The sequence below is a fragment of the Macaca mulatta genome, chromosome 4 (genome assembly GCF_049350105.2).
Source record: "Macaca mulatta isolate MMU2019108-1 chromosome 4, T2T-MMU8v2.0, whole genome shotgun sequence".
NCBI lineage: Eukaryota > Metazoa > Chordata > Mammalia > Primates > Cercopithecidae > Macaca > Macaca mulatta.
In genome coordinates this window covers 113,226,378-114,379,810 of record NC_133409.1, presented here as the reverse complement: position 1 = coordinate 114,379,810, position 1,153,433 = coordinate 113,226,378, and the positions used below count along the sequence as shown (strand labels likewise).

The window sequence follows — 1,153,433 nt, the reverse complement described above, 5'->3', positions numbered from 1 at the left end:
ACGATCTTGATTCCTCTTGTGCCTACCATCAACATTCAAGCCTAGAGTACTGTTGTTTCTCCCTCCAAATTATGTCGTGAACCTGGCCGCTTCATTTCAAATGCAGGCTTCCTAGTCCACACCACTGTATTTTCTCACATGGGCTTTTGTAATAGTTTCATGGCCTCCTCGCTGCTTCCACTTTTGTTTATTTATATCCCCTGCCCTCCCAGCACTGAGAGTATGCAATAATGATGCTATTATTAGAAAAGTGATATAAAGACAATAATTATTCAGGGAATACAGAAAAGTAAGAATAACAATGTCAAAGTTCTCCTGAAACCCCACCACTTGGAAATGTGAGCTAAATATTGTTGTAAAAATCTGTTTATACGTTTCTTAGATAGGTGGATAGATGGCAGACATTGTTTTATAAAAAGAGATACTATTTAATATTATTATATTTTACTAATAGCCACTCCTTTAAAATGTGTGCATATATATATGTGTGTGTGTATACATGCATGTATAGTTATGACATTTGCAATTTTGTCAAAATAAGGAAAATTTTATAAAGAACAAACAGCATTAAAGGGCTTGCTATAAAAAGCAACAATCGGGTACCACATCCCATCCCTTCCTAAGTATGTCATCTTAAACCCTTGATAACTTTTATTTTACATTTTTAAAATTCTAAGTTGATTAGTCATGATGGTTTGGATTATCTACTTTAAACATTGTCTACCAACTTCCTGCCATGGTAAATGAGGTTTTAGCTCACTTACACTTCCCTTGACTCCCGTCTCTTCCTCTTCCCACAGCAAGTTTTACTACCTTTAATTCCTCTTTTGGTTACTTTCATACCTCCAAGACTATACGTTTTCCCCTGATTTCTTGTTCTGTTAGTTAGACACAGCCTATCTTGACCCCATACCTTGTAAGGTGAAGAAGGCCCTCAATCCCTCCCCGCTTTCTCTTCCTTACCTTTGCAAGATTTGTTTTCACTTTTGTATTGGCAAGCCTGAAAAAAATTACCTTCTATCATATAACCACAGTTAGATTGTCTATGTTTTGACTTTGTTTAGACATTAGAAGTTGACAAATCAGCAGGCATTGCTTACATTATCACAACTATGTGAATGTGGTTCATTGCTGAGTCAAGCAGTGATGACATAACATATAGTTTTTGTGTACAGTGCTCCTTTCCCTCAAATTTCTACTTGCCTTTTTTTTTCTTTAGCCCATCTTTAGGTTTATTGTAACTGTTTTAAGGATACTATCAAGTTTATGAAATACCACTCTGCCCTGGCATGCACCTTTTTTTAAATGTACACTTATTTTTGGACCCTACTTTACGACTGATTTTGCTGCACAGCAGTCAGCTTGGATCTTCCCTTTCTTCTTGTCCCAGGTTAGACTTGCTGTTTCCTACATCCCATGCCTTTTCCATTTTTAATTAATTTTTTCAGTGTTTCTTTCTGACCCATAAGTAACCTCATAATAAAGGATGCAGGGGAGATACATTCTCCGAGTCTTTAGATATTGGACAATACTTTTATTCTATCATCATACTTGATGAATGATTTGGCTGGGTAAAGATATTTAAGTTCAAAGTCAATTTTCACCAGACTTTTGAAGTTGATGCTCCTTGCATGCCTTCAGTGTTGCTGTCTTTTCTCTCTGAAACTTTTAGAATATTCTCTTTAACCTTGCTATTTGCAAATCTCTCAATATTATGTTTAGGAATTTTTTAAAAATTTCACTTACTGTGCTGGACAGTTCCTGGAGCCTCAAGAAAGCTAATGCGTGCTATCATCTTTGCACAGCCATGTGCCACGCAATAGTCAGTCAACAGTGGACAGCATATATGACAGTGGTGCTTTAAGATTAGAATGAAGCTGAAAAATTCCTATGGCCTAGTGACATCATGGCCATCATAATGTAGTGCAACACATTATTCACATGTTTGTGATGATGCAGGTATAAACAGATCCCAACACTGAAAGATTTTCATTAATGGAGAAGTTGCTCATGACGCATTATCTACTTACAGGCAAATCTATGATGAAAAAGGAAACAAACCAAACAAACAACTATGGACATATTTCTGAAAAGAGTGACACCTGCTCAAGAAGAACCTCAGGTAAGTTTTCAGGAGATGTTCCAGAAGAAGACACTGTTATCACAGGAAATAACATCTCCATGTGTTTTTGTTTTGGTTTGAGACAAGGTTTTGCTCTGTCACCCAGGTGTGCAGAGGCAGGATGAGGTCTCACTGTAGCCTTGACTTCCCAGGCTCAAGCGATCCTCCCACTTCAGCCCCTTAAGTAGCTGGGACTACAGGTGGATGCCACCATGCCCAGCTAATTCTTTTGATGTTTTTAATAATTTTTAGCAGAGATGAGGTCTCACTATGTTGCCTGGGCTGGTCTCCAGCCCCTGATATCAAGTGATCCTTCCCCCTCAGCTTCCCAAAGTGCTGAGATTACAGCCATGCGTATATACCACTGCACCTGGTATAGCTCCATGCATTTTGTTGCCCCTGAAGACCTTCCAGTGGGACAAAATGTGAAGATAGAAGTCAGTGAAACTGATGATCTTGACCCTGTGTAGGCCTAGGCCTAATGGATATGTGCATGCCTTCGTTTTTAACAAAAACACTTAAAAAAATTAAAAAGCTTATAGCATGAAGATATAAAGAAAGAAAATATTTTTGTACTACTATACTATATTATACTAACTATACTATTTGTTCTACTTTGTGCTAGTATTTTTGTACAATGGCATTTGTGTTTTAAGCTGGATGCTATTTCAAAAGACTCAACAGGCTGGGCATGGTGGCTCACGTCTGTAACCCCAACACTTTGGGAGGCCGAGTTGGGCAGATCACGAGGTCAGGAGATCGAGACCATCCTGGATAACAAGGTGAAACTCCGACTCTACAAAAAAAAAAAAATTAGCCGGGCGTGGTGGCAGGAGCCTGTAGTCCCAGCTACTCAGGGGGCTGAGGCAGGAAAATAGCGTGAACCTGGGAGGTGGAGCTTGCAGTGAGCTGAGATGGCGCCATTGCACTCCAGCTTGGGCAATAGAGCCAGACTCCTCTCAAAAAAAAAAAAAAAAAAAAAAAAAAAAAAAAAAGGACTCAACAATTTAAAAGTTTATAAATTAAAAATTGTATTAGCTTGTAAAGTAAAAAAGTTACGGTAAACTAAGTTTAATTTATTACTGAAGAAAACAATTAAAATAAATTTACTGGAGCCTAATTCTACAGTGTTTATAAAGTCTATGACAGTGTGCAGTAATATCCTAGGACTTCTCATTGACTCACCACTCACTCATTGGCTCACCTGGAGCAACTTTCAGTCCTGCAAGCTCCATTCATACTAAGTGTCCTATACAGGAGTACCATTACAAAAAAACAACAAAACTTTTATACTGTATTTTTACTGTCCCTTTTCTATGTTTAGATAGGTTTAGATATGCAAATATTTGCCATTATGTTACAATTGCCTATAGTATTTGGTACATTAACATGCTGCACAGGTTTGTAGCTTAGAAGCTAGGCTGTATGATATTGCCTAGGTGTGTATTAGGTTATACCATCAGGTTTGTATGTAAGTACACTGTTTTATTCCCACAGTAATGAGATCAATCTAAGGATGCATTTCTCAGAATGTATCCCTGTCAATAAGCAATGCATGACTATATTCTCTCACATTTAAGAATATCTATTTGTGGTATTTATACTTGAGTGGAATCTTAGTGGAATACAATACTTTTGGATCACATTTCTTTTCCTTAGAATTTGATAGACATTGCTTTATCATCCTGTAACCTAGAATGTTACTCCAGAGAGGACTGAATCCAGTCTGCTTTACTCCCAAATATAAGAGACATACTATTTGTTTCTGGCTGGCTAAAGAATTTTTTCTTATTCTTCAATTCAGTAACAACAGAATATGACTTAAGAAAAATAGTGTTGAATATGTTTGTCTTGGAATATGATATGTACTTTTGAGTTGCAGAATGTCTTATTCTTGCATTTCAGGATTATTTTTCTAAATTTTCTATTGGAATACTTTTTCTGACTCATTTACTGGTTTTTCAATTCAGAGATACCTATTATCTTTATATAATGGTATATTTGTCTCTACTCCTTAGCTATTATCTTCTCTCTATTTCTACTAATCTGTTAATCTTTTTCTGTTGATTTTACTTTGCTTATCTCAAGCCTTTTCTTTGTAGAGCAATTTATTTTTAAGGAATTTATTTTTCAGCCATGTCCATTCAATTTCTTTCTGCATGTAATTTGTTTATAAGTTCTGTAATGGTGTTATTTTAGTTTCGATTTGTTTCCTTATATTTTCAATTTCCATTTTTACATCATTCTGTATTGTTATCATCTTACATTTGAGCTTGTATTTTATTCATTTCATGTACTTAATAAGATTTTCTATAGCATGAATATTTCTCTGTGTTCTTTAGGCCTTTGTTGCTATAGAGTTTCTTTCATTCTTAGTTTTTGTTCTGCTTACCTAGTTCTCATGTCATTCTTTTTTCATCTTGTTCATATTTTCAGTGAGCTCTGCATCTAAATTGTTTTTTGTTCTGATATAGATTGAGTGAATTCCCCTTAGGTCCCCTCCCATATTAACTGAATGTGAGGGTATTTCTCTACAAGATGTAGCTTGAGAGCTTGTAATTGATTTCTACTCACTTCTAAGTAGCCTGAGGATTTAGGTGTGTATGTTTTGAAAGATAGGCAGGAGTTAGGGAGAGAGCTAAGCTGGGGTTAGGTACAACCAAGTATTTCAAATACTGTATATTCTTCTAGCTTTTTCTATTTGACCTGCTTTTTCTTTTTTATTTTTGACCTTTTTTTTTCTTACTGAAGTGTTTAACATATCCTACTATAGTTCCAGATTTGTCAGTTTTTGTAATCCTGTCAGTTTTCTCTGTCTAGTGCAATGTTATGTTTAAGTGCATACAAGTTAAAGACTATTTTTTTGGCTTGGGGATTGTTTTCTATTATTTTATAATGCATATGATATGGTTTGACTGTGTCCTCATCCAAATCTCACCTTGAATTGTAGTTCCCATAATCCCCACATATCGTGAGAGGGACCTGGTGGGAGGTAATTGAATCATGGGGCAGTTTCCCCCATGCTGCTGTTCTCATGATAGTGAGTGAGTTCTCAAGAGAGCTGATGGTTTTATAAGGGGCTTTTCCTTGTTTGCTGGGCACTTCCTTCTGCTGCCGCCATGTGAAGAAGGATGTTTTTGCTTCCCCTTCCACCATAATTGTAAGTTTCCTGAGACTCCCTCAGCCATGCAAAACTATAAGTCACTTAGATTTCTTTTCTTTATAAATTACTCAATCTTGGGTATGTCTTTATTAGTAGCACAAGAATGGACTAACACATCATCTTACTATAAAAATCTCTTAGTTTTTCAAAACTTTATGTTCAAAATTTTCTTTTGGTTTGGTGTTAGGTGTGCCTTTTATAACCAGGATGCAGCAGAATTTATGTTATTATTATCCTATCTCTGCCTTTTAATAGGTGAATTTTATCCACATTGATGCTGATATATTACACTTTTGGGCTTATTTGTACCATTTCCTTTTGTGCTATCTACTTACCTTCCATTTTCTTTGCTTTTTTTTGCTGTGCTCTGTTGGATTGACAAAGGATTCTGCATTTTTTTTCTTCCCTTTTTTCAACTCCTCTACTTTCTCCTTCTCTTCCTCCAAATCATTCTCTTCTTCCTCCTTTTGATTCCTCTGGTGGTTTGAAAATTATCAAGACTTCCATTTCTATATTGGTAACCCTAAGATTATGCCTTATTTTTCTATTTCATGTATAGCAAATATATACAGATGAGCATACTTATATGCAAAAATGTTGATTTTAATAAATTTTCACAAAGTAAATACATCTGTGTGACTATAACCCATATTAAGAGGGAGAACATTGCTAATACTATGAATTGCCCTCAGTCTCTCCCTTCTCTTCTCAAGGTTAACCACATCTGTCTTCTTTACCATAGATTAGCTTTGCCTGTTTTGAACTTTTTATAAATGGGATAATATGATATGAACTTTGCATCTGGCCACTATTGCTCATTCTTATGTTATTAGACTTGTCTATGTTATTGATTATATTGATGATTAATTTACTTTTATTATTATGAAGTATCTCATTGAATGAATACACAATTTATTTATTCATTCTATTCTTGCTGGACATTTGGATTGTTTCTAGTGTTTGGGGATTACAAATAATGCCGTTTTAAACATTCCGTAATTTCATTTCATTCTTTGTACCTGCCTTTCACTGACATTTCATTTACAACTCTGTTGGGTATATACCTAGGAGTGAAATACTGGCATTACTGGGTTGTAAGCTATGCATATGTTTAGCTTTAGTAGTTATTGCCAAATAGTTTTCTGAAGCGGTTGTACCAATTTATATTCCCATGTGTAGTGCATAAAAGCTCCAATTGCTGCATATCCTTAATATATGGTTCTACCTCTTTCTCTAGATTTTACCTATTCTGATGAATGTGTAGTTGCATGCATACAACTTTTAATTTATTGATTACTAATGATTTTGAGCACTTTATATGCCTATCACCCATTTATGTATTCTCTTTCATGTATTACCTGTTCAATATCCAAGTTTATTCCAATTTTTTAATGGATTGTCTGTCTTTTGTATTGCTTCACAGAAATATTTAATATGTTTTGGATAATAATCTTTTGTCGGTAAAAATATTGAAAGTATCTTCTCCAGTTGGTAGTCTTCTCTTCCACTATTTGTGTTAGTCCGTTCTCATGCTGCTATGAAGAAATACATGAGACTGGGCAATTTATAAAGAAAAGAGGTTTAATTGACTCACAGTTCTGCATGGCTGGGGAGGATTCAGGAAACTTACAATCGTGGCAGAAGGCACCTCTTCACAGGGTGGCAGGAGAGAGAATGAGTGCGAGCAGGGGAAATGCCAGACACTTATAAAAACATCAGATCTCATGAGAACTCTCACTATCACAAGAACAGCATGGAGGAAACCACCCCCATGATCCAATGACTTCCCACCGTGTCCCTCCCATGATACATGGGGATTATGGGAACTACAATTCAAGATGAGATTTGGGTGGGGACATAGCCAAACCATATGACTATTTTACTGGAGCTTTTGATGAACAGATGTTCTTAATTTTAATTATGTCCCATTAATCAATATTTTTCTTTAAAAAAATTTGCCCCTCTTAAGGTCATGAAGATATTCTCTCTTATCTTCTTGATGTTTAATTGTTACTTTTCAGGTAGGCATATACTCCCAACCCTGAATTGATTTTTGTGTGTCATGTGAGGTAGGATATCAAAATGTGTTTTTTCCCCATATAGATAACCAATTGACCCAAAATAATTATTAAAAATGCCATTCTTTTTTCATTTGCATTATGCTTTATCATGAAACAAATGGTCACAAATGTTTCTGTTCTTTTCCATATTTCTATTTGTCTATTTTTATGCTAATGCAAAACTGTCTTAAATATCATCACTTTGCAATACATCTTGATAACCCTTAGAGGGATTTTGTCCTTCTTCAAAATTGTCTTCTCTGGTCTTGGTCTTTTACATTTCCATATATAGATATATTAAATTTGTTAATTTCCAATAAAAATATTTTTAAGCTTTTAACATACAAAGCTGTGAATTATAAATTAATTATAACTATAATTTAGAAAATATCTGAAATTATATAGTATTTTTATCCTACTCAGAAACCCAAGAACCTAAATAAGAATAAATTATAGATTGAGAATCTATTTTCCAGCACCTTGTTTGTGTTGCTAAGTTATTTGAATATAATATTCTAAATTTCCAGTTCCCTCTCATTACATTGAATTTATTTCTCTATTGTTTCATGGCATCTATTGTTGCTAATGAGAAACCCACTTGATTTATTGTTTAATTACTGTTCTTGTTGGTAACCTGTTTTTCTCCTTGTAGCTGATAAAAACATCTCCTAATTCTTGATGTATTCCAGTTTTACTTTGGTAAGTCTGGGTATGAATATATTTTTGTAAATCTTTCTTGGTTTTTACAGTTCATTTTCAATTTGAGGACATATTTTTATTCAATTTTGGAAAACTCACAGCTCTTTTCTCTCCAAATATTACTTTCTTGTGATTCTCTCTACTTTTTCCTTCCTTAAAGAAAAACAGGCAGTCCTACTTGTCTTCAGACTATCCTATATAGTTTTAGGTGACCATATAACTTATTGCCTAATAAATTATATTTATATAATTATATTTATGTAACCAGAGCCCCACCTAGCCTCTGTTTTCAAACCTGGCTCCGGTCTGCTAATTTCCATGGAGCACCTTCACTTCTCCTTCCCTGATTCTCAGGGAAGATGCATTTGGAAGTTAAAAGAAGTGCCACTAATAATTATATCAGGACAACAGATGTAAATTAGAACTCTCCCACGCATATTACAGTGTATGATCTCTCTGCTTAGCATTCTTTCATATTTTATTCTCTACGCTGTCTTCTGGGTAAATCCCTCAGTAATATTTTTCAATTTATTATTTTTCTTTTGTTGCCTCTGTTCCAAAGTTTACCCTAATCTTTGAAATTTTTATTGCAGTGAATAGATTTTTAACTTCCAACATGTCTAATCATTCTGCTTTTTAATTTACTTGGCTTGTTTCATATCTGTCTGCTTTTCACATGTTTTGTTTTTTTAAAAAAATTGCATAGTTTTTTCCATTTTTCCCCTTAAGCATTCAAAGCATATTTATTCTTAAGTTTTGGCTACATCAGTTCAATAAAATTTCACCTGCAATGAAATTATGTTCCAATTGTTGATTTTGGGCAGGATTACTTTCACAGCATTAGAATTCTCCAGCTTCGAAATTCTGTTTTGCAGCATCATGTTGAATGAAATTGCCCCCCTTCTTTCTCTTTCTTCACATTTCTCTGTCTGGCGGTTTTGCATTTCCTTCTCCCAAATTCCTGAACCCTACCTCCAAACCTAGTGCTGTATGACATTGCAGAACACCTGCCCTTGGTCTCAGCAGGCATATGACATCAGGTCCCAGGCCAGGTGCGTTTAGCACCCTTCCTCAAGTGCAATGTGTGTTAGTTCTCTTGTTTTTGAAGTTCTCTGCAAAGTCATAGCCCCAGGGAATGGTTGGCTGCAGATTTTTAACCTCCTTTTACCAGAAGGAGCCTCATCTAGCCTCTGTTTTCAAATCTGGCTCCAGTATGCTAATTTCCATGGAACACCTTCAATTCTCCTTCCCTGGTTCTCAGCTGTCACTGCCTACTTCAGGACAAGAGCCCAGCATGGCTGTGGCCTCAGCTATGCTCAGTTCTGCATTTCTTTTCTATTTCTGGTGCACAGGAATGCTTAATAGGATTTGAACTCAGACATGTGTTTCGGGTGTTTCCTTTTATATTTTTACATGCTTTTTGCTGTGTTGTGTTGTGTTAATGCATTAAAGCATGAACTAACTGCTCTAATTTGACCAGAGTGCATAAAATGAAGAGCTAAATTGTATTTATCATAAACTAAAACAGGTGATTGTAAAATATCCCAATTTACTAAATTTGGAAGCCTTTTAGAGACAGATTTTCCTTGTACATGTCTCTAAATTACTTTCATAAATGTGCAATAGTGGTAGCACTAATGGAAAAAACAGAACCTTTTGTTCACAGGATCATTTAAAATTTGTTTGTGTGCTACTTGGGAGACTGAGGCAGGAAAATTGCTTGAACCCAGGAGGCAGAGATTGCGGTGAACTGAGATCGTGCCACTGCTCTCCAGCCTGGGTGACAGAGTGAGACTCCATCTCAAAAGAAAAAAAAAAAAAAAAGAATAAAAAAAATAAAATAATAAAAATAAAATAAAAATGTTTGTGTGAATCTGTAATTATTTCTATTTTCTCAATTACATTATTTGGAAATCTATGAGCTGAAACACTTTTTGGTGCAATAGGACATTATGACTTGGTTATTTTGAAATTAGACATATTTTACCCAGCTAAAAGAGACAAACTATTAAATTTTCCAACTAAAAATAATTACGTAATCTGAAAGGAAAATAATTGAAGAGATAAGAGAGAAAGGAAGAAAACGAAAGGAAGGAAGGAAAGAAAGACAGGAAGGAAGGAAGGAAGAGAAAGAAAAAAAAGAAAGAAGCAAAAAAGAAGGAAAGACAGGTATATTCATTCCAGTGCTTTGAACAGTGCATGACCCTTAGGAAATATTTGTAGAGAAAAATGAATGGATAAATACCTGAGCCTCACTCCATTTCTGGTTAGCACCCTTGTTGTAGAGGGAATGGGGTAGGGAGCATACTATGGATGTATCCGGGGTGAGGAAAGCATCAGGACTCACAGGGTAATGGATCAGGCAAGTGTGAAAGTGAAGGATAGAGTTAGCATAATTGTGAGGGTGTTTGTTATTTTATAACCTGATTGTAAAAACAGTGAGTTTTAAATTTTGACATTTTATGTGGTTGTAAGTTTTCTGAGCTCAGCCATGAATAAATGTCAGCCTTCCCTTTTGGAACCTATTACTGAGCTATACTGATCACTCAGAGATGGGAAGAGACAGGCCAGTAGTGTGAGGTTATACATGAACATCCTGCACACTGTGAAGCCGACATATGTGGAGTAAAGAAATGCACAAGTCACTCTCCTTATGCAGTCCTGGATTGTGGAGCCTAAAGAGAAGGTTTATTCAAGCCTATATTGGAATAGGTGGTTCAGTGTTCCCAGAACACATAGCTTTAGCAATTCGTATTCCATCCACATTTCTAGAGAAATGGAATTTTTAGGGAAAGGAAATAAGGTTGAGCATTAAAGAATCAGTCAAACAGAATGACTCTGGTTGCAAACAATACTGTGCAAAGAAGCTAGGCCAAGAGCAAACCCATGAGCATTAAAGAATTTGTTTGAGAAAGACAGGGAGGGGAATTCCATCACAGCTCCTAATATCTGTTGGCTTTATTGCCTTCATATTAGCATTAAAATGGGTCATATTTGCTTCTTTAATTTCTAGCCACTGAAAAAAATTTGCCAGGGAAATAGAGTATTCTTCTTTGTGATTTATGTTTCTCAATAGGAAGAAAGCAAATTTACATTTGTTTAACCCCTCCTGCATGAGATTTTCCCGACATTGTCTCATTTGATCCTCATATTAATATTTTGAGATACATTTTATCTCTTTTTAAATGTAAAGAAACTATAGAGCTGAGGTAAACAATTTGGCCAGGCTGTCAGCTTTGAGTGAGAGAGCTGAGACTGAAATTCAGGGAGGCTGTATAGCATAATGGGTAAGAGGGTAGACTGTTGACCCCAGGTCCCAGTTTATTCAGTTAATTCTGTGTGACTTTTGTCAAGTTGCTTAACCTATTTCAGTTAAGCAGTGCCTCAGTTAACTCAGTTTTAAATTGGGAATAATAATCATACCTTCTCTAAAGATTATTGTAAGTAAAACATTTACCAAGTTGTTTGACACATGGGCATTTTCATTCGTTATTAATGGGAATATAAAATTGTGTCTCCTCTTTAGAATGGAATTTGGTAATTGTTACAAAACCTAAAATATGCATCTCCTTTGACTTAGCAATTCAAATTTAGAAATTTTTCCTCAGGGGCATTAAGATGGTGGATATGAGGCAAGACTAGCTTGCAGCTCCCACTCAGATGAACAGAGCAGTATGGAGACTCACATCGTGAACTTCTGCTCCAAGAACTACCTCAGGAACATACCAGGAAAGTCAAGAGAATCCACAGACCCTTTGAAGGAACTGGATCACCCCTGCAGGCTCCCTGAGATGCCAAAAAACTGTGAGTCTGCTTGCTTTCTCAATGGGGAGGCTCATGGTCTAGGGCAAGTTCTCAGCCCTGGTCACCAGCTGCCTGGAAATAGACTCCGTGCTATTGCTGGGGGGCACAGTGGGAGTGAGACCAGCCATTAGGACTGTGGGTTGTGTGGGAGTGGGGTGAGGCTTTCGACTGCCGGCTTTTCCCCACTTCCCTGGTGACCTGTATGACTCAGCAGAGGCAGCCATAATACCCCCGGAAATATGACTCCACTGGACAGGGAACCACACCCCATCCCTCACCACAGCCACAGCAAACCCCACCCAAGGAGAGGCTGAGCCCAGACACGCGTATCCCTGCCCCCACCTGGTGATTTTTCTCTACTTGCTCTGGTAGCCAAAGACAAAGGCTATAATTTCTTGGGAGCCTTGTGCCTCTGCCCACTGCCTGAGAAACCTGAATACTTAACCAGGTGTCTGTAGGGCAAGTTTGCATCCTCTTTGTAGGACTTCAGCTGATGCACTCTTGAAAGCTCCACCTCCTGGCTGGAGGCCAACAAACGCAAAACCAGGGCACTAAACAAAAACACAACCAAAAACTCATAGGGCCCACTTCACTCCCCTGCTGCCTCCACCAGAGCAGGTGCTGGTATCCATGGCCACAAGACCTGAAGATGGATCATATCACAGGACTCTGTGCAGACACTCACCACTACCAGCCCAGAACCCGGTAGCTCCACTGGGTGGCTAGACCCAGAAGAGCAAAAGCAATCACTACAGTTCAATTCTCAGGAAGCCCCATTCCTAGAGGAAGGGGGAGAACACCACATCAAGAGAGTACCCAAGAAAAATAGACCATATATGATAGACTACAAAAATGTCCCAGTAAATTTAAGAAAATCAAAATTATATCAAGTGCTTTCTCAGACTACAGTGGAATAAAACTGGAAATCAACTCCAGAAGAACGCCTCACAACCATGCAGATATTTAATGGAAATTAAATAACCTGCTCCTGAATGATTGTTGGGTTAACAAGGAAATCAAGATGCAAATTTAAAAATTCCTTGAACTGAACAATAATAGTGACACAATCTATGAAAACCTCTGAGATAACAGCAAAAGCCGTGCTAAGAGGAAAGTTCATAGCGTTAAATGCCTATATCTAAACGTCGGAAGGAGCACAAATAGAGGTGCTCTTTTTGTGACCTCAATCTAAGGTCATACCTCACAAAACTAGAGAAACAAGAACAATCCAAACCCAAACCCAGCAGAAGTAAAGAAATAAAGAAGACCAGAAGAGAACTAAATGAAATTGAAACCAAAAATAATATAATAGATCAATGAAACAAAGCTGTTTCTTTGAAAGGATAAGTAAAATTGATAGACCATTAGCAAGATTTACCAAGAAAAGGAGAGAGAAGATCCAAATAAGCTCAATTAGAAATGAAACAGGAGATACTAAAACTGATGCCACAGAAATAAAAGAATTATTAAAGGATACTGTTAACATCTTTATGTGCATAAACTAAGAACTTAGAAGAGATGGATAAATTTCTAGAACTATACAACCCTCCTAGATTAAACCAGGAAGATATCTAATCTCTGAAGAGACCAGTAACAATTAGTGAGATTGAAATGGTAACAAAAAATTGCCACAAAAAGTCCAAAACTAGACAGATTCACAGCTGAATTATATCAGCTACTCAAAGAAGAATTGATACCAATCCTATTGAAACTATCCCAAAAGATAGAGAATGAGGGAATTGTCCCTAAATCATTCTGTGAAGCCAGTATTCCCCCAATACCAAAACCAAGAAATGACATAACAAAAAAAGAAAACTACAGACCAATATCCCTGATTAACATAGGTGCAAAAATCCTCAGCAAAATTCTAGCTAACCAAATCCAACAGCATATCAAAAAGATAATCCACCATGATCAGTTGGGTTTCATACCAAGGATGCAGGGATGATTTAACATACATAAGCGATAAATGTGATACACCATATGAGCAGAATTAAAAACAAAAATCACATGATTATCTCAATAGATGCAGAAAAGGCATTTGATGAAATACAGCATTCCTTTATGATAAAGTCCTCAGCAAAATCAGCATAGAAGAGACATATCTTAACGTAATAAAAGCCAGCTATGACAAGCCCACAGCCGTCATTATACTGATCAGGGAAAAGTTAAAAACATTGCCCCTGAGAACTGGAACAAGACAAGGAGGCCCACTTTCGTCACTTCTATTTGCCATAGTATGGTAAGTCCTAGCTAGAGCAATCAGAGAAGAGAAAGAAATGAAAGGCATCCAAATCAGTAAAGAGAAGTCAGTAAAGAGAAAGTCAAACTATTGCTGTTTGCTGATGATAGAGTTATATGTCTAGAAAACCCTAAAGATTCATCCAAAAAGCTCCTAGAGCTGGTTAATGAATTCAGTAAAGTTTCAGGATGCAAAATTAATGTACACAAGGTAGTGGTCATATACCAGTACTATACACCAACAACGACCAAACTGAGAATCAAATCAAGATTTCACAATAGCTGGAAAAAAAAAAACACTTAAGAATATACTTAACCAAGGACATGAAGACCTCTGCAAAAAAAACTACAAAATACTGCCGAAAGAAATCATGGATGACACAAACAAATGGAAACACATCCCATGCTCATAGATGGGTAGAATCAGTATTGTGAAAATGACCATACTACCAAAAGCAATCTACAAATTCAAGTCAATTCCCATCAAATTACCACCATCATTCTTCACAGAACTAGAAAAAAAAAAAAACCTAAAATTTATATGGAACCAAAAAAGTGCCCTCATAGCCAAAGCAAAACTAAGCAGTAACAACAACAACAACAACAACAACAACAAAAATCTGGAGGCACCACATTATCCAACTTCAGACTATACTATCAGGTCATGGTAAACAAAACAGCATGGTATTGGTATAAAAATAGACAAATGGAACAGAATACAGAATCCAGAAGTAAAGCCAAATACTTAAACAGCGAACTGATTTTTGGCAAAGCAAACAGAAACACACAGTGGGAAGGGATGCTCTGTTCAACAAATGGTCCTGGGATAATTGGCAAGCCGCATGTAGAAGAATGAAACTGGATCCTCATTTGTCACCCTATACAAAAATCAATTCAAGATGGATCAAAGACTTAAATCTAAGACCTGAAACCATAAACATTCCAGAAGATAACACTGAAAAAACCTTTTCAGACATCGGCTTAGGGAAAGACTTCATGACCAAGAACCCAAAAGCAAATGTAACAAAAACAAACATAAAGAGATGGCCTTCATTAAACTAAAAAGCTTCTGCACAGCAAAAGAAACAATCAGCAGAGTAAACAGACAACCCACAGAGTAGGAGAAAATCTTGGCAATCTATACATCTGACGAAAGACTAATATCCATAATCTACAAAGAACTCAAACAAATGAGCAAGAAAAAAACAAACAACCCCATCAAAAAGTGGGCTAAGGACATGAATAGACAATTCTCAAAAGAAGATATACAAATGGCCAACAAGTATATGAAAAATTGCTCAGCATTACTAATTACCTGTGAAATTCAAATCAAAACCACAATGCGATACCACCTTACTCTTGCAAGAATGGCTATAATCAAAAACTCAAAAAAAAAAAAAAATAGATGTTGGCCGGGATGTGGTGAAAAGGGAACACTTTCACACTATTGGTGGGAATGTAAACTAGTACAACCACTATGGAAAACAGTGTGGCTATTCCTTAAAGAACTAAAAGCAGAAGTACCTTTTGATGCAGCAATCCCATTCCTGGGTATATACCCAGAGGAAAGGAAGTCATTATACAAGAAAGATACTTGCACACACATGTTTATAGCAGCACAATTTACAACTACAAAAATATGGAACCAGCCCAAATGCCCATCAATCAAGTGGATAAAGAAAATGTGGTCTATATATATATATACCATAGAATACTACTCAGCCATTACAAGGAACAAAATAATGGTATTCACAGCAACCTGGCTGGAATTGGAAACTATTATTCTAAGGGAAGTAACTCAAGAATGGAAAACCAAATGTTGTATGTTCTTGCTGATATGTGGCAGTTAATCTATGATGATGCAAAGGCATAAGAATGATACATTGGACTTTGGGGACTCAGGGCAAAGGATGGGGGCATGGTGAGGGATAAAAGACTACATATTGGGTACAGTGTACACTACTTGGGTGATGGGTGCACCAAAATCTCAGAAATCTCCAATAAAGAACTTATTTATGTAACCAAACACCACCTGTCCCCCCAAAACCTATTGAAATTAAAAAATAATAATAAAAAAGGAATTATTCCTCCAGATATGCTCATGCATGGGCATAAAAATACTTACATAGAATGTTCATTTTAGCACTGCTAATAACAGCAAATAGTGGGAACACAAACAGAAGCATCAACGGGAAGATCTTAATCAAACTAAGATCTATAAAATGTGGTGTATGACCTCCAAGATACTTTGCTAAATGAGAGGAAAGGTGACATGGGATATATATGTACTATTCTGCTATTAGGATTTAAATTGTGTTGGGCGGGCTGTGGGAGGGTGCATATGTGTAATACAAGTATCACTGCTTGTGTGTACATTAAGTATGTCTTGAATTATACACAAGGAACTGTTTACCATTGGCAGCTTTCAGAGAAGGAGGTTAGAGATTTTGAGACTGAAGTCAGAAGGAGAATTATTTTTCATTGTATATTTGTTTTCACTTAATTTTTCTGCAAACAGAATTTTTCATACAAAAGAAACTAATTTTTAAACATAGTACAATATTGGATTATTAAACTAAAGAGTCTCGTTAGCTGCTCATATGCCGAACGATTGAGGTATCCCTCAATCTTGCCTGGTAGACAGGACCCTTTTAGTGTAGTCTAGGGGCTTGTGAGAATGGAGCTGCCCAGGGCATGGTGGCTTGCAGTCACTTTGGAGATCCAGAGGACCCTATGAGTATGGAAGGAAGACTTGGACTCACTATACTTGTTGTTAACACGATTCGAATTTGAAACACCTGAAATCCATGTCTGTATTTCTTTCATATTTTATGACTGTCTTCTCTAAACCCCACTATTTATTCAGTACCATCTCTAGTTTGTATTTGAGCTAAAATGTTGCTTAGACTTGTTAATTTTAAAACCAGCTTTTTGGTGTCTAAAATTCATGACATTTTCTTAATTCTTGTACAGAATACCTGCACTCCAGGTAATTTGCCTAAAGTACATAGTCTTACAGACACTGTTTAAATGGTGCATGTTGAAAGCCTGGCAGAGAGGTAGTTGGGAAAGATTATCTTGTGTCATGGGTCTATTCAATACTCCAGATACTCCTAATGTCATCTCAAAGAGGGTTCCCTGACACCAAATCTACACAAGGAAACCACCCTCCAGCCCCTTTAACTCTTGATAGCAGTGTTAATATTCTTCATAGCTCTTATCATAATTTGTGGTAATTTTATTTCTATATCTTTTTTACTTTACGTTCTGACTCCTTTACCAGAATGTAAGCTCCATGAGGACAGGGATCACGGATATTTTGTTCATAAACATGTCTCAGTACCCAGCATAAGTGCTTGTTAAATATTGAAATGGGAGTAGTGTTCCTTTATCCCCCTTGCTGGGCGTGTGACAGGGGTGTGGCTCGTTTCTTTGGTGCTCCCCTGCTCAAACCACTGGGGGAAGCATGCAGACGGGCAGGTCATGGGGAGCGTTTCTGGGCTTCGACCCCATGGCAGCATCTAGGGTTGAGTGTTTCCAATTCGCAAAGCCCCAGTGGGCGTGTGTTGCAGTGCGCTCTTTCTATTTTGCCATCTACAGTTGGCTTGTGTTAATCAGCGCAACTAGATCCTCTGCCTTATTGCAAGGACAGAGGGCCTTCTGTATCCCTGGTTCTTGCCCTAGAGTACCGGAAAAATCGGATCACATGTGGGCTTGGAGGATTGGTGCAAAGTTTTATTGAGTGGTGGAGGTTGCTGTCAGCGAGGTGGAATGAGGAGCCAGCAGGAGGAAGGGTTGGGAAGGTGGTCTTCCCCTGGAGTCGGGCCACCCAGCGGCCGGACTCTGCTCCAATCACTCCGACTGAATTCCGCGTTGTCCCGCCATCGGTGGTCTGCCGATGACTGCTGGTGAGTGTGTGTGTGCTTTTCTGCTCTTCTTAAAGTCCAGCCATTTGTGTCTGTGCCTGCTACGGTTTCTCGGGTATTTATGGGCACAGGATTGGGGGTGTGGCAGGCCAAAAGGCAACTTTATGGGCAACGAAACAGAAATGCTTGTCTTCACGTAGGTCCATGGGCACAGGACGGAGGAAGCCCTCACCAGGGACCCCGCCTTTCTCCACTTAGCACTTCCCTACCCTCCTCCTGTATCAATATGAGCCAATGTCCTTGGATCAAGTCAGACTACACATTTAGACAATGACTTTTTTTGTCATTGCTTTTGTAGTTACGTTTTTTCAATTGTTAGCCATGAGTCTTTATCTTAGGTTGCTTTCAAAATTAGCCATGCAAATTTAATTTATCTATTTGCTGTGAAACAAATATTGAGGTCATTATTGGTTAAATCTTACTCCTTCTATTGTCACCCAGGAGCTGTTTCTCACCAGGAGAATTTATTCTGACAAATATTTTGTGGGTACCCTAGTTTCAGGTAATGATATTTAATGAATGTTTTATGATGTATAAGGTTTCCCTCTTCATCAGGGCTGGTCAGAAGCTCTAGGACACCTGCTCACACACAGCCACTCTGCTGATGTTTGTGGTTGGCGTATGCTGCCCCTTCCTCTTTTGGTTCTGTTTTCTTAATCTTATAATAAAGATCTCTTTTTTTCAATAATTCACCTCAAATACTTTTTAAGATATGATACAAATACATTACATTATGAAAATAAAGCATATTTTTTTCCTCTTTGTGTTAATTTTCCATTCCATTGGGTCTCTACAGCTAAGGTTTGAGTCCATGACATTTTTGGGTTTTGGCTCATTATGATCACCATCTGGTCTCTCTCTGCCCTTAATCTTTTCCCTATTTTCTCTTGTTCCCTCCCACCAAAATGCTGTCACCAAACACATCTTTCTTTCCCACCGAACTACTGTCGCTGCCACCTCCTGTATCATGCACTGTCCCAGAAGATATTACGCTAAGCCATAAGCAGTTTCTTCTTCAGCCTGTGCCTCTTTTGCTGTTTCTTCTTTGTCCTGTTTATAGCATCTTCCTGGCTTCATCTTCTCTTTCTTACTTTACAACACCTCTAATGCTCCTGTAACACAAACTACCACCAATATAAAATCTCATGTCATCTGTTTCCCCTTTAATAATCCTTGAAATGAATTCACTTATAAAAATCCTTTTAAGCCTCAGCAATTATATTCATCTATCACTACCCAGAGCTCCTGCATATCTAAATATTATAATTACAGTGCATTATTTTATTAATTGTATTAGTGAAAAGTTCTGTAGAACTGTAAATCATTAGACATAGTCCCTTAACCACTTCTTCCTCAACCAAAAATATGATTAAATAATTTTATATATATATGTACTTTCTCCAAATTCCTTTCAGAATGACATAATGTAATAAATTTAACAGGAGACAAAATCAGGATGGCAAGGGGCAGTTGGAAAACTGGAAAAATAACATCAGTTTGGCAACTGATTACCTACTTTGTTGTTGAATAGAAAATGATAAGTGAAGAATCCAGTCTGAGAAGAACTAATGTTCCCTCAAATGTGCAGGTATCAAAATGAATTCTAATTGGGAATAGCTTCCAAATTTATTACTCAGTACAGAACATAGCACGTATTAAATTGAACTGAAGAATAAAACTAAAGGAGATATCATAGGAAAATAAAGTGGCGTATTGTAAAATTAAAAGACCTTGTTTTTCATATAAATTGTTTAGCTGAAGCTGTATGACTAAGAGTGTGAAAGAAAACTGAAAAGTCTGTGTACCTTAGAAATGTCTGTATTCACTGACATGTTTCAACCTGGTAATAAATCAGCTAGGGAACCTTTTACATAAAGAGATGTCACTATAAATTAGGTTTTACATTTTTATCTTAAGTAGTATCATCATAAAATATTCAATCAAGACACTAAAACTGTCAAAGTAGGTGGGTAATTTGAGACCTGGTGTTAAAAAAAAATATAATTCTTTCACGTTGGGACTTTTTTTTCTTGTATATAAATTTTGATATGCGAAAATACCAGAACTGTCATGGTAACAATCAATAGATAATTTGCTCATAAAATTATAATTATCACAAATGTTAGCAATCATGAATGCTAAGTAAGTACTTTGATTAGAAACTAACAAGAGCAGACTAAATTTAAAGAAAACAGCACACCAAAATGTTTGGCCCTATTTTATTCTGCCACGAAAGGAAAATAATTCTTATGCAGCTGTTTTTTTTTTTTTTTTTTTCAGTTTTTCTTAGGTTATCTATTTTTCCACCTATTTCCTAATTGTAAAACAAATTTTAACAATTACAATGATGATAATATATTAGACTTCACATATAAGATTGAATATGATCTTTTCCATACCCATATTAGGCAAGGAGACCAGGAAACACATAAAGAAACTGAAGCCTACACAGGTCACTGGGTGTCACTTCTGTCATGGCTTCTCACACTTCAGCAGACAGCAAGAGCTCATCTTCTTGGCTATTTCCAAAGAATACCATCTTGCTTACTTCTTCCTTGCAGAAGGAGCATGTTCTCATTTTCACTGGCTCTTTGACTCACAGGTGGCACCAGTTAACTGTTGCCCGCCTCAGGATGTTTTTCCCTAGTGACTGGTTTGGCTATGCATTTCTGACTTTGACCTCTGACTTTACTGTTTGCTGTCTGCCTCCATCCAACCATTAAGGTCCTGAGAGCTACTTCCTGCCACCTCCCCCAACCCCTCAAGCCCATTTGAGCAAGGCTAGCTCTGTCTAGCCTTCCACCAAGAGAGGGAGAGCCCAGCCCAGGAGCAATAAAGCCCCCATAATAATTCAAATGAAAGCACTTTTGGAAAACGTCATTCCAATGTTTTTGAATATGACAACCATCACAAATTCTTGACTATTATCAGTCATTACTAGGCTGGCGACTTCGATCAAAAAAACACAATTATTATGTAGGCAGATCTGTGAATTTCTCTTACTTTTTAAAGCTGAAGTAATAAATTCCCCAGGTATAGACTTCAAACAACATCTGTTGACTTAATTAGAGGGGAAATGCTTCAAGGATGAATTCTTTTCCTACTCTGTTGCCTTTTCAACAGATGATACATCTGAAACAATAGGCTGGAAGCAAGTGTGTGATGGTCTGAGTCTTAGCTTGCATTTGGCAAAACTCTGACTATCGAGTGAAGCCATTAGAGATGTTGTCAGTGAGACTGATGATGTTATGCATTTTGAAATTGTCCTTGACAAATTATATAAGATGTACAATTCTTCTCCAGAGACATATCATGAATTGTAGCAAAATGTAACACATAATACATCCTTTCTCAGGGGTGAGGATTTTATTAGCTCAATAAGGCACACCCAGATTGAGTTGAAACAGGTCTCTGAAATAATTCTACTATAATGTGTCATTGTAAGAGTTTAGGAGTGAGAAGAGCTGCTTGAATGAGCTGAGAGGGGGATATTTAAACAACATCATAAACCTCTCTTATCGTTCGATTCCTCCTTCCATATTGGATGGGGACCTGGTATGATGGAGGAGGTGGGTTTTGCAGAGACAGACCCCAAAGATGTGAGAAGACCATGGATAATAAACCTGAATCCAGTGTGCCAGCCAGTCAAATGTGTTACCCTGAGCTTCTTAAACTAAATGCATTTGCCCTGTGCATAGGAAGAAACATCTGCATAGATGGATTGGGGCAAGTTCATCACCTCCAATAATTGATAATTTAAAATATTATCTTATATTAAAACAGGGGTATTATGAGATACAATTTAAAATTCACAAGATTTTTAAAAAGAAGAATAAGAATGTAAAGAAATCTATGTTTGCATTGGTTAGCCACCCTCCAGTTATGGGTACACATCTACCTGTCCCTGACTTAAAGATACTCATATGGACATGCGTATTTTGGATCAGAAAGTGGGTATCTAAGGATGGAGTCAGGATGGACACGCAGAAGTACCATTTCAGGGAGCTTGAAGCAACTCCAGAGACCAAGGCTGAAATCCACACAAAGCTGAAGAGATACACTAGGTCCCTTCATCATTCCCTCCCTGCTTCTCTTCTTTTCATAGAACTAAAGCACAGAATCATTGAGTTTCAAGATTCAGAGAGATTTTTTTTTAGAACCATCAAGTCTAATCTTATTATATAAAAGTTTCACGAGAGTCTTAAGAAGTGGTTTTCAAGTGTCTTTTGGCATACTTTCAATGACAGGAAACACACCATTTCCTAAGACAGCTCTTTCTACCTTTCAAGAATGTGAATTGTTAAGGAAATGTGAGCTTGGTATGAGCACTGGTTTCTGAAGTCAAATTGTAAGAAGGAAAATTGGCCTTAGAAATCCACTTATCCTGACTTCTTATTCAGTGCTCTTTTCATGAACCTGTGGTAGATATTCTTGCTTCTAAAGTAGTCTAAAGAAAACTGGGTTGGCAGAATTCTGGAAGGGAAGTCCTAATTCAAGCCAGGGGAAAAAATAGCAAATGACATCACAGGAAGTTATGAAATCTAATTCAGTGGAGAAATGTGCAGAGCTATTGACCACCTCCTAAGACTGGGACAGGAAATTCTTACTTCACTTGTGGGTTGCAGGGCTTGTTTACTGAAGAATATTTCCTCCTTTGCTATTTCCCTTTGGACCAGCTTGCAGATGACCCAAAGATACTGCATTGCCTTGGCCTGGGGGAAATAAAAATCTATTGTCCTATTAAATAAAATTAAAGGTTGTACAAAAAATATCATAATGATTCTAGAATTATTCTCAATTCTAGAGAGTCAACTACATGTCACTTTCAAAATAATCCTAGGGCATTATTTCAAAGTGATAAAAACATTTCACTTTTAATTAAGCAATTGATTCTTCTCCCTTGTCAAGTGAAGAACTTATGTAAAGATTTTATTGGTACTCTATACATTCTTTTCACAATCTCTACCACTTTAGTATATCATCACCACTCCCATTTAACGCCCTATTAACTGAAATCTTGGAAAGGATATAGTGTGTATGAAAGCCAAACTTATTTGGGGATCCATAGCTTGACATTCGGTTCCTGCTCATCAGCCCCTAAAGTGAAGTTTTATAGTGGATGTGCTTCATTTCAACAGAGTGCATGAAGTTCTCAGTCAAAACCCTTCTTATCAGAGAGACCTAGAAGGAAAATAATCCTACTCATGCAACAGCAGAGGAAAGAAACCCTAGTGTTCTACACCTTCTTTTTAAAACCTGGCTGGACGACCAAGGATAAAGAGAAATGTGAGAAATGTCAGCAGCATTCAAAAGAATAAGCAAGGTAAAATACAGAAAAACTGACCTGAGAAACCAGAAATAATTATCTGAGCCACAAACTGTTCAAAGTTTACATATAAAAAGTTCAATCATTACAACACCCTTATGAGGTAGGTACTGTGTTACTTCATTTTACAGATGAAGAAACTAAGGCACAGCCTCTCCTGCCCCCATGCTAGCATCCCCAGGCTTAGCCTCATGGTGCAGGAAACCATCTGTAGGGTCTGTAGTTTCCCCATCTCCTCCCAGCCAAATCCCCGGTCATCTTGGCTTGAGTGGTTCCAAAGACTCCACCAGGAAACATGGCTGCCCTCCTGACTGTCTTGGCACAGACTGTTGGTTGTTTTCATCCTTTAGGTAGAATTTAACCTTTTCAGCTTCAAACTGGAACCAGAGAGCTATTCAAACTAAGAAAGCAAAGTTCATATGTACAGCAGTAAAAATTAAAAATCAAGTTATTAACATAGATCATCTCTACAACAACAACAACAAAACTTCACAATCTGGCAGTGTGCTGAAAGAATTGGAAAAATTGATTACCAGCAGGAAAATGGAACAAAAACCCAATAACAGCTGGTCAAAATATGTAACAATGTAAAGTGACTTTAGCATCAGTTGAAAGGTGTGATGCCCCCACCTGATTTTGTTGTAAAGCTCAGAGAAATGAACATCAGCAATTAAAAATACAGTAAATATTTTTAAGAAAGAGCAGAGGTTGATTACATGAAAAGCTTAATAAAGACAAGAAAACAGCCAATAATTTGTTGAATCCTGTATCAAGGAAAATTGACATATGGGCTTTGGGTCACTAGAAACATGGAGAACTTTAAGAGGAATGTTAAGCAAAGTTCCTGCAGACAGAATACAGCAAGGTAGTCTTCTAGGAGAAATGGTAGATTTTGCAAAATTCCTTCAGTAAACAGAAGGATGTCAAGGGTGCTGGATGATTGTGATCGCCAGAACTTTGTAAACATGAGAAGCAAACATAAAAAGAAGAGAAGATATATAGGGGAAGTTTTGCAACACCATCCTGGAAGAGTGCAGGATAAAGTGCAACAACATGAAAAATACATTAAAAATGTCTGACTCTAGAAGAAAGGGAAACATTCTATTCAAAATTGGAAAACTAAAAGACAGCAAACAGGGAGAACACTTTCAAGTTAAAGGGAAAGATGAAGGATAAGCCAGTCCTTCTTGATAATAAACAAGAACATAATTACAAGCAAAAAGAGGAGCAAAAAAACCAAATTGGTGATTGAAGCTTAGAAAAAACAGAAAAGTATTTAAGTGTCAATCAAATATGCTTATATTTAAAGGAAGCTAAAAGAGGAAGAAGAGAAAGAGAAAAAGTAGTAGAAAAACCATCAATGTCAATGTAAACTAAAATTACTACCTGAAAGTAATACCCAGCAGAAGTAAAAACAGGAAGAATTTTTGAGGCTTGAAAAGGAGATAAACGAAAAGGCAAAAAAAAAAAAAAAAAAAAAAAAAAAAGGAAATCTGCAGCTGATGAAATTTCCAGGTTTCAAGAAAGAGATTGACATAAACTTGAATTGAAATTATAGATGGACAGGCAAAGGAAGGTGAAAAGACAGAATAACAAAAAGACTGTCACAATTAAAAGATCAAAAACAGTCAATATGAGATCTCTGTAGGCTTTCTAAGTTTACCAAAGGTTGGAAAGAATTAGACCGAAAATATTAGACCAACAAGTTCTGGGCCTATTCTACACGCCCCACACAAGGAGGGCTATTGCTACCTGGAGACGAGTAAAGAGAAAGATATGAGATAATGAAATTGGTATTTACGTGATGAGAATGTTAACATATTCAATTATTCTGGCAGATATAGTGACTAATTGTGTTCTTTAAACATCACTAACTTAGTCAGATTGATTATTAATTGTGCTGTAATGTGAATTGACAGTTCCATGCTGGCATCATCATCAGTATTTCCTGTTTACACTGAAGAGGTATTTAATGTATGTGTTGGTTTCTTACTAATATAAAAGTTATTTAAATAAGTTTATGTACATACATTAGTTCATTTAAATGCACAGAACATTTGAAAGTATTTTGTTTCTGTCATGGCATAGAAAAACAAATTGTGACAATCATAGAGTGACAATTTTTAAACCAAAAATTTTACAACTTTTAGAAAGTAGAGGTAAGCTAGCTTGAGAAATAAAAATGTAAAGGTTTTTTTTTTTTTTTTTTTTTTTTTTTTTAGTTACAAATCAGTATCTTTTCTAAGTTTAACAAATTGGAAGTTTTAAATTTTTGTGTAGTAGTTACCTTATATATCTGTTTGAAACAAACAAACAAAAAACAGAATAAAAACAAAAAAGAAAAGAAACTGTAGGGGAGAAAAATAAGTTTTCCTTCTACCCATCTTAGGTTTATTGGTTGGGCCCCTGTAACAAAAGACAGATTAACAAGAGAAGAGCATATACACTTATTTGATATAAGTTTTATGTAACACAGGAACCTTCATTAGGAAATGAAGACCTGAAGAAAGGGTTCAAATGTGAAATGGGAGTGTTTTTTACAGTAGGTTTGAAGAAGTGTGGACAGTTGCGCAGAAATACAATAAGGCAGAGTATGAGGTAAGTGTCGTAAACTGGGGGAAACTTGGCAAGGCCTGTTTGTTCAGATACCACTGTGTTCATCTTTGAAGATAGGATGTTCCTTTCCCCCGGGTATAGGGACGGTACCTCTCACATGAGAGTTTTAGGACCTGCTTCAGGAGAAGGTCAGAAAATTCCTTCCAGGTCAGAGAGACCTTTCTGCTGCTCCTGCCATTTTCCTAATCATTACGCCAAGATGTCATCTTTCGGAGTATTGTGTCCTGAACTCCATCAAAACTAAGGCACAGACAAGTTCCCTAAGGTCATAAAGCCATAGCAGAGCTGAGAATCAAATCCAGCCTGTCTGGCTTTAGAGTCCATCCTTTTAATCACTATGCAGGCTGCCTCCTAATAGAAGAAAGCTTTTAAAATCTAACTAATGTTCTCATGGATATTTCAGAAAGTATCATGACCTTAAATCAAGAATAGGATGCTAAAGAAAGGAATAAACAGAGATCAAGAAAGAGCTCTTGGAGCTTAAAAATGGGAATGAGCAAAATAAAACAATTGAAGTTCCAGAGGACAATTTTCCAGATCTGCCAAAATAGTAGTTGCATGAGATTCAGTTTATGAACCACCCCAGATCCGCAGTGACTGAATCTAGCAGTGACAGCTGCTGTTCCCATGGTGATGAAGTCAGGTCACTGCTTCTGCTGCTGCTGCTGAAAGGGGCCTGCTGTGGCAGCTGCCTTTTGTCCCTCATGTCACCTAAGGACACGACCTGACAGCATCTTTCCTCCTGCCCCGGCAGGATCTTTTGCTTTCTACCCTGGGGACTCATTGTTGCTGAGGACTCTCTTGACACCAATAACTATGCAACCTGCAAGTGTGTAGGAATTATTCCATGGTGCAATCTTTGCCCAGAAGGAGATGGGACTGGGCAAATCACACTTTCTTCTTTTTAGAAGGACTGTGTGGAGAAGCATATCTTTAAACTTCCTTTCTGAAGCTGCCCTGTCCACCCAGCAGTCGTCAGCTTTTCATAAAGCTGTGGCCTCGGTATTTTTCTCGCTCTTTCAGTGACTCACTCTGATTTTCTCTCATTCCTGCTTTTTGGTCATTAAACTTCTGAATAATAATTTTTTATCTCAGGTGCTGCTTGCTAGGACACCTAGCCTAAGACAACAGTCTTCAGATGAGAAGGATCCACCAGGTACCTGGAAAATGAATGAAAAGATCATTCCATAGACAAAGCAGCATGAAGTTTCAAAGCACCAATAAAGAAAAGATGATAAGCGTTTCAACACTGAAAAATAATATATTAATGACAAAGGAATAAGAATCAGTCTGGAATCAGCAACCGTGAAGGCTAGAAGACAGGGGAGCAGGACCTTCAACGTTTATAATCAGCTAAACTCACAGCCAAAGGTGAAAGCAAAACAAAACAGAACAAATTCAGACATGCGGAGCATCAGATCATTTGTCCCATACATATCCTTTTCTAAGAAATTACCTGAGTGTACTCCAGGAAAACAAGGGCATATCCAATAGGGATTTCTTTTTTTTTTTTTTTTTTTTTTTTTGAGACGGAGTCTCGCTCTGTCGCCCAGCCCAGGCTGGAGTGCAGTGGCGCGATCTCGGCTCACTGCAAGCTCCGCCTCCCGGGTTCACGCCATTCTCCTGCCTCAGCCTCCCGAGTAGCTGGGACTACAGGCGCCCACAACCGCGCCCGGCTAATTTTTTGTATTTTTAGTAGAGACGGGGTTTCACCGTGGTCTCGATCTCCTGACCTTGTGATCCGCCCGCCTCGGCCTCCCAAAGTGCTGGGATTACAGGCGTGAGCCACCCCGCCCGGCCTCCAATAGGGATTTCAACCTAAAAGGGAACTTCCTGGATAACAGATATGCAGAAGACTAAAGACAAAGCCTATCAGATTGGCCAAGAAAATAGAGGGCTGTGGAGAAAGGGAACTTCATGGAATACTATGACATAGAGTCTGAAAATATGAAGATTATCAGGGCAAATGATGCAAGAACTAGAGAAAAGCGACTAGAGATTTCAGGAAAAAATATGTAAGAAAGTCATTATTTAAAAATGATGAAATGATAATGGTGCATAACTTTAAATAATTGGGGAGTATAAAAGAAGGTAATCCATTTGATCTTGATGCTTGGAATTGTCCAACAGTGGCCTAGGAGTCATGAAATAAGATAAGGAAGTGTAGTTCCAGTCCATTATTTGGCTCAACAATAAACGGTGCTTACAACATAATAGCAATATAAACACTGCTTATATTTAATAGTAAAAGTGATGCTCTTTGTTGGTTTCTGTCTTTTACCATGAATTTCTACATTAAGCAAAAGAGATTTGGTTATAGTAGAAGGGTAAAAGTAACTGCAACGCCCAAGTTACAGTGTCAGGTTCGAATCAGCCTAGTTGTGCTGACTCTGATTGGGGTGGGGGTTGGGGGGTTCTTCACAATGACTCAATAGCCAATTAAATGCTTTTGGATTATGGCAAGACTTTCACACACCAACAATCATGCAAATATGTTCAACACACACAGGCAGTCATAAGAGAGACAGGAATGAACCATGATGAGCAGCTGACTGATGAACCAGGCAGGTCCAGATTTCCCTGGATATGCAACCAACAGGGATAGGGGTGGGGTTAGGGGTGGGCTGGTTTGCTGCTTTTCTGGCCGAGCTTCCAGAGGTCACTGCAAATGGAAAGAAGCCCTCAGAGTTCTCGTGGGCAGAGCTTCTACAGATGTCTTAGCCGTAGTCAGTTTCTTTGCTGTTTTTATGACCCTCTGCCGGAGTGTGATGGTCATTACCTCAGCCACCTCTTGGCTTCACTTTTTTGTAGGGTCTCTGGGTGCCTGGCCACAGCAGGTACTATCTTATCACCTCAGTCCACCATACCCATGCTTATCACTTTGAGGGGTCAGCAATTTCACAAGTGAGCTGAGTTACTTGTCATAAGTGACTCCATTTTGGACATTTCGGATCACAAAATATTATGTATCACAAGTGTAGCTGACATAAGATAGGAGATGGAAGGGCAAGGAAGACAAGACTGTTCACTGCTTTCTGCCAGTCAAGACACAGGATGAGGAGTTAAATACTTTCGAAAGTTGATGGGAAAAAACCCAGAGATTTGGTTTTTATTATTTAAAGTTACAAGGATAACTGACAGAAAAATGATATAAATTATAAATACCAAAAGGGAAAGAGGGAAAGAAGGGAATGAGTGGTGTTTCGTGAGCTACACTCTCACATTTCAAAGTCAGCGGACATTGTCTAATGTGAAACATCTTGAAATGGAAGCATAAGCATACTACCTAGAGCTCTGGAGGTAACAGAATGAAGGACAGCAATGGCCAAAAGAGGGCACTTCCGGTATGTGGGGCTGTGTATGAGTAAGGAAGAGGGCACAGAATTTTTCTCATAAACTTTCTGAATATTTTGATTTGTTACATGACCATGTTTCATTTTTATAGACAAAATTATTTAACAAGCTATCAGCATATATTGATAGATGGCAAGTTAAGCCACAAGGATGGACTGAAATCCTTTGAGATACAGTGCAGTGAAGAGGGATACCTAGGATAGCCTCCCAAGGCATTTCAAAATGGAAAGAAAGATGAGGCAGTAAAATCACGGAAAAGGTACAAAAAGGAAGGTTGGAGTAAAACGGGAAAGTGTGACAAGGAAACCAGAAGAGGATGTCCTTAGCATCTCCAAGGCTGCAGGAGGGAGGGAGAGGTTGAAGACCAGAGGAGGTGAGCGGGCTGGCTCCAGACACCATCAGAGGTGTTCCCCGCAGAGGACACAGCCGCATCTGCAGCAGGCAGAAGGAGTGGCAGTGCTGTAGTTACAGTTAGATGTGCGGCCACCAGGAATTTAGAAGTTCCTGCCTGAAAGCTCTTTCTTTCTATTAAGGAAGAAGCCTGTGTCTGCAGAAAGAGAACAAATAAGTGGACTAGGACTTTGTTGTGTAATATTTTTGCAGCATTCAGCAGGGCAGAGGCAAGGCAGGCAGAGAGCTGGATTCATGCAAGATTGGGTTTTTGCGAAGGTGCATGCAAAAGTTGAATAGGTATTTCTAGGAGTACAAGAAGGGGAAGGCAGAGATGGGCCACTCAGCAAAAGGCTAATTCGTCAAAGGCTACTTCTGTATATAGTGAAAATAATTTCCGTTACGTAATAAACAAACTTTTTTAAAAAAATGCAAAGCAGCCAAGAGGATTGTGTGGTAGAGTTCAAACAAGTACCACACAGATAATGTTTATATTCGAGATTTATGAACCTAAGGCAGGCTAGAGGAGAATTCCGAATGCCCCCTGCTAAATCTGAGGCAATTGAGAGTTCCAGGATGTAGGGATGATTTCCTCCCCAAACTCAGTCACAGTGGACAGTAGAGAAGCATCCTAGAGAAATCAGCCCAGACATCAAACACTTGGTGAAAGCACCTCATGTTTAGATGCCACTGAGGACTGAGAAACATGTGATTACAAACTGCCATGACATGATTCCATGGTGATGGGAAGGGACATGAGCATGTGGATTATTCTGGAATAAAAAGCTTGAGATCCCTGGAGTCAGCCAGTTGGACAATGTGCTTCCCTAGCCTCAGCTCTGCTCGGTGGCTCAGGTTTCTCCTAGAGGCACAGTGGAACCTTGATGCTGGCGCTGGCTCAGGAAGAGAGCCCTGCCAGGTGATGGCCAAATGTGGTCCAAAGTCACTACCATTTTGCAATGACTCCAAGAGCTGTTTCTGACTCAGGTCCCTTAAGAAGGTCTGGCAGTCAGTAGTCTGTGGCGTGAAAAGAAAGAGCTACCCATACTGGGTATATTAGGGGATACAGGGCACTTCCAAAGGAGATTGTGATGTGTAGTGACCATACACCACACTACTGCCAAACACCCCATAAAATAGACTTGACCGAAATCTATTTACTGTTAGAGACTAGGTCTGTCCTCTTCTCTTTGTCTGCTGTTGTTGCCTGCAAGCTCAGGAACAGCATTTAATGATACGCTGACACATGCTTTTTGTGCTAGAAGCTGAGAGAGAGAAAGTGGGGACTCTGAGCGACTTGGGCTGACAGAATCCCAGTGGATAGCGTGTGACAGCTTCAGCTTTGCTTCTCAGCTACTAGGATAATTGCTTCATTATGTACTCTGCCCTTGCTCTTTTGCAAGCCCAACAACAAACGGTTCCTTTGTTTGTTTTTTTGTTGATTTGAACATTTGTCTAGTATTCGTATGTGCCACGCACTGTGCTAGATACCAGAGAGGAGAATTTTAATAAAGACAAGGGCCTTAGTCATGAAGGCTCAGGGTCTACTCACTTTGTTTCTAAACTGGTGAAGCACTTTATCTGCATCTCCCTTGAGATTTTTATCTTCCTTCACGTTGACCTATAGTTATTTATTTACATATCATCTTTTGTCTTAGGCTTTTGGCCAGAATTTGCAAAATGGCTGTGGTGAATGCATTTGATATGTAGATGTGTTTTTTGTTCTCCCTCAGAACTTAAAAAAACTAGAATTAGTTACCGCTTATGAAATTTAGAAGTCTATAGATAAAAATGATTCTGGCTTCTCTTAAAATATTAGAAGATCTGCAACACTGGATACAGATTCGCACATTTGGAGCTAAGTAGAGGTTGGCCCTTTCTAACCAAGCATGAACTTTCTGGTATACCCCAGTTCCCACCTAATGGCTTTGCCCATCTATGATGCCTTTTTTTTTTTTTTTTTTTTTTTTTTGCCTCTGGAAATATTGAGACTGGTTAATTGAATATGATTGTAGATTAAGTGTGAATTAATAAGGAATTAGACTACTCCAAGTGGTGACTGGGAATAAATGAGAAGGAAGGGACACACAGAGAGAGTATAAAGCAAGAATTTTCAAGATTTAGTGACAAATCTCAGGCATGGCTCGACTGGAACAGTAGTTATGACCCTAAGTGGTCAGGGGAGTGATGGTGTTGATAGCAAGCATGATTGGCAGAGAGTCAGATGTCCTTTACCAGATGGTGCATACATCCCCAGCTGCCTTGAGAGTTAACTGATAATGGCTCACAGTTGCCCCCTTTATGGTACCTTCTGGGGAGATAGCCATCCACAATCAATAATTAGTGGACGTAGATATAAGAGGCAATTCTTCTTGCGTCAAGGTGGGATCAATTCAGTGGCACGATTTATGCTCCAGAGCTGCCCAAGGGATCAGGCTGAAGCTGGACTCCAGCTGGAACTACAGCCTAATTTAGCTCCTTCCCCTGCCCTATCCTGCTTATGCTTCCTCCTTTCACCTGAGAGCCCTCTCTCAATAAATCATGCACACCAGGGTCTCAATAAATTAAGCACTTCTTGGGAATGCAGACTTAGTGTTTATAACAGAATGAGGTGGTTTAAAACTTGGGAAATAGCTAATGTTAGGAAGAGGAGATCTGGGAACTTCTTCCTGTAGGATTCCTTTTATATACATGATTTTATCTCTAGCTTGACAGCACAGGGCCTGGCATACACAAAATGTGCAGCACATTTTATTTCATTTGTCAAGCAAATTTGATTTGGAGTCCATTGAGTTTGAGGAAACAGGACATCCAGTATGAGATATGGAACATGGGCACAGGAAAGTGGTTGTGGCTGGAAATTTAGATCTTTTAGAGAGAAGGAAGCAATTGAAGAAAGAGGTAGTAATTAGTGTCAAGTGCAAATATAATCTTGATTCTTTTCAGTGTAAAAGCAGCCAACATTTGTCTTTACCTCAGTTAGGTACGTAATTCCAATTACTCTGTATCAATAAGTTACAATCCTTTAGTAATGTTTAGGCAAAATTCCAATTAATGAGTTTTGCTCACTGCTAGTAAGTAGGTCTAGTGGAAAAGAAGATTAGCATTAGATTGGGAAAGTATTTATGGATTTTGTTTGTCTTCTGTCTTTCTATTGCCAAAAGATTGAGTGAGCCACTTGAGAATCTCTTAAAACAAAGAAATGTGCAGAATATATAAAACAATCAAATATTTATTGTATTTAAAAGATTTAAGTCTATCTCTTTTCACTGAATTAATTATATTTTCTAAAAAGATATAAATTGAAAAAAAAATAGTCACAAGCATTCAGGTGTCCCAAAGATAACATTATTTATGTTTTCAAATACAAGGCTTCCATTATTCCCAGAAAAGTGGTTTTGACTATTTTAAACCTTGGTTGTCTAATTTCATCCCATAAACGGTAATTATAGCTCTTTATAACATGCTAAATAATTCCTCCTCCTACTGGATGTTTATACCTTTCAAATATTTATGGGCTATCATCATTCCTTAGTCATCTCTTCACAGAATTGCACATATTTTATTCCTATAATGTTTTTTCATACATCAATTTCCTCAATACTGAACTGCTTTTCTTATTTTTCCATTCAATTTGTCTCCATCTTTTGATATAGTGCTAATCAAAGCAAATGAGATATTTCAGGCACAATTTATCCTAAGGTTGGTTGAGAGCATTAAAATTTTCTGATCGGGATTAAAATTCCTCATTTATATGTAGCTCAGAATAGTGCTGACTTTATTGGTATTTCTGTCATTTAGCTTCGAAAATTCATAACTAATTTCCCATGTAATGGTATTCAAAAATATCTATGCCATTACTGTTTCTTCACTGATCAAGGATTATGTAGGAATTAAATGAGTTCAGAATATATTTCTGTAATTTGTTTCTTATATGCAATATTGAATCACATTTCCAGCTTCTTTATACCTATAAACAAAATTCTTATATTTCCTAGTATCCATTCAAATCAGTAATATCTGGAAACTTAAAAAATATTTTCACTCTAGATTGTTCAAAGAGATATTAAATTCTTTCTTGCAACTTCATTTTTAGTGTTTCAACATAATTATTTTTTTCCACTTTTCAGTTGTCTGGGCTATGTTATTATTATGACAATTTGTTAGGGCAATTCCTTTTGCTTATTATGTCTTGAGCACCCCACTGACATCATTCATATATATATCTATATATATTCATATATATATTCATATTCATATATAAATACCCTAAGTGTAACAGTTGTATAAAAATAATATAAACGTTCAATGTTTCCTTCTTCAACCTTATTCCTCAACAACTGTATCCTGTATTTATATATTGCAAGTTTTAAAATATCTTCACATCTCTTCTTAATTTAAAAGCCTACTGGGGTCCCTAATGCCATCAAGAATAGTAACAGGTCTGGGCTCTGAAGGTCCCACTGAATCTGATTCCACTATATCTTTCTGGTCTCCACGATTTTCACTCCACCCCATGAACTCTCTACCCAACTACATGCACCAACTGGGAAGCCTTTTGAAGAATCCCACAGAATTAATTGTTCCCTCCTCCCAGTTCTTATTGCCTTAATTTGCACCTCTATGATAGCTCTTGTTTCCCTGAAAGATTTTCTGCTCTTTGTACATATTGCTTGTCTCACACACATCATTATGTGGACTTGTATTTCCTCTGCCCAGTGCCTCCCAAGAGTAATATTTAATAAACAACTGTTGAATAGTGGCAACTCCAGATTTTACTTAGAATTTGGGGTGATGGTCCAGTTGGAAACTGGAAGACTTGTCCTGAAGCTGCATGGGCAGAACAAATGCACTGCCCTTACTCAGGGTGCTTATTTGAGGGTAGTTTTGGGTGGCTGGAGAGAGGTCATCAGTGGAACTGCCCTTTGGTGTTGGAAACCATCAAGTGAGGAAAGAAGTGGAAGAACAGGTATAGAACAGTGAAATAATGCACAAAAAAATGAATGATGGAAATTAGAATCTTTGGCTCTTATTTTCTTCATGGTATTGTTCCCATTATTTTTTATTTCATTTTGCTCTGGGTCTTTCTCTTGCTCTTGACTCCTATTGACATCAGACAGAGGAGAGGGCATTTTTCTACTCTCATGCAATCTGTTTGAGAGACAGTGTCACCTTTTCCTATCTTGGCGCCATAATCAACCAATGTCCAGTCAGAAAAAAACAAAGGCCACTCTAGGTATTTCGAACAGAAGGGATTTCATACAAGGCACTGGTTTCAAAAGTGTTGGAAGGCCTGAAGGAGCAAAAGACCAAAGGTGTGCAACACAGAGCCAGTGACTACAGAAAGTCGCTACCAGCCCTGGCTTGGCTGGAGGAACCCAGGGGCAGGGAAGATCCCGCGGCAGGAATGGGGGTTGCTGGGCGGCTCCCAGCAGACATGGCTGGAGGCCTGAAACCACGTTGCTACCAGCCTGACTGTCACTGTGCTGCAGCTGCCAAAAACCATAGAGGGCGCAGCCTGCTGGCTTTACTGCTGCTTTGCTGCTGCTGGAACTGTGGACAGGTCCTGGAACAACAGAAGGCTACTATTGCTGTCAGAAGCAGTTAGAATTACAAATAAATAAACAAAATAAATATTTTCTTTTCTTTCATTTTTCCAATCTCCTGCCAGTGCTTCTTTTTAGAATAACCCATCCAAAAATTACTCGGCTGAGAAATTTGGGAAATTTAATTTTCTGTAATGAAAGGGAAGAAAGGAAACTGAAAGAAAAACTGGCAAATAAGCATCACACACACTTATCCCACAAAATATGTGGCATAATTCCAGTACTCTATTTTCTTCTCCAATAACAAAATAATCATAAAAGGTTAAGTTTTCATATCAGTATACCTTAACATTTACAACCTGGTAAAAACAGTTTTAACATATTCAAACTTTCCAGGTGTTTCTTTAGATAAGCACTACCTACAATGCATTCTATATAATACATCCTGACGAAATGGTTAAAGGTCAAATGAACTTGGGAAACTCTGTACTTTATACCTGTCTCTTGGAATTTCACACTTCTTATTAGCACAGTAAAGGCTCTGAGAAATCCATTAGTCTCAAATCATATTTGACATTGTTTGACTTTGTAATCTATATACTTTAGTGAACAAAACGGTCGTAGTCCCTGATACCTGGAATTTCTGGGGGAGAGGCAGAGAATAAAGTAAGCAGAGAAATGTGTGTATGTGTGTTATGCGTATAATTTACATATGTGTTATGGATGAAACAAATAGGGTGCAGTGATGGAAAATACACTATCACAAAGGGGAATGAACTCATCAGACAGCATGGTGAGGACAGACTCTTGGAGAAAGTGACAGGCTGAGATCTTAAGAATCAGATGAAATCAGTCACACACAGTATTCTAACATTGGGTTACTCAGTAGAAAACTGTTCCTGGACCCTAATGAGATCCGTATGGAAACTGAGAAGAAGCATTTGTAACATTTATAGCAATTTGATAAGACTAACTTTATGTCCGTTAAATCTAAAAGTAAAACATTTAAAAATTTTTTTCTAATAGTTGATTTTTTACATATAATTCTCTGATAGACTGGGAGGAAAAAGATTTGATCCTTCCCCACAGAGAGTTTGAGAAACTCTGTTCTGGTAGAGGTAAAATGCAGTTGCAAAAGCCCTAAAGAAGGAAAGAGACTGCTGAGTTTAGGAACTGACTGTAGGCTCATGACTGGGAGCACAGTTGTGTGCAGATTTTTGAGGACAAAAATATAAAGTGACTGGATTTTATTCTGTACAATGGGGAGTCACTGAAGAATTTTCAAAAATTTAAACTGACACATGATATAATATAGATGTTAAAAACAATCATTCTAACTACTTGATGAAGAATGAGTTGAAATAAACTATGTAAAACAATTGATCAGTTCAGAAGCCTTCAGAAGTTTGGTGGGAGATGATGCTGGCTTAGACTATTACAGTGATGGGTTAACTGGGGGAGAATTGGAAGAGAGCTGGCACACACCTCCCTTGTGGGTTGGAGGCAAATGAGGAGAGGGAAGTGGCAAGGGGATCAGGAAGATGCCCAAGTTTCCCAGAGGAGAAGTTAAGGCTGGATATATATCGTCAAGGATGATCAGCATTTAGTTTTCATAGCCATGGGGACTAGATAATATAGAAGATACAGTAAAAGGGAAAATGTTGAGGGCCCAGGACTGAACCCTGAAGAGTATCTTTGGCCTTCTATGGCCCTAAGTAGGAGTCTAGCTTGAAGATAACTGATTACCTAAAGGACATGTTGTAATTCCTACATGTTCAGATTTGTGCCTAGATATCTCTAATATAAAATCCCATTCAGTACATTTACTGAGTGTCTATACAATTTAAGAGACCATGGAAGGTATTGTAAAAGATAAAATCCAAACAAGCAAACTTTAAGAGCTTGATATCTGGAAATACATACACAAATCTAAGATATGTACAAAAGTGCAAGTCAAATCTGACAGATGCTATAAGAGAATTATAAAGCAAAATGGGAAACTACAGAAGTCAAATTGGAAGACTTTATGGAGAAGGTTAGCATTGAGTTGGTCTTGAAAGAGGTGCGTGAATCTTAATAAAAAAGAGATCACATGTATATATACATATGTGAGTGTGTGTATAAATAAATAATATATATATTTGCCCCATGCAGCACACATGCATATTTATGTCTATATCTACATTAGTCTGTGTATATATATTTATGAGTTCAGAGTTCCAATCCAATTCTAGTTCAGCAACACAGTCTTATTCTTTTTCTAATGTACAACTGGCTCTCACACTTTAAAATAAAATTGCTTTTTCATTCAATGTTAGTATACACAAGTAGTTTCAGAATTGCTAACTCATACGCCTGTGAGAAACGCATTTATTAACTAGCATATAGCAACTAGATATAATAGTTTTTTCTTTAGTTTTAATAGAATCCAATCAAAATACTGACTTCTAAAAGTTACTTAGGTTAGTTCTGTTCTCTGCCTGTGTCAGTATGGTAATGTCACTCATAGGTTAGACTAGTAACATTTGATAGTTTGTATTCCATTTTGGGATATCTCCACATCTTAGTATATTTTCATTTAGTTTATATAGAGTAAAATCCACTCATTGAGTTGTATAATTCCTCACGTTTTGACAAATGCTTAGGACCATGTATCCACTTCCACAGTCATGACACAAAGCAGTTCTCTCACCCCAAAAGTTCCCCAGTGCTGCTCCTTTGTAGACGACCACTACCCACACCTGCAATCTTCGGCAACCACTCATCCGTATTCTGTCGCAATTTTCGTCCTTTCCAGGAAGGTATATACACGGAATAATATGGGTCTGTCTACTTTCATTTGGCAAAATATATTTGAGATTAATCGATATGATTGCAAGCAACAATAGTTCATTTCTTTTTACTGCAGACTAGCATTCCATTGTGTGGCCGTATCATGTTTGTTTATCTGTTCACTGGTTGAAATACATCTGGGCCACACGGTTTGGGGTGATTATGAACAAGGCTATGATAAACACTCATGTACAGGCTTTTGTGTGAACATAAGTTTTCAATTCTCTTGGATGAATACGTAGGAGACTTTGAATTTTTTTCCCTCTTTGTGTTTCAGTTTGCGTGATTGCTATAAACTGATGCTCAAGTTCATTGATTCTTTGTTACATCTTCTGATGTGCCCATTGAAGGCATTCTTCACTTCTGTTGCTGTGATTTTCACTTTGTACATTGCACTTTGATTGATCCTTATAGTTTCCATTTCTCCTGAAATCACCCGTCTGATCTGGCATGTTGTTCTTCTTTTCCACTGGAGCTATATCATATTACTCATAGTTATTTTCAATTTCCTGTCAGATAGTTCCAACATCTCTGTCATATCTTGGGTCTGGTTCTGTTGACTGCTTTATTTTTGACAATGTGTTGTTGTTTTCTTTATCACCTTTTTGTATGACTTGTAATTTTTTGTTGAAAGCCAGACACCTTGTTAAGGATGGCAGAGATGAGGAAAATAGATTTCATGCCTGAAAATGCATACACCTGTCTGTCCTTCTGCTAGGATTCTAGAGTGTGAGTCTGAATTAGGAGTTGGGCTGAGTTTAATTCTCTTCCTCCACTGCAGTGGTTACCCTTAGGGCACCACAAGCATCAAATTCCTTTGGTGACACTTTGTGGTTCAGTTGGGAGCTGGTTTGCCTGTAGTTTTTTTCAATTCTGCTCCGCCTTCAGCTTTAGATCTTCCCTTTGCACGGTACCTCAGAAACAGTCTGTGCCCACACTCTTGGGCCTCTTCCAGTAACATCCCACTGTGACTTGCTACTCTACTTGTGAGCCTGGTGATGGGGAGGAGGAGCTCTCTGTCCTATTAAGCCCTATCTTAGGCAGCACTGTGTATGGAGGTGTGGTCTTCTCAGTACTCCTCTCTCTCCCTTAGCTGTCGTTTAGGGCCCTGTAGATATTCTAGTGCCTCACCCAGGATGGGGTGACCAAGTCCTCCTAGCTTGTCAGGGACTCTTCCAGTTTTAGCTCTGAAAGTCCCATGTCAGTCCTGGACAAACTGAAACTAGGAGTAGAGAGTGTTTTCCGTTCCTCAACTGCAATGGGTTTTCCCAAGCATTTTGAGGTTGGCAGCGCTGACTACCCTCCTCTTAGGTGAAGGCTTTTGTTCCACAGAAGAGATGAAGGAGAAGGTCCTGGTCGGGGGTTCTTGCTCCTTTTAGCAGAGGCTGCTATTCTGCTTTCTCAGTGTGCCTGGTGGGGCTCCTGGAGAAGAGCTTGCAAGAGGGTGTAAACTTTCCTGTACCTGAAACTCCCAAGGGTTCTACATTCTCCTACCAGCCCACATGCAGCCTCTACCAATTCATTAACTATTCTGGCTGGGTTCTTTCTACCAGTGTCTGACTGTGTCTGCCCCAGATACCACTGCATACCATTTCATACTAGGAAAATGGCAAAAAATAACCTGAAACAACAACAACAAAACCAACTGACAATATCAAGTGCTAACAATGATGAAGAGCAAGTGCAACTGTCATATATTGCCAGTGGAAATCCAAAATGGTACAGACATTCTGGAGCAGTTTGGCAGGTTTTTAATTTCATTTTTGATATTTATTTATTTATTTGTTTGTTTGTTTATTTAGTTTAAAGACAGGGTCTCACTGTAGTGCCCAGGCTGGAGTGCAGTGATGCAATCAGCTCACTGCAGCCTCAAACTCCTGAGATCCTCCTGACTCAGCCTCCTGAGTAGCTGGAATTACAGGAGTGAGCTGCTGTGCCCGGCAGATTCTCATAAAGTTAAACATACACTTGCTGTATTATCCAGCAATCCCATTTAGCCTAGAGAAATAAAAATATATGTTCACAGATGAAAACCTAGATACAAATGATTATAGCATTTTCATTCACAGTCACTAAGATTTGGAAACTATCCCAATGTCAATAGGTGAATAAATAAGCAAGATTTAGTCCATACAGTATTCTACTGCTCAGGAATAAAAAGGAACTAATGATTGATATACAAATAACATAAATGGATTTTGAAGGCAGTATACTGACTGAAAGAAGAAAGTCATAAAATGTTATATACTGCAAGACTCCATGTAAATGACACTCTGGAAAAAGTAAAGCTATGAGGGGAACAGATCAGCGGCTTACAGGAGTTAGGAGTGGGAGCAGTGATGATTAAAAAGAAATAGTATTAGGGTAATTTTGGTGATGCCGGAACTGTTCTGTATCCTGATTGTATCAGTGGTTCCATGAATCTATACATGTGCTAAAACACATAGAATTGTATACCAATACATTATTTTTATGGTATTTCAACTAAAAAATTTTTTGAACAGGGTTTAAAATGACAAAAACTTGACTTGAGTGGCAAAAAACTTTCATATTATGACGTAGAGCTAATGTTAATGAATGTATTTAATAAAAATTATAGCAGTTGAAAGTGTTATAGTTCCCTTTTTAACAGAGGTTTTCTTTGAAAATATATTGATATTAAGGTAAGGGATGCAAAACTCAATATAATTCAATAAACATTTTTTGAGTATCTACAGAAGTGTAACAAATGATCTTTGTAACATTTATGAGTTAAAGATAGTTATGAGACAGAAGTAACCATTACATAGTACTAGGTAATAAAAGAGATACTAATTACCATAGTGGTTAAAATAGCTATTAATTAATAGAGCAAGTATAAGTATAATGACCATCAAATAGTTAGTATAAAATTTTCTGTTAATCACTCAATGAACACATAGATTGTAAAGAGAATCTGTACCTACCTGAGGATATGCCATTATATAGAAACGCCAGGTGGCAGGGCTAGCAGAGGAATTTCTGTGGACCTGCTTATCCAAGTTTTCCTAACATAGAGACATCTACAGAGTTGAAAATAACAAGACATCAACTTACAAGATACGCTTGTGCCCCAAACTTTTAAAATATTGGGACTTTCCATAAGAATCCAACATGTACAAAAAAAAAAAAAAAGACTCCAACATGTACTTTGCATCTCTAATATACTTTACTCTCTGTAAACACCCAATATATATTTATTAAATTAATAGACTGCAATAAGAATAAATCTAAGTAAATGTCCTTTAAAAATCCAATTTGTAAAGGAAAGAGAGGGCCAAATGTGCAGAGAGACAGAATGTCAATATGGTGGCTGACATTCTAAATGCAAAAGAAACTTCCACAACATTTCTAGATTGCATGTAAAAGAGAAATGGAAATGATACTTCTTCAGGATAGTTCACTGAAAACCTGCCCGCTCTTATCTGAACATGTGACGAATACAAGCCAATTATGAGTATACTCATCAACCTATGGCAGCTATGAGTTGAAAATATAGTGGGGTGTGTGTGTATGTGCATGTGTATGTATTGTGTGTGTGCAGTTGAGTTTTTTATTAGTTACACATGTTAAAAATCAAATGTTTGACTCAGAGATGTACAGAGATTGAAAGAACCTCACTTCATTATTGTGTGTGATAATCCACTGCCAGACAGACTGCAAGTTTATCACTTTCCTTAAACTCATCAGAAAACTGAGGTTGCAGGACAACCCACTAGCCCAAAATCTAAGGAATGAAAAGTGTCTGCAGGGAGAGATAAGACAGCTTGCTGAACTAGGGCAGACACAGTCAGACACTGGTAGAAAGAACCCAGCCAGAATAGTTAATGAATTGGTAGAGGCTGCATGTGGGCTGGTAGGAGAATGTAGAACCCTTGGGAGTTTCAGGTACAGGAGAGTTTACACCCTTTTCCAAGCTCTTCTCCAGGAGCCCCACCAGGAGCACACTGAGAAAGCAGAATAGCAGCCTCTGCTGAAAGGAGCAAGAACCCCTGACCAGGACCTTCTCCTTCATCTCTTCTGTGGAACAAAAGCCTTCACCTAAGAGGAGGGTAGTCAGCGCTGCCACCCTTAGGACTCTGGGGAAAACCCATTGCAGCTGAGGAACAGAAAACACTCTCTACCCCTAGTTTCAGTTTGTCCAGGACTGACATGGGACTTTCAGAGCTAAAACTGGAAGAGTCCCTGACAAGCTAGGAGGACTTGGTCACCTAATCCTGGGTGAGGCACTAGAATATCTACAGGGCCCTAAACTACAGCTGAGAGAGAGAGAGGAGTACTGAGAAGACCACACCTCTTGTTAAGATGGGAGCTTGGCTTTGGGGTCTGTCTTTACCTCTCATTCAAGTTTATGAAGGCCTGTTCTCAGTAGGCTGGTCTTCTCATGGACATCTTGTATTAGGCAAATAGTTCTTACATGTGAAAACAACACGTCATCCATACAATTTTTGAAAAGTCATAAATTTATTTTTTATCAAAATTTAAAACTTTTGCTCTGAAAATAATACTATTGAGAGAATGAAAAGACACATTATAGGTTGGGAGAAAATATTAGCAAATCATGTATCCCCCCAAAAAAAGACTTGTATATAGAATACATCAAGAACTCTCAACATTGAACAATAAGGAAACAATGCAATTTTCAAAACGAACAAAAGATGTGAAGCAACATATTTACCGGGGGAAATATACAGATGGACAAATAGATAACGATATGAAAAGATGTTCCATTATTATTAGCCATTTACGGAAACGCAAATTGTAATTAGAATACTCATTGTTTGTTCATTCATCTATTTATTAGAAAGAATTTAAGAAGTATCTAATATATACCACTTCTTATAAAAGGTTTTAAGAAAGAAAAATATCAATGCCATTGCAATTTGCTAATTTTTATTAGAGATAGTAGTTGAGGTAACAATGGGGTGTCTTTAAGAACTGGGAAATATGGTTTTCCTCTGAGAACTAAAATTTGATTCAGCATTAAATGAATTCAGGTTAAAAAGAGAAGTTACCATGGCAAGAGTAGCTGCAAGGCTTCCAAGGCAGCCTGTGCCCTGATCACGATATTCACATACAAGAAGAAGACTGAAAATCAGACTGCCAATCATCAAAAATCAAAACACTTAGAGTGGGTTTATAAATAGTCATGACACTCAAACCCCCAGAACTCCTTCCCTCTCCCAGACACTCTGGAACTCCCCACAATCCAGCAGTTGACAGAACGGGGAGCCTCCAGCAGTGCCGCCTCCTGCTGGCATTCTGCTTGACTGGAGACCATGACGTATGGGTTGTTATACAGTTAGAATATCCTCCCTGAGTCATCCACTCAAGAAGTTTAATCATTTATGTATCCTCAGAAAAGGCAGCATCTAAGAGGCACAGTGCGCCCAATAGAACATTTTCTGGATTAGAGGGTACACTGCTATGCCCCCCATCATACACAAAAGGAGGCTGCAGAGTTTGGGACCTTAAGATCTTTCAACATTTAAATCCCATAGCATCCCCTGTTCTGATTTCAGGCTCACCAAGCTGGGTGGGCAGACACTGGCATGCCCTAGGCTTACCAGTTACAGTTGCCATTGTGAATTAAGATTGGTATTCTGGTTTTATAGGCTAGTCTCTTGAGAGCTCAGCCCAAGAATAGGTTAGTATGAGTGAGCATCCTCAAGTCTGAAGGCAGCCTCTCTACCCTGCTCAATTCCTTGTGGGGAATGCCACCCAGTTAGAGGTGGGATGAGCCAGCCAGTCTCTCCAGTGACCCCTCTCTGCTTATACAGCTTATCCTTGGAACGTCTGCTATCATTAGTAGTTACTGAATGTTAGTCTTCTGCATTAATACATCATGTCATTGTCTTTAAGCAGAGATGAAGCTTGTAACAGTTGTTTCTATCTTCTCTAAGCCTCATTTTAACATCAAGAAGCAATCCCTTACCTGCAGGGCTGGGACTAGGGTGAAGTGAGTAAGATGGTTAGGGTGCAAAATTTAAGGAGGCATTCACTCTCAGGGTCCTACCAGTGCCCTGATCCTATTTTAGGTGAGTGTTGTGTCACCTGTATCTCCAGCTTCAGTAAAGAAGGGAAATAAGTCACTGGTGATGAAATCAGCTGACCTTATGGAAGGTGAGCAGAAGAACCAACTTCTTGACCTTTCTCTTTTCTCCTTTTTGTCACTAACATTCTTGAAAAAATAATATGTTCTACACCAGCAGCCTCTTCCTCCTTTTCCTATTTGAATTTTTTATCTATTTTCACCATTTTACAGAAATTGCTTTCACTAAGGTCACAATATGCAAAATTTGATGGCCTCATTTTAGCTTTTTTCTAAATGGTATCTCCTCAGCTTTTGACATTGACCTTGGGAAAAGGTTTGTGTCTCATTCACCCTATTTTTATCAGCTTGTATCACAGATCACAGCGATTGGCTCCTAGAAAGCACTAAATACATTGTTATTGAAAACATAAATAACTTCTTTTATTGACAAAGGAAAGAAAACCATTCCCCTTTTGTTGTGTTCTTACAGCATTTTGTTCATGGGATCTTGTACTGTCATTCATATTTACTCATCTGTGTTCCCAAGGATTGAGAGCAACAACTGTGTGTTGTAGTTCTTTGTATCCCAGCCTAACAAAGGGCCTGACATATAACAGGTGTTCGATAAAAGTTTGTGGAATAAATAAAATTGGTGACTAATGACACAATGATGATATTCTAGTTACTCCAATGATTTGTAATAAATCATTTCAAAATATAGTGGCTGATATGCTCAGGCTGTGTTCCCACCCAAATCTCATCTTGAATTGTAGCTCCCACAATTCCTAAGTGTTTTGTGAGGGATCTGGTGGGAGATAATTGAATCAGGGAGTGGTTTCCCCATACTGTTCTCATGGTAGTGAATAAGTCTCATGAGATCTTATGGTTTTATAAGGCGTTTCCCCTTTCACTTAGATCTCATTCTCTCTTGGTCGGCTGCCATGTAAGATGTGCCTTTTGCCCTCCACCATGATTGTGAAGCCTCACCAGCCACATAGAACTTTGAGTCCACTAAACCTCTTTTTCTTTATAAATTACCCAGTCTCGGGTATGTCTTTATCAGCAGCATGAAAACAGACTAATATAGTGGGTTAAAACAATAATCATTTATTTTCTCTCACTTTATCTGTTGGTCAGGAATCTAGGAAGAGCTAGGCTGGGTAGCTCACATTGCTTAAGAGATGGAAGGGAAGGCCCATAGATGTGGTTGCAGTCAGATGTCAGTTAGAGCTGCAGGAATCTGAAGACTGACTGGGGCTGGAGGATCCCCTTCCAAAGTGACTTACTCTCACTGTCAGCAAGTTAGTGCTGTCTGTTGGCAGGGGAGCCCTGTCCCTCTCCTTGTGGGCCTCTCCATAGGCCTGCTTGAGTGTCCTCATGATATGGCAACTGGCTTCCCCCAGAGTAAGTAATCCCAAGGTGGAAGCTGTGATGTCTTTTATGAGCTAGCCTTAGAAGTCACATGCCATTACATCTACCACATTTTACTGGTCACACAGGACCCGCAGAGGACTGAATATCAGGAAGTGAAGATCATTAGGGCTGACTTGGAAACTGCGTACAACAGATGATTGGCCATGAAAGAAAAGTTTTGAATTAAGGCAAATCTATTCTTCAGGCACACTTTTAAAGGTAATTGTAAGCTATGAAGCCTGGAAGAAACAATTGTTGCTTGATAGGCTGCCCCCTGTCTTTGAAGAGATGGGCATCTGGATTAATTGTATTTCTCCCTGGCACCTACAGCCATACCTCAGTTCTCTCCTGATGAAGTTGTTGACAGTCTATAAGGAATGTCTTTACCCATCCCCAAAACAGCGCACCCATCTCATAGAAGGCCAGACCAGAGTCTGGGGTTGGTATAGGCTTAAGCAGCCTGGACTTTTCTTTGGGCAGGAACAAGATTTGGTTCATCTGGTGCACTGAGGCTGCAATTAGGTTTTAGGATAAAGTGCCAAATGCATCTACCTGCATCCCTTTGGCATGTTCCAAGGGCCAGTGACAGCAGGACTTCTGGTTTTGATGTATGCTCAAAATCATCTGCACTCAGAGGAGCCTGGAGGAAACCCATGCCTGCCAACTGCCCCTGGGGTCCTTTTATAAGATAAAGAGAAGGCAGAAACTCCAAGGAAGGCTGGAGGAAACCCATTAAGAATCACACATTCCTTGGCCACCGATTTAATGACAAGTACCCTTCTGAGCCACGGGAGAGTCCAGTGTGTTTACTCATCCATTTTTTATTCTGTTACTTGTAATGCTTCAGAACAGATAAATGTCAAGGATCGAGAATAAAAAGTAAATAAAATAACAATGCATACTCAATGTAATAATTGGGAAAAAATGATTGTGGAATACATATCTATTTTTATTCAGGAAAAGCAATAATTTTGGAGGGTAGGGGCAAAATTCTTTTCTTTTTTTGAAGTCAAATATTTCTATATCTCATAGTATTGACACTATTTTTTAAATCAAAATATGGTCTAAATGCTGCTGAATTATCCAAGTAACTCTAAACATTATATTTGAACATGTCATTATTTTTAAAATTTAAATATGGCTCTATTTTCGTCTACAGGCTGAATTTATGCAAATGATGACTTACCAAATTCTTATCTTAATTTCAACTTAGCTCCACTGATACGTTATTATGCACTAATTCAACACTCATAAATTCTATGGACCTTTTACCTTTGCTAACTTTAGTGCGATTGGTAAACAAAAGTCCTTAAGCTTTGAAAATACTCAGTATCAGTTATGAATCTAGAGTTGGCCTTTGAATCGTAAACTATTTCTTAGGAATAAATTAGTTCTGTAAAAATGTTAAACATTCTCTTTTAGCAAACCATATTACATGAATTCTAGAAAGTACAATTTTTTACATTTAAATATATCTGAAATAACATGCACCTGAGAATAAATGATTCTTAGGTTCCATGAAATGCAGTACATTATTGCTTTGGTGTATTAGCCAATGCTCCAGTGGCCTGGAAAAGGCTACAAATGTGCCTGACATATGCAACCAGGTCAGTCATCTACTTCCTATCTGTTACTTTACCAAGAAATAATAAAACCAACAAAAAGAACTACCAGAAAAAAATGGAAACAGCGTTGCTTTTGATGAAAGAGGCTAAAGATTGGTTTTTGAAAAACGAACCAATACCCAAAAACCTGAAATCAAACACCCCGGCTTGCTTTGTCCCTTACACACCTCACACACCTGCTCTCTGGCCACTCTGGCCGTAGGGGCTAATCTTGTTCTTGCCTGGGGCCTTTGTCCATGCCAATATCTTTGCCAGGAATGCTCTTCTCTCTGCTCTTTGTCAGGCTAATTTCTCTCCTGTCCTTCATTTCTTCCCCTATATGTCACTTCCCCAGAGAAATTCCCTGACTCCCAGAGTAAAGTCAAAACCCCATGATCTCGCTTTGCCTGCATTGTACTTACAACTTGTAATTATTAGTATTTTTGAATTTGTTAATTGCTGTTTTCCTTAATATATTCTAAACACCCTAGGTCAGGAGCTCTCCCTAGGGCAAGCTGGCTTCCCATGATGGATGTTGATGAAAGAAATTAAGTGAGAATAACAAAAATGAATGAACGGACAAATAAACAATCCCAGCAGTACACACATAACATATCCTGCTACTTTTTGGTAAATTTGATGTATAAGATTTGGAAGACCACACGGGTTCCGAAGAGTCTTGGCAGCAGTTTAGGTGCCAGTGAGGGAATTCAATTCATTTGTTACCAATATTTGATAGTAAAATATTTGACACTTTATATCTATAATAAAAAATGCAGGCCGGGCACAGCGGCTCATGCCTGTAATCCCAGCACTTTGGGAGGCCGAAGTGTGCGGATCACCTGAGGTCAGGGGTTCGAGACCAGTCTGGCCAACATGGCGAAACCCTGTCTCTGCTAAAATTAGCCAGGCATGGTGGTGCATGCCTGTAGTCTCAAATATGTGGGAGGCTGAGGCAGGAGAATCACTTGAACCCAGGAGGCGGAGGTTGCAGTGAGCTGAGATTGAGCCATTGTACTCCAGCCTGGGCGACAGAGCGAGACTCCGTCTCAAAAGAAAAAAAAAAAAAACAAGAAAACTGCAGAAATCTCTTTGCTACTACAAGTTCAATTTAGTTGAAATTAGACATATGTGTGTTTATTTCTGTATCTCATTTAAAACAACTTTGAAAGCTTTGGTTTTGGTATACAGGAATTGCTTTAATTGCTGGTCATTTCTTTGAGAAGACTAAGAAGAAAGAATTTTAAGGAAGAGGTAATGGAGAGCAGAGATATTTTTGCAACAAGCCTTATAAAGATAAAAGAAACATGCAGAAAAACATTGAATTGCGCAATTGCATTGTCCAAAAAGAAAGAAAGATTTGGTAAGAGGGGCGATGGCGATGTTAGTGGTTGACGAGGATACAGGAGAAGATATCTCAGAATCATACAAAAAGTATAGAACATTTGCAGGGAGGAAGGAGGAAAAAAATATTTTGTTTTCATAAATTATAACCTATTATAAATTCCTGCCTTAAGGAAGGAAGATCCTGGGAAATCTCCAGCAAGTCTTGTCTGGTCAGGAACTCTATGTGAGGTTGTACACGCTATGTCCTGTATGAAAATGTTCAGTTAAGGTGGTGGGAGGGAACTCCAGTCTAGGTCCTGCTCACTAAGCCCTGGAGGAAGGGTGTCTTATTCTCAAGAACACAAAGTTCCCATGGGTGCCAGCAGAGGTCCTTGGCTATGGTCAATGGAAAACAATATTACAGCATGTTATTACTAATTTCAAATGTTTCTTTACAGAGCCATCTTTATTATTTTTAAATTTAAAAATAACACTATTTTTTTTCCTCCGTAGATTTCAGGTTCTTGGGAGGTATTGAGGAGTTAACTCCTGAGGTTGGGGAAAATGACCCTTGATCTGCCCTTTCCTTTTATTTGAGAGACTCTCAAATTATGTAATAATAAACTTTTGTTAATGTCCTTAAAACAGGATTGACTATAAAAGACAATTCAAGATATGCCAGATACATTTGGGTTTCATCCAAAAAAGTTTAGTTCCTGCACCAGTTCCTTTGTCCTTTGTAAGATGGCCTCACCCTTAAAGGATTTCATAACAAAGTTGAAAACCGAGTTATACTGAAGCATGGCTATAGTATCTGCTTGATTTAGAGCAGATTCTATTTACAGGGAGTCAGAAACTATATTATAGACCATCATGATAATAGTTTCTCCTTGTTCCATACATGTTTATATTACTGTTGAATTATATGTTTTTTAAAGACATATTGGATGAATCATCATTACAGCTAACATATATTGATAAATTAATAGATGCCTGGCACTGAGCTAAGTGATAATTTTTATATGAAGCAAAGGTACGCTTCTTTACTGTTGATGCAGGAATGTTAAATACTCTGAAAGGTAGGGATAATTTTAAAAAGTTGAGGTATTCGAGAAGCATAATTCCTGTGCATAGAACCTTGGGATGACAGACCTTCAGAATTAATTTTTTAAAATAATACATAGATTGGGCACAATGTGGTCATGCTTATTGCTCTAGACTTAAAATTGATTAAATATTATATAAGGTTGGTGTTATGCTTCATGTAAAATTATGTTCTTTAGAAAATATATTGCACAATCTGGCATATCATCTGTGGTCCTATAAAAACTGATACATTTTTCAAAAGGTGGTGTAAAAGGGAAGGATTTAATTGCAGCTGTTACTTAAATGTTTATATGCACAAACACAGATAGGGTTACACAGATACTTCTCACCATTCCATCACCTACTGATGTATAATAAACTACTACAAAATTTAGTGACCTAAAGCAACAGCTATTTTATTGCATTTCATTCCTCTGTGGGTCAGAAATCTGAGCAGGGCTTTGCTGGGTAGTCCCTTTATTCCAAGTAGGGTCGACGGAGGTCACTGAAAGGGATTCAGATGGTGGATGGGTTGGTCTGGAGGATTCAATTAAAACAAAACAAAACAGTGGAATCCAACAGGGAATACTGGAAGGTAGGGCTCAGCTGGTACCATGACCAAAGGATGACCAGAGGCCACACACAAGTGGCCTTTCTAGTATGGCAGTCTCAAGTTAGCTGAACTTTTTATATGGCAGCATGGGGCTAGCAGAGAGAATATTCCAAGAGACCCCAGTGGAAAATGCACGGTTCCTTATGGTTCAACTTAGAAAATCCTAGACTATCACTTCTTCCATATTCTATAGTTAAGCAAGCCACTGAGGCCAACTCCTTCAAGAGTAAGGAACAAGAGTACTTCTCAATGGGAAGAGAGCAAAGAACATGTGGCCAACTTTAATCTACATACACCTAGACCAACCGATGGAGCGCCTGGGACTCAACAACTATTCTTAGACTTTCTACATCAACAATCTTGGAACACTTAAGGCTGGATGGACAAGATTTACTTCTGCAATGTGTTCTGGTCTTCTACCAATGGAAAATCAAATTCCCAGCTTTGAGCAGTTGGATTCCTGTGGTATGTGGCTGCCCCACATCTTCTTCTGCTAAGCCATTATAACCAAAAAGTCTTTTTTTTTGGCGGGGCGTTGGGGGGATGGAGTCTCATTCTGTCACCCAGGCTGGAGTGCAGTGGCCGGATCTCAGCTCACTGCAACCTCCACCTCCCAGGTTGAAGCGATTCTCCGGCGTCAGCCTCCCAAGTAGCTGGGATTACAGGCGCCCGCCACAAAGCCAGGCTAATTTTTGTATTTTTTTGTGGAGATGGGGTTTCATCAGATGTTGGCCAGGCTGGTCTTGAACTTCTGACCTCAGGTGATCTGCCTGCCTCGGCCTCCCAAAGTGCTGGGATTACAGGCGTGAGCCACTGCACCCGGCCCCAAAAGTCTTTTTGTGCATCCCGTGTCTATTTCTTATTAGCTTCAGAGCTTTTCCTAGTCATAGGATCACACAAGGTCAGAGCTGGAAGGGATTCCAGAGATCTGGTCTCATTTTACAGACGAGGAAGTTTAGGTTCATGTGACCTACTTAAAGTCAGAAACTGATTAGTGACAGAGCCACAGCCTCGATGTCTTGTTGCAATGCATGAAGAGCTTAGGTAATCCTGATTTATCCATGGAATAGGCAGACAGTTTACCTGATACTTCCCTTAGAAACAGTCCATCTAACATGATTTGGCTTCCTACTTCTTCATGAAACATTTAAAAAGAAACTATTCATTCCAAGTTCAACAGTTTAATCTTCAAATATCTAGCTCGTTTTTCTCGGTCCATATTTAACAAATGTTTACTGAGCACCCACCAAGCTGACAGCACTATAAATACAGACACACTTTGAGACGCGGGCTGCCTGCAAAGAGGCTTCCCTTCTAGTTAGAAAGTCAGAATACACATTTTACAACAGTCACTTTCCTCTGGGTCACGTTATTTGATAATGCTACCTTATCTTGAAGTACTTCTACAGGCTGGGTGCGGTGGCTCACGCCTGTAATCCCAGCTACTCGGGAAGCTGAGGCAGGAAAATCGCTTGAAACCAGGAGGCGGAGGTTGCAGTGAGCCGAAATCGCGCCTCTGCACTCCAGCCTGGGCAACAGAGGGAGACTCTGTCTCAAAAAGGAAGAAAGAAGAAGAAAAAAGTACTTCTATAACACAGTTCTCCCTCCTTGTTTCATTTGCAGAAGAGACCAAAGGGCCAAGGCTTCTTCCCTTAGAAACAGCCATATGTTCTACGATTCCGAGATTTTTGCCTATCCAGGGCACCAGTTTGGAGTGGGTGTAAGGTTACCCACAAATCAATGTGATCGTCCAGTTGTTACTGTTCCTTTTGTTTCACGAGATGTTCGCTCATTAGATGAGGTGACTGATAGCTCTGACTTTTTTAAGACCACACGCACTCTAGGTGGCTGCCCTAAGTACAGTCGCGGCAGCTGGGATTTCCTGTTTATATGGTGCCCAGCACCATCAGCTTTTGTCTTCTGCTGCAGCTAAAGTGTCTTCCTCCTGGACCAGGGAGAGGGGGAGGGGGTGCGGACAGGACCCGCCTGCTGACGGTGACACCTCCTCGACATCATGTCCACGCCAGTCCTCAGCTCCCGGAGCTGCGCGGGATCCCTCTTCCCGCTCAGCTGGGAGATGCCCCGGGAGGGCGTCCCCCGGCTCCGGGCTGCGAGGGTAGCAGCCGACCCCGATCCACTCCGGGGATAGCCGGGGGCCGCGTGAAGGCAGGTGTTCCGGGGAGAAACGAGGAAGTAAGGCGCGGTCAGGGGCCGGCGGCGCTCGGCTGGGGGCCGCAGTTGGCTCCCCCGGGAACTCTGGGCAGGCGGCCTCTCCCGCTTGTGGGGAGGAGAAGGAGCCGGATGGGCGGGTTCAGGCGCGCGCGGCGGCGGTCCCGGGGCCGCCAGCTCCTCCCCGCGAGGGTGCCTGTCCGCCGCTCGCCGCGCTGAGGCAGTGCGGGGCGGGCGCGCCTAGGCTGCCGCCCAGCGCCCTCACCGCGGCCATGCCCGGGCCGTAGAGCGCCTGCCGCAGCCCGCGCCCCGCAGCCCCGCAGCCTCGCGCCCGCCGCCGCCTCTTCAATGGGCAACCTGCTCGGCGGGGTCAGCTTCCGCGAGCCCACCACCGTGGAGGACTGCGACTCCACCTGGCAGACCGACTCGGAGCCCGAGCCCGAGGAGCCAGGGCCGGGCGGCGGCAGCGAGGGCCCGGGGCAGGAGCCCGAGCAGCCCGCGCAGCCCCCGGAGCGAGCCGGCGGGCGGTCCCACTCCAGCCCCGCGCCGGACGAGGACGCCGAGGCGGCGGGCGCCGAGCAGGTACGCGGCCCAGCGGTGGCTTCGGGTCGGGCCAGGGCGCCCCGGCGCCCCAGAGGGGCAAGTGCCAAACCGCCCTCGCGCGGGGAGGGCAGGGGCGCCAGGTGGCTGCTCGCCCCTGCGACCCGATCCCTCTGCGCCGCGGCTGACCTGTCTCCCAGTGGAGCCCGGGGGCCTGCAGGAGCCCAAAGCGCCGAACCCTCCCACTGCCGGCCTGGGGCCTGGCCGAGGGCACGGTTCAAGGCAGAACCCAACTTGAATGGGTGTTTTCTTTGCCTCTGCAGCGCAGCTGGGTTATGCGAAGGTGGGGTGGGAGGAACCTGTCTAAAAATAGAGGTTTGTGACAACCCCTCTAGTCCGTGTTATTGGCAACGACAACAACAACAAAATTACTCAGAATAAGGTGGGGCTACAAGTGCAGGCAGCCAGCGCTCTCCCCTACAGTGGGGTCTAAACCGTCGTAAGTGTAGGCCCCCATCTGAAGTTCATACGTCACTGTTCTGCCCAACTCAGGCCTTTCAACCTAGGATTCAGGGTATTCTTCACGAATCTCATTTCACCAGAAGACTTGTTGATCCAACTGTGTTTGAACCGTTTGACTAATACAGCTTGGAGGAGAGGTTAGGCAAGAGATACGTAACCCCCTTAACCTCTGATGCACTGAAAATAATCAGGAACTTTAAAAAGGAGGAAATATGTAGTCGGCTCCCTGAAAAAGTGTGCATCCTAGAGGTGGTTCAGGTTTGAGCTCCGCATTAGGCCCTTCTCTTTATCAGCTAGGGGCGATGGAGATTGGGAAAACGGAGCCCAAAGTCCAATGTGACCACAAGGTTTTGGGGGAATCATAACCTAAATATTACAGCTAACACTGCCTCAACCATCTTGATGATCAACTCTATTTAGGTGAGGAGGAAATCATAAAGTCTTAGTGCAGGCTCTGAGCTAAACGTGTTATTTAAGTGACCTACAATTTTGGGGTGGGGGTTTGCTGTGTGGTCTCCATTTTAGAGAATACTGAGGCTTAGAGAGAAAGGAAAACTTGCCCAAGATCATTGAAGGAGAGGATGATGCAAACCCAAGTCTGTCTATCACTGATACCAGCGCCTTGGACCTGTGGAATTCTGAATTTCCATCTGCCCCTGTGTCTGGTTTGCTGCTGTTGTTTTGCATTGCTAATTCAATCTTATTAAATTATTAGATGCTGCATTCTCATGTTTTTCCCTTCCGTTTGTCTCCCAATTAAGTAACCTCCTACAGAAATTTGGAATATCAAAAAATACCAGCTAAGATTCAAGCCAACTTACCAGGTCCATCTATATAAAACATTTTAATAATGTTCAGTCAGTCACAACCCCAGTAACTAGTAGACTACACCAGCCCTCCCTATTCCCTTTTAATGATTAATTTTTCTTGTTAGTATCACCATCTGACTTCCCCCAAAAATCTGCTTTTCAATTTTGCCTTTTGACTGACAACCCTGTTTGTTGTCTGTTTCTCAGAGCCAATCCACTTGCAGGTAATACTGGGGCTACTTTTAAAGCGTATCCCAGACTGACTCCTTCACACCACTTCCATTGCATCGTCCTAGTCCCTCTGAATATTGGACAAATGATGGTGACATTAACCACGACAGGGAAGTCTAGGGAGAATGCAGCTGTGGAGGTTAAATCAAAGATTCTCTTGAGTTTCATATCCTATTAGACATCCAAGTAGAGTTGTTGGGTAGTTAATTATTTGTTGGGTAGTTAAATTACATCTATGAATGGAGACTTAGTCCAGGACTAGAGTCCTCAGCATCTGAGATCAATGATATTTAAAGGCATAGGAAGATAAGGGGTTATCAAGGAGTGATGACGAATGAGGACCCTAGGCACCCCTCCATTTAGAGGGTGTGAAGAGGAGGAGGAGCCAAAAAAGAAGGCTGACAAGGGGTGCCCAATGAGATAGAAAGTAAACTAAGAAAGTGTAGTATCCTGTAAGCCAAATACTGACAGTTTCAGGAAGGAGGGATGCTTTAATTGGCCCAGTACTGTTGGGAAGTCACCTGAGGTGAACATTAAGAAATGGTTTGGCAAGATGGAGATTTATTGGTGAAGTTCACAAGAACTATTTTTTTGGAGTGGTGAGGACAAAAGCCTGATTGAGGTGGGTCAGGGGAAAATGGGGAAAGAAGAGAAGGAGACAGAAAGTATGGGCAATTCTTTGGTGGTGATCTACTATAAAAAAGGAGTAGATATATGGATCTGTAATTGATGGTAGGCTTGGGTCAAGGATGTTTTGTATATTTATTATTTTAATATTAAAGATATTGCAGCATGTTTGTTTGAGATCCAGAAGAGAAGGAAATTTTAATGATCCAGGAAAGAGGAACAATATTGAACAACAGAATCCTTGTCTGAGCAGGTGAAAGGGGTCTGGGTAGAGTCCAAAGGGAATAGGGGTTGGAAGAGCAGGAGCAGATGCTGGCAGGACACAGTCATTCTTATGATAATCCTGAGAAATAGGTAGGGCATGAGTCATTATCTTTATTTCAGAGATGATAAAACTAAGATTCAGCTAAATGATTTGCTTAAGGCCTCACAAATACCAAGTAGCAGCGTTAAGATTCCTAGTCTTCTGACTCCAAGTCTTGGGCTACTGATACTACACCAAGGTTTCCATATATCCTTCATTTTTTAGTGTGACTGAGATTGATTCAGACCTGGACTTGAACCCAGAGCCTGGGATTCTTGTTCTTGCACTGTCACTGGACTCTGGATGGTGTGCAACTTGTCTAAGCTCCTGATACCTTGTTTCAAAGATGGAAATACTAATTAACTGTCAGTCAGGTGTGTTTTAAGAATCAAATGAAATAATGCCTTTTGACTGTCAACCCTGTTTGTTGTCTATTCCACTATATATGTAAGTGCTTTGTAAATGGAGAGTGCTTTCTATACAAATGTAGGATGATGATTCATATGGTTGTAGCTCAGGCTAAATAGATTCAGAAACTTGCTAGGCAGAGCTATTTTGAAACTTGTGGCAAGGACCAGAATTGAAGCTTTTTCTTGATTATGTAACATGACAGAGTAACTAATGTTAAGCATCCGAAGATTTGGTGTTGAAGTAACTCGGTACTTGTAGTAATAGTGAGAATCACGCTTCTTCAAAAATGTGTGAAAATTACTTAGAGGATGCCAATCTGTCAACACAGATGGAGGACAGGGGTTGAGGAGAAAAGAATTTGGGGCAAAGCTTTTAATGACTCTTAAAGGTCTAAAGTTTTTCTTTTTCATCATTGTCATCAGCACTTTCTCCTACATTATAATAGTACATATAGGGAATGCAAATCGATTATATTAACCCACATCTTATACTTTAAAAATCAGTTCATGGTGATAGGAATTTTGCTTAGAGTTTAAATAGTATGAGTAAACTTCTACATATAAGTTATTTCAATCGGACATCATTCCATTTAAGAGCATTTTATTGCTTTGTGTGCATATATTTTAAATATTTATATCACATTGTATTATTCAGTGAATAGATGATTATTCATGCCTTTGTGTACCTGTCATGGTGTTATAAAGGATGGAGTTTAGAAAGATAGTTTGTTTTAAAATCTTTTCTTTTCATAAATATTACTTGACTTCTAAATACAGCTAAATGTTGCAAATTTAATGAAAATTTTCTTTGCAGAATTGATTTAGTATCTTAACATATTCTTAGTATTATGTAAAATATTCTGAAGTAAGTTTTATCATAGAATCACTTGCATAATCATCTAGTAAATAAATGTATTGAATTCCTTTTTGAGTTCTATTTCTGATGGATATTGATCCATAACATTGGCCTCTTTCGGTTTTTGGTTAATAATAAAGTGTTTTTTTCAGTAATATATCTTAGGACAAATATTATTGGTTCAAATAAGAAAAACAGGACGCTAAGAAATATTGCTAGTAAGCGTTATTAAAGGAACATTTATAATATTTTCATTAATCTGAACAGATTGACAATTTTCAGGGTTTCTTTATGGCTCTTCCTTATAAGTTTGTTCTGGAAATTTCTTTGTGAAATTATCTTGCGTCAACATGTAAACAGAGTTTCACTTTTTATTTCAGGGTGGTGATTCCACTGAAGCAACTGCCAAACCAAAGAGAAGTTTTTATGCTGCGAGGGATTTGTACAAGTACCGACACCAGTACCCAGTAAGAGTATAGAATGTTATGTTCTCAAATGTAAACTATTTTCCTTCTGTTTTTAAATTTTTATGGTGCCACTGAGAAAACATGCATGAAGGGTCCTTGTACCTTTACTGTATTTCTATGTGCTGGAGATTGATTTATTTTTTCCTTTAGCAGAACTTCAAAGATATCCGATATCAAAATGACTTGAGCAATCTTCGTTTTTATAAGAATAAAATTCCATTCAAGCCAGATGGTGAGTAACGTACTACTTGATAAATTGCACTTTAAACAATCACATACTCTTGGTTATTCTTTGTTTATTTTGTGGTTTGTTTCATTGATTGGATTTACTTTGCTATGCAGTCTAATGTGTCCCCCACATCCTAGACCATAGGTTTGTGAGCATGCACTTGGTAAATTCTGGAGGAAGAGCTATGGATTAATGGTATCTTCCTTTTTTACATCACTATTATCTGAAAGATAGTAGGGACAATTTTTGTGAGAGGAAGAGAGAGGAGATGTATAGAACCACAGAATTTTAGGTTATTAAGGAACAGTAGAGAAGATCAAATACAGCTTTCTGATGTCAAAGATTAGGTCACTAGGACTTAAAGCTTAGGTCACTCAATTGCAGGTTCTAGAGTCCACTGTTCTTTCCATTGTACCATAGCTGAAAATTATTTAGCATGTGATTGAAAAGTGCTGTTTGTATTTAGAATTATCTTTCCTGTCAGTTTTCAGATTCAGGTATCAGGAATCTACAGCAATTCCTGTTTGGAGTTCCAATATTCTGGGAAGGGAACTGCAGATACAGTAGATCTCCATCCAACCCTGCCAAATACACTTGTGTCCTTCCCAACTCTGCAATTGCTCTCCTAGGATATTTTCCAAACCCATAGTGAGAAGATGCAGCTGCTATGGTAATATGACCACAACATTGCATATTTCATTGAGGCATCATGCTGTGGTTCATGGTGGTCATCCTAATTTTATCTAGGTCACCCTAGCAAAGCTGGCTTCTCTCCCAAGAGCCCTTTTCTGTGTGAGGTGGTCAGACTGCCCTGGCTTCTGCTATTTGCTCTCAGTGGAAACTGAGCCAGTTCCACAGCACTGTGAGTCATGGAATGAAGGTGATAGATTGCAAGGCTTTCAAGTGGCAGGACCTTGCATTCTTTGGTGAACTAACTCGAGGCAAGAGGTCTAAAGCCTGGATGGAGTTTGGGAGGAGGGAGTCCCAGTATTGTATACCGACAGACTTGCCAGTGTGAGTTAATATTTGAGAACATTGTTGACATGGCCAGATCTACTTGTCTTTAGCTTTCTGGTATCCCAAAAGTCTGCTGTGATGTAGAAGGAAACCTCTGGATAAAATTGCACAGTTATATTTACTAATGATAGAAATGTGCTGCTTTATTTACTAATGGAAAAATATTGGCTAAATTATTCATTTTGTTAGGACTTGGGGTAGAAAAATCTTTTGAAGAAATGCAATGATAGATTGTTAATTTGAGTCTGATTTGAATTTCATACAATTTTCCTAAAGGAATGCCTTCACGTATTAAAAATATTGAACATAAAGCTATGATAGTACTTAACTCTATTTTTTTCTACTAAGGAATTTATTTTGTAAATATTAATTTAAAAAGTAATTTCAAGCAATATATTGAATTTTTGTTCATCTTTATTACAAAGTTTATTTTGAAATCTTATGATTGGTGGGGGTCAGAAGTTTTAGCTAAAGTCACATAAAATGTTATCCTAGTTTATTATATAAATTATATTAACTCACTTTCCTCCCTAGTATACACACCCATGCACATATGCACACACACACACTACTTGCCAGTAAGCATAATCTTGCAATAGTATGTTTCACTTATCAGGCAGGAGGAGTGGTAATTGGAAAGGAAAACAAATGGAAAATTACAGAGGTAAATGGTTTCAACATGCCAATAAAGCCAACAATATGATTCAAAGCAACTTTTTACCAAGCCTTCCGAGAATGGGCCTCTACTGTAAACTGGTGATCTCTGGAGGAAACAAGAATGAGATGAGTTATGTTTGGAGAAATATTATATTGCTGTGGGTTTTTTTTTCCTACAAGACTGACTGAATGGCTAGTCAATTGTAAGGACCTTGACAGACATAGGAACCGGGAGGATTTTGTTTTTGTGAGTTCTTGTAGGGGAAAAATGGTTGGGGTAAAAAGGGCTTACTTGTTGGAACCAGAAAGATCTATGTTGCACTCCAAGATTTACTTTTTTTACTAGTGTGTAACTTTGAACAACTCGTCCAGTTTCTTCATTATTAAAATGAGGATCATAACACTGGGAGCGTTCTGTAAAGACTAAGCTAGATAATGTGCACTCTATGTAATATGGGCACAGCATTGGGTAAGCACTTACAACTTTTTCCTACATTTTTCTTTTCTCCCTTTCCTTCCCCTTTGTTTTCTCCTTCTCATTTCTTTTCTTCCCTTTCTACTCCCCTTTCTTTCTTTTTCCCTAGGATGCATTTCATTTTGAACCAATCTAGTATTTAAAGAACTATATAACTCCTAGGGCAGGGATTGGCAAACTTTTTCTGTACAGGGGTAAAGAGTTAATATTTTAGGCTTTGGGGGACAGTGGGTCTGTATTGCAACTACACAGCTCTGCTATTGTAGTACAAAAACCACCATAGACAGTACATAAATGAATGTGCATGGCTATATTCCATTAAAAGTTTACTTACAAAACAGCTGGCAGGCCACAGTTTGCCCAGCTCTGCTTTAGAGTACATTGCCCAACAAAACCTTCTGCAATTTGAGGTGCTATTTTTTTTTAAATTAGATTTATCACATAACTGAATATATGGGCATAGGGTATTCATCTTTTTAAAAGCATTATTCTTGTGTGCCATTATTAAATTTAAACAAGTTTTAATATAAAACTCAAGTGATTCGAGTCTTAAAATGCCTTCACAATGTTTTAAATGTCTGATTCATTTTTAAATATTCACTATTTAGGTGTTTACATTGAAGAAGTTCTAAATAAATGGAAAGGAGATTATGAAAAACTGGAGCACAACCACACTTACATTCAATGGTCAGTTACATACTATCTATCTTGAACCATGTCCTATTTAATCATGTATGTTTCCCAGACAATGTTCATAGAAAAATTTTATTTTTTTAAAAAATAGGCTTTTCCCCCTGAGAGAACAAGGCTTGAACTTCTATGCTAAAGAACTAACTACGTATGAAATTGAGGTAATGCAAACTCATTTCATTTTATACAGGGTGGCCAAATAATATTGCTATTTGACTGTCCTTGTAGCTCCTGAATCATTTCAGTTGACTTTTTTCACTTTTTATATTAGGAATTCAAAAAAACAAAAGAAGCGATTAGAAGATTCCTCCTGGCTTATAAAATGATGCTAGAATTTTTTGGAATAAAACTGACTGATAAAACTGGAAATGTTGCTCGGGCTGTTAACTGGCAGGAAAGATTTCAGCACCTGAATGAGTAAGTAAAGCCCCTGTGATAAATCAGGGGCCAGCATAGTTATTTTCCCTTGGTCAGAGTTCTCTGTGAAACACAGAAACAACAGCAGATGAGATGGGACCAGGAATTTGGATTCAAAAGCTAGTCTGAAATGCATTACATTCCTGTATCACATTCTAAAACAGAACAAAACAACAACAAAAAGGAACAAAATTCTAGGTAGAAACACAGTTATTCAGCTTCAGATCTGTTTCTCCCTGAAACCTTCCTATTGCCCACAGCCAAATGTTGCCTTTCCCCTCCTCCGTATGCCACATTTCTCGGAGTTTATTGTTACTGCTCGTGTACAATTCTGTGTATCCCTTCTTGTAGGCTGTAAGCTTCTTGGGGCATAATCTGTTTCTAAGCATGATGCCTTCTTAAATTCATGAATTAAGCCTATGATGGATAAAAATCATTTTATAAGAATGAGATGGGTCCATACTTTTTACTAAAACAGAGAGAAAATTACACTTGTCTTCACTATTAAGGTAAAAAACAAAACCTCATTTTTGGGTAATAAGTCCCAAAACTTATGAAGAACATTTTAACATAGTTTATTTGGAATTGTTTTGCTGTATTCATTTGGTTGGATGTTTATAACTTTTGTTAATACTCATAACCAAAGTGTATTTTTCTTAATATTTCTTCATATGCAAACTTTTTTCTTTTTTAATTATAGTTAAATTTTAATAAATTATAGTTACATTTAAACTAATCATAGTTGAATTATTTATGAATGCTGGCCTATACAGCCACCAGCTTTAAAGTACTTCTAAGCATATTATAATTAGCTAAACTGAGCAAGTACTAAGAGCAAAAAAGTTAAAACTAACCTAAGCAATTTTCCTTTGGCCACAGCAGTCTGAGTTTTGTGCACCAGTTAACTATTTTTTTTTGTGTTTTTATAGAACTTTCATCTTGCTTTGGTAAGATGGGTATAAATATTAATGTTAAGCCTTCTTTTTACTTTATTACTTATAATCAATGATATTAAAATGGTAGTTTGTACTAAAACACTAAAGATATGGACATAAAGCTTTATGTTCCTGACTAGAAGACCCATTAACTTATAACTGAAGTTAAATTTGACTTATATAGGGCACTTAAAGCATAAGTATATATACCTGTACCTAAGCAATGCAGGTGGCTAGCTCTGGACAAAGTTTCTAAATACTTATGTTACACTGTGAAAGAACTACATGCAAGCAGCCTATTGACATGAAAGACAGCAAAAGTAAAAGTAAATCTTTTGAAAGGATTTGATAGTACCTCATTTTTCATGTACATAATGACTACCATTTTAGAGACTCACCTCAAACTTGTTATTTTTGGTTGGAATAGCAATCTTGCTTAGTCAATTTTTATTGAATGAATAAATGATGAATAAAATATGGTCTTCAGCTTAAATCCTCCTTGGAGTTTTGTTGTCATATCCTCTGATTTATACGTGGAAACAGAGTCTCTTTTTAAGGCTTTAATTAAACAATTTCCAGGGTTGAGACAGGGGAAGGGAGCCTGAGCTAAGTCACTTCTCACTCCTGTGCCCCATCCTTTCTTTCTGCCACCTATTGTCAGCATAGAGCTTTTCAAGCTGTGAATTAACTGAGAATCTGCCAGAAAACATGCTGTTTCTTCTCTAGTTTAGTTGCAAAACATCTTTACTGACTAGATTTGAACAAATGATAGAGGATTCTATGAAAACGTCTATTCTATTTTCTTCTTCAATTGGGTCCTTTTCTGACTTATTGTTAAATGTCATAACTTATTTGTATTTTAATGTGTATAGCATCTTGAGTAGAGTAGGCAGGGAACTCAATATATTTATAGTAGCTAAGCAGAGGAAAATATTGAATCAAGGTGAAATGAAATAACATTGAGTGAACAACTGACCTTAAAAGAGGCAAAATATTTTCAAACATGAGAGTACAAATATATGGACCAACCACTAGACTGTGTTTTCAATTTTGTTTGTAATCAACTTGGATTACTGAGTCATATTTAGACTCTGGGGTGCCTTTTAACTTTTATTTTCTGTTTCCTAGTTCTCACCTTGTATGTCTTCTCTCTTTACCTCCCTAGTCTTTCTGCAATTTCAACACTATTTGCTACCCTTAACCTCTGTCTGGAACCTCAGCTTCTTTCTTTTGCCTATTGTGTAATCCTAAGATGGTTTATACACTATAAGGATTTTAGCCAGTCTCTTCTATACCATTTAGTCTTTCACTATGACATTTATTACAAGTCATACTGAAACACCCAACTGCTATATTTTGTAGTTTTGTTCTAGGATCCTCATCATTTTTTAACCCAAGTTTTTGTCCTTTTATACTTTTATATAAATATTTTTAATTGGAGAATATATAGATATAGTAAATGTGTACAGAAATTTTAACTTCAGCATTTATCTAGGATTGGCTATATAAAATTGAGCTGGTTGCAAATATAGTAAATTTTCTTTAGTCATAGAGTTCCTCTTTTTTAAAAAACAAATTCTTCCAACTTTCTATACATCTTTTTCTCACAGACATATGAAGCAGAATTGCCCAAGGTTTTGTCACTAAGTATTTAGAGTATGCAAACTCCACAGGAATGTAACAACTAAGTTGCTCCTGCTGTTAGTGACACATTGTCTTAACTGTACCCAAATTTGTATTGTCTCAAGTGTGTTACTTCCTATTTAAAAATACAGATGTATAAAACTGAGACATCTGTGCTGCATTTTACCCTCTGGGCTTCAGAGTTGAATGTTAAGACAATAATTTTTTAGTAAACATCCAGAAAGATGAAGATGATCAACTGTTGGGCTGAGCTTTTCCAGTGTTTGGTTAGTCTGAAACATTAAGGTTTTTGTTTCGTGCAAAGAAATGTTCTCATTGAAACATAAGGCCATGGAACCATACCCTGCCATCCCTTAATTCATCAACATCTTTATCCCTGCTTCCCAAGTAATTTGCTAATTATTTCAAAATAAAATCTTTAAGCATTTTTGGAAGCTAGGACAGGTATATATAATGTTTGCAGAAAGTTCCGTGTATGAGGTATAAAACAGGCTTTAGGAAGTTAGAAATAAGTGATGGCTATGGTTATGTGGCAATATTGGGTAAATAAATACCTGGGCTGTTGACAACACCTATGATTAATACATGTGGTTGATGATTCTTTTAGAATTTGACAAGGCATGTGTAATAAAGCAAAGATTGAGCTGAGTGAGTTTGGGGAGTTACATTATGAATTGTGACAAAATAGATTTGGCAAACATTCATCCAGTAATGGCATTAGTTTTGTGATAGAGAGGAAAGATGTTAGTGTAATCTGGGGGAAAATGTACCCTTGGAATCAAGGCCATTAGAAATAAGATTTAAAATCATCAGATAGGGAAAGAGGAGGAGAGACTGACCAGAGATTGAAGAAAATTAGGTTAAGTTGGGATAGGTACAAATATTGTGGTCCTTAATCTCATATCTTTAAATTATAATACTAATAGTTTTAAATAGTATCTAGTACTTACTGAGTTCTATGTACCGAGCATGTGTATCATCTCATTTGATTCTTACAACAGTCCAGTAAGTAGTGGGCACTTTTCCCCATTTTACAGATAAGGATATTGAGACATAGAGAAACATAGTTGCACTTAGCTGGTAAGTTACAGAGCCAGGGTGTGAACTCAGGTCTGACTCCAAAGCCCATGCTCTTAACTGTTAAACTGTGCTCTGCTAAATAAGTCAGTTTTGTATCCTTTGTCAGAACTGTTCTAGCAAAGCAGAGTGGTTTTTGCCACCATCCTTACGAGTTGGCTTATGTGGTGGATTTTGCTGATCAGCTGGCACTATAAATTGCACCAGTCAGCTGTTAGCTAATGTGTTTATGTTTAGCAACGGTTACCTGTGATGAGTACAGTACATTGATGTTGGTGCAAATAAATGCTCTGTTAGAAAATTCATCTTCAGTGTATTTTCAGTAATAAACAATTCAACAGTGGTAATACATTTAAATCTAAATATTTTTCTAATGTGAAGAACTCAACAGACAAGGGAAGTTTATTTTATAAATTTGACTTTCACATAGATTGACATTACATTGTGGCCTAAGGATTTAATACCCTCTGGATTATTCTTAATGGTATCAAATATAGCGTTAAAAAGTCATTACACGGCATATTTCCACGGCTTACATTTCCATAAAAAATATTTTCCCAATAGTTTTCATTCTCCTGCCTTCCTGCACCTGATTTCCCCCACTCATTTTGTTCAATCCTGTCTTCCAGGTCCCAGCACAACTATTTAAGAATCACTCGTATTCTTAAAAGCCTTGGTGAGCTTGGATATGAAAGTTTTAAATCTCCGCTTGTAAAATTTATTCTTCATGAAGCTCTTGTGGAGAATACTATTCCCAATATTAAGCAGAGTGCTCTAGAGTATTTTGTTTATACAATTAGAGACAGAAGAGAAAGGAGAAAGCTCCTGCGGTTCGCCCAGAAACACTACACGCCTTCAGAGAACTTTATCTGGGGACCGCCTCGAAAAGAACAGTCGGAGGGAAGCAAAGCCCAGAAAATGTCTTCCCCTCTCGCCTCCAGTCATAACAGTCAAACTTCTATGCACAAAAAAGCCAAGGACTCCAAAAATTCCTCCTCAGCTGTTCATTTAAATAGCAAAACAGCTGAAGAAAAAAAAGTGGCACCAAAAGAGCCTGTGGAAGAGACAGACAGGCCCAGCCCAGAGCCCAGCAATGAAGCTGCCAAGCCAAGAAATACAGAGAAGGACAGTAATGCTGAGAATGTGAATTCTCAATCCGAGAAAACAGGTACTAATCCCACAGAAAAAAAGGAGAGTGTATCTCCCGAAAATAATGAAGACGGTGAAAATCATAACCAAGACAGTGAAAATCCTGGAAATACAAATTGCCATGATGTTGTACTAGCACAGTGAATTATCAGAAAACCCATAGGCCAGTTTAGGTTAGAGAGGAAAAAACTACTGTATCATTTATCCTAAAGAACAGAGACGAGGTCAATTTCAAATTTTAGCCATCTGTTTGTGATTTCTGTCATAAGCATTTTGTTGTTTGTTTTTTTATTTTGGATGACAATGAAGTGAATAACTAATAAGGAGATTTAAGATAAGACCCCATAAATGAATGTATTCTGCAATGCTTTTAGGATGTGAATTTTCAAATTTTGTGTATAATAATTACTTTGAAAATATTTGCAGAGTATCTAGAAATTACCATGTAGTATTTGGTATGCAAAATACATTCTTTTGAGACATTATAGTCTACATGAAGGAAATAAAGAGGATAATTTCATTGGATTGCTATACCTTTACCTGATTTATGGATTTATTTTACTTTATTTTATTTTATTTTATTTTATTTTGAGACGGAGTCTCGCTCTGTTGCCCAGGCTGGAGTGCAGTGGCATGATCTTGGCTCACTGCAACCTCTGCTTCCCGGGTTCAAACGATTCTCTTGCCTCAGCCTCCTAAGTAGCTGGGATTACAGGTATGTGGTACCACGCCCGGCTAATTTTTGTATTTTTAAGTAGAGATGGGGTTTCACCATGTTGGTCAGGCTGGTCTCGAACTCCTGACCTTGTGATCTGCCCGCCTCAGCCTCCCAAAGTGCTGGGATTACAGGCATGAGCCACCACGCCCGGCTGATTTTTTTTTTTTTTAACTGTAAGTGTTTGATCTTTTCCAATGTATTCAGAAACTAATTTGGATTCTTTGATTCCAGTACCTCAACCTCAACGTGTTTATTTGTAGATTCTGGTAAGTGAAATGGATGTCCTTGTGGAACTGTGACCTCCCCAGCTTATCTGTCAGTCCTGCTGTCCTCACCTCCTTGCCTCTTTCCATGCCCTTAAGCCACCATCTTTCTCAGCTAGCATGTGTGTTTCTAGTGTAGTTGGCCCTCCATATTCAGGGGTCCAGCGTCTGTGGATTCAACCAACCGCAGATTGAAAATGTTTGTTGGAAAAAATGGATGGTTACATCTCTACTAAATATGTGCAGTCCTTTTATTTGTCATTATTCCCTAAACAATACAGTATAACAACTATTGACATAGCATTTATATTGTATGTATTAGGTATTGTAAGTAATCTAGAGATGATTTAAAGTATTTTACATAAGGGACATGAGCATTTCTAGATTTTGGTAACTGCAGAGGGTCCTGGAACCAACCCCCTACAGATATCAAGGGACCACTGTGTACATTAGGATGATCTATATTGAAATCTACATGGAACAGAGTGGGACTTCTAATTGTATGACTTCAGGATTTTGCTTTGTTTAAATTAATAACACTGTTTTCAGTATTAAGTGCTTAAAAACACATGTTGATTGAAAAGTTCAAGATAAGAACTTTGCTCTCTGTGGCTGTTCCATATAAATTTGATGGTTGATTCTGAATGTAAATGACTGAATAATTAAAAAATAAGAAATTATTCATTTTTAAAAGGCATGCCTCTTGCACTGTGAACAGGACAGTAGTCCCTTAAACCATGAATATGTCAGTGTTCTGTGGATTATGAAATTAGTAATGTTGTTTAGCCCAAATGTGTCTTTTTAAAAAAGTATAGTTTTGTGCATCTCTAAGTTATCAAACTTCAAAATTGAGAACAAATTTAAAAGTTCATATATGCAACTCTAGTAAGCACTTATTATGTTACATAGCACTGGTTAAGAACAGTTTTGTTTTCTATATTATTACTAATTATTATTATAAATCAAAAGACACTGTGATAAGAACTTCAAAGCATACATACAAATATGGTTAAAGCAATGAATAGATGAAACATTTATACTTTATTTCATTTAGGAATGAATTAACTTTTTTGTTAGGCTTTTAAGAAAAGTTCTATTCATTTTATTCCCCCAGGGAATTTGTAATATGTCCTACTTCATATCACATGTCATCTTCTGTTGCCTCTATTGATCTACATTTTCTGCAATGGATATCTTGAAAATAATCACACTTACAGTATGCCTCTAGAAATATGATTTTACTGCTTTGAAGTTTACATGAAACATGCCAGTTGCTTACCTCTAATTTTTTATATGAATCTCAGTAGCACCTTTGTTGTACGTTCTATTCCAATAAGTATAGTATGGAACACTTTCTCATTTTTAGTTCCCATAATATGCCAGTTTTTGTTTTCCTAGTGTTCTGTGAGTATTAGGATTTGGCAGTCAGCTTTTGCATTTCAATTTCTATTTTACATGCAAGAAAAACATGGACACTCTTATGTGGTGCTTGTAGCTATGTTTCCATAGAGCTCAGTAAATAGTTCTACAGGGTTTAGAGGATGAGAAGCGATTGTCAAATTAGGCTGAATTGTAGAAACACAATTTAATTCAAAATAACTTACCAATTTTATATATATGATAAAGTGTTCAGACCACTTTCTAAATGCATAATATTAAAATACTGTGACCAGATATTATGATATTAATAAAGTTACCAGATACTAAAATCAATGAATATAATCTGAATTACTTAGAAATTATAGTATATTAGAGCCCTTATGAGTAAAAACATTTCATTTAGCAATTTAATTTTTAGAATACTATTCCTACTTAGGGATTTTGATTAGATTGTACCATTAAATTTGAGAATATTTAGTCTCAAGGGGAAAACTTCCTGGCATCCATCTTAAATAGTGGCCTTTTCCCACTATGGTGTTTTTAAATGCATATTCACATAGAATAGTATGTTTCTTACATTTAATCCCTAAATAACTTAGATAATCATTCAGTGGAGAACAAGTAAAAGGATATCATTCCTTTTGGAGAAAAACATTGAGTGTCTAGAATTTTTTCTATTAATGCTTTGTATATTAGTTTTTTAAATAAGATCTATAGATATGTATTTATGTGTGTCTTATATATGAAACAGTTCTCTGGGTTTGACTCCTATGTTTTGTATTTTTAAAAACTACGACATGCTTGCAGAAATTCATTGAGAAGTTGTTACAAAAAATGCAGTGAAGCATGACCAAATAGCTAAAAATATTACTAGATCTTTACAAATCTATAGTCTTTATTGTTGTTGTACTGTGGAGTACAAGGATACTAAATATTGGCTATTGATAAAATACTAACTTGCATTTCATGGCAAATAGATGTTATATCGCTTGATTAGTCTAGAAAATTTCTAATATTTTGTGCTTTCATATATCAAAGGAGATTATGTGAAACTATTTTGAAATACTGTAAAGTGACATATAGTTATAAGATATATTTCTGTACAGTAGAGAAAGAGTTTATAACATGAGTTTATAATTGTACCATTATACATTTTCATGCTCGATCTCATGAGAAATTCAAAAGATTAATGATAGAGTTGAAAATATGTTTACTTTCTCTAAATCAAGTCTGGTTGTCAACTCAAAAATTATGTTGTATAGTTTTATTTTGAATTTAGGTTTTGGGACTACTTTTTTTCCAGCGTCAATGAGAAAATAAAATCTATAACTCAGGAGTTACTAGAGAAGTTCTAAGTATTTTTTTGCTAAGTATTAAAAATATAAACATATGAAAATGCCATAATGCCTGTCATAGTCATTGTTTCATATTTTGTCATATAAAATTACCTATCCTGCTTCTAGCTTTTATACTTTAATCTGAGTGAAAGTATGATGTGGTGGAAAGGAAAAACAGTACAGTGTTACATCTGAGTTAGTCTTTGAAAAATCAGAGTAGTAAATGAACCTCAACATTGAGTGGTCAAAAATTGGTTTAACCAAGTCAGGGGAGAATATTTGGGTAATTGTTTGAATATTACATTTTCAAGTTTATAATAGAGTTATGGCTGAGTATTCATCCATACTGAGTAATCAAGCATTTTTAAAACTATAATTGAGGCTCTTCTAAAGCTTTGTTTTCTAATCTAAGATATAAAGGATATTCTTGATCTTGCTTGATTGTAACTACATCTACACGTCTTTAATGTCTGTTTGGGGTGAGTGGCGATCCTCTGTTGTAGGAATGTTTTTGAAGATTTCTATTTTGTTTTCCACTTAGGAAATTCCCCTCTCTCATTTGGGGTATATGTGTTGAGTATAAGGTAGACTGTATTTAGACACGCTAGAATCATTAAATGTAGGTGAAGTTGTAGAGAAAAATGGCCTGGGTCAATGTAGGATCTAGAAAATTAGGAGTGTACATTTGCTGGCTTCTCTTTTAGTTTTGTACTGTTTATTACGGGAAAAGATTTGTGTGGGTAATCTCTTGGGTGACAGTGAGTACTAGTTATCCAACCCACCCAGCAGATTGTGTTCAGGGACAGAATGTGTTTTTAGATATCCCTTACTATTGAAATTAATAGTAATATAGCTATAAATACAACTGTCTGGAGGTATCCAGATGTGCCTTAACAAATGTAAATGGTATTCATTCAGAAGTTTACATTTTTACTCCATTATAAAATCTCATCATTGGGAACTTTCTAAACCATGAATATCAGTTCTTTTAATGAAATTTAGTTGGTGCTTTATCATTTTGGAGAAGTTGCTGTTTGGGATGATAGCATCGGTTCATAAAGAAGTGTCCTCATCATGATATTCAACAATGTGTTATATTTGACAAAAAGTGTTTAGAGTAAGAAAGACTAACTATACTGTCTGTTACATTTATTTATGCTTTTGGTAGTTTAGCTACTTAGCCCAATTTTCATTTTAAACATTCCTTAGTTACTAAAGTAATATTTATGTTTTGCTTCTTCTTAGATGTAGACAGATGCAGAAATAGAATTATATTAGAGAAATTATTAAAAGTTTAATTCCAGTAGGCAGTTGGAGAAATCTGAAACTAATTTGAAAAACTTTTATGCTGTAGTCTCATTAGAATCATGTAAAAAGCACTGTTTTTGCATTTTTCCTAGATTACAGAGAGTGTTCTTTGTCATTTTTCTTATTCTGTTTTGAAGTTTATTGTTTCAGTTATTTGAGGGAAATAACCTCTTAATATGTTTATTTTCCTGAATTACAGTTTTCATGTAGAGAATACAATGAAATGTTTTGTGTTATGACCCAAACTGGCTGGAAGTAGAGTTCAGAGAGGGAGAAGGGACAAGAATCAGTGTGGGTGTCTCAGGAAAGTGATGCCAGTGCTGGGCTCCACCCTTCTCCACTGGCAGGATGGGTCCTCAGATTCTGCCCTGGATAATGAGGGTGTTGGGCACTGTGAGCTCTGACTTCTGGGGAGGATGGGCCATCATGGACTCCATACACAATTTTGGTGGATATCAGTTCTCATAAAATACCTGCTATCATTTATTTTGTAGTTATTTAGAAAATTGTGAGCAGTTGGGCACTAGTAAATTGTAGTTATATCTTAACGATCTTGGGAAACATTGAAATATGAGTTTTTTCCGTCACCCTTATTTATTTAATTTAAAAAATGAGGGAAGTTGTTCATTCATAGGTGTATATTAATATAAAATCTTATAAAATGATTCAGAGAAAAGGCAGTAATGGTCACTTACTGTGCTAAAATACCTTTTTTTCTAAAAATATTTAAGCTTTAGGGTTTGTCATAGTTTTACTTTTTAAATTATAGTTTGTGTAACAATTTACATTAACTAGAGAAATTAGATAGATAATAAGTTTTGGTACTAAGAAACATTTACGTTCTGCACTCATTAGTCAAATGAACATTTTTTTCCAGTGCTAACAGATTTTGTTTCATGTGAAGAAAAATAAAACACAAATGAAATAAAAGTCTAGAAACAGCAACAGGAAACTCACTACAGAAATAAAGACATAACCCTTGATAAGTTTGTGTAAGTGCCAGAATTATTGGAAGCAGGTGACGAATGATTAAGAAAAGCTTTATTGTGGGGACATGCTTTAAGAATCAGCTCTGTATTTGTGCCAAGGAGATCAGGTATTGGTGTGCAAACAGATCCCATTAATACTCTGATTTGAACCATGAATTCCACCTACTCTGCTTTGAAGCCCTCCAGTAGACTGATAGATGTAATTAAATGATCAGCTCCAAGTTTAATTCCTTTGCCTGTGTGTAGCAACAGTTGGTAATTTTACAAGTTAAATTGATGGACTGGCTGCAGATAAGAGAAAGACTAGTGGTAGGTGGTTTGTGAGTGAAGTAACTCCCACACTGTCAAGAGTTGACAGCGTATTGTGTGGCATTATAATTGTGAGAAACAAATGAGAGCAAAATGTTAGGTCCTTTGACAAGCATTTCCCTCCTGTTTTTAAAAAGGGCTTTAAGTTGTTTCCTAAGTAAGGTAATCTTTCTTTTTTAGTATTATCTAAGAAGAAGGACGGCAGATTATGTCATTTTGGAAACTATCATGTCTCTTGTGTTTTAAATATTTCAGGAAAATGGCTACGATTGTTACATAGACGTGTGTTTTACTTATAAGCTCTGATTCTCCAGTGGCCACTGGGCCTTCTCTGTGCTCTGTATTCAACTGCAGTATGAATTACAGAATGCCGTGCATGTTTGTTAGTACCAATACCATGTGTATGTGGTAGAAGTTGTAACCAGTTTCTGGATCTGTATGGTACTATAAAATACTTATTTTATAATTCTGTAACCGTATGGCAGTGTTATGCCAAAAATGTATAAAGAGCAATAGTTTCTGTTGCTTACTGCTGTATTTTAAAATATTGTTTCTAAAATAATAGAGTTAGAGTTCCTTTTGAGTAATTATTTTTAATAACTATTGCCAAATATACATCCTGTAAAACTAATAAAAGCCACTACATCTTAGTTAACATTTTAGCATTGTGCTAGAGTACATTATGGTGATTTTGCACGATTAAAATATTTTTAAAGAACTAGAAAAAGTGACTTGCTGTTTTCCTGTCATTAAACATGTATTTTTTATGATTAACATATAAGACTAACATTATTTTCTTTTATTCTAAAAAATAAATATTGTGAAGGGTGAATCATATGTATATATGAAGTTATTTTTATTGTCAGATTCTACAGAATAGATCACATATATAAATACTTGGATATTGATTGTTATCTCTTTGTGTAATGCAGTTTTAAAAATATTTTTCTTACAGATGAAGGAATATGAATAGCTAATGAAGGTGAAAGATGTTTTTCACTTAGGTGGGCTAATATTTAAGTAGTCAAGTTTTGATTAAGAAAAATTGAAATTGCAAGATGAAAGTGAAGAGGTTACTCTAAGACTCACAGGACAATGTAGACAAAAATGAGGAGAAGCATAACATTTGAGCTTGGCTGCATTCTATATAAGCAGGGAGAGAGGATGAAAGAACTAAGAATAAGTTGTAGTAAGAGAGTGAAGTTAGATTGTGCATAACTGAGAAACTGATAGCAAATAATAGCCTCAGTGGTGAATGAGCATGATTTTAACTTCAGCCTTTTGTATGAATGGTTTAGTAGAGAGAGAAGTGCACACATGCAGTCATTTTCATAAGGGAAGAATGAATACATTCTGGTAACAGAAAATACGATTTTCTTTTCCCCACAGATTGAATGTCTGAAGGTATTGAAAAAGTGAAAGAAAACGAAGATTCTCAGGATAGTAATAAATGCAGGACTGAGCCTGCACTTCTGCAAGAATGTAAATTTTAATACGGGAGAGATTCTGGGAAAAGATTCATAACATTTTCCTTATTTTAATCCTAAAGTGGATGCAAAACAGACAAGCTGGTATTTCCGGCATGAGGGGAAATCCCAGCCTGGATAAAAATGATGACAGGCAGTTTGGCTTGTTGTGGGTGATTTTAGGCTTTGGCAACTTGACTGAATGAGTTGTCAGACTAATATGGGGAACAAGTAAAGATTACCCTGCCCTTGGAATTATCTCCATGAATATGTAGGATTAATTGGAAGAGCATTTTAAAATAGGACACTAAAGAGACAGATTTGAGAGTAAGCATGGATTCAACTATTCAGGAAAACTGGGTTTATTAATTTTGCTACAGTAATTAACATTCTTCTGTTTTTACAACTATTGCGTATTCACTACCAAAGAATATACAAATATTTTCTCCTCAAATGGTATATATTTTTGTTATTATTGAAATATCTAGTTTTGTCTGCTCTCAGCTTTGGAAAAGAAAGAGGTTACAAGAAGAATGAATAAACAAAGGATAAATGGTAGACAAGGTGAACCAAATGAGATCTGACAACTCACCTTAGAACACTGAAGTTGTCTGACATCTTTAAATGAATGATTTAACTGTTGTGAGGAAGAGAAGTTCAAGAAAAAGCCCTGAAGGGGAAAAAAGTAAGGGCAGAGAGACATTTTGTTGAATGGGGAGAGAGCAGGCTTTGAAGCCAGATGGACTTTGGTACAAGTGGCAACATCATCAATTATAATTGACTGTGTGGTCTTGGGGAAGGAGTGTAAATTCTCAGGGTGTCTGGTCTCTTGTTGGTAAGAATACCTGCTTTGTGAATTTCTTGGAAGGACTGGAGAGAGTGTAGGTGAAATGCCAGGAACATATTCCAGACACTCGTTAATAGTAGCTGCTGGGGCTCTAGAAAAACAAAACAAACAAACAACAACAACAAGATGCTTAGTTATGACAGGTCTTGTGTAGCATTTATTTTAATGAAAATCAGTCTAATCAAATGGATGTTAACCAGGATTATAGGTCGAAACAAATACTGTAAGTTTTAATTTTAATATAGTTTTACTAAAAAAGCTAGCAGGTATGGAATTAATGATTTTATATTAGACACACTGATATTGACAGGACAGAAAATTTCCCTCACTGTGAATGTAATGAATGTACAACAGCCCTTTGTTGCTCCCTTAATAATTTTTTGAAATGGTTTCTTCTCATCCAAGGAAAGAGCTGGAGTGTGAGACAGATGTGAAGCCTTTCAATCAGATGACCTTAGTTTATTTTTAGTACACTATCAGTTTGATTCTTATTGAAAGCTGGAAACTTTAATTTCCAATCCTCCAAATAGATATGTAATTCATATCTTATTGGGAGGCCACTTAAAGTTAACACTATTTAAAAATGTGTATGCAATTAATTCTATGAACATGGTGGCCTAATTGCCATTATTTTCTTACAACTGGAGTTAGAAGAATGAAGAATTTTGTGCTAAAGAAACATTCGTCTTTCAAAATTCAAAATTATAGATATTTTCGTACTGTGACATTAAAATGAGGCCACTGGAAGTCTTGGGTCATTGTCTTGTTCAGCTGTTTATCCCCTCAAAGCACCACCCCTGTACTATACAGAAGAAATGAAATTCTCATTGTTTTCAATAGAAATTGAACATTTTTATTTTCTTTGAAAAACAAAAATCTAGGCCGGGTATGGTGGCTCACGCCTGTAATCCCAGCACTTTGGTAGGCTGAGGTGGGTGGATCACCTGAGGTCAGGAGTTTGAGACAAGCCTGGTCAACATGGGGAAACTCCGTCTCTACTAAAAATACAAAAGTTAGCTGGGCATGGTGGCGTGCGCCTGTAATCCCAGCCACTCGGGAGGCGGAGGCAGGAAAATCGCTTGAGCCTGGGAGGCAGAGGTCGCAGTGAGCCAAGATCATGCCATTGTACTCAAGCCTGGGTGACAGAGAGAGACTCCGTCAAAAAAAAAAAAAAAAAAAAAATATATATATATATGGCATTCAACTAATTTCTCCTCATTTTATCTGTTTCGATGTCCAGAAATGAGAAGGGAAATTATAGACTTGTATAGTTGGCAGTGAGTGTGGATCCTAATTTTGCAGATAATGAAGGTGAGGGATGGACAGGTGTCATAACTCTGCTCCTCTAAAAGCTGTAGATGCAAGAGTTTGAGGGAACCCAAGCTATGTGACTCTTTTCAGTGGCTTTGCTATGTGTGGTTCTTTTTAACTCAGTGAACACCTCTTAATAGAATGCATTCAAGAGCATCAGCCCACTCAGTGGGCTGACCTGTGCTGCGGTACTAACCTAAGACCAGAGTCCTCTTCATGAAAGAGGCTTACTCACCACTTAACGTGTTTGCTACCTGGCCAGTGCTTATGTTTGGTAGGTTCTGAAGTAGGTCCAAATGCTTCCATTTGGGAAACAAACCTTACTGGGTCTCTGAAAACTGGTCTTTGGATATAATCATGTCTGACAGCATGCCTTACTGTACATAGTAGCTCTTCCAGATCTCATCTCTGGGATAATGTGGAGCCTGCTGTACTGCTGTAACCCTGACATTTCTAATCTCATTGAATGACATAGCCTGTTCCCCAAACTGAGAGCCAGGGAGCTATTCCTGGCTCTTCATTCATCAATACATGTAATTTGATACAAATTCTGTCAATGCTATTCCTTGAATTTGTCTCCAATCCTCACTTCATCATCACCTCCAGTGCCTTCACAGATGTTTATCTATTGCAAGAAACTCCAAATTCTTCCCTCTGCCACCAGAAAGCATGCAGCCTTCACAAAATGCCATGGTGTTTCTTTGTATCTTAGGTGCCTAACAGGGTCCCTAATAAACACTCAATAAACAGTCACTGAATTAAAAAAAATGTTCAGCAGTAATATCTTAAAACAAGTAATATCTTGAAATAAATATACAGCTGCTTATAAATATACGAGCAGATATATAAGTCTACAGGCAGCTACTTATGACCCCTTTTTGAGATAAGATTTCTTCAAGACAAATAGCCTCCAAAGTGAATTATTTGTGTGGTAGTACAGAGATTTATATGGAAAGGTTTCATAAGTATTTAATGTTTTGTTTTACAAAGTCAGATCATAGTTCCTTCCTGGTTTCTCGAGTCACTTAGCAACAAGGATCATTAATTAGTTTTAAACTGATTTAAAAGCAGGTTCAAATTCGAGGTTAAAAGAAAGGAAGGGAAGTACATGGTCCCACTTTTCCTGCTTGGCTTGCAATTTTAAATAATGAAGTAATTTTACAATTATATTTAGTGGATCAATGAAGTACCTGTTTCACTGCCTGACTGAGAGTTAGATGCATGGAAATAAACAAGTGTGAGCACGAAACGAAGTCTCTCTGTAAGAAAACCATCTGGAGCATCTGGCAGAGTAAAGACAATTCCCTTGGCAGCTCACAGCAAAGCTGATTCTTCCCCCCTCCGTTTTTACAATTTAGACAGAAATTCTGATTGACAGCAAAGGCTACTCTTCAAGGTATGGCTTTTCCCTTAATGTTTAATTTTCAGATTGTATTGTAACTTTGATTTCAGCTTTCCTTTTTTCTGCATGTTGACAACCAAATTGAAACTAAAAGCTCACTTATTTGAAGGTTTTCTTAAATAGAAACCCTAGGGATGTTCTAGTCGATGCAAGTAAATGATCACTCAAATTCCGTTAACCTTCCTGAGCTTGAGTGTTTTGCAGGCTGGAAAACACTTGCACCTAAAAGACTTTGTGAAAGGGGTGGTTCCTCATTTTGTTTATCCTCTTTTAGCTTATGGTGATGAATTCAAATTATAAAAACTGTAATGAGGTCACAAGATCATTCACACCAAACAGATAGGTCAAGAAATGCAGCGTCTGTTCTTAGTAGTTTATCTGATCCTCAGAGCCTCACCCTGCGGACGGTTAGGGACATCTTCCCTTTGCCTGTGGGAACTACTATCACTTCATGTTTATATTTCTCCTTTTAGTTTAAACATCCAGACTATTAGAAATTCAAATCAGGGCCAATATAACAGCCTCTTTGGAATGACTCTATTTTTTTTTGGTAAATTACTAGTCATCCAAATTTTATACCCACCTCTCTTTTTCCTGCCCAAGATGGCTTCTTGGGGGCATTGAGGAGGTTTCATCTGTGGCAGAAGAGACCAGGTGAAAAGATGTATGTGGTGTTCTCTAGATGCTCTCAAATTGCAACTGTGGAGTGGCTGGGTTAGGCTGCTTTTCTGAACTGGTAACTGCCAAGGTTCAAGTGGTCTCATCTGGCTGTTTGAGTTTAAACCTAGTGGTGCCCATGGTGGAGCCAACAGCCCAATAGCCTTCAGTCTTGAAGTTGTTACTAACAGCAGCCACATCATTTAGACTCCAAGCTTCTGGAAAGTCATGGGCAATGTGGGAGGCATTGTATGACGAAGAGAGATTTGGCCCTGTAATTTGAATTTTCTCTTTGAGATTTGGCCATGTGACTTTGGGAAAGGCAAGTGACACTCTATGATCTTCAGTTTCTTTGTCAAGTGGAAATAATAATACCTGGCAGAGGCCTGAAGATTATAAAATTGGAATGTTTATTCCTGACACAGACTGGATAATATATGACTGTTATTAATATTTCTTGAATATTTGTGGTTTGAGTGTTCTTTTAAAGCCCAAAATCAAAAAGAGAAGAGTAAGGAGGGAAAAAAGAAAGGAAGGAAAGAAAAGACACAGAGCCATATCTCTATTTAATATTTTAGATTGCTCTTTGACTTTTGTTTAGAGTTTTTTCCTGATTAAATAACACTGAATCTTTATCTAATTTGATTCATATGAGAAAAGACTGAGACCACAAATGGAAGAAACATTATATAAGTTAATGTTATTATTATATTTATAATATAATCATTCTAGGAATCTTGGGTAATCTACTTTTAAAATTAAGAACCATCTGTAAAATACCCATCATGGGATTTGGTGAGATAAACGATATCATATTTAATGGTTCAGAACGTTAGTTTCCTCTTTATCATCAATATTTCTGTGTGGAAAGAAAAACATCAGTTAGGTAGTTAGATTTCCCAAAAGTGTTTTCAAGAGAATTTTGTACATCTAGGAAAAATTTTGCTGATAAAACATTTTTTCTCTACTCTTAGTTTTTAGGCCTCCTACAAGCACTCTGTAATTGCACAAATGCAACTGCTGATTCAAACTAAAGCATGAGAATTATGCTAAACAAAATCCAGCCCTAGAAAAACATTTTCGTAGTGCCCATTAATGTGATAAATCTGATAATTTTTAAGTGGTAACTATATGTAGATTTGTAGAGTGGGTAATCCATAAAAGAGCTGGACCTAATTATCTTGGTAAGTAGCTTCATAGTTGACACCAGGGAGACTTGTTCATTTATAGTCTTCTCTGTATGTGTATGTATTGACATGTTTGCAAACTGGGGTTCAGTAAGGCTACATCTAGACAGATTTTTTTCTAGTATGTCAGGAAATTATCTTCTAATTGGTTATATATATGTATATATGTGTGTGTGTATCTATATCTCCAATTGGATATATATCTATATCTCCAATTGGATATATATCATTCCAATTGAGAAGTACCCCTCCTCCATTACAACCCTTCCTCTACTACCACCAATTTGAAGAAATTGTTATTCTGGTAATTAAACTAATAAAACTGACAAATAATGAAAGAGATTACTTTCCTCAATAGTTAACTCCTAAGACAGGCTGTCTGAAATACTTCGGGAAATATATAACAACATATGTATAAGATGCGTACATTGAAAACTATAAAAGATTGTTAAGAGAAAATTTAAAAGTCGAATAAAAGGAAAAATATCATATTCTTGAACTAGAAAATTCATATTGTTAAGAAATCAATTTTCCCCAAATTGATCTTTAGATTCAATGCAAGTCCTCCCAGAGGACTTCTCTGTAGGAACCCACAAGCTGATTCTAATAGATATGTGGAAATAAAAAGGACCTACAATTGTCAAAATAGTCCTTTAAAAGACAAATAAATTTGGAGGATTTCCATTTTCTGATTTCAAGCTTTACTTCAAAGCTACATAATCAAGACAGTTTGGTCTTGGTATAAAGATAGATCAGTGGAATAGAGTAAACAAAGAGTTCAGAAATATGTTCAATATATAGATGTGTGTATAGACTTACATTCAACATACTAACATATGTAAAGAACTCTCACAACTCAAAAACAAGACAAATGACAAGTTTAAAAAGGGAGTGAAGGATTGGAACATACCCTTCACAGAAATACATGTGCAGTGGCCAAGAAAGACATGAACATATCATTAATCATCAGGGAAGTGCAAATTTCCCTGATGAGATATTACTACAAACCTGCTAGAATGGCTAAAATTTAAAAGACTAACAAAAATAAGTGTTGGAAAGGATGTGGAGCAACTGGAACTCTCATACACTGCTCCTGGGAATGTAAAATACTATAAATACTTTGAAAAACAGTTGTCAATTTCTTACAAAGGAAAACATAGACTTCCATATGACTCAGGTTTAGATCATATGGAAGTATATGAAAATCTATGTCCAAGAGGAATGAACCCTATGTCCACAACAAGACAGGTACACTAATGTTCACAGCAGCTTTATTCATAATAGCTCCCAACTGAAAACACCCCTAATATACATTTACAGATGAATGGATAAGCAATTTGTAGAATATTCATGAAACATACCAGTAAAAAAGAATAAACTACTTTTATATGTAATAGCATTGGTGAAGCTCAAAAACCTTCTAAGAAAAAAAGCCAGACACAAAAGAATACCCGTTGTATGACAGCATTTACATGAAGTTTATAGAACAAACAAAACTGATCTATAGTGACGGATATCAGGTCAGCAGTTGCCTGAGAAGGGGCTGGAGTTTGATTGCAGAGTTATCAGAGAATGTGGTGGGGCCTGGGGAAAGAAGGAAAAGGCCGACAGCAGCATTCTATAGGTTAACTATGGGGATGATTATATGGGTGTATATGTCATCAAAGCTCATTGAACTATATACTTAAAATAGGTACATTTTATTGCATGCAAAATATAGTTCTATGACATGAAAAAAAGAAAAAAAAAAAACCAGACTGTCTTCCTAGTTAAAAGTTTTAAAAGTAGCACCTAGAAGGCCCATCTAACTTGGCATAAATGTGAAAAGCCTAGAGAGGATAGTAATTTCTTCCCTATGACTCTATCTTCTTTTTTTTTTTTTTTTTTTTTGAGACGGAGTCTCGCTCTGTCACCCAGGCTGGAGTGCAGTGGCGCAATCTCGGCTCACTGCAAGCTCCGCCTCCCGGGTTCACGCCATTCTCCGGCCTCAGCCTCCCGAGTAGTTGGGACTACAGGCGCCCGCCACTGCGCCCGGCTAATTTTTTTTTTTTTTTCTATTTTTAGTAGAGACGGGGTTTCACCATGGTCTCGATCTCCTGACCTTGTGATCCGCCCGCCTCGGCCTTCCAAAGTGCTGGGATTACAGGCGTGAGCCACCGCGCCCGGCCGACTCTATCTTCTTAATAAGAGGAACCTGCTCCTACATCCTTCCCAGAGTTTCATTTTCACAGCCTTTCATAGCTTACAAAATAGTTTAAAATCCTCATAAACATTAAATTAAGAAGGAAATGCATTTCTAGTCTGTTATTTTTCTGTCACATCAATTTCAAGTATTTATCTGTCATCTTAAGTATTGTATTTTCTGCTTCATCATTTTTTTGATTGTGGCATCTCTAAAATAAGCAACTGGATAATGCTCAACACAGGGAAAATAGTTCCTTGAATTTCTTCCTTACTGATAATCTCTTCCACATCTGTCTTGTTATCATGGCTTTCTAATGAGATTCTAAGTAGTCTCCCTATCCCCAATTCATTCACCATGTGAATATCACCATGTAAATAATCCTATTAAAGCTATTCCTTAATCAAATCATCCCTCTTCTCAGAAACCTTCAGTCACTTGGCTTACTAAAAAACAAAATTCATTAGTTTTCCAGGACTGGTTCCATTCTATCTTTCCTGATTTTCCACTGTTCCCCTGTGAATTGATAGATATTCTAGCTGAAATTGGCCACCAGTCATTCCTCTCCTACCTCCACCTTTTCCTTCCTCTTTGCATTCCAGGTCTCATCCACCTTCCATAACAGTTTGCCCGCCTCTCCTCAACCATCACTCACAACAGGTGTGATTCCAGCCACCCATCAAAGTATTTTCTCTTTCTCTTGCAGTTACTCCTGCATTAGATTATAAACTGTTAAAGGGCCGGGCTTAGTTTCTGTCATCTTTATTTCTCCCACAGAGAGGCCTCGACACAATTTGAGTGAATTCATGGAATGAATCATGCAAGTCCATGTGGTTGAGAAGCAGAAGAGTGAGGACCAGAATCTCTAACTCTTCATTCCTCATTCTATTACTTTTTACACCATGGCTGTTGCAAAAATCTCCCATAGGACGTTGAATTGCCTTTGGAGAAGGATGGGGAGAACATGCTGCTCCAGACATTTAAAACTGAATCAAAGAAGGCAGTGAAACTTGCTGCAGGGAATCGTCCTAGCAGAAAGATCAGCTTAGATGCCTTTTTACTTCTAATCTCTTATGGTGGTAGAGCAAATGCACTATAAAGTCTCCTATGGAAATTGTTACTACTCATTGGATCCTTTTACGTACACTTTCTTTTTTCTTTTTAAATGGAGCCTGACTGGAGACTTACAGTTTATTTTGTGTGTGGTCAATTCTTTGTAAATGGGTTCAAACTTTGTGTGTTTGAAGAATATTTTTACAAAATAGAATTTTGGACAGCACATTTTTGAAGGCATTAGCTTCCAAATACATTTAACGTGGCACACTCACCAGGCCACCCTTTGACACCACCACGTCGTTTGAGAAGAGCGGATACCATTTTAAATCAGCTTCCTTATGACACTGCATGTTCCAAGAAAACACAATCTGTCTTTGGGTTGGCTTGGCACTTTCGATAGCTCTTATACTTGCCTCCTTCTTGTGCCAAATCATACCTCAATGTTCTCCCAAGACAATACTAGAAAGTATATTGATTTGGTTGCAGCAAAAGTACATTTCTGGTGTGGACAAAAATATAGCCACTTGCCTATGACATGACACTCAGGTGGATATATGCTACTTTTAATGATGTCAGTTGAAGCAGATGGACAAAACACAAAACGTGGTGGAGGCTACTGACTGCCCTCCCTTTGTTCCATTGTAAAGATATAGCTGGACACATGGTTGTTCAGCCAGAGACTCATTTCCCAGCCTTCTTACAACTACGTGAAGACTTGTGACTATACCTTTGTGGTAGAGTGTGAGGGATGTGATATGTGCTGCGTCTGAGCTTGGGCCTAGTAATGCTGGCTGGGTGCTCTTTCCACAAGCTGGAACTTAAATCTGCCTCCAACCGTGCTCAGCATGGTCATATTTTAGAACATGGGTGGGCAAACTTTTTCTTCATGTAAAGGGCCAAATAGTAAATATTTTCAGCTTTGTAACCATTCAGTCTCTACCATATGGTGTGTAAGCAGCCAAAGATGATATGTAAACAAATGGGCATGGCTTTATTCTGATAAAATGTTATGTGCAAACCCAGGTGGCAGGCTGGATTTGGTCCATGGCCTGTAGTGTTCTAATCCCTGCCTTGTGGTGAAGAAACTGTGGAAAGAAACTGGGTGCCTACATGGCTGCAAGGAACAGAGCTGCCCCAGACCAGACCGCTCTCCTCCAGACAGTTTATGAGAGAGAGGGGAGCCTTCTTTTCTTTATGCCACAGTACTTTGGGGCCTCTTCATGTGGCAGTTGGGCTTTTCCCCTACTCAGTACACATGAGCAGGCACTGTTGGCCGTTTTTAGATTCAGCTTCACATTTGAGAGCAGGAAGCTTTAGTCTGGAGCTCCAGCCATTTGAGATTGACTCTTCACTGAGTCTTATGTTTCCCCAGAAGGCTCTAAGTTATTCCATTCATTTCATTTAAGGAAGGTAGATTAGTTTTGTCAGTAGTCATCTGTCCATTTGGATTATTGTCTTACCCTTATTGAAACTGATGGAGGTATTCCAAGGGTCTATTTGACAACCCGAGCTGCCTAACGGGCATAGTATGCAGATATAATATATGAAGGTGGTAACATTTCTCTTTGGGGATTTTTTGTTCCTCCTTCATCCAAAGTCCTTTTATTCATCCTCAGATATCTCTACTTACGGCTTAGTCTTAGAGTATTGGTTTTTCTCAGCTATAAATTATAGCTCATAAAACTTAATATGTCATATTTGTTTTGTTTTGCTTTTTCTAATCATAAATTATATGACCTTTACAGAAAATTTAGAAAATATAGAAAAACTGAAAAGTTATACATGGTACAACTCACAACCACAATCAGAGGTAACAATTTTGGTGTATTTTCTATACAGTTTTGGCGTGTACTGGGACACAGTTAAAAAACCCCTTCAAAATTCAAAGGGATAAGATTCCATAATTAAAGCTAATGAAATTGGTGAAAATGATTATTCAGTTATTTCTGCCTGAAGGTTAGGGAGGGTTTGATGTAAGAGGGTAATATTCCAGTTTGATCTTAGAGTATAAAAAGCACTTTGAAGCAGAGAGAATAAGGAAAAATCATCCCATGGTAAAAGAAAAACACGGAGGCATTAAAGTGTACATTTATATGGAGAATTTAATAGTTGACTATGGTCTTGAGGAATTTATTAAAACTTGGTGCTCCAGTTTTCTTGTTTAAGCATTGGGAATGGTCATATTTGTCTTTTACCATTCTAGAAAATGGACTATGTGAAGATAAGCCATGTTCAAATATGAACTCTTGAGAGAAAAGGAACCTAAAGATCTATGGCATAATTGAATATCAGATTTTTTTCATTCTTACTATTATGATTTTATTCACTCTAATAAGATAAAATAATTCTTCTTCCAGTCCTTTTTGTGAAAAGTTTACAAGAAAAAAAGGTGTCACATGTTTTAAGTAAATATTTGTTTTATTATCTGGACTTTTTTTTCACAAGGAAAAGCTATTCGAAAATCATCTTTATTTTAGGTTAAATGAGAATGATATTCATTTAATTTTTATTAAGTATTTTTGGATGTCTCTGACTATTTGTTCCTCTCAATGAGTTATAAAATTAATTTTCAATTTCAATCATTAATTTGGCTGTCACAAAAGTAAGCTATATAATGTTCAAGTACTAGTCTTTTAAGTGTCATTAAAACTAATCACTACTGTGTATTAAAAAAGCAAACACTTCAGTTGTAGATGCTTGCAAATAGTTCAGAGTAACTGTAAATAGAGCAGTAACATTTCAGATATTTCTGCTTTTCAGGTAAAAAAAAAAAAAAAAGAAAATAATCTGAAAAGCAGTGCCACGAGGAGACAATGTTGAAAAGTAATCTGTTTTAGTACCCAAGTGAATACTTGGAAATGTCAGGCCCTTGCCCATTATAATCTTGAATTCCTCATGTTTTATATGATGAGCACTATAACCTCTTGTTAGGAACAATGTCAATAAAATTGTACAGGATTACATTCGAAGTTAAGAATGCATTCTAATGTTTACATGGACTAAATAAAAAACTATGTATGTAGACCTAAACAGAAGTCATTTTGTTGTCATTTGCATGTTAAATTTCATAGTTTCACTAAACAAAAATGGTTTATTTTTTAAAAGGAACTGTAATTCAGGTATGATAGGTGTAGCAAATCAACTCAAGTATATAAGAAACATCCCAGTTCTTATTGCCTTTAAATCAAATTAAACAGACCCTTACTCCGCCTCACCAGGCTGCCAGGAAACCAAATTTCAATTACTTTCAGGATCCCTGATCTTCCAGAATTGTATCAATATCCAGGAAGTCGAATGGTATGGGATCAAGACCAAGGTCTCTAGTTGCTAGATCATTGTGACCCCAGCTGACAAATGACAGTTAAACTTCAACATCTGTGGTTCCTTACAGTATCGTGGCTCTCTGCTCCATAGTAAGGGGGGTATTGGGCTTTTGCTAAAGCTGAGGTTGTCAACACTTGGGGTCTCTCCTCCCTAGGTGCACTACAGAGGCTTCCCTCTGATGTCTGGCTATATTTCTGTAGAGACACAGAGGTACATTTTGTGCACTGTCCACAGGGCTAGATTGAGGGTATGAGGGGGCCTAGAGGCAGCCAGGCCCTGTGCCTTGGCATGGGCTGATCCATTTTCCTCTGGACAAAGGTACTATCTGCTGCTCATCAAATTGTATGCCTGTTGGGCTACATCTGCCTAGAGGGGGGACCTTTTCAGTTGGCACAGAGTCTTCTTATGTAGACTTACCTAGACTAGATGTGGCCAGCACCACCTTCTAGCACTGCCACAGAGCGCAGCCCAAGTTCCTGCTACTTGCAGAGTCCTCAGATCTCGTGCTTCCTTCCACAGCATGAGAAAGAAATTCCTTCTCTCAGCATTTCTGCTTCTTAAATACACTGTTCTCCCGTCCTCTTCCAGGACTCCCAGCAAAATCCCATTTGAGGATTTAGTATTTCACAAAAGAGTGAAAAAGTCCTTTGGGTTTGGGCTGTTTTGTTCTCTGCCTGGTCAAGATACCCATGGAAAGGGATTACCAGGGGAGACAGGTGAAGCTAAGAGTGCAGCATACACTGGTATTTCAAAAACCTCTGCTGCACAAGTACTAACGGGAGGAAGAATTCAGTTAAAATGTTTACAATCTGCCTTTCTTTCTCTCTCTAGGGAGAAAGGGCTATTTTTTGGCCAGACCATCCTCTTAGACTTGAGGAATGCTGTCCAGGATGAGGAATGACGGGGAGAGAGCCTGGGAGTCAACAGTTGGACATAAAGGATCAAAGAAAGGAATGGGGATAAAAGGAGGAGAGGAGTCCAAGCATGGAAAAGAGGAGAACAAGAGAAGGGAGTCCTGAGGAGGAAGGCGGCACCTGACACGACAGTGGGAAAAGCATCCTTAGGAAACCCTGCTGTGTATTGTGTGCTATAGCTCTCCCACCACCTCTTCCTCAAGAGACTTTGAGTGAAGCTCTATGTGACTTTCCCAGGCTTTTTTTTTTTTTTTTTTTTTTTTTTTTTTTTTTGCATGGGTAAGATTTGTATATTTCAGGTTGTGAAACTGTGCTGAGATTGTGCTCCAGGTGGCTCAGTGTAGTCTGCGTGCATCGTCCTTCTGCATCACCACCAGAGAGTGTGATAGAATTTGCAGACTTTGTGCCACAGAGAAAAAATAGGTTTAAGAACTTTGACTTAGGAGTAAGTCAAAGATGCCCTGATACATACTAGTTAGAATGGCAAACAATTTTTTAATAATGAAAAATATCAAGTTTTGTTTAGAACGTGGAAGAACAGTGGATGGAATGCTCATTCACTGATAGTGGGCTGTAAATTGTTACAGGTATAACTTTGGAAAATGATTTGTCAGTAGCTACTAAAGCGGAACATATGTATACCCTATGTCCTGGCAATGAGCTCCGGGTGGATGCTCAACTGCAGTGTGTACATATGTGCACCAAAAGACGTAAACTATTCATAACATCTTCAAACTGCCCATCAATAGCAGAAGTCATAAATATGGTGTATTCAAAGATGGAATTCTACATAGTCATGATCATGAGCCATCTACAACTATACATGGCAATGAGGCCAATTTTCACAAACAGAATGTTAAGTGAAAGAAGTCAGATGCAAAAGAGTTTCTGCTCTGTGATTCTATATACATACGGAGTACAAATACAGGGAAAACACGCCAGCGAGGTCAGAGGTCGGGATGATGGTTACCTTTGGGGAGGGGTTGGTGACAGGAAGGGAGTACAAAGTGTATTTCTGCAATGTTGATAATCTTTTGTTTTCTTATCTGGATAACGGTTACATGGTTGTGTTCAGTTTGTGAAAATATAGCAAATTGTTTAGTTATTATGTGTGCACTTCTTGGTATGTATATCACATTTCAATAAAAAGTAAAGCCTAAAAAATGAGTTAAAATTTTTGCCACACTTTACATACTAACTTTTTTGAGGGTCATAATTCTCTCATAAAAATACTGAGCAAGACTATAATTGAATACTGAATCACTGCATACTTATCAAATCCTGATACAAAAAAAAAAGTATCATTAGTTGAGGAACTTGGGAAATGAAGTTAGTTTTCCTTAAAGATACTAACATCAGAGATTAACATTTGTGTTCTCCTACAGCAGTGCAAATATTAAAAGCAAAGATTCAATGAGATCGTGTTATAAATGACAAGTATATCCTGGCATACAGGGGCACATAAGTGGAGCTATCTTTAATTCTAAAAGCTATAACTATGTGGTCCAAGGAGGGAGGCACACATTTATCAAGGCAATATGTCTGGCAGAGTCTGATTGCTGTTTCCCACCTGGGCCAGAGGGCTTGGACTGGATGCTGTTCTTCTGTGTCTTGGGGCCACAGGGGTGGTTTGTTGAAATGACTTTGCTTTTAAGGAAAGCAGATGAGCAGCTAACGTTGGCTAACATTTATTGAATGTTTGCTTTGTGCCAAACACTGTACTAAGCAGAGCTGATCTGAGGGAGAGGAGAAGCCGGTTCAAATTACTAGAATCTAGTGGTCTGGAAGAAGGCCTTGGACATGTCGATATTGCATATCAATGCAAATCCTCAAGAGTTTTTTTTAGTTGGATGACCCTGCTGAAGGGGATTTTGAATTACTTTTCTTTGGTTTCCAATCTTTGAAGTAGGAAGTATTGTATTTTAAAGAGGATAAAACAAATTCACAAAAGGTCAAGTGATTTGCTCAATGTCACACAGCTAATAAGAGACCTAGCCAGGATGTGAACCCAGCTAGACTGACTCCAGAGGCTAAGACACTATTAGCAATTAAACTGTGCTGAGTAATGGTTGTTTATTTTTATGTCACCAAAGTCCAAACAGGACAGAGTAACATGAGGATGGACAAGCCACAGTGCAAATGCAGAAGGACCTAAATGTTGGAAATTAATCCAGACAGCAAATGACGCCTAGATCAAGGAGTCTTGGCAATCTCTGGGAAATATTTTTCCCAGAAGGTTTCAAACATAATTCAAGTTTATTTAAAAGTCTAAATCAGTTTCTTACAAACCAAAAAGGGTTCTATCCTAATCAACTTGATACGTATTAATATTAAATGATCATTTTCAGTTATTCTATCTTACTCCAAGTTTTAAATCAGTATTCTGAGATAATATACTTCAGTTGCCATAGAATTGCATTGTGTCTTTGTTTTAGTAATATAAAAGTATTCTTTCCTCCATCAACCAACATTTAAAATACATTTCTTTCATATTAGTGGAATTTTATGTGCCTGCTAAGTACCATGTGGAAATAATCAAGTCCCATTATGAACCCAAAGCCAATTCAGAACCAATTTCAAAGCAGTTTACCCACTTAGTATAAGCAGCTGTGCACTTTTACATTTACAGTTTAACATTTAAAATTCCTTTGTTTTAATTTTGAATCTACTTTTTTGATATAAGTTAATTACTTCGGCAGGATCTAGACCATGCTGGGGTTTGTATCATAGGGACTCACTGCTCACTGCGCCAGGTGGCCAGCTGTGTATGACATCAGAAGATGTCTGGGAGGAAGACTTAGTGTCTCCTGGAAGTTAACCAGTTTGCTTTCTTTGCTTCTAGGACTTTCACGGACTTTTTCAGATTACCCAGGCTTGGATTTGGGGATTATGTCAGTTACTTGGAGAATGAATGCAGGTTCTCCACTAACTTTATTCTCTTTCAGGGCCTTGGCCAGGAGTGTCTGGTTCCTTGGCCATGTTTTCTGAGATTGGCCCTTATGGCCACCTCCAACTCATTTTCTTCCCCAGTTCCTGACCCTGAGATCAGGTTAAGGGAATGCAGATCCCTGGCAAAGGAGACACTGATGAAGGCAAATCAGAAACCCTCTCTAAGGCATTAAGGGCCTTAGTGATGACTCTGAAAAGGTCTACAATCACCTGAGAAGTTGGGTATTTCTCAAAGAACAGATAGTAAAGATTTAAATGCAGGGTACCTCAGAGCAGATAAACTCCAACTCCCTCTTGAGAAAAGAACTCAATCACTTTATCTTGTTTTTGGAGCAACTAACTTGCCCACCTCACAGCAGGGAAAGGCTTGCTGGCCCTGGGCTCTGGCCTCTGGCCAGTCTTGCTAACTCACATGCCCTCTCTTCATGTTAAAATTGAAGAGCACTGTCATGGCTTCACAAAGCTCTTTACGGGCATTGTCAGCGTGAACTTGCTTTCATTTTCCATAGTCACCAGCTCGTGAGCCAGCTCCTCGACAGCAGCTCCTGACAATGTTGTCTGCGACTTCACACCTCTGGACACCTGCCCTAAGGACTGTCTATTCCAGCCAGCTGTCCCTCCATGTTATCTGTACATATTCTGTCTCCACTCCAGGAACCCTTCACGTTATCCTGGTATTTTGGAAACTAGGTTTTATTGTGAAATCCAAGATGCTACTAAAGGACAACAGAGAAAGAATTTTCCAAGTACCTGGAATTAGGACAGATGACTTAAAAAAAAAAAAACAACATTTTGGCCAGGTGCGGTGGCTCACGCCTGTAATCCCAGCACTTTGGGAGGCCAAGGTGGGCGGATTGCCTGAGGTCAGGAGTTCGAGACCAGTCAGGCCAACATGGTGAAACCTCTCTATTAAAAATACAAAAAAATTAGCCGGGTGTGGCGGCATGTGCCTGCAATTCCAGCTACTCAGGAGGCTGAGGCAGGAGAATTGCTTGAATCCGGGAGGTGGAGGTTGCAGTGAGCCGAGATCGTGCCACTGCACTCCAGCTTGGGCAACAGAGCGGGACTCCAGATCAAAAACAAAAACCCATCATTTCCTGGTCAAAGAAAAAGTAGCTTATATTTTCTTCCATCATAAAAGCAATTCATGATCCCAGCACTGGGAAGTGCCAGGGAAATGAGACTATACTAAGCACTGCACATATTCACCTATTCAGCCTTGAGAGTAGTGTGGTAAACAGGATAGAAAATGTCTCTGCTCTAGTGGATCTTAATTCAAATTAGGTAAATAGGCATTAAATAACTAAATCAATAAGATAATTATAGATAGCAAGAAGTCATTTGAAGAAATATTACAACATTAAGGAATAGAGTGATGGGGCAGGGTCTGCTAAGGGACAGGTGGCTAGGTCTGCCTATGAAGGCAGGATTTAAAAACAAACCTGAATGCTGAGAAGGAGAAAGTCATGCAAAGACCTGAGAGAAGAGTATTCTAAGCAGGAGGAAGGGGAGATATGAAGATCCTGAAGGAGGAATGGACGGCATCTGTTTGAAGAACAGAAGGAAGGCCAGCATATGTGCTTGAGGGCAGTGCTATGAGCTGGGGATGAGGACTAGAGGAGGAGAGAGGAGAGGCAGGCAAGAGCAAGGTCACGAGAGCCTGTGGGCAATGGTAATTCTCTCCACTCAGTCTCAGTGCAGTGTAAAGCCTCTGGAGGTCTTAAGCAGGGAGTAACATGATGCAATTCATGCTATAAAAGATCACTTGGTTGCGGTGTGGAAAACGGATTATATAAGGAGAAGAGTGGAACAATTAGAAGTTATTTCTGTACCTTGGGCAGGAGATGATGGTAGCTTTGATGTCAGCATCGAAGGCAGAAGAGAGGAGAATGGATGCAGGATGCGTTTTGGAGGGAGAGCTGATAGAAATTTGTGATGGATTAGATGTGGGTGATAAGAGAAAGCTATGGAAAGAATGAAATCAAGGATGAGCAAGTAGGTGACTAATGGTAATATTTACTGAGATGAGGAAGACTCCATTTCTCCCAGCAGCCCTTTAAGTTGGGTTCTGTTACCGCACCCATCCCATCCTATTTCTGTATCTATTTTATTCTGTATCTATATATCTAACCTATATCTATATTGTTCCTATATACATACTATAATGCAGAAAGGAAAACTAAACCTTAGAACTATAGGGTAACTTGGCCAAGGACACAAAATTAGAATGCAGTGAGCAGGGATTAGAGCCTGTTCTGCCTGAGTCCAGGATCTGTGTCATAATCACCATTTTGAGATTATCTTTTGCTTATTAGCCAGCAACTACCATTGTGAACCTTTTTATTTTCTTTCAGCCATAAGACATATTTTATATTTTTAAACATCTGTGACATATAGCATATAACTGCACTAGCTTTCTCCTCAGCTATGATAATATAACGGTATTGTTCAACACTTCATAATATTATCTTCCATGCAAACTATCATCCTGCAAATGTTTCTTTTCAAGAGAATAAGACTATGAGCATCAATGTATGGGGAAGAAACTGGTAAATGGCTTAAGAATATTTCCATAAGGGAGAAAAAGAAAAAAACTTAGTTTCTTTGATTCAGTATTTCTCTAAAGTTTTCATCTGAGAATTTATATATGAAACATCTATGCTTTTAACATAAAGCATCTTGTTGCATATCATTATATTTGTTAGTAACTATTTTTAAAAGCATCTAGTTTTAGTCTTTAAAGTTATCTTCAAGCCTTCAATACCTTCTAAAAAGTATTTTCTGGTCATAGTGTTGAGTAGCTGAGTAGCTCACCTGTTTGTCAGTATTGAGCTTAGCGTGACAGTGCACACTCTGCCTCACTGCTTTATCCTGACTCCTGTGGTTTCAAGTAACAGATGCCCAATTCAGCCAGTTCAAGTGATGATAATAACACTATTAATATTATATTGGACTGGGTTACCTGGAAAGTAGAGATTGAATTGAACAGAGATTTTAAAATCTGAGTTTTATATGACAGGTGCAAAACTAGGGGAGCCAGAATGAGGAAGAAGGGAAACTACGCAAAGACGGATGGGAAATCACTGGGATGGGAAACATTACCACCTTGGCTCCTGCTTCCTGGGAGCTGTGTCCAGAATAGCCAGTCATTCAGCCGGTCTACCAGGAACTTCTCCAGACAAGTCATAGGGAGAAATTGTACCTTGCAGCAGTCCAGGGATGCAGGAAGGAGGGGAATATACCTGCCTGATTCCCTCTCATCCCTTTTCCATTGATCAGCGTTTGCTCCAACAGGGGTTCAACTCCATGTCACTTCTAGCTTGCATCACAAGGCAGCTTCGGTGGCTGCTCAGGGTGTTTTGCCCAGCTACCTTGGTTGGCCAAGGGTGAGGGCCCTGCATTCCCAGAAATGTGGGCTGTCTAGGAGGTGTGAAGTAGAGATAATTTGAAGAGATGCATGAGATTTGTTTCTGATATATCAGAATGGCATTGGGCTGAGTGCAGTGTGCTTGGATTATCTTACTGAAACCTCATTAAAACCCTATGAGGTATGAGGTACCTATTAGTAGCCTCAATATACAGATAGGAAAATTTAAATAAGTGGCAGAGTGAGATTTTCACGTAGGCAGTTGGACCCTAGAGCTCACAACTTAATCACTATATGTTCCTTTTGGAAAGCCCTGGAAGAGTACAAAGGAGATTATTAAATGAATGAAAATCCAGGGAAATATACAGTGGGCTCTTCTGAGAAAAAGGGTTGGGAATTGAACTGCCACCGGGAGCCAGGCCACCTAGAGGTTGCAGGGTCTTATGCTTCAGGCATATCTGCTTCTTCGTATGATTCTTGACCTTACCCTACGCATCAGCCTCCTCTGAACCTCCCTACTTTTGACTACTGCACAATGACAACCTTCCCGCACTTTCTGTGCCTTCTGTGACCCTGATTCTACTCATCATATCCTCTCAGACTCTACCCTTGTGCTATGCTGTGTCTGTGTCCTGGTTTTCCACTTCCACATTTCTCAGGGAAGCATTGGCCCAATAGGGCAGTTAGGGTGTTTTGGTTGCAAACAATAGAAAATAAGTCTATTATATTCTATTACAAGTGAATTCATTAGAAACTCAGATTACCAGAACTTGTTTGGAATTTAGGGACCTAAAAATTTCCACTAAGTCTTAGGAGCAAGATCTGATGGATGCCCATGTATGTTACCAGCCCTGGAATATTCTTTTTCCTTTCTGCCTTGGCATAACATGGCCTGAAGTTCAAGCCCTGGAAAAGTGGGTCTGATTGGCCAAGTACAAGTGATGCACCAGCCCTTAGCTATGACAGGGAATAACAGATAAATTAGTTGAAATTAGTGAATCCAGTGATGCCTGGATTCACTTTCCCAACAGGATTGAACATAATAGGGGAGCTAATTACCTAGAAGGCTAATAGGATGCTAGAAGGAAGTGGGTGATAAATGTTGTGTAGACAAAATATGGAAACTGTGTTCCATGCCTCTTCATCTTTTAGCTTACCACAGCACATAACTCATCATTTGCTGATGAGACTATAAGTGGGCTGTTCTATAAAGTTGTGGCCAGCCTTAATGCATTTCAAAGTAAAATAGAAATGACCTTCCAATTATCTGCTACTATGAATTATTTATGACACCACTTCCTTCTGTTTGCATATCCTACATCTGATCATGGAAAATGATTATCAGACAAAACTTTGGCATCTTATTTCTTTATTTACAAATACTTCTTCAGCATTGGTCTTTTATTTACTACTGTGGCAGGTGTTATGGGAGATAGAGGAACACTGGATAAGATGTGATCATTGTTTTCTAGGTGCTTGGAACTGAATATAGGAAACAATAGAAAATAGTATGGATAAAAGAATATAAAACAGTACATAATTAAAGACAAAAATTTCATCTATGTGTATGGTGGAGGTTGAGTATAACTTATGTTAATGTATGAGGAGCTAGGCGAAATGTGTAATTTAAATCTTGAAAAGATATAGTTGATCTGGGAAAGATAAATTTGTGGTGCAGTAGCTAGTTGATATATGTCCAGACTATGTTCGTCTAAATTACAATTTTTGCTATTAACTTGTTCCAAAAAGTAGGACAGAGGTTTATTTAGAGTCTATGTCTCTTCTTCAGTGTGCTGCGTATAAATATTTTGTCCCAGGGTAATTCTCCTTAGCCATCGTCCTATGTAGCCTTGCAGGAAGGTGTTACAGTTCTGCTATTTCTAAATGTCACAGGCCCGGCCCACCTGTCTACTGCCATCTTTCTAATGCGAACGTCATGAAACGCCTCTGGGAGCATAAATAACTTTATTACTAAGCTGTAAAGTAGAGCAAGTTATTAATATTGTATGAATTGCATTCCATTCACTTTTTACCTCTAATGGGAAGAGATCTCACTATATTCTGCAAACGATATCCTTAAAACTGCTGAGTAGCATGTATTGAATGAACTGAATTAGGAAGTCCCATTGCTGCTGGAAATTTGGATTGCAAGCTTGTTTTAATAAGTTCAGGTTTACTTCTGAGTTCGTCATTTTCTTTAGGAATTCGATTCATTAAGCAGCCTAACTCTAACAGTAACTACAAGAAATTAGATTTTATTGTGAAGTATAAACAGGCCTGCAATTGATGATATAAGACTCTGAGCATCATCAAGAGGCTTGTGGACTGCTTTGCTGTGGGAGGTAATTGACACTGAAAGCTTTTGGAAACTGAAGTTTACAGCATTGGGCCCAAATCAACGATATTTTGTTTTATTTGAGGTATTTGAATAGGGCTTTAGGTGGCATGTTCTAATACCATGTGATGAAGCCCAAGTTTGGGCAAAGTATTAACCTCCTCTACAACAAGCAGAAGTTACACAATTCTCACCAGATCTTTGAGGAACAGAGAAAGAAAGTATTCTAGAGATATCACAAACTGAGCTTCATTTGATGTGGGTTTATTTCTCTTGGGCCACTAATAATCACATGTTAAATTTTCTCATCCATATTTAAAGACTGAGAGTCCATCCTACCCTTTATTATAAGATGATTAAAAACAAGACTCTTTAAAAAACTCAAGATACTGGGTTCTAGCCCTGGATTTTCTACCAGCTCACATGATTCTTAGCCTTTATGTGTCCAGTGACAAGAAACATGACTCGTAATCTCTGTTTGCACAATCTTCTCTCAGGAACTTCCCAGGGAATGTGCAATTTCTGGCTCACAAGCAGGGAATAGGCTGATTCATTCTTCTGCTCAAGAATGCAAATGAGCATGTTACAGGAATAATTAAAATGTGACCTAATTTCTGAAAAAAAGTAATAATTTTCAAATGTTACTCTTTTATTAGTAGTAACAAACTGTTTGTGACATATTTTCAAGCCATGGTGACCTACCGAGTATCTGAACACCTGGCTGGGATCTGCCACATTTGCAGTCTGGCTGACCATGAATACACCAGTTAATTCCTCTGTGCTTCACATTCCTTATCTGTAGGCATCTTCCAGTTCTGAATTTCTACAAGTGCTGTCACCCAGCAATAACCAACCCACATGGGGCTACTCTCTGTGTATTTATATCATGAGAACATAAGAAATTGCTTTGCTTGTTAAGTCTTACAGTTCCTTTAACACCAAAATCTGAATTTGACAATGGCACAGGAATATGATTTGGAATATGTAATTATTTTCACTGGCATTCAACTAAAGGTTTATGGCTACTCCCTTGAAAATATTCACATGTTCTTCAAGGTCCATGTTGGATCTGTGAACTATTAACACATAATGAATGCAATAATATTATGATATAAACATTAGTGTGATGTAAATACAAAATTTATATTTGCAATCCATTACAGCCCTTGGAGCACTAGCCTGTAAGTTCCAGGAGAACCTGGACTGTCTAATTTGTTCACTGTTCCATTCTCAGAGCCTGGCACAGAAGAGATGTCCAGTAATATTACATCCAGTAATATTGTTGAGTCAATTAAAAGATTCCTTAGTAATTCCTTAATATATAAGGTAGAGGTTTTAAAATTATTATTACCCAGACTTTTTTGTTTACACATGAAACACACCCAGCTTTAAAGAACTTAAGTACAAAGGAAAAGATGCTGTTTGTGTGGTCAACTCTAGAACAAAAGGTGTGTGCCTGGTCTTGGGAGCAACTCTAAGGGGCCCAAATCAGCAGGCTTTCTGTCTCCATCTCTCATATCTCATTTACCCCAGAGTCCTCCACAAGGTAACTCATAACCACAGGTAGCACGTCAGTCACATTTCAGTTTCCCCATCAGAGAGGAGTTTCCTCCTTTCCTTTAGTTTCTATTGTTTTTACTCACTCTTAGCAGCAAAGGTTAGGAATCAGGGCAAAGTTCAGTAGAAGGCCTTTATCAAGGATTTGCTAGTTCATGTTTAAACATGGATTAAAGAAGGTTAAAAAGAATATTTCTTAAACATTTTTATTATACCTTTAATTAATTTGCCAATCTTGTGATGTAAAGCCAGGACCTTTTTTTAAAATTATTAGTCTGACACTGTTGTTTGGAGCTCTAGCTTGTTCTTCTTGATAAAAACTGACCCATCCATGCATCACACTTTTCAACTGTGACTTCTTTAAAATGGAGCAAAGATTTAATGATACTTGCCATATATCTGAGTGAAGAATCCATCTGGATGTTTAAAAATTTCCCTTCAATTATGTATAATGGTATTTCCCATAATTAATTTGTCAGGATATTTTTGTTTGTTTTGTGATTTCCTTTATCAAGTTTTCCCAAAGCTTTCAGAATACATTTCACAGAAATAAAACTTTCATTTTTGCTGTGCTCATTCTATGTTTGTTTAATATTTAATGAGATTGTTTATGATAACTAGTAAAACTGTTATAAAGATGTGAGAACAAATGCAATAGACTTTTGATTACTATGCAACTCAAAAGGGGCAACTGAAGTATGCAGACATTCTGAGAGATGCTGCCTAGCCACAGTGCTCAGTGGGTCCTGGATACCTGCTGGTCTTTTTAGCAGGTGAATGAAAAGGTTCTGTTGTTCTGGTGATTCACATTTAACAAAGGTAACACTGAGTCTTCACAGTGTATGGGAGGGACAGATAGGCACACATATAGACACACAATGCATAATGGGATGGTTTGCAATAAAGATATGTACTATGAGAGCAAAGTAATTCCGCCCAAGAGTAGGATGTAAGTTGGAGCTGCTTCTTTAAGAACAGCAAAGAACAGAAAGAAGACAGCAAATACCAAAACAGGGATGTGTAAAAGAATATTACAGAGCTTGTCAGACAGCCAAATCATGAAAGAACTCTCATTCACAATTGCTACAAAAAGAATAAAATACCTAGGAATACAGCTAACAAGGAAAGTGAAGGACCTCTTCAAGCAGAACTGCAAACCACTGCTCAAGGAAATCACAGATGACACAAACAAATGGAAAAGCATTCCATGCTCATGAACAGGAAGTATCAATATAGTGAAAATGGCCATACTGCCCAAAGTAATGTGTAGATTCAATGCTGTTCCCATTAAACTACCATTGACATTCTTGACAGAATTAGAAAAAACTATTTTTAAATTCACATGGAACCATAAAAGAGCCAAATATCCAGGACAATCCTAAGCAAAAAGAACAAAGCGGAAGGGATCACACTACCCAACTTCAAACTATACTACCAGGCTACAGTAACCAAAACAGCATGGTACTGGTACAAAAACAGACATATAGACCAATGGAACAGAATAGAGAACTCAGAAACGAGACCAGATGCCTACAACCATATGATCTTCGACAAAGCTGACAAAAACAAGCAATGGGGAAATGATTCCCTTTTTAATAAATGGTGCGGGACAGATAACTGGCTAGTCATATGTAGAAAATTCAAACTGGACCCCTTCCTTCCATTTTAGACAAAAATTAACTCAAGATGGATTAAAGACTTAAATGTAAAACCCAAAACTATAAAAACCTAGAAGAAAATCTAGGCAATACCATTCAGGACATAGGCACAGGCAAAGATTTCATGATAAAAATGCCAAAAGCAATTGCAACAAAAGGAAAAATTGACAAAGGGGATCTAATTAAACTAAAGAGCTTCCACACAGCAAAAGAAACTATCAGAGTGAACAGACAACCTACAGAATGTGAGAAAATTTTTGCTATCTATCCATCTGAAAAAGGTCTAATATCTAGAGTCTACAAGGAACTTAAACAAATTTACAAGGGAAAAAAACCATTAAAAACTTAACAAAGGACATGAACATACACTTCTCAAAAGAAAACATTCACGTGGCCAAAAAACAGAAGAAAAAAAGCTCAACATCACTGATCGTTAGAGAAATATAAATCAAAACCACAATGAGATATCATCTCGTGCCAGTCAGAATGGCGCTTATTAAAACGTCAAGAAACAACAGATGCTGGTGAAGTTGCAGAGAAAAAGGAATGCTTTGACACTGCTGGTGGGAATTTAAATTAGTTCAACCATTGTGAAAATAGTGTGGTGATTCCTCAAAGATCTAGAGGCAGAAATATCATTTGACCCAGCAATCTCATTACTGGGTATATACCCAAGGAAATATAAATCATTCTATATTCTATAAATCATGCACGTGTATGTTCACTGCAGCACTATTCACAATACCAAAGACATGGAGTCAATCCAAATGTCCATCACTGATAGACTGGATAAAGAAAATGTGGTACATATACATCATAAATTACTAGGCAGCCATAAAAAGGAACGAGGTCATGTCCTTTGCAGGGGCATGGATGGAGCTGGAAGCTGTTATCCTTAGCAAACTAACATAGGAACAGAAAGCCAGACACTGCATGTTCTCGCTTATAAATAGGCGCTAAACAATAAGAACAATGAACACATGGTGGGGAACAACACGCATTGGTGCCTGTGTGGTGGGATGGGGGCCAGGAGAGCATTAAGAAGAATAGCTAAGGGATGCTGGGCTTAATACCTAGGTTGATCTGTGCAGCAAACCACCATGGAACACATTTACCTATGTAACAAGCCTGCACATCCTGCACGTGCACCCTGGAACTTAAAAGTTGTAGAAAACAAATATTACAGAGCTTGTGACGACTTTCAGTTGGGGGTCCTAGATTACTAAAAACTGAGGAAATGTCAAAACAAATACATAAAAATTGTGTTATATTTTGAGTTGCTATATTTACAAATACAAACCACTAGCACACACACATAAAAATGCTGTTTACAAGAAATCATAGGATTTATCTAAAGAAGGTATCCAGGCATTATGGGCCACCAATGTTGCATGTTTAAGACAGTGTGATGAATAGCTGAACGATGACATACCCTGTCAGTGTATTTATGTGACTATCTATATAATATCATTTGGAGATAATGCCAAAAGCATAACTTCGAAGTGGCAATAAATGCTAAACCATAGCAAAATGGTTGTTTGCCACACACACCTCCCTGCTCATGTTCACCTGGAGCAGGTGACTGCAAACTGAATGTGGTAGGCAATGGATAATATGTAGAGTAGATTTTAAAGAACTACCAGAACTAAGCAATAATGGGAGGTGAGACAAATCATGAAGAACCTTGCAGCTATGCTCAGAAATTTGGAATAAAGGCAAAAGAGATCTCAAGTGTTCCCTTCTCTGAAAAAAAGATAGTGACAATGACAAGCCAATACTTGCATTTTCCCATTCTTTATGTCACTTTCTTATAAGACTGTGATCTCCTAAAAATATTGAGTAGACTCAGAACTAAATACCAAATCATCGTGTACCCATCGAACAAGATGACAAAAACATTGAAAAATAGCCTTAGTTGAGTAAGTTGGGATGTGGAATGATCTGGCTTAAAGATGGAATTTTGGCTTATGTTGAATATGAAAAATGTTCAAGAAAATGTTCAGCACAGGAGGCTTGCACAAATTCTGATGTAGATAAAGCATCTTAGGATCCCACAGGTTCTGCTGTTCTTCTACAAGCTTCCACCATCATCACTTACTCTGACATAATCTACAAGGGATTTGGCTGGCGATGTCTCTCCCTCCTCTGGTGCCATATCTTTACCCCAGCAGGTATGGTTTCCGGTGATAGATGTCATAAACATGCACAGACAGCGTGAACATGAAAAGGTTGTGGTGTCTCAAAGAAAAAAATGGCAGGGAGAGTGATGCTAGCTGTCAACGAATGTGATGATCAAGCCTACTTTCTTATTTTTGTTAATAACTTCAGGATTTTTAAAGAAAAAAGGAGTACACATTTGGAAACATTATGAGGAAGAATAACCTTTAATTGAAGGAAGTGTATCTGACAGTAAGTTATGGATGAATTTTTAAGAGGAAGGAATACTACTATAATGAGTTCCATAAACTGGAAAAAATCATGAGGTAGTTGACAGGTTTTCAAGCTTTAAAACTTTCCTTTTAGCCTTGAGTCATAGAGTTTGATTCTTTCAGGCTTGACCAGGCACTGACAGGGCTAACATGTCGACTCTCAACACAACTGACTGAATAGATTAAGAAAGATTTTAAGCTATATCTGACATTTCTAGAAATCATGCAAATATAAAACTGTTTGAAATTTTGATTTTTCACTTATCTCGACTGATTTTATTTTTCACATGGAATTAAAAGATCTTATTTAAATGATAAAATGATGGAATTTTACAATTCCATTGTTGATCAATAATATAATAGAATTTTAAAATGCCAATTTGAAATAGTAGATAGGGTAGAGGTAGTGAAATGAGAAGGTTAAACTCAAGTCTTCGCAATAATGATTAGACTCAGACATCTGCAAGGGCCCTGAAATGGTGGGCTTTGTTTAAGAAATGCAGTTGTGAACTGCAGTTTAGGCGACCTGTCACCATTAGGACTTGCCTGTTTTGACCTTAGAATTTCTAGCACTGCTAGAAATTCAGTTCTCAAAGGAAGAATCCATCTATTTGGTTTATTAGACTCATGAATGAATCCAAATCAGCATAACTGGCAATTGTATATCGTGGTATAGAAGTTTCTCCTTCAGTTGGAAGCAGTGGATCACACCTGTAATCCTAGCAATCTGGGAGACTGAGGAGGGTGGATTATTTTAGGCCAGGAGTTCGAGACCAGCCTGGGCAACATGGTGAAACCCTGTCTCTACCAAAAAAACCAAAAAAGTTTCTTCTTCATTTCTGCCTTTTGTAAGTTATTGTTTTGATTGAGATAATTAAACTATAATTGTATTAGGTGTTGCTACTGCCATTTACCCACACTGGTTTTACATACATTAATACATTTTTAGGTGAAGGTGGTAGCTCACCAAGGGCAGTATTTTTTATTATGACTCACAATAAGAAATGTATTGTATGTCAATTTAATATATATAAATATAAATTTATAATATCAACACATAATAAAAATTCTCTATTAAATAAGAATTTTATATAGAAAATATTTATATAAATATCTATATAATATTTACGTGGAAATTACATAATTATATATATGAAATGAAAGTCTCACAAAACAAGCCTTATTCTTACCACTAGTGATGCCCACTGACAGGACCCCATAGGGTATGCAGCACTCCCAAATCAATGTCTCAGCACTATTCTAGCAGCCCAATCTCATACAATTCCACAAAAGAAATCCTGTGCCAGCCAGCAAGAGTAATTCCCTCACCAGGCCACCTCCTGGAACTAGGGTCCAGCCACAGGGCCCCAGGATGAGCCCACAGGCATGAGATTCAACTCTTTGGGGGCACCTGGTTGATCCTAGGTGAGGGTGAAGCGTTGTAGAGTGGAGCATTCCAAAAAGGAGGAATAGGAAATGGGACCTTGGGAATCTCTGACTAGCACTGCTGGCCCCAGCTAGTCCTACGCACTGTGAGGAAGCCACTGCAATGAGTGGTGGGAAGAGATGCTGAGAATATCGCCCTCTGATCTATTTTATTCTATGCTATTATATTTCACAATTTTAAATGTCTTGTGACCCTCTAGATTGACAATTTCCAATCACTGTATGCCTTTCTGTCTTTCCATTCAGCGTCCTGGGAGAGAGAATTTGATCAACTGAGTTTGAGTAAAGTGTCTGTGTCTACACTAATCAGCAGTGGACAAGAGGAAAGGAGAGTGGGATCCTGAGGTCTAGATATGGCCATTTTCAAACCCAAACCTCCTGCATGAAAGGGATGAATTTCAGCAGTGGGTATCCTGCAAGCCAAGCAGCCACCCTAGACGGCATTTACTAGACAGACAAATAGCCTGAGGATTTTGGGCCCCAGCCCTAAACTTCTCAAGGGCTCTAGTTCAAGGGATGTTGACAAGTAAGAAATATTATATGATTTTATGGGAGGAGAGTCCAAGAAATAAAAGGATGAGTGATTTACTCAGAGTCACGTGGGGAAGAGACAAGGCTAGATCCATGTCTCTTATTCCCAGTCCATGACGCCTTGTTACTCATTCAATGCAATGAACTCAGAAGTCTATTGGCATTAAAACTGCTTCAAAAAAACCCCACATAATCCTAGTTTGTATGATGCTCTTCAGAAAGCTGTGTCACTGTTACGTATCTTATGTAGTATTATAAGGGCTTGTTTGATCATTTGCTCTGGTACTCATATAGGTCCAGCAGTCTGTAATTTCCTGTGACACTTCTTTTTCCTTTCTTATTAGATTGGAAAAGCATTTTCCTTCTTTCATCTTCAGAGGTTTTTTAATGTCTTTTATAATTCCTCAAAATGATTGAATGTGGCTCTGCAGTGACAGCAGTAAAGCAATTTGCGATTCTCCAAAAAGATGCAGTGCAAGTAAAAATTATTACTCTGTGTTAACAAAGTAACATATGACACCTAATATATTTTACCCTGATCCTCATGTCCATAACTGACTTTTCCAGAATTATGACTATGAAAGTATATCTTTAAAATGTGAAACAGACATTGGTTAAACTGGAAAGAAAGATTTGCATACTTGTTTTTTCTTTTAAAGAGTCAGTGGGGTCATAGCCACAGGCATTTGCAGAAGCATTAACTGCTACTGTGTGAGGACATTTGTGGCCCCAAGTTAAGCTTTCTATTTTTCTTTCTGGGTCTCTTTCAGAGCCCTGGTAAAAAGATTTTTTAGTAAATAGCCAAAAACCCAAGAAAAGGGCCCTCACTTGATCTGAATTTATGATGACCACATTACACTTGCTGACTACCCCATGATATCTCTGCAATGAACAGTAATGCTTTAAAAGTATCGGTGTGTGTGTATGTGTGTGTGTTTCAGAACAAATGTTTTAATTCAGGATTTAGGTGACGGCTCCTTTTAGAAAAAGAAGGTGCCAGTAGAAACTGAAATCCAAGGAACTCAGCTAGTGGTCAGGAAGGAACTTAGCTGGAGGTGGTGACTGTTTCATCAGAAGTTAGTATCTGGTTGTCATTGTTATAGAGAAATCTCTGGTTTCTGCTTCAAAAGTCTGAACGCAGTTTTATTTTAACTCTCCTCTGACATCTATTCCTAGCACCTTATTCTCCACAGAAAGGGTTTCAAATGATTCAATATTTTCTAAACCTTAACTGGATTTAATTCTCCCCTTGGTGACTGAAATGACAGCAACCTAAGCACTATGCAACTGTTAACCTTCCCCCACCCAACAAAATCTCTTCCCTCAGTTTTTGAAGAAAGAACTTGAGCTGCTTCCTAAAATTACCACTCACGACTAGGAACTGAGACATTGAGAGTGCTGAGCAAGAGTTTTCTACCAAGGTAAGGACCAAACAAATTCAAAAAACATTCCAGGATGAAAGAAAATGAGTTCTCCATTTGTCCTTAAATCACTCTCTGCCCATGGAGTTACTCTCCCTTCCAAGGAACCTGCTGTCCCTTTGAAGGCCTCACTTATTTTAACCTAACGGTGGACTATAGGGCTGTTCTGTTATTCTGTTAGTTCTCTCTGTAGCTTTCTTTTTCACATTGAAATTGAGCATAGAACAAGATAAACCTGCATAGGGAGGAATTCAGAGTGCTCAGCTAAAGTTGGTAGTAGCAGAGCACAGATGTCTGTGGGTGTCCAGACAAATTATTGGTCCCAACTCACCAAAAATATTCCACTAGATCCAGGAGTAAAGTTATTACTTTCTGAGAAGAGTTTCCTGTAGGGAACAAGCCACGAGGGGCTGGTTTTTCACTGACAAGTATCAGATGGTCCCCCAGGGTCACACAGGAATGTTTCCCTTAGGAAGCTATTATTTTCAGGATCAGCTATCAACAAACCATTCTCTGTATTTGGTCTAATTAAACTATGCACATTTTGGGGGTAGGTATAAAACAGAGATGCTGACATGCCAGCATTTATACTGCTGACACAAATGTTCTGAGTATAGTTGATGTAAGCGGTGCTGACATAAACCTTCTCCTTGAGAACAGCTGCTAGAGGTGCTTTGTTTTTCCACTATCTTCCAGTGGATTAACTTTAAGCACTGTCTGGGCTAAGAGTTGAAGCATTTTCTACTGAGATTTAATTCCCTAATATGAAAAATTAACCTACTGATTTCTCAATTACTTACTTCTTTCATGTTAATAACTATTTAAATTAAAGCATGTTTTCTCTTAAAGTTCAGTATTAGATGAAGAATGCAGTACTGATTGTTTTTGTACTAGAGGCATAGTTTGCAGAGCTCCTAAGATGACTAAAGTTCACTTAGTTTGGAGTGAAAAATGGAGGCATGACTATTATTGCATAAAATAAGTTATGTAACACAGATTTCATGTTAATGTGACTTGTGAACTACCCAGTTAACTGACAATTAGCTGCCACTGCTGATAATTTTGTAGATTAATGAGATAAAAGTTATAAATAATATTCTTCAAGGAGAATTGCACACATACTCAACACACACATATTTAAAGGGTTTGGGACATTCTAAAGTCACCTCTGAACCAGATCAATAACCTCCTTCATTGATTCCATTATGTGATCAAAGGTGGCATTTGCCACCTACATTTGGTGGTAGATTATCCCCAGTAAGTCTTTTAGAAGATGACATCTTCACCCACAGTGTCTTTCTTTAGTACTGATAATCAAGGATTTTGTGAATTAGCAGGATTTACTGGCTGTTGAGTGCATATCAGTTCAAGTCCTCCAAGAAGCTGATGCCAAGACAGGATTCGATACACAAGAAATTTATGGGGAGGAAACTCCTGTAAAGGATAATGGAGGAGGGAGCAGTAAGTGGCAGGTGAGCCTTCAGACCTGGAAGCATTAGAAGTCCCACATCAGTCAAGATGGCCTGATGGCCTGCCTCTGGCAACCCCACCTGCTCCATCTCTACCTGGAGAAGTCTGGAGGAAACATGGCCTGGGCATGAGTGCCATGGTGGACTTGAAGGAGCAGCATTTGGAGCTATCAGTCAACTGTGCTCCCCATGCAGGGTCTCTTGAAAAGAGGTCCAACGAGTGGTTTCCATGGCTACCAGAGGAGAAAAGAGGGTCCTTGTAGGTACAAAAGTGCAAGTTCCTCTCTTCTTTTCTAACCCCACTTACATTTTGACAGCTGCTCCTCTTTGGCCATTATGGCTTGGCCAGCCAAAATGTCACATAGGGATGGGTAATATGATATCTTCTGCCTAAGTTTTTTTTTTTTCTTTCTCAATACAATACTTACAGGCATTTTAATTGTTCAATAAGGGGATGGGGTAAACAACCACAGAGATTGAATAAATCAGCTTTATAATACAACCTTTACCTTTTGCCCTGGGTCAATGAACATCATCATCATCATCAAAACAATAAGATATTAATATTTAAGTGGGGAGCCCACGATACTCATCAAGATGCCACAGAAGCCATGCTGATATTGAGCGCCTCTTTCAGCTTATGGTCTCAGTAGGATTAAGTCCTAAGATGGATGTCCAGTTTTCATTGCATTCCTGTTCCAACCAAGACCAAGAGGGCCATGGGACACTTCTCTCATGTCCACTCCATGGGGCGAGAATGAACAAAAGATAATGGAGGATTCTTTTCATTAAACAGTGGAGCAGGAGATCTCCCCTGGGTTGTGTTCTCTGGGGGAGTGAGATGCAGTACAAGTGCACTGGGTGGGAGAACAAAGAGGTCTGAGAGAGTAAAGGGGCAGGGACAGGACGGGACATTACAGAGAGCTACCCTGTGGTAGTAAAGTGAAATGCTCCCAGGACTTATGAAGTTTTAGATAATTTGTTCACTCATGCAACAAATAATTATGGGGCAGTTGGTATGTACCAGATAGAGTTCCAGGTGCTTGGGATGTATCATTGAACAAAACAAACATTCTTGCCTTCCTGTAGCTTATATTCTAGCAGGGAGATGCTACCATGTAAACAAGTAATAAACAAAATACATAAGTAAATTATGTCTAAATAAATACATTACATATAAACTACAGCTTTTCTTAAAATTGGTTTTCAGCAGGAATTCCCGCATCTGCGATTACTAGAAGCAGAAGTCTCTTTCCTCAGGTTTCTTAGCTCTTTAAAACTTCTTTCACCTGGGATTCCTGTTTCTTCCCCTGGGAAAGAAACACTTCCTTTGCAGAAATCTATCTAGTATAGTTTCTAAAATGTCACTGACAGAGTGAGATGTATTATGTAATTAATATCTTTGATCTCTGCAAATCCTGCTTTTTAACTGGATTTTAACAAACTTCCTAAAACCGGTTCAGAAAATGTATTTAAAATATAATTGGCTAAAACCAAATTAATACACACAGGTCTTCAATTTGAAATTCAGTAGAATAAACCTACCTGGAGCTGGGCATGGCACTGGATAAAGAGAGCCACGAGCCTCACTGATTATGATCTAAAATCCAGACCTTCTCGGTAATAAATAGGGGATGAGACAATAAAAAGTACTCAACTGCAAGGAAGGCAGACATTTCTATTCTTCCTTTGCTACATTAAACAATACAGCCTGCAATCTACAGTGACAGGAGGAGAAAGCCAAGTAAGAAATAATGACTTCAAGTGTGTAGGGCTCACAATTAAACCCTGACCCCAGCCCTACAGCAGTTGAACATATGCAATTCCAACTGGATTTAATGGTAGTACCGCCTCCCGCACCCCACCCCTCTCTCTCAAGAACTCCTTAAGGTCTTCTGGGTTTATCTTATTAGGATAAAACCCCCAAAATTAGTTGATTCATAATGAGATTTAAATGATGTACTTTAAAAGAGAGGATAAATGAATCATTGAGCTATTTCTCCACCCCAACCCCAGGTTTATACAGAGATTCTATTTTTAATGTCTTAAATTAAAAAAGCAAAAATTATCTTAGTAGCTGTTGGCAGTTAAAACTTTAATGAAATTTGATTGAGCCAACATTCAATTAGAAGACAATGTAGGTCACAACTAGAAATGATTTATAGGATGTATAGCAAGATCCCTCAGCTTTGTTATGACTAATATTTTTAAGAGCAGGCTGCACTCACTCTCCTCACCCCCTCTTCCCACTGGCTCCATCTCCATCCTGCTGTCACTGTTCTAGTGAAGCTGCCCTCTCTGAGGTTACAGTGGCAATGGCTCCATCAGTCCTTCTCTGGCTCAGACTCAACATTCTTCACTTTTAGTCTCCTTTCTTGGTTCCCATGGCACTGTCTTTTCTTGGATCGCTTCATCTGCTCTCTCAACAGATTCCTTTCACTTCTTTCTCTTCTTTTCCTCATTTCTTAGAGACAAAACCCCAAATACAGTTATTGGTTCTCTCCCCTTCAATATTATCTACTTCACAGTTTCTACGATCATGCTGTAAGCCCTGAACTCAAAGTTTCAGTTCTAAATATACAACTATCTTCTAAAATCTACAAATTGATGTCCCCCTTCATGTCAAGTTCAAAAGTCTGAAATAGAAATTAACTTCCTTTCCCTTTCCCTCCTCTTCCTATGTTTACAATATCTTCTATGTTCTCTCAGTCTTACTGGCCAGAAAACGTGGTCAGAATCATCTTCAAGTTTTTCTTACCTTTCAGTCCCTACATTTAATTACACATCCAATCTACTATTCTATTTTAATAATTTTGAATTTCTAGTCCCAGTCCCACCTTGTATATCTAGGCTTATATGAGACTGTCTGGATTATTACAACAGCCTTTTGACTGAATTTCCTCTCTCTCCTTTTCTTTAAGAAATATTGTTCTATTTTATATTATGTGCCAACGTTGTGCTAGGAGCTTGGAGTATGAAAGGAATTAGACCACCTTTCTCTGAGGAGCTCACAGTGTAGTGGGAAAGATGGATGTGAATAATATTCACCTCTGTATACTATGATGAGCACTATACATACCAACACAGTCCTAGGTGGCAGAGAGTGTGGTGGTTAAGTCTCCCTATAGGAGGTAGACAGGGAGTCAACAAGGGCTTAAGTAGAGAAGGTGACTTTGGGGCTGGGTTTAGGGATGGATAGGATTTCACCTGAGGGGGACAGTAGTGGGGAAAGACATTCTGGTTCAAGAGGATGTTACATCCCATAGACATTAAGGAGCATGGTGTGTTTAGTAGTCTGGTGACCACTGAACACAGACCATAAGGTAGGCAGTGGGTGGACCTGAGGCTAGAAGGTGTATTGAGCCAGATAGTGACGTGCTTCCAATGAGGGACGTGGGTTTTGTTCTATAGATAGTTTACAACCATCAGTTTCACTTCCCGCATCTAACTAAATACCAAGTTCCAACTGGACTCAACATACTAATGCTCAAATCTAATCTATTTTCTCCAATTCCATTGACCTTGCCTTATTTCTGGCTCTATTTTTGGAGGCTCCTAGTTAAATTTCCCTTTATAAAAACGAGGACATCTCTATCTCATCCTAGCCATTAAATTAATGATATTTTCCCTTTCTTATAGAAAACAAATGGATTTGGTAATGTAAGGCAGTATCAGGGTCTGTCTACAAATTTCCTAGAAGACAATCTATACATAAAGTTATATATGTTGCATTTAATTTTCACTAAAATCCTGTGATAAACCTCCCTATCCAGAAATTTTGCTTGCTCATTTTAATCTGGCTACTAGAGAATGGAAAGGTATTTCCACATGGGTCCAGCCTTAAATGACAATATGAGTGGTCAATCATTTCTGCCACCCTTGCTGCCCCAAGGGAGGTAATAAAAGTAGTTAGAACACCTGTCACTGAACTTGGATGTGCATGGTGAGCAAAGCCCTCCACATCTTCCTATTCAGGAGGAGTTGCCACATCTCAGTGGCTCCCAGGCTGCTTAAGCTTTTGATGTACCCTACGTAGACAAAAGGGTACAAAAGCAAGGTGGCTAACATCTAACTGTTGCCTTGAGTAGAAAATAAAAGGAATTACAGAACAAACGTTTGGCTAATTTCAAAGTATCCCTTAGTGCTTGAAAACTTTGTCTTATTATTTTTTATACAGAATCAAAGTAGGCCTATCTTAGAAAAGGGAACATCCTTAATGTTGGAGAGGTTTTAAAATAGGCTCTCACTATATCCAACCCAGATTATTGTGCTGATAGACTGATGTTTTCCCCACTTCCTGCCTTTCTTCTCCAGTTATTTTACATTCTACTTTCTGATTTTGCTGTTCAAAATGCATATTGGCCACCTTTATATTTAAACACTCCAGTTTACTTCCTCTTGTTTCATAAAGCCCAAAATTGCTGGACATGGCCTACCTCCCTCTCCATCCTGATTGCCTATCTTTACCCAACAACAGCACATGAAATTTCTAGGAATAACCCCCCCAAAAATGTGGGAACTGTATGATTTGTGCCTCTATGAAATACTCATTTTTCTCTCTCTTTTTCTTTGTTCATAAAGACAGGGTCTCACCCTCTTGCCCAGGCTGGTCTCGAACGCCTCTTTATACAGTGTTTGTGGAGCTCATGGATTGATTTCTGAAGGTCCTCGAAGTTCCTGAAACTTACTCATTTTGAGTAAGGATACACTATAGCATTGTTTAGGGGTATAAGCTCCATATATTTTATAAGATTTTCCAGTAGGTCTTTAAACTCTAAAAGGTTAAGAAACACCATAAATCTGTTGAGAGAGCTAGGACACAGATGACCAAATTTGATAGAACAATAAAGAAAGTAAGACTGGATGACAGTGTTGTAGAGTCTCATCGTCAAGTATGGAATCTCATTTATAAAATGTAAAAACTGAGGCCCAGGGAATTTTAATGATTTGCCTGAGTTCATTTACAAACTAAACTACACAATTTAGATTTAACTGTGCAATGTCTTTTCCATCGTTTGCTTTTTCATGTATTTATTGTTTTACTCAAAATTATTATAGAGTGGAAGATACTTGAAAGCAGCAACTATGCCTTGAAATGATGATTATGATGGTGATGGCAATGATGATAAAGATGATTTTAGAGGAAATTATGAATAAGAAACATGTCTAAGACTAAAAAAATACAATTACGTAGTGCTAATTCTTAAATATTTAGAGTACTCAATTTACCTCTTAAAAATCCTGGATAATGAGAATTTATTGATTTAAGTCAACTGCATCCAATAAGTCAGGCAATTTTCAAATAATTGTGTGATTTTTAAAAATGAAATACTCTGAAATGTTGAATACACTAATTTGCAGATCTGAGAACATGTTTTTCATATGGTATCCAAGTGATTCATGAATTGCTTAAGGAAAGAAGTTGAAATTTACCTGAAATATCTTTTGTTAGGCTATGGGAAGCAGAGGAACTTGCTTTACATTTTTGTTTAATCTTCACTAGTAGCTCAAATCTCATTGTCGATTTTACAGATTCATAAAAGGCTATAGAAATGCTATTATTTTGTCAGAGAACTAAGGTGCCCTCTACTGTTTCTTCTTTGTCATTACAGCCAACTTTCTGTTAAGATACTTGATTTAATAGAAAAGTTGTCCTTACAGAAATAACCAGCAATAAATTCATTTCTGATAAAGATTCTAATTATAAAAAGGAAAATTATCATTAACTAAGCATTTTGAAGCATGTGCATGTTTTATAAATTGACCAGTAAATAAAATCCTACATATTTGCCTTAATCATATTTTTGTCACTTTTATCTTAAAAATTCAAATTCCACTTTATAAAAAACATTTCTACTTTTTGGCATTTGTTTCAATTCATTTTATACAGCCTAAATTTTTACAGCCTAAACTACGTTTTACAGCCATTTTATACAGCCTAAACTATGTTGACTAGTATCTTTTTTTAAAAGATGACCAAAATAGATATATTTTTGATTTAAATATTCAGAAGCATAAGAAAATTAAGAAGGGCCAATCACTATGAAGCATAAGAAAATTAAGAAGGGCCAATCACTATTTTCTGAATATAACTAATGAAATTTATTACCGAGAAAAAAATTCTCTTAAGATGTCATGTTATTAACTTAAAAACAGAATCATCTTACAAATTTACATATTTGCTTGTTGTAAACTTCAATTTTGACTAATAATTATGCATGTCACTTCCCTTCACTAAAGTAATCCAAGTTAGCTCTGAGTCATTTCAACCACTATTACTAACAGCATCATTAAAAAAAAAAAAAATGTCATTTCCTAGTCTTAAAATTTCAGTTATCTACATGTGTAGAGGCCTAGAATCTGTAGAGAACACTCTTTTACAAGTTCATAAATCCAATTATTTCGTAAATCTTTCACCCTTTCTCACTCTCTTTTTCATAGGACCTTTTCATCATTGCCAAGGTTTTAAAAATTTCCTAGTTGTTGGTAGCTATTCAGTTCTTGTACAAAGACACAAATCTTGGCTGCTGGCCTTTTGGCATCTGCTAATTTTTTCATAGACCTCAATTGAACTTTCAGCCTGTTCATGGAACTTCAGAGGCTGACAATAGAAACAGCTCCTATTTGTCTTTTCACCCTTCACTTTTAATCCTTTCCATAAGTCACTTGAAAGTACAGTACTAGGTAGTTCAAGGATAGAGAGGAAGAAGATGAAAATCTATTTTCCCTCCATAATGCTTTCAGTTTCCCATTTTCTTTTCATCCAAAGAAAAGCAAATTAAGCAAATAAACATTAACATTGGTAATAATCTATTCATGTAACTAAGATTGATGTTGGGTGAGCCTCAATCTTATAATGCAGTCATTTGAGCCTTTTCTGTTATGCCAGAATTAACTGTAGAAGGAGCCATAAAAGTTCATATAAAAAAGGGAAAACTGGCTTAGCACTGTGAAGCAGAAGCAAGAGGTGCATGCTAGAAAGTTGGGAGCTCACGTAAATAAACTATAGAACTCAGAATTTGCCATAACGTGCAGATCCTTCTTGGGGCTATAAATTAGGCAGTTAATGCCTTATCTGAACCTGGGAAGAATAATTTTCAGTTGCTTTTCCTCGCCCTCACTAACTCTTCCACAAGGGAAGAAGCGTAGCCTGTCTGCTTGGTGACTGCTTCTCTAAGCTGAGCCCATCTGGATCAGAGCTCAGACCCACCTCCAGGAGGATGTAAAGGCCATCGGCCTTGGATGGCAGCAATTCTGGGCAGCAATCCTCCTTCAGGTAAGTTTCCCCAGGGATTGGGACACAATATTGTGGCTGATAATTTAAACTATAATCTTCACTCAAATACTACTGGTAGTAAAAATGTTATGTTCATATCTGGAAGATGTTAGAGGGCCAATTTATTATAGTGCCATTTGTTTCTGATGTATTTTTCCCCATGTTCTGAGGACAGCTGCATTGTCAGCTATTGAACTTGTAGGGCCAATAAGCTTCAGCAAATTCACACTGTAAATCCTCTTGACCAATGGGTTTTTATCCATGCTATACTGAGTATATTCTGCAATGTAAGCTGTTTAATTTGCTGTTGCCTCTGTTTCTGACATTTATTTTGTGTTCTGGAAAACCTTTCAGATCTATAATGTCTGACAAAAACATAGGGGAGTAGAAATGTGGAACCAATTACAAATAAGGGAAGCTTACTATGATGGTATTAAGATCCAAGTTTTACATTGCCTTTAAAAAAAGTGTTCACAGGAACACAGGATAAAAATAAATGACAATTTGGGATTGGCGGAAGTTCTTTAATATCCTGAGGATCACTATAAACTTCATGGAAGACCAGGAAGACTGGCTGACAATCATATCAACAGTAGGTGGAAGAAAACTATGGCCGGCTTCCTAGGATTTGAAGGAAGAGGAACACAAATGTTGGATGCCACAGGTAGCCCATTTCCTCAGAAGTGAACAACCCTGTCTGAGCCCTGGAATCAGACATTTCTCCTAGAAGCCTCAGTTCCTTTTAGTGAGGACCATGGTCTGGGTGTTAGGTTTGCTCATGGCTACTCTGGTCTTTGCTTCTTGGCTTTCTCAGTAAGGATAGCGAGGCAATCTATGTACATATGCATAAACAAACACATATACACATACGCATACACATGCACACCAATAAACAGGCATGTGTAAATATACACGTGCATGTATCTGTGCACATAAATATATGCATATTGGAGAAACTATGAGTTCATATCAAAACTGCAGTTCCAATCCACTCCCTAAGCATACATTCTTGCCTTCCCGCATTCCATATTTATATGTCCTTCCTTCCATAGTGAGAACTTCCAACCACATCAACACATTTATTCATTTGTACAACCCTTTGGTATACCTGAAGTAGGTGTGGAATTGCTTTGCCCATGTCATTATAGTAACAAATCTACCAAGAAGATTTTGAGATTTGCTTGCAGTTCTTCCTCCCCTCCTACCCCAAGAATGAGGGGATACAGTTAGATAACTGTATTTACAAGTTACTTTAGTTGTTCTTTCCTCCTTCCTTTACTTTCCTTTAGTATGGCTGTGGCATTCATTTGAAATATAAATAGGTTAATATATTTTATTTTGCTTTCAGTTTTAGAACTTCCTTCTGGCTGGGCGCGGTGGCTTACACCTGTAATCCCAGCACTTTGGCAGGCCGAGGCAGGTGGATCACAAGGTCAGGAGATCAAGACCATCCTGGCTAACATGGTGAAACCCCGTCTCTACTAAAAATACAAAAAATTAGCCAGGCGTGGTGGCGGGCACCTGTAGTCCCAGCTACTCAGGAGGCTGAGGCAGGAGAATTGCTTGAACCTGGGAGACAGAGGTTGCAGTGAGCCGAGATCATGCCACTGCACTCCAGCCTGGGCAACACAGCGAGACTCTGTCTCAAAAAAACAAAACAAAAACAAAAAAGGAACTTCCTTCTTATTGATATTGATTTTATTTTTGGAATATGTAGAATATTAACATGCTTTCAAAAGTCAAACTGTACAAAAAAGGTATAATAAGAGATGTGTCACTTCTTTCTGTATTCCTTCTATCCAATTTCCCCAAACTCCTAAAGGCAACTAACTTGTTTTCTGGTTTGTGCTTCCAGTGTTCCTTTCTGTAAAAACAGGCATTTATATGAATTTTTAAAAGTCCCTTCTTTTATACACAAAGTTAGCATACTATATATACATTGTTGCATTTTGTTTTTTTCCCTTAAGTCTCCCAGAAATCATTCCCTAACAGTAAATAGTGTTCCTCCTTATTCTGTCTTATAGCTGTATAGTACTTCATTTTCTGTACGTACCATAGTTTATTCAACCAATTTTCTATGCTCGACAAAGATAAACAGTACTCTATGAATAACTTAATACATGTGTTTTCATAGTTTCATATTATTAAAGATATACATTTAAAATAAATTCATAGAGGGATTTCTGTGTTGAGATTTGGGCATACATAGTTGCTTACAGATGGTTAAATTCCCTTCCAGAGGAGCTGCACCTATGCATCAGCAATATGGCATTAGCTGTTCCTCCACTGTCTTGTCAACAGAATGTGTTATCAAGCTCTTGAATTTTTGCCAACTTTTTGGGTGAAAAATAGAATTTCAATGTAGTTTTAGTTTGCATTTTTATGTGATTAAAATTACACATATTTTCATGTGGTCAAGGGCTATATCTTTTTGTTTCTTTCCATAGGATTTCTACAGATCTTTTTCTATAGGATTTCTATAGGTCTTTTATTCTTTTTTTTTTTTTTTTTTTGAGAAAGTTCTCAAATAAAGGAGTTAACCCTTTATCTATGTTGTGACTATTTTCTCCCAGTTTGTCAGCTGTCTTTGACTTAGTAGTATTTTTCAGGCCATGTAAAATTTTTATTATTTAGTCAAATCTAGTCTTTTATTGTCTATGGGACTGTAGTCATACTTAGAAAGCTTTTCCTTAAACACTGGATTCAGAGGAATTCACTCATGGGGTATTTTTTTCTTTTTGGTACTTGTATAGTTTTACTTTTTATATTTAGATCTCTGATCCATTTGGAGTTTATTCTTGGGTGTGATGAAAGAAATGGATCTACTTTTATCTTTTTCCAGACAGCTATCCACTAGTCCCCACACTGTATAGTAAACAGAGCATTTTTGTCCCAGTGATTTGAGATACCACTTTTGTCATAAATTTTTATATGTAGCCGGGTCTACTTCTGGAGGTTTTATTTTATTCCCTTTATCTGACAGTTTATTCTTGTGCCAGTACTTACCATTTAATGAAAGAGCTTTGTAACACATTTTTATGCCTGGGAGTAGTTCTGCCTTCCTCCCACTACCTCCTCCCAGGGGTCTTCTTATTTAGTAGTTTCCTTGCTATTTTGTGTTTATTTTTTATATTTGTATATTTAATAAAACTTAATTAATATGAGGATGGCTTTCATTATATCATCATTAATAAATCATACTAAGCCTAAATTTTGAGAACCGCATTTATAAACAGAGGGGGTTGATAGCCATTTTATTCCTGACTGTGAAAAATAATTTATTTAATCTCCATACAAGCTGCGTACAGAAGCAAATTATTTCAGTTTAGTGCAGCCTTGAAAAAACATTGATTTTATTGTTATTCCTAATATTTCCCTATTCTTAATCTTCATCTTTCACCAACACCACCATTCCCTCACCCAGCACCAAGGAAGGAAGAAACATGCTACTATCATGTTCTGATAGTTACTGCTTCATAGACATGGAATCTGCAGTTGAAAACAAGGTTTCATCTTATCACTCTTTGTAACAATAGAACCCTCAAATGTATCTATTTATGGACCTAAAAATAACTTAACATAATTGTAGTCTACTGCTTCTGCCTTGGGATTGTTTCTACACTAAAGTGCCCCTACAGAAGGCCAGAGAAGACTGACCCAACCCTGATTCCATCATGGTAATCATGCTTTTGAAATTAGGGCAAGCAGGAAAACTAAGGCCAATCTGACCTGCGTCGATTCAAAAAATCTTATCTGTTAACTCCCAGTGGCCCAGGAAGGTTCATAAGGTTTTAAAATTCCAAATCCTATAGAAGTTATGTTTATCATAATAAATAGTACATATTCATTTGTTTCTGGTGTAAAATTAGCATATTAAAATTTATCTTCCCTATAAGGTTTCATCAAAAATCGACCCTTTTTTCCATTAATTCTGGAAAAAGGTTTTGTAATTTCAGGGATAACCAGCTGGAATAGTTGATCATTAGAATTGCATACTTCACTGACACAGTCCAAAGCTTTAAAAAATGCAGCTCAAAAGATGTATTGTAACAACTTAGATTCTCAATCTGATATGGCTCTGAAACCAATGGACTGTTTCATGAAGGCTTAACTTCAATCAGAAAAGATAGCTCTACATGTTAGAGAACTTTTATTTTAGAAACTTTTGTGATTACTCTTAGTGTAGAAACTTTTTTAAAAAATGTACTTTAAGTTCTGGGCTACATGTGCAGAACATGCAGGTTTGTTACATAGTTATGTACGTGCAATGGTGGTTTGCTGCACCCATCAACCCGTCACCTACATTAGGTATTTCTCCTAATGCTATCCCTCTTCTAGCCTCCCAGACCCCAACAGGTCCCAGTGTGTGATGTTCCCCTCTTTGTGTCAATGTGTTCTCGTTGTTCAACTCCCACTTATAAGTGAGAACATGCAGTGTTTTGTTTTCTGTTCCTGTGTTAGTTTGCTGAGAATGATTGTTTCCAGCTTCATCCATGGCCCTGCAAAGGACATGAACTCATCCTTTTTGTGGCTGCATAGTATTCCATGTGCCACATTTTCTTTACCCAGTCTATCATTGATGGGAATTTGGGTTGGTTCCAGGTCTTTGCTATTGTGAATAGTCCTGCAATAAACATATGTGTGCATGTGTCTTTATAGTACAATGATTTATAATCCTTTGGGTATATATACCCAGTAATGGGATTGCTGGGTCAAATGGTATTTTTGGTTCCAGATCCTTGAGGAATTTCCACACTCTCTTCCACAATGGTTGAACTAATTTACACTCTCACCAACAGTGTAAAAGCATTCCTATTTCTCCACATCCTCTCCAGCATCTGTTGTTTCCTCACTCTTTAATGATCACCATTCTAAGTGGCGTGAGATGGTATCTCATTGTGGTTTTGATTTGCATTTCTCTAATGACCAGTGTTGATGAGCATTTTTTCACGTTTGTTGGCCACATAAATGTCTTCTTTTGAGAAGTGTCTGTTCATATCCTTTACCCACTTTTTGATCAGGTTTTTTCTTTTTCTTCTAAATTTGTTTAAGTTCCTTGTAGATCTGGATACTAGCCCTTTGTCAGATGGATAGACTGCAAAAATTTTCTCCCATTCTGTAGGTTGCCTGTTCATTCTGCTGATAGTTTCTTTTACTGTGCAGAAGCTATTTAGTTTAATTAGATCCCATTTGTCAATTTTGGCTTTTGTTGCCATTGCTTTTGGTGTTTTAGTCATGAAGTCTTTGCCCATGCCTATGTATTGAATGGTATTGCCTAGGTTTTCTTCTAGGGTTTTTATCGTTTTGGGTGTTACATTTAAGTCTTCAATCCATCTTGAGTTAATTTTTGTATAAGGTAAAAGGAAAGGATCCAGTTTCAGTTTTCTGGTTAGCCAGTTTTCCCAACACCATTTATTAAATAGGGAATCCTTTCCCTGTTGCTTGCTTGTATCAGGTTTGTCAAAGATTAGATGGTTGTAGATATATGGTGATATTTCTGAGGCCTCTGTTCTGTTCCATTGGTCTATATATCTGTTTTGGTACTAGTACTATGCTGTTTGGTTACTGTAGCCTTGTAGTATAGTTTGAAGTCAGGTAGCGTGATGCCTCCAGCTTTGTTCTTTTTCCTTAGGATTGTCTTGGTTATACAGAGTCTTTTTTGGTTCCATATGAAATGTAAAGTAGTTTTTTCTAATTCTGTGAAGAAAGTCAATGGTAGCTTGATGGGGATGGCATTCAATCTATAAATTACTTTGGGCAGTATGGCCATTTTCATGATACTGATTCTTCCTATCCATGTGCATGGAATGTTTCTCCATTTGTTTCTGTCCTCTCTTATTGCCTTGAGCAGTGGTTTGTAGTTCTCCTTGAAGAGGTCCTTCACATCCCTTGTAAGTTGGATTGCTAGGTATTTTATTCTCTTTGTAGCAATTGTGAATGGGAGTTCACTCATGATTTCGCTGTTTGTCTATTATTGGTGTATAGGAATGCTAGTGATTTTTGCACATTGATTTTGTATCTTGAGACTTTGCTGAAGTTGCTTATCAGGTTAAGGAGATTTTGGGCTGAGATGGCGGGGATTTCTAAATATACAATCATGTCATCTGCAAACAGAGACAATTTGACTTCCTGTCTTCCTATTTGAATACGCTTTATTTCTTTCTCTTGCCTGACTGCCATGGACAGAACTTCCAATACTATGTTGAATAGGAGTGGTGAGAGAGGGCATCCTTGTCTTGTGCCAGTTTTCAAAGGGAGTGCTTCCAGCTTTTGCCCACTCAGTATGATATTGGCTGTGGGTTTGTCATAAATAGCTCTTATTATTCTGAGATACCTTCCATCAATATCTAGTTTTTTAGAGTTGTTAGCATGAAGGGGTTTTGAATTTTATCGAAGGCCTTTTCTGCATCTATTGAGATAATCATGTGGTTTTTGTCATTGGTTCTGTTTATGTGGTGAATTATGTTTATTGACTTGCGTATGGTGAATGCATCCCTTGCATCCCAGGAATGGAGATGACTTGATTGTGGTGGATAGCCTTTTTAATGTGTTGCTGGATTCACTTTGCCAGTATTTTATTGAGGATTTCCACATCAATGTTCATCAGGGATACTGGCCTAAAATTTTCTTTTTTTGTTTTCTCTGCCAAGTTTTGGTATGAGGAAGATGCTGGCCTCATAAAATGAGTTAGGGAGATGTCCCTCTTTTTCTATTGTTTGGAATTGTTTCAGAAGGAATGGTACCAGCTCCTCTTTGTACCCCTGGTAAAATTCGGCTGTGAATCCGTCTTGTCCTGGGCTCTTTTTGGTTGGTAGGCTATTAATTACAGTGTCAATTTCAGAACTTGTTATTGGTCTATTCAGGATTTGACTTCTTCCTGGTTTAGTCTTGGGAGGATGTATGGGTCCAGGGATTTATCCATTTCTTCTAGATTCTCTAGTTTATTTGCATAGAGGTGTTTATAGTATTCTCTGATGGTAGTTTGTATTTCTGTGGGATCAGTGGTGATCATTTATCATTTTTTATCATTTATCATTTTTTATTGTGTCTATTTGATTCTTCTCTCTTTTCTTCTTTAATAGTCTGGCTAGCGGTCTATCTATTTTGTTAATCTTTTCAAAAACCAGCTCCTGGATTCATTAATGTTTTGAAGGTCATTTCGTGTCTCTATCTCCTTCAGTTCTGCTCTTATCTTAGTTATTTCCTGTCTTCTGCTAGATTTTGAATTTGTTTGCTCTTGCTTCTCTAGTTCTTTTAATTGTGATGTTAGGGTGTTGATTTTACATCTTTTCTGCTTTCTCCTGTGGGCATTTAGTGCTATAAATTTCCCTCTACACACTGCTTTAAATGTGTCCTAGAGACTGGTACATCATGTCTTTGTTCTCACTGGTTTCAAAGAACTTACTTTTTTCTGCCTTAATTTCGTTATGTACCCAGTAGTCATTCTTTGTTCAGTTTCCATGTAGTTGTGCGGTTTTGACTGAGTTTCTTAATCGGAGTTCTAATTTGATTGCACTGTGGTCTGAGAGGCTGTTTATTATGATTTCTGTTCTTTTCCATTTGCTGAGGAGTGTTTTACTTCCAATTATGTGGTTGATTTTAGAATAAGTTCAATGTGGTGCTGAGAAGAATGTATATTCTGTTGATTCGGGGTGGAGAGTTCTGTAGATGTCTATTAGGTCCGCTTGGTCCAGAGCTGAGTTCGAGTCCTGAATATCTTTGTTAATTTTCTGTCTTGCTGATCTAATATTGACAGTGGGGGTGTTAAAGTTTCCCACTATTATTGTGTGGGAGTCTAAGTCTCTTTGTAGGTTTCGAAGAACTTGCTTTATGAATCTGGGTGCTTCTGTATTGGGTGCATATATATTTAGAAGAGTTAGCTCTTCTTGTTGCATTGATCCCTTTACCATTATGTAATGCCCTTCTTTGTCCTTTTTGATCTTTGTTGGTTTAAAGTCTGTTTTTAACAGAGACTAGGATTGCAACCCCTGCTTTTTTTTTTTTTTTTTTCATTCCATTTGCTTGGTAGATATTCCTCCATCCCTTTATTTTGAGCCTAAGTGTGTCTTTGCACGTGAGTTGGGTTTCCTGAATACAGCACACCTATGGGTCCTGACTCTATCCAATTTGCCAGTCTGTGTCTTTTAATTGGGGCATTTAGCCCTTTTACATTTAAGGTTAATACTGTCATGTGTGGATCTGATCCTGTCATTATGAAGCTAGCTGGTTATTTTGCCCATTAGTTGATGCAGTTTCCTCACAGTGTCGATGGTCTTTACAATTTGGTATGTTTTTACAGTGGCTGGTACCATTGTTCCTTCCCATATTTAGTGCTTCCTTCATGAGCTCTTGTAAGGCAGGCCTGGTGGTAACAAAATCTCTCAGCACTTGCTTGTCTGTAAAGGATTTTATTTCTTCTTTCCTATGAAGCTTAGTTTGGCTGGACATGAAATTCTGGGTTGAAAATTCTTTTAAGAATGTTGAATATTGGCCCCCACTCTCTTCTAGCCTGTAGGGTTTCTGCAGAGAGATCAGCTGTTGGTTTCATGGGCTTCCCTTTGGGGGTAACCTGACCTTTCTCTCTGGCTGCCCTTAACATTTTTTCCTTCATTTCAACCTTGGTGAATCTGACAATTATGTCTTGGGGTTGCTCTTCTCAAGTATCTTTGTGGTGTTTTCTGTATTTCCTAAATTTGAATGTTGGCCTGCCTTGCTAGGTTGGGGAAGTTCTCCTGGATAATATCTTGAAGAGTGTTTTCCAACTTGGTTCCATTCTCCCTGTCACTTTCAGGTACACCAATCAAATGTAGGTTTGGTCTTTTCACAACGTCCCATATTTCTTGGATGCTTTGTTCGTTCCTTTTCATTCTTTTTTCTGTAAACTTGTCTTCACGCTTTATTTCATTAAGTGCATATTCAATCTCTAATACTTTTCTGGCACTTGATTAATTCGGCTATTGATACTTGTGTGTGTTTCACGAAGTTCTCATGCTGTGTTTTTCAGCTTCATCGGGTCATTTATGTTCGTCTCTAAACTGGTTATTCTAGTTAGCAATTCCTCTAACCTTTTTTCAAGGTTATTAGCTTCCTTGCATTGGGTTAGAACATGCTCCTGTAGCTCAGAGGAGTTTGTTATTACCCACCTTCTGAAGCCTACTTCTGTCAATTCATCAAACTCATTCTCTGTCTAGATTTTTCCCTTGCTGGCAAGGAGCTGTGATCCTTTGGAGGAGAAGAGGCATTCTGGTTTTTGGAATTTTCAGCCTTTTTGCACTGGTTTTTCCTCATCTTCTTGGATTTATATACCTTTGGTCTTTGATGTTGGTGACCTTCAGACGGGGTTTTTGTGTGGACGTCCTTTTTGTTGATGTTGATGTTCTTCCTTTCTGTTTGTTAGTTTTCCTTCAAACAGTCAGGCTCCTCTGCTGCAGGTCTGCTGGAGTTTGCTGGAAGCCAACTCCAGACCCTGTTTGCCTGGATGTTATCAGCAGAGGCTGCAGAACAGCAAAGATTGCTGCCTGGTCCTTCCTCTGGAAGTTTTGTCCCCAAAGGGCACCCGCCAGATGCCAGCCAGAGCTCTCTTGTACGAGGTATCTGTTGTCCCCTGCTGGGAGGCATCTCCCAGTCAGGAGGCACAGGGGTCAGGGACCCACTTGAGGAGGCAGTCTGTCCTACTATGTTGGGAGATCTGCTGCTCTCTTCAGAGCCAGCAGGCAGAAACGTTTAAGTCTGCTGAAGCTGCACCCACAGCTGCCCCTTCCCCCAGGTGCTCTGTCCCAGAGAGATGTGAGTTTTATCTATAAGCCCTTGACTGGGGCTGCTGCCTTTCTTTCAGAGATGTCCTACCCAGAGACGAGGAATCTAGAGAGGCAGTCTGGCTACAGCAGCTTTGTTGAGCTACAGGGGGCTCCGTCCAGTTTGAACTTCCTGGAGGCTTTGTTTACACTGTGAGGGGAAAACTGCCTACTCAAGCTTCAGTAATGGTGGACACCCCTCCCCCGACCAAGCTTGAGCACCCCAGGTCGACTTCAGACTACTGAACTTCAAGCCAGTGGATCTTAGCTTGCAAGAATTTCAAGCCAGTGGATCTTAGCTTGCTGGGATCCGTAGGGGTGGGATCCGCTGAGCTAGACCACTTGGCTCCCTGGCTTCAGCCCCCTTTCCAGGGGAGTAAACGGTTCTGTCTTGCTGGTGTTCCAGGCACCACTGGGGTATGAAAACAAAAACAAAACAACAAAAAAAACTGCAGCTAGCTCAGTGTCTGCCCAAATGGCCACCCAGTTTTGTGCTTGAAACCCAGGGCCCTGCAGGGGTGTAGGCACCTGAGGGAATCTCTTGGTCTGCAGGTTGCGAAGACCGTGGGAAAAGTGTAGTATCTGAGCTGGAATGCACCATTTCTCATGGCACAGTCCTTCACAGCTTCCCTTGGCTACGAAAGGGAGTTCCCCAACCCCTTGCACTCCCTGGGTGAGGCAAAGCCCCACCTTGCTTCAGCTTGCCCTCCGTGGGCTGCACCCACTGTCTAACCAGTCAGGTTGAGATGAGCCAGGTACCTCAGTTGGAAATGCAGAAATCCCCCGCCTTCTGCATTGATATCACTGGGAACTGCCGATGAGAGCTGTTCCTATTCGGTCATCTTGCCCAGGTCTGGTGTTGAAACTGTTAAGCATTTTATTAGTTATCTGAATGTCTTTTGTGAATTAGCATTTATTTTCCCATTTTTCTACTAAAGTCTAACTTAATGATGTATGCCTCAGATATTAAGACAATAAATCCTCTCTGTGTCTTAAGTTTGCAGATCTTTCCCCAAATTATGTGTTTTTATATTTTGTTTGGCATTTTTAGACAGGTAAGGTTTTAATTATCTTTATATTAGTCCATTTTCTTGTGGATGTTAAAATGTTGCTCTAATGCTTGGAAGGTTCTCCTCCATCTTCAGATGATATAAACATACACCTATTTGGCCTTTTGAAAATATTTAACTCTTTAATCTAGCTACAATTTACTTTGTAATATAATATAAAGATCTAACATTTTCCCCCAGTAGTTAACCAACTGTCCTAGTACTATTTATGAAATAATTTATTCTTTACCTATTGGTTTATAACTATCTACATCATATACATGATTTTATTTGTAGGTTCTCTTTTCCATTTCACTAATGTGTCTGTCTATACCCGAGTCAACACTGTATCATTTTAATTATTATAACTTTGAAGAACTTTTCAGTATCTGGGTATGGCTTGTCTCCTTCAATATAATTTTGTCAAAACCTTCTTGACTGTTTTCACCTATTGTTTTCTCACCTATTTTTTAAAAACTAAATTAACTTCGGTGGGATATGGTTTGGATGTGTCCCCACCCAAATCTCATCTTGAATTGTAGCTCCCGTAATTCCCATGTGTTCTGGGAAGGATCCATTAGGAGATAATTTAATTATGGTGGCAGTTTCCCCCATACTGTTCTTGTGGTAGTGGGTAAGTCTCATGAGAGCTGATGGCTTTATCAGGGGTTTCCCCTTTCACTTGGCTCTTATTCCCTCTTGCCTGCCATCATGTAAGATGTGTCTTTCACCTTCCACCATGATTATGAGGCCTCCCCAGCCACATGGAACTGTGAGTTCATTAAACCTTTTTTCCTTTCCAGTCTCATGTATGTCTTTAATTAGCAGCATGAGAACAGACCAATACACAGTGTAATCAATTTTTGTCCAGAACGTTTCACATGCATTCGTTTCATGTTTGTACCATGAGTTTCTGGTCTCAGCACAGTTGGTAGTTTTCTTCATGTTGGTCTTCATGTAATACTTGCATGTTCCTGTAGGTCAGAGGTTCAGTTGGCTTGGTTGGTTTTCTGCTCTGGTTTCACAAGGTTGAAATCAAGGTGTCATCAGGGTTGCAGCGTTTTCTGTCTCTTAACAATCCTTAATTCTTAGGTCCTGTATAGTTTCATTTGTTCTCCTTGTGGATCTTATGCTTATTTGAGGGATGTGAGGAGGAGAATTGGAATCAGGCTACTGTTAATTGTTTTTTTTGTTTGTTTTTTGTTTTTTTTTTTTGAGACGGGTTCTCACTCTGCCACCCAGGCTGGAACGCAGTGGCGCAATCTCAGCTCACTCCAACCTCTGCCACCTAGGTTCAAATAAGTCTCCTGCCTCAGCTTCCCGAGTAGCTGGGATTACAGGTACCTGCTACCACATCCAACTAATGTTTGTAGTTTTAGTAGAGGTGGGGTTTCATCATCTTGGCCAGGCTGTTCTTAAACTCCTGACCTTGTGATCCACCCACTTTGGCGTCCCAAAGTGCTGGGATTACAGGCGTGGGCCACCATGCCCGGCCCTGTTACTGTTCTTTAACTTTATTTAATTTTTTTAACAGCTTTATAAGTTATTATCACCTTTCAGTCCATTAATGAGAGGAACTGGGGCCTGTAGAAGCTAAGTGCTACTCAAGAATGAGGTAAGTGGGACACCTGCGATTTGCTGATACACATTTAACAAAATTTCAGGGTTGAAGAAACTGTAACATTTCCATTGCTCAGTGGCTACTGAAATTCCTGCTTCAATATTTCCAGTAATAAGGGACTCACTGCCTCCAAATGACCCTGCTTCATTTCTGGATTCTCCAAATATGGCTAAAAATTATGTTGTGTTGAGTTTTGCTCCTATGTATCTTCAAGGGTTGGAGCAAACAACGTTTAAATATAAGCCTCTGTCCTTGCTCTAGTCCTTTATTACTGAAGACAGCAATGCACCATGGTTTTCAATAATACATTTTTAATTTAATTTTTTTAAGAGATGAGGTTTTGCCATGTTTTCCAGGCTGAAATGCAGTGGTCATTCACAGGCATGATCGTAGCACGCTGCAGCCTCAAAATCCTGGCCTCAAGTTTCCTCAGTATCTGTGATTGGCTGAATCATACATTTTCAAGTACCCTTCATCAAATGGCCACATTGTTTTAGACATGCCCTGCTTTACTTATACCTCTGTTGTGCAGTAATGAACACAGTGCTACTTGGAAAATGCCAACTTAAAATAAAGTAGGCAATTTGTTGTCCTACTTTGGTAATTATATCCTCTGTAGCGTGTTCTGGGGTGTGGTGTGTGTGTCTATGATCGCATACAGGTTGTGTTAGTTTTTTGGAACATCACGTCACTCCATGGGCCACATAGGTAGTGGTTAGGAAAATTCACAAGTCTTTTTCCACATGTGATGGTAAGTCACATGTCCCCAATGAAGTCCTTGTGCAATTAGCTGTCTGACTCCAGTAGCTGGACTTCCATATTTATACCAATTCAATTTCATTGTATCCAACCCTGCCCATCCTTTCAGGCTGCTGAGATTTCATATGGACCTTGATTCATCTACTGAACACTGTTTGCTTCTTTTAAAAAATAAATCATAACTCCAACAATGTTTTTATTTTAATAAAAATTAAAATGTGGTGTAGGACAGGATTGAAAGCAGAGTCCTGTTGCTTGCCACCCAAATCCTCCCTCTAAATTGATGATTCTTAAAGCAGTACTTTAAAAGCTATGTGACAAGCTACTGGTGGAATATAACCCATTTTCTTTTAGCCATTTAACATTTATTAATGCACACCTACCTGAAAATGTAGCCAAACATTTGAGGATCTTATAAAACTTAGGATTTTTATTTCAGATAAATGGGTCAAACAATCTTCTTTTTCAATACACTGTCTTCATTCTTTCCCTGCCTTTCTACCCCCTACCTTAGTCCATTTCTCAAATAATAAAACCCACATAGGTACCTTTTAATAGGTTCCATTGTTTCATTTGAGTATCACCAGTGTACATAACGTCACATGCTTTCTATTAGCTCTTTCTCAGCATGTATTGGCATTTTAATTTTACCTTAATGTTTTTTCTCTTCTCCTTAGGCAGGATAACAATCCATGTGCCAGTTGGCTGCCTGTATGTTCCCAAAAATAGACTGTGACCTAATCGCAAGTATATTCACTGAACATGGGGGACTTATCACCTACAGTGGGGGCATAAAACGATTATTTGTAATTAAGATAGCAATGAGAATATTTCATAGGAATTTATCTCCTGTAAAATTATTCTACAGTAATATACATCCACATAAGCTCAATACAGTCAAAGACCACATTGTTCTAAATGGAAGGTCAATTTTTCTTAATGAAAGCTTGTCATATTTAGATTTATATCAAATCCCTGCTCCCAAAACAAATAGAACAACAAAAAAAAGCTTGAAGGCTTACTGTAATTAAGTAGATATTAGACTAAATACAGGACCTGTTGGAAGAGCTACACTTTACACAGGAGTGTAAGTTTCATCTAAGCTTTATTTGCTAGTTGTTATTACCAACAGAAAATGATGATGCTGTTCAGGTCACCAAGAAGGGCTTCATCCCTCTAAAATTCAAAAAAGTTTAATATGTCTTTAGATTTTAGAAAAAAATGATATAGCAAAACTAATCTGTATACTAATCTGTATATTAATTGCAGTGGTGGTTACAAGAATCTATACACGTAATAACATGGTGTAGAACTACACACATACATACACACACACACACACACACACACATTGTACCAATGTCAGTTTCCTGGTCTTGCTACTGTGCTGTAGTGACCACTAGGGGAAACTGGGTGAAAGGTACATAAGATCTCTCCAAACAATTTTTGCAACTTCTTATAAATCTATAATTTCCAAATGAAAATAAAAACGTCCCAATCCTACATAATCTATTCACTGTATAGTTCATCCCATAAAAGTTAGCTTAGTATCATTTAACCAGTATTTGCCAAGGTTAAACATAACTTTATTGCCTTTAGTCATTTCTAGAATGAGGCAGGACTATAAACAAATAAACTAGTTTACAAGAGTTATTGAATGCTTAGGAATTTTGTGATTAAACAAAGTAACCTTACAAAGTTAAAGGAACCAAACAGTCCATTTTCAGCAAGTAAAAGAAAGAGAGAACCCCCAACTCTAAAAAATTAGGCCTGCTAATTAAGGGGTTAAAGTCTTCTTTTTGTTTTTTCCATATTACATGAACATGTATTGCCCCATAGGTCATTCCATAATCAAATAATAGAAAAGGTAAGGTTCTCAGAATCTTCTATTCATTTAGTTTCAGGAAGATACTCCTCAGGAAAGACTCAGAGTTGTATGTGGCTCTCTGTTATTCACTGTAATGACAGTCAATGCTATCCAGCTAAACTGTTAAGCATACTCAGCTGGTAGATTGGGAAATCCCCACAATTCTAAATTTAAACATATGAACCTGGATAATTTGGTGGTGTGTACAGAAAGTGATTTTATATATATATATATATGTATATGAAACTGACCCAATAGTCCCCTAGATAGTTTTTTTGGATAAACATGGAAATTGACCCATCTGGTTTTAAAATTTGAAACTTACATTTGTTTTATCAGGAAACCACATTGAGGTCTCTCAAAAGAAAAAAAAAATTAAAGAACTGAAACTCACCAGATCACCACATCCAGACAATGAGATGCCAGACCCTTCATTCATGATTGCTTCCTTACACCTCCTCTCTAGCTCCTGTTTACTTACACATTGTTACATAGCAGGGAAGACCCTGCTATATAAACCCCTAGCTTTAGTTGGTCAGGGAGATGGATTTGGGACTGAGCTCTCATCTCCTTGGCTGCAGCACCAGATTAAAGACCTCTTCCTTGGCAGTACTCATCGTTTCAGTCACTGGGTTTCTGTGCAGCGAGCAGCAGGACCTAGACTCAACCCCTGGTGTGTCGGTAACATATATATATATATGAATATATATGTATATATATGAGAATATGTATGTGTATATATATGAATATATATATGTATATATGTGGATGATGGAATTACTTTACAGAGTGTCTGAGTGAGTTACAACCTAAAAAAGGGTGAACTCTTGTAGCAGCTTACACCATGAAAACTATAAGCACAGTGAGAAATTTGAGTTAACATTTAGGACATATTAGCATTCTTTAGCTAACATTATTGCTGACAGTTGGTTGCTAGAACTTGAATCTCGGAATTAAGCAAGCCAGGAAAATTTCTCCTAATCCTGCAGATCATCGTATTAAGCTGCAGACCAAACTTGTAGGCCAGAGAATGACAGAGATTTTTCTTCTACATTTTCTTAATCTTAGACTAACAATAGACATCAGACTGAATTTTTTAGGCACTTTCATTACTATCATAAAATTAAAAGGCAAGCAAAAGAATGAAATGTGGGTTCCTACAGGTCATGTGATACCAAAAGAGAGGAAATACATGAAAAAACCACGGATTGTTAAGTCAGAGAGCCCTGGATTCCAGATAAATACCTGACACCAATAAGCATTAAGGGTGTGGGAAAGTTATTTAGGCAAATTAAGTTAGACAAGATTATGTTGTGGTTACAAGTACTCTCCTTTCTCCAACCCTGTTTTGAATCTCAGAAGTTTATCAATTAACCAGTGTGTCCGACACCAGTCAGCAGAGGGGCACTATCCAATCTAGTCACTCAAGGATCAAGGTGACAAAGGCTCTGTCTTGAAAAACCTTTCACCAACACAGAAGGAAGGGCACACAAGCTCTTAATACTTCCCTGGCTCTTCTATTCACATGTCATTGATGAAAATAAGTCACACAGTCACACCTAACCTCAGAAGATGTAGAGAAGTGCAATTGATAGAGGCAGGAGACAGCCAAATCTCCGATCTGCCCCACAAGTCTTTACATCAGATGCTTTGTGCAGATAAGGGAGCCAGCACAGGGGACTTGTCTGGGCATGCCCCACAACCACTGGGGGAAGCAGGTCGAGCCACCAGGAACTCATGCCTTATGAGGGGAAAGAGCCTGGCCTCTTCAACTCATGTGTGGTGGCCTGCCATTCAATTTTTATGAGGTGGAATCCTGCATGCAGGACCCCTCTCTTTGTTGAGAGCTTTCTTTTCACTTAATAAATTCCTTCCTCCTCAGTCTTCGATGCGTCCATGTGCCTAATTTTTCCTGGTTGTGAGACAAGAACCGGATTTAGTTAAACTAAGGAGCAAAAAATCCTGCATCACAATCTTCTCATGTGCCAGAGGAGAACGGGAAGATTCATAAACAACTCCGGTTACTACCACATTTTCTTAAATCTTTCAACTTCAGTTTCCTCCCCTGGAAAATTAAGACAATGATACCTAACTTAGAGGATACTTGTATTTATCACTTCACAGTCATTATCAGACCTCCGGTGCCACACTGCCTAGGTTGAAATCCCAGTTTTAAGGCTTGTTAGCATAACCTTCGGCAGTTTTCTTAATCTCTCTCATCTCAGATTCCTCATCTGAAAAATAATGTTCGTGCATATTGAACTGTGAAGATTAAGTCAGTTAATATAAGCAAAATGTTTAGAATAGTGCCCTGTACATAGTAAGGACACTAAGTATTTGCTCATGGTGTCTGGCATGGCTTTGAAATGTACAGAATCCTCAGTGATTATTGGTTATCATGATTATTATTACTATAATAGAAGCCTGGCTTGCTGCTGCCCAGCATTGACTTACTAAATACCTGTGAAAGTCAGTAAAAAAAAAAAAAATCAGATTCCACCAAATGAGTTGGAATATATTACGTAGAATTCAAAGGTTCATTGAAGTATAAATTTAGCAATAAGCACAATAGGGGTATTCCCCACAAAACTAGAAGCTTCTTGAGGTGCGAGCATCTAGTTGCTTGCCACTGACGTCCAGTTCTAAGACTGAGCTGAGTATTCGTGGAGTGGGATGGGTTGAAATGGCCCAGCATAACTGCAGTGATTGCACTGTAATTAACAACGTCTAATCGGAGCTATAGGAAGGCAAGCAGAGACTGGTTTCTTCAGCACACTCATACAACTGGGCTAGCTCCAACACTAAAACTATTTTAAAATTCAAAGGTGGTTTTTATTATTTATTTTTATTTATTTATTTATTTATTTATTTATTTATTTATTTATGTATTTGAGACGGAGTCTTGCTCTGTCACCCAGGCTGGAGTGCAGTGGCGCGATCTCAGCTCACTGCAAGCTCCACCTCCCGGGTTCACGCCATTCTCCTGCCTCAGCCTCCCAAGTAGCTGGGACTAAAGGCGCCCGCCACCATGCCCGCCTAAGTATTTTTTGTATTTTTTTCAGTAGAGATGGGTTTCACCGTGTTAGCCAGGATGGTCTCAATCTCCTGACCTCACGATCTGCCCATCTCAGCCTCCCAGAGTACTGGGATTTTACAGGCATGAGCCACCACACCCGGCCAAAGGTGGTTTTTAAAAATGTGGAATTTTATTTGTCTTTGTAGGAGCACCTAATCCTAGTGTTGAAAGCTTTTTAGTACAGCTAGAAATTCATGGCTTTCAAGTGACTGAATTATATGGTGAAGTCCTGGATGTTATCAGATTCTCAAATAATGAGCATTACCAAACTACAGAAATAACTGATCTACTCCATAAAAGCTGGAGGTTAAAATAAAAAGTATTTTTCTCCCTGAGCCAAAAGGAAGTATTTTAAAGCCATACTTGGCTTTTTGATGACAAAGCTTTTGATGAACTCAAAATTACAGCATGTTTCTAAAATTACTTTAAAGTCATAGGGCATTTTAAAAGTCAGTTTTAAGGTAATTTTTAATTCTTTAATTATGGTTATTTTAAAGATCATCCAGACCATGATATTTATCTCAGACATGCAAACTCCCAGGTAGTACACTACAGAGATGTGTTAAACTGAAGACTTAAATGTATGTACAGTTCAAATATTCCTAGAAGTAAATGATCTTTAAGAATGTTCATCTTGGTGAGGGCACTGTTATTTTGTTCAAAACTATTTCTTGTTGAATGAGACTGTTCCAAGCCTCATAGGAGTGCCATTCTGCAGTTACTGTGACAACCAAAACTGCCTGCACACTGCACACATTTCAAAACACTCCTGTGGGACTGTACTGTCTCCAGAAGAGACACTTTAAGGGGACTTTGTTAGCATATGTGCCTTGCTGAAGGAATCACGGTTTCTGAGTTTGGGTTGAATATTTTAAAGTTTTTTAGTTCAGGCTGGTTGAAACTGTTTTTTGTTTTTTTTTTTTTTTTGGCAGGCTCTCGCTGTCACCCAAGTGGGAATGCAGTAGCATGATCATAGCTCATTGTAGCCTCAATCTCCCAGGCTCAAGAGATTCTCCTGCCTCATTTCTCATTTTTTTGTAGAGACAAGGTCTCACTATGTTGCCCAGGCTGGTCCTGAACTCCTGGGTTCAAGAAATCCTCCCACCTTGGCCTCCCAAAGTGCTGGGATTATGGATTTGAGTCACTGGTGCCTGGCCAGAGTTTTTTATCCCCCCCCCCCATAATAAAAGGAAATTTCAAAAGACAATTTTAGCACCACAAAATTCTTTTGTCCAAAGAAAAAACAAAAACTAATCACAATAGCCATTCCAGAAATTAAAAATAAGAACAGTAAGTGCATAATCTATTCATATTCTTGATTCTGAGGAAATCTTACATTCAACAAATATGATGGTAGAGGGCTTATATTTTTCTAGCCCAATCCTGGGTTACCTGGCTATGGCAAAGACTAAATAATCAGAGTCAGAAGCTGGCAGTGTCTCCTTCAGTCCTCCTGTGGCTACTGAGAGCCTATATAACCCTGGGTAAGCCAGTTAACCAAGTTTTGACCTCTTTCCTACAACGTGGGTAAGTGAGGCAATGCAGCAACATGGCAACAGCTGAATGCCGTTCAACATCAGCCTTTTTTCTCCTCATCTTTCAGTGATTTTGTTACCTGCTGGAAAATGAGGTGAACTGGTAGCTTCTGAAGGAAGTGATGTTCTAGAAGACAGTATACACTGCAGTATTTTGGAGAAAAGAGAATGTTTGCTGAAACGTCCCTTTGCTTATGGATAGCATAATCTTTTATGCCAGTTTCAGAGAACATTCCTCAAGATATGTGCTGTTGCTACGTTTTTAGAGAAAGATGATCTGGGAGAAAGATTCTCTTAGTGACTGCTTGAATAAGAGTTTTTACCTGCCTTATTAAAGACCAGGTAATACAGCTTTTTTTTTTTTTTAATTTTAGAAACTTTTTATTAAAGTATAACATACCATCAGAAAAGTGCACCAGTCACCGTAGATATGTATCACCATAGATAGTTCTAGTTTTGCCTGTTTTTGAAATTAATGTAAATAGAAACATAACGTTCTCTTTAGTGTCTGATTTTGTTCAACTTTATGTTTGTGAGATGCACTTATAATTTTATCAGAAGTTGCAAATCATTCATTCTCAGTGCTAGATAGTATTCCGTTGTATGAATATTTCACAATTTATGAATCCTACTGTTGGCATTTGGATAATTCCTGATTCAGGGCTATTACAAATAGTGCTCCTATGAACATTCTTATTCACTTCTTTTGAAGAACACTGTACGAATTTCTGTGAGGTAGGTAACAGCAAGTGGGTCACAGGATATGGATCTGTTCAGCATAAGTAGATCATGACCACTAAGAAGTTTTCTAAAGTGGCTGTACCAACTTACGCTTTCATCTGCAGTGTTACTTCACCTCCTTGCCAATACCAGATATTTTTTGTTTTGTCTTTTTAATTTTACCCATTCTGGTAGGTGTGTCTTGCCACTGAGCTGTGATTTCATTTGCACTTATTTGATGACTAATAAGGTTGAGCAACTTTTTATGTTAATTGATCATCTACATATCCTCTTTTGTGAATTATCTGTTCAAGTCTTTGCCCATTTTTCTACTGGGTTGCCTGTGTTTTCTAATTCATTTATAGGACTTCTTTATATATACTGGATATAAGTTGTTTGTTATATGTGTTGCTAATATCTCCTCTGCTATATTTTGCCTTTTCATTTTCTTAATGTTGTCTTTTGATGAACAGAAGTTCTTGGTATTATTATAATCCAAATTATCAATTTTTTCCCTTTCTGGTTGGTGTTGTGTTGGGAGTTTTTAAAGGGAATTTTGCCCACCCCAAGGTCATAAGGATATTCTATATATTATTTCCTAGAAGGCTTGTTTTACCTTTCATATTAGGATCCACAGACCATACTGTCTCCAGTGTACTTCAGTATCATCTTTATCATAATAGTGTCTCTATTCTATTTATCATTTATCTGTTGTGTATCTGTCTGCCATTGTGCCAATATCACACTCTCATCATTACTATGGCTTTATAACAGATCTTGATATGTGGAAGCGTAATTTCTCCATCTTTTTTTCAAGATTACCTTGTCTAGTTTTTGCTGTTTGAAATCTAAATTTTAGAATCAGTTTATTAATTTCCAAACATACACCTGCTTACATTTTGATCGGGACTGTATTGAATCTACAGATCGACTTGGGGAGAATTAGCCACTTAACAATATTGAGTCCTGTTCTCTATGAACATGGTTTGTCTCTCCATTTATTCAGGTCTTCTGTAATTTATCTCAATAATATTTAGTTTCCAGCGTGGAGGTCTTATGCATCTTCTGTTAGATTTCCCCTTGGGGTATTTGATAGTTTTTAATGCTATTGTAATAAGTATCTTTTAAATACTTTCATTTTTATTTGTTGCTAATATATATACAACTGATTTTTATATATAACCATATAGTTTTCCAATGATAAAGTTAACCAAAATAACACCTAAAAACCAACTTTGTAATTAATAACCTGCTTTCTGCTATTTTTAAATGATGAGAGCAGGCTGGGAGCAGTGGCTCATGGCTATAATCCCAGCACTTTGGGAGGCCAAGGTGGGTGGATCACCTGAGGTCAGGAGTTTGAGACCAGCCTGGCCAACATGGTGAAACCCCGTCTCTACCAAAAATACAAAACTTAGCCAGGCATGGTGGCAGGTGCCTGTTGTCCCAGCTATTTGGGAGGCTGAGGCAGGAGAATCGCTTGAAGCTGGGAGGGGGAGGTTGCAGTGAGCTGAGATCATGCCATTGCACTCCAGCCTAGGCGATAAAAGCAGAATTATATTTACATTTATAGAAATCTAAGCCAGAGTAGTTTATAGAAATATATCACCACTAGGTATTATAAAGAATTACTAATTTAAATGGAGAGAGACCAGGAGACTATAAATTCATAAACGAATAAAGTACATATGATACCTTTATTTCTACTGAGTTTTTAATGACACAATTAGGCTTACAAAGCTTGTCAATGAAAGCTTATGTCTTTTTTTTCAAATATAAATGGATGTTTACATTTAAAAGTAATCTGTTCTTTTAAAGTCTTTACAGTGTTTGCTTAGCAAAAAACATACAAACATAAGATAAAGATAAATCATCCTTACCAGTATTTAGAGAGTTACAAACTTGAATAGTTAGGTTCAAATTAATAAAGTTTACTTGTATCAGAAACAATGATAATTTGAATATATATAACATATGCAACATAAACACACAAACATGTAATGTTTTATATTATATAACTCCTTAGCAGTATCATCTCAGCAAATATGAAGAATTTCAAAAAATTCATGGAAAATACATATTATGGAAAAACTATACATGGATTTCAATTTTTTTATATCAAAATAAACTTGTACTAATTTGTAACATGTCTGAACAGGATCTATTTTGAGGCACGAAAAGGATAAGAAATCAGCTTGAAAAGAGCCCTTATCTAGCAATTCTGCTAGAACTGAAGCAAGAACATCAAATTTATGGGGAAACTTGGGTGGGAGAATTGGGAAATCATTGCTGCTTTACAGAATGTTTTTGGGGGCAATGCCCCAAAGAAATTGGCAGCTTACAAATGAATAATTTATTTTAAGAAAAGATGAGATGATGTTGAAGATGAAGCCCACTACAGAAGACAAACTACATCAATTTGCAAGGAAAAAAATAATCTTGTTTGTGCCCTAATTGATAAGTACTGATAATTAACAGCACAAACCATAGCCAACACCACAGACATTCCAACTGGTTCAGCTTACACAATTCTGACTGCAAAATTAAAGTTGAGCAAACTTTCCACTCTATAGGTGCCAAAATCATTGTGCTCAGATGAGCTGCAGACAAGAGCAGAGCTTTCAATGGAAATTTTACACAAGTGAGATCAAGGTCTTAAAGCTTTTCTTTGAAGGATTGTGATAGGAGATGAAACATGGCTTTACTGGTATGATCCTGAAGACAAAGAACAATCAAAGTAATGGCTACCAAGAAGGGGAAGTGGTCCAGTCAAAGCAAAAGCAAAGCAGTAAAGATCTAAGGTCATGGTGACAGTTTTTTGGGATGCTTAAGTCTTTTGGCTTGTTAACTTTCTGAAAGGCCAAAGAATGGTAACATCTACTTATTATGAGAGTGTTTGGGGAAAGCTAGCCAAAGCTTTAGCAGAAAAATGTCCAGGAAAGCTATACCAGAGTCCCTCTCCACCATGACAATGCTTCTGCTCATTCTTCTCATCAAACAAGGGCAATTTTGCAAGAGTTTCAATGGAATGCCACTAGGCATCCACCTTACTGTCCTGATTTGGCTCACTTGGACTTTTGTTTCCTAATCTTAAAAAAATCTGTTAGAGCACCCATTTTTCTTCAGTTAATAATGTAAAAAAGATGGCACTGATGTGGTGAAATTCCCAAGACCCTGTTCTTTAGGGATGAAACAATTATCTGGTATCATTTCTTACAAAAATGTCTTGACCTTGATGGAGCTTATGTTGAGAAATAAAGTTTATATTTTTTATCTGTATCTTTTAATTCGATTTTCCATGAATATTTTGAAGTCCCCTCATATATATATACATATATATATGAAACAATGACCTCTAAAGCATGCTTATTAATTAATCCTACTTACCCATGTCACAAAACGGGCTAGTTAACAAATTGAACATATCTAGAAGAATAATACTCAACAAAAACCAAAATTATATAGCTTTATATCAAAGTTTTTCATAGTCAATGAAATAAATATTCTAGAACATTTAAATAATTTGGTTTTGGAGAATAAGGCAATAAAAAGATTGAATAAAATTAGATATTTTACATAGATACATAAACATGTTTACATTCTGACACATTATATATTTACTTGTAAGTTCCATGAGAGAAAGGACTTTGTTTCTGTTCTCTGCTATATCCCCTGTGCCTAGAAGCTCACATAGTAGATGCTCAATAAATAATTCTTGAATGATGAAATGAATTTCAGCACGTATTTCAGTAAGCTTTGAAACATCTATATTCATGACTAAAAGTTAACATAAATTTAGATCTGGAAAATTTGAATGTCTCACCTTTTAATTTAGGCAGAATAATAAAATGCTATGGCAAAGCATACGCATCATTGTCTTCGGCTTAGAGTTGCTTTTCCCCTTACCCATGTCATCTGCCTCTCCTAGCAGAAAGCAAAATTTCAAACATTTACAACAATTATTTCTTTGAGAAGACTGTAGAGCATTGTTTCAAAGAGGGTTTTCTTAAGCCTGCAGGCAAATCTAAAAAGGTTAATGACTCAATCAAGCTGGAGTTGCTCAGCAAGCACTTCAACAGTGTCTACCACTGCTTCAAGGCCAGCTTGTTCAAATACTTCCCTGAAATCACATGCTAAACTCATTGTATTTAAACTTTTTTTCTATAAACTCATATGAAACAATTGCTCCTATTGTATTAGGCTCTACATTCAGTGAAGAGGTAAAATTAAAAGCTCCTCTAATACTTCTAAAGTAGTAGAGTGTTTTTTAGTTTAAATGACTGGTATATGCTGATATGCCAAGACTATAGTAATTTTGTTCAATTTGTTTAATTTTTAAGGTAAGCGTTAATTATTTAAGTTCTTAAGGGCTTGTTATATAAAAATATGCCTTATTTAAATATTCTCTTTAACAAGAAGGCTTATTTCATATTAATTTTCAATAAAACAGCTATGGATTCAAATTTTAGGCAACTTACATTCTAGATTAGATGTTTAATAGACCTTTGATTTAAATGATTTACAAGAAAGAGTTTTTCTGGTTAAGGCCGAACTTATGAGTTAAGTTCTGTAGATTTTTCTTAAAATTATCTTCTTGCATCCCATCCCCCACCTCTACATTTTCCTTCCTTTCCCGTCCCCCAACAATTCTATCTTTTCCTGAAATGTGTAACTGTATTCTAGCTTTAAAGAGCAGACCTTACTAATATTGTTTACCATTACCATTCCTAAAGCATGGGGCTTCAAGGTGCCTTTGATCCCTAATAAAATAGCAAGTCCAAGGACACCAGAATTTTTGCTTCAAGAAAAGCAGACTTAAGTGTGGAATGTTCTCAAGTTAAAGGAGGAATGTTTAGCTTAACATATAGGTAATGTTGTGTTGCTTTTACAGATCAGGCTGCAGCAACTCACAAAATGTAGCCTCATACAAGTTACAAGAACTTTTATCACTCAGGTATTTGGTAATCTTTTTTTTTTCTTTTTAAACTAAGTGGAACAGTTCAAAGATAACTGATACTATAGATTTTCTTACATTTCTTTGGATGACTTAGTCAATTCACCTTTTTCCTTTTACAGTTGACCTCAGAAACAAACACAGGATAGGTTCAATTCTAAGACATGCAGAAATATTCAAAATCCATTTCTCTTTAGTTGACTTCCAAGGCAGAGAGAGTAAACAGCCTTCTCCCAGCTTTCTTACTTTCCACAGCTGAGAGTGTAGGATGTTTACAGTATCTGTCGCTCAGTGCGCTCTAGGGCGGGGTTGGCAGTCAGCAGCACAAGCCTCAGGAAACCCAGTACCATTTGAAGATACCATAATATGTCACAGGAAAAGATCAGAAAAGTATACTTGGGACTAAATTATGGCTCTTTTAGGAGTAGGGTTGGAAGGGTGGGTGGGGAGGCTATATGACACTTAGTGCTGCCTGCTCACTTCTTGTTTTCTTCCTGTTTGGCACATGCTAAGATATTCCTAAGGTCTCTAGCTTTGGGCTTGCACACTCACAGATTTGGTGAATTTTGGATTTTCAATATTCTATGCTTTCCCAAAAGGGTCTCAAAATATTCACCAACCTCCTTCCTTAAACAGTACATATTCCCTTTCTGACTGTGGGGAGACAATGAAATGCAGCTTCTCACTCTCTGGGCGATACAACTTTGTTTCAGCTCACTCCTGCACAGAACTGAGAATAATGGCTAACCTGTGCCTGGCTAAACAGAAGATCATTCAACAGTTTAATTACTGAAAGTTAGTTATTTTAATGATGGGTTACATAGTGACAAATTCAATCAAATAAGCAAAAAGTAAATGTTAGAATACAACTTACATGCATAAAAATGGTGTATTGCAAATTGCTGATATAATGCTAAAGTTATTTTAAAAATTCATATTTGGACAGAAGTGAACCTGCAATTAGAGGCAAATACACATGAATGGAGTCAGTTGCTTCCTAAAGTTATTTTCTAAGAATGACTTATTCAAACAGTTCTTGGACTTCATTTGCTAAACTGGTCTAAGGTACACAAAATACTTGAGTGAAGAAGAAAGTCGTCATTACTATATATCACAGAGCAACCCTACATAGTAAGAGACCACACTATAAACCCAAGTGGCATATAATTCCAAACTGTTACAGAACATTATTCATTTCATTCATTCATTCATTCATTCAACAAACATTTGTGAGTGCCTGCCACATATCAGCAATGTTTTAAATTCTAGGTGATAAGAAATGAAGGGTATCATCCCTACCTTTGAGAAAGACACAGCTTAATTTGCAAGATACACACATACACCAATAATTACAAGTGTTATGATGGATCAAAAGACACTTCTGAGTTGGCTGATAGCCAGGCTGAGTGTTGAAGACCAAATAAGATTAGCTAGGTGAAGATGGTGCTAATGGGGATTTGGAAGGGATGGGCAGTGAAGAAGATAGTCTAGCTTAAAGTGTACCAGAAAGAACAGTCATACGATAGAGAAAGACAAAGTAATGTATGCTGAAGCCTTTAAGAATTCAGCAGAGGTGGAGTCAAAGATGCATGTGGGTGAAGGGTAAGGGGAGAGGCGCAAGGTAAAGATGGGAGTCCTTATGTGCCAGGCTAAAGGGTTTGGGCATTATCTCCAAACGATGGGTACGAGTGAAAGATAGTAAGCAGGTAAGTGGGATGACCGTGTCTATACTTTAGAGAATTTACTCTAGCTTTAAGGTGGCATGTAAGGAAAACAGGAAAAGAATCACTGTAGGGAGAGTGAATCACATGTAAGGGAGAGCATGGGAGCCTTAATTAGGGAAGAGGCAGTAGGAACACAGAGAAAATGAATATGAGAAATTATAAAGACAAGAACAGCAGAATTCAGTGAGTAAGTAGTTGAGGGGAGAGGGACTGTAGAGATGGAGAAGTAATGGGTAATTCACAAGCCTGGCTTGGGCTTGATAAGGCCTTTCATGCACGAGGGAAAGAATAGGAAGAGAAGTGGAGAAAGAAAGAACCCTGAGAATGATAACTTGAATGGGCTGGGCTACAAAGTTTATGACCCCATGGTCAGTGAATACTGAATTCTGTCACAACTGAAAGGGTGAAAACACTTTGAAGAACTAAATCACACAAACCTCTTCTTTATTCTGTTTCTGCACTTCTGCTTACCCCTCTACCTGGCAAGTGCTCATACAGTCTTCAAATCCCAAATCAACTATTCTCTCTTCTGAATCCTCTCTGGTCATCACCATCCTTAACACCCACACCCCTCCCCCAACCTGAGGAAGAATTGTTCATTTTGTCCTTTTACCACCATTATACTGTGCCTAGGTCACATAACTGCATAGGCCTAGATCACAGAACTGATACTTTATTACAATTATTTGTTTATCTATCTCTCTACTAGGGAAGAAACACCACGTTTCACCTAACTTAACTTCATTTCATCAGAAGAAATTCACAACATGCATCCAGGGTTTGTTTGGTACTAAAGGAGGTTCTCAGTGAAGGTTTGATGAATGAATGAATGAATGAATGAATGAATGAATGATGCCATCTACCACCTGACAATGTGTTAACAATGTTAAGATGATTATTCAGGTTTTAAAAATCTCTAAATAAAAAATATTTACCAGTTTCTAAAACTTTGTTTTTATTCCCCCAAAATTCAAGGTTAGGCTGTTTTACTTTTCTAAGGAACTCATAGCTAAGAAGAGAAGGCAATCTCTTCTTAAATGATGTCATTAACTCCTGGAAAGTTAACCTTTTATGAAGGTAGCCTGATTTTAAAATTTTATTTTCATGATGGATTAGAAAGTGAAGAAAAACCAGGATACACAGTAAATGCAGAGAAGAAATCTATGTAAACACTTTAAAAATATACAAGAACGAAAGAAAATGGTCATAAAATGTGGGTATCAATACTGAATAATCATGTAAGCGCTTAAAATGTTCTACATGGAAAGAACCACACCTTATTAAACAGTCACTAAAATAATTTCAGCTACATAAAATGATTTTAACTTCTTAAAGTCAAGTCTGAAAAGTTCCTTTTGTAACATGAAATCTACTCTTGCTTCAGTAAGGCTTCTGCTGTAATAGGCATTTTAGTCACATAAAACCAATCTCCAATAAACTAGCATTTGATCATTTCCAGTTCTGAATGAAAATATATTTATTTCAAATGTAGGTTTTATTTGATCAAATTTGTCACATTCTGTATCAAAAAAATCTTACTTATCCATTAATTAAAAAAATATTCTGCAGTAGTACACATCACTTTTCAGGATACACAGTGGCTTTTTCCAACTCCCAAGGTTCATTTTTTAAATTAAAATGTAGTAACTTTACAGTATGTAAAGTTTTTAATTTAAAAACTTACATTTTTAAAATTAAAATGTAGCAGCTTTACAGCCATGAATGATTCACTGGAGAAAAATCACTGCTCCCAGATTTGAAGCTTAATGTATTTTGTATACAAGGATTTACTGCAGCTCATGCCCTGCCCAGTAATGGGCTTTACTAAATCTTTTTTTTTTTTTTGAGATGGAGTCTCGCTCTGTCACCCAGGCTGGAGTGCAGTGGCGTGATCTCGGCTCACTGCAAGCTCTGCCTCCCGGGTTCATGCCATTCTCCTGCCTCAGTCTCCCGAGTAGCTGGGACTACAGACAGACGCCCGCCACCACGCCCGACTAACTTTTTGTATTTTTAGTAGAAATGGGATTTCACCATGTTAGCCAGGATGGTCTCGATCTTCTGACGTTGTGATCCACCTGCCTTGGCCTCCCAAAGTGCTAGGATTACAGGCGTGAGCTACCATGCCCTGCCAAGATTTTATTAATTCTTAAAGTCAGGCTCCAGGTCTCCTACGATGGTGGATTTTAGAGATGGAAGGAAAATTCCCTAGTGAGGATGCTTCTTTGCATCTTATTATATGGGCATATCTCCACAAGTGACTTTGCCACGTGCTCCCTTCCCTTGCCTAGTCTAACATTTGCCATTTCATCTTCCAGCTTGCCCAGTATATGGGATGAACATTTAATGGAAAATTATCATTCCCTAGTTGAAAGCAAGATCCAAACCTCCCATATGTGACAAACACACCCTTAAGGAATACATGGAAATTTCCAAGGAAAAACTATGAGAAAATAATAATGAAAATTTAACAGTACACACCCTATTTTAAGTCTCCTTCACTTACAGTAACTAAAGGTTCTTATACTAGTTTGTTTTTATTTACCCTGGACCCTAAAGGAAAACTACAGCATAGGGTAACTCACTACAGTTAACATATGTGGAAAATCAACAGTAATGTGACTTTACAGTAGATAAAAGAACAGAGTATGTTCATAAAATGTATGGAGATTTAGCCAACACAAAAATTCCATGGTTTTATGAAAATACCCTTTGCTCTGAGAAAGTCCACTTCCTCGTTAATTAACCTTCTCATGTGCATCTCAAGGGAAAAGCTCTCTCCACTCTGACCTCAAAGTGTGGTACTTTTAATCTGTGCTTGATGAGATTCTGTCTCAAGTTATCAATGTAGCTTAAATTAACCTATTTAAATTTAAAATTTAGTAAATTCCATAGCAGAGGGAATAGCTGGAATTCCATGTCCTCTTTCTATAGAATGGTGTGGGCAGAAACAAAAAAAGTTAGGAGATCAGTCAGTCTGATATAACCTATTTAATCATGGTTTCCTTAAAAATTCTTTGGGTTCTTGATTCCTGTATTTTTTTTTTCTTTTTCACACTTACTATTTCATTACATTGGTATGGCCAGAAGAAAAAAAGACAACCTTCTCCTGATGAATTCATATATATATATGAAATTCATATATATATATTCAAATATATATATGAATTTATTTTTAAACTGCCTATCAATATTAGTTTCATTTTAAGTGTGCAAATTTCAAAAAAAAATTATGGGAACTTTTTTAACAATATGAGTTTACAGTTGGATTTCCAATGAAAGTGATTTAAATAAAAAAACAAGATTTTCTTACAGATAATTTTTGGAGTCCTTTCCCCAATATATCTATGAGCAAGGTTACAAACTACAGAACGGGTTACAATAAATAATTGTGGGTTTTTGTTTAAAAGTTAGCTAATTTTAGTTTACAGCGATGGTGATGGGATTTTTGACACTGTGACAAAAGAGAAGATATTCTAGCCAGTGTCACTGAATTGAATAGTCATTTAAAAACTTAATCTGCATATGCTAATAACTGCTTTTTAATGTAATCTGGAAAATGGTAGTCCTGCCAATATTTTAATTAAATCTAGAATATTTACTAGAGGCATATTGGAATATCTTTGGAAATAACTGTTACTGCTATAGAATATCAAATAATTATAATAATACTTAGTGGTATGAGTTCAGATTTTGATGAGGCCTTATTCTTCCAGTGACGAGGTTTTACCAGTATAAAAGCTACTTTGACCAAATACTATCCATTATGTATCAAAAACACAGGTAAGTGGCCACCCATCTCTGTATTTAACACAGTATATGTGTATGTGTGTGTGTGACAGGGAGGGGTATTTGGAAAGCTACCCACCAAAATGATAGTGTGAGTTATCATTGTAGAAAAGAGGAGGGGTTAGGACTAGAACTTGGGTATCAAAGAAGATTTCAACCTTATTAGCAATATTAATATTTTAAAAAGAGAATGTACTCATGCAACATGTATACAAATTTGAAAATTACATCTCATCATTTAAATTTAAATTCTCTCTTGATCCAAATTAAAGATAGGGTTCACCTGAAATTCTAGCTTCCCTAGTTAATCAAGTTGATTAACTTTGTGACCCTGAGTACTCTTAGAACCCTCTCTGAGCCTCAGCTTTTATAAAATGATAAAACATTATGGTATCTTACAGGGTATAAAGGTACATTCTCAGTAAGTATACACCATCAGACGTACTTTACACCACCAGTTCCCAACCTTTTTGGCAGCAGGGACCAGTTTCATGGAAAACGATTTTTTCATGGATGTGGGGGCGTGGTGAGGGTATGGTTTCAGGATGAAACTGTTCCACCTCAGATCATCAAGCATTAGTTACATTCTCTTAAGGAGCGGGCAACCTAGATCCCTCACATGTGTAGTTCACAATAGGGTTGGCACTCCTATGGGAATGTAATGCCGCCACTGATCTGACAGGAGGCGGAGCTCAGGCTGTGATGCTCACTTCCCACCACTCACCTCCTGCTATGCAGTCCAGTTCTTAACAGGCCCTGGACCAGTCCAGTTCCATGGCCCGGGGGCTTGGGACCCCTGCTTTATCCCAGACTGTTGGTATGAATCTTTCCAATTTTACCACGTAACAATGTCTTTCTTCTTCCAGCCTAACTTCATTTTTTTTTTTTTTTTTGTATTTAGTATACAGATCTTTTTCTCAAGCCAAAGGTGGAAATGTAAGGGACGCTGTCTGCTTTCTCCATCAGGGCTTCTGGCCCAAGTCGTCTGTTATAGAAAGTGATGTGCAACCAGGATGGGAAAGGCCTCTTATCATCCTAGTTGATAAAATGATTCCTTACAAAAAATGTTCTAGAAAAAAACAGTAACAAATTTAAAAAGAATTTTTTAAAACCTCAAACCACACCACCAGGTGTCACTATAACCCAAAGCACTGCTGGTAATTTTTCCATTCAATTGTAAAGAAATGCGAAAACTACACATCGTAAGTAAATGAGTACTGTCTTACAAGGCTTTCCATGTCAGTAACTTATGTTGCCATACAGTTACTAAACTGAATATTCTAAACAGATGAGAAAAGGCACAGGCCTTATTTTTAAAAAACCTGTAAATAGTGATTAATGAATGCTACATGATTTATAATACAGTAAGTAGATATTTATGGGTCAAGGATTTCATATTGGTGGGAAAACCTGAAGGTCCATATGATTATGGTGATCTGTCATTTGACTGAAACAGACTTGTCATTTGACTGGAACAAGTGAGTGAGTCCAGCTGACTGCCTGACACTTTTCTTGTTCTACACTCTATACTGGGTTCACTTCTTAAAGATATAAAAAATAACAATTGAAAATTCTAACTAATAAAATTATAAAAACAAATTATAAAATTCATTTTAGAGATTTAATAACTACCCAGATATTTTAACATCCTTTTCACACTTTTCTTAGTTTCTTGAAGACAAACCTGTAGCAATACATTTTGTGTTTTAAAAAATATAGATGTAATGTATATGGCAATAATAGCACCAAAGGATAGAGAGGAGGTAAGCAGAACTTTAGTGTTGCAAGATTTATATATGTAAAACCAAAGTTAATTCATAAACAGTTTTCATTGTGATAAATTAAATAAGCATATTATAGTCCCTATAGTAATCATGATAAGAAGAATGCAAAGAAACGTAGCTTTAAAAAGACAACAGAATTAAAATGGTAAAATAACGTTTAACACAAAAGAAATCAGGAAAGGAAGGACTGAGGAATAAGCAATACATGAGAAAAATAGAAAACAAACAGTAAAGTGGCAGAACTAAATTCAACTAGATCACTAATTACAGTAAATGTAAGTGGACTAAACACTCTAATGAAAAGGCCTGTTGGGGTCAAGCTGTATATAAAAGCCAGGCACAACTATATGCTATCCATAAGAGGTATGCCACTCAACCTCAATGGCTTAAGCTTTAATCTATCTGGCTATTTTCCATTATGATAGTTTGCTTCCCATTAAAAGTGGAGTCTCCTACAATCATCCATTGTTGACTTGTGAAATAGCAACTGCCTCTATCTTGGTCATTGTGTTGCCTTATAGGTTTATAAGGTCATAATGGGCAATAATCATGTTTACCACATTATACTACCAACTGCACACTCCTCCATGTGGGTAAGGATTATATGTACTTGGTGATGATGACAACATGCTTTTATCACTTAGATTTGCTTCAGAAAACACAGCTGGTACAACATGTTTACAGCTGTAATTCCATCAATTACTGTTAAAACTGAGTATTATAAATTCTCCAAATAGTTAGAAAAAGAAAATGTACTAATTAAAATGTAAAAATAGTTCTTCCATTGAATTACCTGAATAAACCACATGCTAAAACAGTTCTGGATTAATGATTAATCAGGCTTTCATAATATTAATAGCTAACATTTTTCAGTGATTTCCACGTTCCAAGCACTGCGCTAAGTGCTAATTATCATAACGCCGCAAATAACTCCACACAGAAGAGGAAGCTGACACTTAAACTTGCTCAAACTCACCCAAGAGTTAGATCTATACTCAGATTTACTTTTTTAAGCATCTATGTAAACATGCACAACACAGAGAAAGTATAAATGAAAGGAAGTACATTTTGGTTCTAAAAGCTTGATATTAATATTGATTGATATTTTAAAAGTACACAAGGCTCAGATGTATCTGAATATTCTACAGCCTCTTACAACTTCATGGGGAACTATATAGGATTTCAAGTTAATTCTCTGGGGGTCATGTAATGTCTTTATCAATCCTTGCCTATCAACATTTCAATATGCAAAAACGAAATCAAGAATCTCTGCTTCATTTCAGAGATATATCTCTGAAGAAGAAATTCAAATAAAATATAGAGGTAACTACTTTTTTGTAATTAAAAATTCAAGCCGATGAATTTTTTTGAGTTAGCGTTTTGCAACTACTACATTAGCAACATTTAATATATAATATAGACAATGTAGGCATGGCTGCAGTACAAAGAATTTTATTAGCTTCACTGCTTTTGACTTGGTGACATTGCTTAAGGTAATTTATCATAAGGAAATAAAGTGACAGCAACCAAAATACTATATGGGAGTATTAGTCATCAAAATGAAAACAATTTTAACAGTAATTTGATACAATGTGGTATGTGGATATAATACAGTAATTTAAGTGATTAATATGATATCTATGTGTAGTATACATTTTTTAAAAAAGCACATACTACTACTTTCAGCATACCCACATGATTACATTTGCACAAAAATGGACAGGTATTGGAAGGTAACAGGCAAAAACTAAAATATTTGGCTTTGAATAGTAAGATTGTGAATCATTTTTGTGGACGAATTTTTGTTATGGTTTTCCCAACGTTTCAACAATTTTTAAGACAAAGGAGAGGACAGCATCTAGTCTCACAATGATGAGACTTAGATAATGGATGTAACGCTCTTTTTAGGTAGATCAAACCAAAGATGTTGGCTTGCCACACAATAACTGACTTTGCTTTTAAAATAGGAGCAAGAATGTAAAAGTTTCTCAGGTAGCTGATTATATTCAGGGAAACCTGAATAAGAGACTCCTTATATTCTAATACAACTTCTGACAATGATTTCTTTTCAGCAGCACTGAGGGTGGCTCCCTTGTGCAGCTTTTTTTTTTTTTTTTTTTTTGGCTATTGTATACTAACATGACAGAATGTTTTGATGAAAAACAGGACCCAGTAGAATTAAGCAAAGAAGAAAAATGTGCTGAATTTTTTACAAATTAGTATTAAAATATTTTAGTTTGTTTCGATACTTAATCTTTAAGTCTTTCTAATTGTGATTATCCACACAGATCAGATTTATCACAGATCTTTATTCCATTATATTAAATTTTGCTTGTTGAATAAAATAAACTTATGATGAAAAGTCTTATAAAAGAACATGTCTTTTGTTACCTTTGCAAAATCAAGACTCTGAATTCAGTCTAATCTGCCTCCTCCCAAACAAAAAATCTTTGAGAAAAAGCTGAAATCCTTTTACCTGAAAATTTATGTAAAATTGTACATTTACTTTCCAACCAGTCTGAAGGCTGAGGAGTTTGCAAGGAGAGCAAGAAAAAGTTAAAATGTCTAAACAAAAGCCTGACTGGCTCCAAATCTAGTTGCTTAATCACCAGGGCCCAAGTGGGCAGTAAGAGACATCTGTGGGGTTGAAAGCAGCAGAACTTACAAACTTCAAACATGTGTTTCCCAATCATCTCTTCTGTCTCCCCAGAGGGATAAAAAATTAAGCAACATTAGTTAAATCTTTAGCAGTGAGTAGTCACCTCAGAATTAGGTCAAAAAAATGAAAAGTAAAATCAAATTAGCCATTTCTTATCTTACTCATTGAATATTTGGAGTTTGAGGAGAGAAACTGGAGTGCCTGATTGATATGCAACTTTCAGTTAACTACAGGCTTCATTTATACTTGATATTCTGGCCTTATTCATTCTGATAAGTTGACATATTCCAATAGGGTTGCTTGTGATAAAGTTTAACACATTGGCCTTTATGCTTATTATGCTTTCTCTACAAAGACATATCAATAAATATTTATATTAATGTATCTTTTTTTTTGAGATAGTTTATAGGGTCATATGAATGGAGTCAGGAGATCTATGTTTGAATCTTGGCTCCACTTAACTACTTGTGTGACCTTGAGCAGGCTATGAATTTTAGTATACTCAACTTTAAAACAGATGGTGGTGATAATAGCAACTCTGTCATTAAGATAAACCTCAAGTTTCTTAACTGACAAAATTTAATAGGTTCTTCTTTGTGTAAAAGAATTTAAAGGCTTACTATGTACCAGCACTGTTCTCGGCTATAGAGACTCAGCAGTGAGTCCGTGATATCCTGGCATTCATGGAGTCAAATACAATTAATTAAGATATTATATAATTTCACAGGTGGTGACAACTGCTGCAAGGGGAAGTGCAGTAAGCTAAATGATCAGTCTGAAGGAGAGCTATTTTAGATGGAGGTGGTGGTCAGGTAAGGCCTTTCTTAGTAAAGTGGTATCTGTCCAGGAAACTAAATGAAGCAAGTGGGGGTGAGGGGGTGAGTCATATGTGTATATCTGGCAGCACACATCTGCCTAATTTTATTTAGGCAAGTTTCCACATATAAATGTGACATACATTTGTACAGGAAGCTACTATATAGAGAAACAGGAGTTTGAAAGAAGCCTGGGGATTAAAGAGACCAGCAGGAAATCATATAAAGAAAAAGAGGAAGAATATATCAGTGGAGAAAAGGAAACTTTTTTCTCACATGAAGCTTCTGTGTTTGAGCACAAACACTGTGGTCTACAGGATCCCTAGAGAGTGGAAGGGAAGCTGAGTACCTAGAAGTAGGCTCCTGCAGGGAGCAAGCTCCAAGGGGTGATTAAATATTCCTCTCTCCCAGTCTTTCCTAGTGGGGCTACTCAACTTTAGATACAGGGATAAGCACTGGAAAATAGGAAAAGGAACCCAGTTAGGGTTAAATAGGGGTCTTGGGCTGATGATCTTGTTTCTTCACCCTCAGCCTTTTTGAGATATGTGCATAGGATATGATTAACTTAGAAAATCAGTATAAGAGTCAGCCTAGGTATAATACGTACCCAAATAAAGGACTTTCTAAAAATGATTAATTTCTCCCTCTGTATAAACACTGGGAGATAGGTATTGCATAAGCAGTTCTTTGAAAATTCTCTAAAAGAATATTAAATGGGCCGGGCGCGGTGGCTCAAGCCTGTAATCCCAGCACTTTGGGAGGCCGAGACGGGCGGATCACGAAGTCAGGCGATCGAGACCATCCTGGCTAACACGTTGAAACCCCGTCTCTACTAAAAAAAATACAAAAAAAAACTAGCCAGGCGAGGTGGTGGGCACCTGTAGTCCCAGCTACTCGGGAGGCTGAGGCAGGAGAATGGCGTAAACCCAGGAGGCGGAGCTTGCAGTGAGCTGAGATCCGGCCACTGCACTCCAGCCTGGGCGATAGAGCGAGACTCCGTCTCAAAAAAAAAAAAAAAATGTTAAATGTAGGCAATGTAGGAAAAAAAAAACGGATTCATTGTTCTCCTGGGCTTCCTCTTCCCTCTGTGGCAAAAGAGTCCAAATTCTGATATTGCAGTTGTAAATTCAAAGACATTTACTTCAGATGACAGTGCCATTTTTATAGCATGTTAACCAGTTATGTGAAAGAAGCTCTTGCTAGTATGTGCTTGAATTACTGGCCTGAAAAGTCTATTAGTACTAAATGTTTTAGGAAACAAGATACTCCAAACTTCAGTTTCTTAGGGGTTATCTGTTACATAGTTCAACTAGTTTCCCAATCCATCTAGACCTCAACATTGAATTTGATTTTAAAATCTCAGGAACTTGAAAAGCTTCCACTTCTGCACATGCTATTTCCCAGCTCTAGTCTGTGTACCACTTACTCACAATAAGCTGCTTTACAATCTCACCCAACCCTTCAGTCTCTCTGAGAGCCAGGCAGTAACGGCCATTTCTGGGGCTACATCTAACTAGTTCACAGCTGTATCCTAAACTCTCAGTATAGGGTCTGGTTCAGAGTAACAACTTAATACATATTTATTAAGTGAATAAACAAATGTCTGAAACCCTCTGTCTTGGATCAGCAATTATCGGTTATCTTTTCCGAGAAGTTAGGAGAGAAGGTGGGCAGATGTTTATTTAACATGAGTGTTAATTTTTATTTCCTCCCCTTTTTATCTGATTACTAGATGGGCAGAAAGAGAAAATGTATTAGGCAAAGTCTATATGACTAAGTCTCTCAAGATGTCCACGTGGGGAAATTTAGTCTGAATCCGAATACAGCCAGGGAGATTTCACAATCTCCCTGGAACTGATGGGCCGGGCATGGTGGCTCACGCCTGTAATCCCAGCACTTTGGAAGGCCGAGGCCGGTGGATCACGAGGTCAGGAGTTTGAGATCAGCCTGGCCAGTATGGTGAAACCCCATCTCCACTAAAAAAAAAATACAAAAAATTAGCCGAGCATGGTGGCGTGCATCTGTAATCCTAGCTACTCAGGAGGCTGAGACAGGAGAATTGCTTGAACCCGGAAGGTGGAGGTTGCAGTGAGCCAAGATTGTGCCATTGCACTCCAGATTGGGTGACAGAGGAAGACTCTGCCTCGAGAAAAAATAAAAAATAAAAAAGGAACTGAAGGAATTGATGATCTATAGATTATAAAGCTGGAGGAGAGTGTTGAGAATCAGTCTTTACAGCTGTGAACTTCCTTGGACATTTTCTATACAATATTTTAATTTATATTACTATCTTAAACTAGAGGAAAATAAGGTTTTCCAAATTTGACATTAAAGAAGGCAGTGCATATTTTGGAAGAGTGAATCAAGAACCCCCCAAAAATCTATGACAGATTAGCACAATGGGCTAAAACTAATTTATAGGCAGCATTTCTAAGAAATTTCCTATGGGGGGAAAAGTGACAGTGGCAGCTCTTGTGAAGTCTTAGGGATAAATGTAAATACCTACTTCAATTCCGGTAACAGGCGAAAAAAGCACCAACTGGGGCAAAACAGCAATTCATGTGAGAAAGGAAGGAGTTGTGACACTAAGGCCAACCTGAGTAACACAGATGTCTGCCAAAACCAAAAAAAAACAAAACAAAAAAAACGCACAAAAAAAGCTAATGTGGTTTTAGCCAACATTAAGAGAACTGTGCTATCTTTAGAAATCAACCAAGTATTTATGGAACTTCTACTGGCATTGTTCTAAGCAGCAACAGAAAAGTGGGGAATAGAGGAGAATCAGGCATAATCCTTGCTTTTAAGGTACTATTTAGTCATAGGAAGATTAGCAATTACAGAACAATGTAATAAAAGACACGATTTGACAGTCTCAACTATCAAGGCAATGAGCCTTCAGAATTCCCAAAGCCCAAGTCCCCCAACCTCGACCAAAAACAAAAAAAAAACAAAAACCAGAGGGTTCATTATACTCAACAGGTGTAGCCCATTAACTGATGTTTGGCACCATGGCCTTAAGTCATCAATAATCTGCTGTAAATAAGGTCCATTACTCTCTTTAGAGAAATCAAGTAATAGAAATACATTTTAGAAACTGTCTTTTTGGTTTGGTTAGTTGTTTTAGTTTTAAATGAAATATAATTCATGTATCTGAAAAATTTAATTGTGGGGATTAGCTCATTCCCGAATGGGGTCAAATAAATCAGGCATTACTGTACATAATTAAGCATTGAAGTGTACAGGTCCATCTGTAAAGCCTAAGAAAAGAAGGAAATGAGCCTAAGAGGTCAGAGAGATGAGATATCCCCTAACTACAGAGCCAAGCCAGATTTGTGGGCTTTGATTACTCTGAGGTCATGGCACAACCAAAGACTTTGGAATGCTGATGGGAGGATGTAGTGGAGACAGCGGAGGAGGGAAGGGCTGCTGCTGCTTCTAGATAAGGCAGGTGTATAATTTGTATACTTTACCAAAATACCAGCATCATGTTATTCTTTACAGGTATGGTACACTAGATACCCAACGATGGCACATTTCCTTTTCAGGTGGGGTCTCCAGTGCACGATATATTTCCTGTTTGCACCTATGTTTGAACTTTTAACACTAGAAAAAAAAAATCATGCCACCAAGTGGATGCATGCCACCCCAAATTTGTGGCCTTTAATCTCAATTGGCCTTCAGTGAAGCACAGAGTCTCTTCCACAGCCAGCATGTTTTTGTTTCTGTTAAACGCTTGCAGCAGCCTTTCCAAACCTCCATCTCTTCCCTATTTTCATCCCCTTCAGGTGTGACCTACCTCACTTCCTACTTCATGAAGTACATTCTGTCCTCTACATTACTGCTTCCCAGATGAAATCTATTCTAACGTCCACTCATCCTTTCTTCTTCACAGGAAAGACACCTCTCCTTCTGTTCTAGGCTAATTCCTTGGTCTTCACAGCTGTTGATACTGTGGTCTTTCTCCCTTCACATTTCCAGCCTCATTTTCCTCTTCCTCCTCCTCTAGAGGCTCCTTTCAGCCACCCTCCTTGATGCCTCTTTGCAGCATCTTCCTCTGCCCACCTTTAGATGTCCCATTCCCCCACGTTCGCAGGTTCTTTCCGCGGTCGTCTTCTCGCGCTGACTTGGGCAGCATATTCCACCAGCTCTTCCTGAGGGCTCCGCTCTCCACACTTCCATCCTCTGCACATGCTCTGTAGCTTTCTGGGTTGTCTGCTCCATTGATACCTTGGCCCAGGATCTGCTGTGTTTCAGTATGTTCAAATCTTTCTTTTTGAACTGATTTTCACACTAAGCTCAAAAGACCTTCTCCGTCCACCCCTTCTAAAACTCTCAACAGCACCTCTACCACAGGTTCTCTCATGCAATCACTGCCTCCATTTTTGTCTTCTTGTAACTTGTCAACTCCTTGAAATAAGAGACTGCATTGCTATTTGCCATATATTTATGTGGGTAAGGGCTCAAAAAATATCAAGTGAATGAATGAATTTTATATACATAAAATATGGTGTCAGTAATGATATGACTCAGAAGATATCCAAACATCGTCTGCATGACCAATTGGTGGGGCTACCATTTGATAAGGATGTGGACCAAGTAATTTAATGCTCCTACCAAGGGAAAGAATTTATGATGTTATGATGATCCTATACCAAGTAAATCTCCTTAAAGTTACTGTTTTAAAGACTAGAAATTAATAAAGTCTAAATAAAGTATATAATAAAAGTACATTGGTGGTATTATTTTTTCCTTCTTATGTTTCCCAGCAGACACTCAAACACTTCAAACACAGAGAGGTAACTTTTGCTCTGTGTTATGATGGCCTGGGTCACTGGCTAATGAAGACCTAAACCTTTCTTTTATTCTAGACCTATAAACCTAGTAGTTCTTGGAGAAAGGGATCTACCTTTGTTTCTCAGATGTCCTCTAACTTTCTGCAGTAACTGCTAACCAACTATTTGACACTATCTGGGTGTGCTAGACTTAGGGAAATTTGTGTCGTCAGCAACTCCACTGGAGACATCATGTGACTGGAAGCAAGGGATGATGATAAGAACATCTTTTCCCCTACTATGTACAATTTTTATTTTCAAGATAAAGCTACTTATATTTAAAGCTTTCTAAAATACCAGGTCTTACAGTGCATGTGTGAAAGAAAATAACTTCATAGTTTCTGGCATGGCTGGAGACATTAAAAGAGCAATGGTTGTTGAGTAAAATCACAGTTTTCAAACTTCCTGAGACTGTTATTTCCTCACTAATTCCCCTTAAGCAAAACATTTAACATTGGTATGAAGTTAAGAGACCACATTTTTTTCTTCTGAGGACTACCTTTCATGGAAATGATAAAATGAAAGCAAATTATTCCAGAAGGTCCAATAAAACAGCCAAATCTTCCCAACAAATTCATAGACACCATTACCCTTAAACACCCTCCACTTATCGGAGGGAGAAAAAGAAAACTTCCTTAGACCCATTCAAATATAAAAAGTCTTTGCTACATTAAATTTTATAAAATTCCATTGTTAAATACTTCCTCTCAAATTCCTGCCAAATGGGAGGATTACTGCTCAAACAGACAAGGAATATATGACCTCCTCCCACTGCCCTGATGAACATCAGGGTTGTACTTTGGCACACACACAGATCTATTTTCTACAAAGGATGCAGCTTTTCAGACATGTGAAGGATCTGGAATGAGAACACCAGCACTCATCAACCCACTTCCTCTATTGGAAGGGAGTCTCCCAAATAAGTCCTCTGAAGGAAATACTGAAATGAAGTCACCCATGTTTTGTAAAGTAACAGCAGCTTGATGATGTGATTGTCTCAGAAGTGACACAAGGTATAGCAGTTAGAACAAAAGTTCACTGGGACTTTTAATAAAGCAATTTTTGATAAATATTTACACAGATGCACACACAGTTATTTGTTCTGCTTCAACGGGACTAATCCAAGTGCTAGTTTTAAAATATAAACAGTGGGAAACTGCTGTAGTAATGACTAGCAAAATACTGCAATTATTTGCAAGAGTTGAAAACTGTTCCTTTAATAAAAAGTAGGAAGCTGTGTGGGAGAAAAAGGAGTGAAATTCTCTAGCAAGTGAGGCCAGTTGGAATTTAATAATTCACTTTGGCAATCATATTTGTTTAGTCAGCAGGCCAATGTTCCTACTGTGCTACACAATGCCAGGGACAGTCTTCATCTTAAATGCCCACTGTTAAGAGAGCAAATGTTTCTAGCCAAGCTACATAAATACTATTACTGCAGCAGTCCTTGAATACATATCATTTATTACATATCTCTGAGAAGATCTGTGCAGCACAGAAAAGACTCTTGTTAGTTCAGAGATTAATTTGCCTGAGATGGCACCAGGGTATTTGAAAATGTGTTATTAAGCAATATTTCAGAAGTGGCCTATGTGTCAGCAGATAGTTATGCTCTAGTTATAGAATATAAGATAGTCTCCAAACGATATTTTTAACATCTCCTTAGTAATATAAACAGAGACCAAGATATGGAAATCTCTCATGGTTTTCTCTTTTTATTGCAGTGTTTTAGTCTTCAAGGAGATTTTCCTCATCACTGTTCATTGAAATTAACTTCCTTTCAAAAGTCAGATATAAAAGTGAAGAGATTATAAGAGCAGGTATATATTGCTATAGTTTTAAAAGCAGACAGATGTAATGAATAATTAGAATAACATAAAGTAACATCTACTGTGCAAACAGCTCAAATTTATAAATAACAAACTAGCCATCTATGGAAGGTTCCTATAGAAATCAGGGATGTAAAGAAATAGAAAATATATAAAACTGAATTTATATCTGTACACATCTCCTCATACAAATATGTTTCCTGTGCTTAGTCTCTGGTTCCCTTATATTTAGACTCTTAAATATAATTTAATTGGTTAAATTAACACTTCACCAGGATTTGCCTTTTAGTAGTTATGTATGGTAACCCATAAGCCACAGACCTTTTTTAACTGGTACATATTCAAATAATGCCTAGTAAATATTTTGTTTTCCTTTCATAAATATACAGCAGAAATGTTTGTGGAAAAATATAAACCTTTTTTCAATGGAGGAGGAGAGAGAATTAGGTGTTTGGAGAGAGGGAAATTCTGTGCATAAAAAAGCACAGAGTTTCATAACTCCAAGGCAATGAGACTTGTGCAGTTAGTCCCAAACAGGATTACTTCCTTTCCATCAAAAAGTGCCTTGATATAACTCCACCCACCACCAGTGACAGGGACAGAACCCACACAGCATAGTCCAGGAGAGGTGAGCCTCCTGCACATCAGAGACCCAGAGTGGGGCCTGGTGGTACCAGAATGAAGAGTGATTTCTTGGTGGTGCATGGGGAGCTGACATTTTTTAGAATGCACTAGAGGAAAACAATTAACTCAGAGAAATAGTTTTAAAAGACTCAATGTTCAAGTCTGAATTTAGAGCAGTAATAGATTGAGATTTAAAAATCTTCAAACTTATACTACAAGAGCTGACCAGGAAGCTCCAAGAATGACAGGTGTGGAATGAAGAAACATCACAAAGCAAAAGAAGTGCCAAGTCTCATTTAACACCCTCAGCCTCAACTGTCTATGAATTTGGTTAAGTTCTCTACTTGGAAGACAAAAAGTCATGCTGTATATAACTTGATAAATAATAATTTCGTTTTAAAAAAACCTTTTTAGAAAATTGTGAATAGTTTCCCTCTAGCATTCCTCATAGTCCTTGCTGAAGAGGGCAGCTGTGATACAGAAAAATAACATCCCTTTATGGCTACCTTTGCCAAAATAGCTTCTCACTCTACAGGCCCAGTCTGACCCAAACCTCAGAATCTCCTGGACTAAGAACAACTCAGACCATTGTGATTCCGAAGTATCTCAGTACTAGAGAAGACACCAGGATGGCCAGGAGACAATGGCAGCATTAGAAGGCCCTAGTTGAACAGAATATATAATTTCATTTAACAGCTGCTGAAGCTCATTACGCTGGCATGAATGATTCTTTACAACCACAAAAAGAAAGAAAAACAGACAGCAGCCTATTTACAGATGCAGTGAGAGCTGCCCCTTGCTTTCCAGCTTTCAAGGGAAGCAGAACATGTCTGCATAATAACTTTAACCTATAATTCAACGCTATTTAAAAGTGTAGCTTGCAATAAGCTTACAGATATTTTTATACAACGTTTTCAAAACCTCCACAATCTCTCAGCAGTTCCTGACTGTATTGCTTCCAGGCTTGCTGTTACCTGCTGTGGGGCCAATCAGGCAGCAATCTAGCCAGCCCAGGAAATCTCTATGGCACATACCCTCCCTGCACTCAAACGTTTCTCTCCAAACATACTTTGTCCATCTTCATGTTTTCAACCTGAGGAAAGTAGAGCTCAAATGCCTTCCACAACTTTTCCAGCTTAGTGTTCTTTCTTTTGTGATCTTCAGCACCTTATTCTTTACTTTAGATTCTCTGCCACTTACTGAGTAACCTCGAGCAAATAATTTGGCTTTTCTATGCCTCAGTTTCCTCACATGTAAAGTTACGAAGACACCTACCTCACAGAGCTATTGTCAGGATTAAATTATGACTAACACAAGTAAAGCACCTAGAACAGTTCCTGGCACATAGCATACACTCAAAAAATGCCATTCAGAGTTTCATTATTATTAGCACTACTTAGGACGTCATACGCCATTACTACTGATTTCACACATACATCTACTCCACCTCAAGAAAAATTGCCTGAAGGCAAGTATTGGCATCCAGAGGGAGTAAGGTGCACATCAGTACCCTTCCTCGCCCTCCTCCCTCTTCCTACTCCTTCTCCACTCTGCACCCGCATCCCAAACACACACACTGAGGAGTACTGCTATGATGGGTCAGGTTTACAGACATTTTCTTGGCCAGTGGGTAAGTTAAAGGTTCAAGGACACACAGACGTGGTCGTTATGCCATTTGCAGACTTCCATGGGGACATTCTTCCTCCCAAAAGCAAGCAGGAAGGTGTGTTCTGGAAAGGTCCCAACTTTTGCTTCTCTTCCATCTTCTCAGATAATCTTTCTTCTTCAACATATGTCATAAAAAGAACTGCCCAATATAGGGCTCTAGGTTACGGGAGTGTGAAATGAGTAATTCCAGTGTAGCTCATCAGCATTCTACAGTGGGGTTGAAGCAGATGTCCTACTTAGTAATGAGATGTTATTCTGTTTTCTTTTCCTCTCCTTAGCATCTATTTCCTGTGGAACTTTTTCAGAGAGGGGTAGCTGATTTCAGGTAATGTTGGGGCTTTGGTCCACATACCATCATATTTGCACTCTTATGTGTAACCATAGGGATCAAGGTTTCTTCAACGTTGCACCTTTCAGCACCTAACACCATTCTTTATACAAACAGGTATTCAATATTTATTAAGTAAGCGGTTGTTCACCTTTTTATTTTTATTTATTTATTTATTTATTTATTTTGAGAAAGGGTCTCACTCTGTTGTCCAGGCTGGAGACCTTTTTATTTTTTAAATATTACTAACATTCTGGTAGGGTCAGTCACAATGATAGCAGTCCTACTATTTAACTAAACTAAATTCAACATTTAAAGACCATTTCATAATAACAAATACTAGTCTAATGCCTACTAGTAAATTTCAAACTTGTCATTATGACCTACAAGGCTTTACAATTCCTGGCCTTTTCTTACCTCTGACTCTGTTTTGCTGATTTTGTACCAGAATACTTCATAATTTTTACTTGATCTGATACCTCTGGTCATTTGCACCTGCTGTTCCCTCCCTGGAATGTTTTTTCCCCAAAATTGCACATGGTTGGCTCCTCCTGATGACTTCTGTCTCAGGACAAGGAAGGAGACCATAGCATGAAGACAAGGGAATGAAGGAACTGTTCCCCTGAGGAAATGACAGTTGGATTGAGACCTAAAGTATTAATATGCATGTGTGTTTATGTGTATGCATGGGTATATGTGTTTGGAGGTAGAAGTGAATAAAATAAGAGCATTCAATCTATGCAGAGGGAAAAGATGAGGCAAAGATTTTGAGACATGAAGGAATAGAACAAGGTTGTCTGAACAACTGAAAGTCAGTGGTCAGTGTAGGGGGACAGCAGTAGGTAGGGCATACATCAGATCACAAAGACCTCTTTAGAGTAAGCTCCACAAGAGGGGCAATATAGTACTTACACACATTAGCCCTAAAGTAATATCTTAAACTATGATACAGATTAATCATTCTTCAAAAGAAAAAAAGAAAACTCAGCCAGGCGCAATGGCTCACACCTGTAATCCCAGCACTTTGGGAGGCCAAGGTGGGCGGATCACGAGGTCAGGAGTTCGAGACCAGTCTGGCCAACATAGTGAAACCTCATCTCTACTAAAAATACAAAAATTACCCAGGTATGGTGGCACACACCTGTACTCCCAGCTACACAGGAGGCTGAGGCAGGAGAATTGCTTAAACCCGGGAGGCAGAGCTTGCAGTGAGCCGAGATCACGCCACTGCACTCCAGCCTAGGCAACAGAGTGAGACTTTGTCTCAAAATAAATAAACAAATAAAATAAAATAAAGAAAAAAAATCGTCCTGCCTTCATTGGTATTCTCTTATTCTTTTCTAATCTAGAAAATCAACAGTGCTAGAAAAGTGTTAGTCACCCTAGGACTTTAAAATTTCCTTCAGCCAAAGTGAGCTACCATATCCTGAGATTCAGGGGATGGGACTGCTCTTACAATTCCTTGAGAGCTTGTTTTCTAACTCTAAACTTAACCTTAACTTCTCCAGCACTAGTCTTACTGTTGTCTCAGGTGGTAAACTGAATGAAAGTAGTTTTAATTCACTATTAGCATATCACACATATTCAATAACAATTACATGTGTACCAACAACCTAAATAGATTCTATTCTATACAAAAAGAACAGAGAAATTACCTTTCAGTAAATTGCATTTTCATAAATTGAATTTTATCTTTTAAATAGTCTTAAAATTTTAGAATTTCCAATAACTCATGATGATTTATTTTTTATTACACAGAGATTTTAGGTCAAATTATAAGAAATCAATAAAATCAAACCAGAAACTGAAGTTAAAGTGCAGAAAAGTTAATTATTTCAATGAACATTATTGTTTTTATGAATTAACAGTATGCGGATTTCCTAATTTCTTACTCAGTATCTGACCATCTCAATTTATTTTAAGCCAAACATAGATTCACTGGGGTATAAGAGTAGAATGAGAATTGCAGAAAGACAACTATATACCTGATATGGCCAAGAAAGCCACTGAAAGCACATCAAAAAGAACAAATGTTTGAAAATTAAATTTTCTAGATAGGCATTCCATCATTTAAAGATTTGTATTCTAAAGATAATTTTAATCTAACATGATTAAAGAGTAATAAATTTGGCAAAATCACTTCTTTGATATGCACTTAGAAAGATCTATTATGCACAAAACATGAACACTCGAAGTTGAATGTTTGGATTTGCAACTTTTACCAATTCTCTGACTCATTTCTGCAGGGTTACACTCAGTGCAAATAAATCTTCATTCAAATAGGCCAACAATGTTTTTATTGCATTAACATCACACATCCTGAAAATAAATATATTTTTACTGACTGTGGGAATTATGACTACAAATGCTACTGTTTTATGGCATTAAGATATTTATTTGTATATTTAACTACATGCATTTCTTCAGCGTTTACATAACTTTTCCTTCACTGAAAGACTATTGGTATAAGCATTTCATCTTTTCAAATGTTTACTAAAAAATACCAAATTCCAAAATTCAGAAATGGTAGTCCAGCCCTACAAGGAAACACACGAAGAATAACAAGCTGATGATATGTTATCATACTGTAGAATATTTTATATTTTCCAACACACTTGCTAATATGTTATTTCACATCCTGAAATATGTTATCATTTTTGAAATAAGAGCTGTGGAAAGATTCTAATATTACTAAGAGTTGTAAAGGCACTCGATGGAGCTCCTTCATTAATTTCTCTAACCATTCAGGGCACTGAAGTCTGTAGGGACAGTAAGTTCACATTTAGTGTTTGTGCTAAATGAATCCCCAACCTACTTTGTTTTAATTTGCATCAAAAAGCCTCTACCCTGAAAGTACTGCATTATTAAGGTTATATAATAATGAGGTATACAAATTAGGAAAGGCAGATTTAGCATCACTTGCTTGGCAACATTAACTTGCCCATCACATTCATATTGAGATTTTAGAAGTGTACATTAGTGAGACACTTCTCTGTGCATTACAATAGAAGTCTATTAAATAATATTTAATTCATTGACTATTATTTCTAATAATAAACACATTCAGAGGCTACTTTTTTTGCGTTTTATTTACTGGCTTTTTGCCATTAGGAGGTGTAAAAATGAGGAGGAAAAATAATAATCATAAAAACCCTCAATCTCAAATGATTTATCAGCTTCGTTCTGTATTTGGCAGTGCACAAAAACAACTACAGCACACACTAGCAAATTTATCTTCCATATCTACAGAATACTTTTTATGATACAGAACCACATGAAGAAAGTCTTCTCTATTATTTTAGTGAGATTGTTAACATAGTACACTAAGCACCACCTTTAAAATTTCAGTAAGGTGCTTCCAAAATTAAGATAAACAATTAACTTTCTGTTACTCTTCTGATACAGAAAAAAAACTAGCAACTTTGAATTAAGCTACCAAAAATCGATACCGGTCAGGAAAGATTGTTTTCCCCTTGAATGGCAATATTTAGCTAAAATGTTAGTAAAAGAAAACAGAGCAATTCTGACAGAAATTTGAATAGAAAGGGGTTTCTCAGGTCTAGGTAACTAATTCCCATGCAGGACGGCCTTCAAATGCATTTCCCTTGTCTCCACAGTCCTCCCGTCTGGTTTTAGTTATTTTGTAGTAGAGGAAAGGCTTCATACATGTGTAATATTTATAGACAGCATCATTGTAAAATGGAGTGCAAGTTCAAATCAGAGTTTTAAGGTCAGGAAAAATAAGTATCATTTAAATGAATCACCACTGACACTTTTAGAAGCTCTTAACTTCCTTTAGAAATCTCCCTTTCAAGCATGTGCCAATTTTTATTTTGGCAAATCATGAATAAAAACTAAATGTATAATACTTTTGATGATTACTCAGTGTGGTGCTATTTTTTAAACATTACTAACTTTATAGCAACACTCACATAACAATTAACTAACACATTTTGACAGCGTTTTATTTTCAGTAACTGACCTCCTACAGTCCATTTTAAGAATTTTATGTTTTAGTTTATAGATATTTTATTATGCTGATACGTCAGATTTTAAAAATTATAAGAAAAAAACATGAAAGCAATTAGTAAGGGTTTCTAATTTATGTTAAATATTAGTTTATCTTATCTAAGTGTATGCATGGTAACTTTGTGCACGTAGTGGTAGAAACATAATACTGAAAACTTTAGAAGTTATGTTTTTTTGTAAAATAAAACATTGCATCCAGATCTTATTTCAATTATAAATAACACACTGTTGAAAATTGAAAAGTGGAAAATGTAGAGAGCAGTAAGGTTATTTTATATACATATGTGTGTGTATATATCTGTGTGCATGCATACATATATACAGAGAGAGAGCGAGATGGTAGTCTCACTCTGTCGCCCATGCTGGAGTTCAGTGGCACCATCTTGGCTCACTGCAATCTCTGACTCCCAGATTCAAGTGATTCTCAGTCACCCGAGTAGCTGGGATTACAGGTGCGCGCCACCACACCCAGCTAATTTTTGTATTTTTAGTGGAGACAGGGTTTCACCACGTTGTCCAGGTTGGTCTCAAACTCCTGACCTCAAGTGATCCACCCGTCTCAGCCTCCCAAACTGCTGGGATTACAGGCATGAGCCACCGTGCCTGGACTACCGACGTTATTTAAAAATAGTATTTCACATTATTACTGTGGAAATGTGGGGCACAAGACATAAGAAATACTAGGTATTAAGTTCAAAACTACCCAGAATGGCTTATGGAGGTTTGTATTTGTTGATTTTAAAATATTTAAAAGTGTTGTAATTTTTACAAATTAAAAAGTTCCCATAACTAATTATTTACATGAACAAAATGACCAGATAAGAGTGAAAAAATGGAAAATTTAGAGGGCAGTAAGGTAAGGAAGAGGATATAAAATAACACAGGAAGAGAACCTAAAGAAAGTGAAGGTCAAAGATTTAGGAAAAGTTTAACCGTTTCTTCAAACCTATAGTCATTTACCTAGGAAATATGGCTGGGTGCCCCCAGAAAAACAGCCAAGTTATTTGCTCTAGGTGTTTCCAGTTTACCCTCAGTTCCAGACCCAGGGCCTGGCAGAGGCCTCCCCAAGCCCCATGCATTTCAGTGGCAGTTGATGAACCTCTCATGGCCCAGCATGACTAATTGAGTTTTTTCACTTGATAGCTTTATGTATGAGGGAAACTTAAAGACATTTCTAACACATACTTCTCTCCATCCCAGGTATTAGTATAAATGCCTACTATTTTAAATAGTGGTATGATCATACTGTTTTAGTATCACTTCTTTATCATCATCACCAATGGGTACTAAACAGGGAAAAGAAACTCTTTTACATTAATGGAAACACTATACATTTATAAAATACTGTGTTTTAGAGGACAAAAGATATCACCTTCATATTTTTTTAAAGTGTCTAGTTTCTATTTAAGTGTATACTTAATATTTCTATACTTATGTGTATACTTAATATTAAACAAATCCATCATAAGAAAAATATGTGTTTACAAAAAAGGCAAATTAGAAATTATATCCATCACAGAAATCTTCCACAGGATTCTGAATTTTAAAATTGTCTTCATATATTTAGGACAGAATTTGACGCATTTATTATTTTTAAGAGATATGAGTTATTGCATAAAACTAAGTTAAAAGTTCAACCAAATGGAAACAGTATCCATAAATTCCTAAAATACTATTCTAATCATCTAAAAGAAGAATAGGTTTTTCAAATAACAGAGTTAGTTGAATCAGCATTTGTTTATTTTATAGACACTTTATTAAGCTGAGAGCTGCTACTTTATTACTTAAAGACTAAGCCTATAAGGAAATAAAAGGGGTTTAATCCAAGTAATGTGAAAGTAACTAACCCTTCACCTTACTTTTTTCCCCCAAATAATTTTGGTTTCATTAATGGATTCTTTTTGTGAATGGGTCTAAAAAACACCTATTTTGAAACTGCAGAAAGGGCGGGACAAATCACTTCATAGATTTGCTTGTGAAATATTGCCCTACTATACTTTTAAAAATAATAAAAATACTATAACACATTTCCTTACTTCTCTCACAAATACTTTCTTTTTGACATTGCAAATTCTATGCATACACAGAGCACCTCTTCAATGCCCTGCTGAAGCCCTCTAAAAATGTACAGAGACGGTTTTTAAGTGATTTAATTTATACCATTTTAATTCAAGCTTTGTAAAAATGTATCAAAGAGATAGCAAGGTATTCAGTTTTAGTAAACAAGATAATTGCTCCTAAAGTAGCCCCTTGAAGTCCGAGGCAGTAGGCAGCTGCAAACATCCGACTGAAAGCCCATCTATGGCTTCACAGCTTCCAGTCGAGGATGTTTACAGTCGCTCACTGTCAACAGCCATATACCTTCTTTAGCTTTCTGTTCGGTTAACCTGAAGAAGTAATCCCAGCAAGTGTTTCTAAGATGTGCAGGCAACGATTCTGTAAATTACTGAAGCCTCATTCAAACAGCAATATTCTAGAAAATGTCTCAAATTCAAAACAAACAAGAAGGCTCATGGATGTCTATTACTCATCACCGAGTTTCTAGTTCCTATAAAATTTTGTGATATACTAAGACAACATATGTAAACGGTTTCATTCATTATTGTTAGCCACAAGAAGTAAATAGGCAAGTGGCCAGGTTACTTAACATGACTTCAACATGCATTATGTAATTAAAATCCTTTAAGCAAAAGTGACCAAACACAGAAACTAAATTATCTTAACAGCATAAAGCATACATTTAACATTAAATACTGCAGTTAAGTGAGCTTAGACTACCAGTGAAAATATAAAAGGTCTACTTTAAAAGTTATAAACTCTGACAAAAAAAAAGAAAGACTTACGTGCTGCTTTTATGGATCGCTTTTGCTCTAAAGTCTGCTCCCAGAGAGGACTTGTACAGTCAGCTGATTTTTGAAAGAGTAAGCAACAATCAGGAGAAAAACAGAAAAGAATAACGAGGTATAACACAGGCATATATCAGTATGTGGATCAAAGTTTCCCACTGGAAAAACACAGAACCTATCACTCACAACAGTGACGCACATTAACTTCAAATTTGAATGTTTTGAATTCCACTCCCATTCTCTTATGAAAATAAATGAGGAAAACTGAAGGTTAAGCTCCATCAGTCACTACTTTCCTAAAGTAATTCAAAACCATTCTGAGTCTAGTGAAAGATTAAGTTGATACAGAAAAGTGGGTGTGCCTTTCCCTGAGATTTGTTTTTAGATGAAGTTACCGTAAGATTCTTAAATTGCATTAAGTCTTACTAGTTTGTGATACCAAACCCGAAACAAAAATAAAATCCACACAAAAAGCATCATGCTTACTGAAACTAACAAATATGAAGAACTCCATAAATTACTTTTTCAAAGCAAAGGGTAACTCTATCCCATTAAGGTTAAAAAAGTTAATCTTTGAGTCAGCAGGTGAAAACAAGCTGAATTATGTTGTGGCCTTTTTCTTTATTAACTAAGGACTTTGAACTATTAAAACTTCCTAGGGAACCCGTTTTCTCAATGGGTCAAGTCACATAGGGGAACAAAGCAAACTTTATCAGTGCTGTGCAATTCTACATTCCAGAAATTCTTACTACTTGGCATTCATATACCACTGCTGACTAGAGCTTGGGTCAATCCACCAAACTCAGCTATGGCTACCAACCTTGTGAACTTCTCACCAAGATACCCACTTCTTTTAAGTTAGCCACGACTAGACAGGCAGAGTACTCTTTAATTAAAATAGATAAATACCAAGGCTTATACCCTGGGGGGACATTGTGTATCAGTGACTTTTTAAAAAAAAAATATTTTTACTACCATAAATTTTTCTCAAAGTGACAGGTCCCCTACTTGCCTTGGAATCTTACTGGTTTTAAGTAACTGTAAATTAACATGTAAAACAGTGACAAGTAAATACTAAGCAAACAGCCTCAAATAACAAATAATTGCTTAAATAATTCTATTGCCACCCTCTCACTTGGAGAATTGCTGATCCAAGTGGGACCAATACTACTCAGTAACCAAAAAAATAAGCATGTAGTTTAAGTAACACTGAGTCTCAGTTAAACTGGCAAAATTATCTGACATCCGATTGGAATAAATCTGCTTTAGCTTTCACATAGATTTCACCTAGCTCATATCTTGCTAAAAGAGGAGCCCACATACATACAGGCAATAAAGTGCTTTTCTATTTATGAACTCTTATAACTAAGATCTCATGGTCTTTACACTTTGTTTAGTGAACTTTTGATGTTTATTCATGAAGTTCTGAGCAAAAGACTGTGTTTTCAAAGTTATGTTAAGGAATTCATCGGATCAGCAATTCTCCAAGTGAGAGGGTGGCAACAGAATGACCAGGACAGCTTCTTCTAACCCCGCATACCTGGATTGCCTCTGCCACATCCACATTGCAATTCTTATTCAGTTGATGGGGAGGCTGCTGGGTATGTGAATTTTGCAAAAGCTATCAAACAATTTTGCTACACCTCCAGGGCAGAGAACCATTGATCTAGAAGGACTGAGCTAAATAAGTTTAAGACTAAAAAATCTTGCCATGACCTGAGAAATATGACCAGTAAATCCATTTAAAAATTGTGAATTAAAAACAAACATGGCAGAATAAGATCCAACTGTGTTCAATACATCAGATCCTGACTTGTCTTATATAACGCTAGAAATGCTTACAAAAAACAATGTAACTACTTTAAAACCATAAGGATACTCTTTAGCCCTGTTAGACAAGGTCTCTAAAGTCTTCCCACCCTAAATTGCAAATCTGGATGTCTGCACCCTGGACAGGCTTTATTATCTTCCTCACATCAGTTTTAAGTGCTTGCAGGATTAATTCTTTCTGGTGGAGAGTTTAGGAGTAGCCTGAGATAAAGTGTAAAAATTTTTTTTAGCTACCCTCAACCATTCAACCCTCTTCCACCCTTCTCCTGTCCACATAACCTTCTCATCCTCTATTCTTGGAGTGTTTGTAGTGAAACTCTAAGAATGAATATGTCCCATCTCAGCACTGGACCCAGTGCCCACGTTCTACATCCTCCAATCCTCCATCTCTTTGGGGGCTTAGTGTCCAGGGTAGCTGCATTAATAGTTTTGGCATTCATCCTCTGTCATGTTGCTTTGGAAAAACACACTTAAAGACAATAAATCTAGGTGGTCTTTTATATCTTTTCTAGAAAGCATACATAGAATTGATCTGAAATTGAAGTGACCTAAATGTACAAAATTCTGCCCTTTAAAATTAATCTTTACCTTCTCTGATTCAATCTTTCACACATAATCCACACTCTTTTAGTCTAATTCAAGGGCTTCTAATTCATTATATTTCCGGCTACCGATGATAATGATGAGCCTTCCCTTGAATTTCTTTGTAATTAATACAAATACAGACCTACTTACTCCTTGCCTCATGAAAGTGGACGAATGCTGTAAGAATTTACTGGGAGTGATTGACCATGGATTGTGCAAATGTGAAAGATTAAATAATTCAAATTCTAGGAAAAAAGTATTATCTTGGATAGTATAGAGCTTACAGCTATAAGGAATAAAATCTCTTCTACTCTAGAAGTGAATATCGCTTAAATATCATTCTCTGATAAAATGGTAATGAAAAATAAATTGAGAATTCAGCAAAAGTGTATGTACTCAAGTTTAAAGCCTTAATTTTAATACAACCTCAACTAGGTACTTGTTGTATGATAAATAATGCCTATACATGATCTCATTTCATTCCTGCCACAGCAAGATAAGGCATCTATAATCATTACCATCACAGATAAGGACAACAGGCTTGGAGAATTGAAATCACATCCGTTACTCACTTTTCTATTTTGATTTTTTTTATTGTAAGCTTTTCTGAATCATGTGTGGAGTACTGGAAGGTGTGGGTTTCAATAAATATGAAGTAGTCAATCACAGTTCAATGAAAATTGTATTTTCTTTTAAAATTAGGCATAAAAAGTTAACAAATGAAAAAATGTTTGAGAGTAGAAACAAATATCCAGATCCTTTGGTGATAAAGCAGTTCATTCAGTCACTCATTCATTCATCATATATATTCACTTGCCAAACTCTCCTCTAAGGTAATACTGATTTACTATCTATGCTGGGGTTCCCCAGATAGGAGATCTCAAAGCTTGTCAGATAGCTTTCTTAGTTGTGGTCACCCTACTTTCTTCCTCCTGCACTGGAACCCCCATCTGGCTGGAGCCCCTCCTTCCTACTTTGGCTGGCATTCTTGCAAGGGAGGGGGATTCCAGACAGTCAGGGTATCCCAGCCCCCAGGCTAATAAGGGACTTTCCACCCCACTCCCATCCTGCTCCCTCCCTTCCTTCAGGCACTGTCAGCAGTTCCCTGGCACCTCCCTTAGACCACCTGCTGGCTCATTTCACTCCTCCCCAGGGGCTCCTGCTCCAGGAGACTCCTCTCAGGAAGAGCAACCCTAACCAAGAAATGCCCTTCTATTGAAATAGGTCTTATTTCTAAAGGGATGTTAGGTAGATTTAAGATGAATTTCATTGTAATAACTACATGGCTGAATTCATACTCCAAATAGCTGTTTTATTTTTTAAAAAAGATCAAAGCTGTAAGATTAAATTATCTGCACAATAAAAACTGAACAAGATTCAGTGTAAAGAGAAATTATTATAGAGGAACATAATTTATAATAGAAACTGCATTTTAAAATATACATATTTTATAAATATCACCATTAAACACTCATTTCTAATTTAGGTCAACTGTTCGTAGTTGATATTTCCATCAATATTTTAAGCAACTTAAGTGATTTTGGTGACCTTAAGGAAACACTAGAAAGTAATCTTGCTACTCATTCATTATTTTAAATTTTAAAAAGCATTTCTAAAGCCAAGGTTAGTTTCGAGTCTTTTATTAATCATTTTGTGTAAAACAACAATAATCACCACAAAAAAGCTAGATTTTTGACATACTTAGAAACTAACCCATGCTGAAATTATATAATCATTAGAACAAGTTTACAAAGCTATGCAATGATAAAAAAAATTAGCAGTTATCCCATCGAGTTAAACTCCAAGAAAGAAACTGACATAATCATGTTAAAAATTCATGATTTTCACCTCTACTTTTCTGTATTTTACCAATTTTTAATGTGAATACTTTAATACAAATTGTTTTAGAAACAACTGACCCATTTTAGACATAAGAAGTAATATATTTTATATCTCAAGAGTAATGTAGACGGTACCAAGATATTTCTTATTAACAGTTCTCTATCTAGGTAATCTTTGGAAGGAGAGAACACTGCATATACCTCTTCCCTGAAGGCTAGGATTCTGTCTCAATCACTGCTGTACCTACTGCAGTACCCCATAATGTGCCTTTTATACAGTGGATGTTCAGTATATACTGGCTAATTTTAAGATGTTGATAAGATCTTTAAAACACACCTTATAATTATCCAGCATACTTCTTTTGAACAATTTAAAATCTCACAGCTCTTTAAAAACTGCTTTTTTTCCCCTTTAAAAAGTGATGAAATAGAGACAACAGTTAATAATTGGTACAGATTAGAGCCCTAACAAGAAGATGTGGTTCCCCCTCCGCCCAATCCTGTGGTCTATAAGAACTGTCCAGAGACCAGCCAACGCTTTTGCCAAGGTGGGAAAACTCGTAGCATTAGACTGTTTTGATAGTGACTGGCACAGACAGGTCTCTTAGGCTCATAGCCTGTTCTCTCCCTGAATGGAAACCGGGATACCGACACCTTACAGACCTCTTTTGAGAAGTGACTAAGGTGCCACAAGAGGTGACAAGAAAGTACCACACACATATTAGTGATTTTTCCTTATTATGACTCTGATTATGAACATGTTAGGGCAAATTAAATAGAACAGTGTTTACTAATGGATATAAACTACTAAAATGTTATTTGGGCTTTTAAACGAACTACGTGATCTCATTTGACCCCACTGGACATCTATTTTCTCAACTGTAATAAGAGGGTTAACAGATTCTCTCCATAATCCTTTCAGTTATAAAATTCTATTATTTAAATTCCTTCATTGCTTGAATTTATGAGGTAGAGTGCAAACTGGAGAGAGGGAAGGATGGCAGAATTTTGTTTTTAAGTTAAACATACATAAATCATGAAAACAGACTTCCCTTAACTAGTGTGAGTTTTCCTAATACAAAGAACCACCAATTACCCTGAATTCATTCAACATTACTTCCCACACCCACACATTTTTTAAAATAGCAAGACTACAAAATAGTTTGAGTATATTTACAGACACAGTAGTCAGTAACTGGCTTATGAAGCTTTCTATAGAAGAACTTGTCTTCAATATTGTGTGTTTGGATACAAATTGGGTTTGGCATGGGAACTGGGTTGCAAGCAGCAAAATAAAAGAGATTCATATACCTTTACCCATGGCAAACAGTGACACAGCATACCGAAAACAGGGATATGAAATTCTTTACAGCAGGGTACAGTGGCTCACGCCTATAATCCCAGCACTTTAGGAGGCTGAAGAAAGATTGCTTGAGCCCAGAAGTGAGAACCCATCTTTACAAAAATAAAATAAAAATATTAGCCTGTCACGATGGCACATGCCTGTAGCCCCAGATACTCTGGAGGTTGAGGCGGGAGGATCACTTGAACCTGGAAGGTTGAGGCTGCAATGAGCCCTGTTCATGCCACTGAACTCCAGCTTGAGCGACAGAGATACTCTGGCGCAAAAAAAGAAAAAAACAAAAATCTTAAGAGTCCAAGCTTTAAATCAGGTTATCAGATCTTTATGTCACTGCACAGGAGAATAGGCAGCTGATATGGTTTGGCTATGTCCCTACCCAAATCTCACCTTGACTTGGTGGAGATAATTGAATTACTGGGGTGGTTTCCCCCATACTGCTCTTGTGGTAGTGAGTAAGTCTCATGAGAGCTGGTGGTTTTATAAACAGGAGTTCCTCTGCACAAACTTCTTGCCTGCCACCATGTAAGACATCCCTTGCTTTTTCGCCATTTTTGTGAGGCCTCCCCAGCCATGTGGAATTGTGAGTCAATTAAACCTCTTTTTTTAATAAATTGCCCAGTTGCAGGTATGTCTTTATTAGCAGTATGAGAACAGACTAATATAGCAACTTAACTTGAAACAGCTCTCTGCACCTCGAAATCAAAGACACTTTCAGTAGAGTTTTACTGCAAGTTAACGTTTGATTTAAACTGTTGTGGGGCTACCCAAACCTCAGGTGCTCACATAAAGATCTTCTAGATTTTCAACAAAATAACTGCAAACTTCTAAAATAAAAATCAAACAAAGAATAGTTATTAAAAGACTCATGTTATGATTGCATTCTACTGTATTCACCTAATTAATATGTACTCACAGCAGGTTTGTGCTAAATTTGAATCACTAGGGATAACTGATGATGAAAATACAGTGTGACTGGCCCTAATTTTATTCGTAGAGTTAAGCATCAAGAGTGGAGGTTTTTTAAAAAAGCTTAGGTCAACCAAACAGGGCAGCCACAGAAGCAACAGCAATGAGCCATCAACTCCTGTTTTGCTCCTCTTATCTCTAGGGAGGAAAGAGAGTCTGAGAAAGCATGGGATAGCTTCCATTAGCTTCTAGGCCCAGGTTCTCTTTCTGCCTAACTCTAGAAAACCTTGCTGTGGTGGCAATCTAGGATAAACAAATGGGGAGAACAGTGCAAAAAATAAAAATTTCCATGATTATAGGAAAGGATGGACAAGTGGGAGAAACTGATAAATGAAAAAAAATAAGAAAAAAAGCTCCTTTTCCTGCTTTCTATCCCCCAATTTACTGGTGATTCCCAAGCATTTATCAAGAAAAACATCTTTAGTTTACTTTATTTCAGATAAGGATCTAACCAAACCTGCTAAGATCATACTTTTCTATTTGACAAATGAACTGTTTTAAAAAAAATTTCTTCAAATCTAGATTTTTACCATTAAGATTAGCTCAATAATTTTGTTTTGTTTTGAGACGGAATCTCACTCTGGACCAGTGTGGAGTGCAGCGGCGCGATCTCGGCTCACTGCAACCTCTGCCTCCCAGGTTCAAGCAATTCTCGTGCCTCAGCCTCCCGAGTAGCGGGACTACAGCCGCGCCACCACACCTAGCTATTTAAACTTAGTGTTTTTCATAAAAACCAACGAATAATCTACCTTTTCTATAAAGAAAAGTCATTATAGATGATTTGAGAAGCACCCAAAAAATCCTAAATTCCCAAAAGAATTCTTATTCTGACATTAATTTTACATTCTATGGAACAAAAAAATGCCACACTTCCATTTTACCTAAATTATCTGTTAAGAAAAGAGAACTTATATACAAAAGTACTTTATATTAACTTAAAAAATGTAATTGATGAAACCAACGACCCTAATTTAGAGTCTCTGAAACATTAATTTTTAAAAATCACCACATCGGTTAGGATTCTAAGGTACGCAAGTCTTAGTTTTATTCTTATTTTTTTCTTTCTTTCTAATGCTAGTCTTAAAATTGCCTCTGGTATTTTCTAAATGTGCTCAGAAGTCCTAGGGCTCTGGTAGTTTTTTAACTAATAAAATAAACATAGCAATAGAGTACCTGCAGTTCTGCTAACAATATTGTTTATATTACAAGTCCAATCCACAAAGGCTACAGAGAAAAATATCCAGTATAAACAAACATTACTTAGATACCAGTGGCATCTTAAAGCAGCACACCCAAGTCTCAAAATGCAAAAGGGAGAAATTTTCCACTCCCACGATGCCAGGCACAACTCCCTGGTAAAGCACTTGTCAGGTAAAAGACAGTGACATTGCCTCTGTTACTGTGAAGTTGGAGAGGAGGTGTGGGTGTGAAGCACATCAGTAATTCTCTCTTCATTTTTTCACCCTTTTTTTCCCCTCAATATATCTCTTCTTTTCCACAATGTCTCTCCTTTCTCCATATTTCCTGCTTTTAGTTGCTCTCCCATCTTCTTCCATCCCCCAATTCCAACAAAAAAAGACAGCTTTGTCCTTTAATTCTGTTAACATCAATCTCTAAATTTTATACAACACACATTCATAAACACTACTGGATCATATTTTCAAAAGAATATACAAAGGGCAAAGAGGGGGATGAAATGGGCTGGGGTTAAAGCTAAGAAAAAAATTACCCACTGGTATTTGCAATGCCTAACCTTCTAGCTGAGAGAGAAGTTAAACCCTCCAAAAAAGCAGGAGTCAGCCAAGAAATGCTAGGAGGAGGTAAGACATAGGTTGATGTAGCCCTATGAGAATCACATGAGCCAGTACAGCCACCTCACCAGGCTGGAACAGTCAGCTGAAACCTGAGGAGTGCCTCCTCTTTCTAAGTTTGCCCTTTACTTCTAGAGCCCAAAGGCTTAAAATTGAGGAAGGAGGACATGTTGCTCTTTGAGACTGATCCCAGTTGAGTCCCTGATCCTTTCCAAGTAGACGCATCTTCCCAAACTCTTGCACATACTTCTGTTGCTTCTTAGCACTACTAAGTTTTCCACTCTGCTTACACTTATCATGCTCCCCTTACTTAAGGCCTTACCATTAAATAAAACTTTGTATCTTAGTTTTCTCAATTGTAAAATGAAGATAATTACAATTACAGAGTTAAGAGGATTAAATATTCCAGTATTTATAAAGTGTTTGGGACATGAAAGTATTTGTTTAAATAAAATAAAAATAAAGGAAACCATCTCTGAATGCACATACCCAAATTCAAATGACAATAAGTTTTTTACAATGGTAAAACAGACTTCAAACAGAAAAGAACACTGAGCGTACTGAAGTTGTCACTGTATCATCAATCCTATAGAGTTACTAAGGACTGAGAAAGATTCCCTAAGAAACCAGGCTTTATCTTAAACTTCCATATTTAGTCAATTTTGGTCCTGAAACACTAATTATTAAGGAAGAAACACATCTATTTATTTTCTGAAACCACATTTTATAAAGTGGAAATATGAGTCTACCCTCAGCATGGAACATCCTGTATCTGACTATTCAGCATTGCACGTCATTTGCATTCTTTAGGTATTATTTAGATAATATTATTCAAGACATTTCACTGTATATTCTAAAAAAAGAGTTTCAAGTGAAATGTTTAAGAGGAACAAACTTACTTTCATTTTGAGTCAGGGCTACAATAAAATGAAAAGGACAGCTATGATGAAAACAGAAAAAAAAAGGGGGGGACAATATTGAAAAAGAGATAAGAAAATGTCAGCTTCATGACAATGGGGCCATCTACTATGTTTATAATGTGTAAATAAGTAAATGATATAATGGCATCAAAACTTACTATAAACAGAGATCAGAGTGATCTTGAATATGGGCCTACCTATCTGCGAAGTATAAAATTACCTCATGAAAGTAAAAACTCTGCTTTAAACTTTTATTTTCCTATTTTAAAACTGCTTTTAAGGTAAAAATATTCTAAAAACATGTCTGGAGTCTCAAGATAAATTACCAGATATTAACAATTACGTGTGTGTGTGTGTTTTTTTCTATTAGAATTTAGCAAAAAGTTTATTTTTTCCTGGTCATTGAAATATAAATTGAAAAAATTTTAAATTGAAATACCAACTTACAAACCTATAAGACAGCTAACCATATTAAAAATTACTTCTGAAAGACTGATTTCACGAATTTAAGAGCTAGAAAAATTTATACATGTAAACATCTGTTCTCTAAGTTATAGTAATATAATGTTAAGATTTTTAAAATATATGAGATTTTAAAAAATACTGTGTTTACAACAAAATTCTACTCACAGCAATTCAAGGAATATAATTAGAGGTTTTATGAAAATAGATAAATCCTTATTTAATAGAAAGTATTAGCACTGATATTTTTAATCTACACAAATGGAATTTAAAATTTCCAAAAGTTTCTGCTAAAGATATCCAGTTTTGAAGTGTTAAGCTTGTCTAAATTTCAGCATTGTAACTTGAGTTCTAACTTCTGCAGGAAGAAAAGTGCACTTCATTTAAGCAAGAAATTTCCATTACTTCTAGATTAAGAAGCCACACCTCATACAACTACTGACAGGAAAACATTTTAATTCAAACCTCTACCACTACCCAGCCTGAAGCAAAGTTAAAAAAAAAAAAAAAAGAAAGACACGAAAATACAAGCACAACTCACATTTTCAAAGAAAGGAAACTCTTGCTAAATAAGTAGCAATTATGCTGAAGAATTTATATGCTAAAGCACGAATGAATATAAAAACACCAGAGCAGTCAACCATAGCTTTAGCACTTTGAGTATGATTAACAGAATGAACTTTCAAAGGTCAATTAAAAGTCAACATACTTTAAAGAGATATTCTTAAGTCTGGTCAATGTATAACAGCACCTCTTAATTCAGGGGTATCCTTCTTAGTTTAAGCATAACGTGCATGGGATAAGTGTACATATATATGCAGAATTACAACATGTCTCCAACCAGATTACTACAGAAAACTCATATATCACTTATCCTGGAGTTTTGACTCTGTTAGTATTTTCTAAGTTATGAAATGATTAAAAGAAAACATAAATATATTACTATATAGTACCATCCAATGAAGATGAAATGTTCAGGACTAAGGTTTATCAAGAAGTTGATGCTATTTACTCAACAATTATGAAATCATTCCCAAGGATAATGCTATATTGTCCACAATACATATTATCCAGATACCTAAGTCACCCCCCATTAACCTTCCCTGAATTCTTGTGGTTGAAGAGTTTGGAAAAAAGGAGTATGGCATTTAAAAACTGCCAAGTTCAGCATCAGAAATTTCTGGGATAGTACAGAACAAGTCCTGAAGGCACTGAGTGCCCATTACTGACCATTTCCATCCAAAAACTCAGTAAGATCTTCAATCCCATCCCACGTGAACTAGGTCAAGTTGTCCAAGAACCTCAGAATGAGCATAGACCACCAAGATTATCTGACCCAATCCTCTCCACTTAACAGATCAGCAAATAAAGATCCAGAGAGGTAAAGTAACCTGGTTTGGCTTACACGGCTCCTTAGCAGATGTCTTAAAACTCAGTCCAGTGCTTTCTTCTCTTCATAAAGTCCACCATATACTTTTTTTTTTTTTTCCCACTAGGACTTTAAGACCAGGACATAATTGCCCAAATAACTGTGGCTACCGTCAGAATTCAGAGAAAGCTGGGATTTTTAAGAAGCTAATGATCTGGGAAGGCTCCAAGGAGAAGCTGGAAATTGAAGAATGAGTAGAATCTGGGTGGTTTGAGAGGAGGTATCACTAATGAGGGAAGCAATATGGCTCATGCACACATGTTGAGCCTGCCACGTTCCTGAACTACAGAGACAATGTTTAGAGGAAAATGGGGTTTTAAGGCCACCTTATAAGCCAGGCATAAAAGGTTCAATTTGATGAGGGAACAAACAGAAAGTTATTAGGGGACTTTAATTTTAGAAACCTGATGTGATGAACGCAGAGACTAGTCTAGCAAAAGGTGTGCAAGAATGGAAGTGGGAAGAGAGAAAGACTTGAGGTGCTTCACAGGGGTCTGTTTAATACTATTAATACCTTATTGGGCTTTTGTGAGGAACAAGTGAGCTGATAGAAGAGAAAGTATTTGACAAGAACAAATGCCCTAGAAAGCAAAATTATATTAAAAGTCTGGGGGTAGGGGCCTCTCTTACCATATCTCCATGTTTTGGTGACACACACTTCTCTATAAAAGCAAATTTGGAGATGAACTGTGGATCTTTTCCTATAAGATCATAGAAATCTCTTCCCTTCAATATTTCCAAAAGCTAGATCCCAAGGGGGAGAGACAGCTGCCATCCGTAAGCCCCTGCAAGGCTATAGATCAGTAAGGCTAAAATCCAAAACTAGGATTCTGTCTTTGAGGCAGACCACATAATCAGTGTTTCTGAAAGTGAGTCAAGAAAGTATATAATTAAGGGCTAAATAAGGTAGTACAAGGAAAAGAGTAGAAGAGACAGTACCTGAGCCAAGGAGGTACATGATGAAAGTTATTAGCTGGCACTGCAACATTGCAGTCCACATCCTTCTCCCATCCCTTTTCCCTCTGTTCAACAACTACTACTTCCATTTTGTCCAGAGGTACTTATCTCCTCCTGCGTTGCGTTGTCATCCTCTTTTTTTCCTTCTTCTACAGCAACTCTCCAGGCTTAAAAAGGAAATTTGAAAAAGTTATTACAATAAATTAAAAGCTACATATATTAAATATATAGTGTGATTTATTAGCTGATGTTTTAATTTATAGTCTTACATAATTTACAGAACAACTCGTATGAGACATTTTTCAAGTAAGGAAACTGAAACTTAAGAGAGTCAAGGATGTAGGTTGAAGCCACCCAAGCAGTAAATGGCAAAACTAGGATTGCAATCAGGACTGGCTGACTCCTCAACCTATGCTTTGAACCTCTCTTCTAAACAATCACTGCCTCCCTTTTTTTAACTGATAAGCTTGAAAATTCTCATTTATGTGTTGGGCATTTATAGATAGAGCCACTATATGAGTTTGTAGATTAAAGTTTTGACAACCAAGAACAGAGGTGCCTGGCCTTAGCCACACTTGCTTGCCAAATTATCTGCTTTAGGACTAAAATTTTTGAAATGTGTGGCTTGAAGGATGTTGAAGGGACAGCCCTCCATTCAGCATTCTTGTCTGTTCTCTCTCAGGTCATCTGTCCCTTAGGGTCTATTCCCAATCATTTGCTTGAAACCGAATCTCCCTAGTTGAAGAGAAGGCTGGGACTGCCACTCCTACAAATCACCAACAGGTTAGGGAGGATGGTAGGAGTATCCCACTAGTAGGAGGGGTCTGTGAACTGTGGTCTCTTGAGCCCTGTGTCCCCAAAGCAGCCTTAACTCTGCTTGTAAGTGGTACATTCTATGTTGATTTACCTGCAGAGGTGGTTTCATGAGGGGTTCCCTGGTCACAGGGCCCAACTAAGAGATGATGCCAACATGTCTGGTGCTGTAGGGGAAATGATCAGAGCAGGGAGCATCTGGGGAGCTTTTTAATGTTCCTAGAAGAAAGCAACAAGAGCATTACAACTGTGGCAAGAAAACTCTTAACACTAATTCTTAAAATTTAGTCTAATTAACTCTCACTTTTGAAGGAGCTCATTAACCCATTTATGCCAGAGGCTGCAAATTTTTTTGTGAAAAATCAGACCTTGGCAATGACCTTGAGCAGTAGGATAGAAATAACTTCCACAAGCTTAGCATTCCAATAATGGAACGCTAGGCATAAATGGGTTTTACGAAAAGAAATTCTAGGTTCTGTTTACAGACATTCTGATTATGTAAATGTGGGATGTGCCGAGGAGTGTGAAGTTTTGTAAGGACTACGGGTGATTCTGACACAGGTGATCTGAGGACTACACTATGAGATACACTGCTGTGATCTCTTATAAGATAGCCAAGCCAGCAAATCTGCACAGAGGAGAACCCATATTCTACAATATGGGTTGTTCAAATATCAATGCTAAGTTCTAGGTTGAGTAGTTACTTTGAAATAAGGCCACTAGGCTTTCAAGAAGTTGCCAGGTTTACAAATGTTGAAGTGTGGCGGAGGAGGGGGCGGGAGGCGGCTGTGTTAGTATTTTCATGATGTCACCAAATAACCAAATAGACCCTCGGAGGAATAACGGCATCTCTCACTGCAGTCTACATTCCACATCAGACCTCTTCTACACAAAGTGATGGTCTAGAGTGAAAACCTTCTAGGCAAGATGCTACTTCCAGTGCTTAATATACATTTGGTGAAACACTGATGATAATTTTCCTCACTGTGGATTTAGTTGATTCCAAAAGGTATACTGTCCTTCATGTAACTAAATTGGTTTATTTCAAGCTATTTTAAAAATGAATTTAAAAACATCAGACAGCATTCAAGTGAGATATTATGGTTACGATTAGGCCATTTAATTAGACATCCAATCACAATGCAAACAGCCACTGATTATTTAAGAAATACACCTTTACAAAGGTTCGTGTTCTTCAAACAAAACTAGGCCATAAAATGTATTACATTAAATCAATACTGCTGTCTTTCTCCTAGAAACCCTATCACTTGTCTTTGTCTTTTTTCAAATGTGTATACCTGTTTTAAAGTACAAACGCTTAGGCTAGATACTGGAACTAAGCTCTGTTTTGCTGCCAGTTCTTTCTTTGACACCTTCTTTCTCTCCACTAAAGCACAATCATCATTCTCTTTAAGGATGGACAAGATGGACTTTTAATTATTCTTATCTGAGTGTTTTATTCAGCAAGTATTTGTTGAGTATCTGTATTTATGCACTTACTTTTGTAAAGAACTTTTGTTGCTATAAGCTCCATGAAGAGAAAATGCCCAGTGAAGTACCTGACATCTGGAATTCACTCTCATAAAATGGTGAGAAAACTGAAAGACTTTGTCAGTTACAGAACAAAATAATTTCTCCTGTATACACTACTGACAAAGTACACATGCAATATTTAAGAGAATTTTCGTTATGAAAAATGTCTGATTTTACTGTTTAGAGAGAAACTGTAGGTTATTATGATAACCAGAAGTTCACACACCATTGTCTTGCAATACAACTTGTGACAGTATTTCGATACCATTGCCAGACTAAACCTTTAACATTAATTATTTATCAAAATTATACATGCCACTAACACATCTCAACAAAGAAGATTATGTAAGTGAGCTGCCTTGGCGTCAGTAATACTGAACACAGTAGCTATTTTCAATCCTTCATTAAAATTAGATCAAGATGTACTTGTATTATGTGTTGCTGTTCCTGTAAGGAAGACTTACATTAGTTTAAGATTTACTTTGGGTATAAATGACATTTTTTCTTTTTTGACATTTTTCTTCTTTGTCCCCTCCTCCACTGCCCGCCCCCCCCCAAAAAAAAAAGTTTTCAGTAGAATACAGAAAACAAAAACACAAACACCTGCCCTGTTCACTCTCTCTTATGTATAATAAATGCTTTGTTCTCCCCTCAACTGGATCCGGCAGGGATCGCCAGGGGCACCTGCCACTTCACCCTCAGGCTTGGCTCTCTGTCCTCACCCTGGCCCCTAGAATTCCAAATGGTGCAACAAAATACGACAATCCTAAGGTTCGTAAAATAAGCAATGGGTAATTTATTTTTCAGTGAAGGAAAGCCTTTAAATATTAGTGTTTTAAAACATCAGACTTAAAAGTTACTTCTGACTAGGCTGAAAGGTGAATCCAGGCGCATATAAACATATCCTGGCCTACCGCTTCATAACTCGCGCACCGTGTTGAGGCCCCAGGAAAATCTCAAAACGGAGATGTAGTCTAAAAACTGGACGACACCACAGACCACGTTGCTGTAGCCCCACATATTACCCACGAGAAAATCTAAGTGGTTAAGTCACTTGTCCAAGGTCAAGCTGGGCCAGTCGCAGGCAGAGCTAGTCCGCGACCTTCTAACCCTTCCTTCTCCCACCCAGGCGCGCACAGGCCTTTGGTCGCGCCGGCCCCCGAAGGGTTCCCACGGATACGGTTCCCAAGTCAGTGGCATGTCAGTGCCCTTCAAGCTACCGCACTTTTATTTGTTCTCCCCGCCAGCTCCAGAAAGTATTAAAGACTCTCTCCGCGCCTTCTTCCCCAGCCCAGGTGCCCTAAACCACTTGAGCCCACCGCGCCCAAAGCCGACTCACCCGCAGCCCCAGGTGCGGGAGCCCTCGGACCGACTCCGGCCCTCCCCGCAGTCCTCGCCGGCCGCGCTGCGGCCCCGGCTGACGACGAGTCGAGAAAGTCACCCTCGGTGACCGCGGACGCGTGGGGCGGGCCGCGTCGCGCCGCCCCGCGGAGGCGCCGCAAACTTTTCCCGGCTTGCAAGTTGCCGGGCTACGCGGCCGCGGCAGACTTCCTTCGCCGGCTGCCGGAACGAGGGGGGCGCCCCTATCCCGGGAGGGGGCTGGGCGAGCAGGGTGACGGTCAAGTTGGGGTCTGGGGAGCGCAGGCGCCCCGCACTCTGGGGCCCGGCCGCATTGTCTGCGCGGCCTCGGACCAAGCCCGGGCGGCGGTGGCACCAGCGGGCGCGAGGAGGAGTTGCCGTCCCGAATTTGCCGCCCCCTTTCGCCGCCGCCGCCCACCGCGTTCTTTGTGTGTCTCTCGCCGCCCTCCGGCCGCTTCGCCGCTCGCCTGACAGCTGATGGGCTCACCGCGCCGGGTCCCGCGTCCTCTCGGCCGCAGCCGGCGGAGCCCGGCCCGGCCAGAGGAGGAGGGGAAAAGAGGAGCGTTGACAGATGCTGTCTCGCAGCGGCCACCGCCAGGGGTAAAGCCTGGACTGCCTCGGCAAGAAGCGGCCGGTCGGTAACCGGCCCCAGCCTCGTATTCGCCTCAAAGACCCCAATTGCCTAGGAGACCTTCCCTCCGCAGCCGCCCGCGCAGCTCCGCTCTCGCGCCCCGCGCCCGGCTCCGCGGACTAGCGCGCCCGGTCAAGAATCCTGGAGAATCCGCTCCGCCCCCTGGCTCCAGCGTCCTCCAATGATGTCGGCGTACACAGGGCTGTTCCATCCAATCAGATGTCGGAAAGCCCAGACAGTCCGCGGGAGTGTAGCCAATAGAAGGCGACTCCGGCAACACACCCGCCCTGATCCACTAGGAACAAACCGCTCCGAGCTCGGTGGTGGGACCGATCCTGGCGCCCAGATCAAGCCAAGTCCGGCCAAAGCTGTGTCGCAAAGTGAGAATCTGAAGACAGGTCCGGTACTTAAATGGCTATGATTCTAAAAAGTTGAAGATGGGAACGGTGGAAGCACAAAATCTTTACCCTCGGCTTAAAACACCTTTTCTGGCGAAAGTTTGTATGTGAAAGAAAGCTGAACACTTTGTAGCACTGTTTAAGTGAAGGCCTTTCCTTTTAGAACACTGCTTTACAATGCCTTATCAGCCGGGCTCAGGTTGGTGCATTGAGTCCCGAGCGTTTGTGTTCCTAATAAGTTTGCCAGAATGTCGGATATCTGAAACAGGTTAGTTTCTATCCTGCCCCAAAACACAGACTGTCACTGGCACCACCATGTTGTGGTTTTTTGTTTTTGTTTTTGTTTTTTCCTTGAATGAAAATATAAGAGTTCTGTATGTAAATCATCTTTATTGTGAACTTTATTTCTATAATAAAGTCACACAAGCTATCTTCAGTGGAGGTTGGATGAAATACCGGAAAAGAACAATGTAGAGACAGATGATAGATATGTGGGATATCTCTATCCATCTGCCACCCATGTATCAATCAAGAAAGGACTTGAGTAAAGCACTGGCTATAAACGACTGTACCTTTTGATCACAGGACCTTACAAATAATAGACACACTAGTTGTTTGTTTATTTGATTTGAATAGGATGACTCATTTGTTATTGTTCATAGGAAGTTTATAAACTTCATTGAGTTGTTTACTGAAAGTGGATTACACCATGACGAAAACAGTATTTGGCAACACGTATTTGCGTATTTCAAAATAAAATTACACTTATTTGTACTTCAAATAGTTATGTCAGTTTATTTCTTCGGGTAATAAACTGTGCATTTAAAAAATTTTGTACACATGTGGCATGCTCCTTCTTTATAAATTATTTTGATGACAAAATACATTTTTTAAAGGATGTTCTGGACAATGAATGGAAAGAAGAGATCTGAAACAAGAAAAATATGGCTATATTACCTCCTTGCTTTCGTGATTGAAACTCACCACACCTTACCACATTAAATTCGGGGGATAACATGACCCCTGAAATGAAGTTTTATCAACAGGTCCAGGTTCTGGATTGACCTTGAGCCAATCTCTTAATGACTAACTCTGTTATAAGAGAACAATATGCCTGGCTCTACCTGCCTCCTTGGGGTGCTGTGAGATCCAACCAAGATAGTGTTTGTCAAGCACTTTGCTTTTTGTAAAATACTGTGCCAAGTGCAGAACTGTCTTAAATGTGTTATTATTCTCTGTTTATTATCAGAACATTAATATTTCCTCGACTGCACATTTTTTCAATCTGAAATATATTTTTGAGCCCATCAGTTTTCTTTCAAAACAGATTTGAATGAAACTCCTGCCTGCTCATTCTAGATCAAAGCAGTACTTTCAGGGTTTCTTTCTTTCTCTTTTTTAATGGAGAGGATGTTAGAAGAGAATACTGAGGAAAGAATTCTAGATGGAAAAGGTTCGAGAAATTTTATTCACTCTTAGTGTATTCCTCTCAGTATATTCCTCAAAAACAAGATGGATCATAATGTCCAATTTAATACTCTGTTCATAATGTTTAAAAACTTAAGCAAGTTTCAATGTATACGCCTAAAATAAGTTAACATATCCTATGTCTGCTAATACAGTCTTAGATGGAAGTTGTAAATGGCTGGGTCAAAGTTATACCCATAAATCAAGTACTGAATTTAAAATTTTGGAGGCATTTATTAAAGATTCACTTATCATTTTTGTACTTAATTGTCAAAGAGGAAAATAAATGTGTATTTTTAGATTTTGTGTGTCATAATATAATTTGTTTACTTTTTCCCAAAATATGCAGTCTAGTACAGAAGTTTAATTATTACTCCAACAAATGTACATGTGGTAACACTAGAATGTAAAATTTGCTGAATTTAGTTGAACCAGCAGTTGTTAATTTTCAGTTAATTAACTGTACATATTTCATTTTCTGAGTGAAAATTGTGGAAGAATTTATCAATATGAATTCAATATGCATGATTTATTAAGTATATTTAAGTCAAAACCAGTGAGTGGTGATTTCCTGATAATCGACAAGTCCAAACCCATTTATTACATAGAAATGAATATTTCAGTGATTGTCTGGGTAATATTTGTGATTTCACTGTGGTGATGTTTCATTCACTAAGTGATATTTTCAATTTTTCATCAGCGATTTTCTTATCAGTTGTCCAAAATGGAACACAAGAGCGGAAGCTATTTTAGAGAGCTATCAGTTTTAGCACATTTGAAAATGTTTATTTAGAGAAACTGACTTTGGGGTTAGTTTTAGCATTTATAAAGATTGTTTTTAAAAAATACATAGACAGACATTTGTAAAGATAATTTTTAGAAAATACATAGACATCTTTCATAAGTTGCCTCACATGATCTGTGGTAATATGACTAATCACAATATTATTTTCTCTGTATCTTTGCATTTAATTTGCTATCATCTTAAGATTGCTTCATCAGTGAATATAACAAATAACTGGATTTATATCTTCTCGATTTTGATAGTTGAAATGCTTCTGAATTTCTTGTCTTGGACAAATCAGAGTTCCACGTGACTTCTCAACAAATAACCGAGTCTAATTCATTAATCTGAAAATGATTTTATTAGGAATAATGAAATATTATCTATATCGAGAGAATAGAAAAATGATTAGTTCTATTTTTCTTCCTATTTCTTACATGGATGAGAGAAAAATGCCTTTGTGAATCACATCAGATCCCTTTAACGCTCCTTTTACAAAACTTGTATTTTGTTGATTTCTTGAACTCAACCATGTAGTTTCCTTATTGTGTGATGTATCTACAGCAGGAAACTTTTATGTGCATATGGAGTAACAGAGAGAAAATTTCAGAAAACGTTGGTGAGGGGCACACTAGACTCCCTTCTCCATTTTATCTTGGGTCACAGTCCCTCAGGAAAATTTCTTTCAGAGTTAAGTGTTAGGAAAAATTTTATTTTTTCCGAAATGAGATCTTTGCAGCTTCTCCTTCTTATTTCGACTACCAGGAAGCTTGGAACTAAATTTACAGCTTAATTTAGCAAGGTATGGCCTGCTTCGCTGTAATTTTTTTTTCGTTTTGTAAATTTTAAATTTTTGTAAGTACATAGTAAGTGTATGTATTTGTGAGGTACATGAGATATTTTGATGCAGGCATATATGTATAATAATCACATCAGAGTAAATGGAGTATCTATCACCTCAAGCATCTATCCTTCCTTTTGTGTTACAATCCAACTATACTCTTTAAGTTCTTTTAAAATGTACAGTAAATTTTTGTTAACTGTAGTCACCCTATTGTGCTATCAAATACTAGATCCACTCTAATTTTTTAATAAACACAACCTTTACCTTGCCATGGTTTATTACTCTTCATCTATACCTTATTAGCTTATATATTTGTACGTATGCATTTTATTTAAGCTCTGTAAAACACTTTCTGAAATGAGATGAAATATATATGAATAACGTATTCTGAGCCTCACATAAACTCGACTATGAAGAGTTAAACATAACCAGAATGTGTGGTGAGAACAATATGAAGGATATTGCTGATATTTCCTTCACAGAGAAATAGGATTCTAATTCACCAGCTATAATCTCTCTAAACCTTTTCCAGAGAGGCAAGAAGAAAAATAGATGTACTTGACTGGGAAATTTTATTACATTTATTTATTTTTTTCTTTTTCTTTTTTTTTTTTGTGACAGGATCTTGTTGTGTTACCCAGGCTAGAGAGCAGTGGAATGATCATAGCTCACTGCAACCTCACACTCCTGGGCTCAAGCGATTCTCCTGCCTCAACCTCCCTAGTAGCTGGGACTACAGATGCACTCCACCATGTCCTGCTAATTTTAATTTAATTTGTAGAGATGGGAGCCTTGCTATGTTGTCCAGGCTGGTCTCGAACTTCTGGCCTCAAATAATCCTCCCGCCTTGGTCTCCCAACGTGCTGGGACTACAGGTGTGGGCCACCGTACTTGGCCGAACATTTACTTTTCAAAGTTAAGGTTATTTTTAAAAGTCATCTCCTGAGTGACATATTGTCTTAGCACTGTTGCAGAACTTCATCTTATCCAACATTTTTTGTTTCATAAGATACATTTGAATTAACTAGAAGTTGTAGGTTAAAAATATCCCTTTAAAATAGAATGGTTTACACAAAGTAGATGGTAACATCCCTCTTCCAAGCCAGAAGGTCAGCATGTAGGAGATCCTCAGTGGAGTTAGGAGGGTTTCAGTCATAAGGGATAGAAAACTCAACCTGACTTAAATATAAAAGCAAATGTATATTAGTGCATATAATTAAAACTATACCACCTTGATCAAGTAAAAGTAAAGGTACAGCTAGCTGACAAAGGTAGGAGAGGAAAGAAGGGGGCCAAAGAAGAAAGCTGGGTAGGGGCATCATGCCACATAGAGGGGTGCCGAAAAACTGTATTGGACAAAACGTAGTTTTATCCAACTTTATTAGATAACATTTTTTGGACAAAAAACAGAAATTTAAGTAGCTACTTCTACATTACAACCAACAAAACTGAAAATGATAATATAAGTATCAAGATTGCAGAGGTGTTGAAAGAAGGACTAATGTAAGACCTCATTTTACATAGGTCATTTTATATAGCTGAGGGTCAGGTAGATAAATAAATAATAAATAACAAATATAGAAATATACTAGTTATTTCATTATTTAAAGTTCATGTTTTGTTCAAGCAAATAGTTTATGGTTTAGTTTTCTACAGGCAGACACCAAAAGCAGAAATGGTTAAAAGGATTTTCCTTTGGAGGAGGGGTTGTTGTAATTACATGTGAGGAGGGTTGTGGTCTTATTTGATTTTTTTTAACCAACTGTGAAGATGGTTTTGGTGAAAATTGTCAATATTACAGAAAAATGTCTTAGCAGGAATGTATTTAAAAATAAATTAGGGTATCCATATATAGGGAAACCACAGTTGTATTTAGTGTAGAATAAAATGGAATTTAGGACTTAAGTAAGAATGTATATGATGGTTTTCAAAAAGCAAATATAATGGATATATAGTGAAATTATTTTATGCTCTTCACAAGCAATTCATAATACAGTAGATTATCTTATTTTTGTGCTCGAGAACAACTGTGCCGCCGCTGGATCCCAGAGATTATAGGGCAGATTGGGTGTGGGAGAGTGCTTGTTAAATGCCTGTTTGTTTTTTGATGAAGTGATTGTATCATTTGAAACTGTTTGACTCAGCACACAGGAAAACTCAATAGAAAACGTGTGCAATTGTGAGCTTCATCGTTTGAGAAATGAATGAAAATTATGGAGAAGATTCCATGAAAAGTTACAAAAGTAATTAGAAATCTGGAACACAGCCGATTTGGAAGAATGAACATTTTTGAGCTTTTGGGGCTCCAAATTTTCAGATATAATTCATTGTTAATTTTCTGTGCAAGTGAAAGAGAATAGTGAGTCCACTGCGAAATGCTCCACGGAGGTCTATTAGAATGTTTCATCTTGGATAAGAGGGAAATCAACCCACGGGACTGGCATACTATATTGTGAGAATTCATAGGCAAGGAAAAATATCATCACAAGAAGCCGTGGAGGAAGAAAAGGTGTGTGGGTGTCAGGGTGGGTGTGAAGGGGTGTGTGTGTGTGTGTGTGTGTGTGTGTGTGTAAGAGACCAGGCTGAATAAATGTTTCAATCACTGACAGTTGATAATAAACAAAATGAATCTAAAAGGCAAGTCTAGAATAATTAAAGAAGCATGATAGAACTGAAAATCTACTGTCAGAATGTAATGCTTAATCATAATTTGGAGATGATATTGTGGAAACTACCTGAACTCAAACCAAAGCATCCTCATGTAGATGGCGTCTTTCCAAGGTTGTCTGAAAATAAATACAGCAATAATAAACATTTATTTTTCATTCATGTTTTTTCACTTAGAAAGCACCTTCACATATGTAACATCACTAGATCCTCATAACTTTTCCTCAAGATGATGAGGAGGCATCTCAGTATAGTATTTCAGTTCAAAGATATATTTGAATTCTGCTCCCTCAGTGGGACTCAACCAAGCCATTAATTCCCCTGGGCCTTTAAATAAGGATGATAACAATTATAGGTGTTGACTCTATCTCTCGTTGCATGTTCTGAGATGGAAGCAACTAATTTGTGTGAACATGCTTTGCAGACCCTTATGTGGGTCACCAATGTTCTTATTAGCATGGGTTCTATTCCCATTTTATAGATAATGAAAAGGAGATGCAGAGATCAAGAGATAATTAACCCAGTTAGATATGGTGAGTCCATGGCCCCAGATCCCAAGGTCTAATTACTCCCAATGCTCATTCCACTACTTTGATCCAAACTTTAAAGTGTGATCAGTAAATACAAAATTAGAATTGTCTGGTGGTTTCTTCAATTTTTTTTTTGGATTGAAGAGTTAGACTAGTTGATTACCAGGGTCATTTCAGCTGTAAATCCTACAATAGTCAAGAATTTGCTTTCCCAACATGCTGTGGGGTCTCTATTTCCCTCCAGGGGATGAAGATAACCAAACGATACAGTTAAAGAGTGCTGTTTAGAAAACAGAGAGAAATTTTCCTGGCTCCTGAGAGAAGAGATGAGGTAGAGAACCAAGAAGATGATGTGAGGCTGGGAACTATAAAGAATGAAATAATTCATAAAGATTCCCTGAATGTGAGGATAGAAGAGACATAGAGGATTTCCAAGGCACAAGTGCAAATTTTCAATAAAATCTTCTAAACACATAAATGGTCTTGTCTGTGGTTTTTGTAGTGGGCAGGTATGGGTGGTTATTTGTCTGTTAGGTTTTGTTTCAATGGAATCAAGTAGAGTAAATGAAAATAAAAGGTGAATATGAAAATGTAAGCCCCTCCCTTACTTCCCCTGGAAAAAAGAAAAAAAAAAAAAAAAAAAAAACTCCTTCTCAGAAAAATTATCAGGTCTTTGGATCTGTATCTAGACAACATATAGCATAGAATAAAAACAAAGAGCAAAAAACTTAATTATATATTTAAGCCTGTGAGAGAAACAGAAAGACAAATTTCAATATGTTGAGATTGCTGCTGAAAAGTAGAACGACGTATAAAGAAGCCAACATCATGTACTTACTGCTGTAAAAGCTAGTTGTTCGATAAAGTTAAGTATATCTATCATTGCAAATTTTGCCCTTAATATATCATCCAACAAACATTATGTTTGATTTATGTAGGGCAGTGTAATAAATTGTGATCTGTTAAGGATATATCCTATATATTGATATAAGTAGAATAAAATATTGAAAGATCAAGACCTAAGTATTAACCTACGCACTTTTCTGTATTTTTTAATTGTTTCCAATAAATTTGTTATAATAAAATCCTTTTAAAAGCCCTTTAAAAGGTATATAATTAATAAACCCTCACTCCTCCATTGCTACCTTAGTTATTATATAGTATATAAATAAAAAAAGAAGTGAATGGCTTGTATTAATTATATTATTTATTTTATATTGAAAATCTCTCTAGTTGTACTTTTGAATGAAAAGTTTGAATATTCACTGTGACAAAATAATTCATTTTCATGACCAAGTGAAAACAAGGAATTAATGTAAAGAGACAAAATGAAATTTTAGTGTAACACCTCTAACATCTAAATTATAGGTTTTTGGTCAACTGTTTATTTTTCTTTGAAGGATATATAAAATCTTAGTTATTAGCTCATTCTAGGCAGAATATTGAAGGACTAGTAAATAATATAAAAACAAGTAGTCGCAAATTTTGAAAGACAGGAATTTTCACTTTCCTTTTTCTTGTTTTTGTTTTTGTTTTTCTTTTCTTTCTTTCTTTCTTTTTTTTTTTTTTTTTTTTGAGATGGAGGCTTGCTCAGCCTCCCAGGCTGGAGTGCGATGGCGCGATCTTGGCTCACTGCAACCACCATCTCCTGGGTTCAAGCGATTCTCCCATCTCAGACTCTCGAGTAGCTGGGATTACAGGCACCTGCCATCATGCCCAGGTAATTTTTGTATTTTTCGTAGAGATGGGGTTTCACCATCTTGGCCAGGCTGGTCTTGAACTGCTGACCTCAGGTGATCCACCCACCTCGGCCTCCCGAAGTGCTGAGATTACAGGCATGAGCCACTGCACCCAGCCGAATTTTCACTTTTGAGGACTTTAGAGTAAGTAAAGAAGATAAATGATATACATATGGCACTTGTTGAGTGGTGTAATTTAGAACAAAGTTCTCAACCAGGAAGATTTTGCCCCCAGGGAACATTCGGTAATGTCTGGAGGACATTTATGGTTGTGACCTTCCCCTGAGGGAAAGAGGGTGCTACTGGCATCTGGTGGGTAGAGGCCAGAGATGCTACTGTACATCCTACAATGCGCAGGACAGACCTCCAATGCAAAGAATTATCCACTCTAAAATATCAATAGGACACAGGTGGAGAAACCTTGCTTTAGGTGCTTATTTTTTTATAGAGAAATGACTTAGTACCAGCAACTTCAAAACTTAAAAAAAAAAAGAAAAAGAAAGAAAAAGAAAAGAACCCTTATTTATATGCTTTCTTTTAAGCAATGGAAAATGGAAATTTTATTTCCCTCTCCTCAAAGTAGAACTATTTCGAGTATATGCTTTGTAAATAAGATAATATTTAAAAATTAAAAGTGGTTCACAGTGTTTGAGAAAACAAAATTGGAACAGTGAGACTTGGAAAATAGATGTGCTTCTTCAAGTTAGCTAAGACTGGCTTTTTTTTTAGAAAAAAATCCTCCAAAGAATATTTTAGCTAGTTATTTGAAACTGTTGGGAATGTGAATCCAATGATCTGTCAAGAACATATATTAATAGTGACTGCTATTCTCCCAAGAAATAAATGAAAACACAAAATGCACTTATTACAATGTTTTATGTGCCCTTCAGAATCTTGAGTTATCAGAAAGGCAGTTCTGGAAAATAATGCAAATACACAGGGCGATGTCCTTCTCCTCACCATCCCAGTGTAAAACTTGTGGTCTCTTAGGAAGATCCTGGGGTAGGAAAACAACAGAAAGGTGGGCAGCGATTTGTACTGTGTTAACCACATAACCCTGAAGCATTTTTTCAGGGCATTTTAGAATAGCTTGGTGTTGGTTAGTGCATGAACTTCAGTGAAGGTCATTGCGTCTTTTTTTTTCTTCCCTAGAAAGGGCATTAACATGATTGCTTGTAAATAAGAATGAAGACTATTAACTAATGTACACCCATTTGTCTCATATTACTCCTTTATTACTCTTTCCCTTAAAAAACAGAGTAAGTTTTCATGAAGGATGAAAAGGCATTACATGACTGTTTCGTTTTAGTTTTTAATTAAACGTGCTTAAAGAGCCACAGAATTGTCTTTGGCAGGTTAGATGAAGACATGCTGGGGACCAAGTTATTTTTTGCTGTCAGAGGCTTTCTTTGCAGTATATGGTAGAGTTGATTCTATGAGGTTAATCAGAAAGGCATAAATCTCCTTCTGTAAATACTTACATGTTTTAGTTGGTACAGGGATCAGGAGGGAAAGAGGATTACAGGTTACTTTGTAAATGTTCTATACTGCTTTATATTTGCATAGTTATTTTGTTAATAATCTCCTTCTAGTCATAAAAGTGATGTCTGTTCACTACTTAACATTTGGAAAATTCAGGAAAATATTTTTAAAAATCTGCAGACACCACCACTCACAACACAGGTCAACTTCCTTCTAATCCTTCCATAAAACAGGGCTCACTACATGCTTGATTCTACCTTCTGGCTCTACCATATTCTGATCATTTACACATTCCATCAAACTTCTTCCAAATCAAGGTTGTTTTTTGTTTGTTTGTTTGTTTGTTTTTTGAGACGGAGTCTTGCTCTGTCACCCAGGCTGGGCTGCAGTGATGTGATCTCAGCTCACTGCAACCTGCGCCTTCCAGGTTCAAGTGATTCTCCTGCCTCAGCCTCAGCCTCCTGAGTAGCTGAGATTACAGGTGCCCACCACCACACTCGGATTTTTTTTTTTTTTTAAATAATGGCTGCAGTATGTGTTTTAAACGGCTGCACCAAACTCAGTTCGGTAAGTTTTTTTCTCTCCTCTATAACACCTAGAGACATATAATGTTCACAAGTCAATGAGTTCTGATGCACACATTGATAATAAAGGCTATGGTTTATGCAAATTTTCCTCCTTGCGGATTTGCCATTGTTCTGTCCCTTTCCTTCATAAGCTCAAAATGCATTATAATATGATGCATTTAAGAGTAACATTACAGAAATAACCTTGACTCTATCCTAATTTATTAAATAATGTTCAAAGTTTGGTACCTTTACTCTCAGTAGTAACAAGTTTCTTGTGACACACCTCACAATTGACTTTGGTATTATGTGACATCTCAGATGACTAACACTAAATTCAACTAAATGCAGTTGTCATGCAGCAATAAATGTCCCTGCCGCCAAATATTCTCTAATTACTTATTTCTGTTAATTGTCTAAAAGTGGAGCTACTGTATTGAAGGACATTAATTCTTGATATAGATTGCTAAACTTGCTTTCTAGAAAAGTTGTTCTGATTTCTAATCTCACATTCAGCAATACTGGGTGTTGGAATTAAGTTTCGCTAATTTGGTAAGTAAAAAACACAGTCTTTAAAACAAGAGTGTTTGAAATTGAGTAATTTAATCTTCCTCCTCATGTTTAGTTTTCTTTTCTTCCTTACCTTTCCCTCTTTCCTCCCTTCCTGTGTTTCTCCCTCCTTCTCTCCCTCCATCCCTCCCTTCCTCTCTTTTTCCTTCTATGAAATATCTATTCATATTCTTTGCTAACCTTTCTATTTAGGTTTTAAGATTTACATGAGCTCTTTATATATTAGCTATATTAAACTTTTTGTCATAAATCTGTGTCAATTATTTTCCTCAGTGGTGTGCTTTTAAAACAATATTTATTTTTTCCTCGCGATAGAAATTTCATTTCAGTTTTTCATAGTCTGTCTTGTTGTAGGGAAAATTCAAGTTATATTTTCCATAGTAAAATGAATACTATTTCAGGGGACATTTATTTTAACACCTTTATAATTAGAAAGCACTTTCCCATCCTGAGACCTGATAAATATCCACATTTTTTTCCAGGAGTGTGTGTATGTGTGTGTGTGTGCTTTCAGGGTTTGTGTGTGTGTGTGTGCTTGCTTCATACATGGTCTTACTCTGCAGCCCAGGCTGGAATGCAGTGGCATGATCACGGCTCACTGCAGCCTTGATCCTCCCACCTCAGCCTCTGGAGTAGCTAGGGCTACAGGCACATGCCACCAAACCTGGCTAATGTTTTGTATTTTTTGTAGAGACAGGTTCTCACTATGTAACCCAGGATGGTCTGGAACTCTGGGCTCAAGCCATCCTCCCACCTTGGCCTCTCAACATGCTGGGATTATAGAGGTGAGACACCGCACCCATCCTCAGTTTTTAACATTAAAGCATTTCATCATTCTACAGTTTGTTTTGCTTTTATAGCATAAAGGGAGGAATTATTTATTTCAATTTGTTAAATAATTATCTCACACAATCAATGATTGTCTTTTATGGCTTTACTCATTTGTGATGCCAACTTTCTCATGTAGAACCTTTTTATTGTCATCCTTTTTTTAAAAATTAGGAAAAAGTTTTAAAAAACTTTTTTTAGTGACTTGTTCTCACTCTGTCACCCAAGCTGAAGTGCAGCAGCGCAATCACAGTTCACTGCAGGCTCCACCTCCCCAGGCTCAAGGGATCCTCCTGTGTCAGCCCTCTGAGTAGCTGGGACTATGGGCGTGTGCCACCCTGCCTGCATTGTTTTGTTTTTTAATCTACTAGAATTGGCTTGTGGTCTATCCATTCTCTACCATTGTTATAGCTATTTTCACAACCCACTGGGACAAACTTCCCCTATTTAGCTTTCAGTCTTCTTTTCTCTCTCTCTCTCTCATTTATTCCTCCGATAAACTTTAGAATTGCTTTGAAAATATACTCTCTATCACAGCCACACTCTAAGAATTTATATTGGGATTTTCATGGATTACATTAAACTTATTTTCTTTCCATTCAGCCACAGATATGTTCTTTTTGTGAAAGTCTTTTTATTCCTTTTACAAGCTCTTACCGTTTTCATTGTATTGGTCCTATACAATTCCTTCAAAGATTATTCTTGTAATTGTGTATCATGATATTGTGCTTATTGTTGTGAGTGGAATATCTTCATCATATTTTGATTGGCTATTATTATTAGCAATAGGATTGATTTTTGTATTTTTTTCCACCTTGCATCACTCAACTGAACTATGCTATTAAGTCCAAAATTTTTTTCAATGATTTCCTCATATCTATTTCCCTAGGTTTTGTTTTTGTTTTTGTTTTAACTAGAAAATTATTTACTATCCAATTACCATGTTTGAGGGATACTCAGTATAGCTATAGACCCTGTCCAGCAGGGAGATTTGACTGAGAAAATCCTATTCCATTCTACTAAGAATTGTCCATAGATGTTATTATGAAGGGAAAAGGTTTATACTTAGGCCTATTGCCTCAATAAGTATACTGGACCACACATGTATTTCCGTTTTTTGTTTGTTTTGGCTACCACTTCTAGAATGATGGAAATGACGGTAGTAATAGTAGATATTCTTGACTTGTTTATAATGCTTTTAGAGTAGTATTGTTAAACCATACGACGTTAGCTGTATGTTAATGATAAATAAATATTCTTTATAATGTACATGAAATATCATTTTATTCTGAGCTTATTCAGCAAGTTTTAAAATCCAAGAGAGTTTATTAAATTTTATCAAATTTTTTGCAGATCAATTGAGATGTTTATGTATTTACTTTGCGACCTATTGGTGCGATATATTCATTGGGTTTATATGCGTGAATTCTTTAGAGCAATCCTTAAATATTTAGGCTAAATTATTATTTTAATATACCTGAGATAAATATGTAAATCTTTTATTCATACTTTTACATCTGTACTAATTATTTTTAGGTTTTACTGTGAGGGTGATCCTAGCTTTGTGAAGTGAGTTGGAATGTTTCCTATTGTTTTTCTATGTACAAGAAGAGTATACCTCGTAGTGATGGATTTGTTTCTTGAAAACTGAAAAGCACTTATTGATTTTTTAAAAAACTCTGCTCTGCAGCTGTCTTGAATTTAGTCATTGAAAACTTTTTCAGTTTCAGTTCTGCAGCATATAGTTGTCTATTTAGGTTTGGTAGACAACTTTCTACTCCATTATATTTGAATCTTTATTACTAAGATTTTCAAATTTGTTAAACTGATGAATTTGTACTAATACTTTTAAAATAGCATTTAAAAATAATCTTTAAATCAGTTATTAAATCCTTTTAAGACTGTAAGTCCTTTTTTATTTCTAATTTTGTTTGTTTACTTTTTTCTCTTGATTAAATTTACTAGGACTTTTGTATTGCAGTTTGTCCTTGTCCTTTTGTTGTTGCTGTTGTTTCTGGGACAAGACTCACTCTGTCGCCCAGGCTAGAGCGCTAATATTTTGTATTTTTAGTAGAGACAAGGTTTCACTATGTTGGTCTCAAACTCCCGGCCTCAAGTGATCTGCCCACCTCAGCCTCCCAGTGTCAGGATTACAGTGTGAACCACAGCACCTGGCCTGTTCTTGTTCTTTAGGAATTTAGTACTGTAGTTTATTCGTCAACTTTACCATTTTTCTATTTTTCTCATGCATTGATTTATATATTTATTTTTAATATTTTCTTCCTCTCATTTAGATTCTTTCATTGTTCTGTCTTAGCTTCTTGAATTGCAGTTAAATTGTTTTTTTTTTTTTAATTCTCTTTTAGTTAGAACAAAAACCATTTTAGGCCACAAACAGTATTTTCCTTTGAACACATTCCATAAAGTTTGATAAATAATGGTCCTATTTTCATTACTGTAAAACAAGTTTGTAATTCACCTTGGATTTTTCTCTCCCATATAGCTATATAGGAAGGCATTTGGTAACTTCCAACGTGTTGGGATTTTTGATTGTTTAAACTTTAAAAAATATATAGTTTGATTGCATTATGGTCAGAGAATGCAGCTCCCTATAATTTCTGATTTGGAAACTTTTGAACATTTTCTTTGTGGCAGTATTTGTTAAATTTTTATAAAAAGTTATTATATTCATGTTGAAAATAAGATACATGTATTTTTTAGTTCTTAGAATAGACATCAGTATATCTGTAAATTCATCTTTACAAACTGTACATTTTAACCAAATATCTGTTTATCCAGAGCTAAGAGAGATGTGTCAAAGTCACCCATAAGAAGTTACTTTCCTTTCACATTTCTAACATTTTTAACATTCTTGATTTATGTATGTTGATATTATGCTAATCAGCTTATAAAGTTGAATAACTATTATATTTTCCATGTGAAGTATATTTGTATTAATATGTAATGACCCTCTTGGTTACCATTAATAGCTTTTTGCCTTTGTGTCTTTTCTGAAATTAGTATTTCCTGTTTTCTTTTGTGAATGTATGATGTATATTTGCCCATTCTTTTATTTTTAACTTGTGCATATCATTTTTGTCTTAGAATGGCTTTTTAACTATCATGTAGTTCAATGTTTTTAAACTGGATTCGAAGTATTTTTAATTATTCACAATTATTTTTATAACTAATATATTTACTCATATTTCTTTTCTCTGAGCTTGTGATTTTTCTCATGTTTTCTTAGTTATATTGCATATGGCTTATAAGCTTTTATACTTTCTAGTATTTTAGAATATAATCATTGGGTTTTTAGTTGTATTAAAGATTACCTTTGGGTTTTTCAAAATTGTGCTTTACTTTTTATTTTCTAATGATTGGGACTATAAAAGAAAAGAGATTTTGTCTCTTTTCAGACAAAATGAGGAAGTTAGCTATTTCCTTCTCTGCTTTGTCTTTCCTCACTTCTCTGTTTCTCTTAATCTATAATTTTAGACCCAGATAATTGCCATTGAATTAATTTTTACTTTCTATGTTTCGCTTCTGTTTCATAACCATATTAGCAATAGTTATTGAGATTTACCTTTCTGTTTACTGGTTTTGATGACTTCCTCTGCTTGAAGTCTTCATTAGGATTCATCGCTTGGTTCACAGAAGTACAACTTTACCATTATCAAAACCATACTTGGCTAGTTTGTTTTCCAAGCTCTTGCAAACCCAGGAATATAATTTCTCTTTCCTTCATACCTGAGGGTCAAATTCTCTGGGAACACAATTCTTCAAACTTTTACCCTCACAATGTTTTCCCTAAGACATGTTGCTGTGTTGTTTTCTATAATTTTGTTTGTGGAGAATAAAGTCTTATAAATAGCATGTGTTTCACTTTTATCAGAAATTATTATTGTTTTCTTTTCTGGATGCCTAAAATACGTTTTTTAAATAATTAACTTCAAGAGAAGGAGGAGGATCATGACAGATGGGAGGCAGGACTAGATTGCAGCTCCCACTCGGCCAGAGAGAGCAGCATGTGGAGTCTCTCATCGTGAACTCTTGTTCCAGAACGACTGTAGGAATAAATCAGGAAAACCGAAGAGGACCCACAGACCCTCAGAAGGAAGTAGATTACTCCTGAACCCAGGAGACACCCCAAATACTGTGCGGGTGTCCATGGCTGAGAGACTCACAAAAGGTTCACATCACAGGACTCCGTGCAGGCAACCCCCAGTACCAGCCCAGAGCCAGGTAAACTTGCTGGGTGGCTACATTCAGAAGAGAGATAATAATCACTACAGCTTATCTCTCAGGAAGCCACATCCATAGGAAAAGGGGGAGAGTACTAGATCAAGGGAACACCCTGTGGGACAAAAAAATCTGAGTAACAGCCTTGAGCCCTAGACCTTCCTTCTGACAGAGGCTACCCAAATGAGAAGGCACCGGAAACCAACTCTGATAGTATAACAAAACAAGTAATCCCTGATTTACCTGTAAAAGAATTCGGGAAGTCAGTTATTAAGCTAATCAAGGAGACACCAGAGAACGGTGAAGCCCAATTTAAGGAAAGTTTAAAAATGATACAGGAAATGAGGAGAGACATTTTCAATGAGATAGATAGCATAAATAAAAAACAATCAAAACTTTGGGAAACAATGGATGCACTTAGAGAAATGCAAAATGCTCTGGAAAGTCTCTGCAGTAGAATCAAACGAGCAGAAGAAAGAACTTCAGAGCTCGAAGACAAGGTTTTCAAAATAACCCGATCCAACAAAGACAAACAAAAAAGAATAACAAAATATGAACATAGCCTCCAAGAAGTCTGGAATTATGTTAAATGACCAAAGCCAAGAATAATCAGCATTCCTGAGGAAGAAGAGAATTTAAAAGTTTGGAAAACATTTTTGGGGGAATAATTGAGGAAAACTTCCCTGGCCTTGCTAGAGACCTAGACATCCAAATACAAGAAGCTCAAACAACACCTGGGAAATTCATCTCGAAAAGATTATCACCTAGGCACGTTGTCATCAGATTATCTAAAGTTAAGGTGAAGGAAATAATCTTAAGAGCTGTGAGGCAAAAGCACCAAGTAACCTATAAAGGAAAGTCTATCAGATTAACTGCAGATTTCTCAGCAGAAACCTTACAAGCTAGAAGGGATTGGGACCCTATATTTAGCCTCCTTAAACAAAACAATTATTAGCCAAGAATTTCGTATCCAGTGAAACTAAGCTTCATAAACGAAGGAAAGATACAGTCTTTTTCAGACAAATAAATGCTGAGAGAATTCGCCACTACCAAGCCAGGACTATAAGAACTGCTAAAAGTAGTTCTAAATCTTGAAACAAATCCCAGAAACACATCAAAACAGAACCTCTTTAAAGCTTAACTCTCACAGAACCTATGAAAAAAATACAATTAAAAATAAAAACAAAAAACCAAGGTATACAGGCAACAAATAGCACAATGACTGGAATGGTACCTGACATCTCAATACTAAAATTGAATGTAAATGGCCAAAAGGCTCCACTTAAAAAATAGGGAATTGCACAATGGATAATAATTCACCAACCATCTCTCTGCTGTCTTCAAGAAATGCACCTAACACATAAGGACTCATATAAACTTAAGGTAAAGGCGTGGAAAAAGACATTCCATGCAAATGGACACACACAAAAAAGAATAGGAGTAGCTATTGTTATATCAGATGAAACAAACTTTAAAGCAACAGCAGTTAAAAAGGCGAAGAAGGACATTATATAATGATAAAGGGCCTTGTCCAACAGGAAAATATCACAATCCTAAATATATTTGCACCTAATACTGGAGCTCCCAAACTTATAAAACAATTACTAATAGACCTAAGAAATGAGATAAACAGCAACACAATACTGGGGGACTTCAATACTTCACTAACAGCATTAGACAGGTCACCAAGACAGAAAATCAACAAAGAAATAATGGATTTATATTATGCCCTGGAACAAATGGACTTAGCAGATATTTACAGAACATTCTATTCGACAACCATGGAATATACATTCTATTCATCAGCACATGGAACTTTCTCCAATATAGATCATATTATAGGCCACAAATAAGCCTCAAAAATTGTAAGAAAGTTGAAATTATATCAAGTACTTTCTCAGACCACAGTGGAATAAAACTGGAAATCAACTCAAAAGAAACCTTCAAAACTATGCAAATACATGGAAATTAAATAACCTGCTTCTGAATGATCATTGGATCAACAATGAAATCAAGTTGAAAATTAAAAAATTCTTCAAACTGAATGACAATAGTGACACAACCTATCCAACCCTCTGGGATACAGCAAAGATGGTGCTAAGTGGAAAGTTCATAGCCCTAAATGCCTACATAGAAAAATCTGAAGGAGCACAAACAGACAATCTAAGGTCACACCTCAAGGAACTAGAGAAACAAGAACAAACCAAACCCAAATCCAGCAGAAGAAAGGAAATAACCAAGATCAGAGCAGAACTAAATGAAATTGAAATGAAAAAATATATATAAAAGTTAAGTGAAATAAAAAGCTGATTCTTTGAAAAGATAAATAAAATTGATAAACCGTTAGCAAGTTTAACCAAGAAAAGAAGACAGAAAATCCAAATAAGCTCAACTAGAAACAAAACAGGAGACACTGCAATCGACACTGCAGAAATACAAAAGATTGTTCAAGGTTACTATAAACAGCTTTATGTGCCTAAACTAGAAAACTAAGAGGGGATAGATAAATTCCTGGAATGATATAACCCTCTTAGCTTAAATCAGGAAGAATTAGATATCCTGAACAGACCAATAACAAACACTGAGTTTGAAATGGTAATAAAAAAATTACCCATAAAAAAAAGTCAGAACCAGACAGATTCACAGAAGAATTCTACCAGACATTCAAAGAAGAATTGGTACCAATCCTATTGACACTATTCCACAAGATAGAGAAAGAGGGAATCCTCCCTAATTCAATCCACGAAGCCAGTATCACCCTACTGCAAAAACCAGGAAAGGACATAACCACAAAGGAAAACTACGACCAATATCCCTGATGAACCTAGGTGCAAAAATCCTTAACAAAATACTAGCTAACTGAATCCAACAACATATCAAAAAGATAATCCACCGTGATCAAGTGGGTTTCACACCAGGGATGCAGGGATGGTTTAATATACACAAGTCAATAAATGTGATAAACCACATAAACAGAATTAAAAACAAAAATCATATGATCATCTCAATAGACTCATAAAAAACATTTGACAAATTCAGCATCCCTTTATGATTAAAACTCTCAGCTAAATCAGCATACAAGGGACATACCTCAACGTAATAAAAGCCATCTATGACAAAACCAGAGCCAACATTACACTGAATGGGGAAAAGTTGAAAGCATTCCCTCTGAGAACTGAAATGAGAGGAGGATGCCCACCCTCATCAATTCTCTTCAACATAGTACTGGAAGTTCTAGCCAAAGCAATTAGACAAGAGAAAGAAATAAAGGGCATCCAAATTGGTAAAGAGGAAGTCAGACTGTCACTGTTTGCTGACGATATGATTGTTTACCTTGAAAACACTAAAGACTCCTTCAGAAAGCTCCTAGAAATGATAAAAGAATTCAGCAAAGTTTCCAGATACAAAAATAATGTACACAAATGAATAGCTCTCCTATACACCAACAGTGACCAAATTGAGAATCAAATCAAGAACTCAACCCCTTTTACAATAGCTGCAAAAAAATATATAATACTTCGGACTATACCTAACCAAGGAGGTGAAAGGCCTCTACAAGGAAAACTACAAAACACTTCTGAAAGAAATCATAAATGACACAAACAAATGGAAATGCATCCCACGCTCATGGATGGATAGAACCAATATTGTGAAAATGACCATACTGCTGTGTCCGGAGTTGATTCCTTCCAGTGGGTTCATGGTCTCACTGACTTCAAGAATGAAGCTGTGGACCTTTGTGGTGAGTGTTACAGCTCTTAAAGGTGGCACAGACCCAAAGAGTGAGCAGCAGCAAGATTTATTGTAGAGAGCGAAAGAACAAAGCTTCCACAGTGTGGAAGGGGACCCCAGCGGGTTGCTGCTGCTGGCTGGGGTGGCCAGCTTTTACTCCCTTATTTGTCCCCACCCTTGTCCTGCTGATTGGTCCATTTTACAGAGTGTTGATTCGTCCATTTTACAAACCTCCAGCTAACTACAGAGCACTGACTGGTGCATTTTACAAACCTCTAACTAGCTACAGAGTGCTTATTGGTGCATTTTACAATCCTAGCTATAGAGTGCTGATTGGTGCATCTTACAATCCTCTAGTAAGACAGAAAAGTTCTCCAAGTCCCCACTCAACCCAGGAAGTCCAGCTGGCTTCACCTCTAACTGCCAAAAGCAATCTACACATTTCATGGAATTCCCATCAAAATATCACCATCATTCTTCATGGAACTAGAAAAAACAATTTAAAAATTCATATGGAATCAAAAAAGAGCCCGCATAGCCAAAGAAAGACTAAGCAAAAAGAACAAATCTGGAGGCATCACATTACCTGATTTCAAACTACACTATAAGGCCATAGTCACCAAAACAGCATGGTACTGGTATAAAAATAGGCACATAGACCAATGGAACAGAATAGAGAATCCAGAAATAAACTCAAATACTTACAGTCAGCTGATCTTTGACAAAGCAAACAAAAGCATAAAGTGGGAAAAGGACACCTTTTCAACAAATGGTGCTGGGGTAATTGGTAAGCCACATGTAGGAGAATGAAACTGGATCTTCATCTCTCACCTTATATAAAAATCAATTAAATTGGTTTAAGGACTTAAATCTAGGACCTGAAACTCTAAAATTTCTAGAAGATGACCTCGGAAAAGCCCTTCTAGACATTGGCTTAGGCAAGGATTTCATGACCAACAATCCAAAAGCAAATGCAACAAAAACAAAGATAAATAGCTGGGACTGAATTAAACGAAAGAGCATTTGCACAGCAAAAGGAACCGTCAGCAGAGTGAACAAACAACTCACAGAGTGGGAGAAAATCTTCACAATCTATACTTCTGATAAAGGACTGATATCCAGAATCTACAACAAACTCTAACAAATCACCAAGTAAAAAGCAATGTCATCAAAAAGTGGGCTAAGGACATGAATAGACAATTCTCAAAAGAAGATATTCAAATGGCCAACAAACATATGAAAAAATGCTCAACATCATTAATGATCAGGGAAATGCAAATCAAAACCACAATGCAATAGTACCTTACTCCTGCAAGAATGGCCATAATCAAAAAATCAAAAAATAATAGATGTTGGAGTGGATGTGGTGAACAGGGAGCACTTCTACACTGCTGATGGGAATGTAAACTAGTACAACCACCATGTAAAACAGTGAGGAAATTCCTTAAAGAACTAAAAGTAGAAGTACTCCATTTAATCCAGCAATCCCATTACTGTGTATCTACCCAGAAGAAAATAAGTCATTATACAAAGAAGATACTTGCACATTCATGTTTATAGCAGCACAATTCACAATTGCAAAACTATGGAACCAATCTAAATGCCCACCAATCCATGAGTGAATAAACTGTGAGATATAGATATATATATGATGGAATACTAACTCATCCACAAAAAGGAATGAATTAATGGCATTCACAGCAACCTGATTGAGATTGGAGATATTTTAGACGGAGTCTCACTCTGTCACCCAGGCTGGAGTGAAGTGGTGCAATCTCGGCTCACCGCAACCTCCACCTCCCTGGTTCAAGCAATTCTCCTGCCTCAGCCTCCTAAGTACCTGGGATTACAGCATATGCTACTGTGCCCGCCTAATTTTTTTTGTATTTTTAGCAGAGATGGGGTTTCACCATGTTGGCTAGACTGGTCTCGAACTCCTGACCTCAGGCAATCCACTCGCCTCAGCCTCCCAAAGTGCTGGGATTATAGGTGTGGGCCACCGTGCCCGGCCTGGAGAGTGTTATTCTAAGTGAAGTAACTCAGGAATGGAAAACCAAACATCATATGTTCTCACTCATAAGTGGGAGCTAAGCTATAAGGATGCAAAGGTATAAGAATGACACAGTGGAATTTGGGGACTCAGGGGGAAAGGGTGGGAAAGGAGTGAGGGATGAAAGACTACACATTGGGTAGACTGTATACTGCTAGGGTGATGGGCACACCAAAATTTCATAAGTCACCACTCAAAAACTTACTCATGTAATGAAACACCACCTATTCCCCCAATAACCTATGGAAATAAAAAGTTTTTTAAAATTAACTTCATTTTTTAACAGAACATAACTCAATGTAGTTGTATTTTATTTCTTTCCCATTGATTTCTGCCCTTAATATAATGAACACTTTTTTTTTTTTTTTTTTTTTTGAGGCGGAGTCTCGCTCTGTCGCCCAGGCTGGAGTGCAGTGGCGCGATCTCGGCTCACTGCAAGCTCCGCCTCCCGGGTTCCCACCATTCTCCTGCCTCAGCCTCCCGAGTAGCTGGGACTACAGGCGCCGCCACCTCGCCCGGCTAATTTTTTTGTATTTTTAGTGGAGACGGGGTTTCATTGTGTTAGCCAGGATGGTCTCGATCTCCTGACCTCGTGATCCGCCCGTCTCAGCCTCCCAAAGTGCTGGGATTACAGGCTTGAGCCACCGCGCCCGGCCTAATGAACACTTTTTTATCTTACTTCTCAAGTCCTTTAATGGGATTATTTATGTACAGTTTCTTTTTCCATCTGGGACATTTTTCATGATCACATCTATTCAAATTGCTTGTTCAAATTCAAATTTCTTTTTCTTGAGATTATCTGTAACTCTTAGGTTGAGTTTTGGTTCTTCATCTTCCGGGACTACCATCTTCTTTCTGAGGATTTCCATCTTTTTCATTTTACTCTGCTTTCTGGGGAAACTACTCAGGCATGTCCTTAAAATTCCTGATTTGATTTTCCACAGTGCAAATTCTGGGACACATTGCTTTTGTTATGAATTTAATTCACCTACTGAATATTTTAACTATTCAAAAATGTGCTCATTTATCTACTACTTTATTGATGAACACTGGGGTTGTTATGAGACTTTTTGCTATTACAAATTGCTATACTGTAAACACACATGTATAACTCCTGATGCACTTAAACAAGAGTATCTCTAGGGATTCTTGTCTGAGTGGAATTTCTGAGTTTTACAAGTACATTTTTAATGTACTCGTATGTCTTTTTTTAAATCACTCACGTCTCTTTTACTCTTATCTCACTTTCATTTCTTTTATTCTCTTCACAAATTTCTCCCCTATTTCATAGAGAAAATACTTTCTTGCATGCTATAAAAGGTGAGGAACATCATCTAAGGTAGTTAATACAACTTTAACAGCTGTGTTTTTAATATAAGAGTTGAGAATTGTGTTCCTTTTCCCTTTTCTTTCAGGTGTACCATTTTCAGTTCCTTGTGGGTTTTGATTCTTCTGTTTCTATTCACATTTATATAACCATATTTTTAATGCAAATGTTATATGTCAGTACATCTCAGCACCACGATTTTTTCACTGGGAGTACTGATAGGCTAATATGGCAGCTCTTAGCCCAGTTAATACCGTATGTTCTAGTTGACAATTCTACTGCTTATGAAGAAGTTTTCTTCGTAATCCTCAAATCCTGACATTCTGTCCAGCTGGAAAGTTGTAGTACATGAAAAACTAAAACGCCCAGCGTTTTCCTCTTTCTGCCCAATTGTTTGATATTCCTGGAGGTTTCTCTCAAACCCTGGCACAGGTTTGGCTGACAGTCTTAGTTTCCTTTCATTGTGTTTTCATCGGTTTTCTTTAACTTTAAACAAATTTAGGTGAGAAGTTGGGAAAAGCTTCAAAGGCACTGCTATTTGGGTTTTTCTTTAAAACCAGACACTTCATGTATCTCAAAAGGATCCTTTCAAGCCAGAGAGATTTGCTTGTTGCCCTGATACGGTGAATTCTGGAGGGCACTTTGGAATCTTGTATCCATATTACTCAATTATACAATCAATCATGAAAATGAATAATTCAAAGATTTGATCATCACTCACATACTAGTGTGTTTTTTGTTTTGTTTTGTTTTTTTCCAGCTTGGTGCTTCCTGCTGACCTACTTCCTTATGAAATAACACAACAATCATCTGGTCATGCAGATCTTATTGAAACTAACAAAGAGTGCCATCTGTCGTTGTGTATGATATGTTCTTCAGTATCAATCTTAGATTGCTTTGTGGTACTCAAAGCATTTCACAGTTTTATTTTAGTCTTTTTTAATATCTTAGGGTCACTGTAAAGAAAACTTAAACCATTTCGATCTTAAAGATGATCAATATGAGACAAAAAGCAACGGCATTGTGTTATAATCAAACAGAAAGCCGTTCCAAAAATCAACCCTGTAATCCAACTCATATGATTTCTAGGCTGATGCTTTTCCCCCTTTCTTAGCATCTGAGCACCATTCCCTTTTATAACCAGTATTTACAACCATTTGTGAAGTGCATCTCTGACCAGTGCAGCTCCCTCTGAGATGTCTGCTCTCTCTGCAAAGCTTACCTTTGCAAGTATTCCTTGAGGAATAGTCAGGGGAAAGAGTTACATGTTCAGCCAAGGGTGACACTCTCATATTTATTGTTTTAAGAATAATCAATATTCTTGGTTATGTGTTTATTTGAAAAGTGAGCAGGTATTTTAATGATCTTTTAGATATCTTTTTTATGATTAGAGAAGTATTACTTGTTTTATGCAGAGTAGGCTAGCTTGTCCAGAAAAATAGAAAGAGAGCTTAATGGAAACCTGTCGTCTTCTAGAAAAAATATGCAAAAATATTTGACTTTCTATTACATTTCTAAAAGTTTTAGTTTTTTTTCTTTTTTTCTTTTTCTTTTTTTTTTGTAATTTATACTTGGGAGAAATACATGTATCTTTTGTAGTTTGTGGCACATAGATAGTTAGACTTTATTCAAAAGAGTATCTATTCCTTCCTATTGAGAAATAGAGATCTAGACAAATATGGGGATAACTTTAGCAAACTTATCCTTGTTAGATGAATCAGTTCTCAGTTCATATGAGATAAATTAGCAGACACTTTCTCAAAAGAATGAATACAATAATACTAAGAGAAACAACAAACAACTCACTTTTTTTTTTTTTTTTTTTGAGACGGAGTCTTTCTCTGTTGCCCAGGCTGGAGTGCAGTAGCGTGATCTGGGCTGACTGCAACCTCCGCCTCCTGGGTTCGTGCAATTCTCCTGCCTCAGCCTCCTGAGTAGCTGGGATTACAGGCGTGCGCCACCACACCCAGCTAATTTTTGTATTTTCAGTAAAGACGGGGTTTCACCATGTTGGCCAGGATGGTCTCGATCTCTTTACCTCATGATCTGCCTGCCTTAGCCTCTTAAAGTGCTGGGATTACAGGCATGAGTCACCACGCCTGGCCACAATTCACATTTTTTGTGCGCTTACTACATGTCAAGTTCTTTTCTACATAAACTGTAACTTATTTAATCCTCAGTACCCTAAATGAGGTAGTGAACATTATCTTCATTTTACAGATGAGAAAACTGATGCTAAGAAACCTTCCCAAGATCTCATAGCAAGTGTCTTGTGAAGCCAGAAATCACACACAGGCAGTCTAACATCAGGGCCAAAACAATACCCATCATGGCATCCTCCCTGCATACAGTGAGCCAAGAGATTTTTCAATCCTGTTTTGTAAGCAAGTTGTTAACTTTAGCCAACTTATCCTGGGTAGATGAAACAGTGCTCAGTTCGTATGAGAGAAATTAACAGACACTTTCTCAAAAGAAAAAATACATTAAAAAGGAATAGTGCTAAAGAGGACATGCTTATGAAGATTAACCCCAAAAATGTGTCTCTTTGACACATCTTTCCACATTCTTCCATTTGTTTGACTCCACTGGGATTTGCCCAGTCCCCAGTGTAACTTTTGCTTCTCTGGCTTACTCAGCAGCCTTCAAAGTGGGAAACATTATGAAAAGAAGCACAAGTGTCAGAGCAGCCAGCTGGCAGAGGGAAATTCCAGTCATATCGTGCGTCCCCTTGTGAGCTTTTTATTTCAGTTGTTCTTTGGAACACACAAGTCAAAATCTGAGCTGGCTATCTGCTTCTTGGGGGATGACAACTACACAATATTTGAAATGTCTAAACACAGCTAACCAGATCTGGTCTTTATCTGATCAAGCTCTAGTGAATGAAAAAATTATATGCCAATGTGTGGGTCATAGGTTGTTGAGAAATAGTTACAAGAGAATAGGAAAGAACCATCTCTTTATTCTGTGGTTTTGGGTTGCCAGTAGGTTAAAGGCTGAGAAACAAGCCCTAAACATAGCTCTATTGTATCATAACCATACTCAGAACTGCTCTGTGGCTCTGCAGGGCCTAGAGCATAAAACCAAGGCATGTCACTTGGCATTTGAGTGTTCCGTGGTCTGCTGATAGGCTCTATCTAGTATCATGTCTTGCACATGCGGGACTGGTATTCAGAGGCTACTCTCTGCTACAGCTCTGCTGTTGGCTGCATATACATGCAGTCTTAGTGCTTATGCTTTGATAGATGTTAAAACTTTTTAATCTCACTCCTTCTTCACATACGCTTCATATATCATACTTTTTAAGTGAAATCTTACTCATTTCTTCACTTAGACATTATGCTTTTTAAGATCATTTGTTCTTGTTCATTCCATTTTACATCTATCACAATGTTTAGTGCTTTCTGGGCCACAGTAAGTACTAAACAAATTTGTGATATGAATAAAAGCATCATAGATTCTTCTTCTTCTTCTTCTTCTTCTTCTTCTTCTTCTTTCTTCTTCTTCTTCTTCTTCTTCTTCTTCTTCTTCTTCTTCTTCTTCTTCTTCTTCTTCTTCTTCTTCTTCTTCTTCTTCTTCTCCTTCTCCTTCTCCTTCTCCTTCTCCTTCTCCTTCTCCTTCTTCTTCTTCCTCTTCTTCTTCTTCTTTTTGTTGAGACGGAATCTTGCTATGTTGTCCAGGCTAGTCGACTCCTAGGCTCAAGCTTTCCCCTCAGCTTCCCGTGTAGCTGAGACTACAGGTGCACACCACCACACTGGGTCTGCTTCTTATCTTTCCCTAAGAAGGGAAAACAACTGTGGGTATCTGTTGTGGAAGAAGGGGCAGGGGAGGGCAAGGAGGGGAATGTTAGCTGGAGAAGGAAGCATGTATATGTCCCCCATCCTACTGGCACAGAAATTTTCCAAAGCTGTGGAAGTGCAAGGGAAACCGTGAAATGGTTCTGTTTCTTAGCAGGTAGGGAGAAGAGAGATCCTCCTTCGAACCTCAGATAGCTTTTGTGGAAGGGGAAAAATTAGGCCAGTATACAGGATCCAAGGAAAGAAAAATATGGGGATCTCACCATTGAGAAACATGCAGGAGTTTCACAGTCCAGGAGGATAACGTTGGCACTAGAGCTCTAACCCCCATGACAAGCAAACACCTTGTCTGCCCAAGGGTCATGAAATGAAGATAACTGATGTTTATTAAATATTTACTAGTACCATCTGAAAATAATTTTAAAAGTCAGTCTCAGACTGTAATGCCAGGCTGCTTGGATTCAAATTCTGGTTCTGCTACTCACTGGCTGTGCTATCAATCTCATGAGATAGTCAAGAGAATTATAAAATAAATACAAATTTATAGAATGCGGAGAATACAGGCTAGTATGTAGCAAATAACATATAGGCATGTATTAAATTGAAAATGTGAAGACATTATTTCCCAAGAAACCCTGTTTTATGTAGTAGTTTTGTGTAGTTCATCATAATTTTATAGCAGCTTCAAAACTGATGGTAATAAAAGCTGACCATCTGTATACCCTATGACTCAGCAACTCCTCTTTTAGGTATATACCCAACAGAAATGTGTATGCACAAACACCAAATGCAGGTACTGGAATATTCATAGCAGTACTCACATAATAACCCCAAACTGGAAACTACTCAAATGCTCCTAACAATAAAATGAGAGAATAAATTGCTATATATTCACACCGCAGCATACCTTACAGCAATGAAAACAAAAGATCTACCTCTACTTGTGACAATAGGGATGAATCTCACAAATATGTGGAGTGTAAAATAAAAAGCTAGACACACAAGATAATATATACTGTATGATTCCATTTATATAAAGTACAAAAATAGGCAAACCTAATCTCTGCTGTTAGGAACCAGGATAATTATCCTTGTGTACAGGGAGGCTATTGGGGTGCTGGTAACCTTTTGCTTTTTGATCTCAGTGTTGGTTACACAGGAGCACTCATTTTGTGAAAATTAATTGAGCTATGATATGCTTATGTGTACTTTGGGTAGGAATGTTACACTTCAATTAAAAGTTTTACAAAGTGATGTGGCAGTGAAAGCAAAATAGAACCTATTATAATCAAGAATTAGTAAATAATCATAGATTAATGTATCAGTGAGGAAGGTGATCAGAAAGATAATCAATAAATCTTTGGGGTGTGAAGATGGAGACCTGTTAGAGCTGAGAACCAACCAAAGAAGGATTTGCACTGAATAGCTTAGCAATGAACATTCTTCCAGAGACGCTATTTGAGAGGTGCTCCCACATTGAGCTGCCTCACAAGAGCAAGACATCAACTGAGAAGACATCTCCAGGGACCATAAAGTTCTCCCTGATCAACAGAGAAGACATTCCCTTGAGACCTGGTAGATGTGGCAGAACATCAGTTTGAATAGATCATCAAAACTGTCCAACAGGCCGGGCACAGTGGCTCACGCCTGTAATCCCAGCACTTTGGGAGGCCAAGGCGGGTGGATCACCTGAGTTCAGGAGTTTGAGACCAGCCTGGCCAACATGATGAAACCCTGTCTCTATTAAAAATACAAAAATCAACCAGGCATGGTGGCGGGTGCCTGTAGTCCTGGCTACTTAGGAGGCTGAGGCAGGAAAATTGCTTGAACCCAGGAAGCGGAGGTTGCAGTGAGCTGAGATCACACCACTGCACTCCAGCCTGGGCAACAAGAGCAAAACTTGGTCTCAAAAAAATAAAAATAATAAAAAATAAATAAAACTGTCCAACAAAAAAAGTATATTAGGCCGTTCTTACATTGATATAAAGAAATACCTGAGACTGGGTAATTTATAAGAAAAGAGGTTTAATTGGCTCACAGCTCTGCTGGCTGTACAGGAAGCACGACACAGGCATCTGTTTTTGGGGAGGCCTCAGGAAACTTACAGTTATAGTGGAAGACAAAGCAGGAGCTTACACAACAAGTGGTGAAAGCAGGAGGTTGAGTGGGGAGGTGCCACACACTTTTAAATGACCAGATCACATGTGAACTCAGAGTGAGAGCTCAGTTATCACCAAGGGGATGGCCTGAGCATTCATGGTGGGTCAGCCCCCAAGATCCAAACATCTCCACAGGGTTCACTTCCAACATTGGGGATTACATTTCAACATGAGATTTGGGTGGGGACAAATATCCAAACTATATCAGAAAGCATCAAAGCAATACAGACAATCTACTCACAAGGAGAATTGTGTTGTACCACTGGATTCTGTATCAGAACACAAAAATGGGAACTCCCTAGAAGTACTTTATGGACTTATGACCAAAAATGCTCCTGCTCCATAAAAGATGGTGAATGTGATCCTATTCACCAACTTAGACTGTGAACTGTACGTGCATATATATGTGTGTTGTGTGCATAGCATATGAATGAACATACATAAATAGATACAGCATTGCCCTGAAACATCTTCCTAAGAGATGTTGTTACAAAAGACAGTATTTGAGGTAGGCTTTATGTAGTATCAGTATAGGTCTATTCTATAGTCAGGGACATGATAGGTAAACAAACTTGAGTAAGTTGGTCTGGGAGCTTAAAGCACCTCCATATATTTCCATCATTCAAACATATACGCATTTATCAAACTGAAATATGAACATATTATTCTCCACCATGGTATCACCAAAACTAAGGAACTATAAATTCTAAGTTAGAAATGATGAAATACCCACAAGTATTTTGGAACTGCTTTTACTACCAATAAAGACATTGGCAAGATGCTAGTTTAGCCACTTGGAGAGAGTTGGTGTCATGTTATTACTATTTTAGTATTCCAAATGTTCATCAGAATGTTTTAGCCCCATTGTTTTAATCTTTATAGCTTTAAAGAATAAAAGGAATTTATGTCATGAAAAAGCCTACCAACTAAGACTTCAATACTTCAATCCTGTCTGTATAGTGGCAACCACTGGTTAATAGGGAATTGATAGAAGCAAGGCTTTTGGCTGCTAAATTATATTAAAACTTATAGGTGAGTTTTCTTTCATTCTTTTGTGGCCACCTAAAATGTATATCACTTTTACTACTTTCAAATATTTTAATTTTATTTAAGTTCAGGCGGTTTGATGGTGGCATTGGAGAAGGTATTATACTAATACAACTTTCTTCCACTTAATTCCATTATCCCTTTTTAACCTCTTCACACTCATCTCCCAGTGCCCATAGTTAAATCTCTTCTTTCTGCAACTGCCTTCTCTGACTGTTCTTGCTGCCTTAAGGACCTTTTAGCATAACAATCCCTATGTCCTGTCAATAACCTTTCTATCTTCTCACACTAATACACCTAAGGAGTTATTATTTATTGTCACAAAAGCAACTAAAGTTTCATGTGAAAGCATTATTTGTCTTAAAATAAGTAAGTTAATACAGTTTCTTTCTTTTCTAAAAATGCCATTGCTATTAATACAAATAACACAGATGCTCAGAAAGTATTAAGTAGGTTGTGAGTTATGTCTGTAATTGTACAACTTTACTAATATGTCAGGAAAGTTTTGTCCCCGTGAAGAGTGCCTTTAAGAATTCCAAAGTGTTATGTGATTAGATAAAGGGGTGAAAAGGACAGTTTGCTGGTTTTGTATAGAAGAAGCACACCATTCCTCATGGAGGAATTGGTAATTCAGAGGAGAATTCAGTGGAGGAAGGCAGATGGTTGATGCAAGCCTATGGAGATGGAAAAGCCCTGGTTTTTAAGCTAGTTGTCCAGTGATCAAATATAGTTAGTAATTTAAAATCTGATTGGCTCTTTTTTTTTTTTTTTTTTTTGAAACAGGGTCTTGCTCTGTCACCCAGGCTGGAGTGCAGTGGTGTGATCTCCACTCACTGCAACTTCTGCCTCCTTGGCTCAAGTCATTCTCATGCCTCAGACACCTGAGTAGCTAGGACTGCAGGCATCTGCCACCACATCCAGCTATTTTTTTTTTTTTTTTTTTTTTTGTAGAGACAGGGTTTCACTATGTTGCCCAGGCTGGTCTTGAACTCCGGAGCTCAGGTGATCTGCCCTTGGCCTCCCCAAAGTGCTGGGATTATAGGCAGGAGCCAATGTGCCAGGCCAAAATCTGGCTGGCTCTCGATAATTATTTCTTGATTGAATGGATGGAAAAATAATTGAATAAATAAAAGAAGTGGGTTTATCTTAAACAAAGGCTTTGATCTGTTGATGAAGAGCTTATTTTCTAATCTATTATATGTGGATCTTAGATTAAATCTTCAGAAAGTTAAGCTCAGAACCTATTATTTGCTATATTCTTGATTTCCTTGTTTGTTTTGTTTTTGTTTGAGACAGAGTTTCACTCTTGTCACCCAGGCTGAAGTGCAATGGCACGATCTTGGCTCACTGCAACCTCCACCTCCCAGGTTCAAGTTCTACCTCAGCATCCCTAGTAACTGGGATTACAGGAGCCTACCACCACACCCAGATAATTTTTGTATTTTTAGTAGAGACAGGGTTTCACCATGTTGGCCAGGCTGGTCTTGAACTCCTGACCTCAGTTGATCCACCCACGTCTGCCTCCCAAAGTTCTGGGATTACAGGCGTGAACCACTGCGCCCAGCCTATATTTTCAATCAAGAATATGCTCAATATTTCAAGAGACTCAGAAGATCTTTGTGAAGTGCATATGTATTTTGTTGATATATACAAATATGTCTAAGTAAAAATTCATATGAACAATATCTAAACCGATTTTATTGCTTCAATAAAGTATAATTACAATGAGCATAAACTTTAAGTATAATATGAACAAAATAGTTAATCATTTTTTAAGGAATTTTGTTAAAAGAGGTTAGATATCCAATTGTAGACACATTTCAGTTCTTTCAGATACTAGCGTTTCCAAAAAGACTTAAATTACCTGTAAGAATATTGAAAAATTGACAGCTTATTATTAGCTTACCCTACCCAGTAGAGAAGATGATTATTTATCATGTACCACATACTTGACACATTTAAGCAATCCTTATGTCTTATAATTACTCTCTGAAAAGTATTATAATTTCTATTTTACAGATAAGAAATCAAATTCAGGAAGTAACTAAGTAACTTGTCAAGGATACAATATCTAAGTGGAAGAAACAGGATTCGACCTAGGTCCACCTGCTTCCCAAACCTATTTAATTTCTATTGCACAATGCTATCTCTACAGTCAGATGAATGTCAGATGAGTGAAGACACACACATATGCACATACACACACACACTAATAGCAAATTTCCTTACTTCTATCCTAATCCAAAACTTGTATTAGCAGCAAAAGCATACAGGTGCTATAATTATGTAGGCAAGAAAATAAAACCTAAACAAAGCATATTCTGAAGAGGAGAGAACATGATTTATTCTTGTAATCACTTAACTGAATGCAGTCATTCCACTATGACTCAGATTCTAATTGAAGCCTGGTAGAAGTTTAGAAACTGTGTTGATGGGATTTTTTCCACTTACCTTTTCCTTTGTCAATGTGATAGGGTGCTAGGAATCATTGCACTCTGAAGGATTCCCTTGTTATCATGACCCAGTTTCTCTGACACCGTGTTTATTCTTATGATGACTGTGGTGGTAGGGGGGACTTGACAAGATCCTTTTTGCACTTTTATTGTCAATGGAATTTAATAGAACAACTTCTTTCAGGCTCTTCAAACATGAACTCTCCATTTCAAACTGCTTCCAAGTATGCCACTACTAAATAGAAATTTCTAGGGAAAGAAATAAACCATATGTTGCTTTTCCCTTCAGCTTATTTTAACCATATGGTACTAAAAATGGGAATGTAACAGTGCTATTAATTTAAACTCTCCGTGTTTCCAGCACTACTGTTCCCCAGTTAAAGAAATCTTTACTATTGGCCTGGAAAAACTGTCTTTGCCAAATAATTAAGAAGCAATGTGAGGAAAGAACATGTAACTGACAAGTGCACTCAAGCAGGCCTGAGTCTAAGAACACCACTCCAAAACCAGAGTTCACAGAACACGTACTGAACTGTTGCAAGAGTTCTGTGTTTGCACTTAATTCTGGCTTGGAACCGAGCTCGCAGGTTGTCACTGATATCCTACTCACTGTTTTTAACAAAAGGGCTGAGTCTGGAGCATTATCCTTCATTTGAATTATACATACTGAATACTTCAGAAGCTACAGAAGTTATTTGAGGTAACTATAAAAATGAATTTATTTATAGTTTTATAAAAAACCATAAACATGTTTTCAACACTGGAAGAATGACAACATATCTTCAACATAAATTCAGTGGGATACTAAGTTTTTTAAAAAAAACGTATAAAATAAAAGTTTGTTCAGCTTAGAAATTAGAAAAAACTTAGGAAACTAGTCACACTGAGATGCAATGTCCACTCTTCAAATACAACTGTTGATTTGAATTTTAAAAATATAAAAAATAATATAATTTCATGTAAACTGAAATGTATAACTCAGAGCCTTTGCAAATTTCATATTCGTGTCTGCTCTCTGCTTTTCATTTTGTTCAGGGCATATTGGGACACTGAGATGCTTTGGCTCTATGTCCCCATCCAAATCTCATGTGGAATTGTAATTCCCATGTGTTGAATGTGGAGCCTGGTGGGAAGGGATTGGATCATGGGGGTGGTTTCTAATGGTTTAGCACCAAGCCCCTAGTGCTGTCAAATCATAGAGTTCTCATGAAAGATCTGGTTATTTAAACGTGTGTAGCACTTCCCCCTTCTCTCTCTCTCTCTCTCCTGCCCACTTGTGAGACGGTGCTTGCTTCCCCTTTGCTTTCTGCCATGATTACAAATTTCCTAAGGTCTCCAGTCACACTTCCTGTTAAACCTGAGGAACTGTGAGTCAATTAAACTTCTTTTCTTCATAGATGACCTAGTCTCAGGTAGTTCTTTATAGCAGTCTGAGAACGGACTAATACAGACACAAATAAGGTTTTCACTTTTAATTTTAATGACATGTTTGTCAATCTTTTTCTTTAAGAGTTTTGGCTTATTAAGCCCCATTTAAGAATTTCTCCCCTACTTTAAACTCATAAACACGTTAAAATTTTTTTTTCTTCTAAAAGTTTTATTTTTCATTTGTAGGTATTTAATAAGCCCGAAATTTATTTTCCTGTATAGTAGGGATTTATACCTGATTCCCCCTCACTGCCACGAGAAAAAACAATTGTTGCTGCATCATTTATTGGACAATTTATAATTCCCAACTAATTTGTAATGACAATTCTGTTACACATTATTTGAGATATATCTGAGTCTATTTCTGATCTCTGTATTCTGTACTCTTTGTCAATTTGTCTGTCCTTGGCTTAATACATTACTTTTTTAATCATTATAAATATAGAAATTGCTATCTTATAGGACAAATCCCCATTTAATGTTCATCTTCAGAGTTGTCTTGGCTATTCCTGGTCCTTTAGTTTTCCAAATGAATTTTATGATAGCAATGTCAAATTTCTGAAAAATGTGTGAGAGTTTTACTATAGTCATATTGCATTTATAGATAAATTTTTGGGAAATTCTTTTTTTACTTCATATTATTGAGTCTCTCCATCCATATTTTGTTAGAACCCTAGCATCTATAGCATCTGTCTTACTGGTTATTGCTAGTGTATTGAGTTGCTATTTATTTTGTATGCTGATTACATAGCAGAAAACTTGCCTGATTTCTCAATATTTAAAATGTTTCTTATATTTCTATGGCTTTTCCATGCAATCATATCATCTGCAAATAAAGATAGTCATATCTTTCATTCTAATACTTGCATCTTTTATTTCTTTTGCTTATCTTATTGCAATGGATAGGACTTTCAAAAAAATGTTGAATAAAATGGTGATAGTTGTCTCTTTTATCTTGTTTCTGATTTAAAATAATGTCCCTAAGTTTTACAATTAAGGACAATGTTTGTTTTAGGTTTTTAATATATTTTTTTAAGTTAGAATAAGGAAATTGCCTTCTCTTTTGAGTTTATTAAATTTTTTTATTATAAATGTAATTTTAAAAAATTTGTATATGTTTCCAGCATCAACCTAGTTGCTTCTATAGTTTCTCTCCTTTACTTGTTACTCTTGGAACCTAGGGGTGCCAAGATGGTTCAGCATCATAAAATCTCATGATATATTCATGATATATTTATTTTCAATAGATAGCCTAGTTACATTTGCTTTCATTTTATTTGATGTTTTGGAATCTATATGTATAAGTGAAACACTTATGTACAATTTATAAGTGAAATCCTTTCTTGTATATTTCTTGCCAGGTATTGATTATTGTTTTGTTGCTATTGTTCTTGTGGTTTTCTACAACAGTTTATATAAAACAATAATAATTTTTTCCTTGAAGTCAAGATTACTACTAATGGAATTTGGGCCTCAGCCCTTTTGTGGGAACATAATAATAATCTATTAACAATATAATTCCATTAAGGTTTGTTGCTTTATTGTGGTTCTCCTTTTCATCTTGGGTTTCCCTTAGTGTTTTATATTTTCCTAAATAGTATTCATTCCATCAAAGTTGCACAACTTATTTGCCCAAAATTTTTCCTAGCATATCATATGACTGTTTAAAATCTTTCTAATATCTGCAATTAGTACTCTTTTAATTTCTAAGATAGTTTATCATATCACCTCTCTCTGTTTCTTAAATAGTATTCCCGAGGTTCTAGCTAGTTTTCCTGATTCATTCTGTTGTTTCTTAGCTTTTGTATTAGTCCGTTTTCACACTGCTATAGATACTACCTGCTATAAAGACTAGGTAATTTATAAACAAAAGAAGTTTAATTGACTCACGGTTCTGCATGGCTTGGAAGGCCTCAGAAAACTTACAGTCAAGGTGGAAGACAACGCATCTTCTTCACACAACAGCAGGAGAGAAAGTGAGCCGGGGGAAACTGCAACTTTTAAACCATCAGACCTCACGAGAACTCACTTACTATTATAAGCCCAGCATGGGGGAAACCACCCCCGTAATCCAATCATCTCCCACCAGATCCCTCCCTCAATTACAATTCTAGATGAAATTTAAGTGGGAACACAGAGCAAAACCATATCAGTTATATATATATGTACATATATGTATATATAAAAAAATGCATTGTATATAATATATACATATATAACTGATATGGTTTTGCTCTGTGTATACATGTATATATGTATATATGTATATGTATACATATATAGTATGTATATATGACACATATATAGTATGTATATATTACATATATTATGTATTTTATATATACACACACATATATATATTTTTAAATTTTTATTTATTTATTTATTTTTTCTGAGATGGAGTCTCACTGTGTCACCCAGGCTGGAGTGCAGTGATATGATCTTGGCTCACTGCAACCTCTGCCTCCCAGATTCAAGCAATTCTCCTGCCTCAGCCTCCTGAGTAGCTGGGATTACAGGCATGTGCCACCACGCCCAGCTAATTTTTGTATTTTTAGTAGAGACAAGGTTTACCATGTTGGCCAGGCAGGTCTTGAATTCCTGACCTCGTGATCCAACTGCCTAAGCCTCCGAAAGTGCTGGGATTACAGGCATGAGCCACCATGCCCAGCCAAGTTTGATATATACATTTTTTGTTTTCATTTTTATTATTTTTTTTTACTTTCTTTATGTTTACTTTGCTGTTCTTTTTTAGTTTTTTGAATTGAACACACTGGATATTTTGAAATTCTTTTTCATATTGTTTTGTTTTAATGCACGCACTTAAGTCTATGAATGTACATTGGCTTTATCACACACTTTTTTTAATAGTACATAAAAATTTCATTCTAAAAATTTTGTAATTTCCATTGCTATTTCCTCTTTGATTCAAGGATTATTTAGGAGTTTTAGTTTCTAGTATATATTTTACTATATTTTTATTCATAATTTATAATTGTTATCAAAGAACATGTTGTGTATAATATAATTTCTTTACAGTTTATTGAAACCTACTTTGTGAACAATATTGTTCCTGTATACTGAAATTTTCTTTTTCTATTTTCTGGGTTATATATATATATAACATACTTATATCATCAATGTTGTTTATAGTGCATATTTTATATATTTGCTGTTTTGATTTTTTAGATATTTACTAATTTGTTATCTACTTAATCCCTCAGTTTCTAGTAAAAGTATGTTAAACTCCTATACCATGATTGTGACTTGCAGAATTTCTCCTTGTTATTTTTCATGGTCTAATTGTCTTTGATAATTCTTTCTATCGGTTAGGGTGTGATCAGAAAATCAGGAAGACTTTGAGTAATGTTGAGGAAGGGATTTATTATAGGGATTGGATCGAAAGCAACTGCGGACTCTGGCTAAACTGTTTGTGCTGCTTCTTGTCTGGAGCTGCATCTGAAGGCAGCAGGGCCAACAGGAAGGAAAGTAGACATGAAATGGGGAGAGCAAGAATAAACCAGAAGCTGTGAGAAGACAATGAAAACTCAGAGGACACACTGGAAACTGTCTCACTGCCTTCAGGCCTCGCATTTGATGATATTAATCACCTGTAGGGGAAGCTGAAGCCCTTTGCCACAGAGCTGCACATGTTGGTGCAGAAGTCACAGAAGCTGTGGGAAGAGATCCAGCAAGAGTCAGAAGAGCTCTGGGACCAGCTGCCGCCCCAGGTGCTGCAACAGCTGAGCTGCAGAGCACAAATATGGTTATTACTTAACTCCTGCCTTCCAAATTTCATGCAAATTTCTATTGAGGCCAGCCCTAATCTGGAAGCATACAGAGACGGGAATTCTGGAAAGTCTAGTTTCAGACTAGAATGACAGTCCAAAGTCTAGTTTCAGACTAGAATGACAGTCCAAAGCCAACACAGGTTCCCTCACTATTTAGTTTCTTTCTTTATTTTTTTAAGTGCTTTTAGCCTTTAACTATTTTGTTTGATATTAATATTCTTACACTACTTTCTTTTGTTTAGGTTTTGCTTCATAGAAGTTTCTCATCCCTTTATTTAACTTTGTATTTGTAGTAGACATGAAAATCCATGGCTCCTATCTCCTACTTAGGGAGCATAATCAACCAGGTGTCTCAGCTGCTGTTCTTCTGGGTCTGCCACTGTGTTCATGTTAAGGCCACATTTCCCACAGGCTACTCAAGCAGCAACTGAGCATGATGGGAGAACTAATGCAAGTCCATTTCTGGAACACATGGGACTCCACAACCAGGTGACTTTGTCCTAAGGGCTCCCAATTAGAGTGTGAAAAAATGCCTTGGAACTGCATCATGGTTTAAGACTCTTCCTATTCAATCCCACCTTTTCTCTCCCTTTCACAGGGGTCAGACCTGCATGACAGGCTGAAAGGTTCCTTCCCCTCTTCCCCCTTTTACTTTATAAACATTTCTCCAATAAATTTCTTACACATCTAATTTTGTCTAGGTGTCTGCTTCTTGGAGAACCTGAACTAATGTACTGTGTATGTGTCACTTGTGAAACATGTTTTAAGAGGTTTATGTTTAATTTTATTTTAATCTGACAAATTTTTCTTTTAATGGATGAATTTAATCTACTTATCTACTTGGGTTTATGATATGTTTAGTTTTACTACTATATTGTTTCCTCTTTGCCAGCCTACTTCTTTACCTTTAGATTTCCCCTTTCATGTTTTCAATTTGACTGCTTAAATCGTAACAGGAAAAGCATGGGATACTAAAATAACAAAGCTTAAACTATCAGTGGCTTCAATTCAAGGTTATTTCTCACCCATTTTGCATGATCGTTGTACACTGGCTTATTTAGTCTCTCAGTAACCCAAACTGATGAAGGCTCCATCTCAACACTCACTTCCCTAAGAAAGGCAAATAAAAGAGAATATGCCAAACACCCACTGGCTCTTCAAGCTTCTGTCTAGAAGTGACACAGGGCACTTCCACCTCCATTGACTACAAGTAGTTACTTGGCCACTAAATTTAAGTATTATAGTTACCTGAATACCTAAATTCAAATGGGCAAGGAAATGCAATGCTCTATGTGCCCAGGTAGAAAAGGATGTTTGTGTATGGTCCTATTGACTACCTTTACTCCCCTCTGTTGGGTTGAAAACAGTACAATATATTCTTATGCTTTTAATGGTTGTTCTTTAATATACGTTAAACCTATCTATTTAACTACATAGTTGGCCTCCATATCTGTGAGTTCTGCATCTGTGGATTCAACCAAGCATGAATTGAAAATATTTGAAAAAAAAATACATCTGTACTGAACATTTGCAGAGGTTTTCTTGTCGTTATTCTCCAAAACAATAGAGTACAAGTATTTACATAGCACTTATATTGTATGAAATATTACAAGTTATCTAGAGACGATTTAAAGTATACAGAAGGATGTTCATAGGTTATATGTAAATACTACACTGTTTTACATCAGAGACTTGAACATCAATGGGTTTTGGTATCCACAGGAAATCCTGGCACTAATCCCTCACAAATACTGCAGGATTATTGTATTTCACTTTTTTAAACAAAGTCTAAACGTATGTAATATTTTAATCTTGTACCCAAATTCAAGAAAACATTAATGGGTTTTAACTATCTCTCTCTCTTTTTTTTCTTTGCTTAAAATAAATAATTTATCAGTTTTCTTCTTGATTGTGTTTTTATATTCATGGGCACATTTTAAATTTGAAGATTATAATCTTTTTTCATATCTCCAGTTCCTATGACATTTCTGCCTAATTTTGTTTCATAATTTAATGACTCTTTACATTAGGGGCCTGCAAACTGTGGCCCATGGTCTATATCTGGGTCACTGCTAGTTTCTATAAGTAAAGGTTTATTGAAACACACACATGGCCTATTCATTTATGTACAGAGTGTCCCCAACTTACTATGGTTCAATTTATAGTTTTTTGACTTTCCAATAGTGCTTCCAGCTATGTATATATTAATGGTTAAGTACCCATATAACTCTTCTGTTTTTATCTTTCAGTACAGTATTCAATAAACCACATGAGATATTTAACACTTTATTATAAAATAGGCTTTGTGTTAGATAATTTCCAACTGTAGGCTAATGTTTAAGTTTTCTGAGTATGTTTATGATAGAGTAAGCTAAGTTATCATGTTTGGTGGGCTAGGTATATTAAATCCATTTTGACTTAAGCTATTTTCAGTCTATGATGGATTTATCAAGACATAACCACATCATAGATTGAGGAGCACCTTTATGTCTATGGCTGCTTTCTTGCTATAATAGCACAGCTGAGTAGTAAAAAAAAGACTGCGTGGCCAGCAAAGACAAAAAGTACCTCCTAGCACTTTCCAAAAAACTTTGCACACCCCTGCTTTAAATGAGTTACGGATTTTCATTTTAAAGTTCTGAACACTTTAAACATACTTTAAAACAACTCTTTTTCAGACTGTTGTACAACATTAATTTCATCTGGAGGGCCATCTTCCCTAGAATTGAAGTTCCTTGTGGGTTTTAGAACTTTGAAATATGGGCTCATTTTGAGAAGTGTTTTGTTTGTTAAGTATTATTCTTCCCTTTTTCTCTCTTCCAGTGTCTTTCCTCTCTCCTGTCTAGCTGTTTCATAGTTATCACTACTAGGTCTCAGCACTGCAGTACAGAAACTAGTCTTACAATGGCAGTTTCGTCTGATGAGGCTTTCCTTCTTGATGACTATAGGATTCTTGCTAATCCAATCATCAAACCAGGAGAGTTGTTTGTGTAGTCAGGAGATCCTTTCCTCCTTCAGCATCCCTACATTCGCAGCTTCCTGTAACGCTTAGCCACTGTTAATTATCAGTAGTATGTTCTGAGTCACTTTTGATCAGAGAGGAGGGCAGACTCACCATAGCCACTGACTTCAATTGATACCTGGTTCAAATCTCTGCTTTGAACCAGAACAGCAAGCGCCTGCTCAGTGTTGCCTGCTTCTAAACTAGGACTCTACCAGATCTGTAACTTATTCCGGTTCATCTATTTTTATTTCTGCTGTTTCTGAGTCACAGAATTGTTTATCATATTTTTTAATCTTGGACTTAGTGTTTGGTTTTCTTTAAAAAAAATTTCAACATGTTATTGGCACACATTTGGAGCAGAGGGATGCATCAAAGCATGAACTGATGGCACTACCTTGACTGAAAATCTCCGTTACATAGTTTATGTGATGATATAATGGTATCTGTTTATGGTATCTATTTACTGGGTAATTAAAATCATAAGCATTAAGTTTAAATGAAGTTACTTGAGTGACTGATGACAAAGTAAATTCAGAGTTACTTTTCACAGGGGATACACCATGTTTTGAAAACTGCAAGATTTAAGTAGAAGTATTAAATCAAATCTTTAATTCAGCAGAATAGGACTATCTTTATAGAAAGTAATAAAATTTATTTCAAAAGAAAATCTTAGTTCTGCATTTGAGAAGACAAAAGAGAAACAAAATCAGTTAGCAGAGTTGTAAGTTTTGTCAAGGCAAAGAGGCAAAAACAATTACATGGACAGAGAGTAAGGTATGATCTAAGCTACTAGCAATATTCATGAATTGTTTTACATTTCATTCAAAGTCTTTCATTTTAGAGCTCTAGTGGTTAATGTTCAGCTGTTAGTTTATTATTAATGGTTTAAAAGGACAAAAGGAGTAACAACTCATTTTTTTGAGACTGAATTTTATTTCCTTATACAATCTTCTTTGTTTCTGTTTTTGATTTCTGGATTAACCTAGAAAGTCATAGTTGAATCACTGGTAGAAGGCGGCTGAGTCCCTCCATCAATGCCTCACTAGAAACATCCATATTAGACTGTTAGATAAGTGAGAAATAAACTGATGTTTTGCCATTAAGATCTGGTGGTTTATTGTTACTGTAACTAGTGTTGCCTTAATTAATGCAATGCTAGATGATCCATTTCTGTCCTGGACCTGTTCTCCTAGATTTTTAAAAAATGTTTTCAGCTTAAAAACATGGTTTTCTATAGCTCTAATTTTTGTATGTCAGAGGAAATCAGAAAAAAAAATCTATTTATAGAAGTTATTTCCACATAATCAACCAATAAGTTTTTTAAACTGAAAATAAGCTTTATTTTGGTCATGAAAGGTTAATCTTAATTTGTTTTCCATTAAAGCAAAATAAAGATGCATTTTTAGATGGCTCTTTGGTCATCTGTTTCTATTCAATGGTTGCTTATTACTTAATCTTAGTTTCAAAACTGAAATGGTATTTGAATAAAGTCTATCCAAATTTGAAAGTTGTCATTGGGATGAATATGCTGTGTAGTCAACCAAGAACAGGCTTTGCCTAGTGAAGCTTGAGAAAGATTATTTTAGAACTAATAAAACAAAGGAGTTTTGACAAATCTGAACAATGTGTACCACACTCTCTTGAAACTGCTTATCTGTTTCTTCAAACAGATATTCATTGAGCAATTTCCATGTATAAACTACCATGCTGAGCCCTGTAGGCAAAGAAAAGGAAATATGATTCACTGTCTCACAGCCTCTGCTCACAGCCTCCAGGATCTTAAATTGTGGAGACAAGAGATATTCAAATATGTTACATGAGATAGTGTATGATAAATGTCAAGAGTGTTAGCGCAATAAGTAATGCAGAAAAATAATCCAGAGAAGGGATACAGAAACTCCAGCTGAGGTAATTAGAGGTTTAGCTTGAAAAAGGGAATGATATGGTGTATTTGTGACAGGTTGAACAACATACCCAAACTCTATGAAACTGGGTGAGATGGTTTGTGGCAAGGGTGTCTTTAGATCCCTTGATTCCAATCATGAGGTTGAGGCATTCTTATCAAATTTTGCAGAGACATGATTCTGTCATTGGATGACAAATCTATTATCCATAAAAAGTATATGTGTAGGTTTCCTACTACATATTGAGGCTGAAATACAATTAATTTACACACCATAATGAAGATAATAATAAATCTAGATTTAGAATCAGAAAACTTACGGTCGGGTCTTTACTTCATAGGATAAGCTGAGACAGTCACTTAATGTCTGTGAACCTCAGTTTTTTTATGTATACTGGGGATATATATTTCTACCCTTTTTATGTGAATAGTAGTTATGAAGAGCAAACGAGAAATGTGTAGGAAAGTGTTTTTTAGACTGTCAAAGGCTATGAAAATGTAAAGGGGGTAAAGGATGTGTGGTGGATTAAAGAGAAACACAAATTTCTGTGACACTTGTCTCATTAAAAGGTAGAGTCTTTACCTTGTCCCTTGACTTGAGAAAGAGGGGCTGGTGACTGTTTGGAGTGATGGAACACAGTGGAAGTGATGCTGTGGCAGCTTCTTGGGTCATGCTGTAAGAGATTAGCAGGTTCTATGTACTGTATTATAGGAAATTTTGCTCTTAAAACTGAGCAACCATGCTGTCTGGAAGCCCAAGAAGCCCACGTGAGAAAAACTGAAGAGTCCCAAACCAACCATCTCAGCTAAGTCCCAGCCAACAGCTATCACCAACTTGCCACTTATGTGACTGAACAGTGAATTATTTAGCACTACTCAAGCTACTTCAGCTGACATTCTGTGGAAAACAAATTCACTTCCCCTGTCATGCCCTGTGTAAATTGCAGATTTGTCAGTAAAACAAATGACTGTTGCTGTTTTAAACCATTAAGCTTTGGGGTAGTTTGACAGTCAGGAATGAATTACTGGAACATGATGTTTAGTAAATGAATTACTATATAATTTCAGAGTGTACTATAACTCATCATACACATTTTATTTACTTCGACTATAATTTTTATGATATAGTTTGAGGTGTCTTCACAAGTAATATGCTTCAGAGGGAGGAAAAGAGGCTTCAGCTAGTTCAGGCTTCCTATGAGCACCTCCCTCATTTAACTCTTACAATGGATCCAATAATTCTTAAATTTTTTTATGGAGGAGCAGGATGAGACATGAAGCTTGTGGTAAGGTCTAATAGAAAATAAAATCACAACAGAGAGGCTGGAGAAAAGTAATGACTGCTTCATCAGTATACTATTCTTCTTTTGAAAATAGCTCATGGTTTGCTAGAGACACTTCGTAGAAATTGAACATCTCAATATGGAACACCAGACAACCATATGGCCTGAGATGTGTAATGTATTTTTTTACTAGATATTGTCGGATATACCCAAAAAACTTCTTTCAACATTTCCTTAAGTGAATGTCTTCTAAAGTCAAATTCTCTCAAGATGTATCTGTCTTAAAATATCTCTATTTCACCTTAATTTTGGAAGAATGTTGTTATGGGGTACAGAATTCGAAATTGATAGTGTAATTCTTTCTTTCAGCATTTTAAAGATGTCATGCCATTGTCGGTTAACTTCCATTGTTTCTGTTGAGAAGTCTGCCATATTCTTGTTTTTCTTTTTCTTCTAAATGTAGTGCGTATGTGTGTGTGTTGTGTTATGTGCATATGTATGTGTGTGATGGCTGCTTTTGAGAGTTTCTTTTTATCTTAGGTTTCTTGAAGCTTGACTTTGTAATTATACGGTTTGAGGTTCACTACCTATTTGGTTTTGGATCTGTGGGTTGATAACTTCCATCAGTTTTGGATGTTTCTTGGCCAATGTCTCTTCAAATTATTTCTTTGGCTCCATTTTATTTCTGTTCTACTTTTAGTAATACAACACACATTCTTTGACCATTTGATACAGTGCCACAGACGGGGGGTTGGTTGCTTTTCTCAGTTCCTAATTTTTTTTTCTTTTTTCATTTTAGTTTAGGTAATTCCAATTCACTTAATCCTTTCTTTTGCGTTTCCTAGGCTGCTGTAAAACAAATCAAACAAATTCTTCATTTATGCTACTGGGTTTCCAAATCCTAGAATTTTTCTTTGTTTTTATGTTTCCAGTACTCTACTAAAATGAAATCTGGCATCTGTTCCCACATGTGAACCATGTTTTCCATTAGTTTTTCCTAAAAAAAATTTAACATTTTATATAAGATGTTTTATTTACTAATTCTAATATTGTGGTCACATTTGGGTCTACTTCTATTAATTATTTATTGAATTGATTATGGGTCATATCACTCTGCTTTATACCACACAATTTTTTATGCCAGAAATTGTGTGTAAAAGTATCATATACATTATTTATTCAAGAAAAAGAAATGTCTGTTCTTGTGACTGGCTGCAAGTGATGAAGCTAAAGCAATCTGATATATAATTGAGCCAGGTCTGAGGTTTGTTGTAGCTTTTGTTAGATCTGTTAACTCACCATATGTTTCAAATGTTTTACAGGCAGCATTGGAACTAGTTTATCTGGGCACTGTACAATTATGGAAATGTCTTTATGTTTTACATCCCTGTGACTATATTACCCAGATTTGGGGGTTCCTGTGGTGGTCTTTTGTCTCTTTACCTCTGCTTCTGACTTCCTAAAACTCACAAAATCTATTCATACTTTGCTGCTTTGCCCTTAGGTTTTGGCATGCTACTATCTTGCACTCAAGTAAGGCTCTGAATGACTTGTGGCTGATATTTCTCAGTTCAACTATTGTGCCTCCAGCTTTTGGTTTCTGCGTAATTGATCCACTTTAGAGGAAATATCTTTCAACCTTCTTTTCCTGTTCCCAGGCATTAGAGAAGCACTGTTGTGCAGTCATTAAGGGCCTGAGGTGTAGTAAGCTCTCTCTGCCCTCCTGCTATACTCCTATTCTTCTGCAAGCTACCGCATGTGTTCAGTGAAGGCATTGTGAAATTAAGATTGGCAACTGGGTGTGGAAGTGCACTCTCACAGACCTCCTTGGAATCTCATACATCAGGCTAGCCACACATAGTTATTAAACTTTTATTAAAATTTTGGCTAGTTTCTCCTTACCTCTGTCTATAGCAGGTTTGCTCTTTCTCCTTACATGCCCACAGATTTTGGGTTTTTCTCTCATAGAAAGGGCTTTTCTCTTTCTGGAATTTAATTTATTTGGATTGTGTTTTTGTCTTTAGCAATCTAATGCAAAAAAACAAAAAGAAAATCATAACTTTATAACTTCTCTGGCTTGTTTCCTTTGTTAGGGTGAGAGCAGTGGTCTCTCGACTTTATACATCCTAACCAGAAGCTCTCATATCTTTATAATACATTTCTTTTTTCCTTTAATTTTTCAGGGTTATTTTTGATGTTTGTAAACTATTAAACTATGCCAAGTATTGATATTATTCATCATATATGAATAAACAAAGATGTGGAACTTAATCACAATCACATAAATTGAATTATAAAAATTTTTAATTTCAGGAAACATTCAAATAGTTATTTTAGACAATTACCATAACTAAACAATATGAGTATGACTGATGCCTCTTCCAGATCTTAAATCTTTTGATTTAAGTAAAATCCATTACTTTTGATTTGTTCTGAAGCAATTTTTTTTTTTTTTGAGATGGAGTCTTGCTCTGTTGCCCAGGCTAGAGTGCAGTGGCACGATCTCGGCTCACTGCAAGCTCTGCCTTCTGGGTTCACACCATGCTCCTGCCTCAGCCTCCTGAGTAGCTGGGACTACAGGTGCCCGCCACCACGCCTGGCTAATTTTTTGTATTTTTAATAGAAACAGGGTTTCTCCACATTAGCCAGGATGGTCTCGATCCCCTGACCTCGTGATCCACCCGCCTTGGCCTCCCAAAGTGTTGGATTACAGGTGTGAGCCACCACGCCCAGCCCTGAAGCAAATTTTTAAAAAATTACAACTGAAACACCCTTCTTCATAAATACATGCAAATAATCTTTTTATGTAGCTTCATACTTAGTAACCTTTAATTTATTATATATTAGTATGTATTATATATAATATTTTACTTGCACACAAATATTTATGCGTTCAGTCTTTTTTCTGTCTCTCTTCTAGAACTTCTACCATTTCCTAAAACACTATGACTATAGCAAGACCAAAATAAGGCATTATATTTAAGATAGAGAGTGCATGCAAGAGAGAGCAGGCACAATAGATTTAGTAATTTTATTTTCTTTTGTAAAATTGCTACTATTTCTTCCAAAGATCAATGAATATTCCACAGAAGAGGTGCCATTACTTTATCATGTATTGCTCTTTATAGATACTTAATCATCTATTGTGTCGATGGTTCTTGTTTATGAGGTTTGTCGCTCTCACATTAAAGGAAAACATGTAAATGTTATCAAAATATTTTTAATCTATAGAGTAATTTCACTGATTGAAAGTGGTAAGTTGTGGCTGTAACAGAAAGATCAACTATGAACAAATAATATTTGTTCTGGTGCCTTTCTTTATGCAAGAAATACCAATTATTCTGGATTAAGAGTCATAAAATAGTATTACACAGTGGGTAGAAGAGTCACATACATATACACACATGTTCATGAACAAGAAACATATGTTCTGTCGGATAGTACAAGTAAGGCTGGGCATCTTAGTTGTAATAATGTGACTCCAAATTTTTCTAATGCAAAAGCGGAAAGGATTGGTTAGTGCTGGTCATGCTGAGATCAATAGATCTATCTTATTTTTTCATATATAAAATCTTATTCAATCATAGGTAAAATGGCAATACAAAATAACACAAGAGCTCTAATAAAGTCTATGTCATTCATTGCTTTTTGATATGAACTGCTTTATATTCTGATTATGTTGCTGCTATAAAATGAACAAAGAGTAACATGGAATTTGATAAAGACAAGAAAACTTTTATTAAACTTTTACAACAGTGAGATAAATTATTCATGCAATTGCATGAATAATGGTATCCATGCTGATTAAATCAGCTAAGAGGAAGCAAAGTATTCACGTGCATGGCATGAGTTCCATTTTCAAACAGTTCTGAAATGAAAATGCAATATAAAACAACACAGTAGTTGGTCCCCCAAAAATGGAAAGAAAAAAATGTGGAGTACAGTATTAATTCAAAAGGGGAGGGAAAAGTTTAAAGCACTTGCACTTCTGAAATCCACTAGCCAGAAGGAATGTTCAAAGACAGAAAAAATAATCCACAACTTCAAAGGAATTTAATGAAAGAGAAATAGCAAAGATGACGAGGGTGCAAGACGGACAGACCTAGGGCTTAGAGGAGGGAGAGAATGACTATTTATCCAATGAACCATTCATAGCCTATTCTATCTGAGGCTTGAATAAAATAGGATTCTCTCCAAATTAAGCTGTTGGGCACATGCCAGCATTTTGGGATGATCTGAGAAAGGAGTTGCTGCTGGTAACAAATGAGGTGTCTTCTACATCTCCCCTGCCACATGTTTTGAAATTTGTGACTATCACTTGTCCTTTCATCAAAATGTTCGCAAAAGGAAAGTGTCAGAGTTCATACTTCTCTTTCCACATCACTGAGCACATGAAATGGAGGAGAAAACCCTTGCCACCCACAGAATTCCAAAGAGCTGAGTGCATGCTGCAGAACACACTGGAAAAGTAGGAAGAGAGAAAAAATAGCTCATAAATGAGCCCAGTAGAGAAGGGGGGAGGAAAAAGAGGCACGGGGGGAAAGATACTGACCAAAATGGTAAAATTCCTTACCAATGATGATGCACAAATCCACCCTCAGAAGGCAGGGTGCTTTTCACTAGTGAGTGGTCCATCTGATTTGAGTGATTGACATATACATGTAGGGAGGACTGGAGACCCTTCGTGTCTGTGGGACTCCCTGTGAACCTTCAGCCTTACTGGCTGCTGGTGGCCCTGTCCATTCTGAATGGCTAGTTCGGCTGTCCTGATTGGTCAGTGCCTGGCCCTGTCCATTCCGATTGGCTGGTTCGGCTGTCCTGATTGGTCAGTGCCTGTGCCCATGCTACCTGTTCCTTAGAATAACTATCACCTCTGTTCTTAGTCCAAGCCGCTGAGAGAGCCCTGAAGCATTCTCTCACCACTGAGCATACCTCTCCAGTTCCTCCCTGTGTTCCTCCTTCTGTGCTGCCATGTCGTGCTCCCTCCTCATTTGCCTTCTCCTCTGACTAGATGTTCATCTTTCTGGAGGGATCTGCCAGTCTCTGGAGTCTCTTAGTCCTCAGGAGTAAAGACAGAAAGGTAACCCAAGAACATGCCCTTGAACTTTGTTGCTCCTTAGGAGAGACATAGTGTAATGTATACTTATTTTAGTCTTACCTTAACTTTCTTTTGAATAAAGCCATCTGTTGTCACCCAAGTGCTTCTCGTTTCTCTGGTTTCCAAGGCTCCCCTTTCTTTTGATAGTAACAGCCAGCTGAGTTCCCAACCTGCCTGACTGTAGGAGTTCTAGGGCTGTTCCCCAACATTTCTGGGCATCCCTAGTGAGTGTCTAAATGCTGCATAAAGCTTCTCTGGCTTCCACTTGTCACTTGCTACCAGGGACCACCACTCTAAGACCACACCCACCAATTATCTCATTACTCTTTTCTAAGCTGCAGCCACTATCCCTTTATTTCCCAAACACAAAGATACCATGTTTGACAAAGTAAATGAAGACTTGCAAGATATGATAGGAGATTTATAATACAGAAGGGAACACCACTTTTAAAAGTTTGTACAAATTTAAGGGGTGCAAGTGCTATTTTGTTATCTTAATATATTGTGTAGTGGTGTACTCGGGACTTTTAGCGTATCCACCACCAGAATAGTGTGCATTGTATCCATTAAGTAATTTCTCATCGCCCACCCCCCTTTCACCCTCCCCACCCTTCCTAGTCTCCCATGCCTATCATTCCACTCTCTATGTCCATGTGTACACAGTATTTAGCTCCAACTTAGAAGTTAGAACATGCAGTATTTGGCTTTCTGTTTCTGAGTTGGGAAAAAGTTTAACGTATCACTGTCAGAGTCTATATTATTTTTCAAAGGACTCCTTTGGTGTCTCCTTCTTGTCACTGACAGCTGCTGGAGTGTGGTGCCCAACCATGGTCCATAGTTTCTTTCTTAGGTCCTGTCCTCCTAGAACATAGAGCCCCAAACCCCTATATCCTGGCCTATAAGAGGAAACATTATTGGATATTATAATTGTCCTAGAAGTGTTGTTCTATCCTCCAAGAAGGCAACCATTGCTTGAAAAACAAAACAAAACCAGAACACAGAATGTATAAATTCCATTCAAAAGTATGGCATTTGAATGTTTCACCAGTCAGAACTTTCTTAAGGACTAAGTAAATTCATTACGTGTGCATGACTTAAAAAGGCGCTACAGAATGGTTTCTCTCACACAAAGCAAGACTCCGTAGTAAAGACAAATTTTAGCTCAACCTATAGAGCCTCAGAGAGTTGGGAAATCTTTAGATTCTGTTTCAAGGACACCACCTCTTATATGTAATGGGTTTTTAAGTGATGCTACTGCTGAAGAGAAGATGAAAATACCTTAATTAAATAAAAAAAACTTGTAACATAATGCTGAAACAGAATTATTTAGAGGCTAGTGATCCCATTTCTTTTTTTTTCTTTTTTTTTTTTTTTTTTGAGACAGAGTCTCACCCTGTCTCCCAGGCTGGAGTGCAGTGGCGTGATCTCAGTTCACTGCAACCTCTGCCTCCAAGGTCCAAGTGATTATCCTGCCCCAGCCTCCTGAATAGCTGCGATTATAGGCGCGTACCACCACGCCTGGCTAAATATTGTATTTTTAGTAGTGACGGGGTTTTGCCATGTAGGTCAGGCTGGTCTTGAACTCCTGACCTCAAGCGATCTGCCCGACTCAGCCTCCCAAAGTGCTGGGATTACAGGCAAGAACCACCGTGCCCAGCCCATTTCTTCTTATACACCAAACTCTACTGCCACTAGTGGTGACTCTGTAATGCAATGGTGCTGCCTCTAAGAAAAAAGAATGACCTTTCTCAAATTATGGAGCTGAGCTAGACTTTCTTCCTCTCATGTTATCATGCTGGATCTAGTGAGTGTGATAAAATTAAATAATTAACAATATTTCTTCAATCCTACATGTGCCAGGCATTGTGCTGGGAGTTCAGGATAAAAAGATAATAAAAGTGTGGTCACTATCTTTAAATTGCTTCCAGTCCAATAGGAGAAACAGACTTATAGGTACATAATATCAGTAGGGAAATTACATATAGGGTACAATGAATGCATTGTCAGTTCTGGGAGGGAGGAAGAGAGGAACAGAGGAAGAAAGATCTTTATCGAGTAGTTCATGTTTGAGTCCTGTTAATAAGTGGTGCTTTCCAGGTAGACAATGTTAGGGGTGTTGGGGGTGCATTTTCAGATGTGTCTGCAGTGAAGTGGGTGACAAAGCATGCATGTGAACCCTTGCCTAATTTTATTGGACAACCTTCAACTTTTTCCTCTTACTGGGACTCTCCCATTGTAACTTAATGCTTCTAACATAATATAACATGATAGGATTTGGAGATGATACCTTGTTAAAACCAAATAGAATCAGCTTTAGGGTTCAGAATGACACATTCCTGCGGCAGGTGAAGGGATTCCTCCAATTTTTCCGTCCTATATCCAACTCTTTATTGTGTTATACATGCTACTTTCTCTAAATGCTAATGATAAAAAATCAAATCTATGACCAAGGTGGGAGAAAATGAAGATTGGCTAATTATGTCAGTGATAGATCTATATTTACTCAAGAAAGCCATGACTATACTAAATTATGAGTCCTGTCTGTCAAACAGCACAATATAGAGTCAAGTTGCTGATTTCAGAATTTATAACAGGTACTGTTTTTCCATGTGAACTTATTCATAGAAGGGAAACATTTTAAGATGCTATCCCAGTATAAATTTATAAATGCGCCACAGCTTGAAACGTATTTCCACTATGTAAATAAAATTTATGAAGGATGTGATAATTATTATGCATTGCATGTCTGTATCAGAACATGTCATGTACCCCATAAATGTATATACCTACTATGTACTTACACAAATTAAAATTAAAAATTAAAAAATTATGAAGAATAAAAGCTAGGTGAAATGTGTCTAATACATTAAATTTCAAATGTCCCTTGTCCTATGGTAGAGGTCTGTAGAAAATTCTAGAATTTGTATGGGCTATCTCCTTCACTGTATGTCAGTGTGCTAGTTTCTATTATACCTGTGATATTTTAATGAGAGATCCATGTCTCATCAGTAAAGAAATGGGTTTTGTCTCACACCTCGACTATGTATAAACTAAATTTTCTTAGTGTCCATATCTCTGTAGTAAGTATAGTTTTAGGTAGAAATAAACCTGCATCTAATTGTGATTAAGGTAAAAAGTTGTGGAAAGCAGTGAAGAAAGGGGTTGCTCCCTTTACAATTAGCCAGTCACAATATATTGAGCACCCTTTATATGCTCAGTACTTTGCTAGGCATTTTGAGAGTTGAAAGAGAAAAGTTGGTCAAATAACAGGCCATTATTTTATCCACATCCCTTTTCTGGGTTCCCATATCTTTCAGTAAAAATCAAATCTAGGGGGCCCTGCACAATTTTCGCTCTAACCCCTGTATCTCAGTGTGACCCCATTTCTTTCTGCTTTTCCCCTAGTTTAGGGCATTTTGGCTATACTGAATCCCTTGCTTTCATTGAACATGAGAACATTCTTCTGCTGTGGAATGCTGTGATGCTAGTCTCTCCATCTCCAAGCTGTTTCCCCTGATATCTTCATGGCTTACCTCTTTGGGTCCTACCTCAAATGTCATCTTAGTAAAGGCTCCCCCACACGGTATTTAAAATTTCAACATAGCACCCCACCCCCATTATTCTGCACTTCTTTCTTCATCCCCTGCTTCAAATTTCTTCATTGCACTTGTCACTATCTATCACACTAAGTATTTTTTTCTCTTTCATTTATTGACTCTCCCTAGAATGTAGGACAAAGATCTTTTAACATTTGTTCCCACTGCTGCATGCCCAGAGCCTATAACAGTACCTGGCACATCGTAGGAGCTCAACAAATCATCAATTCAATGAATAAGTTTAGTTGCTGCTCTCAGGAAGTGTGGTGCAAGGCCTAAAATTGAGTCTCAATATTATGTGCTGCCTTGACCTCTGGTAAAATTGGTGGGATCTCAAATGGTCTAAGCGGTTTTCCTCCCCACTCTTGTTCCTGTAGATATTGTCCCCCTAGTCAAACAACCCTCCTTATCAAATAGTCTAGATGCATTTCCTGCTTATTTCTGACTAGTGGGTTCCAGTTGTGGAATTGTTCAAACAAATCACACATAGACTCTCATGGGAGCTGGGGGGCACCTCATCCTCTTGATACTACAAAGCCTGCCTCCCACAGTCCTTGTCATTCACTTTGCTCTTGAGAGCAGGCTCCATGTGACCCTGTGTGGCATGGTGTCCCTCTCCTGTGGCCGGTGAGTATATGTGATTAACACACTGCTGTTGATCTCACTTGTCCAGTGTGAAGTATTACATGTTTGGCCATTCCCATAACACTGTAGAGAAATCCTTTCCTCACCAATGGAGTGAATAGGAGGCAATTTTAAAATGAGAAATTGCAACATAGTGTGTGAGGCAAGATATGTGCAGGAATCAAGAATAGAATTAGGAGTGTCCAAGCAAGTGGTAAATTATGTGATGCTAACTGAAAGTACCACGGAAATACAAAAACGTTTGTATACATAAATAATTTTAGTTTAGTAAACAAAATATTTAATGAAAAAACCTTGAAGACTTTGAAATAGGAATAAAAAAGATTTAGCAAGTGTTCTATTTAGTGAATTCTTCTGGGTTATCTCTACCTTCCACTGTCTTTGGACTACTTTACAACTCAGAAAGTTGTAGAAAACTGGTAAAAATGCATATGACTCTTGTCCATAGAAATAAAAATTAATTATATCTGCTAAAATGCAATCGTCTATTGCACTATGAACAGACCTCCTTTGCATCTGTTTGTTATTTCACTTCAAAGTTCCTTACTGCATATATATTTGTATGAATATGTATATATATGTATATATACATACATATATATATATATATATCTCCTTGGGCTTCTTCTTTGAACCAGTTGTAACATTTTCCTTATTGATGAGTGAAATAAAGTTCGTGACACATGTTCATTTTATATTTTTATAAAAGTAATTATTGTATCCTTTAAACAATCATCCTTTAACAATGCCATTTCTACTAAAACATGAAAAATAGTGTTTTTTATCCTTATTCTTGTCATTAGCCAGAAAACACTTAACATTTTGAACAATATGGTAAATTATAATGAAATTAAACATGGGACATTATGATTGTGTCTACCTGAAAGCCAACATCTGGATGAAACATGAAAATTTCAGGCAGCCAAAATTCAGATGGCTGGATCTCAGTAGATGAAACATCTGGATTTTGTGAATTGATTAATTTCCATCCGGCTTTTCTATTTTGGTTTCATTTAGACATAGCTTTTGTCCTGACCCCAAACTTTTTCCTGGCACTATGCAAATAGCATTCTCTGTTGTGTAGAAAGAATTTATATTTATTTTGTTTTCTACCTTTCTTCATGCCTCCACATGGCATACAAGATAATAGCCTCTATTTTTACTTAATTATTACTTAAAAACTATTGTTTGAAGCCATCAATAAGGACAAAGGAAAATAAAGACTAGTTTGTATTCAGTGTACCTTAGAAGTAATTTTATTCTGGTCTTTGGCCATGCAATTATAGGGAGACCATTTCATTTATTTTTATATAATTGTGTGGGTTCCCCTTACAGGAGAACTATTTCTGCTACATATTCCTCTATACATATACAAACAAAACATGTATTTTGTATTTAGTGTTACATTCCTGCAAAGAGAAAAATAAGGAAAAAGCCTGCAAAACGTTGAGGACTCATGACACACTTTAAAAAAATACCTGGATACATCACATGAACTCAAGACCATGACTATGGAGGAAGGTGATGACCCAAAAGTATACCTGGACCTGAAAGTACAATGGAGCATTCCTTTTAGTTCCTTGAATATTGATTCTACGTAGTCAAAGCAAAACTGTAAAATCGATGACTTTCATTTTTATTTTCTATTACAGATTTAGCACTTGGCAACTCTTACAACAACAACAACAACAACAAGGAAAAACAACAACAAGAACCAAAGAGTGCAAAAAGAACTAATGTAGTGAGTTGTCCCAGTTTATATTCAGTTCCAGTTTATATTCAGTTTTGTCAGTTTGACCTTCACAGGTCTGTAATTACGGTAATCACAGAGTACTGAACGTGCTAACAATCAAAGCATCCCAATTTGAACAGTTCAACAATAGCCTTTTTAATAAGGGTAAAACCGTGCCAGAAAAACTGCAAGGCTGCTTCAGCCTTTTCTGAAGATGCTGGATAATGGGGAACAGGTATCAAACAACTCACCTCTTAAAAATATGCTGCACAGAGAGATTGGCTCCAGCTGTTACTGATAGAACCTCTACACGGCTACAAAGAGGATTGCCTTCATCCCTTTGTGGCTCTGATTCTTCCTAATGTTGCCCAATGATGTGGACAAAGTATTATTTCCTTTTAAGACCTTCACTTTGAACACCCAACAGTGCCTATGACATTTTTAAAGGTCAAAAAAAAAAAAAAAATTAGCCAAATAGGTAAAAATGAGTTCGGCCAACATGCATTGCTGGTATTAGGAACTTTTTCTCCCTGAGCTAGAGGGAGAACCTCCTGATTTACAAGCTTCTTAACCTCATGCTTGCTCTCTCTCTCTTTTTAAACATTTCTTCTCCTAGTTGCCACAGATTTACTCTGAATTATCTATTATATCTTTCTCAATACTCTCTGGACAAAGATAGACATTTAGAAGACTCTGGCTAAGATTAGGAGAATAATCTTTGGTTATGAAACAGTGCTTGTGGTTCATGTTATTGTTGTTTTATATTTGTTAACTGGTTCTTATATGAGTTATAATGTATATACCTGTACTTGTAACAATTTTAGAATGTCCGGGTTCAAAAGAAATTAGAAACCATCTAGCCTATTCCTTTAATTATTTTTTCCTTTTTGCTCATGGATATGTTTAAACAAATTAAATCAGTGTATAAAAACAGGTAAAATCAAAGCTTCTCTGAGCCCACATGTCCAGATTGTCATCTGGTAAGAGTCTCTTTTATCAATGGTCCCTATCCCGTGACAGGCATAACAGAACTCCAAAGCTCCATGGAACCTAGCTCTAAAGCCTATGATTTAACCCAAGCTTTCAATGGCTGGAGAGACAAAGTGACTTAGTGAAGTTCACTCCTAACTTCTGGATTCACATTTCTCTGACCTGCTAAGTCAACCTGAAATGAGCACCAAAAATGTTTTAGCAAGCACTTACTTGTCACTCTGTAACATTTTTCCACTGGCTTACCCTAGCTGTTCTTCTCCTAAAGACAATCAAGTACTTTCTTAGTGACTTTGGCTACAGTGGCAGCAGGACTAGTCAAATCAACACTGTGGGGTAGTGTCTGCTTTCCAGAACCAGCTTTGGTTAGAAAAGGGAGGGGATGATCATAGGATTTATGGCACTAAAAATGAGAAGCACTTTTCACTGAGGGTAAGCAATGCACACACACTGTGGGATGCATGTCTAGGTTCAGAAATAACCTCCTGAAAGCCTGACCTCTCTCACTGCCAGAGTGTAGTGTGTGGGGGCCAAATGAGAACATTGCAAACTTTGTATCTCCACTGTCTTTGTCTGAAGGTGTGGAAAATTACCCTGCTTTCCTGGGCCACTCAGACTGTCTTTGTTAAACAATCTCACAAGCCCTATAGAAAGTGTTTAGATAGTGAATTCACTGGAGATCCTTACACTTTTATTAAGACTCACCTCTTATTTACTATCAAGGAAGATAATGATTGAGGCCACTTGAATATGAAGGCTCTATGTTGGACTACTTCTGAGTCCAGAAGAGCCATTAAACTAGGAGCAAGTTAGGGTAAACTGACTGTCACAACAAAGTCAATGTCACAACAAAGAGACAGATAGGGGAAAGGAGAACTAATGTTTATCGAGCAGCTACTATGCAATATTCACTCTTCCAATATATTTCCCCTACTAGTTCTGCAATTCCCCAGTACTCGTGGCCCTGAATTAAGGCATTAAAAATCACAATTAAATGCAAATCAAAGCACCTTCTTGGGTCCAGCCCAGCTTAGTTAAATGGCACCAATCTCCACTCAGTTGCTGAAGCCAAAGTCTTAGAGTTATCCTTGATTCCCTCCATCCATTCATGTAATTTATAATTAAGATGCATCAAATCCACCTTAAAACATCCCAGATCTGCCTTCTTGTCTCCATCATCATGACCTCTCACCTGGGTTGCTATGGTGCCTTTCTACTTAGTCCATTTGCTTTACACACTTTATGAATACTTATAATAACCCAGTATGACAGCCACAATTACAGCCCTGTGAAACACAAATATTAGGGGCACAGTGGATCAGGATCACAGACCTACAGCTACCTGGGTGCTAGGTCTGTCTGGCAACACTCACTGCAGAATCACTTAACAGATTTTTGAAAGAAGTTAAGTAATGTTAGTCATTTTGAAATTCACAATTCACAGACTATAAAGAGAAATAGAGTTCATAAGACTGTCTTGTCTGTGTTCCTCGAAACGCTACAATTTAATCAAAGGCAAAAAAAGATACCACTTGAAGGTCCCAGCTTGCTAATATATTGTTAAATAAATTACCACCTTTGAGGACTAAGCCAAATGTGCAATTTGTAAGCCAAATGTAGCACTTTTTTTTTTTTTCCAGGATGAGTGGATCAAAATACATCCGTAATCAGAACGAAAGAAAACTTCAGTGTTTCTAAAATACAACTGAATGAATTCCCCGAAATTAGGCTATATTATTTATTTTGAGGAAATAACAAACTTTAGCTATCGAACAAACTTTTTCTATATGCATCTAGTAGCTAATGTTTCCAAAGGAAGGAAATAGTTATGAATATTGTATGGAATGTTTTACTCTGACACTCTGGTATTCTGAAATCCTTATACTAATCACTACTTGGTACTGCTCTATTTATGTCTGTTGTCTTAAAGTGGTTGAAAAGTGGCCTGTAAGAATGAGGAAAACTGATGTACAAAGTGAGGAAGGAAATTTTAAATACAAAGCAATTTCACTAATAAAATGCTCAAGCAGTCTAGAGTAATTTGGGTACTTGGTGAATCATTGCTTAGCAATTCATGAACACTGTGGGTGCTTGGAATTCAATTCCATTGTCCTCTATCTGAATTGCTTTGAAAAAGGTCACATGAGAAGGAAAGGAAGTTTTGACTTTCACATGCCTGTTATTGCTAAGGAAACCACTTCCTCAGTATTCACATATTCAGCATGTCTCTAGTTTTGGCTTCCATACAAATTACATCTTGGTATCGCATTAAGAAACAAACAAGGGTGGAGAATATTTTAAAAACTCAACTCAACTATATTATGTTCACAGAACAAAAAGAGGAGCCCTTTTCAGACGCCCTTTCTTTTCTGAAGTTCTCTAGGTATGCCTGGATGGAGCCTCTAAGACCTAACAGGATGTCTGAGATTCCAGGGAAGTGGCCTGTGATCTGTCAGTAAACAAATAAGAAGCTAATACAGCTTTGTTGTGTTTTCTGATTGGCATGGCTCTGAACTATCTCCTACTTGTAGTCACAGACAAAGAAACAGGAGATGAATTACCATGTTCTAGGACTTTGTGTTCCTTTCCAATTCAAACTGCAATAAGAAATAAAAATGGTTAGGCTTCCAGTGTGTAGATTATATAACGTGTCTCGTCTCTTTTGTGGTTTTGTCTTGTTTTGTTTTTTGTCCTTTAAAGAGAAAAATGAATAAAATAAAGGGATATTTTAGAATGACTGGGTCCATCAATGGGCCTTATTGCAAGTACAGCTGAGCTCTGAAGTGGCTCTTTTGGTTCAAGAATATCTTTACTATTTGACGGTTTCATTGCTTTTATTTATATTTCTATTTTTGACCCAAACAGAAAGATCTTGTATAAGCTACCTCTTTATCCATTGTAGAAATGCAACTATTTTCAATTCTTCCTGCTGCTGAGAATAATAATGAGGACCCAGAAGATCACAATTCTGAGATATCTGAGATCTATCTGCCTGAATAGCCTGTTTCTCTCTCCCCGCATTAGGATTTATAGTTCATCTTCTGCCTTTTTGTTTTCAAACTTGTTCATGAATCATAGGTTCAGAACAAAACTGCACTGTTATTAAGAGCAATCTGCAAACAACTACTCTATAGTGAACTTATAACAGAAGAGTGCTCATTTGATATTACATGGTGGCAACTATGAAAGAGGCAACTCTTAGTTATAATAAAGCTGGAAGGCATAGGATTAGCTGAGTATTTGGGAAATTTTATATTAACAGAGTTAATATCAAGTGGACATCTAAAACATTTAAAATGCATTGCCTTAGAAGCCATGAATTAAATTTTTATTTTTAGTATATAAGAAAGGAATATATTTATAGATTCATAGAGGAAATACAGAAAGAAAGTTATTATTTATGATCCTCTATGCACACACCCCAGAAATTGCACCAAAGCACTCTATTTCTGGGTTAAGTCTGTGAAAAATTTGTAACCATGATTGTACATCTTAATTTCAATAAGAACGGGATGATGATAATCATGATGACGATAATGATGATGATATTTCTGTAATAATAATAATAGCTAATGTATATTGAGAATTTACTAACAACTAGACATTGGGGTAAGCATTTTACATATATCATCTCATTTAATCCTCACAACAACCTTGTGAGATTAGTACTATTATCCCTGATCTTCATATGAAGAACTGACGCTCAGAGAGGTTAAATAAATGCTTAAGTTCACTCATCTAGTAAGCAACAGGGCTAAGATTTGAAAACTGGTCGTCTCTCCCCCAAGTCTGACTTCTTAATCATTAGGTGTCTGTGAAGAGAAGGCCTTTCCCATAGACTAATTTGAGATGCCAAAAGGCTAAAGGAAGGAAAGGATCCCACCCCTTCCTGCCCCAGCAAATGCATGTGTATTGCGTGTATGTGATTCTTTTGAACTTAAAGAGGCAGATACCACAGTCCTTTGAATAGGGAAGGGGTTATCCCCAGCATCATTCATCCAAGAAAGGGGAGGCCTTGTGTAAGAGAAAGAGGGAGAATTTGAACACCAGGCTAGATGAAAGGAGAGGTCTTGGACTGAGTGTTTGGATAGTGGATGTGCTAAGATAACAGTGACTCCTAACACCCCACTATCTCCACTTCCTGAAGAAGGATAAGGAATTTAAAAGAGATCTGTAGTGGACAGAAAGTTGAGGGAAAGTTATGTCTTGGTAAACTAAAAAGTTGAGTTTCATGGTATGTCTTACATCTGTTTCATATTTAAATGTTTATGCTGTGCCAAAGACATGCTCAAAGATACCAAAGGAAGAGTCATATTTGGATCAAGTATTAAAGGAAAATCAGGATTTCCCCTTCCTTCTTGCTCTTTGGGTCAAAGAGAAGATTTTGCCAAGTGGAGGGGTGAATCTAGCAGGAAAAGGTCATATCACCTCATGCCATTGAGGAGGTCCAGCTTTCACTGCCAAATTCAGAAAATCGGTTTTTCTTTCTTTTTTTTTTCTTTAAAGGAAGCATTCTCCCCCCAGCATTTCAAAAGTATTTCCCCTACTATTTCTGCAATCTCCTAAATATTCATGTTCCTGCTAAAGACATTAAAGGCCACAATTAAATGCAAATGCTATCAAAACACCTTAGCTGACATTTAGTCCAGCTTAGTTAAATGGCACCAATCTCCACCCAGTAGCTGAAGCCAAAATCTTAAGAGTTATTCTTGATTCCCTCATCTTTTCATGCAATGTATCATTAAGATGTGTCAAACCCACCCTAAAACATCCCAAACCTGTCCTCTTCTCTCCATCATCCCAACCTCTTACCTGGGCTGCGGCAGTGCATTTCTCCTGGGTCCATTTCCTCCCATACTTGCCCCCTCTTAATTCATTCTCCACACTTCAGTTAGGGTGAGTTTTTTACAACTTAATGAAATCACATCCCTCTGGTGCTCAAAATCCTCTAGTGTTTTCCCATTTAGAATAAATCCCAAACTCCTTACCCTAACTTATAAAGCCTTCTATGATCTGGACCTGCCTATTCTTCAAAAGGCTTCTATTACTTGCCCACCATACTCTATTGTGGACTATGGACTGTTCTTCAAATGTGCCAAGCTTATTCCTGTGGTAGGGCACTCTGCACGAGTTGTTTTCCCCCCCTAGATTTTCTTTCTCCCTGTCTTCACATGGCTGATCCTTTGTTGTTCAGATTTTACTTTTACTGTTAGCTCTTCAGAGAAGACTCCTTCAGCCTCCAACTAATGTGGCTGAGTCACTCACATCACCGTCTGTTCCTCCTGCTAGAAGGGGCTTTATGAGAGTGGGGGCTACATCTGTCTTGTTCACTATAGTATACTTGATGCTGAGAAATGTGCTGCCACGTTGGAAGATTTCTCTGAGTACCGGTGAAAAGAGAAACACACACTTATTATTAGCCATTATGATTCAGATCAATTCACATTATACCCAAGGAGGAATAGAACAGGGAAGATTTTTATTGAGCATGAGGAGGATGGAGATGGTAATCAAATTGCACTTGTTTCACAATTAACATAGCTAGCCCTAAAGAATGACAATAAAGATATTGATATTCAGGATTCTAAAGTGATTGTTTCCACCCCAGCAGTGACTACTACATAGCCTAAACTACAGGCACTAATTAATTCACTGTCTACTTGTACCACTCAGGATTGGCTGGGATAGCATGGTGGCAACATGTAACCCCCAAACCTCTCAGTGACGTAAACAGTTGAAGTTTGTTTCTTGCTAATATGTATATTCGTTACCTCCACATATTGTGGGCCCTCAGTGACCCAATCAGATGGAGGAGCTACCATCCTGAACTTGTGTGTGGCTGTGCCAAAAGGAAAGAGAAAGAGAGTGTGCAGTGAATTACACCCATCTCACCTCTGCTTACATTTTATTTGCCAGATCAAGTCATGTTACCAGGAAAATTTGGCTGGGTGGGGAAATGCAGAACAGCACTAATGACTACCACCGGACATCTTTCTGGCTAACAAACATGAAGTTTTCTTTTCTTCCTTCATGATATGTACATTTACTGCCTCCCAGAGGCAGAACACGCTAAAGTGCCATTCAGTCACAGCACCAGGCAGGTCCAGTGTGGTTCCTTATGACCCAGAGATCTATGAACTATAAGACAATTACCTGTCCCCTATACATCTGATATGCAATGGCAAAAGCAAGAGCACGATAACTTCATAAATACTCCCATTCAGAAAGGGAAGGAAAGGGAGATACACAGGCATCACTGATCCATAGAAACCAAAAGAACATGCCAGGCAGAAGGGATGCTCCCCAGGTGATGGGAAATATTGCTTGATTAGGCTCCAAATCTTCAACTCAAGAGAGATGAGCAGCTTTCCTACATTTGACCTACAGAAGACTGGGTGCCCCAGGACCATTTTAAGTCTCACACAGTCACTTTGTCAGTCCAGGCTTGCTTCTCTTTCGCCAGTATGTCTTTTAAAAATATTGAATAAGTTTCTGTGTTGGTTATTCTCTGTTGCCCCATTAACTATCTTCCCTTCTCTGCCTTATTCTGTGTCCTAGGAGCTGACCTCTATGGACTGCATTATCCAGAATTCCTTATACTCTGGCTTTGTGTTGGTTGGGCAAGTGGGAGACAGAGGTAGGAAACTGGAGGGCAAGATTTGAGATGGAGAGAGATTGCAGTATTTATCCCTATTTTGACACTCCCTTCCTCAACCTTGTCACAATCCTGGCAGTGGCTGCCTTACTCAGCTGGTCTTAGCTCCTGTCTAAAGGTTTTTCTTCCCTGGCTCCAGACCTCACCAGGATCCTTCCGCACAGTGCTGTCCCTTTGTCCTTGAGGCCTAGGGGTGGCAAAGTTTTCCTGTGTTTTCTAATTCCTGAGTACCTCATCATTCCTAATTGGTACCTTACCTCTGATATGCTTCTGTAGACTGCCTCTTTATTACATTTCCTTCAGTTATGTAATTTGTGTATGCCATCTTCTTCCTGCCAAACTGACAAACTCAGCTTCATGTCTATTTGATTCAAACAACTAGATGTATCAATGGCTACCCAAAGGTCTTTTCTTGACATATTTCTTAGATCTACCATATTTGTATTCCTTGCTCCTAAGCCTCTCTCTTCCTCTTGACTTAAGTTTGAAATCTTTGATGTCTGTGAAACCTGGTCCAGCTGAAAGAATTTACTGGTTTTTGTGGAAACATCTTATTTCATTCAGTAATGTGACAGCCATTTCTTTTTTTATTTTCACTTTTTGAGACAGGGTCTTGCTCTGTCACCAGGGTGGAATGCAGTAGCGGTGTCTCTACTCATGCAACCTCTGCCTGCAGGGTTCAAGAGATTCTCCTGCTTCAGCCTCCTGAGTAGCTGGGATTACAGGTGTGTGCCACCAGGCCTGGCTAATTTTTGTGTTTTTAGTAGAGATGGAGTTTCACCATGTTGGCCAGGCTGGTTTCGAACTTCTAGCCTCAAGTGAGCCACCCGCCTCAGTCTCCCAAAATGCTGGGATTAAGGTATGAGTCACTGCACCCGGCAGCCATTTCCTTTTATTAGTTGGTTAGGGCTACTATCACAACATTTTAGCCTGAGTGGTGTAAACCACAGAAATTTATATTCTTACAGTTCTGGAAGCTGAAAGTCTAAGGTCAAGGTGTTGGCAGGTTTGCTTTCTCCTGTGGCCTCTCTCCTGGGCTTCCAGATGCTTGCCTTCTTGCTGTATCCTTACATGGTCTTTTCTCTGTGTATGTATTTCTAATGTATCACGGTTCTCCAGAGAAATGGAACCCATAGGAAATCTATCTATCTGTCTATCTGTCTATCTATCTATCTATCTATCTATCTATCTATCTACTATCTATCTATCTATCTATCTATCTATCTATCTATCTATCTATCATACAGAACTGGCTCACATGATTGTGGAGACTGAGAAGTCCACAATCTGCCATCTACAAGCTGAAGACCGAGGAAAGTGGGTGATACAATTCAATCTGAGTCCAAAGGCCTGAGAATCTGTGGAGCCCATGATGCAAATCCCAGTCCTGGGGCAGAAGATAGATGAGATGTCTCAGCTCAAGCAGAGAGTCAGGAAAAATGGGGTGAATTCCTCCTTCCTCTGCCTTTTGTTCTATTCAGGCCCACAACACATAGAATGATATCCAGCCACAATGGAGGGCAATCAACTTTGCTGAGTTCCCTGATTCCAGTGCTAATCTCACTGAGAAACACTCTCCCAGACACACTCAGAAACAAGGTTTAATATGGTCACCCAGTGGGCCACTCAATACATAGAACAACTCTTGCACCCAGTATTTCTCTCTCCTTGTAATAGCTAGGTTGGATTAGGGCCCCAACCAAACAGCTTCTTTTAACTTAATCACCCTTTTAAAGGCCATATTTCCAAATAGGTTACATTCTGAGATGCTAAAGGTTGGAACTTCAACATGTGAATCTTGAAGGGTATACAATTCATCCCATAACATCCTTGATATGATCCTTGTCTCAAGGCAGAATTCCAGGTGACCTTTGTCTCAAAGGCTCTAGTTCTATCTTTTTAACTGTTGATGAGATAAAATTGCCTTCTCCAAACCTGCAGGTTCCCAAATTCCTGGACACTTCCTTTTTTTTTTTTTTTTTTTTGAGGCTGAGTCTCACACTGTCGCCCAGGTTGTAGCACAGTGACACGACCTTGGCTCACTCCAACCTCTACCTCCTGGGTTCAAGCAATTCTACTGCCTCAGCCTCCCGAGTAGCTGGGACTACAGGTGCCCAGTTAATATTTGTATTTTAGTAGAGATGGGCGGGAGGGATTTCAAACTCACTCAAGTGGTCTGCCGGCCTCAGCCTCCCAAAGTGCTAGGATTACAGGCATGAGCCACTGTGCCCAGCCCCTATTTTTTTTTACTGATGTTTGCAACCTCCCTGATTATTTCTGAAGTCATCTCTTTTTGTGGTGCCCTGTCAAATACAGTCATGCATCATTTAATGACAGGGATATGTTCTGAGAAATGCTTTGTTTGATGATTTTGTTGTTGTGTGAACATTACAGGATGTACTTACACAAACCTAGATGGTAGAGCCTACTCCACACCTAGGCTATGTGGTATTGGCTATCGCTCCTAGGCTGCAAACCTGGACAGCATGTTACTGTACTGAATGCTGTAAGCAATTATAATGCAGTGGTAGGTGTTTATATATTTAAACATATCTAAATATAGAAAAGGCACAGTAAAAATACATTATAATTGTATAGGACCACTGTTATATATGTGGTCTATTGTTGGCTGAAATATCATTATGCAGAGCATGACTGTACAGCCAATTATAATCAATACATATCGCTAGCACTGTTTTCCTACCTTACTCTCTAGAGCGACATTTTCTATCTTCCATGTTATCACAGGCAACAGTTTTACCAACTGTTTTGCTACGGCATTACAACGATCACTATCATTCTCGTCTCCAGTGGCAGTTTGCTTGCTATCTACTGCATGGTTGTTAGCCTCTACCATATATTTTAGGCTTATTTGCTATGGTAGCACTCATGTCTAGGTGCTTATTTCTGTATCATTCAAGATAGATGTTTTGCTGCCATAAAAATACACATTCCTTTCTTGCTTTGTTGCTTGTCTGTCAGGTCTAAAATGGGTCTCTGGTAGTCACTCAGGGACCCAGACTGATGGAGAACCACATTCCTGAACATGCCCCTGGGCCATGCCAGAGGGATAAGAGAGCCACTGCATCTTAAAACCTCTCTTCAGATATGGCACATGTCATTTTTAAAAAATAGTTCTTTGACCAAAGTGAGTCACTTGGGTGCTTTTCTTTTAAAAGGAGCAGGAAACTACAGGCTTATTATATGCTTGAGAAGAAAACCCCAAATTTTTGGTTAACAGCACTAATGATTACTGCACAGTATCAATGCTCATTACTTGGTATTTAGTTCTGGAAATTTAGAAAAAGTAAACATTTAAGATTATCTGCGGCATAAATCATAGGTCCATGACAGTATTTTTGTTTTATAGACTCTGGGCCACTATTTCTCCCCTCAAACACACAAAAACAACATCCAGTTGCCTAAGACCACAGAATTAAATGTTCAGCTCTATGGGTGTCAGCTGCCTATTGTGTGTCATTTAGTAATTTCCATACCTTTTAACTTTTATGACTAAAGAAGTCCAAAAAGAGGTGTAAAAAGAGTTAAGTGAAACTCTTATGCTTTATTGTTCTTGTGATACATATGATAAGTGTCTTATTCCTTTCCAAATGCATTTTAAAGTGAAGTCATATTTCAATTTGTCATTTCCATAAAGCAAGAAAGACAGCATTTATTGTCATGCACAGCCAAGCAGACTGGCAGATGCCACTAACAAAAGGTAAAAAATTCTTCTATGGCTCATTATTTCTATAAAGACTCTATTTTTTGGTTATTATTTCTGAAAAAGAACATAAACCCAATTATACATGACAAAAATATACAGTGGCCATCAAACGCAATTACAGTGTATCTTTAGGGAGCTAGTGAATAAGTGAAGTTAATCACAATACCTCATATTCTGAAAAGGCCTCATCACCCAGGGTACCAATTAAAGTAGTTTCCAGTCTAAAATAGATGTGTCTGTAACAGGAATCACTAACAATGGGTTAAAAATAGAACCAGGTACAAAACCTACAGTGCAAGAGTATGCATAAAATTAGATTGTTTTGATTAGGTACATCCTTTTCTCAGAACCTTCTCTAGGAATAAATTATTTTGCTAAAAGTCTTTCCCCTATTATTCCATCCCTGTCTCTGACTCCAAGTGATTTTTCTAAAATACAAATCTGATCTTGTCATTTCTCTACTTAAAATTAGTCTGTACAGAACTAAGTTGCCATCAGGAAAGAGTCCTGACTCCTTAACTCCTCAAGGCTTAACACCTTAACCTCTGTAGACCAACCTATTAATGTCTGCTCTGGACTGAATGTTTATATCCCCCAACACATTTATATCTTAACTCCCAAGATGATGCTAGTAGGAGGTTAGGCTTTTGGGAGGTGATAAGGTCATGAGGGCAGGGCCTCATCAATGGGATTAGTGCCCTTATAAAAGAGGCCCCAGAGAGCTTGTTTGCTCCTCTACCATTTGAGGACACAGTGAGAAGGTGCCATCTATGAAAGTAGGTGCAGAAAGTGGGCCTTCACCAGATACCAACTCTGTCAGCTTCTTGGTCTTTAGACACCAACTCTGACAGTGTCTTGGTCTTAGGCTTCCCAGCTTCCAGAACTGTGAGAAATATATTTCTGTTCCTTTGTTTTGGTACTTTGTAACACAGCAGTCTCAACAGACTAACACAATGTTCCTCTTCATACACTGGTGTCCCAGCCATTGAGCTAATTGCTATGTAGCCTTAAGCTGCCTCCTTACACATTAAGTTAGGTCTAAAGCTTTCTCTGAAGATCATGAACTATAACCTAAAAGGAGTTGTATACAGACTGTCGTCTATGCCTGTGCCAATCACCATTTCCTCAAAGGTGGCCAACTGTTCAAATTGTGTTCAGATAAGACAAACGTCAAGCTGTAACCAATCCAGCTGTCTCTGTATCTTACTTTCCCTTTCTGTATGTCAGTTTTCTTTTTCTGTCCATAACTCTTCTTCTACCATGTGGCTATGCTGGAGTCTCTGAGCCTACTCTGGCTTGACAGGCTGCCTGACTTGTGAATAGTTCTTTGCTCAATTAAACTCTTTTAAATTTAATTTGGCTACAGTTTTTCTTTTAACAGCTGCATCTTAACATTTGCTATTCTCTCGAAGCTCTGCTTATGTGTTCCCTCTGCTCAAAAGTCCCCTTTGTTTTTAATTCCTCTAGGCCCTATCATCACCTCTAAGCCTTTATTATTCATTATTGAGGTGGGTAATTTACATATTTCTTCAGTTTTCTAGGTTTGGGGCAACTTGGGTACAGCAATTTTGTCTTATAAAATAAATGCATGTGTGTTTATAGCCCATCCCATTTTTACAAAGGCTTTAAGGAGAACAGTCTTACCTATGTCTCTTGTTTTTTTATATCCTAAGAGAAATACTCTTTTTTTTTTCTCATGTAACTTAGGCTATGGTGTTAAATCAGATTACAATAAAACAAATTTCTCACAGGGAGAATTTGGTTATTTTATTTTTTATAGTTTATAAAGGTTTTCAAAGGTATTCTACTAAGGTGGCATGTTGTTGAAGTCAAGTTCCTGGAGAAAGAAATGTTTGTATCTCAGCATGTGGGTTGGCAGTATCTTATTTTCCAAATGAATATTGGTATTAACCATCCCATGAAAATACTCTTTCTAAAAACACAACTTGTAGAGTTACATTATTTTCTGTCAAAATGTGTCTTAAGTATTATATGGAATGCCCATGAGGCCCCTTGGTTGGGGCCATTGTATGATTCTGTCTCATATGCACAACGTGGGGAGATGAAGTTGGGGAGGTGTAACATGAAACTATACGTATTTTAAGTTGGGCCTAAAGGTTTATCTGTACATCATGAACTATAACCTAAATGAAGTTGTGTGCAGATTGTAGTCGACAATATCCCCATGTTCTCTGTATATATAGATATCTGTATATCTGGATATCGTCAGTGTATTTACTTTAAGTTAGTTCACAGTTCTTAGTGGGGCATGAATTTGATTGTCAGTGCCATTCCAAATCCCTTTCCTGATTCCCTCCCCCTGCTGCCTACATCCTCCCCTGATTTACAGGTTCCTGACTGCTTTTCTGATGTCTTTTTATAGTTTTCAATCAATTTAATGAAATAAATTTATCTGACAAAAATTTTGAAAATCAGCCTTGCCTGACCTTCCCTTGCCTTGTTCTTCTGCTTTGGCAACATGGTCATTCTCTGAGTGCTTTTTTTTTCTTTCACATAGTTGCCCTGAGCTCTGGCTTTTTTTTTTTTCTTTCACATATTTGCCCTGAGCTCTGATCAGGGCAAGCTCTGACTGCCCTCGCCTTCCTGACTGCTGACTCACAGGTTTACTCCATCCGTGGAGTGTAGACCTCTCTGGATTTAAGTGGCCCCCTGCCTTACTGGTACTTCTGGTTTCAGTATGATTTTGGTCCTCCCACCACCAGACACTCCTAATCCCTTCCACATTTTTTTTTTCAGAGATCCTTGTCCTGATACACTGATTTATTGTGCAGTCCTGGGTAATTTATTTAACCTTTCTGTTTCTTAGTTTTCCTGGTTTACAAAGATGAGCCTTGATAAGGCCCAAACTGCCTTCACACACCTTGTGAGGATCAAGTAAGATAAAGTTTGTGAAAACACTTTGTTGAGTGCAAAATGCTAAACTAATGTAAGATATTATTTTTATTGCAACACTGTTTTCATTGAAACATCATTCCTAGATACCATTGTCTTTATACAGAGCTATATGGTTTTAAAAATATTGATTTCTAGTTGGATTGACAGGATATATTTAAGAAGGAAAATAATGGTAGCTATTGTTATTGATCATATACCATTTGCTAGGTACCGTGCTGGGTGTTTTTGGTCTTATCTATTTTAATCTTTACGTCTATTCTGCAAGGTAGGTTTTACAGAGACTCAGAGACATAAAGTATCTTATCCAAGAATACATAGTTTGTAAGTCACAGAACAAAGGAGTATGTTCACTTCTGTTTTACTGCAGAGCTGTGATGTTCAACACATGCCTTCCTCGAGATGCTGATATATTCCAAATAGTTTTTGCATTTTTTTCTGGTAATATCCTGAATATGTTTCCACCCTATGTACTCCACGCTCATGACAATCATGGTGTATTGGGCAGCCTTCTAGGATGGTAACCAACAATCCCCACCTCCTGGTATAAGATTCTGTAGTCTCCTCCCCTTGAGTGTGGGCTAGACTTAGTAACTTGCTTTTAATGAATGGAATACAACAAAGGTGATGGGATATCCCTTCTGAAATTAGTTTACAAGAGACTGTGACTTCTGTCTTGATGGCATTCTCTTGCTCTCTCTTGCTTCCTCAGTTTAAGGAAACTAACTGAAGTATTCTGAATTACCCTATGGAAAAGCTCATATGGCAGAGAACTGGTGGCAGCCTCTGACAACAGCTGCCAAGGACCTGAATCCTGCCAGCAACTGGTGAATGATCTTGGAATCAGATCTTATCCCAGCTGAATCTTGAGATGACTGTAGATACAGCTGACACCTCGATTTTATCCTGTAAGAGACCATGAGCTAGATAGAGGACCCAGCTAAGCCATGCCTGGATTCCTGAACCACAAAACTGTGAGACAGTAAATGTCGTTTTATTCAGCTACTACATTTCAGGGTCATTTGATACACAGCAATAGATATCCAACACACATTGGTATGTACAAGAAGCATTATTTATGAGACTCTGCTGTGCAAATTACTGATGAATGAAGGAATGATCTCTGACATGTCCAATTTTCTCACCTAATAAGCAATATCTAATAAAAGGTGAAATTGGTACTCATGTCACTCTGAGTCTGTGACATTACTTACTATGCCATGCTGCTGTGCAAGGGCCTTCAGTGGAGGATGAGGGTGGCAAGGTTGCTGTTTTTATGCTCAGTGTACAAGTGAAAACAAGTATGAATGTTATATCTGAAGACAGACTGGTAGCAAACACTTTATAGGCTGTGTGTCTTAGGGGGCTTCTCAAATAATAACAGTTAAGTTAGCTGTTGCTCCGCTTGGATATATAGGTACTATGACCAAAAACAGAGGTTATTATTTTTTTTTTTTCTGAAGAGAGTCAGATAGTACATCTTTTAGCCATTGTAAGCTACATATGACTTGTGTTGCTTACTCTTCTTTCTATTTTTAAAATAAGCCTTTAAAAATTTTAGAAGATTTCTTAGCTCAGAGGTCTTATAAAAACAGTCTATAGGTCATATTTGGCACAGGCTGTAGTTTGCCACCCCTGACTAAAGTTAAGGTAACCCTCAAAGACCATGGATTAATTTAAACATAGTTCTTTATAGGATTCCAAGAGGGAATTAAGCCCCATTGTCTTAAGGCATCTATTGCATGTAATAAATTAACTTATCTCCTGTGGATCTTGAATGGTATTCACTATATGAATACTTGAAAGGATTGAGTAAATAATCACTCAGAACATTTTTGTGCTTTGTTCAGATGACAAGCTCCGGTTAGGAAAAGCTAGTGGCACACATACTCATACGATTATTTATTCAACAATCATTAAATAAGCAGTAACTATATGCTAAGTGTTACATTATATACTGTGAAATTATCTCAAAAACATCACCATCACAGAGAGTGAGCTGCAAGAAATTATGAAAATAACTTAATTTCTGAAGTCATGCTCTAGCAGAAACAATGTGATGATCCTAATAACTATTTCTCTTTCACTTATGTAATATCCTTGCTACAGGACAAGAGCATTTTTTTTTTCTCCACGAGGCTGTGATCTGTGCAGACCAGTTGATAGTTGTCTGAGAATAATAAGACCCCCTAGCAATATATGTCTTTAGTAGACCCAGATTAGACCTAATCTTTACCCTGTCATGAACTATGTGACCTCCAGCAATTACTTAACCTCTCCAAGATACTATCTCACCATCAAATGAAGAAAGTAATACTACTTATTTCAGTGGATTGTTGTATGAATTTAAATGAGACAAAACATGTAAAGCACTTTGGCGTAATGCTTCACAAGTAGAAAAAGCTCTGCAGAAGTACAGGCATACCTTGTTTTCTTGTGCTTTCCTTTCTTGGGCTTCACAGATACTGTGTTTTTTACAAATTGAAGATTTGTGGTAACTTTTCATTGTTCAAGTCTGTTGGTGCTATTTTTCCAACAGCATGTACTCACTGCATGTCTTTCTGTCACATATTGGTAACTAGTGAAATATTTTAATAATATTGAAAATTTTGAAATTACTTATATGAAATAATTTTGAATAAATTAATAATAATCTTCAAATACTTTTGATTAAATTATTATTTGAATAAAAATTATTTTATAATATTATGGTGATCTGTGATCAGTGATCTTTGATATTACTATTGTAATAGTTCTGGGGCATCACAAACTGCCATAATTGATTAACATAATTGATCAATGTCGTGTGTGTTCTCACTGCTCCACTAACTGGCCATTTCCCCATCTCTCTCCCTCTCCTCAGGCCTCCCTGAGACACAACAATACTGATATTGGCCTATTAATAACCGTACAATGGTTTCTAAGTGTTTAAGGGAAAGGAAGAGTTGAACTTCTCTTATTTAAATAAAAGCTAGAAATGATTAAGCTCAGCGCGGAAGGCATGTTGAAAGCTAAGACAGGTCAAAAGCTAGGTCCCTTGCACCAGCTAGTCAGGTTGTGAACATAAAGAAAAAGTTTTTGAAGGAAATTAAACATGTTACTCTAGTGAACACATGAATGCCAAGAAAGAAAAACAGTCTTAATGCTGGTATGGAGAAAGTTTGAGTGGTCTGGATAGAAGATTGAAACAGCCCCAGCATTCTGTTAAACAAAAGCTTAATCCAGATCAAGGCCCCAACTCTTCAGTTCTGTGAAGGCTGAGAGAGATAAGAAAGCTGCAGAAGAAAAGTTTGAAGCTAACAGAGGTTGGCTCATGAGATCTAAGGAAAGAAACCATCTTTATAACATAGAAGGGTAGTGTGAAGCAAAAAGTGCTGACATAGAAACTATAGCAAGTTATTCAGAAGATCTAGCTAAGATAATTTATGAACGTGGCTACACTAAACAACAGATTTTCAAAGAAGATAAAACAGCCCTCTATTGGAAGATGCCATCTAGGACTCCTATAGGTAGAGAAAATAAGTCAATGCCTGGTTTCAAATCTCCACAGAATAGGCTGACTCTCTTGTTAGGGGCTAATGCAACTTGGTGACTTTAAGTTGATGCCAATGCTCATTTGCCATTCCAAAAAACTGAGGGCCCTTAATAATTATGCTAAATCTATTCTGCCTGTGCTTTACAAGTGGAACAACAAAGCCTAGATGAAGGAAGTCTGTTTACAGCATAGTTTACTGAATATCTTCATCTCACTGTTGAGACACGTTGCTCAGAAAAAAAGATTCCTTTCAAAACATTACTGCTCATTGACCATGCACCTGGTCACCTAAGACCTCTGATGGAGGTGTATAAGGAGATGAATGTTATTTTCATGCCTGCTAACACAGCATCCTTTCTGCAGCCCATGGGTCAAGTAGTAATTTTGACTTTCAAGTCTTATTGTTTAAGAAAGGCATTTCATAAGACTATAGCTGCCATAGATAGTGATTTTGCAATGGATCTGGGCAAATTGAAAACCTTTTGAAAAGGATTTTCCATTCTAGATGTCAATAAGACCATTCGTAATATATGGGAGGAGGTCAAAATATCAACATTAACAGGAGTTTGGAAGAAGTTGATTTCAACCTCCATGGATGCTTTTGAGGGTTCAAGACTTCAGTGTGGGAAGGAACTGTAGACGTGGTGGAAATAGCAAGAGGACTGATATTATAAGTGCAGCTTGAAGATTGGACTGAATTCCTTCAATCTCATGTTAAAACTTGAATGGATAAGGAGTTGCTTCTTATGGCTGAGCAAAGAAAGTGGTTTCTTGAGATAGAATCTACTCTTGGTGAAGAGGCTGTGAACACTGTCGAAATAACAACAAGGAATTTAGAATATTACATAAACTTAGTTGATAAAGCAGTGGCAGGGTTTAAGAGGATTGACTCCAATTTTGAAAGAAGTTCTCCTGTGGGTAAAATGTTGTCAAACAGCATCAAACACTACAGAGAAATCTTTTGTGAAAGGGAAATTCAATGTGACAAACTTCATTGTTGTCTTATTTTTAAAAAGTGCTGTAGCCACCCCAACTTTTAGCAACCACCACCCTGATCAGCAGTGGTCGTCGAGGCATGACCCTCCACCAGCAAAAGATTAGGACTCATTCAAAGCTCAGATGATCATTAGAATTTTTTAGCAATAAAGTATTCTAAAATTAACATATGTACATTTTTTAGACATAATGCTATTGCACACTTAATAGATTGCAGTATAGTATGAACATGACTTTTAAATGCATTGGGAAACCAAAAAAAAAAATAGTATGGCTCCTTTTATTGTGATGTCTATTGTATTGCAGTGGGCTAGAACTGAACCCACAATAACTTCAAGTTATGCCTTGTAACTATTATTATTTTCAGGCTCACTTCCATGATGTCAGGGGCATCAGATACATGCTCTTATTTTTTCTAAAGTCAGATCCAATACTATAGCCAATAATTCTGTATGAGATGTATTAATAGAAAGGAAAAATCTATAGTTTTCTCCAATTGCATTGGTCTTCTCAGAGAACTGGGCACAGCTGTAGGGGGTAAAAAATACCTAACAGACAATCTCATATCTTGAAAATATTTTGTTTTAGAAGGATAGTTTGATTTTTTTCCTCAATATGATAAACTGGCTGCAAAGAATGGGGAAGGAAGGTGGGGGAGGCATCAAATTTCTGATTTTAATTTTTTTTGTTTATTTTTAGAGCTTCTCTGTTCCAGAAAAAAGTGTTTGCTTTTTTGGATTCTGAAGTAAGAATAACAGAACCAAGCCTTAGTGAATTCTTACACTGTGCCAGGCTCTGAACGCTTCATGCTCAAACAGTCCTCTGAAATAGGAAAGCTTTTATACTTCACAGTTTTATAAATATGAAACTTGATGCATAGATTGCCTATGTAACTTATCCAAGGTCACCCGGCCTGTGTTATCAGTAGCCCAACTATGAATCCAAGTAGGGTTACTTCAGAGCCCAGCTCTTAATTTCAATACTCTAGCACTGTTATATAATAGAAAGATTTTCTGAGTTACAGATGCAATTTTAAATGTTCTTGTAGTCACACTTCAAAAAGGAAAAAAGAAACAGGTGTAATTAATTTTAATAATATATTTTATAGAACAAACTATGTCTAAAATACGACCATTTCAGTATGTAATCAATATAAACATTTCAAAGAGATATTTTGTATTTTTTCATACTTCATTTTTAAATCCAATGTGTACTAAATGTTTCTGCAGATCTCAATTTGACTTGCCACATTTAAATGCTTCATAGCCACACAGGACTGGTGGCTGCCCCACAGAAAGGACAGCTTCACCACCTGTGCAGCTAGTCACTTGACATTCTATTTATATCTTCTATGTTTACATAATCTTTATTCTTTTTGTTTTGGTATCTTCAAGAATGTGGAGACCGGATCACTAAAACTGAAAGTAACTTTGGGGGCCGAGGGGAAGGAAGAAAACCCGTAGCAATATTGTTATTGTCTCGGGGTTTCTAATAATGCCTGCGGAAACTGATGTTCTTAAGTGCCTTTTCTCAGAGTTCTGAAATCTTTTGAGTTCCACTGCATGCCCATTTAAGAACATGAGCCTCATTTACCATATTTCCCCCTTGGCCAAGCAGAAATCTAAAAATAAACTCTTAGTTCTTAGGTTTGACCTAACTCTTTATATAAATATCCGTTTGCAGTTGTTATTTCAGAAAAAAAAAAAAAAATTCAATCCCTTAACTCTTTTGGTTGTAAAAACTTTAGGAAACTGATTTCTCTCCTGAACACTTCCTTCCTCTAAACCACATAGAGTTTGGGATGTGGGGGAAGGAAGCAACAGTCACATTTTATTTTGTTTTTTGTTTTTCCCACAAGAGAACAAAAGAGACAACCCTGACTTCACAAAATTTTTCTGCCATTTCCCTCTTCACCACCAAATTTTACATGACGATTAGTGTGTGAAAAATTGGTCCCTTGATATAAAGCTGAACTGTAAACTTCGTAGAGCTTTAGTCTAAAAAAGAACATCTTATCATCAAGTTTGGAAGTGCCCTGTGGAAAATGGCCATGTCACATTTTCCCCTATCCGTATCTCCGCCAGAGTTTCCCCGACACTGGCTGCACAGCAGACAGCAATAGAGAGTGCTTGTTGAAGTACATTTATTTTAATTAATTGAGGAAAATTCAAAACAAATTTTGGATTCACTATTTTAAAAGAAAAGTGGTTTGTTATTTCCAAGTATATTGATGGAAACAGGAGAAGTATTTGGATGAGAAAGGGGTGATTTGTGAGAAAGAAATGACCTAAAGATGCATTGGAAATTAGTGGAACTTACAAGGTTCTAGGGTGTTCCTCCTTGAACATATCTTTAAATGAAATTTTAATATAAACAAAATGTAAAAATTAAAAATAAAACAAAATATTTAAAAATACTTGTACAATTTTGATCAAGAGAGATGTTAAGGTAGCTGGGAAACTTAGCAAGAAAACATGGTTATATTTAACTGGATTAGAATGTAGGAATATATATATGTGTACATATATACATATATAGTCATGCATTGCTTAACAATGGGGATAAATTTTGAGAAATACATCATCAAGTGATTCCACCACTGTGCGAACATCATAGAGTACTTACACAAACTTAGATGGTATAGCCTACTACATGCCTATATGCATAGCCTATTGCTCCTAGGGTATAAATCTTTACAGCTTGTGTCTTTACTGAATACTGTATGCAGTTGTAACACAGTGGTAAGTTTTTTATATATAAACATATCTGAATATAGAAAAGGTAGTGCAAAAATACAGTATTGTAATCTTACAGGACCAAGAATCTTATGGGACCACCATCGTATAAGAGGCCCATCATTAACTGAAATGTCATTATGCAGTGCATGACTGTGTGTGTGTGTGTGTGTATTTGTGTGTTTTTAAAGACATATCTTATACAAAACAATGGATTGGGAAAAATATATGCAATCAGAATGCCTTCGAAAGACATATAAGTGATATCCCTAATATGCAAATGACTACTAAAAGAAGTTGTAAATAAAGAAAAGAAAATGGGCCACAAACATTTTATTTTTCACTAGTGAATCAAGGAAATGCAAAATATAAAAAAATTAGACGGACTATTTCACACATCAGATAAGCAAAAATTTAAAGAAGAAAAGGTAACACTGTCCAACATTAGTGAAGTAGGCCCTCTACCTAGCTTCTAGGAGTGTGAATTGCTCAAACATTTTACGAAATTAAACTGGCAATGGCTATTACAATTTCAAATATCATACACTTTTACTTAGCAATCCCAATTTAGGAATTACCAGTACATAAACACATGTCTATTAAAGGGCTTATTACTTGTAAAGTAAAAGCTCTATAATAAACAGGTGATTTTTCAGGTCGCAAAAACCTGAAAACAAGTTGAATGTTCATTACAAGTTGAATAAATTATGGTATGGTCACAATATGGGACATTATGGATCTATTAAAAATAATGATGGCCGGGCACGGTGGCTCACGCCTGTAATCTCAGCACTTTGGGAAACCAAGGCGGGTGGAGCACAAGGTCAGGAGTTCGAGATCAGCTTGGCCAACATGGTGAAATCCCATCTCTACTAAAAATACAAAAATTAGCTGTGAGTGGTGGCGCCTGCCTGTAATCCCAGCTATTCAGGAGGCTGAGGCAGGAGAATTGCTTGAACCCGGGAGTGGCCAAGATCGCACCACTGCACTCCAGCCTGGGCAACAGAGCAAGACTCTGTCTCAAAAAAAATAAGTAAATAAATAAAAAATAAATAAATAAAAATAAAAATAATGAGATTTTTATGCATTATACAGGATGGTTAGTTTTGAGTGGCAGGACTCTGAGATTCTCCTGGCTTTCCCCAAATCTTTTTCTTCTTTCTGGGAAAGAAAAGAGTGGGGCTTCCTCTTCCTGTCTCAAAAGCTATGCCTACCAAGCCTCACCCTTCCCATCCATACACAGAAATTTTTCTGTCAGTATCCAGTGGCCATGATTGGGACATTAAGTCTCTGTTTCAGGCCCAGTGTGGCAACTCACACTTGTAATCCCAGCAGGTGGAATGTGGAAAGCTGAAGCAGGAGGATCACTTGAGCCCAGGAGTTGGAGGCTGCAGTCAGCTATGATCACACCACTGTACTCCAGCCTGGGCAACAGAGCCAGACCCTGTCTCTAAAACCAAACAACCAACAAGCCTGAGCTTCAGCAGCATTGGTGGTGGGAAATCAGGTCTTCCTATGGCACCTTCCCAGTGGGTGGTTTGCTGTGTGGTTTGAGGGAGAAATCAACAGGGCACCCAGGAAGGTCTGTCCCATCCTGGTTTGAAAGGGCCCACTGTGCCCTCATCTAAAAGGAAGATCTAAGTACACACTTGGCTTGGGTTCTCCCCACTCCAATTATCTTCTGGGTTCAGTTAGGCTGAGTGCCTGGCATTGATTAGGTACCCCAAATCTATTGCTTTTTCCTTTCAAATCATGCTTTTTAAAACTATTACAAAACTATCTTTTAAAAAAATAACTGTTAATGTTAATTGAATATAAAATCCTAATGAGTTTAATTTGGTTATATAGTTATTTTAAGGTAGTGGAAATACAAAATGACACCATAATTTAAAAAACTGATGGAAGAGTCAATAAGTCATCTGGCCTTATTTGGTTAGAATACTCAAACAGAGAATTTGTACCTGAAAACATAAAGTATAATTTTAAAAAAGTCAAAAAAGGATTTTAAGTAAATATAGGTGACTTTGTAGAGAGTTCCATGGAATGATAGCTACCAACAACATTAACATTAGTTATTTTTGCTCAAAACATTTTATCAAAGTATCTTTCATAACGGTGTGTAGGTTGCATAAAATCATAACTACTATTAAGGTCATATCTTCTTATATATATATCTTAGAATTTAAAGTGATATTAATAAGCTGGATAATTTCCTTTAGGTAATAAACTTAACTTCAAAGAACATTTGGTGGCTTCAAATAAGAGTCTGCCTTTTAGGACATTGATTTGTCACTGTTCCAAAGTATGTGATGTTGACTTTGAAGGCAATTCCAAAAGAGGAGTTTCCAAAAATATTTGGACAATGATAACATCAATCAAATTAACCCACAGTCTCTCAAGAGGACTACTCAAACTGAAACAACATTCATTTAAATGCAAAACTCTGGAATGTTTGTTAAAAATTAGTAGCAATATATAATCAGACTCGAGAGAGAGCAATAGAAAATAATTGAAAGTGGCTGGGCATTGTGGCTCACACCTGTAATCCCAGCATTTTGGGAGGCTGAGGTGGGAGGACCACTCGAGTCTAGGAGTTCTAGGCTGCGGGGAGCTATGATGGCACCCTGCACTCCTGCCAGGGTGAGAGAATGACACCCTGTCTCTAAAACAAACAAACAACAAACGAAAGAAAGAAAGAAGGCAGTTGAAAGAATTCAAGAGTGGGGAAGCTTCCACTTTCTTGTGGTGCAGTATCAAAAATTTTAATGGTTTCTGCTGTTAAAATCTCCATTTTCCTGGCCTTGTTCTAAAATACTAGGGACTATGTTCCTGTTTTCACTTATTTCTTGCTTACATTTTCAGGCCAGCATCTAAATTCCTTTATTCATTCATTTTTACGTCATTTCAAATACAGTGTTTTAGGCAAAAATCCTCTCTAATTTTATTCCATAAGTTGCTCTTTCCTTGAGAGTCCATAATTATAGTTTCAAGGCAGATAATGTTTTTCAATAAAGATTAAAATGAGTATTTTTTTTCAGGTTTCCACGCTGGGCTGCTGTGTCCTACAACTCCAAGGGTAGGCTTGCCTTGCTCTTTTCGGATGACCTTTCACACACCACTCACTCCCAGAACACACAAATGGTACTCCCCGGGCCTGGGGATGCAGTGGCTTTGTCATACCTAATGTTATTTGTTGTGCTGTATGTTTAAATCTTTAAAGTCTGAGATTGAAAGGGAGCTTACATAGCCATAGTTATAGTTTTTATATGGTTCTAAATATTTTGTCTACGATACTTCAAAAGTGATGTTTATGCTTAATGAGATTATTTTAAATAAATTATATTTTATTTTTACAAAAGAGTATGTTATTTATAAACTGTTAAACTAGAAGAAGATGCCACTTATTTTCAGAAAGATATATCGAGGAGGGCAAACGTGGAGCACAGATGTCAATCATGGAGTCAGGCAACTTCCTCGTTGATTGCTTCATGAAAACACATGGTGTTTAGAGGATGTCTGTCCAAGTAAAGCCATTTGATTAACTACTCCTATCCCAGAAACAGTGTTCAGAAATCTCTATTCTGATTTTCAATAGTCCCCAGCTTCTCTTGCAGTTCAATTGGCCTAGATGAACGCTCCACCAATGACCACGAGCAGAGGAACAAAGTGAGCTTCAGGCCAAGGCTGCTAATGGTCTCAGTGGGTTCCCTCCATGTCTCTTCCCTGCTGTAGCAGCCCAGGAGACTCTATGTTCCAGACTGTGTCACTCCAAAGGCTTCCTGACAGCATCAGACTGTGATGTGAGCTGATCTAGAATAAAACCTTTGTTGGGTTACTCTACTGAGATTTGAGGGTCAATTTGAGACCATTAAGGCCCAGCCCATCCTAAGATAACAAAACATATGGTATTTGTAGATAGGGTATTTGATCAAATTATTACAAAACAATTTGATCCGGGAAAACATGATCCATGTCACCCTTTAATTCTCTGCCTTTAGAGATTGTTGCGTAGTGTATTTCACTTCAGGGATTTATTAAATAATCTGTGGAATGAGTACATAACTACAAAATATACTATACATTCTGCCGCTTTCAAAGAATCATGGTAGAATAAAATATCTGGCATTTTAAATTATATGGAAGATAATTCACTTTACCAGATTATCTAAGATAATCTTAGATTCTAAGTCACACCTGATTCCACATCTTAACCATCTAACATTCAGATACATCTTACACACAATAGCATCTTAGATTTGATGAAATATTATGTTTTTTAGCACTTAGACGCATATTTAGATCCTCTATAATCTTCAGTTTATTATTATGTAACTAGATTATCATTAACTTGTAATAATACTTGTTAATAGAGTGTCAGGCCATGGTTTTTTTTAAGTTGCAATAGCCACCGTAAAGCTGTTTCTTATACCTGTTCTGAATGCTCCATCTTGACTAACTCTCCATTTTTTGCAGTTCCGATCCTATCACGTGTTTCTTCCATTTTTACCCTTGCTTTTCACATGAGACTTTACCCTCTGCATTGCTTTTCCAGCTACAACTTTTGTATCTTAACCACATTCTTCTTAAAATGGGGTCCCATAGAAGATTCAGTTTCCTCTTCTTCTTGCTCACCTTGGGCCTTGGACCCAGGGGCCATGCTCCTTTGGCTCGGTGAGGCCACTTATTGCTGAGTCTTCTGCTGAGTTTATTCAAGCTCCATGGTTCTTCAACATAAAAACCTCAGTGCAGTTGGGGAGAAGGTAGTAACAGCAAAAGATTGCAAAAAACATCATTGCCTTCTTTGCCAAAGTTAGGTTTAATAATCAAACTTCATAACACGCTGGAAATTCCAGGGCTGGAAATTCCAGGAATACTTGAATTATCAAGCAATTCTCACAATTATTGACCTCTTCAGAAGACCCAGAATCCCCAGGTAAATATAGTCTGAAAAATCTTGTTCATAAGTTTATAATTTAACAAATAGGTACCTTTAAACTTACCACACATAGTTTTGCTTGTTTGTTTGTTTGTTTTGAGATGGAGTCTGGCTCTGTCACCCAGACTGGAGTGCAGTGGCACAATCTCGGCTCACTGCAAGCTCTGCCTCCCAGGTTCATGCCATTCTCCTGCCTCAGCCTCCCCAGTAGCTGGGACTACAGGCTCCCACCACCACGCCCAGCTAATTTTTTGTATTTTTAGTAGAGATGGGGTTTCACCGTGTTAGCCAGGATGTCTCGATCTCCTGACCTCGTGATCCACCCGTCTCAGCCTCCCAAAGTGCTGGGATTACAGGCGTGAGCCACCGCGCCCAGTCCACCACACATAGTTTTATAGACTCAGCCTTGAAGCCACTAGCTGATACTCTGAGATCCTGTAGGAAATTATTACTTCATAAAGGTACTTTTCCCCTAGAGAACCAGGATTAATATTTCAATAATTTTTTTGAAAATACCGTAGTGGTAATTTTTTTTCTTAGCGAAAATAAACTGAAATGGGACCCCAAACATCCTAAATGTTTATTAACAAAAGAATAAATTACATATGTTATTTTCAAACTTTGTGATGGAATGAAACTATTAAAATAAAAACTAGAAAGCCAATGCTGATACATGAAAGGTTACCATGAAATAATGTAAAAGAAAGCAGAGTAGAGAGTTTTCTCTACTTTAAGGTTAAAATCACAGCCATAGTTCCAGAGTAAGGACTTTAGCTGTGGGGGCTGCTTTGAATTCAGCTTAATCAAAATATTCTCTATTTTTTTAGATGGACTAACCGGGGAATCAGTGCTGTTGGGGATTCTATTTCCATGACAACTTAAATAGCTCTTCCAGAGAGGCAATAGTTGAATATATTGGAGTTTGTGACTGGTCCCGTGACTGAGACTCAAAAGAAATACGGGCTAGAGAGGATGGAGAGGGCACAAGGGCTGCACATGTTGCTATTGGGGAGTTCACCAAATAAGCCAGAGAGAGCACCATGATTCATAAGCTTGGTGCAGAGACACTGATAGAGATTTGGGTGAGGGGTGAAGACAGGAGGCAAGGGTAGAAGCCATTTTGATTGCAATATTTAGCCAATACCACTTGGATTTTCTTCAAACTCAACCTCTTTCCATAGCTTTTTTCCCCATTCCCAAGCACTTGTGCCAAGTTTAAAGTGAAGCTGAAAATGGAAAAGAAGTCACATAAATGAACTGAACAATGTGTGTGTGTGTGTGTGTGTGTGTGTGTGAGATACAAAGAAGGGAAGAACTTTCTTGAATTCTAAAAAGAAGTTTTTATAATGTTAAGAGCAGAACCATTTTTCTATTCAGAGCAGTAAAGGCTGGCATAGAAGTGAGACCAGACTCATTTCTGTTACAGAGACTCAAGCTGTGGTCAGAACAGATGCAACTGGACAGAAGAGAGGAATGGCATGGCCACTTGGAAACATATGGTTACTGAATTAAATGGGAGAATACCTATTTGGCCACTGCATTTTTAATATGTATATTTACTACATGTGGTGTAGGGAAACCACGAGTTATATAACTACCATAAAACTACGTAAAGATACACATAGCAGAAGATGCCGACTAGGACTGTTTTCAAAGTCCTGGATCCTGTGAGAGTACTTTGAAGTTGTAGACTGTTTACATTAGTTGTTAAAAACTTGGGCTTTAGAACAAGACTACCTGGGTTTGAGTCCTGGTTGCACCACTTCCTGATGTAACCTTCAGCAGATTCCACAAACTTCTTTGTGCTTCAGTTTCTTCATCTTCAAAATGTGGTTGTGTGAGAATTAAATAAGCTAATACATATAACATGATAAGAATGGTTTCTGGCATGCAAAGTTTAGCTGTGAGGTGGTAACAATGATTGTGATGATGACAATGAGTAGGGCTCAAAGCTGATGAAATAAAGGCCAATTCATAACCTGTATTTCAAAGAAAATATCTAACAATTGGCTCTAGGCATCTCTATAACTCATTTAGAAGTCTGGCCTTGTAAGCTCCAGTGACTACCTCAAAACTCTTTATCTTCTCTCACACATGTATTACACACACACACACACACACACACACACACACACACACACACATATATATTTCTTTTTTCTTTTTTTGAGACCGAGTCTTGCTCTGTTGCCCAGGCTGAAATGCAGTGGCAGGATCTTGGCTCACTGCAACCTCTGCCTCACAGATTCAAGCGATTCTTCTGCCTCAGCCTCCCAAATAGTTGTGATTATTACAGGTGCCCACCACCATGCCCGGCTAATTTTTGTATTTTTAGTAGAGACAGGGTTTCATCATGTTGGCCAGGCTGGTCTCGAACTCCTGACCTCATGATCTGCCGGCCTTAGCCTCCCAAAATGCTGGGATTACAGACGAGAGCCACCGTGCCTGGCCTACGTATATTATTTGGGGTACTTCTGGGTACTGTTAACAGAATGTAGAATAGGCTTAACACAATAGTGGTTTATTGTTTGCTCACATAAAATCCACGTGTGTGTTATTGGTCAGCAATGACTTTTCTCTATGGACTCAATTAGGAATCAAAGCTTCTTGCATTCTGTATCTTGACCATCCCCCAGGGCATTAAAGTCCTCTTCATCCAACTGCGGAAGAGACCAGAGAGAAGTTACTAGCATCTTAAAGGTTTGGGCCTGGGGCAGATACATCACCTTCATTTGTGTTTTGTTGGTAAGACCAAGTTGCATGGTCCTGCCTACATGCCAGTGGGGCTGGGAAACACAGTCTCTGAATGGATCATGGTCTCTTAGAGACATATGTACATCACGAATGGGGAGCATGCATTTTCATAGGCAGCTGACTCTCCCTTCAACAAAAGCAAAGAGGGAGAGAGATTTGAAGAGAAATTGTGATTGCGAGAAGGGGACAACAGGCATCTCATTCTTGACTGAGTGTTTATTGAGCTGCAGAACTGGAAGAGCCACCCGACACATCCCCTGAGACAGAAGGTGAGGGAGATCTCAGGAGATCTTGGTGTTTGTTCCCTGGAGTTAGGGGTCCAAATGTGAATGTGAAGACTGGTGCTTATTTCTCACCTGGTTATTTCATAGGACAGAAGCCTCACTGGAGTAGCTGAATCAGTGGAGTAACCAGGGTTGTAGGATACATGGGAGGAATATGAAAGGAACATGGTCACCTGATGGACTAAACTCCTGGTCCATCACTGGTCCCACACAAGGACCTCAGGAGCTGCCATGGCTCAAGATCCTGTCTCAAAGAAACAACAACAACAACAACAACAACAACAACAAAAGAAGGTGCATAACACTTAGAGAGAGAGGCAGCAGAAGATATGGATGATATGGAGCTGTTCAGATGATGCCCCCACTTATGGAGGGGTTTGGAGGCATAGGTCCCTGTTGTAGCCAAAAGGAAATGTGGTCGATCCTCTCTAAGGGGTTATTAAGTGAAGGAGAGACCACAGCAAAGCTGAAGAGTGCCCCTAAAAAATTATGCATAGCAACAGTTATGCAGAGAGTCTCACATTGGTGGAGACTTCGAGGAATAGATTCTAGGGTCACCTTCCCCCAGCACTGGGCAGCCAGCTTTGTATGACCCCTGCCATTTCTTCTATTTCTTCTTCCCAAGTGACAACTCGCTGGAAGAGGGATGGGATGAGTAAAAGAGCAGACCATGCCTCTTAAGAACTGCAGACCCTCCGCCCCCACACCCTCTGGTTGAAGATTAAGCCTTAGCTGTGGGGAAGAAGAAATACAACAGTAGAATTTGAAATGTGAAGAGTTGAATGAGGCTGTTCTAATATCTAAAAGGGACCAGAAAGTTACATCTTCCAGAGATACCATTAGGGGATTACAAAAATCTTCAGATTATAGTTAAGTACAGTGATGGGAACAAAACAAAAATCAGACCCCCTAACAACATACCAAGTATGTGCTTATTAAGACAAAACTGCTGGGTAAACAGGTCTCCTAAACGCATAGGTATAAAAGCCGGCATGCAGACTAGAAGACACCATTTTCTCTCTGCTGTCTGAACTGATCGACTCATATGGAGTCCATTGACTCTTATCTGCCAGCATGGGTTTACCATTGAGAGGAAGGGACTGTGTGCCCGTTAAGCTTTGTAACATATCAGAGACCAAGTGGGATTATTGTGGGGCATTTGTAACTGAGGACATCAAAGTGCAGACGGAGGGAGGAAGAAACTGTTTTTCTTTTTCCATATGGCATTGAGATCCTTGGTGCTGGTAGGATTGACAGAGACTTGTTCTTTGGAGCAGCAGAGACCAGGGAAAGAATCTTGGGAATTTAAATATTTAAGAGGGATATTTTAGGAACCAGGAACTCCTTCATGAGCAAGTGAGGCCTTAAAGCTAATGAAATTCAGTTTAATGATTTAAGTGTTTTCATTTATATCTATAAACTGGTGAGGCGTTAGGACATATGGAGTTCAAGGATGAATAATTAAGAGGAATATTTATTCATCATTCATTTTTATCAAAATATTGAATACCTACTGTGTGTCACACACAATGTTAGATGCTGGGCATACAATCAAGGGTAAAAATTTCATGTTCAACTGGACTAAATTTGTGAAAACAAATATAGAGAGCTTTAAAAGGGTACCTGATCTGGTCTGAGGGTGGAAGAGGATGGCTCAAGGAAGTGACACAAATGTTCAGTGTGTTAGGGTAATGGGAAACAGTGTTTTTATGTTTAGAAATTCCTTTAATGTTTTAATGCTCTTTCATAATAAATAATAATCATATAATAAAAGAAACAAAAATCTTGGCATAGTGAATGAAATGAAAACTGCTTTAAAAGAACCTCACATTTCTCCTTATAGTCTAAGTAGATTAAAAATTATTAACTCTCTGATGAAAGGTCTTTGTCACCTAATTTCTACTTTTACTTCTTAATCCAAAGCATCTTCCATTTGTTCATTTCCCCTTTCTTTTATCCATTTCATGTTGGGTCCTGCTGTATCCTGTCCATTTCCCCCTTGAAACAAATCACCTTAAATATTTCTTCTTGGCCTATTCTGTAATTTCAAAATCCTAAGTAGTTTCAGAGGAAGAATATTAAACAAAGTTGTGGATCTGTCACCTTTCCTTGTTATATACTGAAAATTAAGAAAAAGATGGCTGCTGTGGCTTTTAAGGAATAAATCAAGTTAGCTGAGGAACTCAATAGGCAAGAGTGCTTTGAAAGCAAATGATGAGTCTCTCATGATTCTCAAGTAAAGCCTGAGAAAGTAGATTTAAATGCCCAGGTGTACCATAGAAGAAGCTGAAAAAACACTGACTCAGGCATTCAAACTGAATTAGAGCATCCTCAATTCTCACCTATTTTTTAAACACATGTGCACACACACACAAACACACACAAACACGTTACACGGAACATTTCCTACTAGCCTGTAGACTGAATATAGGCTAAAAAGGTAGAACTATGAATAAATTTAGACCTTAATATTAACTGAAACATTAGGTGGTGAATGATATAAAATTTTCCTCCTGAAAACTAGAGTTTTCTGTTCATTTCAATATAATAGCAATGAGCAGTCCACCTCAATGCTATATATGTGATTCTCGTAGCTTCATTATATAGATATCAATCTAATTGCAGGAATATTAAAAATATTAAAGACAAATAATAATATTCTCATGGACTCACTTAGGTGTTTGAATTGAGGCAGCCCTCAAAATTTTTCATAATCCCATCTAAATTCTGTCTGACTCAGGTCAGAGTTTCTGACAGTAGCTGTCATGGTGGCTCACACCTGTAATCCCAGCACTTTGGGAGGCCTCAAGATCACTTGAGGCCTAGAGTTTGAGACCAGCCTGGGCAGCATGGATAAACTCTGTCTCTACTAAAAATACAAAAATTAGACAAGTGTGGTTGTGGATGACTGTAATCCCAGCTACTCGGGAGACTGAGGCATGAGAATTGCTTGAACCCGGGACGTGAAGGTTGCAGTGATCTGATATCATGCCACTGCACTCCAGTCTAGGTGACAGAATGAGACTGTCTCGAAAATAACAATAAAAATAAAGAAATGGGACTTTTGAATACAATTTCAAAGCATAGCAAAAAGTATGGAGTAAAGAAGAAAAAAACACAGATAAGGAAGAAACACTAGGAAGCTCATCTCCATATTGACTGGATAAAATAAATAACAATAATTGTAGATACTGCATTTGCTGATTATAAAACAACTATTTTGCTTTCTACCCAAAATAGCTTTTTCTTCTGAGTTGTATATTAAGCATGAGGTCTCTGCTTAGGAAACCTATTTGAAAATATGATAAGATGTATTTAAGTAGGGAGAGAACCAACCAAAACATGAAAACTCTTTTATAAAAGTCAATAAAATACTTGTGAATTTGCAAAAAAATGGACTTTCATGAGTGCTTAATGCAGTGTTCAAAATATAGAAAAAATAATTTACCTCTCTTTTCATTTAATATGGTATAAAGAGCATTTTCCTAAGTCTCAACCTTAACTATATACCTTCTTAACACGTGTATTTCTTCAAACCCAGTATATAGCTGCAAGTGTGGGCTAGGTTTGGGGGATATAAAAATGTGGAGAAACGTTTCTCTTAATTGGTTTGTTGGACACTGTTGGATACTGTAAGATACTGTTACACAGTATAAGATAAATGTTGACAGATGGAAACCCAAAATATTGGGAAAGTTGAAGTTTGTTCTTTGTGAGACAGAAGTATTCCGCTAACTGACCCTCAGAGACTTATCCACTCTATTTATAATGTTGGAGCCTAGTGAGCCTCCCCAGCTTGTGGGGTGGGGGGCGTTGGCTTGCCAGATAGGATTTAAGAATGAAGGAGCAGAGGGTCTCTTTCTTCCAAAAATGATGGCGGGTGAAACTGAGCTCAGCATGCCAAATTTGCCCTTAAATTCCCAGTACGATAGATTATTCTGCTCCCCAGGAGAAAGGGAGTAAAGGAACAGAAAAAGGGCAGAAGTGTTTAGGGAAAATCCCTCCTCATAGAAACCATAACAGCTGAGAAAACGTGTTTCTCTCTAGCGGAAATGACTCCTTAATCCCTTTGGGTTTTTTCATTCAACACTCTTGGTGGCTTCAGTACATGGTTCAAGGTAGCTTTGAGGGATTAAGCATCAAAAATTTAAGAAGTGTAATGCAGTGTAATTGGTAGCACTGTTTTGTATTGCTTTGAATCCTAATGTTTTCTTTTGGGTCCTATGCCCAGAGCTGTGTTAATATGCTTGAATGTTTTAAGCTTATTATAACTAGCCACCACTGGTAAGAATGCTGACAAATAAGCCGCTAAGATCCACATACTTGACTTCAAATGGTCTAGTTCCACAAACAAATCAATGACACTTTGTCTCGCTTTACAGATGTTTGTTCAAATGTATGAGTTACATCATTGTTCAGAATTTTACACCCCAGAGTTTATTCTAAACACAGATGAAAGATATGTTTCTGAGTTCTTAGAAGTATGGGAAATGTGTTATTCATATAAGATACAAACAATAACATTTCTGTAGACATTTACTTTTCTGGTACTATATATAATGTATACCATATATATATATAAAATACAAGCTGCTAAGTGTATTGTCCACTATGAGGACCAAGTGGGTTCTGATTGCCAAAGTTGAAGCTATTTCGGTAAGAAAAACAATTAGTGAGAGATCTCAAAGTTAAACTGTCTCTACGCCAAATAAAAATTGCTTTTTGCAAAACCTACAAATCTTAGTTTTCAAATGATATTGAAAAAACAAACATGCCTGAAGTGCAAATGTGATAGGTGTTAATGCCTCAATTCTTACTGACTTCTGATAAACAAGTTTTAAAACAAAAGCAGAGAGAATTTTAAATGACATCTTATGATGAAGGAGTCTTACCAAGAGTCTTTTGCATTTAGTGATTTGGTGGCCTTTGAAGATTTCTTACAATTTAGGGAGGGGAATTGTTCTTGGCTGAGGTCCATGAGTACATGCGAGGACTGAGAGAGGCTGACCAGAATTCTAAAATAAGTCTGTGTTTATAGTACTCACAAATCACAGCTGACTTGTGGTTGGAGCTGTTACCCTTCATTTCTAGAAAGGTGCAAGGGTGCCCTCTGGGGCCCTGGGGAAAAAGTTTTCCCTCACACTTTCTTGAATTATCTGGGCCATTAAATCAGAAACCTCAGAGGCCATTGGCAAGGTTTTAACCAGCTGAAGTGGAACCTGTGAAGTGATAGCAACAGCATGATCAACTGAAGTCAGGATTGCCAGTAATTGCCAATTCCACCTCCAATTTTCCACTAGGCCCTTCTAATAATGTGTGGCATTGCCATGCTGCCCTGCCCATCCCTCAATCAGAATGCCAAACAGCTGCTTTAATGACAGGTTGACTTGTGTTGTGACTCTTTTGGCAATAATAATAATGTTCTTTGCAAAACCACACAATATTGTTTCCTAAAGTGCCCTCAACTTACATCATTTGTTGCATTAGCCATAGAGACTATAGAATCTGAATAACATTACAGATGATCTAATTTAACCTATTTGTTCTGTTAAAAAGCAAATGGAGGGTGAGGACTAACGTGACACAACTTTATTACCGTGAGATTTGAATCCGGAATTTGTTATTCTGAATCCAAATTGAGTGAAGTTTCCATTACACAATGTTTATAACAAATGTGGGAATGAGACAGGATAGATATTATTCCCATTTTATAGATGAAGCTACTGAAGATCATGACGGTTAAGTGACTTATACATGGGCACATGACCAAATCAGGACAAAGCTAAGAAGGAACTCAGTTCCTTTGACTCTCAGTTAGTATTTTTTTACAAACACAGATATGCATGAACACAAACTCAGAAACTGAGACACAAATCTTCCATTAACCAGCTAGTCAACTATTCATCATTTACTGAGCATCAGATACTTTCCTGGTCAGTAGGGATATTTTTAAACAGGACAGAGTCATGATTTCCAGGGTGTGTAAGCCAGCATCCAAAGTGCCCCCCAAATGATGTTTGCCTCTCTCTCTCTTTCTCTCTCTCTGTCTCTCTCTGTCTCTCTCTCTCTCTATATATACACACACACAGTATGTATATATATACACACACACACACACACTATATATATATATATATATATATATATATTCATGCCCTAGTCTAGTCCTTTCTCACACTGAATAGGGATGACCTGTATAAACTATAGGACAGTGCTGGAACAACCATGTGTTACCTCCAAGTCTAGGCAATAAAGCACATTGTGGTTTCTGCCTTGCTTTCTCTGGGATCACTTGCTCTTGGGGAATCCAACTGCCATATAGTGAGGACACTCCAGCAGCCCTATGGAGAAATCCATGTGGCAAGGAATTGAGACCTCTGTCTGGTCAGCAGCATAAACCTGCCTACCATACACATGGTGGCTGACACACTCAGCCATCTTAAGATCAGATTTTTTTAGCCCCAGTCAAGTCTTCAGATGACTGCAGCCCTGGCTGACATCTAACTGCAACTTTATATGAAACTCTGAGGTAGAACAACCCAACTAAGCCACTCCCAAATTCTTAACTCACAAAAAAGTATGTGAGATAATAAATGATTGTTGTTGTTTCAAGCTGTGAAGTTTTACATAATCATGCAGTGATTGATAACTAATATTGAGGAGGTGATAAACATAATAAATAAAACAATTTCAGATATCAATAAGTGTTATGAAGAAGATAAAGGAGAACAATATGATAGAGGAATGGGGGAAGAGCTGCTTTGCTAAGGGTGAGAACCTCTTTGAGGAAGTAACACTTGAGTTGAGACAAGACTGAGCATAAAGAAGCAATCATGGCTGGGTGCGGTATCTGATGCCTGTAATCCTAGCACTTTGGGAGACTGAGGCGGGAGAATTGCTTGAGGTCAGGAGTTCAAGAACTCAAGAACAACTTGGCCAACATACCGAGATACTGTCTCTTAAAAAAAAAAAATCAATTATGAAAAGAGCTGAAGGAAAAGAATCCCAGAAAGAAGCAGGAGTAGGGGACAAAGACCCTGAGTCAGGAAGATTGGCATGTTTGAAGCACAGAATGCCACCCAATTTGGCTGGCGGATGGTGAATTGGGGAGAAAGTTGAGCAAGGCAAAATCAAAGATATAGGCAGGGGCTAATCACAAAAAGCCCTGAAGGTAATGGGAAGCCATTGGAGGATTTGTGGCTAGAGGAGGCACATGATCTGATTTCAACTTTGGAAAGATCTTTCTGGCTGTGTGTAGGCACTGGATAGTCGGAGGGTGGGAACGCATACAGAAAGAGAAATTAGAGGCTGTTGCAGCTGTTCTGAAGAGCGATAGTTGCCAACTGAACTAGGGTGGCCGCAGTGAAGTGGTAAGAACTGGTTGGACTTGGGATATATTTTGAAGACAGGGCTGACAGGACTTGCTAATGGAATGGGTGTGGGGTATGTGGGAAAGGGAAATTAAGGACAACTCAGCTGTGAGCCATGTGGTTGAAACCACTGTTAACTTCAGGTCTTTCATGTGAAAAAAAAAAGGTAATAACTGGACCTATCTTTGTGATATGACATACTTTATGGGACATTTCTTTAAAAAGCATTCAGCATTCAGTAGCTTCAAGAGATTATTACTGCTCATGACCTCACTCAAGTTTATTGGAGTTGTTTTGCTTGGGAAAGGCAGCAAATACTGGCAGATACCTGGCTGTGTGAAATGAACTCTTCTCTCTTAAATTTTTGTGTCTTATGGAGACTTTTATTTAAGATTTTCTGAGCCCCAGTTATAGTTACTTCTTCATGAAGATAACACTAAAAAGCAGCTTATTTCTCAATTGCTACATTCCTTCTGCATAGAAAATATGGTCCTGATAAATACAAAAATTAAAAGGCAGTTTTCACTGTAATACAATCAAGCCTTGTGAAGAACCTTAGGTATTCAGTACCTATTTTTAACGCCAGCATGTATTGTTAACAATAACACCTCACGATTTGAAAATGATAAAGCACACAACTATGGGTACTATTTATGTTTGGAAAACTAATAGCAAGTTCTCTTATACTTTATCCTACAAGGGAAAGACCAGCATGAGTCACTGTGGCCATATTATGTTACAGCCCCCTAAATCAGCTGTTCTCTCACTCATTCACACACACAGATCCTAGCTACTTAATATACAGTTAAGTACATTCTCTAAAACAAAATTAAAATTCATTCAAATGCTGAACAGATGTGAATAAAAAGAAGAGGGTAGTTTAGAAATATTTCTGTTGCTATCAGCAATTATTTTGTTCCATGAATGGCATTGGCTATTGGTGTGGAATGTGAATAAAGCTGGTTTGGTTACTGTGGGAGTTGGAACAATAGCAAGTTTCCCATTTTCAGTCCATGAGATTGTTTATTGAAAGTTCCTTATGCTTTTCAAGCTATATTTTAAATAAAGCATCAAATTAACATAAAAAATATTTCATATAGATAAGAAAATGATTCTGTTCTACACATTCACATAGATATGGTCATATACAAAATGCTACAAAAGCTGATTTTTAGAATATATTTTTTGAAATATTCTTAAACCTAAAAATAACTATAGCAATAAAAATTATTGCTATCTTTATTAATACAAAAGTATCCCCTTGAACCACATTCAAACAAATTAAATATTTAGAAATTGGTTTGTACTTGTAAGGTACTATTTTATTTAAGCACTATCATTAGTTTACTGGAAGATTAGACAACATAAATGTACTCTAGCAAATCAATTATATACACCAGTGATTTTTGAAATTCAGGGTAATATGAAGAAATCTGATGGGTGGAAATGAACTTTCTAAGTACAAAATTTTTATTAATAGGGGCATCATTTTATAAGGAGTCCATCCAAATGAAATGTCAACCAACTCATGGTAAAGACCAACATTATGATCAAAGGAGACAAAGGAAGCGAATACTACGCTTGAACTTAAAACATGATTCTAGGCCGGGCGCAGTGGCACACGCCTGTAATCCCAGCACTTTGGGAGGCCGAGGTTGGCGTATCACGAGGTCAGGAGATTGAGACCATCCAGGCTAACACGGTGAAACCTGGTCTCTCTACTAAAAAATACAAAAAATTAGCTGGGCGTGGTGGTGGGCGCCTGTAGTCCCAGCTACTCGGGAGGCTGAAGCAGGAGAATTGGCGTGAACCCGGGAGGCAGAGCTTGCAGTGAGCCGAGATAGCACCACTGCACTCCAGCCTGGGCGACAAAGCGAGACTCCATCTCAAGAAAGAAAAAAAAAAAAAAAAAGGATTCTAATAGAAAAACTGGAATCAGAAAAGCTGACATCTCATATTAACCATGAATGACACTGGGCTATGTATATATCTAACTTACATGGAAATAAAACATTGTGTAATATATATAAAACATTGTGTAACATTATAATGTATGTAACATTACTTACATACACAGGTTGAAAGTAAGTAATCAGGCCGGGCACAGGTGGCTCACGCCTGTAATCCCAGCACTTTGGGAGGCCGAGGCGGGCGGATTACCTCAGTTCAAGAGTTCGAGACCAGCCTGACCAATATGGTGAAACCCTGTCTCTACTAAAAATACAAAAATTAGCCAGGCGTGGTGGCGTGTGCCTGTAGTCCCAGTTGCTCAGGAGGCTGAGACAGAAGAATTGCTTGAACCCGGGAGGCAGAGGTTCCAGTGAACCAAGATTGTGCCACTGCACTCCAGCCTGGGCAACAGAGAGAGACGCCGTCTTAAAAAAAAAAGAAGTCAAACAAGAAAGGTATGTGGGACACATACAGCAGACAAAAGATTAGTAACCAAAGTACACAGAGAGCTCTTACACTTCTACAATCAACGAGAAAAGGATTTAAAATCCAATGGAAAATGAGCAAAGGTTAAAGGGCAATTCTTGAAAGAGAACACCTGAATGACCAGCAATCATTCGAAAGAATATTCAGACTAAATTGTAATTAGAGAAATGCAAATTAAGACAACAGTCACTTTTCAAACTATCAGAAAGACCAAAATTAAAAGTTTAACAATTTCAGCTGTTGGTAAGAATATAAATTGGGATAATCACATTGGAGAATAGTTTACCAATACCTAGGACAACTGAAGACGTGTATACCTTAAAACCTTAAAATTCTCCTCCTAGGTCTATGTAATGTAGGGAAATTTTGGCACATGAACATAGATAGGCAGAAAGAATATGTATTATTTGTATTATTATTTATAAATGCAGAAAAGAGTAAATAATTTATGTATCCATCAGCAGAAAAATACACATAGCTTGATATAGTTAGCAAATAAAATATTGTATGGCAATTTAAATAAACTAGATTTACATTTATCAGCATGGGTTTATCATGAAAACATGTCAAGTGAAAAAAGCAAGTTACAAAATTATATATATCATATGCTTTCTCTTATCACAACTTTAAACACATTTAGTTGAGAAAGTCGAGTAAAAGGTTAAGAAATTATGCTACTGTATTATAGCATACTGTGCTATACTATACTATACATACATATGTAGTAAGATTATTTTTTAAAAGAGAGCAAAATATCCACCAACATTAAAATATTGTTTATCTTTTCAAGAATGGTGAGGGCAATAGGTGGCTGTGTGTGCATGTGGGCACTCATGCTGTGTAAAAAGAAGGGAGTGAGGAGGTACAAAAAGGCTTTAACTGAATATGTAATGTTTTATTATTTTAAACAAAAACAAGTTAAGCAAATACGGCAAAGTAATATGTTAAGACTGTACAACACCAAGAGTGAACACTAAGGTAAGTTTGGGATCTAGGTGATAATGATGCATCGTTCTAAGTTCATGTATGTTTAAATATGTACCACTTTGGAGCTGAATGTTGATAGTAAGGGAGGCACGTGCAGGGGCAGAAGGCATATGTGAACTCTCCGTACTTTCTGTTCAATTTTGCTGTGAACCTAAAACTGCTCTAAAAGTAGTTTACTAATTGAAAATAATGTAGGTGATGTTTACACTTTAAAAATTATTATTAGGACATAAAAAATATTTGAAAAATTTAATAATAATATTATTGGTTTTAGGTCACTTCAAAATTTTATTTCAGGTGCATGGATTACTGCTATGTTAAATATAAACATAAGTAAACTTGAAAATTTACTTCTCAAAAAACTAAGATTGATATTTCTTGAGGGGAGATCATTTTAGATGATATACATATATTTATCATATATATGTAAATATATATGTGTATATGTATGTGTATGTATATACAGTCATATGTCACTTAGTGACGGGGCAGTTCTGAGAAATGCATCATTGGAAGATTTTGTCTTTGTGCGAACATCACAGAATGGTACTTACACAAACTTAGATGGTATAGCCTACTACACACCTAGGCTCTATAGAATAGCCTACGGCTCCTAAACTCCAAGCCTGGATAACATGTTACTGTACTGAATATTGTAGGCAATTGTAACACAATGGTAAGTATTCATGCATCTAAACATATTTAAAAATAGAAAAGATACAGTAAAACTACAAAGTAAAGATAAATAATGGTACATCTATTTAGGGCACTTAATAGGAATGAAGCCCTCAGGACTGGAAATTGCTCTGGGTGAGTTGGTGAGTGAGTGGAGAGTGAATGTGAAGGCCTAGGATGTTACTGCAGATGATATAAACACTATACACTTAGACTACACTACATTTATAAAAACATTTTCCTTCTTCAATAATGAATGAACTTTAGCTTACTGTAACATTTTTACTTTATCAACTTAAATTTTTTTAACTATTAAACGATATTGAAAATATTTAGCTTAAAACACAAACACATTGTACTTCTATACAAAAATGTTTCTTTATATCCATTTTCTACAAGTTTTTGGTTTTCAAATTTTATTATTAGTTTTTAAAAACTACGTAAACTTTTTTGTTAAAAACTAAGGCACAAACACACATTAGTGTAATCCTACACAGAGTCAGGATTATGAATATTACTCCCTTTCACCTCCACATCTTGTCCTACTGGAAGGTGTTCAGGGATAATAGCACACATGGAGCTGTCATCTTCTATGATAACAATGTCTTCTTCTGGGATCCTCCCTGAAGGATCTGCCTGAGGTTGCTTTACAGAGTTAACCTTTTTAAAAAAATAAATAGAAGGAGTATTCTCTAAAATAATGATTAAAAGCATAACATAGTAAATACATAAACTATTCACATAATCTTTATTATCAAGTATTATGTACTGCACATAATTGTATGTGCTATAATTTTATATAACTGGTGGTGCAGTAGGTTTGTTTACTCCTTTATCACCAAAGAGATATGGGTAATGGGTTATGCTATGATGTTATGACACACCTAGGTAGGAATTTTTCAGCTTCATTAGAATCTCATGGGACTGCTGTTGTAGATGTGGCCCCTTGATGACCAAACATTGTCATAAGGTACGTGACTATACATACAAACACACACACACACATAAATACATATCCATACAAACATATTTTGCATTTTAGGAACATACTTTTCATTTCTGCAACATAAAATATTAATGTTTCAGCTTTTTAGGTCAAATATGAGTGATGTATATATCAAGTATTTGCTTTATCATCTTTGTAAGGAAAAACACGTGATTTCCACAACGCTTTTAGTTGACTTTCTCACTCTACAGCTCTCATAGGATTCTACAGTTTATTCCCAAACTTCAGTCACTGTTTCTTGTTGCCAGCTAAATAGGAACCTCAAGATAATGACAAAATTACATATAATTGCTAGAAACGAATAAATATCTTTATTATTCATAACAGAAAAGTTACTTAGCTCTTGAACAGAAAGGTTTCAGGATATTCCAGCTCAATTGTTCTATAGCTGCAGTTTTTAAAAATTCTGGCCGGGTGCAATGGCTCATGCCTGTAATCACGGCACTTTGGGAGGCCAAGGCACGTGGATCACGAGGTCAGGTGTTCGAGACCAGCCTGGCCAACATGGTGAAAACCCATCTCTACTAAAAATACAAAAATTAGCTGGGCATAGTGGCGGGTGCCTGTAATCCCAGCTACTTGGGAGGCTGAGCCAGGAGAATCCTTTGAACTCGAGAGGTGGAGGTTGCAGTGAGCCGAGATTGTGCCATTGCACTCCAGCCTAGGCGACAGAGTGAGACTCCATCCCCCTTCCCCCCCAAAAAAATCCTAGTGCCTAGGGACATCTCATACCCATTACATCAATCTCAGAGTAGGATCTGGCATCAGTATGCCACCAAAAATCATTTGATAATATGTAATTCAGAACCGTAACTTTTCTTCTTCTCTTGAAGAAAGATATGTCATATGAGATTTTACAATTAGATTCCTATAGCAGCTATGATAATGCCTAAAATTGGTATGATCTTCACAGCTTTGAACCTTAAAAACTCTATAAATCTTTGAATTCATAATGGGTCAGGAGCATGACCCATTATCTTGTTAGATTCATCTTATGAATCTGCTTTACTTATGTATGCTTTTTGTTGCTAATGGCAACAGTATCTAGTATTTCAAGTTTTGGCCAAAAATAATATCACAAAAATAGGTTATTTTGAAAAAGTCACAAATACTTACCTAGAGGGGCTTTTAAGAATGATTAGTTCTTTGGTAAAACTGAAAATCTGCAGTTAAGAAACCTCATTTATTTAAATATCTGGATGATATTTATAACATTTTTTATAAACACAGTGATTAAAATTTTCATTGAATTTTTCATCATGTCCTGGAAGTTGGGTTTATGTTTACCATTGATTTATGTTTTTGTTTCATGTATAAAACAATAAAACCAGAAATGAGTGATGATTAAGATACTCCAAAAGGCAAACTATCCCTAGTGCATAATGTATTTCATAGAAGCTTAGTTACTACTGTTGAACATTGTAATTCAGTTTCAAGAACTGCTGAGAGACAGAATCTTATTCTGGATTTCTGACATTTGGTTATAAAGTTGTATGTCCCTCAATATGTACACAGGTGTCATGATACGCACTGAAGTATCAAATCTCATTTATGGTATAATGATGTACTTTACATACGCCTCTCTTATCATTCGAGAAACTGATCTTGTAACTAAATCACCACCAACTTAAAGGTCTTGAAAGGTGAGTCAGACATATGCTGTGGTGGAATATGCAATTACTGATGGAGCATAATTTCAGTGATAATAGAAAGCTATTGTTTCTTCATTCATGTATTCATTTGTTTACTAAACTTAAATTGATTGAGTACCTATTTCATACACTATTTTGTATTGCAAATTATTTATTTTGCAACATTATTGCCCCTTAGGAAAAAGGGATTGAATCTTTTTCATTTCAACGAAATGGAAATTTGACATTGACTAGCAGAAAATCTTTGTAATACTTATTTGCCTGTTGGCATAAATTTGCTTCACAGATTAACTAGTTACTACAGAAGAAAACAAAGTTCAAGGATCTGTGAGGGGAAATTGAAGGGTTCCTCTACAACTCTATTTCACATATTTAAAGATTTTTCTCTTTTGTGAAAACCCTTCTCCTCTTTTAATATATCCCATAGTCATGTTATAATTTTTTTGCTTCTATTTGCTGTCAGCCTTGTAAAAGAAGTGTTCTACTATGCTGTTTTAATATCCTCATTAACAATTCACTTTCAAAAATTAATTATTGATTTTGTAAAGATGACAAATGGCTATTATAGAAGGAAATATAAGCAATATTGAAAACTTAGAAAAATAATCTTAGCCCTAATTTTCCACCTCCTGAAAATCACAATCATAAACATTTAAGGAATGATACTTAGGAAATCTCTCTATGCATAAATCAATAGGGAGATAAATTTTAAAATATTAGAAAAATAGGATTATATTATTTATGCTATTTTCAAATTCAAGATATTCAATATTTATTTTTCTTAACTCAATAAGTGAAACATTTCATATACAATAAAATCCATTCATGTAGTTGCACAGCTCAATGAGTTTTGACAGTTATATACACTCATGAAACTATCATCACAATAAAGATACAGCAAACTTGCATCAGTCCCAAAAGATTCCTCACTCCCCATTCCATGTCTTTCTGCTCCCTGTCCTAGGCAACAACCGATGTGACTTTTTGTCACTATAGGTTCATTTACATTTTTAAAAACTGGAATTATAGAGACTGTACTGTTCTTTGTCTTTCATGGAGAAGTTTTCTGAATATAATGTTGCATAAATGTCATTTAGATCCATGTGGTAATATTTTCTAGTTCTCCTATGTTTCCAGTGAATTTTTAGTCTCAATTTTCTATCATTTGTTTAGACAAGCGTGTAACATTCTCCTCTTAAAATTGTGGAAATATTTGTTCCACTAATTCTATTAAATTTTGCTTCATGTGTTTTGAGGCTCTGTCATTTGGCACATATCCATGTATTATTTTTATGTCCTACTGATGAACTGGATCTTTTTTATTACAAAATGTTTCTCTTTATGTTTAGCAGTACTCTTTGTCACAAAGTCTATTTTTGAATTTTTTTCTGGTATCATTTCTCTTTAGCCTGACGAATTCCCTTCAATACAGGTCTGGAGGCAATAAGTTCCATTAGAGTGTTTATTTGTTTTACTATCTGAAAATATCTTTATTTTACCTTCATTCTTGCTGGATTTAGAATTTTGGATCAACAGTTTATTTTCTTTCAGTACATTAAGAACATTGTTTTATTGGTTTCTGGTCTTTATGGTTTTTGCTGAGAGGCAAGTGACCATTTGAATCATTATTTTCCCATATGTGAAGTAACATTTTTCTATAGCCATTTTTAAGATATATTTGTTATCTTTGGTTTCCAAAAGTTGGACCATCATGTTCTTAGCCATGGTTTTCTTCTAACTGATCCTGTTTGGAGTTTACTGAGCTTCTTGAATATGTAAATTTATGGTTTTTACCATTTTTTAATGCTTTCAGGCATTATATCTATAAATATTTTGTGTTTTGCATTTGAGAACGTCCATCCTCATTCTCTATCTCCTTTTTGGGACTCCAGCTACCCATATAAAGACCTTCAGAAATTGTGCTGCAGATTCTTGAAGCTCTGTTCTTGCTTAGTATAATTTCTCTCTCTTCTTCCTCTTCTTCCTCCTTTTCCTCCTCTTGCTTCCTGTTTTCCTCATTGAATAATTTTTATTGATTCATCTTTAAGTTCACTTACTCTTTCTTCTGTAATTTCCATCCTGCTATTAAGATTTCCAAGTAAATTCTTCTCACTTATGAACATATTTTTCTTCACTGAACAGAATTATAATACCTGTTGTGTAGTCCTTACCTGATAATTCCAACATCTGGGTCATCTCAGAGTTGGCATTTGTTGATTGTCTTTTTTCTTATCAATGGGTCATATTTTCTGTACTTTTTGTTGAATAATTTTGGATTGTACCCTGGACGTTATAAATATTATGTTATATAGACTCTAGAATCCATCATATATTGCTTTAAAGAGTGTTGAAGTTTTTGTTTTAATCGATAGTTGACTAGGTTGGACTCAAATTGTATACTTTCATGACTGCAGTTGTTGACAGCTCAAATATAAGTTAATTCTTAGCTGCAAGTTACTTTCGGCTTGTTCCATAAGTGTTTAGTCCAGAGATTATCCAGAGACTTGAGCTAAATTTAAGCGTAGAAGTTCGGTTTTTGCTTCTCTGGCTCTCCCCTTTCTCAGGTTTCCTTTTCACTCTGCATCAGGCTTGGTTGTCTTGGGGCCTTTTCTCTGGGCATAAGAAAGATGAGGGATGTTTCTATAAGAGTTTTAGCCATTTTTTCTAATCATTCAAGTTTGATTGTCTAGTCATTGTTGACGCTGTCTCTTTTAAAATCTATTATCACTTGTTTCACAAGTACAAATTGTTGTTTCTTTTCTCTGTCAGCTGACTCCCAATGATAGTGATCCACTTTACTCTGTGAATTGTAATTTGTGTCATAGATTGTATGAGAAACCTTAGAGAGTAATTAGTGTTTGCTTCTGCAGGGGACTAATGGATTTTCACTGGTTCCAGATCATTTTTAAGTTAATTTCTCAGAAAGGGGTTTCTGTACCACATGGGTTGCTTTAATACTAACTACACATATGTGTGGCACAGGCCTGATTTTCTTATTTCTCACAGTTAAATAAGTTTTTACCCATGGACCTGGTATTTTGACAAGCTTTCCAATTGCTTTCCAGAGTCCGGTAGGTGCTGGTTTTCTCATATCTGTTTTGCCTATAGGGTGACCCTTCTTGATTCTAGGATTTCAGCTCCAGCTCTCAGTGAGCTTCCTAGGGCAAGTGTTACTGTCCATCCTAATTCTTGTGTCAAGCCTTCAGATTTAACTCCCTGTTACCACTCTGACTTTTAGTTCAGCTCAGCTATGGATTTACTTTTGTGGTTGTAGTATATTTCTCAGTGGTAAAAATGGAAGAGGAGTATTTCACTTGGCATCTTACTCTACTATATTGACTAGAAGCCACTTTTCTATTCTTCTCTCACTTGTAGTCAATTAATGAAGCCTGACTTTTATTCCTCTGATAACCTTTCCTATATTTTATGTTTCCTTTTATTTTCACTCTGGTTCTCTAGCCCCAGTCCAGGCTCTTGTCATATCGCACTGGATTAGTGCATTCATTTTCTAATTCCTTTTCCTACTGCCATTGTATCTCTACTGAAATTTATTTCAGATACTGCTATCATAACACTTGTCATAAAAATTCACTGATCATGTCACTTCTCTCTACACAAGTCTTTAATGGCCCTTCAGTGCCAAGTCCAAACTCTGTTTCCAGAATAACATGACTGAAACCTCTCTTTCTAACCATATCTTTCATTACTCTCAGCACAAACTCTGGGTTTCAGGTGAAATTTCTCTGTTCATTTAGTCCCTTTAGTCTGTTTGGTCATGCAATTTCCTCACTACTACTTTACTTCTGTTCTTATTATATCCCAAATGTGGAAAAATGTAAAGTTCCTTCCCCCAATTAGCATACTTTTCCAAATAATATTGACAAAGTTGAAGTCTCTCTCCTTCTAAGGGTTCTTTTCTGAGAGTCTCCCATGGGTCCATGTATATTTTACTAGTTGCTTCACAAGTCTTTTTCAATGTTTTTCTCTCTCTCTCTCTCTGGAAGCTCCTTGATAGTTGGAAGGGAGGTAAGAAACTTTACCTTCTGAGGAAAATTTGACTTGTAACATTTATTTTTCATAGTTACAAAATGTCTTGCATGTAAGTATTTTTTGATCTAGAAAGTGAGAAGGTAAACTTTGATATGAGAAAAAAGGGTATAAAAAGGAACAAGAAGTACAGTAATAATTGTCACTGAAATCTGGAAGAAACTTTAGACAATGTCTTAAGAATACAAGCGGCTGAAAAATCCCAGGCACTTGATTTTCACCTACTTGATTAGCCATTGTGCTTGGGGCAAGCCTCCGACGCTGCATGAAGGCATAGTCACTTCAAAAACAAACAAACAAACAAACAAAAAAAAAAAAAAGAAAAGAAAAAAAACCCCACAACGACACAAGCACCAAACACGCAGCTCAATTCTAATGGAACTTATTTTTTAGGAAAAGCATAAAATTATAAGTTGTTTTCAATAGTCATTGCTTTTGCTATTCTCATTTTTAACTTTTTTTTAAACAAAAGAGAAGCAAACAAACAAGATAACCTACTAGAAAGTGCCTCATACAGATAAATTTTATCCATCCATATCTAATCCTTGATAAAAACAATGACCTTTTTGCTTTGTGGCAGAATGTGTAAAAAATAGCTCAGGTTTTGGCTGATCACAGCTCAGTATCAGCACATAAAATAGTGTGGCAAAAGAAAAAATAATGAGACAGCATTGAACAATTCATACTTAGATCTGGGGACATGATCTTACTAAACACTTTACTCCATGTAGAAATTTTTAGAAGCATAATAACTTTTACATAGAAACGTAGAAACAGAAGCACACAGTTGAATTTGTTTCTTGAAATACAACATCCAGGTAGGTGGGGATACCTGCCCCAGGGCAGTGATTTGATAAATGTGTTGGGAATTTTCTCATGTTAGAGATGGCAAAAGGTATTTAAAGAGAATTAATTTTCTCTTTTGCAGAAAGGGAATAAGGTGAAAATGTGTTGCTCTAAGGTGCAACAAAAGGACCACTGTGAGTTGTTCTAAAGAGGCAGCTTTCAGCTAGCTATGACAAGACTATAGACATCATGATGCTCACTAAATAGTTGCTCCCATATATTTCCGAGTCCTCCTGAATTTACACAGTGTGTGTGTGTCTTGTTCTGGATAATGAAATGTGAGCAGAAGAGATGAATGTGACCTCTAGCTTAAACAGTAAATGCCATAAATGATTTTCCAGTCACTCTCTCCATCAAGAAAGTGTTGCATAATGACACCAGCTGCAAAATCCTGTAGTTTTGTCAGCTGGAATGTAAGAGTAGCTGTTTGAGCAGACTCCGCCCAAACTGCTACCATCACATCCCTTACACCTCACGAAACACTAATAGCAACACAGGTGTGGTTCTTTTAAGCCACTGGAATTTACTACCTGCAGATTAATAGAAGACAGTGAATCTCAACTATCTTTTATTAAGAAGATTTTAAAGACTTTTTCCCTAATTGCTGCTCACCCTTACTTCACAATGAAGTTTTTATAATAATAATAATTAATAATAATAATAATCAGCTTGTTACCCAGGCTGGAGTGCAGTGGCATGATCATAGCTCACTGTAACCTCAAACTCCTGGGCTCAAGCAATCTTCCTGCCTCAGCCGCTGGAGTAGCTAGAACTACAGGCATGCACCACCATCCCTGGCTAATTTTTGTTTTTCTTTTTTTTTTAGAGATGGAGTTTTGATTCGTTGTCCAGGCTCGTCTTGAACTCCTGGCTTGAATAGATCCTCCCATTTATGGCCTTCTAAAGTGTTGGGATTACAGATGTGAACCAGTGTTCCTGGCTTGCAGTTGTTTTAATAGCACAGATATACTGCATGTGTATATGTTTATGCATATATATTTACACAAAAAGTAAAATTATTTTGGATTAACCCTAAGAACCAATTCTCCCCCTGTTGAGGGCAATATCGTCCCAAGAATGCAAGATAACCTATAACAACTACACTGGTTCAGTAGTGGAGTGCACTGTCCTTGAGAAGAGCTTCCCATAACAGGGATTGTTCATCCAGAAGGACATCTGCCAAAGATACTAAGTGCATGCTTCCCATTGCAGCTTCTTGAATTCTTTAAAATTCTTATAGTATTTGACTTCTTCCTCGTTCCTGGCATATTGTCCTCTGGATTCTGCCATGATAAACCATATAGCTTTTGATGTTTCTATCTTTTATGTTTTCTCTTTCTTTCTGTGCATCTCAATTGTGAGTCTTTTATGAGGCTCAGTCCTTCACAGCTGTTTTTCTCTCTGTATTTGCATAACTAATTCAGTCTCAAGGTTCACATTCAGCTCTATGTATATAAATTCCCTGACCTCTCATTTGAACTTCAAGTTCATATCTCCAATTATTTAAGATGTCTCTACTTAGGTGTCCAGTTATCATTGCACAAGTCCCCCTGTTTCCAGAAACCCAGCTCTTTCTTCCTACTTATTGCAATTCGCTGAAGCCACAATCCATGTGGACTGGCCTGAGCTTGGGGTCACAGCACTGGAACACACTCCAGCGGCAAAAGTATTTTCAAAGTGATTAAAATTATCTTTTATGGTTGTTAAACATCATGACATAATATGTGTCCACAAAAATGCTTCTTAAAATCCTATTTTCCTTTCCTATCTACTTTGCCTGCATACCATGCAGTTATTCCCAAGTATTTCTTTTCCATAAAATTTCTTCAGTAGTTCTAGGTCATTTCTCTTTCTCTCCTCTCTTAACTCTGCATCATGAAAGTCTAAATTGCTGTTTGGCACAAAGTGGGGGCACATGTGTATGCCAAGTTTGCCATTAACATTACCTATTTTTATCACCAATTGTTGATAGACACCAGCCATCGAAAAGTCTTTTCAAGCTATACTTGATCAAACCCCTAATCAACACCTGTTGGAGTGTCGGCCCAGTATGCAAGCACTCCCTTATCTGCCTCCCTCCATCATAGTGAGGGGCTCTTCATAGTCACTTTCTACAACATCATCATATGGGCCTGGTTACAGATAATTAGACCCAGACTCAAAGTGGACCAATCAGAATTGGTCAATCAAAATTCTAGGGAATTTTCAAAATAGGACTGAGGGATAATTTATCTTGCAAGCTGGATATGCAATTGGTAAGCTCAAGAACTGGCAGAAGTCAAGAGGAAACACTCATGATTTTCAGAGTGAGGCTACCCCTCTTCTGGCCTCCATACGTCTATTAGAAAGGGTGAAATGACAGCCCTCCCACATGAGGGGCGAGTCTGCCCCTTGAAGGCTTTGTGCCCCATTTGCAGAACTTAGCGGTAAACCCAGATACTCAGTGCAAACCGATCCCTGTATAGAGTCCATTATTCCATTAGCAAGGGTCCAGGGGAAGACCTAATTATCTGGGCTCTCCTTCAAAATCCTTCTCTTTCTCTCCTAATACTCGTAGCTTCAATGGGACCAACAGGAAAACTCTTACCATTCCTGTTTATGTCAACTACCACTGGAAGCTTCCATGGTGCTATACTTTCCTTTTCTAACTCCACCTTCAACCTCCCTTCAATACCTAAAATCCTTTCACTGTGCCCTCTGGAACTTTTGCTTGTTATCAGCATAAATCTTTGTCTCCAAGTTCTTTGCTGATAACTTTCCCTTGATGTTGTTCTAGTTGATATCTGGTTCTGCCCTGAGGTCATATTTTCTTTTAAACCTTGGTCTTGGGAGGGGGAACAGATATCTTTCTTGCTCCTTATTGCTGCTTCTAGACCCTTGACTGTTTCTCTGTCCTAAAAATCTCTGGGACTGAATTTCCTATCAGATTCTAGTATCTATTCTTTGCAGCAGTCATTGACCAGCCTCTGCGTCAGTCTCCTTCTTTCTTAAAGACTCCCAGATTACTGCTGGTCTCCAGAACACATTCCTGTCACATTCCTCAATGATTTCAAAACCCTAACTTTCTGGCCTTTCAGGAAACTGACCTCTTCTCCACACATAAACTTTCTTTGAAATTCTCAGTTTCCTCTTTTCAGTAAAATAGATATAATAATGACTTCTTCTTAGAATTATAAGAAGTATTAAGAGATGTTGAAAAAACTAGCTACATAAAGGCTACCTGAAGTTGAATCTGAATGACTTACCATTTTTAGCTTGGAAACTGTGCCTTAGATAAAATTTCATGCAGAGGGCTAAAGTATATGAAAGTGGAGCTGCTTTTGTTGAAATGAGGGAGGGTGATGAGAATGGAGAGTTCTGTGGAGCATGGCCAGCTACGTATGGAGGCCCTAGAACAGAATTTCTAGAGCTTGGCCCAGAACAGCTTGAAAATCACTGAACTGCAAGCTGTTTAATTCTTGATCTTTTCTGTGTATGACCTATATATCAATTAGAGTCATTTACCTAAAAATATACTTTATTGCTTCATAAACACTTTTTCACAAGAGAAAGATTAAGGATTGAACTACTAATCTTGGCTATTATGGGTAGTTAATAAATGAAAGCTGGTCTTATAAACTTCTTGGTATTTTTGAAAATCTTTTATATATGGAAAATAATATAATTAAATTTTTCTTCTTTAAACTTTGAAACAATCAAATTTTGGGGATTGAAGCTTGAAAACGTTTATCCCTCTTGTTAAATTACTATACTTCCTTATGTTGGCTGATCATTATATAGTGTATTATAGTTTATTTTTTGTCTTGCCTGGAAAAATTTATATAAGCTGTCCTTAACTTATCTTTTTTTTCAGGTGCAATTATCTTAACATCTTTTTAACTGGCTAATGTTGCTTTCTCCTGAGGATTTTGGTGACGTATATTTTATTACGAAAACTTCAAATGTTTTAGCAATAGAAAATATGTAGATTAAAATTAACATGATCTAAATAATAATGTGTAACTAACTGTAGAACAACCATACCTCAATTTTGTTAGTAATTCGTATTTTTAACTATTTACAATACATTTAAACTTTCAGCAGTTGAAAATACTGCAAACATTTTCCTTCTACAACTTTTTTTGGGAGAAAACACTCATTTACTCAATAGTATGTCCTTAGGAATTCCAGAAATATTAATGTCCTTAGTGAAAGTGGCTATACCTAGTCAGTCATTAAAGCCATCTTTTGATCACAGAAAAAAAAGGAAACATTCTATTCTGTTCAGCTCTGAGTGATAAGAAGTTACTTTATTTTAGAATACTTGTAAAACAGGTTTTAGTTTTGTAATGTTTAATGTTCATGTCAAGAAAAAGAGTGTCAGTTTTTTGGACAAAGTGCCAATAAACAACACGAAAAATATGTTATTTCATTATTGCATCATTAAAAAACTGTAGTTCTTATAACTGACAACTCACTGTGAACATATTGAACATTGTAACACAGATTAGTAGTATCCTACAATAGTTTTATAAGAATCTATCTTTTGATAGATTTATTTAAAATCATACACTTAAAAGTTGACATTATGTAACAAATAACATTAATCCAAGATTGCCATGTAAACAGTACTGTAAGCACATTTTCCTTTTGAAAAGCACTCATAGAGATAAAAGAATTATAGAGTTTTAAAATAGACTGGCATTGAACTTTGAATTTTAAGAACAAAAGAACAAATAAAAGTTATGATAAATAGAAATAGGCATAAAGAAGATAATTTCAACACCTAAAAGCAGATTAGATCATAAAAACTAACATTAGTTAATGGATTATAACTAAGCAATATTTTGGGAATAAGGGAAAGCAGGGGAGAAAAGTTGACCTTTTGTGTTTGTTTGAGTAAATGTATATTTGGCATATTTCCAAAAAGATTTTGGATGGAAGAGAATAGCTACAAAGAAGCCTATGTTTAAATATCACAGTTGTGACATAAACTGACAAACACCAGGCCCTTCAGCCTGTCACTCTCCTTGCTGAAGAAAACAAAGCAGGGACCTGAGTGAAGAGTGGCATGTCCGTCGGAATGCACAATTTTCTGGCTTTTGTCATTATGTCACACATTGTATTTCTTTTAAAATATGCTTTTTTATTTTACACAAACCTTTCATAGATCTGGGGCATGTGACAAGCAGCCTAGAAAATAAAAAAATAAAAACAAAGGCAGTGGTGAAATTTAAAAATATATCCCTTAATCAATCATGTTAGGTGACACAAGACATGTCAGTGTGGGCAGCATGCTAAATGCTGCTGTTAGGGAGACAAGGAGAGGAGCAGAAGACTTTAATGACTACATTTTTACATTTTTGAGCCGTCTGAAATCAACGCTGTATTTTTGTAGTTTATTTCTATCTCAATATGTCTACCAACATCAGTTGGTGAAAGTAATGAGAAACAATAGGTTACAGATTGAAAAAAAAAATGCAGCATAAAACACTATGTTTGGCCATTTCGCCCAGTGTTTATTCCTAATATTTTAGGAATGATTGCCTGACCCAGAGTAGTGTAGCTTTGTCACTGAACACCAAAGGGTGGATGCGTCCATCCGCTGTGGTAATGACATCGATCATCCCTGAAACACCTCTTAGATTTGGCAAGTGGAATGCCCATTCTCTAGCGTGGAGTACTGTATACAAAATAAGCACATGACACATACCTGACCAAAACTGACTCTTGGACTTTCACCTAGGAAACAATGAATTACTTAGATCTATGATCTAATGGCCTCAGTTATTCAAATCACCATAATTGCAGCTGTTAGGACTCTATTCACAACTGACAGAATAAAACTCAAACTGACTTTGGGCATTTATTGTCTTATGTTTCTGAAAACTTTAGATATCTGCAGCCAGAGGCCAGATTCAAGTCACCAAATGATGTCATCTAGAATCCCTTTTTAAATCTTTTGGTTCTGTTTTCCTGTGTTTCCCTCTTTATCACACTGGTTCCTCCCATGCACTGGCAAAAATAGTGACTAGCAGATCCAGGCTCACTTCCTAGCAACTCGGCAACCCCAGCCAAAAGAGACCTTCTCTTTCCAAAAATTCCAACAAAATATACCAGATCACATTCATTAGACAGATTTGTTTTATTTGTCCATCTTGAACTAATTATCATGGTCAGAGGATGAAAGAGCTGATTAGCTGGGCCTGTGTCACATTCCCACCATCTCAATATCTTGGAGGGGCTGGAGGGCCTGGGGAGGGATGAATGTTTGGACTAGGTCAAACCCACACAAACAACAGGTTGAGAGTAGGAGAGCCTGGTTTGCCAATGGAAAATGACTACCATAATAATCTAACCTTATTATCCCTAGTGTGACTCATACTTTTTATTTTCAAGAGGTCTTTGGACATCTTTCCTTAACAGAACCATATTTGATTAGTTAAATAAGAACTCTCAAAATGTTCCAGAGCTTCATTGTACAAATAACTGATTTACAAATTTCTATATTTCACACATGTACAAATCAGTACTGTTTGCATGAATCCCATCAATTAAGGATTAGTTTCTACTCTTCATATATTTTACATCCTTGTGAAGAAAACTTAGCAAGCCACACAGCTGTGTGTAACCAGACCAAGTGTTCTATTGAATGAATGCAATCTAGTTATTGTTCCTTTCACATACGTAATAGATTCCTTTACTCATCTTGGCTGAATGAAAAATGAGGCTGTGTTAGGCTGGATCCAATGAGGAGAGAGCAACCATGCAGTAAGTTGCATAGGGAAAGTTTCATATAAAGAATTATTAACTAGAACGGGGATTAGAATACAAGGGGTTGGGCAATAAGAGCTGGAAAGAATTGGAAAGAATATATGCATAACAGTGTGAAGAGAGACTGCTCTCGGGCTGAGAGAGCTCAGGTTGGAGCGCGCCCTCAGGCTGAGAAAGCTCAGGTTGGAGCACGGGCTAGGTGCAGACTTGGTTGGGAAGGATCACTTCCCGGGCTCACTGGCTCACAGCGGAGTTGCTGTGGTGTCCTGTGGGCAGAACTTGTTGGCAATCCACCCTCGAGAGAGCCGGGAAAGCTGTTCATGGGGAGCTAGTTCACAGGAGGAGCTCCATAACAAACCATGTTAAGGGACAGTGGGCGAGGAAGCTGAGTGTGCTGACTACCATGCCCTGCAGGAACTGCACCCAGGAGACGCCGCACATGTCACAGGAGTTGGAAGAGCTCTGCTACAAATTCACAGCGTGGGAGGGGAGGGTTGCTGGAAAGAGCTACCGGCTGCTGAGTGCTGCTGACTACTGCAGACTGCAGAAACTGGACACTAGTGATGCTGTGAGTACCACAGGTACCCAGTGCTGGAACCTGCCGAGTGAGTACCCTGGAACCAGGAAGCAAAATTCTTTTTCTGGTGCAAAGTCTCTCTAGCACCTTCTACTCACAAAGCTTCAGGGCCAGCTGATATATATGTATTTAAAGGGCCGAGATCCATTTTTTATATAGCCGAAAAACCAGGTGAATTTGGACCTGAGAGGCAATAAATAAATAATCAACACAGAGGTATTGAAAAGCCATATTTTGACATTGGTGCTGTAAACTGTGCATATCCTTTATTTTCCTGATTTTCTTAAGTTTCTCTTCTAATGAAGATAGTGCGAATAAACATGTAATTCCATTCCTCAAGCAGTGAGTGCATCGATGATTCTAAACATCACTTGGCCAGCTGTGGAGGACGAATTAGTGAGAGGCCGACTGAGTAGATTTCAGAAGCAAGCATCAAGTTCCAGACAATTTTAATTTTATATAGTAGTTTCCTTAACAACCCATGGGAAGTTATTTATTCTTTAAATTTAGAGAAACTGATTCTCAGAAGGTTTTAATAACCTTTACCATATATTCAACTCAGCTTATGGTAGGGTTAATTGTTAGTATATATTAAATTTGGGGACATTAAAAACAATGGTTCTTAAACTTCCAAAAATGCTATTTTCATTTTCAAGTATAATATACAAGCGTATTTTAAGTGCACAACTTGATGAATTTTCAAAAACTGAACTCACTTGTGTGACTAGTACACAGTTTCATAAAAGATTAAGGTGCTAGAAGCTCTTTTGAGAATCCAAAGAAAGTTGAAGCCTCTTGTTCTAGAATAGGCACTAACACAAAAAGATTAGCTTGAAATTTCAAAGTTTTCACAGAACCCCAGGAAAGAATGCCTGCATTTATTTAATAATAAAAACAAAGTAGATTTTCCCTACGAGAATACAACAGCCTAATTCATTTGGTTTTAGTTTCTTAGCTCAAAGAACAGGAGCAAATGATAATACAGAACTAACCCCATTGATTCTTGAAATCACTAAATAATTTATGTTGAGTTTTACATTTTAATTGGTAATACATATTAAATAATAAATTGGTACTAATTATATTGCCTTGATTAAAAATTAATGGATTTTGTTGCCATTTTTCATAAAAAATATATTAATATATTTTTAGATGAATACAAATTTTTCTCAGAAGATAGTTGAGAAATTATCTTCATTTTTCTAAACTGGATTTTTGGCTCTTTTTCAATTTCAACTTACAATTTATTAATCATACACACTTTGGAAGAAATTAATCACAGGTAGAAACTGTAACAGTTTATAGATTAAATATATAAGAATTTTGGATTATATTCTAAATTCTTCAATATTTGGACTCAATCGGACATTTTCAATTCAAGAAAGCATAGTGTATTCATCATAAACACATTATTGACTGGGAATTATCACTTTGGCCACCAGATGGAGCCAGTATTGTTTCAGAAATGCAATGAATCCTGTTATTTTTCACATTTTCCCACTCTAACTCAACCTAAAAGTTTTAAATTTGCTTCTAAATTTGGTCAGGAATTCCAGAACTACTGCTATTAATAAAATATATTATCATTATTAAAAGCTATGTTCATTATTTTCTATAAACAAACACCTACATTTCCTATGTGTAAAATGAAGGAACTGTTTTCGGTACCTATTAGGTCTCTTCCTAATTTAGAATTCTCTAATACATGCTGAGAATATTTTCTTGTACCATTTAAACTCCATTATGCTATCTTGATGGCATTCTTTGATATTTTATTATTCACAATCATGGAAGTCATTACCGATATTATAAATGAGAACTTAAAACATACATTAGGTAATAAGATGGGGAGAAACAGAGGTGGAATAGAAAAGATTCTTAATGGTATTTATTATGAAAGTCCACTGAATGTCTAAACAAAGTTCAAAATGTAGAGCCACCTGGTCCAAGAGAATGTAAATTTGTATGTCTATGGCCCCAGTCTGAGGCCTCTGCAAGTTCTGAATAACCCAACGTCAATTCTCATCAGAAAGATCTAGGGAGGTAACACTGAAATGTTAGTTATTTGCAAAGGTTGGAACGTTTAAACATTATCCTATGTTCAAATTGGATTTTTAAAAATTTGATACTTATGAGAACTTACAATATATTGAAGAAAACCCATGTTCATATATGCATAAATGCATGTATGTATCTCTCCCTCTCTAATGTTGGTTTCTCCTGTTCCTTTGTTTTCTTTTCCCATGTTTGGTGCATAATAAATACCTGTCTTCCAAGAAGTTGATTCATATATGTATATTCTTAATGTTTCAACCTCACTGTTTTTGTCACATACTCTAATGAAATCATTGCTCATGTTCAAGTTTGAACATGAAGTTGCTGGTGAAAGGGAAAATTTGAGCTAAGAGAAGAAATATCCTCACAGTAACAGAAAAGAGCTAATACAAAATGAGGCCATGGCAGCATTTTAGGAAGATTGTGTACACGTTGGTGGCCAGGTGGTGACAGAGCTCAGTAACCTTTCAAAGCCAGTAACTCAGGGGAGTGGAATTCACACAATTAGTCTAAGCATGTAGTGTGAGAAAGGATTTGACAATATGTGAAAGGCAAGAACAGGATGCTGTAATTGATTTCACCGGTAAGAGGCCAGAAAGGAAGTTGTAGGTGAACAATAAGAGAAGTTGAGCTTTTGATGTTATATAAACTTAATGGGCATAGTTCAGAAATGGCATGTGGTCTCTAGGTTACTGTCAATTACAATATAAAAAAAGGAATGGTTGCTCTTGCTAGGACTGTACCTAAAGAGAATTGTGCTATGATTAGGTTAATGAAATATAAAAATCTGTTTTGGAGACTCATTCTGTAAATGTGAAATTAGGGGGTGTGAGAAAAGATGAAAAGGAACAAGGAAGTAGAGCTAATGGCTAAGAATATAGACTCAGAGGTGATATTGCGAGTTCTAATTCCTGTGCTGCCACTTTTAAGCTGGGTGAATTCAGCTTTCTACATCTATGTTTTCTTATCTGGAAAAATGGAATAAAAGTGATATTATTGCAAGCAGTTGTTAAGATTAATTGAGATTATATGTAACAATAGTCCTAAATTTGTGATATATTCTTGATAATGTAATGATAATGGTAGTGAATAGTATTAATATCTCCAGACTAATTCTTTTCCAGGAGATAGTTGGATGGCACTGAGCAGCAAAGAACACCTCAGAGCAGGCAGTTTATCCTACTTACTTACTGGAGGAAATAGCAAATGGCTAAGATTTGCCAAAGGACTAAGTGCCTCTTATTATGGCAGGAAAAAGTATTTCATTCAGGTAATGAAGTCCCCTGGGGAAATACTATGAGGAGAAGAGCTGCTACCATCCAGGATATACATTTTCTAAGTAGCTTGCCTGTGGGTCTACTTTCCTGTTTAGTAGCGGGGATCCTTCAGAAATGTTGCTCAAGGACTGGGAAGATTGGACAAGTGTCCCACCTACTGCATCTTTCTAAATCTTTATAGCTTGGGAAAGTGTCTAATTCTTAACAGAGCATTTCACTGATAAGGAAATTTTACTTACATAGGAAAAAGAAAGATACAAATATAATTATCTACCAGAAATATAGTTCTGCTAATAGTAGAATTTCTGAAAATTCTTTATTTGTCATGGGGACCTTTGATTGCTCAGAAAGTAGAAGGAGCAACGAAAAGGTTAGAAACTTCAGAGTAATGTGCTATGAATAGCAAACAAGAAGACGGCAGAGAATGGGTCAGGAAGGAGTTCTGGCACTTGTGGGACCCCAATTATTCCAGTCATGAAGGAGAAAATGTGAGCCTGATTCATATAGAAGCCCCATAACTACAGTGGGATACAAGCTAATGGAAAATGACTTATTAGGGGTTTATAAATATGGGGTATGTCCATTGGTTTGGAGTCTTAGTCTTTAAAAAACCTAAGAAGCAACAATTTATCATGTCATTGGACAAACCAAAGTAAACTTATGAACTTTAAAAGGAATATCCTCTCCAGGTCTATATGAAAAGTGACCAAGAGGAGCAGTGGTGTATTTGCCCACCACTGACATGGGAATCCACATAGCTCTGTGCACAGATTTGGTCTCTTACATTGTCTTCACAGAGAAATGCCAGCATTCCTAGGGAAGTAGCTGATTCCGTATCTTAGGCAATGGAAAATTCAAAATAAGCAAAGAGCATCTTACTATTGCTGGAAAGCAAGAAATCTTTTCAAGGATGTTGGAGGTAGTGCTAAAAAAGCAAAAGGGCAGCTTAATGAAGCTCCTTTTGACCAAGTTGTGGCAATCCGATTTGAATTAATGGAAATAAGTATTTTTTAATTCTTGAAAATTTAAGAAATGTCAATATAAGGGGCACAATACCTCGAAAAGAAAATTTGTTTTAATGTTTATTTTTATTTTAAGTTCTAGGGTACATGTGCAGGATGTGCAGGCTTGTGACATAGGTAAATATGTGCCATGGTGGTTTGCTGCACCTATGAACCCATCACCTAGGTACTAAGCCCAGCATGGATTAGCTGTTTTTCCTAATGCTCTTCTACCCCCCATGCCACCTGCTAACAGGTCCCAGTGTGTGTTGCTCCCCCCCCTGTGTCCATGTGATCTCATTGTTCAGCTCCCACTTATAAGTGAGAAGAAAGAAAAATGTAACGGTGTTTGTTGTATTGTCTTTAATAAGTAGAGAATATTTATATATGAATATCTTGATTTATTATTAAATTATATTTATAAACTATAGATATGTTTTTATTTTATTCTATGTAATTAGGAATTGAGTGAATCAAATAGATGTGGGAAATGTAGTACCTGGACCAAGAACTTTGGTACTAGTGAGTACATTGAACAACCAGATACAACGGGGTCCCACATTCAGAAGGGTTGGTTCACGTAATAACCAAGTAGAAAGAAATCAACACTAGGGGTACTAAGATTGCGAATTAACTAACAAGAGATATAGGAATAAACAACTGAGCAAGGCCTAGGACTTATTTTCTATGAGATGAAACCTCAATGGTGACTCTAATAATATGCTATAACAAAACATATGTGAGTTTCTGATAATGTTAGCAGTTCAGGTCCATACAAAATGATGAGATGAGTTGTAAAACACCAGCCATGCAAGATTGAAAAGGAAATACAGAAGAGAATGTGAGATGCTAGGTTGCAAAAAACCTAGGTGAAAAAAATGAAGTTAAAAAGCCTTAGTGAGCTAAAATATAAGATTTAACTATAAAAAGCAAAACAAACAATTCAGAGAGATGACTAGTAGCTCACATGTGACTCATTTTGGCAGAAGTAGGCAGATTCTTTGCCCAGCCAAAAAACAACTGATTGGTTACCCAAATCCTAGAACCTCAACAAATCTGAGATGTTAATTGGAGAAGGAGGAAGCAGGTTCAGTTTCAAAAACATGCTATAATACAAGATGGTATAAAAACAAAAATGAGAAAAATATAAAATAATGAAGAAATACCCAGAAAAAATAAACTCAGAGTCTAACTTTTTACAAAATAGGTGTAAGTGTAGCAATACATTTTATACTCACTGGATTTGTACACATTTTGTCTCTTGTTTTTAGAGTTTAAAAATATTCAAAAGAATTATTATAATAGAATTATTATTTAAATCATGGAAGAGATTTTAATTAAGTAAAGCTTTAATCAATGTTTAACTGCTTAAGGAAATTTAATTTTCATAGTTTTGGAAATGAAGTATATATTTAATAAATTGGACATTAAATAAAATAAAAGTGATGGTAAGTGTTCCTTTCAAATAACAAAAAGCCCTTCCAGATATTAACTAACCTAGTCATTAAGTTAAATTAATAAAATCTTTAATTTAAACCAATAATTCAATTCCAACACTGCAGAAATAGGCCTACCAGAAACCACGTAGTGGGCACTGTCATTAGTAACTGGGCTGGTGTTCACAGTGGGGTGGGAGAGTGGATCAGATTGGGGGTGGAACAAGGAGTGGGACCACAGGTAAAGAAGCTTCATCCAGTGGTATACTTTCTGCTATTATTGGTAGGAATTGGTGAGAAGTGGTTTGGGAGGGTGGCTTCCTTTTCATTAAAAAATTATTTCAAGAATGATTTAGGGAGGATTTCTTCTTTCTCTATCTTTTGGAATAGTTTCAGTGGGATTTCTAAAAATAAAGATATACAAACAACCAACAAACATGAAAAAAATGCTCAAAGTCACTAATCATCAGGGAAATTCAAATTAAAACCACAATGAGATATTAGGTTGTTGCAAAAGTAATTGTGGTTTTTGCCATCACTTTTAATGCAAAACTGCAATTACTTTTGCACCAATCTAATACCACCTTACTTCTGCAAGAATGGCCACAATTACAAAGTCAAAAAACAATAGATGTTGGCACGGATGTGGTGAAAAGTGAACACTTTTACACTGCTAATGGGAATGTAAATTAGTACAACCACTATGAAAAACAGTATGGAGATTCCTTAAACAACTAAAAGTAGACCAGCCTGACCAACATGGAGAAATCCTGTTTTGACCAAAAATACCAAATTAGCCAGGTGTGGTGGCACATGCCTGTAATCCCAGCTATTCGGAAGGCTGAGGCAGGTGAATCGCTTGAACCTGGGAGGCGGAGGTTGCAGTGAGCTGAGATGGCGCCATTGCACACCAGCCTGGGCAACAAGAGTGAAACTCCATGAAAAAAAAAAAAAAAGGCAATAACTAAAAGTAGAGCTACCATTTGATCCAACTATCCCATTATCCCATACTGGGTATCTATTAAAAAGAAAGGAAGTCATTACATTAATATAAAAAGATACATGCACATACATATTTACAACAGTACAATTCACAGTTGCAAAGATATGGAAGCAACTTAAGTGCCAATCGACCAATGAATGGATAAAGAAAATATGGTATATATACACTATGAAATGCCACTCAGCCATAAAAAGGAAGAAAATAATGGTTTTTTGCAACAACTTGGATGCAGTCGGAGGCCATTATTCTAACTGAAGTAACTCAGGAATGGAAAATCAAATATCATATGTTCTCACTTAAAAGTAGGAGCTAAGCTTGAGGACGCCAAAGTATAAGAATGATATGATGGACTTTGGGGACTCAGTGGGGAAGGTTGAAAGGGGGTGAGGGATAAAATACTACATATCAGATACAGTGTACACTGCTTGAGTGACAAGAGTGCACTAAAATCTCAGAAATCACTAAAAGACCCATCTATGTAACCAAAACATATCTGTTCCCCAAAAACTATTGAAATAAAAAAGTCATTTCAAGCTCTTCCTGAAGATGGGTAATAATAAGGTGGGGCTTGTTCCCTCTTCATGTGTTGGTTCTCATTTGTCTGAATGTGAAATATGGTTCTTATGGGGCTAGAATATGTGTAGGTTGGACAGGAGTGAGAGGGGAAGAGGCAAATGCCAGGTCCAGTCACTCCCAGATATGATAGAAGGACAGATCTGAGTGACAGGATTTTAAGGCATATTCTTGAAGTTGCCCTGTATTCTGCATGAGCAGCTTTTCTATTCAGATTCCAAATTTAATGCTTGATCTGTCATCCCGACAAACAGCATCATTACTCACTTTTCTGCCTCGGATTGGAAAGATTTTCAGCAGTTTGAATTAAGTAACAAGAAGATTCTTATCATTTGCTGCTCAAAACTAGTCTCAGGAATGTCAATAGTTATTTTTCAATATAAGAGGGCTGTGTGGTCAAAAAATTTTGGAAACTACTAGATGAAACATGATTAAAACCATTTTCTTTATTGTAAGACTTTCTTTGGACAAGGACTCATTTTTAAGGTAGCCACTTGTAAGCCCAGGGTTCTTTAGAACATATTGTGGAAATTGCAGCTACTTCCAGTTTCCTTCCCATTCCCAGTGCTCTGAAGTCTGGTTAGGACAAAAGAGTGGATCAGTAAAAATCAGTAACAAACAAGCAAAAAAGAGCTAAAGGTAAATATGATCTATTATTTGCATGATAGTGAATAACAGACAAAACAAAACAAAACACAACAACGTCCTCTCCTCTCCACTAGACAAGCAAACAAATGGAAACAACAAAAACATGGCCTAAGGTAGTAGAGACACCTGGCTTCACAGGGTCTTCGTTGCTTATGAAACATATGCAGGCACTGGGGTCTAGACCCTGCCTGCCCAGCTAAACTAATAGTGCCTTGAAGGATTGTGTGGAGGGCTAAATGAAGTTATATAATGTAAAATGTCAACTATAGTGCCTGTTACATGGTAGACGTTCAAGAGATGATAGCTGCTCTTGTAATTTTAATATAATCACATTACATTAAAATGTTCTTTTTTGATATAATAAATGCCTTTGAAAAAAATAAAATTTCTTCACACTTTTATGCTATGAGTACAACCAGTGTCTCTAAATCTAGTTGACTGAAATTAAAGTAATACTGTTGATAAATTTCCCAAAATGTCTAGGTAAGTCTCAGTTTTCGATGTGTACTGTAATTTGATTACAGAAAAACTCCTAGGAGAGCCAGGATACGTTTAAGAGAGACTGTCCACTAAAAGGGTTCACATTTCCGAGAAAACTCTGCAGCACAGGCATAGGCTCCACCGGCTCAGACTCTTCCAACTACTAGGGATGGATTGATCTCTCAGGGTTGTACTGAGAGTATGGGAGCTCCGAAATACTCAAGTACAAACTTGACTAACGAGGCATTTACAATAAAAACAATAACTGCTGAGTGGACTAGGTTCGCAGATTCTTGTGTTTTCTCGCTGGCACAGCCTTTCTCTGAAGTGAGCATGAGAGAAGGCTAAATCATATTCTGAAGTTGGCTTGATGAGTGAGTCACAGAAGGGAAGTGGCTTATAATGACAGCTTGTTTGGTGTCTACCATGTGCCAGAAGCTCTGCAAACAGTATCTCATTTAATAGCTTCACAAACATTCTGTGTGTTTGGTACCATTTGAGCCCCACTTTACCATAGAGAAAACTGAGAGATAAAATAAACTACCAACGAAGACATGGCTAGTGCCTTGGCGTTGTTCTTGACAGCTGTCTCTCTTACCCTCCACATCCAATCTTTCAAGAAATCATATTTTTCTCTCCTTTCGAAATATTTCCAGAGAGACTTCCTACCATTTTCATGACTACACCCCAGACCCTACCACTGTCATCTCACACTTGAATTACTGCAGGCATCCTTACAATGGCCTACAGTAACCTCTTCTTTTGATTGTATCTCTTACTACTTTTCCATGTCTTCACTCAACTCCTGTCATCCTGGCCTTCTTGAAATTCCTCAAAAGTGCAAGCAATGTTCCCATCTTTGAGGCAGTTGCTGTAGCCATTCCCCCCTACATGGCATGTTATCCTTCAGCCACTTGCAGACGCCCTTGCCACCTTCAGATCATTTCTCAAATACCACTTTTCAACAAAAACTCCTTGATCATTCAAATTAATTATATCTTGTTTTCATTTTTGTAGTACTTATTTGGTTTCTAAAATACTATATGATTTACCTGTCATGCTTAATGCTTATTGTCATCTGTTCCATAGAGTAGAGGGCTCTCTGTTTTGCTCACTGACACATCATAAGTGTCTAGAAAAGATATTTGGCACATTGTAGGTGCTAAGGAAATATTTGTATGGTGGATGAAAGACTTACCTGATTGTGAAGCCCATGATCCTCTGCTGTATGGCCATCATCTCAATGAAAGAGAACCAACCAGCCAGATACTCTGTTCAAAGACCCTCTTACCCAGAGACTTCTTAGATGAATAATACCAAAGTTTTCATTTCTAATTTTGCTTCCATAGCAGATCAGTACCTTTCTGACAAAATTTTCACTTATATAAAGAAAAGTCTTTTAATATATAACACTCAATCCTGGCATACCTGAGGCTAGTATCTTTAAGGTAATTTTGTGTATCTATGTTTCCTGCTGAGGACCATCTCAGGTCCTAATTTTTGAGCAGAGGCATCTTGCACAACACACTGAAACTGCCAAATAAATTGCTGCTATCTTGGTACCCACAAGCCATTGAATGTACCAAATTTACAATGTTGTATTCGAAGTAAAGTTTACCAATACCTAGGAAGAGCATTAAAATTTTTTTTTGATCAAACCTTTTGTCCAGGTTTTTTGTTTGTTACATGTAGTTATAATGCACATTGGGGACAGCTTTTTCCCCCCGCCCAGGGTCAGCTCTTTTCTTTGCTTATTTTGAACAGATGAGAAAATTAAGGTATTATTAAGAAAAGTAAAACTAAGAGGGCAGAGGGAAAGAAAATGATATTTGCATTCCCAGCTCTGACTGTGGCAAAACAAAACAACGATAACAAATTAGCCTCTTTTCATGGACTTCCCAATTAATTACATAAGCCAAATAAATCCTTCCCCCACGAAACTCCCCCACCATCCCACTGTTTAACAAAACTGGTTTGATTTTGGATTTCTTTCTTTTGCAACTGAAAAGTCCTGACTAAAAAAACAAGGTTCCACAGTAGAATCACCTCAATGTCCTGCATCTCATTCAGTTACATATAGAATTTGTGTATAAAATAATGACCTGATGCTCTGAAAGTATAATGAAAAATCAGTATCAATCAATTATGTTTTAGTTTCTTCCTTTGCCCCTTCTCTTCTTCCCTCTTCTCTCTTTCCTTCCCATTTTTCCTACTCTGTTAGCCTCTGTCTTTATTCCAAAAGGTTTTAACTAGCTGCATCCACTACATAATAGGGAAGAAAAGTGGGTATTATGGGTAGACATTTGTGTCAATGGTTATAACAACACATTTTCTGATTATTCTTCAGCTATCAAGAAATTAAATAAAGCAGCATTCCCGTTCCCCAAATGCTCTGTTACCTGGCTAACAAATTTTCCTAGCAAGTAAAGAATCATTCCATTCCATCATTCCATGAGGTTTGTTTGCATTTTGCCACTTACTAGTTGTGTTACCTGTTTAAATTCTTTAATCTTCTGAAACTTGGTTTTCTTACCTGTAAATGAGAATTTTGAAATCTGCCTGGAATGCTCCCAAAGTGTAATAATGTAATAAGATAGTAGATACTGGTCTGGAGTAGATGCTCAATAAATGGCAGTTATTTTTGTATTATCACTATGACATTACTTTCGCCCACTATTTTTAGAATCAGGAAGGAGAATGACATAAAGGTATTCTTACTCAGTCTTTAAGAATAGCTAAGGAAAATAGGACATTGCTAAGTAAGTAAGAAAACTCGTGTTCCTATTTCATGCTTACGCTTGCAACAATGTAAAAAAGCTAAAAATTAAGGTTTTTTATGGTAACCTCCCAATTTTCTATCCCTGTACCAATGATTTCCTGTGTTTCTCTTATTTTAAAGATTTGATCTGAAAGATAAAACCAGTGAGGTGTATCAGCAGAAGTGACAAAGTCCTAAGGGAAAGAATGTTCTTTACTCCCATGCAGATTCAGCATCCCTTTTCTAGAACAGAGCAAACCAAGCTTTACTGGGTTAGCTCCACATTGCAGATACTGTCCCTTAAGCTAGATTTTTACCAACCACAATAATGGCATCTATTTCTGTTGCATCCTTTCCATTCAACAAATATACATATTTTCAATGGCCTAAAACTCCAAGTATGCAAATCATGCAGCCAGGAAGGGTGAAAGAATGCTGAAAGAAGATTGGGAAGCAAACAGGGCATGACTTTGTTTTATCGGTTTTTCTTGAGCAAACTCTTTTGGATGTTTTTTTTTTTCTTCTTCCAGTGACTGATTAAATGTTCATGTCTATAGCAATGAGGACCCTTAAAATTAACTGAATATCTTAAAGTACAGAGTTTTTCATAACCATGCAATATGTCTTGAATTAATCTTTTATTTTTCTCATAATAGGTATCACTGCAAAAATAATGTCTTACATTTGCACAGTGCTCAGAGATTTACAAAATGCCTTCATGCACTTTATCTCATTTTATCCTTCTAGTAAAATAATAATGGAGGTAGAGTTTGCCTGCATCTCTCTCTCTGCTTTAAAGTTGTAAAATTTGAGGTTTAATATGTGTAAATATTTGGCCAAAGGTCACAAAGTGTGTAAGTGACATATTTGGTATCGATTTCTGGGCCTAAGTGCAGCACCATTTTTTGCCATAGTATATTTCAAGGGTTTTTTTTTTTTTTTTTTTTGCTCGTTTAGCTATTTTCTCTGTTTTAACACACTAAACTTGAATATCTTCTTTGTACTAGTAAAATCTTATTTTTCAGATGAATTCAGAACTCCTTTGTTTTCATTTGAATGAAGAAGTCCACTTACTTTCCTACTCAATCAAGCTCCTATAAGATACTGATTTGCCTCATCATTTTAGTAAGCTGAAAGTGGTTACTTTGGAAGTATCAATAGCTGGCTTACAGCACACTGACTCCACTTCCTTACCTACTAAAATCCTCATTTAGTTCTACATAGTTGGGGCATAAGACTATGCAGCAAATTCTGCACATTCTTGGGGCATGTGTTTGAGAGTAGCTGTGAATAAATGGGGAAATCTCATGAAAGTTTTCCTGTCCTAAATTATTGAAGATTGATAAAGTGAGTGAGAGAGAGAGAGAGAGAGAGAGAGAGAGTTCTATGTATGCATTACCTCTTTATCCATGTTTTCTTTTTTTCTGCCTTAGTTGGGTAGTGATAAAAACTGGATGATGATATAGTATGCTGAAACAAAATGTCTGGAAAGATTTGTCTGGACTAAGGATGCTGAATTGAAAATAAGAGAAGTGCTAATATTTCTTATAACCCAGGTTTTGTGCAATACTCCCCTCTATGCACCTTGTTCCCTTCCTTATTCCCCCACTCTTTATTTTTCAATAACGGACTTTCCTTTTTATTTGATATCCAGATGGTTTTTCTCTCTCTCCCTCTCTTTCTCACTCTAGCAACAGCATATCATTAGTTGTTACTCAAGAGTAAATTCAGCCTTCTATTCTCTCAGACCTAATGGTCCGAGGAGCCTACAAACTCATCTGGAACAAGTGCTGGATATTCCTTTACATCTCAGCTCAGCTGAGTGTTCTTGCTCTGGCTCTGTTACTGTTAACAGGATTCATGTGGAAGTCACAAGTATCAAAAAACAAATGAAAATGCAAGAGCGCATGAGACTCAGTGAGATGATTAAACTTCTGTTTAATTGAAATTTCAGAAATGGGGAAGAGAGAGGATGAGGCAGAAGGAATATCTATGGCCATAACTATGTTAAATTCTCCAAAGTAAAGATTCAGGAAGCGCTACCAGATATAAGCAAATTTGTGTTGTATTAAAATGGCCAAAAATCAAAGACAACGCTAAGGAAAATAAGGCATTAAGGAACCACTGGTAAGAAACAGAACTGACCTCTATCACAGAAAATTCCCCATTCCCAGAGTTGTGGACTTTGACAACAAGTGCCTGGCAGGATTGCATAATAGTTATAAATCGGTGACCGCTATGATGCCTCTATTGCTCTCCCTTCGGAATGTGAGAGTCTGAAGTTACCATCTCCCCATCTCACCAATGTATTTTGGATGTGTGGCATGAAAATAACTACTTAGCTCACAGATCCATGGCTTCTCTCAAAATGCAGCCCTTGAGAAATTCCACCTAAGAAGCCTCATTTGCATCAGGACCTCATGCAGATGACTGACTATAGCCTGGACTTTGAGCCTGATGTAGTGATTGGATGAGATTCTGGGGGTCTTCAGAGGTGGGGAGTAAATCTTGTGTGTGGAAGAGATGTGAATCCATGGGGCCAACAGAAGGACTAGGATAGATTTTTACAATAATGCCCCCAGTGAATCAAGCCTCTCAGTATCCAGGTGGCATAAAAAGTAGGTATCTTAGTTAGCTAGGGCTACCATAACAATATATTATAATGTAGATGACTTAAACAACATATGTTTATTTTCTTACAGTTCTGGAGGCTGGAAATCTGAGACCAGGATGATGTAGCATGGTTCTGGTGAAGACTTGCTTCCTGGCTTGCAGATAGCTACTTACTCTCTCTGTCCCACATGGTAGAGAGATAAAAAGAGAGAGTAATCTGTCTGGCATCTCTTCTTGTAAGAATACTGATCCCATCATGAGAGCACTGCTCTCATGGCCTCAACTGACCCCAACTATCTCCCAAAGGCTCTATTGCCAAATACCATCCATTAGGGATTAGGACTTCAACATATGACTTTGAGGGAAACAGCACTCAGTCCACAGCAGTGAGGGAAAAACAAAAAACAAGGAATCAATGCAACAAATAGAAAATAGTTATAAAGACAATAGATATTAATCCTTTTATATCAATAATCACTTTAAATGTGAGTGGTCTAAATATATCAACTAAAAGACAAAGATTGTCAGAGTGGATTACAAAAAAAAAAAAAAAAAAAAAAAAAAAAAAAAAACCAAGTAAATGTTGTCTGCAAGGAATGAATCTATGTTAAACATAAAACTCAGATAAGTTAAAAGTAAAGGAATGGAGGAATAAATATGATCCTGACACTCATCAAATGAAAGCTGGAAGAACCACATTAATATCACACATAGTGGATTTCAGAACAAGAAAGGTTATTAGGGATATAGAGGAGCATTACATAATTATACAGGAGTCCATTTTCTAAGAAGATATAGCAACACTAAATTTTCACGAACCTGAGAACAGACTGACAAAATACATGAGGCAAAACTTATAAAACTGAAATGAGAAAGAAAATATTCCACCATGATAGTTGGTAACAGATCTCTAGAAGTACATATAAACTAACAAAGTGATTTTCAGCTGGGAGAGGAACTGTGAATCTGGGGATAAATACAGGAGAGTGACTTACTTTTTACTTTATGTCATTTTTTACCTTTTCACTTCTGTATCCTTTATATCTACTATGTATTAAAAATGAATACAAGAAAAAAGAAGGAAAAAGTCTTTGGAATGAGATTTGAATTGAAATAACAATTCTGCCACATAATTAATGCCTCAGTTTTCTTATCTGTGAAATATGAACAAGAGTATCACTCTTCCAAAATTGCTGTGATAATTGAGGTAGATATGTATGTCAAATGTGGACGACAGTGCTAGACCCTTGATAAGCTCTTGCTAACTACTACTTTTATCTTAGGTATGATTCACATAAAATTTAACTGTGGTTGTTCAGCAGCAAAGGTCTCTGTTAATTATTTTTTAGTGCCCTAGGTTCTCCAAATTGTATTGTGTATGTTAATTCTGTAACTTCCTGCCACTTAAGTTAGATGATTCATATGCACAGAGCTCAGGAATTTATTCTCATGTCACCAGTTGATATCACTGCATTAGACACCAGAGCATGTATAATTTGTGTCATCTTAATTGTGCCATTTTAATTGACACATAATTATTACACATATTTATGGGGCACCATGTGATGTTTCAATACATGTATACATTGTGTAAATGATCAAATTAGGGTAATTAGCATATCCATCATCTCAAACACTTGCCCTTCTTTTGTGGTGAGAACATTGAAAATCCTCTCTTCTAGCTATTTCAATATACTCAATATATTATTATTAACTATAGTAATCCTACTGTGCAATACAACATCAGAACTTGTTCCTCTTGTCTACTTGTAATTTTGCACCCATTGGTCATTCTGCCTCAGTCCTCTCCTCTCCAGTCTCTGGTAACCACTGTTTTACCCTCTACTTGTATGAGATCAACTTTTTAGGTTCCATAGATGAGTGAGATCATACAGTATTTGTCTTTCTGTGTCTGTCTCATTTCACTTAATGCAAAGTCCTCCAGGTTCATCAGTATTGACATCACAAATGTCAATATTTCATTCTTTCTGATGATTGAATAGTATTCCATATATACTTCATTTTCTTTATCCGCTCATCTCTTGTTGGACATTTAGGTCGATTCTATGTCTTGGCTATTGGGAATAGTGCCATAGCAAACATGAAAGTGCAGATTTATTTTCAACCTACTGATTTTATGTCCTTTGATTAAATATCTGGCAGTGAGATTGCTGGATAATGTGGTAGTTCCATTTTTTGTTTTTTGAGGAACCATCATACTGTTTTCCATAATGGTTATACTAATTCAACTTCTCACCAACAGTATGCAAGGGTCCCCTGTTTTCCACTTCCTTGCTAACACTTGTTTTCTTTTGTATTCTTGATAATATTCTAACTGGAGTGAGGTGATATATCACTGTGGCCTTGATTTACATTTCCTTATAATTAGTTATGTTGAATATATTTTCATATACCTGTTGACCATTTATTTGTATGTCTTTTTTTGAGAAATGTCTAGTAAGCTCTTTTGCCTATTTTAAAATCACATTACTTGTTTTTGGTTATTCAGCTGTTTGGGTTATTTATATAGTCTGGAGATTAATCCCTTTTCAGAATTGTGGTTTGCAAATGTCTTCTCTGAAGAGGTTGTCTCTTCACTCTGTAAATTGTTTACTTTGCAGAGCAGAAACGTTTTATTTTGTCTATTTTTGTTTCTGTTAACCATGTTTTTGAGGTCTCATCCAAAAATCTCTTGCCTGGTCCAGTGTTACACAGTGATTCCTCTATGGTTTTGTTTGTTTGTTTGTTTGTTTCATAGTTTCACGACTGACTTTTATGTCTTCTCAAGTTACATTAAGCTCATTTAGAGCTGATTGTTGTATGTGGTCAGAGATGGGAGTCTAGACTTGTTCTTCTGCAAATGAATATCCAGTTTTCCTATCACTATTTATTTATTTGGAGATGAGTCTTGCTTTGTGCCCCCAGGCTGAAGTGCAGTGGCGCAATCTCAGCTCACTGCAACCTCCACCTCCTGGGTTCAAGTGATTCTCCTGCCTCAGCCTCCCTAGTAGCAGGGATTACAGGTGCACACCACCATGCCTGATTGATTTTTATAGTTTTAGTAGAGACGGGGTTTTACCATGTTAGCTAGGGTGGCCTTGACCTCCTGACCTCAAGTGATCTGCCCACCTCAGACTCCCACAGTGCCGGGATTATAGGCGTGAGTCACTGTGCTTGGCCCCATAACACTATTTATTAAAGAAGCTGTCCTTTCCCTAATGTGTGTTCTTGGAAACTTTGTCAAGAATCTTTTTGCTATAGATGCAGAAATTTATTTCTGAGCTCTCTATTCTGTCTCATTGGTTTATGTTTCTGGTTTTTCTTTTTTCTTTTTTCTTTTTGACAATACTATGCATCTTTGGTTACCACAGCTTTGTAGTATATTTTGAAGTCAGGTAGTATGATGCCTCCAGCTTTGTTATTTTACTCAAGATGCCTTTGGCTATTTGGGGTCTTTTGTGATTCCACATGAATTTTAGAATAGTTTTTCTTTTTCTGTGAAGAATGTCATTGATATTTTGATAGAGATTGCATGGAACCTGTAGATTGCTTTGAGTAATATGACATTTTAAAAACACTAATTTTTCCAATCCATGAACATGGGATATTTTTCTATTTATGTGTCCTCCTCAATTTCTTTCATCAGTGTTTTCTAGTTTTCATTGTAAAGATCTTTTACCTTCTTGATTAAATATATTCCTAGGTTTTTTTTTGTACTTATTGTAAATGAGATTGTTTCTTGATTTCATTTTCAGATACTTTGCTATTGGTGTATAGAAATGCTACTGATTTTTATAGGTTGATTTTGTATGCTGCAATTTTACTGAATTCATGTATTAGTTCTAACAGTTTTTGGTGGAGTTGTTAGACTTTTCTATATATAAAATCATGTAATCTGCAAACAGAGACAATTTGACTTCTTCTTTTCCCATGTATTTCTTTCTCCTGCCTAGTCGTTCTGGCTAGGACTTCCAGTACTATGTTGAGTAGAAGTGGTGAAAGTAGTTGTCCTTGTTTTATTTCAGATCTCAAAGGAAAAGTTTTCAGCTTTTTCTCATTCAGTATGATGCTATCTGTGAGTTTGTCATATATGGCATTTATTGCATTGGGATATATACTTTCTATACCTCATTAGTTGAGAGTTTTTTTCTTTTAATCATGAATGGATGTTGAATTTTGTCAGTTTTTTTCTGCATCTATGGAAATGATCATAGGGTTTGTGTCCTTCTTTCTGTTAATGCGATGCATCACATTATTGATTTGCATATGTTGAACAAGTCCTGCATCCCTTGGATGAATCCCACTTGATCATAGTGAATGATCTTTTTGATATTCTATTGAATTCAGTTTGCTAGTATTTTGTTGCGGATTTTTGCATGTATGTTCATCAGGAAACTCTATAGTTCTATTTTTTTTATTGTATCCTTGTCTGGTTTTGGCATGAAAGTAATACTGACCTCACAGAATAAGTTTGGAAGTATTCTTTTCAATTTTCTAGCAGAGTTTGAGAATAATTTGTATTAGGTTTTCTTTAAATATTTGGTAGAATTCAGTAGTGAAGTTGTCAGGTCCCAGGCTTTTCTTCAATGAGAGACTTTTTATTACTGCTTCTAATTCCTCACTCAATATTGATCTGTTTAGATTTATTTCTCTTCATAATCCAGTCTAGGTAAGTTGTATGTGTCTAGGAATTTATATATTTCTTCTGGTTATTCAGTTTGTTAATGTATACTTATTCAAGCCTGATTTTATTTATTTGTGTCTTTCCTCTTTTTTTTTTTTTGGCTTAGTTAATGAATTGTTTTTGTTTTTTGTTTTTTGTTATTTTAGATAGAGTCTTGCTCTGTCACCCAGGCTGGAGTGCAATGGCATGATCTCTGCTTACTGCAACCTCTGCCAGTTGGGTTCAAGTGATGCTTGTGCCTCAGACTCCTGAGTAGCTGGGACTATAGGCTTGCGCCACCATGCCCCACTAATTTTTGTATTTTTAGTAAAGACGGGGTTTTACCATGTTGATCAGGCTGGTCTTGAACTCCTGACCTCAATTGATCCACCTGCCTCAGCCTCCCAAAGTGCTGGGATTATAGGTGTGAGCCACTGCGACTGGTCAAGAATTGTTCATTTTGTTTATCTTTTCTAAAAAACTGAGTCTTTGTTAATCTTTTGTATTGTTTTTCTAGTGTCCATTTCATTTATTTCTGGTCTGGTCTTTATTATTTTCTTTCTTCTCTTATTTTTTGTTTTAGCTTGTTCTTATTTTTATCCAGTTTCTTGAGTTACAACATTAAGTCGTTTATTAGAGATTGTTTTTCAACGAAGCTGTTTATTGGTATAGTTCCCTTTTATAATAGTTTCTGGTATATCCCATAGGTTTTAGTATGTTATTTTTTCCATTTTCTTTTTTTTCAAGAAAATATTAAATTCTCCTTCTAATTTCTTCTTTGACGCATTGGTTATTTAGGAGCTTGTTTTTAAATTTCCATGTATTTGCAAAGTTTGTGAAGTTCCTCCTGTTATTGTTTCTAGTTTTATATCATTGTGGTCAGAAAATATACTTGATATGATCTCTATTTCCTTAAATTTGTTAGACTTCTTTTGCGGCCTAACATGTTTATCCTGGAGAGTATTCCATTTGCAGTTGAGAAGAATGTGTATTCCACAGCTATTTCACGGAATGTTCTGTAAATGTCTGTTAGGTCCATTTGGTCTGAAGAGCAGTCAAAATCCAATGTTTCTATGTTGATTTTCTGCTTGGATGATCTGTCCATTATTGAAAATGGGGTGTTGACATCCCCTCTTTTTTTTCCCACTTCCTCCCAAACACATATTGCAAGTATCACAGAAAATTGTAACAACACAAGCAACTGGTTTTCAACACATAGTGAGCTCAAGCATGAAGGGTGAGTACTGAAGATCTACAGAGGTCAGACTGGGAGCCCTGCCACAGGAAGTTTGAACCTCTCAAAACAGCTCTTTCCTCCCACAGTCCAGGCTCATCACTTCTTCCTAATCTAAGGTGACTTATCCACACACAGAAATATAGGCTGCTCCATATATGTCAATAATTGCTCTGCTGTGTTTCACGAGGGATCTTCACAAGCCAAACCCTGGCTCAAATTCTGTACCGGAAGTTCCTGTTGCTGTCAAAGAACTCTTGCCCCTTCTGCACTACTTTGCCGCTGAAGCGACCTAGATCCCCTGTCTTCAACTTCTCCAGCTTCTGATCACTTGGCAGCCTACCATCATCAGTTCTTCTGGTGCTCTCAGAATCACTGGTGTACTTCTGCAGCTCTCTCTGACAACCTAGGGCTGCAGCAAGAGGCACAGAGCTCTGCTTCTCCAGATTCTGGCTTCCTTTATTCTTTCCCTTCCATCTCCTTGGTACATTTGTCCTGTGAGTGTTTGACTCTATCACTTTCAAAGCTGTGGTGTGATTCGGGTCTTTGGATGAGGCTTCATGCCCTGGCATAAGCAAACAGCCTGATACAGAGTGCCCTGCAGGGAATGGCTTTGAGGTATTTCCAGGGCCCTGAAGCTGCTGGAGCAAGTGGGCAACCCCAGTTTTCTTAAGGACTTTTTGATCCTGCTTCAGTTTCAGCTCCAATGTGGGTACCAACTTGCTTTTTAAAACTCTTGAGATCACATCAGTGCTGACATCAAAGCCTTCAGCCAACCTGGGAACTGACCAGGACTCTGCAAATTCCTTATGTAAATACTGGATCTACACCATGGGTTCCCATGTCAGGCTTCTGGTGTTTCCATTTGCCTCCAAATTTTCCGGAATCAGATTGCTTTTTTTCTGTCACTGCAGGGTGCTAGGGTAGAGAACCAGTGGCAGAAGCCATGTGTGGAAGGAGGATGGATGTTTGAAGAGCCTCAGGCTAAATCATGGAGCACCCAGCCCTCTTCTCTTTGATAGCAAGGGCAATCGGGCCATGTCTGCCAGCTTAGAGCTGCTCTGCAAACCCAGAAATCTGACACCTAGAGCAATAACTGCCCATAAGCATGCCTCTCTCTAAACTGGTGATGAAATATGTCACTGGTGAAGGGACTAGTGGTCCCAGGGGAGCTGGACACCTGACACTGTGCTCTGGACATTGGATAAGAAGAAACAAGGGCCCCTATGCATGTAGCAGCAGGACGCCTGGAACCAAGGGGGTGTGGCCTGGGGTGCCAGGGCACAAGGCCCTGCTTCAAGCTGAGGGCCCAGGGAGGAGCCGGTACCTCTCCACCTCTTGTAGCTCCCATTCCTCTGGCTCCTAGTCAGAATCGGGGTCCAGCTGCCAGCTGATAGGGCCTGGGCCTCCACCCCCTAGATCATGAACCCACAGTGAGCAATGGCAACACAGACATGCCAGTCTAGCTAGAGACTCAGAGTAACCGCCATGTCAATGCATATCAGCCTTCAGCATTCTACAACATGGCAGCAACCTGACATCTCCTCTTATTATTGTATTGTAGTCTCTTTACATCTACTAATATTTGCTTTATATATTTGGGTGCACCGATGCTGGGTGCATATATATTTACGATATATCCTCTTGCTGAACTGATTCCTTTATCATTATATAATGATAAATGTTTTGTTTCTATAGTTTTGGATTTAAAGTTAATTTTATTTGATGTAAGTGTAACTTATATTCATCCCTTTAAGTTAATTTTATTTGATGTAAGTGTAGCTTATATTCATCCCTTCGCTTTCAGTCTATGTGTGTTCATACAGGTGAAGTGAGTTCTTATAAGCAGCATATAGTTGAGGCTTGATTTTTTAAAGAATTATTTAACCACTATATATCTTTTAATTAAATAATTTAATTCATTTATATTCAAGGTTATTATTGATTGGTAAGACTTACTCTTGCCATTTTGTTAAGTGTTTTCTGGTTGTTTTCTTTCTTTCTTTCTTTCTTTCTTTCTTTCTTTCTTTCTTTCTTTCTTTCTTTCTTTCTTTCTTTCTTTCTTTCTTTCTTTCTTTCTCTCTCTCTCTCCCCTTCCCTCCTTCCTTCCTTCCTTCCTTCCTTCCTTCCTTCCTTCCTTCCTTCCTTCCTTCCTTCCTTCCTTCCTTCCTTCCCTCCCTCCCTCCCTCCCTCCCTCCCTCCCTCCCTCCCTCCTCCTTCCTTCCTTCCTTCCTTCCTTCCTTCCTTCCTTCCTTCCTTCCTTCCTTCCTTCCTTCCTTCCTTCCTTCCTTTCTTTCTTTCTTTCTTTCTTTCTTTCTTTCTTTCTTTCTTTCTTTCTTTCTTTCTTTCTTTCTTTCTCTCTTTCTTTCTCTTTCTGGTTTCCTGGTTTTCTATAGTGCTAAGCTTTGATTTTTTTTTCTTTTTCTCACATTTATGGACTTGAGTATGTTAAACATCCTTGCATCCCTGGTATAAAACCCACTTGATCATGGTGTATTATCTTTTTGATATGCTGTTGGATGCAGTTAGCTAGTATTTAGTATTTTGCTGAGGATTTTGCATCCATGTTCATCAGGGATATTTGTCTGTAGTCTTCCTTTTTCGTTGTCCTTTTATGATTTTTGTATTAGGGTGGTACTGGCTTCATAGAATGATTTAGGGAGGGGTCTCTATTTCACTATCTTTTGGAATAGTTTCAGTAAGATTGGTACCAATACTTTGAATGTCTGGTAGAATTCACTTGTGAACCCATCTGGTCCTGGACTTTTTGTTGTTGTTGGCAATTTTTTTTTTATTACTGGTTTCATCTCACCATTTGTTATTGGTCTGGTCAGAGTTTCTATTTCTTTCTGATTTAATTAGAAGGGTTGTATATATTTCCAGGATTTATCCATTTCCTCTACATTTTCTAGTTTGTGCATGTAAAGGTATTCATAGTAGCCTTGAAAAATTTTTTATATTTCTGTGGTATCAGTTGTAATATATCTCGTTTTGTTTCTCACTGAGCTTATTTGGACCTTCTCTCTTCTTTTCTTGTTTAGTCTTGCTAGTGGTCTATCAATTTTGTTTATCTTTTCAGAGAATCAGCTTTTTCTTTCATTTTTTAAATATATTTTTTATTTCAATTTCACTTAGTTCTGCTGTGATATTTGTTATATCTTTTCTCCTGCTGGGCTTCAGTTTGGCTTGTTCTTATTTCTCTAGTTCCTTGAGGTGTGACCTTAGATTGTCTATTTGTGCTTTCAGACTTTGATGTAGGCAGTTAATGCTGCCAACTTTCCTCTTAGCATCACTTTTGCTGTATCCCAGAAGTTTTGATAAGTTTTGTCACTCACTATCACTGTTCAGCTCAAAGAGTTCTTAAATTTCTGTCTTGATTTTATTGTTGACTCAAAGATCATTCAAGAGCAGATTATTTACTTTCCAAATATTTGTATAGTTTTGAGGGTTCCTTTTAGAGTTAATTTCCACTTTTATTCCACTGTGGTGTGAGAGGACATGATATAATTTTGATTTTCTTTTTTTTTTTTTTCGAGACAGAGTTTCTCTCTGTCATCTAGGCTGGAGTGCAATGGTGTGATCTTGGCTCACTGCAACCTCTGCCTCCCTGATTCAAGCGATTCTCCTGTCTCAGCCTCCCTGAGTATCTGTGAATACAGGCATGCATGCGACACCACTCCAGACTTTTTTTTTTTTTTTTTTTTTTGTATTTTTAGTAGAGACGAGGTTTTGTCATGTTGGCCAGGCTGGTCTCGAACTCCTGACCTCAGGGGATCCTCCCTCTTTGGCCTCCCAAAGTGCTGGGATTACAGGTGTAAGCCATCATGCCTGGCCAATTTTGATTTTCTTAAATTTATTGAGACTTGTTTTGTGACCTATCACATGGCGTATCTTGAAGGATGTTTCATATGCTGAGGACAAGAATGTATATTCTGCAGTTGTAGACTAGAATGTTATGTAAATATCTGTTAAGTCCATTTGTTCTAGGGTAGTTTAAATTCATTGTTTCTTTGTTTACTTTCTGTCTTGATGACCTGTCTAGTGCTGTCAATGGAGTATTGAAGTTCCCCACTATTATTATGTTGCTGTCTATCTCATTTCTTAGGTCTAGTAGTAATTGTTTTATGAATTTGGGAGCTCCTATATATATAGGATTGTGATATTTGCTGTTTGGCTAATCCTTTATCATTATATAATGTCTCTCTGGTTTTTTGTTTTGTTTTGTTTTTGTTTTTGTTTTTGTTTTTTACTGTTTTTGCTTCAGGTTTGTTTTGTCTGATATCAGAATAGCTACTCCTGCTTGCTTTAGGTTTTCATTTGGTGGGGTATCTTTTTCTACCCCTTTACCTTAAGTTTATGTGAGCTCATGTGTTAGATAGTTTCTTAGAAACAGAAGATACTTGCTGGGTGGATTTTTATCCATTCTGCCATTTGTATCTTTTAAGTGGAGTATTAGGCCATGTACACTGTTCAACATTAGTATTGAGATGTACGGTACTGTTATATTCATCATGTTAGTTGTTTGTCTTCGTATCTTGTGTTTTGTGTGTGTGTTATTGTTCTATAGGCCTAGTAAAATTTATGCTTTAAGGAGATAATATGGTTTGGTTCTGTGTACCCACGCAAATCTCACCTTGAATTGTATTAATCCTCATGCTTCAAGGGCGGGACCAGGTGGAGATAATTGAATCATTGGCACAGTTTCCCCCATGCTGTTCTCATGATAGTAAGTGAGTTTTTATGAGATGTGATAGTTTTATAAGGGGCTTCCCCATTGACTAGGCAGTCATTCTCTCTCCTGCCACCCCGTGAAAAGGTGCCTTCCGTCATGATTGTCAGTTTCCTGAAACCTCCCAAGTCATGCCTGTGGGTCAATTAAACCTCTTTTCCTTATAAATTACCCAGTCTTGGGTATTTCTTCATAGCAGCTTGAGAATGGATTAATGAAGTAAATTGATACTGCAGAGAGTAGGATGCTGCTATAAGAATACCCAAAAATGTGGAAGTGACTTTGGAACTGGGAAACACGCAGAGGTTGAAACAGTTTGGAAGGCTCAAAAGAAGACAGGAAGATGTGGGAAAGCTTGGAACTTTCTAGACACTTAGAGAGCTCAGAAGACAGAAAGATGTAGGAAAGTTTGGAACTTCCTAGAGACTTGTTAAATGGCTTTGACCAAAATGCTGATAGTGATGTGGACAATGAAGTCCGGACTGAGATAGTCTCAGATGGAGATGAGAAACTTGTTGGGAATGGAATAATGGTAATTCTTGCTACTCTTTAGCAAAGAGACTGATGGCATTTTGCCCATGCCCTAGAGTTCTTTGGAACTTTGACCTGGAGAGAGATGATTTAGGGTATCTGGTAGAAGAAATTTCTAAGCAGCAAAGCATTCAAGAAGAAGCAGAGCATAAAAGTTTGGAAAATTTGCATCTTGATGATGCAATAGATGAGAAAATCTCTTTTTCTTGGGAGAAATTCAAGTTTGCTTCAGAAATTTGTAGAAGTAATAAGGAGCCAAATGTTAATCACCAAGACAATGGGGAAAATGCCTCCAGGCATATCAGGGACTTTCGTGGCAGCTCCTCCCATCACAGGCCAGGAGGCCTAGGAGATAAAAATGGTTTTGTGGGATGGTCCCAGGGTCCCCCTGCTGTGTGCAGCCTAGGGACTTTGTGCCCTGTGTCCTAGGTGCTCCAGCCATGGCTAAAAGGGGCCAAGATACAGTTCTGGCCATGGCTTCAGAGACAGCAAGCCCCAAACCTTGGAAGCTTCCATGTGGTGTTGAGCCTGTGGACACACAGAATTTAAGAATTGAGGTTTGGGAATCTCCACCTAGATTTCAGAGGATGTATGGAAATTCCAGCATGTCCAGACAGAAGGTTGCTGCAGGGAAGGAGCCCGTATGGAGAACCTCTGCTAGGGCAATGCAGAGGAAATGTGGGGTTGAAACCCCCACACTGAGGCACTGCCTAGTGGAGCTGTGAGAAGAGGGCCACCATCCTCCAGACCCCAGAATGGTAGACCACCAACAGCTTGCACTGTGTGCAGGAAAAGCCAGCCCATGAAAGCAGCTGGGAGAGGGGCTGTTCCCTGCAAAGCCACAGGGGAGGAGCTTCCCAAGGCCATGGGAGCCAACCTCGTGCGTCAGCATTACCTGGATGTGAGACATGGAGACAAAGGAGATCATTTTGGAACTTTAAGGTTTAAAGACTGCCCTACTGGATTTCAGACTTGTATGGGCCTGTAGCCCCTTTGTTTTGGCCAACTTTTCCCTTTTAGAATGGGTGTATTCACCGAATGTCTGTACTCCCATTGTATCAAAGAAGTAACTAACTTGCTTTTGATTTTAAGGGACTTGCCTTGTCTCAGATGAGACTTTGGAATGTGGACTTTTGAGTTAAATGGAATGAGTTAAAACTTTGGGGCGATTTGGGGAAAAACATGATTAGTTTTGAAGACTTGCCTTGTCTCAGGTAAGACTTTGGATTCTAGACTTTTGAGTTAATGAGTTAAGACTTTGGGGAACTATTGAAAGGGAATGATTGTGTTTTGACATGTGAGGACATGAGATTTGGGAGGGGACAGGGGTGCAATAATATGGTTCGGCTCTGTGTCCTCACCCAAATTTCACCTTGAATTGTAATAATCCCCATGTGTCAAGGGTGGGACCAGGTGGAGGTAATTGAATCATGGACAGTTTTCCCCATGTTGTTGTGATAGTGAGTGAATTCTCACGAGATCTGATGGTTTCATAAGGGGCTTCCCTCTTTTCTTGGCTCTCATTCTCCTGCTCGCCTGTGAAGAGGTGCCTTCCACTATGATTGTAAGTTTCCTGATGCCTCCCCAGCTACGCAGAAGTGTGAGCCAATTAAATCTGTTTTCTTTAGAAATTATCCAGTCTTGGGTATTTCTTCAGAGAAGCATGAGAATGGATTAATACAGGAGGTTCTATTTTGGTGTATTTCAAGGTTTTGTTCCAAGGTTTAGAACTCCTTTTAGCATTTCTTCTAATTCTGGGTTAGTAGTGGTGAATTCTCTCAGCCTTTGTCTGAAAAAGACTTTATCTCTTCTTCATTTATGAAGCTTTGTTCATTTATTAAAATCTTTTTTCTTTGTCTTTGTCTGATTGGGTTAATTCTAAAACTTGTCTTCAAGCTCTGAAGTTTATTCTTCTGCTTGTTCTAGTTTAGTCTTGAAATTTTCCAGTGCAATTTGTATTTCTCTAAGTTTGTCTTTCATTTCCAGAAGTTGTGATTGTTTTTTCTTATAAGATCTATTTCTCTGGAGAATTTTTCATCCATATCTTGTATTTTTTTTTTTTTTTTTACATTTCTTTAAGTTGTTTTTCACCCCTCTCTGGTATCTCCTTGAGTAGCTTAATAAACAACCTTCTGAATTATTTATCTGGCTATTCAGAGATTTTCTCTTAGTTTTGATCCATTGCTGGGGAGCTGGCATGATTTTTTGTGGGTGTTACAGAGCCCTGTTTTTTCATCTTACCAGAATTGCTTTTCTGGTTCCTTCTTATTTGGGTGAACTATTTTATTAGGAAGTCTGGAACTCAAGGCCTGCAGCTCAGATTCTCTTGTCCCACAGGTTGATTCCTTGATGTGGTGCTCTCCCCCTTTCTCTGGGGATGGGGCTTCCTAAGAGCCAGACTGCAATGGTTGCTATTGCTCTTCTGGGTCTAGCCACCAGTGGGGCTACCAGGCTCTGGGCTGGTGCTGGGGAATGTCTGCAAAGAGTACTGTGATGTGATCTGTCTTCAGGTCTCTCAGCCATGGATACCAGCACCTGCTCTAGTGAAGGTGACGTAGACTCTGTGAGAGTGCTTGGTTGTAGATACGTTTAGTGTTCTGGCTTTCTCAAATGCTAGTTATGCTAGCAGCCAATTTGTTGTGTGGACACACTGAAAACCTCTGGTTGGCTGGGCACAGTGGGTCACACCTATAATCCCAGCACTTTGGGAGGCCGAGGTGGGTGGATCACCTGAGGTCAGGAGTTTGAGAACCCTGGACAACATGGCAAAACCTCGTCTCTACTAAAAATACAAAAAATAGCAGGGAGTGGTGGCATGTGCCTCTAGTCCCAGCTACTGGTGAGGCTGAGGCAGAAGAATCACTTGAATCCAGTAGGTGGAAGTTGCAGTGAGTGGAGATCGTGCCACTGCACTTCAGCCTGGGCAACAGATCAAGATCAAGTCTCAGAAGGAAAGGAAAACAAAACAAAACAAAACAACAACAACAAAAACCCTCTGGTTATCCAGGATGTTGCAGGCAGTGGAATTAGCTGTTGTCTTCTTCTTCCTGGGATCAGGGTTATTCTGTCAGGAGTTGCTATAATAGCCTGAGTTGGTTAGTCTCCAGTCAGGATTTGGCACTTTCAAGAGAGCACCAGCTGCGGCCAGGAATTCTTTGTTATTGTAATGTTTCTGTAAGTAGATCCAAGATAAGGGGGCACACCAAGCCATGCAGGACCACATGCAGAAGTACCAGGTTGGTCAGGAAACTGAGGGCACATGATGATTTTTATGTGGCCACATCACCCAAATTTATTTGTCCATTTCTAGGCTTCTGAGGATCCTGGCATCTTAGCTATGGATCTCCCAACACCTGCCAGTCACAGCACCACAGAAGTTAGCTGTCTAGGAGCAGAGAACACAGAGCAGTAATGACAAGATATAACTATTTCTTTTTTCTTTCAGCACTTTGATTCTATTGTCCTATTGTCTCCTGGCCTACAAGGTTCTGCTAAGAAATGTGCTCAGAGTCTAATGGGGAGTCCCTTATATTTGACTTGACTCTTTTCTCTTGCTAATGTTAGAATTCTGTCTTTGACTTTGACTTTTGAAGTTTGACCATAATGTCTGTTGGGGATGACCTGTTTACATTGAATTTGACCATTAAGCTTCCTAGGTCTGATGTCTATATCTTTCAGAAGATTTGGGAAGTTTTAAGCTATTTTTTTGTTAAATAAGCTTCCTGTGCCTTTCCCTGTCCCCTCTTTCTGAACATTGCATTGTGAATATTTACTTAATGGTGTCTCATAAGTTCTGTAGGCATTCTTTACTCTTTTTAATTTTTGTTTTCTCTGACTGGGTTGTCTCAAAATATCTGTCTTTAAATTCAAAAATTCCTTTTTTTTTTTTCTTTTGCTTGATCCAGTCTGCTGTTGTAGGTGGTAGTTGTATTGAGTTGTATTGTTCATTTCATGTAGTGAATTCTTCAGCTCCAAGAATTCTGTTTAGTTCCTTATAATAATATTTGTCTCTTTTTTGACTTTCTCATTCACATTATGAATTGTTTTCTCATTTCATTTCCCGTATTCTCTTATGTCTCATTGAGTTTCCTTAAAATTATTATTTTAAACTCCCTTTCAGGCATCTCCTAAATTTTCTTTTGCTTTTTGAGGTCAGTTATCAGAGAATTATTGTGCTTCTTTGAGGGTGTTATGTTTTCTTACTTTTTTTGTTTCTTGTGTCCCTATCTTGATATCTGTACATCTGGTGGGACAATTGCTTCTTGCATTTTTATGGGGTAGCTTTCTTAGAGGAAGTTTTTTTTTTCCTTGTAGATGTGTCCTAGGATGTCAGTTGAGTAGTGTGCATTGGCTTTGGTTCTAGGTAGGTGCAAAGGGTGCTTCATGGGGTTTCTTCAGCTGTAACTAATGTCAGTGATGCCTGTGAGTTTCTCAGTGGCCTCAGCTGTAGAAGTTTGTGGTGGTAGTGGTATGGCTTTGCTGGGGCCAGGACAATGGGCTTCTTCTCAAACAAAGGGGGTTCATTGTCTTTGCCTCAGCATCCCTGTTGTGCAGAACCACCTGTACACTGGAGAATAGGACACTACATGGGCTTGGGTGCTGGGCTTACAGCTGTTATACTGCCTCGCTTCCAATTATTGATATTGTGGCACTGTAGTCAGGTGTGTGAGCATGGTGGAATGGCAGCGCAGCCTCAGAAATGGAGGAGTGCAGTGGCTACTGTTCCCTGAGCAGAATGTGACTTCAGTGACTTCAGATTCAATTCAGTGTGCCATAGCAGCTTGCATCATGGTGTGGTTGATGGGTCCTAGGGGGTTGGGGTGGGTTCCTCCTCTGGAATAATGCAGCCGTGTGAACTCCAGGCAGTTCCCTAAACTGGGCTCAGGGCGTTGTATTACTGCGGAATTGTCCAGTAGTAGAGACTTCAGGTATCTACAGTAGCAATGGAGTAGCAAACGGAGGGGGCCCCCTGTTTACCTTTTCCCTGCAGGGAGAAGTCTTTCTTAGTTTGGAGCTGATCTCAACTAGGGACATGGGATGGAAGAGGTGTGGCATTTTCTTCCCTTTTCTATGCTGCCAATCCGAGTTTCTGTTCTCCATATCATTTTCTCTACTCTCCTCCACCCCCATCCATACTCCAGTACTCCCCTTTAGACTCTAGCTGAAATGTAGTTGCTTATTTATTGTTTTGGTCCTTTTTATGAGGTGAGACATATTAGGCACCTTTAATCAGCCATCTTGCTGACATTACTCATCATCTTCATTTTTTATTGGGTTTAGTGCCCAGTTCACTAAGACCTTATCACCTCTGCCATCTGTTGGGAACAGCTCTTAGTAATGAATACCAGCAGATCCTTACATGGGTTTTTGTTTTGTTTTGTTTTGTTTTGTTTTTGTTTTTGTTTTTGTTTTTTGCTTGCTCAAGCATCACAGGGCAAAGTGTAGAGCAAAACTGAGCAGAAGCTAAGAGTGTATGTAGGTAGGAAATAAGAGGTAAAATAATTGGTCAGGTTTTCCAGTTGGCTCAATTTTTTTTCGAGATCAATTCCACAATTATTTGCTTAATAGTTTAGGTAATGAAGGACAATATTTATTTAGGCATAACATTGTAGTAAATTGAATCAATACATAATCACTCTTAAGTCACTTCCATTTACAATGTATAAGAAAGGTAGTGTAAGTTGGGCCGGGTGAGGTGTCTCACATCTGTAATCCCAGCACTTTGGGAGGCCAAGGCAGGTGGATCACGAGGTCCGGAGATGGAGACCATCCTGGCTAAAATGGTGAAACCCCGTCTCTACTAAAAATACAAAAAATTAGCCAGGCGTGGTGGTGGGCCCCTGTAGTCCCAGCTACTTGGGAGGCTGAGGCAGGAGAGTGGCGTGAACCCGGTAGGTGGAGCTAGCAGTGAGCCGAGATTGCACCACTGCACTCCAGCCTGGGTGACAGAGTGAGACTCTGTCAAAAAAAAAAAAAAAAAAAAAAAAAAAAAGTAGTGTAAGTTAAAACAGGTGTAATAATCATAGCCATTATTCAAAAGCACAATGCAGAATTTAACCATGAAAAGAAATTACATCACTTTGAGTAAACTTTTGAAGCTTTTTGACATTTTGAAGCTAAGAATTTATAAAAGGTTAAAGGATCAAAAATTAATTCGAAATAAAGGTTGGTTCATGCATTTTAAGGCAGATCAGCCTTATATAAATGTACTGTGACCAGACAATATTGCTAGTGCTGTGGTATGAAATGTTTAAAAAGGAAAAATCTTTATGCTTTGTTGATTCAGAACTATTTATAATGTGCTATCTTTTCCTGTTATCCCCTACTACTTGTGTCTTTGTATTGTCCTTGAATTCTCAAAAGTGACACCTTATTGAGGTTTATCTTTGTATTTGGCAATTTTCTTCTTACTCCTACATGTCTAAAGTAACCATATTTCTAATTTTAAAAAATCATGTGGAAGTTATGCTTTCAATCGAGATGCAGTAACAGGAACTGGATTTACAGTCTGGTCAAAACAAAAAAAAAAACTTGCACATATGAAACAATGGTTTTCAATATATTGGACATCAGGCAATACATCACAGTGATTCCTGGGAGACAGGAAATGAACAAGGTATACAACGTTAGAGACTTGAGAGTGTTTCCAGGTTGTGGTGTAGGGAGGGGAACCCAGTGATCTCCTTGGGTTAAGGAGACAGAGCTAACAGTCCAAGAGAATATAGTTACTACAATTTGCTGGGCGGAGTACTAGATAGGAGAGATCTGTACAGAGAAATAACTCTGAAGATCTGAATAAGGTATTCTTTGGTATCTTTGGATATTAGCATTGCCGAAGGAAATATTGTGAACTTAAAGAGTCCTGATCAGTGTATTCAAGTGAGCAAACTACTCAAGGTCCAGAAAAGAACTCCTTGAAAGGTTTAGAGGGAATAGCATCCAACAATTAAACAGGGTTAAGAATAGTGCCAGTTTCTACCTGCTGGAATAAAAAAATCTTTACTTAATAGGGCATTGAGTAAAGTACACAGGGCCTTTCTTCAGTTGTAGGAAATAGCTATAGACTCAGCACTGCTCCAGTCCTGCATAACAAATATTAAAAGCAAGATCTGACTTACTCAAACTGTTGCAGGTAACGTAGCTGCATCCTAGAACAAAAGCTAAGAATATTTATAGCAGTTGAAAAAAATCAGTACTCAACAAGGTAACACAATATCTGGCATCCAATAAAAATTACTATGCATGCAAGAAGCAGAAAATCAAGATCCATAATGAAAAGAATAAGCAATTGAAACTGACCAAGAATTGACATAGAAAATAGAATAGCAGAAGAGGACATTAAACAATTATTATGGTTGTATATAATATGTTCCAAAAGTTAAGTGGAATACATGTAAGATATAAAAAAATGCCCAAATCAAAGTTCTAGAGATGAAAACTAAAATGTGTGAGTTGAAAAGTATGGTGGTTATGACAAATTAGCATTGCAGAAGAAAATATAGTGAACTTGAAGTTAAAGCAATACAAATAATTCAAAGTAAAACACACAGAGGAAAAAGAATCAAATAACAAAGTACAAGACATTGATAAGTTGTAGAGAAATATTAAGCCATATATGTATGCAATTAGAATCCCTGAAGAGAGAGAAAATAAAAAAAATTTGAAGAAATAATAGTCAAGATTTTTCCAAATTGATAAAAGCCATAAGCCCACATATTCAAGAAATGCAATAAATCCCAAGCACAAAAATTTTGAAGAAAATTGCATGAAAACCAGATTGCTAAAACTACTGGGAAGAGAAAATTTTAAGATCAGCCAGAACAAAAAAGACACATAAGAGAAACAAAGAATGACAGAATTATATTTTCATCAACAATGCAAGCAACATTTTTATGTTATATAAGAAAAAATGTTAACTCAAAATTCCATAGTAAAAATATCTTTGAAAACTTAAATGAAATAAAAATTTCATAGAATATTTTTAAAAACTGAAAAAATTCATCATTAGCAGGTCTGCAATATAGGAAGCATCAAAAAAAGTCCTTTAGTGAGAGGGAGAAATATATCAGATGGAAATATAGATTTACAAAAAGAAACAACAAGGACTGAAAATTATAACTGCATGAATAAGTGTATGAGATTTTTTCCTATTGTAAAAAATCTGTTCAAAAAATAATTGTCTGTTAAAACAAAAACAATAACAAAGTAGTGTAGGGTTTATAGCATTTGAAAATGTAAAACATATTGCAATGACAACACAAAAACAAGGATGAGAGTTAGAGTAATGTACCACTGTAACATTCTTATACTATAACAAAGTGGTATAATATAACTTGAAAATACACTGTGATAAGTTAAAGATGTATACTCTAAATCCTATAGCTGCTACTAAAATAAAAAATAAAGAGCTAGATCTAATAAGCCAATTGGAGATGTAATTGAATCACTTAAAATATTAAATTAATTCAGAAAGGGAAGGAAAATAAAACAACAGATGGAATAAATATGAAACAAATATCAAAATTATAGGTTTAAATCTGACCATATCAATAATAATATTTAACATAGATTATCTAAATACTTCAATTAAATCAGCAGTTATCGGACTGGATAACAAACCAAGACCCAGCTCTATGCTGCCTTCAAAAAAAAAAACCCTTTAAAAATAAAGATACAAATAGGTAAAAAATACATAAATGAAAGCATAGAAAACATATACCATATGAACATTAATTAAGAAAAACTGGAATGGATATATTAGTATCAGAAAAACTCTTGCTCTGAAATCTGTGTATAAATATATTCATGGATAAAGAAAGTTATTTCATAATGATAAAGGATCAATTCTTTAGGAAGACTTAGAAATATAAAATGTTTTTATGCATCTAATAACTTCAAAATATATGAAGCAAAACACATAGATGGAATCTATTTTTTAAAAATACTGGGACTAATAAATGCTATTGGCAAGGTTACAGGATACAGTATCACTTAAAAAAATCAATTGTGTATACTAGCAATAAAAAATCTGATATTACAATTTAAAATATCATTTAAAATAGCATCAAAATATTTAATAACTGGAAATAAATCTGACAAAAGATGCCCTAGAACTATATACTGAAAATGGCAAAACGTAGCTGAGAGAAATTCAAGAAGCCCTAAATAAATAGAGAAACATAATACGTCTATGAGTTCAGAGGCTCAATATTGTTAAGATGTTAAATCTCCCAAATTGGTTTATAGAATCAATTCAATAAAAATGCTAGAGGGGTTTTTGCTTTTGTTTTGCAGAAGTTCAGAAACTGGCGTTAAAATTCATGTGAAAATGCAGAGGGTTGAGAATAGACCAAACAACCTTGAAAAAGAAGGAAGTTATAGAATTAAAATTACCTGACTTCAAGAATGCTTATAAAGCTACAGTAATTAAGACAGTGTGGTACTGGCATAAAGAGAGGGAAATAGAATAATGGAAAAGAATAGAGAACTCAAAAACAGATTCACACATGTATGAACAAAGGCTATTCAACAAAGGTGAAGAGAAAATTCAGTTGAGAAAGATTATTTTTTGCACTGAATGATACTGAAAAAGACCATATCCATATGCCCAAAAATAACTTATATTTATATCTCATAACATATATAAAAGTTTACTCAAAATGGATTATAAAACTAAATGTAAAACTCAAACCAAACAACTTATAGAAGTAAGCGTATGAGGAAATATTTGTTACTTTGGGTTAGGCAGAGATTGCTAAGATAATACAGCAAAACTATAATTAATTTGGCTTCATCTAAATTTAAAACCGCTTTTTCAAAGATACTGTTAAGAGAATGAAATAAAAAAGCCACAGATTTTGAGAAAGTATTTTCAAATCTAATAAAAATCTTGTATCCAGCTTACACAAAGAACTCCCAAACTCAATGTTAAGAAAATGCTATACGCTGAATGTTTGTGCACCTACTCCCAACTCATGTCTTGAAATCTTAACCCCTATTTTGATGGTTTATCAATAGGTGATAAGTGCTCTCATAAAAGACACTTAGGAGGGCTCCCTCACCCCTTCTGCCATGTGAGGGTACAGGGAGAATATGATCGTGCATGAACTAGGCAGCAGGCCCTCACCAGCCACTAAATCTGCTGGTGCCTTGATCTTGGACTTCCCAGCCTCCAGAACTATAATAAATAAACTTTTATTGTTTATATGCCACCCAGTCTATAGTATTTTGTTATGACATTCCAAATGTGTTAAGACAGAAAACAACCTAATGTAAAAATTGGAAAAAATGCTTGAAGAGACATTTCAGTAATCAAGATACAAGGATGGAAAATAAGCACAAAAACAAAGATGTTGACCATCAGTGGTCATGAGAGAAATGCAAATAAAAATGACACGATACCATTATAAACCTTTAAGAATGGTTAAAATAAAAAAGACAAACTAAACTTACCAAGTGTTGGCATGTATGTGAAAGAACTAGAACGCATGCATTGCTGGTGGGAATGTAAAAAGTTGCAAACATTTTGGAAAACAATTTGGTACTTTCTTTAAAAGTTAAATAGATACAATACTTCTCTCTTATCTTCAGTTTTGTTTCCCACAGTTTCAGTTGTCTGCAGTTAACTGTGGCCCAAAAATATTAAATGGAAAACTTTAGAAATAAACAATTCATAAGTTTTAAATCACGAATTGCACACCATTCTGAGTAGCATGATGAAATCTTGTACCACTCTGCTCTGTTCTACCTAAGACATGAATTACCCCTTTGTCCAGTATTTGTGTGCTGTATACACTACCTGCCCATCAGTCACTTAGTAGCCATCTTAGTTATCAGATCTACTGTCTTAGTATTATTTTATTATATTATTAATTATTATGGTTAATCTCTTACTGTGCCTAATTTATAAATTAAACTTTATCATAAACATGTATAGAACAAAACATAGTACTGTATATATAGGGTCTGATATTATACATTGTTTCAGGCATCCACTGGGGGTCTTGAAACACATCCTCCATGAATAAGGGAATCTATTATAATATATTCCCTAGTATACAATCCAGCCATTCTATTCCTAGGTGTTTACCCCAAAGAAATGTAAACATATATTCAAACAAAGAGTTTTGTACAAATAAATGTTCATAGCAGCTTTATTTGTAATGTTTCCAAACTGGGAACAACAGAAATGTCCATCCAGATGTGATTAAATAAATATGCTCATGTCTGATTGTCCAGGGGGATACTACTCATTAATAATAATGAATAACCTATAGATACATAGTATAACTTTCAGCTGTGCCCAACCCTTTGAATGTGAGAACTTTTTTGCTTATCTGTGGTGGCAGATATCATGAAAATTATACACGGACCTTTTTTTTTTTTTTTTTTAAACTTATCAGCTATAGTCAGTGTTAGTGTATTTTATGGGTGGCCCAAGACAATTCTTCCAGTGTGGTCTAGGGAAGACAAAAGTTTGGACACCCATGAATGAATTGTGTGAGTGAAAATAATTGTGCTGAGTGAAAGAAGTCAGACAAATGGAGTATAAATCTTGTGGTTCTATTTATTAATAGATAACATTCTAGACAATGTGAATTAATCTACAGTAACCAAATTCAGATCATTGTTGCCTGATAATGGGAGACAGGTGGGTGGTATGAGGCAGAATGGGAAGGAGGGCATGAGGAATCTTTTGGGGGTGATAGATATGATCTTTATTTTGATTGTGGTATGATTTCATAATACACCCATATATTTATAATTGCACACTTTATTTATGTCAATTTTACCTTAAGAAAGCCATTTAAAAAAAATACAGGAGAAAGCCAGGAAACAAATTGAGACATACAACCTTAAAATATTTTTCCTGATGGTTGAATTTATAAGGTGAAATACCTTAGAACATATATTTAATAATTCATTCAACAATCATTTAAAAAACTATCTGAAACTATATAATTCAAGGATAACCAAAATGTATAGTCACGATGTGCATAACCCCATCTAACATCTACAGACGTCAATAGTTATCTGGCATTTCAAACTTTCTGAATGCAAATAATCTTTTTCAGGAGATACAATTTATTATTAGGAAACATTAGTAGGGTATTACAGAAAGTGTCTGCCATGGAGTCTTGGCTCAGATTCCTGCTGTCCCTGTGAACTTTATAGCAAGTTATTTTACTTCCCAATGTGCAAAGTGGTGCTCCAGCAAGATCTTCTGGTGTCCCTTTTACTATCTTGGTGGGCCTTTACCCTGTCTTCTGTGAGCCTGCCAGTTCATTTTCACACCCAGCCCCCATCCTTACACCTCCGTGGTCCTTAGCTGATGACTGACAGTTGTGGGAGTTAGAAAGTCTTGCCTGCCATTGCAGAGGTCTCTTGCCACATGAGGTTTCATGAAGCAGGACTTCGACTGAAATCCTACACATGTCTGGCTTCTTTCTGTCCTTTTCCTTGATTCCCTCACCCTCTTTCCTATTTTGTTGGGAGTGCTTCCTTCAAAAATCACTCGCACAAGAATCTTCATTTCAGAATCTGATTTTGGGGAGCCAGATTCAAGATACTCCCCCTAAGTAAATGGGGATGGCAAAACGTACCTTGCAAATTTGTTGCTAGAACCATGATGTAAGTAAGGTCTAAAGCTACTGACACACAGGGCCTTCATTAAATAGCAAACACCCTCCACTTGTTTCCTAGTGCAAGTTAGCAGCCTAAATACAACATAATAGTAAAGAGAAATATTGACAAGTAGAAAAAAATCATGAGCATTCTGATCAGAGCCTACTTGGGCTCATATCTCAGCCATGTCATTTACTAGCTATATTGCTTTATAAGTTACTTCATTACTTTGTACCTATCTTTTTCTGTAAAATGGGGATAACAGCGCCCAAGGTTGATAGAAGTATGTTCTGTGTTTTAACTGAGAGTTAGGTCTGTCATGAGTTAAGCAATATTCCCTATTCCCTATGTATCTATTTAAATATCCTGCTGTATCTTTGAAATGAGAAAACTTTTAGGAAATACAAATATGAAATGCAAAAATAAAATAAAATAAAATAAAATAAATAAAACAATAAACCAAACAAACAAAACCAAAAATTATTGAACATTGCTCACAACCAAGATTCAGACACAAAGAATTTTTAGCTGGCTTGGGCAAAGTGTGACAAGCAAGACAATTTTGGTGATGTGATTTTGGAAGCCCTGAGAATTCACAAAGGAGAGAAGAAGTGTAACACAATGAATCCACTTTATTCAGCAATGGGAAGTGCTGTAAAGGGACTAGTCATTCTGGACAGAGCTCAGGAAATGATTAGAAAAAGTTCTGACTCAAGAGTTTCTCTCACACTTTGTAATACTTTAGATTCCAACTAACTATGCTGTTCCATCCCCCAGAGCATTCCTCAATGGAGCCGTGGTGCTTTCATCTCACTCCCTTCATGCTACCAAATGACAGGAGCCATCTCAGGAGCAGAGGTGAACTGGGAGGGTTCTTTTCTTTTTAACTGTGGTAAGAATACTTAGCATAAGACCTGCCCTCTTAACAAATGTTTAAGTGTGCAATACATTGTAATTTGTCAGAGATACATGTTGTACTGGGAATCTTTAGAGCTTATTCATCTTGTTTAATGGAAACTTTAACCCTATTGATTAGTAACTTCCCATTTCATCCTCCCTTCAGCCCCTGGTAACCAACATTCCACGCTTTGATTCTATGAGTCTGATTACTCTAGATACCATATATAAATGGAATCTTATGGTATTTATCTTTCTGTGACTGGATTATTTCACTTAGCATAGTGTCCTCAAGTCTCATCCATGCTGTCCATTTTGTGGAATTTTTTTTCTTTTTTCTTTTTTTTTTTGAGACGGAGTTTCACTTTTGTTGCCCAGGCTGGAGTGCAAAGTCACAATCTCGGCTCACCACAACCTCCCCCTCCTGGGTTCAAGCTATTCTCCTGCCTCAGCCTCCCAAGTAGCTGGGATTACAGGCATGCACCATCACGCCTGGTTAATTTTGTATTTTCAGTAGAGATGGGGTTTCTCCATGTTGGTCAGGCTGTTCTCGAACTCCCGACCTCAGGTGATCCACCCACCTTGTCCTCTCAACGTGCTGGGATTACAGGTGTGAGCCACTGCACCCAGCCTTTTTTTTTTTTTAAGGTTGAATAGTATCCCATTATGTGTATATGCCACATTTTCTTTATTCATTCATATTTCAATAAACACTTAGGTTGTTTCCACATCTTTCTTATTATAAATAGTGCTGCAGTGAATATGGGAGTGCAGGTATCTCACTGGGATCCTGATTTCAGTTCTTTCAGATATATACCCAGTCGTGGGATTGCTGGATTGGATGGTAGTTTTATTTTTAATTTTTTGAGGAACCTCCATACTGTTTTCCATAGTGACTGTACCATTTTACATTCCTCCCAACAGAGTGCAAGGTTTCCAATTTCTCCAGATTCTTACCAATACTTTTGTTTTTTGTTTTTATGATAATAGCTATCCTGATAGAGGTGAGAGGATATATCATTGTCGTTTTGATTTGCATTTCCCTGATGAATAGTAACATTGAGCATCTTTTTATATATCTGTCATCCATTTATATATCTCTGGAGAAATATCTATTCAAGATTTTAGCCCAATTTTAAATCAAGTTATTAGTTATTTTTGCTATCGAGTTATAGGAGTTCCTTATATGTATTTTGGAGATTAATGCCTATCAGATATATAGTCTGCAAATATTTTCTCCTACTCTATAGGTTGCTTTTTTTGGTGGGGGAGACAGAGTCTTGTTGTGTCATTCAGGCTGGGGTGTAGCAGTGGTGCACTCTTGGTTCACTGTAACCTCTGCTTCCCAGGTCCAAGCAATTCTCATGCCTCAGCCTTCCAAGAAGCTGTGTTTACAGGCGTGTGCCACCACACCTGGCTAATTTTTGTATTTTTCGTAGAGATGGGGTTTTGCTATGTTGCCCAGGCTAGTCTCCAAATCCTGGCCTCAAGCGATCCACCTGCCTTTGCCTTCCAAAGTGCTGAGATTACAGACATGGGCCACTGCGCCCTGCCTAGGTTGCATTTTCATTCTGGGAAGATTCTGCTCTTCGTGGAGGCAGAGGTCGGGGAGGCAGAGGCATCCAGGTCAGTGCAGAGGGCAGGCAACACTGGTGAAAGATGAGGGGAAGAAGCCAATGACAGGTGATCACTCAGTGGGTTCATGAACACATATTGTACATATTATATATCCAGTAAAACATGAATGGAGGTTTTCAAGAGATTAAGAATTCTGCACTGAGCAGGTAGGACACAGAGCAAACAAGATTGGATATTAACATTAATACAGACAGCCTCATTGTTATCCATGGGCATTTGAGGCCTAGGTACATTCATGCTACACAAGAATCAAGTGAGAAAATAACTATAAAAGGCTTAGTACTAGCCTAACTGTATTAGGCACTTATTTTCTTTATTGCTTGCTTATACGTATATAAGAGCAAGCTCTCTCTTTCTCTCTCTCTCTCTGTGTGTGTGTGTATATATATACATATATACACATATATACATACATATATACACATATATACATATATACACACATATATATACACACACACTCATAATATTCTAATTGACATTTTTGGGAGAAATAAAATGACATGAAAGGTATTAAAAAGGCTAGAAAATAACAGGAAAAAGTGTACTCACTTCTAAATTAGATGAACACATTTTATCACATAAGCTTCATGAATAAAAAGCCTTGTAATAAGGTTTAATATTTGAACCTAAATTTCTTCAATAATTCATAATAGAAAAGCCTTGAAAAATATGGCATAATGCCCAAGCAGATTTATTACTTTAAAATGTAAATAAGAATATTCACTTTTTTAACCTCTCCTCCCAAATTAGCCATTTAGAAACAGTGCAGCGGTCTAGAACACAACAATTTGCAGCCTGTATTTCACAGAGCCTTAGGGTTTCCCAAAAAAGGCATGAAAGGTGTGAAGTTGTTAAAAGGAAGCATTGGTGAAAGGTGAATGATCCCTTTACACTTTTTCTGTTTTAAGTACTGTGACTCAAGGCAAGATTTCATCTGAAAAAATAATTCTGCTATTGAAGAATAAAGATAACAAAAAGAAGAGGAATAAAAGCCATCATTATAACAGAAAGATCATTGACTAGAAATCAAGACATGTGGGATATAATCTAGCCATGTGATTTTAGGCAAAAAACTTATACTTTGAATTTTGACCTGCAAAGATTAAGAGCAACATAGCTTCTTTAACACTATTAAAGGACGCTGGAATGGATTAAGAAGTGATGCTAGTTTCAGCTTAAAAAAATTATTTGAATTTCAATTTCTTAGATATATTCAAATGACTATAATTAAAATATCTATACCAAGTATTTGCTTTTAAAATTATGTTAATATTTAATACTTTGCCTATCAATAAAAGTTACTATTTATTGAAGTATTATTTCATTTAATTGAATTCTTCCCAGAACCCTATGAGTTGCTATTATCTCCATTTTATTAATAAAGGACAATGAAACTCTGAGATATTCAAAGACTTGCCAAAATTAATTGTTTTCCAGACCTTTATGAGCCATGGGTCTTTCCTTTCTACCCCACAGGCAGCCTTCTTTTAGGATCATTTTGGACCAGTAGTGGAATTTATTTGTGGAATCAATGCCTGAGTGTCAAGGATACTTTGGGTTTCTGTAATTTAATGAATCAGTGTCTATTGGAATCAGTCTTAGCAAGAACATATACATGATGACCATACCCTCAAGATTTTCTTGAACAGACTCCATTCCAAGTGTTTTCCACCTGCTTTATTAAAGTATAATTGAGAAATAAAAATTGTATGTATTTACAATGTACAATATAATGGTTTGAGATCTGTATACATTTTGAAATTATCAAATCAACCTTATTAGCATGACCTTTATCTCACATACCTATTTTTTTGTGATGAGAACTATTAAGATCTAATTTCTTAGTAATTTTCAAGTATACAATACATTATTATGAATTATAGTGACTATACTATACAATAGATCTTCAGAATGTATTCATCTTAACTGAGACTTTGTACCCTTTAACCAGCATCTCCCCTCTTTCCACGCCCACAGCCCTTGGCCACCACCATTCTACTCTCTGCTTCTATAAGTTTGACATTTTTAGATTCCATATACAAGTGAGATAATGAATTGCAACTATTTCTCCCCATTTGTTCACTAAAGGCAGAATTTCATTAGATATAACTTGCTTGGCTAGGTAAGTGGGAGAGCAGAGCTGAGATTCAGACCTCCATTAGGTTCAAATAGTTGTGCTATTAATATTTGGCTTCCCAACACTTTCTTATCCAGTGAGTTTTAACACACCTCACTATCAACACTTTAATTCCAAAATAGTAATCCAGTTACAAAAATCAAACTAAAAGGATCTTAAGACATTGAGCTTCTTCCTCTCCTTTTCAGCACTTGACTTGTTTAAATGCTGCATCATTAATCCTAACAGAGATCTTATGTCTGAGCAACTTCTAAACTATTCAGTAACTATATTAACTCATTCTCTAAATTGTGGTGTCTGGATTAATGAGGCATATTTCTATGTACATAGAGTTATGTAAAAATGCTGTGCATCAATAAAATACATTTATACAATTTATTAGGCTTTCTTATTCTTGGGTTGTTACTGGATAAATTACATTAAATGATGACTACTCTCACTAGTTGAGTTGACAATGGGAAGATGAACATCTTTGAAACATAGCTCAAATTTATAACATTCAGTCAATCACACTGTTTATTGTTACTTTAATTTCGCTTCTGAGATGGTAAGTTATTTTTCCTGATTGTTAATCCAATATTATAGCTGGGTCTGAACTCTCACAGACCCCCTAAGCCTAAATATTTAATATATTAGGCTGGTTAAAATGCAAAATGGCTGAACTACAGACTTCCAGCCTAAGGCTGCAGTTTAGATTTTCTTCTTCCTTTTTCCCCCTTGTATATTAAACATCACAGCAGGGTCCTGTTAACAGTTGGTGTTTATTGGTTATGGGGTTTCTGTTTTACAGTGAGAGAAAAACTCTGCACACCACTAGGTACACAGCAAAAAGACTGCTATAATGAAACATTTTACAATTGGGTTGTATTTTATAATATCCAAAACTGACATAGGAAGAATTAGAGTTCAGACAGTTACCCTCAAAATTCAGAATTGGATCAGTTACTAGTGCTGCTAACATTCCCTTACCTTATTCATTTCCAAAATGATTATAAATATATATTATTATGGCAGCTGTCCTCCAAAGAACCTAAGGCACTTTGCACAGAATAATTCTCTCCCTGCCTCTGGGAAAAGGGGAGGAAGCTTACCAGAAACTGCTCTCACTCTAGTTCTATTCCATAGTCTCAGTGACCTAAGTTCTATAATGGAAGATCTGGATTTCCAACCCCATAGGCCAATGGTTATGCATTAAATCAAACATATTACAGTACTATATAATTACATGAACCTGATAGACTGAAAAGTAAGATATGTTTATTAATATTATTAAATGTTTCAGGAAAAGTAGTTTTGCATGAGTGTTTAAAAGCTTGGGTTCTCTTTTCAGACTATCTGAATTTGAATTCAGGGACCAGAACAAATAGCTTTGGTAGATTAATTACAGTGAATATAGATGAGCTCATGTCTCTCTCTCTCTCACCCCTTGTTTTCCCTTCGTTGTTCCCACTTCTCCCTGTTTCTTTATAAGGAACACTATGAAGAAACACTCTACCGTGCATCACAGTGGAGTTGGTGCAGCATTCCAGTGAACTTAAGGCCACTCAACTTCTAATTGCAGCTCTTTATCCCAATCCATTGCATAATTCTGCTTCCGTACAATAAGGGGGTTGGGCTAGGCCACTAAATGTTTGTTTTCTTTCAGACTATGTGGGAATAAATTTAACATGGTTTTTCTTTGTTAATTCTGAACCTGTGCTACCCATTCAGCTACCTACTTAAACAGGCTCTGGAAATATTGCTCACCTGCGTTCCCACAGAATTCTCACATTTTTGTCTGGGAATGAATAGCAAAGAAAACGCATTATTTTTATAAATTGTGGGTGAATCAGGCTCTTCCAGTTGTAGAAAATTTTGTAATTTAAATCAAATTAAATTTAATATGCATTAGTTTTTAAATTTAAGGAGTATGCTCCTTCTGGTGCTTAAAAAAATTGTAACTTAATTAAATGCATTCACATTCCCGTCCCAAGTCTGAACAAAATTTCTAATTCTGGAACTATCTTTATATGTGTATGTATATATTATTAATATCAACAGTGATATTCTTACTTATGGGTTTTTTTTTTCCAGCTTGTGATTAAGTTTTACCGAAATCTCTAGCTGTCATACTTATTTCCATTGTTTAGCTGTATCTCTTTCAGCTTTCTTTCCCCTATCTTTTATAAATAAAACATGATCCTTAAGAATGAAATATTATTAATGCTGTGTTATTAGACTGAAGGCAGCACAATATTTCATAGGCATGTCTTATAATGAATGAAATACAGCCACACAGAGATGTCCACAAAACAAGCACATAACATAGAAACATGTATTCATACTGAGGATAGAATGCTGAACAGGAATTCTATTAGCTATATTTTGTGATTTTGTTTTTCCTTTTGCCACTAACCTGGTATAAATGATTTAATGTTGTGTCTCGATCTTCCATTTGTAGAGGAAAACCAATAGCAAACCTGTTTAAACTGCAAGATGAGAGTTGGTGGTAACAACTTTGGCATTGGTAAATCATATTCTTAGTAAACCTGAAAACAGTCTGAATCTTGAAGCAGTTAAACTTGGGGATAATCATTTACTTTATCCAAAAGATATATCATTCATTTGTGGAACTCCACACTATGAGTGTCAGTGGACACATATATGAAGAAATATATTGTGGACAAGTATAGGGGACAAAAGTATAGAAATACACTATACATCAAAGCAGAAGATGATGTATGCTTCAACACTAGCCTCAAGTTCTACAGAAATTAAAAGGTAGAAGGCTCAAGGGACAATTTTACTATTTCGCTAGCAATGTAATCAGAATAACCTGAATTGGCAAATTAAAGGGGTAAATTACCAAATATCAAATACTGCAAAAAATTAGGTGATATTGTACTTTCCTAAAGATCCTTCTTGAGATTATATGGGTTACATGTTGAATGGCTATGTACTTTATCTTTCAAAACAGGGACAGTTTTGAGAGTGAAAGAAGATATACTAATTACTCTGGATAACAGGTATAAACTAGGACTATCTTGGGCTATCTAGAATGTAGTGTTAACTTTGAAACTCAACAGAGTTAGAGACATTAATATACTTGTAAGCTAACAAATTAGCCTGCCACTGTATGTCTGTATATGTGCATAATGTATGTGTATATATACATATTTATGTGTGTGTGCATGCATTTACACACTAACAGAAATATGAGACCTCTAGTTGGATCAGAAAATAGATCTCTTATCTCTCTTAATAGAGCATCTTTTGTCAGTTTCCACACCCCAATTCCCCATGTGGCAATTTTGCGACAGCCAGATATACCTGCACAGGTGGCACAAGAGAGAACACCACACTGTGAAACTCAGAACTTACATAGGGCAGCTGGCATGCCTGCACATCCTCTTTGCTGGGGAGAGAAAGAAAGAGTTAGAGAGATAGATAGAGATTCCTTTTCTCTGGAATGTGAACCAATCCTCTCTGGGGACAGAAGGGGAAGGTTTCTACTTCATCACCTTCACCACTCTGGAATGTAAATGAGTGACTCCCAGGAGCTAAATTTCTATGGGTCTCTGGAGGTATCTATCTTTAAGACTGCTATTCAGTTATCTGTTTTTGTTTGTTTGTTTGTTTGTTTTGCTTTTTTGTTTTGCTTGTTGCCCAGGCTGGAGTGCAATAGTGCAATCTTGGCTCACTGCAGCCTCCATCTCCCGGGTTCCAGCGATTCTCCTGCCTCAGCCTCCTGGGTATCTGGGGTTACAGGCATGTGCCACCACGCCTGGCTAATTTTTGTATTTTTGGTAGAGATGGAGTTTTGCCATGTTGGCCAGGCTGGTCTTGAACCCCTGACCTCAAGAAATCGGGCCGCCTTGGCCTCCAAAAGTGCTGGGATTACAGGCGTGAGCCACCGTGCCCAGTCTCAATTATCTGTTAACCCAGGTGACTGTGCTCTTTGCTCAGAAACATTATATTATTTATAAAACATTGTCTGCCAACTAGTCTCTCATCCTAGTTGAATATCACTGGGTGCATGATTATCTTTTCAAAACCAAAGACAATTACAGTTAATTTCAGAATTTTCAGTGAAACCTAATGCTTCCCTAGGTTTCTCAGATAGCCTGTTTGGGGCTAATTTATGTATTTATATCTGAATTGCATATCCAGAGTGAATCCAGTTGAATTCCCCACAGATTTCTGGGATGAGAAACATAGGCATTAGGTCATTTTTGGTAGTAAACTATAGAAATCTGATTTGAGCTAGCTTATGCCCCCCAAATGGAATTTGTTATAAGGCCATTGGGTGTCAGAAAACTTAAGGGAAAGACGAGCTGAAAGGAAGGATTCTGCTTCCCTGCATCTTTTTCCTGTGTTTCTTCCTCATTCTTCTGTCTCATTGCAGATCAGCTCCCTTTGTGTCTCTGTCTATACGGCTTAATATGAAAAATAAAGAACACTTTTGTTTCAAAAAGTCATAGCATAGCTTTTAATGCATATTTTACATATCTCTGTCTTAGGCTTTGTGGCAAGAAACAAAGATTCAATCAAATTACTTTGGGCTATTTGTGCGATAACAAGGGAGACCCTGTGGAGCTTAAAATAGCAAGATTCATGGGTTTCCAGATAGGCAGAATCTGACACTGAGTCAGAAACTGGACTGGGTTAACTTTTAACCCCTAGGAAGTTAGATTTTGTTCATCTTTTGTGTTTAACATAACTCAGAAACACACTCTGTACTTTGGTGCCGCCCAACAATAGCCACATTACCACGAGACCGTCTTTCTGACCATTCCCACCCGAGCACCCTGGCCTCCCTTTGTATGTTTCCAGTTTCTGGGAAGAACTACTCAAGTCTCCTTTTAGTGGCATCTTTAGGATTTCTGTATGGCTGAGGCTCAAGGCAGGCATGAGGTTTGAAAAGGGCATTAAAATTATGTTTTCATTATTAATAAAATTGTCTACTTTAAGGAACTGAGGTGGAGAGTGATAAAGATTATGGAGCAGGAGTGAGTCTCTTTCTCAAGCCAATGTCAGGTCTAAAAATGTACATGTTTCTGAAAGAGAAAATCTGATTGGAATAGAAAGTGTCTGTCATCTCTGTTTGGGCAGAGCTTTTGCACTGCCTTCAAGTCTTGTGATCTCTCCCTGACCTAATCAGGCGTGTCCAGACAGGCATGGTCACATGGCATAGCTCAGGATTATTTCCACAGAAGGAGCTGCCTGGACCGTATTACCCAAGGTTCCCGTATCATCGCCACTGGTGTTCCTTTGATTAAAGCAGAGGGAAGCTTATTTGTAAGAGCACCAAATCATAGACTTGAACCCCAGCTCTGTGGTTTGAAGGGCAGGTGACTTTAGACAAGTTATTTCCTGTCTATGAGGCTCCGTTTTCTTGTGTTTGAGATGGAGATACTGACCCCAATTGAGAAAAGTAGCGAAGACGAAATGAGACAGTGGATATAAAAGAATTGTGTGGTTGGTAAAGCCTTTTGAAAGTAAATGGTTAACATTTGCAATGCTGTAAAACTTTCAGAAGACTTGGCTAATATTAATAATTAAATAGCCAACACTTCCTGAATGCGTCTGCTCCAAAAACTTTGTGCATATTATTTTAATTAGTCATCATAATTACTCTATGGGGTACATACTATTATTGTTTCTATTTTCAGATGACAAACCTAATGTACACAGTGGTTAAGTAACTTGCCTAAGGTCACACGGCCAGTAAGTAAAGTTAGGATTTCAACCAGATAGTCTGGCTCCAAAACCAGTACTCTGTTCTACCTAGGTTCTCTAAGACTCTAATGAAGTTTCATGGTAACAAACAGTATAAAAATATAAATTAATCCATAAGGTAGGAAAATCAACTTCTGTACTGTCCTAAGGAGCTAGAGATAACCTTAAGAAACTAAGATTCTTGTATGAGAAGGGAGTCTAATTTATACACAACGAATCAGGCCAAAGTTGTGCCACTTACTGGTTTAAAAAGATTACTTTCATTTTTTTTTTTAGTTTTGTATTCCATTTACATTGGGAGGCTTTCCTTATTCTGTCAGAAATACTCATAGTCGTTAGTGAACCCTGTTGGGTGTGTTTCTGGATTAAAGAAGTGCTAGGCCAACAAATTAAATCTTTTGATGTTTTATAAAGAAATAGCTCTGTAATTGTCAACTCTTTCTGTTAAGAAACTCAGTTGCCTTGAACCATAAGTGATCATAGGCCCGTACAAACATTGATTTTTTTGAATTCCACAGTTTCTAATTTCCCTAGTTAATATCTTGATGTACACATATAGATTTTCTGAAAATAACACAGAAAAATTCTACTGCTCAAAGCTGGTTCCATAATAATTATGCAAAATTTTATAATTGAAAGGTTAGATGAACGTTATTTTTTCTTTTTATTTTCATTTATTTTTGTTTTAAAAAACTAACATACATTTCATATTAATGCATAGTTATTTTTAAGTTAAGGGGTCTAAATACTTTGCATGATCCTCACTATCCATGAACATACAGTACAAAAGTAGTAAGAAAACACTAGTGAATAGTAATTCACTAGTATTGTTATTGTTTTAATAACTAACAATCATCACAGGTTTACTATGTTTTAGGCACTGTTTTAAATGTTTTTGTATGTAATTATTTTAATCCGCACATCTTTAAATCATTGGGGTGACAGAGATTACTAGTTTTCCCCCCAATTTCTGTTCTCCCCTCTTGCTATAGTGATAAAGTTTTATCAAGGCATGTGGCATCCCTTGAAATTAGATGTGGCCACTGACTAGGTTCTGGTCAATGGGACTGTGAGTAGGAGTGATGTGGGAACTTCTGGATCATATTCCTAAAGGAGATGAGGATATGTTCCCTTTTTTCTTATCCTCTTCTGCTAGCTAGAATGCAGATATCCTGGTGGCAGCTGGAGTAGCCATCATGGTCCATGAGACAGAAGCCACCTTTTGAGAGGGCAGAATAAAAAGACACAAGGAGTCAAGCTCCACAGAATCATGGTGCCACCTTAGCAGCTCTGGACCCCTATACTGAAGAGAAGCAAACTTCTATTTCATTTAAGTGGCTATTATCTTTGTTCTTATTATTATACAGTCAAACCACTACCATAACTACTGAAGTCGATACCATCATCATTCTCATTTTAAAGATGGATAAAGTGAGACACACAGAACTTAAGTGATAGAGTGGCAGAGCCAAGGTTTGAACCAGAGAATCTAGCCTCAGAGTCTTCCCTCTTAACCACAGCCCTCTACTTTTTTACTTTTTCTGATAAGATACCATGCATATTTGTGTTTTATTAATTTTGACATGTGATTTTCTGCCATTTGTGACTTACGGATGGGAGGATCAGAAGTTTTTTTTGTTTGTTTGTTTTTTGTTTTTGTTTTTGTTTTTGTTTTTTTTTGCCTTTGTGCCTTTTGTATCATGAAGAGGTCATGTTGAAATCAATCTGGATGTGTCTAGATTCATGTAGGGAAGGATGGTGGGGCCGACAATGGAACCAGAAACAGGGAGGCACAAGTGATGATGTGCAGAAGATAGGGATGGGGAGGTAATGAAATGGAGATGGGAATGTGATTAAAGAGAGCCAATTTCTGCACAGCTGATATGGAAAGCAAATAACAAGTGTGTGGAAAGAGGAAGGAGATAAAGTCAGTATTTTCATATCACTGACAGATCTGGTCCCATGTCAGGTGCAATCAAGGTTGCTTGCATCTTGCAGTTGGTCCTACTAGCTGCAGGTACCCTGGGACAACAATGATCCTGCAGCCTAAAGGAACACATAATGTTCTCGAAACTTGAGTTTCAGTGTGACCTTCTCCACAGGAATCTTTTCAGCTTTAGGTCTTCTGGGGAGGCCTCAGAGCAGCACTTCCTGAAGCTTCATTTAAAGATACTGTTTCGTTTCCCTGTCTGTCCTGGCTTCTCCTTCTGTCAGATTTGTGGCAGCAAAGGCAAGATAACCCTTGGTATTAGAAAGGTATGATGCCTAAAATTAGAAGACTCTGAAATCATTTCAAATTGACCCCTCACTTTTCATATAGGTTGACCTAAATTTCATTTCAGAACAGAGATTCTTCCTCTCACCACATGAGTGCTGAGCATGTTTCTTCACTTTTCTCTATTTCATTTTCCTTAGGTGTGAACAAAAGACTTGAACTAAGTGAATGCTGAGGGCATTTACAGGAATAGCCTTCCATGGTTTGCCCTTCTCCATAGCTTAGTATTTCCAAACCACTGAAAAAGAAGTCATAAACTATGCATTTTCTTCAATACTTCCTTTCTCTTCACTGCCTCAGTTACTTAGATAATGGGACGTTTTGTGTGTTCATGCCTTTGTCTAAGAAATCATGAAAGAGGAAGTGTCTCATTAGAAAAGGTGACTTCTATTTACTTACATTGCGACCAAGGCAAAAAGACAATTCCATCTTCAGGAAAGTGGATTTGTTCCAGGGAGAACAATGAGAAGATGTATCTGGACTCCACATTTCTAACATCTGGTATTGCTCTCTCATTGAAAGGAGAATTTCCTAACTTCTAACTTCATAAACATTGCTCTAGGAGAGGAGTAGTAATGACCCTCACTGACAAAGAATGCAATACAATTCAGAATATGCTTGACACAAATCATCATCAAGTTGATAGTGCTTTACACTTGGCAAAGTGCTCTCACAGTACAAGGCCCCCTGCCCAATGTGGGCAAAACACAATGAATAAAATATGATCCCCGCTCAGAAGGGGCCTATAATCCAGGGTAGAAAATAGACACGTGCATAAATAATTCTAACTCAAGACAGACCCCATTTCTGCTTTATTAGAGGTACAAAGAAAATACCAGCAGAACAGCAGAGGGAGAGGTTACTCCCCATAGGGTTGCAAATGAAGGTTTCTTGAAAAAAGTGAGAATGTGTCAAGGCTGTTGCTAATAGCAAACATAACTGGTTACTTTACCTATTTAATTTCTTTTAATTTTTACAATAACCCAAATGAGGATGTAGAAGATGAAGAAAAAATTGGAAAATGTAGGAAATTTGTTGTCTTATGGATACAGATAGAAGGGGTTGATGCTGCTATTCACCCCAGAGAAAACCAGAGTTGCCTGTGTGAGAAGCGTCTAGATTTAGAGCACTTCTTATAATTGGAGAGTGTGTCCGATGACTTTTGACTTGTAGGCACATAAAGGGAATTTTATACATGCTTCAACGTATATTTTAAGTCTGACTATACCTAACATGCTTATCAACAGTAGTCATTTTAGTATAATGAGAATATGTGATTTTTCCTTTTATTTATTTTCCAAATACGATTTAAGGGTATGCCTTTAATAGAGACAGAAAATAAATAAAAAGAAATTAAAAATTAAAAAGGCATAGTGACAGAGTAAAAGGGAGAGTGAGACATGAAAATGTTTTTCATATATAGGTTTCTTACGTTTCATTTTTTTGTGACTGAATATATTGCGTGCTTATCTTGATCCTTGAGAGTGCATATTGTTATTAGCAGACACTGTCAGCTGGTGGAAAGGGCACAGATCCGGAGACTTAGAAAGCTTAGATTTTAATCCCAGCTGTCTTGCAAAAAGGAAAAAGAAAAGAAACAAAAAAATCTTTTGGTAATATGCAGTTATGTGCGTGCCACCATCTTTCTTCTTCACTATAGGTCTGTGCTTTTTTTTTTTTCTTTCTTTCTTTAAAAAAAAACCAAAAGGCCGGGCACGGTGGCTCAAGCCTGTAATCCCAGCACTTTGGGAGGCCAAGACGGGCGGATCACGAGGTCAGGAGATCGAGACCAGCCTGGCTAACACGGTGAAACCCCGTCTCTACTAAAAATACAAAAAAACTAGCCGGGCGAGGTGGCGGGTGCCTGTAGTCCCAGCTATTTGGGAGGCTGAGGCAGGAGAATGGCGTAAACCTGGGAGGCAGAGCTTGTAGTGAGCTGAGATCTGGCCACTGCGCTCCAGCCTGGGTGACAGAGCGAGACTCCGTCTCAAAAAAAAAAAAAAAACAAACAAACAAACAAAAAAAAACCACCAAAAAACAGAGTCTCGCTTTGTCGCCAGGCTGGAGTGCAGTGGCAAGTGATGTCGGATCACTGCAACCTCTGCCTCCTGGGTTCAAGCCCTTCTCCTGCCTCAGCCTCCCGATTAGCTGGGATAGCTGGGACTACAGGCGCGCGCCACCACTCCTAGCTAATTTTTGTATTTTTAGTAGAGATAGAGTTTCACCATGTTGGTCAGGATGCTCTGGATCTCTTGACCTCGTGATCCGCCCGCCTCGGCCTCCCAAAGTGCTTGGATTACAGGCGTGAGCCACCGTGCCGGTCCAGTTCTGTGATCTTAATAAGCCATTTAACCTCAGCCTCAGATAGTCATCTGTTGAGCGGTCATTTCCCTCATCAAGTGCTTGTACGACAGTGACAAACATATAATCTGATATTTATGTAAAGTAGCCATTTAAAAAAAAATTTTTATGGCTCCTCCCGCGAATCTCAGCCTCTGGCACCAGGGCCACTCCGTCCGTGCTCCGCCTCGCCACGACTTCCTACTGCTACAGCCAGTCGTCCGCAAAGTCGTCCTTCGGGGGCCTGGGCGGCGGCTCCGTGAGTTTGGGGCCAGGGGTCGCCTTTTGCGCGCCCAGCATGCACTGGGGCCGGCGGCCGCGGCGCTTCCGTGTCCTCCGCCGCTTCGTGTCTGTTCTCGTCCTCCTTGGGGGGCTACAGCGGCGTCCTGGCCGCGTCCGACCGGCTGCTGGAGGGCAACGAGAAGCTCACTATGCAGAACCTCAACGACCGCCTGGCCTCCTACCTGGACAAGGTGCGCGCCCTGGAGGCTGCCAACTGCGAGCTGGAGGTGAAGATCCGCGACTGGTACCAGAAGCAGGGTCCCGGGCCCTCCCGTGACTACAGCCACTACTACAAGACCATCCAGGACCTGCAGGACAAGCTTCTTGGTGCCACCATTGAGAACTCCAGGATTGTCCTGGAGATCGACAACGCCCATCTGGCTGCAGATAACTTCCGAACCAAGACTGACACGGAGCAGGCTCTGCGCATGACCGTGGAGGCCGACATCAACGGCCTGCACAGGGTGCTGGACGAGCTGACCCTGGCCAGTACCGACCTGGAGATGCAGATTGAAGGCCTGAAGGAAGAGCTGGCCTACCTGAAGAAGAACCATGAAGAGGAAATCAGTGGGCTGAGGGGCCAAGTGGGAGGCCAGGTCAGTGTGGAGGTGGATTCTGCTCGGGGCACCGATCTCGCCAGGATCTTGAGTGGCATGCGAAGCCAATACAAGGTCATGGCGGAGCAGAACTGGAAGGATGCTGAAGCCTGGTTCACCAGCCGGACTGAAGAATTGAACCGAGAGGTCGCTGGCCACACGGATCAGCTCCAGATGAGCCTGTCCAAGTTGACTGACCTGCAGCGCACCCTCCAGGGTCTTGAGCTGCAGTCACAGCTGAGCATGAAAGCCACCTTGGAAGGCACACTGGCAGAAACGGAGGCGCGCGTTGGAGCCCAGCTGGCGCAGATCCAGTCGCTGATCAACGGTATTGAAGCCCAGCTGGGCGATGTGCGAGCTGATAGTGAGCGGCAGAATCAGGAGTACCAGCAGTTCACGGACAACAAGTCGCGGCTGCAGCAGGAGATCGCCACCTACCGCAGCCTGCTCGAGGGCCGGGAAGATCACTACAATAATCTTTCTGCCTCCAAGGTCCTCTGAGGCAGCAGGCTAAGGGGCTTCTGCTGTCCTTCGGAGGGTGCCTCCTGGGTGGGAGGATGGGAACGAAGGTACCCTTATCCCCTGCTCTTCCCCTGATCTGCCAATAAATTTTATGGTCCAAGGGAAATATATATATGTATATGTGCATGTGTGTGGTTATGTGTGTGTGTGTGTGTGTATAAAATAAAAACAATACATGCTTGTTGTAAAAATGTAGAAAACACGGCGAACTAATCAGAAATCCATAAATATCTCCCGTGACTTTGCCACCCAGTGAGATCCACGTTGCTTGCACTTTATTGAATCTGCTTCCCATTTGTACTTCTGTTTCTCCATTTCTCCAGGCTAAGAAAGGTGAAAGCAGGGAATCCATCTGCCTTTATCCAACTCAATGATCCTGGTCAGGTGAGGAGGCACTTAACCTCGTGTTGAGTGGATAAGATATAAGCATGGTTTCCTTATTCTCTCTCTCTCTGTTTGTTGTTGTTGTTGTTGTTGTTTTGTTTGTTTGTTTGTTTTTGAGACGGAGTATTGCTCCAGGCAGTGCAGTGGCAGGATCTCTGCTCACTGCAACCTCCGCCTCCTGGGTTCAAGCCATTCTCCCGCCTCAGTCTCCCGAGTAGCTGGGATTACAGGCACATCACCAAGCCTGGCTAGTTTTTGTATTTTTAGTAGAGAGGGGGTTTCACCATGCTGGCTAGGATGGTCTTGAACCCCTGACCTCAGGTGATCTGACCACCTCAGCCTCCCCAAGTGCTGGGATTACAGGTGTGAACCATTGCACCTAGCTATTTCCTTATTATCTTTTTCAAAACTCTTCTTTGTGACTCAGGCTGAATTTATTTCATGCCTTAAATACAGGCCTTCTCAAAACTTGGTACCTCTTGATTTTTTTCAGGGCCTGGCTCCTGTTTACCATTTACTCTCCTAGTTATCTTGTGAGGCTTCTAGGACAGACTTCCCTTGCTCTGGTGCATACTTGTAGAATGATAGAGTGGTGGATGTAGACAGGCCCAGGGAATCTTTTGCTCTCTTCTTTAATTTCCGAGAGGAAAATCCAAGGCATCCAGAGGGAATTAGATCAAAGTTATAGAGAAGGTTCTCTGTGGAGCCTGGACTCACCTTGAAACTCCTGTAGCCCCCAACCCAGAATAGAACATCTAGAACCTGATGATGGAGTCTATCTTGTGATATTCCTGTCCTTGTATAGAGAAGTCAACTAGAGTTTAATTTATATCTCTCCTCCAACTTATGAAGCATTTCTTTGCTGATACAAGGTCTGATTTAGATTTTTTAGGCTTTCCTCCCCACTAACACTACAAAAAAGAGTCCTTAGGGGTCATCCTCATAGCTGTCACATCGGCTTCTGTTGACCTTAAATTTTCCTCTCAGAATACCCTGGGGCACATCATTTGGATTCTTTCAGTCTTATTTTTCTGTTTACAGTATTACATGTTCTGTCATCTGTACACATTTTTGTGAGCATAGTCTTTAACACAGGAATAACCAGGAGAGATCTGAAGAAGCCCAGTCAGCAGCCATGGTATGTAGTAATTCATGTTAGCACCTGAAATTATTGTGTTCATTTTAATAGAATTGATATAGTTTAGGCATAAATCTGTGTTGTTTTGGTGCTCAGCTCTACAAAAAACGTCCCCCTTACAATTATAAGAAATTTTCATGTTATCAGAAATAATCCTCTGAAGTATATTTTCAGTGTGGAAAGGCAGGGAGAGTCCATCTTCCATTCATCCTGAGTCTTCTGTCAATTGCTTCCTATGAAGACGCCAGTCGCTCAGTGATCTTGATTACAGGCTTGATTCTCAAGGCCCGGGAGTGGCTGAGCGCATTAAAACACACGCTTTGGGTGCTAAACAAACCACATAGTAATTCTGGGAGAGTTTTAGAAACATTTCAGCTTTGCAAAGGGCTTCAATCACATAATCTCCCATTTTTGTTTCTTTGTTATACATTTTTTTGTTTCTAATTTAATTTACAAATTAGAACTGTATAGATTTATGGTACAACACATAATGTTTTGAAATATGCATATATTGTGAAATGGCTAAATCAAGCTAATTAGCATATGCATTACCCCACATACTTATTAATTTGTGTTGAGAATACTTAAAATTCACTCTCAGCAATTTTCAAGTACACAATACTTTATTATTAACTATAGTCCCCATGTTGTACAACGGCAGCCTCTTCAATAAATGATGTTGGAAAACTGAATAGTACTAGGCCCTTATCTCACACTATATACAAAAGTCAACTCGAAAATAAAGACTTAAATGTAAGATCCGAAACTGTAAAGCTACTAGAAAAAAAATTATGTTTTTAAGAATTTTTGTGCAATTTGTGTGTTATTTTTCAATATGGTACAGTTCCATATAATACGTGCAGATTGTTAGTACTGTATTCAAGTGTCAGGAAATTTTAATAAAGTAAGGGGATATATATTAAGGGCCACATATCTTCAAACACGTTATGCCCTTCACATTACTTCCTCTCAATCCCAGCAATGACCGAAATTAATTTTCATATGTAATGGGCTGTTTAAAAATAAAAGCTTTACACAAAAAAGAAAACAAATGGGAAGAATATGGCGATGTCTCTTTTAGCAGCAGGTACCAGTTTCCACACCTTGACCATGCAACGTCAACTGAAGCAGCCGCCAACTCGCTAGCCAGGCGCGCTGGTGGGTCTCCGGCTCCCCACTGCACCCCGCGCGCAGCGGGGGCGTTCTAGGAACCGAGGCCAGCCGGGCGCTCCTTCCCTCCCAGTTCACCCAGGACCCTGCGCTCGCGGAGCGGGTCTCCGCGCTGTCACCGCCCCACTGTAGCTTTCCAGCTGAGCTTTTTAGCCTCCGGTCCCCAAGCAGCGAAGTGAGCTTGGGGAAGGGAGCAAGTGGCGGTGGCGGCGGCGGTAGCCTAAGAGGCAGAAGGGAAGAAAGGTGCAAGGCCTGCGAGAGTTCCCCATGGAAGGAATTCCATTTTGTGCCTGCAGACCGTGGGAAGCTGGGGTCTCCCAGGGTGGAACTGAGGCACGCTCTCCTCCCCAAAGCGCAGAGGACAGGCAGCACCAGTTGCAGGAGGCACTGCGGGCCCATTTCCAGCTCTCCACCAGAGTTCAGTTCGGCGGAATTCTTTTTTTTTTTTTTTTTTTTTTTTTTTTTTTTTTTTTTTTTTTTTAGGCGTTCGAGTTCTTTATTAAACATATGTCTGTCTACAAAGTACAAACATTTGTATTTCTATGTGCTAAGTAGGGAGGGACAGATGCATGGAGTTGTGAGAGAGCCAGACAGTTCCAGAAAATAGGAATCATGCATAAAACCATAGGTTCTGAGAAGACCTGGGGTAACTTCCACAGCCAGGTCTAAGTGGGACCATCTGCGTGTGGCCAGATGCTGGCTATCGGCCAAAGAGGGCTGCCTCCCTCCACCACCCCTTAGGAGAGGAAGCTTCTGCCTCATACCTGCCAATGATAAAGTGGTATTAATAAGGTGTGGAGTGTAAAGGGAAAACTGCGAGTTTCAAGGCCTGGGCTTGATGGACAGGGAGGAAGCGGGGGAAGAGTATGGAGAGGCAAAGGGTCTCCAAGGTGAAAGAGAGAGAGAGGGGTCTGTTTATCTGCAGTGTGTGGAAGCCAGCCTCCGCGAAGGGTCACTGCATCGCACCCAGCTCATTGGGGCTCCCTGAACGGAATCTTAAGCGAGAATCTGGGAAAGGACTTCCCACAACTAGTGAAGATGTGGCCTGTGGTGGTGGATGGATGGCTGGGCCAATGCTCTGGGCTGGATTTGGTTTGTGGCCTTGTTTGGTTTGAGGTTAGGAGCCAGGATTCAAGACAGAGGCCAACAAACACCTAATCCCTGGATCTGTTCATCCACTCCTGGGTATGAACAGGAAGGTGAAGTTTTCCCACACACCTCTCATAATCAACTAGACATGGGGCAAGAGGACTAGTGGTGGGAGCTGAGGACTGGGAGATGGGGAGGAAGGCTGGACTTGGGGCAGCCTCAAGATGGAGCAGGCAGCCTAGACCCTTGGCTAATGCCAGTCTCTGCTAAGTTCAACCCTGGGGGAATTTGTCCCTAATTCCACTTCCAAGAACCCACCATTGGCCCCTCTGGTTGATGATTATGATTCACTAATTTTCTGTTTAAAACCTGCAGCATGTTCCCAACATTGGCACTTCTAAATAATTTTTCACCCCTGGATCGTTATGGAACCTCCATGACTGACCTACCTCTCAGCCCCTTATTTATAGCGTCCTCAAATACGAAGTGTTTTTAAATCCTCAAAAACATGGCTGGCTCTTTGAACACGTTTGGGGCATCCGCTTTCTGGTATTGGTGTGTTAGACTTCTGTCAAAAATACAATTACAATGCAGTGTAAAAATACTGGTTTTTAGCCTTTTTTCCCCCAAGTAATATACAGCATGAATCACACTAGGAGCAGAGTCTGGAATTTTAACCTTGTTAATTAACATAATTTCCTCATCACGTCTGTGAGTCACGGTCATGTGAAAACCGCTGAGAGTTAGAAATAAGGTACAATGCAACACACCTTTTCTAAACAGAGACCCCAACGTCCTCCTCCCCACCTACTACAATTTCTCTGGGGATTAATGGGTAAGAGTTTAAAACCTTGTAACTATTAGCGATGGGAGCATACTCGTGAAAAAAGTTGCTAATTTGATTTGGTTCGGTGCTTTATCAATTCAGCTAATTTGAAAAATAATATTAAAGATAATGCTGAAATATAACTAATGCCTTTTGCTGCCAGGGAGCAAAATCCAAGTGGGGTGTGGTTAGAGATGAAAATATAGACAATAGAAGATTGTGGGCCAGGGTAAGATATTGAAAGAAAGGACCTGGAGTTCCCAGCTCCCCTCCCTCTCCCTGAAGAGAAGTTCAGCTGAAGGTGTCCCGTTGTCTGCCCATCTTAGTAGGTGACATTTGGGGAGGCCCCCTTCCAGGGGCTGTGAGATTCCATGGCACCTCCTGCCAGGGTTAGCTTCCACCTAACAGTCTTTTCACTGTTCAATGCCCCTTGTTACTTCTCTTGCTAACCATAGGGCTTGGCCCATCTTCTCAGGCTTCCTGGAGCAGAAAAGGCAAGAATGTTCCAGCTTCTCCTGTCCTGTCTCCAAACAACTGTCTCAATCTTTTAATACTTTGAAGATTTCCAATCCCATCATATAAATATAGAAATTGGAACAATTATACATCCAACTGCATCCTTGGGTTTGAATTCTGGCCCTGTCACTTACAGCTGTGAAAGTCTGGACAAGTTATAAAATCATTTCAAGCCTATTTTCTACATTTGTAAAATGGCAATAGTAATAGTGCCTGTTTCCCAAGGTTGTGGTGAGAACTAAGTGAGATATTACATGTAAAGCCCTGCTACATGATGAGCTATCAATAAATATTATTTCTTTTATTTTGTTCTTGGCTTCACTTCCTAAAAGCTGTGTTATTTTGGGGACAGTTCCTTCATCAAATGGAAGAGGGGCAGGTAATAGTAAAATCTATTGTTGATGTTGTTGTGAATATTACATTAATGGGTGAAAAGCATTTAGAACAAGACTGGGCTTATACTAAACGCTAAAGAATGTTAACTAACTTTATTCCATTCATTGATGTTTAGATCTAGACCCTTAATTAATGGTGGACACAGAAGGAACAGAGTCAGTTCTCTTTTCTGTTCTCTAGGTGTTCAGTGATGAAGAAAGGAGCACACAGACTTCCTTCAAGAACTCCCAGACTGCTGTTCTCCTCAGTGTCCACTATCGACTTCCAACCTGCTTTCCAGGCTCCACCGCTAGGTCTTGCTCTGACCTGAGAGAGGGACTAAATGGAGGTAGAGCTAGTGTTTGTTTTGGCCCTTACTTGAGGAATGGAAGACATGCAGGGGATACCTCTTCTGAAGACACAGAATCATCCTAAATGTATGGGATATGGAGTGATCTTGGGCTTTTGGTGTTCTTCAGGGACACTTGTGCTTCCCCCTTCAGGCTGACTGGTCATGGACATCTATTTTCTAGTCTTGATTACTTCAGTTTGAGGCTCTAGCACTTGCTCAATCACATAAGCCCTTGGGAGGATGTATGCCGTTAAGTTGTCTTCAGTCAACATTTCTCAATTCCTGCAGCCAGGATTGACTGAGCATCTGGTATGGAAGGTTGGATATTAGAGGCCAGATATATGGTGAAGAGAGCAGATGTGGTAAGCCCCCTTTACAGACATCAAAGGCATCCTTATAGCCCTTCATTGGCATTTGCTTTGCAGATTATGTAGTGGTGCAGGTACAGTGAACCTAAAGGTGCTAGGTTTTCATGAAGGAGAGAAGGCAGGCCAACCAGATGAGAGGAGTGAAAGAATGGTAACAAAAAGGTCCTTCTTGACATTTTTTTCTAACTGAGTTTTCACAGCTGGCTGCTTAAACACCAGGTGGGCCATGAGAGACAGGTTTCTCTTCTGCCACTTATCTGAAGTTTCCCAATTGCACCAAAGCATACATCATATACACTTTGAGAGGCAAAGCTCAGCATTTTAGTCCAATGGCCTGAGGAAACGGATACCCCGTCACCTGGAAAATGCTGCTTCTTGCTCTTAGGGCTTAATGTCGCTCTCTATAACTGTTTTGAAAATAGCATCACAATTGCGCACTTGGCATCAGGAATGGGGTGGTGATGGGGTTGATGAGAAAGAATGTGTTTCTACTATAAGTTAAAATATTTTAAAAATATTTGGATGTCAGATCTCCTTGGCTGCCAAATTCTTAGTTCAACTTTCTCTTTATTTTCACTAAAACTGAAGGCTTTTCTAAAGACAGAAGGCAGAGTACTTCCTGACATCTAGTACTAGATTTTTGCCTTACTAGCTAATGCTTTAGGGTTAAAACAGAATATATTTTGGCCATGTGGTTATCTGAGAAAAACTTTTGGTCATGTTTAGTTTGTGGAAAGAAAATTTTTTATCCTTTTTTAAGGATGATGAAGGATGGAAATGAGAACCAACTCCCTAGAAAAATCTGCAAGACGGCCTGTGAGATACGGATACTTGCCTCTTAAATGTAGGCAGACTGCTGAGTGTTTTAGATCCAGTGATTACACAATCTGTTACAACATAAATAGATATCAATTTTATGCTAAAAATGGATTTTGCTAGTGGGTCATGTGTAACAGTTCTCTCCAAATGAAAAAAAAGAATCTGATTGTAGTTAACTATGAGAATTTTAGCAGACTAGAACTATAAAAAAGATTAAAGAATCTGTTTTCCATACAGTATATCTTTCTAAACCAAAACCAAAACCAAACAGCTATATGTGGATTAATTTTCTGAATAATCCTGGGAAAAGCCTCAGTTATGCTGGTGATTATATCTGTATACAAATGGTTGAGAACTAAGACACTTTTTTTTCTTAAAACTATGCTTTTACTTTCATGGAAAATAACCCAGTGCACACTGAATTGGGTTGTTTGGTAGGCAAGATTTTAATCAGCACTATTGTAGGAGAGAGTCAAATTCCTGGCAGGGCCTAGAAAAGAGGGTCTGGGGTTCATGGATATGTCCATAAATATACTTATCAGATTTAATGTATAACACACAATATATATGGGAATTGCACAGTCTATTTGGAAACAGCAGCATTGCTAATATCCAAAGAAATGAGAGAAAGGCTTTGGCCTAAGTTCCTGGAACATTTGTGTGATTGCTGTTTTGAGTTCCAGGAATAATTTTGCAAAAAGTAAAGGGCTTTCAGAAAGACCACCTATCCCTACCCTACAGTGTTTAGTTAAATAATTTATAATTTTCAGCCACATTTAATTAATTTTCCACCTCATTACTCTTAAAAATGCTATCTCATATTGAATAATGACTTAGTGTTTGTTTATTTGCTGGGTAGACAAATTAAGTCAGAATAAAGTCAGAATAAAGGCTTTAAATTTGCAAATGCAGAAAACTGTTATTTAAACAATCAAAAAAGAAAATAAGAGACTGAATTTATTATATAGCATTTAACTATGCTATTTAAGAATGCTCACACAAATTTAAAACAGAATTTCTTAACCTGGGTCTGTGAACTATAGATCAATTGTTAGGGCACACGAGGTCTGTGAATTACTGATACATTATCCACAGAATTTCAAATGTGTGTTCCTATGTGCTCTTTATTGGATATGACTTTCTCACTTATATGAGATTGCAAAAGGTGTTCAAGAATTTTTTTTTTTTTTTTTTTTTTGAGACGGAGTCTCACTGTGTCTCCCAGGCTGGAGTGCCGTGGCGCGATCTCGGCTCACTGCAAGCTCCGCCCCCCGGGTTTACGCCATTCTCCTGCCTCAGCCTCCCGAGTAGCTGGGACTACAGGCGCCCGCCACCTCGCCCGGCTAGTTTTTTTTTTGTTTTTTTTTTTTTTTGGTATTTTTTAGTAGACACGGGGTTTCACCGGGTTAGCCAGGATGGTCTCAATCTCCTGACCTCGTGATCCGCCCGTCTCGGCCTCCCAAAGTGCTGGGATTACAGGCTTGAGCCACCGCGCCCGGCCCAGTGTTCAAGAATTTTAAGAAACCCATTTAAAAACCACCAATTTAAAGGAGCCATGCATGCCAAATTTTAAGTAAAAAAATTAATGAATATGTAGATAATTTGTAAACATTGTCATAGAATTAATCTTCTTTAAATGATAATTGAAGGATATCTGAGAGTATCTCTTCAAATAAATATTTTTCTTAAGTGATTATTACAAGCAAAGAATGCATTATGCTTTCTTGGCATAAGGTACTTGTTCCAATGTTTAAGGCATGGACTTTGTCACACTGAGTAGTGACATTCATTTGTAAAATTGATAGCATGAAAAAATAGAACAAACTTGCTAATCTCAGGGAACTGAATATTTGGATTATTGAAGAATTATACAATGTAATAAACATGGATAACTTTTTTAGCAACTTAATACATATCTCTCACTTTTGATAAGTACTTCAGAGTTTCCCAATCACTTTCATATCCACTATCTTGTTTGAGCTTCACAACTACCTCATCATGCATAGATTGTGGCAATTATAATCCTCTTGTTTTTAGATAAGCAAAGAGAGGTTGTTGCATGAGTTCACCACAGCTAAAATGAGCCAGATTTCAGTGTAGGTCTCCTGACTTCTAAAATTGTGGATTTTTTAAAATGGCAACTTATTCTTTCTCTATGTGTAACAATGGAAGCTATTATTCTTTAATAACTTAGAGGGCACTCTCAGGATCACATGTTGATTGTTACTATGACTGTTGTTTTCACTATATAGTTCAAAATGAAACTTCTCATGATTTAAGCCTTCTGATAATTTGGAGTCTAAGTATGGTGATAAACACTATCTCAGGATTGTTTTCTAATAAAAGTAATTTTTAACAAAGCTCACTTTGAAAGTGGCAAGTTTCAGACTCATTCATAGCCATATCAGTAAAATCATTACTTTTATCATATAGTTCATGCCTTAACCACTCTAACACATATCCACATTTTGTTTATATGCCACATATAACAAGACAAGATACTCATCTCTGCAAAAAGCAGCATAAAATAAATACATTTATGGAATAGGGACATTAGAAAAATTTTCAGGTGATTTACATATGCATGTTTTGTATTATAAAAATCTAAGTTTCGTTCAAAATTACTGACTGAGTGCTTAAATTATCAGGCACTGTGATGGGCTCTAGGCATACAATGGTGAATATGATCAACCCTGATATAAGTTCTCAAGGAACTTGTATTTAATGGAGAATTGGGACTCTAAGATCCAGATTGTGTCCACTGATTTTTTTTATATACAATATTTGTATAGTGAACATGTGTGAATTCGTGGAAGCCAGGATATCGGGATATTGGTAGAGACCTCTTTCTACCAGTTAGTTTCATGTTGTGGAGGGAATCTACAGAGTTCATGTTTGGTCTTTCTAGATGCCTGTCCTTTGTAAAGAAGAAAACTTTTCCTATTTAGGATAACACGTTCTCTGGTATGAAGGATCTTTCAGCAGGGATTTGACAAGCTCTTGGAGAGTTGTGGAGGAAAATTCAAACATAAGTGAGTAGTTATTATAAGGAAAATTACAATTTTCTTCCAATTAGAGATCTCATGACTTTTGACAAACCATTTGAACTTAATGCGGCCTTAGGTTTCTTCAACTTATGAAATGAATTAAATATATTTTGTCTATATACATTATAGGATTGTGATAGCTCTCTGACTAATTTAACAAATATATATTAATGAATAATTGCTGAAGATTAGCAATTTGCCTTGCCTGTTTTTTGCTTATAGTTTTGTTTTCTAGAAAAAAATCAATAATTTATATCCCTCCCCAAACAAAAAAAAGAGCCCAGATTTTTAATTTCTTGATAAAATCTCATTACTTTGGAAAAAAATATTAAATATAGACTCATTAAATTTACCTTTGTTGTTGGTTTATTGACAATAAATGGAGGGAAAATAACAGTCTTATTAAGTTATAACTTACATGCAATCAAATTCATGCTTTGTAAGTGACAAATGATTTTTAGTACATTTATAGAATTGTGCACTCATCTAGTTTTAGAACCTCCTACCATCCCCAAAATATCCTTCAAACACATTTGTAACCACTCCTTGTTCCTCAGCCCCAGGAAACCACTGATTTGCTTACCGCTTTTATAGACTTGCTGTTACTGGAAATTTCAGATAAGTGAAATTATGCAATCTGTAGTCTTTATAGTATGACTCCCTCTACTTAGCATAATATTTTTGAGAATCATCCATGTTATCACATTTATCAGTGTTTCTTTCATTTTAATTCCTGAACAGTATTGTGTGGTATGAATATATACATTTTGTTGATACATTCACTACTTTATGGGCATTGAATTGTTTTCAGTTTTTAACTACTATGAATAATGATGTTGTGAAGATTCACATACAACTGTGTGGATGTAAGTTTTCATTTCTCTTGGGTAGGTAGGCACTTTGGAGTAGAATTACTGAAATTTACAGTAAGTTCATGTTTAATATTTTTAAAAATTGCCATATTATTTTTTCAAGTAACTGTATCATTTTACATTTCCACCAGCAATGCATGAAGTTGCCAGTTTTTTCACATCTTTGCCAACACTCAGCATTGTCAGTCTTTTTGATTATAACCATTCTAGTCAATACATAGTGGTATCTTATGTGGTTTTAATTTTTATTTTTCTAATGACTAATGATTTTGAACATCTTTTTACATGCTAATTATCCATTTGCATATATTATTTGGCAAAATGTTGATTCAAATTTTTTGCTTTTATTTTAATTTGGTTGCTTATCTTATTATTATTGAGTTGTAGACCTTCTTTATGTATTCTGAATACAAGCTTTTTATTAGATACATAATTTGAAAATATTTTCTCCTGATCTGTGACTTGTCTTTTAATTTTCTTAACAGAGCTTTTGGAAGAGGATACTTTAATTATGATGAAGTCCAATTTATTAATTTTGGTTTTAGAGATTTGGCTTTTGGAGTTCAGTGTAGTCACTCTTTGCCTAATCCCAGGTATCAAAGATTTTGCATGTTTTCTCTTTGAAGTTTTATATTTATAGGTTTTACATTTACGTCTATGATTCATTTTGAATTAATATTTGAAAATAATGTGAGGTATTTGGAAAATTGGTCAGGAAAGCACTTTAGGAAAATAGTGCTTTAACTTGGAAAATAGTGCCTTTTGCAAGTAAATGTGTAAGAAACAAACTTCCTAAATGAGCTCTTATCTTTTCTGTTATAAAATGAGGACGTTCTTAATTCAAAAGAAGATTGGAAGGGATTTCTGATTTGCAGCATTGGAGTAGTAAGGACCAGATTTACCCTCTAACCTGAAACAACAACAACAAAAGGCAAAAATATACAAAACAATGTTTTTTAAGATACTGGACTTCAGGCAACAAAATGTAGTGACCATCGAGAGAAAGTAAAATGAGGTGAACCTTATGATTTCCGCAGTTTACTGCCTTGACAGAAATTCCAGATCTTGGGCAGGGAGGGAGAAACCAAGTGGAGCCCAGCAGATTTTCTCAACTAGAAGAGCAAAGCACTTAGAATTCTTAGAAGACACAGAAATGTCTTAGAAGAAAACAGAAAGATACATAGGGAGAGAACTCGAGGTATTTGCAAACGGTCCCCTACAGTTTTCGACTGAGTATTGTTTAGTGCATGAATGTGAGAAAACTATGCCAGGCCAGAAAAAGAACTGTCCAAAAGGTTTAGCTGTAACAGTTCATGTAGCTCATATCAGACCCTAAATTGTGTTTGTTCACACTAGACAGACTAGACAGTCTCATAATCCACATAGCATTAGAGAATAATTAGCTCTAAACTAAATATGCCCTGGTCCCACCTAAGAAATATAAAAATCAAGGCCCAAGGGGATCAAACTGTTTCCAAGTAACTTAACTGCACCACAGGAGAAAAAAAAACCTTAAGTACTAGTTATAGGAATACAAAAATATCCAGCAACAAACAAGGTAAAATTCATAATTCTTGAGACTAATAATTACTGATCATGCCAAGAAGGAATAAAATAGGACCTATGATGAGAAAAAAATGAATCTCTCAAATTGACCCAGAACTGATGTTAAAATTTTCATATAAGAACATTAAAATAGCTATTATAACTTTATTTAATATGTTTATAAGTTAAGCAAAAACATAGGTAATATAAAGAAAAACACCCAAATCAAATGTCTAGAGAAGAAAACTACAAAATGGGAGATAAAAAATATACAGTGGGATGGCATTATGGCAGATTACACATTGTAGAAGAAAAGATTGATGATCTTAAAGGTATAGCAATATTAACTAACCAAAATAACACACAGAAAAAATAATAATTTTTAAAAAATCATCTGAGCATCAGCGAGTTGTGGGACAACTTCAAACAAAATCCCTGTATGTGAGGAAAACAGAGAGATCAAAAGTATTTGAAGAAAAATGGCCAAAATTTTTCCAAATTTGTTGAAAACCATAAACTGACATGGTTTTCCAAGAAGTTCAATCAACTTGAAACACAAGAAACAAAGACTACATCAAGGCACATCACAATCAAGTTGCTCAAAGCCAGAGATAAAGAGAAGAATCTTAAAAGCAACCAGAGAATAAAGACACACACACACACACACACACACACACACACACACACACACACACATACACACATACACAATATAGAGTGACAAATGTAAGTTTGACATCAATATGTCATCAGAAGCAATGGAAGCAAGAAGACAGTAACACAACATTTTTAAAATACTGGAAGACAGAAAACAAAACAACAACAACAATAAAACTCTGGAATTCTATACCCAGTATTCAAAATGGAGACAAAATAAAGTCCTCTTCAGACCTACGAAAGCTAAAATAATTCATCACCTGCAGACCCTCACTACCAGAAATGTTACATAAACTCCTTCAGGAATAAGGAAGATGGTACCAGGTAGAAATATGAGTGGGTGATCTAAACAGAAGAGGAGCACCAGACGTGGTAACTGTATTTCTGTACATGAACTGTTACCACCAATCCTTTTGGATAGTTATTTTCCTGGTCAAGTGTAGTTTCCCTGCATTCATACAATGAACAGTAGGAGACAGCTGAATACTGGAGGGGACTCTTTGCAAATATCCAGGGTTTTTTCTCTGTGTATCTTTCTGCTCTCCAGTACTCTCTTCCAATAATTCTAACTGCCTTCTTCTCCCCAATTTAGAGAGTCAGCTGAACTCCACTTGGTTTCTCCCTCTCTGCTCTGTGATCTGGAATTTCTGTAAATACAATAGGGCAGTTATAAGCCTCACCCCATTCATTTCCTGTCTCTCAGTGGTCACTGTATTTTGTTGCCGGAAGTCTAGTATCTTCAAAACCATTGTTTTATACATTTTGCCTTTTTTTGTTGCTGTTGCTCCAGGTTAGAGGGTAAATCTGGTCCCTACTACTCCAACGTTGCAAATCAGAAGTCCCTCCCAATCTTCTTTGGTAACAGGAATTTTCTCATTTTCCAATAGACAAGATAAGGGCTTATTCGAGCATACAATTTGTTCCTTACACATGCTAGAGATAGAGTTTTCCAAGTTAGTCTCCTGAGTTTTCCTGATCAATTTACTAAACTGGCAAACTATTTTTTCTTTGACCCCTATTGATCCTTTTAAGAACACAATAATGTAATTGATAACATTACTTTTATTATACAGTTTTCAATTAGTCTTGCTAACTTTCTTTTTATTGCTTTTCTCCTTTATGACTGGATTGCAGTCCCAGCAGAGGAAACCCACTCCTTTTGTCAAATATGCCTCTGAAAAAAAGCTTTTCGGGGCTAACTAGTCTATAGATGGTTTCTTCCAGCTGCAATTTAAAGTGTTGATCTGAAAGGAGAGCCTAATTTATTTGATTTCTGATTTTTATAATATAAGTCTCCTTAAGCACAGTAAAGAGTTAAGGTCAGCTGCAGCTAATCATCGCAGGATTTGAATTTCAAAAAAAAAAAAAGGAAATGGAAGGTTTTTATTGAAAGCCCTTAGATCTTTTGCTTCCTTTCCAAGACTTACAAGAACATTTTTTTTTTTTTCATTCTCAGGGCAGAATGAAATCATTATTCAGTCTTGTCCTAAAGGAGTAAGACTTAGCTAATACCCATTTAAAAATATTTCCTTTTCTTAGCATGTGTAGTCCTCAATGGATTTGGTGAGGACTACTGAGCTCTTGTTTTTATTTTTGTTTTTTATTTTTCCTTTTGTAAAATAGGTCAGGCTCCTTAGAGGCAAGTAATTCAATAAAATAGTTGTCTAACGTGTGAAGTTTAAAAGACATCTGTTTAAGAGGACTAGACAAGGGGAAAAGGGAGGAAATGACCTATATATATATCAAGGCTTCTGCATACAAATATGCCCACTCATTTTGTGGATGGAGACTTACTGGCAAATCCATTAGAGCTGCAGGGGCAGCCAAGGCTGTGAGCCAGGTTGCCTGGATTCAAGTCCTGATTCTTGCCCTTATTAGCTGAGCAATCTTGGCCAAGTTACATATTAAATAATTTCTGTGTATTTCCATTTCCCCAGTAGTAGGTGGGGGTAGTAAAATCACCTCTTTCACAGATTTGATATGAGGATAATTCAAGTTAATATTTATAAAGCACTTAGAATAATTCTTTGTGCACAAAACATACTGTATAAGTGTCATATAAAATATGCATTTTAAAATATATTTACTGAGAAATATAACCATTTGTTGACCCAAGAATCACCCCATATTTGGAACTGTCATTTATGCAAATGTTATGAAAGTCAAGCTCTAGTAAGAAATTTAATTCAAATATCTGTAAAAGTATTTACATAGAAAAGACTATTGTTTCCCACATATAGGAGCTTATAACAAAATGTTTTTAAACTGAAAGTGTATTGAGGGCTCTCCAGGTATTAAGCACCATGCAAGGCACTGAGAATTTAAAGACAAATAAGGCCCAACTTTCATTTAAAGAACACTGCAGTTAAGCAGACAAATAATTGGATCACTTAAAAATAATACACAGGTGCAGTACCAACAATGTTTCCAAAGAGTACCAGGTAAAAGCACCTAATTGCAGGAGTATGGGGGTGGGGAGATTGGGGAAATAGGCCAAAGAAAGCTAACTGGAGTTGTTGAGTGTAAATCAGGCCATGAGGCAGGAAAGGGTATTCCTGGCAGAGGGAGAGAATCGTCATTGTGATCCAAAGAACAAAGTCAGTCATATGTTCAGCATTGCTGGAGCTCCTGATGGGTCACTAGGTTTTGGGACTAGACTCTAGCTCTGAACTTTAAGATACAATTTTATTATTTCTCCCACATGTGAGCTCAGTCTTGGTGTTGAACCATAATAACTAGAGTCATAAGAAGCTGATTTTCAGCCATATATCACATTATGACTGTACATGAAATTCAAAATCTTGTACAATAGCCAACTGACCATATGTTCACAGAACCTCCAATTTTTAGCCTGTTTGTTGAACTCATTTAGGAAATCAAATTAGACATCAGAATGTTGATCACTCAGCATCAAAATGGAACAAAGGTCATAGACATTCTTGGGACACATTTCCAACAAGCCAGGTTAGTGGATGCTCTTCACTTTTTCAATTTGCAAATATCTCAACCTCAATGACACCTATTGCTCCTTGAGGGTTAGAAGAAGCATCCTCTTCTGGAGATAACTGAATAAAATCTGATAACTTACTGCTTTATGACTCTCTAGTTTTAGAATTTGTGCAGGATTATGGATTTAAGATACCATATTTCAGGCTGTTATATTACAGTATGATTGACTTGGCAACAGCTTTCTCTAACACCAAATCAATAATTATGTATGTTGTTTTAAAGAAATGCTATGTATTCTTGATTGGATATGGTAGGTTCTTTTCTAGCCCCCACCCAAAAATACAAAATCTTTCCCATTGTAATTTAATTCTGCCATGTTGATATTCATCAACTGTTGATTTTTGTTAGATTTCAAAATTCAGAAAATTTTTCTTTATCTTATCCCTCAATTCAGAGGCTTTTTAAAATTTTAATTTACTTTTGTAGCTGACTGCTTACTGACTAATGCATTTTTACTTCTAGGGCCGGGCAATGAAAGAACTGCTTAAATACGCATCTCTGGTATGCAGAGAGTATTAGAATTAAAGCTGAGAAATGAAAACCAAAACACTGTGAGAGAGAAAGTTATTATATCTCATTTTCAAACTTCAGACATAGAAGAGAAAACACCAAATGTACTATATTTTCATTTCTTGCATCTTTCTTCTTTGTATGTCATGCAGGCCAAATTCATACCTTGCCCTCTTCGACATCTTTAAGTCCATTTCTTACCATATAAACTCATTAAAAATTGTTCATGTTTTTTGAAATTTTGTCTTGCATTTAATAAATCAATAAATAATGATTTCCTGAGTTGAACATTGCAATATCTACCAAAGGGGAAAGAATCATCTGTGAAAAACATAGCCATAGTTCTTTGTCATTATGGATCTCGGATTATTATTGGGGAGACAAAATACATTACATGAAAAGATATCAAATATGTTTTTTATTAAAAATCAGTATGTAAAAATTGCTTTACTAGAGAATATAATCACTTGCATTTCAAAAAAAACACAGAGTTATAACGGGGGTTTAGAGTAGTTCGGAAGCTTTAATAATTCAGGAGGGACTTGTGGTGATTCTTAAAGCATGGATAGATTAACCAAGAAGTGGCACAGATTTAGAAAAAGATGAGCATGAGAACAAACAGAGATAGGAATGAGTGTGTGTTTGTGTGTGTGTGTGTCTGTGTTGATGAGCAGGCTGTAATAAATATCCCTATTGGGAGAAAGAATGTTCCTGTTCTGAAAGACAGGTAAATATATTTGAATATGTAAAAATAGCTATCATTTATAAAATGCTGACAATGCTAAGTGTCCTACATAAATTCTCTCTCTTCTTCCTTAACCAAAAATCTGTGAAGTAGATAGCACCATTTTCATCTCCATTTTACTGATGAGGAAGCTGGGGCTTCGTACCTAAGGTCACACAGCCAAAGAATAGTGAAGCCAAGATTGGCACTTAGAAAGCTTGACTGCTGAGTCTAAGATACTTTTAAAGGAGAATCAGGCCACATATTTAATGACCTTAATTACAAGAAACATGAATTCCGACATGATATTTTAAAGTAACAGAAGACCATTACAGTTCTGAGTGACACAATGAAACTGACATCTAAAGACGAGTTACCTATCAGAGGTCCATACAGTGATTTGGGATGAGCTCATGAAATCAATAGGGAGAGAGGAGTAAGAGTGAGGACAAGTCAATGATAAAAATTATCACCACTTCCTTATGTCTGTGCCTTGTTTGACTGTACTACTGACAGATGTTGGGGTATAAAAAGTTGTAGTAGTAAAAAGTTGGGCAGCATAGGCTGCATTCCTCCCAGCACTACTCATTCCCCCATTGAGCTCTTTCTGAGGTAGCTGAAGGAGCTAGACTGGGACCCATGTGGGAGCTACTTTAAGGTTTGAGTAATTTGGCCAGCTGTGGGGAGATTATTTTGTGAGCCAGGAAATAAAATGAAGAATACTCTAGATACCTGGAGTGGGTGTAATTCATTGCTTAAGTATGCATGATACTCACCTCAAGGCTCATTAGACCTGGCTGTAATTCAGGATATGCCATCATTTTTATTGACGGACACCATGGCCATGAATGTGTTTCCGGTCTGCTAAGCATGGCAGTATGATATGATTTCTGACTTTCTCTTTTCTTCTTCTACTTACTCCTTGGCTTTTAAGTAAATTCTACTATACAATAGTCATTTTGACTGATTCATGCTTTTAATGTTTTCAAAAATTCCAATGTGCTTTGACACTGGTAGCTCTGTAAAACAATGATATAAGTAGAGAATTGAGTCCAAGCAGCAACAAATTTTTTCTTTTGAATTCAGCAGACAGAAATATTTTAACTTCCTAGCCTATGCAATACAGAACAATGTTCTTGTTAAAAAAAGGAAAAAAAATAACTGAAGTATATAGGCACTATAATCCCTGAAATTTTCTGTAACAAAAACAACAAAATAAGAATGCTTTCATATTGTAGATAGCCATATTTTAAAACTCAATGAGCAGTATTATTGCCAAGAGTAATTAAGTTATTCAGATTTTGACCATATGGCATATAGCTACAATATCTGTTTTAATGTCCTTTTTTACTAATTCTATCACCTATGCTGCATTGTACTTTGGAGGCTGTTTCTATTGATTATTTTTTCCTTCTTTATGGGTTGTATTTCCCCACTTCTTTGTATATCTGTAATTTTTGACTGGATGACAGATGTGAATTTCATGTTGTTCAGTGCTGATATTTTTGTTTTCTTTTAAATATTCTTAAGCTTTCTTCTGGGTTGCAGTTAAGTCACTTGGAAACAGTTTGATCTCTAAAGTTGCTCCTTTTAAGCTTTGTTAGGTGAGACCAGAGTATTAAATTTAGGACAAAATATTCCTCACTACTGGGGCAATACTCTTCCAAATACTCTACCGAATGCCTATTTTATTATGATTTTTCTCCATATTTTGGCTCGTGGGGATATGAACTACTTCCCACCTTGTGTGAGCTCTGGAGGTTCTCCTGCTTGCTCCTTGCTACTAGTTCTCTCCCTGCTCAGGCGGCTTCCTCACACACAGGTGCTCATCAGTACCCAGCTGAAGCCCTCTACCAATCTCTGGATCTCTCTTTCTCTTTCTCTCTCACCCTCTCTGTGCAACTCTCTTGGTCATTCTCCTCTCTCTGTGCAACTCTTTCCTATCCAGTATTTTGCTCTGCAAATTCCATCCACCTTTGCCTCTGAATTCTCAACTCCGTCTCCTCAGCACAGGAAGACCTTCAGACTCCCAGCACGGTGGCCAGGAAACACTCTGCAAGCAGTAAGTGGGGACATCCTGGGGCTCACTTAGTTTGTTTCCCATTTCTCAGAGATCTTTCTCACACTCTTTGTTTTTTGATGTCTAAAATATATTTAGACTCGTTTCTTAGTTGTCTAATGATAGTGAGTATATCTGGTCCTGGTTACCTGTCTTGATTGGAAGTGAAAGTACAGTTATTCAAATTTTTAAATATGTCAAAAAATAAAGTAAAAATTTGAAAACTTTTGGTGCTTACAGTAAATTGTGAGACTTGTGCTCAAAATTGAATCTGGACTCAGAATATGTCCTTCAAGCCCTGTGAGCGGAGGATCTCTTCCAGATTCTCGTTATGTCTCTTCGCAGCGAAAATTGATGTTAAAATTATATTGTCCTACATATCAAATTTTTATGAGCAGAAATGAGCCAAAAAAAAAAATTTCCAGAACAGCAATTGTGGAAGTCTGTTAACCACATTTGGGATAGAAACAGTGGTGATATGTATATTGATATCTATATGAAAACCTACATACTTTGTTTGGAGTGGTGTTATAACTGATTGCTGACAATAAAATGTTTGAGTGCAATGGGTGTTATGATTAATTGGTTAAATTAGTATTAGTTTGATACCTCTTGTTTTATTCCTTGCATTGAAAATCTTTCTAATATTGATTAATTTATATTCCTGGTAACTAGAGAAAATTTGATGTAATTAAGTTTTTGTGAACTTAATTAAGTTTATACTTTTCATATACCTATGATTCAAGTAGTGTATCTAGGTCAAAGTGTTAAACATAAGTAATCACTTTGTAGCACTGTAGATGTGGCTAATGTGGTTTCACTGGGGCTCAATTGTCAGTATATTGATCAGATAAAAGATATTCAGCATCTAGAAAAGTAGACACAGATATATTCCCACATCAGGGCTGGCATATAGTCCAGAGGAGGTTCCAGGAGAGCAAGCAGGAAAGGTCTCGGCTAGTGGGGAGGTGACAACTAAGAATCTAGCAAGAGGTAATAGAAGGCTTACAGGTGGGAAGGAAGGTCTGACAGTAAATAGAACACTCCAGATCCAGGAAGACTGAAACTTTTTTGAGACCTCGATGAGGGTAACCTGGAAAACACATGGAAATTAGAATGTTAGTACCTGAAGAAGATGGAGTAGGGAGGGACAGGAAAGGCACTATTCTCCAAGGAACTGGGAGAATGAGAAGAGGGGACCTAGATAAACACAAGAGTAGAAGTACCCAGTGGTATTATAAAGTGACTTGATTAAAGTCGTATTTGCTACAGGGATGAGGATGTGGTTTTCCCGCCACCTTGCCTGTGGCTATGGATCTGATCTGTTAAAGTGGGGTCACACTTAAACATGTAAATGACTGTAGACACCCATGTGAGAGACCTTAAAAAGAATGAGCCAGCCAGTTTGTTATAATGATGGAGAATGTGCTGTATGTACCATTCCTAACCCTTTAAATCAACTCCATATAACTCCACAAACATGTGCTGAGAGGGTGTTAAAAGCAGTCAGGGCTTATCACAGGGGGAATCAATCCACACCTCCTCTCTTTCACCTGCTTGCAATATTCCCTCATAGCAGCTCTCTTTGTGTTTCAGGACTTCAAATCCTCCAACTATACACTCTCAATTTTTCTTTTGACACTTGGCGCCTTGCCCTTAAGATTTTTGTTTGGACTGGTCTTTCTGAGCATGTTGGGCCTCCCTCCAGGACATTGCTTTGGAAATTCACTCTCTGATCCTTCGCATGCTGTAGACCTTGTACGCCATCAAAGACCCTGTGGCACTGATTGGTGTGTGTCCTTTAACCCCTTGATTAATGGACAGTCTCGACCCTGAGTTATATCCTAGAAATGACTTATTTGAATAAATACCTGAGGTAAGTTTGTTCTCTTTGGTTTGGTTCAACACCCTTATATTAAACATCTATTGTGAGTCAGGGCAGTTACCTAGTCCTGGAACTGCAAAGATCAGCCTCCACAGCTGAGGAGGTTGCAGTTTAGGGTGAAAAACACACAGGTAGCAGATAGTTACATTAGAGTGTGATGAGTGCTTTGAAGAAATCCACAGATGTATTTGTTAAGAAGAGGGGGCCATTTAAACATAGGAGAGAGACATTTAACCCAGTATGGAGATAAAGGGAAGGTTAGAAAATAGGAATGGTTTTCCCATTTGCCTCTTTTTGTTAACAAAAAGAGCATGGGAAAATTCTAATCAAATAGTTTTACCAGATGATCATAAGAAGTCTAATAATGGATTCAAAATATAGAACCATCTACAAAACGTGGACAGTTTTCATCATAGTGCTCTTGGAGTGTGGTTAGAGCCTAGTTTTAGGAATTACCAATCATTTGGGGTGCTGAACATAATTTCCGGCTCTATCATTCCCGGCTGCATTCATGTCTCCAAGCCTTGGTGTGTCCTGTGCAAGTATAGATAATAGTTACTTTGCAAGTGTGTCAGTTATTAATTTATTGCCTCTCATTTCCACATGCTCTCTTCAGTATATGTTCTATGATAACAGGAGTTTGTTTTAAAGCATTTTGAGCACAATGCTAGGTTTTCTTAATAGAGGATGCTGGAAGGACAATGGGAAGGAAGAGGTTTCCTGCAATTTCTGGTGTGGGCTGGGGAGATGAGCAGTGTGGGTGTGAGGACATCTGGGAGAGACTGTCCCAGTCATAGACTCAGGATGCAGTTTCTCTGTGATCTTGCAGCCTTGGCCTGACAATGCCCATTCTGCAGCTCACTTTACATGGAACCTGGAGCATTGTGCAGCTTGTATGCAGCTGCCAGGGCCCAGAGAATCACAAAACAGCCGTCATTCCTTCTGCATTCTCTGCCACATTCCCTGCACTCTGAAGGCCTAGCTGGTGCCCAGATTCCCACTGCACATTCATGCCACCAGTTCCTGCTCACCTGCTCACTACTTACACTCTGGAAGGTGGCCTGTCATTTGCCCAGCAACTAGACCAATTCTAGCCTGGCCGGATTATCAAATGTCTGCACTCTCTAGTGGTTGAACCACCCCTTCTCCAACAAATCTTACCCTCTTCCAAATTTCCTTTATTGGTTACTGTCAGTCCTGGAGTACTATATAAAATTTCTTCTTATCCGCGGTGACTCACGCCTGTAATCCCAGCACTTTGGGAGGCCGAGGCGGGTGGATCACGAGGTCAGGAGATTGAGACCACGGTGAAACGCCATCTCTACTAAGACTACAAAAAATTAGCAGGGCGTGGTGGCGGGCGCCTGTAGTCCCAGCTACTCGGGAGGCTGAGGCAGGAGAATGGCGTGAACCTGGGATGCGGAGCTTGCAGTGAACCAAGATTGCGCCACTGCACTCCAGCCTGGGTGACAGAGCCAGACTCTGTCTAAAAAAAAAAAAAAAAAAAAAAAAAAAAAAAAAAAAAAATTATTCTTATCTTATAGTTTCTACTTTATTAGAGTTTAATTATTCTTTATATTCAACTTTCCCTGTTTAACCATTATATGGTTTCTATCTCCTGACTGGACCTGGACTGCAGCAGGATTTATCATGAGGAGTACATGAAGCAACATTTGGCATAAAAAATGATAACAATTATAGCTAATCTTGTTATGTCTTCCTTCTCTCCAACAAAATCCTAAAATTTGCTTGTAAAAATATGTGTGTGTGTGTTTAAGGACTTGTGCGTGGGTGTGACTAAGTTCATTCAATGCTAGTTGTGCTTCTCCTTCAGTGTGCCACACTGTCACTTACCAGAAATGCAGATTTTAGGGCTGGAAGGAAGCTTTCAGATCATCTAGTTCGACTCCACAAAAAGAAATTGATTAATAGGAAAGCTAAGATTCTTACTCAACGTCACAGTGAATTCTGGGTATACCTGTAAAAGAAGCCATCTGTCTTGACAACCAGTCCAGGGTTTTCTCTATAGCTAGAATTTATTCTCTATATGAGTTTTAAAGACAGAATAATCTCGATGGCTGTATTAGTTTCCTAGGGCTGCCATAACAAATCACTACAAACCGGGTGCTTTAAAAAAATGGAAATTTATTATCTCACAGTTTGGGAGGCCAGAAGTTCAACACCTGGAAGGGCTGAACTCCCTCGGGGGCTCTTTGCCTCTCCCAGCTTCTGGTGGCTGCCCCTATTCCTGGGCTTATGGCTGTATCTCTGCCTCCATCTTCACATTACCTTCTCCTTTATATACCTGTCTTCTCTGCTTTGTATCATTTATAAGGATGCTTGTCATTGGATTCACGTTTCATCTGAATAACCCAAAGTGATCTCCTTATCTCAGGTTCCTTAACTTAATTACATCTGCAAAGACCCTTTTTCCAAATAAGGCAGCATGCACAAGTTCTGCGGACTAAGATGCACATATACCTTTATTGGGGCCACCATTCAGCCCTGTATAATGTTTTGTGTGTTTTTTTATTTTTTCTTTCTTTTTCTCTCTCTTTTTTTTTTTTTTTGAGATGGAGTCTCACTCTGTCGCCCAAGCTGAAGTACTGTGGTGTGATCTCAGTTCACTGCAACTTCTGCCTCCTGGGTTCAAGGGATTCTCCTGCCTCAGCCTCCTGAGTAGCTGGGATTACAGGTGCGTGCCACCACACCTGGCTAATTTTTTTTGTATTTTTAGTAGAGACGGGGTTTCACCATGTTGGTCAGGCTGATCTTGAACTCCTGACCTCGTGATCCACCCACCTCGGCCTCCCAAAGTGCTGGGATTACAGGCGTGAGCCACCGCGTCCAGCCTGTTTTGTGTTTTTAAAATAGATTTAGATCCCTAAAGTCCAGGATAAAGTGCTCCATTAACTCAGTTAATAAAATACAGAAATGTTTTTCCAATAGTTATTTATTCCATGGGCATATTATTTACCAAAGTGATTTGCTTAGGTTTTGTAATAGTAGTCATGCTATGTGAACTTAGTGTGGGAAACACTTCGTCATTTTACTATTATGTATCATAAGTAGGTGTTTCACATAGCTGACAGGCTGATCCTAATGCAAACTTATGTATGACACACCCTTGTGTAATATCTTCCCCACACCATCAGGCAGGGGCTTTTACTAATATCTGAGGTTAAGCTTTAGAGAACATATCTAAATCTCTAAGAACTTGCATAAAGCATTAGAAAATCCAAGGAGAATTTTGGGCCAGTGATCACATGGACCAGTCTGTTGGCTACATTTTATAGAGGTTTAACTGCAAAAGTTTCCTTCAGGGGTTCAAATATAACCCATTATTTCTCGCTGTGTTAAGCTGACATGCTGTAGAAGAGTTCCTCTTATAGCCTATAACTTTGCCCCTTTTTCTTTCTCTCACATTACTTTATGTTTAATCCCATTTAGGTGGAAGTGGTTTTTTTAAAATATTCATTAAATTAAATGAAGTTAATCTTGAGCATAATAATAGACTCTGCTTGAGCAGAAGGAATAGGTGCTGTGGTTGTGGAAGAGGGAAGAAGACATGTTCTTACATAGGAATACGTAAAAATATGTATTAGATTCAGGATAATTGCTAGTAATTAATTCTAGAATGTAGACAGCTGAGGATGCAGGCTCACTCACCCTCCTATTACCCAACTGGATAAGTCTTCATAAAATTATGCTTTGTGATAGATCATTTAGTTCCATTTCTTACTGGTACTGGTGGTAAAAAAAAAAAAAAAAAAAAAAAAAAGAGAGAGATATGATTTCTAAAAAATGTATTGGTGACTATCTTTTCTCCCACATATGTTTGTCTTTATTATTTTGGGATATGCTAGGAGTGATGACTTTTTCTAAACCAAGTTTAGGATCTTAAGATACAAATTAAGTTGGATTGGCTGAAAGCTAAATTCAGATGATTATATTTGCTAAACTTAATGTCAAAACACAAGTTGTGCCTTCTTTTCTTGAAGCAGCTAAAAACAAAAATAAAAGCTAAACTCTGCCTTCTAAAAAATGGAATTCCCTACAGAGAAGATTCCTTACATTTTTTCTTTCTGATGGTTAGTTGACATTGAGTATCACTGATTCTTCTTACACATGTTTTCTATCAAGAAAAACTCAGAATTTCCTTTGTAAAGGACAAAGCCATGAGTATTCTTGACACACAAATGCTTTAGAATCTGCTTACTTTCTCTTTAAAGTGCTCTCTATTTCAAAGTTCTTACAGTTCTTATGACTTCAGGTGGAAAATCTCAATCAGGATATTCTCTCTAACATCTGCAAATATTCTTTTCTGCGGGAAGACAATAGCAGTTGCATGGTCAGAGATTGGGGGTGAACCTCGCAGCGTGTGGGAGAGTAGCCACTTGTGTTTAGGAACCTGGAAAGCTTTGTCCCGTCACTTTTCACAGTGCAACTGATGAATGGATTAGCGGAATGATAAATTGATGAAATGACAATGGAAGAAAAGAAAGAAATGGGTTTGAAAATAGAGATTCTCTGGTTTGACTGAAAAATACTGTTTATGCTTTCTAATACTCTACTGTCTGCTCTTTGCCTTCTCCTTTCCCTTGGCCACTCTCCTTCTCCTCTTCCATCCTGGTCGCAGTCTTTCACAGCTCCTCTTCCACTGCATGCTGGGAAAGTCTAGACATTCGTTCAGTCAGCCAATATTTGTTGGGTTTAATCATGTATTCTGCACTATGTTAGATGGTGGCTATAGAGTAATAAATAAACAAGATGCTGGCTCACATGGAGCTTTTAGTCTAGCAGGGAAGTTAGATCCTGAACTAGCAGTTCTGTGTGGCACAAAGTGGAAGAGTTCTTCACCAGAGTTCCAGAGAGCTGTTCCCTGTTAGGGAAGAGCTTCAGCAAGGTAGACCAGATTCTATACGCAGGGCTAAGAATAGGACAGAGGTTCCCAAGCCCGGTGGCCAAGTGGAGGGCAGACTGGAAGATGGGCAATAAAGGCTCTGGAAGAAAGTGAAGGGACTTTTTGTAGCCACCTAGACTGAGAAGTTTTAAGAAGACAGAGAAATATCAAACTGTTTTTTTTTGGAAAGCTTTCTGCATGAAGCGCTATGTAAAAATCCTGGGCTTTTAAGGTAATACAAATAAAGATTAAAAAATATATATATTCTGGCTGGGCGCGGTGGCTCATGCCTGTAATCCCAGCACTTTGGGAAGCAGAGGTGGGTGAATCACAAGGTCAGGAATCCAAGACCAGCCTGGCCAATATGGTGAAATCCCGTCTCTACTAAAAATACAAAAATTAGCTGGGCATGGTGGCACACGCCTATAACTCCCATCCTTGGGAAGCTGAGGGAAGAGAATTGCTTGAACCCAGAAGGCAGAGGTTATAGTGAGCCAAGATTGTGCCACTGTACTCCAGCCTGGGTGACACAGCGAGACTCTATCTGGAAAAAAAAAAAAAAATCATTTTATATCTGGGTTTCCAGAATGGGATTTGCATTTGTTTGTTTCTAGGTAACAACCAGCACTACTGTGCTGAGAGGAGGAAAGGGGGTCGGGCTGGCCTATAGACTGAGTCATCTCATCAGCATTCTTGATCACTGAGTCTCACTCTGGCTCCCTCTCTCCCTATCCCTCTCCCTCTCCCTCTCCCTCTCCTTCTCCTTCTCTCACTCTTATTCTCTTTCTCCTTCCCCTACCTAGTGTTCTTATATTTAATTGTCAGCTGAGTTTCATCCTAAAGAAACCTCTTTTCCAATAATTCCTGCAAAAGTTCTACTAAAACTTTCGATTAACCCAGCTGTGCCACATGTCCATCCCAGAAACGATCACACAGGCAGGGTATGTAAAACTTGGAAGGGCCTCCCTAGAGTTAGGAGTTGCAATTTATTGAATTATGAAACATCTAAATAATTACTTAATAAGTATGCACAAAATGTTTGAAAAATATTTAGGAAAGATGAATGTTAACATAAATGATTAACGATATTTATAGCAGTACACACAATTATATAGGCTGTGTGTCATTCCAATCTTCTATTTATAAAAGTCATTGCTACTCAAAACAGTAAAAGAAAAATAAAAGGAAATAAAATCTTAATCTCTAGGGTAGATGAAATTAAGAGTGTTTTCTTTACATTTTGTTAAATTTTTACATATAAAAATGATGCAGATTATTTTAATAACAAGGAAAAAGAAATAATAAATGTTGCAGTGACTGTTCAGATTTATAATAGCAACACTGAGGAAAATCTTATTTTGCCCTAATATAGCATATCCCATGCTAATAAACCACAGGGTTGTTTTTTTTTTTTTATTTTTTTCTGTTAATAGCTAATTGCAATTCTTCCATTTTTTTTTTTTTATTTCTTGTAAAACCCTTCTACTATTTATTGATTTAGTGGCCTTGTTCATAGCATTTCTTTGATAATACATAAAGTATCATTTTTTTCTTCTCTTCTTACCTACATATCTTGACCTCTGTTGCCTTTACTTTAAGCCTTTCACTTTCAGACCTGTTACTCACTTTAGAACCTGTTTCTTTCTTCTTTTTAATTTTTTTTTTCTATTTGGGGAAAAGAACTCTGCCCTCACATAGTAACTTAGAAATCTAAGAATGCAGAATATAAACCTCAGTTATTTACTGTGTAGCTTTTTATGTTCTCAAGTAATTCCTTTAAGGTTTATGACTGGAAGATCCTCTGGAGAGATCATAGTTCAACCCATTTATTCTTTCTTTGTATCTTGCATTCAAAAGTGAATAAACTAAGGTTTAGAGGGGTTAAGCAATGGTTGAAAGTCAGAGAGTTATTTAACTGCTGAGCTGTCTAGGACTCCAGACAGCTAACCCAGTATTCTTTCTTTATATGCTGCTCCTGACTTCTTTCCTCTGCAATTTCCTAACCCATAAAATGGCATTAAGTTTTGGCTCCCTAATAGAAAGCAGGTTATCGTGCCATGGACGTCTCTCTGCAGATAAGAGTGTTGTCATTCAATATTGTCATTCAATGTACATACAAAAGGCAAAATCTGAAGAGACATATGTAATATCATAACCAAATACTAGAATATAGGTTATATTTAATGCTGTCAACAAATTTATTACTTCAAATTATTTTAATGCCAAGTACATTGTGTAAGTGTTCCTACTCTGATTGTTTAAGTTTGAATATGACAGAAACTGAACTCATGAGCTTCCTTTACAGTCCCCAAAGCTGTACCATCTCGCCTGTTGAATGAGATGAAACCCAGGTGATTTTACTTTCTCCTCTTTCTCTCTGATGCTTTTTATTCAATCCACTATACGGATCTATATTAGTTTTAACTTCAAAGTGTCTCTTGCAACCATTCACTTTGTTGCCTCCATCACCCCTGCCATTTTCTCACCCATCCCAGACCTGTCATCTCTTGTAGAGGCTCCTGCAGAACCCCCTGACGTCCACCTTTCGCTCATGGTGGTCTTTGAGAAATGCAAATCTGCTCACTAGATTCTCCTGCTGACAAGTTCAATGTCTTTCTTTTCTCTAATGATAAAGGGAAATCGTCAGCATGACCCTCAAGCCTGCTCTGTTGTCTTTAGAATCTAACTCTGCTTTTCCTCTTGCTGGCTTTCAGCCCCTGGTACTTAACTGTGCTCTCCCCTCCTTCCCACCCCAAGGTTTGTGCATATGTTGTTTTCTCTACCCCGGCTACAATTCTCTCACTCTTTTCCTCTAAAGAACTCCTACTCAGTCTTCAGATATTTGCTCAATCTCTTCTTCCTCCCTCCGGGAAGACTTCTTAGTCCATCCTGCAATGGGGAAAAAAAATCACTGTTAGATGCTGTTATGGCTCCTTCGTCTTTTCCTTTCCTTTTCTTTTCCACTAATGTGATTTTCCATTTATTTGTGAGCTAATTTGATTAATGTCTTGTTTCCATTAGACCACAGTTTCTAGTTTTTACTCATAGCATTTAGAGAACACTCAATAACCAGTGATTGAATCAGTGAATGTGTATTTAATATTCTGCAAGTGTTACATTTATATCAGAGAGCCAGCCTATACATTCTCCTGCTGCATCTTGTTTAGGAAGGGCACTGGCTTCCATAAAAGTAGGAATTTATCTTTTAGCTTTCAAGGAAATGATGGAGAAAATCATGCAACTATTTTGGCTGTTGACCCCCAAGATATGTACTGTCCAAGCTTAACGTGGATGCTCCATGACACTTAGCAATCCTTGGCACATACTTGTTCAGCACACTCTTCCATTCATTCCAACTGTTCTTCCAAATCCAAGCTGTTCTCTTTAAGTTGCCTACTCTGCCTCCACAGTCTTCATCATTCTTAACTGGAGAGATCTCACCTGAGACTAGGGAATCTATCAAGACTGAAATCCCTTCCTATGTACACATCTGCAACTGTGCCTGTCTTTATTCCCTTCCCTCCCATCCAAGACAAATCCATGCTTGCATGTTCTAAATCCCACATTTTCTTACTCCCTTTAGGAACTCACTAGACCAATTCACCAGTCTTTCTTGTGTATTTCCAACTTCCTTTCTACTGGCTCTAACCCTCCAACATTTGTACTTATAATAAAAAATGTTACAAACAAAACATAATCTATAAATATATCATAAATAAAACCAGAAACCTCTCTTTGTAAAATGTAAGAAAATTAGATGCACCTTATCCTAAAAAACTGAATGTTTGAATTTGACTAACAGTATCTATACCAGTGATGGATAATACTTTCTCTTTCATTGATTTCTGGTGACACTGTCATCTTTGCTATTCCTTGGACACCAGAGTACACTCTCAGTAGAGGGCCATTCTCCCTTTCCCTGTAACACCTTCTTCCAGATAACTCTGTGGCCTCTATCTTTATTCTGGTGTCTTTTCCAATGTCACTTCATCAATGAGGCTTTCTGTGGCCAACATATATAAACCAGCTCCTCCCCAAACCCCTATCCTCCATTTCTACTCCAGGTTCCTGATCTTCCTCATAATGCTTTATTTTTTGGCCACAATATAGTTTTGTCCTAAGCTCTTCTCCTCTAAGAAGACTTTCCTAAAAAAACAGATTCACCCCTATTTGTTAATTGATTAATATCTTCTTATCCTTTAAAACTAGTTTATGTCAATCCTAGAATTTGGAAACACCCCTTTCTGCCCACACTCCGCCATCTGTCGACTAAACATTGTTTTTAGTAGCTCCTTGTGGTGGCGCCTCCTATCCCCATGCTGCATCTTCCCTCCTGACTGGACATAGCAGCTTGGCTGGCTTCCTTATTTAACACTGCTCTTTTTTCTTTTATTTATTTATTTATTTATTTATTTATTTATTTATTTATTATTATTATACTTTAAGTTCTAGGGTACATGTGCATAACGTGCAGGTTTGTTACATATGTATACTTGTGCCATGTTGGTGTGCTGCACCCATCAACTTGTCAGCACCCATCAACTCGTCATTTACATCAGGTATAACTCCCAATGCAATCTCTCCCCCCTCCCCCCTCCCCATGATAGGCCCGGTATGTGATGTTCCCCTTCCCGAGTCCAAGTGATCTCATTGTTCAATTCCCACCTATGAGTGAGAACATGCGGTGTTTGGTTTTCTGTTCTTGTTAACACTGCTCTTACATGCGCCCCAACCACTCCATTGGTTTCCACAGTTCCATGCTGGTACCCGTTGCTGTAGAAAGGCCCAGGAACTGTGTCTGCTAGTTTTTCCACTGCACATCAGTGCTTACCCTAAGGTGGGTGTAAGACGCTGCTCAGTGCTAGTTGATTCATCTCCCTAGGTTACTTTTCTTGCAGTGACCCTCCAAACTTTTGCAATCCCCTTGAAGATTCACTTCTGCTCTGTCTCTGAAATGGCTAATTTTACTTTTACCTCGACACTGGATAAAGACTACCAATTCCCTGATTTATACCTTCTACACAAAAGATAACATGCACATGCACACAAATTAAAAACAAAAAACTCCTCTGTGTTTGTTCTTCTCTTTATTGACTCTTACCTCGGTGGAAGTAGTTTCCTGCCTTGTGATTTGATACAATATCCTTTGATCATCTCCTGTTCGTTTTATTCCATTCTCACTCACTCTCTTATTACAGTGATTCCCTTTTGCAACCTCTGAAAGGGAATTGTAAAAAATAAATAACCCCCAAACCCTAAACCAAAACCAGAACAAAATTCCAATAATTCTCTCCATTATGGACAGAGGGATTTTTCCATACACAATCTGACCATGTGTCTACCTCCTTTCCTGCCCCTCACCTCAGCACATTTTAAGGCTTAGGATACATTTAAAATTCCCTCACATAATCTGTATAGTTACTCTCCCCTCAACTGTTTTAGGCTGTTCACACATTGCTATAACTAAATACCTGAGACTGGGTAATTTATAAAGAAAAGAGGTTTAATTGGATCACAGTTCTGCAAGCTCTACAGGAAGCATGGTGCTGGCATCATTTTGGCTCCTGGGGAGATATCAGGAAACTTATAATCATGGCAAAAGACAAAGGGGGAGCAGGCATGACACATGGTGAAGCGAGAGCAAGAAAGAGAGGGGGGAGGTGCCACACTTTTAAACAACCAGCTGTCATGAGAACTCACTCACTATTGTGAGAACAGTACCATGTGAGATGGTGCTAAACCATTCCTGAGAAATCCAGCTCCATGGTCCAATCACCTCCCACCAGGCCCCACCTCCAACACTGGGGATTACAATTCAACATGAGATTAGGGCAGGGACACACATCCAAGCTATATCACCAGCTCTCTTCCTTTGACTGGTCTACACACTTTTATCTGTGATAGTCTAACTTCCCAAAAGAATAAGCTACATATTCAAATTCACTTCCCAGTTCCTTCTTAATGCTTCTTTTCAGCATTCCATTGAGACTGCTCTTGAAAAGGTCACTCGTGATCCAAATAACAAGTCACAGCAAAACTAGTAGCCTGCTCTCTATCCTCATTATCCACTCAAATGTTTGAAGACGCTGTCCAACATTTCTTCTTAAATGCCTTCTTTTCTATTGACTTTCAAAGAATAAATTATCTTTTCATTACTTTCCTTCTGTCTCTGAGTTCACTTTTCTTAACGTGTTCTTTCTGGGTCATCTTTCCTTCTCCACCTCCTACAAATAGACATTCTTCCAAAGTTATCTTTTCCATGTATTTCCCTCTCTATACACCTGACTGGATGATGACTTTATTGCCTTCCTTGTGTTCCCAGATACCTTTCCTTTTGAAAGATTGCACTTACTCAAATCAAATCTGCCTGGTGCTAGTTCTACATATAGATAGTTCTAGAAATGCATAATGTATCCTCCTGATGTAGTTTGGCTCTGCGTCCCCACCCAAATCTCATCTTGTAGCTTCCATAATTCCCATGTGTTCTGGGGAAGACCTGGTGGGAGATAACTGGATCATGGGGGCAGGTCTTTCCCATGCTGTTCTCATGATAGGGAACAAATATCAGAAGATCTGATGGTTTTAAAAATGGGAGTTTCCCTGCACAAACTCTCTCTCTTTGCCTGCTGCCATCCATGTAAGATGTGATTTACTCCTCCTTGCCTTCCGTCATGATTGTGAGAACTCCCCAACCATGTGGAACTGTAAGTCTATTAAAACTCTTTTTCAAATTACCCGGTCTTGGGTATGTTTTTATCAGCAGCGTGAAAATGGACTAATATACCCCCTTAATTCATTCCAGGACTCTTTATAGAAGGAACTGAGCTTTAATAACATTTATAGCTTCTTATATGCCCATCAATATGTGTGCATATTCTACATGCTTAGTATTGTTTGAATTAAATTAATGGAGTTTGGGCAAGCCAAGGTCATACACTAGATAGCATCATCCTATTCCATGACCATCGCTTAAGTCGGGGGCTTCATAGTTTTGCATTTTCTGCATCAAAGGCAGTAATAATTAACACATATGGACTAATAAATAAAATTTAATCATAGATCTTGGCAAAATAAATCAAAATTATGTACAGTCTGTAGTCAGCAGTCAAGTTTCATTAGGAATTGAGTTAAAAAAATGCTTATTATTTTTCTAATACACAAAGTAGAATCCAACTATTGTTTGATTAATCAACCAGTCAAGGAAATCACAGGGGGTTTTTTTTTCTTTGTTTTGTTTTTCTTTAGTATTATGTGAGCCTTTTGACTGTCTTTTAGTTCTGCCCATCAATCAAGGAGCTGGGAGACATAAAATAATACTATTTTTGTTAGCTACAATAACTATGTGCCAGGTATGAGCGGAACAGCTCCATCTAATCCTTACAATGTAGCATGTAAAATGTTATAGTCTCCATTTTACAAATGAATAAGATGAGGCTTATGAAGGTAAAATAACTTGCTCAAGGTAAAACAGCTAAGAGGCAAAGCTAGAAAAAAATGAGGTGGTATGTGACTACAATGCCCATGGTGTTAAAGAGTATGATTTCTAAGTAAGGATAAGAAACCGAGGGCTAGTCTTTCCCTGCAGAGGGGTTCTGTTTGGGTATTGGAGTGTTTATATATATTTCCATTTAATTTGAATGTTTTAGGTGGGATGTGCCCCAGGCCTAGAATTCCTTCATGAAGATCACCTGGCAGATTTGTACATCTGCCTAACACCTGTAGTCATGTGAACTCCTCCTCCATGATGAGGCATTATCTCTGCCTTTACTGAGTTTGTATTAGAACTGAGGGGACAAGGATAGAAATTAAGAAAATGTATCAATATAACAGTTCTAGTAGATGTTATGAAATATTTTAAGGTTCCCCATAGGTGAAGGAAATGCATATGGAGCTGAAGCTCACATTTATCCAGCCATGTACTAGAAACAGTGCTATTTTATAATCATCATTTACACTTCCCAATAATTTTCTGAGGTGTGGCTTTCTAAATCACCTTTTATCAATGAGGTGCCTGGATTCTGGAGAGTTTAGGTCATTCCCCCAAGACCACACAGCTGGTAATAGAGGCAAGATTAAAACACAAACTACCAGACTCCAAATCCAAGATGATAAACATTCTTTCATGCTGCTTCTGATTTGATCCATTGTGGTAAAAAAAAAAAAAAAAATGGCTATATAGAGGCACTTCTGGTGGGATTTTGAAAAGTAACATTTTTTTCAAAGCATACTATATCTACAGAAAGGTACACCTATTAGAATGCATACTGCATTGACTTTTTACAAACTTACTATACTCAGACAGTCCTCACTGACCAGTCTGACCAGATGAAGAAATGGAACATTACCCTCAATTATTCCCACTCTCAAGCTGATGCTCCCCGTTGTTCCCACTCTCAAGGCTAAACACTGTCCTGATATTTAATAGCAGAACCAGTTTTACCTATTTCTCTGATAAACAGACTCACACAGTAAGTCCTCTTTTGGCTTTTGTTTTTCCCATGCATTGTTTGTGAAGTTTATCTAGGTTGTTGCACGTATTTGTAGATCAGTTCTTTTAACATGGTGAAGTTGATTTGGATTTTATTATCATGTTTTACTTTTGTATTACATAAAGATACCACTGATTGTTTTCTCTCTCGATGCAGAATAAAATTGATGTTTAACCAGAGATTCCTAAAATACTATTATTTAAGCAGATGCAAAAAGTATTAAAAGGTGAGAACAGCTTATGCCAGGATATTATCCGTATGTTTTTGTAAATTTATAGTAGTTTTGATTGAGATTGTCACAGTCTATTTTGGAAGATTATATATTATCACTTAGTTTTCATAACCTCCTATACATATTTATTTTGTTTAATGGGAATTTTTATTCACTTTTTTGAAAGAGTCTTCATATTTGAAATGAGTCATATACAGGAAGATGGAAAATACCATAAGCAAAATTAATCATAAATATTTACATAGTAAAGTAAATCTCACATCTATGTTTTTAAATAGATTCCATAAAAATTGGGATGATAAACATAAGCGTGAATAATATGTTTTCACTTACATTCTTTGAATTGTATAATCATTTAAATTATTTTGCCTTTAATCAGTTTATTTTTAATTCAAAAGTTTCTTCAAACCGTCCTTCAACTACTCATATATAAACCTGGAGGAAACTAAAGATTTATATTTAATCATCAGTAAAATTTTCCTTTCATTAAGATACTTTCTCCTTTGGGCTTTTCATCCTATCTCTATAGCCCTCTACTCCTCCACCCAGAGGTATATGTTAAACAAAAATAACAAAAACAACAAAAACAGATGGATCTTCCAGTTATAGACTTATTTTATCAGCAAGACTGAGCAAAGGCACAGAAAATGCATGGCATACAGTAATTATTATTTTATAGTAACGTCTTCACTGATCACCTTGTTTTAATCTCTGGTGCATGTACACAATCCTACTTTGAATCATTCTCCTGGTTCTGATCCAAATTGTGGTTTGGTTGCTGGTTTCCAGAAAGGCCCTAGGCCAGGCTTGCTTCTACTCTGCCTCTAGTCTTGCTTTAATTCTTCTGGGCTAGATCTCCTGCCATCTCCACAGACTTCTCTGCCAGATCCTGGTGCTTTCAACACGATGTTGAACCTCCTGGCTATGTCAGTCCTCTTCCAGTCCATGGCCTGAAAGCCGCTGATTGGTTATCAGCCTGGGAGTTCAGTTTCCTTCAGAGATGGCTTGAGATTATTCTGCTTGCCTGTTGCATTAGAGCAGTGGTCATCAACTCTGGCTAACCATTATAATTAAGTAGGGTGCTTTAGGAAAGTTCTGAGACCCAGATCTCAACCCCAGAGATTCTGAATTGTTATGGGGTGTGACCCAGATAATGAGATTTTTTAAATGTATGCAGCCAAGTTTGAGAAACATTTGTGTTCCTCTTTTCTCTGAGGTGTAGGGTACTTTAAATATGAGACAGATTTCTGTTTTGACAAGACTTTGGGGGAGTATTTAGTTGTTTTCTTTTTGCTGGTACCTTCCTTCTGCTGTCTAATTTTTTGGCCCAACTCTGATTAAGAATACACTTGTATTCTCATCTGAGTTCTTAATCCTCTTACCTATTTCGACTTTCCTTCAGCTGTCTGATTTCTATTTTAGAATCCCACTTCATTTTACATGTGGCCCTTCCAGGAGCACCCACTCCCTGCTCTCCCTGTAGACCAAGCCCTGATCCTCTCCCTGTGGTTCCTCTGTGAACCCTTGGACCCAGTGGCCTTCCTGGATCTCCCCTATACCTTGTATTGTTAAGCTCTGTTTTGTTCGTTTCACCTCTTGTTGTTTGCCTCTGACACTAAACTTGCTTTACGTTGTGGCATAACTTTGAGGTGGAAGGCTGGGGAGTGTGTACGGTGCAGTGTAGGATGGTGAGTGCAGAACTTCTCACTAGGGTTTCTCCAGGTCTATCAGTGATCATGTTATCATCTGTTTTTTTCTGACATAGCCCCTAACATGGATGAATTTCTTTGTTTTGTTTTGTTTTGAGACAGAGTCTTACCTGTCACCCAGACTGGAGTGCAGTGGCATGATCTCAGCTCACTGAAACCTTTGCCTCCCGGGTTCAAGCAATTCTGTGCCTCAGCCTCCCAAGTATCTGGGATTACAGGCACCTGCCACCACGCCTGGCTAATTTTTTTTGTATTTTTAGTAGAGACGGGGTTTCACCATCTTGGTCAGGCTGGTCTTGAACTCCAGACCTCATGATCCACCTGCCTTAGCCTCCCAGCGTGCTGGGATTATAGGCGTGAGCCACTGCGCCTGGCCTGAAGTTCTTAACAACATGAATTTATTAACTTATTCATGAACATACACTGAGTATCTTGTGGTCTGTTTTTAGTTTTATAAAGTAATCAAAGGCAGACATATAGAGTCTGTTAGTTATTATTGTATTTTCATCTAGCAGTAAAGATGTCCATAGTGGATAAACATCATTTTATAGAGTCAATTTGCTGATGACTACCAATTTAAAGATATAACAGAAGTAGTCATCAATATCTTTGATACTGTCAGAACATATTCTAAAATCTAGATTACTTGAGCAGGGTAATGGGTACTGGTACTACAAAATGAAAGTGACCCTTTTAAAATTAGTCTTTTGATGCATGCAACAAATATTAATTGAGCATTTATTATATGACAGATATTGCTTCTGTCAATATCTTAAAAATATACAGAATGTGATATACAGACATCTAAAAATAATAGTAACAGAATATGTGCCACACATACACACATGTATGAGAGAGGAGGATAATAGATAATGTGGTAGAAGCACAAAGCCCCCAAGAAAGTAACTCTACTTGAGAAGAGGGGCAGTAGGAAAAGTCTTAAAGACGAGGCACCATTTAAACTGTGTCTTGTAAAATTCTAGCAGGTGCGAAGAAGAAGAAGAGCATAGTCATTCCAGACACAAGACACCAAGTGTAAGGGAATAAGGCAGTGTGAAGGCTGCTAGGAGTATGAGTGGCTCAAGAGAAGTATGTACCCAGTACATAGCTCTAAGCAGATATCCTTAGATGGATATCAAATGAATACCCTTAGGAAAGATTCCTGAAGGAATTCACTAGGTGGCACTCTTTCTTCTTTCGCAGTCTTCATACTAAGTGACAGAATATTTGGAATTATTGATGAATTTTTGAGTTTCCTCCAGGTGTGTGGTGTAAATAGATACAACCTGAGACAGTATAGCCTTTCTGTCTCTGTAGATGCTTCATGGAATGCCAAGAACGACGATTCTCAAGTGACATGAAAAACACTGACGGAATAATTGATTGAGATGCTTGCATGTGTGATAATCTGGAATTCTTTTTGCCTTGGTAGGTTTTTGTCTGTATTTGCAATTCTTCCATTTCAGTCCTTCATTTAAAGTTTTCCACTCCTGGAGAATGTTTGTAAAAATTTTTTTTTGATATATCATCTACCGACTCTATTAGAATCGAAACATTTCACTTTTCATTTTGCAAACAAGAATATTAAAACCTAATAAATCTAATCTAAGTTTCAACAATCTCAGTCATAAATAGAAGATTTCACAGAAAAGGATTTTAGTAATATATAGCTAATAATTTTTAATTGCAATGAACTCAATGTCTTCTGGAAATAGTTGAAATATACAAAATTCATAAATAAAATTCATACTGGGTCACATGTTAATTTTGAAATATACAGCTTCACAGATCAATTAATTATATATTATTTTTACCATTGATTTTGGCATCTTTGCAGAGAGACTGGCAGGTATTTGAATAACATGTGCAGTGAAGTGACAATTAAATCTAAAATTCTCTGGAATAATTACACTTCCAATTATCCTTAATAGTGCTGCAGATCACATTTTGTTGTTGTTGCTTCTTAATGAAACAAAAAATATTGTCCTGATGTGCCCTTTTCAGGTTCATCTTCTTAAAATTTTTTTAACCTTTTAGAAAAACTATGAAAAGTAGTTGCAATAGAAATTCACATTATAGCAAGATAATTTTTCAATGGAATTCTTATAAGAAAGTGGCAACAATGTTTTCTAAGGTTCCCAGTTAAACTTGCCAACATTCTCATTGAGGATTAAATAATAAAGATAGGAGAGGATAAATAAAGAAAATAAATTTTAAAAATCAAACCTTAAAGAGAAAGTCTTTGTGTAGTATTTCTATGTAATAGATACATGGTTATGGAGAGTTTATTACATGTAGTAGAATATAATAAGCATTATGGAAGGAGAAGAAACAAAAGAAAATATACAAAGTTTGTTGTTTTTCCATTTTCTTATTGTTTGCACCTAAAGCAAATCTTATAGAATTATTGCAAACTTGTCTGGAAATTTCCTTGGGGTGAAATACTGATAACTATTTTGAAAGGTAGCTTTCTTTCACATGTAGGATTACATGGCTGACTCCTTCACTTCTGATTGCACTTCTCCCTGTATCTCCCTTATGATCCATGGTCTATGTATGACAAGCTATGCCCTTGACATATTCTGTTCTTGAGTCCCAGAATGCCATCCCTGATTTCCCAGTGAGAAATCATTCCCTGATTTTCCTGTTCTTCAAGGCTCAGGTTGAACATCACTTTCTTTTAAAATATCCTAGAACTCTCCTCTCTGTTCTCCCAGTCTGCTTCCATCCTGCCAAAGATGGTTGCTTGTTGTGCAGGTGGATGCTAATGCTTTTTAACTTTTGGGCTTCTCTTCTTCTTCTTAGGTCCCCATTAAATGATTTCCTAGTTCCTTGCAGTTGAGGGGTACCATTTTGATTGTAGCCAATTGAATATGGATGAAAGGGATAAATGCTGCTCTAATATTTCATAAAAGGCTCTCACATGCAAGATTTCACTCTCTTGCCATTCTGACTCTGGAAACTATTTATTGAAGATGATTGCACCACAAAATGGGAAGAACCTGTGTGTCCCTGTGTTACTGCTTGGATTTATTCCACTATGAAGAGAGAAGGAAAGTTCAGTGTATTAAGCCACACAATATTCTGGGGTTGATCCATTACACAAACTAGTATGACTGAGGCTCTTTGTCCTCACTCCATTCCTTGTTACCAGGTCTCGCCTCCTCTCAAACTATTTTCACTAAGATCTTCAATGATCTATTTATTGCTAAATCCAATGATCATTCTCAGTTGTTGGACTTTTCATTTTTGGACTACTCCTAAAGCAACATCTAACTCTTACTCCTGAGTTTCACACAGTGCATTAAGTACTTGACATGGTTTGGCTTTGTGTCTCCACCCAAATCTCATCTTGAATTATAATCCCATAATTCCCACACGTTGTGGGAAGAACCTGGTGGGAGGTAATTGAATCATGGGGGCAATTCTCGCCATGCTGTTCTCATGATAGTGAGTGAGTTATCATGAGATCTGATGGTTTTATAAAGGGCTTTTCCCTCTTTGCTCAACTGTCCTTCCTGCTGCCATGTGAAGAAGAAAGTGTTTGTTTCCCCTTCCACCATGATTGTAAGTTTTCTAAGGCCTCCCCAGTCATACTGAACTTTGAGTCAATTAAACCTCTTTCCTCTATAAATTATCCACTCTCAGGTATGTCTTCATTAGCAGCATGATAAAGGACTAATACAGTAAACTGGAATCACAGAGAGTGGGGTGCTGCTACAAGGATACCCAAAATTGTGAAGGTGACTTTGGAACTGGGTAACAGGCAGAGTTTGGAGCAGTTTAGAGGGTTCAGAAGACGACATAAAAATGTGGGCATGTTTGGAACTTCCCAGAGGCTTGTTGAATGCTTTTGACCAAAATGCTGATAGTGATATGGACAATGAAGTCCAGGCTGAGGTGGTCTCAGACAGAGATGAGGGACTTCTTGGGAACTGGAGCAAAGGTGATTCTTGCTATACTCTTGCAAACAGACTAGTGGCAGTTTGCCCCTATCCTAGAGATCTGTAGAACTTTGAACTTGAGAGATATGATTTAGGGTACCTGGCAGAAGAAATTCCTAAACAGCAAAGCATTCAAGAAGAAACAGAGCATAAAATTTTGGAAAATTTGTAGCCTGATGATGCAATAGAAAATAAAAACCCATCTTTGGGGAGAAATTCAAGCTGGCTGCAGAAATTTGCATAAGTAATGAGGAGATGAATGTTAATCACCAAGACAATGGGGAAAATGTCTCCAGGGTATGTCAGAGACCTTCCCAGCAGCCCCTCCCATCACAGGCCTGGAGGCCTATGAGGGAAAAATGGTTTCCTGGGCCAGGGCCAGGCCCAGGGCCCCTCTGCTCTTTGCAGCCTCAGGTCATGGCGGCCTGCGTCCCAGCTGTTTCAGCTCCAGCTGTGGCTGAAAAGGGTCAAGGTACAACCCAGGCCATTGCTTCAGAGGGTGCAAGCCCCAAACCTTGGTAGCTTACATGTGGTGTTAAGCCTATGGGTGCCTAGATTTCAGAGGATGTGTGGAAACTCCTGAATGTCCAGGCATAAGTTTGCTGCAGGGGTGGAGCCCTCATGGAGAACCTCTGCTATGGCAGTGCAGAAGCTAAATGTGGGGTCAAATCCCCCTACAGAGCAGCCCCCCGTGGTACTGCCTAGTGTAGCTGTGAGAAGAGGGCCACCATCCTACAGACCCCAGATTGGTATGTCCACTGACAGCTTGCACTGTGCACCTGGAAATGCCACAGTCACTCAATGTCAGCCTGTGAAAGCAGTTGGGAGGGGTGCTGTACCCTGAAAAGCAACAGGAGCAGAGCTGCCCAAGGACATGGGAGCCCACTTCTTGCATCAGAGTGATATGTGGATGTGAGACATGGAGTCAAAGGAAATCATTTTGAAGCTTTAAGGTTTAATGACCACCCTATTGGATTGTGACTTGCATGGCACCTGTAGCCTCTTTGTTTTGGCCAATTTCTCCCACTTGAAATGGATGTATTTACACAATGCCTGTACCCCCATTGCATCTAAGAAGTAACTAGCTTGATTTGGTTTTACAGGCTCACAGGTGGAAGGGACTTGCCCTTGTCTCAGATGAAATTTTGGACTTGAATTTTGGGTTAATACTGAAATGAATTAAGATTTGGGGGAACTGTTGGGAAGGCATGGCTGTGTTTTGAAATGTGAGGACATGAGATGTGGAAGGGACCAGGGACAGAATGATATAGTTTGGCTTTGTGTCCCCACCCAAATTTCATCTTGAATTGTAATCCCGTAATTCCCAAGTGTTGTAGTATGGACCTGGTGGTACGTAATTGAATCATAGGCTGGTTCCCCCATACTGCTTTCGTGATAGTGAGTGAATTATTATGAGATCCGATGGTTTTACAAGGACCTTTTTCCTCTTTGCTTGGCACTTCTTCCTGCTGCCATGTGAAGAAAGACATATTTGCTTCCCTTTCTGCCATGATTATATGTTTCCTGAGGCCTCCTCAGCCCTGCATACTGTGAGTCAATTAAACCTCTTTCCTTTATAAATTACCCAGTCTTGGGTATGTCTTTATTAGCAGTGTGAGAACAGGCTAACATAGTACTTATTTGAAATCTTTTCCTAAATGTTTCTAAAATAGCTTGAATTGAATTCACCATCTTCCTTTCCAAATTTTCTTCTCCCCCTGTGTCCTTATCTCATCACTGTTTCCCTCTAATCAATCCAGAAACTCCACCTTCTCCCTATATTGTCTATCCAATGAATTTCAAGTACTATTAATTCCATCTTCTAAGCATCTCTATATACATCAGTTTTCTCCCATTTGATGACCATCACCCTAATCTACAATACCAGCTTATCTATTTAGACCAGTGATGTCACCTAAGCATTGGTCCCCCAGAGTTTAAAGTAGTCTGTAGTCTGCCCTGAATCAGGATGATGAAATTCCAAAAATTCAAATCTGTCTATTTAAAACTCGTCAGTAATTTCCCCTTACCTTTATGGTAAAGCCCTTGTTTTTCCCAGCCCTTCCATGTCCTGTGATTGCATACTTTTCCAGTATATTCCTCTTTCCACTCTCAGCATATGTTTCTAAGATAATAAACTTTTCTCAGCTCTGTTCAATTCTATCTGGCCTCTAGGCCTCCAGTCATGCCAATTCTTTCGCCTCAGGTTTGGTAAAATCCTAGTCATTCTTCAGGTAAAAGTTTAAATACACTTTCTTCAAGGATGCCTGCTGGATCTCCTAGACTACATCTCTTTCCAGAATGTTTCTTGTATTACATATATATCTTCAGTACTTACACTTTTCACCAATCTATCATAGGATCTTTTTGCAGTGACTAGCACAAAGGAGAAAAATTAAGGTTAACTAATTGAATTATTTTACTTATGAGATGGTAACATAAATGGTATTTTCATGTGTCTTTCTTCCACTGTATTTTTGAAATCTCTGAAGTCAGAGGCCAGAATTTTCATTGTTAGCATAGTATCTGGCACAGAGATTATATTTAAAAGCATTGAATGAATGAATGAATGATTGAATTAGAAAAAGGAATCCTTGTGTTTGTCCCCTGTACTTAAGAGGTACGCTGTGGCAGTTAAGTGTGATCAGGGTTATGACTGTGGAGGTATAGAGTGCCAAGAGGCTATAATCTCTCTGCCAGGGGCAGGCTCAGGAGGGAATGCACATGCTCTTTAGAGCTCTACTCATCATGTATATGAAACTGGAATGTGAACTACAAATGTATGAGTATTTGTGGGCAGGTTTTTTTCTCTGACCCCTTAATAGAAGATATTGATGGAGCAAATGAGGAGTGAGGGAAAAGCCTTCACTGGTTGGGTAAAAGCTTTTAGTGCAGAGTTGAAAATGAGGTGTGAAGAATGAAGCTTCAGACCATATATGAGAGAAAAGACAAGTGAAGTGAAAGAAGAATGGGCGTGTACAAGGGAATTTTAAGAGCTTGTGGTTTACAAGTCTATGTTCATTGAGGAACATAAATAATGATTTTAATGAATATTTAAGTGCTTCAGATATTTGGCTGTTTGAATTCATATAACTCCATACTGAGTGGGGGATCATATAAAACCAAGCAGTTTAGAAAAAAACAATAAAAGCACCTTATTTATTTATTTATTTTTTTGAGATGGAGTCTCACTCTGTCACCAGGCTAGAGTGCAGTAGTGTGATCTTGGCTCACTGCAACCTCCTCCTCCCAGGTTCAAGTGATTCTCCTGCCTCAGCCTCCCAAGTAGCTGGGACGACAGACGTTCGCCACCATGCCCAGCTTATTTTTGTATTTTTAGTAGAGATGGGGTTTCACCATGTTGGCCAGGGTGGTCTTGATCTCTTGACCTTATTGTGATCCACCCACTTTGGCCTCCCAAAGTGCTGGAATTACAGGCATGAGCCATTGTGCCCGGTCAAAAAGCACATCTTAATTGAAATTTTTATTTTTTTAATTGAAAAATAACAATTGTACATATTATGGAGTGCAGTGTGATGTTTTCACGTGTCTACAATATATAATGATCAAATTAGGGTAATGAGCATAGTTATCATGTCAAACATTTGTCATTTCTTTGTGGTGAGAACATTCAAAATCTTCTCTCCAAGCTATTTTGAAATATACAATATATTACTTTTAATTATGGCCACCCTATGTGCAATGGAACACTAGAATTTATTTCTTTTATCTAACTATAACTTTGTACCCATTAACCAACCTCTCCCCATTCCCCCTCCTCCCTATCCTTGCCAGCCTCTGGAAACCACCATTCTAATCTCTACTTCTACTAGATCCACTTTTTTAGATTCTACATATGAATAAGATCATGTAGTATTTGTTTTTGCTGTGTTTGACTTATCCTACCTAACATAATGTCCCCCAGGCTCATCCATGTTGCTCTGAACTACAGAATTTCATTCGTTTTAAATGGCTGAATAGTATTCCATTATGCAAATATATTAGTATCCATTCATCTGTTGATGGACACTTAGGTTGATTACAAATCTTGGCTATTGTGAATAGTGCTGCATTAAACATGATGGTTTAGATGTCTCCTCAACATACTGATTTCATTTCCTTTGAATGTATGCTAAGTAGGATTGCCGGATGATATGGTATTTAATTTTTTGAGGAACCTCCATACTGTTTTCCATAATGGCTGTACTAGTTTACATTCCTACCCACAGTGTCTGAGTTCCTTTTTCTCCACATCCTCACCAGCATTTGTTCTTTTTTGTCTTTTTTTTTCCCACACTGTGAATGTATTTAGTTTATTTGGCCTTTTATTTCCAGAACAAAGAGACTAGAGACAAAAATGTGTAAGTGAAGAAGGTATTCGGTATTCAGCTCAACTCTTAGGTTTTCTTTTTCCTTTGAAAAATCATGTAGAGGAGAAAAGAATAACCTGAGGAACAGGACAGAAAATTATGCAAAAACAAAGAGATTCTCCCCCCACACACTATTTAATAAAGATTGGATCAAAATAACCAACCAAGCACACACACACCTACTCCCTACCAACCACCAAAAATCTTACAAAATGATAAAGAAGATACTTTTAAAAAGTCAAAAATATCCTAGGAAAATAAGAAAAATTGCCATCAACAAACCAGAAATGTTAAGAAAAGAAGGAATGTAGAAAAATTGCATCACAGAAAAATAAAATGAAAAGAAAATTCAACTTAAATTGTATGGAGGAGGCATCTAAGGCAAAGATGGGAGCAGTTGGGGAGAGGGTGTACAAACTCACAGTTAAGAGATAAAGAAGTGGGGAGAAGAAACAAGAACTGGTCAGGGAAAGTAATGGACGAAAGAGATTTGGAGTAGCTAGGCTAGTCAGCTCCTTCCTCCTCCCTACCTGGTTCTAAATTGGTGCACAGGAAGCTACAGACTGCCAGGAAGAACAGGCATCTCCCACTTTTTGAAGATTAGCTATTAATACACTCTTGCTTTGATTTTGGAGTTTTTAAAATTAACACATATTTCTACATATTTATGGGATACAGAATGATATTTTCATACTTTATGTAATGTGTAATGTATAAGGTGTAAATGTTCACCTCAAACATTTATTATTTCTTTGTGTAAGGAACATTCAAAATCCTCTCTTTTTGCTATTTGAAAGTATATAATAAATTATCCTTAGCTATAGTCACCCTATAGTACTATAGAGCACTAGAACTTATTCCCCTTCTCTAGCTGCAATTTTTTATTATTAACCAAACTCTCCCTACCCTCCCCACATTCCAGCCTCTAATAAGCACAATTGTACTCCACTTTTATGAGCTCAACTTTTTTAGCCCCCACATATGAGTGAGAAAATGTGGTATTTATCTTTCTGTGCCTGACTTATTTCATTTACCATAATGTCCTCCAGGCTTATCCATGTTGCCATGAGTGACAGAATTTTATTCTTTTTTATGGCCAAATAGTATTCCATTGGGTATATACATACTACATTTTCTTTACCCATTCATCTGTTGATGGACACTTAGGTTGCTTCCAAGTCTTTGCTATTGTGAATAGTGATGCAATAAACATGGGTTGTATATATTTCTTTCTTCATAGCTTGAGGTCTTGGACTTAAGTCTTTAATGCACTTTGATTTGATTTTTGTATATGATGAGAGATAGGGGTGTAGTCTCATTCTTCACATGGATATTCAGTTTTCCAAGTACAAAGGTGTCTGTCCCTTCCACAGTGTATGCTTTTGGCACTTTTATCAAAGAATGAGTTTACTGTAGATGTATGGGTTTATTTCTGGGTTCTCTATTCTTTTGCATTGGTATATGTGTCTTTTTTTTTTTTTTTTTTTTTTTTACCCCAGTCCCATGCTGTTTTAGTTACTATAGCCCTGTAGTATAACTGAAAGTCAGGTATTATGCTTCCACCAGTTCTGTTCTTTTTGCTAGGGATGGCTTTGGCTATTCTTAGTCTTCTTTGGTTCCATATAAATATTAGAATTATTTTTCTATTTCTGTGGAGAATGTCATTGGTATTTTGACAGAAATTGCATTGAATATGTAGATTGCTTTCAGTAGTATAGATATTTTAACAATATTGATTCTTTAAATCCATGAACATGGAATAGCTTTTTTGATTTCATTTTCAGATAGTTTGGTGTTGGCATATAGAAATGCTACTGATTTTTGTATGTTTATTTTGTATCCTGCAACTTTACTAAATTTATCAGATCTAATAGTTTTTTTGGTAGAGTCTTTAGGTTTTCCCAAATATAAGATCATTTGTAGCACTGGAGTAAGTTTGTGTATTCTGCAGCCATTGGGCAAGATGTTCTGTAAATATCTCTTATGTACATTTGATGTATAGTGCTGATTAAATCTGGTATTTCTTTGTTGATTTTTTGTCTGGATGGCCTGTCAATTTCTGAAAATGGGGTGTTGAAGTCTCCAGCTATTATCTTCAAACAAGGATAATTTGACTTCTTCCTTTTCAATTCAGATGCCTTTTATGTCTTTCTCTTGTATGACTGCAAAAGCTTTCCATGAGTTCCCATTTAGTATGATCCTAGCTGTGGGTCTGTCATATATGGCTTTTATTGTGTTGTATGTTCCTTCTATGCCCAGTTTTTTGAGGCTTTTTTTTTTGTCATGAAGGATGTTGAATTTTATCAAATGCTTTTTCAGCATCAATTGAAATGATTATATGGTTCTTGTCTTTCATTCTATTGATATGATGTATCACATTGTTTGATTTGTATATGTGGAACCAGGGATGTATGTGCATCCCTGTGATAAACCTCACTTGGTAATGATCTTTTAAATGTGTTGTTAAATTTAGTTTGCTGGTGTTTTGTTGAGGTTTTTGCACCAATATTTATCAGAAATATTGGCCTGTAATTTTCTTTTTTTGATGTGTCTTAGTCTGGTTTTGGTATCAGGGTGATACTGGCCTCATAGAATGGGTTTGGAAGCATTCCTTCTGCCTCTATTTTTTAGAACAGTTTGAGTAGAATTGGTATTAATTCTTCTTTAAATGTTTGGTAAAATTCAGCAGTGAAGCCATCACGTCCCAGACTTTTCTCTGCTGGGAGACTTTTTATTATGGCTTTGATCTCATTAATTGTTAATGGCCTATTCAGGTTTTAGGTTTCTTCATGGTTCAATCTTGGTAGGTTGTATGTGTCTAGGAATTTATCCGTTTCTTCTTGGTTTTCTAATTTATTGGCAGATTGTTGCTCCTAGTAGCCACTAATGATCCTTTGAATTTCTGTAGTATCCACTGTAAAGTCTCCATTTTCATCTCTGAATTTATTTATTTGGGTATTCTCTCTCTTTTTCTGAATCTTGCTAAAGTTTTGTGGTTTTGCTTATCTTTTAAAAAATCAACTTTTCATTTTGTTGATCTTTTATATCTTTTGTTTCAATTCATTTATTTCTGCTCTGATATCTATTATTTCTTTTCCTCTAATTTTGGGTTTGGCTTGCTCTTGCTTTTCTGATTCTTTAAGATGTATTGCTAGATTGTTTATTTTATGTTTTTCTAGTGTTTTGATGTAGGCACGTACAGCTGTAAACTTTTCTCTTAATATTGCTTTCACTGTATCCCACAGGTGTTGGTATATTTTATTTCCATTATCATTTGTTTCAAGGAATTTTTCAGTTTCCTTCTCAATGTCTTCATTGGTCTACTGGTCATTTGGGAGCATATTGTTTCATTTTCATGTATTGGTATAGTTTCCAAAGTTCCTCTTGTTATTAATTATTGGCGTATTCCATTGTGATCAGAAAAAAATACTTGATATGATTTCAATTTTTTGAATTTTTTAAGACTTTTTTGTGGCCTAACATATGGTCTATCCTTGAGAATGATCCATGTACTGAGAAGAATGTGTATTCTGCAGCCATTGGATAAAATGTTCTGTAAATATCTCTTATGTACATTTGATGTATAGTGCTGATTAAGTCTGGTATTTCTTTGTTGATTTTTTTGTCTGGATGACCTGTCAATTTGTGAAAATGGAGTGTTGAAGTCTGCAGCTATTATTATATTGGGGTCAATCTCTTTCAAGCTGTAACAATATTTGCTTTATATATCTGGATGCTCCATTGTTGGGTGCATATATATTTATAATTGTTACACCCCCTTGCCAAATTGACCTTTTTATTGTTATATAATGATCTTCTTTTCCTCTTTTTATAATTTTTGTCTTAAAATCTATTTTTTTCTGATTAAAGTATAGCTATGCTTGCTCTTTTTTGATTTCCATTGGCATGTAATATATTTTTCCATCCCTTTAGTTTCAGTCTGTGTGTGTTATAGGTGAAGTGTGTATCTTATAGGCAACAGATCAATGGGAGCTTGTTTTTTAATCCATTCAGCCATTCTATGTCATTTACCTGGAGAGGTTAGTCTATTTACATTCAATGTTATTATTGATAAGTAAGGTCTTACTACTGCCATTTTGTTATTTGTTTCCTGGTTGTTTTGTAGTCTTCTTTTCATTCCATCTTTCCTTCCTGTCTCTCTTTTTGTGAAGGCGATTTTCTCTGGTAGTGTGTTTCAATTTCCTGCTTTTTAGTTTTTTTGTGTGTGTGTTTTATGTTTTTTGAGTTGAGGTTACCATATGGCTTGCAAATAACATCTTATAACCCATTATTTTAAACGGATAACAACTTAATGGTGATTTCAAAAAGAAACTAACAAACAAGCAAAGGGTAACTAATTAAAATTCTACCCTTTAACTTCAGCACCCCTGCTTTTTTACTTTTTGTTGTTTCTATTTATATTTTATTATACTTTCTATGGCTTGAAAATTTGTAGTTATTAATTTTGATAGATTCTTCTTTAATCTTTCTACTCAAGATATTAGTAATTTACACACCACAATTACAGTGTTATAATATTCTGTGTTTGTCTGCTTACTTCTAATAACCAATGAGTTTTGTACTTTCAGATGCTTTCTTATTGCTAATTAGCATCCTTTTCTTTCAGATTGAAGGAATCCCTTTAGCATTTCTTATCAGACAGATGCGGTGTTAATGGAGTTCCTCAGGTTTTGTTTGTCCAAGAAAGTTTTTATTTCTCCTTCATGTTTGCAGAATACTTTCACTAGATATACTATCCCAGGATAAAAGTGTGTGTGTGTGTGTGTGTGTGTATGTGTATGTGTGTGTGTTTTCCTTTAGCACTTCAAATATGTTATGCCACTCTCCCCTGTCCTGTTAGGTTTCCACTGAAATTTACTACCAGACATGTTGGAACTCCTATGTATATTATTTGTTTCTTTTCCCTTACTGCTTTTAGGATTCTTTCTTTATCTTTGATCTTTGGGAGTGTGATTATTAAATGTCTTCAGGCAGTCTTCCTTTGGTTAAATCTGCTTGGTATTCTATAACTTTCTTGTGCTTGAACATTGATATGTATCTCTAGGTTTCAGAAGTTCTCTGTCACTATCCCTTTGAATAAACTTTCTACCCCTATCTAGCTCTCTACCTCCCCTTTAAGGTCAATAACTCTTAGATTTGCCGTTTTGAGGCTACTTTCTGAGTCTCATAGGCATACTTTATTCTTTTTTTCTTTTGTCTCCTCTTACTGTATTTTCACATAGCCTGTATTCAAGCTCACTAATTCTTCTGTTTGATCAGTTCTGCTGTTCAGAGACTCCAATACATTCTGTAATATGTTAATTGAATTTTTCAGCTCCAGAATTCCTGCTTGATTCTTTTAAATTATTTTAATCTCTTTGTTAAATTTATTTGATAGGATTCTGAATTCCTTCTCTGTGTTGTCTTGAATTTCATTGAGCTTCCTTAACACAACTGTTTTGAATTCTCTGTATGAAAGATCACATATCTCTTTCACTTTGTGATTGGTTGCTGGTGCCTTATTTAGTTGGTTTGGTGAGATCATGTTTTTTCTGTATGGTCTTGATACTTGTGGATGTTGGTTGGTATCTGGGCTTCAATGGGTTGGTTATTTATTATCATCTTTGTGGTCTGGGCTTCTGTATGCTCATCCTTCTTGGGAAGGCTTTCCAGGTATTTGAAGGGACTTGGGTGCTGTGATCTACATCTTTTGTCACTGCAGCTATATCTGCCTTAGGGGGCACCTCAAATCCATAATGCTGTGGCTCTTGCAGACTCATAGAGCTACCACCTTGGTGGTCTTGAGTAGAATCAAGAGCTTTCCCTGGATTACTAGGCAGAGACTCTTGTTCTCAGTCCTGACTTTTCCCCCCCAAAAATGAAGTTCTGCTCTCCATGCTAAGCTGCCTGCAGCCTGGTAGGGGAGTAGTGACACACGACCCCTATTGCCGCCACCACTGGGGCTGCACTGGGTCAGACCTGAAGCCTCCATATCACTGGGTGTCACGCAAGGCCTGCCAGGATCACTTCCTGGTTACCACCAGTGTTACTTCGAGGCTCTAGGACTCTACAATCAGCAAGTGATGAATCCAGCGAGGCTTGTGGCCCTCCCTTCAGGGCAGCAAGCTCCCCCTTTTTCTAAGGAAGGTCCAAAAATGTTGTCCTGGAGCCATGGCCTGGACTCAGTACCTTAGGAATCTACTTGGTGCTCTATTCTACTACAGCTGAGCTGGCACCCAAACCACATGACAAAGTCCTTCTTACTCTTCCCTCTCCTTTCTATAAGCAGAAGGAGCCTCTTTCTGTGGCCACCACTGCCCCAGGGACATAGCAAGTACTACCTGGCTACTGCCAGTGTTCACTCAAGGACAAAGGGCCATTCAGCCATGTGGTGAATGCTGCTAGGCATGAGTTTCTTACTTCAGGGCAGTGGACTACCCTCTGGCCCAGAGTCAATCAGGAGTCAAGGCCTGGAATTGATTACCCCAGGAGCCTGCTTGGTACTCTTCCTCACTGTGGCCGAACTGATAACCAAGCTGCAAGGCTGCACGGCTAAGTTCCCCTTACTCTTCTCTCTCCTTTTCTCAAGCCAAATGAGTCTCTTCTCGTGGCCACCACACCTGTGAATGTGCTGGGTCACACGAAAAGTCAGCACAGCACAGGGTCTCATTCAAGGCCTGCAGTGAGTACTGTCTGCGTAACACTGATGTTTATTCAAAGCCTAAGGGCTTTTTAGTCAGCAGGTTATGAATCCTGCCAGGACTCTGTCCTTCCCTTTAAGACAGTGGGTACCCTTCTAGTCTAGGGTGTGTCTAGAAATGTCCAGGAGCTAGGGCTTAGAATGGGGGCCTCAGGAATCTGCCAGGTGCCCTGTTCTATGATGGCTGAGTTGGTATCCAAGTTGCAAGACAAAATCCTCTTTACTATTCCCCTCTACTCCTCAAGCAGAAGGAAGGAGTCTCACCTGGACCTGTGGGCTGTGCTGCCTGAGGTTGGGAGAGGGGCAACAGAAGCACTCACTTGGTTATGCTTGCCAATGGCTCACTAGCTTGCATGCATCCCAAATTCACTGGCTTTGAGCCCAGCACAGCACCAGGACATGTCTAGGAATTGCAGCTGTTTTCTATACCACCTTTCAAGTTTATTTAGGATCTCAGAGCACTTTAGCCCATAGTGTCAGGGCTTTCAGGAACTCACATTCCAACCACTGGACAGATGATTTGCCTCTGGCTAGGGCTGGTCTAAATGGTCACCAGCCCTGTGGCCTCTTCAGTCACTGGGGATTTCTGCCCTGTGTTGCTTTCCACTCTGACAGGCAGCACTGAGTTCCAATGCAAAGTCCCATAATCACTGTGCTCTCCCTAGCTCAAGTGCACAGATTCTCTCTCTGCACCACACAGCTGCTGCTGCTCTTGAGGGTTGGGGGAAGAGTGGTAGTGGCAATTCAAGTCTGTCTTTTCTTCCCTTTTCAGTGCTTCTTTTATTGATGTAATGTTAAAACCAGGTACTGTGGTCATTCACCTAATTTTTGGTTCTTATAAAAGTGCTTTCTTTTGTAGATGGTTGTTCAATTGGTATTCCTGCATGGAGAGGGGCAGCATTTGCTGGAGGCTTCTATTCAGGCATCTTGTTCTGCTTCCAAGTATTTTTTTATTGTTTTGATAATAGTCATCTTGATTGGGTTGAAATGAATCTCTTTGTGCTTTCAATTTGCATTTCCCTGATGATTAATAACAGTGAACTTTTTTTTCATATATTTGTTGACCATTTGTATGTCATCTTTTGAGAAATGTCTATTCAGATCCTTTGCCCACTTTTAATTGGTTTATTTGTGGGGTTTTCCTCTTTTGCTGTTGAGTTGTTGGATTTCCTCGTGTATTCTTAAAAGTAATCCCTGTCAGATACATAGTTTACACATATTTTCTCCCATTCTGTAGCTTGTCTCTTCATTCTGTTGATTATTTCCTTTTCTGTGCAAAAGCTTTCTAATTTGATGTAATCTCATTTGCTTATTTTTGCTTTTGCTTCTTGTGCTTTTGAAGTCTAGTCTAATCTTAAAAATCCTTGCTCAGACCAATATCATAAAGCATTTCTTCTGTGTTTTCTTCTAGTAGTTTCACAGTGTTAGATCTTACATTTAAATCTTATTCCATATTGAGCTTATTTTTGTAAGTGATGAGAAATAGAGGCCTAGTTTCATTCTCCTGCATATGAATATTCAGTTTTTCACAAATTCTTAACAAAATATTAACAAACTGAATCCAACAGTACCTCAAAAATATTTTTCACCATGATCAAGTGAGATTATTCCAGATATTGAAGGATGATTCAACATATGCAAATCAATAAGCATGATACATCATATTAACAGAATAAAGGACAAAAGCCATATGATTATCTCAACAGATGCAGATAAAGCATTTGATATAATTCAACATTCCTTTATGATAAAAACTCTCCACAAATTAAAAATAGAAGGAACATGCCTTAACACAGTAAAGGTCATACATGACAAACCCACAGCTAACATATTGAATGGGAAAAGTTGAAAGTTTTTCCTCTAAAATTTGAAATAAGATAAGAATGCTCATTCTCATCACTCTTACACAATATAGTTCTGGAAATCTTACACAGAGCAATTAGGCAAGAGTATGAAGTATAGGGCATCTAAATTGGAAAGGAAGAAGTCAAATTGTCCTCTTTTTTTTTTTTTTTTGCAGTTACATGACCTTAAATATAGAAAATCTGACAGACTCCACAAAAAACTCTTAGAAATAATAAGAAAGATCAGTAAAGTTGTGGGATACAAAATCCACATCCCCCAAATAAGTAACTTTTTAAAATGCCAATAGCAAACTATTTGAAAAGGAAATCAAGAAAACAACCCCACTGATAATAGCTATAAAAAAATACAATACCTAAGAATAAATTTAATCAAGGGGTGGAAGATCTCTACACTAAAAACTATAAAATACTGATTAAAGAAATTAAAAAGGACACAAAGGAATGAAAAGATATCTTACATTCATGGATTGGAAAAATTAATATTTTTTTAAATATCCATTTTACCCAAAGTAATCTATAGCTTCAATGTAATCCCTATGATAACAGCAATGATTTTCTTCACAGATATAGAAAAACAGTCCTAAAATTTATATGGTACCACAAAAGACTCAGGATAGCTAAAGCAATCTTGAACAAAAAGAACAAAGCTGGAGGAATCACACTACCTGACTTCAAAATATGCTGCAAAGGAATAGTAACCAAAACACGGTACTGGCATAAAAACAGACAAAGAGACCAAAGGGACAGCATAGTGAACTTAGAAATAAATCTATGCATTTGTAGTCAACTGATTTCTGACAAAGGCCCCAATGGCACACATTGGGGGAAAGGACAGTATCGTCAAAAAAAAAAAAAAAAAAAAAAAACTTCTTATTGATCTTATTGATGTTCTCACATAGCTGTCTCATTTGAAATCTAATGAGTAGTATGGATTAGTATTATTATACCATTTTATGCACATAAATTAGACATTGAGGAGTTGGGTGGCCTAATCAGATTCACAGATAGTACATGAAAAAAGGGAAGTCAGCCAGGTCTTCCCACGTTAATCCCACACACCACATGTTCTCTAGTACCCTCTATGCTACCACTGAAAAAAAGAAGACAGAATATTTTATTATTTTATGATTAAGCTTTTAAAAATGAAAATGGTCAGAATCAAAAGATTATTACTTAAGAAAAGAGTATTTCAAAAGGTACATAGAACTTTATGAAACAAATCTTGCCTTTAAATACTTGGAATACCAAACTCAAGGCCTATTTGCTAACAGAGGAAACTATTTCTATTTAAGCATGTTTCTTTCTCTGGCTACCACATTAACTAAGCTTATGTATTTATACATTATTTCATCCATTCAACAAACATTTATGAGCACTAGTTGATATCAACCAGAAGAATAAAAGATAAATAAGATGGAGTACCTGTTCTCAAGAAGTTCAGTAATAGCAGGCAAGGAGATGTATTAATAGACAATGAAACACAATAACATCAAATGCATTGATACAAAATAGACACAGTGCTATAGGAGCACCAAGATGAGTCACATAATTCATTCTGGCACTGGGACCATGAAAGGTTTTCTTAGAGACTGACCTGAGCTCAGTTATAGGTTGAGGAAGTAAGACAGTAAGACCAATGTAAGTGTAGAGTGTAGACAGAGAGGCAAGACACATGTGTTTGTGAGTATGTGTATGTGTATTTCAACTATAATCAAGTGCATATCTTGCAGAAGCATAATTACAAAATAAGGGGTGCAGAAAACATGACCAAAGTATGAAAGGTCTTGTACGTCATCCTGCCAAGGAGTTCCAACTTTATGGTAGAGATTCACAATGGAGGAATCATTAAAGAATATGTCATGAATATATTTGCATTCAGATAGGTGTCCCTTGCTATTGGGTGAAAAAATGGACTTAAATAACTGGACTGGAAGTATTTTAATTATCTTTAGGACAGGTTATTCTATGAAGCAAATACTAATCTAATTCATATATTCATGTGAACGAAACAATGGCAAAACAAATGAACAACAACAGACCTTATAAGAGTAGAACATAAGTCAATTTTCTCATATTTTGTAGTTTTGTTTACATAAACAGTGTCTGAGGATTTTGAGACTTTAGATTCTGTGAATTTCAAGTTCATTGGGTAAGAGTAAATAAGTGATTAAATGATGAAAAACAGGTATTCAACAATAACATCATTAAAAAGAGACATTAACTGCTCAATAGGCAAAAGGTAATTTTTAGTAAGAAGCTGTTTCTGAAAATAATCTGTAGGAAGAATTTAAAAGAAGGATACTGGGAGCCTGTGATATGAGATGGTGAGTGATTAAGGTTGACAGATGAGGGCCTACCAAGTTGGTGTAACACCTGGACATTTAGATCACATGATTGAAGGTTTTTATCTAAATGGATTTCTGCTAGTGAAAGAGCTCTAGTATCTTCAGACAATAGAGAATTAAGAATCCAACCAATGCTTCAAAATGACAGGACTAGAAGGAGTTAATATAATGAACAAGGTTTTATTTCTCTTACATTTTTTCACATGTAAAATGATGAATACAGATATACCTTGGATTTAAAATCCCACAAGGAAATTGTATACAATATTTGGGATGACAAATTGTTTTCTATTGATCAGTGTTTCTAGGACCAGAGAAGTAGGCAAGAAAAAAGATCAATCTCAAGTTTTAAAAGCTCAGTTTGAGTTTCTGCAGATGGTATTAAGTGTCTTTCTGAATGATAGTAGTTGCTCTAATATGAAAAATGATACTGTTGAAAATACTCAAAAGAAGAAAAAATGGTGAATATTTTATCCAAATTTTGCCCCAAAGATAATTGTAGCTCTGTATTGCTTGACATGCTGTTACAAGCAAAAATAAAATCTTAGGACATAAGAGAGTTTTGAGGGAGTTCCCCTTGGCTCTTTCTATGGATCAAGTGAGGAGTCTCAAGGAGTAACTTGCATTTAAAGTTACTGCTAAAAGGAAAAAGCAGGTAGAAGATTCCTTTTAAGGAAAAAATACCATATTCATCCAAAATTGATCTTTAAAAAATTCTATATTTAGCCATCCTGACCACTTTAATTATTCTTAAACTTTGTTGGACATGAGAATCACTTGAAGAACTTGTTGAATAAATATCTCTGAGCTCCACCCAAAAACTACTGAGTTGGATATGAGGGAATGTCTCAGAGACAATATCTGCTTTGTGAAATATAAAAAGAGCATTTTTTTTACATTGGTGAGTTATGGCATAGTGCAATAAAGTAAGTTTTAAAAACTGATGGCTACTGTCCCTTGCCTTTGGTCCAGTAACACATATATACTTTTTCAATTTTGCTGAAAAGGGAATTTAAAGGGAAGATTAGTACTAGTTAGTGTAGTCAAAGATTATTAATCATGGCAGTTCAAGTCAGTTAAATTTTAGGATTCAGTTGTCCAAAGAGAAAATAATAGTTATGATAACATTTGAATTTTTGCAATGGTTGTTATCTGAGACTTGCTCTTTGTAGAAATATAGGTCTGAAGTGGGAGAAGTGGTCTTAAGTCTGTAGCTTTGGATAGGAACCACAAGTAAGAAGAGGAGAAACTTAAACAATAAATGCAATTTGAAATCATTGACACAGACATTTGAGAGCTAGGAGAGGGAAATGTCAAAGATTACTAAGGCTTTTGGTTATCACTACCCTCTGGAGAAGGGAGCCTACCTGTATCTCCCGAATACAGCAAACTTCACGGCTCTAGAAATTATCACAGTTGCCTAATACAGTCAAATTTCTGTATTTGATGGAAATTTATTTGTCTCAGGGATTGTTACAAAGTTGCTTTAGTTCTTTGTATTTTGTATTCTACAATTGTTACATACAAATTGACTCGAGTACTAGTTTCCTTTTTAAAAATTTTTTTTTTTATTTCTACTTAGCACTGAAAGGAAGTTGAGTTAAAGATTGTTGATGATGTACTCATTCTTTGTTAGGATTAACTGTCTTTGGGTATTTGAGCACCTCCCTCAAGTAATGATTAAATAGAATTTAAAAATAAAATCTTTAAAAATTCACAAAATTAGGTGTTCTGGACTGCCTTTACTTGCTTTTAGGAGGTGCACACATTGGAACATGGAAATGAATTTTATACAAATATCTGTTCTTTCTCTGTGTGTGTTCTTTGGCCAATATTATATTTGTATGATATTTATAAGACAGAGGAAATTGATTAACTATCAAAAAAAGATTAAAAAAGGAAATGACACACTTTCTAGAACACTCTGTGATGGCCTGTGAGTTGTAGAACATCAAGCTTGTTTTCACAATGAAAACTTTCATTTCCTATATTAAAAAATAGACCATAGTACAATGACTCCAGAGAAAAGCTTAAAAAAAGAAGTGCCTTCCTAAGTGACTTTTAGTGATCTTGTAAGAAAATGTATTATAAAATAAGAATTAAAACTTTTCATAATCACACATGCATTTTTTATTTTCATATTTTTTTACCAATAAATTACTCCAATCTGCAGCAGTTTAACAGTAATATTTTTGTGTTTCTTCATGTAGGCTACACAGAGGATAAATAAATAAATAGGTTGATTATAGAAGTAGGTAACACCAACCTACACAAAAGTGTGGTATGTCTCACAGTGTGGTATGTCTCATAGTCTCAGTGAGTGATTCTGCTTTCTTCATTTCTTAAGTAAGGAACCTATTTCACCTTTGTGCATTCTGAAATACACTGGTTTGCCCAACTGCCACCCCTTTGTTTGTCACCCACTTGACTGGCCTAACTGTATGATCAATGAAGGCTATGCACGTGTCTCTTTGTATATATTCTGAGGAGTACAACATTTGCAGTAGTTCAAGACTTCTGAAAACACAAACACCAGGATAACAGCATTAACAGCATGGCAAGATATTACGGAAGATGTGGAGAGTCAGAGAAAGGGAATAAGCATCTAGAATGAAAAAGTAGGTGAGTTCAGAAGATTTTATCAAAGGGACAACAAATGAAGGGGTAAAAACACACATGGAATGACAAATCCTGAAAAAGGTGAAAGCTTGGAGTCTTCCCTGTCTTTTATCCCCATGAGTCCCAGACAATCTATGATATATAGCGCAAACCTGTGCTCAGCAGCATCCTCACTTTTGGTACTTGGTATTCTTTATTGTGTCCAGAAATTGTTTGCAGGCACATCTCTTTTCTGGAGGAAGTATGAATACTTCAACTTGACTATTAGCTTCAGACTTTTAGCAAATGCCATCATTTTTTGCCTTACACATTTCCCAACCAGCTTTCATTTTGGAGGGAAATAGAAGGTTAGGTTCTACAAATTGAGGTAACATACCTTCTGAGCTTTTGAGGTTTTGAGGGAAATACAGTACTGCATCAACTTAACTTTGAGGTGGGGGGGGCAGTCAAATATTGATTAAATTGCTAATGTATTTGTTTATAGAATAAATATGTAAGTTTATACTAAATACAATTATACTGATATGGGATAAAATGTACATATAGATTTTAAGATGAAATAGAAAACTTTAAATAAAGTTTAAACAGAGTTTAAAAGATAAAAATTAAAGAAATAGTTGAAAGCAGAATCAGAATAACACTCGATAAAGCACAACAAAGTAGAAGAAAATAAGAAAACAGTAGAGGATAAACGAATATAAAAATATATTAAAAGCAAATGAATGACATTAGTCCTTAGCAGAATTAAACTGTTTTTCTATCATCTTATTTTTCTTTGTTTCACTGGTATATTAATTCTATTAAAGGTATAGTTCTGTACTTTCATTTTTTTCTCTGTATACAGCTTTTGTTGTCAGATCACATTTTACCAATTTTATTCAATATCTAATTGTAAGATTTTAGTTTTATCTCTTTTTTCTCTTTTATCAGTTAATTTTGTATGTTCACATTATCTTATTTGTTTAATTTTATTTTCTAAATTTTGCCATACATAGAGATACAAATGATTTTTTGTCCAGCCATGTTGCTAAATCCACTTATTAATTATAATGGTTTGTAGATTCTTTTGACTCTTTCTAGATATACAAAATTAGGAATAATAAAGACCTTTTTCCGAATTTTTAAGATTTAAATATTTTTGTTCTAACTTTATTACACTGATTATGATCTCAAGTATAATGTTGAATAAAAATGGAAATAGCAGGAATATTCTATATGATGTAAATTCTTTGACATTTCTGGAAACTTGTTCTATGGTTCACACAATCAGTTTTGGTAAATATACCAAACGTGCTTGGGAAAAATGCCAATATCAAGGGTAGTATTCTAAATATGTCAATTAAGACAAGTTTATCAAAATTAGGGATGTTCAAGTCGTCTGTATCTTTATTACTTTTGTATTTGCCTCTTCTATCAGTTACCAAGAGTGATGTGTTAAATCTTCCAACTGTAATTTTGGATTTCCCTATTTTTTCTTTTTTTATTTCTGATTTTTAAATTCATGTTGTAAAATTTTTATTCTATTTTTAATTGATGAATAGTTGTATATATTTATGGGATAAATTATATATATGCATAAATATGTATATATTCATGCATCATATGCAATGTGATGTTTTGATATATTCACATTGTAGAATGATTACATAAGCTAATTAAAATATTTATTACCTCACTTATGTTTTCTGGTGTGGTGAGAACATTTATAATTTACTCTTTTAGCAGTTTTGAAACATATAATACATTATTATCAACTATAATTATCATTCTGTACAAAAGATCACTAAAATTTATTCATCCTGTCTAACTGAAACTTTGTAACCTTTGACCAACATCTTTCTTCTCTCCATCTAACTTTCTCCCCAGCACCTGGTACCACTATTCTATTCTCTACTTCTTTTTTTTTTTTTTTTTTTCCTGAGACGGAGTCTTGCTCTGTTGCCCAGGCTGGAGTGCAGTGGCCGATCTCAGCTCACTGCAAGCCCTCCCTGGTTCACGCCATTCTCCTGCCTCAGCCTCCCAAGTAGCTGGGACTACAGGCACCTGCCACCATGCCCGGCTAATTTTTTTGTATTTTTATTAGAGCCTGGGATTCGCCATGTTAGCCAGGATGGTCTCAATCTCATGACCTCGTGATCCACCCACCTTGGCCTCCCAAAGTGCTGGGAGTACAGGCATAAGCCACTGCGCCTGGCCTCTGTTCTCTACTTCTATGAATTCAGCTTGTTTCGCTTCCAAGTATAAGTAAGATCATATAGTATTTGTCTTTCTGTGCCTGGTTCATTTCACTTAACATAATATTTTCTAGTTTCATCCATGTTATCATAAATGGCAGTATTTCCTTCTTTTCTAAGGCTAACTAATAATCCGTTATGTATATATGCCACATTTTTTCTTAATTCATTTATCTGTTGATGGACACTTAGGTTGTATCTCTATTTTGGCTATTGTGAATAATGCTGCAATGAACATGGGTATGCAGATATCTGTTTAATATACTGATTTCAATTCCTTTAGATGCTGTCTTACTCTTTTTAGTGCTGCTATAACAGAATACCACAGACTGAGTAATTTATAATGAATATAAATTATTTCTTACAGTTCTGGAGGCTGGAAAGTCTAAAACCAAAGTGCCGCATCTGATGAGGGCCTTCTTGCTGCATTATCCCATGGTGGAAGAGCAAAAAGGAGAGAGGGAGTGGGAAAGGGAGATGGGGAGAGAGGGTGTGAGAAAGGGACAGGGGGAGAGAGGGAGCGAGAAAGGGAGAGAGGGCGGGAGGGAGCAGGAAAGGGAGAGAGGGAAAGAGGGAGTGAGAAAGGGAGAGAGGGAGAGAGCAAGGAGGAAAGGGAGGGGGGAGAGAGGGAGCGAAAAAGGGAGGGGGGAGAGAGGGAGCGAAAAAGGGAGAGGGGGAGAGGGGGAGCAAAAAAGGGAGGGGGGAGGGGAGAGAGAGAGAAAGAGAGAGAGAGAAAGAGAAAGAGGACTGAACTTATTATTCTTACTCCCTAGGTGACAAACCCATTCCTGGAAAAAAAAAAAAAAAAAAAAAAGCAGCATTAGGCTATTCATCAAGGTTCTGTCTTCCAACATCATCACATTGAGGATCAAGTTTTCAACAGAAAAGTTTTGGGGGGAACACATTCAAATCATATCATCTGCCTCTGGTCCCCCAAATTCATGTCTTTCTCATGTGTAAACTATATTCATTCTATTCCAATAGCCCCCAAACTCATTGTAGCATGAACTCGAAAGTCCAAAGTCTCCTTTAAAATAACATATAAATGAGACTCAAAACATGATTCATTCTGAGATAAGTTCTCCTCCATCTGTGATACTGAAATCAAAATGTATCCACTTCTAAAATACAATGGTGGGACAGGCTAGACATTCCCATTTCAAAAGGGATAAATAAGTGAAAAGAAAGGGGAAACTGGTTCCACGTAAGTCCTAAAGCCAACAAGAGAAACAACATTAAATCTTAAGATTCCAGAATAATCTTTAACTCTTTGTGTTACCTCTGGGCACACTGGAGCAAGGGTTTGGCCCCCAAAGACTTGGATAGCCCTGCCCTCCATGGCTTTGCTGGGCTCAGCCCACGAAACAGCTGTTAATGGTTGGAGACTCATGCCTGCAGCTCTCCAAGACTGGAATTTCAAGCTGGTAGCTTTACAGCTTTGTGGTTTCAGGGGTAGTCCCATCCCCACCGCTTTACTAAGCCTAGTGGGGACTCTGAAGTGGTTTCAACCTTACAGCTCTGCTGGGCATTGCCCTAGTGGGAACTCTGTGGTGGCACCACTCCTGTAGCAGGATTTGCCTAAGCCCCCAGGCTGCCTGATGCATCCTTTAAAATCCAGGTGGCTGCCATGGTCCAACAGCCCACACACTCTGAGGGCCTGTAGAATTAGCACTATGTGGATGCTGCCAAGGTTTATTGCTTGCACTCACCAGAATAGCAGTCCAAGCTGCACTTAGGCCCACTTAAGCCATGGCTGGGGTGGCTGAGGGGGTGCTGTGCCAGAATGTAGGGAGCAGAGATGAGACATGAGGTGGCACAGGGCAACAAATGCTGAGGCCTCCAGGGTGCCTCTCTGAAAACCTTGCCCCAAGTCCTTGCTCTGGGCCTGTGATCAGAAGTGCAGCCCCAAAGATCTCTGAAATGCTTCCTGGCTTATTCTCCCATTGTCTTGATGAATAACACCAGCCTCTCTTTTCTATACCATTTTTTTTTCTTAGTCTATTTTGTGTTGCTATAGGGAATGTAAAATAAATAGAAATTTATTTCTCATAGTTCTGGAGGCTGGGAAGTCCAAGATCAAGGTGCCATTATCTTGAGAGACACACACACAGAGAAATAGCAAACCTGCACCCAACAGGGGGCTAATATCCAGAATTTACAAAGGATTCAAACAACTGAAAAAAATCCATTAAAAAATCCATTAAAAATAGAAAAAGGAGGCCAGGCATGGTGGCTCATGCCTGTAATCCCAGAACTTTGGGAGGCAGAGGCGGGCAGATCACGAGGTCAGGAGATTGAGACCATCCTGGCTAACACGGTGAAACCCCATGTCTACTAAAAATACAAAAAAATTAGCCGAGCGTGGTGGCAGGCATCTGTAGTCCCAGCTACTATAGAGGCTGAGGCAGGAGAATGGCGTGAACCTGGGAGGAGGAGTTTGCAGTAAGCGGAGATCACACCACTGCACTCCAGTCTGGGCGACAGAGTGAGACTCTGTCTCAAACAAACAAACAAACCAACCAAAAAATAGGGAAAGGACATGAATAAACATTTTTCAAAAGGAGACATATAAATGACCAATGAGCATATGAAGAATGCTGAACATCACTAATAATCAGAGAAATACAAATTAAAACCACAAGAAGATACTATTTTACATCAGTCAGATTTTCTATTACTAAAAAGTAAAAAAATAACAGATGCTGGAGACGATGTGGAGAAAAGAAAGGCTAATACACTGTAGATAGGAATGTAAATTAGTACAACCTCTATGGAAAACAGTATGGAGATTTCTCAAAGAAGTAAACATAGAACTACCATTTCATCCAGCAATCCCACTATTGGGTATCTCTCCCTAAGGGAAATAAATCATTATATCACAAGGACACCTGCACTTACATGTTTATAATGGCGCTATTCACCATAGCAAAGATATGGAATCAACCTAAGTGTCCATCAGTGGATGACTAGAGAAGAAAAACGTGATATATATATGCAATGGGATACAATGAAACCATAAAAAATGAAATCATTTCTTTTGCAGCAGTATGGATGGAACTGGAGTCATTATCTTAAGTGAAACAACTCAGACACAGAAAGACAAACACTGCATATTCTCACTTGTAAGTGGGAGCTAAACAATGTGTACACATGGATGCAAGAGTGTGGAATGATAGACAATGGATACTTTGAAGGTTGCAAGGTGTGGGAGGAGGGTGTATGATGAGAAACTACTTAATGGGTACAATGTACATTATTCAAGTGAGGGATACCCTAAGAGCTTTGAGTTAACCACTAACTACACAATCTATCCATGTAACAAAACGACACTTGTAGCTCATAAAATTATACAAGTTAAAAAAATGTTTTTAATGATATAGAATTTCAAAGTTATTTTCTTCAGTCTCTTTAATAATATAATTTTCTTTTCTTCTGTTTTATATAATTTCCCCTGAGAAGTTGGTTTTTAGCAGTATCATTGTTCATTTGAAGGTAATATGCCATTTTCCTTTGACTGCTTTAAATGCTATTATTTTGTTTTGTTTTTGACTTTCAGAAGTTCAATTATGACGCACCTCTGTGTGATTTTCTTTCAGTTTAAATTTATTCTTCTACAGATTTGTAGATTTCTGAATTTGTAGCATAATGTCTTTCATCATTTTGGAAAATGTTTGGTCATTTTCTCTTTATATATTACTGCTGTCATAATTCTCTATCGCCTGTACTTCTGGGACTACAATTGCACATATACTAGAACTTTTCACTATGTGTCACTTTTTTCTCAAGTTGGTTTTTAAAATTTTTAAATATTTTTTACTTTGGTCTAATCTCGACATTTTCTATTGACTGGTCTTGCAGTTTGGTATCCTTTTTTTCTGCTGCAATAACTCTGTAATTTTGTTTCTAAAAATTAGTTGTTGCCCTTTGCATTTGTTTTCATTTTAATAAATTTTTATAGATTTGATTTGACTTTTTAGTAGAGTCCAATATTGTGGTGAAATTTTCCATCTTTTCATTTATTTTCCTGAGAATCGAATTAGTTATTTTAAAGTCCTCTCTGACGACTTCAGTATCTTAATCACCTAATATTGATGAAAAATAGATCACCACGTATTTTTACTGACCTTTTTTCTCCTGGGTTTGCTAATCCTGTCTTATTTCTTGACATTCCTGTGTGTTATAGAAGATTGAATAATAAAAAATATTAGAGATATTTGGAGGCATTGGCTGCTGTTTTACTCTTCCAGAGAGAATTTATTTCACTTTCTCACAGGCAGTTAAAATACAGGAAGCTGGACTGGAATTAATTCAGTTTTGTGAGATCCACTCTATTTCCAACTTATTTTCACTCCTATGATACTGTTCTTTCTGACGTTTGCCTGGAAATCTTAGATGTTGATCAGGGACCCTTCTCCTCAGAGAGCTCTGGACTCCATTTTTTTTTTTCTGTCTGTATGATTTTTCCAAGATCTCTGCTCATCTTTCCAGACAACTAGACATTGCTTTGTGCTTGGCATCTCCTCCTCAAGCTTCTGTGCTGCTTAACAGATAGCACATTCCTGCAACGGAAACGTAAGGCAAGGTATTGGGCTCCCCTAACTGTTTTGTTTCTATCTGGATTAATTTTTCTTCAAGTCCAACCTGCATGGATATCCCTGATTTCATTTCAAGAGGGTTCATAGTTGCTCTTTGAGGTATTTTTTAAAAATTATAGATGCTTTAAAATCTGGTCACATCATTCCAATATCTGTGCTTTGTAGATGTTGTGTCTGTTGATTGGTTTCTCTCATTAAACTTGACATTGTTCTGGTTCTTGGCATGACAAGTTACTTTTTATTGTATTTAGATCATGTTACTCATTAATACCAGGCTGGGGTGGCAGTCAGGCCCCTCTCACACACAAAGTCTCCACAGACACCTACCATCCAAGAGGGAGCACTATGTAGTTGCTACTGGGTTGTGGTGGTAACGTCTGCTGACATAGTCCTGGTATCAGCTGCTGCAAATGACAGGGTGGGGGAGGGCACATTTTTTCCTCTGGAGTGTTTCTGGTGTCACCCAAAAAGTTATGCCCTGCATAGGCACCCCCTTCCAGGTCCTTTGGCTACAGAAAATAGGCTTATTTTGTTTTGTTTTGTTGGTTGGTTTTTGTTTGTTTTGTTTTGCTTTTTGGGGGTGTGCACTTACCCTTCTTTCTAGCTTGTGAAATTTTCCAGTGTCCAGGCTAGGATATTTAGGAGGCAGAAAACATCCTGCCAGGTTATTCCTTGAGTATAACGTCTCTAAGAAAGATGTCTTCTTTTCTTCACATTGCAGAATCTGCTTATGTTTGTTTTACACATTTTGTCCTGGGTGTTTAGGTGTTAATAGGTGAGAGGTATAAAGTGAAATGTGTCTACTACCTTTATATAGGATAACCTGGAAATCTTCATTATAATTTTTTAACATTTATATTCCATTTAAACATTATTTTACAAACTTTTAGCTCTCCAGCATCATGTAGAATGAAATTTTTATAGTGATCTTGCTCCTGGGTGGAAAGGAACAGCCAGGACAGAGCATTGTACAAATCGCTTAGATTCCGGCCCCTCAGCTCATATGCAGAGGATAGAATCCTGGAGACCAGCATTCTTTTTTTTTTTTTTTTTTTCCTGTTGTAAAATGAGGCTGATTGTCCTTATTTTTCTCAATATAAAATCTTTTTTTTTTTTTTACTAAATTTTTAAAATTCCTATAATTCTAATAAAAGTTTTAAAATTGTTCCAGATTCCCAAATCCAGGCATAAAAATATATTTTATCTTGGTATATTTCATTACATTATTTTAAAATTATTTAAATTTTTAAAATTTTAATTTCTAATATCTCAAAACTTCTTCATTAGCAATGAAACATGCATATGTCTTTTATTAAAATTAAACAATAACAGCGTTATTTCCAGACTTTGTTTTCTTCTTTGGCTACCATCTAGCTCCTACTTCACTTGCTAGCCAAATTGTCAAAATATTTAAGTCTCCACTTCATCTTGTGTCACTTCACAAGCTGTTGCTGTCTGGATGCTCTTCAGACCCCTGAATCTTAACTCTGCAGGGTCACTGATTACCTCCCTTCTCCTAAATGTGGTGGACACTTTCTAACCTGTACCTTGCTTGACCTCTGCATTTGATTACTGTTTGACATTTCCTATTCCTTTCAGTTTTTTACTTTAAGTAAAAGAAACAACTTTATTTTTTCCAAGATGACTTTTTATTATTATTATTTTTTATCAGAAATACAAATTCCAGAGAAGGGTGCAACTAGGTTTCTGCTTATAATTTCATTAGATAAAAACTTTATATTTGACATGATACTATTTTGGTACACTTAAAAATATTCTCCTAACTTATGGTAATTGCCCTTTGGCCATCCTCCTTCAGATGATGTGAGCCCATGTCTTCAGAGAATAAAAGAATTTAAAAAATCCTTCCTCTGTTTTCTGGGTTTCAAATATCTGTTGAAACACATGTTAAAATAATAGTTTTGAGGAAAAAAGGTTTTAGGTTATGAAAACCTTTTTGAGTTATGTCCTCAGTGTCTTTTATCTCACAAAAATGATGCTCTCATCTGTACAGGTGTGCAATTCAGAAACCTGGAAATCATTGAAGCTCCTCACTCACTCTCATCCTCACATTCCATTAATTATAGAGTGCTACCAGTTGTATTTCCTAAATATCACTAGATTATTCTAGTTTTCTTTCATCTTTGCTACCATCACCCTAAACTATTAGAATCTACTGTATAGATTTCATTCTGTTGTAGATATTATTCTTGTAAATCTCCATCCAAAGCTTATATATCTGGCTCACCTCAAAACTATTTCCATATTTGCAGCTAGAATGATGCTTTCAGAGTGCAAATGTTATTGTATTTTAAAGCTTTCAAAACTCTTCAGAAATTTTTTATTGCTTTAAGAATGGAATTTTTAAAATCCCAATCAAAGCCCTGCATGTTATGCCCCGATTTTAACTCTTCAGCCTCATTATTCATTCTCTATTACCTTACTCTCAGAAGTGAGAACTGGTTTCTCACTTCTTCCTGATATGGTTGGACCTATTCACACACACTGAATTGACTTCCTGCACTTTCCTCAAAGTGCATTCTTAGATCATTTATCTTTTCTGATTTTTATTACATATTCTGATTTTTGTTATATTTTTAAAATTTCCAAATCATTTTGTTATCTTGATACTTTCTAGAACTGATTTTCTTCTTTTTAAAAAAATCAGTCTCCTTAGAGACTGTGAAAAATTACCAGTGTCAACTACATTGCAAGTCATCATGACAGAGTTTTGGGGGAAAGTTTTCAGTGAGCAATGATTGCATCTCAGACCTCAGTGGCTATGATACTACCACTGTGCAAAGCTAGAACTGATTTTCTATAATTTTCAAATAGAAAATTGTATTATTCTTAAGTAACATTTCCTACTTTACAATATTTATTCTATCTGGTTTCTTCCTTCTTATTTAATTATATTGTTTAATACTTTTAGAACAATATTCAGTAATAATAGAAAGAGCATGCATCTCTCCTGATTTTCTAATGTGTATCCAACCATCATTCTCTCTCTCTCTCTCTCTCTCACACACACACACACGGAGACACATACACACACACACACACACACACACACACACAGAGAGAGAGAGAGAGAGAAGAGGTAACATGGCAAAGCTGAGACTGCCATCTGTAGAAAGACTTACTTGCAAGGTTACCCCTTGGGTGGCATTTGGATCATGGTAGGATTCCTACAATTTCCTGTTAAGAATAGCTTACTATGTCTAAACTGTGCAAACAATATGGTTTATGCTGAACATCTTTCCTTCTGAAGTTTTAGAAAATGCTAGGCAGATAGTGTCTGCGTGACCAGCTCCCAGTAAAATACTGGGGCACTGAGCTTCTAATGAACATCCCTAGTAGACATTTCACTTGTGTTGTTATAACTCATTGCTAGAGGAATTAAGCTCATTCTGTCTGACTCCACTGGGAGAGGATGCTGGATTTCACCCCGTGCCCTTTTTTCCTTTGCTAGTTTCATTTTCTATCCTTTCACCATAATAAATCATAGCTGTGAGTATATACAACTATATGCCAAGTCCTGTGAATTCTCCTAGTAAACTATCAAAACTAGAGTGGTCTTGGAGACTCCCAAAACACACAACACCTGCATATATACACATATATAAACACACATGCATATATACATATGTATTATTATGTTAAAGGAGCACTTGCCATTAAAATATTCATTAGATTCTACCAGTGACTTTTTCTCATCTGTTGATATGATATTTTTTCTCCTTTGACTTATTAATATATATTTTATGAATTGATTTCTTATCACCAAGTCATTCTTGTTTCCCGACGCTCTCTCTTGTTGACTTCTGTGACAGTGCTGCACACTGGATTATTTCCCTCCCTCTTTGAAGGCTATTTCCATACCCTTCCTGCATAAGTTTCTCTTCCTTTCTTTTTGTGTCCTTCAGGTATGTTTGTGCCTTGCCATAGGCTCTTTTTTTTCTCATTTTTTAATTATAAAGATTATAATTAAAAATTTTAATTTATTTCTCAGACTCTCTTATGCATATTCATTATTTGAAATATGGCCCATACGCATATGACATATCAAACTCAGTCTCCAGGAGTTCTGACCCCTTTCTGCACTTCAGATGCATAGATCGAATTTCCTCCTGGGCATCACCCCTAGATGTCTCATTCTCACTATAAACTCAATGTATTTAAAATTGAACTCATTATCTTTCCCTCACTTACTTCTTTGTTTTCAATCTCAGTTAATTACACTAAGCTATAAAACTGGGCTTTATCCTTGACTCCTTTCCCTCACTCAACCCACACAAATGATCATTCTCCAAGTTCAGTTGATTCTATACATCTTTCAAGTTCATGTAGTTTGTTCCCCCTCTACTTGTACTAGCTCTAGTATGGGTCCCTTCAACTTTGCTGCTATTACTAATAAAGTCTCCCACTGGACTCTCTGACTCCAGGCTGCCCATCAGCCAATACATTACCTACACTGAATTTACAGGTTTTTGTAACGCAAATTTGATCAACTCTCTCCCCTGCACAAACTTACCATAATTCTCCATTGCCACTCAGAAGACGAATAGTTTTTACTCTGGCTTACAAAATTTTTCATACCCCCTAACAAATTAAGTTATAACCCCTTAAAAACACACAACTTCAAATAGCCACACTAAACTACTTGCTGGAGAAAAATTAACTGGACATGCTTTTCTGATGTTTCTCCAAGTTTGAGTTGGGATCTCTTTCAGGATGCTCTCCTATCATGTACACATGTGTATTGTAGCACCACAAACATGGATTTAAATTGCCTTTATTCTCTAAGCTAGAAGAGGTGAGAGAGCAAGGAACGTGTGTGCCAATGTTGCCACCTTATGGCAAGTGTTCAGTGCATACGTGTTGAGTGAGTGAATGGTGATACCATAAATGTAGTTTTGATTCCTGCTTTATTTAACGTCACCATCAATGTGCCTAGTTCCCACAGGCCTTTCAGAGGGAAACTACTCTTTACTTAACCCAAGCTGAAAGGCAATGACAAACAGCCATATCTGGAAACATGTGGGCATGTGTGTTAGCTTTCCTATTGGCAAAAACGGAATTAATGGGATGGCTTTGGGAGAAAAAGAGACGCTGAGTGGACACATTAGCAGCATCTCTCCCAACTCCTCATGGCTTTTTAAATCCTTGTTAGTTTCACTTCATGTGTATCCTTATGAAAAAATTCCCCCTTACTTGAGATAACTTGAGTGGCTCTTTTCCTTCTAATGAGAAAAAGAGAAAATTAAAACAATAAGTATTTTTCTCATGTCATTTAAAGTTCTATAAAACCCCTTTAAGAACTGAATATATTCAATATGAATTAATGAGTATGTAACACTTTATGGATGTTTATTCAATTTTGTGGGGTGTTTTGTTTTGTTTTGTTTTGAGAAGGAGTCTCGCTCTGTCGCCCAGGCTGGAGTGCAGTGGCGCGATCTCGGCTCACTGCAAGCTCCACCTTCCGGGTTCACGCCATTCTCCTGCCTCAGCCTCCCGAGTAGCTGGGACTACAGGCGTGCACCACCATGCCCAGCTAATTTTTATTAGAGACGGGGTTTCACCATGGTCTCGATCTCCTGACCTCGTCGTGATCTGCCCACCTTGGCCTCCCAAAGTGCTGGGATTACAGGCGTGAGCCACCGCGCCCAGCCTATTTCTTTTTTATTATAAATATCTGTCATATACATTTTTGTATTTTAAAATCTTTGTGTGCATTTAAAACTATTTCTTTAGTGTATAGTCTTAAAAATGGCGTTCTGGATGAAATATGACATTTTTGAAAAGGCTATTGGTAAATATGGTCAAATTATCTAAATTGCTTTCCGGAAATTTTCTACTAACTAATCTTCCACTAAAATGGGTTTACTTTTCAAATTTTTATTGCAATTAAAAGAGGTAAATCCTTTGCTAATGGATAGTCATGGGCTGCAAAGTCAAGCTGGCTACTCAAAGTCAGTGACAGTTTTTTTTCCCCCTCTCAACCCACTTTCTGCTGCTCTCCCATCTCACATACACAATGTGAGATGAAGGTCAGGTGAGACAAGGGTATTAGACATGACTTACGAAAGCTATAGGCACAGGATAGCTAGCTGACTTCTGGTATGGTAATAACAATATTGGTGTTACTATTTCTATTCCTACTTGCTTTTGGCACAATTGACTGTTCTCCAAATGCTAAAGCTGTTTTCCACTGCCAACATGTTCTTCTAATGATCACTGCAAAAATGCCAGCTGCAGCTATGGAGGGAAGTATTTTTCTGATTTTCCTGACTTTAGAAACAGAAAGAAGAAACAGTACCAAATGAATGTGAATTGGAAGCCAGTTAGGTAGAAGTCTTTCCTTCTCTGGTTCCATACCTTCTACCCAAAGCTGTCACGCTGCACTGCTAGGGATAAAATTCCCCATTTGCCCTCTACCCAGGTTTTTCTACTTAGACTGAGGATTGCATCCTCATTACATTCAGAAATGGGTGGGTCTGATCATTACATTCCTATGAAAATGGGAATAAAGGGCCAACTCTCCTTCTCCTGCACTACGCTGCTCACTAACATCTTTTGAAATTTCTGAAAGGTTTGGAAGGGGAATTGATGCTTCAGACAGTCTTCATTTAGTTTCCTCTGATCTCTGAAAGTGGTACCGATCAGGACCACACTGAGAAAACACAAATGCTGCTCGGAATTAATAGCCAGAATCAAACTCAACCAGTGACAAGGAAACTACCTCTCTGAGAAGAGTTCTGGGAATGGGAGTGGGCAGGTTAATTGCACTCCACAATCCCCAAGGCCACCTGGCCATAGCATTCATATTTATTTCAGCCGTGGCCCTGTCAGGTTGATTACATAGTTAAAACCAGGATTGTTTTGCATAGGTTTTCTGGAGCAGCTCAGCTGCTTAGCTACTCACAAGTGCTAATGACCTGGAATCAGAGTGACAGGAGAGTGTCAGGCCCCATTCCTCTACTGTGATCTCCTGCCAATGTCTGTTTTTCTTCAAAAGAGCAACTCGAAAATAGGAAGTTTGTCTCAATGTTTGTTTGTTTTGCTTTTTTTTTTTGAGACGGAGTCTTGCTCAGTTGCCCAGGCTGAAGTGCAGTGGCACAATCTCGCCTCACTGCAAGCTCCACCTCGCGGGTTCATGCCATTCTCCTGCCTCAGCCTCCCAAGTAGCTGGGGACGAGGCCTGGACGAGGCTCCTGCCACGAGGCCTGGGTAATTTTTTTTTTTTTTTGTATTTTTAGTAGAGACAGGATTTCACCATGGTAGTCAGGATGTCTCGATTTCCTGACCTCATGATCCACCTGCCTCAGCCTCCCAAAGTGCTGGGATTATAGGCATGAGCCGCTGCACCCAGCCTTAATGTTGTCTTTCATGTACATTTTGTCTTTAATAAAAATGTGTATAATGCTCAAGGGCTTATTCTGTGCTAGAAGCCCTGTGTACATGATCTTCAATTCTTACAACCCTGCTAGATATTTTGGTTTCCATTTTCAAGGTGAGAAAACCAAGGTTCCAAGAGTTTAAGGAATTTCCCAAGGTCACAAAGCTAAAGCTAAAGCTGCTAAAGCCAAGATTTGATTCCAGTCTGCCTGATGACATGAGTTGGGCTTGTCCTCCCTGAAAACACTTCCCACAGTCATCATTCGCAGATTCCATGAGGGCAGTGGGTATATTTTATCCAGTATTAGTGACTAGTATGATAGAAGGAAGCACAGAGAGCAGTGGTTCAGGCTAAGAACGGCAGCTAAATACATTAGTGTTGGGAAAGAAATATGGTATTTACAATTACCTAGAGATTGTAACATAAAGGACATTCATTATACTTAAAGCTGACTATTAAAACTTGAGCTAGACACATAGCACTGATTGGTGCATTTACAATCCTTTAGCTAGACATAAAAGTTCTCCAAGTCCCCACCAGGTTAGCTGGATACAGAGTGCTGATTGGTGCATCCACAAACCCCAGAGCTAGATACAGAGTGCCCACTGGTGCATGTATAATCCTCTAGCTAGACATAAAAGTTCTCCAAGTCCCCAACCGACTCAGGAGCCCAGCTGGTTTTGCCTACTGGATCCCGTGCAGGGGCCATGGACGGAGCTGCTTGCCAGTCCTACCGCATGCCTGCACTACTCAGCCCTTGGGCAGTCAGTGGGACCCGGCGCCGTGGAGCAGGGGACAGCAACTGTCAGGGAAGCTCAGGCTGTGGGGGAGCCCACGTTGGGGGGGATGGGGGGGATGGGGTGGGAGGGGGGATGGGGGCAGGGGGAGCGAGGCAGCTGGGGGAAGGGGCAGGCGCCGGCTCGGGCATGGCGGGCTGCAGGTCCCAAGTGCTGCCCTGCGGGGAGGTGGCTGAGGCCCAAATTATAGCACGACCCAGGTGGGCGGGCAGTGCTGGGGGACCCGCGCATCCTCTGCACCCTCTGCAGCTGCTGGCCCAGGTGCTAAGCCCCTCACTGCCCTGGGCCGGTGGCACTGGGGCTGGCCTGCTTGGAGTGCAGGGCCCGCTGAGCCCGCACCCACCTGGAACTCACCCGAGCCAGCCAGCGCTGCACACAGCCCTGGTTCCTACCTGCGCCTCTCCCTCCACACCTCCTTGCAAGCAGAGGGAGTCGGCTCTGGCCTCGGCCAGCTCAGAGAGGGGCTCCCACAGTGCAATGGTGGGCTGAAGGGTTCCTCAAGCGTGGCCAGAGTGGATGCGGAGGCTGAGGAGGTGCCGAGAGCCAGCGAGGGCTGCTAGTACGTTGTCACCTCTCAATAGGTTACAAGCTACAGTTTTTGAAACAAAAATTTGTTCCAAATAATGTAAACCATATATTGTATGCCAAATTGATGACATGCAGCAGTTGATAACATAAAGACCTGAGTCAGTCTGTACACTGATATTTGCTTTGACACCAAGTGCAATGAGTGGATGATAAGATCCTCTGGAGGAGTTAAATAATGGATGTCAAATATCTGCTTAAAATATATCTTCATATAAGGCAAACATTTGAAAACAATATGAGTTGATTTGGCTTCAGATATATTATTTCTTTATATTTTTGGTCTATGTGAGTGAGAAGAGGAGTAAAGAATAAGATTAGTTTAATAAAAGGTTTGGTTGAGCTTGAAATTAACATGTAAATAATTCAAATGCCTTATTCATGGGCAATACTTGTGTATTCTGTTTAGCTTAAGTAATTTAAAATGTGTAGCTGCACTGTGTTATTTTATACATAAATGTCAATTACAAGTGATTGAACCACGGGATGGGACTTAGAAAGTCTAGGTTTTCAGTTCACACCCTATCACAGGCAATGTGGTCTGCAAATGGATTTTAGTGTAGACCCCCAGAGAAAGGATAATGGTAGAGCATATGAGTTTCTTCCACATTGATGGAGATTCTATTCATTCACATCATCCGCAATGTACTTTCCTTAGAAGGGTGCTTTAAAGATCCCTCTTTCAGAATAAAACAGCGTAATTCCTTATTGCAGAAAGGAGTGAAGAGTATCATATATGAGTTTTCTTTTCAAAATAATTTTCAATTGTTAACACATTAAATGTATGTATGGATTATTTGTACAAGCATTTCACATTTGAGAGTGAAAAACTAAAAAGAGTAGAGTTGGTCAGTGTGGTCAAAAAGTAAGCAACCTTTACTAGGTTTGAATAACTTGTTTCTAGATGGCTTGCCCTGCATTTCTCAACCCTTTAAAATGATTGTCCCACTGGACTAAAATGATTTTATAGAGCTTAACTTTTTCTGCTTGCACTATGAGCTTCATATTATTTGTTTCCAAAATGTAACAACATATTACTAGTCCAGCACTATGAGCTTCATATTATTTGTTTCTCACCCTTAGCAATGTATTACTGGTCCTGTTCTGCAAATTGCATAGTACCCTCACCCTACTACCTTGAAAATCACACGTCAACTTTTACATGCACAGAAGCTAACCCACCACTTAACCAACCACTAGACTTCAAAAGATAAGATTTAGATGAGAAAGTATTTCATGGCATCAGTTTCCTATCCAAAGTTATTATGCAGTTCTAAGGAAGATTCAGATGATAAAGTATTTCATGGCATCAGTTTCCTGTACAAAGTTATTATGCAGTTCTAAGGATATTTCCTTTCTGGTCCAAAAGATTTATTAAGGGAGGGGTATTCAATCCTGTAGGAGGTTAACCCTATCCTGTAGGAGGGGTTCCATGAAGTGACGACACCTCGAAAAGGAATTAATGATGTATGAAGTTCACTTCCTTAAAGACCAGAGTGCGAACGTAGGAAGATTAGGAAAACACCCAGTTATACAATTATATTGTCAGCTCTTCCCTTAAACTTCAAGAACTGATGCGTTGTTTCTATAAATGCTTACTTCAAATCTTGTGACCATACCTTCACTTTTAAATATCATAAAAATATCTATTGCTATATTTTTAAAAATAAAATACAAAAAATCTTTATGCCCTGTAAGTTGAATTTAGGTACATGATGAAACTTCATTAAGCCCACCCTAGCTAACAATCCTGACTAAACATTTGAAATTTAAAAGATGAATATTTTAGCCATTTTCCCTCTTGAGAACTTTCAATATGGTAATCTGTTTACTATTTCATTAGGTGAGCAATATAATCAGAGACCCATAGTAGCTGTAGAAATTACTAAGTTTAATGATTCAGGAATCCCCCTGAAGTAAAAATAACAACTAAACTGAATAATCTACATTGATTAGTTTTGCTTGTATCATAACATCTCTTGGGATCATAATATAAAACTTACCACTCCAGTATTTTCCGTTAATTCATTTCTTGTATATTCCAGTACCCAAAAGCAATTCTACAATGCAGTTTACCATTTTATTCTTTTTTTTAAAATAAAATTGTTTTTGGCTTTGTTCCTCGGGGACTTTTAGATCTTATAATGAGAAATCATTATGTAAATCTCATAGCAAAATCTAAAGTTGTTTAAAATATGTGGGCTATCTCTCTGATTCTTGAATTATATGATGAAGCACTGTACACATCGTGTGGACTTCTGTCAGTAAATCCCACAATAGCCACTTCATTAGAAATAAAGCTGTTATGCATTGTGAAGAACGTGAACATGTTAGGCAAAAATTCTGACCTCATGGAGCTTACAATCTTTGATTTTTAGAAGACAACATATAAAACAATAATTTTTGAATAATATGTGGCAGATTGGTGTGATTAAAATACAAAACATAATTTGTGTACTCAAAAGAATACTGTCATCCAAAGGGTTACTTGGGCAAACTAAGTCCGTTGGAACTGCCACAGCATAACAAATTTGGAATGCTGTCACGTGGATTTGCTTTCAGAGTGAGTTACAAAACCACGATGACCTGTCTCTTATTGACATACTTTTTTTAAAATCTGAAGATACTATTGCCCATTTTCATTGACTTGACCTTTACTGATTTTTCAACTGATTCAAAAAATCACATTTATAATATCCTCATCCTGAGGATTAAATTAACTTTTATGGTCTTAAAACTTGAACCTTACATTTGTTTTGTCTGAGTTCCTTCCTCAGGAAATGACCTTTAGGCCTCTCAAAAAAGTATCAAAAAACTGAAACTCACTAGTTTGCCACATACAGACCATGAGATGCTCAACCCCTTATTCATCATGATTGCTTCCTTGCCCTTCCCTAGTTCCTGTTCTCTTACACATTGTTGCATTTCTTCCCTGCTATATAAACTCCTAGTTTTAGTTGGTCAGGGAGATGGATTTGGGAGTGAGCTCCCATCTCCTTGGCTGCATCACCAGATTAAAGCCTTCTTCCTTGGCAATACCTATTGTCTCAGTCACTGGCTTTCTGTGCAGCGAGCAGCAGCACCTAGACTGAACCCCTGGTGTTTCAGCAACACAATAAGGATGTGTGGGAATTATCTTTTAAAATGTATGATATCAAATTTGTATTTCTAATATTTACATAAAATGTATGTATATATATATAACACATATTTGTATGATAGAGTACAATCTTATGGGATTTTAGATGAATGAGATTTGGATAGCAGACAGAAGGGAGAAGGCATTCTTGATAGAGAAAAAAAATTAAAGGAATAGTGGAAGGAATTAAATAATGTTTCTAACCACAGGAAGCAGACCAGTGAACATTTCAAAAGTTGACTGAAAAGTGATTTTGACATATTTCATAAAGAGGATTAAAAAGAAGGGGGGAAAAAAAGATCAAAGATTTCTAGCTTTAGTTATTAGTGCCCATTATAGAATGAAAGGTGTTGACCCTAAAGTAAAGATGGTGATTTTGTGTTTAAAAACATGAAATAACCAATAAACTTTATAATTTAAAGAGATGAACTTTATTATATGTGAATTATATCTCAATATAGGTTTCATTAAAATAATAACAATGAGCTTAGTCATGTAATGCTTTTAAAAACCTTAAAATTAAAATATTTACCTGAAATTATATATTAATATGAAGGCTAGCTCTACCTGAATATACCTAATATGAACTCCCTGGAGTATAGTCCCTTTTCCACATCTAATCTCTACACATTAGAGAAAAGGCATGGGCTATTGAAAACCTTAAATTATACAAAGAACCATTAAATAATACAAAAATCCGTTTATATTTATGAAACAGTTGCTACTGATTTTAATTTCTAATATTTTATAGTAAAGTGAAAGCATTATGAAATTGAAATACTTCTTGTTTATATAAGATCTTCAAAGTTTCAAATTAACAGTAAACTAGTTATAAAAATCCTGAACAATATAAATATTTTATCTGTTTTTAAAACCAGTAGGAATCTGGTAGGTCAATATGAACTTTTATTCTTTCAAATTTTTATTTAAGAACTTTAAATGTCCCTCTTTGTCAAGGACAGAGTATTGTAAGTTTACCAATTACGAACAATGAACAGATATTATAGAAAGTAGTATATTGTTCCAAAATTAGTAGGTAAATAATTCTTGCCTCATGAAAAAGTCTTGTTCTGAAGTGATTCTATTTCTCATGATCATAATCACATTGATAGTTTATAATAACCAAAACAAACCTATTGTGTTGTCCTCGACATGTTTATTGCAGAAGACCTATATGTTTTTATTTTTTGCTCTTGTTAATTTGTTTCATTATCTATGATATAAAAATAAGGAGGGGCTATGAGACTGCAATAATTGGGTTTAGTCTATAGTTTGCTTTGTTGCCAGACTTTATATTCGGGATGTCAGTGTGTCCAGAATTGGTGGGTTCTTGGTCTTGCTGACTTGAAGAATGAAGCCGCGGACGCTTGCGATGAGTGTTTCCGTTCTTAAAGATGGTGTGTCTGGAGTTTCTTCCTTCAGATGTTCAGATGTGTCCGCAGTTTCTTCTGGTGGGTTCATGGTCTTGCTGACTTCAGGAGTGAAGCGTAGACCTTCACGGTGAGTGTCACAGCTCTTAAAGGCGGTGCATCTGGAGTTGTTCATTCTTCCTGGTGGGTTTGTGTCTTGCTGGCTTTAGGAGTGAAGCTGCAGACCTTCGTGGTGAGTGTTATAGTTCATAAAAGCAGTGTGGACCCAAAGACTGAGCAGCAGCAAGATTTGCTTAAAGAGCAAACGAACAAAGATTCCACAGCGTGGAAGGGGACCCGAGCGGGTTACCAGCTGCTGGCTCAGGCAGCTTGCTTTTATTCCCTTATCTGAACCTACCCACATCCTGCTGATTGGTTCATTTTACAGGGAGCTGATTGGTCCATTTTCCAGAGAGATTATTGGTCCATTTTACAGAGAGATGATTGGTCCGCTTTTACAGGGTGCTGATTGGTGTGTTTACAATCCCTGAGCTAGACACAGAGTGCTGATTGGTGTATTCACAATCCTCTAACTAGACGTAAAACTTCTCCAAGTCCCCATCCGACTCAGGAGCTCAGCTGGCTTCGCCTAGTGGATCCCATGCCAGGGCCGTGGGCGGAGCTGCCCATCAGTCCTGTGCCAAGCGCCTGGACTCCTCAGCCGTTGGGTGGTCAATGGGACCAGGTGCCACGGAGCAGGGGCGGCACCCATCAGGGAGACTCAGGCTGCATGGGAGCTCACCGCAGGGGTGCTCGGCCATGGTGGGCTGCACATCCTGAACCCTGAGTGGCTGAGGCCTGGTGACAATTTGAGCGTGGTGCAGGCGAGCTGGCAGTGCTGGGGAAACTGGCGCAAACTCCGCAGCTGCTGACCTGGGTGCTAAATCCCTCATGGCCCGGGGCCGGCAGCACCAGCTGGCCACTCGGAGTGCAGGGCCTGCCGAGCCTGCACCCACCTGGAACTTGCGCTGACCCTTGAGCACTGCGCGCAGCCCCGGTTCCCGCCTGCGCCTCTCCCTCCACACTATTTTAATGTCTTAGGGCGAGGATAAGCCAGTATAGGCTGTATTTGTTCCTTGCTGAGGACCCTGGTCCCTCAGGCTAAGTTTAGGCCTAGATATTTGACCTGCAGTAGGCAAAGCTGGGCCGTCGACCTAGACACGTTATACCCTTGATTAGCTAGACAGTTCCAGAGATCTAGAGTAGCCTGCTGGCACAAGGCTTCCAAACTGGTAGCCAAAAGTAAATCATCCACATACTGAAGGACCAGAGTGCCTGGACTTGAGAAGTGGCCTAGATCTTGGGTCAGTGCCTGATCAAACAGATGAAGGCTATCTGTAAACCCTTGGGGCAAGACCGTTCATGTAAGGTGGGATGTGTGGTCTGTGGGATCCTCAAAGGCAAAGAGAAACTGGGAGTCAGAGTGCAGGGGAATACAGAAGAAGGCATCCTCGAGGTCCAGAACCATGAACCATTCTGCTTCCTCTGGCATTTGAGAGAGCAGGGTATAGGGGTTGGGTACAACTGGATATAGAGGAATTACTGCCTCATTGATGAGTCTAAGATCTTGCACTAGTCTCCACTGACCATTTGGTTTTTGTACTCCTAGAATTGGGGTGTTGCAAGAACTGCTGCATTTCCTTACTAAGCCTTGAGCTTTTAAATGTTTAACGTTATCCCGTAATCCTTTATGAGCTTCAGGCCTTAAGGGATATTGCCTTTGGTAAGGAAAAGTAGTGGAGTTTTTTAGCCTGATTTGAACTGGGCGGGCATTTTTTGCCCTTCCAAATTGTCCTTCCAATGCCCAGACTTCAGGGTTGATTCCCTCCTCAAGTAGGGGACAACAAATGGGTAACTTGTCCCCCATATTCATGTAGATAATAGCTCCAGCTTTGGCTAATATGCCCCTCCCTAATAAGGGTATGGGACTTTCAGGCATAACAAGAGAGGCATGTGAAAAGAGCAAAGTCTCCCAATTACAATTGAGGAGGTGGGAGAAATACCTGGTTACAGGCTGTCCCAGGATTCCTCGGATGGTAACGGACCTTGAGGACAGTCATCCAGGATAGGAGATTAATACTGAGAAAGCCGCACTAGTGTCCAGGAGGAAGTCAATTTCCTGGCCCTCAATGGTTAAATGTACCCAGGACTCAGTGAGGGTGAAGACATGAGCTGGCACTTTCCCCAGGCACCCTTAGTCCTGTTGTTGGATCATCTGGTTGGGGGCTTCTGACCCAGAGAATCTTCGTCCTTGACATAGTGGACATGGATGAGAGGGCAGCTTGTTTCTCATTGGATAATCTTTTTTAAAGTGTCCTAGTGAGCCACACTGATAACAAAGCCTACTGGGTGATTGGCCTGCTCCATTTTCTGTCCTTTCTGAACCACCAAGGTTTATTTGTCTGAGGGCCATGACTAAGGCTGTGACCTTTCTCTGATCTCACTTTTCCTTTTGGTCCTGTTCCTCTTGGTCCCTACTATAGAACACCAAGGTTGCCAAGTTTAATAATACCTCCAAATTTTGTTCAGGGCCCAGTGCTTGCTTTTGAAGCTTTCTCCTGATATCTGTGGCTGATTGGGTATTGAACTTGTCTTTTAGAATCAATAGACCCTCGAGTGATTCGGGTGACAGGGGAGTATATTTTCTTAAAGCCTCCTGTAGCCTCTGAAGGAAGGCAGAAGGATTTTCTTCCTTTCACTGAGTTATGGTGGACATCATTGAATTCATGGGCTTTTTCCTAATTCTCCTTAGTCCTTCTAGAAAACAGGTTAACAGATGTTTATGACTCCAGTCCCCATTATCTGAGTCAAGGTCCCAGTGTGGATCCATACTGGGGATGGCTTGCTGACCGGTAGGGAATTTGTCCCTTTCTTTGGCTGTCATTCTATCATTTACTTGACTAAGATACCAGGTATCTCCAGACTCTTGGGCTATAGCTAAAGCCGCATTCTTTTCATTAAAGGCCAGGGTTTGATCTAACAATAGCATGCCATCTCTCCAAGCAAGATCGAAGGTTTGCCCTAGACCCTGTAGGACATCTATGTACCTATCAGGATCATCTGAAAACTTCCCCAGGTCTGCCTTGATCTGCTTTAAATCAGAGAGGGAGAAGGGGACGTGTACCCGGGTTGGGCCAAATTCCCCTCCCCCTACAGCTTGAAGGGGACATAACTGATAGCCTGTGGGGTTTTGGGGGTCCTTCTTTGCTTATTTCTTTCTGGGCAGAGGAGATTAGAGGAGGCTTATCATTAATAGGAAGGGGAGCTATAGGGAGGCTAGGATATGGGGGTAAGCTGAGAGGTCCTCAGGTGGGATGTAAATGGCAAACTTTGCATAGTTGTGTATTCTCTTTCAATGAAAAGAAAGCTTGGACATAAGGTATTTCACTCCATTTGCCTTCCCTCTTACAGTAAAGGTCAAGTTGCAGGATAGTATTATAATTTCTACTTCCCTCAGGTGGCCATTTTTCTCCATCAGAGAGAAAATACTGGAGCCAGGCTATAGTGCCTCTTTTTTAGGGTTTTTGGGTCAAATTGGTCCCAATGGCTTAGGATGCATTTCAAGAGTGAGCCTGTTGGTGCCTGAGTGTTCCCCATCTGAAAGACAAAACCTCCCGCAGTTTTGGTTTGTTTTGTTTCTCCCCCTGCCCAGGAACCCGCAACAGTCCCTGGACCCTGCTGATTGAAATAGTTGTGCTCACCAACGCAGCAGCAGAAACAACCCCTGCCCAAGACCCCGCAACGGTCCCTGGACCCTGCTGATCAGAATAGTTGCGCTCACTGATGCAGCAGCAGAAACCCTAGTTTTCCTCCCAGACCACAAGGAGGACCGAGGAAGGTCAGATTTAGTGGCCTTTACCAACACATTCTCAAAAACCTGCACTTTTGCCTGTCCTTCTAGACCACAAGGAGGACTGAGAAAAATCGGATTTAGTGGCCCTTACCAACACATTCTCGAAAACCTGTTAGAGTCCTAAGCATTCTCCTGTTTGTATTGGGACCTTACCTGTGTCCTATAAAGATGTTATGCCCCCAAAATGAAGTGGAGGGCCACACCCTGAGGGAGGGAAGGGATCTCCAGAGTTGGAAGAGTGATGCTTTTTTTCCTCACTTATATGAATAGGAAGGATACAATTTCTGAGGCTCCCCATATCCTAGCTTCAGGAATAGCTTTTGTTAGGTCTGCTTATCTGAGGAGGGATCCTAAAATTCCAAATAGTACCCCCTACAATGGGGCTTTGGGCAAAAGTTATGTCTTTCTGATTGGTGAGCTCGGGTGCCTAAAGAAGGTAACAGAGTCCTGTAGTTTATACTAGAAATCATTCTTATAGGAGAAAGTAGAAAAGCACCAGCGACAGGGCGTGGTTTTTAGAAGCGGGGCTGGCCTCAGAGAAGAGAGGCGAGAGGAAGTTTGTCTGACAGGCATTAGGATCTAGGAGGCAAGGGTCAGGATAGACAGGATAGATGGGCGAGTCTCGCTTGGGCGACATGCCTTTGAGAGTTCCGCTCATGACTGCAGGGTCAACCAACTTGTTGTTGGGACCCTGGAACTCAATGGCTTTCCCCTCTGTTGACCCTCGACTCAGACCAGAAGTACAGGAAAAGTGGAAGCTGGTTCCAGGCAAACCAACACTCCCAACTCCAAAGAGTCGGGGGTTGTTAGAGACCCCTTTCCGAGAAAGCCTGACACCCACGTCTTTAGTCCAGCGGCCACACTAGTTGCTTTTAACTGGCCAACAGGTGCCAGTATTTAACCCCCAAATTCTAGGGAAAAATAGGACAGAATAGCTAGCAAAATGGGTCCAGTGATACTCACCACTTGGCGATAGGTGAAAGTCTTACCACATGACAATAGGCGAAAGTCTCACTGCCTGGTGATAGGTGAAAGTCCCTTCATGGTTGCCAAAATGTATCTGAAATTGGTGGGTTCTTGGTCTCACTGACTTCAAGAATGAAGCTGTAGACCCTGGTGGTATTACAGTTCTTAAAGATGGTGTATCCAGAGTTTGTTCCTTCAGATGTTCAGATGTGTCTAATTTTTTCCTTCTGGTGGGCTCATGGTCTTGCTGACTTCAGGAGTGAAGCTGCAGACCTTCACGGTGAGTATTACAGCTCTTAAAGGTGGCTCGTCCAGAGTTGTTCATTCTTCCCGGTGGGTTCGTGGTCTTGCTGGCTTCAGGAGTGAAGCTGCAGACCTTCATGGTGAGTGTTATAGTCATAAAGGTGGTGTGGACCCAAAGAGTGAGCAGCAGCAAGATTTATTGTAAAGAGCAAAAGAACAAAACTTCCACAGTGTGGCTAGGGCAGCCTGCTTTTATTCCCTTATCTGACCCCACTCACATCCTGCTGACTGGTCCATTTTACAGAGAGCTGATTGGTCCATTTTACAGAGAGCTGATTGGTCCGTTTTGACAGGGTGCTGATTGGTGCATTTACAATCCCTGAGCTAGACACAGAATGCTGATTGGTGTATTCACAATCTACCAGCTAGAGGTAAAAGTGTTCCAAGTCCCCACTAGATGAAGTAGATACACAGTGCTGATTGGTGCATATACAATCCTGTGATTAGATATAAAAGTTTTCCAAGTCCCCATCCGACTCAGGAGCCCAGCTGGCTTCACCTACTGGATCCCATGCCAGGGCCATAGGCGGAGCTGCCCATCAGTCCTGTGCCACGCGCCTGCACTCCTCAGCCCTTGGGTGGTCGATGGGAGTGGGTGCCGTGGAGCAGGGGATGGCACCCGTCCGGGAGGCTTGGGCTGCGCAGGAGCCCACCACTGGGGGGCTCGGGTATGGCAGGCTGCAGGCCCCAAGCCCTGCATCATGGGGAAGCGGCTGAGGCCTGGCGAGAATTCGAGCATGGTTCAGGCGGGCTGGCAGTGCTGGGGGACCTGGTGCAACCTCTGCAGCTGCTGGCCTGGGTGCTAAGCCCCTCACTGTCTGGGGCTGGCGTTGCCAGCCAGCAGCTCTGAGTGTGGGGCCCGCCGAGCCTGCGCCCACCCAGAACTTGCGCTGGCCCATGAGTGCAGCCTGAAGCCCTGGTTCTCGCCTACGCCTCTCCCTCCACACCTCCCTGCAAGCAAAGGGCAGCTCTGGCCACCACCAACTCAGAGAGGTGCTCCCACAGTGCAGTGGTGGGCTGAAGGGCTCCTCAAGTGCCACCAGAGTGGACACCAAGGCCGAGGAGGCACCGAGAGCAAGCCCTGCTAGCACATTGTCACCTCTCATTAGGGGAGACAATTTTTTGTTGCCTAGTCTTTACTGCCGCCATCTTTATTGGCCTAGTCAGTAACTAGTCTGGTATTTTGTGTATTCATCTTAGTGTTGAAGTCCTCCTTGGACATGAAGACCTGCTCTAAATTGAAGACAATTTGATAGGGAATTCTCATACTTTATTTAACTCTTACGAAGTTGTTCTGAGAGGGTGGATATTTTTGAGACATGGTTTTTTTTTCCATCACTTCCAATGGTAGATTCTACCTTCCAATGGGCTAGTCTACTTGTTAAGATACGACTTCTGATACAATATGGATGAACCTCATAAACATATCCTATATTGTATTAACTAGGGTTCTCCAGAAAAACAACAAAAAGTAGAATACATATGAACAGATAGTTTTGAGAGGATTTATTAGGTGAGGTGGCTCACATGATATTGGAGGCAGAGAAGTCCCATAACGTGCCATTTGCAAGCTGAAGAACCAAAGAAGATGGTAGGGTGGTTGAGTCCACTTTTCAAGTCATGAGAACCAGAGGAGCCGATGGTGTAATTCTCAGTTTGAGACCAAAAGCCTGAAAAAGTGCTGGTGGGGAATGGTAGTGGCTAGTGCAAGTCCCAGGGTCAGAAGTCCAGAGAACCTGAAGTTCTGATGTCCATGTGATATAGTTTGGATGTGTCGCCACGCAAATCTCATCTTGAATTGTAACTCCCATAATTCCCACATGTCATGGGAGGAACCCAGTGGGAAGTAATTGAATCATGAAGACTGGTCTTTCCTGTGCTGTTCTAATGGTAGTGCATAAGTCTCACAAGATCTGATGGTTTTAAAAATGGGAGTTTCCCTGCATAAGCTCTCTCTCTTTGCCTGTCTCCATCCACATAAGATGTGACTTGCTCCTCCTTGCCTTCTGCTATGATTGTGAGCCCTCCCCAGCCATGTGGAACTGTAAGTCCATTATACCTCTTTCTTTTGTAAATTGCCCAGTCTTGGGTATGTCTTTATCAGCAGGGTGAAACTGGACTAATACACTATGGTCAGGAGAAGATGCATGACTCAACCCTCAGCCTATTCAGTGAGGGTGAATCATTTTACTCAATCCATTTATTTATTCTTCTGGAAACACTCTCACAGATGTACACAGAAATGATGTTTGCCAGCCATCTGGGTATCCCTTAATTTACTCAAGATGACACCTAAACCTAACCATCACATAAGTGAAAGAATCTTGTCACACAGACCACATGGTATATGATTTTGACACTTAATAGTCACATCTATAGAAACAGAAAGTAGACTGGTGCTTGCTTAGGGCTGTGACAATGGGGACATAGGAAAGGGTGATGGCTAAATGATAAGGGATTTATTGGTGAGGTGACAAAAATGATTTAAAATTGTGATGATAGTTGCATATATCTGTGAATATACTAAAAAACAAAATTGCATATTTTAAATGGGTGAATTGTATGGTATGTGAGTTATATCTCAATAAAGACGTTTACAATTAAGCCAAATGAGAACAAGGAGACATGAAAAAAAAAAAAAAAGATTGATCTCTGTAGAAACCAAGTCTGAATTTGCCACATTACTGCATGGGATTCCTAGTTATCCCCGGAACCACTGTTTTCCCTTCTCTATACCCCTACACACAAACACACACCCCTTGAGCTAGCTGCCTGCATTGGATTCTCTGTTTTGCCTTATTTTGCTTGATTCCAGTTTCCTTCCTTTCATTCAGGTTCACTGCTCCTAGGTTGTGTCCCTCCAGTGGTTGTGTCCTGTGCATATTTCTTTGCAATGTCTGCACTCTTCCCACTGCCCCTGTGAATTATCTAAGATGTGGCACAATGTCTAGTCAAGTTTAAGGCTGTAGTAACTATTTTACTTCATGATAGAAGTAATATTTTAGTTGGGCCTTGATGGGCTTACTCTGCCCATAGATATGGAGAAGGGTCTATACTCCAGGCAGCAAAAGTCACAATAAGGAAAGGCATGCTGTATTTTTTTTTCAAACCAAGAACCTTGTTAAAGCAAAGTATAGATGAGATGGATACTAGAAGAGGAGGCACAGCCACAAGTATGAGAGGTCTGACATCTTATGCTGAGAAGAGTCGGGAGGTGGTTAACCTTAGACAGTGGAGAATTCCTGAGTATCTGATAACTGAGTCAAATACAGGAGAAATGTTTGCCTGTGTATTATCACAGTGCCTCTTCATGGCATCAAATTCTATTCTGTATTTGCACCATATGGTCACACAAAACTAATCTTTCCTTGAAATGATCATTTTATGTTTTAAAACCATCATTAATTTAATTTTTATTCAACTCTAATGGTTATCATGAGTCACATTCATTATCATCATTATTATATAAGTTTTTGTGTTAAGTGTATTAACTAGGCTTTTAAATTTATAGCTAAATATTTTATCCCAGAACCTTGGATTTCATACTAGTTATTTTGTAGCCACGACTGAGCAACCTAAAAGCTTCAAAAGTTTTGGCACACAGGTTGCATAAATTAGAGATAAATAGCTTCTTTAAAAAATAAAAAATAATGACAAACTATAAAATAAAATTCCTAAGCAAAACTAATACAAAACTCTTAGGGATCATACTGATCAGATTGTCAGATTGATTAATTTGCATATCATAGCCACATCAACAAGGTGTCTTTTAGTTATGGGCTCCCTGTCACATTTTATCTGACACCATTTTATTAAGATTCTGACAGGATCCAAAGAATCAGTTTTGTTCACTGTCACTCTATTTTCTTTCAACCTATTTAGGTAATTATTAGTTTGGCTATGCTAATTATCATTGTTCTATTTACAAGCAGTCTCTAGAACATTCTCAAGTGGAAATGATCGCTATCTTCCCCTTAAGTCCCAGATGTTTCTGTTGTCACACATTACTCCTTTCACATCCTGCTTTGTTATCTAGTTATTGTGCACCTTATCTCTTCCACTACTGACATGCTGCTTGAGGTCCAGAACCACATTGTTTTTCCATTCTCCAATGTGCCTGTCAGAGCACCAAGAAAGAGCAGGCACTGAAGTGTCTTTAAACATGAATAACAAAACAGTATCACTATATTTTCCTCATGATCCCCTTTTAAGCTTCCATCAGCCAAGCATTGAGCATCCTTTAGAAATTTTTACTGTCCTCCATACTTTAATGTAAATTATCAAATGCTATTTTGGAAAAAAACACTATCTTAACAGGATGAGGAGTAGACACATACATATCCTCTGTATAAACATACTACATATATATTTTTATATAGTATGCATTTATATATAATATACATTTGAATTTATATATCCTTAAGAATATATATGTATTCAAATATTATTAGGGAGTACTACAGATATGTTTTATACAATTTAGTTACTAATTCTCAAAAGTGAACTAAAAGAAAATTTTCAAAACTGGAAATTCATATATTTCAAGCAAACAATTTTGGTTTGTCTGTTGTGACAAGAAGAATGTGCCTGTTTGTGCTGCTTTAAATTTATATTGATAACAGATGAGTTCCTTTAAGTTAAGGTCATGGATCAAATGTATTAATGTGCTCTTTCCCTAATCAAAATTATGTGTACATTTTGGTTGACAATTTGTGAACTATTTATTTTGACTTATTCAATGATTGGTTAATTCAACTGCTTTAAGCTTTTAAAACTCTCAGTTTCTATATAAAACTATGGCTCATGATCTTGGGATATATCCATGTGATGTAATTCTTTTTGGTGCCTCATTGTCAAGTGACAGAAAGAAGAATTTGATGGCAGGCTTTGGAATTCTTTTCCTGTAAGTTGATATGCAACACATTCCAAAATAGAATATCTGATATGTCCATAATTGGTAATGAATTTAGGTTACAAAATATTATTGCTACATTTATATGTTAGCCAACAGAAGGAAGCAAATTCTATATCTCTCCAATCTTCATCAAGATTCAGTAGGTAATTTGGTTGGCCCTAAGGGTTTCTTGGCTGCTGAACAACCTTGGCTAATGGGAAAAGATTCCTTTGAAATACTGTGGATTTTTTTCATAAATTAAATTAGTCGAAGACAATGAAGAATTGAGGATAGAGGATAAATCAGTGAAGAGATGAACCATTGAAAAGGAAGGAGAATCTTGCAGCATAACAACTTTGGGAAATAAGAAACTATAAACTTATGTATTTGAGGATTTGAGGGCTGAAATGAAAATTGAAAGGAAAGGATAGATCTCTATGAATGATTAATCAAAAAACATAAAACTCAGCCAGAAGTAGTAAAGTTCACAGTCATTATTGAAAGTAAGAATGTATAATTTTTTGAGTTAAAATCTATGGCAAAATATCATAGAACTTGGAAAATAGTGTATCATTTTGGTGCTGCTAAGATAAGAGGAGAACATTGAACTAGAGAAAAAAATTTTCAGAATTTAATTTTGATGAATATGTTTCTGTCATTGTAACTTTGCCGATTATTGTAGTTTGATATTTTTATGCAAAAAACAGGGAAATCAGAGAAATTAGAATGTTAATCCCAATAAAATGTTTAAAAAATAATTTCTAAAATGGCTTCCCAATTTGAATGAAAGTAAAATTCATAGTATTAACCATGAATGTAAACCCCACCGTGATCTGGCTTTGCTTATTTACCAAGCTTTCTGCCCTGATCTCCTACACCCATCCCTTACTTCAGCTGCACTGGCTGTCTCTGCTATTCCTAGGACATGTCAAGCACATTCCCACCTCAGGGCCTGGCTATGCTTTCCCATTGAAACACTTTTCTCTGTAATTTTGGCATGGCCAGCTCTTTTATTGCCTTCGGATCTCTGCTCCAATGCCACTTTATTGATGCGTCTTTCCTGACATCACTGTATAAAATAACACTCTCCTTTTCCATTTCTACCCCCTTTACCTTGATTCATTTCTTTCATGGCATTCAATGCCCCTGACACATTATTTGCTCATGTATATATTTATCTCCCACATGTAATGTAAGCTCCCTGAGGGCATGAACTTTGATTCATCACTGTGTCTCCAGTACATGAAACTGTGCTTGACATATAGTAGATCCTCAAGAAGTATTTGTCAAATAAATGAATGATCAGTAGTAATATATGCGACCTATTGTTTTAGAACTCCCTTAAATAACATTTTTAAAGGAAGAAATGCTCCTGGTTAGTTGTGAGAACTTGTCGAAGGCAGGAGTAGAGCCATATTTGTCTGCTGATCTCTAGCATCCCACACTTCTGGAAAAGAAACAGAATGAACCAGCACAGGTAGACAGTTTAAAACGAATGATCAGTGAATAGTTGGAAGAAGCAGTGACACAGATAACCTGAAAGAGCGAGCAGTCCTAGAATCTTTAAAGTTGTACAAAGATAATCATATGCGTGCACACACAAAATTGGTGCAAATCTTCCTCTCCTAAAAAAGAATTCTTCATAGAGAGAGAGAGCACCTTCTTTCTCTGCTCATTGTTGTACATCCAGTCTGAACATTTTAATAGGGACTTACAGAGTGGGTAGTGAGATGCAATACTTCTTAATTTACTAGGAATTATCTGTGGAGTAAAATATGCATGTTCATTGACTTACAGCCATGACTTAAGTCTAATTTTTTTATAACTTTTAATCTCAGGTGATTTTCACAGAGTGTTTTACAGACACTAATCACTATGAGATAACCAAAACAAAATGAATTCTTTCTTCAAATAATGTTAGAAAAGGCTGGGTTAAGCAAAGTTAAACAGGTTTCCATGACAAGAATTTCAAGAGCCTTAAAATATACCTTGTGAATCAGAAAGAAACAGGCATCTAGATTGGCTCTATGCAGCTGTTTCTGACTGAATACCATGTGTTATCTTTCAGTCTGTTTTTCCAGTGTTTATAACATTTGTAATTTAAAAAGTAGAATGTTCTCATTCTATAATCAGCACACAAAGTAGTTGAGCCAGCTCCAGGCAACTTCATCCTTTATTTCGTTTGTTGTTATTTATCTGTCTTAGGTAGAACTGGTTTAAAACTTTTAAAAATTTGTTGGAGATTAGTACTGTAATGTAAACTTTTTTTGACTCAAGAAAATATTGTGCATCCTTATTGGTTCTAAGGAAACAAAACTCTGGGAGGAGAGTTTTAAAGTTCAGGGGACTTTGGATTGATTCTTTCAGGGCTGTCAACCAAGTGTTAGTGGTCTTCCTGCTTTCTCCCCAGTTGCGTGACAATAGACAATGTGGAGAAGAGATCTGTGCCAGGGAATGCTCCTGTTGTACATACTATGTGGGCAACCTTCACCAGACTGACTTGCCTGGTCTCCAACCTCACCCTTTATACACTCTTTCCCATTAAGAAGGTATGTGGTGTATCTTTGGAGACTCACAAAGGGGTAATAATCTATTGAAATGCCACAGTTTGGGGGATTGCATTTCTTTTCTTCCAGACTAGCATGAGGTAAAGATCTAGGCAATTGTATCTGCTCAGGAGACCCATATGTTTCCTCGAGAGACCCATTCCAACATTGTTATAGAAAGTACCAATTCCTAGTGATAAATGGTAGATATGTTATTCTTCCCAATTTAAAAAAAATAAACTATTTTTTGAACAGGTTTAGAGTTACAGAAAAATTCCAATAGTTCAGATAGTTACCACATACCCCACATCCAGTTTCCCTATTACTAACTTCTTATCAGTATGGTACATTTATTCCAATTAATGAACCAATATTGATATATTATTTTTAATGCCCATACTGGATTCAGATTTCCTTACTTTTTACCCAAGGTTCTTTTTCTGTTCCAGGATCCTATTCAGGATATCACATCACCTTAAGTCATCATGTCTCCTTAGGCTCCTCTTGGCTGTGACAATTTCTCAGGTGATCCTTGTTCTTGCTTTACTTGAGAGCTCTGAGGAGTACCAGTTATATAAATTGTAAGATGCCCTCCTATTGGGATGAGCTGAGGTTTTTCTCATGACTAGACTGGGGCAATGTGTTTTGGACAGAAAAACTATAAAAATACCATTCTAATCACATAATATTCAAAGTACTTACCATCACTGTTGATGCTGATCTTGATCACCTGGCTGAAGTAATGTTTGTCTAGTTTTTCCACTAAAATGTTACTCTTCCCCCCCCCCCTTTTTATAAGGTATCATAGGCAGCCTCATTGATTGTGCTTCACTTCATTGCAGTCTATAGATGTTGCATTTATTATAAAGTAATGGCTTGTGCAAACCCTGCACCAAGCACCAAGCAAGTCTATCACCTCCACTTTTCTAACACTATGTGCTCACTTCATGTCTCTGGGTTACATTTTGGTCCTTCTCACAATATTTCACATTTTCATTATTGTTTTATCTGTTATGGTGACCTGTGATCAGTGATTGTTAATTCACCCATCTTTGATATTGTTATCGTAATTGTTTTAGGGTACCATGAGCCATGCACATATAAGATGATGAATGTAATTGCTAAATGTTGGGAGTGCTCTGACTGCTTCAGTGACTGGCCATTTCCCCATCTCTCTCTCTCTCTTCAGGCCTCCCTATTCCCCAAGACACAATAATATTGAAATTCATCATATTAGCAAAATTCCAGGGCCTCTGAGTGAAAGGAAGAGTCACACGTCTTTCACTTTATTAAAAGCTAGAAATGATTAAGCTTAGTGAGAAGGTCATGTAGAAAGCCAAAACAGGCTGAAAGCTAGACCTCATGAGCCAAAAGTTAGCCAAGTGGTGAATGCAAAGAAAATGTTTTTTGAAGGAAATTAAAAGTGCTACTCTAGTAAACACACAAATGATAAGAAAGCAAAACAGCCTTATTGCTGATATGGAGAAAGTTCAGGTGGTCTGGATAGAAGATCAAATCAGCCACAGTACTCCCCTAAGCCAAAGCCTAAACCAGTGCAAGACATTTCAAGTCTGTGAAGGCTGAGAAAGGTAAGGAAGCTGCAGAAGAAAAGTATGAAGCTAGCAGAGGTTGGTTCATGAGGTTTAAGGAAATAAGCAGTCTCCATAAAAATGTAAGATGAAAGAGCAAGTGCTGACGGAGAAACTGCAATAAGTTATCTAGAATATCTAGCTTAGATAATTGGTAAAGGTGGCTACAGTAAACAGCATATTTTTGATCTAAACAAAACAGCCTTCTATTGGATAAAGATATCATCTAGTACTTTCACAGCTAGGAGGAGAAGCCAATGCCTGGTTTCAAATCTTCACAAGACAGTCTGGCTCTCTTGTTTGGAGCCAATGCAGCTGGTGACTTTTAAGTTGAAGTCAGTGCTCCTTTATCGTTATGAAAATCCTAGGGCCGTTAAGAATTACAGTACTTTACCTGTGCTCTATAAAGGGAAAAAAGGAAGCTTGGGTGATAGCATATCTGTTTATGCCATGGTTTCCTAAATATTTTAAACCAAACTAATCGTTTGGAAGAATTTGATGACTGGGGGAGAGGGGCTCAAAACTTCAATGGAGGAAGTCACTACAGATGTGGGAGAAACAGCAAGGGAATTAGAATTAGAAGTTGGGACTGAAGATGTGACGGAATTGCTGCAATCCCACCATCAAACTTGAATAGATAAAGAGTTGCTTCTTATGGAGGAGCAAAGAAAGTAATTTCTTGAGATGGAATCTACCCATATGAAGATTCTGTGAACATTGTTGAAATGACAACAAAGCATTTACAGTATTACAGAAACTTAGCTGGTAAAGCAGTGGCAGGATTTGAGATTTGACTAAAATGTTGACAGTTCTTCCAGGAGTAAAATGCTATCAAACAGCATTGTATGCTATAGAGAAAGGAAGAGTCATTTGCTGTGTTAAACTTTATTGTTGTTTTATTTCAAGAAATTGCCATAGCCACTCAACCCTCATCATCTACTGCCATGATCAGTCAGCAGTGATCAACTTCAAGGCAAGATCCTCAAACAGCAAAAACATTGTGACTCACTGAAGAGTTAGATGATCATTAGCAATTTTGGGGAATAAAGTATTTTTAAATTAAGGTATATACAATTTTTAGACATAATGTTGTTGCACATTTAAGAGACCGTAGTATAATATAAACATAACTTTTATATGCAGTGCAAACCAAAAAATTCCTCTAAGTCTCTCTATTGTGACATTCTTCCATTGCAGTGATCTGGAACTGAACCTGCAATATCTCCATGGTAGGCCTCTGTTTCAAGGGAAGTCACTGTACAACCCACATTTAAGGAGTGGCACCACCTCCTTGAGGACTGAGTATATTCCGTTCAATTTTACCATCAGGCCTTATATATGTTTGTTTTTATGCAACATTTTACGAGGGTTATGCTAAGTTATTGATGATATTTATGCACGTACAAGACAACTGGCAAACTATTGTGACCTGGGTAAAGGTACAGAACTGGGTAAAGAAAGAAAATGTGCTTTTCATTTACTGGACACTTTGTGTGCAGTAAGACCCTGACCACAAACACAATGCTGTGGGTATCAAAGATCTGTTCTCAAGAAGGTTGTAGTTAAATACAATAAACTAATACAGTTTTTTAGGTAGAAAATCTGTATGAAGGTATAGACAAGATAGACAAGAACTTTACAACACAAATAATTTTTTTTTTTTTTCTGCCTGGAGTCAAATTCCCACAGGTTATTTCAATGTCCCTCAGTCTACTAGGAATTTAGTGTAAATAGACGTGCCAAGGTGGGTCTTCCAATGAGCCAGATGTGACCCCGTTGATGTCCTAGAGAAGAGGCATGGTATGTAACCCTTAGCCTTTGCTGGTGGGTTCCCAAAGGACCTGAGGGCAGCATGATCCCCTGAGGCCCCTGTGACATAAGCCATAAAATGACTGGACCAGTGAAAAATCATTCTTCCATTTTACCCAAATGACTTTTTCACAAGCTGCCTAAGTTTATTTATATCTTCCATTTGGCCTAAAATAGTAATTTGGCTTCATTTCTTTAATCCTTAGCTAGGGCTTTAGAGCCTCAATTACATATCCTTGACAAGAAGTTCCTAAAGAGTATTTCAGATCACCAGGTCACAGGATGTCAATATATAGTATACAAAAAAAATTTATTTCTACAAGCAAATAATCTTGAAGTTTCATTAGGCTTAGTGAACTTAAGGTTTATTTTCACTCTTTTCTTTTTCTTAATTAGACCTAAAATAAACATAGCTAGAAACAAAAGTATACTAATTGAATTCCAAATTATTCCTTTTTTTCTTTTCCCACACTGAAAGAAGCTTAGTTCTGTATGGTGTCCAGGTTGGCCCATAATGGCTGCTGAGTAAATTTTGATTGTTATAAACTGACTACAGTGATCCAGTCCCACCAGCCCAGAGTTGTTTAAGGTAGATTCTGCCACATTTCTGACTGAGACATAGAGGGAGTATGCTGAGAAGGCTTTGGGAAAGCCTTAAGTTAGATGAATAAGGAAGAGATTTTGGATATCATTCTTTATGGATTGGTTCCTGGTCTGCTGTGGCTATTTGTGAGCACAAAGGGCACCTGCTTGGGGGCAGTGACATGCTGAAGATGGCAGAATAGAAAGATGAAAAGAACTTTGCTGCTTATAATGTCACTGAATGACCGAACTGACAAATCCTGGAGCCATTTGTGAGATGACACATTTTCCTTCTTGTTGTTTTAGCCAATTGGGTCAATAGCCAGTTATTTTCCATTTGTAGCAAAAGCATCCTACAAGATTCTAGGGTTGTCTTCATATAAACCACACACATGAAGGATTTAGAGCTATTTAAGATAGTTCAAAGGTAATGTTGTCTCTACTTAGTTTTGCAATGTGTGCAGACTTTAGAACCTCATCTCTGCTAAGAGGAAATGCCACAGAATAGGTTTATTGAAGAGAATTCTTCTTGGTAGTATCTATCTTGTTGTCTTAGACATATTTTGGGTTAATATCCTAACATATGTTTCCTTTGGGAATTTTTCTCCCGATTATAGTGGTGGGTCTCATTGTATCTCAATAGCCTTAACCTCTAGTTATAGCTTTCTTTGAGACAGAAGGGAAAAAAGTGTTTTTCCTACTATCAAATTCACCACTTAACACTTTTGACACCGGATGTGTGGGCATTTTTCACCACACACCAAGCAGTTCTGCAGTGGATACTGACTGGATGTTCTACAGTTTAACTTAATTCTGATGCTACTCACCTGAAGTTAGATTAAGATCGTACAAGTGAAGGTTTCATTCCCACAAGACTGCGCCCACTTCACATGCCAATTACAAGTCGTTGTAAGTTGTCCCTCATACTTTTGACTGACCAGCTATAAACCGGAGTAACCATTACTCCCTTCTTAACTTCAATTAATTTGCTAGGACAACTCATAGAACTCAGGGAAACATTTACTTATGTTTATCTGTTTAATATAAAGAATATTACACAGGATACAGAATAACAGATAAAGAGCTGCATAGGACTAGTTACGTGGGAAGGGGCGTGGAAGCCCTCTTTGTGTTCATGAAGGTCAGGAACCTTCATGCGTTTAGCTATAGGAAACCTCTCTGTCTTTTTGCATTTTTATGGAGGCTTCATTATATAAGCATGATTGATTATATCACTGACCATTGATGATCAACTCAACCTTTAGTACCTCTCCCCTCCCTGGAGGTCTGAGAGTAGGCCTGAGAGTTCCAGCCTTTAATCACATAGTTCATTCTTCTGACAACCAGCTCCTCCCATCCTACCTGGGAGCCCACCAAGTGTTACCTCATTAGAATAAAAGACACTCATATAATTGAGGAAATTCCAAGGGATTTAGGAGCTCTATGCCAGATACTCCTATTACTCAGAAAATGTCGAGGTGTTAGGAGCTCTGTGTTAGGAACTAGGTCAGATACCAAATATTAGAACAAAAGATTCTTCTAACACCCCTATCTGCAACAAAGGGCAAAGACCAAATATGTATTCCTTATTATATCACAATATCACAAGTTTGGACTGAGATGCATGCCTGGCCCAAGCTGGGCCACTTAGGCCCAAATACTTCCAAGTACTCTCTTCAGGGTATTTGGATTTGGGTCTCCGAGGCATGGGTCAGTTTTTATTAGCTCTTGAACTGAGAAGTGATGCAAATTAAGGTCTGGGTCAATCATACTTGGCCTTGTGCATGTCAAAGTAGAGAAAGCAATTTTTTTAGAAAAAGAGGAAACTAAAGGGAGAAAAGCAGAAATAAGAGACCATGACATTTCAGAAAGACAAAGAGTGATTTTGGCTTTTTTATTATCCAGTTTCTGGATCGATTTGCTTCTGAAGGCTAGCCTTGGGTTCCATGAGATAAATTTATGCTTGCTAATGTTTCACTCTTTTTGTCGAAAAATCAGAGGCTTATGTTACCTGCAACCTTTTAATACTTGACCAAAATACTTGTGAACGGAAAGAGACATAACAGGATTTAATTTTTCCTGTTTTGGTAATGCCTCAGCAATTCACATTCATTTATGGCACTAATTTCAAACTACCTGGTCTTAGAGCTACATAGTGACCTTTGTAAACTATTTGGATAGTGTGTGAGTTTAAGAGCAAAGATTTGCCTTATTCATGTTTTTACTCATTAAATCTGGAGGTATGATTCTTTGCCTATAATAAGAATTTAAAACATTTGTTGAAAGGTGATAGCCTAAAGAAAGAGAAAATATTTTCAGCCATCCAAATTTAGTATTTATTTCAGGTATTTTATGAATAGCTCAAGTGCTGAATAAAGACACATCTTAATAGAAATTATTTGCTTATCCAAGGTTATGTAATACAATTAAATCCTTTTACAGGATTAATCAACACTGTTACCCAAAGAATGTTTCAAAATCATAACGGAAGCCATTGTAAGGTTTTGGCATATTGTTGGAGATTAAATAGTTCTTTTTAAAGCAAACATGTTCCTTTTTAATTAACTTGAAAACAATAAATTCCAAATGAGATTTTATTGACAATGATCTTAGAACATTTTACTAAGAGGAGGCATTGCTGTAGGGGTAGTGTTGCTCTAATTACCCTTCTTTTAAGCCATGCATGAATTATTCTCTTTGAATACTGAGAGTCAAAGTTACCCTGCAAATACTGTGAGCAAGATGGGCCTAGAGGTCCCCTCACCTTGATTAAATATTAGATAATCTTCTTCCCAACTCTAGGCCTCTGATCTCCGTTTGCTTAGAGTGTTTACTGTAGAGAACTTGTCATTGCAAATTCTTACTCTGCCCCTCTGAAAGGTTTATAAATGTCCCAGCCTCTTGCCAGTTTTGCAAGTCAGGAATGTCTTTCTTAAGAACCTGCAAGCTATTCCTTTAAAGTGTAATTAAGGAAGATAGTGCAAGTGGCTATGGCTGGGATATCAGATATCTCCCAGTATTGATGTGAGGATAGAAGCCTAACTTCCTTGGGAATTTTATCTTAAGAGAAAGTTTACATCTCTTTTAGGTAAGGCCAGTTAGCAAACACAGATATCCTACAATGCCTTTCCTCTCCCCACACCTCTTAAAAACTCTCCAGTGCTGCCTTTTTTGGCAGAGTTGAATACAGACTGGTTTCTGGTAGTTTTCCTTGTCTGTTTAACTTAGTCCAGTGAAATTTTTGCTTTGACAGTTTGGAGAAAAGAAAACGGTAATTTCCCTCAGCAGTATTTATAAAATGCTTTTGGGAAATTATCATTATTGAACATTTTCAATTTTGAGATATTTAATTGTCCTGTGCAATTTATTTGTGAGGTAGTAATAGATTCCCCTTAAATAAGGATATGCTAATAGGCTTTACATCACTTGCTGTCAGAGAACACCCTTCCCAGATTTTACTTCTGCCCAGTTTGGTGGGGGGAATGGCTCAGATTCCCTGGTAGTGCTGGGGTGTCTGGAGTTTGTGGAGTCATTTGCTTCCAAGACTCAGGGTGCACTCAAAGAGATCACTTTGTTAATAAGCAAGGATTGTCCTATTGAAATCTACCTTTGCATACTGTCTGATTTTTACTGATTGTAATGCTTACCTTCTAAATGCTGCAGGCTTTAATAACTTTAGATAATAGACTTTCCCATCTGTGTCAAGTATTTTCCCTTGCTTTGACAAGAGCATCTTTTCAGGTGAGCACAGAGTTTTTAGGGAACCCGCTGTAAGCAAATGACTGAACTGCTTGAAGGACTCTCACCTTCCAACTTTCTTTGCCTACTCAAGTACCTGGCTCTTATGGATGGCCCTCTTGTCCTGGGATTTCCCATCAGAAAGACTGTCTGAGGGCTGGATTGGAGAACTGCTCACAGATGAGAGGTAGTAGAAGGAGGAAGAGGATTTGCAAAGGAGTGTCAAGGAAAGAAGGGTTGGAGGATAAATGAGAAGTTACCACATGACATGGAAGAAAACTAGGGGAGCTAGAAGGGATCTTTGACCACAGAATACTTGAGGAAACAAGAAATTTTCAAAAGAAAATTTTACAGTAAGGAAAAACACAAAAGATAATAAGACAGACACACATTCTCACCACTCAAGATTATTATCTATGAACATTGGATCACATTTGTTTGCACCTATCACCGTATTCAAGAACACAATTGAATCGATTGCGTTAACTAAATGATAACATTTCACCTCTATTCCTGTAATACTACCTATTCTAAAGTGTATTAAAAAAGAATTAAAGAATCATATAAATTTGGACTGTAATAATAGGAGTATTAGGATTAGAAAAAAGTTTCTATGTACTTTTTTTACTTCTACTACCTCTCATAGGTATTCATCACTTTTTGAATCTTTGGAATTTTTCAAAGGTTTATTCTAAATTTTAAGAAGTATTTTTAATTTAGAATATCCAAATACCTAGATTGAAATATTTTCTATTTGTCTTGAAGTTTATTTTGAGTAATTGCTACTTAATGAGAGGTTTTAAACATAATGAGATCATAGTATTTTTACTTACTCAAAAGGTGGCCTGTCTGCTGGATCTGGTGCAAGAGAAACTTATGATGGAAGATGCATGGCAAAACCTGTGGAAGATGAGGGTAAAGCCATTGAGTGTGGAAGGTTAGAGAGAATGATAGGAATCCTGGCTATAGTGTGGCAGAAGAAGGATTTGGAAAAGAATACCTATGGAATGTAATATTAACTAAGCTGATTTCTGTGGGGTGTGCATTTAAACCATCCCCCTTAAAATCTTCAGGAGAATCTACTGAAAAAATATATAGGAAAAAAATCTATATTTCTTGCTGCTGCCTTTGACGAGAAAGGATTTTTTTATGGTGAATAAAGATAAATGAAAGCTGTCTACAACAGAAGTTACACCTGAGCCAGCTGCATGAGAATTACCTCTAAAAGACTTTGTGCAGAACTCCTTCACCATGTACGAATGGAAGAGCAAATCAATTGTACATATTTAATGAGTACCTACACTGCATGAAATTTTTAATTGAATTTTGTATCTGATAAGAATTAACGTATGCTGTTGACACTATTTATCTTACACATTGAACAAGATGGTTTGTTCCATCGTTTGTATACACTCTGGCTAGACATAAATATATAAGCATGACTTTCTTATTCCTTGATTATGGAATTACCCATTTGCTCAATTAACATTTATTAAGCATATACTATGCTAGATGTAATAATGCCAAAGATGGTTTCCTCAAGTTGCTCATGTTTGAGGAGCTGAGACAGACATCTAAACAGGTGATTATGGTACAACACAACCTGTGAAATCATAGATGAATTTTTTAAAGTGTTATATAAGCATGGGAAAAAGAGAGTAGTATTTGGATGGATGTAGAGCAGGTTAAGAAAAATACTAAATATTATATCTGCATATTCTATTACATTCCAAACCAGAACTTCCCTGCAACTTTAATAAAGGCTTTCCAATTAATATTTAGGGACAAGAACTGTTCTTAAAACACAGATATCATTTGTTAGAATGTGACTGATTTTTGTTTTCTGGTCAGTTAACAAACATTGGCATTCACATACTAGTTATAGAGATTGGCATCCAAATTTTGGAATGGAGAGGAGATCAAAGCAATCTGCTCCAAAATGAAGCCAACAAGATATTTCTGCCAAGAGATGATGGCAGTGCTCTAAATGGAATCTTCTTGTGATGGTAGAACTATTTCTCATTTTCCTTTCCTTTATAGCATATCTTGTTTACATTTGGTTAATAAATGCAAATGTAATTACCACCACAGAGCGGGCTGCTTTAAACAAGTCTATTTCCAGAGAATTTCATTTAGGCTCTGTTGACCCACATTTATCTGTGGAATGCCATCACTGTGTTATCCACATTTCATGCATCTAGATGTCACCTAGTAACAGGACTACTGAAAACATACTTGGTTTTCATGGGAGATGTTTGTTCATTTAGGCAGGTATTATAATTTCTGTGTTAGCAGTTGAATTCTGTAAATTAATCAAGGCATTGTGTACAAGTTCAAAAACCTGAAAACCAATAACTGATTATCTCTGCTCTACAAGTTGAGGCAAAATAAATATTTTTAGATAAGGAGAATATGCAGGTATGTAAAGATTTAAAATTAAATAGTAACAATAAAAGTTTTAATTAAAAAAATTAAGGAAAAATTATAGCATAAGGAGCTTAGAGGATACAAAGCACAGGAGAATACATTGGAATCTTGGATACAAGATAATAGGAGAGAGAAGGAAATGTCCTCTCAGTAGAATACCATCTCCAGATGTGGTTGGTTGGTTGTTGCTGCTGTTGATGGTAGTGGTAATGTTTTCTTTCTGTCAATATTTTGATTCCTACTTTAGATAATTTAAAGTTTAACTTCCTGATTAGGATCATTTGTCATCCTGATTTAGTTATACTCTAATATCCCTGAACAAGTATAATTTCCTCAGTACCAGTGGGACCCACACTTTAGTAGGCTCTAGAAATATTTATGGGTGCTTAACTGAAAATGCAGATTTCCAAGTTTCTTCTTTAAAATTCTGCATCAACATACCAAGAGCGGAGCCTCTGAAGCTGCATGCCTATGACTATCCCTAGGAGATTTTATCCTTATTTACTGTTAATATATTTGGTATACATTTATATATGGCATCTGTATTACTTCTTTTTTTGTTTGTTTTTTGTTTTGTTTGTTTGTTTGTTTGGATGGAGTTTTGCTCTTGTTGCCCAGGCTGGAGTGCAATGACATGATCTCAGCTCACTACAACTTCCGCCTCTGGCTTCAAGCAATTCTCCTGCTTCAGCCTCTTGATTAGCTGGGATTATAGGCACCCACCATCATGCCTGGCTAATTTTTTGTATTTTTAGTAGAGATGGGGTTTCACCATGTTGGTCAGGCTGGTCTCGAACTCCTGACCTCAGGTGATCCACCCACCGAGGCCTCCCAAAAAGTGCTGAGATTACAGGCGTGAGTCACTGCACCTGACCTGCTTCTTTTTGTAGATTACTATGTGTCCTTTGCCAAGTTTTTACTTTCTTTTTACTAATTTATAAAAAATATTACAAAACATATATCATCTTGATATATATCTATATCTTGATAATTGATCTATGGCATATTCCATTACTTAGAGAGAACTAGAGCGTTTGGTTTCAGTGGGATTATGTCTTTGAAATATTAGCAAAATTTTAATTAAATTTCCCCTGGAATTTTCTGTTCCCCTTTGTTCCTCTATTGTCACTTCAAGGTGAGAGGTTATTCTGGATTCATGGCTTTAGAGTGCTAAAGAATGCGTTGGCAAAAAGCAGCAGAGGAGGAGCTATTTCTGGCTTTTAAATTTCCAGGTTCAGGCCCTGCCAGTAATAGAAAGGACTAAGGGTAGCAAACAATAAATTTGAGACAAAAATATAATGCAGTCTTTCTGCTTTCAAATTTTAGGGGGAAAAAACTAAGGGGAGAGAAGGAACTCTTAGTTTCCTTCTCACTTGGAAGGGAAACTAAGGGTTCTTGGGGACCAGGAGGCAGCCTGTGTGGAATGGGCCTTGTTCCTTCCCTCTCCAGGAGTGAGTGCAGGAAAAGAACCCCTTACAGGCCTGAGAGAAGAGAGAACTTTTGTCCCCTCTTCTTGGTTGATTTGTTAGTTGATCCCTGGGGATGAGGCAAGTACCAAGAAACAATTTTGGTAATGTCCCTAGGAACACAAGACCCCAGCTAACCTTATAAAGTTTCTAGTTCTCCAATATGGTAGGAGGATGGAATGAGTTCTTTATTCTCGAGAGCTGAGAAAAAGTAGCAGAGGTTGACACTGGATCTGTGAAGAACTTGTAGATAGGAATAAAAGATGACCTGATAGCTAATTATGTAAAACAACGTTTGAGGATCTCAACCTCTTGCGCTCCCTTCATCCCGTATCTTATTAATGTGCAAACTTGATCCTCTGGTTGGATGCAGAGCCAACTTCAGGAAGAACGCAAAGGGAGGATCAAAATATAAATTAAATCAATTTCTGACAACTAGACAAAGGTATAGTCTGTGTACACCCATTCTGTGTGCAGTGCTTAGCCTGGTAAGATGTCATCTTAAAATTGTAATGGAAGGCCAGGCACAGTGGCTCACGCCTGTAATCCCAGCACTTTGGGAGGCCAAGGCGGGTGGATCCCTTGAGGCCAGAAGTTCCAGACCAGACTGGCCAACATGGCAAAATGGCATCTCTACAAAAAATACAAAATAAAATAAAAATTAGCCAGGCATGGTGGCACATGCCTGTAATCCCAGCTACTCAGGAGGCTGAGGCACAAGAATTACTTGAACCTGGGAGGCAGAGGTTGCAGTGAGCCGAGATCATGCCACTGTACTCTAGCCTGGACAACAGAGAGAGACACTGCCTCAGAAGAAAAAAAAAAAGAAAGAACTGCAATGGAAGCCAGGTGCAGACACAGACAGGACACATGTTAAGAAGCACTCCAGAACCTGGAACACTCGATTCCCTTCTAGATCATCCCTGTCTTCAAACAGCTTTGTGTCAGTTGCATTATGAAAGTCCCATCTTTATCTTGGTTACCACTGTGGGAGAGGGCAGAGTGAGGTTTTCAAAACAGGTTATTATCACATTTGTGGCAAAACTTTGTCTGCTCTGTTAGTCCCAGGTCTGACCTTGTGAAATCAGTTGGGTATTTACAGAGTGAGCTGCTGAATCTCCTACATCACCTTTTTTTATCTTGTTCTCTTTCTTGATTCTCTTTTATTGGGTCTATAATTCTCTGGTGCAGGTTAGTTGCCTGTGTATCAGGAGGCTAACTTCTGTCTCCTAATCTAAGGCTGTATTTTCTGATTTAAGATCCGAGATTGTCAAACATTTTCTTCAAAGGCCCAGATAACAAATATTTTAGGTTTTACAGGTTATACGGTCTCTTTTGCCACTCTTCATCTCTGCTATTGCAGCACAAAAGCAGCCATGGACAGGATGTAAACGATAGGTAGGCATGGTTGTGTCCCAATAAAACTCTATTTACAAAGCAAGCAGTTGGCCAGATTTTGCCAGTGAGCTTAGTTTGCCAACTCCTATCTTAGATAGTAACTGCCTCCGCTTTTTGTCTAAGAAGCTGCTTGTTGGAAATCAGGACTTGAACTATGGTAGGAGGAATATTCAAATGTAATCTGTTCACCTTTCCAAACCAGATACTGGAATGAGCTTGCACAGCACCGCACTGACTAGACTATTTGTGTTATGTAAGGTTGACTAACACAAACTTTGAGAAGTGGGTTGAGCTCTGATCCTAACTATAGGAGTTAGACAGTCCACATTAATGGGGATGAGAGCCTGGTGTGCTATCTCACATCTGTAGTCACAGCTGCTTGGGAGGCTAAGGTGGGAGGATTGTTTGAGACCAAGAGTTTGGGACTGCAGTGAGCTATGAGTGTGCTACTGCACTCTAGCCCAGGTGACAGAGTGAGACCCCATCTCCCCAGTCAGCCTAAGGCACGGACAGCATCTTCTCTCTTGAGGGATGAGATGGGCAGTGGGCTTGGGTTATACCTCACTTCTGATACATGGAGAGTCCTGTTGGGAAGGGTTGAGGGCACTTCACTGTGTGTGATCTTCTTGGGTTCTGGTAGGTCCTTAAGGTGGGGTTTGGGATCCTTTCTGGGCTGTCCTTCCCTTATCCCTGAGTTCTCAGAGAGACATAATAAATGTCACAGTTGTTCTTGGTTGTGCTGGGGGAACAGAGGAGAAAGTGCCTCCTCCATAGGCCAGGGGGGCACTTCAGTCATGGTCACTAGTTGTTTGATGGACAACCATCTGTAGCCAAGCGAGCAAGTGGCTGTGGGAGCCAGGGGAGATGGAAAGCAGCTGAAAGGCTCTCCTGGAGCATGTGTGGGCTGGTGACCCTGGAAACTTCCAGAACAGCTGCTAGAAACTTGGAGCAGAGCAAACTTTTGACAAACACACCAGTGGAGACTTGATTTAGAATTGGAATATAAAAAGAAATATAAGCTCATTTCATATTCAGCAGCTGATGAGAGCACTGAAATAGGTTAAAACTGCTTTCTAAAGCCCACAGGTATACTTATCAATATACATATATTGTATTATGAGTTTGGTTTGTTCTGTACACCTATGGTCCGTTTTATATGGGGATTTTTTCCAAACATTTAGGATGATTCAAACTTTTCACTGTTATAACCTTTATAGCTATCATTGTGAATACAGTGTAGTCTGTTTTTAAAATGAATTCCCTGAGATAGATTCCTAGAAAGAGATCTGCTGAGTTAAATTACATGAACCTTTTTAAGATTCCTGGTATGCAATACCATCTTGTTTCTGACAGAGTATGAAAGTGCCTGTCTCATTTAGCCTTCACCGACACTGGATATTTGGAGAGGTTATTGCTAACTCAATAGATATTTTAATTTTATTTATTTGAATACTAATTAAATTGAATACTTTATGTGTTTTTAACCATGTGTATGTTATTTACTTTTTGAATTGGCAAGCATTATTAGCCTTGTTCTCCAGGTGAGGAAGCTAAGGCTGAGAAAGCTTAAATGACTTGCCTGGGGTCAAACACAGAAAGTTGTAGCCCTGGGATGCCAGCCTAAATTCCGGTTCTTATTCAGGATGCCAGCCTAAATTCTGCTTCTTATTCAGTGCTCATTTCATTGTTCAATAATATCTTCAAAGAAGAAGAAATAGGGCTTTCTCAATTTTCTGTTTCTGATACTCACAAAGCATTCTTTTTTATTATTATTAATTCCTGGAAATTGCAACTGACACCAAAAATCTCAAGATAAATTTATTATAAGTGCGTACAAAGCCTCATTCAAAGATGAAGGTCAACAGAGACAAAGTAGATACAATTTCAATCTGTTTTAATGAATCAAGACTGATGGAATGAATTCCCTTTTGTGGAAGAAAAAAACTGTTACTGTGGTTTCCTTTCTAAAGAAGATTTTATTCAGTCTTTGATTAGACTAAAGAGAACATAATATTTCAAGGACAAAATTCACCTTTCTCCAGATGTAGAATCATTTTTTCATTTGGAATCCATACTTATTTTGTATTAAAAATTAAATTTGTGGGAAAGTAGAATTGGGGTTATGTCAAAAAACATAGAAGAAAAGACTAAGAAAGTCCTTCAGCAAAAGCCGAAAGAAGTCTTCACTCAAATTGTTCCTTTCTGTTGAGTCCTTTCCCTTCTCAACTATAAAGAGCTGTTTGAAGTTCTTGTCCTGAGACTCTTGTTTCTCCTTCTGCCTCATCCTCTGATGTCCCTCCGGTCTGTAGCTCTTGCTTCCAACTTTTAATTTCGCTTGTTTTTTTAAATTAAAATTATTTTCTGTGTGTACATTTAAGGTATACAATATGCTGTTTGTGGATACATATAACTAGTAAAAATAGTTACCATAGTGAAGCAAATTAACATATCCATGATCTCACATAGTAATCCATTTTTTCACATTTTCTCCGCTGGGGAATCCTTCTCAAAAGATTTCTGGACTGGGGCAGCTGCTAGGGGTGCTTTCCCATCCTGCTCAGTTGGGATCCCAGACAAACATTCGCTGCTAGCAGATGCTGCTGCTGAAAATTCCTACTGCCCTGAGCCTCTGAATTTCCTGGGCACCTTTCCCTCTTCTAGTGTGGTGCATATTTCCTTTCCATCATCATCTTCTTCTGCTGCCAATCTTTTCATGAGACCCCTCCTTTCAGTTCAGGTATGAAGGCTCAGGGGTGCATGAGTGGAACTTCTCTGTAGAAATGACTTGGGTGTACAGGACTTTTGATTCTGGCAAGGGGAAAAAGTAGCATCCAGGAGGAAGGTCAAGGACTTTTTCCAGGTCCGTGTCTAGTTTGAGCCTGTGTGAAACAGCCAAAGATCTTGGAGACTCATATGAGGGCTAAGCCTTTTTCAAAAGTTTAAAACCAGATGGAAATTTGGGGTCAGGCTTAAGTTAGTGAAAAGCAATGACTTGAGAACCTGAGAGCTCTGGCCATAACAGGAAGCTGTTGAAGATCCAGAGACTTGGAAAGATAACTTTCAAGTATCTTTTAAAGGTGTAAAACATTTGCTATAAGCAGCTATGTTACTTTGTTGGCCCACTGGTGTTAGGTACACTTTGAAGTGGGTTTAAGGGTATGGCATGGGTACATATGTTAAGACCAATTCACATTTTGTGGGACAAAGTATTTTCTATTTACTATTGAAGATTATTCTTAAGTACCAAAGCAACAGAAGTTCTTCAAAAGCCATTGTGAATAAAAATTAATTTAAACAAATTATTAACTGGTACCTGTGGTCAATATTTTCATTATTTAATGCTTTCTTGATTTTCAAGAAACTCAAAAGTTCTTGTTTGAATTGCCTGAGTCTTTTATGCTTTAAAATATTAAACTCCAAATTCTGGTATGTTTCAATTTGGATGTTTTGTTTGTCTCTTAACTGTTTTTCTTGTCTCACATAAGAAATTGGTAAATTTACCAGTGCACATAGGTAAATTTACCATGCACATAGGTAAATTTTATTTTAAAGCCAAAATTTTAGATGATCTATCTAAAAAGATCAAATTGTTTCCTAAAAATATTTCTCTTTAATAGCAGAATTTTAATAGTGCATAAATCAAAGTGTATCAAAATAAAGATTACTTTAGAATATGAAATAACTGGAGAATTAAGACTTCAGAGTTAAATTTAAGTATTGTTCTTCTGAACCTCATTTTAGTTATTTAGAAACAAATAACTAGCCGGGCGCGGTGGCTCACGCCTGTAATCCCAGCACTTTGGGAGGCCGAGGCGGGCAGATCACAAGGTCAGGAGATCGAGACCACGGTGAAACCCCGTCTCTACTAAAAATACAAAAAATTAGCTGGGTGCGGTTGTGGGCGCCTGTAGTCCCAACTACTCGGGAGGCTGAGGCAGGAGAATGGCGTGAACCCGGGAGGCGGAGCTTGCAGTGAGCCGAGATCGTGCCACTGCACTCCAGCCTGGGCGACAGAGCGAGACTCCGTCTCAAAAAAAAAAAAAAAAAAAAAAAGAAACAAATAACTAATGAGATATTCTGGCTACTATTATTCTTGTGTCAGTTCCAGCAGGAAAAGTACCAATGCCAAAAACTTTTTTAAAGTTTTCTTTTAAGTTCCAGCAGGAAAAGTACCAATGCCAAAAACTTTTTTAAAGTTTTCTTTTAATTTAAACATCATATTGAAAAAATGTTTTAAACGGCATATTGATTTGTGACATCCTAAGATTAAAATGTTTAACCTAATATTAATATATTTAACTAAAATAATAAATATGTAAATTTTAAACATTTGTGGAGATAAATCTAGAACTTTCAATTGCATGTATTACAAACATCGTGAATGTTCTAAAGGAGAACATATTGGGAGTATAGGTTTGTCATTGTAGTTAATAAAACTATGTGATTTTGCTTTAATTGAAATGTTATTAACAAAGTTCTCCTGAAATGGTGAGTTTTCTTAATGTGGCAACATCCAATATCAATTTAAGAACTTCCAATGACTTGCCATTTATTGGTTCCTTGCTTAGTTCTTTAACTTAAACAACAAATATTTATTTCATAATTAAGGAAAAAAGTCCTGAACGTTTCAATGGCTAATGAGAAAACAGAAAATAATTTCATGTCTGTTTAACAGAAAAAAATAATGAGATATCCTTGCTGCAAGGGACTTTAGAAATAACAGAGTGGTGGAGCTGTGAGGGGCATCACAGCTTGAGACTTACGAGTATAAACTTTTGGATAGAACAGACCAAGGCCCATATCCTAATCTGCCACTCATCAGCTCTGTCACCTTAGGTGAAATTCAGTTTCACCATCTGTAAAACAGAGATACTAACAGTCTCCTTCTCGAGGGATTTTTGCAAATGTCAAATGTGATAATAAATGTAATTGTGCTTGGCCTAAAGTAAGTACTCAATTCACTATAGGTGTTATTATTATCATGAATGAGACTTTATTTTATTAGATGAGGAAGTTGAGGTCCAGGAAGATAAATAACAAACTTAAGGTATTTCAGCTTATCTTTTTCATTCTATGTTAGATTTACAGAATCTAACTTGGTTAGCTAATTGAAATAAGAATTACAATCTGAACACTGGGGTCTCCAAACATTCCCTAATATATCTCTCTCTGTCTCTCCACAAATATAAATATAAGGCTATTAAACACCTGAGGAGGGCAAACTCAAATCACACTTCCACAAAGAAAAGTGGAGGTATACAAATATATCCTCATATATTGAGAAAAAATGCATTATGTACATTTGCTATGTCATTATAGAACAATTACTCCCTGATGATGGAGAGAATGTTTTGTACATATTTTTATGAGTGTTCTATTCTAGAGACATCTGTAAGATAGCCAAATCTAGCAATTGTCCAAGGGTTGGGACACTTGTATTCTAGCTTTTGTACCCTTTCTAAGCTCTGTGATATAAACAAGAAAATTAACCTTCCTTAGTCCTCATGTGCTCATCTATATGGGGAAAATGATTGTGTTTACCTCCCAGTGCTATTATAAAGTTCAACGCTTTTAAGGGTATAAATATGGATTTCAAACTCTAAACACTATACAATTGAGAAGGATTAGTGAACAAGCTTTAAACCCCAGTGGGTAGCAGGTAATTATGAAGGTTTATATAAAAACATGTTTCAGTTAACAAGATGAAAGAAAAGCATAGATTTTTGAGCTAAGGGGAAAATATATCAATAGATTTGAACATTTTATTTTAGCCTGGTCTGCCTTGATAGTGTTGTAATTTAAGACTGATTTTTTTCCCTATAATTCTATGCTGTTTTATTTGCAGTATGGCCTTCCAAATAATTTTATGTTTTGATTTCAACCCAATGTACAATTTATAGCTAAAAACCAACCCATTTGAAATAAATTTACTTACAAGCAGTTGTTCATAACTCTTATGTATAAGCTGATAATTTTAGGAAAATTAAAACTTTTATTTTTATTCAGAGGGTACATGTGCAGATTTGTTACATTAATATATTGCATGATGCTGAGGCCTGGGGTAAAAATGATCCTGTTACCCAGGTTGTGAGCATAGCACCCACTAGTAAGTTTTTCAGTTCTTGCCACCTTCTCGTCCTCACCCTCTAGTAGTCCCCAGTGTCTCTGGTTGTCATCTTTGTGTCCATGTGTACCCAGTGTTTAGCTCCCACTTATAAGCAAGAATAGGCAATATTTGGTTTTCTGCAAAGGACATGGTTTAGTTCTTGTGTGTGTGTGTGTGTGTGTGGCTGTACCCCATGATATCTGTATTCCACAATTTCTTTATCAGATCCACCATTGACAGGCATCTAGGTTGATTCCATGCCTTTGCTATTGTGAATAGTGCTGCAATAATAAGTGCATGTGTCTTTCTGGAGGAAATATTTATTTTCTTTTGGATATATATCCAGTAATGGGATTGCTAGGTCAAGTGATAGTGCTAAGTTCTTTGAGAAATCTCCAAACTGCTTGCCACAATGGCTGAACTAAAATACATTCCCACAAGCAGTGTTCCCTTTTCACATAGCCTTGCAAAAGTCTGTTGTTTTGGGGCTTTTTCTTTTGTATTTAATGTTACTGAAGGCTTTATTAAAGCCTTAAAAACACAAAAGTTCTTGAACATACATTTATTATCTGGAGGAATAAATGCACTCCAAATGCTTATCATCAGAACTCTGGAAAAAGACGTATAAGTTCTGGACTTTTTGGTAATAGCTGTTCTGATGAGTGTGAGATGCTATCTCATTGTGGTTTTGATTTGCATTTTTTTGAGGATTAGTGATGCTGAGCATTTTTTTAAATATGTGTGCATGTTTTCTTTTGAGAAGTATCCATTCATGTTTTTTGCTCACTTTTTAATGGGGTTATATTTTATTGTTGAATTGTTTTAAGTTCCTTATGGATTCTGGATATCAGACCTTTTTGGAGGCATAGTTTGTGAATATTTTCTCCCATTTTATAGGTTGCCTGTTTACTCTGTTGGTAGTTTCTTTTGCTGTGCTTAAGCTCTTTAGTTTAATTAGATCCCACTTGTCAATTTTTGTTTTTGTTTAATTGCTTTTCCTCAAAAAGCATTTAGGATTTAGTCATAAATTCCTTGCCAAAGCTGATGTCCAAGTTGGCCTTTCATAGGTTTCCTTCTAGGATTCTTATACTTTGAGGTCTTACATCTACATCTTTAATCCATCTTGAGATAAATTCTGCATATAGTGAAAGGTAGGAATCCAGCTTCATTCTTCTGCATATGGCTACCCGCTATCCCAGCACTATTTATTGAATAGACAGTCCTTCCTCCATTGTTTATTTTTGTCAACCTTGTTGAAGATGTGATGACTGTAGGTATGTGGCTTTATTTCTTAGGTTCTCTATTCTTTTCCACTGGTCTATGTGTCTTTGTATCAGTACTATGCTATTTTGGTGACTACAGCCTTTTATAATACCTTTTGTAACAGCATAGTTTGAAGTCAGGTAATGTGAGGTTTCCACCTTTTTTGTTTGTTTGTTTGTTGTATACACAGATAATTTTGAAGACAAAGAGGAGAAAAGATAAATCAAAGTTGCGAGTTTGAGAAGTATGGAAGAAGAGAATAAGTAGTGCAGATCAGAAAAAGGAGAGTGGAAAAGATTTAAGAGGACAAATGCTGTCCTTAATCTTTTCAGTGATGTTGAATTTGACTTTGCCATTAGTCATTGTGATGAAATCAGTTAGATATTGGGACCCAAAATGTTGTGATTATTTACTATGTAGATGGCAATTTAACTGTTATGAGATGAAATCACCTTAGAACAAAGTAAGGAAAATAACAAAGGCCAGAGACTGAGAAAGGAAACATCATTATTATATTATTTCTAAGCAGTAATGAAAGATGTGAAAAGACAACCAGCAGAGGATATAATCGCTAAATCCAGGGCAATAGCAAGAATGCGGAAGCTTAAAGGAATGAAGGAAGGAGAATAAGGCTGGGCGCGGTGGCTCACACCTGTAATCCCAGCACTTTGGGAGGCCAAAGTGGGTGGATCACGAGGTCAGGAGATCAAGACCATCCTGGCTAGTATGGTGAAACTCTGTCTCTACTAAATATACAAAAAATTAGCCGGGTGTGGTGTCAGGTACCTGTAGTCCCAGCTACTCAGGAGGCTGAGGCAGTAGAATGGCGTGAACCTAGGAGGTGGAGCTTGCAGTGAGCCGAGATCGCGCCGCTGCACTCCACCCTGGGCGACAGAGCAAGACTCCGTTTCAAATTAAAAAAAAAAAAAAAAAAGAGGAATGAAGCAGAGGAAGATACACAATATATGGAGAATATGTTCCATAAATAGAAATGTAGACATTTTGTAGAGCTGTTTGAATTCATCCAGTTATGATCAAGAAGGGTCTCATTGGAAAGACAGAAAGTAGATATTGAGGGAATTGGAGTGGGGAAGATACCAAATACATTCTCAGCCATGTTTTAAAATCCTTTTCCATTTGATTACCTTAGGTAATTTTTATTATTATGTATAAGATATTACTAATAGCCAGAAAACAAAAAGTTTGTCTGCAATTATTTTTCCATCATTTTCTAAAGACACTTCTTAGTGAATATATTTAGACATAATGTGTGTTTATGTGTATTTTTTTAATCATCAAAATTTGTATAAGAGCTACAATCTTTATGAGAATGTGCCAAAACAAGTTCATTGGAATATTTTACGTATAACAAGAACAAATTACACAATAGTGTCAAATCTAACAGAAATAAGAGTGCCTTATGTTTTCAAGGTGTTAATTGGTGTATTCAGAAAAATCACACCATTTTATCTTGGGATGATTTCCAATTAGATTATTAAAATATTGGGCCATAGGAAAATGGCCTCCTGATAGGAGAGATGATCTAACTCAAAGCACTGTGATTTCACTATGATTTTTTAAAACAAGTAAAACATGTCACCAATTCAGTTTAAGAAAACATTAGTATATGAAACATAATGTTGGTAAAAATACAACACACCAAGCTAATGCAATTGAAAAGGTAAGTTTTATACTTTAAGATATATATATACACACACACACACACACAAATACATGAAATGTTTATCTCATTACCTGCTTGAAAGAAAGAAACCTATTTAAAAATGTTAATTTACAATAGTGAAAACAGTCTCAAAAATTGTATAAGGTTTATAAAGAATTTTTAAAAAGTAGTTACTCAGCAAATAGCCATTCTTTGATTAACTCACTCTCAATACTCTCAATACATATGAAATAAACACCTACTAGTAGCCAGGCACCACTCTGCATCCTGAATACAGCAGTGAATAACACAGACACAAGGTCCTGATCTTGTGTTGCAAGCATTTTGGTGGGAACACACAAACAATAAGCAAACAAATATGTATGTCAGTTAGTTATAAGGGCTGTGGAGAAAAGTTAAGCAGAATAAAGAGGGATGGGGTGAGAAGCAATGTTTAGACAGGTGGTGAGGGAAGACCACTCTAATGGAAGGTATTTGAAGAGCAACATGTAGGAGGAGAAGAGAAATAGCCATGTGGTCATCTAGGAGAAGAACATTTTGGCTAGAAGAACAAGAGCATGCTTGGAATATTCAGAATTGTGAAGGTGGAGACAGAGAAGATAGGAGACTATGTAGAAGGCTTTAGAGGTTACTGTAGGACTTACTTGGAAGATCAAAAGCTATTGAAGAGTTTTGAACAGAGATGTGAAATGACTTGATTTATATTTTTAAAAGATTGTTTTGGCTCTTGTGTGGAGAACAGATTGTAGGAGGAAAGGCAGAATTAGGAAGATGAGTTACAGTGATGAACAAATGCTAGACAAGAGTGGTTTGGAGCACAATGGTAGGATAAATGTGATAAGAAGTGGTCAAAATCAAGATAGGTTTTGAGCATAGAGCCTACAGGGTTTGTCAGTTGACTGGCTAAGGAGCAAAATCCAGGAAAATAGCAAGAATGTGGATGCTGTTGGATTAAAGGAATGAAAGAAGAGGAATGAAGCAGAGTAAGAGGGAGAGAGAGAAAGATGCACAATATATGGAGGATATGTTCCATAAATAGAAACATAGGCATTTTGTAGAGCTATTTGAATTCATCCAGTTATGATCAAGGAGAAGGTTCAGAATGAAATCAAATTATTTCACTCCTCTGTTCAAAACTCTACAATAGCTTCTGATCTTTTTCCGAGTACATACTACAGCAAAGAGGAAGAGAAGAATGAGTCAAGGATGATTTCAAAGTTCAGGGCCTGAGCAACTGAGTGAAGTGTAGAATCAAATCTAGGGAACACCGCATGTCAGGGTCAAGTTTTGATGGTGGGTTTGGGAATGATCAGGAGAATAGGTTTGGGTGTGCTAAGTTGGAGATGCCCATTTGATACATAGGACTCCAGAGTTCACGTGAAAACTATTGAGTGGAAATTCAATTTTACACATGTTTGGCATTACAGATGATATTTAAAGCAATTGGACTGGATGCACCATCTAGAGCATGTGTGTGGCTGAAGAAGAGAAGAAGCTCAAAGGTCTGATTCTTACAGGATCCTAAAGAGGCTCTCCAGCTAGTCCTTTCCTAGGAGGACTAGCAGAAAACACCAGTGTGTTAGGAGTTGAAGAAATTGTTTGAAGGTGTGCCTGATGACCTGTGTCAGATATTGAGTGACCACTGCATTTAGCAGCATGGATGTGAATGATTATCTTGACAAGAGGAGATTAGGTGGAACAATGGTGATGAGTCTTACCTGAGAGTATTCAAGAGAGAACAGCATTAATGGAAGTACAGACAGAGGAGTCACCACTTTCCAGAGTTTTGCTGTATAAGGAGGCAGAGAAAGGAAAATAGTTTTTTAGAGGAGGATTAGGAAAAGTTGAGTTTAAGTATCATTTCAAAACATTTTTTATAACTCGGATAATACATATGATTGGGAGTGATAATATAAGAAACGTAGTTATGTTATTTTCAGGTATTCCAGGTGCTTCATTTGCATTTCTGAAAATAAATTTATGTTTTTATGCACACATTATGCTTAAAATTCACTGGAAAAGTTGCCCAAAGCACTGACAATGCTTCTGTCTTTTTTCATCCAAATCTCTTATGATCTTTATATCTAAATATTACATATACTTTAACTTGCTACAGGTAATTTCATTTGTCTTTGAAAATATAACCCAGAACATTTTTAAATCATGAAGATCATGTTAGACATTGTTAGCTGCCTGCCAGCAGCCATATCTCCTTCTTATTTTTTAATAGAATTCCAATTTTGTATAGAATGGCAACCTGTTTAGCTCCCAGTAATGAAAATTCCATTCCCCTTTGCCAGATATCATATGTGTGTATTAATAGCTGTAGTAGCCATCTTGTTATCATGAGGGGAAAAGCCAATAAGCTGAGGATGGCAGAGGAGAAGGATAGTAAGAGACTTGGTTTTGTGTGATACTGTTGCAGTTCTGTACCAAATCAGTAAACCCTCACCACTAGTCTTACATATATAAGATAATTAAATGTCTTCATTGATTAAGTCCTACTCCTAGGGAAGTAAGAGCTGTCACTTGTAGCTGAGAACATACGTAACTGATACAATTTTGAATTTAATTGGTGGCTAAAAATCAAAGGTGGAAGTAGCTTAGATTTCTTACTGAAAAACATCCTTTATTTCCATTGTGATGCTTTCATCTAAAGGAATCCATACATGCTTTATTATTAATAATAATAATATCAACAGTAATGGTAGCTACAGCTTATATAGTACCTACTTATATGTTCCAAGCACTGTGCTAGGTACCTTAGTTATATCATTTCATTTAACCCAATAAGGTAAATAATATGTTTTCCATTTTACAGATGAGAAGAGAGAGGCACAGAGAAATTAACCACTAACCTTCCCAAGGTTATACAACTAGTTATTAGCAAAGTTGAGATTAGAACCTGTGATGTCTGCCCCTGAAGTGTGTACTCACATGGCCAAGATTCCCAAGTGTTATGAAGAGAATCTCTGCTTGCCACTGTCTTCAACTTTTTCACCTTACTTTCCCATTGTGTTCCTATGGTCAACAAATTCTAATTGCCAGTTACCCTATCTAAATTTTTTCTTTTTCTTATTAATGTATCTTAATCATCTTATTTTTATTGTAGGGTGGAACAAATTCTTTATTTTCCAGGAAGAGGGGGCTTGAATGCAAGTATCCTCTCTTCTTGATACTTTGGGCTAGTCCATAATCTTGCAACACATTCTTGGACCTTCTTTCCACTTAGCAATTTTGTGTGATTATCAGTGCTGATTACTCTTCCATTTTCTTGGTAAAAGTAGTATGTTTCCTATTATTATATCAATTTTCTCTGTCAAGCAGCACTGCTAACATACACTGTAAGGAATACATAGAATATATATGGGCAGCCAAAAAATAGAATGTCTGCATGTATCCATAGCAACTAATATACATGATATACAACCACTAAATAGGATATCTCAATGGACATGTGTATATTCTATAAATTATGTGTTTTAAGGTATAATATAAATTAGCTACTTATATACATTATACATACTGGGTATATTGTCAGTTAATTTTTGCAGATCCCTATGACATATTTTTAGCCCTCATTATATAGAGGCTCAGAGAGGTTAAGTAACTTGGCCAAGATCACACTGTTACTAAATAGCTATATCATCTCACCATAAACTTTTATGACATCTGGTACATCTTCCTAATGGTTATCCTCAATTGTAATGTGTACTTATTTTTATGATTGTTTGATTATTGTTTTACTCATCTATAAGGCAGAGTTTATGTCTTTTTTGCTTAGCATTTTATTACCGTAACCAAAAATAATGACTGATGCATAGTAGCTGCTCATGAGATATTGAAAAAAATTAAATTGTAAAATTATATTATTGTATTAAAGTAAAATATTTTTATACTATTTTTAAAGTAAAATATAACATAAATAAAAGTTGCAGAGCCTATATTCAGACAAAATCTGACTCCAAATCCAGTCTTCTCTAGCTAGCTTACTGCTCTTCCTTTCAAAGTATCTTCATTTTATTTTATTTATTAATTTAATTAATTAATTAATTTATTAATTTATTTATTTTTTGAGATGGAGTTTCGCTCCTGTTGCCCAGGCTGGAGTGCAATGGCTCAGTCTTGGCTCACTGCAACCTCCGCCTCCCTGGTTCAAGCAATTCTCCTGCCTCAGCCTCCTGAGTAGCTGGGATTACAGGCATGCGCCACCATGCCCAGCTAATTTTTTGCTGCTGTTGTATTTTTAGTAGAGGTGGGGTTTCTCCATGTTGGTCATGAACTCCCAACCTCAGGTGAGCCTCCTATCTCGGCCTCCCAAAGTGCTGGGATTATAAGCGTGAGCCACCAGGCCCAGTCCTTCCTTTCAAAGTGTCTAAGAAATCATCTTAGTTACTACGACAGGGGTGTCATCTAAGTTCGAGGCGTCAAGTCAAGCATATATGCTGCCACTCTCTCCTTTTGTTCCCATGACATACATTGCCGAACAGTCATCGCCCCCTTTCCCACTGAGCCTAGATTTGTATTCATAATTCTTCTCCACTCAGGGCTTTAGACAATCACTACCTCTCAATTGTTGTTGACTAAGATGTAAATCTAGAGGATAACTGAAATAAAAGTTTGTCCAATTAAATTTATAGTAACTATTTCTTCCACAAACTATTCCAATACTGTGAGGGGTGGGGGCACAGTCAGAACATTAATATTAGGGACAATTAATTGTATTATGTCATCACATTTATTAACAAATTCTGAAAGTGAAAAACATTTATGTATCTATTTACCTATCTATACATCTGTGGAGGGTGAGAGAAAGAAAACACATGTTACCCTTCTGACAGAATCCCCTGGAAATCCCTTTTCTCAACACATAGGCCTGAAATGATAGGGGCCAGAATAATAGGTGCTCCTTTATCTCAAGTGAGTTATGTTTTTTCACAAAGGTGTCTGTACAGGGAAACTGTTGTCTCGATTGGTCTTTGCCTCACGTAACGATTTGTCCTTTCAGGAAGACTGCCCATCGATTTTGTCATACTCCCATAGTAGTCAAAACCAGCCTCAAAATGGTTGCCATGCTCACAGTTCTCTTCTGAGGAAACTTGCACATTTCCTGATGAGGGAAGTATCCCTAGGTAATCCCTTAATAAGCTACCTGACTGGTGCTGCATGACCTCAGCCTTGATCACAAGTGATGGAATTGAATGTGGATATTGATGTAAAGAAAGTACAGTAATAGGCTAGGAAAATGGCTTTGAGGTCAAGTAACCCGGGGATTATCTCAGAAACTTTAAATGAGAGATACTGAGAAAGTTGAGGGTATTCGCAGTAGAAGCAGATGCTGAAAAGACACAGAGAGACACAACAGTAGGCAGAAGTCATGAGGCAATGGGCTTAGCTAGAATTTATTTTTTAAATTTGTACGTCTGTACAAAAAAAAGTCAAGGCATATACATCTAATTGGTCTAATGTCCTGAGAAGTAATATTCTCTGTTAATGTGCTAAGACATGTTTTACATAAACCGGGACTTTTTTTTTTTTTTAACAGTATCTTTAACCACAAATTACTTTCAATAATGTTCCTCCAGCAATTTCTAAAATATAAAATTAAAATTTATATTTTTTTACAATTTCCGGATTTGACTGTCTTTACCTTTCTGACAGTTAGTTCCTATTTGATTTGCATTCCTGAGAAAACAGTTCATCTCTTTATAAATTCTCAGAACTTTATGTGTGCAATTCCCAGGGTGTTCTGCAGGTTATAATGCCAAATGTTTAAATTGGTCAATAATGACAAAGGATGTTGAGTACTTCAGGAAATGGAATTCTAACTTAAGAGACACAGTACCTCACAGAGGAAGAGAGAAGGAGATGGTCATTGATTAGGTGTTGGATGAGTGTATGGTAATGATTTGGGTAAATGGGATTCGCTAATTTTCTGTCTGAGTAAATACACTAATAAGAAGACTCACTTAGGTGGCTGTTAATCAGCATTTCTGTTAGCAATACGACTGAGAAATATTGATTTGGCTGTGATTGTAGGCGTCCAATAAATGTTGTGTGGTCCCAGGACTGGTCTGTTGCCACAGGGTATATTTGGCATAAATCAGGGTAATCAGGAAGCAATAGAGACACGTTAGACAATTCAACATGATCTGATGTCTTTTGCAATCAGCAATATCATCATTACTTATATTTTCTTTACTAATTAATGTGTGAAGATATTTTGAATTTAATATTTTTATTTGAGGCTACTGACAATTTTATAGTATTTATCAATTAATTTAATTGATTTAATTTAATTCTCTTTTTCTAATATATATCTCAATTTTATTTGATTTTCTTGCTCATTTTTGTTTTGTTCTATATGCAGTAGTAGTTGTGACTTTTGTTAATATTTTATAGATAATTTTCATTATCTTTGGTTAAATATTTTTTTCTTGATTAGAATGCAACAGATTTTTATTGAAGAAAAGTTAGAACATGCAGAGAAGTAGGAAATGAAAATAAAAATTCTTGAAATTATAAAGATGGCCAGTCTTTGTCCTGGAACATAATAAATTATTACTACAATAGTTAGAAGAAAATAAGATGAATTTGGGTGTTAGAGGGCTAATATTTATTCCACTTTCATATTTAATAGAGACAAGTTACAAGGATAATCATATGTTTTTAAACTATAAGATACAAAAAACAATTGTACCAACATCTTCTATTCTGAATATTAATTCGCTATTTTTACTGGTAAAAATATGAGCAACAAGATTAACTTCAAGTTTTGAAGAAGGAAAATTAATAAAAATAAGAGCAGAATTAGAACATTTATATGTAATAGTAAAGATCAATTACAAGGAGTAATTACAAGGAGTAATAATTTTTCCTTAATATCTATTCTATTTTTTTTCTTATTAATACGGCATCCAATATTTAGATAGGCATAGGGTGGCCTAGAATAATAAATGCAAGTGCAGCTAGGTGTAGTTATGGGAATACACTTTGGTAATAAATGCAATTGCAACTAGGTATTTTATGGGAATAGATTCCAGCCAATGATGAGTAAGTGAACATGTTCTGTAGAAGCTTTGGAGAATCTTCCTTCAAAGAGAGCTACTGAATGTTCTCTGCTCTGTTCTTACTTCGCTTTTCCTGTCGTTTGGACCATGAGAACAAAGGTAAAATGATGTACTGGAATAAACCCAATACTTAAGGTCTCCATGAATAAAGGCACTAATCTGACTTAAAGATCCCTCTGGGATCTTTTTTTCTGGGAGACAGATAAAATTCTACATTTATTAAGCAACTGTTAATTGGAATTTCCTTGTAACTGTCATCTAAGCTAATTCTGTCTCATAAAATTAACAAAGCTAAAGAATGGCTCTTTGAAAAGTAATATATTTACAAGTCTCTAGGTACATTTACCCCTCTCTTCCAAAAAAAGGAAAACAAAACATGAGAGAAAGAAACAAGGTTCAAATCTGCAACATGAGGGAATACACACTGGTACCTAAGTTCTACTGGCATTAGGAAGATAAAAAGAAGATATAGAAAAAGTTGTATCTGTAAGCTTGACAATATCAATGAAATTCTAAGAATTTTATTACTTATCAAATTGACTTAAGAAAAGATAGAAAACTTGAATAGTCTTATAATCATTAAGGAAATTTAATCATATTTTAAAGCTTTCCCATAAATAAAACACTGAAACTATTTTATACATAAGTTCTACAAAATATTTAAGGCATAGAATATTAGTCAATTTTTGCCAGGTTATACTACATACAAGAAATCTTAAAGTAGCAGTGTCTTATGCAGCATGTCATATTTCTTGCTCACATTATAATATTATTTTGCCGCAGCTTTGCTGTAGCTCTTCTCTAGCTGTGCTTTAGAATCGTGTCTTCTACATGTGTCTTCTAATTCTGGGACTCAAACTGAGGAAACTTTCTCTATCCTGGATATGCCTTTCTCACTACAGGGGACACAGGAGGAAGAAAGACTGCATATGCATCCAGTTGTATTATGGCTCCTGCTTGGATGTGGCACATATTACATCCACTCACATTTCATTAGACTGAGCAAGTCACGTGACCAAGTCCACAGCAGTGGGATCAGAAAGCATACTGTTTTCAGAAAGTATAGAGCTAGGGAAGAGAGATATTTCTGAAAATAGAACAATGGACTATAATATAGTAAAACCTAATATTTAGATGAACTCAGCATACAAACAAAAGTAAAAACCCTCCAACTTGCTTTGAGAAGATATTACAAAATTGAACCTGAAAACAAGCGGGAGCAGTACAAGAGAGAAATATGACAGCCAATCTTACTCATTAATACAGATACAAAAATTCCAAACAAGACCACAAACCTATATAGCAATATTTGAAAAGATAATATTTGATGACAAAGTTGCTTTATGCCAAGAGTGCAAGTTTTGATTAACGCTAAAAAGTAAAATAATGAAGCTTACCATACTAACTGATGAAAGAAAAAAATACTACCATCATGATAGATGCAGGGAAATCATTCAATACAGTTCTCTTTTTTAAAAACATTTATTTTTTAACTTTTACATTTAAGGGCACATGTGCAGGTTTGTTACATAGGTAAACCTGTGTCATGAGGGTTTGTTGCACAGATTATTTCATCACCCAAGCGTTAAGTGTAGTACCCATTAGTTATTTTTCCTGATTCTCTCCCTCTTCCCATCCTCCACCCTCCTATACATAGGTCCTAGCATGTGTTGTTCCACTCTATGTGTCCATGTGTTCTCATCATTTAGCTCCCACTTATAAGTGAGAATATGCGGTATTTGGTTTTCTGTTCCTGTGTTAGTTTGATAATGGCCTCCAGCCCCATCCATGTTCCTGCAAAGGACATGATCTTGTTCTTGTGAATAAAATTCAAAATTGAATATTTCAATTAAAAATATAAGCAAATGAAGAATAAATGAGAACTTCTAAATTTTTAATTAAGAAATGTTTCCTTATGAAACAAGTTTAAACTTACCAAAAACTTGCAAAAGAATTTCTGTATACACTTTCTCAGCTTATCCAAATGTTAAGATCTTCCATAACCAAAGTGCAACTATCAAAACTCAGAAATTAACATCAATACAATACTTACTGAGTAATCTAAAGTCCTTATTCAAATGTCATCAATTATCCCACTGATTTACTTTCTCTGAACCAGAATCTAATCCGGAACCAGACACTGATTTATTTTTCATATCTCCTTTGTCATTTTTAGTTTCTCACTTTTTTCTTTGCTTTTATAATCTTGATACTTTTGAAGAATAATGGCCAGTTACAGGCACACCTTGTTTTATTGCATATTGCTTTACTGTGCTTCACAGATAACTGTGTGTTTTACAAATTGAAGTTTTGTGGCAACCCTACATTGAGAAAGTCTGTTGGTATAATGTTTATAATAGCATATGCTCACTTCATGTTTCTGTGTCACATTTTGGTAATTTTTGCAAGATTTTATATTTTTTCATTTCATATGCTACAGTGATCTGTGATCAATGATCTTTGATATCATTGTTAATTATTTAGAGGTTCTGTGAACAATGCCCATATAAAACTGCAAACTTACTAAATATTGTATGTGTTCTGGCTACTCCACTGACTAGTTTTCTCTGTCTCTCTCCCTTTTCTTGGAATTTCTATCCCCTGAGACACAATAGTATGGAAATTAGGCCAGTTATCAACCCTACAATGTTCTCTAAGTGTTCAAGTGAAAGGAAGAGGTTCAGGTTCTCTCACTTTAAATCAAAAGCTAAAAGTAATTAAACTTAGTGAGGAGGGCATGTACAAAGTTGAAATGGGCTGAAAGCTAGACCTCTTGCACCAGGTAGCCAAGTTGTGGATGTAGAGGAAAAGTTCATGAAAAAACTTCAAAGTGCTACTTCAGGTAACATGAATGATAAAAAAGCAAGTAGCCTTATTGCTGATATGGAGAAAGTTTAAGTGGTTTGGATAGAAGGCCAAACCAGCCATAACATTCCCTTAAGCCAAAGCCTAACCCAGAGAAAGACCTTAAATCTCTTCAATTCTGTGAAGGCTGAGAAAGATGAGGAAGCTGCAGAAGAAAATTTTGAAGTTTGGTGCAGGAGGTTTAAAGAAAGAAGCTCTCTACAGAACATAAAAGTGCAAGGTGAAACAGCGTGTGCTGGTAGAGAAGCTGCAGCAAGTTACCTGAAGATCTAGCTAAGACAATTGATAAAGGTGGCTACACTAAAGAACAGATTTTTAATTTAGATAAAATTGCCTTTTATTGGAAGGAACAGCCATCTAGGACTTTCATAGCTAGAAAGAAGAAGTCAATGCCTAGCTTCAAATGACAGGTTAACTTTCTTGGTAAGGGCTAACACAGCTGGTGACTTTAAGTTGAAACCAATTCTCATTTAGCATTCTGAGAATCCTAGGGCTTCTTTAAGAATTACTCTAAATCTACTCTGCCTGTATTCTATAAATGAAACAACTTGACCCAGCATATGTTTATAGCATAGTTACCGAATATTTTAAGCCCACTGTTGAGACCTGCTACTAGGGAAAAAAGATTCCTTTCAAAATATTAATGTTCATTGACAATGCACCTCATCATCCAAAAGCTGTGATGGAGATGTAGAAGGAATGCACCTGGTCATCCAAAAGCTGTGATGAAGATGTAGAAGGAAATTAATGTTGCTTTAATGCAACGTCCATTCTGTAGCCCATGGACCAAAGAGTAATTTTGACTGTCAAGTCTTATTATTTAAGAAATATTTTTATAAGGCTATAGCTGCCATAGATAATGATTCCTCTGATGGATCTGGGCAAAGTAAATTGAAAACCTCTAAAAACGTCTCACCTTTCTAGACACCAGTAAGAACGTTCATGGTTCATGGGAGGAGGTCAAGTATCAACCTTAACAGGAACTTGGAAAAAGCTGCTTCCAACTTTCATGGATGACTTTGAGGACTTCATGACTTTGGTGGAGGAAGTCACTGCAGATGTAAATGATTGTTACCAGAGACTTAGAAGGGTAACAGGGAGGTGGGGATAAATTGGAGATAGTTAATGGGTAGAAAAATGCAATTAGATAGAATAAATAAGATCTAGTATTTGGTAGCACAATAGGGTGACTATAGTTAATAATAATGTCATATATTTTAAAATAATTAAGTGTAGAATCAAAATATTTCTAACACAAAGAAATGATAAATGCTTGAAGTGATGAATACTTCAATTATCTTGATTTCTTCATAACACATTGTATACTTGTATCAAAACATCACATATAGCCCATAAATATATACAACTATTATGTACTGATAATAATTAAACATAATAAAAAAGAAATAATAGATTTAAAACTACAGCCTGAAGATGTGACTGAACTGCTGCAATCTCGCTACTCAATGTAACAGATGAGGAGTTGCTTCTTATGGATGAGCAAAGAAAGCGGTTTCTTGAGATAAAATCAATTCCCAGTGAAGATTCTGTGAGCATTGTTGAAATGACAACAAAGGTTTAAAATATTACATAAATGTAGTTGATAAAGCAGTGGCAAGGTTTGAGAGGATTAACTCCAATTTTGAAAGAAGTTCTACTCTGAGTGAAATTGTATCAAACAGTATGGGATGCTGCACAGAAATCTTTTGTAAAAGGAGAATCAGTCTATGCAGCAAACTTCATTGTTGTTTTATTTTAAGAAATTGCCACAATCACTCAGCCTTCACCAGCTATCACCCTGATAAGTCAGCAGCCAGCAACATGGAGGCAGGACCCTCTGCCAGCAAAAAGATTATGACTCACTGCAGGCTCAGATGATTGTTATTGTTTTTTATTTTTATTTTTTAGCAATGAAGAAAGTTTTAATTAAAACATGTATGTTGTTCTTGTAGACATAATGCTATTGTTCACTTAATAGATTACAGTATAGTGTAAACATAATTTTTGTATGCACTAGGAAGACAAAATATTCTTGTGACTCCCTTTATCGTTATATTTACTTTATTGCAATGATCTGGAACCCAACCCACAATATCCTGAGGTGTGTCTATATTTTGTAGCATGTTCCTTAATTTGGGTTTGTGTTATAACTCCCAGTTGTTAAATTCGGGTTTCACATTTTTAGCAAGAACATCACAGAGGCAAGGTACCATCTCTGTACATCCTACTAGGAAACTTACAACATTGATATGTCTCATTAATTGGAATGCTATCTTTATTCAACTCGTTAAGGTAGGGTTTGCTGGGGTTTTTTTTCATTGTAAAGATACTATTTTCCTCTTTCTAAATAGATAGGTATCTTGTGGAAATACTATTTGATTGTGTAAATATTCTGTTTCCCACCACACTTTTGCCCGCAAATTTCAATATCCATTGATGATGCTTGACTGCAAAAATATATTACCCTGGGATTTGCTAAAATGGTCATCTTTGATTTTCAAGATTATTTCTTCGTCTAATAATTGAAATTCAACTGTGAGGAAGAGCTTCTATTCTTCCCCTTTTATTTATTCATTCATGTGTTTATATTCAATACAGACTTGTGAATATTTGTATACTCTCTGGGTTATAATTCGTTACTCCCATTATATCTTTTATTCTTCAAATTATCCTAGTTTTGATAATTGGGTGCCACTTCAAGTTCACTCCTATGACCTTTTAAAATGTCCCCATCATTTTTTGGAGCACTTTCTTCTTTTAAAGGCTGAAAAGATGTTCCAGGCTCATTTTATACTTTATGCGTCCAGCCTGATAATCGGCCATTTCTTCAAGGAACTCTAGCTCTTTGTATTGGAGAATGAGATTAGAAATGAAGATCTGGATGCAAGATGTACTCAGTGTTATTGATATTACTGTTTTTAGGCCTCCATCAGCAAAACTGAGCTAGAAAGTGTAACTATGTGTGTGTGTGTGTGTGTGTATATATATATATATATATATATATATATATATATATATAAATATTTACACACACATCTGCTTATAAATGTATATTTAAATGTATGTAAAAATCATGAGTTCATGCTGATTATACCAATCCCATCTCTGAATGTATTCCAGCCTCTGGCCTGTCTCCTGAGGATCTGGGTGAGAATCAAATCCTAGTTTCCTGTCATTTCAGGTGGCTGCCCAGCATTGCTAGAGCTCCTTGGCTGTAACCACATCACTCCAGTCTCTTTTTCTGCCTTCCCATCACCTTGTTCTCTGTGTGTCTGAGTGAAACTCCAGACTGCCTCTTTCTTAGAAGACCCTTGTGATTACATTTAAGGCCTAATTAGATAATCCAGAATAATATTCCCACCTTAACATTCTAAATAATATTTATAAACCCTTTTCCCAACTAAGGTAATAATCACAGGTTCTGGGGATTAGGGCATGAACAAATCTGTGGGAGCCATTATTAGCCTGCCACAGTAACCAGTCTCACTAATTTCTGCTTTATCTTTTCTGTTTTGTTTTTAGTTTTTCCACACATGAAAAGATACATAAATTTTCTTATTCCTCTTTTAATACGTAGCATACGATAGATATGCTATTGTAGCATATAAGGTATCATACAACAGATAATCTTTTGCATTTTACTTTTTTCATTCAACGATATATCTGAGAAATAAGTTTGTATCTAGTCACAGAGATATTTCATTTTTTACAACTTCATAGAACGCCACTTTATGGATCTACTATGGTTTTTTAATCCATTCTCCTATATAAGGATATTTAGGTTGTTACTAATAATTTACAATTTCAAATAGTGCTGCATATGTATTTTGGTATTGCTGGAGATGTATCTTCAGGGTGAATTCCTACAAGTAGAATAGCTGGGTCAAAAAATAAGGGTATATGTAATATTGCTGGTATTTCCAAATTCCCCTTGAGAAGCATCACACAGGTTTGCATTCTTACCACCAATATATCAGTTCCTGTTTCCCTAGTAGCTTCCCCACAGCTTATGTTGTCATACTTTTTAATAGTCACAAGCCTGATAAGAAATGTTTTAATTTTCATCTCTTTAGTCATGGGTGAGGTTGAACGTCTTTCCATGTATTTAAGGACCCTTTAATATATTTTTATTTTTAATTGTCTTTTCATGCATAAGGGAACTTCTGTGGCCAGGTAAATTGTGCCTCTAAGTAAATCTGGAGGCACATCAAATTAATAAATAATTGCTTAAAGTATTTCATTTTAGATTAGAAACAATAAAAGAATGATATTATCATTTTTATTCAACATTGAGTTAATTGTCCTGGCTAGCAAAGTAAAGCACAAAAAAAATAAAAGTAAAAGGATTAGGAAGGAAGAAAACAAAACCACTATTATTCATAGGTAACACAGTTGTCTGTATAGACAAACAGAAAACATTCACGGGTAATATATTAGAACTATTGAGATGACTTAACAATGTTTCTAGTTATAGAATCTAAGACAATTGCATTTATAAATACAAAAACATGTGATTTATAAAAACACAATGAAAACTGAATGTTAAATGCCTCGAAATAATTCAACTTAAACTTTCAAGACATTTATTGAGAAAATTATAAATTTCATATTTTATTGAAAGTTATTGAGGAAGATCTGAGGAATGGAGACATGTTTATGGATAAAAGACACATTGTATAAAATATAACTATTCTTCTTAGGTTGAGAAGTACTAGATTCTGTTCAAAATCCCAAGCCATTGCAGTGCAACTTGTCTAGCTGAGCCTCACATTTACATGGAAGAGCAAAGACATTCCTATAGAAGTAAGAACCAGATGGAGCACTGGTCCTATGAGAAACCACGACTTCACAGAAGAGGAAACCCAACTGGTTAATAAGCATAGGAAAAGATACCCAATTGCACCCATATTCAGGAAAGTGTATATCAAAAATTTCAAGATATCATACCACATTTATCGAGTTAGCACAAATGATTAAGATGAACAAGCATAAATAGAAAGCAAGTGGACACTTTATACCTTGCTGGTGACAATGTAAAATTTAAAAACATAGTCTAAAGCATTCATTGTATCAAAAGAAGGTAAAAATGGGCATGTATTTTCATTGGAGAAATTCTATTTTGAGACACATACCTAAAATAAATTATTTGATATATATACTCAGAGATAAGCACAGTAACGCTCCTAATAGCAACATTTTTAAGAATAAAACACTGGTTAGCAACCCAAATTTTCTTCTGCCAAGGAATAAATAAACTATTGTATCATCAAACAATAACAAATTTATATAGTGGTGAAGAAAAATGACCTTCAGCTGCAAGTGTGAGTGTGGATAAATCTCATGAACAATACTGAGCAAAAATCAAGCTGCAGAAGAATATATATTCTATAGAGTTCATAAATAGATAAAGCTAAACAATGTATTGTTTAGGGATACATTGCTAGGGATATGTGGTAAAACCATTTTAAAAAAGTAAGGATATGATAAACACAAACTTCTTGATAGAGACGACATTCAGATGTTGTGGGAGAGAGTAGGCTGATATCAGGAAAGGTCACACAAGATTTTAAGGTTCTAGAGTGTTTTATTGCTTAAAATGGACATACTCATCACACCTTACATATGTGTCACACATACTTTTGTGAATATATAAAACCTGGAAAAAATAAGGATTGACTATATAAAACCTGGAAAAATACAGATATTAATTGGAAGCATCAACATGACTCATTATCCTTTGAGAAAATGGTTATTTATATGTTTTGTTATGAGAGAGCTGATAGCTCCTCTGTTCCTGCTCCACTTATCATTGGCACATACACTTATTCACCGCTGGCTGATTATGTTGGCCTAGAATATCATTCTCCACTAGAAAAAAAAAAATCCAGATTCAGAATCCAATTTTATGTCTTGGGACAAGCAAAACCCAGATGAGCTGTGACATCTTAACAGAAAGCAAGAAGCTTTCAGAGAGACAGAGGAAGACCCTTCAGCAGTGTCAGAAAAGGCAAAAAAGGAAGTGAATATTGCTGGTTTCCTAATACTGATAATTTGAATGTCTAAAGGAAAACAATACCATTATTTTGAACCAATCGAGTTTGGAAAAGGTCATGAGTCCATAATAATGCTTGAAAAGAGTAAAATGCTATAAGCTGCTGGAGAAGATCATGTATGTCAATAGGAGTCAATTTAGTAGAAGCCCAGTTTCTCACAGATGAAAACATGGATTATGTCGAATGGTTTAATGGAAAGTAGACTACTTTTATTTGTTTAATTAGAATAATGCTACCTTCTCATTGACTAGTTCAAGTAGTTATTGAAGTATTAGTAAGGAGCATTTGCTCTTCTCTGGCTGAGGTATAAGATGTGTCTTACAATGACAAAGAAAGATGAGCCTGCTGAGTTAATACTGTGAGATATTGATCTGAGACCAGAGGCTGGATTGCAAGTGCAGGCTTCAGGCATGGCAGAAGAGAAATACACCTGAGTGCTGAACTTTCAGGAATAAGCTGCAATGTACTTCACCTGGTGAACAGGCAGGTATGGAGCCAGTATGCAGAACAGTTGAGGGGCTCTCAGGGGCTTCATGGAATGCTCAGTCCCATCAGGTGGAATTCTTGCCCTTTTGTATAGCTGTGGAGGTAGCATTGTTGTGTCCCTGTTCTGCAGATATATCTATTATATACTTTACTTGCATTAAAGTGTATGCATTCTTGGCTTGGGTCTGCCTTTTCATCAATCACTGACATGATTGTGTCAGCTCTGCATGTTTCAAAAACACTAGTTCTAAGGCACTTTGAAAGTGTTATTGAAAATAAAAAGTATTGTGAGATCAAATAAAAGTGGAAAATTCTGTGCCAGTCAGCATTAAACAGGAGTCGCTGAGACTTCCTAGAGCCTTTAATAGTTATTGTGAATCTCCATAAAAGGAGTTGCATGTAGTCAAAATTTTCTACCCTGATTTTACCATTAATTCCATATATCAAGCAGACTTTCTTCTGATTCATGTTCAGAGAAATGTATTATGAAAACTATAAGACTGTTCATTAGATGGATCATTCCTGCCTCTTCTCTGTAAATACCATATTTCCCTGCCTGAAGACACATGACATCCTGTGCAGTTGCGTAAACCAAGTGGAAAATTTGTATTTCTGGAAACTTCTCCCTGCATTACACTGGATTCCTAATCATCTCCTTCCTGGGCCACAAGAAAACAATTTTCCATTCCATTAAAGATTAGAATGTTTGATTTGTTAACAAAATTACTGGTACAATTGATTGGGCATATATGAATGGATAGAAACCATTAATAATAAATAACTTATTAGAGACATTGGAGCAGACCCTCATTATCTTCAGAGAAGACACTTTCCTAATAGAGAATGGAATCCTTAGACTTAGAAATGATAAGCTAAAGTACAAAGCACCAATACATTCATTTATTTTGGAGGGCATGATTTTGGGCTATTAGGCTAGGCATTGAGTCTTACCTAGAGATACAAAGATATCCCCAAGGAGCTCACTCACAGACCAGTAGGGCCTGAGGAACCAGCACAATCATCAGGACAGGGAGGTGCATGCATGACAGGTATGTCAAGGAAGCTACTAGCACACATGAAGGAAGGCACACAGACTTGGGGGGAACTAATTGGCATTCTTACCGACTTAGAGATCTTCTATGACTGACCCCCTGTCATGTTGTCATTAGGCCTAATAGCTCATAAATATGTCCAAAAGGGAACTCTGGGTCCCTATTTTCCAACCACCTTCTAACCCTATTCCTTTTCTATTCTTTCTTTTCTAATGAAGTAAATGCCACTGCCCTCCACCCATAAATTTGAGCCAAAATCCAATGAAACATCCTTGAAGGTTCTCTTTCTAGGATAAATTTTACTTCACCTTACCAATATAATGCAAATCTTACTGTTCTGTGATGAATATGTATCTTTAATATGTCATCCACTCCTGACAGATTAAACACAGGTCATCCTATGTTTAACCTCTGTAATCTTTCCTCAGGAATGCGGAAATAACCTCCTAGTCTCTCTGACTCCACTCTTGTCAACCCATCTCTTCCTTCTACATTCAAATCTATTCCCTCTATCATTTGGTAAAATTGCATATGAAGGCATGTTATCCTTAAATATTATAGTTTGATGTTTTGTCATTACTTTTAGAGTAAAATCCTCAGTGTTTACTCAAGGCCCCAACACCTTGAATAATCTGGCCCCCACCCCATTCTTCAGCATCATTTCCTACCACTTTCACCATTACCTACAAGACTCCTGTTTCTCCAACACATGATCCTCTGTCCTGTCTCGGTTTGTTTACATTTGCTGTTCACTTTCCTGGCTCAGATCTATCTTTTGGGTGGCAGCTGAAATGTCACATCCTAAGCTGCATTCTCCCTGACCATCCCATATCTCCTCTCCACCTTACCCAACTACTCATGGTCACATTACCCTCTTTCTCTCCTTCACTACACTTGTCACAATCTGAAATAACATTATTTGTGTGTTCCTGATTTTTCATTTGTATTGTTTTGTTTTTGTCTATTTCCCCTTGATTAGAATGCAAGCTCCACTAAGTAAGGCAATTTATCAATGTGGCTGTCTTCTGCATCCCCAGCACCTTGCGCAAATAGATGCTCAATGAATTCTTGGTGATTGAATGTGGAAGAATTGAGAGACCTGAGTGCATCAGGTCTTTGGGAAGGCTGGTCAATATAGTAAAGTAGGAGCAACAAAAATATCTACAATGGTTGTTATTTATGGAATGTACTTTTATGCCAGGTATAATTCTAGCCACTTTATATACATTATCTCACTTAACCTTTATAACAACCCTGTGAATTAGATATTATTATTGATAATGTAGTTGAGGCTCAGAGAGGTTAAGAAATTTGTCTGAAATATAACTTGTAAGCAGAAGAGAAGGGATTTAAACGTAAGTCTGACTTTAACATTTGTACTCCCGATCACTCTTGCAGCCAAGTTCCACACAGCGACTTGTGGGAGAGATTTGAGGAATCCATCAGTGATGTGATGGCCATTCTATTGGAATTCCTGCCATCCAGGTTCCTCCTGGAGAGGCTCTATTTGTATAATTAAGGCACAATTAAAAGCTTGTTAAACTATTACCTAAATTAGTTCGTTTGTCTGATTTATCACTTTCTCCTGTCATCTGATGTAGAATATTGCCCCAAGTGAAATGAACATGGTAAGATTGAGTTTGATAAGTAAGATTGCTGGTAGAGGGAAATTTAGAAGCTTAATCAAGTAGAAGAAGGAGACACTGGGAAACTTAACAGGGAAATAGATAAATGTTACCTTTTATTCATTTTTGTTAAATTATTATTCTACTTGATTAAGCTTCTGTATTCTCCCAAATATAGACTTGAGTTTTCATATCAAAATAATATCATTACAGATTTTGTAGCAAGAAGGAACTCACATGAAATCATGCTGTCCACTTTTCTACCTTCAGCCAGCTAAGGTATTATCACCTATAGTTTGTCTGGCAAAGCCCAGAAAAGTTAAATATTTGCCCACATTTGGCCTGAAGTAAGAGGTATGCCTATAGAGAGGTCTCTGAGTTCTAGGCTTCTTCTAGAGATCAAGTTCTTTATAAAATATAGATGGCAGAATGTCCTCTTCTTACCCCTTGGATGTCCAAGTCCTTATCCCTAGAACACGTGAATATGTTACCCTACATGACAAAAAGAACTGTGCAGATGTGATTAAAGTTAAAGACTTTGAAATGGGAATATTCTGAAGTACGCAGATGGACTCATTTTAACCCATGAATTTTTAAAAGCAGGGGACCTCTTCCCTCTATAGTCAGAGGGAGCCATGACCACATAGGAAGAGTTGGAGAGATACAAACTTGTTGGCTCTGAAGATGGAGAGAGGGAACCATGGTCTGAGGAATATGAGTAGCTTCAAGAAGCTAGAAAAGGCAAAAACTTCTCCACTAGAGCCTCCAAAAATGAATGAGGCCTACTAATACCTAGAATTTAGCCCTAGAATTTAGACTTTTAACCTATAGAACCATATGATTTTTTTTTTTTTTTTTTTTTTTTTTTTTGAGACAGAGTCTTGCTCTGTAGCCAGGCTGGAGTGCAGTGGCATGATCTCAGCTCAGTGCAACCTCTGCCTCCTAGGTTCAAGTGATTCTCATCTCACCCTCCCGAGTTGCTGGGATTATAGGCATGCACCACTACACCCAGCTATTTTTTAATTTTTTATTTTTAGTAGGGACAGGCTTTCACCACGTTGGCCAGGATGGCCTCTATCTCCTGACCTCATGATCTGCCTGCCTCAGCCTCTCAAAGTGCTGGGATTACAGGTGTGAGCCACCATGCCCGGCCATAAATGTGTGTTTTTAAGATACAAAGATTGTGGTAATTGTTATGGGAGCAATAGAAAACTAATATATGCAAAATTAGAATTACAAACTATTATTGACATTTTACATAGAAGGACTCAAAACACAGCACATTTTAGTAACTCACGTTGAAGGCCTGTATGACTTTATTACCCTCAGGATGCTCTCGAGTAAAAACATTCATTCAGTGAACATGGGTTACCTTCCTGCTTGTTGAAGGGACATATTCGGCTAGAGTTCAAAGCCTAAATAACACAAATTCCTCTTTCACAAAAGAACACATATTTCTTCCTTTGTCAGATGATGAGAGACAAAATTTCATAGGGAAGCTATGGCTCTGACTCTAGCCAGCAGACTTTGCTTATTGTTTGTTTTGTTTTGCTTGTAATATGGTTAGTTAACATCTCATCCTTATCATGAATTTGAGTCAGTTAATGAGAATTTAGAATTCTTATACTATTAAAAGATCAAGTCCGAGTTTAAGTTCACTCTGTGTTTTTATGAACCTACCTGCTTTTGGTTAATTTCCTGTTTATTTTTAAGACTATGTAGGAGTTATTATTGCTTCACCTCATTCATTGTAGAAAGTACAATCTCCTGATTTTTAATTCATCTTCTTTACCTTCTACCTTCTTCCCCCAGAAGAAAAGAGAAAACAGCTACATTGAGAATTAGAACTGTTATCAGGCTTAAAACATTTAATTAAACAATACATTTTATTATTTCTAATCACGTTGAATTAATCTTCTTAGTTCTGCCTTTGTCAGGAAAGGCTGGGCTATGTTATAGTAATAAATAAATTATCAGTGGCTAAATACAACAAAAGTTATTTATCATTCAAAGTCTATACTATTTCTAAATCAGGTTCCTGTATGTAGTAAGTTAAAAAATCCAGATTTTGTTTTCCAAACTGTGGCTTAACATCTCATTTCAAGACCTCCATGTCTGTCTAGGCAAGAGAAAAGAGAGTGAGATTATTCTAGTGCACCAGCTTTTAAATGCATTGGTCTTGAAGTGGCATGGGTCATGTCTGCCTCATTTATTAAGAGCAACCCTAACTTCACGGTAGCTGGGATATTAAGAGGAGTATATGGGATTCAATAAGAAATATATACCTGCCATAGTCTTTCAAGTCCTAACATTCAATTTCACAAAAATGTCCCTAGTACATGCAAAATTACTACTGGGGATTTAAGAACAAGAAATGTTGTAAGTTGCATTTTGTCATAAGGCACCAATTTGTCTGTCTTTGTCATAAAAACCCAAGCACAAGGAAGGAAAGTGGAAAAAAACTAATAAATACAAACATTAGATCTGAGGCCCCTCAGTTATAAAGGAAAGCAGAGCATATGCAATATGTATTAATAGAAAGAGCATTGGTGAGGAGTTGGTTTCTGTTTCTAGCTCTGCACATAATGGTGCTTGGTAAATACTTGAATGAATTAATAAACTGCCATTGTAATCAGGATAAAGCCTCTTGATTCCTGTATTTTTATCTATAAAATGAGAATTCTGGTTGGCCAATTTAAACTTTTCCCATGCCTAAAACTCTATTAATTGCAGAATTAGAACAACCCAACTTCAAAGTGAATAATCCTCATGATTTATTTAAAGCAATCGTTTTCAAAGTCTGTGGACCCCTGCGGATTTCTGAGACCTTTTCAGGATTCAATGAAATTAAAATCACACATGAGTAAAAGATCCATTCCGAGGGAAAGGTAGACTGCTCAATTTTAATGTAATAGAGTGTGAAAGGTGATCGTGATGATTTTAGAGTCCACATTGCAAGTAATCTTTAAGAAATTACTACCTATTAAGTTTTGATGTAGTATTAATGGAGGATATCCATGATTATTTGAAAAGGCTCTTAAAATTCTTTTCCTTTTTTTGACTACGTATCTCTGTGAAGTCAGATTTTCTTCATGTACTTTAACCAAAAAACATACCACATTAGATTTAATTTAGGATTAGTTATGAGAATCCAGCTGTCTTCTATTAAGCCAGGCATGAAAGAGATTAGCAAAAATGTAAAACAACACCACTCTTCTCACTTGCTTTTTTTGAAAATTTAGTTAATTTTCATAAAAATAAGAAATTTATGTTAATATGTAAGGGGTTTATTGTTTTTAAATGAATTAAGAAATCTGTATGCAAAACCACTCACTTTTAATGTCTACTACGGTACATATTCATATTTAATAATCTAATCTCTAAAATGGTACATATATCAAGAAATAGAATGTATTTAAACAAAAACTCTTTGGGTTCTTTAACAGTGTTAAAAGTATGAGAGGGTCCTGAAGAGAAAAAATTTGAGAATGACTTGTTTAGAGGGTAAGTATAGCATTTGACATTGAAAACAACATGTCCTCAAATGTGATTTTTTTTCCATTGTAATTAGAGGGTTTTCATGTGTTTGTTTTTGAGACAGAGCATTGCTCTGTCACCCAGGCTGAAGTGCAAAAGTGCAATCATGGCTCACGGCAGCCTCTGAACCCACTCAGTGGACTCTCACTCAGCCACCTCTGGGCTCAAGCGATTTTCTCACTTCAGCCTCTTGCGACTATAGGCATGCACCACTATGCCTAGCCTACAGGTGTGTTTTTAAAGGCACATATTGAAAGAAATAATAATACTGTATTCTAACTGAGGAATGTGAAATAATTTACAGAATGCTTTTATATACTTTTCTCCTCTGATATGCAGTCTCTCTTTCTTTACTAAAAAAGCTAAAACCTGGGAATGGGGGAGGTTTCAGTTTTATCAGCTATAACGAACTACCCAGACTCCCTTGAAGATAAGTCAGCAAGTACCAGCCAATAAAACAGAATTGATGTAATTGGAAGTTACTGAGTGGGACTTCAGAAGTTTTTAAAAGACAGGGATTTTACTTGTTTTCTTTTTTTACTCTTGTTCCTTTTGCTATTTGCCCTTCTCCTTTTGCAAGGGACTATGATGTATTTTCCGGAACTTAGCATCCATATTGCCAGGGTGAGAACAAGGTTCATAAGGTAAGGATGAAGGAATAAAAAACTAGGAGCAGCCTTAGCCCCTGATAATATCAAACCACCACACAAATCTGTACCTGCCTACTCAGTGTATTTTTTTCTTAAAGAAAGAAACAAGTTCTTGTAGTGCTTAAATCATTGGTATTTGTGATTTCCCAACTGAGTTCTTAACTGATGCACAGGTATTATCTCACTCAGTTTCAGTAATTCCTGAGGAGATCAATAAGAAGGTTGTTATTTTCATTTTTATAAATGAGACTCAAGGTCAGAGAGTTTAAGTGAAGTGCCTTTAATGTGTCCTAGGGCTGCCATATTAAAGTCTTGCAAACTGGTTGGTTTAAACAACAGAATAACTTATCGTCTTACAGTTCTGGAGTCTAGAACTCTGAAATTAAGGTCTATGCAGGGCTGGTTCTCTCTGTGAGCTGTGAGACAGAATCTGTTCTATGCCTCTTCCCCAGCTTCTGGCAGTTTGCTAGCAATCTTTGGCATTCTTTGGCTTGTAGATGCTTCAACCCAATCTCAGCTGTAATATTCATGTATTCTTCCTGTGTGCATGTCTCTGTGTCCAAATTTTCATTTTTTCTTTTTTTTTAAAGAACATTGCTTATACTGGAGGAAGGCCCAAACTAATGACGTTATTTTAACTTGATTACCTCTGTAACGACCCAGCCTCCAAATAAGATCATGTTCTGAGTTACTGGAGTTTAGGACATATTTGGGAGGGGGTCACAATTCAAGTTATAATAGTACCCAAAGTCACACAGCTATTAATTGGCAGGATACTATACTCTAATCTTCTAACGTTAAGTCCAGTGCGTTTTCTCCTAAAATGATGTTTTTTAAAGTCTGAATCACCTTTGCCAGAACTACTTGAACATGCACCTGTGATTATGTTGTTAAAATTCAGATTCCTAAGCTCTGCTTCAGGCCGACTGAGTCAAATACTTTGAGAGCGAGAACCTTGAATTTTATTTGTTAATATGTAGTAACATTGATTTGGGGGGTATAAAGTTCTAAGAGACTTAATACATGCACAGATTCATGGAACCACCACCATAATCAGGATGCAAAACTGTTTCCTCATTCCCCGAAAGGTTCCTATGTTATCCCTTTGTGATTACATCCCTATAACTAACCCCTACAACCACTGCTCTGTTCTCCATTACTGTGGTTTTTGTCAAGAATACAAGTAAATAGAAACATATAACATCTTACATTTCGGAACTGGCTCCATCTCCTCGTGATGCCTTTGAGATTTATCCAAGCTGTTGCATGTATCCATGGTGCCTCTCCCTTGGAGCACTCCACTGTGGCGATGGAGCAGGGGTGGTTGATCCATTTATCTATTACAGCACAATTATGAATAAAGCTGCTATATACACTTCTGTACAGGTTTTTTGAGAATATACATTTTCATTTCTCCAGGGTAAATACCCTTGAGTGGGTTTGCTGGGTCATACAAAAAGTTTATGTCTAACTTTATGAGAAGCTGCCAAATTGTTTTCCAAAGTGGCTATACCATTTTTCTTTTAATCCGATTTTTTAAACTAGCATTTTAGGTGATTCCTAGGAATAGGGCAGTTTAAAAATTCCTCACAAATGCCTCTAGTGGCTCATTCAGAGAGGAAATCTATTAGTTAATAATGATTGTGGTAAAATAGGATTTGTTTTTTCCTAAAAGAGTATTAGCTTTCTGTATCAAGAAAATTATAATCTATGTACAGAATTCTGTACTTTTCACTAATTTTCACTAATCTCCATTTCACTAATTTTCACTAATCTCCAAAGACAATAATACAAATATTCACAGACAACATGCCTTCACATTTAATAATAACTTGTTCTTTATTACGAAAATACTTATTAGAGCAGTTTCAAAATGAACTATCTTAAATACACAGAGAGTGGAGGTTATGTATAAATATTGTGCTGAATAACCCAGAATTTTCTCTAGAAGTATATATTATTTAGAAAAACTGTCTCAGGTATATTTTCAATTTTTAGGATTTCCTTAATAAGTGGAATAAAAACTGATTTGAGACCTACATCAATAAAGAGGTAAACTCTTACTAATTCTTGGCTTTTAAAATCTCCTACAGATTAAAATTTGTCTCTTTATTCTGTGGGATTCTATCAATCACTACTGCATGCACACAATAGAATTTGCCAGGTATAAACATAATAAATATCTTTGGACCTTGTATATAGTAGTAGAGTAACATTGATCTAAATCTGTATCACATACAAAATGCAACTGGGCCAACAAAAATCATTAAGGGCTAGCTAAGATTGTTAAAAGAAAATAACCTAGACTCCTGGTACACTCTTTGGGTAACACTGATTTCTACCTCTGTTATTGGAATCAATTTGGTATCATACATACTCTGTAGAATAATTAGTTAATTTTTTGAAGGCATGAAGTTGACTGACATTTTCATATATTTTATTGTAACTGAGAAACATAATATGCAAAAAGACTTCTGGTAGAAATATATTCTGCAGTGTTCCATATGGGAGACTCTAACATGGAAGAAAAATTGATAATAATAAGAGACTGTTCTCCTTTCAGGTGTGTATTTTGCAGCTCTCATTAGTCCTTGCATTAGCCAAATTACTTTGATCTATACTTCTTATCTGTATATTTGGAAACAACTAACATTATTGAAAATTGCCCAAACCATCTCTCTTGTTGGGTTTTTGGAGGAATAATTAATGAATATAAAGTGCTTTGCAAATTTAATATACTATTTAAGTACTAAAAATGTCTTTTGTTGCTCAATGAAAAGATCTAACCATTACAGAAGATTAAATTTTGTTTTCATTTATCAGATTATATTTTTGCAAAAGCATCATATAATTAAATGTTCATGGTGTCTTTTTTCATAAAGATTTCAATTTTTGTACACTTTTGTCATGAATGCTTGAAGAACAACCCTTCAGTAGCTACTAGATTTCATCAGAAGAGTGTCTAAATGTGTTTGATGACAAGCATTAATACTATGGAAAAGAATACACCCTCTTTGACATTATAAAAACATCAGAACTACTTTATAATTTATTTGCTTATATGCTAAGTTACCGCTACCTTAACATTTTTGGTGAATAAATAGCATATCAACATATGGCCTATGGCCTAGTTTATGAGTAGTTTTTTCTTTTTTTTTTTTTTTTGAGACAGAGTCTCACTCTGTCCTCCAGTCTGGAGTGCAGTGGCACAATCTTGGATCACTGCAACATCCACCTCCTGGGTTCAAGGGATTTTCCTCCCTTGGCCTCCTGAGTATCTGGGACTACAGGCACATGACATCACACCTGGTTAATTTTTTTAGTTTAGTAGGGACGAGGTTTCACTGTGTTGACCAGGCTAGTCTTGAACTCCTGACCTCAGGTGATCCGCCCAGCTCAGCCTCCCAAAATGAGGGTGTTATTAGTGTATCAGTGCTGGACATATTGATTACTGGTTTGTCACTAAGTCATACTTAGTATCTCTGAGCCTCAATTTCCTATATATGATGTGAAGATTGATATTTTACTTCATAGAGTTACTGACAAGGCTGTTATTGCAGAATTCAGTTTACTTGATCTTGGAAAACTTTCTGCTTGGAAGCTATTTAAGAAAGGCTAAAATTGGTTATTCAAAAATTTACCCATTTGATATTTTCTACAATTTTCAGAGAGAACATATTTAAAATATGTTGTGCTTGTTATGAAGTGTCATTAAATGAAAGTTCCTCAGGCAATCTCTAAATACTAGTGAAGTTTATATTTGCTGCTTAAAGGGCAAACCCACAAACCTAGGAGCGTAGAACTGGACATATAAATGGTGCTCAATAACTGTATTAATAAATGAAAAAAGGGATTCAAAATAATTGAGTTCAGCTATCAAGCCATGTATAATGATACATCTTCACATTTGTAAGTGATATGAAATAAAATCCTGTAATAAGCAAATTGAAACCCCTCTATCCACACTGAAATTATTACTAAAATGAAAGAGACTAGAATTATAAAATATGTCCTACTTATTATTGTTCCAATCATACACAGTTTGCCTGTCAATAGATGGTCTTAAATGGATGCCAGTAGGAAGATAAGAGCACCTAAATCTCAGAATTAGCCAACAGAGTAAGGCAATGACCATTGCTATATTCTTATTCCTGAACATAAATTCTTTGTTTCAGTAGATCAATGTACCTGTGTTCAAATGATCAACAGAGAGAAAAAGCAACATGTCTATAGTAAGTCAAAAAGATCAAACAAAAACAATCTCTGAAGAAAATGTTCTCTATAAAATGTCAAAGCTTGACAGGGCAAGGGTGCTAAGAATTGAATACACTATCCTAGGAAAGTATTTCTTATTGTTTAGCAATTTCTGAGTTTCACTGAATCTAAGATGCCGTTTATTGAAAGGCACACTATTATTTTACATGTGACTAAGGAGCAAAAAGTCACTACCAATTATAATTATAGGATGTTATTAGTTATACAAATTTCAGACATCAAAAATGTGTATCATACAATGAACAAAATACAGTATGCAAAGCACTAATTGGAGATAAAGAAATACTGACCAGGAAAAAAGAAAACAACGGTCAAAACCAGAACAATTTGAGCAACAAAATAATGTATTATGTTAGTGCAAAAGTTATTGCAATTTTGCCATTACTTTCAATGGTGAAAGCAATAACTTTTGCACCAACCTAATAATACTGTATCATAGCCCAAAGTATAAAATATATCCATAAGTCCATACTTATACAAATGATTGAATAAATAAATGGGGGAGAATAGAGAAATCTGCCTTGCAGGAAAATTCCGAGTAATGTATGTGGATACTCTGCCGTCAAGGAGGTATAACTCTCTACTGTTTTTGGTTTGTTTGTTTGTTTGTTTTAGACCAAGTCTCACTTTGTTACCCAGGCTGCTTGAGTGCAGTGGCATGATCTCAGCTCACTGCAGCCTCTGCCTCCTGGGTTCAAACGATTCTCCTGCCTTGGCCTCTCAAGTAGCTGGAATTACAGGTGTGCTGCACCACGCCTGGCTAATTTTTGTATTTGTAGTAGAGACAGAGTTTCACTGTGTTGGCCAGGCTGGTCTTGAACTCCTGGCCACAAGTGATCCACTCGCTTCAGCCTCTCTCTACTTCTTAAGTGTGGAGTGTACATAGGGACTTGCTTCTAAGAAGTACTGCATAGAAAGGAGTAAAAAACTTTGTGGTAGAGAAACTTGACAAACACTACCTCAGCCAGGTAATTGAAGCCAGCATCAACAGTGATATGTCATGTTGATAGTACATACCCTTAATATGATGTGATGAAAATGACACTTTACCACTGTGGTCTTCCTTCTGCAAAGCCATAACTTCAGTTTCATTAAGAAAACAGCAGCAAATCCCAATAGAAGGGCATCTTACAATATACCTGACCTGTACTCCTCAAAACTCTCAAGGCCATCAAAGACAAGGAAAGCCTGAGAAACTAACAGTCAAGAAGAGCCTAAGGATACAGAATCACTAAATGTAATATGGTATGCTGTATGGGATTGTGGAGGAGAAAAATCACATTAGGTACATAGTGAGGAAATCTGAATAAAGTATGAATTTTAGTCAATAATGTATCATTGTTAATTATTAATTGTAATAAATGTACCACGCTAATGTAAGCTGTTAATAATAGGCAAAATGGGGTTTGGGGGAGATGGGAACTCTCCACTATCTTTGCAGTTTTTCTGCAAATCTAAAACTGTTCTAAAATAAAAAGGGTGCTTTAAACTATGCATTGCAGAATCAAGAAAACACAGTGTATAAAGCACTCATTGGGGATAACAAATACTGCCCTCCCATCTTCCATCAGAAGAAAAACACTGGGAATGTGATATTGATTTGTGTATTAGCACCTAACGGATCCCTAATGAACTTGCCAAGGATAATTAATAAATATGCTAGTTCATGTTGTGAGCTTAAGTGAAAAATGTAGTTTTTATATTCCTTGAGCAAATTCGTTTTTCAAAGCATCATGCTAGGCACTTAGTTATTTAATGATCACATCAAACCCATGGGGATTATGCCTTTAAAAAAATAAAAAAATAAAAAAACTAAGATCTAAGCTGTTAAGAAATATGTTTGCTACGGCTGCCATAAAAAAGTACCACAGACTGAGTGGGTTATTTTCTCACAGTTCTAAAGTTCAGAAGTTTGAGATCAAGGTGTTGGCAGGGTTTATTTCTTCTGGGGCCTTCCTCGGGTTTTCAGTTGGCTGTCCTAATTTCCTCTTCTTGAAAGGACATCAGTCATATTAGATTAGAGCCCACATGAATAATTTCATTTTAACTTAATTACCTTTTTAAAGACTGTATCTCCACAGTCACATTCTGAAGTACTAAGAGTTAGGATGTCAAATTATGCATTTTGTTGGGGGACACAATTTAGCCCATAACAATGTCCAAATTGATCTCTTTGACTACTACCCTCACCCCACTGATGGAGGTATGATTCTAATCGAGATCTTTAGTACTCCAAAGCTGGTGCTCATTTCTTTATAGTATCATAGTGGTCACCAGCCATGGTTTATTTATATCTCCTAGAATAGTTCAGCCACAGGAGAAGCTAAATTCATCCAGCTTTGTTTTATCTTTTTTTTTTTTTTTTGTCTTTCACATGATAATCCATAGTAAACATTTTACTTAGAAGTGGAAACTAGTGCTATAGTGACATAGTAGATTCCAAGACAGATCTATATTTGGATACTGTTCTGCTACTCTATACTAGTGAGCATTAAATGAGATACAGATAAACACTTGGCTTGAAACAAAAGATGATCAGCATTTCCCTTATTTAGAGAAAATAGTATTATAGCAAATCTACCTCTCTAGTCAGTACAGTAAATACATGAGGAGTACAGTGAAATGTTCTTTAAGAATTTGGAAGTGAAAGAAATATGATTGCCTTTTGAGAGTTAAACTTTAAAATCATCACATAATGGATAAAAACAGTCTCTTCTAGCAGCAGGAGTTGACGTAATACGACTGGAGCTATTAATACAGCTAACGGAAGGATGTGTCACTCCAAGGTAGGGGGTTGGACAGCCCATGGGAGCTTAGGAAAAGGAGTCACAGAGACAAATATTAGCAGAACCCATCTGGGTACTTTTGGGAAACCGGAAATTTCAGCCGGTAGATTTTTTTAAAATATTAAGTTCCCATTGCCAAGTTTCCAACTGTGGGATTAATACTTTAGCCTGTTTTACTCTTAAACCATAAAACATTCACACATTCCAATGAGCTTCTTGTGCTTGAAAACCAATTTTACCTGATCTCAGTATGATGTAGATGTGCTTACAGAGATTGTGTGGGTCTATCATGCTAACCTGGGCATTTAGCAACCTGTTGGGGTTTTTTTAACTGTAAGTAAATAGACCTTTATGTACTTGGTTAATGTGGCTGAGCAATGGATCCATTATTTGTGTACTTAGAAAGTCTGGTTTCTGTCTCTAAATGACTATGAACCCAAGTCTTCCATATTTTGAGTTTAACCTATAAGGGCTAAGATTTAGGGTTGTTAGATTTAGCAAATAAGAATATAGAATACCCAGTTAAGTTTGAGTTTCAGATAAACAATGGATTTTTTTCAATATGTTTCAGACAAAACTTGGGATATACTTACATAAAAAGTATTGAATGTTCATTTGAAATTCAAATCTAACTGGCCATTCTGTACTTTACCTGAGAACTCTAGCGAGACCTCTTTTAATACAGCTCCTAGTATTAATATACTTAAAGCCCTTAGCACAGACTCACACATAAACTCTATAAATGGTAACACATTTCATGTCTTATGTAAACAAAGTTACAGTATATGAAAAGTAATCATCTTTGTTGATACCTATTAACTAAATAGAAGGCCCATAAACCTGTGTCCTTTTACTCTTCACAATGAAGACCTCAAAGGTTGGTTATTGACCCTTCTGTTCAAGTAAGATCATGTTGCTTGTATTTTGCCCATAAAGTTTCCAAATAATAAAATATTTATGAAATGGCCAAATAACTTTTGCTTCCCCTCTTAACCTGAGTGATTGTAAAATAGTCTAAACTCTTCCCTTCAACATTCCTTCCTGCTGGCTGGGATGGACTTATGGTGCACCTTAACACAAGAGTCCCAAGATTTAAAAAGTGCTTCTTTTCAACCGAGCCATACTACTTCTAATCACTTTCTATTAGCACAGGGAATGTGGCATGAACGTGTAACTGACATGAACTGCTCTAAAACTTGTATAGGCAATTTTCCTTCAAGGTAAATGAGTGCCAGTGTAGGAGAGGATAAACATCTTTCCTTCACCTCTCCTAGGTTCATAGCTGAGGCCCCTATAACAAAAGACAGATTGGCAAGAGAATAGCGTACAGATTTATTTAATTTGTATATAAGATACAAATTTGTATGTGATACAGGAGACTTCATAAGGAAATAAAGACTCAAAGCAACAATTAAACATGACTGCATTTTACTGAAGGTTTGAAGAGTGGGCCACCGTGGAGAAATATGATAGGATAAAGGGGATATAATCTAATGGAAACTAGGGGAAATTTAGAAAAGCCTGTTTGTTCAGATTCCTCTGTGTCCCTTCATCTTCAAGTATAAGGATGTTCCTTTCCTCTGGATATAGGGAGAGCATTTCTCACAAGAGGATCTTATGATTTGTTTTAGGGGAAGGTCAGAAAAACCTTCCTAGGTGTTATGACCTGTTTTACAAGAAGAGGGTAGAGGAAGGTGAGAATGAACATCCTACCTTGTGGTTTTCTCAAATTCCTCAGCACTGTTTTTTTTCCTAACTATAGTTGATCATTAAGGTCAGAATCAGCAGGCTATTTGCTTTATCCCACTCATGAGCTCCAGGCTCTTGGAGTCCCAGAATTTCTTTGCAGATTCTATTCATAGTACTCTTCTGTCTGGACTTAAAACTAAAGACATATCTGTTCATTCCTATTCCTGAACACCCTTAAGAAAGTAGGTCGGTTTGCTGTGTTTTAATTGTAAAGCATCTTGTGAGTCTCTGTAAAAGAAGCCGAGTAAGTGCTTGTTGTTGTCAGGGTAATTATTTCCTAAGGAATGCACACACTCTGACTTTGCCAACGAAATCACTCCACAAGACACATAATTTAAACCACCATTTTATCTTATTTGTTAAATTAAGTAACAGGAGGAAAGCTAGCCTTTAAAGCATGCTAGAAAAGAAAGGCCAGAGCTTCTACATATAATTCCCATCAATGAAAATTTGCTTTATGATACATTATTTTTCCTTTCAAATTATTGTTGTTATGTTAAAATAGATGTCCACATGAATGTTGAGTGCTGGGTAATAATATAGAGCACACATTCTTTTTTAAACTTTTATTTTAGGTTTGGGGGTACACATGAAGGTTTGTTACAGAGGTAAATGTGTGTCATGGGGGTTTGTTGTACATATTATTTCATCACCCAGGTATTAAGCTCAGTATCCGATAGATATCTTTTCTGCTCCTCTTCTCATGTTTTGTGCATTTACTTTTTGATAATGTCATTGTCTTTTCATAAAAGAGAAAAAAGGTATTAAAAACTCATCCATTAGCCAGGTCATCAGTGACTGACACACCATTTAAGTTGGTATTGGGTTTTGTGGGGATTTAATTCTGGAATGTATAACTGGAGGGCTGAGCCACCTGAGCCAGGCAGCCAAAACCACCGACTGAGGACTACCCCATCTTAAGCTCCAGGTCACAATAGATTCTTGTATCACTGATGACAGAGGCCAACTTGTACTCTGAAGTAGAGTGTGTAGGGGGTAGGAGAGAGATGTCTACAACACAGCAGCCCGAGCTGAGCTCGGAGCACTTACGGAGTAGAACACCCTGGAGCCAGCAGTATATTAAATACCATCCTGGAGAGGCTTTTGTCACCAACAGTTCCGAAGGCTTTATCTATCTGACTTTTTAAGCCAAAGCAACTTTAGCCAAGTTGATCAGGCATCCACTTTGAATGCTGAGGGCATTTATCATCTCTGGCTGGTATTCCTCACCATTATGATTCTCTCACTGAGAGAAGGAAGAACTGGAACATTTCTTAGGGATTTGGGCTCAGCCTTCTGGTGTTCGTCACAGAGGCTCCAGGCCCCTAAAGGCGTAGTCATCTTCAGATACGTGCAGATGGTCAACCTGTACTATTTTAGTATGGAAATTAGAGTTAATAAAAATCAAGTGTTACACCTAAATTTATGTTTTAATAACAAACATAAAAAATATTTCAACATCAGGGTAGATCAGTAGTTTTCAACCAAGGAAAATTTTGTCTTTTCAATTACTTGGTTTTTGAATTACAGGGGATATTCAGCAATGTCTGGAGACATTTTTTATTGCCACTACTCAGGGTGCTACTGGCATCTAGTCAGTATAGGCCAAGAATGCTCCTAAATATCCTACAATGCACAGGACAGACCCCCACAACAAAGAATTATCTGGCCTGAAATGCTGATGGTGTTCCAGTAGAGAGAACCTAGATTAGGTTATGTTGCATTCAAATTATTTTGATCTAGTTGGGGATACATATAAATTGAGAAAGTTTCAAGATAGTGAAATTATGACCTAAATTAGAATATGGGGACATATGCTGCAGGACTTGATAGAAGAGTCCAATTAGAATTGTATAGAATGGGTAGAGAAGCATTCAGGGAGGAGGTAAGATTTCAACTGGGCTTTAACAATTGTATTACATAAGCAGCAAGGAACCAAGAAGAAACAGCATATCACCCCCAAAGAGAAGTGCTCAAAAGTGCAGCATAATGATACTATTTCTCCAGTTCCATGCGAATACACAGAGTATTAGGGAGCCTCCAGGAATTTTCCTGTGACTGAGTGCCTTTCTCCTCTTTTCTGTCCCCTCCATATCCCAGGAAGTACCCCTAATGGAGAGATAAGGCAGAGAGCAGGTACTGGGTGTGGATTGTAGAATAACTTGCCAATAGCATGATGGTGCCAAGAGTGCTGCCAGTAAGGTGACCATGCCCACAGCCATGCAGGCTTTTTGATCTGCAAGAAGACTTAACTGCCAGCACATTTGTGCTTTAGTCAGAATGGGCTACTATAAGAGAATATCATAAACTGTGTGACTTGTAAACAATGAAAATTTTTTTTGCACAGTTCTGGAGGCTGGAAAGTTCAAGGCAATGGCAGATTTGGTGTCTGGTGAGGGCCTGCTTCCAGGTTCATAAATAGCATCTTCCTGTGTCTTCACATGGTAGTGGAGGTAAGGGAGCTCTCTGGGTACTTGTTTTTTTTTTTTTTTATTAGGGGTGCTAATCCCATTCATGAAGTCTCCACCCTCATGATCTAATCATCTCTTAAAGGTCCCACATCCAAACACTATTACATTGGGAATTAGGTGTCAATATGTGAATTTGGGTAGGACATAAATATTCCAGTCTATAGCAATTTGGTAGTTTACCAATTAATGTGCATCTCAATTTTTGTAGGCCTTTTACATTTCCTGTATTTGAGGATATGGGGCTCTGCCTCACTCACATGGGTTTATTAACAGCCTCTGTCATGTACTTCTTTGTCCTGTGTAGTAGCAAAAGTCGTAGGAGTCTCAACAATTCAGATATTTCAATTGGTCTGAAGAAAGAAGACTTTCTTTATCCTTCATAATTAATACATGTAGACACAGCAAAGTGGGGACAAGGTCAGGAAAAGGCGACTCTGAAACTGGAGATAATAATGAATGAAGTTATCCTTTTGCAGAATGGAATTCATCCTTCTAGATAGTGTAGGTGGTAATATATTTCAAGTCTCTATTTAATAGATCAGAATATATTTTCAGGTATAGAAGGGCTTCACTTCAACAAATACACAAAAACTGTTTTCTACAAGATACTGTATTGGGCTACATGACTAGTATTAAGTATGTGATAAGTAGTACTAGTAGTAACTGGTAGTAAGTGGATCTTAGGTAATAAAAATCAGAGGATCTGATTGGCAATTTGCTACCAGGAGGTTAGTGATCTATATGAAGTGTACAGAAAAGAAAGCCAAAGGACAAGTATTTGGTAGTTCATATTCACTAGTGTTCAGAAACAGAATACTTTAATTCTGGAAACTCATTACCTATTCTTGAGTTAATTAGAAACACTCCTCCTAAGTAAGATGGATCGTTTCGAGCACTTTGTGACCATCTTTCCCCAATTTGTTTTGATGCTATTTTATTTAGTGACCCTCTGACCTTGAATTTGTTTCTTTCAACAACCTTGCCTAGTAGAGAGAAATGCCCTGAATAGTAATGGGCTTCAGCTCTCAAGAACTTCTACCAAGACTTTCCACTTACAAAATACTTGAAGTTTTGCATAAGCTTATTGTACATGCTTGCAAATCCAGTGAGGCCGAGTGAACAGTGATTTTTATCAATGCAGTCTATGGAAAAGGAAAGTAAGAAAGGCAAATTGGTTTCTTAAAGTTAGTCAGTTAATCTGTGCCAGAGTTGAAACCAAAGAGCGAGCCTACCAACTCTTTCCGTGATACTAATATCCTAAGAGAATTGATAACACAAAGATCAAGAGGTGAAAGAATGAGCCCTAGAGACAAAACACGTGATGACTGCCCTCTGATACTTCTCCCAACCGATACTCCTTCCAGTTTGGCTGCCTGTCTCCTTGTGGTTTCTAGCACTTTGGTTTCTATTCAGGAGCCTGTTGGGTGATTCACATTTCTCTCCTGCACCATGGAGTCATTGGGGATGGCATCAGAGATGAGGGGAAGAGAAACTGTGGCATCTCTAGAGACATGCTTAGAAGACGGGAGATTCTTCCATGTGGCCTGTAAGAGGAAGTGACAGTCACAGAGTTGAATGCCAGGGTGGCCTGGGGAGACAGATATTTTGAATCTTAGGCTTATTATGTCTTTCTGGATTTTTAGGTTTGGACAAATCGCTGCATCTGTTTACCTTGGTATTGTTGTTTGTAATTCTAGAATGAGAATACAAAAGTGATAAAAGGAATACTAGATGCTTTACTTTTAAAATTCCTGAGCTAACAAGTAAATGTGCTGGAAGGAATTGGATTTCTCAGATCATTTTGAGATTTGGCCAATCATTCATTTCATATACTCACCACATTTAATTAATCAGATATAGTAATCATTGTAAGCCTTAGAAAAAAATTTTCTGCCTTCTTTGTTTCTTAATAGTTAATTGATCCAATTCCTTTGGTAGGGTGACATACATGAGACTCTTTCTGGGACTTAGCTTTCTTTCCAAATTTTAAATATCACATGTTATTGCCATATATGCTATATTAAGAAATTCTGAAAAATAAAATCTTTAAAGAAAATTCTATAATAGACAGAAGGATTGTGGATAAACTCATCACATTTAAGACAATACTTAATTATCAAAATTCAGTAACATGTTTTAGGGGAATTTTACATTAACTTTTGTGTGATAAATAAAAAGTAGAGTAGGAGTTTGAGAAGTGGAATTACTGTTTTTATTATTACTTTTGAGGCGGAGTGTCACTCTTGTGGCCCAGGCTGGAGTGCAATAGCACAATCCCAGCTTACTGCAACCCCCGTCTCCCGGGTTCAAGCAATTCTCCTGTGCCTCAGCCTCCCTAGTAGCTGGGACTACAGGCACACGCCACCATATCCGGCTAATTTTTGTATTTTTAGTAGAGACAGGGTTTCGCCATGTTGGCCAGGCAGGTCTCAAACCCCTAAGCTCAGGTGATTCACCCTCCTCGCCTCCCAAAGTGCTGGGATTACAGGCCTGAGCCACTGCTCCCAGCCAATAAATACCTGCTCCTTACTCTTATTGGTTGTAAAAACTTATTAAATAAACTTATTAATAAAGTGCCACAAAGTCTTAGGCAAAGAGATAAAAAACCTCAGGAAAGTGAATCTCTGCCAGTAACAAGTTAATTATTCTTTTTGACTTTAAACTGCCAGCTATTAGATTCCAAATTTACGTAATAGCTTTAGGGAAAACCACATTTGTTTCTACTTATGTATCTTCAGATGCAAAGGTTTGTCACCTGGTTTCAGCTTGAAGCGATTCCTTTGAAAGCTTTGAGCTTTTCTCCTCAGAGCAGCAGCAATGTGGAATGTCGAAACTCTTAATTTTTTCGTGAAGTGCCACGTGCCTCTGGAGCTGCCTAGGTTCCATGACTATGTACTTTGTGTTCTGCCAATTTTGATTCATTTTTGTTCCTTATGAAATCTCTGTACCAGAAGATTTAGGAATAAAAAGACTTGCAACAATAACTTGTTACTGCACAAGAAGCAGAAACTGCTGCTGCCTGTTTTTTTCTTCCCTAATTCAGTAAAGAAAAATGTTCTGAAATTGTATACCATAGAGCCTCCCAAGAACTTTTGCGTGTATCAAGACCCAAATTCAAAAGCCACAAACTGGAAAATTAAAACTTTAAAATACCCTTGACTAGTGTTTGTCGTCTAAATTTAACTGCAGTACACGGACAGGTTTTTAATTAGGAAAGTGTGAAAACAAATGGCATCCTAACCAAATTTCTTACTTTGGAATATTCTTGTGACGCTGAGGATGAAAGTTTGCAAGACCGTGCCTTAGTTTTGTAAAACCTTTTCTAAGAGAAAAGAATTGGGGAGTGATACATACAATATTGAAATGAATAGAAATGTGTGTTTTTAATACCACATGGTAGGCTCATCAATTGCTTGCTGGAAAGCAGATTCTTCTTGTTGTGAATCTGATTCCCGAGACTCTCTTGATTCATTTAATGGTTTATGCTAGGTAAATATTTCTCAAAATTCTCCCTTTCTTTGAGTGTTGTCAGCAGCAGACAAGCAACAATATAGTATTGTGTCCGGAATTGGTGGGTTCTTGGTCTCACTGACTTCAAGAATGAAGCTGCGAACCCTCACAGTGAGTGTTACAGTTCTTAAAGATGATGTGTCTGGAGTTTGTTCCTTCAGATGTTCAGATGTGTCTGGAGCATCTTCCTTCTGGTGGGTTCCTGGTCTCGCTGTTACGAGTGAAGCTACAGACCTTCCTGGTGAGTGTTGCAGCTCTTAAAGGTGGTGTGAACCCAAAGCGTAAGCAGTTACAAGATTTATTGCAAAGAGCAAAAGAACAACCCTTCCCCGGGTGCAACGCCATCCGAGCACGTTGCCGCTACTAGCGCCCACAGCCTGCTTTTATTCCCTTATCTGGCCCCACCCACATCCTGCTGATTGATCCACTTTACAGAGAGCTGATTGGACCGTTTTGACAGGGCGCTGATTAGTGCATTTACAATCCTGTAGCTAGACCTAAAAGTTCTCCAAGTTCCCACTAGGTTAGCTAGATACAGAGTACTGATTGTTGTATTTACAAACCCTGAGCTAGACACATAGTGCTGATTAGTGTATTTACAATCCTTTAGCTAGACACAGAGTGCTGGACAGAAAAGTTCTCCAATTCCCCACTAGGTTAGCTAGACACAGAGTTAGCAAGATACAAAGTACCAATTGGTGTATTTATAAACCTTGAGCTAGACACAGATTACTGATTGGTGTATTTACAAACCCTGAGCTAGACACAGAGTGCTGATTGGTGTGTTTACAATCCTTTAGCTAGACATAACACTTCTCCAAGTCCCCACTAGGTTAGCTAGATACTAACTAATCAGAGTATTGATTGGTGTATTTACAAACCCTGAGCTAGACACAGGTGCTGATTGGTGTATCCACAATCCCCCAGCCAGACATAAAAGCTCTCCAAGTCCCCACTAGACTCAGGAGCCCAGTCCGCTTCACCCAGTGGATCCCTCACCTGGGCTACAGACGCACCTGCACCGCCCAGCCCCTGGGAGGTCTATGGGACTGAGCCCCTGAAGCAGGGAGTGGCACTCATCCGAGAGGCTTGGGCAGTGCAGGAACCCACTGCCGGGAAGAGGGTCGCGGGGCTTTAGGCATGGTGGGCTGCAGGTCCCGAGCCCTGCCCCATGGGTAGGCAGCTGAGGCCCTGTGAGAACTCAAGCGCAGTGCCCCGAGGGCCAGCACTGTTGGGGTACCCGGCCCACCCACTGCAGCTGCTGACCCAGGTGCTAAGCCCTTCACCGCCCTGGACCGGCAGTGCCAGCCAGCCGCTCCCAGTGCAGACCTGCGCCCACGGCCCATGCCCGCGCCCGCGGGAACTCGCACTGGCCTGGATCAGCGCGGGCGCGCGCCCTGGTTCCCGCTGGCGCCTCTCCCTCCACACCTCCCTACAAGCAGGGGGAGCTGGCTCTGGCCTCGGCCAGCCCAGAGAGGGGCTCCCACAGTGCAGTGGCGGGCTGAAGGGTTCCTCAAGCGCTGCCAGAGTGGACGCCTAGGCTGAGGAGGCACCGTGAGCGAGGGCTGCTAGCGTGTTGTCACCTCTCAGTATTATAGTCTAAAAATTTCAGACAGGTAGATGTGATCATATTCAGGAACTATGTACTTTTGGAAAATAATTTATTTGGATGTTTTAGAATAAGGGATGTTTCATTCATATGATACAATAAAGAGGAAAGATAAGAAAATATTGTTCATATTTTGGTGGATAGAACGTCAAAATCTTGGAAACGTTAAGAGATACTCCTAGTAATCTGCTATTCAATTCTGAGAAATGTCTTTCTTGGCACAGTCACACTTGGGAGCACTCAAATGAATTCAACAGAATTGAATTTAAAGCACTTTAGTAAGTGTAGTGGAGGACACAAAAGTTAAGACAGTGTACTTACTGTATTCTCTCATAGTGTGCTTTGAATGACACTGACTTTAGAATTCTACAAAAGCACTTATATTTATTATTTTTGGGCTGCTTTTTCCTTCCTAATAGACTGTGAGTGCTTTGCACAGGAAAGCAGGATCTTGTGTCACAACAGGTAGTACAGTGGCAGAATCATAGTAGACACTCGAGAGTGTTTGTAGAGTAAATGCTAAATTTTATTTTGTAATAGGAAAAGAAATGTTATCTTACGTTAATACATTTAAGTGTAGTTTCTTCTATTGACCAACGTTGCTAATCCTGCTAGATTAAAATAATAATAAAGAAAAAGAATTCCAGCTCTCCCCTCATTAAATCAAGATATACTTTGTTTACTAGGGAGTAATATCTAAAAGCAATTATTAATATTTCTCTTTTACTGTGCTTTCATGACTATGAATGTCACCCTAATTGCCCAGAGCCATCTTTTGGAAGAAAAACTTAGGGTAGGGAAATTAAGACTGTTACAAGATAAACGTAAAGAGAAAAATACAGGTAGGATGCAGCTTTGGATGCTCAAAGTTAGAAACATATCCTTTCAAGTTATGTTATTTTTCTGGAAAAGGATATTCCAGATTCCTTTAGCTCTCATGTAGCATACCAAGGGTTTAAATTGGCTTTATAGTCAGATAGAAGGATTTGATATAGGGAAAGTAAAAGGAAACCCAGGCTCTTTCCAATGCCTATGGATTATGGAACAAGTAACAGGCACAAGGAGAAAGAGCTATCAGAGCTAATCGGATGTATATGTCCAGATTTTACTTTCTTTGTGCTTAGCTCACTAAGGGCTGATAAGTAAGGGTCTCATGCTAGCACACAGGGCCATGGGTGCTCCTAATTTTTAACTCTGGGAACAGATACTTTAGCTTCCCCTAAACAACTAGGGCGTGGCAACATCAACTGAAAGGCTCAGGGAGAAATTAAAGGCCTGAGGCATTTTTGTTCTCCCATACTACCCAGAGTTGCCTGGGGCATGGATGCTAAACTGAGGTGTAGTGGGTCAGCTATCAGGTCCTTTGTGGCAACAGAGGCTGAGGGTAAATGACCAGACCAAGGCACTGAATGGAGAAAGTGTGCAGATTTAGAGGTCTTTAGGGCATAGGAGATGAAAAGGGACCCAATCAGCCAGGGAGCTTCACCTAGTTCTAACCAAGCCAATATCATACTGCACATTTCACCAGTCATGAATTCCACCAGCCATGAATGAGGGCAAGCAGAAAGCAGATGAATAATCCCCAGAGACTCCATGGCTGAACTTGACAATTTGTAAGTGAGAACTTCTAAAGGCTATGTAATCATATATGGATGAAAACTTTACCTTTTCTCTGCACATCCAAATTTTAATTAAATTCTGCCAACCTAATTATGAGATAGTAGTTGTTTGCCAAAGTCTGGGAATCGAATGGTCTGGTTTTAACCTGTCAATGATCAGGCAGTGTTGGCACAGGGTGAGGTCTCTCTTAATAGCCATTTGGAGCAATGCACTTGCAATTCTTTAATCAAAAACTGTTACTGATAGGAGAGCCTCACCCTGCTAAAGTCCTCTGAAATTTGTCATTCCAGATCAACTATAAACAAACTTGAGGACATTTATATTGATGGTTATATTGATGGATATAATGACTGCTTTCAATTCATTATTGATATCCATAATAATAATGACTTTTAATCAAAGATGTAAATTCCTAATTAGAAATTCTTTTTCCATTATTTCCTGTGCAGCAACAGAAATAACAGCTTACTGTATATTACATTTAATTTACAAATATAATGTTTTACAATCTCTCAATCACTCTGAGGATAGAAATTATTATCCCAATGTTTGCAACAAACTGACTTTCCAAGATTTCAGGTAAATTGCCAAATATTACAACTAATAAGAGTAAGGAGCAGGTACATATTGGCCAGGAGTGGTGGCTCACACATGTAATCCCAGCACTTTGGGAGGCCAAGGTGGGCGGATCACTTGAGGTCAGGAGTTCAAGACCAGCCTGGCCAACATGATGAAACCTTGTCTCTACTAAAAATACAAAAATTATCCAGGTGTGGTGGCGGGTGCCTGTAATCCCAGCTACTAGGGAAGCTGAGGCAGGAGAATCACTTGAACCTGGGAGGCAGAGGTTGCAGTGAGCCAAGATCGCACCACTGCACTCCAGCCTGGGTGACAAGAGCAAGACTCCGTCTCAAGAAAAAAAAAAAAGAAAAGAAAAGAAAAAAGTAAGGAGCAGGTATTGATTAAATAAATCCTAATCATAAGTCAAGAACTTTCCATAAGTGATTTGAATTAATCTTCAGGACAACCCTATCAAGTGAATATTCATGTCTATTATATAGAGAAGAAAAATTAAGTAATTTGCTTAAGAATGCATAGCAAGATTAGAACCCAGGTCTGATTTGATTTAAAAGCTGCTGTTCTTTCCACTTTCTATTTTGCCTTATAATTGTGTCTGTGTGAAGATCAATTTTACCACTGTTAATGTATAATGTATTAGAAAGCCTCATATATTATTGGAAGGATGAAACAGCAAATTAAAACAACAAATTGCAACACAGTCTAAACTTACTGAGTTCTTATTATTCTATGTTTAATTCTCCTATCTTGTAGGAATGAAATGAGCTAATATATTAAAAGTGAAAAAATAGGCCTAACACATAGTACATGTTTAAATCATTTCACTTCTCCCTTCCTCTATAAACTTAGAATATAGAGAGATAAATGGACAGACCGGTGTGCACACATAAACACATACTCCTCTATATATCTCTTTATCATATATACCTTTATATAGCATATAATACATATATAATTTTAAAGCCATGAAACTATAGTATTATAAAACTATAAAGGCTAAAAATAAAATATTTGAACTACTTGCATTTTGATTTTTTAATGCAAAATACTTTGTATATAAGTGAAAAATAATTTAAAATGAAATTCTTACAAAGAATACTTAATGACCACTTAAATAAAAAGAAATATCACAATTTGATCAAGCCTAAAACCATTCAATTAAATTATTAAAATTACAAAGCTTTATTTTAGTGTTAGTGACTATATATTATTATTGTTGATGTCAAATAAATGGTATTGGCTATAGTCAGGAGAAAGAGCTTAATGTTATTTGAAAATCAAAATGTTTGTTCTCACTCATAAGTGGGAGTTGAATAATGAGAACACATGGACATAGGGAGGGGAACATCACCCACTGGGGCCTGTCAGGGGGTCAGGGCCAAGGGAAGGGAGAGCATTAGGACAAATACCTAACACTTGCGGGGCTTAAAACCGAGATAATGGGTTGATGGGTGCAGCAAACCACCATGGCACATGTATAACTAGGTAACAAACCTGCATGTTCTGCACATGTATCCCATAATTTAAAGAAAGATTTAAAAAAAATCAAAATGTTTTAAAACATATCAAATTATGAGTTTGAAAAAACCTATAATTGGAGAAAATATACTCTGATAAATGCACAAAGCAAAAATACTCTGAAATGCTGGACAGTGGGATGTCTGGATGGCCCTCTTGCTCCCTGGGACTTCAGCCAGTCCATATGGTCATCTAATAGGAAGCCTGAAGACTGTGGGTGATCTTGCAGACCATATGTGCTGCAATACCTAGGAACAACTGGGGCTTGGCTAATGACGTGGCGAAAACCTAAATTTAGATTTAACTTGTTTTTATTGAGCAGAACCCAAACCTTCTGGTATTTTTGCACATTGCTTGCTTTGTTTATCAATAACTTTGAAATGAGACTGTAAAAATATAGCCCTTTCCACTATAGATATGTTTCAAGTGACCTATTTTGGAATGAAATGCCTTTCATTCTACAGAAATATTTTAAAAGCCAAAAGAAATAATGTTGTTGCAATTCTCATTGTGCTGAGAACTATTAAGACCAGAGCCCACCAGTGGTTTGGCATTAGAATTGCATCTGTAAATGATCCAGGGTACCTGTCTAAACCAAGATTGTCCTCTAATCTTAGAGCTGACATTAAAGAAAAGAAAACAAAAACCATGAATGTGTAGTTGCTAGGATTCTAGAAGTCCCTGAGGAGTGCTTAAACTCAGGAATGGACAAGAAGAAGGTCAAAATAGATAGAAATAAAGATCTGATGAGATGATCATGAAAATCATGAGATATAGCATTCTCCCTAAATCTTCACTCTGTTGTCTATCCTTAGATGAGCATCCTGTTTTGTGAGAGTCAATTTCATTTGAATACTTCACCTTCTTTATGTCATTTTAGCACCACTTACAAACACAGCAAAATTTATCACCAGGAAATAGAGTAAAGGAGACAGGGATAAGTAAGATAGAATTTAGGGGGTGTGATATTCTGAGCTGTGTTCTCTGTTTAAACTCACCAATTAATTTTTTGCTTAATCTCCAATTTTATATTGATTAATACACATCAATGAAGTACCAATAATATTAAGAAGCTTATTTTCAACTCAAGATTAATGCAAAATACATTATAAAATGGAGGAAAATTCCTTTACACAAAAGATAAGCGGGAAAATACTTTAAGATGACGGATGCACTTATTTTGAAGAAATTTAACACCTCCAACAAGAGAGATGGGTGTTTTCCATCAACAGAACTACTTTTCTAGCTCTTTGTGAACAATTTGCACTGGATTAAGAGGCATTAATTCTGATCCTCCTTCTTAGGTTTCACATGTCAAAGACTACATCTGATGTTTAGAAGCAAATTGAAATTCCAATTAAGCTTATGTAAATGTCAATATCTATTTAATTTTTTTTTTACAGGTTAGAAATCAAAAATCAAAAGGGTGTGGGGCTCTCTTTTAGTTAGTATTGTGTTGCTTTAAATTTCTGTTTGTTCCAGATTATGATTTTAAAACTGGTAAATATGCCAAGGAGATGCCACATTTAATTCAGCAATGTGTTGTCAGATTGTTAGGAAGCAATTTTTATTTTCTTGAACAGAAGTGAGATCACTCGAGTAATATTAACTTTAATGTTCAAAATTGGCTTGGGTTACCCTCAACATCATACTTGATGCAAGATTACAAAATGGGAGAACTAATGCTTAGGTGTTTAAAGGGTTCTGAACATGATAAGCACTAAATTCTCTGTTAATTTATCAGCAGGCTATTTGATTATTACCAAGTAACAATTTTTTTTCTATATTTGGGAAACTAATATAGAGAATGATATTGAGACCACAAATTGCTTCTCCATGTAGCAATGGTGTCATAAAGATGAGAAATATACTTCTGTTACTGGTTTTAAACGTTGAAGACTGAATTTCACACTAGACAGAAACTCCTATATACTTTAGATGAGCAACTATAGTTAAGAGGACAAAATAGAGACAATAAAAAAGAACATTCAAAATAGAGACAATAAAAAAGAACAATGAGCAAGTAGAACCATGAAATCATGGTCATTGAGCTACTATAAAAATGAAATTAATACTCCAGATGATAGGAATTTCTATAACAAAAGTCCTGTCCTGTGGGTATTCTCCCTGAAAATGTTGTGGAAGAGTCCCAATAGAAATAGATTTACTGATCCATTAGCAAATATTTATTGTATTTATCGACCAGAGACCATTCAAGAGACAAAAACCACATCAGTTATGTAAACAGAGAGAATTTAATATAAATAATTATTAATTAGGTATCCAGTTATTAAATAGATACCTAGTTAATGTCACAATTATTGTAATGAGCATCAAGGACAAAGTGGCACTCAAGAGAGCCTGACTTACAGAAAGCTATGATGATGTTTAATAAAACAGGATAATCCCAGAGGCAAGATAGATGGGAACCAAATGAGGGTTTTCTTTAATCTACACAACCCAAAGAAATCAAGGGTGGATGTTTAAGGGGCTGAGGCAGTACCCAAAAAACTACCACAGCTCCCTTGATCGATTTAGATACTTGGGCTAGTTTTCAGACCCAGAAGCCACAACTGAAGGAGAAGCTGAGTTTCTAGGATTAAGAACTCTGCAACACCATGGCAATTGCATGTAGAGTAATTATCTCTGCTTTCCTCTCCCACCGCTTTCTCAGGTTATCATACACTGATTAAAAGACAATGTTAACAATTTTGAGAGCTATTCAACACTATATTTGAGTTGACACTTATTCCTGGAAACCCACCAAAATTTTGTCATCCCATTCCTTCTCTTAGAGTAGAAGGTGCATGGGCAACAGGTAATGAATGGAGTCTTGGCTCAGGTCCATACAGCTCACGGTGGGCTGTCTATATCCACCCACCTACTCAGGGATCATTTTCCTGGTTTGTCAATGTATTTTACAGTGGACATATTTTGTAGTTACAGAAACTCACACTGGTTCTTTGACCTGTGGAGTAAGAACTATCACAGGAGCCAGGTAGAAACTTTTTTTTTGAGACAGAGTTCCACTCTTATCACTCAGGCTGGAGTGCAATGGCACAAACTCAGCTCACTGCAACCCCTCCGCTTCCTGGGTTCAGACAATTCTCCTGTCTCAGCCTCCCGAGTAGCTGGGATTACAGGTGCCCACCACCAGGCCAAGCTAATTTTTGTATTTTTAGTAGAGACAGGAGTTCACCATGTTGGCCAGGCTAGTCTCAAACTCCTGACTTCAGGTAATCTTCCTGCCTCAGCCTCCCAAAGTACTGCCCCATCCCCACTCCCCAAATCAAGATAGTAAATCAAAAACAGCATTGCATCCTGAGGAGACATCAGGAATTAGTGCCTCCCATAAGGACCTTAATATACAAGGAAGGGATTTGCCATCATATCTTCACTAATTCACCAGCTGTCCCCTGTGTAAATGACATAAATACTAGAGGGTAGCAGTGGAATACTACAAACTTAGCCAAACAAATAGTATCATTTATACCTGCTGTGCTAGATATGATAGCTTTGCTAGAACAGATTAATAGAGCTTTGGGTTTAAATATGGCTATTCAGTGACTGCAATAATTCTCAACTGATGATGATTTTTTTTTCTTTTACTGTCATGACTGATATGGTGCTGTGGGCATCCAGTAGGTAGAAGCCAGAGATGCTGCTAAACATCATATAACGCACAGGACAAACACCCATGACAAATAATGTCCAGTCCAAATATCAATTGTGCTAATATTAAGAAACCCTGATCTAGTGAATGGAATGCATTTTCCATCTCTGCTAAGAGGAAAGACCAGAAACAGTTTACATTTACATGAGATGGACAGGAATAAACACCTAGATTCTTGGCTGTAGGGCTCTGTTATGTCTTCCATGCTATGTCGTTTTATAATCCAAAGGTATCTGGACCATCTGGACATTCCATTGAATGTCACGCTAGTCTAATATTAATGACTTCATATTAATGAGAACAGAAAACTATGTGCTCCAGAAGGTTGAAGATAAAGTCTTCAAAGTGTCATAGATCTGTGAAAAGTCAGTGAAATTTGTGGTCTTTAGTAATGTAGGACATGCTAAGATATGCTTCTACAAATTCAGGAACATACTACATCTCTCACTTCTCACAGCTAAGAAGGTAGCATAATGCCCTAGAGGCTTCCTTGTATTCTCAAATTCTGGAGGGGGCATATTACTCACACAGGAGTGGTGCTTAGACCCATTTACTGAGTGACATAGAGGTCTAGCTTTGAGGAGGGCCCAGAGGAGAAAAGGGATCTAGGAGTTAATGGTTGTAGTCCAGATGTTCCTGTCACATAGACCTTTGTGACCTAGCAGATCTCATGCCATTAAAGGTAACCATGGTGGGAAAAGATGCCACAGTGGAGTTCATGGCAAGCCCAGATATTAGAATCACAAGATAGAACCCAAGAGTTTTGGAGCAAAACCATGTCATGTGCAGCAGAAAATGTAAAACTATTCAAAAATGCTCCCAGCCTGCTATTGCATCCTGATAGAAACAGCATCCCTGGCCATGGAATAAGTAACCATGGTCCTTAACTGTTCATTATGAGCTAGATTCTACAGGGTTGCATGGGCCTTGTAGCAATCTTTTATGGCACAGAAGTATTGTATCTACTATTGAGCACAAACAAAGCAAGAGGCACCAAGTGTGAAGATCTTTGCATTATTTATTAACAAATACCAGAGACACGTTATCTCCAAAAGTGTGTAATGAGTCAGCTAGTTGTCATACAATCTCTGTTACAGCTACCCCAGTGTTGGCCCCATAGGAGCATAAAGAGAGTATTGTGGTGCAGGGATAAAGGCTATCCAATTGTACTACTCTATTATGGTATAAATGATAGTGTGTCTTCCAAAATTCATGTTGAAACTTAATTCCCAATGCAAAAGTATTAAGAGATATGGCTTTTGGGAGGTGCTTAAATCACCTCCATCCTGAATGGAACCTATTATCATGAATAGGATTAGCATCCTTATAAAAGGGCCCAATGTTACAGGGAGTATTTTCTTGCCCTTCTGCTGTCTGCCATGTGAGGACACAGCAACAAGGTACCATCTTGCAAGCAGTGAGCAGCCCTAACCAGGCACTGAATTTGCTGATATTTTCACTTTGGACTTCTCAGCTTCCAGAACTGTAAGAAATAAATTTTGGTGTTTTATAAATTATCCACTCTAACGTATTTTGTTATAGCAGAAAAAATAGAGTAAGACAAACTCTCAGGCACTTAAGCTGACAACAGTTGCTGCTGCTGTCAAGTGTTCAGTTTGCCAAGCAACACTGACCATCCCAAGCTCCTGATAATGGCACCATCCTTTGAGAACACCAGCCAGCCACTTAGTAGAAAGTTGATGTTATTGAATCTCTTCTACTCTCCTATAGACAGCAATTCATCTTGACTAAAATTAATGAATATATCAGCAATCTGTTTGGTTTCCTGCCTTTAGGACTCAAACACCACTACTATTCAAGCTTACAGAGTGTTCAATTCAAAAATATAGGAAACTGTCTAACACTGCATAAAACCACAGGACCCATAGGACCACTACAGGACCATGGGATCCACTGTTTCTCTCACATACTGCACCATGTAGAAGCTGCTGGCCTGATAGAGTGATGGCCTCTAGAGGTGCTGGTTGGTGATTGGTAAAGAAGCCAACAACAGAAACTCCAAAACCTGTATGGTTAACTAATTTGGGGAAACTCACCATTCTTTCTCTTTTATTTATAGAATATAGAGCTTCCCAGATTTGGCTGCACATTAAAGTCACATAGAAAAGCTTAAAAAATCTGAATGTTCGTGCTATACATCATACCAATTAAGTCAGAACTTCTGGGGGTCAGACCAAGGCATCAGATTTTTTTTTAATTTAAAAAAAAACCCCAGGTGATTTTAATGTGTAGCAAACACTGATTACTGCTGCATTAGAGATTCTTGAGGCGCATTTGTGATTAAAGAGCCTGAGGCGTAGTGCAGTAAAATATCTGTTTTCTTTGTTTAACTTACAGTTTGCAAAATAAAGTTGTTCATTCTTTGTGTATCATTTATAATATCTCAAGTAATCCTCGTATCGCATTGATATATTCTGAGAATACTTCTTCAGATAATTTAAACATAGCCTGCACCTTCCAAGTATGTAAATCTGAAGGGTGAAACATCGCATCTCATTGTTTTATTCCATTTGCATTTCCCTGTTTATTAGTGAGGTGAACATCTGTTCAGATGCTTCTTTAAAGGTCAGAAAGCTTTCAGTGTTGCTGCTTGTGGTTATGGATAATTCAAACGAGGGATTAGGGGAAGAAGGTTCAGAACATAGAGGAGATGGAAGCCAGTGATCTGGGCAAATCAGTCATTTGGACTCAAAGCCCTGGGTTTTTCACTGATATCAGTGTGGCAGCATGCTTCTCCCATGCAAATTTAGAAAGGCAGTGACGTTAAAGAGCTTGGTCTCGCATTCATCTGTGTAGCCGGAAATATTAGCACAGTGCATGTCAAGTTCTCCAAAAACATTGGTGAATGAACTTGTGAATTCAGTCTACTGCCATGGCATTCCGGAACCTCAGTAGGGGTTCATAGACACTGCATTAGTTTGTCAGGGCTGCCATAACACAGTACCATTGCCTGGGTGGCTTAAACAACAGAAATTCATTTTCTCACCATTTTGGAGGCTAGAAGTTCAAGATCAAGGTGTTGCTAGATTGTTTTTTTCTGAGACTTTTCCTCTCAGCTTCTAGATGGCCATCTTCTTCCTGTGTCTTCCCATGTCCTTTTCTCTGGGTGTATCTGTATTCTCATTTCCTCTACTTACAAGAATAACAGTCATGTTGAAGGGGCCCACCCCAGTGACCTCCTTTTAGTTTAATTACCTCTTTCAATACTCTTTAAAGATCCCAAATACAGTCACATGCTGAGATCCTGGGGGTTAGGGCTTCCACATTCTACTTAGGAATTTTGTATGAAACACAATTCAGCCTGTGACAGACACTCTGCAGGCAACCATATTTCCAAGTGGTCTAAAGAAGTGGCTTTGGAGTTGTATACAAATAACCTGGAGTCATGTATCTAGCCTGAACTTTTGTGGATCTAGAAAACGTTTTTCTTCCTCCCTATCAGTTGTGTGTGTGTGTTGGATGTGTGTGTCCCAGAGAAAGAGAAACTGTTAGAAAGGAGTGCTCTAAATAAGTTAGATTATTGGAATATTCTAACAGGACCCTGGTCTGCACAGGCATTAATAAGGGTGAGAGACTGGTGATATTTCTCCTCTCCTGTCCACTTCCCTTGGAGAATTACATCTTTGCCTGACAGTTTGGAACCTCTGAAAAGGTTCTGAGAGATGCCTGGCAAATGTAGCATTGATGATTGTCTAGCCTCAAGACTGACTACAGATATAGTTCGTTCTTAATATTGCTTCCTTTATGCCATTGTAAAGAGATAGAATTTAAGGCAAGAAGGGCTTTAAAATACTGTGATAAATTTCTTACAAAGTAGAGATTATCTTTAAGACTTCACTTATATCTAGAGCTATTCTTTGCTCACTGAAGAATTTCAGCAGTGTTGTCTCCCATCTTAGGGTTTCTAATCATTCCCATTTCCCTTGTATTACTGGGTTATTTTTACCTCAGTTTAAATGATGTAATTAAAAACAAAATACAAGAGGAGTCTGATAGAATAATATGTGGAACCACTCTTTTTCTTATTGAGTTTTCTGTCCATTGGGAAGACATATTGAATTGCTAATGTTTTCTTCTAGGACCTGTCGATATTTTCAGGTATTTTGTATCTTTCTTTGCAATTCTCAGTCACTTGAAGAAAATACCTACATTTTCATTTTCATTAAAGAGGAACAGAAGAGGCAGCAAATCAATCCAGACCCCTCAACCCCATCATGTGGGGCTAAATTTCATACTACAGTAAAGAGATAAGAATTGCAATACTTCATTAAATTTGATATAGCATGATTACTGAATTTATTTACTAGAAGCTTAAAACTGTCATACTTATGAAAATTTAGTTGCCTATATATTTCATGAATTTTTATATGACAAAAGAAACAAAAATATCTATAAGCCAAAGACTACATAAAACATTATACTTAGGGAAATTGATTGGAGAAGAAATCTATGTGTGATCTTGCTTTTCTCGCTAAACTGATGCATATAAGTGCATGTCTCTATAACATGTCTCTATAGTAAGGACAATTTCACTTCTTCTGTAGTAATATTTTTCTAATAATGAATATAGGTACTATGAAGACATACAATATCCCAGTTATATCATTTATCTATTTATATACTTATCTGTTTACACTAGTTTAGTGAATTCTACTCTACCTCAGCTACCTTAGCTATTTTAATGTGTGATTAGAAGCTACAGTGCATATTTCTGAGGGATTGGGGTGAACTCTTTAGAAAAGTTTTACTTCTGGATCAACTTCTTAAGGTAAGTGTGCTTGATGAAATAATTCAAGCTATAAAATGGGTATAATAATTGCATATTGAAATTGTGGTATCAAGTAATTTTATTAATATATTAATAAAATATATAGGTACAACACACTAAGGGCTAGGCAATTGATGTAACCAAGGTTGTAGTTTGTAACCAAGATTGTTTCAAGGACTCTTGCATGATAGCTGGAACAAGAAAGTAGAACATAACTGGTACAATGAGGAGCTTTGACTTATTGAGGTATGAAAAAGAAACAGTTAGATCATCCCAGTAGCTGTACTATCTGTGTGCTGCAGAATTCCTGTTTTACTCTGGAGGATGGCTCTCCTAACAACACGCCCAATCAGTCCTATGATTTTCAGTCACTTTAGATTTTGTTAATACTGAAGACGCAGTTATGTTTATTCAGACTAGTAGTTAGTCATAATCTTTGTGCTGGCTCATTGTTGATGGCCCTACAGTAGCACGTTTGACACCCGGGGAAGATAGTTTTATTTGCTTGTTTGCTTTATCATCTCTTTCTCTCATACAGCAAACTATGCTCAGTAATAATCATAAAATAAAATAAACAATATTAATGGCCAGAAAATAAGTAAGATTTTCTATTTAACTTCATATATATAATCATGCCAGTAAAATTTTTAACTACAAAAAACTATAAAAGTACAAAAAGGAAAAAACTAATGGTTTGATACTGTTCAATTACACTAATAAATCTTTTGAAAAAGGAGAAAAATCTTGTACCTAAATATTGGGTTGTCACAGCAAAGAATAATAAAATTACAGTTTCTGTTTCAAGACAGTTTTATAAATTTGTCAATGATTTTGTGACAGTTGTCTCTTTTTTGTGCACATACGTGCTCAATAGATACTATATGTAAATTCAATCCATCTTATACTTCATTAGTTAACACTTATTAATTTTAATTTTTAAAAAGTTTCATTTTCATTAAACAACAGATATTCCAATTATTAGGAAAAGTTTTAAACATAAGGATACATTTGACAGAGATTTGTAAAAATTTTATTCATAATAAATTCTTGAAATTCCAACGTGTGCTTCTCCCCAGGATTAATTGTATTAGCTTTCAAATGTCTGTGCAATGGAAAAAAAAAATTAAACACAGTTAAAATCTTCCAAACAGTCACACAGCATGGCAGAATTGAATTAACTCAAGTTGTATCTCTTTGTCTCTATGATCCTTGTGCTTTTAATTATTTTAACTCAGAAATTCATTGTCCTTCATGGGTTGGACTTACAAGCACCCAAAGTGAGCTTGAATTATGCTGAATTATTTGTATCCTTTTGCAAACTTACTCTGTAAAGTCTTGTGTGTTGGAACACTTACTGTATAACTGAAAGTTTCCCCAAATTAACTCTGATATACATGTTATTTGTATTTAAGGATAAATAATAAAATGTTCTAATTTGAATATTACTCATATGTTATTCAAACTCAACTGTAATTGAAACAAATGTAAAATTAGAGCAAAAAAAAACCCACTTGTTTTGTTGTATTTTGTTTTCAGGAAAGAGCATTGATCACTGATACTATTGAAGATGCTGAATATCTGTCTTGCCTGCACCCAGGGCAGTCCTCTTCCATGTGCTCTACTCTTAGCCCTACTGTTAGCAAACAATATTTTACAGGTCTTTCATATTTCTGATTGCTTATAAGTGGCGGCACTAACTGCCTTTGTCCTAGACTGTCTTTCCACAAATGTTTGTATTGAGAACAGTCTTGAAAGATAGAGATGGTGTCTTCCTCCAGATTAAACAGCACATGTGCTTACTATCCAGTGTATTAAATATAGTCTCTTCCTCCACAGCAAAGGACAATCATAATATCAATTGAAAAAAAAATTGAAGTTCCCTAACTTTGGAGTTCTCTTCTGTAACACAACCCCCTGCATGGACAAGCATCACCCAGTCTTCTTCACATAACCCTGTGGAAATCAGGGCTCAGGAAACTAACATAGATGGTGATATTTTGGCTACTGCTATTGCTAAGAGTAATAAAGTTCTTTATTTCTGACCTGGGAGTCTCATGTCTTCTTCCAGCATCCATGAAACTGTACCAGGCTAACATGCTACCTTGCAAATAGGGTAAAATCTCACTTCCCATATAACATGATTCTATTATACATATTTTGAAGATAAATTAACCTGTTAAAAGTACAAAGGAATGTAGATGACCTTTAAAAATGAATAAGAGACTTTCGTGATTTCTTAGATAGATTATATATAAAATGCTTTGGTCTTTAAATGTTACCTGCATGATGATTGGGTCATCTGTGTGTTGACACAGTGACAAGAAGCATGTCAGGACAAAAACCAGAGACATTCAAGAGTCATGCAAGAAACAAAGAATGAGCAAGTGTTAGATGTGTTCCACAAGAAGGTAGTGGCTTACTGGAAGGGATGCAGCTATGGTTTCATGTGAGTGGTTAAACAGGAAATGCCATAAGGAAGCTGAGTGAGAGGCAAAGGACAAAAGTCAAAAACGAATGATGGCAAAAGAAGGTAAAGTAGCTGAAGGCTGACAGAGGAGGTAGTGCTAGTGCAACCTGATGGCCTTTGTCGGGTCCCCAGTCTTTTAACTCTGTTAAAAATATACATGGGCAATTCCATATCTTAACTTGCCGTCTCAGATCTGAAATCTGTAGGCATAATATACATCTAACTTGCTTTCTATTTCCTTTCTTTATGTATTTTTTTTTTCATTTTGGAATACTCCCTTTCAAAATTGAACATTTAAAGAGGGAAATCAATTAAAATCAGTTCATTGCAGTTTCCTACCTTTGGAGATCGTTGTGGAAGGGTTTCGATTGTTTGCTTTCCTTTATTTTAATTTACTGTTCATGATCTCCATTACAACTCATTTAGAGACTCTTTTTCCCTGGCTACTGATCCCTTTAGAACTGATGGCTATTTCACAAGTACTAATATCATCATTATTATGCACTGTCATGTTCTTAGAGAGATAGAGTAGGAAATAGAAAATATCTACATCTTTTCCCTGTAGGAAACTCTAAATGGACCGTGACAGGGGCTAAAGAGACCATATTAATGTCACAGACTGTAGGGAATATATTATCTGCAGACTTTTATAGTCGTATAGATAGCATATTACATTAAAGATTAAAAATTGTACTTTAGAATTCTACTATAACTATTAAAGATGTAAAAATTTACATGAGACAGTTGAAAATGATTCCTTATTCCCTGGTTTTTAGAGTTAACTTAAAGCTGTAAGGGAAAGCTCTAGATTGAGAGACTAAGACAATCTGGGCATGCAATTCCATGTTTGTTGAGCACCTACTAGGTTCCAGGTTGGGAGTCAGTGCTATGGATCAGATCAGAGACCTATTAAGCAGCAGGACCTGCTCTTTAAAAACTATAATATTAATTTAAGAAACTAGGCATGAGTGTGAATTTCTTAAAGAATATTTCCAACATTTTAGAAAGGAAAAAAAAACTTTAAATATTAATTCTAAATAAAAAATGTGAGTAATACTATCTCCTTTTAAAATGTTGATATATTTTTGTTCATTATTGGCGACAGAAATGTTGGTTTTAACCAGGAAAGCCTCTTGAATAAAACAATTTATTTATTTTGTGCAATAAGCAACATTTTAGAGACAACTTACAGAAATGACCAATGTTTCTCAGTACACGCTCTGTAAAAAAGCTCCAGATGAGGAATCGCATTAAAGAGGTAACTCACTGTCTTGAGACTGCATCTAATCACATCCTATCAGGCACGGTTTCAGATATGAAACTAGAGCATGTGAGTGGGAGTGAAATGAAACTTCCCTCCTTTGTGAGCAAGCGTCAGCACAAGTGAGCGATGCCAAATGCTTCTCAAGAGGTTCAGACCGGGTCCATGCCATGAGAGGCTCTGTAACCTCCTCCTTTTATCTCCGCCCCACCCCCACACCCAACCTTTTTTCCAACCACCTTACACTATTTTCAGATATTTGCTTGCATTTTCTCCACCACCCACAGTTTATCAAGTTTATCAAAAAGGGGAAGAACGGCACTTTCTTATTATGGGAAAGGGAAAAATGATTGGATACAATGAAAATCTAAAAATTAATTCAATTTTTAAAATCATCAGATAAAAAATTATTGAAAAAAATTATGGAGGCTAAAAACAAAACACATTTTAAAGAGTATATCTGAAGAATATTTACCACCCCTAACTTCTCTCTTTATTAGAAGTACTCAACTTTTACCAGTTGATATTTATGATGGATAGATTTGTAATTATCAAATGTGGAGCTATTTGTGCCATTTCCAAAGGAGTTAACATTGCTGTAGATACCTTAATCATGTTCATTTGCTGGTTATGTGCTAAACAGGGACAGAGGCTATGTTTTACTTCTAGTGACCATCAAAGAAGGAATGCAACAGAGTCTCCCGTAGACACTCAAAAGTGCTTGCTGAATGAACTAGTTTGCATGTAAAGAAATGGGAAGGGAAGTTTATGAAGAATTCTCCAAAAAGGTTTCTAAATGCATCTTTTTTGTTTTTAGGCGATCTTATACATGTTACATAATAATAATGTACTTATATATTTTCTTTAACTGGAAATCTTTTCAGGACAGCAACTACACTTTTTTTCACTTTTGGTAATCCCCCAAGCCAGCACAGTGATAGAAGCATCACAGAGGGTCAACAAGTGTTTAATGTTTTATCTAATTACTTGTGGCTATTAATTTTTGCTGTGAGCAACAGGAGACCCTCCTCTCATGCAAAGTTAAAGAAAAAACACAAAGTCTTTACCAAGTGACATTTAAAAAGAAAAAAACCCTAAAAACTTGAATAAATGAAAGACATTATGTTTCTGATTTAAAAAGCTTGAATATCTTTTTTTTTTTTTTTTTTTTTTTGAGACGGAGTCTCACGCTGTTGCCCAGGCTGGAGTGCAGTGGCGCGATCTCGGCTCACTGCAAGCTCCGCCTCCCGGGTTCACGCCATTCTCCTGCCTCAGCCTCCTGAGTAGCTGGGACTACAGGCGCCCGCCACCGCGCCCGGCTAATTTTTTGTATTTTTAGTAGAGACGGGGTTTCACTGTGGTCTCGATCTCCTGACCTTGTGATCCGCCCGCCTCGGCCTCCCAAAGTGCTGGGATTACAGGCTTGAGCCACCGCGCCCGGCCCAAAGCTTGAATATCTTAATATTCAAACCAATTTTAATGTTGAATGCAGTTCAATAAGAATGTAAATGAGGAAATAGATGGATAGATAGATACATGACAGAGATATTAATATGTTTTGGAAACTTATAAGGTGATTTCAAGTTTATTCTGACAAATTGGGGAAAAATTGTCACAAGTGGGAAATGTATTAACAGATATAAAAATAAAAAACCTCATTAATTAAAAACATGTTGTTCTGAGAGAAGATGTACAAGCTCAAAAAGATCAGACTAGATAGCTCAGAAATAGACAAGGCATATGTAGAAAATTAGTGTGTGATAAACACGGTATCATAAAATATTTGGGAGAAGAATTGTTTAGGAAACTATGCTAAATATGTGTATAGTTAAATGATCGCTTATCAGTGATACTGCTTTATCAAAATGGATTATAAAGATATTAAAAGTTAATTAGAAGACATAAATCTATTAGGAAAAAGAAAGACAATATGAAAGGTTCTTTTACTGATCTTGAGATGGAAAATTAAATTCTACATATAAAAGGAATGCAAGAACACTCAAAGGAAATAATTTATATTTTCATTACAAGAAGTAAAGAATTCTGTGTTATTATTCCAATTCAGAGAAAAAGCAGGGTAAATCAGAAAACATATATGTAACATATACAGCAATTTTGTTGTCATTTATATATAAAGATTTCATGGAGAAAACTCACTAAATCTACCCATTAAGGTGAACAAAGGACATCATCGCAGAGAGTGCCAGCTGGCCAACAAAATTTCCCTCTTTTTCTTCAGTAGTGACAGAAATGTAGTCTGGCACATGGCTAGACTCACTCCCAGCCTACCTCATGGCCACATATCTAAGTCATCTCCAGTAGAATAGAAACAGAAATGATGTTCCACTTCAAGGCCAGGGCTTTTCAGAGGGTCCACATACTGTACCTTCCCCTCTCTCCTTCTTTCCTATTCTTCCTGTGTGGTATGACCCAATCTCAATAATAAATCTTTAGGGGGTGGTAGAGCCTGGGTCTCTCAAACAGCTTGTGTCCACCTGCCAACTTAACACCTACTGGACAGGGTGATAAAGAAACCTTCTTTATTTCAGACTTTACTTGATATTAGCTCACCTTAATACACAATGCTTAAAAAAATGCAAATGACTGAAATACATTTATTTTCATTAAAAAACAAGAAAAATTAAAACGCACACATACTTTTTGTCTACCAAATAATTATTGCCAACATGGAAACAACAAATGCAAAAAAGTTTATTTTTAGTAAAGGTTCAGGGAAACTATAATTCTCATATAATTACTGAGAATGCATGCTGGTCCCAATTCTTCCAAAATAATTTATATATATACACACATATATGCAGATATATATGTGTGTGTATATGCATGTGTATAAGCGTCTTGAACAAATCACATATTTTAACTTAACAATTTGTCTTTGATAAATTTATTCTAAGTAAACAGTAGTAATAAAGATATATGTGCAAAGATGTTCACTGCAGTGTTCCTTATAATGAAACATTTGGAAGAAAGTTAATACAAATAATAAGATGAATAACAGCAATTTAGCATATTCATATCATGGATTATTTAGACCCATTCAAATTGTGTTTAGGAAGTTTTTAAAATTACATTTAAATACTCATATCGTAATGGTTAGTATAAAAAAGCAGCACATAAATGAAATACAGAATATGTTATCTAATATATGGAGGGAACACGAGAACTGTATATATTTATAAATATAGACAATTTAATTACACACACTCTTATATATTTGAAAGGATATATGACAAACTATTATGTTTAAAACAAGTGATTTCTTTTTTATTTATACTTTAATTTCTAGGGTACATGTGCACAACAAGTGATTTCTATAATCTTCCCTTTACCTTTCCATAATTATTTCTTGAATTCTCCACAGTAAGTATGTATTAGTTTATAGCTAGAAAAGAAACAATTTTGAAAAGAGAAAACGGGCTGTCAAAAAACTAAGGTAGATTTGTGAAATTATATTTGTCAATATAGCAACCATTATAGCAATTGATTTAAAACTGCTGCTTTTTAGGGGACTGTGTTAGCTTTATTTAGTTTTGTTCTCTGTTTATAAAACATTTTATAGTTTTAGAGTTTCCAAGATATAGCATTTTCTACGGAGTATTATGAAGCTGACACTTCAGATATCAAATACTTAAAAAAACTTTTTATTAACATATACATACAGAAAAAAATGCACATATTTAAAATGTATAGTTTTATGAATTTTCACAATTGAGAGGACCCATATAACCCATACCTAGCAACACCATCAGCACCCAGAATACTTACGTTCCCTTGTAATCACTTACACCCAAGGTAACTGTCTAGACTAATTTTGTAAATGTATTGAAAGGAATGAAATCACATAGTATGTTTTATATTGTGTTTTGTTTCCATCACTCAACCTTACGGGTGTGCAATTTATCCATTTTGTAGCACATATATATTTTTTGTTTTGTTTTGTTTTTTGAGACGGAGTCTCGCTCTGTCGCCAGGCTGGAGTGCAGTGGTGCAATCTCAGGTCACTGCAACCTCCACCACCCGGGTTCAAGCAATCCTCCTGCCCAGCCTCCCGAGTAGGTGGGACTACGGGCACGTGTCACCCCGCCCAGCTAATTTTTTTTGTATTTTTAGTAGAGACAGGGTTTCACCATGTTGGCCAGGATGGTCTCCATCTCTTGACCTCGTGATCCTCCCACCTCAGCCTCCCGAAGTGCTGGGATTACAAGTGTGAGCTACTGCGCCTGGCTAGCATATATTTTTAGATTATCCATTCTCGTTGCTGGGTGGGATTCCATTGTGGAAGTACATTCCAATTTATTTGTATATTCTACTGTTGATAGGCATGTGAATAGTTCTGATTTTCAGCTGTTGTGAATAGAGCCTATAACATTACTATACATGTTTTCTAGTGAACATATGTATGCAATTTAGTTAAACGTGTATCTAAATATTATTGCTAGATAATAGGGCATGTATATGATCAGCTTTAGTAGATATTGCCAAACATTTTTCCAAAGTTGTTTAATCATTTATATTCTCATCAGCAGTGCATGAGTTTTAATTGCTCTACATGCTCACTAACACTTAGAAGTATCTATTTTTTTTTCTTTTTATTTTTTTAGTCCTTTTGGTGGTGGTGATTGACATCTTAACAATATTAAGTCTTCCATTCAATTAATGTGGAATATTTCTCAATTTTATTTGTATCTTCTTTAAATTTTTCTCAATAATATATATTAGTTTAAAGTGAATACATATTAGTTTACAGAAGTACACTAAATTTTTCTTTAGATGTATTACTAATCATTGGATGTTATTTGACACCACTGTAGGTGGCATGTATTATTTTTTAAATTTTCTTTTCTATTTGTTTAAAGTGCTCTCTGGTGCTCTATCCTAAGAACTCTAGCTGCCTTGCTTTCCCCAGACTTTCATCTCTGTCTTCCCAACCCAGGGAGTTCTCCCTACGTATCCTGCTTCTGCCTTCTTGTGTTATGGCCTAGACACTCTCTCAAAACACTACGCTGGGATAAGTTTATGTCTTGCCTCATTCAGTTCCTGTTCCTCACAGATCATAGCCCTTCATTTCCTGATGTCCAGTTTCTTGAAAACCATTTTTTTCCATATGTTTTATCGTGTGTGTTGTGGGGGGTGGGGTGTGATTGTTTCAGGCAGGAGTACAAATCTTGTTCTTTTTCCTCCATCCTGGCCAAAAAAAAAAAAAACCCAGAATAAAGTCCAAAGCATTTATTTTATTATCATTTTAAAACAATATGGATATATTTTAGTACTTTTATATGCATGTCAAGTTTTACATACTTACAATTTTTAATGAAATTCTTAGGATCTATGGAGTCCCTATTTTGAAAAGTTAACACAGTTTGAACATAGGTTAGCATATTATAAGATTTTTTTCAATGCTCTTTTTTGAAACATTAGCAGAGGAAGCAATAGGGGAGCCATACAGAGACTGTGAAATAATAACTGGGGTTTCTGTCACTGGTAAATAGAGGTAGTAAATGGACCACTATTTGTTGCTTCAGTGATGATTAGGTTATACGGGAAGCCTGTAGAAGCAGAAAGATGACAGAGTTGTAGAGTTAGAAATGTAAGACCTAAAAGAGCCCTGGTCAATTTAAAAATATACAACAGAACGAGACCATTCTTTCCAAGTTTAGTGGAAAAAGCCTCACTAATTTAATGACTGTTTGGACATTTCAATGGCACTAATTCCCACTTAGGTTTTTGTACTCTTTTAGGATCCTTCCCTAAATTATGTATCTTTCAAAACACATCTACTTTGCTATCTTCTTGGGCTTACATCAGTCACAAAAGACTCTAGCTTCAATCTGTTATTCAGGGAAGTTAATTTGGAAGTCACAATGATAAACTCTCCAGTCCACCCTATCCCCACTACTTAATGTTACTCGATATTATGTCAGTTTCATTCTCTTAGTCTCTTGAAGCATCTGAATTTGTGGCTCCTCTTACTTGTACCCAGCTGTATGTAAAGGGCTTTCACATGTGATGTTTAAGACAATAATACTAAGAGGCAGGAAATTGAAGTTTAAAAATTATACATTATACAGTCAAATGAAGATTTGAACATCAATCTCTCCTTATTTTAGCATCTAATTCCTTTTCACACAGTCATTTCATTCTCCCCTGTCCTGATGGTGATGGTGAGGACAGGGCACAAAAGGAGAGTCAAACATCCGAACCCACCTATATGAGGTGACAACTGCCTTTCACCTGAAGTTGAACACCTGCAATCTGGAAGAGGAGAGAGACAAAGCAATTCTAACTGGCCTTGCAGACTCAAACCTAAAAGTGAAAGCAAGGTCATCATAACAAATTTAGGTATCAACCCTAAGTTAAAACTCTGAAGAAAGGAGTATGTTTTATTCAGGCAATCCTGAGTTCTAGTCAGTCATAACTCTTGCACTTACCAGTGGTTCAACCTTGGGCAGGTAAGTACAGTTACTGAGCCCCAGTCTCCTACTCTGTAAGATGCAAGTAATAATACTCATACCAGTGGTGTGCTGGTAAATAATTAACGATTGACTCTTTCTGGAAAGTGTTTCCATATTTATACCTATTTAACTTTATTATAAATTTTTGATATAGATACTTTACAAATAATAAGATATGCAATATTATTTTTTTGCAAAGTGCACCTAACCATAGTAATTTCCATGTGATTTGCCATTTCGTTATAAATCCACTATCATTTTTATAATCCAACAACAGCATCACAATATCAGACTATGAATAAATGCTTGATTACTATCCAATTCAGCAAAGAAACTCTTCATGTCATTGACAAGTGAATGTAGTTCTGATGTGAATATTGGTTGATAGTTTTATTTATGTTAATGAGTAAGACAAAAATGAAACAGTGAAGACATGCTAGAATTTCACTCATTCATCAATGATGTCAATGAATTCTTTGTTGAATCTAATAATAGTTATCAAATACTGAAAGAATGTTTTCTAAATTTTTTGTCCTATTCATGGTATAATAGCTACTGACACATAGAAGCAAGAAATGGTCAGCTGTTTCCTGTTTTAAAGAAATTAGGCTAAGGTATATCAAGCTCTTTTTAGTATGGTTGATTTCTATGATATAAAGACTCTTGCCATGGCCACTTTGAAGCTCCCTATGCGATGTCACTAAACATGGATTTAGGAAGAGAAGTGCAGTAGCACACCATTGCATGTTTCCACTACATGTATACAAAAAGTATAAGGAGACTCAAGAGCATAATTTATATAAAATGTCCTAAAATAATTAGGAAGTATTGGTTTTAAAAATTTATTACCTGTGTTCTTAATGCAATTTATTTTTAATGTGAGTTTATATAATTTAATTTTTAATAAGGATAATGTTTATTAAGTGGCTCAAAAAGTTCTGAAAATATAACAATCAACTCTCACTAGCTGGTGTAAGCTGGCTCCATCACACCCATCACACTCTTACTTCACTACAGGACAGTTGAGATGCTCAGAAATTGCATAGCTAAAGTTCCTGATATATAGAAGCTGCTAAATATGTAGCTATAAGCTATACAATCCCCCCCACTCCCTACTAAGGAAGATAGGCTCACCAGAAATATTTTTACTTTGTTGTTTTAAAAAAGGTATCATATTGTGGAAAGATCTCTAGGGTCAGGATTCAGTATTTACTATTACTAAGGTTTGCTATTCTAAGCCTGCTTCTCCAGTAAGTAAGGATAATGATTATGTATGCATCATAAGGTTGTTGTACATTTTAAATAAAATAATGTCCACAGAGTCCCTACAACAGCACCTCATAAGTATAAAGTGCTAAGTTTAAAAAGTTATGGGGCAGCAAGTTTATATCTAATCTTGAAAGAGTTTCCGTTATTTGACAAAGGTCTTATTGATCCTTTCTGGCTCTATCTGTACTCACTCTGTTGTCACTCATCTTCTCAGCCCTGAAAACATCTTCCAGACCCCTCCCTGCAACATTTGAATGTGCTCATCACACATTGTGAGCTTTTTTGTTAAAGTGGAAGAAACAACAATATGAAAAAGTCAGTATCCACTCTTGGGTCATTACGCCCCCCAAACTGTATGAATAGTATATTACCCCCATTATAATGCTGTAAAGCATAGTTTTGTTATTTAAAGTGATTTAAAGTTTGATTTGGCTTACAGAATTTTTGAGAATTACATGATACTCCTTGAGATAATTGAAAACACTCCAGGTGTCACAAAATAGGAAAGGGAATTACTAACAGGAGCATAGGCAAAGTGCTAATAAGCAGGGAAGAGAAAGTGGGCTGAGTGCTTAGCGTCAGCTGTCTGATGGAGCAAGCCTGGCAATGAACCTAAGCCCCTAAAGAAGTTTGTACTGAAGAAAACAGATTGCAAAGGGAACCTGCAGTGACTCTCTTCCCCACCTAAGTCTGGGGTGGATTGGGAAAGGAGGACACTGTAGAAAGAGGAAGGGAAGAGAAAGGAATGCAGTGTTCTTTTCCCTCCCCAAAGGCCATTTTGCATGGGATCTGGAGCTTTCAGAATAACTAAGGAGGTGAGCATAGAGCTAGAAGACTGTAGAGTTGTATATTTTCCAAATCTGATTCTAAGAGCTCTGGAAGTTCTTCATTCAAATAAAAAAAATAAGAGGTTTTGTTGGTGGAGCAGAGATCAAGAAACGAAGCAGGAAGATCTTGCATGTCTGCAAGCATTATGAATAAAGTCAAAGATGTATAATGGTCTTAAGGGATCAAATAAGGCTTGTCAGTCTCCTACATCATTCAGTGATAGACTAGTTTAGTTTATGGGTGGGATTATACTGTAGCCAGTTTTGCTGATGGGCTGAGCTCAGCAGTGCACACTTTATTTTTCTCTTTCATTGCTTTGAAATAGGTTCCCTAAGATCTGTCAGCACTTGGCTAATGTCATAATTTTAGATCACTTTTAGGTGTAAGAAACAGATTCATTATCAGTAAAATCTCGGTGACTTTAAATATATTCTAAGATTATTCCATTTTTAGAGCCCAGGTTTGATCCATAGAATGGATTAACAGCAGAAAAGATAAGGATGGGTTGTAATTTTGACTTTCGTCTTTCTCCTCTTTCTCTCCCATGTACTATGCTATTCCTATGGCTTCTTCAAGTTTGAGAGATGAGAGGCAGGAAAGAAGAAGGAAAAGAGTAATGCATTTTTATTTAGCCAATGTGGCTTGTGATTCCTTTTTGGGGACTGGCATGTCATGGTAGGTAGACAAATACCCGGTCTTCCATAGAGCATCTCTCTAGAGATCCCCTTCTGAGAATCTGCACACCGCACTCTTCCCCAATATGGGTGTTATTCTCTCTGGCTGATTTCCTGATCTCTTGTTTCCTGTAACACATCTTTACCTTTTCTCCTGGAGTCTCCTCCCCTCCACAAACTGCTTTCCAGGTGGAGTCATTCCAAATGACTTGAGTCAAGCTAAGTGCTGTGGCATCCACTTGACTCCCCAGGTGAAAAGCAGCTGCAAGTCTTGATATGCACATGTAGTCTTAATATTCCTAGGTGCATATCTCAAGTTCTCTCAATATCCCTTGTGCTCTATTCTGAATAGTTGAGGAGAATATCAAAATTTCTACAGCTCAGTAGCCGTTTAGCTAGGGCAGTGACAATAGGGGATGTCTCCCTGGGTGCAGCTAATAAGGAGAAGCATTTGGTGTAAAAATTTTAAAACAGTAATAAAACTCACCAAAAGTCAGTTTTTAAAATTATTACTAGGCACTTGACAATTCTAAACAGTATCAGTGATAAAATATTCCTTGTGAAAAAATATTTTGTTAGTCTAAGTTCTTGTTGAGTATTAATAATACATAATAGGCTTCAAATTAGCATATTGTTATTACTTATCCTTCAGCAAAGGATTCCAAAAGGTCATTAATTTGGAGAATTCTTATTTATACAGTTGCCCCCTAACAGACAAAGTCTTGGCTTCAGGGATTCATATTTGAGAGTAACTTCCTAATACTATGTAATGGTTGACGCTCACTTCAAGTGTGGTTTGTGTCTCCAACCCCTGTGGTACTACATATCACTGCATTTAAATGGTAGATTACAAGTAAATAATGACTGCACAGTGATCATAGTGGCAAAGGAACAGAACACATGTTACTTCATTCCTGTCATTCATTGTGACCTCTTGGAGTTTGTATTTGTGTTTAAAATTTAAAACAGTGAAGCAGGTGCAAACTGCAAAGGGCAATATTTTTGTTTGGTAAATATAAATATTGGTTTACTCATAAAACACTTTATTAACTTTAAGGCCAGGCACAGTGGCTCACACCTGTAATCCCAGCACATTGGGAGGCCACGGTGGGCGGATCACTTGAGGTCAGGAGCTTGAGACCAACCTGGCCAACATGCTGAAACCCCATCTCTACTAAAAATACAAAAATCAGCCGGGTGTGGTGGTGCATACCTGCAGTCCCAGCTACTCAGGAGGCTGAGGCATGAGAATCGTTTCAACCCAGGAGGCAGAGGTTGCAGTGAGCTGAGATTGCACCACTGCACTGCAGCCTGAGCAACAGAGAGAGACTGTCTCAAAAACAAAACAAAACAAGACAAAAAACACTTTATTAACTTTGAGTAATATTTTTAAAATAGAAACATTCTTTTAAAAAATTGCTTGTGCTCTTATTTTTTATTTAATTGTGCTAAATTGTAATGTTATTCATTACTGTGACAAATCAATATATATAGATAGAATTTTACAATGTGTATATTAATGTAATTAACATGTTCATTTGTTGTATATTTCTTTGTAGTATATTTCTTTTTTGTACTAGAATGTTAATTTTGGCCATGCGCAGTGGCTCATGCCTATAATCCCAGCACTTTGGGAAGTCCAGGCGGGCAGACCAGCTGAGGTCAGGAGTTTGAGACCAGCCTGGCCAACATGGCGAAACCCCATCTCTACTAAAAATGAAAAAATTTTGCCAAGTGTAATGGTGTGCACCTGTCGTCCCAGCTATTCAGGAGGCTGAGGCAGGATAATTGCTTGAACCTGGGAGGTGGAAGTTGCAGTGAGCTGAGATGGCACCACTACACTCCAGCCTGAACAACAGAGCAAGACTCCATCTCAAAATATAATAATAAATAAAAATTTTATTGTTACTTTACTTTTTACTGACATATTTATGTATATGAAGCTCAATAAAGATTTTTCACAGTCTGCACTTATTTTCTGGCTAATATTATTATTTGTTTCATTTTAGGGCTATTACTGATGAGATGTTTAAAAACCACCCTTAAATTCCTTTATAAAATTCCTCTACTCCTTCAGTAAATATATTTGTATGTGCTTGTGCAGGCTGGAGTATTAATTCTAATGGAGATCAAAGGAATATGATGGCAAGAAGGGGGTCCTTTCTGGCCCATTCCTTTCTGAGCTTGTATTCATAGAGGGAAAGGTGGCGTAGTGGATTAGCAAGGGCTCTGTGGGTTTACATAAGGGTTGATAGGTCATGCTAGAGCGTAGCTGCAGAGGAGCCAGCACAGCAGGAAGACCTACCTGGTACAAAGATGTGCCAAAAAGTTTCTAGGCTGAAGACTGAGACCAAACTTCTGATTTCCTTGTCAGTTAGGAAAGCCTGCACATTTGAAAAGGGAGCAAGCAATCTCAAGGGAGCTTCTGGGTTACAATTCTATTCTACAAGTGTTTGCAATTTATGGTGTGCCAGAAAAGGACAGGACTGGGTTCAATGTAATAGATACTCCCTGGTGTACTATATACCCCACAAAGCAGGCCATTCATTCTCGATGCTTTGTGTGCTCAAGAGTCAGCACAGAGGTGACATTCAATTCTGACATATTTCTTACTACAGCCCCTAAAGCCCTCTGCCCAGTTCCAATTAGCCCCTTACTGAATGCATGATGCATGATGTATTTCAACATCTTCACACTTTGTTGTTAAATGATTTTCATTCTCTAAGTTTGAACTAAAATGCCATTTTCTTGATTAAATACACCATAAAACCCTAAATTAACTATGTTTTCATTTGTCTACTCATGATATTCTGATTTCACTTCTTTTATCATTTTTAATTTAATTTTCAATTGTACTTGATTTGTTTTCACAGCTGTTACCCTTGATAGACTTTAAATGCTTTGAAGTTAGATTTCATGTTCTGTGTACTTTCAAACTTATATCTACCTTTCTCTTCAGGGTTTAAGGAAACTAACACATTTAGTTAAATGCTAAAATAATGACTATGTTGATCAGAGTGGTTGCTGCATAGTAATCAAAAACAAGTTCCTAAAAATCTAACCAATTTCCAGTTTTTATTGAATACCTGTTATACTCTATATCATATTAGTAACACAGTAAATATTTCAACTAATGAAGAAAATGTGAAAAGCTTTGCCTGAATGCTTTGAGGATTCAAAATATAATTGTCAGATGAATTGGAACAATTAGGGAAAGAGAGTGTCTTAGTTCATTTTGGGCTGCTATAACAGGATACCTGAGACTAGGTAACTTACAAAGAACATAAAAATTTTTTCTCATAGTTCTGGAGGCTCAGAAGTCTAAAATCAAGGCGCAGGCATCTGGTAAGGACTTTCTTGTTGTATCATATCATGGCAAATGTATCACATGGGAGAAAGGGAACACCTACTTCCAAGAATATGAACCCACGGCAGCAGTAAGGGCATGAATCCATTCAAACGTATGGTCCGCCCTTGACTCAAGCACATTCCATTTGGCCCTACCACCCAACAACATTGCACTGGGGATCAAGTTTACAACAAATAAATTGTTAGGGACACACATCATAGCAGAGAAGTACCTTTCTTTGCTATGAGATTTCCGTTATCAATCTCACTGGGATTGATTTAATAAGTCTAGATACAAGCCAAGGTCAAGACTCCTGAAATGAAATTGTACAAAGGATGCAGCTAGGAGTTAGCATAAGGTTACCTGCCCAGGTTTAGGGACATCAAGAGAGGGAGATCTGAGAGTGAAGAAACAAAAACCATAAATTAGCACAAGCCTGAGATCAGAGTGAGGTGGTAGGTAGAGGTAATTTGGTTCAGCCCTTACTGAAACAAAATGGGCCAGAGAGTCAGATCATCATCAGGAAAGAAACTTTTAGGGGCTTTAAGTTTAGTAGAATCTATCAATGTCTTCTTTTTACTTTTTACTCCCTTTTATTTCTCTTTTGTAGGCTGTATTCCATGTGCCTAGACTAGCTTCCATTAAGGATCCTGATTAATTTGTGATTTTAATACAAAATAAGTATGTAAATAGATAAATAAATCCTCAACTAATTATATGGAAGCCACTTACAAGTTGGTGTATAGTTTTGATACAGAAAAAAAAAAAATCTGCTTCAGTGTCTTATTCCTCATCTGAATGTTCTCTTTATATTCAAAGTCTCAAATAATACAGATGTGACCCCACTTTCTTAAGAGCAATCAGCATGCAAGGATTCATATTTTTATGATAGAATACCCTTATTTCATTTATCAAAGATGTGTTTAAAATATTGATGTTGAAAATAACTTTTTTTGTTCTACTAAAGGTAGATTTTTGTCCATTTTTTATTTGTTTGTTTTTATACAATTCTGATTTACAGAGCTTGACCTGCGGAAAGGGACAAAAAATTTAACGTACCAGGTCGGAAATACAAGCAATTAAACATTCTAAAACGCCAACTGAAATTTTACTTCCTGAGTGAAGCCTTCCCAAGTTTCCTAGTCAGAATCCCTCATGTGAAAAATCAGGAAGGAAACCGAATCACTAAAATCATTTATAGAAGCATATTCCTTAATATAACAGAAAATCAATTATATAGAACTTCAGAAACTAAAATATTGCATAAAATTGTATGTTGGTGTGCCTCCTGCCAAGTCATGGAATACTAACCCTGTGTTATTCAGTATGACACATAGAAAACCCACAAATGCCAGTACTTTTGATCCCCCAATTTAAATCTTACATTTATATCCACCATTGCAGAAGCAAGACTAAAGAGTGCACTTCGTTGTATTAGTTTTCTGTAGGTGTGCTATTCACCTACTCTTATTAGAAAAAAAGAATTAATTATGGTTTAGTGAGAAAACATTGGTTTGAAAAAAAGATCTGGATTTGAAAATGGACTTCTCCATTTTGGGGTGGGTGAATTTGAGGAAGTCTCTCTGCCATTTTGAGATTTAGTTTACTTGACTATAAAAAAAGTAATGAACCTACTTCACATGCCTGTTGTGAAAATTTATTGGGATCATATCTGCAAATCATATTTTATACAATAGATAATCATATTTGTAATTTAGGGTTTCAATAAGTTGCATATGTCATTACCACTATGTAGAAGGTCAGTACACCTTGCTTATTTGGTTTTCACTTTTAACAGCATACTGATACATTGTCTGCTCTTTTGTTTATCTGTTACTTTCAAAAGAAAAAGATGGGAGACACTAAAGGATGATATGGGATAATGTAAACTGGAGAGAGGTGTGTGTTGTAGCATAGCTTTGTGGAAAGAGCCATATGTGTAGATCCTGAAGGTACCTTGGAAAATCAAGGAGAGGTTCCATAGATCCAGGAATAAGTATGGCCGGCGGATATATTATTTGTTCACTGGGTAGCAGGGACTGGTTGAAGAATGGCCAGCACATAGGTACATTGTTGATGCTGGTGTTGCTTTAATTTGAATTAAGTCTCCTCGAGCATTTCTCCTAATTTTCATATATGCCCCTTATAGTACACAATGTGGAATTTGCTGTACCTTAACCCTTACAGCACGTGAATTTAGTCTCCTCCATCCCTTGGTTTACAGTTAGGTATCTAAGAAAGGTTACTGACTGACTGATCCAGGGCAACGGAGTTCTTCATGGACAGAACCAACCAATTGAGTGGGAGGGTGCTAGCTCCATCTTCCCCATTTCAATATCTCAGAATTTTATTTCCTTTTTTGTAAAATGTGGGATTTGGCTAACACCAGATGTTCTCTTCCCTAGTTCTAAGACTCTGAATTCAAGTCTTAGGAAGCTGAATCAAATGCTGTTTTCTATACAATCACAATTTCTCCATTCTCTCCTTTGAGGGAATAGGACTTATATACTTAAGAGCCAATATAAATCTGACTTCAAAAAAAGTCCCTATGTATGTATTTCATAGATTCAATTTTGCATAACAGAACTAATATACTGCCAACCTATGAACTGCTAAAATTGTTGATGTGTAAAAGGAAAGCAAAAGGCCAAATAATTTGATTTTTTCTGATGCAACAAAGAATAAAAGTAATTTTGCCTCTACTATTATGACTATTGCTGACAATTTGTTATATCAGAAAAAAATGGGTCAGGTTTAAATACTCTCTGCTTATAAAAATATCTGAAACTATAACACAGTCTTTGTATGTCTTTTCTTTGAAAGGGTGGATATTTTAAATGACCTGGCTGGCTTTGTGGATCAAGTCTTTGTTTCCATGACACTGCAACTAGCAGAGGGCAAAAAGCTGGTTGATTCACTGGCTTTTTCTAAGAGGCAGAGCTGACTGCAGCAAGTTTTCCTAACACCTACAGGGAATAAGAGCTTGTTGTATTAACTTGAGAAAGGATAATAGGAATTATAATTTCTTTTAGTTAATTTTTACCCAATTCTCAACTTCAGTTCAAGAGGCGATTAAAGAAATTCCCCGAGACTAGGTTATACATTACGCATTATACTCTATACTGATTTGTGGTCTTCATTTTATGATCCTCATCATCAAATCCCATATCACACATAATAAAGAAGATTTTGTCTCAATGCCACTCAGTAGGATGATCAAATCACTTATTTTTATTGCATTTTCATCTATGTACAATGACAAGATCTATTTTGTTTTTATCTCATGCTGAAGAATAGAATTTCTGGAGTCCGTCATGTGTTCTTTTATGTTGGGGCACTTGCCATAATCTATTTGCAAGATTATAAATTTATTTAAATAGCATAAAGCCAGCAACCTGACACAACTAAAAATGTACTTAATTTTGTTATTTTTTTAAATTCATCTCTCTCATTTTGATTTCCACCCCTAAGAAGGTCATAGGGCCACTTAGTTAGGGGGTAGAAGGAGGTGAGGAATGACTTATTGCTGCCTATAAATTGAATGAGTGAGGGAGAGAGTGACGAGAGAAGGAGATCTGAAGTTACATAGACCTTGAAGAGGCCACTTGGGGCTGCTTGTGCTGCCAAATCATCAGTATTTATGACATCTTCTTTGAGGCTGTAAAATGCTGGCCCTGGGTATTATATGGCAGTTATATTACAAGGGTCACCTATCCTGCTTCTGAATTTTTGCTCAAAATATTCCCTATGTCTAGACTTGTCTCTCCCTGCTCCTCGTTCAGTGTGACTCTTGTACCTAAACTTGAATCTAAACTCTAAACTTGATTCTTCAAGAAATCTTGTCTGAGTTGATACAAAAAAAGGCATACCATCCTACCCCTCTAAGCATTCTTTTCAACTTTCTAAGATAATTATTTCTATGAAGTTTACATTTTAAAAGTATTCTAAATACCTACTATAAGACAAGCACCATAGTAGTTAATTTTGTAACCACCTTTGTGTGCATTGTCAGAATTTGCAAATATAGAATCTCAGATGTGACGAGAACTGAGTAGGACCTTCTGACCCAAGACAACCTCCCATCAATCAGGGCAGGAAATCCAATATGCCTTGGCCTTCTCTCTGGTTCTAAATTAAACACTCAACCCATGAGTGAAGTGACAACAAAATTTGTCATTAACACCTAGATGTGATGGGTTTACTCTTCAATATTAAGGGTCTAGAGAACTCTTATAAGGAAGAGAATGTGCTGTAACTGTAGGTCTAGGTGACCATCTGAATCAAGCCCACAGCTTCCACATGCATCTTGAGCCATGCAAATCAGCTTTCCAGTGACCTTCTAGGAATTACTAGGAGCTGTCTCTGGTACAGTCTTCTCTCTAAGACCTTCTCTTCAGACAGCCAACTTTAAAAAAGAGAGACGTGTATTGCACGTTCAAAAGTATTCTCTTTTTCATAGAAAATCAAAGAGCTCAAAATAGTTCATTCTCATCTCTAAAGGAACACTGTTACAACGTGAGTTTTCCTGAAGCAGAACCTCCTGACTGTGCCCTTGCTCTCATGACCTGTTTTGCTGTTACTTCTTGTAATGATAAAAAGGTCTTTCTGGTATTCCTCTATCTCCACTAAGGTTGCTTATAAAGCAAAATCATTTGTAGCAAACCCCATCTCTCCATTTACACACTTTTAGAAGTAGGACATGGGTTTCAGTGAGGTGCCAATGAATCCCAGTTTCTGGAAGCCCTCACCCCGACCTTATTGCTCAGGTTGCTTGTAAGACTCCATTATGCACAGCTGAAAAACACTACACACAGCTCTGTTCTTATTTACTTAGGCAAAAATCTCCAGGACTTGTTTGGAATAAGTCTTTGTGGAGGGTTTAACTTAGTGGGCTCTTTGCCTTATCAATTGTAATACATTAAAAATCTGTATCAAATATCACTGCGTACCCATGAAGGAAACTCTCAGTATCCCTGAGGGCCCTGTAGTAAATGTTTGAAATGAAAAAAGAAGTCATTAACTACAGTTAAAAGAGGTGGCTTATCTAACAATAGAAATCTGACCTAGAGAAATTGGCTCTTCCTTCCTTCCCTTTCTTTCCCCTTCCTCTCTCAGACACACAACTCCCACTCAAAGGGCTGATCTCACCTAGTGTGATCTTTTTCCAGCAGGTGACAATGAAGTGTGATGGCTGTGAGATCTAACCTATTCAATGAAGACGTTTTAATTCAATTTCCCATTTCTTTGAGCTGGCAGCCTTCCTGTATCCCTGATTTGTTCTGGGAGGTATCCTAATTCCCTTTTTCCTCTTAGAATCTGGACTGCCCTTGCCACGTATGCCTCTGACCTTGGTAAGGTGTTCAACATGTCACAGGGCTGAGCAAAGACTCCATCCAAAACAAAACATTAAGATTGTCAAAGCAAATAAAAAATCCCAGCAGAAATTCCCGCTTACAAATGGTTTGAGTAATTCAGTTGTGTATGGAAGTGCTGCTGCAACAAATAATTCATTATTATTTCTACTATTACTTCTGAGTACATTTCCCCCTTTATTTTCTTAAAATAACTTCCAAAATATTTTTAAATAATTCAAAAATTGTTTGCCAAACTAATACTTGAACACAACTTAAAAAGTCAGTGTGTTCTAAATGGCAGGCTTACTGCACCCTTGCCCTATCCCCTAGTTTTGATCCTTAGAAACAATCACATTTAACTCTTTTACCTGTTTCTCTGGCACCTGCTTTCGTATTTCTAGCTAGTATTCTTATTCTGCTTTTATTTGTTAGTGAGTTTTGGCCATTACCTTTTTATTTGAAGACAGACAATTTAACTCGAAATCCAGCCTCTTTCCTGTACTGCTTCTTTCCCATAAAGGGTAAATCAAATATTCTGTGTTTAAATTACTACAATTATGTAAATGCTGTTCTTACTCTGCCAAATATTGAACAATAATTTCTTTTCTTGTACAAATTTTTGATAATCCTGAAGTTAATAATTAGCTTGTTTTGTCATTTGATGAGTTTTATTTGTAAAGATTACTAATTCTTTCCACAACTTTCTTACAACTTCTTAGTGCGATTTGCCATATAGTCTTATGTTTCATTTTTACATTTTTTCTAGACACTTTCCTCCTGGAGCTCTGAGTCCTCCAGTTCAGTGCAGATTGCTGGCTCTCGAGGCCTGCTTGCAGATGCCATCTTGGAACTTCCTTATACCAGCATCCAGAGGCTTCCCTTTGCCTCTTTTCTGTGTGGAATCTCCTGATAGCAGGACCCCCCAGTGCCTTCCCCTTTCTTGGTTAACTTCGTTGTTTTGTAGCTCATACCCTTGTTTTACCTTCTAAGAAAGGATGCCTAGGAAGTAAAATTTTGAGATCTTTTAAATCTGCATATTTTTAATTCTACTTCCTCGTTATTTAACCAATAGTATAAAAATCTAGTGTGAAAATTATTTCACTCAGAATTTTGCAATTTTGTTTCTCAAAGTGATGTTGAAAAACTGATGTCATTCTAATTTGTATTCCATTTTTATGTAATCTATGTTGTTCCACCTTGGAAAATTTTAAAGATTGTCTCTTAATCCTAGGTATTGTGAAATTCATAATGCTGCGTCTTAGTGTGTCGTCTTCTTTTTTCACGTATTCTGCTTAACTTCAGTAGACAATTTTAATTCATTGATGTATGGCTTTCAGTTTTAGTAAAGTTTTTGTATTATTACTATTATTTTTGAACATATCTGTTTCTGTTACTTGGGAGTTTTATTTGGACACGGAAACCTTTAGAATTATTCTGACAATTTCTTATATTTTCTCTTCTACTCTTCATCCCTTTGCCCTTTTGTTCTACTTTCTGGGAGTTGTCTCAGTTAGATTTCTGGGGTAGATATTACTGGTGCTCATCATCATATATGGCTCTCCTCTCTTTCCTGAACATGTGAAATTATTATGATTCCTTGTGTCCTTATACTTCAAAGAAGCTATGTGCCTTGGTTTAGTGAATGAAATACAGGGACTTTGGGTAAAACCATTTAAGAGCTGCTATGTGATTGTCCATGTTCTCTTTCCCTTCCATGGTGAACCCAGAAACATCAGATTTAAATAGAAGCTTCACAAGTTTGGAGCAGCCTAGTGAAGAAGCTAAGACTCCATAGGGAGAATAATGATGTTGGAGAATCACCCAGGTCAACAACAATGGTACAAACAAGAAATAAATTTTCATTGTGTTAAATTCCTGAGTTTTTTTAATGTTGTTGCCACAGCAAAATTTTGTAGATCCTAAATGATTACATTTTCTTGTGATTTTATTGGTCTTTTTTTGTAGCAATGCTTTCTTGTTTCATGGATGTGATAGTGTTTCATAACCTAAATGTGATAAGAATATCATGTTACCTTCCATTGCTTCTGTATAATCTGCGTACATTGTGATTTCCTAGTCTGCATTTCTTGGCTTCTGGCTTTCCTCAACTTTCGGGGGATTGTTAGCTTTCAGTTCCTTTTAGAGTGAGGCACTAAGAAGCTGATTGGAAGAACTATTTGCATGGCATGGCTTGTTGGTTGTTGGACTTCACTGTACCATAGTCAGCATAGACAAATGGAAGCCTGAGAAGTGCTCCTCTCTTCTGCCACTATTTTGCACTTCATGATACAAGCCTAGTTGCAAGTGTTAGGGGAGATAAGTAGATGAAGGGAAGTAGGAGAAGATTTCACCTCCCAGTATGACTATTTTAAGTTAACTTCTCTATTTGTTAATCCATACCCACTTATGTGCTCTTCTACTGTCCCTGAGTCCCCTTCTCTGGTTCCAATTTTCCAGACAAAAAAAATAATAAATCTCCATGCTCATGTAGGGCTGGGGCAGAAATTGTACTGTTTAGGAGCAGTGCTGAGGACCTGAAGACCTAGTTGTTCCTTGAGCAGGACTATAACCAATTCTTTTTTTCTGGCTTCATGGTCATCCTTGCCTTTCACAGTAATTGCACCTATGGAAATTCTGAGACAAGCTGGGGTTCTGTGAGCAATTCTGCTTTCTTCTTATTATATCACTTCTGTCTGCATTTAAGTTCAAGTTTCTCTACTCTTCCATGTCACTCATCTCTCCTCTGCCTGCTGTTTATATTCTAACAATGGGTTGAAGCCTCTCATCTGCTGATGCTCTCATTTTCTGTTCCTTTCAGTTTTATACTTAATTTATCCCTCTACTGCCATTTTGGAAGATATTTATTTTTGAACAGACATAAAGAGATATATGAAATCTGCCTGGCTTATCTAGAATTGTCTTTTTAAAAAACTCATATTGTGAATTAAGATGGTCAACATTCAGAAACTGATTCATTCTATGAAATGCAATATGTGCCTTTGTGCCCTAAGATGTACCAAGTCCTATATGAGGGGCTGTAAAGAATAAGTTGGAAACAAGGAAAAGTGAGAATGAGGTGTGCAAAGACACAAGATAAGCGTCAGTAATTGAAAGAAGGTCAGCTAGTTGGAGCACAGCATGGAGAAAGATAACGTTGGAGAGAATTGTAGGAGTAGTCCTGAATAGCCATGTTAAGAATTTGAAATTTTAATCGAAGGGCAACAAAGAGCCACCATTGCCTTTTTGGAAGACAAAAAGTGACAAGATCAAATTTGCATTATGGAAAAATAATTCTGGCTGGAGTATGGAAAGACTAGAGGCAAGAAGACCAATTAAAAAGTTATCAGAAATGGTAATAAAATGATGGATGTTAACAAAGAAATGGGTATGGAGAATATGATGTGATATTTAGGGATACTGAGTTTGTCAATGATAATCCAATATGACCAGTAGACAGTGGGAATCTGAAGCTCAGAAGGTCAGTATGACTTTTAAATGTACATTTGGGAACATAAGTTGTAGTAGAGTACGTGGGGGTTAATGAATAGCCAGAGTATGTGTAAAAATGAGAAGAACAGCTGGCTTAAGAATCAACATTTGAGAAATGGATAGGAAAATTATTATCAAAAGAGTCTGAGGAGTGATTAGGTGGAAAAAACTAAAACCAACGAAGTATTCGGCTATAGAGACCAAGGAAAAATTGCCTCTGGAGAGAATGATCCATAGTATCCACAGCTGAAGAGATACCAATCAATTTGAAAACTGAACAGGATGCGACTGAAGGATATTTAGGAGGTATAAGTGACAGGAATTCTAGATTGGTTGATTACAGTGTGAGGAAAAAAATCTCCCAAGTTTCAGGGTTGGGTCCCCAGATGAACAGTGGTACTATTTCCCGAGATTAAAACTCCAGGAGAATGGTGAAGTTTCAGGCTTGGACAAGCAAAGTTTTGAGAGTTTGAAGTACCTCTCAAACATCCAAGTCAAAATGTTCTGTGTGGGTGTGTTTTTTGTTGTTGTTGTTTGTTGTTTGTTTTGTTTTCTTTTGAGACAGAGTCTTGTTCTGTTGCCCAGGCTGAAGTGCAGTGGCGTAATCTCTGCGCACTGCAAGCTTCACCTCCCGGGTTCAAGTGATTCTCCTGCCTCAGCCTCCTGAGTAGCTGGGATTACAGACACATGCCACCACGTCTGACTAATTTTTGTATTTTTAGTAGAGATGGGGTTTCACCATGTTGGCCAGGCTGGTCTTGAACTCCTGACCTCAGGTGATCACCTGCCTCAGCCTCCCAAAGTGCTGGGATTACAGGCGTGAGCCACCATGCCTGGCCCAAGACAAAATATACTTAATGAAATTTTATACGTGGGTCTCAGGCTTGGGATAGGAATATGGTTTTCCTGATGTCAGGGAAGATAAGGACTAAGAAGACGATGGTTTATTCAATAATAAGGGCATTGTTTACCTTGGTGAAGCAGATGCAATGGCTTGGTGCAAGAGAGAAGTCATATTACAGTGACTCTGGGAGAAAACGAGAGCAGATGAAGCAGACTCAGCCAGTGTGTGGGTCCACCGCCAACTGCATAAAACTTTTCCCTAAAACTTAGTTCAATAGTCATATCCACTCTCTATCTCACTCCCTTTCCCCTTCTGCTTCTCCAAGCTTTCCATAACTTTCTGGTGTCATCCCTATATTCATAAAAAATACTATACTTACCCTGCCAATCCTTAAGGCTAAATTAATACAATCTCTGGCTTTTCTGCTCTATACCCAAGCTGTTAAATAATTTAATTAAATGCACATAACTGTATGGTTTGTTTCAAAAAAAAAAAAAAGATGTATGGTCACAAACCCTATTGTGGCATGGAAATATTAAATAACTATTTGCTTTCTCATAATTCTTCAGAATTATTTCAAACCTCCAAAATTGTTATTGAAACTGAATGCTAACAACTTGCTTCCACTGGAAAAGTTCTGAACCCAGTGAGCAAGAGGAGGTCCTTCACATTTGTACCTGCAAGAATATGCATCTCAAACCTAAATATGCTTTCCTTCTTCTTGTAAAGGATGGTTTAGCACAATTATCACCTACTTCCCACCATGGAGGAGACCACAGGCAATCTATAAAGTGCCCTTATAGATAGGCCTAGAAGACATAGTTCCACTTGTCCAAACAATCCATCTCAAGCCTGGATCCATCTTTTTAAAATGCAAATGTAACTATGTTGCTGCCCACCTTGACTTGCTTCAAAGCTTCCTATTGCCTTCAGATTGAATCCAAATTACTTGGCATCCCTAATGTACTGTATGCAAATGCATAGAATTGTGAACAAGCATGGTTCTTTAGGAGAACTGAAGTAGTATAGAGGTTGATAAAATATGGCTTGGTATGAGACTGAAGAGGTAGGTAAGGAATGGAACATGAAAGACATTGTATCACAATAATAAGTTTTTCTGTTAGTGCCCAGAAAGAATGAAAAGAACGAAACCACAGCTGATACGTCAAGGTGCAAAGGTTGGTCTCCATTGTGACCAGATAGAGGCGATATGGAAAGACAATTTAATGTTTTATGTGATGATCTTTTGGTCTTAGGGTGAGTTCCTCCTTATTTCATTATCACTTGGAAGAATGTGGCCATTGCTAAACTAGGCTTGTGGGTAGAGTGTCAAGGCTGTGTTCACAGCCTCAAGTAACAGTATTCATTTTCAATTCATATAATTATTTCCCTCCTATTGGAGTTCCTGGTCAGGTCTACCATGCTTGCCTCTTTCTGCCCGTACCTTGTATACAACCAATTGTAAATCTGAAATCTGAGTTAACCTTATATATTGGCAATGAGAAAGTACATGTCTAGTCATTACTAATATGCTCCACCTGTCCCCAGACAACTATTGGTTTGCTTTGTGTCAGGTTAGTTTTTATTCCCCAGAGTTTTATATAAAGGAAATTATGTAATATGTACTTTTTGACCTGGCTTCTTGCTCTGAACATAATTATAATGAGATTTATTCATTTTATTGCATGTATCAGTAGTTAATTGTTTTCCATTGATGAATAGTAGTAGTTCATTGTATGGAAACCAAAATTTTATTTGTCCATTCACCTGTTGATGGATAATTAAGTTGTTTACAATTACTGACTATTACAAATAAATCTGCTATAAACATCGGAGTACAACTCCAAGTTCTTAAATAAACATATTCTTCTATTTCTTTTGAATAAATACCTAGAATTGGAATGGCCTGATAAACATGTATGGGTATTTTTAATTTTTAAGAAACTGCCAAACTATTTTCTGAAGCAGTTTGCCATTTTTATAATTCCACCTGTGGTGTAGCCAGGTGCTCCACATGGTCATCAATCCTTAGTATAGTCCATTATTTTTTTAAAATGTTAGACATTCTAATAAGTATTGTACATTTAGTTTGTATTTTCCTAATCATTATGATGGTGAATATTTTTTTCATGTGCTTGTTTACTATATGTATATCTTCTTTGGGATAGTGTTCAAGTTTTTTGCCCATTTATATGGGTTTCTTATTAGTGAGTTTTGAGAGTTCGTTATAGATTTTGGATAAAAGTTCAGTATTATACATATTCTTTGCAACTATTTTCTCTCAACCTGTGGCTTGTCTTTTCATATTCTTTTAAAAATGTTTTCAAAGGGCAATATTTTAAAATTTTGATGAAGTTTAGCTTATCAATATTTTCTTTAATAGATCAAAAGTTTAGTGTTTTATCCAAGATAATTTTGCCAAACTTAAAGTCATAGTGATTTAGTTTATGTTTTCTCATAGAAATGTTAAAAGTTTTAGAATTTACTTTTGTTCTATGGCCAAGTTGAGTAGTTTTGGTATTTGGAATGAGTATGGACTAAGTTAAGATTTTTTGACATAGGGATATCTGGTTGTTTCAGTTCCATTCATTGAAAAGCCTATCATTTATCTACTGAGTCAACTTTGCTTCTTTGGAAAAAATCAAATATATATATGTCTGTCTCTGAGCTATCTATTTTATTCCATTAATATATTTGTCTAAGTTTAATACCACCCTATCTTTGTTACTATAGCTTTATAATAGCTTTAGAAATCAAATAATGTTTTTCTTTCTACTTCATTTTTTCAAAATTGTTTTGGCTATTCTATGTTTTTGTAGATCCATATGAATTTTAGATCTCCATCTCATTTTCTAAAAACAAACACAACCCTGAGATTTTTGTTGAGATCACGGTTAGTCTATAGATCCTTTTGGTAAAAACTGTCTTCTTCACAATATTGAGCCTTCCAAACTAGGAGAACGCATATCTTTCCATTTAGTTAGATCCTCTTTAATTTCTCTCTGCAATGTTACACAGATTTCACTGTACAAGTCTATTCCATGTTTTATCATATACAAATGTATTCCTGTTTTTGATGCTGTTGCAAACTATTTTGTTTTTCAATCTCAATTTCTTAGTGTTTGTTGCTAGTATATAGAACTATGATTGCTTTTTTGTATTTATCTTGTATCCTGAAACATTATAAAACTCATTAGTTCTGATAGCTTATTTGTAGATTCTATTGATTTTTCTGCATGAACAAACATATTAACTGTACACAAAGACAGTTTTACTTCTTCCTTTATCAGGCTGTACAGCATTATCTTCTTTCTTGCTTTATTCCACTCTCTAGAACCGCTAGTGCAATGTTAAATAGAGTCAAAAATAGACATTCTTCTTTTGATTCTGAACTTAGGGGTAAAGCATCTGGTCTTCCATGAATAAATATGATGTTAACCATAATTTTCTCAACAATAATCTTTGTCAGGTTAAGAAAGTTTTCTTTCATTCAAAGTTCTCTGAGAGTTTTCATCTGGAGTGGATGTTTGGCTTTGTCAAATGTTTTTCTTTATTAATACGATCAACTGTTTACTTTTTAAACATGTTTTAATATGATGAATTATACTGATTTATTTTGAATGTTAAACCAAGCCTGCATTGGTTTTGAATTGATATCATTTTGTTAAAAAATTGCACATCTCGGTTCGTGAGGTGTATTGGTTTGTAGTTTTATTTTCTTGTAATGTCTTTGTGTATTTTCATCATCAGGGAAATGCTGGCCTCAGAGAATGAGAGATACCTTCTTTACATTTTTCTGCATAAACTGGGGTAGAATTCATATGACTTCATTTTTAAATGCTTGGTAGAATTTTCTAATGAAATCATCTGAGCCTAGAGTTTTCTTTGTGAAAAGTTTTAAATTATAAATTCAATTTATGTTGCCCATTTCTTTTTGAATGGGCTTTGGTAATTTGTGTTATTTGCTGCATAAACCTTTAGGATTGTTATGCCCTTTTGATACATCGATGCCTTTATCATTATGAAATTATATTTCGTATCCCTGGCAATATCTTTTGCTCAGAAACCTGCTTTGTTTGATACTAATATAGTCACTGAAGCTTTATTTTTGTATTATTAGCATGGTATGTATCTTTCAATCTTGTATTTTTGACTTATATTTGTCTTTGTATTTAAAATACATTTATTCTATGTAATATATTGTTGGGTCTTGTGGGTTTTTTTTAATCAATACAACAATTTTTATCTTTTACTTAGGGTGTTTAGGCCATTTATATTTAAAGTGATTATTGATTTGATTAGTTGTTCATCTATTATCCTGCTATTTGTTTTCTACTTTTCCCCTTGGTTATTTATTTTTCTTCTTTTTCTGTCTTCCTTTGTATTAAAAAAATTGTTTTATTGTATTTATTTTATTGGCATATTAGTTAATAACTAGTTTTGTCATTTTAGTTGTTGTCTTAGGGCTTATAATATACATCTTTAACTTATCACAGCCTAGCTTCGAACAACATTTTAGCACTTAATATGTAGTATAAGGACAATATTTTCATGTCTTCCCTCCCATATATAGCCTTTATGATATTTTTATCATATATTTCAAGTATACACATGTTATAAACACCAAAATACGTTGCTGTTATTTTTGCTAAAGTGTCAGATATTTTAACAGAGGTTTAAATAATAAGAAAAATATCATTATCTACTCACATAGTTATAATTTCTAGTGGTGCTTGTTCTTTGTATAGACCCAGATTTTCATGTAGCATCATTTTCCTTCTGCCTGAAGTACTTCCTGTAACAATTCTTTTAGTGATAGTTTTCTGGTGATGAATTCTTTCAGTTTTTATATATCTTCGCCTTAGATTTTAAATATATTTCTGATGTCTAATGAATTTTATACTGAGTTTTCTTTCAGTGTATTTTGTATTGTTTCACTATCTTACCAGCTTGAATTTTTTACAACTAGAAATCTGCCGTTGTCCTTATCTTTATTTCTTTTTACACAATGTGTGTTTTTTATCTTACTACCTTTAAGATTGTTCTCTTTATCAACGATTTTGGACAATTTGATTAGATGTGTATTGGTATAATCTTTATCTTTCTTGTTCTTAGGATTTGTTCAGCTTCTTGTATTTGTGTATCTGTAATTTCGTAAACTTTGGAAACATTTTGGTCATTATTTTTTCAAATATTTTTTCTGTTCTTTCTCTTTTCTATCTTTTGGAGACACCACTTACACATATGTGAATACATTTGATATTGTCCTAGTTCAATGGTGCTCCTTTTATTTTGATTCTTTTTTCTCTTTCAAAGTTTTTTTTTTTTGAATAGTTTCTATTGTTATATCTTTAAGTTTACTAATTATTTATTCTTCAATGGCTGGCATTAATCTGACATTGATTCAATTCTGTGTATTTTTCATCTCAGACATTTCAATTTTCATCACTAGGAGCTTGATTTGTATTTTTACATTATTCATGTCTCTAGTTAACATCTCAAATATATGGAAGATATTTTAATGTTTTTTAATGATCTTGTATGCTAATTCTAATATCAATATCATTTCTGAGTCAGTTTCGGTTAGTTGAGATTCCCCATTATGGGTTATATTTTCCTGTTTCTGTGTATGCCCTTTGATCAGGTATCAGATATTGTGAATTCTGCCTTGCTGAGTGCTGGAAATTTTTGTATACATATAAATACTCCTAAGTAAGTTGTGTTCTGAGATACAGCTAAGTTATTGCAAACAGCTGGATTCTTTCATGTTGTGTTTATAATATTTTTAGATGTGATCATTTCAGTGGTTAGTCTAGGGCTAATTGTTCTTCATTACTATTCAAGACCAGTCTGAGTACTTTACTCAATGGCCTGAGAATTATGAGGTTTTTTTTTCAGTCTGCTGGGGAGTATGGGTACTGTTCTAAGCCCTGCATGACCACCAGGTACTGTTCCAATTCTTTTTCAAACATTACATAGTGTTCTTACACACAAGTGTTAGTACACTCAGCTAGGTATTTGAAAGGACCCTCTGCAGATCTTCAGAGTTGTCCCCATGTGCAGTTCTCTCCTTTCCATTACTTGTACACACTCTAGTTGTGTCTCTCTGGATGTTCACTTCCCTCTCATCAACTCTGAGATTCTGCTAGGGTCCACTTGGGTTAAATCTTCCCTTCACTGCATCCTATATATTCACTCAAGGAAATGACCTGAGGGAGTTGTAGGGATCCCCTCACTTGCATGTCATTTCTCAGAGATTATTGGTTTTTGTTACCTGACGGGTGGTGTCCTGAAAACTGTTCTGCAGATATCTTGTCTGGTCTTGTGACAATTTCAGATGGCACAGTAAATCCAGTCCTTTTTAGTCTACTTTGACTGGAAGTGAAAATCCTGACTCATTTATTTTTAAAGTTTGCTTTTAAATGATAGGAAGATTCGTCTCTAGTATGTCGTTTTAGCTTACAGTATATTTTTATGGTAGATAATAGTAGTTTCAATTTATGCCTTGTAAATCATTGATGTAATTTTTCTGTCTGGTTACTTTCCTTATCCTTGTATTTAGAGATTCCCATCAGATAGCTTTTCATTCACAGAAAAGTGTTTGTTTAGATCATAATTTTTGCATTGAAATCTCCTTAAAAGTCCCTATATTAACTAATTCTTTTACACATATTCTCAATTTTATAGCATCCTATTATTAATTTTTACCTTTCTTAAGACCTACATAACTACAATTAAAAAGATGCTGAGCAGTGGCCATTATTTCCACATGTGATGTAAGCTTTTTCGTTAAATGTTTTAATAAGTTGTAACAAAGTCAATTTTCTCAGGAATACACTCATTTCAGAGCAGGTGCACAGATTTTTAAAATGTAACTTAGTATTTATATACTCCAATCCAAGGCACATTTTGCCCTATATTATATATTTATGAAAGTCATAATTTTAAAAAGTGTTTTTCTTTGCTGGGGTAAGTATGACTCAGGAAAGATCTTCCCTGAAGCAATCTATTAATATACTTTTTGGCAAGAGTCAAGATCATATTTATAAGGGGGCATGTGATAGGTCAGTTCAATTTTTATCATATGTATATCTTCTCTTTTCATTGAAGTTTAATGTTGAGAAGCCTTAGTAATACTTTTTAACCTTTATTCTACTTTTTTTTTTTTTTTTTGCCACAGACTCATTGTTTAAGACCCAAACTCTTACTTGAACACTCAGAATGAAAAACATGAAAGCAGGTTGTGCACTGTTGGATTACTGACATCATGGAAGCACTGAAGCAGGAGGTATTTATCTCTTTTGTACTATTTCATTGGTGTCTTTTGATGTTACCAAAGTGTAGGCAGAGCACCCCATATTTTCTTAGAAAGCCAGTAGTCAACATCTGATCCCAGTCCAGAGTTGGTGTGGACAAGCAGTTAGACTTATAAAGATTAAAAAGTTGTTTCCTGTCTCTTCCAAATTGTGTGATAGAATATGGAAGCTCTGGCCCAGCATGGTTGCTTATGTCTGTAATTCTAGCACTTTGGGAGGCCAAAGCAGGAGGATTACTTGAGCTCAGGAATTCGAGACCAGCCTGGGCAACAAGGTGAAACCCCATCTCTACCAAAACTACAAAAAATTAACTGGGCATGATGGTATGCACCTGTGGTGCCAGCTAACTGGGAGGCTGACGTGGCAGGATGGTTTGAGCCTGGGAGGTGGAAGTTGCAGTGAGCAAACATTGTGCCACTGCACTCCAGCCAGGGCAACAGAGTCAGACCCTGCCTCAAAAATAATGATAATAAGTGAAATTTAAAATATGAAAGTTCTGATGGATGGGAGTAGCTTAAACAACCATATTTATGGCTTTTACATTGCTATCTGTGTTCATTCAATCAACTATTTGTGAGCATTGTGAGTTGAATATTATAAAGAATATTATGGGAAGGGGGGCAGGCAAGTGGCTCACACCTGTAATTCTAACACTTTGGGAGGCTGAGGCAAATCGATTTCTTGAGCTAGGAGTTTGAGACCAGCCTAGGCAGCATGGTAAAACCCCATTTCTACAAAAAAATACAAAAATTAGCCAGAAAGGGTAGCACGTGCCTGTGGTTCCAGCAACTCAGGAGGCTGAAGTAGGAGGATCACTTGAGCCCAGGAGCTCAAGGCTGCAGTGAGCCAAGATCATGTCACTGTGTTCTAGCCTTGGTGACAAAGTAAGATGCTGTCTTAAAGCAAACAAACAAAATAATATTATGGGGGACTAAGAGAAATCGAATTTATGGCTCTTGGCTATAACTTTGCATTCACCTTAAGCTCTGATGTCCTCATTCTTTATGAAATGAGAGTGTGAAACTGCATGTCAGCATTCAGTATGACAGGAGCATTGGAGCAGATTTGAAAAGGTGAGTTTCAATGTTTATAACAGCTTAGGGCATAAAACTGCCCAAATAGGTAGATCATCTAGTGATGCTTATATGGTATAATCTGTGAGCCAAAGATACCATAACCCCTCTGGGATAAAACGTGTTTTCTCCCTGCTGATCATACAGAGATTTTAAATCACTATTACATAAAATTAATTCCAACTTTTCTAAATTGGGTCCACTGTCAATTAAAAACTGGACTACTATTTTCAGGGCAAAACTTTATTTATTTATTCATTTGTTTATTTATAATTCAAGTAAATATACATATGTAATTTATCTTCTTTATGATTTTTAAGTGTACAATTTAGTGGTAAAAAGTATATTTATTTTTTTCCCTCTTTATCCCTCTCTCCTTCCTACCCTTTCTGACCTCGGCTAACCACCATCCTAATGTCTGTCTTCAAGAAATTCACTTTTTAACCTCCCACATATGAGTGAGAACATGTGCTATTTGTTTCTCTGGGTTTGAGTTATTTTACTTATTATAATGGCCTTCAGTTCCACGTATTTTGCAGAAAATGATAGGATTTCATTCTTCTTATGACTAATATTCCCTTGTGTATATGTATCACATTTTCTTCATCCATTCACATGTTGATGGGCACTTACATTGATTTCATATTTTGATTGTAAATATTGCTACAATAAACATGGGAGTTCAGACAATATTTTGAGCCTGGGATTTCCTTTCCTTTGGACATATACCCAGTAGTATAATTGCTGGATTATATGGTAATTCTAGTTTTAGCTTTCTTGAGAAACTTCTAGACCATTATCCATAGTGGCTGTACTAATTTACATTCCTACCAACAGTATACTAGGGTTTTCCCTTCTCCATATCCTCACAGCATCTATTATTGCCTGTCTTTTAGATACAAGTCATTTTAACTGAGGTAAAATGATATCTCATTCTGACACTGATTTGCATTTCTCTGATGGTTAGAGCTGTTGAGCAGTTTTTCACATACCTGTTGGCCATTCATATGTCTTCTTTTGAGAAGTATTTTTTCAGATCTTTTGCCTATTTTTATTGGATTATTTGTTTTTCTTAATTTCAACTTTTATGTTAGATTCGTAGAGTACATGTGCAGTTTAGTTACATGGGTATTTTGTGTGACACTGAGGTTTGGGGTAAGAATGATCCCAACATCCAGGTAGTGAGCACTATGTACAATAGGTAGTTTTTCAGCCCTTACCCCTCTTCCCTATCCTCTCTAGTAGTACCCATTATCTATTGTTGATTTTCTGTGTCCATCTGTTCTCACACTCTTATAAAGAAATGCCTTAGATTGGGTAATTTACAAAGAAAAGAGGTTTAATTGGCTCATGTTTCTGCAGGTCCTGTAGGCTTCTGCTTCTGGGGAGGCCTCAGGAAACTTAGACTCATGGCAGAAGGTGAAGGGGAAGCAGGCATGTCTTACAAGGCAAGATAAGGAGGACAAGAGAGAAGGTGGAGGTGCTATATACTTTTAAACAACCAGATCTCATGAGAATTTGCTCATTATCACAAGAACAGCATGGGGAAAATCTACCCCCATGATTCAATTACCTCCTATCAGGCACCTCCTCCAACACTGGGGATTATAATCTGACATGTGATTTGAGTGGGGACAGAAATCCAAACCATGTTTTTCCACCCTGACTCCTCCAAAACCTCATGTTCTTCTCACATTGCAAATACAATCATCCTTTCTTAACAGTCCCCCAAGTTCTTAACTCAAAAGTCCATAGTCCAAAGTCTCATCTGAGACAAGACAAGTCTGTTCTGCTTATGAGCCTGTTAAATAAAAAACAAGTTAGTTACTTCCAAGGTATAATAGAGATACAGGCATTGGGTAAATACTCCAATTCCAAAAGGCAAAAATCAGCCAAAAGAAAGGGGCTACAGGCCTCAGGCAAGTCCAAAACCTAGGAGGACAGCCATTAAATCTTAAAACTCCAAAACAATCTCCTTTGACTACATGCCTTACATCCAGGGCACACTGTGCAAGGGGTGGGCTTCCAAGACCTTGGGCAGCTCTGCCCCTGAGACTTTGCAGGAAAAGTTCCCATGGCTATTTTCCTAGGCTTCTGTTGAGTGCCTGTGGCTTTTCTAGGTGGATGGTACAAACTATGAGGAGGCTGCACACTGCAGCATATCCCTGGGCCTGGCCTACGAAATTATTCTTCCCTCCTAGACCTCCAGGCCTGTGATTGGAGGGGCTGCTGCTGAGGTCTCTGAAGTATCTTCAGGGCCTTTTTCCCATTGTCTTAGCTATTGCTCTTTGCCTTCCTTTTAGTTATGCCAATTTCTGCATCCTGCTTCAATTCTTTCCCTGAAAATGGGGTTTTCTTTTCTAACAGATGGCCAAGCTATGAATTTTACGAACTTTTACACTCTGCTTTCCTTTTAAATGTAAGTTCCAGTTTCAGGTCATTTCTTTGTTTCCACATGTGTGCATAGGTTTTTAGAAGCAACCAGGCCACATCTTGAACACTATACTGCTTAGAAATTTCTTCCACCGGATACCCTAAATTATCACTCTCAAGTTCAAAGTTCCACAGATCCCTAGAGCAGGGGCACAATGCCACTGGGTTGTTTGCTAGTGCATAACAAAAATGACCTTAGCTCCAGTTCTCAATAATTTGCTCATCTCCATCTGAAACCTCATCAGCCTGGCCATCTCTGTACAGATCACTATCAGCATTTTGATCATTCAAGAAGACACTAGGAAGTTCCAAACTTTTCTTCATTTTCCTGTCTTCTTCTGAGCCCTCCAAACTGTTCCAGCCTCTGAACATTACCCAGTTCCAAAGCTATTTCCACATTTTCAAGTATCTATAGCAATGCCCCGCTCCTAGTACCAATTTTCTGTATTAGTTTGTTCTTGCACTGCTATAAATAACTACCTGAGACTGGGTAATTTATAAAAAAAGAAAGGTTTAGTTGGCTCAAGTTTCCATAGGCTGTACAAGAAACATGGTTTGGAAGGCCTCGGGAAACTTTTAATCGTGGCAAGCCTCACAAATTGCTATTTCCAAAATGGCAGCATAGAAGCAAACTGGCTTTGCTCCCTGACATCCCCTCAGCACAGAAAACCAAAAACAAACATAACACTGAGTGTCTCACTCTGTCACCCAGGCTAGAGTGCAGTGGCACAATCTCGGCTCACTGCAACCTCTGCCTCCCAGGTTCAAACAATTCTCCTGCCTCAGCCTCCCGAGTAGCTGGGATTACAGGCACATGCCACCATGCCTAGCAGATTTTTTGTATTTTTAGTAGAGATGGGGTTTCACTGTTAGCCAGGAAGGTCTCAATCTCCTAACCTCATGATCTGCCTGCCTCAACTTCCCAAAGTGCTGGGATTACAGGTGTGAGTCACCACACCCAGCCAACACTGAGAATTTTACCAGTAATGTACTATAGCTCAAATATAAGGATGAAATAGTTCCCACAGCCACAGAGAAGTGAAAAAATTTCAAGCGGATGATAAGAAAATCAGACTTCTACGTCCACAGTGCCCCATCTCCCATTCTGCTTGGTACCAAACACTTGAAAAGTCTCCCCCAACTCAGTTTCTAAACTGGAAAAAGTGAGATTGAGGCTGTTAGCCATCTTCCCCCATCTTGGGTGCCTTTTCAGGAGACTCATCTTTGCTTTAAGCCAAGAGTTATGGAAGCAATATAAGTATGTGAAGAGAGAAGTATCCTTGAGGACAGCTGGAGATAAAGGATAGAACTACTGAGAGGTGAAGCCCGCTGGGTGTCTGGGTTGGGTGGGGACTTGGAGAAATTTTCTGTCGAGTTAAAGGATTGTAAACACACCAATCAGTGCTCTGTGTCTAGCTAAAGGTTTATAAATGCACCAGTCAGCACTCTGTAAAAATGGACCAATCAGCACTCTGTAAAATGGACCAATCAGTGCTCTGTAAAATGGACCAATCAGCACTCTGTGAAATGGACCAATCAGCACTCTGTAAAATGAACCAATCAGTTCTCTGTAAAATGGAACAATCAGCAGGATGTGGGCAGGGCAAATAAGAGAATGAAAACTGGCCACCCAAGCCAGCAGCCGCAACCTGCTTGGGTCCCCTTCCATGCTGTGAAAGCTTCGCTCTTTCACTCTTCACAATAAATCTTGCTGCTGCTCACTCTGTAGGTCCACCTTTATGAGCTGTAACACTCACTGTGAAGGTCTGTAACTTCACTCCTGAAGCCAGCGAGACCACGAACCCACCGGGAGGAATGAACAACTCCAGACACACCATCTTAAAGAACTATAACACTGCAAAGGTCTGCAGCTTCACTCCTGAAGCCAGCAAGACCACGAACCCACAGGGAGGAATGAACAACTCCAGACATGCCACTTTTAAGAGCTGTAACACTCACAGTGAAGGTCTGAGGCTTCAGTGCTGAAGTCAGTGAGACCACGCACCCACCAGAAGGAAGAAACTCTGTACACATCTGAACGTCTGAAGGAACAAACTCAGGACACCCATCTTTAAGAACTGTAACACTCACCGCAAGGGTCCACGACGTCATTCTTGAAGTCAGCAAGACCAAGAACCCACCAATTCCAGACACATTTTGGTGACCACAAAAGGACAATCACCAAGCAGTGAGTACCATTGGACCCCTTTCACTTGCTAGAATTTGGGGGCAAAATACCAGGCACCTCTCAACCAGTTAAAAGTGACTAGCACAGCCACTGGACTAAAGACACGGGTGTCAGGCTTTCTGGGAAAGGCCTCTCTAACAACCCCCGACTCTTCGGAGTTGGGAATGTTGGTTTGCCTGGAACCAGCTTCCACTTTTCCTGTACTTCTGGGCTGATTCGAGGGTCTAAAGAGAGGAAAGCCATTCAGCTCCAGAGTCCCAACAACAAGTTGGTTGACCCTGCGGCCATGATCGGAACTCTCAAAGTCATGTCGCCCATGACTCTATCCTATCTATCCTGACCCTTGCCTCCTGGGTCCTCATGCTTGTCAGACAAACTTCCTCTCGCCTCTTTTCTCTGAGGCTAGTCCCACTTCTAAAAACCACTCCCTGTCTCTGGTGCTTTTCTAGTTTCTCTTATAAGAATGTTTTCTAGTATAAACTTCAGGACTCTGTTACCTTCATTAAGCACCCAGGATCAGCAATCAGAAAGACATAGTTTTTGCCCAAAGCCCCATCTTAGGGTGACTATCTGGAATTTTAGGATCCCTCCTCAGACAAGCAGGCCTAACAGAAGCTATTCCTGAAGCTAGGATATGGGGAGCCTCAGAAATTGTTATCTTTCCTATTCATATAGGTGAGGACAAAAGGCGTCACTTTTCCAACTCTGGAGATCCCTACCCTCCCTCAGGGTATGGCCCTCCACTTCATTTTGGGGCATAACATCTTTATAGGACATGAGTAAAGTCCCAATACTAACAGAAGAGCACTTAGGACTGTAACAGGTTTTCGAGAATGTGTTGGTAAGGACCCCTAAATCTGATTTTTCTCAGTCCTCTTTGTGGTCTAGGAGGACAGGCAAGGGTGCAGGTTTTCGAGAATGCATCGGTAAGCGCCACTAAATCCGACCTTCCTCGGTCTTCCTTGTGGTCTAGGAGGAAAACTAGTGTTTCTGCTGCTGCATTGGTGAGCACAACTATTCTGATCAGCAGGTCCAGGGACCGTTGCAGGTTCTTGGGCAGGGGGAGAAACAAACAAACCAAAACTGCAGGAGGTTTTGTCCTTCAGATGGGAAACACTCAGGCATCAACAGGCTCACCCTTGAAATGCATCCTAAGCCATTGGGACCAATTTGACCCTCAAACCCTGAAAAAGAGGCGGCTCACTTTTTTCTGCACTATGGCTTGGCCCCAATATTCTTTCTCTGATGGGGAAAAATGGCCACCTGAGGGAAGTAGAAATTACAATACTATCCTGCAGCTTGACCTTTTCTGTAAGACGGAAGGCAAATGGAGTGAAATACCTTATGTCCAAGCTTTCTTTTCATTGAAGGAGAATACATAACTATGCAAAGCTTACAATTTATATCCCACAGGAGGACCTCTCAGCTTACCTCCATATCCTAGCCTCCCTATAGTTCCCCTTCCTATTAACGATAAGCCTCCTCTAATCTCCCCCACCCAGAAGGAAATAAGCAAAGAAATCTCCAAAGGACCCCAAAACCCTGCAGGCTATCAGTTATGTCCCCTTCAAGCTGTAGGGGGAGGGGAATTTGGCCCTACCCAGGTACCTGTCCCCTTCTCCCTCTTTGATTTAAAGCAGATCAAGGCAGACGTGGGGAAGTTTTCAGATGATCCTGATAGGTATATAGATGTCCTACAGGGTCTAGAGCAAACCTTCTATCTCACTTGGAGAGATGTCATGCTATTGTTAGATCAAACAGTGGCCTTTAACGAAAAGAATGCGGCTTTAGCTGCAGCTGGAGAGTTTGGAGATACCTGGTATCTTAGTCAAGTAAATGATAGAATGACAGCGAAAGAAAGGGACAAATTCCCTACCGGTCAGCAAGTCATTCCCAGTGTGGATCCCCACTGGGATCTAGACTCAGATCATGGGGACTGGAGTCGTAAACATCTGCTGACCTGTCTTCTAGAAGGACTAAGGAGAATTAGGAAAAAGCCCATGAATTATTCAATGACGTCTACTATAACTCAGGGAAAGGAAGAAAATCCTTCTGCCTTCCTCCTGTGGTTATGGGAGGCCTTAAGAAAATATACTCCCCTGTCACCCTACTCACTAGAGGGTCAATTGATCCTAAAAGATAAGTTTATTACTCAATCAGCCACAGATATCAGGAGAAAGCTCCAAAAGTTAGCCCTGGGACCTGAACAAAATCTAGAGGCATTATTAAGGCTGGCAACCTTGGTGTTCTATAATAGGGACCAAGAGGAACACGCCCAAAAGGAAAAGCGAGATCAGAGAAAGGCCGCAGCCTTAGTTATGGCCCTCAGACAAACAAACCTTGGTGGTTAAAAGAGGACAGAAAATGGAGCAGGCCAGTCACCTGGTAGGGCTTGTTATCAGAGTGGTTTACTAGGACACTTTAAAAAAATTGTCCAAGGAGAAGCAAGCTGCCCCCTCATCCATGTCTGCTATGCTGAGGCAATAGGTAGTGCACTGCCCCAGAGGACAAAGGTTCACTGCCCTAGAGGACACTGCCCCAGAGGATAGTTTCTCTGGGTCAGAAGCCCCCAACCAGATGATCCAACAGCAGGACTGAGAGTGCCTGGGGCAAGCGCCAGCTCATGTCATCACCTCACTGAGTCCTGGGTACATTCAACCATTGAAAGCCAGGAAATTGACTTCCTCCTGGACACTAGTGTGGCCTTCTCAGTGTTAATCTCCTGTCCCAGACTACTGTCCTCAAGGTCTGTTAACATCCGAGGAATCCTGGGACAGCCTGTAAATAGGTATTTCTCCCACCTCCTCAGTTGTAATTGGGAGACTTTGCTCTTTTCACACGTGTTTCTTGTTATGCCTGAAAGTCCCACACCCTTATTAGGGAGGGACATATTAGCCAAACCTGGAGCTATTATCTACATGAATATGGGGATCGATTGATGTTACCCATTTGTTTTCCCCTACTTGAGAAGGGAATCAACCCTGAAGTCTGGGCATTGGACGGAACAAACTCAAGCTCCAGCCTTAAGCCTTCCAACAGGAGAAAACTTCTCTTTATATGTCACAGGGAGAGCAGGAATAACTCTTGGAATCCTAACTCAGACTCGTGGGACAACCCCACATCAGTAGCATACCTAAGTAAGGAAATTGATGTAGTAGCAAAAGGCTGGCCTCACTGTTTAAGGGTAGTTGCAAAGGTGGCTATCTTAGTGTCAGAGGCTATCAAAATAATACAAGGAAAGGATCTCACAGTCTGGACTACTCAAGATGTAAATGGCATACTAGGTGCCAAAGGAAGTTTATGGCTAATAGACAACTGCCTAATTAGATACCAGGCACTACTCCTTGAGGGACTGGTGCTTCTAATATGCACATGCATGGCCCTCAGCCCTGCCACTTTTCTCCCAGAGGATGGGGAACCAATCAAGCATGACTGCCAACAAATTATAGTCTAGACTTATGCCAGCTGAGATGATCTCTTAGAAGTCCCCTTAGCTAATCCTGACCCTAACCTATATACCAATGGAAGTTCATTTGTGGAGAATGGGATATGAAGGGCAGGTTATGCCATAGTTAGTGATGTAACTGTACTTGAAAGTAAGCCTCTTCCCCCAGGGACCAGCACCCAATTAGGAGAACTAGTGGCACTTACCCAAGCCTTAGAACTGGTAAAGGGAAAAAGAATAAATGTGTATACAAATAGTAAGTATGCTTATCTAATCCTACGTGCCTATGCTGCAATATGGAAAGAAAGGGAGTTCTAGGAACTCCCTAGGAACAGCAGGTTAGACCTCTGGGGGAACCCCCATTAAATACCACAGGGATATCACGGAGTTATTGCACACATGCAAAAACCCAAGGAAGTGGCAGTCTTACATTGCTGAAGCCATCAAAAAGGGGAAGGAGAGGGGAGAACGGCAGCATAAGTGACTGGCAGAGGCAGGGAAAGACCAGCAGAGAGAAAGAGAGAGACAAAGTCCGAAACAGAAGGAGAGAGAGAAAGAGACAGAAATTCAGAGACAGAGAGAAAGAGAGAGGAAAAGACAGAGAGACAGAGAAAGAGAAAGGAAGTCAAAGAGAAGGAGACAGAGTGGAAGAGACAGAGAGACAGAAAGTCAGAGAGACAGAGAGAGGAAGAGACAAAAGAAGTCAAAGAGAAAGAGAGATAGAAGTAGTAAAGAAAAAACAGTGTACCCTATTCCTTTAAAAGCGAGGGTAAATTTAAAACCTATAATTGATAATTGAAGGTCTGCTCTGTAACCCTATAACACTCCAATACCACCATGTTTGTCGCTGTAAACAAAGGTATAGCCCGAAAGCACTGAGACCACTGACAACCTGTAGCCTTCCCATCAAAAATCCTTAACCCAGCAGGTTTCCTAACAGGGGATGTAAATCTTAATTAATTACCATACAAAGTTCCAACCAGATCTAGGAGGAACTCCCTTCAGGACAGGATGATAAATGGTTCCTCCCAGGTGATCAAGGAAGAAAGACACAATGGGTATTCAGTAAATGATAAGGAAACTCTTGTAGAAGCAGAGTTAGGAGAATTGCCTAATAATTGGTCTGCTCAAATGTGCAAGCTGTTTGCACTCAGTCAAACCTTAAAGTACTTACAGAATCAGGAAGGAGCCATCTATACCAATTTTAAGTTAACATAGACTGAACGAGGTCTTATTAATAGCAAAGAATAACTGAAATCACAAACTTACAAGGTTTTCAACAAAAGTAAAGTTTGCTAAAAGTTAACAGTGTAAACATTTATTATCCTAACTTCTAATCTTGTGGAAATCAGACCCTATCAGTATCTCTCAAAGCTCAAGTCCATCAGCACAGAGCCATACAACTAATACCCCTACTTATAGGGTTAGAAATGGCTACTGCTACAGGAACCAGAAAAGCCAGTTTATCTACTTCATTATCCTACTACCACACACTCTCAAAGGATTTCTCTGACAGTTTGCAAGAAATAACGAAATCTATCCTTGTTGGGAGCAAGCCCCCCAAAATCTGGCCATAAACTGGCCCCAAGACTGGCCATAAACAAAATCTCTGCAGCACTGTAACATGTTCATAATGGTTCTAACACCCATGCTGGAAGGTTGTGGGTTTACAGGAATGAGGGCAAGGAACACCTGGCCCGCCCAGGGCAGAAAACTGCTTAAAGGCATTCTTAAGCCACAAACAACAGCATGAGTGATCTGTGCCTTAAGGGCATGTTCCTGCTGCAGCTAACTAGCCCAACCTATTCCTTTAATTCAGCCCATCCCTTTGTTTCCCATAAGGGATACTTTTAGTTCATTTAATATCTATAGAAACAATGCAAATGACTGGTTTGCTGTTAATAAATGTGTGGGTAAATCTCTATACAGGGCTCTCAACTCTGAAGGCTGTGAGACCCCTGATTTCCCACTTCACACCTCTATATTTCTGTGTGTCTTTAATTCCTCTAGCACCGCTGGGTTAGGCTCTCCCCGACTGAGCTGGTCTTGGCAATCCTTACTCTACAATCCCAAATAAATTCTTTGGGAGCAGTGACTCTCCAAAACCTCCTAGGCCTAGACCTCCTCACTACTGAGAAAGGAGGACTCTGCACCTTCTTAGGGGAAGAGTGTTGTTTTTACACTAACCAGTCATGGATAGTATGAGATGCTGCCTGGCATTTGCAGGAAGAGGCTTCTGAAATCAGACGATTTTCAAACTCTTATACCAACCTCTGGAGTTGGGCAACATGGCTTCTCCCCTTTCTAGGTCCCGTGGCAGCCATCTTGCTATTACTCACCTTCGGGCATATTTTTAACCTCCTTGTCAAGTTTGTTTCCTCTAGAATTGAGGCCATCAATCTACAGAGGCTCTTACAAATGGAATCCCAAATGAGCTCAACTAACAACTTCTACTGAGGACCCCTGGACCAACCCACTGGCCCTTTCACTGGCCTAAAGAGTTCCCCTCTGGAGGACACTACAACTGCAGGGCCCCTTCTTTGCCCTTATCCAGCAGGAAGTAGCTAGAGTGGTCATCGGCCAATTCCCAACAGCAGTTTGGGTATCCTGTTTAGAGGGGGGATTGAGAGGTGAAGCCAACTGGGCTTCTGGGTCCGGTGGAGACTTGGAGAACTTTTCTGTCTAGCTAAAGGATTGTAAACACAACAATCAATGCTCTGTGTCTAACTAAAGGTTTGTAAATGCACCAATCAGCACTCTGTAAAATGGACCAATCAGCAGGACGTGGGTGGGGCCAAATAAGGGAATAAAAGCTGGCCACCCCAGCCAGCAGCAGCAACCCGCTGGGGTCCCCTTCCACTCTGTGGAAGCTTTGTTCTTTTGCTCTTAGCAATAAGTCTTGCTGCTGCTCACTCTTTGGGTCCACACTACCTTCATGAGCTGTACCACTCACTGCAAAGGTCTGCAGCTTCACTCCTGAAGCCAGTGAGACCACGGACCCACTGGGAGGAACAAACAACTCCAGACACACCACCTTTAAGAGCTGTAACACTCATTGCAAAGGTCCAGATTCACTCCTGAAGCCAGCAAAACCACGAACCCATTGGGAGGAATGAACAACTCCAGACGTACCAACTTTAAGAGCTATAGCACTCACAGCGAAGGTCTATGGCTTCACTCCTGAAGTCAGAGAGACCACAAACCCACCAGAAGGAAGAAACTCTGGACACATCTGAACATCTGAAGGAACAAGCTCTGGACACACCACCTTTAAGAACTGTAACACTCACCGTGAGGGCCAGTGACTTCATTCTTGAAGTCAGTGAGACCAATAACTCACCAATTCTGGACACACTACCATCCCCAGCCCTGGAAACTCTGCTCTGCTACTCAGCTAAGGGAGATGCTAAATTAGAGTGACTCTTCAGCATCATCATGGGGTAGGAGATTCCATGGTTCAATATGCATAAATTCCCAGATTCATAAATCCCTAGTTCCCTGGGCATAAACCTTGACACATTCCTGGGATAAATCCTTTGGAACTTCCCCATTTCAGGACAGGCTGCACTCCAATCATTTACTTGAACTAAAGCAAACTTGGGCTTAAGGTGCCAACTAGAGCTGGAAGGAGGCAGCAATCTAGTGGTAAAGATTAAGCTAATATATTCAATAAAAACCAACAGGCCATTCATAGAAAACTGGAGTAAATAACTAATCCTTCAATGAAAGACATAAATATATACTCCCCAAAAGGACAAATCTAATATCCATTGACTGACCCTAATGAGATGGCAATGTGTGAGCTCTCACCAAGAATTGAGTGCAAATCCTGAACAAAATTTCGTAAACGATAAGATGTTCTTGGTGAGTTTCAGAATCCTAATTTTGAACTTTTTTCCCCTTAAACTACTTTCTCCAATATAGTGATTTCTATGTTTTCATGTTGACCTGTGTCAGCATTTTAAAAAATTCCAAGACGGTTGCTTGGGAGACACGTGTGCTAACCTTGTTTCTTCCACTAAGTAGCAGTTTCCTCATCTGCAAAATGTGGAATTTTACAGGCATAATCTCTAAAATTATTGAAAGTTACCAAATTCTGAAATATTTAAGCTTTCCATCAAGGGGAAAAGGACTTAATATTTCCACGTAAAATACTGGTAACATTTGTCACAAATAAAAAAAAAATGCATCTATAAGAGAGATACACTTAAAATGAATGTGCCAAATGTTGACAACCTTGGAATTAGAGCTTCATTATTTCTGCTAACACTATCATTCTGGGCCACTCAAATAAGCACACTTTCCCTTTCCGTTTGGATATGCTTTTTATTCACTTATGTACTTCACAAATACTAACCTAATAAATATTTACTGAGTGTCTTTTATGTAGTTCTAGGTGCTGTTGCAAATACTTCTAATTTCAGATTTTTTTTCTACATGCTAATATAAAATGTAGAAAATTGTAGGATCTGAAGCAAGTACTCTATAAAAAGTATGACACTGAAATGTATGTAAGAGGATGATCTGTCCACCAGCTGCCTCTCTCCCTATTCTTACCCCCACCTGTGGCAGCGGTCCTCTCACGGGGGCACCAGTTGCGAGGGGTCTGTCCCTTGCAGACCCCGACCCGAGGACAGACGAATGAAGTAACTGACGCACAGATATTCTGCTTTGCCAGTCCAGCTGAGGGTGTCCGTGCCACTTAAAGACTCCCTGCTGAGTGCTGCAAACAGTTGTGGCTTTGAGTGCTGCAAACAGAGCAGCTAGTGAGACTCACATTTATTCAGTAAGATTAATTAACAAAGGCTTTGGTCAACAGTGTTAGAGGGTAATTGACATTGTGGACTTCCCAAGTAAAAAGCACTTAAGCACCCGCCGTTCCTCAAAGGTTAGTCTGAAGTTCATATGAGTAAACAAGCTAGCTAGGTAAACTACTCTGCCTTCCTTTATTACTACTTTAATTTGTTTAGCTAAAGGTAAAGGGACCAGGCTGCCTTCAGCCAGATCTATTACTGAAGTTATGCAAACTTCTCGGCCTTCCAAGGAGATTTGTGTCTATCTCTGTAAATATCTCTAATATTTTTTCCACCAGCCTGATTGAACGCCAACACCCATCCACATCCTGACCAGTCCTTTAAACTTTCTTCCCAAATATTTTGGATGAAAGGGAAGAGATAATTTTGATGTATGAGGCAGAAATTATAGAAGGCATTATTTGTGTAAAATACTAAGGTGGGCACTCTATTTATCCAAAGGATGGAGGAAAATATAGCCAGATGAGATGGAGGAGTCTAAGAGTAAAAGTACATATATACACACACACACACACACACACGTATGTGTACATATATGTATATGTATACATATATATATATATATTTGCCAGCAATGTACAATAGCTTGTCTTTATGCATCACAGAAATAGATTTTTTTTGGTAAAGGTGCAGCCTGAATGTGTGTGTGTGTGTGTGTGTGTGTGTGCGTGCATGCACAGACAATTGTGTTTTCCCCCCTACAGAGAAAATATGTTTTAAATGGCTAAAGGTTTTTGTGTTTTTTACCTGCAGACATTCAAATATCCCATTTATTTTATCATACTTATGATAAGTCTGCACTTCAAGGGAAGTCCCGATATGCAAAACTATAATTTAAAAAGACATTTGCATTAGAAATAAATGCCTTAAAGTAGTGCACGCTTCTATGAGCTCAAGACTGAATCCTTCATGTCTAAACTATAGCATCCATTTTTTAAGGTTTCTCCAAGTCTCAGACTGTCATTTGTCATCATCATTTCATTGTTTACATGTTTATTTTGGGAATGCAACATTTAGAAAACTGGAATCTACTTCAAGAAATGTGAAGTGAGAATTTCATCACAAAGTAAATACTGAAATCAAGCAGCATTTATTTTCACACATCTTTTATTGAAATTTATATTTTTGGATATCACCTTTTAGCAAGCTTGCAATGAACAGGATATAAGACACACACCAACTGTCAACTGAAATTCATATGTTAAATTGTGTTAAAAGTTTGAAAATTGGAATTGATTATAAGGCAGTCTTTTTTCCTTTTGACTTCAGAAAGCTGAAAACCTAATTGTTGAGAAACTGAACAATCTTTTAAATTCAAACTGCAAGCTAAATATCCTAAAACATCAGTACTGAAAGGCTTCAGAAAACATTCTGAAGCAATGATTTATTTAACAGATCCATATTGAAAACCTGAGATGTGTAAAACATGATGATAGTCATCGAACAGGAAAAGAAACAATTACAGAAAAGTATAAGGCATGGGATTAACCCAAAAATGTTTACAATAGAAAAAAAAAAGAATTACCTCTGCAACTCTAGTAATTGACTTGTTGATAAAATATATGTCAGACACTTATAACATTTTTCTGTCTTTGGACAAACTAGAAATCATTTGCCTCATGGCTACTACTATTATAATACTAAGCAAAACTGATCTAAAGAGAAGCTCTTAAAATTCAATAAGAAAAGTTCACCATAAAAGGGAATCTCCATCTTAGAAAGAAATCACTATTCTTGTTATTCATTCAACACTAGCTCAGACAGATCACAAAATAATAAGGTTCACTCAGTATCCTGAGGAAATCAAGATGGCTCCTCCATACCACCAGCATGACATACCTGGCATTTTATGTTTTCTAGAGGTAAATTAGTATGTTGCAAGCTGCCCTTGGGATGACCATCAACATCATCACCTTCAGTTCCACTGACCATCTATGTCCACAGTTTAGTTCTTTAAGGAATCTCCACACTGTTTTCCATAGTGGTTGTACTAGTTTACATTCTCACCAGCACTGTGGAAGTGTTTCCTGATCACTGCATCCATGCCAACATCTACTGTTTTTTTATTTTTTGATTATGGCAGTTCTTGCAGGACTAAGGTGGTATTGCATTGTGGTTTTGATTTGCATTTCCCTGATCATTAGTGATGTTGAGCATTTTTTCGTTTGTTGGCCATTTGTATATCATCGTCTAAGAAATGTCTATTCGTGTCCTTAGCCCACTTTTTGATGGAATTGTTTGTATTTTTTCTTGCTGATTTGTTTGAGTTCATTGTAGCTTCTGGATATTAGTCCTTTGTGAGATGTATAGATTGTGAAGATTTTCTCCAACTCTGTGGATTGTCTGTTTACTCTGCTGACTGTTCCTTTTGCCCTGCAAAAGCTCTTTAGTTTCATTAAGTCCCAACAATTTATCATTGTTTTCATTGCATTTGCTTGTGGGTTCTTGGTCGTGAAATCCTTGCCTAAGCCAAGGTCTAGAAGGGATCTTCCAATGTTATCTTCTAGAATTTTAAGTTTCAGCTCTTAGATTTAAGACCTTAATCCATCCTGTGTTGATTTTTGCATAAGGTAAGAGATGAGGATCCAGTTTTATTCTTCCACATGTAGCTAGTCAGTTATCCCAGCACCATTTGTTGAAAGGGTGTCCTTTCCCCATTTTATGTTTTTGTTTGCTTTGTTGAAGATCAGTTGGCTGTAAGTATTTGGTTTATTTCTGGGTTCTCTACTCTGTTTCATTTGTCTATGTGCCTAATTTTATACCAGTACCATGCTGTTTTGGAGACTATGGCCTTATAGTATAGTTTGAAATCAGGTGATGCCTCCAGATTTGTTCTTTTTGCTTAGTCTTGCTGTGGCTATGAGGGCTCTTTTTTAGTTCCTATGAATTTTAGAGTTGTTTTTTCTAATTCTGTGATGAATGATTGTGGTACTTTGATGGGGATTATATTAAATTTGTAGATTGCTTTTACAGTATGGTCATTTTCACAATATTGATTCTACCCATCCATGAGCATGGCATGTGTTTGCACTTGTTTGTGTCATCTGTGATTTCTTTCAACAGTGTTTTGTAGTTTTCCTCATAGAGGTCTTTCACTTCCTTGGTTAGGTGTATTCCTAAGTGTGTGTGTGTGTGTGTGTGTGTGTGTGTGTGTGTATACATGCTATTGTGAAACAGGTTGAGTTCTTGATTTGATTCTCTACTTGATTGCTGTTGGTGTATAGAAGAGCTACTCATTCATGTACATTAATCTTATATCCAGAAACTTTACTGAATTCTTTGATCAGTTCTAGGAGCTTTCTAGAGGAGTTTTTAGGGTTTTTGATGTAAATGATCATATCATCAGCAAACAGTGACAGTCTGATTTCCTCTTACAGATTTTGAGGCCCTTTGTTTCTTTATCTTGTCTGATTGCTCTGCCTAGGACTTCCAGTACTACATTGAAGAGGAATGGTGAGAATGGGCATCCTTGTCTTGTTACAGTTCTCAGAGGGAATGCTTTCAACTTTTCTCCTTTCATTATGTTTGCTGTGGGTTTGTCATAGATGGATTTTATTACAATGAAGTATGTCACTTGTATGCCAAGTTTGCTGAGAATTTTAATCATAAAGCAATGCTGGATTTTGTCAAATGCTTTTTCTGAATCTATTGAGATGATCATGAGATTTTTTAAAAATTTCTGTTTATGTGGTGTATCACAAAACATTTATTGACTTGCATATGTTAAACCATCCCTGCATCCCTGATGTGAAGCCCACTTGATCATCATGGATTATCTTTTTGATATGTTGCTGAATTCAGTTAGTTAGTATTTTGTTAAGGATTTTAGCACCTATGTTCATCAGGGGTATCGGTCTGTAGTTTTCTTTTTTGGTTATTTCCTTTCATGGTTTTGGTACTAGGGTGATGCTGGCTTCACAGAATGAATTAGGGAGGCTTCCCTCTTTCTCTATCATGTGGAATAGTGTCAATAGGATTGGTGCCAATTATTCTTTGAATATTTGGTAGAATTCTGCTGTGAATCCATCTAGTCCTGGACTTTTTTTTTGCTGGTAATTTTCAAATTATCATTTCAATCTCACTGCTTGTTATTAGTCTGTTCAGGGTATCTAATTTTCCCTGATTTAAGCTAAGGGAGTTGAATTTGTTTTTCAGGAGTTTATCCATATCTTCTAGGTTTTCCAGTTTATGTGCATAAAGGTGTTTATAGTAGCCTTGAATGACCTTTTGTATTTCAGTGGTGTCAGTTGTAATATCTCCCATTTCATTTCTTACTGAGACTATTTAGATTTTCTCTCTTCTTGTCTTGGTTAATCTTGCTAATGATCTATTCATTTTATTTATCTTTTCAAAAACCAGCTTTTTGTTTCATTTATTTTTGTATTTTTTTGTTTCATTTTCATTTAGTTCTGCTCTGATCTTGGTTATTTACTTTATTCTCTGGGTTTGGGTTTGGTTTCTCTAGTTCCTTGAGGTGTGAACTTAGAGTGTCAGTTTTCCATTTTTATGATGTAGCAATTTAGGGCTATGAACTTTACTCTTAGCACTGCCTTTGCTGTATTTCAGAGATTTTGATCAGTTTTGTCATGATTATCATTCAGTTCAAAGAATTTTTTTAATTTCCAACTTGATTTCATTTTTGACCTAATGATTATTCAGGAGCAGGTTATTTAATTTCCATGTATTTGCCTGGTTTTGAAGGTTCCTTTTGGAGTTGATTTCCAGTTTTATTGCACTGTGGTCTGAGAGAGTGCTTGATATAATTTCAATTTTCTTAAAATTCTTGAGAATTTTACAGCCTATCATATGGTCTATCTTGGAGAAAGTTCCATATGCTATTGAATACAATGTGTATTCGGCGGTTATTGGATAGAATGTTCTGTATATATCCATTAAGTCCATTTGTTCCAAGATGCAATTTAAATCCATTGTATCTTTGTTGACTTTCTGTCTTGAGGGCCTCTCTAGTGCTGTCACTGGAGTATTGAAGGCCCCCACTATTATGGCATTGCTGTCTATTTCATTTCTTAGGTCTATTAGTAATTGTTTCATAAATTTGGGAGCACCAGTGTTAGGTGTATATATGTTTAGGATTGTGATATTTTCCTGATGGACAAGGCCTTTTACCATTATATAATGTTCCTCTTTGTCATTTTTCACTTCAGAGAATTTTGCATATCTATAAATGTGTCCAATGTTTCCTGAAGTTTTGATTGTTGTTTCTTTATGCTATCTATTTCCTTGAATATTTCTCCCTTCACTTCTTGTATCGTTTTTTGGATTTCCTTGCATTGGGCTTCGCGTTTCTCTGGTGCCTCCCTGATTAGCTTAATAATGAACCTCTTGAATTATTTTCCAGGTAAATCAGGGATTTATTCTTGGTTTGGATCCATTGCTGGTGAGCTAGTGTGATTTTTTGGGGGTGTTAAAGAGCCTTGTTTTATCATATTACCAGGGTTGGTTTTCTGGTTCCTTCTCATTTGGGTGGGCTCTGTCAGAGGGAAGGTCTAGGGCTGAAGGCTGTTGTTCAGATTCTTTAATCCCATGCAGTGTTTCCTTGATGTAGTACTCTCCCCTTTTTCCTATGGATGTGGCTTCCTGAGAGCCAAACTGTAAAGATTGTTATCTCTCTTCTAGATCTAGCCACCCAGCAAGTCTACCAAGATCTGGGCTGGTACTGGGGGTTGTCTGCATAGAGTTCCATGATGTGAACCGTCTGTGGTTCTCACAGCTGTGGATACCATCACCTGTTCTGGTGGAGGTGGTAGGAGGGTGAAATAGACTCTGTGAGGGTTCTTAGTTTTGGTGGTTTAATGCTCTATTTTTGTGCTGGTTGGCCTCCTGCCAGGAGGTGGGGCTTTCCAAAGAGCATTAGCTGTGGTAGTATGGAGAGAATGGTGGGTGGTGCCCTAGAACTCCCAATAGTATATGTCCTTTGTCTTTAGCTACCAGGATGGGCAGAGAAGGACCACCAGGTGGGGGCAGGGCTGTGCATGTGTGAGCTGAGACTCTCCTTGGGTGGGTCTTGCTGCAGCTGCTGTGGGGGATGGGGATGAGGTTCCCAGGTCAATGGAGTTCTGTACCTAGGAGGATTATAGCTGCCTCTGCTTAGTCATGCAGGTTGTCAGGGAAGTGGGGGAAAGCTGGCAGTCATAGGTCTCACGTAGCTCCCACACAATCTGAAGGGCTGGTCTCACTCCCACCATGCCCCCTACTAACAGAACCAAGTCTGATTCCAGGCAGTTGGAAAGTAGGGCTGAGAACTTGCCCCAGGCTACCAAGCTCCCAGCTGCAAAAAAAAAAAAGGGGGGGCTTTAGTTCTTCCCCTGCCTGTCGAGTCTGCATACCAGATTCACACCCTCCCCCATGTTCTGGCCAGGAGGCTTCTCAACTGGTTCGAATTGTTACAAAGTTTAGCTGGAGACATCCTTCTACCTGTGGCATTTTCCCTACACCTCTGGCCACCCACCCGAATGATCCATGTGATGCCAGGCAGGAATGGCCTCCTCAGAGACCCAGCGAGCTCCCAGGCCCTTTCCCTCTCCTTCCTCTAGCCCTATATTTCACTTGGCTCTCTAAATTGACTCAGTTCCAGGTAAGGTCAGAGTCTTCTCCTGCAAGCTAGACCTTCAGTTTCCTCAGTGGGGGTCTGTGTTTGGGACTGGAAGATATCCCTTTGCCACTTCCACAGTTTGGGGACTCACATTATTTGGGGTGTCTCCTGAGTCCTGGGGGAGCAGTCCTCTTCCTTTAGAGGGTCTGTGGGTCCTCTCAGGATTCCTGACTTATTCCTGCAGTTGTTCTGGAGGAAAAATTCACAATGCAAGTCTCTGCACACTGCTCTGTCCATCTGAGTTGAAACTTTAATCTAGTCCTGCCTCCCATCTGCCATGATGATCCACAATCTCTATTTTAAAAGAGAATTTATTTTAACTAAGAACAGTCAAATAAAAAGAAAAAAATCACTAAAACCTAAAAGCTTATTCACAATTTATAAAATTGATTTTAGCTTATTCATTTAACAAACATATTTTATAGATAAGACACTTTATCATACAGATGTAATCATAATCTTAAGTAATGAACTTCACTGATAGTGTTTCTTCATTGGGCATACATAGCTGAGGGATGTGTGCAAAATCTTCTGTACACTGAAAAATTCTCTTATCTGAGTGCTTGGACAAAGCCATCGAGATCATTAGGAAGGAGACCTTGCTCATTTTCTCTCTTATACTTTATAGTTTTATCTCTGCTTTGGATCCTCAATCTCAGTATACAAACGTTTGTCTCCCCATATTCCTTTCATAAGCTTAAGGATCCTCGAGGTACCACTATTTTTTTTCCTTTCATTCTCTAAAAAGCCACTAAAAAGGTAACTAAGCAAGAAAAACAATAAGATAACATCTGCCTTTTCCATGGCCGTCTACTTCACCCCAACCTTCTCTAAATCATTGATATGGTTTGGCTGTGTCCCCAGCCAAATCTCATTTTGAATTGTAGCTCCCATAATTCCCATATGTCATGAGAGGGACCTGGTGACAGGTAATTGAATCATGGGGTTGGGTCTTTCCCATGCTGTTCTCATGACAGTGAATAAATCTCATGAGTTCTCATCATTTCATAAAAGGTAGCTCCCCTGCCCACACTCTCTTGCCTGCTGCCATGTAAGGCATGCCTTTGCTCCTCCTTCACCTTTCACCATGATTGTGAGGTCTCTCCAGCCATGTGTGCATTAAACCTCTTTTTCTTTATAAATTACCCAGTCTTGGGTATGTCTTTATTAGCAGCATGAGAATGGACTAACACACTCATGATTAGGCAGCACATAGCATAGTAGTTTGGAATGTGGGCTCTGAAGCCACACAACATAGGTTCTACTCTTGATCTTACACCTCCTGACTTTGTGACATCAGTTAAGTTTTCTTAATTTTTATTTGCTAAAATAACTTCATTTGTAAAATGAACGTTATGATCATACCTACATCTTAGGATTGCTGAGAAAATTAAATGAGATACTTTTAACTACTTAGAAATGATAATACACAGTACTTAGTGTGTTCTGGAAATTGTCATTGTTATACTTCTTCTAAACCCATAATCTAAATCTTTTACTGGCACAGATCATGAATGTCTCAAGTGACTATATTTCAAGAATTCCAGGGACAGTCCCAGTATACACCTGTTGTCTCAGCATAATGATTGGTAGCATTCTGTTTTAATCTCAAAACTCTCTCAGTTTGGAAATAAATTACATACTCATCCTAACACTGACTTGCAATTGAAAAAGCCAGTAGGCCCATTTTTGTACCTTTCCAGCATTACTTTAAACTATAGTGCATACCTTTATTTCTAAAATTCTTATTCTCAGGCTTCTGTAATTGGAAGAATCATGCCCATATCCACTGTACCTGCCCATGAGGGTTGCAAGCACTAGCAGGTGGCAAGCTCTCACACAGCTTCTCACTGTGGTCCAGGACTTCCAAGGGAATGCTGGCTCATGAATTTGACCAGATCCACAAAGATTATACCACTTTCGCAATAGTCCTGTGATTATTATGTTCATATGTATTTATATTGAATATCACCTATACAACATTTAGAAAATAACTATGTCCCACTCTTATATTTTTCTAAACCCTTTCAGTAGCTGGATTTCCATTTCTTCTCCATGTTTTTAATTTATGGCTTTAAAAATTAAGGATTCTTGCTTTAAGTTCAACCCACGACCTCTTTAATGAGTTAAAAACATCAGGATACAAAATAGCAGATTTCATTACTGAAAAAAAAATAACCCATCTAATTCAGAAAGTCTGTTTCTCTCAAAAAAAAAAAAAAAAAAGTTCTCTGTGCCAAAACATGTGAAACCCTTGTCGAATCTCAATCCTGTGCATTCACTTTATGCCCCCAGAATGTGTTTGGAATAATGGAGCATCAGGTTAACTATAGCTGAACCAATGACCAGAAAATATCTTCCACCAGCATCACACTTTTTAAATCTTGACCTTATTTAAGAGAAGGGATGAGAGATGCCCAAGTAACAACTGAAATTAAGCCACTCCCCTTCATTTGAGAACAGATAATCTAACGCCATTGATTCTTCTTCATCCCAACCAAGCCATTCTTTTAATCAATTAAAAGCAGAGACTAATGCACCAAGGTGAAACTCTTACCTGTGTGTAGCAACAATATTGCAACATTCCCTGATTATTGTCAGGCCTTAAGACTCAGATTCTGCTCCGATTCCTCAGTTGATCATCTTTCCAATTAATACAAAATCTTTATGGGCTTGGATCAATTTTAAACTTGCAGTTCATTTAGCAGAGGCCCACATATTTTTCAATATACTTTTCAGTTTCATTCTAAAAACTATCTGGTCCTATCCATACTTCCTTGCCTGGATCTTAGCTATACAGAAAGAGAGCTCAGAACCATTGTTGCTGTAGATCCGACTCTTAAATATTACCTATTAACCAGATTCATTGCTTCCCACCTAACTGGATGTTCTAATAATAATGACTTGCAGAATTTGTTAGGTAGCAGTAGAGTATTCTTATTGGTTAGTTCTCCAGTTCCTCCCTTTGCCCCAGGCCTGGAGTATGCCTCTATTATAATATTCTCCCATGCTTTTGGGCATCCAGAGTGCTCAAGTCTGAATATATCCAAGCAAAAATAGTATTCTTTTGCTGCCACTTATTAGCTGTGAGATCTTGATACATTTACATATTACTCCTGTGACTCAGTTTTCCAATTTGTACAGAAGAGGATAATAATACTTTATCTGCCTATTCAACAGATTTTCTAGGGATGAAACAAGACTGTGATGTTATTCATTAAATGCTTTTTAATTATAAACTAATATACAAGTTACAGTATATTATCATGATGCTAGTGATTCACAGATGGATATGTATATAACTTCATATAATGCACTTTATTAGAAATAGAATCTTTGGTGTGTTAACTTTAATGTTAAATTTTAGTGTTTCTTTATGTCTCCGGCAAAACAAGGACTAGCTAATGCATTATTTACAATGGGGAAAACCACAGAGAAAAATATCATGTGACTATTATTTCTTTTTTTTGTGTGTACCTTGTCGCATTTTATATAAGCCTGATTCACTTGTCATTTTCAACATATAGGTGACTGTGGTGACAGGATAGTCAGCTTTGTAAAAAATGCATTCAAACCTATTGCTCTGGACAAAGGCCATCAACATACATTTAAATCATAAAAAGTGGATAGGATGCTGGACAGTCTAGTCCAAAGACTTGTCACCTTAGGTGAGCATAATACTGGAAGGGCCCTAAAGCTGCAAGATGTTATCTTTTGAGACATACTTTTTTGGATAATTAATTTTCTTATTATTTACCATTCTATTGCTGTCTTGCTTTTACTCACTGACCTTTGTCACTTTTACTAATAACATTGTTTTTCTATCTAATTTATTTTGCTTATACCTTTCAATGGTAGATATTTTTAAAATATGTGTAAATTTATTTGTAATAGCATAGCACCATAATTTTATACAAAGTAACTAGGTAGGATTATTTGACAAAAACATATATTTGAAAAAAAATTCTGAATACTACTGAAGTAATATAAAATGACAGTGGTAGATGAATTTCCAATGCTAAGTGTACAGTACTGATTATATTCCTGAAAAGCATGAATTTGTATTGCTAAACCTTCTATGCCAAGACTTTTCAGATATACTAACAATAGAACCTGTATTTATTGAGCTCACTGATTTTAAGTAAAACAAGTATTGAATACTGACAGATTAAATATACAGTTACAAAGAATCATTCATTTGCTGAACCCTTATTTTAAAAAGGAAAATTTTAGGAAAAAACAGTGAAACTTAGAACATGTTGTAAGAGAGAAAAGAAAGGAAGCTTGCATTTATCAAGAGGCATTGTAATAGTCTGTTTTCACACTGCTGATAAAGACACACCTGAGACTGGGCAATTTACAAAAGAAAGAGAGAGGTTTATTAGACTTACAGTTCCACATGGTTGGGGAGGTCTCAAAATCATGGCAGACGGTGAAAGGCACATCTCACATGGTGGCAGATGAGAGAAGAGAGCTTGTGCAGGGAAAGTCTCCTTTTTAAAAATCATCAGATCTCATATGACTCATTCACTATCATGAGAACAGCATGGGAAAGACCCACCCCCATAATTCAGCCACCTCCCACGACATGTGGGAATTGTGGGAGTTACAGTTCAAGATGAGATTTGAGTGGGGACATGGCCAAACCATATCAGGCATATTCATAAATGGGGAAATAAAAGAGATTAAATTTAAGATTTGGTTGTTATGGCCTATGGGGCACAGGATCAGGAGACAAAACTCACAGGTAGAACGATGTGGAAAATATCATTGGAAACATCTTCATGAAAGTCTGGAACTCCAAAGAGCTCCTGTGTAAGAGCAAAGTAAAAATAACACCTATTATAAACTAAAAGAAGAAAAATTACCTGTCTCAAATCTTGGCATTGAATTGAGTGAAAAACTCTCCTTTGGTTTATAACCATGAACTGTTCTTTATTTAAGTTTGAGGAAACTCAAATTTCTTTCACAGGTTAAAAATAAAGTCAAGTGGGAAGCCATGTTCAAGTTGACAAAGTGGTTGCAGCCACTCAGCACACTGATCAGCCTGGCACCCCACCCCCAAGGAAGCCACAGTTGAGTCAGCAAAGCAGCTGTGTCCCCTCAGTGCCTGAACTGATGTGGCACAATCTACCTTGCACCACAAATACCACAAAGCCCTGCAGCCACTGTTGACACAGATTACAGCTGAAGAAGCTGCACAAATAGTACACTACTACACCCACCCAGAACCAGAGCCTACCTACCCTACTCAAATGATATCCTAAGATGCATCTACAGATGATAGTGTTTCCTTACAAAACATACTTTATGAAATTGGAAGAGGTGTTTTTTACCCTGTCTGCATGGTTATCAATGCTAGGGCACAAGAAACATGAAAAAGCAAGAAAACTTGTCTCCACAAAGGAACATAATGTTTTTTCAGTAACTGACCCCAAAGAAATGGAAATTTATAAATCATCTGAAAATGAATCCAAAATAATGATCTTAAGAAACTACAACAAGATACAGGAAAATGCAGATAGATAATTCAAGGAAATTAGAAAAACAATTCATGGTCTAAATGAGAAATTCAACACATAAATAAATGTAATGAAAAAGAACCAAGCAGAAACTTTGGAACTGAAGAATTCAATGAATGAAATAAAAAATGCAACTAAGAACTTCAACATCAGACTAGATCAAGCAGAAGAAAGACTCTCTGAATTTGAATACAGGTCTTTTAAAATAACCCAGGGGAATAAAAAAGAAAAAGAATGAAAAAGAGCAAAGTAAGTCCACTGGACTTATGGGACACAATTAAGTGAATAAATTTTGGCATCATGGGAGTCAGAGAGGAAAAAGAAATGAAGAATGGCACAGAAGTCTTATTTAACAAAATAATTACTGAAAATGTCCCCAAGTCTTGGGAGAGATATGGGCATCCAGATCTGCTGAAGCTCAAAAGTACTCAAATAGATACACCCCAAAAGTGTTCTCTCCTAGGAACATTATATCAAACTATCAAAACTCAAAGACAAGGAAAGAATTCTAAAAGCAGCAATAGAAAAGCATCAAATCTCATACAGGGGAATTGCATTAGACTATTAGTGAGTTTCACAGCAGAAAATTTTCAGGCTAGCAGAGAATGAGATGATATATTTATAGTGCTGAAAGAAAAAGACATCTTCTAGAAAAGAATACTATACACAGAAATGCTATCTTTCAGTTACGAAAGATATATAAAGTCTTTCTTAAACAAGCAAAAGCTGAGGGAATTTATAACCACTAGACTGACATTACGAAATTCTTAAAAGAATGCTTCTACTGGAAGAGAAGGAACAATAATTATAAACACAAAAACATATAAAAGCATAAAACTCACTAGTCAAGGTAAATTCATAATCAAGTTCATGACACTCCTTTATTGTGATGGTGATGTATAAATATTTCAAATATCTGGTATACAGGTAAGAAAACAAATGGCCAAACATAACTATAATAGCTACAATAAGTTATAAAGGAATACACAGGCTGGGCATGGTGGCTCACATCTGTAATCCCAGCACTTTAAGAGGCCAAGGTGGATGGATCACAAGGTCAGGAGATTGAGACCATCCTGGCCAACACGGTGAAACCCTGACTCTACTAAAAAAATACAAAAACTTAGCTGGGCATGGTGGCACACATCTGTATTACCAGCTACTTGGAAGGCTGAGACAGGAGAATCACTTGAACCCAGGAGGCGGAGGTTGCAGTGAGCCGAGATCACACCACTGCACTCCAGCCTGGGCCACAGAGTGAGACTCCATCTCAAATAAATAAATAAATAAATAAAAAATAAATAAATAAACAAACAAACAATATAAAAAATGTAAATTTTTGCAAGAAAAATATAAATTGTGTGTGTCTAGGGGGTAAAAGTCTAGAGCATTTGTATGTTACCTAAATTAAATTGCTACCCCATAAGATAATCTATTTTAATGATGAGATGTGCAATATAAGTCTCAGAAAACACAAAGTAAAAAATGACATTACACACACAAACAAGAAAGAGAAAGGAATCAAAACAGCACCATAGAAAAATTACCAAATCACAAATGTATCCATGAAGAGGGGGAAAAAAGCAACACAGGATCTACAAAACAACCAGAAAATAATTAACAAATTATAAGATTATGTTTTTACCTATCAAAAATAACTTTGAATGTAAGTAAATTAAATTTTCCAACCAAAAGACACAGTGACTAAATGAATTTTAAAAATGAGATATAACTACATGCTGCCTACAAGAGTCATTTTTAGCTTTAAGGACACTCATAGGCTGAAAATAAAGGGATTAAAGAAAATATTTCATGCAAGCCGTTACAAAAATAAAGCAGGAGTGGTTATACTTACATGAGATAAAAAGGATTCCAAGTCAAAAACTATTATAAGAGTCAAAGATAGTCATTATTTAATGATAATGATTCAATTTATCAAGGAAACATAACAAACATAGATATATATGCTCCCAACATTGGGACATCTAAATATATAAAGCAAATATTAATGGACATAAAGGAAGAAACAGATAGCAATACAATAATAATATGAGACTTAAATACCCCTCTTTCAACAATGGACAGATCAATCAGACAACATTAACAAGGAAATGCTGGGCTTGAACTGTACTTTAGACCAAATGGGTCTGACAGGCACCCATAGAACTTTTTATCCAACAACAACAGACCGTACACCCTTTTCTAGTATACATGGAACAGTCTCCAGAATAGAACATATGTTAGGCCACAAAACAAGTTTTAACAAATTCAAGAAGATTCAAATTGTATCTATATTGTTTTTGACAACTGTATGTAACTAGAAATCAATAACCAAAATTCTTGGAAACTTTCCAAATGCATGGGAATTAAGCAACATGTTCCAATGAGCCAAAAAAAAAAAAAAAAAAAATACCAAAAGGAAATTTTAAAATATCTTGAGATACAAATGCGTACATTAAAAAAGAAGATACATTTCAAATAAATAGCCTTGAATTATACTTCAAGAAGCAAGAGAAATAATAAAATATCAAGCCTAAAGTTAGCAGAGAGGAAGAAATTATAATAAAGAATAGAACAGAAATAAATCAAATTGAGAGCAGAAAAATGGTATAAAAATTAGTAAAACCAATAGTTGGTTCTTAGAAAAAATAAACAAAATTGCCAAACTTATAGCTACACTAAGAAATAAAAAGAAAGAAGGCTCAAGTAAACAAAATCAGAAAAAGAAGTAGAGACCTTACAACAGATGCCTTGGAAATAAGAATTATAAGGTACTATTATGAATAGTTATGTCCCAACAAATTGAATAACCTAGTGAAAAAGGATAAATCTGTAAAAAAATATGACCTATGAAGATTGAATCTGGAAGAAATAGAAAGCTTGAGAAGACCAATAACAAATAAAGAGATTGAATAAGTAATTTAAAACCTTCCAATAAAGAAAAACCCAGGACCAGATGGCTTCATGGCTGAACTCTACCAAACATTCAAAGAATAATTATGACTAACACTTCTTCAATTCTTCCAAAAGAAATGGAGCAGAGGAAATGCTTCCAAAGACACGTCATGAGGCCAGCATCATCTTGATACCTAATCAAGGCAAATACACTCCACAAGCCAATATCTCTTCTAAGAAAAATCCCAGAAGCCAATATGTCTTCTAAATATCAATACAAAAATACTCAATAAATGTTAACAAACCAAATTCAACAACACATCAAAAAGATTATACATCCTAAACAAGTAAGATTCATCTTGGGCATGCAAGGCTGGTTTAATATAAACAGATCAAACAATATGATACATCAAATTAACAAAATAAAAGATACAAACCACGTGATCATTTAAAGCATTCAACAAAGTTCAACATTCTTTCATGATAAAAGCTTTTAACACTTAGAGAAGGAAAGTTCCTCAACACAATAAAAGCTGTTTATGAAAACCCCACAGCTAATTTCATAATCAACAGAGAAAAACTGAAAGCTTTTCCACTAAGATTCAGAACAAGGCAAGGATGTCCACTCCTTTCACTTCTATTGAATATAGTAATGGAAGTACTAGCAAGAGCAATCAGAAAAGAAAAATGAAATAGAAGGCATTTAAATTAGAAATGAAGAAGTGCAATTTTCACTATTTACCAATGATATAGTTTTATATGTAGACAACCCCCAAAACTTCACACACACACACACATACTGTTAGAACTAGAAAATGAATTAAAGTTGAAGAACACAGAAATCTACACACAAAAATTAGTAGCAATTCCAAACAAATAACAACCTAGCTGGAAAAAAATCAGGAAACAATCCCACTTACAATAGCATTTTTTAAAAGTACCTAGGATAAATTTAATCAAGGAGGTGAAATATTTATACACTGAAAACAGTAAAATATTAATGAAAGAATTTGAAGCAGATACAAATAAATGAAAAGGTATCCCATGTTCATGGATGGAAAAAAATATGCTTAAAATGCCAAAACAATATATAGATTTAATGCAATCTCTATAAGAACTCCAATGGTATTCTTCACAGAAATAGAAAAAACAATCCTAAAATTTGTATGGAACCACAAAAATACCTTGAATAGCTAAAACAATCTTAAGAAAGTAAAACAAAGTTGGAGGCATTTCATTTTATAATTTAAAATTATATTACAAAGCTATGGCAATCAATACAGTATGGTGCTGGCATAAAACAGACACATAGACTAATGAAACAGAAGACAGTTCCCAGAAATAAATCCAAACATATATGGCCAAATAATTTTTGACAAGGGCACCAGGAGGAAACAATGGGAAATGGATAACCTATTCAATAAATTGTTCTGGGAAAACTGGTTTTCCACCTACAAAAACGTGTAAGTGAAAACTTATCTTACACCATACAAAAAAATCAATTCAAAATAGGTAAAAAACCTAAAACCACAAAACTCTAAGAAGATAACATAGAATATAATCTCTACTTTGGTCTTGGCAATAATTTTTTTGAGTCTGACAACTAAAGCTCTCTCTTCAAAAACAAAAATAAATAAATTGACTACATAAATCAAAAAGTCTCTGTACAGAAAAGGAAACAATCAACAATCTAAAATGGCAATGTTTGGACTGGGAAAAAATGCAAGCCTCATATCTAATAAGGGTTTAATATATAAAATGTATTAAAGAATACTTAAAACTCAATAGCAGAAAAACCAATAACCCAATTAAAAAAGAGCAAAGGATCTAAACAGACATTAATCCAAAGAAGACATAAAGATGGCCAATAGGTATATGAAAAGTGCTGAACATCACTAATCATAAGGTAAATGTAAATTAAAACCACTATAAGGTATTACCTCTTACCCATAAGTACAGCTATTATCAAAAAGACAAGAGATAACAGATTTTGGTGTGGGTGTGAAGAAAAAGGAACCCTTGTTCACTGTTGTTAAAAATGTAGATTGGTACAGCCATTATGGGACAGATTATGGAGGTTCCTAAAGAAATTAAAAATAGAACTAGCATATGACCCAGCAATCCCACTTCTGTGTATATCCAAAGAAGATGACATCACTACTTCATAAAGATATCTGCACATTTATGTTCATTGCAGCATTATTCTTAATGGCCAAGATGTGGAAACAACCTAAATGCACATTGACAGATGAATGGATAAACAAAATGTGCTATATACACACAGTGGAATATTATTTAACCTTTAAAAAGAGGGAAATTCTGCATTTACCACAACATAGATGGATCTAGAGGACATTATGCTAAATGAAATAAGCCAGACAGAGAAAGAAGGAAAATCTTGCATAATCTCACTTATATATGAAATATATATTTTTTTAAAGTCAAACTCACAGAGGTAGAGAATGAAACAGTGGTTACCACAGGTTTGAGGAGGGGAGGAAATGTGGAGAGGTAGGTCAAAAGATACAAAAAAGCAAAAATTTGGGATGCACCAGTCTAGAGATCTAATATACAACATGAGGACTAAAGTTAATAAAATTCTGTTGCATTCAATATATTTGTTAAATAAGCATATTCTAGCTGTTCTTGTCACAAAAAGTAACTATGTGAGATGACAGGTATGTTAGCATACTTTACTATAGTAACTATTTTACTGTCTATATGTATCTTATAATGTCATGTTGTAAACCTCAAATATACACAATAAAAATTATTTGGAAAAACTGAAGCCAATAATTTAGTTTAAAACCATTATTGTTTTATAGCAGATTTAAGCAATTGGCAGAAGTGAGTGCTGAGTCTCTCTGGAGCAAGTCATTTACAAGAAGACTGTAAAGTATTCTCTCAGATAAAGACCTAAAAAGGATGAGCTCGCAATAAAAATAAAAAGAAAATATGAGGAAGTGCAAACAGGAAAACTGACAGCAGTGCAAAACCTGCACATTTTTAATATTTTGAAGTTGCTAGACCAAAATATTGGTAGTATGTATGATATGTTCAAGTAAATAAAAGGAACAACTGAAAATATTTGCAAGAACAGACTATTAAAGTGTCTGAACACATTTCAATAAAGACTTGAATGAAACCTCTAGCTGTGGAAAGTATGAACATTGAGATAAAAATTCAATAGATATGTTTTACTGGGCTAAAGAGGGAATTAACAAACTTAAATAGAAACCATAAGCTTTGTCTAAATGTTGTCCAAAGAGAAAATGTGATCGGAAATATGGAAAAGTGTTAAAGGTATAATGGATACATGAAGATCTAATTTATATCTTACCTAAACCAGAAATGAAGAGAGGTTACATGGAACAATGAGCAAATACTATGGTAATATGTGATTAATCTAACTAAACATTGATTATATAAACCACAATTAAAATAATGCATTGCATGATAAAAAAATAGAACAAAATATTTTACAATATTCAATAGATTAGAAAATGGTCATTGTATTTTAAGTATAGGGAAGCTAAGTGGATTTCTTGGATAATAGTAACTACGTTACCAAATATTAGAATTTAAGAAATACACATCTTAAAAACTTCTTGAATTACTATGTAAAAAAGTAAAATAAATTGTACAATAGTAGTAGCAAAGAAATAGAATGAGAAAAAGTAATATATTTTAAAATGACCAACTATTAAAAGACAGAATGCAGACATGATAGGTCTCATAAAAATTACAAAATAACAAGGTATAAATGCTTTGTTTAAAAAAAACTGAGTAAATTAAAAATGAATTCAGCTATATATTATTTGCAATACTCATGTCTGTATATATGTATACAGAAAGGTTGAAAATAAAAAAGATAAAAAGAAAATACTAAAAGAAATACAATTTATCTATATTAAGATCAGAAAAAAAGCTTTAAAGCAAAAATAATAATTTCCACTGCTAAAGAGGATTACTTATAATAATAAAAACTTCAATTTTCTAGGAAGATATAACAAATTTCTCTGCACCTAATAACATATCAAAATGTTTAAGTCAAACCACGAAAACCAAGAAGAACAGTCAAATCCACAAATCACAATGGAGATTTTGATGTGACTTTCTCAGAAATTGATAGATGAAGTAAATAAAAATTAAGCATGGATTTAAATATCAGAATAACATAAAGTTTTTGCAAATAAAGTGATAGAATAAGAGTATCTTAGATTCTATACACTGTATAACACATATCTCATTTGAACATACATAGACTATTTAGAAAAACTTTCTACTTAGTGAGTTCCACAGCAAGTCACAAAAAGTTTCAGAGAATTGACCTGTTACAGACCATGTCCTCTGATCATAACTAATAATTATGATTGTAGTAAATAATATAACTTTTTAAACTTCATCTGTATCATATTAAGAAACATGCTTTTAAATAACTCATAAATCAAAATGAAATATTAATTAAAATTTAAAAAATTAGATTCAATGATAATAAAACTATACAATAGTCAAATTTGTGGTATCTAGCTAAATAGTATTTAAAGAGGCGTTTATAGTGTGTACATTAGAAATAAAGAAGTTGTGTAAATGAATTTACTAAATATCTAACATTGAAAGTTAGTAAAGAACAATATAATATGCCCAAAAAAAGGAGAAGGAAGAAGATACAGATCAGAGTGAGAATACAGATCAGAGTGAGAAGCTAATGTAATAGGAAATAAACATAATATTAGAATCTGTAAAGCAAAAAGTGAAAAAAGTTACCTGAAAATATTAAGTATTGAAGTGATTAGAGTACTCATGTACTGCAAGTGCAAGTGTAACTTTTTTCACTTTTTACATTAGAGTACTCATGTACTGCAAGTGCAAGTGTAACTTGGTACAACCACTTTGGAATACAATTAGGCATATATACTATAGTTGAAGATGAACATACTGTACAACCCAAGAGTTCTAGTACTAGTTTATTTTTTTTTATATATAATACAGAAACTATGGAGACTGTGCACCTGGAAATAGATGCAGAAATCTTCATAGATGCACTCTCTGGAATAAAAATATATTATTTTTTTAAAAGGTATGCACAACACAAATGACATTAAAAGTAAAATGGCCAAATTATGGTATATTCCTACAATGAAGTCCTAAAAAGTAATAAAAATTAAATTATAGCTACATGCAGTAATACTGACATATCTTAGGAAAATAATATTGATATAAAAGAGAAACTCAGAAAATAATAAGTGCTATATTTTTTAAAATTTAAAAAAACATGCAGGAATAAATAATATACTATTATAGATAAATAGGCATATGGCAAAAGTATAAAGCAAAGCAAATAAATACAAATACAACTTCAGGATAGTCTTTTTTTTTCAGAGAAAATGAGAAAAAATAAAATTTTTTTCTGTTGGAATCAGAAAGGGCCATGCTTGCATCAAAGAAAATTTCTCTTCTGATATTGGGTTGTGAGTGTAGGAATGTCCATAGCTTTAGTACATTTATATCTTACAGATAATTTATAAACATTAGTTTGTTTCTACTTAACACTTAATAAAAATATTTTTTAAAATGAGCCCTACAGTTGGAAGATGAGACCTAAGGAGAAAATATCCCCTCACTAGGGTAACTTGGACTGGGTATGTGGGCAAGTTGTGGGCAGGCTAGACAAGCTGAACTACAAAACCTGTTCACAAATAAGAAATTCGTAAAATTTTTTAAATGTGCTTTTTGAAATAGAAATGTCCTCTGTAAGAATCAAGCTCATAAAATCTTTACACGCCTATGAGCATTGCTTCAACCAGCCATTCCTTTCATCTACTCAGTTCTCTCCATGTCTGCACTACCATTAGTCCAAGTTGCCATTCTTTCTTCTTTGGACCACTACAGTCATCTCTGAATGAGCTGCCCCCCATTTGCCCAAGCTTCCTACGATCCATTTGTACTGCATAGTCAGATAATTTCTTCCTTCCAACAACAACAACAAAACATCCTATTACCCTCAACTCTTCCGTAAACTCCTACTCAAATTGTGCTTTCAACGATTTGTCATTGCTTTCATCACAAACACAAATGCCTTAGCTGCATCTGCAAGGCTTGGCACGGTCTGGCCCAAGCTTCTGCCTCTTTCTTTTGCATGTAAAGGAAGACATACAAGCAGCCACAAACATGAAAAAGTGTTCAACATCACTAATCATCAGAGAAATGCAAATTGAAACCACAATGAGATACCTTCTCATACCAGTCAGAATAACTATTATTAAAGAGTCAAAAAACAACATACGCTGGAGAAGCTGCAGAGAAAAGGGAATGTTTATACTCTGCTGGTGGGAATGTAAATTATTTCAGCTGCTGTGGAAAGCAGTTAGAATATTTGTCAAAAAACTTAAAACAGAATTACCATTCAACCCAGCAATGCTTGCTGGGTGTATACTCAAATTAAAATAAATTATTCTAGCAAAGACACATGTGCTATGCTCATTGCAGCACCATTCACAATAGCAAAGACATGGAAACAACATCGATGCCCTTCAACAATGGATTGACTAAAGAAACTGTGGTACATATACATCATGGAATACTATGCAGCCAAAAGAAAGAATGAATTCATGTCCTTTGCAGCAACATGGATGAATCTGGAGGTCATTATCCCAAGTGAACTAATGCAGGAACAGAAATCAGAATATCACACATTCTAACTTATAAGTGGGAGCTAAATATTGAGTACAGCAGGACAACAATGGACACTGAGGCCTACTGAAGGGAGAAAGCTGGAAGGAGAGTGAAGGTTGGAAAAAGACAAAAAAAGAGGTGAGAATAGGAAGAATTAATTTAGACTAGAGGGTTAAAAAGGAAAAACTACTATAAATCTTATATCATCAGGGGACATGATGTGAAGTGGTATGGCAAAGAAAAAGAGAATAACTCTTAACAGTGGAAAACAAAAATAGAGTTAAATCTTGTGTTGTGATGAACTTGGAGAATCAAGTATTAATAGAAGAGGACCAGTAAAGAAATTAACAGGAATCTAAGGTCTGTCATATTCTGTGCCATCCTGACATCTCTGTTTTCTGAAATAAACCCTCCTCTACATCCAGGTTATTGAGTGTGCACCAGTTGGGATTTGCTGGTTTCTCTCTTTTGCCTTTGTTCCTGCTGCAACTTTCTCCCAGAATGCTGTGCTATTCTCTCCTCCATTCATATCATGTATTTTATTCAAGACAGAGCTAAAGTTTCACCTCTCATAAGAAGCCCTCACTAATCATTTCCTACTCTAAAGTACTGTATACGTTCTAGTACTTAAGATTCCATTTAGCACTTAATTACTTGAGGTGATGTACCCAATTACCTAGGAGTCAGGCATCTTCAATTTCAACCATCCAGAGTAAAACAAGGAATTGGAAGCAATTTTTTCAAAAAAAAAAAAAAGACAGATGAATTGTAGAAAAAAATTAGCACTCTTTTAATCCATGCACGCATGAGTCAGTGTCACTTAAGACTCTAAATGTACCGAGGAGCCTTCTGGTTTCCCCAGAACACACAGGAACACACATATGGTTCACGAACTCTACCCTACTCTACTCTCTCAATTCCTGTTATGAGGACAATCAAAATTCTGTTTTGTTTTCACTTCCTGACAACCTAACTTCCTAGCCCACTGTATTGATCTGTTTTCATACTGCTATAAAGAACTGCCTGAGACTGGATAATTTATAAAGAAAAGAGATTTAATTGACTCACAGTTCCATGCGGCGGGGGAGGCCTCAGGAAACTTACAATCATGGTGGAAGCAAAACCAGGAATGTCTTACATGGCAGCAGGGTAAGAGAGAAAAGAGCAATGGGGGGAACTGCCAAACACTTTTTAAAACCATCAGATCTCCTGAGAACTAATTCATTATCACGAGAATAGCCTAGGGGGAAACTGCCCCCATGATCCAATTGCCTCCCACCAGGTTCCTCCGGAAACATGTGGGGATTATAGGGATTACAATTAGAGCTGAGATCTCGCTGGGGGCATAGAGCCAAACCATCAACCACTAAAAATCAACTTTGAATCAACTCCTATGAAAAGGCTGTAATGTCAGGAAGGAAGTACTAATAAGATCCACAATACCAATGTTATTTTGGAGGGGAGACTTAGATGAGAGGCTGTGTTAACTATATTTAGGACAATTTTTATTTGGGTAATTTTGAATGGAATTGCACTCATATTCTAGGCATTATTTGAATCTGCGTAGAAAATAAGTGGATTTGGAAGAACATTGAATCTTAAAGGAAATGGAGAATCTATGCAATATTATAGAATTAACATCAGCAGAACTTCATGACAGTAATATTCAAACTGTACAGCTTACACCCTGCTGTTAAAGTTTTATTTTTCTAACTTAGTTGCCCAAACCTTCAAAGTTCAACAGGACTAGGGACTTATTTAGTGAGTTTTGGAAAAATTGTCCCACGCCCTAGTAGAACAGGAAACATCTGATAAATCAAAAGGCAAGCCCCATCTGCTGATTACGTCTGAGCTTTTTGTTGAGTAGTTGCCTCAAGGCTGTATTTCTCAATCTGTTTATTATTATTAATTATTATTATTACTGCCCCTTTAAGGAGCTTTTAAAAATCAGTGTGACAAGACAGATTATCTGGGCCAGATTATCTATGCAGTTACCATTACCACAGAGCAGTCCCAGTAATGGTCACTCCAGCCTATTAATTCAGCATGTGGTTCATCATATGTATATATTTATCCTTTACCACATAAATAACTAAAAGGTGATAAAATATTTTATCTCGATTTTTCCAAATAAAAAAGATCAACTATAAAAAAATATTTTTTCCGATCACTCACCCATCAAATTTTAATATCACAGGTGTAGTCTGTATCTGCTTATATAATCTATATTATATATATATATATCTGTGTTTTATTTGCAAAAAGAATAGTTATTTTAGTTCAGTGTAAGACTAAGTACAAGTTTTAAACTAAAAGCTAAATTAAAAATCGCAAAGCTAATACATTTAATTTTTTAACTGTATTTGTTGACTGAACTTATTTAGTTACATAAATTACAGGGTTTCAAGATAGACATTTAAGATATCAATTTATATAAAAAATTTTTTTTGTCTCTCTCTTTCTCTGTGGCTGCAGGCAAGTTTACTAGCTGAGTTGCAAAGCCCTGAACCAAGTCACTGACTGGTGTCCACCTGGGAAATTGCCAGCAGTAGCAAGGCAGGCTGCTGACTGGGGAGGAAAGCATTGGGCACCAGGAGGAAATAGGGGTAGAGAGGAAACTTGTTCTCTGCAGCTCCCAGTGGTACCCCTGTCTGTTGTGCTGTAGGTCTAGATTTGGCCTGTAGGTCACAATTTGCAAGTCAGTAACCTAAATTATTAACTTGTAAGCAGTAAATAGATTAGGATGCTAAAGTGTTATGTGAAATTGTTCCATTGCCCAAAATGTTACATCAGTGAGTAACATTATTATGCTGTACTATATTTCTTTTTGTTTCCAATTAGCAGGGACATTTTTATTGTATCTGTTGATGAAAGTGTTTCTTTAGAAACAAAGTCCTCTAAACCAACAGAGACCAAGAATACAAAAATAGGAGGCAACCTTAGCAGGTATGTTATTACTGGGAGTGATGATACATCTACTCATGATTCCCAGATGTATTTATTTTGACTGTACCCTGTTCTATGGCAGAACACACCAATTCTGCAAGGGGTAATTTTGCAGATGGCAGTATAACTGAGCCTACCATGGATCATTTTATCATTCCGCTGAGCCAGTAATTTCTGAGAAATAGAGTAAGTTGTAGGATTACTGCAATTCAGAAACATTGTCACAGTTGTTATGTTTCTTTTGTGGTGAAGTGAGTCACTTAAGTGGAAACAATGTTATGCAGACTATGAAAACAGTCACTATGGCAATTTGAAAGTCCATAGATGATGGTGCTAGCAAAAGAGTGTGACAGCCATGGAAGACAAATCTATATCTGGAACACGTGTCTTTTGCTCTGAGGATATGTCTCTACCTCTACTATGAGGAAGATGAAGCAGATCTGATATAATTTATGGGTTAAAGTAGGGGGACCAAGGAACAAGTGGTCCCTCCAGGGCATGATGATTATTGACAACTAAACATTGGCTCCTGATGTTGGTAGGTTGGGCATTTAGCAGTGGTGGTAGTTGTCTCACACTTGGTGAGGTAGATGCCCTGCTGTTAAGTCCCTGCATAAGCCTCTATCACCGCCCTCATGGTCACTTTGTACATGGGTCCATTTGACAAGTAGCAGGTGGCTGAGTAAAGAGAATGACTGACATTCACAAGCTGGTTCATTTAATCCACCTAATTATTAATAGCCTCGCAAAATTATACATGTTAATATTTATGTACCAAACATCATGGTGGTTTAATAAACAAAATAAATTCTTCCAGAAAATCACGAAGAACTAAAAATTTGTGCACAAAATTATAGTGTTAGATTTTAGTATATTTTTTCAGAACTTAAACATCAGTAGATAAAATAAATTAAAACTGTATTTGAAGATTGAGTAAATGAGCTCAGTTATTAATATAAATATACATATAAGTATATATGTGTTTGTACCTATACTCAAGACATTTTCTATTATGTCAGAAAACACCAAACTAATCATATATTAGACTGAATCACATAAAATAGCCATTTTTACTGATCAAAGTAGTAAAATATTGGTAATTTCATATGGTTTGATCTAATAATTAGAAAAGAAATTAAAGAAATGTAATAAAGGCTATAGACAGTAATCTATGAGACAAGCAAACAATAAAACCTCTCCTGCAAAAAAAACAACTAATAATCAAAACTAAAATTACAAGTTCATTAAAAAATTTAAGAAAGGAGGGGACAACATAAAAATCCATGGCATCTACATGAACTAAACTCAGAAGAAATTGTATTCTTAAAATGTACAACAGCAAGTTTAAAAATCAATGTATGAAATGTTAAGATTAAGAAACTAGAAAAGTAGTAAATAACTTTAAAAAATGAAAGGAATTATTCAAGATAAAATTTTAAATTTGATCTTAAAATCTTAAGATTAAAGAAAATAGGGTAGTAGGGAAAGACAGAAGCAAGCACCATATATATATGCTTCTATATGTATACATATGCTTATATATGTGTGTGTATGTGTGTATGTATATATATAGAGAGAGAGAAGCAAACACTGTGTGTGTGTGTGTGTATATATATTTACATATAGAAATAAAATTGATTCTGGCATTGTGACCTTGAAATCTGTAACCTTGGTGAAGTTACTTAGTTATGATATCTTTTTACAGGTTCTTTAGTATCTTATATATATATTTCTTCCTTTCCCCTCCCCATCTGTATTCCCTTCCTTCATTTTTCCTGTTACACTAACTAGGACCTCTGGTGAAATGTTGAATTTAAAAAGTGAAAGTACTTAATAACCTATCCCCTGTAGGCTGCAGGTTGTAGGTTTCCTATTCTATTTCTTTAATCACATTTAGCTAATTATCTTCATTACTAATTTGCTAATAGTTTTAATCATGAATTAATATTGAACTTTGCCAAATGCTTTCTCTGAACTGTTGAGATTTGTTTTGTTTTGTTCTTTTTAGTCTGTTAATGTGGTGAATTATTTTGATTAATTTTAGATGTTAAACCTATCTTGTGTTTCTGGGATAAATACAACTTAGCAATTATATATTATTTTTAAAATATATTATTGGAATCACATTGTTAATATTTTGTTAAAGATGCTTACATCTACGTTCATGAGAATGACACTTTGTCACAGTTTTGTGTGTAAGGCATCTCTCTTGTTTTTGTATCAGAGTAATGTAGGCATCAAAAAACGTGTTGGGATACATTCCATCTCTTCTACTTTCTGGAAGAGTTTGTGTGGGGCTGGTATTATTTCCTCTGCATGTGTTTGTAGAGTTCTCTGGTAAAGCCATCTGGACCTGGATTTTCCTTGGAGAAATGTGTTAACCATGAATTCCATTTCCTTAATAAACACAGAACTTTCAGGTAATCTATTTCTTTCTGTGTGAGCTTTGCTAATATATGTACTGTAAAGAATTAGTTTGTTTCACTTAATTTATTGAATTTATTGGCATACAGTTGCATAATATTCTCTTACCATCTTTCTATTGTCTACTGGATGTGCTCTGATGTTCTTTTTGATTTATATGATATTGTTTGTTAATTGGTGCTTTCTTTGTTTCTTGATAATTCTAGCTGGAGGCTTATCATTTTGTTGATATTAAAAACCACTTGTTGTTACACTGATTTTGTCCATTATTTTCTATTTTCTGTTTCATTGATTTCTGCTCTTGTCATCACCATTTCCTTCCTTATGTTTACTTCCAGTTTAGTATCCTCAGTTTTTCTCTAATTTAAGATAGAAGATCAGAGTATTTATCTGAGACGTAGTTCCCTTTCTAATATATGCATTTAATGCTATAAATTTCTCTATTAGCATTTAGCTACACTACATAAATTTTGATATGTTGTATGTTCATGTTCATTCATTACAGAATGTTTTTATTCTCTGACTAACTTGTATTTTGGGTCCATTTTCTATTTATAAGTATGTATTTGTGTATTTTCTAGACATCTTTCTAGTTTAATTCCAGTGTGCTCAGAGAATATGTGTTGCCTAATTTTATTTCTTAGTTATTGAGATTTCTTTGATGGCCCAGAAAATAGTCTATCTCAGTGACTATTATTATGAACACTTCTGTTCCACTGTTGTTGGATAGAAAGTCTTCTAAATGGGCCAGGCACGCTGGCTTATGCATGTAATCTCAGCACTTTGGGAGGCCGAGGCGGGTGGATCACGAGGTCAGGAGATCGAGACCATCCTGGCTAACACGGTGAAACCCCGTCTCTACTAAAAATACAAAAAAAAGTAGCCGGGCATGGTGGTGGGTGCCTATAGTCCCAGCTACTCGGGAGGCTGAGGCAGGAGAATGGCGTGAACCCGGGAGTTGGAGCTTGCAATGAGCCAAGATCACGCCACTGCACTCCAGACTGGGTGACAGAACGAGACTCCATCACAAAAAAAAAAAAAAAAGTTTTATAAATGTAAATTCATTCATGTTGATTAATAGTGTTATTCAGATTTTCTATATTATTGTTTTTTTACTTAAATCAATTACCAAATGAGTTATGTTGAAATCCCCAGGTATAATTGTAGATGTGTCCATATCTCCTTTCATTTCTAGAAGTTTTTATTTTATCTATTTTGAAGTACTGTTACTAAATGTGTGCACATTTAGAATTTTTTTCGTTCTTGGCTTGACCCTCTTTTCATCATGTAACATCCTGTTTACCCTGCTTCTACTCTTTGTTCTAAAGTCTTCTTCATCTGATATTAATAAAGCCCCTCCAGATTTCTTCTGATCAGGCTTGGATGGTACATCTTTTTTGAATTCTTTTACTTTTGCACTATGTATATGTTTATATTAGGGTAGGTTTATTGTAGACCATTAGTAAGTGGGACTTACATATTTATCAAGTCTGGCAATCTCTGCCTTTTAATAGACGTGATGAGATCATTTACATTTAATGTAAATTTTATAGAATTGGATTTAAACCTATTGTTAGTCTATCATTTTTGAATTTGATCTAATTATTCTTTGTCCTTTTCTCTTTTTCTGCCTCCTTTTTGGATTATATTTGATTCCCTTTTATTTCATTTATAGACTAGTTATACTTCTTTGTTTTGTCTTTTTAATGGTTGCTTCAGAATTACAATATACTTTTATTTTCTTTTACATATTATTGTCTATATGCAAATAATACTGTGTCAGTTTACATATAACATGAAGACCTTTTAATTACATTAAGTTTCATCTTTCAAAGGGATTAAAAATATCCAAAATGCATTATAAAATTTATTATCAATTTTATAATTTTCAGGTTTTTTATTCCTTTGCATAGATTCAAATTATATATTTCAAAATTCAAATATAATAATTTTCTTCATGTTTGAAACATTTCTCTTAAAAACAGTCCTTGTCTGTTGGCAATAAATTCTATTTTTGCTTTTCTAAATAATTCTTTATTTCATTTAAGTTTTTGAAATTTATTTTTGTTGGACCTAGAATTTTAGGTTAACAAATTTTATTTTCTTCTGTCAGTAATTTACAATGTTGCACCATTGTGTGTTGGGCCTTATATAAGTTTCTGAATACAAGTCTTCTGTCATTCTCTGTTCTACTATACAAAATATATATCTTTTCTGGATGCCTTCAATATTTTATTTTTATCTTTGGATTTCAGCAGTTTGGCGATGATATGTCTGCATGAGTTTCTATTTATATTTACTTCGTTTAGAATTTTCTGAGCTTTTTCAATTTGTGGTTTGTTGTATTTTATTAATTTTGCAAAATTCTCATATATTATTCATTAGATATTTCTTCCATCACTTTTTCTCATTCTCTCTGCTTTTGGGACTCCATTTAAAAGTATGCTAGTTTGATATTGACCCATAGCTCCAACATGCTTTGTTCTTTTTATCCCATTCTATTTTTTAATTTTTTTCTGTTTGAGAAAATGTTATTGACTTATAATCAAGCTCACTGATTGTTTTCTGTATTGTAATCAGGTTGTAAATGAGCCCCTCAAAAAACTCCTCTTCTCTGTTATCATGGTTTTCCTTTCTAGAGGTTTCATTTGATTCTTAAAACTCCCTGTCTGTTCATTTATGTATTTTACCTTTTCCACTAGATTCTTTAGCCTATTCATCATAATTACTTTGAAGTTCATTTTAGGTAGTTCCAATGTCTGGCCTATCTCTGGGTCTGATTCTGTTGACTGTCTTATGTATTGAAAAATGGACCCTTCCTTCTTATTTTTATATCAATCTTATGATATTTGATTGAGTGACAGATGTTATGTGTAACAAAACAGTCAAAAGGAGGAAATTGTATATATGTCCCAAATGGGTATGCCTCTTTAACTTTTAGGCCTTTAATGTGGGGGTTGAGTAGATCCGGTCAGTAGTTTTAAACCAGGGTTGAGTTTTCTTGTTGCCATAATTACATTCAGTGTTTTATAGGCTTCAAATTCCCCCAATGGTGAATTGCTGATATCTTATGCCTTGACTGAGATCAAGACTACCAGAGAATGGTTTTCAGTGTTGCTCCTCCATCTTCTGTGCCACTGAAGCAGGTCTCTCCCAAGCTATCTCCATCCCTCTGCAGTAGATTGCTATTGCTTGTTATTCAGGATAATACTTTGTGTGTGAGCAGAGTAGAGTTCTTGATTCTTCTGCTCCAGTGTCAGTGTCCAGCATTTGGCAGAAATTGTGCATCTAAATTTCATGGGCAGGGCAGTGTCAGTGTGTCAGATTGCCCTTTTTTTCTCTCTTTGACTGGGACTATCTCTGTCTTCTCTCCCCCAGGCTGGTGTGATCACAACTCACTGCAGCCTTGACTTCCCAGGCTCAAGAGATCTTCCCATCTCAACCTTATGAGTAGTTGGGGCTACAGACATGTGCCACCAAGGGCAGCTAATTTTTTTTTCTTTGCTTTTCTTTTTTTTTCTTTTTTGTAGTGATGGGGTCTTGCCATGTTGCCCAGGCTGGTCTTGAACTCCTGGGCTCAAGTGATCTGCCAAAGTGCTGGGACTACAGGTGTGAGCCACAGTGCTGGCCCCCCTTTCTTAATGCAGGGTTTAGGTGCATTTGGTTTACTGCTTTCACATTTTCCCATGGCAACCAAATTCTGCCTTATATCATTTGGAGTCTTTAGTGTGAACAAACATTTGAGAAGCTGATCTGATATGGTATATTTACAATATCTAGTGTGAATGTATAGAGTGACATATTTATACTACCTATAGTAAATGGAAAAAAAAGAAAGAAAATGTGAGATCCCATCTCAAACAGTATAGATTTAAAACCTCTCATCTTGGTCTTAATACTATAAATTCTTGAGACTATGCTGATTAAGGTTAGTCTAAATGTTTGAAGTTTTCATGTTTCTATATTGGACACTTGCTTGAACCACAATCTGCCTGGAGACAGATCAGGAACTTCAGATGCTCATGGTAGCTCAGAAGCACAGAGACTGATGTTTAGGGAGGTAATGCATGTCAACATTTTGAGCTTAAAACTTACCAGTTTTTGCATTGTGAGATTCTAAGAGATTACCACAGAGTCTCTAGAGATGAAGCAGAGATTCTTCTACCCTATGTTCCCCATGATGAAGTCCAGTTTTTAATAAAATTAGATTCCAATTCTACTAAAATGAGTTTTTCTCTATGGATTCTATATCATACTTGATGTGGCATGTGGAAGGAAAAATGTTAAACTTTAAAAACTTTAAAGATTCTAACCTTATAAATTTTGAGATTACTCTGATAAATGGAGGAGGCAGTTTTCCAGAGACTGGAAAAGGAAAAGGCAGGCTGATGAGAGACCCAGACAAAACATTGAGAATTACAGGTACATTTGGAAGAAATTGGGGCTGTATCAGCTGATTTTTATTGAAAGCAAAAACATACCTAGCTGCTTTAAATGAGTTCAAGTTTCCAGGCACTAATGAATTTCATTTCAAAGTACAGAAAATACTTGCAGATATGATTATATAATCAATGCTAGTCATTATATGGAGTTGTGGATCAAGAAAGAAGATTAAGAATATGAGAGATGAATGAGCTTTTAATTTTCAAAGTTCAAGAAAGCAGTAGATTCTGACTGGAAATAACATGGGTTTAAGATAAATTCTCAGTGAAATTTTACAATTGTTTATTAGGCATATGGCTAGTGACAACTGATAAAAGGAGTTCACTAAAACATTATGAATTTTCTAAGAGCATGTCTTGTCAGCCAATTTAATTTTATTTCCTTTTAAACATTATGAAAACACAGTGTATTTTGAGGCATTAGACAAAGTCTCTCATGAATATATTGTAGACATGTGGAAATACATTGTGAAGTTGATTTATGATCTTGATTACAGGGTTCAGGTAACTCTGTCTTCAGCTCTGCCCTGTTTAATATTTCATCAACAACTTAATTGAAGATAAACGTGTCATGCTTAGCACATCTGGAGGCAGCAGAATTAGGAGAGTGGTTAACATGTTAAGTGACAAAATCAGAAATCTAGAAGAACACGATAGCTAGAAATAACAAACTGAGATGGTATCTAAACAGAGTAACGTAAAATCCTTCATTAAAATTTTAAAAAGTAAATCATATAGCCATAGACAAATTAACTTTGAGCCTAAAATCTATTTATTCACTTCTTTTTGTTTAGCATAAGCTTATACTGACAAGTAGGCTGGGAGCATTGCTTTTTTTTCTTTTCATTTTGCTTATTCCTCTAATAAGTCTGCCTATATTAAGGCATTGCTCTTTGGAAGGGAACAATTCTTGTGACAATGCACATTGGTGCTGGCTTGGCAGGAATCAGCGAGCCTGGTTTAGGTCAATTCAGTGACCCAGACTGTGGTTGGAAAAGGATTTTGGTAAAGGATTTACAAAATAAGGACATGTTTCCAAGTCCTGAGGTTCAATATTTTGAGTAAGGGTAAGCATAATCAGGGCCTCAGACCAAATCCAGCCCACCTATTTTTATATGACTGATAAGCCAAGAATGGTTTTTATGCGTTTAAATGACTAAAAAAGAAGATCAAAAGAATAATATTTTATGACACTTGAAAATATTTGAAATTAAAATTTAAATGACTATAAATAAAGTCTTATTGGAATACAACCACCATATTTTGCCATTAATACATTAGGTCTTCTACTTCATTCTTAATGACCTTAGTGCATCCTTTTCTGGTGCCGAAAATATATGATGAATCTCTTAGAGTACCTTTATGCTTTTTGAAAATATTTTTGGAAACTCTTTTATAAACAGTGTCACTTGCAACAAAATTCACATGTTCATCAAAGTAACCAGGTACAGAGAGAAACTTCCTGAGCCCTATTTCTTACAAACTTTAAAGCTTTATCGGGTATAATTAATTTCCACATTTACACTTGGTTAACTCCTTCACTTTCTTCTTAAGAGGTCCTTCTTTGCCAACCTATTAAAATTGCAATCTACCCAAATATCCATTCTTGAATTCTACAGCACTTATTACATTCTAATGTACTCTATTTTTTGTTATTTATTACACTTATTGTTTATTATCTTCCCCCTTCCACTTTGGTGAGACATTTGTCTGTTTTATTTATCAGGTATCGTAAAACCTGAAACAATGCTTGTGACACAGCAGTATTGAATAAATATCTGCTGAGTGAATAAAGAGAGCAAAATATTTTATTGCTAGAAATCCTCCGTTTTCCTGAAGTAAAATGTAATCTTGACATCATGATTATGAAGTCTATTTCAACCTTAAAACCAGGCAGAAAATTTCTGATTATTCCTGTCACATGCTACGTACTTCCTTAGAAAAGATTATTGTATGCATTCCCAGGTTTTAATTTAGCGGAGTCGCCACCAAAGCAATTATGCAGCTTTGTAATTAAGTAGGGCATGTATATGCTGGCTTTTGTGGCGAGCATAAATCACAGTCTACCAACTTAGCTGTGCAAGTCTCTTTTCATTTTTTATAACTCAAATTAATATCTCACCCCAAGCTACTATTTTACTGGTCTAGTAGAAAACTGAACATCTGTCCTTTTAGAGACAGAACCAAGACATTGGTAGAGAGTGAGCTGAGGGATATTAGTTCTCCATCATAGATCTAGCAGATGCTATAGAGACCAACATCACCCATACCCACCTTTCCTTTTCAGGTTCAGTGGTTGTGCACTGGGACCTATGGCTCTATTGCAAGAATGTCTGTGACCGAAAGTACTGCTTAGGAAGGAAGATAGAGCTTCTCTTTTATCTTCAGAGCCATAGTCCTCTGTCTTGGTTCTACCTATCAAGCTGTGAAAAACTCTTTTTAATCTTTGGTCTTTGGGTTTTCTAGACATTCTGTCTATGTCTTGAAATTTTAAATCATCTTTAAATGTTCTAAGTTCTCCTAAGAGCCTAGGCTTTCAGAAAACAAAAACCAGAGAGACTTCCATGTTATTTTGATTTTGATTCTGTCATACAGTTTCTCATGGGCATGAATAGCTAGTGGCTTCTTTAAAGAAAAGGGGGAAAATGGGGGAAAATAAAAACAATACTATCTCAAAATATACAAAACTTATTTTTAAAACTACCTTTACTCAGATGAAAATCAATGCCTCAGAGAGGTTATTAAATTCTCCTCTTCCTGGCTTTGCTAAGTGATTTTTGTGTCAAATAGGTGACCTCTCAGATAAATTGGGTAGGCATTAAAAGATAATTTTGAACATTTCGCTATTTTTCAATCAAATAATTTTTAAAATACCTTCTTGCATTTTTAAAATGCTTCTTGCATGGTATTGATCATAGAGCCTTATTGATATATACAATCAGAGCCATGTTAAGAAGAAACAAAGCTTTATATGATTTAAGAGTAGCTTTAGTCTTAGGTGTTTTATGAAGAGGGGAAGGCAATTTAAAGTGAAAACTGCTTCAGGCTTTAGGAAGAAATTTTTCTGTGCTGGAAATGACTACTTTGCCTAATTATTATTGAAAACATATTTTAAGCATATATATATGTATGCTTTTAAGCATATATATGTATGCTTAAAATACATATATATGCTTAAAATACACACACACATATGTACATATATATATGTATATATGTATGTATTTCTCAGAAAACTTTCCTTTGAGCCATTTCTTGCTAAGGATTCACTTCCTTCAAATAAAGTTACATAACCTTTTCAAGAAAGGGAAAAAAACAACTTCCCCCCTCCTCTAATGCTCATCTCTAGCAATTCCTTTTGTAAAACATTTTTATTGTGGTAAAAATATATATATTACATAAAATTTGTGATTTTAACCATTTTAAGTACACAATTCAGTGATTCTAAGTACATTCACAATTCTGTACAGCCATCATCATTATCTAGTTCCAAAACTTTTTCATCACCCCAAACAGGAACACTGTGACTATTAAAAAACAACTCCTGCCAGCCCCTGGAAACTTCTTATTTGTTTTCTGTCTCTGTGAATTTGCCTATTTCAGATATTTCATGTAAATTGAATCATACAATATTTTGTCCTATTGGGACTGACCTATTTCTCTTAGCATAATGTTTCCAAAGTTCATCTGTGTTGGAGCATGTATCAGAATGTCAATCCTTTTCATAGCTGAATAATATTCCACCATACATATATAACACATTTTATTTATTTACTCATGTGCTAATGGACCCTTGAGTTATTTACATCTTTTGGCTAATTTGAATAGTGCTGCAATGAACACTGACATACCAATATCTGTTTGAGTGCCTGCTTTCAATTATTTGAGGTATATACCTAGAAGTAGAATTGTCTGATCATATATAATTCTATTTAACTTTTTGGTGAATTGCCAAACTGTTTTCCACAGTGGCTGTACTATTTTACATTTTCACCAGTAGTGTATGAAAGTACAAATTTCTTCACGTTCCTGCCAACACTTGTTATTTTCTTTTTTATTATTTTATTACAGCCATCCTAGTAGGTGTAAAGTGAGATCTCATTGTGGTTTTGATTTGCGTTTCCCCAGTGACTAATGATGTTAAGTATCTTTCCATGTGCTTATTGGCTTTGCATATCTTCGTTGGAAAATTGTCTATTCAAGTATATTGCCCAATTTTCAATTTTAAAGAAAAGACTTTATTATTTAGAGCAGTTTTAGGTTCACAGCAAAACTGAAGGATGGTACAGGGATTTCACACATACCCCTTCCCCCACATATACATAGCATCTCCCAATATCAAAATTCTGTACCACAATGGAGCATTTCTTATAATTCATGAATCTATGTTGACACAAAATTACCACCCAAATTCCATAGTTTACATTAGGATTCTCTCTTGATATCATACATTCTGTGGACTTTAACAAATGTATAATGACATATACTCACCAATGTAGATTCATGTAGAATAACTTAAGCACTAAAAATAGATCTGTCCCTCCACCCAACGACCACTGATACTTTTACTCTCTCCATTGATTTGCCTTTTCCAAAATGTCATATAGTTGAAATCATGCAATATGTAGCCTTTTTAGATTGGCTTCTTTGACTTAGTAAGATGCATTTAAGTTTCCTACATGTTGTTTCATTGATAAATCACTTCTTTTTTAATGCTGAATATTCCATTGTCTTAATGTCACAAAGTTTATTTATTCATTCACCTGCTAAGGAACATCTTGGTTGCTTCCAAGATTTGGCAATTATAAATAAACCTCCTATAAACATTCATGTGATAGTTTTTATGCAGATATAAGTTTTCAGTTAATCTGGATAAATACCAAGCAAGGCAATTTATGGATCATATGGAAAGAGTGTGTTTAGTTTCTTTAAAACTAAATTGCCAAACTGTCTTCCAACATGGCTGTACTATTTTGCATTCCTACTAGCAATGAAATAGAGACCCTGGGGCTCCACATTCTTGCCAGTATTTGGTGGTGTTATTGTTTTGGATTTTGGCCATTCTGATAGATGTGTAGTGGTATCTCATAGTTTGCAATTCCCTACTAACATACGTTGCTAAGTATCTTTTCTTATGATTATTTGCCATCAACATAATTTCTTTGATGAAGTGCTTGTTCAGGTCTTTTGCCCCCTTTTAAGATGTGTTGTTTGTTTTCTTATTGTTGAGTTTTAAGAATTGTTTGTATATTTCGGATACAGTTTCATATGCGGTTTGCAAATGTTTTCTTCCAGTCTGCAGCTTGTATTCTCATCCTCTTGACGGTGGCTTTCACAGCACAGAAGTTTGTTAATTTTAATAAAGTCCAGCTAATCAATTATTTATTTAATGGTTTGTGCCTTTGGTGTCATTGCCACACCCAAGGTCATTGAGGTTTTCTCCTATGTTATCTTCAAGGAGTTTTACAGTTTTGCATTTTACATTTAGGTCTGTGATCCATGTTGAGTTAATTTTTGGGAAAGGTGTAAGGTGCATGTGGATATTCAGTTGTTCTAGGTTCATATTTTGAAAAGACTTTGTTTGCTCCATTATATTGCCTTTGCTCCTTTGCTGAACATCAGACATTTATGTAGGTCTATTTCTTGGCTTTCCATTCTGTTCTATTGATGTATTTGTTCTTCCCCCAGTACCGCACTATTGTGATTACTGCAGCTTTATAGTAAGTATTGAAGTCATATAGTGTTAGTCCTTCAATTTCTCCTTCAAATGGTGGCTGCTCTAGGTCTTTTGCCTCTCCATATACTTTCGAAACAGTTTATCAATACACACAGAATAGCTTGCTGGAATTTTGACTGGGATTTCATTGTACCTATAGATCAAGTCGAGAATAACTGACATTTTGATGATACTGAGTCTTCTTATCTATAAACATGGACTATCTATTTATTTATTTACTTCTTTGATCTGTTTTAATAGAGTTTTGTAGTTTTCCTCATATAGATATTTTGCATATTAGATTTATACCTAAGTATTTCACTTTGTAGGACACTAATGTAAATAGTATTTTGTTTTCAATTTCAAATTCCACATGTTCATTGCTGCTATATAGGAAAGTGAGTAACTTTTATATATTCACTTTGTATCTAGCAATCTCACTATAATTTCTCATAAGTTTCAAGCATTGTTTGTGTGTGTGTGTCAGTTCTTTTTAAATTTGTACACAATCATGTTTTCTGTGAACAAAGATCATTTTATTTCTTCCTTTCCAATCAGTATGTCTTTTATTTCCCTTCTTGTTTTATTGCATTAATTCAGATTTTCAGTGTGATGTTGAAAGGAGGTTATGAGAGAAGACATTCTTTATCTTGTTCCTGGTCTTAGAGGGAAAGCCTCTAGTTTCTCAGCATTACGTATAACATTAGCTGTAGGTTTTTTGCAGTGTTCTTTATGAATTTTAGGAAATTCCCTTCTATTCCCGGCTTGCTGGGAGTTTTTTTTTTTTTTTTAAGTTGTGAATTGATGTTAGATTTTGTCAAATGCTTTTTCTACATCCATTGATATGATAATGTGATTTTCTTCTTTAGCTTGCTGATGTGATGAATTACATTTTTGAATTTAGAACCAGCTTTGCATACCTAGGATAGATGCACTTGGTCATGGTGTTTAGTTCTTTTTATACATTATTAGATTTGATTTACTATGACTTTGTTGAAGATTTTGACAGTGGTATTTATGAGAGATATTAGTCTGTAGTGTGTTTTGTTGTTTGTTTGTTTGGTTGGTTTTGTTTTTGTCCTTTAATGTCTTTGGCTGATTTTGCTCTGATTTAAATACCTTAGTCTGATCAGCCTCGCAGAATGAATTAGAAAGAATTTCCTCTGCATTTTGAAGAGAAAAGATTACAGAGAATTTATATAATATTTTCCTTAACAGTTGGATAGAATTTGACAGTAAGGTTATTGGGGCTTGCTTCTTTCTGCTTTGGAGGGTTATTAACTATAGATTCAATTTTAAAAATAGACATGGAGCTATTTAAATTGTCTATTTCTTCTTGTGTGAGTTTTGGCCAATCATATTTTTCAAGGAATTGGTACATTTCATCTAGGTTGTCAAATTTGTGGGCATAGAGTTGTTCATAATATTTATTATCCATTTAATGTTCATAAGATCTGTAGTGATATCCTCTTTCACTTCTGATATTAATAATTTGTACGTTCTTTCTTTTTTTCTTAGTTATCCTGGTTAGAGGTGTATACATTTTATTGATCTTTCCAGAAAACTAGTTTTTGATTTTGTTGATCTTCTTTATTGATTTCCTATTTTCAATTTCATTCATTTCTGCTGTAGCCTTTATTATTTATTTTCTTCTGCTTAATTTGGATTTTATTTTCTCCTCTTTTTCTGGTTTCCTAAGGTAGAACTTAAATGGTTAATTTTAGATATTTAATCTGTTCTAATAGATGTGTTGGATGCTATAAATTTCCCTCTAAGCACTGCTTTCACTGCAACCCACACATTTTGATAAGTTTGATTTTCATTTTCATTTAATTCAAAATACTTTTAAATTTTTCTTGATATTTCTTCTTTGTCCCAAGTGTTATTTGAAAGTGTGCTATTCGATCTCCAACCATTTGAGAATTTCTCAGATATCTTTCTATTGTTGACTTATAGTTTAATTCCATTGTTCTTTGAGAGCAGACATTGTATTATCTCTATTCTTTTTAATTTGTTAAGGTGCGTTTATGCATCAGAATGTACTCTCTCTTGGTAAATACTCTGAGTGAGTTTTAGAAGAATGTGTAATCGGCTGTTGTTGAATAATCAGTATATTGGTCTTGCTATTTAGTTCAACTATGTCATTATAGATTTTTTGCCTGCTGGATTTGTCCATTTCTAATAGAAGGGTGTTGAAGTCTTCAGCAATAATTGTGGATTCATCTACCTCTCCTTGAAATCCTATTAGTTTTTGCCTCCAATATTTTAATGCTCTGTTGTTAGGTGCATACACATTAAGAATTTTTATGTCTTCTCAAAGAATTGATCCCTTTATCACTATGTAATGCCCTTCTTTATCTCTGATAAATGCTCTTGCTCTGAGCCTTTGCCTCTAGACTATAAACTTCACACATGCTTCCCAGTTTTTCCCTCCTTAAGGTGGGCTGGGATGAATAGAATTGGCTGGAGTTGGGTATTTCCATTCTCCTACATAAGAGGCTGGAGAGGGCTCTAGTTGGATATTTTTCTTGCCCCAGGTTGGTTAGGCGCTGAGAAAAACCTGATAGTTTATGCTTTGGTAAATAGTTTCTCTTGAGTGCAGGCCTTAAAAATAACAAAATGCTCTTATGTATTTCAAAATGGTTAATTTCCCATCCCTCTCCCAGTAGTATGAGGGAATTTTTCTTCAATCTTTCCTTTGAGAACCTGGTTGATCTCCTAGAGGTAAAAGTTACAAATATGTGTGGCGCCCCCTTATAACTGTGTCTCCCTGGAGTTTTTAACTCTCTGACTTGTCCACATTTACCTCAAAGTAATTCGTTAATTGCAGTTTAGGTTTTCCTACTACTGTGGTAGTGGGCCCCTCAGAGTTTCTACTTGTGCTCAGGTAACATGGTGATTCTTTGTATTCACCTGTCAATTCATCCAATTTTGGGGCAGCGGTTTGCCCTGTGACTTCACTTCTCTGACAGATCTATGAAGAGTTGTTGATATTTCATTTTGTTTAGCTTTACTTTTTGTTGAGATGAAAGGAAGACTTCCAAGCTTCTTTCAGGCTGAACCAGAAACCAAACTCTCCTTTTTTTATCTTTACATTGGGTTTTCTATAAGATTTTCTGTTTCATCTAGGGTCAGTTTAGGTAAACTATTTGTTTCTAGGAATAAAAATTCCTTTTTAAAAGGATTTGTGTTTTTGTGTAAGGCAGAGAGTTGAAGTTTACATCACTTTATTTCAGCTCATAAACTTTCACCCTGTACCTTAAAATCATCCTATAGCTCTTATTAAAACTGAAATGTTTAACTTTCTCATTAGTTGTCTGTAATTATTCATCTCAACCTTTAAAATAAATTCAATAAGCCTCTTACACAATTATCTATATCCTGTGACTAATTTTGCCTCATCAGTAGTGTTACAAAGGGCTGTGATGTGTGGTTAGCTGTTAAAGAACCAAATTTCTACCATCCTACCCCATCTGTCTCCTCTCTCCTCACTGTTTAATGGAAGCGAATCAAGGTTTCTCTTGCAATAAGTCTATTCTAACTGTGTAGGTGCTTATAACTGACTTACCCCTCAACTATCTGACAATGGTCACACTAATACATTTTTAAAGAGTATTCCACTTCTTAAAGGTGATAAGCTTTCAATATGTTAAAACAATGATCCTTTATAAATATCACTCTATGTATACAGCAATGTTTTACCAATATTAGCAGTGATACAGTAATAGGAAAATAAGCAGAATGTGGATGTCAGATCAATAAGCCCAGCTCAGAATTTCAAGAGGTGCTTTATAATACTTGGTCATGTTCCTGTATGATGATCTCGTGATGTAAGGTTTTTTTTCCAACCAGAATGACTATATTGTGTATATCACTATATACAACAGATAAATGGCTAACATACAAAAGAGAGGAAACATAGCTGTCCTGTAAAAAATGGTTTTAGTTTCTCTTTATCTCTTTTTCTCTTTTTAAATAATGACAATGGTCACTGTTTCACAGATACAATTTGTGAGGAAAAAATTATAATTGAGATTAAAAGTTCAGTAAATAGAAACATGAGAATTATGTTAGCACATTACATTCTATGATAACACATTTTATGGTAAATAATTAGGCATCAGGGCAATTGTGAGCAGGTGTCTTAAAACAACTAACCTCTCAACTAGCCTTTGGGCATGTGTTTAGACATTTGACTGTTGGTACTGGTTCTTTTGAGAATATTGTCTCTGGAAGGCTTCCCCAAGGAGTTTCTTTCCACCTTCATCTTTTCCTAAGCTGGTGATGGCTATAGTCCCAGCGGGCTTCTGTTTTGCTTCCAGGGCTCTATGACTATCACTGCCTCTAGTAGGAGACTCCCCAAGGAGCTTGCAGCTACCTGCATCACCAGGTTCTCCAGAACTGAAGCTGTGCCATCTTCATTAAAGAATAAGCTCCTGCCTTGCCTCGAAATTTGGTTACTCATGCTGTGACTATAAAATATCACAAAATAAATCAAGATAAATCATGCTAATAAACATGAAATTTTTAAAAAATCTGTAACTATTACTGAACTGCTATCTAAGTTATTCCCACATCAAATACAAAAGCTACTGCAGTTAATTCTAAGGCATAATAATTTCTACTTTATTCTGAAAAGGAGTATATCCATGCTATCATTTCTACTTTATTCCGAAAAGGAGCATATCCATGCTGTCATCATAGGCTAAGGACCATTTCCCCAAAAATTAGAGGAATGTTATGCTACTGGTAATTATGCTGCTTTCACAAAACATTTCTCTGAAGATCCAAGAAGTAGCATTCCATCTGGAAAACTAGCAATATCAAATTCAGTATTTTTGCTAATTATTATGGTATAGGGCTTCCATATATAATTTTAGGGATTCCAAAAAGCATTTTGCTAATGATAAATTAACTATGAACATTTTGGTTCAATATATGTTACAGAATCATGCCATCTTTATCTTTCACTCTTATAATTAGAGAAAAATACATTATTTAAAATATAGTTCTTAATTTAAGTAAGCAACATAAAAGTAAATATTTATGCAACAATAGATTACAGCATGACTACCTATTTTACAGAAAAGAAACAAAACCTTAGTTTATATATGGGGCTGGTAAACTATCATCTGCAGACCACCTGTTTTTGCAAATAAAACTTTATTGGAACACAGTTCCAATTAAGTGCTAATAATATCAAAGATACAAGCAATCAAGAGGAAGTGATGAAGCAGAGAGAGGTCCACGACCTCCAGTGCAGCCTCCACACCCAGTACTTCATTCCTGAAACACCCGTCCTAGCCCTTTTTCCTGATCTGCTCATTTACATTTTTCCTGTGGCTACTTTTCTGATACAAAGGCAGAGTTGAGTAATTACAACAAAGATCATATGGCAAGCAAAGCCTAATATATTTGCTACATGGAACTTACCAAAAAAGTTTGCCAATACCTGGCTTAGATTTTCAAACAGAGTGATAGGCATGATATCAATGATAGGCATCTCTGATGAATTTGGGGGTTGTCTTAATAAAACTTTAGCTTACGCATGACTTTTTGTGAGTGTATCTGCTATTTGTAGGAGATTCACCCATACTTACAATGACTTTGCAAAGCCCCATAATTTCCTTTTAATGCAGAAAGTCATTGGTTAATGTTCTATTAAAGGATGAGAGGTGACGCATAATTCTATCCTTTTTATATTAGGGACAAAATTGGTTGTCTATTAGCAGCAACCTATGTTTATATTAAGTAGCCAACCATGTTCGTATTTTGTACCAATGGATGGGGTATGGTGGGGCGTGGGAACAAAGACTAAATTGACCTTTGGTTTTTCATACTTGTTCGTCAATATCTGCAACTTTTTTGCTGCTTATCTACAGAAAAAAAATACACTACACTCACATAGTGCAATCCTCTATCTTTTCTGCAGTTGTACCCAGGTTGCTTAGTACTGTTGGAGAAAATGTGCACATCGTTGCAAATTGGAGACACCAGATACCCATGATCTAACCTCAGTCAAGTTTTCCTAAAATTCTTATTTATATGGTCATCTCCATTTCCCATTCCCATATATTTATTATATAACTTCATCATGATTCTTTCCTCATGAATTACTCTCAAAAGATTATCTTTACCTCTTCTTTTATCAAATGACAACTTCCTCTATGTCCATCTCTTTCCCTCCAACATGCATTAATCTCTACATTCAGACTAATGATCTGCTTTTCTTTCATTTCAAGATGACACAGAGGATCACACTTTAAAATCAAACTCATGTGAATCAGGGCTTTTATCCCTAGAAAGCTTGCCAATAATTTCAAAGATACAAGCAATCAAGAGGAAATGATGAAGCAGAGAGAGGTCCAAGACCTCCAAGTGCAGCCTCCACACCCAGTATTTCATTCCTGAAACACCCGTCCTAGTCCTTGTTCCTGATCCCACCCCAACTTTTCTTACTAACCACTCTTCGCCAGTGTAGATGATGCCTCTTCATTTGTTGTGACTCAATTTAGGTGCTGCTGCTTTCAGTAATCCTTCTCTGAATCCCTGTCTGGGCAGAGATGCTCAACCCATATGATTCCAGACACCCATGCTTGACCGCATCATGGTGCTCTCCTCTCTATATTGTATTTGTTTTTCTATCTCCTCCCTGGATGGTAAGCAACTTGTAAGTAGAATTTTTTTTTCTGTATCTCTAACTATTAGCCTGGTGCCTGCACCAAATTAGGTGTTTAATAAATGCTTGTTAAAGAATAAAAAATATTAAGGATCTCTGCCCTCTGGTACGTTATAGGTTAGAATGAGAAAAGCCACAGGGAGAGAAGCGATATAAATGCAGTGTAGCAAGGGCTTTAATAGATGAAAAAACAATAAGAAGATCGGGGAAACCACTAACTCTGTCCCAGGTAGTCAAGGAGAATTTCATAAAGGCAGAGAAAAAATAAAGCTGCATTTTGAAGAGAGAATAGATTTTTTTCCAGGCAGAGACAAGAAGGAACGATGTGTGGGGTAGAGAGAACACTACATCTGAAGTCATGATTATCATTCTGCAAAACTCAAATATAACGATGAAAATTAGGTACCTCATGTGATAAATTATTCAAGTGTTATGCTTTTGTTTCGTTATAGAAGGCATCTGGTATTTCAGTATTTACAAAGGAAGTGAATTTAGCCCAACATGTATTACTGGATGATGGAAGTATTTTTAAAATTAGTGCATAACTTGAATACATACTTTTTGGTGGCTCATTATGCAATGATTATTACAGATGTACTGTGAATTATTGATTTAGAAAGCAATTGAGTTTTAAAACTGCTAAAACTAAACTAATAAGCATTTCTTTTGTATGATTCATGCATCTGAGTACACAAGCCAATTATATATATTTGTTAGTTAAACAATTATTGTTATTAATTGAATGTTCAAATAACAAGTGGAAGTTCTCCATCATTTGCCCTAACATTCAAGATGAACTTTAAGGTAATATTGAAATCTTAAGGTACTATTTTCATTGTGAAAATGGATAGGAAAGATACTTTTGTAAAATAAACCAATGACACATAAGCTGGTTTTAATGGCTAGTGCAATGTACAGCATCTGATAAACATATCAAAATCTTTAAAAATTACATGTAGTGAATTGTAATTTGCAACAAGAACTTCATTTCTCACTGGTTGTTGGTATTCTCATTGTGATTTAATCTCATTACTGACCAAGTTTGGAGAATGAATGGGCTGGGAGAAGGTATAGGAGATACACAGAGATTATGAAAGTTTCCTGTGCTTTGAGTATTTACCCAGACAATTGTTTGTGGGTCCCTAGGTCTCCAGAGGAAAAAAGGATGCAGTCCACAAGGACATTTACATACTAGGGAAACCAGGCCCTGCCCACAGAGGATTATATATTCTACATCCCTGGAGAAACTAAAGAGAAATGATATACAATGGAAATAGTGCAGAAGGGACAGAGAAGGAAGCTCTAGAAGAGTGATTCTTAACCTGTGCTGATTGTGTCCTTCTCCTACCCCAAGGAGGGGATATTTGACAGTGTATGAAGACGTTTTAATTGTCACAAGCAGAGGTTGCTACTGGCATTTGGTGGGTAGTGGCCAGGGATGCTTCTAAACATCTTATAATGCATAGGATCATCTTCACAACAAATAATTACCCAGCCCAAAATGTCAAAGTAGTGCCAAGGTTAAGATACTGCACCATTACTGGCTGCAGTTGTTTTTATGTGAAGAAACAAAAGAAATATGGATAAGAAATTAATTGGCATTCACTTTTAGGTTATAAATGCAAAATACAGTTTTATATGGTATGCAAAATGAAACATTTATTTGGCATATACAAAACAATATAAAGAAAAAATAAAAAATATCATCCCACCATCCAGAGGAAACCATTATTAAATTTTTAAATTAATTTCTAGAAGTTATTGTGCATTAGGTTAGAAGGACACTATTAATCAGATGGTAAATCTGCTGCATTGGAAAAGGGCATGCTATCAAGGTAAATCGGTAGAAATAACAAGAGAAAAATTGGTAAAATTAAAGAAGAAATGTACAGGTTAATGAGAACTTGTGAAGAGACAAACAAGGAGAGAGAAGCTCAGGAATCTATTTTGAATGAATTGAGTAGAGTTAAGTGTTTGCAGTGACACACACGCCCCATTTCCTATGATTCTAGCAATGGGACTAGTATCTTCTAATGTTGAATTGGAAAATAAAAACAAAACACTTGCAAATGAAATAAATAGTAGAAGCAGACACCTTGATTGGTAAGAACAAGTATGTGTACTACAGTCAGAATATGATACCTTGGGGGAACATTTTGCACTATGTATAAATTGGTTTAACTAGACCTGCATAAAAGAGAACTTTTGTATATGACATGCATTTGTTTCTTCCAGTGGTTTGTCTCAACCAGTGCCAATCACCCTAGCAATGAAAAATGCATACATCTTCATCTGTTCTCTACCTACTGACATTGTTGCACAGAAAACTTTGTATTAGGCAATGGCAGAACATTTTTTTCTTGATGGCGTATGTCAACGGGTTTAGAATTAGAACAATTGTTAGTCAGTCTAACAGATCCCTCCTGTTGCCCAAATCAATGAGAGGAACAACAGGAATAGTACAAGAGGTTAACAACATGCACTGTGTAAACACACGCGTGTTATAATTATGTTATGTAAAAACTTGGGGTCATAAAGCATAGAGATTTAGTAGTCTATTTTTTCATTTGGCATATGACATGAGCATCTTCTCATTTTATTGGACTTCTAGACATAATTTTAACTTCTACATATAGAGAATTCATCACATGGCTCTACCATAATTTACTAATCCTATTGTTGAACATGTAAGCTGCTTATAACTCTTCTCTGTTTTAAAATACCTCACGTCAAGCATCATTATACAATAGTTTTTAAAATGAAATATATTTAGAAATAAATGTTGGGTGTATAATCAATTCATTAGACTTTTTGCTATTAATAGCTTTATTGAAGTATAATTTACATATCATACAATTTACTCATTTTATACATATAATTCAATGATTCTTAATGTGTTTACAGAACTGTGCAACCACCACTACAATCTAATTTTAGAATATTTTCGTCACTCCAAAAAAAGTCTTGTGCCCATTTACAATCACTCCCTTCTGTCTCTGTAGATTTGCCTTTTTTGAACTTTTCATATAAATGGAATTATGGAGTATATGTTCTTTAGTGTCTGACTTCTTTCACCAAGCATAATGCATCTGAGATTTATCAATGTTGTGACATGCATCAGTACTTCATTCCACACTGGGCTTTTAAAGCTATCAATCACCTATCATGAGCATGCATGATTTAGGTAATTTGATTTAGAAACTTCTTTTTTTTCTTCCAACTTTTAGGTACAACGGGGACGTGTGCAGTTTTGTTATATGGGTAAATTGCGTGTTGCAGGAGTTTGGTACGCAGATAATTTTGTCACCCAGGTGATTGGCATAATACCCATTAGGTAGCTTTTCAATCTTCACCCTCTTCCCACCTACAAATTCAATAGGCCCTGGTGTCTATTGCTCCCTTCATTGTGTCCATGTGTTCTCAATGTTTAGCTCCCATGTATAAATTCTGATGTGTCTCACTATCTGGTGAGCAGGGTTGATGGCAGATCTTGGCTGAGTATCCACATGCCTTTTACACACCAGGATGTGAAGTTAATGACCTTTATTTTAATATTTGTATGCAGGTTAGGGCCTAAAAATTTCCCTGTTCTTCTCAGTTGGAAAACACATGATTTCTTCTTGCATTCCTTTTTTTCTAGACGAGTATTTCAGTCATAAGATTATCCTGTTAACTCTAATAATGATTGATCAAAAGACAAAAATATGTATGTCTGACTTGAACTTTTCACCTAACTAATGATACTTTGCTGGTGATTAGCCATGGACTTGATTTATCATGGTAAGAGAGACACAAATATATTTTTAAAACAGTAAGTCATGTTTCAAAAATCCAATAATCCAGAGTACTTAAACTTAGTAGAGGATAGTTTACTAAAACCTCATAAACAAGAGTAGGGAAACAATAGAATGGCCCAGGATATATTCTAAAATATCTGAGGGGAAGGGATGTTTTTTGGAAATATTATTAAATGTCAAATTGTTCTAAAAATAAAAGCTAAGAATATAGATAACTAAGGTAGAGTGTGGTAAGCAGCATGATGACCCCCAAATGTGTGCACATCCTGATCCAAAATGAACTTGGCAGATGTGATTAAGGATCTCAAGATGGAGAGATTATCCTGGGCTGTCTAGGTAAACTCATATAATCACAAATGTCCTTACAAGGGAAAGAACAAGATATGAGAGTAAGAAAAGGAGATGTGACAATGGAGGCAGACATCAGAATTATTCAGAACCATGGGCCAAAGAGTGCAGGAGGACACTTGGACTCCTGTAGCTGGAAAAGGCAAGGAATAGATTATTCCCTGGAATCTCGAGAAGAAACACAGGCTTGATTACTCCCTAATTCTGGCCAAGTTCCACCGCTTTGGATTTCTGACCTTCAGAATTATAAAAGCATATATTTATTTCATTTTAAGCCACTAAATTTTCAGTAATTTGTTATAACAGCAATAGGAAACTAACATATAGAGGCCTATGATAAGGAGAGAGGGAGAGGACTCTGACCAGCATTCAGGGGGAAATGCAAGGGAGAGGAATGCCAGGAAATCCTGAGCAAACCCAGCTTCTGGAAGACATGCTGGGAGCAGGCCTCCAGCAGCAGTATCCAGGCTGGGGCCTGGCTTGTCCTCAAAAAGCTCTGAAATTCGAGCATCACACATCTTTCTGCTCTCCCTTCCCGCAACACACAAATGACTCCAAAATGACTAATTCCAGTTTACCTTCAAGATGGGGCTTAACTAAAATATAACTTAAGTGCCCCTTTGTCTTATGTTTTTACTTTGCCTTTGTATGTGAGATTGAAATTGATATTATTAGGCAGATCTAGTTTTGAACAATGCTTTTCCTACTTTCTAGCCATGCCGTGGTAAGCAAGTGACATAACATATTTACAATTTAATTTCCTCATCTAAAATTGAGGAAATATTCGTATCTACCTCATGGAGTTGCTAAGGAGATCAAATGAAGCAAAATGTTGGTGTTTAGACAGACATTGAAAACAGTAGCCATTATTTTTATCACCACCACCCCCATTATTATCGTTTAAAATCACTTAGTACCTGACACATAGTAAATGCTGTATGTGTTGCCAATATAAATAAAAACAAATTAGGGGTCAGGTAGGGCCTGGAAATTGATGACCCTGAAAAACTCTGTGGATGTCACAGAATTGCTGATGGTTGGCTCCACTTATTTGCAAATTTGCTGTGAAAATAAAACTACATGCAGAGGTATTTCATCCTGCTCAGCAGGGCAGCCTCTTACTTTCCCAGCTTTAAATAAAGTGGGATTACTTCAAATATACTTCTAGAGCTTACTTAATGGAATTAACAATAATTTGCTATTTTTTGCCCTGTCTGTATGATCATATAGTTGTAATTACAGGAAAAGTTTAAGAAAAACCCTTGATTTGTTCCATAAACAAAAATTATATCTGTGAATAGCCTTATTTTCTCACTAAAATATCCCTGCATTTTCCCATGTTACTTATGTTTTATTTTCTACTACATGTAGTCTTATAACAGATGATGTGTTAAGACTTTATTTAACTCATTTGCCACAGTGGGATGTATCTTCAGTGTCAAGTGTGCAATTAAAAAGATTTTTTTCACAATGACTGTGTACAAAAAAGATGGACAGTGTCAGTACGTTTTCCAGAGTAAATGTATTGCTCTAATCACTTGACTTGATGAAAAGAGCCAGTGTCTGCTTCCTCAGGAAAGTTCATAATGCATCCCTCATGTTTGATTATCTGTGTGGCTCCCTCTCATTCCTTTCAAATATTATCTTCTCAGTAGACCTTATTTTCCAACAACCACTTTATTTAACTATCGACTGTCCCTTTTTCAGCATTCATTCTCTTTACTCTTCATTGTATCTTTCTCAGAAACACAATCTCTGCCACAATATATATTTTATTTATTTATTTACTTTCTGCCTTATCTGTCTCTCTATATATTTCATGAGGGCATGATTTTTGCATATTTTGTTTACTTCTGTGTCACCAGCTCTTATAACAGTGCTAGGCAAATTGCAGGGATTCAGCAAATATTTATCGAGTTAATTAATTAGCTGTGCTTTGTGTCTTGCTTCTCCAGTTCTCTAGTCCCAACAGGTTGAAGTAAAACTGCAAAATAGTCAAAATCTCATTTAAGGCATTTACTGCAATTTGTAGGAGGGTATAAGAGATAGCTTGGTGGCTGTTGTCAGGACATACCCCTTGTCCTCACAGAAATGGTGACAGATTGCTAGGCTTCAATCAGGGAATTAAGGGATGACGATTATTTCTGGGCTCGGAAGCTCAGGTGTAAGAGAATTTGAAATGAATTAGATCTGTATAAACCATCATGTATCCCCTTAGACCATTAGGCCTTATAGATCATTAATTAGACCGTTATCCCCATAGACCATTCTGTCTGATCTATGTGGCAGGCAGAGGAGGAGCCCAGGTGATAAAGCAGCCAGGCATGGAGACCAGTGCCTTCCTCATGGGCGCAGGGAGGATTCAGCTACCCAATGAGGAGTTGCTTTCTTTCTTACCACCACTGCATGAAAATGGACTAGTGACAACTTACTTAATTTTGAAGTGGCTTGAGCAATGGTGGCTGCTATAGTACAGAGAGTGATAGACCTGACCTGTCAGAATGCAAAGCACATTTAGGCGCTTATACAACCTGAATGAGAACATGTCTAATGACTCACGGTGCTCTGGCTCCAATTCCAAGTGGCAATGCCCCTATTTTAGGAAGATTTCCCTTGCTGGAGTAGAGCCCTCTTCTGGTTCTTATCCGATTACCCTGGATTGAGAATTAACAAGGCATTATTTCCTAATTTGTTAGGGCTTAAACTCTTAGAGTGACCTTTTACTCTGTTTCAATTAGGATTGTAGAAGAAATCCATCCACACTGGTTTAACTAAATATTTTCTTTTCCTGTCATGTAAAATGGAGTTCAGAGATAACTATACAATGTTATCAAGATTCTGTCTCTTTCTACATCCCCTGCGTGTGGCATTCATCCCTTTGTTTACTAGATGATTGCTACAACTCTAGACATCATGTCTATATCCTTTTCCCATGTTAAAGGAGGTGGGTGGGGGGAAAAGACAAAAGGGAGATGCTAGCCGAGACTGTCTTCTTTTAATCAGGGAAATAACCATTTTCCATTAGATTTCTGCTTACATCTCATTGGATAAACTGGACCACATGGCACTCCTACAGGCAAGGGAATGTGAGAAGTATTTTTGACTGAAATCACTGTGACACTCAGCAGAATCAGAATGTTCAGTTAGCATAGAAAAAGAAAGGAAGTCAATATTAGTTAAGCATTTAATATTAGTTAAGCAACATTCATTAATAATAGCTAATCAGAGTGTGCCATAAACTATTACGGCTTTCTTGCCTCCACACCCGCTTGCTTTTTCTTCCTCTCAGCCACCTTCCTCCACGGTTTCCATTCCACTGTGCTATCCTTATTGACATCCGTGCCATCTCCTGCATATACAGAACATGAGGCACTCACCACATAGTGATCCCTGCTCTTTAACACTGCCACCCCAGATTCCTCTTCCCAGAGGAACACTCTTGCATCCTTCCCTCACTCAGAAGCTTTCATTTATAAAACTTAGGTCTGGTTGGGCACGGTGGCTCATGCCTGTAATCCCAACACTTTGGGAGGCCAAGGCGGGCGGATCACAAGGTCAGAAGATCGAGACCTTCCTGGCTAACACGGTGAAACCCCGTCTCTACTAAAAATACAAAAAATTAGCGGGGCGTGGTGGCGGGTGCCTGTAATCCCAGCTACTCAGGAAGCTGAGGCAGGAGAATGGCGTGAACCCGGGAGTCAGAGCTTGCAGTGAGCCGAGATTGCGCCACTGCACTCCAGTCTGGGCAATAGAGCAAGACTCTATCTCAAAAAAAAAAAAAAGTAGCCCTTAGTCTTCTATTCAAGACATAACCTCAACTACTCTAGATGATGCAAGCTCATCCTCCAAGCCAGTCAGCAATGCAATGCTTATTTTTCTCAAATACTCACAGGGAGCCAGGCACGGTGGCTCATGCCTGTAATTCCAACACTTTGGGAGGCCGAGGTGGGAGGATCACCTGAGGTTGGGAGTTCGAGATCAGCCTGACCAACATGGAGAAACCCTGTCTCTACTAAAAAATACAAAAAAATTAACTGGGCTTGGTGGTGCATGCCTGTAATCCCAGCTACTCGGGAGGCTGAGGCAGGAGAATCGCTGGAACCCGGGAGGCAGAGGTTGCAGTGAGCCGAGATTGCACCATTGCACATCAGCCTGGGCAACAAAAGCGAAACTCTGTCTCAAAAACAAACAAACAAACAAAAACAACTCATTGGGTTTTCCACACTTACAGAGTGTGGAATTACGCTTCCTTTTTTTTTTTTTTTTTTTTTTTTGAGACAGAGTGTCACTCTGTCGCCTAGGCTGGAGTGCAGTGGCGCTATCTCGGCTCACTGCAAGCTCCGTCTCCCGGGTTCACACCATTCTCCTGCCTCAGCCTCCCAAGTAGCTGAGACTACAGGTGGCTGCCACCACGACCAGCTAATTTTTTTTTTTTTTGTATTTTTTAATAGAGATAGGGTTTCACCATGTTGGCCAGAATGGTCTCGATCTCTTGACCTTGTGATCCACCCACCTCAGCCTCCCAAAGTGCTGGGATTACAGGCGTGAGCCACCGCACCTGCCTATGCTCTCTTCTTGAGGGTGAAGTACCCACATAAATTATTTGGAATTCTTCTGCATAGGATGTTTGTTTTACTGCCCCATTTATTTATTTATTCAATCATTTATTTTATCAGTATGAAATCATGGCTATTTTATTTTATACTTTGGGTTTTAATTCTGTAATGCACTGAATGTTTTTGTCTTCCCAGAATTCTTTTGTTGAAGTCCTAACCCCAATGTGGTGGTGTTTGGAGGTGGGGCCTTTGGGAGTAATTTGGTTTGAATGAGGTTATGAGGTGGGGTTCCAGGATGGGATTAGCGTCCTTATAAGAAGAGGAAGAGACAGCAGAGCTCCCTCTCTCTCCACCAGGTGAGGACACAGTGAGAAGCCAGGACAAGCTGGTAAGAGGTCTCTTCCCACAGGGATTATTCAAGCCTCCTTTCCTTGTTTATCTATAAGATTTTGCTCTGGCAGGGAGAAACATGGTTCCCATGTACTGTCATCTCATGACACAATTGTTCAATTCCATTATCAGAACTGTTAACCTGCACTCCCACAGGTAGTAACTTTATCAACTAAGAATGTTTCTTCTTGCATTTTGAAAGTTATTTACACCGGTACCTTTTACACTACTGTCTTCACTGAAGTTGTTTCATACATGGGTAATATGCTTAGATTTTCTTATCACAATCTGCATTCTTTCCTGTGACCTTCTGTCAACCTTCTAAATATATTTTTAATTAGCATGCATTAAGATTCACTCTGTATTGTGCAGCTCTGTGGGTTATGGCAAATATATTACGCTATGTCTTCACCATTACAAAACAATTCAGAATAGTTTCACTACATTAAAATTGTTCCTATGTTTCATCTATTCAATCCTCCTTCCTGCTGGCAATCACTGGTCTTGTACTCTCTCTGTAGCTTTGCCATGTCATAATTATAATCATATAATATGTAGCCTTTGTGGAGCAGCATTTTTTCCTTAGCAATATGTGTTTAAGGTTCATTCGTGTGTTTGTGGCTTGATAGCTCACTCCATTTTATTGCTGACTAGTATTTCATTCTTGAATGTACTGATGTTTGATTATCCATTCACCTATTAAAGGATATTTTGATGGTTTCTAGTTTTTGGTGATTATGTGTAAAGCTGTATATTTGCATGCAGATTTTTATGTGGTTACGTTTTCAACTGAATTGGTTAAATACCTAGAAGAGCAATTGCTGGATTGTATGTTTAGCTTTGTAGGAAACTGTCAAAACTGTCTTCTAAAGTGGTTGCACCATTTCGTATTTCCACTAGCAATGAAGTAGAATTACTGTTTCTCAGCATTCTTGACTGCATTTTCAGTTGGTTTGTTTGTTTTATCTCATTTTAGCCTTCCTAATAGCTGTGAGGTGTATCTCACAGTTTTAATACACAATTCCCTAATAGTAAGTTATGTTTGTCATACTTTTTTTTGTCATCAGTAGATCTTTTTTAGTGAGATGTCTGTTCAAATCAAATATTTTGCCCATTTTCATTTGGGTTGATTTTGTTCTTATTATTTGAGTTTTAAGAGTTTTTTTGCATGCTTTGGATACAAGTCCAATATGATTAGATATGTATTTTGCAAATACGTGGATATCAATCCAATAAAATTAGATATATGTATTTGTAAATATTTTCTTCCAGACTGTGGCTTGTATTTTCATTCTCTGAGCAGTGTTTTTTCACAAAGAAGAAGTTTTTTATTTAAACATGCGTAATTTCATTCTTTATTTTATCATCATGCTTTTGATGTTATCCAAAAACTCATCGTCAAGCCCAGTCACTAAGATTTTTCTAATGTATTATTCTATAAGTTGCATAGTTTTTCACTGTACATGTAGATCTATGATTTACCTTTAGTTAATATCTGTAAAAAGTGTAAAATTGATGTCTAGATTCATCATTTTTGCATATGAATGCCCAATTGTTCAGCACTAGCTGTTTAAAGAACTACTTTTGTCTCCATTGAATTGTCTTTGCGCCTTTGTCAAAGATTGGTTGACTGTAATTGTGTGGATCTGTTTCTGGGCTCTGTATTCTGTTCCTTTGAACTATGTTTCTATGATTTTGCTAGTAACACACTGTCTTGATTACTGGAGCTTTGTTGTAAGTCTTGAAGTCTGACTGTGGGGTCCTACAACTGTGTTCTTCTTGGCTTTTATTATTATTATTAAGTATACTTTAAGTTCTAAGGTACATGCAGGTTCAGAGTGAACAGGAAACCTACAGAATGGGAGAAAATGTTTGCAATCTATCCATCTGACAAAGGGCTAATATCCAGGATCTACAAAACACTTAAACAAATTTACAAGAAAAAAACAACCCCATCAAATAGTGGTCAAAGGATATGAACAGACAATTCTTAAAAGAAGACATTTATGCAGCCAACAGACGTATGAAAAAATATTCATCATCATTGGTCATTAGAGAAATGCAAATCGAAACCACAATGAGATACCATTTCACTCCAGTTAGAATGGTGATCATTAAAAAGTTAGGAAACAACAGATGCTAGAGAGGATGTGGAGAAATAGGAGCACTTTTACACTGTTGGTGGGAGTGTAAATTAGTTCTACCATTGTGGAAGACAGTGTGGCGATTTCTCAAGGATCCAGAACTAGAAATACCGTTTGACCCAGCAATCCCATTACTGGGTATATACCCAAAGAATGATAAATCATGCTACTCTAAAGACACACGCACATGTATGTTTATTGCGGCACTATTCACAATAGCAAAGACTTGGTACCAACCCAAATGTCCATCAATAATAGACTGGATACAGAAAATGTGGCACATATACACCATGGAATACTATGCAGCCATAAAAAAGGATGAGTTCATGTCCTTTTCAGGGACACGGATGAAGCTGGAAACCAACATTCTTGGCTTTTTTTTTTTTTTTTTTTTTACCTATTTTTGGCTTTTGCCTTTCCATATAAACTTTAGAATCAGTTTGTAGGTATTTACGGAATATCTTATGAGATATTGATTAAAACTGAGTTAAACCTACAGATAAATTTGGGAAGAATCAGCATATTAACAGTCCTGAGCCTTCCTACCAATGAATATGAACTATGTCTCTGTTTATTAATATTTGGGTCTTATTTGCTTTATTTTATTGGTGTTTTGTAGTTTTCTTTATACAGATCCTATACATATTTTTTTACATTTATACCTAAGCACTTCTCTTTTTGGGGGTGCTATTTTAATTTTTTAAATCTCAGATTTCAATCTTTTTTGCTAATGTATATGAAAGCAATTCAATTCTGCAAACTTACTATAATCTCTAGTTAATTCTAGGAGGTTTTTTGTCTTCTTCTTTGAAGTTCTCTACTTAGATAATCATTTGTAAACAAGGAAAGTTTCATTTCTTACTCTCAAATATATTTACATTTTATAGCCTATTTCACTGGCTAGGACTTCCAGTATGATCTGGAATAGAAATAGTAAGAGGGGATATCCTTGCCTTGTTCCTGATCATAGGGAGAAGGGAAATGCCCTGCTTCCCGCAATTAAGTATCATGTTAGCTGTAGATTTTTTAAAGATGTTTTTTAATCAAGTTGAGGAAGTTTTCCTATGTTCCTAGTTTCCTGAGAGTTTTTAATCATGACAATTTTAAAAGCCTGACTTAATACTTTTTTCATGAATCATTCTTTGATATTATCAAACATGTAAAATATTTTTTCTGCATCTATTGATATGTTTATGTTGTTTTTTCTTCTTTACTCTGTTGATATGGCAGATTCTATCATCTGATTTTTGAATATCGATTCGGCTTACATACCACTTGGTATAATTATTTTGTACATTATTGAATTTGATTTACTACGATTTTCCTGAGGATATTTGCATCTGTGTACAAAAGAGACAGTAGTGTGTAGTTTCTTTTGTTTGTTTCTTTCTTTTTTTTAAATGTCTTTATCTGGTTTTGGTATTAGGGTAATGAAAGCTTAGTTAAGTAAGTTTAGAACTATTACCTTGGCTTCTATTTTCTAGAATACATTGTGAAGAATTGATATCATATGTTCTTTAAGTGAAGTAGAATTCGACAGTGGAACTGTTTAGGTCTAGTGCTTTCTTTTTTAGACTATTAATTATATATTAAATTTATTTAATAGATATGGGCCCATTTATATGATCTACTTTTCCTTATGTAAGTTTTGGCAGTTTATGACTTTCAAATAATTGGTCCATTTCCTTTAAATCATCAAATGTGTGAGCATAGGGTTGTTTATGTTTATTCATTATCCTTTTAATGATCATGGGCTCAGTAGTGATGACTGCTTTTTCATTTCTTATGTTAGCAATTTCTCTCTCACCAATTTTTGAATAGCCTGGATAGCAGTTTATCCATTTTATTGATCTTTTCAAAAACACCAGTTTTTGAGCTCATTGATTTTCTCTAGTGTTTTCCATATCATTGATTTTTGCTTTAATTTTTATTTATTTTGTTCTGCTTGCTTTAAGCTTAAATTATGCTTCCTTCTCTGGTGTAATAAAATGGAAACTTAGATTATTAATTTTAGCTCTTTATTTTTTCCTAATATATGCACTTAATGATAAAAATTTTCCTCTAAACACTTCTTTGCTGTATCGCTCAATTTCTAATATGCTGTTTTTTTTCATTTGGTTTAAAATATTTCTTAATTTATCTTGAGAGTTCTTAGACTCATGTTATTTAGAAATGTTATTAAATATCCAAATATCTGAGTATTTTCCAGCTGTCTGTTATTGATTTCTTACTTACTTCTATCGTCTTCTGAAAACATTTTTCATATTATTTCTATTCACTTAAAATTTTTAAGGTATGTTTTATGCCCCAGAATATGATTCATCTTAATCTGTCTTCTACATGAGCTTGAGGAGAATTTGTATTCTGCTGTTGCTGGAAGAAGTAGTCTATAAATGCCAATTTGATCAAGTTGATTGATAAGTACTCTTAAGGTCAACTATATCTTTACTGGCATTCCAACTCCTTGATCTATCAATTACTGAAGGAAGGGCATTGAAGCCTCTAACTATAGTAGTGCATTGGTCTATTTCTCCTTGAAATTATATCTGGTTTTTTTCTCATGTATTTTGATATTCTGATGTTAGGTTCATACAGGCTAAAAAATATTATGTCTTCTTGGACACTTGATCTCTTTATCATTATGTTACGCTAATTTTTCCCTGCTAATTTTTCTTGTTCTGAAGTATACTTTGAAATTGATATAGCTACTCCCACTGTCTTTTGATTAGTAATAGCATGGTGTATCTTTCTCAGTAAAGAATATCAGTGGTAGTTTTTTAATTGGTAGATAAAATTGCATGTATTTATTGTGTACAACATGAGATTTTGAAGTGTATTTATATTGTGGAATAGTTAAATCTAGCTAATTAACAAATGCATTACCTTAAACAGTTATCTTTTTTTTGTATGTGAGAACATGTAATATCTACTCTTTTTGCATTTTTCAAGAATACAATATATCATCATTCCCTAAAGTCACCATGCTTTATCATAGAACTCTAGAACTTATTCCTCATACCCAAATGTAATTATATATTCTTTGAACAACATCTTCCCATCTTTCCCTCCTCTCTAACTATCCCAGCCTCTAATATCCCCACCCCAATCTAATCTCGAATGAGATCTCGAATTGTAATCCTCACGTGTGGAGGGAGGTAAATGGTGGGAGCTGACTGGATCATGGGAGTGGTTTCCCAATGCTGTTCTTGTGATAGAGAGGGAGTTCTTATGAGATGTGATGGTTTAAAAGTGGCAGTTTCCTTTCTCTCTCTCTCTCTCTCTCTCTCTCTCTCTCAATCTCCTGCCACCATATAAGAAGTACCTTGTGTCCCCTTCACCTTCCACCATGATTGCAAATTTCCTGAGGCCTCTCCAGCCATGTGGAACTGTGAGTCAATTAAACTTAATTTCTTTATAAATTACTCAGTATCAGGTAGTATCTTTATAGCCATGTGAAAATGGACGAATGTACCACCATCCTACTCTCTACTTTTATGAGATGAACTTTTTTAGGCTCCATTATTTGTGCCTGGCCTATTTCACTTAACATAATATCCTCCGGGTTTTTCCATGTTATCACAAATGACAAGATTTTGTTCTTTTTTATGGCTGAATTATATTCCATTGTGCAAATATACCACGTAATTTTTATCCATCTGTTCATTCAATGATGGACACTTGAGTTTATCTCCTGTCTTTTGTGAATAGCATTGGAATAATCATGAGAGTGCGTATATCTTTTTGACATACTGATTTCATATCCTATGGATATTTACTCAGTAATGGGATTGCTGGATCATGTGGAGTATTATTTTTAATATTTTGAGAAAACTCCATACTTTTTTCTATAATGGTAATAATCATATGCATTCCTGTTAGCAGTATGCAAGGGTTCCCATTTCTCCATATCCTTACCAACACTCATTATTTTTGTATTTTTGATAATAGCCATTATAACAGAAGTGAGGTGATACTTCATTGTGATTTTGATTTGCATTTCCCAGATTATTACTGATAAACAGTTTTTCATATACCTGCTGGCCATTTGTATATCTTATTTAAAAAATGTTCATTCAGGTTTTTACTCATTTTTACATTGGATTATTTATTTTCTTGCTATTGAGTTGAGTTCCCTAGACAGCAATACATAGCTAAAATATGATGATATGTCACAAAACTTTTGTAAAGGTTTGTAAAGTGATTTTGTCATGTGACTATCATAGAGTATACTTACACAAATGTAGATGATATAGCCTATAGCTCTTAGGTTACAAACCTGTATGGCATGTTATTGTACAGAATACTATGGGCAATTGTAGTACAATGGCAAGTATTTGTGTATCTAAACATAAAAAGTATAGTAATAATATGGTATTATAATCTTATGGGACAATGGTTTGTTGCTGACAGAAACATTGTTATGTAGTACATGACTGATATTTTGTATATTAATTCCTCACCAGATGTATAGTTTGCAAATATTTTCTCCTATTCTATAAGTTGTCTCCTCACTCTGTTGATTGTTTCCTTTATTGTGCAGAAGCTTTTTAGTTTGATGTAGTCCCATTTGTCTATTTTTACTTTTGTTGTCTGTGCTTGTGAGGTCATATCTAAAAAACCACCGTCCAGACCAATGTCATAGAACTTCTCACCTACAATTTCTTCCAGTAGTTTCATAGTTTTGGGTTTTACATTGAAGATTTTAATCCACTTGAGTCAATTTTTATATGTGGGATACCCAGTTTTCTCAAAACCATTTATTGAAGAGATTTTCCTTTGATCATTATGTATTTTTAGCATCTTTGTCAAAAATCAGTTGGTTGTTAATGCCTGGATTTATTTCTGGGCCTCTTTATTCTGTTCCATTGGGTGATATGTCTGTTTTAATGCTAGTACAATGATATTTTGTTTAATATAGTTTTGTAGTATATTTTGAAATCAGGAAGTGTGATGCTTCCAGCGGTGCGTTTTTTGCACAACATTATTTTGGCTATTCATGGTCTGTTGTGGATCCATATAAATGTTTGGATTTTTTTTTTTTTTTCCTGTTTCTGTGAAGAATGTCATTGGTATTTTGATAGGAATTGCACTGAATCTTTATGTTGTTTTGGATAATATGAGCATTTTTACAATATTTATTCTTTCAATCCGTAAAGACAGGATAACTTTTCATTTGTGTTTACTTCAATTTTTTGATTAATGTTTTATAGTTTTCAGGGCAGAGTTTTTTTCCCTTTTTTTCAGTTTTAAGTTGTTGCCCAAGAGCTCACAGTATACATTCACCATTAATCCAAGCACCTGTTTAAATAACATTCTACCACTTCATTTGCATTGCATACCTCTTAATAGAGTGTTCCCAATTTCTTTTTCCCATGCCTTATAACATTTTTATCATTTATTTCACTTATCTATAAGATATAATAACACAAACCATTACTATTATTGTTTCCTTAAACTGTTATCATTTAGGTCAACTAAAAATAATAAAAATAAAAGATTTTATTTTACCTTTGTTTATTCCTTCTCTTATCTTTTTCTTTTTTTTTAATGCAGATCCAAGTTTCTGACTTAGATGGATTTCCTTCCTCTTGAAGAATTTTTTTTTAACATATCTTACAGAACATGCCTATGGAAATGAATTCCCTCAATGTTTCTCTGAGAGAGTCTTAATTTCTCCTTCACTTTTGAAGGATAGTCTTGCTAGATATAGAATCCTATGTTGGTAGCATTTTTTCTTTTAACACTTTAAGAATTTCATTACACTCTCTTCTTGCTTGCATGTTTTCTGAGGAGAATTTCACGGTAATTCTCATCCTTGTTTGCTTTTGGTTTTCTATAGTCTGAATATGATAAACCAAATAATAGTTTTTTGTCATTATTTACTCTTCTTAGTGTTCTCTGAGCCTCCTGGATCTGTGGTTTGATGTTTGTCATTCATTTTTGTAAAGTTTTCAGCCATTTTTCCTTAAATATGTCTTCTGCCGGGCTCTTTCTTCTCTTTCTAATATTTATATACATATTACAACTTTTGAAATTGTTCCACAGTGAGGCCGGGCGCGGTGGCTCAAGCCTGTAATCCCAGCACTTTGGGAGGCCGAGACGGGCGGATCACGAGGTCAGGAGATCAAGACCATCCTGGCTAACACGGTGAAACCCCATCTCTACTAAAATACAAAAAAAAAAAATTAGCTGGGCGAGGTGGCGGGCGCCTGTACTCCCAGCTACTCGGGAGGCTGAGGCAGGAGAATGGCGTGAACCCGGGAGGCGGGGCTTGCAGTGAGCTGAGATCCGGCCACTGCACTCCAGCCTGGGCAACAGAGCCAGACTCTGTCCCAAAAAAAAAAAAAAAAAAAAAAAAAAAAAAAAAGAAATTGTTCCACAGTGCATATTCTGATTATCGTTACTGTTACAGTGTCTTTGATATCTATCATTTTTTATATTTTCTTAGAGTTTTCATCTCTGTGCTTATGCTACCCACTTGTTCTTGCATGTTGTCTACCTTTTCCATTAGACCCCTTAACATATAAATCATAGGTATTTTCAATTTCCTATTGATAATTCCGAAGTCTGTGTTTATATCTGGGTCTGGTTCTACTGCTGGCTTTGTCTTTTCTGAATATGCTCTTTTTTGCCTTTTGGCACACTTTGTAACTTCTTATTTTAAAAATGGCTTCTTATTCTCTCCAGTAGGAATTGAAGAGAAAGGCCTGTAGTGTGAGGTTTTGGTTGATCTGGCTAGGAGTTGGCTGTGTTTACTGTTTGCTGTGGCTGTAGTAGCCAGAAGCTTTAAATTCCTCTAGGATTTTCATTTTATTTTCCTGTGGGCTTCCCTGAACACCTCCTTAAATAGTATTTGTGCTTTGCAGTTATAATCCAGTCTTATTTTGTTGGAACTCTGTTGCTTTGGTGATAAATTACGGAGGAAGGGGAGTACCTTATAATATTTTGATTAAATCTCAGTTTTTCATTAGGCCTTTCTCCCTAGAATGTGACATTCACAGTGTTTCCTAACTTTTCTTCTCCCCGTAGAAGAGAGATTGCAAGACTAAAGGTTTCTAAAGTTGAATAAATACCCTTCTCTTTAGGTGTAATAAGGCTATGGTAAAGTCTTCTCCCTAGAGAGTAACTCTTTGCAATGAAGAAAACTCTGGGTTTATTGCAAAAAATTAATTTCCCTCTCCCCCTTATTAGAGCCACAGGAGTGTTTTTGTTTTGTTTTGTTCTGTTTGTTTTTGTTCTTTTGGCTCTGAGAACCTGGTGGGATTCCTCAAATTAAAATAGATGAAATGTGGGGCTCCTCCTAAGACAGCAGCCCCCAGAAGTTCCCCATTCTCACACTAGAACACAATCAGCCCCCAGCAATTAGTCAAAATTACCATTAAAGTTTTCCTACCAGTTACTGGCCCCAGTGGTTCTGCTCCCAATAGGCTGATCTCAGCTGTAATTTTCTGTGTTCACTTGTATCTTGAGATTTCAGGGTAGTAGTTTGCTCTGCAACCTCAGTTCTCTAATGGATCTAAGAAAAGTCCTTAATTTTCTGTTTGTTCTCTTTGGTTCTTATTGTGAGGATGGTTCTTATTGTGAGTGACAGCTTCCAAGCTCTTTTCATATCAAACTGAATCTAGAAACCCCCATATAGTTTTTCATCTTTCCATTGATTGCCACCATACATTATCTGTCCAGTGACATCATAGGCTCCCAATACATATTGATCAAATCTAGCCAGGCACTATTGATTACTGTAGCATGTAAAGTGTAAGCAGCACCATGATGTAATACCTCAGTTTCTCCTCCTGAACAAGTGCGGTCAAGACAGGGCATTGTTTTTATTTTCATTGGATGAGGTCAACTTGGCCTTTGTCAAAATTATCACAATTATTAACATTTGGTATTCAACATATGATTCTGCTTGATTGAGTTCTATGTGAGAGTGATCAAGGAGAAAAGGGAAAAATGATCTCTACTTGGTATTAAAATATGAATTTCCTTATAGTACCTAGAAAATATTTGGATCACAACAGGGAAGATTTATTTCCTTGTCTGGGAAAAACAAGACTATTCTATTATTACAAATATAAGAAAGAAAAAAGGAACTGTAAGGCAGTTCCTTTCTGGGAAACATTGATAGTTGAGTAAATTATACTATAATTTTCACTTGCTGAGTCCAAAAACATTACCAGAAAATGATATTTAGGCTTTTGTAGTCCAGGCACATAGTTAGAGAATTTTTCTTGATACAAGTAAATATTCCACAAAATATATTTTTATAAGTTAAGTATGATACAGGTTGAGGAGATACATTTATCCTAAAAATATCAATGATAGATTCTAATATTCCAGTAGTTAAGTCTTAGAAAATAGTGGTATTACTTGTAATTAAAGTTAATAAGTAGAAAAATATTCAAATTTGAGGCATAGAGTGAGAATTAAAGGAAGAGGGAGGAAGGGAAGAAAAGGAGAGAGAGGGTGATCACATGTGGAAGTAAAAAGAAGAGAAGCTCTAATAGTTTGGGTGGGTTTTGGAAAATTGTGGATCATAGAGTAAAGATTCAAAAATATAAGCTTTCAAAAATAGGAACTTTAGTCTGGAACATACGAGTATGCTAAGGTCACCTGGACACAGGATTCACTTGAAGGCTGGAGGCCAATACCAGATTATTTCTCATGACTCAGGGAGTAAGTAGAAGTCAAAGGCTTAGAAGGGGCTCTAAGCTAAGCCAGACAAATGGGACCACTGAGGCAAGTACAGGAGGCCAGGGCTGGGTGTGGTGGCTCATGCCTGTAATCCCAGCACTTTGGGAGGCCAAAGCAGAAGGATCACTTGAGGCCAGGAATTCAAGACCAACCTGAGCAATATAGTGAGACCTTATATCTATAAAAACGTAAAGAATTAGCCCCTAACACATGCCTATAGTTCCAGCTACTCAGAAGGCTGAGGCAGGAGGATGGCTTGAGCCCAGGAGTTCAAGGCTGCAGTGAGACACACCCATGCCACTGCACTCCAGACTGAGCAATGCAGCAAGACCCCATCCCAAGAGGGGGCAGGGGGAAGTACAGGAAGCCCTGGAACAGAAGAAGCCATAACTAAACTCAACTTTGCCTCTGAAATATTGTTTTCCTTCCTTTTCCTGAGTGTGGCCAGCCAGCTTGGGAAGGCTAGCCAACTTCATCTGCCATTGCAAAAACTCAAGAGATAGGTGCCAAGCCTCATATACAATAAAAGGGAAATGAATGACTGTGAAAATAATGTAAGGGTCATAGTAAAATCTGATGAGTCTCAATCATAGGAATTGTGAATCAAAGAGAAGTATAGTAATATCTGACTTCAGAAATTGTCAGTTCAGCCAAAGAGAGCAGCAACTATGAATGAAAAACTGATACATTATCTGAATATAGTCCATTATTTGATAAATGTATGAGCCCGTGTTGCTACTTGCTGTCTCAATCTACTTCACTAAACATATGACACGATTTATAAATCTATATGTTGGTCCACACACTTCTGCTGCTCAAACTACTAGTTGTGAGGGATACAGCAATCTGTTCAATGCAATCGGAATATGGCAGCCCTGCCTTTAACTCTTCTGTGACTTCCCTCCCCCTTCTTATTAGGGCCAGAATTCATTGTTACCTACAAGCTTTTACATGACCTGGCATTAACTACCCTGTAGTCTGATCACACACTCATGATTCTTTATGGAAGTGATATTCCATAGAACTCTCTGCAATGACGGTAATGTTCAATAGCTTTAATGTCCAATACAGTAACCAATTGTCACATGTGACTATTTTAGTTAAAATTAAAAATTTAGTTTCTCAGTTGCAATAACCAGATTTCAAGCACTCAGTAACCATATGTACTAGTGGCTATTGTACAATGCAGAATGCATTGGCTATTGCATCAATGCGGAATGGTCTATTTGACAGTGATCCTTTAGATAGATTAACCTTGCTTCAGTTATTCAAATACCCCAAAATTCTTCTCACATGAAAGCCTTTCCAGATGTCCTCTGTCTCCCTACCTCTTTGCCTAGCTATTTCCTATTCATTTGGGAAGAGGTTTTAGAGCCCAAAGGTTATATTCCTGTGGATTACCTCCCCTTCATGGTACTTTTAATAATTTTAATTAATTATTGATTGATTCTTTCTCACTGCATTATAATCTTTATTATGACAGAGACTATGTCTGTACACCCATTTCTAGTACATCTGACAATTAATGGTCATTGAGGGTTTATTTAGTAAAAGAATAAATAAATGGATAGAAAATAGATGACCATATAGGATTGAGGATATTTTTCTTAAGAAAATGTTTAAATAAGAGAGTTGGGAAAAAATTAGTTTTGGTAAGAAGCTTAATATTAGTTTATTATTAGACATTTTATCTTTGAGATGATGGTGGGCCTGCCTATTTAGCCGTTGGAAATGTTGAACTGAATGCTGGGAGAGAAAACTGGTCTGGAAATGTAAAAGTCACTTGCCTAAATACAAGAGTTGAAGACCTGGGAGTGAGTGAAATCTATGCAATAGTATAGTTAGAGACCAGGTGACAAAATGTGTTCCACCCACCAGATGGGGAGAGAGAAGAGAGAAATCATTAAATAAACCAAAGAAGGGTCAGTCAGTGAGACTAAAGTGCTCCCAAACCATCTAACATCATGGAAACCAAGGAAGGAGAGTGTTGCCAACAGGGTCATGTGATAGGCCCAGTCCAATCAGAAAAATTTGTCATTTAATATCCTGCTAGAGAAATAAAAGGTTAACCAGGGTTGGACGTAGGTGCAGTCAACATTGTAGAAGAAAAAAATAGTGCTACGGTTTGAATGTAGTTTCCTCTCCAAAATTCATGTTGAAACCTAATCACCAAGGTGATGGTATTGGAAGGTGGTTGAGTCATGAGGGAACCTCCCTCATGAATAGATTAAGGCCTTATAAAAAAGGCTTGCAGGAATGGGTTCACTATTTTCCATTCTTCTGCTATGTGAGAACAGAGGTCACCCCATCTTTGTCTTCCACCTTCTCCCATGTGAGGATGCAGCAAGAAGGCCCTTACCAGGCACCTTGACCTTCGACTATGAGCCTCCAGAACTGTGAGAAATAAATTTATAATGTTTATAAATTACCCAGTCTGTGGTATTTTGTTACAGCAGCTCAAACAGACTAAGACAGGTAGCAAAGTAGCCTATGAATGAAGGCTTAATCTAAGCGGGAGATCCTGGAGCCCAGGTTGGTTAGCTGTCATTCTATTCACACAAGCAGGAGTAGATGGGCTTCCTGGGATGGAGGATTTAGTGATCATAGACAGTGATTTGAATAAATGTGCATAAGGCACTGAGAAGTGCAATGTATGTTTTACAGGTCAAGTTCTCCAAGAAACAGACTGTAAGACTCTGATATTTGTGCATAGGAAGTATTTATTATAAAGTGTTCTTGGGATCAACACCTGGGAGGAAACAAGGGAAGTAGGACTGACCAAAACAAAAGACTAGACTGTGATGAAGGGAATTATAACAGTGTCTTCAGCCAATCCTATAAGGAACTCTGAAACTGAGAGGGCCCTTCAGAAATGTCACTATCCTTTCTTTCTTTAAACTATATAGATGGGGCAAATCCTTATTTTTTAGATTTGTACAGATGAGCAATTAGCCATTTCCACAACTGCCACCCCTTCAACCTTCTTGCTTATTATAACTGTATCCGTCTGACCTCTATAATTTTGGCATCCTGTCATCCTCACTTCTGTCAGGGAGCCTAGTCCTGTAACAGCATCTCTTAATATCACTTCTGGCATAGAGAGGGCAGCCACTATTGAGGTTTTAAAGGTGCTGGTGCCTGTTCCACAAGCTTATTCCTCATTGCTTTGGTAAATGGATTGTACTCCAGGCTTTTGTTCAGAAGATATTTGGCTGTTAGTTTTTTTGGCCTTCTATCGTAAATCCACTCTAGCATGCTCCTTTCTCTGATGTTTTTGATCCCGTGTCCCACTGTCTGTCCCGGAAGTTCTGGCATTTCTAATTCACTTATTGTGGTCTGACACTTTTCTCCATGTTTCCAAGAGCAATCCCAGGAATGTGTCAGCACTGTCTCCCAGAATCCTTGTGAGGATGTGCATCCTGTATCATGAGGAAGTGCTTCTATATCCACATTGATAAACATTCCACTATCCAACTTTATTTCCAGTCTCTCTTGATCTAGTATATTCAGGGTCCAGGACCGTAAGTACTTCTCAACTCCTGCTGATACGTGTTGGCAAGGTCCTATCATTCCTTCAGAGTCTAGTCCCTGTTCTCTGTGAACAGGCTCAGCACTACTCTGGCTGGGTTATATTATGACAACCATAGTTACTATTGGTCAGGTGGTCAGAAAGAAAGGTGAGGTAATATCTTATGAGAATACTGAATCTGTCTTCAGATGAGGACCCCTAGCCTTTAACACAAAGGAATGAGCTACTTTGGCTCAGAGAGTTCAAGGTAATCTGGGTATTTAATCTTTCTGAATGCATAGACTGACATATTCTTTTCCCATGTCTCAAGGTTCCAAGCCTTCTCAATTCAGCTCTGATCTTGGTGGAGCAGGGTTGCTGAAGTTGAGCATTAAACCAACTAAAATGTTTTATTACTATTAGAATTAAGACCTGGGTCTGAATCTCATCTTTTTTTCTGTTTTCCAGCTGCAGGAGATGAGGCTCTTTTTTACATGCTGCTATCTTCATCTGTTTTGTGCTGCTGTAACAGAATAACTGAGACTGGATAATTTATAAAGAACAGAAACATATTTTCTCATAGTTCTGGAGGGTTGGAAGTCCAAGATCAAGGTGCTTATAGGTTTGGTTGTCTGGTGAGGGCTGGTTTCTGCTTTTAAGATGGTGCGTCCTACAGAGGAGAGGAATGTTGTGTCTTTAGAGGGCAAAAGGTGGAAGGGGAAGGACAAGCTAACTGAATGTTAGGTGTAGCTTCTTTTCTATGAACTTTGATCCCATTAACAAGGACAAAATCCTCATGACTAATCACCTCGTAAAGACCCACCTCTTAATACTATCACACTGACAACACCTGAATTTTGGAAAGAACACATTCAAACTGTATCAGCCACCAAGGAGGTTCCTTTGACTTTTACACCTAGACCATTATTGGTGATCAATCACCCTAAGGCACTCAATGTCTTTTTCCAATGCATCAGTGAAACCTAACAGCAACCATCCAATTCCATAGTCTTCATAGTTATACTTCTCCCGTGTCTCTCAAATGCCTGGATTATTGCACTCATAAGTGAAGTCCTGTTTGTTGGTGTTCCATCCTAGCTCACTACCAATACAAATTCTAGCAATTGCATTATTGCTAAATGGGAGGGGCTATACATATTCTACCTACAATTAGTGACAGGTTCTTCATGGTCAGCTGGCCAGCAGGTGATTCAGCTCCACAATTACATTTTTGAGTCTACTTTATTGGACCATTTATGGTAGAAACTGTTGAAGTTCAGGTTCCTAGGGAAACATTATGAAACTCTATGATTAGCATGCAGGAGGTTTACTGTGGTATACTTTAGAGAACACCTGTGAGGGAGAAAGAAAGTAGGAATTGGGCAGGAAGAAAATTTAGCTGCCACACACCTGCAACTGTAAACTCCACCAATTGCATGGGGACCTCTAAGGTTAAGATGCCCTCCTCCTTATACCAAATGAAAAGCCTGATTATTTGTAATTTTGCAATATTAGCCAGTCATTGAACAAGAATGCTTCTTCTCAGAAGGGTATATAAGGCAAGAATGCTTTCTTAGTCTCAGGACACAGCTGTGTTTTGTGATCAGCCAAACTAGTGGCCTCAGTGGTCATATGTACTTCAGTTCTGAAGGGGGATCTCAGTGAAATATGACAACATCCACTACAGTATAGATTCCACTGGAAAAATCAGAAGGTACTGCACGTAAGATTTCTGAAGTACAGTCGACTGAAAAATATAAGGTTAAGTCTGTGGATTGAGGAAAACATGCAGAAAGTTAAGTCTTGGAGGAAATGGTGATAATATGTTGCCATGGATATCAGAATTCCCAAAGACTTTATGAGACTAGTGATTTCATGACTATGATTTTGTAATTCTATTATGCTCATCTATATCTTGCAGTAGGATCATTATTTTTATACTATACTCACTGCATATATTGTACTATAACAGAGAAGGGATAAAATATATAACTTAAACATTATACAGATGAAATGTATTTTGATGTAGAATGAAATGATGTGTTATTTTCAACGTCATCTGCATAGAATGTGCCTACCTATCACCAGACATAGGCCAATTTGTGAATCGGTACCTGTGGCCAAGGTAATACTATCCAGTATGGTGAGAAAAAGAAAGTTCACAGCATGGCTTAGGCAACTAAGTCCCAATCCTGAAACTGGGGTCAACCCCCAAAGCCACACATTTATAGGGATAAAACAGATGTAGATGCAAGCACTATTTGATGTAAATAAGAAATAGGATAAATGGCAACATTTTAAGCTTTTATTTTGAAATATTTATAGACCCACAGAAGACTGCAAAAACAGTAGAGTCCAATGTATTATCACTAAGCTTCCCTCAGTGGTGACATTTTATATAACTGTAGTAGAATATTAAAACCTGGAGGGAATTAACTTTGGTACAATTCTGTTAACCAGACCCATTCCATTTTATTTATTTATTTATTTATTTATTTATTTATTTATTTAGAGATAGAGTCTCCCTCTGTCTTCCAGGCTGGAGTACAGTGGTGTGATCTTGGCTCATTGCAACCTCCGCCTCCCAGGTTCAAGTGATTCTCCTACCTCAGCCTCCTGAGTAGCTGGGATTACAGGTGCCTGCCACCACACCCAACTATTTTTTGTATTTTAGTAGAGATAGGGTTTCGCCATGTTGTCCCAGCTGGTCTTGAACTCCTGACCTCAGGTGATCTGCCTGCCTTGGCCTCCCATAGTGCTGGGATTACAGGTGTGAGCCATGATGCTCAGCCCCAGTTGCAGTATTTTTTAAACATAGATTCTTATATGTATGAGGGTGAGGTGAAAGGGTGTAGCTCTAGCAATTATATCTCATGTATAGATTCAGGTAATCACTACTTGCTGTTTTATCAGCATAAAGAAACCACCTAATGCTCATGCTTTACATCTATATTCACATCCATTATATTACCTCATCTCTATCCCCTAGCAAACACTAATCTATTCTCCACCTCTATAATTGTATCAATTAGAGAATGTTATATAAGTGAAAATATATAGCATGTGACTTTTTGCTCTCATCTTTTTTCACTCCACAGAATTCTCTTAAGATCCATCTGAGCTGTTGCATGTATTAATAGTTCATTATTTTTTTATTGCTTAGTAACATTCCATAGGTATGCCAGTTCCAGGATTTCTTTAACCATTTACCCACAGAAGGACATTTGGTTTGTTTCCATTTATTTGCTATTACTAATACATCTGCTACAACACATATGTATATAGCTTTTTGTGTGAACATATGTTTTCATCTCTCTGGGAATAGTGCTCACTAATGTGACTGCTGGGGTCATATAGTAAGTTCAAGTTTAATTCTATAAGAAACAACCAAATAATTCTCTAAAGTGGCTATAACATTTTACATTTCCACCAGCAATATATGAGAGACTTATTTTCTCTTCATCCTTGCCAGTATTTGCTATTATCGCTATTTAAATTTTAGTTCTAATAGGTTTGTAGTGTTATCTCATTGTGGATTTAATTTGCATTTTTCTAATGACTAATGATGTCAATAAATAATCAGGTTTTTTCTTCTTTTTCTTTTTTTCTTTTCTCAAGCCTGTGGTCAACCAGGAGATAAATGATCAGCTTTGATTCAAATAAATTGGCTAGGTTAATATTTCTGATTTTCCTGAACATACCTTTTCATTATATGATACTCTTATATCATAAAATAATTCTTAAACTCTGTTAAATACTGACTGCCATATATTGTTTACTACCTTTTTGTACTTTAGAATGTTGGAGATTTCTAGATCCTTAAAGATTACTGGTGAAATCTGTAATTTTACATAGTAGGAAACTGAGGCCTAGGAATATTAAGTAATTTATTCAAGATCACGCCATCAGAGCTAGAATCAGAATCCAGACAACCAGTCTCTTGGTTCAGCACTGTTTTTTGATACCACTGTGTCTTGTGAAACTGTATGTGTGTACCCACAGATGTATGTGTGGTTGATGAATGGTTTTAGGTTTAATACTTTTTTAGCACCCTAGCCTTCCAGTACCATTAATTGGAAGAATAAAAAAACCCCACATATCGTTATTTAAACTTATACAACATTGCAAGTTCTATCTAGCTGGACCCCTGGGGACATATAAAGTTAAGGGAGTGGGGATAGGGTGACCAGGGATAAATAAGGGTAGATGCAAAATTCAGTCAGTAGAAAAGTGAGCAGAGCTTTGAACTGCTCAATTTTGAAGATGGAGAGAAATACAGAGAAGTAAATCTAGAGAAAAGAGAATACATTTAGAAATGGATACTCCCATGAGGTAATAAACCGGGAAAAATTTAATTGCTTGATAGCTTTTCCTTGAACTAAAATAAGGTCAATTTAACTGCTCGATAGCTTTTCCTTGAACTAAAACAAGGTCACATATAGCATTTAATTTAAATTTCTTCCCTTATATTTTATAATTTGCTTTGGTTCCTACTATATTTTTGATAAAGTCTGATATATTCACTGCAATGGTCCAGATGTTTGTGTGCCCCCAAAATGTATATGTTGAAACTCAATCCCCAGTGTGATCATGTGAAGAGGCGAAGTCTTCAGGAAGTATGTCATGAAGACAGAGCCCTCATGAATGGGCTTGGTGCCCTTATAAAAGAGGCATGAGGCAGCTTGTTTGCTCCTTCTGTCATGTGGGAATGCAACAAGACGAGACCTTCAATGAACCAGAAGATGATTCTCACTGGACAACAATTCTCCTGTCACCTTGATCTTGGACTTCTCAGTCTTCAGAACTGTCAGAAATGAATTTCTGTTGTTTATAAGCTACCCAGTCTATAATATTTTGTTATTGCAACCCAAATGGACTAAGACACTCATCTTGATAAAGTCTGAGATACACTCCTAACTCTCTGTGGAGATGGTAGATGGAAATAAGAGTCAAGACCAGGTGAAAATGGCCTTATCTTTCTTACCCCATTCACTATAATGGTTCTGAAGCACCATCAACCAGGATGCTGAGGGTCTGTAACCTCCAAGTTCCAGCTGACCTTGAGGAAATTGTGCAACTGGCCATGGCAGAGAGAAGATAAAGATGGCCAGAGAAGTAGCAGGAAGCAGGCAGTCCAACTGAGAGAATACATGAGACAGCACACTCTGCTTGCTTCCCTCTTCAAAAATACTAGAAGAAGATAACCACACGAATGGGGAGAAATAGGATTTTATATCACTAAAGAAGGAATTATGTAATATTGGCTGACTATGAAGGTAAGTAAAACTCAAATCAGACTCAAACAGAAAAAATAAGACAACAGTGGATTGTAGGTATCCAATTTATCAAAGAGCTGTAGAAAGTAATGGTACTTGTAGTCAATAAAGGGAGATTTGAATTGGGGACTTTTGGAAATGGTACAGTTTATACCAGAGTCTAGGGAATGGCCATGAAAATGGATGCTGAATGAAGTAGATTTGAGAAAACTGAGATATGCAGAGATCAAGGTATTAGACTGATCATCTATGGGGATGTTGAATATATTTCCCATGAGAGCAGAAGAGCAGATCTTGGGGTGAAAAGGAAGACTGTGAACTAAAGTCTTTGGTAAATGAGATCAGGGCATGGTAGAACAATTCTGGAAAGGAGAAAGGGTTGTACGCAACAGAGTAGAACACATTGTACAAATTGGAAGGAGAATAATAATCTGAAAGCTGCACTTGAGGGACCAAGGAAAATACTTGGTCTAGCTCCTGATGCTGTGAAACAGAAGATGAAGGACAATGATCTACACCAGTCATGCTAATATAATAGAACCCCAAAGGATATTAATAATGCATACCCATTGTTAGAAGAAAAAATATAACGCATCTAAAACATTTAACACAGGCCAGGAACATTTAATAGGCTCAGTACATGTTATTACTTTTATGCAAAAGCTGAGAATATTTAAAGGAAATATAACTGTTTCCATTTCACAGCTAAGAAAATTCAAACTCAGGGAGATTAAGTGACTTGCTCAAGTCTGTAGGCCTGATTAGTGCATGAATAAGGAGCCAAATCCCTGTAGTCTTCTATCAGATTTTCTCTTTGCCTGCAGGGGCTGTGCCACTATGGATAGAAAGGAGTTTTGTCTAGGACTTCTTTGTGTGGGGTTGGATTGCCCATCTCAAAGTAGAGAGTGGAAAAGAGGAAAATAGTCAAAAAATCTTCCCAGGAAATAGTCTCAGGGTTTCAAATTAGAGCATTCTAGGAAGGAGTGTTTATTTAAATCTGATTTTTAAGTATCTCTATTTAAATCAAATATTATTTTAATTAAAAGATAATAAAGATTAAATCTAGTAATTGTGTTTTCCAACTTACTAAAAATCTAGGGCTTATAAAATAATCTAGCCTTAGAAATTATTACCCAAATCCATTTTCCACTTAGGAAAATGAATGTTTTTAGCTTTTTAGATGGTAAAGGTAACATTTCTTTTAAAGTAAATTTAATATGTCATACTCTCAAGCAGAGATCCATCATAATTAGAGAAGAATCTTACTCAAAAGCTGGACTAGGGAGAATGAGCTCAAGACTTTCGCACTTCAGCTGGGCTCAGTGGCTCACCCTATAATCCCATTACTTTAAGAGGCCAAGGTGGAAGGATCCCCTGAGGCCAGGAGTTTGAGATGAGCCTCTACAACATAGCAAGACCCCATCTCAATACATACATACATACATATATACATGCATAAAAAGTCTTTGACACTTCAGTCCATCCAGCATTAGCTTGCAGAAGACACTCTCAGAAAAATAAAGCTAATAAATTGTTAACGTATCTAAAATGAAGACGCTTTATATCAGATAAAATCAAAATAACTCATAAGAAATTACTGAATGCAAAAAAGGAAATTGGAAGAGAATAGAATGTGGAGAAATTACTCTAAAACATTGCCAATTAAACATGTTAAGTCTGACTAATATGGAAGGTGATCAGCCTCAGAAGAATGCAAAGAGGCTGTGAATTCTGATTTTGAATGAGGAGACAAGTATTGAAGAAAAATACCTCAAACTGAAAATAGCTAAGAATGTTAATCCTTGGAGGAAGTATATCCATGGCTGGTATGACCAACCAGAAAAGAACAGAATTATGTCCCGTCTTCTAGGTCCAAGGACAAAAACATTCCCACACATTGAATTCCTCAAGAAATAAATGACAATAGTGGAACCTTACCAAAAATCAGATTAAAATAGGTATTTGGCTGAATTTGAGCCAAAATATGATATGATATCTAGTTTCAGCCAAATATGTTCAGTGAAATCTCTTGAGAGCCAAATGTTCTTTGAAGCCAAAAGACTATATTTTTGCAAATTACTATAACTGTATATAAATAGAGTGGCAATATAATCTATCATACAAACTAGGACACTTTTAAGTGAAAGGAGGTGCTGCTGATAATTGATGCCAGTACAACAGGGGCAAACTCAGATGGTCCTGGACAAATCAAGACATATGATTACCTTATATGTGAAGCATTTTATTGTGTAATATATTATGGTGGTGCTCACAAAAGAGTGCTGAAAAAACATAGGTAGACGTGATGATAACTTAAGTCAAAACTCTAGGATTTGAGTTTATTGGTTAGTCAAGACTCCATCTCATTAGGTATTGAAGATATTCCAAAATAATTTATTTCAAAACTTTCTAGAAATTAAAAACAATTATAGCTTGTGTATACAAAATCTTGAAACCACAAATCTGTTACTGGCTTATTTTTTGGAGTAGAAATTAATTGGTACCTTGTTTTTAGTTCTTATGTGAATGAGCATGTGTGCACAAATTTCTACTGATTATACATTAATGGAATCTTCACCTTTCCCATTATCAAGAGAGCTACAAAGACCCTTTTAGCCTTCAGGCCAATCTTTGATAGAATTTTCAAAAGGAAAAGAAACATTGCTTTTTTAAATTTTAGGGAAAAAATTGGCCAGAGAAATCAATTAACAAATTAAATTTAAACATATTTCTCCTTTTGAAAGTTTTGCTGCTGATGATTATAGTAATGATGATGATGACAAAATGATGATGAAAGGCTCTTGATGTCCCTACCTTACCACCTGTTCCTTCTCTCAACACACACCCAAATTCCCCATCTCACTATACGGAACCACCACCCACTGACTTACCGCTCAGACCAAACAAGGAATCATAATTGATCTTCTCTTCATACACTCCATGCCTCATCACTCAACAGATCTCCAGGCTCTATTTGCAAAGCACATCTTGCATGTGTCCACCTTTCTCCATTCATATCACACTACACCAGCCCAAGCCACTTTAACTTCTCCTAACCAGAATTCCTGTTTCTTCACTCCTTTGCTGCCACAGTTTTCCCACCACCCACACAAGGAAAAATCTTTTCAAAAATGCAAAGCATATCGTTTAACTTCTTACTTAAGCTCTTCACTGGCTTCCCAATGTACAAGAATAAAATTTCAGTCCTTGACCTGGCTGACCAGGCCCTCTGTGAGCTCATCTCCTGCCATTTTCTCCTCCCTTCGCAATGGTCCTGCCTCACTGGCCTACTTTCTGTTCCTCCAGAACACTGCTGTTTCCTGACTCAGGGCTTTGTCTTTAGCTTTCCTCCGCTTGCAACACTCTGTGTTGAGCTCTTCTTAGGCTAGTTCCTTTTTATCCTTCAAATCTCTGCTCTACAGGACCCCTTCTTAAGATTCCCATGGCTACCTATTTTACCTATTTTCCCAACGGTTAGGCTTTATTATATCTGGCAAGTTTTTTCTAGAGTAATTATTATGCACTAATTGTTCTTGTGTGTATATTTATTTATGCCTATTTTCTCCAAGTATATTGTCAGCATCTAGAGCAAGGGTCAACAAACTTTTTTCTATAAAGAGGCCGATCGTAAATATTTTAGGCTTTGTGAGACATATGGCTTCTGTTGCATCTGCTCAATTCTATCCCTATAGCATGAAAGCAGCTATCGACAATACATAAAATAATTGGTGTGTCTGTGCTCCAATAAAACATTATTTACAAAACAAAATAAAAATAAAACCACAGTCATTGGGCTGAATTTGGCTCATGGGCCATAGTTTGTCAATCCTCTCTAGGGGCCTTATATGCTTTTTTTCCTACCGTATCCTCAGCACCTCACACAAAGCAGGTGTTTGGGAAATACTGAAAGAATGAATGAATGAAGTTCCTTCTATTTTCCAGGCACTATATACATATTCATAACCTTTCATCCCTAGTAAACCCCTGGAAGCTAATCATTTTTATTTCCATGTTATAGAAGAGTAAAATAAGGCTCAGAAAAGTTTATGAATTCATCAAAACCTCCATAGTTATCGCATTAGTTTCTTAGGGCTGCCATTGCGAAGTACCCCACACTGTGTGGCTTAAAACAACAGAAATGTATCTTCTCACAGTTGTTGAGGATAGGAGTCGAAAATCAAAATGTCAGCAGGATCATGCTCTCTCCAGAGTCTCTAGGGGAGAATGATTCCTTGCCCCTTCTAGCTTCTGGTGGCTCTCGCCATTCCTAGGCTTGTGACGACATAACTCCATTCTCTGCCTGTGTCTCCACATGGCCTTCTTTCCTCAGTGTCTGTGTGTCTTCATATGTGGCCTTCCCTGGGTGTCTGTGTGTTCTTTTCATTTATAAGACGCCAGTCATTGGGTTCAGCACCCATCCTAATCCAATATGACTGCATTTTAACTATTTTCAATCGGTAGGGTCACGTTCTGTGTTTCTGGATGAACATGATTTTGTAGGCGGAATAGTATTCACTCTGCTATGGCTATAAAATGGTAGTGTGAGGATTTGAACCTAACACCATTTCAATAATTTTTCATTCTGAAGTTATAACCTCAGCTATTAAGTTAAATTAACAGTTAACACTGGTGTCAAACTTTAGAGTTCTTTTGAGAAAAGATGATATGCGAGCATCAGTGGAAAGGAAAGCTAAATACCTACCTTTTAGGAGTTTTGTGTATGTCATAGTTTCTGACTAATATCCTAAATATAATGTTACTGTTGAATTTAAGGGCATTTGATACATATTTTATTACTAGAAATTTAAGATGTGTTTCTACAGATATCATTGGTTGAACAAGGAGAATCACATCCAAAGTTTCCGTTTCTTTGATTAACATCTTTGCATACCAGGCCTGTAACTCAGGGTTTTTCCCAAAGCTTGTCTAAAGCATGTTTCCTCCATCAGGGAAGAACATAATTCTATGGTCTAATCCATTTGGGAAAGCCAACCCAAACCAGGTAAGACAGATTTCTTTATTGCAGTAAATACTTGCTTGTTAGCATTGTTTTTATTTATTAGGGTGTCCTGTGAATTTCTAAGAGAGAGGTATTATGAAGCTTTTTCCACACTGATTGAGCATTTTCAGAAACTAATCTGTGCTACACACTTCGGCACACTTACTTTGGGTAAGTGCAGATAAGTTCTCTTTTTCTGGAGGTAAATCTGTGAAGACACTTCTCTTGGGTTTTAGAAATTGGTTCTGAACCCCTCTGAAATGGATGAGATTCCTAATAGAAGAGGAAACACTGTTGGGTTGCACCAAGGCTCTACTAATTTACTCATTTACTCATTCATTTATGCACTCACTTATTTCTCAAAGACACATGGAGCCCAGGGAAATAACTATAAAAATGATTGAGAAATAGATTTCTCTTCATTAAGTTATCCAGATAATAGACATCAATCATTATTTCTCACAGTAATTTTAATGAATGGAAACCACCTATTATGGACTGAATTGTATCCCTCTCAAATTCATATGTCCGAGTCCTATCCTCAATTACCTTAGCATGTGACTGTATTTGGAGATAGTGTTCACATTAAAGACATAATTAAGGTTAAATAAAGAAGGGTCCCTAATCCAATAAATCTAGTGCCCTTATAAGTAGAGGGAGAGACACCGGGGATGCATGTGCACAGATAAAAGGCCATGTGAGGACACAGCAAGAAGGTGACCACAACAAGCCTAAGTAAGAGAGAGGCCTTGGGACAAATCAAACCCGTTGACACCTAGACCTGGGATTTCTAGCCTCCAGAACTGGGAGAGAATAATAATTTCTGTTATTTAAGCCACCCCGTCTGTGGTATTTTGTAATGACAATTGGAGCAAATTAAGGCACTGCTATTAATTGTTCATTAGGTCCTTGCCTTCAAGAGCTTTCCTCAGCTAGTTCTAATGTCTACTGAAACTTTATAATTCCTTTATTTGTATTTTAGAAGAATTTTATTAGAACCAACTAGATTGTAAACCTCTTGAGAACAAGGCATTTGTCCATTGTATCACGGCATTTCCTCACTGACCCACAGAAAGGCATCTGTGATGCTATCATCTATATTTCTACTTCCTCTGTATATTAATAATTGAGGGATGACCTAATACATCTCTTGGAAAGAGCAAGAAATAAGAAAAAGAGAACTACAAAGTGTTAAGCCCATAGTTAAGATGCTTCACATGTCTTCTTATTTAATACTTTTCTTCTACTGTGAGATAAATACCTTTATCCCCATTTTGCAGATGAAGAAACAGAGTTCAGAGAGGTTAAGTGATTTGCCCAAGATCATAAAATCATAAAATGTCATCAATTGCTTAATTATAGGAAAGAGGAAATCTGGCTATACAGCAGAACTTATGAAAAACAACTAAAACTTTTAGTGGACTACATGTTTATTTCAGTGACATCCTTATAAGTGATACAGCCATCAAAAAGTTAGAGCAATGTTAAGTTATGCAAATAAAAATAATGACTATACTGCGTTATTGGGCATTCACTAAGTGTCAGGCACTGTTCTTGGTTACACATATTCTTGATACATATTCTGGAAGGCTAGTGAAAAAAAAACTTAAGTGTGTTCAAAGGCAGATGATCAGTCTTTAAAATGAGGCTATACTGGTTGGATAAACTGTGAAGATTTACTATGGAGAAGATTGAAAAGAACATGATAGCTGTGTCAAATATTTGAAAGGTTTTCAGTAAGAAGAGGGAGTTAGATGTAGCAATGGAATTCAGAGGAAGTGAACCTACCACTACTGAAAGTATTAAAATAGATGTGTCCACATAGAAGCAACTCCTGCATTTTATGGGAAATCAACTAAAGTCTTAAGTTCCTTACACTTGAAGATTTTAAGATTAATAAGTATCATCATCCTAGTCATCTTCTTCTCCATTAACAAAGTTAGGCTTGGAGGAAAAAACATGAGTGCTGACTTCCTTCTGGAGCTATTCTGAACAGCGAAATAAACTATCATCAAGGTGAACAGACAACCTAAAGAATAAGAGAAAATTTTTGCAATCCATCCTCCTGACAAAGGTCAGATATATCCAGAATCTACAAGGAACTTAAATAAATTTACAAGAAAAACAACAAACAACCCCATTAAAAAGTGGGCAAAGGACATGAATAGACACTTCTCAAAAGAAGACATTTATTCAGGCAACAAACATATGAAACAAAGCTCAATATCACTTATCACTAAATAAATGCAAATCAAAATCCCACTGAGATACCATTCATGCCAGTCAGAATGGCTGTCATTAAAAGTCAAGAAACAAATGCTGGTGAGGCTGTGAAGAAATAGAAACACTTTTACACTGTTGGTGGGAATGCAAATTAGTTCAGCCATTGTGGAAGACAGTATGGCGAGTCCTCAAAGACCTAGAACCAGAAATACCATTTGACCCAGCAATCCCATCACTGGATATATGCCCAAAGGAATATAAATCATTATACTGTAAAGATACATGCACATGTATGCTCATTGCAGCACTATTCACAATAGCAAATACATGGAATCAACCCAAATGCCTGTCAACGATAGACTGGATAAAGAAAATGTAGTACCTATACACCATGGAACACTATTCAGCCATAAAAAAGAATGAGATCATGTCCTTTGCAGGGACATGGATGGAGCTGGAAGCCATTGTTCTCAGCAAACTAACACAGGAACAGAAAATCAAACACCAAGTTCCCACTTATAAATGAGAGCTGAACAATGAGTCCACACGGACACAGGGAGAGGAACAACACACACTGGGGCCTGTGGTGGAGCGCAGGGAGAGCATCAGGACAAATAGCTAATGCACGTGAGGCTTAATACCTAGGTGATGGGTTGATAGGTGCAGCAAACCACCGTGACACATGTTTACCTAGGTAACAAACCTCCACATCCAGCACATGTACTCCAGAACTTTAAATTAAATTAAATTAAAAAAATAGCCTAGGAGAGAAACATATCAATTATCTCATCATCTTTGCTCAGAAGTCTTGACTAGGAAATTGTTGTTCAATTTGAACCCTTTTCTATATTGATTCTTTTATAATTATATCAAGAAAATTCAGTCTCCAGGTTTCAAAGCTGATAGCATTACCTATTTTGAAAGGATTGCCTATTTATTTTTGCCTTTATCAGCAAGAGAAGCTCATCCTTAATGCCTATCATTGGGCTAGGCATTAGCAGAAGCTTCTTAAATACAATAGGATATGGTTGAGTGTTTTTCTTATCTGGGATCAGTGTTTCTTGAGAAGTAGCTACAGAGATACTCTGAACTACATGTGAGTGAGTATGATGATAGTGAGCATCATTAGAGGAATTAAAGTAGATAACCCATGTGCAAGCACCAGAGAGCAGTTATGTGATGTGATGGGGCTACCTAGAGCCAAAAATGACAAATGAAAGAGTTACCGTGTTGTGGGGCATCTTGATACACTGCAGAACAGTCCTAGTGAGGACGAGTCAAGAAAGACACTGCATTGATGAGTACAATGTACCCAGAAAATCTAGGCTGTTGGAGGATGTGTGTGTCTGTGTGTGTGTGTATCAAAAGCATCCAAAAAAATCACATTGTTGTGGCTGTGAACACTTAACTAGTAAATAAGAAAGACACGGTGGCAGGGAGGAAAAAGAAAATGTATCCACAGGGTGTTCCATTCTGCCGTTCAGAACATTGTGGTTGCTCAAATAATATTAATGCTCTATGATGAAGATGGTAGCGAGGATGATGATGATTAATGCAACCCATGCAAAATAGGATGACACAGGCGAGGGACCAGAAGAGGGAGGATGACTCATGGGTGAGGGGTACCTGGGGATAGAGCGAGGTGCTGTGCACGTTGGCGGGTGTGAGGGGAGCGGCCGGGGCACGCGTGGCTCGGACTCGGGGAGTGGGCGGGTGGGTGCCCGTGGGCGGAGCGGCTCCGGGACTGAGTGGCTGGCAGCTATGTCTGCGAGAGCAACGGCATCACCCTGGATGGAAGCCTCCGAGACTCCGCCTAACTGACACCCAAACTCTCCCTCTCCCTCCCGCAACCCCAAACTGGAGGCAGCAGAGCCTGGGAGCAGCCTCCGCGGCGGCAGCGGCCGCCACAGCCCCAGCCCCAGCCCCAGCCCCGCCCCCGCCCCGCGCCCCGCCTGAGACGCCCGGATCGGCGGAGCCTGGCGCGAGCCCTCACCCCCTCGCCGCGCCCGCCGCGCCTCCGCCTGCCCGCCCCCGCCGGCCGAGGCTGGGCTGCGGGAGGCGGCCGGGCGGCCCCGAGCCTCGCTAGGGCGACCAAAACAAAGGCAGCATCCGGGGCTGGGTGGATGCAAACAACCATGAAAGACTGGGTTCTCGCTCTCCCCGGCTCTGCTGCTGCCGCCGCCGCCGCCACCGCCGCTGCTCCTCCTCCTCCTGCCGCCGCCGCGAGGGCTCCGCTGTGAGGGGAAAGCAGGGGCGCAGCTGCTGGGCGTGCATCCGAAAGGTGAGAGCCAGAGAGCGAGCGGAGGGGGCGGGCAGGCCACGAAAATGTCCTCGGCCGTGGGGCCCCGCGGTCCTCGCCCACCCACGGTGCCTCCCCCCATGCAAGAGCTGCCCGACCTGAGCCACCTGACCGAGGAGGAGAGGAACATTATCATGGCAGTGATGGACCGGCAGAAGGAAGAGGAGGAAAAAGAAGAAGCCATGCTCAAGTAAGCCAGCCCCAGCCGCGCCATCCGTGCCTCCGTGCCTCCATCCGTCCATTCACCACTCACTCCCCTAGTCCTCGCGGCTGAGTGTGGGGAAGGGGCGGCCAGGGTGCTGGGTGCGGACGGAGGCGCCCGCCAGGGGCGCGGGGCTTGAGCAGGGAAGAGGTCAGGGGACTAGAGGAGGGAGGGGATATGCCACAGATCCAGGAACCCAAAGACAGGGGGAGGATGGCTTGAGACTGGGGTGCAGAGGAGGGATGGGTGGACGGGGGCCACGCTCGTGGTGGGAGGTGCAGAAGCTGAGAGGTGCTGATCCCACCCAAGTGGAAGGTCCCTGGGCTGGGAGCAGGTTAGGGGGCAGGAGATGAGTAGAAACAAGGGGAGGCAGGATGAAGAGGTGCTGAGGACAGCTCCTCGTCTTTTCTTGGAGTTGTTTAGCTGGTCGGGGTTACCCCAGTGAAGGTTGCCTATATTTATATAATAAAAATGCTTATTTTTATTGTTAATTTGAGTAATCATTCATCTCACAGATCAAGGTTGGGTCTTTTTCTGGGCAGTTGCCATCTTTGGTAACCTGCCTCTCCAGCTTCTCTTTAACCTTTTATTCAGAGTCTTCTACACAGCATACCTGTGTGAAGACAGATTCTCTTCCCCACATGTAATGCCATTGGCAATACAAAGTTTTTAATCATGGGAGAAGCTGCTAGGGGGACTCTGGCCTGAATAACATAGAGGTTCCTCTTTACTGCTTTCCAAGAGACCTCTGGGGCCTGTTCAGTTCCTGGAGGAAACAGTCCAATAAGGGATTGGAAATTTGCACTCCTCACTTCTTTAGAGCACATCAACCCTTCAAGGGATCTCTGTCTGATGCCCCATTTTCCTGGGGATAGAGAGAAGATGGGGCTCCTTGCTGGTGGTGCAGGAGTGTGTGACACTGTCTGTGCTGCTACTTGCCTCAGACAAAACTGCTTACAAGGGACTGGCAGAGAGACGGGGCTTTCCTTGCTTAGCATCACCCATAGAGTGGAGCAGGAGGCTTCAACCCTGCCTTCTCTTGGGAAGTCTTCATGTATTCAGGAAAGTTTTCACTCTGAAGCAGGGGAATTTAGGGGCCCTGACTGTGAGTGACTCCTTGGTGTCCCCTGCTTAGGCTGGAAGGTGTATCTGGGGTCAGGGAATTGGCATGAAGAGCCAAAGGGAACCTGTTGCATCTGGAGTTAGCTGATAGCGAAAGAGGGGTGGGGAGGGAGCAGGTGTGAAACCCAGACACAGAGCACACTCAGCATGACCTCTCCCCCACCCCCTAGAAGTGCCTCCTGGAGAGAAGACGCTGCCTGCGAGGAAGATTTCTTCCGCTTCCCCTCAGTGCAGCAGTGCCTCATAGGAGAGGAATGGAGGGAGGTTGCATTCACAGACTGATGGCTCCCCAACCAGGGCAACTGACACTCAGATATGGGAGGGGGATATTGAGGGAGAGATGTGGCTGTTAGGTCACAGCCAAATAGTAGAAATCCAGTCATTCCTGTCCTTTCATTGTAGATTCAGAAAAGGGCCATTAACTCCGAAGGCCAGAGCTGGCCTGGTTCTATAAAGAGCAGCAGGTTTCTGAATTCCCTGCTCCTTCTCATCCAGAAAAACCAAATACTTTAAGCCTGCCGGCTTGAGGGAGGCAGTACCCTCGTTAATCTGCTGCCAGTCCCTAGTGGAAGAATGACGTCCCTGGTGCTGCAGGCTTCCCCTCTTCTGAGACTGGAAGTAATGGATGGTGTCTAATGGTGCTGCTGTCTGTCTGTCTGGTTGTCAGTCCATCTGTCCTCACTGGTTGCAGCCTCTGCCACCTGTCCTGAACACCTTTTATGCTTGTCAGGATTTACAGGTTTGCTGCTGTTCCTTTTGCTGTTTGCTGCAGACAGCAGGTGGATGGAGGCCTCCAGTAGCTAGTGGAAAATATGGGCTGCTGCTTGCCAGAGTCCGGATAGGAAGGGGAAGGCACAGTGCAAGTAGTGGCCATCACACCTCTTCACTGGCTGTCTCAAGCGTGGTGGAGAGTGAGGGATTTTAAGTGGGAGTGGGTGAGTTTTAGGACAGAATTCCAAATCTGCTAACTGCCAAAGGACAGCAATTATAGATTGTATGGGCTTATGTGGGCAAATACAAATTAGGAGCACTGTCCAACTGCTCGTGTCTAACACATCTTTTCCACTGCTTTTCCTGTGACTGCTTTCTACTGGCTTGCATATATTGTTCCTTTATTGCATGGATTCACAAAATATCACAGTATGTGATGCTGTTATACAACAGCTCTCTGTAATCCTGGACCTCTGTATTAACTTTATCAGTCAGCCTCCTCTGCTAATGTCTTGGCCTTTTGTTCAGTGACAGATTGGTGAGTGTTTTGGAATCCCAGTTTGCTGCCATGTAAGCATGTCATATTGTCTGCAATTAGTGGAAAAGTGCTGTACTTTTTTTTATAGGGGACACTTTATGTCTTAAAAACTGGGGATAATGGGAACTATACAGATGACACATATATATGAGGACATAATGACACATAGTCATAGATGGTTGCCTTTTTAAAACTTTGTGTTAAAATAGATTGGAAAACAGGATTCTTTTAACAGAGCTTTAAAATATTGTTACATCAGAGAAAAGTTTTTGTGGTAATTATTGGTGATCATAATCACATATCTGAGAAATTACTTTCACAAAAGGCACTACAAAGCTTAAGTTCTGGCAATACAGCAATTAGACTTAAAATTCACTTGTGTTATCAGTGCAGAACTATCTCCTTAATGTACCTACTATGCATGCTGTCTCTCTTCACAGTGTATACAAATAGGCACCGAGAGAAAATAGAAAATGATGGATGAATCTGTGAAACCAACATTAGAAAATATCAATTAAAATGTATTTGTAAGTTTCATTGGCCTTGATTGTAAATTACTAGTTGAATTTGGTTTTGAGAATGTCTTTAAATATGTATAAATGGAAAAAAAATCAAGCTACTTTCAAGTCAAGATTTTAGAAAAATTTTATTTGAAATTGAAAGTACTTTATCATAAAAAGATTTCATTTTGTTGGTAAAGTACACTAATTTTAAGTTCCATGGCCATATAACTGGAAATAGTTGGCTCCCACAAATTATGTTTAATGATTGACTTAATTATCTGCAAATTAAATTAGAGGTCTTTTCTTAATAGTGTTTTGGATGTGAGTGTGTGCATGCATGTGTACACACACGTGTATTCTGAAGGCTTTCTGAAACCTAACTTTCTCAATGAATACTCCTTCAATTAACTGTTACTAGACATCATGAGCCAATATATTGCATAGGCTGAAAACTGCATTATCTGGGACCTAAATCAGAGAAGAGCTCATTAGATCTAGAATCTTACTCCTTTTTGTAAAAAAAAAAAAAGCAAAAAAAAAGCACAAAAAAAAGTTTCATAGAGAAAGCAGCTACTGAATAGTAAGAGAAGAGAAAAAATGTAGAGAGTTAAGGCGATGATTTGAGGATGAGAATTGAGTACCATATTGGAATATAATGTAAATAGCTAACATTTATTGAACATTAACCTCACACTAGCTCTTATTCTAAGTTATTTAATCTAATGCCAAATAGTTAAACTGTGCTCAAGTTTATTATAAGTATAAATATTTGGATTCTCACAATAGCCTGTGCAGAAGGTAAACTAAATGATATAATTCTCACATCCTCACACTACACTCAGAGAAGTTCAGTAATATCCTAAACTGACTCACATAAACATGGTCCAATCAGGATTCAAAATCAGACCTTTTGGTCTAAATCCAAGTATTTGCCTGTACACTACACTGTCTTCCTACCAAGAAGAAGCGTCTATTTCATTTATCTTTTCTTTAAATGAATTTATAGTCTTTTCTCAGTTGCAGAGAAGTGGCTTGGCAAAAGATTAGGCTGATTCAGATCAACTGCTTCAGATCATAACAGAGCCTGGGGCTTCACCTATACTCTTTCATAGAGTGCTAGAAGATAATGAAAAGTGTCGCAATATAGTGGAAAGACCATTAACTTTGTATGCAAGTGTTTTTAGGTTCTAGTTCTAGTTCTGCCACTTACTGTGCAAACGTGGACAAGTAAATTAAATTGAGATTGTATGAAGTTTCATTCTTTCCTACAAATCCTTAAATCCATGGTATGAATTGATTTATAAAGAGTATTGACTTTGGGCTTCTCCTTCTCTTCTTAACAGGTAACCTAGCATTTGCTTTCTAATCATCCATAATTACTACTTTTTTCCTGCAAAGGAGACAGAAAGTAGAATGAGAAGAATTCCTATAACTTCAGCTTTCCTCCTCCTTTTACTTACTTTACACAAATACAATATTGTGGCCTGAAATATATCCATAAGGCTCATTATGAGAGATCCCAGTTACCAACTGGGAGAAGAAGAAAAGTGGAAGGAAAATCTGGGAAACCTTGAGGGGGATGAGGATAGAATTCGCATGTATGCAGGTATCATATTTTCATTATGGTTTGCAAAGATTTTAATACCTTACACCCCAAAATATGAAAAAGGCATTATTTAAGTAAATAGATTACTAAATTAGAAGGAGAATATGGAAACCAATGTGGGCTGGACGTGCTACTGCTCACTTGACTAATAGGAGCATAATGTCTTTGGAATGTTATTTGCTCAACTTTTTAAAAGAGGAGAACAATTTGTGTAAGCTTGTGCAGTGAGCTTCCTGGAAAGATATCAAATACGAATTCCTAAAATCATATTATTATGCTCCCATACCTGTAATAAGCAGATGGATGAGGTTGCAGTACCGTGGATTATAAAGTCCATTGTATTGCATTTCATTTGTCCTCATGGACTGTTTTCTACTTTTATACATTGGGTCATGTGACATGAGTTGGGTATTTTAGAGCTAGTCCTGAGAGTCGAAGTAAATTTGCCCGAGGCACATGGCAGCTAGCATAATGAATCCAGAACCCATGTACACTGACGTCCAACCTTTAATGTTCTTTTAAGTCTTTAAAAAAGTGCATTGAGTGGTGGGTATTATGTTTCCTTCATCTATTGGGAAGAAGACTAACATTTATTGTGTGCCTTCTACATGTTATGCATTTGGCTGGATGCTTTATGAATTTTACTCACCAAGGCTCACCTGTTGATGAGAAGTCTAGCCTGTGAGTATTTATTAGTTTTCCAGTATTAGTGAAATTTCCCAGAACTAGCTCGGTACCTTCCTGACCCTTTGGTCATGACATTTGATTCTGGAGTCCAGAGAACAAAACTTAAAGGAGTAAAAGAGGAGCTTCATGTGACTAGTAACATGTTCCGCCCTTTTCTGAGGGTGGGCTCTCCAGAACTGTCTGGCCTCCCCTGTTCTGGCCCGTGGTGACTCTCTGACCTCATTTGTACCTGGAGTTTTCCTTATCTGCTTGCTGTTTTGCCCACGGGGTTCCCTAATACCATAGCATTGTCCCACCATTCCACCTAACCATGAGTTATCTTTGTTTGCCACTATTGTTCTGAATTTTACTTATTAAATAGACTATTTCTAACAAAGTGTTATATGATATTTAATTCAACAAGATCCTCATTTCAGGTATTAAAATTGGGTCAAGCATTAGGCTGTTGGGGTAGAATAAAGGCGAATCCTCTGCTTGCAGCCCAATGTTGGCTGAGTTCCTATCATTTAATAATTGCCATAGTCAGAAAAAGAGGTGAGTGTTGGATAGTTGGATAGAACACTGGACTAGATTCTGGTTTTTATAGGTGAGTTTTTATAGGTGTGAACATTGTCAAGATAATCCATCTAAGCATCAGATTTTATATGTAAAGTGGAATTTATAATGGCAGTCCTTCTAATTTGTGAAGCTTTAAAATGATAGTGGAGGCATCGTATCCTCCAAATTGCTGTTTCCAAGAAAGGAGCCATTATTATGCTTAGTCATTAAAACTGTAGAAGAATACCAAGATTATATCTTCCAGTAGTCTTTGAAGGTACTAGGGGGCTTGGGAAGATGAGCTCTTGGAGAACAGCCCATCTATCCTTTCATTCTAGCAATGCAGTGTTGCCAGGGTTGCAGTTCCCAGCGTGAGAATTTGACAAGGTGTTAAAAGGTAAAATGAGTTCAGGGCTTGGTCTGAGACTGTATTTACCTTCTTTCTTTTCTTTTTTTTTTCCCTCTCATTAAATAGTTTGTACATGTTTTTAGCACAAAAAGGAATGTGGGCAAAATTGTAAAGTTTGAAAGATGTAAAAGGCAATCGTAATTAAAAAACGAGAAGAGAAGAGAAGAGAAATTAGCTTGGGGTAATTTCCTCATCTTTTACAGAAAAAAATTTGGAGAAATACAATGATAATTTTAGTGTCACTGGGTTTAATAAATCATTCATTTTCAGAATTAGCTGAATAAGGGGTCGTATATTTGTCAGGTAGTTTTCTTTCATGTAAACATACCAGTTTACCATTGAGTGATGTAATAAATTGCATGTGTTTAAGAACTTTTTAAGATTCTTTATTGGACCACTTAGGTTTTCTGTATTTATATTCTGACATGCTTACATCGAGTTCATATACACTTATTTTGACTAGGTTACTTTTGTGTGGACAGCAAGAGGGAGATATTCAGCAGAATTGATTTTAGATGTTTCTGCTTCTGTTGCAATATTGTGAAAACTTCCTGTTCATACGAATGCTTACTTAAAGGCAAAATAGAGCTGTTTAAAAGGAAGGTGACTGCACATTTTGATTTTCCTTTGTCTCTTTATACCAATTTCCTGCTATAATTATGTGTGGTAACCTCTTCTCTCAATTTTGAGTTTCAGCCCGGATGATAAATTATATTGTCTTCCTCTTTTTAAATCTTGCTTTCTCTGCCCCAAATTCTTCATTTATGACTTCAGAAAATCAAGTAATTAACAGTCTTAAAATATATCTCATCCATAAGTAATGCAAGCGAGTGGTAGATATAAAATCTTGGTCATTGTTTGGTAAATGGGGAACACTGTTTCTGAGAGTGAGATATTATCAGCCAGGCGCGGTGGCTCAAGCCTGTAATCCCAACACTTTGGGAGGCCGAAGCAGGTGGATCACTTGAGCTCAGGAGTTTGAGACCAGCCCAGCCAACATGGTAAAACTGTGTCTCTACTAAAAATACAAAAAAGTAGCCAGGTATGGTGGAGTGCACCTGTAATCCCAGGTACTCAGTGCACCTGTAATCCCAGGTACTCAGGAGGCTGAGGCAGAATCACTTGAAACCAGGAGGCAGAGGCTGCAGTGAGCTGAGATCCTGCCACTGCAGTCTAGCCTGGGCAACAGAGTGAGACTCTGTCTAAAGAAAAGCAAAAAAAAAAAAAAAGGGAAATAAGGTATTATCTTTTATGGAATGTCAACAGAATGACACTTTTTATGGCAAAGCTGAATTTAAAATTTCAAAACATTTTTCAAATAATAGTGGTTATGAATTGCAGCTTCATACAGGACTCTCTTTATGAGAATCCTCCTTTGAGCCTTGCAAAGAGCAGCCTGCAGTTTAGCGAAGACATCTTTAATGTGTGAGAATTTATTTAAATAGATTTTGGGATGTAATATTTTGATATTCCTCTGAGTTTAGATGGCAAAATAAGGTAATGTTACAGAAAGTAATTTCATGTTATTTGTAATATTTTGATAATTCCTCTGATGTTTAGATAGTAAAATAAGGTAATGCTATAGAAAGTAATTGCATGCGATTTGTTAGTAATCAATGCGCTTAATTATAATATTAGCTATTTTGAAGAAGCATAATGAATGAAAGATATTTTATGTAATACAGAAAATAATACCATGCTAATTATTGATACATTATTTAGTATTTGTTTGTATTACCCATCATTATGCCAGGTAATTTAATTATGGTCTGGAAGATGCTAGTATATTTACGTAGAAAAGGTATGTGAATTGAAAACCAATTAAGATATCTGTACTGTCATATAAATGTCTTACACTACTTAGCTTCTTTTAATGGACTCTCATGCATAATATACACACTGACAAGTAGAAACTAATGTAGTAATATTGATGGAGTTTTCTTGCTGTATTTGCTAGACTTTGCATCATCTATTTGATTAGTTCACAACTTACATACCTACATATGGCTTTCTATACTTAAAGCAGTATTGCTTAATATTTGAAGACTATTCTTAATCTCAAGAATATATTTTAAAGTTGTAAGTTATCGGTGCACAAGCATTGTGTGCCACATTATTGTTTTTGTTGTTTAAACATAGCTTTTCACAAATGTAGCAAGAAACTCTTTGAGGCCGGGTGCAGTGGCTCATGCCTGTAATCCCAGCACTTTGGGGGGCTGAGGAGGGCAGATTACCTGAGGTCAGAAGTTTCATACCAGACTGGCCACATGGCGAAACCCTGTCTCTACTAAAACTAAAAAAATTAGCCAGCGTGGTGATGCATGCCTGTAATTCCAGCTACTTGGGAGGCTGAGGCAGGAGAATCTCTTGAACCCAGGAGGCGGAGACTGCAGTAAGCTGAGATTGCACTGCTGCACTCCAGCCTGGGTGACAGAGCGAGACTCCCTCTCAAAAAAAAAAAAAAGGAAAAGAAACTCTTTGATAGGATGTCTAGCTGTTTTGTTTCCAATTTATGTGGTTTTGATTCTGGAAAAAGCAGGCAGATTGTATATGAAGTACCTAGGGTATGTAAAAATCAATGTATTGGGTTTCTTTAACTATATGGTAGTATATATCCACATTTAGAGGTTCTATCGAGGTCAGAAAGATTACTTAGTGTGTTGGTAGAAAGAGACGAAAACAAAAGTAAAGTAACCAAATGGCTTTTCCTTTTATATTTCACACAGCTTAGCAGATTTATCTTCCTTGGCTATCTCTGTATTGCAATATATTGGAGCTTAAGTCTTCTTTCCTAACCCCTTTTTTTCTGGGAAAAAATGAAGACATTTTACATCCTAGTATCTGAAATAAAGGGATATTGAAATGAACAGTCTCATTTATTTTAGATATTAAAATTTTGGTAAGATCCAAAATCCTAAAGAGATTCTACTTTTATATTATTCATGATCATGACAATTTTCATAAAATGTAATTTTGAAAAATAAAATACAGTAAAATCTTCTTATACTGAGAATAGATATTTCAATTTACAACTGTCTGTGTACCCTAGGTCAAATCTAGCCACTTAATATATAGCAACCTGGAGTAAAAACTTGATGCTATTCTGAAAAAGATATTATGGTCTAAGTATCATGCCAGACACAAGCATTAGAAAAGGATTTTATGGTATTTAGAGCTCCAAAAGCCTAAGCTCTAGCAGTCACTATTGGGTGCAACTATGACTGATAATCAGTCAAGGGGCTATATAGTCCCTGACTTCCATAAATGCAGCATAGTTAAAGGCTGTAGGAGGTCCACATGCAATATACCAGGCCACAAGAAGATAAACATGATACCAGGCCACAAGAAGCAGATACTTTTGCTGGTAAGATTGTGCAAATTTTTAAAAATATGACATACGCACTTTGGGAAAAGACTAAATACTCAAGAACACAAAATAGTGCAAATTGAGTGGTGGTTATGATAAGAGGTGAAGAAACTTTTGAAGCTCCCTCTTGCCCTTGCTTCTGTAATTCCATATCCTTTTGATTTGCCTTCAATGTTTCTAAATGCTTCTATTTTATCTTCTCTCGAATCTCAAATGTTGGCATTCTCATGGGGTCCTATTCTCCATATTCTCCCATTTTATATGCAGTTCCTTGTGAATCTCCAACAATGGCTCCAACCATATATATGTCAATGATCCCCAGATCTATATTACTGCGTTAGAATTTTCTACTAAATTCTGGATTCATGTCCTTAACCACCTGTTAAATTTCTCTACCTGAGTGTCCTGTAGGCACTTCAACTTTATTGTGTCCTGTTATAAATTTCTTGACTTTCTGCCTGAAAGCAGTGTCTCTGTATTTCTTGTCTGTGCAAGTAGCATCACCACTGCAACTCCTCATTTCAACCATCATCAAATCCTACAGATTTAATCTTTTGGAATATTTTAAATGTCTATCTTATTTTCCAATCCCATTGTCATTACCTTAATGTAGGCTCTCTTCAGTACTTATCTGGATGCCTGAAGGAACCTCCTGATTCATTTTTCTACCACTAATCAGAATTCCTCCAATCTGATCAGATCTCCACATTGCTGCCAGATAAATATTTCTAAAATTCGTCTGATCATGTCTCTTCCATAAAACCTGCTTGCTTTCAGAGTAAAGTTTAAACTTCGTAATCTGGATCCTACTTGCTATTTCTGTTCTCTGGTCTGTGAATACATTCCTGCCATAGTCTTGCTGAACTAGTTCTGAAGGGTAATTGCTACTTCACAACATGGTGACCCAACTCATACTTTTCTCTCCATCAGAAATATCGTTTTAAATCTGACTAAGTTTTACTTAGCCTTTTTAATTAGCTCAAGTGACACCTTATTTGTTATATCTTCCCAGACTTTCCAAATAGATTTTGGTATTTGTCTTAACCTCTTTTGATTGTTTTATTTGATTTTTGTCATAATCTCTTTCTCTTAACGGTTTCCTCTCAGTACAGCATAAATTCTGGAAAGGAGGATCATTCTTATTTGAATCCCTCATATAAGCGTATTGCCTGGCATAGAATAGGTGACCATTTTTTTAAACTGTGTATATGGATGAATGAATGAATAGATTCAGGGGATGTGGACTAGAGGAGTCACCCAGGGCTGCTAAGGGTATAAGTAGGAGGATAGAGTGGGATGGTTATTCTAACCACGGGAATTCAGTCAGCAAATTTTGAAAACAAGCAGTGAGTTGAGTGCTTTTGGTTATTGAGAGAACCAGGTTGACTAGAGCTTATGAGGAAAATATATTGGACACTAGACATTATCAGATAAAATTAATATATAATTTTTGATGGCCTGTTGTATCTTGATTTATCATTCTTAGGTTTTTGAAAGATGGCATTCCTAAAGTATTTGAATATAAGGAGGATGTAAATAATATATTTTAAAAAGTAATCCTCTGGACGGACATGCTTAATGGAAACATTTTCTTGAAACAAAACATCACTAACTTCCATGACAATGTATCACATAGTACTGTTAGTTTTCTGATTTGATATTTAGAACTAGATCAGTAGTGTTTCCAGAAAGCATTCTACTGATTATATTTTTAATGAAAGGATACCTCAGTTAGGTCATCTTCCAGACTTAAAATCCTTGAAGGCAGGTATCTTACATTAATCATCTTTTCATTTTCATTGTCTAATTCTGTAACCCATACGTAATGGGCCTCCAGCAAGTGCTGTTGAACTAAGTTGTATAGCCTGTGTGCCCAGGACACAACAGCACTGACTTTTGCATTTCAGAATTAGGCTGAGTTGAGGTGTGAGGGGGAACTCAGTGTCTATGTCATCCAACACTGGTAAATTCTCAGCTCACCTGCAAATACCTGCACCTAGAGCAGCATCACTAATACATATCAGATGTCTCAGAACCTTTCTGAACATAGTGGTCGAGGCCATCAACTAATAAGAGTTGGCAGGAAAGATGGCAATAAACATTTAAGCCACTGAGGATTTATTTCTACTCTAAGAAGAGAAAACTGAGGCCAGAGACTCAGGATTTCGTTTTTAATTAGTGAGAGAGCTAGGGATAGGACTCCAGGTCTTCTGTGTCCTAGTACAGTGGTTTTTTTCCACCGTCACCCTTTTGACACTTGGTTTCCTTTTAACTACCAACACATTCGAACATTTAATTTTTTTTTCATTTCTGGTTTTATTTGCTTGCTCTTTAAGATACTATTTGTTATAGAAAACTCCATGAGAACTTATAATTACTTTGTTCATTTTGAATTTGGTTTTATTAAGTAAATAATATATAAGTAAATTATTGCCGGGTTATATAAGTACATTAGTGCCAGGGACTAAGAAATATTTAAAGATTCCCTTTGGAATCGTATTTGTTGAAATTTTATTTAAGCTATATCAACATTTCTTAATTGTGATAATTTTATTTTTAATTTAAATTTTTCCCTGAAAAGTACATTTTTACTAGCAGTAATTTATTTATGATTCCAAATAACTTTTCCTATTATGCTTTTGAATTATGTACATATTAAAATATATATATTTATATATATATATTAAAATATATATATTTTTATATATATATAAAAATATATATTTTTTTAATTTTAAAAGCCAGTTGATTTTTGCTCACAATGAAGAGCTTTCTTTGGTTCCTCTTCACTTGGAGGTTTGACTTCAATTAGACTGTGGGTCAATAACTCAAGGAAAGTTAGTGGGATGAGGCATGAATGACTACTCATATATATATCTAAGAACTTGTATTTGTATACACACACACACACACACACACACACACACACACACATATATATATACTCTCATCTCACCTGTGCCTCCATACATATAATCTCTCACACCCATGTTCCTGAAGTCTTGAAACATTCTTCCTATAAAGTCTTAAGGAAGTTAATTCTATCTAATTTACCAGAATTTGTATATTTGTATGATCTAGACATGCCTTGCAGTACCTTCTGCACCCACAGCCCTTTCTATGGATTTTATGCCAGTGACTATTCTGGAAGAAGCAGCCCTACATCCATATGATCCCAACATGGCTATAGCTAACTGGACTAATGGTGGACAGTTGACCCAAGACCAGGTGATTTATTGACTGGTCAAATACTAATGAGAGTGTCTTTCAAATTTTTAAATAGAAAATAATCAGAGGGCCAAAGAAAATAAATGATCCACATTCGTTTGTTCTTGAAGCAAAAATGGATTGAGCACTACTCATGATATACTAGGTGTGGTACTAGAATTAATAGCCTTTTGTAGAAGGAAGTAAATTTTCTTGAATAATCATCCTTGTAAAATTAAAATATATGATAAAGGCAGCACAGAACATTGTGTAATATTTTGATAAAACAATGCCTATCAGGAATGTTGACTAAGATCAGGTTATCCAGGTGTACTTCCCATGGAAATGACAAGTGAGGGCTGAGCTAAGATCTGAGAATGAATAGGAGTTAAGCAGGCAAATAGGGGTGAAGTACCCTCTAAAAGGAAAGAATGAGAGCCACTGATGGAAGGGGGAGTGGTGAGCCTGAAGGACTGGAAGGAAGCCAGTCTTGTGGAAGAGGAAAAAGTCTGCAAAAGGCAGGAGGTGTGTGGTTTGAGAAGAATTTGGAGAGGTAGGCAGAAACTAGACATGGTAGGGTCCACTAGGTCATGTTATAGAGTTTTTTCTTTAAGAGCCAAAGGGTTTTGAAGAGAGATATGATATAATCTTATTAGAATTTTTAAAAGATCATTCTGGCTGAAGTATCAAGAATAGATTAGATGAAGTCCTGGGGCATGTATGTGTAGAGACCAGCTGGGAGGCTATTGTAGAAGTCCAGGTGGCAGATATTAGAAGCAAAATCTTCGGTGGTGATGGCAAAATGTTAATATTTGAGAGAGATTTGGGAAGCAAAAGCCACAACTGTTGTTATTGTTGTTTTAATTGATTGAATATGGGTTGATGTCAGACTTGTGCCACCAAGTTTTGGGAGTATCTGGAGTGATAGAAGAGAGATCCCAAATTCAGTCCTGGTTATTTGGCTTTGTGGTAACTTAGAGAAATCCAAGAGAGATATTAAGTAGGTTAAAGGTCAGGAACTCAGAAGAGAGTGTGGGCTAGAAATATAAATTTATGAGTCATGTGTACACAGATCGCCATGAAGCTATGAGTGAGGCTGAGTGATTAAATTCAGACAAGAAGAAAGTCTAAGGATAAGCTTTAATGAAGTTTCGCTTTTAAAAATTGATAGAGGACAATAGCCCTGCAAAAGCATTAAAGAAGAAATGGCCAGAGATATAGGATAAAAACCAGGAGAGCCTTGTTTCGTCAAATCAAAAGGAAGAGAGTATTTTAAGGAGGCTAAGGCACACTCACTATGATAGCTAAAATTAAATGAACAAACAAAGAATACTGGAATCACCTAATGTTGATGAAGATAATGAACAACTAAAAGTCTTATATATTGTTTGTGGGCATGATAGAGCCACTTTAGAAAACTCTGGCAGTTTCTTAAAGAGTTTAGCGTGCATCTACACTATGACATAGGAATTCCATTCCTAGATATTCATGTAAGAAAAATGAGAACATACACTCACAAAAAGACTTATATGAGAATGTTCATAACAACCTTATTGTTAATGACCCTAAAATGGAAATAGCTCAGATGTCCATCAGCAGAATGAATTTAAAAGCTGTGAAATACTCACACAGTGAAAAATTTACTATTCCACAATAAACAGGAATAAAACATTGATACATAAACAACATGGATGAATCTCAAAAACATTATGGTAGATAGGAAAAGCCAGACACAAGTCAGGTAGCCTGCATGATTGATGCCATTCATATGAAGCTCCAGAATAGGGAAAACTAATCTATGGTGGTGGATATCAGATTGGTAGGCTCCTCTATGGTGGCAAGGGTGAAGGACTGGCTGGAAAGGGGCAGGAGGTGACTTTCTGGAGGGATGTAAATATCTTAAATATTGATAGAGGTGTATATTATACATATGTATGCATTTGTCAAAACTGGCCAAACTGTTTACTTACTATGTGTGCATTTCACTGTATTTAAATTTTACGTGAATCATTTTTTTCAAAAAGGGAATTCTGCAGAGACATCAAATAGGATGAGAACTAAGAAAGAGCTATTGTATTCAGAAACAAGGAGATCACTGGTAACTTCAGGAAAAACTTTTTCTGTAAATTTATGGGCCCACAGCTAGATTGGAATGGGTAGGATGGGAGAAAGATGAATAAAAACATATAGTTATGACATGTAAACCTTTCAAGGAGCTTGGCTAAGAAGGGGAAAGAAGCATGAGAAGATAGCTAGAGGAGAATGAGGAGTTCACTTTGGGTTTCTTTAAGGTAGAATTTAAATGGATAAAGTTAAGAATGTTTAGAAATCAAAGAAGGAGAGAATGCAGTGGAGGAGGTGGTTTGAATAAAAGGGAGAGTGTATTTTATGACTGGAAAGAAAAGATGAGGGACCTTCTGGCTGTTTCTATTTTTTTCTGTAAGTAGGAGTTGGTTCATCTCTTGAGAGTGAGGGGAGTTTGAGATTTGAGGATAAAGAAAAATGTCTGAAATAGGTGAGTTGGGGAGCAAGAATGTGGGTTTATCAGCAAGACAATTGGTTACTGATTTACAGATAAAGCCATGCTGGGTCATGTACAAGATGAGTCAACAGAAAGGGAGAGACTGACAAAAACACGCAGATAAGAGAGGCTTTTTGGGCCATGGGACACCAAGAGAAGAGTCTTTGATATGACCTCTGAAGCTGAATCATTGTGAAGCCTGGGTCAACAATTCCCTATGTATGTGATCTTTCTTTTTTTTCTTCAACTGTTATTTTAAGTTCTGGAGTACATGTGCAGGATATGCAGATTTGTTATAGGTAATTGGTGGTTTGCTGCACTCAGATCAACCAACCTCCTAGATGCTAAACTCAGCATATTTTAGCTATTCTTCCTGATGCTCTCCCTCCCCTGCCCCCCGAGAGTCCCCAGTGTGTTGTTTCTCTTCATGTGTCCATGTTTTCTCATTGTTCAGCTCCCACTTATAAGTGAAAGCATGTGGTATTCGGTTTTCTGTTCCTGTGTTAGTTTGCTGAGGATAATGACTTCCGCTCCATCCATTTCCCTGCAAAGGACAGGATTTCATTCCTTTTTATGACTGCATAGTATTCTGTGGCGTATATGTTTCACATTTCCTTTATCCAGTCTATCACTGGTGGCCACTTGGGTTGATTCCATGTCTTTGCTATTGTGAATAGTGCTGCAATGAACATACATGTGCGTGTATTGCATGTACCTTTGTAATATAATAATTTATATTCCTTTGGGCATATACCCAGTAATGGGATTGCTGGGTCAAGTGCTATTTCTGAGTCTAGATCTTTGAGGAATTGCCACACTGTCTTCCACAATGGTTGAACTAATTTACATTCCCACCAGCAGTGTAGAAGCATTCCTTTTTCTCTGCAACACCACCAGCATCTGTTTTTTCTTAACTTTTCAATAATCGCCATCCTGACCGATGTGAGGTGGTATCTCACTGTGGTTTTGATTTGTTTCTCTAATGATTGGCGATGTTGAGCTTTTTCTTCATATGTTGGTTGACCACATGAATATCTTCTTTGAAAGTGTCTGTTCATGTCCTTTGCCCCCTTTTTAATGGGGTTCTGTAAAACTCAAAACTATAAAAACCCTAAAAGAAAATACAGGCAATACCATTCAGGACATGGGCACAGGCAAAGATTTCATGACCAAAACATCAAAAGCAATTGCAACGATAGCAAAAATTGACAAGTGGGATCTAATTAAACTAAAGAACTTCTGCATAGCAAAAGAAACTATGATCAGAGTGAACAGACAGCCTACAGAATGGGAGGATATTTTTGCAATCTATCAATCTGACAAAGGTCTAATATCCAGAGTCTACAAGGAATGTAAACAAATTTACAGGAAAAAACCAATCCCTATGTAATCTTAAACTGACTTCGTTTGAGTAGTTTCTATTTCTCCCAAACAAAAGATCCCTGATAAGAATTTTGCAGTGTGTTTTTTTTCTACACAGAATTAGACTAAGTCTGCATTCATATTAAGTCTGCACTAGAAATAGACTAAGTTTTGAGTTTCCATGTTGAGACAAAAAGGATATTTCCATTTCAATAATTAATACATCTGTTTTTATACATGTATCTGTACATGCATGTACATATACACAAATGCATATGTAGTCTCCATAAATTGGCATCCTGCCAACAAGGTAAATTATCCTTCCTCTTTTTCACCTGCATTTTCATCTAGTCAGTTTATGTTTTTGTCCTTTCACCTAGGATGACCTTGTTTATTTTAACTTGAAAGGTTTGGAGGATACAGAATAAAGAATGGTATTATTTCCTTCAGATCTTTTACCATGAGGGACAGTCTGATACCCACAGTGTGATAGGGAGAGCTCTGACCACACTAGTTTGACTTGTTTCCCATTTCATGGTTGCAGAGGAATTTGGATTTGTTTTAGGCCAGGCCCCTCAGAAGCAGACTCTGAGATGGAGATTATTGTGCAAGAAGCTTATTAGGGAGTACTTTCAGGATCAACACCTGTGTGGGAAGGGAAGTCAAGAGGTTGGAAAGTAGGAGAAAGTGGACTATAATACAAATACAATAAGGCCTCAATGAGTCCCTTGGGAGTTCTGAAACTAGCTGGAATATCTTGCTTTGACCAGTCACTGGATTCAGGCTGCCTGGGGAAGAGGATCTAGCCTTAGGAGAGGTGGCTGGCTTCAGCAGAGGGCGATTTCAAAGGGAAGTCTGACAACTAAGAGCATCCTGACATCTGGAGGAGTAAGACCCCAGCCCGGCAACGGACATCTGGGCAGCTTAGTGCAGCATCCACTCACTGATTTTAGCTGAAAATTCAAATAACAAGTTTGGGAAAGCTAATATTTCTTAACTACCTAAACATTAAAGGAATTCACAGGTGAAATATCAAGTCAACCAGTAGGACGATGAGAAACCTAAGACTTATTGGCAAAATGGAATATATAAGTCAACCGGTAAGACTGTCCAGATTGTGGGCCTCTTTTGGGGATTTACAACATCATCCAAATCTTAAATTGCAAGTCTATCTATAGAACACTTGCAAATGCCTGTGAGGCAATGAATAAGAGTTGTGGAGGGTAGTGACTTCACTGAGGACATTTAATTTGAAAGGTTTGCTCTCATGAAATCTTTAGCTCTATAAGATTTCATTTCACTATTTTTTTGTAAATAAGACAATGTAGCAGGAATCTTATACAGTATTGAAGATATGCAATAATGGGATTTTACTTCAGTGACCTAAGTTATAGGGCAACTATGGCATATGGTCTTTGGAAAATTCTCTCCTCCCATTGAAGCCATTGTTCCAAAAACAGTCCTTACCTCTTCCTTTGGTGTGGGTGCCTTCTGTTAGCACTAAACTCTGACGACTCTTTTTTTATATGGGAAAATACAGCGGCATATTTTAGAAGATCTACTCAGTAATTTAGTCCAAATATCTCTGCTAAATTAGAAGTGTGTTTTTGTTAGAAAAATTAACACAAACAGCTTTCACATCTTAGTAACCTAGCATGATAAAACTTCCTCACAAGCATAGGTCAGTGTGGATCAGGTGGTCCTCTTCTATCTTGAAGCAGTGATCCCTGAAACACATGGTCACAGCTGGGGAAGAGAGGGATAGAGCAGGTAGAATTAACATACGTTATTATTGCCATTGGCCAGGACCAGGCAACTGCAGGAGATGACAGGAAATATAGGAGAGCACATGGGATATTTGGTGAGCACTAATTTCAGAAATTTAAGTTAGAATAATTTAGTAAATTAATATTTTATTAATTAAGCTACCTATTTCCAAAAATGGAACTAGTTTACTTTCCTTGATTTAAAAAACAATAAAATTAACTTGTTAAAGACAGAAACAAACTGGGATGTGTGGGATTTGAGTGAGAAGAGCGTTAGCCTCCAGATTAGTGGTTTCCACACTGTGTCTGGTGCAGTTATCCCAGAGTGTTGGGGAATAATGTTGACTGGACAAGAAGGCAGCAGGGCAGGCTCCAGTTGTCTTGGCTCTACACACTACTGCTTGATTGCCAGCTCTTTGTATTTATCTGTTTTGTATTTTGTGATTTGGGGGAAAATTAGTTCTGCTGCAAAAGGAAATATCTGGTAACTACTCATCTACTCTATCGCCCTCCTCTTAAAGCTATGAGGTTTTACACAACCGTCTAACCAATACTTTGGGGCTGTAGGGACAAAGTCCCTGTCCTCCTTATGCCTGTACTCCAGTGTGTCCCAGAAAGGTCCAGCGATTTCGCAACATCAGAATAAGATCTAGAACCCATTTTTCTAACTTTCAGTCCTGCCTCAAATGACAGTGAGATTGTCAACTGAGAATATTCTGAAAATTTTGGCATGGAAATGGCTATCTAGGGAGTGTCTAAAAGAGTGGCTTCTATCTTGGAGAAGGGACACAAACCTCCTAACAGTTATTTTAAGTCTAATATGTGGACCTTGTTTGGGCTTCCCTTCTTTCTCACTTATAACATTTAGTGGTGAACAAATTCTCCTCTCAGAGTACAGTATGTTTGTTTTATAGCAAAGTGTCATCATCAGCAAATAACATTGCACCAACAGCAAAAGTGCTCACATGTGCACTCCTTGTTATTCTTACTCTGACTCTGTGCAGTTGATGTGACAGTTATTGATACTATCCCTACTTTACAGAAAATGAAACAGAGAAAAAATAATTTAAATGAAGGTTACACAGCACAAGTAGTAAATGTTCCACAGAACTGGGAAACAAAGTTAACTATTATTACAACTTGATACTAAAATGCAGGTAATAAATGAGAATTTAAACTCTTACCACTAGTAGTAGTAATAATTATTATGGGATGCATGGAGGGGAGTGCCTGAGTGTGTGGATTTCTAAATCAGTGAGGCCTGGGTTTGAATCCTCAGCGCCGCCACTTACTATATGGTCCTGATAGGTCATTTAAACCCCTCCCAGTTGTCTTATTTGTGAAACGGGGATGGGTGGGAGGAGCAAATAAGATAACAGTGGTAATATATTAAGAATACACTTAGCACAGCTTCTCATACATAGGCAGCATTAACAACTTTTGGCTATAATAATGATTATTTTGTAACAGTGTGAATTCAAATAGTATTACACACTCAGTATTCACATCTCTTTGAGTATAAGGACAGGTGCATCTACACTGTGTGAGCACTGTTCCAGCTCAAAAGTACAGTACTTGCTGTGTTGATGCTATATAAAGGAATTTTGAATCACAATTGGAGCTTTGGTTCTTACATTGTGCTAAGCCAGAAGACTATTATTCATTGTAGTGATTTTAGCACAGTGCAGTTACCTGAGCTTTGGGAACACACATAAGTTGGGGGCTTTCTTTTGAACTAGGGTAGTAAACCTTCTTTTAGCAGCACTTTGGAATAGATTTACCCTGCATTATGCTCACAGATTTAATTCTTCACATTTGTTGTTTTACTAAGGAAACATTTTGGCTTACCCCTTCAGTTTATAATCTCATATGAATGCATGGGGATTTACATACATTATTCATATGGTCTGTCTTCAGTGGAAAAAAATACCCTATCTTGAGTTTTTAGCATGGAGAAATACCCCAACTAGGGAAATTCACTGTATAAGAATACCTTACTTAAATAATTAACAGATTTTTCACCCTTAATCAATGGCATTCCTGAGAAATATTTAAAATAAATGCTGTAAAAATATCTAAAATGCTCTTTAAAAATGTTGCTTGAATGTAGGTCTAATGTGGACTTAGAGCACAGAACAGTTGACATAATGCTGATATTTTCACACCAAATTAGAAGTGATAGTTTAAAAATTTTCTAATATTTTAAAAATACAGACATCACAGCTCTACACCTTTGCTGAGATCAAAGGTATAATAAAAATACTCAAAAAATAATCCAATATGTAATAAAAATTTCTAACTATCAATAGCAAGTTCTAGCTCACAGCGTGTAAACATACTTCCATAATACCACTTACATGTCAAATTATCTACATTTAACTCATGAGAAAATCAAGTGCATGAAACAAAGACCTGTGTTCTGTTGGTGAAACTCTAGTAAGTTGGATATATTTTCCATAGCATTTAATGAAAATTTTCTAAAAGATGACATCCTTCCAGAATTTTATTTATACTTAAGCTGGCAATGACTTAAAAAGGATTTGTGTAACTCTGAGAATTAGTCCTTAATTATTTTTCCTTCAAATTTGAAAGCAAGAGGCTTTTGCCTTTAATGTAGCAGGCATTGCTAAACCTTTCACACCACATGGCATGAAAAGTGGGCAATGTGTTTCTATTTACCTTTTTGGACTCTTGGTTCAAGACCAAGCCTGGTCCTGGACCCCTGCCTCTACCCTGACCCCGAAGAGGCAACTCCTTGGCTTTTAGTTTCTGTTTTTATTTCTTTAGGGAAGAATTGATGGATAACTCGGGAGAAATTTAGTCACTTTATATATTTTTTTCCCCTTCTTTGCTCTCTCCTCCTTCTCATTACAGGAGACAGAAATATGAGAGCCCCAGTGGAGAATTTTCCCGGAAGACAGAAATGAGGCATCTGCTGGTCTATAATGCCAATCATTTCCAGAGAGGAGTGATTTTTCTTGTCTGGCCCTTAGGGCTGTCTCCTGCTGGGTGAACCTAGCCCTTTGTGCCATCTGCCCCAGGGATACTGGGAGGGAGACCTGGACAGGAGTGGTAGAGATAGGAGGTGGACACTACTTAATTTGAGCCTCCTCTACATAACTGCTACTTCTTAGAGAGTCTTCCTGTCAGGGTGCAGTCACCTTCTCTAACTTTAAATGGGTGGCTGCATATAAGTATCTAATTTACTCATAGGCTCTGAGGTGTTAACAGGCAAAACAGTAACTCTGAGTGAGGCAGAAAGCACATTTAGAAAGGAAGAGGATGCTGCGTTGGCAGCACAGTCATTGGTAAAGTTTGAGCACGCCCTGTTATTTTCCCTTCAGCATGATGTTACAATATGTTTTGTTCAAGCCTAAATGAACCTTTTCATCTGGTAATTAACATTTTTACAGTGTTTCTCCTACCACCATATATTTTTGTTTAGAAAATTAAGACCCAAGCCAAAGTCAATGAGTAATATGTTTGTTTTGCAAAGAGTATATATTTAAACCTGTAAGAGATGATTAGAGAAAATTAACAATAATTTAATCTCAACTTTCTTGATTTCCTCATATATCAATATTTAGATTATACTATATTTCTTTTTCTTTTTATTTTATTTTATCCTATTTTATTTTATTTTTTTGAGGCAGAGTCTCATTTTGTCGCTCAGACTGGAGTGCAGTGGCACAATCTTGACTCACTGGAAACTCTGCCTCCCGGGTTGAAGGGATTCTCTCGCCTCAGCCTCTGGAGCAGCTGGGACTACAGGCGTCCACCACCATGCCCGGTTAATTTTCTTTTTTTTTTTGTATTTTTAGTAGAGATGGGGTTTCACCAGGTTGGCCAGGCTGGTCTCAAACTCTTGACCTCAAGTAATCTATCTGCCTCGGCCTTCCAAAGTGCTGGGAAGGGTCCAGCCCTTCCAAAGTGGCCAGCCTGCTGTTTATTTCATACTTAAAGTTTTAAATATGTTGATGAAACAGTCTTTTTCTAACATTAAGTGATAGATACCACTGAGTGTATTTAGTGGCGTACCTTTCATGACATGCATTTTGACATATATGAAGAGTTGACTCTGTGAATTCTGTGGGGCAAATTGACATCCTAATCACAAGTTAGCTGAGGAATTCCTGGATTCTAATCTTGATTCCACTGTCTCTTATCTAACCCTCTAGGGTCTCTGAGTTTTCAAGAATGTTTCATTCATCTTAATTAATTACTTAATTAAATAATGTTTTCACTCTGGCTTGCATTAGAAAATACAGAGGTGCACTAAAATTAACAATAATTATGTGATTCTGTAACTTACTGCCAAGCCTATTAAACTCTCAGGAAGCTCTATTTTTTATGTATATGTCAGAGCTAGTTTTTAATTTATCTGAAGTGGTTTGTAATTATTGGTAATGCTAATAATAAAATTTATACTATACTGTTTGGATCAGAAAAAAAATTAAAGTAGACTCTGCCTTTTATTGAATACAGTTTGGATTCTAAAATGTGCTTGCTGGCACAACAATCTGCATATTGTTGGTGTGATCCTGTCTGCCCTCCTCTCATAGAACACAAAAAAGCAGCCCAGATGAGGAGTCAACTTACCTCTTTCTAAACACTAATTATTTGCTGTAAGTTAAATGGTCGGAGGATGTCAGCATGACTGTCTAGGTCTTTGTTTAAAGATCTAAAAGGCAGCAGGGAAAAGTTAACTTAGGTATGGCAAATAACTTTTCAGTAGTAAGGACCTCTGGAAGGCTATGAAAATCAGAAAAAGAGAGAGAGGTACTTATCTGAACACATTCTTCTCCTGGTCAGGAGAAATTTAAAAATGACTACCCATTTAACATAATGTCTGTTAGATAAGCAGACAACCTCAGGTTTAAGTATAAATACAAAAACTCTGCATTTAAAAAATATATTATTTTTAGGAGTAAAGATCACAAAGTAAAACAAAGGTTTCAGTGTATTTGACCCTGGAAGCTTTGAAACACAGCAAAATATTGTGCATTCTTGGACTGGACATATTTTGGTCAATATGCTGACTATGGAATCCCTGGGCTGAAAAAGGATCTGGCTCAGGCAGTGGTAGCCAGTTGGTATACAATGTCCAGTCCATGTGTACACACTGGGCCGTATTATGAATACTGTCCAAATTTTATGACTTGAACATATTCCTTCCTGTTCACTCTCTAGGTCTTATCAAAGCACCTACTCCCTTCACTCTGTTCTGTATCCCTAGTTATCCAGGATTTATTTTAGAGACACTTCATATATGTTTTGTGGTAATGTGTAGCACACATAATGTTGTTCGTGGAGAACCTTGCATACATACTGTGTGCCTCTGGTAGAGTGCACACACAGAGAACAAAGCTGCGTGGGGTAATTTCTAAGTGAGTTTGGATATTCCAAGGAAAGCATGTAAAAGGTGCCCTCTGATAATTTGAGCATTTACCCTGAGCCAAAGTTTAATTAATTTTTCACTATCTTTTGGTCTAGTAAACAGTGGAGAAGAACTTGGGGAGAGTTGGCAGCTCTGGAGGATGAGATGATCAATCTGGCTGCAACAGGAAGATTAGATTGGAGAAAGATAAAGGGATATTGGGGTGATTAAAGCTGTGCCAGGGTGAAGGTTATAGAGAAATCGCATCTAATGTAGGCATTAGGTTCTAAAGGTAGAACAGTATAGAAGGAGCCACTTGAGTATTGTTGAAAACCTCTTTGGAAGAAGCCATATTGAAGACAAACATCACAGTTATGTCCCACACAGGCAGTTTGCCCTTCGACATTTGAATGATGCAGTTCTGTTGAGCTCCAGATTCCATTGTTGGCTTATGTTTTAAGGGCCATGTTGCATTAAAAAATGTGTCCATGTGTCATTGAACTCATTGAATACCACAGTCTTACTCAACTTGGAGAGGTCATCTGTGGATGAGAGCCACACAAGAACTGAGTTTGCCCCTTGAGTAGAAGATCTTTAGGCTCATTTAGGGTAAATACTTATGGAGATAATTAGAATGGTGAATGGACTTCTGCCCACTATTTAAAACAATTTTCTTATCTGTCTCTCCATCTCATGCATATGGTTAAATTCTCATAAGTTAGATGTTTGTATGATGCAGATGGATTGTCCTTGTGGTCACTTGGCAATAGTAAAGGAAAGAAGCTTCCCTTAGATCCCCATACTCTGGCCCTTGCTGGATTTAGCACTGGAAATATAAACATTCATTTAAATAAAATATTTCTCTTTTCTCCATGGATCACCTCTATGGAAATAGGCTACTGTTGTTCTCACAAAATCTCATTCACCAAAGCTTTGAACATGCAAAAGTTCTGAGATCTTTGCTTCTTTAACACATATCTGTCTAAAGGTGAACTACTGAAGGGTGCTTATTTGTTAAAAATCTGTTGGTGCTTTCAAAGTGTAAGACATTGGCCCTGATGAGTCAGTATATAGCAAGAAACACGTATTTCAGGTCTTGAAGGGATTTCCACTTTTGGCCTTGCTATTTTTTACGTTTGATATTTCTTAAATTTGACCTCCCTTTACTTTGGTTTAAGACCCCTGGGAGTGAACTCCTATCAATGGTACTTTTGCTGAAAGAAGGAAATGCTCTCCCCTCACCAATGTCAAAACTTTTGTATTCAATTTCAAAAACATGTTCTGAAATTTTTACTGCTCTTCTATGGATATAAAATTTTTATTAAACCTTCAGGTTCATATCTTGAAACTAGTCAGTTGAGTCAAGAGAAGAATTTGGAATTAGGTGTAGAAGAAAACTGAAGATGAAGAAGTTAGCTTAAAATGTGGGACTTAACCCTGTCTCTTCTGTGGTCTACAAACCTACATCAGAAGGAAATACACGTTTCAAAGAGGCAAAGACAATTCTCTTGTTTTAGATAACACATTTTTCAGTTAGTCATAATTTGTTTTGTTATTGAAACATTTGAAAACAAATCTCTGATACCCAAATTAATTATTTCTCACCATTCCTCCCTTCCCCGGGCTATTTATTTCTTGCTTTGTTGTGTCTCCAATAAAGCAAGCATAAAATACTGATGTAAAATGTTACAGTAGAATTTATATAATCTACCTTGTTATTGTTGTTGTTTATTATAACTGCTATTAAATTATAATAGCTTATTTATAAAGCCTGAGTGCCTTTAATGACTTTTTTTGTATGATTACATATTTATTTAAAATGTAATAGAGTTGTTATTAAGGATAGTTCCATAATCTTCTCAAAGCAGTGACTTGTTGCAATGACCAGGAACATCTTAAATGGTAAAGAAGGTGTTCAAGAGGTCCCAATGAAACATTTGGCAAATATTAGACCTTAGAAATGAACACAAGCTTAAACATTTAATTTAATTGAACAAATATTTATTGAGTAAGTATTATGTGTCAGGTACTGAATCATATTGCCCAATAGAAAAATCTATTAGCAAAATAAATAGAATTTAAAGGAGAAAAGTATTTTCTGTCTACTGTGAACCCAGTGGCATGGGAAAGAAGGATTTGATTTTTCAGTATTATTTTGCAAACAAAAGACAAATACCTTTATTTCAAAATTCTAAGTAAAAACAAATGTGAAAAATGAGCTTCATGCAAGCTTCTTAAATTTCACACACCATCCTTTGTTCTGAAAACAATTGAATGTAATCAGGTATGGTTTGAACTTTTTAAGGGAAATGGACTCAGACTCTCTTTTTCTTTATTCAACCGAAAGCACCTTTGATCAAATTACTAAATCTATTACATATGCACTAATGCCTTAATATAGCCCAAAGTTTCTATAGTGTCTGTTTTTATTAAAAGATGTATACTTATTTGAAATATGTGAAATATTTTATTAAAAATTAGTAATATAATTGTATATTATAAAATACTTAAATGTGGGTCTTATTAAAAAATGTTCCAGGGAGATAATTAGGCTTGGCACCTCCACCCGTAGATAAATAGATGAATTGACATGATGCAAAAAGGAGGGGCTTGAAGGGACAGTTACTTGGTAGAACACCAAATGTATTTTGACAGACACTAAATGCTTTCTGTAGACAATAATGTTGTTTTGGGAAAATCAGTTTGTCTTTTTATAAGTTTTGCAATCTACTTGAATGTGCTTGAAGAATGTATTTTATATTTCTCCTGCCCCCGCCCCATCTCTTTGTCTATACTGGGAATTCCATAATGTAACACCCTTAAATAGAAAACAGTTACAGCTAATCCTATTTAAAATGGTTGCTAAGGGACTATTCATAGGAGCTTAGAAATGACTCAAGATCTCCCTTTAAGGAGTAAAGGAGGAAAAGTAAAGAAAAGAACACTTCTAGGAAGAATTTTAACATATGGCTCTGTGTCATGTGGTTTCTGGCATGTAGGATGTAGGAATCATTTCCCAATCTGTGAGTTCCAGGCCTTCCATTGAGCCCTGAACCTAATGCCAGCACACTTCTCTCTCCTCAACTCCGGAGGACACCCCTGGGCAAATGGGGTTACACAGCTGGGGTTAGGGTAAGAGGGACACTTCCTTTCTCTACAACTCAGGTATGGTAGAAAGTGACCTTATGATAGCTAAAAAGTATCTATAGCACTACTAACCAGCTCCTTCAGAAGAAGAGCCAAAGTAGTCACTGGGGTGTGGTGGGGAATAAGGATAGCTGACCAGCTGTACTCCACTCTTTACTGCCCATTTTAGGAAAGGCAGAGTCCTATTCCATTGTGCTCTGAATGTATGACTTCTCCTTTTCCTGTTTCAGGATGAATGTGCAATATATAGTTTTCTCTTCATCTATGAGAGTGACTTGTATATTACTTTTTGAATAGGAAAATATGATCCCGGGGTTTGCCATATACCAGGCAGATTATGCTTCTACTATAAACAATGTTTTCTCTCTCTCTTTTTTTTTTTTTTTTGGCCAGTTGCAAATATTCATAAGCTTATAAGATAAAACTTAGAATGCCAAACCAGATATTCCTTCTGACAAACAGGAAGTTAGAGATTTCTTTTTCCACAAAAAAATTTAAGAGTGGATACAAGGACTTCTTTAAAATATGGCCAAAGATTTTAGAGCAAATAACACAGTCAGAAATTTCTAATTCTAACTAAAAAAAAGGGTTAGGGTGAATTAGTTCTCAAAACTAAAAGTAGAATTAGGGTGTGATTAAATATCTAATTTTAATGATAAGTGCCTCAAATTATTCTTAGATGTTTACATTAAGAGTAATTTAGATATGTTAGAATTTATATTTAGAGTAATTCAGATATGTTTATATACCTATGTTAGCCAATACTTACTGATTAAAGAACACAGATTTCTTGTTCTATAAAACCACTGAATTGGGAAATCATTGTAGTCTGCATCTCACTTTGCCAAAAAGCTTTGAGATCTATCTGAGACACCATAATTTTATTTGTTTTTCTTTCTAAAGTTGACTCTTTAGGGACAAATGGCCTCTGATTACAAGCTTCTCAAATCCAAACAAATCAAATGTTAAGAAACAAAACATGCTACAAATTTAGGGCCTCTTCTGCTGGTTTTAGGTTGCATGAGGGTCAGAGTCATCCTAAGTTAACAAGCTTTGTGTTTCCTGCATCACTATCAGAGTACCTTAAGTACAGTGGGCACTCAGCAAATATTTGAATGAGTTTAAGTATATAAGCAAATGTACTACTTTGATTTAATCCTATTTGAGGAGCTTGTTTTTTTATAATGATGACATCGATTTCCACATGGCGAAAGTATCCCTAAATTTTGCATACAGACCCAAGGCCTTCTATTCTTGTTTGTGGGTTATTATTCAGTGTTTTCCTGTCTGTCTAAATCCTGTCCACCTATATATTGACAACTTTTCTATTTACAGTTATGCTGACTGATGATATGTATCTATATGTTTTCTTTCTTTTCCAGATATTACTCTTTATCCTTCCCCAATTCTGTCACTTATACTTTCCACTTTTATCTCCACTTTCCAACTATGGTCAGGCTGATCCAGAAGAAATCAGTCTAGTGACATATGAGATAATCTGCCTTTCTTTAAATAATAGTTCTGAATGTAAAAGGCCAGCATCATGGAATGTGTTTGCTCTGTGTAGGTGGTCCAAGCTATTTTCCGATTGTTCCCATGCCTTTTTTCCACACACCTGTGAGTCTTTTTCACTCGAGAACACCTAGTATCCCTTGCTCCACAAACTCTGGTTCTTCTCCCTCATGTATAGCAACAGTATGGCTACTAAGAATGTCAGGGAGATAGCGGAGCTTAGGCAAGTCACTTAGCTTCTCTGTGACTCAGTTTCCTCTTCTCACAGGATTGTTTGGAGAATTGCATGAGGTAATATTTATAAAGCAATTAAAATAGTGACAGACACATAGTGAGCACTTGTATTAGCCTGTTCTCACACTGCCAATAAAGACATACCCAAGGCTGGGTAATTTATAAAGGAAAGAGGTTTAATGGACTCACAATTCCATATGGCTGGGAAGGCCTCACAATCGTGGCAGAAGGTAAAGGAGGGGCAAAGTCACATCTTATATGGCAGCAGTCGGGTGTGTGCAGGGGACCTCCCCTTTGTAAAACCATCAGATTTCATGAGACTTATTCATTGTTGTGAGATCAGCCAGAGAAAGACCCTCCCCCATGATTCAATTACCTCCCACCGGGCCCCTCCCACAACACATGGGAATTGTGGGAGCTACAATTCAGGATGAGATTTGGGTGGGGACACAGCCAAACCATATCAGCACTCTCAGATTCTTTGGTAAGTAAAATGGGCATGTAGGAAAATTAGTGGTGAGAAAAATGGCAATATTTAGAAAGCAGAATAGGAATTTCTCACTTCCAATGTGAAGAGTTTAAGAGTTTTGTGGATTAGTGCTTGGAAAAGCTGGAATGAACTCCCTGGATAGGTTTTCAACTCAATAGTCAAGTTGTTTCTAGCAAAAGCTAACTAGAGTAACTGGAATTCAAAAAGATCATTTCATTGATTAGAGTGTTTGTCGGCTGTTTCCAAGGTTACAGAGCATTTTCTCACAGACTCTGTAGCTGAAGCCATTGTCCTACTAAGCAGTAATAAAATTTTACTTTTCTCTATCTCTTCTAAAAATGTACTGCCTGCTCTCCTTCCAGTGGTTAATGAGTCACCTGAACCAACTGGTATTTGTATTCTAAGAATTCACCCTATCTTTGAGTAATTCTAAGCTGATTTTTAAATTACCCTTATAAAATTATTATTGCTCTGGATTTCTGAGTATATAATTAATTTTCTAATCTGGAGATCATTCCTTTCTAGAATTATAGTGAACCAGGAATACTTTTTGAAAGACACCTTGAGAATTCAAAAGGGATATTGCTCAGTTAGCAAATTTTATCTTAAAGACTTGATTCATAGGTAGACTTGCAGGCTCACACTAAGCCCGTTTATTCTAACTTGTCTAGGTTGTTATGTAATTAAGTAAGTTAGTTAATTAGTTAGTTATTGCCAGTTAGTATGGGAAGTGGGACAACCAGAGGCTTTATTTCTTCATTTACTATTTATTAACTGAGTGCCTGTGCTTCAGAGGATGTTACAGTAATGACAGTCAATGATCCTACCCTCACAGAGCTTACATTCTAGGAACTAAATGTAGTATTGTGCAATTGGAGGTGTTTATATTCCAGTGTTTGAGGAAAGACTTACATTGTCATTCTGCTGCCTACTGTGTGACCATGACAGATTTTTAACCTCTCTGTGCTTGTTTATATGTAAAGTGGCAATAATAAAATTACTTACTTCATAGGGCTGTTTTAAGATTAAATGAGTTAAATACACATAAAGGGCTTAAAACAGTGCCTGTGACATAAGGACTATATAAACACTGGCTATTACCATTAATTAGTAAGTGTATAAAGTGGGGCAGAATAAGGGGATAGAGAAAAATAGGAGCTGCTGTTTCAGGTAAGATTGTCAGGAAATCTTTCCCTGAGAACGGGATAATTTGAGCCAAAACCTGAATGAAACAGATAAATGAACAGTGCTAACATCTGGTGGAGAAGAATTCCAGGCATAGGGAGCAAGTAGTGAAAATGGCATGAGGTAGCGGAGTGCTTACATGTTGAGAGTAGTGTGTAAGTCTGTGTGATGGAAGTTCAGTGAGCCAGGAGAAAGGATTAAGCTAAGAGACTGAAGAAGAGGGAAGAAGGTCACCTAGGGCATGGTGGAACAAAATTTTCAGCAAGGGATTATAAATTCTAAATAATGAAAAGCAAGCAGAGGCTGAATCAGGGGAGTGACAGGATTCTGTTTGAAGAATATACTGTGAGGAGACCAGCGTGGACCTTAGGAGACCATTCACTAGTCTATTGCAGATATTCAGGTGAGAGATGGTTATAGCTTGAACCAACCACAGCAGTAATGAGGATGGGTTGGTGAGTAGTGATTGAGTACAAAACATATTTCAAAAGTGAAGTGAAAAGATTTTCTTACAGATTTGATTGAGTGTTAGTAGAATAAAGGAGTCTAAAATGTTTCCACTTTGGGGCCTGGGTATCTGGATGACTGAGATACCATTTGCTGTGATGGTGTTCACTTGGAGAGGAGGTCCAATTGACGGGTGGTATTTTGGGACGTGAAAACTTTGAGATGATGATTAGGTATGCAGTTGGAGATACTAAGTAGGTAGTCAAATATTCAAGTTGGGGAGTTTAGGGAAGTATTTGGGGCTGAGGATATAAATTTGGAGTGGTCAGATTGTAGATGTTTTAGGAAGCCACAGAACTTGAATTAGATCACCAAGACTAAAGGAGATGAAGAAGACAGGAGAGGTGAAGATTGAGCTGTGGAAGTGCTAATTATTAGATGGAGAGAAGAGATGCAGAGCCAGTAGAGGAGATAGAGAGAGGTGATCAACGAGATAGAAGATGACCAGGAAAGTGTAGAGTTCTGGTAGCCAAATGGAGAATCATTTTTAAGAAGGGTAGAATGAAATAATCCTGCCAGATGCTTCTGAGGAAGGGAGTAAAGATGAAGGATGACAGTTGCCTGCTGAATTAGACACTGTGGAGGTCACTTGCACCCTTGTCAAGAGAAAGATCCTTGGAATGGTGAAGACAGAAACATAATTGGAGTGGATTCAAGAAAGAATGTGAAATCGCAAAGATGGGCAATTCTTTTAAAGAGTTTTGATATAGAGGGGACAGAAGTATGGGGATAATTTGATGGGGTCATGAGGTTAAGTTTTTCTTTTAAAGGAGAAATATCACAGTGTATGTGCTGTTGAGAACAGGCCAATTAAGAGTTTAAAAGAAAAATCTTGATGGTGTATAGGAGAAAGGGGATAATTATGGGATCAAAGTCCTTGCATGAGCCACTGGGGATGAGCTTCAACAGAAAAGAGGAAGAATAGACTAGAGAGCCAGGACGGTTCATGCATTGAAACTGGTAAGAGGTAAATTAAATGGATACAGACCAGGAAGGTAGTAAATGTTAGAGTGAATGGCGTTTGCTTGGCATTAGCATCCTTCTGTCTGACTAAGGCCAGAGAGAAGGCTGGGTAAGAGAGAAGGCCCTAGTCAGATAGAAGGATGCTAATGCCAAGCAAATGCCTTTCACTCTTAGGCAGCAAAGATTAAAGCAAGACTTAAAGGTGTACCTTAACTTTTTTAACAAAAGAACAACATAGTTAGATGTGGGTTTCAGGAAGATAAATTATGCATCCCAGTGTCCATTATTGGAGGAGGAAGAGTTTGGGGAAAAGAGTCAAGTTAGGAGGTATTAAAATAGCACAGGCAAAGGGCACTTTATATTTGTTTTATAACTTATAAGTGCCCACTATGGTTGATGATGCTACTAGTGATAGTGTCAGTGGGGAGAGATAGGTGGGAAAAATTAACGAAACTAATACAGATTCAGTCAATAAATGTGGACAACTGATTGGATGTGGTATTGAGGAAAAGATAAATGGGGGTCAGGAAAATGGCAAAATTTTGACCGCGGCTAACCTGGGATAGCATGGTATCATAAATGTAAACAGAGAACACAGGAAGGAAGAAAAAACAATTATGGGTGGGAAGATTATCAGTTCAGTTTTGGCATATTCAGTTTGAAATGCCAGCTAGCATCTAGGTAAAGTTGTCTAGTAGGTAATTTAAAATTTAAGACTGGCCCTTGGGAGTCATCAGGATACTGCTGACAGTAAAAGTCATGAGACTGGAGAAGAAAGCCATGGAAAGGGTGAGTGGAAGAGAGAATTAAATAGTGTCAGTGATGCAACTTCCTAGCCTATTTACATTATGGAAGGAGAATGACGAAGAGTAGCTGGAGATTGAGGTAGATGCTGGGTGGTGAGAGCCAGCTAAAGAGTAAGCCCAGAAGACTGTAATGTTACTGAATCTAAGAGAAAAATAAAAATGTTTTAAAGAATGAAAGCGCTGTTCAATGGTATCAGAAAATCCAAAGAGGTTAAGAGCAAGAACTCAAAATAGGTTGTTGGATTTTGATCCTTCATAATTGATGGATGATAGCCAAACAACATAAGTAACAACAAGCACCACAACTCTGACTTCAACTCCAAGCTTCAACTCTATGACCAACACAACAACAATATTTTGCCACCAGGGGAAGAAACAGACAATAAAAACACCATAAACATGAGAATGTACTCAAATTTACTGCTGTCTGGGGCCAGTTAGTATAAGATTCAAAGAATGCAACTCATTTCAACAAACCCTAAAGGAATCAGTAAATTATGGTTTAGTGTAATTGATGCTTATAATGTTGAAACATGAGTCTTTAAGAGAAGATTAATTCACATTAGAAATTCTTGGTTTAAAAATCAGTTGCACTAAAATGCAATGTAGTATCCTGAATTGGATTCTGGAACTGTGAAAGGACATTAGTAGAAAAACTGGTGAAATCCAAATAAAGTCTGTAGTTTAGTTAATAGTCATATACCACAGTCAATTTCATAGTACAATATGTCTGGTAATATATAACATTAAGGGACACAGAGTAAAGGGTTGTCTAAACTGTCTTTACTATCTTTATAACTTTTTCATAAACCTAAAATTATTACAAAATAAAATGTTTAATTTTTTTAAATGACCAAAAATAAAATCCATTGACACATGTAATGTAGACAGATTTTCTACCCAAATAATTAAATGAATAAACTCTTGGTGCTTATGTAGGTAAAATTTAATTAATGGGTATTCTGTTTTTGAGAATTAACTCATTCCATCAATGTTTTGATACAAATGAGGTATTATGTTCTGAGACTAAGTAGCAATATGAATAAATCTTCCTATAAGTCATCTGCTTTCTCCAGTTGACTTTTAGATCTATAGCTTAACTAGCCGGCATTAAACGAGCCTATTTACACAATGAAATGAACTGCAGTTCTGCTTTTGTATTTGGTCTTTCCTCACAAAAAATAGTCAATCATATTCCTTCTTAAGAACAAGAGAGAGAAAGGTACCACTGTTTATTAAACAAACCAACAAATAAGTTGTTGTAATATTTTTTAAAAGCACTTATTACTTATTTGCCCTTCCTGAGACATACATCAGATAATTTTAGTGGGTAATTATTTGCACATGTCATTCATATTAACAATAAGCAAAGCCATTCTTCTAGAAGTCCTGGATCGGAGGACATCTGTGCAGCTGAGGCAGACATGCCTCTCCCTGGTCTCAATGAAGTCAGTGAGGTTGTTAACTAAAGCTCTGGTCGTCAATACAAGCCATTATTTAGCTACTTTCTTGTCAAAGGGAAGCTAAAGTTCCAAACTCCTATTTTCCAATGCAAGTATTAAACTTTACAGACAATTGTTCTGAGCATAGTGATTCACAAATACAGACTTGATTTGGCCTCTTGCACAATGATATTTACTGAATTGCATTTTGGCCTTACAGGAAGTTTGCCTACTGAATTAGCAAGCATTAAAACAAATTTGCTTATGAAAAAGGGATGACAATTTTTTGAAGGCTTTTTTCATAAGTAGTGAATCATTCAAAAACTTTGTATATATATCATACTTCCTCTAGTGGGAACCACAAGTGTAAAAAATAAAGTCATTTAATACAGATAGCAACCATAAAGAAACCTATTTTTGTCTTTATTACGCAAATGCAGTTGAGGAAACTTGCCACCACATCTTGAGGTATTTCCTTTATGAGAATTTCTGATGACATTTCTCTCTGGTTTCTTTACCAGCACTTATCCCAAGCAGTTGTTCTGGTTGTCATTTTGTGGATATTGTAAATTTTTGTTTTGGTTGCCAAGAAAACCAGAACTAAATTCGCATCTTACCTTTAACCACTATATAGGATCCAGTGGCATACATATGTATCCTCACCCAAGTTCGGTCTATTTCCTACTCTTATTTCCACGTAGTTCCACTTCTCACATATACATAATGCTGTTTACACATTTCTTAGTTCTTCCTCAAGTCATTTTTCACTGTGCTAATATATATATATAAAATATATATAATACTTATCATTTTAAGCATTTGTAAAGTGTACAATTCAATGGCATTAATACACTCGCAATGTTATGTGATCATCAGTATCTATACTTAACTATATCTTGATCCTCAAGAAAAACCCAGTACCCAATAAACAATAACTTGCTCTTCCCCCCTCTTCTCATCTCCTGGTAACTCTATTATACTTTCTGTCTCTATGAATTTGCCTATTTTAGGTAACTCATATAAATGCACTCATGCAATATTTGTCTTTCTGTGTGTGGCATGTTTTTGAGGCAGGTCGATCAATTGAGCCCTGAAGGTTTAGGCTGCGGTGAGACATGACCATATCACTGCACTCCAGCCTGGACGATAGAGCGAGATCCTGTCTCAAAAACAAAACAAAACAAAACAAAACAAAAACCAGAATAATGTTTTCAAGGTCCATCTATTTTCTAGCATACATCAAAGTTTCATTGCTTTTCATGGCTGAATAATATTCTCCCAAAATCCTTTTTGAATGAAGTAAGGTATATATAAAAAAGGAGGAGGAAGACGAGAAAGAGAAGAAAAAGGAAGAGGAGAAGGAAAGCTGGTATAGTTTATTCCTATGAGAGGAGTATTAGGTTCTGTGTTAGCAGAAATGGAGTAGGATGTTAGTAGATGTTAGTGGAAATGGATATTGCTGCCTGCTAATTATGAGCTTGGAAAAGTCGTCTTATTTTCTCAGCAGTAATTTCTTGTGTTCAGTAGGAGCAGTGACCAGACTCCATGGAGGAATAAATTAAATAAAATAAAATATGGGAATATGCCTAAGATGTACATGTTCCATAAAAACAATAGCTTGAAAAAATATTGGTGTTTAATTGGCTGGCACCCAAGATCTGCCCATGGGCTAACTTGTGAGATAAGTTAAATTGAGATTTAGGACTTTTCTCCTGTCCACTGTCGGGGCCTCTCTCTCCTCCCTCAACTTCCATCCTACTCTTCCAGATCTCAAGGCACTCATGTTTCATTTGTAATGTTCTACAGTTTTCACAGATAGGGTTCTATATTTAAAACAGTTTCTAAACAGTTCCCAACTTCTTTAGAGTTCAACTCCTAATTAACCTTAATAGGCTAGTATGTGATAAATTCATAAGGGGCATTAATATTTAATAACAAGCAAAAAATCATGCAATGCTCTTTGATTGATTGAAAGGTGTTAGAGTTCTAGTTTAGAATTTCTGATCCTACAACTGTCTTATGTGGTGAGGATTTTCCTCAGGATACAGTGTGGTTAGATGGGGGCACTGTCTTTCTCAGTCTCCTTAAGCCATATTAAATGGAAAGGGGCATGCTTCACTGTCATCTCCACCCTGTGGTAAGGACACCCCTGTCGATAATGGTTACAGGACAAGTTCCACACCTCAACATGCTGCCTAATACTATACCTCTTTTTGTGACTTTTTTTTTTTTTGAAATGGAGTTTTGCTCTTGTTGTCCAGGCTGCAGTGCAATGGCGTGATCTCAGCTCACTGTAACCATAGCCTCCCAGGTTCAAGCGATTCTCCTGCCTCAGCCTCCCGAGTAGCTGGGATTACAGGCATGTGCCACCATGCCCGGCTAATTTTGTATTTTTAGTAGAGACAGGGTTTCTCCATGTTGATCAGAGTGGTCTCAAACTGCTGACCTTAGGCCATCCACCCACCTCAACCTCCCAGAGTGCTGGGATTACAGGCGTGAGCCACTGCGCCTGGCCTTTGTGACTCCTTAAAATGGCATTCGAGGAATCACACTACCTAGATATATTTTGTTGCTTTTTCTGCTTAGAAAAGAGGGACTGATTCTACTCTTGTTTTGGTAATTAGCTAATCATGTGTATACATTTTCCCTGAAAGATCGTACTAAACTATCTTTCCTTGCCATTGTATTCTTTTTTGCCTCACTTTCTGCTAAATTGTTTGTTTGATTGTGGTTTTGTCTTATTAGACACTTGCATGTTTCATACTTGAAGTAGTTTTATTTTACTATTGGATAAATTCTACCATCTAAATATCTGGTAATTGGGACCTAGGTTAGAGCTTATAATATGATGAAGAATACAAAACACATATAAACAGGAATTATGGGGGTAAGGCTGATGGGAAAAATAATTGCTAAAGGGAAGGTAATTAGGTATAAATGCAATTGAGAACAATGATTTAATAGACAATTGGTGTTCTACTAAGTTGGAATATCAATTTGATGTGGTATATAAAATTTGACTAGTTAGATGAAATTTTTAACCACAATGTTGGTTGATATTACAAATTATAATGTCATAGAGTAGAATTTGTGGGAAATGCAAAGGTGCAAAATGGTCCAGCTGTTTAAGTTAATGACTGGATTACTGCATATTCTAATTTGAATAAATAAAGAAAAATTTAGACATTAAAATAAAATTAGGACTTTGTTAAAACTTTCAAAACTAAGGATTGGCTTTAGTCTGAGTGATTATGTCTTTGGATAACCATTTTGTTGTCTTACCAACCACATTATTTTACAGGCATTATCCCTGTGAATTTTTTTACAAGAAATGTTTTTACTGAAATATACATAAAGAAAAGTTAACATATCATAAATAGACAACTTGATACATTTTCATAAAGTGAATACATCCTTGTAACCACCGAGCATATCAAAAAACAGAACATTTCTGTTCGCTCCCCATTTCAACTGTTACTTTCAAAAGTCAATACACTCTTTTTTGTTGTTGTTGAGACTGAGTCTTGCTCTATCACCAGGCTGGAGTTCAGGGGTTTCACCATGTCGGCCAGGATGGTCTTGATCTCTTGACCTCGTGATCCACCTACATCGGCCTCCCAAAGTGCTGGGATTACAGGTGTAGGCCACTGCGCCTGGCCCTTCTTGTGCTTTTTAAAATATCAACCAAAGATTATATTATATGTTTAATCTGTTAGAGAATTGGTAAAGTGCTCAATTAATTCAGTAAATGTAGATATGAATTTTGAATTGCTAAAATAAAAAATATTTTTCTCCTCTAGAAAACTTTCCCATGTTTAACTATACAAAAGTCTTCCATCTCAGGTCACATGAATAATGACACAGATTTGAAGACCCAATATTTCCAAGTATGAAATAATATCACACACATTAAAATACTGCAATAAAGTCATCTATATAAAGCTGATGTAATTTTTAAGTGTTCACATAGATCTCTGCTCAGCATTGTACAAACAAACCCAAACCTGTCTCTCATTTCTTCAATATAATCAGAGACCAAATATTGCTATTACTTGCTTCGGGGATATAGTTGATACCCATCAATTAAGTTAATGGGTAAACCTATTATAGAATTCAAGATATAACAGTAGCCCAAACATTTCTAAGTGTTTAACGTCTAAGTTAACACCAGCCTTGTAACTTTTGTATTAGTCATGATGTAAATTTTAACTACATAGGTATGTTTCATGGTCATTTTACAAAATCAGGATATAATATTTGTTAACTACCACCTAGACCAGCAGAGATAATAGGCATTGTGCTGGGTGTAGAATAGAAGGATGAATAGGTGTTATTACATTGATTTCAAATATTAGAAAACAGAGTGAAGCTTATACACCCAACAAATGGCAAACCAAGCTATATCCTGAGTCTGTTTGGATCCAAAGTCAGTGTTCTTTTCACTTTGCCATATTGCCATTCCAAAGTACTGCCATTCCAAAGTGAACTTTATCTGAACTGATTAGAGATACAGAAAGAAGGCAGAAAATATTTTAAAAGAAATGAATGGCAATTAATAATTTATCCACATGTGTATTCACTCTAAGATAGGAAAATGGGGAGAATACAAGAATCTTTCTCAATACCTGTGTCCCACTCTACTCTCTTCAGCAACCTTCTGTTTTAAATTAACAGAACATGGCTACTTAAATATAAACTTAACAGAGTTACTCTGAAGGATGAAGACATTCGGAGTATTTAGACCTGACTGATTCACAATTTTCTTGCTTGTTACTGCACAATGTTGTGCAATGGTTTGTAAAATTATTACAGTTAACTGCGTAACATAATAAACTCAAATAGTGTTGAATATGTATAAGTGTATCCTGTGATGAATAAAAAAAGTCACAGTGAGTTAGAATTGAAAGGCTAGTCTTGGGTGAGTAAAGGCAGATGTTATTAATTGACTGATTAGACAAAATTCATTGAAATTCTCAAGGGCATACAGTATGAAATACAAGACTGTGAATTTGACTGTGTGGAAATATCTTAGGATTCTTTTTGATTACATAGTAGGGAAATATGTTATTGAATGGTACTGAAAGTTATTGTTTAATTTATAGGGAAATCTATACTCCTTAATATTCTGGCTACATACCAAGTAATGGTTAGCTCTTCTTTTTTGAACTTTATCATTACTTTGAAAAAGGAGGACTGTATTAGCATTACTATCCTAAAACCGCATATGTTAAAATAAAAAAATTAAAGATCAATTTATAATATTTGAAAAATAAAATTAAATTGCCAAGTGGGCAGAAAGCTTTTATAAATTGCCACTTGCCAATTTTATTTTTGAAACTACACAATCTTTTACAGAATTCTACAGTTATTTTATGGTTGAAATCATGGAAGAGTCTTTATATTTTTAATAAGCTAGAAAGTTAGTGTGCTCTGCAGAAATTGCAGAAATCAGAATCTTACATTTTTCAAATAATAGAATGCATGCTCATTTTTTTAAAGAGCTGAGCAATATGGTAGTGTATTAATGAAAAGACAAACTCTTTGCCCTGCCCCAATCACATTCTGCAGAAAAGTATGTGATGATTCCAGACATTCATTCTTTGCATATATAAACAAATTTATCAGTATTTATACGTACATCTTTACATACATATAGGTACAACAGATAATTTCATTAAACTCTTTTGAAATCTGATTTTTAAAAGATTTAACAATATTCCCCGATCATCCTTTTATTCAGAATATGTGGAATGACATTATTATTTTAAATGTTACCGTATTCCTGTAACAATGTTTATTTAACCAATTATTTATTGATAGTTTTTCCTTGTCATTATTTGAAATAATGCTCAAAGTCCATCTTTCTACATATATCCTCTAAACTGATTAAATTTGAATTTATTTTTGCCAACTTTTATCTGATTATCCTATGGAAGGTATATTAAAATCAATATTAATTACTGAGTTATAGAAAATTTTAGTTTGTACATGTTCTTTTCTATAAGAATAACATTTATATCTATATATTCTTTACTAATCTATCATTTTGACTAAAAATTAGCTAATACTTTTTTTCTTCATCAAGTCCTTGAATTTCTAGAGAGCGCTGCATACAGCTGTGTTTCTCAATCTTGACTGCACATTGTATTTTAAAAATCTTGATTCCCAGGCTGCAGCAATTGAATTTGAATCTCCAGGGGTGGAACCTGGGCTTAGTACAGTTGTCCAGATGATTTTAACATGCAGCCAGTGTTGAAAATCATTGACTCAGAGTAGCTTATTTTGAATGAGATGTTTCCTGGAGAAAAATAGAGAGGAAGCAAGAACAATTTTAATAAATCTCAAAAGAAAAATTTTACCAAGTTAATGTGTCCTCAAGAATTTACTGTATGTGGAAAACATGCTCACATAGTGCTCTTTTTTGGTAAGAGACTGAAAGGCTTCATTTTCAGGCGGAATTTGGTTAGTGAAAGTAAAGAGACAAATGGCAGCATCTTGCTGTTGGTCCTATTGCGTGCCATAATAGCTTGTGGGCACCTCTCCTTAGCACTTGTCTGGGTTGCACTGTCTATTTTCTGTGTTTTTTTTTTTTTTTTTTTTTTTTTTTTTTTTTTGCATCATTATTTAATTCCTGTTTTTCTTCCCTGGTAGAGGGTACTCTTCATGAGAGCAGAGCTTCAGTCTGTTTCAATTCATGCTGTGTTCCTAGGGTCAGGTATAGAGCCGACACAGTTGGTGATTGGTCAGTATTGGCTCCATGAGTTAATGACTAACACTTTGGTAATTCAAAGGAAGGTAGAAGGTAATTAGAGAATAGAGGTGACAGCATGGGAGCAGATAGCCTTTATTTTGCATTGCTTAAAACTCTTTTATGCCACATTTAGAACAAAGTACATTTTATTTGGAGAAGTCAAATGGGGAAAAGTGTGAGAAAATGATAATAAAGAAAATTATTGGAGAGAAAAAAGACTATTTAACAAGTTAGTGAGCACATTTTTTAGTAAGGGAGAAAACCAGTATATACTATTCTGAAAAGCCTGTCTTGTATTTAAGCAGGGAATTATTCAAAGAGGACTTGGTTCCCATAAAGTCCATTTTAATCAGAGAAGATTTGGAATGGAATGAAGATAGAATATAAAAGATCTGGGTCAGTTCAGCACTAGAGGGAGGTTTTGAAAACCCTAAATTATAAAAAAAATTGTCTAAAAGTTCAGCTGAGACCGCAAAAGATACGAAAGTTATCATGTTTAACATGTAATATTAAAATTAATGGGACTGGCATCACATGAGAAAGAATAAGAATGATCCTAATGTGCTCCAAGACTCTGTAAAACTTGGTGTGAAATATTGTATTCCAATTGCCGAGAAAAAAAACAAACAAACAGTATTTTAGTCTAGTTTTGAAAACTTTTATTTGTATATTTGAGGAAATAATGAGTAATATTTTAATGGTCAATGACATTATGCAGATGATGACAAATATTGTCAGATTAAGATAGACTTGGTTTTATCGTGTAAATCCTGAAAAGTCCCAAGTGAATGGGAATAAAGGTGTGAATACATGAAAATATGTATGTGTAAAAAAGAAACTAGGTGGCCTATTGAAATGTTTATAGTTCATTATTTTGTCGTATTCTCATTTCTACCAATACTATTTCTCACTCTGTGCCTGCTGAGAAAAGGACAGAAGAGTATTGTAATAATGCTAAATGGTGGCATTAAGAAAAATTCTAATTAACATTTAGAGACATTTTTCAAGACTATTTAAATATGATATCTTCCATCTTAATTTATTTTAGAATATTTTAAAAATTAACATAACAAACATGATAAACAAGAAGGTTATTATAATAAACCTGAAATTCAATAAAACTTGGTATCATTTTTGTGATGCTAGTCTTTCAGATTTTAGAAGGTCTGAACATTTCATAGAATCAGAATTCTATTGCTGATGGAAAGACCCTAGACATTAGTCAGTCTCTTACCTTGTTTTATAGATGAAAACTGAAGCCCAACAGGTAGTTACTTTGAAGGCTATGAGCCATGATCAGAATCCAGGCTCCTTTAATTTATTTTCTGTTGCTCTTCTGTATAATATTTTACTGGATTTTTAGTGAATCAGGTCCAAGTTTGTGTCCTCTATGATTTCCCTTTTCTTTTACAAACTCAAAATTCCTTTTCATAACAAAAATCAAAACTATCTACTCTCTATGCTCTGAAGCTTGCTTGAAGATTTACAAATGGAAATAATGTTAGCACAGCCCAAATGTGAAGATGTCTGGTATAAGTGTTTAGATTTTATTAAGGTAAAGGTCAGGACTGGAAAAGTCAGAATGGATTAAAAGCAGAAACAGTGTAAGCACAAAGACCAGCATCCACTCAATATGCAAAGCAGAGATTGGCCTCATATTGACCCTTTTATATTATGAAGCCACTAAAAATAGAAATAAATCCTGATATAACTAAATACATATTATTGACACTAGTGTTTTTGACACTTGGAATAGATTTTTGTATTCATAGTGTCATGTATTCCTGTATAACTGCTATTTAAAATACCAAATTCAAATACATTGACCCTTAAGGAACTTAATGCTTTCCAGTTCAAAAATAATAAGCCCTAAATAATTTCATCAAATTATTTTGCATTTAAAGCGGTCATGTAAGACCTCAGGAGAAATACTTGCTTAATGTCATATATTTAAATACAGGGCATTTACATCCAAACTCTAATTTACATATGCTTATGAAATATAAAAGAGAACAGCAAGAAAATCTGACGGTAATACAAGATTTGACCCAAAGAAACGCAACCTTATTTTCAACAAGTAGGCTCTACCATGTATCGAGGAATTTAAAAATAGCCATTTGCAGACATATTAAATTATCTGTCATCTAATAATAATAATAACGACAAATTCGTCATTAGTGATGACTAGTGAGTGTCTTTCAAGAAAACATAGCTTGACTTTCAAATGTTCTACAACATGCCACGAATTTTTTCTTTTAAGAGACAAGGTCTTTTGAAAAGTGTCTGTTCATGTCCTTTGCCCACTTTTTTATGGAGTTCTTTGGGTTTTTTTTTTCCTTGTAAATTTGTTTAAGTTCTTTATAGACCCTGGATATTAGACCCTTGTTGGATGCATAGTTTGCAGAAATTTTCTCCCATTCTGTAGTTTGTCTGTTTATTCTATTGATAGTTTCTTTTGCTGTGAAGAATCTCTTTAGTTTTCTGTTAGATCCCATTTGTCAATTTTTGCTTGTGTTGTAAATGCTTTTGGCATCTTTGTCATGAAATCTTTGCCTATGCCTATGTCCTGGAATGGTATATATGCGGTCAGCAATCGTATAAAAAAAGCTTTAACATCACTGATCATTAGAGAAATGCAAATCAAAACCACAACGAGATACCATCTTACACCAGTCAGAATGGCTATTACTAAGATGTCCAAAAATAGCAGATGCAGGCAAGGTTGTGAAGAAAAATGAACGCTTATACACTGTTGGTGGAAGTGTAAATTAGTTCAATCATTGTGGAAGACAGAGTGGCAATTGCTCAAAGACCTAAAGACAGAAATACCATTTGACTCAGCAACCCCAATACTGTGTATATACCCAAAGGAATATAAATCGTCCTATTATAAAGACACATGCACACTTATATTCACAGTAGCAAAGACATGGAATTGACTTAAATGCCCATCAATGATAGACTGGATAAAGAAAATATGGTGCATATAACTACAGAATACTATGCAGCCATAAAAAAGAATGAGATTGTGTTATTTGCAGGGAGATGGATGGAGCTGGAGGCCATTGTTCTTAGCAAACTAAGGCATGAGCAGAAAACTAAACCCTGCATGTTCTCACTTATAAGTAGGAGCTAAATTATGAGAATACATGAACACATAGAGGGGAACAACACACAATGGGGCTTTTCAGAAGGTAGAGGGTGGGAGGAGGGAGAAGATCAGGAAAAATAACTAATGGATACTGGACTTAAAATCCAGGGATGAAATAATCTGTAAAACAAACCCCCATGACACAAATTTACCTGTGTAACAAACCTACATTTGTACCCCTGAACTTAAAATAGAAATTTAAAAAAAAAAGAGAGATGGAGTTTTACTGTTCACTATGTTGCTCAGGCTGGTCTCTAACTCCTGGGCTTAAGCAATCCTCCTCCCTTAGCCTCCGGAGCAGCTGGAACTACAGGCTTGTGACACCATGCCTCGCTGTATTTTTAAGTTAGAATATCCCATAATAAAATTTTGTGGAGTGAGATTGGGAAGTATGTTAATTTGAGGAAAGAAACTTTATAAAAGTGACATGTTTGGAAAAAAAAACATTAAAAAAAGAGGAGCAAAAGGAATATAAATTTAAAATTCTTCATTGGGTTCCTAATATTTCTTTTTGAAATAAAATTTATTGAGCACGTACTTTTACGTTCAAGGTGCTGTTCTAGGTATTAAAGGATATAACAGTGACCCAAATGAACAATACTCCATCCCCTCAAGGAATTTGCATTCTAGTGATTTGTACTTCTTATTATCAAAGGCATATCATCAGTGCTTCAGATATGTATAAAGAATGGGAGAGTGGGGAGTAAGGTGGAAGATTAAAGAGAAAGAGGATAGAACAGGAGGCAGTGAAGGGCAGAAAAATTGTGAAAGAGAAGTAGATTAATTTCTGGGGCTATGTCTATTGTGAAACGTCCTCTGACTCCACTTCTACCTGCGGTATCCTCTCATGTACCCTAGTAGGTTTGCCTGTTTTCACCTCGGCATTCATCATCCCACTTTTCTTCCTGTGTGTTTTCTTGTCTTTCTCCCCAGTTGACTCTGATCTGCTGAGTCGTTGATCTTTATATCACAGAATCAACCCTGGTGCCTGGCACACAGTAGATGCTCTAATCTATATTATTTGTTCAACAAATAGTAATTGCAGTTATCTGACAAAGTATTCAGTTATTTTGGAGAAACACGCATCTCTGTATTTGACCATCTGCATTACATTGGAAACGGAAATGGACTTTTTTATTGATACATAATTTCCCTTTGAATTTTTTAAGACCAAAATACCAGTGGCAGAGAGAAGAAATGCTGTGAGGCTGAGGATTTTAGCTGCCCTACTTCCCTCAAATAAATGTCTATCAGCTCTTCTTCAATCACACACACACACACACACACACACACACACACACACACACACGCAAATTGTATTGAAATACAATATGAAATTAGTTTCAAAAGAGTTTCATAAGACTTTCTTCCAATCAGATTTCCATTCTAACACAGTCATTCCAGAACCAATACCATGCAATTACTATCCATTGGAAATAATTTCAAATCTTGGGAACACTTTAATGTATCTTTTAATTATTTAATAATTTTATAAAAACACAATATGCAAAACAAAAGTCCAACCTGAACCTCTTACTTTGTGGGCCTTACTGGACTAAGCGAAATCCATAACTTTGATGATTGCAGGTAAAAGTATACTTGAATTAGTGCCTGGAGAACTCTCCCACCTCCTCAAGTTTCCATGGCAAGTACAGTTTTAAGTTCTCTCTCAACTCTGTGCAGAAGATCCGGGATGTGGGAGTAAAAGGGTGAGCATCAGTGTGTGCTTAGTTCAGTTAAAATTAAATTCCAAGAGTTCCCTAGAGCACTTTTATATCAACTTGACCCAGCATTACCTCTGGTATCTGCTTCAGCAAATCATTTAAAACACATAACTGTTGTCTTTGTTTTCAAGTTTATAGTCAGAGTGGTTTGAAAACTCTTGGCGCCTAACATAAAAGCCAGAAATAAATATGGAACATATTAACACTGAATATAGGTTGTGATGAATCACAGTTTGTCAGCTTTCAAGTATTACAATTATCTACCTAAAAATACCCTACTGTACTCAGTCACCCTCCCTAGCTGTTTACCCTGCTCGTCACTGTAGCTTCTAATGCTGTTATACGTTTGTTTTTAAGTTGTAATTTTAGCAGCCCTCAATATTTTATACTTAACAGTTATCTTTGAATTACCATATGTTTATCTTTTGAGATAAATACAGTGGTTCACTAATCACACTAATTGTAGGTGGGCATTGCTAGCATTACTGAGATTTATAGATTAGTCATTGTGGGAAGGAAAGGGAATCAATATTAGTGGGATTATATTAGTGCTGGCTAATTGAAGAGGAAAAAAAGTTAATGCAGACTTTGATCTTGGACTGAGTCTCCTAAGAATAACTCTCAAATGACACCAAATTCCTGCTGTTTAATATTAAATATCTGAAGCACATCTGTGCATTTTATTAGCACACTTGTGCAATTATTGGAGAGCTCTGCCATTATTATGTTTATTTATAAATGCCCTGAATTGTATTTGTAGAAAAACCACCTTTTCTTCCAGAATTAATGTGTATTTGTGTTCATGTGTGCATGTATGTTCGCCTCTAACAATAGAGGTGAGATAAAATTCAGAATTAAAACCCTAAAATTGGTTTTTAACATTGAGACCAGTAATAAAGTAAGCAAGTTGAATAAAAAGATAAATTAAGTAAGTGCAGTTTGAGTGGGGAAAAAAAGTGTAAACAAAGAGAAAGCATCATACTAAGGTAGCCAGATGGATTGGTTTCCTTGGAGCTTTTCTTGCAGTTCTGAGTGAGACAAAAATTAACCTAAAGAATTAACCCTTTTCTCTTACTTCTCAGATACTAAGTTAGGTATTATATTGGAAACTCTTGAATTCAAACAGAGATGAAGAGTCAATATTTTATCAAGTAATATGGATTGATGAGGCAAAAGGATTTCCTTTCCACCAGCCCCTATCTTATTCTGTAAGCAAGACAAGATAATTTATGTATCAATTAATAGTATGTCAGACACAATCTTACCTGATTTAAGTGTTATAAATAATTTTTCTGATGCCATATATTTTCATATGTGTTGTTTTCATTTTGATAAGAAAAAAACGAAAAAATTTTAATCACATAATCTGTTAAAAAATGTTTTTAAAAGCATAGGGTTTTCTTGGACAAATATGGTTTGGTGTAGATGTGGTAGCTGGGCAAATTAAAGTAACAAAATAGCTTGTTCTTGCTTGTATAAATATTTTCCCTCTGGCCTGTTTGCTTTTTGCCTCTCTTCCTATTTATTACTGTGTCTATCCTGTCTGGACTCAGACCCATTCTGATATGGCCTTAAAAATGTGTACAAATACGAGTTGTAACTGAGGGCTGCAGGAACTGTCTGGACTTTCTCCTGTCCTGTCAAAGCCATGACTAAAAGTTTAAAGTAGATTCTGTGAACACAATTTCAAAATCTCCCTCTCATGATTTCTGCTGTTCTCTCTAAAATATCATGGACGTAGAAATTTTCCTGAAGTAATCTTTCACTGGGAGCACCAAAGAATCAAAACTGAAAGTATGAACTACTGAAAAATTAATCATGGCTGTTTATGCTGGAAGCTGACCAGGTAACTTCTCCAGTTCACATCTCAGAAAGAAAATACTGAGAAATCCCAGTGACTATCCTTTGGGCGCTGATAGAACAGTTTTAAGCTTGAGGAAAAGGAAGTTGTGAGGAATGGTTATGAGGGACTGATAACTGTAAAGTACAAATAAAAGGGTTCTGCACCTATGGATTAGTTAAGCAGCTGCCCCCCTACACCACCTAAAGCAAAAATAATCAACAAAAAGCCAATAAAATGCCTACACAAAGCAGAATGTTAGTTCAGTTCTTCCCTTTGGAAATAGTAATTTAGAACAATGAACAGTATTATCTTGAGAAAGAAAATAGAGCTTCCTCTATGGAACCTGCCCTAGATTTCTGTGTTTTTTCTATTGGAATTAAGCACACAACTAGCTGAGTTTAGAGAATGATCTGGTAGATGAGAGAAGTTTTGGAAGACTGTTTTTGGCTTTGGGGGATAAAATGCCTTCTGGTGACTACTCTTCTATCCAGGGCTTCATCCATTTTGTAAAACTGATTCTGAATAGGAAGCCCTGTAAAGCCCACTTTTGCTAAAGAAGGTTGTGTGTACAGTAGAATTAGAAGTTACTCCCCATGTTCTTTTACAGTTCTCTTAACCATCAGCTGAACAGTGGTGTGGTCAAATGGCTCACAGTCAGGGAAGACTAAAGTATTAGCTTTCTATCACTGTCCAGTTCTGCTGTTGAACTCTGGGAATCTGGAGGAGTTTGAGAAGAGGTATCACTCTCTGGCTTACCTCTGGGGTCTCACCAGCTGATGGTCGGTGCTTTCCTGTTAGCCAGTGTAACTATTGGCTTTTCTGCCTCAACTTACCCATGTAGGCTTAACAGAGGCAAGCACTTTTCAAAGACAAACTAATGGGGACCAGTGTCTTAGTCCATTTTCTGCTGTTATGCCACAAAGCCACAGAATAGGTAATTTATAAAGAATAGAAATGTATTTGGCTTGTAGTTCTGTAGATGGAAATTTTTTAAATTTAATTAATTAATTTTTTGAGGTAGAGTCTTACTCTGTCACCCAGGCTGGAGTGCACTGGTGCAATCACAGCTCACTGTGGCCTCAACCTCCCAGGCTCAAGCGATTCTCCCACCTTAGAATCCTGAGTAACTGAAACCACAGGTGCACGCCCAGCTAATTTTTGTACTTTTGTAGAGACAGGGTTTTGCAACGTTTCCCAGGCTGGTTTCAAACTCCTGGGCTCAAGCAGTCTGCCTTCCTCGGCCTCCCGAAGTGCTGGGATTATGGTGATGAACCACCACACCTGGCCAGAGGTGGGAATTTTAAGATTAGGGGCCACAACTGGTGAGGCCCTTTTTGCTGCATCATAACATGGCAGAAGGCATTGCATGGCGAGAGAGGGTGAGAGTACATGAGACAGAGGGGGAAAATGGGGGCCGAACTCCTGTGATAATGGCATCAGTCCATTCACGAGGACAGAGCCTAATAACCTCATCACCTCTTGAACGTCGCACCTCTTAATGCTGTTTCAGTGTCAGTTATATTTCAACATAAATTATGAAGAAGACATTTAAACCGTAGAATTCTACCCTGGGTCCCCAAAACTCATGTCCTTCTCAGATACAAAATACATTCATTCCATCCCATTAGTCCCTAGAATCTTAATTTATTCCAGCTTCAACTCTAAAGCCCAAAGTCCAGAGTCTCATCTGAATAAAATAGGGGTGAGACTCAAGGCATGATTTGTCCTGAGGCAAATTCCCTCTAGCTGTGAAATCAGCCATGTTTTCTACTTCCAAAATACAATGGTGAGACAGCCACAGGATAAACATTCTCATTCCAAAACGGAGATACAGGCAAGAATAAAGGGGTAACTGGTCCCGAGTAAGTCCAAAACCCAAAAGGGTAAACAAAATTTAGTCTTAAAGCTGGAGAATAATCTCCTTTGACTCCATGTCCCACATCCAGGTCACACTGAGGGGGTAGGTTAGAGTTGCGCCTGCAGTCTTCCCATGCTACAGTTGTATGCTGGTGGTGGATGTACTGTGCTAGGGTCTCTGAGGTGGCCTTACTTTCATGCCTCTACTAAACGTTGCCCTTCGGGGACTCTGGCAGCTCTGACTTCACATGTCCATTTGGCATTGCCCTAGTAGGGGCTCACTGTCATGGCCCCACCCCACAATAGTTTCTGTCTGTGATATTCTTTGAAATCTATGTAGAGAACACATGCCTACACAACTGTCGTATTCTGCATGCCTGAAAAATTAGCACCACATGGATACTATTCATGTTTATGGCTTGTATCTTCCAGAGTGGCAGGTCAAGCCATACCTGGATATGCATGAACTGTGGCTGGAGTGGCCACAGAGCACTGTGCCAGAATTCAGGGAGCAGAAACCTGAGGTGGCTCTGGGGAGTGAACATGGTGGGTACACTGGGCCCACCACCTAAAACATTTCTGCCTTCCTACAGCTCTGGACCTGTGATGGGAGGGGCAACCTTGAATGTCTCTGAAATGCTTTTAGGGTCTTTCTTCTATTGTCTTTTGAAGACATAGTACCTGGCTTCCTTTTATCTATACTTATCTCTATATCAAACAGTCCTTTGATCACACCCTTGGTTTGCTTTCCTGAGAAACATCTTTTCACTCTTTACATGATCAGGCTGTGAATTTTCCAAATCTTTTCATTCTACTTCCTTTTAAGTTATAAATTCTGTCTTTAAGTCATTTCTTTCCTCTCACATTTCACTGTATGTAGTTAAAAGAAACCACCCAGCAGCCTGAATGCTGAATGTTTTGCTGTTTAGGTATTTCTTCTACAAGATATCCTAATTTATCTCTCTTAAATTATGCACTCCATAAATTCCTAGGATGTGGACACAACTGTGCCAAATTCTTTGCAACTATATAACAAAGATGGCCTTTACTCTAGTTTCTGGTATCTTGTTCCTTAGTACCATCTGAGATGTCGTAAGAATGGTCTTTACTTTCCATGTTTCTATCGACATTCTGATCACTCAAGTAATCTTTTTAAGAAGTTCTAGACTTTCCCTACAACTCTCCTCTTCTGAGCTCTAACCAGGATCAATCTTTATGCTCTACTCCTGGCAGTACAGGCTTTTGGTAGCACACTTCTCCAGTTTCTTCCAATCTGTACACATGACCCTGTTCCAAAGCTGCTTCCACATTTTCAGATATTTGTTATAGCAACAAGTCCACTTCCAGTACCAATTTTCTCTTTTACTCTGTTTTCTGCAGCTATAACAGAGTATCACAGACTAGATAATTTATAAAAAATAGAGGTATATTTGCCTCACAATTCTGGAGGCTGGGAATTTCAAGACGGAGGGGCTGCATCTGGTTAAGGGCCTTCCTGCTGCATCATGACACTGTGGAAGGCAACAAATGGCAGAGAAGGTGAGAGTGCAAGAGACAAAGAGAGATAAAGGGGACCGAACTACATTATAATTGATCTAATTTATTCATGAGGGCAGAACTTTCATGACCTAATAACTGCTTACATGTTCTACCTCTTAATACTGTTACAATGGCAGTTAAGTTACAATATGAGTTTTGGAGGAGATAGTCAAACAGTGGTTAATATTACTAACTCTAATTTGGCCTTCTGAGATAAATAACTCAATTTGAAATAACCATATAGTGGTAAATGGAACTACTGGGCCTAGAGTTAAATACCCGCTCTGTTACTAAGTATCTGTGTGAACTTAGGCAAATTAATAAAGTTATCTGATTTTTAATTTCCTTATCTGAATGATGGTAATCACCATATTCACCTCACTGTGTTGCTATGAACATTAAATGAGACCATTGTCATGAAGGATGGTGTCTGTCCCTTAATAACTACTCAAGTTATAATAATCATTCTTACGAGGAATTAAGATGTGTTTGGGGCTACAGAATGGCATTATAACTGAGATTCTGGAATTCTTTCTTCTAATCACATCCATATTTCTGTTCTTGCTCTTTTCACAAGCATTACTATAGTAGCATATATCCAAAGATGAAACAAAATATTACTGTACTATCAGCTGGCAGAATTTTTCGATACCTCACTGGAAATTCGGGAAAACACAGGGTTCAGACTTGGAGTCCAGCAAAAATCTAAACTCCCTGCAAAACTTTAAACCTTAGGATATTGCTCTATCAGTATGGTTGCATGGACGGAAGAGTGAAGAAGAATGCTGAACTACCCAATCTCATGGAATGGGTCAAAGAGAGTGCTTTTAAAAGCACAGTAAACTTGCCCACAAATAAAGTGTGGTCTGTCAAAGAAAACTGTACTGTGCAGAGTTAAATTGGCAAGGAAGACTTTATTCAAGACTATTGCAATAAGGGTTAAAACTATTGCAATAGGGGAGAGAGATTGAACTGAATTCTGCTAAAACAAAATGCAGAAAGATTTTCAAGTGCTAGGGGGAACTCATGGAAAAGTAATGGAAGATTTGGGGAGGCAGGTTGGCCAATGGGATTAGGGCATCTGTGTTTGCTAATTGGCACTTAGTAGAAGTTAGGTTTCTCCATTCGCACAGAGAAGGGAGTTAGGGGCATTATCTTCTGTGAAGATTATATTTCAAAAGGATGGCTTCCAGGTCCTTGAAAAAAGACATTTTAGGGTTGTGAAAGTGGCAAGAGGCTCAAAAGATTTATGTCTCAAAAGGGCTGAGAAAGAGTTTGTAATTGCAAGGTTTTTTTTAAAGTAAATTCTTTGAGAAATGGGAAGTCAAGGTCTCATAGTCAGCAAGAAACTTGTCAAAATGTAGTCAAGTTGAGAACTTTAAGGCTGACTTGTTCGGGTCTATGATTTTCACAATACAATTCCTCTTTATATCGTGATGTATCAATGTAGTTTTTTTCACCAGGGTATATTTAGTTCAGTACTTTACTCACCGAATAAACCTATGTAATCATCCATTTATTCTTTTTATAAATAGATATGTTTTTGTAATTATAAAAATAAATTTTATTGTATAAAAGTATTGTACCTAAATTAAGAGAGAGAAAATAAAATTTACCACTACTTAAAGATAATTACTCTTTGCATTCTGTTGAATTTATCTACCCCATCTTTTGCTAGTTACACACATTTGTTTTATAAAAGTGGCAATAATAATTGTAATATCCATTATCATCTGCTTTTCTACATAGAAGTGTGTTATAAATATTGTTCTGTTATTATTTCACATTCCATGTTTTATTTACATTTTTTTACTTGTCCCTCAGTTTTGATGATTAGCAATTTGGTTTTATTTTTGGCTGTGGTCTAACATGCAGGGTTTTCTTCCCCCTCCTATGCCATCTTCCGAGTTCCCTCATCCTTTCTTCTGTTTCTTGCTGCATAGAAGTCAGCCTTTTCCTCCACAATATCTCCAGCTGGTGGAGCTAGCCTTTTGCTCCATATTATGTCTCCTTTGAATCCACTTGTTGCATTCCTAGTTACTGCTTCTCTGCCCAGATTCTTCTGAGTAAAACATGGGTTGAACTGTCTGCTTGGTTTTAGTAGGACATTATCTTTCAGAACTCACACATTACAGCAATTGGGTGCTACACCAATCCAGGGCAAGCCTAGGCTTCCTGATCTGGAATAGGGAGTCCAGGTTCATACAGGAAATTAACAGTCACTTCCCATCAGTACTCTTCTAATTCGATGCCAGTTTTACAAGACTGTCTTTTCTGCCAGTTGACAGCTTGCCTTTGAAAGAGCAAATCCTTGGTAAATGTATGTGTAGGCACTGATTGATCAAGTTATCTTCTTTCCCTTTCTTTCTGGGTTTTCTGGTGCCATGCTTTAGAATGTTCAGGAGTGACAGTATGTACCACCATGGTGCCCGAGTGGAGACTGAGAGCACTTTCTTTTATTCTGCAGATCTTCATGGAATTCCTTGTCGTGGCCTTAAACACAGCAAATGGCAATCATTGACTCTGTGTAAGGCCAGTATAGGTAACTCCATAACTGCTAAAACTGAGTCAGGCAACTAATTCTATGTTCATTGCTGTGCTATTAATGTAACAATTAAAAATTAACTGCTTAACTCCTCCCTTGACCAGACTCCATAGAGAGGAGTCATTTAGGTTGTAAATGACACCTAAAATTGATCACTCTAAATTTAGTTAAATATTTTTAGTAGAGGTCATTTTCCTTGGTTTATATAGCTATTATACATATATTCTGGCAATTGGAATTTTTTATTTGGATGTCAAAATATTCAAACATGTATAGTAAAATACTTTGTTATTTTTCTGCAGCATATTTTATGTATGTTATATATTATGGTTACAATTTTATGCTACATTTAATTGTAACATTTGTTAAGCAACACAGAGATACAGCTAGCTCTTCTAGATTCCTGGAGGGTTTTTTGTTTGTTTTTTAAAAAATGTATAATCTGTTACTATATTATCAGAAGTTACCTGGTATTTTGTAAAGAGATATCAAAAGTGACAAAAAAATTAGCTTTGAATCAAGAATAAAAAAGAAAATCATATATAAAAATTAGATGCTTATAAACTATAGTTTTTTCTGAATCTCTGAATATTTATGTTTATCCATGGACAATTTATCTAAACATGCACTAATTTTGAGCACTACTTTTAAGTGAAAAATGTGTACAAATATTAAATGTAAATTTATATAACTATTAAAACTAATCACAAGTATTTAACGACTTGTGCTTTAAAAAGGGAAAATGAGTACTAAAAGGAAAAGACATGTTTTAGATAAGATGTAAGTCAAAATATATTATAACTAGTATTTTAAAGAGTCAAGATACCATACAATTTATTTGTATATGTTCTCACATACCATGGTTACTATTAAAATAGTACTGGCATGTCTTTATGAAAAGAAATAAAAAATATTTTTACCTACCACTGAGTTGTAAATAATTAATTTCATTTGTAGCTTGAGCTATTTTTAGGTGACATTGTACCCTCAAATTTTAACTATAATTTTCTAATTTGGTTACCATATTTTCTGACTATGCTTAGCTATTTAAAACCCATTATATTGGTGACCAATCAGAACACGATTCCTTTGGGAACAATTTGTTGATTTCTGTTAATTTTAAGGTTATCTAGGAGAGATGACTTTATATATAATTTCCCACTGGATTATTCCTAACACTTTTTGCCCAAAGACTCATCATTCTGAGAGGGGTTAGAGTTTGTGATTTCTGTGAAAAAATATTTAACATGGATGAGGAACCAGTCACTCTTTGAGAAGGACAAACTTTCCTCTTTAATTTGTTGAATTTTTACCTGTGCTTAAATTTAGCACTGCTTTAATAATCAGTAATTCTAATGATGCAGTGATTCTGTACACATCAAAGGACTGGCTGTTAGTGTGAATGCAGCATAATGCAAGCTGGTTACTTAAGGGCAGTTAAACTTTGTTCAGCATGTACCGTATCATATAGGTGATAAGCATTTTTTTCCTTTCAAAAGTAGCAGTTAATTATTATAAATGTCAAAATTGTAGCTGTCATAGTTGTTTTGCTTCCAAATCATTTCAGCATATTTGAACACTAAAGTTATGATCCATTCTTTGAGTGGAAGCCCTCACATGTAAAATTGCCGATCCAAAGTCTTTAATGGCTTCAGTCTACTAAGTGATAGGAACTTACAAACTGGTAAACTTAAGTTATTTTAATATTATTCAACAGATACAAATTGTTTAGTTAGAAATTTTAATGTGTAATATAGGAAATCAAATTCCTTTAAAACTTCTTAATTAAGCATTTTTACTTAATTTTCTTGGAACATATCATAGCTACATAAAATATATAATGCCTAAAATAGTTGATGCCTGTCAAACTCTTTAAACATTACATCTATTACTTGGTAAAATCTTATTATGGTTAATATAAAATCTAAGATATATTAGGTATTATTTGCATCTTTACAATGTGTCTTATTACAAAAATTAACTGAGATATTTAGTATTTAAAAATAGGCTACATACATGTATGTGATTCTGTATTGCTTAAGACTTGTAAGTGACTGCTGTGTGCATATTTTGAGAAGATTGATAGAAAATAGATGTATAAGCATAGAATTGTGTAGAGAAGAGGAGGCACCCCTTCCTCTTGTGCTTGTAGCCTCCCACCTGGGGGCACAGTGTTGGGAGTGGAGGGACAAGCCAGCACTTGTCAGGGCATAATGTGCAACCATTCTGGGAAGCTTTGCTTAATTCTGATGTGAGAGAGGGATTGAAGGCTATGTTGAGGAAGATGGAGTAATATTAGAAAATGTGGAGTTGGTGTGAAATGGGTGTTAGAGAGAAGAGAAAGGGAAGTTACCATCCTGGTATGAGGCAGAAGAGTAGTGAGACCATTGAGAAGTGAGAGAAAATAATGGAAGTAAGGCTGGAGAATTTTTATGAAAAACAAGCTAAAGATTTTGTAACATTATCAATAAAATCCATCCGTAACATTGGCGTGTGGACTTTATCTCATGTGATCTACATAGAAATCATGTGAGATGTCGGCCTAAGAATACGCAGCTAAAATATTACAATGTATGCACTGGCATTCAGATCAGACATTGATCTTTATCTGGATTATAGAAAAAACTCTTTTTTGACAATGTGCCACTGACTTTCAGTGAATTATTTAGACATTGGGTTGTTATCTTAAAGGTAGTCACAAGGGTCTAGGTAGTAACAGAGGTGGTAAAGGGAAGGGTCCTGCAGATTTGGCCCCATACAGAGAAGTATAACATCTATGTTTTCCTGAGTATACTACGTGCAAACTTTCAAGACCTCTATCTAAATTATCTCCTGTACTAGTAGGGTTCTAGTAGGAAAGAGATGACATGGAAAAAGCGGTAATTTGGACAGAGTTTAATAAAAAGACTAACTACAAAAATGTGGGCAGCATTTAGGACAAGCAGCAAAAGATGGTGAAGTAATTCAAAGCCAGTAACAGCGCAGGACTGTGCCTTCCCAGTCCTGAAAGAATAAGGAGAAAGAATACTGAAAGCCAGAAAGACAGCTATGGGGAAAAAAAGAGATGTGGAGGGTTGCAGCTCTCAGCAAAGGGACACAGCACTGGAGGGACATACACATGGATATGATCTAAAAGGCGGGGTGCTGTGGAGATAAATACCTCATCCAGCTCACTCTCCACCTTCTGGTTTGCCTGTGTGTCCCTTTCATTGGCAAGACCAATCCAGAGCTAGAGGGAAGGAGTTCTATTCACACAGTACAAATAAGTAAGCCTCCCAGGCCTCAGAGCAGTGAATACATGAACACAATAGAGACCATGTATGACAAGCCCATAGCTAGCATCATACTCACCAGTGAAAAGTTGAAACCTTTTTTCCTAAGATCAGAAACAAGACAAGGATGCCCACTCACACTGCATCTATTCAACATAATACTGGATGCCCTAGCCAGAGCAATAAAAGGTATCCAAACTGGAAAGGAAGAAGTTAAATTGTCTTTGTTTGCAGATGATGTAATTTTTTTTTTTTTTTTGGAGATGGAGTTTTGCTCTTGTCACCCAGGCTGGAGTGCGGTGGCCTGATCTCGGCTCACTGCAACCTCCGCCTCCAGGTTCAAGTGATTCTCCTGCCTCAGACTCCCAAGTAGCTGGGATTGTAGGCACCTGCCACTATGCTCAGCTAATTTTTGTATTTTTTAGTAGAGACGGGGTTTCAGAAAACCTTAAATATTCCACCAAAAAACTGTTTGAACTGATGAATGAATTGAGTAAAGTTACCTGATACAAAAGCAAAATCCAAAAGAGAAATTAATGAAATAATCTGATCTACACTTGCTTCAAAAAATGAAATAAAATACTATGGAATAAATTTAACCAAGAAGGTGAAAGAGGTATACACTTAAAATTATAAAGCATTAATCTATGAAATTGAAGAAGATACAAATAAATGGAAAGATACCTGTGTTCATGGATTAGAAGAGTGAATATTTTTTAATGTCTGTACTAGCCAAAATGATTTACAGATTCAATGCAATCCCTATCAAAATTCCAATGACATTTTTAAAATAAATAGAAAAATACAATTCTAAAATCCATATGAAATCACAAAAGACCCCGACTAGCCAAAGCAATCTTGAGCAAGAAGAACAAAGGCAGGGCCATCACACTATCTAATTCGAAAATTTACCACAAAAGTGTAGTAATCAAAACAGCATAGTGCTGGCATAAAAACAAACATGTAGACCAATGGAACAGAATAAAGAACATGGAAATAAATTCATGCATTTATGATCAATTTGTCTTTGACAAAGATGCCAAGAACACACAATGGAGAAGGGACAGTTTCTTGAATAAATGGTACTGGGAAACCTAGATATCCATGTGAAGAAGAAAGAAATTAAACCCTCATTTCACACCATATACAAAAATCAACTCAAAATGAATTAAACACTTAAATGTAAGACCTGAAACTCTAAAACTATTACAAGAAAACTTATAGGAAAAGCTCTGTGACATTGGCCTGGGAAAATAATTTTGGGGTGTGACCCCAAAAGTGTAGGCAACGAAAAAATAGGCAAGTGGGATTATATCAAGCTAAAAAGCTTCTGCCCAGGCAAGAGAACAATCAACAGAATGGAGAGACAATCTAGGGTTTTAGAGAACATATTTGCAAAATGTACATCTGATAAAAGGTTAGTATCCAAAATATAAAAGGAACTCAAATAGCAACTCAACACCAAAACAACTCAATAGCAAAAAGACAAATAACCTGATTAAAAAATGGACAAAAGACCTAAACAAACGTTTTTCAAAAGAAGACATACTACTGGCCATCAGATATGTGAAAGAAATCCTCAACATCAGTAATCCTCAGAGAAATGCAAAGTAAAACCACAATGAGATATCACTTTACACCGTTAAAATGGCTAATATAAAAAAGATGAATGGTAACAAGTGTTGGCAAGGATATAGAGAAAAGGGAATGCTTTTTAAATGTTGGTAGGAATGTAAATTAATACAGTCATTATGAACAACAGTATGAATATTCCTCAAAAGATTAAAAATAGACCTATCATGTCATCCAGCAATGCCACCATTGGATATATATATCTAAAAAATATGAAATCAGTTTGGTGAAGATATATATGTACTCCCAGGTTCACTGAAGCATTATTCACAATAGCCAAGATATAGAATCAACCTGTGTCCATGAACAGATCAATGGATAAAGAAAAGGTAGTATATATACATAATGGAATACTGTTCACCCTTGAAAAAGAAAATCCTGTCATTTTTGACAACATGGATCAACCTGGAGAACATTATGCTAATTAAAATAAGCCAGGCACAAAAAGACAAATACCACGTGATTTCACTTATATGTGGAGTGTAAAAGTGAAACTCAGAAACAAAGAATAAAATGGTGGTTATCAGAAGCTGGGGGTGAGTGAGAGGATTGGGGAGATGTTGGTCAAACGACATAAAATTTTATTTAGATAGAAGCAATAAGTTTAAGAGATTTATATTACATCATGGTGGCTACCATTAATAACAATATATTGTATAATTGAATATTGATAAAAGTAGGTTTTAAATGTTCTTGCCACAAGAAAATAATAAGTATTTTAGGATAGGCATATAATTTAGCCATTGCATAGTGTGTACATATATCAAATATGTTACAAACCGTAAACATGTACAATTTATACTTGTCAATTAAAAAATAAAATTAACAAAATACAAACATATACATACACATATATATTATATATGAACGTACTCTATATATCATAGTAGATATGTTTGTACAGGCACTCTAAATTTCTTAGTAGGCAGGCATTATATTTCATAACTAGTTTTAGCTTAACAAGTACCTAGAACGCTAATCTCTCATTAAATTCTTATTAAATAATTATAAGTGAATATATTTAAGATGGATAAATGAATGTGTTCAAGATACTAAAGTAATGAGATTAATTTCATAAGACATCAATTGAAATCAATATTATTAGCAAAGAGTCACAGTTTGTGTATCTAATATTCATTTAGTTCATTTCTCCAGCATCCATCAAATAGGCCTCATACATATTACTAAATGCTGAGGATATCAGATGAGCTAATCATTAGTGTTGTTCATCAGATATTTTTGGTTTTCCTTCTTCTTTGCACTTGCTAGGATTATGCTTCTCCAATCTCTTAAATTAGGCATGGTCATGCAACTTACTTTGACCAACAAAATGTGAAAATGAGTAACATTGAATATTTCTTAATAGAAGCACTTAGGAAGCAGTGTTCAGTTTGCCACCTTTCTCTCCCTTTTTCTCTGGCAATTTATGATGACGCTAATCATAAAGCCTTCTTGAATGGGAACAGTATAGAATAGAGCCCCTGCCTACCTGACATGGCACATGCTACATGGCTTTCTGATGATACACGATTTCTCCTCTGTAAATTAGAGACAATAAGACCAACCTCATAAGGATGCTGTGAAGATTTAATGCTCTTAACAAAATGATTGGCACATAATGAGTGTGCAAAACATGATTTTTATAATTATTACTAGTAATACTACATAGGCCATAATAATTTCATTGATGGAGAGAATAATAGGTTGGGCAGTGGGGATGGGCACAGCTAACCTAGAGGAGAAGTCAGGAAAGAACACTACAGGTTGAAGTGACCTGCGAACTCCTCTGGGCTGTCAGAACAGGGATGCCCTGGGGATGTGAAAGATTCTGTAATGCTGACCTTTCCAATTCACATCCCCTTATGTTTTCAGTCTTTAAAGATTAAGGAGAATCTAAGTTTACTCATCAAACCTATAAATAGAGTGAGGGCATAAGCTAATTCAGGCCTGCAAAGCAGAGGCAAGGGACAATTAGCAGGGCTTCAAGTACAACCATCATATGTAAAGGCTGCCTTGTCCCTGGTGATTAAAGTACATTTCAAACTCTGCTGAGTACATTTTTGTAGTATGAGAATTGGTCCATCTAAGTGCTTATGGGTATATTTTTATGCCTTTCAATGCAATATCCTAGTGCGGATTCGGGATATATTGGAATAGGAATGAAAGAATGAACATGACTTGCAACTCTGATCTCAGTACCCTATATTAGGATGTATACTCTTTTGGTGACATCATCTCCTAAATTCCTGGTTCTGGGCATAACAAGTTAACAAGAAAGGTCCTCTAAATTATATGATTATCTTTTTATCTTCTTTCTTCAAACATGGGGAGAGAAAAGAGTGAGAGAACAACTCTGTGCTCTATTCGCCATGCATCATTAAATGCATTTTTTGTAAGCAACCACCAGTTGTCTTCTACACACTGAGGCAGGCTATGACTGAGGCTATAGACTGCCTCAGATAATGTTTCAAATTTGTCACTTGTTTTATGGGCAAAGTCACCCCTCTAAACTTCAGTTTTCTCATCTGAAAATGAAGAGTAATAAATATACCCTCTTCACAGGATACAGGAAAAATGAAATGAGCTAGCCATGCTCATAATCTCTATAAATGTTAAACTTACTTAACTCAAATGGCTGTGAGTTGTCAAGTCATCATGTGGTATTACATACAGTGTTTAATTATAAGATTTCCATTTAAGAGTTAAGGACAGAGTAAATGGAATTCTCTTACACTGCTGACAAAAATCTAAAATGGTATAGCCACTTTGGAGAACAGTTTGACAGTTTCTTGTAAATTAACATACACTTGCCATATGACCCAACAGTTCCACTCCTAGGTATTTACTAGGGAGAAATGAAAATTATATGCCTTCACAAAGACATGGCTTCAATATTCATAACAGGTTTATTCATAATAGACAAAAGCTAGACACAATAAAATGGCCATCACCTGGTAAATGAAAAAACAAGTCATGGTAAATCCATAAGGTGGAGCACCAGTCACAAATAAAAAGGAACCAACTACTGATACATGCAGGCACAAACAAATCTCAAAAAATTATGCTAAGTGAAAGAAGTCAGACAAAAATTACATATTAGATTATTTCATTTACTTAACATTCTAGAAAGGGCAACATAGAGATAAAACAGACATCATTGATTATTATGGGGTCTAATGAGGAAAGGGGAAGGAGGTTGACTACAAGAGATAGTAGAGAACTCTTTTGGGTGATAGAAGTGTTCTTATTTTTACTATGGTTGTGGCTACAGGACTGTGTATATTTGCTAAAGCACCTCTAACCGTACACTTAAAATGGGTGAATTTATTGTATGTAGATTATATCTTAATCGGAAAAAAAAGCAGTTATGATGGAAAACTAGGTAGTAAGAACACCAGAAACTAGTCAAGAATTGCAACCCAGAAAATAATTCCAGAAAGGAGAAAGCCAGAACTTGGATATTGAATGTTCAGCCTCCCTGTTCACAGTAGTAGACACTGGACATTTGAGCCTATCATTAAGATTTGGTGATAGCAAACTAAGTCAAGATGTGAATTAAAAGAACAACCTTCAGGACACCTTCAGTTGCAAGGTTATTAGAATAATTTTGGAAGTTCCTTTTCTAATTTCTGTATGTGTGTCTGAGAACTAAGATTTGTCCAAACATTTCAAGATCTGTTTTTAAAATAGCTTTTTTCCCTCCAGAAACATTTTTTCCCTATTGAGACAGCTTCTACCTTTACAGCTAGTTTTGAAGTATTATAATCTGATGCATTTTTATCCAAAGTGATGAAATAACATGACTTTCTTGATTTTATTTTTTTTAAAAAAGGGGAAACTCAAAAGGAAGAATGCCTGAAGCAAGCCTTTTGTGCATGCTTGTTTCTCTTATTTACATATTTTATTGGGCTGCCTTGACAAAGAAAGCCAGCATTTTAAGATATTATAACATTTTAAATGAAAAGACATATACTGTTAAATAGCTGTAAATCTTGGCATTTAAATTCGTTCTTAAAATCAGCATGCAAAAATCAAATACACTAATGGTCAGTCCACAGTTGTAAGATTGGACTTACAGTCTTACATGATAAATCAAAATAAGCACATATGAAGGTTAAGATGTTGTTTTTATACTTTTTTTCCCTTTTCTCATCTATGAGGTACTGTTCAGATTATGTTTCCTTTGGTGGATGGATAACATGGTGAATGAAGACATGTTTTCTTTAATTATTTTTCTGCCTAAGGCTTGTATCAACTTCAACTTGGTTAGCTCTTTATTTCAGGAGGTTTTGTTTTGTCTATTTCTTGTTTTCAGAATCACCTGATGCTGACAACATTGCATCACTGTATTAAAATGACGACATTCACTCAAGTGCATTCTTACATTCAACCAAACATTTTGGAGTGCCTTTCTAATGTAACATTTCAAGTAGGGTAAAAGACCATTTTTTCATTTTTCTTTTTCTTTTTTCTTTTTTTTTTTAATTTGTGATGGAGTCTCCACTCTGTCACCCAGACAGGAGTGCAGTGATGCAGTCATGGCTCACTGCAGCCTTGACCTTCTGGGCTCAAAGGATCCTCCTGCCTCAGCCTCCTGAGTAGCTAGGACCACAGTGGTGCACCACCACACTCAGCTATTTTTCTTTTTTTCTTTTTAAATAGAGACAGGGTCTTTCTGTTTTGCCCAGGCTGGTCTCGAACTGTTGGGCTCAAACCATCCCCCACCCCAGTCTCCCAAAGTGCTGGGATTATAGGCGTGAGCCACCATGCTTGGCCTATTTACCTTAAATTTTCTACTCAGGCATGTGGTAAACCAAGCCTTGAACTCAAGTCTTCTGACACCTTGCCCTGTTGCCCTACCACACTTGCCTTTCTTTATAAGACAATATCCCTGCTCCCTAGTAAGATGAAAATTGGACAATTGAATGTGGATGTGAGGTTGTCATGCTTTCTCCACCCGGGTCTCATGGAATGAAGTCAGATGGAGTGTTAAGAGTCCAGATTGGTGGCCCTATGACAGTTCCATCATGGACAGTCCTGACCCTGACTTACAATGTGTAATGTGCAGTGTTATGTACTCTTATGTAGAGTTGGTGGGAATCCTACCTGGGATTATTTATGGAACCCTAGGAAAAGCCTTGTGAGTCTCCAGTTTACCTCCCACTGCCCCCACCTCCCACCATCACTCTATGCCAAAATTCTCTAGTAACTCTGTTATTTGGATGAATGTATCAAAGTGACCCACTAAATATAGTTATTATCTATGTTGAAAGAAAAGTTCTAGTATGTTTATTCATTTATTTAGCAAATATATATTGAGCACCTATTATGTGCCAGACAATTTCCTAGGAACGAGATATAGTAATGAATGAAACAAAGTCCTGTCACAGAGACTGTAATCATTCTCATTGATATTACTACAGATTCCCTTCTGAAATAGGGAAATTTGTGAGGCCCTTGGGAATCTATATTGAATGAGGTAAGTAGTTGATGGAAGAAGGTGGTGTCTCCTCAGAGAGTAGGCCTAGGGCAGATTCCTACTACGAAATACCAGGAAAACTGGAACTTGGGCATCCTGAGAATATCCTAGGAAGTTTGGACCTTCTGCAATGGGAGGAAATGTCTTTTTTGAAATCGTGTAGCTGGATATCCCCACAGGACTAAGTAATGATTCTGGAGTAGAGAGGAGAAATATGAATCTCAGGGCACAGCGTTTATTTCTTGGGTGGTCTGTGGGACAGCTGGAGGGTCCCTGCTGATCTCAGCTGGGCTTACTCATACTTCCTCAGGTTGGCTGGATGGAAGTCACCTATGCTAGGCTTGGCAAGGCCAGGCCTTCAAGCTGCAGATTGGGCGCAGATTTGTTCCATGTGTTTCAGGTTTGTCTCACGATAATGGCAGTCAAGAAGGAAGCACATCTTTTTTTCTTTTTTTCATTTTATTTTTTGAGACAGAGTCTCACTTTGTCACTAAGGCTGGACTGCAGCCTACTGGGTTCAAAGGATTATCCTTCCTCAGCCTCCCAAAGGAGCTGTAATTAACAGGTGCATGCCACCACACCCAGCTAATGTTTTGTATTTTTAGTAGAGTCTGGTTTTCCATATGTAGCCAGGCTGGGCTTGAACTCCTGACCTCAAGCCATCCACCCACGTTAACTTCCCAAAGTTCTGGAATTACAGGTGTGAGCCACCTCACCTGGTCAAAGAGCACATCTTAAGCCCTTTCTTGTGTTATTTGCTAACATCGCATTGTCCAAGGCAAGTCACATGGCAAGGCCCAGTTCACATGGCAGGAAATAAATACACCTTGGCTACTGTGAGGTTAAAGCAAATGGCATAGCTAAACTTTGTAACAAAGAAGTGGGACAGTGTGGTGGAGGTAAAAATGAGTGAGTATTTTTGAACAATACTTGAAACAGAGGGGGAAAAGGTGTTAAAAGTAGAGAAGTAGATCCATTGATGTAAATTGTTTTTGAAAGCATGTTAACATTCTGACTTATTTCTCATTATTTTTCCATTATTTCATATCCTCCCCTTACCACTGTACTTTTCCCTTTCAGAATTAGTTTCTTTCCTAAATATAAAAACATACTTACCTATTAGAATAACAGTACATTGAAATAGCTTAATTTAGTGACTTCCAGCTGACTCTCCAGGATTCTCAAACCACTTAGGACTGAGTTTTCAATGAGGAAGAAAGCCAAAGCAAATGCACCTGCTCTTCTGTTGCGACCACTGAGTTGCAGCAGCTCTAATAAGTACATGAGAATTACAGCTCTGAGACTATTTTCATGCTTTTCCCCAGCCAAAGAGACTGAATTAAAGGAGTGTTGCTTTTTACCTTTAGAGTTTTAAACTATCTATGCCTATAGAAGAGTTAAAGAGGGTTAGAACATAGTGATGGACAATTTCCACTTATTTATCTAATTTTTAAAGCAGTAGGAGTAGATGAGACTTTCATGGTTTTTTTTTTTTTTTTTTTTTTTTTTTTGCCTTTTTAGGTATGTTTTTAATTAAAATAATTTTTGAAGCCTTTGGTATGAGATGTTGCTGTTAGAAACTGCAGCTAATGCCCAGGATTTGTTAGAAAATAAATGTCCTTTTCCTTACCATAAGATATATGATGTAAGACTTATTTTGGTTCTACATAGAATGTAGATAAAGCCTTTCAAAATATCATTTTTAGGATTTTCCCAGCAATAAATGTTAATATAATCTTAAGTAATATTTTCTGAGAAATGTTGAATGCAAATTTACCTTTCAAATAATCTACATAACAGGTAATGCTTTTTAGCATACAGTACCATGGTTTGGACTTTTCCTGAACTTTGCTTTAAAGCTCCTTTAAGATTTTCATGTATATGAAACAATTGATCTTGATGCAAAATTTTCCTACATAAACCTATTTCTTAGCTTTAACTATATTTACATTTATCCTTCTGATTCCAACATGGTATAAAGAAGTAAATTATTTTCTTTGAAAAAGTATATTAATTATTTGACTTCCATAGTTGTTTATTGGAATGATTGCTTTCCAAAGCACATTAAATTATATTCTACTGGCATGAAGGATGACATATCCTTAAATTAGTAGAATTTTGACTTTTTCGAGTCTATTAGTAATTTTTCTTCTTTTATTTTTTACTTTTTTATTGAAATATAACTTATAAAATAAAATGCACAGATCTGAAGTGCCTAGTCTGATTAGTGTTCACATTTGCATGAACTGTGTTACCACAATCCAAACCAAGCTATAAAATATCACAATACCACCCCTCAGTGTGCACGCACACACACACATGCATGCACACACACACCTAGAGGCTACTACTTTCTGATTCTTGTCATCATTGATTACTTTTTGCCTATTCTTAGGCTTTATAAAAATTGAATTATATAGTAAGAACTCTTGTGTCTGGCTTCTTTGCTCTAAAAATATTTGAAATACCTCCATATCATTGCATATGTTAAAATATATTTTATTCTATGAATATGCCATGTTTTTTTTCAGTTAGTTATTCTATTGATGGACACCTGGATTATCACTAATTTTAAGCTATTATGAATAAGACTGCTATGAACATTCTATGGACTTTTTTTTTTTGGTGAGACAGAGTCTTGCTGTGTCACCCAGGCTGAAATGCAGTGGCGTGATCTCAGCTCACTGCAACCTCTGCCTCCCAGGTTCAAGCAATTCTCTTGCCTCAGCCTCCTGAGTAGCTGGGTTTATAGGCACCAGCCACCATGCTTGGCTAACTTGTATTTTTAGTAGAAACGGGGTTTCACCATGTTGACCAGGCTGGTCTCGAACTCTTGACCTCAGGTGATCCTCCCATCTCAGCCTCCCAAAGTGCTGGGATTACAGGCATGAGCCACCGTGCCCAACCTATGAACATTCTGGTACAAATCATTTTGTAGACCTATATTTTTGTTTCTTTTGGGTAAATATCGAGAAATCAATTCCTAAGTCATAAGATAGGTTGCTTTGTTATTGATTTATAGTAATTCTTTATGTATTCTGGATTGAAGTCCTATTTATGTACATATATGTAATATATATGTATATGTACATAGGTACCTAATTATAAGTAATTTATATTTAAGATATGTAATGCAAATATTTCCTCTGTGTCTAGGAGTGCATACTTATAATTTTAATAGTGTCTTTTGGGGAAAATTATTAGGATTCTGCTAAAGTTTAGTATTTAAATTTTTACTGTTAAGGAAAGATCAGTAATTCTTAAGTACTTTGTGTCAAAACTAAAAGATTACTTCTAAAGTAAGGGGGTTATTTTGAGTTACATAGCAGCAAACTATGGGTGATTTGAATTGATAAAAACAGTGTCACATTTACTGTTTCTTGCCAATGTTTTAATTGGCTAATTTACTACTTAATGTTATATGTAAGAGGAAAAGGCAGCAAAGTTTTTCAATAAGGTAATTATGTAGTTTTAGAGACAATGTCTCACAAAATTTCTCTATAGGTAAAAGAAGATATAGTTATTTGCCTAAAAAAATACATATATGAAATGTATGTATGAACAGTAAAAATGTTTAATTTGTAATATTTCCACTCTACTGTTAGCATGATATATGTAGTCTTCTTACTGCAAGGATTAAATTTTCCCACATATCTAATTTAGGAAATACAGAAGTACTTTAGGATTTTAAGATTGTTGTATTGTTAGGTTTTAATCTTTCTCTTTCTTTCTCTCTTTCTTTCCACAGTTCTATTTTTCTTCTCTCAACAGGATTTCACATAAGGCATTAATATAATATAAATTGAAACTTACAATCAAGAAAAAATTAATATTATAAACATGTTTGCTATGTAAACAGAGTTATTATAGTAAACTTTAAGTTTTGCTCTGAGCTTCCTTTGATCCCCAACCAAAACAAATCATGATAAACATTTGTAGTATAAGAAGAACATCATTTTTCTTGGTGTTAGATTTTGAAAAATAATAATGTGGAGTTTATTAGAATGGAATCAAACTGATGTAATAGTCAGCGACTTCACCACTATTTTACAGTAAAGACAGAAACCGACTTCATGCAGCTATTTCTTGTATCGACCTCTCATAAAAGCTGAAGGCATAACATTAAAATGCAGTTCAGGGAAAGCTCTTTTATGATGGACTATGATAATGTGGTCCAAGTTATGGAGTCCTCTTGGGGTTTAGCTGCCTCTAAGGAAAGGACTCATTTCATCTAGTTGAGTGAATGAATGACTCATTCTTCAACAGCAGTTCCCAAACACCTGCCTGAACACACGAGAGTCACCCAGGAGAGCTAATAATATGAAAATTTCTGAGCCCAAATCCCAGCTCTGTAGGTCCAAGCTGGGACCCAAAGAAGTCTTCCCTTTAAAAGCTTCTTTAGATATTTCTGATGGATAGCCAGGTTTGGAAGCCATTCATAGATAATTTGCCCTGAATTTCATTTCTGTCAGTTGGTCTTTTCATATGATCTGGTTATTGGAGAGGGTTGTAAAATCTGCATTTGTATTGGACCTAGAGTAAAAATATTGCACAACAAAGGGAGTGAACTTTTAAGAAAGTTATTAACCAAAAACTTCTCTGGAGTAGTTAGGTCTCTGGAATATATGCTTAGTGAGAGACAGTTGATGGACTGGTGAAAAACAGAAGTGAAGAGAGGATAAAGGGGAAACAGGACCACTAAATTTAAATATATGCAGAGATGTTCTTTTAGAAGAGCAACAAACTTACTCTATGCAGCTTTTCAAGAGCAAAGTTATAGGAGTGATGTATGAAAGTTACATAAAGGCAGATTTCAGTAAACATTTTAAAAATAATATTCCAATAGTAAGGAATTTTTAACATTAGAGTTAGATATCCCAAGGCTGATGAATTCTCTGTAGTTTTAGGTTTGCCTACAGTAGAAGCATGAATGCTAACGAACAAGTTAATGGCTTTAACAAAAGTGGCGACAGATTTCAGTCTTAGAGTTTGAAACACTCTGATGTTTTTCTATACACATGAATCTATAAATAAGTACATGCAAAGTAAATGCCAGGGTTAATTAGAACTCTGGAAGTGTCATTAAAGAGCAAGGTGAATATTAGTTATACATGATAATATAATTAAAATTATTTTACAACCCTCAAGAACACTAAATGACATGACAGTGTATATACATATTAAAAGTATAATAAACTAAAATTTTATTATATAAAATAAATATATTTTATATTTAACATTTTAGGGTAAAAAGAGTCAGCCTTTATTATGTTATTAGTTCAAGATTCCTATGCTTGATCTTGTTATTTTTATCTATATTTGGATATAATTAAATTTTAATTAAAAATTAATTTAAGCAACTTCAAGGAAATAAAATGGTTTAGTAATAAAATAAGAGTTCAGCTTGTGAATCTAATGCTGTGGCAACTTACACAGGGCAGAGCTGTGTAAAGGCTTTATCAAGATGTTATTATTTAACCTGCTTACCACATAGAGTTGCTGTGAGGAACAAATGAGTTAATGCATACAAAGAGTTTAAACAAGTCCCTATCATAAGTGCTCAATAAATATGTTATTATTATTGCTACTATTGATGAATAGAATGACTTGTTTTTGGTTGGTGATCATAACATTTGTCATGGTACGTGGCACAGAGCAGGTTTCCTGTATTTGTTCATTGATTACATTCAATCACTATGTAAAGATTCGATGTCATAATCATCAGGGTTTCCCAGTGAAGCTGTGGAGTCCACTACCATTTCATGTATTTCCAATGTAGACATTTCTTGAATGTTTTCCCAGTAGCTGGACTGTTGCTATTAAACAAATTCTCTTATGCTTATATAAGAATGCATGTTTCCTGAAGAAGTCGGTGGTGGATAAATGAGAGTACATAGCCTGAACTTATTTCTGGAGTTCATTACATTTGAGTTTTGAAAGGACTAAAAATTAAAGGAATGGGAGAAGGGGTCAGGTAATTGGATGTAAGAAAAGTAGAATATGGAAGGGAGATTAAAGTGACAAAATGATGTTCTAAAAATGTGACGTAGATTTATCTGACTTAGGTAATAAACTATATTAGGAATTATGAATTTTTGGTAGATACAGATTTAATACATGACAGGTAATGGGAGGTGAAGTCTTGAAATGACAATTCAGGAATAATTAGCTCAGGTGAGGCCACAAAAATGACAGCCCTATCAGGTCAAGGAGGAAAGCAGATGTCTTGGAGCATGTTCACCTTTGTCAGTGAGGAGTAAGAAATCCTATTTGCTAGATTAACTTTTCAAATGCCGTACTGTTCATCCATATTTTCCTAAATGTTTGCTCATATGTCCATCAGTTTGGATGAAGGGGATGAAAAAGTTATTTACAAGATTTATTTGCTTTACTCACTCTACATGCAAAAGACAGAGAAAGAAGCAATCATATTCCAGTATTAAAGTTGCCATGTAAGTGTCAAATTGATTTGGTTTTCTTTTTTTTGTGTGTGTGTGTCATATTTTAGGAAAAAGAGGCCCATGACCTCTTGACAAAATAAAGAAATATTCATTCACAATAGAAAATGAAAGGTGTATATTTCTCATATGACACTTAAATATTTTTCCAAAAGTAAAAGCCCATGTAATAACACATTTTCATATCTTATTGGCTCCAGTTTTCTCTAACTTTGTAGGCAGGTGAATCAGTTGAAAAAATTGTTACAATTAATTGAAAGTAGTGCCTGAAATGGTTCATTAATGCTTTTCCAAGTTTCATTTTCCCATTTTATTTTAGCTATTTAAAATCCACTTAAATCCCACCAAGGAAGAACCATTGTAGGACCTCTCAGTAGATATGTATTTAGCTATTGGGAATGCTTTGTGGGGAAAAGACATACTTAGATACATAGAAGTACCTAAAAAACATTATTCAAAGAGCTGTGGTTTTGTGATACAAATAGAAAACAGAAAACTCTTAGTTGTAAAATAACTCTGGCAATTATCCTTACAAATGGCATCAATTTCCCCCTCTGCTACCAAATTTCATTTTTTTTATCCTGAACATTTAAAGCGTGGACAACCATTATCTGACAACTCTCTCTTACTCTTTTACAACATTGCAGTAGGCAAGAGGATGTGAATTAAAGACTAATGCTTGCAACTTGAAATATTCTATTGTAATTTTATGGCTCCTGCTACAACTTGAGTGACAATGAAATAATTTATTTGCTCAACACAAAATACTTCACAGATATCAGGTAATTTTGAAATGATGAACTGTGCTTCTAAGAAGAAACTATGATATTTCACAAATAAATTTTGTAATTTGGGTGGCATTACCCTTTTTTAAACTCACAAAGCACCAGTGATAATATATGATATGTGACTATGTGGCATGACCAAAAGCATGTGGGATTCAGTGCATGGTTCCAGGCCCACTTTAGGGGCCAGAAATCTTAGCTGGTGTTATTAACTGTTGTTTTCCTGTCTTCTTCTTCTTTGCTTTTCATATCAAAATAGGTTTACATTTCTTGACATTCATCTTGTTTTGCTGAAGTGATTTTTTAAGTTAATTACGACCATTTTTAGTTATTTGCCTCTCTTTGAGAAAGTTAATATACCTGTTTAAGTTGATCTTATTGCCTACTGAACAGTCTCTCACCTCTCTCTCAATGAAGTTAGTGATTGTTTCTTACGATGGAGAGACTACACGCAGCCTGGCTTGTGACAAAGCCAGCAGGTGAGACTAGTGGTTTTCAATTGGGCTGTAAGACATAAATTAGCTGTGAGGGGTGTTGGAATTCTTTACTAGTAGAAATGGAAATACTAAAAGCTATGAACAATTTCATCTTTAAGATAACCTGTGTTAGTTCCTAGATTATTCCTGTAATACTGTCATTCTCACTTTTTGATCAATATGTTTTCTTTAGTGGAAAAGAAAATGACTGGGACTTTTGTTTATGCAACTGAAGCCCATGATGATGTTTCACACAGAAGCACCTTCTGTCATGGGTCATGGAACAAAACAGGCTGAATCTATGGATCCAGATTATGTTTCCTACCTTGCTGGAGATATTAGACGTCTTCGTAGTTTTTCTCATGTCCTCTCTAATTACTGCAGATTGTCATTCCCAAATTAGTTTTCTTTTTTTAAAAAAACTCACTCTAAATCTAAAAGACTAACCCTTCTAAGCAGGCTTCAGATGTGTTTACCTAAATATTCAAGTAGACATGGGTTAGTGAGAAAGAAAGAAAGAGAGTTAGCTAGAGTTAGAAGCCTGGCAGAGTCTGCCCCACCCAGGCCTGCCCAACAGTGCTTCCTGTAGAGAAGCTGGGTACTCAAGAAAAAGTGAAAAAAAAATTTTTTTTTGCATTCAACAAGCCAAAGAGGAAATTGCCAATTTCTTCCTGCAGAAGACATAGTGACCCCACTAAATAGTGAAAACGTAACTATTAGTGAATGATAGGTGGGAAGAGAGAGTCCTCTCAGATGTCTCCCCTCTTCCCCACCTCTGGTACAGGTACAGGTGGGAAAGAAGTATCAAGCCAAAGTTTCTGCCTCTAGGAACTGAGTTAGAAATACGTGAAGAGATAGAGAAATCATTTTCATTCTCTAAACCTTTCCAAAATGAATCTAATGCAGCATTGTCCTGCATGGATCTTTCTGGGAGAAAATGGAGATGGCCATTATGGTCAAATGAAAGGTGACATTTTGAGAAATAATTCCCTATGCGTTTATTTCATGTAATCCCTGTTTACCTCCTCAGCAACTTTGTTTCCTCACTAAACTCTTCTCCTCTTCTCTCCCTCTTCCCCTTCCTCACCCTACCACTTGCTTCCACTTCCCCTTCTCTCTTCTCTTTCTGTATCTTTAACTTCTCCCTTTCCCATGGGTAATTACTCACCTAGAATTATACCCGTCAGTAAAAAAGACCATCTTCCCTTCATTATGCCCTCTTTTCTCAGTTTGGCTTTCGTCTATGCTTGTGGCAATTATCTTCATTCTCTCTTTATTTTCACATCAACCTACTTCTCAGCCCACTGCAGTTCCACTTGAGCTTCACCTCTTTCTCCTTCTGGAGAGTTCAAAGCATGATTTCAGACCTCATCTTATTTGATACCTCCTTCTGATACACTGACTATTGCTTCCTCTTCTGGAAATTCCTTACTTCTCGATGGATAGGTGTTGTTTTGTTCTGTTATCATAGGGAATGAACAGGTTTTCCTTTGCAGGTTTAGTGGCAGGAAATTTCCGGCATTCTAAGTTTTTCTAAAGTTATGTTGGATTTGCAGGCAGCACATGGTTTTTGGAGAATTAATGCAGGTTAGTAAGTAGAAAAAAAAGCAAATAGGAGAATGAATATGTAAGGAATGGTAGCAGATATAAATCCATAAGTAAGTAAAGTAAGTATAACATTTTAAGAATTGCTGGATGGAGAAATAAACTGATTGTGTTAACAGAAAATAATAGCTTGAGTAAAAAGAGGTTAATGGGACATGTTGCCAAAATATTGGAAACAATATGAGAAACTTATAGAATCAAGCTTGTTTGTATGCTGGAGATCTAAAGGATGATAAAGGGGTGGATTTCAATGATTAAGAAGACCGGAGACTTGACTTCTTACCTATTATTTTCTTTTCTTATCAGTCTTTGAAAAATTTGATTTCCAAAATTTAAAATCTCGCATTAATCTCTGCAGTGAATCTTTAGCTTGTTATCACCTTTATTTTAGAATCCTAGCCTTTTCATATTGTTTTGTGAATAATTTCCTGGGCTCTTCAGGGGAAGGTCAACATTTCTCATCACTAACTGTGAAAAATGGCCAGCTGGTTTCCCTTGTCTTATAATTAGGAACCTACTTCACCTATCTTCCATACTTTTTGAAAGTAAAAATTACTCATAAACTCCTAAATCTTCCCTGAATACACACTGGTGGTGTAACAGGACCTGATGGTTTGCAATTAGTGTATCTGGGTTTTTGAAATGTCAACATTCGCTTTTCCCTTCTGGTGTAGAATTTTCACTGTTCCATCTTCATCTTATGGGTAACAGTCATCGTGCTCATTTCTTCACTGATAATTGACATGAATATACAAATTTCTATATAAAATGAGTTTTAAAATAATATTCTTCAGCTTTTCCTCTTTTAGGATTTGTGAATGGAAATGAGGTCACTTTTAAAGACCTTCTTTAAAATATATATTTGAAGATATTTTTATCAATTGCATGCTACTTGTCTTGCAAAGGAATCTTTTGTCTTTTCACCTTTCTTTGTTTTTTTTTTTTTTATTATAGAAACCCTTTCTCTATGTACCAGATAATTTGTCTTGAATTTCACATTTTGCAGTATTCCAGTTTTGCCATTGGTCTTAAGGTCACTTTACCCTTCTAGTTTAGGCAGCTCAATATTCTGATGTCACCATTGTTCTGCTGTTATGTAATATTTCGTGAATATGATCTGGTAATACTAGAATAATGTTTAAAGGACACTGAATTATGTAGGATGATTTGAATACTTTCAGAAATATACCTATATCAGGAAATCAATGATATCGAAACATGTCTGAGGATGCTGGACTCTGTAACTTCATAGTTGATGTTTATCAGTTTCCATTCATCTTTTAAGTATTAAAGACAGATGGCTGGAATGGTGGAAAGCATGTTAGTTTTAATACCAAACCAATCTTGATTAAAATCCTGACTTCTTACGGTTTCAACATTTGCCATTTATCATTGGAAAAATAATTTAACCTCTTAGATCCATAGTTTCTTCATCAGCCAAGTAGGAGAATCATATCCCCCAGCAGGGTGGTATGAAGAATACGTGAGATATGCTGTGGGTATTTTGGTACATGATAGGTATCAAATAAGTAGAAGTTCTTCTTATTTTCCTACCCTCTTCAGAAAAAATCAGAAAAAAAGGATGAGTTTTCTCTACTATTAAGAAATTTCCCCATATATAATTACTTTAGTGTTTTATTTGATAAAATATTGGTACACCAGATGTTAAAAAGTATTTCACTGGTTCAAAGCAGTAATTGTATATTAAGGAGTCCTTTCCACTACATAAGTCATATTCTATGAAATACTCTTTTTCTTGTTGAGAAAGAGAGTGAACCGTACTCAAACCATATGAACACAAATTTAGTGAAGTTAGTGAAATCATAAAACTTGTTGGTCATTTATATTTTATAAATATTGTATAGAAACTTGCTATGACAAAAACTATTACCTAGACTCTGTTTTAAATCACTATATTTTACCATATTAAATTACTCAAGCTTGAAATCCATAGATTTTCATTCTTTGTATCTTCTTTATTCATTGTACAAATATGTGGTGAGTTGCTATCACATGTAAGACACTGTTCTAGGCTCTTGGCATATGTCAGTGATCCAAACAGACAAAGATCTCTGATCTTGAGAAGTTCATATTTCAGCAGTAAGAGACTGTACATCTCAGAAAATAATAGAGCAACGTGAAGCGTGCATGGAAATATTTGGATGTAGTGAGAGGAGCAGATTGTAGTATTAAGTAGGATAATTAGAGTAGGAACCATCAAAAACTTGACAATTGAGCAAAGACTTTAAAGAAGTAAGGGGTTTAGTCATACCAGTATTGGGAAGAGCTATCCAGACAGAAGGAAAGGTTGGTGCAGAAATCTCAAGGCAGGAAAGGTAGATGCAGGGAGTAGTGCTGGGAGTTCTGATGCTATCCTAAGGACTCAGGCACTTCCTTGTGAGTAAAGTAGGGAACTATTGGGTAGAGATGGCAGGACCTGATTTATATTTCAAAAGAGTCACTTTGGCTGTTGTGTTGAGAATAGACTCCAGGAGAACAATAGTAAATGCTGGGTGACCCGTTAAAAATCTATGGTGAGAATTCAAATGAAAGACAATATTGGCTCAGGACAGGGTGGCAATAGTGGAGGGGTTGGTAAGTGGTCAAATTCTGCACAAATTTAGAAAATACATCCAGTCTGGTAGATAGGACACAGGATGTGAGAGAAAACAAGGAGTTAAGTCTAAAGTTTTTCACCTGAACAGCTGGAGAAATGTAGTTATGAACAGCCAAGGAGGAGATGGCTGCTGGTGGATCAAGTTTGGGGGAAAAAAAGATGAAAAGTTCCATTTTGGAAATGCTGATTTTGAGAGGTCTATTAAATACCCAAGTAAAAATGTCAGGAGGCAGTTAGATGTCTGACTGGAGCTAAGAAGAGAGACTCAGGCAGGAAATAGGAATTTTGCATGGATTGGGGGTACTTTATGGTTAATGTCATGTTGATGAATGGCATGAAGCACTGAATATGGAGTGTAGAAGGAAAGGTGGCCAGCTACAGAGTCCCTGAAGTCTCTTCTTGTCTGTTTCTAGGTACTTTTAATCAGTGATCAGCAAATCAGAAAATTGTATGTTTAAAAAACATTTCATTTTGTCAATCTTACATTATCTTAACTGCTCCTAAGGTCTCTTAGGACCAATGTGGACTACTACAATAACACTTGGGAAGTAGACACAAACACATGTATTTCTCCAACACTGTTTGGAGATAATTGTCTCCATTTATTATAGGAAAATTCAAAAACCATAACATTGAGAACAGAAATGTAAACGTGCTATAGTCTACTATTTGGCTGCTTCCTGCACAGTAACTAGTTTCCTGACATTAGTCATGAAAGATAAAACCATTTAAAGTTCAAATTCAGATAAAGTTTAACATAAAATAGTGGTTTTTTTTGGGAGGGAAGGTAGAGGGTAGTGATTGCAGGCACCAAAATGGAAAGTCAAAAGAGAGAAGGTAATTATGTAAATTGTGTTTCTTGAAGGCATTTAGAATTTTTAATTCACATACTCTAAGTATCTGAAAGCACATTTAGTTCCTGTTTGGAGAGATGAAAGCCTTGCCATAGCTTCATCTGCAGGCTTGTGGCAATGTTAGTCTCTCCCGTGTGTACGTGCACTGAAGAGTGGAAGTGGCTGAGTGGGCAGTTGGCAACCATTCATCGCATTGATTGCAGCCATTCATAAAACCCAGCAGTGCTGAGGGTGGAGTCAGGAGGAGCATTCCCCTGAGGCGGTTGCAGAATGTCTTATTTGCATAAATCTTCAGTGATGCTTCAGTGATGAGGGAATGCTCACATTCAGTTAGAAGACTGTGGAAGAGCCCCAATCTGATAAAACTGAGTAATTAAAGACTTTGCAAAGGATAAGAGGTCAAACCCTTTGAATTCCTAGTCCCTCAATCCATGGTAATTCTGGGAAGTCAGCGTTGTGGCAGCGTTTGTGGTCTCCTTATGTCTGGCTGAAGGAGTAAATTACACACAGAGACAAACACCTTAAAAGCTGCAACATACTGAAATATCATTGTTGTGTTTCTTCAAGTATGGGGGGTTTATATTATTATACCAAGTCTAATGCATAGGAGATAGTGGAAATTGCTGAGGTTACACAGTTTCCATACGTTAAAACTGTCAAAAGTGTTAAGGTTTTATCCCTCCAAACTGATGCAATTTAATTATAATTTTAAAGAAATGGTAACCTACACAAGCAAAAATCTTGTGAGTATACTTTTGATGTGTCTTACTCTGAGTGTAGGGAACTTTCTTCCTTTTCTTTCTTATATCTAGAAAAAATTTTAGCTAAAAAAAAGTCAAATTAGAAAATGCAGGAATATCTATTGCTATGATTTAGAACCCCCCGAAATTGGGTAAATAATTAGCAACCTGAAACAATTAGTTTCCTCCCTTTAAAACGCAGATTCAGCAGCTAGCTGCTTTGCTCTAGTCTTGAATATTTGTCCTGTGGCCAGGATATATCCTATTATGGAAAATGTGTTGTTTTCCTGTTTTATTCAAAATAATTCTAAATATGTTGCTTTTGAATACTAATGTGTTTATTTTTATTATTCAATAAAACTTTAAAGTTCAAAAAATTGAATGAAATTTTTATCAGAAAGATTCTATAACATACATAGACAGAAACAGTACATCAACTTGTAATTTTAAACCAAAACCACTGGGACTTGAAATTAGACAAGAATTTTCTTACAAAGATAGGGCCCTTTTTAAATTGTTATTTTATTTTATTTTTTTGTTTGAGATGGAGTCTCGCTGTGTAGCCCAGGCTGGAGTGCAGTTGCACGATCTCAGCTCATTGCAACCTCTGCCTCCCGGGTTCAAGCAGTTCTCCTGCCACAGCCTTCTGAGTAGCTGGGACTGCAGGCATGCACCACACACCTAGCTAAATTTTGTATTTTTTTAGTAAAGATGGGGTTTCACCATGTTGGCCAGCCTGGTCTCAAACTCCTGACCTCAACTGATCCACTGGCCTTAGCTTTCCAAAGTGATGTATTACAGGCGTGAGCCACCACGCCCAGCAGATAGGGCCTTTTAGTCAGAAGAAAAAAAGTTTGCTTACAAACCTACCTTTAGTGTTGCTTAATACCTTATATTTGTTAGAAAATAGTTACTTCAGCACATATTTTTAAAAAATATTAAGTAGTAGATTTGTTTTCTTTGAAAGCTTTGTATGAATACCTATGACATGAGGGGAAAAAAAGAGATGAATTAAGGTTTCTCATAGATTTAATTCTTTAGCATTTTTCCAAGTTGGTGATATTTCAGATATTTTCACAAATCAGTGCGTGTAGATTAAAAATGCTGCGGCCAGGCGCGGTGACTCACGCCTGTAATCTCAGCACTTTGGGAGGCCGAGGCGGGTGGATCACGAGGTCAGGAGACCGAGACATCCTAGCTAACACGGTGAAACACCATCTCTACTAAAAATACAAAAAATTAACCAGGCGTGGTGGTGGGCGCCTGTAGTCCCAGCTACTGAGGAGGCTGAGGCAGGAGAATGGCGTGAACCCAGGAGGCGGAGCTTGCAGTGAGAGGAGATCACACCACTGCACTCCAGCCTAGGTGACAGAGGGAGATTTAGTCTCCAAAAAAAAAAAAAAAAAAAAGGGGGGGGGCATATGTGAGAATTGCTAAAGATTTTCTAATGCTATGAAGTTTAACTTGCTGGACTTTTTAGCTTGTGTAAGTTTGATTAAAATTTCAGAGCTCAGAAATCCTAGGACATTACACTTCCCTAGCAACTGCCTTCCTGAATGTTTTAAAGGCTGATGCATGATTGGCCTTCTTCCATGACACTGGGGAAAGAACACAAGGCTTTGTGGTTCCTGTGGATGTCATTGACTCACATCTCTTGACCAATTCCTTAAAAGGTTAGCATCAACTCTTGATGAACACCACTTTTTAAAATTTTTATCCCAAAGGGAAGGTGTGTTGAGGCTTTGAAATGGCACCGTTTTCTTTTCTTGTCACGTTACATATTGATTTGGAAGTCTTACTGACCTTGTTTGGAATGAGCAGTGTGTGTGTGCACGTTTCTGTGCGTTGTGTCCATGTTTTCCTGTATCATTTCTTTCAGAAGTGGAGAAATTTGCCATGCAGCTTTAAGCTCTGGGAAAAGAGTTTATCTACCACTGCTTCACCAGCGATCCACTTCTGGAATAACATGACTGGCCTTAAATATGAGCAGGGTAGTCAAATCTCCAAGAAGCCTCCATGAAAGCTCTTAAGAACCAGATTCATATTTGAAGCCTTCTGGATCCTAAGGGGCATTCCATTTAGCAAAGACTAAGATGTGAGGTCTAAGTTTTATAACCAAGCCTTCTCTATTCAGAGCTATGTTTATTTTAAAGCTTTTGAGGAGAAGGAATATCTGAGCCATCCATGTTCATCCTCAGAGGGAGGTGTTTTCTGATTTCTGCCAATAAATGTCACCAGTGCTCTGTAAGCCCTGTTTACGTGAAAGTAGGAATATCTCTTCCTGCTGCCCTTTGGAGCTTTGTTATATTGTCTACCATCTACATTTATTTTGTGATGGATGACTTATGACACAAAGACATTTAATTTTTTCACATTTTGGAGTATCCTTTCTTATTTTACATGCGCGCGCGCACACGCACACACACACACACACTTTATATATGAACCTTGTCTTTGATCTCTTCCTCCCTCTTAGCATGAGGAAATTTTGAACAAGGGGGATGCCTTGAAGCCTCTCAGATCTTTTTGCACAAACAAAGACCTGTGTGGTGATTGATGGTGTGAAACAAAAGTCCGTATTTTTTAGTAAAATAGCAAAAGCCACAGAATATCCTGCTCAAAATGTAACATATCAACGCAACAGCTGTTCCTATTTTTAAGCTTTCAGACGTCTTTGGCATGTGGTCATGCCAAAGCTTTCAGTAGCTTTTCTGCTATGGGAAAAGCTGCTGACAATCATGTTATTGATGCTAAAAGGAAAGTCAAATACAGAGGCTAGCACAGATTTTATTTGGGTATAATTGAGCTTTTGGAAGCCTGAGTCAAAGATTTCCAACTCCAAAGACTTTGCTGGGGCCCCAAGGTTAATATTGAAGGGGCTTGCAAAGACTTTCCCTTAGATTGTTTTTCAGTACCGTGTTTAATTTCTAGATATGTTCTACCCTTTTTATAATTAATAGTGCGTTGTGCTGTCTATCATGCGCCCCAGGTGTGTTGTCAGGGACATGGCGAAGCCTGCTGCCTGCAAAACACCAAGAAATGCTGAAAACCAGCCCCACCAGCCTTCACCGTGAGTATGGCATTGGTTTTATTGACTGAAAATGTCGTCTCTTACACAGATCATGGTTACAGATTTATTCATATTGCATGTTGAGAGTAGATACTGTGGCTGCTTTTGTATATGTAATAAAAAGGCTACTGTTGAATTAGATACAATTAGCTGAGCTCTGGATTTAATATTTTTGTTAAGTGATGTTTCTAATACCATATTGAAAGGATTAAACTAGTTGGAGGAAGGGGACTGTTTTCTTAGGGCTCTAAAGTGACAGCAGTTCTTTTCTTGTTTGTTTGTTTGATTGTTTTAGATTTGGAATGCGTATGAGGTGGAACATAATACCTCAGGGAAGTAGGGAGGCAAGGTACAGACAGGCTGCCAAGTGGGGGCTAGTGTGTTTAAGGGAAATGCATAGGTAGTCCATTATCTAATCTTCAAGATATATTATTTAAAGGTAACTGACAATTTTTAAAAGTGGATTGTCAGCTGGGCGCAGTGGCTCATGCCTGTAATCCCAGCACTTTGGGAGGCCAAGGCGGGTAGATCACCTGAGGTATGGAGTTTGGGACCAGCCTGGCCAACATGGTGAAACCCCGTCTGTACTAAAAACACAAAAATTAGCTGGGCGCCGTGGTGGCCGTCTATAATCTCAGCTACTTGGGAGGCTGAGGCAGGAGAATCATCTGAACCTGCGAGGCGGAGATTGAAGTAAGCTGAGATCGTGCCACTGCACTCCAGCCTGGGCGACAGAGTGAGACCCTGTCTCAAAACCAAAAACAAAAACAAAAGTGGATTGTCCATCTAGTTTCATTTTTATTATTGAATTCTTAAGTGTTGGATTAAATGACCAACCAAAAGAGTCTCATTCACATTTGAAACTCAGAGTTGACTGATTTGATTTTTTCTCTACTCCCTGCTTTACCCTTAATTTGGTCATTGAAATGCTTATATTTTGTATATTACATACAGTAACATATCATTTAAAATTATTTGTGTTTTAGGATATGAAATGTGGTAAATTTCAGGAGGTTTAATAGGTGTTATAGGTTTTACCTCAATAAGTATACTTGAATATCATCTTCTACATTTAATCAGTATTTTCCAAGGAATAAAAACAGTTTTGAATTAGCAATAGTAAAAATGATTGATAATTACATTTTAAAAAGTACAAACTTAAAAGAAGTACTTTAAATGATGTTGTCATTTTTCTTTTTTCTATAGATATTCTGACTGTATATAAAGCCATTTTTGTATGATGGAACTTTTTGGATAATTCATAGAAAACTTACATCCCCAGTTTTCATCTTATATTCTAGGAATTAGAAAACATTTCAGTTATTTTAGAATTGAAGTTCTTTGAGGAATTAACGTTGATTTTAAAATCTCTTTATATTCCACACATCGAGGTTTCATTTTAATTGGTCTCACCTATTCCAAAGTTCATTTTAAATTAGACATTATTGAATATGAACTAGCATTTGCCATCCTCCAAAACAAGACGTTAGATAATTTTTCTCTTATTTTGTTTTCACTTTCCACAGACTTACAGCTGTGGGAATCTGTTGTCACTTTAATTGCAGCTAGTGTAAACTTCCCTGTGGCTCTTTGAGTTTAGTGGCCAAGAGGAAGCAACTGTAGATTCTTTGGATCCTGCTTTTTGGCAATCTCTTTGCTCACTCAATTCTTTTCTGTTTAAAATAATGAACCTCTCTGTCGGTGACTTGAAGAATTTAAAGTTTGCTTTCATTCCTTATGATAGCTGATTCTCTGTGGAGAGTAATGTTTGTGAATGGAACTCTCTGTAGCCACATAAATCCCTTTTTAGGTTAACATGGAAAGGACAAAAATAAATTGGAAGGGGATAATTGAGGACAGGCTTTAGTTTATAGATCAGTATTTTAAAATTTGTAATTTATGATTTTCAGTGGGTCTGAAAATCAATAGAGGCTAGTGACCAGACCTCTTTTAATATTTTTTAAAAAATAAAAGATAGTAGAAAATCTAGGAGTGCCTCCCAGGTTAGTATTTTAGGACAGAACTTAGATTTCTCTATATGGTAACTGTGTCAAAATACAAAATTTAATAAACAGTGCAGTTATTTATGAGGATTGCATTAATGGGTTTTAATTAGGAGAATGGCATAAGCAGATTTGCTTTATCAGTAGATGTATGTATATAGATAATATGTATTAATTGCTTTGGGAGAAGTAGGGAAAAGGGACTGTGAATGTGAAGTGGGCAAAACTAGAGACAAGTAAATCAATTAACAAACTATTGCAATAGGTCAGGGGGAGATAATAAGGTCTTAACTTAGAGGAAGGAGTAATAGAGGTTATGGGAAGGAGACATTTCAACAGCTAAGTGAGAAGTAAAATGGCCAATGCTTGATTGCCAATTGAATATGGATTGTAAGGAAAGAGTTTAGGGGGATTACCATATTAATGACTTGGGTGACTAAGAGCCGCTACCAAGAAGTTGAATTAAAATTGTAAACCAAAACTAGGCATAGATGGTGTATTAGTCTGTTTTCATGCTGCTGATAAAGACGTACCCAAGACTGGGCATTTTACAAAAGAAAGTTTATTGGACTTACAGTTCCACGTGGCTGGGGAGGTCTCACAATCATGCTGGAAGGTGAAAGGCACATCTCACCTGGCAACAGAGAAGAGAAGAGCTTGTGCGGGGAAACTTCCCCTTATATTGCCATCAGATCTCATGAAACTTTTCACTGTCATGAGAACAGCATGGGAAAGACCTGCCCCCATGATTCAGTTACCTCCCACTGGGTCCCTCCCCCGATACATGGGAATTCAAAATGAGATTTGGGTTGGGAACACACCCAAACCGTATCAGATGGACAGTGGTGAGTTCAGATTTTCATATAGTGATTTTTTAATATCTGTAAGCTATCCAAGCATATATATCTAACAAGAGGTTGGCTCTGTGAACCTTTAGCACTCAGTTAACTGGGGAAATAGATGACATCACTAAAGGTTACATAGAAAAAAAAAATAAGAGTGAACCCAAGGTAAAAGCAATGCTTAAGGAACAGGTAAATTATGAGGCCAACTCAGTCAAGAAGTAATAGTTAAAGAATCATAAGAACCAGAAGCCAAGGTAGTACAGGGATTCAAGGGGAATGCCCAACAGTGTTAAATGCAGCAGAAAATCAAGAAATAAGGGATGAAAGGTGTGCTTTGGTTTTGGTCACATAGCGGCCATTGGTGGCATTTACCATAGCATTTTCAACATATAAGTGGGTGGAAATGGTGTGTTTCTGTAGGCTTGAGGAGGAAATGAGAAGTCAGGAAAAAGGGAGGGTAAATGTACATGACTTTTTCTAAAAGTTTAACTGAGTAGGGGAAAAGAAATAGAGAGATTGGTAGAGAGGAAGCAGGGCGATAGTACTCATATCACTTGGTATATTCTATCATGCAAGTCTAGATTGATGGATACACATGTCAATATACTTTATATTTTTGATAACTATGTATATAAACTATCCAAGTGTTCCTTTTAAGTTATTATTAAAATGTCACTCAGTCATATTTTAAGCATGCCGCCTGAGTTGTCATCGTTTAATTGAAGTAATAAATATATCAAAATATTACTGGAGTTCAACAAATTGAGTCATATGACTGCTATTCCTTGGGTATAAGATAGAAAAATGAGATATATAAATGAGATAGAATCTTTTTCTTAAGAGTTTCTTCTCAAGTTGGGGGAGGAGAGGATAGTTAGATAATCAAATAAAATAATACTCAATAATAAATACAATACTAAAAATGTGTTTAAAAAGAAAAAAATGATTTATTCTGTTTGGGCTTGATGTGGTCAGGGAAGGATTTACAGAGCCTGCAACAATAATATGGATTTTTTTTTTTTTTTTTTGAGACGGAGTCTCGCTCTGCCACCCAGGCTGGAGTGCAGTGGTGTGGTCTCGGCTCACTGCAACCTCTGCCTCCCAGGTTCAAGCGATTCTTCTGCCTCCCGAGTAGCTGGGATTACAGACATGCACCACCACACCCAGCTAATTTTTGTATTTTTAGTAGAGACAGGGTTTCACCATGTTGATCAGGATGGTCTCAAACTCCTTACCTCGTGATCCGCCCCTCTCGGCTTCCCAAAGTGCTGGGATTATAGGCGTGAGCCACTGCACCTGGCCAGTCATATGGATTTTAAAGACTGAATAGTTTAGTAGGTATGCAAATTTGAGGTACGGTCTTCTAGAAGCAGAAAACAATTACCCTGAGACCCAGAACATCAGGTTGTGCTGGGTAATTTAAACCATATACTGACTACTGGAATCTCTATGCATTGTATTTTTCTCTACTTTGGTCTTGAGGTCTCTCTTGAGAGTTGCTATAAACTCTAGCCCTGTGTCAGTGGGGCTCCAGCATGGTGGTCATGGATGTTCACAGTGTGCCTTTCATAGAATAGTTCTTCATCTTTGTGGACAACCTAATGCTGAAGTGCCTCACCCGTGACCAAATGCCCCTGTCAAAGGAAATTTGTTCATAATGGCAGACACCCCTGTGGCTCTTAACTGAGCTGTGTCCAGTTTATTTCTACCAAGATGTCAGGAGAGTTGTGTAGGACAGCCCTGGCTAGGAGGAGAGTTAGGTTCAGGTGTGTCAGTCAAGGGAGACACAGAGAAGGCAACACAGTAAAACACATGAAATAACAGAAGCAGTGTGTCACTGACAGATCCTAGTGAGAAGGGGTGGGCATGCCTCCAAGGGCCAACAGGAAGCTGGGAGCTGTCTGAGAAATGCACGTGCAACTAGCTGGTGGGGAGCAAGAAAGAGAGAGTGAGGGACTCACAGGCCAGAGCCTTTACTGGTGTCCAGGCTGTTACCCACGCAGGTTTACCTCATGGAGTTCTAATTGGTGAGTGTAGAGCAAGCAGGGACTAGCTCAGTGGAGTCATGCTGTACTGAGGGGTGGTCCCTGTGGCATATCTGGGGAGGTGTTGGGGGTCGGTGGGCAAGTCACATAGCTGTAACTAGCTGTCCCATGGGAAGCTGTCACCAGGAGGCAGTTGTATGAGGTAGATCTGTATTGATCATCTTAAGGAACAGGGAGGAGGCAGAGAACTGGCAGCTGGGCCAGTGGTGGCTAAGCTCTGCTTCTGGTATGAGAACCTTCAATTTATATTTAAAATGGATGCCAAGGTAACAAAATTATAAGAATTCAGTGCAGTGTGTGTGTATGTGTGTATGTGGTTTCGTGGGTGGGTGGGAATTTGTGTGTGTGGGTGCATATGGGTATACATGTGTTAAAGAGAGAGAAAGATCAGAGGCAGGAAGTGCTGCATCAGAAGAATAGGACAGTTATCTAATTTGGAGAAAATAAACAACTCGTGCCTTAGCTTTGGTTTTACTTTTAATACTACTTTTTATTTTGAAATTTGATGTAAAATAATGGGGTTTTTGTGTTTTTCAGGCTTATCATGGATTTAAAAAGTCCAAGAAACACTTGGCTACTCTTCAATCTCAGGCACATATGTTAGGGAGACTAGGTAGAAGAGGCAGGAGGTAGCGAAGAGTTGAGAAAATTTCACATGTGGTATAATTAGAGCATAGTGATTCATTAGATGTGATAGGAAAGCAAAGGAGGCAAGATAACTCATTTTAGCTCAGGAGATTCAATGGATGTGATAAAATCAAGAAGAGAGCTAATTTAGGCACTAAGGCAGGTTTACACACAGCATTAGATTCGAGTATTAGTAGCCAAGGAAATCTCCAATTGGAACACTCAGAAAACAGTTGGCTATTCTGTTTCAAACTCAGGAGAGACTTAGAAAAGATACACTAATTTGTAAGCAATTACCTTATAACATTAACCATTAAAACAAGTGAAATAGCATTGGGAGGAGGTGTAGAGATAAAAGGAAGGAATATAAACGGGTGATGGGTGCACCAGGTTCTCACAAATCTCCACCTAAAGAACTTACTCATGTAACCAAATACCACCTGTATCCCAATAACTTATGGAAAATTTTTTTTTTTAAAGCCAGACACCAGTGATACTGAGACATTAAGTGTTATATCATTGTTTAGCATAGAGTAGGTGATAAACATCATGTTATTAAAAATTCTGTCAATATATAAGCATTTCATGTACGCAAAAAAAAAAAAAACAGTCTGTAGTGGGTATAAGCAGTACTTAAATGAGGATTGGAGGACTTAAGAAAATTATGCAACGTCATGCAAAAACTTTCCGTGTTTTAGCACTAAAAATCCCATGTTCTGAGAACTTCTGTTAGACCTAGGCAGACTGAATGGTTGGTCACCTTAGAACTAATAAAGTTAGAATTTGAAGGTAAAAATCCAGAAAGGAAATATGATAGCCAAGGAAAAACTATGCTTAGCCAAATTATGTTTGTGTTTCTGTGGAAGGTGACATTATTAGGAGTAAATTGAACCATGCATGGTACACGAATCAGTAAATTCTGCTTTTTTGTTTTATTTTTAGTTTTTGCTGACGATTACCTGTTTTTAAAAAATTGAGATACAACGCACATACCATACAATTCACCTTTTTCAAGAGTACAATTCAGTGGTTTTCAAAAAGCTGTGCAGCCATCATCATCATGGAATTCAGGAATGTTTTCATCACACTGAAAAAGAAATTTCATACCTTTTAGCTTTCATTACCCCATTCTCCTCAAAATACAGCCTCTGAAACCATTACTTTCTGTATTTATGAGTGTGCCTATTCTGGACATTTCCTATAAAAGGAATCATATTACATGTGTCTGTTTATATCTGGCTTTTTTCATTTAGCATAATGTTTTCTAGACTCTGAGTATGTATCTGTACTTTATCCCTTTCATTGCCCAGTGATTGTATCAATATATCAGGTTTTGTTTATTCATCCATCAGTTAATGGACATTTGGATTATTTCTATTTTTGACTATTATTAAAAATATTGCTATTAGCATTTAGGTACAAGTTTTTGGGGGTATGGGTGTTCTCAATTCTCTTGAGTATATACCTAGGAATAAAATTGCTGGGTCATACGGTAACTGTACATTTAACTTTTTGAGAACCTGCTAAGCTGTATTTCAAAGTAGCTGCATTATTTTACATTCCTATAAATAAGAGAATTTCAATTTCCCTAAATTCTTGTTAACACTTGTTATTGTCTGTCTTTTATATTATGGACGTCCCAGTGGGTGTAAAGTAGTGTCTTACTGTGGTTTTCATTTGTGTTTCCCTAGTAAATAATGACATTGATGAACTTTTCATGGGCTTATTGGCTATTTCTATATCTTCTTTGGAGAAATATCTATCAAAATATTTTCTTCAGTTTTAAGAATAAAATTAGTTTTCTCTAAAGATGATCCACCTATCAAAATATGAGTTATTTGTCTTTTTTATTGTTGAGTTATAAGTGTTCTTTACATGTAATAGATAGAAGATCTTTGTCACATAAATGATTTGCAAAATTGTCTCCCATTTAGTGAATAGTCTTTTCATTTTCTTTTTTTTAATGACCTTTTTTTATTATTATATTTTAAGTTCTAGGGTACATGTGCATAATATGCAGGTTTGTTACATATGTATACTTGTGCCACGTTGGTGTGCTGCACCCATCAACTCATCAGCACCCATCAACTCGTCATTTACATCAGGTATAACTCCCAGTGCAATCCTTCCCCCCTCCCCCCTCCCCATGATAGGCCCCGGTGTGTGATGTTCACCTTCCTGAGTCCAAGTGATCTCATTGTTCAGTTCCCACCTATGAGTGAGAACATGCGGTGTTTGGTTTACTGTTCTTGCAATAGTTTGCTGAGAATGATGGTTTCCAGCTGCATCCATGTCCCTACAAAGGACACAAATTCATCCTTTTTTATGGCTGCATAGTATTCCATGGTGTATATGTGCCACAATTTCTTAATCCAGTCTGTCACTGATGGACATTTGGGTTGATTCCAAGTCTTTGCTATTGTGAATAGTGCCGCAGTAAACATACGTGTGCATGTGTCTTTATAGCAGCATGATTTATAATCCTTTGGGTATATACCCAGTAATGGGATGGCTGGGTCATATGGTACTTCTAGTTCTAGATCCTTGAGTAATCGCCATACTGTTTTCCATAATGGTTGAACTAGTTTACAATCCCACCAATAGTGTAAAAGTGTTCCTATTTCTCCACATCCTCTCCAGCACCTGTTGTTTCCTGACTTTTTAATGATTGCCATTCTAACTGGTGTGAGATGGTATCTCATTGTGGTTTTGATTTGCATTTCTCTGATGGCCAGTGATGATGAGCATTTTTTCATGTGTCTGTTGGCTTCATGAATGTCTTCTTTTGAGAAATGTCTATTCATATACTTTGCCCACTTTTTGATGGGGTGGTTTGTTTTTTTCTTATAAATTTGTTTGAGTACTTTGTAGGTTCTGGATATTAGCCCTTTGTCAGATGAGTAGATTGCAAAAATTTTCTCCCATTCTGTAGGTTGCCTGTTCACTCTGATGGTAGTTTCTTTTGCTGTGCAGAAGCTCTTTAGTTTAATGAGATCCCATTTGTCAATTTTGGCTTTTGTTGCCATTGCTTTTGGTGTTTTAGACATACAGTCCTTGCCCATGCCTATGTCCTGAATGGTACTACCTAGGTTTTCTTCTAGGGTTTTTATGTTATTAGGTCTAACATTTAAGTCTCTAATCCATCTTGAATTAATTTTCGTATAAGGAGTAAGGAAAGGATCTAGTTTCAGCTTTCTACTTATGGCTAGCCAATTATTCCAGCACCATTTATTATATAGGGAATCCTTTCCTCATTTCTTGTTTTTCTCAGGCTTATCAAAGATCAGATGGCTGTAGATGTGTGGTATTATTTCTGAGGACTCTGTTCTGTTCCATTGGTCTATATCTCTGTTTTGGTACCAGTAGCATGCTGTTTTGGTTACTGTAGCCTTGTAGTATAGTTTGAAGTCAGGTAGCGTGATGCCTCCAGCTTTGTTCTTTTGACTTAGGATTGTCTTGGAGATGCGGGCTCTTTTTTGGTTCCATATGAACTTTAAAGCAGTTTTTTCCAATTCTGTGAAGAAACTCATTGGTAGCTTGATGGGGATAGTATTGAATCTATAAATTACCTTGGGCAGTATGGCCAATTTCACGATATTGATTCTTCCTATCCATGAGCATGGTATGTTCTTCCATTTGTTTGTGTCCTCTTTGATTTCACTGAGCAGTGGTTTGTAGTTCTCCTTGAAGAGGTCCTTTACATCCCTTGTAAGTTGGATTCCTAGGTATTTTATTCTCTTTGAAGCAATTGTGAATGGAAGTTCATTCATGATTTGGCTCTCTGTTTGTCTGTTACTGATGTATAAGAATGCTTATGATTTTTGCACATTAATTTTGTATCCTGAGACTTTGCTGAAGTTGCTTATCAGCTTAAGGAGATTTTGGGCTGAGACAATGGGGTTTTCTAAATATACAATCATGTCATCTGCAAACAGGGACAATTTGACTTCTTCTTTTCCTAACTGAATACCCTTGATTTCTTTCTCTTGCCTGATTGCCCTAGCCAGAACTTCCAACACTATGTTGAATAGGAGTGGTGAGAGAGGGCATCCCTGTCTTGTGCCAGTTTTCAAAGGGAATTTTTCCAGTTTTTGGCCATTCAGTATGATATTGGCTGTGGGTTTGTCATAAATAGCTCTTATGATTTTGAGATACGTTCCATGAATACCAAATTTATCGAGAGTTTTTAGCATCAAGGGTTGTTGAATTTTGTCAAAGACCTTTTCTGCATCTATTGAGATAATCATGTGGTTTTTGTCTTTGGTTCTGTTTATATGCTGGATTACGTTTATTGATTTGCATATGTTGAACCAGCCTTGCATCCCAGGGATGAAGCCAACTTGATCATGGTGGATAAGCTTTTTGATGTGCTGCTGAATCCGGTTTGCCAGTATTTTATTGAGGATTTTTGCATCGATGTTCATCAGGGATATTGGTCTAAAATTCTCTTTTTTTGTTGTGTCTCTGCCAGGCTTTGGTATCAGGATGATGTTGGCCTCATAAAATGAGTTAGGGAGGATTCCCTCTTTTTCTATTGATTGGAATAGTTTCAGAAGGAATGTTACCAGCTCCTCCTTGTACCTCTGGTAGAATTCAGCTGTGAATCCATCTGGTCCTGGACTTTTTTTGGTTGGTAGGCTATTAATTATTGCCTCAATTTCAGAGCCTGCTATTGGTCTATTCAGGGATTCAACTTCTTCCTGGTTTAGTCTTGGGAGAGTGTAAGTGTCCAGGAAATTATCCATTGCTTCTAGATTTTCTAGTTTATTTGCATAGAGGTGTTTATAGTATTCTCTGATGGTAGTTTGTATTTCTGTGGGGTCGGTGGTGTTATCCCCTTTATCATTTTTTATTGCATCTATTTGATTCTTCTCTCTTTTCTTTGTTATTAGTCTTGCTAGCGGTCTATCAATTTTCTTGATCTTTTCAAAAAACCAACTCCTGGATTCATTGATTTTTTGGAGGGTTTTTTGTGTCTCTATCTCCTTCAGTTCTGCTCTGATCTTAGTTATTTCTTGCCTTCTGCTAGCTTTCGAATGTGTTTGCTCTTGCTTCTCTAGTTCTTTTAATTGTGATGTTAGAGTGTCAATTTTAGATCTCTCCAGCTTTCTCTTGTGGGCATTTAGTGCTATAAATTTCCCTCTACACACTGCTTTAAATGTGTCCCAGAGATCCTGGTATGTTGTATCTTTGTTCTCATTGGTTTCAAAGAACATCTTTATTTCTGCCTTCATTTCGTTGTGTACCCAGTAGTCATTCAGGAGCAGGTTATTCAGTTTCCATGTAGTTGAGCAGTTTTGATTGAGTTTCTTAGTCCTGAGTTCTAGTTTGATTGCACTGTGGTCTGAGAGACAGTTTGTTATAATTTCTGTTCTTGTACATTTGCTGAGGAGTGCTTTACTTCCAATTATGTGGTCAATTTTGGAATAAGTGTGATGTGGTGCTGAGAAGAATGTATATTCTGTTGATTTGGGGTGGAGAGTTCTGTAGATGTCTATTAGGTCTGCTTGCTGCAGAGATGAGTTCAATTCCTGGATATCCTTGTTAACTTTCTGTCTCGTTGATCTGTCTAATGTTGACAGTGGGGTGTTGAAGTCTCCCATTATTATTGTATGGGAGTCTAAGTCTCTTTGTAAGTCTCTAAGGACTTGCTTTATGAATCTAGGTGCTCCTATATTGGGTGCATATATATTTAGGATAGTTAGCTCTTCCTGTTGAATTGATCCTTTTACCATTATGTAATGGCCTTCTTTGTCTCTTTTGATCTTTGATGGTTTAAAATCTGTTTTATCAGAGACTAGTATTGCAACCCCTGCTTTTTTTTATTCTCCATTTGCTTGGTAGATCTTCCTCCATCCCTTTATTTTGAGCCTATGTATGTCTCTGCATGTGAGATGGGTCTCCTGAATACAACAGACTGATGGGTCTTGACTCTTCATCCGGTTTGCCAGTCTGTGTCTTTTAATTGGAGCATTTAGTCCATTTACATTTAAGGTTAATATTGTTATGTGTGACCTTGATCCTGCCATTACGATATTAACTGGTTATTTTGCTCGTTAGTTGATGCAGTTTCTTCCTAGCCTCGATGCTCTTTACATTTTGGCATGTTTTTGCAATGGCTGGTACTGGTTGTTCCTTTCCATGTTTAGTGCTTCCTTCAGGGTCTCTTCCAAGGCAGGCCTGGTGGTGACAAAATCTCTAAGCATTTGCTTATCTGTAAAGGATTTTATTTCTGCTTCACTTAGGAAACTTAGTTTGGCTGGATATGAAATTCTGGGTTGAAAATTCTTTTCTTTAAGAATGTTGAATATTGGCCCCCACTTTCTTCTGGCTTGTAGAGTTTCTGCTGAGAGATCTGCTGTTAGTCTGATGGGCTTCCCTTTGTGGGTAACCCGACCTTTCTCTCTGGCTGCCCTTAAGATTTTTTCCTTCATTTCAACTTTGGTGAATCTGGCAATTATGTGGCTTGGAGTTGCTCTTCTCGAGGAGTATCTTTGTGGCGTTCTCTGTATTTCCTGGATTTGAATGTTGGCCTGCCCTACTAGGTTGGAGAAGTTCTCCTGGATGATATCCTGAAGAGTGTTTTCCAACTTGTTTCCCCCTCACTTTCAGGCAACGCCAATCAGATGTAGATTTGGTCTTTTTACATAATCCCATACTTCTTGCAGGCTTTGTTCATTTCTTTTTCCTCTTTTTTCTTTAGATTTCTCTTCTCGCTTCATTTCATTCATTTGATCCTCAATCGCTGATACTCTTTCTTCCAGTTGATCGTGTTGGTTACTGAAGCTTGTGCATTTGTCACGTATTTCTCTTGTCATGGTTTTCATCTCTGTCCGTTCGTTTATGGTCTTCTCTGCATTAATTATTCTGGTTATCAATTCTTCCACTCTTTTTTCAAGATTTTTAGTTTATTTGCACTGGGTACATAATTCCTCCTGTAGCTCTGAGAAGTTTGATGGACTGAAGCCTTCTTCTCTCATCTCGTCAAAGTCATTCTCCGTCCAGCTTTGATCCGTTGCTGGCGATGAGCTGCGTTCCTTTGGAGGGGGAGATGCGCTCTTATTTTTTGAATTTCCAGCTTTTCTGCCCTGCTTTTTCCCTATCTTTGTGGTTTTATCTGCCTCTGGTCTTTGATGATGGTGACGTACTGATGGGGTTTTGGTGTGGGTGTCCTTCCTGTTTGTTAGTTTTCCTTCTAACAGTCAGGACCCTCAGCTGTAGGTCTGTTGGAGATTGCTTGAGGTCCACTCCAGACCCTGTTTGCCTGGGTGTCAGCAGCAGAGGCTGCAGAAGATAGAATACTGGTGAACAATGAGTGTACCTGTCTGATTCTTGCTTTGAAAGCTTCCTCTCAGGGGTGTACTCCACTGTGTGAGGTGTGGGGTGTCGGTCTGCCCCTAGTGGAGGATGTCTCCCAGTTAGGCTACTCAGGGGTCAGGGACCCACTTGAGTAGGCAGTCTGTCGATTCTCAGATCTCAGCCTCCGTATTGGGAGATCCACTGCTCTCTTCAAAGCTGTCAGACAGAGTTGCTTTCGTCTGCAGAGATTTCTGTCTGCTGCCTTTTTTTTTTTTTTTTTTTTGGTGGTGGTGGTGTTGTTTAGCTGTGCCCTGTCCCCAGAGGTGGAGTCTACAGAGACTGGCAGGCCTCCTTGAGCTGTTGTGAGCTCCACCCAGTTCGATCTTCCCAGGGCTTTGTTTACCTACTTAAGCCTCAGCAATGGCGGGTGCCCCTCCCCCAGCCTCGCTGCTGCCTTGCAGTTAGATCGCAGACTGCTGTGCTAGCAATGAGGAAGGCTCTGTGTGCGTGGGACCCTCCCGGCCAGGTGTGGGATATAATCTCCTGGTGTGCCTGTTTGCTTAAAGCGCAGTATTGGGGTGGGAGTTACCTGATTTTCCAGGTGTTGTGTGTCTCTGTTCCCCTGGCTAGGAAAAGGGATTCCCTTCCCCCTTGCGCTTCCCAGGTGAGGCGATGCCTCGCCCTGCTTCAGCTCTCGCTGGTGGGGCTGCAACAGCTGACCAGCACCGATTGTCCGGCACTCCCCAGTGAGATGAACCCAGTACCTCAGTTGATAATGCAGAAATCACCTGTCTTCTGTGTCGCTCGCGCTGGGAGCTGGAGACTGTAGCTGTTCCTATTCGGCCATCTTGCTCCGCCCCGGTCTTTTCATTTTCTTGATAGTACTTTTGAAGCACAGGTTTTTAATTTTGATGAAGTCTAATTGATCTATTTTTTTCTTTGGTTATTTGTGGTTTTGGTCTTGTATCCAGGAAATCATTCTCATATCCAGTGTCATTAATATTTGCCCCCATGTTTTCTTCTGAGAGTTTTATACTTTTAGATCTTACATTTAGGTCTTTGATTCATTTTGAGATAGTTTTTATATATGATGTGTGTGTTTTTATACGTGTGTGTGTGTGTATACTTTTCCCATAGCATGTTAGGAAATATATATGTTTATGCTTGAAAATATGATTTCTCATTTATAATCACATATCTCATATTGCATTTATGTCTTACATCAGTTAATAGATTAAACAAAAGTGTGAATGGGTCTCTGATATTGTGAATAGTTGGATAAAAGCTCTTGTCATTATTTCTCTAGGACTTTAAGCTCTGCATACTAGACATGATCTTCAGGCTGTGTGGTCTAATGTTCACAACTCTGTGTCTTCCTACAGTAGTGGATGGCAGAAATGTCAGGGACAACACAGAAAAATGAATAATCCACTTGGAGACTGTTACCACCTCAGACACACCCCCATCATGAATATAATTTCTCCCAATGTCTGGGAAAGACCCTATGAACATTGAAAACTAGCCCACCTTTCTGTTTTCGGAGCTGTTGCCCCTTTGCTGCTGCTGAACCATGTGGTCTTTCCTTCTCTGTTAAAACAGCTTTGGCTGAGAAGGTAGCGTTAAAAGGAAGAGAAATGAATTTCTTCAACTGGTGGAAGAGTGTGCAGTAGAGGAAACAATTCATTGCTTTTATGCCATGAATTGGCCTATTTATTCTCTCTTCAACAAATATTTAGTTTGTACTGTGTGCATAACATATTGCCAGGCACTGGATATTATCATGAACAAAGCAGAGTCTTTGTCCTTGTAAAGCTTGGGGTATGGGAGGAGACAATCTAAACAGCAAACAAAAATAGATGATAAAACCCTTTACTTTTAACGAAGGCCTAACCTGAATGCAGTGAAAGAGAACTACACTGGGAAAGCTATTTAGAAAGTATGCTCAAGGAAGGCTCTAAGAGGAGGTGGCATTTAAAAAGAGACTTGAAAGGTGAGAAATCAGCCTTGTAAAGAGCCAGGAAAAGGGAATTCCAGGCAGAAAAGATGATGGTATGTGAAGTGGTCCTTATGTGGAAAACAGAGTATCATGTTTAGGGAAGTAAAGAAGCCCAGAGAAAGCAAGTAAGGAGAAAGAGCAATGTCTGAGACAAGCAAGGGTTCCATCCTAGAGCTCTTGCAGGTCTTTGGCTTTTATCTAAGACCTATATTGAGAAACCCTTAAAGCACTTCAAAGAAGGGGGAATCATGATCCAGTGTTGTGTAGCAAATGGGTTGTAAGGAAATAAGATAACTTTTAGGAGATGGTTGTGGCAGTTGCGGCAAAATATAATGGTGGTCTGGATTCTACTGGTGGCAGCTGAGATGAAGCATGTGGAATTTGGCCACATGCCAAAAATCATGAAGTTTTGAAAGCAATGAGGGAGAAGAGAGAAGAGGAGCTTCTGTGCACTAAGGGGAGGAGGCTCCAATCGTATGTGTAATCTCTAATATGCTTAAGAAGATCACTGTTCTTTGAATGCAGAATACGTATGTACTTATTTTCTCATTAAATCCTAAGCATCCTACTATGGATGCAATTGTATCTTAAATGGCATCTATTATTGAATACTTTAGAAATCTTGCTTGTGTTACTTTAGGTATACTTATATAACACTTGAAATATTGAACGCAAAAATTATGAAAAGTAAAATTGAATAAAAATGGAAACATTGCTAGATTTTTCTACTTATTTAAACTTATTTAAAGTTTGTTTATTGTGATTTTTTTTTTACTCTGATATTCTTTTGGGACAGAAGATTTAGTAATTTTGTAGGTGTTTGGATACCCGTGAAGAAACTGATTTTTAAAATATATGCTAGATACAAATATTGCACCTTTTAAAAATATATCTCATTTACTGAGTAAAATTCAGTCAAGAAGAAAAAGAATATGTTATCAAATGCAAAGGATCTTTTAGTCATATATTTCATCATGAATGAAAGTTATTTTTCAGAGACAGGCCTTCTCTGTACTATTTTTAGCCATGTTTATAACAAAATTGCATTGAGTTTTAATTTCTTGCTTGGTTAAAAGTTATTTTCACATAAAATAAGAGATGTTTAATATCACAGGCTGTAGTTGTATTACCACCTGCAGTATGGATCAATATCAATTTTCTATTGATATTAGAAAAAAGATCCAACTAGGAAAAAAAAGTTTTCGCCTTTTAGAATAAAGACAGTAGAGCCAGTAATTTGAAAATAGAGAATTCTAGGAACACTGACATTTCCAATTCATGGTTATAATTAGGAAGTGACAGAATTTTAAAAAGTTGTGAGGCTTTTATAGTCTTCATTCTTTTTATATGATTTGCTGGCTTATGCAAATCATTCTATGCCAATTCACAAAGTCTTACAAAGCCCCTTGTTCTGCCATAGCTATTTTAATGATAATATTGTGTTTTTCTCTTTCTGAATGCTCAGAGAAGATGCTGCCCTCTTCAATTTCTTGGCTATTAAAAGCATTTAGTTCTGGAAGAGTAGAACTTAAGTAGTTCTACTGTGTATGTGTGTGTGTATGTGTGTGTAACTAAGGTCGTGCAAGCCCAAGCAGACTTTTGATTGAGTTTATTTAACGGCAGCTTTACATTAAGCCACATGATGTGGCAACAACCAAGATCTGATGATGCTTGTACTTGGCCTGCATATGGAAGACAAAACATGAACTATATTAGTGGCTTGCCCCAGGGTCACCCAGCAGGACAGGGGAAGATAACTGGATTCTAGACCTGAAAATCCATGAAATTTTAGACATATACTTTGAGAGCATTGTGTATTCCGTAAAGTACTATATAAATATTGTTCATATATTCTACTCAAGTATCAGTGAAAAATCTCTACTTTATTCATTTATTTCATTAATTTAACAAATATTTACCAAAATCTTATAGTGTACTTGACACAATTTGAGAATAAATTTTCTGGTCAATCCTCTCAAGATATAGGCTGTATCTTTATATGTTTCTTATTGAGGGAAATGATGTAAAAAGGCATAGAATCACTTTTTAGAAGGTTATATTCCATGACACACTACCCCATTATGTATTAAATGCCCCTTACTATGCATGAGTAGGGAAGCCAGGAAACATGTATTTGGAAAATTTTCCTAAGTGATTTTGGCATACTCTCTTGATTTAGAATCATTGATATGTACCACTAATATGCTCAGTAAAAATGAAGATTAGATGAGATGGGTGATAATTTTGTAAGTCAAAATTAATGTGAATATCACTGAATTGGACCTCTCTTTCAAAACTCATGTACAGATGTTGCAAGGATAAATAAATATTGGCAATATTATTATTAGAAAGTTGCTGTGCCTCAGGGCTCAGCCTGGTTACTCTGTGAATCACCGGTATTTCCTCTGCTCTCCTACAGAGTCATTTGTCCAGGATGAGAACAGTCTGCCTGTGCCAAGAAAACAGTTGGTTGTTGTGAAAAAAAACAGGAAGCTTATAGGCAAAGAAGGCAAAATATGATGGTGGTGTGGACTCTACTGGTGGCAACTGAGATCGGTACCCACTGGCTACTGCACTAGTGTTAGAAGGAAGACATTAAATAAAAGAAAAATACCTAGGACCTTGGGCAAAGCATGCAGTGAATTAATGTGTATTTAGTGAAAAAATGATAATGGTGAATAAATGAATGCACTCATCTATTATACATATAACAAATCTTAAACATTATGAATGTGGGTAAAAGTTCAGGAGTCAGAATGAATTAGCCAGGCAAGGGGGACATTGAAAATATAGTCTGATTTGAAAAGTGTATTTGGCCAGTGAGTTAAGAGGAATGCAAACCTGTGAAAGGCAGTTGAGGCCAGTTTATTAATGTCCTTGAAGTCCATCTTTGATAAACAGATTTTACTCTGAAGGGAGATGTGAAAGTATCTGAACATGGAGCTATCCAGTTGAAAGGAAAGTTTCAGGATAATGAATTTGTCTGGAATATGCATGATGGATGAGCCTATGGCATTCCTGAAGACAAAGGGACCAATTAGTAGATGATTAGAATAGATGAGACATGGCTAATAATACTAGGAATAATGGCAATGACTCCAGAAAAAATGGATGAGAAAGACATCTGAAAGAAGAAACTGGTATGCCTTAATGACAAGTGGATGTAGTTATGAAAGGGACAAGGAAGAGATAAGACAAAAATTTTCTGAGATTTTGGGACTGGGAATTACCAAAGGAAAGTTAATAAAAAATAAGGATAGAAAAGGCAAGTACTTTTAGGGAATTACATTCCCTAAATTATGCATTTCTTTTCTGATTCCTTAGAGAAATCCACAGAAAAGAAGATTCTGCGGCACAATAGAGTCATTCCATATGGGAACATCAAAAAGAAAAAGAGCACACGTCTAAATTTTCAAAACTTCTCACCGGTCTAAGTTCTGCATAAAATTAAAGCAGAAGAGTGTCTAATTTTAGCTTTTTGCTGATTTTCTATCAACTCTGGTAACAATAACTGCAATTATGTGCTATTCTGTTTTAGGCACTTTGTGTGCATTTAACCCTCATGAAACTTGATAAAGTATTGTTACTGTCTCCATTTTACATATAAGGAAACTGAGGCACATAAAAGAAAATTATTTGCTCATTTGCATTTACCCACTAATAATCATGTTCATTTACCCACTAACTTCTGGTTATTCATTTTAACTATTCAGATCAGGATTCACCGGCAGCATTCTTCTTGCTCAATCTACTGGGGCTAGAAGACAAGAATACCGTAGGATTCTTAATTCAAATAATTTATTCTAGTATAGTCGGCATGATATATAATCAGTGAGTAGGTCACGCTCTTTGTGGTATTCACCCATATTAGAAAAAATTCATAGAAAAGATGAAAGTTGACAGAGAATGTACAAAATTACAATTGGTAATGTTTTTCATCTAAGTTTCATTATTTATAAACCATGAAGGCTCTTCTTTATTTTGTTTGCAGAAATGGGGTTTAATCTCTAATCCTGCAATACTTTTAAAGAGCACTAGTCATTTGGCAGTAAGTCGTGTGCTGTCTAGGGATATGTTTTCTCTGGTAGCCTTAGTTTATTATTATTTTTTAAATCATTCACCTTTTCGTTTCCTTTGTCTTGTGTCCCCAGCTGCAGTGTTCATCTCTTGAAGAAAGAGACTGTATTGAGAGGAAGTCATTAGTGTACTATAATGCATATGACTAAGCTATGCCATTGGAACTTGATATAAATTGCTTTTTTGTTGTTGTTTGAACTATGATTTGATTTGAATACTGAATGCCAATTGACAAATGATTTCAAGATGGATTATATTATCTCCCTTATTGATAATGGCAAACTGAGCCGTTAAATTATGGAGTAGAGGATATGGAGGATCAGGGAGGAGAATAAAGGCATCTTTCATTTTATCATTTTGATTTTTCTAACTGCATTTCCATGCAATTCCAGGGAGCCATTTCCACCTTCTATTATCCTTTGAAGCATTAAAAGTGTTAAAATACTCAGACTGGTCTTTTGCAGTGTTACTTTACTATGAGGCCTTGTTACTTAGTATGATACCTCAGCTGATAGTCTTGGGACACATTTATGAGAAATGTTCAGGCTTGGAAAATGTGTGACTTTGAGTTCTATTTCTGTGTGTGTGTGACTGTAGGTATTAACACAAAACTTAAAGTTTTTGCCTCTCTACAGTGCATGCTACTTTACACATAAGGGTGCTCAAATATTATGTTGTTTGTTCCAAGTTAAAATGGAACTGAGCTCAGTATTTCCTTCCACATCACACCCCAACAAACCCAAGCACAATCACAGTCATGCATCCGTCTTCACCTTCTCTCATCTATTTATGACATTTCATTTCTCACAGTCACGCAGATGGGAAACCCCTGAGTCATCTTCAGCTCCCCACTTCCTTGTGTGCTCCCTAAGTGTAATCAGTCACTGTGTCCTGTCAGGTCTAATTCTGAATCTCTGAATTGTCTCACATCTGTTCCTTCTGTCAGTTCTCACTCCCATCCTCATATTTCAGGCTCTCCTTTTTGCATGGAGTTGGATACCCCTTGGCCTTTTGTCTTCTATTTCTTTGCTAGTCTAATTCATCCCACCCAGCTTTGCTCAGAGCAGCTGCCCTCTCTGAAGGCCTTTAGGCCTGCACAGCACCTGATTGTCTTCTCTTTGGTAGTACTTTCTCTGGTCTAAATGTTTTACAAAACCACATTATTCCCTACTCATTGAAGATGTCCTTCCCTTCTATTTCCACACTGAGCTTTTGCCACTACTTGTTTTAATATCTCACCCACTCCTCCTTTTCCACCAATGATAATCCTGCCTGTGGCTCAAGTCTCTGCTCCAAAACAATTTCCTCCAAAACTTACTTGGCCACCCCCCTCACCAAAAGTTTTTCTTCCCTGAGCTTTGGTTATATCCGTCTTACCTAGAGCACACATCATGTTCTACCTCTTATTTGTGTGTTTCTTGGATCTGCTGTAAGTTTATGGGCTCTCTTTTAGTTCTCTATTATTTTCCTAATTGTTGTAAAAAAGGGTCAATAGGTTCTTAAGTGGGATTGGATACCAGAATGAAACCACCAAGAGCGTGCTCATGCTCTCACTCTCATACTTGGTCTCTCTTTCTATTTCTCATTTAAATATTAAGTTTAGAGATTAAGTTATATAGGGAAAGACCCAGTCAGTATTGTATAATCAGAACAAAAGAGCTTTTTTATTATTGACATAAACTTGATTTTTTTTCTTTTCTTTCAACATTGGCATAGGGACTGTGACTTTTTTCTTTTGAGAAAATGTCAGATTGTACAGTAAATCTATACAATCTGACATTGGTAAATTCTCAGTTAAAAGTAAATAAGTCATCAGATGTGGTTACCAGAAGAGTGATGTTGTAGAATACACAACAAGAAAAATGATTACTTGCCATCTTCTTTGTGTTTTCTTTCCAGACTGTCCTGAATGCTTAGATGTGGAGCACAGGGACAGATTTATGTTTTTTTCTGCACAGATTTTATGTCTACTAATTACACAAAACTTGGGGAAAATAAATTGTGGATAAATTTTAAGTACAATATGAAGAAGCTACTTACATAGCAAACCATCTTGTATATTTAAAAGATGTTCTTTCTTAAATTCCATTTTTATCATATTACTGTCTGATTCAAAAATGTATGTTGGTTTGCTGTTGCCTATCGTGTAAAGCCTAAATTCCAGTGTCTGGATTTCATGGCATTTCTCTATCTTTGTTAATGTATATTATGTTTATCATAGGTTTCCACATGCTTTCAGTAACATTCTGTAACTTATGAAATATGTTAATTTTTACTTACTGATTGATTTGTTTATAATCAATTGTAAGTATAGTTGATTGTTTCGACAGCTGTAACCAGAATGCATTAGACACAAGGAAACTGTGTCTAATGAACATTGGATTTCTCTAATATGTTTATATCAACCTGAGAAGAATGCAAAAAAGCTTATAAAACATCTCTGTATTCTGAAATGCTAAATAATTCTTAGATGAAATAGAAGGAGGCACAGAAAGGGAAATGGGAAGTAAAGGTTGTGGACATGCCTAGAGGGACTCAAAGCTAATGTTAAGAGGATGATCTTGGAAGGAAAAGAAAAAAAAACTGTACTGCTGGAGCTATACTGTGACAAATAGGGCTGTGTCTCTACCTTTTACAGAAGCAGCTTTACCTTTTACAGAAGCAGCAAATGCACAATCTTATAAAAAAAAGTAGAAACCACAGTGATACTAAGATTTTTATCTGGCAATTTATAATTTACAAGCCCTCAACACATTAAACCTTAGGTAATTTTTTTTTCCCAGAGAAGAAGGCATTATTATATTATACTTTGTGCTTTGAGAAAATTAATTCTCAGACTGGTTACCAGTAAGTGATGGAGCTATTACTCAGACCTCTGATTCCAGGTGCTCTTTTTATTTCATTGCATAGAAACAAACAGAACACTATAAGCTGAGTCCTATAACTTGAGATTGTAAACCTTCATATCTATGTATCCATCTATATATATATGTATGTATGTACCTATCTATCTATCTATTTATCTATTATCTTTGTATCTATCATCATTATTGCCTATCCATCTATCTTTCTATAAGCTGATGAGGGTGGTATAAAAGGAAGGTCCAACATCCTCCCCTTCGCTATCCCTTAGCACTCCTACACTCTCCATCCTTCACACAAACACTTTGTACTCCACCAATACAGATTGTAGTTCACCAGCACACAGTAATGTACATGAGACAGCCCATACTAGCTTGGGAGAGTCAACTGTTAAATATTCAAAAAGTTTGCAATCTAGTTTAAATAGGGCTATTATTAAAACTGAATTATGACGGGGCATGATGGCTCATGCTTGTAATCCCAACTCTTTGGGAGGCCATGGCAAGAGAATTGCTTGAGCCCAGAAACTTGAGACTAGCCTGGGCAACATGGTGAGATCTCTGTCTCCAAAAATATTAAAAAGCTAAACATTAGCAGGCATGGTGGTATGTGCCTGTAGTCCCAGCTACTCGGGAGGCTGTGGTGGGAGGGTCACTTGAGCCCAGGAGTTCGAGGTTATAGTAGGTTATGATTACACCATTGCACTGCAGCCTGGGTAACAGAGTGACACCCTGTCTAAAATCAAATCAAATCGAATAAAATAAAATAAATAAATTATATTAAAATAAAGGTAAATGCTCAACTCACCAACTTCCTAATTATATTGATACACATCACTGTCTATGCTCTTGAGTTATGCACATCCATTATATATTATATCTTCATGGTGGAAATATTACACTACACATCTTTTACCAATTCCATGTTAAAGTGGCATCCTATTTAAAGTTTGAAATATGTCTTGGGTGGGAGTATGTACACCATGGAAATTGACAAACCCTATAATTCAATAATTGGTATTTTTTTTTCTTTTCTGTTTTTATTTATCTAGTTTTGAGAAACAATTTGTTAAACATTTATCAGCACGCCACTGCAAACACAGTGTGTTGAGTCTCTCCTTCCTGCGTTTGTAAGTGTTCTTTCCTCTGCCTAGAGTGCCCCTCACTTTGTCTGAGACATACATGTATATGTATGGACACACACACACACCAGTAAACTTCTTTTAATCACTTTAACTGGTGTCATTTCTTTCCAAAGGCTGCTTATGCCTCCCAGGCAGGGTTAGTCTCTCTACTTTGTAGTAGTTCTATAGTTTGAATATGTTTACTTTAACATATGTCATTATTTATTACACTTAGAATTGCTAGATTTAGCAAATAAAAATACCAAGCCTTCAGTTAAATTTAAATTTCAGATACAGTTAATATTTTTTTTCATAAAAGTATGTCTTATTCGATACTTGGGCATACGGATACTGGAACATTATTTGTTGTACATCAGAAATTCAAATTTAACTGGATGTCGGGAAACCATAAGAACTTTGGGTTTTGTTTTGTTTCGTTTTTTTAATGTTTCACCTTCTTTGTAGAGAGATACTAGGTCTTTTCTCATGGTATCCATAATGTCTAGCACAAGAATGCTCGTAATAGGAAGCTTGTTTTAGTAATATCTATACCGTGACTTTTTCTTATTCCTCGTCTGACTGAATCACTTGTAAATGTTTCTGGTGGATGAAATCAGGAAATTGGAGATGGTGGAATTAGCACAACCAGATAGAAGGCTAAGGCAATAGGCCAGATGAGTGATGGCGATGTGTGATCAAGAAACTGATGATGCCTTGTGGTGGGGAGGAGAGTATGGATTATGAATAAGAATCTAATGCAAAAACAACTAGACATCATCACTGGATATAGATGTTGAATAAGGGGAAAATAGAAATAACTCTGAAGTTTCTTATTTGAGCAGTGGAGTTGATGGCACCATTAACTGAGAGAGAAACAAATGATGTGTAGTTGATAAGAAGCAGTACAAATAATTGAGGGATTCCATTTGGGATATTCTAAGTTGGATGTGTTGTGACCAGGCATGATATGAAAAATATTTATCCACCAGTGCAGTGTGGGCATTACCAAATAAAATGAATATCAATCAACTGGAATGGGCAATAGCCCAAGGGTCCTGCTGTGTGACAGTGCTTTCGACTCAGTAAAAATGTCCAATAGGGAATCATAACTAAGGGTCTGAAACTCTGGGCAGAATTTGTGAAAATTGTGGGGTTCCTGAGTTAAGGTGACACTGATGCTCAGGGAGTGGATGGTAGCATTTACAGAGTATTTGGAGAAGAGGATAAATGATGGAGCCATAGAGAATATTAATATTTACAGGACGTACAAAAGAAGTAAAAATAGTCAAAGAGAAAAATGCAGAGTGGTTAGATTTTGTATATGGTAGAGGTGATGGATTATTTTGCTTTCACATCAAACTGCTCCACATTTTTTTTTGATAGAGCAATTGTTGTGTTATAACTGATATTGTATAAACTAGGGGCTTCTGTAAAATATCATCTTGGTTCAGGCTACTATTTAAAAATGCTTTTGACTAGGTAGCTTTAAAAGCAGACATTTATTTCTCATAGTTCTGGAGGCTGAAAGTCTGAGATCAGAGTGCCAGAATTGATTAAGTTCTGTTGAGGACCCTATTCTTGGTTTACAGACAGCTATCTTCATACAGTGTCCTCACAGGCAGAGAGCAGAGATAGACGAAGCAAACTCTCTTGTGTCTCCTCTTATACGGGGCACTAATCCCATGTATGAGGGCTCTGCCTCATGACTTAACTCTCAAAGGTCCCACCTCCAAATACCATCCCATTGGGGATTAGACTACAACATATGAATTTTGGGAAGGTACAAACGTTCAGTCCACAACAAATACCAAACACCACAGATACCTAGAGGCTTGACCTTTTGTGCTATAATAAGACTACACTGGCTAGACCTAGTGGTTGATGAGAGATACACAATATCATTATCATTCCAGAACGGTCAGCTAGGATAGAAAACAAAGATATGTAGACTGAGAGGAAGGTGAACTTATTAGTCAAGGGTTTGAGGTTGATTGGCTGAGCAGCCTTTCTGGTTTCATTTTGTGAGAAGAGAAGAAAGGGCTGGGAATAGAGAGTTGCCTGTGGTGTGTCATTGATTGTGTCCTTAGAGGGCTTTTGCTGTTGTCATATTTCTCAAACTTGATAATAGGAGCAATTTTGAGTTGATGAGAAAGCATTTGCATTTGAACAGTGAGTGTTGTTCTAGTTCTGTTACTCAAGGAGTTTCTAAGGAAAGTAAGACTGCCAAAGTCCATATGGTCTGGAAAAGAACACCATGCTCAAATATGTGTGGGTCAGCAGACTGCTGGAGTTTTTTTTTCTCTTCCAATTCTGAAAGGATGCTTAATCATTTGTCCCATTATTGCAAATGTCACAATAATAATTATAAATGGTTCTTTGTTTCCTATAGCAGCAAATCTAAATTCTTTCAGTTGACATCAAGATTCATGCTAGCCTGTTTTCAGTAACCAATTTCTCATATCTAATTGCCCCAAAATTATACCACCAGCTTTACTGAGTCTGAATCCTGATTGCCACATGGGCTCATCTTGTTGTTTCCTATTGCCATTTCCTTGTCTATCTTATTCTTTCCATTCAAAATTCCATCCAGTTTCTGCTTTGCCTATCCAAGTTCTTTGGGGTCCATGAGAACTAAATTCAGAATCCGAAATTCTTTCCTTAGGAATTAAAAAACGAAAACAAAAACAAAAAACTATGTATACTCATTGAGCTAGTAATCCCATTTCTGGGAATATTTCAAGCAGAAATCAGATGTCAGTATGTAATAATATATATACAAAAAGTATTTACTGTGATAAATTGGAAATACATGAATGTCTACCCATAGGAAAATAGCTGAATAAATTATGGTATTGCCCTCCTGTGAAATTCTTGTTATTCTTTGGAGCTTCTGAAAAGAATTCAGCATCTTCAGCTAACCAGTGGGTGAACCAAGAGAGTTGTTGGAATAATTAATTAAGCTGTACAATTGTGACTGGCCCATAGCAAACTGTAATACAGAGTAACCATTATTACAACTATTGGTAACATTTTTTTTTTATTAGAAAACATAGGAACAGGATATTTTTAAGTGAATAAAGTAATTTGTATGTTACCATCTACATGCAGGGGCCATTTGTTAATACAACAACATCATATATACATGCCTAAGTTGGACTGATTCAGATTATTAAACAATTATTAAACAACTTGTAAGGAAAATGCACAGCTTAATAAAAGGTACCCTAGCTCTGAGCAGCTGGATTGCCAACACCAGTTTGTAGCTAGCTCTTTAAAAATCCAACACCAAAGACTATTGTATAAACAGTGGAAGAAGTATGGAGGTATATGCACACCATTGTCAATAGTGGTGCATTATACACATGGGAAGGGAGAGGAGGAGATCATTCTACTAGAATACTGCTCTTGCCTGAATTGCTACAATAAGCATATATTACTTTCCAATTAAACTGACTCAAATTAAAAATAATGCTTTTTTAGTACAGTGACTAGCACATAACAGGTGCTCAATATTTGCTGTTATTGTCATTATAGGCAGTCATTATTACTGCCTCAAGTTCCATAAACTCCAGAAATCTTCACTAACAACATCTACCCTATCCCTCAGAACGGAACACTGATATGTGCAGTTTCTTTACAAAGCACTTAATTTCATGGGTAAGGCTTCACTCACCAGGGGGTTGCCTGCATTGAAGTTTTGTTTTGCTCTAAGGGCATAATTTTATTTAAGATGAATTCACATTTTATACTTAATTTGTCTCATCCCAAAGCACGAGAAAAATTACAATTACAATTAATTACAAACAAAATATTGGCAAACAGTTGCAATCAATTTATTCCAAATGGGTAAGAATGTATGTGCTACAGGTTCTTGATTACATTTGGTGGTAATCATTGATCGATTCATTAATGCAGTAGATACAGGTTGAGCATCTGCTACATACCAGGTACCATGCTAGGAACCAGAAATACAACAGTGAGTTAGACAGATAAGGCCCTTCCTGTCATGGAATAGGAGCTATTCTGCTGTCAAACTCAAAATAAGACCCACAGTCTTTGCTGTGCCCTGCATGACCTGGCCTGAGCCTGCTCCTCCAGCCCCACCTCAGGCCACACTAACCGTCGCTCAAAGTGTTCCAGGGACATGTTGCTTCTGATCTCAGAGCATGCTGTCCATCCTGTCAGGGACACCCACGTTCCAGCTTTTCCCAGACTTTGTCTCCTCACTTTTCAGCCCCTAGGTCTCTCATGGAAACTATTTCTGATTTCTGTATTAAAGTAGGCCCCTCTGCTATTCTCTACCATTGATTGCCCCTATTCATTTAATTCCTACCTCCTATCACAACCTCTATATATTTATTTATATATTTACAAATATATATTTACAGAGTTTTATTTGAATGTCACCCAGAATTACATAAACTACACAAACTCCAGAAATGTTCCATAAACTCCAGAAATCTTCACTAACAACATCTCCCCTATCGTTTGGAACAAAACACTGATATGTGCTTTTTTGTTGTTGTTGTTGAGACAGAGTCTTGCTCTGTCGCCCGGGCTGGAGTGCAGTGGCCGGATCTCAGCTCACTGCAAGCTCCGCCTCCTGGGTTCACGCCATTATCCTGCCTCACCCTCCCGAGTAGCTGGGACTACAGGTGCCCGCCACCTCGCCCGGCTAGTTTTTTGTATTTCTTTAGGAGAGACGGGGTTTCACCGTGTTAGCCAGGATGGTCTCGATCTCCTGACCTCGTGATCTGCCCGTCTCGGCCTCCCAAAGTGCTGGGATTACAGGTTTGAGCCACCGTGCTTGGCCGTGCTTATTTTTTTTGATACAGATTCTGGTTCAGTCGCCCAGGCTGGAGTGCAGTGGCGCCATCTTGGCTCACTGCAAGCTCCGCCTCCCAGGTTCACGCCATTCTCCTGCCTCAGCCTCCCAAGTCGCGAGGGCTACAGGCGCCCGCCACTACACCCAGCTAATTTTTTGTATTGTTAGTACAGACGGGGTTTCACCGTGTTAGCCAGGATGGTCTTGATCTCCTGACCTCGTGATCTGCCCATCTCGGCCTCCCAAAGTGCTGGGATTACAGACGTGAGCCACTGGGCCCGGCCATGTGCAGCTTATTTACAACGCACTTAATTGCACCGTGAGGCTTCACTCACTGCAGGGTTACCTGCATTGAAGTTTTGTTTTGCTCCAAGGGCATAATTTTATTTAAGATAAAGTCACATTTTATACTTAATTTGTTTCATTAAACAAATTGAATTAAAGATAATTAAATACATTTAATGAAGCCTGGTAAGACTGTGGTCAGCTATTATTAATAGGTGATATTATTCGATAATGCCACTATCAAACTTGGAATAAAACCTGCAGTCTCAACTGTGCCCTGCATGACTTGGCCTAAGCCTGCTTCTCCAACCTCAGGAGGCCCAGAGGGGCCTAATTTAATAAAGAAATCGGAGATGGCTTCCAAGTGAGACCTGGGGGCTGAAAAGTGAGGAGAAGCGGTCTGGGAAAAGCTGGGACATGGGTGTCCCTGACAGGATGGGCAGTAAGCTCCAAGATCAGAAGGAACGTGTCCCTAGAACACTCTTAGTGAGGGTTAGTGTGGCCTGGGGTGAAGCTGGAGGAGCTGGGTCGTGCAGGACATGGTAGAGACTGCGGGTTTCATTTCGAGTTTGATAGTGGTATTCTCACATAATATCATCTATTGATAATAGCAGACCACAGTTTTATAAGGCTTCATAAAATGTATTTTATAACAAGATAACAGAATGCTGTCACATCTAAGAAGGCATATCTAACAATGCTCTAAAATATATTTATGTACATTAGATTTTGGTCTCAAACTATATTTAAGGAAACAAAATGAAACAGAAAGACCAATGGGTTTTTTATAAGGTCAAAATTACCAGCCTCAGTTATATACTATTTATTTTATCTAGGACTTGCTTCACTAAGCCGTACTGAAAGGAATGTAGCAACCACTTTATTTTTATAAATGCCTTCCTTTAAATTGCAGACTTTATTTTTGAAATTGCCTCTGGACTATATGAATCACTTGTCGTTTTAATTAAAAAAAGAAAAAACTTTAGTTTTTTAACAGCATTTTATGTCGATTTCCCCAGAACATCTGAATATGTCTTTTAAAAATGCCTAATTCTATACTGTTTACTTTATCATTTACTTATTATAAATTATCATTTATATTCTTTTTTAGTAGCACATCCTAAAACCCAGATTCTTTCAGTATTTTTAGGTCATACAAACGACTATGTTTAACAGATATTCTCCAAATTAAGTGTAGTTTATTTAGTATTCATTTAGTCATTGAACACAAGCACATACTGTGTACAAACCACTAGGTTAAATATTATGACAGATATCAGACCGGATTCCTGCCTTCAAGAATATTCGGTTTCATAGCAGAGTTTCAGTCTAGTGCTCAAATGAAATGCAGAGTCCTTTATATGTTACATTAACAGGGGAGAAATAAAGTACTGTAGTTCAGAGACATCATATATCTAGTGAGAGATACAAATGCATTGTTACGGGAACTTACTTATTTAAAAAATTAGGCAAAGCACAGTGGCTCACACCTGCAATCCCAGCACTTTGGGAGGCCAAGGCGGGTGGATCACCTGAGATCAGGAGTTCGAGACCAGCTTGGCCAACATGGCGAAACCCCATCTCTAATAAAAATACAAAAAGTTAGCCAGGCGTGGTGGTTGGCGCCTGTAATCCCAGCTACTCGGGAGGCTGAGGCAGGAGAATCGCTTTAACGGGGAGGCAAAGGTTTCAGTGAGGCAAGATCACACCACTGCACTCCAGTCTCGGCAATAAGAGTGAAACTCCGTCAAAAAAAGAAAGAGAGAGAGAGAGAGAGAAAGAGAAATTATAGAAAATAGAGAAGTCAGGATTTTGGAACTGAAAGAGGTTGAAAGGATCATCTAATCCAGTTCCCTTGCTAAACATGTAACGCCATTGAAGTTCAGAGAGGTCAGATTAGAATATCCTGCCCAATGGTACACAGGGAGTTTGGGTGGGGTTTTCCTGACTGTCAGAGGTACTTGCTTCCACTGCAGTGGTGTCATTGGTGCCAATTTGTGCCAGGAATGTTATGCATGACAGCCAAGGCTTATCCGGAGAATATAGTTTAATCTTTTTTCCTTTTTCTTTGTTTTCTTCTTTTTCTTCTTCTTCTTCTCCTCCTCCTCTTCCTCCTTCCCCTTCCCTCCTCCTCCTTTTCTTCTTCTTCCCCCTCCTTTTTTTTTTTTTTTTTTTGAGACACGGTTTTACTCTGTTGCCCGGTAGGGGGTGCAGTGGCGTGATCACAGCTCATGGCTTACTGCAGCCTCAACCTCCTGGGCTCAGGTGATCCTCCCATCTCAGCGTCCCAGGTAGCTGGGACTACAGGCACACACCACCACACTTGGCTAAGTTTTTGTATCTTTTGTGGAGACGGGGTTTCGCCATGTTTCCTAGACTTATCTGGAACTCCTAGACTCCAGCGGTCCACCGGTCTTGGCCTTCCAAAGTGCAGGGATTACGGGTGTGAGCCACCATGTCTGGCCTTTGTCTTTTATAATTTTCAAATAATCACATTTCATTTTCAAAGGACTGCTAATTGGAATTTAAATGAGCAAGTGCACTTTAATCAGGTTCTTTTTATCTAAATACATAGAAGACTGTTAAGGAGAAATTGGATTTAATAAAATCAGTTGAGAAATTGATTAGTTATAGGAAAAGCTGCTTCTTGATGTTCAGATAGCTATAACACCACAATGATCTGTTAAGAGAGGTTTTTAAGACTCAGTCCTCATCATTTTAAAAGAGAGAAAAGAAGTTTGTTTTGCCTACAGGTCCCAGACAGTAACTGGCCACAAGGTCTCTCAAGGCCCCTCTGTTCTGTGACTTTATTTAAATTTTCTTTTGATTTGTTTTCAGCACTGTGTAGAGAGGGAAAGCTCCAGGTGGAATCTGCTGATTTCTGTTTGTTCTCTTGCCCAAAGTTCATGACATGCAAAGCAGAAACATAAACAGGAACATTGCTATTTTGGTATGATTGGCATTTTGACTTGGCATATTTTTGGTGTGATTGGCATCTTAAATTGGCCTATTTTTTAAATGGGAAGACTTCCTTGGTAGAAATTAATCATGGAAAGGTCTCTGTTTCTTCTTTCTGTCTTTGGTACATTAAGGACAAAACAACCAGAAACCTGAGGACAAAGCAACAACAAACCAGTTGAACATGTCCCCTTGCAGCATACAAACAGTGACAGCTCTGTGTGAGTTTCAAGTTGAACCTATATCAACTATTTTTATTCTTTTCTAGGTTTATAGTTATTTTCATATTGCAAAGTTTATGGAGTTTGGTATATAGGGGATTCTATCTAGATTTCATATAGTGGTAGGGGGATATTTCCTTACGATTTTAAAAACTGGAGTTCTTTCAGAAATTATGGCTTAGGTACGCACACAATATATTTTTATTTCTATTAAATGGTCACGAATTGAAGATTTTTATATTATCGTTGGTTAAATGAACAATGTTTAAGCAATTTTCATAGTCAATATTCTCACTATGATTTTTGAAATGTTTTATTTTCTAAAAATAGATCTGTGTGTGACTACAATTCAAGAGCATTATACTCTAAAGTCAGTGAGAGTGGAGAATGATCAGTGATGGTTATAGTTTGTTTGATCAAGACAGCTCGTGGGAGATGGTAATGGGAATTCCCCTAGCTACTTTTGTTTATTTTTATCTCCCTTGTCATTTTCAATATGGAGGATTTATTTGGGTAATTTCATGTTATTACTTTAAAATTGATCTTCAGAAAGATAAAGCAAAAATCATTTGGGGTTTGGCAAAACATTTTATTAGAAAAGAAGAGAAAATATTTTTAGCAAATACATGTTGTAGAAACCCTCTTGGCTTCTTTACCTTACCATATGTTGATGGGCCACCTGTTGTTCAAATAATGCAATGAAACTACTGGATAATTGTTGTTGGAAGGATAAATGTGCCAACAGAAAGTACCCGCCCTCAAGAAGCATAGAACATAAGACACAGCATGGTATTGGTATAAGGCATTTTAAGAGCACTATTTAGGCAAGTCATTTTGATAATATAATGGGGATATTTTGTCATGTCTTAAATATAGTTTTTTAATTGCCCAATGAGTCTCAATCTATTCCTGAGCCTTATCCAAATGGTATTTTTCTATTTAGCTGCCTCAGAATGCTTCACCTTGTCATCATAACTACCCAAAAGAATGTGTCAATCTCACCAGCTATTCTTTTGAATAAAGGAAAATAAACTGAAGTGGCAGTCCGGTTTTGCCAGTGGAACGAAGATTGTATATTACACATATTAAAAAGATGTGTTATAATTTCTTCCTTAAATTATGTTTGTTGCCTTGCATGCTTCTTTCTCTAAAGCTGAACCATCATGCTAAGTACCTGGGGAAGGAAAGGGCGGGTATATTGCCCAGAACACAAAGGCCGTTGTTCTGCTTTTGCATCCCAAAGCCAAGTCTTTTGTTCTAGTCTTTAGAAAAGAAATTATTTTGAAATATTGCCTTTATTAGAAAGAAATAGATGTTCTGAATTATGTGAGATCTATTAACATATCAAGAAGTAGGCTAGGATCACAGAATTCTTCATAGTATAGATTTAATACTCTTTCTATCATGAAGGGTGAACCATGTTTCTCTGGGAAGAAAAGACATGTGATGTAGGGGAGGTCCATTGAGCCACTCCTCAGGAATTATTTATAAAAAACAGAGAAAATGAAGCAGAACTTTGAAAGCTGAGCTTATGTCTAAAATGCACTGTTCAAAACTAAAAGGAAATTAATTTAGAAATGACTGTTTCCAAATTGAATTTCCAAACGTTAAGCTAGTTCCTCAACCATTTCTGCCTCAGACTGTATTTTCTTTGTACTCTCAAGGATAAGTAAATTGTAAATCACTATCCCCTTTTACAGTGATGCAGTATGAACTGAGGCAAGCTGTTCTGTCTCTGGTTTTAGATTATTTTAATCTGTAATATGCTTTGTGTGTGTGTGTGTGTGTGTGTATTTGTGTCTGGGCCTCTCTGCTTATTTGTGTTTGTGTGTCGGTGTTTACTGGATGTGTTCTAGATGATCTTTTTTTGTATTTGTTTTCTTGGGCTGCCATAACAAGAGATCATAGACTCAGTGGCTTAAACAACAGAAATGTACTTTCTCACAGTTCTTGGGGCTGGAAGTCTAACATCAGTTTCTTCTGGGTTTTCTGGTAAGAGCTCTGTTACTGGCTTATAAAAGGCGGCCATCTTATATGTCCTCACCTGGCCTTCCCTTGGTGCCTTGCTGCATGCAAAAGAAGAGAGCTTGAGCTCTCTGGTATCTATCTATTCACATATGTTTTTAGACAGTCTCGCTTTGTCGCTCAGGCTGGAGTGCAATGGCGCGATCTTGGCGCACTGCAACCTCGGCCTCCCCAGTTCAAGTGATTCTCCTTCCTCAGCCTCCAGAGTAACTGGGACTACCACCATTGAGTGCCACCATGCCTGGCTAATTTTTGTTATTTTAATAGAAATGAGATTTCATCGTGTGGGCCAGACTGGTCTCAAACTCCTGATCTCGGTGATCCGCCCACCTCCCAAAGTGTTGGGATTACAGGCATAAGCCACCACACCTGGACATCTATTCTTATAAGGACGCCAATCCTATCAGACCAAGGCATTATTTAACCTTAATTTAATCATCTGTTCCTTAGAGGCATCATCTGCCAAGTATAGCCACACAAGAGGTTAGGACTTCAACATACAAAATTTGGAGAGCCTCAAACATTTAGTCTATAACATCTTCAAGCCTAAAATTTTGTATTCAACGTATACCATGATGTTAAGTCAATCCCATTTTTATATAATCAAATTGGCTATAAATAGCGTCTATGTCTAAGTTCAAAACCTTATTAAAACCTTGCCTCCCTACTAATGCTAAGTGTTTGTGTTTTATACCTTTATACTCTATACTTTCACTATTATGTTTTTCACATTTATAACTAGCAGAATCAAACTTACAATGGCTAAAGGAAAGAAAATTTAATGGAGAGATTCAGGAGTACATCAAGACTTAAAGTTCTCTTTCCTAATTTGTACTTTATTCCTTTCTCTTTCAACGGACATTTTCTCTGCACTATTTATAAAGACTGAAGAAAATGACAAGCTCATCCATGAGCTTACATTACCTCCCAGCCATAGTGCCTGTGATCACTTCACTGATATCTATTGTCTTTGTACAGAGGGACTGTGAAGGTACAGACCAGGGGTTCTGACTGGCACAGCCTCTGCATAGATAGAAGTGACAAAAACAAGGCAACACAACCTTGGAGACCCATCATGCTGCTGGAGGAGCATTTCTTAGGGGAAAAAAAGGAGTCTTACTGCAAAGGTACTATATACTCTGCCCATTAAAATTGCGCTGGATTTGATTAATGATACAAGTTTCAAATTAATAATGAAATTAATTTGTAGATTTTATAATTGATAGGTAATAACTAATCAGATGTAGTAATTGCTCTATAATCACAAAGTGTGCATATGGAATGACAGATCAATTTTCATCAGTGTGGTCTTACTGAAATTTTAAATTTATTTTGATGAATCACTTTTTCCTTAAAGCAATACCAACATTTTGGCTGAAATATTTCTTAATGACTACTCTGCACAGAATGTATAATATGAAGTAAATTAATTACTTTTGAAGAAAGGCAAAATTAACTTTCATATAATTTTAGAATAGAGATAAAATAAACTTTTTCATATTAATGAAGATTGGGATTACCTGCCCCTAAAATGATTAAACCTTGGCATAAGTTTTCAAATTTAGCTTCATTTTAGACTAATAAGAAATAGAAATAAATATATTTATAAACTAGATGATAACTATATGCAGCAAGGTTTCTTTGAATACAGTATCAAAATTCCTGGTTGTAGAAAGCAAGCCAGCTAGAATTCAAAAGGAATGCAAAAGCCATAAAATAAAATAGCCATTTACAATATTTAATGAAGTGTGAACAAAGCTCATGTGCTTTAAATGGTTGTCCCTTTCATTAATTTCTTCTCTAAAACCTAAACAATTAGGCTGAAATGTTAGAAATCATCACAAAATTTAAATAGCACTTTGGGGAATGAGGTGTTTTGAAGGAGGTGTTATTGCGTAAGAACTGCAAACATGAAAATAATTTTATCTCATCACAGCAAGTTAGATGTATGTTCTATATAGAATGGAAAAAGAGAAAAAGGAAATTGTAATGCAATTATAGGCAACAGGAACCATTACAAATATGCATGTTCTTGTAAGAGAAGCTGGCTAATCAGGCTCCTATTTTAGAATCTTATAGTTTTTAAAATACTAAATGAAATTGATAGGAAAGCAAAATAAGTACAATATATCCAGGTGACTTTTTTAAACCTATCTCTGTGGTTACTACTTTGCCACTCTATTCTAGAGAAAAACAGGTAAATTAGCTTGCTCTTCTTACAAACTTTTAATGGTGGAATAGTATAAAAATGTATAAGAATTGAAGGAAGTTGTCCAGCATGAACAAATGCTGGACAGTTGTTCACATCCAGCATTACCAGTAAAAAAATATTGGCATCTAAAATGTTTAATGATTACTGGCAAAGATTAGAGAAGCTTCTCTCAGGATGGGATCTGTGAGTCTCCTGCCACCGCCTCCTCCCTTTCAATATGGTATTATGCTTAGAATGTTTCTCAGCACTTTATTATTTAGGAACATTTACCTACTTTATGTGGATTTTCAATATTTTTGTTTCTAAAATTTAGAATATTTATTGTAATCATCCTCAGTGGTCAACTCACTTATTTACTGCTTTCCTGGACATGTGCATGGTTGGCTGTCCCCTCCATTCTTCAGTTTCCTGTTTCCCTTTTTCAGAAGGAGCTTTCCTGGTGCCTTTATCTAAAGCAGCGCTGGATCAGCACTGGTTCTTGCGCCTCTTCCCTGTGCTGTGCTATTATTCCTTATGTTGCTCATCACTACCTTCACTGAGTTGTGAATCTGTTTGTTTATGGCATATCTCCTCCATTAGAATGTAAACTCCAAGAGAGCAGGGAACTTTAATCTCTTTCCCACTCCCTGTTCAATATTTAGAATAATGCCTAGTAAATGGTTGTTGCTCAATAAATCTTTGCTGAATAAAAGGCTAAATTAGTAAATCCATATAATCGATTTGAAATTGCACATTTTTCATATGTCCATCTGTATGTTGATAGTTTTTAGAGTCTCTTTTTCTTTCAGATCTATTTTTGAATGCTACATTGTGTTCATTAGTATTGCTTTAAAATACACTTTCATACCTTAAAAAGCAAAGAGCAAAGAGCTCCTCATTTCCTTTCCATTTCGAATACATTCTGACTATTCTATATTTATTTTTCCAGGATGAGCTTTAGAATAAATCTGTCAGATTCCAATGAACCTCTCATTCATTAGACTAAATTTATAAATGAATTTGCCTCTTTTAATATTGTCTTCTAATTCCAGATCAAGAGTAGCATTACCCTTTTTCTCATTTATTTTTATGTCTATCGGATTAGTTCTGTAGTTTTCTATATAGGTCTTTTGCAATTCAATTTAGGATATTGTTATGATGTTTCTTTCTACTTTTTAATATGACCCCTTTTATAATATTTTTCCCTGACTATAGAAATATCTTTATTTTAAAATAGATTACAACTGATCACCTAATCAAAATCTAATTTAAATACATAATTTTATTTCTGTTTGTTATTCTTTCAAGATAGACAGTCATACCAAATGTTGGTAACCTTACTTTCTCTTTTCTAATTTTTAGATTTTTAATTTTATGTCTGTATTGAAATACATTGGAAAAGACTTCCAGAACAATACTAAATACTAATGATGATGATGATCCTTGTTTTGTTCCTGACTTGAATGAGAATGCTACTACTGTTACCAATACACATAGCATACATAGTCCTGGCTATTAGTTGGTGGGATGGACAAAAAATACAGAGATTCAGTCAAAGATAAGGATATGAAATGAGTATCTTTTGTTCTACGAATTACGTATTCTGTGCTATCTTTGTTAAGTTTTCCTTTCAGAATTCTGTTGATTCTGCAAAATAAATTGACAAGAATCCTAACCTTGGATGGTTTTAATAGTATATAAACATTGACGGCTTAAAATTTGGTCTCAACCTGGTATTTTGAGGTAAGAAGGTGTAATTCTTTGGTGATTAAAATTGTCCGCCTTTAATAATATTTAATGCACACCTCTTTTAAATTAAACGTTGATGTTTACTAGTGTGGCATTAAGCAGGCAGGACAATTACCTGAATTTTCTAATTACTTTTTGTTAGTTGTGGGGTAAGATGTCTTTAGTGAAGTATTTTCGTCTTCTGTAGTCAGCACATATTTCTAGCCTATCTCTCTCATAATTGGATGTTGATTTTTTTCATAATTTCTTCCAGTTCCTGTGTCATTTTACTGTTCTGAAGGATAGTTGAATGTCAAATTCCACCATCTTATTACACTTTAGATTGAAATACTCTCTAACAGGTAGTTCTCAAAATTTAAGGTATTAATCTGTTGTTCATTATTTTTAGCATTGATGAACTTTTCTTCTCTAATTGGTTCATTTTAATCAGTTTCTGAGAATGGATCAAATGAGGGAAAAAGAACAGTGTAAACTTTCAATTTACCCTGTCCTTCTTGGATATCAGTATATGATATGATATATTAATAACATAAATCTTATATGATATCAATAAATCTTATAAATCAAGTGGAAAAACATATCCTGATTCACAAGTGATACAGAGAGTTCTTGGGATATAGTATAAAATAACAACCCAAATTTTCTCCTGTAGGTAATTTATTTTTTATCAACTGAGCTCAAGATATGGCAAAATTTCAAGTTACATAAATATATTCCTCAAGCATATCTAGCAGATTTATAACACTGTCTTTGGAAAATAAATGACTAATAAGTTTATCACCTCTGAGACTCAGTATGGTGATTGCTACTACATTCTTTCATTTTCTGTTTCTCTTCTCTACAGTCTTTTCTACAACTCACACTTAAATAATCTTATCATTTGTAAATAAACAAGTGGATGAGCCTTTCCCTAATGCATCTACCCCACTTCTCCTGCTGTTCTATCTTCCTTATCTTTTCTATCACACCTCATCAAAGGGAGGGCTGCTTCTAAAGCCTTAAAGTTTGACTGCTCCTCTTGCCACTGCATTCAAGGCTGCCCCCTCTAGCCACAAATACATTTCCAGTTACCAAATCTAACTGTTTTATGTTTATTGTCATGAGACTTCCTCAGCTTTGGACATTTTCCAGTGTTTATAGTCCTATCTTTTATGAAATTCTCTCTTCTCATTACTTTTACAGCTATTAACTTTCCCACATCCTCCTCAATAATCCTTCCCTCAAAGTCTTTTTCTGTCAAGCCTCTTCTGCCCACTTCTCAAATGTTTTTTTTACTACTATTATGTTGCACATGTAGAGATACATTATGTTGTACATTCTGTCAACTAAATATTGCTGTCGTCATAGTCTGCGGTCATCCTAAATTTAAAACACCTGTGTAAAATTCATATTCTCTGCTTCTAGTCACTGTTTCTCAATTCAATTAAGGTCATCAATTTCACTCATTATCTGAAGCTGAAAATATCAGAATTACCTAAAGGAGGAAACTTGATCTCCTTAGCATACTGTATATGACTCTCTAGAGCCTGACCATACACTACATTTCCAGGCATTCTGTTGCCCCAGCCTCACTGCACATTCTCATCATGCTCTTCTGGTCTTCATCCTTGTGCATTCTTACACATTGATATATTTTACTTTGTTCTTCTCTTGTCCTGAAATGCATTTCCATTCTTCCATATATGAAAAATATTACTTAAACATTAGATTGCAGTTCACATATAATCTCATCCTCATAATTGGCATTTTGTTCTGTATGGATCCACCGTTCTTGGACATGTTACCATTTCAGAACTAATTATATTACTATTTATTGTTACTGATACCTTTTTCTCTCTTCTTTCTACTCACCCCCCTGCCCCATATACACCTGAATGTGCTCTTTGTTAGGGAAGGAATAATATCTAATGTGATAGTATTATGTAAACAACAAAGTTTTGCTAAATAATAAACATAAAGAAGGATGGGAGAAAGGCAAGCATTTATTCCTATAGGTTACTATAGACTAAAACTTTGACTAATCTAATACTGATTTTGATTGTATATTGTATCAAACCCTACATATTATAGTTGTCTACAGCAGTATAAATAGTTTTCTAGGGCTAAATTTTAATGAATTTGTATTCCTTGAGGTTTCCTGACTATCCGTAACCAGGGACATCCATCTGATATTTTGGATAGCGGAAGGATCTTATTCTGCTTAAAATGTGGTACAGAACATTCCACAAAGTAAATAAGTGAATGAGTGATGAGGATGAGGATATGGAAATCCTCAAAAGAGCTTAAAATGTTCATTTTATCTTCACATCTCTATAATGTAAGCTGTTCAAATGACTTTAAAAAGTCGTTAAGTTAAAACTAAGGACATGGTAGGAGAGAAGTTTGTTAAAGTTTGCCACTGTGTTGGTAAGAAAGCCAAAGATGAGAGATCTCACACTCCATTTTCTGGCTCTCACCAGTCCATCTTGCTGTTAAATGCATGCTGAGTTATTACTTATAAAAAAGTTACAAATGGCAGTAGGTTAAGAACATAAAGGAAAAAAATGTCAAAAAATAGGAAGTATGAGAACGTTTTTAAAAGTTGCTTGAACTCTGTCCTGGGAGCAGCTGTCACTAAGGCTCCAACAGGAGGAAAAGATGTTATTAGCAAAAAAATTCCAAAGTTCTAAAATGTACAGCATATGAAAGGTGATGCAGCAGCTGAGGCAACCATTATTGTCACACTTGGCCAACAATACTCCAGAAGTCTGGAAAGGGGGAAAAAAAGGTTCAAAATAGCATCCTAAAGATAAAATGTTTAAAAATACCTCAGTGGGACCGGAGAGAACAAAAGACCAAAGTTGTATGGGGTGGGAGTGTGCAGACGCTGCCACAGTGCTCCTATAAGCACATCATCCCAGGCAGGGAAGCATGCGTGGCATCCTGAGGAGGTGGCAGTGACAAAGCTGGATTTCACTGAGCAAAGGCAGAAAGCTTGTGCATTCAGAAACAAGATCACTAGTGATGCCTGTGAAACCCACAAAGCTGTGTGAACAGGGAACTCAGGGCAGGATCAGGCAGGATGTAACAAAAATAGGACTGGGTAGGATGAGTGATGAGTAGATGAAGTTGAAAATCAGAAGTACAGGAAAAAAATAGAACTCACCTGGAGTGCTGTTTACCCTTTCATCCAATGAAAGAAAATGGCTAAATCCCATATCAGAAATCCCATAAAGGAATAAAGACTCAGTGGAGTAATTGTCCTTTTACATAGCAGAACCTGTGTGTCTGAAACTGCTAGTCTCCTTACTTCTGTCTCTATCTCCCGCACCAGTGGGGTCACAGATATGCTTTCTAGCCTCTAATGAAACATCCGTTTTTATCTTTTCTCCACAGGGTCAGCTTACAGGGTGGCCAGATTATAAGAGAATTACCACAACTCAATGGCTGAAGTAGGGGAGAGAGGAGGGAGGACTCAAAATAACTCTTAAGGTGATTATGGGGGTGACTGTGATAGGTTGGGTATAGAGGGAATGATCTCATCGACACCCTGATGTGCTTAGAGATCTCTTCATTGTCAGATCTTATGGCCCTTTTCTTGCCTAAGTTCTTAATATTTCTGTAACACTTGGCACCCTTACTTAAACTTTTCCTTCCTGAAATACTCTCCTTTTCTGTATTTCTTGGTATCAGATCTTAAGTTCCATAGGGCAGTGATCATGACTGTCTTATTCCCCATAGCACTTCACAGAATGCCTTCCTACTTGCCTGAGTGGATGAATACATGAACGAACGAATGAATGAATGAATGACAGTTCAGCTGTCTTCCTCACTATTCCTTTCTATTTTTACTGACACCTAATTTTCAGCTTACTAAAGTTATCAGATTTAGCAAGTCATGGGTTTCTGAAAAACAAAAATAATAAAGTTATCAGATATACAGTTTTGCTTGCAGGTGTGTGTGTGTGTGTGTGTGTGTGTGTGGGGTCTGTGTGTCTGTCTGTATGATAAGAATTTACCTAGACTCTCTGCCTAAATTATCCCTGCTATATGACTGTGTCCCAAGTGTATGTCTCCAACAAAAGTGGTCAAGTCACCTGCTGAATATAGCTGTGTACTTTTAATTAACTGTTCACAATGGTTGTTCTTTTTCTTCAATTCAATTTTAAGCAATTTGAGGAATGAGGCTAGAGATCATCTTCCTTTTCTTTACCACTTAGGAATTAATACAGAGCTGATCAGTAAGTATTTGCTGATTAATCAATTGCTGGGAAACAGGTTACTTACTTTAGCTTAAAAATTATTTGCTGTTTGAGAAAATTGTATTTGCTTTCCCTTAAATTCAGGCAAGTAAGTAGATTAGAACCATAATCAGGTACCAGGAAAGACACTGACTTGCCTCTATTACAGTACTTCTGGAATTCACGGTCCTGTTGTGCTGGTAAAGAAGGCTGTTTTTAACAATATTTACTTATTCAACTAAAAAAACATGCTAGATGGCTATTCTGAGCTTAATACTAGAGACAAAGTAAGGAATTCGATAGTTTGATCTCTCCTGACATGGTACATATAGATTAGTGGGAGGCAAAATATAGTTCAGAAAACAAGTAAATGAGATATTTATGAAATCGTAGTTCTATCAATGTAACACAAGATATAGTAAATGGAAAGACTGATGTCTTAGTAAATTCAGGCCGATATGGCAAATTATGATAGATTGGTTGGCTACTAAACTACAAAAATTTATTTTTCACAGTTTTGGAGGGTGGAAGTCCAAGATAATGGTGACAGCATGGTTGGGTTCTGGAAGTGAGGGCTTGCTTCCTGGTTTACAGATGGCTTTCTTGCTTCGCTCTCAAGTGGTGGAGAGCAGAGAGAGGAAGCAAGCTCTCTTGTGTCTATTCTTATCACGGCACCAATTCCATTCATAAGGGCTCCACCCTCATGACTTAATTACCTCCCAGGGGTTCCACCTCATAATACTATCCTATTGGGGATTAATATTTCCACATATGAATGTTGCAGGGGACACAAACATTCATTCCATTGCAACTTAGGGTTTTCAAGAAGCACCTATTTAGGAAGATAACATTAAAGTTGAGACTTGAAGGATTCATAACTAGTCATTAAAAACAAATAACAGAAGTGGTGCTTGTGGGGGAAAAAAGCAACATGGGCATATGTTTTGAGGCATTGAAGAGAACTTGATGCATGGTGGGACCTAAGAGGACCTGAGAGTGCTCAAAAGGATGGTGCCACAAGGTGAGGGTGGAGAGATGTACACAGCAAAGTTATAATGAAACTGCCTGGCATTGGTGAAGAATTTAGATTGGATTTGGAATGTGATGTGAAGCCTTTGAGACCTTTAAGTAAGAGAATCACATGACTTAAATTATGTCTTAGCAAAGACCGCTCTGCTATATTTCCGGTATTGTGGGCTCAGGCGATAAATCAGAGGTGTTTGGATTAAATTGTATGTTGAGAGCATTCATTTTGTGAAAGTATGCATTCCAGGGTTATTTGATCTTAGGGCATGTTTTGCAAAGGCATCACTGCATTTGGAATCAAGACACCTGTGTTTAAATTATGCCTCTCACTATGTCTATGTGGGTGACACTGTGCAAACCACTACTTTCGTTTTTGGTTTCTTAAACATTGCTAGGGTGGATTTTATCACAATGACTCTTAAAGTCCCTTCAAGCACTATAACTATATAAATCTATTCATGTATTTGTGTGCCAATCACACGTATATTGTGCCAAGTAGACCTATTAGAGAATGCCCAGGAAAAACCCCAATATTGCCTAGGCCTATCTGGAGATAGCTAACAAATCTCTGAACACCGGTCTTTGCCCATGAAAAGAACAGCAATATAATTTATAAATATTATGTCATAATAAGTACAGGATTTATAATTAAGAATATTTTTTACTCTATTTCTGATTATTCTGACCTTTTATTCACCAACCATCTTTTAAATGACCAGTGTATATGTTAACTGTGCTAAATGCCATGGCTATGTAGATAGTGTAAGACAAAATATGTGACCCTTACAAGTATCTAGAGAAATGAAAAACACTGACCTGTGAACATATGATGACAATATACTGTGATTGTTATGTGAAAATATGGACTGAGTGTCCTGAGAATCCAGACGAGGGGCAAGCAGTTTGCCTAAGGAGACAGTAATGACATTTATAAGGCTAGGTCTGTCATTTTACTTATTGGCTCAATTTCTCCTTCATTTCAAATACTAGATTTAGGAAAGCTTAAACTCAGTAGTCTTCTTTTAAAATAACATCTTTACTGATATATAATCTATATACTATAAAATTCACTGTATTAAAGTGTGCAATTCACTGGTTTTAGTTTATTCACAGAGTTATGCAACCTTCACCACTATGTAATTGCAGAACATTTTCATCACCCCAAAAAGAAAATACATACTTATTCACAATTGTTCCCCATATATTTTATAATCCTTGGTAACCACCAATCTACTTCCTATCTCCATAGATTTGCTGAACCTAGACATGTTACATACATGGAATCACACAATATATGGTCTTTTATGTCTGACTTCTTTTCACTTAGTGTATTAGTCCATTCTCACACTGCTAATAAAGACATACTCGAGACTGGGTAACTTATAAAGCAAAGACGTTTAATTGACTTACCGTTCAGCATGGCTGAGGAGGCTTCAGGAAACTTATAATCATGGTGGAAAAGGAAGCAAACATGTCCTTCTTCACATAACAGGAAGAAGTGAGTGGCAAGCAAAAGGGGAAGCCCCTTATAAAACCATCAGATCTTGTGAGAACTCACTCACTATTAGGGGAACAGCATGGCAGAAACCACCCCCATGATTCAGTTATCTCCATCTGCTCCCTCCCATGACACATGTGGATTATGGGAACTACAATTCAAGATGAGATTGGGTTGGGGACACAGCCAAACCATATCATTTAGCATAATCTTTCAAGGTTCATCCTTATTGTTGCATGGAGCACATACAAGTATTTCATTCTTTTTTATTGCTGGATGATATTCCATTATATGGATATACCACTTTTATTTATCCAGTCATCAGTTGTTGGACATTTGGGTTATTTCCACTTCTTGGCTATCATAAATAATGTTGCTATGAACATTCATGTACAGGTTTTTGTGTAGGCATTTGTTTTCAATTTTTTTTTGACATATAAATAGTCATGTGGTAACTCTATGTTTAACATTTTGTGGAACGGACAAACTGTTTTCCAAAGTGGCTGCATCATTTTATAAACCCACAGGCTATGAATGAGGTTTCTAGTTTCTCCACATCCTTGCCTTGTCATTACCAGTCATCTTGATTTTAGCTATCTTAGTGGGTATGAAGTGATATCTCATTGTGGTTTTATTTGCAAATCCCTAATGAATAATAAGGTCAAGCATCCTTTCATGTGTTTATTGGCCGTGATATATCTTCTTTGGAGAAATACCTAATCAAATTCTCTGTAACTGATGTAACAGGACATGCTGCCATTTCTTTCTGTTAGTGTTTATTCCCTATTTTTATCCCTGCTCTATCTTAATATTTACGTATTTTGGTTCAATTATTAATACATAAATTTCATTTTAATGGGAGCACATTAAGGCTGAAATATATTGCCAGTGAAAACTGTGGTAGTAATAATTTGCTTTTTTGAAAATAACACAAATGCCATTATGGTGGTTTGGTAAAAACTATACTTTGCTTCTTGAGATGGTGTACAGTACCTCTGTAGATGTGATTCTTTCCATTTTACCAATTGGATATGAAAAAGCCAAATTCTTTTATTTTAAATAAGAAATAATACACACAATGGAGAACTGATATTAAAAATAAAGTAAGGTAAAAACATTAGCATGGTGGATGTACACAGTGCATCACAATGTTGGCAAATGTTTATTTATTTAAAAATATTTCAGAGCATTTATTATGTATCAGAAACTGTTCTCGATTCTTGAGATACAGTAGTGAATAAGAAAGATAAATTCTATTAAGGAAGAGTCATGATAAATAGATGCAGTTCAATTTTCAAAAATACTTAAGGAGAAAAATTTCAAAATAAAAGAGAATGGGGCAGGGAGTATTGCCACAATATTGCAGTAATGTGTAAGAAAGCGACATTTCAGTAACAACCTGAAAGAATTGTGTGTGAGCCATTCTGGGCAGAAGGACATACAAGTGCAATATCCACAAAATGGAACTGTGCTTGGATCACTGGGGAGCCATGTGTGCTCACAGCAGAATCAAGGCCAAAGAGGTTTCAAATGGCAGATCTTTATCAGCCAATGGAGGCACTTTGGATTCTGCTTTGTGTGAAGTAGGGAGACACGTGAAAAGTTTGGCCTGAGAAGTGATATGATCTGAGGTACATTTGAACCATATCACTATAGCTGCTGGGCTAAACATAACCCATAAGAGTGCAGGCTAGAAACAAGGATATTACTTGAGGGCTATTGAAGTAATATAGATGAGAGGCAATAACTTTGCTAAGCGTAGTAGCAGCCTACGTTTTAAGTATTAGTTGAATTCTAGATATATTTTGGAGGTAGAATTGAAAGGATTTTCAGAGTCGAATTGAAGAATTTTCAGAGTGGAATTGAAAGGATTCCAATAAAAATGGAGTGTAAGAAAAAAGAGTCAAGAATAATTAAGTTTTTTTGGTCTCAACAAACATAAAAATGGAGTTTCCATTTACTGAGATGGGGAAGACTTTTAAAGAAACGGATTTACATGGGTGTGTGTGTGTGTGTGTGTGTGTGTGTGTGTGTGTGTGTGTGTTGGTAGGGGTGGAGGTTGAAATATCAATAGCTTGATTTTAGACAAGATAAATCTGAGGTGCCTATTAAACATCATAGATGGATATATAGAATAGACATTTGTATACACAAATCTAGAGTTTAGGAAGATGTCTGAGCTGGATAGATATACTGAAATTTATCAGGATACAGATGTCATTTAAAGCCATGGGCTGGGAAGATAACCAAGGATGAGAGTATTGGGAGAAAATAGCAATGATCCCAGGTATGAGCCATGGGGACATTTCTCCATTTAGAGGCTGGAGAGAAAGGCAGAAAACCCAGAGAGTGTAGTAACCTGGAAGCCAGTGAAAGTGTCTCAAGGAAGACAGTGAGCAGATTAAGACTGAGACTTGGCCATTTTGTTCAGCAATATAGAAATCATTGTTTGATTAAGCAGATATTCTCCTCAAGAATGTAAAATTTATAATTTCAATGAATTATGTGCCATATTGTAAACCATAGTGCTCAACATTTTAACGGATGTTAAAAAAGATGCTGAGTTGGAATGCACAATCATAGTCATTAGGGAAGAAGGCCTCCACTGGCTTTTTAGATAACCTGCTTGATTAGATAAGAAATTGACTAAGAGGTGGTAGTGTGATTCCTGCCCTGTGTTGATGTATCATGGAGTTCTTGTAAGACAAGTGCAAACCTTATGGCTTTCACTATATTTTCATACTGAAAAATCCTTATGTGGTATTACTTCACATTTGAGGTATGGTAACTCCAAACCCATTGGATGAAAATATTTATATGAATTTTGAATGAAATCAGATTTGTAGGTGTTTGTACATGTATACTTGTGCTGTCAGTATAGTATAATTGGCTTTCAATTTTAGAAGTTTATTTAGTCACTAAACTGTTGTGATATCTGAGATCCCTTTATAGATTGCAGTCAACACAAACCTTGGTCAGCAAATGAGGTCACTAATATTTACTGTGTTCACTTGCCAGTGCTCAAGTGAGGATCAGATAAGAAAATTAAAAGGAGAAAATCATGTGACATTGTCACGTTATGAATAACGTGACAATCTTTTCTTATATATAAAAACCTTTGCAGGTGTTATAGTGATCACTATAGTAAAACCCTTTTACATTTTCTATTTAAGGGAATTTGTGATAGAGATAATGCAAAACACAGACTAATCAAAATGTGAATTTATATTTTGGATTTTTGTAATGTAATTTGAATGGCTGTAGACTTAACATTCTGGAAAATTATTTCATCCTGATAATCTGACTAAAGGAACTAGGAAATTATTTATATATATTTTCTTTTCACGTACTTCTTGGTTTCTGTGCTGAATCTTGGCTCTGTGGGAATGTGGGTCCTATGTCTTTGGAGGGGGATGAGAGTGATGGCATTTTATCAGTTTAGTTTGAAGTCTGGTTAATTGTAGTTTTTTTCCCCACATAGGCATGTGAATTTACATATATTGCCCAGATGCTTGGTCCTAATGTGGTGTTCACTATTGTCTTCTAAGATCCTTGAGGATTGGGGGCGTGTCTTGTTTGCCAAGCTATACCAGATATTCTATAACTCTGAGAACTGATGTAAGAACACCCCAAAGAGCTTAGGCTTCAGAGGCAGAAAACTGCGGTTCAAATCCTCCTCTATCACTTCCACAACAAGTCACTCAACCTCTCGGAGTCTGTTTTCTTATTTAAAAATAACAATAATTACACTTATTTGGAATAACATATCAAAGTTAGTTCTACATATAGTCAGTTCTTACTCTTCTTAATATAGCAGTCAATTCGTATTAATTAATAATTGCTACTAATACTATAATGATAACATTCTATGATGCAAGTTTGTCCTACCTTCTTTTGAGGTACTAGAGACGATAAAGTATCTGCATTGCAAAATCCTTTTCAAATAGTTTGCACAATAGCCAAAGTAAACCTTTAAAATCGCGTAGTTTTTTTCTGCTTAAAGCCTATTGGTGTTATGTTTGTGAAAACGTCTTCAATTGTTTGGAAAGCCATGATCTAAACTCAAGCCCTTGACCCACTTAGCCTCTTTGCACCATGTACCAGCAGCCCTTGCCTTCCTTCTGCTGCCTTGTTGTGCCAAAGTCTTTCATGCCTCAGAGTCTTCACTACCTGCTAGGGGTCTTCTCACTCTCCTTCCTTCGTTCCATCTATTGGTCAATTCCCGCTCCCCTTTTATGTCTCCATTTACAGTGCACTTGATATTTCAATGGTGTTTGATGGTTTGTGGCTGGAAAAGTCAGAAATGTTGGACTAATCTTCCCATGAAATTCACAAAGAACAATAACACATGGCAAAGAACTACTGTCTCTTTAGTGGACTAGTGCTGGGAATTCACAAAGGGTACTTTAGTGAAGCAAGTTGGAGAACATGGCTTAGACTGGCTAAAAGAGTGCAAGAAAGATGCCCAGACCCCAGTTAGGAATCTGACTCAATTTACCCATATTTTTAAATGTAATCATTCTTTTCTGAAACTAAAGCCTGTAAGAATACTACCACTATTTTAATATGCTATCACTGAGCACCTGCTATATGTGATATTGTACTGATTATTGTATCTGTTTTCTTTTAATTATAAGATAGTCCAGATCCATTTTCTAACTAAAGTTGTAGTGAATGTGATAGAATAGATGATTCAGGCACTCTAATTTGGCTACATTCATAAAAACGTGCCCGTAGATAGATAAAAGTTAATGATCTTGCCCCATATTTCATCATAAAGAGTTGGCTCACTTTAGATTGAAATTGTCTCTTAATTCTCCCTCCAAGAAGGCATTCTATATGAAACCATAATTTTTTAAAACAATAATCTTAATAAATTTGTTTCTTTGATTGAAATCAAAGAATTCACATGTTTATGTTGAAAGAACTTGTTGTTTCATGCAAATATGCTAGAAACTTTCAAACTGCTGTTATAGGGGTTTGGGTATTGAAACTGACAGATGTTGATGAACAGTACTTGCCAGTGATATACTCAATTTGGTATACAACAACTCTTTTTTAAACATTTATCAAATCTATACTATTTTCCATATGCTTGGAGATTACAAAGGTAAATAGAATGCAGTCCCTGTCCTTGAGGTCCTTATCAAGATGAATAAATAATTGTAGCAGCATGTAGTAAGTTATGTGTAAAACTTAAGCCCAGTATACCTAGTGCACAAAGAAAGAACACAGTGTCAGTTGGGGTTATATTTGTCTGATAGTAATAATAACAACAGAATACCCCAAATAACAAGATCAAAATTTACTTTTCTCTCAGGTCCAACAAGAATATAGTAGGAAGTGTGTGGTGCCTCACCAGGTCCAGAGCTCAGGCTTCTCTCCTGTCCTGTTACTCCCCTGTTTGTGGCTTTCATTCTCAAGCTCTCTCATGGTTCAATGTGACTGCTGGTATACAGCTAGGTCTGCATGGAGCCATCAGAAAGCAGGAAGGGGAGAATATAGAACTCACCCTCACCTTTGAGGAATAAGTCCCAGAAATTGTACGTAGTACATTGGCCCATATCCCATTGACTAAAAAGTGGCCCCATGGCCATACCTGCATATACTGAGAGTTTGGGAATACAACTTTTCTTCCAAGCAGTTTTATCCTCAAGTAGAATGATAGGCTATCTTGCTATGAAAGAGAGAAAGAATGGATGTTAGGGGACAGCTAACTATAACAAAATCCCACCCAGCTAGGAGTGAAAGTGAAAAGAACTATCAAGTGTTAATAATAAAATAATAACATTAGTGTGTGATGTTTTCACTTTAAGCTATATTATTTTTCAAAAAACATTTACAGAAAATTTATAGTTTAATTGAAAACTCACCGTAACAAACTTGCAGCCATTGAGAGCGAAACGTTTAAGTTGTTTACACATAAAGGTGGAGCGTGCTGCAGGGGTATCTTAGCAGTTCTCCCAACAAGATGGAGTCCCCTGTTTCCCTTGTTCAAACTTGGGCATTATCATTATTATTTCCCCAAATTATTACATGTAAATGCTTATGTGAAAGTGCAAAAGCTCCTTGTAGAGAGTAGGTGATTCACCTTTCTAACATATTCTAATACATTAGGTACATTTATATTACATATTTGTTGCAGTATAGAAGAAAAAGTATTCAATACCTTAGTGTATTGTTGTTAACTTCAGACAAAATACGTAAGCTCATTAAGCTCATTAATCATTAAATAATTAGGCAATTAGTGTCCTAAATGCTTTACATTATGCAAAAAACCTTGGTGAATTGTTAAGTATGTTTAAGAAGATTTTAGTCATGTTCAATGAAATTGGTTCAAGATTTTCGGATAGGCTTTAAGTTCTTTATTATTTTTTTCCCATTTAAAATATTGAAACACAGACTCTCACTATCTGAAAATTTACTATCAAACCCATTTTCTGGAACATATTAGGTGCAAATAAAGAGGAATGCCTCTAATGAATGAATTCTAAAGCAGGAGGACACAGTAGGGAGGAGACTGACTAGAAAGACAGAGACTTTTTTCATAATGTATTCTTAATGTAATATGAATATTGAAAGATGATTATTATAAGTGACATTAAACACACACATCCAGATACACATAAATGTAGAGATTTGGGTCCTTTCATTCCCTTACCTTTGACTGCTTACTCGTGCATGAGTTCTCCATCTATGGAAACAGTTGAGAATTGCAGGCTATTTTTTTTTAAGGAACAACTCTGGAGTGATTTTTGAATTATTTTGCTTTCTACAGAGAAATTCAACAAAGGAAAAAAATAGTCATTTAATCTTAACTGGGAAGCTTTTCAATATGATTTAAATTATCCAAATCGTGCAAAAGACTCATTTACATTCTGAAAGAGCAAGAAAAATGTTGTTAAACGTTTGATTTGACAGCTAACATATACATTTTAGGTCTAATTTATGATATAGAATGGTGTCATACTTACATGTTTTAAATAAATAGCACAGTAGCTTTCTAATGTAATCGAAGTTTTAAACACACTTGATAATTTTAAATAATTCATATATAATTCCAATAACTTAAATTGTTACAATATTTTATAGTTGTAGGTGTTTTTTATTATTTTAAAGTATCTAAAATTCACTCTCAAGAAATCTAGATTTACATTATGTTTCCTATAGAAAAATGTGATCTTATTTGATAAAACATTTTTTCTAGTCAATGTTTTGAAAAATAGAGAAAGAGAAAAACTTGCAGTAATTATTATGTTATTTGAGATATGGGAGACATAGGTTTGTGATCTTTTTTAATTTGTAAGTGTTTTTCATTCCTATGCTATTTGTAGCTTAGTCAAGAATTTCATTGATTTGGATTAGACAGAACTGTTACATAGTATCATTATACTATGCAGGTATCTTGTTTGTGTAGAATATTGAAACCAAATTTATTTCGTGCTGAATTTATAGAGATACTTACTTCATAGAGATATTTACTCCATAGAGATACTAACTCTTAGAGATATTTAAATAAATACACTTTAAATGTCCTAAATAGTATTTAATAAGAATCTAGTGTTAAGCAGATGATATGTTTCAGACCCTATACTGAAAATTTTATGTAAGCTAACATGTGAAAGGTTGACTCCTTCAAAGATCATGTCCATCTAGGAGATGAGAGGACTGTGTCCTAATGAGGTGAAACTACAAAGCTTTAGGGTCTCAATAACTTATCACAAAAATCAGCCTATAAAACATGATTTTAGTGTACTGATTAGCTTTAAAGGAAATCTACAGGTGAACTTATGAAGCAAAGTTCCTTTACTTGCATCTCAAGGATTTATCTTATATCTCTCTTTCTGCCTACAGGTTTTTTATTTTATTTTCTTAACTCTTTCTTCCTTCTTGGCTTCTTTGTTCCTCGTTGTGATGTATGCCCATCTTCTTCTGATTCCTAGGATTTCTCTACAAATTCTCATTTTTACTCTTATTGTAGTTTTCTCTAGCAAGATGCACTCCTGCTTCTGAATCTAATAGACTTTGACTTTATCAAAATTTACACATCATCTCTTAGTCTTAGTTTCTTCATTTGTGAAATGGAGATGCCAATCCTGACCTCATAAGGTTATTATGAAGATTAAATGAAATAATGAATATAAAATGTTTGACATATACAAGGCACTCAAATAACATTTGTTATTTGTATTAAAATTTGGCTCCCAGGATTTCACCTAATATCGTTGTCAACATCTTTAGTCAGCAATGGGTTCTTTAAATTTTCTCAGTTTTCAGGGGTCTGCAGATCATCTACACTTGATGATCACTAGGCTACAAATATCTCCACCAGTTTTCAACTTAATAAAACCAAAATAACTTAAAGTCAAATGAAATACTTACAAAGCCTACTCTGTAACAAGCAACATATTGGGCACTGTCCCATATATTATCAATTTAAGTCTCATAGTACTTTCCTACTTTTCTGAATAGAGTGGTAATAAATTGAAATTTAGAACGACTGACTTGTCCAATGTCACATAAATAATATATAGTAGAGTACAGAGTTGAACTCAGATTTCTTAAAATATGATTTTAAAAAAAATTTTTTTAAATTTTTTATTTTTTGAGGCAGAATCTCCTTGTTGTCCAGCATGGAGTGCAATGGCACTATCACAGCTCACTGCAACCTCCGCCTCCTGGGTGCAAGCGATTCTCCAGCTTCAGCCTCCTGAGTAGCTGGGACTACAGGCTTCTGCCACCATACCCGGCTAATGTTTGTATTTTTAGTAGAAACAGGGTTTCACCATGTTGGCCAGGCTGGTCTCAAACTTCTGACCTCAAGAGATCTGCCTGTCTCAGCCTCTCAAGTGCTGGGATTACAGACATGAGCCACCACACCTGGCCAAAATCTGCATTCTTTTTTTTGCCACGTGCTCTTTATATTTGTTTTAGACTTTTACAGACATTTGCTTCTTTGAGTTTGGTTTTTCCCAAGGATCCTTTTTTGTGATGGTAAGTAGGGCAGCTTCGCACTCACAAGTAGTGTGAAGATGTGAAGAGATTTACTCACATAGGTGGAAGAGCTGAAATTTAAAAACAGGTTAATCTACTTCAGTGTCCTGCCTCTGCTGCTTCTCTAAAATGAAGCTAGTAGTTTGCAAAATAGTTGTATATCTCTAGATAATAGTCTTAACTATAATGTGATAGAAGTAATATACCACACACTGTTATTCTACCTATAATGGAATGTGTGTCAATACTGCACACATAGTGCACACAGTTGCACTAATTTTCCAAAATAATATTTTGTCTAGTAGAACTCCCAGTTGAGTTGATGGCTGGGACCTTTTTGTATTAGTTATCTATTGCTTCACTCTCATAAATTACCTAAATGTAGTATCTTCGAACAACTATAATCGTCTCTTATATCTCATGGCTTCTATAGGTCAGGAATTTGAGAAAAATTTCTATGAGTGGTTCAGGCTTGGATTCTTTCTTGAGGTTGCAGTCAGATGTCAGCTGATACTGCACTCAACTAAAGACTTGACTAGTGCTGGAAGATTCGCTTCCAAAGTGATTCACTGATGTGACTGGCAACTTGGCTAGAAAAGGTCATCCTTCTACAAATGAATCTCTCCATGGAGCCACTTGTGTATCCTCACAAGATGGCAGCTAACCTCCTCTAGAGCAAGAAACCCAAGAAATCAAGGCAGAAGCTGCATGTCTTTATGGCCCAGACTTAGAAATCACATACTGTCACTTCCTTCATATTTTATTAGCCTTACAGACCAGCCCTGCTTCAATGCGGAGAAGGCCTAGATAGAGCCCGAATATTACAGGTGTGGATTATCAGTGGCTATCTTGGAAGTTGGCTACCACATTTCAAGAAAAACAGCAACATTTTATTATTTGTTGAGCACAGAGAGGCGTTGTGTTGGGTCTGAAAGAGGACAGATGTTGAATCTGATAGCTCTACCTTCCACCTCAGATTTATCACATACCAGCTGGTGGCCTATAGTATATTATATCTAAATTCCCTTTTAGAAAACTTTGGTGATTCTTTACTGTCAGTTGAACAATGTATAAACACTAGCTTGGCATTGTAGACTCAAAAATTCTGTCCCTAATGTATTCTTCTCCCCCCCACCCTCCCCCCGGCCTTTTATTTATTTATTTTTTTTCAAACTATTCTTTTTGACTAGGGAAGAATTTATCAATTTAGAGTCCATTTGGGTTTTTTGAACTGTTCAAACCTCATGAATTATGTAAAATAACATATATAGGAATATGTCCTTTGTTTCTAGAGAAATTTGCTCAGATTTTCTACCATTCCTTCCTTCTAGGAACAACTTAAATGAAAACTTATACATGAAAACTTTAATCAACAGATAGAAAGATCATTTCCACCATCACCTCACACAACCCCTCAAAAAATTAAATATTTTGTTTTCAGTATGTAGTGGCACTTTTTGTATACTTCCTTGTATCACCATTTTTTAAGTTCATTTATTATCTCTTCAAAAAACTTTTAAAGCCCTTGAGGGCAAAAGTCATTTCTAAATTACTTTTGATTCTTCCAAGACTTTTGATTTTCTAATTCAAATAAAACGTGTTCTTATTAGAAAATTTATCACACACAGGGGCCTATCATGGGGATGGGGGAGGGGGGAGGGGGGAGGGATTGCATTGGGAGTTATACCTGATGTAAATGATGAGTTGATGGGTGCAGCACACCAACATGGCACGAGTATACATATGTAACAAACCTGCACGTTATGCACATGTACCCTACAACTTAAAGTACAATAATAATAAATAAATTTTAAAAAAAAAAAGAAAATTTGGAATGTATAGAAAATGATATGGGAAAATCATTTTCTTTTTTTTTTTTTTTTTTTTTTTTTGAGACGGAGTCTCGCTCTGTCGCCCAGGCTGGAGTGCAGTGCCGGGATCTCGGCTCACTGCAAGCTCCGCCTCCCGGGTTCACGCCATTCTCCTGCCTCAGCCTCCCGAGTAGCTGGGACTACAGACGCCCGCCACCTCGCCCGGCTAGTTTTTTGTATTTTTTTAGTAGAGACGGGGTTTCACCGTGTTAGCTAGGATGGTCTCGATTTCCTGACCTCGTGATCTGCCCGTCTCGGCCTCCCAAAGTGCTGGGATTACAGGCTTGAGCCACCGCGCCCGGCCGGGATAATCATTTTCATCCATCATCTGCAGTTTAAGCTCTAAATTCAAGGAGAGAAATGAAGAACAATATATTAACGAATTTTAATCACGTGTGCATATAAATATGAATGATTTAAAATGTACTAATATATTAATATTGGTCAAATTATTTGGACAGGCAAGATTTTTTTATTGTGTAATGTGACTCCTTAATTTTCTATGTATTCTAAGACCAAATTGGCATTCTTCTGGTTTATTGGCAGCTATGCAAACTCTCTTACATCAGAAATAGATGAACCCAGAACCTGAGCCCAGGAGGCCTTGTGGCTCATTAGCCTGGAAGACTGGAATTGCCAAATAGGGCATGTGACCCTGTGGCTGGGGCAAACAATTTTTTGCCTCTCTGAAGGGGCAACCACAAGAATGAGCTATACAAAATGATCAATTTGACAACATTTCTGCCACCAAAACTCTTAAAAATTAATATGACACATATAACAGGTACTTCTTGGGAATGCCCTCAGAGAATGTAAATAGTATATATCAAAGCAGATTTTTTATTTGCTGATAACAGTCTAATATAAATATTCCCTTTTTACATGACCTGTAGTCCTATCTCCCTATCAAGTTATTGGAAATGAACTAAAGGAATACTCCACACTTAGAAATGTACACTTGCCTCTCTCTTCATTGAACAAAAAAAGCCCTAAGAAATTTCCTTGGTCTCAGCCTCTTTCATAGATAGCTTCTTACTGTCATAAAGTTATCACATGAGACTATATCCCATGCCTTAATTAATCCAATAACAACAGTTTCAATTTTTATGGGTTTTTTAATGGGAGTATAGGAGAAATTAGAAACTCGAGGATTATCAGGTTTACTTTGCATGATTTAGATTTTGAATACTTATCAATAGATGTTCATGGTAGTATCAATAATAATAGTCTTGATGGTTGTGTTTTGCTATGCTGTTGAGGCATTAAGTATATTGGAGACATCTGTTTTCATTTCCATGTATATTTGTTTTTGCTCAATAACAACAGTGTGCAAAATTACTTATCTTTAGAATTCAAATTAAAGGAAAGCTTAATCAAACTGATATGTACCAGGTTGTATAGGCTATCGAATTGTTATTAAATGGAGGGAAACATATTCTGAATTCTGACTGGATGTGTTAAGTACAATGATTATTTGATTTAGCGAAGCAGTCAACAATAACTGGTCTTATCTAGTCATGCAATATTAATTTAGTAAAAAGAATCATGTAGCCCAGTGCAATTCTTAAGCTTTTGGTCATAATATTTCTAATATAACATTTCTAAAAGAGTATCTCATAAGAAATAAATATTTAGATATGTTTGTTAAACTAGCAAATATTTTGACCTAAGAAGTCTATGTAATTATTTGGTTACTATAACTTAACTTTGTAGATATTTCTTGTAAATATTTTATTTTTAATATCTGTAACAACCTAAAACTTTGAAAATATATTTGCGGTGTGGAATTTCACATGTAATTTGGAAATCTACAATCTGCCAGATAGGCCAACAATGGAAGCTGAGTAATGTTTGACAGTCTTGTCCTAAATCAATATCATTTTCAACATGATGGAAAATGAAATGCTTCCTTTTTCAGCTCTGCATTATCACATTGGTGATGAGTCAACACACCTTTCTACCAAATTCCCTGCTAAAAAGACAAACGAAAGCATGGATGCCTTTCAGTTATTTTAGTTGAATTTCCTTAGATTAAAATAGGATATTTCTTAAAATATTTTAGAGACTAAAAGTGCTCAGAAGTATTCAGAATATATATTTCTTTTACCAAACATACAGACTCTTAAAATCATCTGGATGCTGAAAGAAAAGTCTGTGTAAAAATGGAGATTCAATAAACATACATGTATTGTGCACCTTCTGTGTGCTCGTCTTTCCTTTATATTCTGCAGAAGCAGTTGGACACTGGCTTTACTTATAGTCAGAAATGTGCCATAGTGGTTCTGAAGAAAATGGATAATCAAGGTGTTAGACTTTTGTCTTGTCATATCTGACATTAAAGTTTTTATTGAAGTTTAAAGAGTTTGGTAACCACAGTTCATGTAAAAAGGGAATATGGAAAAGAGTTTTGCTTGGAAACTCTTTAAGCTTCCATAAACAAAATTCAAGATGAATTTTTGCTTTATTATTTTCTATGATGTGGCTTGATCCTGCCACCTCTCTCTCTCTGCATTTTACATACAAAAGTCTCAATAAAACTATTGAGATTTTTGGTCAAATGCAGCAAACATTTGGATCAAATGCAGAAAAAAATGCTTTGTGATTTTTATAAGTTAGATAAATAGCTCTCCATGTAATTTTCATGTTAAGTTATAAATAATAGTTTCTATATACTATAGTCTGAATGTATCTCCTCACAAATATATATGTTGAAACTTCATTGCCAGTGTAAGAGGTTGGACCTTTAGGAGGTGATTAAATCATGAGGAATTAGGGCCATTACAAAAGAGGTTGAATGGAGATGCCTTGCCCCTCTGCCATGTGAGGACACAGCAAGAAGGTGACATCCAGAAGGAACAGGGCCCTCACCAGACACTGAATTTGTTGGCATCATGCTATTGGACTTCCCAGCCTCTAGGACTGTGAGAAATAAATTTCTGTTGTTATCCAGTCTAGAATATTTTGTTATGGAAGCCTGAACAGGCTAAGACTTACTACAAGGTAGCACCAAAATCTTTGAAGTAGTGAATGAAGGTGGGAGATGGAGGAATATCAAAACATCTGTCCCATATGTTCAAACACTCTAGCTCCTGGCATTTTATTATCTCCAAAATTAAGACATTAAGCAATTCCAAAGATGTAGCTAATGTAAGTTACTGCTGTTATATTTGTTGAGTGATGTCATACTTAGGCAAAGCAGGTAGATACATCAATTAACATTGTCACATAAAAAAAGAACATGTGAGTGAATGGGAACTAGAAATGGTATATTTCAAAGAAGGGACAAGATGCATAGAGAGACCAATCTAGATATGATTTGGCCTTGAGAAGTCGCATGCAAGTAAGCACCCGAGATGCCAAAGGAAGACTAAAGGAAATCAATGTCAAAAGTTTATTCAGGGCCAGACCATGTCATAGGTATGAATGTTCTTTGATTTCAAGGTACGGACCAGTGCTTTTCAATCTTTAATGAACATACAAATCACAACTAAAATGCAGATTTTGATTCATTAGCTTGTGGTGGTGCCCAAGATTCTGCATGTCTAACAGGCTTCACGTAATGTGATGCTGTGGGTCTTTGGACTACATTTTGATGTGGCTATTGGTTGCTAAAATTATTTTACTTGATTCAGAGAGACTTTTCCCTCTATCAGTTACTACAGAGACTTTATCTATAATTTTAGCAGAATATACTTTTGACCTTTTATTTTTACTTAAGCTGTTCTACTGTTAGTACTATCATAATGGATGTTTGAAATTAATGTATTAAAACATAATGGGATATAGATGTGTTATGTTAATATGTATAATTGCAATGACATTTTTCCATAGTTTTTTGCATTAATTTGCCACGTCATAGACCATGATTTATTTCTATGATTATAAAATAATATGAATTTTAAAAGATACATTACACAATTACATTTTAATTATAATAAATTTGAGATTTAGTATTTAAATGGAATTTTTAATGTTATATTCACTTTTCCAAAATCTTAAATGATGTAAAGAAATCTTTGAATTCAAAATCCATGTGATCTTTTTAAACAACACAATTATGCCATATAAATAGAAAGGCAAAATTTAAGAAACATTACTTTCAATTGCTAACTTTTATTTCCATTCTGTTTTCACCAAAATAGATCACAGATCAAAGAAAGATTTAGTTCAAACTCTGTTTGTCTTACTGTTCTATTGTTAGGAAAGACAGCGCACAAAGTAAAGAGCACAGAAGCTATTGAAATATACTTTCTGTGGATTTTTAACTTTGGTTCTATTATTTGTCTACCATCCCTTTCTAACAAATCTCATGTGAAGGCTTTGAGGTCTTCTTGTTAGAATAAAAACAAATAAGTAAAATAAATACAACACATGGCATGACAGTTTTTAACATTATGTCTTGTGATTATGAAACTTTCTTTTGCAAACCTTTACTTTACCTGTGATCACTCCCATGTGACAAAAGATTACACAGATGGTCATAAATAGCAATAAGAACAAACTATAAGATGACAGCTTGAAGCTACATTAAAAGAAGTGCTAAAAGAAGAGATATCACCTCTGATTTTCTGTCTGAGGGAAGTGTGGGGATTTTAGTTCCACCACTTCCTGTACATATTTAGCAGTATATAAATGATTAAACAATACTTCTGTCAGAGCCCCTACCCCATTCTTTATATCTCAACGGATCCACCCAAGAAAGCATTTTCATTTATAGCTTAGAATAGCAGTTTATACTTGAGTATAATTTGCTAGTGATTCCAAGTAAGGAAATGTTATTCTTGCAACTGGGATTAAAAATATAGAAAATGTTTCTCAATATAGGAAAGTAATTATAGAACTCAGATTCTCTTGAATTGATGTAAACTAAAATCTGGGGGACATAGTTGGATAGGAAAAAATTTCATATGGGTAAACACTCAGGAAGCAATAAAACAAACCTAGGGCATTATGGTCCAGCTTCTGAAGTATGTGGTGGTTAATGCCAGGCAGAGGTAAAAGCTTCTCTGAATGTCGGTATGATTCATTTGTGGTGAAATCCTGAAATCCTTACATTTCAACATCTATTTATTTCTATTTAGTTCTTTATTTATTTATTACTCAAATACCTATTACTTGAACATTTATTAGACGCACAGCAATATATGCTGTGTTATTAAGGGTGAGAAAAAGCAGATTAGAAGAGAAAGACTTTGCCTTTGAAGCTCTAATAATAGAGATGGAAATAATAAGCATACATAAAATAATTAGAATGCATAAGCAAATGTTTGATAATATAATGTAACGTTTTGGCTTTAAGAGAAAACAATGAGGAATATATTCAAGGAAATCTTGTAGATGGTCATACTGGAGACTAATGATGCATGTATATCAAGGGAGAGGAAGGAATGCAGAGTCTAGAGAACATAAGCAAAGTTGTATAGGAGAGAGTGAGAGGTGTGTGTGTGTGTAGGGGTGTGTGTTTGTGGGGAGGTATATGTGCATGGAAATGTGTACATGTGTTAGGGTATTTCCGTGTGGCCTTAGAAACAACAGATCACCTATAATTAAACAGAAAGAATGGAATGTATGAGAGGACTAAAAATACAGCAAGAACTGATTCGTTGTCAGTTAGAAGTACTGTCTTCCTCAGTTGTTTCATGTGTGAATTTCCAGACTCCTCAAATAGACTTTAGCTTCCTGGAGCTCTCTCTGCGGTACTCACATTATACTGATATATATGGGTTTAGAATTTGGCTTGTCCTAGAGTACTGGGCTCTTTCCTTTTAGCTGGAAATGAATGGTATCTGGGAGAGAAGACGGGATACCCCTGGCACATCATGGATTTATATTTATTCATGAGGGTTTGTTTAAGAGGAGTTCTGTCTGTATAAATCCTCTGTAAATAAAAATGCTCTATTGCATTTCAATCAGATTTCACCCCCACTCCTTAAGAAGAAATGTGGAATTTTAAAAAATAAAATGTGTAAAATAAATTCACAATGGGAAGCAGACCATGAAGAAGTGGTATCTGAATGAAAGATCTTGTATGTAAAATTCTATGATCTATATGTCTGATTATTTCTATCCTGTATCTTACATGACCACTTACGCATTTATTCAGAAGGATCTATGTGCCCTTATGAGTGACACAACTCCTATTCTCAAATAGCATTTGCCTTGTAGGGGAAAACAGACATTTGGACACCTAACTCAATCTAATAAGACAGTGGCTATGTGGGAGCACTGAAAGGTATATAAAAAATACCAGGAAGTTCTAAAGAAGAAATAACTAGCCAGGCCTGCAGCAATTTGTGCAGATGGGATGACAAAAGACTGAGAAAGATTTGCAGAGGAGGAAAACTGGAATTGGGTCCTAAAAGATAAGTAGACATTTTTCAGGAAGTGAAGAAGAAAATGAACATTCCAGGCTTGCCTGACCCTCCCATTTCTTTGTAACTGGCTGTTGCTTTTTCCAGAATTCATCTTTGTATCTCTTTGTTCACCTTAGATCTACAGTTTAAAAAAAAAAATCACAGCTGCGTAGTTACCTTCTGTTCACTAACCATCCAAATTAAAGCCCTTTTGACAAGTTGTATGTTACAGTATGCTAACCTCAGTGGCAGTGTGGGGTTATATGTGGGCATCTTGCCCTTATTCCACCAAATAAGCTCCTGCCTATTGCTTGCCCTATCCTGGGCATGTAATTGTTTCATGTTAATTACCTAATTAACAATCATTTACATCTATACTTATCACATCATGTGCCTCTTTTCAAAAACAAGTTTCACTGGTCATCTCTTGTCTCCAAAATTGCCTTTTTTTTTTTTTTTCTTGAGACCATGTTTTGCCTTTGTCACCCAGGCTAGAGTGCAAAGGTACGATCTCGGCTCACTGTTACCTCTGCCTCCCAGGTTCAAGCGATTCTCCTGCCTCAGCCTCCCGAGTAGTGGAATTATAGGCGTGTGCCACCACGCCTGGCTAATTTTTGTATTTTTAGTAGAGACGGGGGTTCACCACGTTGGTCAGGCTGGTCTTGAACTCCTGACCTCAGGTGATCCACCTGCCTCAGGCTCCCAAAGTGCTGGAATTACAGGTGTAAGCTACCATGCCCGGCCATATTCTTTATTTTGTTGTTGTTTTGCATGAACGTTCCTTTCTACTAGTATAACAGTGATTAAAGAAAAACCATTAGGAAATTAAAGGACAACAACTCTGAGAGGGTTAGTTTATAGAAATTTTTGTTTTAATATTTTACTACTCATAGCCTGTTTGAATAGTAACCAGTATTACAATTTAGTCTTTTTCTATATAAATGATAATTTGATGTTGGATAGGCACAGATGTCTACAAAATGAGGAAAATTAAATGATACCTTAGACTAGCATTTCTCACATGCATGCTCAGTGGTTCGTAAGTTCTAATTATTTTATTTTGGTTTTCTATTTTCACCTCAAGTGAGTGATTCATTTACTAGTAAAATTACCAGAAAAAATTACAAGTACCCAGTAAAATTTAAATTTCTGGTAAACAGTGAATGATTTTTATTATGTCCCTAAAACTTTCAGTATGGTACATACTTATCCCTTATATGGGGATGTCCCTCAGGAGGACATACTGAAAAGTTATTCTATGTTCATCCAAAATTCAAATTTAGCTGGTGTCCTCTATATTTATTTGCTAAATCTGTCAATCCCACTTATTAATAATAGAAAGCAAATTTCTCTTTGTGAGGATGATTCACGAATACAAGATATTTCCACAGTACGAGAACTGAGTTTTTGGAATCAATATTTCTCAGACTGGGCAACTATAGGAATGTGTTTTGCAGCTCTCAGGAATTATGTTTTCCTGGAACAGGTGTGGTGCTCCATACGCTGGCTTTTAAAACTCTCCTATTAAAGTGGCAAACTGTAAAATTATGGAATTGCTTCCTCATTATCTGAGTTATTATCAAGTAGATAGAACAAATATCGAGAGACAACAGAATTCTAGGAATTTGGAGTTGCAAGAAATATTAAATGTCACTTTGTCTAAGTAATTTTTATTATTGCTAAGAAACTGAGCCACAGCTTCTGTTGTTAAGTGACTTATTAATGAGTTAAGTTAATAAGCTGAGACTGATCCCAAGTCTTCCAGCTCTCAGTCTGATGTTATACAGGTATGTAAATATGAAAATGTGTGCTCATATTTACATATGAGCTTAATTGCATAATTAAGATGCATAATTGTTTGGTTATTTAAATGAGCAAATTAATTGAATACAAGAACTTTGAAACGCTTCTGTTTGGACATTATAAACCATAATAACAATCTCCAATAGCACTAATTGTTTACTATACTCAACTACTTATCCATTGCCGGTTGCTAACAGCCGGGAGCCATACTGCTTAGTTTAAATCCTTGCTGCACCACCAACTCACTATGTTACTTTGGGCATGTAACTTCTTTGTTCCTCAATGTCTTTATCTATAAAAAGGGATTATGGTAATGATAGCTACATCAAAGACTGTAGTAACAAATTATGAAGATCTCTGTAAAGAATTTCTAGTAATGCCTCAAATTGGTAAGGGTCTAATAAGAATTACCTATTATTATCTTGTTGTTATTCTTGGTGTTATTAATATATCAGATACCTACAAATGGTGAGGACTGATTATTTCCCAACCTTTATCAGAGTATATGTGATTAAGAATGTGATAAAAAGCTGTAATTTAGATATAGATTTTTAGTACTTTTATGGAAGACTCAAAGGCATAACATTCAATGCTTTGTAAGGTTGGTGCTTTAATGTTTTTAAAGCGCATTAGACCCCCCTCTTTTAATTTAGCAATAAAGACAAATATCCAAGTTTCTGTCCTACTGAAGGCAGTAGAACATGTCTGACATTCAGCCCCCATTTCTCCTCTCATCTTTTTAAGGTTAGTTAGAAAAATGTGCCCACAGTAGAAAATTATTATTTGAATTTGTGTGTTTATGCCATCCTTTCAGTGACTCAAGAAAACCAGTCATGTTATGCCTTAGGTTGCCTTAGTGACTTCCCAGGAGGCTCACTTGTTCACTCATGGGAAGAAGAGAAAGAGTGGCTTCCCCCTTCAGTTCTGTTAATTCCAATTAGGGATTTATAACCAGCAAGGTTTGGGATATGTTTCCAAATTTAGTGGCTGTAGTGTGTTAAATTCTAGAAGAACCATAGGGGAAACTGATATATTTATCTCAGTAATACTTTTGGGCAAAAAAGACCAAGTAATACTTTTGAATAGAAAGGTCTTTAAAAAAAAAAAAAAAAAGATACTCTAAGGCACAGAAGAGCTGCATTTTTTTTTTCCCTGAAATACTCAAATTCATAAAATTCTGCTAACAGTTTATGGCAACATGATCCAGATCAATTTCCTTTATGTTGGTCTCTTGGCATGACTGTGGCAAAGAGTGAATCATTGTGTGTTCCTAGTCCTCTGTGAGACCTAGGGAGACCTATTACTTGTTGTTCTTTTAAGAACTGGAATTTAGTTAAGGAGTTTCTTCATTTCCAAAAGCTGTAGATAAGGAGAAGTGAAATGTAATACAGAAAGGCAAGACTCTCCTGGTTTGCAGTAATGTCGGGAATATCTACTGTGGAAAATCATATCCATTCATTTCTTCACAGACCTGTTTGTATGTTTATTCATGCATCCCTGCACTTACCTATTCATTCATTCATGCCCAAGGACTATGCAAGATATAGGAGATACAAAGACAAGTAAGTATAGTACCTGTACCCAAAGCTGCTGTTGGAAATTTATACCAAAGCCTACAAAGTAAACAGATCTACTTCCAGCCTCAGCTCTATAAGTCTGGCTCTAAAATAAATTTAATAAAATCCTGGAAAATATTTTCACTTAATAACTGAGTTTTGAAGCAAATTATAATCTCCATATTAGCAGTAACCACATATTTAAAACTATATTTTCACTGTGCATGACATATAGTAGATAAATAGTTGTTTAAAGAATGGAGTAATAACTAGATATATTCTTCAAAAAGCTGTGTGCTTTTTAGGTTCAAACAAACTGTAAGCCATCTAAAGTAGAGAGCTGTTTAAGTTGTCATGCCTATAAAGAGTTGTTCTCAAGCTAGAAATGAGAGGGCAACATGGGAAATTTTAATGCTGTAGTGGAAGTTATAACCTCCACTTTGCTTTTAGATCAATTAGTAAATATTAGCCTGAACTTTCTTGTAGCAACCAGAATCTCTAAGTAAGTATCACATTCATACCAGAAACAACAGCTGTGATTTGTACATATTAAAATGATGAAGTTCTTTCCAGGTCTCAGGCCCAGAACCCTTTGCCATCACCCTTTGCCACCATAAAATCCTTAGTGAACTGAGTTATGTATATTTACTTCCTTATACCAAAGGCGGTTTGGAGGTTGGGGGTGGGGGTGGCAGGCAGCATTCTATTTTGGCATGTGGCTGAGGTGACGGGAGGATTTTAGCAGCTCGTGGGTGGGTGTTCAGGGAGCAGGTGGCATTGGGAGAAGGAAGTGACTGTCAGGATTTAGTGGCATTTGGGGGCGTGTATAGGCAGGCATTAAAAAAAAAAAAAGAGTTGGATATTCTAAAAACACTTTGGTATTCTCATAATGGGAAATGTAATCCAGGGCTTTTGCTGTTCCAAGGCACAGCATTTTAGTTTGTCACCCTGTGCAGTTTTAGGAAAAGAGCCCAAAGGGTTAAAGTTAAATAAGAGCAGTAACGAATGCACAGAGTGTGTTAACAAAATACGAATGATCCCTTGAGGTTTTAGTTTTTTTAAAACAGCTTTGTTGAGGTGTAATAGAAGTATCAAAACTACATATATTTAATATGTACAATTTGATGAGTTTGGACATATGTGTAGACCATGACACCATCATTACAATCAAGACAGTAAACATATCCATCAGCTGCAAAAGTTGTCTTGTGCCCCTTTGGGTTTTTTGTTCTTTCTTTTGGTGTTTGTTTGTTTGTTTGTTTTAGGGCAGTGCTTTTGCTGGTCAATAGTAGCCTTTTTAATGTTCTTACTTTATCAGAGAGCAAACAGTTTTTACCTCACTGTTCCTATTTTCCGTTGATTTGAGAGACATCAATTGCCTCAAATGAAATGAAGCTGTTTCTGTGTATCAATTAGAACCGTATCAACAACTGGTTACCTTTAACATGTGGTGTTATGTGGCATATATGTCCTGAACTGCATCTTGTGTTGCTCATCTCTTAAGAAATCTGGGCACTCTGATGTGTACAATGAAAGCATTTCTTCAGTTATTGATCTAACCATTATGATCCCAGCCTCTTTGGAGATATGGGGAGAATCAGTTTTGATTTAGTTCTCTGTTGGACAAACAAGCAAAACATATATATATATAATCCATATATAACTTCCCCACCCCCAGTTTTTCAAGGACACTATTGAAGTCTTCAGTAAAAAAGGTTAAACAATAGAGATATGAAAAACCCAGATATATTAACCACAATGATGTTACAAAGATATTTCTAGAAATGAATAGCAAGTCTCTTTTTTAAGTAGGCTTTTGATAATCTGTGGTAATTTGTAAACACTGTCACATCAGAGCCGTAAAAGAGACAGTATTCAAAATCTTTGGGAAAATAGTTTTTCATAATTCAGTGTAATGTTTAAAGATAAGAATACCCTTCAAATGCTCATGTCACTTTAAAGACGTGTTAGGGCTTAAACACCTTAAATGTAGAAATTCAAATAGAAATTGATGTATTAGGCCTTAACTGCTGAACCTTTATAAGCTCATACTGAAATGGGAAATAGGGAGTTTTAAAACAAGTGTTTACTTAACCATTTATTAAGGGTTATGAAGGGGAAAGAATCAAGGTCAGTTATGCAGCAAATCAGTGGTTGTGTGGTGAAAGCGGCGTCAGTAACAGATAGCCCCAACTGCATATTTTGTTCCTCACAGGAAGAGTGTTCAGGCTGCAAGTACATTGGAAATAACAAGGGTATCTCTTGCTGTTCAGGGCTTTGCAAGAACCTGCTGGGAATGAAGTATCCAGGGCTCTTATGTAGTTTCTGTTGGGATTTCTTCAAGTTACCATAATGAGGTATTTTCCTATTACGCTGAACTGGCTGGGCTATGAGAGTCTGCTTGTGCAATGATTGTTTTAAAGTATCTCCTTCTTAGGTGTCTCCTAATATATTTACAGTTTATAACTTGAAAAAATATTTCTTTTAATTAGCAGTGATAATATGAAAAAAATTAAAATAGGATTTCACTGACAATTCAACATGAAAATGACCTTATTTGACTTTTCCTAACAGTTTTCAAGTGGTTTTTGAATGCTTTTTTGTTTGTATTCATTTCTCCTCCAGAAACTACCATTCGTTAAGTGCTTTCCAAAAGAAGAAATGCCAGTATTTTTCATAAGTACAGGTGTGAATTAGCAACATACCTGTTTCAAATAATGTTGATTGCCAAACATTATAGCATATTGTCATCATTGGTGTCAAATATAGAAACCAATTTAATGATTCTTATATATTTTTGGCAATGAAAAGCAAAAAATATGAGGCATGTTTCTCTTAATCTTACAAATACAGAGAGAAAATGTTAATTTTTTTCTGAAGCAGATCTTCCTTTGTACCTGACATTCATTTTGACAGTATGAAGAACCTGTAAATGGATTGATCAAAGTGTGTTGACATTTTAGTGGGTTTTAAATGATTCTGGTTATTCAGGCAAGGCTGATGTCTTCATCTGCAGGTGAGCCATATTGTTAAAATATTGAAACACTTCCTTACTGCTCAGAAAAAGGTGCCCTTCATTAAATGCCTCCAAAGTACCTCTGCCTCCCAAGCACCAAGACCCTCTGTGATCCAACATCTAAGGAAGTTTTGGGACAATATACTTTTTGTATTGGACAGTCTTATCTGGTTCTGTGATTTGGGTGGAGTTATTAGTTTGCATATAAAAATGTATATTCAGAAATATTCATGGGTTATTATTATTTTAAAACCCCAAAGGAAGTTTTAACCCAATGTGTATTGTATCAGAGAGACTTATCTAATACAAGTACAATGATTCAAAGCATTCCCTGTATTTAAAAAAAAAACTGGTATAATTAATATGGCATTCATTGGTGGGCAGGATTAATAAGGAAGGAGAAAGAAATACTGGATCATACCAATTATTACAATGTTTGTCTTAACATTGTTTTCACTTTTTTTGCATAACTAGAGGCTATAAGCCAAAACTGGTAACTTAAACTCACAGAGACTGCGAATTAGCATTGTTCACAGCACATAGGTTTAGCTACTAACACACACAAAAAAATTTAAATAATTATTTTGCTCCTGTTAGACTCTATGATATGGGATAGAAGGTACTTAGTACCTAGGGACCTTAACTTTCTCATCTGCAAAATGCAGAGTAGAACTAGGTTCTTTCTCCAGTTCTATAATTTGTATTCTTATGTCCAATTTTCCCTTATGCATGATAATTCCACTGGAAGACTAGTGAAGATAGACCCTGGTGTCCAGTTACAGTTTCTAGCCATCTGTTATTTGGAGCTAAGTGAGAGCAATAACAGGACTTAATGAATAGTAGTCACAGACTTTCCTAGGCAGCATGACAATAATGTGATGTTTGAAAATGCCTGTCTAGATTTTGAATTCTAGCATATAGGATGATACTTTTATTTTACAGATGAGAAACACTATGCCCTGAGAGTTAAGCCTGAAGTCAAGTTAGACAATTTCTTGAACTGAAATTTAGGATTTGGGCAAGTATATTTGGGGGACATAAGTAACATTTTGAAAATTAGACCTGTACTCTTTCATATATTATAATTACTATTACATAAAATATGTAAGTACTTTTAGGATGAGATGTCTCAGCAAACTACAGAATCTAAGATTAGAAGAATATCAGTGCCATACAGTAGCACCTAATGACTAAACAAACTTGGAAAGCTAAAATAAAGCTAATAAATAGTAGATTGTTAGGTAAAAGACCATTTTATTGTTTCACTTTACTTTTGTTTACTCATCATTTTTCTAATATTCCTTTAAATTTTAACTTTAATTTTATAAAATTCTTTCAGATGTTCAAAAGATATAATTTATTTTATTAATAATAATATGGTTTAAAAAATATTTGGTGTGTCTCTACCACCGTACAACCCCCCAAAAGCCTATTTGTTATCCGGCGGTCATTTGTTTTTAGAATATAATGACTGACTTCATGCTTACGTATGTTTGTGTGCTTATATGTGTACGTGTGAGTGCACATGGGAATACACGTTAAGTAGCTCCAGATGGGCTTTATGCACATAATTATTCAATTTTGAAAAAATAAACAAACTGAAGTTCTTTCTGTCTATCTGTCCATCTGACTGGAATCACACTTATTGAGAAGACAGAACATTGCATTCTGGCCATGGAGAAAACACTGAATACCTGGCTATACCTGCTAAAGTCAGCCAATGCCAACAAATTTTGTAGATTTTTTTTTCATTTTTAGATAATAAAGAGGGATTTTGAAAAGGCTTTATAAGAAGGTTGTACAATGTGAAATCCTAAAAAGTTGTCTGGATATGGTATCAAAAGTAATAGTTTTTATCTTGATGACTTAAGATGAAGGGAGGATGCTTTTCTATTAAAAAGCAGAGAAATGAGATCAAACTCTTTTCTTAGGTTGTATCTCAATTTTAGGGCTTGATGAAATTTTACATGTGTATGAAATCTGTTTTACTAATATATTTTAAATTGTACTGCTGCTATTTCTCTCTCTTGTCTAATAAGATGTGGCCTTGCTCCCTCTTCCCTGCAAGTGAGATCTCCTTCCACATGTCTAAGCCTTCACTGAACAAAACATAACTATAGCATATGCATGAGTTATCAGGGAGCATGGACCCCTAGCATTGATGTATATTTATTACTGAGCACATATTCAATGCTGTGCAGACACAAAACACATATCTTCCTTGTATGTCATCGTTGAATCTTCACAATAACCCTATAGGGTAGTTCCTTTTCTTATTTTATTTAACAGTTAAGGAAACTGAGACTTAATAAGGTAAAGTAATTCGCCTACGTAAACAAAACTGATAAATGACAGAGCAAGGATTCACACCAAGACTGACCTAACCCCAGACTTCAACTCTAAACCATTATGTTATCCTACTTCTCTCCATGATAGGAAAATTTTACTTACAACATTTGTATCTGAGAAGCCCAAGTCTCGCTTCATACTGTATTTTTGTCTTCTTATAGTTAAATATTTGTTGATATCACAAAAACATCTTTTCTAAATGAGCATATTTTAAGATAACATACAACATTGCTATTAGTTTCACCACAAATTTACTAAACTTTCAACCCAGATCAGACAGTACAGAAAGCTGAAGTGTCTTGTATTAGTAGTAGAAAGAGGGCTCTGCTGCACACTCGCTACAGTTGGGAGAAGAAACCCTGCTGATCAGGAACTGCCCTCTTTTGGAGAAAGGCTATGGCAACATACTTTTACGGAAGTATTATTCCGATAGCTGTGCCTTAAGATCCCACAAGTTTCTACTGTTACTTACAAAGATTTTTTTAAGACACTGGATAAATAAAAGACAGTTATAAAAATTACTCCCAATTGTATTTCCATGTTTAATTAGGTCTTAAATTATATGTAACATTTTATGTCAATGAGTGTTCTTGAACCACATTATATTTAATATTTGGAGAATATTTCCCTGTATACATGTGCCATAATTTATTTTTAAAATTCTTTACCCACATCCTACATAGTGTGTCTCCAATTTTTCCAAATTACTAACAATGCTATATAACACTTGTACTTTCTCCGCATGCTGCATTTTGTTTCTAAGGTTTTCCTCTGTTGAGGTTAACATACTGTGCTTAGGATTTACAAATAAATAACAATCTGTTCTATCTCTAGGAGTATTTCTAATGGAGTTGCCTTTCCCTTTCACATTATAAATGCTCTTAACAGGCAGACCATGATAAAAACTTAAAAATGGGTCCCCAGAATTTCCCCAAATGATGTTTGAATAAGATGTAAAATGACCACCCACAATACTTGGCCAAATAAGTATTCTGTGAAATTAGTCAGTGGAAAAAGCAATATCCTTTTACTACTCAAAATGCTCAAAAGAAATATAATTTTAACAATCAGAAATCACCCGAGAGCTAGCTTCAGACACTTGAATTGGATATGAAAATGAATTCCAACTTCTACTTTGCTTTTTTAGCTCTTACACTACACCCACTTGGTACTAATTATAATTTTTGCCATGTTTCAATTTATCTTAGACTCTGTGCTGTATAATGCCATAGTCATAGAACTTGCACACACACACACACACGCACACACGCCTGCAAGATCACTTACATCACTGACACTGGGAATGCAAATAAGAAATTCCTGAAAAGGCAAGTTCCGCCCTGCCAAAACTATCCTTCTTATGAAATAAGAAAGAGAAAAGGTATGATAAAGAAAGAAAAATGTTTATAGTTGTCATTTTTATCTTTCTACCTTAAAATCTAGGAAGAAAATCTTTTAAAAGAAAATCAAACAATTCTTTATGTTTTGTATGCACTGTATGATACTAGTGGAAAGTTCCTGATGACCTGTGAATGTGAGAAAGGAGGTCAAAAGTAGAACAATGTTAAAATTGGATGTTATGGCACAATGAAATTTTATGGCTAAATCATTCATTGACTTTTTATCTTCTTAAAGATATGTTTGGTTTAACTTTAAAATTCTGAGTCTGTTCCTTTGAGAATATTAATTTCACAGTAAAATTGTCAAATATAATCTGATGCTTTTAGTAAATGCTAATGTAGTATTAACTAGATTTTGTCCCCTTTTCTGCCTGACTTAGTACAACCTTACTTTATTTACTGATGTAATTATTAATTCTACTCATAGCTTAAATAAAAAGTAACTCTGAAGAAGCATTGAATCAAAAATTTTAATGAATAAAATTTCAAAGTGTTTATTATAATTTGTATATACATTAATGAAGAAAATTTAATGAAATACATAAAAGAAAAGTAAAATTACCCATGATTAACCCAATAATCCCTGTGTGTATATTTTGGTACATATAGTCCAGATATATACACACTGTTTTGCTTTGCCAGCTTTTTCTTTTTACCTAATGACATAATTAACATCTTAATATATTATTAATATTTTATTAAAGCATTTATTAAAAACTGGTGTATTTTTTGTGAGAAGTCAGTAAATGTTTAAAAATAAATAGGTTTTTAAATTAAGTGTGGAGACCTTTTCAAAGATGCCAGAGTAATTCAATAAACATTGCTGAAACAACTGGATATCCATCTACAAAAAACAACAACAAAAAAATTTGGACCTGTACCTCACACCATATATAAAAATTAACTCAAGATGGATTATAAACCTAAATATCAGAGCTAAAACTAGAAAACTATTAAAATAAAATATAAGAGAAAATACTTTTGTTAATTGGGTAAACATTTCTTGGAATGGCCACAAAAGCATAAAACATAAAAGGAAAAAATTGATACATTGTATTTCATCAAAATTAAAACTTCTGTTCCTTGAAAGACACTGTTCAGAAAATGACTGAAAACCAGACTTAAAGAAAAAGTTTATAAAGCACATTTTTAATAAAAGACATATACTAACTAAAGACATATAACTAAATAATGAGACAGCAGACAACTCCCTGATAATGGGCAAAATATTTGAACAAATCCTTCACCAAAGATGTAAAATGGCAAATTAGCATATGAAAAGATTTGTAACATCTTTAGTTACCAGAGAAATACTAATCAAAACCACAGCGACATACCCTTCATACCCACTAGAGTGACTAAAATTAAAAACACAAACATTAACAAGTGTGGACAAAATCTTGGTGTAGTTGAGATTATCATAGGTTGATGTTGGGAGCATAAAATGGAAAGCTACTTTGGAAAGCAGTTTGGCAATTCCTTAAGTTAAATATATGTTTAATATATTTCCCAGCAATCAAACTCCAATTTAGCCAAGAGGAAGAAAAACTCACATCCACACACAGATATATATTCCAGTGTTCACAGCAGTTTTATTCATAATAGCCACAATCTGTAAACAACTCAGATGTCTTGGCTCGTGAATGAATACACAAATTATGGTATATCTATACTACTACTGTTAAGCAATAAAAAGGAACAAACCATTGATACATAAAACAACACTGATGAATCTCAGAAACATCATGCTAAGTAAAAGAAGTCAGACTCAAAAGTCTACATTCTATAGGATTCTATTCATATAAAATGCTAAGAAAAGCAAAAATGATAAGGTTAGAAAACAGTAACTGGGGGAGAGAGTGGGAATTGACTGCAAAGGGATATAAGGGTACTTGTAAGGATGATAATATTTTATATCTTTATTGTCAAAATGCACCAAACTGTACACTAAAATATGATGAGTCATATTATATTACTTTATATTTTAGTTAATTAACCTGACTTACAAAAAATAAAAGACAGAGGAACACTAGATCCCTCTTAGAGATTCACCAAACATATTCATTATCTTAAAAACTCTAAGACCTGAAGAAAACAATTTTTATTTCACTTTAGTAGGCTGGGAAATCCATAATATTTAATCTCATGGATAAAATATATTCTAACTTATTTAAAATGCTTTCAGCATTTTGTAATTATTAAAAAAGCTACAGTGCTATTTTATTAAAATTAATTAGAATAAATTATAAAAGTTTAATGCTTTTGTTATATATTGACAAATGTCTTCCTGAAAGGCTGTGCCAATTTTCATGACAGTGACTATTTCCACAGATGCACAGGACGTTGTACGTTTTTAAATCTTTTCCAGCTTTATAAGTAATAAGTGGTTCTTTTTTATTATTTTCATTTGTTTTTTTTTACTACTAATAGTAAATATAAATATTTTCCAGATGTTTATTGGCCATTTATAATGTTTTCATTTTGAATTTTTTATACACATTCTTTATTCTTTCCCCTCCCTCAATTTGTTTTTTGTATTATTTAGTGGTGAATAAGGTTTTTTCTTAATTGAAACCCTTTAATTTAAGATGTTATATTAAATTTCAGTGTTGTTATTTTTGAAATACATTTATTTTTAATGTTTTGATAATAGAAATTTTCCCTTATAGTGTATATGTCTTTGGAATAATGTTAAAGACATAATTTTCTTTTAAAAAATTATCACTGCTAATGTAAAAGCAATGTATAATATTTTGCTTCACAGATAAGTGGTTTAGTATTTGGACTGATAGTGACTGATTCTGCACTCATGTGTCTCTTTTGAACTCTTGTTGTTGAGCTCCTGGGACCAGCCTGTGATGGTATTAACCTTAGTATCAAGTTGTCTATTTACATAACCCTCTGGTCGGTTCAGAAAGTGCTGCCTGGTGCTGTTCTCATATCCATCATTGTGTGTGTGAGAAAAAGGGTTGGGAGGGGAGTGAGATAGGGTAGAGATTTTATTGTTGGGGGAAGGTGTTGACATGGAAGAACTTTGACCATGTTTAGATGCTAGAGTCAATAATTCCCGAAAAGTTTGAAAATAGTATTCCTGAGAATATTGCGGGGGTCCACATCCAAACACATTTAGAGGGATTAGCCTTGATTAGAAGAAAACTGTTGCCTACTAGGCCACACAGAAGGATGGGAACAGGGAAAGGGATATTTGCAAACAAGATGTGGGAGGACTTTGAGGTGAATCTTACCCAATTACCCATATCATTTCTATGGAACAGGGCAAGGTTGTTTGCTACAAATTGGAGGTTCAGGGCAGGTACCAGTTATTCATTTGAAAATTCGTACTGAGAATTGGAATTTTAAAATTCATTTTTGAAAACAAGGAATTCCAGAAGAGTATTTCTTACTTTTGTAAGAAATATTTGCCTTAAATATTTGTTTCAGGCCAATAGATCATATAAAATATATGTCTGAGACTATTTTAACAACTTCTGCTCCCATATTTATACTTCTCTGTTCTTTTAACTATGAGCTATAGTGTTATATAAAAAATTACAATAATACAAATAAATTACCCCCAAAGAATGCTTTTTGTTTTGTATTTAGGAAATAAAATTTGAAGTCATATGACTCAGGAAAGTAAATAATATTTAGTAAATAAATTACTCAAATACCTTTTTCACTGTAGGAAGGTTATGATATATGTTTGACCAAAACAAAGTCTGTTTTAATGTTATATAGCCTAAAATGAAATGTTTTGTAATTTACAGTGTCCTATGTAAAGAAACAATAGATATTTTTTAAAGCAACTTCAGGTTTCTAGTTTTAGCTCCTCATTGCTTTTTTGTGTGACCCTCCAACTTGCAGATTGATTTTCTGTTTGTGCTCCTGTTGCAGTTTTGAGATTCTTTGAATAAGCTCATCAGACATAAACTACTTAGTAGAGCTTTATTTCTGAGAAGCACCATTGTGACACTCAACAATTCCAAATTAATTCCCAATGCAAACCATGGAATTTTCAGCTTCTCCATTTCTTTGAAGGCCTGATAAATACTGCAGAGGAGGGATTCTGGGCTGAAGTAATTCTAGAAATGATGATCACATTAGACATTGCTGAGCTACCTTATTTTAATTTTCACCAGCCTTAAGCAGTTTATTAATCTGCCTGAACTAAACACCTTGTAATCTCAAAGCTAAAGATTTGAGCATAATATGTGAAAGAAAGAAGTTTAATGGAACAGAAAAACAGCTTTTAAAACATGTACCTACTAGATCTATAAACTGTGGGGGCTAGTTTGCAGCTATTTTGGCCTCATTGGCAATCTGGAATGGAATAAATTAGAGGACATACAAATAATCTAAATTCCCTGCTTTGATAAAATTTACATTAGGCCACTAAAAGAAGCAAGAAGTTAGTATCAATTACATGATTGAATTAGGTTACTTTTAACATCGTCTTCCCAATCAGAAAGTCTTTGTTAATTCTATTCTCTTTATGTGGTTTGTGATTGAATATGTCAGTTGGATACCGCTTGGGACTATTCACCAAAATCTTTGGGTTTATTGGGCAGTTTGTTTGTATTTGCTTTCTACTTCTGTTATTCCAGTTAGTAAGCAAGTCGTAATGGATTCAAACCCATCACTTCTACTAGCAAAATAACTTACACATTCAACAATTATTTGCTCAGCACTTGGCACTTTTGTATGTATTTGGAACACAAACTGAACAAAGCAAACAAAAATCCCACTCTCATGAAGCTACATTTTATTGGAGAGTGACAGAAAATAAACAAAATACAATGTTTTTACGTAGGAATGGTAGACAATGGAGCACAAAATAAGTATTTAAAAAATCTTCATGTGGCAAATGTAATAAGAGCTATTTTGACTCATAGTCCAAAAATCTAGCCCTGAACCAGAGCTCTTTCATCCAAAGCAAGAGGATTTCCCACTAAAACATTTAAACATTATCAGCTTCATGGGTGTCTCAGTGCTTGCTTTCTTCCAACGAAGTTCCTTTGCCAGGGCTTAGCCAGGACGGCCTGTGTCCTTTTTGGCTAACACCGTAGCCTTCTCCTGAGTCCTGAGCCCACAGCACAGTATTCTTTAAAGCTGACAATAATTTGGTTTCATTCATCAGTGACTTTCAGAAAAATGTGGACTAAAAGTTGCCTTCTCAAGAGTTGTGTGATAACATCTATAGGATATAGAAAACAAAATAAAATAGCAAAAAAGTTTGAGAAAGGACAAACCTGAATCTGCAGCAGTGGGTAATACTACCATAATGAAGGATCTGGGCCTGGTGGATGAGGTGTTCCATCAAGAGCCTGCTAGGAAATAGGTTAAATGCAAAAATGTTAATGAAAAACGGTATTCTCCTATCAAAGTTATTTTCTTACCTTTAAAATTTAATCATGAAAATAGATTGAGACCAGAGAGTAAATTCATTTTTAATGTCTGAGATTAAGCTCAAATTCCCACTGGAGTTAAAATACTGAGGAAGGGGCTGACTGCAGTCTGTATAAGCCCTACCATGTGTTGACTTTTCACCCTTGACCTGCTGTCCCTATCCTGCCCTCATGGTGGGCATGATCCAGGGCATTGGCAGGTGAGACAGGGAAGAAAAGTAAGGATGCAGGCAAAGATTGCACAAAGCTGGGAGGTGGCCATAGGGGAGAAGGTGGAGTGCTGCTGATGCAGAGGACTCCGAGTGTGGCTAAAAAGCAGGACCACCAGGGGCTGAGCTCAGAGCAGACCAAGCCTACACTGATTCAGGAGGACACAGGGCCAGAGACCAAGATCAGGAGCCAAGTTCAGAGGATCCAGAGTCAAATAAGAGACTGAGGAAACAGAAGTGTCTGAATCCTGGCAGCCTGGGCCCCAAAAAGGACACAAGAACTGGGATAATTCTGCCTTGCCCTCTTGTGGGGAAACAAGTATTTTTTTTCCTTATATGTTCACTAACTGGGTTGGAATTAACTTCCAGAGTTCAGAACCCGTATCTGGGAACTCACTCCCTCTTTCAATTTAGTAGGAGGGCAAACATGACTGAGAACTTTTTACTACAGAATCATCCATCACAAGTTGCAACATCTGATTATACTTTATTTCAGATATGATCAAATTCAATAGCAGTAAGATAGTGGGCATTCTAATAACATTAAGTGTAGCATCAGGAAGTGAGAAAGTGGGAGGATTAAGTGTCATTGCTTAACTTAAGCAACAAAGAAAGAACAGTTTCCCAAATTGCTTAGGTTTGCATAATACAGAGATACAAGGTGAGGTCACAAACAACATAAAAGAAAATACGTTCTTACTTCACTCCCAACCCTTAAAAAGACTTTGGGTATAATTTTTGCGTTGTAGACATATGGCTTTTGTATGGGGAAAAAATATTAAGGATAATGTGGGAGAAAATATTAAAGGATAATTAAGGAAGAAGAAGTGCAGTAATACTTCTTAGTGCTTCCATTATTGATCCTTGTCACCTATTTTTAGCATTTTCTTCTAATATTTTCACAGTTTTTTTTTTCAGAAAAAGCACTTATTTTATAAACTCCACATTGAGTAAGTATGTATTACTCTTGTGAAAATTCTCTTTTTAAGTGTAAAATTGAAGAAGCAATAATGAAGGCATGGTCAGAGAAATTAAAGAGAATAGGATGACTCTGCTTCCCAAAACTTAGAGAATTACTTAGGGAAAAGTAAAAATGATTTTTAAGAGGCTAAAATGTTAAATATCAATAAAGAGTTTGCAGCTGACCCCCCTCCCCACCCCCACCATTGGTTCTGCTGAGAGATGGATCTGGGCTGAGTGGAGGATGATCCTGAGTACAGATTTGTGTAGTGTTCTTGACCATGGCAAAAATTGTAATATCTACTTTTTAAGAAAATGTTTTGATTGAGAACTCTCAACTTAGAAGGACTAGACATCAAATTATTTCTATTTTTTTCCGTGAAGACTACCTCCTGAGAATTCTCCTGCTGTGATTCTCCTGCTATGAATTCATCTCTCTAAAAGTATTCTCCATCCAATTCTGTCACTTTTCAGTCACTTTCATTTAGTAAGGATAAACTGGTGTCAGGAGTGAGTTATCCACCCTCTTTAATATTTCAATCTCACATTTGATCCCAGGTTCCTTCCTTCCACACCTTGCTCTCTCCCCTCTCTCCTCAGTATATGTCACTGTGGCCCATACCCGTGGTGGAGGGTGTGGGCTTTGGGGTGTGAGCGTGTCTTCCCCCCTCAGACACTTGCCTCCCTCTTCCTGCCCTGTCCTCCTACTGCTGGGGCTTGGAGCTGGGAGGGGAGAAGACAGTCCTCCTGTGGCATCCAGGGTGTGTCTGGCCTTCCTTGGGGAGTCATCACTGCTTCTCTGACTCACACTGACCAGCCCTCAGTTGCCTCTGTGGGATGAATATCCAAATGCCTGTCTCCCCATAAGGTTTATGTGGTAGACTTTTAGAAGGCTCTATGGGAACCTGCACAGTGCTCCAGTGTGGGACATCTTCCTTTCTATCTTTCCTTGCCAAATGGTGAGAATGCAGTCTGCCAGCACTCTTCATATTGCTCCTTTTTCCAGTTCCAATGACATCAGACGTACCTTTGAGACAAGAAGCAATCACCAGTTCCCAAGTCACAGAATTATCAGTGTGAATCAAGTGTGAATTACCAAATTTCACACATGAAAAAAGAAAGTGTGAAATTGAAGGGAGAGAGAGTCACCATTATGTCAGTTCAGTACATCTTCCAAAAGATAGTTTCTTTTTTCCTCCTACCCTTTTCGTTATCTCACTCTGACAAAGGCCAGAGACTGCTTTGTCTTCTTTTGCCTTTGAGGGTATGAAAAATAGGACCCACTTTGAACTTGGCCCTAGAAATTTTAGGGGTTTCTTTCTCAACTTTTCTTTTTTCAAGGTACCATCTTTGCAATAATCTCATTCTGTTTTGTGAAAGGTAGGGAGAGAAGGACTTTACATTATCCTTCTAGTAATACTAAAAGTTTACTATGTATTTAGAGGTATTTCCTAACTCATTTGAAACTGAGGCCCAGAAACCTTTGTCTTGTCTGTCCAAGGTCACGCAGCTAGTAAATGGCAGAGCCAGAATTTAAATCTGAGTAGTCTAGCGAGAAAGGCTGAATTCTAACCACTTCCTCTTGAGGCTTGTAAGATGTAATGCCTAGTCTTGGCTTGTGAAAACCTAATCCTAAAACAGTAGGGTGTGGCTCTTAGAGGACACACCTGAGAATATTCCTTTTACGAGTGAGAATTCCAAGTCTTAATGCTGTGAAGCCTCATTAAAGCTTGGTATCAGCTACAAGACAGTAAATCACTGACCCCAGAGATGTTAAGATCCCAGTAAATTTGCTTTCTGTCTAAATAAAAAGCTTATTAAAACAAATGATACTTATTTTAGTGTACTCTCCTTCTGTGGTCTAATTAACCACAAAAGTGGTTAATCTTGCAAAGTATTATATAATTTAGTGCCCATTTAGCTGTTTTCTTTTTTCAATTTAGCACACCCAAACATAAACAGTAGTAGATTTATTAGATGATCACAGAAGTTTTAAAAAATGATGCTCACAGATTAGTGGTAGATTCAAGCAAGGTGGAAACAAATGAATAATTTTATGCACTTTTCATGATATATTATGCTTTGTAAAAATTTCACAATCAATGGTAAATCTCAGAAATCTAAAGCTATTTATTGTAAAGATAATGGTGTACATAGTTTAGTTTCAAGTGGTTAAAACTGTGTTGATGTCCTTTGGAATACAGTTGCACTTTCTCAAATGAAATGTTGATTCTGTCTCCTTCAAGATGAGAGTGTAGTCCTCATAACGTTAGAGGGATCTGAAGTTCCTCCAGCTTCCTTGGTTACCAGTTAAAGGACCTGCTGCCTCTGTAGCACATGTATGTAATAGGATATTTTCCACTGTAAGTTCAGGGAACTCTCTAGGTTGCTTAAGGAATATTGCAGTATCTTGTGGAATTCCAGGAGGAATGATGTAAAAGGAACAGAGTAATAGTGAGAAATAGGGACAAGAGTACTCAGAGGAACCCTGGAAACTTTCACTTCCACTTTATCTCTGCAGGTGTACTTCCCTGGTTAACCACTCGCTGACCTGCTTTCACTCTTTTTCATCTATTAAAATTAGAAAATATTCATCATCTACATTTCTTTGAAGTGTAAGCATGGTAGACTGTAAATATCATGGACTTTGAAATTGGACTGACCTAGATTTTGTGTTTCGGTTTTGCCACTTGCATATGTTGGGCAAATCATTTAATCTGAATTTCCTTATGTGTAAAAATAATATGAGATTTACTGAGGTTTAATGAGAACTAAATGAGATGCCATAGGTAAAGCATCTGTATTTTTTGTCTATGTGTTATTCTCTTACTTGTTGATTTAGTTGTTGTTTGGCTAATAATATAGCACAAACATAATCATACCATATAAGACACTTTGTTTGATCGGGTGTTTGTCAATTTACACTTCTAGTATGAAAAGGGAAAGCACAAAAGTTGTATTCCCAAGCTGGTTGGGAATTTGCTTCTGAGTGAGAGGGTCCCTGCAGTTGCCTTAGTTCTACTATGTTGGACCACAGGGTTAATCTTATTTAACCCATTTACTAGCTGGAGAGACAGGAAGAACTGAATAACCTTCCAAGTTTAATTAGGTCCCAGAACCCAGGCTGTTTCTATAAGCATTTCTCTCAGGATCTATCCCAAAGTCTCCAACTAGCCTTGGCATACGACTGACTCCTCTCTCTAAAGTGTCCCCAGTCCCTTTGTTTCTCACCATGACCGGACTCTTTGAACTGTATTTCTTTCCTCCCCATGTCTCATACGTACATTCTGGTAACTGTAGCTCATGTAGAAATGTTTGCGCCATAGTCTCCTTCCATCTGATTTTTTAGATGGCATATTTATGTTGCCTATTTAATTTCTTTCTGTGTTTCTCAAATTTCTGAGAAAGAAAACAGAGGATCAGCAGACCCTTGGCTTTGGTGGAGAATTATCTGTTGGATTTACTCTTTATGAGTGACCCCGTCAGCCCTGTTCCTGTAGTGGTTTGTTACTTTGTGGAAACAGATTTGGATTGTTTCTAGCATGAGATAAGATAGACAGGAGTAAAGATTACACAGAATACTTGCCATCTATGTAGAGTGTTTCTGGCATCTCCTTGAAAATTCATGGACTGTACTCATAAAGATATATGCAGTTATTCTCCCCAAGTGAGGTGCATTTCATTCCTTTGTGAAGAATGTTCCTGGAAATGAAGCCTATTTTAATGGCTGGTATTGGAATAGAAAAGAACACAAAGAAGTCAAGGAATAATGCTTTTGAATCAGGAAATAAATTCACGTTTACAAAACTTAAGAGTAGAATATCAGATTTGGCAGTAATTAATATATGTGACATGAATAAGTTTACAATAACTCTGTAAATACAATCAAGCAATAATGATTCATAAAACTGTTTCACAGAGTATTGAAACCAGTCCCTAAATTTTATTTTATTATTTTTATTTTTATGTTTTTATTTTACTTTAAGTTCAGGATACAAATGTAGAACGTGTAGGTTTGTTACATGAGTATACGTGTGCCATGGTGGTGGACTTATCAACCCATCATCTAGGCTTTAAGTCCTGCATGCATTAGCTGTTTGTCCTAATGTTCTCCCTCCCTCACCCACCACCCCCAAAGTGGCCCTGGTATGTGTTGTTCCCCTCCCTGTGTCCATTTGTTCTCATTGTTCAAGTCCCACTTATGAGTGAGAGCATGTGGTGTTTGGTCTTCTGTTCCTGTGTTAGTTTGCTGAGGTTGATGGCTTCCATTTTCATCCATGTCCCTGCAAATGACATGATCTCATTAGTTTTTATGGCTGCACAGTATTCCATGGTATATGTGTACCACATTTTCTTTATCCAGTCTATCATTAGTGGGCAGTTAGGTTGGTTCCATGTCTTTGCTATTGTAAATAGTGCTGCAATAAACATACGTGTGCATGTGTCTTTATAGTAGAATGATTTATATTCCTTTGGGTATATACCCAGTAATGGGATTGCTGGGTCAAATGGTATTTCTGGTTCTTGATCCTTGAGGAATTGCCACATTGTCTTCCACAATGGTTGAACTAATTTACATTCCCACCAACAGTGTAAAAGCGTTCCTATTTTTCCACAGCTTCACCCACATCTATTGTTTCTTGACTTTTTAATAATCGACATTCTGACTGCCATGAGATAGTATCTCATTGTGGTTTTGATTTGCAGTTCTCTAGTGATCAGTGATGTTCAGTTTTTATTCATATGTTTGTTGGCCGCATAAATGTCTTCTTTTGAGGAGTGTCTGTGCATATTCTTTGTCCACTTTTGATAGGTTGTTTGTTTTTTTTCTTGCAAATTTATTTAAGTTCCTTATAGATTCTGGATATTAGACCTTTGTCAGATGGGTAGATTGCAAAAATTTTCTCCCATTCTGTAGGTTGCCTGTTCACTCTAATGGTAATTCTTTTGCTGTGCGGAAGTTCTTTAATTTAATTATATCCCATTTGCCAACTTTCGCTTTTGTTGCAATTGCTTTTGACGTTTCATCATGAAGTCTTTGCCCATGCCTATGTCCTGAATGGTATTCCCTAGGTTTTCTTCTAAGATTTTTATTGTTTTGAGTTTTACGCTTAAGTCTTTAATCCATCTTGAGTTAATTTTTGTATAAGGTATAATTAGAGAATTGGGGAGTTCACAGAGGTCTTGGGATGTAAACTTTGTGACTGTTAAGAAACTGCTTTTCATTTCTTTTTAAAATAAGAATAACAGTGGCATTTCATGAACACCTGCTACATTCAGGGCACATTCCTGGGTGTTCCTTATTTATTATTATTTTTATTTCTCACAAGTACATGAGGGAGATCTTAATTTTCCTTTAAAGATAAATAAACTGATTCACAGGGGTAAATTTTCATGTCGAAAGTCACACAGTTTGTATTTCTACGAGTAATCCAAAGACATTTTCAAAAATACTGTAAACAGGTAGAGTTTGACTTCTTCTCTTCCTATTTACATGCTTTTTATATTTTTCTCTCGTCTTATTGCTCTGGCTAGGATTTCCAGCACTGTGTTGAATAGGAGTGGTGAGAGTGGGCATTCTTGTCTTGTTCTGGTGTTCAACGGGATAGCCTCCAGCTTTTGTCCATTCAGTATGATTTTGGCCATGGGTTTTTCATAGATGGCTCTTATTATTTTTACATCACTGATTATTAGAGAAATCAAAATCAAAATCATAATGTGATATCATCTCACTTCAATCAGATTGGCTATTAAGTCAAAAAATAACAGATGCTGGTAAGGTTGTGGAGAAAAAAGAATGCTTATGAACTACTGGTGGAAATGTAAATTAGTTTATCCATTGTGAAAAGCAGTTTGGTTATTTCCCAAATAACTTAAAACAGAATTAACATTTGACCCAGGAATCCCATTATTGGGTATATGCCCAAAGGAATATAAGTTGTTCTACCGTAAAGACACATTCATGCCTGTGTTCATCACAGCACTATTCACAATAGGAAAGATATTAAATCAACCTAAATGCCCATCCATAGTAGACTGGATAAAGAAAATGTGGTACATATGCACCATGGAATACTATGAAGCTATGAAAAAAGAATGAGATCATACCCTTTTCAGCAACACTGATGGAGCTGGAGGCCATTATACTAAAAACCTAACACAGGAACAGAAAACTAAATGCCATATTTTCTCCCTTACAAGTGGGAGTTAAACACTGAGTACATATGGACACAAAGAAGGGAATGATAGACACCAGAGCCTACTTGAGGGTGGAGGGTGGGAGGCAGTGAGGATCAAAAAAAGCTGCTTATCAGGTACTATGCTTATTACCTGGGTGACAAAATAATCTATATACCAAACACCCACGACATGTGGTTTCATGTCTAATAAACCTGTACATGTACCGCTGAGCCTAAAATAAAAGTTGAAACATAAATTTAAAAATGTAAATTCTAGAAGTTTAAAAAATAACTATAGAAGAATGCCTTATGCATTATTATGCATAACTGAAATTGTTACTCTGATTTTTCTCCTCCTAACTGGAAAGACAGTAGACTTTTTTCCTTTCATATTTTCATATTTTGACTTTGGTATATGAATTCTCTTGCCTAAAAGCTTAATTCTACCATGCCAGCCCCATGAGTGCTGCATTTGGCCTCTAATCACAAATATGACCATTATCTTTTAAATGGGTAGTTGTCTTAGAATATTTGTTTTAATTCTTAATTTCAATATTCATTTAGCACTTTTACATTTACAAAGGAAGTTGAAGTTGCTTGTAAGTTAAACATAATAGAAAATAAGAAAATTAAGGTTAAATAAGTAAATAGATCACCTAAACTATATAGAGTAGATATTAAAGAATACCTAAGAGAAGCTCCTTTGTACACCTAGATTCTAACATTAGTCTCAGTTCTGTGGCAACTAAAACAAGGAAAATACGTATTATAATCTACATTACTTTTCTAACACAAAGTAATCTGCAGATACTTTTCTGAAGCTATGCTTAAGAAGAGCCTATCAGAGGGTAGAGGATGGGAGAGGGAAAGGAAAAATAACTAATGGACCCTTGGCTTAATACCTGGGTGATGAAAAAATCTGTACAGCAAACCCCCATGACAAAGTTTACCTATGTAACAAACCTGCACATGTACCCCAAACTTAAAATAAAAGTTAAAAAAAATTCAAACTCACATATTCAGGTGTGGCTCTCCAAACTGGCGAATTTCATTTGGTGCTGAGATAGCACTGTCTGAATTCACTGCTTTCTGGACATCCAACCATATAACCAATACATACTCCAAATACAGGAGAATGGATACTACCATGCCAGCAAAATTGTAGCATATATTGTCTAACTAAAAGAGAATCATTAGCAATGTTTGGATGCAGCAAATTCAGGCTCAGATTCTTTGACATGGCTGTCATGGGGATAACCTTCTCTACTAGTTAAATGTTCTGTTGTTATTATAATTATTGTCCAAACCAGTACAATTTTGACCAAAAAATACCAACAGAAACTATCCCAGGCAAACTGGGATGAAGATAACCCTAGTAAAAGTGATCCTTTGTTTAGATACCAGCCAGAATAACAATTGTTAAAGCTGTTGGAGAACATATTTATATATTCACCCATGTAGAGACTTCCCTACTTAATATAGGTGCAGTTGCATAGGTGCTTAGAAATCAGAATTGCTTTACATAATATTTCCAACAATATCATGGATTTATAAGGTACTTACTTGATTTCCCTGAAGGTGGATACAAAGTTGTTAGGGAAACCAACTGGTCCTCTTAAAGCAAAAGAAATCAAACGCTGATCTTGTAAATTTTATATAGAGAAAAGACTTCACAGCATGACTTTCTGACCTTGACCTTTATTCCCAGAACTTACCTTACTTTTTGGAATTTCTCACTCATCACCATTAAAACCTCCAGAATCACCTTAGAGAGGTTCTGTAAAGACACATTTTCTGTGATTCTTCTTTTCAGAGATACACCCATCTTTATAATTTAAACAAAATTTTACAAAAGGATCCAAGATTATGGATAGAAATACCCAGAAACTGATAAGCATCTTGATTACGTGGTTTGATTACAAAATGCTCTACCCATCTTCATTTTGGAAGCCCCTCTGGAGTTGCACTGCCTGCCAGGTTCTCAGTGTATCTCCACCTGATTGAGTCTGTCTTTTATCTCCCATCCCTGTAGGACCCCTTTCATATGTGTTTGTGCTCCTAGAGGTTCATGCAGAGGAGAGCGTGGCGCAGAAATTTGTGTTTTCTCTCTTCCTGCTTTGGGTTCTCTCCTAGGTTCTGGTTCCTCCCCAAAGACCTTTTTCTTGAATTATTGACAGCAGGTCTGTGGACCCATTCAGAGGAGTCCTCCTTCATCTTATTTCTTGCCGAGGACATCCCAAATTCTATGAGCACACCTTATAAGACAACTTAACATGAACATGAGAAATACAAAGTTTCCTGGAAAATGCTTTGCTTCACATAATTCACAGAAGCAGTGCACTTGGTCTGAAAATATTTGTTAAAGTAGTACCAGACAACCTCTTTATCTGTATATTAAGTATTGAAAATATTTGCATTATTAAAACTAGCTGTGGAAGAAAACAGCCTCCTGACTGAGTGTTTAAGGTACTACAATAGAGCTATTAATTACTCATTTTAACATATTAATAGTGGTAGTAAAAGGAACCTCCATTCAGAACTATGTATCTACTATCTGTACTATCTTCTTATTTCTACCTTTAAATTCATGATTATCGTTGGGAACTACTATATGGTATATATGCAGAATATAACAATGACATGGTTCTATTAGATTTTTCATACAAAATACATATGTTTCATGAGTTCATATAACTATGACATGTTTCTGCTAGGTATTTTGTTTTATTTTTAATTTTTTTGAGACAGACTCTTGCTCTGTTGCCCACACTGCAGTACAGTGCTACAATCACAACTCACTGCAGTCTTGATCTCTGGGGCTCAAGCAATCCTCCCTCCTCTGCCTTCTGAGTAACTTGAAACCCCAGGTTTCTGCTACCATGCCCTGCTAATTTTTTAAACTTTTTGTTGAGACAGGGTTTTGCCATGTTGCCTAGGCTGGTCTTGAACTCCTGGGCTCAAGCCATCCGCCCCCCTTGGTCTCCCAAAGTGCTGGAATTACAGGTGTGAGCCACCATGTCTGGCCCTCTACCAGATATTTTAAATGCCTTCTAAATCATATTGATTTAGACTTGTTAACTACTTTGTATTAAAATTCAATTTATTGATTGATTAAGGTATAAGAAGGAATAGTTAAACATAATAATGCCATTATACAATTTGATGCCTTATTAATTTATGTCAAAATCATTCTAATGTACTTATAGTGGTGGTCCTGTTGAAAACTGATAGCCCATGAACTGAATTCGTCTTTCAGTCATCAATCAATGAATCAATCAATTAAATGTGAATTATTTTAAATGTATGAATTAGAAAATTTCACATCAAAATCTGGATTTGCAGTTTTTTTGGAATAACTGAAATATTTGGTAGAATTGGATATGCCAAATTTCATATGAGCTAGAACTGAGTAGGTCCTCAATGAAGCTACTTTTTATTTTTATTTTTTGAGACAGAGTTTTGCTCTTTCCTGAGTAGCTAGAATTACAGACATGCGCCCCCACGGCCAGCTAATTTTGATTTTGTTTTGTTTTGTTTTTTTGTAAGTAGAGACAGGGTTTCTCCATGTTGTTCAGGCTGGTCTCAAACTCCCGACCTCAGATGATCCACCCGTCTCGCCTCCCAAAGTGCTGGGATTACAGGCGTGAGCCACCGCGCCCGGCCTGAAGTTGCTTTTTATGGAATCTTCCTGACCTTGATAAGCACTTGAATTTGCAGCCCCTGATCTAAACACTTACCATTTCAGTGCATCCTACACTCTGCCTCCAGATTAAACTTCCATCTGCATTACAGTAAGTGTGCCTCTCTCCCACTTTTAATAAACTTCCTCAGCTCCTCATTGACTCTGTGACCTGACCTCCAAGGCCTTCCTGTTCTGCCATCTACCTGTTTTTTTTCTGCCTTACTTTCTGCTCTCCACCACTAGGTACTATTGTTCTGATTAAGTAGGGCTACTTGTTACCAGATCACAGCTTGTGCATTTATACCTCTTCTCTTTCTTATGCATTTTCTTCTCTCTCAAATTCCTTCCCATCTGTAGTCGTGTATGAATACCAAAGCCATTTTTTTAGGTCCTCTAAGCCTGGTTCAGCATCTGAGTTATATCTTCCCTGAACAGCGAAGATGGTAGTACTTCTTCCCTCTTTTAGACTCATAACACTGATTTTTCTGACTTTCAAATTACTGAATGCATAATCTTTTATATTGAAATTATGTGCGACCAAGGCTTTTTTCAAGTACTGGATAGGGTCTAAATCTTGTTCACTTTGAATTCCACATGTACTTAACACATTTCCTTATATTTATTTGCCACTCAATAATTATTTGTTGAATGAGAAAAGTTTCTTCTTTTTCTTTTTTCCAGTGTACTCTATGTAAGTAACATCTTCTGAGACACAGATATTGATATTAATATTTGCATTTCAATTAGGTAAATGATAGATGTGTTTATTTAAAATATTGACTTTTGTGAGGTATGTTATTATTTGGAACTCTAGGGCCTTGTATATAATCAAATATTTGACCTTCTTAATCTTTTTTTTCCATAATTACCGTGATACAGCTTGTTTCTTAATAGCTCAGACTTACTAAAATAATTCAGAAGGAATTATGAAATACCTGCACTATATCTTTGTTGACATTATAATACTATTATATACAAACTATAAGAAAAACTGTTAATTCAAAATTGTAATGTGGTGTTAAATATTAGGTTAACTGGATTAAATGTGAAGCTTAACTGGAAATATTGTGGCATGACACCAACAAAATTTAATATCCTTTTAGCACAGTTAGGCTGGTCATTGCTCAATGTTACTAACTCAAAAACATGTGCTTACATTTAGATTATGTTGAATAGTAACTATGGGTTGACAGTCTGTTTGTTTCCGCGGATGGACTGGTCCGCTTTGCACTCACTCAGCTGCTGTGTATTACCGGCTTTCTGACTTCTGATCCTCTTCTGGCCTTTCTTCTGTTTCTTGTCAAAGTGTGGGTTTAGATAAGGTGGTGGTGGTAGATGGAGAGGCCTGGAGTTCACCCTTGGTTCCCGGACCCTCCTCTAGTTTTCCACTAAGCTTGTTTCAGCATCTCCGAGAAAATAGCTGACTGTAAAATGAAAAGAGCCGCCAAAGTTGGTCAATGTATCACATGCATAAAGTTCAAGTAAAAGTATTTTTTCTTTTAATATTTGAAATATGTTACCAGTAATTCTAGAAAAGATTTATACCACAATAACATTTTTATTTTTCCCCTAGGGGAAATCTTTAATTGTTTTTAAGACAGAAACAATTGCAGTCTCATAAATATATTCATGGCAGTGTTCATAAATATAATTATTCAGCACAGCTATGTCAGCAAGAACTACGGGGATAACTTGTGCTTGACCTTTACTCACAGTAGAAAATAAACCATTTCATGTTGGCACTTTAAATCTCTCAGGGGACTATTGCGACAGAGGAATATAGCCTGCAATGAATAGCATTTAAACTTATATAGTGTCTATCTAACAGGGAACTTTGAAAATGTTTTCGAATTCATTATTAGATTTAGGGGTTTTTTTCCTATTTATTTCTTAATATTTTATATTTTATTTAAAAGGAGTAATGAGGCAACTTAGTATGACAATTCTGTCTTTGTGACATAACCATAAACTGGCCATTTCCAAATAGTAGTTCAACTTATTTGATCTGTATTATGTTTTTCAATTATCTGTGTTTATGTGTACAAACTACTTGGATCCTTTTTTTATGACACTTTCTCCCTTCTTCCCTCCTTCTTTCCCTCCCTGTCTCACTTCTTTTCCAAACCTTTGTTAAGTACTGACTATATGGAGAATGGTTTGCTAGTTATCAGAAGGGTTAAAAACAGCAGAAAGCTCTATGTTTTTTCTAAAGAATCTCAAAACCTAATTGGAAAAATACATTTTAGTTAAGCAGACTCTGAGATAATAGTTCAAGTTCAAGTAGTTTATTTGGGAGGTAAAGGAGCTACCTGTAGGAGAATGGTAAAGTGAGAAGACAGGTATAATGGTTTCCTAGGGCTGCCTTAACAAAGTACCAAAAACTGGGGGGCTTATAGCAAGAGAAATGTATTGCTGCACAGTGTCGGAAGCCAGACATCAGAATCTGGGGATTAGAAGGGACATGCTCCCTTTGGAGGCACTAGGGACAGAACGGTTCCATGCCACTTCCGTAGCTCCTGGTAGTGTCAGGTGTCCCTTGGCTTGTAGAGGCATCACTACAACCGCCATCTTCACAAGGCGCATCATCTTTCCTCTGGACTTGTCTGTCTCTGTGGCCGATTTTCCCCTTTTCATAAGCCCTAATGGATTAGGGCTTTCTCTAATAATCTCATTTTAATTTAATTACTTTATAAGGACTCTGTTTTCCAAATAGTCACATTCAGAGGTACTTGGGATTAGGACTCTAGGACTCCAGCGTATCTTTTTTTGGGAGGACATAATTCCACCCATAACAACAGGTACGATAAGGAAGATGAAGAGTGAACTTAATTCCAGGAAAACAACACCTAGGAACAGGCTGAAAATACAAGTCTCAGAGTTGTCACACTAAAAGGGACAAGGAGCAGGAGTATATATTTACAAACTCCTATCAGTCATGGGAGAGGAAGTATTAATTCCCCCTTACCTTATTTCTGCTCTGTACTTTAGGCAAAGCAGGCTCCAGTGCTCAGAGAAAGCCCTGAGGCACAGAAAGGCGAGTGATGGGAGCTGGGGGAATATGACTCCCCAGTGAAATAGTGGAAGGGAACGTGGGAGGGACACCAACGGCATCTGCGACAATGCCTGAAACAATAAATGTAAAAGAACACAACCCAAACTGGACTAGGGAGATACCAAGCGAGTTAAAATCTGGAGTAGCAGATGTTAACCAGAGCAGGACTTTGGGCATACCTTCAAACCCTGAAGGAACTGGTGAATGTTGTCCACTAGTGAGAGACCGACCAAGGAAGCCACAACACTCAAGGACTGGATAAAGTAGGAAGCAATCCATGTGGAATAGATCAGAGAAGGGACCCTCCAACTACAGTGGTGTCTTATTCTAGGCAGGTGATTCACATTTACTTCTAGGTGAAATTTCACATTTCTTAACATGGTTCTTAATGATGTGGCCACCGCATGTTTCTTAAATCTCATCTCTGTATTACTCTGTATTCGTTTTATCTGTGAAAACTAAAGTTGCCATCAGTTTGCTAGGGCTGCTGTAACAAAGTACCACAGACTGGATGGCTTCTGGAAGCAAGAAGTCTGGGATTGAGATGTGGCTGTGTTGGTTCCTTCTGAGGCCTCGTTGGCTTGTAGATCACTATCTTTTCCCTGTGTTCTCACATCATCTTCCCTCTTTACCTCTTTACTTGTCTGTCCTAACCTCCTTTTATAAGGAGTCTAGTCATATTAAATTAGTCTAATGAAATTACTTGGCCGGGCATGGTGGCTTACACATGTAATTCCAGTACTTTGGGAGGCTGAGGTGGGCGGATCACCTGAGGTCAGCAGTTCGAGACCACCCTGGCCAACATGGTGAAACTCTGTCTCTACTAAAAACACAAAAATTAGCTGGGCAGAGTGGCAGGCGCCGGTAATCCCAGCAACTCGGGAGACTGAGGCAGGAGAATTGCTTGAACCCGGGAGGCAGAGATTGCAGTGAGCCGAGATCGCGCCATTGCCCTCCAGCCTAGGCAACAAGAGCAAAACTCCATCAGAGAGAGAGAGAGAGAGAGAGAGAGAGAGAGAGAGGAGGAAAGGAAGGGGAGGGGAGGGGAGCAGAGGAGAGGAGAGGAAAGGAATGGAATTACATTTTGAGATACTGGGGGTTAGGACTTCGGCATATGAATTGTTGAGGGGGCATGATTTATCCCGTAACACTCTGCCCTCTGGGAGGGAGGGAGGGAAGGAAGCAAGAAATTCATAAAGGGAAGAAGATCTGCCCACTTGATAGGAAGCTGTGAATGCAAGGCTGTGACAATGTGGTTCCAGCACAGCTGGGTGCGTCATCTTGATCAAGCGATTTAACCTCACTGGACTTCATCTGGTAAATAAAAGGGCTAGACTTTGTTTTTCATCTCTATGATGATGAAGTTTAAAAAATAAATTGTTTTTCAGCAGCTGAGAGTGGATTTAAGATGTGCTCAGGGCAGGCTGGGCTCTGAAGGACCACCCTAGGAGTCTCTTGTATAAATACAGATGTGGGGTTCTGTTTGAAAGAAAGCTAAAATGATGAATTTTGTTTGGGGTTATGGTTTGGACATTCAACGCCTGCATTATGTTCCTGTTTTTTCTAGTGTATGCCTTTGCTGGCATGTGTTTGCTGTAACATAGGCGTGGTGTATACTACAGTCACCTCTTTAAAATACTGTTATTCATTTTCAGTATATAATAGAGAGCAATAGTATGAAGGTTATTTATTTGAAGTCCTGTTTAAAATATCTGTTTATGTTGTTAATCTAAATTGTGGAGATATGATTAGTTATTAATTATCTGTGATTAGAGAACGTGTCCTGGTGAAAGGTGCAGGGAAGTCTTTCATGGATTAACATGGAGCAAAAAGAGAGCCATTTGGAGCTGAACAGGTCTTAGGCCAAACCCAAGCCTGAGAGTGATTTTGTGGTGCCTAATGGATACCAAATTCTTGTCAAGACTCCTCTCTCATCTGCACTTGTGATACCAGTAACTTGACAGAAGAAGGAATTATTTTTATGAGAAGTTGAATCACAGTATCCCATCGAGATCTGCTGAAGACATGTATGAAAGAATAATAACACTGCCTAATTTTACTAATAGAAATTGCAAAAGGTTTGTCAAAAACCTTTTGTCCTTTTAAATGTTAAAAATTTTAAAATTATTAATTTTAACTTTACTTTTTATAATTTTTATCTTGTTGTTGTTTGTTCCTCTCCTAGGGAAAAAGAGACAAAGGACACTTGGAATTCTAAGTACATGTAAAAATAATAGAAATAATAGAATAATGACAATAATAATGTTAAACTTTTATTGATCTCTTACTCAGTGCCAGGTACTTTATCAAAGGTTTTGTCTTTATTTATCTCAGTTGATACTCATATAAGGAATATTCTATTATCATGTCCATTTTACAGGTGAAAGCTTCCATAAGGCACAGAAAGGTTCTGTGACTTGCCCTTGACCGCATAATGGTAAATGATGGAGCTGAGATTCACATTCAGGCTAGCTGACTCAAGAAATCATGCTTTTAACCAGATATGCTATATTTACAGAAGTTGATAATAATCGCTTGCAGAATAGGAATCAGAAATAATGTTGAGAGAGAAACAATAGAATGAGAAGCCGAAAAAGAAAAGGAATGTTGGATGTGGATATTCCAACTGAATTTATATTGTTTTGGGAATACTCCAAGATTAAGTACAGGAATACATGCCTTTTCAATTCAATTGAACTTTTTCTCAGGGGTAGTTATATATATGCAGGTGAAGACCATGGAGGAACTCAGATTAAATGAAGTATGTGGACAACCTCCTTTCTTGAGATATTTAAGTGCGTTTGAGATACACACAAGTTGGTAAATGATTCATTATCTTCTCACATATTTACAGATTTCAATATTCCCTTTAAATATGTAGTTAGCCAAGATAAAAATATTTAGAGTTTTCAGTTTTCTTCGTTGCTTTCCAGGTACATCCTTGGCAGATTGGACCTATTATGTGACTTGATAAAATATTTCCTTGCATTTCACTGACTGAAAAACTGGAATCTTCTTTTTGAGGTCATTCAGTATTATAATTAATGCTATTATTGGATCTCAGTCAATTTCCAAGTTTGTTTTGTCATCATACATTTTCAGATTTTTGCTACTGACTGCAGTTGGATTTATCTCCTCAGCCAACCCAAATATTAGTCCACCTATTTATAAAGAAACTGGATCCTTTTCCTCTTTTGTTTTCTTTATAACCCTTCCCTGTGCTCAAAAGCAAATTATTTCGTTTCTTCAAGCCTGTTTTCTCTTCTGTAAAACTGAGATAATAATAGTTCTTACATCTTAGAACAATATGAGCATTAAACAAGACTTACATGTGTATCTTTACCCCAAACCACTTTCCCGAGGGCCTGATACTTATAAATAACTGCTTATTCAACATCTTCATTCACATATCTAGTAGGCTTCTCAAACCTAACTTAATCTAGATGCTACTCTTGAATTTTCTCCCTCAAATAAACTCCTCCCCTGACTTTCTAATCTTCATAATTTACCTAATTGCTGGAGTCAAAAACTTAGGAGTCACCCTTAAAACTTCTCTTCCATTCATACCTTCTAGCTGATACGTTAGTAAATTCTGTGAGCTCCGCCTTCAAAATAAGACCTGAATCTGGCCATTTTCAGTACCTCCCTTGCTATCACCCTAGACCATCCTCCACTTCATACTACAGATACGATTTGCTCTGGTGAACCCCATCTTCTTCACCAGAGCAATTCATAATAAGACCTGAATCTGGCCATTTTCAGTACCTCCCTTGCTATCACCCTAGACCATCCTCTACTTCATACTACAGATATGATTTGCTCTGGTGAACCCCATCTTCTTCACCAGAGCAATTCATATCTGCTCTTTCTACCCCCTACTCTTGACTATGGATTCCTCCTGCCCCTAGAAGCAGCCAGAGTGATCCTGTGCATCTTTCAGTGAGATCATGTTTCTCCCCTGATTAAAATACTCCAGTCAGGTTTCATCCCACTAAACATAAAATGTATGCAATTTGTCATTGATGATAGGACCCTACAGCATCTGCCCCCTGGCCATGTATTCAGTTTCTCCTACATTGCTCATGCTGAGGCTGCCTCACTCACTTTCCTGCTGTTACTTAGTTACTTCAAGCTTGTTCCTCCCTCAGTGCCTTTGTACTTGCTATTCCCTCTACCTAGAATATTCTCCCTTAGATATTTGCATGACCTGTTGCCTCACCTTATTTGCATCTCTATTCAAATTCACTTGCTCATAGAGGGTCTGGGTCAGGCCTTTTTAGGATAATTTATCTAAAACTGCCCTCCCACATGCCTAGTTACTCTTCAGCCTTTTACTTAGTGATCATAGGATCTATTATTTGTTGTGTGATGTCTTTATTTGTTTATGTGCTCTCTCCCCATCTAGAACATATACCCCTTGAGTTCAGGATCTTTGTCTTACTCAACATGATATCCCCAATGTCTGCAATAGCACCTGGCACATGGCAAATTTGCAGTATAGATTTGTCAAAATAAGAATTGATGAATAAAAGGCACTTAACATATATTGCCTGGAGCATACTGAGTACTATACTGTTTTCCAATGACACACATTAGAAAATCAGAGCCTGTTATATTCTTCATTAATGTGGGTCAGGTACTGTAAAAAATCTATTTATATATTCCTCATAAATTATGTGAGTGCAGTGTTTCCATTTTACAAATGGAATAACTGAGAGCTTAGAAAGATGGATAACTTTTCCAGAATCACCTTATCATTAGAAGTTCATGCTTGACCCAAACTGTTCAGGAATCATACAATAGAAGGTGATTTAAATGAAAGGATAGCACTCTTTTGATCACAAGATTTGGCTGATGTCACTGCTGGGCCAGTGCCTCTTCTTTTTCATGCGTGGAAGAAGATAAAAACATCCCACAGGGCAGGGGACCAATTTTTTTGGTCCATGGTAACAAGTATACTAGAAAATGTTCTAATATCCAGTGATATTATGACTCACAAACCCCTGCCATGAAACCAGCCTCAATTATTTTTTTCTGTCAAGCTCTGTAGCTTTTTTTTTATTGATTTTCAGCTTACATGGTATGGGTAATTATTATGCAAAACAATTTGAAACTGTTTTTTTTTTTTTTTTTTTGTCCACAAAAAGGAATCATGCTTAAGTGCAAAATATGTTCTTTACTCTTACACACTAATTGCAGGTCGGCTCAGTTGTCCTCAAAGGCAGAAAACAGGTGAGGAAGAAAAAGCAGATAGCAATAAAACTGGGAGAAGTGGAGGAGTAGGGGGAATAAATGAGAAAGAAACAGTTCAAAGCTATGAGAAGATTGAAGGGAGATGACCAGAATTGCAACAGTATCATCAGTGATGAACAAGAAGTGGCAATGCCTGATAAGAATTTATAAGGTGCCATGAGCCGATGGGACTGCTGAAAGGAACTGAACTGAAGCAAGCAGAGGAAGAGGAAAGCTCCAGAAATAACAAACAGAGGGAGTAATCTATAGGAGATGGCGAGGTGTTTGGGAGTAATACAATTAAAGTACATTGGACATACAGTGGAGGCTAACAATGGTTGTAACAGCTAAGGAAGTGAATGTAATATTGTCATATGGTGGAAGCATGACTTTAGTGCTTTACTGAGTTGGGGGAAAAATGGGAAGCTGGACCTGATTTTCCCTGCTACTGATTTTACTGCCGTAGGAGATACTCGTGGCACCTAGGTGCTTTGCTGCTGTTAACGCTGCTATAGTATTAGAATAGCAGCCGCTTCTGTTGTGGCAGTGCAAAAGGAAAAGGTAGCTGAAGGCCCTGAACAGTCAGGGAGCTAACAAACTGTAGCTCACTGTCCAGCTTCTCTAATAGAAGTCTCCGGTGGTTTGTTGAGCCTGTAAGGGCAAATTCAGCAATGCTTGTGATAAATATCAGATTGAAATTATTTCAGGAAGCTTTAGCTCTGCAAGTTAGTGTTGTGGCAAAGGTAAATGAAACATACATGTCTCAGGATTTTCAAAAATGATGCAGTTGTTTCTATTTCTTTTGAATATGAAGTCAATGCTTTGTTTCCTGAGTACCTGCATTAATATTACTCACCCTGTGATCTACATGTTGCTGCTCAAAACCTTTATTCTTGATGCTCCTGAGAGATGAAGCTCTCTCTTTTGTTCTTACAGTATCTTTAAGCATAGGCCAATTATATGATTTTTGTTTTTTACTAGTAAATTGAGGCTTCAGATTGAAAAGTTCATCTTAGATCATCACTACAGCAGTCAAGACCTCTCCTATCCATGCAAGCATTCTTGGTTTTGTTTTCTGGTCCATGCTTAACTTAATTTGATTTATTTGTATGTGTTGGGATGAGGTAGAGGTGCAGATACAGTGTTCAGAATAACTATATGAATTGTTGCTCCCAGGAAAACATGTATGACACTTAAATTATGTTATCAATAGTTTCAGCGGAAATTTTAATTTGACACAGTTGTTTTGCTTATCATACCTTCCCAATTTTTCCTTTAATACCTTGCATATTATTCTCTTATATTAATGTATTTAATTAACATACTTGAATAACAAACATTCTATATGCTAGGCAAGATTCTAGGAACTAATAATACAATGATGAGCAAGATAGTGTGTAAAAATTAGCACACAGACAATTCTTGGATCATTTTATAAAAGAGGTAGTTTGAAATCTGTCTTTTAAAAATATGTAAAATGGAAAATAATATGAATTATTTTTATTCATATTTCATATTTCATTTTATTCATATAATCATATGAAATATTATTACATTTATGAACACATATTGATTTCTGATTATGAATAATACAGTGATATTAGCCCAAAGGAGCTTATGGTCAACTAGAGGAAAGGCATTATAATAAATGATTTCAACAAAATATCATTATATGATGAAGTCTGTTAGGGCAAGTACTGTTGCCTGTGTTGCTCACCATTATATTCTCAGTACTTAGTCATAAAAACAATAAAGATATTCTTCAAAAGAAATTCAGAATTTTGAATTTCCTATTCCTTTTTTTAGACAGAGTTTCGCTCTTGTTGCCCAGGCTGGAGTGCAATGGTGTGATCTCAGCTCACAGCAACCTCTGCCTCCCGTGTTCAAGCGATTTTCCTGCCTCAATCTCCCTAGTAGCTGGGATTACAGGCACATGCCACCACGCCTGGCTAATTTTGTATTTTTAGTAGACACCGGGTTTCTCCATGTTGGTCAGGCTGGTCTCGAACTCCCGACCTCAGGTGATCCGCCCACCTCGGCCTCCCAAAGTGCTGGGATTACAGGCATGAGCCACTGCACCCGGCCTGAATTTCTTATTCTTAACAACAACTTTACAATCAGGTTTTAAAACCTGTGCTGTACCAAAGCGACGTCCAGGGAGTGTTTTCAAAATACACATTCCCGAGCCACTCTCCTGAACCACTGAACAAAGTTTTGTGGGGGATAGAGCCTCAACTTTACATTTTAAAATTTCTGTGGTCAATTTTATTGCTAAGCCCTCGTTATGAAGGAATAACCTGGAGGGAGGTTTTTGTGCATGTCAAGGAGCTTTGACAAAGGCCCTCACATTCACATCACTTTTAGATTAGCAGTCAGCAAACCATAGTTTGGCCTGTGGACCAAATCCCTCCTCCCACCTGTTTTTGTATAGCCTGTGAGGTATGAATGACTTCTACATTTTTAAATGGTTGAAGAAAATCAATAGAATAATACTTTGTAACATGAAAATTACATGAAATTTAAATTTCAATGGGTACAAATAAGTTTTATTAGAACACAGATGTCCTCAGGAAAAGTTTGCCTATGGTGATGAGAACAGAATATACATTACATTTCATAAGATATAAATCTAGGAAAAATAGGCTCAGCACAGTGGCTCATGCCTGTAATCACAGCACTTTGGGAGGTGAGGCAGAAGAATCACGTGAGGCCAGAAGTTCGAGATCAGCCTGGGCAACATAGTGAGACCCCCTCTCTCCAAAAAAATTTAACAAATTGACTGGGTGTAGTCATTCATGCCTGTAGTCCCAGCTGCTTGGGAGATTGAGGTGGGAGGATAACTTGAGCCCGGGAGTTCAGGCAGCAGTGAGCCCTGATCACAGGTACCACTGCACTCCAGTCTGGGTGACAGAGTGAGACCTTATCTTTAAAAAACAAACAAAGAAAACTTGGAGAAACAGTAAGTTAGATAAGATAGTCACAGTCTAAAAGTATTTTGTCCTTACGGAGGTATGGGCTAGATCTAGCAAGATAAAATTCAACAGGTAAGACAGTAAGATCCTGTATGTTGGCCTAAATAAAACAACCATGCAATTAGAGCAATTTAGCTTTTGGAAGTGTAAAAATGACATTGGAGTTTTAGTTGACATTAAGTTCAAATAGGTATCAGTTGTGTGATTATGACCAAGAAAAATCTAATGTGATATGGACCTATAAATAGAAGTATAGAATGTAAAATAAGGAATAGAAAGACTACACCTTGATTCCAGTTTGAGATGTCCTACTTTCATAATGGAATAGATATCTGAAGCATTTTCATGGGGAAACTATTAGGGTGGTGAAGGGCTAAAAGATTGTGTCAAATAGTAAATGACTTAGCCTGAGGAAAAGAAGACTCAGGAAAGGACATAACAGATAGTAGTCTTCAAATATTTGGATTAATGTCATGTGGAAAAAGGGTTAGGTTTATTCTGAATAAGCCAAAAGGGTAATGCCAATTATGGAGATAGGGCAGACATGTTAAGCTCAATATAAAAAATATACTAATTATTGTAAATATGGAATTACATGCCTCACAAGGTGATTCCCTTATCTCCCTTGAAGGTGTGGGCAGAGTCTGGAAGAACTCTGGGTCAGGATGATGCTGAAGGGATTTGAGGATCAGAAGGAAATTTAGATTAAATTACACCTAAAATCTCTTTCTACATGAAGTGTCTCAGAGAATAATTCTGTTGTATTATGCATATATTTTAATATTCATTGAGCATTCAGTATTTGCAGTGTGTTTTTTAAATAATTGTGAAGGATACAAAGGCAATCCAAGAGATGGCTTCCAGGAGACAAAGGAATTTTGCAAACAAGACAGAGCCACATAAAACATCAGGAGGAATGGTACATAAACTGAAATTCTATAGTCATTCAAAGAAGGTGGGATCAGTGAAGACCTCCAGAAGGAAGTGAACTCCGAAAGGAGCTTTGAAGATTGGTTTGAATTTGAATATGTGGTGGTAAGGCCCAGGGGGTCTAGGTAATGAAACAAGCAGGAACAACTATCAGTTAGGGAAGCAGATATGTATGATGGGGAAGAAAACTGCTGGCTAGAACAACATTCATTCATTATTCATTCAACACTTAAGGAGCACCTTGGGAAACCACAATGCAAAGCAAGGTGTGAAGGGGGTTACAAAGATGAACAAAAAAAGATTCCTGCCCTCAAGCAGCTCCCAGCCCAGTAAAATGAAAACCAATGTCAACACCTCCCCTCTATAGTAACTTAACTCTGGGTGATTCAACCATAAGATAAGTTACTGGAAATTTCTTGGACTATATTCCTGCAGCTTAAAAAGCTCATCAACATTTCATTCAACAAATATTTACTGAACTTCTCAATTGTTCTATCTCCTTGGTATATATCAGTGAGCAAAATAGAGCCCTCATGCCGACCAGTATGTAAGCTAAACATATATTTTTGTTATTCCCTGATTCTCCAAGAAAAATAAAACAATATTTATTGTTTTACAAATTTTGAGAGAGCAAAATCAATAGAGAAATACCCTTTGGGGCTTTCAGAAGGGTATTTGGAGCCCTGGCGGTGGAGCAAATGGCATGAGTTACTCAGCGGTATCTCTTTAAACCTGTGCTCCTTTCTTGAGCAGCATTTATATTTTTGTCACCCATGCCGTTTTTAGGGGGTTTTGTTTTTGTTTTTTGCCACCTGCAAAATTTAAACTGGAAATTTCATCCTTTGTGTCTTAGCTCTTGTCACTCTAAACATCTCTTGTGTGAATCCGTATTGGCTCTTCATACAAATAAAATGCAAATCATATCCTTGCCAGAGCTAAACACTTATCTCAACGAAATCAGAACAAATACTTGAAGGTTAAAACTGAGACTCACTGCTAGCAGAATAAAGAGAAAAACACTGAATACAACATGAATTTTCCACTGAGATGAATTCAAAATGCGAGCCAAAAATTCAGTAAAGATAAAAAACTTCTCATGTCAAATGATGGGTTTCGCTCTTGATAGATATCAGACTTCTATCTCCACCATTTTTCTTTCACATGAAACTTAACACTGAGCATGTGATTGCTTCTCACTATTGAAAAATGCCATATTAAATTTCACAAAGGGAAGCATGTTACCTTTGGTGTCCAGGTCAAATGACTATTCAAAAGGAGTGGCTTTTCTGGTCAAACACAACTAAGTATTCTGCTCACTGATGAGTCAGTGGCCTGGATTTTGTTCAGTTCTGCCTTTTTCTATGTAATTACTTCCCTGGTCCATGGTTTCCTCATTTGTTAACTCTATGAGGCTATGAATATCACTATAGGGAGGTCATTGCTTTGCCCCTTTAAGTACACATCAGTTTATTATATTACATTTTTTAAAGTATTCTCTTTAATGTGTCCAAGAACTTAAAATGACAGTATGTATGCTTACATTAAAATTTTGTTTATTTAATATTTTGATAGCATTTTAAACATAATTGGTTGCCTTTATTATTCTATGTATTTTCTGATATATGCTTAAAAATATTAATCTGAGAAGGGATCCATAAACTGCCAAAAGAGTCCATAACACAAAATTGGTCTGGAACCCTTAAGTCTCATATATTTCTGGTAAGGGAGTAGGGCACATTCTCTGACTCACTCTCCATTTGCCCCTTACTACCTCAAGAGAGGTAGTACTCTAACTAGATATGCTAATAAATGAAATAAGATACCCACAAAGCAACATTCATTTACATAGTGGATTGTATTATATGGTATTCATAGTTATTTTTTGTGTTCTTGGTATATTTTTATTTTGTTTGAAATCTAGGCAAAAACAGAAATACTAAAATTTAGATTTGACTTATTGAAAATCATATTAGAGGTCAAGCACAGTGGCTCATGCCTGTAATCCCAGCACTTAGGGAGTCTGAGGTGGGTGGATCACTTGAGTACAGGAGTTCGTAACCAGCCTGGGCAATATGACAAAACCCCACCTCTGCAAAATATACAAAAAATTACCCGGACATGGTGGCCCACACCTGTAGTCCCACCTACTCAGGAGGCCGAGGTGGGAGAATTACCTGAGCCTGGGAAGTCGAGGCTGCAGTGAGCCGTGATTGTGCCACTGCATTCCAGCCTGGGCGTGGGAGTGAGATCCTGCCTCCAAAGGGGAAAAAAATATATCATATTAGAGTGAAACATTGTGTCCATTAGCAGGGCAGTATCTTGAAGATTATTGAGCTAAGATAATTAAAGTATGCTTATTGTTTCTGCAGTGTAGACAGCTGCTGCTGTAAACAGTAAGTACTTTCCAAGAGTGTAAGCTGATTTCCGGATTTAATTAACATAAGCAAATATCCATCACAGAATTCATAGACATGAAATCTGTGGATTAATTAATAGAAAGTGTGCAATCGTAGTTATCCTTTTAGGTATTTTCTTTTTTATTTCTTTTTAACTAAAATTAAGAAATCAAGTCTCACAGTATTACCAAGGTTGATCTCAAATTCTTGAGCTCAAGGGATAGTCCTGCTCATCCCCCACGTAGCTGGGAAAACAGATGGGAGCCACTGTGCCTGGCTTCACTCTTTTGTTTTGAGACAGGGTCTGGCTTTGTCACTCAGGATGGAGTGCAGTGGTGCAATCACAGCTCACTGCAGCCTCGAACTTCTGGGCTCAAGCAATCTTCCCACCTCAGACTCCCAAGTAGCTAGGACCATATACCACCACACCTTAACTAACTGAAAAAAAAAAAAAAATTGTAGAGATAGGGTCTTACTGGTTTTTCCAGGCTGGTCTCAAACTCCTGGGCTCAAGAGATCCTCCTGCCTCAACCTCACAAATTGCTGAGATCACAAGCATGAGCCACTGTACCCGGCCTCTTTCAGTATTTTCTGACAGGAAAAGGGGAAGTTATCCTTCTAATGATAAATTCCATTATTCAGAAATCATCTTAAGAAGAAACTTATAATAATCATTTGGAAGAGGTGTTACTTTATATCATATTCTGGTCGTGGTAAACTTCATTTTTCACTTCTACACGGACTATCATGTAAAGAGCTTTAATCCTGGCATCCGCGCTTAATGAAGTTAAAAAAGATTATCATTCTGTTTAACTAAGATTAGAAAGATGAAAACAGAATGCTCACCAGCCCACCTGTAATCCTCATCAGTTCACTGGAAATCCCTTCTATGTGTCTCTAAATAACACAAAAGTTCAAACATTACAAGTCTATATCTGTCTTATAGCTCTAAATAAGATTTTTTAAATTAAATAGTAAGAATTGTTTTTATAGAATTCTTCCATGAAGGCTGTTCTTTTAGACTAGACCTTTAACATATTCATCCAGCTAGGGGAAAAAAGAAACACAAAAATTCTCTATGAGTAAATACACAAGTCTGTGACCTGTTTGTTCATGTGTGAACTACATTTATTGTAAATATTCACTGGCAAGCTTGAAGACTTTTAAAATTATTATTCCTATGAATTTAACCTTATTAATCATTATGACTTGAGAATATTTTAGTTACATTAATTGTGGCTGCTATTTATCCAGACACTGTGCTAAGTCCTTTACTTATTTTATTTCATTGAGGTCTCACAATAATACTATGGAATAAACAATATTATTATTCCCATTTTACTGACGAGGAAACTCAGTACATTAGCTTAGGCTTCCATTACAAAATATCATCGGCTGAGTGGCTTAAAGTCCATGATAAAGGTGCCCATCAATTTTGTTCCCTGCCAAGGGCCATCCTTCTGGCTTGCAGATGGCCCCCTTCACACTGTGCTCTCACATGGTGGAGAGAGGGAGAGGGTTCTGGTTTCTCTTCCAAGTATTGTATGGACACTCATCCCACCTTGAGAGCCCCGCCCATATGGCCTCATCTCCACCTAATTACCTTCCAAAGGCCCCACCTCCAAATATGGCCCCTACACTGAGGGGTAGGGTTTTAACATGTGAATTCTGGGGGAACACAGATATTCAGTCCATAACACTGAGGGTTAAAGGAAGTAGAGTAATTTGCTTAGTGTTACAGAGCCAGTAAGTAGTTACAAATGAAGTGCACTCCAGAGACTTCCAGGGATGATGCTATCCTGGGAAATAATTTTCTGTGCTAAAATAATATTTTACATTGGTGTGAGGGCTTAAAAAAAATCCTCAGCTTGACTTTTCCTTACTACCTCCAGCATAAGCACTCTTTCAAAGAACCATGTGGCTTGCCTCTCTCCTGGACTGCCTTGCTTATGGTCTGGTTTCCCTGGGAAAAACAAAAGGGATTCTTTCAATTCTCTATCTCATCATATAAATTTGTCAACAAAAATCCTTTAGTGGCCTCCCATTCTACTTAGAAGAAAATAAAAAATCCCCTCCATGGTTCTCAAGACATTCCTGACTTCACGTAACTGACCTTATCTCCAGTCCCCACTCCACTCTGCCTTGTTCGCCCTGACCCAAGCTCTTTCCTGTCCAGCCTTTGCACTGGCTGCTCCATCTGCCTGGAATCCTCTTCCCTACACAGGCAGAAGGCATGTTTCTTCTCATCCTTCAGGATCCCACTCCTCACTCAGGCTTCCCTGACAATCCTGTCTATGTAGCCATGCCCTACCCCTAGCCAGGGGTGTGTCTGTATGTTTCCCTCTTTTATTCGTCTTCCTAGCTGTTAAAGCTACCTGTTATTTCTCTATGTTCTTTTGTTAATGTGATTTAACAGTTGCCTCTCTTAGTTACATACAAGTTTTCTGTGAACAAGGACTTAGTTTTGTTCATGTTTATATCACCTGGTATGTAGTAGATGCTCAATTATTGTGTGTTGAATTTATGAATGTATCACTCTTAAGAGAGAGCGAAAGAATCCCAGCTCCGAAGTGCTAAGGGGCTATGTCCAAAGTTGTCCAGGATGTAAGAGACAAAACCGCAACTCACACTTAGGTCTTCTTACTTTATTGGACTTTCCATTCCTCTCTCCTACCGTTTTCTGTAGAAACAGAATAAGGGGCAAACCATACTCCTCTGAAAGTTGAAAGTGGTGAAAGAGAACTGAGATCTACTAAGCATTAAAGCTGTGTCAGATATTACACCAATATTCTCTAAAGTCCTAAGAGGTACAGTTACTACCCTCAATTTACAGATGAGGGAAATAAAGTTTATATGGACTAATTCACTTATTCATGATCACTCAGCAAATCACTGGCAGAGCCTTCGTTTCAACCCTGGCTTATATCTGGTAATAATGCCCTTACTCAGAGGATGCTGACCATGGACATTCAATGAAACACTTTTCTGGGCTTTCATTAACTCAGGAATCAAAGAAAGGGGATAGCTTCACCTTAGATGATAGTGAAATTTTCTAAAATTTATAACACAATCCCCCCTTGCCTCATGCCTCTACGCTTTTGTTTACTATGATGGTATTTAAAGCTAAAACAAAACCCAGAAATCTTTGGGTTTTGAAAGCAATCTGTTAAAAACTATAATAATCCATGTATCCTTAGACTTGAGAGCATTTCTAAATGAAGCTTGCAATCTGATCATTTGGTGATGTCTGGATTATGTGGTTATAGTAGGATTTAAAATGCCTTTTCACACCGATACTATAGAAAGGTGAGCAGCAGGATGCACACAGTGACAAATTAGCGGTGCTCTTAGCCAGGCCGTTTAAATTATTTTTAGGCAAGAGACATACTGTACACGCCAGGTTTTAGATGCAAGTAATTAATATGAAATGTTACCTCACTCTTTGCCTGTAGTTAATCTGAGCTCTCCTTATTTCTGTCTCTTTCCTTCCAGTTCTATTCCCTAGTACTTCATGTATTGTCTTCCTTGCAAGTTCCCTTTTTCTGTGAAATTGTTTCTTGTTATATTGGCAAGGATACCTATCCTTACTAAACTGGTGGTGGCTGCAGCAGCCATGCCCAGAGCTTACTATGCAGAGACTAGTGCCTATATCTGGAGTTGAGACAGGTTACTATACCACAACTATCTTTAGTTCACTACCTGTTTGCTCCATTAGGTAGAAGCTTTCTCCTAGACTTACGAGAAGCAAAAGCAAACACAAACAAACAAAAACAATGCTCCTTTATTTAAAGGAGCATTTTCTCAGCATCTGAACCAATTATACATGCCTATTTTCCATATCTAAATTTATAGCAATGCACAATGAAAACTCATATTAAATTGAAGACCTTGAGGGTCTGCTGTATCCTGGATCATCTAACAAAGTTTTTTAAAATATATTTATATGTGTGTATATATCTGTAAACACATACACACAGATACACATGCATACCCAAGCACTGTACATACTAAACATTTAACATATTTGAGGAAGTTAACTTTATCACATCACAGTTCACATTTGTGTAACTTCCTAAGAAAAGGTGAAATCTACTACAAAACAAACAGAAAAAGATGATTTAAAAAGCCCTTAAGAGTTGGAGCTATTTTTATTCATTCATAGAACCTGCATTCTAATAAACATTTAATATAACCTCTACCTTGATTTGTACATGGACTAAAAAGGTATGACCACTGGGGCTTGGCACTGAAGCAAGAAGAAACAAAGAAAGGGTTGAAGGAACATGACTTACATAAGATTTCCAGATGTGAGATTACTGTGTATTCAGATTCCCTACACAATGTTAATAGCACATATAAAATAACTAAAATTTCTGGGAACTTTAAAGCTGTTTGATGTATCAAGCAGGGTCTACCTTCACGTTACAGTGATTGCCAGGTTTTAGATGCTGGGTAGGTGTCAGGTGGGTACTTCATTCACGATGCCAATAGAGTGTCAAGTAAACATGGATTTTCTAACTATGAGATAATATATTATCGTACTTCTGCATCCTCTTCCAATTATGAGACACAGTTTTCTTTGATGTCACTCAGGCTCGGAAAGTTGAACACCCTTCACTTGGTGTGATTTGGCAATAATTGTCTTTGATGCTGAGAAAACATGCACAGTATGAAATAGAAAAATGCAGCTGGGTGAGGTGGGTCATGCCTGTAATCCCAGCATTTTGGGAGGCCGAGGCAGGAGGATCAGTTGAACCCAGGAGTTGGAGACCAGCCTGGGTAACATAGTGAGACCCTGTCCCTACAAAAAATGTAAAAATTAGCCAGGCATGGTGGGGCATGCCTGTAGTCCCAGCTACTTGGGAGGCTGACATGGGAGGATTGCCTGAGCCAGGCGGTTGAGGCTACAGTGAGCTGTGATTGTGTCACTGCACTCCAGCCTGCATAACAGACAGAGACTCTGTCTCAAAATTCAATCAATCAATAAAATAAAATAGAAAAATGCAACCTGATAATCGTGTTTTTAAAAACAAAACAGGGGCTGGGCACGGTGACTCACTCCTGTAATGCCAACACTTTGGGAGGCTGAGGCAGGAGGATCACTTGGGGCCAGGAGTTCAAGACCAGCCTGGCCAACATGGTAAAATCCTGCCTTTACTAAAAAAAAAAAAAAAAAAATACAGAAATTAGCCAGGCATGGTGGCAGGTGCCTGTAATCCCAGCTACTTGGGGGGCTGAGGCAGGAGAATCACTGGAACCCGGGAAGCAGAGGTTGCAGTGAGCCGAGATCATGCCACTGCACTCCAGCCTGGGCGACATAGTGCGACTCCATCTCAAAAATAAAATAAAATACAAAACAAAATACATAACAGTCATGAACATAAAATATGCTTGCCTACACAGACTCTGGGAGAACTAAAGCAAGGTAGAAGGAAGATGTATCTGAGCACTCCCCACCTCCACTATCAGAGCTATGGTCCAGACTTCTATTGTTTGTAAACTGGATTATTGCCAGGCCTCCTGACTGGAGTCTCAGCTTTCCTCCTTGCTGTCTTCTATTACAAACATAGGAGCCAGAGGGAGCATATGAAAATGTCCGTCCAGTTATCTGATTCCTCCGCTCAGACTCTTCCAGTGACTTCCCATTCACCCAGAGTAAAAGCCAAATCCCTATGACGGTGAAGAAAGCTCACATAACGTGTGTACCCTCTTCCTCCTCTGCCTTTGCTCAGTCCTTCCCCACCACAGGGGCCCACCCGCTTTGCCTCAGCCTCACTAGGTGGGCTCCCACTTCAGGCCTTTCACACTTGCTGCATCCTCTACCAAGCCCCGATCTCCGTAATGTGCTCCCTCGCCTCCTTCAGTTCTTTGCTCAGATTTCACCTTTTGGTGAAGCCTTTTCTAACTGCCTTACTTAAACTTTAAAAAGCAGGGAAATCAGTAGTAACAAAATGTTACTTAGCATTCGAAGTCCTCAGATGATAATACAATACGAATTTCACTTTAAATAGCTACAATATTTTCAGTATGCTAAGTTTAACCATAAGAAGGGCAAAGGGCAGTACAACTTAAAGAGTCAAGGGACAAGTAGATTTCTCCTTAGAATCACAGGGTTTCTTTCCTGGGCTACTGCACTGAGTAGCTTTCAGTTCAATTGAACTCTAAATATTTACCAATTGCCTGTTATAAGGGACCTGATGCAGGGGTTAGTGAATTGGATAAGAAAGCATGAAACCCAGATTTTAAGGTTAAGATGATTCATCAGAGGGGATTACTCAAATACTCAAAAGAAATGACCAAAAATATATAAAATAGGGTGTTGCTCATAAGTGAAGTATAGCAAAGTGTTTTCATTTTGACCGATTGCTACAAAATCAATAGAACTGTTGACTTGGAATTAGATTGTGATTTGATTGTATCGTGACAGTGACAAAAACTGCAAGATTTTCTGTCCAGGGTTCTGACAGTCTATTGAATTAAATGTGGTTCAAATTCAAAGTACCTTGATATTATTCACAGTTTTTCATAGATGGTGCAATATTAGGAAAGGTAAAATAACTGCTCCTAGCTTTGTGTGCACTGTGATTAGTGAAAGCATTATGATACTTTTTTTTTAGTATCTAAATATACCATACCATAAAATGGTAAGTTTTAAAAATAGACTTGATTATTACCAAGCAGTGGTTGGTGAGGGTAGAAGAAGTTGTCTGGAGTTGATTAAACAATAGTAGGGGTTCTGGGTTACATGAAACAGATATAGAATACATCTGTATTTGTATAAATTAAAAATTCTTCTGATATTCTCTGGAATTTTATATTCTACATTAGCAGTAATATTTGAATTATTTGTTTTATGATCTCTCTTTCATAGATATAAAAGAACTTAAGTTATTTACAACACCTGTTATATTATTTAGATGATAGTTAGGTTTTATATGCATATTAACAATGTATTTTAATTAAATGATGAAAACAGATGTCATCATTAGCAAATGTAATGGGAAGAAAATTACATCTTGTCACTTACCTTGAAATGCACTCCAGAATGCATTAGAAAATACTGTACCTAATGATGGTTGGCTAATTCAGTACACTGTGCAAGTAAAATTCAGGAAGCTTGTATTCCTCTGCTTTTAAAAGTGAAAAAGAGCAAGTCTTTTTGGAATAAACTTTTTATTACCAAGCTATTCAACTTAAGCTTTAGAAATAGAATATTTGATGGCACTCTTTCAAGAATCTGGACTCAATCTATATATTTTATGTCATAATTCTAGATCCTATTTATGTATTTCAATCCATTGAATAATGTTACACTTCACAGGACCATAATAGAAGTTTTATCTGATTTTTGTTCACTATTTTCTCTATACATTATAAAATAGCTAATATTTTACTGAGTACTCACTATTGTCTCCACCTCCCTAAGTACTTTGCACATACATATTAGCCATTTTAATCCTCACAACAACCCCACAGTAGGTGGGCATTATTATACTCATTTTACAGAGGAAGAGGTGGAGTCTTTGCATGTTAAATAACTTTCCAGGTCAGAAGCTAATAAGAGGGAGAGCCCAGGAAAGTTTTGAACCCAGGAAATTTGGCCCTAGAACCACTGGGCTCTGCTTTTTTCTCAAGTATTGGCACACACAGAGATTAAATCTAAAACCAAGAAATATGCTTGTGCATTCACTTCTTGGGGTCAAGAAGCAAGTAATACACTTTCCTTCTACACTCAGAGTAGGAGCAGTATATCTTCGTTATCCCCTCACTAGGGATAAGTGGGTGTTCAGAACCTCTGAACAGACAAGAGAGAAATGTCACAGGTCGCCACATAGAGACCCTGGTAACCAGATGGGTGAGCACAAACTTTACCAACAGAAGAATTTGTCCAGGGAGATGAAGTCATTAGATGTTCTGGAAATTAGGGGACATTGCACTTCTCATTTATTCCCTTGTGGCTCTGTGATTTCTGAGAAACAAAGCAGCTTGAAGAGCTTTATAGGACCATTGAGGTTTTAAAGGAATTATTCTGATCAAATATTAAAAATGTAAGGTAATACTTTGTCAAAGTAACATTGAAAGCCCCTCTCCCTTAACTAACACATGCCTGAACATAGTTTATCATCTAAAAGAAGAAAAGGCAACAAAATGTGGTTAACTCACTAATAAGAAGGATACATTCGATGTTTGTAAATTTATCAGACATTAAACATGAAAAGGAAAACAAGTCTTTCACATTAAAATTTTTCTGTATATCATTCATTCACCAAGTATTTCAGAGCATTGGAAATATTTGTGATTCAGGCAATTTACATTTATCAGTGCAGTGATAATACTAATGATAATATTCTTTTTATAAATATCAGATTTTTAGAATCTCCTTTCTTTTTTTTTTTTTTTTTGTTTGTTTGTTGTGAATCAGCAATGACCATAAAAATGCCAAAAAAAATTTCAGACAAAATTACACGTGTTCCACTAGTGGTTGTATTTTCTGGAGTTTCCACAAAACAGATTTTACTTGTGGGTTCATTTTTCACTCTGACTTCCATCTTTCAAGATGACCTTTTTTCCCCTCACTAGTGGTCTATTGATAGATCATCCAAGCCACTCATACTAATCCCCATCTGCCAGGAAATCCTGCCAGTCATCACTGCCTCCCAAAGTTATCAGCTAAGTGTACTCAGAAACTTAAAAGCAAAGTACTCTGTTTCCCTCATGTATTATCTATGTCTACGTATAATAATAATAGCTAATATTTATTGAGCTTTTACCATAGGCTAGACACGGTGCTAAGCACTTTACATTGATTATCTCAATTAACCTCTCAACAATCTTACAAAGTTGCTATTATTATCACCAGTTCATAAATGAGGAGACTGAGGAACAGAGTTTAAATAACTTCTTCATGGTCATGAAGCTAGGAAATAGAACTAGATTTGATCCTGACCACGCCAGGCTCACACTTATGTCTGAACTATTATATTTAATTCCTTCCAAAAAGTGTCCCGTTGTATAATGTCATTGGGTTGGTTTTTTCCCTCCTTATAGTAACATAACAAAGCAATTCTGGTGAAGATAGTTGACAATACAGCAAAGGCAGTGTTTACAGTGGGTTGTGCATTGCAGAAGATGCAAGCATGAATTGGTTACCTAACACTTTGGCTTGCTCATATGTGTAGACATCACTGTCTTCTAAATTGCCAACACATGGTGTTTGCTCTTTATGCATTAGGTAGGTTGGCATGATCACGTGACACATTCTGGAAACGTTTGCATGGAGTATGATTAGACCTATTTAATATCAGTTGATTACATATCTGTTATATAGATGATCCCAATATTACCTATTAAGATTATTTCCTTAAAACTTACCTTCATTCCTTTTAAAAATTATATTCCTAATTCATATCCTACTTTATGATTTCTCATAATTTTACTTGATTTTCTTCTCCTCAGTTGTACTGTGAATGAGATAACTTGTTTGCCAAAATATTAAAATGACCCTTTCTTGAACCAGGTTTTCAGTTTCAGACCTCTGATATATCTCTAATATTAGAAAGCAGTAATATTGTTCCATAATATCTAGAAACAGTATTTCTAGGACCTAACATATGAACCTTCTACACATGCAGCACTTCACAGCATTCAGGAACACAGTGAAAGTATTTATTGGGAGATGGAGTGCAGCAGAAAACTTAAATCTATGCTAGTGGGCTTCCATGTCCTCAGATGTCTTCATTTAATGCTTACTCAGGAGTGGCCTCCTATGGTAAATTGAAAATGGAATTAAAAATAAATGCTTGACTGAAGTAATAGACTATACAACACAAATAGCTAATCATCAGTTATGCTCTTATTTTTCGTAAGTGTCATCTCTCAGTGCTTTCAGAACACTGTGGGATGCTGATTGGATGAACTTCATTTTTAACAATGCTAAATGGAGGACCATAAAAACTACCAACAATAGAAAAATATACAAAAACCCTTAATATATAATATTTTAAAAGGTTATGTAGAATGATAGTCCTCCACAAAAGAGCAGAAGTTGCAACATTTTATAAATTTTTCTTTTGTTCTTTTTCAGCCACCTCTGAAAACACATTTTCCTAGTAACTCAAATCTCCTGCTGATTGTACTAATTTTTTTTTAACACGTAAGATGTTTTAAAAAGTAATTTAAATAACTATGACAGAATTGAATGCAAAAATAAAAAGCTTTAGTGCCATCTGCTGGATATTTGCAATAAGAAAAAAGTATACTCATTTTAAACTAAAGACCAAACGTGTTTTTAAGATACAAACTGATAATTTGTTGAACTGTAGTAATTTTCAAAAATTACTCAATAACATCTGGGGTAAATTTCTGAATTACTGAGATATTTAGAATATTGCCTCTGAAGCAACCTATGTTTAAGCCTGTGTACAAAACACTATGATGCTTTTTAAAACTCACAAATGTGCACATTTCTTTGAGTCATAAAATTGTAAGTTTTAAACAATGATGATTATCAGGTTAAATATGTGTATATACCATAATATTAAATTATTCAGCATATTTCCAGAGGGGTAGTGCCCCAGATTTTGCGTTTATGCTTAAAATTTCATTGGGATGATTATTTTTATGAAGTGAAATGGCAGATCTGTGAAAAAATTGCCTTCATCTTCAAGTTTATTCTTAATGTTTGCAGTCTCCGCCACATGGTGGTCTCTGGATAATTTGCACCAGAACTACTAAAAAAGCTTCTTCCTGGAATTTATCCCAAACCTACTGAATCAGAAGCTCTGTAGGTTCGTCCAAAAATTTGCATTTTAACAAACCCTTTAGATAATTCTGATGCATATTAAGTTTGAGGATACCAAGGAAACCCCTCTTACAAAGCAATAACTTTCCATTCCTTTAGCCATAATTAAAATTAGCATTCTGACAATAGAATGGTGTAGTGGAAAGTTTGAAATAGAGGACCTAATTATCACCAACCATTTTACTAGCCTTATGTAAGGCACATAAAGCATGTCCCTAAATGTTCCCATTTATAAAATGAGGAAATTGTACCCTCTAATCTTCAGAGTTTCTTCTCCTGTGTCTGTATTTTCCCAAATATTTTCATTTTACACTGGGTTTTGGAATCCTTCCTTTATCTTGTCTCACTCTAAGAAAAGTGTTTAAACGATGTCATAGTGATGAACCCCAAGTCCTGGCAAAGAAGAAAACCATGGTTTTAAGCTTGTACAACTAGATTTCTTAAATTTCAGCAGTGATTCACAAAAAGAGTTGAAGCAGACAACAAAGGCAAATGGTAGAATAATACATAGTTATTCCAAAAGAGAGCCTGTATGCTCATATCTAGAATAGCGTGTTATATCCTTACAGCTGGTGTTAAGTGAAAAATTCACCTAAGTAAATTTATATTAGTAAAGTATTGATAAGTTTTGATGATACTTGGTAAGGGTTCAAGCTATGAAAGGAAGTTCAAAGCTGAAGGAAAAATACACTGCTGTAAAAGCGATTTCATCTGAGTTACATATGTTTGCAATTGCAGTCACTTCCTTTTGCAGGATACTATGCATATGCCTGACACCTGTAAACAACTTGTATTTATAATAAGAATATCAGGTAATAAAATAATTGAAACTCAAGACCTTCTTATGCTACTTTCTTTGTACTCCTGGAGCCTTAAGGAGTGTGGGTTGTGCAACAGACCTCAATGTATGTTTGTTGAATTGATGTTTGGAAGATTCTACTGTGTTTGACAAATAGCTAGAAAGTTTAATTTTATTGTAGTGTAAGATGTATGAGAAAACGTATGTGAGAGATTCTAATAGATAAGAAAGTGGGGACCTTGTACCACAGGATGAGAAATTGAACTACCTCAGAGATGATATTTAATCAGTAGATTGACATGATTGGTTCCATTTATTAGGAAGATCATTCAGGCAGTATGAAAGATGCACTAGAATGACGGAATCCATCGGCAGGAAGCCTAGCTAGAAAGCTAATGAAATAATCCGAGCTAAGAATAATGAGGGCCTTCATTCACAGGGGATAGATTTGTGCTGTTCATTAAATCACTACGGAAAGAAGGAGGTTTTTTGTTTGTTAGATTGTATATGTACCTTGTATCTCAGTCCAAGTTTTACGTTGATTTACTGTCCCTGCAGCTTTTTAACCAGATAAAATTAACTAGACAGACACGCGTACATATATCCACAAAGTTTATAGGAAAAAAAGGGATTAAAAATTTAAAAATTGCAAACTTTATTTCTCAACATAAGATCTATGGAGTTCAAGACACTTTTATAACCCTTGATACCAGCCATTTAGTTTATCCCTAAAGAACTGAGAGTCCTGGGGATTTTACCATGCCAATACAGTCTTTTTTACAACATTAACTGAAGAAAAATGAGTGCCCTTCACAGACATTTTAAGATTAGGAAACAAAAGGAAATTAGAAGAATTCAATTTAGGACTGTAAGGTAGATGCCTAATGATTGCCTATCAAAACTCTGGCAGAATTGCCCTTGTTTGATGAGAAGAATGAGCAAGAACATTGTCATGGTGGAGAAGGACTCTCAGATGGCACTTCCCTGGGACTTTTTCTACTAAAGATTGGCTAACTTTATCAAAACACTGTCGTAATAAGCAGATGTCATCATTCCTTGGTCCCCCAGAAAGTGAGCAAGCAAAATGGCTTGAGCATCCCAAGAAACTGTTGCCATGACATTTGCTTTTGACTGGTCTGCTTTTACTTTGACTGGACCACTTCCACCTCTTGAAGGCCATTCTTTTGATTGTGTTTTGTTTTCAGGATCATACTGGTAAAGCCATGTTTCATCTACTGTTAGAATTCTTCAAATAAATGCTTTAGCGTATTTATCCGATTTTAAAATTTCCATTGAAAGCTCTGCTCTTCTCTGCAGCTGATCTGGGTGCAATGGTTTTGGCACCCATCAAATGGAAAGTTTGGTCAACTTTAATTTTCCAGTCAAAAATGTGTAAGCTGAACCAATTGAGATGTCTGTGGTGCTGGCTACTATTTCTGCTGTTAATTGTCTGTACCCTTCAATTAGGGTATGAACAAAATGATTTTTTTCCTCACAAATTGATGTATGTGGTCTGCTACTGCAGGCTTCATCTTCAGCATCATCTCATTCCTTCTAAAAATGAGTTATCCATTTGTAAACTGATGATTTCTTTGGAACATTGTCCCATAAATTTTTCATAAAGCATCAGTGATTTCACCATTCTTCTGCCCAAACTTCACTTGAATTAATTTGTATTTATTTTATTTTATTTTGTTTTGTTTTATTTTATTTTTTTGAGATGGAGCCTCACTCTTGTCCCCCAGGCTGGAGTACAATGGCACTATCTTGGCTCACTGCAACCTTTGCCTTCCAGGTTCAAGTGATTCTCCTGCCTCAGCCTTCCGAGTAGCTGGGACTACAGGCACCTGCCACCATACCTGGCTGATTTTTTGTAATTTTTAGTAGGGATGGGGTTTAACCATGTTGGCCAGGCTCCAGGCTGGTCTCGAACTCCTGACCTCAGGTAATCCACCTGCCTCGGCCTCCCAAAGTGCTGGGATTATAGACGTGAGCCACCGTGCCCGGTCACTTGAAATTTCATGTTTGTTCTTGCTTCAATTTTAGAGGAATTCGTGTTGCTCTCATAGGAGCTCTTTTCAAACTTATGTTTTATCCTTCTTAGTGCCTCGAACTGTTAATAGATACTTTTCAGACATGTTATAACAAGTTAGTATAAGTTCATTTTGGTGCAAGAAACTTTTGGAATCTATGCATAGCTTTTTAGTAATACTCATTTTCTGTGAACTTTTTGAAGACCCCTCATATAAGTAATTTGCTTGGGGAACTGAATCTATTTTTTAAAATTTCCTGGTGGTGGCGAAATGCTTTCCATAGTAATGTGTGCTTAGTGTATGATGAAGAAAAAGAGAGGGAGGAAGAGGAGAGAAACGAAGAGAGGGAAGGAGAGGTGAGGGGAGCAGAAGGAAAGGAGGGAAGGAGAGGGAGGGGAGAGAGATAAAATGGAAAATGAATGGGAAAGGGAGATCTTAGGTATTGTTCACCCATGGTACAGTGGAAGGAATTAAGCAATTTGACATAGATCAGAAGTTTGCAGCTGAAGTGGAAGACTGACCCCCACAATATATATTTCAAAATCATTTTAGGAAGTCTTATGAAAAAAGTAGAAATCTGAAAACTGAATTACATAGACTCTCCTGCAGCTAGAATCCCTGATGTAATTTAGGTTCCATCAGTCGAATGTGCTTGCATGAGATTTGAATGGAAACTGAATTAGATGCAGAGCCGAAACAACATACTGGGCATGATTTTCCTGGGATCTCCTGATGGGGCTCTGGTGGTGGCTTCTAGATCAGAATACCTTAGCAGAGGTGGTAGGACAGTAGCACCAGCCATTTGGACAGTGGCTTTCTGATTTCTGCAGCTTTCTGATTGAGCAGCTTTGTTATTTTTGTTTTGTTTTGTTTTTTGTATTCGACAGGATCTCACCCTGTCACCCAGGCTGGAGTGCAGTGGCATGATCATGGCTCACTGTAGCCTTGACCTCTGAGGCTCAAACAATCCTCCCACGTCAGCCTCCTGAGTAGCTGGGTCTGCAGACATGCACCACCATGCCTGGCTAATATATTTTTAAATTTTTTTTTATAGAGATTGGGTCTAGCTTTGTTGTCCAAGCATTTCTCAAATTCCTAGGCTCAAGTGATTCTCCCACCTTGGCCTCTCAAAGTGCTGGAATTACAGGCATGTGCCACTGTGCTTGGCCTGATGGTGAAACTTTGAGGAGTTAGCTTGTGATCTTGTTTTGAAGGGCATTCCAAGAGACCAATCCAAGACACCACAACCATCCCTCTTCCAACTGTTTTGTAGCAGAAAACCCCATTATTTAACATTTTGGTCAAAAAGACTGTGCTGTTTATTATTTTCTACTCAACTCTGACACAAGAAGCCACTATTTGCAAACATCATTAAAAAAAACAATAGTGACCCTTGAAATTTTGTGAAATTTTACAGCTCCTCTATTATGGAGTGAAATCAAAAAGGCAGTTTCACTAAAAGGAGGACAGTTGTGTTGTCGGGACAAGAAAGAGTTTTTTAACTGTACAACTATATGACTTATTGTCCTTCTTTGATCCTGGTACATGCTGTCATAAACTGCTAATTTATATTTATGTATAACTTACTTTCCAAATAGATTATTCACTGAAGTCAAGAACTGTGAATTTATGTTCAACAGTATAGTGTGATGTCAAAATGTGTATAAACAAGCCTCCAACCTACTAGACTAGAAAAACATTGAATTTCAGACATTATTAGGGCTCCCTCTTGGACAACCCCATGTTTTTTGGAGGCTCTTAATCAGTCCATCATTCTCAGAACAACTCTCCTGCCTTTAATATCCATGCCACTAACCCCATAAGGCCTTGGTGGTGCCCATGTGCTAAGGTTGACGAAGGGAACACATGATGGATGGTACTGATCTGTTTTCTGTGCCAAGGGCGACAAGGGAAACAGAGGCCATGCTTATTGTTTTCAGCACCCATGCCCCTCCGCCAATGTATACACATCCTAAAGCAATCCTCCATTTGGGAGTACTGCATGCAAACTATCCTGGCCTCTGCCCTGCTTTTATCTCAGAGAAAGCCCTCACCTGCTCTTAGAACCTGCCACTTGGAGTTTTAAAACTTTAAAACGATAGCTTCCATCCTTTCCTCCTCTGGAAAAATCCAGTTGTATTTGCCTAGACCTCATAAAAGAAAGCCAGGAAGAAAGGTAGAAGTTTCTGCTAGATTCTCATTTATTTAGGAATGGGAGAAGAAAAAATTCAAAACAGAAAAATGTGAATTGCTGCGCTAATTAGAAAGATTTCTCTACATTCCACTATTACCATTTACTTGTTCAACAAATACTTATTAATTTGTGCAAATGTCATCAATAATTGCTTGTTTAAATTATTTATTTTGCATTGATCACATGATATTTAGCTTTTGAGACATTTAAAGAATGATATTTAGGTTTTTAGGCATTCATCTTTGTTTCTTTCAAAATATATACTATTAGTCACCCAAACAACTTGTTTACAAATTAAATTTTAGAGTTTCTTGAATTGAATGTACAATTATTAAAATAATGCAACAATTATTATATAGTAAAACAATGAAAAAAATCATATCCTAGGAGAAAGTTTCAGTATCACTGTTTTTCTTTTGATAGCATTGTGTATTTTATAATACTTTCCATTTTCCATATGGATAATTTAAATCTGTGATTTGCGATTATATATTTTGTCAACCTCACTAGTCAATAAGAATATATTGTTAACTCTAAAATTGAAGTGTACAAATAAATTTCATAAAAAGCTTTTACATTTGCAGTCCACATTTACTGTAAGACCATATAATAAAATATGTATTTCCATTTATTATTCATAATAGAACACTGTCACAAATTTGATATAGATTAAAGCATTAAAACATCAGATACAAAAAATAAATATGCTGTTTATGGTTTCACTACCAGTATCTTGCTTCCAAAGGCATATTTTATTATGAGGACAGCATCTTGACAGCATGAGATATCAGAGTAATGTAAGGGGAATATGAATTGAGAAAAGGGCATTAAGGTTGTATTTTAAGAGAACAATTTAATAGGGTAGTGCAGGTTATGGAGTAGGTAGATTTTAAGGATGTGGGAGTGAGGAATTCCCTCCCTCCATCCCTCCCTCCCTGCCTCCCTGCCTCCCTCCCTCCCTCCCTCCCTCCCTCCCTCCCTCCCTCCTTCCTTCCTTCCTTCCTTCCTTCCTTCCTTCCTTCCTTCCTTCCTTCCTTCCTTCCTTCCTTCCTTCCTTCCATAATGTCTGCAGTTAAAATAAGGAGCATCCCAGGAAATAAGTTGGAGAAATTGACAGGGACCTAAGTTGGGCTTTTTCTTCCAGAGCAGAATAAGGGAATCTTATCTGTAAGTAAAGGAAAAAACCCAGAAAGAAAAAATATTTGAAGATTAAGAGAAAAAGCAATCTCTTTCTTCTCTCATTATACTCCCTACTGGGATGTCTATACTAGTAGTTTAAACAAGGACTGCTGCTGAAAACGAAAAAGGAATTTCTAAATTTCTAAAGCACATGAGAGGAAGGCATAGATGGGTAAAGTTCACCAAGGGCCAGCATTCAGAAGGATGTGATTCCTTGTAGAGTTTGGAGTGATGACTGTGTGAATGGCCTCATGAACTTTGGGAGGAAGCACTTGGTGAAAAGCTGCCCCAGGTCACTTAGGTATGTCCCTCTGGGAGAAGAACACTGTCCCCTGGTGGCTGTCTTCCTTAGGACCTACTCCAAGATCCCCCATGGAGAAAGTGAGAAGCTAGAGATCTCACTGTCATACCTCAGTGGAGAAGTCTCATCCAACCAGCTCATTTGCCATGACCAACTAGAAAAGGAAAAGTTGCTGCCTACCTACGTCACAGCCAGGAGACCTTCAATTCTATGTAGCCCTGATTTGTTGTTCAATACTATTTGATGAGCTAGAAATGAATCTTTTTCTTTCTAATATTAAATTGTTCATACATACAAAACAGTATTATAAAACATATATGTAAGGTGTAAACAAAAAATAAAACCTACGTCATGTAACCCCTCCTCCACCAGCTTAAGAAATAAAATGATTTTAGTACTTTTGAAGCCTAGAGTTTGGGAAAAGTTTAGATATGTGTTAAGCATATGTGTGTGTGTGTGTGTGTGTGTGTGTGTATAAAAGCATGTGTATGTATACGTATATACATATATACACACACACACAGAGAACTCAACAAGATTAACAAGTGAGTTTAATCTACTGTATAGATACACATATGTTATATGCAATTAAGTTTATAATTGTCGTGTAAAAAATAAAATGAATACTTTTTAATAGAAGTTTACACTCTGTAGTAATGCTTTTAAATTTAAGTTCCATACCAGTTTTTGTTTGTTTGCTTTTCTGTTTGTTTTTCTTAATAATTCCCTGGGATCTCTTTTTTCTATCCTTTTATTTCAAACATTCTGTGCCTTTATGTTGTGAGTATATCGCTTCAGAACTTCATTTAGTTGGATTTTAAAAATCTAATGTGATGATCTTTGTCTTTTGATGATGCTTCTTTTAATGTATAATACTTGTGATTCCTCATGTGTTAGATTTTTTTTTTACCATTTCATACTGTCATAATTAATTGTTCTGCTTTGTTTATGTTTATGTATTTATTTATTTTAATTCTTATCTTCTTTGGGTTGACTTTTTTCTCATTCCATATTTTGTCCGCTACTGGTTTGGATATCATGCACTCTATTTCAATTATTTTTGGTGAATACCTAACTAAAATTTTGTTTTCAATCACTTGTACAAGAGTTAAAACTGAAGTTCTTGGTCACAGAACCTCAGTACATGTTTCTAGCATCTGCTTCAGAGATATGTTACTTTTCTGAATTACTGCTTCTCTTTCATTTTTGTCCTTTGAGAATTTTGCATACTTTCTCTCCAGCTCAAATGTACATTAAAAGTTATATTTTTAAATATTACACCCAGAATTTTCAATGTTTTGTGAAGTAGGGTGTATTAGGATATTTTGTCCTCAATATGAACTTGTTTGTAAATTGTATGGATTTTTTTTCTCAAAACAGACTAAGAAAGTAATACGTATATGTATAAATTTTCCATTCAGCAAATATGAGAAGTATATGTCTGAACTGTTTGCTAAACTGTGGACTTCTAATATTGTTTACTGTTTGATAGAAGAGAGGTGTTAAGTACAGAAATAACAATAAAACATAGTAAAAATATTAAATGGTCTATAAGTGACCCAGATGAAATGCTATGAGATTGTAATAGAGTATGGTTTTCTCTCAGTGGTCAGTGCCCTGCATGTATATATTGTACAAAGATTTCCTGAAACAAGTTCCCTTTTGATTGGGTCATATAAAATTCCTTTATGTTTGAATTTAAAAACACGCAGAGGCTTTGGTTTTCAAGCCATTATATCTTAGCATAAAGCACATACTAATCTGGAATTGACAAACTGCTCTATGGGCAAAATCTGGACTACTATCTATTTTTGTAAATAAAGTTTCACTGGAGCATATTTACATTCATTCATTTACATACTATCTGTGGCTACTTTCCTGCTACAGCAGAAATGAGCAGTTGCAAAAGGAACTACATGACCCTCAAAGTCTAAAATATTTACAATCTGCCTTTTTTTCCGAAAAGTTTGCCAACACCCGTACTCCATCATGTTCTATATTTTAGAATAAGTTTATAGGGAAACTTTCCTTAGCCTAGTTTTCGCCTTCTCATTTATATTTACTTAAATGGATTTGATTTGGTAGTTCTCACAATAAGTATTTATTTATGTAATCCCTCTATGCTTGGAGTTTCCTTGGTTAGAAATATTTCCTTGCTCCCATTCCTTAATTATTATTATTATTATTATTTTAATTTTTTTTTCTTTTTTTTTTTGATGGAGTCTTGCTCTGTCACCCAGGCTGGAGTGCAGTGGCACGATCTCGGCTCAGTGCAAGCTCAGCCTCCCGGGTTCACGCCACTCTCCTGCCTCAGCCACCCAAGTAGCTGGGACTACACGCGCCCGCCACCATGTCCGGCTAAATTTTGTATTTTCAGTAGAGTCGGGGTTTCACCGTGTTAGTCAGGATGGTCTCAATCTCCTGACTTCGTGGTCCGCCCGCCTCGGCCTCCCAAAGTGCTGGGATTACAGGCATGAGCCACTGCGTCCAGCCCTTCCTTAAAATTATTTTCTTTAGTGGAAGAAGTAAGATTGTCAGTGCAATTTTACATGATAACTTTTGAAATAACAAATGCCCACACTTGTTTTCTACTAACTTGACCCTAGTTTTTATACTTAAAATATAAAAACATCAACGTATCAAATAACTCTTCAATAAATTGACCAGGTATTCTTGCATTCATTAAATGAAATAACACATATATTCCTTTGTAAAGTGAAATTAGCTGGCCTTTTAATTGGGAAATATTTCAGATCCTAAACTACACTGTTATGTGCTGGTGCTTGTATGTTTGCTTTAATTATTGGAATTAAATAGAAAAGGTGTCAGCTGGCAAAGCTGCAAAGGGATTTGAGAATTTTTAAGGTAATCACAGAAGTTCTGCTTAAGAACTATTAAGGTTAAAAAGAAAATATAATGAAGTCTCAATACCTCAAACACTGCAGTACCTGGACCTAACTTATTTGATTCTATTTCCAGGGAGTATCAGTTCCTCACAGTTATCTTAGATTGAGAACATGAGACTAACTGCCTGAATTAACAAAAGCATCCGTGTACTCTGTGTTCTAGGGAATACTCAAATCCGGAAAACTAGCTCAGATACCCAGATGAATTTGAGCAGGAGTCCCTCTTTTGGCAAAATAGCCAATAACTATTGGCTAGGCTCAGGACAACTCTCAGTTCTCATTTTCAAAACCAAGACATCCTTCCACTGGGGGATTCACTGGATGTTCTTGTGTTCTATTCAGAACAGCAAACAGTTCTATTTATAGAGATTTAAGATTGGAATTTGAACTGATGGTGATGGGAGGAGACTTTAATCACATTAAATGTGAACATTCTAATGGGAAGTTTCCCTAGACAACTTTAGCTGTCCCCACAGACGGTAGTTAATCAGGAGTGGTTGCTAGCAAGCTTCATACATATTACCTGGTTAAAATAATGAAAAATTGGACTATGTAAAAATCTGCATGTCTACAAGGTAAGATTTAGAACTTTTAGTGTGAACTGGAAGAACTAGGAACTCAAATATAATGCAAAAGCTAACATTCTGTGTAATGTATTAAATTAGATACTTGATGCCAAATAGGTAAGTAGCTTCCAGGAATGGGGGCAAAGGAATCTATTTTGTAGAAGACAGATTGCCCAGCAACATAGTCTAAAACAATATTTTTCAAAGTATGCATCATGCTCAAATACTGGGTCATGGAATCAATTTACTGTGACAAACTTATTTTTGAATTATATTCAGTATTAAAGTTAGAATAGGATAGAAAATATTGGAGCACATCGTATGTATTTAGGCTAAATATTTTGTGTGATTTTTGTTTCAGTTATATGCACACATGCCTGTAGTTGTAAAGTGTTAAGCTCTCAGTTGAAATATTTTGAAAAATCTAAAAGAAACAGAGGCAGGGAATAGCTACACAAATTTCACTGCTGGCGATAAACAGTGCTTATATAGATTCTACATACACATAGTTCAGTGCTAATGAGCAAAACTGGGATTATGGAATCATGCTAATATATATCCTACCTTTGAAGGTAAGGTTAGTAGGGAAAATAGCTTGTATGTTTTGCTTTAGTTCAAATAGCTATGCTTCCTTTTTGTTAGAAAAATTCCTTGTTTTGTTTGTTCTGGTTTTGTCTTCCACCATTTACTTAGTTTGCTACCATTTTCTCTTTTGCCTAGGAGATTGCATCAACAGTTTGAAAGCTATAAAGAACAAGTGAGAAAAATAGGGGAAGAAGCACGGCGTTACCAGGGCGAGCACAAAGACGATGCTCCAACTTGTGGAATCTGTCATAAAACAAAGTTTGCTGATGGGTGCGGTCATCTCTGCTCCTATTGTCGCACTAAGTTCTGTGCACGCTGCGGAGGCCGCGTGTCTCTACGGTCAAACAACGTGAGTATTCCATGAACATAAGGGGCGTTGTGAATGTGGACAAAAACTATTATGCCTTCCAAACATGAGAACACATGCATCTTAGAAAGCAAACATGTGCATAAACATACACATTAAAATTAACCTCCCTCATTTTGTTCATGTCCTTAATAAGGTAGTGGAATGCTGATGAAAATAATTCCTAAAAAGAAGTTACTTTATCTGTATTTCTTAATAAATGATTCCAATTCAAAACCAACAGATTACCTGTGAGAATGCATTTAGTTTTTGAAAAATGCAGTTAATGTAGATTTAATGTTATCATGAATTATAAAACTCTTGAAAGTTATGACCAATTCTTTTAAAAAAGCTAATTACTTTTGATTTCTGTAACATTAGTGTTCAGATTGAATGCACATGAAATGCAAAATAACTGAATGTCATATACTAAGCAATGATTAGCCTCTATGAGAGTAAATTCAGATTTACTGACATGTTCCAAGCTTATTTCATGGAAATTATTTAGATATTTAAAAACTATTGAGATTTGCACTTCTCATTTTCTTCTCTATAAGATATATTCTCACCTGATGATGTTTCCTTATTTGGCTTAAAAAAGAGCTACTCCTCTTATGCCAGTACTTTAAATAAATGCAATTTTTGAAGCGTTAAGATGCTAATATGGTAGGAACCAATATTATTATTTATGAAATACTAGAGTAATTCTAATAAATATTTAGTTTAGAATACATTTTAATGTTATACTTTATCATATTCTCTAAAATAGTACAGTATAATTATTTATAGGGAAATCTGAGTTTTCCTTAATAGAGATCTGCAGCTTAATGTAGAACAGTTACAAGTATGTAGCTAATGAATTCCCAGTGTTTCTGTAAAGAATTTGTCATATTATCTAATCATTAATACATTATAATATAATACAAGGTCATGTTTAAAAATAACATGAAATCTTTAAGCCCTCTTGATATTTCTCTAATTTGCATATTACAGTTAAATTTAAAACAAATCTCCCAATAAACATTATATTCTTTAGTAGTCTAGTTGAGTTATAAGTCAGATATTCTAAAATTTATTCCAATGGACTTAAGACACTGAGTATCATGTATCTATCTATCTATCTATCTATCTATCTATCTATCTATCTATCTATTTTTTTTTCTTGAGACAGAGTCTTGCTCTGTCACCCAGGCTGGAGTGCAGTGGTGCTCAGCTCACTGTAAACTCCACCTCCCGGATTGAAGTGATTCTCCCACCTCAGCCTCCCGAGTAGCTGGGATTACAGGTGCCCGCCACCACACTTGGCTAATTTTTGTATTTTTAGTAGACACAGAGTTTCACCATGTTGACCAGGCTGGTTTCAAACTCCTGACCTCAGGTGATGCGTCTGTCTTGGCCTCCCAAAGGGCTGGGATTACAGGTGTGAGCCATTGTGCCTGGCTGATCGATATATCTTATACTTTAAGACGAGACTGTTACTATCTCTGTGGCTTTAGGAAGATAATGAACTTCTCTGAACAGTTTCTTTACTATGAAAACTAGATAGTAATATTTACCTTGTATGGTTATGAAATTTTAATAAAAATAATTAAAATCTAGATCTTTATGATATGTATATTTAATCTTTCTTTAGGGTCCCATTCTTATGACTGCATAAGTTTTATTTTCCTCTCCTAATAGTGATTTGTTACAAGCCATCCTCATATGCCACCTTACAGGCTTTCTAAAATAAGCTTGGGTAGTAAGGTTGTATCTGGCACATAGAAAGTATGTAAGATCTATTTGTTAACTTCCCCTTCTATAGTGCTCTTTAATACACTATTTTGAAATACATTCTTACAGGTAAAACTTGGAGGCAACATCAAAATATTTAACAACCCATGTGGTAAGGACACTGTTCAGTCTGAAAAGATGCTGGCAGTGAACAATGAGGTGCAGATCAGCTGAGTGCTAGTGCTGGCTAAGCACCCACAACTGTTAAATGCTTTTAACTTCCCATTAGAGCTTTGAGACAAGTCAATAGCAATACAGTTAATGATTGATATATTAAAGTCATCAGGTCTTAAAAAGGAGAGGGTGTTTAAAGAAAATTGACCTAGGAGGTACTTACGCTTTGGAGAGGACACTCAGGCCCAGTGTAGTTCATCTTTATTAAACCCAACCAATCTTCGAAAAAATATTTAAAGGAACAAAATAAAAGAAAGCACACATCTTAAGATATTTCAATTGGAACACAAGACAAAAACACTGTATACAGTTGTTTTTTTTCTATAACATAAATGTTGAAATGTGTAGCACAAATAAGTATTGCCGGTGGAATAGTTTATAGTCAAAATAGTTAGCATATTTCTCTTCCCATTTTTATTTATTACAAACATTTCTCATTCTTAGATTTTCCCAAGTTATGACTCTCAATATTTTAACAATAATTTGACAAAATTATTCATACAATTTTATGCACTTTAATAAAATATTTTTCAATAATAGGTAGACTACATGTGGTAGTGAATTAACCTTCTTTATGAAGAATATTTTAAATCTAGATTTACTAATCCAAGTTCTAAAATTTTAGGAAATTATTCTGCCTAACTCATATCTAACGTATAGCAGGACCCATAATATGGGCATTTTCAATGAAGGATTGAACAATGACTAATTTTTAGGGAGAGTAAACATTTACTTTTCAAAATTGTTGTGCTTTAGTACTTTGAAGAAACACATAATTGTTTTCTTAAAGCCAATTTATTAATACATGGCTCAATTTTGTTTTTCTCTTCTTTTTCTTCTTTCTCTACCCTGCTTCCTTGGATGCTTTCCCAAAGGAGGACAAAGTGGTTAGAATCCATACTTTCTTTTCTAATATTTGTTCTTGTATTGTTGTGAACTTTATTAAGTGAATGTTGCACCTAGTGTTGTGAATAACTATATTTCACAAAGAAATTATATACTAGGAAGAGCTCATTTCCAGTTCTCATGAAAAAAAAAATGAACATTTAAGACTATTACAGAGTTTGATATTAATAGATGAAGTCTGGATAGTTTGAGTTCATGATGACAGTGAAATTTTAATATAATTTATATCATTGCAAGCTCATTTATCTGCTTAACTCTGAGTTTTGATGATTATTCCAACTACTTTCAGAAACAATAAATTCTAATGGGCTCTACCATTTTCAGCATGCAAAGGCAGGTGATTTGAAACTTTATTGTGGAAGGAATGGAAAGCACTTAATAGAGGGAATGGATCAAATGCAAGTAAAGAGGCCAAAGTATAATCGTTTTTCCATAGAACACAAGTAGCAGAGTTGTCATATTGAACCACATTTTGCCTTTTTCTTCTCTCCTGTGCATATGAATAACTTGTTAGGAGAGTAAAAGGTCACTTTTAACTCTTATCAGCTGTAGAAACCACAGAGGCTGTTTGTGCCTGGGAAGATAGGCTCCAAGTAGACTCTTCAGTCAGCCTTTCCTTGGTATACATACTATACACCTTCATTTGGTGTAAATTACAACTTCCTCACAGCTCATTAATCTACGAATATGAGACTGAGACAATGAGTATTTCAGGTTCAATATATCAACTGAGCTGCCTTTGTTCAAAAATTGTATAGCTTATGTGATACCCTGCAGTGCATAATTAGCAAGCATGACATTAAATTGAACATTAATCTGTGTTTTTAAGCTTATGCTAGTATATGCTCATCAATTTTTTCTATGAAAAAGAAATAGAGTTGAAAAATCATATAGGGTAATCTATTTTTGCTACTTATTTTTGCCTGTGCCATTGATTGTATGTGGGATAATTTTAGGGGATATTATTATAATGCCAATTTTATCAATATTATTACTTTGGATGAGTCCACAGTCAAAACGTGGGTAATTTTAAGTTCCTTTTAAAGAGTAAAAGTATAAGTAAATAATGCTGACATTTAGGCAGATTTGGTGATGAAATTTAAACTGCTGTCCTGTAGGGCTGGCCAAACTCACTATCCCTTTGACAGCACTTCCCATAATGGTAGGTTATTTGTGCTTGTTATGATTATAGTGTAATGAGAATACAGGTGGGTTTTGTAGACTCAGACTAAAAATAGAGTGGAAAGACCTGTAAAATATAATCACTTTCAATTATTTTCTTCACTTTGGTTAGAATGCATACATCTATCACTTTATTTTTAAGTACTCTGTCATAATTTCTTTAAAAACCATTTTAGCCTATTGAAGGAGTTCAATGAATGACCTTTCTAGCCAAGGGAAACTGAAGCCACATTTTGTCTTAGCCATGTTAAAGAGCATAACTGACTATTAAATGAAATATTTCATTGCCGGTTCTTTCCCTATTCCTCTGATCTCTTTTATTTTTTAGTAGAGAAATCATAATTTATATGTGTGTGGTGTTGGCATGGGTGGAAAGAGAAGAGAGATAAGGGTGAATAAAACTTTTCTAAAGGTAATCTTCATCTTGATCAATATAATAATAATAAATTCTACTTGATCTGTTAAATTGGTGAAGAGCTGTGATTAAAATAAAGGAGTATGTGATATGAAGTCCTAAGAATAGCTAATTTATAAATATTTCCTTTGTTAAGTCCAGCAAAAGTATTGTCATATTTTCCATATCAGCAATATTTTATTTTAAAACTTCATCCTCAGCCTAAATCATATCTAATAATAATTTGGAAGATTTTGTGTTTACTTGTAAAGAAAATTGCTGTCATAAAGAATGACTTTGTAATGGACATATGTAATGGTTGATAAAAGAAAATGATGTTGTCAAGTACATACTCTCTTTGGCAAAATTATGATTATATTTTTTACTTCATTAAAAGCCCTCCTTGAAGCCTAAATATATAGCAATACTGTAAAATTTCCCATAGCCTGTTTAAACTACTTTTATCTTTGTTTTACTATTTGGTGGCAGAGGATTGAATTTAGATAGCTCCCTTGATAATATTTAACACTTTGCTGCTGCTAAGCCAACTGAATTGAGTCCTGCAAATTTAATTCCTTGGGGATTTCCCGTAAATTTTCATCACTATTTTTTTTTAGTAGGGACGATTTGTTGATGACTATAGCAACTAAAATGAACTTGCTATGTTTCTAGTTAATCTATATTTTCAGAAAGAAAGTGTCAGGTTTTATAAGTTAAGATTATTCTACAATAAATGTTAGCATTACTCTGAAAAACAGAACCTTACTATTTTCTTATTCTTTCAAAATATGAAAGCTGAACATACCTACCTTTTAAGTATCACATATACAAAATAATTTTTATATCAAAGTAATAACAAGGCACTAAATTGACAAAGTTAAAATTTTTCAACTAGTTTTTCATAACTATCCATTGATGTTTAAGACATCATACTAAATGATATGTTAGTAAATAAATATGATTTTATAGAAAGATTATAAAAGGTGGGAATTGGCTTGGATGGAACAGGATGTTGGCTTGAATGGTACAGTGCCAACTGAATTTGAAGCTGGCTGTATTATAAGGTGATGTCTGTGGGATGGTTGATTCTTAACAGCTTAAAAAACATTACTCTCAGACTCAACTCTTTAAATATCAAAGTGATGATTTGTTTTTTCTCTGGCTAGCATTAAAGGCAACAAAGAATAATAACCATTTTTAAAATGATTTGCATGATTGCATTAAATATTTTTTCTTATTATGAAAAGTCTTCTCAGAGTTATCCATATTTAGCTCTTGGCATGATGAAGCATATGATTCTAATTTACAACCTTCAATCTTTTGAAAAAGTTATTGTAAGAGTTTGCCTGGACCCACTTTTATGTTTTCTTCTTTTCATCTGAAAGTTTTGATAGATTTCTCTGACAAAAGTTCTCTTTGAAATTCTTCCCAGAAAAATAACATAAGTCTGTATAGAAAGTTTATAAATATAGATAAATATATCAATAAGAAAAGTTTAGAATATATCAAGAGAACTTTCATTTGGCAGTTTGGGTGATTAAATTTCACAAGTTGTCTGGTTTTGCTGAGCTTATCCTAGAGAGGAATAAAACATCACATTGCAGAAACTTTTATGGAAGATAATTCAGAAAGCTGTGAATTTTTTATTACAAATCTATTTTTGAAATTTGCTAGCCTGTTTTTGAGATTTGCTAGCCTGTTTTAACATCTTGCATTCAGCATTACTATTCTTTAAACTTCATATGATTATTGCATATTGTGTACTATTGCATATTATCAAAGTCCTGGTTAGTCTTGGTTTTGTACCATCCTGCATCATCTTTTAGTACAGTTATAACATCTGTTTCAATAAATTATAATTTTTCAAATCAGTATTAAATAAGGATTCACAGTAGGACTATGGGAGCTGCTCAAGGGTATAGAAAAGTAGCCTTTTCTAGTATAAGGAAAGGGCTATGGTAGAAACAACTTCCACAAAGCTAAGGACTATGGACAAAATTCTTGATATTTTGGTGAACATACATTGTCAAATCTTATGTTTATGTATCTAGGAGTGGAATTACTGGGTCACATGAAAACTCTATGTTTATCCTTTTGCGAAACTGCCAAATTTTCCCGAAGCAGCTGCATAGCAGTAAATGGGGGTTTCAATTTCTCCACGTTTGTCAATGTTTGTTACTGTCTTTTTGATTAGGAGCCATCATACTGCATGGAAATGAAGTAGTATCTCATTATGGTTATCATAAAACTTCTTTTAGCCAAAATTATCAAACTTGTTTGATATCTCCCATGATTTGGTTTGTGTGAACTTTTGTTAATACATAAAAATGCTTCTAGGTTACTAATTTCTTGAGAATGAGATTTTTAAAGACATAGTCAAAGTATTAGAAATTCGGTGTTTTCTTCTCTGGGGATTCTTTATTTCTCTAAATTAGAATTATATAGGTACTTATTAATATGTATAAGTCAATCTGAACAGGAACTCTGAAATTTAAGGTAACTTGGAATTTAATATCTGTCTGTCTGGACTAACTATCCCTAGGATGAAAAGTAAGAGATTTTTATGACCAGTTGAAATGACTAATTTTTAAGCTCACAAAGAGAACTAGCAGTTTCAGTTTTACCTCTCAGCCATAGGTCCAAGATTAACAGTGAAACTTAAGTGCCTACTTTAAAAGGCTATTCTTTCATGGTGCATAATGTATTTTCTCTAGTGAGTTTTCAGTAGCATTCAAACAGGGGCACATAAATACTGACAACCAGATTTTCTGTCATCTGCCACCCAACTTTCAATATACGCCTCATACCTGCCATCCAACAGATTTCATGGGCAGGGAGCCCCTGACCACTCCACTGCAGTTACCTATAATGGAGCTTCTGAACCATAGAGCTGGAAGTGGGGATAAGAAATGTTGGTAGCTGTTCATTCTGGGACTGATACTGTAGTCTTTGAGAACTGGGGAGAGAGAGAGAGCCCATGCACTTGGCTGTACCTACCAAGAATATAATTTCCATCTTGAGCATGGAGCAGAGAAGAAAGGAAGCTGGTTGTGGCTCAAGTCTCTTGGTGTTCTTATAAAAATTTAGTAGAGTTTCTTGAATAAATGTTTCTACATTTGCTGTATACACTTCAGACAATTTTCAGATACTTTAAATGGCTGTTTTTAAAAAAATAATAATAATTTTTATTAGTTATAGTGGTTTTGCTGGGAAGAAGGATCTGCAGAGGTCCTTACATTACCAGTCTGGAGCTACACAAATAGACTTTTCATAGTTTTGTGTTAATCCATCCATGCACTTATTTATTTATTGAGTTATTTACTTTTGAGAAAGGGTCTCACTCTATCACGCAGACTAGAATGGCCGTGGCACAATCACAGTTCATGGCAACCTAAACCTCCCAGGCTCAAACCGTCTTTTCACCTCAGCCTTCAGAACAGCTAGGACCACAGGTGTGCCTGGCTAATTTTTAAAAAAACTTTTTTAAAGTTTTGTAGTTATAGGGGCTTCCTGTGTTGCCCATGCTGGTCTCAAACTCCTGGGCTCAAGTGATACTCCTGCTTTGGCCTCCCAAAGTACTGGAATTACAAGTGTGAGCCACCACACCAGCCTTTTTATTCATTTTTTTATTCATTTATTTATTCATTTGTTGGCTTGCTGTCATCAGTAGTCTCATATATAATTATTTTTATTTCAAAATTACTATCTCATTGTTTTCAATAAATGCATTTTGCCTGGTAATTCATGCCAAGATGCTCTCTTTCTGTTCATTTTAATATAAGTTATTTGTATTCAAGAAAATTCAATTGCATTTCATCACTAAGCTTACATTTGTTTAATCAAGCAGCCACTAATATTAATTATTATAATTAAGAGTAAAGTCTATTCCTTGGGTTACATGAACTCATTCATTTATTCATTCATTCAGGGACTTTTAATTTAATTTTATTAAGATTACATTAGGTTAAATGGTTAATACGCCATAGATAAACACCTTCTTTTGCAAGTTTATTATTTAATAAATTCAGCTTAAAATGTGTATCTGTATGCATATGTATACTTATCGTATGACTATAATGCTATATTGATGCATAATAATTTTATGGAATGTTGTATTAAGGAATAAATAGAATTCCCTCAAATTTCCCCTTAGTGTTCGGGATGACAACTGTCTAGTAATTCAGCCAACACCCCACCAAACCTTTTAGTGCCAAAAGCATCTCGTGCCGATTGGCTTTTAAGCCACAAACCTACTAGACTACGACTCTTCCTCGTATTCTATTTATTAAAGCAGTTTTGAAGATATTTTTCAAATATGGGAAAATATGTTCTAAATTTATTAGTTTTGCAGTTACTTTAAAAACTTTAAAAGTATGTTCTAAATCTTGTAATCACAACTTGAAATTAGATATGTAGATCTTTAAAAATCCTTGTTTTTATTTATGGCCTTACTAAGGCATTTAACAAATACATTTATTCATTGGCTAATTTATTTTGTTTTTGTATGTATATGTATATATGCAATAGTTTTTTCATACATAAGCTTCAACTGCAAATGTTTTGTTTTCAGAAAGTAATCCATTTGAATCACTTTATAATTGTGGAAAAATAATTTTGTGCATTTAATTTATGAACATCTTTATTATAAAAGACTTAATTTTTATAAAAATCAATCAAGTATTTTCATTGACCAATAAAGTGCTGTTACAGCAAATTATATGGGAAAGAGTAGAAAACTAAATCTTTCATGGAGAAAATAATATGCCTCATGACTCTTCAACTACTTCTACGGAATTTGAAAATGTCCATGTCTTTTAAACTACATAGAAACACAGAAGACCAACAATGTCAGTCATTGAGCCAATGTGCAGTTATAATGTTTTTCAACACAAGCTAAAACAGGAATGACAATCACAAGGAGAAGATGCACTTGACAGACAGTATCAGAGAAGTTTCTAGGTAGGGCAGTAAGTCAAGCCTCAGATCGGTAGTTGGGATTTTTCTTGTTTTGTTTGTTGCTGTTTTTATTGTTTGTTTGTTTATTTTAATTTTAGACATGGTTAAAACTTGCATCACGGCCGGGCACGGTGGCTCACGCCTGTAATCCCAGCACTTTGGGAGGCCGAGGTGGGCGGATCACAGGGTCAGGAGATCGAGACCATCCTGGCTAAGACGGTGAAACCCCGTCTCTACTGAAAATACAAAAATTAGCTGGGCATGGTGGGTGCCTATAGTCCCAGCTGCTGGGGAGGCTGAGGCAGGAGAATGGTGCGAAGCCGGGAGGTGGAGCTTGCAGTGAGCCTAGATTGCACCACTGCACTCCAGCCTGGGCAACAGAACGAGACTCTACCTCAAAAAATAAATAAATAAATAAAAATAAAACTTGTATTACTTTTTACAATGACTTTGTTAAATTATGTGTCAGACTAGTGTATGATTGTTCCCCATAAAAAATATATCCCTCTACACACTGCTTTAAATGTGTCCCAGAGATTCTGGTATGTTGTGTCTTCGTTCTCATTGGTTTCAAAGAACATCTTTATTTCTGCCTTCATTTTGTTACGTACCCAGTAGTCATTCAGGAGCAAGTTGTTCATTTTCCATGTAGTTGAGTGATTTTGAGTGAGTTTCTTAATCCTGAGTTCTAGTTTGATTGCACTGTGGTGTGAGAGACAGTTTGTTATAATTTCTGTTCTTTTACATTTGTTGAGGAGTGCTTTACTTCCAACTATGTGGTCAATTTTGGAATAAGTGTGATGTGGTGCTGAGAAGAATGTATATTCTGTTGATTTGGGGTGGAGAGTTCTGTATGTCTATTAGGTCCACTTGGTGCAGAGCTGAGTTCAATTCTTGGATATCCTTGTTAACTTTCTGTCTCGTTGATCTGTCTAATGTTGACAGTGGGGTGTTAAAGTCTCCCATTATTGTTGTGTGGGAGTCTAAGTCTCTTTGTAAGTCTCTAAGGACTTGCTTTATGAGCCTGGGTGCTCCTGTATTGGGTGCATATATATTTAGGATAGTTAACTCTTCTTGTTGAAGTGATCCCTTTACCATTACGTAATGGCCTTCTTTGTCTCTTTTGATCTTTGTTGGTTTATAGTCTGTTTCATCAGAGACTAGGATTGCAACCCCTGCCTTTTTTTGTTTTCCATTTGCTTGGTAGATCTTCCTCCATCCCTTTATTTTGAGCCTATGTGTGTCTCTGCACATGAGATGGGTCTCCTGAATAAAGCACACTGATGGGTCTTGATTCTTTATCCAATTTGCCAGTCTGTGTCTTTTAATTGGAGCATTTAGTCCATTTACATTTAAGGGTAATATTTTTATGTGTGAATTTGATCCTGTCATTACGATGTTAGCTGGTTATTTTTCTCATTAGTTAATGCAGTTTCTTCCTAGCATAGATGGTCTTTACATTTTGTCATGCTTTTGCAGTGGCTGGTACCTGTTGTTCCTTTCCATGTTTAGTGCTTCCTTCAGGAGTTCTTGTAGGGCAGGCCTGGTGGTGACAAAATCTCTCAGCATTTGCTTGTCTGTAAAGGATTTTATTTATCCTTCACTTATGAAACTTAGTTTGGCTGGATATGAAATTCTGGGTTGAAAATTCTTTTCTTTAAGAATGTTGAATATCGGCCCCCACTCTCTTCTGGCTTATAGAGTTTCTGCTGAGAGATCTGCTGTTAGTCTGACATAGTGTTGGAAGTTCTGGCCAGGGCAATCAGGCAGGAGAAAGAAATAAAGGGTATTCAGTTAAGAAAAGAGGAAGTCAAATTGTCCCTGTTTGCAGATGACATGATTGTATATTTAGAAAAGCCCGTCATCTCAGCCCAAAATCTCCTTAAGCTGATAAGCAACTTATGGAATCAAAAAAGAGCCTGCATTGCCAAGACAATCCTAAGCCAAAAGAACAAAGCTGGAGGCATAATGCTGCCTGACTTCAAACTATGTTACAAGGCTACAGTAACCAAAACAGCATGGTACTGGTACCAAAACAGAGATATATACCAATGGAACAGAAAAGAGCCCTCAGAAATAATACCACACATCTACAACCATCTGATCTTTGACAAAACTGCCAAAAACAAGAAATGGGGAAAGGATTCCCTATTTAATAAATGGTGCTGGGAAAACTGGCTGGCCATAATTAAATGAGAGAAGAAATAGGTTCATTTCAATTCTGACATATTATATGTATATTAAATGTTAATAGTGTAGTTGCAGTAAATCATTCTTAGAAACTAATGTTTATTAGGCATGTCTTTCTCAAACACTAGATTGATCACAAGGCCTAATTCCTGTGGTGTTTATATCAGAGATTCCACAACAGCCTTAGCATTTGCTCTTATCAGCCCAGTTCCATTCTGTTTTTTTTTGTTTGTTTGTTTGTTTTTGGTTTTGTTTTGTTTTTTTCAGACAGGGTCTCATTCTGTTGCAGGGCTCACTGCAGCCTTGACTTCCCTGGGCTCAGGCTGTCATCCTACCTCAACCTTCTCTAACTGGGACTGAAGTGAATCTCCTGTAGCTGAGACTGACGTGGCTGAGGCCATCTTGGCTTCCTGCAGCTGGGACTACAGGTGCCCACCACCACACTTGGCTAATTTTGTGTGCATGTGTGTGTGGAGACTGGGGTTTTACCATGTTGCCCAGGCTGGTTTGGAATTGTGGGCTCCTGCCTCTGCCTCCCAAAGCACTAGGATTTCAGTTGTAAGCCACTGGGCGTTGCCCAGTTCCATTGTTTTTAATTGTTATTCTTTGACCACATCATCACCGCTGAACTATTTTAAGAAACAAAACAATACTGTCACCTAACTTAGTATTTCATTTCTATTATGTACCAGGATCATATGTTCTCTTATTTTTTATTTAAAGTTCTCTCTTTTCATGGAGATTGAGGAAACAAAAGATTATCCTCCTGTCCTCACTGTGGGTTAACTACAAGTAAATGTATCTCATTTTTCCCTATCTATATTTGATCCGATTTTTCCTCTATCTTTGAAATTTTAAAACTAAAGTTTCAGTTTTTAGTGAAGAGTAAAAGTTGTGATCATAAGATTAATTTGTGGATATGGTATATAAAAGGCAATAGGGAGTGTCTAAAATAAAGAAATTGTATATTAGCACTTCTTATGTTTCCACCTCAAAACTATTCTTTAAAAAGCAAAGTAATTTTGATGAGTCTGTTTTGGATGTCTTTAATGTTTCTTTGTATTCAAGATAAAAGAAAAAAAAATGTTTAAAGACATAGATAATTGGCAGTGTCTTATTAAAGTTGCTTAGTTCTTTGTGTGTTCTTTTGATCTGTAGGCATGCCTTTCTTTAGCCTTGATCATTGTTTCTCACCTATCTACTTTGACCTCTCCTTTCTATTACCCAATGTATGTTGAATTATCTGTACCTACCTTCTCATACTTTTTCTCATCATCTTCACCACCTTCCATTAGTAATATTTTTCAAAATCTCAAAGCTACGCTTACATGATTATTCATCCAGGTAAATTTGAATGACCTGAAAACAAAATTTTGTGATATCATGTTGTCCTGTTTTCATGGAAAAAATGTCTTCTCATAACCCCTTACAAATATGAATTGCAGTTTTCTTTTTAATGTAATTTTCCCAAATTCTTATAATACTGTATAATATGGCCGTTTCTCAGAGAAACATTTGCTCTGATTCCTCAGTAAAGTTCCAGTTTTTTGAGTTTTCATCCATTGGTTCGTTTTTGGAATTTTATATTGATCTTCTTCTAAATTTTAGTTTTAGATAAAGAGGAGAGTTTTACTTTTCTATGAGTCCCATCTGTCCATTTCTTGAAAAGTCTATGAATGAGGCAACGAGTAGGATGCCAGGTAGCAGGGAGTTCAGGGCGGGGTTTCTGGGAGAGGTCTCTCTCTGGGCCACTCCCTCTCTAGCATTCCTAGTCTGCATTCCTTTGGTAGCGTCCTCAGTACTGTTCAGGGGATTCAGATTTCTTTCCCTCCAACTGTCCCATGGATCACACTTGTCTCCAGCCTCTGGAGGTACCTCTGAACTTCCAAGTATCTATAACAGAGTTCTAATTGTCCTAGTAAATAGTGAGACCACCAAAGAGGCTTCAGCCTGGTAGCCAAATATATTAGCAGATGTTTAATAAGCATCTCAAATTTAACATGTAAAACCCAATCCCTGCTTTAGCTCTCCAAACCTGCTTATTTCGGCCTTCTTCATTGCAGTAAATGACTAATACATCATTAAAGTTAACAAAACTAAAAACTTTGGAATCCTCCTGGCCTTTCTTCCCTCCGCATCTAATTCATCAGGAATTTGGCTCTGTCTTCAAAATATATCCACAATGCAACCTCCTCTTACCACCTCCACTTTCGTCAAACTGGTTCAAGACACCTTCTAGTCTGGTTTATTGCATTGAACCCCTAATTGACCTTTCCTCCTCAACACCTCATCTTCCACCCCACTCCCAAAGACAAATCTGAGTGAGAATAATTGTTTGAATGTGTAAACCAGACCATACCATGTACATCTCTGCTCAGAACCCTCCAGTGGCTTCCCGTCTCATCCAAAGTGAAAGCAAAGACACTACAATTATACCCAACACCCTGCATCATCTGTACTCTACACATACACACATCATCTCCTGTCACTGTCCTACCTGCCTGCTACCTTCTGCTCACTGTGTTCTTCCTGGTCCTAGTGCATACTAAACAAAACCCTGCCTCAGGCTCCTAGCATAACTCTTTTTTTTCCTGGAACATTATTCCCACTTCTCACTCCCAAACTCTCTTCAGGTCTCTGTTCAAACATTACCTTATCAAAGAGGCCCACTATAATTACTCCATATAAAATTATAGCCACAGCCCAACCATAGAACATCCTTTCTTTTTACCATGTTTGATTTTTCTCCATAGTACTTCACCCTGTGAAATACATATCTATCTATTTCTTTGTTCATTGCCAGCTCTGTAGAAAAGGGGGATCTTAACTTTGTAGTATTCTCAGTGCCAGCAACCTTGCCTGGCACAGGTAGGCACTTGAAATATGTGATGAATGTTGAGAAGTGTTTGACTTCTGAGTTTGTGGAGTCAGCTTCATGTTACTGGGGCAAAGTATCACCTCTCAATTGGCACAATCCCTCTACCTTGAGAATTCCAACAGGCAAAGCCCTGCTGTACCTGGTATGCTATATTTGAAATGGAAAGGTAATGAAATAAATGAAATTTGCAGCCACAGGGCAGTGTGCAGAGTCATGGTATAGTTATTAAAGGCTTTTTCTGCCCTTACCCACTACACCTCCCGTTTGGTCTGTCCTTACTCTAGGATCATGTGTCATTTAATTTAGGGATCTCTGGAGAAAACCTGTTTACTTCAAAGGTTTCCCTTCATCTGTCTTGGATCGTGGATTGACCATTGTTTTACTAGGCTTGATTCTCATCTCCATAACTTCCAAAATTTTCTCAAGGCTTCTACTTTATTAATGATATCCATCCTTGTATCATGGAATATGTCTAGATTTTATTCTTATTTTTATACTTACATAGCATTTGAAAGATTAGGAAATTGTGTTTTTGAACTGAAACTCTGTTGAGTAATTTTGATAAATTTGAACTTTTGGAAAAATAATGGAAGGCCTTGAATAGAGTAGTAGCCCTCTGCCAATTGAATAACTTCTAGCTTTTATGTTGACATTCTACATGATTAATTTTTAAACTTTCTTTTGAATTCTAGAATAAGCAGCAAAAAATAATTAAAAATTCCTTTTTTGGTAAATATATTCAAATATTACTTTAGTACTTTTATTTTCTTTCTAATAAACCCCAAGTGTTTTTTCCTCTTTAATTCTTAATATTTTCAACTCTCACTGGGCTGACCATGCATTCGTGAAATTCAATGAGTTTGTATCCTAGTGACTGCAATGGGAAAATACACACCAAAAATGCAAATGATATTGAAATATCAGAGAAAAATATAGAATTCTCAATTAGTGGTTGGTCCTATGCAATAAATGCTGTATGCAAGCCACTTTTTAATCATTTCACTCTTTGCCCTAAAACACATTAAAAGACACAAATAATGTAATCTATAGTATATTCATTTTTTAATAATGGGACTGTTTTATGAACTATAATTATGTCAAACATCAAATGAACATTGAGTAATTATTCTCTAGTGCATCTTGAAATTATTTTAAAGAGAAAAAGGTTTCAATTGTAGAAACTCATTGTTGAACTGTAGCTACTTTGTCATTGGTGAAGTAAGATATTGTGATGATAAGAGAAAATGAGGAAATTAGAATTTGACTTGACACAATGTAGTAAATGTAAGTCAGTCAAAAATATACTTTTATAATTTGTTTTTAAATTTGTGTATTATTTTAAATGTATACAGAGTAGTTTCTAATATGCATTATTTCATGGAATTTTATTCACACTGGAGTCATATTAGTTATTACAGGCAAAATTCTTTATAGGTATATAAGAAAAGTGAGGCCATAGAAGTTTAGTGATTTTCTATACATCATAAAGTTGACAGCATGTGGTTGAAAATCCAGGGCACTTATGTCAGAGCTCTTAAATAAGATCATTTGATCATCATTTATGTCAAGACAAATTCTTGTTATAAAAATTTTATGCTTATATATTTTAAAGGAAATATCAAAATTTTTTTTGTTAATTCCTTCACTTTGCTGTTTGCCTGGGTGACATGAGCCATGCTTAATTTCCATGGTGCTTTTGCTCGGTGTTTATAGTGCTGCAAGTATAGTAAACACTCAGTGAACTTTGAATGAATGAGTGAATGAATGGCAGTTCTCTATACCTTTTTTTCCTTAATTAAGTTGTTTCGAAACTCCAATGTTTGAAACTATAAAACATAATTTTGTATTTTGGGATATCTGTTTCCTAAAATAAAATCATTAGAACTGTACTTAGCTATTGTTGTGGAGCTGTCTCATCAAACCTATCATCTCTGGCTTTGAATTCTCTATTCAGATTTTATGGTATGAGAGGGATGTTTGGTCTTCTTCCTCACACAAAGTTCTAGAAGATACTTGAGTTGAGCAGAATAAAAAGAGGCTCCCACAAGCTCTTTTGTTTAACCATGTCCAAATATGAATTGCCTACTGAACAGTGCATATATGATAAGTGGAAACAGATAGATTTTAATGTTTTGGACCATTCACTCAAATATTTCAAGTAATCCAGTTGCTGTTTCATGAATGCTTCTTAATCTTACACTTCTTGGTCAGTGATTTATTATTAATTAGAATGTATTACTTAAATTCATACCTTTGATTCGCATATGAGTTTGATTACAGACATTGAATTTTCTTAGACATACCTAAAATAGCACATTTTTAACAAAGCACAGTATTATTAGAAACTGATTTCATCCATTACTTTAATTCACATTTTTATTAGAAAGAGCATCTATTTAGAATTCTGTGACCTAAATACATAATGTATGTAGTATTTTTGCTCTCCTTCTTATGTCAATCAAATGTACAGTGTCAAGTTGATGAATTTACAAAGCGATTAAATTTGTTACCTATATTTGAGATTGCCTTTATCTAGATTTGTCAATACTCTGTAAGAATTTCTTCCCACTTAGACTTTTGGTTAATGCATTAGAAAGTATTTGAGTAAATAAAATATTCTAAAATAATATTATTCCATAATAAGTTACTGTATGTTTTTGTGATTTTTAGAGGCTTTTGCCGGTGTTATTTTTGCTTTTAAATTTCAGGAAGCTAAAACTTTGTAACAAATTTTACCATGAGAATTGGATATAGCAAATAACTAATGTCCTACATCTCTCTCAACTGTAGGGTTAATACTATTTAATGTAGGATATATATGGAAAAATCACAGCTGAAGGTTCATTTATATCCTTTAGTTCTTTTTTTTCATATCTTTTATTTCTTATATTAAGATGCTTTCATTCGAACCCAACTTTTTTTTGTTTGCATTCACAGAAACCTTCAAAAATATCTTTAAAATATTTCATTTGAAATTGTGATACAGATGTAAATGTACGTGTTTAAACATATTTTAGAACTAGAGACTATGGCTAGCAGGAATAATTCTTACTGACAGAATATAAATATGTAATTACTGTATATTTTTGTTTAGGAATAGTATACATCTTTTCTATTCCTACTTGATGTATTTCTTGTGATATTGCTGAAATGACCAGTGAGGCAGTCTGGACTAGAGTGAGAAGCACTGCAATGAATGCTAGAGAATCTGAATTTAGTCACAATCTAACCTGTCTTCTAAATATTGGCAACTCACTTGAAGTATCTCTTCCTCAACTCTTACACAGAAAAATAGGCAGTGCCCAACACTATTTCTCTTACTGCTTGGCTTAGACCATGGGGATCTTTATTAGGTTGGTAACAAGAGTCATCAAGATGTATCAGTACAGATGTTGGAGGAAGGGATGTTGTCACATCAGAAACTAATTCTGAGTGGGAGTCAAGGTGTACAAAAAGGAGATGAAAGAGAGCTAGCCCAGAGACCATTGTTAGAATCCAAGAAAACTGGAAGTAGACTGAAGACAGTTTTGCTGTGTAGTGTTTCATATAAATGTAACACAGGATTCAGTTCCACAAATTTATGCTCACATGATTTACTCTTTCAAATCCCCACTTACGTACATTTAGGCAATTATTTAATCTTCTTAATTTCCCTACTTTATAGAGGTCTGCAAACTTTTTCCATAAAGGACAAAAGAGTAAATATCTTAGGCTTTGTGAGCTTTACAGTCTCAGTTACAACTATTCACATTTGTCTTTATGCCTATATATAGTCATAGATAATACAAATAGATGTGGCTATGATCCAATAAATTACATATGGAAACTGAAATTTTATGTAATTTTTATGTGTCATGAAATATCAATTTTTAAATTTCTTCTCTCACCATTAAAAATATAATAGCTATTAATTTCAAAACATTACCATTGAAAATATTACCAATGGCAGAGGCAGACATTTTTTGGACTAATATTTATTGAGCACATAATATTGTTACAGTGTTCTCAGTTGTAAGTGTGTGTGTATCATAAATTCATGTGTTTTTATTTAATCATCATGACAACCTTATTAATATCTCCATGTGAGAGATGAGAAAATTGAGTCACAGCACAATTGCTCCAGGTCATGTTTGATTTGCTCTATGCTTCTCTTGGAGAATTCCGTTCCTCTTATCTGGTCACTTTAAACTCTAAGCCAGTGCATATACATCTTCTGAGGGGCTTGTTTAAAGGCAGATTTGTTGGTGTCACTCCCAGAAATTTTAATTCAGTAAGTTTTGAATGGGGCTAAAAAATCTGCATTTCTAATAATCTTTCTCTTAGTTCCTGAGCCATACAAAATGGATGGCAGGCAGAATTTGGCCTGTAGGTCATAAGTTTCTGACCCCTCTTTAGTACAATAGCTCTTTCTTCTGATCAGTACTGTCAATCAGTCCTAAGTGGAACAAAAGAAGCAGTAAGAATGTTCTGTAAGTATCTGTTAAGTCCATTTGTTCTCTGGTATAGTTGAAATCTATTGTTTCTATGTTGACTTTCTCTCTTGATCTATCTAGTCCTGTCAGTGGAATATTAAAGCCTCTCACTATTATCGTTCTCATCAGCCCATGTAGCATTCTCCAAGACAGACAAAAACAAGTCTAAATAAGTTTAAGAAAATCAAAATCATATCAAGTATCTTCTCAGACCACAGTGGAATAAAACTGGAAATCAACTCTAAAAGGAACCCTCAAAACTATAGAAATACATGGAAATTAAATAATATACTCTTGAAAATTATTTTTAGGTTAACAATGAAATGAAGATACAAGTTAAAAAATTCTTTGAAATGAATGGTAGTAGTAACACAACTTATCAAAACCTCTGGGATTCGGCAAAAGCAATGTTAAGAGGAAAGTTCATAGCGTTAAATGCCTACATCAAAAAGTCTGAAATAGCTCAAATAGACAACCTAATGTCACATCTCAAGGAACTAGAGAAACAAGAGTAAACTCAACCCAAACCTAACAGAAGAAAAGAAATAACAAAGATCAGAGCAAAACTAAATGAAATTGAAATAAAATAATACAAAAGAGAAATGAAAGTAAAAATCAGTTATTTAAAAGATACACAAAATCAATAGATCGCTGGTGAGATTAACCAACAAAAGAAGAAAGAAGATCCGAATATGCTCAATTAGAAACAAAACTGGAGATATTATGACTGATACCACAAAAATACGAAAGATCATTCAAAGCTACTATAAAAACCTTTATGCACACAAACTAGAAAATCTAGAAGAGATGGATACATTCCTGGAAATATACAACACTTCTAGATTAAATCAGGAAGACACAGAAACCCAGAACAGATCAATAACAAGATTTGGTATTTGCCATTATGGGAGCCTTTATCCACTGATTCTCCCTATTTTATTTTATTTTTTTCAGTAATTAAAAAAAATGCGAATAAGTAAAAGTCCAGGGCCAGATGGATTCACAGCTGAATTCTATCACTCAAAGAATTGATACGAATATTATTGAAACTATTCCCAAAAAATATAGAAAGATGGAATCCTCCCTAAATCATTCTATGAAGCCAGTATTACCCTAATACCAAAACCATGAAAGGACATAACAAAGAAAGGAAACTACAGACTGATATTCCTGATGAACATGGAATAGATGCAAAAATCTCCAACAAAATACTAGCTAACTAAATCCAACAGCATATCAAAAAGATAATACATCATGATCAAGTGGGTTTCATACCAGGTATGCAGGGATGTTTTCACATAAGCAAGTCGATAAATGTGATACATCACATAAACAGAAGTAAAACAAAAATCATATGATTACCTCAATAGATGTACAAAAAGTATTTGTCAAAATCCAGCATCTCTTTACTATAAAAATTCTCAACAAAATAGTTATAAAAGGGACCTCATTCAAAGTAATAAAAGCCATATATGATAGACCCACAGCAAACATACTGAATGGGGGAAAAGTTGAAAGCATTTCTCCTGAGAGCTGAAACAAGACAAGGATACCCACTTTTACCACTTCCATTCAGCATAGTACTGGAAGTCCTGGCCAGACCAATTGGACAAGAAAAAGAAATAAAAGACATTAAAATTGGGAAAGAGGAAGTCAAACAGTTGCTGTTCACCATTGATATGATTGTATACCTAAAAAACCTTAAAGACTCATCCATAAAGCTCCTAGATCTTGTAAACGAATTCAGTAAAGTCGCAGGGTACAAAAATCAATGTACACGAATCAGTAACACTGCTACACACCAACGACTGAGCTGAGAATCAAATTAAGACCTCAGTCCCTTTCACAATAGCTGCAAATATTTATAAAATACTTAGGAATATACTTAACTGAGCAGTTGAAACACCTGTACAAGGAAAAGTGCAAAATGCTGCTAAAAAATAATAGATGACACAAGAAAACAGAAATACATCCCATGCTCATGGATGAGTAGAATCAATATTGTGAAAATGACCATAGTACCCAAAGCAATCTACATATTTAGGACAATTCCCATCAAAATACCATCATCATTCTTCACAGAACTAGAAAATATAGTTCTAAAATTTATATGGAACCAAAAAAGAGCCTGAATAGCCAAAGCAACACTTAGAAAAGAGAACAAATCTGGAGGGATCACATTACCGAACTTCAAATTATATTACAAGGCTATAGTTACCAAAACAGCATGGTACTGGTATAAAAATAGGCACCTACACCAGTGGAACATAATAGAGAACCAAGACATAAAGCCAAATACTTACAGCCAACTGATCTTTAACAAAGCATACAAGAACAAAAATTGGGGAAAGGACACCCTATTCAATAAACAGTGCTGGGAAAATTGACAAGCCACATGTAGAAGAATGAAACTGGATCCTCACCTCTTACCTTAAACAAAAATCAGCTCGAGATGAATTGAGACTTCAATCTAAGACCTGAAACCATAAATATTCTGGAAGATAACGTTGGAAAAACTCTTCTAGACATTAGCTTAGGCAAAAAATTCATGACTAAGACCCCAAAAGCAAATGCAACAAAAACAGTAATAAATAAAATGGGACCTAATTAAACTGAAAAGCTTCTGCACACCAAAAGAAATAATCAGCAGAGTAAGCAGACAACTCACAAAATGGGAGAAGAGCTTCACAAACTATGCATTCAACAAAGGACTAATATCCTGAATCTACAAGGAACGCAAACAAATCAACAAGAAAAAAAAATAATTCCATCAAAAAGTGGGCAAAGAACATGAATAGACAATTCTCAAAAGAAGATATACAAGTGGCAAACAAATATATGAAAAAATGCACAACATCACTGATTATCAGGAAAATGTAAATTAAAACCACAATGAGATACCACCTGCAAGAATGGCTATAATTAAAAAGTTTAAAAAAAAAAAAAAAGATGGTGACCTGGATGTGGTGAAAAGGGAGCAGTGCTACACTGCTGGTAAGAAGGTAAACTAGTACAACAACTATGGAAAACAGTTTGGAGATTCCTTAAACAACTAAAAGTTGAACCACCATATGATTCAGCAGTCCCACTACTGGGTATCTAGCCAAAGGAAAAAAGTCATTATGTGAAAAAGATATATACACATGCATAATTTTGAAAATGAAGATCCAAAGTTCCTTCTCAAAGCTTCTGTGTATTCATGTTTTGTAAATTTGCTTATATCAGAGAAGAAACACCCATCCCAATGTGTATTTCTCCACTACCAGAGGATTTTTCCATATATTTTGGTGCATAGAAATGGTATTATTGACATTATATTTTATATTTGTCTCTTTTCAGCAGAAGAAAAGTATCAGGTAGTTTTTAATTTGAGAGCTTGAATTTACTTCACCAACTATAGCTGCATTAACACCAGTACATGCTGTTTTTTTTTTTTTTTTTTTCTCCTTGTGTGTTTTGTGTCACTTGTGTATATTCCACTGAAATGTATTCTGTTTTTCAACTTTTAGGGATATAAACTGTGCAGTGTACATAAAGTTATTTAAATTATCTTAATTGATTTTCGTTAACTTAATTATGTTTTAAGAGTTTATTTTGTGAGGCCAGCCAGGAATTCAGTCTCAGTAATCATTGAAATTTAGTCCTCCAGTTCTCCCAGGACCTCAGAGATGTACCTTATATAGACACTATCAAAGCACTGTAAAGGCCCTTCCAGTCATCAAGTCTACACTGGCTACTACAGACACTCTCCACAGGTTATCTATGCCCTACTTGATGCATGGCTATCTTTGATGAAGCTGAGTCCCTGTTCCTCTGGTACAGCTTTTGGGGAAAATATAATTAAAAATAAAATCTTCTTCCAACCCAGAAATCTTCTTCATGAAGGTAGTGGAGAAAGAAAACACTTTTTTGTTGAATAAGCATTAAGCCAAAATGTGATGCCTATCACAGGCAATCTGCTGAGATTGCAGAGACAGAAATAAATCTCACCCTTACATACAACCAAGTAGATACAACCCATTCCATACATGTTCTCAAGATTAAAAATAACTAGTCCTCTAGTAAGACTTGGCAGCAGCATTTAGCGCACATAGTTTGCCCTAAATTGGTAATTTGGGTGAATTGGTAACTATCTGTGTTAGGGAATTGGCTTCGTCCAAAGGGAAAATAAGCTTCTCCTATCCTTACAAGAGGTTGTTTGGCAACATGGAGCAAGGTGCCTGCTGAAGTTAGATCCCTACAATTCCACACAAACCTAAAGAGGGGCGCTATCTTCCTGGATGATTGCATTTCAAACAGATGGCTCCAGGTCCTTAAAAAAGACAATACTGGGTCATAAAGCTGGCAAAAGGCTTATTTAACCTTAAAAAAAGATGCACATCTATTTCAAAGGACAGAGAAAATTTAAATTAAATGCTCCAAGGAAACCAGAGAAGGAGGGAGTACTTTCACTTACTTTTAAGAAGGAAAACTGTCTCCTCCTCTCCTCTCCACTTCCTTCTCCTCCCCTCCTGCTTCTTGTCCCTTAAAAAAAAAAAATAAATAAATAAATAAATAAAAATAAAATTGTATTTGCCCTTATGGAGCTTCCCTACACCCAGAACACAGCCATCCTCTTAAAGGTGTTACCACATTCCCAGGACATTACCAGCTAACCATGAGTGAGTCTCTGCTGTCCCCTAGGCTGCCAGCCTCCAGTTTCTTCAAGACTGGGGAATCTTCCAGAATTTCTCTCTTAAAATTCACAATGTGTTTGCTATTATACAGAAAAATAAGAAGTCCCTGAGACAAATAAATCAAGAATATTCTGTCTGATTTGAATGTGACTTTAAAAATCCAGGAACAACAAACAGAGATTAATATCTTAAATTACTTTCCGCCACACCACCATCATTACTTTTACTCCTTAAGTATGTTTGAAATAAACCAAACTGACCAGATTTTATTAAATACAACAATTTTTTTGTGTGGAAGTATTTCTTCTTTCTGTAGCCTTAGTACCATATACATCATTGAGGTGTTAATTTCCTTTGTGAGAATAATACTCATCTTTAATATTCCCACCTTGTATACAGTAATTCCAGATCATTTTATGACATTAAATCAACTCATTAGAATCTGTAACATAGCATAATTATTGTTCCCATTTCATTACTGCCTTTAACAAATTTTACATCTGTTTCCTCCACATTTGAATTTTTCCCTTCAAAATTGTTTTTAATATGCTCTGTTAGCTCTTCTGGATTCCAGGAAGCCTGTGTCTTTTAATTTGTCTTGCCCTAAAATTATGTTTGAAAATTTAAACTGGTGACAAGTTTACATGTGGTTAAAGAACCATTTATATTGATCTATCCTTATGAAATACTATCTGTGAAGCATCATAATATTCCATAATTACCTCAGCAGCATGTGAATCTGTGTGTCGAATGGTATATACATTTCACTATATAGAGAATTAATAATTTTCACTGGGTATAAGAGGTAGCCATGTTTAGGGTGATGAGATTAGTGACACACTAGGAGTTGGATCATTTTGGTCTGAGTTGCAGTCCTGTCACCTGAAAAAAAGAAAACTCACAGCTTCTCTAGGTTTTTTTCTTACTTGTAAAAATGAGAATAATATTATTACCCAATACATACTTCTCAGAGCTATTGAGCAGATAAAAATAGTAAGAAATTTCTAATATCAGATTATATCTTCTTAGTATAAGAGTTTTCTAATTTATGTTTTCTTGCATATGATTTGGATTCTAAGTAAAACAGAAAGATCTAAATGAGCCTTAATCAGTACTTCTCATTTAATGCAGATGGGACCCTTTGTGATTTACTTCTCTTAAAATGTATTAAACCAGAGAAAACTGCTAAAAAAACAAAAAAAACAAAAAAAACAAAAAAAACACATAGTTCAGCTTTGTTGGTTTGTAATCTTTGCGGTAAAATGGTAACTGCATTCAACCATTACTTTAGGGCTGCCTGACCAAATAATCTTGAGAAACATACATGAATTTTAGTAAACAAAATGTGGCCTGGAAGGTCACGGTGCAAAACTAGATCATCTGTTACTTATGATTTCTGTTCAACTATTGTGATGTATGACTTTTCTGTGATTCCTCCTTTACAAGTTTTCTTTTCTACCTACATTATTTCAGGATAATATCATTTTCAGTCTTGTAAAATAAATAGAATTAAAACCAGTTCAATAAGTTGATTTTAGTTAGAAATTTCAACCGATTTTGTTTCACTTACTCTGGAAAAATATATTTATTTACTTTATCTTGCTGGCTACTTTGAAGTTGAAATTATTGTTTTCTCTGAATGCACCAATTATTTGTGGGAGCCCAGACTCTCTTGACAAGATGATTATTTCAGAAACCTTATTATTTAATATGTTGAATGATATTTACTTTTATGTGGTGTAAGCCATTCCCAGCTACTTTTTTTTCTGAATGTATTATTTTGTATACCCACCTTATTTTTCAGAGAAAATCATTTTTTACCTTATTCACATATTCATTTCTTTGCTGTGAGGTTTGAATATTTTTAGGTCAAAATTTAACAGTGCTATTGCTGTGCCATTAAGCATAAATTGTGTATATTCTGCTTCTGTTTTTAAAATATAATATCAAGGTAGGAACTGATTATGAAAGTAGGTCATAATGATGGATAATCTCCTTAGAGACATGTGTTTTGGGGATATTGTGCTGCTTGATCCACTAAATTCTATTATGGTAGCAGCAAGATGATAGTGTTATTGTACATTTTTTAGTTTAGTCCTTTTATTGTTTTAGTTATTACCTTTCTTCCAACACACATTGTTTTTAAATATATTTTGGAATACATATATGAGAGACATTTATGTTGCAGGAAAATATTAAGTACCACAACTATTTGGGGAGTTTATAAAAGGTAAAAGTATTGACAGTTTGATATGCCTTGAGGAAAATACACTAAGGCACTGAAAAATAATATTTATAAGGCCATAGTAAGAGATACAAAGGCCAGGCATTTCTTTGCAAAAATGAAGAAATTGGCAATATATTTTTCAAAAAGCCTTGAGAGACTCCCCCAAACAGGAAATATTCTATGTTGTTATTTCAAAGAAATTCAACACTTCAGAAAGTGCAAAGTTAAAAATGAGAGGGAAAGAAGGAACTAGGAATTTTCAATTTGGTTTCCCAGGCATTGATTAATTTCCTATGGTGTTCTTAATATATCTTTTTGACTTGGTTCCTTCCTTTCTAATGGGGAAAGTACCATCTCCTACATCTGTTGATATTTCAAATTTTGATTGGAAAGGAGAAATTCATTAATCTTCATTCTTCAACATTAAGGAAGTTAGAATTCTCCTATACTGAGCATAGTGGAAAGTGGACCTGTTTCTCTCTAAAGATAAAGTAGGAGTATGATGACCTAACAACTGTGACTAAATTATCATTACTGACAATTAATGTCATTAATATCATAGAGTTAATTCATAAAACATCACTTGAAAATATCACCAATTGTTGAGGCAGACATTTTTAGACTAATATTTATTGAGTACATAATATTATTGTAGTGTTCTTAGTTGCATATGTGTATGTCATATATCTATATATTTTTATTTAATTGTTAATGTAAACTTATTACTATCTCCATGTGACACATGAGAAAATTAAATCATAGCACAATTGCTCCAGGTCATGCCTGACTTGCTACATGCTTCAGTTGGAGAATGGTATTACTCAAATATGGTCACTTTAAACTCTAGGCCATTGCACAAATCTCTTAAGAGGCTCATTTAAATGTAGATTTCTTGGGCCCACACCAAACATCTTATACTCTCATATTATGTCCTAAACATAGAATGTAGTTTAGTAATGAAGTAATATCTCATTTATCAAAAACTCAGCTCTCTATCAACTTCACTTTTCTTGTCTGAAAAACAGACATTTTTGGATTAATATTTATTGAGCACATAATATTAAAACAGTGTTATTTGTTGTATATGTGTGTAAAATATCCATATGTTTTTTATTGTCAAAACAACCCTATTCCTATCTTCTTGTGACAAATGAGAAAATTGAGTCACAGCACACTTGCTCCAGGCCATGCTTGACCTGCTCCATGCATCACTTTGAGAATGCTGTCTAAAAAACAGACAGATAACAGGAAATCAGCAAAAAGATAATGTGGAATTTCACAAATAATTTGATCATGTCAAATCCATGCCATTAATTCATAAGAGAACTTAGTGTACTCATAGTTTATTCATAGCTGTCTTTTTTTATTTTTTTTCCTCTCTCTCTCTCTCTCTCTCTCTTTTTTTTTTTTTTTTTTTTTTTTTTTCTGAGACAGAGTCTCACTCTCTTCCCCAGGCTGGAATACAGTGGCTCAATCATTCATAGCTCTTAAAATCTAGGTTTTGTTGCTAGCCTTCAAGTTTGTAAAATGCGTTAGAAAAAAAGAAAAGCTGCTCCAATTTAGCAGATATGATGGGTGAGAAGAATCTTACAACTTCAGAGGATAGTCAAAACTGGAAAAACAGACACAAGAATTCAAAAACTTAGCAGTTTTGATCTATGACATGCACAGTCCAGCTGGCTTGCACATATCAGTTGGACTTGACTATTTACAGTTCTCCCTCGCTGCAGCATGAGCAAATAAATCCGCTTCTTCCAGTGATGGCTATAGAGAGAGAAAAGAGTATGTAGAGTAAAATATATTCCATTTGGAGTAGTTCCAAATCTCATCTCATCTACTCACTGACTGTAGATGACACTAAGTTTTCTGCAACTAAGTTTTTTGTTTGTTTTTGGTCTATGAGGCAGTCATAGCAACAACCTCCCTAGATAGAGTAAATAATGCAGGTGGGAAAATTCTCTTATCAGGATACCTAGCACATAGAAATCCAAGCCTATCCTTTGTCATCTTCCAGAAGCATGGAAGATAGTTACAGAAGATAGTACAGGATATGGTGTCAGGCAGCTGTGGACTCAGATCCTGGCTGCATAGTTATTAGCTGGATAACTTTAGGAAAATGATTTCAACTCTCAGTGCCTCGGTTTTTTCATTTGCAAAGTGGAGTTAGTAATGCCTATTTTTCTGGGTTAATGTAAGAATGATCAATAATATAGATACAGCACCTTTAATATATTAGGCCTTCAATAAATGATAGTAATTATTATATTCCTAATTTTCAATGTCTTCTTTTAAAGACAATACTGCAGATGTGTTATACATTTTGGAAAGATTTGTATCCTAAATCATAAACCATTAGTATTTCAATATAATTTATTCATCATGTTCCTGGTTGTTTATAGGTTAATGTTTAAGCCTCACCTTCATACAGAAAAAATACATACTTTATTATTATGAATATTTATTGTGATATATATTTATATTTATAAACATATGTTTATATGTGGATTTTCATTTTTCCTACATTCTCAGCATTACACACAGCTTTATATCTTTACTCTTACAACATTAGCTTGTGTAGATTTATTTTGGGATGAGAATTTCAGATTTTAATACACTTTAATATTGTTATTATTACTATTTAGGAAAGTAACAGAAAAACACAGTTAGGATTCTGAACTTAGAAGTGTAAAATAATTAAAACCAGTCGGGCACAGTGGCTCATGCCTGTAATCCCAGCTACTCAGGAGGCTGAGGCAGGAGAATCGCTTGAACCTGGGAGGCGGAGGATGCGGTGAGCCGAGATCGTGCCATTGCACTCCAGCCTGGGCAACAAGAGTAAATCTCCGTTTCACCAAAAAAAAAAAAAAAAAAAGAAAAAACAGAATTAAAACCTGGCTTCTCTACTTGTGAGTTCGGTAACTTAGGATGATCTATGAAACTTCACTGAGCCTCAGTTTCTTATTCATAGAGGCAATAATATTCCCTACTTAGTATTTGGGGATTATTACTAGCATTTATAATGTGTTTAACACGATACATATTATAAATTCCTAAGATGAGGCAGTCTAGTCTATTTTTCATTTGACTGTCACATTTGATAGTGATAGTAATAAAATTTGATTACTTAGTTTTCAATAATTAGGTTCTAAAAAAGAAATAAAAATACATTCTCCCTAGTTGCAAGGACAACACACTTAATAGATAGACAAGCATAAACAAATGAATACCAGTAAGGGTCACAGATGTTTTAGATGTTTTGAGTAAGTTAAATGGGAGAAAGAAAGGGAGTGATTAATTCAACCTGGAGAAATCAAGGCTTTCCAGAATGTGACATTCAGTTTGACTACATTTAGCTCAAGCACAAAATTTTCATTAAATGATAATAATAAATATATAATGCATAAGACTGGATCAAGATACTGACTAGAACACACATATAAACACCTTACCACCCACCCAAAATTCATTTAAATAACAAGGAAAATTTTTAGATACAGACAATTTCAGAACAAAGTTAAATGTAAGAAAAGATGTTATTAGCAGACCATAACTTTTTAAATACTCCTCAAAGACAGAAAACCCAAAAGAGTTAATTAATAAAAGCAAACCACATACGAGCTCAAAACACAAGCGATAGAAAATTATTAAAAAGATAAAAGCTGGAGAGTTTATTATGTTTATTGATAGGCAATATAAATATTAAAAGAAGAGGAAACTGTCAGTGCAATTAGTCAAAAATATCATGCATGCTGCCATGGACATTTGAGTTCACCTCACCTCCCAGCACTACTCCTCATATATCCACTTAAAGAAAAAATGCAGCAGCTAACACTCTAATGCTTGAGAACTTGTAGTCAGTAATCTAAGGAAATTTAGCGACTTATTTGAGGAAGATGCTTAGTATGGGCATCGGTGTCTGAGAATGGATGCTTAGTGTGGGTGTCAGAGTATGAAGGAATCAGAGAGCCTGAAGTAACTTGATATCCAAAACTGACTTGGAAAGGAGAAGAAAAAAAGTTAAAGCAGCTACATCACAGGGAAATTCACTAGGATATTCTACAATCAGAGAATGGCCAACTTTGTTTCAATAAGTGAAAAACTAAGAAATGTTTTTATGGGTTTAGGTAGCAGTGGGTGGTCACTGCCATTCTGCACATGTGTAATATGCCTAAGTGATACAACAAAGCCAGTCGGTCAAGGTACCTACCCATTTACACCAAACCCACAGTGACCCCATCTGTTTAGAAGATGGGGACCCTTAGAAAATAACCCTATTACCTGCATAATGGCAGAAGAAATTCACTCCAGAATGAACAAAGATGATTCCATGAAATCTGAAATAACAAAGATTTGCATACACGAAATAAAAACAGTCTGCTGAGGAAAGGGGCAATGAGAGGATAAGAATGAGTTAGGAATTAAAATAGATTTGCAATAATTGTTTTTAAAAGTCAGTTTAACTGGTAAATAGAGCAGACAGAGCTAAGGATGGAATCAGTAATCTATAAGATAAATATATGATATTTTCACTGGTTTAAGAAAAACAAATAGTTAGAATGTTAGAAGAGTTAGTCATAGATACTTAATCAAGGAAGTCTAACTTCAACTAATAGGAGTTCCAGAAGATGAAAAAAGAAAATAATCAAGAACATAAATACAAAAATGGAGGAAAATATTCCCAAATTGTTAAGTATAATTGTTGAAAAAATACTTATACAAATATGCATCTTGGTGGAATTTTATTACTTTTAGTATAAACAGAAGAATCTAAAATAATTCAAGAAGAAAATGAAGGAAATGTGGCACATATACACCATGGAATACTATGTAGCCATAAAAAAGGATGAGTTTGTGTCCTTTGTAGGGACATGGATGCAGCTGGAAACCATCATTTTTAGCAAACTATTGCAAGAACAGAAAACCAAACACTGCATGTTCTCACTCATAGGTGGGAATTGAACAATGAGATCACCTGGACACGGGAAGGGGAACATCACACACCGGGGCCTATTATGGGGAGGAGGGAGTGGGGAGGGATGGCAATGGGAGTTATACCTGATGTAAATGACGAGTTGATGGGTGCTGACGAGTTGATGGGTGCAGCACACCAACATGGCACAGGTATACATATGTAACAAACCTGCACATTTTATCACATGTACCCTAGAACATAAAGTATGATAATGATAATAATAATAATAATAATAAATAAATAAATAAAAGAAAATGAAAAGGTTTACTTACAAAGAAATGAGAAACATTGCATTCTGATTTATCTTTAACAAAACGTTAGACATTAATTAAGCAATATATTCACTGTTCTGAAACAAACATAAATTTTTGAAATCTAGAATTCTGTATCTAACTAGTTGTGAGGGCAAAGTTAACAAATTTTTGGACGTACAAACATTCAGAAAGCTTATCTTTTACATACTGTTTCTAAAATAATCACTGCAACATTTAGTGCAACCAAATGATCAAATAATGTTTACTTTTGGAAGATAAGGATGGTTCAACACCAAGAAATCTAACAACATAACTCAGTGTATCAAACAAGTAAAGAAGAAAATTGTATAATAATTAAATCAATAAATGCTTGAAAAATGTTTGGTAAAATTGATGGCGAGTTCTAATGAAACACTAGCTTTAAATATAATAAAGCCTTCTAAATATGAATAGGAACATTTAACCAAAAGTTAACAACAGTCACTATTTTTACAGGTGAAACACTAAAACTATATCAGTAAAAATCAAGACATGGGACACTAACTGATTATCATTTAACATAGTCTTGGATGTTTTAGTTAATGTAAGACAATAAAATAAAATAACTAGAATAAAAATGGAGAGAAAGAAGTAAAGATGTATCTTTTTGCTGACTGTAAAATTGTATACCATAATAAAAATTAACGAGAAATTTAGTGAGGTGGCTAAATATAACATAAATTTGAAAAATCCCTTATGTATATCCCATAATTTATTCACCATTGTTGTTGTTTTAAGGATTTTTAAGAACACCACCACAGTTTTCCTTGTGCATATATTCTTAGTAGCATTTTATATTGTAAGAATGAATTCCCAAAAAATAGGTTATTTTCAAACTGCTTTCCAAAACTGTTTTAGTAATTCAGTAATATTTAAAGTATACATTTCTCACATAGCACCAATAATAAATGTTAATACTTTTCTTTGAATCCTGTGAACATGATACATGTAAATTAGCATTTTATTAATTTAATTATTTGCATTTCTTTGATTTGTTAAGCTTATGCATTATTTCAGGTGTTTTGAGACATTTAATTTTTATTTTTCTGAGAATTATTTGCTCGTAACCTTTGCTCATTTTTCTATTGAGTCATATTTTTCTTGTCCATTTGTAAGCACTCTTTGTATATTAAATGTGTTAGCATTTTAGCTATTAAATGCATTTTAAATATGTATATATTTTCCAATCTGATATTGTTTGTTTACTTTATAGCTTTCTTGTTTTGTTCTTCTGTCCTAAAATTAAGATGCAAAGTTGTCTGAAAAAATTAACTCTATACAATCTTTATGCAAAGATCATATGTGAGTCTGTGTGTGTGTGTATGTATATGTGTATAGAAGGTTCAAAAAGGTAGACTTTCCTCCTTTTAACTTTTAGGGATATCGATGATACATTTTTATTTAAAAAAGCAAGTTGCTAGAAATGTGTATACATCTTTTTCTTTAAACAATTGATATATACAAATGAAACTTATTATTTTGAAATGTACAATTTAATGTTTCTTAGTAACTTTCAGTGTTTCTTGGTAATGTTACAGAGTAATGCAATCATCACCACAAATCAGTTTTAGAACATTTAATCCCCCCAATAAAATCCCTTAAGCCCATTTACAATTAAACCTCATTTTTGTCCCCAGCTTCAGGCAAAAACTAATCTACTTTTTATCTCTATAAATCTGCTTTTTCTGGACTTTTCAAATAAATGAAAATCAAATAATTTTATATATGTGTAAAGATGTTTGTGTACGTTTGTATGAATAGGAGAAAGCTGAGAAGGCATACATATCTGGCTGTCAACATTGGTTAAAATCGGAGAAGTGGGATGAGAACAAGGGAGGCAAAACAAAAACAACCAAATAGACACTCTTAAATAAAAAATAATTCAACAAAAAAATATGAAAAGTAAATTTGCATAAGATATATTACAAAAAATGAAGAAACATATTTTAAAAAATGAACTGTAATGAGCAATGAAAAATCATTTTCACTATCAGATTGACAAAAATTCATAAGACTAATAACACCTAGTGTTGTTGGGGGTTTTGAGAAGTGGTCACTATCATATGTTGCTGGTGGAAGTGTAAGTTACTACTGCTTGTTGTGAAGGGCAATTTGTTAGCCTCCATGAACATTTAAAAGGAGTTCACCATGAACAATTCTACTTTTATATTTTTAAATTCTATGGAAATTACATATGAGCAGTGCTGTATTTTATAATAACTTAATTAAAATCCCTATAAACACAAACATAAATGCATATAAGTGTCTACGTATATATATATATGTAGATACACACATGTACGTATACATAGAGAGAGATACCTCTCCCTGTGTGTCTGTGTGTGTGTGTATGTGTGTATCGAGTGTTGGAAGGATACATATGAAAAGAGCCTGGCCTTTTCTAGTCACTAAAACGTCCTGTTAGAGCTGTAGGGCTCCTCGTCTTCACCACACCTCTCCCAACTTGATCTCATCCTCTCATATAATCCCCTCCAAACACAGTGGTCACTTTGCTGTTCATGAGCACACCAAGTAAGGCCTTGACATTTTCAGCTTCCTATTCCTAGAATGACTTCCTTTATCAGTCTGGCCCAAGGTTTGTGCCTCTGCTCACTTGGCATCTCATTGGAGAGGCCCTTTCTAAAAACTCCTTCTTAAAAAGCATTCCCTACCCACCTCTCCTACCCTGCACTGGCCCTTTTTGGTAATTTACATTTGATATAGCACTACCTAACATAGTATACACTGTCAGTGTTTCTGCTTCTTCCCACTCTATTATAAGCTTTGTGATCATGGAGACTTGTTTCCCTAGGGTCTGATTAGTACTTGGCATATAATAGACACTAAATAGTATGTATTAAATGTTATGTGGATGAACTAAATTATAATAGATTTGGTATAAAGGGAAAGTTTCAGATTTCAGTTCTTAATCTATATAGTTCTTTATTTTTAATATTTTTTTCAAAAGAATACATTTCCCTACTGTGTACATTGTTGTTTTATTAAGTTATTTAAAAATCACAGACCAAATGCAAATCAGTCTCTCATCTTTCCAAATTAATCCAGGAGGCATGTTTTTAGTTACATTCTTCCAAATTACCTAAACAAATTCTAACTTAAAATTAAATAAAGCCTTAATTTTACATAAGAGGCTTGAAGGTTGATTTAAGATATTACATGAACAGTCATGGAGGAAACAGCATGTGAATTTCTTTGTATTTAACTTTGTGGGCTAACTGTAGCATTGGTCCAGACAGGGAACAGGTTTCCTTATTTCTGCTACTCCAACCGAAAAATGTTCCTCATTCTTGTGGACATCTGAACTCTAACTAAGTGGAGCTGTCTTGGTTTAGAAAACTGTTCTGATCAGTAATCTATAAAACACTGATTTATTTTATTGTGACCTTTTTTATTTAAAAAAATCACTTGAACTGCCAACCTTTCTAAAGACCTTTTTTCTTCACTTTAATACTTTTAAATGTATAATTATCAGCAAGGAACACTACTATTTTAATTTCCATATAATCCTATCTGCCAAGTAGTAACAGAATTCAAAATCAGAAATTATGTGAGTAACATAATTAAACAGAGGCTACAGTCTATATAAGGAGGATATCAAGATATTGAATCATTCCAAGGTATTTCAGTACATTTAGAATTTTAAATATTCTTTAATATTTTCCCTGGCAGAATTTACAAAGCATCGGGAAGAGAAAATGTCCCTATCATACAGTATGATAGATAATGGTGAAATATTTCCACTTGGCATGATTACTATATTTAAAACTTAATGCCTTGCACCCTTTATGATAGTTATTTTTATTTTGTCTGAGTTTATGAGAAAAAGCACCTTGATTTCTCCAACAAGAAAGCAGAGCCCTGTTATGTGTGTCAGGGCTGTAAGACCTCTAACATCCCAGAGTTTTTGAGATCAGAAAAGAAGACATGTAGATTGCATTTCCCATCTTCGGATTATCAATGATTACAGACCATTTTAGTTCATATTCGTATTTCTGTCCTTAAAATACATCAACATTTATATAATATACACTCAAATATAACTGTTTTCCTGTTGTCATATCGATGTAAAGATACTTTTTAGCAAAAGTACATAGTTTTCCTAAGAGTTTGGGGTTGAGAAAACTAAGTTGGGAACAAGTCTCCAAGGAGGGAGGAATTTATTTCTTAAGATGATGATGTTCTCTATCCTTCTGCAGGATGGCAGGAAAAGCTTGGTAATTTACCCAATTGATGAGTAGTAGGTTATACATATCTGTATTTTAAGGTGGGTATGACTTCCAATATTTCCAACAATATTTTGATAGACATTTCTGCATATCTTCTAGGAGTAGATAATGTTTCCACTAATAGTTTAACAAACTATTTGAAACAAATCTATAAAGTTAGCCATCTAATAACACAGTTGTGGAGTTTAGATAAAGATTCATTGAGAAGCCGTATGGTCTATGAATATATGGGAAGGATAATAAAAGCATCAGTAACATAGTGCCAGACAGTTGAGCATGAAGGCCATCAGGGTGCTGTTACTAGAAAACAACTCCAGTGGAACTTTTAATGCTATTAATTTTCCAAATTCCCTCCTCCCCCTCAAAAAAGATTTAAATGTACTTCCAGGTTTTGAGTATTTAAGTCAAATGACCAGTAAATCTGATAACCCATTATTGTGACACTTGGTAAATTAGAGGCTGCAATTTGAGGCAACGCTCTCATTAAAGTTACATTTTCCCTAAGAATAATAGTGTTGAATGGTGTCCAGCATGCTTAGTACTCAAAAGGATAAAACTTGCCTTCAAATGAAAGAAAATAAGGAGGGTATTAATTTTCCTCATATTTTGACATTTTATAAAGTTATTTAAATTTTACCACACAATTTAAATAACCCATGATACAGTAAATACTAAAATTTTAAAGTTTTAAATAAGCGTTTAAGCATAGTGAAAAAAATCTTTGGTGTTGTATTTTTAAAATGTGTTTTTCAGAGTTTCATGGTAAGTCACTAGACCTGAATTAAAGCAGTTGGATCTCACCTCAGCTGAGCTGATAGTAAAATTTATCACTGTGGACAAGTTATCTAAATGTAGTTTCCTTTCCTAGAGAGTGATAGGTATTGAATTAGGTGGCCTATTATCTTCCTTCAAGTTCTAACATTTTTGTAATAAAAATAGTTATAAATTGTGTTCTTTGATAAAATATTTTATATTATGCCTTTAAGACATCTATTAAAAGTGACATTCTGCATTTGTCTTAGTTGTTAGTGGGTCTTTTAAATGTTATATAATGTCCTATAAGAGATCACTGTTTTTAAATTTGTACACTAAGTACATGACTGAAAATTAATTTAATCTGGCCCCTGTAAATATCAAGCCATTTAATAGTTTATCTCTTCTGGCAGAAAAAAAAATCATTGGGTTAAACATTATTGTCCTCCCTTTATAGGAGAAAAGTAAATTGACCTACTATATTTACAAAGCAGGTATACCTAACTCCAAAGACTATGATTTTCCCCCCTACAGTGCCATTTTAAATGAAAACACATTATTTATTCCTTAGAACAAAATATGTGGTATTTTGTTGTTATTTTAAAGTGATATTCTGACAGAAAGTAGTAGAACATTGTTTTATGTATTTTAAGAGGTTAGATGGTAAATTCCTTGTCTATGATATGACCTTTTTCTATTTCCTGAAAAAAAGTAGACAATTATTCATATATTGCTTTTAAAATCTATCAGAGCCACCCCAGATCATCAATAAAAGATAGCTCTTTCATGAGTGGTCACAGACTGATCTCAGTGTGAAATCACTGTCAAATAACATTTTCCATTATGTATACAGAAATGAGGTTACCGCCAGCTTAAAATTAAGCAGGAATCATCTTGCAATGACAGTTGTTTCTGCTTTGTTATAATACCATTTCCATGGAAACTAAACAGAGCACCATAAAGGAAGGATTACGTTAGCAGGTGTGAAATAAACAGCAGGAGGACACTTACGAAAACTTTATAAAAACTTGAAGATAGATGACATTTTTAATAAACATTGCAACCAGCAATAATACATATGGACTTAGGAAGGGAGTAACAATTTTACCAAGTCTACGAAGTACATGGTGAAAACTATTGTAATACTAATTTATTAGAAGTAGAGAAATTTATGCAAACAGCTTTCTCCATGGGACAGTTTTATTTAAGTAGGCTATTTTTGCAAATTCTTTGATCACCATGGTAATTGTGATCAAAGAATCATGATGTTGTGATGTATTGGTGTAGTGGATAAAATTATATCCAGAATATAGTGTTCATGGGGGTTGGTGTGCCTGTTTTCCTTTATTTTTAATTGAAAGCTGTTTCCATTTGTTTCTAACATGTAGGCTAGTGATAAAATTCTCTTAAATATGATACTTATCTCAAGACTATGAGCAGAAAGATATATAATTTCTTTTTAAATATATACCTAGTCTTGGTTTCTGAGAGGAAGAAATACATTTTCGATGACTGGGATGTGGATTTTGCCTTGTTTCTATTTCAATTTAAGCTATATCAAAATAGGATATTGTTAAAGTACATAGTTTTGGAGAAAAGACAGTCAGTTTAAATTACTTAATGGGAGCTGGGCATCATAAAGGGAATCCAAAGCAAAATACTGGGTTCACAATGTCTCAACCTAGGGCCTTGGTATTTGGGAAAAAAGGGTCAATTCCAGAAAGTAGATCTTGGTTGAGGTCGGGATGAAGTCAAGCGGCTGTCAGCAATGGAATGTGGAAATGTGTGCAGTATTTCACAACTTCTGTAATTATGGGCTATGGCACTGAAGGCAGAGTGGAAGGTTCTACATTGAAATCTTGGTGATGAACCAGCCTTCCTTCTGTCATGCTCTGTTGGTGTTTAGTTGATGTTTAGTGCTGACTATGAAGATCAAACTCCAGTTTGAGCAGAGGATGGCTCCAGACAATGCCAAAGGGGATATAATTAATTTCTAAACACAGTTAATACTTTCTACATTACCATATTTTCACATCTATTCTCCTAGAAGCATTGCACTTCAACAAATGACACATTACTGGATAAAGCCCCATTTCTTGAATGAAAACTCTGAGCCATCTATAGTTTTTGGAAATTAAAGGATAGCATATGTATCCTGGAATTGGTGAGTAAGAGCATAGGGAAAAGTAAAGAAAGGTAAGGTTGGCAATAATAGCAAGTAAATATGTCCTGGACCACAGTATTTTAGGTGGATAAAATTATTGCATGAAATTCATGGCTTTCAGTTCTTCCACTATAGCAGCGGATGCAGGCCAGTATTACTGAAGCAGCATGTCATTATTTAAACCGATTTAAGATACAGTCACAACAAAAATGACGACTATTCATTATACATCCATTAATCGTTATTCAAGCAGTTGGTCATTAACAAAACAGTGTACTTTAAGGCCATATTCATTTTTACTCAAGATTACTTCTTGCCAATGCATCAATGGTTCTGAATTTCAGAAAAGCAGCTAATATGCACTCTGTCAGAGATTACTGGTTGGTTCACGAGAATGAGGGTTAGTCTAAAATGCAGACAAAAACTTAAAAACAACTAATGAGACTAGAATGCAATGAGAAGTGTATGAAAAGCTTTTTGTTTGTTTGTTTATTTTTTGAGATGGAGTTTTGTTCTTATCACACAGGCTAGAGTGCAGTGGTGTGATCTCAGCTCACTGCAACCTCTGCCTCCCGTGTTCAAGTGATTCTCCTGCCTCAGCCTCCTGAGTAGCATGATTTTTCTCTCTCCAGTTCTTATTTGTGCTAAAAACAAATCGTAATAGAACTGAGTTGTTTGTAAAATAAACTTTAGTCTTATACTTAGCCTGATTATTTGCATAAAGTAATAATAAGCAACAAAAGTAATTATGTTTCCCATAGGCTTTTTAAAATTGGCTTTGATGGAACTCTGTTTCATAAGGAATCTCAGATAAGACCTTATAAAGCCAAGGCCAGCCATGGGTTTGCACCTTCAAATACCTATGGGTTGGGTAAATTCCTCTGCTTCTAGGCCTGTTAGAAAGTGACATTTTTGGCTGGGTGTGGCAGCTCATGCCTATAATCCCAGCACTTTGGGAGGCCAAGGCAGGCGGATCACAAGGCCAACAGATCCAGTCCATCCTGGCCAGCATGGTGAAACCCTGTCTTTACTAAAAATACGAAAATTAGCTGGGCATGGTGGCACGTGCCTGTAGTCCCAGCTACTCGGGAGGCTGAGGCAGGAGAATGATTTGAACCTGGGAAGCAGAGGTTGCAGTGAGCCCAGATCACGCCACTGCTTTCCAGCCTGGTAAAAGAGTGAGACTCCATCTCAAAACAAACAAACAAAAAAAAACCAAACAAACAAACAAAAAAGGAAGTTACATTCTTTACTGATGACAGGTTAGGAACTGGGTATAAAAACTGTGTAGGCAAGTTATGAGGCCAGGCCAGTTTTCCCAAGGGACTTCCATTGGCTTTGCAAGTTAAGCTTGATTCCTTAAAGGGGAGCACACCTTTCCAGTCAAAGCCTTGGCAAAAACAAACAACAACAAACAAAAAACAGTTTCTCCAATTGCATCTTGTTGCAAGAGAAAACAGATTCTTACTGAGCTTATGCAAATAGCTGTATTGTCATAAGTTAAGAATACTCACGAATCATTTCCAAATTGTGGAGAAACCAGGCAGAGAGAAACAAATATGCTGGAAATTTTGTTCACAGAAGTATAGCTTACTCAATTGTTAAAAGCTATAAATAGCTCAAAATAGAAATTTTCTGGACTCTGAAGAACAAAGGATCAGCAACATTTTAAGCAAAAAATAAAAAATGATTGCTTCAGTCCTTTATTAGTTTAGTTCATTCAGTTAATTCTTGTTCTGCATGACATTCATGAGTCCTGAACATTTTTCCTCTATTCTAATGTCACAATATCTACAGTTATCAGAAACCTGCACTTTATGACTTGTCAAAGTCCTATAGCTGATTATAAATCATCTTTAGAAGGGGGTTAAAACAAGACAACAATTGTTTGTGAATGACAAAATGTCTTACGGTAGATTCCTTATGCCTGAGAGTGATGGGGGTGAGAGGTGGTGGCAGGGCCATGCCCTCATCCTGTCTTCTCTAGCCATGCCATTCACTTTTAACAGCCTAATTGGAGGTACAGTGCTTATCTACCTTCAGAAAAAAGTCTGAGGACAAAAAGTCTTGGGAAAAAAGTGAAGAATCGTATGCCCACATTCACTCACCCTCTGACAATCCTGGATGAACCCCTAGGAATGATGCAGGATTTTTCTTATTCAGTTTGGTAGTTGGGGGCTTCCACAGCCAGTGACATCCTTGTTCAAGCCTTGCTTGGCCCTAGGGCTGCTGCAGGATGTGTCTCATTCACTCAGCCCACTGGGCCACACCTGCCTTGCGCAACCAGCCTGGATTCTGTGCTCACCAGGGGTCCGTTCTCAGCCTGTGGCTGAGCATGCCCTAGCCTGCCTGTTTTACAGCTCATACTCATGGTCAGTGGTTCCCAAGTTCTTTTTCTACATGCAAGAAGAATGAGGTTACACTGACAATCGAAAGGTGAGGAGGGTGGAGAGGAATTTTATTTCATGACAGAACAGCTTTCAGCAGAGAGGGGATGTGAGGGTGGTCCCCCATCTAAAGTTGGGTGGTTTCTCTCAGTGTGGCTGGGCCTGGGGCTTTTATGGACTCAGAATGGGGAGGGCATGCTGATTGGTTTGTGAGTATGCAAAAAAAAAGGCTAAAAAAAGGCCAGTCAAAAGTGGGCATGACAGTGTAAAAAAACCAGTTATGGAAGGGTAGGTATATGTAAAATATGTGAAGGGTGAGGATCAATTGGAAGAAAGCACCAAATGAGAAGAGAGGTTCTCAATTTGGTCTGTGGATTTCACTTGTATTTTGGCTTTCAGACTTTAAACTGTCTTTTGGCTTGAAGGTGGGGTTTCACCAGGGACCCACCCCTATCTGTTTAGGATTTGTCTGCCTCCTGCCACTATTATCAGGACATGCGATATTGAAGACATTGAAATATGGGTTGTGAAGACTTTTTCTCATATTTGTGAGGAAAAATATTTGAGAATATTTGACCCCATTGTCCTCATTAATCATAGATACAGGTTATTGTGCAGAAATCTCTCAAGCTAGTATAGCCAGAAATGTGTCACCTTATATGTGATCTAATGTCACAAACTAGTTTTGTAGGAACTGAAACAAACGAATATGCAATAGTAATTGCCTGTTCCTTTTGTTTGCTCATTACTATTCACATGTCTCATTCCCCTAAGTCTGACTTTTTGTTTTCCTTTCCATTCTACCTTTCAGGGTTCCCCTCATGCTCTTTTCCTCAAATTAAGGACATCTGCTTGAAGGTGAAGGGCCACAGGTTCCAGATTATATTGTTGCAATTTGATGTCTTTTTCTGCTTTTTAACCTTGAGGAATGTAATAATTGCAGACAGAATTTTTGTTATATTTGGTTTAGATGGATCATGGCGACAGTCATAAATGCATTTGAAATCATTTTTGGTTAGGGTTTCTGAAAGCAATTAACAAAAGTTGGAAAGACATATATTCTATTTTAATGGAAACTGTAACCAGCTGAATCAGGATTAAAGTCTAAAGATGTGATATCTGAGTCTTAAAATTATAAAGAAGAAATATTGAGAGGTTTTCTGATTTTTCTATAGCTTCCTCATTACAGCCTACTCATATTAGTGAACTAAAAATACTCTGACAGGGAAGAAAAACTTGCAGTCCTTATTTTCTGAGCTGTATTTGGCATCTTGTATTGTCAATAAGTTCTTCCTCATATCAGATGCTAATCCTTGCCAATACAGTAGGAGCTCTTATCACTAATTCTTTGTTCTTCTTAACCAAAAAAAGGAGTATCATACATCTCTCTCTATCTGTCTCTGTCTCTCTGTCTTTTCCTGAAACATGTCATTGCATATAGGGCAGGACATTTTACTTTAAGAAAGGATAGCATGGTATGTTAGTTTTTGTGTTGCTATAATGAAATACCTGAGGCTAGGTCATTTGTAAGGAAAAGAAGTTTAATTGGCTTACAGTTCTGCAGGATGTACAGGAAGTGTGGTCAGTATCCACTTCTGGTGAGGGCCTCAGGAAATTCCAAACATGGTAGAAGGCAAAGGAGGAGCCAGTGTAGCACATGGCCAGATTGGGAACAAAGACAGATGGGAGAGGTGCCACCCTCTTTTAAAAGAGCTGTCCCATGAACTCGTAAGGAGGACTCACTGATTACCATGAGAATGGCACCAAGGCATTACTGAGGGATTCTCCCCCACGATCCCACCTCAAGTATTAGGGATTACATATCACTATGAGATTTGGAGGGAACAAACATCCAAACTATGTCACATGGGTTGGATGCAAAATACTCATTTTTAAATGCCATATTTCATTTTCTTAACCAACATTTTTATAGCACTTACTATGTGCTACACATTATTCCAAGCACTTCACAAATGCTAATTTAACTCTTACAACACCCCTATGGGAGAGGTACTATCACTATGCCTATTGTACAGACAAGAAAACTGAAGCAGAGAACAGTTGGGTAGCTTGTCTAGGATCACAGACTGGTTAAGTGACAGAGGTGACTCTTAGCCACTATGTTATGCAGCTCTTTGTGAAATCATCTGCCTGCTTTTCTGACATCTTTAAGGCATTTTTTATGGTTCTGTTCTCCAACTGTATCACCAACTTTGGATTTATACTACAGATTTTTCCAGTGTTCTTGTGCAGTGTATATCTACAATGTATATGCATGTGCTTGTAAATATGTGCTTGCATGTGTTTGATATTATCACAGCACTTCAGGAGATTCTGGCACAAGTGAAACCTTACATTAGGAGGAAAGAATATATTATATATTCCCCTTATGTCCTCCAATAAACCTCATAACGAATTGCATGTGAGACCATGGACAATTTATGACACTTCTGAATCAATTCAGTTATATTCAAAATAAGGGAGTTGGACTAGTTGATTTTTTTCATCTTTAAATTCTAGACCTGAATCAGGAATTTCTAAAGCAACCAGTAAGGAGATTTTTTGTTTTTTCAGTATAGAGCAAACCCTTGACATTTGAAAGAACTACTTTCTATTTTGGTCAAATATTTTAAACCTTAAACAAGCCTAAGACTTTTAAAAATCTCTAAGTTTGTAAGAACCACAATAATAATATATCATTTTCTAGTATAAAATAAGTAAAATGTTTACATGGCCATGTTCTAATCTCTATTAGTTCTAAAAATACTGAAGTAAATAATCTATAGATTTTTTTTACAATAAATTATGCAATGAAATAAAAATGGACATTACTGCATTATATAATAATCAGATAAAACTACCCCCAGTATACTTGCAGTGAAACAAAATTTGTGTACTTACTGCACCAAGGGAGAATATTCCAGAGGAACTTTAGAAAACATTTGGAGGAGGGGCTATGGAAAAAGACCTAATTTGATTGGGTCTGCCCGTTCATACTGGTATCTTCTTAAATATTTTGAAAAATCTGATGAGTATAACAAACAGCTGCATTTATTTGTTTCTTTGTATAGGTGGTTGTAATGTTAAACTCTTTTTATAGTTTAAAATGCTAAAAAGTGTACAAAATATTGAAATGTATAAGGCATGAAAAAATAGAACATCTTTGCCTGCTAACTAGGTATAAAAATGCAGAAGGAGATACTATTGAGAACATAACTCTTACCTAATGAAGGAACATAATTATTATCTTGAATATGCAAATAATTATACTACTTCATAATGTCTCTGCTTAGCAGAGTGCTTGATTCCTGGAAAGAGAAAAAAAACACACAAGCACGCACACACACAGACAGGATATATGGAATAGCTGTATATGAAATAGCTACAAATTTGCATGCTAGGAGAATAATTACTTGTGGAAAAAGTTATGTTTTACAGACAGCAAAATCTTTCCATTTTATCTTTTGCTTGAGTTTTTTGGCTCCTTCTATGAAGGACTATGTTGCTATTCTTGCAGACAACTGACTGATAGATGGATGTATTGATTGTGTAATTATAAAATACATGGCATTAGTTATGCCTAGGACATATGATGTTTGATAAAACAAAAGGAAAAAGATTCACCTGTCAAGGAATTGCAGTTTATTAGAGATTAAAATAATGACCAAAATAGCAAAAAATCTAAAGACTAATGTAAAGGCAAAAATGTATCAAAACATAATATGAGAAGTTAACAAATGAGAACAACCTGTTGAATTGAATGAGTAATATCAGCAAGATGAGAGACTAGACTCTTTCTATCATCATGCCCCTGTGCAAGTATCAACTTTGACAACTACCCACAGATAAGAGTACATTTGTGAGAATCTAGGAGTTCACTGAAGTTCCAGCACATCATCAAAGCAAGAAATTTAAGAATAGAAACATCAAAGAGGATAAGAAGAACAGTTTCACGTCTTGTATCCCACTTTCCTCAAGGTGGCACAGCTCAGTTCTAAGAGAGACTTTTAGCCCACTATGTATCCCATGGGGAAAAATTAGAACATAGTGCTTGAACTCCTGACTCCTTCTGCTGTGCAGGATGCTGCCCTGGAGGCACACTTCTTTCTTGCCTCACCCAGATTACTGAGGTAATCATCATAGCCGAATGGTCGAGAGAGTCTGGGAGCAGGAAGAGAGGCTGTGGGCTCTACTTACCACTCCATGGATTCTATCAGGAAGCCTGACAATGAACTGCTCTCATGTTGACACCCCTTAACCCTCCCATGGGCGCCCCAAGAATCTTGCTGCTGACACTAAAAATAAGCATCTTGCTTAGAGAGCTGGTTCGCCAGGAAACCATTTTCTCCTAGGCCTCCAGGCCTGTGGTGGGAGGGGCTGCTGTGAAGGCCTCTAACATGCCCTGGAGACATTTTTCTCATTGTCTTGGGGATTAATCCTTTTCTATCACATTGTCAGGCTGCACATTTTTCAAACTTTTATGCTCTGCTTCCCTTATAAAATTGAACATCTTTAACAGCACCCAAGTTACCTCTGGAATGCTTTGCTGCTTAGAAATTTCTTCCCCCAGATACCCTAAGTCATCTCTCTGAGCCCTCCAAACTGTTCCAACCTCTGCCTGTTACCCAGTTCCAAAGTTGCTTCCACATTTTCAGGTGTCTTTTCAGCAACACCCCATTCTCAGTACCAATTTACTCTATTAGTCCATTTTCACGCTGCTGATAAAAACATACCCAAGACTGGGCAATTTACAAAAGAAGGAGGTTTAATTGGACTTACAGTTCCATGTGGCTGGGGAAGCCCCACAATCATGGTGGAAGGCAGGGAGCAGCAAATCATGTCTTACATGGATGGCAGCAGGCAAAGAGGGTGCTTGTGCAGGCAAACTCCCATTAATCAGATCTAGTGAGGCTCATTCACTATCACGAGAACAGCTCAGGATAGATCTGCCCCCATAATTCAATCACCTCCCACCAGGTTCCTCCCATGACATGTGGGAATTATGGGAGTTACAACTCAAGATGAGATTTGGGTGGGGACACAGAGCCAAACCATATCACAGGTATATCAGTAGGGGGCTCAACATCACTAATCATCAGGGAAATGCAAACTACAACCACCATGAAATATCACCTCACACCTATTATCAAAATGTTAGAAGATAACAAATATTGGTGAGGATGTGGAGAAAAAGTAACCCTTATACACTGTTGGTAGGAATATAAATTGACATAGCCACTATGGAAAACAGTATAGAGTTCCCTCAGAAAATTATAAATAGAACTACTATATGATCCAGCAATCCCACTTCTGGGTATACATCAAGAGCAAATGAGATCAATATTTTGAAGAGATATCTGCACTTCCATGTTCATTGTGGTGTTATTCACAATAACCAAGAAGTGGCAACAACCTAAATGTGCATTCACAGATGAATGAAGAAAATATGATAAAAACATACAATGTAGTATTATTCGGCCTTAAAAAAGAAGGAATTCCTATTATTTGTGACAACCTGGATGAACCTGGAGGATATCATGTTGAGTGAAATAAGCTAGGCACAGAAAGAAAAATACTACTTAATCACTTGTATATGGAATCTGAATAAGTTGAACTCATAGAAACCAGAAGAATGATTGCTAGGCAGGGCCTGGGGGGATGAAGGAAATGGAGAGAAGTAAGTAAAAGGGTACTATCTTTGAGTTATGATCAATAGGTCTGGCTGCCTAAAATACAGCATGTTGACTGTACTGAATAATAGTGTATTGTATACTTGAAATCTGATAAGAGAATAGATCTTAAGTGTTCTACCTCCCCACACAGGCAGAGAAAAGATAACTACTACTACTTGAGGTAATGGATATGTTGATTACCTTGATTGTGGTAATCATTTTACAATGTTTATGTACAATGTTTGCATATCTCAAATATATATAATTTTATTTGTCAATTACAGTTCAATAAAGCTTAGAAAAAATGCAAATGGATTAATTAGAAAATTCTTACAAATGCGAAAGCATTTATCCACATGTAGTTAAACATTTTATTAATTGACATTTACGGAAAGAGTTAAAGTACATGAATATAAGACTACCAGATAATCCAACATGTAATCATGTATAGGTATCTTATATTAATATCTGTTAGAGCAGATAATAGTCATCTACCTAAATAATATAGAAATAACTGTGATTGGTCTAGTAGCACTGATACTTAAAAAAGCAATCTGTCTGTACTTTGGAATGCTGGAATAAAAAACAGTATAAGTCTCTTAAATTTTTCTCTTTCAAGATTGTTTTGGTTCTTCTTTGTCTTCAGAATGTTCATGATAATTTTAGATTCTCTTTATACAATTCTCGAAAACCTTTTTGGGATTTATGTGTCAGGTGTCTGGGGGGCAGACTGCATCAAATATATAGAGCATTTGTAGAACAACATATTTACACTTCTTATTCTGTAGTTAACAAGCACAGCTCTTTTTATATGTGTCAGTGAGATCAAATTTTTCCAACTCTTCTATATCCTTGCTGTTTTTATTCTTTATGTTCTGTCACAGATGTGTTTGTCTCCCACTATATTTGTGATTTGCCTATTTTTTAATTTAAGTTTATATAGGTTGAGACTATGTTGTTACTGCATATGAAATTAGAGTTGTGTGTCTTTTCGGTGAAGTAATTTTTCATGATAATTAAATGCTCCTTTTCATCTCTAGTAAGGTTTACTGCATCAAGTCTACTTTGTGTGATGGCTATGTTATCGTTATTATAACCATACTAGCTTTCTTCTATTTAGTGTTTGTATAGTATTTCTTTTAGTCTATCTTTCTGAATCCTTAAGCTATAGTAGTTTTTCTTCTAATTAGCAAATCACTGGCTTAGGTGGTGTACAAAGTCCATTGTGATGATTGTTTGAATGGGAAGATTTAATTTTCTTACATACTGTAGGTGGCACTGTATTTGTATTGAAATTTGACATCTTCCTTTATATTTCCCATTTCCCATTTTATTACCTTCTTTTGGATTAGTTATATTAGCATTCTATCTTTTCATTATCTTGCCAGTAATACACTCTTTTGCTATTATTTTGATATTCATAAAATCTTATGTTATTAATGCTTTGTATATACTAACATATTTACCACAATATAAGAACCTCATTCCACATTAACATAGTTTATCCCCACAAATCTTTTATGTTATTATTGTGTGATTTATTCTGACAACTATTTTAAATTATGCTTATTTATCATCAGTATTCATTTATATTTACTAACTGTTGCTGTTTATTCTTTCCTGTATTTTTACGAGGCTTCACTGTGTTAGCCAGTATGGTCTCAAGTGATCTGCCCACCTCAGCCTCCCAAAATGCTGGGATTACAGGCATGAGCCACCGTGCCTGGCCTTAAACTAATTTATTAGTCTCAATAGTGTTTTGTAGATTTTTTTAGGATTTTCTACATATACTATCATAACTTCTGCAAGATAGTTTTACTTTTTCATTTTTAATCTTATTTTTATTGATTGATTATATTTATTATGATCTCCATTACAATGGTGTATAGAGGTTTAAAAAGTATATATATTTGCCTTGTTCCTGATCTTTAGTAGAGAACATTTGCCTTCTATCCTTGCATGTACTGTTAGTGGTATGTTTTTTGATGAGTACTTTATCATACTGAGGAATTATTCTGAAATCTTTTTTATATCAGTTTGCTGAGCATTTTTCTCATTAAAAGTGTTGGATTTTGTCAAATACTTTTTCTTAAATATGTATTTATACACACATACACATATATTTTATAATATAAAATATATATTTATTTTTCATATATGTGTATATATATATATTTTGCATTGCTAGGATAAATCTCACTTTGTAATAATGTTTTTATGTGGTTATATAGTACTGTATTAGGTTTGATAATTTTTCTCTTAAATGTTTTTGCTTCCCTGTTTGAGAGACATTGGTTTTTAATTTTTAATCATTTTCAAATGTTTGTTGTGTCAGGACTTTAGTATTAAGGCTAAGCTGATCTGATACAGTGAGTTCAGAAGTGAGCATGGTTCTCCTCACTCTTTTTAAATATTAAACTTCATGTAAGATTGATATCATTTGCTCTTTAAATAGGTTTTAAGGAATTTGCCAGTGAAGATATTTTGTTCTGGCATTTTCAGTATAAATTGGCTTTCAATTATTAACTCAACTTCTTTAATAGCTAAAGGACTATTCAGGTTTTCTATTTCTTTTTTGTGTCAGTTGTTGTAGTTCGAGTTTTTGAGAAATTTCTCTATTCATGTTACTGAATTTATTGACATAAAGTTGTTCATAATATTCTCTTATTTGTATTTTTAATAATTCTAGGCTCTGTAGTGCTGTCCTTTCTTTGGGTAATCATATTTTCTGTTATTTTTCTTGACCAGTGCTGTGGGATGTTTATCAATTTTATTAATCCCTTTAGCGAGCAAATTTCTGGGTACATTGATTTTCTCTAGGTTTTATTGGTTTTCAGTTTATATTTCATTTATTTTCACTCTAATATTTATTATTTTCCTCTTTATGTGATTTTTGGCAATTTAAAATTTTGAAAGATCTGGAAATGGTATGGATAATTTATTGCAGGAGCAATAAAAAAGGCAAAAACATCAATTAGGATATTAGTTATGGCAATACTTGCTGTTAGAGATGATGGCCCAAATAAGGCAGTACAATGGGGATAGACATGAGGGAATAAATTTGAGTCATTATGTTCCAGAATCAGAATTAAGAAGATTTGATGAAGGATTGGGGAGAGGGTGTTAGCAGTGGCAAATCCTTATGAGTGTGCAGCAACCTCAATTCTTGCCTTCTTAGATGAAAGAATTTGAGTGAAAGGCATAAGGCAGATGAAGAGACTAAGGCAAGTTTTATAGCAAGAGTGAAAGTTTATTTAAAAGCGTTGGAGCAGAAATGAAAGGAAAGTATACTTGGAAGAGGATCAAGAAAGTGACTTGTGAGATCGAATGCATGGTTTGACGTTTGGACTGGGGTTTTATATGTTGGCATACTTCTAAGGTCTTGCGTCCCTTCTTTCCTGATTATTTGTTTGGGGTGAGCTGTCCACATGTGCAGTGGCATGCTAACACTTGGGAGGGGAGCATGCACAGTGTGTTTACTGGAATTATATGCAATGCTCACTTGAGTTTTTCTTCCTTTACCAGTCTAGCATTCCTAGAGGAAGGTCATATACCAGTTAAACTCTGTCATTTTGTCTCACAGTGCACGTGCTTGAGCCCACTCACCCAACTCCTGAGATCTTACTGGGAAGCTGCTGATCACTAGTGTCAGGGTTTTTTTTGTTTTGTTTTGTTTTGTTTTGTTTTGTTTTTTTATTGGGAGACTGCCTTTTCCTGCTGCCGGCTGAGATCAATTATTATTTTAGAGAGACAATTAACAACTTTGCCCGACCATCATCTGATAGTCGCCTGACATTCCTGGTGGTGGCGGGGAGCCCTCTCCTGCCCTGCTCATGTCTGTCTACTGTAACAACAGTAGGCTAAGATCAATTTTTGATCAACATATCGGGTTACTCTGCAGATGTTGGTACTGTTAACTAAAACAAGAAGTACTGGACAAGAAAGTTTCTGAGAAGCATAATCATTTCTGTTTTGTATATTTTAAGTTTGAGGCTCCTGTGTAACATTTAAGTGGCCATATATAGTAAATAAGAAGATAAATGGATTTGGATATTTGTAAAGGTGTCTGAGCTAGAAATTATGATTTTAGAATCAGCAGTTTATAGTGCAAGCTATTCTTTTTGGATACAAGATAAAATTGATATACTATTGATATTTTTATCTTATTTTAATTTCTACTTCTGCATGTTTTATAATGCAAATGCAGTGTTATTCTAATAGGCATGCATGCATAATGCATTACACAAATATTTATTGTATAAGCCTTCTCAAAAATATTTTTTCACAGGGCTTGAAATCAAAATGTTTGGAAAACTTCACATCTTTCATGAAGCCTATTTAAGTAACAAATGTAGAAGAGCAAGAATTGAGTCCTGTGTAACATCAACATTTAATAAAAGAGTAAAGAAGGAAGATTTTAGCCAGGAATATGAGGTGATACAAATAGGAAGAAGACCAGAGAAGAAAATTGTCACTGAATTTTAGAAACTAAAAATGAGGGGTGGTTAGGAATTACAAATACTCAAAGAGCTTATTAAGAGGAGAGTTAAAAAGTTGCGCTAAGTAGAATTGGCACTATGGAAGGGATCACTAATGTCATTGGAGGAAAAGTGTAATTGTAGGGATGAGTCAGATTTCAAGATGGTGGGATTAAATGAGGTGTGAGAAAGTTGACAGGCTATGAGTTTAGGTTACTTTAACAAGTGGCTTAGTTTTAAGGAGGATAATGAAAAAAGTGACGAGAAAGAGGAGGCTCAATTTGTTATTACTGGAAGAAAAGTCTTGATTATTTTGTGTACTTTTGTGGTTATATGCCAAGAGGAAAGGAGTAGTAGAGAAGATGAGATTGAAGACTAAGGAAAATAAAGGAGTCAGTGATAAGCGAGGTCCTCAATCAGCAGAAAATGAAATTCAGTGCATGAGTCTATGCATTTACTTTTGATGAATGGAGGACCTGAGATAAGACAGGGAAGTAGGAATTGCTGCATATTCAGGTGATATCATAACATAAAAATTATCAGTTGGATCCAAAATACATTTCAGCCTTGTGTATCAGAGGTAACACCTCCAACAAAGTAACACAAAAAGATAAACTAAAGGAATGAGAGAACACATCTGGTAAAGATGAGCTAAAAGAGAGCAAAAATTGCAGTAATAGAATTCAAGTCACAAATATTCCATAATTGATTCCCTATATTTTATTCTCAATCAACAACCAAAGAGATCCTATTAAAAGCCAAGTTATATCTGGGCATGGTGGCACATGCCTCTAATTGCAGCACTTTCGGAGGCCAAGGCGGGCAGATTGCTTGAGCTCAGGAGTTCAAGACCAGCCTGGGCAACATGGCGAAAGCCTGTCTCTACCAAAAAACACAAACAAACAAACAAACAAACAAACAAACAAAAAACCCACAAAAATTAGCTGAGCATGGTGGTGCCTGCCTGTAGTCTCAGCTACTTGGGAGGCAGAGGCAGGTGGATCACCTAAGCCAAGGAGGTTGAGACTGCAGTGAGCTGTGATGGTGCCACTGCACTCCAGCCTATGTGACAGAGTGAGACCCTGTCTCAAAAACAAAAGATGTATGAGATGACTTCTCTGCTCAGAATCTTCCAATGGCTCCCCATTACTCATCATAAAAGTCAAAGTCATTGCTATAGTCCACAAAGACCTACTGGGTCTGACTCCTTACTCTACTGAACACATCTTATACGACCTGAACCTTCACTTACTCGGCTCCACCTGTGCTTTGAAACCACCAGGTATAAGCTCCACAAAGTCCTTTTTATTTGTTGCTTTTACAGCCTGAGATGCTTTCCTCCAGATACCTGCATAGCTTACTTTTACTCAAGTATCACTTTCTCAGTGAAGTTTTCTTTGACTAGCCAATTTTATATTGTATTCTACCACCACTCAGAGTGCCCAATGCCTTTTTCTTTTGCATTTATTCCTCAGTACTTATCACCATCTATAATACCACATATGTTTACCATTATGGGTTTTTTATGGTTTTTTGGGTCTTTTTCTTGAGTCAGAGTCTAACACTGTTGCCCAGGCTGGCGTGCAGTGGTGTGATCTTGGCTCACTGCAACCTCCACCTCCCAGGTTCAAGCGATGATCCGGCCTTAGCCTCCTGAGTAGCTGGGATTACAGGTGCCCACCACCACGCCTGGCTAATTTTTTGTATTTTTAGTAGAGATAGGGTTTCACTATGTTGGCCAGGCTGGTCTCGAACTCCTGACCTCATGGTCCACCCACCTCAGCCTCCCAAAGTGCTGAGATGAGCCACAGCGCCCGGCCTACCATTATGTTTTGTTTCTGTCTTTTTTCACTAGAACATAAACTCCTTGAGGAGAATTTTTGTCTATTTTTTTCAGTGCTGCATCCCTAGCACCTAAAACAATGCCTAACACATAACAGGCACCTAAAATATTTGTTGAAATCAAAAATATGTACTGAGTGTAGCACTTTATATTGCAAAATAAAATAATATTTATTTACCTGCAGTTTGAAGACACATCAGCAATAAATGTTGTATGATGCTAATAAAAATATTATTGAATATTTACTATGTGTCAAACATGGTTTTGTATAACTCAGTCCTAACATAGAGTCTATGAAATCATTATTATTATTCTCCCTGCTTTATAAATGACAATACTGAAGCACAGAGAGATTATATAATCTGTCCTAGGTAGGATAATGAGAATGTCAGCAAATAAGGATTCAGGCCCATATATTCTACTTCCAAGGGCTGCTCCTTAACCATGATTCAGTATTCATTGCTGCCTTTTACCTGCCATTACCTACACAGAATCAAAGTCATAAAAATTTTAGTCATTTACAGAAACAAGAGAAGTGAGTGACAGACCATTAGATAGTGTGTAAAATCAACTTTAAAATGTAGAGACTTTAAATAATGTAATTCATATTATTGAATTTATATATATAATACATATATTTATATATAATACATATACATACATATATAATATATACAATAAATATATATATGTAATACATACATGTGTGTATATATATACACACACACCCCTCCATGGGAAGAAATAATTTTCAGTAAGATATTGTATGAATCTGATAGTCGCCCCGAACCTTTTTGATAATGATAAAATAACCATTATAATGCTGATAATGCTTGCTTACTATATTTCAGGAACTATGCTAAGCAATTTAGATGTATTATCTCATTTAATTCTCAAAACAACTCAGTGAGATAAAAACTATTATTACTCCCTGTCTAGAGATGATGGCAATGAATCTTTGGGAGGATACGAAAGTTGGCTTGAGCAAATTGCAAGTAAGTGGCTTGACAGATGGACCTGAGATGAGAACCTAGGCAGTTTAACTCTAGAGATCACTGTTCTTTGCAGGTTAATAGTGAAATGAAGTATCCTTCAGTAAACATGTTGTGACGGTTATCTATGAAAAGAAATCAGTGTAGTTCCCTAACTCTTGTTATACCTCAAAATAGATTCTGAGAGATCAAGAAAGACAATGTAAAATGTTCAACCATATAAATAGTCAATGAAAATAAAAGTGAATATTTATGAAAGCACTTTCTGAGCTAAAGTACAACAGAAGGATTGCAAAGGAAGAGAATAATAGATGATATAAAATGAAAATCATCTTTATGATAACAGAAAGTAACCAATATGGCAAGTAACAAAATTAAAAAAAAAAAAACTGTATCAGGGAGTTAATAAATCAATTAAAAATGGTAAGAAATACTATGAATTTAATTGATAAATACACAAAAACCTGATTAGTTTACATGCTAACAAACATGGAAAATATTCTAAACAAAATGTTTACCTTAATGGTACAACTTAAATGAATAAAAAATGATAAAGTAATCAATAAATGGTAAATGATCCAAAAAATATATTTTTTATCATATTATGAATATGTTAAAAGATAAATATATATGTAATACTACATATAACTATGTAACTGTGTATATGTGGATAAAAGATGAAATAGAAGGCTTATAATAAAGAGCAAAAGTCTTTTGACTATTCTTCCCAAACTTTTTCTATTCATGAGCGACAAGGCACTATTAAGCATTTATATTTGGACTAATCAACTCTTCACAGCTCATATAGTATTGCAATGACATATAAAAATAAAGGAAGATACCGAAGCACAGAGATGTCATTTGGACACTCCTGTGTCCTTCCACCCAGAATCTCTATTTTGTTTCTTCTATGGTTAACTTCTGCAGCTTAACACAATTATTATTAACCATAGAGCCAAGCAGCGAATTCAGATTATGCTTCATATTTTATGGGTCGGATATCATGACCACTGTCCTACTTGATGGGAAATGTTCTTAGCTTCAAATACAAATGAGTCCTCCCTTTAGCTAATTCCTTTATCCTATGAAGTTTTTGTTTCATTTGTTTTGTGTTCAAAATCGCACTATGCATTTGATCAATTTGCCTTTTGTGTTGTTGCTGTTGTCTTCTGGTTTATTTAATTTTTGCTCCCAGAATCCTCATTCTAGAGTCCATTCTCCTGCTCGAAATTTCTCTCTAGGGTTTCAAAGAGGGCTCTTCATCCTGGGACGTCCCTTAACACTTGCTCTTCTGTGAAAACCATTTGCTTCCTGGATTTCCTCTTTCTTGGTAGACTTTGTTTTGCTAACAAGGATATGTGAGTGGTAAATTTTCCAAGTTCTTCCAAATTCTGAAAATTTCTTAAACTGCCTTATACTTGATGGTTTACCTATATATAAAATTTCAGGACCCCTATCATTTTCCCGAAGACTATTGATAGTATTTCTCCCTTGTCTTCAAACATCCAGTATTGCTGATGGGAATTCTGATACCATTCTATTTCCTATTCCTTTCTCTAGGACCCAGCCTTTGCTTTCTGGAAACTTTTAGTATATTTTCTTTAGCTTTGTTATGTGGAAATTTCATAATGATTTTTATATTGGTAGTTTCTTTTTCCATTCATTGTATTAATATGCAATGACTTGTCCATTCTGGGAATTTGTCTTCTATTATTTTTGCAACTTTATTCCCCTCCATATTTTGTTCTTTTTTTTCTAGAACTCTTATTTTATCTCATGTTTTTTATTTCATGTTTTATCTCTCTAACATTTTATCTCATGTGTTTTATCTCTTGGTTTTTCATATATCCTTTCTTTTAAATTATTGGGAGAACCCACTGCCGATGGTTATGTGGGTCCTTTTCTATTTCCTAGGTGTCTTGGCTGGTTTGAGAAATAAAGGGAAAGAGTACAAGAGAGAGAAATTTAAAGCTGGGGGTCTGGGGTAGACATCACGTGTCAGCAGGATCCGTGATGTTTCCTGAGCCGTAAAACCAGCAAGTTTTTATTAGCGATTTTCAAAAGGGGAGGGAGTGCATGAATAGGGTGTGGGTCACAGAGATCACATACTTCACAAGGTAATAAAATATCACAAAGCAAGTGGAGGCAGGGTGAGATCATAGGACCACAGGATGGGGAGAAATTAAAATTGCTAATGAAGTTTCAGGCATGCATTGTCATTGTAACATCTTATCAGGAAACAGGGTTTGAGAGCAGACAACCTGTCTGACCAAAATTTATTAGGTGGGAATTGTCCTCCTCCTAATAAGCCTGGGAGTGCTATAGGAGACCGGGGCTTATTTCATCCATTTGGCTTCGACCATAAAAGATGGCACGCCTTAAGGGGGCCGTCTATAAACCTACCCTCAGGGTGCATTCTCTTTCTCAGGAATGTTCCTTGCTGAGAAAAAGAATTCAGCGATATTTCTCCTATTTGCTTTTGAAAGAGGAGAAATATGGCTCTGTTCTGTCCGTCTCACTGGTGGCCAGAAGTCTTATCTCTGGTGTTCCCTGAACATTGCTGTTTTCCTGTTCTTTTTTCAAGATGCCTAGATTTCATATTGTTCAAACACACATGCTCTACAAACAATTTGTGCAGTTGATGCAATCATCACAGGGTCCTGAGGTGACACACATCCTCCTCAGTTTACGAAGAAGATGACAGCATTAAGAGATTAAAGTAAAGACAAGCATAGGAAATCACAGGGGTATTGATTGGAGAAGTGATAAGTGTCCATGAAATCTTCACAATTTATGTTCAGAGACTGCACTAAAGACAGGCATAAGAAATTATGAAAGTATTAATTTGGGGAACTAATAAATGTCCATGAAATCTTCACAGTTTATGTTCTTCTGCCATGGCTTCAGCTGGTCCCTCCGTTAGGGGTCCCTGACTTCCCGCAACATTAAATCCTTCTTTTATTGAGATAATTTTACCATTAATTTTAAAAGCTCTTTTAATTTTGACATCTGAACACTAAGTAGAGGTTATTTTAAGGTTTCTTTAAGGTATTTCCTGGAATTATCTCTTACTCTTCTAACACTAATTCTTATCTATGTTGATTTTAGCCTTTCTCTTCAATGTTATAGTTTTTATTTTAATAGTTTAGTGTTCCTTGATTAGCCATATATAGGGGAATAAACAAAAACGAGGCATGAGAATGGATGATTGGGGTGTGTGTTTGTGTATGCATATGTGGGAGGTGTTTTTGAGTGAACAACTGGAGAACCAGCCATTAGGATAGAGAAAATCTACCTGCCAGAATGAGAAAGGCTCTTTGCAGGTCAGCAACACCTGTCTGTTTCAAATTTGTGAGAAAGTGGTCATTCTGCATATGGAAAATAAACTTAAAAAAAAAAAAAAAGACAAATAGTCATCTGTTTTAATTCTATTTCTCACTTCTCTCCTGCCATAGTATCTGCCATCTAACCTAGATCTTCTCGTGGGTTCTGCAGAGAAGATCAGCTCCATTCTTGGTTACGGCCCTCCTCCATCTGTGATTTGAGCTACAGCTTCCTCCATTTTGTTTCACTTACCACTCTTTTCCATGCATACACTTAGCAGCTTCTAGAAATTCATTGTTATCTCCCTTCCTTGAGGTTCCTTTTTGCTGTGTGGCTTATTATTGTATTATCTAAATGAATCTCACTATATTATTTCAAATTTGAAACATTTGTAAGAGTATAGGGTTGGGGCATTATTATGTCATTAGATTTTAAAGTGCAGAATTGATATTGTCACTTTTGGGTACAATTTAGCACCCCTTTTGGGAAGCTATTTTGCAAATTATACAGAGAGCCCCAGCTATTACCACACAGTGATTATAGGAGAGGAGCTTTAAATATGTTCTAAAATTTTACCAAATAATTTGATTTTTTCCAATGTATCCTAAAAAAAAGACCATAAATATGAAAAAAAGTTTGATCAACACACTTTTCACTGCAGAGTTCAGTGTTAATGTGAAAGGTTATAAGCAGTTTAAGGGCTAGGTAAGTGATATTCCATCTCTATAGAATATTTTGTAGATATTAAAATTCTTTAGAAAAGTTTAGAATCACTATAGCACAAGTAGAAATACTTGTGCTATAATATTAAATATATAAATAGGATATAGAGTTACAGTGGAATCTCAGGTATTTTAAATTTGCATAGAAAATTATATTAAAATGCTAATAGTAAGACAGTGGTATTGGATGTGATTTACTCATTAAAAAGAAACATTCTATATCATATTTTTGTCTTTCATAAAACCACATATTTTATGAACTTCCAAAGGGAAATAAATTTATGAAATAGCAATAACAACAAAAAAAGACTAAGAGAACATACCCACATACCCCCACCCATTCCCACCCACATACACATTCACACTACCAGAACCAAAAGGAACTCATTCTCATTTATTTTGACATCTACTGTTTTCTACCATCTCATCTACTTTTGTCAACAAAGTTGAAATATTGCCTTGATAATTTTGTCCCTAGTTTCTGCTAGAGTGAGTACTTATTGAATAGGGAAAGTAAGGAAAATGAGTAAAAGTATTCAGAAAATGCAGCAACTGCAATTGAGTATCTCATCTTCTTTTTCATGTTTTTTCAAAATGGTAGCATAATAATTTTTAAAAACATCCTATATTAGTTGAAAATCGATCTTAACATTTATCTGTAAAAATATCAAATGAAAATTGAATCACAATCTCTGTCTTTTTTTAAACCTTCATGCTTATATTTATTCTTTATGTTATAATACTAAATACCTCAGATGGATTCTTATAAGGAAGACATTTGTGTTAATATAAGAATTCTGGGTTGGGTGCAGTGGCTCACACCTGTTATTCCAGCACTTTGGGAGGCTGAGGAGGGTGGATCACCTGAGGTCAGGAATTTGAGACCAGCCTGGCCAACATGGTGAAACCCCATCTCTACTAAAAATACAAAAACTAGCCGGGGTGGTGGTGGACAGCTGTAATCAGCTACTTGGTAGGCTGGGGCAAGAGAATCGCTTGAACCTGGGAGGTGGAGGTTGCAATGAGATGAGATCATGACACTGCACTTCAGCTTGGGCAACAGGAGTGAAACTCCATCCCCCCCAAAAAAAAAATTATCCTGGACCTCGTCATGAATCACCTTAGTAATATCATCAAGAATAAATCAAGAAATACATTTCTTTTGTTCTGTGTCTCCAGCTCTGTAAATATTTCAATATTTCTTCCACTCGAATACCTTTTTAGTTTTTCTGCCAAACTTGTGGTTTTATCTATGGAATTTTCTGTATATGTATAGCAGAAAGTGTTGCAATTTTTATTTCTCTGGGTAAAAAATTCCTGTGGGTTTTATAAAATAGTTTAGTGTACTGCTTAAGAATTAAGAGGAAAAGACACTTAAAATTGCAGTTACAGCAAAAAGTCAGAATACAATTTTCAATCCTTCATATTTTCTGATATGTGCCATGGTGTTTCAAAAGTCATGTAACTTCACAATAGTATTTGAATCAAGTTTGTATGTGATTGCTTAAAATCTGTAAATTGTTAAGATCAGTTATTGCACAGGCCTACTTTAGATTAGTTTGGAACATATCCCAGGGTATTTAATCAGGGTATAATCCTCCATAGTGCAATTTCTAAAAGGTGTGTTTGTGTGCTTTAAATAAATAGCATTTTTTTGTAGACAAAGTTGTGTCTTAAACTCTTTCTTAAAAAAAAATTGTTAAAAATGTCTCCCTACCGCACTCTTGTATTATCTATAGCTTCAGGCAAATATAATACTTAATACTGACTTCAAAAAATGTATTGTAGAGGTCTGCAATGTTTGGTATTAACTGTGCTGAAATGTATGACAATATTCTATTGTAATCTTATATATTTTTCTTTATAACTCATATGAGCAATTTATTTTTTATTTGTAAAATTTGTGGTATGATTAATTTTTAGAACTGCAAATAGACTGGGAGGTGATATTTTAATAAAAATAAATATTTTAATATTGTTATGGTTAATTTTAGTTTCAATTTGGAGGATGGATTGACTACACTCATAGTTAATTTAAAAATACAAATTTAAAAGTGTTGTGGTATACAAGGAAATAAGACATAGGAAAAGTTTGGAATTATACAATATTTTAGTAAATGTTAAAAATAGAAAAAAAACTAATGAAGCATCACAGACTTAAATGAATACACATTTTAATAATATTATTTAAAATGCCTATGCTGTTTTGACAAAGTCGCTAATGTAACCTTTTGAATAAACAGGAAGTGAAATTAAATTGTAAAATTCAACTTAATAATAATAAATTGTGTTTCTTTTAATTGATCTGGTAGCAATTCTGCACATATTCAAAATCTGGAACATACCCAAATCTGGCAGTTAGTTCTCATTGACCCATTTTTTGTAACGTTTACAAATGTGAAGCAATCAAAATAAGATTGTGATAATGATTTCTAGAAAATATTCAGATGTAAAATGAAGAGTATCCTTTACCCTTCTATCAGTATTATTGTGCTCCTTTGGGCTTCTTTATTTGGCTTTATTCAATTAGAAACTTTGTAATTGTAAATTTGTGTTTTCTGAATGGTTTTTTAAAAACTGCATATTTATCCTAAGTATACCTTGATATTTCTGTAGTAAAGAACCTACTTTATTTTATTTCTTATTATTTCTTTTGAGATAGAGTGTCACTCTATCACCCAGGCTGGAGGACAGTGGTGGGATCTCGGCTCATTGCAATCTCTGCCTTCTGGGTTCAAGTGATTCTCCTGCCTAAGCCTCCTGAGTAGCTGGGATTACAGGCGTGTGCCACCACGCCCGGCTAATTTTTGTATTTTTAGTAGAGACGAGATTTCACCATGTTGTTGGCCTGGCTGGTCTCGAACTCTTGACCTCAGGTGATCTGCTCCCCTCAGCCTCCCAAAGTGCTGGGATTGCAGGCATCAGCCACCACACTTGGCTGAAAAGAACCTACTTTAAATGATGAGTAATAAGTTGCTTATTATTAGTCTAAGAAATATTTATTTGATGTAAAATAGTCAAAATTTCATACCAATCTTCATGAATTACAGGATTTCAAACTTATCACAGTCTTGTCAGCTAAAGAGACAAAAACAACAACAACAACAACAACAACCTTCCTGCCACACACATGTCCCCTGTCCCCACTCAGGGTTCTGGGCAGAAGAGACTCAGTGTCACTGACTGTTCATGAAGGTCCTGGCCCTGGAGTATTGCACCTTTTAATGTTATCCTTGATATGTCCATGTTCAAACAATCAGGACTTCTGAGGGACCATCTCAGTAATAGATTTTGTAAAATATACCCTTATTTGGCTAGCACTTAAATTCAAGTTGCTTTCCATAAACCCCTTATTTTGATATAGGCTTATGCAATGAATTGTTCATCTTGTTTGACATCTTGGTAGATGAGAAATCCGTAATACTGGTTATTATGCTTTGTGTAGATGTTATACCTAACTGCTTTTTTGAACCTAGTACACTTCATTTTATGACTGGGAGTCTAAATAAATCAATTAACCTTCATGAATTTTAAATTTTTTATAGCAATTATTTCTCCTCAGTCTTAATTTTTCCTTGAGTTTTCTTGCCTGGAAAGCAGTTCTTAATTCATCTGCAGTATTTTCCTTTTAAAAAAATGTATTAGTTTTTTCCTGTCTTTTTCTTATTTTAGCTTCATCTTATTCTATGGCTATAGTTACAGCTTTTCCCTATTTATCTGAATATTTTCAGTAGTTCATTTTCTTCATTTGACCTACTAAACAATGCTTCTTTTACTATTTTCTGTTGCTTCTCAATTAATGTATCTACGATTTATTCATCCTGATACAATATTTTTGAGTACTTGTTGATTGAGTCAGTATTTGTGAAAAGGAAGCCTAGAGTTTGGTAATTAGCTTTTCCTGTGGAGGTAGTTCCTGACGTACAAACAAACACAAAACACCTGAAGTGCCTTTGGAGGCATGCAACTGAGGCAGCGATGTAAAATCACAGCACAAAGAAACAGAGGTACTGAGGATATTTGAAAAGATGGCTCATGGGGCTCTTAGCACCTATCTTTGCCCCGTGACAGCTAGTCATTGCTGCTGTTATTATTTTTTATTACAACAATCGTCCTCATTATTACATTCATTTTAAAGGTCATCAAATGGAGAACGGATATATAGGTTTATTTTAAGTGGTGCTACATCTTATAATTTATCAGTGGATATGTTGCTAAATGATGGTTCCCAAATAGCTCTCCTTGGGAAACATTACATTGGAGTGGTCACATATGAATAAACTCAGAGTCACATTTATTGCTTTAGTAAATATGTGCATGGAAAATTATATTTTATAGCATAAATAAGCTTAAGGTTAGTTTATTGCTAAGAAACTAGAGAAAATATACAGATTGACCTTTTTTGTGGGCCTACTTTTTTATGTTTGTTTCTTCTATATGAATATTTTTAATATTGCCTTTAATTGTAGGTGATTTTTGAAAAGACAGGCTTTTTAAAAATACTTGCAAGTACTGTATATACATATTGATTCTGTAGTTCTGGGTAACATTTTTCTTTTTTCTTTTATTTCCTGGTAACATTTTTCTAACCAGTTAACTACCTTGCTTGGAACATTTTTGCTAATACTCCAGAGTCAATTATAAAAAATATGACAGATATATGGTAAAAGGAAATACAGAATCATCAAATTAGAAATGCTGAGGAAAAAACTCTATTCTGACTGCCCAGAGGTTCTCTAGCCTCAGACAAGTCCCTGTCTAGGCATTCATATATTTGACTGTGACTTGTGGGAGGACCATTTTCTCAAGAAATTTGCAAGGATAAATATGAAAATGAATACTGTTCTTTTTTCCTTACATTTTAAGATACTGAAAAATTATTTCCGGCCGGGCGCGGTGGCTCAAGCCTGTAATCCCAGCACTTTGGGAGGCCGAGATGGGCGGATCACGAGTTCAGGAGATCGAGACCATCCTGGCTAACACGGTGAAACCCCGTCTCTACTAAAATACAAAAAAAATTAGCCGGGCGAGGTGGCGGGCGCCTGTACTCCCAGCTACTCGGGAGGCTGAGGCAGGAGAATAGCGTGAACCCGGGAGGCGGAGCTTGCAGTGAGCTGAGATCCAGCCACTGCACTCCAGCCTGGGCAACAGAGCTAGACTCCGTCTCAAAAAAAAAAAAAAAAAAGAAAAATTATTTCCAAGAGGGCATAAAAATTTATATTGTTCTTTCTTCTTCAAATAGGTTATGTGGGTATGCAATTTATGTCGAAAGCAACAAGAAATCTTAACCAAATCTGGGGCATGGTTCTTTGGAAGTGGCCCTCAACAGACAAGTCAGGATGGAACCCTGAGTGATACAGCTACAGGTGCTGGTTCTGAGGTACCAAGAGAAAAGAAAGCACGACTCCAAGAGCGATCGCGTTCTCAGACACCCCTGAGCACAGCAGCTGCCTCCTCCCAGGACACTGCTCCTCCCAGCGCACCACCAGACAGGAGCAAAGGGGCTGAGCCCTCACAGCAAGCCTTGGGGCCTGAACAGAAGCAGGCTTCATCCAGGTCTAGAAGTGAACCTCCTAGAGAGAGGTAATAGTTCTTTCACCCTGTAAGCAAAAGGCAAGATTTTGCTAGGAGAGCAAACGCGTTTTCAAGAATTTAACTTCTATTAATGGAAGGAATATGTGGAAGTACTAATTCTCAGATCCCACATGGAAAAACAACAGGCCTGAGGGGTGTTGTCTATCTCTAGAATGTACTCCTTAGGAGACCTTTGTTGAAAGCTTTTCTTTCATATCAAGCACAGACGTAAACACGAACTAAGTCACCCAGCTGAGCTACCAACTTCCAACGGTGAACTCAGAACAGCTCTTAGATCATGTTTCACTTATAAACCTAGCCCTTTAATTAAAAGTGCTCCGAGAGCATGTGATGGGGGAATCTGACCTATCAGAAAGTATGTGGACACATCAGAGAAGCCTTCTTTAAGGACATTTCTTTTATGCTGAGCTCTAGAGTGACTTTGGAATTAACCAGGAGAAGGGTAGGATGGGTGCTCCAGGTATCTGCACAGGCACATGGCCTGAGGGAACAAGCCCAAGGTGAGGGCCTCCTAAAGGATAGCTGCTGGCTACAGTGCAAGTAGCAGAGGGAATGTTGGGGAGAAAAGGCTGGTGAGGCAGTGAAGGGACAGGTTACATTTTATAGCTTTTATTGTAGGCGAAAGGGAAACCACTGAATATTTAAACAGAGACTAATATGATCAGATTATTTACTTTGATTGATTCATTCATTCAAAAATGTATTCATGGGCAAACATGAAGCTATGCACTGGGAAAAAGTGTTGACAAGGAAGACAGGCTCACGAGGCTCATGGTTTGGGGACCAGGACTTTTGTTAGGACCTAGACTGGGCTTGTTATTTTTATATGTGTAACCATTACTTGGAGAAAGGAGGCTCCAAGGAAAGCTTTTGAACCCCTTTTCAAGCAAAGCCCATACAGTAAAAGATCAAGGACTTCGAAGTTAAAGAGGTCTGGATTCTAGTCCTGGCTCTGCCACAATAGTCAGTAAAAACTCACTTGCAGGGTTGTGGCAGGTATTAAAAGAGAACATGTGTTCTTCCCAAGCTGGCACATGGTAGACTTTCAGTGAATGTAGCTATTATTCAAGCCAGCAGTCATTGTGTATTTACTACAGATAAACACTGTGCCAGGAACCAGAGGGTATAAAGATGATTAGAACATACATGGTCGCTTTTCTGACAAATCCTAGGGAAGAGACCACACACTATCCTAGGGAAGAAAGACACCTAGGCGATTAACCAGGATGCTAATTTGATCAAAGCTAGGCAATACGTATAGTATTTTGAGAGCCCTAGGAAAGAGGAAGTGACTTCTGAATTAAGCTTTATAAGGTACTCAGGAGTTGCAGGGGAGCTACACAGCATATAAGAGGGCAGTACGAGAGAATGAGTGTAACTAAGCTATTTGGAGAAAGGATAGATAGGACACCAGAGATATCTCGGGGAAGGTAGAATTAATAGCATTTGGTGACAAATTGTTGTGGGAGAAGAAGAGACAAAAATACTGAAGATGCAGTTTGGAACTGGTTGGAAGATGATATCTTTAAATAAGATAGAGAATTTGGAGCTGTAAAGTTTCTAAAGAAAAGAGTTCTGTTTTTGACATATAGTGAAAAACTACAAAAATTTCAAGAACGAGGGCTGAATAGAGACTTTTTGTTCTGACTTTTTAGTTCAAATTTGAAGATTGATAGGTAGGAATAATTTTACTAATGATATAAATTCATAGGAAAGCAATGAGGAATTGGGAGGTACAGGAGCAGGAAGAGAGGTGGCCGGTGTAAAGAGCTGGCCAACTTCAGGGAGAAGCAAGATTGAAAGAGACACTGTTTATTTGTTTTAAATTACTGAAGAATTCTTGACCATATTTTGTACACTGTCAAGGACTCAGAAACAGAAAATTAAAGGCAGAGATGAGAAAAAGTATAATTAGTAGAACAAAGAATCAGAGACACTGGAGAACTGCTTCCATTTGCACGACACTCTACCCTTTCATAAAACATCTTCACAGATGGTGTCTCTAATCCTCACATGAACCCTGCAAGGTAAGTTTTATCAACATTTCAAGAAAAGTAAATTGATCCAATGTAAACTTCTAACAAGATCAACGACGCTTCAGTGAGCTGCTAAATGTAGTACAATCATCACACTCTTATGAAAACTCTATTTGGTAATAATTAGTTTGTGTTCCCATTAGATCCCTTACATTGTAAAATTCCAACACCTTTACAGTTCCACCTTCAGATCCAAATCCCTATAACTAATTATTGTAACTGAAATGATTTAAGACTGGAATGAAAAGAAAACACGTTTTTTATGTCTATAAGTTTATAAATTGCTCTCCTTGACGTTTTTTTGTATACCATAGAAAGAAGACCCCAGGGCTTTCCGAGCAGAATGGCAAAGGAGCCCTTAAGAGCGAGCGGAAACGTGTGCCAAAGACCTCAGCACAGCCCGGGGAGGGGGCCGTCGAAGAACGGGAACGTAAAGAAAGGCGGGAAAGCCGAAGGCTTGAGAAAGGGCGATCACAGGATTACCCAGACACGCCGGAAAAACGGGATGAGGGCAAAGTGGCGGATGAGGAAAAGCAAAGAAAGGAAGAGGAATATCAGACCAGGTACCGCAGCGACCCGAACCTGGCTCGGTACCCGGTGAAACCGCCGCCTGAGGAGCAGCAGATGCGCATGCACGCCCGGGTGTCCCGCGCGAGGCACGAGCGTCGCCACAGCGACGTGGCGCTCCCGCGCACCGAGGCGGGCGCGGCGCTGCCGGAGGGCAAGGTCGGCAAACGCGCGCCGGCGGCGGCCAGGGCCTCGCCGCCGGACTCGCCGCGGGCCTATTCGGCTGAGAGGACTGCGGAGACCAGGGCGCCGGGCGCCAAGCAGCTAACGAACCACAGCCCGCCGGCGCCCAGGCATGGGCCGGTTCCCGCAGAAGCCACGGAGCTCAAAGCCCAAGCGCCCCTCAGGAAGCAGAGCCGCCTGGACCCCAGCTCGGCGGTCCTCATGCGGAAAGCCAAGCGCGAGAAGGTGGAGACCATGCTGCGGAACGACTCTCTGAGCTCAGACCAGTCCGAGTCGGTGCGGCCGTCCCCGCCCAAGCCGCACCGGTCCAAGAGGGGCGGAAAGAAGCGGCAGATGTCGGTGAGCAGCTCTGAGGAGGAGGGCGTGTCGACGCCCGAGTACACCAGCTGCGAGGACGTGGAGCTGGAGAGCGAGAGCGTCAGCGAGAAAGGTAAGGGGGCGGCGCCGGCCGTGCGGGGACCTCAGCCAAGTGCAGAGGCGCGTGTGCTTGGCGAGGTGCTGGGTTCCGCAGTGAGGCTGGGAATGCTCACAGATGAGATAGCCTTACCGCCAGTCTTATGTTTATTAATTTAATTTTATTGATTGATTTGTGGGATTTTAAAACACAACAACCTCCAAGTTGAGGCTACAAAAGTTCTTGGTGATTTTGTGTCCTGTCATTCTGGTAAATTTGGTATGCAGTCTAATATTTTTAAGATATTATTTTAGAGTGGATTTATTCTGTGAAAAACAATTTGTTTGCCAGAAAATGAAAATTATGCCTTATAAAGGAAGTAGATATTTTTAAAAATCACATCAGTTATGTAATACTCCAGTTGCAAAGGTAGGTTTTTTTTTTTCAAACTTCAAATTAATCTTTTCTCACAATTTGTGAACAGATTACAGCTTATTCTTGAACAACACGGATTTGAACTGCATGAGCCCACTTATACGTGGATGGTTTTTCAATGAATATACTGGATTTTTTTTTTTTTTGAGAATTGCAGCAATTTAAAAAATTTGTGGACGCACCAGGTAGCCTGGAAATACCTGAAGAAAATAAGAAAACGGTATATCAGGAATGCATGCAATATATATAGATAATAGTCTGTTTTATCATTTACTACCATAAAATATACATGAATCTATTATAAAAAGTTAAAATTAATAAAAACTTACACACTTATAGACTATACGTGGTGCCATTTGCAGTGGAAAGAAATGTAAACATGTAAACATGCGGTGTTAAATCATAGCTGCACGAAGTTAACTGTAGTGCATACTGTATTACTGTAATAATTTCTTAGCCTCTTCCAGTGAGCGTTACTGTTGCGCGCACCACTTTAAAATGCCCTGTGATGCTTATCATCCCCCTGTGAGCAGTTTCTTTCTCCAGGAAATTGCGTGATATCTTGTGGTTCTCACATAGTTTTTGTGATGTTTAGTATGATACCATTAACCTTGAGTAATACCATGAGACCCATACAGAGTGTCATTAGTGACACTAGAAGTGCTCCCAAGAAGCAACGTTATGACATTACAGGAAAAAGTTGAATTGCTTGATGTGTACCGCAGATTGAGGTCTGCAGCTGCAGTTGCCCACCATTTCAAGATAAATTCATCCAGTGTAAGAACCACTGTTGAAAAAGAAATTTGTGACACTGTTGCTGCAGCTACGCCAGCAGGAGCAAAACCCTTGCACTTTTTGTGAAAAACTTTGATCTCGCCTTAAAAATGCAGCTTTTCTGTGGGTGCAGGATTGCTATAAGAAATGTGTATCTATAGACCCTAATATTAAGAAAAAGCAAAGTCATTATATGACAAAGCAGAAGGATAGTGAAGGACCTACAGCTAGAGAATGTAATGCCAGAAAAGGATGGCTTGATCATTTAAGGAAGAGGTTTGGCTTTCAAAAAATATCAAAAGTAGAAGCAGCTTCTATGGACCAGCAGAGATGAGTTCTAGATGCCATTAAGAAAATTATGGAGAAGCAAGTATATGTGCCTGAACAAGGTTTTAATGCAAAGTGCTTTATTCTGGAGGAAAAAAAAAAAAGTGCCATAAAGAACATTGAGTAGTAAGGAAGAGAAGGAAGCACTAGTATTTGAGGCAGGAAGGGATAGGCTAGCTATACTGTTTTGTGCAAATGCAGTAAGGGCTGCCTCTGTATATAATATTGTTAACCCTCTGAGTGTTGAAGGGAAAAAATAAACACCAACTGCCAGCCTTTTTGTTGTACAAGAAGGCCTAGACAAGAGTTCTTTTCCTGGACTAGATACATGGATGTTTTGTCCTTGAAGTCAGGAAGTACTTTGCTAGTAAAGGGACTGTCTTTCAAAGTTATTGTTATATTGAACAATGTCTCTAGCTACCCAAAACCCCATGAGTTCAACACGAAAGGTGTTGAAGTGGTCTACTTGCCTCCAAACACAAAGATTCCAGTTTGGCTTCTGGACCTTAAAGGCTCATTTCACATAATACTGTATGGACAAGATTGTAACGCTATGGAAGAGAACCCCGATAAATAGAATATCATGAAAATCTGGAAGGATTACACCATTGAAGATGCCATCGTTGTTATAGAAAAAAAAATGAAAGCCGTCAGGCCCAAAACAATTCATTCCTTCTAAAGAGAACTGTATCAGATGTTGTGCATGACTTCATAGGCAAATCAAGGAAATCATGAGATTGTGGATATGATGAAAAAAAAAGGTATGGAGTGAAAAGTTTCTAAATATAGATTCCAGAGTTAATAGACACCACACTGGAGGGATTAGCGGAAGATAACTTGATAGATGAGTGCTTCTTAACCAATGACAGACAGTGAGGAAAAAGATGTAAAAGAAGCAGTGCTGGAAAACAGGTTGACATTAGACAGTCTGGTAGAGGTTCCTGTTATTCAAGACTCCTTTTGACTTCTTTTACCACGTGGATCCTTCTATGATAGAGACAATGACACTAAAGCAAATGGTGGAGAAAATGTTGGTACCATACAGAAACATTTTTAGAGAAACAAAAAAGCAAAAATGTCAGGCAGAAATTACCATGCATTGCCATAAAGTTACACCAGGTGTGCCTGCCTCTTTTGCTTCCCCTCCCATCTCCTCCACTTCTGCCTCTGACATCCAGAGACAGCAAGGCTCTTTCTCCTCCTCCTCCTCAATGTGAAGACGATGAGGATGAAGACCTTTAGGATGAAGACGTTTTTGATGATCCACTTTTACTTAATGACTAGTAAATATATTTTCTCTTCCTTATGATTTCCTTAATAACTTTTCTATCACTTACTTTATTGTAAGAATAGAGTATATGATACGTGTAACATACAACATTTGTGTTAATTGACTGTTTAGTCTCAATTAAACGGTCAACAGTAGGCTGTTGGTAGTTAAGGTTTTCCGGAGTCAAAAGTTTTACTCAGATTTCTGACTACTTAGGGGTCAAACCCTAACCCCTGTGTTGTTCAAGCATCAACTGTACTTCACAAGTATTGTATCAAGCAAGGTGTTATGTATGGTGTTCTGGGTAGTAACTTTGAGGTAAAAAGTTCTTACTCTAAAACTTGTGGGAATATTGTATAATAGTCTGAATTTTCGTTGTATAATACTGTAGCCCCATGTAGCTATTTAAATTAAATAAAATGAACTTAAAACTCCCCTTCTTCTGAAGAACTAGCCAAAACGCCTGGTGCTCAAGAATGATTATCACAAAAAGTTCCATTAGATAGTGCTTATATAGAAAATGTTTCAATGCAATATTAAAATTATGTGCTTATTTTGAAGATTCTCCTCATTTTGCTTCTGTTCACTCAGATTTAAAGTGGCCACAGTCCTAAATTTAATGGTGCTGGTCATCATCCTTGTAGAAGTGTTGGAGTCTTTTAGTGTTTCTTAATGTTTTTGTATTTAGGGGGACTGTTTGCAGTTTTGGGCTTTCTTTATAATTGCCAAATTGCATAATAAATTATATACAAAACATTATAATTTAAGAATTACTTCGCTTCCTTATTCTATGTCAAAACTGCATGTATATATGTATCCCCCCATATATATGTATCAATACAATCTTATACTATATATAGGAACAATTAAAACTCATTCTGGCTGGGCGCAGTGACTCTCGCCTGTAATTCCAGCACTTTGGGAGGCCAAGGTAGGCGGATTGCCTGAGCCCAGGAGTTCGAGACCAGCCTGGGCAACACAGTGAAACCCCATCTCTACTAAAATACAACAAATTAGGCGGGTGTGGTGGTATGTGCCTGTAGGCTACTTGGGAGGCTGACACAGGATAATTGCTTGAACCCGTGAGGTGGCAGTTGTGGTGAGCCGAGATTGTGCCACTGCACTCCAGCCTGGGCGACAGAGCAAGACTTCATCAAGAGAGAAAGAGAGGAAGAGAGGGAGGGAGGGAGGGAGGGAGGGAGGGAGGGAAAGCTCATTCTGTTGTTGTTGCTGCAACCCAATTTAAGATATGGGATCAGTCAGCTCACCTTCCAATGACTTCTCTTTATAAGTTGCATATTATTTATGGGCTTGTAAAAAGTCAGATGGCGAGTAGACTCTCTTGACTGCCTTTTGTGCCTTAATATTGTTTTATGAACACATATTTTTTCCCTGAAGTAATAAAGTAGATGTTAAATAATAAAAATGTAGATATACTTAATTTGTATCCAGATACTTTTTATTTATTTATTTATTTTTGAGACAGTCTAGCTCTATCACCAGGCTGGAGTGCAGTGATGTGATCTTGGCTCACTGCAACCTCTGCCTCCCTGCAACCTCCATTTCCCGAGTTCAAGTGATTCTCCTGCCTCTGCCTCCCAAGTATTTGGGACTATAGGTGCGTGCCATCACACCCAGCTAATTTTTGTATTTTTAGTAGAGACGGGGTTTCACCATGTTGGCCAGGATGATCTCGATCTCCTGACCTCATGATCCGCCCACCTCGGCCTCCCAAAGTGCTAGGATTACAGGTGGGAGCCATTGTGCCGGGCCCAGAAATCTCTTGATGGAGATTGATATGTGTATGAGGGTTCTCTAGAGGGACAGAACTATAGGATAGATGTATATATAAAGGGGAGTTTATTAAGAAGTATTGACTCACATGGTCACAAGGTGAGGTCTCACCATAGGCTGTCTGCAAGCTGAAGAGCAAGGAAGCCAGTCTGAGCCCCAAAGCTGAAGAACTTGGAGTCTGATGTTGGAGGGCAGGAAGCATCTCACACAGATGGAAGACTGAAAGGTTAAGCCAGTCTAGCCTTTTCATGTTCTTCTCCCTGCTTTTATTGTGGCCGTGCTGGGAACTGATGAGATTGTTCCTGCCCAGGTTGAGTGTGGGTTTGCCTTTACCAGTCCACTGACTCAAATGTTAATCTCCTTTGGCAACACCCTCACAGACACACCCAGGAACAGTACTTTGCATCCTTCAATCCAATCAAGTTGACAGTCAGTATTAACCATCACAAGTCCACCGCTTGTCAACTTGAACTCATACACATCTCCTGAAATCATACATCATCTTCAAATAAAGACAATAATAAGGTCATAATTATGCCTAACATAATACAACTATCGTTTGTACAACCAGAAAGTACCAGTCCCCGACCCAAATGCTATTACATGAAGTTAACAACACTTAAATGCTGATATGAAGTCAATAAATCTTATGTCGCATGATAAAGGAAAAAGGAAATAAGATGAAGATATTTTCTTAGTACAAGTGTATACATGCACAAATATGTTCTTAACAAAATAAGGAAGAAATGCTTATGATAATTACAGTTCTTGTTTCTGCACATGGTCACGTGGCCACAGCTGCAATTGATGACTACCTACTTCTACTACCCATTCTTTATTTCCTTTGCCTTCAGCAAGCACTTCAGCAGTTTGTGTTTTTTTTACCTGGTAGAGTCACCCAAACCTTCATTCCTGAAGGGTTTGGGCCATTTATAGTCCTGCCTGGATTGTGCTGTTGTAGTTTTCCATTTACCTCAATCACAGGGCATGGCAATACTAAGAGATACCCTAAAGGATCTCCTGTAAGGGATCTCCTGTATTCCATGCATACTCTTCCTTACCTCCATTGTGGAGTAGTAGACTGATTTCATCTTGATAGTCCAGGTCATTCACCCAAGCCAACACTACAGTTCCCTTCTTGGCCTGTTGACTTAAAGGTAGGAGGACCCCAAAGTGGCCAGGTGGCAATATTAACTTACAGTTTAATGGAATCGTTGTGTCTCCTGGTGACAGGCTCCTTTCTCTGGAACTAAGAACTTTAGACCAGCAGAGCTTAATGTTGTGGGAATGGGAAGCAAAACTTTTGCTAGTGGGTTTCTAGGGATGATGGTGAGTGGTGCCACTTCCACTTCCACCTCTTGATACCTGAACCTGTGAATCCTGGCTATGAGAGAAAGAGTACCATATATTGGACGCTGATTCAGAGCATACACAGCCCTCTGGAGAACTTTTCCCCAGCCCTGCAAAGTATTGTCACCTAGTTGGTGTTGTCATTGTGACTTCAAAAGGCCATTCCACTGTTCTGTCAATCCAACTGCTTCAGGATGATGGGTAACATGGTAAGACCAGTGAATTTCGTGAGCATGAGCCCACTGCTGCACTTCTTTAGCCGTAAAGTGAGTGCCTTCATCAGAGGCAATGCTGTGTGGAATACCATGACGGTGGATAAGGCATTCCAAAAGTCCATGGATGATGGTCTTGGCAGAAGCATTGCATGCAGGATAGGCAAGGCCATATTTGGAGTAAGTGTCTGTTCCAGTGAGGACAAACCACTGCCCTTTCCATGGTGGAAGAAGTCAAGTGTAATCAACCTGCCACCAAGTAGCTGGCTGATCACCCCAAAGAATGGTGCCATATTAAGGGCTCAGTGTTGATCTCTGCTGTTGGCAAATTGGGCACTCAGCAGAGGCCATAGCCAGGTCAGCCTTGTGAGTGGAAGTCCATGTTGCTGAACCCTTGCGTAACCTCTGTTCTTGCCACCGTGGCCACTTTGTTCATGGGCCCATTGGGTGATGCCAGGGGTGGCTGGGAAAAGAGGTTGTGTGTTGTCCACAGAACAAGTCATCCTATCCACTTGATTATTAAAATCCTACTCTGTGGAGGTCACTCATCGGTGAAAACTCATATGGGATACAAATATCTTCAGTTTTTGACCACTCACAGAGGTCCATCCACATACCTCTTCCCCAGATTTCTTTTTCACCATTTTTCCAGTCATGCTTCTTCCAAGTCCCTGACCATCCAGCCAAACCATTGGCCACAGCCTGTGAATCAGTATGTGATCACACATCTGGCCATTACTCCTTCCATGCAGAGTGCACAACCAGGTACATTGGTCAAAGTTCTGCCCACTGGGAAGATTTCCCTTCACTGCTGTCCTTCAGGGATGTCCTAGAAAGGGGGTGTAGAGGGACTGGGGGTGCTGGCTCATGCCTGTAATCCTAGCACTTTGCAAGGCCAAGGCAGGCGGATCACCTGAGGTCAAGAATTCAAGACCAGCCTGACCAACATGGAGAAACCCCATCTCTACTAAAAATACAAGATTAGCCGGGCATGGTGGTGCATGCCTATAATCCCAGCTACTCGGGAGGCTGAGGCAGGAGAATCATTTGAACCCGTGAGGCAGAGGTTGCTGTGAGCCCAAATCATGCCATTGCACTCCAGCCTTGGCAACAAGAGTAAACTCTGTTTCAAAAAATACATAAATAAATAAAAATTTAAAAAGGAAGGGGCTGTAGTGCTGCAGCTGCCCGCTTTCAGGTGGTGCCTGCATATGGTGCAGAACCATCTGTGAACCAGGCCCTAGTCTCCTCTTCCTCTGTCAACTGATTGTAGGAAACTCCCAATGAGACCATCAGTGCACGCTGTGGGAAAGAAGGCAGGCTGGCAGGAGTGGAGATGATGGGCATGGGCATTTGAGCCACTTCCTCATGTAACTTACTGGTGCCTTCAGGACCTGCTTGAGCCCGATCATGTATATACCACTTCCATTTGATGATGGAATGCTGCTGTGCACACCCCAGTTTATGGCTAGATGGGTCAGAAAGTACCCATTTCATGATAGGCAGTTCAGGTTGCGTGGTAACTTGACCCATGGTTAAACATTCAGTTTCCACTAAAGCCCAGTAACAGGTCAAGAGCTATCTCTCAAAAGGAGAGTAGTTATCTGCAGAAGACGGCAGGTCCTTTCTCCAAAATCCTAGGATTCACCTATGGGTGCCTGCCAAAGGCTCCAAACAGCATCTCTGTCTGCCACTGACACCTCAGGCACCACTGGATCTGCTGGGTTATATGGACCAAGTGGCAGAGCAGCTTGCACAGCAGTCTGGACCTGTTGTAGAGTCTTCTCCTACTCTGGACCCCACTCAAAACTAGCAGCCTTTTGGGTCACTTGATAGATGGGCCAGAGTAACACACACAAATGAGGAATGTGTTACCTCCAAAATCCAAATAGGCCCATTTGGTGTTATGCTGCTTTCTTGGTTGTAGAAGGGGCCAAATGCAGCAACTTATCCTTTACCTTCCTTAGAGGGAGTATCTCGACAATCCCCACACCACTGGACCCCTAGAAATTTTACTGAGGTGGAAGATCCCTGAATTTTAGTCGAATTTATTTCCTATCCTCTGGCACACAAATGTTTCATCAGTAAGTCCAGTGTGTTTGCTACTTCATGTTCACAGGATCCAGTCAGCATAATGTCATCGATGTAATGGACCAATGTGATACCTTGTGAAAGGGAAAAGCAATCAAGCTGTCTCAGAACAGGATTATGACACAAAGCCAGAGAGTTGATATACCCCTGAGGTAGAACAGTAAAGGTATATTGCTGACCTTGCCAGCTGAAGGCAAATTGCTTTTGGTGGGCCTTATGGACAAGAATGGAGAAAAAAAGGATTTGCCATATCATTGGCTGCATACCAAGTATCAGGAGATGTGTTCATTTGTTCAAACGATCAAACCGCATTTGGCATAACAGCTGCAATTGGAGTCGCCACCACTTGGTTAAGCTTATGATAATTCGCTGTCATTCTCCAAGATCCATCTGTCTTCTGCACAGGCCAAACAGGAGAGTTGAACGGGAATGTGGTGGGAATCACCACCCCTGCGTCTTTCAAGTCCTTGATGATGGCACTAATCTCTTCAGTCACTCCAGGGATGTGATATTGGTTTTGATTTACTATTTTTCTAGGTAGAGGCAGCTCTAGTGGCTTTCATTTGTCCTTTCCCACCATAGTAGCCCTCACCCTACCAGTCACGGAGCCAATATGGGGGTTCTGCCAGCTGCTAAGTATGTCTATGCCAATTATGCATTCTGGTACTGGGGAGATGGCCACAGGATGTGTCCGGGGACCCACTGGACCCACTGTAAGTTGGACTTGAGCTAAAACTCCAATAATTACCTGACCTCCATGAGCCCCTGCTTAAACTGGAGGACCACAATGATGTGTTGTGTTCCCTGGAATCAGTGTTAGCTCAGAGCCAGTGCCCAGTAGTTCCTGAAATGTCTGATCATTTTTTCCTTCCTCCAGTGCACAGTTACCCTGGTAAAAGGCTGGAGGTCTCCTTGGGGAAGGGTGGGAGAAAGAGTAACAGCATGAATTTGTCGATAATGTAGTGGGGTCCTTTCTCAAGAGGACCCAACTTCCCCTTCATTCAATGGGTTCTGGGTCTATAAACTGTCTCAGGTCTGGAAGTTGATTGAGGGGCCATGATTCTCTGTTTTAATAATTCAAATTAGTCTTTTGTCCACTCAACCTGGAAGTTTTCTGCTTATACAAATTAAGTAATAATGCATTAGGCATCCTATCAATTTCACTTCTAGGAACACTGTGATTAATTAGCCAATGCCAGAGATCTACATGAGTCAGGCTATTCTGATTGCTGCTTTGCCTCTGCTGTCCATTGTGGTAGCTATGCCTACCTTGTCTTTGACAGTTGAGTGCTGCCCTTGGCTCCTGCCATCTGAGTATCTAGTTATTCCAATTGCATTCAGATTTTGTAGTTGAATGACCACAGTTCCCAGTGTCAGATTTGGCATACAGAGAAGAGCAGTCACAGGGCTCTTCAAAGATACAAGTGCCGCCCTCACAAATCTGTTTCTGAAAGTATTGGTCAAGGGTATATTTTCTAGACCCTCCCAGCTGGAATGTATAGGTCTAAAGTGACTTATCCACCCTAGCATTCCGATCGCCCTAAGTTTTTGGAAACCTTCCTCTACATTAAACCAAGGGAGATTAGGCGTTTCCAGCTCACTCACGGTGGGCCATCTTTTAATCCATATTTCAGCTAATCAAGCAAATTAACTATCAGAACCTTGTTTATCTCCCCGAGCTGCAACATTAAATGCAGAATCCCTGTTTAGTGGGCCCAAGTCAATAAATTCTGCATGATCCAACTCTGTGTTCCTCCCACCATTATTCCACACCCTTAATATACATTCCTATGCCTGTTTTCCAGATTTCTGCTTATATAAATTAGAAAACTCGAGCAGTTCTTTTCAAGTGTGGCATACCTCCTCATGGCTCACACTCTGAACCATGCCTCTAGGGACCTGTCAGGACTTTAGCCTAATTATAGGTCTAGAAGCAAACAGAGGTGTTGGGGGATGGGTCCTGAGGAAAATCAACATTGTCTTGCCTGGCAGCTGCCTCAGGGGAGGCAGACCATCACTCTTGCCTCAGGCAACACAGGGTTTCTTTCCCCAGACAAAGATGGGAAGGCTGATGTCAGCATGGGTCAGGAGGGGATGTTGCCACTACTGGGATGAGGAAGCTGTTTCTTCTGGCAAAAAAGACTCATCAGAGTTTACAACCTCAGTGTCCTCAGCTTTGTCAGGGTCCTCCCACATGTCCCCATTCCATGTTGCAGAGTCCCATTCTTTTCCAATCAATGCTCTCACTTTAAAAGTAGACACCTGGCAAGGCTGTGTGTATACACACCTTTTGTTGCAGGTTAGCCACTCACATGATAAGAGCTTGTGTCTGATTTTCCACAATTTCATCTCTTTTTGTATAGGAGAAAAGACTGTCACTCAGGGCAATGTGAGAAGATTTGAGGCTCAGTATCTGCTTAGTTTATCATTTTCTTTTATCACTTTGCCCAGTGAACTTAGGAGCAACCATCCAACTTCATTATATTCCTTGGTTCTCCACATATGGTCAAAGGTATTATGAATAGAGTCACTAAGCTCCTTGCCTCTCACAAGCAGTGAATCAGGAGTGCCAAATGCATTTATTTTGCATAACTCTCTAAACAGTTCACGCCAAGGACTATCAGTATTGTCCATACTATTAGAAGTAGAGTCCTTAGCATTTGGGGGTCTAATCCAAACCCCAAAACCAACAAAATAACTCCATCCTTAATATTCTGTTCCTCTAATATTCTGTACCATTCCCAGTGCCAAGTCTGTATTAGTTAGGGTTCTCTAGAGGCACAGAACTAATAGGATAGATGTATATATAAAGGGGAGTTTATTAAGGAGTATTGACTCACACCGTCACAAGGTAAGGTCCTACAATAGGCCATCTGCAAGCTGAAGAGCAAGGAAGTCAGTCCAAGTCCCACAGCTGAAGAACTTGGAGTCTGATGTTGGAGGACAAGCAGCATCCTACACAGATGGAAGGCTGAAAGGCTAAGCCAGTCTAGTCTTTTCATGTTCTTCTAACTGCTTTTATTTTGGCTGTGCTGGCAGCTTATGAGATTATGCCCACGCAGATTGAAGGTGGTCTGCCTTTCCCAGTCCACTGACTCAAATGTTAATTTCCTTTGGCAGTACCCTCACAGACACACCCAGAATAATGCTTTGCATCCTTCAATCCAATAAAGTTAACACTCAGTATTAACCATCACAATATGTGTATTTTCCCATTCCTTAAAGGGCTCTTCACCAGTTTTTTATTGAATATGTGTTATAAATCACAGTGAGCATGCAATCAGACATAATTAAATTCTAAAATTATTTACAATAACAACAGATGATGAAAGAAACCTGACTAGTGGCATGGGTAGTTGGAGGGATGGAGCTTGTCTGATGCGAGGAGCTTATTGCCTCACCGTTATAAGGAATAATTACACAATAAAATACAAGTTGATAAATGCCTCAAAGGAACATTTCTCTTTGATGTATTGATATAATTTTCCTGTGTGTTCTGCTGTCTCACAAAACCAAAAGATAACCTGGTCAAAATGGCATCTGAAAGATAACACAGCCTTTATAGTCAATATAATCTTTTAAATGTAGTTTAATTCCTTTTAATACACATATGCATAGCATACACACACACACACACACACACACACACACACACACACACACTGATTAACAATGAGCTCTATCTAGTGGGATTATCTAAAAATTGAGGTTAACAGCCAGGTTTTACAAGTAATTGCCATTCATACTGCTATTGCCAGGTGAGAAAAATTGGGCATCTCTTGTCTTTTAGCTTATAAATATTAACTAATATAAGTCTCTCTAAATAGAAGAAAAAGAAAGTGAACTAAATCCTGCTTATAAAGTAACAGTTAAATTTAAATGAAATATGTATTATAATTCATTGAGAGAAGATCTACTGAAGATTCATACCTGTGAGGAACAGAGTAAAGAGGCCTAAGAATAAGCAAAGAAACAAAGGTGCTGTCTTGATCCAAGGGAAAGCCACTTATACTTAAGGAACTTAATGTATAAATCCTAAGGCAGGGAATTGGAAGAAGAGCCTGGCATAGGATAACAGGATTTCCTTCTTTCCTTACCTTCTCCTTGCTGACTTTCAGTAAACTGAGAAAGTACAACGCTAATTATGCCTTTGAATTTCTACAGTGCTTTGTGAATGGCTTCAGATGTCAACCTATATAACAAGGGGCTATTGGTTGGTTTATAACTGTTACTGCTAGGCAGTGTTTAGCAGTCTTTTGAGGAGCATAAGGTTTCTGGATTAGTCTAAGAAATGATACCTGCAAGAATATCAAACAATGAGTAGCTGAATAAGACTGAGGACCTTTAATAACAGATGTGACTTTTACCCCTAAATATAGAGATAGTGTTAGGGGACCAAGGGTAGATTGTGGGTAATATGAATAATTGCCTGTTAAGTTTGGGTACCTGACAATCATTGGGGAATCAGGAACTCTTATAAAAATAATGTGATACTTTTTTTTTTCCTAAAAGGGAAATGGGTTAGAAGGAGCTTTCCTTTCAAATGGCTGTCAAATCTCAGCATTTGTTTTTCTTACTCCATGGGACTCCCATAAAATACTCATAAAAGTGATGAGAAAAGGTGAACTATGGGTAAATGAGATGTTTATAGAAGATGGAGAGGGGAATACAGCCTGCTTTTCCACATAAGAGCTTGCCAAGTAGGCATGAGGGTGTGGTGGTGGAGTATAGAGAGCTATTTGCCATAAAGCATCTTGTGAAGACTTCAGGCTCAGAGACATCAGATTCAATGGAGCTGAAGTGAGAGGGGGAACTTCAGGTTGGCACGTTCATTCGGTATTGTTGACACACTCTTTTACATCACTCTTCTTACCATTCCCCCTTCCTCTTTATTGCCTTGCACACAATAGAGGCCCAACATTTAAATCCCAGGTAAATATCAAGAAGCAATTCAGCGAACTGCTTAAGCAAAAATCAGATACTGGGAGTATGTGCCTCTCCATTGTGGAATCCCCATCCATACCATCCTGAAGTTGAGCTTCACACCTCGTTCATCCTAAAGTGAAAGGTATCCATTCACGTACTCTATTCACAAATGTCAGAGATACACTTAGTATCTACTAGAGCAGCCAAGCTAAAATGATCTACGTGGAAACACTCATCAGCCACACAGGAAAATCCACCAATTGGTTGCCCATTTTGAATATGAATGAACAACAAAACTCAAGAGATAGCAAGAGATAGAAAGAACCAAGATAAACTAAGAACCAAGATAAAGACCAAGATAAACCAAGACATGTTGACCCTGGAAATAAGAGATAATTCAAGAGCAGAAGAATGTTTAAAAAACAAACAGAACAAAATGCCACACATGTTGGTCAAGTTTAGTATAATACGTCCTGAAATATCTAACCTCCACCCACGGGGAAATTTGTTCACCCAAACACACAAATATTCTCTGTAAAACACTTTTTTAAGTATTAAAGTTATTAACAGAGCTCAAGATAAAGAGAAAGCTCTGGGAACCACAATTCAGAGCATTGAAGTGCTTGGACAAAGGTGACTGGACAAAATGCAAGATTATATGACCAAACTCAGTATCACACACTTGCCTACAGGTATGGTATCTGGACAATTCTCCAAGCCAGGAAATAAAATAACCTGATCTTAGGCATTAAAATAAAACCTGAAGTAAAAATGATGAATTTTGAAACTACAAAGAGGCAAACATTAAACTTACCTATGAGGAAGCCCATACAGCCATGGGGATGCCCAAAGATGAGTATAAAGATTATAATTGTGAAACGTAAGAGGAACTCCAACACCATTAAAGATGCCGAGGAAAAGGGGAAAAATGTATAAGCTTTTGGAGGTTAAAAAATAAACCAAGTCATATACAAAAAAGAGTTAACTGCCTTTATAGTTCTCATCAGCAATGATAAACTACAGACTGAACATAGACTACAGTTGATGAGTGCCTTCAAAATTTTGAGATTTCTCTAAAAACAAAATAGAACAACCATATAATCCAGTAGTCCCACTACTGGTATTTATCCAAAGGAAAGGAAATCAGAATATCAAAGGGATACCTACACTCGCATGTTTATTGAAGCACTATTCACAATAGCAGAGATACTGAATCAAACTAAGTGTCCATCAGTGCCTGAATGGTTAAAGAAAATGTGCGTATACACAATGAAATACTATTCACCCATATGAAAGAATTAAATCCTCTTATTTGCAGTAACATGGCTGGAACTGGAGGATATTATGAAATAATCATCATCATCTGCAGTAACATGGATGGAACTAGAGGCTAAGTGGAATAAGTCAGGCAAAGAAAGCAAACATCACATACTCTCACTCATATGTGGGAGCTAATAGAATTGATTTCATGGAGGTAGAGAGTAGAGTGATAGTCACCAGACATGGGGAAGGGTGTGTTGAGGGGAGAGGGATGGAAGACAGAGGATGGTCAATGGGTACAAACATACAGTTAGATAGGAGGAATAAGATCTAATGTTTGATAGTAGATAAGTATAATATAGTTAACAGCAATGTATTTCATATTTCAAAATAGCTAGAAGAGAGGACTTAGAATGTTCCCAACATATGGAAACAATAAATACATAAGATAATGGATATCTTAAACACCCTGACTTGGTCATTACATATGCTATGCATGTAACAAAATATTACATGTACTTCGTAATTATGTGCAAATATTATATGTTAATAAAAATAAAATATACAGAAACAATTATAAGCAAAGTAATTTTGAAACCACAATTCTGTATTCATCTAAACTATCAACTTCAAAGGTCTCAGAAAACCTACTTTTTATTCTCGTTCTGAGAATGTTATTTAAGGATATATGCACCCAAGAAAACTGAATAATAATCATGTAGTCAAGACAAATAATAAACGAATAGTAGAACTAACCCAGAAATTCAATGCAAGGAAGTCCCCGAATGACATGTGCAAAAAGAAGTTCATTCAAATTAAAACTGGAGGTCATTTCCAGGAGGCTCCAATAAGAATATCTGTATTAAGAAGAATGTCATGGATTCCAAGAAATAACCAATGACTAATGAATGAGTTACATGACATCATAGACTTGGTAAAGAAAGGCTGTGCCTTCTTTCAACAATAAAATGGGGCAATTAAAAATTGATAAAAAATAAACTTAAAAAAAATCCTTGTCCAAATATGAAGCAAGATAAAATATGATATAATTTAAGTGACTGATACAGCCAACTGGGCTATAAACTTAACTACATTTTTGTCTGAGTGCCTTACAGTGCATCTATAGAAAAGGAAATTTAACCTTTGCACATTATTGCCTTTTTCTTGGTTCTGGAGTATTTAGATGTAATGATATTGTAAAAGCTGCTTATTGGTTTTCAATTTTTAGAATAAACCCTTTTCTACATTGAATACTTAAAAATATCTACACAATTGAATATGAATATTGTGTCTGCATCAAAATAAAGGTAAAACTGACAGATATGGGAGCTGAAGCACTCTGAAGAGGGCAGAGGTGGAGGGATAGGCAGGAATATGAATAGTCTTATGTAAAATGTTCAAGAGTTAAAAGATTCTGTTCAGATTTTAGGATGAGAAATAGAGGATTAAGTATGTTTAAATATAGAATTGTAGAAAGATAAAACTATTGTCTTCTGAAATCAAAATGTTGTAAATAAAGTGAGCATCTCTCTTTTATCAGTTTTAACAATAGGTAATATTTTAAAATTAGAAACTAGTAGATAATATTACAAATAAAGCAGTCAACATATAGAGACAAATTATTTTAAAATTAGGATGTTTTCCATTAGAACAACTAAGAAAATACCTAAAAATAAGGTTGGGAAGTAGAATTGATACTGTGGGAAGAAGAGCTATGAGGAGAAACAATTACTATAGCTATGCATGGGAAGCCCTTATTTATTTTAATTTTTATCGTATGCATAAATTATTTGATATTTTTTCAAATAAGAAAGTAAAAAAGTTCTATTTAATATTCCTTTTAGTAAATTGCACATAACCAATTTTGGTGTCTTCTAGGGCCTGCCATAATTGGTATTTTATCAATCAGAACATCAAAAAGCAATGGGTTCACATGGAACCGTAAAAGCCTTGACTTCTCTTTTTATACGTTTCTCTTTCCTTTCTCTTCATATATTAATTTTTCATTGAGCTTCCACTATATGACAGGCACTTACCAGGTTTGGGGAATATATTGATTGAGCATAGTCCCTGACCTCAATGGCCCTCTCAAAAGAGTCCACCTGATTTATTTTGTGTTTGTCCCTTTTATCTACATCTACCCTGGCCCCTTTCCCACATAAGGTGAGGAATACATTTTCAGATACCTCTACCTCCACTTCTTAACAGTGAGCGAAATGCTTTCTGTAGTTTCTTCTTTAATTATTCTAACAGAGGAAAGAAATTGCTATAGGGAAGCATTTGGACAGTTGGACAGGTTGACATTTAGCACTAATGTGCAACAGTTTTACCTGGCCTTTTTTTGGTCTTATGAAGGACAGAGATGAGAATAGGCATAAAACAGAGGAGAGACTACTGTCTGCCATTGATGAGGGAAGGATAAACAATTCTGCCTCTTAACTACTGAAGGAGAGACATATGACTTGGGGCATTAGATGTTTCAATCTAATGCCTTAGAGAGAGAAAGTCTGAGAACTAATTTATTCTTACCGTGGATATGGAATGGACATTAGCTGTTTTAATCGTCTGTGCAATTTAAATCTTGATAAGAGATTGAAAGAACACGTGTGTGTGTGTGTGTGTGTGTGTGTGTGTGTGTGGTCTGAGCTAACATACTAATTTCTAATTTCTAAGAATATGCATTAAGAAAAATTTGGAAATCATGGTGAGAGTCTGGATTTTCAGCTTCAATTTCTGCCTAATATATAAACGACCGAAAAAAAAGTCTCCTTGATTCTAAAACAGGAGTTATGACTAAACATAAGTTCTATAAAAAGGAAAGAAATTAAGTCGGTAAATCTAACATGATTATACCCAATAATATTTCTTCTAAATTAGTCCATGGCTAGAAATATTAGTCATTTAGTTGCATTTGAAAGAAATTTCTATTCTTGAATCAGGAGAAACTAAATTAACATCAGGGCTACATTTTCAAAAATAATCATACAAATTTTACATGTAATGTATGCTTACAACTTTAATATAGAACTTTTAAAAAGATATGTAACTACAGGTCAATTTAAGGGGAAACATTTATACTTCAAAGTTCATTTAGAAAAAGATTTGATATTGAAGATTTCAGTATCACCTGTTTTATCTCAGTAAGTTGTTCTTCGGTATCCTTTTAAAATGCAGAATCATACTGCAGTGTTTTTGACCCATTTTATCCAGTGAATGAAAAAGTTGTCCTTACTTTTGGTTCAATATAACAGAATAACAGAAATCTCAGACCTGAAAGAGGGTTCAGAAGCAAACAAAAATCTCTCCTTCCACGCAGTGTTGATCAGAGAAGGCAACATGGCTGTTGAGATCTGCTGGATTTCCTGCCCTTGAAGTCCTTTATTCTTTGCAGATGGGAGAGCTTGAAATTCATCTTGTTTCCAGCTTCAGCCAGACCCTCTGAGGACAAGCATTTACTCAGTCCTTCTACTTGTTCTGTCTGCAGTCTGGGCTCAACCCTAGCAATCTAACTTTTAACGTATTCCTGAGACGAGGTTCCAGAGTTGTGCCTTATTTTGGTTATTAGATCCATTTCCCTAGATCTTGTGGCTGAATCTGATTTTGTTGCCCAAGTCTTTAGAACTGAAGCTTTTGCTTGCCCTCACTAATCCCTGTCCAGGAGTTAGATAGAAGCCGGATCCCTAGATACTGACTGATGTCACCTACTGTATTGGAAATTCAGATATTACCTTCCATTTCATTCTTATTTATACCTTGTGGGGCATTTCTGATTCTTACTGCTATTCTAGGTTTATTATATATAGCCATTTTCTTTGTATGTCTTGTTTTAACTACTGAGCTGAACTTGTGCAATTGAGTCTTTTTAAAAGCACATGTTTCATCCCAAAGGGCAGATCTAATTTTAATTCCAGTAAATGCTTCTGAGGCTGCTGTGTACCACATGAGATAATAATTGTATTAGTTTCCAAGAGTAACCATAACAAGATACTGCAGACTGGGTGTCCTAAACAACAGGAATTTATTTTCTCATAGTTCTGGAGGCTGAAAGTCTGAGATCAGGGTGTTGGCAGGGTTGGTTGCTTTGGAGGAACACGGGGAAGGATCTGTTCTAGACCTGTCTCCCTGGTTTTTCCGTATGTCTTCACGTGATCTTCCCTCTGTGCACGTTGTGTCCAAATTTCCTCTTCTTGTAAGGACACCAGTCATATTGGATTAGGAACCTCCCTAATGGCCTCATTTGGTTTAAATGCATCTTTAAAGACTATCTCCAAATGTAGTTACAGTCTGAGGTAATAGGGGTTAGGACATCAACAAATGAGTTTGGAGGGGGCATAATTCAACTCAATGATAATATCCATAGGAGGAAAGAGACAAAGGCCTGTAGATGTTTGTGTACATACATGATAAATACTGATTTTGGCATTTGTCTCCATTGTCTGTGAAAAACATATGATCATGAAGAACCTTGTTGAGTAGTTACTTTTTGAAGAGGGTTTAATATCCCAGATCATGAGGACATAAATAAGTTTTAGACATAGCCAGAGACTAATAACCCAGGACATGTTACTTAACTCCCTCTCTAAGCCTCACGTTCAATCGTTTTAGAACCTGGAAATAATAATCGCATATACTGCATGAAGTAGTTGTAAAGATTAAATGAGATTATGTATGGCCTTGTGTGCCTTGTACCTGATACATATCAAGCACTCAATAAATATTATTTCTTTTTTTTTTTCTTTTTTTGAGATGGAGTCTCGCTCCGTCACCAGGCCAGAGTGCAGTGTTGTGATCTCGACTCACTGCAAGCTCCGTCTCCTGGGTTCATGCCACTCTCCTGCCTCAGCCTCCCAAGTAGCTGGGACTACAGGCACCTGCCATCATGCTCAGCTAATTTTTTTGTATTTTTAGTAGAGATAGGGTTTCACCATGTTAGCAAGGATGGTCTCAATCTCCTGACCTTGTGATCTGCCTGCCGTGGCCTCCCAAAGGGCTAGGATTACAGGCATGAGCCACTGCGCCCGGCCCCATAAATGTTATTTCTATGGCAGCAAATAAGATGCATAGATAAAAGATTTTACAAGAGCGAGGAGGGAAGCTTGAATGCCAACCTTTAATATTAGAGCTGGGGTAGATTTTGGGCAGAAATAACCAATGTGTCATTCTAGTGAGGGAGACTGGCATGAATAAAGAAAGACAAGCATACACACTGTTATAGGAAGAATCAGCTTATAGACCTGTAGAGAGAAAAGAGCCCAGAGGTTACAGGTTGAGGGAACAGTTTATCCTAGTTCTGTCAAGAACTGGGTTACCTTGGGCAACAGAAGGAGAGGGTTGGATTAGATCAGTGACCCTAAAATTTTTACATACTTATAAAATTATCTGAGGAGCATTTAAAAATATGTGCTGGGGAAGCACCAAAAACTAATCTAATTTAGTCAATGTGGAGCAGTGCCCCAAATTTATTTTAATGTGTAGTTGAATACATTCAGTGCACATTGCAATCACTTGAGGGAGGAGATTTTTGAAAAACCTGCTGGTATTCAGGTCCCAAGCCCAGAGATTTAGATTTTAGTGTTCTGGGTTGGGGCCTGAGTATTATTCTTGGCAAATCTCAAAACTGACCCTTCATAAATTATGAAGTACTACTAGTCCTCCCATGAGAATTTTTATTTTGTATTGTAAGATGAGCTTCCAATAAAAAGTTGCATATTAATTTGATGAGCCCCCAATAAAAAGTAGCATATTAATTTGAAGACACATTTGACTCGGAAAGTATCCAAAATGATATAACTTATGTTTAGGGGGTAAAATACGGAGTTATATGTTTCCAGGTATATTTTGGAACTCTAATCCAGGAATTCACTTTCTGACTGACTAGCAGGTGTAAATTCTGCCTGGGATAGTTCTGTAGTGCTTGGGAGAGATTGAGGAACAGAAGAGTGACTTTGCATGTATTTGGAACAGAAACTGAAAGTCGTGTCTACTTTGAGATAATAAATGGGAAAGTACTGCTCAGAGTCTTGAGGATCATACAAAGGTAGTAATTGTAACTGTCCTAACACGGTCATTCCAGTCAGTGTGGTGGTGAAACTCCTATAGGTTAGGTTATCATTATATACAGAATGAAATCCAAAAACTTCAGCCAAGCCCTTCAGTCTTCACAGTGTAGCCCTAACTTGTCTTCACACAGTCCCCTCTAGAACTCTGTTCTTCCTGACTGATTAGCATTTATTTCCTGTATTTCACACTTACCATACACTTTTCCATCTCCATTATTTGGCAGTGTTCTGCCTTTTTAAAATGTCCTCTATCTCTAGCTGTGATTTAAAACTAAAATCAAATTTCACCTTCTCCTCAGTCGTTCTCTTGGAGTACTCAATTTTATTCTTAAGGTTTGCATGTGCTTTCCCAAGGGAAATTAATTATAAGCATAAATGGAGAAATCATCTTTCTACATTTATATACTGTTTTATAGTTACTGAAGTGATAGTTTACAGTTACATACGTGGAATTATAGTTGTTGGATTAAGTTGTACACTGTTGAATCTTTTTTTTAATTTATAGAAGTAATTAGAAAGTAAGAAACTAATAAATTTTATAATTGTATATAGAGAAAAGATGTATATCAAAGTACTACTGAGGATGATTGGGTTTGAAAAAGGGTAGTTTTTCTTGTCTTCTAATTCTTGGTATATCTGTTAAGTTTATTGATTGTATGGCCATGCGTTTGGGAAAAATTACTTAGGTCAGTAGGTACCTTTTCATTGGATGACAGGATATTATTTACTTTGTTTCTTGTGTAATTATGGAAACTTCTAATTACAGAGAAGTAATTACTTCTGTGTTCTCAGGATTGTTTCTTTAATTATTTTAGTAATTTGGACATTAATTTTTGAACTACCAACAGGTAACTGTAATATTCCTACCATTAGACATTAACTTAGTGTGTATTTTAATGAAAGAAAAAAAATTATGCACAGAAAAACTACATGAGTTATTGAGAGAATTGCTATTCGATTTAAGAAAGAAATAAAGCAACATCACTAACATCAATAATAATAGTGAAAAACAAAACAGATTAGGAAGCTCAGACTGACAAGTAAGTGATCAGAAGGAAAGAAGCTGAAATTTTAATTGTCATAATCCCTAGAAAGAATAAGAGCTCTAAATTAGGTGTAGGGGCTGCCAAGACAGCTCTTTCTTTGGGAAACCATGAGTTAGGTTAGAAATTAAGGACTTTTGGGAAACTGAGTTGAATTGAGCATGAGATTGTGTATTTCACAGTTAATAGGGGAGCTAGAATAGTGATTGGAGTAACTCAAACTCAAACAAGCCTGGTATTTGGAATTGAAATCATGTAAGAACTTGTCTGTAACCCAAATAATGAGTCAACTTGTCAAATTTATTTAATAGCTGCAATCATTAACTCTAACTGACTTATTTACATTTAGTTTATAAAATGTGGTTGAATCACAAAGAGTATCTTGACATAATAAATACTTTATGATAGATATGGGCAAATATTTTTTATGATAACAAACTCTATAATATAAAAATTGGAAGTCAGCTTAGTTTCCAACAATAAGATACTGGTTAAAAGGCACTGTTTACAGGAATATTGTGTAGCCATGAAAATCTTGTTATATATTGTTATATTTAATGACATAAAAATATATTTGTGATACTTCAGGGAAAGGGATTGCTAATTATATGTATACTATATGGTATGTTTTTGAAAAAATGATTACATATATGCACAGAGAACTAACAGGATATATATCAAAATGAGTATACTTATATTTTTTTCTGTTGTCTTTTTGTTTTGTTTTGTTTTGTATTTTTAAACCCCTACCATAGACATACTCTCTTGTATTCGTATTTGCTCAGGTTTTCTATTTACCATTCATTCCTTGGCTTTGCTTTTTTACCTTTCATGCATTCTTAAAGATAGAACAAGTTGTTTTCCATGTCTCTTCATTTCTTTTAGAGTTTAAGGCATTATGCATTTCATTTCTATCCTTTAATGCAAACCTTAACTTTTCAATGAAGTACTTAATTTTAGAACTTTTTAGTAAAATCTAAAATTAAATCATATGTCTACGAAAGAAGACTTTAGCATTCTTTCACTTTTCTCAAAAATTTACTGTCTTTATTCTATCTTCTATGATATGATTTGGAATTTAAGTTCAACTTATGTTTCAATATTCACATAAATAGATATCAGTGTTATTATGGTTAATACTTAATTGCCAACATGTTTAAATGATTTCATTGTTCTTGGTTACTTCTCATTTTCCCTTTCTGCTTTATTTTTCTTCTTGTAAGGGCATGTCCTTTGTTAATTTTTTCAGTGAGAGTCTGGGGATAGTAAGATGCCGTTAGTTTGTTATCATTTCTTGAATGATATTCTTGTTGGGTATATAGCATAGACTTTTTTCTTCTATAGTTTCCAGTACCTTGATCCCAAGTCACAGGGTATATGGCACATTGCAAGTAGCAACCCTGGGAGAGATTGATTGGGGTTTCTTTTAGCCCAATTAATGGGAGGAGCTTTAGGCATGGACTGACTTCTCTCCTGGCAGGACAGGACATTGCAGCTCCAGTAGCCTCTACCTACCTGCACTGCCTTTCAGTGGGCTGGGTGGCTTCAGCCACTCTCACCACTTTACTTTTTAAAGATTCTAGCTCTACATTTGTCTTATTTATGTTTTATAGTGTGACTGTTTATTTTTTGAAATAAATATTGTTTTAGAGGTAGAAGACTATATGTATATCTATATCTTGACACAAAGTTCATAAATATTTTCAAGAAAAAATTTTCAAAATTATTTGAGAGAAGAATAAACAAGCAAGAAGTAGTCTGGTCATGTAGGCAAAGTATAACCCAGAGAAAGTACTGGCCTTATGTGATTTGGTTGGAAATTCAGCTGAGGTAGAATTTAGGGAGCCTTCTATTCTGGAAAACCACTGGTTTTGATTTGTTTTGTTTAATTCCTAATAGATTTTCAAAATACTTCTCAGATAGAGAGGACAACAGGTGGATACATATAAATAGAAAAGTAGAATGATGTGCAGAAATAATGGAGTGAGACATACACTTCTGTGTAGCATTTAATTACTTAGCTTATACATCATGTAAATGATCTTGACTCTACTTGACTCTGTGCTTTCTTTAATAACTTGGTATTTTAAGTCTCGTCATATTTTGTGTAACATTTCTACTTAGCTTGTTTGATTTGTTGATTTTTTTTTTTTTTTTTTAGCGAAGAAATAGCTGATGTCCATGACCACACCTAGGAAGCAACTAGGTGTGTAGGCAATAGGATAATAAAGAAGGCACTGTTACTTCAGATAGCATTACTTGAATTGTAGTTCTGTGAAGACAAATAAATATATCCAATTAATGGCATTTGAACTGACAAATCAGATTTAAAACTGTCAGCATATCAAAGGGAAAAAGCTAACTAGGACACCACTGGAAATTACTTCCAGTTTACAGTAACATGGCTGCTGAGGCTAAAGAAATTAAAAGTAGGCAAAACAAAAAAACAAACAAAATTCTCCCCAAACCCCCCAAATTCCACTGAGAAAACCTATAAATGATGCATAAAGATAACATTTTTAAAAAGCATAGCTGAATTTGTGTGAAAGAGAAATTTCCAACCTCCAAGTGCCGGAAATGAAATGAGAAAATTAGATCTGTAAGAATGTGAAGTGATACTTCAGCAATATGCCTGAATAAATCAAGACTTACAATGGTGGGGGGGCTTGCATTTTTAAACCACACAGGGCCATGAGAATGTTTCCCTCCTAAGAAGCAGGAAATTGCAAATTTTTAACCTCTTTTTTAACTTTGCATCTTTGTACAAGACCAGGACACTCAGAGTGCTTTCTCCATAATGAAAGGATGAATGTAAAACTTGACACAGCTTAGGTAAATGAGTAATCTTATTTCTGTCTGAACCTTGGGTGAAAACAAAAACACACAATAAGTTTGTTGCAATAAATTGAAATCTCATTCTGCTCATCTGTTCGTTAAGTGGATTTTATAGACTGAATTTATATTGCCTACATTGTAATATAATCCTACACCAAGAAAATAACATTTGGTCCTTGGTCACTGATACCTCATTCTATAATACCTTTCCCACCTAGTTTTAAGCTCAAAACTTTTTCCATTCCTGTGGGATCAATTATTAAAGTTACAAAGAACAGGCAGATGCTCAGAAATGGTGCTCAGAGAGCTAAAATGTTGGCTTTGTAAATTGGAATCCTTTTTCTTCTGACATGTTTTTTGTCTTTTACAGAGGAATACAGTAATGACTAAAACATTTGTGCCCATCTTAAGACTGAAATTGTCAGCTTGTGATTATGCTTTAAATATCTCATCACCATGAAAAGCACTCAAAAGATCTCCTGTAGGTAATGTGTAAGATCAGTCAGAAGGTAAAAATTGGAGGAGAGACATTCCATGGTAGTAGGTGAATCAGGTTTATTAATTAGGCACACTACAAACTTACCTTTTATGTCTTTCTTGATCTTCCTGTCCTACCCAAACATCGTCTCTCCAAATCTCCTAAAAATATTATCTCTGAAAAATTCCCTTCTCAACCCTGGGTCACATCCTGGCACTGTCTGACATTTTGGCATGTTTGCTATTCTGATCCCTTTTATTCCATATCCAGTAATTGCCTCAGTTTCTCCATATGGTTAGGTTAGGATCTGGAAGCTGTAGGGCTCCTTAGCTTAGAAAACATGACAAATCAAAGCAAATGATACAGACCAGTTTTCATCGAAGATCTCTTTTAAACATGCTTGTCCTTTAACACACTGTAAAACAAAGAATATAATTCATTGGGTGCTCATATTCATTTATAAGTAGCATCATTACTACACTTTGAAAACAATAATTTCCATACCTGTAACTTAATTTGAATTTGAATTTCAGAGCAATTTGGGATCCAGAGGCCCCTTGATAGCGTCAAATACTTGGAGTCTTTTTTAACCTTTTACATTTTTCCAGTTAGGCATTTTATAACCAGAGTTGCTTCTAATGTCCAAACCACCCTGTGGAAAGCCTATAAATAGTGATATAAGAGGAATTGAAGCCTTATAACTCAGGAAATTGTAATTATGAAAGAGATTCTCAATCCTGGAAGAAATTGAACTAAATATGTTAATTTCCCAAATCCTAATATTTTAAGAATTCTTATGTCTTCAAAACTAATTTTGCCTTCTATCTTGTTATTGTTACTCCACAAATTGTATCTTGAATATTGATTTATTTTGTGTTTAGCTATATGCAATTGGAATTTACTGGGCTATGTCAGTTGGACTTTGTCTTGAAATATTTTAAGTTTCAGCAAAAGAAATAAACATATGCTGGGCGCGGTGGCTCACGCCTGTAATCTCAGCACTTTGGGAGGCCAAGGCAGGTGGATCATGAGGTCAGGGGATCGAGACCATCCTGGCTAACACGATGAAACCCCGTCTCTACTAAAAATATGAAAAATTAGCCGAGTGTGGTGGCGGATGCCTATAGTCCCAGCTACTCGGGAGGCTGAGGCAGGAGAATGGCGTGAACCCGGGAGGCGGAGCTTGCAGTGAGCCGAGATCCCGCCACTGTGCTGCAGTCTGGGCGACAGAGCGAGACTCCATCTAAAAAGAAAGAAAGAAAAAGAAAGAAAGAGAGAGAGAGAGAGGGAGAGAAAGGAAGAAAGGAAGAAAGAAAGGAAAAGAAAGGGAAAGAAAGGAAAAGAAAGGAAAAAAGAAAGAGATGGAGGGAGGGAGGGAGGGAGGGAGAGAAAGAAAGAAAGAAAACTAAAAACATTTGCCTCCATTTGATTATGTAGAGTTTAATAAATGGAGCTTTGGTACAGAAGCTGTCCATCTGGGTCAGGAGGGATGGCTGAGCTGATAATTTGTGGTAGCAGAAACACTGATACCACAGTGACAGAACAAGACATGAGTCCCTTTTATTACAGAAACTACCTAAAGGAACAACATGGTCCTGAACATCAACTCTTAATCTATAAAATGGGATCCAATACTTCTCTCTCATTCTTGTTCCTCAGGATAGCTTAACAAAAATCAGAATACACAGTATTAATAATGCAAGCATTTTTCCAACTATTTCTGCAAAATAACGGGCTTAGTAAATGTTGCCAAAAATATTGTTTATGCTCAAATAAGTTTAGCCAGTGCTAACTTTAGCTGAAAGTGTCCTCAATGCAGGACTTCTGACCACCTTTTCTGGTAATGTGCCTTGTTACTTTTCTAGAAAAGACTAGAATATGCAGTGTGTCCTGAATACATGTGATTGGGGCCCTTTTATTTTAAACCGTCTGCTAACATCTCTGTAAACTGGTGTTGTGAGATCATGGCATGGCAGAGCTATACTGGATTCTCACAGAGGACCTTAGCCAATAGCATAATGTATGTTTTACTTAGTGCAGATTTATTTGCCTCAATCACAAACTACCAAGAACACAGCCTTGAACCAGATGTCAGGTGAGAGCCCCCAGATTTAAGGAAGTGGTAATCTAAAGCGATATTAACGTTGATTATTATTGCTTTTGTTGAATTCAAATTCTGGTGTTGCCACTGACTTGATATGTCATTTATCATACCTAAGCCTCGGTTTCCTCATCTGTAACATGGGAATAATAATAGCATTTAAACGTTTAAGGCACAGACCTGTTCTGTATATTTTTTCCTTTTACTCCAGTGCTTAGTATAGTTGATATTCAGAATTTTTGTTAGATGAAAGAAGTTTTGAATGCATGCATGCAGGGATCAGTGAAAATTGGAAGAAATAACAGAATGAAAGATTATGTAAGACTGGCTCTCCCTTAAAGACTTAAAGGGAAGTACTAAACAATAAAAAGATTAATGTGCGTTGGGTTTAGTCAATGAAAACCTCTCAGAGGAGGTATCGTGAACCTGAACATAATTTTATGCCATAACCTTTCATAAATATTACATTCTACTCCTGGTTGTAAAGATTAAGAATCTTGGTATTACTAAAAGGATCTAGAGTTTCCACATGTACAGATTAAAAGACAATATATTTACCCTCTTCTATCCAGAGTTTGTCCTGCTATTGATTCTTAAGTGCCAGTACGTTAATACAATATAGCAGGGCTCACACAGCAGATTTAGACAGTCAACTCAGTAGTAATGTGTTAGTTCTACCTGGGCAGTCTTCATTCTGTAGTCCATAAAGAATGAGATGCTAGATTTACATCCTATCAACAGTAAATTATGTAGACATCCTCATTATTTAAAATGATTGGTATATTTGTTTATATGGAAGTATATATTTTTTACAAGGTATAATTGTAAGCAACAGATGATATTACATAAGTAAGTCAGCTATAGATGAGTAGAGATGTTTTTCAGCTTTTGAAAGTACTTTGGAAGAGTTTGGAAATAATATATACATTTTTTATATAGTACTTCAGTACTGTCCCTAATACGCTGGTGGTGTACAGAACTTAGAAAATCAATACATTATTGATTATTACTTCAAAGGATACTTGTAGGAGATTTGTGATTTGAAAATCAGATTTATTTTGCGTATCGAATTAATACGACTATGAAGGAATAAAAAGGAATTTCTAAGATATTATATGTGATTAATATTTCAACATTAAAAATATTGGCATTTGATAGAAATAGGTTTTTATCTGTACTTTCTGGCTATATATTACTACCAAAGTTTAATTTGAAAATGAAAGTTTGGTGAAGTAGAAGCCTTAGGTTAGTGACTTAGGAATTTCATTTCCAGGATAAACCAGTCTTGGTAATACTCCATGTCTGTTTCTCTACATGGTTGATTCTCTTGTTAATGCTGTCCATCTTTGTTGCCTCTCAGATTCATTTTGAAGCACATGAATATTATTTAGGAAGTATGAAATATATGTAAATGCAAGGTGATTGTGTTATTTTTGCTATTTACAACATTTTCTGTATTGAACTCCAAACCATTAATAATTACCTGCAGGAATATATGCTTAAATTAAAATTACATGTGAAATTTTTAGTTTGTTTTAGTGAAAAGACTACAGTTAAGGTAGATAAATATACATATTTTTTTCCATAAAGTAGGAAAATGCATCTCATTTATCAGAAGGTACAGCTCTTCATATTTCGGAAGTGTGTATTAATTTTGTACCATGTCACATATAATAGGAATCTATATATAATATATTCACATATATATGTATTTGAATCTGATAGAAAAATAAAACAATAGGGAAAGAGGACCTACCTTAAAAAGTTTTTGTAATAAGAGGTAAGTATTATGTAAAGAATATATAATAGTTAAAAATACAGCCTAAGTTCAAATATTTCAAGAAGAAACAAAAAAAGTGTTTTTCTTCATAAATCAAAGATATAATAATAAGTGCTCCCATTTAATTAATTTTAATAGTACTGAACAAAAGCAGAAGAGTTATGTTAAGAAATCGTTCTATGGGCCAATGGCCATTTCATTGTCATAAAAATCCTTTATTTAGCCTTCTCCACAAATAAGCTCACAGCAGGACAAAGGACACTAGTTAGAGTAATTTGGGCGATAAGTAAACAGAAGGAATGGCTAGGAGCATAGTGTCATCTGGCAGAGAGCTTATTTCCTGAATCCTGTGGATCTGGTTAAAACCCAACAGAGATGCCAATATGCTTCTCCTCAGTAAATGCTACCAGTCCCCACACCACCAGGCCCACCGAAGCTTGTCTACAGTATTTTATCCAAGCAATCCTTTGGGTAACTGCACAGTGCCTGCAGTGACCTGAGTCAGTCATGCAAGGAGACTTTCTTGTTTTCACACCAATGTTTTATTTCAGTTTCCATTTTCTGCTGGTCCTGTTGTTCAATGATATAAGCAGAGTGATGAAGGAGGCACTTCACACTCTTCTTCGATAAGATCTTGAGCAGCAGAGAGTGGTTTAAACAGCAAAGCTTAAATCTCTGAAGCTGGATTTATTTGCAAGGTTGCTGTCATGTGCGCACCTGGGATTCATGTCTCTTCAGAAGGGTGGGAAGAAGTAAGGTCTGTTGATTCCGAAGAGAGAACAATTGAAGCTCGACGAGGAGTTGCTGGTAAGAAATAGATAATGGTAATCCCACTTCATTTTTGTCCCAGTTGTACCCAGATCTCTATTTAACACTCCCTCTGTATCTATTTTCCAGTCAAAATATTTCTATTCTCTGTGTGTCAGGGGTACAGTGTTCTTAATTGAATAAAGTTTCCAGTTACCAACTTTATCTTTAATCTGTTTCTCTGAAATGAGATTGTAGGGTTTATAATATAACCCTAAAGATTTTAAGATGATTAATTATATTTATGATTTATTCCTTTGTAATAGTCACATCAAGAAAGATTTGAAGATGAGAAAATCAATGTCCTGTGAAAATAATTTTAAAAATAGCAGGTTACTTAATTGTGCATGGGTTTTCTTTTCTGTCAATGTGTTCTATGCTTTACTATCTCATACAAAGAATGAGAGATACATGACAAATTGCAGTCCTCATTAGTGGAATGTCAATTCAAAAATAGGAAGTTTGTGTCACTTTTTAAAAATAATGGTTCCTGGGTTGTTGTGAAAGAACCAAAACCTTTTCACAAATGCAGGCCTTGACCTAAACTATAATAGGACAAGGTCAAATGGAATATATGAAGCAAGCTCAAAATTGCAATTGATGTTAGGTTTTAATGTGTTCTCTCCCAAGGGAAATCAGTTTTCTGGTCTTTGATATAGCTGTGGAATCACAACTAAGTATGAGGCTGTGAAATATATAACCCAGAAAAAGGATATATATGGCTCAAGATGGAAGAGTTGTAGAAATATTTTAAATGAGTAAATATTGTTAACATAAATTTTGGAATTTAAAAAATGAAAATAGGAAGATTTTTTTCTACTTTTACCTAGACAGTGGCTCCAGTGAATAACACTTGTTACTATGCATGAAAGCTCATAGTATGTGGTACCCAGAAATGAGTGAGGATATTTTAGAGTAAGGTCAACATTAATCTCTTCTAATATTGATTCTCTGCTTTGATTCTGTAATTTTGAAAGCCATGAATACTATTTTGATTAATAAACCCTGTTTGGGTTTATTAAGTATTTTCTGTTAGAAATGCAATTTGTTATCAAACCCTCTTTGGTCTATTAAGTATTTTCTGTTAGAAATGCAATTTGTTACTATTTGATAAATTTTCTTGTATCAAGGCACTTTAGGGAACTCAAGGTAATTATAATAAATTAATAAAAATTCATGAGATGGAATGAGGGACAAATGTTAGATTAATGACATTTAAAATGATTTTATAATTTGAAATAAGCCCATACTGGATAATAAACAAAAGAAATAGGAATAGAGAAATAAATATTTTTTTAAAATCTCACAACTCAAGCACAACAATAGACACATGCAGTGTATTAAAATATTTTATTTCAGTTGACAAGCCTACATAGGCTTATATGATTCATGCTTTTTTTTTGCGGGGGGGGGGGGAGATGGAATCTTTCTGTCACCCAAGCTGGCGTGCAATGGCACAATCTTGGCTCACTGCAACCTCTGCTTCCTGGGTTCAAGCGATTCTCCTGCCTCATCTTCCCGAGTAACTGGGATTACAGGCACCTGCCGCCACACTCAGCTAATTTTTTGCATTTTTAGTAGAGGTAGGGTTTCACCATATTGGCCAGGCTGGTTTCAAACTCCTGACTTCAGGTGATCCACCTGCCTCAGCCTCCCAAAGTGCCGATATTATAGGCATGAGCCACCGCGCCCAGCCTGATTCATGCATTCTTAAATTCTAGTCGAAGAAAAGTATATGGTAATGATTTCAACCAGACAAAAATGAGTATGTTGGTTGTTGAAAGTTTTGACTCGCTTTCTATTGTTTCTCTTCTGTATACTTGCTGGTCCAGCAGGTCTACCTCTAGACCATGCCATCTGTATGTCTTCTTAATGACCATATCATAATGGAAGCAACTTAAGTTCAGCAAGTATAAGACTTCAGCCCCATTAGCTGCTCCGGAAAATCCTCACCACCTCCAAACATGGGAAATAGAAGTTTATCATTATAGGGCCCCGCTGCACTGCCAACAAGTCACGAGTACTTGCACAAACACTGACATAACTTTGAAGTAATTCAACAAAATAATTGCAGGAACTCCTAACCACCGTGATGTAGTGAAAAGCTCATACATGGCTTTCAAAACAGAGAAAGCCAACTTCAAATTCCAACTCTGCTGATTATAAATCATGTGACTTTGGGCAAGTTAACTAGCTTTTCTAAACCCCATCTCTAATATGGGATAAGTATTACTGATTTTTTCATATGCCTATGAGAAATAAATTAACTAAATAAAATTAATAGACAGTATAATATTTGGCACTTAATAAGCATTCAATTAATGTTTATTTCCCTTTTGCTTTTCCCAACAATAACTTGGTCAGGTTTTGACTACAGCTAGCTTTAAGCATAGGCGGAAGTTTGAGAAAAGAAAAAAAAAATATTCTGAATGAGACCATAAATATGTTCTTTTAAGAGAGAAAAACTGTTCAAATTAGTGATTTCATTTAAGGCTGATATTTTGCAGTTGTTTTGGTAATGAGATGATCCATGGTTCAGTTTTAATTTTTTTCTCATGAGATAATTATTTTTGACAAGTACATGTAATTTAAGTATAAACACAGTGCCATTTGTTTTAAATAAATGAAAGATGTTCCTCATTTTCTCTCTGTTATCATTTGACCATTTCATTTTCTAAAACAAACTAGAAGCAGTCCACCTTGATTGTTCAGCAAATAATCCCAAGATGATTAGAGAAGTATGTCATTATTCATTGCTGTTTCTGGAATCTGAATGTTATACTACATTAAAAATGTAATTGAGATAGTAACAATTTCAAATCAACTAATTTTGTTGTTACTGTTGCTGTTGTTCTGTAACACAAAATATGGGTGAAGTAAAATGTAGGTGACCCAATGAGAGGATAATTATTCTGTGTCTCAGAAAAAAATCTATTGTATTATGAATTATGCATCTACAGTCATCAAAAATATGCATCTTTAAAAATATCAGAAATACGAGCCACCTTCTCCTGTCCCCAACTCCCTGGCAAAACCTATTTGAGGTTGTCCTTTTGCCCTCTGGAGATGAGCCACCATTAGCACTAGCCTGGCTGTACCAGATCAGCCTGAAGAAGCGCTTTTGCCTGTGTTCCCAACAATCGATTGTATACTCTTGGTTTATGCTTTCTGGTGCCAGTTGTTGTCATTGAGCTGAGTAAGATTCCTCAGTTAGGGAAACTGCAGAGGAAATGATCTGTTACACAGGGCTTGGCAGGACCATTGCCAGTGATTGATAATGGAACCAAATCATTTCAGGTGAGTTTTCTGTGGTCTGATGGTCAGGCGTCTGCTCAGCCTTGTCATCTTAACCCATAGGTATTGCAGTGAGTGTCAGTGGGTACAAGATGAGCTCCTGAACATTTGCCTGAGTCTTTTCTTCTGTGTTAGCTTTAAGGACCACAGCGTTTCATCTCTCTGGCTGCAGGAAGGTAGCAGCTTCTGTGCATTGTTTTAGGAAATGGTTAATTGCGGAGCTAAAAGAGCTTTAGTGTATGCTACTCTGGGAGCCACTTTAGTACAGCACAGAGCACTATAGATTAATGCTGTAATCAATGAGAATCTGTACACTGCAGAGATCTGTTTTGATGACAGCAGCACTTATGGCCTTGTTTAGTGTCACTGTTGTATAATGTTGGACACTGCAGGCTTTTTTGCCTTTGATTTAGAATGCAAGGACCACTGGGAATTTTATTTAAAATTTTTTATTTTGGTGGATTTTTTAATTGTGTTGTGCATTTGCTGCCATTGCTAGCTGAAATTTAATGATTTGATGCCAGTGGCATTTAGTTAACCACTCCGATGCTGCTGTTATGTTTGCTGGGTTTCTGCAGTTTCTACTACTTCATACATTGCACTCAGAGCACAGGTAAACTAAATTATATTAATCTATGGATAAATGTAAAGTTAATGGAATTTATTGTTTAATTATCCAAAAGAGTAAGATATTAAAATGTTTCATTTAGATTCTATCAGTAGAGAATAAGGATGTTTTGCTTTATATAAATATGTTATTTTAGGATGCTATAATGATTACTTGTATTACATGAAGTTATTTTTATGTTTTAAATGTTTATCTGAAGTGCACATTAAATTATATATATTTTAGTATTACATTTAAGTCTTAACTTGGGATATATATAATATACAATTAATTCAGAAGGTATACATTTTTCTTCTCTGATGGATCAAAGATTTGCTTTCCCTATTTAGTGACTTTCACTAAAATTAGAAAACGTCAGAGCTTAATCTTCTTGAAAATATAAAGATTTAAGTATATATAGATTGTTCTTTTCAAGTGTTTAGAAAAAAGTCTGAGAAGGATCGGTTTCTCCTAATTGACAGTCCTGATTATAGAACACATTCATGGAAATGTCTGTGTTTAGTCTGTTGACTAAAGGGAAAACTGTTCAGATGAGGGGAACAGAGAGCCCAAGACACAAAGAAGGAAAGAGAAGTGTAGTCTTTTGCATCAGAGATTTAGGTGTGTGACCTTGGGTTAAAAGAGTAACTAGTGACTAACCCCTTCTGACCCTTGTTTCCCTTCTGCCAGTTTGGAAAAAGACTCTCCTGTTATTCTCTGTAGGAATGGCAAAACATTCTTTTGGGTGTTCAAGATCATCTATTGATGATTTTCATGTAGAAAAAAGACACAATTATTAAATGTTTAAAGGTATGCGGTTTTCCTAATACAGGGGGTAAATACAGCTTTCTTTTTTTTCTGTTTTTATTTGTAGTGTTTTAGCTGCCAAGGCTTTTTAAAAATTTATTATTTATTTATTTATTTATTATTTTTTGAGATATGCCTCTTTTAAATTAAGGTGGTGAATTTATTGGCTTCATTGTAACTATTTTGCCAAATAGGCGTTGAGTAAGTTTGAGGTGTCCCGAGGGCACCTGCTGTTAAGACTACACTCCTTGGGAGAGGAAATAGGCATCACAGTTGTGCTGCAGCCTGATGAGGACCTGGATCCTGAGAGGCACTGGGGCTCTCTGAAAGTTGGCCAGGGACAAGGGCTCTCCTCACTGCTCCCTTGCTCCTTCTCAGGTTCAGTGTGTATTGCTGAGGGCAGCTGAAGAGAGCTCCTGCCTTCTTTTCTCAGCAAATGTTTTTCAAGAGGTCCATTTTCTGATGAAGGCAAGCTCAAAATCCAAAGGGTCAGAGGCAACTGGAAAAGCAGTAACCACCTTCCACTTGCAAAAATATGAATCGGATTGCTGCCTACCAAATACTAGTTGAAGTTTGTGAGTCTAGACTAATTACATACATTTTTTAGTGAGAATGGAAGGATTTTATTGTAAATCGAACAGTGTGCTTGCAGAGTAGCTAATCATTGCCAGTTTATAATGATCATGAATCTTGTGTTCATGTTTATACTTGCTGGTTCTTCTTAATAATAGACACCCACCATTATGAGAGGAAGGCTAAGGCAATGATGGTTCATGCTCCCACACGTATGTACATGAGAGACAAAAGTAAAAGAAAAAACAATGTGATTGATTTATGTGTCTACTTCTGAGGAACCATTCTGAATTATGGTCTCTACACATATATTTATGAGGGCAATAACTTTATTAGAAAAGTGATTATCCATTCCATAGAAGCTTATCTGCTCAAGTCTCTTCCAACTTTCTGATTTTATGGGGTGCTGCTATTTATTTATTAGTGCATAGTTAGGAAGATCTTCAAGGAGAATAAGATATTTTCATTTTGAAGTATTACCTGCGAATGTTCCTGGCAAGAGTTCTGTTAGAGAAATGAAGAAGTCATTTGGAAAACAAAAACAAAAATTAATCTCAATGAACTGCAAATATATATTGTCCTCTGTCCTTCCCCAGGTCATCTGTAAACACTTTTAATAAGTAAAACAAATGCTTGCCATTCTCAATTTTCTAAGGCTAGGGAGATTGGGAAGAAGCATGTCAATTTATAAAAGAAGATAAATTAATGAAAGAATTCGTGATTATTTTATACTATGATAATAGTCAAGAAAACTTTTAAATACTTATCAGGCCTGTAGGTGGTAGGCTAATGATTTTAGATTTTATGTAACCTGCTTCAAGTAGGCCAATCTTTTGTCTTTAAGAAGGGAATCATCAGAATCATATTATGAGTTGGTCAATTACTTGCAGAAATGTAACCAAAAATCTTGATTGCATAGTTAATTTAAATAAGTTTTAGAGAAGGTTTTATGTGACTTCTATGAGTCTTGAATGTCTGGGAAATAAATTCTTATCATGATGAACTGTAAACATTGAACAGATTTCAAAACTGACTTCAGAAAGGGGGGCATATTGATATAGTGGCTGGTGAGTTTTAACAAACGTATTTCAGTACTATAACATCTGTCATATATTTTAGGCTTATAAATAGCTTTGAGGGTTTTTGTTGTTGTTGTTACAAGAGGATGTTAGCCCTGCAGTGTTTTGTTGTTTTTCTCTCTAGAGAATGCTTAGCCCTTGAAACTTGTTCTTCTGAGTAGGTTCAAATTGCAACAACATTTTTATCCACTTAAATTTTTTTTTTACTTTTATTTCAGGATTATGTTCTGTAATCACTTATTTAGGTTATATAAAGTTTGTTATATTTTCTATATTTTCCTATTTAGCATATATCTTTGAAATTAAGGTATTCATCAGAGAAGAGATGTTAGTATATTTGTGTGTAATATTTCTCTTGCCTATTCTATATTAAAGACTTTTAAAAAATAAAATTCATTAGAGTCTTGATAGATCGTGAAAGTGCTTTTTGAGGTGAATTCCCTTGCTCTCTATATGTACTCACAAAGCTCATTTTCTCTGAGTATGGTTTTTTGATCTCCTAAGTGCCTGGCTTAAATAGTGATCTTAATGAAAGCATACTGCTGCGGCTAGGCACCTGCAAGAGAGGATAATTCTGGGAGCTAAAGGTAAAGCAGCAAGTCCATATCATAATACCCTACTGAGAGTCACTCATTCCTTTAGTCCCTTTAACTATTTGTTCTTAATTTGGAGAGAGATCAGAGGCCTTTGAGAAATAAAGAAAGCAGTAGACTCTTGGGAGAAAAAATACTTTTGCACACAAAATTTTACTTAGAATTTAAAAGAGTGCGTGGATCCCCTAAATATAATTATGGACCATGTAAAAGGACTTGCACAACTCAGGTTTATAATCCTTTCCTTAAAAGTCACAACAAAAAAAGTACTTGACATTCAGTGGTAGAAAAAGTCCTGCCTACATAAAGGTACACCACTTCTCTCTATGGTTAGTGAGTAAGCCCAAGACCAGCTTCAAATTGCTCTTGCTTTAAAAAAAAAAAAAAGAAACCTTAGTTACTATTTGCTGTTTTCATGGGCTCTGCCATTTTATATCATAAACAAATGCACCCAAAGCTTAAATCTCCAAAAGATAAATATGTGATGATTAGACCCATCATTGACATTAGCAAAGACATCAGGAATGACTGCAAGTTCATTGAGCTTGTTTCCGTTTAGAATGGCTTGACAGAGACTAGGTTTCTTATGACAATAGGCTTCTTTGACAAATATGTTGTGATTTCCCGATTTCAGAGGCTAGTTTTATTTTAGGCAGACATTTAGTTATAGAGTTCTCTAGGTAAGGTTTGTTATTATGAGATTTTACTGTAATCAGAGCTATTCAATTAAGGCATAAAAGTGATGGAAAAATTAAGCACAGAATAAGGGGCTCTAAGACATCTATTTAATATGAAAGACGCTTTGAGTATTGGTAAGAAACATGTAGTTTGTAAGGAGAATAATCTTTCTGAAGTTTTTGCTTGAAGCTGTCCTCTTTGAGTTTGCTATATAGAGTCTTTAAACATAATATCTTTATTCTCCACAGATTTCCTGGATGGTTTAACAAAACTAAATTACAATGGATACAGTTTGCATACTTGTGAACTAAGTGCACATCCATATGTATGATCTGAAATGTGATACAGTGATAATTATGTGAGAGATTATGTAGGCCCAAAGATCTGGGGGGGGTGTGTGTGTGTGTGTGTGTGTGTGATTTTTTTTTTCCTCATTAAAACTATTAGTACATCACTTTGAAAAACAAATAGAACCATAGAGCTTCTTGGTAATAATTTAAATTATAAAGGCCAATCAGATGTTGTTTTTCAGTGTTTTTAGTCCCTTTCAACTGTAAATAATGCAAAATGGCTAGCCTAGGGTAGTAATGAGTTTCTCATTTGAAAACTAAGCCATTAGAATACAGTTGCAACGATTATCACAAATTCTTTACAAGTATATTTCAAATGTGAATAATAAACATTTTATTTATAAGGTAAACGCTACTTACGGTCTTGCCAGTTAAAAAGAAATTGAGGTTGAGTTTAGGAGGTGCTATTGACTGGCTCTTCTATTTTAAAATGGAGACCAGCCTTTAATTTTATTTATAGTATACCTGTATATAACATAATGTCTTGTTTTATAAAAGATAAAATTAAGCTATGATATTTTTTCTTCATATTGGGATTATTATAATTACTATAATTCGGTATTTCTCATGGATTCTATATTTCTCCAGCTCAATCCTGCTGTGATCAGTAAGATATTTTAGCTAGCATTTAGGTTGGTTTTTATAGAAATTAGATGAAATAGAATGATGCTATATTGTTAAGATTGGTGACATTATTAGGTCAATCTTAAATGTGCACATTTTTATTGAGAGAACTGGGTTAAAGATATTTACTGTCTTTGTCAGTGATGTCACCTTATATCTCAATTGGGAACATTTTGTTATGGAGTTATAAAAAATTATAAAGTATGAAAAATTGACTTTTTAACATTACTAAAATAATATTCCATTTAATTTTTTATAAATGTAATCTTTCAAGTGGTAATTTTAATTTTCAGATTTAGTGTTATTGAATAGTTTATCAGTGCTAATGGTTTGCAATTTTATTTTTTTGACCTAATAGCTCTTAATTTCACAATTTAATTCAGTTACATAATTCTCTAAAAATATAGTTTTGTTCACTTGATTTGCTCTTACTTGAAAGCCATTGATTTAAGAATCTTTAAAAGATAATTCAGCTACTCTGTGTGGGGAATATTATGCAAAGAGCACTTGATCTTTTCCGTTTTTTTGTACTGCATTTAAAATATATCGGGAAATAGCACATGCAAAGGGATAAGAGTTATTTACCGTGCATTTAATCCTTAAATTAAATTCATGATTAATTTGAAGCAATATTTAATAAACAGTTGCTGTTTCTGCTTTTTGTTGCGTTGATGAATAATGACTTAATTGTAAAAACTTAGCTTAGATACCTTATTATTGACAGCTGAGTTTTTCGATGTGCCAAATATTTGCCAACCAGCTTATTGTTATGATTATTGCTATTTGTTTACATTGTTTTAATTAAAATTTATCTCAGAATTATAATTTACCAGCCTTTTTTTTTTAAATTGGGAAAGCTATAAAGGGATTTCATCCTTGTTTTTATAAAAATTTACATGCTATAATGTCTTTAGTTGTTGCTTAATGGATATTGTTTTAACATCAATGTTTTGCCCTTTAATCCAGTTGTGTTCATATATAACTGCTCATGCACTCTTTAACACAGTTATATTCATAGAGCTACACACAGTATCACAGTGTTGAGGGCACATAGACTCTTAGCTGATTTGTTTGTTTTTGTGTATTTGTTGTTGGTTTCTTTAGGTTTCCCTGTCCCCTTTCTTGTGAATAATTGTTGTTGTCAATGTGTTTATTTGAACAAACCATTTTCCCATTTACAGTGTGCATCTTTAATGATTTTGTGGGGTTGAATACCAAAGAAACTCTTGTATTATTGTGGCTATAAAGTTATGAGTGAGGGCCTAGTGTGTTTTTCTAGGAATAAAGTCTAGGAGCTCAGATTTTGTTCTATTGCTTTTTGCCAGATGAGAAGACCTTTTCACTTACTTCCCATCCTTTGGCAGGACTCTCAAATAAATTAAGATAACTTGATATTTACTGTAAACTAATACTTGCACATTAGTTCCATTTTGTTGTTTTCTGTTGAATCAAAGTTATTTTGAGTTTAATGGAGGGAAAACTGCATTTTAATGAAAATAGAGTTACAATAAATATACTAAATTATATTGTGTACATATTCATTTAATCTGATTTTAATTGCTATGTTAATGTCATTTTAAAGCCTATTTAAATATCAGAAGTGATTTACAATAGCAACGAAAATGTAAAAATGTAGCCATGTGAAATAAATTTAAAATACATAGAAAAGATCAGTAAGGGAAAATAAGGGTAGAAAATTAGACTGCATATTTAATCACAAATATCCCAACACAAAAAAGTGTCATTCATTACAAATGCACAACATCTTTAACATAAAAATAAGCCAGTTGCGGTGGGAATGGTGGCTCACACCTGTAATCCGAGCACTTTGGGAGACCGAGGCGGGCAGATCATGAGGTCAGGAAATCGAGATCATCCTGGCTAACACGGTGAAACCCTGTCTCTACTAAAAATACAAAAAATTAGCCGGGCATGATGGTAGGCACCTGTAGTTCCAGCTACTTGAGAGGCTGAGGCAGGTGAATGGCATGAACGCGGGAGGTGGAGGTTGCTGTGAGCTGAGATCGCGCCACTACACTCCAGCCTGGGTGACAGAGCGAGACTCCATCTCAAAAAAAAAAAAAAAAAAACCAGTTGCATAAGTGCAATTATTCCTGATACTGACACCAAAAGAAAGTTTCTTTTCTGTTATTTCATAGAGGAGATTATCAGCAGGAGCAGAAGCAGCATGATCCACATACTATCAGAATCATCACCACCGTGATCTATATAGTAAACACCCTGATATAGTAATGATAAAGAACAATACAATAAAAGGAACTGTAGGGGCAGCGAGGGGGAGGGACTGTCTAGAAATATAGTGTGTTCCAGGTGCATGGTTGTTTGATGGTGTGAATTAATTCATAGTTTTGTTTTAGAAAATATAAGTTGATTTACCACATAGCCCTCACAAAGACTTCTGTATATATTGTTGCTTTATGTTAAACATTTCAGAAATTTGTAGGGCAGTATCTTCAAGGATATACTCTCTAAAGTGTACTTGTGGGTAGTTCCATGCAGCTAGTGATTGTGAAGTCATGTATTTAAACAACCAGGCAAGCTGGGAATTGGATTCTCTTGCACCTGTGACAAAGCCAAGAAACCAATGTTGAACAATATTAGTCTAGGTCAGTGAGGCTTACTTATTTTTTAAAGTAACAATTCTAACATGAAGATATTTTTAAATAATTATGCTGGAAATATAGATTTAGAACTATTTATTCAGTCAAATATTTAGGACGCCTGGAAGATAATTTCTTTCTTGAGTCAGTAAGTTAATCTTTGACCAACATTAACTTAGTTTGCTTTTTAATAAAAATTGTATATACAATCCATATGGATTTGTTGATATTGCTTCTTTATCCTCAATTTTTTGTGGTTTATCTTATTTAAATTATTTACTTCTGTCACATGGAGTTGGAGTACAGTTGAAAAAAAGTGACTTTATAAAGCTTGACCCCTTTTGCATTGAGTCAGAGATTTAGACCAGTGATTGCAGTGTTTTGCAATCTCATTTCCTATGGCTGTAATTTTGGAGTTTTATGAATATGGCTATCTAGAAGTTTTCTCAAAAACAATGCTGAGGCATAAAATAAAATGTTCTCCAAACTTCTATTCCTGGTGATTTTCCACTGCCAGTCAAGGAATTTCCAACTTAAAAATAAAGTCCTTTAATTTATCTATAAATTATTTGTTTGCATAGCGAAAATGAAAACAAAGACAAACAAACCAAAAAATAAGTAGAATAAAATAGAAAAGAAAGGCAAAAACAACTATTCATAGTCACTCAAGGGATCTCTGGTGTCAAAACTGGTTTATATTACCCACTATTTGCTACAGTATAAACTTTTCTACTTTTCTACTTTTTTTGTAGATTAATAGTATATTTTAAAATAAGAAGTATCAGTCCCACATAAGTACTTCTGTTTTGTTCTGTGTACCCTTAAAATTCATCTTTATTATCATTTTACTATTTTCATTTATATCACTAAAAGCATATATCCATCTTTACATTTTTATTTCCTTGTCTTTGGGATATAGAGGCAGGTAAAAATTGATTTGACATTCAGAATATTATTTCAACTTAATGCTGTTTTGCTAGTGTTGCCTGGGTCTGGATAAGGACTAACATTTTCCTTTATCAAAGATATTTATATGTAGAGTTTGTTCTTGTAATGTCACTGCTGTGAACTTGCCCAGCACAACAATTTCTTAAACCTATGGTTAACATCCAGTCCCCAAACAATGAAAACAAATAAACCCCAATTTTTTCCACAGGGTTTCCTGGCTGGTTATTCCGCGACTTTGCACTTGACAACCTGTTCTCCCACGTGAATGGAATACTCAGTGTCAATGTGGAAGCCTGGTCAGTTGGAAAGTTGCAGTAAAATATTTCCCTCTGCTGTACAGCACTTCCCAAATTCTTATTTATGAAGAGTCATTGTGTTGAAAAAACAAGTATCCCTAAGATTGTCAATTTTGTGATTTGTTATCCAGGTTACCTTACTATTCTATATTTAGATTCTGGGGGAGAAATTTCTCAGTTATTAGGCCTCAGGTCATATTTACACATGAAATTTATTCTTCTCCAAACTGTTATGTGTGGAAAGCATTTTGGCCATTATCAATGACCTTGGAGACTTTTATTCAGATACATTTTCATTGTCATTTAATACAGATAATACAGTATGGTCTACATTTCTTGAAGACCATGACCACATCCTTATTTTATAATCCTAAGGCACAAAGTTGTGTGTGCATGCATGTGTGTGTATGTGTTTGTGTGTTTGGTGTCCAAGGTTTCTGGAATTTTAATTTATAAAATTTATCTAAGGCCTTATAGCACCAGGCCAATGTAGAGATAAGAAAGATGGCATTGAACATCATGGTGTTTTGGGAATGTTTCTGGACCCCAAAGCTTCATGTTATCTCAAAATCTAAATTTATATAAATGTACATAACTTTTAAAACTAGGAAGAATTAATCCGATGACTGATATTTACTATCTCCAATTTCTTTTAATTCCTCAATACCGATTACCCTTTTCAAAGCAAACCCACAATGTTTTCTGTGTTTTCTCAAAGCCCCATTATCTACAGTAACCATATTTCATGTTTAAACTTAGAATAGTTATTTTCTTACTACCGTCAATCCTATTATTGTTTAGATAATTTTTTAAGGAATATAAACCCAAAAAATAAGTTACAGAAAGTTAGGAAGCTTACAACCTATTAGAAATTAAATATTAAAATATATTTTACGACTATTGTCTACTAAATAATTTTTAAGGTATAATACAAGCTGGCTTCAAGGAAACATTGTTAGGGATATCTTGAATAATCTGGCCAGTTAATAAATTTTACAAACAACAGGACTTCATCATTTTTCTAAGCCCATTTCAAAGCATATTTTGCAAAGATTACAGATATTATGTATATTTTGTTTGCGATCACTAATTAACTGTAAGTCTGATCTCTAACACCATGATTTCATATTCTTCATCTTAAGTGTGTAATGAGACATTAAGCTCTATTTCTAAACTCCTTTACAATTCACAATACTGACATATTTCAGTTAATCCTCATAAAGTGCTTATGAGGGGAAAGGCACTATTCTTATTTTGTAAAAGAGGACAAGGTTAATAGAGATGAGGAGATATTATCAAGAGAATGCACCTAATATGGCAGATTTAGGATTAGTCACAAGTCTCCAACTCTGAGTGCAAAGTTCTTTTTACTGCATAATCGCTGATTTTATAAGTGTTATATGAATATGATTATAAATATTAGCATAAAATAATGTCGATGGAGAAATTAAAGCATAATGAAGTTTTGTGATTACTCAAGATTTCAAATAAACTGGGTAGAAAAATACATTTTTCTTAGTTTGTACATGCTATTAGAATTGACAGAAATGCTTGTAATTATAAAAATGCAAACTGTTTTTAGTATACATTTTTATACTCTGACAATGTGGATTTCTGTGGTGCTCTATACTTATAAAACAGTTTCGTGCACATGATCTCATTCTACCCTCAGAAGAAAGAGGGGTTCTATGAGAGGTATCTTCTGAGTTGAATGACTGAGCTTATGATTCAGCCAGAAATTTTGATTCTGAGTTCCATCTTTGTAGAGTTGTGTCATGGTGGTGTCTGCATCCCAAAAATTTGCTCTCAAATTAACGAACAATACGTGCAATCAGAAAGAGTACTGCCTCTACCAAATATGTTAATAAAGTTCCCCTTTCCCTGGACCAGCTACTGAGTTTCCTTGCCTGTGTCCTAAAATTGTAAAACATAAAGGTGGCACCACATGGCTTCAAGCAAATATTTAATCACTCTCTGGGGTAGTTCAACTCTGGAGGTTTCACTGAGTGTGAATAATTTCTGAATACAAACATCTTTGTCACACCAATAACTTAATAAATAATAATCGATACATTTACATAAATCAATTCAATAATACTTAAGTTTACCTGAATTATCAAAGTTACATATCAGAGAGAAAGACACAGGGATGTTCTTGGTTTTAGGATGGAAGCAGAGTGCAATTATGAACAAAGCGGAACTTTAAAAGGGTAATATTTTTCTTTTTTAAAAAAGCACTTCATTGAGGTATATTTGACATAGAAAAAGCTAGGCATGTTTATTGTATACAACTTAATGAGTTTGGAGAGAAATATCCACTCCTAAAACTAGCACCACATTCTATGCCATAAACATATCCATCACCTCCGAAACTTCCACCCTCTTTATTATTTTCTTTTTTGTAATAAGAATACTTAAAGTTAAGATTTACCCTCTTAGCAAATTTTTAAGTATGACACACAGTATTGTTAACTCTAGACACAATTCTATACAGTAAATCTCTAGGGTTTATTCATCTTGTATTACTGAAACTTTGTACCTTTTGACTTATACCTCCCCATTTCCCCTGTTCCCCATCTGCTAGCTACTGCCACTCTATTCTCTGTTTCCATGAGTTTGACTATTTTAGATTCCTCATATAGTACTACTTATACTCCTCATTATATTCCTTGTATAACACTGTCCTCCTTATCTGGCTTACTTAGCACAGTATTCTCAAGTTTCATCCATGTTGTCAAAAATGGCAGGATTTCCTTCTTTTTCAAGGCTTAGTAATACTATGTTGTATGTTTATACCACGTTTTCTTTATTCATTTGTCTGTGGTCATTGTTTCAACCTCTTGGCTATAGTGAATAGTGCTGCAGTGAACATGGAAATGCAGATATATCTTTGAGATTCTAATCTCAATTCCTTTGGATAAGAAGTGGTATTGCTAGACCTTATGGTAGTTCTATTTTTAATTTTTTGAGGAACGTTTATACTGTTTTCCATAGTGACTGTACTGATTACGTTCCCATCAGCCATGTAGAAAGATTCCAAAATTTCTCCACATTCTCATCAACACTGATTTCTTTTTAAATTTTTATAATAGGCCATCCTAACAGGTATGAGATGCTATCTCATTGTGGTTTTGATTTGTATTTCTTTGATTATAATTTATGTTGAGTATCTTTGGTGGTAAACATAGCTGCCATCCAAAGTGAAATTTCTAAGATGCATTTAGAAAACAATAGCGCTAATGAACTCCTAATGGCTAGAGATAATATGCAACTCTCCCAAGGATTTATACCTTTTTTTGGTCCTAGAACCAAAACAAGAAATTTGATTTTAAGTTACTTAAAATTGTTAAAGACGTTCTTGCTGAAGCCCCGTGATCTGGAGAGGCCTCTAGCCCTGCTTTAGGCCTTGAGCTCAAGGGACAAAAATCTGTATTACCTAATTTTATGCAGTGTTTGCCTTCAGATATGTTTAGGGAGTGAATATTGGCCTGAATTTAGAATAAAATTAACAAAAAGTATTTGAGGACCAGTATTTTCACTATGCTAGGAACTTTGACAATAATTCAATTGTGAATGACAGTAATTCAATTGTGAAAGATAATTTATATAAATTTTGTAACAGTACACATAGATTTATTTATAAAATACACTTTAATGTTTTATAGATTGTATGATTAATGATTAAATTTAACAAGTGTATCTTCTCATTTTATTGTAATGCCTAGATAATAAGCACTATTAAATAATATTTGTTTCTTATTCCTGACCTCTAGTTAGGTGAAATTAGACTTTCTAGGACTTCCTGTATAGCAAATTACTGCTTATTTATTCCAAAGTTAGCTCCTCTATTGTATATAATCTAGGGGAAGTGGAAGCATACTTTTCCATTGTAGGCATGGAACCATCTTAAATAGACTTCTGAAATATGAAGAAACGTTTCAAAGTGGTATTTTAAGTATATTAATCCAGATTTAAGAGTTTATCTTAGTTCTTAGACTTCAGATTTTAACTCTTGTCTATGAGAAGACTGTTTCCCAAATGAATATCCCTGTAAAATATTAAAATGTGTGTATTTTTAATATCACAGTGTAACTAAAACAATATTTAACTCATGTGTGCTGACCATGGTACGTGTCCACGTGTCAATATCTTACCTTGTCTCAACTTGAAAACCTGTTCTTAGAACTCACTTGGCTTTTTGTGTATGCAGTGCGTAAAAACATTCAATAAACATATTTTCTTCAATGTTTCGTTTAGTTCCAACTCACATCCTGCTATAGAGGACTCAAAAAAGTAAAAGACGAAAATATTTTAAGAGGTTCAGCAAATACGTGGGAAAGATAATTCTGATTCTTGGTCTGTGAAATTTACTTTTTTTTTTTTTTTAATGGAAATCTATTCTATTAATATCTAGGAAGAACAATCTCTTTTTGAAGGTGACTACATGTATGTATTTGAAATTGCTATTCATTATTGTGAGTTGCTGTGAGCCAATCTTAGAATTGGTTTGAATTCCATCTTTTATTATTATTCATTATAATGATATTAAAAATACGCTGCATATTACTTCTAGAGATAGTCAGGAAGTTCAAATTTTCTAATACTTCAAGGCTTTGGGACAGATAAGGTTTCCTTTACTACGTGCACATTCACTTGGTCAAGTAGAGCTGTCATGTAAATTGCTAAATAGATATTTAATATTTGAAATTAGAGGAATGAAATTAAAGTAAGTAAAACTTACTTTTACTAAGTATATTAACATACACGTGCTCAATCATGCATGTATATTATTTTGAAGGGAATTTTGTTTAATTGGCATTGATTGATCTTATTGAAATCCATTGTGCTTTAACACTAGACATCATAAGATACACAATTCTAAATTATAGAGATAGAGATACATGTTTATGCCTTGTTACATACTCTAATAATAATGACCTGGGTTTAGAAAACACTAGTTCTCTTTATAGAAAATTCGTGTGTAATTTAGCTGACTTTTATTTCTGCCTTGATAGTTGTGTGTTTATTAAATTTAATCTACTTTTTCACAAGGTATAGTATAAAAATTTTTAAATCCTTCACAAAAAATGATTTTCAAAATTACAACACTTCATTGAACTTGGCTAGTTATGAACTTGAGACATTTCCATAGACACAAGCAGCTGACATATTTCGTGATTCTAAATTAATGGGAATAGTGAATTAGTTCCTTGGGGATTCCATTGGCTGTTAGGACCAAGTTGCTTTTGTGTTGACTCCACAAGCAGATACCATGAATTTACCATTTTGCAGCTATGCCATCTGGTAGTCAATATCTTTAATCAACTATTACAAAAATAATCAAGGAAAATGTTTTGTGTTAATGAAATACTAGATTCTGAATATTTTAGGAGCATGTTTTGTTGGGTGTTGCTTATTCCATTAATAATAGTGAAATCTGAGTTATCAAGACCAATTAAGAGTGCTTAGGAGTTCAGTAATATCTTTCAAACAGTAATTACAGGGATAGAAAAAACAAATATAGTTTACAACTAAGTATTTAGATTTTAGATTTTATTTTTTATAAGTCTTTAAGCAAAAGTGTTATATTTTAATGGGTAATGATGAAAACTATTAGAAGCCATTCAGAATATGAAGGAGGTATGATTGTATACTAAACTATATACAAGTATTGTATGCTAAAATAATGAATGTGTTTTTTACATTTACATTTGTTGGCAATATTTAGTAGATAGCTACAAAACTATGTATGACCAAAGTTGGAAAAAGCAAAATTTGTTAAGCTGCAATATCTGTAGCATCCGTTTTATTACAGGATACTGTAAGAGTCCTGGCTGCTCACTGGAATCATCTGACAGACTATGCGTAATATTTATCCAGTACCAAACCAATTAAATTAGATTCTCCATTCAACATCATTGTTCTACAAAGCTTCTATATCATAGAATAGCACTGCTTGATAGCACTGTTTTCATAATAAAGTGTGTTGAGTATCACCATTGAACCTTACCCAGAAACATCAGCTTTTGGTCCTTTGCCTATAAGGAACAATTTTTTGCAGATTGAGTATTCACCACATATATATATTCACCATATATATTTTCTCCATATATATATTCACCATATATATATACACACACACATATATATATAATATGGTGGTTCAACTCCATGTTTCACTCATATTAGATGTATAATATTAATAGATTCACTTAGGATAATATGAGTGAGACAAGGGGTTGAACCACCATATGAGATATTGGGGCATGAACGAGAGAAGAATCCTGAGGAGTAGTTTTCAAGACCTAAGTCAGGTTATTGAGGGATACAATGAACTTTTGTTTTCTTGAAGTGTTTAGGATGAATTTTTGTCATTTTTTTAAACTTCAAAGACTTCTTAAAGTAGCTTTTAATTTAATGATCAATTTTTCTTTTTTGGGGAAATATAATTCGCTTTCTCTGCAAATATCTCAGTGTTTCTATTAATTTATCACAGAATTTCAACATGAATCAGCATTCAGGAAGTCATTAGGCATTTTTACTAAGTTTAAATTATAGGATAGAGTTTTGCAAATTGCAATAATTACCTTTTGAATAACAACATTTGTGGTAGTAGTAATTTCAATTTTATTAATTTTCTGTACACTTATATGTGTTTCCAGACTGATTTATGAGAGAAAAAGGTAGTCATTCATTGTATGAAGTGCATTTGTAGCATACATTCATTCCAGTGATTCAAGTCACAACTTTTGCAACACAGATGTGCATCATTCTGCAATGTACACGCTCAAGCTTATGATATTATAACGCTTTACTTTATAGATTGAAGAAGTAAAGCTTAAAGTGATACACTCTTCTCTTTAACACCATTACACTTTTCATTCTTTTTTCTATTGCACAGGTGATTTGGATTATTATTGGTTGGATCCTGCCACGTGGCACAGCCGGGAGACATCACCTATTAGTTCGGTAAGTTTTCTGGGAAGTGTGTTTGAAGTTTAGGGAATGTGTGTGCTCGTTCATTGTCCTTTGTCTGATATGTGATATCTGCTCCATTATTCATTTGGTAAGGGCAAATATTGATTTCATTTAAGATAGTACAGTTTTGAAGAAAAAAGCAGTTATTACTGAATAATTATAACAAATTTTAAGTTAAGTAAAAAATGATTATTAAATAATGACTGTAAGAAAGATTGAGATGTTGAGTTATGGATATTGACATTAACAAGTCACCATACAGAATCAGTTTTCTTTATATAAGCAGATATATTTTTAAATTTCAATTAATTCCATTTTAGAACCATTTTAAAATGTATACTTATTTGCCAACCACTTTAAGCAACTTTTAGTATAAATTTCTGCTACAAATGAAATATAGTTATAAGCCAAGGATGGAGTCCACTGAAATTTCCTCTAGAGTGTCTTTTAACTGAGGAAATTGCATCATGCTACAACTAATAATTTGTGTCTATAGGAAAGAAAGCAAGTTGTTTACTTTTTAAAAGTTTAATAGGCCTGTTCGAGCAGTTTTAAGTTTACAGAAAATTTGAGGAGAAAGTACAGAATTCCCATATACTTCCTTACTCCACCCCTTTCCACCTGTTTAGCTGGTTATTAACATCTTGCATTAGTGTGGTCTATTTGTTACAACTGATGAGCAAATATTGATGTATTATTATTGACCAAAGTCCATAGTGTACATTAGGTTCATACTTCATGTTATACATTCTGTGGGTTTTAACACATTTATAATGTCATGTATCCACCATTACAGTATCACACCGAATAGTTTCACTGCTCTAAAAATCCCTGGCACCACTTATTGATCCCTCTCTCCTTTCTTCTCCGCTAAGTCCTTGACATCCACTGATCTTTTTATTGTCTCTGTAGTTTTTCCTTTTCCAGAATGTCCCATGGTTAGAATCATACAATTTATAGCCTGTTCAGATTTGCTTCTTTCACTTAACAATATGCATTTAAAGTTCTTCGCTGTCGTTTTGTGGCTTGGTGATGCTTTTTGGTTTGTTTATACCATTGAATAATATTTTTGTCTGGATATGCCCAGTTTATTTATCAATTCCTTAGGATTTAAAAATATTTTTAGGTTGATATTATAAATGAAAATATTTTTCAATAACGATTTCTAAGTTACTCTGCCAGTTGTTCCTATTATTTGTCTTATATTTTATTTTTTAATTGACACATAATAATTGTACATATTTATACAGTACATAGTGATGTTTCAGGACATATAATGTATAGTGATCAGGTCAGGGTAATTAGCATATCCATCACCTTAAACATTTATCATTTCTTTGTATTGGGGACATTCAATGTCCTCCGTCTAGCTTTTAGAAACTATATATTATTAACTATAGTCATCCTATAGTGCTATAGAACACCAGAACTTATTCCTCATATATAGCTGTAATTGTGTATTCTTTAACAAATTTATCCCTATCCTTCCCTTCTCCCTGCCTTCCCAGCCTCTATTATCCTCTATTTTACTTTGTACTACTACGACATCAACTTTTTTTTAGCTTCCACATGTGAGTGAGCATATGCAGTGTTTAACTTTCATGCAGGAACTAACATGTTCCTGGCTTATTTCACTTAACATAATGTTCTGCAGTTCTATCCCATGTTACCTCTAATGACAAGACTTCATTCTTTTTATAGCTGAATGCATTCTACTCTGTATATGTTACTTTTTAAACTCGTTCATGTTTTAACAGCATCCTGTAACGTGGCAGCCATCTAAAGAGGGGGACCGATTAATTGGACGTGTTATTCTTAACAAGAGAACAACCATGCCCAAAGAATCGGGTGCATTGCTGGGTCTGAAAGTAAGTATGCTGGTTTAAAATGTTTCTTAAAGGGTGAATTACACTATGGTCTGCATTCATCAGAGTTTCTGGCAATGATTTTTAAATGTCATTTTAATATTTTATATAATTTTATTGATATAGCATATAGATGTATTAGGAAAATTGAATAAACTTTAGGGAAACTAATGTATTTTTTTCTGACTATAAAGTTCAGGATGATTTCTTGCATTAAGATTTAAATGGAAAGTAGCATAGATGATGTGGACTTTTATTGTAACTTGAGCAGCAACATGAACATTAAAGGGATCACTTTCTAATTACAAGAGTTTTGTAAGAATTTTTTTAAATTAATGTACTTAATAGTGCTCTCTTGTTGATTATTACCGTTAATTACTCCTGTGTGAAATAATTCTGATTACCTCCACTAATGGGTGTGCCACTAAAGAATTGTGGATGAATCTCAACTTTTGGTGATATTCTCTTCATTTTAAATTATATATATTTGAGCCCCTGCATTGGAAGAACTTAAACATAGATTTTAAAATATTCTATAATAAAACTCAGATTTTGATAGTCTTATGGGCCTAGATACATATTTCAGATGAGATGGTCAGCTGCAGAGATGCATTTAGGCTATTAGGCTTTGCACAATGGTAAATTGCTTCCCCCAAATGTCATTTGCTTGGCTTGAATCTAGTCTTTATGGTCATAGACCTACATTTTACTACAGATACACAGAAGAGATCAAGATCTGATCAAGATCTGATATTGACAATGGGATATTATCTTCATGTAGAAATAATAATTCAAATGGTACACATGAATTTGAATGATAAAGAAAAATGAACTTTAATGTAAACTGTCAAACACTTGCTGTTTGATACTAAGTGAGGAAGACCTGGCACCTGTTTTCTAAGTATATGCATTATTTATGGTGCCCTTTTATTGTTAGGTCACTTTAAGACAGGGCTGTTTAATCTTTTGGCTTCCCTGAGCAACATTGGAAGAAGAAAAATTGTCTTGGGTCACACATAAAGTACATCAACACTAACAACAGCTGATGAGCTAAAAAAAAAAAAAAACCTCATAATGTTTTAAGGAAGTTTACAAGTTTGTATTGGGCCACATTCAAAGCCATCCCGGGCCACTTGTGGCCCACTGACAGGGGGTTGGACAAGCTCGCTTTTAAGAAATCAGTACAGACTAGGTGCAGTGACTCATGCCTTTAATCTCAACACTTTGGGAGGCAAAGGTGAGAGGGTCGCTTGAGCCCAGGAGTTTGGGACCAGCGTGGTCAACATAGTGAGACCCCTTCTCTACAAAATTTAAATTAAAAAATTAGCTGACTGTAGTGCCTGCACATGCCTGTAGTCCCAGCTATTTGGGAGCCTGAGGTGGGAGCATCACTTGAACCTGGGAGTTCATGGCTGCAGCCATCTATGATCATGTCAGCGCACTCTGTGGGTGACAGGGTGAGGCCTTGTCTCAAAAAAAAAAAAAGAGAGAAGAAAGAGAGAGAGAAAGAAAGAAAGAAAGAAAAAGAGAGAGAGAGGAAGGGAGGGAGGGGTGGGGAGAGAAAGAAATCTGTACATGAAAAGAAAGAAAGAAATCAGTACCCAAACTTCCTTAGGACACATAGTCATCTCAAATATGAGATGTTTTCTTTTCAAAACTGTTCTCCCAGCTACCTTAATCAAAAATGTAAGTGAAGTGCCAGTGGCTCACACCTGTGATCTCAACACTTTGGGAGACCAAGGCAGGAGGACCACTTGAGCCCAGGAGTTCAAGATCAGCTTGGGCAACATAGCAAGACCTTGTCTCTACAAATAATTTTAAAAATTAGCTGGGCATGGTGGTGTATGCCTGTGGTCTAGGCTACTTGGTAGGCAGAATTTGAAGGATCACTTGAGCCTGGGAGGTCGAGGCTGCAGTGAGCTGTGATCATGCCACTGCACTGCAGCCTGGGTGACAGAGCAAGATCCCATCTCAAAAAAAAAAAAAAAATGTGTTTCGCTTCATTAATGTTTCTACATGCAATTTCAAGTTCATCATAAAAGAATGTAGGATTAATTCCTCAAACTAATAAGCTTATGTTTTGGTATGAGTCTTGGAAACTTATAAATTTGTAATTATCCAGGTTGTTGGAGGAAAAATGACTGACTTAGGACGACTTGGTGCTTTCATCACCAAAGTAAAGAAGGGTAGCCTAGCAGATGTAGTTGGACACCTAAGAGCAGGTAAAGTTTCTTTTTTTAATATTTAAACAGTGTTTTCTCCATACATGAACATGAGTTGGTGGTTTTCAATTTGGGGTTAGTTTTATACATACATACATACATATATATATGTATATATGTATCAATGAAGTCACTAAATTTTAATGCATGAATACAGATTTTTTCCTGATATAAATATTTACCAATTGCAATAGTAGGTAACTCTACATCAGCAGCAATCTGGAGAGTAAGGATAGGAATCTTCTTTATTTATATAAAAATGAAAAGATGTAAAATATAGAAGAATTACTCATTTTTGGAGATGACATCATAATATTGCTACAAAAGTTGAAATCTAAAACAATTTGTGAAAAAAAAATTATATCACTATTTAGTTATTTAGTTTATATTTTAAGCTACAGTAATTACCAAATTTTTCAGAGCAGTCCTGAAACACTTATTCAGGAGCAGTGTTTTTAGTAAAACATAATCATTATAACATTTCTTACACAGATTGTATAATAAAATATTAGTTAATTTAAAAGTGGCATATACTGTACTCATGCAGATGTGCTGCCTCTTGGTATTTAGAAATTTATTTTTGTTGCCCTATAACTGAACATGGCACAATGGAATTATTTAATATATGTTAATGTATCATATTTTAAATAGTAACACATTTTAAAATATATTTTTAGTAAATAGTTAACTTTTCATTTTTGTTAAAATCACATCAAAATATTTCTTCCAGTTGACTTTACTGCAGAGCTTAGGAGAAATATTTTTGTTAGATGGCTGTTTATTTGCCAGACAACTATAAAGGAAACACAGTTGGCTAAGCTGTGGAATTAAAGATTAATAACCCATAACACAGACTACATTTCCAGGTGATAGTCTTAACTTTTAAACCTTAAGTTAGTGATTCTTGAAAACTTTGGCAAAATATTATAGGACTCTTAAAGACTTTTCAGTGTGTTTGTTAACCAGGATATCCATTCAAAATCATTTTATTTTTTTTTCTTTTTCTTTTTTTTTTTTTTTTTTTGAGACGGAGTCTCGCTCTGTCGCCCAGGCTGGAGTGCAGTGGCGCGATCTCGGCTCACTGCAAGCTCCGCCTCCCGGGTTCACGCCATTCTCCTGCCTCAGCCTCCCGAGTAGCTGGGACTACAGGCGCCCACAACCGCGCCCGGCTAATTTTTGGTATTTTTAGTAGAGACGGGGTTTCACCGTGGTCTCGATCTCCTGACCTTGTGATCCGCCCGCCTCGGCCTCCCAAAGTGCTGGGATTACAGGCGTGAGCCACCGTGCCCGGCTTTTTTTCTTTTTTTTTAATTTGACAAGGACTTGCTGTGCAGGTGTATAGGAAGAAAACTCCATACAGATGGATTTTTCTCCATCTGCTATATGACTTTGAATATGTATAGAGATATGTTACACTGTTATTTCTTATGAAGTACCAGTTATGATTCAGTAGGAAAATAACTCATTCAGGGTTTATTGTGTCAGTAAACTGAGTGTGTGTTTATCTAATGACTCAAAAATAAGCCTCAGAAAGTCTGAGAATCTCTTGTTGGCTAATGTAAGATAACTTTAACTACAGAAACCTGAGTTTGCAGACCACATTATAAACATTATATACACATTATACACACATTATTATGTTTTAATGGGAAGTTACTTAGGAAGTAAAAGAAGAGGGGTGTTCTATATAAAATATCTGTTAATGATTCATTTCAAGAGCCAAGAGCCCGAGAAACTTAAATCTGAAATGTTAAAAGCTCAGCTTAACTATAAAGCAGACAAGTGTACTTTTCATTCTAAGCAATTTATGTATTTGAAGAAAGTAAAGTGATTTTACAGACTCAATCATATATCCTATTTGATTTACATTATAATTTAGGAACTGACTAAATATTTGCATATTTGCAAATAGAATTATTTGCATATAAACATCTTTAGCCAGTTTTTAAAAAATCAATGTGACTTTTATTTAACATTTGCAATCTTGCTTTAATCTTGCAATATCTTTATCCAGTACTGCCCCGCTTCAAGTCTATGCACTGTACTGCTACTTCATTTAACCTTGTAAAACACAAAAATGACACTGACACTCTCTTTATTATGAAGATCCTTCAGTGTTTCCTAGTTATCATTTGTTCAAGTCAAAGCTCTGTAGCCTTGTCCTCTACTAACACTTTCAGCTGTCCAGGATGTTGGTCCACCTGTAGGTTCCTGTCAGGCTGTTTCCCACCTAGAAGACGTGGTCAATGACTCTTGTCTACCTAGTTTTCTACTCCTCCTGTTGAAGGCCTTTCCATCCTTCACAATTCATCTGAAGTTGCCTTAATTCTAAAGTGGTTCCTAATATCTCACCTGGAACAATAACTAATTACTATGTTCCTGGCACCACTTGACTCTATTTCTGGTTCTCAAATGAACTTCTATTGTTGCATATAAAATATTTTATTAAAGTTATTTGTTTCTGTATCATTTCTTCATGACCAAATTTAAAGACCAATAAAATGTCATTTTCATCTTTGTACCCTTGTTGTCTACATCCCTGCTTGATTATCTACACATAAATAATGTTAAAAAAAAAAAGCATTCTGGTTTAGGAATTATTAATCTGTAAATAAATAAGCATATGTATTAAGTTAATTTATATTAAAAGTTATGTGTCCAGGTTGCTGCTTATGAAAAGGAGAGTTTTAAAATGCAGTGCTTTTGCAAACTGCTGGTTGCAACTTATTATTGGGTAGTAAAATCAATTTAATCGTTTGCACCTACCACTTTAAAAAATTGAAGTAGAACATAATAAAATAGAAAAATCAGGGTAAGTATTGTTTTACAAATTTTTTAGTGTATATATATATGTATGTACTCATATAATATGAATGTGTATATATACACACACACACGTATATATAGTGTTCATATTATATATGTACAGGACCATGATGTCAACTTTGTTTCTTTTCTTGGTCAAAAAATTTTGAAGGCACTCTTGATGTATTATAAATTTGTAATTATCATTTTTCTTTTCTTTTTTTTTTCTTTTTTTTACAGTGAAGTATGTTCATTGCCTATTTGAAAAGCTTTTCTAGGTAACAGCTTAGGGCAGTCTATTAGAATTGGTGGCCGGGCACCGTGACTCACACCTGTAATCCCAGCACTTTGGGAGGCTGAGGCGGATGCATCACCTGAGTTCAGGAGACCTGGCCAGCCTGGCCAACATGGTGAAACACCGTCTCTACTAAAAATACAAAACTTAGCTGGGCATGGTGGTGGATGCTTGTAATCCTAGCTACTCAGGAGGCTGAGGCAGGAGGATTGCTTGAACCTGGGAGGCGGAGGTTGCAATGAGCCGAATCACGCCACTGCACTCCAGCCTGGGCAACGAGAGTGAAACTCTGTCTCAAAAAAAAAAAAAAAAGAATTGGTGATTACCATAGTATCTTACCAAACCAAAGCAGCATCATGTACTTTTCACATATTTGCTTTTTACTCTTCAGTGAGCAAACAACTGGAAAATATAATTACTTTAAAGTAATACTAGCAAAGCAATTTTCCTACTTTTATTAAAAAAATTCTAGCTACACATTGAAAAGATTTTATGCTTATACTTGGCTGTAAAATGTACACTGATGATATTGACCCAGTATGTCAACACAAATTTACTTTGCTCATAAAATGTTCTAGATACTGAGAACAACAAAATAAGCATAAACATCAACAAATTAAGACACCTCAGTGCATCAATGAGGTTGGAATATTTCAGCTGAGACTACCATTTTGAATTGAAGGGTCTAAGGCAGAGAACCATTTGGTACTACAACTTCTTAAATATTTATGAAAATAAATAGTTTTTTTTTCACGTGACCTATGGTGTGAAAACCGTAGTTAAAATAATAACTATAAGTTGTTAGCCTGTATTTTTTTAACGCAACATCTTTTAGCTCCCTTTGATTAATCTTAGAATATTTAACAAACTACTACATACTATATTAATGTTTTGTTAAAGTGTTTTCTACTTGTACTTTAATGTTCACAATATAGATTATGTATAGTATATATGTGTTTTGAACATCTGGAAGTGGGTTAACTGTCATGCAACAGTTTTACATCTGCTTGCTTTGTAATTTTGCCATAGCTACCTGCGTTAACTGATGGGTGTGAATTCAAATCCTTTCATGCATTTTTATTCTGTTGTGCATCTGGTGAAGACATTGAAGCATGACTTGTAATTGGGAAATTCATGCTAACAAATATTAATTGCTCTTTCTTCCAAAAATAAAACAGGATTTATGCACAGTTTAATAAGAATATTTCAAAAATAGAGCCGCCTACATTTATTATATAGAGGGCATGCTGCTAATTATTATTTTTTAATGTTTCCAAATAGGCTGTGCTAATTCCATCCCATAGCATGAGATTATTTTTATATGATTTCTGGTATATCTCAAAAGACAAAGGTAGTTTTGTATTGTACTGTTTCCAGTCACCAATAATATTCTGGGGGAAAAAAAGAAAAACAAAGAAAAGAAAAAGTGTTTAGAAGAACCATTTAGCTGACATTATATGGCAATCAATTTGCTTTTGAAAGCAGAGCCTAGACAATTAAACTATTTGTATATGTTTTGCATTTCTTTGTTAAAAAAGAGAAAAGATACGAAAAATAAACAGAATATATAAGGTAAAAAAATACCCTTTTTTTTAAATTCAAGGGGATGAAGTTCTAGAATGGAATGGTAAACCCCTGCCGGGAGCTACAAATGAAGAAGTTTACAACATTATTTTAGAATCAAAATCAGAACCTCAAGTTGAAATTATTGTTTCAAGGCCTATTGGGTAAGGCTAAAAAAACTTACTTCTTAAGTTTAGTAAATTACATGTATTAGTAGGGTTTTAAAAAGAATTTTATACATTCATACAGTACATGTTAACATGGATAGTTTTTTCATCAATTATGGGCATACATTTTTAGATCATTAAAAATTTCTTAATTTTTTAACTGGAATACTGAGTTTACTTCACTACATTTTAGAAGCTCCACACTTTAATAATTGTAATATCAAAAAATATCAATATGTACTTTTTGCAAGAGAAATATAAAGTAAAATTTTCTTTTAATGGCAGATATATTTAAGTAATTCTAATTTAATAAGTAGTATTTCCTTTAAGAGAGACATTAACAAACTCCTTGTGTTATTTAAAATATTAATGATTTCATATGTCTACATGAACTTTTTATTATTCTACTAAAGAATAGAACATTTTTTTCTGTCTCTTTACCCGTGAGTAATTTCAACTTTTATTTAAAATCAAGCAAGTAGTATTAAATATTTTAACATTTTAATTGGTCATAATGATATTTTTAAAACCTCAATTTTCTGTACAATTTAATTATCTATAGCCAGTGGGATATTTTCTATGTATGTATATAGATTTCCCCATATCATTACCTTTTTTTGGCAAACCCACATGGTCCAAAATAAATATTCATTTTGCCAGTCTGTAATTTTTAAAGACATTTTGAACTGTTTTATTATACTTGGCTTAATGTTTAAATGTATTCTTGGAAATGATTCTTTTTTTCCCTATTCTCCAAAATATAATACAGCCATTACTTCAAGGCTTTTTATGTTGAAAAAGTGCTAACCTTTAATTTGTATTGGCCTCTCGAATATATGTCAATGCAAAACATACAAGAAAATATAATTATCATAATTCTCAAAGAATGAAAATGTATGATCATATATCAAATAATATTAATATATAAAACTCTAAAATAAAGGCAAGCTTTTAACCAATTTTAACTGGTGATTATTAAGAGTGAACACTGAAGACATTTGCAAAAGTGTTGTACATTTCCATGTAGACTTTTAAAATAACAATACTACGATTTATGCTAGTTTTACATGACGTATGTTCTAGTGCTGAGGTAAATATAAGGCTGGAAAAGAGGTAAGTAAATTGGAAAATGAATCAAAAGTATGAAAGCTAAAGTTTAGAATCAAGCATTGTGCACTTGCCAAATACTTTCAAATATATAGTGGTTTAAAAGTCAACAACTAAAACAGAACTGATTCATGGTGACTTAAAAAAGTAACAGACAATTAAAGTAGACTGGAGTAACATTATTTTTACTTTTTATGAAAATTAATTAAGAAGTAATCATCTACACAGCCAAATTCTAAACACATTATAGATTATAGAATTGAAATGAACATAGAATACAAAAATTATAGTTTATAGATTATAGAAGTCAAAGGATGTGGAATACAAAGATTATAATTGAATCAGAATCAAAGGTGATACCAGCTTTCTAATAAATACATTATTAGAATCCTAGAAAAATAATTTTAGCTACTTCTTTTTTTTTTTTTAAGACATGGTCTTGCTCTGTTACCCAGGCTAGAGAGCTGTGTTTTAATAATAATATTTAATGTAGTTCTGTTTAGCAACTATAATTAAAGGAAAAAGAAAATATTCATAATTTAGTGGCATAGTGATTTCAGGAATCATTCTAAATATAACTTGCAATCACATTGATCAGTACACACTAAGAGGCATCAGCCATCTTGAGGTATTGACTTTTTTTGTGAACCCACCAAATACAATATCTTTGACCTTTATGCTTTTAATTGTTCCCTAACTGGTAGGTAGAACTAATAAAGAATTCCACTGGATATGTAAACATCCAGTGGAAATTTATGCCTGAAAATATTACTGAAGCAATTAACATGAATAAATTTTAACTAAAAGTCACTTTGACATATTTTCAACAACTTCGCCACCATTCTTTTTTCACAAGACGCATAAATTCCAAAGTTTGTACCTGGCTTTAGAGTTTCAAATTCTGATTCCATAATGGACTATGAAGCTGATTTTTTAAGAAGTTATACTATCTAAAAATTGATTGTTCCTCGATTTTTTTTACAATTTACTTTTATTTGCTTACATTAATTTAGAAGAAAGTAGCAGAATATAATTTTTTGTGTGCTTTAGGTATTATAAATTAGTCTCTTAATTATAAATTCATTCAAATGACTTTATATAAATGTATAGTCATACAAAAATATATAATAAAATATATAAAATACACAACTTAGGCCGAATTGTCATTTTTAAGAAGTATAAATTATAGTTGGTTATGAGAATTACTTTGCACAAAATAGTCAAAATGACAACTCCAGAGAACAATCAAACAGGGAAAACTCTTTTGTTTTCATTCCCCCAAAAAGTGAAAAAAAAAGTGAAGTTAGGTCATAAGGTAAGTGGTTAGAAATTCTTAAAAAATATGCCGATAATGTTGTTGGGACTAGCTAACTCCAGTCTGCTTTAATATGTCATGTTAATACTTGCATATTGTTAATCTTCTTAAATTGATATTAAAACATCTTTGAAAAATGAGAAGTAATATAGTCCTATGCAGTATAATACCTAAGCCAAGGTGATCTAGGGTTCTTAAGGGCACAGTGGGTAATGGATTAAGTTGAGACTATAGTACATATATTTCTTCAGAGTAATTTATCAGTGTGGCAGGAATGGGTGGTCTCACAAGTCACTTTCTAACCATATAGTAAATAGCCATATATTTAGCTAACTTCAGTATAGAGATATGGATCTCTATAAAGGGCATATATGTGCATATGTATTATATATTCACATATATAAAATAATTTGGCTTTTTTGTTGCAAGCTTGAACCATTTTTACTTTCCAAAGCAACTCATCCTTTTCATTTAACTTTGCCCATGATATTCACCATATCATTTTTTTATTGAGATGTTCCCATCCCTTTCACTCAGTAAACTCTTTCAGATGTGTTTGTAAAGCATATTACTGATTTGTAAAATTTGTGTCATTTTGATTTCCTAGAATTGAAGGAAAGTGTTACCTTTAACATTTTTTATTTCCAAACCTGCTGTTTTGGTAGTAAAAATATTGTGGTGATTTTAACCACAATATTAGTCTGATTGTTGTCATGTTAAAGTATTTTGCTCTTAAATATATAAAAACTTTTTTATTGCAGTTTTTTTTTGTGTGGTGTTTGACATTCATGCACATTAGTAGTTGCCTTAATAGTAACTCCTATTCATTTCCACACCTGTAAAGACCCAGCAGGATTTTTCACATCACATAAAATGGGCTATGATTGCCTCAGGCAGGGTCATTTAGCTAATGGGATTTTCACCATATCCTGTTTCTTTTAGTGACATTCCCCGGATTCCTGAGAGCTCCCACCCTCCGCTGGAGTCCAGTGAGTATAAGATTTCTTTGTTACTATAAAAGTATTGAACTAATTGAAAGTAAAGATTTCTAATTTTCTTTAGTTATTTGATATAATGAATTGGGATTCCTATACTAAAGATGTCTCCATTGGTACTAGATGTTGGCAATGATGCCAGTAACTGGAAATCCAAAGAAGTTCTACTTTAAGATTTTTCTTCCTCTACTTTTTTATGTGGTTTAAAGAAAAAAAAAATCTTTACTGGGAATACTCTTCAGCATCATAACAGTCAGGACCCTTACAGAGCTTAATATATCAGGAATAGTTCTATTTACATAAACATTTATTGTGATACTGGATTATTCAGTTTGATTGCTAAGCAGCTCAGTCTCAAGAGCAGCCTAGTGAAGAAACTAGGTAGGCACTTTAACAAATAATTGTATTACCAAATAACTGTCTTGCTCGTCCGTGTGAAGAGACCACCAAACAGGCTTTGTGTGAGCAATAAAGCTTTTTAATCACCTGGGTACAGGCAGGCTGAGTCTGAAAAGACAGTCAGCGAAGGGAGATAAGGGTGAGGCCGTTTTATAGGATTTGGGTAGGTAAAGAAAAATTACAGTCAAAAGGGAGTTGTTCTCTGGCGGACAGGAGTGGGAGTCACAAGGTGCTCAGTGGGGGAGCTTTTTGAGTCAGGATGAGCCAGGAAAAGGAATTTCACAAGGTAATGTCCATCAATTAAGGCAAGGACCTACCATTTTCACTTCTTTTTTTTTTTTTTTTTTTTTTTTTGAGATGGAGTCTGGGTCAGTCACCCAGGCTGGAGTGAGTACAGTGGTGCGATCTCGGCTCACTGCAAGCTCCGCCTCCCGGGTTCACGCCATTCTCCTGCCTCAGCCTCCCGAGTAGCTGGGACTACAGGCGCCCGCCACCACGCCCGGCTAATTTTTTGCATTTTTAGTGGAGACGGGGTTTCACTGTGTTAGCCAGGATGGTCTCAATCTCCTGACCTCGTGATCCGCCCGCCTCGGCCTCCCAAAGTGCTGGGATTACAGGCGTGAGCCACCGTGCCTGGCCCATTTTCACTTCTTTTGTGGTGGAATGTCACCAGTTAGGGCAGGGGCAGGGCATTTTCACTTCTTTTGTGATTCTTCAGTTACTTCCGGCCATCTGGGTGTATATACATGCAAGTCACAGGGGATGCCATGGCTCGGCTTGGGCCCAGAGGCCTGACAATAACAAAGTGTGTGGATTGTTTTTAGAAATGAATGGGTAAACTTCACTAAACATAATGGGTCAAGGGATTGTGAAACCAGAGGGTTGAAGGAGTTATCTATATGGGAATTAAAGTCATTTCTGTATGAGAGAAGATGATATTGTGTGCAATAAAGTATAGACAATTAAGTTTTCAGTGATAATGCAGAAGTGACCCAAGTATTTTCTTTGCAATGGATGGGAATTAAGTTAATACTTGGACTTGATTCCCGAGATGTTCTTACAGAACCCAGGTTATAGAAGTAGAGAATAAAAGGTGATTTAGGGGAAAACCAGTGATAGTGATTAGAAGGGAGAAGAAAATATGAAAGTAGGATAAACAAGGAAACAGACACTAGGCTAGGTTATCATCTAAAATGCATACCATCATGTTCTGCTAGAGGTGTACCCAGTTTTGGCTTTGAGCTTTCTGATGATCAATACAAAGAAGAAGTGGGACTAATTGCATAATTTATATTATTGATATGATTAAAAAATACACTGATTGCCATAATATTACAAACAAGCATTATTAGAAATAACAGCGTTCCTGTAGTGAGACTCAAGGAAATGTATTTTAAATATACCTGGGAAAATACACACAGTAACAATTTTATAGAGCTGTTTTTTATCACTAACAGTTTTTGGAGGGCACAAAATATGACATGAGAATTAATTTGTAGTTATAGAAAAAATGTGTGCATTGCACATACTCAGGCAATGCTTCATAAACAGTATTTCTCAATGAAGCATTGGCTAAGTTTGAATGGTGGTGAGTTCAAGGTTATACTTTCTAGATTAATAGCCTTCTATAAACACTCTATATTGCTCTGTGTGTCAGGGTATACTTGAACAGTGAAGAACTCCACCAAGTGGCCGAGAGGAGACCCAGCCTCCTTCGTGTGAAGTTGAAGCAAATCACTAGTCGTGAATTACTTGAAGTAGCATTTTCAGAGGTTCAAGATACTCATTTATAAGATCAAAACTAAGATAGATGGTATATCTGATTTTAAAACAATGACAAAATCTGGTTTAGATGTGGTTCATAAATTATATTATGTATGCATTCGTTTTAATTTCTCAGTAAGAACTTTAGGCAAGATAATTAGTGTTAACAGGAACTATCTTCCTTATCGCTGAAGCAGACCTTTACCCATATGTGAAGTCATACAAGAGTCTGTGTAATACCATGCACTCCAGAAATGTAGATCAATTCTTTCCAATTGAAATAAGCACAACACTTCATTATATCATTCTTAATATTTCTTAAATAGACAATTAACTGAAGACAAAATCTACCCTATTAAAAGTAGGTTCTGTTATCAGTGGTAGTAATTATGGTTTTATGCAAATACGGATGCATTTAACATTTTATTAAAAATATTTTCTACACTTACAAATACTACCTTTTTTTCTTATTTTAGGTTCAAGTTCCTTTGAATCTCAGAAGATGGAAAGGCCTTCTATTTCTGTTATTTCTCCAACAAGTCCTGGAGCTCTAAAAGATGCCCCACAAGTCTTACCAGGGCAACTTTCTGTATGTATTTTTTGTACATGTTGGAGACTGTTAGTATTTGCATATACTGTCTGAGTCTGTCTTTAAATACGTTCCCCTTTCCTTGAAGCCTGCAATACATAGTCATTTAACACCATAATCTACTTCATTAGTTTTTCATGAATTTTTTAATTATTCCTTTATTCATATATTTATTCAGAAATACTTACTGAGTGCTTGCAATGTGCCAGATACTCTGAACATTAATTGATGAATGGTAACATAAGTAAATATTCATATTTTTGGTGTAAAAGTTTCTAAGGTAAATAATTATTTACACATAATATTAGGAATTCATGCCCCATTTATGTAACAACCTTATGAGCCTAGAGCCTGAAGAGCCTAAATTTGGAATATTCTTTTTAACTTCCTAAGGCATTTGGCAAAACTCTTCATTGCCACTGAAAGCTCTCTGAAAAAGCTACCATTTTCTCACTATTGCCTTATTATGTGATCTGGGGAAACCTGGAGTGAAGAAACTAGGGTTAAGTATAATGAAGAGCCATATATTTGTAGATTATGTTGGAAAATGTTATGTTGATATTATAATTTAAGGACTTCAGACTATTTGTTTCAAGTTGTTATACAGAAAATGACCTTTTGCTCCTCTGATAATGTGTGGATTTCTGTGGTCTGCCTTTGTGGTTTTCTCTTGGTTTTAATGAGACAGAGAAGATATATATAAGCTTATTTCTCTAGGGCTTTTATGGTTTTAACTTTTATTTTTAGTATATTGAATATCTTTGTAATACCCTTTGGGTTTATCTGCCCTGCCATCTTTTTCTTCAGTGTATGTGTAAATCTCTTGTATTCTCCACATATTTTAAAAGAGGATGGAAACCTATTCTGGTTCTGTGAAAACCACATCTTAGGTATCAAGTGGGAATCAGACAGATCCAGGTTTGAATTCTTAATCTGTGCCTTACCATGAAAAGCTAATCCTATGTTAAATTAGTTTATTTTGTTATGATGACTCTCAGATATGTTCTAACATATACCCATTAACAGCATATGCTTACTCAAACATAGAATGAGAAGTAACTTCTAAATTAAAGGAAAAAAATTAAAGGTGATGACATTGTTAAAGTGTCATCACCACTGCCAGGGCAGATACTGTAATGACTGATAAAATCCAATTCTTATGAGTTTGGCAGGATTTTAGTATGTTACTTCCCCAGTATTCTTTGGTCTACTGTCATGAAATCTTGGTTAATAGAAATATCATTTGGCCTTCTTGTAGTTTGAAGATATCGTTTGTGTATTGTATCCTTTGTTTTTTCCTCCTTCTCTCATGAAAAATAACGTGTAATAGGTTAATTCTAAAAATTAAATGAGGGCTTGGTGCAGTGGCTCAGGCCTTTAATCCCAGCACTTTGAGAGGCTGAAGAGTTCAAGACCAGCCTGGGTAACATAGCAATATCCCCAATTCTATAAAACAGTTTAAAAAATGGCCAGACATGATGGTGCACACCTGTAGTTCCAGCTACTTGGGAGGCTGAACTGGGAGGATTGCTGGTTCCAGGAGTTTGAGGCTGTGTAGTGAGCTATGATCATGCCAGTGCATTCCAGCCTGTGACAGAGTGAGACCATGTCTCCAAAAAATAAAAAAAAATGTGAGAAAAAATACCAGGAAATACTTAGCAGTGCCTGTATAAAATAGGCCCACAGTAAATATGTTTTATGATCTCTTCTAATTCTTTGTATGTCTTATTCCTAATATCCAAACTCTTTTTTTTATTTTAACTACCTGTGACACCAGAAAAAGCATTTAGTCACGCTATAATCATTTAGACACATATAATCCTCAGACTCTTATTTTTAACATTTAAGAACAATAGTAATGATTTTATATCTCCCTCTTCCCTTAGTTTTTTGGAAAAATTATTATTAGTTTTATTTTATAAAATGATATGTGAGAATGTACAGTAACACTGAAGGCCTGCCAGTTTTACGTTATGTTTAAAGTACTCAAAGAGCAAAGTAAAGTTCTGTGTGTTTATGCTTTCAAATTGGTATGTTTTTAGAAATATCTGTTTTGCATTATATTGTAATTCAAAATTTCCTCCTTTAAATATAACTTTAATTTTGTTTTACGTAAAATTGTAATGCTTCATGATTTTTACAAATAATTCCTTTCCTCATTGCTTCTAGGTGAAACTGTGGTATGATAAAGTGGGACACCAGCTGATTGTAAATGTTCTGCAAGCAACAGATCTACCTGCTAGAGTAGATGGGCGTCCTCGAAATCCCTATGTAAAAATGTATTTTCTTCCAGATAGAAGGTAGTGAATAATTTTAGAAAAAAAGAAAAATCCTAAAATCTATACTAATAGAAAAGGTAGAATTTTCTCTTTTGGGATATTTTTAAAAAACATAATAGATAATTCTTTCTGAGGAGATAAAAGTACATTATCTCTGAAAAAGGAAGTCCCTCAAGCCTTGTGTTGGAAATATTTGAAAATAATCTGCCAATTAAAAAAGAAATCTATTACCTTGTTTATAGACATATTAGTCTTTGATAGCGACACATCATTTAGAATGTACCCTTGTATGTGTCGCTATAATTACAACTGCTGCTTATATTGTAATTGAAGTTAGATTATTGAACTCTAGTATCTTTTTATAGACTTTCAATGAGTTATAAGTTAAAATAATATAAATATCAATGGCAGTTTTACATGTGACTACAGTAGATGGCAGCAAATACTTGCTTTTTCATTTACAAAACATACTTATTTTTCAGTGATAAAAGTAAAAGGAGGACCAAAACAGTAAAGAAAATACTAGAACCAAAATGGAATCAAACTTTTGTCTATTCACATGTACATCGTAGAGATTTTAGAGAACGAATGTTAGAAATAACTGTGTGGGACCAACCCAGAGTGCAAGAAGAAGAAAGTGAATTTCTTGGAGAGGTGATGTATATTTTAAAAACTCAAGTCAAATAGTTAATAAAGTTTTGTGATATTTATTACGATTGCTGTTACATTATGTTTTGATAAAGGTACTTGATTTAATTTGAGAATTACCCTCTCAGATCCTCATAGAATTGGAGACAGCGCTTTTAGACGATGAACCGCATTGGTATAAACTTCAGACACATGATGAGTCTTCACTACCTCTGCCTCAGCCATCACCTTTCATGCCAAGGCGACATATTCATGGAGAAAGCTCTAGCAAAAAGCTACAAAGTAGGTTAAGGTTGTTTTAGTTGCCACAAAGTAATTATGCTGTAATGATCTAATTAGTGATTAATAATTCAAGATGTTTTTGTTTTTCAAATGTTTTATTAGAGATCAAAATATTGGAAAATTGTTCATTTTTATGAAGAATCTTGGCAAAACTGTTTCTACATTTTCACAATGAAAATAATATAGCATAGCAGAGTAATTCCAGAGCTGAAAGCCAAAAACCTCTGAATTAAAATTCTTGCACAGGGCCAATTGAGCTGTTGATTATTGACTGATGGAATAATTTCTATCATCATTGGTGGGTTGCTACATGTGAGGTCTTAATAACTTTATAGTTCATAGTTTTTTTTTGTTGTTTTTTTTTTCCCCCGAGAGAGTCTCACTCTGTTACCCAGGCTGGAGTGTGTTGGCATGATCTTGGCTCACTGCAGCCTCCGCCTCACAGGTTTAAGCAATTCTCCTGCCTCAGCCACCAGAGTAGCTAGGATTACAGACACGTGCCACCACGCCCGTCTAATTTATTTTTGTGTATTTAGTAGAGATGGGGTTTTGCCATGTTGGCCAAGTCTGGTCTTGAACTCCTGACCTCATGATCCACCCCACTCGGCCTCCCAAAGTGCTGGGATTACAGGCGAGAGCCACCATGCCCAGCCAGTTCATAAATATTTTAATAGTTATTCATAAGAAATATTGTTTAAAATATTAGAAGGTTATGTTTATTAAGATTCATCTAGTGATTGGGAAAAGCTACTTTTTTCTGTACTTATCGAGTAATTTTGGAGTCATAGCTACATTTCTAAGTTAACAACTGAAAGACGCCTCATTTTGGTAATCTGGAACTAAATTATTTTTCTCACATAATTAAATATTTCATGTTGATGTTCCCCTGATCAGTAATTTCCTCAAAGTCAATGTTTAGTGAAGTATAGTGACTAACTTGGGGAGCTAAACATAAATATTTTATAAAGGGCCCTGATGTTTTTTCATAAAACAGGCTGAATAGAGCTCCAGCCAAGAAATGTCTCTGAACCTTTCCACTCAGCCCTATCCTCTCTGAACTGCAGAGGAAAGCACTTAATTGTGTAGAAAACAATGTACTGTATATACTGTGCTACAGGCTTTTAGTATAATATTTTAATTAAAGAATTAATCCGAAAATCTTACTCGGTAAAGTCTCCTTGTTTCTATATGTCTTTGGTGTAATGAGGAGAAAATACTGATAAAATGTTATCCTTAGAGAACAAACATTTCTTTTAAAATTAGCTCAGTGTGTACTGTATTAGTCTTCATAAGTTTTCAGTAGTAATGTAATTTACTTTTAAAAAAAGTTTAACAATGTCCTTTACATTTCATAAACCAACCAGACACAGAGGTATCTGTTTGCCTTACTGTTGTGCAGGATCTCAGCGAATCAGTGATAGTGACATCTCAGATTATGAGGTTGATGATGGTATTGGCGTAGTTCCTCCAGGTGCGTGAGTGAAGAGCATGGCCCTGCTTCACTGTGCTGCTTTGCTTGTTTTCTCTGTCAGCTTCCAGACCTCTTTAGGATACTAAACTGAAGATTTATATCACAGAGAAATCAGTATTATATTATTCCATGGTGACTTACATTTCAAATTATTATTTTTATTTTATTTTATTTTATTTTATTTTTAGACGGAGTCTCACTCTGTCACCCAGACTGGAGTGCAGTGGCCTGATTTTGGTTCACTACAAGCTCTGCCTCCCGGGTTCATGCCATTCTCCTGCCTCAGCCTCCCTTGTAGCTGGGACTACAGGCACCCGCCACCTCACCCAGCTAATTTTTTGTATTTTTAGTAGAGACAGGGTTTCACCGTGTTGGCCAGGATAGTCTCGATCTCCAGACCTCGTGATCCACCCGCTTTGGCCTCCCAAAGTGCTGGGATTACAGGCGTGAGCCACCGTGCCTGGCCACATTTCAAATTATTAAGAAAATTTTAAATGTACTAGTCTCTGCTAATTAGCATTCCCACTTATTTTAGTGAGGTTCTTCCATAGAAACATGGCTAACTAGGTGAAACAAATCATTATTTCACAATGCTCTGAGCATAAGTGAAAATATGAACTTTATCTTGAAAAGATGGGGTTATTAAATAAAAATTCCGTTGTTCTATGTTTTATATTGCATTTCTATGATTTTCCTTCCACCATTTCTCAAAATAATGTAGCCTTCCATGGAATATACTGAGAAAAGTGCATGGCCAGGTTTAAAATTGCATGTGTGGCCTGGCCATCACTTTTAAAGCTTTTGTGATGTGTTCCCCACTGATTGTAGCTAGAGAATGTGTGTATATGTTTTAAAATAGTAATATGTTTAAGAAAGATGAAGTACTCATTTGAAGTGAACATCTTTTTGTCATTGTGTAAGTTAGTAAGACTTCTGTGATGTTGTACGTTTTAAATGTTTCTCATCTGACTTTTGTCAGAGAAGTGTGTAAAATCAAGTGATAAAGACTTTCTTGGCACTAATTCTATACTTTTTAAAAATTTACTAATGAGAGGAGAAGTAAATATTCAAATAAGAAGAAATGAAAGAGACAGTCTTAAAATGTATAAATATGATTTTTAAAGGCAGTTTTTAAAGACAATATTGAAATGTATGCCCTTCATTTATGTAATTTCTCAGATGGTAGTGTACTTAATTTGAGGGCAATGGTTTTGCTCAAGTTGATAAATTCTACCATACTAACTTCACAGTTTGGAGAGATGCATACAACTTTACTAAAACTGGGAGAAAATTATGGAGAGTTCTCTAAAATCAAGTTGCATTTGTTCCCTATAATTCAGAGAAAATATAGTATGTATGTAGGTATGTATGTATTTAAGACAGAGTCTCACTCTGTCGCTAGGCTGGGGTGTAGTGGCACGATCTTGGCTCACTGAGACCTCCATCTCCCAGGTTCAGGTGATACTCCTGCCTCAGCCTCCGCAGTAGCTGGGACTACAGGCATGCACCACCATGTCCAGCTAATTTTTATATTTTTAGTAGAGACTGGATTTCACCATGTTGGCCAGGATGGTCTTGATCTCTTGACCTTGTGATCTGCCCACCTCGGCCTCCCAAAGTGCTGGGATTACAGGTGTGAGCCACCATGCGTAGCCAAAAATGTAGTATTTAATCACTGTGTGAAAGTAGAAAATATTGTTAAAATAATAAATCTAGTGCTGTGAAAATCTATATACTTATATATTAATCTTTAATGTCAGTGTATTGGTGAGAGATTTAGATCATACTGGAGAGCATTTCATTTTTGCTTTCTGTTTTTATTTCTTAGAAGGCCATAATAATTACACACATTCTCAACAAAAAAGTTCACACAAAATGTAACATCATATTAGTTTGTCATTAAATTGAAAGAGTAAAGTGATTATACATTTAAATTAATTTGGGATATTCAAATAGGAATTAGATTATTCCTGGTGGAAAAATCATCACCTCTAACAAGAATCTTTACCATTAATCAGCCTTAATGTTGTCATTACCAGTTTATCTAAATAGAATTTACTTCGGTGAGTGGTTCCCAATTTTTGTTCACCTGAAATTTCATATTTTCTGTTATGAGACAAGATAGTGAATGAAATAAATGGCCAATTAAATAAATACTTACACAAATGATGAGTTTCTTCCTCTTTCTCTGAGAGAGCAACATGGATAACATCTTGTGAGAAGTCAAAGTGAGTTATGGAATCCACCAGAGATGGGATTAGTGCTTAAGTATCAACAAGGAGCACTGAATTCTAAATATACCTATATTCCATACTGAAATATACCATGTCCCTCAAAGTGTTTGCAAACATGCATAATCTCTGTTATACAGAAGCAGTATTTTTCAAATAATATTGTTCATTTTTATTTAGCATTTTAAAATGTAATGAGTCAAACTTTAATAGAATGTGACTAGTAACTTATAAAACCAATAAGTAATATTTAATGTTTCAAAGATCTCCTCATAAATTAAAGGAGATCATGTAATTCATTAATATTTTCAGATACACTCTTCATTGATCGATTGTGATTATGTGGTAGTATCTGTACGGCAAATATAATTAGTCACATAGTAATATACAATACATTTTAAGTGAAGAGGAAAGATGAGTCAGTAAAATAAGGACAAGAAGCTGAAATAAAGTGAGGTGATAAGTTAGCACAGTGCATTCCTATGTACTTTTAAATGTTGGTTACAAATTTGCTTCTATATTTCTAGCATCCAATATGAAGAAAAAATTTGTTTAGATATGGAAGTCATCTTCTATATATGTTTAATGTACTCAAGGAAGTTCCTGGTTGTATATTATCTAGAGAAGCTCAAAAGCTGTATACAAAATGTTCTACTACAGCCAAAACTTAAACTTCCTAATGCCTTGGCTTTTCTAGAACACAAAATTCTCTGTTTTTGTTTCATGTGCTTACTATCTTTTTCCAGTTAGGGAAATATAGCAGGTTTTCAGCAGTTGAGACTGCCAGAGCCACATTTTATTAACTTTGTAGTTATAGCCTTATTGTTATTTAAAGTAAAAAATTTTAGCTGATTAAGAAGAATAAAAATGACCATATACAGAATGCCCTCATCTGAGGTGAGGAATCTAGCAACTTCAACCAGAAAATGAGAAAAAAGAATCTCTAATCTCTAACTCTGAGTAAACTAAAACATTGGGATTACCACAAAATAGTTTCATCCTAGCCAGGCACGGTGGCTCATGCCTGTAATCCCAGCACTTTGGGAGGCCAAGGTGTGCAGATCACAAGGTCAGGAGTTCCAGACCAGCCTGGCCAATATGGTGAAACCCCATCTCTACTAAAAATACAAAAATTAGCTGGGCCTAGTGACGCACACCTATAATCCCATCTATTTGGGAGGCTGAGGCAGGAACATCACTTGAACACGGGAGGCAGAGATTGCAGTGAGCCAAGATCATCCAGCCTGGGCGGACAGCAAGATTCCGACTGGGAAAAAAAAAAAAAAAAAGTTTGATACCAGTCATGGTTCTGAAGATAGAGTGCATGTTGTCAACAATAAATTAAACATCATGTGAAGAAAATAAAATTTTTTGTAAAAAGCAACTATAAATTTAAAAAGCAAAGAACTTTTTCTTTGTAAATTGCAAAGAACTATAAATGCATATTTATTTGAGATCATTTACTATAGAGTCAAATGTTAAAACTTTGAATATTATAGCGTATGTTATATTCAAAATGACTTTGAGTCACCAAAATAGTACACATTGCCTTCAGTGTACTTTCTCTTTATGAATTCAGAACTTTCTAAGTTACATTGAAAGTTGTTAATATATTAAAAGTTTTAAGATTTCACTTGTTTCCTTAAAGTCCCTTCTTAATAGGACAAAAGAGACATTAATTTCTATATAAACACAAAGAATCCAAGAAACAAATTAATTATATATCTTTTTTTTTTTTTTTTTTTGAGACGGAGTATATCTTTAACAGCAAGATGCCAAAATTCTCTAAAATTTATTCTGTAATAATTAATTTTACAAAATCTATTTATATACCTTGAATATGCACTTAAATCTCGAAATAGGGCTCATAAGTCAATATTGGCCTTCCATAATTATTGTATAATTGATACCAAATGGTAACTAAAAATGTTTAAGTAATTCAGACTATGGATTAATTGTCTTTAAAAAACAGTCACTTTTTTTTTTTTTTTTTTACAATGAGCTATGTATTAATAGTGTATGCACTACATGTTAACTTAGTGGGTCTCTTTCTAGCCTTAATATTATAATTTCTAGTCTTAAAATTACAATATAATATTACATCTGAATAACAGACTTTTTACACAAAACTCAATAGCTTAGTTGGTATTTTGATAAGATAAAAAATTAAAGTATTTGAAATTATAAATTATACCATTTATGATAATGAAACATGTTTTTACAGAGTGGCAAAATGGTTGTATTTATTTGGTCTGAATATTGTCAAAGTAAGTGTAATGAAATGTTTGAAGTCCCTTAAAATTAGGCATAAGATCATGGATTCACAGTATATAAACTGCTAGGGACTATTAGCCTGCCTTTACTCATGATCTTTCATAACATATTTTTGAGATAATGTGAGAGTTACCAAGTAAAAAATGAGCAACAGTTTTAGCTTCCCAGTTAAATTTAATGTATTTATGGTTTATGTATGTTTTATGTAGTTGTAAATATAGTTTTTTGTTTTTACTTTGGCCACATAATTTTTTAATTTTCCTTATGATAATAAAAGACAGTGACCCTTGTGAAAAAATTTTAAACTCTAAACTCTTATTTTGGTTTTGAGATTACTGTTTTATCTTAACCATATCAGAGACAATATAAACCTTAACTTCAGGGGAAAAGTAGCTGTTATAATTAATTTCAAATTGCAATATGTTAACTATATTATCTTAATTATGCTAATTAAAATAATTATGGAGTAGTTTCAGATGTGTAAGGTAGATTTGGCAATTGGTTCTTTAGAAGGGATCATTTTCTCTACATTATTGTGATCGTCATCTTCAGTCATATACTACATTTGAAAATTGCAGTATTATTTGTGGTTTCACAATCAGTATAACGGTATACTTAATCAGTATAATGGTGGAGATCTCCTACTCTTCTTTGTTAATTAAAACTGAAATAATATATTCGTTTTCTTATTAAAGGGGCCATTTGCAATCCAACTAAAGTAATTTATCCTCTGCAATAAAAATTGAAATGAATAATTTATTTAAATTTATTTAAATTTATTAAATATATTTCTAAGCATTGACTTGTATATTAACTATAGTTTCCTGTCAAGCGCTTCATTTGTGTTACTAAGTCACGAACTCATTCATTATTTACATTGAAACAGTATCCCAACTCATCATAATGTCTGAGGCATCAACTGTCATATTCGTATTAGTATCTCCATGGTACTTTTGAGCCAACTGTAACCTGTTTCAGTGCATGTATATGTTACACTCTATGTAGGTATACTTAACTGATTGCATGACATGTATTCTTTATAGATCAATGGCTGCTTTAGTGTAATTTTATATTTCTGTGTTAATGTTTGCATTACAGAAGAATACTGACTAAATGTTTTCTGTGTGTACTCTTGCCAGTAGGCTATAGGTCTAGTGCTAGAGAAAGTAAATCTACAACATTAACTGTGCCAGAACAGCAAAGAACAACTCATCACCGCTCACGTTCAGTATCTCCTCATCGCGGCAATGATCAGGGAAAGCCGCGTTCACGTTTACCAAATGTGCCATTACAGAGGTAGGCTTTGAAATGGGCTCAGTGTCCCTGACAGTACATTTTTATTATAATGCAGTGTAAATTGCTGCAAAACTAACTGAAATGAAAAAATAGTTTGGTCAAATTGTTTTTTTCAGAATTAACTGTAGGCAAAATGCTTTTTTATTCTTTGTCCAACCTATATGGCAGTCTATTTTAATCTGAATAAATTTCCCAGGGAGTAGAAATCGTTTGTGTCCTAGGAATAGTTTTTGAATAATTGGCTTGTATTCTGTTTGCTAGTTTTCTTTCTTGTTAGAAAAAAATTGTAGCAAATCAGAATTGTGGAGAGAAGTGGCAAAGAGGATAAGGTTAAGAGATAGAATGGACTTTGAAGAGTTTTAGAATTGTCTCTTTGAAGCAAACGATTGGAAATATAAATAAAACATATAATATACTGCTCTACTTCATTTTACTCTGATACACACTCCTGAAATTGTAATTAATTATGCCGATGAAAATTGTTTTTTGGTAGAAGTGTGAAAGAAGGTTGGAGAAATGCAGCCACAGGCAAAAACTCGTAGAAAATAAATACTCTTAACTCATTGATAAAATAGGTTTTGATTATGACGCAAATACTTTTCAGTGTTTATTTGCATATCACTGTCAGTTCCTTCACTTTAGTCTGTCTGCCTGTTTTGGGAAGATGAAACAATTTGACACATAGAATTTTGTAATCATTTTAGGAGTTTAGATGAAATTCATCCAACAAGAAGGTCACGTTCTCCAACCAGACACCATGATGCCTCCCGAAGTCCAGTTGATCATAGAGCCAGAGACGTGGATAGTCAGTATTTATCAGAACAAGACAGGTATTTGTCAAAATTATGATCTCAATGTTATGAATTTTTGTTCTGTTTTAATATATACAGATATTGTGGCATAGCACATTAGAGAGTAAAAGTATCACTCAAAAATGAACTTCTCTCAAGCAACAGCTGTTAAGATATTCTAAAATGCAACTCTAGGAAATATTTGGCTAATATTATATTGTTATAATTATCCAATTTCTTTTACAAAATCAGAATTTATGCTTAGACAGCTTTAAAGGTACAGCTTGTTGACTTAGATGTTGACCTAAATTATAGAAGGGAGCCTGCATAGGCAGTTTTCAAATACTTTATTTATTGTGGATCACAATATTTGAGGTATTAGTAATCATAAAAATTATGTTATTTATATAATTTAAAACATTGTGGATATATGTCATTTGAAAGTTAATTTCAGAGTTTCTATGAGAACTTCAATAATAATGTTTCTGTTATATACCTCTTTTCATAAAATCTCTTTCTAGAAAATGTCTAGAATACAAAATATTGAGATGAATTCTTACGGGGATATGTACTTAGATTTAATTCTGCATTTGTGAACTAATGTTTCATGGAAACAGTTACTATAAGTCTACATTATGAATCTGTTGCTTTGCATGCCCACAGACTTTCTTCTTGAAGTAACCATATACCTGTACATTTAGCCTGATTATAAGCTCAGGATCTGATTTAAGGTTTTGTAATATCCACCTTGTTGAATATTCTCTTCTGGCTTTTTAAAATGGAGAAACTTTCAGTAGGAGTAGGGTCATGATAGTGGTGCTAAATGATTTTTTCGCCATGGAGTCAAGGACACAGAACCCAAGTAGAACTTCTTAACCTACCTAATTGCCATCCTACTGTAGAAAGTAGGGTTGTGACCTTCAAGAATGGAGTTACAATAGGTACCAGGATGAAGAGCTGCTCTGAGGAATAGGATTCCAGACATCTCAGCTTGAGTTGAATGAGGGCTGTTTTATCAACATTCATTTGGGGCACCATGAGTTTAGGTGAGGAGGGAAAACACACGGCTACTTGACCAGGGCAGTCAATATTGTGAAATTAATTTGGATATAGATAAAGTATTAATTTTAAAATAAAAATTCTAATCAATTATATTGTTAGTTGGTTAATAAGAAACATAATATGGTATTGCATTTTCAGTGGCTATAAAAGCCAAGAAAACTACCACGCTTTAATTTGTTACAGAGATATAAAAATGTTCAGAGTTCCCATTGGTATCAGGCCAAATTTATAGTATTAAAAAAATACTCAGTTGTCTATAATTGGAAACAGATTCCTATATCTTATTTGAGGAATATTTAATTTTGTTTTGTTTTAATATTCTATAAAATCATTTTGAAATACAATGGCAAATCAGCAACAGCTAGGACTTCAATCATAATATTTGTACTTTATTGTTTAAAATTTTTAAATGCTTTCATGTTTATTTTTGTTTAACCTCTCAAGCAAATATGCTAGTGCAGACAATCTGGTTTCTTCCCTTTTCATGTTTTCATTGGCATACCATTGGCATAACCCATGTCTCATAATTTATCTGTTTCACTCACCACCCATCCTGTCTGTGCAGTGAGCTTCTTATGCTGCCCAGAGCAAAACGAGGACGAAGTGCAGAATGCCTACATACTACCAGGTAAATACAGGGATTTGGTAATGGTGATTGTGTGTGATGACTCTCTTTCCATTCTATTATTCTTCCGTCTCTCCCTTAGTGGTATTATTACAAGCAGGTCAAATAAATTTCCCAAGTATTCCAAATTTGTTTTGTTTTATATTGAGGTTATGGAAGACGTTCCAAATATATTTCAGTTCTGATTCAGGCAGACTACTTTGCCATCTCTACATTCAAAAATCCAGAGACCAGTGGGCCTCTCTGGGACTGTTTTAATTCCTAAAACTGAGGAACCAGTTTCTGCGATTAAAATTCTAAATGCTCACTGTGAGTGCCCCCAACCTTCCCACACATATTCCTGTCTAGTCACAAGAGGTCTAATCTGTGTATGGCAGTGTCGTTGTTTCATAATTGTGAGTTTGCTCTGTTTTAGTCTTTTTTTATTTCCTTTTAGAATTTATTGTTGTTTATATTGTTTGCTTTTGATAAAATCTTTAACAGTTCATTTTTAGTGGCTGAGCTTCAGCTTCTTTCCTGATGAAAAATGAAGATGTTCAACCTGATCTTAACTATCCTAGCCCACTAGTTGTCAGAAATGCTGCAGTACAAACTTTCCCACAAAGGCATATAACAATATGAATACCTCTTTAGAAGCGACAAAATATATACTTTTTGCTTCTAAATTGGAGCTTAGAGCCTGATGCTTTATGTTAATCTCATTACATCTTTAATTTCATATCCAAGTAAAACTTCTTACAGATTACTCATGGAGCATATTCTATAAATACTTAATGTATATTTGAAATGAATATAGAAGTTAAGGAAGTAGTAAGTCAGTGAAACAAACTTAACACATAATAACCAAACTCAAATATTTTAGCCAATGAAAAGTAAGAGGAAAGAGAAGGAAAGAGGTATAACCGCAGTACTTGCGATGCAAAGACAAATGCATGATTTATGATGTCTGTGTGTAATATGTAGTTCTGCCCAATAATGCAAACAAAATTGGGCTAATAAAATTTGTTTGAACTTTTTACAGTCTAAAATTATACTACTGATAACTGCTGCCATGTTTGCTTGAAGTGCCACAGGAAAAAATCGAGGAAATTATTAGTTCTATTTGCTGAGAAAAAAATGTAAAATCATGCATATTATAAAAACCTACTGAAAGTCAAAGCATAAACTATCCAGGTTTATTATGACTTGTTCTTCTTAACAAACAATTTCATAATAAGAATGGTTTATTTACTAATTCTGAAAGTTTTCTCACAGTCCTGTTGATGTGACTAAAGCTGCAAAAGAAAAAAAAAAACACGCACACAAAACAAACACAAAAAAAATCATTACATTTTAAGCTACCTAGTATGTGCCTGGCACTCAGTGTGTGAATATTTCTAGGATACTCACACCAGTAGTCTAAATATAATAACTAAAGGTATTTTTTCTTTCCCTTATTTTGTACTTGTAATACAAAGTAATAGCTGCATCATTTTATACAATCTTATCCTTAAGAATGGTGCTTTGCTAATAATTCTGAGCTCTGCAAGTCCTATTTAATAGACTCTGTATGTTGACTTTGCATTTCCTGATTTAAGCAAATAATCATATTTGTATGTATACAATTTAAAAATAGATGAGTATTCAGTGAGGCAGATCACGTTCTGTAGACAGGTACTACAACAAGATAGGAAGCGGAAGCTGAGCTAGCCAAATGTGTCAGAGCAAAACGTATGTCACCAGTGGCTTTTCTCCTTCCTGTCTTTCATTCTGTAATGTGTAATGCTAAAAGTATGGAGATAGAGACAATATGAGTTCAAAAATATGTGCGTGTATGTATATATAATCTCTTCTATGTTTATATTCATGTATTTATAAAAATATATCTGAATAAAAACGAATGTCACAATGTGTAAATATATATAACCACAGCTTTATATGGATATATCAATAATATAATTTGGTTTCATATAAACTATGGACATTTATTATTTATATAACTATCCATGGCTAAAATCTAAAGCTTTCAAAATACATCATACCATGTTCACTTAGGACTTTTAAAAATAAAGTCTGAGGATTTACTAGTCTCCAGTAAACATAAGGAAAATAACACTTATTTAATAACAAGCACAGTGTTAAATATTTAATGTACTTTATGTCAATTTCCTGACAGTAATTATATGTTATGAATATTATTATCCTGATTTTAGAGATGAGGAAAAAAGCTAAGAAAGTTTATTTGACGACTAATAGAGCAAGGATTCAAAATCAGATCTACTTGATATCTTCTGCTTAACTAGTTTTTCCAAAAATATGGAAACTTGTCCTATGAGATGTTTCACCAATAAAAGTTTTTGTGAGTCAAATACATTTTGGAAACTTTGCAAATGAAAGTGTCTACCTTGAAATTTAATACACACAGCATATTAAAGTCATGTTCTAAAGAAATCTGTATGTTTAATTTCTTTTCTCCCAAATTATTTAATTGCCCAACCTTTTTTTAGTAAAATGTGTCTCGAGGAAGTGGTAGTATAGAGAAAATGCTGTAGTTGCCTTACTGTATCCTAGTGTGTCCTAAATATTGTATACGTGTTATCATACACCCCTGTTAAGTGGATGTTATTTCTCACATTTTGTGGATGTAGAAACAGGCTTGAAGACTTAATCGAATTATCCAGGTCACAGCCAATAAGTGGCAAAGCCAAGACAGGAACTTGAACATTCAGACTATAAATTTTGTGCTATTTTCTAGCTGTTTCCCATTCTATGTTGGTCCCATTCTTGAAAAAAAAAAAAAAATCACTTTTGAAGCAATGCTTAGAAAAGTTTTATAGCAACCTATTACTAAAGATATTTGCCTGAGGTTAGGAGTTGAAAAGAAGACTCCACTGTCTAGAAAGGAGGCTAAATCTTTAGTTTCAGTAAAATTTGTCCTCAACTTGTACTTAATAAGGAGGAAGCTGAAGCGGGCAGATCACTTGAAGTCAGGAGTTTGAGACCAGCCTGGCCAACATGGTGAAACCCCATCTCTACTAAAAAAAAAGGAAAACAAAACCAAAAACACAAAAATTAGGTGGGCATGGTGGCAGGCGCTTGTAATCCCAGCTATTTGGGAGACTGAGAGAGGAGATTTGCTTGAACCCAGTAGGCAGAGGTTGCAGTGAGCCAAGATCACACCATTGCACTGTAGCCTAGACAACAAGAGCGAGACTCTGTCTCAAAAAAGAAAAGAAAATGGCATTTTAGTTCATTTTTTAACTGAAGATTTATGAGATTTCCTTTGATTTGATCATTAATATAAACATGATTAAACCAGTGAGGTGTTTGATGTTTAGAAGTCTTTGATAAATTTTTATTCCGTTCCCTCTTGGTTGTGCTTTACTGCTAGCTGAAGTAGACGATAGATTTTCATAATTAGTCAATTAAATTTATAGAACGTTATTAAATTATCAAAAAATATATGGCTTGAACTAGTTTGTCCTTCATGGCATAGACAGTCCAGAAACCCTCACAGATTTTAAAGGAATCAGGTGGTGTTGGGCCAATTTTCTGCCAGTTCAAAATCCATATTCTGGTTTGCATCTAATGCCTACCTTATCCTACTTCCAAAGGTAAATTTCCTGTGGTTGGGTCTGGATCCAGACAGAAGCTGATAAGTAGAAAGAACTTACTCCTCTGCAATCAATTCTTGGCTTTTTGCTGTTTTCTTTTTTTGCTGCTGTCTGGTACTATAACCAGCTGTGTCCCTGGAATGCTAGTCAACACTTTGTTTTGTTTTAGAACATTAACTCTTTTAGTCATACTGTAACTCCAAAATTATATAAATTAGTTGATTTTTACTTTTAGCTATGAGTTGTTTACTTCCATAGAAGTAGGCGTAATATTAAATCAGAGATTAAGTAGCACATTTAACTATTGATCAATAATTCCTAGAGTTTGGTCAGCAGGTATTTCTCTAATTCAGATAATTAAATAATGAGTATTTTATGAAGTCAAGTGTCTATGATTTCATATTTTAATAATTGTCTTCCCTTCAAAGAGTTATTGTGGTTCTTTTGAGAAAAAAGTGACAAAAGATTTATCTATATAGCTTTATAGGCCTCCTACTTTCTGAATATCTTAAAAAAATTGGTTTCATATATATTTTTCTGTTTCCTGCGTGTTTGTGTTGCTACGTTCCAGACATCTTGGTAGGCACTATAAAACATTACCTCCCAAGATGCCTTTATTACAGAGCAGTTCTCACTGGAATATTTACAGGTAAGAGCCACAACAGTGAGTCCCACCCAGTTATAAAGTAATTCCTAATCCCTTGCCTACTAAAAATAGAAAATTCACATTCTAATAAAACATTAAATAGAAAATATTTACATTCTAATAAAATATTCTTTTGAAATAATTATACAGTGAGAAACATTAAATTAATGGTATCTAAAATCGTTTTAACTATAAAACTTACTACTAGAATAATTCTCTAAATGAAATCTACTAACTCAAATGTCAGAAGTCTAGTTGCTTTGTCATTTGTATATTGTACTTGTTGATTTTAATTATAATTTATTTTATTTTTGTGTAATTTTAATTTGTGAAGCTCAGTTCTGCCTGCACATACTAAGACCAAATCAGTGACTAGACAGGACATTTCCCTTCATCATGAATGCTTTAACTCAAGAGTATTGAGATTTACTGATGAAATACTGGTTAGGTAAGAACATATGGAAGTGATACCTTCCATTTCTCTTGTCTATTGTTGTGAACCAAAAAAGTTGAGTTGTAAAATTATTTCTCCTCTGATGTCCTTCATTTTGTTTTGGTGTGGCATCTGTTCTTGGTAATGAAATTCTAGGCATTTTGTTTTATTGCTTTCTGTATCCAGTTTTTTTCATAAGTAGGTGTGATTTAGTCTCATTTTTCAGTCTGAGACACTTCTAAAAATTATGCAAAGCAATTTAAGCATAATCTTTGTTTAGCTTCATTTTCTAAACAAAATTTTACACTGTCATTCTGTCAACTCTCTCACACCCTTATGAACTGAATCCCAGTGATTCTACATTTTGTGTAAAGGGGACATTATTTTATGCTTTACTCTCTAACGTGGTCTTCCTTTCTTTGTTTTCTCTGTCTTTCTCTTCTACCACTGGATGCAATGCACTGGCACTAGTGAACTGCAGCCCTTTCTTGACAGGGCTAGGAGTGCTAGTACCAACTGCTTGAGACCAGATACTAGTTTGCATTCACCAGAACGAGAAAGGTATAAAATAAAGACTTTCTTAATTTCTTATCATTTGTACTAGTGATTTTTTTTCAATCACTTTGTTTTGTTTCATGACAGCCTCACAGGTTTATTCACTCATGTTCACTTTGCTAATTGTCTACATTTCCCCCTCCCTTATTATACATGTCTATGTAGAGATATGCGTACGTGGATAAACCCAAGGGTACACATACACATATTTCTATGAATGTTGTTGCAAATGGTGTGATGTAATTTGTAACTGCTTCTGGCTGCTGCTTTTCCCCTTTTGTTGCTGTTCAGTCGTTTTATTGACTATTCAGGAAGCCTTCAGTATGCTGATAATGTTATAGGGTCCAGTGAATTATCTGAAGGGGAGGATCACTTTCCTCTTAGTACCACTGATAAAGAGTATTTATAGGTTTAACAACAATCTTCTGTAAACTCATAACAGGAATTCTTTTTAAATAGAATACTTCCTTCGTATATCTACATTCATTTTTAATCAATCTACTCTTCAATATAATGTTTTACGATAAATTATACTTTGACAACAAATATGATGTTATTTATAGATTTCCTGATGCCTAACAAAAAGAAATACATATATACGTACACAGACAATTTTGCTTAAAACTTTAATGAATTCTGATTTCAATTCAAATATATTCATTGATGATGTGTTACACTGTCTCTTAGCTGTAAGCATCTAATTTTTCCATTGTGATGGAACTATTTTAATAGACTTAGTTATAATTGATAGTCTTGTTTATAATTGCTATCTCTTTTTAATTAGAGGTCATTCAGAAGACGTTTGCATACTACCTCTTTACAAATCCTGAAGAAAAACATTTAGTTGTGCTAATGTAACCCACTTCTTCTTAGTAGGCTACTCAAAGCTTTTCTTTAGGTATCTTTCTAATCTGAATCTATTCATTTATTCGTAAGATATTTATTTCCGGAATTGAACAATAGGTACAGGTGTGTATATACCTTGTTTTAGCATCTTAAGAATTTACTTTTAAATTGTGTATTCTTTTATATTTGTAAAATGTGTAATAGAAAAAAGTGAAATTTAATTTGTCTTGTATCCCTTTTGTAATATAAAGTTTAGTTGAAATGACTATAGAGTCTTCTAAAATCATAATTGGAATCGTTTTATCATTCTCTTTAGTCAAATATAACCCCCCCCAAATAATTTCAAGAGTAACAAGAAAATTTTAAAATATGTTTAGTTATTATTTTCTTACATGTTTCTGGTTAGTAGTAAAACAAGGATAGAAATTCTCAAGTCAGTAGAATCTTCTGACCATAGCAGCCTGACATTTTCAATATTATCCATATCAGTGCCATCTGATAGAAACATAACACAAGCTGATACTTTAATATTTCCTAGTCGCCATACTAAAAAGATTAAATTAATTGTAATTTTTTAACCCAGCATATTCAAAAAATAATTTTCACATGTCATTATTATACAAACTATTAGATATTTTGCACTCCCTTTTTTCAGCATAATAAGTCATAGATACTAAAGATAGTTTGTACTTGCAGCACATCCCACTTTGGACTAACCACATTACCGTGCTCAATGGCTTCATGTGGCTTGTGGCTTCTGTACTGGACAGTGCAGGTCTATTGTTATGGTGAACCTATCTAGCATGTGTTCCCTTGTGACACTGAAGCCACAGAGTTTATAAATCTCTGTGTTGGTAAATTTAAAACAGCTCAACCAGTAGACAAATAATCTAGGGTCAGTTGTTGCACAGGTTGTTGTAAAGTCCAAGTGAGTGTATTTACCTTGATTAGAAGAAGAAAAAATATCATTGAAAACATATATTCATTCTACATATTGAATAAAAAGGAATTTTTCATTTAAAAACTCAATGATAACAAGTCTTGGTATTATCAATTATCCTAAGTTTATTGGGATCACTTTGTTGCCAAGAGGAACAGCAATTTTATGTAATGTAAAATAAACAACAATTATTTTATGTAATGTAAAATAAAACTTAGATAAGGTTTCATCAAATAATTACAGAAGCTGTAGATGCTTATTGGTTTGGAGGATAGAGACTACATGTACCCTTTGTGAACATGCCTATAAAGCAGCTTTGAAGCAGAAGATAACAATATCAAGAGTGGTGACTTTGTTATCTTTGGAGAATGCATCTGAAGCCCCCAGACAGTATGGGGAGAGTAGGAGAAGGGAGTCTTAGAGGGTTTTGAGGATACTTAATTTCTCTAATTTACCGCAGGGATTATTGTATTAATGTCTAATATATACATAGTAGATAAAATGTTAGAGCAAATGTTTTAAAAACTTAATTTTATATTCTTAAGAGATGAACATTATTTCTACAAATTTGTGAACTATGTATGGTCAAGCAATTTGATTATTCTAACCCATTTTGATTAACATTTACATGCCTTTATATCAACTTAACTCCTAACCTTTAATACAAGTTTTCTGTTAAGATAAAGGGTGAAATTGTCAAAGCATACTCAGTACTCAATATAATACTTTTCTAATGATTCAGAAGATAAAAGAGCAGCATTCTTTTCCTGAAGGAGTTGAAAACCATCAGATACACCTGTCTTTTCTCCCTTGTTACATGGTTTGGCCTGTTTTAACAGATGACTTTTGAATAATGCATGTAAAAAGCAGTTTGGAAAGGAAACCATTTTAGTTTAGGAGCACCTCCATTTCATGTTCTGTTGATTACACAAATGGAAAACATACTTATGGGTTACCATAATTCAGTGAATTATTCCAATTCAGTTTTGCTTCTTAAATCAATATATTTGAGGTTTATTTGTGATAAGAAATAATTTATCATTTATATCTTCCCATTTCCCTTGCTTCCCTGGATTGGCAAGGAGTGAGTTACAGGCCTGCTATTAACCTTTGTTTTTCTAGGTTTTCAAACAAATTATTACTTACATGTTCAGAAGCAATGATTTTTAGAGCCACTAGAGAAAACTTACTTTTCTTGGATGGTTTATCTTCTTCCTTGACCTTTCAGAGCAATCATATCCTTGATGAAGGCTTATGAAAAGGTAGTTTATACTTACTGCCTGCATTTTTTACCTTCCAGTAATACCTGCAATCTGACGTCTACTCATTCCTAGTGCTCTGTAGCTGTGCTGAAATTCTTCTGTGGTTTACATTGGCTCCCTAGTTGTTCAGCAGCATCTTGCAACATTTTACATTGCCCACGCTGTCACTTGAATCTCTCCTCCATTAAGTACCTCTACAGATTTTCTTAAAACCTCTGTTATGATGTCTCCTTTGAAGGCTTGTCTTTCTCCCCTGTCCCATAAAGATAGGTATTTCCCTAGCTCCACCTCCAGTTTTCCTCTTTTGTCCTACCATACTGTCCTGTTCCTTAAATTTTATTTCTATAAAAGGTTCCCACTCCAATACATATGAAGACAACCCTCCACTGTGATTGACCAGGCCTAAATTTCTAAATGGTGATGTCTAAATCAACTTCGTTATCCCCGCTTCAGTCCCTTTACAGCAAAATGCTTCCTCTTTCTAAATATTCCTCTCATTTTATGGTTTTGACATATAACCAGCCACATAATCTGGAACTACTTCTCTTCCTGCTCCATCACAAATTCAGTCACAATAAATTCAATCACTTCCTTTGGAACAGGTCCCTCACCTTGAATATATTGATAGATAGCCCTTCTCCAATTCCAGTGACACTCCTGCTCCCATTAATTTTCTTAAGTTCTAATAGTCTTTGTTAACTTATATCTCATTTTCTTTCTATTAAAATTAAAATATTCTTCTTTGTTGTCTGCCTAAATATTCTGCTCATTGTTCAAAAATATAGGTTAAATACCATATCTTTGTAAAACCCTTCTTAACCTCCTCCCCTGTTCTCAGTCCCCCCATCAACATGCACGCATACTTCCCTTTCTTTTGCCAGTCAGAATTATTTACTACCTTTTCTGGGCCCACCTAATTTTATATACTTCTATTAAAATACATTGTATTTTACTTAGTACTGTAGTATGTTTGTGTCTTCCACTATATTGTGCTGTTCTTCCACAATATCACCATATAGTGGAAGAAACACACACACTAGGCTTAAGGAAAAGGAAGTTCTTAGCTAAAAATCAACAGCTGTGCATTGAATTGAAATAGATATCATAGGTCTTGTTTCAGAGTATAACTATCTATTAATTAAAATAAGTTAAATTTAGTTTAAAACAATATTGGGGAAAAAATCAAGGACTGAAGTGAATAATGAGAACAGACAATAAAAATACATATGTGTATAATCAGTTACCTCATTTGGTTTGGTTTTTAATATTTTCTAATTGAGGGCAGGGATAATATCCTATTTCTCTTTTCCATCTTTAGTGACAACATGATATATTTCTTACTTGGTAAATGTTTCATTTGGGGAGTTTAGGGGCTTAAAAAACACCTTCTACTTTTCACTTCAAATTTGGATTGAGCTGTGAGTTAGACCCAGGTACTAGAAAGATAGGAGATTTAATTTTCACTATAAGTACTTTGAACAGAATTGAAAGCTGTGGCTTTGAGTCTGCAAGATGGCTAATAACTAATCCCAGAATCAGCCAGATTCACTGAGCCACACAAACTTCTGCTACAGGGTCAGGCCTCAGATCTCATCACTGCTTTACAAGTCTGTCTGTTGTGCTGTTTGCAGGCATCATAATTTGGAAAAAGGAATCCAGAAAGGGCTAAGTTTCCTGTGCCCGATTCTTTACCATGGTCACCCATCATATAAGCCACTCTTTCCTCCTTGGGGTGCGATGAGGAAAGGCTTACTTGAATGAATTTCCCTCGTAATGGAAACATGAGACTTAAGGGAAAGGAGGTTCCTACCTAAAAATCAATAGTTATATATTGAATTGAAATATATATCATAGATCTTGTTTCAAAGTGTAAGTATTGGATGGACGCGGTGGCTCACTCCTGTAATCCCAGCACTGTGGGAGGCTGAGGCGGGCGAATCACTAGGTCAGGAGTTTGAGACCAGCCTGACCAACATGGTGAAACCCCGTCTCTACTAAAAATACAGAAAGGAGCCGGGCATGGCAATATGTGCCTGTAATCCCAGCTACTAGGAAGGGTGAAGCAGGAGAATCGCTTGAACCTAGGGAGCAGAGGTTGAAGTGAGCTGAGATCATGCCACTGCACTCCAGCCTGGGTGACAGAGCAAGATTCCATCTCAAGGAAAAAAAAAAAAAAAAAATATATATATATATATATATATATATATATATATATATATATATATGTGTGTGTGTGTGTGTGTGTGTATGTACATATTTATAAGTGAAATTTAGTTTAAAATAGGAGAAAATTTTAAGGACTAAAATGATTAATGAAAACACAATAAAAATATATGTGTATAATCAGTTATCTCATTTGGTTTCTAATGTTAAAATACCTCATATTTTTAATTTGTGCTATTTATGGAATTAATGATTTACGTTTTTGTATAATGCCTTTTTTAGATAATTAAGCTTCTTAGCCATGTTCTGCCAAGACATATGCACCATTAAAAGATGTGTCTGTATGCAAGTGTAGGTATTAATAGCACATTTAAACACACATATACATTTGTTTTAAAGTTTATCAATGCCTGGGGGAGAGGGAAGAGCTCCAACATAAGTATCATTTAATTGCTTTCTGAGGCCTATCAATTCTCAATCCCTTTATATCAATAGCGCTCTTGATTTCTTGGTTAAGGTTCTCATTATTCCTTCTCCCCCAAGCCAATAGCCTTATATCATTATTTACTTAAATATTCACAAATATTTATTCTGTGCTATGCATAATGGATGCAATTGTCAAAAAAAAAAAAAAAAGAAAAGCCTCACTATTTCCTTCTGCAGGGAGTTCACAGCCTGTTTATTCAGTCCTATAGCCTTCAGAGTGATCTTTCTTCTTTTCTTCTGATCACAGTGAAAGGAGTGGGCTCCCAAGAAATAGATGTTCCTCAATTAATGAATTTAGAATATCTGATACTAAAGTACTAATAATTTCCTAAAGTAACTAAGCAGTGAACTTTTAGGTAGGCTGGTTTGGAAATACAAATCAAGAAAGAACTGGTTTAGTTCAACTTTATGATTAGAATCTCCAACATAGCCTGCCATATTAGCTTGTAAAATGAAAATAGAAATGAAAGTTGAAGCTATGTATATTTCTCATTAACCAGAGTTGGGAAGAGAGAGAAAGATTCTAAGCTTGGTCATTCCTTATAATAGGAAAAAAATAGAAACAGCACCTATTATAGAAAGCATATAAAATATGCTAGTATATTTAAAAGTTAGAAAGATGTGTTATTAAAACTCAAGTGACATCTGTTCTTAGGACGAAAACTTGGATGTAAATTGATCCTGCTCTTGTTGTATCCACTGTATGTGGGAAAAAGCAAACAGATTTATTCTGTTGGTACTACATATCAGCATATTCAGAAGGACTTTAAGTGTACAGATATACGTGTATTAAGCCAAATATTTGTTTAAAATTACCTTTTAATCGCTTGCATTCACAATTGCTTGTTTCTAAATGTACATCTTTCTCCCTCACAGCTTTCACTGCATGTTTCATAATTAAGCCATTTTTACTTGCTTTTTCTTTACTTTTATGTTTAAATAAGCACAAGGACTGGAATTTTACCCTAGGAAGCAAGGTTATTCATAATTCTGTCAAGTTAATATTATTGCTTCACGGAAAAATACTAAGTCTATATTTGTGTTTTCAAATAACACCAAAAGTTTTAACACAACGGAGTATATACTTTAATGTAGAAAATGCTTTCATTGTAATTGTTTTCCAATTATTTTACAAATATTTCTTTATTTTATCTATAGAACAAAAGCCAGTACAGTGAAAAGAAACTTTTTAAAACATTCAGATTGGATTGACCAATCCTTGAAATAATTTTAAAAAATTAAATAATTTAAAATTAATGCAAAATGTTATTTTATAAACATTTACCACCTTTAAGAGTATATTCCACACATTTTTATCTTCTGCTCAAAATTTGCTATTCAGTATCTTCACTTGCTTCATGGCTTCTTCAAAGCCTGACTTGAATCATGCCAAGTTTGTCTATTTAAGATTGATTAAACAAAGGCTTCCAGAGGATTTCAGAATCAGTATCTGATGACCTCACATATCCTGAGTGACAAAAACCCTTTGCTATGTTTGGCTGGATGGTCTAAAATATCCAAGTTGTATCTGGTAAGTTTTCAAAAAGAAAACTTTCTTTTTGAAATGTTAGGACTAAACTCCTTTGGAGAGTTATAAAGTCTTATACCTAAATGAGTCTTTTAAGACTATCCACTTATTCCTTCTTTCATACAAGAAAGCCAATATCTATAGAAAAATATCCTGTTAGAATTTTCATATATAATAAATAAAAAAATTTAATTCTGACCCATTCAGTGTCTTATTTCCTCAGTTTTAACTAGATGTTTGAAGTCTGTGGTTGTACACAGACAGAATCTAAAGGTAGCTTAACAAAGGAGTGAACCAGTTGTCTAACTTGGGTTTACTGTTAATCACAAGAAAAGTATTATTGTAAATGCTGAGCTAAAAAGCATCCATTTAATTGACATACTTTTGCAAATAAAAACCAGTGAAACTAAAAAAAAATTAATGCTAATTTATCATTTCATATATCTATGTTCTTTGCTTTTGTTTATCAGTATCGTTTACTTACAGCTTTTAAAGTTCAGTAATTAGCCCTGTGGTTTTTGACAAGAAAATTTAAGAATTCACTGGTAGCTTTCCCATGAATTATTTCTTCATGTCACTGTTTCAACACTAAATAACATTTTTATTTCTTCTACCTAACTGTGTTCCTACTTTGTATTAAATTCACACATCCCCACCTTTGCAACTCTACACGGTAATTTCAAGGCCTGGTATCACAAAATCATTGGTACCTTATTAAACCTATTTATTCAAACATAAGCCAGATTCCTGAAGATGCATCTTTAAAAACTTAAAGTTACATTTATATATATATATATATTTATAGATTAAATATGCACATAGAAGCACATTTTGGAAGAACAAAACTACACTTACTAGGCGGATTCCAAACATCTCCTAAATAAATTGTTTCTTTATTCACTTGTAAGATTATAGGTTTTAATGTTCTTAAAGTATTGTAACTTATCTTTCTAAGGCTTATAAAAGTGAAAATTAAATTATGGAGCAAAGAATCTACACTTTGCCTTTATGGGTGCTTTTCCAGTCCTGTTGTTCCATGTATTCTTTTATTTTAGGAGTTACTAAATGTCCTGTTTTTTTCCTGTCTTGTTCACTGGGCAAACAGGGGTAGATGGTCCCCCTCCCTAGATAGGAGACGACCTCCTAGTCCCAGGATTCAAATCCAGCATGCGTCTCCAGAGAATGACAGGTACTAGTCAACTCCTCCTCACAGACAAGTGGCTTCTAGAAGCTTATAGGCCACCAACTGAAGGATAACCAAGAGAAATGTTGAATGTGATGTGCTTTATTCCAGAAGCCAGAGCCAGATATGTTGGATGTAGCCAACTCTAGTAAAGCACCTCAGAATATTTACTGAAATGAGGATAGCATACAAATGGCAGAGTTTAAACACAGTGAAGTCAGGATCCATTGAAAGAATGTTCTGTTTTGAAGAGCATTTGATTGTGTTTTGAATTTCTGGAAACAAATTTAAATACTGTTTTTGTTGACAAGTAAATAAATAAAAATTCTCAGGTGCTTTAGATTATACTAAAATCTGTCACAGAGCCTATTGTTTGTTATATTGGTTGATGGTTTTATCTCAGTTGTCTTGTTTTGCTGCTGTGTACACTCATTAACAATGAGGTTTAGGCTTTGATTATATTAAGAAATGTCTGTTTTATAAAGTAAAATACCTGGTTTTTATATATTTTATAAATATTGTATTGTTAAACACAATATTGTCCAGGGCTAAGGCGTCAGTACACAAGGTAGGTTTTTAAAAATAGCATCAGTGCTTTGAATCCACTTTATGCTGATATGTCAGAAGTGCCACAACATATATTTTCCATTACTTTGTTCTTCTCAGTTTGAAGTTGACCCAGTTTTCCTATTTTATGGTGTTTATAGGCTTTATCTTTAAATGTGTTTTCCTGACTGGTCACAAAGGTTTTTGGGTGTTTGAGATGCTTCTCTTCTGGTTCAAGCAGAAATTCAGCCAACACATTGGTAATATTTATTCAGCAGATAAGTAGATGTGGTATCTCAGAAGCAGCACAACTAGTCATGTAAACATACAGATTTTTTTTAGTATCTGTATGTATAGCAGAGTAATTTAAGCCCTAGTTAAGCGCGATACAATTTATTTTCTGTGTTTGTAAACAATCAAGATATCCTCAGGATTTTAGCTTGAAAGAAAAAGGAAACATTGTCACCAAGAAAAAAATTAAGGTTGTTTTACGGATATTGGAAAATACTACAAACTGATATTTTATGAAGGTTTCAGGAAAGTTTTAGCATCTTTTAATCTCTAAGATACTTGCCTCAATGTGATTTATACTTACATATTTGGAAATTAAATGTAATTCTTTCTGCTACTGTCTGATTTCTAGGATAGAAATTCTGGGACTAGAAAAACTAGTAACAAATCTAAAAAGTGTTACACATGTAGAGTCTTCTCAAAAAAGAATATGAAATAATTGTGCAAATAAAACTTTATATCTATATTGCTACTCATTTATTCAATAAATACTTACTGTACCCCTACTATGCACCTTATTCTAATGACTAGGTCACAACAGTGATTAAGACAGACAAAGTCCTGGCCATCATGGAACTTAGAATTTTCTTTTAGAAAAGATAATTCTGTGCCAGGCATGGTAGCTCACACCTGTAATCCCAGCACTTTGAGATGCCAAGGCTAAGTGGGGAGGATTACTTGAGCCCAGGAGTTTGAGACCAGCCTGGGCACCATAGTAAGACAGCACCTCTGCAAACAGTTTCAGAATTAGCTGGGTGTGGTGGCACATGCCTGTAGTCCCAGCTACTCAGGAGGGTGAGGTGGGCACACAATCTGTGAGCCCAGGAGGTCAAGGTTGTAGTGAGCCATGGTCATACCACTGCATTCCAGCCTGGGCAACAGAGTGAGACCCTGTCTGCCTCTCATCCCCAAGAAAATAAAAAAAGAAAAGATAATTCTAGAAAACCTTTGTGTGTATTCCAAAACAAATAAAATAGTAGATTTCATCTTCTGTATTGACTGAGTATAGGAAAATTAAACATGATGATCTTTGTAATGAATATAAATGTAAGTTTATCTGGGCATTGATTAAGCAAAATGGAAATTCAAATAATACTTTTAGTTCTTACATACATGAGATGTTATTAGCTGAATTTACTGGCATATGAATTATTCCATTTGATTGTCTAGATTGTATATATAACTGTAAGAATAGATTTTGGGAACAGAAATGATCCTTTTAGATAAGATTATTAAAATAAATTCTTACTAAATACATAATTTTGAGTACATATTTTGCTTTTTTATGATGACATATTTATAGATAAGTCCTATGTTCAACCAAAATAAATACGTTTTATATCTCTTGATACTATTATTTATTTCTGTAAAGAATAGAAAATTATTACAATTGTATTAAAATATAAGATAAATATGTACTTATAAAATGAGAGATAAATTTTGTTAACTAATGTTACATTCATAGGTTACCAGGTCAATCACTTGACAAATCATAATGAACACTGGCATTTCATTTCTCATCAGCTCTGATTTTACTCATTCAGAAGTTTCTGCCAATTTCTAAATGAAGTAAATATGGCATGAGATTTGGATATAGTGAATGTTCATAAGAATTTAGGCATTAGGTGACTTTTATCATTGGACACTGGTAGCCAGGAAAATATTCTAAAGTTAATAATAATTTATACAATTCAGTTTTGGATATCTTCTATCAGGGCCGTAGTTGATTATTTTGAAAATAACATTGTAATGAGAACGTAAATAATTCCTTAAGAGAGTTCTCCAGTACATTCAAATAAACTGAAAAGTATTTAGTTGCCCTCTTGTTTCCCACAGCATATATTTGTACACAAACACATAATGTTTAGTGAACTATTTCTCCATAATTTAATTTTAGTAGTAAGCATTCTCAGTTTTATCTCAAGTGATACCATAGATTTATTTGGAATTAACATGAAGATAGGTTTATCTAAGAATATTTTCTAGAAATTGAGGAAATTTAAAACATTGATGAAGAAAAAGTACATAAATTTGGAATCCCAGGGCATATTTCTGATTTTAAAATTATAGTGAAAATTTTCTTGTAGTTTTATTTCTAAAACTGTTGACCCTTAAAAAAAATCATTCCAATAACAAAGCATCTCCTTATAAATAACATTATTTTAATACATGAAAATACTAATGAATCTGTATATATGTAATTGTATGAGTTTTAATTAAACTTAGATTGAGTTGTAGCTTGAAATTAACCAAAATTTGTCAGTAGCCATTTAGAAAAAATATATTTTAATATGGCCCTGAAGCATCAGAGTTCTGAGTTTAGTGCTTACAGTTTAATCGGTCATCTTTAAGAATGAAAGGCCAGTGTAAGTTATTATTGAATAAAACTCTAAACTATTTTGGTAAATGTTTTATTCAAGAAAATGCAATATTTTCATTGGGTCCATTTTGAGGTATATTTTAACATGTCACTGGCTTTAACAAATTACTGGAGTTACTATCTTCAACATTTTGATTGAGAATGGTATATATACGTGTGTGTGTGTATATATATGTGTGTGTGTGTATAGCACATTAAGACAGTATAAGCCATCTAAGTAGTCAGCCATATATATACACACATGTATGTATATACACACATATATATGTATATATGATTTTTAAGGGTACAATTTAGTAGTGCTTAACTCAAATACCAAAAATATTTGGTAAAATAATCTTATTTCCAGAACTTTAAATTTTTCAGTTAAGTAAAGCATCCCACTATATTTAATTTCTGAGTTGTTCTGCTAAAGTGGCTCTAATTTCTTTTGCAGATAACCAAATTTGTGTGGTTTCCTATGCCTATCAGTTGGTAGCAGCTACTTGTCTATAAGAATCCTCAACCAAAAGTGTCAAGTGGTTTCTTTTGATTTAAAATGAATTAATCTTATTCCTCCTTTGAAAATATTCTGGGACAAACAAGTCACAAACTTTTTCACTTCCAGGATTCATGGCAGTTGCCACATATTTTCAGAGTTGGTGTAGAACCACTTATAAATAAATTCAGTATGTTACCTTATTTATTTTTGATCTATAACATCCTTTATTATCTGTGCTTTTCAAAAATACTCTTTGAATGAATGAACAAAGTGTATCCATAAACTAAAATATGGTGAGTCTATTTAATAGCTACAGTCATATACATAAATATCAATAATATACAGGAAGGTAAATGTATCTTAATTGCATGCATCCATCTTCACTGCATAGGAACATCTCTTATTTAGGTTGATTCTATTCCAATTTAATTTTTCCTTCCCAAACTTAATGAGTAAATAGGGTGATAGAAATTTGCATTGCACATTAAGACAGTATAAGCCATCTAAGTAGCCAAAATATAGACAGATATATTCTTATGATACAAGTGTTAGCTCTAATTAAATGAAAACATTATGTAGTAGACTTTTGCTACAGTATTTCCAAAGCAAAAGAAAAGTCTACTACGTAATGTTAATTTTGTCCTTTAATAACATTTTAGTATTAATTTTGTCATTTAATAAAATTTTAATGCCTTCAGAAAAGCTTTATTTACCAATGTCTTTAGGGAGTTACCCTAACTGAAATTAGATATTGAAAAGGAAAAGAAAACACATAAATTTTTAACAATTATCTCTGCTTTTCATCAGTTCATTTTATAAATCTTCACACTAAATTAATAGAGAGGAAATAATCACTGAAAATGGAACTTCAAAAGAATTGAGGTTTAAGTAGAAACATCCCATTTTCTGATTTTTACTCTTGCTTTGATTTAATAATAAAATAATTGCTCTGTACCTCACATTTGAATGTACCTTTATAGCTTTAAAAGAATTTCTTTAGTACACTGTGAACTAGAAAGCATAAGGCCAAAAATTACATGACAATTCAGTTGTGAATAAAGGGAGAAAAACTCAAGATTTCTGATTCTTGCATGTGTAAACCAAGTAAATATTCTTTATGAATAATACTGTAAAGATAAAAAACTTATACCAGAACAAAAAAGCATGTTTAGACTTAAAAAAAAGTCTAATGACTATAAACATAATGAAAACACTGAAACAGTCTTGTCTTGTTTACTCGTGCCCAGGGATCTCTCAGGTAAACATCTAATCATTCAAAGTGAACATGTGGCAGAGTCAGCAGATAACTTAAGCACTTAGGGGTGTGATGGTGTTATCCTCATCAACTTATTAAGGTCTGTCATAGCTTGGATAAGACACTTAAACTTTTATGGACTAACTTTCCTCGTCTCTAAACTTAACTAGTTATACATGGGATAGTGGAATTTTAATGTCTATAGGATTTTAATGTCTATAAAATTCCTATGGATTGTTCTAACTTTTCCTATTTTACATATCTCAATCCAATTTATTCTAAGAAATGGCTGTGTTAAAATATACAATATTTTGGCTATAATTTAGGATTGAAAATAGAAAATAACGTTAGAATTTTCTATTTTATTCTCTTCTCCTTTACAGGAAATTATTGCAATTAAGTGCATATCATTTTAACTCAATTTGCATATTCTTTTAAGGGGTTAGAAGAATTGTAAAGACATATCCTTTGTAGTTATCTTTAGGAGAATCTATAATGAAAGTAAATTTCATTGATATTTGAAGAGAAAAAAGGGGCATCCTCAATAAGAGGGTTAAAAATGAAAACAAAAATCAAAAAGTTAGATTATGAGCCTTTGCATGAATATTTGTTATCCAGTTATAGAGCACTGGCTCTGAGTTTTATATTTTTATAGATGAGTAAGAAAAGTCTTTGCCTTCAAAAAACAAATATTTAAAGCAATATTTTAATAGCACCACTTGCTAATTCCAAGTAATGCAAAAAACAGTCAATTCTAATTCTATGTAATACTACAAAAACTACAAATACTACAATACTAAGTACTACTGAAATATTTAAAATTAGCAAAATCTGTGCAGTGGTAGTGGTATTATGGCCACTCTTTAGGTAAAAGAAAACTAAAGCATGGAGACATTAAGTAACTTCACCAAAATCGCCTGACTAGGCAGAAACAGAGCTGAGATTACACCCAGTCTGACTCTAGAATTAATTATTTTAGCCACTTATGCCAGAGATACAACATGATTACTGCTGTTCAGATTATGGACATTCAGTTCACCTCCTGGCTAGATGTTGAATGACCATGTAAGCTAGAACAAAGTAATCTCTAACTCTCAATTTGCTTATTCCTAAAAAGAATAAAAGAGTAGTACCTACTTCTGAATTGGAAAGAAGGTATAAGATAATGCAGATAAAGTGGACATGCTAGCACAGAGAAAGCTCTCAGTAAATGTTATATATTAGTAATATCATCATCACTGTTTTAACAATCATTGATTACTGTGATGATCTAATATATGAATCCATTACATTTTAGGAGATGAAAAGAGGAGAAGGAGTTTGAAAGTTTCACAGAGGAAATGAAATATCAATTGGGTCCAGAAATTAATAGAAGTTTCCAGGGATCAGAAGAAAAGCAGGCTATTTCAAAAAGATGCCTATAACCCTTTGATTGTGCAGAAGTCTTATTCAAGGGCCCACCAGATTCTACACGATTTCTCTGTCTTCTCCTATAAAATTTTTCATCTGAATCACCTCTCTTGACCCCTGCCTCCTCATTATTTCTTATTATTTCTTCCCTTTTCCTGAGATACTTTTTCTCTAACAATATACATGGCTATCTCCTTCACTTTACGTCTTTGCCAAAATGTCACCATTTCAATAAGTCCTTTCCAACCACCCTACTTAAAATTGCAATCTGCCCCTGCCCCTAAACTCCCACCTTCTTACCCTGGTTTACTTTTGTTGTTGGCATGTATCACCTTTTCCCATACTATATAATGTACTTATTTGAGCTACTTTTTGTTGTTTATTTTTTGTCTTGTATCAACAAAATGTACATTTCTTGAAGGTAGAGATAATTGTGTTTTTTTTCCACAGACATATTCCAACCACCTAGAACAGTGCCTAGTACATATACATGCACAAGTGTTTGTTGGATGATTGAATGAATGATTGGAAATCTTAACGACAGTGAGTTTTGTGGGTCTTCCTGAATCTGTCCGCTCTCATCTGCTCTACTTGTGTTGAAGATGAGAAAAGGAGCATTTGATCTTCCAGTCAGTTGCCCAAGCACTGTGGGGACCAAGCGTAAATTTCCCATAACTATATTTTTATTTCGAGCTCCAATACCTCCTGAGCCTGCAGATCTAATTACCAATCCTCTCTTCTCCCCTTACTTCTCATCCTCCCACTATGCTTATGCCTTCTTCCCTGTGCTTCAGGAACAAGATTCCATTCCCAACAACATCTCCCATTGATTTCAGCCATGAAATCAATCATGAAGTCTCTGCCCTCCTACCACCCATGATCCCCTCTCCTGACCATAGAAGCAATCAGGTAAATAAGAACCTTAATGTCAGAGAGAGAGTCATCTGTTAGTGATTTCCTGGCACCTCATTTCATGGTTTCATTTCTTCATTCCAGAACAAAGATACACCCTTAAGGCGTGTGTCAGAATCTATCTCTTCCACTCTCTTTGCTGTATAGTATATAACAGAAACAGCTTAGGAGCCAGATAGATTTTAATCCTAGCTTTGCCACTTTGTAACTGAGTAGCCTTTCCCTAAGCCTATTTCTTCATCTACAAAATGGAAATGACACATTCTTAAAGGATTTTCATGGAGTTTAATACGTTCATACCCCCCCCTCAGTGCCTGCCATAGTTATTCCTCAATATATTGAGTACCCTCTTTTCCAACTAGTAAGGGAATATGATGTCTCCTTCCTCTATTTCTTCCTTTTTTATCTTAGAAGTGGGATGTCAGATTAACACGAGTCTGAAAACACACAGCGGAAACGCTGAATTGAAGGGGCAAGAGAGTGTGAACACAATTTCTGGCGAAAGTGGAAGGGATTGGGAGAGATGAGCAGTCACAGGCTTGTACCTTGATATGTGTTCCTAGTGCCTAGCAGAACTTGGTATGTACTAGATACTTAATTAGGATGTCACACATTAATAAGTAAAGACAGATACTTGTCTCAACATTGTTGGGGGAAAGGGATTATCAGTAAAGAAAAATAAGCTTAATTTGTAGATAATAACATTAGATACACATTCTTAGGGTTTCACTCTTTTTGTGTAATAAGTGTGAGCTTCTTGACCACAATATTTTACATTGCTTATTTCAAATATATGGTACGTCAGACATTTTAGGCTAATTAGACATACGTAAGCTGCCGTGGAGAAGCAAACTTTTTATAGAAAAATTATTTCTGTAGGAAAAATGCATTTCAAATGTTCAGTGTACATATGTACTTTTAAACAGTAGAATAAACTGGGGACTGTGGTTTGTAATGTGATTAAAATGCTGTGTGCTTTTAAAAATACTATATAATTTATACAAGCATCTTTATGAAAAATTTTTTAATGATTTTAATAGTTTATATAAATACTTTCATTTATGTAAAACGTCTTTAACTATAGCATTTTTCTTCTCTTTTCTTCACAATTTGTGAGGAACAGAACGAAAAAATCTTTGTAGCACCAAGTTTCAACTTGTGAAAGTGGAGGGTATTTCACCCCTTTGAAGCCTTTCAGCACCTAAACTATTACCATCATCACATTTATCATTATTACGTTTCACCATTGTATTTGTTTGGTCATCGGCAGAGGCTGAGTTGCTCAGTAGGAGTTCATATTGTAGACATACTTGTCTAGACTAATGAAATGTCAGCTTCTCACATCTTCTGTTGGGCAACTTGTGTCTTCCACTTGGCACCAATTCTGGTTTTCATTTTATTTATTCATTCATCATTCATTCGTTTATTTATTTTTGAAAAGTACTGACTGACAAAATCATTTAGGTAATATAGTTGCCATTTTTCATGTCTGTTGCGTTTATCATTGTATGATGTTAATGTAGCTTTATTCATCATATATTTTGTGTTTAACATTTCATTCCACAGGCACTCCAGAAAGTCTGAAAGATCTAGCATCCAAAAACAGACTAGGAAAGGCACTGCCTCTGATGCAGAAAGGTAGGCTTGGTGTTGTGGTGTGCTGACATCTTCCATTTTATGAGTATATTTAGGGGTGCTGTCACTCTCATTTTACATGATCAGTTCTTAAACACAAATTGTGATGTTTAAAGGCATTCATGTAACTAAACCTACTCCTAAATGGAAATGATCTCATTGAAGAAGAGAAGGATAATTTCAAGGCATTTCTTAAATCTTAGGGTTCAAAAAATAATTATGTATTTCTCTTAGTGATCATTCTGATTACTAATAAGGATTAAATCCATACTCATTCCTATATACATATTAGAACATTAATATTTTGTTTCTGATATCACTTTAAATGTTACCAATGAATGTAGTGCCTGGAATATGCAAATTATTGACTGTCTTATTTATCTAAATAATGCCATCTTTTAAAAAAATCACTTTTCTACAAATGTATATTCTAATATTCTACTGGTATATTATAACCAAGGATATACATTGAGTTAGTGTAAAAATTATAAGGGATTGCTAACCTTTTGTTTGCAATTTGTCCAATTCCACAAAGGTTTTAAGTATTTTTAGGTACAACATATTGACACTTTTTGTTGTTAACATAGTGTAAAAAGATCTAAGAATTGCAACTAACATATATTCATTCACCCATTCATTTATCCAACAATGATTGAGAGCATGTAAAGGGACACAGATGTAAATAAATGAGTGTATTCAAGTATCACAGCTTTCATTATAGAGGTATGCACAGGTACAGTATGAACATAAGGAAAGGTGTGGGGTAAGAATGTAATTAGGAAATGCTTCATAAACAGATGTCCCTTGAGCTAAATCCAGATACATAAAAGTATGTGTGAAGAGTGGAGTATTCTAAGAGGAGACAACGTGAGAAAACACTGAGATTGGAAATATTTTCTTGAGTTTGGGGAAATGGTACCAGTTTTGGGATGGAGAACAGGATTCAGTGGATAGAAAAAGAGGCCTGAAAATAAAATCAGAGAAATTCTGAGAGGTTAAATGAGTGACATCACTATGCCATGTTAATACCATGCTAAAGAATTTCAACCTCTTTATTGATCTGTGAGCCACAGGTGTACTTTAAACATGGGAGGCAGAGGATCTGTTTTGAGTTCCAGAATTATAAATCACTTTGATTTTTGGAAGGTGGACCAAAGGACCTAGGGGTAGATGCAAGACATCAGCCAGGCTATCCTAATAGGCCTAATAGAGATAGAATTTGTACAATTCAGTGATTCATTCATTTAACAGATATGTACCAACTATGTGCTAAGTTCAAGTAATAAAATAACAAGTAGCAAAAAAGAAAAGCTTTCCAGAGGATATTAACACTGAGTTGAGATCTGAAAAATGAGTAGGTGTGAGACATATCAACGGATATGGTAGGTAAAAGGGAGATGAAATTTACTTCTGGACAGTGGTCCGTGGGGGTATGACTATTTAGGGAACTTGATTCACAATGGAGTAAGGATACAAGGGGACTCACAAAAAGTGTTGAGTAGTAAAAGGAGTTGGACTTTGAGGAAGGAAATTGATCGATTGATAGATAGCCTTTGATGAACCAATGTTTGTATTTTCACATTCTTTAATCCCAGCTCAATTAACTGCAATTTCTTTACCATCATTGTAAATAACTATGATTTCTTAGATAAATTTTCAGTCTTCAACCATCATTTTCAGCCCCCTTTACAGAATTTCAATTATTTTGATATGACTAAACCTTTTCCTTGAAGTTGTGTTCTTTTAATTCTATTCAGTATTCTTTCATTCATTTTTTTAAAATACTAGTTGAAGCTGGGCGTGGTAGCTCACACCTGTAATCCCAGCACTTTGGGAGGCCAAGGCAGACAAATCACCTGAGGTTGGGAGTTTGAGACCAACCTGGAGAAACCCCATCTCTACTAAAAATACAAAAGTAGCTGGACATCGCGGTGCATGCCTGTAATCGCAGCTACTCAGGAGGCTGAGGCAGGAGAATCGCTTGAACCTGGGAGGCAGAGGTTGCGGTGAGCTGAGATTGCATCATTGCATTCCAGCCTGGGCAACAAGAGCAAAACTTTGTCTCAAAAAAAAAAAAATTGCTAGTTGAGTGACTACTGTGTGTAGTTATATATTAAGGATATATCAGTGAACAAGTTTTTTGGCAATAGTATACTATTTTAGAAAATGAGATGATGTCAGAGTCAACCGGAGGTGCTTAACTCCAGATTAGTGATATTGAGGCATCTGCCTTTGCAACTCTGAAAGTAATCTGTGAATAAACACTAATCCTCCAATCAGAATAGCAAGGATTTGATAGACTTTCATTTTCAAATGTATGGCACTTATGAATTATATTCCTAATACTCTTGCCTTTCTTTTGCTTATAGTTTAAAGTAGAAAGCTGTAACCTTTTAGGTGTGCTTGATTATAATTAAAGCTTTTCATTGATTTTTATTAGAGTGTAAGCTACATGCCTAGTTTCTGTGTGAATTGTTGAATAGCAAGTTACAAAAGAAGAACTGTCCTGGGTTTTCTAATTTATGTTAGCTATGAATAAGAGCTATCAAGAAGATACCTTGAATTTACATCTAGCTACACGTGAACCGAAGACACAGTATAAATGCTTTGGACACTGACTCCTGGCCTTTGAGAGTTGATAACTTCCCAAAAGGAGTCATACTACACAGTTTTGCATTGGTTTCTGGCAAAATTTGCTGTTTAATGATCATAATTTTAGAGGCCTTTTATTGCCCTCAACAAACGTAACCTCATGACAGATAGCCTTGTAAGAATGTATTTCGAAAGAGATGATGACCAGTTGTTGTTAGGAGACAAGTAGAACTGATTTATATCTTTTGTGCCAAGCCACTTAAGCATCATATTTTCTTGGGAAGCTTCTTGATAAAAGTCTAGCTTTTCATGTTCATGTGAATTCACCCATGAGAACTGCTGCCCATCATTTCTGCATTCTATTCTAGTGACTTCTCTTCTTGTGGAAACTACACTCTACATTCTAACTGGGGGATGCTTTATTTCTTTATTGGGACTACTATTTAGAATTGCTTACATAGGCATTTTATGGTGTGTTCTTGCAAAAGAGCCTGTGCAGGCCTGTAAGGGACCAGCACAGTAGGAACCACTTTGAAAATTTGACCTTAAATACCACATACATGTCCATCCTTTAACAAGTTGTTTAAAAACAAAAACAAAAAACAAAACCATGTATTTTTTTTTAGGTTTTGGTAGAAGCAATTTACTGCAAGTCCATTTGCAGCAACAAAAATGTCTGACTAAAGATTCAAATTTTTATTGATAAGTGTGTTTTACTTAAGTGTAAATCAAAACTCTAGTCTTAGATGAAGGAGAGTAGGCATGGATTGAACTCAGTGGTAAATGTTTAGATACATATTTGGAGATGGTGAACTAGAGTCAGGCATATATAAGTTTGAATTAAACCTCTCTTTTTTTTTTTTTTTTTTTGAGAGTCTCGCTCTGTTGCCCAGGCTGGAGTGCAGTGACATGATCTTGGCTCACTGCAACTTCTGCCTCCCAGGTGCAAGTGATTCTCCTGCCTCAGCCTTCTGAGTAGCTGGATTACAGGTGCACACTACCATGCCCAGCTAATTTTTGTATTTTTAGTAGAGACAGGGTTTCACCATGTTGGTTAGGCTGCTCTTGAACTCCTGACCTGGTAATCCGCCTGCCTCAGCCTCCCATAGTGCTGGGATTACAAGCATGAGCAACCATATGCGGCCACAAACCTCATTTTTTAAAAAGGAAGAGATACAGATATACATATTAGAGTGGTAGTTGTTAAATACCATTGTCCATATATTTTGATTCCACAAACTCTCAAACACAGTTCGGTTAAGTCCTGCCAAATAATTTGATACTTGGACATATGATTTGTGTTATAAGATTCATGGTACATCCTGAGATGTGAAATTACCATTTTTTTCTCATGATACGCAAACAATCCTATCTCACTAGACAGAAAAGAGAGCAAGCATTGGAGCTGGACAGACCTGTGTGGATCCTGCCTCTACCACATTTTAGCTGTTTCTCTTTCTCCAGGTCACTCTATGACCCTCAGTCATAAAATAAAATAAAATAGTAATAATAACACTTCCTAGTGTGTGAGAATACAAAAAGGTACATAGGTATATACTTGTGTGTGTACACATATAGATACATGTATGCATGAATACATGCAGCGTGCCTGCATATGTGCGCAAACACTTTCAGTTCCTGTCATGAATAGATGACCCTATATTGATCCTCAGTAAGGAACAGCTGTTACTGTTATGTTATTTATCCATCCTACACTCCCTGTTTCATTCTCTAACAGGTTGTTCTAAATCTCTGTCATTCTTCTTAACATCCTTACATTCTTAGCACACCCCATTTCACTGAAAAGATCAGGGCACAACAGCCTGGATTCTTTCAACTTTACACCCTGTGCCTCAGAATTTCTTGATTAATTGTCCTTTCCTCTTGCCTAAAAACAAACTATACTTGGTTCTATTATCTCTCCTCTGCAAAACCTTGCTCTTCTCTCTCCAAGCTCTGCATTTTTCCTCTCCCCAGCTTCCCCTTCATAATTCATCATTGCTACCACATTCCTTTCTTCCTCTGGCAAAGTGGCTTTCTGTGCTTCTCTTTTGGTCTGTGATCTCATGCTTGTTACAGAGTGGCTGGGGGCAGGAACTCTTTCATTATTGAGGGACTTTTCATGTCAAAGAAAAAAGCATATCTTGTGCTAAACGATTAACGTCAAACATTACAGGCTGTTTTCAGACACTGCAAACCTTGTGGTTCAGGAGATGGAACACTATATGTGGTTGAGCTGTGAATATTCACCCAGGAAGCCATTTATTTGCTCCTGAAATTGCTTTTTATACTTTTGCCATTTAGTTTGGTGTCACAGCAAGTTCACCTAAATTATTTACATTTCAAGTCACATTTGAGTTTTTCTTTTAGTGCTTGTGAATTGCTTTAAGGAATGGAGCAAGATTTAAGTGAAATTGTAATATCCATGACATTTCTCAGTAATAAGGTGAAAACTGTGTAATTCCATTTGCAAGCCACGTTTAGAAAGTGTATCTTGAACAAGGATTGAAGTTTATTGTCATGATAATGGCTTTCAAAGAGTAATAGATAAAACTCTTATCGCTGGAAAGGACTTGATGATGTACTCTATCCCTTAGAAATTAATTCTATATAGTTGAGTTAATGTCGATAGTCAATTTAGAATAAACAGTTTTAATATATAGAACACTATGAGTTACTTTTTATTTTAATTTGGAAATTGAGGAAACAGCCCAGGTTTCAGGGTTTGAACTATAGTGTGATAAAGCACTAATTGATAGCTCAAGAAAGTAAAATACACTTTTATTAAAAATCTAAGCTGAACATCTTTTTGTTATCTTCAACCTGACTTTTTCCCGTTTTGTTGTTCTTAAATGAATAAATACTCAGAATCAAAATCATTATAGCTTTTAAAATAATTTTACTTAAAAGAAAAAGAAAAATTGCCAATCTGAATAGAAGTTGAATGACACTGCTTTATGTGCTTTTGGTAATAAATATGTATTCTTTGTTCTCACACATTTTTAGTCATTAAGTGAATTTTACAGTATTGCTTTAAAAGGGATAAGGTATCATTTTATTTCTGTCAAAATAATACATGCTAGGTATTTTAATCATGCATTTTGTTTAAAATATATACCAAAATCAATGAAAAAGGCCAAAGCATGCCTTTATAAAAATAAGTACGTATATATAAACATCGTTTTTTAATTTTTAATTCATTAATTGGCTTTACAATAATTTTAAACACCATAGTAATATAATCGTCAAAATATGGATACATACATTTTCAGATATTGTTATATCTGAGAGAACATGTTTTTATCCATATTTAAGCCATTTATATTTAATCAGATGTATAATTAATGAAGCATTCTCCATCTTATATTGTTTTAATTTTTTTTGTCTACTTAGATTAACCTCAAAAGGCAGCCTTCTTCTGTTGTTTTTGGCATAGTCTTGCTTATTAGAGTAAAATTATGAACATTGTAAAAACATAGAGGCCTACAATATTTCTTCTTGAAGGCAAGCACTTGAAGCTTCCCTGTATTCATCATCCTAATTACAGTCACTCATTCAAGCAACATACCTTTATTGAGCTCTTGCTCTCTATGCAGCTATGTTGTAGGCACTCGAGATAGAGCTCTATAAAACAAAACAAAACAAAAACAAAACAAAAAGCAAGCAAAAAAAACAGAGACAGGAATCTCTGCCCTTGGTGGAACATACAAGAGGTTTATTACGTTAGAGCAACACCAATTAGCCTTTTAAAACCACATGGCATTCACATTTGCAATAATAACTTGTCAGTTTGATTTGAATTCCATTTCAATAATTGCGTGATGGGTTCTCTTCTTTGAAATTACTGTCATGTATGAGTAACCAGGTTTTCCTTGGACAAATGTGTTGGTATCAAAGTTAATGTGAACCTGCTGACTGAAGATCTTTTTTGGCCCTAATGTTTTAGGGTTCTCCCAACATGTCTTTCTAGAAGGGGACACGCAGCCCCAAGAGCAACTGATCAGCCAGTCATTAGGGGAAAACATCCTGCTCGCTCAAGGTCGAGTGAGCACTCTAGTGTCAGAACACTGTGTTCTATGCACCACCTTGTCCCTGGAGGGTCGGCGCCACCTTCTCCGCTTCTGACAAGGTCGCTATTCAGTGTCCCCCTCAGCATTCATGTCCTGCCTCCGGGTGTTGGTGTGGTGTTGTACCTTCCTGAGCACTCGAAGCTTTCACTCATTTTGACACCATAACTTTTAATCCTTTCTTTGTGACAGTTAAATCTCTCCCACATCCTCTTTTACTTGCATCTATCTTCACTGTGCTGGTGGTATTCTATAGTTTCTGCCAATTAGCTCTCATTGAAAATTAAATTTGGCTGTGTTATGTCCTTTCATCTGTTTGTGGCATATTCATATATAATTTTTTTAATTATGTGAAATTTTTATGATAAATTACCTGGAATTAAATGTGTGCTTACTTTAGAAAGCATAAGAGGAAATTTTAAGAATCTTTTATATGTGTTCATTAAAGTGTTAGAATGTGTTAAAGTTCTTTAGTTTGAAAAGTGTTTAAATGCCAACAGATGGAAGTCCGCATAATCCTGGGCAGTAATAATACATCTGCACACTTCTCAAATTTTTATTTGTAATTTTAATGCTAGCACCAGTGTATTTCATAACATGTGTCCAGGATTATTTTAAGTATCTTTCAAATTTGTTCCTATTTAGAAATAAAGTACAAGTGAGTGGTAATTTATAAAAGTCTGCAGCTAGAATTCTTATCAGTTATAAATAATTCTATAGTCTAGATCAACTTAAGAGTAGCAGTTTAGGCAACAGCCTTTCTTACCTCGCTTATACATATTGTTAAGATCCAGAGGCTGTAATTAGATATATTTGGTTCAGTAATGCCGAAACTGAATAACTTGCCCAGGTAGAACAACTTAATAGAAAGTTAATGAAAAGAAGTGAATTGGATTCTGCTCAGTTTAAGAATTCATTATGTAGAACTGTGTGTGGTGCACATTGCCCTATCTCATTTAACCCCTTTTTGTAATATTCCATTTATACATATCATAAAAAGTGTTTGATTCTGCTCCCATTGGCCCAGTGAGGGGGGTTATGTCTATTTTAATAGTAACAGAAAGGAGGAAAAGATTTTTGTCAGACCACGTTGGAATTTCATTATTTCATGCCCACTTTGCTTTTTGCCTGCAGAATGCACCGACAGAGAAGTCCAACACAATCTCCTCCAGCAGACACATCGTTCAGCAGTCGTAGGGGAAGACAGCTCCCACAAGTGCCAGTGAGAAGCGGCAGTATAGAACAAGGTATCCGATAAAGAGAGATCATTGTCCAAAAATCTTGGATTTGAGAACCTCCTCTATTTATACCCCTTTTATTAAATGAATAGTATTTTGATTATATATAGTTTGCTGAATCCTAAAAATTTAATTTTCTTACAGTCTTTATCCCCAACACCTAGTGACAGTGGTTCATGGCATGCACACGGTTTTTGCTGAGTGAGTTTTGCTGGATGAATTAATTTTAGATGGTCGTTTAACAGAAGGGATGGAGGCCTAGAAACATCTTATTCCAAAGGGACAAAGGAAGAAAATAAAATTTTAAAATCACAGTACAATATGGCATTTTATGTGTTAAAAGAATATTTTACCTTTAAAATATGTTTTAAAAATTAAACTTAATCATTCTGAATCCTTTACTATTTTTTTCGTTTAACTTGATTAGCAGTAGCCTATATTTTAATATAAGTTTGATGATGAAAAAAATGACAGAACACATGTTTTAGTGTCTTCAGCAATTCATATTGCTTAAAGATTTTCTTATTTTATGCATATATTATTGCTTCATTTTCTGAGCAACAAAGGAGGAGAGAGAGAGAGAGAGAATGTATACAGTCTGATTTTAGTAGAAACTAAATTCTCTAAACTACCTGAGCTAGATGATTTAGACACTAGGTTAAAGTAGTATTCTTCATGTGACCCAAAGTGCTATCACATATCTTAGTAGGTGAAATGATTTGTATCATTATTTTTTAATCACATATTTTAAATCAGGGATTTGGTAAGCAATTTACTAAAATAATTTCTACTTTGGGATTGTAATATAAATGTAATAGAATCATTTTTAAGATATTTATTAAAAACCTTCATCCCTGTGAAACAACTGAAAGGTTAACACTTTGATTATTTTTTTCAGCAGTGTTATTGTTGCTGATGGAAAACTTGCATTTCATTTTATATTGAGGGTACAGGGGTATTTGTTTTTCTCACTTAACTGAAGTTCTTTACTGAATGTATCACAGAAATGTTAAAGATCTCAGAAGGTAAATGCATTGTTTCAAAGACTGATGTGGCATAGATTGCCATGCAGGATACTTGATTATAGGAAAATTAGTGTAGATTTTTAAAGGTATCAACTTATTAATAGAGTAACACTGGTGTGATAAACTCTTGAGTTTATATTTTTAAAAATACATTCTATTGATGCTCCATGCTTTAGTTTTCAGGGTTGCTAAAAGGGTTTTCATTTAGTGAACCATGAAAATATGATGCGTTGTGAAACTCTGACTTTCTTTTTTAAAATAGCAGTTAATTCATTGGAATTATTAATTGACATGTTTAACATTTTTCCTCTCCTCTCTGGGAACATTTTAAAATTATTCATAATTAATCTGGCAATAACCCAGATGAAATTGTTTTAAAATTTATTTTTTAAAACAAAAGTTGGTGTTTATTTAACGTATCTATTCATGAGCTCCTGTTGCACAACTGAAAGAACTACAAATGTGGGTGTTTAGTTACAAAGTCGGTGTTACCGATCATATTTTACTAAAGATTGATATTCTAAAACTCGTGTGCTCCTAAAATTCTTTGCATTTCCTCCAGTTGCAAATAAAATATTTGATGGGTTCAAAAGCATATAAGGGTACTGCATATAACTCTCCTATAGTGAGATTGTGGTTACATTATTTCATTATTTCTGTATAAATAAGAATTGCTTCCACAAAATCAGTTATATTGTACATTGGATTTTGGTTTTTTTAAAAAGCTCATGTTCTATTGTTAATATCAATGTTACTGTTTATGATATTCCTATTCACAGTTGTCTTTCAGAGAAATCATCAATTTGTAAGGATTGAATTAAGGTGGGAAGAAGGGAATGACTACATTGGTGGAGTTATTTTGATATTTAATATGACAAATACACTAATAAACATTTTGGTTATTTGAGTTTCCTGAAATATATGATCCTTAGAGTTATATACGTACAGCTTTTAAAAAATGTGACAACAAGCGTGTATTTTATATATATAAATGTCCTATAAATAAAAGAGACCTGGTGTTTTTTAATGATATAAATATGTGCTTTGGGACTTTTGGTAAATGATCATACTGTCTGCCGTCATCTTTTTATGATTCTATTTCAAAATGAACAGTCCACATGACAGCTTTGTTTGTCCTAAAATATGTTTATAAAAGTAAATTTTGATTTGATGTATGAGTTAGATAAGATTTAGCATGTTCTATTTAAGATTGATTTTATTGTTGTTCTTAAGGCTATAGAATTATGTCATTTTATTCTTTTGATATTACTTGTTAAACTTTAGTTCCATCTCCCATGAAGATTAATGCTGACCACAGTCTATTACAATTGATTAAGCCCCTACTGCACTTAACTTCCTTCCCTTTTTTTTTTTATTTTTAACAAAGGGTGGTTTTCTGTTTAGAAAATAATTTGATAAACAGCTGATTGGTAAGAACAAATATTTCAAATGGTTTAGATTACTAGATACTGATACTCCTTCTTGAGGCACTTATAAAATAATTTTATTCATACACAGTTTCTGGGTACAGTTATCTACATTACTGATTTTGGAATGTATGCCGGGACAATTTGACTGTTTCACCAAGAGTATGTTTTTTGTTTTTTTGGTTTTTTTTTTTTTTTTTTGTAAATCAAATATACTACTCTCTATTTATACCATAAAGGCAGTAGCTCTTAAAGGCTAACATACATGAAAAGACATGTTTACTCAATTTTTGAAAAGGTGTTTTAAAGTTTATTTTAAAAATTTAGAATGCTAGCCTGTTTGCTACATGGAGCCTGATTATGTTAAAGTAGATTTAGGGGAAAAACAAAGAGGTGATCACAATACAGATTTTTGAGGTAGAGTACTTGAAAAAGTAGCCTTATAATTTAAGTAACTCTAATGGTATGTGATAATTGAAAGCAAAGACTTCCACAACATTTTTCTGGTTATATTTCAACACGATATCCCAGCATATCCCTTATGTATAGTAAGGCTGAAGACAGCTTATTTGGTTGTATAAAAATGGATTTCTGAAACCAACCAGTAACTTTTTTTGTGCTCAACTGGATCTGTTAAAGAAGTATTTAGAGACCATTCACAAACTAACAGTAAATGATGTGTTAGTTATGTTTTATATCTTCCATTATTATATCACCTACCTAAAACTCCAGTGATATTCCTCCTCAGGAATATAGAAACAGGCCATTAGTCCTCTGTAAATAGTACAAAATGAAGAGGTGGATATAAAGCCTTATAAAATGTCTAAGAAGTATAGTCTCTACAAAACAACTAATTTTACTTTGGTGTATTTTAATGTAATTAATTTGAGAAGAAAGAAAGGATTACTTAAATTAGAATTTTCTTTCATGTGGAAAGTGTTACAGAATAGTTTCCATGGTGCAAAGAAAGTGTAAAAATGGAGTTCATTTTTTATTTATCAGATAAAAAAATAAATTTCATTTTATCATATGAGACTTTATCATATGAACTTTCATTTTTGAAATGATAAAAATTTTTGTTATGAAAATTAAGTATGCTTTTAAATACTTTTCCAACAAAAATCACAATGGATTTGAGATGTTTTAATAAAATTGGTACTGAAATTTTATACAGCTCTTAAAAGGAAAGAAAAAATAATACAGAATATATTTTTCAAATGCCAAACATACTAATTTCCCAATGTTTTTGTTTCATTTTAAATCTTTAAATTGCTGTATTCATTCTTTCTTTGATTAATTTTAGTACCATATTTGGGAACTCATGGTTTTTCATTGCAATTTATCATGTCACATTATATGTTATGCATTTTAATTATTCATGCCATTGTGTTAATTTACATTTCCATGTCTAACTATAAATTTGCTGATTTCTTTCTTTTGTTTCCATCATTATGTGCATTTAATTCATTGAAGAACAAGAAAAATATAACTCTTCCACAAAAGGTAAATATTAACATAACTTTTTAACCATTTAATATTGTTACTTTTAAAAATAAGAATATACAAGAGTTATATAACGGTATTTATTGAAATAATGAGCAAAATTAACAGGTAGCTATTTTCCTGAAATGACTTTGTAGTGTATTTGATATTAATTATTTCATATTCTATGTTTACATCAAAGAGATTACTTTAAAATTAATGTTTTTTTAAAAAAAAAATTTAAAATTAATGTTGTTTTTTTTTTTTTAATTTATCTACACTGACAACTAGAAAACAACTCTCCTTGGAAAATGACATTTTCTTTGTTTCTGTTTGTTTGCATTCCCCTGCTCTCATAGATAAAAGATTTAATTCTTCTATTCAGGGTGATACCTGGTAAAAGTAGAAAATCTCTGGATTTTACTTTCCAGATAACAGTAACCTTAGTGAATGTTCTGGCCCTGGCTGCAGTCATACATCTGAGAAGCTGCTGCCTAAATGTTACTTTGGTTTGCCTCAATACTGTTAAAATACCCATTAATTTGAGGAAAACCATTCAGCACTTTTGGTCTTTGCACTTGAATTTCAAATAGGTTGCAGGATTCCCCCCACAGTCATATGCTGCCCACACCATTTTCTGTTCAGAGTTGCTGTTGGCCTGATGATTAACTATTTGAACATACATTTTCAGCTTAATGTGATAAGGTTAATTATATTTAATAATTGTGTAATTCTGTATAATTTAATAAAAATACATTTTCTCAATATTTGAAAGTGGACTAACGATTGAATTAATTTGTTGTCCATAGTAACAACAAATTAACGCAAAGCTAGTTCTGAAAATAGCATCATTCCTATTTTATGAATAAGGAAACAAGTTTAGAAAGATTATGACATTTGCCCAAACTGCTCTTCAGTAGTAGACTACAAACCCAGATCTTTTTACTTTTGACCTTTTCCACTACATGTTGGTGTATCCTATTTTAGTAAGTACAAATCCCAAATATATTATTTCTCACTCTTAGTGTATCTAGTTATGTGTTATGTATCTCAGTATTACAAAGAGAACATTTTCAGTTACATATTTAATCTGTATTTATAAAAATGTATTTAACAATATTTATATTCAGGCACTATACATACATATTATTCTGGCATAGTGTCTGATATATTAGGCAATACATATATTAATTAAAAATTTAAAAATTCAATGAGATCAAGATGTTTTGGCCATAGATTTTGCATAGATTTCTAGCCATCCTGCATTTTTACATCAGATATTGGAAACACAACATTAGATTCAGTAGTACAAGAATGACCAATGTAATTTTACTTAAGTGCAGAAGAATGTAGTTGGATTTGCAAGATAAATTTTAGTGTGCTAAAAGTATTAGATTCATATTAGAAACGGCCATGACCTAATTCCTTTATCCAAAAGAAAGAAAAATATAATAATTCTTCATTTAGAGCTCTTTCCATATATATTACTAGGAAAAGCTGTACTTAGCTAAATAAAACAAAACAAAATCCATAAGTATAACCTAAAGTCTGCATGAAATATGCACATTTAGGGCCTCTCTGCAGAGCATGTCAATTTATGTTTTTATACAGTCAGTGTGTCCTGGCTGAGAGGTGTCATCACCCTTCCAAGCATTCCTTGGAAACAGGATGTATAAATGCCTCACAGAATAGACCTCATTTTTAGAAACAACCAAAGAAGCACATCCCAAAATGCATTCAGCAAGGTATAGGTCAGAAAAAGGATGCTGCGCCTCTCCTTAGGGATTTAAGATGGCGCAGTTTAGCCACTGAACATGGCTCTCAAAACCTTGAAAGGATAGAAGCAAGCTCAAGAAATTTCATTGAAATCATATTTTAAGCTCACATAGACCAAAAGAAAGGAAAAATTCACAGCATAGCAATCCCACTTCTGTGAGCTGAAGTTTATCTTTACTGGGATCTCTCTTATTAGAGAATTCAGGTTATCGTGAGTAAATCCCGGATAAATGAAGACGAGTACGCAAGATAAGGGGTTCATTAGTCACGGTTTGTTTTTGATTAACTGTAGATGAACTTGTAGGACAACCAGTGGTTCCAGTTTGTCAGGGACTGAGAGTTTTCCCAAGATGCAAGACTTTCAGTGCTAAAACTGGGACACTTCTAAGCAAACAAGAATGGTTGGTTATCCTATAGGGAACCAGTCTATTAATTTTCCAGCATATGTTTGTAAAGTCACATAAAGAGAAGTGTAAAATACTGAAAACATTACTAATGGTAGATAGGCTATATTGAGCACTTACTATATGTCAGTGACTCTACTAAAAGTGTTACATATTTATCTCATTATATTTTCACAACAACCTGAGATCTGACTATTACTATGCTTATTTTCCTGCTGAAAAGTTAAAAGTTAGATTAAAAACTTGGCCCCTTGTCAGTCAGTATTTCATTTTATAAATGATAGAATAGGAAACGAGACAGAAATCCCTCTCCAGGGAACTTGTTCTCATCCACTTTGCTCTGTAGGCTCTTCAACATTCAGACAGCATTTACTGAGTACCTGCTTTGCATGCATCACCACATAATTATAGTAACACATATACAACTGCAAGGAAGGTTTTTTTCACCCCATTTTATTGAAATCGAGGGAAAGAGGTTAAGTTGAATGCCAAAGGTAACAAAGCTGCTGTGAGGCAAAACCAGATTTTGAATCCACAGCCCATGTTCTGTGCCCCACACAATGTTCCTGTAACAATCACCACTCAACACTGGGATTTTGGAGAGGCCCACTTAGTTTTTCCTCCCTTTCCTTATTGATTCAGTTTTGCATCTCTCAGTTAAACCTTCTACATTTGGCCTGCTCCTCCAATTGCCATACAGATAACAAATCCTTTGGCTTGAAAGTTAACAAAGTTAACAAAGATAACACATCCTTTGGCTTGAAAAGTTAACCAAGGAACTATAAATGTTCATAGTACTTTGTTTACATTTTAACTCCCTCTTTTATGTTGACAGCTTAAAGACCATATCATTTTAGTCTTCACAAACTGCTTTATAGGCCTATTTTAAATTATTCATTCTAAAAGTAAGCCAATTTTTCCCTCTCTGCTACATTTCTTGGACAGTTTTAAAGAGCCCATGAATGTAGTTTGGGGGCATCGAAATAATGATATAAGAAGATCAAAACTGAACCAGAAATTAAATGACTTCAAGGTGAGAAAAAATGTTATTGTCATAATAAATTTATGATTTATATGCCTTTAGATAGAATTTTTTAAATGCATTAAGTTCTTGGCTCTTGGGAGCAATTTTGAATCATAACAAAACACATCATATTATCTTTTCTACAAATATGAATTTCCTTTATCGTAATGGTGTGTAATTTATACACATGGAAAATGAAAGGCAATTAAAGTAAGTAAATTATTTATAGGAATAAATAAATAGCATTTTGGTCCTTTTTGCTTCTCTGTTTCACTAATAAAATATGTAATAATTATTGTAACTAGATCTTAGAGATTGTAACTAGATCATTAGGATTGTCTCTAATCAACTATATTTTTAAGTACCAGGTTTCTTTAATAAGTTCTCTAATAAGTTAACTTTGCTTTCCTTCTTTAAATGTCAGTAAGAACAGTTTGAATGCTAGGTTATGCAAACTATATTTTCCGCAAAACTTATGAGCATTAACTTTGGTGGAATTCAAGTAAAGAAGTGAAAAATATTAATTCTGGTAATTTTTGTACAGTTGTATAAATAAAAATTAAGCACATTTCAATAGCGTGCTGTGGTTGTGAAACACTCTAAGAACAAATTATGTACTCTTTTTAAAATAAGTAAACCAATTTTTGCATTTTTCAGAATCAGCATTCTTTTAACTGTCATTAAGTAGCAAAGGTCTCAGTTTTATTTACATTTTTATTATTAGTGGTAGATGCATATTGGGCCAGGTGAATCATTTTCTGTTATTGTGTGTTAAGATTTTGAAAATACAAGTTTCTTAATATTCCTGGGCATTGCTTCTCCTGAACACTTATTATGAATCTTTAAGAATATTTACTCATAATATTTAGAGCTCTATTAGGAAAAGTAATTTATCTATTTCTTTTTTTTTTTGGCATAATCTCATGAGTATATTGTCATTCTAGCCTTCTCTTTAAACTTCAGGAATCCAGAGGGTTAAGCAGATTGATTAGAAAAATTCAGAAGTAATGCTTTTGACCCTGTTTTCCCATTTGGTGATTCAGATGTGTTTATTTATAGTATCACAGGCTTTTAAAGCTTCAAAGGCTTTAACACATATTAACCAAGACGCAACTTGGAAGAGAGACCTAATTGAGGGAGAATGGATGTCTAACCATGAACGGGCTCTTTGATATATTTTCTCTGAAGTTGTATATGTTCCCCAAATATTGTAAAACACAGGAAAAGACTTTCAAAAATCAAATTTGAATTTAGCAGAATTGTGCCAATCAAGTCTTTCAGGATAGATTCTGGATCCATTAGTATTATTGGAGTAATGAGAAATTATGGCTAAATATTTTAGATATCACTTGGTATAAACAACGTGACTTCCTCTGTGATTGGTTTTGTTATCCCCCAAAGAAGGCTTAATTACACAGGTTGCTTTTTATAAAAATTGTATTTGAAGCACATCTTATGGGAGATAGTGTTCACTCTCAAAACCTAAACATGCTTTTAAAAGCTGTTTAACTTTGTGTAACCCTAAAGGACAAGGTATATAACAAATTTTTTTATAAGAGCCTGACTTTCTTACTTGTCAGTGACTAGTATTTTCAGTGATACTCTGGGAATTGGCAGTTTTTACATTGAGAAATTATGTCTGGAGTTGGACATCCTGAGCTTCAATTTAGATAGTTCAATGGGCATAAGTACGCTAAAACAGGAGATGGTCTTGTAGTTTTGGCTGCAGTGAGACTTGAGTGATTATATATACAAATTGCCTCTTTCGCCAATGCCAATGTTCAATTTCACTTATCTAAACATAGGAACTTTGCTTTAAAAGTCCATAAGGCAATGTGGTATTTTCACTTATGTGTTATTCACTTATTGCATTTTCTGCTTCTCATGCTGGTAGATGTATGTTTCATTGGTAGATGATGGGTAGATGTTTATTTTATTGGTAGATGCTGGGTAGATGTTCTTTTATTGTTTACATTATTATAACATAATCCTTAACATCCAAGAGAATTATATAAGACAAAAAGGGAGACTACTTGGAACATTTTTACACTTACAAGTTGAAAGGGGTCGTTTTATTCCAAGAAAATGTGCCCGAACTAGGGCATTTCTATGTAGTCAAAATATTTTAAACATTTAATCTTTATTTATAGTATATATATATGTGTCAAAATGTGGAAGTTGGATATGCATTACATCAAAGTTTCTCACTATGTTTGCATGACTCCAGAAATAAGGATCAACATGAAAATAAAACATTGCAGTTGGCCCACAGCATCCATGGTTTCCACGATGGTGGCTTCAACCAACCATGAATCAAAAATCTTTCAGGGAAAAAATGATTGGTTGCATCTGTACTGAATATTTACAGACTATTTTTTTTTCTTGTCATTATTCTATAAATAATACAGTATAACAGATTTTTGAGATGTTTTTAAGTCATAAGCCATTTAATAATATGAAAGGGATAGATTTAGAAAAATGCATATAGGCACTGTTTGCATGACATTTTCCTTGTATTAGCTCTTATAAGTAACCTAGGTATATGAGATGGGGTGCTTAGGTAATATACAAATACTATGCCATTTTATATAAGAAACTTGAGAATCCGTGAATTTTGGTACATGTGGTAGGGGGCTCCTGGAATCAATCCTGAACAGATATTTTTTAAATTGGGAAAAGAACATGATAGAAAATAGTGGTGTAAAATACAACTGGTGATTTTTTTTCCTCATAACACCTATAGTAAATTGGCAAATTTTAAAATGCTGGAAATTAGGTAATAAAGCAAGAGACAAAGTCATTGAGATTCCTATTTTTTGCAAATAAGAAAAAATAAATATTTTAACAATACCCTATTGAAATACTATAGAATCATAGACTATAACTGCTGGAGGGTTCTCTGAGCAGTCTCTTCTTTTTACAGATAAAAACTCTGTAATGGAGGGATATATCAGGAATTGATCAAAGGAACATTGAGGAACTGATGAATGGTGATGGATCTAGGGCTGTAATCTATGCCTAGTAATTCCCATTCCTAGGTTCTTACTATTTTGCCACATTTATTCCAGGTATATGCAGAATGCTTATCCACATAAACAATTCCTGTTTCTCTGAAGTCTAAAAAAACTGTGAGCAGAGACTAGTATTGTATTTTTGAATTTTCAAATAAACCATCTTTTTTGATATATTTTAAGACATAGTTTATACCTTAAATATTTAAGATCTGATCTTCCTATTAAGTCTTGGTATAGTCTATACTGATTCAATTAGCTAAACGTTTTTCAGCTTTTCTTGTTAATCTCAGCTCTTTTTATTTTGCTGCAGTCAATAACTGAGACATAGGAGGTGTGTCATTTATATTCTTCAGTCTACCTGACAACTTCCAAATAAGCGGTCATTTATCACTGCTCTTCCTGAGAGATTACTGGAACAAGAATGGGACTGCACTATCATGGAACTTTCATTCTGTTGCTATGCAGCGAATAAGCAGAGACACTAATTTTTTCATTCATAAAATATGATAGCACATCTTAGTTAACTAGACAGGCTTAAATATCCTGTCCAGATGTTATCATGTGTCAACTTTGATATTTATATGAGCTGAACTTGTTAAAAAATAATTTTACATTAATATTTTAATATTATAAAACTTCTACTTATTTCTGTCCTTTTACAGTCATATTTCATCTAATGCTTGAAAATATTAGGAGGTTTACCAGTGTATTAATATAAATTATTTTTTGCCTACAAACAAAAAAATTTGAAATTTCAAATTCATTTTAATTTCAAGGAGCATAGAGAGAAATGTGAAAGATTCAAGGAATTTTGAGATCCAAATTTATTTATTTATTTTTATTATTATTATTATAATTATACTTTAAGTTCTAGGGTACATATGCATAACGTGCAAGTTTGTTACATATGTATACTTGTGCCATGTTGGTGTGCTGCACCCATCAACTCGTCAGCACCCATCAACTTGTCACTTACATCAAGTTTAACTCCCAATGCAATCCCTCCCCCCTCCCCCCTCCCCATAATAGGCCCCGGTGTGTGATGTTCCCCTTCCCGAGTCCAAGTGATCTCATTGTTCAGTTCCCACCTATGAGTGAGAACATGTGGTATTTGATTTTCTGTTCTTGGCGATAGTTTGCTGAGAACGATGGTTTCCAGCTACATCCATGTCCCTACAAAGGACACAAATTCATCCTTTTTTATGGCTGCATAGTATTCCATGGTGTATATGTGCCACATTTTCTTAATCCAGTCTGTCACTGATGGACATTTGGGTTGATTCCAAGTCTTTGCTATTGTGAATAGTGCCGCAGTAAACATACGTGTGCATGTGTCTTTATAGCAGCATGATTTATAATCCTTTGGGTATGTACCCAGTACTGGGATGGCTGGGTCATATGGTACTTCTAGTTCTAGATCCTTGAGGAATCGCCATACTGTTTTCCATAATGGTTGAACTAGTTTACAATCCCACCAACAGTGTAAAAGTGTTCCTATTTCTCCACATCCTCTCCAGCACCTGTTGTTTCCTGACTTTTTAATGATCGCCATTCTAACTGGTGTGAGATGGTATCTCATTGTGGATTTGATTTGCATTTCTCTGATGGCCAGTGATGATGAGCATTTTTTCATGTGTCTGTTGGCTGTATGAATGTCTTCTTTTGAGAAATGTCTGTTCATATCCTTTGCCCACTTTTTGATGGGGTTGTTTGTTTTTTTCTTGTAAATTTGTTTGAGTTCTTTGTAGGTTCTGAATATTAGCCCTTTGTCAGATGAGTAGATTGCAAAAATTTTCTCCCATTCTGTAGGTTGCCTGTTCACTCTGATGGTAGTTTCTTTTGCTGTGCAGAAGCTCTTCAGTTTAATTAGATCCCATTTGTCAATTTTGGCTTCTGTTGCCATTGCTTTTGGTGTTTTAGACATGAAGTCCTTGCCCATGCCTATGTCCTGAATGGTATTACCTAGGTTTTCTTCTAGGGTTTTTATGGTATTAGGTCTAACATTTAAGTCTCTAAGCCATCTTGAATTAATTTTCGTATAAGGAGTAAGGAAAGGATCTAGTTTCAGCTTTCTACTTATGGCTAGCCAATTTTCCTGGCACCATTTATTAAATAGGGAATCCTTTCCCCATTTCTTGTTTTTCTCAGGTTTGTCAAAGATCAGATGGCTGTAGATGTGTGTTATTACTTCTGAGGACTCTGTTCTGTTCCATTGGTCTATATCTCTGTTTTGGTACCAGTACCATGCTGTTTTGGTTACTGTAGCCTTGTAGTATAGTTTGAAGTCAGGTAGCGTGATGCCTCCAGCTTTGTTCTTTTGACTTAGGATTGTCTTGGAGATGCGGGCTCTTTTTTGGTTCCATATGAACTTTAAAGCAGTTTTTTCCAATTCTGTGAAGAAACTGATTGGTAGCTTAATGGGGATGGCATTGAATCTGTAAATTACCTTGGGCAGTATGACCATTTTCACGATATTGATTCTTCCTATCCATGAGCATGGTATGTTCTTCCATTTGTTTGTGTCCTCTTTGATTTCACTGAGCAGTGGTTTGTAGTTCTCCTTGAAGAGGTCCTTTACATCCTTTGTAATTTGGATTCCTAGGTATTTTATTCTCTTTGAAGCAATTGTGAATGGAAGTTCATTCCTGATTTGGCTCTCTGTTTGTCTGTTACTGGTGTATAAGAAAGCTTGTGATTTTTGCACATTAATTTTGTATCCTGAGACTTTGCTGAAGTTTCTTATCAGCTTAAGGAGATTTTGGGCTGAGACAATGGAGTTTTCTAAATATATAATCATGTCATCTGCAAAGAGGGACAATTTGACTTCTTCTTTTCCTAACTGAATACCCTGGATTTCTTTCTCTTGCCTGATTGCCCTAGCCAGAACTTCCAACACTATGTTGAATAGGAGTGGTGAGAGAAGGCATCCCTGTCTTGTGCCAGTTTTCAAAGGGAATTTTTCCAGTGTTTGGCCATTCAGTATGATATTGGCTGTGGGTTTGTCATAAATAGCTCTTATTATTTTGAGATACGTTTCATCAATACCGAATTTATTGAGCGTTTTTAGCATGAAGGGCTGTTGAATTTTGTCAAAGGCCTTTTCTGCATCTATTGAGATAATCATGTGGTTTTTGTCTTTGGTTCTGTTTATATGCTGGATTATGTTTATTGATTTGCATATGTTGAACCAGCCTTGCATCCCAGGGATGAAGCCCACTTGATCATGGTGGATAAGCTTTTTGATGTGCTGCTGGATCCGGTTTGCCAATGTTTTATTGAGGATTTTTGCATCGATGTTCATCAGGGATATTGGTCTAAAATTCTCTTTTTTTGTTGTGTCTCTGCCAGGCTTTGGTATCAGGATGATGTTGGCCTCATAAAATGAGTTAGGGAGGATATTAAATTTATAAATAATATTTTAAATATGTTAATGCAAGTTTAAATTATAATGGTCCTAAATTACATATAACTATAAAATTTACGATATTTTAAAGCAAATTACAAATATGTGATAAGTCAAAGAGGTTTCCTAGAAAATTACATTATCTCCGTGAAGGATGTTATAGAAATTTTTAAATGATGGATTAGGAAAGATTTTTAAAGGATTTTTGAGGGTATTTTTTAGAGTAATAGGCCTTTTAATAATACGAAAGGGACAGATCTAGAAAAATGCATATAGGACAAACAAGATTATTGAATGATTTTAGTTTCTTCATAGATTTGTTAAAGATCATTGATAACACTCAGTTAGGAATCCTTAGCAAAGAATTTGAAAAGAAAAGTAGTTATTTTAATATCTTTATTTTTAATACTAATACTTTCCATTTGAAAATTGTGATAATTACCGTACTTTGTAGATTGTATTTGCTTTTCTTATCTTGCATACTCCAATCAGATTCTTTCTTGTTGAGCTTTAGAAGACAAGAAATTATTTCACAAATACGGTTTTCATTTAACTCTTAAAAATAAGTTTCAGGGCCGGGCGCGGTGGCTCAAGCCTGTAATCCCAGCACTTTGGGAGGCCGAGACGGGTGGATCACGAGGTCAGGAGATCGAGACCATCCTGGCTAACACGGTGAAACCCCGTCTCTCCTAAGAAATACAAAAAACTAGCCGGGCGAGGTGGCAGGCGCCTGTAGTCCCAGCTACTCGGGAGGCTGAGGCCGGAGAATCGCGTGAACCCGGGAGGCGGAGCTTGCAGTGAGCTGAGATCCGGCCACTGCACTCCAGCCTGGGCGACAGAGCGAGACTCCGTCTCAAAAAAAAAAAAAAAAGTTTCAGTTTTATACTTACTTAATTTTAACATTGAATTGATTTGTGACATACATAGATTAATTATTTTAAAAAACCACAGTTTGGAAAGAACAATGTATTTAAAGTTGGAATAAATAAAATGGATCTTGTTCAATATATACATTTTTGTAAACTAATATGTGCTTTTAGAAAATACCATTTTTTAAAACATAAGACACATAATTCAGTTTGTACCTTATAGTGAAATATTTCAACCCTTCAAACCCATTTTTATAAAATTGCAATATTACATCTGAGGAACTAGGATACATACATTTTTGATATATAATCACAAAATCTATAATTAATGCTGAAAAACAGTCTATAGTAAATATCCTTATCTTTTGACTTTATTATACATAAGCTAAATTTTCATTAAAAAACTAAGTGAAATTGCATGGTAATTATATTTCTTGTAAGAAATGAGAGGTATTATTTAGCTCTTGATTATGTGGCATTTATGAAATTTTTAAAAATAAAAATCCCATAGCCTCCCAGTTTTAAATGTTGTGTAAAGAAATAGCAACTGGCATTTTAATGATTTAGTTAGTTTACAATACTGTTAACGTTCAGAATGTTCCTAAAATGTGAATGTAATGCTAGGATTTGTGGGATAATTGGAAAATATTTTATTTACTATTTTAGTTTTGCTCTTGGGTTTAAAATTGTTAAAATAATATAAAAATTTTAATGATAGTAGTCTTTTTTTAAAGGAAGATATTTTAACTGAGTTACAGTTATTTTTACTTATACTAAGATATTAGAGAGACAATCACCTTTCAATTAACTTTTACTCGTTACTACTATTCTCCACATAAATCATATAACTTATTGGAATCATACCTTCTTGTTCAAATTTGTGGTGATTATCTTATTTTCTAAATTCGTCTTAATATTTGGCTCAACACATCTGTAATCCAGAAATAATGTCATTTTATTCTAGATATATAGTTGAAAAATAAAAATGGAAATCATGTAAGATCTTTAGCAAAGTTAAAGAATCTCCACGTTTACACTGAAGATTTTTCAGTGATTGTGAAAAAACTTTTACTGAAGCACAATAACTTGTATAAACAGTTATTTCAGAATATGCACTAAGGCACATGTCACTGGGAAATAATGAAAAGTACTACAAAAATGTGTGTGATATTATGTAATTATCTGGCTTTTTGCTAAGAGTAAATAATTGTAAGCTATTGGCATTTTGGTTGTGTTGCTGGAATCTGAGAGCAAGCGGTGAGGATAGCGTAGCAACTACATCTTTGATGGAGAGTCAAGGGAGTCTACTCATTATTTTGAATAATAATGTTAATTTGGAGATTATTTTTTACTTTCACAGATTAAATAAGGTCAGTTTTAACTTCATCGGAAATAAATATAGTATAGTAATGATTTGAGGAAGGTAAATGAAATAATTTAGAACCATTTTTAGATTCATTTTAGTTATGTTACCACTGTCTTTTTATGATTTAGTTTTACATTTTGCAAATAAAGATTTAAGTGCAGCCATAGCATAAGCTAAGTAATCCTATTAATGTTTAGAGAAATGAAGTTTTGTCCTAGCAAGATTCAGTCCCTAGATCTGTGTCAGACTGCTCCTGGCCAGTAGCTATTGGGATATAATTATCAGTGTCTAACCATCTACCCTGAAAATTACATGGCACTAAAAGATTGCAAAGCTGTGGGCTAATCAGTGTCAACATAGTTTTAAGCAAAGTTAATATCATTTTATGAGAATACTTAAGCTAACACCATTTAAGTCTGTTTTTATTGCAAATTGAGATTGTTTTGAGTTGCTTTAAGCTTTAATTATAGAGCAGAACTAAATTTGCAGTCCATTTGACTTACTCAAAACTCAAAGCAAAGTAATGAATTTCTGAATCACATCTCTCAAGCTCTCCAATGAACTATCCTGTAATGGTAACAATAGTCACAATTTATTATCTCTGAAGTCAACATTATTAAAGCAGGGGTGTATCGTTGCTTAGTTTGCATAACTAAGGGTTGTTAGGGATTTGAGATTGGTTATCTACTGAATTGAAACAAAGTGAAACATTTTATAATTTAGTGCTAAAAGTATGATTAAAACACTTAGCCACAAATTCCAAATTTTATTATCTCTTGTACTATTGGTCTGCACTTGAACACAATAAAAGTTACAGATTGATTTCTTTTTTTAAAGTATGTGTTGGCGTTTTATAATCAAGGATGGTAGGCCACATTTAGTCATTGCAATGGAAAAAATTGTCAGCAAATGCCTTTATGAACTCCTTGTAAGAGATAAAATCAGCAGCCAAGTCAATCAGACATGTCAACATTTCCATTAACTCATAAACCATTAGTCTCTTGGCAAAAGCTCCCAGTACATCAGTCACCAATAAACAATTTTCCATACACATACATGTGCGTGCACTCACACACACACAGCCCTACAACTTAAAAATCTGAACACTTGTTGCAGAAGTTGAGTTGTCTGGGAAGTTGGCAAATGTTGTATAAAGTAAACATAGGTCTCATACAACATAAGTATAAGCTTTTGAATCGTTTACCCTACACGTGACTGTACCTTAGCTGTTTCTTTCTCTTTCATTTGTAAAAATGCAAAATTTAAAGGCAGGGTTTTGAAGTGATGTTGCTGATGGTAGATTCTAACTTAGAACAATTCATACTTTATCAAAGGCTGCAATTCTTGCCCTCCTGTGCTACTTAGGAGGTTGATAAAAGCTTAAAAGCATTCTTTACGTATTATAAATTAAAGGGCTAAAAGTCATGTATTCGTTTTCAAACTTACAAATTTCATGTATGTGGTCCAGATATAGCTGTAAGAAATAGCAAGCTAATCTTTTACTAAGTCCGTTTTAAGGACTGACAAAGTCATGAGAAGCCACTGACAGAAATTAACGATTTATAAGAATGCCTCAGTAAAGTAGATACTTATTAATTAAAGCAATTTTTAGGTGACTACAGTTAGCCGAGGGTGTTAAGTGGGTGTGTGCATGCATGTAAGCATGTGCATATATGTGTGATGTTTTAAGTATGCATACTTGTTTTCTCTATATATGTACATGCAACAAACAGTTGTTTAAATTGAAAACATATTTTTACAATTAAATTTGGTTTCACATAATCATTTATGAAGGAAATTGAAAATATGTCATATAAAATCAAGAAATAAAGTGTATTTTGTTACTAACATTTACATTCCCCATTCTGTGTAATTTGAATCATGTTCATCTTTAGATTAACAGTTGCTAGTACTGTGTATTCTGCATTTTGTTTAATTTATTAATCGTGTTATTTCTAAATTTTATTTAATTGAAGTCATTTCAAAAGCATTGAAATCTTAAACCATTCAGTTCCTGAAAGGTTCTTCATGTGTTTTAATAGGCTTCCATTATGTGTTTTTGCAGCAAGCTTAGTAGTGGAGGAGCGAACAAGACAGATGAAAATGAAAGTGCATCGATTTAAGCAGACAACAGGGTCTGGTTCTAGTCAAGAACTTGATCGCGAGCAGTATTCCAAGGTAAAATTAGTAGTATCCAACAAATAGTTTCCCTTTTAAAAATGTGTAGTGTCTATACCAGGCAGGATTAGAAAGCACCGAATTATATAAGAAAAGGTATCATTTGGGCCGGGCGCAGTAGTTCACGCCTATAATCCCAGCACTTTGGAAGGCCAAGGTGGGCACATCACCTAAAGTCAGAAGTTCAAGACCAGCCTGGCCAACATGGTTAAACCCCATCTCTACTGAAAAATACAAAAATTAGCCAGGCGTGGTGGTGTGCGCCTGTAATCCCAGCTACTTGGGAGGCTGAGGCAGGAGAATCCCTTGAACCTGGAAGGCAGAAGTTGCAGTGAGCTGAGATCACACCACTGCACACCAGCCTGGGTGACAGAGCGAGACTCCATCTAAAAAATAAAAAATAAAAAATAAGAAAAGGTATCATTAAATAATAGTCCTGCATCATAATTTCTACCAAAGCCAGAAAAAAAACCCTCTTTCCTCTTGATATTTTCATATGATATAACTTCATTGAAATATTAACTTGGATTTGATTTTTTTCTAAAAATATATAAATATTTGATATTAAAATCACTTGATTGATTAGCATTAGTCAAATTCACATAAATAAGCAAGATATATGAAGACATTTTGTTGCTTGAACATCATTTAAATATTGCATTTAAGATATTAAGGTATATATTTATAGTCTTAAATACAACTTTGGATTGATATTTGACTATTGATATTTGTGAATGATAAAAATTATGTAATATGAGATTTCTTATTGCTCTGTCTTTAGTAAGAAAAGTAACTGATTTCAAACTTCTAGAAACTGAAATTTACACAGTTTTAAGTGCCAATAAGCATTTAATTTTTATTTCAATAATATTTTCTAAGGAAACACTAAGGAGTTTATAAACTGCTAATATCTGATAATTTTAAATAAAATAGCATAGATTTTTGTTCTTTATAAAGTAATTTCAAGTATATTATCTGGTTTATTTAAAAGCCTTTTTTCTTTATAGAATACTACAAAAGTAGCAGCAGCCATTATAGGTCGACCTTTGTTGTAATTTAATATCACCAAACTCTTTTGGAAGTAATAAGCTATTAGAAATCAAAAGTAAATAAAGCTACACTAAATTAATATTATTAGCTTGAAATATGGACCTAGAAAAACCTACTTATTTTTAAGCAGTGGAAGTGGTTCATTATCTTTCCAGATATTCTGTGACTAAAAAAAAAAAGAGGTAGCTACAAAATATGATTTATCACCAGGACTGCCACAGAGGCATGTGTGTTTGATACAGTCTATCACTTTATGTGTTAGGTTAGATGCAGAAGGGCTTCCAAATGATACAGTGCGGAGGGTCACTGTGATTGGCGATGCCCAACTCCCTAAGAGTCTTACCAAAAAAATAGTAAGCAAAGTAACTTGATATCCCATAGTATTGGCTATTTCAGCTCTGTACAGATTTATCTTCTCTGCAACTTGTTATTTATGGTATTATCACCTAATCAGCCTATTTATCTGTCTTCATAGATATCATCATTGTTTTTGTTTTCTTACTACAAATGCAGTTTGAATTAGACGGCAGGGTAATTTGGGGTTTTATTTTCCCTCTACAGTTGGATGCAGTTATTTGAAAGTTTCTTTAAACTGGAAATGCTCCTTTTAAGCTGACAGTTTTTATCAGTTTCTTAGCTTTATTTCAAAAGATGAGGTCAAATAGAACAGCAAGGAGAGGTAGAGCCAGTATAGGAAACAAGAAAGAGGCAAGTAAAGAATCAGGGTAAGATACTGAAAGCCTTTCTGGATCATCCTGAGCTGGGACTCTAATCATTAATTAGTCGATCCAAAAAATCAATGAAATGAAGTACTCAGAAGTCTAAACCCCCACTAATAGTCATAGTAAGCCAAAGGTAGGTGTATCTTGTTTGGCACACTCCAAATTCTCTGACTCATAACATTAAAAACTTGAAAATACCTCAAAATCTACTCCAGCTCACTTATTTACCAAATTTATGAAAACTGGGGCTCAGAAGCAAAGAGGTAATTTATTAAAATTTGTATTAAAATTAGTAGAGCCTGTCTGTAGAGTGAAGAGGCCTAGAACAATGGATTTGGGACTTAGGGAATGACTTTGTTCTACTTATATCATTGAAATGAACACATTACTCTAGGTTCCCATGTGGCTTTCAATTTACATAAAAATTAAATTAGCATATTCTGTCTTTCCTCTCTCCTTTGCACAGGCACCCTTTTTCCTTTCCTCTCTCTTATTGTATTTGAATATTTTAAAACCTATTACTTTCAGATAGAGTACTATGACTCTTACTGAATAGATACTACTATGTTAAATAAAATTATAATAGCTAAATATGAGATCAAAGTTATGGTAGCTTTAAAAACTTGTAAGAATATAGGATAGGAAATTATATAAGATAAAATAAATGATTAACCTTTCTTATATGTCAAGTAGAAGATAAAATACTCTCCACATTTCTAATATTTATATTATATACTAACACAATAGAATTTTTTGTTTTCAGTAGCCATTTTTGTTAATTCAAACCTTTTGCATATACTTGAGAAATATCTTTTTCATTTTTATTATTTTACATCACATATTTTATAACTATTTTACAAAGATCTATTTTATGGCTATAATTAAGAGCCAGTATTGGCACAAATTTTATATTGATTAAATTTTGAACTTTAGTCTTTTACTGACTCTTTTTTGGTATCTTAATCCATTTGACATTTTGGATGAAGCTACAAACCTTAGTTGAAATTTATACCAAGCAGAAGTTAGTTAACCATTCTCAGAATACTTTTAATCAACCACTAGTAGAGCTGGACTTTTTTCAGGGCAAAACATTGTCAGACAGCTATAATTCCTGAGATGCTTCTTGAAACCTAGTACCTCTTTTAGAAGATTAAATGACCCTAACATCCATCCTGAGTGAGGAATTAGCACTAACTTTGCTTTTGAAAAAGCACAACGATGCTGCTTAGGTATCCTTGAAATGTGTCACCATTCTATTTTTTTATTGGTGTTATACAGAGTTGCATGCCTTAATGATGAAGTGAAATTCATAATAAGGAAGTGAAATCACATTTAGGCACTCACAATTTAAAGAATGTTTATGTTTCTGTAACCCAGGAACAGCAACCAAGAGTGATGTGATGGGTTTTGTAGGTAGCTGAAGAGTGTTTATTATTACTTACTTCTAAGAATAGTAGTATTTTATTATTTCTCTCACATCAATGACTTATTTTCCCTCTGTAGGATCGGTATAAATTCCTCCTGAGGAATTATGTTCTTCAAAATATATTTTATGTATTTGCATTAAAATATTAAATTGTTACATTTGAAATTTAACAGATCATGCCTGATGAAATTCAAAGTGATTAAAATGTTAACATATTAAATAGTTAAAAGTGAATATAAAAGTATTTCACTTTCTTCAAATAATCAATGTGATTAAAACTGTGATATCATATCAGAATGATAGATTGTTCTTTATCTCAATGTAGAACAATTTATTATGGCATAATTTTTGAAATTCCTTTTTGTCCACTTTCTGGAATAACCAAGGTCTGTATACAAAAAGGTTGAAGAAAAGGTGGCTTAAGTAAAGCCATCTTTTGGCTTATTTCCAACTAAAAATACTTTAGTTGGAAAAATATTTTCATATACATTCACATACCTATATGCTTTAGTGTACACTGCTTAATATTGTCAAATATCAAATAAGGGGAGCATTTGCTCTGGGTGTCAGCACAATACTGACACCTAGAACAGAGAATATTTTATATTCTGTCATGGGCAAGGTATCATTCCAATACATTTGGAAACTATAATTACATAGCATCTCTCTTTTAGCACAGTGTTTCAGAAAACCAACAATATAGGAGTTGTGTTTGTAATGCAGCAACAGTGTTAAATTCAGGTTTTACTCTGTAAACATAATTGAATTTTTAGCACATATACCTGTAAACTGAAAACAGATCTGATTAAAATGAATTGTGTCAGTCAGAATCATGTTATTAAATATAACTGAATTTGCTGGTAAACCATATTGTCACATTGCTTTCAATACATTATCTTAAATCACATTAATTTTAGATCAAACATGAAATCAATATAGCTCAGTTTAGATACAATAACGTATATGAATTTCCTTTAAATTCTAATTTGGCATATGACCTTGAGAGATAAATCACACAGTTATGAAAAATCCTTGGGAAAAATAATTGTATATATATCCTATATATTGGGAATTATTTTCATGTCTGATATGAAATTATTTTACGAACACATACACATGAGAGGCAAAGAAATGAAACTCACATTCAGAAAGGCTAAGGCGGGTGGATTGCCTGAGCTCAGGAGTTTAAGATCAGCCTGGGTAACACGGTAAAACCCCATCTCTACTAAAATACAAAAAACTAGCCAGGTGTGGCAGCCTGCGCCTGTAGTCCCAGCTACTTGGGAGGCTGAGGCAGGAGAATTGCTTGAATCTGGGAGGCAGAGGTTGGAGTGAGCCAAGATCACGTCACTGCACTCCACCCTGAGCAACAGGGGAGAATGTGTCTCCAAAAACAAAAACAAAACTCACATTTAAATGTTTCAATCCTAAACTACTCTCATATAAGAAATTATTGAATAAACATGAGACCTTTCTCTAGGATAATTTTTTAAGTGTTATTGTCTAATCTTCTTTTTAGTACATATAGACCCAGGTTGTAGCATCAGTTAATTTAGTATGTTTTGGCAAGATAGTTCAAATTCATTAAAATTCCTCTGACATGGAACATCACAAAGGATAGATGACTTTTGCTACAGATTTAATAAACATTTGATATTTTCATACTTTATTTCTCATAAATCTAAAATTAATTGCTTGCGAAAAAACAAACACCCATATGTTATTTTGTTTTACAAAAGAAGCTATAGTATCTTACCTTCCAGTATCTAAGAGAACTACTTACATTTTAGATATCTTTCAGTTATTTATAGTTATGTAACCTATTTATTACAATTATAACATGTATATAAATAATATGTAATACATAAGCTATTCACTGTGTGATTCATCACAATAAGACAGTGAAGTAGAAATAAGAGTAGATAATTGCTTTGACAGCTTTGCGTATTTAATCTTTTACTTGATTCCTAAAATTTTAGGCAATGAATATCAGAGACAAATTTAAAGACATCTTTGAATATAAGATATAATGTACAATGAAATTTTTATAGGGATCCAGTATTCTAATTTTGATACTAAGTTAGGTTAAATCTGAAACCGTCTAATGAAGCCATAGTAGAAAGGTAAAGACCAGTCACTACCTCTTTACTCAGTCTGTATCAGCCCTTGTTTTTGAAAAGTTATATATTTTTAAGAAATGTTAGACACTATAATGTCTTGCCAAGTATTTAACTAAATTGACTAGTTTCAGAAAGTATCAAAAAGTATGTACAGATGGAACCAGTCTATACAGGTCAAGTATCCCTTACTCAAAATGCGTGGGACCAGAGGTGTTTGATATTTTGGATTTTTTTTTTCATATTTTGTTATATTTGTACCATATACATTGTGTATTTTCCAGTTGAGCATCCTAATCTGAAAATCCAAAATGTTCCAGTGAACATTTCTTTTGTGCATCATGTCGGTGCTCAAAAAGATTTTGGAGCACTTCAGATTTTGAATTTTTTGATGAGGAATGCTCAGCCTGTGCTTTGACTAGAGTAGAAGGTGAATAAAATGGACAAGAATGAAAATGAAAACAAAAAAGAGAAGCATATGTACTAGAAAACAATGAATAATACACTTTTGAGGTTCTAAGTATATACAAATAATGAATTTTCTAATCAAGCATTTAATGATTGTGTTTAATTTATATTTCAGTCTTCCTAAGCCATCTCTTACCACTCAAAGGATAATGTTTTTATACTGGAAATCATATGTTAGCATTTGGATTATTTTAGATTCTACACCTACTTTTATGAAGGTACACCTTTATTTGGTGTGGGCTAAGTAGTCATTCATCTCACCATCTATGTCTTTTCCATGGTCTAATGATGGAGCTCACACTTTCTTGTTTTTAATCTTTAGTATAACATACATAAAGATCAGTACAGAAGCTGTGATAACGTCTCTGCCAAATCATCAGATAGTGATGTCAGTGATGTGTCCGCCATTTCCCGAACCAGCAGTGCCTCACGCCTCAGCAGCACAAGCTTTATGTCAGAGCAATCTGAGCGCCCCAGGGGTAGAATCAGGTGAGTTGGCAATACTGTTTATATAAGCTGGATCTTTATCTGTGGTATAAAAATACAAGTAGCTTCCTGAATATTTTTTCTGTAATACAGTTTAGGTCACAGTGGGTTAAGTATTGATCGACTACTATGTAGTATTGCCAACAGAATGTTTAGGATGGACTACTATCAGATACAGCTTATAACCCTAGTCATAAGTTTAGAGATCACTCTGAGTCACATTTGTAGTAGTTTCCTCTAATATTAAATTCTCTTCCTTTAGTCCAACATCAGAAAGTGTATTCTGTAAAGGGACAGATAGTAAATATTTCAGGCTTTGCAGGACAGTCTTTGTTGCAATTACTCAACAATGTCATTATAGTATAACAGCTATACAAATAAATCAACATGGGGGTGTGTGTGTGTATATGGGTGTATGTGGGGTTGTAGTGGATGTGGTAACAAAATATACATCCCTAGTTATGTTACATGAATTGTAAGGCATTTGCATCAATTTTGTTTGAGTCACCAGTAGTGCTTTTGTGTTCTTCAAAGACAAATACCCTGCCGAAAGGAAAAAGACCCCAGACATCCAAGTACTATCTAAACTAAAGCAGATTGATTGTGGACAAAGCATATTTTGTATTAGTTCTTTACTAGTTTTCAGAAGTCAAAGTTTCATATAGTTATAGTTGTGTAACCTAAATATTTATTACAATTGGAGGAATTGTGGGGTTGATGAGAGGTCCAATAAATATAAGTGTTAAAAATAGGAACAAACACTTTTCCAGTACTCTGAAAGTCTGATGTTAGTGCACATTTTGGTGATGTACAATGAATTGTATTTTGAAGATTCTCTCTTGTTTGTTGAAGCAAATTAAAAGTAATCAGCCTGCTGTTATTTAACAATTTCATACTCTGATAATCTAACATGAGCAATTTCAACTGATAAATATATTAGTAGAAAATGTTTTATCTTTACTTTTGGTGTTCTCAGCATTTGATTCTGAAAGAATGTACAGTTCTTTAAAGTTTAAGGAAGAATTATAAGAGCTCAAGAACGTAGCCATATTAAGCTGTTTAAGATCGAGGGGTAAGAAGTATTCTTATAGATTCCTTTTTATTAAATTCTTAATAAGATAGAATGTTTTAAAAACTATTGAATACCAAAGAATGTAATAAATAGGACCTAACCAAGGACTTTGTTTTTACCTTTTAAAAAAGTAATTTTTTACCTTTTTAAGTAATTTTTGTTTATATTCACTGTAGAGCCAAGTACCTTGAGCCCTGTGCTTTAAAGTATTACTAGTGAATAGAATTTGTATTACTAAGCAATTGCATAGAATAACTTGTGAGTTCATTTTCACTCTCCTAAAATTTCAGAAGTAGAATTCTTCAGAAATTTATCTTCCTATAAAATTTGGCTATGCAATTTCTTTTAGAAAGAATAGGGAAACAATGTCAAGAGACTGATTTTATACAAGGAGAATGGGGGAATCTACATGTTAGTAGTGTATTGGAACCGGTGTTACTTTGTGGGGAACACGGCAACTCAACAAATCAGCATGGACTGTAACTATATCATGACAAGAAGCAAAAGATAGAGGATTATTTTCCTTCATTGCTTCATATGAATTTTCATATTTAGTGAAGATGGTGGGAAGAGGGGTGGACCTGGAAAGAGTACAAAGAAACTTCTTAGTGATAAATCTATTTTCTCTAAGGACTTTTTTGTTTTCAGCTTCTTTTCCCTTCTTTGTAGTTTAAAACCCATATAAACTGAGAGTTTATTTTATGTAAGTGGATTATGTAAATTTAAGCACTACAGCTAATAGTTAAACAAATTTAACCTTAAGCTAACATGAAGAGCTACTTTTCTTGTAATCTCATGCTGTATGTCAGTGATTTGTCATATGTGGTACATATTTGATCTTAGAATAATTAGGAAGAATAGAGAGAAAAAAATAAGATGTGACACGTCTTCTGACATTCATAGACAAATTATCCCTTCATATGCTTTCTTCTGTCTACATATTCTCATAGACACACATGCAGCAGTACACACACAAACACACACACACACACACACGAAGTTATTTTGCTTCCGTCGTCAATCCCGTGGTAAAAACCTGAGAGAGGATAGTTTGGAATGATAAAGAATAAAATGACATCAACATAAAAGCATCAAAATCCTGTGAACAAGCCTTGCAGGCTCTTCAGATATAAATGTTCCCTGCCCTTATAGGTAACACTATGAGGAATAATTTTTCTTAATATATTACTGTTTCTTACTTATTTTTTAGCAACTAACATCTGCATAATTTTTATAGTTCTGTTTACTGAGGTTCATGGTTAAAAGATGAACAAAGCTAATGAATTATGATAGAATATATTTACATATAAGTTGTAATAATAAGCAGCAAAGTTTTTATTTCCTATCATGTATAAGGACTTTATTATCTTTTTTAAAAGACAAACAAACAAAAAAACATTGTAAATTCCTGTTATCTTCCCCCCACCAAGACCATGTAGGGTCCAGTCTACTCCCTAACCTTTTTCCCAGAAAAGGTGCTACCTCCTTCCCAGACAGATGACAGAGGGCAGGACTTCAGGCTGGATCTACCCTTAGGCTCTCCCTCCCCCAGCCTGGAGCATGGGAGGGGAGGTGACACCTGGTGATGGATGAGTGGTGGACTGAGAAGAGGAGACATGAAAGGGCTATTCCAGACTCAGCCCTGCTCCTCCAGCCTTGCCTCTGGCATAGGGGAAACAGAGGCATGACTGACCAGGATCAGGGTCATGCCCAGCTGGGCCACAGCCATGCGTGGGGTAGTCCAGTAAATACTGTGGACACTTAGCAAGGCTGCTGCCTGGTGGTTTGAGTCTGCTGTGGTCACAGACACCCTCCTGGCATTGGCTCCCTATCAACAAGCTGGGGGTGGGAGGTGGAGAGAGGAGGAGCCCCTGCCTTAGGAGCCTCGTGGGCTGCACCAAGAGAGCAACCAGCCTGGGGCAGGAGCTGCCAGGTCCCAAGGGTGACTGACCCAAACATCATAGATGCTTTTGTTGGGTGGCACCTCCTGGAAGAGGACATCTAGATCCCAGAGCAGTCCTGGGGGCCCTCAGGTTTGAGAGGCCACCCCCCCAGTAGGCAGGGCCAGTTGATAGTGGACACTGGGGGCAGTAGGTGGGTGATGGTGCCAAGGGCATTACCACATTGGGAGTGTAGATAGGCAAGTAGGAGGTGAGCAGCTGCCCCTAGAGGGAGGCTCTGTGTCCCCCAATGGACAGCCACCCAGGAACTGAGGTGTCCTGCAGTAAGTGGAGAGACCAGGCCGTAGGCTCTGTGGAGAAGGTCGAGGGCCCCATGGCTCCCTGCTGGGAAGCCTCCCTCTCCATTCTTACGGGGCTGGGAAGGGGGCAGAGGGGCCACAGAGGCCTCTCAGAAGAGGGCAGGGGTGGGGTGGGCACCACCTCCTCCCCACTGCTCCCCGTGCCTGAAGGAGCTGGGCTGCTCTATGGGACCAGGGTGCCTCCTCCCCAGAGTCCCCTAGCAGGGACTTGATGCTGAAGCCCTCACTGGGTGGCAGCAGGGGACTGGGCGCACCTTGCAGCAAGTAGGGCCCCAGGTCCTTGGTGAAGGCTCCGCGTGCACCCCATTTCTGCCAACACCTACACAGGGCTGTGTTCTGCCACCATAGCGACTCTGCTGGGATCAGGCTTATGTCAACCACCCAGAAGTTCCCCTTGGCCTTGGGGCTTTGCAGGGTCCACAACTATACATTTAGTAAAATTTGGCATTTGATGTCAGTAGGCATAATAATCAGTAAGCATATACTGATAGGAATATTCTTCTATTTATTTGAGGATTTTAAAACAATGTAGGTTAAATTATTTGATATTTTAAGTTGTGATAGCAAATGTAGAAGTTAATATCTTCTGGAATATCAATCTTGATATTACAGTTATGTTTGAAAAGTGTTATGGAAAATAATTTCAAATGCCTCCTATTTCACAATATTTCTTCAATTCAGTAAGAGAAGACAGGATAAAATTCAAAAGTAATCCTTGGATTTTTGTGATAGCATATGAAAAGTACTTAACTACAAAATTGCTTGCTATTTTAATAGCTAAAATCAATGAAACTTTTCTTTTATATGCTCACTAATTATTATGCCTACTAACATCAGATGTAATCAAGAGTGAACAAAAGGGATTATTATTATTATTTTATTTCTTTTATTTTAGTTATCCACACTTAGTTTTGCCTGCCTGTCTGTTGTCCTATGGAAAAACAAAGTTTATTGAGATCTATGAAAATACTAAAAAAGAGAAGAAAATATTTTAGAAATTAGATGACAAGGAAAGATGAATCTGAACACAGTGAAAAATACTAAATATATGAGAAAAAATTTATTTTAGTTTTTTTTCTAGTGTTTCGTTTCATAACATTTTGATAGTTCAAGGTTGATGAACCATTCCCACTACCCTTTCCTGTAAATAGATTAAAGCTGGACAGAAAGAATGTGACATGTACCCTTTAAAAAGACTCTAGATGTATGGTAAATATATTAATAAATTACTATATTATACTTACTAACATATCATATGACTGAATCAATCACTGTGCCATATATATAAATTGGCATTGTTATATTCATAGTGGCATTGTTATATTCATACCATAATCAAAATACTGCTTGAGCTGTGAATACATGTAACCCAAAAGTCTTGATAATAGCCAAATACATAACTTTTGGGACAGGTAACTTTTCCTGGTTAGGTTCTTCCTTCCAAACCATTTAAGGCTGCAGTTTGAAGTAAGCATCACTGGTACAGTTTGAGACAGCTGCAGAATGCTTTGTTTTTACCTTTATACTCTGTGAGTTTATTATAGATTTACTAACATATGTTTAATCAAATTCTGTGAAGTTCAGTGACATGTAAGGTGAATTTTACTGTATAATAGACAATGACAATGGTCAGTTATAATAAAGTTTTCAAAATTTAATACAAACTAATAATATCAAGATGGGGTTATATTTGTAGATATGACCATGCACAATTAGATCTTAAAGACTCTTACCTTAGAGAAAATAACTACACATTGTTTATGGCGTTTTAAAAGTACATCGTGCAACATCTCATTATTTGTAGAAATGTAATTTCCTGTAGCTTTATTTTCTTTCTTAGACTAAATTAGATTATTTTTGTAACATATTGAAGCCTTCTTAAGCTAATCATTTTGCCATTGGATAGCTAATACGGCATTGAACATCGTTAATATAACTGGTCTTTGTAGTAATTACAACATGTCAAAAAAAAAAAAAGGATCAAATAAGTTGCCCTTGAGGAAGACCTCATGTGCTATAAATGTGTGTTTATATGTTTATGTTTGCATATTAGAAAACCAAATGCTTATTATGAGCCTAGCAATGTTATGTCAACCGGTAACTAATTGTTTTAGTGGTCCCCAGGCATGAACTCTGGTTATCAACATTAAATACTCTCTCTTTGGGCAAGTATTCATATTTCTTTTTTTTTTTTTTTTTTTTTTTTTTTTTGAGACAGAGTCTCGCTCTGTCACCCAGGCTGGAGTGCAGTGGCCGGATCTCAGCTCACTGCAAGCTCCGCCTCCCGGGTCTACGCCATTCTCCGGCCTCAGCCTCCCAAGTAGCTGGGACTTACAGGTGCCCACCACCTCGCCCGGCTAGTTTTTTTGTACTTTTTAGTAGAGACGGGGCTTCACCGTGTTCGCCAGGATGGTCTCGATCTCCTGACCTTGTGATCCACCCGTCTCGGCCTCCCAAAGTGCTGGGATTATAGGCTTGAGCCACCGCGACTGGCCAAGTATTCATATTTCTGCAACGATTAACATATTTGGAATATATACAATATCCTTTAGTACTCCAAATCAGTGCTTCCCAAATACCTACTTGATGTGTCACTTTCCTAAGTTTTTCCATAGCATCTATATTATTACATTTTAATGTAAAAGAATATTGTTATTTATTAAGTATCCTTTATAAGTAGACCAGGTATTCTGATAGGTGACTTATATGCAGTATTGTTACTGCTAAAGAGCCGTGTCATGTAATTGCTAGTAATCTCATTTCACAGATAAAGGTAAAGCAGCCTGTTGAGTTCACATGACCAGTAAGTGGTAGAGCCAGAATTGAGAAGCTGCTAGCCTAGCTCAAAAACACTTTCCTGCATTTAACCTAAACTTTTTTTGTAATTCGTAATGCAATATTTAAGATACACAAAATGTATAAATAATAATAAAGGCTTAGGTAACTACCACCAAGCTTAAAAAATCAAATATTACCATTGTATCTGAATCTCATTTTACCTTTCCAAATCAGTCACTTTGTATTTTAGGCCCAGTCTTTCACTGATCTAAATGCTGCTCTGTCCTTTGTCAAGACTTTACAAACACTAAGTCTATTTCTAGCCTGCATTTCTTTGGTGTATCTAATGTCTATTCCTGTACTAAAACCACTCTGTCATAATTCATACAGCTTATTGATAAAACTAATAATACATACCATAGTAGTGCAAATCTGCCTGTTTTATTCTTATTCTTATTTTATTTTATTTTTTTTTGAGAAAGGGATCTTGTTCTATCACCCAAGCTGGAGTACAGTGGCACAGTCACAGCTCATTGCAGCCTCCACCTCCTGGCTCAATTAATCCTCCCACCTCAGCCTCCCAAGTAGCAGGGACTACAGGAGCATGCCACCACACCTGGCTAATTTTTTTTTTTTTTTTTTTCTGGTAGAGATAGGGTTTTGTCATGTTGCCTAGGCTGGTCTTGAACACCTGGGCTCAAGCAATCCACATACCTCAGCTCCTGAAAGTATTGGAATTACAAGTGTGAGCTACCATGCCCAACCTTATTCTTGTTGATTAGCAGGAGTGTCATGGCTGTTTTTGTCCTTTGTTCTTACATATTGATTTTAGAATAAGTGTATCAAGTTCTACGGAATAAATCCTTAGTTTGGAACTATATTAAATGTATAAATTGATTTATGGGTAATCAGAATCTTTAGAAGATTGTGCCTTCCAACACCGTATATCTCAATTGATTTTTTTTAATGTCTCTCAGTGAAACTTTACATTTTTCTCAATAAAGTTTATGCATAGCTGTTGTAGATATAATTATACATACCATACATTTTTGATGTCATGATTGGCATCTTTTTTTATATTTTCTGCATGTTGCTTTTGTAAGAATGAAATTCATTGTTCTATTTTTTCTAATACTGTATTATTATAAATAAGTTTAACTTTCCTTCCCTTGAAATGTGGCTTTATCTTTATCTCACCAATTTTGGTTTGTAATATATTCATTTTTTATGTAATTTTAAGTATATTTAAATTTCATCACATTTTTATTTCCTTTTTATTTATTAATCATTTAGAAGTAAGTCTTTAAATTTCCAAAAGTATGGAGTTTTTTTATTTATTTCTAACTTAACTGCCTTAATGGCATTGTGGTCAGAGTGTGTTGTGTTTGATATTGATTATTTGAAGTTTTTGAAGTTTGATCTGTCACCTACTTTTTGGGTCATTTTTGTATATATTACACATGTGGTTGAGAAGAATGTGTATCTCTTAAATCTTCAGTTAGAGTTATCTATATATCCAATACATGAAGCTTATTATCCAAACCATTCAGAACTTCAGTTATTTTACTACTCTTTTGCCTATTTGATTTGGTATTTACTGAAAATGCTCAGTCAGAATCTATAAAGAGGAGTTGTCAAGTTTTTTTTTTATTCTGTTCATTTCTTCTTATATGAGATACTTAATTAGGTTCAAGTTCAGAATTTCTTTTGTCTTTCTGGTGATTTAACCTTTTATTATTATGTAATAAATCTCTTTATTCCTATAATATTATTTTGTTTTAAAGTCAGTTTTCCTACATGATAACACAAGCTATTTTCAGTTAGTGTTCAATCTAACTATTCACTGTTCACATCTTTTTGTGTCAACTTTTCTATGACCAATGTGTTATACTCGTGTAAACAGCAAATAGCTAGATTTAATTTTTTTCTAACCACACAATCTCTATCATTTAATTTGGCTAGCTTATCAATTTGCATTTATTTTGATTTCTTATAGAGTTAGAATTCTATATCAGTGTATGCTTTTAATTTTTCTTATTCTATTTTTTCTCTTTCCTGATTGTTTTTTAATTGAATTATTTTTCTTTCATTTCCCCCCTCCATTACACTGGAAATCATGCAGTTTCTGTGATTTTTACTGACTAGTTTCTCAAGTTTATAAATTGTGTTAAGTAGTTAATTTGAAGTTAATACTTACCTCTACTTCCTCCTAGGAAAAAAAATGACTGTCATATGCTTAGCTGTGCTACTGTCCCTCCTGCATTTGCATATTCTTGTACAAAGTTTTAATTATAGATTGGTTCATTTTCCCCTTATTGCATGTTATTTTTTTAAATGTCTTATAGTAAACCATATGCATTCTAGTTTCTTTGCTAATCATTTTTCATGCATCTTAGACCTTCATTCTGGATCATTCTCCTCTCTGAGAAAAGTACATTAGAAAGCCACCAGTGAGGTTCTATGAGAGCTTAGACTGAGATACACATTTTTCCTTGTTGTTCTTTAAGGGTCTTGACTCATGAGGATTTCTGTTCTAACTCCTCACTAGACCTGCAATATTTCCAAAGACATTCATCATTCACTTTCCAACCTGTTTTAGTTCTCGTTTGGTTTTTGGCTAAGGAGATATGCCTTTCCTTCTTGTGACCTCAAGTTTGTATTTTAACAGGCATTTGTTGTAATTTTCTCATCATAATGAATTGGCATTTGGAAGTGAAAGGATTTTTTGGAATCAGAATATATCATCTACCATACTGCCAGAAATAGTTCGTATTTGATGTGTTACCATTTAAAAAAATTTTTTTTTTACATTTGCTCACTTGAAAAGGATAATATTTTAAAATAATTAATAAATAAGAAAAAACATGTAGGTGTGAAAAGTAAGAAGGATCATGGCCCTAGAGACTTTATCCCAGGTTAGATGGCAAATGCCAAGGCAGAGCAAACAGAGTTGGATCTTGAACTGGAAGTAATATCTAAGGGGCTTAAAAAAAATAACAATGAGGAACATAGAAGGAGGTGGTGAAAGGAGCCAAGAGCTGTAAAACTTTCGGGAAAGAAGAGAGCACCAGCAGAGACAGGACCATGTCAGTCATGAGGTGGAATGAAAGCGGGGAATGAAGAACTAATGTGGGAGGTAAAGGTAGATACAGCTCAAACTGAGAAAGAGATTCTGAAGTCTCAGAGGATAGTTGAATATAAGGGAGAAGAATGAAGTGAGTCTCAAGTTAAGGGAGTGGTTAGTGATTGCTGAATAAAGAGCATCTTGTGATCAGAGTTCCCATGCCAGGACAATGTGAATTCTACCAAGCCTGCCCTTAAAGACTGCTTTTGACTCAGATGTGAATCTTTGGTTCCATCAGCTATGGCTCAGTACTTTTACTAACCAATATTGAGAGCTTCATTCAACAAGTGTACAACTTCTTTAGACCTTGATTTTTTTTTCATTTATTCATACATTTATTCATTTACTTATTCACCAGTCATTTATTGGGTACGTCTTATATGCAGGTGCTGTGTACTATCTGGTATAAAACAAAACACACATGATTCCTAGATCTATGTTTTTAGTGGATTTTCATACAAATGTAATAATAATATTAAATGTATATTCGTCTGAAAAATGTGAATCATACCTGCCACTCTTACCTTACAGGACTGTTTGAGAATAAAATGAAATAGTGTATATCAGAATACTTTGAAAATATAGCATTGTGCTTCATAACTCAGTTACTGCATACATGGTATGAAGTATTAGATTAATTACTTTATACTTTTAAAAGTCATCTTTGAATGTCTTATGAGAGATGGCTAAAACATAATATAGTGCAACAGCATTTAAAATTTGAATTTTGATACTAATATTTAACTTATCCACTTCACGGTGCTTCATGGTGAGCTGGATGAATTTAACTGTCGGATTTGACACTTGAAGAGTTCAGTTTTATTAGAGTGGTTTTCAAAGTTATGCCCATGGACCGTTGGTGTTCTGATGCTCCTTATTGTCTCCAAGAATTGCCTCATAGACAGGAGAAAACTGTCCAAGGAGCAGGAGAAAAACTAAACGGGCAGGAGAATTCCTAGACTGCAGGACTTCAGCAACTTCAACTAAAGCAGTTCTACTGGTATTTGTTTAATACAACAGAAGTCTGTGAAGTAGTTTATTTTTAAAAAGGAAGCTAGGCACTGCTGCTTTAAAAACATATTGTAAACCAAAATATATGGCACAGTAAATTCTAGTGCTGTTACTTCCAAGGAAAGAATTAAAATATGTGATGTGGTTCTACTTCTCTAGTTATTACCTGTTTTTAAAATTCAGATAGTACCATAATTTGGCTGAAGGATTATGCAATGTGTAGTGAGACTTCAGTATAATACACTAAGAAAAAACAAATTTCAAAGAAAAAGAAAACTAGTAGATTGTTCTATATTGGTCTTAGTTGGTCTGTTTTTCTACTATAAATTATGTTTACTATACACTTGGTATATGAGATAGATTAAATACTTGTTATTGTTTTTTAGCATTTTAGCTTTAAATAACATTATATAGATTGTCCGAAGAAATATATATTATTTCCAAGCTCATTACTTCAGCTTGTACAGTTAATAGACTTTCTACTACTCTTTTTATACTAATCTTGATATCTGTTCAATTTAAAGCAATGTAGGAAAAATTTTAAAGTATATTTTTACTTTATCTTTTTTATTCATTTAGAAAATCATTTAAAGCTTTGTTTCTTCACTCATTTTAACATATGATTACCTTGATTTCAGCTGGACTATCCTAAAGCACAGACATGATAACCAAGTGTGAATTGATTGGTGTTTGCTAACTGTATACATACTACTTATGCAGCGTATGAATAAAGAAAGCATAGACCTTAATGTATCCCCAAGATGACATACATGCTGTTTTCTTGTAATTAGTGGAAATATTTTCAAAGTTTTCTGAATCATCTGAAATAATTAATTGTATTATTTGTTACTTTGTAAACTACAACAGATACATCAAGGCAGCATTTGTGTGTATTCATCTTTAATTTTATGACTTTATTATTTGTGACTCATTTATATAGTTTTATGGTCCATACATGATGTAAGTAATTGTTTTCTCATGTTTTGGTATTCACTGAGTATGTATATCAGCTTTTGTTTAAATATGTATTTGTTTTTGTATGTGTTGCATTTACAATAGAAATACATGAGCATATATATTTTTAACTGGTTATTTGTAAAACAACATTTCTTAGAACAAGTGTGAAAACATTATTGGATTGTTTAGTATTTGAACAGAGTAATTATATGCTTTTTACGCCATTATCCACCCAGTTCTCAAATCAAAAAACTGGAAGCCACCCAGATTTTTACCTCTCCCCAGTCCTCCTCCTAATTCAATGTTTCTCAATCTTTCTTTATTATCACTCCCCTAAGGAATCTTTTAGGTGTTCCTTTCCTAATTGCCCTCCCCACATGAAATTTTAATACTACAGACATACTATTTATATACTGTGAGCCTTTGGAGGACCACTAACCTATTATCTTAAGATTTTTTTGTTCCCTCTACCTTCACCAAGAATCAGTTATCCCCTTCTGAGGACAGTATCACTCCCAGTGGGAATGCATGTTCAAATGAGTCATCAAGGCCTACTCATTTTACTTCTCAAAGAGACCTCATGATCACAGATTTAAAGTTACAGAGAACATTCTAACTGGTGTGAGATGGTATCTCATTGTGGTTTTGATTTTCATTTCTCTAATGGCCAGTGATGATGAGCATTTTTTTCATGTGTCTGTTGGCTGTATGAATGTCTTCTTTTGAGAAATGTCTGTTCATATCCTTTGCCCACTTTTTGATGGGGTGGTTTGTTTTTTTCTTGTAAATTTGTTTGAGTTCTTTGTAGGTTCTGGATATTAGCCCTTTGTCAGATGAGTAGATTGCAAAAATTTTCTCCCATTCTGTAGGTTGCCTGTTCACTCTGATGGTAGTTTCTTTTGCTGTGCAGAAGCTCTTTAGTTTAATTAGATCCCATTTGTCAATTTTGGCTTTTGCTGCCATTGCTTTTGGTGTTTTAGACATGAAGTCTTTGCCCATGCCTATGTCCTGAATGGTACTACCTAGGTTTTCCTCTAGGATTTTTATGGTATTAGGTCTAACATTTAAGTCTCTAATCCATCTTGAATTAATTTTCGTATAAGGAGTAAGGAAAGGATCCAGTTTCGGCTTTCTACTTATGGCTAGCCAATTTTCCCAGCACCATTTATTAAATAGGGAATCCTTTCCCCATTTCTTGTTTCTCTCAGGTTTGTCAAAGATCAGATGGCTGTAGATGTGTGGTATTATTTCTGAGGCCTCTGTTCTGTTCCATTGGTCTATATCTCTGTTTTGGTACCAGTACCATGCTGTTTTGGTTACTGTAGCCTTGTAGTATAGTTTGAAGTCAGGTAGCGTGATGCCTCCAGCTTTGTTCTTTTGACTTAGGATTGTCTTGGAGATGCGGGCTCTTTTTTGGTTCCATATGAACTTTAAAGCAGTTTTTTCCAATTCTGTGAAGAAACTCATTGGTAGCTTGATGGGGATGGTATTGAATCTATAAATTACCTTGGGCAGTATGGCCATTTTCACGATATTGATTCTTCCTATCCATGAGCATGGTATGTTCTTCCATTTGTTTGTGTCCTCTTTGATTTCACTGAGCAGTGGTTTGTAGTTCTCCTTGAAGAAGTCCTTTACATCCCTTGTAAGTTGGATTCCTAGGTATTTTATTCATGTTTATTGCGGCACTATTCACAATAGCAAAGACTTGGAATCAACCCAAATGTCCATCAGTGACAGATTGGATTAAGAAAATGTGGCACATATACACCATGGAATACTATGCAGCCATAAAAAAGGATGAGTTTGTGTCCTTTGTAGGGACATAGATGCAGCTGGAAGCCATCATTCGCAGCAAACTATCACAAGAACAGAAAACCAAACACCGCATGTTCTCACTCATAGGTGGGAACTGAACAATGAGATCACTTGGACTCAGGAAGGGGAACATCACACACCGGGGCCTATCATGGGGAGGGGGGAGGGGGTAGGGATTGCATTGGGAGTTATACCTGATGTAAATGACGAGTTGATGGGTGCTGACGAGTTGATGGGTGCAGCACACCAACATGGCACAAGTATACATATGTAACAAACCTGCACGTTATGCACATGTACCCTAGAACTTAAAGTATAATAATAATAAATAAATTAAAAAAAAAAAGGAAACATATAAAAAAAAAGAAAGTTGATTAGAAATTCAAAAAAATAATAATAAAGTTACAGAGAACAGATGTGTTTACTCACCTCATTTTTATAAGAAGACTAAAAAGACTAAAAACTCCATCTAACGTGAAACTAGGATTTAACCACATCTGTAAATTATAAACTATAGAAAGCAGTTTTCAAATTCAGTGAAATGTGGACCAAAATGAGAGGAAATGCCAAAAGTAGATGCTTACTTATTCAGCTATTGAACAGAATGTAAAGCTCTCTAAAATAAATACCACAGCTTTAAAAGGCCCAACGAAAAATTCCCTTCTAGAACATGTAGGAGCTAGGGGAAGTTTTTGCCCTGGAGTACCTCGAAACAGTATTTTGTACCTCTAGAGTAGCAGACTACATGAACTGAAGAGGACCATCTCAGGTCTGCCATTCTGTGGCAGAAGCAGGGTACTGGGGGACTGTATATAGGAATCATGTGGCAAAAGCTATTCAGTGTAATTTACAAATAAATTGCTATAGCATGATTTTAACGTATGTCTTCATTATGAAACCCTATGAAGATTTTTATAACAACATAACTGGTCTACTTCTACCATTCAAAAATAAGCAGCAATATGACATGGTCACAGTTCCCCAGGCATGACAGTATAGTTTATATCATACTAACTTCTCCACATATAAAACTATAAAAGCTAAACAAGAACAAACAATGAACAACAACAGCAAAAACTATTGGAAGGCATTTGAGAGCAACAAAGCAGGCAGAAATCTGAGTAGTTTCAATTTTTGAAAGGAGGGGAAAACACAAAGTAAGTGGTAAATTCATCCTAGTTTCCTCTGAGGTTACTTTCCAGTTTGATGACATGGAATAATAGAGCCTTAAGCAGAGAGCAGTGTTCTTACTTACTAGGCTGAGAAAATAAATTTCACAGTTCAGACACTGACAGAGAAACTGGAAATTGTGAGGGTGGAAAGTTTCAAATTTTGCTGTAGATTTCCCTCATACGTTGACCAATGAGCTGTCTATGCACAGCGAAGGTTCCGGGAAAGCAAACAAAAAGCAACAGCTGTTCCCCTTCCTGAATCCAAGTGATCTCATTGTTCAGTTCCCACCTATGAGTGAGAACATGCGGTGTTTGGTTTCTGTTCTTGTGATAGTTTGCTAAGAATGATGGTTTCCAGCTGCATCCATGGGGAGGGGGAGGGGGGAGGGATTGCATTGGGAGTTATACCTGATGTAAATGATGAGTTGATGGGTGCTGACGAGTTGATGGGTGCAGCACAGCAACATGGCACAAGTATACATATGTAACAAACCTGCACGTTATGCACATGTACCCTAGAACTTAAAGTATAATAATAAAAAATAACTAAAAAAAAAAAAAAAAAAAAAAAAGCAGCAGCTGGAAGGCCACAGAGCCAAGCACAAATTCCAGCAGCTGCCAGTGCTGGGGAGATGGATTGGACTTCAAGTTCCCATAGTTAGAGGGGTGTAACAAACACCTTTGGTTCTTTTACGTATCTCAGAAGGGCCAAACTCTAGAAATAAGCATTACACTCTGTGAGTAATAGCAAATCTTTAAAACGAAACTTTGTACAAGAACAAGATGAAATCTTTCTGTCAATCAAATGAGAATTTTACCTATTTTGGAGGCAAATAATATCATCCAGAGCCTCCACAGGGTTTCATCCACTCAGTTTTATATCTGATTAAAATGTATGAGTCATGTTTAACAACAACAAAAAAGGACTACCTGGCTAAACACTAACAAGAGTTACCAAATGGAGCCTTTAAAATATCTGTGATTAATATGTTAAAGAAATCAAAGGAGAATGGATTATTTAGCAGAGACCTGAAATCCATTTTAAAAAATTAAATTATAATTTAAAAATTTTTTAAAATGTAATAGATGGGTTTAATGACATGTGAGAAATAGTAAAACCAAGGATTAGTGAACTAATTAGTAGAAAGTATATGAGTTGATGCACAGAGAGAAGAGAGAGAGAGAAATTGGAGGAGAACGTAAACAAGTGGAACCTGATGAAAAATTCAAATATATTAGAGTCCCAGAAGGAGAGGAAATGACAGAGCAATGCTTGAATACCGAAATACAAACCGATAATTTTCCAGGACTGATAAAAGACATCAAATTACAAATCTGAAATCTTTACATACCCAATAATATAGGTAAGAGAAAAAAAAATCAGCATTATTGTAATCAAAGTACAGAAAACTAAACAAAAACATTTCTTAAAAGAATCTCAGGGGAAAAAAGACATAGTATCTTTGGAGAAGTAAAGATATGACTAGCTGAAATTTCAGCAGATATTATGAGACCCCAAATTTGATGGAATGGCCGGAAGAAAGATTGCTGAAAGGAAAAAATAAAAATGTCCAACCTGCAATTTTATGCTTAGTAAATATTACCCAGAATTGTCTTTCAGGAAATAAATGAGTGCATGGATGGATGGATGGATGGATGGATGGATAGATAGATAGATAGATAGATAGATAGATAGATAGATAGATAGATAGATAGATAGATAGCAAAGAGAATTCATCCCGAGGTGACCAGCACTACAAAAAATACTAATGGGAGTTCATGTGGAAGAAAAGTATCTCCAGTTGGAAGCACTAGCCTTGAGGAAGAATGAAGAACATTGGAAAGAGTTAATAATGATAAAAACAACATCTTGTGTTAGTTAAAACATATGTAGAAGTGAAAAATATATAAAATACCTAAGTGAAAGGTGGGAGGGGAGTAAATGGAAGTAAGTTATTATACAAATCTTGCATTATTTTGAAATTGGTTAAAATGTATAACTTAAGGAGGATTTAAGTAAGTCAAAGTGCTTATTTTAATCTTTAGGGTAGTTACTAATAACATAATAGAAGAATGAACAACTCAGATGCTAATAGTTGAGAAAATGTGGAATAATAAAAATACCTAATTAGACAAAAAGGAGAAGTAAAACAACAAACAGATGGAATGACTACAAATAAACAAAGTGGTGGACTGAACTACATCTGTATCAATAATTGCATCAAAGTAAATGAACTCAATAAAAATTACCAATACCATTGAATGAAAAGGGACAATAATACATATTATACAGATATATAAATGATACCATAAACAACTTATGCTGGTAAGTTTTTCGATTCAGATCACAGTGAGCAAACTATGGCCAGCAGGCTAAATCTGGCCCACTGCCTATTATTGTGAATAAAGGTTTACTGGAACACATCTATGCCCATTTCCTAATATATTGTCCATGGCTGTTTTCCCACCACAACAATTGAGTGGTTGCAACAGAGTCCAGTAGTTGTAACAGAGTCAGTATGAAATATTTACTGTCTGGCCCTTTACAAAATAAATTTTCCTAACCCTGACTTACATGAAATATACAAATTTTCTGAAAAGTACAACTTACTAAAAATGACATAAGAATAAACTAAAAATCTGAAGAGTTCTATATTTAGTTTCTTAAATGATTCTGTAATTGTTTTCAACCTTTTCACGAAGAAATATCCTGACCCAGGTAAATCCTGATAAATAATTACAAATATTTAAAGAATAAATACTCTGTCTTACACAATTTTTTCCTAAGGAACATTTTGAAACTCGATGATACCAGCCTTTCCTTGATACATTTGGTAAGGACATTACAAGATAGAAAAAATAGGCCAAAACCTCTCATTAAAATAGACCCTAAACAAAATTTTAGCAAATTGAATCCAGATAGAGAGAGGGATGATAAATGATGGATGAATTTATGGATCATTATTTACAGTTTATATGATTATACATATAGGAAATATATAAAATATTTTCATGACAAACTTAGCTAAAAACAATTACAGTCAATTTACATATATTCAACCCACTAAAAGGACCTAGAAGTCTATATAAAAAACAATTTTTATGTGTCTATTTTATATGTATGTTTTATATGTATAAAAAGGAATTTTATTTTTATGTACTAGCAACAAACCTTAGGAAATGAAATTTATAAAATGCCATCAATGTAATGTAGTCAGAAATATAAAATACCTAGAAATAAATCTAAGACCTAGGAATAAACTACCGAAATGTGCATAAGCCCTCAACACTGAAGACTACTTGTAGCTTCACATAAAACTCAACACATGTGTGAGCGGGAATGAGATTTCATAAAAATTACAGGGATAATTACTTCTTAAGGTCCAGCTTACTTGAAGAGATTGAATATAAATAGTGATCTAGCTTGAGTTCATTTTTCAGTTCTGATTCTTATTATCAAAATGATCTACCAGACACCTTTAGGAGGTATTTAATGCCACCTTGATTATTAATCACCAGTCCCTGTGTTACAACCACTGAAAATTATAGGATGGATGCCTAGAGATGGCTTCTTAATATTGATCAACAATATTGATCTACTGTTTGTGGTTAGTAACTTGTGTATTGATCCAGATGTAAGTGTAGGACTCATATAATTTTTGTTGTTTAACTTTTAACATTTTTGTAAACAGCATTGTGAACTTATATGCATTATTATTATTTATACTATTTGTTCCTCCTTAAGGCTTACAATAGAATTGTAGTAGACTTCTAGGTTCTTTTAGTGGATTGAATATATGTAAATTGATTGTAACTGTTTTTAAGCTAAGCTTGTCGTGAAGAGTGGGAACGATCCTGACATAGCCCCTCCTCATGTCTTCTGAAAACATTCTTGCTTTCTGAAAGAAGGTATTTTAGGACTTCTATTTTTTATCCTCTTCCAAAACGTTGTGTCAGCCTCCTTACGTTGTAATAATGAGCCAAAATCTGGCAAATGAAGGTGCAGTTTGATTGTCTTACATCACCCATCACTTCTGTATCTATAAGTAACAGTCTATGTTTGGGAAAGTAAGCTTCTGATGTTTTAATGTTATTTTATTATTATTTTAAAAAATTATTGTTTAAATTCGTTTGTCTGTTACCGTAATTTAATTTATTTTATCCACATTACTTGTTTGTATTTTACCATCTATACAGTCAGTGCATATTCTCCAATTGATGGCATGTCATTGTTTAATTAGCATTTTTCTTTCTTAGGAGAGAGACTCCATACCCCCATTCCAGAGTTACTTGGTCTGGTAGGCAGAACAATGTGCCCCCGACAAATCCTAATCCTCAGAAAAATGGGGAATTGGGGTGTCAGATGGAATTAAGGTTGCTATCATCTGACTTTAAAGAAGGAAGCTTATGCAGTGTTATCCAGTGGGTCCAGTGTAGTCACAAGAGTACTTATAAGTGAAAAAAGGAGGGAGCAGAGTCAAAGACAGATATATGACAATAGAAGCAGAGGTCACAGTGATTCCACGTGAGAAAGATGCAACCAGCCATTGTTCCCTTTCTTCCCTTTGACGACGGAGGAAGGGGCCATCAGATCAGGAATTGGGGCAGCCTATATAAACTAGAAAAGGTAAAGAAACAGATTCTCCCCTAGAGCCTCCAGATGGAACATAACTCTGCTGACATCTTGATTTTAGGCCTTCTGACCTCCAGAACTGAAAGATAATAAATTTGTGTTGTTTTAAGCCACCAAAAAAATTACATAAAATTATGATATGTCTTAATACTGATGGCATCTTTGATTTGGCTGAATGTGTATAGATACTTTATCACCTTTTCCATTTAATGCTTAATTATTTCCTACCAAATCATATGTGTAATTTATAATGTGGACCAAAGTGTTATTACCACCAGATCTCATTTTCCGTAGCTATCAGTATGAGGTCCCAAAATTCATTTCTTTTTATGGTTGATAATATTTCATTGTGTGGATTTAACACATTTTGTTTCTCTATTTATCAGTTGATGAGCATTTGTTTTGTTTCTATTTTTTGACTTTTGCTAATAATTTTCATATGAATAGTTCATATATGTTTGTGTGGATATATATTTTCGATTCTCTTGAGTACGTACTTAGGAATGGAATTGCTGGATCATATGGTAACTCTAGTTTACCTGTATTTAAAGTGCCATCATATTTTCTGAAGCAGCTGCATCACTTTACATCCCCATCAGCAATGTTGAGGGCTCCAGTTTCTCCTAATTCTAGTCAACCTTTGTTATTGTCTATTTTTTATTATAGCAATCCTAGTACATTTAAAGTAGAATATCATTGTGGTTTTCATAAACCTGCTGTTAAGCCAAAATTATTAAACTACTTTGCTATCTTCAAGAATTCACTTTGATTCTGCTGAGTTAGCAATTTTTTGAAAAGGGATTTTTCTTAAAAGGATAGCATTTTTAAAGTATTAGGAGTTCAATTCCTTTATTCTCTGGGGATTCTTTAATTCTCTGTGCTAGAATTATGTAAGTACTTACCTGTACAGATCAGTCAGAACAGAAGTTCTATCAAATTTAAAATACCATTCTACTATAAAGACACACGCACATGTATGTTTATTACAGCAGTATTCACAATAGCAAAGATTTGGAACCAACTCAAATGCCAATCAGTGATAGACTGGATAAAGAAAATGTGGGACATATACACCATGGAATACTATGCAGCCATAAAAAAGGGTGAGTTCATGTCCTTTGCAGGGACATGGATGAAGCTGGAAATCATCATTCTCAGCAAACTAACACAGGAACAGAAAATAAAACACCATATGTTCTTACTCATAGGTGGGAGTCAAGCAATGAGAACACAGGGTATAGAACATCACACACCAAGGCCTGTTGAGGGGTGAGGGGCTAGGGGATGGATAGCATTAGGAGAAATACCTAATGTAAATGATGGGTTGATGGGTGCAGCAAACCACCATGGCACGTGTATACCTATGTAACAAACCTGCATGTTCTGCACATGTATCTTAGAACCTAAAGTGTGATAAAAAGCCCCCCCAAAAATCTTACATACCCCATAAATATATATACCTAGTATGTACCCATGAAATTGAAAATTAAAACATTTTTTTAAAACAGAAGTATAAAAATAAAATACCTTGAGATCTAGTATTTGCTACTTGAACAACTATCCCTATGCTATACACAAAGTAAGAAATTTTTTTGTCACCAATTGAAAAGATGATTTTTGAGCAAAAAGAACTAGCAGGTTCAGCATTACCACTCAGCTATAGGGTTAAAATTAACATAGTAACCTAAGCCTAGACTTTAAAGGGTTTTTCTTCTTTCAGTGTGCACAATGTATTTCTTGAGTGATGTGAGTTTTTAGTAGCATGCCAAAAAAAAAAAAAATGCAAAAAGTCTACCAAACTAGATTTTCTATTATCTGCCACCCAGCTTTCAATGTATTCCTGACATTGAAATCTGTTGGCCAGCCATCTGACAGATTTCACCCATAGGTAGATTCCCTATTGTTACTGCTACTAGTTTAGAAAGTATTATTGGTCATAAGCAATGCAGAATCAGAGCCAGTCTTGCCAAGAACCAGAACCAGAAAGAAAGAAAACAAAACAAAATCAAAACATGCATAGAAAACCAGAGTCAGAAAAAAGAAAACAGAAAGAAGACTGTGCTGTTGCCTCTTGAGGTTAAATCTGGAAGCCAGGAAAAGGCATCCTTGGGCTTATAGAGCCCATGAAATGCCCTGCTTGGACAACACAGCTAATTGGCTTAAGTAGAGAGTTCATTTAAGTGTCTTTGGTGGAACTTCCAGTACTGTCAGAATGTAATTCTCCAAATTAAAACAACAATCACCAGAAAAATAGCAAATGTTGGAGTTTTAATTAATTAGTGAGAAAACCAACAGTATAACAAGCTGTTTCCAAAGATGATCCAAGAAACCCTTGTAATTTTGTACACACACATATAGTTATTGGGGAAAAATGGAATACTAAAATTAGATTACTAAGTTAGATTCAGAACTGGATAATGTATTCTAAGTCAATGAAACTATGACTTACTGGTTATCCTCTCTAGGGCCAGATAGTAATCATTTGCCCTTTATTAGTTTTTTTTTTCAAATTAACATCTAACTTTACAAAGAATATAAAATATTTGGACTATAATTATACAAGTAAATACTAAGTCAAAATTTTACACTTCTGTAGACAGTCAAATGACCTTAGGTGCTCTTGTTAGCCAGTGCACAAGCACGTTAGGGAATGCTCAAGAAAAGTGGCCAAGAAACCAATTTGGTTGGTTGGTTGGTTGGGCTTGTCTTACTTCCAAGATTGGATATTTTGTTCTTACTCTGAGCAGTTGGGTAGATGGGTGCCTATGATGTGATATGGAAGACTGGAGAGGGAGCAGGTGTTTTGAGGGGTTGAACACTTTATGTTTGAGAGCCTTATTAGATATATCCAAGCAGATATGTCAGTTGACAGCTAGATATATAAATCTGGAGTCCAGGGTTGAGTACAAGGTGCAGGAAAACAATTGGGATCTGCAGCATATAGATACTACATAAAGCTTGGAACCAGGTGAGACATCTATGGAATTCATTTCATGTGGAAGAATATAAGCCAAAGGGCTGGACATTGAGGTGCTCTTACATTTAGTGATAAAAGAGGATCAAGGTCCTGCCAGTGAGGCACAAGTTTGGAAAATCCATTAGAATAAAGTATTTCAAGACAAAGGAATCAAATTGTTTGACAAATGCATGACATATTGAGAGGTCAAAAGGATTAGGACTGGTAAGTGACAGGATTTTGCTATGTGGAGTTATTGGCGACTGATAAAAGGCAGTTTTAGCGAAATGTTGGGGACAAAGCCTGATTCAAATTTGTTCAGAAAAAAATAGGAGGAGAGGATATATAAATAACTACTTGAGATTTTTCAGCAAAAAGTCTACAGGAAGAGGGGGGATCAAAAAGAAAGGAATTTTGTTTGATTTTTTAAAGATGGGTTATATCACAGTATATTTCTATACTGATCACTTTTTTTCCACTTCCTACTCATAAATCAATTCATTCAGCAATGGGAAGGGGACTGTAGCAGTTTTAGTGGTGCATAAAGTGCTTGCTGTTATGAAATATCAGAATCTTAATATAACCAGTACAAAATATGAAACAAAGGACCAGGAGACAACAGTCATGAAGCTTGAGAGACTGAATAGCTTTATAAAGCAGAAAACCTTAAGATGTGTCTTAAACGATTCAGATATGTATAAGTGATAGGAATAATTTTTCAAGAAACAGAAGCAGAACAAATGGAAGTTAAGAAATGGGGCAGTAGAAAGCATATTTGTGCTGTAATCTTCAGATTGATTAGATTAATCTGACTGATTAGATAGATCCTCTGAACTGCCTCAATTAAAAGAAATGAAAATACCTTAAATGTTTTTTCATTGAATATTATTATATTATAGACTGTTTAGGAATCTACACATGTCCTCATAAAAGAATGCTTTTAAGCATCTAGACATATATTTTTTGAGAAAAAAAAGCACCTCATATTTTATTCACCCAATCATTTTTCATATAACTTAACCCCCTCCCAATGATAACACTTGTTATACATGTTTTTCTATGTTTTCCAGAACTTTTGTCAAAATTGTAGAATATTTCATTGCTAAAATTGGATATCCATGAAATAAACTTTTGACTCTTCCCAGCTCATCTTAAATTTTAATAACAAAATATGATAGCAGACATTTCCGTATACTCTTAAACTTCTTTATAAAGTAAAGAACATTGCCCAGAATTTCACAATGGTGTTTTTTTGTAGACCGATATTAGAGAGAGAAATTTCAAGCTGTAATAGAATTCCATCTTTATGGAAATAATGGGAAGAAAAAAGGGTACATGTTAGTTAATTCATACTTTCCTTTAAAGGTTAAAAAAAATCATCAGAAGAGAAGTTTTCAGTAACCACTGTGGAGAGTGTGCTAAAAAGATTGATGAGAGATGAGAAACCACTGCTTTCTCTGTTGTAGGCATTTTACTGAGCATGGACATTGTAACTATGAAATTGACCAAATCCTGACATTTCTGTAGATTCTCCAGCAGAATTCTGCAAGTAAAATAGTAAAGAAAAGCAGATAGAGTAGCCGTAAGGATGGGTGGCATATTTAGCTAATGCATTCCAATATGTTGGTGAAGACACAGAAGAAATTGACCATAATATTTATCAGGAAAGAAAGTCTGCTGGAGTTGGGAATATAAATCCCACAGGAATCAGTTTGGGACGGATGATATATAATAATACTCTCATTTGTGTCTCAAAAAATGTACATAAAATGCATAGCAAAATTATCAGATTTGCAAATGACTTTTAAAACTTTGAGTTAATGAAAAACTGACTAGAATATGTTGAAAGAATAAGAATCATTTATTATTATCAGAATTTCAATGTGGACAAGTTCAAGTAATGCAACTAAATATTGAAAATTACAAATTGTCCTCATCAATAGAGGTCTCAATATTCAATTCACAATCCATGAAGGATCCTAAGGACCAGTCTTAATCTCTTTTCCATAGCTTATAAACTCTCCTTCCTGATCTTACTCTCCCACGTTTCTGAATTCACCTCATACCAATTTCTCTCTCATTATATATATGACAACAAACTTGTTACATAATCCCAAGACTTTCTGTTTTACAATTTATAATCATATTAGGATTTATTCTGACTTACATATTAAATGTCCTCACTGTTAAAGATGCTATATCAGCTAGTATGTATTTTGTAGTTCAAAACAAGAAGTAGAAAATGAAGAAGATCAAAATGGTAATAAGGGTCATATAATTAGTTTTTGCAAATATTTTGAGGAAACAAAATTAAGAGGGTCATTTTAGATGTATCAAACCAGGTTTTTATTAGACAGAAATGTACTGGTCTAGATGGATAATAAAGCTGCATACACATTGTAATTTAAAAGGTTGTAAGAATCCTAATATCCCTGCTCCCTGCCTGCTTGCCCTACCTCTCCTCAACTCTCAGACATAGTTTACTTGGGCTAATAGTAAGGAGTTTTTCCCAGCTAACTTTCTATGCTGCATAAAATAATTAACAATAATATATTCTTTGGGGAGAGAAGGAATCTCTTCAGATAAACTTGTACAAGCCGGTAACATAGACAAGTTTTGATAGGAAAGGAAAAAAACAAAAAGAAATCAGCCTACATCATGCGAGTGTGAGGCACTGAAAGAAGGAAATGATATGAAGAAGTTTGTGTGGAGAAGTGGAGCATGAGGGCACAAGGAAGGAGGAGGGGAAACTAATCCAAAAGCATTTTTTGTTGTTGTTTTCGTTTTAGTTTTTGCTTTCTTTGCAGTCTTACTTAGACTCATGAAGCAAGATGTGTTAGTTATAATCCCAAAGGGAAATTAGAACAAATACTCTTCATTTCTTAAGCCTCGTTATGTGGCACATTTAAAGAGTGTACGTTTTTAAAAATATTTTTCTCTCTGAAATGTATATGAACTTTTCTTAATAATTGAAATATTTTAGTTTTTCTCTGGTAACATAGTAACTATACTATTTACAAAATTGGTCAGTAACATTCTTCTCCCCATGTATGGCATTTGTTGCACTTATTTTTATAATCTTTAAAAAGTTTATAAATTATTCCATCTTGAAATGGCATTGTTTTAAGCCATGTCTAGTAATAAATATTTTGCGGGGTGTGATACTAAACTATTTGTAGGTGTAGAACCACTACTCAACTGCATTTTTCCCCTAAAAATATGTCTGGATTATTTCAAAATAAATTAGATTTAGAATTTCAGTGATGCTGACCTGTAATTTATGGATGCATATATGTTTTTACTTTGTAAATATAGTTCATTTACCCCCAAAATGCAAGGCAGACGGATGGGGACTTCAGGAAGAGCCATCATGAAGAGCACCAGTGTGAGTGGAGAGATGTACACACTGGAGCATAATGACGGCAGCCAGTCAGACACAGCTGTTGGTACAGTTGGAGCAGGTGGAAAGAAACGGAGATCCAGCCTTAGTGCCAAAGTGGTTGCCATAGTGTCTCGAAGGAGTAGAAGCACATCTCAGCTTAGTCAAACAGGTGAGTGATGTGAATTCAACCTAAACAACTCAATTCTTTATGGAGAGAAAAAGTTGATTTTCATACTATGGCTTGTGATGGAATTGTGGCATGTATTTGGTTCTTCTTTGAAAAGAAAATTTATTTTTATGTCTCTGAAAATCTGCTAAATTTATGGGTTTATTTTTTTCTGTACAGCTGTCTTCACAAGGTATCACTTTTAAATCTGTAAAGTGGACAGATTTTTTAATTAAAAAAATTAAGGTCATATTTGCAAATATGCAAGGAAATGCAAAGAAGTATTAAACATCCAAATTTATTTACATGCAACAAAAGCAACGGGGTTCTCTTTTTCAAAATGTTCCATAATTCAATTACTTATTTTTGGCTACATCTATACTTTTTATAGAAAAGAAGGTCAGTTGTGCAACTTGACATATACTCTTCAAGGTACTGTATAAATATAATAATTGAACTTTACTTGTTATAGTTTCAATATAAGTAAAAACCCAGCAGCGATTTTTACTTTAGAAAAATGGGTCAGTGGTTTTATACAAAGAATAATGTTTTAATACGAATATGTGTTTCAGATATTTTCTGCTGCTTATAAATTTAAAAGCGTAATGCCCTAAAGGTATATATTTAAAAAACAAATACAAAAGGGAGGGTGGCTATTTTTGTATTGTAAAATATAACAAAACACTGCTTAAAATTATATAAAATTGGTCAGACAGGTTAGACTATTCATTACTATGCTCAATATTATGTAAAATCAACGGTAAGTGAAATATTGAAGCGATTTAAATAGTCAGCAACTGTTTTTCCTCTTAAAACCAACATTGGTTCCATTTTCTATTCCTTAATAGCAAGAACCTTATCACAAAATTTACTTATACCAAAAAGCTTTTCACAAAATCCTTTTTATGTCTCACTCAGCATTCTGGAAAGTACCTATTTTAAATTATTCATTCTACTGGATATATTGGCAAATAAATTAGAAGTAGGAAATTTGAGTCATGTCTTAAAATTACAGGATTAGAATGAACCTAAAATAGCTAGCATCCCTGTGATGGATCTGCATCTTTGCTCTTCCAATCAGATGGGCTGTTCTATCTGTTATGGAGAATTATTTGTCTTCTTTAGAGTCAGGTTCCTTTACAGTAAGTATGAGGCATTTTTCATTTGTATTGTTTATTTTGTTTAATTTTTTTATGGTGGTGCTTCCTGGGTTTGGGGGTGTGTGTGTGTGTGTGTGTGTGCGTGCGTGTGTGTGTGTGTGTGTTTATACTTTAAGCTCTGGGATACATGTGCAGAAGGTGCAGTTTTGTTACATATACATATACATAGGTATACATGTGCCGTGGTGGTTTGCTGCACCCATCAACCCGACATCTACATTAGATATTTCTCCTAATGCTATCCCTCCCCTAGGCCCCCACCCTCTGACAGGCCCCGGTGTGTGATGCTCCCCTCCCTGTGTCCATGTGTTCTCATTGTTTAAGTCCCACTTATGAGTGAGAACATTTGGTGTTTGGTTTTCTGTTCTTGTGTTAGTTTGCTGAGAATGATGGTTTCCAGCTTCATCCATGTCCCTGCAAAGGACATGAACTCATCCTTTTTTATGGCTGCATAGTATTCCATGGTGTATGTATGCATAGTATTCCATGGTGCCACATTTTCTTTACCTGGTCTATCATTGATGGGAGTTTGGGTTGGTTCCAAGTCTTTGCTATTGTGAACGGTATTGGAATAAACATATGTGTGCATGTGTCTTTATAGTAGAATTATTTATAATCCTTTGGGTATATACCCAGTAATGGGATTGCTGGGTCAAGTGGTATTTCTGGTTCTAGATGCTTGAGGAATCACCACACTGTCTTCCACAATGGTTGAACTAATTTACATTCCCACCGACAGCATGAAAGTGTTGCTATTTCTCCACATCCTCACCAGCATCTGTTGTTTCCTGACTTTATAATGATTGCCATTCTAACTTGCTTGAGATGGTATCTCATTGTGGTTTTGATTTGCATTTCTCTAATGACCAGTGATGATGAGCTCTTTTCCATATGTTTGTTGGCCACATAAATGTCTTCTTTTGAGAAGCGTCTGTTCATATCCTTTGCCCATTTTTTGATGGGGTTGTCTTTTCTTGTAAATTTGTTTAAGTTCTTTGTAGATTCTGGATAGTAGCCCCTTTTCAGATGGATAGATTTTTATTGGTTTTGAAGTAATTATTTACAGCATGAGGTGGTGGAGAAGGTTTTGACCACCAGATTTCAAAATACTTAGATGAAATAGAAACATTATTTGATGTCCTTGAAGGAAACTAGTGCTTCGTATGTGAGAGATTGTAAGTTTGAGAGTTGGTTTTTCTTCTTCCCTCAACTTTCCAGTCTGTCTTTTTCTCTCTTTTTCTCTTTCTTCTCCCTCTTTACGCTCTTTTCCTCTCTAGCTAGTTAGTACCCTATCATTCATTACTTGAGCATAGTTTTCTTATGAAACACAACAGTAATTTTGCATAAAAACTATTATTGTGGCTCATCCTTGTATTAATAGGTAATGGGTTCAAATTATTGTCATTAAAACACTTAGTCTCTTTGCTTTTTTCATTTGTGTTTTATCTCAGTTATGGTCAGATGTTGACATCAAATAATATCTTCTTTCCCAGAAGTTGTGTTGTTAATAACTTCATGGAATACCCTCTTTTCAGAGATTAGATTGCAGTGTACAGGTGCAAAAAGGAAATGGGATTATGAAGCCAAGATACCAAAATATGTAGTTCCGTTCCAAAGTGACTCAATGAATGAACTTTGACTTCTCTCTACAACTCAGTTTTCTTGTATAATGATGGGTTGAATGGGATGTTCTCCTGTGGACTTTCTATGTGTAAAATTTTATGCTTCTCTTTCTACATAATAATTTTACCTTTCATTTGATAGCCTATCCTTAGGTTTCAATCTTCTTGATCTTTCTAAAGCAAGTGACAAATGTTGATAACCCTCAGTTATCACCCCTCTTTGTTTTAGTGTATAGCCTGATATTTCTCTTTCTTAGGACTTCTACTAATGATTTTCCCCATTAATTTAATTATATTTCATCTCTCCTACAGAGATTTAACAAAATTCAGAATTATTCTAAGAAAGGTTAGTTTTTATTGCTTCAGCTTCTGCATTGAACATGAGATCTGTATTTCTGGATTCATATTCCCCCAAGAAATATTACTTAATTTTAATCTCCCATAAGAAAGCCCCTCTTAGATGTCTCTCTTTAAACAAGTTTGGATTCTCTTAATTTTCAGCCCTTTCTTTCAATATAGATAGAAAGGGTATGAAGTAGTAAAGAATGGCAAATGTTAAAAAAAAGTTCCTGAGCCAGAAATATTTTGGAACTGAATGAAGCTCTAGGTAAACTGCAGGTTGGGTTTTAAAATGTAGTTTTTAATCTCTGCTGGTTTTAGTGGCCCAGCCTGTGTAATGTAAGGAATTGTCCCCTCACTCATATACTAACTGTATAACATTCCATACAATATCCTGTATCTTCTCCTCACTTGAAAATGAAAATATTATTGGGAAGGTTCTACAAAACTGTGCAAAGTCATTTCTAAATATACTTTTGAAATTATACTAATGAGTTTCATAAGAATGATAAGTATTCATGTATCTAAGTGGATAAAAATAATATATCTACACTTCTAGAGCTTTTACCATGCTCTCCTAAGTTATGTTTGTGTGAGTGTATACAGTTTCGCTCCTTCATTGGTCACAAGAAACTTATGAAATGTTTTTATTCCCATTTTAAAGTTGAAGACACTAAGACTTAGAGGGATTGGGTAATTTTCCCAAGGTCTCATAACTGATTGGGCCTGAATTTAAACCCAGGCGACCTGGTGCCAAAGCCCATGCTTTTAACCACTTTGCAAAGAGAGAGAGAGAGAGAACAAGCACATTTGAGATTTTGAAATAAGTTCAAGCATTTGTTGAACATCTTTGTGGTTAGTATATGCTAGACATCATGCCAGGCACTGGGATAAGAGCTAGGGATAAAGGGATGGCGTACTGTTCCTGCCCTCAAGGATATCACAGTATCGTAGAGCAAATCACATATAAATATTTTAGCTCAGAAAACACAATTATTTTAAATACAAGTGTCAGAGTAGTAGAACAGAAGCACAGGAAAGGACAAGACTCATTCCGAGAGGCTTTCTTGAAGAGGTAAAGCCTGAGCATAAAAACACAAATAAATCAGGATGAGTACACAAGGAAGGACTTTGCACAACAGAGGGAAGAGTACATTGATTAAATGTTGAAAATGATGCTTAGTTTCCTGGGATATGAAAAAGAAATCTGTGTGGAACCTAAAACTATACGAAATATTTCTCTAATTCCCATGGATACCTCATCTCAGGACAGATCTCAAATCAAATAAGCTTCGTACAACTGAGACTATGATTTCTAATAGAACTTTTAACTTTTATGAAGAAAACATCTGTAAATGTAAAATATCAGCTTTATAAACTAGAAATTACTCAATTTACTTTAACTTGTACTATTGGGTAACTATCTGCAGTACTATCCCAGGCACAGTGGGTGTTTCAAAAATAGAAGTATCATTTACAGTGGAAGGAAATCACACCTGAAATACACACGAACCAACGAACAAAATGAAAAAAAGGAAAGTAAAATGCCAGAAATAATAAAATCTAGTTCTATTTATATATGTTATCAAAGGTAGTGGGGAGAAAAATGGGTCAAGGATCTAAGTCCCTAGGATGAGGGCACATGCAGAATTGGTAGATGATTTGTTCTAACCATTTAGTAAAATTATTTATTATATCATTAACAGCTGAAGATACTTTGTTAGAGTAATATATTTTCTCCAAATACTGACAAGATGTTGATGTTTATATTCTAACTATGGAAAATATTGCAGGACTCTTTCACAATTTTCAAACAATTGTCAATTATAATGTGGTATGAATGTGTTAAAAATCACTTCTATGCTTCTTTAGTAATAGGTATTCTGTACCTTTCCAATATTTTCCCACTATCAAAGTTTATTTCTCCCCTGTGCAGATCCTTTCCTTCAAGACCCTGTTCAAGACCCTCTAACTCCATATGTTGTCCCCATTATTTCAACAGTTTGTTTTTCTGAATTCCTAAATTGAGCTCTCTGACTTCACTGTCAACTTGCTGCCCATTCCACTCTCCATTTTGTCATTCATTTCAGCTCCCTCTCTCTAACCATCTCTATCTTAATTCCCCTTCACAATTAGATTTAGCGTGCAGTTCTTGTCATGGATGGGAAAGGCTAGAACAGGAGATACTCTGGGGTGGAGCTCAAGGGAATAGAGCCAGAAGGTACACAATGGGTTAGAATGAGGCTGCCTTCACCATCCCTAAAGTCTGTTCATATGCATGGTGCTGGGGCTGGCAAGATGGATAAATAGAGGTAACTCTTATGAACTTTTCTTCAGGGAGTTTAGCATTAGGAAGGAAAGAGATCAAATGTAGCAGTCCTTTTTTCTTTGATTCTACCAATATTTATTAGCACTTTTCATGTACCACACTCTTAATTGAGGGAGTAGTAGGAGTAAGAGGTGTGTGTGATGTGTGTGTGCATGCATGTTTCTGAACAAAGGAATCCGATCATTTTTCCGGGTGAAGAGTGGATGTAACACCTCTAGATGGAGAGATTGAAAGATATGATACAAATAATTTTAATTGTGCAAAGTTCCAGAGAACAGAGGCGATAATTCAAGAACACAAGTTTATTCTTGGAGACAGAGAAGGTTGATTTTGTTTCCCTGAGTATGATAGAAAAGAGGAAATGGCTGAAATACAAAGGAATATTGCAGTGGGAATATTGAAAGCTGAAGGAGCTTGAGTCAGAGGCTCCTTGATCTTCTCAGTGCAAATGAGGTATTAACAAATGGAGAGAGTGAGAATATAGGGTGAGCTATGTTGTAAGAAATTAATTGGTATGATTAAAATCGTGCTGAGCAGCACTTACCCAGCTAAGTTTGGATAATGCAAGTCATCTGGAAAGTAACTTTAAAAAAACATTTATCAGGGATCAAGGCCTCCCTTGCAGGTATCTGGTTCACATTAGCCGTTCTTTTGTCTTTCAAGATTGTCATCCCCTGCCTTTGTGCATCTCCAGTGTCCTTGCCAAGGTGTCTGAAATCACCAAAAGATTCTTTGAGAATATATTGCCACATTCTTTAAGACTTTGAGAAAATATCTGGTTAAGTCTAGATTCTTATGCCCATTTTAGTGATTCACCTGTCTTGGGCTGCTTGCTATTTACTGTTTAGTCTGACTCTTTCTAGCATGTGTATTATCACTTTTATTGGAGAAAATTGAAGTTCTGCTCTTTCATTCTTATCTATTAATATTGTGTCTTCCCAAGAAATGAGAAAATCTTACTCTTTTCTTTCTTCTTCTTCTTCTTCTTCTTTTTTTTTTGTTTTTTGTTTTTTGTTTTTTGTGTGTGGTCTTGAACTCCTGGCCTCAAGTGATCTTCCTGCCTCAGCCTCCCAAAGTCCTGGGATTACTATCATGAGCCACCTCACCCGGCTCACTTTTTCTTAATATGGCTCTAAATGGCTTTTTTTTTTTTTTGCCTTGACAATTTATTTCTAGGAAATTAAATAATTCTTTCATTCTAATCAAGGGAGTGAAGGACTTCAGGAAGTCCATAGTGGAGTTCAAAACTATATGGAGTTCACTATTCTATAAGATTCTACAGGCAATAAATATAAGTATTCTAAGGTGTTTTAGGTAGATTTATAGATGTTAGATTTCACAATGGGTTAATAAGTGTTTATGAATTTCCAAGGCGTATCACTAACTTCTCAAGATGAAATCATATGTAGAAACTATCAAAATTGTCCTTGTTCTACTGTCAAGAAATGAATAATATACACTGAAATAACTGTAACTCACATCTAAAGGGATAGTGCTTGAATAAGCTAATTTACAATGAGTTCAAGGTATTATTTTAAAATTCTTATTGTCTTTAGACAATAATTATGCCAATAAATATGCAAAATATTAAATCTCATTCTGTTAGTTTTTTCCAGTTTTATTACCCAAAAGTTACGCAGGTAATGTAAGTCATGAAATAAATCAAATGAGAACCTTCCTGGAGAGCATACTTTATTCACCTTGGGAAAATGGATGATACTTGCCTTAGGACTTATTTTTCTCCTTCTAACCAATACAGTTTACCAAAATATTCTCTGTATTTTAAGTCTGGTATGGCTTTGTGAAGACTGTCTGCCTTTTCTCTTAGAAAAATAATGTTATAGCTGCAGGGAAGGAAGGCTAAGGTAGTGTCTTTGAACATTCTAAGAAATGTTTTCTTGGCTCTGCTGATTATTAACAATATAAGCCAAAAATTCTTACAAAGGATGTTGGCCCTTCCAAAGTTTCAGAAACTGAAAGCTACTGTGGATCAAAATATTGCTGAAATCTAAATTCCTTGTTCATGCCTTATTGCCTCATTTACTTGATTCATTTAATGGCACAAGAAAAACATTCCGAAGAACGTAATGTTTCATGTTCTTTGTTTCCTGAACACAAAATCATGGTGCCAGAAATGATTCTCAAGTCGGCGAAACCATCAAATGAATGTAAGCATGGATTCTTTTATTTACTGTTGCTGTCTGCCTTAGGAATTCACTACTGTTAATAGAGATTCAATTCAGCTAAAGTAACTCATCTTCTGAAGAGATGCCCTAATAAGGATTAGTATTTTCAAACATACTCCAGCTGGTCTATGTTTGTTCTTTTCCTTGCTCTGAAATATAAATTTTGAGTTTGGCTAAGATGTAGATATACTTTTAGGTTGGCTTGGCAGAAAAAAGTTATCGATTTCAGTGGAATTAATTTTTATAATTAATTTGTATTTCAGGATTTGGAAGAGGAAAGGAAACTAAATTTATTAAGTGCCTTCAAAGCACAACACTTAGCACTAAAATAATTACACATGGTGATATTTTTCACTATACTAAGATAATTGTTAAGCCTGAGATCAGTTTCAGAATAGGTGTCACAAAACATTTCAGGCAGCTAAAGACGTAACAAGAAATGTGTCTGATTGTTTTTAAAGTGACAATACATCCTTATTTAATTCAGAGTGTTTTTTTTTAAATAGAGAGTTTTGTGGATTTATTTTACTAATGATTTTCACATTACAGAAAGGCACATGTACAGAAAGGCAAAAAGTAGATATATAAAACTCCTGTGGTATCACCACTAATTGCAAAGTCAGTGTGAAAATGATAGTTTATTATTGGATAATCGTTCTATGCGTTTGTATTATTAATATTGATAAAACCATTAGCAATAATAGTTGTGATTTACTGAGCAATTACTACATGCCAGCCAGTGTTTTAATTTTTTATGTGTGTTAATTCCTTCAATTCACAAAAAACAGCCATGAAATACTACTATTATTGCCATTTCACAGGTTCTATGACTTGTCTGAGGTATCACAACTCTTAACAGTTGAAGTAGAGCTTATGTTCTTAACCACTTTACTATAATCCCATTCCAACTGTATGTACACACAGAGAGAAGCCTTTTTGATATAGGTTTTTTAAACAACCATAGCTTTATAATATTTAATTTTGTTCTATAATATTGCCTTTTTCACTTAAAAAAAAATATGTATTTAAGACCGCTTAGTACACCATCATGGGATGCTTGTAACTAGGGTGGAACTGGAAGGAGCTTAGAATTATGTCTTAGAATAAACAGTCTTTTGTATCTGAGCATTTGGGCAATAGGGAGGAGAGGAATATTAGAGATAAGGGTACGTGATGTTGCCATTTACTAAGAGGGTGATTGTTGGGAAAGGACCACATTTGCCAATTCTGGCCATGTTGAGCTTGGGACTGTCATTATAAATGTGTTTTAGGCAATTTGAGGATCAACAACATAGAACTGGCAATTGAAATCAATGAAGTTACTTAGGAAAGAAGTATAAAATACAAATTAAGAGGATCTAGAAGAGACTCCTGCAGAAAACAAAAAGGTAAAGGTCCTTTTTTAGCCTCCAGTTTCGCAACTCTAATATGGAAGCATAAATGGTACCTACCTCAGAAGACCGTTGTGAAGATTAAATAAATTTTTTAAACAGTTTAGCAAAGTAGCTGACACATGGCAAGGGATCAGTAATAATAATTAGCAGTTTTAATAATTCTGGGGAACAAAATACAAGGGTAAGTAGATAAAGAAAAGGTATCAGTAACATCATTCATGAATGGTAGTCAGGGGCAGATTAATCCAGCTAATATTTTTATCTGTTCATTACGTGTAATTAATAGAATACAAGAATAGAATCTTAATATCTAACGCTTGAGTTCTTCTAAGTCAGTATTTCTCAAAGTTCCTCCAGTCCACCTTTGAGGGTCTGGTGAAATCTGTCAGTCCTAGCCTCAGTAAATTGCACTTGTTCACTTACACCACCGTGTAAACAAACATGAAAGATGTTTATGAACTCCCAGAAGTATGTTCATCCCAAATTAGGCATAATCTGCCAGACAGAAATCCAAGTTTTCTTTTTGCCAGTTCCCTCCCCTCTGCTCTGTTACTCAGCCTTCACTCTGTTAGGTTAGAGGTCACCAAAGTCTGGCTTAGAGCCTGGTTTTTAGGGCCCATGTGAGAATAAATATTTTTATGTTTTTTAAGTGGTTGAAAAAAATAAAAATGTGAATAATATTTTGTGATATGTGAAAAGTCTGAGAAATCGAATTTTTATGTTCATAAACAGTTTTATTGAAATACAGCCATGTTCATTCATTTACATGTTGTCTGTGGCTACTTGCATGCTACAAAGTCAGAGACTGCTTAATCCACAAAGTTAAAAATATTTACTGTCTAGTCCTTTAAGGAGAACATTTCTTAAGGTCTGCTCTAAGCCAGCAACTTAGTGCCTGTAATGCAGAAGAAGATATTAGTAAATAATAATCATTTCTATCATTGTTCTCTGCTTCTCAGAGTCAGGGGTTAATTTACCCTACTTCCAAGACTGTGTTTTTTTCCATATACCTGTCATATTTACATTTATACCCTACGTCTGTTGATATCTCTTGTTAGACACAGTGATTCTCAGAATGAAGACTTATGCCCCCATAGATAAGGCTCTTTATATCTTCAACTTTGCCCTAAAATTGATACCTGGCTTAGCTGTTTACATAAAGTAGTAAAAGCACATCACTCAACCCTAATTTTCCCAGTTGGGGGCTCAAGGACCGTGTCTGTGATTTCAGTGATTGTATCCCAGTATGTAGCACAAAGCCTGTACCACGTACAGAAAAGTTTTCTAGAATGAAAGAAACTTTTGGAAGAGTTTTCTGTATTCCCTCTCTTTCTGAGGCCACTCAGTCCCCCTCTCACTGCAATCTGAATTCTGTTTATTCAATTTCCCCAAACCGTCCTTAGTAGATCACAGAAAGTTTATAGATAGGAACTTATTTTAGTAATTTAACTTATAGTGTAGGCCACAGGTATTGTGCACATGTGAAACCAATGTGATGTATGTAACAGAAAAATGTCTACTTTTATGTGACATGAGCAAATGATTCTTATTTATGTTCCATCTCTCAAATGTGTAACTTCATTTCTTGCTTGCTTCAGACCTGTCTTCCTTGGGTTCACGAACACAAAGCGTCTTTCTTTGTGCCTCTGCAAGTGCTTTACCCAGAAAATTCTTAATCTTTCAGTTTGTCTGTCAAAATCTTTCTCTTCATTCAAGCCTTACGCAAATTTCAACTTCCTACCAGGACCAAAAGTAATTTTCTTAAGTCCTATAAGACTTTTGGGGAGTTCTCATGTGGTACTGTTTACATCTGTAGAATTCATGTCACAAGATGAACTCCGAAGTAACTCAAGGGTAATGACCATGCAACAGGTTTTTTCTGGTCTTTCACAACAGTGCATTTAATGCAGAAGAATCTTGATAAACATCTATTAGACAGGTGAATATGATGTTTGTTCAGTCAAAGCTTAAGGCTCAGATGGTAATTAATTGATCACATCATGGTATAATATTTCATTTAACATTGTGACAAGCAAGCTCTTCTTAGTGGGTAAGTTTTTCTTCTATGTTTGGTTTGTTATTCCTAGGAAATAAAATCATCTTTTTTAAGTTGTAACAAGTACAGTTGACTCTTAATGCGGTTTGAACTTCGCAGGCCCGCTTATTCACAAATTTTTTTGTCAACCAAATGCAAAGCCAAAATAAAGTATCCATGAGAATTATTATAGAAACCTGCATATGTGGAGGAATAGCTTTGATTTTGGTATACATGGTGGTCATCCTGGAGTCAATCCCCAACGTTTACTGTCGATGACTGTAGAAGTGATTTGTCAATTACTCTGCAACCTCCCTTTTCCTTTCTTTCTCTTCTTTGCTTATATATCACTTGAAAAGCACCTGAACATTGCTCTTGATACATTTAACCAGTTAATTCTACCTTACTGTTTTTAAATATTAACTCTTTTATAAGCAAGAATAAATAATTATCATTTTAAGATTTTGATTTTTTTAATAGATTCAGAGGGTACATTTGCAGGTTTGCTACATGGGTAAATTGCATAATGGTGAGGTTTGGCCTTCTAGTGTACCCATCACCCAAACAGTAAACACTGTACCCAATAGGTACTTTTTTTCAGCACTCACTCCCTTTACTGCCCTCTCCCCCTTTTGGAAACAGAATTGGTGCTGATTTAACTATTTTACCATTACAGTAAATGTCAAATAAAGTAATATTTTATTAGAAAATCATTGAAAGAAAAAAATGTACGTTTAAGAGGAATAATAGTGATTGATAAAGATATTAATTTACAACATCTGTTTGTATCATTTATAAAAGGTTTTTTAACCTTATGAAAATACTTAAGTATTTAAGCAAAAATACCCAGATTTTTTGGAAATCTTCTTTTGTTGGGCATAGGGCCAGAGGAGACTTGTGAATAAAGGATCTGCTGTAACTGATTTTCAAGTAAGCTAGTGAATTCTTACTTGGGAAACAAACCTCTGATATTGAGCCAGTACATTGTGATACTCATTCCAAAATCATTTATACTGTAAAGATTCTTTTCTTACAACCAAAGAATGTGGTACACACAATGGTTAGTCATAGTTTTAGTGAAGCTTAACAGACTTCATGTTCTAGGTCTACAAGGAGGTAAAAAACATTCTGTATTCTAGATTCAAAGTCAGTGCCATAGGATGTTTTTGTAAATGGAAATACCATACTTATTTTTCTCTTAATTTGAAACTATGAAGATTCTGGCAAGTAATCAAATAGTAAATAATTATACTACACTTAGGAAAGTTTCAACTAAAAAAGATTAAAACTTATTTGTAATAACTAAAGTTACATTTATAAGTAGGCATATAGTTGCATTGAAACACTACTATATCTAGTGATGTAATGATGTAAAAGTATATTAATTGGGAAATAAAAATTAACACATGTTAATATTTTTATCACTCTGAGTTTGAAATTGTAAGAATGAATCTTTGACCTGTCTACCTGCATTATTGAAACTGAAGATGGATGTAAATCCTCTAATGAGGAAGGGTTCTTTAAGGGAAAGGGTATTGATTAGAAACCTACCGGAAAGGGTTGATTAGAAACCCGCAGGAAAAATAAAGCCAAAACAAAGTTAATCATCTTTAGGTCATTTAACCTGCTGCTGAAAATGCTAGTTCCTGCTTATAGTTTCTACCTTGATAACTATACTCAACCTATTGTTCAACTGTTTTTAAAAAGGAAAAAACACCCAGAAGAGTCGTTTTAAGAAATTATTACATACAATTTATGGAGATTTATAATTAGTGTAAGATTCTGTGATCTTCTGCTAATCAAAGAAGAAAACATACTAGTTGTGAAAGGTATTGGAGACTTATTGAGAAGATTGTTGTAAATAGCAAGGAAAATAGTACGAAAAAATTACCTTTGAAGTGAAAATTTATTCTCAATTCAGTTCTCTGGCTTTCTATAATACTTAATAATTCCATATTCTCATGGATCATTCTTGATTGTCTCTTTCAAAGAACAGCTTGAAAAGTATATTTTTGTGGGAAAAAATATTTAATAAATCACATAATTAATTTTAAAAATCTAATTTTTATACACAGAAAAAAGGAAGGAAAAAAGGCTAAATTCAGATATTTTGATGTTGCAGTAAATGTGTTGACCATGATAATAAAGCATATTTTTTCCAGAGCTGCTTGAATTTGCTCTAAGTGCAATTGCAAGCATTGACTTTAATTTCTAAGAGGTTTGTGGCTTCGGTGATGAGTCCCTTGGTGCCTAAATCAAAGTGGCTCTATAATAAGTGAGCTCTGTTGGCTCCTTTCTGCTGATGGCACTGGAGGCAACAGCATGTCTTCTAGAGGCCTCTGCCTGTGCTTTTCTCTTCATATTCAGCATGTCCTAGTTTCACTGGCCCAGATAGCACAATACAGCAGGCAGCTTTTTACTCTGTAAATGGCTTAGTGACATTATTTAAAGTAATGCCAGTTGTCTATTCTTTTGTTCTGCTTTTATATTTTCATAGTTGTCACTCACTGCATACCCTTTGGCTGAAGCATTTGAGAAGAGCCTATGCCCTTTAGAACTTGGCACTGAGCACTGTTTATAGTACATAAGAAGTAAAAGCATTTTTCTTGCCCTGGAGTTATTTACAAGCTCATTTACTAAGTAGTATATCAACAGGCAAAGAGAGATCCTTTCTTTATGGAACTTCAGCTTTTACAAAGCCCTTTAATGCTCACCAGCTCATGAGTGCAAAATTATTGAAAGCTTTTAAAATAAAAGGCTGATCAGATTGGGAAAGATTAAGAATGTATTAACTAAGGAAGGCTTCCTGAAGAAAATGACATTTAAAGTAAAATATAAATATCTGCTTTTTATTCCTCAAAGTTTCCGTAAATTTTAATATGTTCTTAATAATTCCCTTTCTTCTCATCTAAAAAAATAATTGTGAGAATTAAATACAATTTTAAAGGAGCATAAATATTTCATATTTTATATACATGGTATATGAAATGTAATTTTTTAGAGAATCTGTTTTTAGTAACATATCATATTGCATTTATCTTATTTATTCTTAGTTGTATCCTACTCACCTCCCCAAGATATTAAAAAAAAAAAAAAAAAGCCATTAGTTCTGTTTTAAGCTTTACCTTTGTTTCCACCATTAAATCTTTAGGTCAGCACTGCCTGAAACCAGCAATCATTTTCCACTGAACTTAAATGGCTACTATTTTTGTTTTCACTCATCATTGACAGTCATGTTTAGGTGATGCCAAACATTTATTTCATTCATTCCATAGATACTGATCAAGTAGCAAATAATTACTAATAAGAATGGTTAAAAGTTGTTTAGCCTATATTATGTAACTGGTCCTTTGTAAGGCTTATAATGTGTAGTGTCACATTTAACCCTGTCAGCAACCCTATGACATTGATACAAGAGACTGTGACACAGAACTCTGAATATTGGCTGCATTCTTCAAGGAAAACACAGAAACTGAGAGAAGTTAAGTCACTTAACCATTGTCACACGGCTAGTAAGTGGCAAAGAAATAATTAGAATTTTAGTCTGTGCCTGTAGCCTCAGTGCTTAACCACTATACCATATGGCTTCGGTATGTTTAAAGTGCTATTACATACTAGTTAAATGTATAACTGCCTGTAAGTATCCAGAATCTCCAGTGTCAGTGGTGAGCATTTTGTCATTTGTAACCAGAAAAATATTTAATTTGGACTTCATTTTTTTACAAGGAGAAATTTATAACATGTATATCCGTATAATGTTATACCCTAAGACTAAGCTGAAGCACACCACTATTTTTTCATCTTCAGAGATATGCCTCACTTTATTAGTCCCATTTACTCATCAGGAAACTGAAACATAGGGAGGCATGTAACATGCCTGAGTTCACATAGTAAGGGCAGAGCTGGAATTTGAATCCAGCAGTTGGGCTATAGAGTCTGTGCTCTAAATGGGGTATGTCATTGAAGCTGGCCAAGGAGGTGGCACTGTCAGTGAGCCTTCTGACTCTGCAACCATTTTATGTACAACCACGCCAGCTTCTAGATAGACTCTCCTAAACTGTTCAGAATGCTTCTGTATACTTACAAGAAAACTGGATTCATTGGTTCTGCTTATTTAGCTAATTCACTCATCCACAGGGATAAGCCTAATCGTAGATATTAATAAAGGCTGGGTTTATCAGGTACATACAATGAGTCATACTGGCACAATTCTAGCACTTTAAAACAGGTACCATTATTGTCATCATTTTATTTAAATAAGGAAACTAAAGCTCAGAAAGATCAATTTGCCGAGGATCACATAGCTAATAACTGCTAGACACAGCATTTGTGTGGTAGAATTTATTCTTAGCCATCATACTATTATATCATCCCCAAGTAATTTGATATATTAGCTAACATAATTCTAGTTTCTATAAAACTTTACCCTAAATGTATAAAGGCTCACATTTAGTAAAATTATATTTTTTGTTAATTTAATAATTTGAGGCAGATGCTCGTGGCAGGTTATCAACTCTCCTCTGTGCGGTGGTTCAGGTGCCCAGGTTCTTTACATGTTATGCTTTTTTGTCATTCAAATCCATATTGCAAAAGTATGAAAGGGAAATGGAGAACATATATCTGACTCCTAAAAGCCTTGTTCTAGAAGCATCACATGTCATTCATATTAATGCTGTATTAATGACTGAATCACATGGCCAAGCCTAGATGCTAGGGATGGGAGCCGAGAAATACAATCCGTGACTTAGCAACCACTTACTATGAATTGTTTACCTGGAAAGGGGAGAAACCACTAACTGACTCTCACACACACAACTTGAAAAGGCTTTCATTATAAATAATGAAATCATTTGAGAGTTTATGTTCTTTTTTTTTTTTTTTTTTTTTTTGAGATGCAGTTTCAATCTTGTTGCCCAGACTGGAGTGCAACGATGCAATCTCAGCTCACTGCAACCTCCACCTCCCTGGTTCAAGCGATTCTCCTGCCTCCTAAGTAGCTGGGATTACGGGCGACCAGCACCACGCCCGGCTAGTTTTTGTATTTTTAGTAGAGATGGGGTTTCACCGTGTTGGTCAGGCTGGTCTCAAACTCCTGACCTCGGGTGATCCACCAGCCTCAGTCTCCCAAAGTGCTGGGATTACAGGTGTGAGCCACTGCGCCCGGCTGAGTTTAAATTCTTTTCCAAAGTAGAGTCTGAAAATACTGGTGCTTTCTTATGTTACTGTAAAATTTGTGCACTGCCAGTGTAATTTGAGAACCCCTTTATCCCAGTTTCAAAACCTGTCAGAATCCAAAACTGACCCCATAATTTTTATTCATTCATCAATTTTAAAATTTCCCAGCCTCTTTTAACTCTTAGAGTCGAGATTCCCCTGTTCAGTACAACATAGACTGCATAAAGTTTAGTCATTTCCTTGCTTAAAAAAAAAAAAAAAAAAAAAAAAAACCTTTGTTAATGTCCAAACTTTATGAGTTTAATAGACTTTGATGAGGAAACTGCTGGTCATGGGAGGACTGGAGGAAAGGTGATTGGGAAGTGGTCATGTCACAAAGCACACATTATTTTGATCTTTTTCTTTCTCTCTCTTCTGTCTCACCTCTGGTGCTCAGTTACTACTCCTGGCTTGTTTATGTCTACAAATAACAGACATTTACATTTATATATCATTTACTCTTCCAGGTTGTTTTATCAACACTATTTAATCTTCAAAACAGGCCTATGGAATAGGTTCTGCTAACATTTTTCCTGTATACAGTAAGGAAACTAAGGTATAAAGATTAAGTAACTGGGGGTTGGCAGAGCTAGTATTAAAACCCAGGCTTTGGCCAGGCACTGTGGCTCATGCCTGTAATCTCAGCAATTTGGGAGGCCAAGGAGGGTAGATCACCTGAGGTCAGGAGTTAGAGACCATCCTGGCCAACAGAGCAAAACACCGTCTCTACTGAAAATACAAAAATTAGCCGGGCGTGGTGGCACGTGCCTGCAATCCCAGCTAGTAGGTAGACTGAGGCAGAAGGATCACTTGAACCTGGGAGGCAGAGGTTGCAGTGAGCTGAGACTCCACTCCAGCCTGGGCAACAGAGCTAGACTCTATCTCAATAAATAAATAAATAAACAAACAAATAAAACCCAGGCTTTGCGCCTACATATTCTGTCTTCTTAGCTACTCCATGGGGACAGTTTTCTCACTGTGGAAAATTCTAGCCTTAATTAAGAACTCTATTTTATTAAATTTACTTCTGACACTAAGCCAATTTTTTAAAAATTTTTGTATGCACATAAAAGGTATATATATTTATGGGATATATGACATACCAATTTTTAACCTACTCATGTATTTGCTGTAGTTAAAATAATTGTAATGATTACATAGCACATCTTTAACAAAAAAAAAGTAAAATGTGTAATATAATCTAAAATTTGGAATTGCATACATTTTGTGTCTTAGATGCTCTATATGCTATGCCCGGTGTTACTTTTTAAGTGAGAGAGTTGCTATTGATTGATTTAACTATAGGAGACTTGATTTATTTGTAATTTTTCCTAGTACTCTTTTGCTATGTAGAATATAAAGATTTTGATGGATATATTCAGTTTTATTCACCTTATATTTGTAAACCCATAGAACATCTACGTAGCCACATCTCAGTGTAGTTGGCAGACCTCTTTAGTGCTTTAGACGTTTTGGGGGCTTGTTAACATAAGTCTAGGTCAAGAAGTAAGTCTAAACATCACCTGAGGTCTGCCCTGTTGCTGCTTTATATATAAAACCCAACTGCCGATGTTGTATTTTACTCTTTTTAATTCATTTTTTGTGCTCAGTGGCATGTTTACATATTAAACATGTGAGGAATGTTCATAGACCTATATAGCCAAATTGGTGTGGAGAGAACTGTTATGTGTTGTAATAGTGCACTGAAAATGCTATCAACCAGTAAGGTAGACAATATCTTAGAAAGGAGAATGAATACTTTCATTTTGTATACTTAGCTAAAGCTTTATTTTCTGTTTTTAAACAACAGTTGTGTCACTTAATAATTTTTGACAAAATGAAAATATGGGTTAAAGGGACATACAGCTATTTTCTAGTCAATCCATAGTTGATTTTATATTGTCTCTAAACTTCATCGTTCAGTACTTACATAAAAATCCCTGTAAGTATTACAATTTATTATACCCTTTAAAAAATAGTTTATTTAGAGGATTTACGTGTATTACAACTAAATCTTAACTTCTCAAAACAAGAAAATATATGTATTTATATACTGTTATTAGAGCAAAAATAACCTGGAAAATAATAGCATTACAATATATTTGGGGTTATAAAGGTTTTTTAAATTATTAAAAGTATTGTTTCTTGATTGTTCCTTTTTTCTTTATATCCAAAAGGCTAATTGTGTTATTCTTCTTTTGCATGCATGAAGATGGGTGAAAACACCTTTATAACAAGCAGTTGATTTTTTACACTGAAAAATTGTGCAGCAGTTATGTTATCAGGTTAGAGACTGCCACTTTGAGATGCTGGATATTTTCACCTCCTATTCTGCATGATATTTTAATAAACATACATGTCTCCCATCTAGTTTCCCAGTGGTTTATTGCTTGGTTAAATGAATCATTGAGCTCTCTGTGAAGTCTTCTGACATGTCTAATTCTATACCCATCATTTATAACCATCTTTCCTTCCTCCCTCAACAATAACAAAAAAATCATAATGAGCATAATATCAGATTTGCTGATAAAACACACTTTTGATATTTCTGTGATTACACATAATGACTCCCACTGTTGATTCTCGGAAGATTCTGTTGTTGCGTTCTAGATACTTATTTGGCTTAGATACCTCAAAAAGTACAAAGAATATTATATATCATCATTGACATAATTCTTCCACATTATCTGGAAGGTGATTCCAGTCTAATATATTAAGCTTTCCTGTGATACCCCAAACACAGGTTAACATCATATATCCAGTCAGTTGACGTAACAATCTCTAAATTATGTCCACTTTATGCTGACAACTGACCTTAATGGTATCTTCAGAACATAATTATTTCCTATCTTTGGAATGTATGAACTAAAAACTACTTTAACTCCAAATCACTAAGCTTCAAGAAGATTTGAAACTCTATGGCTTGCTTTTTGGAATTTGGAAATGTACTGCCAAGGTAAGTTTAAAAAAAAAAAAAAATGATGTTCTGTGTTTCTTAAACTCTTCCACTTGAAGGCCTCTAATGGCAAAGGAAAGTAGTGCATATCTCCAGAAAGACAGAGCATAACCTCAAACAGCAGCTAAAAGAGGAATATTCTTTTAAGTCTTCAATTTTATCTAAAAAATCATGAGACGTGGCCTGGCATAGTGGCTCGCACGCCTGTAATACCTGCACTTTGGGAGTCCAAGGCAGGTGGATCACCTGAGTCAGGAGTTTGAGACCAGTCTGGCTAACATGATGAAACCCCATCTCTACTAAAAATACAAAAAATTGGCCAGGTATGGTGGCAGGCACCTGTAATCCCAGCTACTCAGGAGGCTGAGGCAGGAGAATCACTTGAACCCCGGAGGCAGAGGTTGCATTGAGCCAAGATCGCGCCTCTACACTCCAGCCTGGGCGACAAGAGCAAAACTCTGTCTCAAAAAAAAATAAAAATAAAAATAAAATAAAATAAAATGAGACTTTAGCCTTCTGCTTATCATATACTCATGTTTACTATAAAATTTTTCCAAAATATTTCAGTATAAAAGAGCATTCTTCTCTAAATTCTACATTTATCTTTGAGCTTCAAATATCCTCTGAAGCACTGCTTAATTCTTCCTATGAACATAATTCAGAATTTTAAAGCCAGACATACATACGTGTGGGTGAACAGCAAAGATTTTTTTTGAAACCGTAGGATCTGTGACTGTAGGATAAAGCACAGCTGAATACCACAGATATCAAACTTCTTTTTACCTGGCACCAAAATTTGTCTAAGCTATTCAGTAATTTGTATTGAGTTCAGTTTAGCCTGTGGGCCAAAGAATAAAGATTATTTTCCATGGAGCCTCTAGAGAAAAGAATTCCCTTTAACCTTCCAGGTTTGGGGTTGCTTTGATGTTTAATCCTCAACTAGGTTCAGTTGGAGGGTGAGTGGGACCAGCACTTTGGGCTGAAATGTTCTCATAGCAGCCCAAGGGCATCCTGCATAGCACCCCTCTTCACTTAGATGAAGGATCAGTTCTGCTGCTGAGTGGTGCACATACATGAACTGCACCAGCCTCTCATGCTGGGATAGGAGTATTTTATTGGTAGAATATTCTAAGGTATAACCAATAGACTTAGGGGATTGTTCTGTATGTATGTTTACTTGTATTAGAATATGTACCGTACTGAGGGTAAACAGACCTGGATTTCACGTACCTCTCTGCCAGAGGCTAGCTGTATGACTTTGACAATTTTCTTTTCACCTTTTCAGCCAGTTTTCTTTGCAGCAGGATCATAAGATTGGATTCTACAGGGTCTCTAATACTTCCAAGCTCTACAGTCTATGGTTCTGTAACTTGTTTTTCACAACAGTGACTTTAATCAAATCCTTCTTTGATTTTTACATGTATGTGATATTCAACATTTGGCACTTCTGTAAGCTTGGAACCAAACTTGCTTATAACCATATCTCAGTCATATTCCACTTTTCTGAAATTTTCTGAAATTTGCATTATTGATAATTGACAATGCTAAAAGTATCACCTAACTTTTTAATTTTTTCTAACTATGAAAATATATTGGGTCTGGTTATTCATAGAGATTGAGACATCAAAAAATAGCAGTTTTGGAGTGATGCTCAACATCTTTACATTTCACTTTTATGCAATTGTGACTTTCACACATTATACATTGATTTCAAACACAATCAATGGTCCCTGTTAGGAAGCAGTTTGTTTTCAACAGTATCACCACCTTGTCTGTACAGCACAGTAGAGTCCCAAAACAATTACTGGATTTATATAATTATATGAAATTGTTTTTTCCCTTTTGCTGCTCATAGAAGTGAGTAAAGAACAGAAAGAAAAAAAAGGTGCTGATAGATTAGAAGCATAGGTATTGTAAAATATAATCCAACAAAATACAATTAAAGACTATGGCCAAGAATCAAGGTAGATAATGAAAGTGTTAGAGAAATCTTTACAATTCTGTTTTGAGGATCATTATTTCTGAAACATTTCAGTGAGTATTTTTCTCTTTTTCACTGAGTACTTTTCTCTTTTTTTTTTTTTTTACTGACTATTTTTCTAATACAAAGTAAAGTTCTCATTTGAATGAAAACTGGAACAAATATTTTGAAGTGGCTGCTGAGATTCTAGAATTACTGGTTAGCAAAGACTGCTTTGATAAATTCAAGAGAATTTGTGTTTGCAAAATAGTACACTTACCAGATATTACATGGGGACAGAGAAATAAGACAGTTGTTTAAAAATTGTTCTCTGAGATATGAACAAAGAAAGGGAGGAGTTAAGTTTGTCAAGGAAGAGCATGGGTTTTGAAATACTTATATTCTATTGAAAGGAAGATTTTAAGATAAAAAGATGAGAGAATTTAATCTAATAGCGCCTGGTCTATTGATTGAAGGCAGGCGGGATCACATCCAGCAAGAGGAAAGACACCTTTTGCATTGTTACAGGAGAGAAAGAGGGAAAGAATAGATGTGGGAAGTTTAGTGGTGCAGTGTTCTTACACATCAGGCTCCAGCTAACTACCTAGGTGCTACCTAAGTCCACAGGTAGGTCTTCCCATAATACACTGACTGCTCTTGGGACATAACAGAGCCTTAGCCATGAATATCAGATCAGATGAGACATCTTAAACCTCAAAGAGGCCACCTAAGGGTCATTCTTTAATCTCCCATTTATTGTGTTCTGTAGGCTTCATCTTCACTTTTAACTTACGTCATTAGAAAGCAGTGTTCTGTGGAGAGCAAGTATAAGCAAACCCACCCCCAAAGCCCAACAGAGCTGAAAGGCCAAAGAAAGAGGCTAACAAATACAGTTTATCAGAAAGAATTATTAACTAGCAACTTACAAACAGAAGTGATAGGTGGCTGCAAGACGGTGGATCCTTGCACCAACCTCCAGAAATAATTCTTCATATAGCAAACTTTTAATGTGCTGATCACATCTTCAGACTTTCTTACCAAATGACCACTGGGGAGATTAGATAAACATCTTCATGATTATCTATGCTGCAGGCATTGTTTAAAGATGTTACTGAGAACACCTTTACATGTGGGGGTCAAACATCGATTATTATGGTGGCTTCACTTCAAGATAGAATCACTCTTGCCATGCAACAGGCTGTTTCCCTCCAAGCAATTTGCTTTCGTTTTGTTTTGTTTTGTTTTATCCAGAGACTGACCTTTCCAAATATCACAAAGCCAGTTAGGCACATCTTCAATGACCTGCCTTAATATTGACTATTTCACACTATAATATAAATAGCAAAGCTCATTAAATTAACATATAGCACCCATAGAGTCATCGAAACCTCCCTAGTACTGGAAAATTAATTGACTACTATATTTTGATGTGCATTTCTTTTAACTAATGTGTAAAATAGCAAGGGTTCCTTTCCAGTTGACAATTTCCTTTCGAGGGTCATATGAGAGAAATAACACAACACATAAATCACAAAGTGCATCCCAAGGTTGAGTTTCAAAATATGTTATTATGTTTCAAATTGCTTTCTTCCCATGAGCAGATATCTAAAGAATTATTGTCCAAAATCATGAAAATGACCCAATATATAAAATGCTTGTTTTACCCAACTTTCTGACAGCATCATGTACTCTTTTAACTACAGAGACCTTAAGATAGAGACTTAATATGCAATAGTTTTCATAGATTTCTAACACAAGTTGTATAAAAATTATCAGGTAGGTCTGTTTGCCTTAATTGGAGTGATTGGATTAAAACAGAAAAATTTACAAGTCAGAGTTTTGTTCACCCTCCAAATTCAAATTTTATAGCCATCTCAAACTGCCAAGCAGAGACTAGTTTCTGCTTACTCACTGAGTGACTCCTACATTTCATCCCGTCCTCACCATACCTTGAAAAGCAGGAAGTAGCATCTAGCTTTTGTAGTATTTTGATTTGCATCCAATAATAGACTATAAACACCCTGTGAATAATCATGGTTAATGCTAATTAAAAGTTTGTATTTTCATAAGATTAATCTGTTCTATTTATCACATACCTTCTGACCAGAGCACTGTGTCTTTCTGTACATTAGTCTTCCTGTTAGCCTCTGCTTTCAAACATATATGGAAATGTTATTACTCGGAATCCTTATTTGTGAGAAAATGCCGAAGGGTCTACAGTACACTGTTATTCAGTGGATAAATCTATCATTTCCATTCCTCCCAGCAAACTGAGTAATTTCCACTTTACTTAAAAAGAAACTTAAACAACTTACCAAAAGTTGTATCAGTGCTAGCGTTTGGATTTAAATCTAGATTTGCACTGAGTCTTAATAAAAGGGAAATATATATCTACATGTATATGTGTGTATATGCATACTATATTTATATATTTAATATATTCTATGCTATATATATGCATACTGTAGATATTTTATATATATATATAAAAACCATGGATACAGTCCAGCTATCTAAATAAGATAGGAATAAACACAGCGTTTTACTTGTTGTGCATAGTTCTTTAATACTTAATAAATATTTGACTAAATATATTCTAATTACAAACAACTCTATTTTTCATAGGTGGGAACATAATAATGGGTACAGTGGATATGTTTTCTAGCCTTAGAAATCCTCTGTTTAAGTGGTAGGTTTTTTTTTTAAGCTATTTGGAAACCATATTATTCTCAGAATTTGGATCATGAGATCTTTTTATAAATATTAGAGAACTTTAGGGAGGTTCCTTTTTGTAAAGTGATAACTTTTTGAGTACTCTTCTGTAGTAACTGGGTATTACTTTCTTTTATTTTTATTTATTTATTTATTTATTTTGAGACAGAGTCTCACTCTGTTGCCCAGGCTGGAGTGCAGTGGCACAACTCAGCTCACTGCAAGCTCCATCTCCAGTTCAAGCAATACTCCTGCCTCAACCTCCCAAGTAAATGGGATTACAGGCAGGTGCCACCATGCCCTGCTGTTTTTTGTATTTTTAGTAGAGACAGGGTTTCACCATGTTGGCCGGTCTGGTCTCAAACTCCTGACCTCAAGTGATCCACCCACCTCGGCCTCCCAAAGTGCTAGGATTACAGGTGTGAGCAACCACACCCGGCTGGTATTACTTTCTTATTGCTGCTATAATAAACTAACAAAAATCACAAATTTTATATCTTGTTTCAGAGGTCAGAAGTCTAAAATGGGTCAAAGTATTTTCAAGTATTTCAACTATTTTCAAAGTATATCAATAATTTTGTCTTCAAAGTTTGATTTCTAACCATCTCTTCATCTTTATCCATTTATTTATGTCATTTTCTCTATTAGTTCAGTTGTTCAATTCCATGTGTTCTGGGAGATGTAGCACAAAGAATATGGCATTTGGGGCCAGAACACCTTGGATGAAGTCCCTCCTCATTCATTCATTCAAAATATATTTATTAAAAATCTGGTACATGCCAGGCACTATGCTGGGCTTAGAGAATACAGTAATAAGCAGGACAGACATGGTCCTTACCCTCATGGATCTTATAATGTAACAAGAAGACAGAAACAGGATGGTCATCTCAAGTCCGTTAAATGTTATGAAGGGGTGTAGGGCCCTGTGAGTGTCCTACATGGGGACTTAACCTAGACTGGTGGCAATGAAGTCTGCTACTCCAGGACCTGAGGGATGAGGAAGGGTGAGCAAAGCAGAAGAGAGTAGTGCAGGGGAAAGAAGAGGACCACATACGAAAGGAATATTATGGATAATGACCTGTGATGGAAAAGGTGAAACTAATTTTAAAGAAGTAAAAAAATGTCGAAACAGTAGCGTATACGGAGAAAGAGAAAAAGTGGCGCAAAAACATTCTTAAGAGCAAGTTAGGGCCAACTCCAGTAAGACTTTGTGACCATGTTTACAATTTTGGTTTCATCTAAAGTGCAGCAGAATGCCGTTGAAGGGTTTTGAGCAAAGATGATGCATAATTTGGTTCGCAGATTTAAAGCTTTTCCTGTTTGCTTTGGAGAATGGAGCTGGGGCAAGAGGAAATGGCAAGAATGGATGTAAGAAAATGAGGATGAAGAGAAATATTTGGAGTTGAAATATAAAGACAAGTTAATTAGCTTCTAAAAAGGATTCCGATATGCACCCCTTTTCATTGACAATGACTCTTTTTTTGAAAATATTATTTATTAAGCACTACTGAAGACATGCAAAAAAGATCAAAAGCATACCTCATTGGCTGTTTTTGTGCTGAGATTCATTTGGCCTGTGTCTTTAACCAGGGGTTTGCATTTTATTTCAAATTGTATTATGAAAACAGTTTCCCTAAATATGAGCATTTCAGGCATCAACTAACTGGTAAAGGGCATAATTGGGGTATTAGAAAGCTCCTTCTCAAATCACACCAGGCTTTCTTTAATTGATTTTAAAGACTATTTGATTTAGTACTTGGTGGTAGTGTGGGGGAGGCAGGGCAACTTCATCCCACACAGCTTCCCATTCCTGTGGGCTTAAACATTCCAAGACTACTGATCCTAGAGGCACCATGCCTTCCTCACCAGATTCCATGGAACATGAGGTGTCTAGAGATGCATCGCCTGGCATCCACTCCTCCACTCTGGGCCTTTCCTTTTGCCTTTTCATGCTTGGCAATAGGCCAAGCCCTCTCTTCTATTAAAATAATTATATTCTGGCTTGCCTGTTTTTCTGCCGTAATATTGCCAGTGACATCATCCCTTGTTTTCTTTGTGGTTTTTGCATATCTTTATCCAGCTTTTTACACTCTTTTGTAAAAGCTTACTGCCCCGTCTGATACATTATAATGAGGAAATGTATCACTGGGATACATTTCTCTGTTGATCAAGATCTAATTACACCTTTAAAAATAGTCAAGATGGATAGCCATATAAAAACTATTCCATAGAGCATGAGGATCTGAAGGAGGCTGTACTCTGTGTGCAGTCCCCACATGCTACCTGTGTAATGTGAGTCATTTATAGTCTATGGCAAATAAAAGTTATGTCATTCTAATCTTTATAAAATACTAATCAATTGACTAACTAATGAAAAGTTCTCTTTTTCAAATATTGGCTAAACCACATGGCCCTCCAGCCTTACAAAGTAGAGTAAGCTTCTCTTTGGCAACTGTGTTGGTCAGGCTCCCCTGAAAACAGACCCTGAAACAAAGATTTGAGTGCAAGTAGTTTATTTGAGAGGTGATCCCAGGGAAGCACGAGTATTGATTGTGGGGAAATGAGACAGGGAAAGGAAGTCAAAATGTGGTGTTTAATTATCAGATATCTGCTGTAGGCAATTGGGGTTTTATGGGAGACTATGAGAAGTGTTTCCTCTGAGCGTGAGGAAACTGTAGGATTTATCCAACATCTCTCACTTGTCCTTGGCTATGGGACTGCTTGCAGAGTCATTGACTTCTTCAGGCCTGCTTTCCTTCTGTTCACAGCTGACTACACAATTGGAAGAAACCCTCAGCAGAGGGTTGGAGGTGCTTCCAGTAAGACAGCATCCTTGCATACAGAACAGTGAATGTCAAGGGGGCATAGCCAGGAAACCAACAGCATCTGCTCCCGTAGCCTTCTACCCAAGGTCTCCACCTAATTATGTGGTTTGGTCTTCGCACAGAGGTGCCCAGCCAGTGAGAGCCTCTAAGGCACAGAAGTGCTCTTTGCCCAAACACAAGTTCTATGAGGTTATTTCTATTTCTAATTTGTTCAGATTTGCCTTGTGTGCTTGAGGAGGCCATTCTTTCACCTCCTTTCTCTGTGCCTTCTCTTCCCTGCTGGGGTCCTCTGGCAGGATTGTAACACTGTTTATATTCCACCTTTATTCAGGGCACCCTACCATGGCATCCCACATGGATATGGCAGCCTTCTATAAACCCAGATAAATACTCCCAAGTTCTGAGAGGCAGATACGTTGTTTACTAAGGTACCAGTAGGCTAAACTTTTGAGTTACATAGACTTCATCCCTTGCCATTTCAATTTTAGTAACAGTCCTGTCAAAATTCCAAAATATCACTTGCAATTTTGAGGCAGGTTTAATTTAACTTGTATTGCTCTACCACTTATATGTCTATTGACTATGTAATTTAGCATCCAAACTGGAATATCTTTGTGAGTAAAAGAGGGACACCATTAGTAATATGCTAAAACAGGCATAAACCAGGATTATCCTGGTTAACCATGAAAAATGATTACTCTTGCTGACTTTTACCCTTCATGCTGTTGACACAGCCCTGGAGGGAAAAAGAGGAAAAACAGAACACTCTAGACTCTAATGTTTTTAATTCCTTAGTGCCATTTTGGAGGTGAGGAGGAGCCACACATAAATATGCTCTTATGGTACAATGATCCTGTTGTTTCCATATTCCCTCCGTGAACATGATGATATAAAAAGAGCTTAAAGAGCTTACACACGTTTGGAGAAGACAGGCCTTAGCATTTGCTTGTGTTTTGGGGGGTTTTGTTTTTGCTTGTGGTGGTAGCTTTGCTGCTTACTACTTCTTAACTCTCTGAACTGAGATTCAGAAAACATAGCAATACCAATACCAGAGAATTATGATGAGGGTTAATGGAAATGTGTATAAACCTCTAGGCATAAGGCATGGTATATAAAAAGTGCTCAACGAAAGTTGGAACCTTTTTTTTCTAAGCTTTTCCATTTCCAGTGTTCTAGTGTTTTTCTCCTGGCAGGAGGGTGGGACCTGAAACACAGGAAAACCAGCTGAAACCTACCAGTGTTTAATAAGTACATATTGAAAGTGATAATTTTGACAGCTTAAGTGTATTAAATGTGTATTACAAGTGCCAAGTGAGTACAACACAAGAGATCGATATGGAACCTTCCCCTTAATTGTGTAAAAACCTTTTAAACAAACCTATCCTGGAAATCATGTATTAGCCCTGAGCTTTATTTCTCTGAGATTTCTTACCTAATTGGAGAAGCTATATTGTATTTAATAAAGTAAGCAACATATTTTCATTTCATTTGATTTAAATGTCTTTGTTACATAGTTTGTTTAAAATGTTGTGACTGTGGCAGTTTTCAAATTGTGGCCCTTTAGCAGTTTTCAAATTTATAAGATGACAAATTTGCTTAGTGATGTTACACTTTATGGTCTTACAATAAGCTATAGAAAAACAGCACTGTTGACAGAAGTAATTTAATTATATTATGTATATGCATGAGAAAGAGAGAGAGTCGGGAGGGTGAGGGAGGAGGAGAGAGAATGAGAGAGAGACAGAGAAGACAGTTCACAGACAGCTCAGACAGATATTCCAGCCAGAGACCGCACAAGTTATTTAAACCAGGTCAAAGCTGCTTTGGCGTTCAGTTTTCCCCAGAGAAAAATTTAATGCTGATGCTTAATTTTTTCAAGATAAACAAGGTAAGTCTATGTTCCATGTATGTATTTACTAAGTTATAAGGGGAGTTTGTTAATTTATCACTTTTCATAAAACCTAGTATCAAAAGCCAAATTTCTGTATTTGTCTGAAGCTTTCAGTATTGTTTAACAGTTTTCAAAGGTAGTGTTATACTTCGGATTGCAAATAATTAAATGAAAATGAAAAAACATAAAAATTACTATGCAGCGGATGAAATAATTAAAAAATGATGTTGCAACAGTAGATTTATTTATAGCATTGTAATATCCAAATATGATTAACTTTAAAGCTAGACTTACAGGATTTTAAAGCTGAATTTGAAGTTGAGCAGTCCTTAAACTCATTACTACCAAAACATAAATCTTAATGGTATCATAAAGTTAAATTTTTCTTTAAAGTAACTTTATCCTTATTTAAAATTTGTCAACTAAACTGTATACAATATAGCCCTTTTAGGTACAATTCAATGCAAATATATGAGCATTTCTCTTGGAAATTCAGAAGTATATTTACTTTGCATTTTGAAATTACCAGTCACATTTTTCTATTTAGGCTTCCAAAATTTTGCCTTTTATTTTGTTATGTTCAGGCAAGGACCAGGGAATTATCAGCTTTTAGATCCATATGTGTTAATAATTTGATGAAATTTCAAAAATAGATTTATTTTGTGCTTTCAGAAAATGTGTGGGTAGAAGTATAACCTGATAATTTATTTCTAGAATCATTTTCTTATTCACTGATATTCTGATGTCACAAACAGCCTGGCTGAAATTGAAAGTGTACAGTTGTCACCACTAGAGTTTGAAAAGGACAGTCTTACATACATATATATTCAAAAACAGTGCTGTTCTCCAAAGACTAAACATATAATGTATACGGTAATATCCATATTTATCAGTAACTTACTTTCTTGCTTCTTTCTAAATTAACTGTCAATCAAAATATGATGGAGAATACGTTTGCAAATGAAGGGCTTTATAGATTATCCAAGAAGAGTCTTCTACATGTTGCTTGTGTTTTGTTTATATATTTTTGTTTTATATTCTGAGTAATACTTGTATAAATTAATTCCTAATTTCAGTTTTATTTAATAATTACCTTCAGAAGCAGGGCTTATCCATGGAATAATGATATAAATATGCTTAGGATGGCTTTAATACATTTGTAATTTATATTTTTCCCTCCCATAATTCCAATTTAGTTTCATTCGTCTTAAAAGGAATCTTAACATCTGTTTGGTTTTATGCCATCATCGTGCTTAACCAACCGAGTAAAATGTCCTCTTATTTCTTATCTGTGCTTGTTATAATATTTATAGACAGCAATAAATTATTTTTCTACCTAGGTATAAACTTGGTGTAAGACCAACAGTACAGAATCAGTGTTGTCTAATTTTTTTTTTTTTTTTGAGACAGAGTCTTGCTCTGTCGCCCAGGCTGGAGTGCAGTGGCGCTATCTCAGCTCACTGCAAGCTCCGCCTTCTGAGTTCACACCATTCTCCTGCCTCAGCCTCCCAAGTAGCTGGGACTACAGGCACCCACCACCACGCCCAGATAACTTTTTTTTGTATTTTTAGTAGAGACAGGGTGTCACCATGTTAGCCAGTATGGTCTCAATCTCCTGACCTAGTGATCCGCCCGCCTCGGCCTCCACTTTGGGCTTCTTTGAAGATACACAAATAGTTAATGTTATAAGTTTTAGTTACTAAAATTCAATCACCAGCTCACTCAGTGAACAAGTGGTAAGCACCAGTCTTCACAAAGCACTCGGGCAGGAGTGTGTTGAGGGGAGAGATTTAGAAGCATATACATTCAGATGACAAGTTAGATAAAAGGGAAAGATTTTATTTAAAGTTTATTGCATTAATCTGTTTTCATAGAGTAGTTCATGGTCAATTATTTATTTACAGGGAAATAATATAGGAGTTAGAGAGCAGTATCACTACAGCTTAGGGTGGTCACACTTGGTTTTTGGGAGAGATGTTTTGAGGCAATCTTAAAGGATTGGTAGGGGAAACACAGGAAAGGACATCCCAAGTAAATGGGATAAGGAAAGGCTTGGAGGCAGAACATGTCAGCTCATGCAGAGGAAACAGTATGTAACCAGGTTGGTTGGAGCAGAGGTTTGCTGTCAGGCAGTAGGAAGAGGTAAACATGGCAAAGGTGGTGTGAATCTAGTATAGGAGCACAGTAAATGTTATGCTCGACTAGGGGAGAACCAGTAAAATTTGAACAAGAGATCAATATGCCATCTCTATGAAAATTAAGCTGTTATGGTTGTACCAAGCCAATTGAAATGATAAGAATCTCAATATGGGAAGGCCAATTGAAATAAGAAGGGAGGAATAGGTAGAGGAGATAAGGCAGTTAAGATTAACAGTCACGTTTTGGTAGTGAGAGGACAGCAGTGCCTTTACCAGAAATGGGAAATTCGTAGGAGGCCAGTTTGGGTCTGTATAGCTCAGTCAGATTCTAACCAGTAAAGCAGAATCTGTAGGAGATGTATATTAAAAGATGTGTTACAAGAAACTGCCTTATATGACTGTGAGAAGTGGCTAGGCAAGTCTGAAATCTCTAGGGCAGGTCATGAGAGAAGGGTACACTAGAGCTCTCAGGCACTGGCTGAAGCTGCAGTCTGCAGGTAGATTTTCTCTATCAGGGAAGCCTCAACTTTGCTCTTAAGGGCTTTCCACTGATTGAACCAGGTGCACTCAAATTATCTGAAATAATCTCCCTTACTTAAAGTCAAGTGATTCTAGACTGTATTCACAGCTACAAAATACCTTCACAACACCACCCAAATTTGCGTTTGATTGAAAAGCCAGATTAACTGGCAACTGTAGCCTAGCCAAGTTGACACACCAGAAAACCCCAAAGTGTTGTAAACACTAAGATGCTGGTAGGATTTCTAGGTGAAAAGCGTCCAGAAAGCTGTTGGAAATTAAGATTTGCAACTCACGAAGGTTACGGAGATTAGAGATACCACCCTGGGAGTTATCCATGTGAAGAGTTAAGGAGATCCTCAGAGAGTTAAGGAGAACTCCGGAGAAGGCTGTAGAACTTCTGCATCAAAGATTAATTCTTGGAAGAAACCATTTTTGAGGGGCAGAAGAAAGAAGAGTTAAAGACAAAGGAAAAAAAGATTAAAGAGCTAAGAAAAGAACTATAAGAGCATATAGTCATAGTTGTTCCTCTGTTTGCCATACTTTCTCCCTGGTTTTCCAAGATTTCCAATGGGGCAAGGAACACAGCATTGGTTCCCCTGTTATCCACCTGTATTTGGGGTCCTTGCTACCAACGTTGTGGACAGAATTTGCCCTGATAAGAGGCTAGTGGTTTTATTGTGAACTTTGAAAGTACGATTTAAGTAAGATTGTTAAAAGGGATTCCAGATCTCAGATATTTCAAGACGTAGTAGATAATAATGAATTAGAGGTACAACTGTAACGATTACTTAGTGAAAAGACCACTTGGGACCTTTGCCCCCACAATCATGAATGCCCTTTGCCTTTCTCTTCTGTCTAGCAAGTTATATTTAACTTTCAAATTATAGTTCAAGTATCTCCTCCCCAGCAGGAAGTTCTTTAACTTACCCCAGGAGAGATGCTAACTTGATCCCCTGTCTCATCTCCCTTAGGAATATTTTTTACTTCTGATCCTACTGAAATAGAATTGCATATATGGTTTCCTTTCTCCCCCACCAGGTTGTAAGTGTCTTTTAATTTTTAATCTACAGTGCTTATAACAATACCATTTAAGTGCTGCATATATATTTGGGAAGTGAAGGTGTGAATATTTGTACATGTATGGATAGCATTTAGAAAGCAGACATAAATATAAGCAGCTTGTGAAAAAAGAAATTTGGGGAGTACTGGGGCTTAAAGAGTACGAATAAAGAGAATAAAGTAGAGAAGAAAAGAAAGGAAGGGAACTATGTGATAGGAATGCTGCAGAGGAGGAGGAAGGATACCATTCTCTCAGTACAGAAAAGGAGGAGAGGTTTGATGTAGAGAAGGATGTAGTTGGGAGGAAGTATGAGAGAAATGTGTCCTCCCATGAAAGTTAAAGACAAATGGATATGAGAAAATGTGCCTTCTCCTAAAAATATGAGATTTTTTTTATATGAAAAACTTGAAATTTTCAAATTATATTTGTCAACTCTGATCAAAAGCATTTAAAGTATAACAATGAAAGCTGTTCCTTTTCTCTCATATCTCTATGTGTTTGTATGTGTGTGTGTGTGTGTGTGTGTGCTGTGTGTGCACATGTGTGGTTTGGAGGGTCTATTATAGGTGGTTCTTACGCAAATTAATTTATTTGATATTTCACCTGTGTGTGACATCCCCCCAGCCATATGCTATCATAGGATTAATTACAAGCACCAGTAAGTCAAAATATGTGTCCTTGAAAAAACTCATGGATTATTACTCTGGTAAAATAACAGTACTCTCCTGGAGAAACATGATTTCTGCAGATGCTAAGATGTGTAAGCAAACTGTCATCCTGTTTTTCTTTCTAGTAGAGCACTATTATGACAATTTTAATTAAGACTTGAAACTTTGTCTATATTTGAATTTTACAGTTTTATGTTTATTTGCATATGTAGTTGAAGTGTGAAGTATACCCTGAAAAGTTGACTAAATTCTCTCCCAAGGACACCAGAAAGGTGGAAGGAATCAGGAATCAATTGAAGGCCAGAGTTAGGAAGAGAGAAATGTAATGTGTTAGGTCACGTCCTGAAGTGCTGGCCAGCATTCAAGAGGAAGTTAGGAGGCAATGGGCAGGACCCAATCAGTCACTGTGTAGATAGATAAACCCCTTAGCCATAGTTCACCTGGTGCCTTTTAAGGTGCAAAGCTTTTGGTAACTTGGAGCTAGAACCCCTGAATTTGAGTTCTGATTCTGCCATTTACTGGCTATGATCTCAGCAAAATCATTTAACCTCTCTCATCCTTGGTTTCCTCGTCAAAAAAACTGAAAATATTTATCAAATAGTGGAATTCTTTATGAATGAATATAATTATTCTACTATGGGTTGCAGTCTAACCAGGAGACAGTCTAGATCATCTTGGGCTCACAGCAAGTCAGAATGTGAAGTATTAGAATAAAGGCAGCAATCTTAACAGCTGTTTCAAAACAAAAATCTAAAATACCTGGGCCGAGGATTCTGGGCCTGTGGTTCTAGAAGCCTGTTTGAAATTTCTGGATCAAAATCAGACCTCATAATCTGTGTTGGACAAGCCATAAATGTGTGTTGGTGAGAATGATGACTTTTCATATCAATATTATATTGTGTGTGGTTTCTTGAGAGGAAAATAAAAGGTAAAAATATCTCATTCAACAAATGAGATTGATGATACATATTGCCATGGTATTTAACCTTTACAAAATTACCCACCATTTCTCATCAAAATTGTTAATGTACTCCTGAGATAATTATTTTTGCCATGCTTTCTAGGGTTCCATCTTTTTAATATTTTAAAGTTTTTTTGTGTTTAACTTAGCAAATGGTAGGTGAAACATTAAAACCTACAAAAATGCTCTGTTTTCCTCAGATTGATTTAGAACTTGACTGCTTATTTTCTTTCCAAAAAATGTGAACTTATTGTATAGAGAAATACAGCCAAAATCAATTTACCAAGAATTTAGAGTAAACAGGGACGTACAGTACTTTTCTCCCTTTTGTACCTTTGTAGGGGCAATGTGAAGGAGCATACTTAGGAATTAGGTTTGCAAACAAAATCTCCCTGTCTCTAAGAACATCAGAAAGAACTAAAAGTGGTTTCTCTGGACTGTGTCTAATCTTCAGTGATTGGTTTGCTATTCATTGTTGGGAAACTATATATGGCTGCCGCCAAGTTGCATGACCTGTTACATAACCATTTATTGAAGCAGGGAGATGCTAAAGTCACTGGAGGTTGGACTTGGCCTGTTAAGAGTGTGAACAAATGGAGTATAACAATGTGTGTTATTTCTGAAACAAACAATCCTGGGAATAAAGGACACAGTCCACTGCTTCCATAATAAGACAATTCTTCTTTAAACAAAATTAAAATTAAAGTTTTATCTACAGTAAAGGTCAAAGACTTAGAAGTGGAAATATTAAGGCTCTAATTTTCATTGTGTTGGTAAGGAGCTAAGTAACCACAGGCTAAGGGTTTAACCTTACTGCACCTTGCATTCTTTGAGCAGACTTTGGATTCCATCATTTATTTTTAAGGTTTCAGTGCTAAGTTTCTGATCTGTTCTATTCTAAAATGGATCAATTTAACCCACCTATAATTTGAATTTCAGGGTTTTCAGCTCAGTGCTTATTTTTAGTACTGCTTTAATATTGCATAAGCCAGTGTTTAATATTCTTACAAATGTACACCTGCTCTAGTGAAAAAGTATCAGATTTGTTTTTACCTTGTGAATTACAGTGTTTTCCTTCTCAAGAAGAGTTATCAATTCCACATTCATGGCCATGTTCATTCATTCCCACTTATTGAAGTGTAGCTGAACCAGAATCGAACATTTTTGTGTGTGATTAACACTGAACATACCTCCTACTCCTCAAACTATCAGGATTGCCATTTTTTATAGTCAACTTAGCACAATGCCTTGAGAGTAATAAGCAAACTGGAAAGAAGGCAGAAAGTAATTGATTCTGCTAAGGATGTCAAATTAGAGTCAGTAATATGTTCTCATTCTTATCTCTCATTTTGTTAACATTTTCATTCATTAAAGCTTAGACATCTGCTTAGGCACATTTGTTTTTCTCACACAGAATCATTAAATACTGTACTTGAAGTAATTTAGCCAATTCCTTAAGTTACAGTAATGCAGTTCTGAAGATTGGTAAACCTTAATCAACCAGATTTTTTCTTCACCAGTATACTTTGTATTGTATTGCATATTTCAAGTTCATGTTCATCTAATTTTTAAAAGATGAGTAGTAAAATGAAAACTAAAGACCTAGTTTTTAATTATTATTATTTATATTTTATTTATTTATTTTTTGAGTTGAAGTCTGTGTTGCCAGGCTGGAGTGCAGTGGCGGGATCTTGGCTCACAGCAACCTCTGCCTCCCAGGTTCAAGTGTTTCTTCTGCCTCAGCCTCCCAAGTAGCTGTGACTACAAGCTACCACACCTGGCTAATTTTTGTATTCTTAGTAGAGATGGGGCTTCAGTGTGATGGCCGGGATGGTCTCAATCTCTTGACCTTGTGATCCGCTTGCCTCGGCCTCCCATAGTAGTGGGATTACAGGTGTGAGCCACTGCGCCCGGCCCTAAAGACCTAATGTTTTTAATACTTCATTGTACCGATTCTCACCACCAAACCATTTCTTTTTATTTCCTAAGAGTTTTCTTCTGGTCTTCAGATACGCAACTATGTTTTGTTAGTTAGTACCTATTCTAACCACAGTCAGTGGAAAAGCAGCCAGCCAGCAGTTTCCCAAAACCTTTAGGCACACAGGCTCAAATTAAGTTTTTAGACATAAGTTATATTCTTCCCAGTCATGGAATGATTCTTTATCGGTGTCACACAACCTACCCTCAAATTACTACCAAGGCCTCTGTGGCCAGGCCTCAAATTAGCACAATTTACATTATTTGCCTATTTTCCCTCTTGTCATATCCATACTTTGAGCTAGAGTAGATCTCAGTGCCAGTCTGAAATGAAGCAGTCAGAGTATTTGCTTTAAAACAGCGGTCGGCAACTTTTTTGGCACCAGGGACCAGTTTTGTGGAAGACAATTTTTTCATGGACCGGGGATAGAGGGAGAGGATGGTTTCAGGATGATTAAAGTACATTACTTTTATTGTGCCCTTTATTTCTATTATTATTACATTGCAATATGTAATGAAATAATTATACAACTCACCGTAGTGTAGAATCAGTGGGAACCCTGAGCTGGTTTTCCTACAACTAGATGGTCCCATCTGGGGGTGATGGGAGACGGTGACAGATCATGAGGTATTAGATTCTCATAAGGAATACACAACCTAGAGCCCTCACATGCACAGTTCACAATAGGGTTCATTTTCTTATGAGAATCTAATGCTGCCTCTGAGCTGCCAGGAGGCAGAGCTCAGGCAGTAATGCAAACAATGGGGAGCAGCTGTAAATACAGATGAAGCTTTGCCCACCACTCACCTCCTGCTGTGCAGCCTGGTTCCTAACAGGCCACAGACTGGTACCAGTCCATGACCCAGAGGTTGGGGACCCCTGCATTGAAAGGACTAGCCAGTCAGAATCACATTGTGCTGATGGCCACCCTCACTATCGTAATCTCTTTGCCTCATAAAGTTTAGCATTTCTGATTTTCTCTTGGCCTTTCTCTTTAACTGATTTTTATCTCTCTTACATTTTACAAAATTTCTCCTGGATTTACTAATAACTCATTCTATACCTAATAAATAATCTTGATACTTTTTTCTCCTCTAAAAACATTAATTACATTTCTGATCACTCAGCAAATATATACCCCTCTTTTTTTTTTTTTTTTTTTTTTTTTTTTTTTTTTTTTTTTTAGTTTTCATTCCATTTCCTGTAGAATAGGAATGTCAGTTGGATGTTAGAAATTACACTGATGAACTAACTTGTACCAGCCACATGTAGCTGGTAATCATAAATCAAAATAAGCCTCCAATTATGATATAGCTAAACAGAGTGAAACATTTCTAGATGATAATATTTGGGGAGAGTGCAGCTACCTTGAGTAGTTATTACTTTTCACAATTGAATTTCCTTCTTCTACGATGACAGAATCTCCTAGAGTTGTATGCAAGTACCTCTGGAGGGAGTGGGGCAAGGTTTGGGTACACCAGGGGGACAGTAAGTTTGGATTGTTTTGTAACTAAGATATGGCCTGTAGGGGATCTCTGCAGTATTTGCTGGCTTGCTCCTTGGAAGCTTACTGTAAAAATGTTTGTAATCTTTGCCTACTGAATTATCTGCCAATAAAATTCCAAATTTCCTTTTTAATAAAATGGAAATGGAATCTTTGTAAGTTAGAAATGGTAACTATCTCTGACCAGCTTCTTGCCTCTTGGTTTTATAACTGCAAGAGAAAAGAGATGGTTTATGGTGCATCTGAATTTACTTTCTTCTAAAAATTATGAAGTTAGAAAAAAAATGATGTGATTTCCAATAAGTTTTGGAGGGACTGACTCTAGTACCCCAGTTTTCTTTTAATATCTTCTTAAATCAAATCGTTGTAAATAATGCTTCCACATTATATTAAAAATGTGTAGAGAAATATTCACCTAATTAAGTGAGGATCGTAAACCAGTCATTACAATATGTGCTAGTATATCCTTGTTTTATTCTGTGAAGTGTAAGTTTTGCTACCCTAAACCTCTGACTACTCTGCTGTCATTTCACCTCACTTCCATGAGGTATATTTTATCTAGGTCTATAGATTTCCAAGTCCCTGGTGTGTTAATGTGAAGATTATTCCCTGCAGAGACAGAAGTGAGGATTGAGTCTCCAGTAGAGCTGTTACTCTTCTACATCTGCTCCTTTCCTTGTAGGCCCCCAAATCTTCTGAACTAAGGAGAGAAAAACCTCTATAAAAGAGAAGAAAGGCTGGGCTCCGTGGCTCATGCCTATAATCCCAGCACTTTGGGAGGCTGAGGCAGGCAGATATCAGGAGTTCAGGACCAGCCTGTGCAACATGGTGAAACCCCATCTCTACAAAAACATACAACAATGAGCTGGGCATAGTGATGCATGCCTGTAGTCCCAGCTACTTGGGAGACTGAGGTGGAAGGATGACTGGAGCCCAGGAGGCAGAAGTTGCAGTGAGCCAAAATAGCACCATTGCACTCCAGCCTGGGTGACAGACAGAGACTGTCTCAAAAAAAAAAAAAAAAAAAAGTAAGACTGTGCTACTCACGTAAGAGTTCTTTGGGTTTTTAATCACAAAAAATTATCACAGGTTTTTCAGAGTCTGACAAAAACTCCAAACAAAATTACCCAACGGACTTGTTCTAATGATAATTCCTTCAAATGGATCAAAATAAAGGATTCATTGTTTATGAAGCATGGGACAGTTTTATACCTGAGAGATTCTAGGCTTGCTGGAGGCCCTGAGCAATAAATGGAAGTACACATACATGTATGCCATTTAAAAGTTATAAACCAAACTAACAAAATGCTAAATAAAAGTTCTTTTAGTCTCCGTCCTTGACAAAAATATCTTTTTAGTGACCAAGGAGGTCACATTTCAATATAATTCTCAGGCTTTCCAGGGTTCTGTGCTTGGGCTCGGCTTACACCACCTCCTGCTGAAACCTGTCACCCACCTTCTATTCCCAAACCTTGGCTCCGTCCTGTACCTTGAGGGTCCTTGCACATACGTTCAAGCTCTGTCCACTGCCACTTGGACTTCAGGGTGTGCACGCTGCTGATACTATCCATCCTCAGGAGAGTAAACCCTAGAAAGACATCTGGGCTATCCCTGGGATTGGATTCAGGGTCATTTAGGCAGGAAATTCTAGGATCCTATGGATCTGAAGGTTAGTTCAGAAGGGAATATGAGCTCTGAGTGGGCATGGACTCTAGGTGGGCACATCCTCTTGGCCCCCTCTTGTTCTGTGGGACAGGGAAGGCTATATGCTATGTGAAGAGGTAAGATCAGAAGAGGGCAGAGCAAGACCCTTTAAAGCAAGAACAGAGTAGAGTTCCAAGCAGGGGTTTGAAGGGCAAGCTGAGACTATCTTTTCATAGTGTCTTGAATATAAATAGTCTTATGAACTGCCTGTATTGATTAACTACTTCACTGATTTCATCTTTGTGAATTTTTTTTTATATACAGACCTATATTCATCTTGTTTCTTAGGAAATCACGGCCAATCCTGATATGATAAATGTATACAACTAAAAGAAGTAAAGGAATCAAAATTCCTCTTTACACAAACTTTGCCTTTAGGAGATTATCAAACATATTTTATTCTTTCCTTGTAACATTTAACTACTTCATGTGAACAGTATTAATTTTGACTTCTCAGTAATCATCGTGTAAGTTCTTCTAAGTGTTTAGCTCCCCCGTCCTTACAAAAGTATACTTACACATGCTGTCTGTCTCTACATTGTAGATTGGGAAAATCATAAGCAGTCAAGAACAAATAAATACCTGCTCTGCTGTTCTTTCAAGCTACATTGAGTCCCCCAACAAGAAACTGCCCAATTACCCCTTATCACCCTACCATTTAGAGTACCTGATGCTGTGATTTTGAGTTTCAGTGTGGGGGCTTCTTTAGTGATAACTAATTATATATGCCACATCTTTCCTAGATCAATTGTACTTCTGTTTCAGGTTCTCTCAAGAATTGCTGCCTATCTCTTTAATTTGCCCTGCTGGGTCTCCCAGAAGGAATTTCACATATACCACGTACTTGCATTCTAAATCAAACCATCCCAATTTTGATGAAAATCCATCTAATTCATTTTATGGAATGTGGTAAGAAGTACAGAGAATCTATTTGGTTTTATAGAACATAGAAAACACTTTTTCTTAATTTTCTTTGTGATCTAAAATCCTCTCTTCTATCTATAACTTGTACAGTACAGTCATTGCCACACAATAATTAAGAACTTCATACGTGCATGTTTATTTCAGAATGTTAAACTCTTAGAAAAGGAAACCTCTGGGCAGGTGTGGGGGCTTAACACCTGTAATCCCAGCACTCTGGGAGGCCAAAGTGGGTGGATCACCTGAGGTCAGGAGTTCACGACCAGCCAGGCCAACATGGCAAAATTCTGTCTCTACCAAAAAAAAAAAAAATACAAAAATTAGCCAGGCGTGGTGGCAGGTGCCTATAATCCCAGCTACTCAGGAGGCTAAGGCGGGAGAATCAGTTGAACCCAGGGGACGGAGGTTGCAGTGATCTGAGATCACACCACTTCACTCCAGCCTGGGCGACAGAGTGAGACATCATCTCAAAAAATAAAAATTAAAAAAAGAGAAGAAAAAGAAAAGGACACCTCTATTTATTGTACCCTGCGGAGTGTCATAAGGGTATTTAATAAATGGTGTTTATTGCTAGAATCTTCCTCTCTAAGCCAACATTCTCTGAGACTTTGTAGGGAAGAAAAATTTCCATTAACTCTCTTGTTAGAAGAGGAACCTTATTCTTCCAAACATGAAACTGTAGAGGACTAAAATGTTCTTTCTGAAGCTAAAGAACTGAGAGTATTCTTTATTCTTCCTAAAACGACTTTTATTATTTTTAAAATTCACATTGGATTTTATTTAGAATATTATCTTCTGTGGTACATGATAGGGTGCTGTAACGAGGCATCCACAGATACAGTGTTTAATCAAGACTCTTACATAATAGTCCCAGTGGGCATCCCAATCTGGGCTGTTATGGTGACTCCTTCATGTCAGAGGACTAGGCTTCACCAGTTTCATCAAATTCTCCTATCCTAGACCCAAAGTAGCTGCTCTAGCTCCCACCATCATGTCCCCACGCCTTCAAGAGCAGAGGAGGGAAGGGAAATGTGGTCAGTCCTTAACTTAGAGGATGGGAAGTTTACCAGTGAAAACAAAAAAAAAGGTGAGAATGGATATTGGGGGCACATGTAATTATCTGCGACATGTTGCAGCTTAATTGTACTGCATTCTAAATAGCATTTGGAGTTAAATGTGAGGCCCAGAAAGAACATGTGCTTTGAATGGAACAAGGAGAACTGGCATCATTCTACTTGAGGACGTAATCTGTGCCGAATACTTTGAGATCTTATTCTGTAACAACAGATAACTTTAAATAGGTACCAGGTACTTTCCTGAGTGCTTTACATGAATTATCTCATTTAATACTCAACCCTATGAGCTAGGTATTTGGATTCCCCCATTTCATAGATGAGGAAACTAAGGTGTAAAAAGGCTCAGTAGGCTGGCTGCCTGCAGGCACAGAACTAGTAAGTGGTAGAGCTGGTACTTGAATCCAGGCATTTTGACTCCAGAGTTGCCCCTCAAACCATTTCTGGTCCAGGTTCCATTTGGAATATTAGTCTGCCTGTTGAGATTGGATAGGAGGAAAGATTCCCCAAAACCTTGAGTTTAAATAAAAGTTTTTAAAAATATATGAAACAATGCAATAAAGCATTTGCTGCTTTCTGGGATTCAGCCTGAAGTATTACTTTATCATTATAGTCAAGGTGATAGATAGTAAGGAGATACTCTTTTTTTTTTTTTTTTTTTTTTTCCTGAGACAGAGTTTTGCTCTGTCGCCCAGGCTGGAGTGCAGTGGCGTGATCTTGGCTCACTGCAAACTCCACTTCCCAGGTTCACGCCATTCTCCTGCCTCAGCTTCCCAAATGGCTGGGACTACAGGCACCCGCCACCACACCCGGCTAATTTTTTTGTATTTTTAGTAGAGACAGAGTTTCACCGTGTTAGCCAGGATGGTCTCGATCTCTGACCTCGTGATCCGCCCACATCGGGCTCCCAAAGTGCTGGAATTACAGGCGTGAGCCACCGCGCCCCGCCAGTAAGGAGATATTATAGGTTTATGCTTAGTAAATGAAATGCAGCTTCATCTGAGGTATTAACTTAGAACAAAGAAGAGTAAAGAAAACAAATATGAAGTAAATTTTTGCTACTACTGAGCAAATAAAATCTGAGCCTTTATCTTCCTGTTGTCAGGAGTTGTTAATAAATGATTTCAGTATACCCATGTAATACTTCAGATGACTTTTTTTTTTTTTTTTAATTGAGATGAGGTCTCACTGTGTTGCCCAGACTGGTCTTGAACTCCTGGACTCAAGCAATCCACCCACCTCGGCCTTCCAAAGTGCTGAAATTACAGGCATAAGCCACTACTATGCCTGGCCTTCAGACCACTTCTTATTTAAGGCAACCTGAAAACCAAGTCCATCCCAGCATTTGGGGCTTAATCTCATCCTCAGACAATTTAGGTGATTATTTATCCCCACATGCTTAAAGTATCTAAATCATCACAATTATTAAATAACATGATAAAATAAAAAAATCCACTCCCCAGATGTATTTGTTTACTATGGCTGCCATAACAAAATATCATAGACTGGATGGCTTAAAGAGCAGATATTTATTTTATTAACATTCTAGAGGTCAGAAGTTCATGATCAGTGTGTCAGCAGGAGTGGTTTCTTCTGAGGCTCTCTTCTTGGCTTGCTGTTGGCCGCAGTTTTGTTGCATCTTCCTAGGGTGGCCCCTCTTGTGCAGGTGACCCCTGGTGTCTATGAGGCCTGATCTCCCGCTCTTATAAGAACACCAGTCCAATTGGATTAGGGCCCACCTTAATAGCCTCATTCTAACTTAATCACTTCTTTAAAAGGCCCTTTCTACAACTACAGTCACATTCTGAGGTACAGTGGTTAGGGCTTCAACATGTGTTTTAGAGGGACATAATTTAGCTCCTAACACTAGAAATACTTTGGAAACACTGAAGCTGTGAAATCAAACAATTTACAAGAGTGAGAAGTTCAGCATTTGGATGTTTCCCCCTCTCTTATCTGGCTTTAGCCAAAATAAGAGGTGGTACAGATGGTATGTTTCAGTGAATACAAATCTCTTTACTTAAATATTTTTGGGCAGCCTTATTAAGTTTAATATGAAGATTATTTAAAACATATGAAATGCCATGTTGAACTTGCTATTATTTATACTTTCAATAGCTTGGCAAATGGAAAAATCAAAGTTATATTAGCTAACATTTTGCTGAAAGTATAAGTGTGATTGAGTGAGCTAAACAGATCTGACAGGCAAGGCTTTATAGTCAATCATAACAATACCAGGTTTTTAATGAAAGAATAGCTATTAGCCATGGAAGAGCTGAAAATAAAAATAAAGGTCCATGTTCGAACAGATGAATCCTTTTCCGAAGTAGTATCTGTAAACAATTTAAAGTACATGGTAACAAAAGAAAACATTTTATATCTTTTGGGTTAGGGAAATGGAATAAAAGTGGATAAGTACATCACTAGGAAACATTTGACGTATTCTCTTGAAGGAAAATATCATCAAAAGAATGATTCCATCTATCTCACAAAAATACTCAGAATGAGTTTTTAATTTCTTGACCACTCTATTCTTTCATTAGAAATACCTTTGGAAAATGGAAAAATGGAAGGAAAATAGTGGAGTTTATGATTGATAGGATTAACCAGGAGAATAAGTGAGAGAAAATGAGGAAAACAATAAAAGTCAAAGAACTCTCGTGACATTTTCTAAAAATAATTCTCCGACCTATGAAATTTTTACAAGTTGCACTTATCTGGCCTAGGATAAAATATATTCAAAAACCTTGATGCAACACAAAAGGAACATTTGTGTTTATTTGCTTAAATACTAAAGAAAATGATGGCAGTATTAGGGAAGACTAATAAAAATTTCCAACTACATGGTTACTACACATTGGAAGTATCTGACATCAACAAAGGAGAACTGCGTATTTTCTTTTAAAGAATAATTGTTGGAGATATATGGCAATACTACTATATTGTATTGCATGTAATACAAAGTACACACAATTTTATATGGGTAAAATTGGTATGAGGAAGACCAGGACCTTGAGATTATTAAGAACAGCGTTAATAACAATACAACATCAGCTCAAATGATATGTCACTGTGCACCCTGAGAGCCTTAGATAAAAGGCCCTCCCAGTGTTTATTTCTTTGGCTTCATACCTCACTATCTTCACTCACCATTAAATTAACTCTGGTGATTCAGGAAATGTAGTTATCTCGAGGGGCCATACTCTTTCTCTTCAGGACCTTTCAGTGTGCTGCTCTCCTGGCTTGAAATACAAGTACACAGTTCCCTTCCACCCTGCCTCCATCCTTCCTCCACCTCTGCACAGAGTTAAAATTTCCTGTGAAAATCTCTTGAAGAGCAATCTATGGTGACTCAGTAAGTCCAATACTGTCTGCTTTTACACAGTGACTACATTGGTGCTGTTTTGTTTAAACACCAGATAAAGCCATTGGCTTGCTTTTAGGGAACCTTTTTTTAGAAATCTTCATAAACACCAGAATTATCTTGAGGAACTGAAACAAAGGGGAAGATTTCCATTTTTCAGCTCATGATCTCTCCAGGTTACATGCTCATTAAGTGGCATTGCAAGCTGTGATTCTCACTCACTGCTTGAATTATTCTCGCCCCTTCTCTTCCTCTCTTCATATCATTGAATTTCTATAAAATAAATACATAAAGTTTAATACATATAAAATAAACCCATTGCACAGCACTTATACCACATCACAAGGAGACTTTTACTTGTCTGTGTCTCCTTCTAGACCATGAAATGGCTGATGGGCTTCTTTCCTTTTCACACTTACATATATAGTATCGGGGCACAAATCACTAAGGAAATAGTTTGTTGAATAACTGAAGGACAAAATGAACGAAGTGTATTTTACTAACCACAACAATTTTTTTTTAAAAACTGAATTTTCAAGTTCTCACTGCAGTTCCACAATAAAAAAAAAAAAGAAAGAAAAAAACAACTGAATTTTGTCCAGGCGCAGTGGCTCATGCCTGTAATCCCAGCACTTTGGGAGGCCGAGATGGGAGGATCGCTTGAGCCCAGGAGTTTAAGGTAACAGTAAGCTGTGATCACACCACTGCACTCCAGTCTAGTGATGGCATAATCATAGCTTACTGTGATCTTGTTACTGAGACCTAGCAAGACCCTGTCTCTTAAAAAAAATAATTAATTTTTACAAAATGACTGAATTTGTCACCACAAAAATAAAAAAATATTATTTCAGAATAACCAAAAAGGTTGTACTTACTTGATACTTTGTTTTTGTGAGTTAACAAACCATTATTGCATTTATTTGGGACCTAAATTGCTTAATCAATCAGGTGATACTCTTACCGATTTTTCCAATTAATTGATGGAATTGGATAGTCTGCTGCTTTGGCCTCAGAGACTGCTTTGATTGGAAGATGATTTATCTGATGTTATCTATCTTTATACATCTCTCCAACCCATAATATTAAGCCTAACAATGTGTTTTTCCCTGTTCATCTAATTATTCCAATCTACACAGAAACAACTTCTACTACCACGCATCTTAAAGAAAAGGACAACCTCCCCTAATATTGTGTGACTTTTCAAATACCATCTCTCAATCACAACAAACCTTTACAAAATAGTCATAGGAGCTGTCTCTGTTTACTCACCTCTAATTCCTTCTCCTGACTGGCCACTCCTTTTAGGCACCTAACCCTACTGCTTCACTGAATCCACTCCTCTCAGTCAGTTATCTCCGTGAAGCCAAGCACTGTGGTCACATCTATATTTTTTTCTTACTAAACCTCTTAAGTAGCAATCAACAACATATTTTTTTTTTTACTTCTTGACACACTTTCTTCTTCTGATTTCTGTACCATTGCACTTACTGCTTTTCCCCCACCTTAAGAGGTCCTCCTTTTCAGCCTCCTTGACAGTCCTGATTTTCTTCTGGACATCTAACTGTGAGAATATTCCAAACTCCATTCTCTTTACTCTTTTTATCTGTATTTCCTCCCTAAATTGTTACATTTAGCACCATAGATTTTAATTGTATCTGCATGTCAATATATTCTGTCTCTCTTGTCTAGCTTTCTAGCCTTGATCTGTTTCTCATGGTCCTAACTTATCAATACAGATTTATTGTATTCCTTATTCTATTCTGTTCTTACTGTTGTATCTGAAGCACCTAGAACAATGCCGATATCATAGGTTCTTGGTATTTAATGAGTATTTATAGAATGAATTAGTCAGTGGCTGTTTCTAAATATAACACATATCTCTAAATTAGCAAAGAGAGAAAGAGTTCACATGTAAATATGACACCTTTTGGAATACTCTTTGAGAGAAAGTTTGCCCTTCCGGAACACGAGTGAAATATTTCCCCCAAACATTTTGGATTTTAGTAATTTTTCATGTGACTAAAGAATATTAAAATGTACTACTTGTCTAATCTTTTTTATTCTTAATAGAATACTTGAGATGGTATTCACAAATCAAAGGTTTCATGTCATAATTTGTAGTAGCCTTCATGTCTTTAGAAGGTTAATGATTCTTCAATGGATACAAATAATAATGATGGCATTCCTAAAAGAATAAAAGCATTTTCTAATATTGTATATATTTTAATGGACTATATTGACATTAAACATGTTACATAGATGTAACACATTTTTGTTATAATTACAGCATATGTACATAGATGCAGATAATTATACGTTTGTGCTTGTATAGAATATATGTGCTTTTTAACAAACTTTTACAAATTAACTTGCAAAGCCGTATGTGAATGTATACATGAAAATACCTGTGTAGATAGACCATTGTTCTATTTGCAAAATAAGTAAGACCAGACTTTACGTGTTCCTAAAATGTTGTATAATGGAATGATTGCAAGACTAAGATTTAGAAAGACAGGTTTCTAATTTAGCTTTTGCTGCTAACTAGTGTGATGTTAAGCAAGTCATTATATCCACTAGAATGTAAGCTCCACTGGGACAGGGATTTTGTCTGTTGTGCTCATTGCTGTATTGCCAGCATCTGGAAAAGACTGAACCCAGAGTAAGTGCTGAACTAATTTGTTGCATGAATTCTGTTTCTCCAGATTTACAGTTTCCACATCTATAAAACAATGTTTCTTCTAATCCTCACATTCCAAATTAATATTGGGGCCCTTATGAATTTAAATAAGGCAAATTCCAAACTAGAACTGTTTATTGAGCTTCTGCCTAGACCTTTATATTGCTTAGTCAATTGAAGCTCTTTTCATGAATATTTATTAATATGAATAAGACAACAGTTAGATGTCAGTTCATCTGCCATCTTAATTCAGCAGGACTAAAAGAAGAACTTTAATATTAAAAATATATTATTCAAATTCACAAAATCAAGTAAATATAAAAGAAAATTCAATAACTAGCCCCTCAAATGATGTTTTTTGAGCATTTGTATCCTTTACACTGTGGAAACTATTAAAGTTTCAAACGGCTGTAAGAATTTTGAGATACCCTGTAGATATATCCTTCTTTGAGAAAACTTGATATCTCAACTAAAATATACAAATGAATAAAGATTATTCGCTTTTAAGGTTTTTCTTTTCATTTGTCACCAAATATGTAATGAACAACAATCATGTGAAACCTGTGTTAGATAATGCAAGAGAAATCAGTTATTGACAGTCTGCACTTCACCGTCCTCTGGACTGCCAGCAACACACAGAGCCCGAGATCACTGGTGACAAAGCCTCCGGGTTGGAGTCAACATCGACATTACAAAGACTGGAGAGGAAGCCTGGAGACCTGTGCACTACTTGCAAGACTGCAGCCCTCCCCTTCCCCTCTACCACAGCCACCATTACTCACAGCCTCCCCTGTCACGAGGACCAATCCCTGCTGTGTACTGCTTCCCTCTTTCCTCATGGCTTGTGTCCTCACTTCCCCCTGCACTGCTTAATCAGACCCTGGCTCCTTTTCAAACAAAACAATTCCTGCTCTACCTCGTCACTCTCTACACCTCTCATCCTGCCTAATTTTTTTCCCATAGCACTTATCAGCGATATCGTATCTTTGTTCACTGTCTTTCTTGTATATACATGTGAACTAGAATCTACACTCCTTTAAAGCAGGACATTTCTCATCCATCCGTACATCCCCAGCACCTCGAGCACTGTATAACACGTAATAGATGCTCCATAAATATTTGTTGAATAGGTGAATGAACAAAAAGCAGAATGAACTAACACTCTAACCTGAACTTGCCATATTGTTGATCCTCTTAACTGTTTCTCCTCCAATTTCCAGCAGCACCTCACCATTTAAAGTTCCTGTAATTTCTCTAGCCATGATCCTCGTTATTTTCAATAACTGGTGTTCTACCCAGATTTTGTTATCTCATGCTGCCTTGGATAAACACTTGTAATTCATCTTGGCTCAATACTTTGGTAATATATCCCTGGGGCTTACCCCTGTCCTTCAAGTGAGGTCTGGCCAGTATGTGGCCATGAATGGCCACTGCTCTACCACAGTGACTTCATAAATGAATTACCTCTAGAAAGGAATCGGTATATAAATGAATAAATGCCAAAACTAAACTAAACAGCATTTACAATGGCCATAGATGAAGTCCCTGCCTTGGATAAGTGTGCACGTTCCACAATGACAAGTCAAGTGGACAAGACAGAGTCCAAAAAGGGGAAAGGTAGAGAATTCTTGAGCCATAGGTAGGTAAGTGGGAACATCCATATGACTGTTGGTAGGAGTATAAATCACTACAATGTTTCTTAAGGGGAATATAGAAATAGCTATTTAAATTAAACAGATTCCTACCCTTTCAGTAGCATTTCAACTTCCAGTAATTCATCCTGTAGAAGCTGTTCTATAACTACTGGAAATATCCAATAGCCCATCAATAAAGGGATGGTTTAATGATGAACCACATAGTCATAAAATGGAATAGTGCAGTCTTTAAAAAGAATAAATATATACCTGTTTGTGTTACATTATATTAAATGGAATGTGAAAATTGCACATTAGTATATGTGGTGTGATTTCACTATCAACAGTTTATACCCCTGTTCTAGATATGAAGAGTAACAGTGAACAATACTCACAATGACCCCGCTCTCACAGAAATTAAATTCTAATTGGAAAACAGAACACAAACAGATAAAGGTTTAATGGCAGATGAAGCACTGCTATGAAGAAAAATAAAGCACAGCAAAGGGATACTATACAAAGCCTCTCTGAGGAGACAGCTTCTCTTGAAGCAGAAATCTGAATAAGGAACAAGGCAAGAAAGTCAGAAGGGACAAACAGAAGTAGCATGCTTGCAGGCTTGAGGAAATGTAGGGAAGACAGTGTGACTGGAGAGCATTGGTCATATGGAATGAGGGACAGAAGATGAGATGTGAAGTGTCCAAAGACAAGATGATATGGCATTTCCTGGGCCACGATAACAATTTTGGATTTTCATTTTATTTTGGTGATTAATCATTATAAGATCTTGAGCAGGGGAATGATATGTTCAGATTTACATTTTTAAAGACTCACCATGGCTGTTATGTCAAGAATATTCTGAGGAGGAAAAGAATAGAAGCAGTGAGACCAGCTATATGGGTATGGCACTGCTCTTTTGAGTGATGACAGTGTCTGGACGTAGGGTAGGAGCTGTGGAGAGGAAGAAGAATGACCAGATTTGTGATGCATTTTGAAGGCAAAGCCAAGAGGATTCGCTGATGGATTGGATGTGGGGTGTGTTAGAGGAATCAAAGACGATTACAAGGATTTAGGCCTGATCAGCCAAGTGAATTGCAGTACCATTTACTGCGGGAGGAGGATTTAGTAGTAGGAGGTGGTAGTGTGGTGGAGGTGGGGAAGAGTTCTGTCTTGGATATGTTAATGTTGAAGTGCCTATTAGATATGTAAATGGAGCTACTAGGCAATTGAATTAATGACTTCAGCATTTAAGAGAATGGTTAAGACCTTGATGTATATTTGGGAGGCACAATGGCATGAATGACCTTGTTAGCTATGTTAAAGCTATGTTAGAGATCACCTAGGAAGTCAGTGTAGAAGAAAGCAAAAGGTCGGAGGCCTGAGGTCTAGGGATCGTCTATATCTAAAAATCTCAAAGAGGAAAAATGCAGCAGAAGAGACTGGGAAGTAACAACCAATGTCAAAGAAGGGAAAACGGAGAGTGTGGATCACAGTAGCCAAGTGAAGAAGCTTGTATAGGTATAAAGAAAAAGTAGTTCCCAAATTATTAACCATTGTCTTCCTTGAGTGGTGAAATTATAGGGGGCATTCAATGTTTGCAATTTCTGTAACATTTAAATATTTTGTAATATACATATATTGTCTTTGTAAGCAAAAATAGCAATAAAAAGGTTAAGAACAATAAAAAGTAAAAATTTTAATGAACATACTAAAACAATGTGTAGGAAGCATCAGCATTAAGTTCATATAGCATAACCTATTATATCTTTGATTAGACAATTTACAAAAGGAATCCAATGACCAAAAATGAGAGGGAAAAGATGCAGTGTTTCAAATGGCTTATGTAAGAGTGTATTTAGGTACCTTCTTTGTAAAGGTTTTATGAAGATTGAAAAGTTAATGTGTTTATATAGTAGTTATGTATGTAATTACATATATAGAGCATTTTTCATATATTATTAATGGGTATTAAATGATACTATACAAAAACTAAAGCAAAACCCAGAAATGTTTATAGAATGTATAGATGGAATAAAGTCTAGCAGTTTTCCTAACCTATTGATACTGCTTATGCATGTAAGCAAGTAAATAGTTTAGAATTTATTTCCATGCTATGAATAGAATGCTGGTTAGTGCATTTCAAAGTGGCTCAAGAAAATTCTTCTGAACTTATCAAGAACTGAAATGCAAATGCATGTAATACCCAGTGCAAATGGAGGTGTACACCCCAAAACTGCCAGTCAGAACTCATGCAGCTGAGTCAAAAGGCCATGAGATAGCTCAGTAGTCTTTGAATTAGGATAAAACCTGTTATACCTAACTCTGTAATCTATATGCCATCTCAAATGTGTATAAATATTATATAGTGTATGTTAAAGTGTTACAAAAATCATCAATTAAAATACTAGTTTCTCTTTATGAGGATTGCTGATACGTGATAGTACAAAAACTGTGGTATTGTTCATACTGGGTTCCAAATGCACCTTCTCCTTAAAAGAATACGACTTGTCCTTTGAGACTATTCATACACATTTAGTGAATTCCATATTAGGAGAAACCTATTAGATTGTTCACCATTATCTTTCCACATAACAATTGGGTGCCAAAATCAGATTTTCATTGAAGTTGTCACCATCAATAATACAATGATTTCATTTTGGCTGATTGAGATTCAGGCAGTCACTGAAACTGTGGCCATGGTGTAGCATCCAGTGCTGCTACTCTTAGCCAAGCACACTTTGGCAAGGAGCCTGAATCAAGCAAAGTACTCCCTTAGGTTACTATTTTTCTGATTAAATTTGTAATTATGTGTAAAATTAACTATTATATTTGCAGGATCAATTGATATTCGGGGGAAGCTGTCTGAATAAAACTTAGAGTTTCTTTTACTCTCTCCTGTCAGAGTCGGGCCACAAAAAGTTAAAAAGTACCATCCAGAGAAGTACAGAAACAGGCATGGCAGCTGAAATGAGGAAGATGGTAAGGCAGCCGAGCCGAGAGTCTACTGATGGCAGCATCAACAGTTACAGCTCTGAGGGCAAGTAAGTGCTGTCAGCACGTCTGCATGGCTGTGGAACCACGAATTGTGTACTAATCAGTAAAATAACAAAGCCACTGAGTGTTACTGTGCAGCTTCTCTATTTAACCAGAAGTTCAACCATCCATTTTAAACCACCCTAATGGCTTATAAGTAAGTACACACGGACACACCTCTACACCTGGTCATTCATACCTTTCAAAGGGTGAAGAAATTCTGAGTCCACATGAATAAATTCATTTCCTCCATCTAGGAAAGCCCAGAATAGTTCCTTACTGGATGTTTAGTGTAGAAATGCCACAGGTAATGGACTCTTTCATATGGGAAATTCATAGTTTGTCCCTGTCACCAAAGTCTAAATTAAAATTTATAAGTAAGGAACTGATTTCCCATTTTCTTAATTTTCTCCAAGCTAATTTGGACCCTAAGCTTTTCTAAGTCTAACACTGTCATATGTGTAAGTAACTTACATTTTCTTGTTTTTAAAACATTGCTGACTCATTTTTACCTTAGGAAATAATCCAGGATCTATCAGCTTCATTATTTTTCTGACTAAAATGTTTTAGTTAATTCTGAGAAAATAGAATACGATTTTTAAAAATTTACTCAGTTCGTTTTTTTTTTCTGACATTTTTTATGGATCCTGCACAAAACGTGCTATTTCCTATGCTTGAGAATTTTTCTGGTAAAACTGAATTTTTATTGAGGTAGTGGATCTTACAAATAAGTAGTTAATGTGTTGTTTTGGATTACATGGAGATTCACCACATATAAATTTTCTATAATTATTTGTTCATTACCATTCACATTACTCATATACCAATCTAATATTTCTTGTCTTTACTGGATTTTTTGTTTTGTTTAGAAAATTTAACAGAAATATGCCAGATTACTGTTTGTTATATTCTTTCCCATTCCTGAAACTAGTTGGTCTTTGTTTAGCTGGTCAAATGATTGGCTTGTTATGCATGTTTCCAGTAAGGAATATCTAAGAGCAAAAATCATCAGGTATGAAAGTTATGGAGATAAACTTACTGACAAAATACCAGTATTGAATGAAGTAGCATAAAGTAATATACAAATGAGACTTGAACACATCATTTTCTGATACAAAAAAGTAACAAATAAAATTTGCCTCCATCATAAACCACTTAATCTCTTAGATTTATTTTTATGGTCTCTGGATGGGATTATAATCTGTGTCCCATTTAATTCCCTTAGTTAAGAGAAATAATAGATGTGAAAGCACAATGCAAAGAGTAAGTCTCTATAGAAATATATTCATTCAAAAAATGCTTACTGAATGCCTATTACATAATGAGCATAGTTCTTATTACCCAGTGATAACTACATCAGTCAACAAGAAAAGCACAGGCACTATCCTTGTGCAGCTTACATCCTGGGGCTATCAGGAAGTCATATTATAGGAGGAAATACAGATTTTTTAATCAATTAATTTCAATTGGAACCAAATAAAAGTCTCAAATAATTTAAACATTTAATTGATTCAAAGATGAATTTAACCAGAATTGATTCAAAAATGAATCAATTAAATGTTTATAAATAAGAACTTGAACTATAACATTTATTCAAGAAATTATTGGTCACTTTAAAAAAAATTAGCATTAATGTTACCTAATGTTCATGAGCAAGTATCTGTGTGAAGTTTATGATATAAAAATTTGCATCATATGTTTTTTTGTCAGCAACACATTTATATAGGGATTTGGAACTTGATATATTAAAAACTATGACTGAGCCCTCTTGAATAGAGCATTAGGTATCAAACTGAGAGTTTACACCTATCCTCAATCAATATTAAGCCTCATATGCTTGGCTCAAAGGCAATGCAAATAATCAATTAAAAAAAACAGATTGTCTAAGTAATATTTATGCTTCATGATCATAATTAGTCAAATGGAAACTAGTGAAAAGAATTCTAGAAGATTTCATGGTTTTTTTTTTTCCTTTGGTTTTTATCCTTCTGCTGATAGTTTAATATTTCCTGGAGTGCGACTGGGAGCTGACAGTCAATTCAGTGATTTTCTTGATGGATTGGGACCAGCCCAGCTTGTTGGCCGCCAAACTCTTGCCACCCCTGCAATGGGTAAGAATCATTTTTTTTCTACAGGAAAATTGATGTTTTGTGTTTGACAAAGTCATTTAAAATATTTAAAATTGTGTAATAGCAATACAAGTGAGAAGCAACATTTTAGCTAGGGAGTTACTGTTTGCAAACAACTATTCTAATTTCAAGTGTATTTTTCTAATTTGAGATATTATGAAACAGGAAGTAAAATTAGCCATAAATATTTGAATTACCAGGAACTCTGATATAATAGATCTAAATGTAGGACAAGGGTGGCATTTCAGAGCATGGAAGAAAAAAAAGAAAAAAGATAGACTGTTCAGTAAAGTATAGTAGCATAACTATTTACCTGTGTGAAAAAATGTACGGAATTCCCTCACCCTACACAACTTTCCAAAAAAGTTAATATTTTAGACTTAACTATAAAAAAGAAAAGGGAAGGTAGAGAAAGATACTAAAAAGTACTGGAAAACACTTAGGTTAATCTTTCTGTAATCTTGCAGTGGGAAAGAACTTCAGCAAAATGCATGAAAATAGATCAGCTTGAAGACACAATATAGTGAAATTTCGCAACACTGAGGCTTGATAGAAAAGCATACAAGCTTCCTAAGAGGAAAAATAAAAGGAGAACTATAGAATACCACCAATAACATGGCCTATTTAAATTTTTAAAAAAAGAAAATCTTTTATAAGAGAGGAGAATTCGGGATGTAGGAGGAATAAACCAAAAAGTTCAAACTTACTCTAACAGGAGCCTAAAAAGAGAATAGAGAGACAGATTTTGGGGAAAAATAATGATGCCTGAGTGTTTAAGAAAAACATAAAACCTGAGAGATTGAAAGAGCACATTGAGTGGTGAACTGAACAATCTGTACAAAGCAAACAAACAAGGAAAATCTTTTTAATGCAATTTCAGGACATCATCTCAAGTCATGAGGAAGAGAAAGAAGATTACCTAAAATAAAAAACAAGATGGAGAATTTCATCAGAAAACTCAAATCTTTAAGAGCCCAGTAGAAATTATAGAATTGAAAAATATAACTAAAGTTAAGAATTCAATGGATGAGTTACCAGCAGTTTAGACAGAGTTGAGGAGATAATTGGTTAGTGGCTAACTGGAGGATAAAGCCTTAAGAAAGTATCCAGAATTAATTGGACACACAAAATAATGGAAAATATGAATAAGAAGTTATAAGACCGAGCAGAAAAGTGAGGTCTAATATATGTCTAATTAGTCCCAGAATAGGGAAGGAAGGAGTATAGGCCAGACGCCATTGAAAATATAATGTTTGAGTGAGAATTATTCAAATGTTTCTAGCATAAAAGAAAAAACAAATATTTAAGGTAATGACATCCCAATTACACTGACTTGATCATAATAAAGTATATGAATGTATTAAATTATCACATGTACCTAAAAAATATGTACATATATTATGTACATATTATGTATCAATGAATAAAAATGAAAATGGAAAACAAAGAGTGTAACAATAAAAAGTACATGTATATAATGATTGATAGATTTTTCAGAACTGAAAATAAATATAGTCATACTTTCCAGAGTCCCTCATGAACCCCAAGAAAAGCAAATTCAGCAATACTAAAAATAATATTATCACAACCAAATGGGATTTTTTTTCATGAACACATGGTTGGTTTAATATATGAAAACTAATTAATATAGTTGATCACATTACTGTAATAAAAAGAAAACATGACCATCTTAAGTATGCAGAAAAAATGTTTGATAAAAATTCAGTTTTAATTTATGAGAAAAAATTATCAAACTGAAAATAGAGTGGAGTTTACTTATCTGTTAACGTTTCTACAAAGCACACGTGTGTGTGTGTGTGTGTGTGTGTGTGTTCGCATATCAGATTGTCCAAAATGTTTACATCTTTCAATATAAGTAGCAAAGATGCTTAGAAATATGCATTCTCTTACACTGCTATTAGAAGTGTAATTTGGTGCAGTCACCAATTGGAATAATATGGCAGCATCTAGTAAAAATAAAAGTGTGGATGTGCTGTGACCCAGCAATACAACTTCGAATTACATATCCTCAAGAAGCTCTTTGCAGCATTTTGTTGTAGCAGCACCAAATAGGAAAGCCAAGACCCCTAACTGGAGAGTAGATAAATATGACATTCATGTAATAGACTGTAATAGAGAAATTAAAGGGAATGTTCTAGATCTCAACACATCAACTTGGATGGATATCTAAGAAAATGTAGTTAAGTGAAGAAAGAAAATTGCTGAATGATACCACTTATGCAAATGCTTAGGCTGGACGCTGTGGCTCACACCTATAATCCCAGCACTTTGGGAGGCCAAGGCAGGCAGATCACCTGAGGTCAAGAGTTTGAGACCAGCCTGACTAACATGGTAAAACCCTGTCTCCACTAAAAATACAAAAAATAGCCATGCAGGGTGGCGCATGCCTGTAGTCCCAGCTACTTGGGAGACTGAGGCAGGAGAATCACTTGAACCCAGGAGATGGAGGTTACAGTGAGCGGAGATCACACCACTGCACTCCAACCTGGACGACAGAGGAAGCCTCTGTCTCAAAACAAAACAAAAAAAAAAACATTTGAAAATTTATTTGAGATGAACAGTTGTTAAAAAATATAACCTACCACAAAGAATTTAAGAGTAAGTAGAAAGCTGAAAAAACCTGAGTAGAACTATAACTGTCAGTATTTAACATTCTACTTACCAAAAAATGGGGAGAATACACCCAGGTGTTTTCATAGAGGAGCTCTAATAAATATGAGCTCGAGAGACATGAAAACTATGAAACAAATATTTTCATGAAATAAAAAGGAAGGGATTCATTCTAGTTGCTGATCTAATTTTGTATCAAACTATACATGGGCTACATAATGCTCCTTAATAATCAAAGAAATGCAAATTAAAATATCGTTTTAACCAGATTGGCAAAAATTAAGCATATTTTTGATACTGGCCAGTATTAGTGAGGGTGGGAGGCAGGAAGAGCGATATTTCTGTGATAGTGCAAACCTTTCTGGAGGAGTTGGCAGAATGCATGGAATTTTTGGATGTCCATACTATTAGATATGAAAACTTAAAATATTGGAATTTTATGTTCAAAAAATAAATGATTCAAGAATGTGTGCAAGAATTCTTATAAAACTGTTCATTATAACCCTACTTACATACACTGCACCATAAAATAGTTTATGTAATTAACCTTTATTTCCATCAATAGGAGTCTGATTTAATAAGTAATGACATGTCCATGCAGTAGTCCATACAGTCAATAAAATGATGATACATGATCATGATTGCTGATTGATAGATAGATAGATAGATAGATAGATAGATAGATAGATAGGCAGATAGATTGATAGAAGTATGAGAATGCTAGGATATTCACCAAATATTAATGGTGGCTTTCTCAGGATAATGAAAATACATATTACAATTTTTTAGTATATACTGGATGAAATCACATTAAGTACAAGAAGAAATCACATTAAGTACAAGAATTATAGAAATACTTCAGTGTTGTTATAGTCATTTATTAACTAATTTGCAAATCTCATAAGGGGGATTAATACCAGAAAAAATAAGAGAATCATTTCCAAATTTGATTTGGAGACCAAGAAAGAAAAGTGGATTGTGGAGTGAGGGGGTCTAAATATTAGTTTCTCAACAAAATCATGAAGATAAAAATCTGTAGTCTGTTATGGGCTCTCCTTTTTGTTTTAACTGCACTTAACTGGAAAGAAGCTGAAACACATCTTGCTTCCCCTCCATTTGCAGGTGATATACAAATTGGAATGGAGGACAAAAAGGGCCAATTAGAAGTTGAAGTTATTAGAGCACGAAGCCTCACACAAAAGCCTGGTTCCAAATCTACACCTGGTAAGGAGAAGTATTCCTGAATTCGGTGAAGGGGCTATTTAATAGGCAAACAAATAAAAACATTTGCCGTATTTGAATTTCATATGCTCTGTTTTGCATCATCTGATTAATTTAAAAAGCAGTGTTTCTGTGTTCTTTGATGTTATTAAAATGGATTTGGGTTTTCCTTGCACAGTTATTCTTTCAGAAGGTGTTAGGAAGTATGTTATAATATTTTTTAAAGTTTAGTTATGGTTGTTTCTTAGCTAGTGTCAATTATTTTCTTTCTGCACATTTAGAAAGGCAAAAGAAAAAAAGAATATATTCTAATTGTAAAAGGGGAACAATGAGCTTTAAGATATAAACCTGCATTGTAACCCAAGTAAGTCAACATCTTCAAATAACTTTGTATACATTGAATCAAAATGAGGAAAATGGCAGTAATGGTAACATATAGATTTAAGGAATAGAATGTATGGAGCAATGAAAATTTTAAGTAATTTAAACAGTCGATGGGAAACTTTCAGTAAGCATCTCTAATTCTCTAATAGGGAATTCTCTAATTAAAAAAACAGTTGAATTTAAGGAATAATTCTTGTATGTTAATATAACTTTGTTTAGCTCCATATGTCAAAGTATATCTTTTGGAAAATGGGGCCTGTATAGCCAAGAAGAAGACAAGAATTGCACGAAAAACCCTTGATCCTTTGTATCAGCAGTCTCTGGTTTTTGATGAAAGTCCACAGGGTAAAGTTCTTCAGGTCAGTAATTGTTTGGCTTTTTACATTGAAATGTTTGTATTATTCATATATCAAAGAGATGGTAAAACACAAAGAGATAAATGTAGGATAATATTCTTGAGTAGAAGAAATTCAAATGGTTAGTTTATAATGTAAATAATGTATAATATTAAAAATATTTGGTGGATCTAATAGAGAACAATTTTATTTTATCTCTCTCTCTTCTTTTCTTTTCTGTCTCTATCCTCTCCTTCTAGCTTTGCCCTGTTCCCGCCCCTCCTCACTCCTCACTAGATAGATAGGTATAAATAGATAGAGATGTATCCTCACTAGATAGATAGGTATAAATAGATAGAGATATATCCTCACTAGATAGCTAGATGATAAATAGATAGAGATATATCAAACAAAACAATGCTAATAATAGCTGGTTGAGCATTGCTCTCTGCCAAACATGGGATACAAAGAGGAGGAGGGAGAGGAGAAGAGAATGGGTCCTGGTTGAATGCCAGATGCATTTCTAGGTGCTTATATGCATTATTTAAACTTTGTAACTAACATGCGCAATACTATCATTATCCCCATTTTAAAGATTATGTCTGAGATTCAAGAGGTAAAGTAATTTCACAAAGTTACTCAGTAAAGTTTAAAGGTGGGATTCACCACCAACTCTGCTTGTATAAAACAGGTGAATGAGTCCAGTTGGGAACCTTTACAGATGACTGAAGTATTAGAAAATAGAACCCGGGACTATGTGTAGTGGAAGGCTTGTTTGACACCAATAGCCAATAGAAGTTGACCTAGATTGTGGTAATTTTTAATGATCTAATTGAAATATTAATCATCTAAATTAAAATTGGCAGGCAAGTCCTCAAAAGGTACCAGCCCACAATTATTTGTTTGATCTACCCCTTCATTAAAAAGACCGTAATACAAAAGAAATCAAATGAGTACTCTCATTCTTTGTACATACTTTCTTGTACATACATTCCATGGTATACTGAGTTGGATTGCTCATCCTGCCCTCCTAAATTGCACAAATTTTAATTTTTATATTTTTATGGTCCTGCACATCGCTAATTAGATAGTAGTTACACAAGAAAGGCGTTGCATTCATATAAAAATAATCTTATATATTTATTTCTTTAACATGGCTTATGTAGATAATACTCCTCATTGACTAGGAACACACAATCCTTCATTCCATCAGCCTAAAAATTATTGTGAAGTGTCTATAAGCATCTTAAAGTTAGTGTATCTTCTTATCTGTGCCTTCTCCTTGGTGATAGTTGTATTCATTTCCTCTGCTTCACTGACTGGCCCACTTTTACAGCATAGTTGCTTTGAGCCCATCCGGATATGAAGGAGAGAGAAGTCCAGGTAATGTTGCATTTCTCTCTCTCTGCAGGTGATTGTCTGGGGAGACTATGGCAGAATGGACCACAAATGCTTTATGGGTGTGGCTCAGATCTTGTTGGAAGAACTCGACCTGTCCAGCATGGTGATCGGATGGTACAAATTGTTCCCACCGTCCTCACTGGTGGATCCCACACTCACTCCCCTCACCCGCCGGGCTTCCCAGTCATCTCTGGAAAGTTCAACTGGGCCTCCCTGTATTCGATCATAGTGAACTCATACCAGAGTCATTCCAATAAAACTCTACCTTTCAGGATAATAATCTGAACCAGATATTTCATGATCAAAAGCATTGTTGGAGACAGACAATCAACTTGTGTTTTGCCTGTAGTAGTTTTTCAATAATATGTCCCAATTGTTATTTAAAACATGGCTTCATATGACAGAACAAGGCAATCTATCAAATTACAGGAAGAATCAACGTGCTGGTGAGAGTCACTGATGCTTCTAACAAATAGAAAAAGAGGAAACTTTAAATCTACACATACACCTACACACACACACACACACACACACACACACCCCAAATTGAACAAACTGGAAACTCTCACTCTGTGAAAAGTTGTATTCTACACGTTTCTGCACAGACCACAAGCAGTGTTATTTCCCTGATGTTTGAATTGTTTTGTTCTTTTGTGTGTTTTGTTTATTTGTGTGTTGTTTGTTGGTTTTCGTTTCTTGAGGTTTTTTTTTTTTTGTTTTCACCACATCTGTTATTTCCACTAGTTTTTTTGGCTGTGTCATGACAGGCCTCATGATGCTAACAGAGACTCTTCCCTTCTTTTTTCCAAAAGCACCAAAAAAAGGGCTGAAGTGGTCTCTGTGGCATCTCCCCAAAGTGTTAAACAGCTACATAAGGTGAAGCCAAGGAAGGGTTCACTAGCTTTCATTTTATAATTCTTTAAAGTCTTACGTGTGGAAACCCAAAAGACAAAAAAGTTATCTTCCAAAATAAATAATCACAGAAGTACTTTTTTAATGAAGAGCCTATCTGTTTGCATTCTAGAAAATTAATTTATGGTTTCCATTGTTTTGCATGGAAGACTTTTAAAGAAGTCAATCTGCAACTAATGCTGGGGACTAAAACTAACTGCATAATTGTACTTTGAAAACACTCCTTGTATTGCCTTTTTCTTCCTGATATAAAAAAAAAATGCTCATGTGTATAAACCATACTTTGACTTCCCAAAAATGGTGACTAGGAATGGATTTGAGCCTAAGACACTTTGAGCTACGCCCAGGCTTCTCAGCCATGCCTCAGTGTAGACACACCCATCTGCCCTGGAAAGAGCATGGTATGAGCTGTTCAATATTCCACTGGAAATTCCAGTTGAAATATTCTGCACTAAACTAATGTTTTTATCGAATTTTAGTTTACATTTCTTTGAGATTGATGCAAGCACAAAGCTTGATTTTTTAATGCAAAGTATCTTACTTTTGGGGGGAAAAATAAACAAAGTAAACTTTCAATTTGCATTTTCTTCATTTAGTTTTTCTTGGCCTTGAATTTCCCTTGTGACATTCTGTACATGTGCTACAAACTGCAGTCTCTGCGGGTGCATTGATATGTTCTCCCTCCTTTTATGAGTCACTCCACTTTTGTGATTACACAGATAGAGCAGCATGACTTGGAACTGTTCAAAGCTGCATGCACATTTTGTAAAAAAAATTTTAAAAAGAAAAGAAACAAAAGGTTATTTAATAATGTATGTTAGTTCCACATAGGCCAGCTTGTATGTTGCATGTACTTGTACAGTTTGCTTGTTAATTACTATACCGAAATAACCAAGAAATCTAAGCCATCCATTTTTGTTATAGACATTTTGCAGGTTTTAGCCAGACTCAGTCTCTGGGTCTGTGGTGAAATGTCTATAGATGGACTTTATTTTTTACCCTCCGGAAAACGTGATGTAGTACGGACCAAATTCCTTCTAATAAATATTTTGGTGTAGATTCCTACTGTGGGGCTGTAACACATGTAGACACTGTGTACACATTAGGTTTTAATTCATAGACATACTGCCTGCACCAAGTGAATTATTTATTATTATTTACACATGCCAGAATTATCTGCCCATCATTCCACAGGGCACAGATTGACCACTGCTCACCATGCTGAGCAGGAGGAACTGAAGCATTGGTGCACTTCTACTAGATTCCGTTCTGTCTTAGTGGCCAACAATCAACTGATTATAATTGGGTAGTATCTTTCTATTTTGACCACTTGTCTTAACACTCCCCTGTGCTTTTAAATGAAATTCCAACTCATGTATGTAAACATGTTTAATAAAATTTACTTTTCATGTCAGTCAGTAGCCATCTGTGTTCTATGTCTTGCCAGATTTCCATTGTGGGTTCTATGGTGCAAAATGGGAGCCAGACCATGGGAAGGGGAGGCTGGGGTTTGTTGTCTGCTGCGGGCATTTGACTTGACTTGTCACTGCACTATATTATGTCTTAATCAATGGCCCAAAGGGTACTTTGCATCACATACAAGTTTTCACTTTGTCAGCCTGTCTAAGTGAGCACATGACTATACTTCTGAAAAGTGGCATTATTAAAAATAATAAATCTCAGTAAGAATCAAATGGAAGGTTGTTTTCTGCTGCTGTTTGAATGTGCTAATAAAAGAGACAACTCTGTTGTCCAGTTGCCAAATTATTTCAAGTTATGTGGCATATCAGAAAATTGATTCCTGCGTCTCTCGTCACAGTATATTTCCCCTTTCCATCTTTTTCTCCTGACCCCATGACTAATTTGTATAACTTTGGTTTAGAGGAGACCAGTTTAACAAAAAATAAGGAATACATTTACTCTGAATTATATTTAATAGGATCTTAGGTAATAAAAGTATCTTCAAATATAGATAGATGAATATCCAGAATAATATATTCAAGGAGATATTACTAACTTTTTAGGTTATTTTATGATTTCTTCTTACCTAAAAGTGTGTTCATATATTTAATAATCGTCACCTCTCACAATACACTTGGTAAGCACTACTTTCATCTTGCATTGTAGTAAAATAACTTTTGTGATCTAGTCTGGTCTTTCTAAGGCTCTTAATTTTTTATAGACCACACTGGCTTTAACTTGTAAAGCAGAGTAAACACAGTTACATCAACATCAAATTTGAGGCAATAAAGAGATTGGAGACATGAATGCATCAGTTATTTATAGTTTTTAAACAGTTGACTGATTTTTACCCTATTAAATCATACATTTGTTTGGTCTACAAGACACAAGATTATCTGTTAGCCTGGTCAGTAAGAGGCAAAAACAACTGATCAGTTCAGTTTAAAACAGTCAAGAGTAAAGCTGATTAATGCTCGTGCATTAAGATAGCTCAGAGCTGGGTGAGGCCAGGAGACAAGCCTGCCACTGAAACAGATGATGAGAGTGGGCTTCAGAATGATTGTCTAGACAGGAGAAGAGCAGTAATCTCGCTTCAAACCATATAAAGCTACCCAGTGTTGGGATTTCAGAGCCTACAGTGATGGGAGGAAGGAACCTGAGGAAAGGCAATTTTGCTAAGTCTTCATAGTTTCTTGCTGACTCTGACAATTTATTTCTTGAAATCCCAGCCCCATATATATCCCAGATAATATATTATCTGATTATACTTAACCAACATCATTAAGGATTTTGTTAAGTACTAGGTATTAAGTACTTAGAATATAAAGTAGCCCTGTATTAAACTAGCTCCGTGTATTAAAAGAGATCATTTTATATATATAAAGAAATAATTATGATAGCATACAGTAAATCCTCAATGTCATTAAGTTCTTAGAAACTGTGACTTTAAGTGAAATGGCATATAAAGAAACCTTTTTTTTTCTCCGTCAATGTTATCAAGGCCCTGTTGTACATTGCTTCACTTAAAGTCAGTTTCCAAGAACAGGTGGTTAAGTTAGTCCAAGTTAGGACTTACAGTATTTGATTTGTATACGAAGGCTGTGGGATTATATTTACTCCCTCACAGCAGTCCTACGAGGTAAGTATAGGACCCCTATTTCACATAGAAGGCTCTGCAGCTTAGACAAGCGAAGCAACAAGCTAAGGTCACACAGCTGATGAGTGACCATACTGGGATGTGAACCAAAGTCTGACCAACTCAGGATCCTGCCATGCTAAGCGCTCTCTGTCCTCTACTAACTGCTGACAGATATTAAAGAATGAAGAGTTCATGAGGTGAGAAAAAATCCTAAGCTATTTCTCTGCAACAAGGCAGCTCCTAGCCAAGTTGGTCTCCCACAAGTTGCCTGAGTGACTCTGCCTTATGATGGGGGTGGGGGATAGGAAAAGGAGGCAGGTGGGCTCTTCTCCATTCCCTGAAACCTCTCTCTAACCCTCTCTCTCTCCCAGCCCTCTCTCTCTCCCGTCCCCTGACCACTCACCATTTGCACTGTCAAACTGCATGAACACATCATATGCAGCCTTCAGGAACAGTTTGAGTAAAGGAGATAGAATAAAGAAAGAATTATTCTTTAACTTTCCAAAAGTAGTTTTATCTACCCTGCCTCCTCCAATTACCCCGCCTGCTGCTCATTAATAACCCCAGTCTAGGTTGTCAGACCCAATAAAGCGGGGGTCACCCATCCCTGGGCCATGGACTGGTACTGGTCTGTGGCCTGTTAGGAACTGGGCCACACAGCCAAAGGTGAGCCAGGCAAGTGAGCTCTGCCTCCTGTCAGATTGGCAGAAGCAATAGATTCTCACAGGTGCGTGAACCCTATTATGAACTGTACATGTGAGGGGTCTAGGTTGCGTGCTTCTTATGAGAATCTAATGCCTGATGATCTGTCACTGTCTCCCATCACCCTTAGATGGGACCATCTAGTTGCAGGAAAATGGGCTCAGGGCTTCACTGATTCTACATTATGATGAGTTATATAATTATTTCATTATATATTATAATGTAATAATAGAAATAAAGTGCACAAACTGTAATGCCCTTGAATCATCCTGAAACCATTCTCCCCCTGGGTCTGTGGAAAAATTGTCTTCCACAAAACCAGTCCCTGGTGCCAAAAAGATTGGTGACTGCCGCTCTATCGCTCTTACCACAGAGCTCCTTTAATTAAAAGTGTATACCTATCTTATCACATACTTGGTGGTCAATTGGTTTTTGTAAATGTAAATGTATTCATTGGATTAAAAAACCCACAATTGTCCCATCATCCCAGCAAAATCTCCTTTGGATCATCTTGATCCATGCCTAACGCTGAACAAATATCTCTGACCAGAAAAATGAAATACATTGATGGACAGGCTCTATCTCCTTTACTCAAACTGTCCAGCCCTGGATCTAGGGAATCTAGACAGTTGCACCCAAACCACATAGAAAAGTTAGAGTAGTTATCCCAAGGCAATATGGATGCTAGTAGAAGAAAGAGAATGCATCTGTCTTAGAGAAGGACATGATGGAAAAGTTGTGTCTGCTCTAGATCCATTTTTTCTTTCCTCTCAAGACCTAGGAAAGGTGGTACAAAAATTCTCAAATTAGCCACACCCAACCACACTCACTCTGATGACACTCATCCTCTCCTCTCTTCCAAATTATGGAGCCACTCATCTGGTGCCTTAAATATTTCTAAGACTCCAGACTGATATTTTGAGGAATATGGCATTATAATTACATCTGTAGCATGCAGGAAGACATACAGCTAACAAAATACACTACAACATATCTGTTAAATGGAATAATAATAACACCTACCTCATACAGTTATTTTGAGGATTAAAGTAAATAGTAAATATTAAATTTGCAGAACAAAACCTGAATTCATAGTAAGTGGCTTAATAAATGTTAGCACCTATAAGCATTATGCATAAACCTAACTTTGTGAAGTCTAAGTTAACCTTGTGAAGACTTCATATGAGAACAAAACTCTTGGGCAAATCTGGCCTTCATTTCCTGCTAATTTATCTGGTCCACCACCACCGATAGAATGTCTCCTTCCAGTACTGGCAGATAAAAACAGAGGAAGATTTGTCCTCTGCTCAGGTGATAGGAGTGCTAATTTCAATAGCCCATATCACATACGCTGTCTTCAGGCCATTCTGTGCATCTTCAGTAGGGCTGGTTGTTCCTTCCTTTTCTAGACCAACCTCTGCATTTAGTGAGCACCACCTCTTAGAAGCAGACAGAGCACTCTCTCTGACCCAGTCCAACAGAACAAGGCTAGCTTTAGAAAATGGTGCTTTCTAATGACCATTTTCAGTGCCATTTCCTGGATGATTTCATCAGTAAGTCTCGCAATTTTTCTATTCCAGAAATTCTCAGCTTCTCAAGGTTCTCTAACTGCCTTCTGCAATGTGAGGTTCCCAGCCTATTCTCTACCTGCAAATCTGTTCCCGTATCACTGAATTCTCCCCAATTTCTCCAGGAGCAGACGAACTGAGTCGTTTCACTGAAATCACCACCTTTTTCTTTCTCCCTTTCTATATACCCAGTCTAGGTCCTCTCGTCAGATGCTGGATTATCTCTTTCATCCTCCTTTGCATGTACTTTCATTCCATCACTCCTTTCCCTATTTATGTTCCGCAAGACGTGACTGTGGCTTTTCTGATTATAAGTGTTATCTACTTATTCTTCTACATTTTCCAAGTTCTATCAAAACATAAAATCATCAGAAACCACACGCCTACATCACTCTAGCTTGTTCCTGCCATCATGTTCACTCCACCCTAAATTCATGTTTTTTCCTAATGTTTTGCCTTTGGTTTTCATTGAGTGTTCATTAAAGATGCTTCTTGCGTTGGCTATGCATGTCTGTCAACTGTTTTTCCAGTATGTCAGTGAATACTTTTTGCAAATATTTTTGTATGTTTGTTTTACATTTTATTATTTAGTGTCTGAAAAAAGAATTTTTTTTTCTGCTGGGTGGTTGTGCTTTCTTCTACTATAGAGTTCTTTCTTTAAGACAAATATACTATTCTTTATTTTTATCAGAGAGCAGGCATCTTCAGTCTATTAAAAAGTATGGAATGGGATCAAATGTAATTTTAGAGGCTTCTCATGTTTCTTTTTTTATTCCAACTTTTATTATAAGTTAAAGGGTATATGTGCAGGTTTATCACATGGGTAAACTGCATGACACTGAGGCTTGGGGTCTCAGCAATCTCATTACCCAGGCTGTAAACATAGCACCCAACACATGGCTTTTCAGTCCATGGCCCCTCCCTCCCCTCACTAGTGATCCCAGTGTCTATTGTTCCTATCTTTATGTTCATGTGTATTCAGTGTTTAGCTCCCACTTATAAGCGAGAACATGCAGTATCTGGTTTTCTGTTCTTTCTTTAGGTCCCTTAGGATAATGGCTTCCAGCTCCATCCATATTGCTGCAAAGAGCACGATTTCGTTCTGTTTTATGGCTGCATAGTGTCCCATGGTGTATATGTACCACATTTTCTTTATCCAGTCCACTGCTGATGGGCACTTAGGTTGATTCCATTATCCTTGCTATTGTGAATAGTGCTGCAATGAACATATGGGTGCATGTGTCTGTTTTGATAGAATGAATTCTTTCCCTTTGGGTATATACCGAGGAGTGGGGTTACTTCTAACACAGGGCACTTAACTTTTCATATGCTTTGGTTCCCTTTGGTGCCTGGTGATACTTATAGACTCCTTCTCAGAATAATGATGTTAAACGCCTTTTAAAAATACATAGGAGGAAAATGAAGCCAATTGTATTGAAAGAGTTAAAAACATTCTAACAACAAATTTGTGGTCTGGCGTGGTGGCTCACACCTGTAATCCCAACACTTAGGGAGGCTGAAGCAGGCGGATACTTGAGCCCAGGAGTTTAGAGACCAGCCTGGGCAATATGGCAAAAACCCATCTCTACAAAAAAAAAAAAAAAAAAAAAAAAAAAAAAAAAAAAAGCCAGGCACGATGGCCCACACCTGTAGTCCTAGCTACTTGGGAGGCTGAGGCTTGCAGATCAATTGAGCCTGGGAGGGAGAGGCTGCAGTGAGCCTTTGTCACACCACTGCACTCCAGTCTGAGTGACAGTGAGACCCTGTCTCAAAAAAACAAAATAAAACAAAACAAAAATTTGTCATCCAGCAATACATATGACTTCTTTACTGAGGTGTTAAAAGAAATCTAGTGACAGGTCCAATAACTACAGTGTTTTTGAAGCTGTTATCAGCATAAATACCAGTTTATATTATGAATATGTGTGATTTTGTATTGACAGCAAGGTCACAGGTACTGCTATGCTATTGTGGTTTCTTACCTGCAGTGATAACTGAAAGAAATTTTAAATTTCAATTAGATATTAGAAAAAAGTAAAGATGCATTTTTTTCTCTTTCAAGTTCACAGACTTCCTGAACTCCTGCCTGGGACTATTGCAGGAATAGTATCATAACCCCTTATACGAGCTTAATTTACCCTGTCTCTCCAGGACTTTGTAAAACAATTTTACTCTCACATCAACCATAAAAGAACTCACCGCTAGTATATATATTTTTTCTTTTTATGATTTATTCCAATGATGTTATTATGAAATGGCTTCTTGAAACTCTTTGTAAATCCCTTTGAAATAATTCAAGTTAAAAATAATGACATAAACAAGTAGTTCAGTATATGGCACAGAGACTGTACACAAACCAAGATGGTGGAATGAATGCACAACACAGAAACTGAGGACTCCGCGTTCTTCCAGATCGCTGCTTCTCAGTCTATAAAAACTCAGTCTCCTTTTCATAAATCCCAAAGTTTCACGCCCAACTCCCAAAACAGCTACAGTTATAATGCTAGAGGGATCCATACCTATTTCTTCTGTTGAGAATCAAAATAAAGTCTTACTTTTTTTGTTGCCCTTAGCCAGGATTTTCTTGCATGCTAGCTTGTATTCTAAAAACAACACTTTTGTTTTGTGTGGCTTCTGCTTTTCTTTGGTCTAATTTCACCATCTGACATAGTTTGGACGTCCCCTCCAAATCTCGTGTTGAGATGTAATCCCCAGTGTAAGAGGTAGGGACTGGGGGGAGCTGCTTGGGTCATGGGGATGGATCCTTCCTGGCTTAGTGTTGTCCCCACCACAAAGAGTGAGTTCTCAGGAGATCTGGTCCTTTAAAAGTGTGGGGCACCTCCCCCCGCCCTCGCTCCTGTTTTCCCCATATGAAGTGCCAGCTCCCACTTTGCCTCCCACCATGAGTAAAAAGCTCCCTGAGGCCTCCCAAGAAGCAAGCAGATGCCTGCACCATGCTGTCTGTACAGTCTGCTGAACCATGAGCCAATTAAATGTCTTTTCTTTATAAATTACCCAGTCTCAGGTATTTCTTTATAGCAATGCAAGAATGACCTAACACAGTATTATACCAAAGATGTTTGATTTCTCAACTATGTATAGTAAGGTGGAGATTTCTACACTGGAAGTATAATAATTGGGCTCAATGAAATTGCAAGTAACCAATATGAAGTGCTCTATGACACCCAAATTAAAAAAAAATTTTTTCAAACCTATTTGAAGGTTTTTTTTTCTAAATCATTGCAGCAGTAAATTTTAAAATTACAAATTAATTTTGACTTTATATATCCACCACCTTTATTTCTAGCAGTTGACCTATTAGAGTCCCCTTTTCCTTGGGGATTTCTTATCCTTCTGAAAGCAGCTACAGGCTGAAGTCAAAGTATTTTCCAAGCTGTTCTTTTGTAAATGTGTAACCCCCTGATGACATAAAGCAAAGTGTGCATGTTGAGGTTGGAAGGTTGGAGATTTGAGAGCTAGAAGGGTAACAGAGGGGAAAATGTCTAGAAACAGTGGAGGGATAAAGGGCAACCTGGATCAGTGGGGATTCCTGTCTCATTCCATAGCAGAGCAATAGCTCATCAATGGTCAGGCTATATCCTAAAGCTGGAGAAACAGTAGTCAGTCATGGTTCAATTTCCCTTTTGTGCTCCAATGTTAGAACTAAATTTTTCAAAAATTTATAACAGGTCACCAAGTTATAAAGGAAATGGTTTATGAGAGCTGCTTCCTGTACTGTAAAACAATTTCCACTTACTCTCCTCTCTCGCCCTGAATTTCATCATCTCCCAAGTGCCCCCAACCCCAGACTCTCTGCTTTTTGATTCTTCCACTCTGAAGAGGAGAAGGCAGATCTTCCCCTGCATTGTCTTCCAAGGACTCACCCCCTGCTCACTCATCTGAGTTCTGCCACCACAACTTCATAGGCAGCTAAGATCAGTGGTCAAATTTTAATGTTGCGACCATTTACCTTGGGATCCTGTTAAAATACACATTCAATTTTAGAAGTCCAAGATGAGGCCTCAGAGAATGCATCTCTAACAAACTCCCAGGCAGGACCTATTATGTCATTTAGGAGGTCTAGTACAAAATAAAAATGTGAAGCCCCTTGTTCAAAAATTCTTAAGATTTTCAAGATAGCAACAGCAGAGTATGAAACCAAGAGCAGCCCTCCTGAGTGCGAGGCCTGGTGTGACTGCCCAGGACCCGGGCCTATGAAGCCGGCCCCACCTCCAAGTGATGCAGGGGTTGGAAGAGCTCACTTTGCACAGAAAGATTGAATGCCCAGGCCTAGAAAGCAGAGCCTTGTGACTGGCCACACTTTCCACTGACCTTTCTATCTACTAAGTAAAACCAGCAAAACCACTCATGATTTTTCAGTCTAGATCTCTGATGCATCAATGAAAATTGATAAGTTGGTACCCCTAGAGTAATGCTCCAGAAATGCACTTCTTTTTCTTTAAAACACTCTTGATGAGAGCTTTCCAATTATAAAGAATTAAGAAACATTCTTTGCACCTTTCTTTAGACAATGACAGAAGAGGTAGAAGGCAGGACAAATGGGAAACCCCCAGAACCTTCACTCTTGCTCTGAGCTTTGCTCTGTTTGACAATTTTATCAGGCGTAGGGAAAGGAGGATGTTGATGCGGGTCAGTCAGGGAAATTCCACTTTTGTGAAAAGATAGATGGAGACTAAGAAAGATAGATTCTCTCTCTCTCTCTTTTTTTTTTTTTTTTTTTTTTTTTTTTTTTTTTGAGACAATATCTCACTCCGTCGTCCAAGCTGGAATGCAGTGGTACAATCATGGCTCACTGAAGCCTCAAACTTCTGGGCTCAGCCTCAGCCTCCTCAGTAGCCAGGACAACAGGCATGCACCACCACACGTGGCTAATTTAAAAATTTTTTTAGAGATGGGGGTCTGACTGTGTGGGCCAGCCTGGTCTCAAACTCCTGGCCTCAAGCAGTCTTCCTGCCTTGCCCTCCAAAAAGGCTGGGATTACAGGTGTGAGGCACCACACCAGGCCTGATTCTCTTACTGTAATAGCAACCACAAACCAAATACAACTCTGAGCTACATAAATCCTCTTTCCTAGGAAATTCGGCTCTCAGAACCCTAGTTGTTGGAGAGTTAAACAAAGTTCCACCGCTTTAGGGTTGGATTGCCTCTCAGTTCCAAAGGTAACAGGAAGTCCAGTGTCAGGGTATCACCTGGCCTCCTGCAGTCCCAACCCTCCTCACCCTCCCACGCTGGACTCCTGCCTGTTAGCTACCATTAGGGCATCAGGTGGATAGGAGCTAGGAAAATAGGAAATTGAAAATAGCGTAGTGGCATGTTCTCACCTCCGAGGAGGCTGTGTAGTATTTGTGAATTTCCACTGCTTTATTAACAGGCAAACAACAGTTGTATTACCTGGTTCTTCTCAAAATTTAGTTTCAGAAGAAATCTCTGCCACGCTAGCATTTGGCTCAAAATTATGAACAAGGGTTTCCGTCTGTAGGCAAGAGCCTCAACCCCGCCCTCTATTGGTGAGAGCTAGAACCGCATAAAATAAGCGGGTGTGGTGGCGCATCTCAGCCACAAGATGGCAGCAGTGCTTCGTGCAGTTCGGAGAAGACGCTGCACGCAGAGGACCTTTTGAGGGTCAATGCTGATGCGCTCGCCTTCAGTAGGGAAAATTTAAATAGGACTGACTAAACCTTAAGGTCAAGGACAAATCTTGTGGGGCAACTGCCTTTTATAGGGTGTAAAAATATCTGCTTGAGAATACAGTATAAGTGTTTTATAATTACATGCCTACTCAAGTCTTTTTCATCTTTCTCTCCATCAAGAATTAATCAAGAGGTTTTGTTTTGGTGAATAAATTCTGAGTTTTGACTCACCTCCCTTGAGATTACAGGTTCATTTTCAGTCCCCAGGTGTGTGTGGCCAAAGAATCTCTGTCATTTCCACGTATGGAATAGGAAGTTGCCCTGTCCCTGGGACCAGTGCCACCACGCTCAAGCACAGCATGAGCAGACGTGCCACGCCAAGGCCAAGTACCGGGGACAGGGGAGCAGAGAGGAGGCATGAGCAGAAGGTAGATAAATTCTCCAGGCTGGACCATGTGCCGCCACTGGAAGGTATGTAAGGGGCTGTGCAGTCTTTCCCGGGGCTGCCACAACAAAGTACCACAAAGCTTGTGGTTTAAAACGACAAGAACTTCTTTGTAAAACGACAAGAACTTATTTTACTGTTCTGGAGGCCAGAAATCTGAAATCAAGGTGCCAGCAGGGTCACACTCCCTCCAAAGGCCGCAGGGAAGAATGCTTCCTGCCACTCCCAGCTCCTGGGGCCTACAGGCACTCCTTGACTTGTGGCAGTAGAACTCCAGGCTCTACCTCCATCCTCACATGGCCTTCCCTGTTCCCCTCTCTCTTCTCTTTTTTTGATCTCTTATGAGGATGTTTGTCGTTGGACTTGGGGCCCACCCTAAGTCAGGGCCTTCTCGTCTCAAGATCCTTACCTTAATTGTATCTGCAAAGACCTTTCTTCCAAATAAGATCACATTCAGATGTTCCGAGTGGACTTTGATTTTGGGATGGGGGTCATCATTCAACCCACTGCAGGTGGGAGACAGGTGATTCCTTGACACCATTCTAATTATTCTCACCATGATTATGGAATTTCATTCAATGTGGAGAAAAGCCAGCAAACATCAGGACAAGGCAGCAAAGTTCACTTGACTATGAATGTGGGAGTTTCCAGAGATGCATCATTGGCAAAGGCACCCCCTCTCCCCGGAGATGTCTCTTTGAGCCCTTCTGTGGAATCTGTGAAGTAACTCCCTAGTAACTTGAACCTACTTGGATTTACAGCATTTCAAAATGTGTGTGATTAATAACAACTTAATAACGACACTCTGATTTGTGTACAAATACCATTTAATAACAAAAATACTATAATACAAACATATTCTAATTCAATTAGTCTTTTGTGGGGAACAGGTATGAAGAATTGGATCTACAACCTCATAGTTAATGAAATTATATAGCTATATACCACTAGGCAGAAAAAAATTGGGATAATCCTACCTACCCTGCTTGCCTAAAAGAAATGTCTATCAAAGTGTTTTTAAATATATAAAACCATCCAAGAATGAAAAGTGTGCTTTTCTTTCTCGTCCAATTCTGCGGCATGTGTGAATGTGTGTAAGGCATGTGTGAGTACGTGTAAACAATAAACACTGAACCTGATCCCGTGCGACTCAAAGTCCAGTCCTCTGACCGGTAGCACCAGCAACAGCTGGGAGCTTGTCGGAAATACAGACCCTCAGGTCCCACCCCTAACTGACTGAATCAGACTCTGCTGTTTAACAAAATCCCCAAGTGATTCACAGAGATACTAAAGATTGAGAAGCCCTGCTCTAAATAATCTCGTTTGGTAAGTTTTATTCACTAAAATGGAAGTCCTCAATATTTTTCTCATAATTAGGCTCCATAGGAACCATCAGGTGTGAGCAGTTGTTGGCACAGGGAGAGAAAGAAGCCGCTTTTACCTGGTGTGTGGTCCTCCTTTGCTGACAATCCACCCTCCTTCCCCAGCAAGCCAGATTATGAACCTAGTAGCAGTGCCTGACTTAGACATCAGTTGGGTTCAGCTCTTATGACATGAAAGATCGGTGGGGCTGCCCTGATTGAGGAAGAGTAAGTACTGTGATCTTGACTCTGGCCTTTTAATGTGGCATTTTCCAAGACAACTGAAAGAGTAACTGCAGGGTGTGTCAGAAACACTGGTTTAAAAAAACAAAACAAAAAGGAAAGGGAAAATATTAAAAGATAAGAAAGACAAAAGAGCCCATTGGAGAATCCTTTGTTTTTTCTCCCTCCTCATTCCTTATAGGAACAATGTGAATCATGATAACGTTCATCTCAATCAGGTAAGACCCCTGTTGTGAAAGCGTTCCGCTTTGAGGTGCCCAGATGGAAGGTGCTTTACAAATAGAGAATGATGGCAGCTGGGCTGGCATTTGTGTGGTCTCTTACTATTTAAGAGCAGACAGTGCCTGACAGTGCTGCAGGGTTTCGCTTGGTCCCACTGCGGGTTGGCGAGCTCTCTGGCTGGGTCCTGGTTGCCAAGGAAACTGCTGCAGAAGAGATTGAGACTGTCTGGGTTCTTGGTTGATTGGTGGAGCTGAGAGCAGAATTTTATATAAGAAATATGTATTTTCAGCGACCAGAGCAAAAGTAAATAATGGCCACTGGAAGGAATCACATCCATCTTCTCCAACAGAGTTCATTTAGATAGAAACTCTTAGCAATGAAGGAAGTAGCCTTCTCCGGAGCAATAAATAGGACTTAGAAATCTTCAGCTCAAACTTATGTGCTCTATGGGGAGCCATTGTCTTAGCTAGGCACAGGAGTTTTAGCATCCTCTTTTAGGCAAACTTGGGAATGCAATGACTAGGTCAGCCTCAGATCACATCCTCGCCATATGTTGGCACACCACTGATTAAGGACTACAGAGAATGCTGTCTTGCCATCTTCTCTTGAAGGGAAGACAGGAATTGTATGTGGCATTTGTTGATCTTGCTCACTGCACATCTGTGAACGTTTCTTGACTGCCCTCCAGGTAGCACCAGCTGTTCCTCTGTGCTCCCATAGTACAATATTGAAGTCTTTATTATCACATTCTACTACAATTTGGGGTGGGGAGGGATCTACTCCTTTTACCAGTCAAGTAATTTCCTTAAAGTCAAAGATTATATTTATTGCTCTATTACAGGTGCCTGGCACAGTATCTAACATAGCAGGTCCTCAATAATTATTTGAGTGAATTTCCCACCCTTAGTGTAGGCTGAGTGAAGGTTAAGCAGGCACAACAATGGCTTTTTCAGAAAACCTCAGTGAAGCAGAAACAACATAATCATTATATGGAAGACTTACTAATTGCCAGTAGTTTATGTAGTTATTGCATCTAATTTTCATATTCCCACCAACGCTATAAGGTAGGTAGCATTGCCCACACTTACAGGAAAAGAGAGCGAACCCCAGAAAGGTTAAGTAAGTGACTTTGCAGGTATCACAACTAGTCAGTTACTGAGCCAGGTCTATCTGATTGCAAAGCAGAGTTCTTAGCCATCATGCCAGGCTATCTCAGAGCCTTCTAATGAATCATGTAGAGCCCTGCATATGGTGTTCCGCAGAGTCTGAAGGACACGAATCTCTTACAATGATAGAACTATCCTTGGTGAAAACGCATAAGGTAAGATAACAGGTTGGGTGGGATTCAGCTGGGACCTAAGATGTGTGCATAATGGTAACAGCACAATAGCAGAGAAAAGGTACGCTGGGGGTCAAATCCAAGCTCCAGAAATTACTAGCTTTGTAGCCTTTCGCAAGGAATGAAAACACTTTGCTCTTCAGGTCCCTCATCTCCAAATTGAGGCAAGTTACTATTATTTCCCTAAAAGGAAAAACTGTAAGAATTTTAAAATAATATTTGCAAATGTGCATAGTATAGTTCCCAACACGTAATGCCTAATGAATTATCACCATCATCTTTATTATCAATACTATCATGCTCATTATAGGTGTTATTTTCATTATATAAAGTGTTTCACTTAAAAGCCTAAGGAGCTGCCCAAATTTAAGCATAATTTGAATATCATTGCAAAACCACTCCCTTTAAAAGGTTAAAGAACCTGGAAAAGTGTTACCCAAGAGAAGAAAGGATTCTGTCTGGTCAGTTGACTTTCTCTTCACAACCTGCCAACAATCCATTGTGAGATTTGCATAAGTCATTTGACGTCTTTGCCACAACTGTTAAAGAAGGTAGTAAAAGTGAAGGATTGTTTGAAAACTACAAAGAACCATACATAGGTTCTTACTCTCTGCTTGTCAACTAAAATTCACAAAAACATTTCAGTTTTTCTTCCCTATTTAAGACAGGTTGGGATGCCTTTGAGTCTCCTTACCTATCCACACTCTCCCCACCCGCCCGCTGCCCATGGCCACTAGCTCGTCAGGGATAAAGAGAGGAGAGAAACGTGTATTCTTTCCATTAAACTCATGATTAAATAACATTTTAAGGATGAGGTCTGCACTTTCTATTTCTTGGTGGCTTTTCTAATTCTGTAAATAGGGTGATATGTCTTTAGAGGTAGAAGACTCTCTATGGCCTGGAGAAGCTATCTATGAGTCATTTGACAGCCCAGGAGGATATGTTGTAGTTACTTCACAACCACCAGTTACTGGAGACCACGGTTAGAGCCAATCAGCAGATGCTCTGAGGGGCGGGAGCCTCCTGATTGCCAATTTGTAGTATTTGCTGCCGAGGAGGCTCTGTGTCGTCTTCAGATGAGCTTTCCCGGACCCTATTGTTTAACAGGCATATGTGGCAGTAACAGTTCTCCAGTTACTGTGTTTTTCAGCTGTCGTAAGACCATGGTCTTGTCGATGCCCCATCAGTGTTCATTTTAATTGGACATCTTGGTAACATCCACAGAACACAATTTCTCCAGTCCAGGGATGGCCTACTTCCTCCTAACAGCTTTTTGGAAGCCACAGTTCCATGAAGGCTGTGAGATAATAAATTTGTGTTGTTTTCATCCTCTAAATTTTTGGTAGTTTTATGCAGCAATAGAAAATATTACAATAACTTGACACTCACTCTCCAAAACTTTCAAGGTCATGAAAGACAAGGAAAGATTGAAGGCCTGTCACAGATTAAATGAGAACAAAGAGAAGTGATAACTAAAGGCAATGTAAGATCCTGAGTTGCACCTTGGGACAGAAAAATACATTAGTTGTATAACTGGTGAAATGTAAATAAAGTGTGTAGTTTAATTTAAAGTAAAAGAAAGTCACAGTTCCAAAGCTTGTTAACTTTTATCGTATGGTGTTTATCCAGCTGAATTTCCTTCCCTCCGGAATGATCTGTAGCTGATGGGATCTGTGTAAATAGAGATACTTCAGCTCAAATATTCATTCATTTTAGTCAGTTAATGCAACCTCTACCTTTGCAGTTATCCAGTTATTAAGACGACAGCCCTGCTTGAGATTCTTGCTGCTTTCCATAGACAATTCCAGAAAGGCTGCAATTATAAGCAGTACAGTCTGAACGTGCTCAGCACACTCAGGCTGTCTAGCTTTGAACCAAACAGGCTTATCTTGGCTTAGAAAAAGAAGCCATAAACAGACAGAAATGCAGTTAAAGCATTATATTTAGCATTGCATATGCTTAGGTCAAAATCAACCTTCCAAAATAGTAGTGCCAGAAATTCAGTTTAACTCCCAAAATGTGAGTGAATCCTAAAATGCTAAAGCCGGAAGGAACTACTCATTTTATAGAGGAAGTAACTAGGTCTAGACAGGTAAAATAACCTTTTAAGCTCCTCGTTGGTGACAGAGCCAGCACTAGAACCCATTCATCAGGAAGCCCAGTACCACCCCCACTAGAGTTTTAGAGACTCGTTTTTGTTTGCCCCTTAGAGTTAATAAATGGTTCAAACTGTTCACAGACATTATCTCATTTGATTGGCACACATGTTGTATTGATTTCTATATAAGGACCTAGTAAGTGAGACAGAAGAATCCTGAACTGTTTCACAATTCCCTCTTCTCTGCCTCTGGAGTTCACTCCTCAACGGGAAAGATCTCAATTTGAATCCATTTGTGTAATGTCAAAAGGCCGAAGTCACATATCCATGTGCACAGAGGTAGCTTTGCTCTCTTGTTTTTCCTCGATACAGGCACAGGGATTCAGTGTAATCTGAGCAGGCTCAGGAGAATTATTCAGTGACAGATCCACAAAGGAAGCAAGACAAAAAAAGACAGCACATGGGAGAGATTAGTTTGGAAGTGACTCTGTTGCTTATTCCTGGCTTTTGCGGACATTCAGAGGGATTAAGACAGCATGAAGGAAGAATGACTAACACAGCCGCCTGCTCGCCTCAGAGGGTGCAGCTCCTGTAGGTCTCTGCATTGCAAGAGGAATGGAAGGCGGGTGTTCAGGGCAGCAGAATCCCTGGGGAGGAGCCCAGTCTGCAGAATTGCACATGACTGGGCTGAGGGTGGTCAGGAGGCCTGGATCCCTACCTGGGCCCTGCCACAAACTTGGCCGAGTCATTTACCCATTCAGAACAGCTCTCCTCACCTAGGACGTGGGAGAGTTGAACCATATCGGGGTATTAAGCATCATGATTACTAATATTACTGCTACTATTATTATTATTATTATTATTTGCAAATAAGAAGATGAACATGAAAAAGAGATTTTTTAAATCCATGGACTGACTGGTGATTGAGTCGGTGAAAACACTCCCACTGCAGGCCCTGCCCTGCCTGGGTCCCTGGAGCAGCCCCTGCATGCTCTATTGAGCACAGTCTGAAAGCAAAGAGCTGGTCTTTAAAGGCCTCTCATTTCTCACCTTAAATTTTCGCTTCCATGTAAATCGATCCTTTGTGCCAAGTACCTTCTAACGCATCACCAGGAGGGTGAAGGGAATGCAGATGCTTCACCTCATCCTGTGATCTCCAGATTCAACTGAACATCCCCGTCCAGATGGCACTGAAAAGAACCTCTGCCAACCCCACAACTAAGTGGTTGTGGGATCATGGCTGAAAAGCAGAACTTAAGAAGGATTATATGCATATATACACACACACATATATACACACACACACCCATAAAATGAAATTTTTAAACAACCATTTTATAAAATGCTATTTATCTTAATCAATACAAGATAGGAGCTATATGTAAACTGATGTAAAAGCCTTTTAAAATAAGAATGACAGCGAGTGGGTCCATGTCTCAGTTTCATCTCTTGTCACTAAGCAACCCCAGGCCTTTCCTAGGTTCTGCATTTTCTGTTTGGACATTGTTAAGTGCTAGGCACTGGCATCTTCCCCTCTAATCGTTTTATCTCTGGCCTCAATTTCTGTATCTAGTATAAAAAACAGTGTGCTCTGTATCACGATTCAATAAAACACAGATTTTTCTAGGTCGTTTAGGTGGAGTAGTAACAGGTCACCTTTTCCCCAACTCCCATTGATTTCTTTGGCCCTTGGTCTTTAAAATCATTTGAGTCTAATAATTTTTAGATGCAAATTATGAGCCTTTTCCCATAATATTCCATGTCAATCATTGCTGGGTACCTATCATGTTTGTTGTTTATCACTCAAAATGTATTTTTATTGCCTCCTAAGAGGTTTTACATAACAACCAACAACACTTTGTAATATATTTGCATTTTTTCCTGAAATGTCACGAGTAACATTGCCTTAAAATGATTCCAAATGCAAGAAGAGCTAAGTGTGAATTCCCTGTTGTTTTAGAATTTTGGCGGAGGCTCCAAAGCTGATAAGGAAGGGTGTTAATTATCTGCACAGTCTAAAAGGAGATGCCAGAGCAGCTAGGCAAACCTTGCTGAGGGGTAAGCCAAAACACAGTTTGGTCACCTTTAAACCAACACTCTTCATCTAGGGTATCTACAAACAAAGGAAATTGGCTGCGGGAAGATCGAGAGTTGAGATTTTTCTCTGGGGAGATTTCCAGAGTACAGAGTATCACCTTTTGAGGTAACAAAAGAGGGCTGCCCCCCATTGCCCCCACCCCCCGCAACAAGCTTAGTGAGAAAAGCACCTCAAGAGCCCCTTCTGAGGTGAGCAGCACTTGCCAAGACTGAGGAGACTGACTACCTGTTCCCTAGGGATTTTTGCAAGCTGCAGCAACCTGAAGGCCCCACGGCCTCCCAGTTCTTACTGATCACGTCACTGCTGGGTGTGGGCACATAAGGTCTAGAATCTGACCCTCCTCTGGTCAAGCGGGAAGGATGCAGGTAGACCACAGTTTACCTCAAGGCAGAGAAAATGAAGAGTGCTCCCTCACTATGAGGAAGCATCACTCCCATTATGGGTATCCCTTGAGCTGATGGATGCATTCCAAATCACTGGTCTTGAATTACATCGATACAGCTCTGCTCTAGAGGGTTTTCTTCCATAAGTGAGACATCTTTGGTGGAAAGATAATAGAGGTATCCAGTTAGAGGAAATGGAGGTGGGCAGGAGGTGGTTGTACATGGCCGATCAGGGATTGAATTACTTCACATAAGAATTAGGGCTGCAGCAAGTCTTGAGTGGAAGGATTCAGAAAGTCAGTGTGAAACCACAAAAGTAAATGCCCCCAAACTCAGTATTTCAGCACCTCTCACAACCATGAGGGCAACCACTGCTAGATAACAACTTTCTCATTTCCTTCCTTCTTTCCCCAGCTCTCAACACAACCCTGGGCATTCAGATGCAACACAGAGACAAGAGGAATTGAGAAATTTGTGAAAATGGAAAAGAAACCAATCATCTGATCATGTGGCCCAATCTCTACTATAGGTTTTGAGCTTGAATTATGCTCTTATTGGCAAAAAGAGAGAAGCTTCACTTGCATGAGATATTGAAGTTTTTATATTAGATTTATCTTCATCCTTTTTATGTTGCTATAACAGAATTCCTGAGACTTGGGAGTTTACAAGAAAAGAGATTTCTTTAGCGCGTGATTCTGGCAACTGGAAAGTTCAAGATCAGGCAGCTGCATCTGGTGAGGGCCTCATGCTGCTTAAACTCATGGCAGAAAGTGGAAGGGGAGCTGGCATGTGCAAAAAGATGACATGGTGGGAGGAAGGAAAAGATTGGAACTGAGGAAGCCAGACTCTTTTTAACAACTTGCTCTCAGGAAATAATCCATTCCTGCAAGAGGAAGAACTCATTTGCCCCCACAGGAGACCATTAATCTACTCGTAAGATCTGCGCAATAACCCAAACACCTCCCACTAGCTTCCACATTGGAGATCAAATTTCAGCATGATCTTTGGCAGAGACAAACCAAATCATAGCAAGACTGGACTTGACTTTTTAAAAACTTATAGAAATTTTTGAACATATGAAAATAGAATAGTATAATGAACATCCATGGTCCTTATCACCCAGCACGAATGGTTATCATCTATTTGTACACTACCCCAATATTCTACATATTAAAAAGTTGGAGCACAAGTGTACTTGACTATTTTAATACCTAAACGTGATGACTTCATTTTGATTTTAATCACTGGCAGCTTTCAGGCCCCACTCTTCTTCCTTCCCCTTGTACCTCACCCAGAAGCCAGTAAGAAAGTCTAGGATTCTCCCTCATGTGATTGTATGAATTCTATAGGTTTTCTGGTCTCTTTTAGATGATACAAACAGTCTTGTTTTTAGTGTTCTGTGGGTGCCCTGTTAGGGAAGGATCAATTCCCCATTCAATATTAGTTTGGGTATCAGGACTGATGGTGTTATACATGCACCCAGAGGGTATGAATATTACTCACATAATGAAACTCTAGGGAGAACATGGCGGTTATTCAAGCTCTTCTGGAATGGCTTGAGTCAAAAGCGGAGCAAGTACTTTGGGTTTTTATGACAGTTAGGGGATGGGGCCTGGGTGAATTTCAGTAGCTCAGGGATTACCTCCCCTACCCATAGGCATCACCTCAGGGTATCTATGCTTCTTGTGCCTACACCCTTTCTTGGCTGGCTGAGTGTTCCAGCAGTGTAAGCGCAGAGAGATGAAAGCTTCTGCAGAGAGCAGTTTCTTCCAGCGGAACAGTGCTGTGCCAGAACACCGAGGCCAGCAGTGGCATGGCACTTTTCCCAGGATCAGTTCTCCCCGGGAACACTGAATATACATTATAAATTGTAGTTTTTCATAGATGATTTTCTAGGAAAATTTTATTCCCTATTTTCATGACTTGTTCCTCCCTAACAATAGATGCTAAAGGCTCTAATTGGAGAATTAATTCAGCAAATTATCCAGCACCAGTGTCAAAGGTCTATCTCTCCCTTCTGGATATTCAGTTGGATAAACTCATTGCTTTCAACTTGAAAACTTTGGGATCAGCTCATAACCTGATAAACTATTCGGACCCTCCAAGGTTTTTAATGGAATACCATAAAATCTACCAGGGAGAATTGCTTCATTTCTCTAGACTTTTTTCAGGAATGAGCTCAATGAACCAAAAAAAAAAACAGCATTGATTCCAAATCTCTCAACCCTCAAAACAGTTTTCTTCTGGAATTTATCACTTTTTCAACTACTAAGTGAATGCTCTATTGTGGCAGGTTATAAACAGTGTGACATTCTGAAGCCAGCTTACAAGAGCTGTTGGTGGATAAGTCTTCCTGTGAGGCTTACACAGAACATTTGGCGTTATATCAGATTATTTTTATGATTATAAAACGTTATTTTAAGCTAATAACAACAATAATCACATATAAAACCTTTACGTTTTTGCTCCCCCTGCATATTTTATGTTTGTATGTCATAATTCACATCTTTTTATATTGTTCCCCTAAAATTATTGTGGCTATGATTACTTTTAATAATTTTGTCTTTTGACCTTTATGTTAGAAATATAAGTGATTTACACACTACCGTTACAGTATTAGAGTATTCTGATTTTGACCATATATTTACCTTTACCATTGGGTTTTAAAATTTCATATGTCTTCATGTTGTTAATTAGCATGCTTTAATTTCAACATGAAGAACAACCTTTATCATTTCTTGTAAGGTATGTCCAGTGGTAATGACCTCCTCAACATTTGTTTGCCTGGGCATGTCTTTAGCTCTTCATTTCTGACTACAGCTTTGCCAGGCATAGTATTGTTTATTGGCATTATTTTTCTTCTGGCACTTTGAACATATCATCCCTACTCCCTCCTGGCTAGCAAGGTTTCTGTTGAAAAATTTCTTATAGGCTTATAGGGGTTTCCTTACATGTGACAAGTCTCTTGTCTATTGCTGTTTTCAAGAGTCTCTCTTTGTCTTTGACTTTTGACAAATTGACTATAATGGGCCGTGGAGTATTCCTTCTTTGTATTGATCTTGCTTGGGCCTCATTAATCTTTCATTAATCTTGTGTTGATCTTTTAGGCTTCATTAATCCGAATATCCATATCCCTCCCAACTCACACAGATAGTGTGAAATCACCCATGGTGTGATTACCTACACTGCAGAAACTGGCAAATGTTACAGGCCAGGGATTTTTATTCCAAAAAATAGTTGTTAAAAACTTACCAGCACATCACGAGTTAAGGTAGAATGAGAAAAAGATAAGTAAACAAAACAAATGAAACTCTGAAAATTTTATCTAAATATAGCAAAAAGGTATAATTTGTGAAGAGGAATGACTGGATTCTCATTTCTCTTTGCCTAGCTCTCGCTTATCTCCTTGTTCTTCCCATATGTAAGAACAAATTTATGCACTGCAATTTATCTTCCTAATTCCAGGTTTGATGCATTATATGAGGCAATATGGCATCTGATTTAAGAGCTTGGGCTCTGGATTCAGAATTCTGGCTCTGCCACTTTCTAATTATTTTACCATGAGTAATTTCATCAAGCTTGAAAATCTCAGTTTTCTTATCAGAAAATATGCATAAGAATAGCTCTTATTTTGTGGAGTTATCATGAGAAAGAAATAAAACAATTCCTGGCATATGGTGGGCACCCATTAAAGATTTGTTATGTAAAATGCTTGTAAAAGCATTTTGTCAATGTCTGGCATAAACCAAGTGCTTAATACATATTAAATAACATAAAATGAATTTTGGTAGCCTAGAATTACCATCAGTGTTAATTTATTTACTTTCTTAAAACTTTCCACATATATACCAGTCTCTCAAAACGGTATAAGTCAGGATCTGGTTTTGAAAATGTAACTAGTTACTCTCAGGTGAAATAATACACATTTATTTCTTCTCAAACAAAAGTCCATTCTCAAACAAGCTGGAGGAGAAAAAACTAGCTTGAGGATGGCAGACAAAAGTCAGTGTATCCACATGTGACAGCTTGCAGATTGTGGGCATGCTATGACATATTCCCAAATAATATTCATCAGCCATTTCTTCCAGGCCTACTGCTTTATATATATTGACCATATCATCTCTGAATGTGCTCATTGTGACATTCATTTATATATTTGAATTTTTAAATGTGTCTGAATAATATAACTACTTTAGCCCTTACGATGTTCACTTATCTCAGAGATTTAAAAAATCAATACAAAAAAAAAAGATTTTACTAAAGAATATAGCTCAGCTTAACACTGCATTATTTTTTTGTTTAAGTATCTGTATATTTCTTTGAGTG

General features: G+C 36.6%; 3 protein-coding genes, 3 non-coding genes and 3 pseudogenes across 37 annotated transcripts; 3 read left to right on the top strand and 6 right to left on the bottom strand.

The window, feature by feature from the left end:
• The first annotated feature begins 52,564 nt into the window (after positions 1 to 52,564).
• OGFRL1 (opioid growth factor receptor like 1) lies at positions 52,565 to 72,478 on the top strand. 4 transcript variants are annotated; one of them, XM_078001256.1, is made up of 8 exons: positions 52,565 to 52,924; positions 57,022 to 57,108; positions 57,262 to 57,340; positions 58,971 to 59,018; positions 60,095 to 60,173; positions 60,271 to 60,337; positions 60,448 to 60,593; positions 64,879 to 72,478. In XM_078001256.1, exons 1-8 carry the CDS (start codon positions 52,691 to 52,693, stop codon positions 65,540 to 65,542), a joined length of 1,404 nt encoding a protein of 467 aa, XP_077857382.1. In that variant the 5' UTR covers positions 52,565 to 52,690; the 3' UTR covers positions 65,543 to 72,478. The 4 variants fall into 4 exon arrangements, with proteins under 4 accessions (XP_077857382.1, XP_077857381.1, XP_014992170.1 ...); XM_078001255.1 differs by having other exon boundaries at positions 57,259 to 57,340; XM_015136684.3 differs by lacking the exon at positions 58,971 to 59,018.
• Positions 72,479 to 138,072: 65,594 nt separating this feature from the next.
• On the bottom strand, positions 138,073 to 138,144 carry MIR30C-2 (microRNA mir-30c-2). The gene has a single exon (NR_032382.1). It is a non-coding gene; the product is annotated as a microRNA mir-30c-2 (primary transcript).
• Positions 138,145 to 164,205: 26,061 nt separating this feature from the next.
• On the bottom strand, positions 164,206 to 164,276 carry MIR30A (microRNA mir-30a). The gene has a single exon (NR_032001.1). It is a non-coding gene; the product is annotated as a microRNA mir-30a (primary transcript).
• Positions 164,277 to 172,390: 8,114 nt separating this feature from the next.
• LOC106997991 (uncharacterized) lies at positions 172,391 to 181,321 on the bottom strand (the record flags this gene model as incomplete). The annotated part of the gene is made up of 3 exons (XM_015136649.3): positions 172,391 to 177,113; positions 177,854 to 177,978; positions 180,632 to 181,321. Coding segments are annotated over 2 exons (699 nt in total), but the record flags the coding sequence as incomplete, so codon positions are not given.
• Positions 181,322 to 312,268: 130,947 nt separating this feature from the next.
• LOC717337 (neugrin-like) lies at positions 312,269 to 313,543 on the bottom strand (annotated as a pseudogene).
• A 31,685-nt stretch (positions 313,544 to 345,228) lies between these two features.
• Positions 345,229 to 346,324, top strand: LOC717369 (keratin, type I cytoskeletal 19 pseudogene; annotated as a pseudogene).
• A 68,039-nt stretch (positions 346,325 to 414,363) lies between these two features.
• LOC114677770 (U4 spliceosomal RNA) lies at positions 414,364 to 414,501 on the bottom strand. The gene has a single exon (XR_003729216.1). It is a non-coding gene; the product is annotated as a U4 spliceosomal RNA (small nuclear RNA).
• A 226,138-nt stretch (positions 414,502 to 640,639) lies between these two features.
• On the top strand, positions 640,640 to 1,131,661 carry RIMS1 (regulating synaptic membrane exocytosis 1). 29 transcript variants are annotated; one of them, XM_077999766.1, is made up of 32 exons: positions 640,640 to 641,178; positions 721,507 to 721,587; positions 845,321 to 845,534; positions 848,354 to 848,365; positions 908,449 to 908,789; positions 911,152 to 912,017; positions 960,895 to 960,962; positions 962,729 to 962,839; positions 964,959 to 965,058; positions 969,762 to 969,885; positions 973,253 to 973,299; positions 975,945 to 976,057; positions 978,227 to 978,357; positions 978,819 to 978,990; positions 979,113 to 979,266; positions 980,666 to 980,737; positions 986,382 to 986,538; positions 987,243 to 987,368; positions 988,957 to 989,019; positions 994,160 to 994,249; positions 1,002,574 to 1,002,657; positions 1,011,493 to 1,011,564; positions 1,018,100 to 1,018,282; positions 1,019,355 to 1,019,467; positions 1,037,314 to 1,037,426; positions 1,043,532 to 1,043,698; positions 1,068,792 to 1,069,027; positions 1,120,754 to 1,120,892; positions 1,122,883 to 1,122,995; positions 1,126,767 to 1,126,868; positions 1,127,469 to 1,127,608; positions 1,128,996 to 1,131,661. In XM_077999766.1, exons 1-32 carry the CDS (start codon positions 641,015 to 641,017, stop codon positions 1,129,212 to 1,129,214), a joined length of 4,887 nt encoding a protein of 1,628 aa, XP_077855892.1. In that variant the 5' UTR covers positions 640,640 to 641,014; the 3' UTR covers positions 1,129,215 to 1,131,661. The 29 variants fall into 29 exon arrangements, with proteins under 29 accessions (XP_077855892.1, XP_077855883.1, XP_077855887.1 ...); XM_077999754.1 differs by lacking the exons at positions 640,640 to 641,178; positions 721,507 to 721,587; positions 845,321 to 845,534; positions 848,354 to 848,365; positions 1,002,574 to 1,002,657 and having other exon boundaries at positions 908,382 to 908,789; XM_077999758.1 differs by lacking the exons at positions 640,640 to 641,178; positions 721,507 to 721,587; positions 845,321 to 845,534; ... (1 more) ...; positions 1,002,574 to 1,002,657; positions 1,018,100 to 1,018,282 and having other exon boundaries at positions 908,383 to 908,789.
• On the bottom strand, positions 1,046,644 to 1,047,475 carry LOC106997990 (forkhead box protein H1 pseudogene; annotated as a pseudogene).
• Positions 1,131,662 to 1,153,433: the final 21,772 nt, after the last annotated feature.

Coding starts and splice junctions, on each gene's coding strand:
- OGFRL1 (XM_078001255.1), top strand. CDS start 52,691: ATGGGCAACCTGCTCGGCGGGGTCAGCTTCCGCGAGCCCACCACCGTG. Junction 57,341..58,970: donor AATTCCATTCAAGCCAGATG/GTGAGTAACGTA, acceptor TTCACTTATCAG/GCAGGAGGAGTGGTAATTGG. Junction 60,174..60,270: donor AACCACACTTACATTCAATG/GTCAGTTACATA, acceptor TTTAAAAAATAG/GCTTTTCCCCCTGAGAGAAC.
- RIMS1 (XM_077999766.1), top strand. CDS start 641,015: ATGTCCTCGGCCGTGGGGCCCCGCGGTCCTCGCCCACCCACGGTGCCT. Junction 908,790..911,151: donor AGTGAACCTCCTAGAGAGAG/GTAATAGTTCTT, acceptor TGTATACCATAG/AAAGAAGACCCCAGGGCTTT. Junction 1,127,609..1,128,995: donor CACAGGGTAAAGTTCTTCAG/GTCAGTAATTGT, acceptor CTCTCTCTGCAG/GTGATTGTCTGGGGAGACTA.